General features: G+C 37.5%; 9 protein-coding genes across 15 annotated transcripts; 8 read left to right on the plus strand and 1 right to left on the minus strand.

Annotated features, from left to right (window-relative positions):
- Positions 1-199,182: 199,182 nt before the first annotated feature.
- On the plus strand, positions 199,183-222,674 carry LOC124166402 (secretory carrier-associated membrane protein 1). Its single transcript, XM_046543926.1, has 10 exons — positions 199,183-199,372; positions 199,693-199,794; positions 201,637-201,789; positions 206,594-206,602; positions 208,187-208,265; positions 210,852-210,980; positions 213,545-213,701; positions 214,348-214,449; positions 214,533-214,659; positions 219,602-222,674. Exons 1-10 carry the CDS (start codon positions 199,316-199,318, stop codon positions 219,749-219,751), a joined length of 1,065 nt encoding a protein of 354 aa, XP_046399882.1. The 5' UTR covers positions 199,183-199,315; the 3' UTR covers positions 219,752-222,674.
- A 4,250-nt stretch (positions 222,675-226,924) lies between these two features.
- Positions 226,925-233,607, plus strand: LOC124166856 (DET1 homolog). The gene is made up of 4 exons (XM_046544566.1): positions 226,925-227,306; positions 227,464-228,798; positions 228,889-229,095; positions 233,133-233,607. The coding sequence occupies exons 2-4, from the start codon at positions 227,516-227,518 to the stop codon at positions 233,314-233,316; spliced, it is 1,674 nt and encodes a 557-aa protein (XP_046400522.1). The 5' UTR covers positions 226,925-227,306; positions 227,464-227,515; the 3' UTR covers positions 233,317-233,607.
- A 2,813-nt stretch (positions 233,608-236,420) lies between these two features.
- LOC124166388 (E3 ubiquitin-protein ligase Iruka) lies at positions 236,421-267,466 on the plus strand. 2 transcript variants are annotated; one of them, XM_046543907.1, is made up of 9 exons: positions 236,421-236,532; positions 237,086-237,184; positions 237,265-237,341; positions 241,983-242,108; positions 247,863-248,023; positions 255,161-255,276; positions 255,357-255,466; positions 255,661-255,712; positions 264,782-264,892. In XM_046543907.1, the coding sequence occupies exons 1-8, from the start codon at positions 236,455-236,457 to the stop codon at positions 255,668-255,670; spliced, it is 777 nt and encodes a 258-aa protein (XP_046399863.1). In that variant the 5' UTR covers positions 236,421-236,454; the 3' UTR covers positions 255,671-255,712; positions 264,782-264,892. The 2 variants fall into 2 exon arrangements, with proteins under 2 accessions (XP_046399863.1, XP_046399862.1); XM_046543906.1 differs by lacking the exon at positions 255,661-255,712 and having other exon boundaries at positions 264,782-267,466.
- Positions 267,467-274,587: 7,121 nt separating this feature from the next.
- LOC124167134 (katanin p60 ATPase-containing subunit A-like 2) lies at positions 274,588-287,212 on the plus strand. 2 transcript variants are annotated; one of them, XM_046544931.1, is made up of 10 exons: positions 274,588-275,108; positions 276,898-276,968; positions 277,040-277,538; positions 279,465-279,633; positions 282,301-282,413; positions 283,503-283,714; positions 285,105-285,273; positions 286,086-286,188; positions 286,276-286,449; positions 286,795-287,212. In XM_046544931.1, exons 1-9 carry the CDS (start codon positions 275,052-275,054, stop codon positions 286,407-286,409), a joined length of 1,527 nt encoding a protein of 508 aa, XP_046400887.1. In that variant the 5' UTR covers positions 274,588-275,051; the 3' UTR covers positions 286,410-286,449; positions 286,795-287,212. The 2 variants fall into 2 exon arrangements, with proteins under 2 accessions (XP_046400887.1, XP_046400888.1); XM_046544932.1 differs by lacking the exon at positions 276,898-276,968 and having other exon boundaries at positions 274,589-275,108.
- A 14,528-nt stretch (positions 287,213-301,740) lies between these two features.
- Positions 301,741-304,781, plus strand: LOC124167032 (survival motor neuron protein). 2 transcript variants are annotated; one of them, XM_046544802.1, is made up of 7 exons: positions 301,741-301,890; positions 301,976-302,158; positions 302,249-302,360; positions 302,593-302,699; positions 303,707-303,907; positions 304,412-304,553; positions 304,644-304,781. In XM_046544802.1, exons 1-7 carry the CDS (start codon positions 301,846-301,848, stop codon positions 304,727-304,729), a joined length of 876 nt encoding a protein of 291 aa, XP_046400758.1. In that variant the 5' UTR covers positions 301,741-301,845; the 3' UTR covers positions 304,730-304,781. The 2 variants fall into 2 exon arrangements, with proteins under 2 accessions (XP_046400758.1, XP_046400759.1); XM_046544803.1 differs by lacking the exon at positions 303,707-303,907.
- Positions 304,782-305,801: 1,020 nt separating this feature from the next.
- Positions 305,802-309,401, plus strand: LOC124166643. The gene is made up of 2 exons (XM_046544259.1): positions 305,802-306,068; positions 306,208-309,401. Exon 2 carries the CDS (start codon positions 306,219-306,221, stop codon positions 307,569-307,571), a length of 1,353 nt encoding a protein of 450 aa, XP_046400215.1. The 5' UTR covers positions 305,802-306,068; positions 306,208-306,218; the 3' UTR covers positions 307,572-309,401.
- Positions 309,402-313,747: 4,346 nt separating this feature from the next.
- Positions 313,748-325,313, minus strand: LOC124166877 (leucine-rich repeat-containing protein 28). The gene is made up of 4 exons (XM_046544588.1): positions 324,845-325,313; positions 317,580-317,793; positions 317,130-317,469; positions 313,748-317,030 (listed from the first exon to the last, which is right to left on the minus strand). The coding sequence occupies exons 1-4, from the start codon at positions 324,989-324,991 to the stop codon at positions 316,478-316,480; spliced, it is 1,254 nt and encodes a 417-aa protein (XP_046400544.1). The 5' UTR covers positions 324,992-325,313; the 3' UTR covers positions 313,748-316,477.
- A 203-nt stretch (positions 325,314-325,516) lies between these two features.
- Positions 325,517-332,338, plus strand: LOC124167153 (tigger transposable element-derived protein 4-like). The gene is made up of 5 exons (XM_046544958.1): positions 325,517-325,577; positions 328,616-328,945; positions 329,140-330,003; positions 330,201-330,309; positions 332,215-332,338. The coding sequence occupies exons 1-5, from the start codon at positions 325,517-325,519 to the stop codon at positions 332,336-332,338; spliced, it is 1,488 nt and encodes a 495-aa protein (XP_046400914.1).
- A 26,131-nt stretch (positions 332,339-358,469) lies between these two features.
- Positions 358,470-949,405, plus strand: LOC124166353 (ras-specific guanine nucleotide-releasing factor 2-like). Of its 4 annotated transcripts, none has more exons than XM_046543819.1 (28): positions 358,470-359,077; positions 528,282-528,413; positions 769,231-769,337; positions 783,023-783,173; positions 817,146-817,447; positions 842,785-843,014; positions 862,459-862,652; positions 882,740-882,865; positions 891,928-892,030; positions 900,217-900,343; positions 900,521-900,627; positions 901,363-901,586; positions 905,643-905,792; positions 905,878-906,080; positions 907,878-908,014; positions 912,346-912,435; positions 918,021-918,242; positions 919,576-919,808; positions 922,276-922,419; positions 924,585-924,733; positions 925,245-925,265; positions 929,887-930,199; positions 935,334-935,513; positions 935,850-935,947; positions 936,538-936,622; positions 938,199-938,396; positions 939,889-940,086; positions 943,169-949,405. In XM_046543819.1, the coding sequence occupies exons 1-28, from the start codon at positions 358,805-358,807 to the stop codon at positions 943,403-943,405; spliced, it is 4,734 nt and encodes a 1,577-aa protein (XP_046399775.1). In that variant the 5' UTR covers positions 358,470-358,804; the 3' UTR covers positions 943,406-949,405. The 4 variants fall into 4 exon arrangements, with proteins under 4 accessions (XP_046399775.1, XP_046399776.1, XP_046399777.1 ...); XM_046543820.1 differs by having other exon boundaries at positions 783,026-783,173; XM_046543821.1 differs by lacking the exon at positions 925,245-925,265.
- The last annotated feature ends 8,719 nt before the right edge of the window (positions 949,406-958,124 follow it).

Raw genomic sequence — 958,124 nt, forward strand, 5'->3', positions numbered from 1 at the left:
GGTATTCATCATGTAATATAATTTTTTGTACAATGGGTTAACACCCGTAACAATAAACATTATTATTATTTTATAATTTTCTTGCACTTCATAACGATCAGAAGCCAATTTTCAGTCATCAGCAACCAATCCGCGCCGTAGACACAGTCGGCATTGACGCCGACGCGTCGAGACGCGCCGAAGAAATAATCCTTACCCGGCGCAGCCAGCGAGGTCTACATTTTACGCACAGGTCTACCATACGGGGATAAAAACCAAGCAGGGCCCCTCTCTTCTTTCAACCAGGACACTCCCCCACACGGCCCACGCGGGAATGAGTTCAATGTGACCGAATTCGAGAGGAGAACGCAAAGGGACTTTCGCAAAGTGCAAATGGGAATTGAAAACGGACGTACGTGAAGTGAACACGGAGAGGGAATTTACGTGGAAAATTAGGAATGAGAAGCGTGAGAGAGCGAAAAACGATTCGCAGAGAGTGAGAGAGGAATGCATGTACAACTCAGGTGAGCAAATGATTTCCGCACGGCCCATGAACAAGGGGACTGAAATAGAGGAAAAAAAACGAGCTTCACGCCGCAGAGATTACTCTTATAGGTGAGTGTAGCCTGTTGATCACGATACATATATTGTAAAACGCTAGATAAATGAAATGAAAGAAGTAAAATTATGACTACTTTGACGCTTTTGCAAAGCATCAATCATCCGGTGGGAAAATCTGAAATGAATTGTGTCTAAATAGGCTATATTTTCTCCTTGCAGGCTTTCATGGTGTAGCGAAGATTAAACGGAGATTTTTACGGGATACGTACCGCATCTTCGTTTGACAACAGTTTCAAAGTCTGCATCGGCCTGAGGAAGCCAGCTGCAATGCAGGCGAAACTGCTGTGTACGGCGATACCGGCCTCGGTGGCGGCGGGGTAAGTCCTCGCCTACCAAAAGGAGTATAATGGGTAAATAAAATTCAGCGTATATAAACGATGATAGAAATCAGTTTACAGCCGCTTACCAATGAGCGGAGGACAAAACTTTGACACCGCCGTTAAACCTCTCATTCGGCTTAGATATTCAATGTTATCAACATTTCGGGAGACAAGATGGTTCATCGCCTGCCTTCAATGAAATAATAATAATTGGTATGACTACGTATGGACTGCTGAATCGAATGGTGGGTGATAACACGTTGCGAAACGTCAGTAAGATTAATAATTTTAGACCAGTTCAGAATTCGAGAAAATTTACAAAATTGCTACGAAATGGAACTCGCCTAATTTTAGTGTAAGCCAAAGGAAACTTGTAAATGTCTTTATGTGCGAAAGCATAAAAGTCTACCATGTTTACATATGGACACAACGTCCAATTATTTTCAAGTTTACGCATCTTGTTTCACCACATATTGCTAGACGCTTCAATAATTTTATACCTTTGACTACAGATGTGTACACACGACTGAAATTTCATTTTTGAGGATTAAGTTCAAGCAATATAAAGTTATTAACGCCGTTTTTTAGGGAATACGTTGAAGTACCATGGAATAGAGATTAGGAATTGCAGTCAAAACAAATGAAGCAAAAATATTTGCTAAATTTCTTTGTGTGCTCTCTTTAAATAACATTAGAGCTACCTCAAGTCTAATATTTGCAATAAAGTAGCAGTATATCATTAAATGTATCAAATTGTATAAATATAAATACAATAGTAAAAACCTTAATAATCGAAAGTGAGAATCTCAGAATCCGTCTAAAATGACAATATTTAGTAATCAATAGAGTATTTCACAAAGGTAAATACACACAGCGAATAATTTTTAGAAAGAGTTATTAACAGTGTTTCAATTCACGATCTTCATACTCAACCACTCCTCCATGGCGTGTCCAACATGATTCCAAAGCAATTTCGAGCACAAAAATAAATTAAAAACAGAGAGAACTACGCAAAGTCAATTTCACCCTCTAAAATGAATTTTCGCATTTTTTGGACCAATGCAATCCCTAGATTTAAAAATGATGCGTGCCCAAAACTACCACCTGCACGGGAAAGAAGAAATCCAAGTGCTCGACAATTACCGAATATGATGCTATTTTCATTCTATCCTCATCCCATGAGATCAAAAACAGAAAAGGAAAAGACAGAGCGGGGAAAAAGGACAACAGGAAATCAGAAAGAACAACGATAGAAGGACGAAGCAAGAAAGATATAGTCAATAGAATAGCATAGTCGAAGTTAGAATTATACAAAAATAAGAATCCACTTCCAATAATAGAAGTAAGGAAAAAAATCATCAGATGCTACATATAGAGAACTTTTCACTGTGGGAGTGAGGTGAACCTATACGTCAGAAGAAAAGTCAAGAACAGTAGCATTCGAAATGTGGTGGTTCGGGAGAATTATAAGGATGTATCAACCGAGTAAGCAGTGAAGAAATGTTAACAAGAAAGAGTGAAAAGAGTATTCATCTAAAACCCTAAATAGCAGACGTGACAACTTGGTTATCCGCGTAATGAGTCATGATGGCCTTATGAAGATAATCGTGAAACGAAAAGTTGTCGGGAGGAAGGGCAAGGCAGGCCCCACTTGAGTTACATTGAGCAATGCATGAGGGCCCAAGGAGGGCCCTTTGAAGGATACAACACACCGGGGCCGGGGTCCAGTACCAAAAACTGATTCGCCCGATCACCCGGGAAGGGGATGGAGTGGGAAGGAATAAAGGAGGGAGGCGCCACACACAGGGTACCCGACCGTTTTCCCGAATCGTTTTTTCCGACAACCTTTTTCCCGAAAGAATTTGTTCCCGAATCGTGACGCGTCCTCTTTCCCGAAAGCTTTTTTCCCGAAACCCTTTTCTCCGAAACATTTTTTACCGAACACCTTATTTCCCGATTGTATAAAAATAAACTCATATATTTCATAACCAAATATATTCGTACACAAGGTACATCATTTTTTTAGAAAATTATATTGTGCGCGATAGCTCTAAGAAATTCCTATCGTTCTTGTAATCTTCATATTCTTCTACAACCGATTTCAGCCTCTCGTGCATGTCGTACCATTTCTTTTTTGGCTTCCGGCTGGTTTTTCCCGACTAGTAACCTAAAGCGGTTATTCCAACCTTCAGATGCATTATTTGTTGTTGCATAACCTGCTTTTGTAGCTCGAAAGTTGTTTCAACGTCTTCCACTGGAACAAACGTTAAAGCTGCCATCATATGAACTGTCGTTTTGAGGGTTCTAACTGTTGGATCATTGTAAGGAACTTGGAGTCCCACTTGTTGAATTTTACGATAAATAGCTTGTTTTTTATACAATCGGGAAATAAGGTGTTCGGTAAAAAATGTTTCGGAGAAAAGGGTTTCGGGAAAAAAGCTTTCGGGAAAAATGTATTCGGAAAAAAAATCGGGAAAAAGGTCGTCGGAAAAAACGATTCGGGAAAAGGGTAGGGAATCGCCACACAGTGGTCTGAAATCGAAAAAAGCTGGACAAAATCTCAAAAACGATTTTTTTAGTGCGGAATTTGAAACTTTGCACAGTTGTTGCCAATACATTAGTGCATTTTTTGACGCAAAATGTTTTTCATTGGTAAATTTTTTAAACAAATTACTTGGCCTCAAAGTTGAACAAATTTCGCAAAAATTGCCCTCATTGAATTTTTTTCGAAAATCAGCATGTTAAAATTAATGCCACACCTTCTGTAGTGATTCAATAGAAACAAAAATTTACAATATTATTATGTGGTTTATTATTTTAAATTCTTGTAAACTTTCACGACTCAGTTGTATTATTTACCGTGCTACAGTTGTATTATTTACTGTACTACACGGTACATGAGAAAGTACAAGGTAATGTGAGAATGCCTGAATGTCAGAATAAACGCGAAAATTTACCGTGTAAACAAGCTAAAATGTGAGAATTTATGAACATAAAATAGAAACTGTTCTATTTTCGTTTAGACAATCGTACAAGTTGAACTGATGACAGAGTCACCTGGTGGCACACTACGCACATAACATATTCAGTTCATCTGGCTTCTATTGGCGACACCTTTCTTTACGTGCGACTCCGACTGTTATTTTGATTTTGAACTCTTTCTTTTCTTGGATTTTTCACCGATGGAAGATGGGTAGCGAAAGGAGGGAATAGAAAAAAGGGAGTTGGGTAAAAGGAAGGATCTGAGGGAAAGGTGAATAACGAGGAAAACAAATGACACGCTAAATGCTCATTAAAAAATGTTCAAAAACTTGTCCGAATAGATTTACCATGTAACCACCTACTCGTGGATCTTGTCCATAGGCGGATTTAGGCGGGGGGTTCGGGGTCACGTTATTACAGGGAAAAATATTGATTTTGGGGACATTTTATATTGATAACGCGTTCAGTTGAACTTGAACCAAAATATCTTCTATCAGATTCGAAAGTCATCATTCGATACACCCACAAAATTGTTGTACGTAAGTTTACGGGTAATATTATGCATCTACATCAATGTAATAAGCAACTGCAAACGTATATAGCAGTTCCCCCCCCCCCCAGACGCTTAAAAAATAGACAAATTTTTAATACAAATATTAATAAATTGTATATTTCCATACAAAAGTTATAAATATTTACATACTAACAACTTTTATATTAAAATGAAGAGTATATTTCGTATAGTAATTTTTGCATTTAGTTTTTAATCCCAAATATAAGAAGACCATTTGCCTGTTAGACCCTGGTGAAAAAACCTTGAACCGAAAAGAAAAAAATCTTGAAAAAAAAAAAGAAAAACAAAACTGGTTACCGCCCTCGATCTTGTCCATATAATTGCACAAGAATATTTACAGGTAATAATTCAGAAAAATGCGCAGAAGCTTTTCATTTTAGGGCCCTCGCGCACTGGCAACTTTTACAAAGCAACTATTTAGTTGCTTTGTGGAAGTTCAAATGAAACACACGGCATTGACTGTGGCCCCGCGCACGGGCGACTTTTTAGTTGCCGCAACTGCCGTGTGTTCCATAGGGATTTCCTCAAAGCAACTAAGCAGTTGCTTTATAAAAGTTGCCAGTGCGCGGGGGCCCTAAATGTACCGTGTAACCAGGCCTTAACCATAGGAAGACTGAAAAAATCATCGCGTAGTAGCCTGACTGGGTCCAATGGACCCTTATAAATTTTTCTCACAATATCACCAGTTTTTGATGAATTTAGGCTGAGTTAAGTGATGTTTTCCATCTTATATACTTCCTCAACATATTTTTTCACGTCTTTATTGCTATAAAATTATTTTTTTCGAAGCTATTACTGCAGCCAAATGGCCCAATGGACTCAGTCCGTCCAGTACGTAACTTTTTAGCATACTTTAAATGGCTATGAGCCCATTCTCGTTATTTCTTGCTATGTTATAGAGGACATGCATTTAGGAAAAGTCACGGTGTCAACATCAGTTTCGTGCATTTTTGACAAAATTATAAACTTTCAAAGCTACCAACTGGGTCCATTGGACCCAGTCCGTCGTTCTAGGGTTAAGAAGTGAAGTTATAACTGTTATGTGACCATGCTCATCTGATGAAATGAGAGACACATAGAAGGGAGACATGGACGAAAGGATATCAGAGGGAACGCGCACGAATGGGGAAGAGAATGAAGAGGGAAGAGTGCGGAATTGAAGAGGAAATGGCAAGCGGATGTGAGGTGTGAGGAGAGGTCCAAAGAGAGAGGGTGGGATGTAGGTGGTGGAGTGGGATGAGAAGGTAGGGGAGGGTAAGAGTGGGAGGGGAGGGAGGCGGGGTAGCGGAGGCAAAAGCCGAAATGCATAGAGGTGAGATCAAAATTGGAGGCCAAAAGAGGATTAAAACTGAACCTGGGTGATCCTAATGTGATTTGACTCCGAATGAACTCACGTCACTTTGTTTCCATCCCGACCAATTACATCTTCCCCTCAGAAAATTCGCACGGTCTGCAGGACATTTCGCGCGGGGTCCCGGACGAAACGAAGCACACAGAGAGAGAAGGGAGAGGGAAAAAAACAGTAAAAATGATTACGAGTGAATAACTATGGCATCCGGATCCGAAAACACACGTATAGCGACGCATTCCTTTGGATTGGATATGAGGGACGGAAAAAAAAGCATGGAGCAAAAAATAATAATAACGCGGCGTGGGTTTCTATCCGACAACCGTGTTTTTCTGTTTCACTACTATCCCGACGATAATATAATTTTTTCATCCCCGCCGGTCTGGATCGGAGCGAGCCGTTCCCGGGGCGCTGGGTGCTCGGCCCTCAGCAAGCGTGATGACTGCGTAGATTGCTTTATACAAATCAGACGATTCGCTCTCTCAGATTTTTCCATCCGTCGGAAAATTTTAGGATGGGGTGGAAGACCCCGCGATTGCTCGCGCAGACTAAATCGCCCGCGTGCTCCCGACCCGTGGTCTATGGAATATTTCCACGTCTCACATTGTCTCCCGGAACTTCCGCGAATCCCCGCGTCACGTGGTTTTGCCTCTATATTTGAGACGGCCCCAATTTGACAACAACATAAATATTTACGTAAAAAAATATAATAAATTACTATAAATTGCTTTAAATTATGAATTATTTTAAATTATACCAATTTATATAGGCAATCGTGCGATATTTTAACCCTTCGTTGGTCGCGCGGATTCTACCAGATGCCAGGCCATTTTATTTTCTTCGCCCACGCCGTACTTTCAAAGTGAGGATACTCAAAATTCCTTGTACCTTATTATTTTATGATTCTGAAATAGTTACTAATATTATTATATAATATGGTATTTCCTGGAGTATAGGTCATTTAAACAAAAGTTAGCAGCCAACGTTTCGATTTATTTTCTTAAATCATCTTCAGGGCTATGTTAGAAAAAGTGTGAAACAATATAAAATACAGAGAATAAGACGATACACAATATTTATACATAAAGAAGGAACAATTGGGTTTTTTTATATATAATACAATATAATTTAACTGCTGGATTATAATTTAATATATTTTACTATAATTTTAGTTGGCTGCTAACTTTTGTTTAAATGACCTATACTCCAGGAAATGCCATATTATATATTAAATAAGGTCAAGAAAAGAAAAAAAAATAATAAATATTATTATATGTTTTGTCACATTCATGGAACAAATTTTGATAATTTGCTGGTTTTCGGTGTCTGGTAGACCCCACGCGAAAACTTGAGTTACAGTATGTTACAATGTACAACTTTGTTATATGATAACAGCTCCGTGATAATCATCGCCAAGTTTTTAAATACGTTTATAATTTAAAGTAACAACTATTTAAATAATAAAATTTGGTATATGCGTCTTATTGCTACGAATATTTAACTGTAATCAATTTAAAACCTGAATAAAACTATTATTGCGAAGAACATACTATAGTTCTCACATAATTTGAGCGAACTTTGGAATATAATACACCGTTTTCCCCTCTGCTAAATACGTTTGTGGTTGCTCATTACATTGATGTAGATGCATAATATTACCCGTAAACATACGTACAACAATTTTGTGGGTGTATCGAATGATGACTTTCGAATCTGATAGAAGATATTTTGGTTCAAGTTCAACTGAACGCGCTATCAATATAAAATGTCCCCAAAATCAATATTTTTTCCTGTAGTAAAATTATTTTTTAGGTCATAAGCACAAGCCGCACTGTGAAAAATGTGTTTGCATTTACTGACCAACATATTGATATCATTTCGAGAAAAAAAAAACCGAATGAATCGTCAAAATAAGAAGTTTCAGTATTTTATTTATACTAATATCTCCATCATTATTATGCACAAATTCGGTATCCGTTCATGAAATTAAGTATTCAATGAATGATATATTGAAGTTAAAAGATTTATTTCTACTTTTATGCATTTCCATTGACCATTCCAAAATGGTGTCTGTAAGACGCCGCGAGAAAATAGCGTTCCTAAATATGACGCGATTGACGGAGGGCTAAATTGGTTTTCATCAATAAAACTCGTTGAGACTGCCTAACCAATATTAGATTTCATTAACCAGTTCCTAAAATTAAGAGCGATTCCTAAATACGCCAACATGTGCTGTAAATCACACTCTGGTACACCCAAACTGTTCCTCCTTCCACTCCCCCCACGCCACTCCCATACATGCCCTCCCCCTACCTTGACTCTTGGTATAAATACATAAGAGAGTGCTTGTTGTAGCACCTTGAAAAAGACATATTATGTTGAAGCCATGGTCAAAAGTTGAGTTTTGTATAAAAGTGTGGAAATTACTGTTTGTAGTTATTTTTCTTGGAGGAAACTATCATTACGTCTAGTAATACGATAAATGTATTCTCATCATCACCATCACTGGTCAACAATCCTAAGATTGGTTTGACGTAGCTCTCCTCTCAATTCTCTTATCAGTTAATATTTTCTCAACTACGTATTTCTTTTCTTTCACATCCTTTGTTCCCTATTCCATACATTTCATTCGTGGTCTTTCTTTTCCATTCTTGCTGTCTACTTGTCTCTTGACGATTGTCTTCATCAGACCATCATGTCTCAAGATATTGCCTATTACGTTGATTCGTCTTCTTCTCAAGGTTTTCATGAGGCTTCTCTTCTAGCTTAACCTTCTAAGGAGTTAACCATTACTAACTCGGTCGATTCATTTGATCCTCATCACTCTTCTGTAGCATCATATTTATAAGGCCTCTACCATTGATTTATCCGCTGATGTCATTGTCCATGCCTCACTTCTGTAGAGAAGTATATTCTATGTATAATCAAATGAATCAAACTCGACTGGCCCCACGAAAAATGTTTGTCGATGTGTCGAAATGCCTATATATGCTAGTTATGTAAAACAACTAAAATAAAAAAATACATCCACATTATGATTTTTTTACTTAGGAACTCCATTACCTTACCGCAGGATAATCTGAAGCCTTTACGTAAAAATTATATTACTAGTAAGTAATTATGTAATTATTATGTAAGTAAGTAATTATGTTGGTTGGTGGAGAAAAGCATAAGCAAAAACCATTAGTGCTATAAATTGCAGAAATCTGCGATTAGTAAATGATTGTTACCGAAAATTATCCGATGCTATTAAAAAGACATGGCAATATACAATAGGCAATATTACGTTTTTTTTTTAATAAATCTACTGATTTTAGTTGGAATGTAGAACGTCGTCCATCAACTCGAAAAACATACCTATCCCCGACAACTATTTATATATATATGTGTAGATTTAAATAGTTCTTCCGAATAACCAAGGGAAGAAAACTATCTTTCAAAATAATTTCATAAAAGACTTGTCAATCCTACACGGAAACTGGCATTTACTCGGGGAACGTGAATAATATTCGCAAAACAAGGCTCCAAACGAATCATGAATTAATTGGGTACATAAATCAAGAGTCTTGAGTTTTTCCAATTTTTGAAACTGGGCTTACCCTATGCAAAAAGGTAACATTGATTACACTAACACATCTTTTTGGCCGTTATAACAATCTTAAGTATAAAGATCACTCAAAATTTTAAATTTTTCTACTCTACATTGCATAAGCTAAACTTTTTATCGTAGAATCATCTGAACTTCCTGCGAAAACACTCTTGCAATGGAAAAGTATGGTATTTGGCCGAAAATACCAAAAACCTGAGGTCATTTTCGTCTCAAATTAAAGTTGTGTTAGAAATTAACTAATGATATCAGCTATAACAATCCGTTCTTATTGAATATAGTCTAAACCGTGTTTCTAAAGAGTAAGCGCACAGATTTTATTCAGAATACCGAACAATGTCCACCAATTCCAAATAAATCACTATTCTCAACAAATATTTAACCGATGCCCAGAATTACTTTACAACATACATACTTTTTAATGAATCCGTGAGCAGAAAACTGAGGTGAGAATATTCCAATACTTATTCATGGTTTGTGATCAAACTGGGAATAGGCATGCCACATCCAAAATAGTGAAAGAGTATATTTAATTAATATATGACAATATCAACAAATGTATGTAGAGGTATTAATGCAACATACATTAGTAATCAGTAACACTCAACTCATTACATCCCTACCCGAATCTTTCCATAAATAATTTCAATATGTATAGCTCGAATAAAGCTCTGTTTGCATTCATTTTGAGGAAATCCTGGCAAGCTCGGTAGAGTGTTCAATTTTAGCGACCACCTCAGGGATCATAACAAGCTTACCTCAGGATGTACGGCAAACCTCGAATGGACTCGAGAAAGGCTATACCAATTCGTTTGTCCCATCGCATAGTGCATCGGGGGATTTTAAAACATTCAGGACGAAGAGCAAGCGGGAACGATATCCACCTCGCGCCATCGCGGCAGAAACAATAAGATCAAAAAGTCAATTGTGTTTTAATAAATGATTTTCAATTTTTTAGAGGCAGACGAATTCGAAATTTTTCCAAGATGGCCCCCGGTTTAATCGCTCGGCGCGGGGGCAATCTCCTTGCAGTGCGTTATCAATCGATGAACGCAAAAAGAATTGACGGCAAGCGAGTAGCGATGGCACGAAAATATACATGGCCGCGGAGGGAAAGAGGGAACGCGAGGGAATAAAAATTGAGCGCCCCCTGAAGTGCGAGCGCCAGAAATATAAAAATAAAAATGAAAAATGCAAAGCCGACGAACACAAAACGCTGGCGGCGGTTCAGCAAGGGACGACCAATATTTCTCTCTCTCTCTCTCTCTCTCTCTCCCTTTTACCCATCCCATTCTCCTCTTCCTCACTTATTCTCAAATGAATTGCGCCAACGCGCTGTTTTAGTACTCGAACGCATTTTTGTGTACACTCTCTCGCGCATCATGCCCTTACATACCCTTGTACCAAGAGATAAGCACACATGGTAACACATGAATATGCAAACCGTAATGGGAAACTGTGCACGACACCTATTTCATATTCTTCAACCTCGATCAACCGGCGATAGATTGGGTTAAGGAATTGTAGGGAAATCCTGCATCGTAGCCGTAATGGAGCATAGCACCAACTTTCACAGCATTTAGATCTGGGACTCATAACTTTGAAATAAGCACCGTGAGTTTCCTACAATGGTTATCAAAGATGAACCAACAATCCAAGAAACCGTTCTTTCTAACTCACTATTCCGAGGAAGCCGATGAAGAGATATATCAAAAGAAAAAAAAGAGTAAAGAATACTTAATTATTGTCTCGATGAGACACATTTTTAGATTATATATTCATCAAGTGATTTGCATTCGAGATATGTTCTTCTACCGGAAGGTTGATTCAGTAATATTTGATACCATAGATACCATCAGGCTACATCGTAATATATTCAATAAAGAAAAGAAAAAAGGAGTAAAGAATACTTCATTATTGTTTCCATGAGACGCATTTTTAGATCATATGTTCATCAAATGACATTCCAATGTCGGTTCCACCAAATACAAATATCGAAAGGAGAAACTTGTAATATAACTTACCTGATGCACCTATAACTTTATTCAGAGTTTCACCCAATTAACCTACTTAGGTGTCTCCTTCCCATATTGGTTTTGGGTTAATTTTTAGTACAAGACGAAGAGCAGCCCCGGTCATAATAAATCATCACGAGTCAGCGCGCATTCACGCAAGGAGCGCTACAGTTCCATCGTTAAGGCAGAAATTTGAACACGAAGGTGTTTGCTAAATACAAAGTTTTAAGAAATAACCGCCATATAGCAGACGGCAAACCACAGTTTTACCCGCAGTTACACAGGAGGAATGGATATTCTACACAGAAAAAATCATTTACGTATCATCGCAGCATGTTAAGTGGCAGATATGAGATGTCTATAATCATCCCCAGGATATATTTGAAGCGTGAGCATGGCCAGAGGACTAGCGATAAAAAACGTAGGTATATCCCATTCTTGAACACAAAGAGGCATTGAGTGCTAATATCAAATAAAAATTAGCTAATATTGCAAGGGGCGTAAGTTGCATGAGCGATTAAGCAAGTGCAACGCCAAGAAACTAGCGATTCCTTCGATGAGAATCAAATCCCTGGCTCAGCATGGAGAACGCTTTCTCGAATACCACCGTTAATAGATGCCCGTCAATCGGATTACAGGCTATGGGCTGGTTCTCAAATTTTCACCGATATTCATCTTAATTTTTTTATCAGGACCAGTTTTGGTGTAGTTGAATTATTTTCCCAACTCCTTCACTAGTCTCGAGAATTTTAGTCATGATATCTGCAGCATGGACAGAGAAAATGTCTTAATGCAATCATCTACAGCAGTAACAGAGGAAGAGACAAACATTTATGCCGGATTGCTTGCGGGCAGCATATTCCCTCAGGGGACACCATGCTAAGTAATCTAATCGATGAAAAATTGGCATTATAATTGCACACTCAAGTTACGATGGCGGTATTCAACATGATTAAACGTAAAAAATATGAATGAATAACTTTGACATATTTTTGGTCCACAGAAGTATTAGTCCTGGCAGAATAAATTGACCGATTTGAAAAAAAATCGGCAATATTAATTGTAGTCCATTGATATTACCTATAAAAAATAGCTTATTCAGAGCTCTGTCCCAAATATTTCTCATGTACGTGTCACCGCTTCTCATGTCCCTCGCAATAAGTTTGAATAACATATGAATTGGTCACGGCAGAGAGATAAGGAGTAGAATGGACTCAATATGTTACCTTAGACTATTCTTGGGAGATAGAAGATGCTTATGAAAGTTGCTGGAAAAGCGAGGAAGAGGGTGGAAAAGTAAACAATGGAAGGGATGAAAAGAGGCAAGACGATCGCAGACGAAATCAGAAGAGTAAAATAATGGTTAGAGTCATAACAGAAGCCAACATAGTCCGTATCATTCCTATTGCATATAAAGTGGAACTTTCGACATTCGTTAAAAATAAATTAATTTACATGTTGTAGGATTTGGTATTGGATTCCTGAATCCCTGATGACGATGGGCGAGTTGTCCGTCGAAACATTGGAAGGAGAAATGGAGGACCTTACCCGGTGCGAAACACGAGAAAACTTCACTGCCATCGCCAAAGTGATGTGTGGGGCATAATTGACCTCATTTCCGAAAGTACTCAGAAATTGTAGAAAAAGACAAGGCTTTCTACCCCACAGGCAAGGTTTCAAGAGTAAAACAGAAGTAAAATTCGGCGCAGCATCATCAAATTTCAGCGCAGTCTTCCTCCATTAATCCGCCGTGGTCACTTCCTTTGAGACCCGAACAGGGGTCGCAAAAGTAACAATTGAAAGGCGATGTGCTCTGACGCTTTCGGCCTCGGCGAATTCGTAGAAACATATAGCGCAGAAAGAGAGTGATGCTGCGCTGAATCTTCACTTGGGTTTTTCTATCGAACCCGGGCCTATGAGAAAGAAAGCCGAGACAGTTTTTCTGCACTTTCTGTGGACTTCGTCATTCGATATTATCATGATACCAACCAATGTGTTTCAATTTACACTAGATGCCCATTTTTGCTCGTTATCATCATCTACCCTTTTTCAAATTATGGTTGCAACTCTGAAAACAGGTGTACTTGTGCTTGACACTAACAAGGCGTGGTAACGTCGGTGGCGGCGGGGTAATGTCCTCGCCTGCCAAACAAGAGGTCGCGGGTTCGAGTCCCGCCTGCGTAGGTTTCCCCGGTCCAGGGCATGGTTGTTTGTGTACGTTTGTTTCATTTGCTGAATACCCCGGTATAAAATGGCCAATAAGAGCTGTATCCGGGGGTTTGAAAATAAAATTTAAAAAATTAAAAAATTTCGTCATTCTTCGTCATTTGTCTCCCGTCGTCACTTTGGTGATGTCTCCTTGTGAGCAGAATTTTATTCATCAGGGAAAACCTGCGAGGGAGGGTGAGTGAGCGTGTTACTTGTTTTTGTTTGTTTTTTTTTATCGGTACGAATGTGGTCACTGCCGAAGAAAAAATCTTCGCGAGCTTGTGTGGGTGTGTGTATGAGGCCTATGCAGTAATGTGTTCTTTACGACCAACCTTGGAGGTGAGAAGATGAGCGCGTGACTGTATTTTTCCTTTTGTTTGAGTGAGCGAGGGTATGCTTAGTTTTACATTGTTTTTTCTTAATTTAAGCACATTATGCCGTGTTTTTCTCCATTCCCCTACACTCTACTTAATCCACTAATCCGCTCATTACATAGCGCGGCCTTTGAGAATTTTTCCCATTCGAGCAATTCACGACTGAAGGAAGTTTGCTACTTCAGAGCGTTCTTGCCCTTTTTTGGTTTCGTTAGCACACCTAGCTAAAGAAGGTTGTATAAGCCCACAAAAGTGGGAAACACAACATAATTTGGTGACTGCATTTTTCGTAGATGTAAAGGTAAGGAAACATTTGGCTCCATTACAAATGCAATAAATTAATTGAGGATCCCGAAAGCGATGTGTCCTGCGTGAGATGGGGAAAGGAGACATCAAAAGAAAGCTTTAATATGTTACTAACCCTGTTTAACGTAATCAAATCCACATCACCCTTATATGGGATATCGTGGGGGTAGTGGTCAGCCAATGATCGAATTACTGTATGGGAGGTCTGCTGACTTCTTTATGATGGGACACACTGCCCAATAAGAAAAAATATGCCAATAATAACTATTACAGCAACAATTACTTATTTATTTGATCAGAATATTTGCTTGGATTTCACATGATACGAGGGTGGTTTGATAAGTCCGTGACTTTTTTAATAAAATTTATTTTTTTTTTCGACAAAAAAGTGGTTCATTTATGTTCATAAACTTTTATTTTTTAAGCCCTAACTTTAAACTTTTTAAGCCCTGATGACGATGGACGACTCGGCCATCGAAACGTCGGCAGAGATGGAGAACCTTATCCGGTGACAATCCCGAATAAACTTTAACAACATCATACGCCGGGAAAACCTCAGATCTTTCTACATAAACTTTTATCTTTAGATTGTACAGTTTAGCTTGATGATAGATTTTTTCCCTTTTACATGTAGTTCCACGTTTTTTTCACATTTTAAATTTATTCTAAACTATAGCATTTACCAAGAAATTCAAAACAGGCGAACGTTTAAGTGATAACCTCATAGTTAGACCCAAACATCTTACCTCCCAGCCATTTCGTCATATTTGGCAACAGAAAGTAGTCGCTGGGGCTTAAAACTGGATAATCTGCTTCGTGGGTTAGCAGTTCGTGGCCTAATTTATGGATTTTTGTCATAGTGACTTAACACGTGAGCAACCGTGCATTTCCTTGACGGTGCAGTTCTTTTTTATCCTTCAAATGTGGTCGTTTTTCCTTCAAATCAATATGAATCTGCACAAAAGCTCTGAATAATATTTGCAGGTGATTTTTTTACCCTTTTCAAAAAATATACGAGAATTACACCGCGTGCATCCCAAAAACTGTGGTCATGACATTGTTGGCCAACAGGCCCTAGCCTTCTTTGGTGTTCGTTCACCCGCAGAAACCAATTGTCTTGATCGTTCTTTGGTCTCTGCTGCGTTGCGATCCTTATGTTTCGCCCACGGTTACGAAAGGGCGTAAAAACTCGTTCGAATTGCATCTGAAAATCGCCAGGCATTTCTTTCAAGTGTAAATACGGTAGTGCTTATGCTCAATGTGGACAATAGCGGCACACATCGCGTGGATAGCATTTTCATGTACAAATATTCATGTAAAATGTGACATAAGCGCTCATTGGAGATGCCAGTATGTACAGTATCAGACATCTCACGAACATTCATATTTCGAACTTCCAGCATCACTTCATGAATTTTATCAACGATTTCTTGCGCCACGACAGTTTTCGTTTGATGTTACTTGTGCAGATATGACCACCACGGAATTCAGTTTACCACTTCTTCATCATTTAAAAATATGGCGCAGAGTTTTCAAAGTATTTCTCAAGTTTTCCTTGGTTTAGCGCTGACTAAAACTGTTCGGAACTTCCTCAGCTGTATGGGTTACTGTACGGAAGTTTGAATGAAAATATTTCCTACTGATGTTTTTAATAAATGTATATGATTCCGTTCAGTGCTGAAATGTATAGCGCGCACTGCCGCGACCACGGCCACGACCAGTGGCCCACGACCAGTTTTAGCATTGCAACAAATGGAGCGACGCGCACTAGGCCAAGTCCGACTCGTTTAAATTTTTTTAATTTGGTCGGCCCCAACTCAGCGGTCGTTGCGGCCAGAAATTACGCACATTCTTATGGCGCGCCGCGCACTGACTCCGACTTCACTCCAACCCGACCATACAAACTGATTGCTATCGTGGGTGTGGTCGTGCTCTGGTCGAAAGGTGTACGACAGAGATCTGTCGTGGTCGTGGCCGTGGTCGTGGTCGCGCTAGTGCGCGCCTGGCCTAAGGCACGCACCTTTCAATATCGGCGGTTTTGTCATGTTGATGTACAGCCTGAGACTAAACATATACCTACACTTTCCAATGAATACTACATACCATAAACTTCATACCATATGTCTCTGTAACACGCAAGTTCAATTCGCGAATAAGTATTTTTGCAATGGCCAATTTCTCATTGGGGTGCCAAATGAATGAACCATCAAGCAGCAATAAATTGAAAATGCTTATTGCGTGAGAAGTCTCACACGCTAAAGTGACTTTTGTAAACGCTATCAAAGTCCAAGGGTTTGATGTTAGATATCTCACATAGGAATTATCTCAATATCCCAAGTACATTTATCAAAGAGTTTCCATTGCCTATACCATGCCAGAAAACCTAATAATAATGCAGATTTTTTTGAAACATGCTATTTCAATTCCCGAACAAGTATTTTTACTATGGTTTCTCGAGGTAAAGAAAGCTAATTATTAAGCAACTGAATGAGATTATAGATAGAGGTAAGTTATCCACGACTCGTTTTTCTCGTCCATCCACGACTCGTTCACTTTCACCCCCGAATAACGAGCCGAGTATTTATTAAAATTATTAAAGTATATTTCAATTTTGATGCATAACAGCTTCAATGCGATATATACATAATGATAAAATAGAATACTGATCTTTGACATGAATGTACCAGATACGAAAATGCTCTTTGTCATTTATTCATTATTTTGCAAAGCACGCTACAAATTTTTCGTGTTACTCATTTTCATATTCAATTACAGACGACCTCTGCACCATTCAGGCTACATATTATTTGCTTTTATTGCGAGGGTGACCGTGCGCATATCGTATGAAAGATAAAATATCTCACACTAATTCAGTTGTCGGGCCATTAGCGGACTTGTGCAATATGATGGTGTCATTTTGACTACATATTATTCTTTAGATTCAAAACAGACCTACTCGGTGTCAAATTGCGTGAATAGTATTTATGATTTGTTCCATATGTGAAACCTAAATATTTTTTATGTGCCAATTTAAATTATCCCATGAGCCACCTAAGATGTGTTTTATTCGGCGAAAAATAATTTTACGAGGGAGGATTTCTTTTTCAACCCCCGATAGATCAACAAAAACACCATACAAGCGACGCAACAGGCGGGTGCTGCGCAGGTAGGGCAATTGCGCGTCCTCCGCACCACACGCTCAAGTCATTTCTGGCCGTAAGTGGTTAGTTTTACGTTAGTGGCAATCTCATCAACAACACTGTCTCAATTGATTCTCCTGCCAAGTGTGCACTGAGGAGTGACAGCCAGAAAACTCGCCGAATGGCTTCAGCATTGACCTGTCTTGACATTTATGCTGATAAAAGTGAATTTTTCTTTAATGCAATGTGGCTAGAGTGTGAAAAAGTGTGAAACAATACGTCCATTCCCATTCAAAACAAAAGAAGAGTCATTCTGACTTATGGAAGTGTTCTGATCCATGACAACGCGCGTCATCTCAGCGCTGAGGCAACCCAAATGCTCCTTTAGCAATTTCAATGGAACATTTTCGATCACCCGCCGTGCAATGCCGACCTAGTGTCGGGGGACTTCCATCTTTACGCAGAAATGAAGATGTGGCTAGATGGCAATTGTTTTAAAACGGGCTATGAGCTTCAGAACAAATGCATAATTCATTGAAAGTCATTGGCGGCAACATTCTATGAAGAAGGTATAGTGAAGCTCGTCCACAGGCACGACCAATTCCTCAATCGGTCAATATGTCGAAAGGACACCACAAGTGCGCTAAATATTTGGCAATGGAATAATTTTTAATCAATCACTTCGTCTCCTGATCATGACCCATCGGAGGTTGAAACAAAACGGCCATCATACTTTTCGTATTAAAAAGTATTGTTGTGCAGATCGGTCAGCTCAACGACGTTTCATGTGGCGCATTATAATACAAAGCCAATATATTACCCTATAATCGCCCAGAAATTTTTCTTCTTTCGATTGTGAAGATGCATAGGCAATTTGCTCCAATGGCCGTCCTTACTGATCCAGTGTATTATTTTGGTGGTACTACATCAACTTGTTTTTTTGAAATGACCCGTAGCCACATAGCTACACATAGTGGTAACGAGGACAGAATTTAATGCTGTTCAATTTCTGCGGGTAACCTTGATATGAATGGATGAACCTGCAGGAAAAGGATATTTTTGTATGAAGGAAAGTTATAATAATCTACGCAATGCCATTTCCTGTTTACTTTTACGATACTTACAAGTAATTTTCACTCAGTATGCATCCATATTGAATTTCCATTTCGCACACATTTCTTTTCATCAGTGGGCTTATTTTGACTGGCTTCAGAAATAAACTAATGAGATGAATCGACATAATTGAGATACCATTACAGCAAAAACGAGTGCTGGTTTTCTTAAAGAGCCTCTTATTCTGAGAGTGGTAGTACGTACCCATAAGAATACGGTGGGCGGATAGAACTGGATTCCATAGAAATGAGTGAAAGTTTTTTTTTCACTCGATCATCAGCATCAAGCGATCGCGCAATCGAACATGAATTTATTTTTTTTATTTTCTATTTTATCAATTTTCCTTTTACAAGATTTGTGTGATGAGTTTTACGGAGATGCGTGCCAAAAAACTTCCATTGATGTGCCCTAATTAGGGCAACGCTCATCAGGTCCTAATTGAGGCAGCAAAGCTGATCGGCACACATGAAACAGTTGTGGGTAATCGACCCGCTTACTTTTACCTGGTCCGGTTGTATCTGTTTACCTGATCCGTGCTAATACCAGTGAAATGATAATTTACTAACGAGAAAATTATTTGAGAGACCCTACGTACTACGGTTCACTGTGCGATGAACAAAAAACGGCGCAATAGATTAGAGGACGACAAGGGACCAGAATAGAATTCACCTTAAATTAAAAAGAAGAAGTTTGTGCTTTCACATTAATATTTATTCACGACCATGGTTTCAACGTTAGACGTCATCATCAGGTGGTGGTGATGACGTCTAACGTTGAAACCATGGTCGTGAATAAATATTAATGTGAAAGCACAAAGTTCTTCTTTTTAATTTAATTATGAATCGCTTTCACCAAGTTACGCCTCAAACAATCAAGAATTCACCTTCTTAAAAAACAAGGGTATTTCGTTTAGGTACTTGTTCAATGATTTTATACTGAACTATATTCCATTGGTATGAAATAGTCCGCATGTAAGTAGTTTTTCATTCTGTCTTTCTCTGATTTTGAAACGCACGTCCATTCCAGGATCCACCCAGGGTCAGAGTGCTGTCCCAGGTAGCGGAATGATTGGTGAGAGCTAACCCCTGCCACCAGATTGCACCTCCAATTATGGTAGGCTCTTCATGTAGCTGAATTCATGTTAGGGAGATACGAATTTCCCTTATGAGCACACGAAGCCGTAGGAAATCTGATCAGAATCAGTGTGACTGCTGAAATCGGCATCTTCAGCCCTGAAGATGTTGGGAAAGTCTCCCAAAGAAACGTTGGCATGAAAAATGCAGACCCAAACCCGGTTGGGCACCCAAGAAGTATTCACTCAAGTCATTCTATGGGAAATACTCATATTCTAATAAATATCTCCGGTACTCCATTTTACTTGATTGAATTCCTTGCATCTGCTTAGAGAGGGAACATTTCATAGGTAGAAAGTTGATTAACTGCCCATTTTATAATCAGGCATTTCTGATAACCTTACACCAGTAACCTCCATTCATCTCCTTGAGCAAACGCTTTTCTTTCACTCGTCCAATGACCCCATATATAAGTACGACAGGTGAGCTGGGGGGGGGGGGATGTTGAAATTTATGGGATGGAATTGGGCTTCCACTATGCAGTCCTCTTGATACTATCCTTCCGAGCAACGTCGGGTGACCAGCTATAAATACAGGGTGCGGCAGCAAAACTTCCTTTTTTTCAAAACTTAATAACACCAATTGCATGAATCAGAATTTTTTTATTAGACTTCTATAAAGTAGGAAAATATCTAAAGTTCTGTTTTTCACAGTTTTGAAGATAAAATTAGGTAAATTAACCCCCATACTCCATTCACAGAGTAAACCGATTTCTGGCGTTTGCCATAACTATTGCTGGTATAGCAGGGTTCATGTTGGCAATTTCTTCCCGGATGTAGGTCTTCAAAGCTTGAAGAGTCTTTGGACGATTCACATAAACATAGGATTTAAAAATAAACTCAGAAAAAATCAGAAGGGTCAAAATCGGGAGTGCGGAGCAGCCATTCCAAATCGCAGAGCATCTGTTTGAAAAATAAGCCTTAGCGAACGCATTATTGCAACTAAAATTTGTGGGAACGAAACTTTATAGTCTCGACTCTCCAATGAGACCACTGGCACTCCGCTACGACATCAACCGATTAAATGGTGCGCATTTAAAAAAAGGAAGTTATACTGACGCACCCTGTATAATAAAATACCTCCTGTATACCATTCTCCTTGATCGCATTCCTTGCTTCGGCTTGGGAAGGGAACACGTCACGCGTCGTGGGCCACAGAGAGATGGAACAAGGACGGTGTGAGTCCTGGAGTTGGCGCGGGGAGTATTGCTTCGGCGTATACGCAGCTAACCCACATTAAAGCACCCGCCCTGCTGCTGCTTATATCCCCGCATGCCTTCCCCATTACGTCTCCCGCTCCACAACTGCCCCATCTCCTCATTTTCAACCCCCTTGCGCGTTTTCCTCGCCCCCACACCCTCTCCAGGACCCGCGCGACATTTAACTCACCCCCGAGTCCCATTCTAAACGAATACGTCACGGGAGAGAGAGAGAGAAAGAGAAGGAGAGAAAAAAAAGCCCTCACCGCAGGAAAAAGTGGATGTATTTTTCCTCGCTTTTTTCCGCTCCCCGCAACTCGAATTGACACTAACAAGACAATCGAACTGCGAGGGAGAGATAGTGTATGTCCGTGAGTGAGAGAGAAATGGAAAAGAGTGAAGCGGGACCCCTCTTCTCCCCCCCCCTCCCCCCAGCGTGCCCAAAATAAACAACGGAACAATACCGACGTATCCCACAACAAGCCGCTCTGACTGATAGGGAAAAAAATACGCGCGCCGAGCATGAGAGACTGAAAAACCTTGTCACGTTGTTTCCGATGTAGTTTTTCTTCTGCGTATAAGCTACCAGCATATGATATTTACCTCGAATGATATTTGCTCGACCGTCGCTGGCAAATAATATTTCCCCTCCGACAAGCCAGTCGATACGTTTGCTTCTCGCGACCATCGCATGAAAGGCTTCTTTTTTCCTTTGCATTCGATCCGGCTGCTAAACCATGTACTGTCAATAGATTGCCGTAAATTTCGCCACGGGTAAACTGACGGTCTCTATATATCCGTGTATGCTTTTTAATCTAGCATGAAATTTGTTCAGGGGCAGATTTGATCGAAGTTCACGTTTATGCATTGCTTTTCGAAAGGAGGCTATTGATTCAGGATGAAAGATTATATTTATTTAAGTGATTCAGTTGCGTATATGTTAGTGAGGTGATAACTTTGGGCTATTCACAAATGAAACCGGATATATTATATTGCAATGCATCCTGAGTATTTGTAAATGAAAAAAAATAACCTAAGTACATTTTAAAGTGCTTTAAAACTGATATATTTTCAGAAAGGACGTGATAGCATACATCATCATTTTTTTCTTTTTTCCCTTTTTTACTTGCATTAATGAATAAAAGGAAAAATTCTTAGTTTTTAAACATCTTGCCCTAAACACGATTCCAGTCAACAGGCAGAGAGGTTTTGACCAGACAACTCCTTTCGCTCTTATCTAAAATGGATTTTTGGTTCTTTTTCTTAGAATTTAAAATATGAAATAGGGATTTTATAACAAAAATGTATATTTGCATTGACTTTTTATCCCATTCATATAAGTTTAGAGCACACTCTGTTTTTATTGAAATTTAAAAATTGTCGATTTGAACGTTGTCGAACTAATGAGGCGAAAGGGGGAGGGGGGAGTTTTTTCTGCCTTTGCCCGAGCCATCTCACACGCCCCATTTCGCAAGATTGATTCGCTTTTCTGCCGTCTTGGCCGTGGTGAAAAACCAACGACGATGCAAATCCAGGGTCGAGATTATCCTCCTCATACCCAACGTACACACGCGTGCACCTCCACGTTTTTATTAATAATTCTTCAAGCGTGAATTACGTCGTTTAAACTCGCCGCTGCACTTCTTTGGAACTTGAAAATTAATATTGCTAAGAACTTGTAACATGATACTGCCACTACATGCCACCACATGGCAAGTGAAACAAAACGAAAATGTTTCCTTTCGATCCGGAGCGAAACGAAAATACGAGGCATTGGTTTAGTTTCGTTCCCGCACGAAATTAAAATCATCAAGGATTTCAGTTTCGACCCGGGACGAAACTTTACCCCCGGGAACGAAACTAAATAAATCGAAACTCCGCCGCTCGTAGTTAAGTCTCGATGTCAGAAAATTTGAGTGGAGGGGGATAAGAGGGAATAGTTTCGACCCATTACGTTTGGCATGCGTGTAGAGAGGTTAAAACATTGAGCTTAAAAATCGAATGTCCAGTTTGCGTTCACTGTTCTCCTGTTAGTGGTAAAAATATGAGTGCTCCATGCCTCTTATGGCCGTAGGCCGAACCTCTACTTCATTCGATCATACTTTGAACTCGGTGTATGGGTCCAAACTAAACTGTTGAAGGTGAAGGAGGTGGTCCCTGCGGTGCAAAACATTATCTACGTTTCACTTCGTCCCAGAGTTTTAGTTTAGTTTCGGCCCGAAGTAGTTTTGACTCCGATTTCGTTTTGACCCTGAGTTTAGCTCCCCGGGTTAAAATCCATTTCGTTTCGTTTCTACATTTCGCTCCTGTACACGAAAATATTGAAACTTTAATGGTTTTGACTTTCATTTAGTTTCAATTTCCATCCCTGGTCGAAACTAAACTGTTTGAAGGTGAAGCACGAAGTCCCTCCAATGCGAAACATTATCTATGTTTCGTTTTGTAACAGAGTTTTAGTTTCGACCCGAAGTAGTTTAGACTCCGATTTTGTTTCGACCCAGAGTTCAGCTCCCCGGGTTTAATTCTTAATCGTTTCGTTCGTACGTTTTGCTCCATGGAACGACACTACTGAAATTTTACTGGTTTTGACTTCCGTTTTTTTTCACTTGCCATCACTGCATATCACATGTGTCATAAACAAGGGCGTATCCAGCATCAAAACTAGGGGGGGCAAGCAATGGTTGTTCAAGTTATAGCTAAGATTTAAATAGGTGAATGAAACCAATATTTTAAGGAAACTGTAACAGCTCTTTATTAGTTTTTAAAATTATTTGCTCGGAAAAAGATTATTTTCCTTAAAGACATTGGCGATTTTTGCTTCTAGGGGGGGCAGCTGCCCCCTCCTGCCCCTCCCTATGTACGCCCTTGGTCGTAAAGCATAAAAAGTGCGTAAAATCCCAAGGTGTACACTGGGAACCATACTGTAAAATATTTACTAATATATATTACGATTACTGAATGGAATAGAATCCCTGCAGAACTGTTTAAGCCCTACCCTAACAACTATAAGATTTTCAAGAAGAGGTGTAAAAGATTTATATTAGAAAATGAATACCATTGCACTGTAAATATTCACTATCTAGTTCATTTTGGTAATGTATTTTTCATTTACTATATTTTTGTTTTTTTTTGTTTTATATAAACTGTTACCACCTGTCAAATAGCCAACTTGTAACTTGTACATTTTAAATAAATAAATAAATAAATATTACTTTCAAATTTCACTGTAATGTTACTTTTCCATCCACCCTGACCATAAAACTAGTCTAAAACACACATAAAACAGCTCAGAGACTCATGGGTCTGGAGAGGTTATGATCCTCCACAACATTTGGTGAGTTCTTTGGTGAAAGCTTGCGCCGTCACAGGCACAGACCAGTTATAGCATAATAAGGGAAGGAACGAAATGGGCAGTGAGTGCAAGAAAGCCAGAATGGTCAACATAGTGCCTCGGTGCTGAAATGGGGTCTTTTACTCAGTCCCGAAACCCAATTCATTAATATAATTCTGTAAATATAAGGGGAGGGATAGGATAATATTCCTTCTGACCTGAAGACGCCCGCAGGATGCCTGGAGAAACCGTCGTCGCCTTTAGACTAGACTACGCGGAGGAACACCCTAAAGCCGTCACCAATGCGGAGATACGCCGCGGTAACCTCAGATCCTATAAGGGGAGGATAAGTTTGGGCGAAAAAAATAAATCTCCCCATTTAGTTATTTTCTCTATTTTCGGAATAAGATATCACGAAAGTTTCCGCCCTTTTTTTGATGAGTTGGTGACGTAATTACAGTTCTGGTTCATTTCCTCATTCAGGAAAAACCTTTTATTGAGGAAAGTATGCTCAAAAGAACGTAAACTTAAATAGACCGAGAGAAGCTCGCATACAATGCCGAGCAGAAGCAGAGAAGCGGTAATCCGCTCGGCATAAATTCATGATGTCATCAACTTACCTACGAAAGGGTTAAGGGCAACGATTTTCACGACGTGAAAAGCTCAAGATGGGGGTGGTTGGATCGGAAAACGGAAAATATATGGGTAAAATTCTTTTTCCAGCTCTCTAATTAACTTAATTGGAATTGAATCGGCAAAAAAATGCATCCCCAGTCATGCTGGACAAATAGACTCGTCGTGTAAGATGAGGCATGAAGCCAGCTCTCCATAAGACACTGCGGTGAATAGGGTCTAAGGGGGCTAAGGCCCACCCCTTGGGTATCCAATTTACACTAGATAGAATGGTAATTTTTTTCCGACCGCCACTACTGCTGGAATTTTAACCCCCACTTAGCCCCCCTTTAGCCCTTATCCTGGATCCGCCACTGTGCTCACTTCTACATATCAATCTACTACTACACGTATCTCAAACCCGACCGGTTTTAGACAGGTATCTTAAACAAAGTGTAATAACATTAAAAAAATAAAATACAAGCAAAAAACAATTCTTTTTTGTAACTGAATGCTTCTTTTTCAGTTTTATGAAATTTTTCTATTTAATTTCAGTGTACAAGTAAAAAAAAATCATTGTTTTTTGCTCTCCTGAAAAGTTGCTATTTTTGAGATACGAGTTGTTAATCTTAGTCATCGATGTGTTGCGGGATTCATGCCACCTTGAAAATGTTACAATACATTGAAACCATGGTCGGTAGATGAGTTTTGCATTAAAATGTGGAAATTACCATGTGTATTTTTTACCTTGGACTTTTTGATTAAACTTGGGGGGTCATGACCCCTGTGAACTCCCTTCTACCCGCCAATGGTTTTACCTACCGTTTAATTAACGGTAAACCGGTACGAAAAGCCGAAATGCTGCACACGAGAACCGGAAAACCGCCCAGCCCTTTGCCTGGAAAGGCAGCCTCCCCCACCAAAACTCTCTTCCCTACCTTTACCACATACCTCTCCACGCTCATCCCCCTTGCAAAAAAAACCACACTGTTTTTCAACTCCTCCGAAACATTCCAAACCCACTCTCTCACCATCTCTTTTTCCACGGCTCTAAAAAATACATACACTTACATACACGGGCACACGCCTCTCCAACATCGCATTCATCATTTATTTACTTATTTAATTTTCGCGTTCATCAAGTGCGGAAGGGCGTGGAAACAGGAGTACCTACCCGACTCCCATTTTCCCAGAATACACCTCGCTCTCGACTCCAAAACCCAGCCACAACATTTCAACGCTGTCACCCGGGCAGCGTGTCAATACGCGCATTTTATCTATATGCATGGACAAGAGTGTGGGAGATGTTTTTCGGGCAGAAGGGTTCTTCAAGCGACGGGAAAAATCATTAAATTTTGAGACGGGTAGCGTTTCACCTTCGTCTAATCCACACGATTGCAAGCTTACACGACTTAAGCCTTGTCCCTTGTCAGGAATTAGGGAGCATGGATTTGAGTGGCCAAATTTTGGGTAGCCAACCCAAAAGAGAGAATTAATTTGACATCCTAACGCAGGTGTTGCCATCTGCTGGGCACGAAATCAACTACAAACAAGAAATAGAGAATGATTTGAACAAATGATGAACTAAACCGTTCACATTCCACATTAAATACATTATTTATGTTCTTAACGTTGTCGTGCATTTTTATACCTCGAGCTGGTGATTTTGAGTTTTTGATTTCGGAGAATATCATGTTGTCATATTTTAGTACCCTAGGAAACGATTGTGTATTAGTATGTACACTATAAAATTTCCGACGTTGTCCAATATCCCACGCATAAAGAAATTTCCATTTGAAAAACAACTAAGGTAAAACGTTTCAATTTGAGATGCAGGAAAATATTTCAAATGGTGTACTTTATATATTGAAATTTTCAAGATGATAAATTCAGTTTTAAACCAGTTATCTTATACTTAACTATAAAAGATCAGGCGATTTTTTAGTCTTGGTTCGCGCCAGTAAAGGCAGATGGTTTATTTTTAAGTATAATATTGGGTGTTAACTGAAATTTATACACATGCTGATGTGATATATCGAAGTCATAACTTTCCAATGCTATTCCTCTTACTGACAAACATTATACTTTAAAATGTTAGAAAAAAGTGGGTCGCATTGCACTCATCACCGCGCCGCGGACATCTTTGAAAGCCGATTAAAATGCGACCGAAGTGTCAACAGAAATCAGCCTTCTATGGGATGGAATTGGGTCTCCTCTATGCAGTCCCCTTGGGTGAAACACAACGCTGACAGGAATCAGATGGAGCCACAAAGTAAAATGTAGCAATATCCAGCTAAAATTAAAAAAACCTTTGCAGTTGGCTATTAAAACTGGTGCGGGAGGCAAAGAGGTGAAGAGAAGAAGTATTTGAGAAGGAATTAAAAAGAGATGGTTAACGCTAGAGAAGGGATCCATGAGAAATTGACAGTCGGAATAGGGTGGTTTCCTATTATTTTTTTATTGCCTAAATCGAAAGATTATTACTCCTGGAGCACGTATTTCGCGCTTTTATATTTTTAAATTAAAAAAGAACGCGACGGCTAAGTATGAATGCTGGGAAAAGCCCGTGAGACGTCATTCTGGTTCCCGCTGCCGCCTGGTGAGGCCACCTTGGTGCGAAGCAGAGTACCCTGCTAGCAGGTAGCGCTTGCCTTAAATAAGGATTATTAATACCCTATCAAAGGAAGGAAACTTTCCGACCATAGGCAATTTTAATGAGCGATTATTAAGAGATGTTTCCCTCAGCTCTGTGCCTCATGCATGCATTGTTATCTCAGACGATGTAAAACTCCTGACTAATCGTATAGCATCTTGGTCCCTGTGACGTCAACTTGAGGGGCATCGCATGGGCGCCAATCTGGCCTTTTTCAAATGAGGTTAAAATTGACCATTAACATTCGTCTAAACTGGTATTTCTAAAACAAAATAATTTGTAAATTATGAATACACTAATGTTGGGTAACGAATCGCAACCAATGCCTTTCGTTTTCTTTGATGAAGGGAATTACCTTATTTGGGATGGTGTGGAGTTTCAGTATTGCAGGCTTTGCGTGCTGGAACGTGAAGTGAAAAGGATGAATGGAGATCAATGCATATGAAGGACCCATTCATCATGCAGTGAATAAATTGAATGTCGATGAAATTACATATTATAAGGCAATCTTGAGGACTCTGAATCTGCGTAAGTTATGCGTTATACGGTATTACTCGTATTAATGGTATCGCAACAACAACTGTTTTCACAAAGCAGATCAGTATACCAACAACATTGCGCACTAAATTTCGTTTGTTGTTTGTTCTAACAAGAAGCTCGCAACTCGCGCATTCAACAGATGACGAAATTTCGTGAATGAATGCTTGATTGCGAGTACCGTCTAAAGCGATCACGCATTCATTCGTCTGCGCAGTAAGTATTGCACGCAAATGTAGAGCAATGAATGCAGTGCTAGTCTGCACAATAACGTGCCCCGTGTAAAACGGCCTTTAGGATTGTTGACTAATGATGATGATGAATTCCCATGATCATGCGCACCAACTGTTCGCTTCACAATTTTAACATTGACAACAATGCCGTTATCTCCGTTCATTCCATTTCCATGCGCCCTCCAACCACCCCCTCCTCCATTGACACCCTTCCTTCTTTCATTCCTCGTCCGCACCCCTCGCCGATTCCCGCGCCCCTCCGCGGGCAGTAACACTAGTAGCAGCCTCATTAAACAGACGCCAGAGGGCAAATATCCAGACTTTTTTCCGCCACCTCGCCCCTCCTACTCCACTCCCCCATTCTGCACCCTGGCACCCCCATCAATCCACTTTCCTTCCTCGAAAGAAACATGCAGCCAAGCCTCTCAAACTTCCTTCTTCTCCACTCGTAAAATGACCCGTCCTTACCCGATATGGTATTGCACGTCTCGGGTAACTTAGTCCAAGGATGAAATTCAGGATGAAAAAAAATCACTTGACTTAGCCAGGATTCGACCCCAGGTCTTCCAATTGCCGATCAGGCATGCTATGTCAAGTATACATACCTATACAAGAGCAAATTCTGGCTTTAGGGCATGCATTCAAGAATGAAATGGCAAAATCTGAGATCTCGTCATGATCTGGTGGTCACGTGATGAATAGACATTTAAATAAGCCAGGGTTCGAACCCAGATCTTCCAAAGGCCGATCAGGCATGCTAAGTAAGAGTAAATACACCTGTACAAGAGCAGCTCTTGGCTTTTGCGCTTGCATCCAATCTTGCAACGTGATCTAAGATTTTCCCATTACACTCATAAGTGAAATGACAAAATCTAAGATCAGGTGGCGGTCTTATTGGATGAGTACTATGATAGCGTTTTCCTGTTTTTCGTTGCGATGGGATAGTTTACTGCCATTTAATTTTATATTCAATAAAAAGGGATAAAATTAGAATTCAGATTAAAACTATTTAAAATTCACTGCACTATCTCGGTCTGCGGTGTGAAGTGACGGCGCGTTTTCACTGTTCACCTGACGCCTGACCGACGTTTCGTAGTCGATGCAGCACTCCATTTTCTGGGAACATCAAACAATCAATTGATGTTCCCCAGATGATCGCTGGGTGTGCACTGAAGATGGAGTACTGCATCGCCTCCGAAACGCCGGAAAGCTATGTGAAAAGTGACAAATTGGCGCTGCTTTACCCCGAAAACCGAGACATTGTAGTGATTAAGTTTCGCGGAAGAAGCATGCCTTTTAGAATTATTTAAAATTGATTTCTTTGTTATTTTTTATTTTCCATAAAAATACTGAAGTTGTTGTTACATTTCTGGCTTCGGCTTGGTTACTGTGTAGCCACCTTGAGCAAACTTCAGTTTATTTACTCAAGGTAAGCCACAAGGCTTAAAGGTGTACCCGGTACTATACCATTAAGATAATAGAGAGACCCAGTTGTGAATCCCGTCTTGGCCAAATTATTCTTTCATAGTGAATTTTATATCTGGTATAAATACTCAAATATACCCTAAACTCACCACGCAATTTCGTAGAACTTCTCGGATGATACAAAATATCTTACTTGTATCATCATGACACAGTAGATGGAGACGCAAGATGAGGATAAAAGAAACAGACTAATGAATATATTTAAGATGTCATTCTTTCCTAAGACTGTCAGCAAGAGTTACCACGTTGAAATACTCTTTGAGATTCCACGGGATTGGCAACAAATGATACTTGATTAAATGTGAAGGCAAATTGTCTATGCAAATTCATTTGAACAAATTCTTCCGTGACCCCTTGCATAAGATAAACTGCAAAATCGCGTCATATAAAGCGTAAAATTGTACGAATGACTGGACGAAAAATAGAACATTTCCTAATTTTCTTCCAATTAGCATAGATTCTCACATTCATTCATATGTTACAAAGTCTTCCGCCAAATAAAGCATTTGGTCTTAAAAGGTTGGCAAGTATCACATCACACGATTCGAACTAGAGACTCTCAAACGGCCTCTTTAAAGAATTAAAAATCTGATTGCGTTGCAACACAGACTATGGGAAAACCAGGGACAAATATTGTTTTAGAGGAAAGATAATTCTGCTAATATTTGAAAAATAAGAGGAAAATATCGTCAAATGAAAGAGGAAATTGCACGTTCCGAGAACTCAAGAGGGAGAGATACCACAGAGCTAAAAGCGAATAGTATTTTCGATTGTAGATATGGTCAAATTGCATTCCTTAATTGGTGAATCCCAAGCGATAACACGAAATTTCCCGGAAAGATACGTGTTAAAATCCAATATTTGCACAGAAGCATTTTTAATGAAATAGTCACACATCCACAGAGACGACCGATTTCATCTGATAAAAGATGTTTCGGTTTAATTTCACGTGAATTCTGCATGAGTCACGAAAAAGTGATATATCTGAAATGATTCGCTATCGGCCATGCATATTTATTTAAGCCCGTACTTTCAGAAATGCGGATAAGGTAGCAAGATTCAATTTCACAAGTAAAGTTCACTCTGTGCACAGCATGCACCTAGAACTCCAAGCATTCTGTAAGTCCCAATGGAAAATCTTATCGTAGAACAATTTTGAAATCAACGGAGGAACAGGTGTGTAAGGTTGATGATGTACTTATTCCGAGAGCTCAAACAAAATGATACCGGTATCTACTGCTTCTCTTTCCTTGAAAAATGGCTTTATACGCACGAAAACCAAAAATTATACTATGAACCGATTGGCCAGGTGTATAATGAGATTGGGAAATGAGTATCACGCATGAGATGCAGTTGATTATTACCCACAGGGAAGGGTCAGACTACAATATTGATAATAAAATAATCAGCACCAAATATTTAATCAAACATACACGGTAGGTTATGATTAGTAATAACATTTCCTTTTTAAATTAAACTAAAATAACAGAAAATTCGGAGTCATATTTTTTTGGAGCTTATTACTGGTTCGATCTCTCACGTAATATTTTTTAAATAATTTGTATTGGGCACGGATGGAGCTGCATACCTTCGCCCACACGATCGGGAATATACGTCAAAAGCTCACCCTTGATTAAAATCAAATAAGTTTAACGAAAGTCACCATGAGGGAGTTTATTTGTCGAAAACGCGGCGGTGGCGCGTTTATCACCATATTCAGAAAGCCATTTGGAAATTTTCCCTCAATCGTGTACGTGCAATGTAATATAGGAAAGCTTTCGAAAAAAATCATTCCCCCCCACTGCTTTTCACACATCTCCATTCCAACTCCACGGCGCCCTTGCTATTTGCACGCGGAAAACATTTCCCAAAGGTAGGTACGTACCAATCGCGAATCTTTCCCCATTTAAAAAAATCTAGTTCCCTTTCCCATCCCTCTTCCCATCTTGTCAAACAGATGGAATTGTCCTACAGCCACGGATGAAAGAATAGATGGAATTCCTTCGTAAAAAAAATAAGTCACGGAACACCAAAACCACGTCTGGGCTCTTGCAACACCCCCAAAAATGCACGATCAAAAGGAGTAAAATAAAAGAAAAGCAAAAATTAAATAGGTGTGATAACTGTAGGAAAATATAGAGGGCAAGGTGAGGAGTGTGCGCGAAAAAAAAGAAGGAAGTCAGTCATCGATATCCACATCTGTGCCGCCATTTTCACCTCCGCGCGCTGCCAGCTATTCATTTTTTTTTATTCCCGCTAACCAAACCTTTCCCGCGTTCCCTTCATCGCCTACGGAGCACTCCTTTTTACCCCTTAAAATGCGAACATTCTCGGAATTGAGGATGGAGAGGTGGGCTTATGACGCTCTTCCCGAACGGCGAATGTACGAAATTCTGTGAGCACTACACTTCTCATTCACCTCTCCCGTGGTCACTCTCCAAAGGGAAAAAAAGAATATGAGGATAAAAAAATAATAGCTGGGCCCCTCTTTCCCATTCCTGTCCCTCATTATGTTGACCTTATATGAGTTCTTCCCCGTCTTTTTTTTACCCTCAGCACACACCCGTTTCCTACACATTATGACAATGGCCGGCCGCTTCTGTCTTTTTTTTCTTTTCTTCTTTCGTCGATGAAAGAGAGAACGGAATGAGAGTTTTCCAAAGGCCGAACATTCTCTCTCTCTCTCTCTTCACGCCGGGTCTTTTTCATTTCACATCCTGAATTATTACTTCCTGAAAGATTTGAAGGGTGCACGGAATCAGGGCGCGGTTATATGCACCAACCCGCCGGCGAACTAAATAGGGCCAGGTAATAACCGAGAGATCACCTCTGCACGGTCGGTTGTAAATTCTTTTATGCTTCGATTTGTACCACATGAAATCGCCAGCCAGCACGAATAAAATTTACCTATAAATTCCAATCCTGTTTCTATAGAGAAATATTCCTCGGAAAAGATATTGATTGTTATTTCATCAACCTTGCGCTGCACTAAAAAGTGCCACTTAACAGAAGACATTTCTGATGAAATGTTGATCAAGTGTTCTGCAGCAGAAAATTTAAATATAACTCTCATTTATCCAAAATTTTATAAATAAAACGCCAGTCTATACACTTATGGCTGAAGCAAGCTCTAACATGAACGATTCAATCAAAGCATTATAAGATTTAATTCATCAACCCATTGCCGCTCTTAAAGTGCCAAAATAAAAGGCTATATTAACAGTGATACTTTAGTTAATACATAAATGCGCAAAAGTAAAATGCAAAAAGGCTAATAAAATTGTGATTGCTTAGCACATATAAAGTTAAAATGGTCTACGCAATTTTCTTCAACACCTTCATTTATCTATAAGAAGAAATTCTTGAATCATCAAGGCATATAGCACAATCGGCCTCGGTGGCGGCGGGATAAAGTCGTGAGTTCGAGTCCCGTCTGGGTAGGTTTTCCCTACCCAGGGCATGGCTGTGTGTGATAGTCGTTGTTACACGTTATTTCCACCGATGTAAAAGGCCTTAAATGAGCTTTTTTCGGGACGATGAAGATTTGAAATGAAATCACTCCCGAATCATATAATTGAAATTTTTTCTGCAAAAAAAAAAAAAACTCTCGAAATGAAATTTTAAATCCTTAAATGAAATTCTTTATTATAAAATGCATAAGATCGCATCAATTTCTTGAAACAAGTGGTATTTCATTATGAAGATGAGGTGATTTTACGTCAATCCAATCCAAGGATAATATCACATTCGCGGTAACTTAAAAAAAAGAAGACAACGACTTCTTTTAAATGACACAAAATCCCTCATGTGGTACAATAGGCTTGATTAAAAAATCATAATAAAACATTTGCTCAAGCCTGTTGGAAAATATGGATTCAATACGTTTCAAGCATAATCTGAGATGTACTCCACCACCATGAATATTAAAATAACGCAAAATCTAACCAGTATACAGGCTGATACTTTGCTTTCACTAATTGGTTCCACAAAGGACACTTTCTGTTTTTTATTTCTCTATTAAATCTTCACACCTAAGGAGAAACTGAAAGAGATTTTTGAACCATTATCTTTATCATCATTTATTATATTTCTATCAACTCTACTGATGAATTACTACTAGCACGGAGAAGGCCAATCGGGTTTCGCTGATACGTGGATATCGAGGTTGATTTAATGCTGGAATATATTTTCAGGCTGTGACCTAAAATATTTTTCAAACAATTGCCATGCATTGCATCAAATCCGAGACTAAAAGTGCGAAATTTTCTATTTTTTCGAGGTACCGATTGAAATTAATGCAAAGTCACCATTAGTTGTATAAATTACCAAGATATCGAAATCCAATTGAGACAGATAGTGAAAAGTTATGCCGCTGATCACCTAATTTGGGAACTGGTTAACATGAATTTTGAACGGAATTTGCTCGGCCCAAAGCTAAACGACTTAAGCACTACGAACACATCACCCATTAGCATTGAAAAACATCCTGATATGGGTGAAATAGTTTTTTAAAATGAAGTCACCTCTTCGTCCTTACGCCAAAAAAAAGTAAAACTTCCTCTAAAAACTAAAAGTAGACAAGAAAACCTTATAGGAGAGAAAAATTGGCATTCTAATCAAAAATATTTAGTAAAATCTGTGAAGCACACAATATCCTAAACTGTGGCCAAATCGCTACTTTTACTTTCCGATCGTTGAATTTACCACTGAGGTAGAGTGGTTCCTTAATATTCTATCGCAATCGGTTTAAAATTAGCATTAATTTAGTGAAAGTGCCAAGCAAAACTGTTGAGCAAAACTGCGATCCTACACGATTAGAAGTTTTGATCGGAAAAGAAACAGTTAAGAAAGAATGAGGCTGCGATAAGAGGAGAAGAATAGGACAGAAAGATGGACAGAAAGAGATATTGTGCATTGGTCTCATGCCCAGTAATTGAACCGACTGTTTGGTACAGACTACAGATAGCCTAGTTTAAGGGACTAGCCACGGTGACGACTTTATGGGAGTCACACGCAATGCACAAATTGTGCGAAAAATCCGCAGAGAAAAAATCATTCGCCTTGGCCGGGATTTGAACCGGGATCCCCCGACTTCTGGTCGAGCTACCGAGGCGTCATTTCTCCCTGTGAATATTAGTTAACATCACCGAACAAAGTGGTATGGACTACTGAGCATATTATGCGACAAGCAGTCCAAATCGTGCTCATTTTTTTGGTCCAAATCATAATATCGATGGCTAAGTTCTAACAACACGTATCTCAAAAATAGCAACTTTTCAGGAGAGCAAAAAAACGATTTGATTTTTTAATTGTCCATGATTTGAATTGACTACCAAAAATTAATAAAACTGAAAGAGAAGCATACCTATTTTTGCAAACAAAGTGTTGTTTTTTGCTTGAATTTTATTTTTTATCAACAGTATTAGCACTATTAACTCAGACCGGCCAAATTTTGAGATAAGAGTTGTTAGAACTTAGCCATCGATATGCTCAGCAGTCCATACCACCTTGTACGGTAGTGTCCACTTTCTACAGGAAGAAACGACGCGATGCCTCATTAGCTTACTGGCTAAATCACTTGACCGAAAAACGGGGGACCCGGGTTCGAATCCCGGCCAAAGCCAATGATATTTTCTCTGCGGATTATTCGCACAGATACGCGAGGTTATAGTTTACCCTGGACTGAACCATAGATGTGCGATTTCCGCAAAATCAAGGTAGCGGGGTCAATACCGTTCCATCAGCCACCTCGCCGAGGATTTTATTTAGTACTAGAAATCCACTTTGCGTAGCTCGGGAAGGATATTACGCAGGGAAGTGGAGAAACTTGGAACTCGTAATCGCACAGCAGGATTTTTAGATTTTCTTTTTCAGAATGTCAAGAAGTGAGTCTACTCGGAAGGGTGTCCAACCGCAGAAGTTGTATGACGTGTTTTAGGTGTGATATGATGAGTACGACATGTCGATACCTCCATTGCATAAACGCTCAACAATCGCCCACAGAATCAAATCCGCTCATCTGGTACTATTAGGGCTATCTAGATGAGCGGATTTGATTTGGGGGGAGATTTTTGAGCGTTTATGCAGTGGAGGTATCGAATGTGAAGGTTAGATTTTGACGGTTTAGGGCTTAAGGTAGGACAAGGGTAAAGTGAAAAAAATATCGGAATAAATCGGGTCCTAATTTTCACAATCCTTTAGCTCTTCCATTATTTCTCTGCCCAGTTATAAGTTCCCAATGAACTCCCGGTTTTCTCGAATTTACAGATCTTTAGCAACCACGATATTAACTCAATGTTTGAGAATGTCAAGGGATGGCAGAGTGTCCAACCGCAAAAGTTGTACGATGTTTCGTAACAAACGGTAATGAGAAAACAACGCACAGGACGCACCCGAGATTAGAATTACCGGATGTATAGGTACACAGTTCAAATTAGTACATAGGTGCATCATGAGATGCATATATGTACCAATCACAATCTGTGGAGTTGTATGGAAACGCATAGCGGACAAGCAAACAGACCTCCTCTTTTTATATATAAAAAATGAGGTGCTCGAAGATTTGGACCTTAGGACCCCTCCATCAGCATCCATTTGGATCGAATGGTGTTTGGGGGTTAGAGGGATAGTTACCTTCCTCACTGGCCCGGGTTCAAATCCCGGCGGTGGAGGATATTTTTCGGAAATTGCCCTTCAAGCAGAGCATTACGTTGGATCGACCTAAATCCGTGGTCCCATTCACAACTTTCGTTAAGATCAGGGTTCCGCTGACGCCGGGTTTCTATCCACATTTCCTTTTCAGCCCTTTCTTCATGACGCAAAATACGTGAGCAGTCCATCCCCGCTTTCAAATACCATTCCCGAACATTTCCATTTTTAGCTCTAAAAAGAGCTTGAAATGATCACATTTACAACTGATTTTTTCCTCAACCGTGTAAACCGTTCCGGAGGAAAGATGGTATTGCAATTTCCAAAGGTTACTGGCAGAACCAACCTCCCTGTTCCATCGACAGGTTGACTCTACTGCGCTACCGGACGTGACTTTGTCGCCTATGGTTGAGGTGCTGTTGCCTGTCATAGTGTTGCACCTGTTACTGGTTACTAAATTTTTGCAAGGCGAACCACTGCATTGGGGAGACAAATTATTTGTGGGTTGTAACTGTTTGTCTCCCGTTTTGTGGGCAGCCTGTTTTTGGTCCGTTTTTGCACGTTTTTTGCCCGCAACTTTACGTAATGTCGCAATTTATCCATCCCTGTAGCACTTGGTACGACTGAGGTAGACCCTAAAGTATGAATGCGCAAAAAACTGACGGACTGACACGCTATAAACTTAACATGCAAAGATCAGGTGGAAATTTTAAAAGAATGCACGATACCTCTTCAGTGCTTTGTGGAGGAACTTCCTAGTAGAGTACTCCGTCCGACGGGTGAGTCTAAATTCCCTGTGCTTATTGACACATTTCGCTAAGAGCAAGGAAACGCCGAAACCGGGTTTCTTTTCACCCTTCCCTTCCGGCGCAGATGACGTAAACTGAAGGTCACCTCTTCCAAGTAACAGGCCATACCAATTTCAGGTTTTTCCCAAAGAGACTTTAATGAACTCATCAACAACACTTTGCACATTAACTAAATCGTGAAAAACATACCGGACAAAAAAATATTATAACAATTTTCAAAGGTAAGCGGGCGGAGGTTCTTCGCCTGCTTAATTTCAGTATTTTGTTGAGATCACTTCTAATACAGCATTCCGTCCGTCGGATGGGACTATAAGTCCTGGACCAATCAGTTCCATTCGTTTACAAACGCATTTACTATAATCACAAATTCAAGAGTACGGATAACGTTTGCACCGGTTACGATTGAGATTTAGCTGGGATAAAAAATTATTTGCGATGCTTGTGTAACATAACGCTGGCCTTGCCATTTTTCTTTTACCATCTCATGGTTTATAATAACAATAAAGGAACCACCATATTGTGGATTTTGAGAATGAACTTTATACCTAAGAAGTGGAAGCGTCGGCAACAAAAGGGATTAGGAAGGTTGGAGCGAAAAGACAGCACGCAAATAGCTTTATAGATCAAACCCTCGAAGTGAACGGGCGTGCAAAGAGAGAGCACGCAAGTTTTTGGTAGAGGGAAGTTCCAGAGTGTGGAATCGTGCGAGACATGGCCCACGTAGAAAAGGAGAATTGACAAAGGAGCTGTAATTAAGGAGAGGAACGGGAGATTTTACAACAGTACGAGACCCAAAAAGCTGAGGGCCCGCCAAGGACGAACACCACGCAGGCTGAGAGGATTTTCCAGGCCACAGAGGGACAAACCAATCTGTGTCGTCGAATAATTGTGTTGTAAATATAAATTTTTATTTTCATATAAGATACAAGAAGCCATAAGGCAAAAGGTTTAAATTGGTTAAGAATTAAGTTTGTGACTGGTATCCCTTTCTATCAAGTAATTGGATTTTGTGAAAAGTTTAAGTGATGAAGTGTGGCAAATTATTAGACAGTATACTTAAAAGAAGGAATAATTATTCATATACCAAATTTGTGTCTAAATTAGAATATACATGCGATGGTGGTTGGCGTAACATGGTGAAACTCCTTCATGATGCACAAAGGTTAAGAAAAGACTTCGCTGTTTCACAAAATAAAATATATTTGCGACCGGTTTCGATACAGCGTATCTGGTCATGACCTAAGGGTATAAGGAGTTATTTTGATTATTTAAATTGTCTGTAAATTGAACATTTCATTTTGTCAAGTAAATTGCAAACGTATCTCTAAACAATGATAAATCCATGATAAAAGCACAAATGGTAATTTCCACACTATTTAATTTAACACTTAACGACCGACCATAGTTTGAACACTTTGTGTCATTTTCAAGGTAATCCAACCAACACTCTCTCGGTATTTATATCCAGGCCAACGTAGGAGGTGGGGGCATATGGAATTGGAGTGAGGGGAGTGGGAGGGGGAAGAGTTCATTGAGAATTGTTGACATAGAGAATTGAGAAGAGAGAATTGAGAGTCAAGAGAGAAATGCTCACCTAACAAACACCTAGAGATGAAGAAATATTTCGTGCTTTCCCGGCGAATAGACTGCGTGAAAAATTCTCGGGATCGCCACTTTTTTCGCCAAACATTTTTCGGCCGTGAGTGTCGAGTGCTTAGTAATCGAATCGACACCCATAGCTCTGAGGACGATGGCCTAGTCGGATAAACATCGAAATCGAAACGTCGGCAGTTAAGCAGCTCCTGACCCGGTTGCGATCCAGAGAACTCTTCACGAACCCTAGAGGTGGCTCGCAGGGAATTATGTAGATGCAGATATCATACTATGAAGCGTTGCGGAGGTTAGGAAGAGAAAGGAGTCAGAGGGGATGCTACGAATCCCCCTTCCACAATCCTCAACATAAACGCCTCCCCCCCCTCCCGGTAAAACTTCCTTTGCCCCCACCACAGTGCCATCGATTTTACTTGCTTCTACCCCCACGGCATTGTTTACATCAGTTTCTTTCCTTCCTTCCAGTCAAAAAACCCCCCTTTTCCCAGAACCCCGCCTCAGGTCCAACCCACAGCTTTGTACACGCAAACGAAACAACTTCAAAAATCTTTCCAACTCTCTCCACCCCAGCCAACCGCGTTCTGCTCCTCACTTCTGTATTTCTCTCTATCTCTTCTCTTTCATCACCGTCCTCGTCATCTCCCAGTATTCATTTCATGCCTTCCTCTCTTATTCTCATTCTACTACTCCATTATCTCCTGTTTTTCCCAGAGCCTTCGCTTATCAATCCTTTGAAGTGCATCGTGTTTGTCTGCCTTCACTTATTCCTTTCGTGTCTAATCCGGTATCTCTTTTCTCTTTCGTTTTCACGCTTCCTTTTCCTCAATGCTGCATAGTGCATCGCACGAAAAGAGCATCACAGTTTTTATGTTTATCTTAGTATCTGTACTTATACGTTTACGCAAAAGGAAATGGCGTCTAATAATAAGCAATCACCTCATTAAATAAATCAAACCGATTAATTTTTATTAAAAATATATCATTAATAATAATATACTATTATCTACCCCTAATTACAGAAATTTTATTCTATTAAATTATTAACAATAGCTCTTATCCACCAAATTTTTAGCAAGCAATAATATATTATCCTTATTGACTGTTGATTTCCCATGTCCTTTTCATTGTAATCATTGATGATTACGCTTCCAAAAGTCGAAGAATAAACTTTGAATAAATATTATGGTTGCTTAAGATATGTAAAATAGAGAAAACCGGGAGGTGATGCGGAATATAATGCTGGGAAGAAAAATAATGGTAGAGCTAAAGGATTGTGAAAAGAGGACTGTATTTGTTTTTTTCTACTTTCGACTTTACCCGCGTCCATCGTAAAGCCGTGAACTCCTAAAATTTAACCTAAACCTTTCATCATCATCTTCTTCATCTCCCAGCCTTCATTTCCTCTTTTGTTCTCCTTCTACTACTCCATTGTCTTTCTCTTTTCCCTTCTACCTCGCTTATCGGTGCTTTGATGTACATCGCGGTGGTCTGTCATTCTCGTGTCTTATCCGGTATCTCTCCTCTCTTCCGTTTTTACGCTTCTCCCGGCTTTACCCATCGTTCCATTGTGCATTGTGTTTTAGGCTTGATCGAAAAGAACGCCACAGTTTTAATTTTTATCTTGGTATCTGTATCGATGATAAAATTACAAATACTTCTCTCCTCACTTTAATACAAACCTCAACTACCGACCACGGTTTCAACATATTATGTCATTTTTTTGCCACCTTGAAAAGGCATAGTAGTTGAAACCATGGTCAGTAATTGAGTTTTGTATTAGTGTCGAAATTGTCATTTGTAATTTTTATCATCGATATATCAAACTTCCACGAAACCAAGCCTGAAACGATTTTATACGTTGGTATCTGTACTTCTACGTTTCAGGGAATACTTGTAGATTCCGCTTCCGAACGCCAAAGAATGAACTTTGAGTAAATATCATGGTTGCTAAAGATCTGTGAAATCGCGAAAACTGAGAGTTCATGAGTAGTTTATTACTGTGCAGAGAACTAAGGGAGGAGCTAGGGAGGAATGATAACAGGGCCCGATTTACTTTGCAGCTTCCCACTTTATCCTAAAGCCATGAATTGCCAAAACTTAGTCTTTAGCCAACTCTGAAAGAATTGATATTTCCATCATAAATGACTTTTCCTAAAGATTCAATAATAAGTTATTGTGATTTGCTTTTTGGAAGACGGCCTTATCAGCGAAGTTGTGAAACTCTAGGGTTCATGGCAGAACAAATCACAAAGGTGGGACAAATAGTCAGGTTATACACATGAAGTGGGGAATCGGCAGGGAGTGGGATATTAGATGGGGTGAATAAATGTTTGAGGAGACGTCAGGACTAAGGCTATGAAATGAGGAAACCAGTTGAGAAGACGATGGAATCGGCGCTATAAGAAATGGTGACCAATCGCCTAATTTAATAAATCAATCCGATACATTTTTTTACTAAAAATTCTATATTTAATAAAATCCTCTTGTCTACCCCTAATTACAGAAAATTACAGATTTAAATTCTAAACAATAGCTATTATCCACAAATTGTTCAGCAAACAATGATTTAGGTACTATCCTCATTGACAGTTGATTTCCAATTTTCTCTTATTGCAATCTTGAAGTTCCTGCCCTCTTTCAAAACAGGTAACCAACGTCCTTTTAATATGCACATAATAGTAAGCACACTCCAATTTTAAAAATTTAATCAACAAATCGACGTCAAATAGAAGTCACCAACGATTTAATGTATATAGAACAGGGGACAAAGGAAGGAAAATAGAATAAATAATTCGTAAATATGAAACCGTTACACGATAAGAGATCTGTGTCAAAACAACCGAAGAACTGTTGACTGATTAACAACAATTAATATTGTTCCGGAGTAATTGCCCTTTTCGTGGTGAAGATGAGGTTGGATGGCAATTTTCCGTAAGTGCATTAACTATTAGCTTAAATAAATAGCGCAAAAAAATTCACTAACGCGATCGAACCCCTCCAGTGAAATAAATTCCAAATCACTATTCCACCTATTTAAATGTATAATGTCCAATATCCTTTTGATTCAGTATTCACTGTTCAGCCTATTTTATCCGTCCGATTCAAATAGACATAATTTGAATTCAAAAGAAATGTAGCTCCACAAAAACAAGCGCACGTTATAAGAAAATAAGGCCTGTAAACCAAAATTTTTATCATTTTTCTCATTATCTTAAGGGACACATCTATTGCATTTTTCAATTTCAAATTTTGAAATTTACTTTAAAGTCAAACCCTGAACTTAAAAAATTTCCATCGAATACCACCAAAAACGAGGAATTTTCATTCAAATTCCAGCTTTCATACGGTTCTAAAGATTGTAGCTCAAAGAGTGACACCGCTTCAAAAAAAACGAAAGAAGAAGAGGGGCCAATTTTAGTCCCTAAGTTCTTCAAAAAAAGGTATCACTGAGAAATAGCAAAGAGAGACCAATAGCGATTATCAGTAAAGTCACGAGTTTCGAATAGATCTAAGAAAAATAGGTGGTACTAACTTACCAATTAGGCGTTTATTTATTTATTTCCACATACACCGAAAACATCTTGCGATGGTCTTAACATCGAGGATCCCAACAATTTTACTTCTGTACAAGCAGGAACACTCACGTTATTGGAATTCTTCTGCCCTTTCACTCCTCCGAATGCCAAAATTCGATCTACTGGTAGGACATCGCAAAATATATAAAGTATTAACCTTTTCATACGAGTCTAACAAACTAATTTCCACTTCAAAGACTACTTGGAATCTCTTGGATATCAAATAACCCCACGCAAACATTTAATAATCATCCTTTGACAGCGAATTATCAATACTGTAGCGCGTTGTTCTAATTCAACTTGTATGATAATTAACCGAGGACTTCCTGTATAATTCCTAGAATTCTATTCCAGCATGCCCTGATGACGATTTACGTCAAATTAATCAAAAAGGTAGGCAAAAATGAAAAGATTGACCCGTAGGTGAACCCAAATAGTATTGAACATTCTTTGAACCCATATCAAGTACACTAGCACACTCAATGATTGATAAAATATTTGCATGTGGCCCTCAAATGACAATGACGAGATACAATGATTGTGAACTCTAATAGTTTTCACGGAACGGGACAGAAAACTTCCTCGTCACGTTACGACACTATGTGATTACCGATATATAGCTTTGAGGGCCAGGTGGTGGGAATATGGCTGACGTGAACGGATCCACCAAGCATTCAACTCAATTCGCGTTCGCGGCCTACAGACCAAGCCCTGTGATTACTGCCTTGAGACATTTTTATGCCAAAAAAATAGTTCAAAATTAAATTTAACAAGTAATAATTAGCACCACAGCTCCAAGGCGTTCATTGAAAATATTAACCATAGATTAGCCTGACATGGACACCGATTATTACTCTCCTAAGAACCAACAACAAGCTGCCACACATCCTGAGCCTATAATAACACAGGCCAACAAAAAAATTTTTTTTTTTGGTGCCGGCAGTATTTGAGCTGATAACAACAATGTGTGGTGCTGAATCCAAATATGATATCCGTTTTTATGTAACAGCTCTAATTTTTAGATACGGCGAATTTTATGATTAGATTCTTTTAAATATTTGATATATTTCAGAAAATATTTTTCAAATTTAAATCAATCTATAAATAAACTAATTCATAACCACTCTTTACAGTATTTACTTTGAAAATCACCTTGATACCTTCGAGAAAGGGGTTGGGGAGGATTTAGCGTGTTTGAAGAAGGGGGAGACAGGCGTACAGATTGGAGACAGAGGGAAAAGATACAACTAAGGGAGAAAGGGAAAGGGAAATAATTGAGATGAGCTATTCCTCGGGTTGACTTGCTGTTTACTCAGGAACATATACCATCATAATTCCCATGTTTTTTACCATCCCGAGATGTCTCCTTCCAGGATATACGGTTTGATTTGGCATAACACAGAAGAAAAGCTGATAGCAGAAATGACACTTCGGGCTAAAAAAATGTCACGCTCGTTCAAAGCCTAATAAACATTAAGCTATATTTCCCTTTAATTCAACCATTTTCTATGAAACCCACCAAGGGTCCTGGAACCTCACGTTAATGGCTCCCAACGTTTCATTTATCCCTAATTTTAACTATAAAAGAACCTCAACTACACAAATAAAATCTGGAGACCTGCTAATGAAATTTCCTCCCAACCCCAAAACAGGTCACGTGACGCAACATATTTCGGCTGACGTCCCCATCAAAGGTATTAATACGAGCTTTTCCACCGCAACCCACCCTGACTTTGTCGAACACCTCCACACGTTTAGGCGACAAAAATTTCATTTATGGCGCGAAATCCTACAATGTATCCGCTGCTTCTTCAACTACATCCTTCTATTTTTACGCACTCGAATTTTTTCCACGCTCATCTTTCCCGTATACTTTTCCGCGTCGGTTCATTTCACTCTTTCCCCGCACCGAAAGCAGCGAGCAGAGTTTCGCAACACCTCTTTTCCTCTCCCACTCAGTACGTTTGTTATCCACAACGGTATTCATTTCAATTTCATTTGGTGTGCACGCCACGGCGTACAGAGGCCTTCCATGCCGCTTTTCCTACCCTCTCTTCCACGAATACATACACAAAAACAGTCACACTATCCCTAACTCATCCCATCCCTAACCACCGTACCCTTCGAACTAACTTCCAACCCCCTGACTCGCGAAACCTACCCCTTCCAAACTCGAACTCTGCTCCCCACGTTTTTCAACCATCCAACACCACGGCATCGAAGCCAACCAACACACTTCCATCCCACCCGATGCGGACTTCACACGACAAAACAGCGTATCACACCTCCTCTGTCCTGTCGCGAAGTATTTTTTATTTATTTTCATTCTCTTTTTATTCATTTCTCCCTATCCCGTCTCGCTTTGTGTTTTCTTTCCAGTCGCGCGTTATTTTTTTATGATTCTCGCTCCTCGCCCAAGCCATTGGGGAGATGCTTTTTTTTATCATTCCCGAAACCACCCTGTGAGGGTAAAAATTGCAGTGGAAAAATAATAATGATAAAAAAAACAACTCGTGCACCCACACATGCATGCGACTACTCTTAAATATTAATTTGGCGTTATTTTCGCTGACCGAGTCGATTGATGATCCTTTGTCGCGAAAACTCTTTCCTCTCCTTTTTTTATTCGTCCGCAGAAGGTTTTACATTTAAATGGATTTGAAACAGCCGGAATAATCGCGGTGTTGCGAGAATAAACCGATAACAACTTCCTCGTAACGTTACGCTCAATTTTATTTTATATTTTTTAATTTTAGGACCCCAAAAGCAGCTTGATAATGTCGATACTACCTGAAAATCGAGAGGTGTATGTGTAACATTCTTGCATTAAAGAGGGAATGCTGGCGTAAAATGAATTACTGATGTTTACCGCAACAATATCAGTTAGATTCACATTGCCCACAGCGAAGCGACACCACTAGTGAACTGGAATACTCACCAACAGCGTCAATTCCAGAAGTTGGGAGAAAATTATAGAAGAAATATCGAATTGAAGCACATTTTTAAACACAAAATTTTATTCTCAATCAAGCTCTCCATTTATTCCGTTCGGTCCTTTACCGAGCATTAAAATATAATTGGGCTCTCCTTGCCAAATAATAAGAAGATAATTAAAACTACCTTAAACAGCAAATTTTGAGCGTGTCGTCTGATGATTTATTCGGAAATGACTCATGAAGACAAGTTACAAGGAGTGCACACGAAACACACAAAAACTGAAAACTTAAGTTTTTTGGGCGCTCGTTCTTACTGCCAGCCTACTTGAGAAAAAGTGTTAGTGTTGTGCTTATAATAACTCATCCAGTCCGGCATTTAATATTTACCTAGACCATTTTTTACAGAGAGACATTGAAATACTCTTGATTCTACTAATACTTCATGGTTCTTTTCGTATTTTATATTTTACATTTGATGCCATTCTATTGATCCTTTCTTTCCTGGTTAAGTTATCTTAAAAATATTGATAACTCCAACAAACTTACTCATTAGTCTTTAATTGGCCAAATGAATATAAATACCGCTGCCCTAAAACTCTTTGTGTTAACCTTACATGCATATAATCATAACCTTAAGCGCCATCTGATCATTTATCTAGTTCACATTACAAAACTCAGAACACCACCATTGCCAACACAATACAAAACAACACAGTAAAGTTGGCCTGGACGCCTGACCAAGCAAAATATGAGTGAATTTCACAGTTCTTTTTCCCTGGAGTACTTGGAGACGCGAGTATTTTATTAGGGAACCTCTTCAAATCATAGAGAAATCTAACATTAGTCATGTTCACGAAAATGCTAGTATTGCTTAATATTAAATGTATTCTGCATTCTCTAAAGGTCTGGAGAGGAGAGCAGAATATATTTTTTTATCAATTAAACTTGGCATTTTTTAAATTAAAAAATAATCAGGTTAAGAATGATTTTCTAAATAATTCCTCTTTGAACGTAATTTGGATATTCTCACTATAGTGGAAATTTTACAAAACATAAATATGGAATAATGTATTAAATTAACGACAAACTTTTGCCTTTACACTGCAAGCAAACAATATTTAAATAAGAAACCGTGAATACACTCAAGGGCGATGCAAAAAACTAATGAAAATAATTTTCACACACAGTGGTATTCCATCAAAGAAATTGAATTTAATATCTCACATCGTATTGAAAACTGAATATCCACAGGAAGATATCTGGGTAATCCTTGTGCTTTTAGGTTTCATATCAAGTTGTGTTTCATGGTTTACATTCACTCTATTTTGCTATGATCGTTGCAACAGTTTTGTGCGAATTGCAAGTCGATTCTGTGGGGTTTCTTGAAAGGTTTCCTACGTCATCGTAACTGCAAATCAAAAGGTCCGCATTTATAAAGTTTGTTAAAACCTTTATACTATCCTTTAGACAATTCAAAACAACACAATAAAGTTGGTCTGGACGTCTGACCAAGCCCAATATGAGTGAACTTCACACTTCTTTTTCCCTGGAGTACTTGGAGACGCGAGTATTTTTATTAGAGCACGTCAAAGACTTCACATATATTTAAACTTAGGATCCTTCGATCACTAGCATGACACTACCCCCTTTCGTCCACAAAGCTTCGCGCCAATATTTTATAAAAATTAAACAATCGAATGAATTCGAAAATATTATTGCCTTAGGATATTGTCCGGTATCTCGAAATATTCCTTGCTAGAAATTCGATTAGATCTCAAATAAAAGCCTATTTTTTCTTAGTGGTGAGGGTACAGCAATCAAACGCCCCTTGCTAACGAAAAAAAAAAGTTTTGTCTACTTTTAATTATCTATTTCAAGTCCGATGTCGATCATAACCCTCTAAGGTAAAGCGGATATTAGTCAGTATCATTTTAACTTGCACATTGACATCATCCATCTCCAATCTGAAGTAATTGAATTATATCCTCTCATATCTTTGGCTGAAAGCTCATCTTATCAATGATATATATTCTAAGCCAGAAGAAGGCACAATGAATCCAAAATATGCATTCCTCTTCTCGAACAACGCTGCAGAACGTAAAGAAAAACTGCCTTTCTGAATAGAATGGAGAAGTATGACTGCATAATTGTTTGGACTGTAAAAAGACATAAAAATAACACTGGTACCTCTTGTATTGCAAAATGTAATCTTTTTAACTATAAAAACAGTTCGTGTACTAGAACCTTAAAGACAAACTTTTCGAAGGTCATGAGCTCGTCCAGATAAGGACGAATAACTTTATATAGTTAATACCAATGTCCCTAACACAACATGAAATACTGCTCGAGTGAAGCGTAAAGTATAATTTAGTGCGAGCCTGATGTCTCGTAAATACTGAATAAGAAGGATATTTTCTTACTTTTATCCTCATGGTTGAAAGGAAAATCTGTATGAGGCAATGTTAAATTACGTCCATGATCACATTTACCAAAAATCTAATCGATAGCGCTTTGGAGCTACCAAAATAAATGAACTTACTACAAACCTAGCTCAAATTGAAAACAATTTTTACAGTAGTTGGTAGAAACTTTGATGAGAAAAACTTTTATGAGTATAATCCACCATATCACAATTTTTTTAAGTTATTACATAAGACAAAGTACAAATAAACACCAATTCCTCAAAATTTCCAGTCTTAGCTTTAAGAGGAGGCATTACTTCCTCTAAACCTCCTCTATTTTGCCTTTTGTTGGGAGGAATCACTCGTTTATAACATTTATTATATTTTCTTGAAATTTTCAGGATATGTAAATGTAAGAATGTAAGGCATGAACTTTTTCAATATTTACCTGTCAATTTTTTTTTTATCTGAGAAAATTTGAGGGAGAATTTTAAAATTTGAGATGCGGTCAAATCCTTACCAAATTATATTTTATTTTCACTCAAAATATCAAGGTGATATCGATAATTTTGAAACTAGTGATTCGTTGCAAAAAATATCAATCGTGCCTAAGTGACGTATCCTCTTAAATTGTTATGTACCTCACTCGCTCAGTACTTCAATCTTAATTGTGTTTGATGTTAAAGATCCATGATGGCAATTTTAAATCGTAAAGAAAAGAGAATACGACGTAATTAGTACCATTCATTTCAGTATTAGGAAAGATTTTTACTCGAAAACTTATGAAATTACGGTCCTCGTAGAGCAAGTATATTTGAAGAGTAAAAATTTACATTGATCTGAGCATTGAAACCTATATTTCAGCTCAATACCTTCTGCACTGAGTCCATGGACCCAAGCTACCCCTTTTCGGCAGCTTTCCACGCGCTATACCTTTCTCGTAGCCCCTCCAAAGATAAACCGTTTCTCAAACTCCTAGCCGCAAAACAGTGGGACGATTGTCTTGAGGGCATACTGTGGAGACAGAAAGGGATACAGTTTTGTGGGAGGGATGAAGAAAGGGAAGATATTTTCCCCGATTCCTCTCGCAAAATAATCTTAAAAGAAATGCACCCCTTGAACACTCAACGCGATCCTAAATAGCCACCGCCTTTACGCACGAAAAAAGGAAAGCTTAAGACTTTTTTTTCATTCAGAAAGGGTGGTTCTTCAGGGGTTAGGTCTTCGGGGTCAAAGGGCAAGAGGGACCAAAGCGATTCCCTTTTAGGAGCAACTCCATATCCCTCCATTACTCCTTTATCCTTTGAAAACGTTCCTCTCCGTCTCCGCGCTCTCGCCGCAAACAAATATTGGTTCTTTGTGCCAGTTCAGTTGGGTGTATGAGTCAAGAGGGAGAGAGGAAATATTTGCGACACAGGTAGCGCTCTCTCGTGACAACGCCAGAACTGCACCAATAGCCCAAATGTTTCCCGATCCACGAGATGGAGTCACAACCAGTGAGGCCTATGATATCTCTCTTCCCGCACGTACTTTGCATGAGTGCAAAATCACAAAAAACCGTAGGCTTTCCCGGCGAATACTATTGATAAAATCTTCTTTGGCTTGGCATCGGGAAAGGCTTTTTAAGGTGTAACTTTTGATATATTTATGTTTTTGTTCAATGGATACTTCTATTGATTTGATTTTTATGTTGAATTTGATGTTTATGTGAAATGAAAAAGGATGAGAGGTTGCAAAGGGGTTGTTGTTGCATGAGAGGGGGATTGTTGAGAGAAAAGCCATTAAGAAAAGATCTGGAAGGAAGGAGACGAGGAAAGAAATTTTATTAGAAAAGAAATAAAAAGGTTTTGGAAGAAAAATTGTCACAGACGAAGACCTTTTGAACCTACTTTTCTGGCAACGAGGATTAGCCAGCGCACCGTTGATAAAATCCCTAGTAGTCATCAAGGCTAAGACTCAGTCGATAAGATTTTATCAAGAGCAAAATCGTTATGGCTAAAATAATGAACTTATTTTGATCTTAATCTTTCAGTCCCTCGTTTACTTTATATTTTTTATGTAGGAAATTACGCACCACCTCGGGCTAGAGGAGACCCTAAACTGACACAATGCATTGGTAGATATATTTTTAGAACTGCAAATAGCAAGCAAGAAAAATAATGAAAAATTGATTATTAAAAAACGAAAAATTGTTTTTTTTCCTGAATGCACCATTTTTCCCGTCACACATAGCGTCTTCTTCCAGGTCTAGCTAGTGGCTATGGTGGCTAGAGTTGGAGTCACAACCAGTGAGGCCTATGATATCTGTCTTCCCGCACGGTGCCTGACGTATGAGCCAAATCGCCATACTTAAAATAATGATCTTATTTTTCACTTAATCTAACACTGATTCATTTATATAACATTTTTTTCTGCAGAAAATTACGCACCACCTCGGAGTAGGGTTTACCCTTGACTTATCATATGTTGGCATATATTTTTATAAAACTGCTATCATCTGCAAATGAAAAATAAGAAATATAATTAAAAATTTCTTAATTAAAATCTGAGCAGTTACTTTTTCCATGAATGCAAAATTTTCGCCGTCACACTTTTACGGAAGAAATCGATTTAAACGGAGTTCCATCTGGTTTGGTGGCTAGACATAGAGTAACAACCAATGAGGCCTATGTTATAATTCTTCCTTCACGGTGCCTAACATCAGAGAAAAATCGTTACGCTTGAAATAATGAATTTATTTTTCTCTTAATCTTACAGTCCCTCATTTACTTTACATGTTTTTAAATAGGAAAGTACACGCCACCTCGGATTGGAGATGACCCTTTACCTATCAAATTTTGATATTAGTGTGCCTACAAAATACTTGCATCCGGAAATAAAAAACAAGATGAATAATTAGTTTTTTCATGAATGCACAATTATCGACGTCACACTTTTCGGGAAGAAATCAATGTAAACGGAGCACGGGCTAGTATAGTAGCTAGAGCTTCTCACCATGTGGGTCCGGGTTCATTACGCGGCTGTGGCGGAGATTTTTCAGAAACTGACCGATTCCTACTTAAGAGCTTTGTCGAGGGCACTTGAAATACCGCAAGCACTCTGTCAATCGGATGGGACGTTAAGCCTAGGTCCCCTAGACGCCTCAAATGATTCCTGTCGATTAAGCCGGCCCTCATTTTTATAATTAAGATAAGTTATGGTGTTTTAGTCGAAAAATTACCCAAATAAATTTTACATTCATTCGTTAAAATTTGGTTACTCTAAAATGCCGGGATACCGTCAACCAAAAGCCCCTAGTACTAAGGACCCAAAAATGCATTTTTTTTTTGTTCTGAAAACACTGTATTTCGTGGACACCAGACCAAATAAATCGTACAATTTCTGCCACATTTCAATTTAGATGTTTACAGCTGGGAATTCACTCTGCCAGGGGACGGGGTGGAGAGGAAGTGTCTAGCAGCGGAAGTAGTGGTGCGGGCTGTACTTCGGAGGCGCCGCGGAAGTACGGCCCGCACGATTAATTAATGAACTCCATTTTCACGTGCTTCATTAGGAATTAGATTTTTCAGCCAAAAAAATAATTTTGGGTGTTAAGTGCTAGGGGCCCTTAGGACACGGGTTCCTATAATTTTAAACTAACCGCATTTTAGCAAATGAATATAAACTTCATTTAAGTGACCATAAGGTGACCATATTTCCCCCTATTTTACCAGGCTTACATGGCTGAAGGCCAAAATCAGAAGAAAATATTTGTTTGATTCATAATTGTATTTTCTTCATAAAATCAGCAACCACGTTATCTGAAGCAATTTTTTCCTCCTACAGAAAAATGGCTAATGTTACTCCCGAAAGATTCCCGATCATATGATTCCATCGCTTCGCAGAGCTATTACTTACTAAAAATCTTTGTGTTCCCGGGGCCAGGTTGTAGAATAGTATTCCCACCGACATAAAAAAAATCCAGTTCATTTTTTGTTTTTTTTTAATATTTTTGTATTGATTCAACTAAGAAGGTAATTTGATAAATATGCAAAATCTCACTGAAGGATTGTTGTTATTGTTCATAATAATTTAATTTTTATCGTTCATAATAATGTAACTGCTCTGAGATTCAATATGCTATCGAGCTCAAACATTTATTTAATATACATATCATTCTCAAATATTTATTTATATTTCTTATTCACACAATGTGCTGAATAAATCACTCAGTAATGTTCCACAAAAACTTTTATTGCACCCACCCGGGGTTTTGACTAGTATGTAGTCATAATCAAGGTTTTATTGCCATTATATACTAGTCGAAAGCCCGGGTGGAAACAATAAGAGATTTATTTAGCACATTAGATGTGAGGTACCACCAAGGGCAGACTAGACACGTAATATATATTCTTATTTACGTTATTATACTCTGTAAGTGGACAAAGTCGTGTAAGAACAATAACTTTATATTCTATTTCTAGGCCATTTTGAGACTAAAATGGTGTTAAAATGGTGGGAAATAAATAACTTTTCCATATTCTGAAAAAGAAGGGCTGACCGCGTATCGATGGAAACCTTAAGACGCAATATTCGCGAATAAGGAATCTTCTGCACCCCTTCGTATAGCTCAACCCGTTTCGGGAATTTTATGAACCCATTGAAGGAGCCGCTATAATGAGACCATGTTTTAATGATCCGCTCAGTTTGATAGCTCCGTCATATCGAGCCCCCGCTGTCTCGAAAGGAGCAAGGCAAATAAAAAGATGCACGAGCATCTTAAAGGTACTCTGAACTTGAAAGTTTCTCACCCACCCCTTAAGAAAGATTATTGCTTTCCAGACACCATTTCCCCAGTGATTATCGATCGGGGAATGCAAAAGGTTTGGAGGAGGTGACCGTGAGCTTAAGCCTTTTCTCAATGAGAGAAGGTTTGGAGAGAAACTCGGCGCGGTGTCGGTATTAGCCTAATCTTGACAAAAGAAGCAAAATAAACCACGAAATATGTCCTAACTGATTGGGGGAGAGTTAAACTTTAAGTTCCCCTACAACCACAATTCCAGCTGGTATCGGTCAACTACTGAAACATCTCTGCCACCACTGCCATCAGTTTGAACCTGGGCCCCCGGAGTATATAGCCAATTTTTTCGCCCCTTACTGGTGTCTAGGCTCACCAAAGAAAGATCAAGCGCAAGATTTAGCTGTCTCAATGTGGTTTGCAATTCAAAGGAAATATATTTCAAACGGGGCCAAACCCACTGCGGTCAAAAAGAGAGATACTATAAATCCACGTATAAATAGGAGCAATGGTAGTAATAAAACGATGTATGGAAAGGGCCGGCTTAAGCCGTAAGTACGCGGTCGCGGAGAGCGCCAATCTAAAGGGGGCGCATAGGCGCTCAGTTCAATGTTCAGTACTAATCAAACTAGGAAATTAAAGGTTGAAGGTTGATTTATTCCATTAAATTATTACAGAAGTTAAGATCTCTTTTTAGTGTTCCAATTATAAGCTTCATTTATACTTAAACACATATAAACACGTTTATTCATTTATCGAGTAAATATTTGATCGAATTTCTTGACTTATGTTGTATTTATTGACTTATTTACACATTTTGCTCTGAATTTTCATCAATGATTGCTTCTTAAGCTCTAAAAATATCAGAGTCAATATATAAGAACAACCACGTAATAAGTTCACGCTGATATATAAATCTCGACCCTTATTATTAAAGTATTTGCATTTATTTTAGAATGTATTCAGAGAGAATCCATACTACCTCTCAGGTTATTTTTGAGAGATTGGGAACGGAATGTTCTTCACTTACACTAGACAAATGTCTAGAACCGGCCCTGTGTTTGGATTACTAGTGGGTTCTGGGGATGGTTAATTTGACCTAATGATCACAATAAACATCGAAACTTGTAAATTTCACCATTTAAAGAAGTCAAAGATACCAAATTTTCAATTATCTCGCTTCTAGATAAGAGACTTTAGAAGCATAATAAATCTATTTCGAATTCGCAATCTCTAGCGAGCTAGCTAGATTTGATATGAACCTACGAGAAATTCTCTCAGCCTCCTAAATCCTATAATGCTCTTAAACCGAGCCTACGTCACCATTCATAAGCAAACACCACTAGTCTCGACCAACTCGTAGTGCTCGGAACACATGACGAATTTCCGCACGCAACTCCACGCCTACGTTCTGATATGAATGGTTTGAGTTAATCAAAGGTTTAGATCAATTCCTAGATGAGTAATTAAATGCAACGGCTGGTGAACTAAAGCTCACTTGCGACTGATATTCAATTCAGAAAGACTTCAACCACCGCTGACGAGACAGACAAACATGTATCACGAATCTAAGGGTTTCAATGAGAGGAATACCAGTGGACATTCGTCAGAAAACTCGTGAGAGAAATGAACCAGCTGGCGTATTTTTAGGATATGACAAAGAAAAATTAAATAAAAAGATATTTCAACGAAAATCGGATTTATAAAAGTACAAGAAACGAAAACAGTACGTCGGGTAAGTCTCATTGGATTAAAGGAAACAATTTCTTAATTTTTTGGAGCGCATTGTTTGTGAGGGCCCCAAACGTGGGCAAAGCATACGAAGAAATAAAATTATTTTTCAGCTAAATAAAATTTTAATAATGCACAAATTCTGAGTTCCGGCTGGGCAAGAAAATGAAAATGATTAAATGGATAAATAAAATTATAAATGAGGAATCATACGAAAAAATTGGGGGATTCGGTTGCCTATTAAGAGAATGCCAAATAAAGACAAAGGCAAGCATTGGACACTACAAGATAAGAAAAGCCATTGAAGGAATAGTGAGCTGAAAATAAAAGGAAAGTTAACAAATCGGCATGTCATTCATCGCAATTGGAGGCAGAAGGAATGGTTTTTAAAAAAGTATTGCTATAGAGAAGGCCCAAATATAAGAAAAGATACATGAGTATCAAGGACAAATATTTCACTACCGATTGGTCCAGCCAGATTGACGTGTTTTCAAACCGATTTTAATTTTTCTCTTAATTCCACGGTGGCACCACTAAAGCAGGATTCGCCTACTTATGTTCGAAAATTGTAAGAAGTAAAGTATCGGCAACTACATTCGGATAATGAGCATTGATTTACATTTAATTCTGCTCCATCAAAACAATCAATTACTATTCATAAAAACGCTCCGTTAACCCGAAACCTTGTCTCCACAAATAGTATTGTGAAGCATAAATTCACGATTGACTGAGCGGATTGATACTGCGTAACCCGGCGAAAAGATTTCCACGGAGAAAAATTGCCCTCATAAAAAGTACCCATGCATGAGGAAGATTTGGGTAGTTTTCTCACTTATTCTAGACCATCACACCACGCCGCTTTTACTTTCTTACTTGACATCGGGGTGCTACCCTAATCCTACTTCGGACTACATCTTTTTCATTAGTGCACTTTCGCATCTATGGGAATAAGACAATTGCGATAAAATGCATCGGAAAATTGCCTATGAAAGGGAAAAACTACCCATATTATGAATCAAACAAGAAAACTGATACCTCACTGCACGAAAATGGCGGCCACTACGATACCGAGTTTTAACCACTACAATATTTCGTAATTTTTCATTGAAATAAGCACGTATTTTGGCGTTGGAGTTACGAAGAAAGGGCAACATCCGCGAGAATGTCTCTTGGTAACCGTGCTACAGCCGCTGTCAGGTTTAGGCGCAATAATTTCGAATATAACGATTGATCGCGCGGGCATAAAATTGGCTTTACCCAAAAAAGGCATAAGATAGTACATATAGTGTTTTGAGAATAGAAATACAGAAAGAACGTGGTCAGATTCCCAGTTTTTGTAAATGTATTTCTACTGGAAAGTAATACGGTTTATGTCGAATCAAAGAGACTTGAAATTTGATCAAGTCTTGCGCACCGTTCTAGAATACACCCCTAAGCCTAATACGGGTAAAAGCTGTGTAAAGATCGTTTTACACGGGGCTCGTCATTGCGCAGTCTGACGTCTGTACGAAGGTGCAGTCTAAATTGCGTCGTGTAAAGTGGTGAATTACTAGAATGCATGCGAAAATGCATGGATGAGGAATTGCAAAATAGGCCCTGCTCTAATTTCGTTCTTGCATTCGCGCAATTGCATGCCATGATGAGGCATTTATGCAATTCTAACCTGCGCAATTACAAGCCTCGTGTAAACCAATCTTAACACTCTCTGGTATCATGTAATGCATGGACGTGAGATGACAAAATAGCACGTTCTAATTTCTTTCGTGCATTCGCTTGAATGCACGCCATAATGAGACAATAATGCAGTTCGAACCTGCGCAATTTTGTGCCCCATGCAAAGGAGCCATAACGCTCTCTGTTCGTATGTAGTTCATGAAAGTAAGATGGCAAAGTAGCCCCCGTTCTAATTTTGTTCGTGCATACGCGAAAATACACGCCATAATGAGAAATGTTTTCAGCCTTAACTTGCGCAATAACGTACCTCGCGTAAAACGACCTTAACACTTTCTGTTAGCATGCAATGCATGGACGTGAGATGATAAAATAGCCCGTTCTAATCCCGTTTGTGCATTCGTGTAAATGCACGCCTTAATGAGATATTTATGTAGTTCTAACCTGCGCAATTTCGTTTCCCATGTAAAACGGCCTTAACGCTCTCTGTTCGCAAGTGGAAGTTATTGATGAATTGCGCCGTATTACCACTATTTTGACATAGCATTGCATCTACTGTTCACATGATCGAAGATCTATACGGAGGAAAGAAGGGAATATCCGATGCAAACTCACCCCTAACAGTTTCGGCAGACATACGTGTACCCCTATACGTCAAAGCCCCTCCCTACCCTCGCTAACACTCCTCCCCTATCCCGACAGGGCGTTTTCCCCTTTTTCGGCCCATCTCGACTCCATTTCATCCCCTTATCCATCAACCGAACGTTTTCCATTCGACGGGGTTTATTATTCAATCCTTCACTTACCTCACCACTCCGTGTTTTCTTCCTACCTCCCTTCGTCAGAGGATCTGTTTATTTGTATGTGTCCTTCACTCCATATAAAAAAACCTCAACTCTCTTTTACACATCTCTCATTCCAACTCTCTTTCTACATCCTCCCTCTCTCACAGTGGCTGGCGCATAAAGAAAGAGACCCACGATTCGGAAAAAAAGATCGCATACACAGGGGGAAGCTTCATGTTCCCATAGTCGGTTCCGTATTAAAATCATTAGTAGCGATTGCGGGAAAAAAACACAAAGTAGGCATTAAAAAATCGGCACAAAAGAGCCCGCGCGCTTCGCCACATGTTTTGAACATCTCGAATCAATTTGCATTATCCCTAAAAGCTTGGTAGGATATAGTTTCGGCGTCGGTTGGATATGTCGGCACACGAACTGAGCTCACAATCAGAGTAGTGGGAAATAATGTTCAAATATGTGTGAGCAAGAAATGTGTTCGCAAAAGCAGAAACATCTAACAATAGTATTCTACTCTGCATAAAATATATTTTTGTCAAATTCTGCTACCGAAAATTTACGCTTTCATTTTTGAGGACTGCTTTAGTTGAGCAGTAGTGTTAGGTCTTCGGACAACTCCAACATGAATCCTCGAACTACGAGGTGCCCTTTTTGAAAGAAATTGGTTCATCTACCCTTGATATGTGCATTTTCACGCTTGTGAATGTCTATGGTGAGCTCGACCCACACCTATCCCAACAAATGTTCGGATTTGATCAAATGAGTGAGTGAGCTAAGCTAAAGTACTTGTAAAGCTTAATAAGCGCAGCAAAAAATGACTTCAGCCTAAATTGATTTTTTACGACAGATATTATACATTTCTTATAAAAACCAATAATTCTTCGTTAAACGTTTATTATTATTCGGTATATTCGGTATTCGTCATGTTAGTTAAAAACTTTTAGGAGGCACGGAAACATGGCCCAGAAGTATTCAACTAACAAAAAAGAACAATTAATAAATACATTGAAACCTAAAGGCTAAATTTTTTCATATGGCAATCTAGAACTATCCTGCAAAAGGCCGCCTGCTCATTCTAAAACTTCAGTTTGCCAATACTGGATCATAGTTTCTGCCAATATTTTTTAACTCGACGCATACTAAGGTTTGGCCCGCAATATTCTTCAAATTTATTGGCTCTATTACCCTAACTCGTTAAAACAGGGAATAAATTAGGATGAGCCCCTATTCCTCAGTTATATCCAAAGAGAAGATAAGAAAGAGGTTCATCCCCATACCAAACCGCCCCACAGAGAAACATTTTACCGTAATCAGTTATTTTGACGCACAATGAGTGGCGGCATTTTTGTGTGGAAGCTCCCCAAGACCCAGGGAAATTCTCTTGCGCAGATGTGAAGCCTAACAACGGGTCCTTCTGGCCGCCATGTTTCTTTATTTCAGCGCTGGATGCTCTCCACATATACCGCGCTCAGAGGCACAATGCCTGCCCGTCCTCATTCTTTCTACGTAGCAAATCTTTCCATTGAGTAATTCCCTGCACTTTCTGTGAGCGCAAATTTCCTTATCCCCAACATTCACATTCTCATGGAAGCCGAATACTTCACAGAATAAATGGGATTCGTTCAATCATTATTATCTGCCACAATAGAAGCTACATGCAAGTCCGCAAGCATGGTATTTTTAAGAGTAACTCTAGCAGCAACTCTGCTAATAACCTCAACTACGAAAATAGGAGGCGTGGCTATCCTCCACACATGCTCTTTGATATAAGGCAGTGGAGTATTTACGGGGGGGCTAAGGGGGCAATAGCCCCCACCACATTGGGTCGAAACACACACTAGGAAAAATCGATGTATTCGGGAGTTACTACTTTGCAGAAAAGTGTTAGTTATATTTTCCTACATATTTAACTTCTTTAACGAATTGAAATTAGCTCTATAAACTAAGGGTCTATTTTAGACGCTTTTGGTATGTTACATCCAGTAGTAGATCCAGAGAGGGGCTATATACCTTGGGTATTCAATTTACACTAGATAGAATCTTAATCTTAGCACCCTCCCTTGTCCCTATCCTAGATCCGCCACAGATATAAGGTATCAACATTTGAAGTAGATAAAAACGGTTTCGTGAGCATAAAACATAAAGCATGGTAAAATAAGATATTCACCAAATATTAATGCATCCAGAAATATAGGGTAAAATAAAATTAAGGTACTTAGTTCTTTCTACACTTATTTTAATATTCTGCAACCGATTTCGACGTGTTCTACGTCATTTTTAAGCTAGAATGCCTGGCTTGAAAATGACGTAGTCTCTAAAAACTGTGCATGAATGAAATTTTCTGCAACAAAAATTTTCGACGTGATCCACATCATTTTCAAGCTAGACCACCTATCTTGATACTGACGTAGCCTAACCTAGGTAAGCTAGGCAGTCTAGCTTGAAAATTATGTAGATCACGTCGAAACCGGCTGCAGAATGTTGAATTAAGTGTGAAAAGAACAAATTACCTTTATTTTATTTAAGCATGCATAAATTCCACAAAGTTAATTCACCCACCCAGTTTATTCACAAGAATGTTAGGGTCAAATAATCGATGATATCGGTGAAAAATAATGTTGCTATCGTTAAAAAGAGCGAAAAACTCACAATACGTAAAAAAAAAGTAAACAGGTGATTTAAATTGAAAGGCCTGTCTCGTCTGATTGGATAGTACATCAGAACCTAAGTACTTCTATTTTTTATACTAATGGAAATTCCTTTTTATTTGAAAAAAATATAAATAAACACTTAACGCCTGCTTGCCAATTTTTCCATTCTATTCGCATGCCAGCTAATTTATACCTTAATAATCATATACCGTTGGCATAAAAGTAAATTTTCACAAATTATTAATTATTATTCAACTTGAATACAAATGATTTTGGCAATCGGCTTCAAGGGAAACTTATTAGATATTGGTGTTCAAAACACAGAAAATCATTGAGGGCAGAAAATTTGAGCTCATGAAACCCAATTATAGAGGATTTTCCGATAGAGATCAGAGAAACAAGCCTACAGCACTTGATCATTTGATTTTATTCACTCAGGTGGGTTAATAAGAACAGAAGAACGAATGCTTTTCCTCCACTGTTTATTGGATTAAGTGGATATTTTATTGCCATCTGGAGAAACCCTTATTCTTCTCGAACCTTGATGCATCCATTCTCGATTATTAGAATGATTTTTAAGATTTTACTCCTTTTCTACAAGATTTTAGGTAAGTACTGCAATGCAATGCCACAATTTTTATAAACCATTTCCAATTAAGTTCCAAACCCTCTACATGAATGGAAAAAAATGTTGATGCTCGGCAACGCAGATGATGTTGTATAGACAAGAATTTCAGATATGGCTGAGTGAGATAGAAATAAACTTTTGGTGGCATCCAGTAGAGGAATTCATGGCATATCCCTGAGAAACAATTATAGAGCCTTAAATAATTGTATTTTCCTCACTCTGGCAGTTAATTAAGTATGATAAAACAACTGCTTTCCCTCCTCAATACTTTTGTGAAGGTACTGACATCTCTTGAATTCTACTGTTTCCCTCTACACTTGTTCATGAAAATACTTCAAGCCAACGATTATGAGTATAAAACATATCAGGTACGCTCCCACACAGGTCCACAAATTTCGTTATCCTGGGATCATGGAGAACTTATCAAGAGACCACTGCAACAGTCCTCGGAAAGGTAATGCTGATGACATATTTTACAATGTTTTCGAGAGCTTTTATCAACCATTTCAGAGCCACTTTTTCCATGCTCCTAAGAATTTTTCACCAATCTCTCGGTAAAATATTTGGCCGATGAGTCTCAAGCGCGTAGTAAATAAAAAACTGCCACAGCAGATAACCCCACTCCCGCAAGAAAAACTTGTGATATAATCCTTCAAAAAAGCTCTTGTTTTACATACCGCTGAAGATTCCATCATACAGACACTTGAAAATAGCATACAAATTTTTCATGATTCAATCCAATTTCTCAACACTGTAGAGAGTGTCTCTGTCGAGAGTGAATTGAAATTAATGAAAATGAGCCACGTAATAGAAGGCAGTCATGCAGATTCCCGCAAAATATATAAATATAAATCGAAAGTTTTGAAAATATAAAACATAATTGCTGTGCAGCGACGCTCTTTATCTTGAAGCAAGTGCCTATCCATTAAATGAAAGCCAACACGAAATTATTATTCTGCTTCACGTTTGACTCCGCATAAAGCCTAACTTTTCCTTAAAAAGCATGGAAAAAAAACAATGCATCCTGTAACAAAGGCCCAACATATTAGATAACTCCATTTTCCATAATTTCCAAAAAATATGACAATATATATCCTACTTACTAGAATAAGCGTTGATTTCCTTCAAATAAAGTATTAAAATGGGATTGGTTTGAAGTATTTTGCTAATGTGATTCTCCTCCATACATACATTTTTGCTACTCGACATCATTAAGGATGTGATATTAAGGTAATACTTTTACAGTCACCTAAACACGAAGAATCTTCTTACTCCGAAATTTTTCTCGGGTTTCCTTCAGTATTCATGCAAGCAAACTTTGAAGTGAGATAATATAAGTTTGATAATAATTAATTTTAGTATTGCACTGATTAAGCTACGTTTACATGTACGAAGTAGTCCGGTAATATTCAATCCTTCCGTGGACTTCCTCCTTCAACTGACAATAATGCCAACTCCCTTCCATTCTATCTAAAAATCCTGACCTCTTTCTTTCTCTTCCTAACTAACCTAGCATTCTCCCCTCTAAAGCTGTTTTCAACATCCCCTCCCCGCTTAGTATTCGCTCCATCCATACCTTCTGTCTCCTCCTTAACTCATCTAGAAGCTCTCTCTCCTCATCCACCATGTCCAGTCTTCGTCGTTCCTCCTCCTATCGGACCTCTTCATCTTTTCCATCCTTCTCCACACCCACATCTCGAAGGTCTCCAGTACTCCAGGCCCTTCTCATCCTCCTTCCTATGTGTGCATGCTTCTCTGTCATGCAGTCTACACTGTAAAGCGCCACACTTCAGATCATGCTATTTATTAGCCTTTTCTTTAAACTCTTACGAAATGATCCTCTTATAAGTCCTATCCTATTCATGAACGCCTCTTATGCTAAAGCAATTATCCTCCTAATGTCCTTAGTATTGTATTCGTTAACCACCAATGAGCTGCTCAAACAGTTGAATTGCTCTTCCCGCTCAATTTTTTGCCCGCCTACTTTGACCTCGTCATGCTTTCGCCACATCAGGTGAAAATCGGGTGGTGCATTTAAAAAGATGACATGAATTTCAATGACCTTATTTCTATCTCCACGATGGATAAATTCTACAGCTAATTACGCTAAAGTAGCTGACGGTTATCGGTGACAAAGAGTTTGATGAGGATAATATGCTTACAGCTAATGCCTGAATTCACCCCAAAATCCTCTTTAAACTTATTTGAAAGCTACAAATTAGCAAGTTTACCTTATTTCATTGTGGCATTTATTTGTTTAGAGAGGAGTGTATCGAAGGTATTTAGGACAGGTGAAATCATTCTCAAAATGAAATTAGAATAATTAGTAAAGATTGGCATAGAAATTAGATCACTGAAATCCCAAGTAAAAATTTTAATACATAACCCGGGATTCTTTATGCTGTTGTATCATCAGGCGAAACGCAGGTGGTGCATTTAAAAGCATGAGAATAAATGCAGCGTTCTTATTTCCAACTCCATGATGGATAAATTCCACAGAGTTACGCTAAATTTTATAACGGTTATCATTGAACAAGGGTTTCATGAGATTAATATCCTGACATCTGAAGCCTTGAATAGCCCCAAAATTCCCCTCTAAACACATTTAAAACCAAACAAATCAATAAGCAAACCTTGCTCCTTTCGTTCCCATTGCTTTTTATGCTCCTTCACACACTGCTCCCCCTGTTCTCCACACTCGGCTGCTTTCCACCCTGACGAAAATATTTCAACCAATTTCGCACCCTCCCCCGATTCGCCTTTTTCATCTTCCTCCCTAGAATTTCTTTCCCACCCTCTCTCCCAGAGTCGCCTCTCGAAGCGTCCCGCCAAATGAATGGATACCTCCGAACTGATGCCGTGCATTACTGGGATTGGCGGCCCATTTTTCACCACTCAGCAGCTCGAGCAAGAAAAGAGTTCCGGTATAAACTAGGCTTCCAACGATGAACTCTCAATAAGGTCACTCATATTCCGACACTCAAGTATTGGAAGAAAGGTACATTCAAGGTCATAACGAATGGCGTACTATGATTTTAGGCCTTGGAGTTTATTCTGGTATTTATTTTCAGTCACTAATTTGAGTTGGCGAAGAAATTAGTGCTAGGCATAAACTAGGCTTTCAGCTGTGAGCTTTCGATCAGGTCATTCATATTCCGATACTGATGGATTGAAAGAAGGTGGTTTCAAGGTTATAACGAATGGTGTTATGTAATTTCAGGCCCTGGAGTTTATTCTGGTATTTACTAATATTCAAAGGTCTACCCAGGATCAAAAAAGGAGGGGGGGCAAGCCATGGTCGTTCAAGTCCTAACATTTTTGCACGGAAAAGATGAATTAAACCAACATTTTGATAAAATTATAACTGCACTTAATTGATAAAATGATTTCCTTGAAAAAATATTTTAGCAACAAGTCTTATTCTTATATCATTTTTCATGGGTAAAAAGAAAATTTGTCGAAAAATTTCGTTTCAATCCAGCTCTAATTTTCCTTTAAGACTTATGCGATTTTTGCTTCTAGGGGGGAGCAGCTGCTCCCTCCTGCCACCCGCTGGGTACGTCCATGCTAGTATTCACTAATTCGAGTCCCTCATATTACGACACTGATGAATTGGAATAAGGTGGATTCAAAGTTATAGCAAATGGCGCACAACAATTTCAGACCAAGGCGTTTATTCTTGTAATTATTAGCAGTGGCTAACTTGATTTGGCGAAGAAACTTTGGACTCTCGCCACGATTAATCTTCTGATGGCCAACTCACGCTATCGGTAGCTAAACCCATAGTGACGAAAAATCCAGAATAAAAAAAGGATGAAATGAGTTGAAGGATGGAAGGTTAAAAAAAGGATGAATGTTCGGCAAAATAGAGCATAACTATTCATAAGACGTAAGTAACAAAGCGATTTGACTCAGTAATAGAAAAACTAAAACTGCAATTCCATGTTTTGAATGATTTATTTTTTACGACCAGTTTCACCGCATAACAGCATCATCAGTCGACAACCTATGGCGCTCCAGACCGGCAAAACGGGTCGTAAAGATAAACTTTTCAAAATGTGGTCTTGCCGTGTCAGGTATTCCATAAGTAACGAAAATAGACCAAGCGAAGTCCGTATCCATCAACTATCTAAAACCTCATCTATTCATTTTATTTTTCGAAAAAATTATGAATACCGTAGAAAACTGGACCACTCTGCCAAGCTCAGATAGGAAATGTAAAAGATACAACGTCAATTAAAAAACCACAGGTAATTGTAATCAGTTTTGTAGACTTAAAAACAATATATAATCTAGGTGTGGGGTGAGCCTCTTTGGACACAGTTGTGTATCATATTCTCTTGCCTTTAAATTTTCCGCTTAGGATCTTATTGAATCTTAGGTAGCTTACCAATTTTGCGGAACTGGCTGCAGCTGATACCTCTTTTGTAAGAATGGTCCCCTTTTCCTAAATTGAGGTTGATTCCATTTCAAAGACCCCATAGTCGAATCCCATATGATTATTATATAATCGGTTTGAATAAATTTTAATTTTTCATGAAGAGCTTGTTCTGACGGATTAGGTTTTACGCATTTGAATTATTTCTGGAATTTCTGGACTGTGAATATGGATTGAAGAAGATAAACTGGCAGGTGTTATTTTGGGTGTCAGAAGCTCTTTGGAAGTGTTGATGAAGGAATTATTCTATCAGATATCAGTGGGCTTGAATGAATGTCCTCAAAAGAAAGCACGCCATGTCAAATATTAAATTAATATTAGTCCAATATTAAGTCAAATATTAATGTGGAGGGATGCTAATGGAGCGAGACGAGGATCAGAGGAAAAGGAAGAAGTACTTGGAGAATCTGCATGATAGCAGAAATAGGCCAGAGAGATTGAATTTAGAAAGGGAAGTGTAGTTTTGTGCATATTGGATGAAAAAGTTGTCATTGGTCACACTTATTTTTACGATAGCGAGAAGGTTACAGCTAGAGCTCTTAGAATCGTTGTAACGAGTATCTTCCCCTTCATGCTTATTCACTTCCTATGGTTCTCCTCGCGAATATACTGTCTGAGTGGCTCCACCATCTTAGTGTTGTCTATCTGATGCTGCTGTAAACTGTTTTCTCCTTTTCTATCCGGTCAAAAGCTTTTTACACCTTATATAAATAAATGACTAACTATTCCTACGCTGGATCTCTTGTTTTTTTATAATTGATCCCCGAGTTTGAGCTGAAATGGGACGATATTTTATGGCATATAACTCTCTATTTGGTCAGAACTTACAATTAGTCACAGAAAGTGGATGGTCAGTTTCGTATCTCCATGAGAACAATGGAAATGGGTGGTGATGTTATTCGTAGTGCGGTTTGGCCATTCAGAGCGTCTAAATAAATTGATCCAATTCCTGAGTGGTAGTTAATTGTAGATCGTGAAAGTTCTTTTTGCATTAAATTTTGAGAGTCGTTGGAGTTAATTTATAAGCGGGCAGGTCCGAGGTAAAGAATCATTTTTTCCGCTTCCTCCTACGATAAATTATTGGGGTGAGGTGTCTAAATATGATATGAAAGGAAATGTTGGAAAGAGTATACTTTATACACCCTCAAAACTGATTATAAAAGTCTAAGTTTTGAAAGAGCAATATCTCACCTGTACAGCCGGAGTAATGCGTCTTCATCAGCCGTAGATTACCCAAGTAACAATTATTGTCTTTCATTTATTTTTCATGCGAATGAGGCCAATATGGTCATCTCTTAAGTTTAATTTCTTGGACGTGCACATAAAACCAAGCCCTGGGTGACGAAAACACGAGCTATTTGGGCTTCGAACCGGCAACTTCAAGACTAGCATGCGAGGAAATTAGTCCACAGCCACTTAAACCTACAAATAGTCATAATAGGTAGGTCATAATAATGGTATTGTGATAACTATTACTTGTAGGTTGTACTTTTAACTTGAGTCCAACATTCCTAGTTCGTAATGCTTTACAAAACCTCATTTCCTTGATCATCTTATGAATATTTCTCATGACATTCACTCGCAACGCTTCTTTAACGGGATGGAAGATGGATGGAAGAAGGGATGGGAATCCCAATCTCGCCAAATAAAGACGCTTTATTATTACTGTTAGCCACAAGAGCATGCAGCCCCCTCGCTTACTGGCTAATAAACGCCTGATCATCCCCGAACCTTACTAGCCGCGTAATATTAGCTGTAGACATGAACGTAGACTCGATTTGAGCATTTGTGGATGAATACATCTACATCTACATAATACCCTGCGAGCCACCTCTAAGGTGTTTGGCAGGGGGTGATCAATCACAAGCATGCAGTATGCATTTGGACTCCCACATGCACACCACACCGTCCAAAAAACGTCCCGTATACTAACAAACTATACTACTATATGCTGTTAGAAATAATAATTGAATTAAGAAACACGCATTAATTATTACATAGGTTAGTAGGCTACACTACAAGACATGCAATCTATTTACGAGTTCTATTGCTGCCGTTATAAGCTCTTATTGATTGTGGAAAAAATGACATTCGGAATCTGTCTGTTCTACAATCTATCTCTCTTATTTTATTTATATGATCTGATCTTCCGTAGTATGTTGGCGTCCGTAAGATATGGTTAATTTCGATAGAAAAGACACTGCTCTTGAATTTATCTAAAAGGTTTAGTCTATTTTTCAATCTACGGTCCGACAGAGATTCCCATCCGAGTTTATCTAAGAGGTCAGTTACACTAACAAGACTATCGTAACGACCTTTCACATACCTGGCAGCTCTTCTTTGCACGCGTTCTAACTCTGTTATTAAGCCTTTTTCATGAGGGTCCCAAACACTGGCAGCGTATTCCAAATGTGGTCTAAGGAGGGAAAAGTAGCTAATTTCTCTCACTTTGTCGTCGCACTTTCCTAATATTCTTTTAACAAAACCCATTTTACGATTAGCTTAACCGGTTATTTCTCGAATATGTTTATTCCACGATAGATGATTATTGAGTCTAACTCCTAGATATTTCACGGTAAGAATAGGGATAGAGCAAATTTTCCCTTGAGGTGTGATGCTTGTATAATATTTTAAACGAGTATTCTGGTGCTTGAATTCTTCAAGCGGGTAGGAAATAGGTGAAGAGACAATTTGTGTCACGTGATTTCGAGTGTTGTACCCATAAGTTGCTAGAATGTTCGAAAATTCCACCATCTTTTGTTCGATAGGGCAATAAACTTAAAAGTTAGCCGTCATGGACTACTTAAATGTTCAATAGGATAACTTGTAACGGATATATCATTGTTGGGATTGGTTAAGTTGACCATTGAGACAATTTTGAACTAAAATATTCATAAATTTCAAAAAAGGAAATATTCATAAATTTCAAAAAAGGAATGATTTTGTGGTTATTTTTCAACGTTTTAAGTCCATAAGCTTTGGGAAAAGCGAAATTTTAAAACGAATTACGGAGAGTCAATAGATATGGAAAGAAATACCAGCTACCGTTGTAAAGCTTAAAAATACTATTTGTACCATCTCCGCAAACCTCCTTGGTCTACTAGAAATAGTTATCAAGGTATTCCTAAGTTATTTTAGCTATAAGATATATATTTTTATGCTATATTTTAAACAATAGGTACACACACATGCTTATACTCATATTTACGTCAATGATGCAATACAATGCACACACTCCTCGCCTCCACCTCCACTCTCTCGCCTTCCACGATACCTCTCGCTGCCTAACTCCATCGCCTGATTTTATTTATCCCCCCTTCTCTTTTTTTATATTTGGATACGGCATGTAAAGAGGTTGTGTGGGCACGGGGGAGGGGGTTGGATGAGGGAGGGTGCCAGCCGGAGCGAAGCCTAGGGTTTGGACGTGTGTGTGTGGGCTTTCTTTTTATTTTTACCCCGACGACGAGGAGGAGCAAAAGAGGCGATCCGTGTGGCAATGGAGGGAGTCGGATCTCTTCGGCTCTAGGAAGAAGAGAAGCGTGTTTGTATGTGTGTGTTTGGGACGGATGGGGGCTCGGAAAGAGACGCCGTGCGCGGATTGCCATCTCTGGCATTCCCCAGAGGAGAGGATACAACCCTCCCAACGCCACCCCCTCTGTGTGCCGCTTGAGAGGATCACAATGCCGCTTTGCGAAAAAAGAAGAGGCCGCGTGGAGAGAAGGGTGTTTGTCGCTTTGGGAGAGGGCCTCGGCAGGCGGCGCGGTAGGTGGGTGCGGTGGTGTGTGGGAGGGGGGAGAAGGATTTTGGGGGGCTGGAGGACTGATATGGCTTGTGATGTGGGACGGCTGTGATGGATTCCGGAGTGAGGTGAAGGTGAAGGGGTGGGTGGAGCTTCCTAGGATGCAGATTGGGGGTATTGACACAATTGTGAGATAGGCGGGTGGTGAAGGCGGAAAATTTGGCTCATTTTGCTGTTTCGGTTCATATGGTTTGGCTCATGTGTCTGATTCAGTTCTTCAAATCGTACAGCGTCAAAACCGTGCAGTGGCAATTTACGTAAAATGCTTATTGAGTTGAGGTGAAGGGGTGGGTAAATATTCATAGGATGCAAATTAATGGTATTGGGACGTTAAGAACGGATAATGGTGTAGGTCGAAAGTTTAATTCGTTTCGCTGATTCAATTCAAGCAGTCTAGCTCATGACTGTTATTCAGCTCTTATAATCGTAAGTTAAAAGCGGTATTGCGGCAAATTGCGTAGAGTGTATAAAATGCATCATTGAGTACATGTGAAGGAGTGGGTATATAATCCTAGGATGCAGATTGGGGTAAATGACACTAGTGAAAGATAGGGGGGTGGTGAAGGCGGAAAGTTTGGCTCATTTTGCTGACTCGATTCATGTGGTTTGGCTCATGTGTCTGATTCAGTTCTTCAAATCGTTCGTTAAAAATGGTAGGGAGGAAATTTTCGTAAAATACTCATTGAGTTAAGGTCAAGAGTTGGTAAATATTCCTAGGATGCAAATTAATGGTCTTGACACAATGAGAAGACGGATAATGGTGTAGGTCGAAATTTTGATTAATTTCGCTGATCCTATTCATGTAGTCTGGCTCATGGCTGTGATTCAGCACTTCAAATCGTTCTTTAAAAGCGGTATTACTCCAAATTACGTCGAATGTATAAAATACATCATTGAGTTGAGGTTAAGGAGTGGGTAAATATTCCTAGAGTGTAGATTGGGGGTATTGATACCATTGAGATACAGGATAGTGGTGTATGCCGAAAGTTTAGTTCAATTTGCTGAATGGGTTCATGTGGTTTGGCTCATGGCAGTGATTGAATTCTATAAATAGTTCGTTGAAAACGATATTACGACAATTTACGTAGAATACTCATTTAGTTGAGGTTAAGGGGTGGGTAAATCTTTCTATGGTGCAAATTGGTGGTATTGATACAATTGAGAGACGGAGAGTGGTGTAGGTGGAAATTTTGATTCAATTAGCTGATACGATCCATGTAGTTTGGCTCATGACTGTGATTCAGTTCTTCAAATCTTTCATTTAAACCGAGAGTGGGGGAAATAACGATGAAGGTGTAAAAAGCATCTTTGATTGGGATGAAGGTGAAGGAGTGGGTATTGACACAATTCAGGGACGACACGGGTAGTGTATGTGGAAAGTTTTGTTTATTTCATTGATTCGATTCATTTCGATGATTCGATTCATGTAGTTTGTCTCATGAATGTGATTCAGTTCTTCAAATCGTACATTAAAACGGTATTGCGGAAAAGGACGGCGAATTTGTAAAATGAATCATTGAGTTGAGATTAATGTGAAGGGGAGGGTTAATCTTCCTAGGATATAGATGGAGTGCATTGACATAACTTATGCTGCGGTTTCAGAGGCATATATTGTTGTTCGTTTCATTAATTCGATTCACATGGTTTGGTTCACGGCGATGATTCTGTTCTTCAACTCATTATAAACTATAGAATCGCAAATCATCATTCGGTCGAATGAACCATGAATGCAGTTGAATGTGTCAAATGTAAAATTAAATTATTTATTATTTATGCATCATATTTAATAATAAAACAAAAATCCTCTTCAAATTCCAAAAATATCGCTAAAATCACACGTATGCTAATTATGCATCATTGATTAGTCGGTAAAGTTTATATCTTCAAATTCGGTGATAATTTCAACGAGAATGTCTATTGCTTATTGCACTCAAAAAGCCTGAGTAAAATATTTTCACATGTATATATATTCTTCCAGCGGCTGCCAACTATGTATTGATTGCATTTCAGCACAAAATTTACGTGTGGTGAATCGCTTATGGTTAATTTTTAACATTATTCATTCATTTTCGACAACCAATGCACTGCCTTTTTAAGTTTGTGTCACCCAATTCGAAGATTCATTAGTTCGCAGTTCAAATAAAATCCCAAAATCAACGCTCGAATCAACGCAATACATTATAAAAGATGCGAAATGAAAACAGTGATTTAATTAGTTCGGTACATGCCCATGAATCGTTCATTTTGATGATTCATTTGCGAATGACTCATCTCTAGGAGGTGGATTCCGAAGGGGAAGTTTACCTTTATCGGCCGGAGGTGGCGTCACCCAGAGGCATGTTACACCCACCCACTGGAGGGAATTATCTCTCGGGGACAGCGGAAATGCGTACCACTACCATTCCGACGAGGTCCTGTATCCGGGGATGATTTGGAAAAAGTGATGCCTTTTAACGGTCACGCATTTTTGAATGGCGAATCGCAAGCCTCTCATATTGGCAAGACTCACAAGCAAGGGACAAGAAGAAAATAATTAAAAGCAATTTGAATTGCGGAAAATTGTCGAAAAAGGTCAAATCCTATGTCGCAGTACAGTCCTAAGTGATGAACGGAAATACTCGTATGTCACAAGTGCATAAAATTCTGACATACACAGAAGTACTAGCATCAATCCTAAAGATCTTTTTTTAGATGGCAGGAAGTGAACGTACATTCTTCTCTCTGACATTATCTCTCGCTATTCAATTGATTACGAATCTATGCTTAGCATTTCATCTTTGCCCGTGGTAAACTTACACCAAAAGTAACAAATTTGTATCATACTTGCAACAAATGCATTTCAATTTCCTTACTCTTCATGATTTCTTCAATATCACCGCATTATCACGAAATTCCCAAGAAGAATTTCGTGGAGTGTTGGCATTGAAAGGACAAGATGCTCTTGAATTTTCTACATAAGTTAATCTAACTTTCAGGATAAAAATTTGCTCGCATCACAAGAAGTTTACTAGTTTCTCTCCAGGGAATCTGAACACGCTATTTGGATACAGAGAATAAGGATGAATTGATGACGGAGTAGATCCGAAAACTGAGTCTGTTCACTTCATACAATCACTCCAAATGCACATTCACCTATACTTTCTGTCAACTGCATGGCCTGATGACGGTGTAATACTAGCGCTACTTCAGCAAAAAAGTGGCTAACGACACCTTTTTTTTTTGGAGGGAAAATAGAAGGAAAAGAAAAGTCCCATCAGGAAAGCCAAGAGATAAGTAACTGAGGAAGATGAAATACCCAAGAAAAAATAATACAAAGGAAAAAGAAGAACTAGCATGAGAAAGGAAAAATAGAGGGCTGCAGTATAAAAATCATAGGAATGCAGTAGAACTTTTAATGAATGAATGGCAAAGCTATTGAGTTTTTAACAATTCTGTGGTATACAACCAGGGGCAGAATCAGTATCTAATTTATGAGGTTTTATGACATCGGTACGGGGAGTATGGAATACCCCCCAGGAGAAAGGGGCGTCGTCCCGTGTAAAAAAAATTAAATACTCATATTAACGCGTATTGGAGCGTAAAATTTCATTTTTATCCTTAACAACTGATGGAATCCGACAATTTAGACGTTAAAAAATTTTAACAATGGAGAAGAAGTAACTACAACTTGAAGTTTAAAATTACAATAAAATATTAATGTTTAATACAACAGAAAAAAAATTAAAAAGCCAAAAAAATAAAACAGTGTAAATGCATTTGCATATACACTACCTTTACTCCTATAGCAGGATACAAAACCTATTAAACTAATCATTAAATTTTAAAAATGATAAAATTTGGGGGACATGGCCCCATTTACCCTATACCTGCCATTGCATACAATAAAAAAATAATAATCCCACCGCACGCAAGTTACATCTTTTCTATGGCAAGAAATAATATTTGCCCGAGATTTTCAGGTTTCAGTGACGGTAGGAATGATTTTACGCACGGACAACCCCACATTTACATCAACGTCAGCCAATTTCTGCAGGGGGGCATATGCGTCACAGCCACTTGAAAACATCATCGCTGCCGACGGAAAACCCGGAGCACGGAGAACGGCTTTGGCCTTTGCGCACGATCAAAATCTGATTTCATCATCCGTATGCACCGCTACCTGCTCCCGCGTCTTCTCTCCCCGCCTGCCATTGCGAGATCTTCCCTGCTGAATCCCAGCGCCGTCAGAACAACCAGATTACCTCCATCCGGCGGAGGGGGGGACCCGAGGGAGACTCTTCTGCAATGGTCCCCTCCGCTTTCGTTGCCCCCCCTATCCTCCCCCCACTTTCAATCCGTCACCGCATCATTTCCGCCGATGGAGCGCAAACGTACGGATTCTCCACTTCCCCGCGCTTCCGGCACCCACACCACCTCGGTGAGAGACGGGAAAAATACGATTTACTCACGCGGGCGCTCCATAGCGTCATCGATAGGAGACCGTTCCTCGAATACGCAGTCTCCACAAGTAGGTTCTAATGTTAAGAAAGAAGACTTAGACTAGAGGATGGAGTTAAACACCTACTAGAGGAAGTATGGTTTTTGACCATCTTTTTATGGAATTGAGGAAATAATAGTGATATCCACCCAATTTTATGATAAAGCCTATTTACACACCCACTGCAGTAGCATTGGTTTAGGCTAACTTTTTATCAGAAAAGAGTGTAAATTCTTTTTAAAAGTTATGATAAAAATAATAACTGATGACTTCAGTTTTTTCTACGTTAAACCTTTTGACCATTCTTCGAGCACCCAGTCTCTACTATGTCCTACTGATAACAGAAAGAACACAGTGACGCAGAAATGGGGGTGGGATTGGATTTTTAACCATTTGTAACTAGAATGGTTTTCGACTAACTTTATATCAAATAGAAGAAATATTAGAGATTCTAGCTCAAAATTATGATGAAAATAATAACTGATGAAATCTGTCTCTACTATGTTTAACTTTTCGATGGCATACTATTCCAAGTAATCCTAGTCTCTACTAGGTCAAATTTTTAACACAGAATATAGTGGCGTAACATGCGTAGTGACATCCCTCATGATATTTCATGTTTTAATCTATATCCTTCACAGCCAGTGTTATTTGTCCATATTCCGTTTCGTTTTCACTTTTAATCAAATGTTTCGCCTTAGGCTGTTTTAAAATGCATAGGAACCGTTTGAACACTAAGTACTAATTCACTTTGTATGCATACTTAAAATAAAAAGTTTCGGCAGCATTAAAAGAAATATTTAAACTTTTCTCGGGTTACCGAGTGAGAAAAGTTTAAATATTCTGTTCGCCGGGAAAGTGTAAAACCATACATATCAAGAGAAATGTTTGCGTTGACATCAAGGGGCAGAAACGAAAACACAATCTAATAGCAGAATTCATTTAACTCAGTTGCAAATGAATTTCTGAAATACAGATAATTACTAGGCACTAGGTTCAATTTTACGAGAAGAAAATATGGGGATCAGACTAATGAACTGCACGACAGGACAAGGAGTTCATTGATCGATCATCGAGATATTGGTTTTGCGGAGTAAAACGCGGTATGACACATGACTAATGGAAAAGACCAAAAATAAACTCTACTTTCTTTTTCGAATCGCATCCTTAGGGAATTCTTTCAGTGGAGTTAACGAATTCAATTATGAAAACCGTAATTTCGCCTTCGCACGATGGAAAACTTAAAGGTCAATTACTGCCTCCAAGGTAAACATATTTCACCAAATATGAATTCAATCAGGGGAGAATACGTGCCTTCTAATATAAACAGTAACACATCAAACCAAACTTGAACGCGAGATTCATTCATTCTGTAACAAGAAATGTTGTTGTTTTTCTACTTTGTATTATGCCCCAAGTTGTGGATAAATATGTAACACGAAAAACTTATGATTTTTTTACCAAGAAATAAACCACGATTGCGATATCTTCTCTTACCTTATATTTTAATTACTTTGCCCCAGCTTGCTCGTCGGAAAAGAAAATACATGAAACATTGCATGTTTAGAGATACGTTTGCAATTTACTTGACAAAATGAAATATTCAATTTACAGACAATTAAAATAATCAAAATAATTCCTAATACCCTTAGGTCATGATCAACTTTATATTCTAATTTAGTCACAAATTTGGTGATAATGAATAATTATTCCTTCTTTTAAGTATATTGTCTAATTATTTGCCACACTTCATCACTTTCACAAAATCCAATTACTTGATACAAAGGGATACCAATCACGAACTTAATTCTTGGCCAATTAAAACCTCTTGCCTTATGGTTTCTTGTATCTCATATGAAAATAAAAATTTATATTTACAACACAATTATTCGACGACAAGGGTTGGCTTGTCCCTCTGTGGTCTGGAAAATCCTGTCAGCCTGCGTGGTGTTCGTCCTTGGCGGGCCCTCAGCTTTTTGGGTCTCGTCCTGTTGTAAAATCTCCCGTTCCTCTCCTTAATTCCAGCTCCTTTGTCAATTCTCCTCTTCTACGTGGGCCATATCTCGCACGATGCCACACGCTGGAACTGCCAAAAACTTGCGTGCTCTCTCTTTGCGCGTCCGTTCGCTGCGAGGGTTTGATTTACAAAGCTATTATCGTGCTGTTCTTGCACGACCGTACACTCCGACGGTTTTATCTACAATTCCCCTTGCGTGCTGTCTTTTCGCTCCAACCTTCCTTATCCCTTTTGTTGCCGACGCTTCCACCTCTTATGTCTCTTGTTTATTCTCATGATTCACAATATTGTGGGTCCTATATTGTTATTATAAACCATGAGGTGGTAAAAGAAAAAATGGGGAGGTAAGCGTTATGTTACAATTCCACGGTAAACAGAACTACATTGGAGGGCTACTGAACTTACTTAGTGAACAAGATTCAAACGGAAAACGTGGCATTTTGTCACGTGGTAGAATACATTGATAATCCTATTAATAAAAATGAATTAATGGATTTAAAATAAATTCAATTAAACGCAATAGAACGTCGAGGATCTAAATATATCAAAAACATCTGTAGTAAATAAAAAGACAAATATGGGATAGCAGTGATAGTCAGCTAGATACATTTTGAATTTCCTAGCTACAACAATCATAGTAACTTTTTGTGTTTCACATTTCTAAATTATTTTATTTACGCTACTTCCACATTACACTTACAACTGATTGTTATAAGCATGCATGCCTTCCACCAAATAAAGACTGAAATCATATTTTTTTGGATTCGTGTATCGTCAAGAGAAAAAGCGAGCAAACATATTCGACTGAGAAGTATATATGGTTGAATAGATGGCTGAGAAGAACTGTAAACGCGCTACATAAAACTCCACTACAACTAAAGCGCATTGAATTACTAATAAGATACGAATGTTAAGTTATAAATCCACTTATGAAAATCATTTGAGTGCTTTAAAAATAAAAATCAAACTCTCTAAAAATATAATGGACAACAGCATTGAATAGATTAAGCTCGGATTACATTATAAAAATCCATTATAAATAGATAAGTCAAAATCCTTGTATAAAAGATCCCCATAAAACGCATGAATTAGGCGATTGGGGAACAAGGTAATGAAATATAGTTGTGGTAAACTGATAATTTTTTAAAGAGAGATATAGAAGATAGAATTTCAATCGCCAAAACGTGAACTAGCAAGAAAAAATATTCTTACTCAATTACAAAGTATAACAAAAAATATAGGCATAATACAGTCGTCTTGCACGCAGAACATTATACTGATGGAGTAGATACACCAATAACACGGTAGAAAATGCGGGAAAGAAAGGTAATTTACAGGACAGTTTCAAGCATACGAATTAAAAGTGCTACACACTATAAAGCAGAGAAAGAAACAAAAATGTACCCAAGTTCCCATAGAAAATATAGAATAGAAGAAATTTTATACTCCGGCACAGAGCTCAGACACCTATTATTATATGAAGCTTCGTTGGAGTTAAACTCGAAATTTAATTTCGCAAAAGTATTTTATAAGTAAAGAGATAACCATAAATGGCTCAAATATAAATCTACAGTCTAATATATTTAGCCCTTGGCCAGTTTTTCTAACAGAAAATTCCTAATTCGGCATCCAATCAGCACGGATGAGCTTGGATATTACGATAATCATTGTAGTTCATAGCTGCCATGGATTATACTCGGTACGTAGGAATTTATTCAAAACATAAAGAAAATATTATTTTACTGAATATATTACAGTAATAGTTTGCACGCACAAGCCACCAATAGTGATGATATTCGTCAACACAAAATGTCTACGGCAAGTGGAGAAATATCGCCCTTTCTCACGACAATGGCATGATCCCTGAAAGACATCCCTAAGTCAGAATAGGTTGAGTAAAAGCTTTATGCCAGGGGAGTCTTCCATAACACTCATCGCGATAATTGCTGTAATATCTGCAACACATCCGCTCCAAGGCTGTGCATCGCCTCTTTATTTCACGCCACCAGGAATTTTTAGTCTTCCATTAACAGAGGGTGAAAAAACATCAAGATTCCATTTTCCCGGTTCATGAGGGAGATAAAAAGTTAGAAGAGCGAGTGATATTTGCATTTGCGATTCCTCCTCGACTCTTACCTCCGCGTCCATTAAGGTGGGTTCCGCTAACCAGCGCAAGCCAGTGGTACATCTTCCAAAACGTTCTACCGATGATACGGGAAGATAAAGAAACAAAAAAAAAACAGGATAAATATCATTTCAGTTCGTCGCAACAATCACGTGAACCAAACAAATCGCTTTATTCCACCTACGAAAACTTCTTCAACTGAATCCAGCAGCAGTTATAGCGTTATACACTGACCCACAGTTCAGTTCAAGTCAGCTTTCTCACGCCAGATGTCAAAAAAACGAAAATGTAACAAATGCCCAGACATGGTTTGGAAATGATCTTGATCCTTAATGAAATGAATTGTAGCGTAACACGTGCTGAGTCGTCTATGGGTCATATGTTGGTATCTTTACGCATAACTCTTTGTGATTGAGATTGTTGAGTGAACATTAACAAGGATAACTAACTGTTTACCTTCATATGTTGTTACAAGACGCGTAGGGCATGCTAGTGGAAGTACATTTTAAATGGGGGCAGCTCATTTCCATTAGCCATTTCATACTTGGACGGTTTATGTTTGGGCGTGACCGAAGACTTCACCCTGGACTTGCAACCCCGACCGTGCGATCAGCAGCCGATTAATAGGCAAGGCAAGAGCTAGGCCTCTATGCTGCCGATAAAAATGATGTTCTCCAAACTCTAACAGATTTCTAGGAATAACTGAAAATGTGTTTTTCTTTTAAAAATGAATACCTGGATGCTATCAATTTTACATTTGGATCATTAATCCTCCGTTCTCTGTCCTACTCAACTGAGATTTGACACTCTCGCCTTTCTAGCCACTATTGCAAAAACCCCAATATCCTGAACCGTTTTCTCTGATAAACAAATCCTCCAAGCCTCTTTTGCACCATGCCTGGACTCCATTACTTAAACATAAACGATATCAACCGTGTTGCATCATTCCTGCCCACTTTCTTTTCCTCCTCTAGTCAACTTTCCTCCACCTTCCTTCCTAAATTCCTGATTCCATACCATAACTACTCATAATACTACACTACTCATTCTTGCAACAATTTTGAGTCATCTTGAGAACAGGAATTGACTCTTCGAAATCTACTCGGGTTAAATAAAAGTCTGCGTAAATTTACCAAATTTTCTTCGCGTAAAATAACCAAGTCTCTAGGTTCACTGCTCACGAAGAATGATCTACATTTAGATCCCCATCTACATATTACCATGCAAGTCACCTACAGAGGTGTTTAATAGGTGGTGGTGAACCATCACCAACATGCACCAAAGGACTACAATTACTCCTCGAACATGCACTACGCAACATGCTCGCTACGATTGAAGGTAAATAGTTATGCTACAAACTTTAAAAACGATAGTCAGTGATATTTATACAGAGAGGAGAGGGAAGGATTTGGATATAGGAGTTCTGTCCACTCTGAGAAGAAAGGTGTGGGGGTGGTGGGTTCATGGAACGACTCACAACGTGGGTTCAAATTCCCGAATAATAACAATAATACCAGTTTCCTAATAATAAGGGTAGCGTGAACACTGGGGTTAAGTCACAGTTTGTGGATTAAATTTCCCAACCTTCCAAAACAAATCACAATTTAAACAAAGACAAACATTTTTCCATTCTCGTTGCACTTCAGGAGCATCAAAAAATGGAAAGCAAGCTATTTTCACCAAGACTTATTCCCAGTAAAATTCCTCCACCGTAATAGCGCAATCGACTTGCCGTGTTTCTGTGGAGTCGTTTCGAAAAAACTTCCCTGGCAAGAAGCGTCGAAAATTGAGGGAGAAAAAGGGTTAAAATCTCTACCATTCCCTTTTAGGCTATCCGCCCCGCGGGGCATTGTGACTTGCGATGGGTGATGTACACTTCAAGGAAGGGGAATGAGTGAGGAGAGTGTACGGGATATTTTTCGGGGTCCACATCCTTACGGCTGCTGGCGTTTATCCCTCTACGGTAGAGTGCATCGCGGGGTTAGGTTAGGAAGACGTCCTGAAAAATATTCAGGGCAGAGTATACGAAGGTGGGTAGGACATTATGTGTGATGCGGGAAGTACTGATAGACATACAGGGATGCATGATTTAACACTTTTCCGGATTCTTGGGATTCCGCGGAAACCCGAAAAAATTTTACTCAGATATACAGGTAGATTACTGATAAAATGAAAAAAACTTTGCTTTATTCCACCAATTTTTTTATTTTTTCATTAAGATGAACTTCCATCACGTTGAGCCTGAGACGTTAGAGATAGGGAGATTACTCTTCTGGAAAACCTGTAATTATCCATGAAAATTCACGGAATTTAATTTTGACAGGATATTCATGATATCCATGAAATTCCAAGTACTGTCGTGAAATATGCCCAAAAAATCAGTAAAATCACATTTTCGTTTAATTCAATCGTATCGCCGATATATCGTGGACGATGTCGGTCAATGGAAGGTAAAGAAATAATTTCACTCATTTGCAATAATTCGTAAAACCATTTCATCACAAATTTAATATAAAAAAGCCAAATTTACTGCCTTTTTTCATGAGTCGATTATGTCATAAGTATTCGCGATCATTTCATTATCACCTGATGATCATGGCATTTACCAGCATATATTTTACGAATGGTCGCGTTGGCCGAATCGACCTTGCTGTGCATTGAACCCATAGGTTTTTTTTATCATAAAACCATGGCCTGTTATCCGTGCGAAAAAGTAAACCGAAGTAAAGCAAGCAAAAAAATACAGTACTATATAGGGAGGTAGCCATTCCAGCGGCTCAAACTCTCATTGTCGAGGAGGAGACAATGCTTTCCGCTGCGTCTCAAGGGATGTCAATCCGTTCACCTCTTTCGCAAACAAATGCTCGCCGCAATTCTTTGCAGCGCACACATTTGGAGCCTTTTTCTCCATCCCCTTCTCCTAACCCTTCGCCTAGCTCCCCCACCCCATTAATCCTTGGTCCCCGCGTCCCAGGGACGGACGGCTCCGTCCCCCATCGGCCTCCGCTCGTCTCCACACTTGGCCGGCCCTTTCTTTCTGGCTTACCTAGGAAGCTGTTGTCTCGGATCTTTTGTCTCTTACCAGAGGGCCAGTCTCGGAGGGGAAATGTATCCGGACGCGCTGGTTTAAAAAAAAATGAAAAGATTTTCGGGACGCGAAGTCCGTTTTCCACCACGGTCACCCCGACTAGTAATACACTATCTCCTATTCCCATACTCTCTCTTCTCCCTACTCGGCCATCCGTGGATGATTTCGGCAACGCACGACCATCAGTCTGCGATGCCAATCGCTTTACCCACCGACGCTTATGTACAGCGTCCGCCAATGAAACAAGATCATTAAATTAAGTAATTCGTTGTTGAAAAAAGGAACTTTTTAAATATTATCTTACTTATTGACTGAATGTACAAAAACAGCCATTTTGAATTAGAACGAGAAAAATTATTTTCTTATTACTTATGTCCTTGAATGTCCACCATCACAACTAAGGAAGGCATTCTTGCCACCTAGCCAGGACATTTTGCATAACATCGCGTAGCATGTAAGCAAGCATTGTTGCTATTTCGTCAACAAGTTTTTGTTTGAGAGTTTGGATGGTTCTGGATGGATCGGTTTGAAAAATCTTAAGAACAGACTGGTCACGAGGATTTTAAAATGACGAAAGGCTCGTCGCGTTTGCACAAAGCTTCCACCATTTTGATAAAATGCTTAGCATGTGAAGCCACGATGCTCCATGCATCCATTGCACTGAAATGGTAGACTGTACAATTAGTAATGCATCAGTAGCTTTCCCCCCGCGAATAGGGCGGTTTCCTATTTTTTTAATGCCTAAATCGAAACATTATTACTACTGGAGTACGTATTTCACACTTTTAGATTTTTAAATGACGACATCTATTTTCCGTTATTAAATGAAAAGTGAAAATTTTCAAGCGCATGAAAACGCGATGGCTAAGTATGAATTCTGTGAAAATCCCGTGTGACGTCATTCTGGTTCCAGCTGCCGTCGTGTGAGGCCACCATGGGGCGAGACTATGAGCGCCGCTACGATGCAGGCTGCTAGCAAGTAGCAGAGTACCCTGCTAGCAGGTAGCGCTCGGCTGAATTAAGGATATTAATACCCTATCAAACGAAGGAAAGTTTCCGACCCTAGGTAATTTTAATAGGTGATTATTACCAGATGTATGCTATGTGCCTCGTGCATGGATTGGTTACCTCAGACGATGTAAAACTCCTGACTACTCGTATGGCATCTGGGTCCCTGTGACGTCACGTGGAGTGGCATCGCACGACCGCAAATCTGGCCTTTCTCAAATGAGGTTAAAATTAACAATTAACATACGTCTAAACAGGGATTTCTAAAACCAAAAAAAATGTATATTATGAATGCACTCATGGTGGGTAACGAATCGCAATCAATTTCTTCCGTTTTCTTTGATGAATGAAACTACCCTATTCCTAACTCCGTCTTAAAGCCACCTACAATCGTCCGGTTTCACTGGCGGACCCTGTATAAAAAAACGGATGCTCGGAACCCTTCGAATACCTGCGCGGGCATGTGGCGGGGGGGGCGGACACAATGCTGGGGTGAGTGAAGCTATGCTTTCAGAGTGATACGCCCAATCAGGGCTAACAGTGGCACGTGAGTGGGTGGGGGCGGAATGAGGGAGTGGCAGTGTGGCGCGAGTAGGTGAATGATAAAAATTAATGGAACCCGTTTAATTTACACATATGAAGGAGAACCAAGTATTCATCTACATCTACACCTACATAATACCCTGCGAGCCACCTCTAGCTTGTTTGGCAGGGGGTGTGCCATACAATACCACCATACAGTATGTAATAGGATTCCCACACACACACACCAAACGGTGCAAAAAACGATACGAATACTAGCAAATTATACTACCACATTCAGTCAAAGGTAAAACTTGCCTACTACTTATTAAGGTTTTCTGCCAATAAAGCTAGAACACACAAAACATACTGTTAGAAATAGTAGGAAAATTCATAAACATGCATTAAGGTATACATAAGTTAGTAGGTTACAATAAAAGTCATCTAATCTATTTGTGAGTCCTAACGCTGCCGTTATAGTCTCTCTATGATCGTGGAAAAAAAGACATTCTGAATCCGTCTGCTCTACAGTCTATTTCTCTTATTTTATTTATATGATCTTATCTACCGTAGTATTTTGGCGTTCGTAAGATATGGCTAACTTCGTATCTATCAAAAAATACACTGCTCTTGAATTTATCTAATAGGTTTAGTCTATGTTTTAGTCTACGGTCTGACAGAGATTCCCATCCGAATTTATCTAAGGTGTCAGTTACGAGTCAGCTATGGGTCAGTATTGGGTCAACCAATTCGATAGTGCTCAATTGGGCTCGTTCGCCAATTTCATTGTGCTGCTAATTATGATGGAGTTTGAAAACTAAAGACATCCGTATTTTTTTCCTTTTTCTGATCCATTTCTTACTGCTCAAACTGTGCGCGACGAAATATCGACGGCCTTAACCCTTTCGCCGGTAAGTTGATGACGTCACGAACTGATGTCGAGCTAGTCGCCGCATATGGTACTTCGAGCGAGCCGAGCATATGGTTTTCTCGGTGGTTTGGATGACGTTCTAGCAGATACGAGTCGAAATTTCACTGGCGCTAAAGGGCCCAAGAGTGCTATTCAATGTGGGTTTTTTCCTGTTTCGGGAATCGCCAAGGAATATATTTGTACTTCATTAAGGATTAGCCTGGATGGACCTCATGTGAGTTGGCAAATGAAAGTCTTAGACAACGACAAGATAGCTACCTGATGTCTGCTGGTGGAAACTCAAAACCAAGCAGAGTAAATGTTTCCAAAAATAATTTAAGACACATAAATATTATATATATTTCCAAATCTGAAAAATCCAACACGATACAGATAAATAGAAAGATCATCATCAGCATGTTTTTGCCAGCCACAGATTTTATCACAACTTCTCCTGGTCAAAATAAAATTTGATTCATTAGAAGCTGCAATATTCAATGCTAAATGAAGCCTACACTTGTGAAATAAAGTAATTATGAACACATGTTATCCTTTTCATATTGTCCTAAACTCCTTAAATGCTGGTATTTCATTATCCTTCCAAATTACCTCTAGCAGCCTCGTTTACTTTCTACTGGGATAAGACTGAATTAACTTCTCCTTTTACCATTCCTTTCAAAACTCCTCAACTTTCTTCAAAAAAAAACATTTAGATAAGAAAATAAAATGAAGAAAGATTTCGTGCTTTCCCGGCGAATGGACTTAGTGAAAAGTTCTCGGGATCGCCACCGGGTCAGGAACTCCGACTCCGACTCGGTCATCGAAACGTTGGCAGATATGGAGTTCCTGACCCGGTGGCTATCCCGAGAACTTTTCACTAAAGAAAATAAAATATTTGTGGAATCAAACTGGGCATACTCCAAGCAAAATAAAAGCCAAGGGAGTCATCAAATTCCTTTTTAAGTAGGAATCCCAGATAAACTCAGAAACGGCGTTAGGAAAATGTCGAGAAAAGCGCATGAAAATCTCTTAACAAGGTTAATGCACGTGTTTTGCTTCAAGCGCGATCAAAATAGAAACTTCTGCAATGCGGAGAGCAGAGAGACATTTATATGTCCTACGCTTCAGGATTCTGCTTGAATTCAGAATCTAACAAATTAGGAGGACCCAAGATTGGCATGAATTTGATTGGCATTTGATGTAAATGATCAATTTCAATTCATCGGAGTATTTCCTCCACGACATTTCCGTGGTAGAGTTTTAATTAGATTTATCAATCATTTCAATTCTCAATGCCCGTTTAAATTGACTTCGTTGACAAAGCACCAAATGAAATTGGAATATTCTCCTGCGTTTGTGTGTGAGACCGTAGACGGAATACCCTTGATCTTCTTTCAATTTAATTCCGAGAAAATCACGATTCAATTAGTGGGATAAGCTAGATTTTTAGAGTGTCGATGGGTAATGCGGAGCAGGGAAGCTTTAGGAGATACAAAAAAACACGAAGACCTTAAGAATACAACATTTTGCGAGAGCAGGAGACAAAAGCGATGGAACAACACCCACCGTAACGTGAAAGGAAGCCGTGGAAAAGATGCAAGTGCGGGTGGGGTACGGAATAAATATATATATATCTGCATGGAAAACACATACGAGAACGGCAATCATTCAGCCTTTTAAAAAAGCTGAGGGAGGAATGTTAAAAAAGAACTTACAATAAGGGAGGCAGTAGTCATAGAAAGGATGCATACGGCTAGCAGGTTTTTCTGCGGGACAGAGCGGCTGGGGTGGAGGCTTTTTTTAGGGAAGTGGGGGAGGGGGCGGGAAGTAGAAGAAAGAAAACAAAAGAGATACGAAAAAAGCGAGAGGTAGATTGAAAAAGCTCTGATCAGAAAAGAGAAAGGGTTGGGGGAAGCAGTTTGGGAACTTGACCAAAAGAGGGCGGGGCATTACGGGGGATGAGGGAAACGGGCTGGGACTTAGGGCATCTGTTGGGGCGAAAAGAGTAGGTGGGGATTTTTCACGAGGAAGAGCTTCGGGAAAAAGGTTAGGGGATGGAATAGGATGAGGAAGAGAGCTGAGGAGAGAAGGAATTCGATGGTTTTTATTTTCAATTTACCATATTTAGCATGTTATTAGGTAAAATGAAGAGAAAAAATTATATATTTTCAAGTACTTCTTTACTCAGCATATGACGGGTTAAGGCCGTTTTACACGAGGCACGTCTTTGCGCAGGTTAGCACTGAATTCATTCCTCAATCTAGTGTGGAATAATTAATGCGCAGACGAATGCGTTACCACTTTACACGGTACTCGTAATTAAACATTCATTCACGAAATTTCGTCGTATGTTGAGTGCGCGAGTAGCGATTTACTTGTAAGAACAAAGAACAAACAAAACGCAATGCGCAACGTTTTTGACGTACTGGTTTGTTTCGTGGAAGCAGTTGTTGCTGCGATACCATTAATTCGAGTAATACCGTATAGCTAACACATATCGTCACACACGTAATTTTGATTTCGTCTTCGTACATACGTCAGATTGCGTAATGAGGTGCACCATGTAAAACGCCCTTTAGTTAGGGTGGCCATAAATGTTTTAGCCCAGGCCTAGACCGGAACATCTTATTGTTAGTAGTAGGGGGGAAATGGGTCCTCAGTGAAGTCCGAAAACCTAGAAGTCCTAGAGCCTTACTCCATGGAAATGGGTTTGTAAAATCAAAACTAAGATTATTTTTATTATTTTATTTTTTAATTTTTTTCCTTTTTTGCCAAGCTTAACCCTAAACTCACCGCTAATTTATAATGATAAATTACCGTATTGTGTTGAAACGCTTTATGTTATAAAAACATAAATCTCATAACTTTTGCACTAAACCGGGAGACGGAGAGAATTTTTGGAAACCGACTGGAAGCCACAATAGTTCCACTTTTAATGACCTTTTGATATCCTTGAATCACGTTTACTAACTCAAATCAACGTGCAACAAAGGTTTACTTGGCTGAAAATTTTTTCATGAGGGAAAAACATTGTCGATAAAGAAATAAAGAGATCAAAACGTGGCTGCTTAGCAACAAAAGCTCAAGCCATCATTGAAAGGTCAACTTTCTTACTATTAAGCAGGTATGGTAACAATTAGCAAATTTAATAGGTATTCATAAAAAGATTCATCATTACACATTCGTACTCTTCCACTAACTTTGAGTTTTGCATAAGGTGATTCACCGATAAGCGGCATACTCAGGTACGAAATTAATTAAAGTAGTTTTCAAGTAATTCAAGATTAAACGAAGTTTTGCGTAACGTTAATAGGACTCCAGCAATCCTGAAAAATGGCGGTAATTATTAACAGTATTTCTTTCGGGATTCAAAACTAAAATATATCAAGAGGAAAATTATAGCTAGGATACCCCGGCCTCGATGACTTTTCAGGCACTGTGGCAGGTTGGTGAGTGATGAAAAAGGATGCAAGAATTAAGAGGGGACACATTATCGCAATATTTTCTGAGAACTTCATGTATATTGGTCACTGAAGACAATGAGCTACCCAGGTTACAAACGGAGGGTCGTAGGTCATTTAGAAAGAAATTTTGTGAGAATCTTAAGTGGCAACAAATACAATGGGATTCCAAGAAAATTAGTCCTCAGTATAAGGACTAAGGTGATGTCTTGGGCAATGAAAATTAAGGTATAGGGAGAAGGATATGCTCTTCCATCTGCCTTTACTATATCTATGGTTCTAAGAATGTTTAACAATTGTTCCCTCCAAGTGACCTGAACCCAAATTTTCAGCCTAAGTTGCTCACTATTGTCAGGAAATAGAATGCGTGAAATTCTCATAATATTGTGATAAAGTGGTCTTTACTAATCGTTTTTCCTCAGTTTTTCATTAACGTTATTAACATGCTTGACATTTAATGGGTTAAATTATTTGATATGGCCAGTTCATGGGCAAATAATGCTTTGATATTAGATTTTTGTACTATATTTCCAAGAAAATAACACGTAGCATTGGTAACTTTATTTTAAGAGTGACCTATTTGTTTAGCGAAAGCAAAGAATAGTTTCCAGTTCTACCATAACTTTATACCACGATACTGATATCATAAATTAGTTCAGTTAATTGTAGTTGAACAAAGTTCTTGAGATTACAAACTACTAGAAGCGAATGAATTCTTTCAGGTAGAATATAGTAACATTCAACTCAATTTTATTTAGTAACTGGGAAGGAAATAACAAATAGGAAGTGATCAAGTGTGATTTTTTCCACGGTTTCTCCTGGAGCCACATTAATTTTTCGGCTTTTTCTCTATGGCGAACTTTTGTTTTGATTACGACAACAGACTTGAAGATAATTCAAAAATGAAGCACTTACTCTTGTATGAGTGCCATTACGATCAGTTTTCTATGCATCTGTAATTCAAGACTAAACTTCTTTGGGATTGAGTGGCACGATGCCACATTTCTCGAACCCTGATATGATGTTTGAGTTCATTTTACCTCCTTCATCCAAAGCACTGTGAAGTTTTACCAAAAGTGTTGGAAATGCTCTATTTTATAGAGTTTAATGATTAGTAAATTTCCACAATTTACGGTCTGTCAGTTTAGCTCTCCATTCATTTTTTTACAAGGAGTGAAGACTGAAACATGAAAAGGTTGTCATAAATGATTGGACGATGGTGTAAGAACACAAAATGAATCAATCATCAATCAATGGCATTAAAAAGCATTCCCCGGTCTGCATAAACAAGCACATGTTCGAGGATCTCTTCTTCCTTATGTTTGCTCAATGCCGTCTGGCGCCCTGGATTCTTTGAATGGCGACACTTCACCTTACTGTCAATTGTCCTATGTGGAATATTATTTTCAGGGCTGCTTTTCCACTGCTCATTCCATTATAAATCACTGCAGTGACAGAAAGTTGCAGCGTACTGTCATCATAATTTCGATACATGCGGCCTCCCAACTTAGTATTAAAGCGTCTTGGCATCTGAACGGTCTATAAAACGAATATGAAATACGCACCCTTAGGAAAAAGTGTACTAGAATTTGAGAAATAACAATATTGTCAGTTGGCAAAGTTGTCCCATTTCCACCAAGCTTCATGGTGCAACATTGCCAAGTTATATTATTAAACCTAAGTACAACATACATTTTACCATTTAAAGCGATTCTAAAAGTAAATTATATGCACTATTGAACGATACCAGAAATTATTACATACGTTTGAGAAAATAGGCAGAGCGAGACACTTAAATAGCCTAACGAAAAATTCAGTTTGGCGCGACGAAAACGAAACACTAATAAAGACCTGCAAAAAACTCGTAAGACTACAAGTGTGTGGAGAGGCTATCACTCAATATCTTTTCTGTGTGATGGAAACATAGGCATTTTCTTGGATAATTAGGGAACTTAGTAGGGCACCAAATATAATATTTTTCAAAACCTGGTAAAGTTGTCCCACTTGGCAAAGTTGTCCCGGTTTACGGTACTAATTTTTTTAATTTTCTTTCATGACATAAAAGATGAAAAGGAATTCGCGCGAAGTTAGATGCACTGTAAGACGACGAAGATAAATTATCAAATTTTCTCGTATATAACTTTCAAATGCACTCCTTTGAAGCTTCGAATTCATGAAGAATGATTTTGATCGATTTTGTGACTCTTACATTCGCGAACAAATTGGCAAAATCACTAGGGACAAAATGAAGGTGGTCTAAATTTTTCTTGGCAAGAGTTGATAAAATTGCTAGAAAGGCAAAGAAATTAGGTGCCACGAGCGAATAAGAGGAAATAACACCGAAAGATGAAACGGTAGAGGAAAGGGTCTGGTTAGAACGGAGATAGGATCGGTGCTGAGTAAAGGTAAAAATACTTTTTTCAGGTAGAAAATGCGAACAATCACCTCAAAATCATTAAGGATAAGGCAACAAATACTACTTAAAGTTCAAGATTCTTTCGTAACAAAAAAAAAAGATTAAGACGAAGTCAAGCAAAGATAGAAAGCGGCACGAGCGAAAGTTTGGAAATAAGACCCACAGATGACACTGTAGAGGGAGAGTTGGTAAGAACGTAGTTAGGATCAGCGCGAAGTAAAGGTATGAATGAATTTTTGCTGGAAAAATATGCGAACAATCACCTCAATTTTATTCAGGATCAAACAACAAATACGATCTGAATTTCAAAAGCCTTTCGTGACACAGGAGATGAAGACGAATTCACGCTAGCGAAAATGCACGTAGAGACTACGTACATAAATTATCAAATTTTCTCGTATTTAACATTAAAAAGCACTCTTTCGAATCTTTCTTTTCATGATGAATGACTTTTGACCGATTTCGTGACTCTTTACGTTGCAAACAAAGCGGCAAAATCACGAGGTACGACACGGAGGAGGCTTAAATTTTTCGTGAGAGGAGTTGGGAAAATTATTAGAAAGGCAAAGAAATTAGGTGGCACGAGCGAATGATGGAGAAATAAGACCAAAAGATGAAACGGTATTAAGGGGAAAGGATCTGGTTAGAACGTAGGTAGGATCAGTACGAAGTAAAGGGGAAAAGATGGTTTGAATGAAGTGGCAGGGAGTGAAGGACTCTTCATTACCTGGTATTAAAGACAGAAAACTGCCCAATAGCGGCGAGAAGAGGAGGCGGGAGGGTACGCAGTGAGTGCTGCGAACGGGTTGGAGACTTGAATGGAAGAAAAAGATACGTCGAGGGTGGAAAGACGATAAGGGTTGGAGGGAGCAAAGGGGATTCTGAAGAGGTGGGCGGGTGATCACGGAATAGAGGGTGGCATAAAAAGTAATTACTAAAGTTTCCGCTTCATAACGTGAGGGAAAAGGAATTGGTTGTTCAAACATGCTCGGTGCGGTTATATAAAACTGTAAGATAATTCTGGCCTCTTGGTCGAAGGGGCTCAGCGAGATGACTTCCCGTATTTTTTTCAAAGCCCTCAAGTGCGGAAGAAGGGCTCTAATTTGTTGGGGTGAGGGACTGAGGTATGGTTTCAATCTTTCATTTCGACGAGAGGGCATTCCCTTGGGACACCAATGAAGAGGGGTATCTAATTTCAAGACGAGACAGAGGCTAAGGCGAGAAGTGTAATGGACCAAATGGTTGACAGTCATGTTCTGCAAATGTGAACCTCAAGAACAATAGGGTAGTTTCCTTCACCAAATAAAACGAAAGGCATTGATTGCGATTCGTTACCCACCATTAGTGTATTCATAATATACAAATTATTTGGTTTTAGAAATACCGGTTTAGACGAATGGCAATGGTCAATTTTATCCTCATTTGAAAAAGGCCAGATTGGCGCCCATGCGATGCCACTCCACGTGACGTCACAGGGATCTAGTTTCTATACGAGTAGATAGGAGTTTTACATCGTCTGAGATTCGCAATGCATGCATGAGGCGCAGAGCTCAGGGAAACATGCCTTAATAATCACCTATTAAAACTGGCTAAGGTCGGAAAGTTTTCTTCGTTTGATAAGGTATTAATAATCCTTATTTAAGCCTAGCGCTACCAGCTAGCAGGGTACTCTGCTACCTGCTAGCATCCTGCGTCGTATCAGCGCTCAAAGCCTCGCCCCAAGGTCACCTAACAGCAGCGGGAACCAGAACGACGTCAAACGGAGTTTTTCCAGCATTCATACTTAGCCGTCGCGTTTTCACGCGCTTGAAAATTTTCACTTTTCTTTTAATCGCGAAAAATAGATATCGTCGCTTAAAAAATCTAAAAGCGTGAAATACGTACTCCAGGAGTAATAATAATGTTTCGAATTAGGCAAGAAAAAAATAATAGGAAACCACCCTATTGTAAAACATGGGAAAATTGGCAGCATGACATAACAAACTCAGTCACTGATATCCGAGTTCTATTTCGGGCAGGAGAATGAGAGTACCAGTTTCATCGTTTTGAAATCGAAATTATTATAATAAACAACTACGGAAACAAGTGGAAAACAACAATAATATCTCCTGTGGACATTATTCCTTTCGCAAATAAATTGAAGATTTTAAACTAAAAAATACTGTAACTATAGCCCTTGATCCGAAAACATGCATCCATTCAGGAAAATATTTTCTACATCGTTGCTTGAATTTTAAGCCGATTCAAAATAATAAATGTAAAAGACCCTGTATGTAAAATTGGTCCCAAAAATAACAAAAATAATGAACTAAATGTAAGAATTTTTTTAAATCATCGAATAAATTGACTTATTTATTCAGTTAATACTAATTGAATTCATTTATAAGTTATTGCGACGAATTTTAATGAGTAGATGATTAAAAATGCAAAAGAAAATATAATTGCAGGGGCACAACTTTTTAAAATGGCCTTTCTCTCATTGGAAAATCTGGAATTTCCCAGTTCGATCGAGGGGAAAAAGCAAAATTACATTGAGCATAATAACACAAAATCTAGATGAAGTATCTACAGAAGAGAAGCTATGCTTACATAAATTTTTTACCAATATGCGGGATAATCTTAGGGAAACAACACAATATCAACACGCATATTGTAGGATTTGCATCAGAAAGAAGAAATTCTGATGATAATTATTTATGACTAGTTTCCGAAGATATTAACAAAAATTGCTGTATGTAATGATTATGAATATTGTAAAGAAGTACCACTTGTAGTTCAATATTCATTTGCACCTAAGGTATAAGACTTAACTTTTTCAAAATATTGTGAAAACAAAAATGCGCTGTTTCCTGAATTCATTGTTCTTAAAAAATATCTGTCTTGGGCCCTAAAGCACATCAATAGACAAAGTGGTGTAATGAAGATAATTATCGAACGGCAAGTAAACGGGAAGACCCTCTACGTAAATATTTATACTGAATCTACAGATCACGTGGTTTTGTGTTTAAATGAAAAGACGAATAAACACGTAAAGATTAGCCGACATTAGTTTTGAATGGCAAGCTCGATGAGGCTTGTAGACCAATGATCTGATAATTTACAATTCACTTAAAGTAAATTTAAATTTAAAAAGAAGATAGATAGAACAACAGTCGGAACAGATAAAGGGACAAGAGGATTTGGAAGGACGAAGTGAGACAATGTTAAAATTGAAGTACTATGAACATGCTAATTTAAGTAAGTAATATGGAGAACTAAAAATTAATGTCTTTCTATATTCTTATGTTCTTGACTATCTCCATTGTACTAACACAGCGACAAATGCATTCGTAAGAATAATGGAGACGAATAAGATATTAAACGAATAACATATTGATTCTGAGGTTTCCGCGGCTTTTCTCCAAATTGGTAACGGCTTTCAGGCCTCCCTCTCAGTAGTCTTGTCTAAAGATGAATCCCCCGACCAATCAGGGCCGGCCTTCGACCCCTCAAGTTTCTACATAAGACGGCCAATTTTACGCATCGACACTTATGACCTGAAGACGTCAGCAGAGAACCAGGAGAAACTGTCGTTGGCACTGGACGAGACTACGCGGAGGAACGCCCGAAAGCCGTTACCAATATTACCCTAAAAAACTAAATTTTATTGGCTGTTTCATCTATCTTAAACACCAGAAAAAAAATTAATTCAATATCAAGAATGTGGTCGTTCACTCAAGACCTGAGATCGAAAATCGTTAAACTAATTCGGTAGATGGGACAGGAAGAAATGTGTTGAATCGAAAAAAAATATTCCTCATTCAACAATTTTCTCGTAAGTTAAAAATAAGAAAACGCGAAAGTTGCCTCCCATCTTGCATGAATAGATGACTGAGTTGCTGTTCATTAACCCATTTCCGCCCAGAATACTTTCTGCTTGCGATTGCGAAGATATTTAGGCACGTTGATCCTATGATCGTCTGTCACAATCCATTGAAATATTTTGGTGACAATTGTACTTGATTCCTCAGAAAGAGCCGTAGCTATATAGACACACTAGATGGAAATGAGGTCAGAATCTAATGTTCTTAAATTTCTACAAGTGACCTTGATAGAACAGATGAATCTTCTGGGTAAGGATACTTTTGGATAAAGGAAAGTTAAAATAATCTCTACAATCTCTGCATTTTTCGAGGGTTTTCTTCCGCGTCAGCTTGTTTGTAGACTACAGTTTCGCTGGCTATCCTGCCAGCGTCTTCAGGTCGAAGGTCTACAAACTGTTGTCTACAAACAAGCTGACGCGGAAGAAAACCCTGGAAAAATGCAGAGATCAAACCATCGCCGCGGAAACCTACGTTCTAACATTAATCTCTACAGTGTCATTTTCTAACATTACTTTTAATGATAATTGCATTTAATTTACCGACAGCAGGCGCCCATGTCGAATTTTCCTTTCACCCTTTTCGTCCATGGGTTCATTTTGACCAACTTAAAAAATAAACTAGTCAGTTGATTAAGTTTTTTCAAGCTTCAATGTCATATTGGTGACATTTTGATAGCAAAAAGAATTACGGTTTGTCTTCAACAGTCTCATATCCTCAGAATGGCAGGATGTAGCCATATGGCTGCGGTGGGTGGAAATGGGTTAACTAGTTCAGGAAGAACCGCTTACTGAGGGACAAAATCGCTTAGCCCTGTTAGTGCCGGGGGCCGATATATTGGCCTTTGCTTCTCAGCTGAAAAGTACCACAAGCCGAAACATAGGGTTTGATGTTGTTCAAGTTAATTGTTATTTTATTTAAATACCTTTTACATTTCTCGCTATAGGCTCTCCGAGTAGTTGGAACTATAAGGGTATATGGAATGGAGTGTAAACAGCAACGAATAACGAGAGGACGATGCGCATGGCCGAAGAGTAACTGAGAAGCGGTGATACACTGGATTGTAGCACGTGACGTCATCAACTTATCTACGAATAGGATCTTTAACTTCGTCAATTTTTCGTAACGAATAGCTCGATAAGTAGATGACGAATTGAGGAACGGAAAACGAAGGATCATTTTTCAGACTCTATCACAGTCAGTGTAAGAGTTTAAAGAAAAGGTTAGTGAAGAGTTTGATCTGGAGTGTAGCTCTCTACGGTGCGGAAACGTGGACACTGAGGAAAGAAGACGAGAGAAGAACGGAGGCATTCGAGATGTGGGTATGGAGAAGAATAGAGAGGGTGAAATGGACGGAGAGGAAAGGAATGACGAAGTGCTGGATATGGCTGGCGAGGAGAGGCAGCTTTTAGATGAGATACGGAGGAGACAGAAGGTATGGATGGAGTTAGTGCTTAGCGGTGAGGGGATGTTGAAAATGGGGTTAGAGGGTAGAATGTTAGGGAAACGAGGGAGGGGAAGGAAAAGAATAGGATTTTTAGATAGATTGACAGAGAGTAGGCCTTACAGTGAATTAAAGAAGGTAGTGCTGGAAGGAAAGGGAGGCTCCCAGCTCACTTCTTGAATACTCCATGAAAATCTACCTTAATCGGGAGAATACTAATAATAATAAATCACAGTCAGCAGTAAAAAAATTTGCGATCGAGACCATTTTTGCAAGACAAAGAGGTTTCCATTGGATTCTTTTTTTCCAATCCGCTTCTACGTAAGTGCTCGAGAGCCTAAAATAATCACGTATGGGTGAATAAAGCAATACTTATCAGTGGCGAATCCAGAGAGAGGCTAGTGATGGCAATGATAGTAGAGATGGCAGTGTAAAATTTTCATACATGGATGATGCCAGATATTAGTATGCAGCGAAAGAGAGGAGGCTGAGACAAACATTAACACGGGAAGCATAAGCTTGAAGAGGTGAAAGAGTTTTCTTACCTGGGAAGCCGAATTACCAACGATGGACGAACTTAGAAAGAAATAGTAAGTAGAATAGCGCAGGCGAAGAGGGCTTCCTATAAAAATAAGAATATTCTTACGGCTGAGAATACAAGCATAGTAGTAAGGAAACAATTCACCAGGTGCCAATTATGGAGCATGTTTTTCTATGGAAGCGAGGCTTGGGTGTCCAATTTACACTAGATAAATTAGTAATTTTGTTCCGGCCCCAATACTGCTGGGAGGTTACCCCCCAGACTCCCCACCTAGCCCCACCACTTTTCCCTATCCAGGATCCGGCTCTGATTTTTATCAATTTGCTTTTCCCAAGATTCGCAAAAAAAATAAATTTTAGTGATTTTGCTAGCGATGAATTTCTCTGAAGATTAATTCCCTTTTTAGACACGATCGCGCACGAGGTCGTATCTGATGCAATGGCCGTCCTCTCAGCACCAAGCTGAACTAGGATTTTCCCCCCTAAAGTGGTGATACAAGGGGTGAGCGTCTCCTTAAATGCAGACGGACGGCTCGCCGAAAAAAAATAATAAAACTCTTCCCAAACTGATAGCTTGGCCCCTTTGAATCCACGATCACGCACAAAATTAAAATCATAATCCTTAAGTACATTCTCTGCCGCTCAGAGCTCACAGCGAGGACGCTGAACATACATTCCCGCTTTTGCACCCGCTAGCGCACAATGCGAGCATTGATTTCAGGGGGCCGATTCCGGTCAAAGAGATATGATACACGGAGGAGGAGTATGCTGCAAGATAAACGGAAGAAAGGAGTAGGGGACAAAGAGACGAGAGGGTAGGGAGGCTACAGGGGATAAGGGCAGAGCCCTGGCTGGAGGATTAGGGGATTTTCCTCGAACTCCGGCGATGCTGGAGAGAGAACGGGCGATGAAAAAAAAGACTGTCGCGCCATGAGACGGTAAAGAGGGCGGGGCCGCCAGAATACGGGAAAGAAGTCTCGTATAGGTGGAAAGATGAGTAGTTGAGTGAAATAAAATGCATGACCGGCTAATATTACCATTTTCTCGCTTTTCACCATCAGCCGTTACTTATTTCACAGGAAATGCACTAGAATATAGCCAAAGAGACAGCGCATCAAAAAATTAGTGATAGCAGGAACACTACAAGAATCTGGTAAAGTATGGTATTTGTAAGGGGCAACCGATAGCTCATTTGCGTTATGAGTGAAGGGTAGAGAGCGAAGGGTGGAGAGAAACCCGGCGTCGGCATTAGCCTACACCTAACGAAAGGCGCCAAGGGGACCATAGCTTAACGTCCCATCCGACGGACGGAGTGCTACAATCAAAGTGCCCTCCACTAAGCACTAAAGTAAGAATCGGATAGCCTCTGAAAAATCTCTGCCATCACCGGGATTTGAACCGCACCATCTGGAAGAGAAGCCACCACTCTAGTCAACATACCAACCCGATCCCCTTCTACACGAATCAGATTCAGTGACATGGACTTGATGAACTTCAGTTATTACATTGAGAGTCACATTGATTATCAGTGGGGTGAAGAGGAGGCATGCATCAGTTGCAATGGGAGTATATCCTTACAGACAGGAAAATTGTAGGCAAGTAATCATTATTTAGCATTCAATATCAAACAAGTGGAGTAAGAGATAAGTCAACATGGTCAAAATGATATCGCAGAAAGCCTCCATAAACCGAATCGTCGATTTAGTGATGATTATCGTCACGAATTAAGTTGTCATGTTAAAATGAGGCACTGCGACTTTTTCACAAATTTATAGCTGCTACAATTATGTACCTGATAATGGTGCAACGATCCGAATGAATTAAACCTCATTTTAATACAGATTGAATTCAATATTTCTTCCTGAGTAAAAAAAAAAACTTTATTACTCAGGAAAAATCAACATTGGCCCAGAAGGAACCAAGTTATAAGGAAGGTCGCTTTGCGGAGAATGGACCTAAGGAGGCTAAGGAGGAGATAAGTAAAACTAATTGTAGTTTACAAGGACAAGTCAGAAAGAGCTCAACATGATCGGTGAGAAAGGCCACTTTCGAAACAGAAAGGAGAAGGCAGTATTTATAACATGAGAAGCGAGGGAATTTAGAAATTAATGACGGAATTATGTTGCGAGACGTGGAAAAAGAAGAAAAGTCTTTTTAGGTGAGAAATTGAATGGTGGGGTAGAAAGGGAGAGTGAGGTCGTGTGGGAAAATTGCAGTTAGCATTAACAGACGAGCGATAGGATTGTGCAACGAGCATGAAAACCTAACCGAAGCCGGTGATTAACTTACAATAAACGTTTGTCTGTAAACAGAGCTAATCCTCTAAAATTCAAGGATTTAAATTTCGTATAAAATTGAATGAAGAGTCTTAAAATATTTTCAACCTAAAGCAAACTTGTCGCGATAATTGTTTGATCAAATCAAACTGAAAATATTCGTTTTCGAATGTGATTCTTTACAAAACGTAAATTCTGACACGCAGTCCATGCAAAAATTTAATGACAGTTAAGTTTATATTCATTCGTGTAAGAAGGGTTAACTCTCTGCGTGAAATAAAGTTTGAATCATAAAGCGAATTATCGATTTTGCTATTCTAAAACCAATCCTTCAGAGCCGGCTGTTTCAAATCTGTGGGAATATGATGCCTTCTACTCACTCAAGAATGCATGCTTTATAATGCTAAACCCGAGTCCATTCGATTACATTTTTGAAGCATTCAGATCGTTCAATAATTTATCCATGAATGGTTCTCGGAATGCATTTTTTCATATTTGTCTCCGCCTGTTTTTTTTTAAAAAGGTAATAGGACCAAGGTACTCAAAAATTCTTTACTGCGTTGTGGCCCAAAGAATACGGCGTTAGATGAACGTGCCTGGGTTACAAATCTTGAGTAAAACAATCAACTAAACATATCACATATCCGCCTCTCTAATTCAATTTTCCAACGAATTGTCTCTTTTCACCCTAACATGAATAAGCCATTTTACGAACGGCTACCAAGAGAGAGACAAGGATATCTTTAGGGTAAAAATTAACTCCTGGAAGAGTGGAAGGGTAGAGAATCAGAGCTAATGCACGAACTAACGTAATTTTCCGACCAGCACCCAGAAACTATATTCGCGGTTATAACGATGTGATAATTGGAAGGTCGGTAGCTCTGCCGCGAAAAACTCACTTGGCTTGAATTCCGATAGTTATTTATATAGGGTATTCGTCAAGAAAGAACTAAGTATCATTGTAAATGATATAGTAAGTAAAAAAATTCACTTCTAGAGGAGCTGAAGTATATCTAATCATGGCTAACAAACGGGCAGGGTCCTCCTCCGACGAAATTTCACCGTCTATATTTTCGGACAGAGCAAGAGGAGGAAGGCACGGGGAAGAAAGCGAGGAAGGAAGGCTGAAAGAGAATAAGGAGGAAGCATTTTACTATACCCATCATCCACAAAATAAATACCCTTAGGGGTGTTTACACAAAAAAACTGAAACTTCTGTAGGGGTTGACAGTTAGGGAATCAGGTGTCACATGCATCGGCCTCTTTCGATGAAAATTCAGAATTTATATTCCCGGATAGGGGAGTAAGTGAAATGTATGAGGAAAGATGCTCAATGACTATGATTAATTTAAGAAAAATGACGCATGTAATACGAATAATTCACAAGTAATTTCCTTCGATTATTTAATCTTTATGTACCTCGATTTTTCCATATACAACTTGGTCATTCTAAGCCTTAAGGCTTGTCACGAGGTTCCATTTATATTACACAGTGGTATATTTCTGTGGCAAGCGCATGTTTTTGGCACAATAGACCATCAGGTTTAAGTGCCCTGGGATCCCAGTTCCCCCACTTCTTTTGCAATCAATCAATGGTGGCATATTGCTAGCATAAAATGTATACTACATTAAAATTTTAATTTCACAAATACTTTCGATAGCATTAATATGACATTAAAAATTTTAAGGAATAATGACACAAAAATAGGCGAATTAAATATTATTTAAAATTTTTCGTTTATTTAAAGGTGTTCACAGTTCCACTAATTCATCATTATTTCACTTCTCTTTTAATTTAGGCCAAGGATTTTAGATTACACAGTCATACTGACAAAATATAGACCAAACATGTTTAAACTTTGATTTTGACCAAAAATCGAACAAACCTCCATACATTATAAAATAATTGAGGATATTAACAGTGAAAAAATCAACTATTCGAGGAAAGGAAAGCAGAGGAATCAGGGCTCACTTGTAGGGTCCTTCCCCGACGAGAATCCACAATCTACGACCGACAGGAGATATAGACGGGGTCGGTAGCGAGGAAGGAAGGCAAAAAAGAGAGTGAAGAGGAATCATCTTACCATCCCAATCATCCACAAGGGTACAAGAAATAAGTATCCTTTGGGGCATTTACAGTAGTAAAACCTTCTGGAGGGGTGGAAGGGTATGGAATCAGGTGTTAGATAGAAATTTAAGAGAAATGGATGAGGAAGGATACATAGTGACTATGATAAATTTTAGAAAAAGATACATTTTACAAGAATAACTCACATGAAATTTATTTCAATTATTTCGGCTTCATAAACCACTATTGACAAAACATGGATCGAAAGTAGTTTTTAAAAATTGATCTTGACCAAACTCCATAAATTATAAAAATACATGAGCTTACGCTAAACCGATTCAGATGTGATATAGTGGAAGTCGGCATGTTGAAATGAGAGGTATTAGTCCATAGAAGGGGGAGACTTCTCTTTCTTCCTTGGTTCGCTACCTACTCCTTGTGACCTCACTTTCTAATGACATGTGACCTCACTTTTACCCTGCCCTTTCTATTCTTGCCCATCCCCATTTCTGTGGTTCTTTCCCCAGTGTAGTTCTTCTACAGCCATGACTAGAGTCCTCCTCCCACCCATGTGGGTGGTATTTTATTATTTGTAAGTATATTTCGAACAACACTATGCTAAGTCTTTCGGCAACAGCAAGTTTTGACTTAGGCACGGTATAACTTAAATTAATTGCCTTGATTTATTTGTCAATTTGAATTTTGAAGTTCTAAATTAAGTCCCTATTAACTGAATTTCTTCGGTTTAACTTGTATTTTTTTTTAACTCCACAATTAGGCCTATTCTCTTTCATTCTATCTAAAAGAAACTATTCTTCCTTCCTCTCCCTCGATTACCAAGCTTTCTACCCTCTAACACTGTTTTCAAAATCCCCTCCCCGCCAAGTACACCCTCCATCCAAACCTTCTGTCTCCTCCGTATCTCATCTAAAATATGCCTCTCTTCGCCCACCATGTCCACCACTTCGTCGTTCCTATAAAAATACTTGAGGGTATTCACAGTGAAAAAATCAACTTCTGGAGGGATGGAATGCATAGAAATCAGGGCTCACTTGTGGGGTCCTTTCCCGAAGAGAATCCACAATCTATATTCGCGGACAGAGCGATAGGAGATATAGACGGGGTCGGCAGCGAGGAAGGAAAGCCGAGTGAGAAAGAGAAACACATATCTCACCATCCACATTCCACACTCACCAACCCCCAGACCAGACACACATATCCTTCCCGGCTCCGCTATGCTTTTTTTACTTTATTTTCACTCCGTCGGGCTTATATGCCTTTGCCAGGGCGCAAGAGAGACATCGAGGAGGAGAGAATGAATCCTATACCATGGCGGAAAAATGCCCAGACCGATATAATAAAAAAAATAATCCTTCGACAGAAAAAAACTGCTCGGGGTTCGTGAGGGAACGGCGAATAATAAAAATAAAAAATACGCTTTCGCATTTCATTTTGTTGTCCTCTCCTTCTCCCTGATCCGTCTCTGTATGCCTTTCTTTCTCCCTCGCTCTCGAAAAGAGTGGCAAGTAGCGAGTGGGGATGGCTGGTTCTCAAAATCCCGAGGTCTGGTTTCCTTGACTACTTCATTGATGCCCTCATACCACTCCTCTCAGATCCAACGGCGATGTCCACCTATTCACTCCACACTCCCATTCCCCGTCATCCATCGAAATGTCCTTTTTAGAACGAGGAAAATCAATGCCGACGGAAGAGTTCGATCTGACGTGAATGCACACCCAATTTAGAAAAGCAAATCCACACACGCCCGGGTTCCTTTCCGTTAGTACTGGGAGTGGCTTCCACGACGAACACTTGTGTACGCACATATTGCTTTACTGAGGTGTGTCCGCGAAAAAATGGATTTTATCGAGAGTTGCAGGCTACCGCGTCATGTTTGTCGCCGACATTAACTCTCAATGATCATCACAAGGCACACGATTGGTATAAAAATATCTCAGGCAAAATTAATGAGAAAATTTGCTGTAGTTTATTCTTAAAATAGACTTTTGACAAGAGAAAAAATAATGCTGATGAAATAGGTCGATTGTTGACAATTTGGTGGAACTTCATTGTGATAAGATAGAATTGGCGTAGTAATTATGAAATAACAATACAGCTCTTGAAAATGGCGTGTAAACGTTGAAACGGGTTGAGTTCCTACATAAGTATGGGAATAAACTATGGCTGTTTTCCTCTTATTACTGATGAAAGAGTTTGATATGTCACGAATGCACGCCCAATTGAGGAAAGCAAATCTACAAACGCCTGTGTCCCTTTCCGTTAGTAGTGTGAGTGGATTCGACGACGAACACCTGTGTACGCACATGTATTCCTTTACTGAGTCCGTTAAAAAATAGATCATTTTATCAAAGGTTGCAGGTGTCGTCTGGTGTCTGTTCGTCGCTGAAATCAACTCGTAATGACCATCATATGGTGGACAATTGGCACATAAAGACCTCTAGCTAATAGTTGGCACAAATTTTCAGCAGTATATACTCTTAAAACAGACTCGATACGAGAAAAATTAATGCTGATGAAACTGGTAGATCGTCGACGAGTTTACTTCGCGGAAATTCATTGCAATAAGATATAAACAGCCGTGATTATTATAATATAACAAGGCAGCTCTTGAAAATTACGAGAAAATGTTGGCACCGGTTGAGTTAATAAATAAGTGTGGAAAATTAATGCAGTTGTTTCTATCTTTTCCTGATGAAAGAGTTTGACCTGACGTGGATTCACACCCAATTTAGAGAATCCAATCAATACACACAGCGAAAATCGCACGTGGCTTTGACAACGAACACAGGTGCCAAGCCTACATTCATATACTGAGGTGTGTCCACACAAAAAAATGCATCCCACAGTTGAGTGCAGAGACAGCAACGTGTTCGATCTGCATTCATCGCAAACCTGCAATGTAATATTGATTCTAACGCCATGGGTCTCCAAATAATGATCCTTGGCTATGAAGATTCACACATTTTCTGTAAAAAGCTGAGATAATTCGTAAGATACCTCGATGAGGTTTTCAGATGCATTTACCACCCAAGAGCTTCAGTATAATGGGGGCATAAATTCGGGCATCGCGGACTTAGCCACGCGTAATTACTAAACCATGTATTTTCCACACAATTCATTTTCAATAAAATTACTGAAGTTTCCATATTTCGACGCGTCATTGTGAAGGATAATTGCACTTGGCATAAAGCTAGATAGATTAATTAAGTGTTCATGCTCATGTGAAATACTGAGTAATTACAAGTAATGTCATATTAAATGTTAAGAAGAATGACATTGTATTATCCCATAGAGTGAAATGACGAGGATAGACCACAGCAGAGATGGGAATCATAGCTCAAGTGACTGGGCACGTGACTTAAGCGAATGGATAATTGCGATTTCAATTGTATGGAATTAATTACAAACCAAGGCTTATCTACTAGGCTAAAATATTACACTGTTAACTCAAAATATATTTTGTTATAATTCATCATACAGTCTCAATCTATAAAAATTGCATATTAATTCTTTTTTAATCGTTCATGAACGTGAAAACAGAGCTATCTTAAAAATCCTAATTTTCGAAAACGAGGAGTAATTCTGAAGACTTCGTTCCAAAACATTAATAAAATCCTTGAAATTCGCCCATCTTCGCAAACTATAGAGGTCGGAGTAACCCTATAATATAATATAAAATATGTTTCTATAATTAATTTCTGTTTATGTTTTTTTATGGTTTTGAAATATAATATGTGTCTATATTGTGTAAAGTGTATATTTTTATGTTTTCATGACCATGTTCCATGTCAAATTTCCTTGACCAACGGAACAATAAATAATAATAATAAATCCTAGATAGGTGCGATAAATACTTTATTCCACATCCTATGGCCACATTTCTTGCGCGCGCAAATTCACTCGTATTGAATTTTTTTTAAATGTTCACAAACACTGAAACTGAAACTGCATAAGAGGCAGCAAGTCTTCAACTGCTATGAAAGAGCCAGAATGGACGGAGTATGCTGGCAGGGGTCGGATTCGCAAAAGCCGGCATACTTATACTCAGATGGGCAGTAGATCGCTCAACAGGCTTCATATGAATATGAAGCGGCCTGCATTCTGAATAACCCGCTGATGACAAGTAACGAGCACCCCTCCAATATATACGACGAGTCGTAGATCCCATGACCAGGCAAAGAGTGGAAGATGTAAGAGTAAAAACAGGCTCGGTAGAAAAACCCATTTTTATGCGGAATAAAAGTTACCTCTCTTCCAGCACGCACAACGACTGAGCTGATTTTCGCAGAAAGCTCAGGCGAGGGACCCCGCGGCTCGCTCTTTTTTTATCTCGGCAAAACCTTTCGAAATCTCCGCGACTCGTCTCACCGTCCGCTTTTACCGTCATCTGCTACTATCCTTTCCGAGTATTCAAGAGTCTAGATGTTCTTTTTTTTATTCTCGAAACTCAACCAATCCCATCGCGATTCCCGGATTTTTATTTCATTTTCTAATTTGAACCATTCTTCTGGATAAGCCTTTTTTTTCCTTTTCACCAGTTTCGCTTCTCTACACATGCTTCGCGTAACTACTGACTTCTCTCTATGTCTCAAAATTATCACAAAAAGATAAGATTTAGCTGGCAAGTTTTGCCTTTTCATGGATAAGGAAGTATAATTTGTTAGTGTGTGTAACATTTTTATGTCCGTGTGGTGAGCATGTGGGAATCCTCTTGCATGGTGCATACTGGTGATAGATCAAAACACCCCAGAGATGGATCGAAGGGTATTATGTAGATGCAGACACCAAATACTCATTCTTTAACATTAAATTATTATTCCCGAAACAAAATGAAAAGTTTTGGAAAAGGTCTGGGAAATCCTTCCCCTTTCAATGAAAGGTTTTTCAAAAAGCGGAATGGTGGGCTGCAAAAGGTATTGTAAAATACTAAAAGGGGTACTCAAATGAATTCGCAGCTTTACGGTAAGGTACTAAAGACTCCGATGTTGAGGTAATATAGTTCAGCAGTTGAAAGTTGGCTATGGATCTTCAAATGAAATAGGATGCACAGAGCATTTTAAATACCATATACTACTGGCGCATGAAAACATAATGAGACTTAATCTATGCTAAGTTACACTCAAATATGAACATCGGGCATATTTGTAATACATTTTCAGTAGTCTCAGTCCAAATCACCTCAAATATTAAAAATGCACATTGAGAAAAAGTGCCAGAATGCGCTGAGAAAATATTACCTTACAAAAATAAAGGTTATATAAGACAGATCACGATGAAATGAATAAACAGTGTGAGTGAAGCAAAAGTTCTAGAAGAGTGGCAACTAAACCTTTCGGAAACCTCGGGTAGAAGACGGGAAAATTTAATCGATTACATCATGAAGGCCTGTTTACTCGGTACATTTGACTGGTACGAGTTAATTTCTAAATGCATGAACGCGTGAATGAACGCCAAAATGCACCTGTTAACCACCCAACTTGAACGAATGCATGCACAGAAAATAAAACCTGTTCTAATTTGGCTCATGAATTCGTACATGTTCCATTCCGGTCCACAAAAATCATTCATGCAAACAGATTTTAACTCTTACGTATTAATGTTCGTGTAAGCAGCCCTTGAGACACGATGGTGTAATGAAACGTATCACTGAAGGATAGGTGGAAGGGAATAAGTAGATAAAGAACGGATAGATAGAGGTAGATCACACAGAGTAGGTGATATAAGAGATAATCAGAGGAATTATGCAGGTGTGAAAAGATTAGCCAATTGGAGAATTGAGTGGAGAGCCGCATGAAACCAAACTTTATGACTGTTGGTGTTGATGATAATCACTCATGAACAGCCTTAGACACAGACAGTACTCAAGAGGATGGTTTTTTATGAAAGTATACATTTGAAAACCATTGGTGGAAGTAGTTTCAGAATGAGACGTTTTCATCGAGAAATACTATCGAAGGTGACCACTTACTATCAGTGGCGAAGAAAAGAAGTAAGATAAAAATGAGACATAAATAACAGGATAAAGGGATAAGGGAGATGGCTCTTAAAATACAGAGATATAAGGGAGGGAATGAATAGGCGTACATGAACAAGACGTAGTAAAATGAAGATAGCACAAAATAGAATGGCGATTGAAGACAAAGGTCACAAGAAGCTAGGTCAAAATCTGAAGATGAAGGAAAAGTTTTACCAAGTGAAGTCAATAAAAGTAGACATCTACGATAACGTTTTGTTATTTCAAATAATAATCACACAGACGGGGGAGGTATATGATAGCCGACAGAAAAATCAAAAAAGCCAAAAATACTGCTAAAAGACATAAAATATTGGGTAAAAATTACTATATGCGTGCTTAGAAGTAGCGGAAGTATATGTGATATTTCTTCCAATGAGCAAGAATATGACTGTAAATGAACATTCACTTTAGACGGTCCATAAAACTTGTTTGCAACCTGGTTTCGACAATACTAACAATAAGTCAATTTAAAGGTATAATAATAGAAGGCGCTTCCTTAAATGCCCTTAAGTTCGGGGGATCATGTGATGAGAGGAAGTGGGGAAATGAGTGAGAGGTAGGGCATGAGAGGTGAGTAACCCTTGGACGTTTAGGCTATGGAAGGAGGAGGGAAAAGGTAGGCGAAATCACAAACAAGGATTTCTATGATGCCGATTAAAGAGGAAGGGTCAAATTTATTTTAAAAGCGTTGATAATTCAGTGGGTAAATTACCACCAAATAATGTATCATTCACTAGGTTAACGTTTGTTAATGTCATATATGTACAAATTGGATTTACATTTCCAATTTTGTGGTTCCCCGAAGCAAACCACAAAAAGGAAAAGAAATAGATTGGCTCCGAGTATTTCAAAGGAAAATAAATATACCCTTGATTGTATTTCTGTCTCCGGCATGAGTCCGTGAACGCATCTCATTTCAATAAATAAATAAATATAATTGATGCTAAATCATCGATAACACTTCTGAAATTGATAACACTTACAATACGGAATGCTTGAGTCGCTTCCACAGAATGCCTGGAAAACTAGCCTTTTTAGCAACAGGCAAATTAAGCCACTTTAATATCCTGAGCTCAACTCCACCTACAAAATAGTCGCACTAGTTCTGATTTAAGGCCCAAAATGAAGAAATTCAAGGAGTTGATAAAAATATCGCGAGGTAAGCAGCTCATGATTCTTCACCTCTACAGTTTGTCATCCAAACTTTCCGAGGATGGAACTATTTACTAACGTTTTGGAAAACATAATGATAAACAGTTTGGCACAATTATATAATAGGAAGTACAACCGCATTGAAATCACTCATCAAATTTCCGAGAGCTCGTAATAATGCCCCATTGTACCAGAGGGCGGGACTTGGGGTCAAACATCTGATTTAAATAACTAATTGGCACCCTGTATTCCTTATTGAAAAACAGCCAAGTCATATTAATACGAGCTAAACCCTACCATATACGTGCCCGTGTCATTGTATTAGCTCTTACAATAGAATTATGTAGCTTAGTGCATGATGGGGGAAATAATAACACTGATAAACACAGTAAAAGTGTTCCACATGTAAATTATGAGGGTGTAATAAAGCCAATGGCATATGAGGTCAATATTAACGATAGAAAATAAAATATCTACCCAAAGTCCTACACTAAAAATATTTACCTGCGTTTAGGCGCTAGCATTCCACTCGGCTTTCAGGTCCAAGGAACAGGAAACCTCACAGAAATGCTTTTGTACACTTGAGGATGGTAGCTCAGCAATATCGAAGCGGAATAAAGGAAGTACGACCATATCAGCGGCAGAGAGGAGGAAGGTCAGGAGTCGTCGAAAAATCACTCGGCGTTGGCACAGTAATGTCCACGCGATTCACTAACAATAAGCATTAAATGACATTCCACTATGCTTGCTGGTACGCCGACTTTCGTTAAGTGACTGATCTCTTACCATCTGTAAGTGCGAGTGCGTCTTTGATTCCAGGAACCCCTTACTTTCGCCCTACGGTTACTCACTTCAAAAATGCTTTCCATCAGCTTCCTTTACAAACAAAAGCAAGGAAAGGAGATAAGCTTTCGACGGGTATGCGTGACTCAATCGGTTTGTACAGGGAAGTTAGGTGAGTCTTCCCATACTAAAGGAAACACATTTCCACAGCCCCATTTTAACTATTTTCCTCATTCTCAGCCAGAGTGCGGAGTTATTTCAGAGGCAATGCGGTTAGTCCTTGAAGCGTAGTACCGAGATAGTTCGTGCCCGTGATGGGCACAAAGAGGGTTTCGAGTTTATCTCGGGTGTGCACATCATGCCTTGTATACACTACACACTTAACTTAAGTGACTTCACTTAAATATAATCTTAAATGTGGTGCGGTAGCTACACTTGAGCTTTAAGTCGACTTCAGCACCGTGATTGTCTATATCGGGAAACAGTTATGTTGACAGATGAAGGTCTAGGAGAGCAATTAGTGATTCTTTGATCCAAAGCGACTGTTATTTGAAATAAACTTCCAAACTCCGTGAATTAACCATTTTGGATTCAGAAGGTTAAAAGGAAAGACCGATTTCAGTTCCTGAGGGAACGCTATATGGCGATAGGTGATGGAGCCAGAGGAATTTAGAATTACTAAGCGTGACTTCGTGGAATGACATATTCATAACGTAAACAAAAACACTTATTGCTAGTCAAATTCCACTGCTTTATTAAAACCATTGATGTTAAATTCAACCATTAATTCCTCCCTCGTCCAATGAAATCGCCACATCTTATCTCCCTCGGCATCCCTAGGACTAACATTAAAGCCCTATGCAATAGTTTCAATAACAGTGTGTGGGAAGTTACTGAGTGCATTCGTTTACGTTATTTTCGATTATGACACCATGGAAAATAAACTGTTTTACCGGATCCTCTGCCGTCGTCTCATTGTCAGTCTTAAAATTCCTTAAAACGTTTCTAAGTTTTATAAATCGAGTTTCACCGTGAGCAACAGGCATAGCAATTAGTTTTCACGGAAATAAAACCAACAATAAGATGAGAAACACTACAAAATAAATTCGTCGAATTAATATCCCCAACACTAGAAATTAACTAACGAAATAGAACGCTCAATAACCACATCAGACAATACAGCACAACTTAGAACATAATCAACGGGATGATGTGAGATGGGTATTATGTGCCATTTACAACACATGAAGAGCTTCAACCGTGCGGAAACAGTTGCCTACGCAATTTAAGTTGGGTTCTAAGATGACTTAAGTGGAGGTGTACTTAAATGAAGCTGGTGACACCTACACTACCAACTTAAATACAGAGCCAACTTAAGTAGTCACTTAAGTTACTAGTGTAGACCCGGCATCAGGGGTCTTCCATTTACTACGATAACAATTTAGTGGAGGGGGTCACTTAAGCTGAGTTCTCAATACGAGGTCAAAAGTCTGTCAGCTTGACTTTTTTCTTTCCACGTAACTTCGCCAATAGCCTAAGTCGCCACCACAGCTTGCATTCGCAGTCAAGTTCAAATAGACGAAGATTTTTTTAGTTCCCCTATTAACAAATTAATAACGGATACGGATTGAATAACTCCGATCCGCTGAACATACAACAGAAGGGCCCAACATTCCCAAAGAACCCCTTCTATCCGCGACGCTCGATTTTAATTCCCACGACGAAAAAAATACTGCAAGAGGTATGCCGCCTCGCGTATATTTTCTGTCTCCCTGCTTTTCCCTGATAGATTGACTAATTTCAAGTACCAAAAAGTCATTATATGATTTTACTTATGTAGAATTAGTTTTTTTCCACGACTCGAAATTTCAATAAAATCAGAACTATACTAATGATAGCTACTAATGGGTTAATTCTAAAATAAAAATCTTTAATTGTATTGATTAATAATATTCGTGGATTACATCATCATAGATATATACACACACACACCTTCAATTAAGCATTTTTCTCCAATTACCCAGTCATGGACAAATAGAGTCATGAATATACATATTTGTGTTGCCTCTTAAATGTTCTCATCTAACTTACTCCCTGAAATTAACATTTGCTCGGGATTCCCGAATAGTTAGAACATTCTGAAAGACTACAATCTTCTCCATTTTTCTCTTCGATCATTAACCTGACCTGTTTACGTTACTCAAAGAGATGTTCATTTTTCTTTAACTTACAGTATTAAAACTTCTCTTGATTCCTGGTCGATGGATATCATTAAAAATGAACTTGGCTCGTGAAAATTTTAGTTTTGTATTCCCACGATGATATGTCCTGTTATACAATTTAATTTCAACGCATCCCTAAAAATAACCTAATTTCAATTAAAGCCATAAATAGCAGAAGTCCATTCAGCAAAGTTTTGAGACAGAATTCTTTTCCTGTGCATCTTCAAAGCAACCCACGCCATCAATTCAATATTTCCTCATTAATAGATGCGTTAATAATGAAATTCCAATATTTGGAAAGAAATTCGTCAAGCTGAATTGGTTTTATAATACACACGAAAACAGTTTATCCCGAATAAAGCCGTTCACCAATTTTTATTTGAATTAAAATTCTTCACCTATTGCTTTCAAAATTCCACTTCAAAACTCCAATCTCGCACACATGAGGCGATTCCTGAAAAATATGAACCATTTTTCATTGATTGGTCTCTTTGCATGATATACTACACGTTTCAAGCTTACGTGTTATAATGAAATTTCAAGTGCACATTATTAAGACCCTTGTCAACATTTTCCTCAATTCCAAAATCGAACATTTACTTATGGTATTTACGGTACGGCATTATTTCAGGTATTTATTTGTGCATTTATTGCAAAAGCCCACGCACTATTTGCCTATTTATAGTGACCCAATAACAATAAAATATATAATATATAAAAAGAGACAAAATACATGTAAAATGTAACGGGAATCAGATAATGCATAAAATATGCCGAGAATCAATTACATAAAATACAACGTAAATGGAATCCTTGAATATAAAGTTTACAAGTACATAAAACCAAAGTGAATAGGAGCAGTGGTAAGAAATGGGAAGTGTTGCTATTGATGTTCAGAGAAGTAAAAGATGGAGCCAAGTTAGTTAAGACAACCGGGGATTGGGAAAAGGAATCAATACTCGGAGATGATTCGGAGGAAGGGAATTAAGAAGTGAGAGGAGGCGGAAAAAGTGAGCGATGAATGCGTGATAAACTGCGAACAGGTATGTGGAGCAGAGAGTGGGTGCGCGTAGGGCGGGAGAGTACTCGGAAATTAAGAAAAGTCAGAAATTTCAGGAAAGCCTGTGATTGAGTTGAGGATATTGTAGATAAATTTAAGGTCACTTTTAGGTATAAAAATTTTGCATTTGGCATACACGCAAATTTTAACTGAGGTTTATTCTTTGAAGCTTGACATATTCAAGATGAAAGCGTAAGTTATGAACGAGTAATTCTTCGCTAAAAATACAAGATGTGACCAGTTGATTGGAAGTGCTGAGTGAGATGCATCTCGCCCGGTCGACCGGTCATATTTTGCCTTTTTGGTGATGAATTACTCCTTTAAGCCATTATCTTGAAATTTTTAGAGCATGTATATACTTCTTGATAGTCTTCGATGAGGTTTTTAGTACAACAAATATAAATCAGGTAGGTTATGACAGAGCATAAAAGACAATACAAAAGACACTCCCACGAATTTAAATTTTCGGTGGCATTACCACCTTTATCAGAGTTAGAAAAAAGTTTTATATATAAAGTAGACATTTGCCAACATATTCCAGAACTCAAATATAAAACAATTGCATAGAAAAAATACCGAGGTAAAATTTTCAAATTTGAGATAAAAGCAAATGTTGAGCAAATTCCACCTAATATATCTTGAAATTTTCAATATAAATGCGTTAATTTTAAGCGAGTGATCCGTACCTAAATAGGTCTAGCAAAATGTATGCATCCTCTTAAACGCTTTAACATCTTTTTGCCCATAAATTCCGACCGAATTAGAAACCCTTAAACAAGTTCCTATCTACGGGGTCGAATTTATAAGCCCTTTTCTCCTTTACGCCATCATCTTGAAATTTTTAGTATACATGTGTAGTAAATATTATCCAATATTTGCCTGTACTAAAATATAATATATCTGCATTGAGAAAATGCTAAGGTAAATTTTTCAAATTTGAGATAGAGGTAAATGTTGACCAAAGTTTGCCTAATATATCCTGAAATTTACAATAAAATGGCGCTAATTTTAACCTAGTAATCCGTCACTAAAACGATTTGTCGAGTGATATGTATTATAATATTAAAAATAATAATAATTCGTATTTTTTGGGCGACGTTGGGACAAGAAAGTCCCAACTTCCATTGACCCCTCGTCATACGCTAAATATTTGCAGAGGAATGCATTGTCAAGTTACTATTCAAATTAAATGCAGTCAAATTATAAAAAAGAGACGTAGAAGTATATTTTTAAAAAACAACGAAAAAATACAGAACGTACAAAGTTACAATTACTAATTGTAAAAAAATGTGAACAAACGTGGGAAAACCCTAAGGATATTGACTTTCGTCCTCATTGGAAAAAACCCACTGAGGGAATGCGGTATGCATACGTCCTCTTAACCCATTTTAACCCAATGTTACTTCTAATAAGCATCTCAAAAGTATAAATTTTCTGCTCTGTTTAGAAAATATGTAAACTACGCATTATATTGTGGTGAAAATTGTAATGAAGTAATATTTATCTGCTAAGATGATTATGATTGAGTGCAAAATTTTCAAGTTCTCAAAATGAAAAATCTTGAAATTTGATTTCTCCCACAAGCAGCTCTGGGTTAGAAAGAGGAAAATGCTTTAACCTCTTTTCACACATAAATTGCGACCGAATTAGAACTGCTTGATCTCCTTTCCACCGGGTCTACTTTATAAGCCCTTTTCCTTTCGACCGGATGCTCGCTCCAGCCAACTAGGGGACGAAAAGCGGAGTTTTCGCTTGGACAGAGGGCGCTGGGGTTGTAGAGAGAGAAGTCGGGAGAGCGTGTCCCTGGAAAAAGACCCTTCCCTCCCCCCCCCCCCCCACACCCATCATACTTATCTGACCTCAAGACAGGGTCTGATGTCTCTCAGAACCACTCGCCCCCACGGCGAACCCTAAAACGACGTCCCCATTACCCCTAAAGCCCTCAATCTGCTCACTTCGTCGTCCCCTTCCGCACGTTCCCCGACGCCAAAGACTTGACTTTCCCCGTACCCTTCGGTGGGTGTGTGTGTATATATAGGGTCGACCCCTCTTGGCTCCTACGACCCCGACCCTTGACCCGCCCCAACTTGGGATCCTCTCCTCCTCCACCCGCGCCGTATTCCACAGGTGTTCCCTCCTTCGCTCACTCCCGAAAATAAGATAAGGGGGCGCCGGGGAATGTCAAACTGCCTCATAACGTGCCCTCGTTATCTACCCACCAAACTTCCCGGCTCATTTTTCGAGTCATCAAGCCGTTGATCTCACTCTTTCCCTCACTGTTTAATCATTCCTCTACAATATTTCCAATGGTTCCATTCAAGGATATCACATTAGAAGAACCTTAATTTGGCCTCCAAATGTGTTGTAACACACCGCGCATTTAAATGAGTTTACTAAAGTTACCACTAGCGTCGATGGAGGACAAAGTGATCCGATTTTCGCGGGATAATAAGGTTTAATTAGGGGTGTTAACCGATACTTATCTTTATTATGATGTAATCTACCAAATTAATAACTTTTCACTGTTATACATCGCAATTATAAATACTATGCTGAAAAATATTGGAAAAAAGTGGATCGCATTGCACTCATCACCGCGCCGCGGACAATTTTGAAAACCGATTAAAATGCGACCGAAGAGGCAACAGAAACCAGCCTTCCATGGGATGGAATTGGGCCTCCTCTATGTAGTCCCCTTGGGTTAATTAATGTGTGAATTAACCCTACATATTACCCTTACAATGAATCTTAAATTATATGATCTCCAATAAAAGATGAGCTTTGCAATCATCATATTGGTAAACATTACTTCCATATATTTTCATTTGCAGAGTATGTCTGCTCACGGTGACTCTATAGGAACTATGTTTTATCGTGAATTTCTGAAACGCAGAATTTACGTCGCAGGATGACCCCGAATTTATACACATTTATGCGTGGTTACGTACTATGAAGAACGTATACGCTGGATACCATTACGTTGATACTATTCTAATAAATAGTGGAAGGAAAAATAATTGAGATAGATAGTGCTTCATAATTTTAAGGCACGTAGACTTTCAATCTCCTGCCTATTAATTATTCCTAATTCCTACTGCTGGCGATTAAGCTTCCCCAAACAGCGTTTAATTAACAGAACAGTTTCTCGGGTTTTCCAACGGTTGAAGTTTTCCATGTCTCCAGACGTTTCGAGAAACGACTTGCTGTTCATCTTCAGGGGATCTTCCGAATCTTCGGAGCGTTGAAACTTTGGGAGACATGGAAAACATCAACCGGTGGAAAACCCGAGAAACTTTCTGCAGCTGATACGCCGGGAAAACCTAAGATCATTAAGGGTTTAATTAAATTAACTAATTTTCTGAGAATAATTTCTAACAAGCCTGGAGAAAAAAGTGCAAGTTCAACATGAATGAAAACTATACATAAATCCTGAGACTTTTTAATGATTTTTCCGCCACGGTATCGTACCAAATAAGCGCGCAAGCGTCTGTACTGAAGTATTAAACTGCCTCATAACGCGCCCTCGTTATCTATCCACCAAACTTCCCGACTCATTTTTCGAGTCGTCACGCCGTTGATCTCACTCTCTCCCTCACTATTTAAGCATTCCTTTGAAGTTTCCCGATGGTTCCAATAATTAAACTAACATTAATACCCTTACAATGAAATTGCAAAGCTCATCTTTTTAAAAAACTACAAACGGTAATTTCCACACTTAAATACAAAACTCAACTACCTACACGGTTTCAATAGATTACGTCATGTTCAAAGAAGGACCTTGAAAATTACATAATACGTGATATAGTTTGTATTAAAGTCCGGCAATTACCATTTGTAGTGTTTATCATGGATGCATAGAACTTCCACCAAGTCAAGCTTGAAACGATTGTACGCGCTTATCTGTCATTGGACATAAGATAATTTTGTCTGTTAATTCAGGAATTATTCTAAATTTATAGACATTTACGCATGGTTACGTACAAAGAAGTACTCATAAGTTGGATAGCGTTATGCTGATTATATTCCAATGCCATTGGAAGGAAAAAGTGGCGATTAACACAGTGCCTAAAGGCCGTTTTACACGGTACACGGAATTGCGCAGGTTAGAGCTGCATTAATTTCTAAAATGGCGTGGAATTGCGCGAATGCATGAAAGAAATTAGAACATGGGCTATTTTGCCGTCTCACTTCCACGCATTCTCGCATGTGTTCTAGCAATTCACCGCTTTACACGACGCAATTTTGATTGTGCCTTCGCACGTACGTCAGATTGCGCAATTACGTGTACCGTGTAAAACGGCCTTAATAATTTTAAGGCACGTAAATTTTCAATCTCCTGCTTATTTATTTTCCTCATTCCTAACGCTGTTGATTAAGTTTCGCAGAAAACTATTTATGAAATCGATTAATTTTACAAAAATAAAATCCATCGAATCGAGAGTGACAAAGTGTAAGTTCGAAATGAATGCAAACTATGGTTAAACCCTCACAATTTTCTAGATACTACTTTCATGGAATCGTACTTAATTGGCGTGCTAGCGTCAGTATATTGAAGTGTCGTAAAAAATACAGTCGCATAAACAAATATTGTATCTTTCCGGAGGTTTGGTTTTTGTATCATTAGAATTAATTAATCAAGAAGTAATCAATCAAATCTCCATAATGATGCCAAATAACCATGCAAGTGTTGGTGAAGGGCAAATTAAGGGGAACAACTATTTTCTTGATTGATCGTTACAATGAGTTTCCAAGAGATGACACCATTTCGTGCATCATTTTTCCCGCATTTATTGGAATAGTACTGATTCTATTTCCATAAATGATTCTTATCAGCCAGAGAGGTGATTCACGAACTGTGTTGATTATCTCTTCAGAATTAGTAGGAATCGAAGGAACGACAAAATAAAACGGCTCTAGTTTAATACTCTTTGAGAGCTCTAGAAATTTTTCTCCGAATAAAAAGGGTATTAACAAATATTTACCGTAAGTACAAACATAGATTTTCAACAGTATAATTACATTGTTGAGAGCGGTTTTACTTCTAAAAGAGTCTTAAATGCATCTATTAGAAGGAGAATGACATTTTATCGCAACGGGATTCTTTGATGGGATTTTATCTCTATCTACAGCCAAAACTGCGGAGCCGGATTATTTAATAAAGAAAGACGTGTACCTATGTCTTTCGTAATATTGAAATGGGAGAGGGAGGTTTCTCAAATGTAACGAATAGGTGGCTGGTCGGAAATTATAAAAAATGGTCGTACTTAATATACACTTGCATAGTCCTTTTCTCAAGACGGAATAGTGATAAATACAATAATAACAATTATGTCAGAGACTAGGGACGAAAAATTGGCATAGAAGAGGTTTTTGGTTAAGAAATAGAAGTAACTGCGGCAGGCGAGATGTATTGGAATGACATTCTGATTTAATGAAAAATAGAGATGCTATTTTTCCACAAATTAGTTTGTGATATAATTTAATTAGCGAAAAATTGCCTTTCCTGTTTCATTAAATTAAGAAATAGACGAAATTCTGGATGAGAAACCACGCTCCTCGACCACGGTCTCAGAAGAAGCTGGGTCATTGCTGCCTAACTTGGAGGTCGCATGTACGAATATGCTCTTTTAGTGGGTATTTCCATCACCAAAGACCATAGGCGATGCCTGGAGTTTTATTTTGGGGAGCAAACAAGCACTCGTGGTATTTATACGCCCTTAGAGTTAATAGATAGAGAGCCAATAAATTTGAAATTAGTAATAAATAATACATAGTTTTATACTTACCAAGTGGATCGTATTTATTAATTTCTCTCGGGATTCAGGTAATTGTGGTTATTCTAGTGGGATTCACAATCCGAATTCCCCTTATTACTACTATTAGAGCTACTATTAATACACGATAACATTATAAATACAGGATAAGAGAGAACTCGCAATTTCATCAATTGAATGAATAATTTCCTCAATCCCGACGGCTTAATTATTATTTATGATTTCTCTCGGGTTTCATGCTGCGCTGTTCTGAAAAACCAAGGCTCTATAAAAGGGGAATTGAACAATTTTAGATACTATTATTACTTCTTGTTCAGTAATTGCTAAAAACTTAAAGCAGCTACGGGAAATTTTTCCTTAAAACCCTAAATTATCTGATTCCGAATGACAGATGAGCTTTGCGACCAATATACCTACTGGTAAACATTACTTTCCCAATTTGCACATACTCTCCATCCACAGCATATCTGCTCATGGTGAAGCTACAGTATTTTCTGTCGTGAATTTCCAACATGCACGCAGAATATATGTAGCAGGATGACTATGAATTTATACCCATTTATGCGTAGCTATGTACAATGAATAACTCTTAAGTCGGAAAGCATTATGTCGATGCTACTCTAATCCTATCGGAAGGAAAAATAATTTCGATCAATAAAGTGCGTTATAACCTTAAGGCGCGTAAATTTTCCACCTCCTGCCGAAAACAGCAAAAATGCTTCTTTAGAAAGTTTTTAACACCAACTATAACAGATTTATCAAAATAGGATAACTAGGCAGTATGGGTACTATAAGAAATCTTTTTGTATAAAAAAATCATTCGATTAAAATTTGTTCATTGTAGCAAATACTACACAATATATTATGCGAACATTCAGTAAAGTAGTTGCATTATTTACTGCTGACGAATAGGAGTTATTAAATGAACATTCGGTCGAATTAAATCGGAAATTATAATGGCGGATATGAACAATAACCGGAACAGCATTTACTTTTGACTGTTCCTCCACAATGTCCTAGTACGGTCTTACAATATTCCAAGACGGTGTTTGTTTGGTGGGTGAGTTTCGATCAATCTCCAGCTTCATTATTCAACGACAAAATTCGTTTCCTTTCCGAGTGAAAGATAAGAATCCGAACGACGTATATAAAGCCCGAGAAACTATTTTTCTTTTAAGGTGACACCGTCCCCTTTTCCGTCTCGCATTGAATCGACGTCCTGTCAAAACAAGCCTCCGACTCCGGAGGGGAAGAATTTGCTAACAATCGAGTGGTTGAGTTCTCCTGCAGCAAACAGGCCCATTCTCGCCTGCTACCGGTTAAGTAATTGAATAATGGACCCACTCGCTTCAGAACCAATATCTTTCTCTCCTCGTTCCACGCGCACGTCACCATTTCGCAAATATTGGCCGATCATGCCAATCATTGATGTGGCAAAATAATTGAGATCACACAATTTTGAGTTGGAAGACTAATTTGAATTGTTTGCATCACAGGAGCGCAATTACCATGAAAACAAGTCATTCTCTTATTTCCCTCCGGTAAAAAAGACTGCTTCAATATGTTGAGTTGATTTCTCATATCATAGCGTTCATAAGCAAAAACATAATACACTGGGAACTTTTAATCGTATGCCTGAAAACCTTGGTGATCTTAAAATGATGGCAAAAGGAAATAAATTGGTAAAAGCATTTATTGAGGAAATGAGGAAATTAAAACTTTAAATTTCTAATGTTCGATACATTTAACAAGAATACTTATGCGTTCTTGTATTCAACAATATGAAATGTCTGACTAGTGTTCCTCAGTGTTTAGAGCTTTAAAGTATCATTTTTAACACTTTTTTAACAATTTTTTCAAGCTACCTTAAGGAGAAAACGGGAAAACCTAGTTTGCCAAATAATGAGGCAAGATGGTCGAATGAAAATATTCATAGAAGGACAATTGGAAGGAAAGAAGGGCAAGGTACGGCCGCGAATGAGTTACATAGGAAATATTATAAAGAATGTAAAACATATGAAATACGTCGCTATGAAATGGCTAACGGATGAGATAAGGTAATGGAGAGCTGGGTCAAACCAATCTTAAGATTGTTGACTAGTGATGATGACAAGTTTTATGTGGAACCTGCGAAGAAGCCATGTGGTTTGGGGGATCGCGTTTTTTAATGAATAAAATTTATCAATATAAAAAAGCCTTGAAGTTCTAATTTCATTCATTCGGTCTAGGTTGGGCTAGCTCCTTCCAGAGCCACATAGCATCGCGAGGACTATCGCAACCTTCGTTCAAAGGCATCACATGAAAAGCGCCCTAGTCTCCTGGATAAAAACCATTGGCTCTGTAATAGGGTGGTCTCCTATTTTTTTCAATTGCCTAAATCGAAATATTGTTACTCCTGGAGTACGTATTTTACGCTTTTAAATTTTTAAATGATGATATCTATGTTTAGCGATTAAATGAAAAGTACATTTTTTTCAAGCGCGCGTAATCGCGACGGCTAAGTATGAATGCTGTGAAAAGCCCGTGTGACGTCATTCTGGTTCCAGCTGCCGTCGTGTGAGGCCACCTTGGTGCGAGACTATGAGCGCCGCTACGATGCAAGCTGCTAGCAGGTAGCAGAGTACCCTGCTAGCAGGTAGCGCTCGGCTTAATTAAGGATTAATACCCTATCAAACGAAGGAAACTTTTCGACCATAGACAATTTTATAGGTGACATGTTTCCCTGAGCTCTGTGCCTCATGCATGCATTGGTAATCTCAGACAATGTAAAACTCCTATCTACTCGTATAAAACTAGGTCCCTGTGACGTCACGTGGGGTGGCATCGCATGGCCGCCAATCTCGCCCTTTTAAAATGAGGTTAAACTTGACCATTAGCGGTCGTCTAAACTGGGATTTCCGAAACCAAATGATTTGTATATTATGAATACACTGATGTTGGGTAAGATGAATGGGTAATATTGGGTAATGTACATTTACGAATCGCAATCAATGCCTTTCGTTTTCTTTGATGAAGGAAACTACCCTATTCGTAGCCTGACGCTCTAACCACCAGGCTACTTTGCACGCTAGAGTACACGACTAGTGGTGGCAAAACATTACGAAATTATTTTGATGGAAAAAAGGGAAGGACATAACTTTGAGGCTCTCTCTATGGACAGTTACGATATAAAAAATGTGTGGATAAACTAATTAAGAAATTATCGACGATTTTAATTTGCTTCATTTCCGACAATTACCGATAAAAACAAATGATAATCTTATTTACCTTTTTGAAATCCAAAATTATGGAGTCTCGTGTGATTCGATTCGATATTCCGATTGATAATGCAACGCGAAAGACGTAATTCACTCGATACCTAGCTAAATATGTGTGACACCTCTTTCCCCTTGCTCGTAAAAACACAAGCTTATTTAATATGGCCAAAGTTATCAATTTTAATCAGATGAGACGCAAGTTTTTAATGCATACATGAAAAGGCCACTCAGACTGGGAAATTTGGTGCTCATTTTTCCCGTTTTATGAATATACTTTCGAGCAAGGGGGCATTATTTCAACTACTTAAATATTTATCATACACAGTCAATATTCGAACTAAATTTTCTCGGTTAGGTCAAGAATATGCCTACGGTAATTTCACTGTAAGTGAGTCAATCTAGGAATTTATGTTTTGCGTTACTAACTAAAGAAATTTATTTTTTATTTCCTTCTAATAACCCACGTACCTCTTTTTATCACCTAATGCTTATTTATCATTTACTAGTCCTGATATAGTAAGTAATTAATATAAAAAAATCAAACATCATGTTGATAAGCTGAGTATAAAATCCGCAAATAGCATGTATGTTAATTAAAATCATTTTCCCAGTGGCTTACTTACTCCCAGTCCTCAAACTTATAGATCACACTAGAGAAGTCCTAGCTACCAAACCCCATCTCAGCCAAAATACGAACGAATACCATGTCCTTGTCCATAGAGTCATATACCTGTTAATTGAAGACCCTTTTAACATGCAGTGAAGTTACATTCATCGGGTACTTGTGAAAATTAAATTTTGCAAAAAAGAAATAAAAAACACCGTGAATATAGTTATGTCCTGTGACGTAATTTTGAGGGGATGAGGGTTTAGATCCCCCCCAAAGCCTTTGAGAAATAAAAAAATTATTTAAAACCATTACCTACTTTTGGCATTTAATAAATGCATATGTCTGAAGTTAAATTTTTAGTGCCAAAATGGAGTAAAATGTATTTCCAGGCATGTCATTTTTCAAAAATTTTCCGAACCCCACGTTCCCTGGGGGGGTCGCTATCACGGGTCATCCCATCCCCCTAAAGTATATTCCTAGTTACGCCACTGGTTATGTCCACGTGGTCACACTAAATACGACCAAAGATATCCTTCGAAATAGTCAAGAAGAATAAAAACACTTCAAAAAGCGTAGGAATATGGCATTAACTCGATTAAAATACTTCGAGTCACCATGAAATAACGTGTTCAAGTAAATTTATTCTCGTGGGATTGCATAAACGACTTTTACTCAGCTCTTCGTTTTAATTTATACTTAATTGCCATTAAATAACTGCTCTTTCAAAAAATTTCTATTCGGATTCTTGTTTTTCTCGTCATTGCAATGAATATTTATCCGTGCTTGGATAGTATATCAAACTACGTCCTATAGCCGTTTCACAAGTGTTGGAGAAACACGATGGTGTTGGGAAAAAACTGGAAATGAAAGTGTTTGCTAACGTCAAGAACTGCATTTCGGTAATGACTACATGTGGAGTCTTCAGCCAAATTATAGTGCCCTAAATGTCTTCGTGGAATTCTTTCGCCCATACAAATGTAACCATTCCAAACCACGAAGACCAATATTAAGATACTCCTCCCTCATCGACTTTGACCGCAATTCTGGATACTATCCTAAACACAACATTTTTTTCAATACATTACGTCGCTAAACATTTATTAGTTCTATGGATTTTATCCACGCCATATTTCCACAGGTTTGTATCATGTTAACCGTTCATACTATAGGATATTTCTAATTCTAAAGTGAAATAGCCATTTCCACTTGTTTAAAACAAAAATTGACCCTAAATAGTTTAAAAAGAGGAAATTTGTTATAATATCCACCAGTATACATGTCTTCATACGCCCACTACCAAACTTTTCCCTATTGTAATCGGTAGCTTACACTGGGAAAAAGATACTAAATTATGAGAACTATTAGTGAAGCTCGTCAAGAAGAGTCGAGAAAAGTCCGCAGTCGGCATCAGCCGTCTCTTAACTCGGCCAAGGAACGAAAACTTAAAGATAGTCAAGGGGGAAACTGTTGTATTCAATCCCTTTTCCCAAAGAACCACACGCTCGTTCATACCATCACTAAAGATTTTAATCACCCACCAGATTATGAACCAAGGACTTCCCGCTTAATGATATAGGACTGTTATCACCAAGTAACCGCGCTACAACGTTCGCGCTGCTGCAGATAATACACAAATCTTTAGAAAATCACATTGGATAAATCAACCTGCCCACAGAAGAGACACTCATTATTTGGGGATGAAATCCACAAAAGAAACGGACTAAAGGTTTGAAGATAGTAAAATATGTAAGGCTCGCGACTGCGCGATTTAAAAGAAATATTGCTCCTATATTTAAAAAAATGTTTTGCCATCACGGATGTTACCCATGAAGGTCAAAATGCGAGTTTATGTGAATGATTGAATCCTTATATTTTAAATTTAACAATGTTCCCAGTTATTTGAGCCCACCATAGTGCTATTTTCATTTTACTACCGCTATTTGACTACAATTACGGAATAATTTAGCGGACAACTTAAAAAGTAGTCCGGTGATGAACTATGTTTCATTGGTGCGAAGTCGTCTGCGGTGCGGTGGTAATGATGGATGCATTTTCCGGGTTTCACCGCGTCGTCGTTGCGATGGAGAGAAGAGTTTCTCCTGAATGTCACATATCGGACCGGAATGTCATATATCAGACCGGGAGAGCTGTGAAGTGCCGCATAGAAGAGCGGTGAAAAATAAACAATTCCATCTGTCAGCTGTGGCTGAGCATACTTTTTGTGGGCACGGCATCAACCGGGAAGAGACAAAAGTTTTTGCCAGAGGATCCCGATGTTTACTCATCTTTCGAGAGGTGATCGAAACGTCTAAATATCCTCATAATTTCAATCAAGAGGATAACAAACAACTCCACACCACGTGGAAGATACTCTTTGCCCCCATGTTATTGGTCGCAGGGCAACCAATCAGCGACAGCACACACACCGCCTATGTAACGGCGGCCAAAACACGGCATCAAGCACTTTGACCTGAAGATGCCAGCGGGAATGCGGGAGAAACTGTTGTGTCCATCACAACGAGGACGCGTTGAAACCCGGATAATGCAGCCTTCATAACTAAGTTTCATTTCTCTCGCCATTCCTAAGATATTAGTCAGTTTTTGACATAACCAACATAAGGGTCATTCCACCCAAACTCGAGTCGATGTTTGCTCCTTGGGTCCCAAATTTCGACCAAGTTTGGCAAAACGTCTTAATTTGACTAGAAAACAAAAACTCCAAAGTTTTTTGTAATGCATGCTACTAGATAATGCAATGTTCTAAAACTGCAATTTTTAAAAAAATCGTCTTCACATCAGAATTGAAGAAGATTAATCATTTTTATAAATGATATTTAAACATTTTTGTACTTCTTGTTACAAAGTCTAATGATTTTTCTCGTTTATTTTTATGTTGTAGATATAATCTTAAGTGAAGTAGGTGAAAAAGCATGCAAACACTTTCAAATTGTTTATAAAAATATTCAAATTTTCAAATTGTTTTTTGACGACATAGTTACTTCTTTCATTCTTCTCATTTTATATTTCTTATTGAAGGAGATATGGCGTCTTTTGCGGAGAGCAGGAAGTCACTGTTGCGGGAGGTCAGCAGTACGCCGTCACTCAAAATTTTTTTCCTAAATTATTATTACCCCACCAAATATTTTTAACTCGTAAAGAAAGACCGTATCTACAACATATTTAAAAAAAAAGAAAAATCGGAGAGGTAGCTACAGCGTAAAGAATCGATTCGAAATTTTGAATTTGTAACAAGAAATACACAAATGTTTAAATTTAATTTTTTTTTAATAATTAATCTTCTTTAATTTATGACCTTCAAAAAAATATATTGCAAGCTTTTATTCATCCATCAATGGACATGTGACGTCTAGCACGAAGAAGCTTTCTAAAAATTGCAGTATTACGAGATTGCAATATCTTTTAAACCATTGCATTTGTTACAAAAAGCCTTGTGGGTTTTCGTTTTCTGATCAAATGAAGACGATTTGCCAAATTTGGTCGAAATTAGTGACCCAAGGGGCAAACACCGAGACGAAGATGGAATGACCCATACGCATGATACATTGATAAACATTTTCCACATGCATTAAAAAGTACTGTCTTTAGAACCTGTATGAATAAGCTGATCACGAGTGTTGCAAAAGAGGAACCTCAAGACGGTCTCAAAAAGTGTTGTCACCATCCGCACATTTAAATAGGTTTACAAAAGTCACCATTCGCGTCGCTGATGGACAAATTGATTCGAGTTTCATGGGGAAATAAGGTAAAATTAGGGGAATGATGATTTTCAAAATAAAATTTTCGTCATTATGTACTAAACTTCTCCTATGTTCCCTCACTCTGTATTTAAAATATATACAAGTCTTACCAACATAACATATATCACAGTCCTTAAATTTTAATTTATACGCTCTACTTTTGTCAACATGAACACATTTGTCTTTAAAATGAAACAAGATTTTCCTTCATTATGCATAATAGTTCTCTTACGTTCCTTCACTCTGTATTTAAAGCTTCTATCAGTCTGACCAACACAACAAATACCACAGTCCTCAAACTTTCATTTATGCATTCCACTTTTGTCCATACTATCACATTTGTCCTTACTATTAAACAAGATTGGAAGTCCTTTTAATGGTTAAGCTTCTCATCAAAAATGTTGATGTTAAACCCATTCCTTGTAGCCATGGTTATTTAATTTGTATTTCAAACTACTATTTTTCTTTTCTGTATTTAAAACTTCTGTCAGTCTAGCCGATATAACACATACAACTGTCCTCGCACACTAATATATACAATCCACTATCGTCCATACGATCATATTTTTCCGTGCATAAATTTGTCATTTTCGTAATGAGGACGTCCTAAGAACAGTAGGAGAAAAGAGAAGCCTCATGAAAACCTTAATAAGAAGACGGAACAACCTGATAGGCCACATATTGAGATATGATGGCCTGATGAAGACAATCGTCGATAAGTGGTAGCAAGAACGGAAAAGGAAGACCTCAAACAAAATATATGGAACAGGAAAAGAAGGATGTGAAAGAAAAGAAACACGCAGGTATGTAAAGATTAGCCGATAGAAGAATTAAGTGGAGAGCTGCGTGACTGCGTCCAACTAATCTTAGGATTATTGACTAATTTGTCATATAACATATTTGTCCATACAATCATATTTGTCCTTAGAATTAAAAAAAATCTTATCGACTGTTTAAGGGTCCTTAAACTAGTAAGAGAAAATAATGGTGGGAGTAGAGAGGAAAGAGGGAGAAGAGAAAGAGATACCGTGAAGGGAGTAGAACGAGGAGATGGTAGGGGTAAATTGGGGATACGGGAAGATTTTTATAAGAGGGAAAAAGTAGAGGTGGGTGGGGAAGACATTGCGTGGATATGGAGAAGGGGGAGGGGTATAGAAAAAAAGAGAGGGAGAAGAGCAGCGAAGAGGGATAAAAAAATTCTTTCGCACAAAAAAATCAATACGATGTGACGTGAATCACACGCTCCACGGGAGAAGGGGTTCGCGAAGAGAAGAGATGGGAGAGGGGTGATGAATAAGGGACAAAATGGGGAGGGGAAGAAAGAGAGAGAGGGGTAAGCTGTGGTACCCACCACCCCCAACAATGGCGTTGGTACAGGAGCGAGAGAGAGGGAGGTGTGGGTTGGACGAAGGGGTAATGGCAAGGGAGTTGGTGGGAGAAAAGAGAGACACACCAACGGATATTCCCCCCCGAAGGAGGGGAAAATCTGAAGAGTTGGAGCGGGCGGGCTCTCAGAGGAAATATGCAAAAGGGCGCGCATGGGCTCCCGCGCATCGGATCAAGTTTGCAAACGCCAACACCTAGATTGCGCGATAGAACTGACGGGCCTGATTGGCTTACTACGGTAATTGCGTTTGTCGTCATTTTGTTTACTTTACGTCGGGAAAGTTTACATCCATTAGACTGAATACCTACTCGCGAAGAAGAAAAGGAATTATTACATTTTAAAATAATCTACTAATAAGTATTTTGGTTGCAAAGAGTTTCCATTGCCCAGAAAAATAAGGATATCGGAATTACGCCGATGAAATTAAAAACTAATGAAAATAACAATGGCACTGAGTGCCAATCAGCGTTCGTTTTCGTGCCATTTATATGGTTTGGAAATTTTACTTCCAAATAAGGAGTGGCGACGAATATAGTTAAGTATCGGGGTTGTAATAAAATAAATTTTTTAAGTATTTACTTTTCTAATTAAATGCATAATTCATAGTGATTTGGGGCGGCTGTGAGAATTTTTTTCTCAGTCGCTGCCTTGATGATAATTGGGTCTTAATCTTCCCGTCTAGTAACTTAAGTACTGCGATTGACCTCCTCAGAGTAAGTATGAAAAAAAGTGAGATCCGGCTTACAACCTAGAATGGTAGAGCCGTAAATATTAATGCCCAAGAAGGAGGATAGGTAGGTATGGAGGATTTAAATAAACCATATATTTTGGTTCACTTAGCTAATTCCTTCCATTTCGAATTACAAAACGAAAGGTGATGCTTCAGTGGAACCCGCGCATTTTGGTTACAGGGCAGCAATCAGCGAGTTCTTCTATGTATTTAATCAGAGGTTTACATTATGGGGACATTTTAATATGGCAGAGGTGCATGAATTCTGTTATTTCGGAAGTAGGATAGCTATCAATGGGAGAAGAAAGAAATTATCAGCAGAATAACTCAGGCAAAGAGAGCATTCCACCAAAAGAAAGATTTACTTACAGTGGTAAATTTAAACAGAGAGGTAAGGCAACAATTTATCAGAAGTTATACCAGGAGTGCGCTTCTTTACGGGAAAGAGGCATGGAGAATGACAGCAGCAGAAAAAACGAATGTAGAGGCTTTTGAAATGTGGTGAGGTATGAGGTTCAACTGGATCGACCTAGTTAGTAACATCGAAGTCCTAAGAAGAGTAGAAGCTTAATGAAAACCTTGATAAGAAAACGGAACAACCTCATAGGCCACATAATGAAACAGGCTGGCCTGATGAAGACAATCGTCGAAGGACACGAGGATGGCAAGAACAAAAAATAAAGACTTCGAACAAAATATATGGAATAGGAAAAGAAGGACGTGAAAGAGAAGAAATTTGTAGCTGTGAAAAGATTAACTGATAGGAGAAAGGAGTGGGAAGCTGCGTCAAACTAAATCTTAGGATTTCTGACCAGCCTTCTTTGTTGAACATTTTTCGAACTTCTACTCTATCACGCCTGAATCAGTTGAACTCTATAGTAATATTGTTTATCAGTGGTGATGGATGTGTTGGTAGCCATTTTATTATATCGAGGTCTTCTAGAACTTCACCTATCGTAATCGGGAAGTCATCGCTATGGAATCTATTAATGATTATTTATTTTGCTTTACTGATGCCATTTCATATAATAATACGGAAGATGGGTTTTCAATGTAGTTCCCAGCTTTTGGTTACTGCGGGCTCTTGTACATACATATTTCGTGCGAGGGTGGGCAGGGTGAGGAACGAGATGACAAGGGAATGGGAGGCGGGGAGATGGATTAAGTAGGGGAAGAAGAGGGAGGCCTTCACCAAAAAAAAACCCTCCCCCCGCCCTAACTACCCCCATCCACTCTCCCAAGGCGCACAGCACGGTGGAGAATGAATGAAAGTGCGGAGGTGCCCGATGTATGGCAGGGGTTGGGGAGGGAGTTTGGGCCCGGTGGATAGATTCCCCGAGACGGGGTCTCGCGTTGACAGATTTAATTTCTTCCAGCAGATTTATCGCTCCTCTCAAAACACTCAAGGGCTCTCTCCCTCGCCGTTAAAAAAAAGAACTCGGTGAGGAGGGAGAAATAAGGGTATCGAGAGGGAGGTAAATGTTGTGATGAAGCCTTGGGATTTTCAAGTGACAGGACGTCATAAGTGTATACTTATTTGAGCGCTTCAGCGCCCCCCGGGGACTGGCTCAGTTGCCCGCGTTCTGAGGCAGTTCACTGCGGAGCTCACATTATGAAGATGTATCATCTATCTACATCTAATCCTACTCTATCCAATTCCTAGCTCTGTTTATCAAAAAGTAGTTTTTAATTACTTCCGCCTCCAAAGCCCGGAATTCTCTACCAGTAAATTTAGACCATATATTTGACAGAATTGGGCAAGATACCATGGTACAACATAATGAATTGAAAAAAAACTATTGTTGTACTTTGCACTCATAGTATTACTAAAATTTACTTAAAACGCGTTTCGACGAATAGCAATTTCGGGAATTCGTAGCCTTACTTGAATGCTGTGGTGAGGGAACTAATCTGATCGCAGAGTGGGGAGTCAAATCAAAGTGCCTTTCGTACAGAAAAGATAAAGCTGAAGACTAGATCTTCATAAAAATCCCCATTGCCCGAAATTATTCTTCCATCACAAACTATGCTCAGCCTTAGTCTTTAATAATTAAAATAATCTCAGCTATGCGTCATAGAATAAACTTCTTTTCCATAACGGTAGTTAATTTAATCAAGCTTGTAGAGGGCAGGCAGGAATACCGATCTGCTTAAAACACAGAGCGACATACAAACATGATACTTACCACGTTATGGGTAATGCCTCGACCACTGGTATTTGCAATGTATTCTTGTTTCCTCGAAGTTTGGTTGATAATTTTTTTATAAATTATTTCCTTTCCTTTCTTTTAGCCTGGGACTTTGTTTTTAATTCATTTCTTTTCTCTTCAACTTTTGAAAAATCGTTCGATTAACTTCTTCATCACTATCAATATTAATTTAATACCAATACATTTTAACTCATGTCAAAATGTAAGAGGTACTTGCGCACAGTCGGAAACTACATATTTAGCTCCGCTATACATATCAAAAAGGATGTTAGCATTTGTAAAGATTATGTTATTTTGTCATTTGGGGGAGAGAAAAAAAACTGAAGTCCTAATGATCGTAGTGATGAAAACTGAAATGAGGGTTAAAAGAAATTTTGGTTAATTACTGATTATAATCAACGACCAACCTCAAAGAAAATAAGTTTTCATTTTTTTATTCAATCGAGTGTGAACACTTGTACAAGAAGCTGGAAGCCAAATTACAATTATAACCGAAAATTTAAAACTGAAAACAACAAAGAAATTACCCACAGTTCGAGGAAAGTGCATTTTCATGTAAAATAATTCGCCTATGAAGGATTGGATAATATTGAGCCCAAAGTAAGATATCGATAAATTGTAAAACAAAAAAATAACGTTTTTGACGATTTAAAAGTAGCGCAATCACTAAATTGATTATATTAACCAACGTACGATAAGGTGAAGTACATGAGATGCACTGCCAACAAATATTTTGCTTCACAAAACCTTGGTTTACTTTTATAAATCTCCGCTGTATGAAAGCTAAATTTAACGTAAAAATTTTAATGTACGCATATTAATATGATAATAATAAATAAGCGATATAGTAAATAATTATTTGTTGGCAAAAAATATTTAAAACTTTTTCAAATATTTATTTCCACAGATTTATTTCGCAGGTGCTAACGCGTTTATTTCTTACAATGATGCTTGTTGCAGGAGTATTTGCATACGAGACCAGTCGTAGTCTAAAACAGCCACTGTTGGTACATTCTTACTCCATAGATCTAAAAACACGCTATGCTACGAATACGCAACCATTATTTTCCAGCTTTTACGGAGTATTGGGGTTCCGAGAAAAGTAACGCGTCGATTTTCTTTGGCACCTCTCGCCGGTGAGATGGGATGGAAAATATCTTCGAGCGGCATGAAGGTCCAGATTGCGCTGACGAGGCAGGGACTAAATGACTCTGAGGTGAAAAAACACGAAGATGCTGAATCAATACAAAGCGCCAGTATGACGTTTTAAAAGCGTGGCTGAAAAAGAACTATGTGCCGAATGCACAAGCAAATAGGGCGCTACTTCATTTCCAACGTGAACAGTCTCTAATTTTTTTTTATAATGCCGATCTTGATAGAGTTGAAGAAACAAGGAGACGCATATTATCCGTGTTTTGATCTATCGTCTACTAATCGAGTTATTCGCGACGATAAGTCGACGGCCTTAACCCCTTCGCAAATGAATAAGTTGATGACGTCATGAACTCATCGCGAGTCGGTCACCTCTTCTCAGTAACTCCTCATCCTCGTGCATAGGTCTAGCGTGGTTTATTGTAGATAAAACTCTTGTGAACGATACCTGCCTTCAATGAATGGTTCTCGCTCAACGAGTAAAAGAGCTACAAATTTAATATCGTCACGCATGAATAGTGGATGGAAAATTTAGCTGTGTCATACATTTAGGTTACGAATCATTATTTCATGATAACTTATCCCTCCATGCACCTGATTGCGATTCGGTAAGTCGAAACGAAATAAAGAATAAAACTACTGGAAAATTCGTTAGACTTATGCAAGATGCTGAAATTCCTCAACATCTATACGGTGAATGGCGATTTCGGGTCTATGAGTCTACTCTGTTCCGCTCGCAGGCTGTAAAAATAACCCTCCAAGTTAGACTTGAATTTGAAAGATTTTTCCCGCACATATTTGATGCTTTTGTAACACAAGGGATTCGATTTCGCTAAATTCTATCGATTTTCGAAAATACAATGACGATTATCTATACTTTTCAGAGAAGAATATTTTTTAATGTTGATGGATGACGCTCGTCGATGTTCGATGAATCCGAGGTAAATGGCTGTTGAGAGATTGATAACCACTCACCATTCAAACACTATTTACAGTCTGAGATCTTTATTTGAGCTCATTAGCATCAGAATAACTCCGGGGAAAAAGTTAAGAATGAGCGACTGGTGGATGACTCATCACACATCAGTCCAGGTCATCATAATAGGGTGGTTTTCATTTCTTTTTTATTGCCTAAATCGTAAATCTTGTAGTACGTATTTCACGCTTTTAGAATTTTAAACGACGATATCTATTTTTCGCGATTAAATGAAAATTACAAATTTTCAAGCGCGCGAAAACGCGACGGCTAAGTATGAATGCTGGGAAAAGCCCGTTTGACGTCATTCTGGTTACGGCTGCCGCTTTGTGAGGCCACCTTGGTGCGAGGCTGTGAGCGCCGCTACGATGCAGGCTGCTAGCATGTAGCAGAGTACCCAGCTAGCAGGTAGCGCTTGGCTTAAATAAGGATTATTAATACCCTATCAAACGAAAGAAACTTTCCGACCACAGGCAATTATATCAGGTGATTACAAAGATGTTTCCCTGAGCTCTGTGCCTCGAGCATGCATTGGTATTCTCAGACGATGTAAAACTCCTGACTACTCGTATGGCATCTGGGTCTCTGTGACGTCATGTGGAGTGGCATCGCATGACCGCAAATCTGGCCTTTCTCAAATGAGGTTAAAATTGACAATTAACATTCGTCTAAACTGGGATTTCTAAAACCAAATAATTTGTGCATTATGAATACAGTAATGATGTAACGAATAGCGAATCTCAATCAATGCCTTTCGTTTTCTTTAATGAAGGAAACTACCCTATCCACAGTACGTCATACGCGTAGCAAGATTCTAGGATGTTGATTAGACAGAGTTCTTCCACCATGATCACTTGGGTAAAAATGATCATCCAATTGGCTATTCTCCCAGTTAGTCCCCAAGTGAATATTGTATTCCTAGTATGCGGAATAGGCAGAAACCTTGGTCAAGATTCATTTTGAATATCTTCTAAGATTCTGTCAGCAGTTTTGATTGGGCGCCCGTATACGAAGAATTGAATATTTCAAGCACTTTTTTTCATGTTGATACATTTATTACAATATATTCTGTATAATAATAAATACGCAAATTATTTCCAGAGTAAAATAAAATAAAAAACCTTGGAAGACACTTGTAGTTGTTAGTTTACTCAACATCACTACTACTAGTACTAGCCCTCTTTATGTCGATAAGAAAGGGTTGGATACTTATGAGAAAGAAAAAAGACAGATGAGAAAATAGGGTAGTCTCCTTCATCAAAGAAAACGAAATGCATTGATTGCTATTCGTTACCCACCATTAGGGTTTCCATAATACTCAAATTATTTGGTTTTAGAAATCCCAGTTTAAACGAATGGCAATGGTCAATTTTAACCTCATTTGAAAAAGGCCAGATTGTCGCCCATGCGATTCCACTCCAAGTGACGTCACAGGGACCTAGTTTCTATACGAGTAGATAGGAGTTTTACATCGTCTGAGATTATCAATGCATGTATAAGGTACAGAGCTCAGGGAAACATATCTTAATAATCACTTATTAAAATTGTCTAAGGTCGGAAAGTTTCCTTCGTTTGATAAGGTAGTAATAATCCATATTTAAGCTAAACGCTACCTGCTAGCAGGGTACTCTGCTACCTGCTAGCAGCCTGCGTCGTATCAGCCCTCAAGCCTCGCCTCAAGGTCACCTCACAGGGCGGCAGCGGGAACCAGAAATACGTCACACGGACTTTTCCCATCATTCCTACTTACATTCCTACTTGTTAGCCGTCGCGTTTTCGCGCTCTTGAACCTTTTCACTTTTCGTTTAATCGCGAAAAATAGATACCGTCATTCGAAAATCTATGAGCGTGAAATGCGTACTCCAGGAGTAAAACTTTTTCGATTTAGGCAATTAAAAAAATAATAGAAAACCACCCTATTCAAAAGTAGACTCAAATCTTTACAAGAAAAAACTTGAGATGCAAAGAACGACACACCTTCTTATCACATCTTTGTCCAGGACAGCTTCTTCGCTTCTCCGTCCATTCAATCGCTCTTTCAACTTATTGCTTCGCTCACCTGATTTCGGATTTCGCCAGGGATTTCTGCAAAAGTATTTTAAGCACACGATGGGGAGATAATTGTGGGCAGGAAGGGATGAATGAATAGGAATTTGCTTGGAAGAGAGCGCTTGGGGAAATTAGTGGCAGCATTCCCCATGGACTAATTTAATATTCGTCGAAATACCAATAATTGTTATCTGCCGTGTAGGAAGGCCAAGTATAACACCCTCGCTGTCACGAGAAAATGATACGAGCTAAAATTTAAATATTAAAGGAGAACGTATAATAATAATAATAAGTTTCATTACTTCCCATGACAAAAAAACAATCTTCACAAATAATTTACAGGCATTTTTACATAAAAGGGAAGCTTCAGTTAGCATCTAAGGCATATGTATGCTGACGTATTCATCCCACGAAGTTCAAAACACGAGCATTATTGCGAACACCGTATTAGCATTCTGGCAAAGAACCAATTATTTTGCTTGTAAGTTCCCTTGGCAGCTATGCATTACATTTTTTACAGCAGTATATTTTATTAATTAAAATATCAAAAGGCGTATTATCAAAAGGCCCATAAAATTCGTGGCGGTGAGAAAATATCGCTGCGCGTTCAAAAACATTATTCTATAGCATGACTTGTACCCCAATATCACTTGGAACTGTATTCATGGACATCCAATAATGGAGTTAAAAAACAAAAAGGAAAATGGTCTTATATTCCACAGGTAAAACTAGCGGTCAATTTTTTCTAAGAAGGAAACATTTTTCTAAGAGAGAGTAGTAGGTTATTATCCCGTTATTATTATTAGTAATATTTCCCGGTTGATGTGGACAGGGGACACATTCCGCGTTAGTTCATTTGAGAATGAAATTACGTATCTTCCAAACATTTCGGGGTTTAGAAAACGTTTAAATCCCCAGACCGCCCTCACTACGGCATTGAAAATGATTGATTTTCAATTTGAAAATTAGTAAAAGCTATTTTAAAATTAATTTATAAATATTTTGGGTGTTCTCAAAACCTGCAATCACCATTCCACTTACTACTGATGGGATGATTTTTAAATATTAATTCATTTCTTGAGTATACATGTTCATTGTGACCGTGCAAAAACTCTTCAGGCGCCAGCATGGATTCGAACTTATTAATTTCAATCACATTTCCCTTTTTCCTCTTTGCGATATTATTTTATCACGCTCAACGACGATAAGCGTTCGCACGCCGCAAGCCACACTTTCTCCATCAGAGATTTTCTTTTCAAAGGCTAAGAAAGAAGAAAGGCTAATTTTCGTGTGGTAAGGCTCCCCAATACATTCACTTAAGCCTCATTAGATCCCCTTTCGCACCGTTTTTCAGTCCCTTACCCTTGTCAAGCAAATTAGCCCTTTTTTATCCGTGAGACCACTCGCCTTTCCACAATATGTGATTAAGTTCCTTAAGTTAAATTAACTGAGGTTATGCCACGACTATGCAATTCAAAATACCTGTAATTAAAATTTTTGTGCTCACTTAAACAATACTCATTAAATGCACAATATTGGATACTTTAGTCTTAAAACACACTACATTATTTGGATGTGAGTGATGCCCAAAAGCTTCTTCGTGTTTTCGACTTAGCCTGCATTAATCACTGGGATGAAAATTCCATTTAATCTTAAAAAAAAAAGAAAACAAAATAAATACTTTATCGGAAATTTAAATGTGCATACAATCATAGAGTAAGTATATTCTTACTCTATGATACATACTTATATATATACTTATATATACTTACTTATATATACTTACTCTATGATACAATTCTAATTATAATTACCAGGCCTTAAATCTCACAGCAATTTCACATGACCTACCTTGATTTAATATAAACCAGATCAATAAATAAATAAATCCAATGTGAAAGGGCTTTTGATATTTCACAAGTCACTCATTAGGCGAAAATATCCTCCTTGCAACCAATTTGTAATGTAATAAATGTGACTATTGAGATAAAATTACTAATTTAAGAGGAAATAAGATATTTTATCAACTAATGGCTATTTATTATATAAGTCGAGATAACCCATTTAAAGTTGTGATCCAATAGACGCTCTCATTCAGTTTTTAATTATATCCAATATTCTTTCTATGGGCACTTAGGAAAGACGGCAAGGGAAGTATGGAAGCGCTCATAATGGAAGTGGACATATGGTATGGATGGAGCAAGTACTTAGCAGGGAGGGTATGTTGAAAACAGAGTTAGAAGGTAGAATGTTGCGTAAACGAGGGAGAGTAAGGAAGAAAATATGATTTATAGATATAATGAGAGGGAGTAGGCCTAATAGTGAATTGGAGAGGCAAGTAAATGAAGGAAGGGGAGGCTGCCAAAATACTTTTAAGTACTCCATGGAAACCAACCTTAATACTTTAAATAAAATACTTAAATAATAACTGCATAGTTACGACAAATTAAGTCATGTTAAGTTGTAGTGAACAAGGTTTTATTCTTCCTACTAATTCCTACCAATCAAGTCAGTATCAATAGGATGTTAGATAGGAAGAAAGAGAGTGGCCGTTATTGTGAATTTAAGAGGGATGTCCATAAAGGGAGTGGAGATTGCCAGGTTACTTCTTAAATACTTCATGGAAACCTACCATAATTAGTAAAATACTTTAATAATAACTCTATAGTTACAAGAAATTAAGTCAAGTTAAGTTTTTTTGTGAACAAGGTTATATTCTTCCCCTTAATTCCTACCACTCAAGTCCGTATACTAATAACTCTATAAATATGACAAATTAATTGTTGTGAGCAATGTTTTATTCTTCCTCTTAATTCATAACTCTCAAGTCCGTATAATAATAACTCTATAGTTATGACAAATCAAGCCAAGATAAGCTGTTGTGAACAATGTTTTTTTTTCTTCCTCTTAATTCCTAACTCTCAAGTCCGTATAAACCCCGAGCTTTCCACCACTAACTACTTCCCCACCTCCCCATAGCCTCCCTTAGGTATTCTTCCCACCGGCGGTGCCATCAATTCCCACCTCCCGATTTCCCCTAAAATCTTTTCCAATCTCGTCCATTTTACCTTTTCGGCGTGGCACGTACCCTCTTGCATTCAATCCGAGATCCTGTGGCCATAGTTACTTCTAAATCTCTTTCGGCTCGCTTTAAAAAAAAGAAAGAAGTGCTCTCCTCGTGACAAAATGAACCGTCAGGCTTTTGCTTCATTTTTTTTCAAATTTCACCGTCTCGCGCATTCACCCTTTACGATAATCCCTTTCGCAGTCAATCCATTAACTTCTCTTTTACACCACGGCAGTCCCTTTGCCTCGGCGCTACTCCTATCTGCACTGCTTTGGCGATGAGAATCCGCAGGAGCGGCCGATGTCTTCGCATGCTTTCAAAAGGAATTTTTCATTACATCAGAATTCCGGGTAACGGTTTTGTGCAGATGCATACCAAATAGCTGAATTTTAACCTAGCTCACAAGGTCAATAAAATCCGCCAAGCTAGAACATCTATTCCAAATTTTATTGTCTCGTATCACAATAACATAACTTTCAAGTGACTCTCGTTGGTTGTTTTGTCATAACTGTTTGGATGTGTTTAAAAGTCATAAAAGACATGGAGTCAATCAGTCATATTAGGGAATTTTATTTGTCTTATTGTGGGTAAAAAAAATCCATATTTTGTTATAAAAGTCTTCCAACTACAACCCAGCCTGCTTTTTGAAAACGATAAAATTATTTTTTTAATGACAGGCGTTAGCTTTAGTGGTTATGATACTAACAACAATGACAAATTGGAGAAGTTCTCATTCTATCACAAAAATATACTTGTTCAAATTGATTAACTTGCCGAAACTTAGGTCAGTAAAATGAAAAGTCAGTGGAAATTTACAGAAGAATTTCGTGTTCTAAGGAGCGATTAAATTAGAGGACTCTGTGAGGCATATTTAACCACATTTAATAGCTGCGAAAAATGGGTTATCAGGGTTATAACACAATCGTTGAGGAAAAGCCACTCATACCTTCTTTTGAAGACTAAATATTCTCCCATTAAGGCACCTTCTTATTTATAAAGTCCTTGTAGTTTTCTATAGTCGTACCGGTGAAAAGGCCAGACCAAAAACTTTTCGCATCAGATTTAGTAGTAACGCTGATATACCTGAACCATGGAGTGAATTTCATCGGCAGTAATATCGATACTTGGATAAAATAATTTAGTATGTTGCAAATTAATGTGGTAAAGGAGGAAAAAAAGATGGGAATTCACATCTTTCCAATGGCTTATGTGAAATTATAGTGGATTTTTACTAAAATGGCAACATTAAATGTCCTTAATTTAAGGTATTTTCTTTGCATGTAATTGTTGTGCTTTTCTGAAAGCAGTTAGTTATCATGTGTGTTAGTTTTCTATTTATATATAAAAACTGAAATATTAAACTGATTCCACCTACGATAAGAAAATATAAATAATCACTCAATTTTATTGAAGAAAATCTTTATCATATATTTATAGCACCAGTTTTGCTGGAACTATCTAATGTGGTAGCCCCATAAGAGGTTCATATGGGGTAACTAAATATTTTAATGATTTTGCGAAGGGTATACTATAATTTTGTATGAGTGGATATTAAGTTATATTATAATATAATTTAGGGTTATCAAGGAAAACATGAGCTAAATAGCTTCAAGATGGGATCAGTAATTACATAGATAATCCGAAGAGTTCTTTTTACACAAATGTATCAGAGTGATTATATAAAAAACTTCAATATCACGTTACACTTTTTTATCTTTTAATATCCCTTACATAATATCAACATGACTTCTTTCATAAAAACATATTGTTTTCATCTCCAAAACCAAGGTACCAATTCAACGCAAAACACTAAAAAATCAAAAAACAAATGCAACAAACGGCAAATGAAATTCAGAAAATGAAACACATAAAAAGTATGGAAACGTTAATAAAAACGCAAATAAAAGTGATGTCGGTCATTCAAAGTTCATGCATCAATATCAAACCAAACGAAAAGATACACAATAATTCCACAACCTTGACGATCTAGCTGCACTAATCTATTTCTTGGAACATTGCGATCACACGGCGAGGCTATTAGGAGTTTCTCGGAACGCATGTCTCTCACGCCCATCAGATATCACGACATTCGAGTTGCCCTCACCAACACTCCTGCTAAATGCCGAGCACCGCCCTATGACGTGATCCCCTCCGGATCGCAAATAGCCAAATAGCCTCCATCTCTCACCAGCCTTAACGACTTGCCCTGACCCGCAACACCCGTGTCTCATCCGATAACCCCTCCGCATCCACAGCCCATCCGCCGACTCAAAGGGGGCGGAGGGAACTCCCACACAAGCCTTCCCCGTCTCCCTCTCCTTCCTTTCTCTGCTAAACCCCTGCTTCCCTAAGGGATTTGCATTTCAACTTCACTAGTTCCGTACGATATCGCGATACATCGACCCTCAGGTGCTCTACTCGCACCGGTCATAGTTTAAAAGAGAAGAAATACGTCGCTATAAAAAGGTTAGCGGATAGGAGAGAGAAATGGAGAGCTGCGTCAAACCAATCTTAGGATTGTTGACTAATGAGGATGAGTTTAGCTAATCAAAAAACGCAATTTTGAGATGTACACTTTTCCACGCTCTACGAAGGGGTGATCGTATCCTGTTCCATCTTCACGGAACGATTTTGCGATTCATTGACCCTAAGGTGATCTACTTGTATCGTATTTCTGGTCATAGCTTACCTTCGTGTGGCCATTTTCAGGCTTGACCTGGTGGAAAAGAGATATATGCATGATAAAATATAAATAGTGGAATATAATAAAGTGTGGAAATAGTAATTTAATATAAATAAGTGTGGAAATAGTAATTTCCACACTTTATTATGTTCCACTATTCCACATATAAAACTCCACTACCGACCATGGTTTCGATATTCTATGTCATTTTCAAGGTAATGCAACAAACATTTAAACATCCCTCAGGTCCTCTACTCGCAAAAAAATTCTGGTCATAGCTTAGGTAGTCAAAGAAAGCAATTTTGAGATATCCACTACGTATATAGGCCTGTCCTTATTTTTAAAGTTTTCGAATTTCTTTTAGAATGCCCCCCCCCCCCATTTGCTATATTTGGTGATAAAATAAATCGTGAAAATTATTTTTGCAATCGGATGCCGGGAAAACGCGCCGCATCGCACTTAAAGTTTTGAAATTTTGATATTTTTGGGTGTTTTTCGGACATAACTAAAGATCATGTCACTCTCGGATTGTTCTATCACTTTTCTATTTTTTACGGCGACTCGTTGGACATTTGTAGCGTGTCACCTCAAATGTCTTTCATTTCGGCCCTTTGGTTCCCGTGATATCGTACCAAGAGTGAGCGCAGGCCACCCCATCCAGACATTTTGGGTGGCACGCGGGTTGCATACTAAGGTGGGACGAAAACACTCATTTTTTTATTTCGAATATGTAATTGCGCAAAATATTTGCGATTTGTGTAGACAAGGTAAAAGAAAAAATATCAAAATCGACTCATATCTTCCGGTCGCGCATGGACCCTAAAGTTTGACAAAATAAAAATAAACTTCATTTTTGTTTTTTTTTATTTTTGAATTAGACGTTTTCGCAATGCAAAATTTTGTAACGTCTTCAAATAGAGCCTTAAAATATTGAGCTTTAAATTGAATTATGTCAGTTGATATCTCTCAGTCGCACATAAGGCCTGAAATTTGCCAAAATTTCACATTTTACGAGTTTTTTTTATCTTAAATGTACTTTTGTAATGTAATGAATACATCTGTGCATTTATTTTTGAGCATGAGAATATTGTGTTGGATAAATGAACAACTTCCGGTCGTGCAATGACGTCAATGCTGTAGAAAAACAGTGGTTGAAAAAGACAGGCCAATGGTACGCTGTATGATAACAGTAACAACGGGTATTGTACTCTTTGACTTGTTCTATATTTTAAAAGCTTACATGCTTAAGTTAGGTACAGTAAAAGCATAGTTTTAACAATAAAAATACGTTATTTTAAATAAATTTTAAGGCTAATCTGTTTAGTTAATCAGACGCACTTCCACGGTTAGGTCTCATCAATTAGATATTAGGTATCCTCTTCCATCTTCACGGAACAATATCGCGATGCATCGTCCATCAAGCGACTTAATCACCCATACGATCTCAATACCTTAGCTATTTAAAGAATGCAATCTTAAGATATCCTTTTTTCTACACTCTCCGAAGGTATGGGAGCATCCTCTACTAACTGCCTCAAACGATACATTCATATAAGCGATACAAGCGATACATCGCTCATCAAGCACCGTACTCGCCCCTCAGGTTCTCAAGCGCTTTGCTGGTTAAAAAAATGCTATCTTGTAACTAGACTTGTACGCCGCCCCGCTGCTGAAACCGACAACTAGCCCAAGCCATGACTCATATGCCGAGTATAATCAAATTTCAGTGGTAATGAACCAATTCAAAAGTGTATTTAGGCCGTTTATGCGGAAGATGGCTTGACATCACCGCCACGGAAATGTAAAGTCGGCGCACAGGTTGACTTGACATGTCTACATTTCTAGACCGCTTCATATAAGATCATGTTCTGGGGTACATTTTTTGTGTATCCTTGACGTTCATGCTGTGAATCTCCCCGTTTCTTACCCTTCTATCCCTGATCTCTGAAGAGTTTAGCACATGCCCTTCCATCCCTTCCAAACGATATCGCCAAACGTGGTCCGATTCCAAATGGCTGGTGACGCATAATAATATTCGCAATACAATGAGACATAACTGAGACAAAATAATGGCGAAATTCAATTGAAATACATCAATTCTAAAGCATGTCATCCCGTTTCGTTCCATGTCTTGGCATTGTTGAACACCAAAATCTTTTCGGAAGAGGTCAAACCTTGCCCATGGAAAAAATCGTCGGCTTTACTAACACACCGTTTGGACAACAGCCAACTTACGACACCAAAATTCAATTAGAAATTTTAAGTTATTATCTCAGATTACCAATAAGCAGAATCCGATCAGGTGAGTGCACATGAGTTGTAAATGAGGTCAGGAATGGATTAAAAATTATTCATGACACGTTTTACTAAGAGAATTATGTAACAACCTTTAGATTCGTCAATTTTAACAAACATTCTAAACAATACGTAAGAATAAACTTTGTTAGACTCACTAACATCCATAATGAAAAGGTCTCACACAGTTAAGCCTAAATCCATCAGGTATAAATGATACATATTTTCTAATTATCAAAAGTGCAAATTAAACAAAGTTTTTTTAGAAAATATAACCGGAACAATTCGCTAATACCGATAATACACGAAATGAAAACAAAACATAACAGCCCGATTCGGGTTTCAGCTTGATGGTCCTTGAGTGGAGTCGGAGCGTTAACAATTACGCCCGGCTTGGGGTCCATACTCCACGTCATTTGATAGTTGCCAGTATACTTTACAATTAATTGATAAATTAGGGGCGTAATTGGGCCTACCATTCATATTAATGAGCGATCCTTCAATCCACATATCAATCTTTCCTATCAATTGACATCGAATAACTCAGTGAATTTATTAACGAGAGGATACCCAACGTGAGTGCAATGTGAAGCTTTGCCACCTCTCAAAACGTCTGTTAATTCTTTCCCGTTGTCTCGAGTCTCAAACAGCTACTCTCCAAATTCGTGTAACAGCCGTGTAACATTCTTTGCTAGCTGGCATCAGTTTTTGTCGAATCGAGAAATTTCTATCTAAATTAGAGGGAACGTTCGTGCATTTTCAACAAGCGATGGTTAAAACCTGTGCCGTCCTCTATTGCTGACATCTAAAGCGAACGAGAAATTGGCGGTTAGCAAAGCTGTTGAGGCATGCAGGGTCAATATATTACTGTGTTCAACGTGTATATAACGAATTTTTTTTCTTCCGCCCATATTATTCCTTGTTTGGACAAATCCATGAAAAAAGGGCGAAGGGATCTTCACGAACTTTCCGTCTTTCTCTTGTCGCTTCCTTTTCCGGTCTCCCAGCATCTAACCATCGTAAAGTGGCAACGTTCGAAACTGCGGTAACTATTGTCAGGACATGCATTCACACTGCTAGTTCGGCCAACTATTGTGAGGACGATCACACGGACAATCGTAATCTGAACGAGGCAGATGACTCTTCTGAGTTAATAACATTAATAATGGCTGGTCAATATTTATCAGATTTATCTATCTACCAGCGAAAGCAAATGTAATCTTACAAAAGCCTTAACGCACTGCATTATTAGGCAATTCCTCATTTTCTCTTTTCTTTAACATATTTTCATCTCTAAATTCAAATTTTTAGCTTTTTCCTTCAATTTAAAATTGTTTTTAGCAGACGTTTGTTTATTCGATTGTCGATTGAAACACAGGGATGACGGAAGTTATGTGCGCAGTCGAAAATTCCACGTAGCAATGTAAAATTTTCAGAGCAAGTCATAAAAAGAATGGTAAATTGCAGGCTTCCGTTGAAGATAAACGACAGAAAAAATATACAGGTACTTTACGGTTTACAAACAGATACTTTATTGCACCTACTGTGATTGCAGCACCTCTATTGGATTTAAGTGGCCTTTTTTAGAACTCCATATTTAATTTTTATCTCTTAATATAACTCGAGATACTCGTTCAATCGTGGTAAAAGTATAATAGCATTGCATTGTCATCCAGTTGTGAGCTATCCTGAAATTTTCAGCGCTCTCGTTAATCAGGAAGTGGTCGAAATTTGAGTTGCAAGATTTTTCCCGGAAGGACAAACACGAAAGCGAGTATAATAAAACGTGGTAAAAATGCGAGAAAAACTGGGTTTAATTGTGCAAAATTAGTTTCTCTAAGAAAACATGACTAAACCCTACACAGTAATATTTATCGCGGTTATGCAAATACCACAAAGTAAAACAAGAACTCTTCAATTTTTTAGCTACCTGACAGCCAAACGTTGGGTTCACATTCATGACATTCTATTGTGACATGGCTCAAATTATTTAATTTCAATTAAACAAATTATTTTTTCCAACGCAATGAAGCAAAGATTAACGTATTTACATTGAAAACACGAATTATGAGCAATCTCACGTAAGATTAGAGGGAGGGGTTCGAGCCAAATCTCACGATATTTCACTGAGGGGTGAGGGGGGATCCAGAACCGCTAAAACCACCTCAATTAATTTACGCCGCCTTCCGAGTGATAATTACTGCAAAATCAATCGTTACGAGTAATTCGATCACTTTTACTCGATTACTTACCAATGTTGAAATAAAAAAAAACCTTATAAATTTCACATAAATGATTTTTATAACTACCAGTTTCGTCGCTGTACGACATAGTCAGGTGCAAATACAGGATACAGGACTAGTATATTCCCAGTATATTATTATGTTTTCCCTGTACCCTGTATTTGTACCAGACGATGTCGTACAGGGACGAAAAAGGTAGTTTTTAAAATTAATTTTGTGAAATTTACAAGGTTTTTTTATTAAACGTGAATCAATTTCAACTAGTCACGCTTAAAACTACCACATTTATTACTTACCAGCCCTGGATACTTCGCACAAACTATATCGCACAGCGATACTGATATTAGAATATCGTACATCCCTTATCCTTTCTCTCCCTCGAAAACCTGTCCCCCCCCTCCGCTCCCAGCGCCCTCTTAAGGAGGATGAATATGTATGAGCATCTCTCGCCCTTTCCCTTCCCAGCGATCTCCGTGTCTCTTTCCCCTTGTGGTCGTCACACTGACTCCTCCCATCCCCCAAACCCTCCTCACAGCTTCCCTCGCCTCTCCTCATCTCGCCGACCCGGGTTATGAGTCCAATTATGACGCATTCGGAGAATTGATAATTGGATGAAATTTGAATCCGCCACTCGTCCGCATGCCCCTAACAACCGTCCCCCTCCCAAGCGACGAAGGGTACCTCTCGGCCCTCTCCTTAGAGGTCTGCAGGCGTGGGAAAGGGGGCTCTTTATCGTCTCTATTTTGCTACATATGGATGCGGGTCACAATCCGCCTCGAAGCCACAGCAGCCGCGTTGCCTGACAGATAGCGGAGTGACGGATGCCCCGTCGTCTTCGCCATACGGATAAATTTGTCTTCGACAAATGGATATTCATAGATACTAGTTCTTACTATTGCTGAGTTTTATATGAGTTTTTTGCGCACTTTGCACAGTTAAGATAATAGAAGGAAAAAGTCAATTAACCGACAGAAATTAAATGGACTGATATTTGGCTGCACAATAAGAAGGTAAAGAAGTTTCAGAAACGAGAGTGATGTCCATGTTTTCTATCGTGTACAGCAACAGACAGCGCGAAAGACAGTAACAATCGTTGCAGAAGTAATCGTAATTAATAATAATTCCCTCTTTATATTTCAAGAATTTAGGACAACATTGTCCTCTCTTACAATTAACTTGATTGACAATCACAAACATCCATACCCTGGATGGTGGTTAATCCACCCAAGCGGGATTCGAACCCGCGACCTCTAGGTTAGCAGTCGGGGACTTTACCCCGGCGCGACCGAGGCTGGTAATTCAAATAATGCGAAAGAAGACTTGATGTAAAAGAATACCTGTCTAAAAATTATTTCCATATTCTTCGTGAAATGAGATTTTGAGACCAAGTAATATCGATTCCTCGGAGAACAAAATGAATTTTCTGCATACAAATTTTATAACGACAGCAGTGGTTCATATGTATTAAAGTGGATAAGGACGATATTTTATTGCCATTATGTGACTTTGAAGATACAGTCCTTCGGTCAGGTTCGAATCATCGTAATCGTATATCTACAGAGGTATATCCGCTACTTTACCACAATGCTAACTCACTCACTGATATTAACTGTCTCATAACGAGTTTTCTAAAAACATCCACGGGAACGCACCAGTCTTCTAGTGTCACTAAATCAAACTGAATTTTAACATGCAGTGGCATTATTTCCGCTCACATTGAGACGGATACTTTACATATTAATTATGTACGCTATCTCTCATCGAAAAACTTAGCGATAATTGTAAAAATACTTCAACGAAATATACTACACTACCTACAGAAAATATACTTTGATGGATCGGCCAATTTACGAGAGAAAGTAAATTGAAGCTGTGGAGGTGGATTTATGAGGTATGGTACGGTATTTGGAGGAGGCGACCGACAGCTGAGGTCATTTGCGCCATGAGGGAAGGGTAGGTGAGGAAGGGTGGAGAGAAACCCGGCGTCGGCATTAGCCTTCTCTTAACGAAAGGCACCTAGGGGACCAAGGCTTAACGTCCCATCCGACGGACGGAGTGTTGCGCTTGAAATGTCCTCCACACAACATTCAAGCAGGGATCGGGCAGTCTTTGAAAATTCTCTGCCGATGCCGGGATTTGAACCCCGGCCCACCGGGTGGGAAGCCAACACTCCAGCCACCACACCAACCCGATCCTCCTCGTTTATTTATCTATCAGGATCTGCATAATTCATGTGGTATTAAACATTTCACATATCCCGTGCACATTTCCCATTAATGACGTGGTAATAATAATTCTGCGAGAGATGGGAATTTTGTTTAATTTTCTCTCCTACAGGAACTGCAGAAAATACCGAAACTCCATTTCCAAACTGCGGCGAAAGTGGCACCGCTCGTTCGTTGCAATGCTTTTCAATTGCAATAATTTTTGTACACTGACAATGAGAATAACTTTCTGTCAGTCATCTCTAAATCATTTTCTGCACGTATTTCGGCAGCTAATCTAACAAGATGGTGCGATATAACCCATAATTAGGAGATATTGCGCACTACAGGACTGTAACTGTGACAGTTTATTTTATCTCCATTCATTAAGTAATGGTTCAAAGTATGTTCTGTAAGAACAATTAAAATTTAACTAATTCTATAGTAGAAGTCGCTGTAAGTCTCACAATAAGAAAAGCATTCAATAAATCATGCAGTCCGGAGCGCGTTTCAATATATCACGAAGCCATGCTACTCCAAAATTATTCAATGCAATTCATTTAGTTATTTCTTCGCATTCCTCTTTTTTATTCCAGTAGAAGTAAATCTGAGTGTGATAGCAGTCATTTAAAGATATAAAAAGTATGTAAAGTTGATTTCCTCTGCAACTTGATGAATGTATCAACAAAAAATTGCCCGAATCTTCTCGCATTCTCAATAAATCAACGAAAACCTATAGATATCGGCACGATCACCTAATGTAAACCAAAAACATTTGTTTCTCAAGGGTTCCCTGTGGTACCTCACCCCACTTTATCCCGCCAACATCTGGGGTTTTCACCGCTTGTCTGCTTTGTAACGGCCAAATGATCCTTAGCTGAATAAAATAAATTTAGGAGCCCAAATATTATAGTTTTTCCTTTACCATTAGTTTGATTCGGCTACGTTGAAGCAGCTTATAGAAGCAGAATATATGCCACTTAAATTTCACTGAATTAGAGACGAAAATTCAACCCTCAATTACGATGTTTGTAGCAAATTTTTCGAACGTAAATGGATGAATTTTGCAAAACATGAAAACATTGCTACTGAATGCTTCTTTAAATTCAACCGCCTGTACCGTTCCTACTTCTTCATCTCCCTTGATCCAAACGAGTCTTCCGAATCGTAGGAGGGCGGTTTTTTTTCAACCTCTGATGGGTCACGAACAGCAGACGAAGTGATTGATTAAAAATTATTTTATTGCTAAATACTGATGTGAGAACACTTGTGGTGTCCTTTCAGCATTATGGCCTCGGCGATTGAGGAATTGGTCGTTCCTGTGGACAAGCTGTATTATACCTACTTCATAGGATGTTGCCGCCAATGACTTCCATTGAATCATGCCACTGTCCTGAAGCTCGTCGCCCGTTTGAAAACGCTTCCCTCTCGGCCACACCTTCATTCCAGCGTAAATATGGAAGTCACAGGGCACTAGGTTGGCATTACACGGGCGGGTGATCGAAAATGTCCCATTCAAATTGCTCTAGGAGAGCTGGGCTGCATCAGCGCTGTGATGATGGGCGTTGTTATGGATCAGAACACTTCCAGAAGTCAGCATGTCTCCCTTTTCTTTGAACGAGAATGTGTATAATGTGTCACACTCTTTCACACTCTATCCACAGTGCATTTAAAAAATTCTCTAGTAGCGACATTGAGAAAGACATGTCAATGCTGAAGCCAGTCGGCGATTTTTCTGGCTGTTGCTCCGCAGTGCACACTTGCCGGGAGAATCAATTGAGGCAGTGTAGTTCATTAGATTGCTACAAACCTAAAACCAAGAACTTACGGTCAGAAATGACGTGAGCGTGTATTGCGGAGGACGCGCAGTTGCCCTATCCGCTCAGTTGGTACTCGTGTCGCTTGTATGGTGTTTTTTCTGAGCGATCGGAGCATAGCGTTTATATTACCATTAGTGTAGAGTATTTATGGATCGGAGGTTGAAAAAAACCGCCCACCAATGTCCGGGCGGTAGAGGAAAATTTCTCAAACTCTCCCGTGCAAAAAATACTATAACCATTAATAATTCGTACCCCCGAACCATTGCATACGCAGGATGTTGCTTATAACGTATAAATGTAAATCAGTCACTCAGGATGCGTCTAATCGAAGATAAAATGCCATAGGGTTACTTTTACCCTCTCTTTACTCCCTTAAAATAATATTTTAATCCACACGAGCACCACCGACCTTTATTGCTTATATAATCACATATTCTGCTCGCAGATCACTACGCAGGGTCATTCTTTTTCTTTAACAAAAAATCCGGTTTTATAACGTAATTTTCCGGTCTTATAACGTAGTTATTGATGTATAAACAAGCATAGATGTAATCTCTTGGTGAAAATCCACTCTCCGATGGTAAAAAAAAATATTGCACTAAAAATACTCGCACTCGGTCAATTAATAACGAAGCAAAAAACTGGTTAAATTTTCCATTATTTTTTGGTAGGATACAAAATGCTTAACTTGCGTCTAGCATGGGGTAGGAGGGTAAGCCGCATGTTCGAAGGCAGAAAGTTAGCAGCTATTCTGAATTTTTACTATCCTTACGTTTTACGAACAAATTCAAATCGATGACTACTGGCAATATACAAATTATGGCAACACTTTCGCTTGTTTTCTCTAAAGACCGAACAAAAATATGACAGTCCCAGAAAATCAAAAACCAATGACTTTAATTTTTTTCTTTTATCAGCCAAAATACTTAAATACTGGAGAGACTAAGACCAGTTGGGTACACTTAACTCATAAGATGTTTCCATTTTTACACAGAATTCTTGCTCTAACATAAAAAAATTAAGCAAACGAATTGAAACAAAAATCATATAGGTAATAAGCAAGTTTCCACTAACAATTCATACATTTTTTTAAATTGGGCTCTAAATGTTATACGTGTAATATAAAAACACAAAGTATAAAACGCAGATACCTAGCAGTCATGCATTTGACCAAAGGCTATCCCAGTATATTATATCATTTCTTCCTTCGGTTTAGATGTCTCGTGGGATGCGGTTTGATAACTATTTGTAAAATTAGTATATTGTAGTGCATTATCTTCATGTGTAGTACCTTTATGTATAGTATAGTATATTTTTGTGTAGTACATTACCTTCATGATTGTTTTTTTTACATAATTTCAATGAGCATTGGCTGTATACTATTTTTTTTCGAAAGCTCGTAAGGTAAGTATATTCCGCTGTATTTTGCGAATGATTCGCCTTGAAACCAGCTAATTTTTCTACCGAGGTGACACTTATTTGCCATGAAACATAGCAGTCAGTGACGCACGCGACAATGCAGTTGGCTGCTGCCGAGCCTATGTGTTCGGCTGCCTGGCTCGCTCTCGTGTTTGGCGGACTGGGTCGCTAGTGTGTCGCGACCTGCTGCTTGACTTGCGTCGGCAGTTCTGTCTTCATAATGGCACAGCATAGACGTGTTACGGCGGAGCAAAGTTATGCAATACTAAACAATATTCCTGGAGATGTGTCGGGGAAAGGGTGTGATGAAGATGTTGAGTCGGACAACGATTGGGTTGCACCGGAGGTGCAGTTTAGTTCATCCAAAATTGATGAAAATAGTGAGCAAAGTTAGTTTCAGTGTTTTGTATATTTCCATTTAGTAATTAAATCACGAAAGGTACATACACTTATTTTAAAATACGCAGGTACACATAATTGAGTTACTGGATCTGCACTGGTTATCGGACAGAAAAAAAATTGTACGTGGTCGTGACGTGGTGCGCCGACGTGGAAGAATCGCTGGGTAGACTTCAAGGCAATGTCACCTCCTTGCTCACGATCCGGCCACAGAAGGAGATGGCCATACTGTGGAATCATAGCCTGGGCCTAACATAAACATTGACGAACAGCTGTTTCCAAGCAAAACTAGATGTCCATTCACGCAGTTCATGGCACCAAAGCCTGATAAGTATGGGCAAAAATACTGGTTTACAGAATATAAAGACAGTATGTGTTTGGTAAACTGATTTCATTAACTTCCAGATTGACCATAGCAGTCAAGGACAGCTCTCGTCAAGCTGGCGATCGTGTTTCAGATCATGTTGTATTGAAACGTATGCAACCCTACATGAGCAAGGGCAGGAATGTAACCACTGGCAATTATTTCACATTTTTTTTGCTGGCTCTACTCGAAGGGAATAAGGGAAGAAAGGAAATCCCTGGTGAAATAAAAGCTTCTCGGGAAGAGTTGTAATCAACTAAATTGTACAAAAACGGTGACGTAAAACTTACTGTTCATCAGGGCAAACAGAAAAAATGTGTTCTTTTTTGTGATCTCTTCACCCTCGAATTGACATTAGTAACAACTCTAACAAATCGCCCGAAACTGCAAAGTGTTGTAATGAGATAAACTTTGAAGTAGATATTTTTTTTATAATTTTTTACTAAATTTATCAGAATAGCTTGCTTTTCCTTGCATTGCGTCAACGAGTGTCTGCCAACCTTCTAAAGAGTGTGAAGAGATGAGAAATCCAGAACTGACTAGGGATTGTCAAGTATAGATAAAATGCAATAAAAACAGAACTGTTGCTTTTTGTAAGCTTCGTAAAAAGTCAGTAAATCTACGGCCAAATCAGACCAAAAGTGCCAGAAATGTAGAGTATCTACAATTTAGATAAAGCTTTTTGTAAGTCTGTAGGAAAAAGCATTCGATTTCTTTTTGGGTTCTTACAGAGTTTTTGTATTTTATTTTTAAGAATTTCGTAGTTTAGTGGTCCTAATTGTTTTTTTTCCAAATTTTCGTCTTTTGAAGCACACTTCTACATTCTAAGACGAAAACCAGATGGAAAAAGTTAAAAAGTAATAATAAAAAGAAAAAAAATCCTGTCATATTGATTTTAATTGTTTTATGCACATAAAGTTTAACCAATTATAGTGAACAATAAATACTTATGAAAAAGTATTCAATGATTAGATGTTAGTATTATTACACTTTCGTGCGTCCTCCGACGTTTCAGCGCAATCTTTTCGATGGATGCCGCATTCCACGAGAGTATTTTTTGTATAAAAGTTTTTACTTCAATGGCACTATATTAAAATATTTATTTTTTTTAATATTAGGACACAAAACCAGTATTGAAAAGAAATTGATTCTATCGACTCCGAAATAAAACTAATCTGCAACGTAACATGCATATAAGAATATGGGAGTCAAAATGACACCCTCCCGGCATTCTTGGGGATACAAATTTCCCGGCATTCTAGTGTTAAGAAGACACTGTATATATCGCTACCATTCAATTTACTTGGCATGACTGACTGGATTGGTGTACGTATTCTGTAATAATGGCTCGTAAGCTGTGGAATTGATTGGTTGAATCAGTAGCTCCTTCGGATACACTGACCGCTGATCTCTCACTCATTTTATGACCACATAAAACAGAACCCCACAATTAAACCTTGCTCGGCCTCGGTAGCGGTGGGTAGAGTTCTCATCTGTCAAACAGAAGGTCGCGGGTTCGAGTCCCGCCTGGCTATATTGCCCATATACAGGGTATAAGTGTTTGTGATTGCTCATTGTTAACTGCTGAATATTCGCCGGCGTAAAAGGCCATATTGATGCTCTTTACGGGGCAATTTGATGATAAGTAAATTAATAAAAGAAACAATAAGAGACAAAATCATTAGCTTCGAAACGCTAATGACAGAAAAAGTAATCGAAAAACAGTCAAAATATATCTCGGAAACCTCTCTCATATCGGCAGCAAATATCTCTTCCTCAATTTAGAGGAATCAAACTTAATGTACCGGTTTCACCCGCCTTAAAATGAAAGAAAAAACTCCCAAGCTACATTCCGTGAATGTTTGTCCTAATACGACACCGGATATCGCTACCATTCATATTCTTTGGCATAGCTCACTCGATTGATGTACGTTTTTTGTAATAACCAAACAATGGCCTCGTCAATCGTGGATCCGATTTGTTTTATTATTAGCTCCTTCGCATACCATGGTCTTTGATCGCCAACTCAAATTCTGATCACATAAAACAGTCCTCCACTATTAAAGAAACAAGTAGAGCATTCAAGAATCAAGGAATAATTAACTTAATTCGCGCCTGACAGAAAAAGTACGAATCGAGGAGGGAAAATCCAAGCCAAAAACAGTCAAAATAGACCTCGGAAACCTCTTTCCTACCGGTAGCAAACATATCTCCCTCAATTCAGAGGAATGAACCTTTATTTACCGATCCCGCCCGCCTCAAAAAGAAGGCAAAAAGGCGCACGCCGAAAGAAGAAGACTAACTTCCGCCAAACTCTCCGCGGCGTCTTCCTCTCAACTAACCGAGGGCCGTAATGAAAGAGGCAATCTCGTTTGCCATTCTCTTAATTCGAAACCCGTTTCCTCCCTCCCACCATCGCCGTATTATTCCACCCACCCTCAAACTCCTGAGAATCCCCGTCGCCGACTATATTACACCATCCCCCTGAAAATATTCTTCGCGCCATTATTACTTGTTTAGATTGCATTACGCTCCCCAAGAGGCTCGGTTCCAAATCTTGTATTAAACACGCCTGCAAAGGAAGTTGAGCTACTACCAAGGAATCCACGCTCTGAATAAGGAGATCGGCATTATATACCTTCGTCGGAATAGCTTGGCGAGAGTTTTTGGCACTATTCGAACCCTGGCGGTGAGTATATCACAGTCGAGTCACGCAATGTGATTCCGTGGATGTGAGTATATTCGCTGCAAAGAATTTCCGTTTTTGTTACTGATAAATAATCAAAATATACGCGAACAATATGCCAAAATTATTTTTTCTGTTATTTGTTAGAAGATTTAAAATTTATTCTACGGGTGCACAAAAATTTAACTCTACACATTATTAATGCAAGATCATCTTTGCATTGCATTTGATGAAAAAAATCACAAGCAACACCCTCTTTAATTTCAATCCTAACACTTTAACCACGTCCATCGTACTATTTTATTCATTTGAGGGATAAATATTATATTTGATCAGAATATTTTCGTACACAAATACTTCTAAATAAATATACTGATTGTATTCAGGAAAACACTCTTGTTTAATATATATATATATAGCGCAAATATTAATAATACAGTGCACTGGGTATGATTTAAAACTGTTTGGTTGAAATAAAAAGCAGATGCACTCGTAATTTTTTCCATCATATCCAAATATGAGAGAAAGATTCATCTACATTGAAGAGCACAAGCAGTTTACCTTCGGACTCTCCAAGAGTAAATCTTCATATAAAGAGTAAATCTTTAAATCTTCAAACAGAACAAAAACTATTATCCTACCAAAAAATTATAAATTACAAAATCTGAAAAATGATGCCCATCAATCTTGATCAAAGAAGCAAATAAAATCATTTTCATACTTAAACACAAAGAACTCTTGAAATAGCGACAGAAAAGAAATTGATTTTATATCATGGTATCTGCATGGATTAGTTAAACTTGTGCGAATAAGATCCCTACGATAAGGTGACTACCGGACAAGAAGATAAATGATAATTACAACAGTATATGAAATGCTATCACAGCTGAAATATTGCAGCAAAAATATTGAAGGATAGATCACTATGGTTCGAATAGTATGCAATTCAATCACATTTAACCTTACCATAGCTCACGTAAACATAAGTATAGCAATGAGATCATCGTAATTCTGATACGGACTGAGCCTTTACCCACGCTGCATTCAAAAAAATTAATGCGATTCTCTTGAAATATTAAATGCACAAAGCTCCACCTAATAATGATTAATTTTTATGCATGCAGGAAACACTAATTTTTCGCGATTGAAAAATTCCATTAAAAATTAAGCCGATAATTATTTGAAACGAAATTGCCCAGTAGAAAAAAAATTGAACCTTTAATTTATGCGAGGATATTGCAAATGCTATCATTACATTTCTATGAATATTTTATCCCTAACGCATAAAAGAAAAATGAGTGACAAAAAGGAGGAAATATAATTGCTAATAAAAAATTAATCCCATAGCGGCGGTTTATTGAGTTATGGTGTGGGTTTTACAGATAACTAAAAAATGGAAGAGAGCAGTATACTTTTGGTAGTTCCAGGAATGGACCTCATGGTCATCGGAAATTATCTGTTCTAATCCGGATGAATTATATAACCCATTTAGTGGCTCTCCGGTAAATGCATAGCAGCTGAACAGAAAGCTCTTGCACCTCTTATAGGCTCCACAGTACACACTGATACCTACGAATTATAACTGACGCACTTTTATTCGGAAAGAATACAAAGCTAATGGCACTAACCACCTTCTAACTTCACTCTGGCCATCAATTTAAGTCAATTCAAGGAAATATGGATCAAACAGGATCTAATCTCTCTAATCTTTTTCTCTGCCAATTTTATCAGATCAGCTTTTATTACCAATATTTGGAGAAAGTATACTCCGCATAAAAACTATTTTGAAAAAAAATACTGATCAGTGATATTATTTTACTCACAAACGCCGCGATAAATATGGCAGTAGCGCAATTATCCGTTACCTCCAATTAAAGAAATAAAAATAAATAATTATCTGCGACACATACTTTTTTGCCACTCTAATACTACTCAAATATGATGTGAAAATCAGCAATGTGTTACATATCTTAAGAAATATTTTAGATGATAAGAAAAATCCTTGTCCACTATTGACAATAGATTGTGGCGTTGTCTATTTTGAATTATAAATAGTAAGGAATTATAACATTTTACTCAACATGTAATGCGTATTACACAAATACAGTCACACTAAGCCATACCATATTGAATATCATTAATATAGCATACTAAGCGTCGAAATATACTTACACTAAGTCATGCCATAGAGAATATCATTAATATTACATACTAATCGTCGAACACAATGACATTTGAGGCCATAAGAAATTATGAAATCGTTTTCGCAAGTGTCCAGCACTAGACAAACATGATTGTCTTTTATGTCCTTCGGAAATTTTAAGGACTTAGCGAAGAGAAATCTTAAAGAAGAGAAAGAAATCGAAACTGTTTGGTGCTATAAATATATTCTTAAGTACATTGAGTAGGTATGCCGCTAATTGCTGGGAAGATATCCTGTTTTCACAGACAAGACGTGGTCCTTCATCTATTTTAAAAAATAATACCTCAACCCCAATGGATAAATTTAAAAATATTAGAAATACGATAATTAGCGATTTCCTAAGAAACAGGACAGATTAAAACAGCAGCCTTCTTCCTCTTGGGCCTTATTACTCCCCACCTCAACTGTTCCTTTCCATCATCACTTGCTGAATAACTCTTCCAATTCGAGAAAGCTGCCCCACCCCTTAACCCCTAAATCAGACCCACGAATAATATAACCGCGCGAATCCAACACACAGCGATGGCGGAAAAAATACATCTACGGTTAGGAGGGAAAAAAAATAAACCAGGACGAAAACCGACCCCCTCCCGGAGATAATGAATTGTTTCGAGATACCTCTCTCTTGACACTCGGAAATCTTTCTGAATTAATTAAGAACGGATAATTAATTTAGGGAGGGTGTGAAAGTGGAGTGGGTGGAGAGGCTTTGGCGCCGGGGTTTTATTCCTTCAAGGAGAGGAAGAAAGGAGGTCGAGGGTGCTCAAGACCAACTCCTACCGCTCCTTCTTAACCCATCCCTGATTATTATGCGTGGACGTCTTCGTTAGCGCGACAGAAGGACGCGGTGACTCCCAAGATTCGGGAATTTTAGAAACGTTGCGCAACCGGATAGAGCTCCTTCCCCGCAATCCAAAGACTCGAGGTTTTACTCCCCCAGTTCTCTTTTGACGAGCACTACTAGACCTCGGCAACAGCTTCCCTTTTCCCAAAATAAAACTACTCTTCCCATTCCTTAATAGGGTTTATTTTTATTTTTACCTCGACTTCTTGACTAAACCACCTTTCTTGTTTGCTTGAGACAACTTTTTCAGTCAGAATATCTATTTTCGTTTCATTTAATAATATACTTTGTAGCATGTTTCTTTATTATTTACCCAACGCGTTTCACCACCTTACGTTCCGTAAAGTCCTTATTTGGAAGTAATCATGGATTTAAATCGTTAGTAAAAATCAACTGCAGGCAAATTTTGTCGTTGTGAAGGCCGTTTTACACGGTACACGGAATTGCGCAATCTGACGTACGTGCGAAGGCGCAATCAAAATTGCGTCGTGTAAAGCGGTGAATTGCTAGAACACGAGCGAGAATGCGTGGATGCGAGACGTCAAAATAGCCCCTGTTCTAATTTCGTTCATGCATTCGCGCCATTCCACGCCATTTTAGAAATTAATGCAGCTCTAACCTGCGCAATTCCGTGCCCCGTGTAAAACGGCCTTAAGGCAACCATTTTGAAAAATAAATAATTAAATAATAAATGGTACAGGAATATAAGAAAAGAAATTTCATTGAAAAACTAATGAATTTTTAAAAAATAGCCAAATTGCTTAGATTGACAAAAAAGACTAGAAGTGAGAGGATAATCGAATTTAGTTCAAGAAGAGGCGGCACTTGAAATAATGCTAATCGCTTGCCTATATCGCTGAATTGGTTTCATTATGTTCTGATAGCGACCACGCAAATTTAGCAAGTTTCGCCTATCGTTTTTGTGATATTTGGAGGAAAATTTCGTCCAAATGTGTTTTGTCATAAAATTTACTTAGTTTTCCACCAAAATGCAGGGGAATCAGTTTTAAATATGACATATTTTACCTCAAATCGGAGTTTTATGATGTGATACCACCTTCTACTTTTATCAAAATTTCAGAACCTTGTAAACTCAATACAGCGATATAGAATAGGTATCTATTTGTCGCCCGCGATTTTTTCCATATCCATGTTTTTATGCGCAACACAAGATATTCGTTTATTAGATTACTAGTTCATTTGTTTTCCATCATAATGCAATGCAATCGGTTTTCAAATTAGATCATACTTTAAATAGGCGTTTTACAACGCACCGTCGTTTTCGAACTAAATATAAGATAGAACCTTGCAAACCAATGCAGAGATTTATGGAATTTTTTTCACCCGCGAAATATTCTTTCTCCATTTTTTTTATCCGCAACACCAAGACGTCCGTTCTCGCTACGAAACACTTCAAGCATTCAGTTTTTTTCCGCACTTTTTTCTGGGTAGAGAGAGAGAGAGAATCGGCCGACATGACTAATGCACCCTTCGTTCAGGGATGTCCTCACTTGTTCTCGCCTCCACCCCGCATAAATCTTCCTACGAAAGCGGGAGGACCAATTTATATGCAAGTGGACGGCGTCGGAGGTGTTATTTCATTTGCAACCAAAGACGCTCGAGAGAAGCATTATTTTCTCCTCCCACCACTCCCCTCCCCCCCTAGGAGATGAGAGATAGCGGGATAGCGATCTTCATTTTTTTTTCATTTTTGGCGAAGCGACCGAAAGATGGCGAAGCAAAATTCAAGAGGGAGAATAAATTCACAAAATGTATCCGATTGAGTTCATTATTTGTCCTCTCGCAGTTAGGAAACGACTGAAAATTAATCCCGAGGAGGTAACGCTATCCGGCTGTGATAAAAGATCAGCTTAGTCAGAGAAATCACGTCTCTGATTTTCTGCATAGAAGTGTATTGAACCCAAGGTTGGAATATACTAGAGGGGATAGGTATCTCTGGTTCCGAGCGCGGAGCGAAGAGTGGCAATAACGAGGGTACTTGGGTAGTATAAGCCACGCCTACTTTGACCAAAACATTGGCATTGAAATTTTTGGTCATAACTAATTAGTGCATTAAAATACTCTATGGAACGCACGCAGAAAGCCTTCTTTAATTTCATTATTGGTAGCCTTCGCGCAGTTATACCTCGAACATATTTTCCCAGGGAAATATTATTATCAATCACCACGGTCACGTTCTACGACCAGCTCAGCTGAAAATAAAATTTTACGAGTAAACTAGTCATTTCCCTGCACTTATACCTATTTAATTACATTATAGCCTATGGAAATCTAACAATTTCAGAGCAAAAGTATATTTTTGAAGATATCCCCACCCAGTGGCGTAACTAGAAATATACTTTGAGGGGGGATGAGAAAATTTTTGAAAAATGACATGCCTGAATATACATTTTAATTCATTTTGGCACTGAAAATTTAAATTTAAGCAGATGCTGTTATTATATTTCAAAACTAGGCAATATTTTTAAATAACTTTTCTATTTCTCTGATGCTTTGAGGATCTATGCCCTCATCCCCCATAGTTACGCCCAGGGGCGCAGCTAGGTTTTTAGTCTAGGGGGGGGTTTAGGTGCAACTAATACCGGGGTGTATGGGGGCATGGAATACCCACCAGGATAAGCGGAAGGTGATACATTAATAACTTGCGGAATTATAAGATAAATGGTTCAAAATGGTGAGTTTTTACGGCTTCCTGAGGGATATTTCATTAATCCTTCCACTATTTTATTACTAATATCAATCCAGTTAAGTAAAATGGATTAAACTTAAAAACTTCTGTGAGCTCTGGGGGGGGTTTAACCCCCAAACCCCCCCACCCCTTGCTGCGCAACTGGTTGCGCCACTGTCCCCACCAGTAAAGTGGATAACAGGACACAGAACCAAGAACAAGAAAGACACATTTTACACATTAATAGAAGTATTGCGAATCATGGGAATACTTGGATGGCAATCACCGGCTAAATACTAATGAGTATGATTGCATTTTTCACTTAATGTAGCACATTTTCAGAGCGAAAATTAGCCACCACAAAATAACTGTCAGAGGTTATGTCCAAAAATTGTCAAACTAAGATGGCGGTAGTTTGACCACGCTAAAAACTCGGAAACAGCGCCTCCAGATATTTCAACCTCCTTGATTGAATCAAATACAATTCAAAATGCTTGAATGGTAGTCCGGGGCGGTCTAGCTAATTGGTAATCACCGAGGGTTCCAGGCTTCGGGGCCCCCCACAACTCTCGCGTCTATCTTGAAGCATATATGAAAAGTGTTATAAAAAAAGACTACTCATTACTAGAGCCAAATTTTTTTGCGCTGTTATAAAATTCTACATTTTTATTAGCCGCTTTATTTACAACACACTCACATTTAAAAGATTATATAAAATAATAAATAAATTAAGGTGTCAGAAGAAGTTTTTTTTTAGGGTTATTCGAAAAGATTATTTTGTTATTATTATATATTAAGTAGCCAAGGTAATCGGCATCAAATGAATATTGTACCTGTACCGTTACATACAGAACTGAGTACGTTACATACAGAATCTTTTTTAGTGTCGAAAGTAAAAGCGGTTATCTTTCAGAATAGCTAAACTTGAATCATTACAATCATTACAAACTGCAATCATTAAATTCTCATTTCGGGGGTGCCGAAGCCCCTCCATCATAGTCGCCCCCGAGGGGAGACGTCTGTTAGGAAATTTCTAATTATCGTACTTCCAATATACATATTTAAGTTTAGACGTTGGTATTTGAGGCATTATTTATTAAAGTAGATGAAGATCTACGCTATTCTGGCTCTTAAAAACACGATCAAATTTTAAAAAACAGCACTTCCCTAAGAAAAAAATAGTATGAAAAGTAAGATTTTCGCGGCTCATGAAATTTAATAAGATATAATTTTTCTATTATCTATTAAGTGATGCATCATCAATAAGCCTAAACAGACGAAATAGCTTTCCCGTGATAATTGGCATAAAGAACCCTTTTTCAAAATAAGTTAATCATAATCAAGGATAGAACTCGTCGGAAAATGCAATTTTAAGTTCTGACAATCACGATTATGTTTCATGAGGACTTAAGTTAACAGTACCTTTCCAAAAATTTCAATTGAATTTGAACCCATAATACTATTTATTTAAGCATTGACCCCAATTAAGAGGCCGGAGTTATCTTTATAACTTTATCAATTTAATTGACATTGGAGTTAATGGAAATATTTTCTCGGAAACACCACTAAATGGGAATGAAAGCAACACAGCCAGAATCAACAGTATCTTAGTCCTAACATATGACATAAATGAGGAAGATCTCGTTTAGATATTGAAAGAACTCACACATCTGAGCATTAAAAAGCAATTTTCCAAACAATTTTTGGATCCTGAGCCACTCAGCAGGTCAGAATCGAAGATCTTTGGAACAGCTAACAAAAATGTATGAAGCCTTCGAAAAGATGAAGCACCATACGTCAAAAATCAACGCGGAGGTTTGTGCACGCCCTGGTATAGTGCGAAAAATGATTGGGGAAAACTCGAATGACAAGTCATACTACGAAGAAAAAGAGACAGTTACTTCAAGAATAACAAGGGGAGAAATACAATAGTGAACTTAAGACACCGGTAGGGAGAAGGTAAACGTGGCTGCGGTAAACCAATTTTACGAGTGATTCAATGATGTAGGTAATAGCAATAATTTTACGTAGAAGCCTCTGTTTAATGGGAATAGGGCATTCTTGTGTAACATATTGCAAAACAACACATTTCATACAATTCGCAATCTTTGCAGTTTGTTTTCAGAGAAGCAAACGCATCCTGGCATCCAATATCGGCGCGATATGCCCACAACGTGAAGTTCATTAGCAATATTTCCAGGTAGAGGGGCTAGCAATATTAGACATTTTATATACAATTTATGATAAATTTATTATCACATATACCCTCAAAGTACCCTGCATATGATCTCTCCTTCCGAAGCTTTTGATGTCGATTAAGATATGATTATATGTTAATATAATGCAAAACTAAGAAAATGCAATTTTTTGGTAAATAAAGTCACAAACTTATCCACGAATGCAGCAAAGGTTTTCAAATCGATGCTACAGAAGTCCCACAGACGAGTTTTGTTTAACTTTAGGTGTAACAAATTTTTATCGCAGGAAAACTTTTCTCACTGCGTGAATATAGTAGGTTACATTTGGTGGAATGTTTCACAGCACTTGAAAATATATAGCTCCAACATATTACCATACCAAAATTCTACCACTATTTCCTTGGAGTCGTATCATGTATCTAATCATACTACGATGAAAATGTTATCGCCTCTTTAAAAATTTCTTCGGCCACACAATTTGATATCAAACCGCCAGAGACGTATCACATTTCAAAGTAAATTTTTATTTTGTAATAAAAAAGATTTCAGCCGTCAAAGTCATTGTTTATAACATACTTAAATAAACTAATGAACTTCGTTTCCGTTTATTCTTGTTCCTTTCAAAAAATATTTTCTGGGGAGCCCCCCCCCCCCCCACTTATCTCCCCGGACTCCCCTGTGCCTTGCGCCTAACCCCCTCGCCCCCCTAGCCTTAATTCCTGGCTGAGCCCCTGCATGCTAGTTGTTGAGGTTCCGTAATGAAAGATCGACTTATCTCAACATGAATTTATTTGTTGCTTCTTCGCAGCGCAGAACAAGACAAGACTCATACAGGGAATAATCACGATAAAAACCCAGTCAGCCAAAAAAACAAAAGAGCAATGAAAAACGTAAAACAAGTCAAATCAGCAATTGAAAACTTTTACATTTTCTACAACACTCCCCCAAAAAGTTTACATTGCTGTAATAACAAACAAAAGAAATACATCAAATATCAATAACATCTCTTTTGCTCAAAATGACTCTTACTTCATCAGTAGCAAAATTAAAAGAAAACCCTTACATTCCAAATAAATAATTCACATTCAACTTCAAATTAAAGTTCACACATGCCCAATAAAGAACGCAAATTTTTAAATGGTACTCTTGGAACAGGCTTAGTAAAAACATCTGCAACTTGATTTTTACTTGGAACATACTCAATTGATAATTGTCCTTTTTGGAGTTGTTCACGAACAAAATGATAACGTACATCAATGTGCTTCGACCTCTTGTGAAATTCAGGGTTTTTAGCAAGCTTAATAGAACTAATGTTATCACAGAACAACACCGGGGGACACTTTAATGGGGAAATTTCGTCAAAGAGTCTCTTCAACCAGACAGCATCTTTTGCGGCTTCACTAGCAGCAATGTACTCAGCCTCTGTGGTTGACAGCGACACACACTGTTGCCGCCTGCTGGCCCAGGTGATGGCACCACCACTATGCATAAACACAATGCCACTGACTGACCGCCGCGTAGTGGGGTCGCTGGCATAATCAGCATCACTGTAACCAACTAGTTCCCCACCATTCTCAGATGAACTGTAGAGAATCCCCTGTGACATTGAACCCTGCAAGTACTTCAAAATCCGTTTAACTAAACCCCAATGTCTTACCTCTGGGTTATCAAGGAATTGGGATGCATAGTTCACTGAGAATGCTATATCTGGCCTAGTAGCAACAGCCAGATACAACAGGCAGCCCACAATGTTTTAGGCAAATTCTTTGCTAATAGCATAGTGCGAGCGAGTTCAACCACAGTCCTGTTACTACGCTCTGCACAACCATTTTGCTCTGGCGTATATGGATTGCAGACACAGAAATCCACACCCATTGACTTTAACAGTTTTTCTACCTCATGATTGACAAACTCTCGACCACCATCGCATTGAAATACACGCACAGGTCGTCTGCATTGATTCCTCACGATCTGCAGCACTTCTGTAATCTTCTGTGCAGTTTCTGACTTCTCCTTCAGAAAGTAGACCATGCGAAACCTCGAGTAATCGCATGTAAAGCATAGAAAGTAACGTGCTCCACCCAGAGACTCACACTCCATCGGCCCACAGATGTCAGCGTGTATCAACTCCCCAGGTTCTTTGGCTCGCTGACTTCTTGAATGAAAGCTACTCCTGTGCTGCTTACCTTGAACGCAAGCGGCACAAAAACTTTCACCTTCAGTAGCTTCGATTCCCCGTTGTTTGAGAAACTTCAGGACATGTCTTTTATTTTGATGACCAAGACGCTCATGCCAAATTTGTAGTGTGTCTTTCGATGCTACATTCATCTCTTTGGCACCCGTTACATCTAACTTCAGCACACGGATGTGGAGTCTGAATAATTGTCCATACCGGACGCCACAAGCTTTCACTACACCGTCTTTAAGAAATTCACACTTAGTTTTCGACGACTTAAAAGACAAGCCTTTATCAAGGGCGGAAACAACAGAGAACAAATTTCTCCGGGCAGTGGGTACATATAGTACATTCTCCATGCGACACGGTAGCAATTTACCGTTAACACAGGATTCAAACTTGATTTTCCCTTTACCTAGTGCATCCATTGTGGATTTGTCGCCAATATGTATTTTCAATGGCGTTGAAAACTGTTCAAAAGAAGAGAAACATTCTTTCTGGTTAGATATATGATCGGTGGCACCGGTGTCTACAACCCACATATCACCAACAGTCTCTGCATTCAAAAGTTCACTAATGAAAGCCTGATCAGCCTCATCATTACGGTCTGGCGCACTATATTTATTTTGTACCCTCTTCTGTTTCCAACTAGGACAATCCTTTTTCATGTGCCCTTGTCCACCACAACCATAGCACTTGATTTTCCTTTTATCTTTTACTTTCTCTCGTGAAGATTCCCCTTTCTTTCTACTTGAACCTGCGGCATAAGTGGAAAAATTGCTATTTCCCTGAATTTTAGATTTTACAGTCATCAGTGCTACTGCCTCTTCCTTTCTTTCAGCTCGTTTCAAACGACGTATTTCATCAGAAGTCAGCACTGCCACCAAATTTGCGAAGGTCTGATGATCTTCAGGTCTCGCCAACCATGCCTGTTTCAGACTCTCGTACTCGTCGGGCAATGTGTCCAGTAACTTAACCATCAACGATGACTCATCCGGCTTCACGTTTAACTGCTGCATTCGTAAGACTAACCCTTCAAACTTCGCGATATGAGTGACCATATCGTCGGCGAGGCTCATATTGAAGCCAAAAAATTCCGCTTGAACAGTGTGAGCAGCTTGTTTAGTCTGTTGTTCGAATACAGCATGCAATTTGCACCACATGTCTCTCGCCGAGTCACACGCGACGAGAAGAGCAGCCACTTTAGATTCAATAGACCTTACCAAGACTTGGCATGCCGCTCGATCCGCCTTGTCCCAAACTCTATACGCTGCATCATAGGAAGTGCGCTCATTAGAGGATGAATTGCTTCCCACAACCTCTGGTTTTGAGACCTCTCCAGTGCAGACCTCGTATGCATTTTCAATACCTCGTAGTACATTTTTCACCGAGAATTTCCTAATTGTCCAGTTCTCACTACCGCGTAACTTCTCGATTCCATGGAGCTCCATGCTTTACACTTAACAGCAAACAGTTCGTTCACAAGTGCAACCAAGCAAATGTCCAAACGAGAACGTGGCGCGAACACGTTATTTAACTCGCGAAAAAACACGATTGAAAGCAACGAAGACTATTTAAGCAACCAAGGAACGCAAGGAACCACGCTCTGCTACCATGTTGAGGTTCCGTAATGAAAGATCGACTTATCTCAACATGAATTTATTTGTTGCTTCTTCGCAGCGCAGAACAAGACAAGACTCATACAGGGAATAATCACGATAAAAACCCAGTCAGCCAAAAAAACAAAAGAGCAATGAAAAACGTAAAACAAGTCAAATCAGCAATTGAAAACTTTTACATTTTCTACAACACTAGTAGCATAAAAGGAAAATGGCATTTTATTGATTATTTTCACTTTCCTTAATCCAAAGATATGCTTGATCTGTAGATTCATCTTTACTATCAAGGTCACTCGTAGATTTTGAGCACCATTACATTCTGCCTACGTTATCACCCAGGGTAACAATACGACTAAGGGTCTTTCTGAATAAACAAGTTGATGTATCGCCAAAATGTTTCACTGGATTACAAAAGACGACCACAGGAGCAGCGTACCTAAATATTTACTTAAAAGAAGAAAGTTTTCTGGACGGAAATGGCTTAATATTTTTCTAAAGTAATTCAGAAACAATACCGCTTCAAAGAGAGAGATACCTTGGCACTGTCAAAAGGTAGTGGCGGCCGCCTATTCATCAGGATGGGGTTGGAGTAAAGGCGGATTTGGGGAGAGGGCACGTGCTCCCAACAGTGGCGCAGCCAGGGGCGGGTCCAGGGGTCCGCACCCTCCCCGAAATTTAAAAACACAATTGTTTTCCTTCATAAAAGAAAACGAAATATTGAAAAATCATGAATTTAAAAAATATTTCTTTAACAAATGAAGTTTTTTCGATTATTATAAGTGTTAAAATTAGTTTAAAAACCATTACTTTGTACACTGTTTTTCAAACATTTTCCCCCATGGTTTTGGATTCCCCCCGAACGAAATTTCTGGCTACGCCACTGGTATACATGTTCCGTTTAAAATTACAGATTCAGCCATTCAGGAATTGTAATGAACATTGACCACTCACGATCTGTTTACGAGGCCCATCAGGTGCCTCAGTATTTTCGGTGTAGTCCATATAAGCAGGAAAGAATATTTTCAAACAATTTAGTCGACATAGACTATTAAAATTTTTACATAGGGTGAATGTAGCAATAACTAACACAGCAGACGAGTTTTGATGATGTTTGATGAGTTTTTGAAGACAAAAATGAGCTCATATACCAAAGATGAAATTCACCATGAAAAAATCAACTGTCTTCACCAGGAATCGGACCCGGATAAAATATTGATACCCCAGATTGCTGGTCAGGTATCCTACCAACCACACTACCAGACCATATTCTTTTTGCAAGGCGAATCTCAGACTGGTCTCACCGCACATGTCGATTTCGTGTTCACACTGTGGCACAGGAGATGGAGATCGTGCTTACTAAACCATTGTCGGAGAATAAACCCGTATTGTTAGTCGCTATATCACGACGGACGGTTTTCAAAGCAGCACTACATACAACAAGTGACTTTGTACGCGCAAAGGTGCAAAGTTATATGCATCAAGGATGGAATTCGCGATAAAAACCTGTCGGTCGCATCCTCCAAAAACTTTACCATAACCCACGCCGAGACTCAAATATGGAGGTATAATAGGATAGTTGAGGTTAGAACCAGGGGCGGATCCAGAATTTGTTAAGGGGGGGGCACAAGGGTCTGATAGGCAAAAGGTCTTCTCATAATTGAGATTAAAAGCAACATACAATAATTACTGTGCGAAATTTTCTCTGTATTTTAATATGAAAGTTATTAATATAAAATTAAATGATTGAGGCTCCGTAATGCACAAAACAAAACGAACGTAATGATAACCGTATAAAATATCTTGTCTATTTTTTAAGCGTTTGGGGGGGGTGCACGTACCCCCGAACTCCCGACCCACCTTATTCAGCCGTTGTACATGCGAATATATGCGAGGATAATGCGAATAATAATACTCGCGCTCGGACCGTCTCATTTTCTGGCTTACCTGTACGTCATGATAAAAGGAAATACGTCAAGATAAAAGGAAAATAATGGATAGTCGGTCCGATTTGTTTACGTATGTCTTAGTTTTTCCGCATTTATTTTAGCATTTCATTTCAGTATCCAGAAGTAACCACAGCGTAATTAAGAATTGAAGCGCCATAGTGAAATTATTCTAATTACTGGACCTTAAGTGGGCAACAATAGTCCATCACTATGGAGCCATACATTTGCTTCGGCGATATGAAATTTTACACGAACGAGAGATACACGCCAAATTTGTGACGTAAATATCGAAATTAGATTATCTTACCTTGTTAATCTCTTTCGGTAGTCTCGTCCACGTTATAGATTGGTGATGTAAATTTTGCGCGAAAAGGCCAGCCTCGTGACTGGGCCTTTTATTCGAGTAGAATTACCATGGTTACCGGTAGAATCGGTGTTTAAATACCTAATTTCTCTTTTTAAACGCCTTTATTGTTTGAGGGCGGCGTGGTCTTGGTTCAGCGGCCCACAGGATGTCGGAGGAATTCAGGCAGGTGGGAGTTCCCTGAAGTCTTCCGGCCCCCACGGGGACGCGCTCCAGGGAATTCACAACTTGTGGAACCACGTCGTCCTCACCCTTTTCATTTCTTATTATTGTAAACAAATTAAGACTTTGTCAATACGGAGGTCACCGGATCGAGCCCCACTGACAACTTTTTTTCCCCACCTTTTTCTCATTAAAATATTAAATGAACAGTCATGGAAGAGAAGTATATTTTAAAATGAAACTTAAAATGTTATAAAATGCAAAATATTATTCGAGATCATGACTGATGCGTTTAAGTCAGTAACGAATTTAAAGTACCGTCGCACAGTGGTCCCAAATCGAAAAAAGCTGGCTAAAAGTCGTTTTTTCGAAAATTTTCAAGGAATTTTTGAACCTTATTTTCGGATTCTACAGGATATGGTCTACAAAATACACTACTAAGTTAGTATTTTTGTTCATCAGAGCGGCTGCAGTGATCCGTCAAACATGGAGCATTCACCGTAAAAATCACAGTTGCGTGAAATCGGTCGATTTTGAGGAAGTTCAGCGTCATGAAGGACAACCTTTACGCTATATTTGCCCGAAAACATTTTTAACTACAAATATAAACATTATTACATAGTGGGACATAAATTTTATTCGGATTTTACTATGTTTACTATTTTATATATATTTTGTAACTTTTAGTGTTTTTTACCCGAATTTTCAAATAAAATGTACAATATCGTTTAGAGAGGCACGTGAATGCACGGTGTCTTTTGCACCAATACAAAGGAAAAAGTATATGCAACGCAGTAGCGAAGAAAATTTTTGCTACTAGTTGCTACTCCGACCTCAGCATTGATTTAACTATAATGATGCAATGCGCTGACGCGGGCGGCGGCCTGGCTGGCGCGTGGTAGGGCTCGAGGAAATCCAGTATTTATGGGTGTTATTCAACATTGTTGGATATTTTATTTCTACAAAAAATATTTACCCTATGAATAAACATCTCTTGTCATACGTAGAACGTTTTATCTTTAATAGTTTCCACTTGACCTTACCTTTTATTTAGGCGTGCCCATGCTCTCATAAAAATTGCTTAAGGACTCGAGCGGAAGGATATATTTATGGAACGAAAGTTCGCAGCTGTGCTTATAGTAATCCTCAAAAACATGAATGCATTCAAAACAAAAATGAATCCCTTAAATGCTACTCCACCCTTTCCTTCCGTTAGACGGGTTAGTTTTCGCCCTCACGCGGCACATTGTCCCTCTGTCGTCTCCTTAGCGGCCTCCTCAACTACATGCAGGGCAAACGACGGCCGAAAAGGCCTAGGCTATTGATTGCGCCCATCGGGAAAACACAACCACCGCTCTCTGTACACTTGTTATGAATTGCACTTTGGCCACCGGGGATGAACGGAGTAAGCCTTTTCACCTTTCAAATGTGATATTTCCTAGAAAATGGAGATAATAGCATCACGAACCTCATACTGTGGAACCCCCAAATTACTTCTAGACATCGCTTGCCCGAAAATTTCTCGCCAAAACTCAGTTTTACTCAGATTTTGCCAAACAAAAGACGTGAAAGTTAGTTTCCTCAAGCGTGAAGATCGAGTCTTGAAAAAGTCGAGTATCCTCGAACTTTTTAAAGAAGACTTGTGGGGTTGAAGAAGAGTGCCCATAGTGTTTTAGTTCGATAACTCTGAAAATTTTCACGCGTCTTGAGATGCATGAAAAATTTCTTGAAAGTGGAAAAGGGTCCGTATCGTTTAAAAACCAATACTTATTGGATTGCTGGAGCAACAAGTTAGAGTTAGATGAGGACGTTAATTCAAAAGTTATCCTAAAAAAATTGCGGAGAAGTGTTTTTTCTCTCAAATTATCTTCGCCGGTGGAAGGAAAGAAAAAGAAATGACAGGTTTTTTAGAAGAAAGTTCGCTGACTGCCTAAATGAGAAGTTGAAATTTCCTCCGCCTTTATTTAAACAATTTGAGAAGTCCAGTGAAAGCGCCTAGAGATGGAAAACGGAGGATCTTAGAGCTAGCACATCGCCAGTAGAGCATCCATGAGTTATCGAAGCAAAGGTGATGAGTTCGTGGCGAAAATAATAAATGAGGTGACAACAACCACTCTCTCAAGAGCGCGGCGAGTGTTATCAAAATGGAGAGCCAAGGATGTGAGGCAAAGTAAAATCTCCCACGAAGAAGCCCTTTTCATGATCGTTTCTGGTAATTTCACGAAACATCAGTACTTGCTCCTCCGACGGATATCTAAAGAAGCTGCTCTTCCTATTGCCCACTTGTCCGAGGAGGCAATGGAGGCGAGGAATAAGGACATAAGAAGATTCAGGGAGCACCATGCAAGGAAATTTTCCTGGATAGCAACGAATGAAGACCTGTTTAAAAGATTACTCCTAACTTCAGATGCAATGATATCAAGTATTTCTAAGGCTCAAAGAAGGAAATTACTTCAATTACCAGTCGAGGTAAAGAGTTTATTAATTCTGGAAGAATTGAGCGGATGACGACTGTGATGAGGATTTGTCGGATAGTGATCATGAATGTATTTAAAAAAAATTTCGTTACAATGACTGAGAAAGATAAGGAGAAATGTTAACTTATTTTTTTGATAATTAAAAAAGCCCATATTAATGGAAAATCTCATTTAATTTTTCGTACCAAATCATGTGCTCGTTAAATTGATGCCTGACTTCGTAAAGAGCTTATTGCAAGCGTATCAATAAATTTGGCGTTTAACTTGAGTCATAGGAGTTATGAAATATTGTTTATAACATTTCAATGATTGTAATAATGCCTCCGTTGAAACTTGTGAAATACGGAACCCCGTTTAAAATTGCTTCCAAATCCATTGGCACGTTACAAGGAACTATAAAATTGTCTACTTAATTAGAATTAGATATTATAATTTTTAAACAATTAATGCAGTACAATAATATTAATAATATACTTATAATATAAATTTCCAATTAATATTAACTAATTTTTCGTATCAAATACGATCAAACATATGAGAAAGTAGAAAATGTTCTCTTGGTTCATTCAAAATAAGTTGTTCAAAATTTGTCCAAAAATAAACAATGCAGTCATTTTATATGCATTTATGTATGTTTTAAATAACTAATTCAGTTTTATGATATGTATAATTTTAATTTACTCTCACCAGTATAATCTCAAATTCCAATGTTAAAAAAATTAATTGTTTAAACAAAATGTGAGATAGCAATAAAATTATTGCAAATACATAAAAAATAGTTATAAATTCAGAATGAGCGGGTCAAAAACAATAAGAATAGACCATTTAAGGTCAAATATATACATAATAACAACGGCGTAATTAATTTTGGCCAGCTTTTTTCGATTTGGGACCACTGTGCGTCGGTACCTCAGTTTTTCATATATCTTTAAAAAGTTATCCACAGTTTTATCTCTACGCGGATTTAGTGAATTAGGCACTCTCAATATCCGTTGATCGTGGTTCGATCATTTTTTACCTATCTTTTGCCTTGACATCGCGAGAGCCAAGAATGTTATTTTTTAGTGAAAGCTCTCGCTGGTCATAACGACTGTATTTTGTGTTTTCGGGTGTACTCCGAGCAGTCTGCTAAGCTGGTCATTTTTGCGGAAATACAGGCAGGGCAGTATTTGAAATAAAAGTATTTTAAAATACGTATTTTAGATACAAGTATCTTATATTTTGTGTTTCAAATACAGATTTTTGGTATTTTCCCGTTCGAAAATAAAAAAATACATTTGTGAAATACTTTTGAAGTAGCTCTAATGCCTAACACTTCCGTAACATTATGCTTCAAAAATTACTTCGTTTTCGTTAGAATCGTTTTCTTCATATTCGCTACTATCCTTAACGTGCCAAGGCAGGTTATATATTTTTTAAGATCTCTTGGTTTCCATACAAATTTATTTTGTACTTAAAGGTATTTAAAATACTATTTTGTCGTTCGTTTTTCAAAAACTCAAGTCTAAGGTATTTCGTATTTTGCATTTCAAATACATTTGGAGCCATATTTTGAATTCTTATTTCCAAATACACCTCGTTCTGGTCAGGTCGGCTGGTCGGCAATCGCTGAGGGCCCCCAAACTCATACGCCTATCGTGAAGCGTGTATGGAATGTGCAGTAAAAAAAGATCCAGATTGAACCAAAGTTTTTTGCTACAATAAAATTCTAAGGTTTCATTAGTTGCTTCATTCTAGCATACTCAGTGCAAAGATTTGTATAAGCAACAAATGAAATAAAGGTGTCACGAGATAAAAGAGAACCTGATGATTTTTTTGAAAGGGTTATTCAAATGGTTATTTTATAGTTTTTTTTTTACATTTTAGAGCAGTTTCAAGGAAAAAATTCACTAAATATATAATAGAACAGTGATATATTATTAAATGCTATAAACTTCTGTGAAATTATCACTTTTAATTTAATATTTTTTCTTATGGAATTTCTATTTTCATAAACTTTAATGTTTTTTATGAGCCAGAATCAAATGAGAAAAAAATCAAAAAATTTTATGAGTCAAAAGCCATCGCCAGGTGTGCAACTTCCTAAAATTTTCCGGGGAAGGCGCCCCGAATCCCCCGGGTAAAAAGGCCCTGAGCTCCAGCCAAGTGCCCCCAACCACCTCTGCATAGAGGCAGTGGCGGATACATGGCGTGCCCTTGCGAGGCCGCCCACATTGCCAATTGTTGCAGATACACAATTGCAACCTTTGTATGTCATAAAATGGCATTGCCTTTTATATGTGTATAATCACATAAAATAAAACTTTCTTAAGCTTTGCACAGTGGCGTAGCCAGGGGGGATTCCTGGCGGACCTACCGGACCCTCCTCCACCCCCGAAATATAAAACACAATTATGTTTCTTGATTTAAGAAAACAAAATATTGAAAAATCATGAATTTACCAAATATTTCTTTAACAAATGGAGTTTTTTCGATTATGAAAATTTTTAAAATTAATTTTAAACCCTCCACTTAGAACCCTGTTTTTCGAAAAAATTCCCCCCTGCTTTTGTACCACTCGCGCGATCACACCCTACAAAGAGTACAAATCGTTGTACATTTACGTCATAATATGATGAAATCGGGCCAGAGGGTTCTTAAACGTGAGTTTCCTGCACCTTTACTCCAGAAAAGGCTAAATAGATCTTAGCTGCGTACGGCTAGAGTCCCTTTCGCCAAATGAACACAATATTTGTTCACAAATGATCAATTATTCACATGCAACTTCTGCCACTCAACGAAGGCCGATGAGCTACAATAAAGACTAAACAGAAAAAACTAAACTAATTTCTGGCTAAAGGTATGGAGCTCTCGTGAGACATTATCATTAACCTTATTAGTCAAAATTCTAGGCAAAAGTAGGTAGGTAAGGTACGTCCAAAATCCTGTCATAAATATTCGGCCCAAAACCTTGAACACATAAACCTTAACATCAATTGTAGACGACAATTGCGAGTCGTCTTCCAGATATTCTCGGCGTATGGAGTCAATAAGAAAAAATACAATTCTCCTGGCCGAGAACAAACAAACGAAATTCCAATCCCTCCATTCTTGAGGTATCAAGCGTTGGGAACGACATCTGCGGGCCAAGCGAAAAACTATGTCAGCAACAACCGCGGTTGATATGAAATTCTGTTAATGAAAATGTAAATAAAGGAAAGCTGGCCAAACCGCCCACCTTGTCCTCGAGACAAGACGAAATTTTAAACGAAATCTCTCACTGATGTTTTGCATTGTCTTATAAGATGCCGTACTAAGAACGACTGCGTTATCTGCGATTTTTCCACAGTACTGCATACATTTGTCACTTTATTCAAACGTCATTCTCTTTTTAGCCGCGCATGATAGGCCGGGTATAATATAGTCCCGAAATTTCTGGAAGCCAGCCCCTCTGGCGGCAGGGTTAAGTCCTCGTCTGCCAAGCAAGTTTGAGTCTCACCAGGGTAGATAAAAAAAAGCGACCTTGGAATCACTTCCCTCACGCCATAATGTACTCCCTTAGTTTTTCATATACAAGGCCCTACAATTGCAGATGCTAGGTGAACAGGGATTGGGAGAGTGAAGTATGTATACAGTTTATGGATAGAATACATTGTAGCCAGAGGGTTAGTTGCAAAATACTTCATGCAATGGCGTAGCCATGAATTTCGCTCGAGGGGAGGGGGGGGAATTAGGGGGGAGGGTCCAAAACAAAGGATGGAATTTTTTTAAAAACAGGGTATTAAGTAGAGGATTTTAAACTAATTTTAACAATATTCATAATCCAAAAAACTTCATTTTACACAGAAATCTTTTATTTCATGAAACATATTTCAATATTTTGTTTTCTTCAATAGCGCAAAGTAATTTCCTTTTCCTTAGGTCAAAAACTTAGAAGTCAATGAACCTTAGAACAACAATGGCTGGAATTATTCTCAATTACTCCTGGCAAAGAAACTGATTTTATCCACGGTTTATTTTGAAACTGAGTATCAAATGATTGAATCTGGATTCGCTTGCAATTAAGCGAAAATAAGGGAAATAGTGACAACAGGCTATGCTCTGTCTCCCATGATTTTCATTGTTTAAATTCAGAAAGCCAAGAATTAAATCATAGAGAAGACTCCTGGAGTGAATACACAGAAAAAATCAGCATGCTGTGAATTTCCAATCACATAACAGCCACTGCATATACAGAGAAATATTTAAATAAGATTCAAGTAAATCAGAAAAGAATAATGCCCAGACATTACCTGAAAATTGGAGCAAAGATAGAAAACTAACAAGATATATTTAGTAAGTAGCCTGGATTTGTTACACCCTGAACTTACCTTATTTTCTTACAAACCAGACCTACTACGGAGACAATTCCTTGCAAAGATTTAGCTGTGACGAAATATTTCCACGAGCATGACAGTGCCCACAATTTAGCTTCATTTATTACTCTTACACAGACGCAACTCGATTCCAAGGAGTATTAGTATGTTTACTACTGAACATCGAGCAGATTTTAACATTTGACCACCATGCTTCATTGATAACTGCAGTTATCAACTGCAGTTATCAATGAAGCATGGTGGTCTTCCCTTTGGGGCATCCTCATTGTTCTGAAGAACCTTCTCGAATTTTCACACCTTGCTTTTTTTTTAAAGCCAATCTGTATGCATGCTTTACACAAAGGATCTGGACTTTTATTTCAAGATGATATGTATTGCAATTTTTATTCTGAGATATTTAATGAATAATACGATGTGCAGCATGTCCTGGAGGTTTGTCCCATCAGCAGCCAATCTTTGCAATCTCTGAGAGAGCTGGGCACTTGCCCCACGATAGCCTCACAGAATTTAATCCCCAAATCAATTGTCCACATCCCACACTTCTGAGCACATATAAATCGGAGGTGTCCGTGATGGCCAAGCCTGAGCAAATAATTACAGCAGTACAGTCATAGAAGTACAGTCAATGAGATTGGCTATAGAGTTATGTAATATCCTTTATCATGTCAGTATACAAATTAGAATACAAATCATGTTGGAATGCATAAATGCCAAAATGATGTGCATACTAACATTCCATATTAATTAAAAACATAACTCCAAAAAAACACATGCCAACATGTACTTTTCAGGACAAATGAAATATTTTGTTTGAAGTTACAAATGTTAGAAAATTTTCTTCAAAAAATTCCAGAAAGCTGTCGTCTTTCGGATCATATTTCTTTTCTTTTTCAAATGAGCAATATTATGGCGGTACATGTGCTTATTGGTCTATTTCAATACTTCCCTTATAACCTTCGCCTTTCTGACATTCATCGTGGCATGATTTTTTTGGCTCTTTTGACTATAAATAAATAAGACAAAGGTGTAGTAAGAACAATATAGTTAATTTTTTCAGTGAAAGACAATGATAAACCTGTTCAAAATATTGCTTCTAATGAATCGTTTTCAGTTAAAACTGTTCTCTTTTGCATTCCCTCAAATACATGGAAACTTTGCTGAAATTCTCACCAACAACCATTAAGTGGCATATAAAGAAAAAATAAGAAAATAAGGGCAAAATAATAGTAAGTACTTTACTATAAATAAAAAAGACAAAGGTGTAGTAAGAATAATAACACAAGTTCATTTTTTCAGTGAAAGACCATGATATACCTCTGAATGAGATCCCCTTCTATGCTGCATAATGAAATACTTTTATCCTCATATACATCTAAATTTATATGCATTTCAATATTTGAAATCATGGTCAAAGCAAATAACATTTTAGCACTCAGGAGTACAGACCTTGGGTCTCCACAGATCCAAGATATGCATTTTTGAAAATAATCCCTTCCAATTATTTTTGAGGAAATTGAAACTTCACTTATTCCTAAAATATCATACTAAGAATGAAAAATCTGCCAAAAAAGTACAAATTAATTTTAATTACATGTAACACAAAGCCTTGTGGGTCTTCGCAGTAGATCAAGTTTCATACTCTACGTCACTTATTTTTTTCTTGGTCTTATGATAGAGCAGCTCAAAATTCAGGTGAAGTAAGCTCATTTAGCCAGCCATTTTAATAAATGTATCTGTTCTCTGATATTATTTTCACATGAGGTCAATTGTGTCATGATCAACTATTACAATCTCGACCTGTTAGCAGAATTTAAGTTTTATCATTGCGTGAGCACCATTTACATACTTGCTTTTTTGTGACTTTTATTCGAATATTATTCAGATATGTTCTATACCATTTTTCCGAACTGACGGCGGCTGGGTGGAAAATAGAAACTAGCCAATGAGAAGCGCTGCCCCTTCCACCTCTCCATTCCCCTCCATCCCCTTCCCATTTCCCCTCCACTCCCCTCCATCCGGACGACTGGCATTGCCAGCCTTGGGAATAACGGTGCTTTCGGGGGCGGCAAGAACGAGTGCTGTATGATCTCATAAGATTCGGCTTGGCAACACCGCTAGCTGGAGAGCGATGTGCACTGCACGGAGGTCGGAGCGAGACTGCGGGCTCTTCCATACTTTCTCCTGTCGCTCTTCTATGATTGGCTAGAAGAGTGGGTGGGTTTCAAGCACGCTCAAAGTCAGCCGCCGTCAGTTCAGAAAAATGGTATAGTACTTTCACGGCTGATTTAAGCCACCAAATGGGTCCACCGGGTTGAGGATGGTGGGTGAACCTTTGGATATGGAGGTTAGCCGTAATATAAGCCAGTTTACTAGTTGAATAAGCAGTTGCTGAGAAAAAGCAGCGGCATTCCAAGGTAGGTATGGGTCTATCCCCGGCTAAGATAGGCCATCTAAATGATATATTAAGCCTGCGAATATGCCGTGACTTGGCAACAGGAAGTCACCAACAATTATGCCTCCCAGCTGGGGGAGAGGGCAGCAGCTCTTGTTCATATGATTGACCATAAAAACCTTACGGGAAGAGTAAGGAAATATTTTTATTAAAAAACAAAGACAGAGCCAAGTGATGGAAAGAATATCTGGAGGAGTTATAAAACCGAAGCAAACTCAGCTCAAAAATTATCGAAGAGGAAAGTAAGGTAGAAAAGGATGACATGGGAGCCAGCATCTTAAGATCAGAATTTGATGCTGCAATAAGAAACTAGCAAAATTATAAGCCCCCAGGAATAGATGATATTCCAGCTGAGCTAATCAAAAATGCAGGAGATAAGGTCTTCATCAATCTGTATAAAACTATCTTCAATATGTACTCAACAGGAGATTTACCCAGTGACTTCGAAGAACAACATCATTCCTATTCCCTAAAAGGAGAGAGAAGAGTGACAGCTGAAACATAATCACTGATACACTTTAGTATGTTACGCAAAACTTTTAATAGACTGACCTAGGTTTTGACTCTGTACAATATGTCATTCTCAAATGTTAAAATACATGTTTGGTGATCTTAAACTGTTTTGGAAAGGTGAAGGGGGGTAAAGACAAGTCATTTGAAGGTCTTTACCCCCCTTCACCTTTCCAAATGTCATCAACTGGCTGTTCGAAATGGTCCGGCAGGTGCTGCCCCTCTGGGGGACGCCGAGGAACTCGGACGGTAGAGCCAGTAAGGAGGGTGACGCGCAGTCAGTCGCGCGGAGTGTGTGTAGAGAGACGGTGCGAGTTTTGTTAAGGGAGTATCACTCGAGTGCTGTAATAATCCTTGCTACCTCTGTTAATAAATGAAGCTACCTCACAGTTCAGAAGTGGGATCGACCAGCGAGCTGCGGTGGAGTTGTTCGTGCACATCCAGCCATCAATAGATAGAACATCAAAAACCCCAGTGCGGACTGAGTAAGGTGAGAGAGTGTGGTTCTAGTTGTAGCAATGACCAGTCCGACGAATGCGTCGTGGGATGGCGAGTGTCGCGTAGGTAGCTTCAACGGGGTCCATTCTGCGGAAGGAAGGGACGCGACTGAATTGGCGGGAACATGTCGAGAGCAGGAGAGTGAGGCCGGCGTGGCCAGGGAGCATAGTGAGATGCACCGAGAGGCTACCGCTAAGTGGGTTCTGCCTGCGTCGACGCCGTTTGCCGCGAGAGACAAGGCTAAGGAGGATATACAGTCAAGAGGACCCGGTGAGCAACCGCGCGAGGCTACTGTCGTGTGGCCTACGAAGGGCAGAGAACCGTCGTTGGGAAATTGGCGGAATCCTGTCGGAGAGAGAGGCGTCCTTAGAAGCGCAGCGGAGAGGGAACAAGCGCTCTTGCAACACGAGAGAGAATTGTTAGAGAGAGAAAGGAAACTTCTAGAACGTGAACGAGATCTTTTAAAGGGGCAATCGTTAGTTCTTGATAAAAGTATGGTGGGTTATCGAGAAATAGCAGAGCAATTATTGCCGGAGTTTGAACCTTCGCTAACCCTGGGGTTCACGGCGGTACAGTGGGTCAGGCGAGTAGAGAGCATTGCATCAGCCTACGGATGGGACGAGTCGATGTTGTTAGCCCAATCCGTTAGTAAGTTACGCGGAGCGGCGAAACTATGGCTGAATAGCGTAGCCGAGGAAGTACACTCTTGGGAGGCGTTCAAAAAAGGACTATTATATTGTTTCCCATCAGTGGAGGACCAAGCCGACGTGCACTTGAGTCTTACAAAGAGAAGAATGCAGCGTGGCGAGACGCATGAGTCATATGTTTACGCGATGAAGACTATCGCTAGGCGTGGTGAAGTAAATGAAGCCTCCCTTATCAAGTACATTCTAAATGGCATGTGGGATAAGGAACTAGTGAAGCTGCTGACTATGTGTGACTTTGAAGATGTAGAAGGACTATTACGCAAGATAAGACGATACGAGAGTGTCACTGATAGGGCCAAATTGGGAGATAGGGCAAACTTTCACAATCGACCTCCTGTGACCATTGACAAAAGGGCTGAAGTCAAGGAAGTGAGGGGCGAAAGGACGCCTACCCAGGGCGTTTGTTTCAATTGTGGAAAAGAGGGGCACATCGCTAGGGAGTGCCGAGTAGCTGCCCGTGAGAGAATTTGTTACCGGTGCAAGCAGACGGGACATATGCAGAAAGATTGTTTGCAGGCAACACCGAGAACGACCCAGAATGAGAAAAAGTGGAACGTTAGGAAAATCACACGACCCAATTGCATCATAAAGGACGAGTACCACAAGTGGATAGAGATAAACGACGACAGGGTGGTTGGCTTCGTTGATTTAGGAAGCGATGTTGTCACCCTGAGAAGAGACGTTGCACAAGAACTAGGAGTCGAATATGAGGCGAGCCAAAAGCGTTTAGTTGGGTTTAGATCAGGGGGTTGTGAAGCTATTGGCACGAAACGAATGATCTTGAAAGTAGACGATGTGAATGTGGAAGTAGAGGTTTTAATTGTCCCAGAAAATTCTCAGGAGGATGCTATCATTGTAGGGCGGAGTGCCTTAGACCAACCAGGAATTCGGGTCGAAAAGGAGTTTGGGAGACTCACCATTTCCAGAGAAAACGCCGACCTTAGTGAAAGAAAGAATTCTCAAGTGCGGAAGGTGGAAGAGGAGTCACGGATCCAGAAAGACGAGATACACATGAACGAGAACCTGACGACGCAAGACGAAGGGGCACTATGCGACCTCGTAAATAAATTCAGGGGATGTTTTGCTAAAAACTTAAGCGAGTTAGGCAAGGCGAACTTCACCAGCATCAGCATTGACTTGAATGACGACAAACCCGTGACGTCACGTCCGTATCGTCTGCCTTACGCAAAAAGAGAGAGCATGCAAAAGGCGGTAGAACCTGAGATGGTGGACTCAAAAATATTCACCACCAGAATTCAGCAGGAGGATTGGCTGTTGACCATGCAGCTGCAAGATCCGAGTCTCCAGAAAATACATGCGACATTGAAAAAGCCAGCACAGACAAACGAGGATAAGCAAGTGCACACTGATTATGTAGTAAGAGACCATCGAATATGTCGAAGAGTGGAGGGGGGAAGTCGTTGGGTGGTCCCAAGAGATGCGATTTGGAGAATCATAAAGGGGAGCCATGATGACATGGGACATTACGGAGAAGAAAAGACTCTGGAACACCTGAGAAGATATTTCTGGTTCCCGAGGATGAGACAAAGGATAAAGAGATATATCGCAGCCTGTATCGAATGCGCGTACCACAAGAGACCAGGCGGGAAAAGGGAAGGAATACTGTACCCAACTAAGCGCAAGGGTACGCCTTTTCATACAGTTAACATAGATCACCTAGGACCGTTCCCTCGTAGCAAAAGAGGCAGTGAATACGTCCTTGCGTACCAAGACAATTTTACGAAGTTCATAGTACTACGAGCTGTGAAAAACACGAGGTCAAAACCAGTCTGTGAGGCCTTGAGTGAGATAGTTAGCTTGTTTGGTTGTCCGGACCGTATCATCTCGGATAGAGGAACGGCATATACGTCGAGAGAATTTGAGGAATTTTGCGAGGGGCATCAGATAAAACACATCAAGAACGCCACTGCAACGCCTAGGGCAAATGGACAAGTAGAGAGATCAAACGCCATAATTACTCGAGCTATCACTACGATGAATTCAACGGAGGACGGAAGTGATTGGGATGGGCGCTTGAAAGACATTCAATTTGCCATGAACTCGATGAAGAACAAGACGGTGGGAGCCAGTCCACATGGACTGTTGTTCGCGTACCGCCCGCGGAATGCGTTAAGGAACCGAGTTGTAGTGACATTGCAGGAAGATGAACCTGAAGTGAGCAAAGAAGTGATAGAGGAGGTTAGGAAGGAAGCTTTAGGCAGGATGGTAACATGTCAGGAGAGGCAGAAGAAAAGGTTTGACGAAGCTCACAAGGAGCCAAGAAAATACGTGCGGGGAGAGTTAGTGTTAGTCGAGCGAGAAGCCCAGGCGACGGGAACGTCTCGAAAGCTAGCACCCAAATTTAAGGGACCATACAGGGTGGAGAAGGTATTCCCCAGGGATAGATATTTGCTGACAGACATCCCAGGAGCAGCCCGAACCCAGAGGAGGTTTCATTCGGTCTTTTGTGCAGATCGAATGAAACCATGGTGCCAACCCCCACCAGACTACGACCCCGATGCTGTAGAAGTAGATGACAACCCACCCCCAGGCAGCCCCGGAGACCAGGGAGCCCACGAGCAGATCCAAGAGGACCCCGATGCTGTAGAAGAAGATGACAACCCACCCCCATGCAGCCCCATAGACCAGGGAGCCCACGAGCAGATCCAAGAGGACCCCGATGCTGTAGAAGAAGATGACAACCCACCCCCATGCAGCCTCGGAGACCAGGGAGCCAACGAGCCGATTCAAGAGGAATCCGATGCTGTAGAAGAAGAGGTCAGCCAACCGCAAGAGCGGGCCGAGGGCGGCCCTGAAATCAGGAAAGGCCGACTGTCATCAACTGGCTGTTCGAAATGGTCCGGCAGGTGCTGCCCCTCTGGGGGACGCCGAGGAACTCGGACGGTAGAGCCAGTAAGGAGGGTGACGCGCAGTCAGTCGCGCGGAGTGTGTGTAGAGAGACGGTGCGAGTTTTGTTAAGGGAGTATCACTCGAGTGCTGTAATAATCCTTGCTACCTCTGTTAATAAATGAAGCTACCTCACACAAATAAATATAAATAAGCTTGCAAACATGTATTTTAACCTTTGAGAATGACATATCGTACACAGTCAAAACTTAGGTCAGACTATTAAAAGGTTTTGTGGAACATGATAAAGTATATCAGTGATTATGTTCCCAAAAGCCAATTCAATTTTAAACTGGATCTCAAAAGTTTACATGCACCACAATATGGACATGATAATATTGTTTAACCCCTCAAAAATATCATTTACTAATATCAGCAGCCAACCATTATTTGTCATCATTTAAAACCTGGTTTATATGTATGTGTTTTCATATACGTATGAAACAAAATGAACATGGCGTGACATTGTGCGCTCTATGTTATGCTTTTGTGGCCTCTTAATGGTCTTGCATACATTGCATTGCTTTATTACCCTCCTGACAATTTCATTTCCTATTCTGAGCCCAGACATCCCATGCTCCTATTTTCAATCATGTTACCAGAAGTTTCCCTGCCTCCCTCTTTCACCTTACAGCATACATTTATCCTGGGATGAAGCTCACCCAATATTGTTGCATGAGGGCATGCTATTATGGAAATTTCTGCTAAAAACGTATCATTCTTATGAGAATACTCCAGTGCGATGAGTGATACTTCTGGAATGGGTAGTGTAGTTCTTTCCCCTTCACTTCTTTATCCTATGCAGTTGACCTTGTGTGCTCATGTGCATTTAAGACTTATTCTCCCATTCCAAAGGGCTGAATACCATCCTAACCTCTGTCTGCACATTCACCCTCTGGAAGAGGATGGCTCTCTTCAAGGTTTCTCCTTATACCGGGAGATTATCGGTCCCTGTGTCGTTAGCTGTTTTTACAAACGTTGCCCCCTCTCCACCACGGGGAGGTGACTATCAGGATTTTCCTTTCCTTGAACCAGGGACCAAAAGCCATTTCCCTAGCTCTCTAGTACTTCAAGAGAGGGTGTGTATGTCTGTGTGTGTCTGTGTTTTGTGTGTTCATGTGCCCATACAGATGCTTATAAATAATAATTATTTATTTATTTATTTATTTATTTATTTATTTATGTCACACCAAAAACAGCACTAAGGCCTTTACATTGGGCTTATAAACAAAATAAATTATATAAATATAATAATGAACATGTAAAAAATTAATATCATAAGTAACAATCATTTTCAGCTTATACAACAGATACAAAAGGTCAGTGTCAGAAAGATAGACTTTTCACTTGGTTATTAAAATTAGAGCGGGAGGCGAAGATGTCAAGAGAGGAAGAAATATTGGAGACTGAATTGAAAATAGAAGGTAGGCGGGAAAAGAGGGATCGTTGAGATATTGCCAGACGGAAGTTGGGCTGGTGTAGAAGTTCAGTATTGCGGGTTTTGCGAGCAGGAATGCGTAGTGAAAAGAAGGATAGGAGATCACTGGATCTGAATGACCCATTTAAGATGCGGTAAAGAAATTTGATGTCTAATGTCAATCTGCGGTGGTTGGGGTGTAATAATCCAAGTGAAAGAAGTATTTCGGCACGTGAAGAGAATCTGAGGTGAGGTATGCGGTGTCGAACTATTGCTAAGAAGAAATTGAGTGGACGGTTGATTAATTTTAGTGTGGTGGGAGAAGCAGTTGACCAAATGGGGAAGCAATATTCGAGGATGGGTTGCACACATCCAATGAATACTGATTTTAAGGCACTCGGTTCGGATATCTCGCTCATGCGATATAGGGTCCCAACCACTGCCATAGCCTTGTTAACAACGATTTTTATATGTTCGTAAAAGGTTAACTTTTAGTCAAAAGTGACGCCTAAATCGGAGTGGGATAAGACAGAGGGAATGGGTTGATTATTTAGTGTATAAGTGGAGGTGATAGTGCTCTTCTTCAGCGAGAAAGACATCGCAGTAGATTTTCCAGGATTCACACACAACTGCCATTTATTGCACCATTTCTCTAGCGATTGAAGAGCAGTTTGTAAAACCAGGGAATCAGCCGCGGTGTTAACCCTTTTAAATATTTTACAATCGTCGGCATAGAGGAGAACACCACAACTAGAGGGAAGAATGTCATCAACAATGTCGTCAACGTAAAGAGCAAACAGAAGTGGGCCTAATACACTGCCTTGAGGCACGCCAGAAGAAACGGGTAAGTAATTCGACGAAAAACCTTCTATTAGAACTCTTTGGCTGCGGGAACTCAGGAAATTAGAGATTAAACATAAGAGAGTGCCATGGATATTAAAACGCGACTGGAGTTTGTGGATGAGGAGGGTATGATTAACAGAATCAAAAGCTTTAGAAAAGTCAATGTAACAGACATCCAGCTGGGACCTGTTTTCGAAAGAAGAAATTATATGATGGTGCAGTATAGAGAGATTGGTCAGGCAGGACCCCCCAGGAAGAAAGCCATGCTGCGAAGGCGATATGTAAGGGAGAGTGAAATGAAGTATGCGGTTATGGATAATGCGTTCAAAGATAATAGATAAAATTGGTAATATTGAAATGGGTCGATAGTTCTCAACTATGTCCCTAGGGCCAGATTTCAAAATGGGGGTTACATTTGATTTTTTCCATTGAGTAGGAAAAATTCCAGATGAAAAGAACCTGTTGAAGATTTTTGAGATTGGAATGCAAAGACTGGTAGATGTACGATTGAGAAATAATGAACTAATGTCATCGGAACCCGTTGATTTCGCCGTGGGCAACGAGGACAAATAAGATAACACTTCTGGAGGAGTGGTGGAGACAGATCCGAGGGAATGAGTGGAAATAGGCTGTACAGGAGGGAGATAGGTGTTCGGAAGAGAATGGGCGAAATTGGAATGAAAGTAATTGTTGAATGCTGAAGGCCTAGAGTCCCCTGTATACGATACACCACCAGCAGATAGTGTGCTAGGGATGCGAGCTGTTCTTATTTTCGCGTTAACGAGGGACCAAAACCTTTTAGAATTAACATTAATATCGTCCAAAATCCCTTTCACGTAGTTAGCGTAGTCACGGCGAAGAAGTATATGCATTGACATGTCATCACTCTACATTTATAAAGAAATGACACCTTCATTGCATATTATTATTATTTAAAATTTAACTGTGTATTATTTGTGATATGTTGAGCCTAATTGAATTGTAATTGAAATATTGAGTGTAATGTTGCATAGAGTGATGTTGAATCTATTGACGGCGTGCAAAATGGCGATTAATGAAAGCCCTTCTTTCAGCTGCGGCACGGAGATTTCTCTTTTGCACGGCAGGTATTGGAACATCAGCTTGGGGATCTTGCAAGTGTATGTGCTCTGGAACTGGCTCCCTCTGGCTGATAGCCACGTTGTGGAGCACTGCACAAGCCAGTATTATTTTCGCTGATGTCTGAGTGGCTGTTCTCAGTTTCATTGAGAGGCAGGGAAATCGCCTCTTCCATATCCCAAATGCCCTCTCCACTGCAGATCTGGTTGCAATGTGTGATGCATTGTATCTGAAAAATAAATGATATGTATACATCCCCTATCATTTCCATGAAATCATTTTGTCACTGCACATCACCCTTTTCAATAAAAATTATACAAGATATTTTTTTCTCAAACCAACCTCCGCTCAGCTGGTGTGGCTGGGTTGCGCACTGGTGTGTAAAGGTATCTCAGCTGTGGATACCCGCTATCTCCCAGCAATAAGCCACTGACTTCGTCTCTGTCGAAACGGAGACCCAGTCGGCTATTGTGGAAGATCCTAGCATCTTGTGTAGAACCAGGCCATCAACAAACAATATCCAAAATCTCCAACCTGGGACCAACAACCACCTATTACATGCAGAGTAAAGCAAATATCACTTGTACGTGTTCTATTAATGAGGTAAATAATCATATCTTTATCAAAATTAGCATTTACCTGTACATTCAGGGAAAAGTATCCCTTTCTATTGCGATACACCTCGGCCAATTCACCTCCAGGACTGGTGATAGGGATGTGTGTGCAATCTACACACCCTACAACCTCAGGAAAGTGTGCCACTCGCTAAAAAAGACTTCTGGCAGTGGCTAATTCCTCGTTTGACTGAGGAATCTTCACTACCTCTGGCAGCTTCCCGGCAAATTCTATGCTAATAACCTGCAATTTAATTGGATCAAATCATCAAACCAATGTGTTGCATGTTTTTAAAGAAGCATTAATCATTACATTTACGATGTAGTAACACAACTTAAATGTAAGTAGGTTTCCAACTCTTTTGTTCTCTTTGATCAAGGTAAAAGACAAATATATAGAGATGATTCAGAATTGTGCTCAAGGACATACCCAGGATCATACCAATCGGGATGGGGGGTGGGGGAGCAAGCCAAGGTGTAGGGGGGGAGGGAACTATGTTGTGACATTAGTTTATGAGATTATTTCCTTGAAAAAGTAGTTATATATTAGTTGCATATCTAGTACATATCATTTTTCATGGGTTTAAAGAAAATTTGTTGAATGCTTTCATTTCAATTCAGTACTGATTTTGCTTAAAGACTTTTGCGAGTTTTGCTTTTAGGGGGGGAGGGGGGGCAGCTGCCCCTCGCTGGGTACACCCATGATTGTGCCATAATAAGCAAGATTGCATACCTTAATTATCTTCGACATTGTTGACTGAGCCAGTTCGTGGAAATCGCCGGCAACTATCTACAACAATGAAAGATACACATAATAATTATATATGGCATTTCGAATTATATAAATCATGTACTATATAAATATTTATTTGAAATTCGTATAGCGATGCATGTATGCAACACCTTTAGATTATAATAAGTTCATATATAAATGCTTTCGTCAACTAATATACTTTACGTCTGGTGTTTCATAATTATTTGTTATACAGTGACTGCGAGAAGAATAAAAGCAACAATGTTGTATGAAGCAACTAATATCAATGATAAGCACACCACTACAAATATATAAGGAAAAGTATTTAAATCAATCACCTGAAAACTGCCCGTGGTGTAAAACCTTAGAACGGCAAGCAATTGTAATAACCTCGGGACAGGAACGCCTCTCAAGTCGGCGTAATCCAGCCGTAGCATCGGAAGTAACACGTCAGTTACAGTTACTTTTTGCAACCTGTACCTGATGAAGAATTCCTCGTCCCTGTACCAATCTAGTGGATTGTCTCTATCCACTAGACGGATTCTGGGTGCATATACGAAGGCATCGTCCTAAATATGACCCAAAAACTCTCTCGTAGTCATCCTCCACATTCGGGAAAGCATCCATCGCAATGGTGGAACTCACCTCAAACGCTTTGAGCCGACAATAAACTAACCTCAAAGTTTGAGTCGAGGCTGGCCTCAAAATTTGACGTTTTTAAGGTTGAGGTCAGTTTTATGATATCACATCTCCTCCTCGTGATGACAATGAGGTGGAGGCCGGCTTCGAGGGGACTTTTATGATACGGGCCTTAGAATCTAAAACATGGATAAAGATTCTCAATGAAAAAGGATTCACCTGGTATACTAACAGTATATGTAAACCTGTCCCAGAGTGCTGTCTGCGGTTATTAAAATTGATTATACGAACATGAAATACAATGCCATTTTATGATATAAAAAAGTTAAAATTGAAGTTATGCCATGTATGGATATGCAGGCGGCCTTGCAAGGGTGTGGGGTAGGGCGGATCGCAAAAATCGATTTTTTTCAAATCCATCTGGCCCATTGAAAAAAAGTTGTGGGACCGATCAAAAATAAGGCCTGAAAAATTTGAGACCTCTAGGTGAACCCCTGACCCTCGCTCAAATGAGATTTAGGGGGGGAGGGACCAATTTCGAAAAATATAATATTTTATGGTCATTTCCTATAGATTTTGCCGAGTTACTGCCCATCAGGGCGAAAATTTCGTGCATTTTTACGTATCTGCCATCGTTTAGCCACAAAATGCCTTATTTGAGTCCGCGTCCGCGAAGAAAATATTCCAACGCCCACGCAGCGTCACGGATACAAGAGCGGCAGGCCAATCCCGTCCCCTCCCCGCTCGCTTCTCCCCCTCCTACGCCTCGAGTACAGCAAAATTCATCCTGCGTGTGCTGCTAGGAGGGAGTTCATCCTTGATAATATAAATCGGAAGATGGTGGAAGGTAAAATATGATGAGTAGTGAGACGACTTGTTTCTTAATTGGCGACTCGTCGGCGTTAAACAAATCGATGTTACCAACTTTTAGAGAAGTGATGAAATATTTATAGATCCGAGAACGCAGGTAAGGAGCCTACGGTCTATGAAAAGGCCTCTTGAGTGGCTATAAAGGCGTGCGACCTAATGTGATGCGCTTCTCATCCATAATGTGTGACTAAATGGATTTAGCGGTACCACAGGAAGTACTAAAACTTACGGAAAATGGGAATATGCCAAAAGTAGGGTTTTATTGAAGTACAAAACTCAAACACTTTTAAAGGAACATTTGAAATTATGCGATACTTTTGTGTGTGTGTGAAAGAAGGAGCATAAGGTTCCCCCCAATGAAGAAGCATTTTGGGAGACAAGCGGACGAAACGAAAGATGATGGCTGCTGGATTGAATTCTAAAGAAACTCGACAACTGAGGAAAAAAGGGAATCATAGGAGAGCATTGAGTCAACATCGTCAATTCTTGTATGGAAAAATAGTATCAAAAATTTTCTTCATCAATTCATCCGTAGAAAACTAAACTGACGAGAAATCAGCCTATTTGTATCTCTGCTTTCAGCATAAAATAAATATTAAGGGCTATAAACTCACATTGGAACTTTTCGGGGAAAATGCATCTGCGAACTGTGATAGAGGTATATGCAAGAACCAAGCAACAGCAATGATCATTCCCGCAGCTTTAGCTGACGTAAAAGTCATAACTTCGTAAGATACATCAAAGCCAGTGTACCAGAACTACTTACGTAGACAGATAAAGATGCTAATTACTGTGAATACGAAAAGAGAGGTATCAAAGGGCTCCATTTTGATGAAATAAATTTGTAATTTTGACAAATACTTTTGTCTGATGAAAAAATGTGAGAAGACTTAGCAATCCAAGTTTAAAGGGGAAAGTGTGGTGTTAGTTGAAGAAACAGGGTCCCACCTTTGGGGGTTTGCCTCCCCCGTCGGAGTATTAGCAATAGTTATAAAATCTGCGATTCTCGATTCCTTTCCGAGTGAAAACTAGATACAAAAAATTAAAAAGGATTTGAATGCGATGGTACTAAGTGAATACCGCCCAAAAAGGAGGAAGGTATCATCCCTCTGCTACAAGCATTTTTCCAACATCCCCTGAAGTGTGGGTAAACTCTTCTCGGGATTCCCACCGTGTTAATTTTTCCACAAAGGGCAAAGTTTCGAGCTCGGGGCTCATCATCGGGGATAAAGTTTTTTGAATCCCGAGAAGAGTTTACCCACATCATTCGCCGGGAAAAATAAAATCATATTTCATCTTTGCAGTGGTCTATTTGCTAATTGCACTAAGTTGGCTTTTTTCGACTAAGAATTTTCGACATAAACATTGGGAGGGCAATATAGGGACCCAATTTGCATTGTTGGAAGGATGCGTTTGGCGACCAATCTTAGATTATTTTAAATGCTGGATTTGAATATCAACGTAAAGGACTACGCGCTGATTATGTATTGGAGAGAGACATCCGGTTATATCTGACCCTAGTGCTGTGGAAATTCAATAATATATTAATGAACGTTCCAATTTGAAATTAAATATTCCTTTTATTATACATCCGGACGAGAGATTCGTGAAGAAATTCACCAAAACATTGTTGACAGCAGCGAAAGATGAGGAATGACACTGACATAAGAAATACAGACTGAAAAGCAGATAATTGAGTAATTCTTTCGTGATTGTTCCTCCACAGACGATACTGAAACATCAAATATTAGTTAGACTTACGAAGAAAGACTGGGTGTGACTTTTGGTGCATTTGGGCTGAGGCATGTATAAATATTTCATTACTTCCAATGATCATTGCTGTTGCTTGGTTCTTGCATATACCTCTATCACAGTTCGCAGATGCATTTTCCCCAAAAAGTTCCAATGTGAGTTTATAGCCCTTAATATTTATTTTATGCTGAAAGCAGAGATACAAATAGGCTGATTTCTCGTCAGTTTAATTTTCTACGGATGAATTGATGAAGAAAATTTTTGATACTATTTTTCCATACAAGAATTGACGATGTTGACTCAATGCTCTCCTATGATTCCCTTTTTTCCTCAGTTGTCGAGTTTCTTTAGAATTCAATCCAGCAGCCATCATCTTTCGTTTCGTCCGCTTGTCTCCCAAAATGCTTCTTCATTGGGGGGAACCTTATGCTCCTTCTTTCACACACACACAAAAGTATCGCATAATTTCAAATGTTCCTTTAAAAGTGTTTGAGTTTTGTACTTCAATAAAACCCTACTTTTGGCATATTCCCATTTTCCGTAAGTTTTAGTACTTCCTGTGGTACCGCTAAATCCATTTAGTCACACATTATGGATGAGAAGCGCATCACATTAGGTCGCACGCCTTTATAGCCACTCAAGAGGCCTTTTCATAGACCGTAGGCTCCTTACCTGCGTTCTCGGATCTATAAATATTTCATCACTTCTCTAAAAGTTGGTAACATCGATTTGTTTAACGCCGACGAGTCGCCAATTAAGAAACAAGTCGTCTCACTACTCATCATATTTTACCTTCCACCATCTTCCGATTTATATTATCAAGGATGAACTCCCTCCTAGCAGCACACGCAGGATGAATTTTGCTGTACTCGAGGCGTAGGAGGGGGAGAAGCGAGCGGGGAGGGGACGGGATTGGCCTGCCGCTCTTGTATCCGTGACGCTGCGTGGGCGTTGGAATATTTTCTTCGCGGACGCGGACTCAAATAAGGCATTTTGTGGCTAAACGATGGCAGATACGTAAAAATGCACGAAATTTTCGCCCTGATGGGCAGTAACTCGGCAAAATCTATAGGAAATGACCATAAAATATTATATTTTTCGAAATTGGTCCCTCCCCCCCTAAATCTCATTTGAGCGAGGGTCAGGGGTTCACCTAGAGGTCTCAAATTTTTCAGGCCTTATTTTTGATCGGTCCCACAACTTTTTTTCAATGGGCCAGATGGATTTGAAAAAAATCGATTTTTGCGATCCGCCCTAGTGTGGGGGTGTGCCTACCATTTGCATCCCCCACTGAGATTACATATAGAAACAGTATTCGAAAGGTATACATATAACTTTCAGTTAGTGTTTCCATATGTAGTACATACGTATATAGTGTATGAAAGGTAAATATACACCTTTCGTATACTCTATACATACATGGTTCCGGAAACTGTTCATTTATCCTTACAATCTACAATATGTATAAAGATTCTCAAGAAAACAGTATACACCTGGTATGCCTACGGTATATGTATACGGTTAACAGTGTGCTGTCTTGGGTTATTTAAACTGATTATACGTACTGTAACCGTACGGGCACCTTCCCTCCGGTACAATAAACTATAACTAATATGCCGGGCTAGCGTCGCCGGCGGTGGGCCGTGAAATAGGTTCTCTTGGAACACGTGGCAGGAATAGGAGCGGATGCACAAGACTCTAAGTTTAGCATAACCATTTATTGATCCAACAGATATCATACGTAACAACGAGAAAACAAAAAAAACAATGCCACAAATAATCCCCTCATTGAACAAAACTAACCAAATCATGGGGCTGAGCTCAATTGCGGGTGATTACGAGAGCTAAAGCACGGAAACATAAGCAAAGTGCCATTGCGACCCAACAAAATTTAAAGGACGGAAAACCCATGCTTCACCCCAGTTCTGTAATCAATTTTCAATAACCCAGTGGGATAAAGTTTACCAACGTAGGCTGGAAGGTCCGATGGTATTGGCTGGAGTTTGGGAGGCACCAGGACGTCGGTCACAGGTGAGGTGACCCCGGCTGAGGTCTCTGGAGGAACCACAAAGTTGGTTACTGGCATGCCCGGTCGTCTGGCCGCCTGTCTGTCCAGCACGGAATAGCCTGCCGGCAACCTCCTTACTCCTCAGCAGTCAGCGGTTGAGAGAGAGAGAGAACTGCTATCCTCCCTTCGTTGCGGCAACCGGTCTCCTTCCAACCCTTATTTACCGCTCATGCCCTCGCTCTCGCAATCACCCAGCGACCTCGTGTTGTTACAGTACATAAAATAAAATATCATCTTAAGATATACAAAAGTTAAAATTGTAGTTCAGCAATGTTTAGTTATGCGGGCGGCCATGCAAGGGAGGGGCGGCGCGCCCCATATACATCCACCACTGAGATTACATATGGAAACAGTACATGAAAGGTATACATTGTAACCCCTCGTGCCGGGGCCATTCGGGGAAAAGGGAATTGGAGGGCAAAAGGGGAGGGCAGAGGTGTAGCGGGGATATCCCATGCACCTCGGGCGAGGGAATGGGGTTTGGGAAAAGGAAGGAGGGGAAAATTTAGGGGTGACGAGACCTGAGGTAGTAGCGTTCGGATAAGGAAAGCCGTTCGACTGCGTAGTTCACTAAACATAAATTTAATAAGTTTTAAATATGATCATTTAAAAATACAATCAAGTCGATAACAAAAGGAACAATTAACTTCTTTTCCTTGGATTTCAATGAAATATTACGCATAATTCACTAGGCTGCAGCCTCTCAAATATCCACAACAGAAAAATTTAAGTCCTTAAACTAGACCAAAAAAAAAATCACGTTACGCGTTTTTCACATTCATAACCCATACGAAAACCAGAAAAGGGACCAAAAGAAAGAAACAAAAAAGAAAAGGGGGGGAGGAATGGAAATATAAAACAACAAAATAAATGTTGCACTGAAGTTCACACTGTAATAGGGGGTAGTACTGTCATCTTCTCTACTTGTGCGAGGGAACTTTATAAACCTTTTTAGTGAATTCTCTTCTTGACTTGGTGGGGTGGGACTTTTCTTCTGTTCATGTGGCGGGTGGGGGGGGGATGGGATTTCGTGGATTTTTCTCTTACAATTTGTTGAATTTTCGGGGCTCTCGATCTGTTGATGGTGGCGATTCTGTTCCGCGGCGTAGGCTGCCCTGCACCCTCTCCGGCAGGTTCACGGGTAGGAGATGACCTCTTGGCAACAGTTGGGCGATCCTTTCCTTGGTACCAACGAGTCTACCGTACAAACTCCTACTCGTATCTAGCACCCTCTTTCTCTCTCCAGATCTGTCCACCAACTTCCTCTTTCATGCCGTCTCCCACACTCCGCCTACTCGTAGGAGCGTTTTGCTTACGCGGAAAAGCCAAAAAAAAAAGGGGGGGGGAAATCACGTTCTTCTTCTTCTTGACCATCTGTTTGGCACACTTAAGGAGGGAAGGGGAGAGAATTTCACATTTTTGTGGGGAAGAAAATGGGGAAACATCAAATGGGGACCCAATGATTCATATCACACACTCAAAACCCTCTTACACTCACTCACACATACAGACGAACATATCTCTAACAAAAAAAACGGTCTTCCTTTACCGTCGCACTCCCATCTCCCACGCCCAAATGTAATCGGGCAGATGGCACCGGTTACAACATATACCATTTAGACACTGTTTCCATATGCAGCACATATGCATGCAGTATATGAAAGGTATCTATGTATATACCTTTCGTAAACTGCATTTGTACACGCTTCAGGATACTGTTTATGTATACTTAGAATCTAAAGCATGTGTACAGATTCTCAAGGAAACAACTAGAATACACCTGGTATACTTACAGCATATATATACAGTTACCAGTGTGCTTTCTGAAGTTATTTAAACTACTTATACGCACATGAAATACAATGACAACTTATGATAAAAAAAAGTTAAAATTGTAGTTCTGCAATTTCTGGTTATACGGGTGGCCATGAAAGGGTGGGGGCAGCGCCTGCCATATTAATCCACCACTGAGATTAAATATGGAAACAGTATACGAAAGGTATACATATACCTTTCAGAAACAATTTACATAGGTCGCACATACCTATACAGTATATGAAAGATATCAATATACCTTTCGTATTCTGTACACGTATATGCTTCAGGAATCTGTTTATGTGTACTTGTTATAATCTAAAAATTGTACACAGATTCTCAAGGAAACAGTATAAACCTGGTACACTTACGGTATATGTAAACAGTTACCAGTGTGCTATCTGGGTAACGTTATCGGGAAAGGGATAAATGATCCGGGAAAACAAGCTCAAAGGTAAAACAAGAGATAAATAGGAGTCGCATTAATTTAGCTCCTGCACCTGCATGCGATGTGACACTGCAGGTGATCAGGTAGGCAAGCTAGAAAATATAAAACTGGAAATAGAGAAGGAGAAAAGATATGTTGGGACTACAATTGGTGCACGGATCAATTGATTAGATAGTGATTAGAGCATAATGAAATATACTCGAGTGGGCAAAAATCAATTAATGGCGATAGCTTTGTCCTAAAATGGGAAACTGGTTAAAATTTCAAAATTAGTAATGACTTAATCAGGTAAGTATATACGTAATAGCATTCTGGTGTTATAAAATGAAGCACCTCCTACTGGATTTGTGTTGGTCCAGGCATATATATATGCTAACTAGCAATCTTGGGTAAGTGGGAATAGATTGGGGACTTGAACAGAAAGAGAAAATAGTGGAGTTATTAACCAGTCATAGATGCATATAGGGGCTCGTGCCCCCCCCCTTGCAGGGCCACCCACATTGCCTAACACTGCAGAACAACAATAGCGTAGTTTCCTTCATCAAAGAAAATGAAAGGCATTGATTGTGATTCTTTACCCACCATTAGTGTATTCCTAATATACAAATTATTTGGTTTTAGATATACCAGTTTAGACGAATGGCAATGGTCAATTTTAACCTCATTTGAAAAAAGCCAGATTGGCGCCCATGCGATGCCACTCCACATGACGTCACAGGGACCTCGATGCTATATGAGTAGTCAGAAGTTTTACATCGTCTAAGATTACCAATGCATGTATGAGGCACAGAGCTCAGAGAAACATCTCTATAATAATCACCTATTAAAATTGCCTATGGTCGGAAAGTTTCCTTCGTTTGATAGGGTATTAATATCCTTGTTTAAGACAAGCGCTACCTTCTAGCAGCCTGCATCACACCAGTCAGTAGTAGTGCTCATAGCCTCACACCAAGGTCGCCTCACACGGTGGCAGCTGGAGCCAGAATGACATCACACGGGCTTTTCACAGTATTCATACTTAGCCGTCTGGTTTTAACAGGCTTGAAAATTTTCACTTTTCATTTAATCACGAAAAATAGATACCGTAATTTAAAATTCTAAAAGCGTGAAATACGTACTCCAGGAGTAATAGTCTTTCGATTTCGGCGATAAAAAAATAATAGGAGACCACCCTATTGCCTATACATTGAAACAAAAAATTATAGTTCTGATCTGGCATAGCTCCAATCACTTTCAGTTTCTACAGAAACTAATACTAAAGAAAAAATAACAACAAAGACATAACTATAGGCAAAAATTAGACTTGAAAAACCATAGGTAAATAAATGAGTTTGATGACAAAAATTGATCTCTTTTGAGTAAGCACATTTCCTCTACCATTTACCCAGATTTTTCATTTAAATTTCATCGTCATTTAAAAATCAAAAAGTGTGAAATACATACTCCAGGAGTAATTATCTTTCGATGTAGGCAGTAAAAAATAGGAAACCGCCTTATTGCAAATTTTTTATATCATCAGATGGCATTGTCTTTTATACATGTGTAGTCAGCATGTAGTAGGAGTTTTTTCTGTATCCTTTACTGTAATTTACTCAGTCCAAAAATTTAACTTTTATAAGACTTAGGTACATGGAAGGATAATGAATATAAGATAGGATGGAAAAATCTAGTAATTCATTCAGTCATTTTTTCATAAGTTTAAAATAAAATTATGGAAAAGTCCAATTTGGCAGCTGTAACTGTTAACGTACTCACTTCATGCCTACCTTTCATGAGTTTTATGACATCATTACATTTCCATTCTGCTCCACTCATTGAGGGAATGAATCCAACGTTGTAACAACAGCTAAACAACTGATAACAGATTTTCCTGCAAAAGGAAAAGTTTTTGACGGCTTCAAATGACTTGCTGGTGAAGATGCTAACCACCGAATGAAAAATTTCTACTCATGAAAGAGAAAAAATGGCAGTAACATGAATCGACTCCCAACTATTCCAACACCACGAACCCAGTGAATAGTACATATAGTCAGTATTTCAGTTATAACAAATCTTAAAAGTTGTGTTCATGAAAAAAGCTCACTTCATTCAAGGTCCAAACAATTTGACATTTATTTATTTTATTTTTTCCAAGGTAACCCCACAACTAAATTAGTGATAGCATATTTTTCTCTCTAAACCTTAAAATCATATGATTTTTTTCATCCCTTCTGAGGGATATCCCCAGCAATCACTCAAATGATGGCGAAAAAATGAGTGTTTTACATGATCATTTTCCACAATGGCTCAAGGGATGGAAATCCCATCCCTCTTTCCATCACTTGGTACGTCCCTTTTTCTGCAGCTGAAACGATTTCTGGAACCATCCTTCAGCCACCCAGAATCAATTGCCGGTAACAGAGATTGTTATGCCACGTTTGGCTTTTAATTAAATGTTGTAAACACGGAAAGTGTGGGAATAATAATGGAAAAAGGGATAGAGGAATAACAGTGTGATTCAAAAAATGATGGTTCGAGCGATCATTCTTTTGGTCCCTAAAAATCTATAGCTTGAGCTATCATTCTGAAGGACAGAAACATTCATTGTGTGATTCAGCCTTAACATATCTATAGCCTGCCTAGCTGTTCGTATGAAAACATGTTACATAATTTCTTACAACCCTAGTTTCTATACCCATATTTATAAATGTGAATGATTTGTTAATTATGGACACATAATGTCATTTCTCCTCAAAATTTGTGAGAGCCAAGAATGGAAATATAATTCTGAAACATAAATAACTTCATGAATTCTCTGAAATGATGCCATAACAACAATATCTCGGAGATGCTGAAAATTAGGCCTCAATTTTGTCATTATTCTGGATGTTTGTCAGCATGGCCATAAGAAACCCACAAGAAAAGGCTAAGCTGCTTACCAATAAGCACTTTCTTCCCTCCAGCTTACCTCAATAACATATGCTCACTGGGATATGTAAACTAACAGTTTTAAAGTCTTAAAGGAGACAGAAGGTCCAAGAAGCAGAATGTGGAACCTCTGAATAAGAGTGAAGGAAAGGAAACCTGCCAGTGCAAAATAATATAAAAGTGTGCTGGGACATGAAGTCTGCAAGGCTAAAAAGATTTTATGATTTAAAAAGTGTTGAAGTGACACTTGTAACCGTTTCCAACCGGCGGCTATGAGAGGAAAACATTTTCCGTGATACAAGTACCATAAGAATATTTTAAACCTCTCTGTACGAAAGCTGTAACTCACAATATTACGAACTGACCTAGCTGGGAATGCGATGCAGCCGGAGCAAAAAAAAAAAAAAAAAATCGCTCCTTGCGGAAAGGAAGAACGGGCGAAATGCTGAACAGTTCCTAAATTCACACCGGATTCAATGATACTTTGTTCAGATAGGGCCCACAGTGAGAGTTCCTCTACACCACACTGTGTAGCATTGGCCAAATCGAAAGGCGCCAAATTAAAAATTTGAAAATTTTGAATGCTCGAATCTCTGAAAATTCGTAAATCGAATGTGCGTAGTAAGATGACTAACAGTACGTCCAATGCACAAGCCGATATGAGTGGGTCACCATCACTCCACACGAATGAAGCTTATTATATGATGCTGCGTGCATACTGAATGAAGAACCATAATTGATGCTCTTAGGCACAGTGCATGAGAAGAACTTAAACGCAGCGCAATTATTAAAACTTAGCATAGTGAAGATCCACCTAAATGCCGTTGCTTATGCGCGGAACTTCGTAATGAAGTTCATTTTATAACCGCCGGGACCAGGACTGAGGTTCATAATTTTGTAAAAACAAAAATTTCGTTATAATGTTTCTTTTACTATAGCTTGGATATGCCTTCTCGTCAGGACCAACAATTGGCTTTGTGATAACAAGAACTTTGTAATAACGTTGTTCGTGTTCACAAGAGTCTACTATTATGTTTTATTAAGCATTGTGGAATTTTAAATGGGTTTTTAGCATTAATAACAACAAAGTTAGTAAATACAAGGGAATAAGGCTATATGTCCGTTATTCTTAATGATAAAATTTCGTTAAAAAATTGCTTGGGCACAGAACAAAACAAAGAATTCATTTCATAGTATAAAAACATTTTAGTATGCAATAAAATATATCACTGAAAAAACTATTGAAAATATAACCACTTCGCAACGGATACCAGTGGTGAAGATGGTCATAAATGAGTGGGAGGGTTGGGCTTAATTGCCGAGGAGTGGCCCTAAGGACTCGCTAAGCTGGGTCTCAGGCTGGGCCTGAATGTATCCCACAATTGCTACCTCAGCGGTCACTTCCCTTCCCTTAGCATAGTGAAGATCCACCTAAATGTCTTAAAGCTCTTTTTTGGGCTGGATTTCCCTGGTATTCTTGTCCCTCCAATTTGGGACCCAACTCAACTCAAATGGTGGCAGGCCCTTCTTCTTTTCTTCATTGCTGCTGCAGATGATGATAAGTCTCTGCGAGGAATTCGCATGTTGACAACCCTGAGAACCTTGCCGACCTAGCTGCCGTGAACCAATGGCGCAGCGAGGGGGGATTTTGGGGGTTAAAACCCCCCCCCCAGAGCTGAGAGAAATTTTCAAGTTTAATCCATTTTACTTAAATGGATTGATATCGCTAATAGAATAGGGTAAGGATTAATAAAATATCCCTCAGAAAGCTGTAAAACTCACCATTTTGAACCATTTATCTCAAAATTCCACAATTTATTAATCTCGCAACTACAGTTTATCCTGGAGGGTATGCCATACCTTCACACACCCCGGTATTAGTTGCACCTAAATCCACCCAGGCTCAATTCCTGGCTGCGCCCCTGCCTTGAACGATACCTGCCCTTTGCAGACTGGTCACGTTCGATGAGTTTACGAGGTTTGGTTGCACTCCGAGGTTTCAGGGAAGAGATAGATGGTATGGTTACCCACTTCCATTCCAATGGTGTTCTTTAAGTGACACCATCACATGGGCTACCTTTCGTCTGGCTCTTACCCTTCCACCTATCTTGTATGGGTGGCCCTTCAGGAAGAAATTGAGAATAAATCCCACCAGTGCAACTCTTGGGGGTCATAGAAATGTGCAAGCCTATCCACCACAACAAGGTTGTAGCCCAAGGGGAAGGGTTTTCTCACACAGTTAAGAAAATGAAAGAGCTTTAAGATTTCATGCATGGCCATGTCCTCATAGCCTCCCAATAAGGTGGTTTCCTATTATTTTTTTATTGCCTAAATCGAAAGATTATTACTCCTGGAGTACATATTTCACGCTTTTAGATTTTTAAATGACGATATCTATTTTTCGCGATTAAATGAAAAGTGAAAATTATCAAGTGCGCGATAACGAGACGCGCAAGTATGAATGCCGGTAAATCTCTCCGTGTGACATATTTCTGTTTCCCGCTGCCGCCCTGTGAGGTGACCTTGAGGCGAGGCTTAGCGCTGATACGACGCAGGCTGCTAGCGGGTAGCTGAGTACCCTGCTGGCTGGTAGCGCTTAGCTTAAATAAGGATTATTAATACCTTATCAAATGAAGAAAACTTTAGCCAGTTTTAATAAGTGATTATTAAGACATGTTTCTCTGAGCTCTGCGCCTCATGCATGCATTGGTAACCTCAGACGATGTATAACTCCTATCTTCTCGTATAGAAACTAGGTCCTTGTGACGTCACGTGGAGTGGCATCGCATGGGCGCCAATCTGGCCCTTTTCAAATGAGGATAAAAATGGACCATTGCCATTCGTCTAAACCGGTATTTCTAAAACGAAATAATTTGTATATTATGAATACACTAATGGTGGGTAACGAATCGCAATCAATGCCTTTCGTTTTCTTTGATGAAGGAAACTACCCTATTTTTTTGAAGAGCAATAATCATCAATATACAGGAATAAAGATGTATAAAGAAAACTCAAAATATATTTTATGAGAATTGACTCAATTTGCCATATGGTGAAGCCAGTGGCATACCTAGCAATGTGCTTTGGGGGTATGGGATGGCCTGGAGTGGGGCCCCCCTAGACAATGGGGCTCCAGGAAAATTTTAGAAGAATAACATGCCTGGAAATATATTATACGTCATTTTGGCACTAAAAATTTAACTTTAAGCAGATGCTGTTATTATATGTCTTAAACTAGACAGTAACTTTTAATTATTCCTTTATTTCTTTGAGGCTTAGGGGGTGATCTATCCCCTCATCCCCCCATACATACATACACATCCCCCCTTATGGCACTGGGTTAAGCTAGAGGTTTGACAATTAAAATTACAGTGATCTCCAAATGGCGCACTCCTGACAAAAATCTCATGTTACCATAAACCTCTCCAAATGTCCACCTCTTTTCAAGGTTTAATGGCCTTTTTTCCCACAACAGGAGCCATATCCACAAAGGCAATCTCTCTAATACTTCATGGTTGGTTCTCAGAAAGACATCATAATTTCGGAATGAGCTATCCACTACGGTCTTTCGGAACTCTCCATCATGGAAACTCGTCCAAGAGTGGTCGAATCGATGGAGGGTCTCTGGATATGACTTTACATTTCTCAGAATCAGAAAGTGATGTGCCAGCTGGTAAGTTAAGGAATATTATTACCGTGTAAATGGAGCTGCAGATGCTGGTAAGAAGTCACAAGTAATTTGCAATACTGGCATGGTATGTGTACTAAAAATTACGGGAAATGGATGATTATGTACGGAGTTGGGAATTAAATAAAGTTACCATTTAAACCAGTTGAAAGCGTTAATAACTTGAAAGCCATTAAAGCTTTCAAAATGCCATAAATTTAGCATAGTGGATAGCATAAAAGCACTTCCGAGTGATAGAAACAGACAGTGGAAATGAGAATTAAAGAACATTGATGCCACTTCCAGCTGGGCCAACTTACTAAGTCAGCAGTCGCTGAACATTCCATTGAACTTGGTCATGCCATAAGGTGGAACAAGACAAAACTACTCCGCCACTCCTAAGTCTCTGGGATAGAATCACCAAGGAGATAATAGAAACACAATTATAATTGTATGCTATTAACAACTTCAATATGGACAAAGGGCTAAACAGTACAACATCTGGAACCCCACCATAAAAATGGCAGAAAAAACCAACTCTGGCTCCTCCAATCAGAACCGACCTTGTCTGACCCAAACTATATAATCTCATGACCTGATCACCCAGAATCAACCAGTCCTCGAGTATATTAAAAAAGTATTTCATCAAAACGTAGGTATAAATGGAGTGCCTGACCCAGTGGGAAGCCAGAATACCATTCACAGCCATGGCTACTGTGAATATGGCCGGCAGATTAATAATGGTGACTCAGAAAAGATTATCAAATCATTCAGGAGGGAGACGGCCATACCAGGACTAATGTTCTGTAAATACAAATACTCAAGTAAACCATGTAACTTGAATGGATATCTTAGAATTGAATGATCAGGTAGACCATAAGGTATTTCTACCTGTTAGACTACTGGTAATGAAGTAGTAAGAAATTATACATGATGTTCAGCCCCAAATGTTGGCTTTCCGAGGAATTTAGAATCTCAGTTAAAAGTTAGTTCACTTCCTAACTTACCTAAAGAGAAGTTCTAAAGATCCATCCACTCCGAGCAACTGAGAAATGCAAAATAAAACAAGAATATTGTTGTCGTGATATTACTCATGCATCGGTCGTGAATTGTAGCCATTACAGAGCATGACAGCCGTCATATTTACCTGTATATTAGGATGCAAAATCAACACGATTTGTAATTTAACCAGTCAATGTCTTCACATGAAACCTCCTTATTCGGAAGCACAATACGAATGGACAGGTTATCTCCCATAGAACATAGATCCACGGATATCATTATTTAGAAACAGACCGAATAGATCCTTCGAATTGCGCTCACAATCAGAAACATTTTAACGATCACTGATTGGTCGGATATATGATACGTCACGTGAGGGTGGCGCCTGCGTTCCGACGTGAAGTGGTGAAGTGAAGGAATGACATATTGCTGATGATAGACGATCGAGTAATGTGTTCTGTTCGATCATAACTATTGTTCAGTGCTTTATTCAATAGCTTTAAATAAGGACTCCAAGAAAATGTCGGGATTTGATGAAAATCCTTTCGCTGAGCCATCAGTGGACAATCCTTTTAATGTAAGACAGTGAATCACTCAATGCTACGTAGTCACAAGACTTGATTACCTTTTAGATGTTTATCATAGTTGTAGTTTGTCGTCTTTTTATTTTTCATTGAAATTTTCTTAAGCTTTGATTAGGATATTTTAGTTTATTTCGTGTTTATCAGTAAAAGGAGTTTCATACTGCCCTTTATATCAACTTAATGAACATGTTCGCAGAATCTTTTTCGTGCTTGATGTTTCCAGTGCAGTGGTTAAGTAGATCATATGTTCCACTGACCACTTGTGTTGATGTAAATCAGTTAACTCAATTCTTCGATGATTTATTAACCCTAGGATCCCGCGGTTCAACAAGTCACTGCTAATACAAATAATGTCCAGCGGGATATTGAGGAATACAACCCATTTGATAACAAAGGATCTCAACGACCTACCACGGTAATTATATCTCTTTTATTTATAGTGATTTATGGAGTGCATATTATCGCCACATATACTGAAGTCGTTCTATTTATTAGGGTGTAAGTTAGTTTATTTCCGCATTGGGCCTGACGTAATAGTCATAACAAATGCCGATTCGTTTTCATCTAGAATTAGCAACTTTTTTTAATGCCATGAAAAAACTGATCTTGGGTTTCTACTTCATTACTTTTATTTTGCTGTATATGTGCCCATTATTATGACATGCACTCAGAAATATTCCTCCCACCCTTTCACCTCTCCTTGTGCTCTTTGAAATCCGGAAACGTGAACAACCCTAAATTTTAAGGTAGCATTAATGAATAATACATTTTTAATTGTCTGATAGCATCGAGAGTAACTCTTTGCTGTCATAGCTAATTACACTGTATGTATATGAAGGCTGTGCGGTGGTTAAGTAATAATCTTAGCGTACTCTCTGCCCAGACCATCAAAGATTGAAGATGATACATGCGTAGACATCTACATTTCAAATATATCTGGGTAATGTCCAATATGACCTGCTGGTACATACGTCCTGCTGATTCCCTGATAGTTGCCCTTGCTGGTAACTGCTTGGGGCAGTGAGAGTCACTACTTGGTTGTGGTGCACTGCAGTAAAATTTACCTTGTTTCATGAATTGTCCCTCCATATGGAAGCAGACTTTTCTGTGGGCGAGAGGACCCCTTTTGAGAGTTAACTACTTCATACTATATTTTTTACGAATTATTTCTGTCAGCTGTCTTCCAATTATTTTGCACTCATTGTTACAGAGTTTCTTCTTGCTTATACATTCTTATGCTATTCACATATAGGAGAAAACTGTCATGAATTTTTTTCCTCCTCTCCGGGAAACTTGTCAGTTTTTGGAAATGGGTAATATGATTTTGTAATGCAGAAAAATATCCCCAGAAAATATCAGCGCTAGGATATTGCAGCAAAAGGAATGAATCTGGCTAGCATGTGCTGCACTGCTTTGTCTTGTTACTGATATCCTCATCATTCGAGAAGGCCCAAGAAAAGGCTCTCCTACCTAGAGTGTGTGATATTCAACCCTTTTTGGCATAGGCCTGGTTTAGCTCCACCCTCAATCATCAAAACCAGCTTTGTGATGGAACAGTATTTTGTTTTACTGGAAAATTTACCCGCCAATGTAGGATATTTCAATCAAGGGGGAAATGTTTGATCATACGTTTAATTTGATTCTTAAGTTTCTGCCATGTAATCTTTTATCTCATCAAGAAATTGTTTCGATTGTCACCACATTACCATTTCTGTCATAATTGGGTTTCTCATCACCTGAATGGCAATTCAAAGTCACGAGTCCTATGCCTACAGTGTAAGAAATCACAGCATGTTTACTGATCATTTGCAATCTTAGAGCAACTAGCATAAAATTTACGCAAGTTTCTGTCAACTGAATGTGACCAATGTTTGCTTTTATACCCTGATTGGCTGCTGGTATTTCTCTTTTATGTACAGAGGTGGGAAGTGCCTGAAGCCATGTCTAAAGTAATTTACAACTATCGAGTTCCAATTTGTATCAATTTTCAAATTTAAATTCATCTTTATTCTAATAGGACATAATGAGAGGAGCATTTGTGTAAATATTTATGAAAATAATAAATCCTTCATTTTATAGTCAAACTTCATTAACTTATGGGTGCTACGTAAATTTTTGGATTAACGTTTGTAGTGTACACATGTGAATAATGTCATTTTAGTCATAGATCATTAATCTCATTGGTACCTCATGTTTGTTAGTGATTTCAATTTGCTGATATCTAAATTTGTCTAATGTTGAGGTCTCTCATCTGTAGCAAGTCCGTGGTGCTGCTAATCCTCCACACTATGATTCTGGAATGGGTGGAACGACTTCCCCTGCTATTATGCAGCCAACATGGGAAGTGCCTCAGCAGCCACCGCAGTATGCCAAAAGTGGTCAACAACAGATGAGTCCAGCAGCCTTAGAGGTATGATAATTGTACGTCTGTAGCTATGTCATGGATATGGCAGCAACTAAAACAATTTTCCGGGAAATTTGAATTGGTAGGAGTGGATTTTCCTCGAATGACTTTGTTGACTGGATTGTTTTTTTTTTTTTATCGTGTATTTTTTATGCCTTTAAATTTCTATTATATACATCATATCTGACCTGTCTGCATTTTTGTCACTTCTTTGGTCAGAATGTGCAAGGAGTTTCACCAATGGTAGCTGGTATACTTCCTTTCTTTCCTACTATAAGGTCTCAGGGCATGTGTTTAATAGGTTTGATAAAAATGCATTTTACTGTCTAAATGGGTTTGCAGCTAGTGCTTCAAGCTGGTGGTTAGTCGTCATTATAACCTGCAATAAATTCCAACTTAGTCTGATTATACCTTCTGGCTGCACTTCAGTCAAGGTTTGAAAATTTTTCATGTGAAATGTTTGGCGTTGAATCACATCCAAAACATTGATTGACCATCAGGAAAAGTTCGAAGTTTTTACTTTTTCTGAAAATTTCAAATTTTGACCTAGAAACTAATCCTGAAGATCCATTCAAGTTGTAATTTTTTATGGTTAGGACCCCCTACCATTACCTTAAAGCTACAATAAAGAAGCTTAGTTTTGAGTACAGTTTTCATAAATATGTCTTAATTCTCTATTTTATATCTTGGCTGCTGCAAGCATAACAAGCTACACTGCTTCCTGTTTTTTTTCCTTTACATAATGCTACTTGAATCCCTAGGTATGAAATGGTTAGAGTTCACAATAAGACATCGTCCAGATTGTTTTCAATTTTGGAACTTAATACGGTAAAACCTCTATACATCGTAATGGAGGGAACCAAAATTTGGGCAATTTGATGTATGGAGGTTCACTATAGAGAGGTTGCAGTGATAGGCTCCATAACTTTCATATCCTTTGGAAATGAAAGGCACTACTGTTTTTTAAACCATTATATTTATGCATTTAAATAAACATGCATGCATTAGTGAACATATATTTTTTATTTAATGGTAACACAAAGTGAGCACTATTGCGTGATTTTTATCATGATTCGAGAGAAAACGATGTGATCTCTCTTAATTCAAAAGTCACTTAAAATGATTAGGATAGTTGTATATCTTTTTATTATTTACTGTTAGGTATACTCTCATACGGAACAAAATGGCCATAGCTAATTGTTAACGTGAAAATTACGGCATATTAAAGGTGTAAAAGAAAAAAAATAAGCGTGAAACATTTGTCGCTGAAAATGTCATTCCATGTACATAATCGTGGCTGCATTAATGGTCTCTAGTTGTCTTGGTACAATTTGCGGAGGTAGTTAGGCAGTCTCCGGAATGTCTCCTTGGTATGATAAGTGGAGAGTTCAGGAGTGAAGAACTTCGCTACCACACTGGCATCTATTGGAGTTGTATCTTTCTGGCTGCTAGACCTGAAAGGTCTCTCCCTCCCACCATAGATTTCGATGTAAAGCTGTATTCTTTGTATAACTACGTGTTGCATGATAGTTATTATATTTTTGGTGATCTGCAACTGATGAATATAAACAAAATTTCTTAAATATACCTCAAAATCTAAGTTATCAAAGTAATATTCCGTTGCAGAAAATATTATTGGCACTTAACCCTTTCATGCCGGACGTCGGGTGGAGCCAACAGGCATTTTCAAACGTATAACACCTGACGTCGGGTATAGCTGTTGCGCATTTTTCAAGGCAGATGACCGGACGTCAGCTCTGGCTGACGCGAGGGAAGGGAAGTGACCGCTGAGGTAGCAGTTGTGGGATACATTCAGGACCAGCCTGAGACCCAGCAGCGAGTCCATAGGGCCACTCCTCGGCAATTAAGCCCGACCCTCCCACTCATTTATGACCATCCTCATCACAGGTATCCGTTGTGAAGTGGTTATATTTTCAATAGTTTTTTCAGTGATATATTTTATTGCATATTTAAATTTTTTTATACTTTGAAATGAATTATTTGTTTTGTTCTGTGCCCAAGCAATTTTTTAACAAAATATTCTCGTTAAAAATAACGGACGGACATATTCAAGCTATAGTAAAAGAAACATCATAATGAAATTTTTGTTTTTGCGAAATTACGAACCTCAGTCCCAGTCCCGGCGGTTATAAAATGAACTTTATGACAAAGTTCCATGCATAAGCAACGACATTTAGGTGGATCTTCTCTATGCTAAGTTTTAATAATTGCGCTGCGTTTAAGTTCTTCTCGTGCACTGTGCCCAAGAGCATCAATTATGGTTCTTTATTCAGTGTACACGCAACATCATATATTAAGCTTCATTCCTGTGAAGTGATGGTGACCCACTCATATCGGCTTGTACATTGGACGTACTGTTAGTCCTCTTCCTACGCACATTCGATTTACGAATTTTCAGAGATACGAGCATTCAAAATTTTCAAATTTCGAATTTGGCGCCATTCAATTAGGCCGATGCTACGAAGTGTGATGTAGAGGAACTCTCACTGTGGGCGCAATCTGAACAAAGTATCATTGAATCCGGTGTGAATTTAGGAACTGTTCAGCATGTCGCCCATTCTTCCTTTCCTCAAGGAGCGTTTTTTTTTTTTTTTGCTCCGGCTGCATCGCATGCCCAGCTAGGTCAGTTTGTAATATTGTGAGTTAGAGCACGATTGTGATGCAGTGTAGCATTTTTTAGGATAACCGTACTTCTCAATGCCTTTCATCTCGGCCGGTGAGAGTTGCCTGATGACGGTACAATAGGAGGGGCGGATAACCCTACGCCAGCACGGTTTACAGCCAATCGCCGTCCCCCAAATGCATCCTTGCCTCATCCCACAACGTTTTTAACTGCATAAGGTGTACCGAAATAAGCCTGATTCACCAAAACAAACCCTTTCTTCGAATCAAAACAAGTGATTCTTCATCTGGGTCCTTAACGCTTGTCATCCCTTCTGGCTCCTTTCTTCACGGAACCCTTTGTAGGCCTTTCCCTTTCTTACCTGGCAACCTTGACCCCTACCCCGACCTAGACCATTCTGCATGTCATCGGACAACTCTCGGCGGCCGTACTGTAGGTTTATCAACGCAGGAACAAGGTCTTGGAACGCATCAGGTCGTATATTTGACTTTATTCGGGAAGATATCAACCCTCAATTGCGTCGTGCCGCATTCTTCTGTTGAGAAGCTGAAAAGAATTTTCCTGTTTATATATATTTCCGTATAATTTAAAGAGATGGACAACCACCGACCAATGAGAGAGCAGCAGCAGGATGATGAGGCCTATATAAGGCGGAAATTTCCGAGTTCCTTCACCTTCGACATGAAGACTGAATGCAATGTCAGCGAAACTGTTGTCGCCAAAACCCAATGGACGTGGTGAGAACCCGAAGAGAATGCAATCTGATCAACGCCGCAAAAATCTTCAAACCTTGTAGATGACTATTGGAAAACTTCTTAGTTTGTAGGAAATTAATAATGTTATTCACAAGGGGGATAACTTCAGAGACTGTGACTGCACTTCCACTAGTAAGAAATGTTGCTCCTTCAAAAACGTCCAGAACGTCAATCAATTGCTTGATAGCATTGCACTGTGGTGGAGTTAACTCTACATTATAACTCAGGTTAGAGGCATCTAATGTTATTGCTTGCTTCTGTTCCAGAAGATGCCTCTTCATTTGAAAAAGGATGTTCCATCTTGTGGGTTCATCCTGGATGAACTTAGAATGAGAATTGGGGAAAATAATTTTTTTGAATGTTGGTGTATTGATGCAGTGGCGTAGCCAGGAGGGGGGTCCGGCATGCCCCTCTTCCCTTATTATTAAAAAAAACAATTGTTTTCCTTCATAAAAGAAAACAAAATATTGAAAAATCATGAATTTAAAAAATATTTCTTTAACGTATGATTTTTTTTTTCGATTATTAAAAGTGTTGGAATTATTTAAAAACCTTTATTTGGTACCCTGTTTTTTTTTTTAATTTTCCCCAATGGTTTTAGCCCCCCCCAAATGAAATTCCTGGCTATGCCACTGGATTGATGGTATGCATTCAGCCAGGGGCCCGCTGTTTTTTATTATTATTTTAATGAAAATTTCTAACCTTTTTCAACTTAGATGCATCATTGCAGAGCCATCGATCGGCAGAGAGAAACAAAAATGACGTCAGGGGAAGCCTTCTGTCTTCGAATCCGTGATGATCTTTAAAGATTCTTTGAAATTAGGATGAGTGGAACGGTTTGGGAACAGTAGCTAAATGTGTGACGGAAGGTAGCCCTAAAGTCGATTTTTCGGATTTTTCCCACGATCATTTTCAGTTCCCCACGTCGAACGATATCTATTCACCACTCTTATCTGTGAATTAAATGTAGTTCATCAAATTGCCTAAAACAGCGCTGCATGCACTAAAAGACTAAGTTCTCTACGTTGTTTCCGTGTCAACTACCAACAACGTGTGTTCGGAAGTGTATGGCACGAAATTTGAGGTATTCGAGATCGTACTTTTAGCATAATAATTCGAGATCTCAAATATGGAATAATTTCTCTTATACTACATCGAATACTTACGCTAGTATTCGTGGTATTAAAGTATTCGCAGATACTATTTGCGCATCTCTAACGATATCATTTGATAACCTTTTTTTAACTCTATGTGTATTCCCTGGTATACTTTTATGTATCTAAATTTAAAGCATTTCAGATTTTCATCATATTTTAGTTATTTAAGTATGTAAGATTTAATAGTTACTCTCAGCTGGAAATCTCAATAGTAATTGTTTTCGTTTTTCTTTTTTTCCATGTGGCTGGTAAAGGAAATCAAGGTAAGTTCACAAGAGGTTATATTTCCTCTTGGGTTAAATCTTGATTTATTGGTGTGGGTGAATTTATTTTGCTTTTAGTAATGTAAAGTCTAATTGTGTGTCTAGTTTAATGTACACCTCATTATGTAAGAATTCACGTTCTCACAGCTAATTGTAGCTACAATTTACAAATTTGCTTACTTTTGCCGACAAGTGGGAGGAATGAGGCATTTTTCATGTAACCCTGTTAGTTCTTTCTGTTTTGTGAAGAAAGTAGGAGTGGTCAAGATAGAGCTTACTGGTCTGTATACAGAAGTCCCATATTATATAGAGCATTATGTGTACTAATAATAATTAATCATTAATGTTACGATGATATTTTCATAGTACGCTTTTCTGTAGTACACCTATGTAACATTGCTATAGAAGCACTTCAAAATTAGTATTAAATATTTAGTGGTCTATATGAAGCAAATATGATAAATTGAACAATCATATGTAAGCATGTGAGGTGAGAAAAGGGGCCTGGAAAATCCTTTTTTTACTTACAAGGGAGGAAAGCAGTCAGCAATGGCTATAACTGTGCTTTTGTTGAACTAGAGCACCTATGATCATAGCTTTTCATTTTATTCTCCCCCTTTCCAGATGAGCTATGATTTTTCATTTTTTACTTTCAAAATATTTTTTTGTGCATAAAATTTGCCTTAATTTTGCTATTTAATTTGTGACAAAATTCTAGGCATTCCATTAGAAGTTAAGTATTTTGATGAAATATCATATGCCTTAAATTGTATGTCAATATACAGTGGAAGCTTGTTTTGGCGAGTACGGTATGCAATGAGATCAGTACCCAAGGGTAACAACGCACCGGGGCTGGGAACCAAGTCAGAGACTTATATACCCGGGCTCCTGGGGAGGGGTTTGGAAAGGAAGGAAAAAGGAAAGAGGCGCCACCGCGATAGGAGCCCGACGACGCATCTGGGATAGGGATAGGGTTGGAAGGGAGGAACAGCGAATATCCTCGCCACTATAGAAGTGACCAGGGTCCACTACTAGCGAAATCATAATTTAATGTTTTGTACACAAAGGAAAGATTTTCCTGTGGGGAAGGAAAATTTTACGATTTTCCGTGGATAGTACGGTATGCAGAAAGAATCGGATTTTAATGAGTGATTGGCAGTGTACTGTCAAAATGCCTATGCTTAACATATAAAAAAATATGCATAGATATACCAAGGCCAAGACGTCCCTGCCAAGGTATGCTCTTGGTATTAACAGGTTTATCTCTTCTGAGTGGTGGTAGCCCTAAAAAGAAGAACTGAGATTTTGTGGAATAGGTTCACCATCAATCTTGACAGAGATCAGCGATTGTTGTTTATTCTTATGTCAAGAAAATATGACGAAGATAAGATTTGAATTAGATAAAACATCAGCATGATACAAAAATTGCAGATGACTTGATTCAAGCGTGATTTCATTAATCTGTAGACCAATAAGAGTGTAATTGAATCATAATTTTTAATATGTATTTTGGTTTTTTAGTACCTAAATTTATCTCCTTAGGTGCTTAATTAAAGGCTAACATTGTATTCATTTAACTTGCAGCGACGCCAAGAGGAGTTAGATAGGAAAGCAGAAGAAATAAGGAGGCGAGAAGAAGAATTGAAAAATTCTCCTTATAATGGTATGTATACATATATGAAATACATTTTTTGTTACCCACTACAACTGTTTTCCTATTTTTCCTGTAGCTTCCATTCAATTCTAGGGTAGTCACTGTTGTAGGGTAGTTTGCTCTGAATTTTTGTGCTCATGTGTCCTTGCTGTTACACTTCACTCAGTGATTAGTTGCCTTTGAGGTCAAGATATCAGGGTACACAGTAGTTATATTTGATCCCTTGATGTGATAATAATAATTCGACTTAATTGGGCAATATTTGGACTAAAGAGTCCCGTCTTCCATTTAACCTCTTGTCATGCATTAAATTTTTCCAGTTGAATACAATATTAAGTTACTCTAGAAATTTAATGCAGTTAAATTATAGCAAAAGAGACTCAGAAATGTGCTTTAAAAAAAAAAACAACAAAAAATTTCAAAGTGAACAAAGTTACATTTACCAAGTGTAAAAAGATGTGAACAAACGTGGGAAAAACGTAAGGATATTGACTTTCATCCTTATGGGATAAAACCCATTGCAGGCAAATGTCCATGCAGGATAGGTGTTCCCTTAAGGGAAATTACTCATGTGAGTGAATCAATTATGATGCAATTGGTTATAATGCATGGTAATCCAGGTTCAAATCTTTTTTGACCCAAAATCTTTATTTATGATGATCTGGATTGCTGTTCAGTTTTTCGAGAAGCAATCTGGAAAGTCTGTTCACTTACTATGTAGTATTGTACTTCTTGAGTGTTCAATTTCTTTTTCAATTGCTTTATCAACAAATTTGCCTTTTAGCTTTCGATTGATTCTTATTTTAATACAGCAAACTCCCAATTATCCAGGCTACTTACAGGGAGCAGTGGTGCAGCGAGGGTGGGGGGATAAAACCCCCCCCCCCAGAAGTCAGAGAAATTTTAAAGTTTAATCCACTTACTTATTTGGATCAGTATTACTTATAGAATAGTGTTAGGGTTAATCAAATGTCTCTCAAAAAGCTGTAAAACTTGCCATTTTGAACCATTATTCTTAAATTTTTGCTGAAGGAGGGCCCCCGCAACTCCTGCTTGCCCTTGTGGGTATGAAATACCACCACACCCGTAAGTATGTATTAGTTGCGCCTAAAACCCCCCCTAGCCTTAATTCTTAGCTGTGCCCCTGATGGGGAGAGGCGGCACAAATAATCAGAAAATAGGGTTATCCAAACTTACTTCAATTTCTTGTAATATTCATAATTTTCGGAAACCAAAAAATATATTATTATTTATGCTCTTAGTCAGTTATTTTATATTGCTTCGCAGACTCATTGAGAGCTTTCTTCAGCCGACCATGATCTATTTAGCGGTGATACCGTGATAGTACACCTCTCCTTATACTTCAGCAAACTGTCTACACAGGGGAGTGCCTGGCTGTCACTCATGTGATTGTTACTCCCTTCATCTCTGCTTTAACTTCTCCCATTACCTCCACTACTGCTTTCCTCTCCAGTTTGGCCTTGACTGGTCGTGGCATAAACATGCCTTAGTGCAATGAAATCTCTGGTTCCTTTGGGTCGTATTTAACCACGCATGAGGCCACGGCAATAATAGGATAGTTTCCTTCATTAAAGAAAACGAAAGGCATTTGTTGCGATTTGTTGTTGTTTTAAAAATCTCAGGTTAGGTGACTGTTAATGGTCAATTTTAACCTCATTTGAAGGAGGCCAGATTGGCGGCCATGCGATGCCACTCCACATGACGTCACAGGGACCCAGATGCTATACGAGTAGTCAGGAGTTTTACATCATCTGAGATAACCAATGCATGCATGAGGCACAGAGTTCAAGGAAACATTTCTTAATAATCACCTATTAAAATTGCCTGAGGTCAGTAGGTTTCCTTCGTTTGATAGGGTATTAACAATCCTTGTTTAAGCCTAGCGGTACCTGCTAGCAGCCTGCATCGTAGCGGCGCTCATAGCCTCGCACCATGGTGGCCTCACACGGTGGCAGCTGGAACCAGAATGATGTCATATGGGCTTTTCCCAACATTCATAATTAGCCTTCACATTTTCGTGCGCTTGAAAATTTTCACTTTTCATTTAACCGCGAAAAATAGATATCATCATTTAAAAATATAAAAGTGTCAAATACACACTCCAGGAGTAATAATCTTTTGACATGGGCAATTTAAAAAAATAGGAAACCTCCTTATTGTGCATTTGCAAAAAATACATTTAAAGATCGTAGATGACATTTTTCTGAATTTACGATGACCTTGAAGAATCTGATAAAATTTATCAAGGTTTTTCCTGTCCCTCGTCATCTTCTGTAATGCAAGAGCAGTCGTCCAGGTAAACTTGAAGCATTCCTTGTCAATAAGTAAATAAAATAATTCCATGATGCGACAGAAATGCTAATGGAAATAATAAGGCTGGTGTAACCTTGCATAAAAATGCAATAATCCAGGTGCTTTTGAGTCCAATTTATTTTTCTTATAAAAATCACAGAAAACATCGGAGGAATGCACGGGTAATCCAAGACATGGATAATCCGCTGTCGGATAATCAGGAGTTTGCTGTATATGAATCTTTGTTGACCTCAGTACCTAACAGTGGTGTATTTTTTGCAGCTAGAAGAAATAACTGGCCACCATTGCCTGAAAAGTGCTGCTTTCAGCCCTGTTTTTATCAGGATATCAATGTAGACATTCCTTTGGAGTTCCAGAAAGTTGTTAGAATGTTGTACTATTTGTGGTTATGTGAGTATGCTCTAAGTTTAAATTTTTATTTCATCTCTGTGATCTTCATTGTAATACAGTGGAAGTCCTCTATAACATGTATGGCCTTAGCTCATTACCTCATGGTGTTCTCATGTGAGATCATTTAAAAAGCAACAGATTTCTGGCGAAAGCTGGTGTATCAACTAATTTAAAGCCTAAATTTTTAAGATCTCATGTGGATGTCAGAGAAATATGTATACCTAATAGAGAAAGCATGGAGGTTACATATGCAAATACACAGATAGATATTACAAAATCTCTTAATTTTAAAGTGATCTCACATGAGATCACCAGGAGTTAATGGGTTGGTTGAGGGTAGTGCAATAACAAGCGAGTTTTTTTGTGGTGGTTGGTCCGTAGTGAAATAATCTGCCTTTAGCAAGGGCCTGTTTTTTCCCAAGGGCTCTAACAAGTCATTTCAGGATGCATAACTATAAGGATATACTTATGCTAAACTTCATCTGCAGAGTGCTTGCCAGGCCGGTTGTAAGCTTATTTCAGAAGCATTTCACCCAGGAAAGGCAACATTGTGGCAAAAAATAAAAGATCGCCATCTCCTCTTATAGTTATTGATGTCATCGTCCACTTAGTGCCTTATTTCCAAGCTTTGGGACCACAGAGAAGCTAGACGCAGATGAAAAACTGTTAATCTCTCCCAGGCATCCAGGACATTATAGCATCTTTGCTTAAGTAAATAAATATATTTCCATTTGAAAATTCAGTATAGTTAGATCGATGGAGTTAGCTGAGACAGATGTCTTGCTATCCTGTAAATTGTTACGCAACAGCCAATAGTTGGAAGTCTGATAGCCAGCCGGAATGCCTCTAGAGTTTGGCAATTTCATCAGAGTTATGATGTCGAAGTCAACCACCAAGGGATTCCTGCTGAATTTTCGTATTTTTCCGCACTCATCTATTTTTCCGTGATTATGTGGTGATTTTTTTTCAGCATGAGCGATTTATTTAGAGTCATGGACCGTGATAGTTTGTCAAAGCTCCGATTGTCATTCTCTTTCAACATAAAATAGCACCAGATAAATATCTTTAAATCGACAGCGATATCAACCAGCTGCATGTCGGTAAATGGGCTCCGGGATATCTAAATTACGATGTAAAGTAATGTAGTTCCAAAGGGAAAGAATGCTCTCCCTGACGATCATGACTGGGGAAAAACTTCCTTGGTTCTTTCGCTGATCCTCCGTCGAAACTGACCTTGGAATGGATTATAGAAAGAATCTTCTGGTGAATTGCGCAAATGATATTGGGCCTCCTCTTTTGAAAAGAGAAAGTAGCCAATTGAAAAAATATTGGGTTAACAATGGACTGCCCGTAGAGAGTAGAGTTGAAAGGGGCATAAGCCATCAATTGAAAACATTACGAGAAAACCATAATTGTAGCGGCCCTCGGAGGATAACTCGTGTCATCAGTCGTCAGGTATCATCGAAGTCAAGTTCAAGAAGTGAAGGATAAGGTAGTTAGAGGTTATTTAGGGATGACATAGCTCCATTAGATCGGATCTGATACAAAAAGTGCTTGGTGTTTGGATCAGAAGGGGAGCAGAACATTACGAGAAGACAAATCACCCAGCTTGCGAGTTGAAGGTCCCAGCTCTGCATTCGCGGAAGAAAGCAGTTGAAGAAGCGTTCCCCAGTAGGTTCTATAGACTCTTGGTGAACTTTCATGAGACTCTTCTTGTTGATGAGCGGAAATTCCAAGATTTGGATAATCATTTGCATGAACCGTCATGAAAAAAACGTTAAATCGGGCAAAAAATTCTTGTGCGGGAAAAATTTTTACGACCACATATGTGGAAAAACACAAAATGCCGAAACACTAAATACGGATAATTTTTACATTGTCCTAATAGGGGATGAATCGGGACCCCAAATGCAGAAAAATGTTAAATGCGAAGACATTAAATCCGGATCAGACTGTAGAGCTCATCGGTCACTAAAATATAGAGGGATGACTGGAAGCTGTTTTTAAAGCAGATCCTGAATGTGAAGCCTTAATTTAGACTCCTCAGTGGAATGGTTAAAAAATGGTTCTGTAGGAAAGAGGAGAAAATGGTGGTTGTAGAAAAATGAATAATATCGAAAAGTACTGTGTAAGTGTGTAGAAGCAAATACTTAAAATTCAATTTTTTTAGATTTTGTTGCTCTTATTACATTTTGAAATAAGTTATTTCTAAGCAACAATGACGTTATATTTATTTATATTGTAATATTTGGTCAAAATCAATGTAAAACAGGAATTTATTAAACATGGGCACCCTAAGCTTTCACAGTTGCGCTCCAAAGTTTAGGCTGAAATTTTTATAGCTTTTGAAAGAGAGAAAATTGTATGTATTGAAAAAAGGTATTGCATGATTATTTAGGTGAAGAAAATGATCGTAAACATTTGCATATATTTATATTATGATTGTCTATTTAATCGTTATAAAACATGTTTTGTGTGTATTAGATTAACTTGAAGTTCTATGGTAGTCATGAAACCTTTTTATTTGTGCCTAAAAATTTATTTATATTGTTCTTTTGTTTCAGATCATTCTGCAGTGTTGGTTTTGAATGTAGTTGGTGGACTAGCTCTTCTCCTCAAATTATCTGATTTTACAACATTTGGTGTGTCCATTCTATACCTAATCCTTTTCACTCCTTTCTCCTTTGTTTGTTGGTACAGACCAGCCTATAAAGCTTTCAGGTAATTCATCATTTTATTTGCTCTATTATGATTTTCCTTTGCATAGAGTTATTTTAATTGTATTTAATAGTATATGGTTGCATTAGTGCGTGGCTAGTGTTATTGCATTCATGATGGTTTCGGCCCTAACTGGTTGTTTAACAGATTAGGGCACCACTCTTGTAGCACTCCTGCTTTTATGGTGGAATTCCAAAAATTTTACTATCAGAAATGTAATTGGTTGGAAAAGTTGCCTTTTAGTGTCAATAATAAGTGTGCAAAATCATAGCTCTGTCAAATATTCATCTTGGGCCTGACCAAGAAGTTCAAAAATACAATTTTTTGTAAAATTTGTTATTTTTATAGGTTAGGTAAATTTTTGAAGAAGCATATAAGCAATCGATTAAATGGTTATTTAAATGTGCTTTGATCAAATGAAAATTATTATAAGTATAATTTAAGTATACCGGGACTAGCCACGGTGATAACTTTACGGGAGTCACCCGCAATGCACAATTGTGCGAAAAATCCACAGAGAAAAAATCATTCACCTTGACCGGGATCCCGGTCAAGGCGAATGATTTTTTCTCTGTGGATTTTTCGCATAAGTATAATTGCCAATTATAGAGGGATATCATATTAATGAAGTTTCTTTTCATTATTGCAGGAGTGACAGCTCTTTTAATTTCATGGTATTCTTCTTTGTGTTCTTCTTCCAATTCCTGGCAAGCACTATTCAAAGTATTGGCATTATAGGATCAGGGAATTGGTATGTAATTTTTTTGTATGTCACATGTGTTTCATGGCTTTTTCTATGTCATTTGATCTCTTATTAAAGTTTTTCTCTTCCAGTGGCTTATTAGTTGCCATAAAGTGTTTTGACTCAACACCTGGTGGAGTAGTGGTTGGTATATTGGTTCTAATTGTCAGCCTTGGTTTTGGCTCTGCTGCTGTGATGGATCTCCTTTTGCTTTCTAAGGTGATTATGTTTTAATTTCAACATTCATGTTTAATGGTTTAATTTTTAATGGAAAATTAGAAAACGGATACAATTTTTCATTTTTGGCATGCCAGCCTTTGGTTTAAAAAGAATAATTTCAAGAATTCCAAGCTTGTGCTTTGTACATTTCATTTGTTTTTGTGAAATTGAAGACTGGAATTTTTTTAACAAATTGAAATTCATGAATGTGTTGAAACATTAGTAACATATGATGAAAACTATTTCATTTTTTTGTTTTTTCTTGCTTTATGCTTTCAAGTTGCTTTAGTTCTCATATCCACCTCCACATTTGTCTTTGGTACTTGCATACACTTAGAAATGGTTTCACCTGAAGAATATTGACTCAATATAATGTAACACCAATTTGCACTAACCTAAGATAATTATTTTTCACCTCCCTACTCCTGCAGAAAAGAGGACTCTTACAAACAGGTGTAAAATTCTTTCCTTCAAATGTGACTTGCATTATCTATTGTAGGTTGCATAATCTCAATTATGGCCACTTGAGTTTGCTGCTGGATAGCTTTGCAACTATAGCCAATGTTAAAAATAGCAGCACCATAATTTAAATTATATTATTTTACGTTTTAAAACAAAAACAATTTTTTGCGGCAGGCAAAGATTCAGCCAGCACTGATCAGATGATGGGGGCATTTCATAGTGTCAGCAAATTCGCCTGTGTTACCCTGGGTTTGGCTTAGAAAAGCACCTATTTTTTTATTTTATACCTCTAGTGGCTAGGTAATGATTTCATGAACATGATTTCGAAAACATAATTCCATAATTTAATTCACCATAAGTTAGATATTTGCCTGTCATAACTTTTCTTGGCAACAATAGATTTCAGGTAGGTGCATCATCTTGTTCTCATGCTGTTCTTGAGGTTCGGATATTGCGTAAAATAAGAAATTGCGGTAGAAATTATTCATTTACTTAAGTAGAATAATTGTCATGATTGCTACATGTGCCCTTTAAATTCTTGCAAGTACTCCTTTTAAATCTGGTCTCTGGTTTCCACTAAACTAGAAAGACATCTTAATTAATCTCTGTAATATCAGAGCAGCAAATAATTATCTCCACCACCCTGTAGTTTATACCAGGTTGATGTTCTGGCTTCGTAATTAGTTACTCGTAATTAGAACTTGTGCTCCATTTTAGGTATTGCCTCCATTAAAAATAAATTATTAGAGGAGGCTGTGATGTAAGCCACCCTATGACCTAACCTCCAGAGATCTTTAGTAAAACATAGGGGACTATATTTGGAGGTACAGTAAACTCTTGATTTTACGAAGTCAGTGGGACCGGAAAATTGGCACTTCGTAAAATCGAGTTTCGTAAATTCAAACCTTTTTCGTAAGTCACGAAAAAAATGTTCGCTTTTGTTTCTTCCGCCGTTTTTTGTCTTTAGTGGTCTTATTTAAATGTTTTCGGTGGTTATTCTCGGTATAATTCATAGAAAAGGCTTTTTGCTATCGATTTATGATGTGAAAAATCGTTAAATAATTATACCACCATAAAATTCCCATTTCTTGTTCATACTTCAACGTCAACGATCGCTAAAGAAATTCCCGACCAGTTTAGAAAACGTAATCAAATAATGAATTGCAATGTTTATTATAAGAATTAACAGTAATAAATTTGTGGTTAGGAGCCAATAGCTACTATTAAGTATGCAAAAGATAGATATTTGATTCTGACACCCACGGAATTTTAGCGGCAGCCGGCCTAACCGCCATTTATGTCGCCCTCTATCGCTCAGTGACGAGAAAAACAGAAAAACAAGGGTCTTAGCCCGTATCCAAAATAACCTTCGTAAGTTAATATTTCGAGTTACTTCGTATTTTCAGCAGAATGTGCTCTATTTTCACTGAGATTCAATTACGATCATAAATAACGCAGGATGTGATTATCTTCTGGCGAATATTTGAAGTAAATTCTGTTTGAGTTCTCCGTCCGACTACTGTGTTCCATCATCTTCGCAGACGTTGCCATAAAAGACTCAATTCTTCATCAGTACTGTATTCTTCATACCGGGTGTGAGGTGACCTGTTCATATAGTATGTTTCTCTCCTTTTATGCCGACAGGAGCAAGGTTCCAACCGGAAAACGACAGGAGAAACATCTTACAGTATCGGAGAAATATAGATAGAAACGTTATTATCCACATTGATTGTTTTCCTACAAGAGACGTTTTATCATTTCTCAACGTGGTTAAGTATTGGTTCGCTAGCGTGAATTCCCAAAAAATGACACGCAAAAACCTGTACCGTCACCTCATTTAGTTTTCGTGTTCCTTTCTCCGCCGTATTGAAAGTTAGGCAAAGGATCATTGACATAGAGAAAAGATTTTCTTAGTTTTAGCACTAAAAAATAGTCGCGCCATAATCGTAAATAAATATAGTGTGGAAAGAGCAAAGAAATTAATTTCAATTGAAAAGTCAGCTGAGAAGAAGAGAGACAATTATAAGCGCGGCACCATTTTCCCGATAGTGGAAGATACTTCTTCCGCCTCTCTCCGGTTAATAACTTCCCCCCGTTGCAGGTAAAGATGAACCATGCCCTTCTCCACTATCGGGGAACGTTCCCAGTGGGTGGGGTGAATAAGAGTGGGATGGGGATTGCCTGAGGGAAGAAGTGTGGTCAGCACAAGGACTGGTGAAGGGGGCAGGACAAAGAAGGGTGGGGAAATGGCCTTCAGCTCTGCCTCAGTCTACTTTTGGGGGCCGTATTTTTTTGCGACGCACACAAGCTCAGTCTCCTTAGGGAGGGAGTGAATGGGAAATGCTGGGGAAGGAGGGGTTTGGGATGCGTAAGGTGGGTGTCAGCAAGATCAGCCAAAGGCGGCAGGAGGGAAGGGACGGCTTTGGAAAGACAGAACCCCAGCATGGGAGAACGGGGAAGCGCGTGAGAAGAAAGTTCATGGTTAGACTTGGAAGTGCGTCTTCATTACGAGAAGCCTGAAATATAAATTGGCGGTAAATAGAGCCCAGTACTTAAGATATTTAAGTTGTTCATTCACAAAGGCCAATATATACACGAAAAGATATTATGGCGCGGATTGCATGTATCAACGTCCATTTCGGGATGTTATTAATTTCTGTTCCCATTTATAAAAGTAGCAAATAGATTTGAAAGAATGATAATCATGAATAAAAATATCTAAATCGATATCCAAACGCACATGAGCAAAATAGATGAATGTATACATACCGATCCATCGCAAGTAATACCGCTCAAGCTTCTTCCGGCATAGGACTTTAAAATCCTGGATAATGCCTTGGTCCAAGGGCTGGGACTTGCTAGTCGAGTTCGGGGGTAAAAAGAGGACTCGAACATTAGCCAATTTTAGATCTTCCACGTATTTATGAACGGTGGCATTATCCATTATTAAAACAATTTTGCTGTTCTCTCCAGCAATTTTTCTGTGTAGACGTATAACCGTTTGCTGGAAAATTTCTCGGGTCATCCAGCTGTTTTTATTTGCATGGTAAAGAAGGGGGAGGGCTTCCAATTTTACATGTTTTAAGCACCGTGGCCTTTCAAATTTCCCAATGACAACGGGCTTATTTTGTCCGCGCCCGTTTGGTTGACGCACAGCCCCACAGTAACACGCACTTTACTCTTTTTCCCCCCATGGCACCTTTGCCCTTTGAAACCCAGGGTTGCGTCAGGTAATGCATTAAAAAATAGCTCAGTTTCAGGGGCCAGCGAGGGTGAGCTGGTCGAGGAAAGGGTCCCGGATTAGGGACCCTTCGAAGTGCTTCGGCGAAAAGTAGTCAAGTAGTCTTCGAAGTACGTTCACAGCAGTGCAAAGGGTTAATTAGGGGTGTTCGAAATACTCCGCGCGACCTTCCTGACATGTTAAACTACGAATTATTGTCGATGCTATGTTTACGAACAGGCACGTAAATAGGGGCATAATGTCAGCCGCGATATTTTAACTGAACTCCTACTCCCCCTAAATTCCTACAGTGAGGTTTTTGGCGACCCATTTCTCTCCAAAGTTGCATTATCATTTACGATTTCGCACTTTTGATGGACCACAGTTGGAAGCGCTGATTTTTTAGCTACTTACGCCGGCGTAACTAGTTTTGTTGACAAATTTGTCGCCGTAGTTCGTATAAACGAATGCCATTTGCTCCTAGGGACCGAGCCGAGGTTCGTAAATTCAAAAAATTTCGTATAATCGAAACTTCGTATAATCGAATAGCGCCATGTATTTAGCATAGGCTTTTCACCGGGACCGCAATATCACTTCGTATAATCGAAAACTTCGTAAAATCCTGCTTCGTAAAATCAAGAGTTTACTGTATACAGTAATTATATTTCAAATTTAAATTTTTTCTCTTTGTGGAGTTCCAAAAAATAGGGCTTGTCTTCGAATTGTATTCGTCTGAGATTCGTGCAAATGGAGTATGTATTTTATTTTTCCCAAAGATCATGTGTACTTGATGTAAGTTACACCAAGGAAATTTGTGCAGTTACAATAAAGTGACAATAATTACAATCACAGAGCACCAACAGTGAAAACACTGTAATAAATATAAGGTAAATTATTCCTTTGGATGTATATTTACGGAGTAAAACAATTTCACTTGAAGGAAATCATGAACATTTAAAAAAATACATTAAGTGATTGAATGATTTGTATTCTATGGGACAACATTTAAGTAGTTAAATGTCTATTTCCTTAGGGCCTGAGCAGAATGCTCCAGACTTACCTCAATTTCATGAAGATTTGAGAATTGATTGAATTATGCTTGCGCTTTGAATTTTTTACCTGTAAAAGTTGAAGTACGGAGAACTTGGGTTGGCATAGTTATCTGTGATTTGTCATCACCAGTCAGCTAGGAGGTGCTTCACATTTCTGTTCTTTCTCATTGTGTTATCAATTCTTCAACTCGTTATACCTTTTTTACAGATCCATCGCATTTATCGTAGCACTGGAGCAAGTTTTGCAAAGGCACAGGCGGAATTCACGACTGAATTCTTGAGAAATGAGCATGTCCAAGGTGCTGCAGTGAATGCAGCAGCAGCCTCCGTCCGAGCACAGACGTCCAGTCGTTACTGATAAATGTAGAAGCTCCTTCCTCATTCATACCTCTCCAGTCTCCTCTCATATCTTTTGGCATTCTGAGTTTAGTTGCTCTCTGAGCATTTTTCTTGAACCTTACCTTGAAAAACAAGCCAAAAGTGTAATTATGCTATTACTGGATTAATGAAAGGAGCTTAATAAAGGTATGATTCTGTACATTCATACTTCTCTTAAACATGCATTAAGAAGTATGTGTGAGTCTGTTCACCTAGTCCTCTCAAAATATTCAAGCTTTCTCTTGAGGATTACCATTCATAAACTTGCATCTATGCTGTTATTGACCATTTGAATTTTTGGTGAATCAGTTTATCTGGAAAAAGGGTAATAATTGATTTCAAGCAAGTGTAGTCCTCCCCATTTGAGAGTGGTGCATTAAATACATACCCTGTGAAAGTGTGTCAATAAGCAGCCAACTTTAAATGCCTATCTCGTAGGCATGAAAATTTACCTAAATTTGTGGCTGAAGTTTAAGATCTATCAATGTTTAACTATTTGAGTGGCTAATCTAATTATTATTTACTCGTCATTTTACCCTTTGGATTCAGAAGCCATAATAATGAAAATAATATAGGTAATGAGTATTTCAGATAATTTTGGGAGTAAGAATTCATTAAACGTAATTCAGCCTAAAACCAACGGGATAATGTTGATGTAAATATTTGAAGTGGACATTACATACTTCATCCAGGTATCACGTCTGTGAGCAATTTCTCTGTGAAGCTAGATTTGTAGATTATGCTTAAGTATTGCTTCAAAGGTGTTGATTATCTTAATCCTTCCTATTTAAACTAAATCAGTGGTTGGAAAAAAAAGTGTTTTCCACAGGTAAATTGCTTTATATCAGATATTTCTAATGAGCAACCATGTTGAATTGGTATACTTATTTGAAAAATTAATGGGTCTTATTTTTATTCTTCTCATGTAATTTTTTGAAAGTGTGATGAATGTGTTGTCTTCTTGATAGAACTCCGTTGAGAATGTAATTAGATATTCACTTCATTTATTTACTTTAGAATGCATAGTTCTTTCATGAACATTACTTCAGTCAGAGTTAACTCAGCTTCATGAAGAGCTATTCTCCTGATGTTGTTCTGTAATTCTGTCAAATTATTATTCTGATGAGTGACTCTTTGCTAATTAAGGTTGCAATTTTCCCAGGCCCTTGAGCATGGAAGGACTAAATACTATGCAAATGCGTACTAATAAAGATTTCCTAAGTAGTTGTTAGAGTGGGACGATATTAAAATGTCATTGTTGTGATATGTTTTAGTAATTTGTATTTTCTTGTAGAGCATGCAAGTTTTGTGTATGATGAGGATGCAAATTGGATACTTAATTTTGTTGTGTTAGAAATATTTATATGAATTTTAGTAGTTTCTTGGGATCTTCTTGATAATATATTTGATTGCTGATAACCAAAATTTCAGTGAATACTAAGTAAAATATTCCCTGTTTTTTGTGTAATGACATTTCAGATACATTATTAGTTTTGAATAAGCAAGACCTGAAATAGTAATTTATTACAGTCCACAAGTTATTATGGTTTTTTTTGTCTGAATGAGACCTTCATGCCTAACATATGATGTTATTCTAATTCAATTTATTTTGGGAGTCATTAATATTTCATTCTTATTCTTGACACACTTGAAATAGATACTAGCACAATTTTACTTTGGTATTCCAAGTGTGTGATTGATGGTTTTCATTTGCTTTTGTTAAAATTCCTTCTCGCTCTCTATATTAATTTTCACTCTAGGGCCTTTATTTACTTGTCCGTGAAACTTAGGGCATCATTCCATAAATTTGATCACCTTTGATTTTTTTGTGACCTTTTTGAAATATTGTGGCACAATGCATACATTTTCCCTTCATCCATATATTTTTTTGTACCTTTGTCCATCTTAAATGCACTGAACCATTATATATTAACAGTATTTGTTTCTTTTGTGTCAAGGAACTTATTTTCATAGTCAAAAGAATGTTCCTCTCAATACTGGATATCAGTTTTCAATTGTCATTTTTCATTTCTGCTCTATTTAAATATTTGTCTCAATTTAATGTTCTGCAATATCAATATAATTATTTCTCTTTTGAAGCATTCACCATGTTGGGTTACTGAAGTCATGTGCATCATCATTAAACATGACCTTGTTTTCAGATTTTTGTGTGAAATGCTATGGTGCAGCTTTTTTATTCTTATTTGAGAAAAAAATGGTGAGTAATTGTTATTCCAATGACATTTCATGCAATTATGCACCGAGTAGGACTTCTGTGACTTCTGAAACTAATCCATCCTTTGTATACAATGGTTATTCAGGTGTTGATGCGAAATGTGTATTCACATCTTCTGACTTGTAACCTGCATATTTGTATCATTAAAGCCTCTATTTGTCATGGAAAGGTTAATGTGTGTTTCTATGAAAGTATATTTTTTTTATCTGATCTAGGTGGTAACAGCTGATCAACTTATATTACTGTGCTTCTTGGCTTGTTTGTTCATAAATATTTCCATTCTGCATGTTCTATTAATTTTTTCGAAACAGTTTCAGTATTTTAGTTATGTGTAAATATTTCTGTCTTTAATAATTATAACTGTAAGCTACAAGATTGTGTACAATTGCCTTACTAAAAGTACACATTTTGAAGCTGCAATGCTAGTATGAACTTCCTATCATTGATCCACAGATGAATTCATATCTTTAACATGCAGAGGTATTCTATGAAAGGTTTTGGAAAGTGAGATCTATCTCTGCAAAATGCTCAAAATAGAAATGTTTGGGAACAGGTGGATTCATCAAGATTTCGCAACACTTTGTTATTGTTTTTGTGAGTGTTGATTTATTGCGAGTGATGTATCAAATTACCTTACCATCAGTGATTAAAATAATTTGCCTAATAACATATTGCAATTTGGCTCCTTTGTATGTTTTTTTTATTTTCTATGTTTGGTTATAGGTTTACTGTGAAGGTTTTTAACCCTTAAGAGTGCAGAAACATTTTTATACATTTTGCACACAGACTGCTGCATTTACCCAACATTTTTATTGCTGCCTGGATATCATTCATAGGGACACTTTCCCTCACCATAATGATCACTAAGGGGCCTAATTCTACCAGACCAGCCCTCATGGCAGGTGGTGCGTCCAGCACAAGGGGTCTTTTCTGCAATAGTTTGCAGCTACAATCATGAACTCCCGCAGTGTTAGGGTTAGGGGATTGAAAAGTATTGCAGCCTGTAACTGTCTGCATATACATTTTATGGGCAATGCTTTCAGCGCTACATTATGTATTTGGAAGAGGGAAGCACCTACTAGAATCTATTTAAAGTATCTTTGCAACTGGCCTTTCATGCGAGCTCAGAATTTTTCGAGCTGCATCGCGGAAGGAGGTGGGACGTGCCACCAGCAGTGGCTTTAGCATGCATCACATGGGTGGGCCAAGGGTGGGCAAGATTATAAAATGGGTGGGCCGAACCTTGAGTCAACATGGATAAATATGTCATAAAATCCACTTTGAGTGTATTTTTTTATGTTACGAAGTGAATATGGACAGTACATAATTGTTCAGCAAATTAACAGAGTGGTTTTTGGTATGCTTATAGCTATATACAATTTATTTTAATTTTATAGAATAAAGTTTAACTTCGGACTTCGATTCTGAAATTTGTCCATCTTATTTGGGTGGGCCCAGGCCCACCCTGGTGCCACCACTGCCTGCAACACGGTATTTGGGATATGGAGAGAGAGAGAGATGGGCATTTCCATGTTTTCTCAAAAGACTTTGTCAGTTCATGGAAACGAAAGAATCTCTCAAAAAAGCTTTTTTCCACCAGCCACCATGTGACTCATGAAAAAGGTTAGGAACTCCGACTATCTCCACAGGTAAAGGGATTAACCCCTTTCCATTCCTTTCACCTCCTGCTCAGACTCCTTATATTGACCACTTTCAGTGGCCATTAGAGAGCAATGGTTGAGTGCAGTTCTGGTGACTCAGAAATGGACAGTTTTGCATCAGAGTTATGTCCAATGTTACTCAGAGTCGAACTTTGTATTTTTATTTCAAAACCAGTTTCAGAACTTCATGCCATTTTCGAGGGACCTAGCAAATGCAGTCTTGGGAGTACCGTTTAGAGTGCACCAGAAAGTAATGGGGTAGGTGGGGTGTGGAGGGTTTGAGCTCAAACTTTGAGAAAATTAGAATTTGCGAGTCCTACTGAAAATACTGGAGCAGATTGTGCACTATTGCCTTCACTTGACTACAAAACAAAAAATTTACTTTACTTTGATCAATCCTTGGCACACAAGAAGAATTCCAAAGAAATACATAGATAAATTTTCCTTTGAGAGTCTAGAATTCCTCAATGAATTATCCTCAAAACGAGGAAGAAGAAAAGAGGAGATAATAAAAGAATAAGGAGTTTGTAGGAGTTATGGTGAGGTGACATAGAAAGGAATTGGGATAATCTGCAAAAGGTTGGAAAAGGAAATAGGGAAAGATCACCACGGTGTAAGAAGCAAACAAAGGCAACGGACATTTGGCTACACAGCTATCTAGCATACACCATGGAGGTCTGAAAGGGACTGAATTTCCCCAAGGCCATGTGCCTATTGAATTTTGGTTAGTTTTTTAGAAGTTGTGTGCCTTACCCCCTCTCCCCCTTGTCCTGCCTCTCAGTCGCAAAGATATTTGAAATAAATTCTAGTCCATAAGCTGCTGATGAAACATCAAATTGAGAGAGACTTAGTGGTAGATGATGTCTTTATGATAGTGTGGTCCTTCAATCCTATCTGATGTGCTGGACACATGCCCAACGCACTTGCCTGCTTTTTCAAATGCTCTGCACTGATGCAGCATGTTGTGTTTCAATTTGTTAGTTTGAATTAAATTATGCGATATTTGGGTTTTTTATCTGCTCACCACAGCATATTATAAAGACCTATTCTTTGAAAATAAGCTTTGGTTATTTCATATATGTTCATTCATGTTGTATGCATTGTATAACTATGCTCTTGGTTTGCAAGATCAGAAAATAATAGCCATTTTTGCAGTAGTTGTCAATTTCTAAAGCATACTTGGCTCTTGGCTGTTAGTATATGAACATTTTTTCTGTAATAGTCAATCAAAACAATTTTCTTAAGTTGACCTTGTGGTATCAACGGTACTCAGAGAGGGACCTGCCTTTTCTTGGCATGGAATGATTATCATAACATGTTCCTGATGTTCTGTCAAGTTATCTCATTTGACTGAGCTACGGTATTTGGCCAACCATTATTTTCTGGATCTAGAGGCATAGACAACTTTTTCAGTCAAAGGGAGACTCTTGAGGCTCAAATCCTCTCTCATGAGATAATCATGATGGAAATGCTTTTTCAAGGAATGTGCATGAATAAACAAATGGAGATGGTAGTTGCCAATTGTGCTCTCTGAAAGCCATACCATGAGGGAGATGAACTTTCCTGAATAAGAGATGTGTCTGATGAGGTAAGTGTGGGAGAGGATGGACACTTTCAGTGACTGTTGTTGCTGTTTGTGAGGGCCACCATGTGAGACCAATGGTCTACTAGAAAGCAATATCAAATAAGAGACTCACTATCATGAAAGTATTTTCTGTATAGATATGGGATGTCAGGTGGTCTAGAAGGAAAGATAGTCCTTTTTTTGAAGAGGTCAATGGAGGAAGTGAGGTGGAGCAGGGATAGCTCTATTTTGGCAGATTTTCATAAGAGAAGGAAAAGCCCTCAATATTCTATTGCAGGCTCAGCAGCATCCTTAGTCTAAGAGGTATCTATGAGTGAAGTTCCAGCACTAGTGACAAATGGTAGGATATCTAAATGGACCTTAATACTGAAGCCTGAAGGAGGTAGTTAATTGAAACAAGCTCCAAGTAGTGTAGATCCCTTAACCCTTTGTGTACATTTTGCAGTACCTCTTGACTTGAAGGTGTAGTTCCACTGCTAGAGGAATGTTATTTAAACTCTCCCTTGCAGATCTGGATTAGGTCTGCAGATGGACCTTGGTAGTCGTAGATTTCAATAGATAATAATAAATTTATTGGTGCCAAAAGATATGCAAAAACATATATAGGACCCGTCAAAAAGGATAAACACAAGAGATTCTGAATGAACAATACATAAAAGAATGTTACACAGTTACAACAAAACAATTAAGAATTGAGGAATTCCTCAATAGAATAAAAGGTATTGTTTAAAAGGTACATCTTTAATTTAGAGGAGAAATTTCCTTTCATCTTTTAATGAGGCAGGTAGGTTATTATAAATCCTGCAACTCATGGTGACAGGACCAGTATTAAAAATACAAAGGTTATGTTGTCTCACAGCATAATTGTCTCTGCTTCTCGTGTTATGATTATGAATATCAAGATTCTTTAGAAGTGTCAAGTGAGAATGGTGATTTCTTATAAGCATCGCAGCACAATAAATATAAATTCAAGGTAGGGGAAGGATTTGTAACTTTTTAAAAAGATTGCGACAGCTGTCTCGTTTCCTAGCTTTGCAGATGATTCTGACTACCCATTTCTGTAATTTAAAAATACGAACAGCCTTAGGGGATAGACCCCAGGCTAAAATACCATATCTTAGCCTGCTATAGATATGAGCAAAATAAATAGTGATAGCTGTTCGTGAGTCGGTTAATTGCATCATGCGTCTAATGAGATAGCATCCAGATGCAATAGAGGATGAAATATGATTAATATGAGAGTCCCAGGACAGATTTTCATTAATGATGAGCCCAAGAAATTTGGTGTCGCATTGACACGTTGAAGACTGACGTCTTCAAATTTTAAATAAAGGCTGTAATCAGATGTCATAAGTGTTATGCAAACATGAGAAGTGCTCCCAACATATGCAAAACGCTAATATAGCAAACATAATACTGATGCTGTTACAAATATCTTAACCATTCCAAGCGCGGAAAAGAGATTTTGCGCTTGATATATATTGAAAACTAATATTTCCCGTAAGAAATATTGAGTGATCAAAGATAGGAGTGGTTAAGTGGATTTTGTATCCATGGAAATATTATTACTCGCATTGGAAAAATTACTGTATCCAAAAAAGGTCAATACTATTGGTCCGTATCGAGAATATTGCGGCAAAATTAAGTTCATTAAAATAGGGAACATATTCGCTCCAAGCAAGTACGGATTACTACATAAAAATCTTATTATGGTTTCAAATTTAATTATGAGATCTCTTTCTTTCAATAAAAAATAAAATTACTCGATGTTTACCGCGGAAATGTCTTGATATTTGAAAGTCATTATTCGGCTGCTCAATCGCAATTTCAAAAGCCCGGTTGGACGCTCATTAGATTTCAGCTTTCCGAGAGTCGGCAACGCCGTGCTGTGGATTCCACCGTTTCTACTTGTTTTACGTCAACATGCGAATGGAGGGGTGGCTCTACTCCCGAGTTTTGTAAATATTTGTGGACTGGTGAGGTTTTTTGTAGTTTTTATGGGGGCTTGTGAAGGATGTCCTGAAGGAATTACTGGTGTGCCCTCTATCTCAAGGTAATTTTAACCATGTTACACTTTGATGTATTGTAACTGTGTTATTTTTAAATCTGAACCTTACTTGGGAAAAGTGCTGTTCAGTTATTGTACTAATATGTAATATAGTGTCATCCTGTTCTTGATTCCGATTAACTTTTAATACATTCTATTGCAGGTCATTATGACCGAGAAAGCTCAGGATTATCGTTTGAGTTCCTCCGTCGAACATGGGCCTGCCAAATGAAGAGGCAGATTGCACTAATTTTTCTGTTGTTCCTCGTCCTATTCGCCCCCAAAATATAGTGAAGAGGTTATGCCTTCGTGAAATATACTCATGCAAGAAACCTGGCACACATTTGCATGTGGCTAGAGGATTTCATCAGAATGTTTTTCCGAATTTTACTATCGTTAACGTTGAGAAACCGCCTTGTTTTTTGAGGAAATTTAGCCCAAATGGTCAGCATTTCATAGCATTTTCGTCAGATCAGACATCTATCGAAATCTACGACTATCAAGGTCCATCTGCAGCTGCGGACCTAATCCAGAGCTGCAAAGGAGAGTACATCGGTAATAATTGTGACAAGGAAAGTGACAATATTAGAAGGAACGTTTTTGAAAGATTTTTCAAGCTATCCAATGTTGTAAATGTTGCTGTTACTGGAGAGCAGCTCAATAGAGAATGTAGCCTTTTTACGGATGATGGTCATTTTGTGATTGTCGGCTCCGCAGCATACATTCCCGAGGACTTGAGGCCCAATTTCTATGAAGTTTACTCGAACAATGAGTCTGTTACCCCAAATCCTCGTTCTCCTTTGGAGGATTATTCTTTGCATCTCGTTGATTTATCGTTAGGAAGGTTATGTGACTCGAGAAAATTTAAAGTTGATAAAATTTTTCTTTCTCATAATCAAGGTCTGTATCTTTACAAAGATACCTTGGCTGTACTCTCAGTGCAACACCAAACTATTCATATATTCAAAATAATTAATTCTAAATTTGTGGAAGTAAGAACAATCGGAAGATTTTGCTATGAAGATGACAATTACCTCATTTCCTCATTGACATCGAAGGATTTTCAAAATATTCAATCAAGGCCCTTCAGGGAGCCAACTATCAATTCCTTAAAGCATAGACTTCTAGTTTTTCTATTTAAAAGAGCTAGCTATGTGTCTGAAAGAACTAATGATCCTTATGAGTTAAGGAAATTTTACCAATATTTTGATCAATTTAAAGCTTTAAGAATGTGGAAAATGCAACTACTGGATGAGGATCACTTGTTAATCAAGTATGCTGGGGAAGATGTGGTCACTTTGAAAGCATCTGAGCCCAACTCGCAGTCATCCTTTTTTGTTTTGTATAATATGTTGACTACAGATGTTTTGGCTGTTTATGAAAATACTTCTGAAGAACTTTTACGTCTTTTTGAAAATTTTTGTGATCTGTTTAGAAATGCAAAGTTACACTCAGAATCTCAATTTACATGTTCACCATCAAACAACATATATGCCAGGTAATGAACTTAAGTGACAAGGAACTCACTGACTGTAGTTAAAGCTTTCTCAAGTTATTATTAATCACATTTTATTTCACACTTCTACAGAGTAATTCAACAGAGATTCAAGCAAACCATTGTAAGTGCACGCTTTGGTGGCCCCACAGAAGCGACCAAGAGATTGTTAGCTCAGCTGCCTATAAGTTCACAATCATACAGCTCATCTCCGTATCTAGATCTTTCCTTGTTCAGCTATGATGATAAGTGGGTTTCTGTGATGGAAAGACCTAAAGCTTGTGGAGAACATCCTATAAGGTAAAGCCTTTTATTTCTTTTTTACGTCATTTTATTTGATATTGTGTCAGACGTACGTAAAGATTGAATTTGTATTCATATTCTCTTCAACCTATTTTTTTTTTCTTCAAACTTTTGACAGAAACACACATTCCATGCAATTTTTAAGCTTAGTCCCTCATGCATTTACAAAAACATGCAACATATTTTTATCAAATTTGTGGAAATTTTAGAGTTCTGTATTGGTAAACATCACTTTGATCACATGTGTGAATCAAAATGAGTTACAGGTTTAAAAAAACAACTTGACCCCTAAGCGACACTTTGAAGTAACCTTTAAAACAGAAATTTCTCTCTTTGTACTTGGGTACTTTCACATTAGGGTGAATTTTAGTGGTGAGGACTAACGTCGACGAGGGTTAGCATTCAGTGGCTGCTCCACAATATTTAGTGTTAGAAGGATATTTACAGTGCAACCTCGATATAACGACACCCCACGGTGCACTAATAAACACTCGCTATAACGAATTGTCGCTTTACCGGAGGTGTAGCAAATAATAGCCAATATACCTGTTGCGAACAGATATACAGGAACAGGAATGGTGCGGCGACAGATAAACATCTATCCGATAAACGTAAGCATAAATCCAGACGAAAGGCGATGTTTTTTTTTGCATCACTAAATTTCCTTACTCAAACAACGACTAACTATTCAAACAATTTATAAGCGCCGCACTGAATAAAAATCATGGAAAGCATTGTTTCTTCAATCATTATGCCAATTCACAACCGACGAAGCCATTTTTCTATGCACTTAATTAGTTCATTTACGTGATCATTCTATTATTTAGGTATTTTCCACTGAAAATTCAAAAATTAACTGATGAAACAGTATCGCGGTTATTTAATGCCTCAAATGTTTCCATTGGTGTATGTTTATTGTTTCTGTACGTTAAGCGGCAGTGAAGTGAAATGACGCATTACATTTGTTTCTACAGGCGAAAACGGTGGAATGTTGTATAATGCTGCCGCCTTGGAAGACTTTTTTCTATCAGATAATGTAATATCTTCATCATCTACGGTAAAAAGTTTGCTAAGCTTGAAAAATGATGTGATTAAAATTGCCGTTGTTGAAAAAAAGTTTCTTTTTGAGTGTTACGCTCGCGACGTATTTTAAATAACACACCGAGTTTACCACGGCACTGCAAACGAGAGTTAGTTGTTCTGTGAGTTCTTCCAGCGGCCACCAGGGGATGCTCGGCTACCCACGTGACAAAAGAGAGCGCCAGTACGACTCCGACCACTGACGCGAATAGTTCACCCTTGTAAATCCGCAACGGAGAATAAATACGACCATGCGGACAATTCACGCTGAGTATCATTGCTTCGTACATCCTACATCATCGCTAAGGCGCACTACCTACCTTTAGAGGCATCATTGCAAGAAATACCTCATACTGCAAGGGTTTTTTCGGGGAGTTGTATGTAAAAAAAGTTCTGTTTCGTCTATGTTATATGACGCGGGGAATACTTCTAAAGATACTTATGATCGGAGTCCTTTCTTCCTCGACTTCGGGTTTACACCGCAGGCATCACCAGCAATTATGAGGGGAGATAACGCTTTGGTGCTTCGCATTAGTATAATCAACCTTCCGCACTCTTAAAATTCTCGATTCGCAATCTATCCTTGAAATAATCCGCTTTAGGCTTGGGCATAGCCTCTTTCTCAGAAGTTCCCGCAGATTTGAATGGGCAAAACCACCCGAACAAATCTCCTTATAACTCTTCATCGTCTGCATTCCTTGGGCGCTTTTGTTTTTTTTTTCAGAGCGAATAGGAAGATCAATTAATTTCGACACTCTCATATTACTCCTTTATTTTTATTTTCTCGCTTAGACGTGTTTGGTGTTTTTTTGGCCATGGTGACTGCCTGCCATCAAATGCTTTCTATTCACGCAACTCACGAACGTGCGGGTATGCTGCCGACTGCTTTCTGCTGCCCGAGGAACAAAAGAAGATGAAGCATTCGCGAATGCTAATGCCACAATATTTTCACCAAAATTAACTACTTATTTATCGAACGACAGTTTACCACATAAATTTGAGACTGAGCACTCCATCAACTTCATTTCTAACAGATCGCTAGCAATTACAGAGGTTAAGGAGTCTTGATGAAAGTCTTCCGGCGGTGAAACCCTCGCTATGGCGGGAGCCAACACCAAAAGGGTCTCGTAAAAACGAATTTTTTAACACGCTTATTATAGGGTCAATTGAGGGTGCATCGGCTATCTCTCGTTATAGCGGGAGTGTCGCTATAGCCTGTACTCGCTTTAACGAGGTTCCACTGTATTTATGTTCGCATAAACTGCCCGGTGGGATTTGGTTTAGTATTGCACTGAAGTTACAGGGTTCCTACTGGTCATGAAAATATTGGAAATTTCAGGGAAAATTGGGCTTTGGGTAGGGAAAAATTCCATACGTGCAGCTAAAAGATGAAAATGGTGGTTGAATGCATGGAGTAATGCCGAGTATGACAAGTGAGGAGGATGTTCTGTTGCCATTCTGGCTGGTTGGCAAGGGGTAACCTTCTCCGGCATTCTTCATTATTTTTGTGATGTGTGACATCGTGCCTGATTTCTCTCAGTGAGTCCGACTCAAAATTCTCCTTCTGTGATCCATAAAACAGTGGCTGCACCGAGCCCAGCATGTGGGTGTGTTTCAGTAAAGTACATCAAACAAATTGATCAGTGATTATATGTATCAGCCTATCATGAAAAATGACATATGCAAAGTACTGCAGCATGAAGATTTTAGAATTGTAAAATACAGAGTTCACCACAATTACAAGGATTATCGGTACGTCACGTATTTAGAGAGCCATATGGAACCATTGCAATTGAAACATAGAAGGAAGATGAAGAAGAAGTGTATTATTTTGCCCTCATGCTTGGTGCTTGTCTTACCGCAGACCTTCATCGTCCCAAAGGGCCATTTATTTCCCTAGCTGCAGCAAGGCATAAGTGGAGTGGGTGCGGTTTTGTCAATTCATCTGAGACAAAATTTTCAAGTTAAGTTCCACTTTTTGCCACACAACTGTGCTTCATGTTTTTTGCCTGGGACTGTACCGTCGGATTCAAAAGTATTGCAACAAATGAAGCGGCGCCACTTTTGCCACAGTTTGGAAATGGAGTTTTGGAATTATCTACGGTACCAGTAGGAGGGAAATTTGAATAACATTCCCACCTACCCCAATATTTTTATTACAACTTTGTCAAAGAGAAATGTATGCTGGATATGTGCAATCTTAAATGACACATAAATTGTGCAGCTCATGCTAGATAATAAATCCATCTCCAGAACTTCAATTTACTTTCTCTCGTAAATTAGCCGATCTGTCAAAGTATATTTGCTTTCAATTAATGCTGAAGTTTTTCGATGAGACACAACAAACATAATATACATAGAAAATATCCGCCACAATATCACTGGAAATAATACCACTGCGTGTTAAAATTCAGTTTGATTTAATGACACTAGAAGACATGTTCGTTCCCTTGCATGACTTACCAAAACTCGCAATGAAACACCACATACATCAGTGAGTGAGTTGGCATAGTGGTAAAGTAGAGGATTCTCCATGGTAGTGATGCGAATTTGGTTGTTTGAACCTCTCCAAAGTAATTTTTTGACATACAATCAATGACAAACAAAGACATACAATGGCAGTAACATATTTTTCTTATCCACTGTTTTGCGTATTAACCACTGATGTTATATAATTTTGAATGGTGAAAATTCATTTTTTGTTTTCTGCAAATATCGTTATTCGTTTTGTCGAAATTTCAATTCATGAATAATATGTATGGTACTTCAAAGAGTGTTAAGAGATTTAATATGGAGGATATTATCTCTTTTTTTCCACAAGCTCTGTCACGTTGAAGTTCATTTTTCTGTACCATCATGTATCATAAAAGAGTGAAAATGGTGCACAACTATACAGTAGCCCAAAATTAATAAATTGCCTTGAATGTGATTTTTTTCTTTGCTTATGCTTACAGATTTTATGCTCGAGACTCAGGTTTACTTAAATTCAGGATTTATGCTGGTGTCCTGGGGAAGAGTGCTCCTCCAGCTGCCCGTCGTCTTGTTGCCTTCACATTTCATCCTACTGATCCATTTGCAATCAGTGTACAGCGCACAAACTCAGAGTATGTGGTTAATTTCCACATAAGAAATGTATAGGGAAAATAGGGGTTGTAGGAATTCTTTGGAGCCCTAGGCACTATGACATGATATGTGTTAACCTCAGGTTAATTTCCAGCAATTTCTTCCTATCAATTGTTGAAAATTATCCGATGAAAATTGTAAGTTAATGTTTTTATTGTAAAATATATGCATGTAGCCACCTTTGTTATGTGGTGACATTTAACTGAAGAATTGGTGTTGTCAATGGTTCCATAACATTGCATCAATGTAAATGGATCATGTATGTAATTTTTTATACCAAGAAAAGACAGTATTTTTATATAATGATCTGTGTGCTTTTTATTATCATCCAAATCTATTCCCATTCTTAATAGATGCTATCTGAAAGATTAATATGTATGTACATACTGCAAAGATTGCAGGACATGAATTTTTTTCCATAGCTAATGGAGAAATATGTATGTATTACCATCTGACTTTTTTCATTGATCATTTGAGTATTCTGGGAGGAATGTGTGAATGAATCAGTCATATGGTCGTTCAATGGTGTCAGGCTCAACTTTGTGGAAGTTGAAGTTCACAAATGAAAAAACAACTTCGTTTTCTTCCACTAATTTATTTTGACGGTACGACATGTTTCGACCTTGAGCGGTCATTTACGAGTACAAAAATTTTGTCAAAAGTCGGGTAAATTTATACCAGGAAATTTATACCGAACCTTCCCAAGTCCCTTCCTGGTATAAATTTACCCGACTTTTGACAAAACTTTTGTACTCGTAAATGACCGCTCACGGTCGAAACATGTCGTACCGTCAAAATAAATTAGTGGAAGAAAACGAAGTCGTTTTATCATTTGTGTCAGTCATTTGGTATTCAGGTCCCATTCATTGTATAATTTAAATTATAGTTTCCTTTCATCATACTAAAGCCAATCACTGCGAACAGGAGTTGTCATTTATTGGAGCAAAAGCACCTTGGTGAGAGCTTCTTCATGTCTCTCAGATTTTCAATTATCATTGTATAAGCTCTCACTATGCCAGGTCTGTTGTTTCGTTTTTGCCTCAAGGTTATTGGGGAGGAGGTGGGTTATGAAGGAGAGAGAAGAGCTCTCAACCAGCATGTGGCTGGTGCATTCATGATGACTAAGTGCATGAGAATACACTTAATGTTGATACATCTCATGTCCTGTATGTGCAAGTGATGTTAAGATACCGTTGTGCCTCGCAGAATATTTCTTCCTCTCAAAGTTTTTTTTCTTTATTGATGATTATGTAATGTGCATTAATGATTATGTGCCACACCAGCATACTGATAAGTAAACTAAGCATGTCTGCATTCAATCGGAGGTGAAGTTATATATGCAAAAAAGAAATTGCATTTATTGGATAGTAGATGGAGGTGTGAACTCTTAACCTGAAGGTTAGCTGTTGGAAGTTCAATCATCAAGTAGGGAGTTGACAACAATTTTTCTTAGGTAGATTTTGTCCATTCCTAGGTAAGGAAGTCCATTGCAATTGGGAACTAAAGGGATTGAGTGGGAGAAAACTAAATAGAAACAATCTAACAAATGGTGAGGAGTAACTAGAAATAATAAGTGAGGTGAGGGATTCAAGGGTAACGAAATGCATTGGGTACAAAAAAACAACAGAGGAAATGGAATAACATTACAAGTACTCATTTTAATTACTTTTAAGCTGCTGGAAGTAGAGAGATGATGTTCTAGTTGATACCCCACCTTACTCCTACTGAATGGACCCCCTCATCAACAGGTGTGGAGGGGGCTCAATAATACTCTATTTCATATACCCTTCCGCACACCCTGGTATTACCTTTACACCCATTGTCAGAAGAATGCCGGAAGATTCACTCAATAGGAAGAAATAGATGACCTACAGCCATTGTATTAGGTACCAGATTACCTCTTCCCCACAATCAAGCTGCCAGATATGGTTCAAAGCATAAGTTCTAATGAGGTACAATTTGTGATTTCAAATGCTTTTTAAAGGTTCAACATTTACCTGTGGAGAGATGATGTACTACATTAAGTGGTGAAGAAGCAGAATGTTATATCTCAGCGAAGGTCTGAGATAAGGGGATACCATGGCATAAGGAGTTGTTCAGGGTAGAGGAGGGACATGATGACTTAAGAGAGAAGGGTTAGTGCAGATACTTTAATGGAAAAGAAATCAATTAGAAATGTGAGGAGCAAAACCCAGTATGTCTTTTGGGTTTCAAGGAGTCTTGATTTCAGTGTACATATATAGATTCTGGTTTGGAGTATAACATAATGTTATGTTAATAACTGTTATTTATCAAAATATGGAAAATGAAAGTTACATAGCTCTAGTTTGCAATCTTGGTACATCGTGAGGGAGAACACAAGACACAAAGTGAGTGTGATTAGTATTTTAAAATTTTGACATCTCCTCACATTGATAGGACAGCTCCACAATTATTCTCTGCTCTATCAGAAAATGTGGATATGAAATTCCATCCAGCTTAGACCATTAAGTATTGTTTCAATTTCATGACTGAAAAAATTACACTGACAACATGTATAATCGTCAGTAGTATTCACGCCAGTAACTCAGTAGTGTTCAGTCACCGCTAATGCTTGGGGTCTGACATGCTGTTCATTATTTATCTCCCATTACGACAGATTTCGATTGCAGACCCAACGTATGTATCTCTTGCGTAGGTAGATAATGTGGTTGGAGTATTATGGATCAATGAAACAGATTACATAAAACGGCTCGTGAATTCCATCCAAGTCGGATAAGACTGCAGTTTGCCACGAAAGTTTCAAACATACTGCAGAGAGGACGCATTCATTACTTTCCCATGAATATAATTTACTGTGAGTACAACGGCCGTATCGATAATAGTAGTGGTAGTTCCTATCAGTTTGAAAACTCGGCATGCATCATTCTAAATAAAAAAGGTTTAAAAAAATTGATAAAATTATCCATACATGCAAAAATAAATAGTTAAGTTGTCATGCTGATGAAACAAGAATGGTGCTAGAAAATAAAAGACACGTTACATATGGGAAAACTAACATTCAAAACACCACCAATTTCATGCAAGCGGATATCGCGACTCTTCTGTTCGATTAAGAATTGCTCCAGTGCCATCATTGGCATTCGTCGAAATCACCGTATCATAAAGCAAGAAATGGCGGAGGCAGTGGTGGAAGACCCGATAAGATTTTTTTGTCACCAATGCAATGTGGCCATTAATCAAGTGTTACCTGTAAGTTTTAATAGCGAATAATAGATAAATTTCTATGTTCCATTAAATTTATATGATGCATTCCCAATGGTCGAAGAAATTATGTAGACTACAGTCTCCCCGTCATAGTTTTTCTTTGATGCGACGAATGTTGTTATGATCCTTAAATACGTGTGCAGCGAGGTACCTTCAATGTACTTTCGTTTAATATGTTTCGTTTCTGAGCAAGAATAACTTATATTTTATTGTAGTTACTTGTTATTTCGGTTGATGCAATTTGTGAGCATAAGTGTTGAGTGGGTTATTCATATTTCATGCCCATTGTTTTTTATTTCTCATGCATTTCATTTATTTAAAATAGTATTAATTTTTGTTGTATGATGGTCAGTTCGTAATCGAGTAAATAAACTTGTTTATATATTGTGTTGCTCTGTATTGGCAACACTTCGTAGTTGACAGTTGGGTGTGAACCATGTTTGCCAATTCTCATTGTGCGAGTGTGATTGGATTGTGTTTTTATGCCATTATTTCATCGCCATCAGATTAATTATAATCCTAATATTGATTTTTAAAGGAATTCAAGTGCCCCAATTGCAATACTGGATTTATCGAAGAATTAGAGGCCCGGGAACCAAGCGATGATGGAAGTGATTCGGATATGGATAATTCGGAGGTGAGTATGGGGATGAAGTTTTAGTAATTTATTTGCTATTTATTTCAAATAATTTTTACTTCTTTGAATATTTTTTTCAGGCTTTCACTCAGCAACTCGAACAGCTGCAAGATATTATATGGGGTGGAAGGCCAAGTGATAACACACGGTCTAGAAGGTTAGTGGTGGTCTTCCTTTTTGCTAGGGGTGATTAAGAATGAAGCCTTTCTTCTTTCTGGAAAAATATGTGTTACAAAAGTATTCGTTGTAAAATAGACAGCACACATTAAATCCACAATTTTGTATTAGCAGTTCTGTTTGCCAATCAATTCCCATGTAATATAAAATTGATTCGACAGGTAAGTTTGTTGCAGATTTTGAGCCTGCACTCCATATTTCGATCTTTAATTTCTTATTCTTACATCAAGTAAGTGATGGGTATTATATTTGTTATAGGAGCATATGCCAGGGTTTGCGTGACTCGGTGGTGATTTCACCTCTGTGTTGATTTGCTTTGATATCATGTTGCTCATTTTTTATATATACGTTTATAATAGTAGTGCGTAAAATCGTCTACTAGTTAAATGACTAACAGCTTCTCATCTTTTATTTATGAGATTTTCGAAGAAACGAAAATATTAGCTTGCAAAAGTACTGTAATTGCCGTCATTTATTTTTGCAACGAGTAAAAAAATGACATTAGTAATCACCAAAATAGAGTTAGGGATTTGAGATAAGCTTCAAGCCAAGCTTTATTGTCACCCCAGCGAAAGCATATGATGAAGTTTTAGAAGACACAGTTTGTCAAAAGATGTCATTGCTTATCTTTCATTTCTAAAAGTCCTCTTCCACTTATGTCAGGAAAAATGAGATCAATTTCTTGAAAATGTACAAAACTCGTCCATAATTCATAATAATTTGGTTCACTGTGAGGAATGCGATGGTGGGTGGCGTAACATGGTGGAACTCCTTCATGATGCCCAAAGGGTAAGAAAAAAAGACTCGGTTCCACAAAAAAAATATTTTCGTGACAGGTTTCGATATGGCGTATCAACATGATATGCTGTATCGAAACCGGTCACAAATATATTTTATTTTGTGGAACAGCAGTCTTTTTTTCTTACCCTTGATGCATCACTGTGAGGAGTTTAGCCTAGGTGAGGAATCGCATTTTCTCTGTCCAGTTTCTCTTTGTAATTTATAAAATAACTTTGCTAAATCAAATATTAAGTTCTTTGTGTTGCATCTGTTGCTAATATGTAGCTAGGTCCACCTGAAGAGTTTCCTGGCAAGCTAAATAATCATGGTAGGCTTCAGCTGGAAGATACCATTCCTCAATGCATGTGATTGACATGGAATTATTTTCATTCAAAATATTTTTTTGTTTTCCTGTTGCATCAAGTACTTATAATGATTTTTCCCACTCGTGTCGTAAGAAATCATCATACTTAAAGGAAAGACTGAAGAGGTATTGCTTGATTTTTTATGATGGCTGGCAATCTTAACCAACTAATGATTTTATGCATAGTCCATAATTTAGTCCATCCAAAAAATCAATATCAAATTTGAACTGTTCTTAAATATTGAAAATTGACCAGTGTGTGTTATTTCTTCTCCAGATCTCTAACTTAAGCCCTTTCTAGATCCTTTCTCAGTATCAACTTCCTTTTGTCATATTCCTAGTTTTTTTTGTTCTATCTTTACTTTACTATTTGTCTTACAAATCAGTTACGTACATATTGATTATATGTAGTCCCTAATTTCATGTTGATGGCTACAACTTCATCAGGAACCGTGGTTTTAATTTTCGTTAAAATTCTTTGAAAACTTTGTTGTACCAATATTGATGACAAATTGGCGGAGTTAGCATTATTCAAACTGTCAGCTGATGGGAGAACTTGAAGTACTCAAGGAAATATGATCTTCTGGAAAAATTTGGGGGACAAAATGTCGTGGAAAGTTGACTGTAGTGCATACAGCATCCGGTGGAAACTAGGCCATTACGAGGTGATAATAGGGTAGTTTCCTTCATCAAAGAAAACAAAAGGCAATAATTGCGATTCGTTACCCACCATTAGTGTATTCATAATATACAAATTATTTCGTTTTATAAATGCCGGTTTAGACGAATGGCAATGGTCCATTTTTATCCTCATTTGAAAAGGGCCAGATTGGCGCCCATGCGATGCCACTCCACGTGACGTCACAGGGACCTAGTTTCTATAGGAGAAGATAGGAGTTATACATCGTCTGAGGTTACCAATGCATGCATGAGGCGCAGAGCTCAGGGAAACATGTCTTAATAATCACTTATTAAAACTGGCTAAGGTCGGAAAGTTTTCCTGGTTTGATAAGGTATTAATAATCCTTATTTAAGCCAAGCGCTACCAGGCGGCAGGGCACTAGGCTACCCGCTGGCAGCCTGCGACGTATCAGCGCTAAGCCTCGCCTCAAGGTCACCTCACCGGGCGGAGGGGGAACCAGAAATACGACGTACGGAGAGATTTCCCATCATTCCTACTAACGCGTCGCGTTTTCGAGCGCTTGAAAATTTTCACTTTTCATTTTATCGCGAAAAATAGATATTATCATTTAAAAATCTAAAAGTGTGAAATGTGTACTCCAGGAGTAATAATCTTTCGATTAAGGCAATAAAAAAATAATAGGAAACCACCCTATTTATGTGCTGTTTTTTGTCTCATCTTTTGATTAGTGAGCTGAAGTCGATAGAAAGTGTAGTTGGTTTATTGAGCCTCATGTAATTGGGTTAGTTGCACATATATATAAGTTTCTTTCATCTCAAGAACCTACTTGTAGCATTGAAATGATACAGCAAATATTTCTGTAGTGTATAATTTCCATTTCTTGAGCAGTATTTACCTCAAAAATGCTTATTTTTATGACTAGATAGTACCCCTACCCCGGAGAACAAAGCAATTCCCTTGGAAAAAACCTTTAAATCTCAGAGAAGTTTTTAATTGCCATGAAGTTGACTCCTGTACCCAATTTAAATTTTTTGTGTAGCATTAGGTGTTTTATTATGCAAATTTTAATGTCAGTTATTATGGATATTTTTAGCTAAAATGACTAGTCCTTGGTTGTATGACAGAACTTTCTGTTGTAGACCACGAGACTAATGCGCCAACCCATCTCTGGCATGGGTCACCACACTCCATATATGTACTCACGTCAGTCCCTCCTCCTTAAAGTAAGATTATCTGACAAAGTGAATTTTTCAGCAAGAAAAATGAACAGAAACTCATAGAGGGCGCTACTCAGAACCCTTGACCAGGTAGCATTGGTCAGCAAAACAAGGGCCGAGCAAAGTTTCAAAGGGCGTAAGCACTTTACCCTAACACCTTTTGCCAAGAATATCATGCTGGGGCAAACACAGGTCATCTAGTAAGGACTGATGGTATGCGAGAAGTAATGTCTCATTATTTTTTACAAGGAAAATCTGAAATTGGTCAGGCAAAAGTGTTGAACTATTGACCGGTGAAAGGTAAATGAATGACAAGACAAATGAAATCAACAATTGAAAAAATCACTAATACTTCACTCTGCAATGAACAAAAGAAATGGCCAAGTATGAAAGTGCAAACTGAAAATGACAAGAATTACTAGCTCTTCATCCATTTATTATGGACTATTGGTTAGGACAGGAGTAAGTGATGCATAAATCGTGGTCCCATGGGACTTGATCTGTCTACTATTGGGGCTAATATCACTTGGTCTCCTCTCTTTTAACCTGAAAGGACGTCAACCCAGTTTAAATGTTTTGGAAATCGCTTATTCTGGCTGACACGGGTTTCACAGTGTGGTTGCATGAAAAGAGGTGTGAAATAACTTTAAATTGGGGAAATATGGGTGTAGCGATACTTATGGGCAAGATGGTGTACAGCAGGATGGCAAAACCTAGTGTGGTGAGACTGCAACATCGAGTTTTCGAGATGGTGCTGTGGAGAATAGAATTCAACAAATCCTGTTGTGAGACTGAACCTTCCAACTCAATAGAACTCGCACAACCTTTATTTCGGGGATGTGACAGCCCACTACCTTTTGCAGTCTGTGATTGACTGCATTGGCACCTTGTCTCCCAAGATCCTCTGCATTTTTGGTCACCTGACCACCACTTCCATTCACCAATCACTTCAAAATTCTTTATCGGTAGGAATAAATGGTCTTAGCCAATTGTGGAACTACATGAGTGGTGTGAAAATAGCATGCCACTACTCCTTTATAAAATGATGGCACACATTTGACCATGATAAGGCATTATTTCGTTCTGCACAATTCTGAACAACCGGGGTGAGGGTAAAATGTAGAACCTGTGTGGCCTTGTCAAGGCCAACTTAACTCTGAAAAATGGAAAAAGTTTTAATCAGTAATATATGTATGTATATCTAGTCTATGTTTGTAAATATGGTAAACCACAATTATATTAACCACTTATAGTGAAACCTTTCACAACTAAGATATGACCCACACATGTTACTTCTCCTTCTACAGACTTCTCCTCTGCTATTTGAAGTGCATTTGGATCATTAAAATTTTCATTGCGTTTGCGGATGAGGTTTCATTTAACTATTTTACTTACCACGTTTACAGGAAACTGGATCTTTATACAGAATTTTCATACTGATTTTTGGTCCTTTTTTAGACTTCTTTTTGAAGATTTTATTTACCACAATCTAGAAGACCTTTCTATTCATAGATATCTATTACCTGTTGTGAAATGTGTATTTTTGCGTGAAGAGTTTACTTCAAATGTTCAAGCAGTTTACTTGATTTAAATTTGATTTTCCATATTTTATTTCAGGAACACCTTAGCAGCTCCCTCAGTCATAATGCAACCATTTGAGCATCTCATTCAAGATGTTATAGTCAACTTGAATGGTGTGGGTTGGAGTGCCAGTGGAGCAGGTGGAAGGGGTAATGGCCCTGTGTAAGTTTCTTTAAAGCCTTTATTTCCTCTCATATCTTCTAACAATATAATTCTCCTTAATCAAGATTTATGTTTTTTCCGTATCCAAGTAGCTCAAGTTTTTAATAGCTTCCTTTGATAATTTGACCTTAGGTAAGCCAGGATCAACATGTACTGTTACAAATGTGTGGGAAATGGGTGAAATGCTGTTCATAGTTTCTGTGCCGGAAAGGATATACAGTAAAACCTCTTATTTACACTGCTCTAGGGACCCTAGGAAAAATTGCAAATTGCAGGAAAATGCAAATCATGGGAAATGGATAATTTCACTTTTACTTACTTATTTGCTTGCAAAATATTAAAAAATGAAAAGCTGATTGATAAACTTAAACAGAGGATTAGTAATATTTATTGATTTGAGGATAATGTAAGAAGGTATTGCAAATATATATTCAAGAATTACATTTCCAGTGACTTTTCAGTGTTACTTGCTGTAAAGAATCATTGGAACAATCTATTGTTTAACATTTTACTTAGAAAAAAGTCTGATATTTTCAACTGCTTTGGCTGCCTTTGTCTATTGATATCATGCACGTTATTTTCAATGTTTTTGCAGTTCATCAAGCATTTGCTCACTGCAGTTTCCACCCAAAAATAATTCCTTTGTATGTGAACAACACATACTGTGTCTTAGTATGAAGGTAAAGGAGCCTCTTCATTCTGTGTCCTCCTCATTTACATCTTCCTCTAGGCGTTTATCCAAAATGTCATCTACACTCTCTGCCACAGTTGTCACAACACATGAATCTAATTTTACCTACTCCGGTAATGTACAATTTGCCTCAAGAATATTCCACTCATTGTCTATTGTATCATCGTCACAAGTCAAGTCAGCTGGAATTTCTCAGACACTATCAACATGAAATCCTGCCCTTCTAAAGCAGTTATATATTGTAGAGTCCTTAACCTGTTTCCAGGCCCGTGATATGTAGTGTAAGGCAATCAGTACACTCAATTTCAATGTCTTTATGTCCTTTTCCACAATCATGTAGAGGTGTCAATTTCTGTGCAATCATTCTTTGATGATGCACTTTAAATGAGTGAATTATTCCTAAATCCAGTTGTTGGAGCACTCTGGTACATTTTGCAGGAAAAATTTTAACTGTACATTTCTTTTCTTGGTACATTTGGTGGATGGGCTGGGCATTGATCAATGAACAGCAGAATTTTCCTGTTCTGTTGCCTCATTTTCGCATACAGAGCATGAAGCTGATCCTCAACTATTTCTGAGGTTTTACATGCTTGAAATACCTAGGGCTTTTTGATTTGGCAGTCACTAGTGGCGGAGGTTTCTCACTTCCATCTGAATTTTTGATCAGCAAGACAGTAAGTCGTTGTTCACTGAGACCCCTCCATGACATTCTTCCTCTCTACCATCAAAAACACTTTACATTAAAAAATAATCCTATTTAGTCTGCTTTGAAAACATCTTTTGGGCTATTGTCTTCTATAACCCTAATCAGTTCAGATGCATTCCACTAAGCTGCAGTCTCAGTGTTCAATGTTAACACTTTTACTTTCACCACTCACCATCTTGTAAACAAAACTGTACCTATTTTTTAATCTATCCAACCAACCGTTATATGCCATGAAACCTTCGATTCCCAATCTTGTGGCGATATACATAGCTTTTTCTCGTAAGATGATAACATTCACTGGGATATTTGATGATCTTGCACCTGAAAACCACTCTTTCAGCATTCATTCTAATTCTTCATACCCGGAATTCTTCACATATTTTCTCTTTTTTGACAAATGTCCACACTGGCTTACATTTTACGATTGCATCACGATTTTTTGCAATGGTATTCAATGTTGAGGCCAGATCGATGTGGGTTCTGGTATGGGAATCATCTTGATCTAAAATTTTCAATTTTTCATCAATTATTTTTTCCTATTATTGTTTCCTAATATTTTTTTATTGCCTAATTTTAAAGATTATTACATCTGGAGTACATATTTCATGCCTTTAGAATTTTAAATGACAATATCTATTTGTCGCAATTACCGTATAAGCGTGTGTAAGAGGCGCACCCCTATTTTGAGGAAGGAAGCTATAAAGAAAAAAATTTTGCGGCATTTTTTTTATCCTATTGTGCGGTGTTGCAGACGTATACCTGGAATTTCGACAGTTATCGAAATTTCCTCTTTCAGTACTATTTGAAAGAGGAAATTTTGCTAACTGAGGCGGTAACAGCGGCATAAGAGGGAGTAGAAAGAGTTCCGATCCTCTCTTTGCATATGCCATCGCTCTACGTTGCTTGTCCTACTCACGAACAATTTTGTTTAAAAGCTCTCGAAGGAGTATTGCAATAGAATTGCAGCCGTGGAAAATTTTAAGGCAAAACATGACAGGCACATAGCATGAACTTTCCCAAGAGGTTGGACAACAATCGGGGCAATCTCAGCGCCGTAGGATAATAACCACGTCGTAGATTTAAGGCCCCTTGCACACACACCGATTTTGGACGGCCGGTAAAATATAAATGCTGGTTAGCTGCCGGCCATTATCACTGTGGATCGCCAGCGCCGGCTCAAAAAACATAGCAACTTATCGTTTGACCGGTAAAAATCCGGCGTGTGTGCAAGCATCGCTTCGCCGGTAAAATACCGGCCGTCCAAAATCAGTGTGTGTGCAAGGGGCCTAACGGAACTACACTTGGCCCTCCATCAGCCAATGCCTCGGCCGTTTTTTTCCTTTCCGAGACTCCACAGGAAAATAGGAAATTATCAAGTTACAGGGGACCAATGGAAACGTGTTTCATCCCTACCCCATCTCACCAACTGAGCTTTTTCGGTCTACCAGGTTCAATTCTCCGAGTTTCTGGAAGCCAAATGCTAGGTGAGTCACCTTCTGAGCTCGAAGATATCTTGATATCTTTCAGCAATTGTATGACACGCACGAGGTTCTAAAAAGAATTAGACCAAACGCTACGTATATCTGACAGCATTTAAGTTTTTTGAGCTCTAATTGATTGACACATAGATTTATAGCTAAAACGAGGCTACTAATATTCAACATAGTCCTAACAGCACAATTTCGGAAGAAACAAGCATAGCATAAGCGCATTCAAACAAGACGAGACGGACTGGAAACTTCAGGCAACGCAATCTGCATACATCACATTGCTGCGCCTTCACTTTAAAGGCAACGACATCACATGCAAGATCGGCCGTGTTCTTCCCTTGCTCCTTCGCTCATAGCCTCGTAGCTTGAAATACGGAAGGGAGGGAGCACGCTCCTTCCCCTCGACCTCTCCTTCAGCCCTCTTCACTTATTAGCATTTCCGATTTCTTCTATCCACCATTTAGTCCAACAATGAACACACTCGTTCGAATTTTTTAAACCACAGGTTTTGACACCAATATAATTTTCAGTTGCAAAAATCCTCATATCAGCGCCTGAAGATAATTTTTGAAAAATCAGGTGCTCAGCGTAATAGAAATTGCTCGGCAAGACAGATGTTGACTATTAACCAGGTATGTCCTTCAAAACTACGCGTTTATCTACGCTTGATAAGCGATTACTCTATGCAGTATAAATGCGGCAGGATGCCCACTCGTGGCATTAAATTTAGTGCGCTCCGGAGCGAATCACCCCGCGCGATCTTTTCCATGTTCACCTCTGGGGTACCGACGTGACGGCGCGATGCTTACGAGTAAGAAAAGCAAACACGAGCATTTTAAAAATACATCACTAAGGGAGAAACTCCCCTGCCTGCCGCTTGATTTTGACCCAGGGTTTCAGATGACTGACTCACGCTGAAAACCAAGGCCACTCAGTTCCCCTTGGACTTGCGACCGGTGAAGGGGAGGAGGGAAGATAAGAAGCTTGTGTAAGAGGCGCACCCCCATTTTCGGCTTCAATGTCTGGGAAAAAAAGGTGCGCCTCTTACACGCGCTTATACGGTAATTGAAAAGTGAAAATTTTCAAGCGCGCGAAAATGCAACGGCTAAGTATGAATGCTCGGAAAAGCCCGTGTGATGTCATTCTGGTTCTGGCTGCCACTGTGTGAGGCCACCTTTGTGCGAGGCTTTAAGTGCCGCTACGATGCAGGCTGCTAATAGGTAGCAGAGTACCCTGCTAGCCGGTGGTGCTTGGCACAAATAAGTATTATTAATACCCTATCAAACGAAGGAAACTTTCCGACCTTAGACAATTTTAACAGATGAATGTTAAGAGACATTTCCCTAGGCTCTGTGTCCTGTATGCATTGGTAATCTCAGACGATGTAAAACTCCTGACTACTTGTATACCATCTAGATCCCTGTGACGTCAAGTGGAGTGGCATCGCATTGGTGCCAATCTGGCCTTTTTCAAATGAGGTTAAAATTGACCATTAACATTTGTCTAAACTGAGATTTCTAAAACCAGATAATTTTTATATTATGAATACACTAATGGTGGGTAACAAATCACAATCAATGCCTTTCATTTTCTTTGGTGAAGGAAACTACCCTATTGAAAATGTCCGTTTTCACCTCGCCTTTCCATTTTCAAGCAGAATAAATTCTATTTTTGGTACTAATTGAGGGTAACTGGGCAACACACGAGTATCTAAACTACCTCGCCCATCTACTAGTGCCGACTGTTGTGCAACTAAATAATTTTTATAACTTAAAACAATTTGCAATGACTTTAACTTTAATGCAAGTTTCAATAAGTTTTTTTATGTATTTAATTAACCCATAATTTAAATAGCCAGTAATGGCTGTTGAATCAAGTCAGTGCAAATGATCCCAGTTGTCGGTGACTTTTTGTAAGTTCTGGTAGTTTTCACGTCTTCTTTCCTTTCAAACTTTATAATATCAGATTATGGACTAAATCAATGTTGTAAACATTCTATTTATAATACATTCAGTATAATTATTGCATAGCTGGGTAGTCCAAAATCCTTACATTCATTTTATATCGTAAATCTTTTCCTCGTAGACAGATAAGGAGTTGACGTAGTTCAAATTTCCGACACTAGTAGTGCTGGATCCTGCCAAATACAAATTCTGCCTGGAAATAGTTCTCATTATGGCTCTCTTTCTCTTTGATTTTTAATCCAAATGTTAGAAAGAAGCCAAATGATGGTCTGTAACGGCTGAGATAGACGAGTACCTATTTTAGTGGGCAAATTATTTTTTTTTTAGTCAGCACATAGTTACGCAGCAGAAAAAAAACACTGGGTTCTACCTACGTTGCAGAGATAGGAAATTTGATGGAACCAAAAATAACTTTCAATTTCCAGGAAAACGTAAATTCCGGTGATAGGGTTTTACTGTATTTATGTTAAGCAAGTGCCTCAGTGCAATTCATATGTATTGATGTTCTAGTACCAGTTTTTACACAAGCCATGTGATGTGATGCTTGAACCACCCCCTAAAGTATGCCTAAAAATGTAAATTTTCATAAATAGTCAATGTGCAATCAGAGTGAAGTACATCATGATGTAATCAATTATGCAAGCTGAAATTTAGTGTGTTGCATTACCTGTAACCTCATGTGTATGAACATGTCAGCATTTTAGCAGCCTTTTAACAGCAACATTAGTGCCTATTCAAAGTCTTCCTTTCTCAACAAGCATGTATGGTGTTCACTGAATGGCTGACCATTTAACAGCAAAAGTCCCATCTTTTGATTGTCAGTTGACAGTTTATCAGCTAAAATCCTTAATCTCAAATTATTCCTTTAGAAATGCCGTTTATGCCTTATATTATGCATTGCAGGTTCTTTTTGGGAAATCCTGGAGACTATGCTTGGGGACGGGAAGGTCTGGATGCCATTGTCTCTCATCTCCTTAATCAGATGGATGGAACTGGTCCCCCTCCTCTTGCCAAAGAAAAGATTGAGGAAATTCCTACGGTCAATATTGTTGAGGATCAAGTTGGTGAGTTACATTAATGGTTTTTGTGATACTTCTTGTCTTAATGATAAGCCATTTGTTAGCTTTTTTTGAAATATATGTAGGACTGTAATTTTGATTTAATTTGTATTAGTGGTGATTGTTAGTGTGAACCAATATTTACGATTGGTTCAAAAGAAGGTTTATTCATGGTCAAATTATGAAAATATTATTTCATCATCAGGTTCCTTGCGGTAAGAAATATGGTGTTTTATCATCAGATTTCTGAAGGAAGAGAGTGAAATGTTCTAAATATGTGAGAGTATCTGGTCTGGTTAGCTGGTGTGCATAATTCTAATTGTTATCTTGTAATTAATATATATAATTAACCATCAGATTTCTTCAAATATAATCCCTCCCTTTTTTGCCGAATATCTAGAAATTTGTTAGTGATTGAGGCATTTTCCTGGTGATGTTACTTAGGCTACCTGGACACAACTCTATTGTAAATAGAAAATGCAGAGAATGATATTATTTGTGATTTTGTCTTTTTAAAACGCTGATGTTAAGTTTTTGATTGGAAAATTCAGTCAATATAATGCCCTCGACTCAATCTGCTGATTTTGCAGTCAAAGAAAGAAGGCAGAATTGCAGAAAAAGGCTGCAATCCACTGATTTTGCAGTCATGAATCATGTTTGTTCAGTGATTATAATGCTGTTTTGTGTCAGTAATAAGTCGAATCGTAGTCGAGATTTTCAAAATTGCACTAGTCCAGTTTTTAGGATTTATGTTGAACAATTTTTTAGATTATTTTTGGGGCTACCTCAACTGTTGCTACAAATGGATATCACATAGTGTTACCTGATAGTGAAGGCTGTTTGGGTGCTCCACTGAGTTATCTCCTCCACGGTTGCTGACATTTCGAGGTTCAAGTCATACTCCATCCTCAGGACTGAATGTCAAGGCACAAAAAACATAGGCAGCCATGGAGGAGGTTGCCCGATGTAGCACCCTTCTCTACCAGGTAATACTATGTGATATCCATTTGTAGAAGTAAAAATTTGAGCAACCGTTGAAGTAGCCCCAAAAATCTAAAAAAAATTATCATAAATTCCTAAAAACTGGACTGGCCTTCACTCTCAGCATATGCCGGGAAAGCATCAATCTTATTTCACATCGTGTTACAGTGTTTCAAGTTGGAAAAGTTGATGTGATGGTTGCTTTAATGGTGTGTAGATAGTGTTTTTTTCTCATGATTTTTCCAAAAGGACTTAAACTGTCTTGGAAATAATGGCATCACTTCCTACCTGGTACATATATATGAAAGCTTGGACCCCAAGTGGTTGAAAAATTTAAGCCAGTCATATTTTGGAATTGCTATTTCCTTGTAAACTTTTTATTAATATTTAGGTCCGTCACCTTCATTTCCTTTAACCAACATTAGCTACTGTGGCGGAATATCATTAGAAAAAACTTAATTCTGTCATATAAGACAACATGTTAGTCTACGAAAATCGTATCAACCTATCCTTCAATCTTCCTATTGGCATCGTTAACTGAGTGACGCATTTGAGTCATTAGCTTAACTTGTTGGATCACCATGGACGGTGTTTATTTTTATTTAATTATTAAATTAAAAAAGAAAAACTTTGTGCTTTCACATTAATATTTATTCACGACCATGGTTTCAACGTTAGACGTCATCATCAGGTGAACTCAACAGAGGTCCATCACATCCTTTTATACCAGGCTACTCTTTTATACCTCCTAGCCTGGTATAAAAGGATGTGATGGACCTCTGTAGAGTTCACCTGATGATGAAGTCTAACGTTGAAACCGTGGTCGTGAATAAATATTAATATGGAAGCACAAAGTTCTTCTTTTTTAATTTAATTATGAATCGCTTTCACCAAGTTACGCCTCAAACAATCAATTTTATTTAATTAGCAAAAACCTAATCTATTGCTTATCAATGTAGGATAACCTTTCAGAGTCAAGCAATATTTTTTTTTGTCTTCATAAATATTTTTTTTGTGGACATAATTTTTTTATCTGTAAAACAAATATTTATATGGACAAATATTCATATGTTTTTGGATGGTACGATTTTTTCAGAGCAAAACTTGATTTTCATTATGATATTGTGTTGATGGTTAGATATTTAATGCAGTCTTAGAAGACTGTCAACAGTAATAACAGTGTGTGCGCCAAATATTGAGCACTTTTTCTCCTCTTTCTTTAAAATACCATTGCTGATAGGGGCTGAATGTTTTTTGAGCCTTTCAAAAGCATGATATTATAATTTTCTCATGAGAATGAGGCATTAAAATGTCGAAACTGTCAAAATCTGTCATGTTTAATCCATTCGCATCCACAAGCGTACCAGTATGCAGAATGCATAATGATATCTGTCAGTTGATCCTGCTGCTATCTTACGAGTTTTTTTTTTTGTAAGTTTTTGGCCAGGTAGTGTACCTGATAGCAGCTGCCATCTGGTGGCTATCTAGAAATTTTTTTCCATTGTAAATCGCCTTAGAAATACTTTTCTTACTTGTAGATTTTATTCACCTGAAAATGGATCAATTTAAATTGGATGGTTGATTTAAATCCCAGGGGATTGACGCGAATGGGTTAAATCATGAAAGTTAGGAGCTATCCCATTATAAATAAAATGTGATGTCTTCTAGGCTGGTATAACTGAATCATTTCTGTCATACCTTTATGGATTTCAATCAATTATCATATGAATCCAAGGACAGTGTTGGGTTAATTGTTACCAGTTGAATCACTGGTGATTCTTGAAGATTTTTTTTTTAATTACAGTAGAATCCTGATTTAAGGTTTTTCAGGGGGGACAAAATTTAAAACACTAAATGCGGAAAAACACTAAATGCGGACCTGCCATTTTTTTCAGGTTTTATGGTCTGTAATGATTGGAATGGCTTTTTATGAATAAAAAATATTATTTTAAGTAACTAAAAGGTGCTGAATGCAGCAAAAAATTCTTTAATGAAATGTTCTCTGCCCTGTGAAGGTTGGATAATACTTTTCAGGAATCAGCTAAAAAAATGGGTAGTAAAAATAAGTAATGAGAGGTTGACAATTGTTTTAATGAAATATTTTTAGAAAATTCTAATAAACATCAACTTAAAAGCATACCCACACAGATTATTATTATGGACATTATTCCATTTTTATGCATATTTCAGCGGTCTCGATGAAATTTAGAAATTTTTCTTTAAAAGTGACATGTGGGTGACTATAGCATTTCTAATATAATAAGAAAAGGTGTAAGTAGGTACTCGAAAAATCATGAGGAATGAGTGAAATAAAGGGACAGCAGAAGATCGCTAATCCCAAATTCTCAACTACCGAATATCTAGTAAAAGGGAGGTTTTCTGAAATTTTGCCAACTTAACGTTTTCTGTTGCCTCGGCGAAACAAGGGATTTATGAGCCTTTAAAAAGCCTCCTATGCGCATATTTTGGATTTCGAGGTCATCCAAAAAAGTAGAATCTTATTTTAGTATGCGTACAAGTCGATGGTGATTCAACTCGATGATAACACCAGATTCGTTGTCATATATCCGCGGCCTTATGCAGGTCGAATGGAGCCGGGAGAAGTTGCTTACGCGGCGCGCTGATCACCTTGACTCCGACTCGCCTTGTTTCTCGGCAGCTTTTAATAAAATTTGGTTGGACCTTGAATAACGATCAGCTAAACTCTGTTAAGTGAAAAGGTTTAATCTTCAACAGAACTGGATTTCATCCGAAAAATTGTCAGTGCCTCTGGAGTTTGGCAATTTCATCAGGGTTATGATGTCGAAGTCAACCACCAAGGGATACCTGCCGGATTTTCGTATTTTTCCGCGCTCATCTATTCTACCGTGAGTATGCGGTGATTTTTTTCCAGCATGAGCGATTTATTTAGAGTCATTGACCGTGATAGTTCGTCAAAACTCCGATTGTCATTCTCTTTTGGCATTAATTAGCACCAGATAAATATTTTTGAATCGACAGCGACATCAACCAGCCGCATGTCGATAAATTGGCTCCGGGATATCTAAATTAAGATGTAAAATAATGTTGTTTCATAGGGAAAGAATGCTCTCACTCACGGTCATGACAGGGGAAACACTTCCTCTGTTCTTTCGCTGTTCCTCCGTGGAAACTGACCTTGGAATGGATTATAGAAAGAATCTTCTAGTGAACTGCGCAATTGACATTGGGCCTCCTCTTTTGAAAAAGAGAAAGTAGCCGACTGAAAAAATATTGGGCTAATAATCGACTGCCCGTAGGGAGTAGAGTTGAAAGGGGCATAAGCCATCAATTGAAAACATAACGAGAAAACCATTATTGTAGCGGCCCTCGGGGGATAACTCGTGTCATCAGTCGTCACGCATCATCGAAGTCAAGTTCAAGAAGTGAAGGATAAGGTAGTTCGAGGTTATTAAGGGATGACTTTGCTCCATTAGATCGGATCTGATACAAAAAGTGCCTGGTGTTTGGATCAGAAGGGGAGCGATACGTTACGAGAAGACAAATCACCCTACTTGCGAGTTGAATGTCGCAGCGCTGCGCTCGCGGAAGAAAGCAGTTGAAGAAGCGTTCCCCGGTAGATTCTATCGAATATTGGTAAACTTTCATGAGACTCTTCTTGTTGATGAGTAGAATTTCGAAGATTTGGATGAACCGTCATGAAAAAACGTTAAATCGGGCAAAAAAATCTTGAGCGGGACAAATTTTTACGACCATAAATGCGGAAAAACGCAAAATGCGGAAACATTAAATACGGATAATTTTTACATTGTCCTAATAGGGAATGAATCGGGACCCAAAAAAATAAACGCTAAATGCGGAAAAACGTTAAATGCGAAGACCTTAAATCCGGATCCGACTGTAGTATTATTTTTTCTCGCTTATTGGCATGTGCTGACTTAACTGTTTTAGGTGTTTATACTTGTCCTTGAATTTAGTACTATGCTCACAGATGCCAAATTCTACACAATTAGTATGAGTATGCAATTGGCAATATTGGGTCATCGGAGCAGTTCATGCTGGCTAAGAAAGAAGCATAAATAAAGTAAGAAATGAAAGAGGTTTTAGGTGCTATATACGTGAAAGTGAATTTTTCTCTTCATGTACCATGTGCAATATTGTCTTTTGATGTAATAAGGTAGGAAGGAATTAATGGTGTATAAGGTTAATTTTGTTGTTTAATTTTATATGGTTTTAAAAAACTTTTCAAAAATCATGATAGAAATTTAACCTTTGATGTTGTGTCAGTTTTGTATTATTGTACTTGGTCATAATGTGAATTTTTCTTTTCTTAATGAGACGCTTCACCTTGATGACACCTTCACATGATATAGTTCACTCAGTCAATGGTGTCATTCTCTAATTTTCATTAATTTATAATGATAAAATTCCAGGTGAAAGAAATTTTTCCCTGAAGGTCCACATTTAGATCCATCCTGAAAAGTCATGCATCTACTTGTGATATAGAGTTATTAAAAAATTGTTACTTCTGTCATGGGTAGGTATCATTGTTAAAATTTGTGCAGTTTGATTCACGTATTCTTAAAAATAAGATAATTTTAACAAACTGAAAATCATTAATTATGTGCCTGTAAAGTATTATTTACTTTATTAAATTCCTGTGGTGTGGGGGTAAAAAAAATTAGTAATTTCTGTGCAACCCTTTTTGCTATTTGGATGTTCCCCTTTTGAAAATCTTCCTGTACCATTTTATGTTTTGTTAGCTTACCTTCTATAAAAATCAATGGGCTAACTTGAAATCCATGATTCTGAACCCAATTCCTGTATTATGCTTTGTTTTAGAGCCAAATACAGTAGACTCTCGTTATTGCAAAGTTCACGGGACTGAAAAACCGCAGGTTCGTAATAATGAAGTTCATATGAACGTTTTCTTTTAGAAATCATTGAAAGAATAAGAAAACATTCTTTGTCAAAAATTCTTGTCTCCTCGATCCCCTGCACTTAAAATCTTCAGAGTCAAGTGTATGATATACGCGATTAAATTATGGGCAAGTCCTCAATATGCAAAGAAGATGCGTTCTGAGACCTTGCTGGTTAGTTGATAATCCTCTACAAGACGTCGAGTAGAGTGGTTATCCTGTAGAATGCAACTCTGTATCACAATCTTGCATTAACTCACGATTGTGACGAACTGATCTAGCTTGCACCGTAGCCAGAGGCAAAAAATTGCTGTCTGTGGGAAGAGAGAATGGGCAAAACGCTGAACTGCTCCTGACTTCACTCCAGATTAAATGATACTTTGTTCAGATTATGCCCAATGTGCGAGTTACTCTACGCCATGTAGTGTCACATCGGCAAACTCCAAAGGCCAAATTTGAAATTTCAGGCGCGCTTGAATTTTCCGCTCATATCTCTGGAAGTTCGTTAATCCAATGTGTGTAGGAAGAGGGCTAACTGTATATCCAATTTATGAGTGTTAATGAGTGGATCATCATAATTCTGCAGGAATGAAGCTTATTATATTATGTTGCGTGCATATTGAAGTATCTCCAACTGAAGAAAGAACCAAAATTAAGGCTTTTGGACACAGTACAAGAAGAGAACTTAAACATAGATTAATGATGATAATGTAGTGTATATCCATGTAAATGCCATTGCTTTTTCCTGGAACTCCGTAATAAAGTTCATTTTGTAACTGCCAGGACCGGGGCTAAGGTTCGTAATTTCGTAATAACGAAAAATTTGTAATAACATTTCTATTACTATAGATTGAATAGGCCTTTTCGTCTGGACTAACAAATTGCTTCGTAATAACATTGTTCGTATTAACGAGAGTCTACTGTAATCATAATTCGAAGCCAATATCATTCTCATGCGTCTTGCGGGCAAAATATTTCTTGCTCTGGTCATTATTGTTTTGTTGGCTGTTTCTTGTAGTTATCACATTCTGGGTACAATGGGTTGTTTTGTTGAGAACCAAAGTGTAGTTTTATGTTTAACCAAGTGTTAATTCCTCCAACATATTGCAAAATGTTTTTGTTGGATAAATTTTTAACTGTACATTTCTTTGGAAATTGGTATAATTAAGTTAATTGCTCGATTCTTTAACACTTAATGATGCGTGTTTGTTATGTTGCACCCAGTATTGCCTTTGCATATTCTGTAAAAGAAATTATATTGCAGATAAGAATCTACAGTGCTCAGTTTGCTGGGAAGATTTTCGTTTGGGGGAGCCAGTCAGAAAATTACGCTGTGAGCATGTATACCATGAAAACTGCATTATTCCTTGGTTAGAGCTGGTAAGGATTTTGTATGAAAGTAATGAACTGACAGAAGCAAAGGGAATCTCTGCTAATCGTGGTGTATTAATGTTTTCCAGCATGGCACATGTCCAATTTGTAGGAAAACTTTAACTGATGAAAGTGGCGAGGAGCATCATCAAGGACAAGGAGGAACCAGTGTGCAAAACAGTCTTGCAGCTCTCTTTCGGTAAGACCTGTGCTAGTCTTAAAAATTGGAGTGAATGACTAATTTTGCTCGTTTGGTATTCATTTTATAAGTAGATTCTTCTTTACGCTCGGATTATTTACTTGGAGAAAAAGCAATCTCAAATATAGCTATAATGCAGTATCTGGAATTCAATATCTTAGATTTTGACACTAGCACACCTCTTTGATTGATAGGTTGTTTTGATCAACCCACCAATGGACAACAAATTAAGTATAAAGGTCCAAGGTAAATATAAAAACCCTTCGGTGATCTGTTAGTCTCCATTAGAAGTAATTTCACCAGAGTGCAATTTAAACCACTTACGGGAATGAGTGCCCTTTCCTCTTGTAGTTAAATACTGCCTAAACATGTGTGTGATCACTATTTGTTCTTCTTTAAGTGTGAGCTATTTTTTCTTCTTTGGAGCCAATTCTTATGCTGTAGTTGCTGCAATTGGAAAATATTCATTCATTGCTCATTTCATCAGCTTCTTATATGGCTCTTATATCTGGTAACAAGCATTGAGTTTGCTAAAACTGGGATTAATGCATTAACATGAGAGAGGTTCTTGTAATAATTAACTTTTGACATGGGGTGTTTTAGTCAGTTTGTGATAAAATAAATGTATATACACTGTTGTAATTTTGTCAATATCTGGTTCTGAAATACTGTATCTCTCGAAGGATATTCCCCTATTTTTTCCTAGAATGTCGTGAAAAATGTTCGTAATCAAGTACAGCATACTCCCAATTATTGGGGCTAATGATGGGGAGAGGCGGCACGAATAATCGGAAAACACGAATAATCCAAACTTTCACTTTAATTTCTTGTGATTTTCATCACTTATGTAAATCAATCTGTTATTATCTACGCACAATTTATGTTATTTTATATTGCTTTCCGTAATCATTAGCAGCTTTATTTTCCCGACTTTGATGTTTTTAGTCGCGATAATGTGATTGCACTTATATGTATTCTTAAAGCTCTGGATAATATCTAATTTATGAACAGCGTGAATCCTTGGCTGCGATATCACGGCTTCAGAAATGTGGTTTGCAGGAGTGCTTCAAAAGCACAGCGCGACGTCGGAAGCTACACCGTCAGGCACCACGCCGCATCTTGCACAAGTTGCCCAGGACACTGATCCGTACGCGAAGTGAGCGCGATCATGCATCGCGAAGCTTGGAAAACAGGAACATGGAACTCCCGTGATGGCAACCTGCGTGCGGTCACCCTATAGCCCACATGTGGTTATAGATAACCAGGGCTTATGGCAAACTGTCTCTGCAAGCAAGTGCCTGGCTATGACTCATGCTATCTTTACTTCCACTTCTGTCGCTGCTTTCTCTTCTATTATTCCCTTCCTCTCCAGATTGACCTTGACTAGTCACAGTGTAAACATGCCCGAGTGCAATGAAATCTCCGGTTCTTGGGCTGTATTCAACCATATGCGAATCCAGAGCAATAATTGCATGCTTGCAATATAAAATATGCATATAATGATCGTAGGTAACATTTTTTGTCAATTGCGATATGTTTACAATTCAAGAATCTTCAAAAATTACTCTAGTTTCTTCCCACCACTGATTGTCATCTGCAATGCTAGATCAGATGTCTAAGTAAACTTGAAATATTCCTTGTCTGCAAGTAAATAAAATAATTCAGTTTTTTGACAGGAATTCTAATGGATATATGGGCCCGGTGTAGCCATGCATTAAAATGCAGATACAGGCGGTCCTCGACTTTCGTACACTCGACTTTCGTACAATTCGCACTTTCGTACGTTCAAAATTGACACCTTTTACTCGACTTTCGTACGCTAAATTCGGACTTTCGGACGCTGGTCTGTAATTTTTTTAAAATTCCTGCTATGTTTATTGCGCATCCCAACATTCAATTGTTTCAAATTGCAGTATCGGCAGTATATGCGAACAATATGAACGTATATAATGAAGGGAATTGTTGGTACTTGACTCTGATCTAGGTGATTTATTTGGAAGAGAGACTGCCTGCTATAGGCTCCTTTATCAAGAGAAGAGGAAAGCCTTCATTGAAGATATTTTTCAAAAGAAGTTGACAAGACATCATCGAATAGCTTTCAATAAAACTAGTAAGACCTTCTTTCTCATTGTGTTTTTTCGTTTGAATGCTGTTTAATTCATGTAAACCTTCAGCAACGATATTGCACGAAATACCACCCGAATTCCGTTTGTCTTTTTTGAATAACATGCGGAATATACGCGATCACGAATGTCACCTGCCAAATATCGAATTTTGGTGTAAAAATTAAAAGGTATCCAGAGTGCGGGTTCAACGAATACATTTTGTTATGCTACTTGATATGTCCTTTTATTTATAGTGGACGTAATAAGTGGAATGTCAACTTCAAAACGCCAAGAGGAAGTTTCACTCGATAGCCATCGGAGTTCTTGTTTTTTAAACTTATATTTGCATTTTCTGCGTATTTTCGAAATAAATTAGATGATTTGAGGAGTTTTATCAATATATTATTAAAATTAAGTCAATTGAAATGAATTCCGTGAAAAAAAAGGTTTTAGTACGTAAATTCCGCTCTTTTGGAACGTAACCCCTAATTAGTATGGAAGTCAATGGTTCGACTTTCGTACAATTCGACTTTCGTACAAGTTTTCGGGAACGCATTGTGTATGAAAGTCGGGGACCGCCTGTATCCTGCTGATTTTGCGTCCGATTTTATTTTTGTACCAAGATCGCGGAAAACGTTGAAGTACAAACTCGTGCATGGATAATCCGCACCACGGATAAGCCGTACCTGAATAATCAGGAGTATGCTGTATTTATATTCAAGGCCTAGTGCTCAGCCAACGTGAATATGGCTGTCTAATAAAAATTTTTGTAGATTGTGACGTGGTGTGTCCTTTTATTTAATGCCCGTGTATTAGGTCCCTTTCAGATACTCTTAAGAATATGTTATTATTTATTAAAAACTTGAATAATTTTTAGTCATGTTCAGCCTATTTTCCACCAGTTTCAAAGAAATTATTCCAAGAATTCAAAGCATGCACTTTGTGCTTTAACGATGCAATCTTTTGTGAATTAATAATTTTCTGCAGCGATGAACTGTTGAAGTTTCTAAACCATTCTGATTTTTAAAATTAATTCAGCCAGTCATGTATTTTTTAACATTTCACAATTCCTTTAATAATAATTTTCATTGCAACATGCTTGATTAGTGTCTTTTTATTTTGCAATTATTAGTGAACTTTTTCCAACAATGTGGATATTCACCAAGTTGTTTCTTGCTGCATTTGAAGTTCAATGCTTAAAAATAAACACTAGTACATCTGTTTTCGTCTCTGAATCAGGAGCATTTTGAGAATCCGAATATTCAACGATTTGATTTAATTATTTCAGTACAAATATATTCCATGTGCACAATGTGAAAAAAGCGCAAAAATCATTATCCATATGGGGAAAGTGATGTCAAAATTGAAGAATAAAATACAATTAGTGATTTTTTTTTAAAGTAGAATTAGGGGTATCCAACCAATAAGGCCATACTCTACTGCAAATTGTAGCTCTTGCATTTTGTATATATTAAGTTAAGTTTATTAAGAAATATGGTCTGTAACATGTTGTAGTTGATTCATATTTATAAAAAATGACATGAAAAAATTATAGAGCGAGGCATAAGTTGTCATAAGGCATATATAACAATGCATATAGTTACACATTCACAAGAATCCATCGATCTAATTTTGTACCATTATGGAGGAATTCGGTTCGGAAAACAATTGAGATGAAAGAAGGAAACAGCACTGATGAAGCAAATGGTACTTTAATTGGATGCCTTAAAATAATATCTTATATGATGTATGTATATATATTTCTCTCTCTCTCTCTGGTATGTATGACCTAGTGATAGCACATGAAACCATGGTGGATAGATATTAATCTTATGTTAATAATGTTCTTTTTCTGTGCATACTTTTAACAAAAGTTAATATTTTTTATTTTAATGGTATCATTGGTTTCTAAGATTTATAAAAATCTAATTTTTAGTAGGGATGTGCGAGTAGTACTTTTTGATCTTGAGTCAATTATCAAGTCGAATTGAAAACTACTTGTGAGTGTCGGGTCGAGTATGGCAATTCCTTACTGGGCAATACAGCAATGCATTCTCCAGTATATACCCATTTTTCAAATCCCCTTGTGAATTTTCTATTCTGAATGCTTAGCGTGATCCAAAAAAAGGAAAAGAAAATGAGGAACGTTGATGGTAATTGTGTCACAATTAGGAAATAAATGAAAATTTATGTGCCTTAAACAGTTCCATTATAAGCCAAATCAAAATGAATTTACCTCTAGTAATATGTTGTCAATTTAATTAATGTATGTATTCTAACTGATCAGAAGAGCCATCAGTAAAGGCATTTGTACAATCATAATACAGTTATACGAGGGTCGTTCAATAAGTGATGCCCCATATTTTTTTCTCAGAACATATTTATTGTAAAGAGTCAGAATTTGGTGACAATATTCATCAACAAGTCTTGTCCATGCCCTATGTTTCTACGTAGTACCCATTACGTTCTAAGGCCTAGCACCAACATTTTGGGGGAGCATGTATTCCCTGGTGGTAAAAGCTCTTGTCTAGCATGCGTTGCCATGCCGAGCGTGGCTGATCATGGAGCTCTGTTTCTGCATCTCCTGAGGCTGTAACATTCTTTACCCATCGACCAATTTCACTCCTATCAACTGCAGCATTGCTATACACTGCACACAAACGTTTATGGATGTTCACCACTCTTTCTTTTTTTGTACACAAAACAGCACGCTGCTTTTAACGTGAGTCGTATGTAGACACCATTTTGACGCTGTACTACGGTTCTGCTATCTGCTAGAGCGGTGTCAAACTTTATCAGGGCAGAGAACAAACATCAATTGTGAAGTACGGACAAGGACATTGATCTATGTATATCAATGGCTTTTTAAAAAAATGTGGGGCATTACTTATTGAACGACCCTTGTACATACGTAAATGAATCTTGTAGTATTTGATCCTTTCAAAGTCTCATGCAGAAAAACTATTTGTTCTACATGCTCAGGCAGCAGGTTTTGACATCTCCATGCTATAGTATTACTGCCTGTGGAAAATTGCCTTTTGCAATATACTTGTGTGGCTGGACTAGTACTTTCATGCCAAGATTGCAAGATTTGGGAACCTTGCTAATTTTTATAAAACATTATATCAAGGACTTTTATGGATCTTAAATCTTCATGGAATTTTAGTGGATGAAGCAAATGAACTATAGAACTTAGCTTTAGCTTTGTAGTCGTTGACATGTACAAAACATGTACAAAAGTGGAAACTCCAAGGCCAAGGTATTAGAATTACTTATTGGCTTTAGAAATGAAATTATTAAACAAGTTTCATAATGGCACCTCCTGTTTGCATGTTTCTGAACTCATGGCCTCGACAGCTATGTAGCCATAACGACTTGACTCGACATTCGTGATAACACTTGAAACACTTGATTCGAGTACCAATTACTTGACTTGAATTTTCAAGTACTCACACGTCCCTTACTTTTAGTACGTGTAATGCTGGATTAAGGGAATACATATTATACAGTATGTTTAAAAGAACAACTGTGAAGAGTAAAAGTGGCATGATTGCAATGTTTTAATTCAGTTTTTATCTAGATTATTTTTTCTGATTACAGGGGGTAGATTCAGTCCATTTACAAATTTTATAAATCAATTCATTCATTGTTGGATTCCAACCGACAGTCTCAATGATTAATTTATTTTTTTACCCGGGGTATGGAATCTATAACAATTTTCTTAGAGCATAAAATTTTCACTTGTAAAGCTTATAAAATTTCAATTCTGTTTATTTGATAAAGTCATTTAAATTTTGCCTGTCTACATTTCATCTTGGAGTGGCAAACAATACAAAAGTTTTTAAATGTTTTGTGACAATCCAGATTTTATTCAGCTTTTCATGGTATTCACCAAACAGTAACTACTGTTATAATATTTGAACCTTTGATTTACCTGAACTAGTACAATTTTTTCCTACGTCTATTTAGTTAAAATGAGAGATTCCGAAGCAGCCTCTTCTATCTATTGCATAATTGTTATACCTGGAGTTCATACCGGTCAGGAAAATAAAAATTGGGATGGGAAGTCATGAAAATGTCAGGGGAAAACTTCAGAGGCAAAGCAGAATGGTGAAAATACTAGTTGAACCTGTGGACATTGCTACGTTTGAGTGATGAGTTGGGTGTTTTGTGTTATTTGCAGTCAGGAAGAGAGAGAAAAGGCATAGGAAAGACCACTGGCTTATAATTTGGATGGCATGAAGGTCCAGAGGGTTAAGTTACTACCAGAGAAGGCTAGTAGAGATTAGTGAAATACAGTGGAACCACGTTAAAAAGAGTACAGGCTATTGTGTGACCTCCTTCATTACGAGAGATAGCCGAAGCATCGTCAATTGACCCTATGATTAGCATGTAAAAAAATTTGTTTTTACTAAGCCATTTTGGTGTTTGGCACTCACCATAGCGAGTTTCCATCGCCGGAAAACCTTCACCAAGAGTCCCTTATCTCTATGATTGCTGGCGATCTGTTAGAAATGAAGTTGAGATGGAGTGCTCAGCCTCAAATTCATGTGGTAAACCATCGTTCGATAAATAAGTAGTTCATTCCGGTGAAAATATGGTGGCATTAACGTTGGCAAATGCTTGATCATCTTTCCTCGGGCGGCAGAAAGCAGTCGACAGCATATGTGAACGCCCATAAGTGGTGTAAATAGAGTGAATTTGAAGGTAGTCACCATGGCCGAAATACACCAAACACGTCCAAGCGAGAAAATGAAAATAATGGAGCAATACGAGAGCGGCGCAATTAATTTGTCTTCCTATTTGCTCTTCACAATTTAAAAAAACAAAACCACCCGATGAATGCAGAGCATGAAGAATGAGAAAGAGCTTTGTTTGGGTGGTTTTGCCCACTTCAATCTGCAGTAACTACTGAGTAAGGGGCTATGCTTTAAAGCCAAGTATTTCAGCAATCGAGAACTTCACGTGCTCGGAAGTTTGGTTATACTAATTTAAAGCACGAAAGCGTACTCTCTGACAAAACCCTTGCTGTAAGGGGTGTTTCATGCAATGATGCTGAGCTGTTAGAAATGACAAATGTAAAAAGCTGATGCTGCGCTTTTAGTTCATATAATAAAAAAAATTCTGCATTCTTTTTCATACTCTGCCGTTATTAGTGAGAATGTTGAATCAATAAATTCATACTTGTAAGTTTTGTTGGCCTTAGGGTCCATCAGATGCATATTCTTTTCTTTGTTGGATATTACTCAAGCATATTATTTCACTTGCAGTTACTTGCAGCTTGCTTTTGTTTTACTTAAGTGAAATCAGCATAATATCTGTGTTATATTTTTCGTGAAATAATATCAAGTTATGTATTATCTTTTCTTATATTATCAATTGTTATTAAAATCGTTTTTATTGCAGTGCCATGGACACACTCCAATTATTTTTTCAATGGTGTTGTGGGCATAACACTCAAACTTGACCTTTTTTTGAAACAACGGCAATTTAAATCACATCATTATACGTGCTTACACTTTATAGTGTTGATATTTAAGAATTTACGTTGGATGATAGAAAATATCATCCAAGGAAGGATCGTTCTACCTGCACCTTCCACCTTTTTCATCTGCAGAAACAAATGCGATATGTTAATTCACATAACTTCCAGGAAATGTATGGGAACAATTAACATACACCAATGTGAGCATTTGAGGCATTAAATAACTGCGACATTGTTTTATCAGCAATAGTTTGAATTTTCAGCGGAAAATACCAAAATAATAGATTGATCACGTAAATGCACAACTTTCATAGAACAATGGCTTCATCGGTTGTGCATTGGGATAATGTTGACAAAGCAATGCTTTGCATGATTTTTATTCAGTTTGGCGCTTATAAATTGAATGGCTTGTTTGTTATTGAGGTAAGGAAATTTATTAATGCAACAAAAACATTGCCGGATTCATGCTTACATTTATCGGATAGGACTGTCTCCGTCGCTGCACCAATCATGTTCCTATATAAGTGTTGACAATGAGTTTATTGGCTCTTATTTGCTCCACCTCTGGTATAGCAATAATTTGCTCTAGCGAAAGTTTATTTTAGCACCATGCGGTATCGTTTTATCGAGGTTTCACTGTAAATGATCAGATTAATTCAATGGTGACAATTTAGGATTAGTTTTGTTTTTTTTTGTGATGATTTGTGTGGTTTTCAATTATCTCGGATTTTAAAGCAAGGACTTTCATCAGACCGAAAGATTTTGCATTTCGTTTTGTTTTTTAATTTTGAGTGGAATATGTTATACTCCTGGAATTAATGAATTATGTGTTACATCATATCTTGCTTCATTTTTCAATGAAATCCCTGTGTACAACTGCTTTTCTACTGCTGTAAAGGGAAAATTAAAAAATCTGACTGGTAATTGGTGAAAAGTCAGGGAAATCTAAATGAAAAGTTGGAATGAACCATTTTGCCCTAGTTTGAAGGCTAATATTTCAAAGACTACTCATGGTATTTAAAAATAATGTTCATTTCTTACCTTTCTTTCACCTTAAATTTCCTTTGTTTCAGTTTCTATTCCAATTTTTTACTGCTAGTGTTTATTTTATTGTGTGCTCAGAAAACAATACATATTTCTGGTCGCAGTACTGATGCCTTACACTGACGTGCATGTAGCAAAAAATGGTTTGAGATTTCAAATTTTCCTCTTGGTGCATTGCTGCTTCTCGGGGGTATGCCAGAAAGGCATGCAAGACATTGTTCTCACAATCCTAAATATTGTCATGATGGCCATTTAAAAAAAGTCTTTTCCTCAGAAAAAGTTGCAAATAATCTGAAGAGCATCTGAATGATTAAAAAGATTGCATTTGTGCCAGCTCCAATGTCAGCAGCTCTGTGAACTACCTTGGCTTTTATTTAACTGTATAATTCAATTGTATATATTAAATCGTTCCTCACCTGTCAAAAGTTGATTGCTTGGGTGGAAATCCATATTATTTATTAGACTACTATATCCTCTCTCATAGTGTGATCTAAATTGACCTGGGATTAGGTTGGAATATTCTGGTTTTTATTGCACTTAATAACTATTAATGTTCACTACTGAAACTGCATGCAAAAAGCTGTTTTATAAATAATGTCCTGTGCAAGCATTAAGTTTTCTGTTGTGAATTTATTGTTGGTAAAGGTGCTGTTGCTAACGTTATGTTCTTTTCTATTTTAGGGCTGCACAAGACTCTGTTAGCAGTAGGTCTACACCCTCCTTTTCTTTCAGCCCAACTCTGTCTAATTCTTCTGCATCATCCTCTGGAACATCAGGTAGCAGCAGTCAGCATTCAGATCAAAATCATGACTGCCATCTTACTGATTTAGAGTAGGGCAGTTAATTCCTCGTAATATTATTATTATTATCACTATCAATAATTTTGGCATGATTTGCCGTTGTAAAAAGTGCTCAATAATTAAATACAATGACACAAGGTGTTTTTGGGCCATCATTGAGAGTTGAGGAGGCTTTGTAGTATTCATGCATTGTGTACAAATCCAGAAAAAAAGAGTGCACGATATGCTAATGGCACACAAAGGATGGTACTGAATATGCTGTTCTGTGTTTTAACCTATTAGTGTTGTCCATCCTGGCTTTTTAATATAAGAAAAAAATTGTCTATCATGAGTGAATATTGTAGAACTGGTGGTTTATTGAATATAATCTGATGGTGTGTGTGCATGTATAGTATGAATGAGTCGGTGAAAGAGTGAATGTGTAATTGTAAACCAATAATGTGCATGTTTCTTTTCGTACAGTTTCAAATTTGGTACTGCGGTAGTTGAAAATTCTGCTGTGTTGTTGAAGTGGGGTTGGGGTTTGCATGGGAGGAAATTGCAATTCAGTAGATTCTAAAAATTTCCAAGACTGTGAAAGACATCAGATTTATTCCTGGAAAATATTTTGTTCTTGGTGATTATTGTGACGTAAGTTGATCCGTAAGTGTATTTTTATTTTTTGTGAGGGTTATACGTATTTACTTCTTTTGATTGAGGCAACTGACTCCTAAACGTCAAGTAACATGGTTGCATTGATCCCTCTTGTTGACCAAGTTTCTTTGGATTCATTTTTCAAGAGAGCTTCTTAAGTTTGAAATAAAATTCATTTCAATGTATGTCTACCTCTTTGACTTAACTTTAAGTTAATGCAAATTACTGTATCGTTGGAAGGTATTGTATGGGTAAGAAAATGTAATGTGTCCAGATAACATTTCATAATGATTTGAGTGGGGAATGGCTGAATGTCAACGCTGAAAGATTATTATTTTTCAGACATCTGAGAAACCTCCAAACTGGAGGTAGTATCAAAAGATTTTACCAAGTTGTTGCAATATGAAGTACCCTCAGTCGGTACCCTGAGAAGTAATTTTTTTACCATATTCCATGTGCTTCATAACTCCTAAAGTGAAAACTCCCATGCCAGCTGTCATTAACCATTACAAATTTTCAACTAGTACTCAATTTGCTTAATATAATCAGCATTCTTAACTTGAAATCATAAATAATTGTGCTAGCCAATATTTTCTCTGCCTGTTTTTGTAACATATTCCACAGTTGGTTATGGTGAATGTCTTCTATTGTTGAGATTTGCAATTTCATGAAAAAATATATATCTTTCCATGTCAAGTTAAGACGGTGTATTGGGAAAGATCTCATAATTTCCACTTGCCTAATTCCCTTGTGAATTACTGTTTATTGGGAAAACTTAGGATCCCTCATGTTTAAAGACTTGAGAGTAAGAGTACATATACCAAGATATAACCAAACTTTTGGATGCTCGTCTTTGGCCATGAATTTCATTTTTTGCTACCCATTATTGTAATCTTGGGGAAGACCTTTTTGTAGTGAACTACTTACCAAAAGAGTACTTTCATTATAAATTCACTCTAGGAGTACATTGTTTTGGTTGGTACAAATTTTAAATTATAATATATTGTGCGTGTATAAGTAAATTAATAAACTGTTAATTTGTTTCTAATACCAAACCTTCCTTGCGGGAGGCAAAAACTGTATGCATGTTTGAATTTTCCTCAAGATTTCTTTAGAAACCTCCTCAAATACCTACTTCCATACCATTTTACATGATTTCTTAATCTTCCATCACACAATCCCTCCATTTTATTGCAATTATTGTGTTCTCAGCTTTTCTTTTTCTGAATTATATCCACTTCTATATTTTCTTGCTTGAATTTTGAAAATGAAATAATTTTTCCTGGTTTAGCATCGAAAATTGATTTTTAGGCAACTATGATCATTGTTGATACCATTGCATACTTATAACCTTAGATATAACGTCAATCTTGAAAGTGAAATTATTCTTGAATGGATTTATGATTTGTAATTACTTGTACTCATGACATTTTCCTGGACATACATAAATTATTTGAATTTTGTTGTAATGAAAGTGCTGTACAAGACAGTTTTCCTGGGTTTTACATTACTATTTTTTAAATTAGTTTTGATAAAACCTCGTGGTACTGCCTTGAAAATGTCATTAAAATGAGATTATTGTGCACTTATCCATGGAGAGTATTTCTTGAAATTAAGGTGAAGTTTATTGTCCTGGAAATGTAAATAAGCAACAGTGATGAATTATTTTCATTAGCAGGTATCTGGTGTTTTGATTGAACTGACTATGTATCAGAGCTGATTAAAGTGTCATTCTCATTGGATATTGAATTTTTGCACTGAATGATGCCATCATTTGCTGTCATCTGAAATAGTCACTCATGTTGTATTGAGCGAATGAGAGTTTCTCTTCTATGTGGTAGGATTTAAGTTAAATCCCATGAGAGCCTTCAATTGGATTTTGATGTATATTTAGTTCTTCCAGAATGAAAATATATATGAATACCATTACCAATCAGTTGTTTAGTTTTATCGTAGGATTAAATCCTTATCCGATGAACTATTTTGCTTAAATATATCTAACCAATTGGATTTCTTTTTTTTTGTTATCACTCTCCTGGGGTAAATATTTTGGATTCAGGTACACAACCCTGAGTAATAATACTGAATCAAGGGAAAGACTCGCTTACAGTGTCCTCATTTTACCGCTACTTGACCTGAAGAAACATCTTCGTTGGGTAGCAGATTTTATTTTTTTGTTTTCTTTACCGGAATATTTAGTATCAGAATCCTTTTATACTCATCCCTTTTACTTATTAAGTTTGGTGCACTTCTGGTAGCCTATGAAAATCATTCATATTTTGTAATTCTATTTTTGTTTATGTTCACTTTTACTTACAAAGGTTTTCATTGATTCAAAATCTGTTAGACTAAGACAAGGACACCATCCCAACACCGTTGCTGGATCTGGATATGTAATGTGGTATGTGACGCACTGAGGGATTCTATGCTTTTAGTTGTTGAACCTTTTAGAATGCGTGAGAATTAAAGGTTAGGGAGACGTACCCCCTTTTTTTGTTTGATAGTAAATGTGGGTAAATGGTAGAGGAAATGTGCTTACTTAAAAGAGATCAATTTTTTTCATCAAACTCATTTATTTGCCTCTGGTTTTTCAAGTCTACTTTTAGCCTATGTTTATTTTAGCCTATTTATAGCTGTCTTTGTTGTTATTTTTTCTTTGGTATTGGTTTCTATAGAAACTGAAAATGATTGGAGCTATGCCAGATCAGAACCATAATTTTTTGTTTCAATGTGTAGGTTTTTATTTTTTTATTGCCTAAATCGAAAGATTATTAATCCTGTGGTACATATTTCACACTTTTAGAATTTTAGATGACAATATCTATTTTTTGTGATTGAATGAAAAGTGAAAATTTTCAAGAGCACCAAAATGCGATGGCTAAGTATGAATGCTCGGATTAGCCCGTGTGAAGTCATTCTGGTTCTGGCTGCCACTGTGAGTGGCCACCTTTGTGCGAGGCTATGAGTGCCGCTATGATTCAGGCTGCTAACAGGTAGCAGAGTACCCTGCTAGCAGGTAGTGCTTGGCACAAATAAGTATTATTAATACCCTATCAAACGAAGGAAACTTACCGACCTTAGACAATTTTAACAGGTGAATGTTAAGAGACATTTCCCTGAGGTCTGTGCCTCATGCATGCATTGGTAATCTCAGACGATGTAAAACTCCTATCTATCGTATAGAAACTAGGTCCCTGTGACGTTGAGTGGAGCGGCATTGTATGGGTGCCAATCTGGCCTTTTTCAAATGAGGTTAAAATTGACCATTAACATTTGTCTAAACTGGGATTTCTGAAACCAAATAATTTTAATATTATGAATACACTAATGGTTTGTAATGAATCGCAATCAATGCCGTTTGTTTTCTTTGATGAAGGAAATTACCCTGTTTATATGAAAATATTTTTAAGTCACAAATGAGTAATTCCATATCAATCTGATTGCTGGTCCTCCCTAGTTTAAACGATGTCGCTAATCAAAGAATTTTTATTGTGCAGTGAAGTTAGAAAAAACATTTCAATCATGTCAAATGTAAATTCGAAGTGCTTATTGAAAATAAAAGTCAAATAATAAACAAACTTGCAGTCCAGTATCCAATTGCAAAAACTTCATCATAAAGTAGAACTTCAACCAAGTTGCAGGAGAGATGCTCAAGGTTGCAGTCAACACCTCTGAAGTGACTAAAGAAGAAACACCATGGACAAAAAGACACCGTCACTTAGGGTTTTTCAGGAAGACTGTTGGATTTTTGATAACTAATAATTGAAATCAAAAAGTTAACTTTGGTATTCATTAGGCATGTGAACACATAATTAATGCATTAAAAGTGTTTAATGAAAAAGAGCATTTCAAAGTATTTGCTAATGCTTGAAAATTTGAAACTTGCATCGCATTCTCCTTTGCTTCTGAATTGAAAGGCATTGTGTTACACCTTACAAGGTATTTTGAAATGCTTTTGTTGCTGTCTCATGAAAATCACTGCTGTACACAGTTGTCACATGTTTGAAAGATGCTTTTAAACACTCATTTACCTGCTGACACTTAAAAAACCCTTATAGGAGTTATGCTACACATTTTCAGATGTATAGCTCTGCCACAACAGGAAAAATAATTCATTTAGGTTTCCCTTGGGTGAATCTGCGATACTGTATTCATGGAAGTTATGAAGAAATAGATGATATTGTACTTAATTGTGGCATTAGGAGAGTGAAAGAGAACTTATCATTGTTGGTGGTTGCTTTCGGGAAATGATGCGTAAGTAACATTATCTGCTCAACGTTTCACTCCTCCTAATGGGAGCGTTTTCAAGATGTTACCTACACAGCATTTCCCGAAAGCAACCACCAACATTGATAAAAAAAGGTGTGAAAAATCTTCATACAAGAACTTGCCATTAATGTCCCCATTTATACCATGCTAGAGTGATGCGTTACTCTAAAAGTGTGAAATACATGGAAGGGTGAAAAAAAATTAACCTGTGGCAGCCCATATTCTTTATCACTGAATAAGCCCCATAAACTAGCGATTTACAACTTGAAATATAATGGAAGGTGAAGTCACAAGGTAATTTCTATTATGAATGGGAATGATGGTTTTAAATGTGGTAGATAATGACAGTCAAATATCATAATCATCAAATCAGTGCAGATCCAGAAGTTTCTTTTATGTGGATACAAGGGTCAGATTGGCAGAAAGCATTCTCATATTTGGGATTAAAAAGCAACGTATTACCATAGCTTAATGAATTATAATGTTTTTTTTTAATAAAGGTTATTTATGTAAAAATATTTTAAAGTCACAATTTGGTCATTCCATATTTATACAATTAGTGGCCTTAACTATTTTTAATGGTAGTGTTGATCAAACAATTTTGGTGGTGCAGTGAATTCGTTGTGGGTGATGCTATGTTATTAATTTTCAAAAAATTCATATTAGCATTTCATATTGCGCTACTGTTCAGAGCACGACATAACTCCTTTAAAAATATGTTTTAACGGTGCATCCGTGTTGTTAATAGGAATTATTAACGTTTACCGATAGGTGGACATGCTCAGCATCAGAATATTTACCCAACTTGTGTGCTGTAAATCTCTTGTTATTTGTTGCAAAAATGTGAATTGGTATTTTTTCATTGCTTAAAAGAATCACTAGGAATTGTAACGTTTTAATTAATTTTCCACTTCTCCTACTTAACAAATGATTTTTATAACACTTTATTAAGAAATTTTACAATTTAAAACTCGTGAGCATAAACAACATCAACAAGCCACCATGACTATTACCAGATAGGAGAACCTCGCTATTACAATCCCACTTGTACTATCCGTACTACCACTCAATGAACCACTGCCATAAACTGCACCAGTGGGGATCTTGAGTTCTGCCGTACCCCTTTCCTCCGGTCTCTTTCTCTCTCATAGATGCCTGCCTTTTCTATGCGTCCTTTTCTTCTTTCTGCCGATCTTGAATTCTGCCGAATTTCTTCCTCCGGTCTCTCAATACACCACTACTTTAATTTTTCTCCCAGTCTTTTATAACACGTCTATCCCTTCCTTCTCTCCATACACGACTCCCCTTTTCGCGTCCCTCACTACCATTGTTAGTGTTAAATTATTTACAAACAACATGGTGGCTTGTTTACATTATGTTACAGAATGAAAATCTAAAAGTAATCTGAGAGGGTTGGGTTGAGCAGTGTTATCTTATGTGATAACAACAGTTTTGTTTTATGCTTCTTGTTGAAGATTTCCAATTATGTTTTAGAATTAATTTTTGACATAAAGTAATTTTTAGAATGCATTACAGCTGATCCATTCAAATTATCGTCTCTCTACTCTTTTTTGAACCAGGAACAGAAAAATTGTTGGGCAGTCCGGGAAGAAAAATTTCGGAGTAGTAAATGGACATAGTACACAAAAATTGGTGTAAGAGTTTTAATATTTTTAATAACACTTACAGTTTTTTTTGGCATTGCTGCGGACTTCGTTAAAATATTTTCTCTCACATCTTGCCAAAATTTTAGATCTCCCTTCAAAGCTGGATAAGCAAGGAAGTTTTTCTTCGTACATCCGCATCTTTCTGAAATATCCTCAATATCTTTGCTGCTGAAGTGGTGGTGAAGCAGCATTTTCAGCAGGCTGATTTTTTGGATCTCTGAATTAGAGAACCGGGATAAATGTTCCTTGGATACCCCTGGAATTTGTCATTGGTACCACTCGAAGTAGATGGTAGTAAGAGTTACTACTCTTAAGATTAAGGTTAATACCCTTCCAATGCCTCAGTCTGAATATTCATATGTATTAGCCTGATGTCTGGTAATTCTGCAGACTAGTTCCTATTTCAAATGCTACTGCCTCGGCCATATTAAAATGTTTTTGAATGCATCCTTGTTTCACATTCCATATGCATACTGGCTGTGTATGTATTGCCAAGCAATACTGCTGAATGCCTGTTAATTTCAATGACATTTAATTATTGAGATAATGGCAGTGATTCCTCAAGACAGTGAGGCTTACAGACCTACAAGATGACGTAATAGCTTGGTGCAATGGAAATGCAGATGTAGCTGTTAACCCTTTCTAACCCAGAGCTGTTTCTAGGTGAAATCAAATTTCAAGATTTTTCATTTTGAAAACTTAAAAATTCTGCACTCATAAATAACTATCGTGGCAGCTATATATTTCGTCTTTACAATTTACAGCACAAAATAATGCATAGTTTAGATATTTCCTCAATAGAATAGAAAATTAATACATTTTTGTTGTTGCTTTGAAGCAACGTTTGGCTATAATGGGTTACTGCCCTTGATTAGTCATATCTTGGGAAATCCTGTTTGAAATGATGAAAATAAATAATAGATCTGAAAATGCTTAAAAAACTTCCTGTCATACCACCCACATAGTGCCTTTGCCTAAGAAAAATGCCAGGTGCATTCATGGGAGTGAGGCCTCAAAGCACTAGTTGTCCGAAGTAATCCAGGCATATCCTCCTCTTTTAGATGTTCCTCCTGTGTCGGAGTGGATTTTTTAAGAATCTGAAAATTTCCTTTCTGGTCATTATGTTTATAAAAATAGTACCTAAATCTGTTGATAGCCATTCAGAATTTCTAAATATTTCTTTCACATACCAGGTCACAATGCAAATGCAGAAAGATTATTTTCTCTTATTTCATCTCAGTGGACTGATTAGAGAAAAGATTGCCTCAGTAAAGGGACTCATAATGGTCAATTATAATTTCAAACGCATCCTGGAATTTTTTAGATTTCATTTTTAAAATGTCAATATTGCTTGAAAAAATGAGATCCATGAAGAATATAATGAAGTGTAGTGCTAATAATTCTTTATTAATCTTAATTATGAAATTATTTTTATTTTTCAAGTGTCCTACTTTTCCCCCTAATGTCCTACTTTTTTACGGAGTGCTGTCCTTTTCCATCTCTTAGCATCTGGTCACCGTAGCTGGGTACCACAACTGTGCAATGTCCCCCAGCAGGGTATGCGACTGCTATGTAATAGCTCTTAGTGAGCCAAGGATATTGAAATATACCTCATTGGAGTGAGCGCTCAGCCATTTCTTGGAGCGGTCTCTTTGGCCGCTTATAGCCTGAGCACCCTTCGCCTCAATTTGTGCATTGGTGATTGGCAGAAGCCCAAATATTAGTTTTAGGTGGCCTATGGAGTGTTGCTAGATGATGGCACAGAAGCCCCTATTCAGCACCCTATCAACGTTTTCATTCAGGGAGGCCAAGAATACTTATGCTATGTAGCAAAGGCGGATCTAGGATTTTTTTCTGGTGGGGGCACATGCGTCTGAAAGGCTAACGGTCCTCGAATATTTGGGATTAAGGACAACGTACTACAATTACTGCACGAAATATATTCTTCATCTCCATACTTCGCAATAATAAACAAAACAGCAGTAACGATGACGGTCCTCGAATATTTGGGATTAAGGACAACGTACTACAATTACTGCACGAAATATATTCTTCATCTCCATACTTCGCAATACTAAACAAAACAGCAGTAACGATGACAGAGCAGTATTAAAAATCTTGTCAATTTTTTAAGCGTCTCGGGAGGGGGGGCACTTGCCCCCTCCCCCTAAACCGTGTATGCTATGTGCGTAGGGCTCTGAGTGCTTGCACACCCTGAACAGTCGCGCAGCAAGGGGCGGTTTTGGGGGATAAACCCCCCACCCCCAGAGCTCAGAGAAATTTTCAAGTTCAATCCATTTTACTTAATTGGATTAGTATTTCTTATAGAATAGTGTTAGGATTAATCATGTATCCCTCAGGAAGCCGTAAAACTCACCATTATTAACCATTAATCTTGAAATTTTCTTGAGGAGGGCCCCCGCAACTCCCGCTTACCCTGGAGGGTATGCAATACCCAACACCCTTAAGTATTAGTTGCGCATAAACCCCCCCTCCCCTAGCTTTAATTCTTAGCTGCTCCCCTGACCCTGAATGCACCCGTTTTTGCTCGGATACGTATTTAAAAATGACGACTGTTAAATTTATCAGGTACATTCAATGTTCAGAGTGGACCTCTGTGGAATTCCGTATATCTTTACAGATAATATCTTTTATTGAGTAACCAGATTTTCCTGCATTATTCTTGCTACTATTAAGATTAATATTTTCTCACACTATAGCACATTTTGCAATCATTTTGCCTCATGTCAGGTGTATATTGAAAGAGTAATTTACGCAAGCTATTTTATTTGAATTTTCCGCGTGGTAAGTTTTTCGATTATCTTAACATTGTCAATTTTCGACTTTTCGAATATCTCAAATATGTCAACGTTTTTGTCAATTCGGGTATTTTCTTTTTCGAATATAATTTTCTCCCGGTATAACTATAATCACTGTTCGTTGCTGGTGAGGGAAGAAATATTTTATTCTGATTTTATTTCGATCACGAAGAGCCGTGGGTGTAAATCCCATGGCATTTCGATGAATGTTCCGTCATCTTTGCATCACGTGGGTAGCCGTCTGTAATTGTACGCCCACGGCACGTATACCCTTATACCGTGGGCCCAATAGAAACGTACGGAATTACGTGGTTTCTATTCTGTGCGCACGGTAACGATTCTCGATCGTGATCACGATGGTGCCCTTCGCATCTATCGTAATGTTGTCGGTGAGGTAAACTAGCATTCCTTAGCTACATAACCAGGAAATTCTTTTGCCTTTGCTTTTAATAAAGCTTTGCCTGGCAGTTAATATTTCTAATTGACTAGTAAGTTTATTACTCTCGCCCGACTGAAACGCGCAGCTACTCGACGCGTACGAGGGTTAGGGGCGAACCCGAATCTCCCGTCGCGTCGTGACTGAGGGGCCGTAACCGTGGTAGCAATGGAACGGTAACCATGGCGATGGTCCTCAACAGATGTTTATAAACGCATTGGTTCAGCGGAGTTAGTGATTGCCTGCGATCACCGCTATTTATGGACTGCCCATCATTCTTCCGTCCGATACTGATTTTTGTTGAGTGGGAAGTCGCAGAAACATATAATGTCATCAGATTCATCCCTCTCCCTCACTGCCGTTTCTCGGACCGCGCGAGAATTCGTGAGTTTTGAACACATTTATAACATCGTCCTTGGAATTTTTTGTCTGTACTCAAACCTAGAGAGAATCCGAGAATTTATTTTTGGGTGATACTGAAATTAAATTGAAATTATGCTGTCACAAAATGTGAAAATTTTCATTTTATCTTAAATTTTTGTGGAGGGATGCAGCTTCCATCTTTGGTTTCGCGCCCCGGATTCAACTACATATATATGGTTGGATCCGGGGCGCAAATAAGACACGGAGGAAATTTCAGTCAAATCTGAAATGGAAGCAGTGGACGAAATTTAATAGCATTAAATATTTTTAAATCAAAATCAAATTTTTATGGCTGATTTTGTATACATCGACTGAATATTGTCATATCCCACTCTTGAAAATTCCCCTATGAAAAAATTGTATAAACCTGTATAAAATTTGTAAACATTCTTATACATTGTCATGGCAATTGTTTAAGAATGTCTACAAATTTTATACTGCAGGTTTATACAATTTTTTCATAGGGGTTGTCTTTATCAAGCAATGTGTTATAATTCATCCAGTGTGTGCCAGAATAATGAATTTTACTGCCAAAGAACGTCCACAGAATGATGAGCATTGTAATTTATATACACTTTGATTTGTCACTGTTCACATATGCAGTGTATGACTTAACCATGTTCACATTATAACTTGGTCTGTGACACAACTGAGGGAAAAAAGAGCTGAATACCTTCTTATGTCCAGCCAATATTTTCACTATAAATAATTATTGCTTTTAAGCTTTCATCACTTTTTCTTAATATCTCATCCATAAAGTTTTGCCACTCTTTCCTTATTGTCAATTAATGCAGTCTTCATCAGGCCCTCATATTTTTTGACCGTTTGATTTCTTCTATCTTCTTCTTAAGGTTTTCCAAAAATTTCTCTGTTAGCCTTTTTCTGTGATGAAAAAAGTATTTCTACATGTTCAATCTATTTGATCTTTATCATTAATTATCAGTAACACATATCAAATGTTTCCACCATTGACCAGTCTACTGACTTGCTCTCTTTGCCCGTGCCGCTTTAAAATAAAAAAACATATCCTCCAGATGTAAGTCCTAATTGCTTAGTTCCTATCTAAGGTTTATCGAGTTATCATTGAAATCACTATTTATTATTTCCGTATGTATGGCTGGTTCTGCAAGTTCAGAGCAGTCACTCATTCCAAAAAAAAATCGATACTTGAATGATGAACTCTTTTGGGTGCTCTATAAGTGAGATGAGGCATGTGATACCACTCATTCAAGGTAATAATCCTTTCCCTGGACTCCTTTTCACATTGTGGATAGTTGTTTGGGGATTTCCAAACACTTTGCTCGGGATTTACACCCAGTAGCTTCCAATCGCAATGAAATTCATGAAAGCCTAGTGACTGGTAGATTACAATGCATATAGTATGACATTAAACCTTGTCACAGCACATTTCTGTTTCACTGTTCATCACAAACTATGTCCACCAGGTTTTGAGCATACATCAAATAGCAACTATTTGATTTCTTTCCTGCAAGCTAGCTCCAAGAGGTTGAAGCCCCTCAAAGAGACCTCGGGCCCAAAAGAGGGCCCAGGATCCAAGGATTGTAGTGATTCATTGGGTGCATGGAGGTGTGACATAGGAATAGTTTTCATCAGTGCCCACCACAGCTCTAGGCAGAAATGGCTTGCCCATTTTAAGTGTAGGAGAGACAAAGCCATGAGTTAATCACCAGGGAGTCACATGTTTTAGGGATGTGGTTGTGATTTGTTTGAAGCAACTATTTTTTTTTAGGGGGAGAAGAAGCTTAAGGAGAGAAAGCTGCATCTTATTTGCCTGATAAAACAGTATCTTCATGATGAAGGGTATGCACTTGTTGCTTGAGAGTTTAAGTTATGCTGGAATTTCTCTTTTACTCCAATTTAATATCTTTCAGGTATTTGGATACCGAAGCAAGCTTAATGAATGAAGCTCCTATAACTAGGTTCTACCGAGTTTGTGACAACATAGATTTAGCCACCATATTGCAAGAATATGAGGCTTATTACCAGATACGATTTCAGAAGTATCCAAAGATTTGCAAAAAGGAGACAGAAGTGGATTGTAATTCTGAAGTGCCAAGTAATCAGAAGAAGAAGAGTATTGGTAGACCATATTCAAGCCATGTGAAAGTTAGTGATAACTCAGTGCATAAAGCAGATATGAATGAGGAACTAAAAGGTGTGAGGAAAGGCTTGACACTTTCTAAAGTGAAGTCACTAACTTCATCGGATGCTGAAAACTTTGGTGCTTTAGAAATGGGACTTAAAATTTTACCCTTAGGAGTGTGCCCAAACAATTCTGGGTCTAAACCATCGAATGTGATTCGGAATGCGGCAGAAGTATGTGAAGGACCACCTCAAGTATATAGGGAAATGATTCAAGAATTCTCTCAGGTTAATAATTTATTCACACTTGTAGGCTTAGAATTGTAATTTTTATTTGATTTAAGCTCTTTTAGGTGCATCAAGTATTATTCCATGAGCACTGTCGTCATTAAAGTAATTAATTAAATTTTGGTGGTAACAAAGATCCAGCTACATAAATTGGCTACAAATTTATTCTTCATAATTACTTATTATATTGCCATTATTTGTTTAAAAATGACAAATAATTGCTATAAAACTACAATTTCCTTTTTTTAACCCCTTTCACTGAAATGATGTGTCTAGCTCGTTATGAACTCCCGATGCCAAATTGTGAAATGACAACTGTAGCTCATCATCAGTTTTTCATAATTTCAGCACTATTTAGGGGAACAGTACAAATATATTGAAAGTTTAGCAATGCTAAAAATCGATAATGTACATAAAGAATTCATATTTCATGAAATATGATGCATTGAAAGGAATGAAATGATTTTATCTGTATTATAATTTATAATTTTTTTGACCACTCCCATTTTCTGCTGTAAATGTAATCTCTAGGAACAATAGCAATTAATTATTATCATTTTATACGAGTAGTGATAGCTGAGTTCTCAATGTCCTCGCTGGAAGAGGGTTTGTTCGTGAACAAAATGAAATAATAATCACTTTCGTCACTGTTCTCTGTTGATTACGGACTACAAACTATCGCCTCATTACCTACTATTCCATTCAAAAAGATCCACGAAAAAATCCATGAGGATTGGAGCACGATATTCAGAAAATAAAATTGAAGTGGGAGGGGTTAATTTTGGTGTGCTGCTCTGAGTGAAAATCAATTTTTTTCTTTTATGTGACTTTGTTGGTCATAGGATTGGTCATTGAATCAAAGAGCAGTGAACTGTTTTAGGAACACTGGTTAAAATCATTGTGCCCTTCCTTTCTGCTCCACTCTTAACTCAAAAAAGATAAATTACTGTGGTTCATTTCCAGAAGTGAGTCCATGCGCAAAATCAAGCATTTTGGGTATAAATGCGAGCAGAATCATACCACAGGGAGTGAAAATATTTCTGTGATTGTTTTTAGTGCCACTTGAATTATTGCTATTTATTAGGTACCCATTACTGGAATATTGGCATTTAGAAAAAAAAAGATGAGTTATTTTATCAAAGGGTTTGTAGTACCAATGGATCCATAAATATACTGCTGTCCAATATCAGCTTTTTATGTCTTTTTTTTTGCTTCAGGGTCAGGGGTGGATTACAGTTGTTGTTTGGGGGAATTCATAGCTTTCTGCAGCCCCTTGGTGGTATGCAATACTCAGGAGTGATGGATCAAGGATTGGGACAAGCAGTAGTGGGGGGTCTGAGTAAAATTACCATTCCATTTAGCATAAATTGGGTACCCAATGACCTTAGTCACCCATAGCCCTCTCTTGGATCTGCCACTGGATTGTGAGATACCAAAAGTATGTAAAATGGGCGTTAATTTTAGAGCTAATTTGTATTTCAATTCGTTAAAGTAGGTAAAGATATCAGAAAATATAACTTAACACTTTAGTACAAAGTGACAACCTCCTAAAACTTTGATTTTATCTAGTGTGTGTTTCAACCCAATGTAGGGGGCTGCTATATCCACCACGGCCTCTCAGCAATAATGCATATAAGTTCTAATATCTGTAGACATGTGGCTTTCAAGTGTTCATAAATTAATTTTCAAAAACATTTTTTTAAGCTGAAGAAATAAAAAAAATCATTGGAGAGCCACCTACGTCTTTTCAATTTTTCTGGAAATTGTGGGAAGAATAGACCTCTCTGCCCACCCCCTTAATCTGCCACTGTAAACTGTTTATCAGCTTATAAGTCATGGATCTGTGTATAATGGGATATCAATTACTTAAGTAACTGGTTTGTTCATTTTTATAATTAGCATATCTTTTTGATGGATAATTTTCAGGATATTAGATATGAAAATCCAAATGTTCATTGGAGTGACGTAATTGGCCATGAAGACGCTAAAAGGATCCTTAAGGAAGCTATTGTTTACCCAGTTCATTATCCAGAGTTTTTCACGGGAATATTGGGTCCATGGAGAGGACTGCTGTTGTATGGTCCTCCTGGCACAGGTTTGCATATAAATATAATTTGGAAAATGTACATGTTGGCTATGGATGATTTTATGTGGCCATGTATGCCCTAATTTCTGAAAAACTGTAATTTTTCTATCATGTTTCATTCATAGACAAAAGAAAAAATTAATTGTGAAAAAATGGGAGTTGACTAGGATGCTTCATAGGTAGAATATAACCAAGACATATGTGCTTGCTTTGTAGGTTTTGGAAAAGAATTTGATGGGGTGCAATGGGTAATTGATGGACATTCTTAACCCTTTCCCTACTAATAACAAAAATATGCGGCAGGATGTTTCTTGACAATAGAGACAAAAGCAGCAAATTTTGGTTGGAGATTTTTCTATTCAGGCAATCGAATGCCGAAAATATATGTTTCCTTGCTCTCCCCCTTATTTGACGGTCACGGGTTCGCAAAGTCTTAGTTTCGGGACCCAACAAAGTGGGACTTAGGCCATACCCTTGAAATCCGGGAGCAGGTACCCGGACCCCATGTCTTATATTACCCCTCTTTGTGGTAAGGGCCATTCAATTGTTCATTCAGTCAGTTTTTGAAATAAATATTTGTTCCTTTCTCAAAAAATATAATCTAAGAATTGAATTCTTTGTCTTTTGATCAGCGTTTACAAATTTTGAATGAAATTCTAGGATATATATTTACTTGTATCTTGATTTCAGTATAAATATCAACATGGAAATTGTTGCTGCGTTAAATGCGTTAATATTGACAGTAGAACTTCGTTCAAAATTTGACAATTCTCAGAATAAAACGAGAAATTCAATTTGAAGTTTACAATTTACATTCAAGCAACAATTATCCATATAGCTAATTCATATAAATGAAGCATGATTGACCGCGAACTAATGCCACTGTTAGGGTTATAAACCTTCAAAGGAAAGGTTGGTGCTGAGAGTGCGTGATTATCAGCGAGATCCTTCTTCATGAATGTCCTACAATAATGCTCCGTACGGTGAGGACGGAAGTGCCTCTTGGGGCTCAGTACTGCAGTCATGCTAAGGCGAGAACTCCACCATCTTGAAAGAGTTAATAAAAGAGGTGCAAATTGGAGGTAGAGGCAGCTCATTCATAACTTATCTGTATATGTAAAAGAGGATGTCTGTTTGACTGTCGTCTCTGCTCTTCTATACGGCTGCACATATAGAAACCAAAATTCGTGAGTAGGTGCATCACATGCTCCCAAAGCCAGCAGTGCTACTTCTGGTTGTGTTCAATGTGTTCTTCGAGTCATTTTCTCATTAGCATTTGTTATGTCATGTAATACAACTTCTGTGGTAGTACATCCTACCGGGTATGCACACTTCTTGACACGATCAAAGGGATAATACAGCTCAAAGGATTCTATATTGTACTATTAATCCTTTAGGTGCAAACCTTTTAGCTGGGGTATGCATTCACACGACTTGTTTGGTCTATACACGTATGGACACACACAACAATCAATGTTGTGGACCTGGGAATAAGCTGATCCTGTGCACGGTATACGGAAATAATGTTTTTCATTGTTTGCTGTTACATATGTATACCATCATCATAACTGCTTTGTTCCTTTACCTGCCATGTGACTATGAATTTCAAGTTTTCCACTTCTCTGGGTACTATCCTTCCTAAGCAATGCCAGGTGGCCTGCTAGTAAGTTATATATGTATGTGGACAATGGTATTAGGCTCAGACTGCACAGATAAGGGTAGCTGACTGATAATCAAGGTGTGTTAGAATTGGCTGAGGTTTAATGCCAATTCATTTGTCCATTTTCAGTCTGGCTGTTTAGCGTTCATGCAGAAGTGATAGTTTGAAAGGCATTGGATGAGTTAGAGACTGAAGTTAAAGTGGGAGGATTGTAGCTTAAATCAGTGAGGTTTGTGAGTATTCATGCATGATTAGCCAGTGGGCAACAGGTTTGTAGGCTATCATATATGCACAAAATAAACAGTGCAAGGAATATGTCAAGAATATTAATTGTTAAAAAGCCAAAGTTTTAAATTACCATGTAGCGTAAATAAATGACCATTTAGAGTAAATGAAGGCTTTTAGAAATTTATCCATTTAATTTATTATGATTTGTAGTTAAATTGGAAGGCACCAGTTTAATTATCATTTTCATTACTGTCATTTGGATGGTTTATTACAGAACTATAGGAGAGTCTTCTGATATACAGTATGTAACCTGAATTGCACATATGCCTTTTTTTCCCTTTCAATCTTGTATACCATAGTATAAGCCATGCAATTGATAAGGAATGGGCATAATACTGCAGTACGTGTTTAAATTTCAATGTAAATCATGGCTGATTCCTCTTTATCTTAAAATATTTTCACTCTGACCAGAGAAAATAAAAATTTTGTTTTTTAGAGAAAACTACAAAATTACAGAAGATATTTATAGATTTTGGAGTAAATTTGTATTCGTTATAATGATAAAGAAATGCAAATTTCACAATTATTACAATTATTTTGAAGGAAAAAGTGGCTAAATGAGACTCCTTGCTGACTTCTCTTCCTGTAAATCTTCCATGTTCCAGCATTTATAAGGATCCATAATTCTTTGGAAATCCAATTCTTTCTGTTGTTCATAGTGCATACCTGGCAGTTGTTAACTATTGGTACAGAAGTTTGACAGGAATCTCTTCATCTTTCATGAGCAGGAAAATCTTTGCTGGCCAGAGCTGTGGCCACTGAATGCAAATCTACAATTATAAGTGTGTCACCTAGTGCAATCAGCAGTAAATGGAGAGGTGAATCAGAAAAATTAATCAAGGTAAGGTACTTAAATATTATCTAACGACTTATCAGTATTTCTTTGTTTTAAATTACTGTTTCTCAACTCGAATTATCAAGTTATTTTCCCATTATTGTCTTAATTTTCTCTAAATTGTAAAATATGTGTTTTTTGTACTTAACTCCCTTTTTACTTATTGTGGTATGGTATTTGGTGGAGGTGACCGATAGCTGAGGTCATTTGCACCATGAGGAAGGGTAGGTAAGGAAGGGTGGAGAGAAACCTGGCGTCGGCATTAGCCTGCTCTTAACGAAAGGTGCCAAGGGGACCATGGCTTAATGTCCCATCTGACGGATGGAGTGTTTCGCTTGAAATGTCCTCCACATAGCATTCAAGGAGGGATCAGAGAGTCTCTGAAAATACTCTGCCACCACCGGGATTTGAACCCGAGCCGACGAGGTGGGAAGCCAACACTCTAGCCACCACACCCACCCGATCCCCCTTACTTATCGTTTATGACTATTCTCTCCAGAGGCATAGCGAGGGGTGGTGTCTGGGGGGTCCAGACCCTCTTGAAATATAAAACACAATTACTTTGCCTAATCATAAAAGAAAACAAAATATTGAAAAACTCATGAATTTAAAAAAAATTGAAAAATGAAGTGTTTTCGATTGTGAAAAGATTTAAAATTAGTTTAAAATCCTCTACATGGACTCTGCTTTTCAAAAATTTTTTCCCCTTGACCCTCCTGGTTTCTCCCAACCCTGTAGAAATGAAATTCTTGGCTATGCCACTGATTCTCCCCACTAAATTTCTTTCCTTGCCGGCATTAAAAAAATTTGTGCAACAACGTCTTCCTCATACTGTATCATGATTGAGTCTCTGCATGCAAATCTATTTTCACAAATTAGAGACGAATAGTCTCCCATAAAAAGATACATATTGACAGGAAGTTGGCATAAATCTCCACCTTAATTTTGTCATCTAATGCTGTTGACATTGAAAAAATTCCTCACTGCATTGTATAGAATTTGCAATTGAATCATAATCCAAGTACTTGGTTATTATTGTTATGTTTATTTAGGGCTGTTTTGATGATATGTAAATATTTTTATTTTACTCTGTAGGCAGTATTTGATTTAGCCCGAAGCAATGCGCCCTCAATCATACTTGTAGAAGAGCTGGATTCATTGGCATCAAGAAGAGATTCATCATTAGAGCATGAAGCTTCGAGGAGGATGAAAACTGAATTATTTCTACAAATGGATAAACTTGTTCAACACAATAACTCAATGGAAGAGGAAAAAATATTTTTCATGGCCACTTCAAATATGCCATGGTTAGTTTATCTCTAGAGAAAATAATATATAAAGGGAGTGTGGTTGTTCAGTGGGTAGAGGGCTTGGCTGCTGATTGTTGGGTCCCAGGTTCAGGTGGCCCTGGGGAGAGGAACTGGCCAGGGCTGGACCAAAAGGGGGCCGGGCCCTGGGCCACCCACCAAGTATGAGCCTTCCATTAACATAGAGGGAAATCTCACAGAATTGGAAAAAAAAAACAGAAAAAAACTATCATGAATGAGGGGATTCAACACAATATTAGCATTAATATATGGTTGACCCTGCTGATAAATAAACACTTAATCCATTAGCATTGTTAATGTAGCTCTGAACGCAACCAGTGGCATGCCAAGTGGTGTAGTCGGAAACAAGAGTTGCGCCGCGTAGCTCTTTTTGTATTTAGACCTCCCACCAAAATGGGCTTGGGCCACCCACATCCTAAATCCGGCCCTGGAACTTGTCCCCTGACCCTGAATTTGTAAAATGTACATATCTGTGGCTGTTTAATGTGGGCTCCATGTTCACCCTTCTATTTAATGTGAATTTATTTTTTTCTTAAATTTCTCTGTTTTTTTTGCCTGTGTCATAAATAGAATCTTGTAATTGATTTTTGACCTACTTTTTTACTCAAGTTTGTGCACATGATCGTGCATTGGGCATTCCTTTGCCTTAGGGTGTCTTAAGACCTTATGGGCAACAAAATTTCTTCACTAACCATGATCTTCTGACTACATGACTGATCTTCGGATCATGCACCCTCAGCACCTAAATGATGAATTTTGTAAATAAAGAATGAGTAAATGCTTGATAACTCACTTTTAGACCCCTGTCAGATTCAATATCTATAATAAGCTCAAAGTTGATGAATTAGAAGGCATCATGGGCTATACGGCTTCTGATCAGCTGCACAGTTGGGGGCAGCACCCAATCCGATTTGAGAAAACAAGGCAATAGATTACAATGAAGAGAAAAAAATTAGGATTATTTTGAATTCGTATGTAAAATGCATATAAAAAACATGATGAGACAATATCTAAGAGACAAATTTCACAATAAATTGATCATTTTCCAAACTAGGCTTCATTGTAGGGAGGATTTGTAATAGTAGAGGTTTGTTAGTGGCGGTTTCTCTCCAGTAATTTTCTCCATACACGGGAAGGGCCAATGACCTGGGAAATGACATTGTTATAAAAATTTCAGCAAATCATTCCGTGTGGAGGTTTGTTGTACAGTGATTGTACTGTGTATGTGTTTCACAGATTTTACAGCTGTGATGTGACAAAGTTCTTTTCCATAGATAAGGTAATGAATCTTTTGTTTTTACAGAAGTGCTTTGCATGACTGACTGCAGAGTAATGAAGTAATAAATGTGTTTTTTATTTTATTCTGCAGGGAAATAGATTCAGCTATGCTACGAAGGATAGAGAAAAGAGTTTTGGTGAACCTACCCTCCTCATCTGAACGTCGTCAACTTTTTGAATATTTCCTTCCACCCAGTATGAGGAAAGAATGGAGTGGACCAACGGTTTTTTGCCAACTTGATTACTCTGAATTGGCCCAGGTAATTACGCTGAAGGATAATAAAAAGGATGTTGGAATTGGTGTTGACACAAGAATGATAGACGTAGCCATTTTGGTTATTTTTGGAATACATTTCATGAGTATTCCTGTCATTTCGTACAGAAAGAAATGAAGCTTCATGGATTTTTAGCCCTTTTAAAGTTCTTCACTTTAGCAGTGTCTAATATACACATAGGTGAATTTCTGCATATTCACCATTCAATATAACTAAAACACTCATTTTGGTTTATATGTTTTCATTTTCCAATTAATCATGTTCCAGCTGCTAAAGTGCATTATTTATGGAGAATAAGATGAACATAGTACATAATTTTTATGAAAATTTTATGTTTACCCATCGATGAAAACTAATTTCTTTTTATCTATTGCTCAATAATCTGCCCCTGCAGTTATACTGCCTGGCTCACATTTTTTTTCTGACCAAGAGCAATAGAGATTGGGGTTAAAGTTTGCAAAGTTTTTCTGGTTTTTCTTTTTACATGAGATGAAATGAAATAAGGTTACTTTGAAATAAAGCCACAAAAATACACTAATAATTACAATAATCTCCCTTGAAGGCCATTTTTAGCAACATTCAGTTCATTAGGCTATCTAGAATTATTCCCCTTGTAATTTTGTTATGCCAATTTTAATGCCTACTTATATGATAATGCAATGCCCAAATGGCAGAAATGGCCGCCGCCATGCGTCATTTGAGTCTCGAATATCCGTTGTTCTTGTCAGTTTCAAAGTCCTGTCACTCTGGGTATGATTCTTCACATTTTAATTTGATACTTACCATTTCAATTTTAGGCTTCTGAAGGATACTCTGGTTCTGATATAAAATTAGTGTGTAAAGAGACACTAATGGAGAAGATGAGGGATATTTTTGCAGATCTGGAATTACGTGGAAATGGTAAATGAATTAAAATTGACTGGGAATATTATTATGCTACGTCCATTGTGTATGTGTAAAGGAATAATGATAAATTTTTTATTCTAGCCAAATTGAAAGATGTCAGTATGAAAAAAATAACAACCAAGGATGTGATGACAGCTTTAGTGAAAACAAAACCATCTGTTGCCTCTGAATCAATCAAATATAACAAGTGGAAGGATGATTTTGGGTCATCTTGATGTCTTCCAAAACATAAATCAAGAACATATATAATCAATGGTAACATATTTTATTGATCTGCATGATTGCAAATTAAAGTACAGTCTTTAATCAACCAATATAACCATAATATTCATTCCCAGTCAACATAGCAGGCTACTCCAGTAGCTTGATCTACTTGGGCAACAATTTCAAACATTTTTGCAATTAATCAGCATTGGGGACATTTCGTCTTTGCTACCCATGTATGATCAGTTTCAATTTTGTACAAGAGTGTGGATTCCTCTCATATTTTTAGAAGTTATACATAAAAACAGATTATTTCCTTTCTAGCTAGTTTTTAGTGTATAAATAAGTTCTCAACCCTGGGAGGAAAGTTGACTTATATTAACATGTCATCTTCAGGACAATGAAGAAGCACATACATATATCTAGGTGGCCATACTCAGAGCCATCCACTGTGGGAATGTATGCATATGGATGTGCCAATGAGAACAATTTTTGGCGGAAAAATTTGGTGCATTTGAAAAATACATTAATATGGAGTGTTTGAATCTCAGTCTTTATAACCATTAAAAATAATTTATGTAATGTGAAACATGCCATGGCCACATCCATAAAGCTTCCACTCTTCCCTGGAACCATACCTATTTGCCCTATTAGGTATGCAAATTTAACCTTATAATGTGTGGTCACAAGTTTTTGTCCTGTAACCAGCATCTATTTGTTTAAAAAAAATCTTTGAAATTTTGTTACAGAATCACTGTATTCCTGATTGGTAACTCTTTATTTTAATAAGCTGCAAGGGAGTGGCGTATTTTTATTTCCTTATTATCCTTTCTTAAAAGTCTAATTTTTTTAAAAGCTCATTGTGGCCTTGACCTGGTATTGTTTTTTCATACTCCTGACTGTACAATGTATGAAATTAATTTTGAAAACACAATTGAGTTCAATCAGTCAATTGAATCAACTTAGTTAAACAATTATGTCATTTTTAGATGTTGTCAATGCATACTAATTTGGCATGATTTCATTCATGCATTTTTATCCCCTGATTATTCATCCTGCCTCCATATACATAGGTAAGTCTGATTTTTTTAACAGCCACCTCTTCATGGCCTCTAACTATATTGTTTTTTCATACCCCTGGTCATGCTGCTCATGAAATAAAATTTGAAAACTCTTTTCAGTTAATCATGTTATTATTGGATAGAATAAATACATACAGTGGAACCTCGTTAAAGCGAGTACGGGCTATAGCGACACCCCCGCTATTACGAGAGATAGCCGATGCACCGTCAATTGACCCTATAATAGGCGTGTTAAAAAATTTGTTTTTACGAGACCCTTTCGGTGTTGGCTCTCGCCATAGCGAGGGTTTCACCGCCGGAAGACTTTCATCAAGACTCCTTAACCTCTGTAATTGCTAGCGATCTGTTAGAAATGAAGTTAATGGAGTGCATCTGTCTCAAATTTATGTGGTAAACTGTCGTTCGATAAATATAATGATTGACGAAACAATGCTTTGCATGATTTTTATTCAGTGCGGCGCTTATAAATTGTTTGAATAGTTGGTCGTTATTTGAGTAAGGAAATTTAGTGATGCAAAAAAACATCGCCTTTCGTCTGGATTTATGATTACGTTTATCGAATAGATGTTAATCTGTCGCCGCACCACTCCTGTTCCTGTGTATCTGTTCGCAACAGGTATATTGGCTATTATCTGCTCCACCTCCGGTAAAGCGACAATTCGTTATAGCGAGTGTTAATTAGTGCACCGTGGGGTGTCGTTATATCGAGGTTGCACTGTACATGGTAATATGTCAGGAATTTATTCATGCCTGAAGGGGTGGGATGAGTATGGTAATTGACCTCACTACTATGAAATAAATTCAAGATAAGTCATACTATGATTTTTAGATGGCAAGTGAAACACACAGTCTAATAACAGTATTAATGTGCACTGCCGGTGTCCTCTTTTGGAAGGTAGTCCTTTCTCTCTCAGTCACTTTTTGTGAGTGTATGGTACCTTCCTGGTACTATAGCCTTCTGTCTAGGTTCTGTAGGCTTACTGTCACAGTCTTGCCAGGACCTAGGGGCAGGGCTGCAGCTAGGAACTAAAGCTGGGGGAGTTTAGGTGCAACTAATACCGGGGTGTGTGGGGGCATGGAATACCCACCAGGATAAGCGTTAGGTGCGAGATTAATTAATTGCGGAATTTTAAGATAAATGGTTCAAATTGGTGAGTTTTACAGCTTTCTGAGGGATGTTTCATTAATCCTGACTCTATTCTATTAGTACCTAATATCAATCCAATTAAGTAAAATGGATTAAACTTAAAAATTTCTCTGAGCTCTGGGGGGGGGGGATTATCCCTCAAAACCCCTCGCTGCACCACTGCCTAGGGGACCTGAGGCAGTGACCTCAGCCAGGTGGCGCGGGCGTGGAATACCCACCAGGATAAGCATTAGGTGCGAGATTAATTAATTGCAGAATTTTAAGATAAATGGTTCAAATTGGTGAGTTTTACGGCCTTCTGAGGGATATTTTATTAATCCTGACTATTCTATTAGTACTTAATATCAATCCAATTAAGTAAAATGGATTAAACTTAAAAATTTCTCTGAGCTCTGGGGGGAGGGGTTTTATCCCCCAAAACCCCTCGCTGCGCCACTGCCTAGGGGACCTGAGGCAGTGACCTCAGCCAGGTGGCGGTTCATCCATACCAGCACCATTCTTTCTCAGAATATGCTGAGGCATTTTCAACCCATATGTGTGATGTGTTCAACATATTTTGAGCATGTTCTGAGCGTATGTAAATGTTGCGGAGGGTATATGCACAAAATATGCTCAAAGCGCGTGGAAAAAGTATGTTCAGCATATTCTCAAATTATGCTCAACATATGTTTTTAACATATGTTCAGCATGGTATCCAATTAAGCTCAATATGTTTTTATCATATGCCCATCATTCTCTCAAAATATGTTCAGCATAAGGTTGTGTCCATTTAATGCATTCTCTCACGACTTTGCAATACCTATACTTATGGGTATTGGCTTCGCAACCGTCAACAATGGAAGTGTTGATCCCCTTCCTGCCAAGTATGAGGTTCGAGCAGTAATCTGATTTCTCCACGCAAGGAAGTTACCGCCCGTAGAGATTCATCAGCAACTGGCTGAAGCTTATGGTGAAGAGTGCATGTCTGCTCAGCACGTCCGCAAATGGTACATGGCTTTTGCTGAGGGTTGCACAGAAGTTCACGATGAAGAATGGAGTGGAGGATCGCCGGTTTTGGATATGATTGACGAGAAGATCAACAGTAAGCTGCTCAAAGATTGGAGGGTCACTGTACGTAAAATTGTTGAGTGCATTCCTGAAGTTTCCCACAGCAGAATTGAAAGAACTTTAACAGAAACGTTGGATTATTGCTGGGTGTGTGCTTGCTCGGTCCCCCAGATACTGACTGATGAACACAAGGAGCAACGCCTTGACTGTGCTCACAAAATTTTTCAACAATGTGAGCGGGGAGGCAACAAGGAGAAGTTGTTGGACTCTATTGTTACGGGAGATGAAACGTGGGCGTTTCATTACACCCCCGAAACAAAATTTTGTTAGCAAAAAGTGTTAACACTTGGTGGCAAACGCTTCATGGGCGATGATGAAGTCTGAGCAGAGGTCACACCCTTCCTCATGGTTTGGCGGGAGACTTCTTCAACTTAGGGATAGAAAAGCTGGAGCGTCTTCAAAAGTGTGCAAAAACAATGGAGACCGCGTTGAAAAAAAAGACAAAAGTTTAACCTTTTCAACGATGTGAAAATTAATAACAATTAACAAAATTTTCTATTTGTAAAAAATTTGGGAACCTTACTTTTGGTATAATCCTCGTATAGCCCTGCATGTAAATGTTACCCAGCAAGCAAAGGGGCTGAATGTCTAGGACATATGTCTTAATCTTATGCCTGGTGATCTCTAACTCCACAGAAAGGTGACAACAAAGAGTTTTCCATTATTATGAAAGGTATTCCACTGGTTATTTAAGGTTTATATGAAGTATTTTGTGAAACCTATCCCTTCTTAGCAAATTGAACTTCTCTCTTCAATACCCCAAGGCCTATTTCATGTCATTCTATCCATAAATCCCATTCTCTTCCTCACCCTTCCCTGCTTGCCTAACATTCTTCCCTGTAACAGAGATTTTAACATCCCCTCCAAGGTTAATAGGGTGGTTTCCTATAATTTTTTTATTGCCTTGATCGAAAGATTATTACTCCTGGAGTACACATTTCATGCTCTTAGATTTTCGAATGTTGATATCTATTTTTCGCGATTAAACGAAAAGTGAAAAATTTCAAGCACCCGAAAATGCGACGGCTAAGTATAGGAATGATGGGAAAAGTCTGTGTGACATATTTCTGGTTCCCCCTGCCGCCCTGTGAGGTGACCTTGAGGCGAGGCTTGAGCGCTGATACGACGTAGGCTGCTAGCAGGTAGTGCTTGGCCTTAATAAGGATTATTAATACCTTATCAAACAAAGGAAACTTTCCGATCTTAGCCAGTTTTAAGAAGTGATTATTAAGAGATGTTTCCCTGAGCTCTGTGCCTCATGCATGCATTGGTAATCTCAGATGATGTGAAACTCCTATCCTCTCGTGTAGAAACTAGGTCCCTGTGATGTGACGTGGAGTGGAATCACATGGGCGCCAATATGGCCTTTATCAAATGAGGTTAAAATTGACCATTGCCATTTGTTTAAACTGGGATTTCTAAAACCAAATAATTTGTATATTATGAAAACCCTAATGGTGGGTAACGAATAGCAATCAATGCATTTCATTTTCTTTGATGAAGGAAACTACCCTATTCTTGCTGTAACCAAACCATTTATCTCTTCTGTACCACCTCTAGATGTTTCCTATTCCTTTTCCACCCAGTCTAGCACTTCATCATTCCTCTTTCTTTCCAGAAGTATCACTGCATATCATGGTAATACCCTCACACATGATTCATTTAACAGTCAGACTTTGGTATTTAATCCTTTATTTTTCACATTCTGGCAGACTCACAATCAGTACCCCCCTGACTTGAGCTACCACAGCATCTTCTTCCTCTGCGTAGTTTTGTTGGCTTAGGAGGAGAAGATGGTTTATGTTACCAGACAAACAGTGTGAGGTAAACAAGATGTTTCCATTTTCCCTGTTTCCTCAGCACATTGATGTAGGTACTGGTGAGCAATGTAAATGCATCAACTGAAGAAGAAAAACAAATCCTTGACTAAATCTTCTAATAACACAAAAGCGATTGCTTAGTTCTGTTCTGTGCTAGAGTGCTGTGATATCATGGGAAAGATGAATTTCAGGTAATCATTTCTAAGTATTAGAAAAGAATATAAAATACATATGTTGAAATTGGTGGTAACACAAAAGGAAAAAGTGTAGCGTTTTAGGGGAATGGTGTGAGGAAGCCATTTCAGCATATGTATTGTAGATTGAATAAGTGAAAGGAAGATGAAAAAATAGTAACCCTCTCGAGTTCTGTAACAATAGGGCCTGTTCGCTGTCCGTTTGAAGTCTGTTGATAGCCTGTTGGAGATTTATAGTGAACAGAGTATGGATAGCCTATTAACAATCTCGGGCCACACACAAATGGGAACAACTTAAGAACAGCCTTCCAACAGTTTGTATGTATGTACTCTGTTTGCAGCTTGTTCCTTAACAGGCAGCTGCCTAGGCAACAAGCACTTCGGGAACAATGGTGAATATACTCTCAACAGGCAGGGACTGGTTGGCTGTCCATTTCTCCCAACCTGTGCCAGATTTAGGGGGAACCACAGTGGTTTTTATCTCCCCCCCAATTTCATTAATTCAATTATTTTTTATAGTTTAATCGTTTTTTAACTTTCTGAATTGCTCAATTTCATCAGTTGTGAAGAATAAAAGTGAAATTTTAAAGACTAGGGAGATAACAGGCAAGTAACCATCTCACAGGTTTGGAACAGACAACCCACACAGCACAAAGTGAATAATATGCACATAATATTCAAATATTATGCGAATATTATGCCACCACAATGGTATAAAACGTGCATAATATGTACATAATATGTGCATATAAATGGTATAATGTCCTCATAAATTGCGATATATGCGCATAATATGCGGAATATATGCACTGATGGAATGGCATAATATTTGCATATATACGGAATATATGCACCTTTTATGTACATAAAAGGTGCATATAAATGGTATAATGTCCTCATATATTCCGTATATATGCAAATATTATGCCATTCCATCAGTGCATATATTCCGCATATTATGCGCATATATCGCAATTTATGAGGACATTATACCATTTATATGCACATATTATGTACATTTTATGCACAATTTATACCGTTGATGTGGCTATATATATGCACATATTATACCCATATATATGCTCCTTTTATGTACATATTATGCACGATTTATACCATTGATGTGGCTATATATATGCGCATATTATACCCATATATACCATTTATATGCACCTTTTATGTACATATTATGCAAAATTTATACCATGGATGTGGCCTAAAATATATGCGCATATTATGCCCATATATACCATTTCTATGCTCCTTTTATGTACATTTTATGCATGATTTATTCCATTGATGTGGGCTGCCATATAGTTGCATATTATGCACATATATACCATATCTACGTACCTTTTATGCACATTTTATACCGTTGATGTGTGATAATATGCAGTTACATATTATATTCGAAAATTACATAAATAAAAAGTGATTTCTGGAAACGAGGAGAAATTTAATAAATCATTCATCTAGAGACACCATAGGTACATTGCACTAAAACAGGGCACAATCCTCCTACCTTCAGCGTTGTATCACAAATTTTCAAACATTCAGTTAGGAGTCCTATATCATCGCAAATTTGGTTGAAATAACATGTAAATGACATCTAAAGGCAAACATTCACCCTTCCATAATCGTTACTCATGAAATTGAGATTAAAAAGCACAAAGTATGTCACACGAATTCACAATCACAACACTCGCGATGATTCCTTCCATGACATCCGCATGGTTGAACATCTACGGTCTTTTCTTAACGAATGTATTATAAATGGTCCAAAATGTGATTCCAAACCACTAAAAGGTCTTCTAATCGCATAATTGTCTATGACTTATAGAGTTGTGGCGAGCAATCACGCTAACGATGTAAGCAAGCCGTTCTTGAAAATACACTCAGAAACAATAAAGATCATATTGTCACTAATAATCACAAATTAAAATAATTATATGCATATATCATCAAGTATGTGATATCTTCAGGGCGAAAGTGCAGCTCACAACCTGGATCAGTACCTAAGTGCCAAAACTTCGTCTTTCCTTGGAATAGCCTTCCTTCACTTTTCAAGCTGGGACTCTGACTGAAAAAGTACCGTCATAACATATACATTTAGGTAATTAAAAACTGGGAATAACTCTCAAAATTAGGAGCGTAATAATTTCAGATTTGCTTGCAAACCCTATGACAAACGACAACGACTCACGTGTACTTACTTTGATTTTAAATAAAGTCCTGTTCTTCATACCATGAAGTTTATTATTCCTTATCGTATATGCGTTACCAGAATAGTACTGTGACATAAAATAGCTCCGTAAACCCATCTTTTCCTCATTAATCGGGTGCATCCAGGGGGAGCTCCGCTCACTGAGCGGAAGGTGAGCGAACCACCGCTCTCCCCCTGGATGCGACCGCTCACCATCCGATCACTAGTGAGCGGCCGCCATATTTGTGAGCGTACTCCGAGTATGATCACCTCGCTCACCGGCCAGTGAGCGGCGGCGCGAGTTCAAAATAGTGCCGAAGAACTGTCGAGTCGAGCAGCCGTATTAATTATACATTGTAACGTATCGAACGCTGGATGACTTATACGTAATGTAGGCATATTAAATGCGATTGGCAGAAGGCCTTTTGTTACGTATTTATTTACTAAATTAGGTGGCCAAAATATTATTCTGCGGTGGAATTTTGTCGTAAGCCAGGTAAAGTTCAGATGTAGCCTTCGCTGAAAAATGGATTTTCGAGTTGAAATGTGTTTTTAATTCTTTATTTATATTTCATACGCTTCAGATAAATTGAAATATATCTATATACGTAAATCGCGGGGTATTACTTGTCCGCTTAGTCAAAAAATAAGGCGTGAGTAATTTTTCTCCCGGGTTAACTAAGTAATTAAGGACCATGGCTTCAACATTGCCTTCAGGCCGTTTTACACGGGGGACGTCATTGCGCAATAGCTGAAGTATGTATGAAGTTAAAATCAAAATTGCATCGTGTAAAGCGGTGAATTTCTATAACACACGCGAGAATGATCGTACATAAAGCCGATGTCCCACGGTCAAATTTGCGTCCTTTACCTTTATAAATACCAAGGTACCTTTATAAATATTGGTCTTCTGGTAGAGAAACATATATTACAGTGATATCAGGGTTAAGAGTACAACCTTTCATGTGACCTTTGACAAAGTGAGTGGCATACATAAAGTAGACAGAACTAGAAATGTTGAATGTTAGAGGCTAAATCTATTATGTCAATAAAAAGTTGGCATCAAGCAAGTTGTTCAGCGATTTTAAAAACCCTTAAAACTACTCGCTGGCGAACGACAAGAAGATATAACAAAAATTTGTTTGTCATCAGCAGGAACATGAACATTAACCCGAGCACATTCAAAGTCCATTCCTCAATTAGAAGCTCATGTGGCACATAGCTCACTTCAAAAGTAATGTCAGATTTGGTTAGTACGATAACACCAGCATTTTTTTTAATTTGACCGGTTTACCAGCACTTCCTCAAAACATCCGCCACACTACGTCCCGTAATGCTGAGATATAACTTCATCATTAGTCACCCGATGTTCACAAACAGTTTGTTGTGATAATAACGTCTACTGCTGTCCTTGATCAATTATTAAATCTCATTCAAGAAACTATAAGAGAAGCGGATTTCACGGAATTAGCAAATGTGAAACTATTGCTTTCTAAACATGGGAAAGACGTCCATTTTAGTGCAAAAACCTCTTTTTTCAAGACTTCAATGTCAGGCGCCAGATTCCCAACGAAATATTTGGACGATTGACACAAAAGGCATTTCCAATAAATATCACGCGACTCGCAAAGAACTGTTAGCGATAAATCCTTAAGGCCCGTACATTAAGAGTGATATATATTCGGGACAAAGTCACAAGGTATGAACTTATCACAGGAATTAAAGGATATTTCGCAGCCGCTACACGAAAGTAAACACAAGCGCTGGGCGCCATATTGAATGTTTTGCATTTCAAGTTCCCCACCAAAGCGCTCACTGAGCATTCACCATCCAGGGAGGGATGTGATCGCTCAGTGAGCGCTGACGTCACAGTCCGCTCACTGATCAGGGAGCGATCACTCCCCCTGATGCCCCGTTCACACTACGTCCTTTTTACGCCGGTTAGCCCCGACCATGGTTACAAAACGAGGTGTGAACGCAAGTTCCCGTTAACCGTGGTTGGGATTCTGACCACCGTTTTCCGACCATGGTTGGCGGTAGTTCATGCGGGTGTGAACGCAAGTTGGTTAAAAGCTGGTTAGAAAAAGAAGAAGGCGAAGCAGCAACGAAGTGGGATAGGAGGAAAGAAAACAGAAAATAAAGTTTCGAAGAGGAGACGGCCGTTATTGTTGAATTATATTCGTCAGAATTAATTCAAAGGAAAGTGCTATTGATTCATTCCGTAATGTGTTGTATAGTATGAGATTTTAAACCTGATTTAAGTTATGCGATATACTTTATAGTTCGTGGTGAATTAGCTATTAGCTCGTATTGTATTGTTACGGACAGATTGAATAATCTATATTAATATTTTGCTAGAATTAAGTAAAATGTGCGAAACTACCATACTAGAAATCCGAAGGTCACAATGATTTTAATGTTTTGGTAAGAGTTCTTTGTCCCAGTTCGAAAAAGATCACTTATGTTCATCCTTGAACAAAAGTTCTTCCCATATCAATATAAAGTATCAGGCTAACGGCTAGTCAGATGTAACGATAGAAAATAAATTTAGAAACGTCGGGTGATACCACATATCGCAAAAATTACCACGTTCTCTCTCTTATTTCATAAGTTAAATTTCAACAATCGTCACATTTCTGCAAGTTATTCGTCCACATTTGAAGAAGAGGTAAAAGAGTTTTAATTTACGGTATAGCATCAGATTGGATCATGTCCTTTGTCAAAGTCAGAAAACAATAATAGCTAAGAATGTAATGCAGCGAAAAGTGTATCTCCATCCCAAATCACAAGTGTCTCAAATTGAGGCTCAAGTCTCAAGATTAGGTCCTCGATTTTCTTCACCTACATCAATGATTTGTCGACACATCCGAATCAAGGGCAAGTAGTAGTATATGTTGTTGATATCAACCTAATTATCAGTAATATTCGCTTTCATTCGTATTAAATAGAGCAGTAGAAGAATGCAAGCCACACTATGGATGAAATGATTAGTTGGACGAACACATTTGAATTACCTTCTACGTAGCAAGGAACAATGATTGTCGACGCTGGAATGCAATTTTTAATTCATAAGCAGCTCATAATATGCACATATGTTTAAATTCATCATCAATATCATTGCAATTAACACAAGAACCTTTCCCTGCACATTCTATATTTCCTTCCAACAAGTTATTCGCTCTTGTCAATTCATTTTTCACTTGGAATTACTCTACCACTCATCAGATGTCGCCAGGGTCTAACCATGGTTGAGTGTGAACGCGCGTTGGTTCTGACGTCATCTTACGCTGGTTAAGAAAGATGGTAATGTGAACGGGGCATGAATGCACCCATTGCTAACAACGACGCAACGGCAATATGGCTACCAAGCTGACTACCTCGCCAGACCGGAGTATGCCGGTGTGGAAAATAAAACAATAATAATAATTGCGGAGTATTCTGCGAACGATACGAAATTGTTAGTGATATATTAAAACATAATTTTTCACATTTTTTTTATACAGAGGATGTATGATCATCGATTTTTACGGATACAATCACAGTTTACGACGGCATAATATTTAAATATTATGTGCATATTATTCGAATTTTATGAACAAGATCGACGGAATATTATTTGCATTTTATACGTATCCATTTATGCAACTTTTATACTGAAAAGAATTTTGAGTTTTCTGGGTGGCCGTTAATTAATGATTCTTATAAGACTCATAATTAACGATGAAATGTTACTAACAACGAAATAATATACATATTATGTCAATATTATTAATAGTTTACGGCAGCATAATATTTAAATATTATGTGCATATTATTCGCATATTATGTGCATAATCGACGGAATATTATTTGCATATTATGCCTATCCATTTATGCAACTTTTATACTGAATAGATTTTGAGTTTGCTGGGTGGCCGTTAATAGGGAACTTGCATATATTTCAGATATAATCAATAGCCCCAAAATTATATAAAAATATATGTTTGCATACCTCGGTGAAAGTTTTTTTATTATTTCATGACGTGGTTTGCGATATTTAATGCATCAAAGTTTACGAGAATTTTCAAATGCAAGTGAGAAGCGAAAACGCCCGATGATTGGCTGGTAGAAAAGTGACGTCATAGTTCAGTACGAGGCACGGCGGCACGGCGGCACGGCCATAGTATAGGTTGCATACTTGAATACATGCGACGGCGTGGTTATGATTCATTTATTGAAGTGCAGACTTATCGGAGTTGTTCATTGTGACTTCAGGGCTATTATTTGATCTATTTCTCCTCCATTGAAAGCGATGGATTGCGTAAAGATGAAGGCATATGGTTATTCTTAGGCTGATCCAAGCAAGCTTCCTGTTACTGATTCCATCATGATAACAGGGTATTTTAGTGAAACTGTAGACTTCGTCGGCTCGGAAAGTCGATGCCGAGAAATGGAAAGGTAGCTGATGTGCATCTGTAATGTTTTATAGTTTATAACAAAGTGAGACTTGCGTATAATATTGGCGAAAGCGTATACTCATATGAAATGTGTATTCTTTTGGCAGTCCGGTAGAGTCTTATGGTGAACTTATTTCCGCCTCGAAGCTGTCGATGATACTTTCAACTTAAAAATATCTTGCCTGGAGGGCGACAGGAAGCTTTGAGGAAGCCAGACTATTAATGTTTCAATTTAGTAGCGATAATATAGACGAACTTCCAACACAATCTACCATCTTGTGACTAAAAACCCCGAAGCCACTTCCTATTCTGCAGAAAGAATCGGTCAATCGCACTTCGATCAATATAATAAACACAACGTCTTCAGGTGTTAATAAGTTACTTTTGAAATGAAATACTTCCTAAATTAGCATTAAAATGTGCATGTTTTCCAAACAGAGTCTTTAATACATTTTGGGAGCTTTTCTCACGATATATCTGAAACCTTCTCTAAAGGCGAGCTCATCGTCATTGCGATCGGTTGTCACTTAAAAATTCCGTATCGGAAATCCTAGAGGGATGACTTTCGACGATGACCGTGATCACCTGCACTCTCACTATCATTGGAACCCGTGGTGAAAATATCATCCCAATCCAATATCTATTTGGTTTTAACTGGGGAAAGAGCAACATAGAACTGCACATTCTTTGGGCAACTTTGGGTTTGACTTTCCCTCAAACACACCATTTCCCCTGTGGTGCACATCAGTCCTATCTTTATACGATGGCCTGACAACCTTTAAATGGATCCTTGGTTTATCCTGACAACCAACTAAATGGAAATTGCTGATCCACACATGTCCATTCTTATCTCCATAATTTCCAAAGGCCGCGGAACATTCCTCTTGTGACTCATCTTTTTTTTGAAAAGCAAGCAACGGCGCAGAATAAAATCAAAGAATGCTGCGATTCATTTTTTGTGACCACCTCTGGATTCTATTCTTTTTCCATCTACAACTTCCTTTATCTTTCGGGGTAAACTATGGGACAAGATGTTTAAATATTTTCATTAATTTATAACAAAATATAAGTTCTAAAAATACCCTAAAGCCATTTTATTAATCCGCACTGATGAGTGTAAATTAATGTGGAAGATGAATGCTGTAGACGTAGTAGTTTTCCTTAGGTTGAGTTGCAAAGTTCATGAAGTTGACAAAACGGCTATTTTTTCGGTGCGCGGAGTCATTTATTGCACTGACCGTGTCTACATTTTTCAATTTTTTGTAATAAAATAAATCAGAATTTAGGATAAAATTTCCTTTAAAATGACGTATAGTTCATTTTTATAGCATGTAGTGAAGCCAGGATATAAATTTGCAAAGTACAGCGGCACATCATTTTGACGCCGACAGTAGAAGAAAACGCTGTCTTCTTGGCTGGCACTCGAATGCATGAGGATCAACGTTGCTCTACATTTTCATATTTCCTCCCTTGATTTTAAACATCATGGAATTTTCTATGTCCTTCCGTAACTGAAATTGAACAAGTGCCTTAATAATTTGAGTCCATCGTAACCATCGAGAAACACCTATCCCGATTTTTGTTCGGAAGTTGAGTTTTTATTCTACGGCGGCCGAATGATCAAAAAATCTCAGTTTCAAGTTATTCAGTCAATGAAATATGGAAATATTATTTATATTAATGTTATCTTCGCTCACATAGCACACGGGTTTATCATTCCGTTTATTATACTCTTATTTTTCCGTAACGCTCATCCCGACAGACGGCTTGCATCGAGGCTTTTCTTCTAATTTCCTCCGTGGGAATGCACACGAAAATTTTTTCTGGGGTGTTATTGCACAGAGGAACAATGCACCACTTGTAATTTTTCCTTACTTCACCCATGTTCTCCTTTAAACGCAACGTGGCTCTTCCAAACCTGCAGTTTGGGCTTGAATCTTGGACTCGTACTGAACTATGACGTCACAGCCAAAGATTAGTGGGGGCGGTATTTTTTAGCCCGCGAAACTCGGGCGACTTTTGGGAGTCATTTTCTAGGGTATAAACTGAATTTTAAGCGGAAAAAAGTATATTGCGGTACTAAGTGTTTACTGTAGTATATCAGTATACTGTTTATAAAAAGTATGCAATTTCCCTATTAATGATTCTTATAAGAATCATAATTAATGATAAAATGTTACTAACAACGAAATAATATGCATATAATGTCAATATTATTAATAGTTTACGGCGGCATAATATTTAAATATAATGTGCATATTATTCGCATATTATGTGCATAATCGACGGAATATTATTTGCATATTATGCCTATCCATTTATGCAACTTTTATACTGAATAGGATTTTTGAGTTTGCTGGGTGGCTGCTGATTTATGATTCTTATATGAATCATAATTAACGATGAAATGTTACTAACAATGTAATAATATACATATTATGTCAATATTATAGTAATAGTTTACGGCGGCATAATATTTAAATATTATGTGCATAATATTCGCATATTATGTGCATAATCAACGGAATATTATTTGCATATTATACCTATCCATTTATGCAACTTTTATACGGTATAAATTTTGAGTGTGCTGTGTGGGAAGGTGTTCTAATTTACATTCTACCAACAATCGCCTGCCTTTTATCACTCAGACAGCAAACAGGAATCTAACAGCCTAATAAACACAGTCCCCGCCGATTCACTGGCTGTGGTCCAACAAGTAAGGAACAGAGAATGCGGCTTCTTTAACAGGGAGAGAGCAGACAAGTATCCCTCTTCTCACAGACAAGGCGTTCCAGTTTACTATCTACCACCAGTCACCTGACTGTTGTCACTCGAACAAGGAAAATGGGGCCAACAGCCTACTGAACAGACAATGAACAGGCATTATTGTTTCAGAAATCGACAGGGAAGGTAAAAGCAAAGAACAATATCTCCTAAATTGAAAATATGGCTATTATTTCAAACATTTTGATTAAACTTGGCAAAATTTCTTTTTAGTAAACAGGAAAAGCTTTGAGGGGACCACATTGTACAATTGTTACATGAAGATTATTTTGCGGTGGCTACTTAAAGCACACATTTACCTACTCATGTGTTTGTGAGTACCACGAAACATTCTAGAAATAGTCAACTAAATTAACAACAACCTCAATATTTTACTACCGGGTTCTTCTCACAGGAATACATATATATATATCTCGACCTGGCGGTGCAATTTTGAAGCACGCATCGCATGTATGCAAGCAGTATTCACCCACGTAATCAACCTTTTCAAATTCGTGCCAACTGCCTTCAGCGACGGTAGTGACACTAGCGAACCCCAGTCGAACGAATAGATTCGAAATGAAGTGCGGAAATCGCCGTTTCGTTGCATTTGTTTATAAATTTGATTTCGATTTCTGCGTCTGGTCAAGTTTGCAAACATTTTCGTTGGTTTCGATAATATTTTTCGAGGAATGTCAGAATTTGAGCCAGTGTCTCTATTTGTTAGGGGAGATGAAGTAATATTATTCTGCCCCACTTACTTTTTTCCAATTACCACAATTTGGCGTCGACGGTGAAAATTATTAACTATTTATATTTTAGGAAACCAGCGATGATGATGCGTGGGATGACACGATACTCGTGGAGCAGTATGATAGATCAGTTAATCAGTTGAAGGATAAGGTTGCGAAGATGATGGGAGTTAGCCATGGAGATAGTGGTGCTGCCTCAGGAAAGGCCTCCGAGAAAAGGAGTAAGCATCAGAAAAAGAAACCGATAAATTCTGTAAGTTATGTCTATATGGACGACAGTGGAACTTCAATGCTGCTCGAAATATACCCTTTATACAGTTTTGTTTACATTTTAATTTGACAGTGGGAGGTGGGGTCATTTTGTCGCGCCAAGTACAGTGTGGATGATGTTTTTTACGAAGCCAGTATTCTAAGCATCAACAAGGAGAAAAAAACCTGTGTGGTTGAATACATCGGTGAGGCATTATAGTATTGTCTTTGACTACAAAGAGGAAGGATAGGTGTAAGAAATATTGCACAACGAGATAGCAAATTTACGAGATATTTGGTTCAATGTTTCCGTTTGATTCTATTGGTGGTGAAACGATAATAATTTCGGTGCAATTTCGCTTCTGCATGTTAATTTGAAATTTGAATTTTTGTGAAGGTATTGAGTGCTTTATAATAAAATTATGGAGTTTTTTTTAGGGTATGGCAACCAAGAGGAAGTTCACTTGGATAATCTTTTACATTCAGAAGGCCGTTCTGCTCGCAAGTCTCAGGAGGAACAAGCAGTGGCTGAAAATATGAATGAGGTTGGATTCAGTCGTTATTATACCTCTTACACTTTACAAAAAGTGAGAAATTGCATCCCTCATGTCTAAATTGCCGAATTTAAAATTCGGATGGTGGTAATTCCATATATGTTTTTTTTTGTAATTTGCGTACATGCATCTATGTAGGTATCGAAAGTTGCTGTGTATACTGTGGAGTGACTTTTACTCACTAGTTGTCAGTTACATTCATTCTGGTGAAGTTCACCTCTGCCTCTCCCCTATTCCACCTGGGAAGATGCAAAAGGCCTCCTAGTACACGAGAGAATTCCTTTGATTTTGGTGCTGCGAAGTAATGAAGCCGGGAAGCCTTGTTACCACTCTATTGTGGATTAAATTTTGACAAAATTATAGTGTGTGAGGGAAAACAAAAAAATCTGAAAAACCGAATTCGTTGTGGTAAGCCAAATGTTAGCCTCATTGGTGTACACATCTGCAATACCTACTTCCTGCGATTTGCTGTTATCCATTTTGATGTCTCACTCAATCATTGAATTAACATTGAGATAGTTGTGATGTATAGCGCCAAGTCTGAGAGTAGTGTAGCTTGTTAACATACTAATGAACAATCTATTAGTAATACTTTCAATCTGCAACATGTTAAGTTTGCCCAGTTAAGGTTGGCCCACCCTCTTGCCTAATCAAATAAGTGGGAGAGGGTTTTGATTGGATTTATGAAAAAGCTTGTGATTGTAGGAACCGCATTAGTCAGTTTTGGATATTGCCTTTCATGGTGGGCTAGAGGTTTTCTTCAGACCTTTTCTTCAGGTCTTCTACAACCTCTAATTTCTGTACAATGCACCTGTGGCCATTGATAAGTTTTGTCAGTTTGGTGTAATGCCTCATGCAGTTCTAGTTTTGGCTGACTTCTTACTCTCTTGTATCTCCATATTTTAGTACCTTGTATGTGTTTTAGTAAGGTAGGCATAAAATATTTTAACTCTCTAGAGTAAAGTAGCCTAAATTCTGGATTTTAATTGTACTTATAGGTAGTTGACACTGAGGATACTGAAGGAATGATTCAATCTGATTCTTCCTTAAGGGAGAATCATAAGAAGTCAAGGAAAAAATTAGTAGCACCACCGGCTGATTATAAAAAATCCAGGTGGCAGAAAAACAAAGCTCCTTCCCCTGTTGGTCGGCCCCCATCTGCTCAAAATATGCACTTTGGTGAAGGTCATCAGTTGGGAGTGAGTAAATTTGTAAAATAAACGACCATTCAATTTCTGTCGTAATAAAGTAGAAGTATGTCATATTAAATATGAATTTTTATGTTTCTGTTTAGTTCGTTATAACAATTTCAGGATTGCTATGGAATGAAGTGAGAAACTAAGAACTAAGCTCTTTAGCTATATCACGACGTAAGAGGTTTCATTAAAAATTTCATGGTATCATTTAGTGTTGAGGGATGGAAAACATTTTTTTTTCCTCGATGGCACTCAAGAGTTCTATTATGCTAAAACAAAGATTGTGTATAAGATTATTGAATCACAGTGTAACTAGTTTCTCATCTTGGAATGCTTCATTACATGCTGGTCATATTTACTTTGACTTCTCTATTAGTTTGCCCTTGCTGTTTAAGGCTATGGGTATTCTTACCAGAATGGATCGGAGCCTTGTCTTCAGTGTGTTGTGAGAATTCTAAGAAGATGGTTCTACTTCTCTCCGTGTTTAATATTCCTCATACTTTACAGTGGCAATCACACATTCCTGATCCCAGTTCACTGCCACCGCCACCACCCCCTCCTCCACATATATTTGAGCATTTGCCTGGTGATGATGGTGAAGCACTTTCAGCCATGCTTATGTCATGGTACATGAGTGGATATCATACAGGTATGGCACGTCTTCAATGCTGAAGTCTAATTTTGTGTCACGACCATTACTTCTAATCAATAATCATGTGTGTGAAATGCTATGTTGCAGGCTACTACTATGGCTTAAAGCATGGCAAGTCTCAGCAGAGAAGCTATCATAATGGTCGTCATCATGGCCGATGGAGGAAAACTTAGACAGGATATTACATATTTGTATACATTTTTTGTCAATAAATTTTTTCATATAGCTCCTTGTTTATTCTGATTAATCATTGTTATATTATTAAATTAACAGAGCTCGCGTTTTCTGATGGCGATAATTGGAAATGAATACAGATGTCTATACAAGAATTGCCATGAGAAAAAATTCCCCTGGACCGGGCATCGAACCACTGACCTTTGGGTTTCTGGGCTACTGTGCAGACCACTAAGCTTTCCAGGATTTTTAATTGCCATACCGAGGCTCATGATACCCAGGTTCTTTAATTCCCATGGCAATTATACCGAGGCTCGTGGTACTCGGTATAGTTGCCATGGGAATTAAAGAACCTGGACTGTGTAGTGGTCTGCGCAGTGGCTCGAAAAGCCAAAGGTCCACGGTTCGATTCCCGATCCTGGGGATTTTTTTCTCATGGCAATTCTTGTACATTTTACCGCCGTTCACTCGGCAGGATAAGATACGGATGTCTACGTATTTGTGATATAGCGACAACTACTCTTGGTCAATCCAAGTTTCCTAGCGATTAGTCTTCACTTGAGCTTTCCCCTAATTTCGATATTTCGTACTACATTTGTGTATGTTACGACATCTGTAATTAGGAGCGAATTTGAACTCTGAACACACGTAAACAAAAATCATGAGTACAATAAATATCAACGTGGTTAATTAATAAACACGTCTTTTGTTCGTCAATTCAGGAGCAGGCGAGTGAAACTGAAAATGGCTATTCAAAAGCATTATTTGTCTACAAGACCCCGAGTTTATGAAATTGTTATCCCAAGAATAAAAAGTTTCAAACCAGAAAAACGCGCAAACGAACAGAGAAGTCAACAAGAATTTGGGATCTTCTCCTTTACCAGCACGAGATCCATGAAAATATTTTCAAGTAAACTGAAGCCCATCTATCTGTAACATATAAACTCATAGCTGACATCGTGCTATTCGTAAAATTTAAGAAAGAAGATTCGGACGAGTTACCAAAAAATTACTGAATTGCGCCGGCTGCCATAACTGTATTTTCTGCTAAATAGTGTTTTTCAATTTTCTTGTTAACAAAAAACTAACGCTTTTGACGGGAAGGTATAATCAATTTCATATGCAATGAGGAATCAAAGTATTTCATTACAAATGTGATCGCAGTGCTTTGAGAAGGGAAAGTAAGTCACGATGTTTGAACGTTCGTGATTTCGCAGCAATCAATAAGATGCGTGGACATAAGGAGTGGCTCTACTGCGATTTGCGGGCATCATCGAGCCATTCGTGTTATTGGCTCTCCTTACCATGATTATTACGTTGTGCCAGAATATCACTGAGGTATATTTATTACGTTTTTGTATATTATCCTTCCCTTATGTAATTGCCTTGGGAACTAATCCTTCATTGTTATTATCACTTAAAATGCTGCAATGGTTGATTTTTTCATTGACTGATTTTGAACATTGACACATTTCAGTCGAGACAAGTATGGGGAGGTCAAGTGAGGATGAAGGTGAATCTTCCAGTACCGATCAGGCCACTTTGAAAGACGATGATGACGAAAGGCCATTGAAAAAAGCTCGTTACATTTGGCAGATTAAAGGGAAGTACCATCTCAAGGAAAAGGAGAGAAAAATCTTTCTTCCTGCTGAGACTGGAGAGAATATTACAGTTCCTGTTGAATTCCAAAGTATAAGTGAGGTATGTTGCGGTGATGAGGAAAATTATGATATTGGAGAACGAACAATGGTGTCATTACCTGATGAGAATTCACCCGAGGATAACTCTCCCCCTAAGTGCCCCAGTCCGTTACAAGATATTGAAGACGTGATCAAAGAGGATGATACCCCATTCGAGGTTCCGACGGAAGAAGAAAGTGCCGAAGTTAAGCACACAACCCCTCCAGTTCACTTTATTTTAGAGAGAGAATCTCATTCATCACCAAGAACTTCATCCTGTTGCTTCCAGTCATTTTTACATACAGTCACTCATTCCAGCATTCATGTGAGGAAGTGGCAAACTAAGCAGCTGGCGAAAGGTATTGTGGATAATACTATTAATAAAGTTCTTGAAGACATGGGTTTTGTCCCTCTTCCTGGAGACGCCGATGATGTTTTTATTGAGCCCATTAATGGCAACGATTCCCACCAAAACTTTGAAAACGAAGCCGTGTTAATGGCTATTCAGAGCCATGGTTTGCAAAGAAATGAGTTTGAGCCTCCCGGTAATCAAGTAAATGAATCCTTGAGGGAATCTGAACTTCACAATGGCAGCAAAGCTACTACGTTGAAAGGTTTACCTAGCAATGGAGAACACTCGAATGAAATCTCGGCACGCAGTGCCCCTCGTGTCTCACTACCCCAATCCGACGGCGTTCGAGCTTTAGAACCGTGTGACACTTTTCGCCAAAGACAACCAGTTGACGGGTTTCAACCAAAATTCAACCTTGCGAAGCCCAAGTTCAATGTAAATGATTCAAATGACGGCGAGAAATGGCTTGAAGAGATGGTTCAAGAAATCGAATCCAGCGTTATGCCTCTGGGTTTCACAAGTGATAGGTATGGTATCGTCAGTAGTAGCAGCAGTGACGATAATACCGACAGTGTTGACAGCTTCGTCAAGCTGGATTATGAAGAAGAGGATGATGATAAACTCATGGTTTTAGGTTATGAGGAGAAACGCCCTGGAGGTGATAGAGGTAACGATTCTGACTCACAGCCATCTATGCCAGTTGAAAAACCAATACCCCTCGTCGAACATGACGATTTCTTAGACCAAGCTGTGGCCGTTGCGATTCAAAAGAAAGGTCTCAGTGTCTTTGGGTGCATCGACAATGGTTAAAGTCAATGCTTGAAGTGCTTAAATTTGGTGAATATGTGTTTGGGTTTGAATGGCTGAAACAGTGTAATATGGCTATCTATAAGTATAGCATTAAGTTCAAGGGGCTGATATATCTAGTGGAAAACCAAATACAGTCGATGAATGTGTAACATCCAACACTTTTTATTATTTATGCTTGACTGCGCGTAGCCAGGTTAAGTGTGTTTGAAAGAGTGAAATGGTGATGTGCTTCACTCCTACGTTTTTTCAGACCATTAGGACTTAGGGGGTGAAGATGGTTGAGTGAAGCTGGTGGCTACGGAGTGCATATTCATTATGATGTTGATCATGAATTGACCCTGCCAGAGGTAATATAAATTATTTATAAAACATCGTTGTCGGTATGAAAATGTTCCCAGTTTTAAGCTAATGGAGTTAAAAGGATATTATTGGCGTATTTTTAGGGTCGCGTCGTTTTTAGGTAAGAGTCTGAAACTGATAAGTGTTAGGGTAGTAATTGCTGGCATTGTATAAAAACGCTTATCATCAATGAACTCCTTAATCTATTCAAAGTATTAGTGTCTCATCTGTCAAAAAAGTGGCTTTAACATATTATTGCGGTTGGGTGATTATATGGTAGGGTGGGCTTTTGCTTTAGGAATTTTGCAGGTATTGATTCATATTACGTTGATGGATTAATTCATGTTTTAAAAGGTTTATCATTTACATAGCACGTTTGCCCAATTCTTGTTTTATTGATCTGTCTTATCAATGGGGTATCATCATTGTAACTTGAGGATTCAGTCACCCATTGCTCTTGATGAGAAGGCACGTTTGTCTTGCCCGTACGCAATTATTCTCTGTTAAAGCAATTTTTTAAGCAAATGACGAATTAAGAATTACTTTCTACCACATTATTTTGAACCTGAGGAAGTGTTACTTAGGGAATGGGTAGTCTCATCATAACCAATGTAACATTAATGTGGAGTAAGGGTGCGTTGTGACAAATACTGTGTGCCAATTTTTAGCTGAGGCAATTATTAAGAGTGGGGTATTCGAAAGATATGTATGAAAAAGTAAAATTTTTGTTTGAAGATGAATTTTTTCTGTGTGTGGAGATGGAATTATGATTGATGTCTGTTAAAAATACTGTCCAACCTAACTAACCCAACATATTTCTTGGGGATGAATGAGTATTAAATAAAACTCCCTTTGAAAAGCTTATGCACAAAAAATTACCTACATTGCCTAAAAAATCACCTATTATTATGGTGTCAATCTATTTAAGAAACATACCAGAAGTTATTCTTTTTGAAAGATATTCAAGGCTTGAGGCGAAATGCTTTTGGTAAACTGTGCATATGGAACTGTCATTAGCTAAGAGGGATGCAGCTGAAGCTGATTTTATGTGCTTGGTGATTGTTGATGTACTTTTTACAGAATGTATTGCCACTGTGGATTTGTCACTGATACCTTATTTCCTTGTCATTATTAGGCTCAAGAGCTGCTAACCTTTTAAATGCATTACAAGCTTTGAAGGGAAATATTGCTACTAAGTCTTGTTTTTTTTTCCCAGGATATTTATTTTAAAGATCCCTTTGGTGGGGCAAAATTCATTACTTTTCATTGCTGCTGTCCATAGTATCAATGTGCCGAATTTTTGATTAATATATCATAGCAATAACTATATTAATCAAGACTTTTTTAATGTGCCAATTAGGATTTTAGCTTCAGTAATAAGTATGATTACAAAATATTTGTTTTTATTTACTGCGATCGAACATGTTGTAATCATCAGGAGTGTGGAGAATAAATTTGCCAACCATCACATGTTAATGATGGGTAACATTACTTTGATGTGAATTATTTTTCCTTGATTTGCGTGTTTTTTGTTTTCATATTTTCCTCCTCAATAGAATTTTGCATTTTTCTTCATAAGCTTTTCATCATGTCATCCTGGCGACCTAGTGGGTAGATCAGGGTAAGGCTCTATCCACTGATTTTAGGGGTGTTGGGTTTAAATAAGGGTCATGCCTTAATTAGTACCCTTAAAAGAATCTGACATGAATAAGCTCGTCTATCTATTAGTTCTGTTCATATGAAATAACTATGCCGGCTCCTAGGATAAATGCAATGATTTCTCAATTTACTCCTTTTAAATTTCATTCATTTGAGATATTCTGTAAAAGTTTTCACCATGAGACAGATAAAATTATGAAGTTTCTACCATTTTATTTTTGCCTACAATAATTTTCACTTTACTCAATTTTTGTACTAGATTCATACTTATTTCTCTTAACCTCATGTGGCGTATTTATTCAGAAAATACAGACTTTGGAAGCTTGGGTGCCCCTATGAAAAAATTGTATAAACCTGTTTCATAATTTTATACAATCTTATACATTGCCATGGCAATTGTATAAATTGTATAAAATTTTGAAACGGGTTTATACAATTTTTTCATAGGGTTGGGCACTTCTGAGATAAATAATACATAGTTGCAAGCCCTAAAATTGATATTTCCCGCAAGAATCCAGGGTGCTTATCCAAATGACCTTAAAAATATGATATATTATAAAATTAATGCTAAAAAATCTACATTATTCATATATTATAGAGAAAATAATATTCTCTCATTTCATTTTGCAATATTATATCTTCCTATTTAAATAAAGGAATCATGAGATTGGTATTTAGCCCCAGAATGGTTATGCCGTGTGAAAGCCATGGATATACAAAGAGAATGAGGGATCAAGGGGAGCCCTTCAGGGATACAACACCCTGGGGCCGGGAACCAAGTCAGAGACTTATACGCCCAATCACTGGGGGAGGGGCTGGAGAGGAAGGAAAAAGGAAAAGAGGCACCACTGCGATAGGAGCCTGTCGACGCCTCTGGGGTAGGATAGGGAAGGAAGGGATGGGACGGGGAAAAACACCTTAACGCTATGGAAGCGAAAAGGGCCCAACTAAATAGCATGGGTATACAGAGTATATATATAAGTCAGAGCTGTTTTTATTAAGTTACTCTTGCTTCAGATAATTAGCTGTAATTTTGTTAGGGTGGTAAAAATGTTTTTCAAAGCCATTTATCATTTTTTTTCTCCAGTGTTTCTTTCTTAATGGTATTTTTAGCTCAAAAATAACATTTTTCTCTTTTTTCAGTAATGGCATAATAACAATTGTTTGGCCAATTTCATGTGGCTTAAGTATGTGGGAAAGAGATAATCAGCTTTTGGGTGGATTAAGAAGGAGAGTATTTGGAGGCATTAAAATTTTGTTTGGGGGAGGATTACATAAAAGTAAGACATTACATGCTTATAATTAAAGGATAACATTAACTTTCTTTACCTGTTGAGATGGTGATTACTCTGGATCAGGGAATCTTATGTAATGGTACTTACTGGTACTTATGTAACTCATTCCTTGAAAGTTTCCTTCTAAGGCAACTTCCTCCTGCCCATAACTCTGCCTCCGTTGAGACCACTGTTTTCTCTTCCTGTCCCATTCATCTTCAATAAAATCGTCTTCTTTGCTCATGTTACATCATGTATTAGAGTTCTTTTAAAAGTTCGTGGCATCTATGCGAAAACCTGTTTTTGGCTTGAGTAAGTCTAATTTGACAAGCTGCGGGGATTGGGAAAGTGATCATTATTTTTTGGGGTTCTGTTGAGAACGCTTGCATTCCCTGCCAACCACCTGGCATTTGATTAGTTTAGATAAACAGTGTAAAAGTATCCTTTTACGGCTTGGCAGCTAGAGATGTGCCTGAATTGGGAGTTCGATGGAACTATTCTGACTGGTGAACAGTATCAGGAGGCTGTTCCACCTGGACAGTTTTTCCAGCCACTCACCAAACTCGTTTAGGGATAAAAAATTGAACCGATTCCAGGCTGTATACACTGTTCATCTTACCATGCTTCTTCACTCGTGTTAAGTTTGCGGTTAAGACTCAAACAGTGCAGTTAATTACCATACGTTCTTATTTACTTTGTGGATATAAAAGAAACAAATATAAACACTTAGATAAATTTTCTTTTTCTTAAAGATTGACAATTTTACATTACAATACAATAATTACAACAGTAAATAATAAAAATCATAATTTTATCAAATTTTTTATTGAAAAGGTAAATGGAAACAGAACATCCAAACAAAAATAAATACTAGTCTTCATTTAATTGTCCCAAAATATGGGTGTGTGAGTTCAGAAATAACAAGGTATTTGTTGTACTTTTGATGATGTAAGTCTTAACCAGGGACAGCTGTCAGAATTGCTGGAAGTGTTGGACTTGTGTTATAGAGCATATTGCCTTCCATTGCTTAATTTTTATTATGCCTATTATGGAGAGAAAAATTTCTGTGACTAAACTATCAGTATGCGCTTTCATGTATTGAGGAATGGTGAAGCTCCTGAACCCTCACAGCCATGGCTACTGTTGCAGGAAGCTTGAACTGCAGAAGATTTATACTTCCTGTATGGGTCAGAATGTGTTGATTTTTTTTAACCTAAGGATTGGAAACCCAGCAATATTTGATAACCTATGGTTACCTCTCTCTCATCATCTGAAGTGAATTAATTATCTTTGATGTGGGGTATTCATTTGGTTTCAAAAATATGTATTTAGAGTCTCTAGAGAGTGAGGTTGGAGAATATCCAAATGTTTTAACTGATATTTGAATGGCACATTTATGGTGTACTCTTTTAGTCTTGAAGGGTTTATTTTTATGCCTTTTGTGCAAAAAATCCTCAGTGGAAATAATCATTCGCATTGACCGGGTTGCAGGTTTGTACTCATATTTCAAGCGAATGATTTTTTCTCTGTGGATTTTATGCTCAATTTGTGCACTGTGGGTGACTCAGTAAAGTTATCATGGTGGCAAGTCCTGGTTTACTTAAATTTATGCCTTTCATTTTTCAAGAGTGATAAAGAAAATAAAATCCCTATGCATCTTACACTTTCATCTCCATGTTGTATTAGATCCATGATCATGCTCGATCTCTTAGCTGCTGTTATCAGTTCATAAGCAATGAAAAAGACATACCTTTTACAGTTCTGACAGTTTATTTTCATTTCGTATTACTGCTATTTCACAAAGTAATGTTTGAACATAAGCTTGAATTACTCAACACAACCAATTACATATCAGGTAACAGTAGTTTATGTGTGTATTATACAGGTCTCAAAAAATGCAAAAATTTCACTTTCTTTCACCTTTTAGCATTTGCCTCGTGCATTAAAAAATATACTTGATCATTAAAGGAAAAAATATGAGTATTCATTTTTCAAGTGAAGGAAGGGAGCCGATTCTCTTGATTTATTCAAGCCATGAAAAAATTTACATGACCTTCATGACTACCTCAGAAGTCTTATAAATGCGTCTCTTTTATTTTAATGTTGTGTACTTCTTATTTTAGAGCCATTAAACATAATCAGTATTTGGATGATGTCTTTAAAGGCCAGTGCTATCAGGTGGTTTCATTAAATCAGAACATTGATCCTGCCACTACTCTCCTTGATTTACTTTTTGTTTCTCTAGACTTCATTTGGTTCTCCTGATGCCAAGGTCTCCAAGCTGTTATTATATTTTGGGAAAGAAACCACCTGAAGATAAGACTTATTGGCTTCCTGTAACCTTAAGGTGAAGTAAACTTGCTGGCTGGCTTTTGTTTGTTTGGAAGTGCAGTGCTGCCATGTGTGACCTTTGGTATCTGCAATGTATATAGTGTTACTTCACTTTCTCTCTATGCATTCTGATATGAAGTGCTATTCTAGCAAAGGGACTACCCTCTGAGGCTTTTCCCATTTTTCTGAGCTTTAATGAGAGGTCACATGACTGTATTTTGAACATGTTCATTAGTTTTATTTCCCAATTAGAGGCATACATGAAACTAATGCTAGATTAATGTACACATATGTAATAATTCTATATACATAAAAGAGGATGTCTGTTTTACATTTCCGTATGGCTTCATGGTTTGCCACCAAATTTAGTATGTACGTGTATCTCATGCTAACGAACCTTATAGTGTAACTTTCGGTTGCGTCTGACGTGTCCTTAGTGCAGTTTTATCATTACCGTGTGTTACGTCTCGTCATACAACTTCTGCTGTTGGACATCCTGCTGGGTAGGCACACGTATTGACATGCTTAAAGAGAAAACATAACTCAAAGGATACTACACTTAACTTTAAGCAAACAATTTTGCTGGGGTATGCGTTCACACGACGTTTTTGTTCTATGTATGTATGGATACTCACAATAATCAATGTGGTTGAGCGAGATATAAGCTGATCCAGTGCATAGTATATAAAAATTATTTTTTTCATTGTTTACTGTTACAAATATATACTATCATCATACCTAAAAAACAAATAGTAGAGGTATCACTCAAAAAAATTGGAATTCATGATCACTTGGCAGGATTTAGCATTATCACTTTTTAGCTATGATGATGGTATGTATATGTAACAGCAAACAATTGAAAAAACTATTTCCATATACTGTGCACTGGATCAGCTTATACCTCGCTCCACCACATTGATTAGCGACTATTAGTTGCTGTAGTGCAACCGATTTTAACACTGAGTTTTCACACTAAGTGATGACTAAAAACTATCAGTGATAGCTATAGCAGGCAATATTTTTTTGAGTGATACCTCTACTATTTGTTTTTTAGGTATGATGATAGTATATATTTGTAACAGCAAACAATGAAAAAAATTTTTATATACTATGCACTGGATCAGCTTATACCTCTCTCCACAAAATTAATCATCATGTGGGTCTGTACGTGTATAGACCAAAAATATTGTGTGAAGGCATAACCCAGCAAAACGGGTTGCATCAAGAGGATTAATAGGTAAGTGTAGTATCCTTCGAGTTATGTTTTCTCTTTGAGCGAGTGCAGAGGTGTGCCTACCCGGCAGGATGTCCAATGGCAGAAGTTGTATGATGTGACGTAACAAATGGCAATGAGATGATGACGCAAAGGATTCATCGGTTGCAACTGAAAGTAGCACTTCAGTGTTTAGAAGCATGAGATGCAGGTATATACTATCTTTGGTCGCAATCCATGGAATCTATTTTTCATCTTGGTTTTATAGGATAATAGTTTATATTTCATTCTTGATTTTTGGGGCTTTTGAGGCTACTTTTGTACCTCTTGGTGATAGCACATGGTTGCCATGTTACTCACCATAGATACAACCATCCTCAAGCAGCTATGTTAATATCATGTTGTTATCTTTAATTTTATTACAGCCTTAATTTTTATTGTTTATTTACAGTCTTTAGTTTACCGTTTCCAGTTTGCAATTGTAGTTGTGCTCTCATTTAGTTGATCACATGCGGCATCTTGTGCTGTTATAGCCTTGCTTTGTGTTCATTCAAGGAGTAACTGAAGTGTCCTTACTTTTTGTTGTTATTTTTTTTATTGGGAATAGCTAACTGCTTTTCAGGATGTCTGGGGGTATGCAATATATCTTGATGATTGGCAGGATTTTGTTCAGAAACCTGAAAGATGGAAATGTCATGTGTAAGCCTAGTGTTTATATCAAAATAGTGAAGGAAAAACTTGCATGTTGAAAGTAGCAATTTTTTCTACTTTATCTGGCATTTCTATGAGTGATCACTATAGGCCTGTAAGTGGGTGGGCACTTTACCACAGTAACTGCAAGAGATAGGCAACCGTGAAGGCATTTTTCTTAATTTAATAAATATTTCCTAGGTATCCCTACTGGTTTGATTGCATCTTGCGCCTTGGTACTGAGACCAAACAAAGCAAAACATTGCAACCCCTAATGCCTTATGTGCCTAAAAAAATTTCCTCAGGTGAGCACACCACAGCTCTTAACTCCCATCAGGAAGATGTTCACGTGGCCATTGGTTTCAGGTGGTCAATTTTTCAGATAGATAGACCCAAGCAGGTTCTCAGGTAAGCTAGAGTCCCAGTTGAATACCAACCTAATCATTTGGCCACATGATGTCCTCCAGAGGTCACTCCTATCCCCCTGGATCTGCCATCATTTACAACATAGCACATGAATGCCAATGGCAAACATTAAAAAAAAGACAATGATAGACAGTCCTGCAAGGGGAAACCTTTGAAATTGTCTCCATAGGGTTTAGGGTAGTGAAAAGTTGCAATTTATTTATCGCTATAGTTAACCCTTTCCTGCCTGTTCTCGTCCCTCATATATCAGACCCAACTCAACAGGGCACCTGGCTATTACCATTGCCACTGGACTAGACCCTCTAGCCCTATCTTAGCATGAGCCCACGGTCAACTTATTGCATTACCTGTGTAAACTTCCCTTCCCCCACATCGACTCTAGTCAACATCTGTTCATTTGCATTGAAAAATCCACGCCAGCTAGAGCTGACATTAGGTCTTTCGGGTATGATAATACATACTTGACAGCTACTGCCTACGTTTGGCGTGAAATGGTTAAGATATAGTGGTTATGAAAGGTATTGAATGTGAAGCTCATGGTATACATATATGTATTAATGGGCCTCTGTTTTTAAGTGTTAGTCAGTCCATGGAAGACCTAATAAAAATGTGAAGTTGCTCTATGTTGAAAATGTTAAACCAATTGTTTCTCTAGATGAGTGATGTTTAGGGATATTGTGTTCGAGCATGATTCTCTACTGCATATTACACTTTGTCATTACTGTATTTGGAGTATAAAATTTCAGCTTCCATCTAGTGGATTTTTTAAGTGGGCCATAATCAGTCATGCTCATCTCCCACTAACTCCCAAGATCCTTTGCTCCACATCCATACTTTGGTGCACATTTTCCTTCAATGATCATTTTGTTATTTTTCAATGCTTCAAAAGTCACTGTGGCTGCAGATGCCTTGGGGTAATGCCAATTAGGTATTTAACTGGATGGGATTTTTCATTTGGCAAGAATTCATGTTTTTCAATGTATAACTTTCCAGGATTGCTTTGTATTTACTAGTTCGATTTCCCACTGCTCTGGATTATGCGAGAGTAGGTTATGCTTAAATGAATTGCTGCAACGATGTGTACAAAAGAATATAGTGGAATAGATTGTGTCTTTGTCTACCCTTAATCGGTAGGCAATACGCTTTGGAATGACCCAAGCAATGCAGTGAGAGAATATAGGATTGCTGCATCTGACACCGAGGCAAATGCTAACTGGACCTTTTAACAGCATATTTTTTGATTCATTGTTTGTTGTTAGCAGTGACATAATGTAAGATGGCTCATGAATGAAGGTTCGCGTCATGTGAAATACATGCTTCTCCTTCTTCCTGCAAAAGTATAATTTTTGTTGATAAATTATTTGGTAAACTATTTGAATAGCTAACTCATGGAGAGTTGGTGGTTTAGGAACATCTGACGGGCTTTGTATGCTTTTTAATCCCAGGGGCATAACAAGCTTGTCTCCTGATGGTAGAAGTATCTTCAAGTTAGGAAGATTATCTGTCTCACCTGTGATTTCGGAACACCTTTGGAAAGAAATTAAATTATTAAGAACAAAGTACAATTAAGGCAATGAACTGTGAATATTTCAGTAGTTATGTGCTTATAATTCTCAGGATCATTACCCAGAAATCCTCAAGTCCCATTCACCTTCCAAATTATAGGTGCTATTTTCATTCATTTGACATCCTAAAGGATACGGGATACAATTCAGTGAAGGGTTGAAGTTAAATGAAATATCAAGATCTGAAATGAAGGGCAGCGATGGAAGATATAGCAAATTGTTTCGGCATACAGATAAAGTTTTCAGTTTTGGCATGTAAACTATTTTTCGTGGAAGGCACAGGAGAAGATTATTATCTAAATAAAGTTCCTCCAGTGTCAGACATCTGCATATTTCTTCTATGCTAATGATGAGATTGCCTGTTCCATCAATTACTTTAATTGCTGGAAGCATATGTATTTCTGAAACAAGTTCAATTAATGGAAGTATGCAAATTGGGACAATTAAATAATTCTCAATAGTACTGCATATGCTTGTGCTGTAAAATTATTTGCAAATTTCAAACACTTACCTCGAGGGAAAGCAGTTATCTTGTTATTCATTATGAGAAGAGTTTTTAATTTTGGTAATAGACCAATAGTTATGGGAAGTTCAATAAGATTGTTATTGCGAACATCAAGAACTTCTAATGACTTCATCTCACATACTTCTTCGGGAAGTCTCTTCAGCTTGTTGTCACACAAATATAAATTAGTAAGATTTTGTAGCTCCCCCAACCATTGAGGCTGAAAATACACATGAACCAGTTTTGTAAGGATTGGCCATTATTTCTCAGTTTGGATTATAACTCAGTTTTAAAAGGATTGGTCATTATTCTCATGTAAGTATGTTTAGTAATCATATTTCTTATGGAGGACTCATCATTAGGGCAATTTTTATGCACATTATCAAGCCTGATCGCATCAAATATAGCAAAGGAACATCATGCATATTAATGATGAAACTAAGGATTTTATGTAGTGTTAGTGTGTGGATGACCAAATTTAGTGTGTATGAGGGCCATTGCCACTAATGTAAATCTTACTTCTTCCAAGGAAAAGAGTGGTTAGTTCTTGAGACTAAGTAAAAACACTGCAGTTGTCCACAGTGAATTGAAAAAATCTACTGTGGTTCACTTTCAGTTATTGAGTGTCATTGTGCTTTGGGTAAATAGGTTTCATTATCATTTGTGGCACAAATTATGGGGATGTAACAGGGCCAGTCTTAGTAAGAACATACCGGCATCTGGTGTGGAATTTATTATGTGAAGGTTGAAGAAACCTCACAATATTCCAATATTATTCAAGGACTCTACCTCTACCTAAGTTTTAACAGTTACTCAATCGTATTCAGGGTTGCATATCATATCAGGTCATATTAGGTGTTTGAAGGATTGAAACCAGTACAGTCCAAGTATATCTAGTCTTATATAAATTCTAAAGTGGAATATTGACTGTTTTGTCCAACCTAATTCCTGTCCTACTTTTACACTGGAAACAAAAGATATTTCAATTGCTCCCTAACTGAGCTGAGTCTAAAATGCTTCATAGGCAGAGGGTTTAAGTTTCACTTCAGAAAAAAATTAAAAAATGAAGGCTTCAAAAATATTAGGAATGTTGGGGTAAAGACTCTTTAAGTTATCTGAAGTCTCTGTCACCCATAGATTTTTTGTATTATTTACAAATCAAAAATCCCTGCCTCTACTGCTTTATGTTAAGGCATGGGAAGCTGTTTCTTTGAAGTGTGCATTCTCACGTCAGCCTCTGCCATGCTTCCAAAATGCAAAGAACACATAATTGTGGCATGGTGTTTTAACGAGCCCTTTCTGTCCATTTCAAGAGTTACGTATCACAGTTCATGCCATACTAATGAAATGGTGAAAGAGAACCTCATGAATCGCAACTTCTATGTTGGCTATAGCCACATATATACATATATCCTTTTTGGATTTTTCCAAAAAATATATTATTTGGCAGGCCTATAGTTTATGTGTGTCTCAACAAAAGCTACTGTGTGTGGGTCATGGCTCATGCTACATTTATTAAAAATCATGGTAGTTCGTATGTTTTCATTTTTTATATCTCACTAACATACCTATGCCATTTGCATAAAAAATTGTTGCATACGACTGCATTATGAGTCATTTGATTGTTGTTAGTGAGAACTGCATAGGATATTGAATGCTGCAGACTTAAATGTGAGTCCCTAGTGAGAGTAAGAGTTTACCCATGCTCTCGTCTCAACAGTATCAGTAGGCACCTGCTGGTGACCATTTGTCAGGGTGCCTGGACCTATAGTGGCAACCCGTGGCAGATCTATTGGGGGAGCTAAGGGGTCTATTGAAATGGGTTGAAATATACACTAGATAAAATTGAAATTTTTTTTTAGGTTACCACATTGTAAAAAAGTATGTAGTATTTATATTTTTCCGGTAAATTTACCTATTATAATGAATTAAAATACAAACTAATGTTAACCATAAGACCTATTTTACATGCTTTATTACTAATAAATGATCTACTTCGTGTGCAAAGTAGTCTTTTATATAAAAAAAATTAGCCCAAAACAGCCATTTTTGAGTTTTGAAAATCCCAAGCTTCAAAATCCTCGAACCATCTTCGGCTGGGGGAATGCTAGCATCCAGGGGAGCTTTAGTCCAAACCTAGATTCCCCACTGGTGGGAACTTGTCAGTAAATTCCAGAGGTGACTTATCTCAGAAAGGTTTTATGAATTGAATTATTTTTTATCGATGCTGCCAAAAATGAAAGGAGCCCATTAAGTTGTCATATCTGTGATTTCATTTTTCTAAAAAACCCTATTTCAAAATCATCATTTAAATTGCAACGACCTATGGTTGAATCTCAGCAAATTTCAGATGTAATTCCTAATTTCAATCCTGTAACACTTATGGAAGGCTCAATCGTTAACATTAATGATGATGGGTGAAGGAAATCACTTTAATTAGTAACAATGGATTGAAATAAAATTGCTCTCATTATTCAGAGTATGCATTTAATAATCACTTATCATAAATAATAATAATTAATTAACTCATTTAATAATCTCTCACTGGTTTATGCTAAAAAAAACTTGAGAGCATAGATAAAAACTTTGCCATTTGAAAAACTTGATGGATCCAAATGACCATTATCCATCCTTGCAGGTTGTGTGAAACTTAACCACTTTCAGTGTTTAAATGCTAAGATAGTGAGAGTGAGATTTATTCTTTAATCATGGTCATTTTGAAGGCTGCCGCAGTCGTCAATTTCCGAAGCCCAGTATGTTTTCTAGATTTGCTGAAGTACTCTGTCATTTAATATAATTTTTTAGATTGTCTTCTGCAACAGATTGTCACTACTAGTGGTGCATGTTAGTGCACCTGATTGCATTACAAATATCATTATTCTTGTTTTCATAATATCCACTCCTTCACCAAGTTTCTTTACATGCCTTCTTCCATCAATGTTGTGTTTTGCTCTCCAATTCTGTAAAAAAGCTCTCATATGATATTTGTTGCAGGAAAAGTCTGGTAAAGCAATAAATATTGCATTAAATTTTAAAGGAAGTATTTAATACCCATGGAATCTAGGATGCTAATTTCATAATATTGATAAATTTTTGGATATAAAAGAAAAACAAATGGGGTCACAGGAGGCTTCGCATCCCAGCGGTGACATTAAATTCAAGAGAAAAAATCCCCATTTTTAATCATAGGTGGGTTCACAATGAGGGCTGTGGCACCTAAGTGCGATCACCAAAGGGCATCATGGCTTTCAATGTTCACATTGAAATTCAGTTTCTTGATTTTTAATGCCAAGCTGAATTACGGGTAAATAAGGTGATAAATTTATTTTGAGGTTTTTTTCAAATAATTCATTCTTACAATTGATTCATCTCCATTCATGACAAAGACTAAAATCATTGGGGAGGATTCCTGCCAGCAACCTAGAAGCCCAACTGTAAAAATCCTAAACATTCCTATGCTAGTACTGGACCTGTTGTGTGCAAGAGAGAGCTACATATTGATAAAGTTTGCATTTAGGGTTAATAATACAGGAATAGCATCATTTGAATGTGTATTGAGTACATTGAAAATTAAAGATTTTATTCCATGATAAAAATGTGCACTAATGAAGAATTACCAAGTTTACACTCGTAGGCAGTAAAACTATCTTGAATACATAGAAAAGCGGTAGCAAAAACTTTACTCAATTCTCACTTTTCTGCAGCAGAACTGGGGTAGAAGTGAAAGTAACTTTCCAGTTGGATTTGATTAGCCTGTTACGAATTTTAACTCCTTAATGCTTCGATTAAAAAATGATTTTTCATTTCATGTGATTAGCGGAATGCTGGCGTGAAAAGCAAACAGAAATCTGGATATAGGAACGAGACGAGCGATATCACTGTATTGACGGACATAAGGGAAAATTGTCCTCGAGTTGAATTCATGCTCCGAAGATAATTCAAAATATGTACTCCGTAGCTATTAGCATTCACTTTTGAAAAACTTAGCAAATATTGCTCCCTATAGTTATTTTCTAAAAACAAACCTACTTAAGTAGGTATCTCCTGACCTATGTCTAAGTCTCTTCATTATGTAAGCTAAAGAAATCATCTGTTAAGTACCCACTTAACATATTTAATCAGTTTTATTGCACCAAGTTAAGAGCAAGTTTTTTTTTTTAATTAACATTATAAATTTTGCTCAACACATAAATATGTAATAATGTACAACGAGGAAAATTTTTCCGTACAAAGCTCTACCTCCATGCTGCCATTACCACTCTCACAGAAATTTATGTTCCTTTCTGATGGCATATTATTCTTTGGTCGAACACATGACGGGGAATTCAAGCACAGAAATTGCTATTTATTCTAACACTATATTTTCATCAACCAAGACAGTGACTAAGTATCATTAGCTTCTTGATAATATTCAATCATCTCCATCCCTTTTCATTCACCATTTTTTTAATTGTTGATTTTGACAGAACAAAGAATAAAGATACCGATATATTTTGTTTATTGATCTGATAACCACTTCTTGTGCTATACATGACAAAAAAAATCGACAACCTTAACCCTTTCATAGTTAAGTTGATGACAATACAAGCTCAAGGCGAGCAAACCATCACTTATATATACTCCTCAGCCTTTAGCAAGAGCCTCTTACAACTCATTGCTGTCTAGATTGTGGGCAATTTCTCCACTCATTGGGTGCTTTTCCCTAAACTAATAAATAATCCAGAGCTCTGATGATGCCACCAACTCATGTAAGGAGGGTGGAAACTTGCCCTTGTTATTTTTAAGTTATGAGTGAATGGCTGAATGGGGAAGATAATATATTCATTGTAACTTAGCTTCCCCTTCCAAGTACTTCAATTTCAAAAAGTAAATTGCGATTTGGAATCTGAGGGAACGACCTCATTTCATCTAACCTACTACTCAACTAACATAAATCTCTCCACAATGGCTTATAGTCCTCCCTGTAATGATTTGGAAATTAACCTTATCACTGAGTGGTTTCAACAGATACCTCCTGGAGAACTCAATAGAAAATTACAAGTGCTCACAATGTGCCATAGAGTAAAGCTCCATTTTTTGAGTCAGCTCCAAAATCATCCAGAAGATCATGAGCACTGGGCTAGTACCGAAGTATGGAAGATGATACTTGAGTCTTTGTTGCTAGGAAATGGAACAACAATCATCAGAAAGGTACCCACTTTCCTTGATGGGTGCTAAGGCTCCCATGGTGAAAGTATTTGTAGTGATTTATGTGAGAAAAAAGTGTAGGGCATATATGCAATAGGACATTTCTCCTTTGAATTTCGTATACTTGTTAGCTATGATTTTTGAGAGAAATTTCTGGAGCGAAAAAATTTTGGGAGGCTGTAGATAGTAAGTGGAATCCGCTCAAAAACACTGAGAATTTCATATGAAATGTTTGTCTTCACAGCATATTCGCCATAAATATGAAAAATAAATATAACGATGACATCAAGAGTGGAATCAGGATTTTTTTCTGGGGGTGGGGCACAAGGGTCTGACAGGCAAACAATCTTCTCACATTTGAGATTAAAAACTACGTGCAGCCATTACTGTGCAAAATATTCCCTTAATTTTAATACGAAAGTTATTAATTAATGCTATATGAAAAGATTGAGGCTCTGTAATGCACAAAACAAAATGAATTTAATGATATCCATATTCAAAATCTTGTCTATTTTTCAAGCGTCTGGGGGGGTGGGGTCATGCACACCCCTTAAATCCACCTGTGGATGACAGTCAAAGGTAGCTGAAAGCTTCAGCTGTAGTTAAAACTCATTTAAAAACTTCATAACGACATTAAAAGAAAAATTATTAAAAAATAGTCCAACAGTGACATCAAACTAATGAATTTCCCTTTGGTAACCGAACACTACACCAACCTACTAAATTGACTATTGGGAAATACAGTGTTATTTCAAATTGAATGGTACAAAAGACAGCAACTAATTAAAGGCACATGTTGTTTTCCATTCTTCACAGAACTCTCATCATTGAAAAAGAACAAAAGGACAGTTAAAATTGACTGAGAAGAAAGAAGTAAGAGATGGATCAAACTTTTAAGAAAGAATATTTCAAGTTTCATTCACATGTATTTCACACAATTTCTGTGTTAAATATTATAGTAAGATCTAAACTATAAATTATGAACATAAGGCTATTTCACTATAAGATTAGCAACCATCTCTGTTAAAATAATAAAACCTCAGCATCATCAAGCTTGGGCTGATAATTCAGGGATTAATTCCACTATGGATTTTACATTAAAAAATTGTCGTAATATATATTAGTATTTACTTTCATGAGTAGGATTTGCAGTAGAAACTGCAGAATTTATGTCTCATATGAATGTGATCACACTTGCTTTCAAACAGATTCCAAGTCCTTTTCACTCCACATCTCCCTACCCTTCACTTTCCCAAGAAAAGTTCCTGGAGTGGATCCAAGGTGTTAACATATATGTACGTACTCATTGTAATATTATTGAAGTTACCAAAATATTGTAAAGATTGGAAATCTATTAAGTTGATTAAAGATGGTAGTTTACTAAAACATAATAAATATTCTGGTATTTACATAATAAGTACAGCTTTCATACAGAATAGGAGAGTTTAAGGGGTTCGCCTATTCTATCTTGGAATGGGATGTATGTTAGTGTAAAATAAGTGAGGGAGGAAGGTGAATGCATATTTTAATTTCATAAGTAGATGTCAAACAAATCTTAAGATAGTATGTCAGAGTGAGCGAAGCAGACGTCAAAATCTGTCATTACCAAATCGAAAACTACAGGCACTTATTGCAGCGTGAAGTTGTTAAAGGAAAGAATCTGAAAACTGATTACAAACATTACTGACACAGCACATAATATTATTGTAACTTACAAACTAATATTAATTTAGCAGGTTAAAATTGACATATCGTCTCTAACTTGAGAAGTCAACCACGATATTAAAAAAATTCCAAATTGTTTATTCTTATTTCTGGCAAAAAGTTCAACACCAAGATTTTAGGAGCTAACAGAAAAGGGCCAATAATGTACCATCTCCACTCTGGTTAACAATATTAAAGCGTCATTGACAGGTGCATCAATCATTACTCAATTAAAAATAATGTCTATTAAGCTGATAACCGAGGGATTACTGAATAGTATAAAAAAGCAAACGACTCAAAGCAAATATTCCATTATTTTGAGCTAATCCGTCAGAATACAACACACCAAAACACCAACAGAAAAATCGGTGATACTATACCAAAACAGAAATATTATTCATTTTCAAGTACAGCTCTCCCACGTGTCTCCCGTTAGTTCTAAGTTCGTCAGGAAGAACTTCAAATCCTCGGTAATTCCAATGTAATACATGATGGTTACGTATTTCTTGCAATAGATCGTCATCCATCAAGGAGCTATACAACTTAACTCACTCGTATTGGTTAGGGGAGTGATTTCTTGACAGTGCCATCAAATTTAATTATATCCGTAACCTCAATAAATGACGGAAATTACTCAACTCAGAGAGTATTGAGAGATAGTATGAAATCTAACAATGTCATTTGTGGGATAAGTACATAATAAGTCGGTCAACAGAACAAGTTTTTCTTTCAAATAAACCATCCACACAATGTGGAAGTATTTAATCCTAAAGCAGTGTTTACATCATGGTCTATATTTACAAATTGGCAAGGATTTCTAGTTCATCACCTAGTTCCGAGATTTCCTCGTCGAGCGCACTTTCTGAATCTTCAGAAACTGCCCCCTACAACCAACCATAATACGCTTGTCATTTATTTTTGCGCTTTGTGGCGCATTCTTCGTTTTGAAATTTGAAAAGTAACATTAAAGTAGTGTACGCACTTATAGATAATCTTAATGTGTTTGAAATACAAGAAACGGAGTATTGGTCAGCGCCATCGTGATATTAATCATGAATTTCACTGGCAGAGTCAAATATTTGTCCATCACCTCGAAGACTTCGGATAAGCCAGGTAAGTACACTTATATTCACGTGGTAGTAACAGTAGTAATATCGGAGTGGAAGTACAGTGGAACCTGGATAATTCGAACTTCTTTAATTCGAAATCTTCTTTAATTCGAATTTTTCCCGTGGTCCCTAGCATTTTGTATTAAAACAATGCTAAAACATCGTGGATAATAGGGAAATTGCATACTTTTTATAAACAGTATGCTGATATACTACAGAAAACACTTAGTACCGCAATATACTTTTTTCCGCTTAAAATTCAGTTTATACACTAGAAAATGACTCCCAAAAGTCTCCCGAGTTTCGCGGGCTAAAAAATACCGCCCCCACTAATCTTTGGCCGTGACGTCATAGTTCAGTACGAGTCCAAGATCCAAGCCGGAACTGCAGGTTTGGAAGAGCCACGTTGCGTTTAAAGGAGAACATGGCTGAAATAAGGAAAAATTACAAGTGGTGCATTGTTCCTCTGTGCAATAACACCCCAGAAAACATTTTCGTCTGAATTCCCACGGAGTAAATTAGAAGAAAAGCCTCGATGCATGCCGTCTGTCGGGATGAGCGTTACGGGAAATTAAGAGTATAATAAACGAAATGATAAACCCGTGTGCTATGTGAACGAAGATAACTTTAATATAAATAATATTTCCATATTTCATTGACTGAATAACTTGAAACTGAGATTTTTCGATCATTCGGCCGTCGTAGAATAAAAACTCAACTTCACGACAAAAATCGAGATAGGTGTTTCTCGATGGTTACGATGGACTCAAATTATTTACGGCACTTGTTCCATTTCAGTCACGGAAGGACATAGAAAATTCCATGATGTTTAAAATCAAGGGAGGAAATATGAAAATATAGAGCAACGTTGCTCTATATTTTAATATTTTGTACGTACGTTCATCCTCATGCATTCGAGTGCCAGCTAAGAAGACAGCGTTTTCTTCTACTGTCGGCGTCAAAATGATGTGCCGCTGTACTTTGCAAATTTATATCCTGGCTTCACTGCATGCTATAATAATGAACTATATGTCATTTTAAAGGAAATTTTATCCTAAATTCTGCTTTATTTTATTACATAAAAATTGAAAACTGTAGACACGGCCAGTGCAATAAATGACTCCGCGCACCGAAAAATTAGCCGTTTTGTCAACTTCATGAACTTTGCAACTCAACCTAAGGAAAACTACTAAGTCTACAGCATTCATCTTCTACATTAATTTACACTCATTAGTGCGGATTAATAAAATGGCTTTTGGGTATATTTAGAACTTATATTTTGTTATAAATTAATGATATTATTTAAACTCTTGTCCCATAGTTTACCCCGAAAGATAAAGGAAGTTGTAGATGGAAAAAGAATGGAATCCAGAGGTGGCCACAAAAAATGAATCGCAGCATTCTTTGATTTTATTTTACGCCGGCTTGCTTTTCAGAAAAAGTTGAGTCACAAGAGGAATGTTCCGCGGCCCTTGATTTGGAAACTGTGGAGATAGAGGAAGACGCGTGGATCAGCAATTTCCATTTAGTTGGTTGTCAGGATAAACCAAGGATCCATTTAAAGGTTGTCAGGCCATCGTTAAAAGATAGGACTGATGCACTAAAGGGGAAATGGGGTGTTTGAGGGAAAGTCAAACCCAAAGTTGCCCAAAGAATACGCAGTTCTATGTTGCTCTTTCCCCAGTTAAAACCAAATAAAAATTGGATTTGGATGATATTTTCACCACGGGTTCCAGTGATAGTGAGAGTGTAGGTCATCATGGTCATCGTCGAAGATCATCCCTCTAGGATTTCCAAATCGGAATTTTTAAGTGACAACCGATCGCAATGATCGTCGACGATGAGCTCGCCTTTAGAGTTTCAGATATATCGTGAGAAAAGCTCCCAAAATGTATTAGACTCTGTTTGGAAAACATTCACATTTTAATGCTAAATTAGGAAGGATTTACATTTTACAAAAGTAACTTATTAACACCTAAAGACGTTATGTTTATTACATTGATCGAATAGCGATTGACCGATTCTTTCTGCAGAATAGGAAGTGGCTTCGGGGTTTTGAGTCACAAGATGGTAGATTGTGTTGGAAGTTCGTCTATATTATCGCTACTAAATTGAAACATTAATAGTCCGGCTTCTTCAGAGCTTCCTGTCGCCCTCCAGGCAAGGTATTTTTTAAGTTGAAAGTATCATCGACACCTTCGAGGAGGAAATAAGTTCACACTAAGACTCTCTACCGGACTGCCAAAAGAATACACATTTCACATGAGTATACGCTTTCGCCAATATTATACGCAAGTCTCACTTTGTTATGAACTGTAAAACATTTCAGATGCACATCAGCTACCTTTCCATTTCTCGGAATCGACTTTCCGCGCCGACGAAGTCTACAGTTTCACTAAAATACCCAGTTATCATGATGGAATCAGTAACAGGAAGCTTGCTAGGGTCAGCCTAAGAATAACCTTTTCCTTCATCTTTACGCAATCTATCGCTTTCAATGAAGAAAAAATTGATCAAATAATATCCCTGGAGTCACAATGAACAACTGCGATACGTCTGCACTTCAATAAATGAATCATAACCACGCCGTCGCATGTATAAGTATGCAACCTCTACTATGACCGTGCCGCCGTCTCTCCTCGTACTGAACTATGACGTCACTTTTCTACCAGCCAATCATCGGGCGTTTTCGCTTCTCACTTGCATTTGAAAATTCTCGTGAACTTTGATGCATTAAATATCGTAAATCACGTCATTAAATAATAAAAAAAACTTTCACCGAGGTATGCAAACATATATTTTTATATAATTTTGGGGCTATTGATCATATCTGAAATATATGCAAGTTCCCTATTCGAAGTTTATTTTGGATAATTCGAATTTTTAAGTAGCAAATCATTAAATTACGATTCAAAATATCCATAAATAAAAAAGTAAAAAAACATATTCCAAGCCACATTTGACGAAATGTTTGCGTTAGAACAAACGCGGGACCGCGCGCGCCTGCGTTAAAACCAGGGTCTTATAAAACTTTGACATTAGCTGAAAAAGTCAGTGTGATTAAAGAAGTGGAAAAAGGAGTAAAGAAAAAATCTGAAATCGCGAAAGACTTTGGAATTCCACCCAACACCCTATCGACTTACTTAAAAAATAAATATAAAATTCTCAGCAGTGCAGAGGAATTTGATAAAGACAGGAAACGATCGCGAGAGCCAGGAAATCCAGATGTCGACAACTGTGTGCTGAAATGGTTCAAGCAGACAAGAGACAAGAAAGTTCCTGTAAGTGGTCCTCTGATTAGGATCAAGGCTGAGCAGTTTGCTAAAGAATTAGGAAAGCAAAATTTTAAAGCTAGCACTGGGTGGCTGGATGGTTTTAAAGAGCGCAATAAAATTTTGTTTAAGGCAGTCTGTGGTGAAAGTGGGGCCGTGAACCTACAGGAAGCTAACCAGTGGAAGAGAGATCTGGAAGAGATGATCCAGGACAGAGACCCGAGAAATATTTTTAACGTTGACGAAACCGGTCTTTTTTTTAATGCACTCCTGACAAAACACTTGCATTTAAAGACGAAAAGTGCCACGGAGGGAAATTAAGCAAAGAAAGAATCACGCTATTGGTTGGCGCTTATATGGATGGTTCGGAAAAGCTGCCTTTGCTAATGATAGGAAAATCGGCCAATCCTCGTTGCTTTAAAAATGTCAAGTCTAAACCAGTAGAATATGTCAGCAGTTCTAAGGCTTGGATGACAAGTGACCTTTTTGCGAAGTGGCTAATGAAGTTGGACAAAAGGTTTGTTAAAGAAAATCGACAGGTTCTCCTTTTCATCGACAATTGCACGGCACACAACACCATACCTGTAATGGAAAATGTGAAAGTGGTTTTTTTCGCAGCCAACATGACCTCTGTTGTCCAGCCCATGGATCAAGGGATCATAAAAAATTTAAAACACTTTTACAGGGGTTTGTTGGTCGAGAATATCCTGTCCGGGGAAGGAAACTCTCTCAAAATAAAGCTGGATATTTTAGAAGCATCGCGAATGTGTAAACAAGCGTGGGACAAAGTGAAACCGGAAACAATAAAAAACTGTTTTAAAAAGGCAGGTTTTGTTAAAACCGACGAAGAAAGCGCCGAAAGAACGGAATTGGATGAAATTCTACCAATCGACGGCTGGGAGGATGTGGCACCCAATCCAATCATCTTGTACGAGGACTTTCTGAATGTGGACGAGAATGTCGCTGTGTGCGGAGAACTAACTGACGCCGACATCGTAGCAGAAGTCCTAGACACCGAGACACAAAATAATGAAGGATCGGGGGACGAGATAGAGGGGTCACGAGCCGATGAAGAAGAAACGCCAGTACCGAGTGCAGCCGACGCTATGGACTACCTGAGAGAAATTCGGCGATTTGTGGAGAGCAGAAATAATGTTGGTGATGTGCAATTTAAATCATTAGATGTTTTAGCATCATTTATAACGGCCGAGAGATTAAATTCAAAGAAACAGGCCAAAATCTCTTCTTTTTTTGTAAAACAATAGGTTAGGGCCTATAAATTTATGTTTATTGTTTATTCAGTTAATATAGTGTCCAGACTTTTAGTTCTCTTTGATCGATGTTTTATATTTCAGTTCTGTATAGATTTTTGCTTTTATTTCGCTATGGACTATTGGTAATCGTGCGTAGTTTGCAAACTGCAGTCATGCAGTGCAGTTCAGCTATTGCTGAGGACATTTTAAGGTTAGTTAAGATTGTTTACTTAATTTCGTTGCCGTTTGAGCGATTGACAGTTATTTTCATTGTATACTATTACTGTAATAGGCATTATTCAATAAATTAATGATCAAATAGTATCAATAAAGTTAATAGTTTTCATTTAAAACGTGTTATTATTGTTTACTTCCCCGGTTATAAGAACTTCTTTAATTCGAATTTTTGGATAATTCGAAGTTTTTAGCTGGTCCCTTGAGATTCCAATTATCCAAGTTCCACTGTAATTGGAATGGTATATTTGACTAGGCTACTGCTGCAAGTTGTTACATTAAGAAAATTCATTGTCGTGTTCGATTGGAAAATACATAAATACATATATTGAAATATTGCACATGTACTCGTAGTTCACTGGGAATAAGACTAGGTTTCATTACCTCAACCCTAGAAATAGGGTTCTCATAATTTTCTTCAGTCGGTGTTCTTGCTGGAGATGTGGTATTGTCCTTATTGATATAAGTATACCTAAGCATAATTATATGCAGTATTGATTAGATATAGGTATACAAAACAAGCCATTATGAATGTATTCGGTCTGTTACATTTATTAAATACACATTAGTCATTCATTCAGTATACATCTATTAAATAGGCTTAGAAAACAGCGATATTATCCCACGACCATGGGGAATGGATGTGAATGTTTGCTTCAATCTGATATGAATTGATAATTAGAATTGCGATTTTGGCCGGTATGTCTATGAAAAGACAGGGTTTACCGATTGTAGTCACGCTTTACTGAGCCAGAATGACTACTGCGAGTGGTTATTGCGTAGGCCAACATACTTCTCTACCTTGAAATATGTGTCCCAGCCTCTTATTTGTTGATCGTACCGATCGGTTTTTAGTTCTAAAATCGCGCCTAATTCAGTAGGCTAATATGGTGGAGAGGTGAAGTTCGTGACTGTCAACCCGATGGTCGGGGCTCAAGTGTCCTCATGAGGCGCAATTTCGTATCACGAATTGATATGGGTTTCGAGGGTGAACAATCTTATGTGTTCTGTTTTCATGGCGTTCCTGTTGTAAAAGCTTGAAGTGGTGTTTTGGGGAATTCCGGCGTATTGATAAAATATTAAATATTACGTTTTGAAGAAAAAGAGGAATCTTTTGCTAGAGTATCATGGAAAGTAAGGAACGAATGCGGATTAATAGGAAAGGTAGAATTAACGAGGAAAATGTGTAGCTCTTTTTTTGTGGACCTAGCGGGCGTACCCAGCTGCCCCCCTAGAAGCAAAAGTGACTTAAGTTCAAAACGAAAGTTTTGAAAAAAAAATTCTTTAAATCCAAGAAAAGTGATATTTTGTATAAAACATCCAAATGAAATAATTTTTTCGAGCAAATAATTTTAAAAACTAACTAAGCGCTGCTACAATTTTCTTGAAATTTTGGTCCACTTAACCTGTGTTACAACTTGAACGACGTCGGCTTGCCCCCCTCTAGTTTTGATCCTGAGTACGTCCTTGGACCTAGTGTTGATAGAGATGGTTTCATCATTATAATCCCTATTCTTTTATTAATGAGAAAATTTCCTGAAATAAAGGGGAAGGTTGTTCTGACAGCGAGAATTTTTTCTGGGCCGTTTTCTGTAAGTATCCTTCACCCGCAATTTCATACTGTACATCGTAATTAGTGGTCTTTTCACTCCGTTGAAATGTGGATGATTTTCGCTTCGTGGCGTATCTATTTTTAAATAGCAGCGGTGTGCGGTATTGGGCATAATTTTGTTGCGATTGCAGGACGATTAGTTAGAATGCATTTTACATGGACCTGCATCATGATCGGCTATCGCCGAGGGTTCCGAATTTAGGGGCCCTCCACAACACTCGCATCCATCGTGAAGCTTATATATGAAAGGTGTGATAAAAAACCATTTAGATACTGTTTTCTGGAGAAAAATAATTGTGGGGGCACTGGTTGGTGGGCTGGTTGGAGCTTCCCACCCCGTTGGCTCGGGTTTAAATCTCGAGTTGGTGGAGATACAGTCCGATACTTGCTTTAGTGTTTAGTGGAGGGTACTTATGGTTCAGCACTTCGTCTGTCAGATAGGACATTAAGGCATAGTCCCTTTAGGGCCTTTCATTAAGTGCAAGCTAATGCCGGAACCAGTTGTCTCTTCATCCTTTCCATTGGCGTCTCCGCCAAATGCTTTCCTTCTTCTTAGGTACACACGGGAAATGGGAGGCCTGTATTTCATAAAATCCGAATATTCAAGCGTTATGGAGTGGAATTTTTCCACATTGAAATAAATACTTGCAATTTTCCACAAATTTAGAATTTATTACGACCTAGGTTTTTATGTTAATACATCATCTTCAAGGTACACGGAAAAAAGATTTATTATAAACTATCAAATATATAGATAGGGAGTAGTTTTGTTCAATATATTTAAACCTTGTTGCAAACAATGATGCTCTTGATTTATTTTATCAAACGTTCTTGATGAATTTCGACATTTCATAATTTGGTCAATATTGTACGAAAAAGTTTGGTAAAAATAACTACATGCATTCGAGATTGGTAACTTTCATCGAAGCTCATGCTTTCATCATGCTTGATAAGTAATAATTATCAAACTCTATTGTTTGGTTTGATAGAATTTACTAATCGTTTTGCTGACTGTCTTCCTGTTTTGTTTATACCAATCCACAATTGCAGTTGAAAGATTCCTAAACAGACCTTAATTGAGAGGTCGGTCGGTAGAAATCATTTTATTTTCATTATTTGTAATGGCGAGAACGTTTTAATTTAATGTGCAACGTTATCCGTAATCTGGTGCATCAAAGACACCGAATTCTAAAATACGTGGGATGAGTGCAAATATAGGAATTTCATATTCAATTATTCAAACTGCTGTGGCCATTTTGATAGAATATATTCAATGTTCCATATGAACCGAAAAGTTCGATGAATTTAATCAGAATCTGATATTTCTGACTACCTTTTTATCAGTATACCAACGGTGTGTAGTGCACAGAGTTTATACAATTTCTAACTGGAGTGGAGAAAGCATGGGGGAGAGGGAGGTGGAGGGGGTTCGCGGACGTTTGAATGTTTCCGTGGAAACATTTTTTTACCCGCGAAAGAACCCTGCATTCCCTTCTTTCCTCTCTTAATAATCTCCAATACCTCTCTCTCTGTTTTTTCCAAGGCACGATCTTCCCTCCTTTTATTCTCCTCTCTATTCCTTTCACTTTCAGGTCTTCCTATCTCATCCCCTCCTCTTTCCCTTTGTTTCCCCCCTCCAGTTAAAATTGTATAAATTGAATGCGCTACAAACCATTTGCACCTTGAAGGTGATGTATTAAGATTGAAACCTATGTCGCAATAAATTTTTTAATCGTGGAAAATTGCCAGTATTTATTTCAATGAGCCCGTATTTTAGGTTGAAGAACGTCATTGAATTTTTCTTATTATAAATTTTAAGGAGGTATTCTATATCTTTGTTGATTTATAATTTTTGCCTCCTTCAAACACGGACTCAACCTTGCTACGGAAAATACCCGTATCCTTTTCCATTTTCATTTCGCGCTAACCCCCACCTGTTGCCCCTAAGAGGCATGCTGGCTCAACGGGGCAAGGTAGTGGTCATAAGTGTCTCATGAAAACGTTGAGTGGCTCTGATTTTGAGGAAGTATTGTTCCTAAGCACGGTATACGAAAGAGTCTACGAGTATCTGCAATTGAAAAAATCGCCTCAGATTTTTCTCTTCAAAATGAAAAAAAAAGCGTCGACGAAATCTTGTGAATAAATGTCTTTCTTGAGGATATGGGAAGAGTAACTGGGCCGGCAAGAGACTCTCGGGGGAATGTTCGGGGATATATTTTTTTGCGGGTCCCTCTCCCTCCCTCTTATTATTATAAGCCTGTCAAAATTTATTTAACTAAGTAATTGCTATGCATCAATGTATGCAGTTCTATATGACTTGGTGTTTTCCTAATGCATGTTGTGGATGAATTCTTCACGGGGTTCCCACGAAATTTATTTAATTTTATTGCTTATTCTTCCCCAGCAAAGCATATTTGGAGATATCCATTACTTATTTAACATTAGATTTAATTTTTTACTACTAGATACAAAAGTGAGCTCTTTGTGTTCTCTAAGTGAGCTCTAGGTGTTGTGCAGTTCTATTATTCTGTACCTACGTCGATATATACGTCGTGTAAAGTTAGGGTTTTCAGCGACCGGGAAAATCGGGAATTGTGCGTGAATTTTTTGTCCCTGGAATTAAGCATGAGTCATTCATGAATTTTTCCCTGACCGGAAATTTAAAATTTTTTATTTCAAATTCATTTCACATAAAAATTTTCCAGTAAAACGTGCATTTTGTGGCCTAAAATGAGTTTTTGAAATTTAAGCGCAGTAGCTTAGTAGAATTTTTACATCCCCATCGAAACATGGAATTTCATACAATACAACAGAATCGAAATGTCTAGCACTCTTGAGTCAAGTAAGATTAAAAAACATGAGGAATAGAATGCCAAGTGACGTCAACATCTACATATGAGGTCGAAGCAGCTTCTGTCTTGCATTCAATACATGTACATTTTAAATACAATGAGCGTTAACTGAACTATTCATTGTCCTTGTAAATACATACATATAATATTATTTAAAGGTTTTTAAGTAATTTTGGGTGTTTTAAAATTCTTATCTATCGCAATAATTACGTAAGATTAACCTGGAATTTTTTAAAATTTCCCTGGAAAACCGAGAATTATGCATGCTTTGATTGGCTTGACACGCTGATAGCTTAATATCATACTCCTCTCCTTAACGGTCGTGTCTCCTCGACTCCAAACCAAGTACTTCGCCCTACTGACACTGAGAAAGCCATATCCTTATAATCTCCCCCTCGAAACAAAAATCGCAGAAGTCTTTAACGAAAATCATAACTTAATTGAAACGAAAGTTTTCAAAAAATTTTATTTTAACTCATGGAAAATTATATTAGAATAAAATATGTAACTAAAATATTTTTTTTCAAGCAAATAATTTTATAAATTAAGCGCAGTTATAATTTTCTTTAAATGTTGCTTTAATTCACCTTTTCCACGCAAAAATGTTAAGAATTGAACGACTATGGCTTGCCCCCTCCCCTAGTTTTGATCCTGGGTACTCCCTTGCCTTTCCACCTTCCAAAAGGATATATATAAGCCATGAAAATGCGTATTTTCAACTTTGAGAGTATCGTGTCGAAACCTGGGTCAGGCCATTAAAAAAACTGTGGAGTATTCAATATTATTGTATCTGTTTCCGGACAAGTACGTTTCTAAAAATCCAATTTGCATCCCTGAAAGACCTGCTCGACTATATGACACATACAGGGTTCACTTTGTTGAATCACTCTGTGATGTAACTTAATTTTGTGAGTGAGTGAGTGCCAACACTAGGAAGTGAAGTTATTCCCATTTATCACCCGGTACGACCCAAAATTTTCAAAATTTCTTTAACTTTATAACTCAGTCCTCCCCAGCAATGCATATTTCAAGATCTCCGTTACTTATTTAAAAAGAGATTTAATTTTTCAATGTTAGATACAAAAGTGAGCTCTATGTGTTATTACTCATCGATTTACTAAAAATTTGATCATATTTGCTTCTCTTATCAAACTTTCACAATGGTCACAGTTCGAGGTATATATTTGAAAAATGACTTCCTATCCTATGGCTGAGTGTATGAAAAACATATCGGTAGGAAGTTTGATAAGTTTTCATTTAAGCACCAGGCAATGTTTGTCGAGTGCGAGGTGGAACGGAAGTAACAACAGCGTCGCGGGAAGAGGAGAAGTATGAGGTATACAAAGATGTGTTGCACGAGTTTTTTGGACCACTATGCCCTATAACTTTTTAGAATGGTTTGGGAATCGGTAAGGTCCTAAAGGAAACATATTTTTTGATGAATATAGTTGTTAAGCTCTTTGCAATTTGGTTTATTTGACAGAGGGAGCACCTTGGTCTTTTCTTTAGATATAATTTCACAAAAGTACTCATTGTTGATTTTGTTTATTGACTGGATAAATTTTATAGGCTGTAAGAATATCCATTGAAATTGTGTTTATGATTCTTACTTCTTTGATGGACTCTCTGATACATCAGGTATTTTCAAGGAAGGTATGCTTATGAGAATATAGTGCAGTGACTTTTGCAGATATTAAAGATATTGTTTGGAGTTAGGGGTGAGATGACATGATCCGTGAATCTATGCTTATGACAGATAGAAAACAATTAGCGACCGTTCGTTGGAGAAATTTAAAGATCAAGAATTTTTATGGGTACAGCTACCATTTTTCGCGAGATGTGGAAGTATTATGATGAAAATTAGTTTAAAATCGTTAGTAATCGTCTAAGTGACTATCTGTGCCATTTCAAAGCAGTGAAGCTTCATCGACGTATCAAAAGCAGTAAAATATTAAGGTTATATGGTCATTTTTGGAGTTAATTGAACTGTAGTCAAAGCGATTAATTTAAAAATTTGCCAGAAGAGTAAATAATTGTAAAGCCATGTTCCGGTCGTCAGTCATTGCATTAAAAGAGTTGTCAAGGGTTACTTAATGTGAAGACAAGCCAGGATGTAGGCAAGTGAGTAAAGCAGAATACATATTCTTAATCACGATTAGCAAGCATTTTCTTATCGTAGCAATTCAAATGCTTGGTAACGCGATGGAAAATGATAATTGAAAATCAAAACTTTGTGTGCGTCTACAGTATTTATTATTGTACGACGCGTTTCAGCGAATCACCTTCGCCATCATCAGGTACAAATGCAGGTTTCAGTCAAGAAGTCTTATAAATATATAAATGTGAAAAGGAGGGGTATGGTTATGAGTTGGCAGAAGTGGGAGAGGGGTCGAAGGGTAAAGGATGGGGTAAGGGAGTGGGGAGGTGGTTGGGATAAGTAAGGAATTGGGGTTCGGTTGAAGGGTTTTTCCCCGTAGGAGAAGGAGTATAGCTTAACGTTGAGACTGGGAAGGAAGGGTAACGAAATACCAACTATTGAAGAAGAGGAGATATAAGAAGGTTATGGAAGCAATAGTTTGTCCGGTGAAACAAATTTAATACTACTATCGCAATGCAACGAAACTTAGGAGGAAGGTTTCACTATCGATTTTCGATAAAGCCTTCCGCTGCCAAAGAAAGGCTACTAAATCGCAGGAAATGTCTCTACACATTCTCCGGCCTTAAGTTTATAACCTAACCAGATGAGACTCGTAAAATAAAGGCGAGGTTGGTGTTACAAAGGCAAAATCGATGTCGGCTTCACTATAAAGCATTGTTATCTCCCTTGTGGAACTGAATTTGCTGCTTTGATTTGTTCAGAGCCCGGTACTACAAGTAGAACCGCTTAAAAAGAATGGCGATCGTTGTGTACCGCTCAAGTGATCAGCTGAAGCCAGGGTACGTAATAAGAGGGCCTTGGGATATACTTATTTTGATTTGGAATATAAGAAGAATAAGTGGAATGTGAGGTGAGTGATTTTGAAGTGCTGTCGTGAATAATTCCAGTGTTGAATCACCCAAAAAGATGTTGATGGAGACTTTCGCGGGGTGGTGCAGCATGCTGAAGACGCTAGCTGCAACGCCAGCGAAACTGTCGTCTTGAAGATGAATCGACGCGGAGGTCAACCCGGAAACCTTGCTACGCATACACCCAAAAAGATATTTAATCCGAGCCTTTTTATGAGATTAAAATGTTCAAATTGCTTTAATTTTAGGTTAAATCTTCTCGGGTTTTCCGTCGGATGAGTTGCTTGTAGGCCGACGTTTCTAAGGTTGCCTCTACCATCGTCCTCGGGACAAGAGGCCATCGAAACTTCAGACTACAAGAAACTCATCCGATGGAAACCCCGAGAAGATTTCACCGGTATCATACACCGGGAAAGAACAAATTGATTTAATTTCCCTTTTACATGGAGAGGAGTGTTTAAAGGTGCTTCCTGATGCCAAAGTCACAATAGGGTGCTCTCATAAAATTAAAATATTAATGTTTTTACATTCATACATTAGTAAATTAAAGTTATTAAGGTATGAAAAATATGGCTTCATAATTCTCAATTTTATTGTCTCTACAGAGCTTCAAAGTTAGCGAAAGTTACTAAATTCTTTCGCGCTACAAGAACGTCCTGTGACGTCAGAATGCGAGTAAGCATATTCACTTCATGGCAATAACAAATAGTAACGACGATAACAAACAGATACGACGATACTGATTCATAATTTGAAGGGTGCGTTTAAAATAGTTGTGAATAGTTTTAAAAATTTTTCAGTTTCTCTTTTGCTAAGACCGTGGTTTTAAATATTTTACGGTGTACGAAATTGCGTAATGGCCACTCCGACTTCGTAAAGGCGTATTCTGGGAACATTCTATAGGTAGATTAATTCATGGTCGCTGATTTCTTCTCCGGCAATGACATAAATGATACTGAGAAAAAAGTACTGAGAGATAAATAGGTTTTTCTTAAACTGGGTCAAATAGTCTACCACGTAAACGTATTATTTACTGGACTCTGACGTCACGCTTAGCAAACATGGCGATGGATCGTTTGGAGCGCAAGCTCAAATCACTGAGGAATCGCTCAAAATCGTACTATACAATTTTCAAAGTAGAATTTTACTAATAATCCGCAGATTAGAGAAGAATTGCTTTCACTGTAATTTTCAGTGTGGAGGATATTTTTTTATCGCATAATCATCCATTTTCAGTGGAATTCCCAATTGGCCTCGACATTGTCATCCCATCGTATTAAAAGCAGTGTACATGAACGGCCATCGATGAAACGATAGATATGAAATCTCTCGTCAGTTCAGAAAAATCTCACCTTTCGTTGGCGGAGAGATAATGCCATCGATTCGCTACCTCAGCTACTTAGATCTTGTTAAAATTTACTCTGGGATCACGACGCCAGTTCTCTGTCTACTCTTACTCCGATTTCACTGCCCTCTGACCCACCCTGATTTTTTCGCAGGCGGCCATAGCTACCAGTCTACTTCCGTGGGAACCAACATATTTATTGATTGAGCCATGTATGAATCAACCAATTCAATGATTTATAAGGAACTAGGGATACGGGACAAGTGTTGCTATATCCCGATTCCTCTCCCATGTAAGACTGGATTCTATGAAGGATTGATTTTATAAAATCGCACAATTTATGGAGTCATCTAGTGTAGTAGCATTTCCTAGCGTAGTAGGAGAGTCTTCTACTGTTCTAACATTTAGTGCGAAAATTTAACAGTGATAGTCATTCATTTCGACTTTTCGGGGTTGAGAGGGATGTGTTTATACTTTGCAAACTTTGCAATCTAATGTGTAAACGGAGCATCTTGTCCTGTCTTTCAACAAAAAAAAACTTGCATTTTTTCTGACTTTGCCTCCTTACTTTTTTTAGTAGAGCACTACCTAATTAGGTGATGTTTGCCCGTTTTATATCATTTTCAATGCTTTCGCTTTTCTCCCGAATTATGGCAAACGCACCGTTATTTTCGCCGACATCATTATTATTATCACTAGTCAACAATCCTAAGATTGGTTTGCCGCAGCTCTCCACTCATTTCTCCCATCAGCTGATCTTTTCACACCTACTTTTTTCTTCTCTTTCAAATCCTTCTTTACCTGATTTATATATTTTGTTTGAGGTCTTCCTTTTCCGTTCTTACCATCTGATAGTCCCTTGACGACAGTCTTCATCTGGCCATCATGTCTCAAGATATGGCCTATATGGTTGTTCCGTCTTCCATGAGACTTCTCTTTTCTCTTACTCATCTCAGGTCTTCCTCATTACTTTCTCGGCTTATCAATTTGATCCTCATCATTCTTCTGTAGCACCTCATTTCGAAGGCCTCTACCTTAGATTTCTCGGCGGCTGTCATTGTTCATGCCTCACATCCGTGGAGAAGCACGCTCCAAGTAATAATTTCGTCGTAATTTATAAATAGCGCTTCAAGAAATTGATTTCTGCAATGCCATCACATACAATTCCATTTCTCGAATCTAGGAAAGGGATGGTACGAGGAAATAAATATCGCGAGGAGTGGCGAACACAAGCAATCTTGGTAAAGTTCCTGTGTCTCACTTTTCCTCCTTTCGCTGATCGCATCAAGGTCGAGTAGCGCTTTCAAAAGCGTCCAAAGCGTGTAATACTTTTTATTTGCTTTTCCCTCCGTTGACTCTTCGTTGGGAGATGGAATCTTGAGGAAATTGCACCCATCTGCCCTCTGGGGTTGGTGAAATTTGAATCCAAGGTTGCAGGGCCAGGGAGTCTGGGATTTTCCCTGAGAAGGATAGTGTGCGAGCAGGAATTGGATAGGAAAGACAGAGTTTCATGTACAGGAAAGATTGCCGTGCTGAGGTTATTTCGTTACTGACCCCTGAATGCCTTCTGTAAATGTCAATAGGACATGGAAAATATCCCTTCCTCTCGAACTTGGGAAATCAATAAAAATTTCCCTATTATTTGGAGGAAGATATCCAGAAAAAATGAAAATGTGCACGACATGCCATTTTTCCTGCGTATATATGAAATTGATATACCATAAATTTTATTTGCAATAATGTAATTTACTGGGTGTGTACTGAATATGAAGTACGTTGTTCACGAAAAATTTCTTAGTTCAGTGAAATAAAAAAATATAAATGTTTCTCTAGAGATTAATTCTTGTTTTTAATTACCATTAATTCAGTGCCCTCTATATACTGCCACGCAGTGTATGTGTATGTTGCGACGTATACCTTATTTTTTGGTTTAGATTGGAAAATACATCATGTTTCTTCGAATTCAACTCGGTACTTTGAGGCAATGGCTATCAGTTATCTCCTCCGAGTCACCTCGTAACGCGAAGATTTTTCTGTTAGGAATTTTCATAATCCTCACCCGGAGTCTGAAGCCATTTCTCTTTGGTCAGTAGTCAAATGATACGCCTTTTTGGACAATTTGATTCTTAATACAGGGTTAAAAAATGTAAAGTAGCTTAAAAATGGTGTTTTTCACGGTTACTAGCATGGATGAATATTTATCAGTGAAAATTTTTCAATTTTGAAAACATAATTTTTAGAAATCCTCAAATGTAATTTTTTTCTCATCACGATTCTTGGGATATTCGTCGATGAGTTAGAGGAAACGATTTGCCTAAATTAACGAATAGTTTTAGTGCTTGCAATTTTTGGGCCAATCCTTTTCGGAATTGAAACCAAAAATTTGCCTGCCGTCAGCTGTGTCACGGCATCACATTGGTGGGTGAAATTGGACTACTTACTCTCATTGAAAATTCCGGTAAAATGGGAAGAGACTGGTAGAGGTCGTTTTGGAGTTCATTTGCTGCACCGAAATTTCCTTTTGTCTCACATCCGGCCAAGCCTTTGGGAAATCAGAGAGCATAATCAAAATATTTTTTTCCGTTTCCCTGAGGAAATACATCCCGGCTGCCATCTGCCTGAAAAAAAAAAATGCGTTCCTCTTCATGAAAAATTTATCTTGTTTTGAATTCGTCCTCGGGATTAAGAATGTGTCGGTGAAGTAGTCCGTTATTCGAAAGATGAAAGCTAGGTTGCTAATGCGTCTTTGTAATACAGTTGAGCTGAGTAATGTTCTTGGAGAAGTAATTCGACGCGTTTTACGTGTTTGTAACAAGTAACGGGAAATATTCGTTGAAAATTTTGAGATAATTCTTCCATAAATTGATTTTTTTCTTACGCTTGACCTCTATCGTTAATCTAGATTCAGTCTCTTAGAGTATAGGTCTTGAGAAATAATAAAATAAAATAAAGTAAAATATAATAAATAATTTTGACGAGGTTTATAAATAATACTTTATTATTATTTAATTATAATTAAAAATATTTCAAATCCTCGTCAAGATTTCGACTATACTAATAAAAATGCAACCTCCTGAGTACATAATCAGTGTTTTCCTGTTTTTCACATTTATAATAACGTCAACTGCCGTGGAAACACTGATGTGAAAAAACACAAAATTATTTAATATCTAATCCTCGTAAATAATTTTTGCATTTATTTTTCTTCTCTTATTGATACTTCCGTATTGCTTATTACGAAATGTTTGTAAAAATCATGGAACGGCAGTTAAGCTCTGCTAGGTACTACTGGTACTATTTTACATTTACCTACTGACCTATGAGCCGCCTTAGTAGGCTCATGGTTGGAGGCGCTCACGCACCGGCCGTTAACATTTAAGACAATACTAAAAAATAAGTTGGATGCGCGTTTTGAGAGATTTATCTGTTTGAAATCGACATCGATAAGAGGCTGACTCCTTCGTCTCAGAAATAGTTATGTTAAAATGTAACTAATGATTACAAGTTTATTTTTGCGCGAAAGTGGATATTTTTCCTGAAGACAGTTTTATTACTTTTTGATGTTTAAAGTAGTGCGGCATCAAACATTCGTTCTGCCGGAGTCGAACAGATTTCGAAAGTGAACCAGCTAGCCGTACATATGTAGTCGTAATGGTGCTAGGTTGATGGGGAGTTGAAGGGGAAAGAATAATATCTCATTGTAAGGATTGCGTTGAAGGTTTTAGTTAAAGTTTCGGGGAGATTTTTTCGGCTTTTCTTCGCAGTAGCAAAGGTAAAAGGTTTCGCGGTTTTAAATTTTTTGGGCCATTTAACACCGTTTGTATCTCTCTTTCAAATTCATTTTGCCTGTTAATGGTTACTCCCAAATCCTTCAAGTCTTCAATCATTGCAAGGCTGTATCCCATAACTTTCAGCGTTGAATTATTTGTCGCTACCACACTTCCAAATTTCATTAATGTAGTTTTATCTTTATTTACCTGTACTCCTTCTTTTAGTGCTTCTTCTAAGAATACTTATGCTAGTGCTTCCAGGTCACTTTTACTATCTGCTGTTAAGGCTGCATGGCCATGTACCGATTCATCGGTACGTTCATGTACCGATACATCGCCTGTACGTTATTCCCGAGGTGCATTGTTGTTTAGTGAGCTGTTACTTCCCTCAAATGAAAGGCAATTCCTGAGCGAATTCCAATGACGTTACCCACCCATAGAAATGAGCGGGATTATCGCATTCTCGTACTATTTACTCACATGAGGAAGGCTGAATGGTGGATTTTTTTTCGTCGTAACTTATCTTTCCCTTTACCGAATCCTGAGTTGCGATTAAGGGTTTGAGGTAACTACCCCAATACCCAGATGCTCTCCTGTTGCGAAGGAAGCTGCGCATATACGACTCGACAAAAGAACCCAGCGGCTGCGACCGCAGGCATAGTTATGCATGGAATTATTGCCGCGGCTATGCTTTCGCGGTGGGTTGGAAATGTTTCCAGAGGTCTCTCTCTGGCTTCACTGCGTTGCTCCAGGTCAGGATGGAGTGACGCGTGTCGACGTGGAGCTATGCTTGCGTTGCCCGAGAGAATGGGGAAGCATCCGCGCGGCATGTATTCCCTGAAACGGATAGCCGAGGGACGCGGATAACATGGAGAGCATATTGACTCAGAAACCAAAGGCGTGACCTCCTGACTAGGTATGGAAATGTCGGAAAATATCACGATGTTGAAATATATCGGGAAACCGATATTGATTTTGGACATTGTATATATGTTGTTGTCCAATAATAATCGTGATATGTTCTCCAGTAGCAAAAATCAACTTATCGGGCCCGATAAATATATCTCGATATTTTATAATGATTATCATAGTCTGCGAAAAAAATCGCCGCCCTGTGAACCGACCTTAAGAACTGTAAGCATGCAGAACATTTAAATATAACAAATATCGCGATAAATCATCTAATAAGAATCCAATGTAAGGAAATATAATGCAATATGATCCGGTATATCGTTATAGTTTATCGGAAGGAATTTTTTTTATCGGGTGATAGATCGTTTTATTTATATCAGACTCAATAAAATGAAAGTTAGAGCACCAATATAAGTTTTCGCATTAAGTAATAGCATTTTGCAGCTTTTTTTTGTTATATTTTGCTAATGCATGTACCACTCCGTCTGCATTGTATGGCGTAATGGCGTGGAGTGCGAAGTTATGCCGTCCTAGAATTTTGCATGCTTTTCTACCAATTAAATGCATACAATGGGGAACTTGCATGAATTTTTTTTATTTCACAGGCGGACAGAAAATTATTTTCTGAATACAACAAAGAAAACCGCATGTAAATCTGAGTTTTCCTTCGCGAGATATTTAATGATAAATATAACGAATTTTAAAGCGCGGGAAAAACTCCCTCACCCCCCAAGCCACTGCCGACGAAGCCTCGATGACGTCAAAGGTGCCTAAACATCACGCGAAGCTATTGTTGTGATTGTTTGTAATAGTTGCCAGCAGTTGTGAGAGCTTCGTTTGTTAAAAGTGTTGATTATTTTATATTTAAAGATAAATATCCGACGATAGAGGCTTGGAAGCCCACATATTTTGCATTATTTATAATATTAATATCTGTGTAAGGGCATAAAATATAAAACTGGAGCAGTTAAACCAAAAATTTTATAATTCCTAAATAACATCGTTGTAGGAGTCTGAGCCACGGCCATTGGAAGGGGGATACGTTAATTGTAAGTTGATGTTATCGACGGCATATCATTCATTTAAGTATGTAATTAGAACGATTTTGATGTTTACTAATGTCCGCTTAGCTTTTATATACAATAACTTCATCCGTTTATTCGTAGGCACCGGAGAATTCGTCGTTTAGGACTGCATGTGCTTGTATTATGGGGTGAATTCCAGTCAATGCAACTTTTGCTCGCTGATTGGAGACATCTAGGAACATTTTTGTGCCAAAATAGTGTTATTTTCAACGTGACATCTCCCGTTAAGCTACTACTAATAATCACAGTGCCAGTGGTTGTAATGCACAAAGTTTGACAAGGTTGAAAAATATCGGCCAAGAGTTATCAGTGTTCCATCGTGATTGAATTGTAAAAAGTGCTATTACGCTATCGATAAATGTCTAACAGTAGTGTAAAAATTGTCAGTGGCGTGCTAATCTCCGTTGTTCACCGTAGATATGACATTTCACGATCACGCTATTGAAATAAAAACTGTGAGTGAAGTTTGTTATTCCATTATTTCAACAAATAGTAGTGAGAAAAGTCACCTGTGTCACTTGTGTGGGCTAATTTAAGGGTTTAAATCAGTGAATAAATAGTTGTTTTCATCATAACAAGCTCTGTTATTGTAAGTTGTACGTGATGAATGTAAGAATGTGTGACATCCAGTTTTTGATAAGAGTATTTGCCTATTTCCCACTATATTTTTATGGCATATGCTAGTATATTGTTTATGGATTTACCTATGTTATTGAAATACGTTATAGCTTGTGTGTGTGTTGGCAGCGGAACCGATTCGCGATCTCACATGTGGATTGTGTGCAGACTGTTTGCTGTGAATTCGTACCGTAGGACGGATAGGACTACCTTCTCCGTTAATTCGGTGTTGCCAAATTCAACAGCACAGCTACGGATCGTTATCCTCCAGTATTAAAAGTTTCTTTTGCATCTCGATTTGCCGCCGACGTATAGCAATAATTTGTCTTAAAAAATTCCATGAGGGTCGTGGCATCAATTTTTGGTGTCCTAAAAAAAGGCTGGTGTCCTAACACCCCATGCCACACGCCTTTTAGGCGGCTTGCGGCGTATTATGTAGATGTAGATGAATTTCAGGTGTACTATTCAAACGAGTGGCAACGTTATCATCCATTTTTCTGATCACTAAAACATACGAAGTGAAACGCTTGTACTTCATCATCCCGATGCCGCATTATTAATATCCCAAGTAATAATCTAGGCACAATAGCAATAGGAAAACTTGCCCAAGAATAACAGAACAAAATAAAGTGACGATGAGCGGCTAAATACTCCCTCAAAACATATTTTACACCATGAGCTCAGCGTATTTCCCTACTCCCTACGGTTGTTTAGGCACCTATGACGTCACGCCTGGCCTCGGCAACGCTCGGGTGTCTCCGCGCAGTGGTCGGCTCAGAGAAATTTTTCTCGATTTTAAATGCAATTTTTTTATTTCTTTTGATGTTGAATGGAGAAACTGAAGGTATTTTTGCGAGCTAATGTATCCATTTGACCTATTCAAAATAGTTTTTAGAGCAATCTACGACCCATGCAAGTTCCTCATTGTTATTACCGAGCTGTTTATAATTGAATACTTATTAATAATTATTATAAATATTTTTAGCTGGAATAATTGAAATGTATGGATAGATTCTGTTATGTTGTCCTCATTTCGTCACTCGAAGTGGGATTGGTCCGATACGGCTATAGTGGCGATTATAAAAGGAAAGAACCTCTAATTATATTTCGCGTCGGTTGTCGCGTGATATGTCGTTTATTTTTTTCCAGGAGATAATCGTGTTTCCTGTGTGTGATTGTCGACTAATTCTTTACGTTATTTAAATAAGGGGAACTATGCTGATGAAATCAGAGTGCTAGGTGGGTTCTTCGTTTGGGCGTCATTTTCTGCGTTACGCATTACCGTTAAAATAACCTTGCATTGAGCTCAAATGGTGAAGGAGTTAGAGAGAAGCTATGAAGTAGAAATATTTTTAGAAGTTTGTTTTTGGGTTTTGTTGCTTAAAGAATAATTTATCAGAGCATGTAGGCATTCAATGAAAATGTAGGAATCTGTTATTTTCCCAGTTTTAATGCTAATCAAGTTTAATTGAAAATTTCATAAGTGTTGGAAATATAAGGATCTCCTTGACGATTGTGTTGGCGAGAAGGGATGCCTAAGCACGCAATCACAATTCACGGATCTTCCCTTATTATTCACCTATAATATTTCCAGCGCATAACCATGTAAATCAATTTTTCATCATAATTAAGACTCAGGTGCAGTGAAATTGATTTTGTGGATCAAATCAAATTTTAAAAATCTATTTTCAGAAGCGAAATAATTACTACTATTTTAAATCAATTTTGTTATTGCATTTTATTTCATTGTATCTGCCTAGAGTCATGTTAGATATTCTTTTTAGTCAAAAATTTTGACCAGAGAACTTCAGTTTCTACTTCCTATTGTTAAAGAATAACTTGAGGAGTGGAAGAATTATTTTCTTCACTAATTTATGCAAAGTGTAGTTTTTCAATAAATCTGGATGCTGTAATACATTCTCTATCTCATATTCGTCAGTCTATGTTTCAAAATAAATTCAAAATCATCGTGTGAGACTCGTGTAAACATATTTGTGCCAGAGTCCCAAAGCGGCAGAATTTATTAAACAATATAGCTATTTTACCGTACGGAACGTTATAGGAATTTGTTTTTTGAGGGCTTCTAGATGGAATTTGGAGGAGACATAAGGTTTTGATGGGTTTAAGGAGGAGACATTAAGGTTTTGAGCGAGTACTGAGGGAGGGGAGATGTTGAAAAAAGTGTTAGAGGGTAGAATGTTGGGTAAACGAGGGAGGGAAAGAAGAGAATTGGATTTTTTAAATCTAGATAGACTGAAAGGGATTTGGCCTTATTTTTAATTTAAGAGGAAAGTCCATGAAGGGAGGGGAAACTGCCAGAATACTTCTTGAATACTCCATGGAAAACTACATTAATCGGTAGAAAACTTTAATAATTTAATGATAACAAGTCAATTTCTGATTTCCTAACACTCCGCTCTTTACTCCTATTGATGTGGCTTGACTGGTAGTATACAGGGGCACAGCGAGGAATTAAGGCTGGGGGGGGGTTTAGGTGCAACTAACACCGGGTGTGTAGGGGTATGGTATACCCACCAGGATAAGCGGTAGGTGCGAGATTAATAAATTGCGGAATTTTAAAGATAAATGGATTTATCCCCCCCTCGCTGCGCCACTGGTAGTATATATATGTCGACGAATGATTCTATCTGTTCTGTATTTTGCATCCTCTACATCATAGCTCATTCATTATTTCTCCATCTCAGACTTCTTTCCATATACCTCTCCGGCCCCTCTCTTTATGCCGCTATGCCTGCATTCGCCTCCTGCGTCTTTATCTATTGCCAAAAGTTAATATCCCTCTCTCGCCACCTATTTAGTCATATGAGTCGGGAATTATCTCCTTTTGGAGTCGGGAATCTTGTTCAGAGCTCCTTTGCCATCGATGTCCAAAATGGACCATTCTCCATTTACGGCCTTTGTGGCGCACGAGACGTTGTGTTCCTCGCAGATCGATATGCACGTTGGTTGGAGGGATGCTGGCCAGAAATGCTGACTGTCGGAGCGTTTTGGAAATACTTTTCGCGTGTGGAGCGAGGAAATTTGGTATAAATGCGGTCGTGTTTAAATAAGCGAATTTTCTGATTTACTATGATACCCATTATATCGAGACCATATATTTTTATGCAGATAAGGATTCAATTCCAGTTCCATGCTCGTAATGCGCTTTCCCTTGATACATAAAATTCATAAATAATATTAAGGAATTATTTTCGGGTTAATTCAGTCATATTGGCCGACGCTTCGGAAAACGACTTATTTTCCATTATCAAGGCGTGTTACCGTCTGTATGTCCAATTTCACATTGAACCGAATTGACCGTTTGGCATGTACAACAATAGGGCTGAGGTGTCGTCCGATTAGTTGACGATATTTTGAAGTTATTTACTTTTCTTATGTGTTTTATGTAATTAGTTATAGGTGTCCAAGTATTGCTTAGTTGAAAGCCAATATCACGATTGAAATTTTTTGGATTTAGGCGGATCTAATTTGGATTTAAAATCGTTCATAAAAATGTTTTTAAATATAAATCAGACACAAATTCTGATGATGTTTCTTTGGATGAGCTTGCATGTTGTTACTATTGTTGTGTGTGACGAATTTTATGCCTTCGGCTTATATTTTCCTTCTACTTCGTAAGCTTCTATTTTCTATGTTCCCTGTGTTATAGTTTATTTTCGTTTTGTAATCGCGGCTCATATCCCTGAATTTCCTTTAATATATTGCTTTAATACAGCTCCTAATCTTTAGTCTACGAAACCCCAAATCTTCCTCCTCTACTTCCATCGTATTTGCTTTTAACGATTATTGGAATGAAGAATTGAGGCTTAATAATGCCATGTAATTTGCTTGTCAACGGGGATACCGTTATTTTTTGATATTTTCCAATATAGCACTTTAATTTTTTCATTCGGTTTCTCAATTAAAGTCACCTATAGTTCAAATTTGGTTTTAGAATGTTAAATATTTGTCTCTGTGGAATAAAGGTTCTAAAATATACTCACCCCCGTGAGTCCATAACTGATTCAATAAACCAAATTTAAGGTTTGACCTTGTAAAAAAACAACTTTCGTTGTCTTTTCGGTTTTACTTTTTTGTTTATCTTATTTATGGGAATCAGTTAGGCTCAGGTAATTAGAACATGAAATCTTTTTACATAGTAGTTAAGTTTTACTAATGACAAATGAAATGTAACCACATCAACAAAATAAGAGAGGGATATTTATTAGGCATCTAATAAAACTTTTGATTTACACTGAAATAACAAATATAATTAATTTGTCCCACATGATAAAATATCAGTCTGTATTATATTCATAGTTCATTTTCCAGCCCAGGTTTTTTTCCATGTAGTGTCATTTAATTTGATCTTAATGACATATTACAATAATTTTCCGCGTAGGTATTGTACATAGTTCTGGGCCGGTGTCCGATGTGTTGGATTCACGGACTTAACACTTCTTAATATTTAATATTCGTACGTACAATTTTATAGTTACTGCACTACTTTGGACCCCACGCGTTGTATGACTCTTCGACCAATCGGTATCGCCTTTGCTTCAATAGCAGTGGGTACGCGCTTCTGCGTTAAATAAGGTCCACCTGTATAGAAACCTTCACTTGTGGACTTTTATGCGAGTCCTTAATAACCCATGCAGTGACTTCGCGACTCTTTCCGTTAGTTAAATAACACGTCTACTGACTTCGCGATTTTTTCCGTGAGTGATTCAAGAACCCGTCCAGTGACTTCCAAACGAATGCCGTAAGAGACTCCTCTCTTTGTTTATTCGCGTCACCTTTCCCCCTGTCCTCTTTTGTTGGGATGACGCGTCGCTTTGTCATTGGTGGGCTTTGTGATGACTACCCGGTTGTTTATATCTTTGATTGTTCATCTCATCCCATCTTGAATTTGCTGATGGAGATGGAGAGGCAAAGCATGGCGGTTTTTTATTGTTATTTATCCCCCAGTGGCGAGATAAAATAAACATGGAAATCCTTCTTTATGTTAAAAGTTAGCCCCAGGTAGTGGTCTCTATCATACCTGATTCTATGGTTCTAGACTTAGCTCTGTAGCCTAATTAGGATTCCGAGCACCGCCAACGTGCTCCAAAGGGTATCTCACGAGATTTATGTGAACTATTTCTCGAAACTTGGTCTATGAACTTGCTAAGTATCATTCTCACTAGTCATAATTTGAGGTAATCTTGGCGCAGTATAACAGGAATTGTTTGCTTGAAGTTAGAATAACTCTCGTGAGCTCAAAGGAGATAATGAGTGGATACTAACCCTCATTAGTAAGAATAACCCGTATGAGCTCAACTCCCAGGTATTCAACGCCGTATATTTCTGTTGACTTTAATACTCTCTGTCCTTCAGTAAACTTGTGGGTAGAGCGTAGGGCTGCTGGACGTAAGGACCCGGGTTAAAATAACAAATGGAGATTTCGGATACGCCAAAATGAGAGTAAGATAGTCCAGGGTAAGGAACTGCCGCTTCTGTGCTGAATGTGTGGAGTTCTTACTGCTGTAGCTGGGTTTAAGATGAGTTTACCATCACATGCCACACCAACCTTCGCGTTGAATCACAGAATAAGTTAATATGTCCTCTGGAGAAGGTGGATGTGTAGAAATATCTTTCAAACATTTTTATTTTGCGATTATTCAAATCTATCTCTAATCTCCGTGCCTTACACTCCTTCGTGATTTACTCTTGTGGTCTTCAACGAGGGCGTTGTTGTTTATTTGACCTCTTAGTCTTCTTTCTAAACTAAACACTGCGTAAACTCTAAATAACCGAGATTTATTGCCAACATCCTCACTAATGTCGTGTATGTGTAATGGGAATGAGTCTTAACACGCTTCCCTCATGGAATGCTTGTTAGTATCCACTCATTATATCCTCTTAAGTATTTCATACTCTTTAAGGCTCACCGCGAATAGAAATATGGAATCCGGCGCAGGAAGATATAATCCGTAAACTGAATTAAATGCAATTTAAAGCGGCGAGATTAGTCGAAAACAATGCAAGTGAATAGAGACCATTACGCAATTTAACATGAGACACGTTGGGAGCCACTGGAGACTCGAAGGATTCGTGCTAGGTTTAGATTGCTAGAGCAGTTGAATGGGTGAGAAGCCATGGAGTGCAAGTTATATTCTTTTCTAAACAGAGTTAGGTACCTACCGAAATTAGGTAAAGAAAACAAACGAGATGAACTAGATATATGGTAGTGCATTTGATTTTCCAATCGATGTCAGCACAGAACAGAGACTCACTCGAATCCCTTGGCAACCAAGTTTTTGTGTATTTCTTCTAACAGTTAACTTTTCCTAACTCTGTTGAGAAAAAAAATCACTCTTACCACTTGGCTTCTCACCTCCTCAATTAAGAGAAGTCACCTTTCCGAGTGACACGAATAACATTTTAGAACGGCAATATTTCCAGGTCCAACAGAAATGAGAGAAATAGAAAGATATTTACCCTAATGGATTGGGTTAAGCGTTCGTTTTTCCCTCGGACAATAAAGATTTCAATAAATCTCAGGCCGTAGTCAAATCGCCCTGCCAACCACACCGTAATGTTTTGGTACTGGGGTACAGGTAAAAGTATGATGTTCTAACACCCTCCGCAACACGTCTATTGATGAGTGGCGTTTATCCCACTGTCACAATGAAGGGGAGTTTTGAATGTTTAAACTCTCTAGCCATGATGGGTTTTTGGAAAGATGCTTTATATAAATATTTTCACTAGAAAATACCCCTTCCCCTGCCCTTTTGATATTTTAAATCTATCAGATCGCTGTTAATATGCTTTCAGTTTATCTGTTCTTTAAAAAATGAGAAGGCATAATAAAAGATGAACTCTTCTTGTATTCTGTGTTAGCTGATTTCAAGCGAGCACTGTCAAGCTTTCATCGATGAATGCGCTTGGGGAGTACGCGTGGCGCCACAGGTGCTTTCAAATGATTATTTTTGTTTCGTTTCACTTTCCATCGGTTGGATTTCACTGGGGCGCCTTCTGACTTCTACTTTCAATCTTTTTGTGGACGATTGTTTTATAGCCTGCCGTGTGATCCCTCATGCATGTTAAAGATTTTTTTTGTCTGTTGTGGGAGTGGATTGTCGATCATTTTAAGATGTTCGCTTTCTTCATGACTTTTTAGTCTACTTGTGTAACAGTCAATATTCCAAATTCCAGTGTGAAACCTTCAGAAAAGAGACAAAAGAGAGAAGAGAGCAAAGAAACTATTAATTTTTTTTACTTGTTCACTGAAATTAAAAACCGAAAGTTCATAAACTGAAAAAGAAGCATTTATTTTCAAACAAAGAGTTTTTTTTCGCTTGTATTTCATCTTTTAAATGTTATTACACTATGTTTAAGATACCTGTTCCAAATCTCCGAATTTGAGATAAGTGTTGTTAGAACTTAGCCATCAATATGGTTTTTTTTGTTAGATTACTATTATGGCTTATTTTGCCGAATCTTTAAGAGTATGGTGAATAAAAATCCCCATATATTTCCGTTTTACCGTTACGTATGTTTTACTTCTATGCGTTCAACTATCGGGAAATATTCATCTTTTCGTAGAAAAAGGCTGGAGATTTTTGTCGCAACTCGCTGATATCGTCCAGCAATGATGTCTGTGTCACATCCCTTTCCCTCGTTTTTTGGATCTCAGAGTATGTTTCCTGCTTATCGTGTGGCCGATGAATTTTGTGATACTTTTTGTGGAATTTACGAGTAGTTATTCAGTAGACGTTGCTGAATGTAAAATGATGTATTTTTGCAAAACAAATTGATGCCAATCCATCATTCGAATCCTCGTATTAATGATAAATCCAGGCAAGGGCGTACCCAGGATCATAACTGGGGGTAAGTCATGGTTGTTCAAGTTATAGGTAAGATTTAAGTATGGAAAAGGTGAACAAAATCAACACTTTAAGGAAACTGTAACAGCTCTATATTAGTTTTTGAAATTATTTACTTGAAAAAATATTATTTTCCTTAAAAACATTTGCGATTTTTGCTTCTAGGGGGGAGAGGGGACAGCTACCTCCTCCTGTCCCTCGCTGGGTACGCCCATGAAACTAGGTCTGAGCAAAAGGCCATAATTTAGGACTCCTCTTACTTCATCGTAATGAAACTTGTGTACAACCTCTGGCGTGCAGTGTAAGCAGCTCATATATGCGTTCTAAAAATGTTGTAAAACTTCCTCTCTTCTGGATAGCTCTTTTCTAATCAATTTTTTTCTGATCATTATACCTTACATGTGATCCTATACGACCGTGTGTACATCCTTCTCTCCTCTAGAGTAACTTTCGGAAAGATGGAGCCATGCGCCGTGCGTCACGTTTTTTTAAATAGAGCTTATATTGGTCCTTGACATAAGTTGAATTCGTAAGAGGAAAGACGAGGGAGCTTACTTCCTCGGCAAAGCGTCTCTACAGACAGTACGATTAGCCGTTTCGTTTTAACCTTGGCTATGTCGCAGGTAAAATTTTCAGTGTATTCTTATAGGAGGGATTAATTTGTGCCGTCATTACGATGCATTGTTTTATTTTCGCGTTGGCGCCGAGTGAAAAGTTGACCTTAAAATAACGTATTTCACCATTTTTCCAAAGTTAGTTCATGCAGGTTAGACCCTTAAAATGAAGATATCGCGAAAAATCTGAAAAATATTGCTATTTTATCATTGAATTTGTACCTCCAGTATGCATGACCTCATTTATGAGTATAGTGATACTGAATTGAAATTTATACTGCTTTTCTCGATTTTCTACAATTTTTTTCACGTTGCAACGTTATCGACTAAATACTTTTCGAGAGTTACGCTTTCGCCGAGGTAGTATGCGCACTTTAATAAGAAGTGGACATTTGTGATCGTAATTATTACGTCAGAATAGTTGACCTAAATTTTGGTTCTCTTTAACATTGAGAAGCATTTGCTTTCCATATCTCAGATTTTGGCCAACAGAAATGCGAACGTTGCTCGCCAGTGATACGATCTTCAGATCTGATTTTCAGGCTTTTAACTCGAAGAATTCTTTGTTTCTCTTCCCTCCGAACGCTAATTTATTTTTCTTCTGTTCTACTTCGTCCTTAATGTGTTTGAATGTTTTTTGTGTCTTTAAATTCTATGGATATATATCAAAGGCTGTATCAGTAAGTAAGCGTCCTATCTAGTGTCTCTTAGAATGTTAACTTTTTCGTTTCTATCTGAAATCGCTTCAAATATTCTCGCGAGTTAATATTTTATCATCGGTTTTCTCCGTTTATTTATTTAAAATCCCCAATTTAGTACTAATCGACTAGTAATTTGGATTTGAGAAGGGATGACAAGAATTTCTGGACTCATTTTCCTAATATTATTTTTTCTATTAATATTAGCTGTTTTAATCGGAAACACATGGCATTTTAATATGTAGCCTGTTATAATGCTGGAAATAGTTATAAGAAGAGTATAATAACAAAACGGTGAAAATAAAGTTGCGTTGTTAATTTCCCTCGTTTGCTTTATTAGCACCGACTTAAGTAATTAACAAAGCATGAAGAGGTCTGAAAATAACTTCTGATTGTTGTGTTATGTTTTTCACCAAGAATGCGCCCTTTTGTATTCTATTGGATTACATGTGAAATGAAGATATTTTGGAGCTTACAATCACTTTTATTTGCTACATTATAAAAATCCCATAAAAGTTATTTCCTTAAAATATTATGATATTTCTTTTAATATTTACGAGAACAAATTATTCACCCCAATAATAAATCTTTACCTAAGTTACCCTCCAAAATTTTGCATTTTGAAAGTTTTTTTTATGCTAGACACGCCCATCGATCAGCTTGAGTCATCTTCGAACGATGCGATGTGAACTTCTCAAAGACTATTCACTTCGAACAGTTGAAAATTATTGAGAGGTAATTGAACTAGCAAAATATGTGTTTGGAGTAGAGGAAAATTGATGGCAAGAACCTTGAGTGTATAAAGACTGTGTATTTGGTGGACTGTGACTGAGGGGTGAATGTTCAAAATGACAGGCGAAATACTTTAAGTTTTAGGCGAGAAAGGAAATCGGAGTATTCACCGGCGGATTATGCTCAGGAGCGAGGACATGACGATGTAAAGGAGGATGCTTTGGAAAGCGGAGAGAGGAAGATTGGAAACAACGGTGTACCAAGGGAGGGGCTGAAGGCTCCCTCCCCCAAGAAGTGAAAATGAATTTAGTTCAAAACAAAAAATTTCTTTTGATGGAAAATGATATTACCCTAAGGCAAAGGAGTAAAATAAAAATCGTTATTCTTTTCGAGCAAATCATTTTAAAAGCAAATACAGTGCAGTCATACTTTTCTTAAAATGTTGGTTTCATTAACCTTTTCTGTGCTAAAATGTTACAATGTGAAAGGCCACTGCTCGCTTCCCCCCCCCCCCCCTTAGTTCTGATCCTGGGTACGTCCTTGATTCTAAAATGACTTAGCTAATTCACTTTATGATAATGACAGTAGTAGCAATGATAATAATATGATTTATTATTCTAGAACAGTGCCCTTAAAGAACATATTATGGTTATATCATACGAAAGAGCTGATACTTCAAAAATTACAGAATTAATAATTGGAAACTATAGGCAAATGGCGGATACATTGTAGTGAAAAATGACATATAAATATAAGAAGAAGTATCAAAAGAAGCCATACACTTTCAAGGGTTTGTATAAATATCTTTGCTTGAAAACAGTCATAGAGACAGAATCTTTCACACACTCTGCAACGCTGTTCCATAATCGTACTCTGACAACAGAGAAAGATTTTTCATAAGTGATAATTATGTGCTGGGGGGTGATGAGAATATCAGGAACCATTCTAGTCAAATAGTTGGACTTATTATTTATGACAGAAAAAATGCTTCAGGTAGCTCTGCAATTCATTTCTGAAAAGAGAACAGAGTTATATACCAAGCTTGTATTTTCTCTTGTTTTTTGCCTTGCATGACGGGTGAAATAGGGGAAATGTGATCATCCTTATTTATGTTAAAAATAAAGCTAACGCACAAATTCAATTGGCGTAATGAATTTTAGCATTGTGCTCTTCGGTAAGATTCTGATAGATCAGACAGCAATAATCGTAATGAGGGAAAATTAGCGTAGATAATGCTCATAGGTCATTTTGGGCTTTAAGCTGGTAGAGGATCACATTTACCCTATTACACACGGATTGCACATGATTATGCCAAGATAAGTTAAACATCAACGCGACTCCCAGGTTTTCAACACAATATGAGTATGATATTTCGGTGTCACCAACTGTTATCTTTGATATAGCGTTTATATTCACATTTATGAGTAGATTTGAGATACCAAGTACAATCAAGTTAGTTTTGTTACAGTGAAGAACAAAGCTATTCCCAATATATTTATGAAACAAATATGTTGTTAAGTTATGATAGGATGAAGGGAGATATACTGGTGTAAATGAAATTCTGAAGAACACTCGTACGTTAAGAGAAAAAATATTTCTTATTGGCTAGAAAGTTGCTGAGTTAACGAAAAGCAAGCATATAAAGTAAAGGAAAAGAAAATATGAGAAATATTCCGCTCATCATACTGTGGACAAGCACCATATCATATTTTGCGAATCGCTGCCGGCTAACTGTGGCTTTAATGCTAGCAGCACTTTGCGCTCCACGGCGGACTAGCGTAAGGAATATAAGGAATATTTGTGGTGTGCAGAAGTTCGGATTCGTCAAGCGTATTGTGGGAAGATTTTCGGATGAGAAAGTAAAAGAAAGCTGCTATTCCGCACTCGTCCGACCGCACCTTCAATATGCAGCGAGGATATGGGCTCTGATGCAGAAAGAATCCGTGAACCGGATATACAAAGGGAAGCCAGGCGATTCGTCAAAAAATGCTACGGGCGTACAGAAAGCGTTACACAGATGTTATCATAAGCGAATTAGGCTAGGAGCCGCTAGAGACTCGGAGGTTGCGAGCTAGGCTTAGATTGCTTGAGCGATTGAGAATATATATATATTTAAGAGCGACACGGAGAAAATCATATTTGAGCCCCACTATATTTCCAGGTCCGATAGAAGCGATAAATTAAGAGAGATATTTTGCCGAACGGAATTCGTTTCTCTCCCAAACATTAAAGGACTTTAAAAAAACTAGTAATTTTGTTTGAGATTTTCATTTTATTATGTTAACAGCTGGTGTCCTAACACCCCCTGCCACACGCCTTTTTAGGTGGCTTGCGGGGTACTATGTAGGTGATAAAATGAGCGTAGTGGAAGCAAAATAGTCGGGAATTATTTGAAATCTTTCGTAAGTGGGCCTTGTTTTGAATAATTCTACGCCGTAGTTAAGTATTCCCAATTATCCTCTCCTGTGCGTCTGACTGCGCGAGCGGGGCATTGTCCTAGGGCCACACTACTCCTCCCGCTCCACGTGGTACTAAGATGGCGGGGCGCAGGCAAACGTCGACGACGCGTCGTAGGGGTTTCGGCTGGGGTTGTCGGAGGAGGAGGGGGGCGGCGAAGGAACGAGGTCGACCCCTTTTTAGCAGTCCCTACCCCGCGTAACCGTGGGGTAGGGTATTCCAGGGGATCGGGCGAGAAAACCCTCGAGTTCTCCGGGATGTTGTATCTCGGGCGGCGGGGTCTCGGCCTACCAACCTGTTGCGGGGAGGCTAGAGCAACTTTTTCGGGGTCGCCTCGGCGCGTGGTCTCCGGTTGGTGTAGGGTGGACCCGGGGGCCGCGGTGAGGCTGGGAGGAGGGGGAGGAGGCTGTAGGGGAGGGCCGGAGAAGGGAAAGGACAGGCGGGGAAGGGAAAAGCTGCGAGCAGGGTGGGCGGGAAGGATACTGAGGATCGGCGCGCGCGCGCCTGTCCCTTACGAGGCGTGTGTTGCGGATAAAGGCTGTAGGCGCCACCAGCCAGAACGCGGCAGGGTACTGAAGAGAGTGCTGGCGGCTTCAGGGAGCTGGACTCTCCTGGCGTAACCACCAGCACCCCTTCCTCCCGCCAACACCTGAAACCCATTTCTCTTCTCTATCTCTCATTACTCCCACCACCTCTCCCCGTCTGCTTTACCATCCCCCTTACCCTTCCGGTACCCATATCCCCGTGCAGGAGGCGTCCGACGACCGCAGGAACCTTCAGGGGGGGCCTTCCAGAGACGGGATGAAGGTTTTCGGCAGCGGGAGTCGCCGTCAGGTTAGCCCGCCAGCACCCTCGAGCTTCCCCGAAGAGCTGCCGGTGGGAAAGTGCCCGGGTCATTGGTAGATGCGATCGTCTGCACAGTCGTCGGCTCGCTCCACACGGGGCTCACCTGCCTTCGTCGTTGGCGGAGGAGGGAGCATAGTGCCCGGGGCCGCGGTCCCGGTCTCTTCCGGTATCATGCTCAGCCCCAAGATGCAGAGGAACATCCGGGTGAACGACAGCCAATTAGCCATGCTGTCGGAGCGGGCCCACTACGACCACTCGCTAGCGGGCTACTTGCACAAGAGGACGGCGGATTCTGCGAAGTGGCAACTCAGGTGGTTTGTGCTGTACCAGGTGAGTCCCCAAGTTGATCCCTAACGTGTCTTTGTATTTTAAAGCAAATTACCTCCAAATTACCCCGATCCCCCTCCGATGGCTGAAACACGTCCTTATTCAAGATACGCCTTCCTCAAATTTTCCTGAATCCGATGTTGCTGCATTTTTGTCTCGGCGTGATAGTGGTTTTGACACCTACCTGGTGGATTGTCTGCTTTCAGAAGTGTAGGTTACGAAATGGCAACTTGGTGGTTTGTGCTGTACGAGGTGAGTCCCCAAGTCAATCACTAAGCTGCCTTTGTATTTTTGAAGCAGTTTATATCCAATTTAGCCCCTCCGGTGGCTGCTACACCTTCTTTTTCAAGGTACATCTTCCTCAAATTTTCTTGAGTCCGAAGTGAGGGTCAGTGCATTTTTGTTCCGGATAGATAGAGGATTTAGCACCTTACGTCGATGGATTGCCAGCTTTCAGTAGTGCAGGTCCTCAAAGGTTAAACTATTGCGTAATTTTCTTTTAATTTTATTTGGAACCACAATGGATCCAAACGGATGCATCCTCAAATTTTCGTGAATCCAAGGTGAGGGTCACTGCATTTTTGTCTTGGGGTGATAGGATAGGGGTATTTGCACCTACCAGGTGAATTGTCTGCTTTCAGAAGTGCAGGTCCTCTAGGGTAGAATAATTTCGCAATTTCTTTAATTTTATTTGGAACCACGATGGATCCAAGAGATATACGTGAAGGGTAGGTGAATAACTAATGAGTGCGTGACTACCAATGGGTCGCACCGAACTTGGACTCGTCCGGTTATGTTGCGTGGAAAAGCTATTTTTAGATATATATTTGTACGAGTTTATTCCCGTAAAATATGCAATCAGTTTCCAATATTAGAGGTCGCTTGATTAACTAATTATTATTGTTTTCAAAGTAAATAAACCTCAACACCGCTAATTGCTTCAGCGCTTTCCTGTTTACTTTCAATCTGCGGGAACAAATTCGAGGTCTTGGCTATCTAGAACTTCGCTGTAAGTGGAATACAAAACCCGAGATATTTTTCATAGGATTTAAACTAAATATGATATTTTGAAAGGTTAATGTACAAATGAAACAAATGAGCATAGATAGAAAAATATTTTGGCTCTAAAATTTCACCATTGAATTAATTAATGGGTAGCAGTTGTTTTTAGAGAGTTTGAAGTAGCGGGGTTAAGTTTTGTATTTGATCTCATAACAAAGGAGATAAATATTACTATTTGTATTTCTGGAAATAAATTTTTTTATTACTCTTTGTCGAAGCAACAGTTTCTATCTATATTTACGCTACTTGTGGAGCTGGAATCATTTCCTCGATGCCCGAGATCAGTGTCATCTGAAGTTGAGAAATTAGATCCTTCGATGAATAAGTCCTTTCCGACGTGTTCCGTTTGACTCCGGTGTTACTTTTTTACGAGTTTCTTGGGGTTTGTTTTAGTTCTGCGCCATTTCTCGCCTGGCACATTCATGTGCGACTTTGGCTATACGTAAAGTTTTCTGCGAATTCCGATCTCAATTACGTTTTCTCGGCAGCTAAATCCCAAAAACTCTATTATTTCACAAAGCTGTTGAATTGGTCCGATACGTGATGAGAGGACGGTTCAGCGCCTAATTTGCTGCATCACGTCAAATCGTCCGCGCCATTTTTTCCCTCGGTCGCTACCTACGCCACTGATCGAAATGTTGGCTCGACGGAGGGATGCCATCCATGCGAACGCGGAGACCAGCATGGCGACGACAGTCAGTTGCTCAGTTGGCGAGAACAGCCTGCCGATACTGCGCTTTGTTGAGTAGCAAATTATTTCAGCTTCGGAGTAGTTTCCAGCAGCGATTTGCACTAACCAGTGAGGAAAAAGCTGGAAAACCTACAACCCCGACGGTGTTCAGCCATAAGTTAATAACATTGCATAACTTGACTCCATTTTATTGAGTTTTCCGAAATTCGTCATAAATTAAAAAAAAACTTGAAAAATCACGCGAGTCGTTGAGTTAGCTAGTAGATACTTGAGTCATCAATTTTAACCCTATTTTTAGTAATTTTAATTAATATCGATGGGCGACAATTTGATCCCGCCTTAATGTTCCAAGTACCTATCCGACCATTGAAAAGGCTTTTTTAGGCAGTAGCTACTCATGCTTTTATTCATTTCTATTTTTTAAACACTTTGATAATTTATTATGTGATTAGAGCTCAGAAGATAGGGTGTTTTCAGACATAGGTTTAATATTTTGGATTTAGTGGTGGAGAACTGTATTTACCTTTCCTAATGCGACAAATTTGTGAATTTCTTACGTATTTATTCCTAATGAATTTATCGATCCCTACGGTTATTTCTACGAATAAATTCAACAAAAACTTTTGATGATAAGAATTCGATACCTCATTTTCAATATTCTCAATTCGAGGATTAATTTCTGGCGTCAATACAACGAATATTTTTTGATGATTAAATAGCATTGAGTAAATTCACTCCACAAGAACGACTTTAAAAGTGACCGAATGCCTGATATGGTTAAATTTGTTATCACGCCATTTAGTGGTAAATGTTTCCTTCATAGCATCGTGTTTTCGATTAATAAAGAGGTACTTCCTGATTTTTCGGCTGGTTAAATTTCAAATGGAGAAATAAACAAACGGATGTGTCTTGAAAAAGGGTTAGTTAATATTAAGTTTGGGCTAATTAGGGATCATGTATTTGTGTTGTGTGTCACACAGTATGCTATTCACTCGATTCCAAACTTAATACTACTTTAAAAAGAAATTCATCGCATACGTTTACCTGGCCGTAGTATTGTGGAAAGTATGCAATTATCAATTATTGATAATCTACGTATAATTTCGTATAATACGTATAACCAATCACGGACGACTCACCTCAGGTTTGATGACTTTTTCACGGCGTAAGAGGTCACATTCTTTCGATACATTCTACGCTACTTCATTACATCCTGAAATCATGTCCCATTTCACTGTATTAAAGAAACAAATTTGTCTTCTTTTCTTATTAATCATGAGCTACATAGTATACATTTAGAGTCATTCATTGATACTTGAATTAAAATTTACATTGATGAGAATAGTAGAAGTTATTCACCACCTGCCACTCAATTCTTCAATCACATACTACAGAATGGTCCACGAGATAAAGTAGCCAAAAAGATATCAGAAATGAAATTTTGCTTAGCATCTTACCCTGAAGGAATTCCAAAATCCAGATTCAGTTGAATAATTCTATTTTAATTCATTCCGTTTTCCGTCTCAGATCAAAATTTATTGCCGTAGATGAATTCTTGACCCCATAATAATATTTATAGATTTTGGGTTAATGCGCTTTGAAATAACCATCTTTATTTGAGCGTCTTCCTTTGGAGTTTACTTATTTACTCTGGAGCTTACTTACTTTGGGGCCGTAGTCTCTTTTGGTCCGTTTGAAAGTGTCGTATTGTGATCATAATTATTCCTAGAGGGTGATTGTGGTTACCGCATTCCTTCACTATGTAGAAAATTGATTTGAAATTATGACCAATGTGGTAATATCAACAGAGTACACCAAGAATTTCTGAAATGCAGGAACTGTTATGTTTTAAATTTAAAGATAGTGAGATTACTTAAGTTTGTTCATTAAGGATTTAAATTCTGATATAATGACAACCAGGCCAACCTCTTTTTCTTTTCGTTGGCGTATGGGTTTGTTTTGAATGCTGATCTTCAATCGTTTTTCCTCTGCGTCTGACGGTTTCTGCTACTTGCGAGAACTGTGAAACATCTTATCGTTTAAATGCCTCAAGAATGCTTTTAGCTTAAATTAGTTTGCTTTGGGTGTATTTATCGCCGTTGTCTACGCCTATGATATTTTGTACGACATTAGAATTTTAATAAGTGACGGTTAGCTCTAATGGTTTGCAGATTTCAAGTCATCACTGTAACTTTTATTATGCCTCCTTCTCTATTTCTTGAATTTATATGACAAAAAGCCAAGAGGCCACTTTGTATACAAATTTATCATTTTTATTCTTTATTAAATGGATTTTTTTCAGAGCTCCTTTGCATTCTAATAAAAACTTTTTATGGCTCGCTGTAAATCAGAAGATAGCATTGGATGTGGTTAGTTAGAGTTGGCTTTATCGTCATCCGCCTGAGATAAAAACGGGGAAGTACGCTTCTTCAGTTAGGATAGCGATTTAATAATTAGTCGAAGCCATAATCAATTTCGTGAAATATTTTGAGAAAAAATATTTGTTTAAAGATGCGCAGTTAACTTGCGTGGCAGTGTTAAATTTTAAAATCGAGGCTATCTTGGTAGGGTGATGTTATGAATAACTAATGACGAAATAAATACTTTGAAAACTTTGTCAATCCCACACAGCTTTATTCGGTGCATCCTTGGCCGGTTTCAACTCTCCCGTGTCATAATCAAGAGGAAATATTAGCCGTATTATGCATATTATAAGTATTTCCTCTTAATAATGATACGGAAGTGTTGAAACCAGTTAAAGTTGTACCGAATGAACATGTGTGGAGTTGGCGAAGTTTTCAATATATTTACTTAACCATGAACAAGTTCCAAAAAGTCAACTCTCATACAATTTGAGATAATGATTTATCAGCCTAATAATCTTTTTAATATCAATACTAGTGCGGCTGAGAAAGATTTTTTCCCGTTTATTAAATGTCAGCAAGTTTGAAATTTACGGTTCAAAGTCAGTGACTGGTGTTCTATACGTACATAAGATGCAAGTCTAAGGTAGGTGACTTGATTTATCACTACGTAGGCAATACATGATGACGTAGGTAAATTGATTTAGCTCCAAATTCCTGGCGAGGAAGCTTCACTTCTTCGGTGATGGGTAATTTGTTTCTCCTTGGCTCTTGGATCTTCTTGATTCTTGGAGAACGTCGAAGAGAATGGGTTTTTGAAAGGAGTATTTGCATTAATATGATAGTGTAATGCATCTGAATCTCTGTCTACAGCGGCGCCCTCTTGAGTTTAGTGTGGCTATTGCCAAACTCTTTGGATTTTTGACAGCAGAGGCAACGTAAATGTTTTGTAAAAGATTTTGTGAGTAAAACTATAAAAAAATCAGGTGATCTGTTTTACTTGTTGCTGCTTTATGCCGTGGTGCTTGCTCGAAAGCCTTGATGATTCCAACATTGATGATTCCATGTGAATGGTGAAGGAATCCACAAAGTTTCGCTTGGGAATTTGTCTACGCGTTAGCCATAAAGCTTATGGCTCCTGGTTTGACTCCAGATTCATGTAAAAATTTGCACTCAACAATTCATGTGAATTGGAACAATGTGCTAATTTGCAATAATGGAGGGAGCCTGACTTTATCTTTCGCAGTTTCCGCTAAAAATTGAGGTTCTTGTGAACACACTTTATGAAAGTGATGTGATACCGTAGCTCTAACCTGGCTTTGGATCGAATTGAGAAAAATTGTGGAGTGATTCCTTTTCCTAGGGTATCAAAAATCTTTCCAGTGCTTGCTACTTTTGCAACTCTTTGCGATTAGAGTGACTTTTTGAACTGCTTGCTATTCTCGTGTGGTGGTGCTTGCAGGAAGCATTTTCCCTATTGCCTCCGTGAAAGAAACTTATCTCACCATTACACAGTCGTGTCGAATGTCGAGAAGAGACGTGAGCGTTTTGCAACATATTTTCGAGCGTGGAGTTTAAAATGGTGGGATGAATAGCCTTTTCGAAATGAGCACATATTAACACGATTGCCAAGAAATTTCAGTATTCCGTCAATCCAAGGGCATTGTTTGTACGGGTTCATTCGATAAAAGAATCTCCGAGCATCATGTATTCAATACCTTATGTCAATGAAAATTTATGTACTATGAAGGAAATTAATTTGTATTCCTGCCTCATTAAACATGAATTCAGGATTTTTAGGTTTGGCTGATGACATGGAAAAGAAAGGATCATGGAAATCGTGAGGGTAAATTATACAAGTTATGTGGAGTTATTTTTTGGTATTTGAATGTGTCTTTATCGAGAAAGCAAGAGCAAAAACACTTGGACATTTGTGGAAATATGGACGACCTGCTTATAAAAGAATAATCGTCTTGAAAGCACGTCGTAATAGTTAAGAAAATGCGTCTCCTGTGCTGTGCCTGAGATTTTTCTCATGTGAATGTAATTTTAAGTTGTAAGGGTGCTTGGAAACGCGAAATCTCTACCTACTCTAGCAGGCCGAAATGGTAAAGTGTTTTTGCCGGCTTTTATATCTTTGGTAGGAAAATGGCTTACGGATTCATTAAATGAGGAAGGTAACTTGAATATCTCAAGAATTAATTGTTCTTACCTCCCATGTTTTGACTTATTATGTCATTGTCAGGTGAAAGGGCGCAATGACGACAAGTAATGACGCACTGCGCCACTGGAGACGTCGTATGCGCAGTAATGTTTGATGAGGCATTAAAGGTGGCTTTAAGTTGTGCGTTTTTGGATACGCTTCTATTTACGGCTGAAAAATATGCTTTTGGTCCATTAATCTTCTACGTGTAAATAAACTATAATTTACGTTGAGGTTTCAGAGTGAAGTTTCAGAGGAATGAAACTTAGGAAGTTATATTATCTCAAAAAATTGTTTTCGCACCTACTTAAATTTTGCGTTAAAATTGTAATGTATTTAACTTATTAATCAGCCGAGTTATTTTTGCGAAGCATGCTACAATTCCGATCAGGAAGGCCATTGCGGTTTTCAATGGTATTGCCTCCATTTTATGTTTTATCGTAATTAATAGGCGTAAAGTACATCGATCGAAGTCATCATTTATGGAAATAAACCTTCAATTTTTGCAGCTACTGCCATCTCTCTTGTTCCTAATGCGTTCAGTAGATACTGTTATCATATATTGTGCTAATTATCCTCTTACTATTTAAAGGTAAGTCTTAATCTTAAAATAGCGGTCGAACCGGTCGTTTCTACTGTTGATGTACAGAAATTTTATGCTTTCCTACGCATTCAACTGTGATAATTTTCCCAAGTGTTAGTTCGTTTAGTTTATAAGCTCTTTGCTCAAGGAACTGAGAGAGGTTCTCGATACTAAATGTTTTCCAGTTTGTATGGGGTATTTCCGTACTCAGGGTATTTCCTTCTGAAGCTTCGTTGCCTTGGAATGCTTTGCATTGTTTCTGGAATCAAGCCAGCGATGCAGAGTAGTGGAAAAGTCTTATTGAATGCGCAAGTTAAGCTGTATTTGTTTCCCTTTCGCTCGTGTAATCACGATGGTGTTATTTAGCCAAAATAGGAGCTTGAAATTCTAGAATGCATCAAAGTGCCCGTAAAATATGCAAAGAAACAAGTTAGGTATTGAAATGTGAGTGCTGAGTTATCTCTTTGTGAAAAATTCAAGTATTGCGGGGAATTAATTGTTATTATTCGGGAAGTAAAAACTAGTAGATAGTATAAATATTACATTCCTGAGCCATCATTTGAAACAGAAGGTTTGTATATGCTGGTGTTTGCATATGAAGGTGAATATTAATGCTGTTTTTACAGTGGTTGAGCTGTTCTTTAATAATTTCCGTTTGCGCCTTCGTGACTGCCCGATAAATTCTGTTGTTGGAAAATTTTCTGTGTTTTCCGTAACCTTTGGAAATGCAAACTAATAACTATTTAAGTAGTGTTAATTTCATATGTTGATTAACTTTGACCTATTTTTTTTACCTTCATAGCTGTATGATTTTAAATATTGACGATAAATCTTTGTTCCTAGTGACGTACATGTGATATTCAAAGAATCTATTTACCACTAATAAATATTTAAATTTAAGATAGTGATAGACTTGTTTTTATTGATTGATTCACTTTTTTGAAGCGTCTAACAGTGAGATGTTTTGAAAATAAATGCTGCTATTTGACTTACTGTTTATGATCATTAATCTAGGGTCGGTAAAAGAAAATCAGTATTCCTTAAGGAAGTTGGAAGGAGTATTAGGTTGATTTTTTAGAAAACATAATTAGTATTCTCATGCAGTCTCCAGCTTTTTGAAGCTACTGTCTAGTATCAAAAGCATTTAAAAATAAGCTCTTATAAAAAATTTTTTTTTTTAAAAACCAGCCTTTATATTTAGATTACAGGGGATGAGCAACGTTTATATATGACACAAAGCAAAAAAACCTCAGTGACCCCGAAAAACCAAAAGTGACGTATAGGGGGGCTATAGGTTGACTGGGGGGTGGTTAAAGGGGGGTTGGAGAGAAAGAGTTATATTTTCATGTATTGTCATCGGAAATGAAGAAGTGTGCAAAATTTCAGCGTTTTTGCTTCACAGGAAGTGAGTCAAATTTGAGTTACAAGATTTGTACCAGACAAACAAACAGACAGGTTGGTGAGTTGATATAAAGGCTGGAATTACGTTAGGAAATCTCTGGCATGTTGCTAAATCGTGGGCATATGCTATTGAACTGGCATTTAAATGTAACTCAATTGACATTGGATAACATAGTTATCGGTTTAATTATAACAATTTGTCGACCTGTAAAAGCTATTTTTCTTAGACCGTTAATGTTGTTCAAAGTCTTACTTTGTGAATAGTTTATATTGACGATTGAATCCTTGGTATTTTAAGATAAGGCATTATATTCTAGAATAGGTAGAACTCGTTGTTTCAGCTATTAATTTTTACGCACTGTAAGGTGAGTTTTAGCTGTGAATGTATTGTACGTGAAATTAGTTTACCTTTGCCCCGGCCGTTTACCAGATTGTATGGCGCGAAAGGTTTTATCTCCGGTAAAATCAATAGCAAGCGCCTTCTCTTGCTTGGAAAATTGAGCAGTCTCAAGTAAAGTGGACATGAAATTACCTTTGCGACGCTTAAGTATCGCATGCTGTCCAAGTCGTTTCCGACGGTGGGGGTTCTTTTTCAGAGCGAGGCGCAATGTGACATTAATCAATATAAGAAAATCAATTCTTTGCCATTTAGGTGGTGACTTCGGGAAAAGAATTGGAGTTAGTCGACACTTATATCGTCTATTAGCCGTCCTAACTGTAACACATTGACTCAGCATCAGCCATTAATTTTTCTGCACGAGTTGATAAGAGGTCAAAGAGTTAAAAATACATGAAATGTCACTTATATAAAAATATCCATGTGATAAATTTTGCAAAACTCTTATTGATCGCTCGGTTTAGGTCGTGATAGCTTATCGATCCGCCGTCCGAACTGGAGTGAAACCGAGTTCTTTTTTCTCCTGCGACAGATCTGTCTCGCTTGTGCGCAGGCACTTGATTGCAACGACTTCAGGTCCCATTCTCTAAAAATTATTTCAATAATGTACTGGATTTTAGTGGAGAGAACTTGTACCTATGGATTGATTATGGTAAAGATAGTCCCCAGTGGGGTAGAACCACGGTAGAAATAATTTTTTCTAGAGGATCCATTATAAGTAAATTTTTATAGTTACACAACAAAGTTTATATTTTAAATATTTTGAGTTCCTTTCCCCAAGCCTCCTGATAGTCATTAAAAATTTATGTTTGTAATTATTGTCGCATCTCAACTAGTTTAGTTGGGATTATATAAAGGATTTGAATTCAAGTTGTTCCGGTCCGTATCCTTGATTGGTGATATCAATGGAGTGATTTAACGAACGAGTATAGTATGCGTTTTGGTAACACTTCGCAAGGCTTAGCGGGAGTTGTGAGGAGGTTGTTGATGTCAGGTGAAAAACTAGTAAGAAGAGAGAGACAATTGAAAATTTGGAACCACGGAAAAGTCTCTTGTGAAGAAAAGTGAAATAATAACGAACGATTGAAATCCTCCCTTAACTTCCGTGTTGAACCTACAGTGTGCGTGGTTGCCATGGCAATGCTGTAAAAGCATAATGCACCTACCAAAACCTCGAGCGAACGAGGCCTGGTAGATAAACTTAAAAAGCTGTCATAATCATCGGCAGTCACCAATCCTGAGATTGGTTTGATTCAGCTCTCCACTCAGTTTTCACATCGGCCAATCTTTAAATACCTACGCAATTTTTCTGTTTTACATTCTTCATCACATTCTGTTCGACTTGTGACGTAAGTATCCCTAAAATAATATAAAATTTCTTGAAATCTCAATTTGGCATTGCCCTTCTTTATTACACGTCTTTACTCTTAAAATTATATCTTATTAACAATCCTTTCTTTCTATCAACAACACACAGCAACGTTCTTTTAAGAATACAGTAAACAATCTTGAACATAAACTTAGCAATAAACATAAAAATATAAATGAATACCTTCAAAAAACCAAATAACGAACGAGATTAAATGGTAAAGCCGAATGAAATGAATAAAAATGAGTTGGATAAAGCACGACCTTACGGAATCTCATCCGCCGTCTACCTTTGCTTGCCGCCGTCTTCCATCCGCCCTTCATCCCTTACACCTGTCCTACAACGATTATTTTCATTAAACCCTCATGATTTGGCCGATTAAATTGTTCCGTCTTACACTCAGGGTCTTCAAAAGACTTCTCTCACTTTTCTTAGAACCTCCGAATTACTCACATGCTCTATCAATTTTATCTTCATCATTCCTCTATAACACCACAATTCTAACGCATCCAACCTTGATTTTTTCGGAACTATCATCATATATACCTCATTACCTTTAAGAAGCATGCTCCAAATATAAGTACTATCAAATATTTTCCTGACGTCAACGATTATACTCAAAAAGTTATAGCGTAGGTAAATGAATGCGGATATTTACGGCGCGCCATCCTCCATGGCATTGATAGAAATGGATAAATGTGAAAAATAGGTAGAATCGCTACTTGTAAAAAATGGTTCTTCAAGAGAATTCTGTTGATGATCGGTGTCGATCAAACATCAGTTGTAGGACATATCTGGTAGATAAACTGTAGGACATATCGAAAGAAGAAGGAGAATGCAGAAATAAGTTGGGAACTATGCTAGACAATGAGAAGCCCTGGGAGAAGAAGGTTACTCGTTTTAAGTGGTAACTCCCGTAATACCTTGATGGCAGTTGTCGAAAGAGGAGTTCATAAAGCACATTATCTTAATTCCCCATTTGGAGAGTAGTTATCTTTTCCCAGATTAATTTTTTCACCTTTGCTAATCATGAAAATTAAATATGCTTATTTCCACTCTTTTTATGAAGACCTGGACGAAGATCTCGGCATTAAGTTTAAAGAACTTGATAGCCTTACGTGCAATGGAGATTAGACACTTTGTTAATATTTTGAAGGCGAGTGTTTTATTAACAATAGTTTTAAAAGAAGAGTATTTGGGAAGAGTTTCCTTGTAAGGGTAATACTTAGTTACAGTGAAATGCTTGAAGAGTTCCGCTGGTACAAAAATGAAGTAAAAAGTTACCTCACGTTAATTCAAGATTTGATAACAGTTGATAATGACAGTGATGGCCATGTATTGAAATGTACGATATTTTGAAGCTACGCATCAATATAATGGAGGAAGTTATCAACAAGTGGCATTATTGGAGGCGCAGGGAGAATTCTGTGCAGGAAGCATTGAATTAATGGATGTGGAAGTCTCAAAGAGATTGACGCGTAAGAAATAAGCCGTTTGGGCAAAATATATCATTGAAACAACTTAGAATTATTTAATGGTATTCCTGAGAGGCAAGATTCAATGTTCCTAACGCTTCCAGGAAACTATTGCCTGGAGAAAATACAGTGGTAAAGTTCATGTGCGAGATACCTACAGGAAATTGTTGGAAAGGGTCTCCTCTATACTATGCGGAAAATTCATGATGGCGGCATAAGTTATAAGCAAGTAATGGGGGCTGTAGGATCATTTGAGCGATTGGTACGCCATCCCCGCAAGCCATTTTATCCGAATAGGTTCCGAATGGTAAACTCTTTCTAAAGTAATTTACTCTTTTAGTTTTTGTTAATTCTATAACAATTACCACAGAATATTTATTGTTCACAGAATAAATTATTTTCATCAAATTCAGGATAAAAACTATAATTAATAGAAAGTAACTACGGACTTCCATACCAGTTGTCATTTAGCTTGATTTAAGAAAGTGGAAAGGAATCCAGGTTTTTCAATTCTCCGAAAACCTTATTTATTAATTCGGTCATTGTAAAGGGTCCAACAATATCATTAAGTGGATTTTTGGCTGAAGGTTTTGCGTAATTTGTCAGTTTCTATTGGAATATTCTATTGGAATTCTATAATATTAGTCAGTGGATTTCCGCTTCGTTCATGTTTGTTAAGTACAAAGTTTTACTAATTATTTGTTGTAAAAATATACATTGTTGATGAAATTTCGTCCCTTCTTATTAGGGAAATGAGGAATAATAATTCCCTTTCACGAAGAACAATGTACATGATTTATTCGCGGTTTATATAACAGCTAAGGATTTAAAATAGCATGTCGTGTCAGTCAGCATATGCCATTCCAACTATGACTTTAAGGTGTAATTTTTATGCTTTAATTTTAAGTTAAACTGTCGTACTTGCATACAGAATCTCTGTGTACATTAGTCTTTGGTTTCTCGACTGTGCGTTCTGCATTTTCATGGAAATGTTGTACTAAACACTAAGTTAGATTTCTTAGTAGTAATTTTAATTGCCAACTTTGCGGTGATGAGGAATTTGTTTTGAAAATGGTCTTCAAAGAGCTAGTGAGTATTACAATTGGAATGACAATTTTTGATTAGTTCAAGCATTTGCCTTAATTGATAAAAGTTTACTGAAAATCTAAACAAAGGTGTTCTTACAATTAGAAGTCAGGGCTGCAAGATTGCTGTACTCTGGGCGTTTCGTAGGCGAATTCAAATTGGGAATGTTTTGATTGCATGTAGAGTTCCGATTTTTGGTTAATTTATGAAGTTGCAGCTGTTATTATTAAAAATATTAACTTGATGTGTGCTGAGGACATGTAAAAGTGGGTATTTCATTGCGTGTCTTTGGTGGAATGCTGTGAATGAATTGTCCGTTTTAATTTATAGAACCCATTTTTTACTTTTTTACCCAGAATGCTATTGCTGTCTTCATCCCCATCTTTTGAAATTGCTAGGGTATCAGGAAATGGTTGATGGGGAGAGCGTAGTGGGAAATGATTATAGTATTAATGGGAGTGTTTTTTTTTCTAGCCATAGAAAAAAATGGCTTCAGGTTAAAATGCTGCGCATTTTTAATGTTTCCATTAAAGCTAGTTTACTTTATCATAATGTTCCCCATTTAAAAATTAGTTGTCTTTTCCCCGATATATATGTTTTCCATCTTTGCTAAGACATTTAATTGCTTTCTGCCGTCGCAAGTGGTGGGGAATCACTTAGTTAAAGCTACTTCACCCCAAAACCTCTGATCGATTTTAATGCAATATACGTCGAGTACAGATTTTTACCTCTGAAATTTTCACTTATCCATCATTTCATCAATCCTCGTTATATTTTCATTATACTGCTTTCCATTCCCCGTTAAAAATATCTTCGTGGTCATTCGCATATCACATCTATGTGATCATATGCTGGAAGAATCCACCAGAATGTGCAGTGAGGCTGTGGATTACTTTTAAGCTTTTCGTTTCAATTGCAGGGTCTGAATGCGGGATCGACCTTTTCAAAATCAAACATTTAAATCACCAAGCTAATCTCATGGCCGTGTTCACACATTCGGAATACTAAGTGTCTATTCGAGCCTTGTTTGCTCGAAGAGATAAGAGGATTAAAAGGGTATAAATTCTTAGATGGTATGCTGATAAAAATTTTCTTTGCAACCTCCTGCCTCAGGGATAAGTAGGGCATGTGGTGTTTAGAGGTGGGGAGCAGGTGCGTTCCAAGTGATACAGTTTGGTTTCTGGGAAAATAAACAGCTGGGTTTCCCCCAAGCGATGCAGACTGCTACTTTCCTTCCCGGCCGAAACCAGAGAAAATTAAAATTTCATCACTTCAATGCTCAATATTGAGAGATTGCTTTAGATACCATCGTATGTCTTTAATGAGAAAACTTTACAGGAAGGGGATTTACTGTGGCGTATTCAGTCAGTATTAGCCCCAATATTTTTGGTTATACTGACTTAACCTCATATTCTAGAAATATGAAGTGTTATGGTAAAATTAGGCATTGCAATATTTCTACTGGATTTTAAGTTAACGCGACGCGTTTCGTTGTTACAAACAAAGAAAATTATTAATATTTTGCGCTTATTTTGAATTTTATGCGGCGAAAATCTTATTGATTCATAGTTAAAAAATATTAATTGTCCTGAGGACAGTGGGCCCTACTTGAAAAGGAATTTTTGTCAAAGATATTCGTAGAAATGGAACATATAAGCTCCTTATCGCTCAAATTTTAGAAACTGATTTCGCTCAGTTTCTTCAGACTTAGAATTTTATTGATTTTTCTGGTATTATTAATTTTTTTAATTTATTCATTTGCATTTGATCCAAAAAGAGTACATGAGAACTTTTACATTGGATATGTGGACAAATGGTGAAATAATAAGGTATAACAAGAAACAACAACAACAACAAAAATTTCGAATTAAATACACTCAGATATCACGTAATATGTCACTTGTATGAACGCCTCTACCGCTCATTTGTAATCTAGGTAGGGCGGAGAAAGAAAGAGGGATTTAAAGAGGAAGTTTCCGGATGGCGGTTGCAAATGATGAAATTGATGATGTTATATCAACAGAAGGCGCTTTGATGTAATTGTAGACGTTAGAAGTAGCCGTTAAGTAAGGGATCTCTGGTTCACAGACAAACGGTGAAGAAGTAGATGGAAAAGAGATGAGTTCCGTGTTTTACGGGAAGGGACACGGAGGGAGAACATTGATAGAATGTCGTTAGACCTGAAGTGGCCATTTGTTGAAAATTCGGTGGAAAAACCTGAGTGTACGTAGTTGTCGTAAGGGAACTATGGCAAGTTGTGAGAGGAGATCATCAGAAGTGAGATTACGGAGGGAGGGGTTACGATTTTTCACGACGTTAATGAAGAAATTAATAGGCCTATTAAGAGTTTAGAGATTTGAGGGACAGGCTGAGGACCATATGGGTGAATAATAATCAATGAGTGGAAGAACACATCCGGAAAAGACATTTCAGAGCTAAAGGACTCTGTATTTCTGTAAATCTGTATAACAACTAAAGTCATTGTTTTGGTAGATATGTGGTTAATGTGACGGGCGAATATAATCGTGGAGTCAAGAAGGACTCCCCGATCACTGTGGCATGTAACTTTTGGATTTCAATCAACTTTTTTGATATGTTTATGGTCAGATGTTTTTATTCTACAATATTGTGTGTCGACAATTGGGGTAAGTTTCACCATTATTTCCTTTTCCCTCCTTACTTTAACTCATTAATTGGTCTTAATTTTGGGTCGTCCTAGCTACCATACCTAACACTGTTGAAGTATGATATATTACCTCCTTTGAGGAGCCATGGCGTTCTTCATTTCGTTTTTATGACTCTAATAGAGAAGAAAAGTAACGGACTAAAACTGGAGGTGTCCTCTTCAAGAAGGATCAAATGCTCTTTTTCTCCATTTCTGTCGTTATGTGTCGTAAAATTTTAGCTTGCTATCGAACTCATCGGTTCGCTTCCCCACTTAAATCTCTTGTAGCTCTTGTCATGATAAAAATAATTTCTTCCTCCCTTATGAATTTAGAGTTTTAATTTTCTAATATAGTTGACTTTGCAACTTGAGATGGCCCTGAAATTTGAATCATCATTCATTCTATTTCAAATAAAATTGATTGCTTTTCTTGTCTAAACCTTAAATGAGAATCTCAAACATGAGAAAATGAATTTACTCCACGAAATAATTACATGCTTTTTATACCTCCGTCGTTCTGAATTCTTCGAAACTCACGAAAAGTGTTCCATTTTCATTTTTATCTGCATACTTTTTTGCCTATGTCGAATCAACAAAAGTGTAAGGGGGATTTATTTTATGTTTAAAATTCGCGCATGCTAGCCTAAAAGCCACTTAAACTTGCAGGTGTGTGCAGTGAAGTTGTGAAGTATAGTGCATTAAAACACTTATGATATCTACGACTTTGTGAATTTATAAACCTATGGAGCCAGTGAAAACCTGCAATTAGGTACGATTTCATTTGTCATCTTAAGTGATGTTTATCTTTCTATAAAACATGGCGATTTTATTAATTTTTCCTCGTTACTGTTTATTTTATGATGCTTTATTCATTGTGTTTAACGCTAAGAAAAATGATGTCTTATTGAAAAAGTAGCTGTCGTACATGCTCCAATATCTCGGCTGTTACTTTCTGGTATCGACATTTTAAGTGGTTTAAGAGGCGTCATGTTTTTCTCCGTTGCCGTCACAGCTCCCTGTGGCAAAGTTTAAGCTCAAAGGACGTTTGAGATGCCTCGACCGTGGAGGGATTTGAGGTTATTTTTTTCAAGGGTATTTCCCGATTTTAGTCACGTCCGTTGAGGGAAGCTCAGTCGTCTATATAGCGCTGTATCGTCAGCAAATATGGAGATGCTGGTCGGGAAAAACTCCCAATTTTCTGGGAAAGAAAATAAGAGCAGGCGAGAGAGAAAGTGACGCATGGCCAGGCTGTCAGTTAGGAAAACTTGGGTCGGCCTAGAAGGATTTTGGATGGAGAAAGGATCCTTGCTTGATGGCTGATGGCCGTGCCGTTGAATGAAGAAGCGTAGAAATAAATATTGTAGGACAAATTCACCGCCAAATAAGAATCCCACAGCGAAGCAACTCGGTTGCGTTCGAGACTATCGTCGAAACATTATTTAGCCCTACAGTGTACATGCTTGTTATTCTTATTTACATCCTTTTTTGGTGAAGAAAAGGTAAGTGGGAAAAATTGTAGCGTAAAAATAGTCATGATTACTTCCTTATAAAAATTATCATGACGAAAATTTGTTGAGAAATATATAAACACTAAAATCGCTTCTAGATTATCGTTAAGTTAGAGAACTCCTACAGGAGGACATGTTTATTTGTGTAAATGTATCGGAGGGAATTAAAATTTTATACTATTCAATATTTTGAATCAATATCTACCCATTTAGTTGAAAAGTAGCATTTTTCATAAAATAATGACAGTAATGCATTATCGCTTTTTGCTTACGCAAAATATATAGCTAATACATATGATTATCACATCCGTGGCTTACTTCTGGATATAAATCTGTAATTTTTGTCCCTCTATTCAAGGGTAGAAGAGGTTACGTCAACGGTCAATTTCAAAATTGGCAATCGCATTTATATTGTTATGCCTTGCCAAATTCGTAGTTTTTTTCATATTTATTCAATATAAGAGCTTATGTTTTTATTTTGACGTGTATTTCAAATGATTTCAAATGAATTGGTAGGTTACTTAACTTTTCGTTGCCAAGTAAGAGTCAGGCTATATACTGAATGACGTTGCATAGAGAGAGAGATACGCAGCGAAGAGGATCTTTCATTGCGAGTAATTTTCAATAAGACATGTGGCTACAAATTTTTCGCTGATAATTTACTTCCTTTTAATGACTAGAAAAAAATCCTTTTCTTCAGAGACAGTGATTTCTTTTTTTCAGGTAGGAGCTAGTAGAAGCGACAAAAATTTAGTGTGAAATTGATTAACTCTGAAGCCGATTTGAGGCTATTGTGAAATAAAAGGGCTTATGCCAGAGAACACACTTTTTAGACTCAGAGGCGAATCTTTGGGGTGGGGGGGGGGGGGGCAAAGACGCCTTTAGCCTCCCCTCTTTGGACATCCAATTTACACTAGATAGAATGGCAATTTTTGTTCGGACCCGCAATGCTTCTGGGAATTTACCCCATACTTAGCCCCCCTCCTTGTCCCTATCCTGGATTCGATACTGTGTAGTAGTTGTGTGAATTTATGGGATGGAATCTAAATTATTCAATATTTTGCAGTTTATGCCAATCCAATCAGTTAATAATCTATTTATCCACTATATTATAAAAGCGATTCTTTCTCGCTTTTTGCATACGAAAACTACACAGCTAAAACATATTATTACATCACAGATACATAATTATTCGTGGGAATAGTGATTATACTTGCTTACCTATTTTTCCCCCTTGCCTTTTGCCCTTTATGAACAGCTTTATGAATAAGGAAGAAAATGCATGATTTGAAGGATATAAATGAAAATATATGGCGTCAAAACTTTATCCTTCGTAGAATTCCACCTCTAATGGGAACTAGGACTAAGAAAGCCGAATTTTTGTTTGATATTATGCCATTTTTCTTTGGTTCTTTAAGAATACCTTTCTCTCATCTAAATTAAGGTGATCAATTGAGTCTCTTCAGCCAGAGAAAAGAATACCTTGGAAGAATTTAAGGAGTATGAAAGCAGCCAAAATATTTCAAGTGATCGCCTCTTTTCTCCATGTCGTTTTTGGACAGAATTCAGTTGAGAACGATATTTTCGCGGAAATCTTGGTGAAGGAGGAAAATCAGCACAATGGCGAGATGTACGGATTGGCGGACCTCTTTTTGCTTTTCCTTCCATTATTCTGGTTTCATTGTTCTTCTTCCGGTACCGTTATTGAGCTTTGAACGCCACTATCAGTATATGCTACGTCCCTTCCTCCTAAATTCTCACGGAGAGAATTCGTTCGGTTCCCCTTTTTGTGGGAAATGGAAATTATTATATAAATTTTCCTTACGTAAAGGGGATGACTTTGGTACGAGTTATATTGAAAATTAATGGTAAAGATTATTATTTGAGAGAGTTGGAAATATTTCCTATAAGAATGGAGTTTTCACAAGAAGGTTTGCTACAGTTCTGGTTATTTGGTAATATTTGAATCATTCTCCTATCTGTCTTTGTGCTTTAATGTCTGTGACTTTATTATGTTTTCCTGAAAGTTGAACGAACCAATCTTTTACTCGCTGGAATGCCTTGATTGTTTCAATCTTGTCTTTTGTTAGTTTCAAAAATCCACAATTTTGTCCAAAAATAAGAGGAAAGCTTGGAATTTCATATCGCATTCTTAGACTTCAAATGTCTATGACTAGTTTTTCTAAGAAGATTATAGAATTCATTTAATTTTAACTGAAAACTATTTTTGCTAGGAATGGGTCCGAATTCCTATCTTTCAAATCATTCTGCACCTATTTTGTTGAACGTACGAATAAAAATAACAAACGTAACTAAATGACGATGTAAAACAATGGAAAATGAATTACCTTGCCTTCGGGTCGATCGGGGGCCTCGCCTCGGTAGTTTTTTTCTTGGACAAAATAGTAAAAACCGTAAACTATTGCCAAAATGCATCTATTAATCAAATGTGATTTTTATCCTGACCTTAAATATATTCACTTACATAATTTTAGCCTTACATTTTTTAAATTTCGACAGCAAACAACAAAATTGTAATTAATAATTTTTTAGTGAGAGTGTAAATGTTTTTTGTTGGAGACTCATGAGTTATGATAAGTATGGGCGTTCAAATTTCAATGTGTAAGTATTTTTCTAATTATAATCCATCAAATCAGGTGCGTTATTTCTTATAACTATGGTCCTGCTTCCTAAAAATGAAAATTCTTATTTTTTGTCGAAAATGCGTGAGTTTGTGGAAAACTATTCTGGCTATAGGATATGAATGGCTATCAAGCGATTTTGAAAAAAATATGGCATCTGTACAATTGGTGTTGGCTGGAAAGCTTCTCCGGGTAATACAATGAAAGAAGTGGCCCTAAATCGTAATTTTTTAAAAGATTTCAGTGAATGCAAGGAAGGATAAGTTAAAATGAAAAAATATTTAATTTTATCCATTTTATCCTAAGTTTAAAAAACATATTTTAAAATAAAAATTATTTTTAATGAATAACAACCTTTTCTCGCGTCCATTTTTCAATGAACTTTGTTATAAACATATTGGTTGTTATGATTTTCTGTAATTATCCTTCTTTTTAATGATCGCAGCTTCGTCATCAGAACTAATGGCCATTTGTTGAACCTGTCTCCATATTTAATTTTAAATTCCGTGAAAAAATGGAGGTGCAGTTTATATCATGATAAAAGTTTTAGAATATTGTATTGTAAACTGGTTCTTAGTTATCCTGCAAATTTCAACTTGATGGTTAAAAAAAATTGGGTAAAATTGAGTCCCAAAATTAGAACCGGAGAAAAGGACAAACAAGTGTATAAAAACATCATAAAAATAAGAAAGTTACCGCTTATATTTCATAAGTTGGTGGCGTCATCAGAGTTTCAGTTCATTTCCTTATTCATGGGGAACCACTTATTGGAAGAACGAATCGCTCACAAGGCTGTAAATGAACCAAGGGAGGCCAACACGAGGAAGGGAGGAGTAGCTGAGAAACGGTGACCCGGTCGGCGGGAGCACGTGGCGTTATAAACATATCTGCGAAAGGGCTATCAACTACTCTGTGCTTGTAACCCGAAGTGTTGAATACCCATGTTTAAAATTGGAAAGAACTTGGGTTAGTAGCGTAGCGAAGCGGGACGTCCGGGGGTCCCGGACCCCCCCTCCGAAATATAAAAACACAATTACTCTACCTCATAGAAGAAAAAATATTGAAAAGCATGAATTTAGAAAAGATTTCTATGAAGAATGAAGTTTTTTCCACCGTGAAAAGTGTTTTTTTTATTAAAACCCTCTACATTTTACCATGATTTTCAAAACATTTCCCCCCTGATTTTGGACCACCCCCCAACGAAATTCCTGGCTACTCCTTTGACTTGGGTCCCTTTATTTTTTAAACTCTATCAAAAGCGACCGAATGAAAATTCGTGAACGAGTCGATTGATAAAATAGAGGCAAAACTAATCATCGTGACCGTAATCCCTTCAAGTCTGCACGGGCAAAGGTCTGGGACAGGGGTCTCCAAACTATAGCCCCGCGGACCACATCCAGCCCGGCGCAATTTCATCCGGTCCGCCAAACAAAATCCCTGTGTTTTGACCCTTCTAATCTGGAACCTGATTTGAATGAAAATTTTGAAGTCAAAGCGACTGTATAATTCGTCACACTAATTTGGTTGAACGAAACTAAAGGCAGGAACCTATTTTGTTTAACCTAATTTTTCCAGCAAGGTATTTTTTCATTTTATGTTTTCACTCTAATTTTTGTGGAAATTAAATTACTGACGCTGATTTTTTAAAATTACTTTTTATTCCTTCGGTCCGTATAAATGTGGGAAATATATAATGTAGCCCTTACATTGAAAAGTTTGGAGACCCCTGGTCTGGTAGTATAGGAGAGAGAGATGAAGGAAGGTATAGGAGATAAGGAAGGAAAGTTATGGAGAGAGAGAGAATACCCTTTGTTCCTCTCGTATTCTCCTCAGGAATGGCAGGGCTCCAGGGGCTCTCCTTTTCGGGTATTCTGGAATGTCTTACACTCCGTTCCGTCTTCGTATTGTTCCCATTCCTCCTTTCAGAGTTGAGAATAAGAGGTGAGATACGGCTCTTCCCCTTTTCTCGTAGTTTCCCCTAACCCAAGCCGCTTCCTCCTACGCAGCCCTTCGCTGCCCACTGCCGGAAAACACGAGTTTCCATGGTATTCGGAAAACCGCGAGAAATGGGAATTTTCGACGGAACGACCCCAAGCGGTGGTGGCCGGCGCGAAGCGGTGGGACGGTCGTTTTGCGAGCGCCTCTGGCGGGAGAAGTGGTTTTCGAGCCTGTTGCTCCGCTCAAAGTGCTTTCCGTCTCTCTATATCTTCTTCGTGTTCAAACCAACCAAAAGTCCCCGTTTTCCTCCTCAGGGTCCCGCTCAACATTTTTATACCCAAGCCTTCGTGCGTGTACCATAAAGTCTATCCTGGCTGGCGCGGATCAGTATTTTCTACAGTTTTTTTTTACATTTTTTCTCTCTTATTGAGCGCTTGGTGAGGAATAATAATACATGAAACGACGCTGTAATATGTAGGGTCATCATCATCATCAGTCAACAATCCTAAGATTGGTTTGACGCAGCTCTCCATTTCTCTCTCCTATCCGCTAATCTCTTCATAGCTACATATTTATTCTCTTTTACATCCTTTATAACCTGTCCGATATAACTCATTCGGGGCCGTCCCTTGCCCTTTTTCCCTTCCACTTGTCCTTCAACGATTGTCTTCATCAGACCATCGTGCCTCAAAATGTGGCCAACTAAGTTGTCCCTTCTTCTGCTTAATGTAAAAATCCTTAAAGATGAGACTTTAGATGAAAAACTGAATGGAGATGTACCTACATTAGATCATTCACTAATATGTTTCACGTATGATACATTATAGACAACTTTTACATTAAATAGATTATTATCGCAGATTTCACAATTTTTCACAAAAGATTTTCATTTCACAAACTCATTGAAAACTTCTCATTGGCGCCCGCACCTTTACTAAATATATAAATAAATAAAACTCGGTTAAATCCTCTTACTCCTTTGTCATACGAGGAGCTTTCCTTCAACATAGAAGCTGATCACCTATAACACTTACTGACGGCTTAGAGAACCACATAGTATAACGACGGGATGTATCATATCTGATGAACCATGCGTTCGAGAGGAAGAATTATGCCCTTCAGATATAACCGGCAATGAGTTTAGTGTAACATAAATGATACAAATGCAGTGAATGGTTAAGGGTTTGAACACTGAATATAACAGTGAACTACATTAACTTTTCTCCGTTTTTTATGTACTTATGGGGTTCTTTACCATTTTTTATTTTACCCACATGAAACGTATTTTACCGAAAATTTGGAGCAATTTAGGGTGGCGCAAATTGTTAAAAACTTTTCGTTAGCGAATAGCGACTAATTCAATTTTATGAAGTGCGTGATAAGTTACTAAGAATTTCATTGAAATCGTATTGTTTTACAGGAAAATGGGCTCTTCAAAGTAATGGAAAAAAATTGCTGGAGCCTTGCGACGTCACATTCAACTGGAACATTGAATCAAATATTATGACGACGTGCATGCCACACTCAAGGTTGTGTTTTAATCGGGATTATGGCTGGATTCAAACGAGGAGCGTAGATTTTATGGCGTTGAAAGAATTTGATTATCAATGCACAACTCAAGCTTTTCGGTGCTACTCCATTCTTTTATTTTTAGTGCCGGATTGGAGAGGATGGAGCTAATTCACTTATCTGGCCATCGTCGCTTGCGAGGGAGTTCTTTCTTGATTACGTTTCTCAAGGGCATCAAGGGAGTGGAGTCGGAGGTAAACGGCCGATCTCAGTGAGAAGATAAAGGCGTTCAAAATCGGATAAGGGGAATATTGCTTTGGCGTAGGAGGGTTCTATGGTTTCAAAGAGATGAAATTTCATAATACTTCGGCGACTTCGAGTTTCTTTATTGCTGGGTTTTGTCGTTTTCTTTCGGGAGGTCATGGATGCCAACAAGTGGCAAAGATGAAGCTTTGGTGCATTTTGGAAATTCAGTGAGATATTTTTCAAATGAAAAAAAATCTACTTTCACGTAAAACTTGGGAAGGGAGAAGAGCGTCAATATTTCAGGATGTTTCTGCTAACATATAGATGAGTTTAAGTTTGAAAAAATATTCTACGGGAGTTAAAACTCGAATTCTAGGAACGGAAAATCGTCTTTGATGTTTGATCTATCTATTTATCCTGACAATTACTGCTGTTTATTGGATTCATTTCACTACTGATATTATTACTATTTTTGTGATGATTTAAGGAAATAATTGTCTAAATTCCTAATGCGAGAATATCTGGAATGAGTGTTAAAATGTTATGTTTTCTTTTACTTTGTAGAACATTCTAATCAATTCATTCAATACTGAAAATAGCGATTTGTGTATGCGAAAAATATAAATAATTTAGAAGAAATAGCGAAATGATAAATAGGTGCTCATTTCGTAATTGGAGTGTCATTGGATATTCACTTACAGCAATACTGTTTGGTTTGTACGGAAGTCCATGGTTGATCATGCCATTGTAGCTCTGTTGTCCGTCCAAGCTGTGAAGTTGGCGTTCTGCCATATTCCCCTGCTTCAATATTTCCTTCTCCGGCCTCAACTGTCAGTTTTCCGTGGAGAGGTGACCGCACTCCTCGATGGATTTTATTTTCCTAGCAAATCTATCGATTTCCAAACACAGGGGAGATAAACACTGGGATTAACGATGACTGGGACGCCCAGTGACTAGCTCTCTTCAAACGCTTTCACCACTTCCCCACCCTTTTCTCGATGCGGAGTGGTGCTCTACACACCCTCCTTACCTCCTCTCCCCTCCAGTCCATTTCCTTCCTTCCGGCCGCAAACATTTTGAATCGCACCTCCCTTCATTTATTTGGAAGTCCCCTCCCAAGCAGCAATCAATATTCCAACAACATCGAGACAACATGTTTGGAGTTAGCAAATGACATTCGTGCAGTATCCATGATAATACAATTAACATTGTATGGATATCTGTCAAACATCCAGAGGACCCACCAAACGACGTTCAAGAGATGTCCAACAGTGGATATTAGGGTGCATATTACTACATCTCTTAAGTCCGTATGACACTTCCCAATTTATTGGCCAATCCACTGGATTGTGGTCCAACTGACTCACTTCAATTTCTCGTCCAATATCCTTTTCAAAATATTGGACAGAATTTCTTGTCAGTCTGAAATTTAGAACAGGTTCTATTTCTATTTTCGCGCGGCCAATTTCCAATCAGAAGTCAGTTTTGTTTATTCCTGGCGGCCAAAAAGAGAATCTCTTTGCAAAACATTCGATTTGGCTGCAAAACATTGGTTTTGTTCCAAGAATTCGCTTGAAATTTCTAAAATTTGGATGGAAGAACTTGTTTCAGCATTGATTGAAGCGTACAAATCACACGAATGCTTATGCAACGCAAAATTACCGAAATACAATGGCGTTCTCTAGCGGGACATTACAAAACTATTAGGACAAATATTGGTTGATAATGGGTTGGTTGATTGGCAAATATGGCAAATATTGATACGCGTCATACTGTACGTAGCGCCCAATATTTTTAACAATATTGCGCGCCAATAAATTGGAAAGTGTCATTCGGGGTTTAAACATCTTCACACCATTTTATGCGTTGATGATGGGTGTGCTTATTATGGTTTTGGTAACCCCCAGATATGTACAGACAAAATATTTGTGCTCTTCAATTCGATACAGTATATATGTCACCTATGGATACTGTTTGGAACAACTTTTTTTTAACATCGCGGATATTACAACTTGGATGTCTATTTAACGCTATATTTACAACTCGTCACAGATGTTACAAATAGGACCTATGTAAAGTTGTCAAAATATCCATCGTCTAATAACAACGTGTTTTGGATGTATCAACCTCATTTAGATATCAGTTGGATATCGTCTGCTGCTTGGGCTTTTTATTGGGAGTGGCCTGGTCTACCAAAATGTCTTCACTTTCGATTTTGATTAGCATTTATCTGGATAATACACTTTAATGTCGCTCATTTAGGATCAAACTGCAAAAAACTGCTGTGAGATGAATCAAAATAAATTTTTGTGATAATAAAATCCGAAGATTCATTGGAATTTTTCCATCTTGAAATAAATGATTGCATTTACCTTGATTATAAAGTTATTTACATTGCAACACGTGCACAACATGTACAAATTGCGCTATCATCTATACATTTTCAGAACGTAGAGAGTACACCACAGTAAAATCCCTAGTCTGACTAACGAAATATATTGGGGGGAGGGGGGGGGGGGAGCAAACCGGGGATCTTGTCCCGGGAAATTTTATAAGTAGTGAGTTTTTAGTTTTTTAAGCATTTTAGAAATCATATGATCAACATTAGAACCCTGATAACTCGAATCTCGGTATTTGGACACTCCGGGGAAAATCGACAAGCCCGACACATTTTTTCCTCACACCATAACCAATTTTTGAGGGGGCTCGGGTCGGCGCCACAGTTAAGTGTATTATCGAAATGCCGGTAAAGTTTCACTATATTCCTACCATGTGGATCACCTAAGAAAAAAATATTCCAGGCATCTTTAGAGAAAACGTAGAAACTTCTCCTCGCTATTCTCTTTTCAGCTCAACACACTGCCTACGTCCTCCATCCTTTCCCTCAAGTGTCTGTTATGTCTTTGTATCTCTTCTTCGTTTAATAATCCTTTTTTACGCGGCCTTTTTCACGGCCAATAATTTCCAGATGACTTCAGAGAAGCGCGTTATTTTACTTGGTATTGACGCGTTTACTAATTGTTTTCTTGCAAAGTCTATTTGAAATTATTTGATAGATATATCTTGAATAATATTACGCCTGAATTTGTTTCGTCAGCATTCGATGCTTAAACAGCCTTCCTTAGGCTTGTAAGAGGAGCTGTTCTCCGGTTCGGTAAGCATTAAGCTAATTTTAACTTTTCCTCTCCAAGATTTATTGATGTTCAAATATGTGATCAAATCATTACTTATCCGCTTTGAGTCAACAGTTTTATCATGAAGGTAAACTGTAAAATCCAATTTCCGTTTAATATTCACACACTGCATAATTAAGAAAAAATTTTAAAGGCGCTTCATTTTTTTTCTGGTTGCGTTTGCCATTAATTTATGCTGTATAAAGAAATTAGTCTCGCAAAGAAATTTTATCCATTAATTTAAGTTTCCTCATATTTGGAAAAATTTCGCTAACATTTCCCTTATATTCATGCTAAAATTTACAGGTTAACTTGTTAACTTAATCATTGTTAAATTTCCTGCCTCATTTTCGGAAGGTGCCAAGTTTGCGGTTTAAAAATGCGTCCAAATCAGAAACGTATGCTTTAATTTTTTCTATAAAACTACTATAAGCATTTTTTTTCTCCGATTGTGATCATCCCAAATTGTTTACCCAGAGGAAAAATCGTTTAGTACTTAAGTCATAGGAAGAATTTTTTGTTGTCATTTCTATTTTCGGTCCGTTAAATCCTTTTTTCGTATTGTCCCTTTAACTGTGGTATTTTTGGTTGTCACCTAACGGGGAGATTGTAGTTTATCCCGTTTTGGACGCGGACAACAATAAAGGTGTTTACTTGCCAAGTGGGAATATTATCGCAAAATGAATTCTTCCTTAATGGATCCATATAATGGAAACGTGGATTGCGATAACAATTCTCTCAGGCCTTTCCATTACATGGTAAGGGAATATCAGGTCGCGTAATTATTCCACTGCACTCTCCCCTGCAGTGCGAGGGAGGGTGTCTGTAAGTACTACACCTGAGATCCGACTTGCTCGTTTAGAAAATGTTCGCTCGTGCTCTGAAAATCTCGTGTGGTAAACGTTGAGCACCAAAAGATGTTGGAAATACAGCCCCGGTGGGAACTTCAAAGTAACCGTAAACGACATTCTGGCATTAAACCAATAGTTTACTTTGCTGAGAGTGACTCTGGTGCTTGAGAAAAAATCAAATCAAGGTTTACCTCATTCGAAAGACACGTTTTTTATAATTAATAAGTGAAAATTCCATTATTTTTTTCTTATTAAATTTCGTGTCTTCTGGGTTTTTCAGTCAGCAGTTTTTCATTGCTGTTAGGAAATCCACTGTATGCTTATCATAAAGTTTACTCAAATTCATCAAAATGTTTCTCTCTCTCAAAATAAATTTTCTTGAAAAATTAGAGATTGAAAAATTAAAAGCGTTAGATAATTTGCATCATTTATAAGTTCATTATTTTTACATATATTTCCGGTGGTGTGTACGCCTTGGACACCCGACAAATAAGCAATGGAATAACGAGACAATGTAAGCGTTCGTTACCCATCATTTGCGTTTCAGCCGTAGGTCTTTGGTTACAGATGCCTGTCATTTCCCCCATCCTGTACTGATTCCTTTGTTTCATTATGTCTTACTTACCAGGTACTTCTTGTCTTGTAATTTATTTGTCATCGGGTCAAGAGTATAAGACATTTTCCTCGATTTTTCATTTTTTTTGCTATCGACACATTTTTGGAGTTTCAGGGTGTATCTAGTACACCAAGTATTTCTGTGAGCAACGGTGATTCATAGTTCATTTTTTCTTCTATTCTTCTGTGTAGGATTTTGGCTAGGTAGGATGATACAAAGAAATTATTCTCTTCAAGAATGCTGTATTGTCATTCATTATTTTCAATTGATATAATCTTTATAAACATTATTTATTTGTTTTAAACAACCGAATACATAGCTTAATGAATACATTTGACGACGCACACTCATCTTGCTTGCCGTTGTGTCATCCATCAGATAGAAAGAGTCAACATTTTTGGTAGACTCCAATATGAGCAGTGAATTTGGCCAATTCCTCAGTATAAAACTCAAAACAAAACGACAGAAAGAGTGAACCTTTTGGGTAGACTCAACTATGAGCAATGAATTTGGTTAATTCCTCACTAAAGGCCGTTTTACACGCACTTGCATAATCTGACGTGTGTACGAAGGCGCAGTCAAAATTGTGTCGTGTAAAGTGGTGAACTGCTAGAACATATGCGAGAATGCGTGGGCGTGAGATGGCAAAATAGCCCCTGTTCCACGATAGTTTAGAAATTAATGCAGTTTTAACCTGCGCAATTCCGTGCCCCGTGTAAAACGGCCTACGGAGATTCGATACAAAACCACAGAAAGAATCTACCTAGTGATAAACCTCAAATAGGAACTAAATGTTTGGTTAATTCCTCAATAAAATGGCTGTGTACTTGCTCGCAGTTGTTTATTTATCCATTTTGGCGCTGCTTTCGGTTATATCAGATGGTTGGCTCTTTCTCCATTCTCTAAAAACTCCATCACATCATGTTTTGCAAATGAAAAACAAAACAAATGTGGTATATAGTGGCAGAATCGTGTACTAAAAGTTACAAAGAAGTGCAGCGGTGGGTTTTAACGCCAATAATTCACACTTGAAATATTATGATAATAAAAACGTGAAGGTAAACGTGTGTGTACCTTGGGTCTGAAGAGGTTATGCCGCTCGATGTACTTAACTCGACTGATCTAAATTGAGCAGAAAACCTTATTTTTTTCTGATCCCCCAAAGAGAGCCATGGAAGTTTCCAAATAATCATATTCCTAATGTATTAACAAGGTTATCAAATTTCGATCATCCATTTCATTAGAATCGTAGCCAAATCGTGAACCGCGAATTTCCTTATTTTGTATCTTTGAAAATGTCTTTTGCCGGATTTATTTGCTCAAAGGTGCTTATCCTCTTCAGACCTGAATGTGTATTTTCCGAAGAAAATTTGCATCTGCCTCATTTTTCTACAGTAATAGAACCGAAAAACATTAATTACTCCGCTTAAAAAAATGTTATTGTAGTGATAGTAGCCCCTTGAGTCATATATAATGCAACAATTACAAGAAAAGGGTTTTATGCAAAAGTATAAACATTGCATGAATGCAAGGCATTGATAAGGCCATGCTATTGAAATAATATCAGTAAATAAAATATCAATTATTAAAATAGCATCAATAAATGGCAATCTCCTTTCTTAATGCCTCTCAGTTTAGAATAACACCAAAACTGAAATCTTTCGTCATCAACCATGCTTGAGAATCAAGAGAGAGATGGAAAACGGGTGAGTATGTTCAAGCGCAGAATGTATATAATACGATACAAGCGACGTTCAACACTTGGTGACACTCCTAGATCAGAAAATGATTAAAAAAAACCATTTGAATCATATATGGTACACTGATACTGAAGAGGTTAAGGTAATAAAATCATTCTTATAATTGCAACAGAAAATTTATGATAGTGGGAAGGAATAACTCAGTCTTCGTACTATTTTTTCCATGTATAGTAGGCCATCGCTGTGCACTATGCTTAATTTTTGAAAGACATGTTAGTTCCTTAGTTTTATTATTTCCTTAGTTATTTTTACTGTCTATTTCCTTATTTACTTTTACATGGATTCGGATCCTAAAATTGAATGTCAGCTGTCAATACGAGTTGCCGACTGTCATGGTCAGTATTTGCTATCAATTCTCTTTATTTTGACATCGAAAGTGAATCGTTGTTTGATTCGCCTATGCTTGAAGTTTTCCCTGTCCAATTTTCTTTTTAAACCTTCAGCCGTAGGCTCCTGGGAAATCTTCGGGATTAGGTGGAACACCTTTCTTCTCCTACGCGATGATCACATAATCTTTTTATGGAAAAGGTTCCCTCTTGTTGCAAAAATGGACGGAAAGTAAAGGGATGTATGATTTTAAAGGCATTGTGGGAAGATGAGGTAACATTATTTATTTCCGATTTCTTACAATTGTAATAAAAAATGATCTCACAATTTGGATTGTTTTTTATTACAGATTTTAGATATTTACGGGCTAGTGGGCCTAGTTAACTTAATTTTTTTTCGGAGCTGTATTAATTTTACTTTGATAAGGTCAATTAAATCTCCGACATGCAGCGATGAATGCTTCTAAATTCAATTTTTGAAGCAAACTGATTTTTCAATATAATACGGTGAGGAGTTTAAATTATCTTGTTAAAATATCTCGTTACCTCCCTTTACTAAGCCGAAAGATTACCATGTGAAGAACCAGAAAAATTGCTCTAATCTTAAGTGAAATACCTTTAGTTTCTTAATAACTTGTATTTCAGGATTGAATGCCTCTTTTTCTCCAAATATCATCCACTAATTGTTTGTCATACCATTTGTAACATTTAATTCCAAGCCATGAGATTGATGTCAGTTCACTTAATGAGTTAGATTCCTAAATCGTTTAAAGCTTATATTCATAATATGGCTCTGTGCATATCAATTTCACATTTTCACTTATGACACATCAATTGTGCGAATGTGAGAAGGTCTAGGAAATTGCCGTGCCTCGGGTGAAACGTGAAAAGGAACAGTGCAGTTAACAGTTACATTGGAGTTTTGCAAGGCAGAATTTTCCGTGATAATTGTTCAAATACGATAAGTGCCTTCTTTTCCTCTGGCGCTCTCGAATTGCGTCTAACTGAGCAGTTTTGTGTGCAATTATTAGCACTATTCGTGAAAATGTGGCGGTATGACATTATTAATGCAAGTAAATGCGTAATAGTACAAGAATAGAAGTTTTCATGTGCGTTTTGAGGGACCTTGATGTATATCTAGATATTGAAAATCCAAATCTTCAGCTTAGCGCGACTGACCCTATCATGGATCGATTTTTCCCAAATTTATTTTCAAGTAAATTTATTGATAACTATGGAACAAGTGTTACAATTGCAGCAGTAAAATGCGGAATTATCTTTCAAGGAGTATTGAACGGCTTAATCTTAAGGCGTCAATGATTGAAAACGCCGAGACGAAGATACACTGTGCGAAGCCCTTTCATTTGCGGGTGAGTGTTATCCGGCAAACCCCTGGGAAATCATGGAGTAGGGGAGGTGGCTCTCCAATGTAGCTAACTTCTGCAGCGGCGTGGAAGGGAAGAAAAGTTGGTGGCTGGTTTGGAGGAACGAAGGCCGACAACGGAGTCCAAACTCCTTAATTCCTGAAGTCCAGCGTTCGCAAACTCCCTGGTGGACAAAGTTTAAGAAGGGTCGATTCATGACGTCTGTCGCTTTATTGAAAGTGACAAATGGAAAACGCTATTTCGGGACCACTTATTGCGTTTTGCTTAGGCGGGGAACAATACTGTCCAGGCGATCGTAATGTCTTCCCACGATTTTCAGTACTTTTAAGTTTAGATGAAAGAAAATAGTGGCGAAGCTTTTTTACAAGGATACGGATAGATTTTATCGATGGAAACGGAACACAAAAGAATTCGTCTAAGAAATATTTTCCTGCCTCAATATTTCTCTTCACTCCCTCAAATTTAACTAATATTTAGTTCACAAAATGTGTTTAGTTTTATATTTTTTTAATCACTGTTTTCTATTCAATGTGGTCCATGGCATATGTAGTGGCCCCATTTCAACTTTGCTATTTGTCTGCTGGTATGTTATTTGTACAAATTTGTATTCGTGTTTTCGGATTGATATATTATTTAAGATTTTCAGGCACCCACTCACATTTAAGGAACCTTTTCAGATTTTATTCCGGCGAGATGTTAGTATTAGGGTTTCATCATTATGCAAAGTAACTAAGTATCTTGAATGAACAAAACTTCGCTTATGATTTCTATCTTTAGAAGCAGTTGCTTACAAACCCGTTTTAATCATGCCATTCCCTGCATTTTAAAATGAAATAGCGGCGTATATCTCCCCGAATCCCTATTAAGGTAAGACAGTGCTACTCTCTTCAAGTATTAGTCAAGGGAATTAAAGCGAAACTTGAAGCCATCGCAATATACTTCGCTTGCTTCTTGAAAGACTTGTTAGTTCCCTTGTTTTATTATTTCCTTAGTTATTTTTATTATATACTAGCTGACCCGGCGGACTTCGTACCCCCTAACAATCAATGAACTAACAGTTTAGTTACACATTTATAAATCAAGAGCGGCTGTATCGTTTATAACCATGTTTATTATAATAAAATAAGATACTAATTCAATAAAACTACGTAAATGAGCATGAAAATAGCTTAAGAAATTTTGGGCATTGTAGTTTTATAAAGCAGTTAATGAAATAAAAATTATACGCATTCACTTTCTGGCTATTTGATGCTGGCTTTTAACCGTAAAAAAAAGTTTTTAAGTCCAAGTCTGTTGCGTAAACTTAGCCCGTTCACGGGGCAGGTTAACACAACGCCAGACCGACGCTTGACTGATGCTCAAAATCGTGTAAGAAAAGCCCCTATGAAGCAGCAGCATTCGTATCAAATGACTTTAGGCGCGCCAGTTACAGTATCTCTGTTTGGAAAAAATGCACTGCGTAAACGCACTTCGGTGTGTCCTACACATTCGGGTTTAATGTAGTGCGTCAAGCACCTTATGATAAACAACAGTTTTTCTTTTATCAGGTGCAATATAAAACAGATGACGCTAAATAAATATGGCGAAGCGAAGCAGTGACGCAGCGAGGGGGGTTTTGGGGGGTAAAACCTCCCCAAGAGCTCAGAGAACTTATTTATAAAAAACTTTGTTACTAATATTAGGGGGACGGATAGGTAACAAACAAAACATAGGTATTTAACTATTCACACAGCCGCAAAATCCGCTATTTTGAACCATTTATCTTGAAAAAATGTCTGGGGGAGGGCCCCCACACCTCTCGCTTACCTTAGCGAGTTTTCCATACCCTAAAGACCCGTAGTATTAGCTGCGCCCTTGAAGCGAAGGGAGAAATACAGCGGATGGTTTACCGACTCGTAAACATAGCAGGTTTAATTTACCATGAGAAAATCATGGGTTTTCATTAGCGCATGAGCACAAACATCACTAAAACTGAAAGACTGACCATGCGATTTGTTAATCGTTATCGCGAATGCAACACTACTTGGAAATTGAATACATTTAAGCTCAAAAGGGCATATATGTTGGGATCATGGAAAGATGAGGAATGAGAACTTCCTCATCTTTGAGTTTTCCTTTGAGTAAAGTCGCGTGAGTCACATTCATTATCAATTTTTTAAATAACCAAACGCGTTCCGTTGGATAGCTATGGTGAGTTTAGGTTTCGAAATATCATGAACACAGAGCCTTCCTTTAGCTGTTAATCGTGCCGTGGTAAGCAAGGTACGTCCAAGGACTTTATATATTCAGTTAGATGGTTGGTGACTTCGTCTTCGTTTATTACTCAGTTAAAAGATTTGAATTCATGCAGAGTACCAATTATTTGATCCTGATTTACCTAGTTTGAGTGATCCACATCTTCGTTCTAGGCCGTCGAAATTGCTCACTCAATCAACCATTTTTGATTTTTGTGGTGATCAATCATATTCTGGAACTCTTTGTTGATGAGCTCACCTTCCAAAAAAATTGCAAATATTCGGAGAAAGTGTAATCAAACTGCTCGATTCCTCGACAGGAACACGGACATTACCTTTTGTCAACAATTGCTTGGAGATTTGTTTACAAACACGGTAGTGAAGAGTCAACTCGAGCTGGGCTTAAAATTAGCTAGAATTAAATATTTTAAATGCAATTTCAATATTTTGAATATATTTAGTATTTAAAATATTATATTGTTACGAAGTTCAGTTATTAAATGGGTAAAAACAAAACAAATAATTTAATTGGTAGTTTTGTCCGACTTATCAATTGCTGTTGCGTTGCTAACTCCTAAAATCATATTGTTAGAAAGAGATGAATTTTTTTTGTGAAATTATCCTTTTTTTAATGGCCTATATGTTAACCCCGCCTGAGACGAATCCAAAGAACCAAATCTCATTGAAATCGGTGCAGCCGTTCTCGAGTTATAAGTGTTCTAACTAACACGATTTTCGACTTTCTTTTATATATATAGATATCCCTCTAATGCATTAACTACAGGGAGTTATTAGAGTGAAATTCCTCTACCCATAGGTCAATTATCATAATCCCCTTCGAGTTCGCTGTAATGAAATTCTCATAAAAATGATGATAACCTCGTCCTTTGTATATCTGGGAAATTAGGACTAAGTAGTCCTCTCTTACATTAAATAAGTTTTGTAGGTCATACACGTCCATGCATTGAGTGGTGAAAATTCAACCAGTTTGGTGTAGAGCCGTTAAGAGCCTGTAGAAGACGTTATTCCGTAGCCTTTGAGGCTTGCTATAGAAATAATTATCTCTCTCTTTCCTCAGCTTATGTATTTTCTGCTCCGATAACTGAAGAAACCCTCGAACCTCTCTTGCGCTGATGGAGAGCCGAATTTTACTTTCGTAGTAATCTGTCGTATTTTTTGGAGCTAATTATGATGATAATTAACTATAATGATTTGTGCTCGTAATACATTACGTTTTTTTTGTATTATTTGTATTAAACAAGTGAATGGTTTTTTCAGATTCATCATCATTCAAAATTCACTTTTGTTTTTCAGAGAAAGAGCTCTTTCATTATTTCACTGGCATTGTATTTCCAGTGCTACATTGGAAGTGGTGCATTGTTATTTTATTATTAGAAAATAGTAGGTATGCATAAATTACAGGGAGTTAATAGAGTACAATTACTCTGTCCATAGGTCAGTGCTGCGTTCTCAGAAAAATTAGCCTTAAACCTGAGTTACTGTACCAGAAAATTTGCGTGGGGTGTGGACGATTTGGAATTTGCGTGAAAGTTTTAGAACCTGCAGTGTTGCAGTCATTTGTTCCTTATAATTTTATTCCATATTTTGTTAACTCAAAACTCAAACCATGCATCACTGCAGAAGGCATCTCGCAATGGCTGTAATACGCAATGGTGAAGTTAACTCCGTAAAAAAAATGCTAAGAAAGAACTCGATTTTAGTACATATGAATGTTTGTTCGTCAAGTGAATGATGATTTTTTGTCTTTGAATGTTAAGTTTTTTATAAGTGCCTCATAACTGTGGCTTAGCTATAATTTAGTTAAGAGCTATATTAATTTTTTGCCAATTTTTTCTATGAACCGCGAACCTTTATAGTTGCACGAATGATTTATCCTTATGATATACCTACTTAAATTCAGGTGTGATGTGCAAGGTTGCAGATCTCATCTTTTCAGCGGGACGAATAGGTTTCTCGAATCTCGAATGGACTCGATTTTAGTACATAATGACAGTTAGTTCTTCATATGAATGATGAATTGCGTCTTTGCATGCTAATTTTTTTATAAGTCCCATTTAATTATATTATTCCCATTATAGTCCCATAATATAGTCCCATTATAGTCCCATAATTTTAAGCCCCATAACTGTGGCTTAGCTATAATTTAGTTTAGAGCTTTATTCAGTTTTTCCCAATGATTTCAATGAACCGCGACCTTATCAACATCCTGTGCTGTTTGTAAACTGGCAAATGATACTGGCAACAATACTCCCTCGCTCCTCTATGCGCCGTACCATCAATCTCAATCGATTCAAAGGTGAGAATTTACATACTTCACTCCCACTTTCCCCTCCCTCCTTTTCTCCTTGAGTCATGGCTTGGATTCGAGGAGTGCCTCAAGATGGGCCTCCATGCCTCTTATTTACCCATGTTATTTTTTTCTGAATAGCTGAGAGAACTCTTCATTTCTTTATCATGAAGATCGCTTTCATCCGCATATATCTCAAGTTGGAGGAAAAAAATAGATCTCGGAGGGAATGGGCAATATTTTGCGAGCGGCAAATGGGTTTCCTCATCCGACTCTCGTCCTGGACCATAACCCGCTGCGGATCTCATCGATTCGTTCTTCATGAAATTTGATTTTTCTCCTCGCAGCGAATTCCATCTTCGCGTATGTTGCCCTTGCGGATGCTTAATTCTTCAAGAAGACTCACTACTTAGGCGAAAAGCTTCACTGCAAGCCATCATGATTTTTTTACCTAACTTTAGCATTAGTGAACTTAAAATTTTCAGGATATTATAAGTGAGAATTAATTTTTTCAGTCGTTACCAGACATTATCTATTTGATCCTCGACATTGAGGAAAATTATAGATTGAAAAGTCTCGTTTTTCCCAGTTTTCTAATGTACATTCAACACTACGTAGCGCAAAGTACACATAACACTAAGTAGCAACAAGTTCTTACAATGCTAAGTTTGAGTTTTACTTTTTAAATAGAGAGTAAATACTTTTGAGTAATCTTATGAAGCTGTGGATTGTCATGTATTCATGTAAGAGTTGAAGGAATTAAAACTCTGCTTTTTACACTCGAGGAGATGAGAAGCCAAGGGGTACAAGTGATATTTTTCTCAATATTGTTAGGTAAACTTAATTGTTAGACGAAATGCACAAATTCTTGGTTGCCAAGGCATACGAGTGAGTCTCTGCTCTGTGCTGACATGGAGTGGAAAATCAATTGCACTTCTAAATATCTAATTGATATTGTTTGTTATCTGTACCTAATTTCTGTACCTAACTCTGTTTATAAAAAATCAATGAGCCATTCAATCAATCGAATTGCCGCAATATGTTGATTAAATAAATCACTTGTACTCCTTAGTTTCTCACCCACTCACATGATTTTTTATTTTTTTCGACCTCTTTTTCGTTACGGGTTAACATTTTCAAGATTTTAAAAGCCGTTTCAAATTTAAATATACGGATGTAAGCGATCTTCATGATAAAGAAATGAGGAGTAATTTCACGTTGAAAATATTACCCTGTAACGAAGCCATAATTGGAGAAAATGAAAAATCACGTGGAAAAAGCAAAGTTTTTATTCCTCCAACTCCTACAGTAAAGGATTTCCATGAAGTCACGCCTGCCACTATTACTTATACATTCATGTAGTTTCGACGCAAAAAATCAATATATCTCTTGATGGCCTAAAATGTTTTCATTCTTAGACGAAATTAAACGCTATGTGTTACTTCATCTACTCATATAAACTTAACTGCCTTGAATGAAAATGCTTACGATTTTTTCGAGAATTTTTGTCTGACGTTTGCATGGCATTATCGAAAAAACGGAGCACGTGTGATAGTATATTATGCATTGTATAATTTTATTATAAATGCAATGTAAAATTGCCTTTTCATGCACAAATATGTGTACACCCGCTGCTTTTACTTTTCGATCGTAACGCTATTCGCCGAGGTAGTGTGCCTCCTTAAGTTTGGATATTTTTCTCCGGCATGCGAGGCATTTTTGCCCTCGGAGTGGCGTCGGCAATGTTTTTTTTTTTTTTTCATTCAAGGCGGTGTTTCAAAGGATTTGATTTCTCGATGGAATTTTTCTTCTTTGAACTCTCCCTTTGCCTTCATTATGATACTATCCTCGTAATAAAAATGAATACGTGCCCGGAGAAAGGCGTATTCACAGAGTATATTTATTACGCATCATTTATTCGAAAAATCAATGAACCCGTAATATGCTTGGAGTATTACGGAACAGATACTTCAGTTGTACCATAAGTTGCCTATGATATATAGGCTTATATATCTGGCCTGGGACCGATATTAGTTTCCACTCGGGGAGTTTTCGCATGTGCAGGAAGGAATTTACCAATACTATTCTCTAGATTTATTCTAGGGGAAACTGTGTCCATTATAACTATCTCATTACCCTTAATATGACTTGAAAAGTATGTCTATTGAGTTAAAATATATATTTATGCTGAAGATTGTGTGTCCTATAAGAATATTTTTTTGTCATCATAGGCGGGCAAAATTAGTTCTTGTAGATTAGATAAACATTGCACGATAAATAACTGCAAAATCCTTATTTACTACTAATAAATACGGAGCCAAGAGTACGCCAAAGGTTACTGGAAGTGCCATTAAACTGCCCTCCATGTGGATACAGATTTTTGCTTTCCCGTTACGTGGTCAATTAGATAGCATTTATTGCTCGAAGAATAATTAAGGAGAATGATATTTCATTACTTATTCTTAAATAGAAAAATATCTAATCCGAATGTTAGCAGGTAGTTCGTTTAAGACTCACCTTCTTGCTTTGGGGATCAACATAATGATCTAATACTCTAGTCAGACTTTGTTTTTTTGTTTTATCGTGTGCGAAAGGAGGAGGATAGGTAGTCGTGGAATCATTACCAGGTGCTCGCTGATTCTATAGAAAGAGGCAATATTCCCGGCTTTTATTGCATGGAGAGCAGATAATTTTTTCTTTGTCCCCATGGACTCCATAATGTATGATGCATCGCAGATGTTAGGAGTCAGGAATGTATTGGCATCTCTTTGTCGCACCAGCTCAATTGTGTACCATCCAGTGAACTCTTTGATGCTTCACTTCGTTCGAAGCGGGCACGGAACTCGACGTCAGGTCACATGGGCGATTCGCGCTCAGCTACGTTCCAGACCGCATAAACGGAAGTGAGAGCGCATAGGTTTACTGCGGGGATGAAGAGGAAACGGAGGTGCAGAGAGAGATGGCGGAGACGAGTGCTGAAAAATCGTTGGTGTCATGCGGTGTGTCGTGCATCGATTTTTAGTGCAAATATGTGGAACGAACCGATGTTGATGGACGGATGTGTCACGGAGGTTTATTCAGTGCTGGCTTACTAATATGGGATGAAGGCTGTCGAGTGTCGCTGTTCCCACGTGGAGACTCGGAAAGTTATCTTCTTCATCTTCCCTCCTTTGATATAATTCGTTTTCTCGGGTGTGACTCGATGTATTCGACTTAGCGTAATGAAATGAAAAAGAATATAATTCCACAAAAATTCAATACTGTACGACCTAAGTTTGAACTTTGTACGTCTTTTTCTCTATTTTCGATGGAGATGTACCAGATATGATGACGCGCCACGGCAAAATTGAGGAAATGAATCGTGGAATGAGTTATAGTGTTAGTAGTTAGATGGATTGAATGGTTGGATATGGATTGAAAATTTATTGTTTGAGGACAGTAATGCCCTGTAGAACATACAATTGCGGCATATTTTATGAAGTAGCTACAAAATGCCTTGTGAAACAAGACCTTTCATTCATTGCTTAAATATCAGGGTGCCATACAAGATATATAATGATTTACAAAACAAACACGATGGAGAAACAATACGAAGTAGGTAAGAGAAAATAGCCAGCAATTAAATTATATCAACTAATATTCAACACTCGTCATCATTCACCGTAGCATTATTGCTGCAGTTATCATTGCCAAAATATTTTTAACCCAATATGCGATATCAACATGAATTATTGCGAGGAAATGGTACTTACAATTAAAAAAAGCACGCAATAAAAAGTAGTAGTAGATGTAGTGGACGTACTGCTCATCAAATTAAGGAAAAGGATGAGAAATGAATGTCAGCAATAAAAGTTTATCAAGATAGTCATAGAAATACTGTTACATTAAAGTTCACGAAATAATTTCAGTTCATTATGGAAGCAAAGCAAATACTAATTTCCTGAAAAGTGGAAGGAAGATCTGAAACGGCTATTTTCGTTCTGCCAAAAAATCCTATTTTTAATAAATAGTAAGCATTGAGTTAAGCTGAGGTTAAGTCTCGCTTTGACAAAAGCAGTGTGATGATGTATGTGACACATTCCCTTCGGATAAGGGTTAAACCTACTGCCAAACACTATAACGCAGTACGGGCAACAATGGTTGTGGGTAATTTTAACCCTTGAAAATTCGGTGCAGTACGCTGCTGCTCGTTCTTGCTGCATGTAAAACAAGTGTTTCTTTCTGGTACTTGGTATATCCGTATTGTGAGGAGAAAACCAAGTGTATGAGCTGAAGCGTTTGGGTGATAAATTGTTTCCTGGTATTATTATCTGGTTGACTTGGCGACGGTGAAGTTAAAATCCGTATCACCATCGATTGCAGTTTAATGGAAACCTCAATCATCTTTTGTTTACTTTTGGATGCGTATTTATTAACGGTAAATAAGGATTTTGTGGCTCATGACGCCTTGGGTATGTTCTAGAGCTATTTTCGCCTTTGCTATCACTTTGTAAAGCTTTGTGTGCGATAAGATTCGTCACGTTTTCGTTTTTTAAATGACGACTAATTAGCAGAATTTGAACCCCTGGTAAGGTGGGTCAAGGGAAAACAATTTGTTTTACCACTTCAAGGCTCATACCAGGGTCAATGTCTGGAAAATGAAAATTGGGACTACAAGTAGTGGTAATGACAGACAATTTCTACAGCTACTTGAATTTATTTCACACGTGTATACTGTTACATGTTTTTTACAAAAAGCTTTCATAATATGTTTTTATGTCTTTTTATGTAACATGCATAAATGTCTTTATTTCATTCGTTTGCATAATTCATAGAATACGGTTGCCATCCGATACATTAGAACAGCACAGACAAACAAAAACATGTAAGCATGAAGGTATGTTTATGAACAGAAGTGTTCGTTATTAAAAAATATTAGGATCAGTGCACAATGAAAAAGGAATAGAAATCATAATAAAAAATTATTTGGAAACTTAAATTGCTAATACCTTAATGAATTCACCGAAAAATCCTAAATATGACTGCTCTACCAATGATACAAGTCAAGGAAATTATAAAATATTCAAAAACAAGGAATAAGGAAAATATCGGGAATTGAAAAACAAACTTTTTCTAGCTCTTGATAAATGCATAATAAAAGACGTATGAAATATTTATCATTTTTTTGTGATTGGTAAATACCTTTCCAGTTTTTGATATGGATCTCTACCGAAGCAATTTTATTTCAAAGCCACCTATTCATATTATCGCGACCCTTAGTCAAGAATCCAACAAAACATACTTCAGAAAACTCTATACTTGCAGATTAAGGCGTTACTATCATGATGTTTGCCTTTCATAGTAGTGGCCTTGACGTAATTGCACAATGATATATCCTTCAGCTTTCAGTGGCGTTCAATTAAGGCCTTGGATAAGTGAGTGCATCCGGAGCTTTGAGATGACAAAGCGTCGACTGAAAGCCACTTTGACTTCGCGCTCGTAAATAGAGATCCATTCTCTACACGTGGTTTCCTGTACAAGAATTACACGGTGACGCGTGTCATGGGTGTCGTCCCATGTTGGCTGAAGCCTGCGGGCTCTTGTGGGCTAAAGTTGTCTGCACAGCGATCGCAACTTGCCTCGTGGCTATTCCCCTCCACCCAAAGCTCTCGGAATAATATCCTCGCCTTCAAAGAAGGCTCTTCACCTGACAGGCTTGGATGGTGTGTGCTTCAAGTCGTTACATCCTTGCCGTTAATGAAACGGTATAGACCTAAGGGTTCTTGGACTTAATTATAAACGTAAGCCCGAAATAAGAACTCCAAACCTCAGCTTGAAATACAAATCCGACAGCGATGTCCACCGTATTATCGTCAATGCCAGAACGAATTTTTATTTTTTACAAACCCAATCCCTTGCGTACTAACTGTGTAAAAATGACTTCATGTAAAATATATACTCGATAAACTGTACAAGAATGAAGTCATAAACATACAATATATAATAACGAAGTTAGGACACCATAGACCACACCAATTCTCTCAATCTGTCGTGATTAATTCTGCGAGAATTAAATTTTCTTTCACGAAAGTCTGTTATGTGTGGGCTTAAAATTTGTTGTTGCTATTGCATAGTTTAAATTTGCGAATAGTTACTGCGATTATGGATTTATGAAAGATTATTGCAGATAAGTATTTTTCAGTAGCGTATTAAATGATGGCATTGAAGGCGTTAAGCGCCGTGAACAGAAACTTAACTTGATTCAAGTTGGCGTAGCTATGGAGTTGAACGCTTGAGAAGAGCGGGACAGAGCAACTTATAGCGTTTTACCTCGAATTGGAATGGTCAATGGTTCAAAAAAGATCAAATATCTCTTGGAAGTAGGTGGTAGAAACGAAAAATAATGATAATATCTATTGACTGCCATTACACTAATTCAGATTAGTTCACTAAAAAACGATTTTACCATATAAACGCGGAGTGAGCTTTTATTGGTGGAATAGGTCAGAGTAATGCTTAGTCAAGTCGCCGTGAGCGGGGTTTTACAGCTTTCAATAATTTTTTGTGGGATGAAAGAGGAATTTTGAATAAAATACTGAACGAGGAACGAGGGAAATACTTTTGCATTATTATTCTAGAACCGTAGATTTGTTGAAAATTACCCTACCGCCTGTCATGTCGCCTCGAATTTTTTACAAGGGTTTTACAGCACCTTTCAAAACATTTTTGAGAGATGAAAGTGTAATAGGGTGGTTTCCTATTATTTTTTATTGCCTAAATCGAAAGATTATTACTCCTGGAGTACGTATTTCACGCTTTTAGATTTTTATATGACGATATCTATTTTTCGCGATTAAATGAAAAGTGAAAATTTTCAAGCGCGCGAAAACGCGACGGGTAAGTATGAATGCCGGGAAAACTCCCGTGTGACGTCGTTCTGATTCCCGCTGCCACAAGTGAGGTGACCTTGGGGCGAGGCTTTGAGCGCTGATACGACGCAGGATGCTAGCAGGTAGCAGAGTACCCTGCTAGCTGGTAGCGATCGGCTTAAATAAGGATTATTAATACCTTATCAAACGAAGAAAACTTTCCCCCCTCAGCCAGTTTTAATAGGTGATTATTAAGACATGTTTCCCTGAGCTCTGCGCCTCATGCATGCATTGGTAATCTCAGACGATGTATAACTCCCATCTACTCGTGTAGAAACTAGGTCCCTGTGACGTCACGTGGAGTGGCATCGCGTGGGCGCCAATCTGGCCGTTTTCAAATGAGGATAAAAATGGACCATTGCCATTCGTCTAAACCGATAGTTCTAAAACGAAATAATTTGTATACTATGAATACAATAATGGTGGATAACGAATCGCAATCAATGCTTTTCGTTTTCTTTGATGAAGGAAACTACCCTATTTTAGAGTAGGTATGTTGAAAACTACTCTATCGCTTGTCATGTCACCTCGAAATTTATTTTGACGGTATGTTAGTGACTATACCTAGTTCTTTACCAAACGCAGGCACGTGCCTCGAGACCGGAGATGCCTTTGACTGAGAGAGACTGCATTCCAAATCGCTGGATCCTTTCGAGGAAAATGTTTTATTTTATTTTTTTCCCCTAGCACGCGTTGTCGTTCTCTCATCGATACCGTGCCACGCAATAATGACATTCATTACGGACCCATTTAGGGAAGGTAGGCGAGATAGGAGAAGTCACATTTTCATCCGTTCCTTCGGCTCCTTCTGGAGGTGCGCATGAAAAATTCACCTGGCAAAAAGGAGAGCGCGAAATGGGGTTACGGAGTATCCTTCATCTCGCTGTGCCGGAATATAAATGCGATGCTACTCTCATTTCGGATTAGATTTACGCTTTGATGGTGCTGAGGAAAGGATGCTGAGATGAAAGGCAGATTGTAAGTGCGTCTCCACCGAGTGTGCTAGTACGGAAGGAATGAAGGCCCACGAAAAGTAATATTCTCATTGTTTATTTCAGTGTTTTTAATACAACAATGTAGTGTTTATGATCTTGGAGTATAGGTCATGATTTAAATTAAATACACATTTGGCCAACGTTTCTGAGATTTATTCTCCTTCCTCAGGGCTCTTAATTATAAAGAATGTTTACAAAGAAAATAAAGAAAATAAATTAATTAAGTGGTTTAAAGAAATGTTTTACATATCAAAATCAAATAACAGTTGCAATAAAAGATCGGACATCGAACACCTAAGTAAAATTTATTATTATTTAATTCATCGAAATTAGAATTGTTTAGTATAATTTAGATACCATTTGTTAACAAATGAATCAATATTTATTAGTAACCATGATTAGCCTAGTAACGAAAATTTTCTATCACAGGTATGTTGTTTAATTCTGTTCACAATTTTTAATTTACCAATGAATTTGTACTGCACATTTGTATTCAAAATTTTTGTAACCACTTAATTAATTTATTTTCTTTATTTTCTTTGTAAACATTCTTTATAATTAAGAGCCCTGAGGAAGGAGAATAAATCTCAGAAACGTTGGCCAAATGTGTATTTAATTTAAATCATGACCTATACTCCAAGATCATAAACACTACATTGTTGTAATAATAAGGAAGGTCAGGAGAAGAAACTATTCATTGAGTGTTTTTAATGCGTGGGAAGTGGGAAAATCGATTTCAGGATATAGACGTTTTAAGGATGCAAACTCTTCCATTTCTCGGTCAGCTATTGTTTTTAGTTATGTTTAGTTGTGTGTAAATGCGCAAGAAGCACTCAAGAATACAGATAATAAACTAATCCGTAAGAAAATATCTAAGTAGGTATATTTTAAAGGTTTCTTGGAAAGGTGATGGGACTGGCGTTAGATAATTTAATTGCTATTTTTTCACGATTACATTTTATTAAAAGATCGATCGTGGTACTCTTTTAGGTAGAGCTATTGACTTCTGATCTACATCTACATAATACCCTGCGAGCCACCTGTAGGGCGTTTGGCAGGGGTTGATCAATAACCACCAAGCAGCTTGCAAGAGGACCGCCACATACACAAAAATATTAGGTACGCATAATAACAAAATATACGTACGCATTCATGGAAAGGCAAAACTTGGCAATTCCTGTAGCAAATCTATACAAGATAAGAACAATGAAAAAAACTAAAAAATGCAATGATTCGACCTAGCTATTGACGCCATCAATTATACTAATCGAGACATGGTTGGTATCCTTAATACTATGAGGATAGAATGAAATTTTAAATTTCTCTGTTTTTTAGTCTATTTCCTTCTTCTCTTGATGACATAGTATCATACATAGTACCACGGTACACGAAGGATATGTTTTACGTGGTCTGAGGTAAAAATCCTCTCCGAAAACATCTGTGATTGGAGGGTACTGGACTCAAATCCCGCATAAAATCTTTGGATTCGCCTAAACAAAAATTCTCGCCATTCGAGGTGGCTTAGAGAATGGAAGTTGACACTTACTGTGTAATATTCACATGCCTGTTGAGTATTCTGGGGAGAGCTCTACCCCGCCTATTTAAACCAACCATCGGGTTAAAACGCTGAACGAATGAGAAGAACAATCATGTCATGGAGTCATTTCACCCGGTGGTTCAACCAGATCGACTTGGGCAGTTATGTGAAGAGCCCGCCTCGTTAGTTATACTCGTTTAGTTAGTTATACGCGATTGCATTACACTCATTCAAGGTTGATGGGCCAATTCATTTTGCTGGCTTAACTCTGCATTGGTCCATCATCTTTTCAATGACAGTTTCGATAGCATTTCAGCTGCCTTATTCAGGTAATTGAGGAGCTGATGGATCTTTTTTGTCGCCTTAACGTATCGTATCTATTATGTATTATTCATTTCGTGGCGAATTACCATCAAGTTAACTTGCAAATGATTAAATTTGCCCAATTAGAGTCCAATTTCTCTTCATGGTATATTTATACCAGTATTATCTCGCAGTGTCATGAAGGTAGGGGACAGCCGTGATGTAATATATATTTCAGGCTGTAAATATTAGCTTGGCCTCATCTGATTCAGGTGTACTTAATCTTCTGTGTCGCCTATAATTTTTTTGTTTCCCGGGAAACACCTCTCATTCGATCTGGTTTAATTGGCCTTTAATGTTTCCCTTTTCCTTCAAATCACGTTTACATGTTTTGGCTGCGTAAAAGTTATATTCCGTATTAATCGTGGTGACCTCGATAACCTCGGGTATTACTCGTGGGAAATATTTCGGTCTTATTAGAGGTGAATGCCTCTCCATCTTATGTTACGACCACAATTATTTAGCATCGTTATGGGAATAGGGGTCACGCTTGATATAATATATATTTCGGTCTTCTGGTATTAGCTTGACCTCATCGGATTCAAGTGGACTTAATATGCGTTATGTCGCCTATAATTTTTTTTTGGAAACACCCCTGAGTCAAGCTGGGTTAATTGGCTGTTAATATTTCCCTTTTTATTCAAAGCACGTTTCCGGGTATTGGCTAGGTAAAAGCCATCCTCCGTGTTTCGTCTTAAAAATGGGTGACCTCGATAACCATTACTCGTGGGAAATATTTCAGTCCGCTTATGTTAGCTTGGTTTCATCTAATTTAGGTGAACTCAATGCACATCTAAATGCTACCCCGCAAGCCGCCTAAAAGGGCGTGTGACAGGGGATGTTAGGGCACCGGCCGTCTACATGTAAAAGCAAATGCTCAAACAAAATTACGATTAGCATTTATTAAAGTCCTGTATGGTTCAGGGGAAAAACGAATTCCATTCGGAATAACATCTCTCTTGATTTATCGTTTCTGTCGGACCTGGAAATATAGTGGGGCTCAAATATGATGTTATCCGTGTCGCTCGTAAATATATTTATTCTAAATTATTCCAGCGATCTAATGTAAGCCTAACTCATAACCTCCGAGTCTCTAGCTACTACCATAGAGTAAGTATATACTTACTCTATGCTACTACCATCCTAATTCCCCTAACATCTGGGTAACGCTGTCTGTACACGTAGCAGTTTTTGACGAATCGCGCAGCTTTTCTGTGTATTTTATTCAGTTCGCGAATAAAGTCTCTCTGCACCGGATCCCATAAGCTCGCTGCATATCGAAGGTGTGGTCGGATGAGTGAGAAATAGCACCTTTCTTTTACTTTCTCATCCGAAAATTTTCCCACAATACTCTTAACGAATCCATATTTCTACAGGGCTATGCCATAAATATTCCTGATCTGCATTCCCCGCAAGAAGTTCGATTTTATCATGTACCTCACTTCGTCTATTGCCTTTATGTTAATACAGTTCAAATAATACACGTGGGGATAATTGGACGAACTCCGCAAAAATATACCGCCGTGCATTTGCTCCGATTAAGTTGGAGTCCCCTTTCTTGGCTCAAAAAATGAACGTTACTTAAATCCGATGATGGAATTTCAAAGTCAGAGTGATCACTAATTTCACGATAGATGACAGCGTCGTCGGTAAATAAACGTATTTTACGGCTAACTCAGGAGCAGAGGTGAATGATTGGTGGGTGATATAGGTAAGGCGAGGTGATATACTCTGTCGCCTATCATTTTTTGTTTTAGGGAAACACCTCTCAGTCGAGCGAGGATGGTATCATGGAGTGTTTGTCTCCAGCAATGTCTTTCATTCCAGCCGCTCCAATTCCCCTTCCTCCTCGTTTCTCAACGTAAGTATTGCCACACCCTTCCTCCAGTGCAAACCTAATCTGCGAGTCGTGCTGTCTTCCGGCATGAAGTCTCATATCCTCTCCCGAAAGGAACATCAGTCCCCATCCCTCCCCCAGTTCCAGATGCCAACGAAGTTTCATCTTGCAGAATTTTATTTCAGTATGGGCTAATTCCTTTTTTCTAGAATCTTCGAATTTTTCACTAGTATAGCGGGTGAACATCGCCTAGTAGTCATTGAAAAAGTTAGTTACACCATGTATAAATCAATATCGGGTGTGCCGATTTTAATAGCGCATATTTGACTTGTTCTAAGAAAATAAGAAAAAAATCGATGAAACTGCGAAAAGTTAGTGTGACAATGGCTTTTCAGAAGGAAATTTACCTTTATTATCGTCAACAATTGCCTGGAGATTTGTTTGCAAAGTCGATAGAGACTGTCAACTCGAGCTGGGCATAGTTCGAATTTGCACTAGTTGAATTCTCAATTTATTACAAGTTTTAAGTATTTTTGCGAAGCTCAGTCATTAAATTAGTTAAAATAGAGCAAATTATTTAGTTAGTAGTTTGGATAGACTTGAAAGCTGTTGCAATGTTGCCAACTCCAAAAAAAATTCCACAAAAACCATGATAATTTTTTGTACTTTTACTGTTTTAATATGTTTGATGTGTTCACCCCCATCTATCGGGGCATCACCTATACGGGGCTGAGACGAATCCAAAAAACCAAATATCATTAAAATCAGTACATCATTTCTCGAGTTATAAAAGGTGTAACTAACACGATTTTTCACCTTCTTTTATATATCTGTGGCTTGGAGCTAAAAGGGCCAATGTCAAGAATTTACACTTTTGTATTTATACCTCTATAGATTTTAAAATCTTGGAAACTAATTACTGTAAAAAGAGCCAGTCTGAAAGAAGTAGGAAATGAATCATAGCAGTTTTGGGACACTTCCACAACACATTCATTAGCACTAAAAAAATTAATCTACAAAACGTAAAAAATTGAGGGAAAACAAAATTGTAGAAGAGATGTATGGTAATAATTTTCTGGAAATTACAAATAGATAGCTATTTTAGCTTCAGTTTAAAATAAGATTGAAATTTCCATTAGAACTTCAGAATGATTTCCTGAAAAGTAAGCGAGTTTGATGGGTGTTTTTGATGGATATATAGAGAGATTTTTGAGTGTAACCCTAGCGGGCCAGCTAGTAAAAATTACGTGTCGTGAACTTGGACTGCCCCTATCCTGCACCATCCCCAGTTCAATGCCTTCACCTCTCCCCTCCGTTACTCTCTGCAGTTCGAATTATTAATTTACGCCCAGGGCTTTCTCCCCTCCCCTCCTCCCCACCCCTTCAATATCTCCTCTCTTGCCACTCCCTCCTCCTCCCATACCTTTAACCCACTCTCCCTCCTTACTTGACTCGACTCTATCCAACCTCCCCCGTCCATCCGTTATTCTTCTCGAATCCCGTCTCACGCATGTCCCCACATTTTCATGGCAATGCGGAATAAACCATGAAAAGAGGAATTGGACTCTAATCGGACAAATTTAATCTTTACCCACTATACTTGATGGTAATTCATCTCGAAATGAATGAAATACATGATAAGTATTTATATTACCTTTATTTTTTAACGAAATAATAATGTAATGTGCGTTATTTAATACTTTTCCGGCGAATACAATTAATAACCTTCTCTCTGGCTTGCGCTCGGGTCAGAATATATCGACGGCTGCCTTAATTTTTCTGACCCGCGTGAAATCCCGAGAGAAATTCATTCAATAATGGGAAATTTTCTCAAAAAATTGAAAATAAATAACTATCCCACTCAAAATATAGAAAAAATAAATTCTAATCCCACTGGGATATCAATAAAACATCGTTATCTTTAGGGTGCTCATGATTTTATTACACTAAGACCCGGGTTGGATTCAAATTTGTCTTGTAAAATCAGTGTGGACAAATTCCTCTCCATGTTGCTAGATTTTCTATTTTTTTTAGTGTGAAGCTTGCGGGGCTGCCAATAAAAATTATAATAGGGTCTTTCATTTAGGCCCGAAATCGCAATACATTATGATAATTCGGAAGATGGGAGTGAAAGATAAGTCATGAAGAAATGAAAATCTTCCTCGTACAGTCATTCTCTTGTAAATTAAAAATGAGTAAACGGAAAAGTTTCATGAGTTGGAAGACGTCATGACATTTCTATTCCATTTACTTATTCTGGGAGCAACACTCAATGAGGAAAGAGATCACTCAGAAGAGTGTACACCACAAAATGAAGCTCGCAAGTCCGAGGAATAGCTGAGAATCGGTGACCCGCTGCGGAATGAGGTTGTAAAGTCAACAAATTACATGCGAAAGGGCGCTGATCAGCCGTCGATTTTTCACGGCGAATGGCGTATCGTGTAAGCGATGGACGGAAAAGCGAAAAGAAATATTATGGGAAATTTTATTTTTCATATCCTATGACAATCGACATTATAAAAAGTTGGCAAAGTGACGTCGATCGTGCGGGAACAACAAGGTGGTGCAAGGAAAGTTTTATATACCTAACGGGTTTTATTTACGGTATGAGCGTGTTGGCTACTCCAGTTGATTCTGATTTAAGAAAATTTTTCTCTTTTTCGCACGCAGAAAAACGAGGAAGTTTTCCTTTTCTTGAATGGCAGGTTCTATCAACGTAACGTGTAGCACAAATTACGTGTGTTGCAAGTCAACCGGTTTTCCTCTTGCGATAATGTTGTTGTCGGACGCAGTATCTTTTCTCATAATTGCATCCGGTCAAGCGCGGCTGCGGTCGCGGCAGCTGTGGTGGCCGCCATGATGCGTCTCTGTTCAGAGGAGAGCCGGAGAAGATACCGCGTCAGGCTATTTGCAGGTAATTGAACTAATTTCAAACGCACACATAAAAATGTATGATTATAGGGGAGCTAAGTTTGAAATCAGTGTATCAAGGGATTACACATCAACGTAATGAAGTGATGTAATTTCGTCGAGTAGAAGAATTGTTGTTGCAATGCGATAATACGTTAAAGAATAGGGCATTGTGCCCTCTAACACTCATTCCTATTTATGTCATAGCTATTTATGGAAGAAAAAAATCCCACCTCGCTGTGAGGACAGCGATTCCTTCCTCAGCGTACGTCACATTCTGAGTGAATGCGATGAATTTCGCATTTTACTAAATGGGCTGAATATAATTCGATACATTGAGAAAATTCTTGTCAAAGATGTTGAGCGCATCCACTCTGTAATAAAGTTTTTACGAATCACCGGACTAATTAAGAAATTTTTACCCTTACCAATAAAATAGCATGACAATGAAAGAGTTTTTTCTTCTTTTTGCTTTGAGGTGCAAGATGACCTAAGCCGTCGACCCACAACATAGATAAAATCAAACCTATCTTATTATTTCAGGAATTAAGGATTAAATAGCCCTCTAGTATTATTCGTTGCATTAGATTCACCTGCTTTAGAGAAAACGTCACGACTTCTCCATTGCGTAGATTGGGGCGGTGTTTAATGAAGGCCCAATTTCACCAAATTCTACGATTTGGTCTGATGATATGGAATATTTTTATGATTCCCTACCTTTTTCCCGAATCATTTTTTCCGACGACCTTTTTCCCGATTTTTTTTCCGAATCCATTTTTCCCGAATAACCTTTTTCCCGAAAGCTTTTTTCCCGAAACCCTTTTCTCCGAAACATTTTTTACCGAACACCTTATTTCCCGATTGTATGAAAAACAAGCTATTTATCGTAAAATTCAACAAGTGGGACTCCAAGTCCCTTACAATGACCCAACAGATAGAACCCTCAAAACGACAGTTCATATGATGGCAGCTTTAGAGTGTGTTCCAGTTGAAGACGTTGAAACAACTTTCGAGCTACAAAAGCAGTTATGCAACACACACAGAGATTGCCTTGATTGAATTAAGTGTTGGGAAAAGTATCAAGGGCAAGCCAAAAAAGAAATGGTACGACATGCACGAGAGGCTGAAATCGGTTGTAGAAGAATATGAAGATTACAAGAACGATAGGAATTTCTTAGAGCTATCGCGCACAATATAATTTTCTAAAACAATGATGTATCTTGTGTATGAATATATTTGGTTATGAAAAATATGAACTCATTTTTATACAATCGGGAAATAAGGTGTTCGGTAAAAAATGTTTCGAAGAAAAGGGTTTCGGGAAAAAAGCTTTCGGGAAAGAGGACGCGTTACGATTCGGGAAAAAATTCTTTCGGGGAAAAGGTCGTCGGAAAAAACGATTCGGGAAAACGGTCGGGTACCTATTTTTATACTTACTGAAACTTTGCGACTCTCAGAGGAGAATGATAATTAGAATATTATTAGATAGGGCAACAAGAACAAATAAGTATCTCGATATAATGTGCTGGAAACGAATGAGATACATATAGTTATGAACAGAATAAAATTAATTTTCCATGGTTGGGTGACTTATGGTGGGAATAACCTAGGAAATTGGCATTGGAATATCATTGTATAGTAGCTTTTAAAGTAATGCAGAAGTTTTAAAAGCACAGCGTATGAAGAAGTAAATGGCAGTTGGCGAAGATTTTCGTAATTCCCTAGTGCTGCCTATCAAGTGACACATTTGAAACATCTATGTCTGGGTACACGTAGTTACTTTCCGCAGAATGTGCTAAAGAGACTTAGCAATAGTATAACTGCTTCTTTGAGTGCTAGTTATGTGGGAAAAATTCTAGAGTGGCACTTTATTTATAGAAGCGCAGAAAGATCTCTTCATTGGATCAATAATGCTGAAAACAAGTCTTTCATTTTTTTACGGCTAACTCCCACATCAAGCTCTTGCGCTACACTGCTCCTCTTTTAAGCTTTTTACGTTTACCATCCTTGTTTTCATCTCATCGGAAATCGTTTTTTCTTTTCTCTCTATGCAATTAATAATGGAATTAATTTTTTTCACTCCCTAGTTTCAATTTTTTTTCTACTTCAATTAGCATGCGCAGCAATAATGATTTTTTTCTTAAGTTATTCTTGAAAGCTGACTGTCGAAGAAAATTCGTATTATAATTTGCCATATGTAATTAGCAAATTGAGCTCAATTTATGATAATTAAATCATGGAATAATTTGGTTTCTGAATTAGATGATATAAGGAATGAGAAGAGGAAAAAAATTAGCAGTAAACGGAGCTTTCCATTAATATATTACAGATTTTATGCATATCGAAGACTTGCTGAATTAGTTTTCACTGGCATCATTTTGTATAAATTTGAATTTGTAATATCTCGTCTTGGAGTTTTCCACGAAATTGAGTTTGCTCACAGATTGGAAAAAAATTGTATACTTACGTTTTAAGACATTTAAGACGTAGAAACGTATTTTTTCTGTATTTTTCAAGATACTAGGTTCACATAAAAATATCCGTCTGGGTTGAGCTGCGGTCTATTGCGTGTTGAGATTATCAGATATAACTCATTACATACCTCTTGATATCGTGTAGTCTAGCATTTCACGACTATTCCAAATGAGTATCTCATGTTATGTTTTAACCTTCAACAAAATCCACCTGGCGCAAGTTTTCCTCGTTTGAATTTATCTGATAATTTTCATGTGCTAGTGATGGATTTCCTCTTTTTGAAACGCGACCAGGAGGTATAATAATATTTGGTAATATTTTGGCCTAAACACGAAGAGAAACATCGAATAATATTATGCATCCAAATTGTGGGACAGGTGCATCACTGCTCTCCATACATGGGGGCTACATTCTTGCTGGTATCACTTATTCCCTTTCTGGCTATCTTGCTACGCTTCATACCATCGACTCTGAGCATAGGAATATTATTGCTATCCATCACCGTCCAAATCCTCTCCCGTTTCTTAAAAAAAACTTTCTCTCATCACCCTATATCCTAACATTTGAGTTTTCTCTCTTTCTCATCCCTTCAAAGCACGGAGCATCGGAGCATACCTTCCAAGTCATTCTACTCTCTGCTTCCCTCCTAACTCTCATCAGTTCATGTTGCCTTCTGCGCGCGATTCTCGTACCTATCTGTCGTCCAATGCCTCAACTCTTCTCGATGGCTTTCTTCTCTGGATGAAGCTAATTTTTGGTGGCATTTTTACATGCTTTTGCTTAACTTACTTCATCTTTTAGTCTGTTTCATCTATGGAATCTTGAAATTTATTTTTAACCTATTTCCTATTCTTCGTTAAAACTTTCGCGGGTACTCGTCATGTAAAATAAAAACTTTTGGGCAATGTCGCCGCGTCAATTTTTGGGTGGCCCCAACGTTTCCCGACTGATGCTAGTCGCTTTTTCAAGGGAATCTCATAAAGTGGGAATTTTTAATCATTTATATAGGTATCCGTGTCAGGGTTCGGGGTAAAGGAGTGGGAGGTTGGAGTAGTTGGTTTTTGAGGTTGGTTTTTCGGGTTACGGGTTGCCAAGTACAACTTATTTTAAGGCCGGTGTCCCTGTTAAAATTGTTCATCTCCTCTTTTGTTAGTTCTATGGCTTCTCTGTCAAGTCTCTATTTGAAACCTTGCACTTTTTCAGCAATTTTTGCTTCCTTAAGGTTGATAGTGTGGCACAGCGGTGCGTGCTACCGGGGATTTCGTAGACTGCTAGTAGAATTCCTCTCTCTTGCTCCTCAATGCATGTTCACACTGATCTGCCTGTTTCGCCGATGTAGTTCCTCCCGCAGGTCTTGCCAGGAATTCGGTAGACCCCTCTAGACAGTATGAACCACTGTTATTGGCAATTAACATTTGAAGTTAACGCTTATCTTCAGGCTAAGTATTAGTGATTTCTCTCTTCGTCAGTCGGAGTAGGTGTCATTTGGTATGACGAATAATGCTTTTGTCTAGTGAGTAGAATATTTTAGGTTTGAATCCTGGAACAGGTGATTGTTTTCCCTAAATTTTTGGATGCTGTTTACAAGTCTGTTTACAAGACTTTACGGGTCTTGCATCGTTTTACGCGCAGCGATTTCACACTCTTTTATCTGAGGGAGTCTTTGGTAGCCTCCTAGGCCTCACGTTTATAAAATTATGAAACTAATATTAAAACGCACTAACAAATTAAATTTAAAATCCACATTTATATTCATTCTAAAAATGAGTAAATAAAAAACAGTATAAAATGCTGCACATAGTAAAAATAAGCTTGCAATCTCTCGAAGAATAAAGCGTGGTGCCAATCCTTACTCACCTATCAGGCAGGTCTACACTCAGTTCTCACGTACCTAACATATTATATTATTAGAGATGAGGGTCTCTTTCTGCATTTCCGTATATGCTTCGTCAATTCTGCACCTACAGTGATAAACGAGGTATTATTTTAAACGTTGAATCGCCAGCTTTTGACGAAAAATACAATCTCACTCTCAATTTTCACCATTTACCAAATAATTTGACTTAAATGTTTCGTTTTTTCCAACTCGATTACTCGCTAAGGGTAAATCGACTCAACACATTTTTTTATTTTTGAATAAAAAAAGGCTTAAAAAACCGTAAAATCCACAACTAAGCCAAAGAAACGTAACATAAGCAGGCGGTAATATTAGAAATAAAAAAGAAGAAGAATGAAGAATGCTAAACGTTCTCTGAAAGAGACATCGTGTGTAAGGAACTTAAAAGATCAAGTACATTACGAATAAAGAAATAATATTAAAGCATGAAAATAACATAAAAAACACATTTTTTTAAAAAGAAGAAAATAAATGCCCACGGCCCCTTTAATTATTGGAAATTTCAAATATGATTGATTTTACAGTAAAATAAGTTTTAGACTAACATTTCAGGTAACAAAGCGAAAAACGTGGTGCATAAGTAAGGTTAAATTCGCTTTCGCTAAGAGAAATCTGATATGTATTGTCCAGCAATCATTAATTTTATAATCTCTCATGCGCACCACGTTTTTCGTTTTTGATATCTGAAATGTTCTTTTAAAACTTTCTTTGAAGCTGAAATGTTCTTTTACTTTATCATCAATCATATTTGAAATTTAAATGATTTAAGGGGCCATAGGTATTTATTTTCTTGTTGAAGTTGTTTCCGGTTTCCCACCGGGTGAGGTTCTCCATCCCTGCCGACGTTTAGATGGCCGTGTCGTCCATCGTCATCAGGCCTTGATGATGATCATACACTGGGAAAACCTCACATCTTTCTTCATTTATTTTCTTCTTTTTAACAAAACGCGGTTATTATAAAAATGTTATTTTTATTCTTTACTTTTATGTTAGACTTTTTAGCTTTGTTTGAGAGTTATTTTGCAATCGAATTAAATTTTAAGTACAACCATGTACAGTTTTCAGGGCAAGTCATAAAAGGAATGATAAGACACAGGTGAAGGAGAACTACAGAAAAAATGTACAGGTACTTTACAATTTACAAACATATACTTTATTGCACCTACTGTGATTGCAGCGCCTCCATTGTATTTGAGTGACCATTTTTAGAACGCAATCTTTAATTTTTACTTCTGAATTTTACTCGAGGTACGCTTTCAACCGTGGTAAGTGTAAGATATTTGCATTGTCATCCAGTTGTGAGCTATGCTGAAAATTTCAGCGCTCTAGTTAATCAGGAAGTTGTCGAAATTTGAGTTGCTAGATTTTTCCCGCAAGGACAAACAAGAAAGCGAGCGCGATAATAAAACGTGGTAAAATGTCGTGTTGAAAGTATTCAAGAATTATTATCAATTGGCATTGGCACCAAAAATGAAAAAAGTGCGAAATGCACATAGTGATTGTACAATGTACATGGTTGGATGGTATAAAACTTTTATGTATGAGAGTGAGAGTTTATCATGAAATTGTTTTAAGAATTGGAGAATATTATGAATTTATATGTAAAGTATGAGAGTGCGGAATTTTCGCACGTGTTACCTAAATAGCAGTTTATTTAGGGAAAAGTGTGCTTCGTAAACTCTCTTTTAATCCATTTATTATGGATCTGTCATTGGTATTAAGGGAGAGAGAGCTTGGTAGCTTTAATAAGTTAACAGTTTTGCATGCTGCGAAGTATGGATTTTTACACAAGATTATTTCGATAATTTATTTGGGTAACTGCGAAAGAAAATTTCGTTGGAAATTGTGAAATGAGCTACGAATCAATTGAAATAATTGGAATAATGTATATACGAATCAATGACAGAGGACCTTTCAAATTGATTGGAATTAGGGTTCCGAGTTTCTTTCAAAACCTTTCCGTGAAATGTTAAGTGCTAAGGCTATGTGGAATGACGTAAATATTTGGCGTGGGATGTATTAAGCAAAAAGTTATGAAACTAAATGAAACGCATTCAGATGATAGTGATCAATTGCAAAGAAACATTGAACTTCTCCAGCTAAGCTTCCTCCAATCAAAGTCTTTGATTATTATCATTGTTGCTCACAAAAATATGATAAGTTAAAAAAGGAAAATAATGGGCGATAAAAATCCTGTAATTATTGTTAGACCACTGGTCTTAAATAATGGTATTAAATATCACCCACAAGCAAATTTTATACTGTTGGATAAAAGATTTGAATTTCCAGGCCAGTTGCACGATGAGTTGATCGATTTAAGAGGGCAGTCACAATCAATAGCCCATCGTTAAAATTCCTTCAAATCGCCTCTCCAGCTAATTCTAACGCGAGCAGAATTCTATTTATTGGTTATGGATGAGTTTCGCAGAATTTCTTTTTTACCCGATTGCTCGCTCACCTGAAAAACGTCAGCTTATCCGCCTAAGGTCGAAGCTGAATTGAACCGTTGATATGGGTAATTATCCGGCGCATTTTTTCTAGGAATTTTCGCGGTTGAATTGCTTATTTTTACCACCGTCAACACATCTGTCCAATCAATATTCATGAGGCTCACTTGGGCAGAGACCTCCCCGTCACGCGCATTTTATGCACACGCAAATGGAAAGCTTTATTCGCTCGCCCCATCTGGCGGACGTGGAGAGATTTTGTTCGTTGAGGTTACCACGCAACCTTTTAGGGCCAGCCTCTGTTCTAAAAGCTGCATTAGCGAGACCAACAAGGACGCTGCGCAGTGAATAAGTGCTTCAGAGCAAATTCAGAAGCCCAGTCTTTTTTGTAATGTCTAAGAAATTTTGCTTCGCATCTTGAGGTATTATGAAAGCAAAATTATGATGAATAGTCCGTAGATTTATGTGGGAATGGTTTTAAATGGAGAATGTTCAGAGTTAATTTGGAAATATCTGAAGTATATTTTCGCGGCGTTGAGGCTCGGAGTAGACTTAGTAAGCTGTAGATTAAGTTTAGTACGCGTAGTAGTTAGTAGTAGATTTACGGGTTCCGTCCACGTTGTCATTTTGATGGCGACGTTTCACCTACTGTGCTGTAGGCGGCCTCAGGCCAGGCTTAAGCCTTATGACGGAATCCGGAAATCTTTCCTACTATATTATAAAATATTTACGCTATTTTTAACTAGCTGCGCTGTTCTGCAGTCCGTTTAGTAATTAAAGTGATTCGAGTTTGAAAACTTATGTAAAGAAATATCTGAGTAAAAAATATGTCCACAAAGACAAAAAATATATCTACATATATATTGTTTTTTTATTAGTCAGATAAATAAAGTGATTTTTTAAAAAAGATTTCATTCGATGTTTTTATCGTTTTTTTTCGTGGAGCTCCGTTTTTTTAAATCCGGGTAGAGAGGTGAATTTTTGGTGACGTGAAGCTACATTTTTGGGTCGTACAATGAAAAATTCTCTTTAATCAACAAGAGTTAAATGATGGTTCAGGCTTGTTAACAGATCGATGAAACTTGAAAATGAAATTTGCGTTAATTATTTGCGTTATTAGACGATTAGCAAAATGTAGTTAACTCCGCAATCGGTGCATCCGTCGCCAACCTTAGACCTTATACCTCCCTAATACCGGAAATACAAACGAATCAATGATAAAGTTGAAGCCAAAATAGGACAGTTGAGTGAAAATGGCGCTACAGTCTAATCAACTGTTTAGAATAGTTATTGCAATTTGAAAGTCTTATACCGACTGGAATGCGCAATATTTACGGTAATTTGATCTCCGGAATGTCACCTGTGAATTCATAACTTTGTTTAACAATACTCGCTAAAAGTCAGATTTAAGTGTTTATTTTGAATCTTGGTTGAACTAAAGATAGATATTTATTAAATGACCGTGGTTTCGACAGTGTCATTTTTATGGTGAAATGACACGTGATGCGAGCTAATTTGCACATTTTTTTTGAGGATATGGAGGGGTGTCATTAGGTGTTGGGGCGGGGGTAATTTCTCTTTGCGCGGAAGTGGATAAGAATTGAAGTTTTCTCTACTTGAAGCCGAATTTTCAGATATTTGCTACTTAGAAAGATGCACAATGCCAAACAATCTTGTCACCCCCTCCCTCATTTTCCTGCGATTTTCCTCCACTCACTCACTCAGTGATTAACAGAAAGATTGGTTTGAAAAGGTGGGGGTAGAGCTCACCCCATACTAAGCCGCTAGCGTGTGAAATTTACACATTTAGGGTAGGTGGTTCAGTTCTTTTCCCTGGGCCACACCACACTTTTGTCTTTCCGTACTAAGGATTTTGTTTGAGGATGCTCGAAGACTTCACGCAGCATTTGAACCCGGGTCCCCTCGAGCAGCAGCCAAGCGCTCTACCCACTAGTCTACTACGCTCCAAATTTCTCTCGACTTAAAAAAAAGTATCACGTGTTACTTCACCTTGAAAAAGGCATCGTTTGCCGAAACCTGGTTCGACTAAGAATAGGGAAGTTTCCTTCATCAAAGAAAACGAAAGGCATTGATTGCGATTCGTTACCCACCATTAGTGTATTCATAATACCTATACAAATTATTTTGTTTTAGAAATACCGTTTTAGACGAATGGCAATGGTCAATTTTATCCTCATTTTAAAAACGCCGGATTGGCGCCCATGCGATGCCACTCCACGTGACGTCACATGGATCTAGTTTCTATACGAGTAGATAGGAGTTTTACATCGTCTGAGATTACCAATGCATGCATGAGGCACAGAGCTCAGGGAAACATGTCTTAATAATCACCAACTGGCTAAGGTGGGAAAGTTTTCTTCGTTTGATAAGGCATTAATAACCCATATTTAAGCCAAGCGCTACCAGCTAGCAGGGTACTCTGCTACCTGCTAGCATCATGCGTCGTATCAGCGCACAAAGCCTCGCCCCAAGGTCACCTCACTTGCGGCAGCGGGAACCAGAACGACGTCAAACGGATTTTTTTCCCAGCATTCATACTTAGCCGTCGCGTTGTCACGCGCTTGAAAATTTTCACTTTTCATTTAATCGCGAAAAATAGATATCGTCATATTAAAATCTAAAAGCGTGAAATTTGTACTCCTGGAGTAATATTCTTTCGATTTAGGCAATAAAAAAATAATAGGAAACCACCCTATTCTGTGGACCATAAAAACGTGTATCTGTGATGTAATACTTTAGATTCTCCTGGGGTATCGAGTACACAAAGGATAATCGGGTTTTCCACCAGGTGATTGGCTTCTCCCTGAACACGCCAGAGTCAATCAGGTTACACCTGACCCATGTACAATATATATATATATACCAGACCACTTTGAGTGACGGCATTCAGAAGACCCCCTGAAGATGAAGAGAAAGTGGAAACGTCGGGAGACAGAGCCAATCACCCGGCGCAAAACTCGAGTCTTTTCTGCAATTTATGTGTGATTGTATGACCTGTCACAGGGTTCCACAAAATATCGTCATTTACTCTTTAGTTGATGACAGTGGCGCTGACTCCATGGTGCCTGAGGGGGCCCGAGCCCCCTCAAAAATTCGTTACGGGGGCGAGGAAAAATTGTGCCAGGCCTGACGATTTTCCGCGGAGTGTCCAGATATCGAGATCCGAGTTATCAGGGTTCTAATTTTGATCATACGACTCTTCTAAAATGCTTAAAAAACTTAAAACTCACTACTCAAAAAACTTTTCGGGGCAAGATCCCCGGTTTGGGCCCCCCAATATTTTTTGTAAGCGGGCATCCCTGGTTGATGATACAACCTGCTTGGCAACTTTCTATATAGCCCTTGTTCCCTTGCCTTTCCTTCACAGATCCTTAACCCATCCTGTGGTTTTGTTCACCTCCTGCCCCTCCTCCAGCTGCCACGGTCATAAGCGATGGAGCTAATAGGCTTTCCGGCAGGGGTCACGCAATCCCGGGGGAGTGCCAGGGCTTTTTGGGAGAGCGCGAGGGGTTCTTCGTGTTGAGCAATGGACGGTGGCGACAGCTAGGATCGTTCCCCTGAACCCTGGTTTTCTTTTCTTTTTTTTATACTGACATCTCTGCTTAGACGTTTTTTTGGGCCTGAAGACTTCGTGCCTGAATGTCCGTAGCATTACAGAGATTAACCTTTCTTGTTTCGTTAATGCGCTCATTAACGACTTGGTGATTTTTTGTATAGTTTTTTCAGTGTTCTATTATATTTGTGGAGTTGCTATTTTTGGGATTGTGATTGTCCTCTTGTCTTTGTCCCTCTACTGACTAAGAACCGATTTTATAACTCCCAGTTAGCCACAGCCATAAGATGATGTAGCCTTCAACTTTACCTGGTGTTGGCTAAAAGTTTTGTTTGAGCTTAAAGTCTGATCTTATGCAAAAGCTTACTAGAACTTTGAACTACCTATAGTTAAAGTGAAAGCTGTATCGTCTTTTGGTTAGCGTCAACCAGACTTTAGAAAAGACACTAAATGGATTACTTTTATTCGTGTTATAATCTTCCCTAAGTAATTCATTTACCTGTTATCACATATTTTTCTAGTGTATCCCTAATTCACTTGCGTGCAACACGAATGAAATTCACCTTGAAAAAACCACTTGGCTTTGCGGAAACTTAAACTCGGATCTTCTTATTGCCAAAGAGGCAAGCTGCAAATTACGCAACTTCTTCTACATACACATCTACTTAATACCCTGCGAGCCACCTCTAGGGTGTTTGGCAGGGGGTGATCAATCACCAGCATGCAGCATGCATTTCCCACATGCACACCACACCGTCCAAAAAACGTCCCGTATAATAACAAACTATACTACTATATGCTGTTAGAAATAGAATATAGAATAGAAATTCAGAAACATACATTAAGTTTTACATAGGTTAGTAGCCTACACTACAAGTCATGCAATTTATTTACGAGTTCTATTGCTTCCGTTATAATCTCTTATTGATCGTGGAAAAAATGACATTCGGAATCTGTCTGTTCTGCAATCTATCTCTCTTATTTTATTTATATGATCTGCTCTTCCGTAGTACGTTGGCGTCCGCAAGATATGGTTAACTTCGTCAGAAAAGACACTGCTCTTGAATTTATCTAAAAGGTTTAGTCTATTTTTCAATCTACGGTCCGACAGAGATTCCCATCCGAGTTTATCTAAGAGGTCAGTTACACTAACAAGACTATCGTATCGACCTTTCACATACCTGGCAGCTCTTCTTTGCACGCGTTCTAACTCTGTTATTAAGCCTTTTTCATGAGGGTCCCAAACACTGGCAGCGTATTCCAAATGTGGTCTAACGAGGGAAAAGTAGCTAATTTCTCTCACTTTGTCGTCGCACTTTCCTAATATTCTTTTAACAAAACCCATTTTACGATTAGTTTGACCGGTTATTTCTCGAATGTGTTTCTTCCACGATAGATCATTATTGAGTCTAACCCCTAGATATTTCACGGATTCAACTGCCTTTAATGGGGAATTTTCACATTTTTTGAAAACTATGTCAAAATGTAGTAAACTTCTAGGAAAGAATATCTACCGGGGGAAATTTCAATACAAGCGTCAGTTTTTAAGATATTAAAGGTCAAAGTGGAGGAGTGGGGGGTGCGAACGAAAGTAGTGTGTCCAAGAGGAGTGACGTCATTTCTCCCCAAACAGAGTTGCTAACGTCCGAGGCGTGGAGCTTCGAGATTGTTGCGGTATACGTACGCCAGGAAGATGGTATGTTTACCTACGTGAAGTGCTGTTTATAATATCGAATAATAAATATTGCGTGGTGCATTTGCGTTCAAATACATCTCGAAATTTTAATAAAATATTCGTCCTTATGTCGAATAATAAAGTGAGAAGAAAGAAGTGGGTTAAGGCGATGAAGAGGAAGAACGATCTGTCGACGAAAACGACGGGATTTGTTCGTGAAGATCACTTTACCTTAAGTAATTACGACAGAATTATGCTGAGAAATGACTTGAGCGTGTGATGCGGAGGACGTGCAGTTGCCCTGTTCGCGCAGTACCCGCCTGTCGCTTGCATGCTTTTTTTGCTGAGTTATCGTAGGTTGACGGCCCTCGTAGTACCCGATGTCTTATAATTATTGTATGTTTTGAATTCGTCAATGATTAATCATGATAAGAATACTTAAAGGGTACATACAGTAGGCTACCCTCCCTCTCTCCGAAATCAATTGATTCACATGCATAGTATTCCAACTGAACTCCCTCGAAACCATATTTGCTACCTAGCAGTGTATAATTTGTAAGAAACTCAGTGATGCATAATCACTACCTCCTCAAATCAACTGACTTAGAGCCATAGGAGGAAATACAACCTGAGGAAGTGGTGGAAAGTCGAGGTCAGGAAAAGTCATGCCAATTGAAACCAGAATCAAAAATTGTTTGTGTTCAGAAAAGAAACCTGTTTCCGCCAATGCTGCTACTTCTCCTATGAATATGATAAGTGACTGACATGGAATCAGACAGGGAGATATGTAGCCAAAGGGTCAAGTATATTGTGTTTTTCTTGGAAAAAAGGCAGCATTGTATTTAAGAGTAGATTGTGAAAATTATTTTATTGTCGATATGCTATCAGGAAAGACTGGGTTACCTGTTATTGCTATGTTCAGGAAAATTAGACTCAACAAATCCTTCAATATATTAGCCTAGAAGATCTCAATGTCTCACCCTCGACAGCGGCACGATATTTCTCTGCTCCCATTATTCCGGCTTGTCTTTTGAAAAATCTAGTTTTTTGGGTCGACAAAAATAATATGTTGCTTAATATGCCAATTCCCTTTCCTGCTCGCCTTCACATGTAGAGTCAACTATTGATTGTTAAGAAATAGAAATAGAAAAGCCAGGTAACCCAATTTGGCAAAGTTTAACCTGAATTGGAGCATAAAAAAATAGACCAGTACTCACTGCAGTTGACATTTTCTATTGTATGGATCAGCACTTTTTACTGCGATCAGTATAACAAATTGCGCTTAGTTTATTACGCTGCGATAAGTATAAAGTAAAAAAGTGAATTGCGAAGGAAACTCTAAATCAGTTTTTTTACAATACTAATCAGTGCATTATACTGCTGATCGTGAAGAAAAATAGAAATAATGTTTTTTCAAACGCAATTATTTCAGAAGGAATCATTTTTAACATTACTATAAAATTAATGAATTGTTTATAGCTCAAATATTTCTATCTAAACTCAATCAAAAAGAATAATTAATATGATTCTTCTTTAGAAAATTTCATTTCGAGGGGTAATGGTGGCCGGGCAATAGATAGTGTCATTCGCATAAACTGGATTTCTTGAGCAAATTCTAAAAGGCTGTGGGGTAAAAGTAGATCGCGCGTTCAAACTAACTGTTCACCCATTCAGTGGTAAAATTTGAGAGTTAATTAGACCACCAAGAGTTTCCTAGAATGTAGAGAGCTCTCAAGATGAAGTAAAGCTAACTAAGCAAATAGAAAGCTTTAGGACCCATGTGGAGAGAGTAATAAGAAAGGTCAGGGAATACAAGTTGCTTGTCCTTCATTCCTGCATTGACAACCGTTTGGTGCAAAAAAGCAGGATTAGAGGATAGCTTTAAAAGACAATCACTTCTACCATAACGATATTCGGGCTCTGCCTCAATGATGGGGAAATTTTTTAGGAAGCGACGGAAAATACTTTGAATGATTCATTTATAACCTTTTTTTAAATAAAGATGTATTTTTCATTTTAAAAATAGCGAGAGATTAGTGGCGCACCTAATACTATTTAACATAAATGATTGAATTTTGTCATGCGTTTGCTAAATAGCTTATAATTATTTTTTAGGCTTCTAATAGAAGTTCCATAGCTAACATTAAAAGCTGTATTATCTTATGCTTATGCCTATCGTTAAGCAGCCACTATAAAAGCGGCTACAAAAGTTCATAATCTGTCAAAACCTGTACACACTTCAGACAGTATGCATACAGAACACACCTTAAAACTGTACATAGTATGATGTGCATAATGTGTACAGAAAAATTACCTTAAATCTGTGCACAGAAAGCATTTCACAACATACGGAATCAAAAGCTGATATCATACAGAAAGCAAAAAATCATAACTTGTACCATATAAACTATATTTGCACTAACTAGATGCTTCAACATTTCATGCAGAAATTTTCAGCGGAGGCCGAGTAGCTACTACTGTATTCGTAAAAGCTGGTCCATTAATGCCATAATAAACTAGAAAAACTTGCCGCGAAGCCTTCACTTTTCTAAATTCTGCTGCCAAAAAGTCTGGGTTACTTTTAAAATATAATGCCATCATTATGGAATTCACCTCTGGGAGATTATCGCAACAGCCTTTTCACGAAATCGTCTTCCATTTCGCATATATTCGATATATTCTTGTTCTACGAATACAGAAAACGGATAAAATATACTTCACGTGACTAAATAACGTCATAAAATGTCTGAGAGAATACACGGATTAAAAAAATACCGAAACATTCACTTACTCAACGACTGCTTCATTGTAGCTTCTGCGGCCGTACATGCAAAACGAAAACGCCGTAGGGAGAAATGACGTCACCAACAGTCAGAGCTAACTTCGCGTTTGCAGACGCATTTCACTGTTTTAAATGAATTTCATGATAAAATCAATGGTTTACGAGAAATTTGATTGGTGAAAATGGATTCCTGGTGAAAATTGCTATAAGAATCATATATTATTTCGATGAAAAAAATTTCATGCAACTTCCCCATTGGGTGCCCCGAATGATATAGTTACGCTGTAGGGAGTTATTCTTCTTCCAGAAATTCATTACGACGCATTTTTCCAAATTTAATTCTAACTGCCAATTCTTGTTGCATTGTTGTGGCTGTTACGAATCGCGGCTAGTACTAATGATTTTTTTTTTTTCATGGTGACTTTAGTCCTTGGTTTCAATAACTTTACGACGGTGCTTGTGACTGCACAAAACGTTACCTGCTTTGGCATTCCTAATACGAATATCGAATTTGGATTATGTGATCGAAGTATATATCCGCCTTTTATTTCTTTCCTAATGTTTTTATAGCAGTGCATACGCCGGGATTGTGGTTCAACAGGTGCTTATCCAACTTACGAAGGGCTTACCCAGCACTTAGGACTTCCAGTGAGAATTTTATACTTTCGCAAGAAAAACAAGTTTTGAAGTCTCGTTTCTTTTACTTCGACGGCATTTGGCACGCTGTTGGAGACGATTAATCTCTGAAGCTTATCAGCATTGTTATGCCTTGACATTTTTTCAAATGCTCTATTCCTATTTGATGACTTGTTTTCCGCCAGATGATTATTCGTTATATTTAATTTTATGCATGAGTACATTGTGGCCTACTCCAAATTTAAGTCTCTTTAATTCTTCGCGTATTTTCCTCTTTTAAAGGAATTTTGTTGCAAACCAATAATTATTTTAATAGTTAATGTTGAAAATAATTGGATGTATAAAAGCTCCTTTCGGAATTTCATTTTTTAGCGAAATATTGAAAAATGATTTATCGAATTTGGGCATTATTTAATAACCATTGTTTTGGTGGATTATTATTCTCAGAAGTGAACTTTATGCATATCTTACCGTTATGAATGGATATCACAGAATCTGTAAGTTTGGTAAATTTATTTAACGTGAACAGCTGTGTGTTTATTTCGTTGCTGATAGGCGTAAGGAAAATCCTCGATTTATTTTCTTTGTCGCTTGAAATACGTTGCATCATGGGTGGTGCCCTTGATTTTCTCGGGGCTCGGGTTGTTATGGTGGCTAGTACGTTGGGTCCGGGTTCGAACCCTGGTGGTGGCGGATATTTTTCCGACTGCTCGACCCCTGCTTGGGTGCTTCGTTGGGGACACTTCAAGTTCAGTACCCCGTCCGTCGAATGGTACGCTAAGTAGAGGTCCCCTTGACGCCTTTCCTTAAGAGCAGGCTAATTCCGCCACCAGGTTTCTCTCCACTCTCTCCTACCCTTCTCTATGATACAAATGACCTTAGCAGTCGGTCGCCTCCTCCAAATACCATACTTCATTTTATTTACAGGAATAGTTCTCGGGTTTCCCACCGGGTGTAGATTTGGGTCACAGGTCTCAACGTTTCGATGTCTTATTCCGCCTTAGTCTTCAGGGATTGAATGTCGATTCAAGTTCTTGCCGGTGTTCCAAGTTTAAGCGTGCCTTGATTGGTCCGTTCTCGATCGTTGTGGTTCATTGTGGTTGATGACACCCTTCCACGTATTACTTAACTAGAAGCCTTTGTCTCTGTTGATGTCCTTTTTTTCTAGGTTGATATGTATTGCTTATTTGACAATTCAGTCCCAATAATTGTCCGTGCGTCATGGAACTTCCGTGCTTTGTAAATCCACTGTTTCCCCAATGCTGATTTTCCTTTTTTTCTACCCCATACGCAATCAATTTCGTGCCCCTCTATCGGTCTTGGCTCCGCACCAAGTTATCGTCATGCAGTGGAAAAAATCATGCAACGCTGAAGTATTTTGGCCTCTATCGCCTTTCAAAAATTGAAACATGTAGTGGTTAAACTACTTATTTGCTAAAAAAATGAGAAATGATGGGAAGAGAATTTCGATCTTTCTTGTTTGTTCATGATTTTCAGAGGCATGTTCGATATCTACTTTAGGTTTTGGTCATAAGTTTGTGCTTTTATCGGCATTCTTAGGGATAGGTCACGGCTTTTGCCTTTAGATAGAAGATGGTTCTGATTACGTCTAAGTCGCCTATGAAAAGCGCTCACGAAGCTCTGTGGTGATAATGTGAAGTAATAAATCATGTAAGTGTTTGCAGTGAGGTGATGGGTTGAATATGAAGTTCCTTATCTTCGTTGAAATTGAAAATGCTATTTATTACGCTATTACAACCTCATAAACTAATTTTATCTTTTCTCACCGGTGAAGATATAATACTCTCCGAGATAGTGTTTTTGCTTGTCAACTGGCTGCGTGTGTCAGAGAGCGACAGGCATGCTGCTTGATAATCATTGAAATTTACCTCTCATATTAAAAGTATGTGATATACTCTCGCGCTAAATTTGAATGGACGTTTTGCGTTGATTATTCGCAAAGTAGAATCGTCCTAATGTTTTAATTGGCCCGTGGCACGACCACCGCTGTTCGGTGATTAGCCTTCTCTTTATCATTTGTTTATGCGGTTGTTTTGCGTTAAGATTGCGATAAGTTTATTTTTATTGGTATATAATATAAGTAGATTCACAAAAGCAACGAAATTACCAGAAATGAAACCTATTTTGAATGAATGGATGGGTGAATATTATTTATATTTATTTTATATTTATTATGCTCTTGAAAAAACCTATAAGATCAAAGAAAAAAATGATATTATGCCCTGAAAAGTATCACTGTGGCAAAATATACCATATCAGCGATAATAAATATTCGGCTTTGAAGAAATTATAGCAAAGCTTAACATGTGAAAATGATAGGACAACAACGCAATGAAATATTCAATATCAATTACGCAAATTTAAAACTTTTAACACATATCGCAACGAATGCATATATGCATAGAAAGTTCTGATAACAGCAAAAATAAAAACAAACGAACTTAAATTCTGGTATTCAAATAAGAGTACAGTCTTTCTGTTATAGATTGATGTGATTGTGATTTTTTCATATAAACGGTAGGAAATTCCAGCATCTAGTTGCGATAGTGGAAAAGAAAAAAGTGGAAAAGATTTGAAAAATTTTTTGATGCGGGCTTGAGGAATTTGTAATTCAGAAATTATATGTGAAATAAAATCAAGAATATTTTCGTAAAATATTCGCGATTCTCGTCCGCTAGTGATAAACACAAGCGTTAAAAGTTAGCTGGAGTATTCCATTTTATGTGTCTATCGGTCTCTTAAATTAATTCGTGAATTATTACAATTCATTGAGTTTCGTCCGGAGACTTTCATCTTTCCTGATTTCGTAGTTATTATCATCCGTATTTCTTGATGGCTCTTCATGCAGCAGCCGTGACCTTTGTGCTGGTCTTAATTAAGTGTTAATTGAATGCTCATATTATTCTTTGCTCGACATTATTTCCATTAATGCTGCCGAGACATAAGGGTAATATTCCTCATTTTCATAACCGTCATGAGGAGGAGAGCGTTAGTGTCACAATGGAACCTTATGCCTTAAAAGATGGGAGACAGTAATTAATTGCATAAAATTGAAGTTGCGTTCATTTCTTATTGCGACTGAGGCTCAGACTTCTTTTCTATAGTGGTCCTTATTTATCATGGATGGGTCTTGAAATCAGTCTATCAATTATTCGTCGTTATCCGGACAAATTTTTCCTACTTCTAGTTTTTAACGACGAGTTTGCGTAGCAAAATTAACGTTGTATTTATTGAGCAGTAAATTATTTTTATTATAGTGAAATTCTATCATGGCACGATGAAACTGCGATTTAGCAATATGGACTTATTTAAAATGTGTTTTATTTTTCAAAACTAAAATTAAAATCAATTATTTTATAATTAATTATTACTTATAAGTATTTCGAGTTAAAAAATAGAAAATATTCCTGGAGTTCCTGACCGGTGGGATTGTGTTTGAAGCCCTCTAGATTATTCCTAGTGAGAAAAACTCGATCAAAGACCTTAAAGGTGTCGTTAAATACGATTAAAAAAGTTCGAACGCTGCAGTTTAGTGCTCTGCAGTCTAGTGATTAATGTCGAATGGATCAAAAACTATTCCACCTAAGTACGTCTTCTTGAATGGGTCTTCGCCTCGAACTGATTTCTCCCACAAAAGTGATTGAGTGATGATGCGATTCTGAAACGAATGCTACGTAACCGAATGCAGCGAAACCTTTCATTTACGGACACTACTGGCCCTCAGAAATGTGCGCGTAAGTCGGAGGTGGCGTAAACTAAACATCATTTTCATGCTTAATATTGCCCCGCAAGTATTATAGCATAGGGATTTAAGCCAGATGAGTGAAATCCTTTTATTAAAAAATCGATTTCGAGTGATCAATCAGAAAATCCATTGCGATGGAGTCCATAAAAGAGTAAAATTATGCCTAAAAACTGTCCGTGTCCGTAAGTGGGAGAGTACGTTTACTAGAGATCCTATCCTTATACAAATGCGTATCTTTCTGCCGGGAAATAGAATACTGTCCCTAAGTCAGAGGTGTCTGTGAATAGAGGTTTCCCTGTATTTCGTATTGGAATAGAAAATTTCCATTTGTGGGCGAATCGAATTATGATTCGATGCTTCTTACGAATAGGAACATGTTGCCGGGGTTTCCCGTTTTCTCTCTGTGCTTGATATACACGCGGCGTGACTTGGTCCTTCCAGTTTTTATGCTTATCAGCTTTTTTTTCATCAGTTCGCCGTTTCTCGGCCGACCAAGAACCCCCGACGTCTCCTAATTTCACGGAGTCCTGAGCAAGGCGGCCTGCGCGGAGGTGCCGCCACAGGCCTTTGGAGTGGTGAAATGGGTCAAGTGACCCTTCCAGCAATCCACTCTTGCAGCCTCTCCTCACTCACCCCGGGCGTACATTCCGAACGAGCCACCTTCCCGTGGGTCTGATTTCTAGGAATTTCACTTCGGAATTCGGCAAGGAATTTCTCTCCGTTCCATGAGATTCTCTTTGGGCAAAAGTATATTTTTTCTTCAAACGCCGCGATCTCTGTGCGCACGCGAGTTTGCTTTAGGAATCATATGCGCTATTGGAGCAATCATATTCGACAGCGGGGAACACGGCCTACTCCTGTATTTTCCTCATGATACGACAGAGAAGTTAAAAGAAGCTCTGATATTTGCCAGTATATTAGATGCAGTGTTTCTGCAAAAAGTGCCTGGTTGGGTTGATGCTTATATGCCAGGTTATATGAAAGGGACTGAGTTTTGGAATCTGGTGATAGCCGAGGCTGTTTTATTTTGAGCTCTGTATTCTCGCACAGAATTGTGTCTTTCATATTTTATTTTTCATATTGTGAATGCAAGGGGTAAATTTGATAACCAGGTGCTCTAAATGTTATAATATTTTATTTCAGGGTATTACAGAAATTAAAAACAGGGTGACTAACAAATGCCTTGTACTGGAACAATTTGGATGATATCCTAATTAGCTTCAGAACACATCAATGAATATAATCGCGGAAAATATTAAATTATCCCAAAGAAGAAGAGTATTCACTAACTATAAGTCTGATTTTAATTAATAATTTGAGGCGTCACTGGTGAAATTGCTCCATTTTAAATACAGAATGATTTTTAAAACGGAGAATCGCATAGAGCAGAAAAGCTGCTTTCTGTGTTTTGCGTTTTCATTGCCTCAGAAGGTGAGAATCATACGAGAAATTTATAAGTACATGATGACGATTTTAGGATTAGCACAAATGTTATTCCTCCTCTTAAAAAAAAAATATTCCTTCTATTCTAATTAATCCAATTTAAATTACTATTAAAATTGCTAATGTGAATTATTTCATCTTCGTCTTTACTTCGGATTTAGCATTATCTAACATCAAAAAGTGTAGGTTTCAATTCATTAATTTGTTTAATTACCGTGATAGGGTGTATCAAACGTAATACTTTTCTTTCATCAAAAGATCGATATTACTTATACATCTAACGTTTTGGTCCCAGTGCATATTTTAACTCATAATCATCGGAATTTTCAAAATAAATTTTAAATATATTGAACCGTACAAAATATGAAGAAATGTTTTAAAATGTAGTTTGATTTAAATTGCAAATGTTAGGTACCAATTATGTCACTGCCGTATGACCCAAAATTTGAGAGAATCTGAATGAATCACGAGCTTTTGAAGTTCGTTTTTCACGCCTACAACTTGGTATTTTCTCAGGGAATAAATCTGGGGCACGATAAAATATCAGAGGCGGCGGCGATTGGTCATTTTATTTTGACTCACCAGGTAAAGTTTGTTGCGCATCCACATCATCCTCGGTGTTTATTAATTAAAAAATATATACCTGTTGGAGGAACCCTTTTTCCCCTGTAATACCTTCGAAATGCTTTGTGGACGACTTTTTTTCGACCAAAGTTCCATATCGATCTTTGTCTCCCCAACCACCTCTGCGTTTTCCGCCCCCATACTTCTATCTCCGGGATATAATCACCGTTGGTGTCTTTCATTTGGAAAGAGAAATGATTGGATCTCTCTCTCCCTCTGCGTTCCTTCCCCGTGGTAATGAAAAACTTCCTACGGATGAAAAGGGACCTCAGTCTTTCGCGTTCCCACACTTCAGCATGCTTTTCTGCCCACTCCTTCCCTCCATATTGAGGCCATCGCTCAAAGCGACGTGGATAGGTGTACCTTTGCGTTTTGTCGAGTTCGGCCGGCGGCTATCCACTGCGAAGGCTTCAGTCGCCACACGATGGCTGTTTCATAAGCTAAAGTGCGTTCGTTCGGGAATTTTTACGGTGCATTAAATGCCGCTGGGGAAAATCCGTCGCGTTTTTTTTGCGGTTCCCTCGCCTTGTTATCAAGGCAGTGTCATGTGGAACGTATTAGGATGCACGGTAGTAATTTGCGAAATGACGGAAGCGTCTCAGAGCCCACGGCCCTGTGCCATAATATACATTATTTGGGTGTCTTATCAATGTTCTTTGTTCTATAAGAAATTATAATTCATCTACATACCACCACGCGATCCGCCTCAACAGCCTTGTCGCGGGGGGATCGGTAAATTGGGATGTATCAATTAGAGAAATCTTCTCGGGTTTTACACCGGATGAGTTGCTTGTGGGGCATGAAGGAAGGACGAAGCCAGAGGCAGCCATCGAAACGTCGGCCTACAAGCAACTCACTCGGTGTAAAACCCGAGAAGATTTCACCAGAATCGTACCCCGGGAAAATACAAAATCATATCTAGGGTAGTGCATCAATTTTTGGTGTGGTGAGCTACCCAGTTTACACTTGCAGGGCGCTATCAAGACGTATAAATTTTTTTGGGGGAGACTCCAATGGATTATAAAATTGCACGTGTAGATACTAACCATCACGCATCCTCAATTGGCGTATGGAAATAGGGGTTAGGACACCATCCATTAAAATGCAGAGGAATATAAATAATTTAGGTGCCCGTTCGACCCAGCATGTATTAAAATTCATTATTGTTCGGGGAAAATAGTATTCCTATCAATTAATCAAAATTTCATTTTTACTGCATCGTTTCTGTCAGCATGGAAAAATGCGTGGTATTAAGGTACTCTTCATATCACTGTGAAATACATTTGCCATTAATTACTCAAAAAATGTTAGCCTAGCACGTAGCCGGTGCCTCCTAGCCTTATACATGCCATAGCTGTGTAACGCCTTCGCTTGGATCGTTGCAATGTTTGAGGAATTGCGCTACTTTCCTTTAAATTTCATACTTTAGTTTACGGATTAAATCCTTCAGCCAATGATGATGCCGGTTTGATGAGTGGTCACGAATGAATCTTGTGTCCAGCAAGTTGGTTGATTGTGATGGTGTATCCCTAATTTTAGGAGCATAGCTTGGGGCTAGGGTGGCAACTCTTTGGAATACTACTCATAAAATTACATCACTTTTTAAGAGGTTGCCTTGAAACCTCATTAGCTTGCTGTTATCACATCAAAATTTTTCACCATGGATTGTTAACGGGCGAGCAACGTTTATTTTGGGACGGAGGATTTTTTTGTTAGGCTGATCTACCAATTTCCATATTATGCCTGCATCGGAGGCCGCATAACTTACGTTCGCGAATTCTAAGACAAAGGTCGTGGGTTTAAATCTCGCTTGGGTAGCTTATTTCGCTGCCTTATTGATTCAATATTGTCATAAATATGCTAGAAATAAAGGTGCCCTTAGTATTGTTACTAAGAGAATCTCTGAGACAGTTGGAAGGCTGAGAAAGTTGGAAATTTTTTATGTCAAGTACAGCAAAAAAGCATAATATATACCTCTCTTGCTAAAACAGGTATTACTTAGGAGGGCTTAGGAGTAAATATAAAAATTAACAAAAAATGGTAAAGGCCTCTTTTGTGTCTCAATTCGTGACTGTAACAAGGAACAACGGTGTATAAAACGGATGTTTTTGAGCGATTTTTGCTGAACCCTCTTCATCACAGTTCAATTAAGAAAGGACTTAGCTATTCCTAAATATTATATATTTCTCGAAAATAGTGATCATTTTAGGCTAGCATCATCACCAGATGTTTGGCATTCAATGGGGGGCGTAGGTTATTTCCTGCCACCTGCCCTTCATCTTCCCAGTTGTTTGGAGATTCCTCCATTTGAGGTATGCCCTTTTGCTTGGGCTATTCTAATAACTATTTCCTTCTTGCTTCGTCTATCGCTAGTTACTTGGCTACCCAAGTAGCACAACTCCTTTATCCCCTCAAGTTTCTCTCAAGCGCGAAAAGTATTTGTTATGAATGGAACAGCCACGAATCTAGCTCATTTAAAATTCGGCTCCGAGTTTTATCTTATTAGTTAGCGGGTATTACCTTACTAAAGTAGTGCACGTATCAGACAGAGAGTTTGCTAAACTAAATATATCGGTCACCATTCGTGATGGGTACTTTTACAATGATAAAAAGTAAACTTCTGTGGAAAAGTATTTGTTTTGAATCGTACGGTCGCGAATCTACCTCCTAAAAAATTCGGCGATCCCTGCCTCCGTTAGTAGCGCACACTACGCGGGCTGTGGCATAGTTTTGCCCTCATGCGGCGTATGCACACTCGAAGAAGGGCCTAAATAAAAAAAATCCCAGCGAGGACCGTCGCTAAAAACTTACTGCTTGGGTGAGCGCGCGCTGTATGCCGAAAGAGGAAACTGCGACTCTCTCCGCCTGGAGGCGTGAAGGCACACGGGCCAATGAAGTCTCTCCCCGTGACGTGTTATTGTTTTCGGCTCCATCGCTCTCATCATACCCCCTCTCCCAATATCCCCAACCCAACCCCCTTTCCACGGGCTGCATTTTTCTTTTCTCAAACTGGGAAGAAACGCTGGCGGGGCTTTAATTAAGAGGGCGAGGAATCCTGCGATTGAGCTGCCATCCAGCGGCAGGAGTGCCGACTCATCCTTCTCCCTCTTTTGTTCCAACGTTCCTGGATTTCTCACCCTCAGCGGTCGTCTCTTTTCCTTTCTCTTCTCTAATTTTTCACATTCTTGTCCTTGGATCTCCACTCTTGATCTAATGAAGCTGCGTGAGTCGAGGTTATGCACTCTAAACTTTTAATTATTACTCACAATTTACACGTACTATTAAGGATAGAAACAGTGTCTCAATTGATACAATTAAAGGCGTCACTCGCTGATACGACCAATTGCATGTTTTTTTTCATAGATTTAACCTTGTATGGATTTGCTATAGGAATTATTAACTATTGGCAAGTTTTGTCTTTGCATAAGTATGCATGTATATTTTTCTAACAAAAATGATAGTAATATTTCTGTGAACGTGCGGTGTGCATGTGACGGTCCTCTTGGATGCTGCATGTTGGTGACTGGTCACCCCCTGCCAAACACCCTAGAGGTGGCTCGCAGGGTATTATATAGGTGTAGAAATTATTACATTGAGTCCTCTACTTATGAAAATTCGGCTTACGAACTTTCAGAAATACGAATATTAAAAGAATTCAAGCGAACTTTCCAATTTGGCATCTTTGAGATTGGCCGATGCAAGGCGATGGGGCGTAGATGCACTTTGGGCACAGTCCAATATAGCGGTTTAGGGGTACGCGACGAACCAGTCGGGGGTACGCCGAATATAATCGGTAATGGCGGACGCCAGGAACTACGTAAGTATCCCTTAACCGGGAAATATGTAAGCATATTATATGGGGTATGTAAAACAAAGGTTATTTTTTTACAAATATTTATAAATATAAGTCTCACCTACCCGTATTGAAATTAGGTAATAAAATGTGCACGTTACATTTTTGAGGGTACAATATATACATATAGGAGGGTTCGGGAGGAAAGAATGGTTTAAAGCAACTGGTCTAAACAAAGTATCGGTAAAGGTAAACAGTCGTGAAGTCAGAAACTGTTCTGTAATTCGCGCGTTTTGCCCTCGTGTTTGAAATTTTTTCGGCTCCATCCGCGTCGCTCGCGCATGTATATCAGTTCGTCACCATCGTGTGATAACGCAGTGTTGCATTTTACAGGATAACTACACTCTTCGTTGCCTTGCTTCGGTTTTCCAACTTACGAAGATGGTCACGGTACATTGTTCACATGTCGAGGACTTATGTATTATGATTATTATTCGTGGCGATACCGTCATTGAGGACCTGGGGCGAAGTGCAAGCAAAATTACCTGCAGACCTTGTTGTTAACTCAAGGGCCGAAAATGACACTAAATTTGAATAAAAATTGGCTAGGAAAATAATGAACGATCAAGATTATCTACGTTTTTTCTAAATTGAGCTGTGATGAAGGGAAATCATCAAAAACCCTCTAAAACAATGCTGTTTCTTATCATTTATTCCAATTGAGATTTGCATCATCACTTCGAAATGTATTCTATAGATTACCCAGTATTACCACACTAAAGTAAAGTGCAAGTTTCAATCAGAGAGTTGACTAAATGATATGTTGGTCATCATACGTGATGCGTAGTTCTACAATCATTATAAGCAAATATCTGTAGAAACTTGTTTCAGAAACTCAAGGTTTCATCATGTTGGCTCTTGGCTTTTCTTTCACAAAATTTAACTAAGCAAATGCTATGGTGGATAGCGATAGCCCATTGGGTAGAACGCTTGGTTGCTTATGGAATAGTTCCGGGTTCGTATCCCGGGCGAAGAAATTAACGTACAAATGTCCCCTGTGATGTGGCCCGGTGAAAGGAAATAGTCCCCCTATCCAGAATGTATGAGAATCATCCGCCTGTGGCTTAGTACGGGGTGAGCTCTACCCTCACCTATTTAAACCAACCTTCAGGCTAAATCTCTAAGTGAGAATCAATGTAATGGCTTCAGAAGGATAAATAAATATGAGATCGCTTAAAGTACGAAAAGTAGAGTAATTTATCTAACTTTATTTATTATTTTATTATTTATTATTATTATTCATTATACTTTATTTAGAGTAGAGTATTTAAAATGGTGTGCTGAACCGTAAATTTTTGGTGAACAATTGACTCTCACTTCCTCAGTCACTCCTTCACTTCCAGTCGGCAGCGGTACCGAATAATCATCGCCCCTGTCCCTCTTTGCTCCTTCATTCCTGGATTTCTCTCTCACAAGCAGAGGTCCTCTCCTGTCCTTTCTCTATCTCTCTTCTCCTTTTTTCCAGATTATTGCGCTGGGCTCTTCTTTTCATTGGCGCAGCGAGGGGGGGTATGGGGGATAAAACCCCTTAAGAGCTCAGAGAAATTTCTAAGTTTAACCCATTTTACTTAATTTGATTGATTTTACTAATAGAATAGAGTAAGGATGAATAAAATATCCCTCAGAAAGCCGTAAAACTCACCATTTTCAACCATTTGTCTTTAAAATTCCGCAATTATTAATCTCGCACCTACCGCTTATCCTGGTAGGTATACCATACCCCACACACACCGGTATTAGTTGCACCTAAACCCCCCAGCCTTAATTCCTAGCTGCGCCCCTGCTTCTTTTGATCTAAGGAAAATCAAAGAGCCATGGTTTTGCCATTCCAACTTTCAATTGATTATATACACTCTATTAGTGATGGGTTTAACGTGATATGAGCGTACCTACATTCTTAAAAGATATTGGTTTCGTAACGTTAGGGTTCGGAATGCCTGGCGCAGTGGTGTGTTGATCGTGGTATTATTTTGTCGTCTCTCACGGCTTAAGGAATTGTATTCAGATCTCATTCACGGAAGGAATCAATATTTGAGAGTTGATTGGTTTTGTGAATTAAAAATGAATATTGGTGGAAGGATTTATACTGATAATTACTGTGTACACTCTACTCGCCCTTAATCCCATGGATTTAGGAAAAGTCCTACAGTAAATGTGTAAGTATTGCCCCTTTGAAATTAATCTCAAGGTTTCATCTTGCATGAGTTTTTTTTTAGAAAAATAACTGGACGCATCGCTCCTCATACACCGACCTTATTCACGATGTGCTGTTATTTGAAACTTATATTATAATCGAGAAATGCAGGATATAGTTCAGACCATTTTCAACTTTTGTCCGTTTCTTAAACTGAAAATTTCCGGACTAATTTCCCTTCGAGATGGTCTGCGTGGCAGACGTAATACCTGGTGCCAGGTAATTATTATTGGGCACTACTCCACCCTTTCACCTACAACCTCATTCCTATGTGAGTGAGGGTCACTACCGTATGTGTAAACTTCGCAATCCTTTCTTAGAAGGTACTGGTTCTTAACTCTAGGGGCGGGAACTCCTGGTGTACTGATCATGGTTAAATTATGTCATGGCTCACGGCTCAATTCAGCGCTTGAGCTTTCATTCACGGAAGGAATCAATATTTGAAAGTTTATCAGTTTCGCTCGCTAAGTGAATCAGTAATGAATATTGGTAGAAGGATATCGACTGAGCGACGCCTAGGATGATTGTAATTAATTTCTTTAATTTTAAATTATTGATTTTAATACTTTGGAGGAAATAAAATACTACGCCCTTCCTTGGCTGCGAATTGCTTCAAGATTTACATGTAGGTATATAATGCGCCTTAAATATCACCAATTTTTGAAAATTACCAATTTTTTAAAATTACCAATTTTTGAAAATTACCAATTTTTTTATTCGCATGGCGTAAAATAATCGCGTGAAAAATCTCTGACTTTAAGATTATCTGTATGTGACTTTGTATTTTGAGGCTAAACATGAGAATTTTATACAGGTACTTTTGAAAATAAAAAGTGTATTTTTTTGCAGGGTGATGCATGTAATAATTTGAAAGGATGAATTGATATTGAATTGACTCTGAATGTATAGTAAAGTAATTGCTATATTTTACATAAGTATAGCTATCATTAAAAATTAAACGCCTTATGACCTGCGAATACCTTCGCGAAGTCACACGCATGGTAGTTCAAGTGGTTGACCCCCTGTCGCAGAATCGTGAGTTGGATTCGAATCCACGCGAAGGCAAATAATGTTACCCCCCTTGAAAAGTTTGTACTGTACAGTTTTCAGTTAATATGCGTAAGTGATAGATTGAGGGGGATCGGGTTGGTGTGGTGGCTAGAGTGTTGGCTTTCCACCCGGCGGACTCGGGTTCAAATCCCGGCAGTGGCAGAGAATTTTCAGAGACTGCCCGATCCCTGCTTGAGTGTTGTGTGGAGGACATTTCAAGCGCAACACTCCGTCCGTCGGATGGGACGTTAAGCCGTGGTCTCCTTGGCGCCTTTCGTTAAGAGCAGGCTAATGCCGACGCCGGGTTTCTCTCCACCCTTCCTTCCATACCCTTACCTCATGGCGCAAATGACCTCAGCTGTCGGTCGCCTCCTCCAAATACCATACCATAGATTGAGTGGAATTGATTGTGATTATAATGTTGTACGCTAGGTTCTGGGAAAAAAGATGACTTGGAATGGCGTCTGCTGGCCATAGTTATCGTCATCGCTTGTGGAATAATTGCGAAAAAGGGAATGTCGAGTTTAAAATGATTAGTAGTAGACAATTTTCAGTGTGGAATTGTTCATATGAACAACAGCCATAAATAATTAGACTTTTCAAAAATTGCATTATAAATTTCCTAGATACTTTAAATACTTTTCCGCCCCACTGAAATAAAAAGGCAGCAGAACCAAACTCCAGCACCATTACCTTGAAGAAGTGGCCAGCAGTCGGTGACGAAACTTCGGGGCAATTCTGATGCACCACGTGGCATACACCCGCATGTCTCTCTTTAATCAATCTAGATACAGTAAAAATCATAATAAAAATATCAGAATATTACATTATCATCTGGTTTTGAGTTATCCTGAAAATTTCAGCTGGATAGCTAATCGGAAAGTGGGTTGAAATTGAGTTGCAAGATTTTAGCCGGACAAGACGACAGACAACATTGAAGCGAGTTTATTAAAACGTTATAAGAATAAGATAAGATATCTCCCGGATATAGAATTATAAAAAGGGCCAGTATGTTTTTTAATGTGAATAAATGGAGCCAAAAGTATTTTTAATAAGATAATTCAAAGACGGTTAATTTTACATTCCTGTGACTGGAGAAATGGAACAAGTGAAACAATGCAGCATTATGCTGTCTATTTGTTTACCCATAGTGATTTATGTGCATTGATACAAAGGCTTGTGCCATCGGCTCGTTATACCTTCCAGCTACCCACAGTTGGCAACGAGTTGCTGTTTCATTCTATTTGAAAACTCCGTTAATATAATGTACCCTATCTTCTTATATTTTCTTTCACACGGTTCATCTCAGGCTCCACTTCAGCGTGCCCCGAGGACCTTTAATATTCCTTGTACCAAAATTATCGATATCGGGAGAGAAATAAATAAGGGTTACTCCTTTAGGCAACTCTAGGCTTTTCTTTTCCTCGTCCTAACCTTGAGCTGGCTCCCTATACATTGTTCAAAATGCGGCCTGTACTCTCCCTAAAAGTCAGGAGAACAATAGAAACGTGATATTGATTTTGCAGTTGTCTATGTTTTCCCACAGGCTGTGTGGTAAGGAGTTCTTTCTTATTTATTTTTCGAGCCAGAACAGCCAGTGTGGAAGGTCATATGCAGTATTGATCTTTAAAATTAGCAAGCGTTGGTCGGAATATGCCCTGGTCACATCATATGCAAGTATGTTCTTGCTATAATTAGGCAGTCATATTATTTACCCATAAGCCTAGTTTGTTTTAATGAATAGCTCTCTGTTACAAATAAATCCCCTGGAAGTGTTACTCTTAAGTAGACACTCTCTGCAAATCCCGGCTGTTGTTTTTCAATCATTGGTGCTTTTGGCAAATCCATTTACTGCTTGCTTACGATTTCCCGACCTTCGGTCACTTACTAGTACATTTGACACCCGTTTAAAGGTTAATGAAACATGACTTCTTTTCCATACTTATCGCTAGTCTATCCATTCTTAACTGAGAGAGTATCCAGAAGCCTTTTGGTATCTTTATTATGCTCTTCTATATTATTTGTTAACATTCTTCTCTTTAGACATATCGGACCTTACACCTTGCTTTTAATTTATTACCATTTCTCCGTATTTTCAATATCAATAGCATTAACTCGTAACATTTTTTGTTACTTCCCACATTTTGAAATGTTCAAAACTTGTATTATAGGGTTTATCGAGAAGAATAGAAGCGAGTATGTGCCTTATCGTATTTGGTATACTTTGTATAAAGATTAAAGGGTACTTAGTATATGTTCATACATTCTGTAGTTAACTCTCCCCTCACCTATCGAAACAAACCGGGTTAAAAAGCTGATTGAAAGAATGATGATGATCATTAGTATATCAAAAACTGAAAATGTACATTATATCCTTTTCAAAGAATCCTGAAATCTCCAATTTCCCAATGCTTTACTCCTCATCTTTCGAAAACAGAGTAAATGGAATGTGGTGAAAATCTTTGTGAAGCTAATATCCGCCACTGGAAATATTGAAAAGTTGCATGAAAAGTGTGTTAGATTCTTGATGGTGGAGAAAAATTTTCTTCTCTTGACTCGCGGAAGTTAAGATAATGTTAGTGGGATACGGAGTGGATCGGAAATTACAAATGCAGCACGTAGAAATATGGGATGTACGCTTAGCTTCTCATTCCATGTGAACGCATGAGATATTTTGAATGAACTTACGTGGTGATTCTCAAATGTGTGATAGGTAAATGCGACGAAATAGTAATATTTTTCTCGAGGACAGAGTTCAATTCGATATGTTTAAATTAAATATTTCTTGCGGCGATGTGACCATTATCACCCGTTAAATGGTATACCAACCCTTGAACGGGGGATGAAATATCACCCGTTCGAAAAAGAATCCCTCACAATATCGTCTATAAATATTTCTTTCTGTAATTTATTTACCTCATGAATATCAATTCTCACGGTTTATTTTCTGAAGTCCCTCATAGGGATACAATTTTTTCTTAGTTCGTAATCACTGGCGTTTAGGGCAATATACGACTGCTCTCCTCCTTTTTGTTAATTTTTGTTAATTTAACATTAATTTCAATTTTTTAAAATTCTTGGATGGAAACTGCGGCAAAATGAAATAATATAGCTAACAATTTTATAATTTCAGAGCTAGTTTTTATAGATGTAAATGCACCGTATGAAATTTGGCACCTTAAGGTCACAAGTATTCGATCATTTCTATTATTTATAGTGTGAACATGATTGGAAAACTAATGAAATCATTTGTTATTACTCTCAATGTGATTAATGAAGAATTTAAAAGTATGACCATCTGCAATTTGTATTTTTTAACCTCGATTATTATCTTTTATTATATTCTTGCTATACCAAACTGCTGTAAATTGCTGCATCACGCTTGATTACGCTGGGTATGACGCTTACGGACCTGAAAGTGGCCTAATCATACTTTATGAAGTTAGCAGTTTAAAAGCGTTGGAAAAATTTGTTGTAACCATCTTCCATTTAATGAAAGTTAGCATGGTAATCGAAAGGGAAATACCATTTATGTTTTTTCGTCCTGCCCACATGCATAGAAGAGATAAAATATCACATTATCGCAAGAGAAACTCTTTGAAAAGTTTGAATTCCTCACTAATACCCTGCTATGAATGTCATAGCTATTTTTGCATCCGAAACGATTTAATTTTCACTTATGCGTCACACTTCCCATTCATTTATGATTTAGAAATGCGTGTATTTTTACAGATTTGATATAATCAGTTCTTTCTCATCATCAGCATCTATTTCTGCTCATATTCTTTAGATTGCTTAAATCGTAGCTATACGTTAATTTAATGCTCGTATTTATCCTTTAAATTCCTTCCTTTAAATACCTTGCATTAGTGATTCCTGGACAATAATTTTAAACCAAAAGGCGACTTAACTTTTTGTGATATTGCCTGACTTAATAGCTTCATTTTTTGTTTCTAATGCGTCGTTTATGTCATTAAAATATTTTAATAAACATTTATGCGTTTAAGTCAATGTGTTGTTTTCTCTCATCTTTAACTCTAGCTGTTTTATTATCAAATAATTTTAGTAGATTTTTGCATCTAAATCATTCAAAGTGGAATCGTCCAGGTGTGTCGCTGGTGAAAACTTCAGCATGCGTCGCCCATGCCACCGATGAGTCTCCCTGGGACGATAATTGCTAAATGATACGAGACCATTTTCAAAAATGAGTTTAGTTCCTTCACGCCATTATCGCCCTTTTCAGTACGCGGGGAAGGAAAAATAATTGCGTAAGAAAGGTGGTTGTGTTTGGTAGATTTCAAAGATAAATTTTAGTCGGTGTTGCGATCATTTTGGTTTGAGAGATAGGTTAATTAGGTGAATAGTTGCACCAATCTATTGCAGACCGTCATATATATATCTTTCTTGCCTAACCTCTGCAATATTGTTTTATTTAAAGATCTCTGCGATATAAGCCGCACAGTGTTCCTTTACGAATACGCCCGCAATGCAGGTAAAATTTGAAATTTCAACAGAGGAAAAATAATGTTTTCAAATTTGTTTTTATTGTAATAAAAAGCCATAGTTAAAAATAAACCTTGCTGACCCTTGGTTTAATAAAAAGTCTGGAGGTAAAATTTGAGAAGCTTAAGGTATCTAAAAACAATTTTTTATAGTGTAGTTTCCATAAGATTTTAGAGTTAAGCCCTGAACGGGGCACGTTATATTCCTGCAGCAGTAGTCTGAGTCTCATTCTGAGGCAATGAAATAACTTGGTACCTCAAAAGAGGGCTAGTTTTGGTCGTTGTGCTTGTTTTCGTGGAGAGAAGAGGACACTCAATTTACTTCACACACAAACTCCGAGGCTCGCCGCTTCCATCCTTTGATTGCGACTTGAGCGGGCGTTGCTGTGGTTACCTGGCTAACTTGTTACAAGCCTGGACCATTGTGTACGCTCGATGCCACAAAGTGCGCATTTGTGTTTCTCTTGCTTCCAATGCTCGTTGTTACCCTTGAACGACTTTTTTGTATGTGTGTCGTATTTTTCGCTATAATATTGTGATACATTTGGTTTGCGTCTGGATAAAAAGTATTCGTAATGTGTGAAATGGTGGCTGAAAAAAAGCTTTCAAAAATTGTCAATTCACATTATCGGTGAGAGGAGATGATACTAAGGAAAACCCACATATTTAGCCGCATAAGAGCACAAAAGATGCTTATAATAGTAATTAATATTCCGTGAGTCATTCTGTGTAAGATCGATCACAGATATATCTGAAGTTATCTGATTTTCAATAAAATTGGTGGAGAGCAGACTCAGCAATGTGAGCATGAATGTCAATTTTCATATATAAGGACAGATAATCATCCGAGATATTTACGTTGAAAATTTAGTTTTTTAATAAAAAACTGATAAATAGAACATATTGATATCTATAACCTCCGCTTAAAATTGATATTGAAGGCTTAGATTTTTGAGCGTGATCTTCTTAGCAAGTTTTCCGGCAATCAAATAACTTTAGTTAAATCATTGATAATAGTTGACGACGGAATAATTAAATAGTTAATTTTGGAGATAGTAGTCGCGATTTGGTAATTTTTATTGGTACAATAACTATTAGTTTTGACACTGCTTTGCGCACGATTTTCGTTAATTTGCGTTGCACCCACTCTTAAATTAAATTGTGGTCTTCATTAGCTCAATACAGCTCCCTCAAGACTGGTCGTATTTCGTATATTTTGGTGAATAATTGCTCTTTCAAACCTTAAGTTATCTGGTTGAAATTTTATGAACATGTAGGGTAGCCTTGACAGCATTTGCCTGTTTCTCAAATAAAAAAAAATGCACTTGAGAAAATTCTGAGGCAAAATTTTCAAATTTTAGCTAAAAGCAAATGTTGAATTGGATCTACGTAATATATTCTGAACAGTTCGAAATAATATTTACTTATTTGTCCCAGATACAATACAAGGAATGTATAAATCACGTCATATTTCAAAATATATAATGAGAACAATGAAAAACATATCTACACAGAAATACATAAATAAGTCCTCTACTTTATAGAGATATTTCTCGAGGAGAAAGTTATATAATAGTCTTTTGAAGACATTCAATGTTATCTTTTTTAATATGGCATGCAATTACATTTTATAGTTTTATCCTCATAACTTAAGGACTCCGGGAGCATTTTAAAAGTCTGTTGCATAGTATGCAAATCCTCAGATCTCCTGGGGTAGTGGTTGTGGAGGTTCTCATTTCTATCAAATAGAGACATGTTGGATCTAGCATATAGCACAAAATTATAAGCATAAATTAACGGTAGCGAGTAGACCCAGTTTTATAAATAGTGGCTGAAAGTGAGTCCTAAAGGGGGCATTTCACATGTTGCGTAATTTTTTTCTGAATCCGAAAGATTTTGAGTAACTGGGAAGCTAGTACTCTTAAGTTTTAAGAGAGTGATTTGTCACCAACGAAGTCCGATCAAGTGGGAAGTAGGCGTCCCCTTAAGCGTTCTCAGAAGTATAGTTCAAATACCTGTATTTTTCTCTCCTTGGCTAAAATCAACCAGTACCGCGAGTGAAAATATATTCGCCGTAATGGATGTGGTAGCTCTGCTAATCGTTCTCATCACACTCTCAAACCCATTTGTGGCGGCCCACCGCGTCCTCACCTAGGAGACGTGCGGCAGTTGTTTTTAACGGCGGCAAACAACGAGGGCATCGTGAGGGTCCATTAAAAACCTCCTCCATTCCTTCCCCCCGTTAAGGACGTGAACATAAAAAGCGAGTATCGAGTTGCAACTGTTCCGATTCTCTCTCGCAAACGACCATTCTGCCCACAAGTATTTGATTAATTTCCCCCAAAATAAGCGGGCTTAACCGCTCGCTTCCCCGCAATCTCGTGGCCGGCTGCCGACACAGTTCACAGTTTCCTCGGTGGCGCTGTGCGGACGTGCGAGGTTTTATGGGACAGCCAGCACGGTCGAGGGCGCCGACAAGTCACAAGTACTGCTGGTCGCGCGGAAATATTTTATGACCTTGCTTTCGCCATTTTTCCAAGGGGTAGTGTTGAAAACTGTTTTGCCTCACGTGGGCCAGATCTTTGGCTTTCATACAATTTGAATCGGTTAATCATAAAATATTTTATTTTGTTATAAGTCATCAATGAAAATACTCCCTTCTGTTTCTATCAATCGGTCTCTTTTTACGTATGATATTATCATAGACATATGAAATCGTTTCAGGCTTTGCGTGGTGGAAATGCGATATATTTACTATAAACTATAAGCAAAAAGCAACTTCCACACTTTGTTCTTGACCATGGTTGCGATACTCTATGCCATTTTCAAGGTTGAAATAGACCTTAAAAATTATATAGAGTGTCGAAACCGTGGTCGGTAGCGGAGTTATACATGAAAGTGTGCAAATTACCATTGTTCGTTTCTACTTGATTATGGGTATTATTTTTATACATTTAACAAAAAGTTCTATGGCTTCCAACTTTTTTCGTATTTTGTCTCATTATTTGTTGCATTCAAATTTAAACTACGATTTTTGATGCCCCTACGACTACATGGTATTTTTTGATTCATTTTACCGCATTATTTTCCTATGTAACTTTCCTAGTTCCATAGAAAAATATGAATCCATGTTTTATGTTCTATAAAAAATGAATTTTCTGGAGGAAATCCGTATTCTAAAAAGTCTAATCACCGCTAAAATAGACTTCTAATATGCGTCCCATTACATCCTATTACACCATACGTCCTTCAATTAAGTTCAAATTGAGGTTTTATTAAAAATTATGTATTTAAATCATAAAATTTAGTTTGCCATTATCATTAAAAATTCTCCCATGAGGAACTTCACTTTTAAGAGCCAAGATAATAAGATTAGATTTTTATTACTTCTTCATTAAAACTCCTCCTTATATGTCTTTTTGGCTAGACCTGTGTCATGGAAGTATTACTACGTTTATTGATTAGGCTGTTGTTATCTCTCTCAAAATGTAGGTGGCCTGAGGAATTTTATTCCGCTGGTTCAATTACGTAACTTAAAATGAACAATACTTAAATGCCGAGTGCAATGATCCCTGTTAATTTAAAACCCGTTTAGCATTATTATAAGTTACGGCTGATACATTGGAAATATAATACTAATCTGCAAGTATTTTATAAAAAGTATTTGCTTTGTATGCATATTATACACTTTGTGCCATTGTGAGGGTATTTTGTAAAGCAATTTTCACCTGTTATAGACCGCAGTCAAATACGTCATCCATGTACTTTGGAACCCAGAACTCCTTATCACTTGTACAATGGTTGTCGATCTTTGGAAGCTTTGGAATGCTTCATTACAGTAGTTTTCTGAGAACCAATTACCTGTAATTAAAAACGACATTTTATAGCTTACATAATTCATAATTTTTGCAAAAATAATGTCATCGGTTACAGTCTCTAAATAACTTGGAGCTCATAGGTAGGGACTCTAGGCGTTATCGTTTCCATTTAAAAGTTAGGCAGGAAGAGGAAGATTATGTGCCTTGCGTGTGTAATGAAATAATATTGGTGAATGCCGCAAACTCTCATATTTTGCGAAAGTACCCTATACTGATTTCGGGTGGCGTTTTAGTTATTTTTCAACTGTTTTAAGATCCCTTCAGTTTTTTAATCAACTATTTTTTATGCTTATTTTACTCTTTTATATCATGTGAAGCTCGTCGTGATACGGAAAAATGACTGAAGTAATATCATGGCATCATTCGTTTCGGTGTGGTATAAGATAGCAGGGTATTATCTGGGAGGGTGAATTAACAGCAGTTGTGTCGCCGACTTATAGTGGCTTTAAGAAAGAGTTGGGGAATCCTCGAAAAGTTCCCAAATTGCTGGCAGGCCAAGGGCTCTCACAAGTCGCCGTCCCTGCGTTGGCCGTGAATAAGTGAGAGGGTTATGGGCGGATGGGTGTGTTTTTATGCCTTCATAAGACGGCGAAGTACTTGGAAGAAGGTGGCCGAGGGTGGGAGGGGGAGAAGGCCCCAGGGGTGGGGGTGGCACCTCTTAGCCTCCTGTTGCCCCCTGGAGGCCGTAAAACCAACCAAGTGATGCTCAGCGCGAGCTGGCGCCCTCGTACGGCGCTCTCGTCGAGTTAAGGTGTAATGAGAGGTTTGCCATCGTTTGGTGTTGTCAATAAAAATATGGTTTGAGGGTGAGTAGCTGGTTGGAAAATGCAGTTAAAATTATCTCTTATTAATGAGTTTCGTTGGTTGATCGACGGTATGATTGCCACATGAAGGGGTTCTTTATGGGGTGTATTAATCTAAGGTGGTTGGAGAAGGGGGATATAGGAGTTCAATAGGCTATATAGATGTATAAGTTTCATTATTTTATTATTATTCATTGTTTCACCCCAATTCATCAAATTTAAGTAGCAAACATATAAATTTTTCTATTCACGAATTTATGTGTGTAAATATGGATACTTGTGTATGTGTGGACATTGGACTCCGACTCTTTGTCACTTTGGAATTTGGCATTAACATCTTATTTTTTTTAGGGGAATTTTTTGCTCGGTATACTTTGTTATAACCCTTAAGGCGACAGAAAGTCCTCCCCCTGTTAGACCATATTCTGAAACTATTGATTTCAACTCATTATTCCAATTCCGCTTTTTTCTCAATAACCACATCACCACTCAGCCACAGCACATTTTTTTGAAATCCACTAATGATCAGAATATATAGTTATTGTGGGTTTGATAAGTAATTGTTGATAAAGATAGAATTAAAATAGTTATTAGTATGCGGCATTTCATTCGTCTTTACTCCCAAAGGGAAGTGAACATACATTTCCTATCAAATTTTAAGTACTGGAAAGTAAAATGTGGAAGTGTTGAAGTAAGAAATTATTGTGGTATCTATGATCAAATATGAACTTTTGGAGTAGGTAGGAGAAAAATAATTATAATTTTATTTTAATATTCATTAGAGTTTGTGAGATATTGATTGAAATTAGCAGGTCTAAACGTAGATGGATAAAAATTGATTGAAACTCATAATGAAATTCGTAATTAGGTAAACAAGTACTATGTCAAATCGAGGGGCTGACTTCTAAAGCACACTAAGATTTTAATTGATTGCCATCTAAAATTCTTAAACAAAACTAAGACCGCACCGTTTTGTGAATAGTGAAAAGATATGCTAGAATTAGAAATGGCCAGATACGTGATAGCTGGAAGCACTCGATTAATTTATTTTGGGAGATAAAGACTTGCGGTTGATCGATGGCAAATTGATGATTTTCGTCTGAATGTGGTGGTTACTTTTTAATAAATTTGGTCATTATCGCCATCCCATTTCGCAGATGTGAAACTATTAATAAAGAAATTACTTTATAATGAATAGATCCTTTTTAAGTTTGAGAAAAAGTAAGCCCTAAAACGTCCCTTGGGGAATTAAAATGGGATCTTGTATCTCATTATTTTCGGAAATTGTTTTCAATTCTTAAATGTGAAAATTTGGAGCATACTTGGACGAATAATTGTTGATATTCTTTGATAAAGTGGTATTAGTTTTGAATGTAAATCCAATGAGAAATGAAGTGCTAAATGAATAGATCTCTATGTATTGATAATTAAGATATTCCTAAATTTTATGCTTTTTAAATGATTTACTTTATCTTAAAATGATATTTGAAATAATGCAAATGATAATAGTAGCAGTAGCTATGGCGTTATTACCGAATTATTCAGCAACAATCGGCTGACGACAACAAAAACTTTACGGATAAAAAAATGGATATTCCTAAATTTTATGCTTCTTAATTTTAACTTTATTTTGAAATGACGATTGAAATAATCCAGTAAATAATAGCAGTAGCTTTGGTGTTTCGGCAATAAACCGACTGAACACTACTAACGTTACACGACTAAAACATTTATTGCAAAGAGTCAAAATATATCAAAAATTCAGCCGACAAATTTACCTTATACAGTTGAACAAACACGTAGGAAAAGCGGGAGATAAATATTTAATCTAGAAATGTCCAGGAATGCGTATCCACAACTTGCGGAAAAACTGTAAAAGTCTGGGAATTGAAAAATTTCGGAGTTTGCTTCACCGGATTGTAGAGGGGCAGGAGAGTTGAAATGAAAGGAGGATTGAGGGGGTAGGTGAGGGGGAGATTATGGGGTGGGGGTAGGGGTAAAAGTGAAGGTGCGGGGTGTGTGGCCAGGGTACAATGCGTCGGCGCCGGTGACCTCGCTCTCGTCGATCTGGTGCAGATGAGCAGTTTGCCGGGTCGGGAGCGAAAGGCAAGGCGAGGGAGCGGGGTGTAGGGCGGGGGTTGTCGGGGATGAGGTTGAGAGGCAAAGAAAGGCGCAGGTTGATGCTCGCCCGCTCCGCAACAAGCACTGGGATTTACGGTCTGGGTTTTCCTCTGGTGAGGTAGGTGCGGGGAAGAAGCGCTTGAACTAGAAGCCGCAGCGGTAGCGCCCCAGCGGAAACATTCTCTTCCAGTGAGAGTACCACAAGGGAGCGCAAGGGGACCGGGAAATTTCCTATAAGACGGGAATTAAAACCGATCGGCTTATGTTTCCTATTTCCGATGGCTTAAAGCGATGACAAATAAAGCTGTGGTGGCTCCATGTTCTTTCGTTTTTGAACTTCCCTGTGCGGAAATTACTTGTTGGGTGCTAAGGAATACGTGATTACTCACTTCTTATCTAAACTTTTTCGGACGTGTTCTACCCTGGCCTTTTATAATACTGATTTTAATGAATATTTTCAAGGGCAATTAGACCGAAGTAATACCTTCTCAATGACCTCATATCAGTTTAATTTTTTTAAATGATAGTGAGAGTTAATCAATGAAAAAAGTATTTTGATCCATCTATTCTTTTCCGACTTAAGTGAAGCACTAAATTGTAGTGATTCAGTTGTTATGATACTTCATTTTATGCGGTGCACTTCATTCAAATTTTGAGCCTATTTCTGTTGAGTAGAGAGAATTTCTTTTTCCTTTAGAAATCCATTTCATTGGCGTATTTGAATGAAAATTGGCTCAGTCTCCATAATCTTTTTGGAGTTTGTTGCACTCGTGATGTTTGTTTTCCCTACTTTAACATATCCTTCAATTAAAATATGAGTTTCATTAGCATAGGCTGTAAGACATTGAGTGCTTTTTACTTCAAATATTGAAAATCTAAGTCTAACTAAGTCTACAATTTGACAGTGAATTTCTGATTGATATGTAGAGTATCCAGCACATGAAATTTTAACTTTTATCTTTTCTGAAATCTATGATATCGGCTATATATATATCTATCTGGATGAAAACTTCTGCAGTACTGTTAATGGTCTGCAATGCATTGCAGCATTACTGTTTGTTTTCCTTTTACCATCCTTGCCTTGAATTATCAGCTCCATTTGCGCAGGTACAAGTTTCTGAGTGATTCATACATTAAATATTGAAAACTGTCTTCATTTCCACAATTGGACGGTACATTTCGTAATAAGTGTAGTGGGCCACTTCCCATCTCTGACGTGCGGGGCCTAAAATTAGACATAACAAGGAACGTGGGAGAGTTGTGGGATGGCTGTCACTTCGAAATGACGGTCTGAGGACTCTCGTGGGATCCTTTGCTTCTAATTTCTGCCCCAATGTGCCGCGGTGCGTGTGTGTTTATCTTGCGCCTTCTCTACCTTACTCTCTTCGGGCCCTGGGAATGTCTGCCCTCACCATCAACTCCTCCTGTTCTCTCTCCGCCACTCAAACCCTTGGTTACCTGCCCTTCCCTCTTCAGGGGCCAGGATGAAAATAAAACGCCCGCGATTGCCTTTCCGAAACCCTAACGGAAACCCTCATCAAGTAAACTCGTCCAAACTCGTACTGGAGTGTATGATGGGAAAACATAAGGGAAGCTTTAGTAGTTTGCCGACGGTGACGTTGGCCAGGGCTATGAACTGAGCAGTCACGCTCTGCTGAATCCTTGAGAGTTGTGGCGATGGACGAACAAGTGAATTGCTTTTCCACACTTCTGTGCGAGCTCTTAATATGTGGAATCAATTTTCTATTTTGGTGTCATTTTCTATTCCTCGAAAGATTATACTAGGAATGTTTGACTACCAGTGATGTAAACCTTGATTGCCATTGTTATTGATGATGAGTAGAGTTGATAGAATAGAAAGTAGCTCTTCTATACGACAAATTCAGATTTTGAATGAAAGCTCTTGTTATAAATTAGAATATAGAAAAAATAAATAACGGAATATGACGAATTATGGAAATATATTATTGTTAACCAATGAGTTATAAACCTTTATTTTAATAATTCAGATCAATCAGTGATCATTAGGCTCATATTATCTCCCAGTTGCACTTATGATGCTCCTAGACAACGATGCTGTTATTAATGATCGATTAAACGCGTTCATAATTTAGTACAAGGATGTTTATAGAAAGTATAAGTATATTTTTTTAGAATTCATAAGTTTCGCGAGTAGAAAAAAGGAAATCTTATTGCACATGTCGAATGAGCAATAAGATTTCCTTTTAAATGCACGCTTACAGCACTATTCATAACATCTCCTCATCCACAATGTCCATCATTTATTAATAACATTTTCCTCGCGGGAATAAACTGCCTTACGTTTGCATCCTGGCGTTTCATTCAAAGCGTGACTGCTCAGTTCATAGCCCTGGCCAACGTCACCGTCGGCAAAAATCATGGAATGAAATTCAATGCTTTCAATTCTGAAAGACATCGGAGTGCTCGTAGATTTGTACGAAACTTATGCAAAAACCAAATAACTGTGATAAAATCTTTAACTAACTTCAGAGATATGAAAAGGAATGAGACAAGGGTGTGCGCTGTCCCCGTGATTTTTTAAAGTCTACATCGAGAAAATCATCAATGAAATAAATGAGATAGATTTTGCTGTCAATATCCGCGGAGGAAGAATTAGAATGCTGCGCTTTTTTGACGGGATAGCCATCGTATCCGAGGCAGAGATTAAATATGTTGAAGGAGACTGATAAATATGAAAAGGACAATGGGTAGATACCACCTGAAAATCAACAAAAAGGGAGAGAAAAGAACCGTTGAGTGCGATAACTGGCGATGATACTAACTTTGAATAAATGTTAGTTTTGGGAAACATGTAACATTTAGAAACAGCGAAGTTATTTCTAAATTGAACTGTGATCGAGAGATTTCATAAAGAAAACGTTCAAAAACACTACCTAATTAAACACACTATTTCTCAAGGTCACTCTCACGAATTAAGGTACGAATGAGCCCTTCATTATTTGTTACGCTTATTTTAGTAATTTTTTCCTTAGCTCACCAAAATGATACCTATTGTTAGCAGGAGAGGTAACTAAATCATATTATCTTTTGCCGTAGGCGACATTACAAGCTTTCAGATATTATGGTCAGATGAGTATGCACGCATAGGAAACAAATTATCAAGTGCAGCATTTGGAGTAGAGAGTGCATTCACCAGTTCAAGGATCTTTCAGTGGGAGAATGAACCGCTGTCTAAAATATAATTAAGATGGAATCACAGGAGAACCATGTTCAGGTCCGAGAATTAGCAAGGAAGTGGCGAACAGCTCGGTATGATCTGGATACGTCATCAATTTATCTGCGAAAGAGTTTAGGCCAATATTATGACGGCGAACAGATCGATAAATAGGCAACTGATTAAAAAACATTGCCATAATGGTCTATTAATTTAAAAAAATCCATTCATATTGACGATTAAAAATGGCGAACGAGTCGATTCAATTTTATTGTCTTTATTAGTAATGAAATGAAAGAAAATGTTGCATTTGATGGATCCTCTTTGCTGTTGGATCTCTATTCCTACATCTCAAATGCTACGCACAACTCGTGAAACGCAAGAACTAATTTACAGGAAATCATACTCACAGGTAGTATGTTTGACGCATATAAATTACTTGGAAGTCTTTGGATCATAGAAGTTAATTTGAAGTGCATATTTGCCTTGGCAGCTCGATGAAGAGAGGGCTTCTGAAAAATCTTGCTGCAAGCGATGAGTCGGGACGGGAGCAGGTGGTTGATGCTGGCAATTTTCTCATGCCACCGCACCTGTTGCTGAGCAATCCGCGAAAGATAATGAACAGGATAATTTACCTTGAATTGTTGTGGCGTATACTACGACCTTTCGACGAGTAACTGCTTTGTTAATGATTGGAGCTCTTTAAAAGCGTTTACGTCGAGGTGAATGCGAAATATTTCTTAATATTTCCTCATCTCGGTGCTCCGATTCGGCTTTCAAGGTTTCATCAGCAGAATATTATTCTTAAGATATCTCATCGGTACTGGAATTTTGACCTTGAATGAATTAGAGGAAGGTTGCCTAAATCGCTCCAATTTTGAAAAAAAAACGAGTTAACTCAAAAATAAGTGACGCAATATAAGTTTTTAATCCTGCTTAATATGGAGAGGAATGTCTACTTTTCTCAAAATTTATGGGGACAGTCAATTCCAAATTGAACATATGGATAAAAATTCAATTTCAAACCTATGCAAACGGTGCGATTTTGGCAACCAGTTTCCCAAAATGCACCACTGGAGGCCAAAATTAGGAAATGATGTATCGAAGACAATGAGAGACAGAGAGTCAAGTTATTTAAGGCTATTTTTTTAGATACCTTAACCAAGCAAACATTTGCATTAAAGTACACTTAACATAAGGAACGAAAAAAGTTAAATAAGTCATATCTTTGACATTAATAATAGATGTAGTTTTTTGCTTGATACAAAATCTGCAATAATTGAAACAAAATTTACAAGTCTTGTATACAAGTGTGTATTCTTTGGAGTAGTCTTTTCACGGAGTCTTTTTTAAGACTTCTTATACCGCACAGGTATAGAGAGACGTGATGCAATTTGGGAGCGACCGCCATTTTATATGAAATCATTTCCACTGCCTAAACAAGTGATCATACCACGCAGTATATAGCACTAAATGAAACACAATAGATTTAAAAAATTTGATATGTAGCTATGTAAAAATTACGTATTTGTTTTCAATATTCTTGTAAAAAGACGAAAGAAGAAGCAGAAGAGACACTTCTTTTCTTAATACATATGCAACTAACTTGTTACTACACTGGTGGCCGCAATTGAAAAGTGGTGTGCTTGGTGATGCAGGGAGTTCCAAATGCAGCCACTAGATTGTATATATATTTAATACATTGGTTTCTAGGATGGTAGTGCGACTTGGGAAGCGGTGCGATATGGGCAACTCTCCCCTAGCTTTTTTATCTATACGAGGTCATATTATAGTCGTAGGTTGACTCTTAGGGAACAGTGGAAAAAAGACTAAGCTGGCGGTGTTAAAAATCGGCTACAATTATTCGAGGCACCATAATTCTTTTGATAATCGTGTTACAATAGTTTTCATGTGTCATGTAGGGATAATGCTAGGTGAGTGAAGATAAACGACCTTTCTAAATTTCTACAGAATGTTTTATTGATACATGCTGCGACAATAATGCGTCATTCTTGTGTACGCCTTAGCGTCGTACCAATAAACAATTCTGTGGAAATTTAAAAAGTCCATATTCATTCAGCATGAATTTTCACCTCGTGAAAGCCGAACCTATTGATTTCATAACGTTAGGTATTTATCATTATTAATGGAGAGAGACAGTTTTAATATCGAAGAGCACGCATCAATTCTGATCCAAAAATGCTATTTGCTGGACTTGTTTGATTGGAAATTTTAGACAGTATCCTTAATATTTTCCATGTGTGGATATTTATTTACACTATTATTTATTGTAAGCAGTTTTTAATACCAAATTGGGAAATATTGCGAGAAACTACAATAATATATAACAATAATAATACAATCTCTTGACTATCAGAGGATTCTCTTTTCAGATTAACGGTGCTTTTTTTTAGCCGCCGTGCTAGCAAGCTCTTCAAAGAAAGAGTGGGCGTATCACATTTTACGGCTGTCAACATTTCACTTCCATTCTAGTCTGCGGTTTCATTTAATTTCAAGGGGCGAGCATGTTTACGCCGGAGATTTTTCTTTTAAATTTGAAATTGGAATGGTGATGATTTAAATTCGAATTTATGAATTTGTGTTTTTGACGGTTTTGGGGTGGTTTTTAAGCGATTCTCTGTGGTGATGAATCGGGTTCCGCAGATTTTCACCAAAGATTTTCAATGAGCTAGAAGTATTAATCCCTTGGTGCTCGTGCCTTTATTTATGGGCCCTTATTAACCCTAACTCAAGCTCATGAATATACAATCATTTTAATTTTGCCGCGTGGGCGTATAAATAGTGGCAGCGTCACATGAGGAGTTAAGATCCCATTAATGTTCCCGCGGGCACGGCGCTACTAACCCTCAACATCTGTGCGTCACTTGGTCATTAGGACGGCGATGGCATTTTCTGCTTGCCATTCAAGACTACGCCTTTCATCTGCCTTCATTAGTAACTACTCGGAAGGGAAGAAGAGGCAGGAATTAAGAGGAAAAGGGCTGGCATAGGACGCTCTAATGATTCATGACGCGCTGGATAAAGGTAGTTTTAAGAATCTCATGCGTCTTATTTTACCCTTGTACACATTCAGACGTCCTTACTTTTCAAAACTTAATGTTGGGTTTCTCAAAGGAATGATTACTGGGAGGAAAATCAGGATTTTAAACCTTAGCTCTGGGTAATATTTCACTATTTAATTTTAACTCGGCTCAGAATTCCTACTTTCGCTCTGGTGAAAACCCCCGTGAATTAAATTAAAAATAAATAAACTGGACCTAAGCGCCAAACTTGTATGATGTTCTGAACTATGAGGAGTCTTGGTACCACCTCATATCTAGTACCAAGACCTAAAATTCCACGTAAAAGGCTTATCTAAATGACTAACGCTGGCGAAAATTGTTTCAAGTGGGAAAATTTTTACGGAATCCTTTGGGAGTTGTAAAAAGTTGTTTACGATCAATTGAGTCCTACTCAAATATTTGTGCTGAGTAAATTTTGGGCAATCATGGTAAATATGAGCTTGCATTTTAGTATTTACTTTAACCAGAACTAAATGACGGGATATTTTGCCGTGTGTGTACAAGCTGATGAAAAATGATTGGTGTGTTTTGTTTATATTGATACTCGTGGATTCCATTGTAATTGACATAGTGTCTTTGGTTTTTTAGTACCCTCACATGAGAATGCTAAAAGTGTATTCTAATTAGCATAAGTCATGTTTTATTTTTAGTATGTGTAAGTTTTATTTAGTATTTCCACATATAATTGGCATAGATAGTAAAAATCTACATTAATTATGAAATGAATTGGCATTATTTTGGCAGATGTGCGTGTTTTTATGCCAATAAAAGCTGAATATCTATTGCTTTTCGGCTAAATATGGCCGTAATATACGCTTATAAGTTGAAAAAATCTGTATGAACAGGTTGGCAAATGATATTTCTCCATAAACTCGATATAGCTCTACAAGTACTATATCGTCGAATCATTTCCGAGGTTAGTGCTGGAGTGTGTATATTAAAAAAATGATTAGCCTCAATAATTTACAGTCTGTGTTTAAATGCATTAAAATTATTTTATTTGACAATGATTCATCAGATCTAGTAGTTTTATGATCCAATGTGCATTGGACTCGTCGGAATTCTGTCTCCAATAATTGGCTCCAAAATCTTTATGGACCATTTCTTCATCCCATAGGATTTTAAGTTCGCTTTTTAGTGACGCTAAAACTTCACGGTTGGTTTTAACGTTGTTTTTATCTCCTGTGGCCTACTTTTAACGATCAAGCTTTGCAAATGCAGAAAATCCGAAACGCGGTGATTCCAAAAGTACTTCATACATATTGGCGTTGATTTCAGCCCCAAATTCCGTAAGAAGGTATAATATGAAAAACTTATCCAAATGTACGAAGGAATTTGGCGGGGTTGGGAGTAATAAGCCATAATACGGATGCTAAACCCGGCAAAGGCCTCTGTTGTACTGGCTCGGGCAATGGTCACAATATGAGAGGGAACGACCGAATATACTCGCTAAGATATCGTGGTGAAAACAATATTCATAATTGGGTTCCTCAGCCAGGTAAGGAGCTATTTGTAATTCCTCAAATAAATTTAGTTTTTCTCAAAATAGTTTAAAAAAAATCATCGAATTCCCTAAAAGGTAATTAAAATCACAGAGATCCTCAGCAAAACTAAATTCATCGTCAGTTGCCTTAGTTTTAATGCTGAAATGAGTAAAAAACTAGAATTGTTAACAATGTTTATCTCTAATTAAGTAGCATTTCCTTATGCTTTAGTGTAAGGATTCCTCACAAATGTATTTTGAGTTACTTAATGCTTATTTTTTCATTCCAGGTGAGTGGAACTTCGTTATTTACGTAGCATTCGAGTCGTCTGGTTGGTGAGTAGTTCCAGTTTTTATTACTGTCCCTAACCTCCACGTGGATATACACAGTATAAATTTCCCTTTGATGATATAGTAATAAAATATTGCGGGAGATGGGAATGTTCAAATTTCCCTGTTACCAAGTCGACAGAAAATACTCAAATTCCATTTCCAAACTGCGGCGAAAGTGACACCGCTCAATTCCTTTCATTACTTGATGATTCGACTGCTCTGGCGTAGGAATAAAGGGAAAGGAATGAAATTACTGGAGTACTATTTAATGCGAAGATTTAAGAAGACGCAAATGCCAACCGCATCTAAAATACAAGTTTTCGACGTCCATGTTAGGAGCTCATTTCCCGACCAAAGACTACTTCGCTGAAGAAAGACGTATCGGGATTTCTGCTAACAATGTTCATGATCGAGGGTTACCCTTATTCTGCTCACAGCTCATTACCGGGATTTTGTTCGAGACATCGATACTTGGGAGCCGCAATGACAAGTGGGAGGTGTTTTGCGGTGGGGTAGTGGTCTGAATAACTGGCCGGGTGGGAATGAACAACTGTTTTGTTTCAGGGAATTCATAATGGAATTGGCTCGTTCACAATTTTATTTTTTGAACTTAGAAAATTCATCCGAGTTTGAAAAATGAAGAGACCCGTATTTAGATCATGTGTCTACTTCTCAAGGTATTTGTGCCAAAATATATGTTATTTGGAGGAGGTGACCGATAGCTGAGGTCATTTGCGCCATGAGGGAGGGGTATAAAAGGGAAGGGTGGAGAGAAACCTAGCGTCGCCATTTGCGTGCTCTTAACGTAGGCGCCGAGGTGGCCACGACTTAGCGTCCCATTCGACGGTCCAAGTGTTGCGCTTGAAATGCCCTCCGCACAACATTCAAGCAGGGATCGGGTGGTCTCCGAAAATTCTCTTACACCGCCGAGATCTGAACCTGACCCCGCGGGGTGGGAAGGCAAATCTCCAGCTACCACACCAACTCCATCTCCTCTCGCCAAAAAATAAACAACTAATAGCCCTATCGCAGGTAAGTTGGAAGTCGTCATGCGCTCCTACCGATGGGTTTTCCGTTTCTCAGTTACTCTTGGCATCTGAATGGCGAGGTTCGTGTTTGTTTATTCTCTTGTGAACGATTCATTTCCTTAATGAACTGACCCTCCCGAACGAAATTGTGAGTCGGAGCGCGTATTATATCACAATTCGCGATAAATGAATGGCAAAATTAACATAATTTTTTGCAACTTATGAGAGAAAGGCTGAATTAGAAAGATTTTTTTCTCTGTGACTCATATTTCCATCTAGTTCACGGAATTGTTTTAGGTAACAAATTACTAATGCGGATCCGAATGAAATTCCTCATTATTGATAAATTCTTGGTTCTTCATAAACTAAAGCGATTCAGGCGTGATATAGTGGAAAATCGATTTATTGAAATAAAAGATGGTTGCATATCAGCTGTAGATGAAAGATGATTGTGGAAAGGTGCAAGTACCTTTTATTTCAATGCGCTGATTCTTCGTAAAAAGATTCAAATTAATGGAAAAAATCATACGATGAAAGCAATCCTGCGTAATGACGAACATGTCCTGGTTTAGAGTTGATTTTGAGACGAAAGACCACCATAAAGGAGAAATAACGTTTAGGCATATCTGTTAACGTAGTGTACTAGATCGAGGGTAGCACTTATTCTGTTAACACCGACCCATTATCGCGATTTGGTCCGAAACATCGATAAGCGAGAGCCGCGCTAACCAGCAGGGAGTGTTCCGCGGTCGATCAGGGGCCTGCATGCATGGCCGTTAATTACGTCACAAAATCGAGATAAATGGGTGGCAACATTAACATTATCTTTTGTTAACTTTTGGGATAAAGGCCAAGAAAGAAAATTTTTTATCACAGTGACTTATATTTTCCTCTCATCTACCGAATTATTTCAATAAATTTTAATCTTAAATTAAAATTATTTTAAAATAAGTTATAACTAATTTATAAATAGCTACAATTAAAAAATAATTGCTTTAAAAATAGCGTCTTAGTGAAATGCCACATTATTGATAAATTGTGGGTTCTTCGTAATTAGATTCAAGTAGATGTAGAATATAATCTATAAAAAGCAATCCTGCGTAATGATTAGTTTATCCTGGTGTGGACTTTAGAGTTGATTTGGAGATCAGAGGGCACCACGAAGGAGAAATAACGTTTGGGTCTATCTGATGACGTAGGTAAATGATCGAGGGGCAGCATTTATTCTGTTAACACGGGCTCATTATCGCGATTTTGTTCGAGACATCGATACTAGAGTGTCGCGCTAACCAGTAGGGTGTGTTCCGCGGTCGACCAGTGGCCTCGTATAAGTGGCCGGTTGGGCACGGACAACTGTTTCGTGTCCGGGAAATCAATCCGTCATCCGGTAGCTCTGCACAAGAGGTCTCCCTCTCCCATTCCATTTTGCGTGTCTGTTGCTGTGTTTCCTGGGCCCCGCCCTCTCCTCATCCTCGTCCCCCACCCTCGGCGTATACACTCCATTTATTCGCCCTGGCAACGTCCCGACCACACCCCTACCGCGGTTGTTTATGGCCATTCTTGCTTGCAGCTCCCAGTCGCCCGGTTCATTTCTGTCATTTGCGGCCGCGACGGTTGCTGTTTTTCATTTGTTTCAAACCCCACACCATACTAAGGGTCAATTTTTTGGGACTGGAAAATTGAGCGTTTTGCACCGGGTACCGGAAGTGGAACGATTTCTCTTGAACGTGAGGAGATAGTAACGAACTAAGCGCGAGGGTATGGTTGCGTAAATTCGCTAACTAATGGAAGCGGTATTCGGTCAGTTTCCTAATTTAAGCATGGTTTCCCCGGTCAATTCACTTTCTTTTTCTACAATATTTCCTATCTTTCTAGTTAATTGTCATTCATATTCAATTCAAGGGTGGATGATTCCTTGTTTGTTTGAAATATCATCTCGAACTAAGCACCCTTGGACCATTAAGCGGAAATAATCATTTGCGCGGTTTATGTTCATTTTATTTTAGCTTAGTATTTGTATGCAGTAATTGTATTTGGTTGCAATGTTGATTATTTACCAATTTCAGTGCCTTTTAACCTTTGTATAGTGCATCTCCCGCTTATTTATTCTGTATTTAGATATCTTTTGAGTACTCTTGTGGTGAAAACACAAAACTCCATTTTCGTTAAATCACGTCGATTCTAGCGTTTTGCATACGATAACATAATTTGGGTGTATAGAATTTATTTATTTATGTTTTCCTGCGCTAGGATGGCATGAAATTACGGTAAATTTAGATGAGCAACATTTATTTTTGACCAAGTATTTTTTTTAGGAACAGGGTTACAGGAAACAGTAAGCGTCATAATGTTCACGTAAATGTTTTATCGATGGGTGACTGAAGGCAATACTCCATTTTTAATCATGAAATCTTTCACTAGGCCTCGTAATTAATGTAAATCTTCTACCGTCACATGGTAACTTTGAAATTTATCACTTATTATGGGTGCTGCTTTATCTTCTGGAATGTTCTAGAGTGTGAAATAGAAATGGCTGGTAACTATGATATTCTACTAGCTTAGTTGCAATCGGTAAAAAAAATTCGTGCAAATGAGGTTTGTCAAAATTCTCGTCTCTTCATTGTCATTTATTTACAATTGAATTCTTTTTATATTTTTCATTTTGTTTTTGTAAAAAACATTGTACCAAGCTTTCATTCCTTCATGTATTAATTTATTGTAGCCATTATGATTCATAGCCCTGAAGAAAATGTTAGAAATGCATCGCAACGTCGGCAAACAATTTTGCTCATAATTCTCAGTTTTATACTCTGAGGCATTATTCATCATTACGATCTACATCTACATGCAACCCTGTAAGCCGCCTAAAAAGGCATGTGACAGGGGGTGTTAGTACACCAGCCTTTTTAGGTACGAAAAGCAAATCCTCAATAATTACGTCTAGCATTTATTAAAGCCCTGCTGATTTGTGAATGAAAAACTTTGCTGTTTCTACAATTTGGAACTTTATTTTCCTGACTAATTTCGATACACTGTATCATATTCATAGGACTAGTTATTCAGTGCATTAAATTCCTATTGAGGTCAAGAAAAAGTCGATGCGCAACGGTGTACAAAATATGACTTCATTTTGTCATCTCGTGGCATTGAAATTAATGATAGAGTTTAAATTAATTTTGTAAGAGGTTAGGGTTATGTCAAGAGGAATTTAGTGAAGGAGGAAGAGTGTGACCCTCTGTGTGGACATCTGCTTTCAATTTCCTTCCATTAATCCGGGCGTTAAGTGGACGACCGGCAGATGACAGCTCAGAATGGCCCTCGTATGAAATGGGATGAAAAGTGCAGGGATATATGATGGCCCGTCTTTGCCACTCTCAGTCTGCGCCCCTCATAATATGAGCTTGTTAAATCAAATCCACGCCATTCCCGTCCTCATAGAAGTTCCTTTACCGACTCGCGTCGCATTTTTACGACGCCCTCCCTGTCGCCCATGTATATTTCTGCTGATTTTCCCTTGGCGCTCCGTCCAATTATGTGTTTCAATGTTTCCATGGTCGGATACAGATTGAATAGTGGTCATTGCGGAATATTCGAATTCCACACATTTTTAGCGGTTATTAAATCATTGTTATAATGGCAGTAGTGGTCCAAGTTCAACATCATATTATTATTATCATCATTAATTTGTTACAAGTAGGCCATTGGCCTGGTGGTAACATGTAAATACGATGCAAAGCAATTGGAAACATCATAAGAAACCATTGGTCCCTACTTCTTCAACAGTTTTTAAAAATATGCAAATTTTACGGGAAGGGCTCAAACAGTTTTGCTGGTAAGTCATTCCAATCCTTTATGGTCCTATTCAAGAAGCAGGTTACATTTATGACATAAATGCGCTCTTCCAGTAAAAAAAGTACACAATTCCATTTCAAAACAGTAAAGAAGAGCACATCAAGAATGAAAGTGGCTCATCTGAGATAATGAGTGAAAGTTTGGCCGGGTCACCACAAAAAATTATAATCCTCGTTACTTACCTCAATCGCACCAACTTCCAACTTAATAAGAATTTATTGAAGCCCGCGAAGTCCATGAGCTTAGTCGAGGGGTGGGTGATAATTTGCGAGCCGTCCGGAACGAGTTCGTGACGTCATCGACTCATTTGCGAAAGGGTTAAAGCCGTCAATTTTTATCGAGAATTGCTCGAGCAGCGAGCGAAGGATAAAAAACGGAAAGAAATAGGATATCTTTATTTTAAAAGTTTTTTTTATAATCGAAAATAAAATAAAAATGGCGGAAAAAGCCCATTTCAGTTGGATTTGGTGCTGTAATTAAGAGGCTTCGCTCACCGCGGAAGCAGAATGATGCGTATTATATCCTCTGCCTCCCTGAATGGAAAAAATTGAGCGGGCGCATTACATCTACATCTGCGTACTACCCTGCAAGCCGTATGAATTGGCTCGTGGCCTGCGATGTTGGGACACCACCTCTAAACAAATGGAAATAAAATGCGGGTACGAAGTTCCGCCTAGCAATAATTTTAGTCCTTGATTTTTCTGACGAAAAACGTATTCCTTTACCTATCCGTCAGGCAAAATATATATCCTAATATATCGTTTCTATTAGCTCTGGAAATATGGTCCAATTTAATTCCACTCTATGTAGAAAACATCTTTCACGTCAAACTTACCATGTGCAAGCATTACATTTTGATGCAAAATATTTTTTCCTTTGAATTGTCTCCTTTTTACCTTAGGATTGTCTCTTCATAACCACATACGAGTGTACATTATGAGTCTGAAAAAAATTATGAGCAATGCCATTACTATGTAATAAATTTATTTTTCATTTGTTTTCGCTTATAACGGTTTTTCCCGTTCTATTTTCTGAGTGTATCAGCTGTATGCTTTATCTCTTTTTTATCCAAATGCCTCACTTGTGTGTACCTTCACGGTTGTATGGCCGTAAAAAGAAATTGTAGGTCGTCAGGAGCAATAGGCTTTGAGAGATCAAGATATTATATTATAAGATTAATGTTGAACAAATAATGGCGAAAGCATCGAACGGAATGGTACATAATATTGTAAAAATAGTACAGTATTCAGCAGTGAATACATATTTGTTTTAGTTTTCCGCGGTTTTGAATCGTAATCCAGCATTCGATTATTGTGAAAAATTGACCTCCACGCATTGCTAACCACATGTGCTAACGTGCCAATGAGCAAGCATTTTCCTTGGGATGCTTTAATGAAACAGACCTGTGTGGAAATAGCTGCAAATCCCTCTATTCCACGCTTCTGAAAGCTTGCAAAGATAATATCGCGTATAATTCACCGAAGCGCTTGTTTTAGGCACGGCAACATTTTTCATTTCATTAATTCACGGGCAAAAGACTTATTTTTTTTTATTTTATCTTCATCCTTTTCAAGTCTCAATTATTTGACGTCTTCAAAATGCTCTCATAAAAACGCCATGATTGGTAGATTTGATTCTCACTGACCGTTTGTGATTAATTTTTATGCTTTCTTTTCTTTTGGGCACTTATCCTCGCATTTACTAGGACATCCAAATCTTCTTAATAGCTTATCATAATGTCCCGCACACATGTATTTTTATTATATCAAACCAGTCTTGAATCCAATACTGGTTTTTTCAAATCATTTAGAACTGTTTCTGTGACTACCCTTCCTATTACATATGATACCCCTATGTTTAAATGAAAGTATCGCAAAGGTAAGTTAAGTAAAAGCAACAGCAAAGGTTTGATGGAGCACTCACCCTCTACATGTAGTTTATAATCCTTGTAACTACTGCTTTTGTGCATATGCCAAACATTTAATTAATTTTTAACGTATTTTGCATGTTTGTTTATGAAAAGTCACGGAATCTAGAGAAAGTGGAAGGTTTTTATCGATAAATAATTTATCGTCTGGCTTTCCTCAAATGGGATGGGAAGAGTGCAGGAAACAACACATTGACGTTGTCACATATGTGGCAGAGAATCGTTTTGCTGTACACAATGGCGCTCTGGCAGAAAGTATTTGAGGAAAGACTTAAGCTTTTAGAGTTCATTTCTTTCTGCATACCACAGCGTACAACATAAATTGGTTGTGCAATCAAAGGAGAAGCATCGTTAGAATGAATAGTGAGCCTTGTTTAATCATGCGTAATAAGCCTTTTAAAGGATTATAAATCGAAGAAAAGTGGTTTAGTGATTGAGTGAGCCCATCAATGCTCATTTATAAGTTGGGATTTTCCTCGCTCAAGAAGAAAGGGTCAACGGCCTCTCGCATTCAAAATTACTAGAGCGTAAAGGGTCGGTTAATAACTTCGATCCTGTTACACACCTCTGCTGTTTCATTCAGCTACCTTTTCTCCACCGCAGTAGGCACAAAATAATGTGAAATCCGCGTTAGTGGTCTTTACCTTCAAAGTCTTATGTTCGAGTTTATTGAATCGTCTAACGAGTTTTTGGAACAGAGGATTTCTTCGGAAGATGAAATAAGTGTTCTTGTGTCAGACAGGAGAATGTGAGGAACTAATTTTTCCTTTTTTATCCCCCAATGGTATTCTCCGTGGTGAATTTAGAGATTTTGTTAAAATTTTAACGACTTCCGCAGGGTACTCGCCTATTGTTGTCGTCCAAAATGAATGAGAGCTCATGTCTTTATTCAATTGATGAGTAGCGTGTCCATAAAACTTTACTTCCTGCCCTCTTTAATTCTGGGTTTTCTGTTTTTTCGGTATTCTTCTTCCTTTTGTATGTTCTAGCTTCTTTTTTTGTTCGTATTTCGCTATTTCATTGGAAGATAGCGGTTTTCGGTTTGTTTCGGAGGATAAATGTAGTCATTTAACATGGATCAAATAGCGATTTTAATGATGGAATCAATGAATGGCTGGGGAACCGAGTACGTTCAATTGAATTTAGCCTCTAACTCATGAATTATGACCATGAGTGCCAGTCAGTGTCAACGCGTGGCGCTGCATCGTAAGTTATGGACCTATCGTGCTCAAACCGGAAGTAAATGTCAGCGATATTAGTGGCATCCCCCCCATACGTGTCCATTGCGACCGTTCTAACGAAAGCTATGAATAGTCACTCCCGATTCAACCCGAAAATTCATTTTGATAGATGAGGGTAGAGCTCACCTCTAACGAACCCAAGGGCGAGTGAATATCACACATCAGGTTAGATGGGTCAGTTCTTTTCCCTGGGCCATCTCGCACTTCGACAATTTTATGTGGCAGTGTCCTAAGGCACCGCCTAGGATTTGAACTCAGACCCACTAGGCCAAGGATCTTCAACCCGCGGTCTTCGAAACGGATGTGGCCCGCCGGCTAATTTCTTGCGGCCCCTAGAGACCGAAGAAAATATTGTATCGCGAACCAAATATCGTACACTCATCAAAAATAAGCAATGCCAAAAGTCTCATTGATTGATTGATTTTTAACCAATAAAGATCATTTCACTTTGTAATTATATATTTTTAAAAACTTTATTGAATTTGCGGTAAAATGACGTGGAGCATTGTGACCCTCCGGACGATGTGAATTCAATTTTTTACCCTTGAATTAAAAAAGGTTGAAGACCCCTGCACTAGGCTATCACGCTTTCCTACTGTGAAAGATTAACTATGTGAATGTGAAAATATAGAATTTTGGGCTATTTCTAATATACATATTACCAAAAATGGCACCAGGAACTGTGAAATCCATAATTCCTAAGGGAAAGTGAAAATGACCGATTGACATCGTATATACATAGAGAGCGCTTTAGGAAATGATATGAACGACTAGTATTTTTCCTTACAATGCAAAAATACCGCCATAATACCTCTTCTTTTAACTGGGAGCAGAATGTGAGAGGTTAAAATGCGTTTGTTCCCATTTCTATTTCAATTCCTGTGCCCGGGCCCTAAGTTACATGTTCAAATCTCTCGAAAGAGGTTTTCTTGATTTTCATGTGATTTAGATAAAGATTCCAAATTTTTCCAAATATTTAAAATAAGAGAATTTAAGTTTATATACCTGTTGCCTGCAAGGCCAAAACCATTTAAATAAGTCATTGGAACAGGTTTCGGGTTCCGTCATTCTTAATGGACTTTTACATCAATTTTATTTTATTTTTCACTGTGATACGGTTTGAAAAAATATGATACCCGAAGTTTATACGTTTTTCGATCCGTTATCTTCTTCCCGATGAATTCCTAATGAAAAATCGACGGCCTTTCGCAAGTAAGACGATGACGTTACCAATCCTTGCCGAGCGCGTCGCCATATCTCAATGACAATCACAAATTTAAATAAAGTGGAAAGAACTTTCGCGCTTAAATTTAATTATTTGATGGAAACAGTACTCGAGAGTCAGGTAAATGGCAAGAATCGAAAAGGAAGACCTCGGATAAAATATTTGGAGCAGGTAAAGAAGGGTGCGTCAGGAAATAAACACGTAATAAAATAAGTAGATGTGAAAAAATTAGCTGACAGGCGCACTGAGTTTAGAGGTGCGTCAAACCAATCTTAAAATTGTTCATCAGTGGTGTTGATGGAATTAATAAAGATAAATTATCAGGTATCCCTATTACCTACTCATGGGGGCACTTTGAGTAGATAGTACTAGGTAGGTGGTAGTATGGTTCACTAAAAAGGTTTAATGACCTCGGCCTGGATGTCGTAAAGTTGCTACATCTTTAGATACATCTGGGTAGTTTTCTGTAAACGTCTTTAATAAACCCTAAAAAGTGGACTATTTTTATTGTTTGATATGAAAAGGTATATTATGCTAAGTATGAAGTACTGAGTGGTAATTAATATTATCTTTTAATTCTCAAAATCGCGAGGCAAAATGCCCCTCGCATAGTTTTTACCTCCTAGTGACTTTAAATTTAGACGAAAATTATTTTCACTCCCTAACCTTGCGGTTTGAACTAAAAAAAAACTAATATTTTTGGAATAAGTTTCGCAGAATGAGGAAAGCATTATATTTTTCAGTCGATGTAGCTTTCGATCATTTATTTTTGTTTTTTTTTTATAGGTTTATTGCGGTTCCATTTTGAAATAAATTGTTGCAACTTGCGATTTTCCATGGTAATCGTGGAAAATTGTATTTGTTTCAAAATAGCTTTGAGAGCTCAAAATTATAGTTTTTAATATCTTAAAATTGTTACTGATATATCTTCTTTCACCCTAATGGTATTGAATGACTATTTTATGGATATTTGAGGAGAAAACCGCAGCTAATGGTGTAGAAAATTTTTCTCTCCGTCTGTATGTATTCTAGTCATGATGCCGGCAAAGTTTCTAGAGCCTCTCCGCAAATGTGTGAAAATTATCTCTTGACACGGCTCACGTCTTCATCCCTTCATTTTCTTCCCCAAATGAACCCGAGCATGGAGGAAAGTGACATGGCGCCCAAGTCTCCTCATTTTACTTTCGCGACGAAATTCCACGCGATCATCCCCAGTCGTGTCCCGCAAGATAATCTAAGGAGGGGGCCGAGTCCTCCTCGCCAAGGAGCTGTGTTTTGAAGTGTCATTAGGCCTGCTCCATGTATCGAAATATCTGAAACTATACCGATATTTAAATAAATCGGTAAAGATATCTCCATCGCAGTGGCGTAATTATGGGGGTATGAGGGGATAGATCCTCCCCGAAGCCTCAGAGAAATAGAAAATATTTGAAACTATTGTCTAGTTTTGGCATATAGTAACTACATTCGCTTAAAGTTCAATGTTTAGTGCCAAAATATTGTAAAATGTATTTCCAGGCATGTCATTTTTCAAAAATGTTTACCAGATTTTGTGTAGGGAGGGAAGGGGTCCTCACCCTAGGCCATCTCATCCTCCCCAAGGCATGTTCCTAATTACGCCACTGCCCTATCGTCTCGGGTACGCGATAGAAGTTCATTCTATCGTAAATGAAAAGCTAAACTGTTATATTCCACCAGCTTATTTTCATGTAAACTTATTTCGACGTGGTGGAGTTATCTTCGGGTAGAAATAAAAAACATGATTCATATACCTATACCCTTCTAGGAACTAGTTGTATGTGAAAATAAATTGGTGGAATATAGCAGTTTTCGTTTCATTTGCGACGGTAATCAAACGTTGAATTTTGAAATTGGCGATGTTCACCCGTCGGAGAAAAATACATAGTAATATATCGCCCGTTGAAAAATGTCGAAACAACGTGCCCGATGAAAATATCGTTATATTATGTCCTATAAAAAATCGCCGTCCTATCGAATATGAAAATATATCAACCGAAAATATCCAATAATAATATCGTGACATATATCGTCGTAATTAATCAGGGATTACTTTCGATTGGATGACACATGTCACGATGTTTAAATTGTCATCGTTAAAAATATCGAATTTCGATGCAGAATTCTCAATATCGCCCAGTCCTCTCCAGGGCGCTATATTTCGCCGAGGTGTCTTCCTCGCTCTCTCCGGAGGGAAAGGGCCTCTGCAAGGGTATCACTGCTCAAATCCCTCTCTGGAATCTCTTGGGCGGAAGCCGGTCTTAAATTTATTCCTCGTCCCAAGACGTTCCATCCCAACTTCTCTCACTTTCCTCCCTCGCCTCTTGTGTTCTCTTAATTATGGCGTCATCTTTTTTTCTGGGCTTTGTTCCCGTCTTCGTTGTTCTCCTTCCTCAGCCTTGAGTTGTTTCGGCTTTTGTTTCGTGGCCATAACAGCGATCATATACGGGAACCGATATGCCCATGTATAGACTATACTATGGAAACTGTATATCCCAACGTCAGGTTGTCAGTTTGTTGTTTATTCGTCAGGGATCGCTGACGGCCCACCTTTCATCTTCTCGCTTTAGTAACCCAATTGTGACATCAAAATGATGGGATTAAAGTCATGGTAAAATATGAACAGCTAATGGTATTTTCAACACTTAAATGTATAACTCCACCACCGGCCATGGTTTCAACGTGATGAAAGAGTCTAATATATTTGTACCAGAGCCTAGATAGTAGTACGGAGCATGTGGAAGTGGGAGGGGGAACACTTTTATTGAACAAATGAATGGAATCCGATGGCAAAAAAACAGACAACAAAGTGGGTGTGGGTGAAGATGAGGATTTTTTCGTCATAGCGATGCTGAAATTTAACAAAGATGAGTCAGAATAGAATAAAACATCAATACACAGTCCATCCGGGCTATTGACAAATTCAAATTTTTCCATAAAATCTAATTTTAGCCCTTTATCATTTGGCAATTTAAATTACCTACGTCAAAGATTCTTAAATAATCGCGTAGGCATTAATTATTTCATACGTTCTTTGACTAATGATCTCCAAATTCAAATAGCTGCTGTGGATGCGAAGGGTGTTATAGGGATATCCCACAATTTGCATTTCATTCGTTGTCTCTTGATTTCATAAATGATGAACGAATGGAATGTAGATTTAATGAGAGTGAGGCGAAGGCCGGAGTTTTGATTTCCATTCTGCCAGATTTCACTATTGGTTACACACACATATTGAGCAATTAGATTTATTTTTGAGAAGGGTTACTACAACGTTGGTAAATTATAATTCTCTGGATCGGCAGCACGTGCAATTAGCAGTCATTTATCTTATAATAAGCCTCGCTGTGGACTTTCAACTCTAAATTTTCTTTTGAAAGAAACTATCTATCCCTACAGCTACAGATAACGTGTCGGTGGCATTTAAACTTCTGTAATTAATCTATGTAGTAACTAATGTTCCACCGTACATTTTTACATTTTTCACTCCTTTGAAATAAGGCTTGCAATGTTGAACTAATCAGAGATTGACGCTGTTTAGTTTGAGTGATCACAATATTTTCCAGTATTGAGGGAAGTTTTAATTTGATTTTCCACTTCTTTATTTTCCGCAGAATTACTTACTTAAGTAGGCATGCTCAGAAGTGGGTTTTGGGGGATAAATCCCCCAAGATCTCTGAGAAATTTTCAAGTTGAATCCATTTTACTAAATTGGATTAATTTTACTAATAGAATAGTGTAAGGATTAATATAATATCCCTCAGAAAGCCGTAAAACTCACCGTTTTGAACCATTTATTTTATAGTTCCGCACTTCATTAATCTCGCACCTCCCGCTTACCCTGGCGGGTATTCCACATCCCCAGACACCTCCGGTATTAGTTGCACCTAAACTCCCCCCCCCCCCCCACCAGCCTTAATTCCTATCTGCGCCCCTGTTACTCAGTATCGATGATTTTTATCAAAATGCCTATTTTCGAGAGAAGTAATCATCAAACTTCACTGTGGTGTCCATGACATTTGTAAGTGTAAGTATTTAAACTAATTATGATGATTTTCCAATTCCCTCAGCTTCAATGCTAGCACTATTATCCTTTAGAAGTTGCTAAGTTACTAAGGACAGATTTTCGATGTAGCTGAGCTCATATTAGTGGCTCTTGAGCATTAAATCTGGAAAGGGATACATAAAATAATCTCGTTGGAGAGAATCGCGAGGAGATGGGGGCGGTAGGATGAGTGAGAAAGTTTGTGGTGGAAGTTTGAAGGAGGCTTTCGAAGGCTATGGCGGAGGCATTGCGTAGTCGTGGAATGTTCATAAATGTGAGCGTAGCTGTAAACAAGGGAAAACTAAAGGAAAGATCAATATGTATGGAAAGTTGGCAGCGGCAAGGGCTTCAATGGAAGGCAAACAAATGCGGGAGAGAGAATGAAGTGGCCAACGTCCGCCTCAAGGCGAGAGATTGGGGCGAGCGGAATCATTCATCAACCTCTGGCGCGCCTTCACACGGAGGCAAAATTACTTTTAAGAGGAGAAATATATATAAAGCGAAGTATAGCCCAATATATGACAAAATCCATGACAAAATGGCCTCTACACTGCTGAATGAGCATTAGAATGGAGATAAGAAAACTATGTGCAAAAATTGCGAGGGTAGAGGGACTCTAAGGATGTAAAACATGAAAAGAAAGACCAGGAATTACTTGCATCCTAAGAGACCTAGTGATGTTGGTGAGTGCTGAATATCACACGGATAGATAGTAAACTGTGGAGCACCATGCGCCAGAAAGGACCCGAATGATAGCTCATATTAGGCCCAGTAACTGCGTGAGGAATATGCTGGAGGGTATAACTGAAGGAAAAGTCTCCGAGGAAGATCCAGCGATAAGTACTTGGTGAAGATGATGAAACGAGGTAAAGGAACTTCAGGGAACTGAAAGAACCAGTTTTGGAGAGGAAAAAATTGAGGACTACAAGAGACCAATCTTAGGATGTGAAAGGCAGTAATTTAGCCATTATATTGAGTCATTTTGTGTAAAAATGACACGCCAACACAATTTACGACCTTGTATTGAAATGTTTTGACTGTTCTGCCTTCCAATGCGAAGGAAATAGAACTTAAGCAGCTTTTTCGGATGACAGATTTCCTCTTCAAGGTTGCTAATAAGTCTTAGCTATGAATCAAACTGTTTGTTCCCAAGATTCCTCATAAGTCTTACGCATTTTCAGCTTGTATTGTGTCTCATTGGCGCTATTTTTTGTTAAACATCTTTGTGTGGGATATGTACATGAAATCTATTCCTGTCGTAAATTTCAACTCACTCAAGTGTTTAAAAGTTTCAAGTTAAAATTTCCTACTAATTTTGATTAAAAAAATCAAAAAGATTTTCTATAATTTGAGTGATTACGAAGGAATGGAGGAAAATAAAATGGAATTTTATGTTTTTTCTATGCTGGTGAGTAATAAGTTTTCAATCTGCGAGTAAAATGCGAGGTTATGTTTATCGACTATCTGGTGATAATAATATGGTTGGCATGAGTATTAGCTCTGCGGAGTTTTTGAAATATATTGAGGATGAAGCTGTCGGTAACATACCCATATTTATGCAGGTATACTGGTGGCAAAAATGACACTCAATCTTCATCAGCTGTGATATCATTGTATTTTTTTGTTACAATTATCTCCAACTTTATGGAGTCCCATAAACGTCCTAATTAGCTATATCAATCATTAAAAATTGTGCCGTGATGAATAATATCCTCTCTAATTTAGAATTCAGCGAGTTAGGACAGACGTATATATTTGTTTATAGATTTGATAATTTAAAATTATTCAGCATTGGAGTCAAGACATTGTGGAAATGTTATTATTTTAGCTTTCCATTACTTGAATGAATAAATAGTAGAGCCCGATTTTTAGAAAAAAATATCGATAAATCATCATTTAAAATTATGCCGTGATGCCAAATACCCTCTATTCTTCAGAATTCAGCCTGTTAAGATGGGCTTATTTAGTTATATTTAGCTTTGATAATTTAAAATTATTCACCTTTGGACTCGAGGCGATGCGGAAATTATGTTATTAGTGAGCTGTCGAAGAGTTTCCGCTCACCCTCGAGGGCCTATAGACCTCTTTCCCCACCCTCACGCTCCCCAAGGGCCGAGCCCTAACCCCACCCCTCCCGCCCCGCAGCCCTCCGGTGCTGAATTCTGAGACTGTCACTGGCAGGGCAAGGGCATAATTTCACCCTCTTCAGGGGCCAACGACGCTCGCAAGGGGTGGGGATGAAGGGGTGGGAATTTAATTCGCCAGCAAGCTTTCGGGGAAACTAAGGGGATATTTTGTGAAAATCGAAAGGGATGTATAAGGAGTGAACGAAATTTGCGCATTTCAAAGGGGCCAAAGGTAAGGGGGAGGCAAGAGGAAGAAGGAGAAGGGATCTGGATAAGGTGGGAAGGATAGGTTCCCGAGTTAAGGCGTTGTTATCGATTTTCAATAGCCTCGCGAATGTTTTTGATTATCTTTACTTTTCCCTTTTGTTTTTTTTTCCACGAGAATATTTGGAAATTTCTTCAACGGAGGGTTGAGGACCGAGTGGTATTGGAATATTTTATTAACTATATTTTCACGGCCATATTTCAGAACCTGACTCATTTTGAGTCCTTACTCTACAACAGATTTAAAAGTAAACTTTGTTCTATTCCACGCAGTATGTGGCATACAAAAAAATACAGTGTGGCGCACAATACAACAGATTTTACTTTTTAATCAATAATGTCACTATTCTGCACAGTGAACTCCCAAGCCATTGATTTCATCCTCACTCATCTTGAGTTTGAAGGGAGTGTAACAAAACCGGGTCTCAGAATTCAATCAAACTTTGTAGTGTTGTTGTCCATCGAGAGCTGTCCACGAATCACCCTCCATATGGGGTTATATGACCAATATTTTAAACAAAAAACGCAGTTAAACGTTTATGGGTCTATTAAGATCCCATAGAAGTGCGCAATTGTGCACTAGGAGTAGTAGCGTGGTGGTTACGGTATTCGTCTCCAACCATGAGGTCATAGATTCGATTCTTGGATGCGGTACTTTTTTCTCAATTTGTTTCTAATCAGTATACAAAACCCTGCTGTTCATCATCATTTCCATAATTTTTAATGAAAATTTTATTTTTTTGCGTGGAAATCTCTTCCTGCAATGCAGAAGCATCAGATGTTTTCTCATTCTTTCACACGGAAACTTAGTTTCATTTACGTTATTTTCGTGTCGCAACACGAAGCATTTTTACGTTGCACATGTACTGGATCTCCTTTTATGTTGCAATATGGACTCATATTCTTACGATTCCAGCCGTATTTTTGTGATTGGATTATTTTATTAGTTTAGTTTCAACTATAATCTATGAGGCTAAGAAGGAACTAATTTTCAATGCCTTATGAACGGTAATGTGCTAATATATTTCTGCAGAAGAATGATGGATGGCGTCACGTCCACGCTAGTTTTTTTTATAAACGCCCCGAACTAGTAAAGCTAGTTTTATCGTCCTCCTTGATTGATTACATAAATTGAGTTTTTTTCTTTCTCACGACCTCAATGTCTAACGTTGATTAGTGCCTTGGAGTATACATCTTTAAGAATTAAGCAAATTTTTGGTCCAACATTTCGGTATATTTTTATACATTCATCAGGGCTTTTTTTGCAATGATGATGAATATGTATCAATAAAAAAATAAATTTTATTCATTTCATCAACGTTAAAAAATTGAGGCTATGAAAATGAAAGAAATCAATTTATCTATCTATTTATCAGCACTAATTTTATCATTAATCATGATTTTTATTTATTGATAAGTAAGTTGATGGTGGGTTAAATAAATCTGTGGAAGTTACGCATGCTAAAATAAAATAAAGGCACTTTGTACTTCACAAACTTATTCGTCAACCGGTTCGATGTGTTTACGTCATTTTCAAGTAAAACTGCCGTCTCCAAACAAGCCAGAGTTCATCTGATACTCCAAATTTTGCCATTATCAATGCGTACAACGCTACCCGTATAGATAAAGTAATTGACCGAAAGAAGAAAAGCCTAGCCATTTCCACCATATCGTCTAGGTTACAGAACCCCATTTACCAAATCAGATGAAGGAAGGTACCGTTAATACAAGGTTTATCACATAAAATGGTCCGTACCTTTGCCAGGAATAATTTTAGAGTGTGTTTTATACAAATATGACTCTCGGTAAAACGATATTTAATTCCAAAGAGCAGGTGAAGAATGTAAAGGAAAGTGGCGTCTATCTTCTTCGATGTGACTCCTGAATGTGACTGTTTGAATGTTGGTCAGTCTGGCCACCAAATAAAGACTGGAGCCCGTACACAATTCAATTCATTCTGAAACTGTGATAATAAATATGTTTTTGCTAAACACCTGTTACACAAGGTAGATTTTGACCCATGTATTTACACACTTGTGACAAAGGAAAAGAACTGGACCTCCTTTGAAAACTTTGAAATTGTGTCGTATTCAAAACTATGTAGTAATAAATTGCTTAATGGCATTGTACCAACCCATTTGTCACCCATACTCAGTATTAAACTCCCCCTCCATCAACACTACCCAATTCCATTCCCAGATCCCAATAGTACGTGACCTTCACCACTCAAACCACCAACCTTCATCCTACCTCCTTATCCACATTACCTACTTCCTCTCTCCCACCTTGTAGAATAAAATGAACTCTGGCTTGTTTGGAGATGCTTTAGGTGCTTTCACTTGAAAATGGCGTAGAACACGTCGGTTTCAGAATATTAAAATAAGTGTGGAAAGTACGATGTGCATTTATTCTATTTTTTGCCAATCGTTCCTCTATACCGGCCACAATTCATGCTATTTATGTATGATTTACGTACGTAAAGCTACCTGAAAGTCGTTCACTTGTTCTTTTACAGCAATTCGAAGCGTATTTTAAATTATACTTATTTCGTGTATAGCATTCTATTGTTCACAAATACTTTCACAAATTAGATTGGGCGACAAAATCATTTTTTATTGACGTCCGCTGATTCCATAATGGAAAAATTAATATTAATAAATTATTCATTTCATGGTGACTTCAAGACAATTTACAAGAGAAGCTAATATCTCGGTAATTTTAGCGTTATAAAGCCGGCGGTAAATTTGAGTGCAACTATTGCGATAAAAAATAATTTCAGAATGCAAGAAAAATTCTGATTCATTTGGATTCTGACGGACACTGACCTGTTTATATCTCTTATATTTGTTATATCTTATTTATCAAATTTATGTATCTTACATTTGACCTATTTATATCTCGTGAACCCCATGGCTTTTCTATCGCATTGTAGTGTTCATTCGTGAACGTCAGACTGATTATGCCTACCAAGCCCTTTTCCTCGTTTCACGAGGTGGAACTCCAATTTTAGTGCCGGGTCCACGGACTCCACCATTAACTTTATCCCGGTCCCGTTCTCGGCTCTCATGACGCTTTTGCCCTGATGGAAAGATAGGATACACTTGCCCCAACATTCTCACCCTGTTGGAATCCCAGGGGACGGGCCCAAGTATCTATCCTCCATTCTTGCCGGCCCGTCCGTTCCCTGAGAGACGCAGAGGGCAGCGTAAACACCGCGCTATTCCATTTCGGGCGAAACTTCGGTGCTTATGCATGGATTAACTCCGTGGCAACTGAGCCCGCAATGGCCCAGGCCGAAGGAAAGGGAGAGTTTCGTGTGATGGGGTGGGGAGGGAAGTTTGATAGCGACTCCGTTTTACTTGCAGGCTAAATTCTGCTCCTTACGAGTGGGGTAAGCGCGTCGATTAGGAATAAATGAGTGTACCTGTAATATAGGCAATAAAGCAGAGTGGAGGTGCTTGTTGTAAGCCATTATAAAATTTTGAAAAGATAAATTAAGTCACGCAAAAATTCTTAGCTTTAATGAAATGGAAAACTTTGCTGTATTCCATAAAATAATGGATTGTTTACAGAATCTGGGTATAACGCATCCTGAGGATGACGCCGCTGCGTCGTAAACAGTCTTACCTAAAAATAAATTGGTGGAATACTACGAAGTTTTTCATTTCATCAACGTGAATATGAACTTCCACAAAGTTGAGCCCGCGGCGATATAAATAAGCGAAAATTCTTCTACATTGGTCAACATAGGAGTTAAATAGGTTTGCTTACGAGCCCGTGCGGTAATCCATTTTCAGGGCTGCCTAAAAAAAGAAGGAATTGTTTACATCAATTGAATATTACGTATTCAGGAATTTTTCTCTGCAGCTACATTAGAGATTAACACATTAGAGTGTCTAGGTAGCAAGAAAAAGGACTGTTCAAATAGTAGTCTAAATATTCCAGCCCAATGAAAATTCCGTGCTAGGATATTTAGGCAGTAATCTTCTTATTATAAATATGAAAATCAAGTATTTCTGTGAATTATATCGGTATATCGCGGATAGAGTTATCGCGAAATGTCGTTTTATCCCATTTCTTTTAAAAATTATGAAGCTAGAGTTAGCTATAGGGGGTTTAGGGCTGGGATTGGTTAAGCACGGAGGGAAAAGGGGGGGCCCCAACTAATAAACCCCCATAATATGTATAAACCTTCCCCGTCGTACATTTTTCATTGTTATTTATATAGTATAGTCCACAAATTTCCACAGAGTTATTTATATCGTTGATACTGGCTTGAGAGTTGAGACCGGTCGTAATTTTTCAAATAAATCGTGTGAGTCTCGAAGTGCTATCATTGTTAATATGGAGCCCTTCCACCACGTTCAACGGAGTTTCAATTTAATTCGAGAATCTTCGGTCAGTAACCAAGTGGTTACCGCGATCCTCATATTGTAATGCTGGAAATAGAAAAAGGTGAAACCCAAGAGTTTAGAGTTGAGTGGGAATGTGTTTGGAGTTGAAGCAAAAGCTTTGGAGAGTTCTCCAGGGACGTAGAGCGCAGACGATGCGTTAGCGAAGAGAACGGGCGTCCACAAGTGGTGTTTGGGATGGGGCAAGCGGGAATATTTTGAGAGATTGAAGATGACAAGTGAGGAGGAGTTGCTTGCAAAATGGTATTCAAGGACGCTAACAGATTCGTCCGTGTAGCAAGGGGAACGAGGAGTTGGAAGCACGAAAAAAAAAAAATATTCTGCGAAGATGAATAGGGCGGCGAGGGACGAAAAAGTTCTCTTCTTCGAGAAGAAAACAGGAGGGAGTTGGCTCCGAGATTTTGCGGAAAAGTTTCTTGCTCGCCTTTCTTTTATTTCTGCGCGGTAAAATCCGTACTTTTGACGTCTTGTTCCTCAGTTACAAACGAAAAGCAAATAGGACGGTAGACCCTCAGAGGAATAGTTAGATCTCTACTACTTGAGCTAATGAGGCGGGAGAAATACGGAATATCGGAATATGTTGGCTCTTTAAGCATAGAATGCGAGTCTGTATAGTGATGGGGGTTTTTGTATTTCCCCAATATCCCCCAGGGCGCGGTATGAAGAGCTCACTTCGAACAGCATTCTATTCTTAAGCATTGGAGATCCCGACTTTTTGTTTCCCCAATCCTTGCATTAGAGTGTTGGACTCGTACCATGTGGGCCCTTGTTTATTACTCGGCCTTACCTGAGATTTTCAGTGACTATCAGATCGATTCCTTTGCGCTTTGTGAAGGACACTTCAAGTACAGCACTCCCTACGTCGGATGGGACCGTAACCTATGGTTCCCTTGGCGCCTTATGTTAAGAGAAGGAAGGCTTTTACAGACACGCGCCGGGTTTTATCAACCCTTATTTCCTAACCTTGCATATAGCGCCAGTAAGCTGTCGATCGCATCATCTGAATACCCACCTGCTCAGCCTTCTATTCATCGTTCTCTCATAATCTGAAACCCGATACTTTCTCTAAAAGCAATATAACTTACATTTATGATGTAATTGGTTTCAACTGCTAGTCTACTCGCGTGGTGGCTGAAATAACCTTCATTTAACGGAATAGCTAATAGATTAGATCATTTGGGAGAAGAGAGGTTATTTGCTTTATTGTAATGGGTGAAAAAACGTAGGTTTCGAAGAAAGAGTTATTCTAGGCATGAGGAATTATAGTGAATGTGCCCGTTGATATAAGATCGTTTGAAGGTTGCATTTCTTAGACATGATCGATACAAATGGGCCATCAACTTGCTTTGAGAAATAATGTATGTACCTATTTCTTAAACGTAATAGATGAAGCAATGCTCTCACTGCCTCATTGGCATGATAAATATTATTTTGGCGTCAGTAATATCGACATCATTACAGGATTAAGGGATCTAAAGTTTTATTCCAACTCATGTTATGGAAAAAGTTACTCTGTATTTTGTATCAGTTATAGTTTACACATATTTATGACATATTTCAAGAGCATATATTTCATAAAAATGTATTTCTGAAAGCCCTTGTGAAGCAGTCAGATATTTTTAGTAATCATATTAAGTGAGAGAATGGATGGGATAAATACCAAACGTGGGTTAACCAAAATTATAAGAAAGATATTTAAAAATATCAGTTCTCACTTTTTGGTACTAAGTGACGATATTTGGATATAACTCCCAATTTTTAATGCTTCATAGAAATCTTTTTTCACCGAATAAGGTGTGCACTATTTTCAAGATATAAAGAGGGTGACAAGGGGTTGATAATTTGTTATTAAAAGTTGGAACCTTTGCCGATGAAAAAAAAGCTTCTGTGAAACAAAGAAAGAGAAGGTATTTTCAAATATATTATTCGGACTTATTTCAGTCTTTCCTCGTAAATTCAGGCAGTAGGTGGCATGTAAAGAAATGGCTTCCTTCCCGCGTGACAATGAAAAGATATTACAAGTGGTAAAGGGAATAAACGAGAGGGTCTGAAAGTCGAGAGCAATGAAATTTGATGTGAATGTTTTAGACCTTCACGTGTAAAGGGAGTGGGCTTTTGCGTTAACGAGGAGCTAAGTGAAAATAACCCTAAATTAGTATGTAATTGGCTTCGGGGGTAAAAGAATGTACGAGTCGGCGGAGAAAGGCAAGAGATGAGATGACTTCTCGATGAATTCAAAATTGCTGGATGAAGATGAGGGAACGCGCATGACAGAGGCAAGGCCTAAATTGAAAGAGAAAAGGGCTTATGAGCGCTCGAATTCTCCCTGGATTCATCAATTCCTCAGAATAGTGGGCGAGGAAAAAATAAGATGTGAATGGGGGCGCATCAAATTGCTCCTTTAATGGGAAAAGGTTTCAGAAAAATGATTAGAAACCGGTGTCAATGACATTTATTTTCCTCAGTGGCGTTTGGATGACACTTAAAGTCCGAGAACGAACGTAGAAATTTGTCGAATAGGAAAGAAAACCGTGTAATTGCAAAGCTTTTTTTAGTGTTGTGGTGGGGTCTCTTGATCAACTCTCTAAATTGCGGCTTTTAAAAAGGTTTTTAGGGAATACTTCAGTCCGACACCTTTGGCGAAACAGTACAAGAATACCATATTAAACTAGGTAAAATTCTATTCAAAATGTTTCTTATAATTTTGTCTGTAGTGTTAGCGTACGAGTTAGAGGGTATGTGAAATTGGCAATTCGTCGAAATACCAAATTTTCATGCTTTTAAATTTACGATTGCAGTTAAATTAGATTACGGCAGGATCTCATTTATTTTGTCGGAAGAATATGTTTATTGCGACTGTTTTGAGTTGGTAGTCATTCCCTGTCCGCAGTGGTTTCTTGGGGAGACTGGTCTTACATAAATGAATATAAAATAAAAATTCCTTTGAGGTTTTCTTTGGTTATCTTTTTAGCAAGAGAGCGGACCGAATGTATATATCGTGAATAACGGCCATCATGGACATTTTTGTTTATTTGTCTAGAAAAAGGCAAGTTTTCAAGCCATGATCTCCAAAATGGCAAAAACCAACGGGGTAGAAATTTGGGATAAAGAGTTTTATGCAACGTCTCTGCGGCTACCAGTGCTGTTGATTATTTTCTACGATTGTGTAATGCGAATTGTAACCTATCCTTTTACGCGAAAATACAATGTGATGCTTTTGGTTGCTTTGAAGATGTACTGGTTTGCTGAAACTGGTCTGCCTGAAAACCTCGCTGAATGGATTTATACTCTTTCCGACTTCACACCCTCAGTAATAGTGGTGTTAATTTTTTTTCTTAAAATTCTGTGGATAGGTATCAATTTTTCTGTAGTCACCAAAATAGTTTTATAACAAGATAAATATGTTATATGTGGGATGTACGAACAAGTAAATCATCTTATATTTTTTAATAAAGCGAGGTACAATATCAAAATCAAGTTTCAGTGTGAATTGTTCGAGTACATTGTGAAAAGAAGGTGGGTGAGACGACATGGAGGAGTAAATGTGACGCTGGAGAGGAGTGGAGAGAAATAGCTTGAATGACGCACTCGAAGTATTCGCAGCTCCCAAGCCGGGAACCGGATGCCCTTTCGCCTGTCGCGTTCGGAATTCCGTCTTAGACCTTCATAGATGTCACACTCTCTCCACGCAGCTTCCACAAGACTTTGAAAATGGATACATGTTTGAAGTGGGTTCTCATTTTCCCGGAGGATTAGTCCATATCCCGACTCGCGGTGGGGTGATAGCATTACTAAATGCCTTATGACTTAAGCTATTCTGCAAACTGCCTCGATGGGCGGGACGTTTTAAGTGTACAATTCTCCTTGACGACGGGAAAAACAGTGGGAGTCAAATAATAATGGACAAGTCTTGTTGACGACGAGAAAATAAAAAAAGCGAGTCATGTAATTTAAATAGTGGCGTCGGGCGCGTCGTGTCTCCCGGAGTACTTATCAATTGTGTTTGCAATTTGTGTGTGATTTCATTTGTTAAGTAATTGTACGTGTCGTCGCTCCTGATTTTTATTCGTGGGCAATAACCCAGGACAATTTGATTTGTGAAGTAAAAGTGAACTTCATAGAGGACATTAGCTGTTGAAATTTGATGAAATGTATCGTTGTGCGTGAGGGTTTAACCACCTGAGTAAGACCAAGAATTTTTAAAAACTCCTATATTGTTCGGGGGAAAAACGATTTCGTATGTCTATTCGTTGGTAGATATTCTCTCTATTTTATCGTTCGTTTCTGTCGGATCAAGAGTTAGTATATGCCGAAACTACTTCATCATCAACTCTTGAAATCCATTCATCAAGGTTTGAGCTCCTTTATTAGAACCACCTTTGACTGAGCACGAATCCGAGGGAACAGAAACCAATCGATATGATTTAATAATGGCATTGTCCAAAAAGGTACTTTTGGATTAATATCGAGGGCCATCCTTGCCATAGATAGATCTCCGCTGTATACCGAGTGCTATGGCAACCCGACGTCAAAATAATAATAAATTATCATCTAATTAGCTATTTTAGTTGAATCTATATCACTCGTGTAGAAAACGCGGGTCGTAATTTCATTTTAAGGCCATTTTATTACCTATTATTAATCTAAACACTCATAAAATATGACTAAAATGCCGCATAAGTTTGGGGAGAGTTAAACACTGTAGATACCTATTTAAAAATACAGAAAGTAGATTCTTTCGAAATTATATATAACCTCAAACCGGTTAAAAATATGCACATTTATGGAAAAATGGTTATTTTATCGAAGGAGTCCAACGAGACCATTCTGTTGCATAGTTGGTTATGTTTTATTTCTAAAAAGTTGAACCTGTTACGATTTTACTCTGTAATGAGCGTACATTCATTTTGGCTTCGATACATATTGGAAAATGCAATATTGGAATTGGTTAGGAATGCTACTACCGGAAAATAAAAATGAACAGTGGAGGAGAAGGTCTCCAAAGAGCACATAAGATTAAAAAAAAATGCTACGACAGTGATCATTGCGAAATTTCCGTATGAGGAACCCAAGGGGCGCAGTGGTCAACGCATTAAACTGGAAGCCTGTCTTTTTCTTTCCCGGAGTAAGTGATGTATTCCTCTGGGAAATCTTGTGCATTCTCATGAATTATATCCAAAATGCTTCGTGAGTAACGCACGCGAACAGTCCTTTCAGAGGTTTGGAGATATTTCGCAGTAAATGCGTGAGAAGGAAGTCAGTGAATACTGGACAGGTGGACAGGACAGACGGGTATGAGGAAGAAAGATACGAGTGGTGTCGAGAAACCTGAAGAAAAAGGAGAAAGGAGGGATGGTTAATTAAAGGTCGGACAGGAGGTGGAATAGGAGATGGAAGAAATGGTGAAAGGAATGAGGAGAAAGGTGAGACCTCTTTGGAGCGGCCTCGCAACTAAACGCGTGGAGAGAATCAAACTTGTTTCCGATAACCTGTAGTTTGAGCTAATAATGGGAAATCGATCCATTTTATCGGCCATAACTATTAATTTTATTACAGGATCCGTAACTATGGAAATCGGAGAGAATAAAGTTGATAATGTACGTGATAGAAGTAAATCATGGGAAAGAGAGGGGGTGTATTGACACCACTGGATTCATAGAACGTGATAAGTATACGGAGCGGAGAGATTTACAATAGAGAACTTTAGATATTAAATAAAACTGCAGAAAGTAGATTATTTCGAAATAATATCTGACCCCAAACCAGTTTTGAAGATTCGTTTAGGAACTGTATGTAAAATAAATAAATGATAGGACAGAAGGTGGTAAATGCGCGTAGAGAATTTAAATTATAACATTGTGGAACAGTAATTATCTCGAGGATATTGTAATTTTGTTTACAACTGTTAGTTTTTAACTTGAAATTTTGAGTAATTATTGATGGATAGGCAAGGTCAACCTCATTGAAAGATTCTTTCTGATTTTTGCGCATGAAGCAGTCTGTGTGCTACATTTCTTGCCTTATATTTGATGGAGTGAGGCCACCTTACAACTCGACCGAAGGTAGCTCGCGAAGGGAAAATTTGATTGATATCTTCTCAGACTTAATAGGAGATACGGAAATCCACCCTCCTTCGACTTCATCCAGTCTATCGGAAATATTGTATTCCCGTTAATATACTGGAAAAAATGAAATCATTAGAATTTCCAATCATTGGCTGTTATTCGACCGTTTCTTGTTTTTTGATACCAATTTATTCTCACAGGTGACGGTGACTATTGAACTTAGCGGAATATATTCCTCGGATAATTAGTAGGTATTACATTGTAATGAAAATTTCTCGAGGATATTGTAATTTAGGTCACAAGTGCTAGTTTTTACCTTGAATATTTTAGTAATTATGCATTAATGGGAACAGGGGTGCCGACTTACAAAAAATATTGGGGGGGCCCAAACTAGGGACCTTGCTCCAGTAAATTTTATAAGTAGTGAATTTTAAGTTTTTAAGCATTTTAGAAGAGTCATATGATCAACATTAGTACCCTGATCACTCGAATCTCGATACCTGGACACTCCGGGGAAACTCGACAAGCCTTATACATTTTTTCCTCACATCTGTAACGAATTTTTGGGGGGGCTCGGGCCCCCTCAGGCCCCATGGGGGGTGTTTCAGAGTCTCGTAGGATTGGCGGCGTCGGAAACGGATTCATTCCGAGTCGATCGGGAACCTATCCTATGATCGTCTTCCGTGCGTTTCACACATACTATCGGAAAGCGTTCCGCTTTTGGTATGACGTCAACAGTCATCCTCCTCCGGGAAACGAGAAAACGTTACCCTTTTTCAAGAGACAAGTGAGCAGCGAAAATAACCTCCCGCAAGATTTGATACTTCACAAGGGAGGCGAAAGGTATATACGGGCATAAATAAGTGCTAATTGATACAGTGTCACATAATTGACGCTGTTGCCGGGTAAAATTATTTTAGAATTGTTCGTATGTAGTTTTTTTAACGTAATACCCTGTCGTTTTGAGCAAATTACGGGAATGAAGGAAAATTTTGAACGAGTTTGTTCTGTCATTCTCGTGAGAGCATAGTTGATTGTTCTTAAGAACTTAACTACAGGCAGTCGCGAAATCCATCATTTTTTCCAACAACATATGGTTTACTTACTCAATTGTTTAACCAAATTGTCATATTTTCATTCAGTATCTTAATTAAATATGAATATTGACCATCATAAATTATGTTATGGCCTTCATGATATGCCGTAAACGTCTTACAAATTTTCCGTGAAAGTGGAGGTACGCTGGAAGAAAATACAGCGATTACATTAGGTTGAACAGTGTCCATTAATAGTAGTGGCTCGAGTTATGTACGTTAAAATAACGCAAAATAATTTTGTTAGTTTGTTATCTGTTTTGCACGTTCTCGGTTATTTCTATAACACCATTTTATTTGGTACGAAAATGACAAATTGCTGCTATCGATGCACCTTTAAAAACATCTTCTAAATTATATTTCAGTGAGCGATAATGCCACAAAGAAAAAAATATTCGCTGCAAAAGGGAATCGAACCTGCAGCCTTAACCCGCTGTGCCACCGTCAATTGTTAACACAATGCTGAAATTTGTAACCTATAAATAAAAGGATGGTATGAGGGAGCTTCGGTATAGTTGTTACTGTGGCTATTCCCGTTATGCTTGAACTAATATTTCATATTAAAATGAATATTTAGAATGTACACCATGGAATCAACTGAATTAGGTACATAACCACGTCTAATTTCGACGTGACTACGATGCCAAGTCACACACACAATCATTTCAAACTATACAAATTGTTATACTTCCTAACCCACGGACACGTATTCAATGCATTATGCTGCCTGCATATTTGTAAGTCATCACGCCATGTATTCCAACTTGTTTCACGTTCTTTTTGCCAAATTACTCGTCCAAATAACAACGCAAACGAACTTGTATCGTCAGTGATACAGTCTGCCTATTTATCGCCTAATTTACACGAGAATTAAAGTCACTTGCACTTATATTACTCTATCAGAATATCCGCATATATCAGCACTCATAAAATAAAGTGGTATGATTTTATTATAGCCAAATACTTAATAAAAAAACAGCAATATAACATATCTCCACTCGCCACGGGAATGAGTTTCCGGCACCTCTAGCCCACTCGACTTCTATCCGATAGGAAAGCCGGCCTTGAGTCGATAGGAAGCCAGTCTGAAACGCACGGATTGCCTGGCCGATAGTAAGTGACGTAGAATCCGCGTCAAGTCTCCCGATCCGCTCGGAAAGGGAGACTCTGAAACACCCCCCGGAGTCGGCGCCACTGAATGGGAATGGTAAACCATATTGAGGGATTCATTATCTCATTTTCACGCATGAAGCAGCCTGTGCGTTGAGTCTCCAGTCGTATTTAACTAGAATTCCTGTCGACAAAAACGAGCGAACACGTCATTGGATAGCTGCATCATAGTTTATTATTAGTTAGAAAATTATTTGTCTTGGCCACTTATCGGGGTCCGGCGATTTTTGTAGTTCTAAGTTAACAAGTGTGAAAAATTTTAAATTTACCTGTGAAAGTTGACTCTTGAATCCTGAATTTGGGTGAAATTAGCCTCCTGAAATCTAAAAACATCTAAGTATTGAATGGTCTATATGTCTGTCACCATTTATTTCAAAGCTCTTCTATTTGAAAGACATGAACGTTGAGCAGAGTTGGTGCTCACGTTTGCTCATATTGTGTAAAAATGCAAATTCGGATATTCTGGCGTCAATAGATGGTCTCGTAAATTATTAGTTCAAGCTACTTACTTACTGATGAACAAATCACCTTCTATATCACAAATGTTTTCAGTGGGTTTAAGTATCTAGTGTTTTTATATAGCACTCGGGTAGTGAAGATTACATAAAAAATTATTAGCTCTGGTTTCAGTGTGTTACATTTTCAATTCCAGAATCGTGAAATAGGGTTATGACTAGTAGGTATCCAACAAAGGCTTGCGACATATGCTTGAAATTTATGAGAATTGCATAAAAATTATCTTTGCACATTGGTTTGTATATTTTTTTAGGGTAAAAAATGAGGATTATGCTGAGGAAGAATCGCGTTTTCCCTTACAATTAGTAATAAATAATGAAGATATCGTATAAACAAAAAAATTTACTTCAGCGCGTTTCAACGCCTCATCGGCAATTATCCTACCGATATCGTCGTTTAAATTTCAGTGCAGTAGCTACTTCATGTATCATTAAAACATACTAATCCACTACCGATAGCCTGATATCGTTGAAATTATCACGTTTACTGTTCCCAAGCGTTGATATTTACGCACATTTTCCCGAAATTTATTGGGATAATAATGGGTAATTAAGGATCGAAGCGGATGAATAGATATGGCACGAAAGCGAAGTTATTACAAAAATGAGCGATCGAAAGCTGTGATTAATCCCATACATAGTGGTGTGGAACACCGCAGAACCAATTTTTAGGGCCATCAGAGCCTAAAAATATAAATACTGAAGAGTTTGAAACACTCAAGAATACGACTTGACTCTATCGCGTGCTTTATTTTTTGCTGCAATGGGAACACCTATTATCTGTGTGCTATAGAATTATGAAATATGATCTTAGAAAATAATATACCATCTGTCAACCTTTCTGAAATTACCTAGCATTGGACGTTAATTGTGATTATCTTGAAAACGATTGCTATTTCGCCTTGGCCATATATCGATCCAGGACCCACAAAATTGGCCTAAAAATAAAAAATGAAGCCATGAAAGCATAAAAACTTCCAAGAATACGGAAAAAGTTAGAAGTAACCTACTGCGAACTCAAGGTAAGGAATAATTTTCAATCGCAGGGTTTTTATACCCCTAAATTCGTTGAATTATTTTATTTGAATGCAGAGAACTACGAAATCATGTTCTCCCTCAGCTCTAACAGGTACTTTATAAGTATTTCTTATTGTACGTGAAGGAGTCTAGGGGCGGCACGTCAGTGTCCACGGCGATAGGTTTTATGCTGCCAATTGGTCAGTTGGTCACTAACCATCATTGATGATCAAGAGTTTATAAATATAGAATAAAGGTCGAAAACGATATTTATCCCAGGATTGAGTAGATTCTGAGAAACTCGTGATCCATTTGTTTTAGAGGATTCGGCGCTGCGACGCGTTGGTAACACGGCGTGGATTACCAGTGGTAGTCTTCAGAAGTTGTTGAAGTAGACGACACGTCATCACTAAGGTTTAGTCTACGGAGATACACAAGGGTAATGGGGTACCTATTGTGGGTCATACTTAATTGTTGCTGCTGCGCGATTGAAAACTACCCTTCAATTGTAACCTGGGAGACTTCCTGAATCTTTCGTGAATTGTCCCGATATACGGGATGGAAGTAAACCATGTCTCGAAATTTTAACGCTGGATAGCTAATGTCCCCAGAAGCCAAAATTACCAATGAATTTTTGGTCGAAAATGTACCAATTTTTAAACTACAGAAAATTTTAGTCAAGAGCTCCAATTGGCCGCTAGTTAGCCCTGTTGCCGAATGCTCTGGACAACTACAAAATGACTTCGAACGCTTTGCCTGCCGAATATCGTGAGGTATTCAAAGCATCAAAATTTCGTGACTCAATTTTTCTCCACTCTACATAACCAGGGATTAAATCAACGGGCATCGAACTTTCGAGATATCAATGCACACCGGGATAAATCTGAACCTGTTGGCGATACCTACGACCTTCAAAATTTGACTGGCATTTCAGCGTGTCTCTCAGAGGTAAAAACATGCTGTTGAAGCCCGAGGGTGATACATTTGAAAAATAATTCATACCAGTGGCGTAACTATGGGTGATGAGAGGATAGATACCCCCCTCAAAGCCTCTGAGAAGCAAAAAGTTATTCAAAACTATTGTTTAGTTTTGAAATTTAATTGCTGTATCTGCTGGAAGTTAAATTTTTAGTGCCAAAATGATGTAAAATGAATATCCAGGCATGTCATTTTTTCAATAATTTTCCCAAAACAGTTGTCTGGAGGGTGAGTCGCCCCCCCCCCCCACAGGCCATCCCATCCCCCCTAAAGCATATTCCTAGTTACACCACTGATTCATGCTGTCCAGTATTACTAGGATTGGAACCTTTTGTTACTCCGCTTGAACTGTAGGGGGACGTGATAGATTTTCTCAAATTTGAAGGTAGGGATAGATGAGTAACCATGGCTACGGGATTGCGTCGTTGGTTCGGACCGGCCAGAATTTCCTCCACCAAGACACTATACCCTTCAGCATCCAAAATGGGGTGTTGGTGAGGGTATTACATGTCTGAGAGGGGCATACGGCACGAAGGGAGGAGGGGTACAATGGAAACAGGGGGGGTGGTGGATAGGTCGGCTCGGGATTCTTGCTCTGAGCTCTCTCCTGACGTAACGATCTGCCGCAGGTGACGTCAAAAGAGGTCTCGGAAGTCTCGGTGCGGGAGGGGATAAGGTATGGTGGGGGGAAAGGTAGCTTGGCGGGGGGAAACGGAGTGTTAGCGGGGGATAAACGAAGTAGCAATGTGGTGGGGTAAGGTTCTCGGGGAGCCCGTGTGGTCCCAAGGGACTGGAAGGGAGTGTGAGGCGGTTAGGGACGGGCATTGTTGAGCCGACATCCAAGGCAAGATGCTAAGGGTGTGTGCCGGGCAGGAAAATGCTGCAGTGCGAGTCAGTGGAGAAGTACACGACTCCTCGGTCGTTAACTATCGTTTATTTAATTTAAGTGTACCGGGACTAGCCGCGGTGAAAACTTTACGCAGACACTCGCTATGCACAAATTTTCCGAAAATTCGTAGATCAGGGAAAAAAATCACTCGCCTTGATCGGGAATCGAACATGGATTTCCTGGGTTCCGATCGAGTGCTTATCTATGCGTTTTTCCTCTCGAAGAATATTAGGGGACAATACTGGACAAGATGGTGTGGACCGCTTAGCATATTATGCGACTTGCAGTCCATTTCGTGCGCACAGCGCCACAGCCGGAGAGTAAAGCCCGAACTTTGAACACTAACAGGTGTTTGCTCTTGACTAATCTAAGCATACCGGGACTAACTGCGATGAGAACTTTACGGAGTCACCCGCATGCACAAAATGTGCGGAAATGATGATTTAAAGGAAGTAGAGTTTCTGCTAAGAAAGATGTTATAAACGTTTTCAAATAAAGGTATATTGTATGTAATTCTTATGCGTCATGAGAGAAAGTGTGTGTGTTAAGAAAAGTTATCCATGTGAAATTACTGTAAATTCACAATCGAATGCAATTTTCAAGAAAACATATCACTCAATTAAACGAAATAAATGGATTTTTTATGTATGGTAGCACCAGTCATGTTCTAAATAGTGTATGATGGTAGCCCCAAAACTTTTCCACAAAGGGGTACTTATATATGCCACAATTATTACAGGTTTTTTTTCTCTCGATGTAATGTATTTGAACATGAGTGGAATAAAATTATACTATTATTATTATTTTTTAAATTGATCCGCGTTCAAATCCCGACCAAGGCGTATGATTCTGTGGCATTTTCGCATTATCGTTTTTTTGTTGTGTAATATTTTCTCTTGAGAGTTACTAGATCATGATGTCGACTTTAGAGGACGCATAACTCCTGCGCGACCGAGTGTATTTCGTATTTTCTATTTAATACTAAAATTATATTTACCATCTGGAAATATCCAGGGTTGGTGAAATAAATCTTTGACTACCTTTGGATGTGTCTCCAATATAAAAGTAATACACATGAGAAAATACAGTGGTGACATTATCAAATTTGAGTCATGCAAATGGATACCTAGGTCTTATATATATACCCTGAAAAATTGATAGCAAAAGCTTGGCAGTCCGTCCGATCCGACTAATGCGTCATCACAAAGACCGGTTGTGTGAGCGTCCTCATAACTTGGCCCACCACCTATATTTAATTTTTTTTCTACCTTTTAGCTGGCCATATTGGAAGAACTGGTGCCTAGTTAACTATTGAAGTAACCTTCTGTAGTCATTATCTATTTTTAAACACAATATAAAATGCATGATGTTTTATCGGTATTAATTTCATTTCCAAAGTCTTCGTATTTAAAGTGCATTTTCTTGAAGTTATTAAGTCATCGACCGTCTTGCGCGAGTAAAGTCATAGTTTTCTTTTTCATCCTAATTCTCGTTAAAGAGCCATCCCTTCCCTTTGCCGTCCCTGGATGCCTTTATCGCTCGGCATAGCTTCATCTATCATTTTGTAATTTATTTCTATGATTAACATCTCTTCTAACGTTTCGTTTGATTTTTCTGCTTGTTGCTCTATTTTCCTCAAAACTTATTTATTATTCATCTATGTTTGAGAATTTTATTACTTTAATTTATTTCCTAATGTGAAAAATATTTTCAGTGCGCTTTTTAAGATCTGTTGAAAACTGCAACTCACCCATCGCGTGAACAGAAGGTAGATTGATGGCAGGAAGATGTTACTTTGTTTGATGAATATTGTTCCAGGTTGATGAAATAGTTCTGTTTTATAAAATAATTTTGGGTTATTCTAGCTTGATGCCTCTATTAGTGGTATTTTATTGACGATTAGCTACGCCCAGTCAGTGGTGCTGCGAGAGTGGGGTTTTGGGGGGTAACCCCTCCTCCCAGAGCTCAGAGAAATTTTTAAGTTAAATCCATTTTACTTAATTGCATTAATATAACTTATAGAATAGTCTAAGGGTTTGTTAAATATCCCTAGGAAAGGCGTTAAACTCACTATTTATCCTAAACTTTTTCTGGGGAGGGCCCCCGCACCTTCCGATTACCCTGGCAGGTATGTGATACCCCCACACACCCCTGTATTAGTTGCGCCTAAAACCCTTCCCAGCCTTAATTCTTAGCTGTGCCCAGTTAAAGCTGAATATTCAAAACTGAAGCATATATTTATACTCTTGCTAAAAATCTCCTACTTATTACTGGTGTCCTTTATACCCCCCGCCACACGCCTTATCGGCGGCCCACGGGGTAGTATTTATATGCAGGTACAGGAAATGTGGCTGACAGATAGAATGACTGTAGTACCATTAATTAGCCTTTGGGGTAGCCTACCAGAACCACTGGATGGTATTTCTCCAATCTGTGGGAGAATCTGTTTCGTATCGGTTCTGGTTAACTAGGAGCAGTGGAAGAGGTATTCGAGAATGAATGGGAAGATTCGGTGGAGGAATAGTGGAAGGAGAAGTATTGGAGGAAGGCCGCCTCTTGTCGGAGAGGAAAAGCGATGGTTTCCGTTGCCTGACGGAATCGTCGGCAAGGAGGCCAGGTGGTTGGAGAAGGCCGTGGTGGGAGAGAAAATCCTGGTGAAGAGGGATCAAGGGAGAAGAAGAAGGAGGAGGCTCAGGTACATGAAGTGACTCGCAGATCCAGATAATGGGAACGGGGGCCGTTGTTCCCTTGTGTGTGAGTGTGACTTGTGTTTCTCTGGAGAGGACTGCTAGGCTGGAGGGTGAGAGTAGGTGGAGGAGTGGTTTGATGAAAGCTTTCCGAGCTTGGAAATATCGACAATTTCTAAATTCCGTATTGGAGATGTGCTCGAGAATGCCTTACGTGCCGTGCCGTCTAAGAAATATTTTGGTTATTTCAGTGTCGGAATGATATTCAATAGCTCTCCACTCGTCCGCCATCCTTCGGTTGCTATTCTAGAATGATCTCCTCAGGGTATTCTGTGCTATTTTGATGACACTCCACCAGGAATATATCGTGGTGTTTTGTTCCCATTCGGTTTTGAGTCGATTTTCCGTGAAATATTTACCCGCAGATGTCTGAATAGAGCGATTTTATGATGCAGTTATTTTTTTTTCTTGCCCAAGGGCTTACAATAGCTTGTGGATTTATGATTTCGCACAGTTCAAAAACTTCAATTTTCTTTTGACAATCAATAAATTAATGGAACAAGGATACATTAATACAATCTGTACTAATAAAGAAAGGGTATAAAGTTTTGCTCTTTATTTTATATTCTCGCTTATTTATTTTAGTCTATCTTATATTATTTTCTCCTTGACTAATGACTGAATAGCGTAATATAAATAAATTAGGAAAAAATTGTAGCTTTGTCCATGCAGTGAAACTGGAAAGGAAGTAAAAAAACTGATTTCAGACGTGGGCTCAAAGGAAATTAGTCTGAAGAAGTGGTAATATTGGGAAAATGATGGCACAATGGTCATTAATACATAGGTAATGTGTGGGTTAGGGTAGTAGGTTTATTAATACATGGGTGATAGAGTAGAGATTCCTAACCCTATAACCTTTACCCTTTATATTACATATGTACTTTCTATCCCTATAACCCTATCAATAACCCAGTTCCCCTACTCAATCTATTACCGAAGTACCAATAATGCTACTCTCCTACTCACTACATTACGTAAGTCAGAAAGTAAGTAAAGTGATTCGTGAATGCATTGTAGCTTGATACTGCAGAATCTCGCAGTCACCTTTTTGCGTCACATTCCCTCAGCGACTGTTGGCGGCCAATTGAACAGTACCCAGTGGACAATTACTCGGCTTGCCGCAAACTGGGACAGTAAGGTATCGGAGAACCGAAAAGAATGTCTCAAATTCCGACGTACTACTTGAATTCCTATCGCTTCAGTGCGCCTTCCGTCTGTGGGTACTGCTCCTATTGTGAGAGGCGAAGAGGGATAGTGGAAGGGGGAGTCTGAGAGCGCGCTTCGATACTAGAGAGAGAACAGCGAAGGGATTAAAGGTTCGGTTTGTGTGAAGTGGGAAGGATCGGTCTGGGAGCGAAGACGCGTCCAATCCGAAACGAGAGATCGCTTAGGATTTCGATGCGGTTTGCTGAAGTTTCCGGGAGATAGAAAGAGCTTTTTCTGCTCGGGCTTTTTCTTAAAAACCCCGGGAAATGCCGTAGAGTTAGCAATACCCATCGCCCTTTTACCGCGGTAAAATATGTCATCGCGACGTCAGTATTTTCATTATTATTTATTCATTTCCATGCTACCAAATATAGCACATTTTGGCCATTTTACATTGGGGTGTACAAATAATTTTACATTTAAACGTGCACGAAAAACATTGCCCTGGATAGGGGAAAACTACCCAGGTGGGACTCGAACCCGCGATCTCTTGTTTGGCAGGCTTTATTTACCATGCCTCTTCTTCCGAAGCCGGCAAAAGACGTTCTTTTCGGCCAACTTTGATTTCGATGTCATGGTTATGGGGACAAATATGAAATAAAGACGACTTGTAATGATGCAATGAAATTAACAGAATAGCAGTTATCCTGTCTATTGCTGACTAGTTATCTTTGGGGAAATTCATTGTGATAACATACATAATAATGGCGTTTAAACATTGAAAACCGGTTGAGCGAACAAAAGAATGTAAAAATTATTATATTATAGCTGATTTTATATAATAACAATTTTCCTCATTAAATTATTTCCTATTTTATTGACCATTTTTTCGTTGGTGTCGTTGTTATTGAGAAAAAAAATAACTGAAGCTGACCTTTTTCGTTTAAAAATCTTACCATGAAGTATATTTTACGTCGACGATTGGTATTTCCTTGCCTCCAGCGTTTACTCACGTTGCCCATCGAATGATGCATACATGTGTACAAGACGCAATTATAAATCCTACGACAATTCCACTATATTTCGATTCCCTCTCTGTCATGCAGTGCCTTATTTTATTTTATTTTCAAGGGATTTTTACTTAATGGCTGCCGCCATTTCTCTTGAAATTGCGGTAGGATACTACCTCCAGCGGGCAAGTTATGATTTTTCTTCACCGTCATTGCCACTAGATGCTCGAAAAATTTCCCTTTAAATTCTATTGCGAGAATGATTTGATGGCCCGTGGGAAAATGTTCCAACTTGTAGCTAAAGCATCCCTGCAGGCGTGTTTCTACAAGTGCAGAAAAGAATTTTTTTCCATATGGAAAAGGAGAGAATAGTCCTCGCTGAGGAAATGAATTTTTTCGAGGATTGCCCATTATCATTCGTCGCCTGATTTAATTTTTAATGTTTTATGATCGAGGAAGATTCTTTTAAATATGAATGATGTTTATTAGCTAATTTTTATACTTAAGGCCTTTAATTTGCAAGGATTTAATTGGAAATAGAAAAATTAATAGAGTTTATCTTTTATTAAGCCACTTTAAGAGTCCCTTTAAATATTTCAACCTCTGACTGCACCCTGTCGCCATGAATGATAAGAGATAGTATGGAAAACTAGCGTTTTTATAACTAAGTACTCGTATATTTTGCTTGACCTATGTATCACGAACCAATTTATTTCGCGGAGTAGAAGAATTTTTTATTATATATTAAATTAATGAAAAGAATTAATGGAATAATAATCATTTGCAAAACATTGTACTCCGTGCACGCCTCCCCTTGGCGCAGGTCAGTTTACAAAAACCGAAATGCGCTAAAATACAGCATTAATACACGGCAATGAAAAATATAGTAAGAAAGTTATATCAACAATTTTTTCTCAGTTTAGGTTTTATTTTGGTTTTATCATACAACATTCATGATTGCTCGTCAAAAATCGTATAATTTTTGTCACAGGTCTTCCGTATTTTGTTGTTTGATATTTTTTGGAAGCACGAATTGATAAAACTTATTTTTACGGGTATTCTAGTGCCTTGGAAATGTAATGAAGGGAAAATGGCAGTACACCTCTGACGCAAGCTTAGGAATTATTATTTGTTCTTCCACGAGTCTGTTCATTGGTGTAGTTTTAGGTGCTTAAAAATAAAATCCGGCGCTACAGCGATGGAGAGAACAATGCGTCATGAAGGAGATATGAGAATCATTGCAAATATCCACTAATGTATGGATTGAAAAGTTATGCAATCATGTTGAATATTAAACGATTGCACTGCATGGTATCTCACCGTTAACAGCTATATATTTTCGAAACATATCTTCTTAGACCGAATCAATATGAAATGGAGTTTTAAAGCGGAGATTAATAATGCTCTATTGTTGTGTCGGACTGCATTTTACAGTGGAAAACACAAGGAAAAGAAAATAATCTATCCTCATTTTACCATACATGGCGTTTTTACCTAGAAAAAATAATATTTAAACTAGTAATATTAAGTCTGATTAATATTTTCGCAGCATACTACGCTGATCGAGGTTAAATCGTTATCAAAACTGATTCATGCTTATTCTATGAAGGATTGAACTGCACACCTACTTGATTTACATGTTCAGGTCATTAATGCCGGGAGTGAAGCAATATTGATTTATGTGGAAGACTAGCGGTGATCGCGGATTTCCATAATTGCCCCATGACCCAGCATTGTGCGAAGTGAGTCGATATGCTCTCTTGCGTAAGCTTGAAATATTTTTTTCTGATGTAGGAACGGATATTCATTCCCGGCTGCTATATCCCCTGAAAAAAATGTACAAGCCCCCTTTGCAGGTGAGCCCGCGTTGAAGGCAAATGATCTGTAAAACTCAAGGAACGATATATATATATATATATATATATATATATATATCTATGGGTATAAACTTCATTTTAATCCATTTCAGACGACCAAATCCGTTGGTATCAGTGCCGATATTCAATTTTATTTTAATATCCAACTGAAAAGAAATTATTTCACTCGACCGGAATGAGATTGCCTGAATATTTAAGTGGTACTCTACCATTCTTAGGAATGTTTTTCATGTTCAGAGGTTTGATTCCAGTCAAGGCAACAGATTTTTTCTCAAAGAGATTTTTGTGGTTGGGGTGAACAGGCAAGCGAATCCGTGGAGGCCCGCCACTGACGATTCCGCCGTTGTTTTCATGAATGATTCCATTTGAATGTTTTTTTCCAGAGAAATACTAGAAGCCGAAGGTGTTGCATTAAAAAACTAATGCCTCTCAAATTGCTGGGATATTAGCTTAGGGCTGCGGTGAAAATTAAAGTTAATTTCAAAATCGGACCTTCTTGCGAAAGGTGAATGGACTGTACGAGTACGTACGGTGAAAAAAATTGGGAAAATAGAAAAAGGTTTTGCGAGATAACGTAGCCACTATTGACCTAAAAGGATGCTTAATATGCATGTGAATTAATGAATTTGATGATTATAGAGTGTAACTTTTTAAAATCTTCGCTGCTTTATAAACAAATAATTCCAATACACTTCGAAACAAACTCTATATTTTGAAACTTAGAGCATAAAACCAACATCAAAAGCCACCATGATATCACAATTCCATTTACATCTACCACCACCACTCTTCTGAACCACCGCCATGAACTGCATCAGCGTGGATCCTGAGTTCCGCTATAGTCGTCTCCTCCCGCTCTCCTCTCCTCTCGTAGGCGCCTCCCCTTCTCTGCTTTCTCTTCCTTTCTCTGCTACACCGCCACCTTTCTTAGTCCTTATCCCGATCCTTCCTTTAAACACGTCTGCCTCCTTCAACTCTCTATACACAACTCCTCGTTTACCTTCACAACAATCCCCCCCCCGTCCCTCACTACCATTGTCAGTTTTAAATTATATAAAAACAATATGGTGGCTTGTTTATGTTATGTTACAAGAGGATGGGGGATAGAAAACATCTTTTCAGTACGGCTGATGGTTGTGGTTAGCGTTACTCGATGTAGGAATAAAAAATCCGTTCATCATCCTAAGTCAACAATCCTAAGATTAGTTTGACGCAACTCTCAATTCTACTCTACTACCCGTTAGTCTTTTCAGAGCGAAACAAGGTGGGCTAGAATCGAAAAAAGGTGGCCAAAACCTCAAAAACGATTTTTTTGAGCTAGGAAGTTGAAACTTCGAAGGGAAATATTTTCAAATAAATTATTGCATAGCTTGCCAGATTATTTCTTTCCAGTGCCGTCAGGTTAAAAACATATTTGAGGTCAAAGTTGAACAAATTGAGCGAAAAACGACCACCCTCGATTTTTTTAATGAAAATTGCCAGCTTTACCCTCGTGCAGTGGTTTCATAAATATTTTTATTGACAAAAATGTTATACCATCTTAATTAACATTTCTTTTTCTTCCATTGGTTGGGTTTTTAAAGATTTTTTTTCATACTCCACCATAGATGTATAACAAAATTGCGGAGCCTGTTTTTAGCCAATTTTTTACATAAACGTGGAGAAAAAGTAAATAGAAAATAATCATCAGAAAGTAAAATTAATTAACATTGCTTTGAGAATATGTATGTGAAGTTTCAACTTCCTGGCTCGAAAAAATCGTTTTTGAGGTTTTGGCCACCTTTTTACGATTCTAGACCACTGTGCGACGTAACTATGAAACTTATTCGAGGCCATGCCCTTCTTCCCTTCCATCTATTCTCCTACCATTGTTTTCATCAGACCATCTTGCCCCATAATGTGACCACCTAAGTTTTCCCGTTTCTCCTGAAGGTATTTAGAAGACTTCTCTTTTCTCCCACTCTTCTAAGCACATCCTCATTACTTACACTGTCGATCCATTTTATGTCAGTCATTTTTCGGCAGCACCACGTTTCGAATGCTTCCACTCTTGACTTCTCTGCTACTGTCAGTGTCGAAGCCTCGCTTCCATTGAGAAACATGCTCCGTATGTGGCATCTGATAAATCGTTTCTTCTTGTTCTTCATGGATTCTTCTAATTGTAGGATACCCTCTTTGCCTGTGCTATTCTACTCAAGATTTCAATCTTACTTCGTCCATCGTTGGTAATCCGGCTTCCTAGGTAACAAAGCTTTTTACCTCTTCAACCTTTTGTTTTCATAATTCAATGCTTGTCCTAGCCTTCTCCCTTTTGCTGCATACTGATATCGTAGTCTTCATTGTTTACTTTGAGCTGATATCTGGCCATTATCTTTTCCATATTTTTGAAAGTCTTCTTCAGAGCAACATATTCACGTATGATATGGCGACACTTGAAATGTGAGTAGATGTTGTGGTGAATTTGAAACTAATTGGGGGAAAAGAAGGAGATACGATGATTATTGTCACTGCGAGTGTCACAGCGTTGACCATATTGGCGTAAAATTGGGCCCGATTCTCCATTTGCCTGGAACAGAATAATTGGCCTCTTCATTTGACCTTCTAAAACAACTGGGACATTTTCACGTCGCCTCACTGTATTTTTATGGTTAATAAAGAGCGCTTATAGTGTTCTTCAGACCATTTAGTCCCCGAACGTAGAAAGTAGATTTTGCTACAGTAGAGTGTTGGGTCTATTTTATTTCTCCCGTAGCATTTTTAATTATATATTCTAGCATATTGACTATTTAAGTTTTGAATTTACATTAATTTTTCTGGCATTAGAAAGTAGATTTTGCTACAATAGTGTTGGGTCTACCCTTGCATGAATTTTAATTGGAACTTCTACTGAGAATTGTTCCTTATGGGCTAACTGGCCTTCAAATATTTAGGCCTATCTCAAGTAAAATTCCTTTAAATTTTTGTACTTTATCTTTTATTATTTTTACGTTATAAATCCCTTCTTTCTTGGTTATAATATTTTTAAGGTAGCTATGATCTAATTTAAGTATACTGGGACTAGCCGCGGTGATAACTTTTACGGATTCACCCGCAATGCACAAATTGTACGCAAAATCCACAGAGAAAAATTCATAGCAATGATCTACATTTGTGGTTTTATCATGTGTTTTAAGACTAAGTTAAATATTGTCTTTTGGGTCTAACAGATTAATGGTTTAGCAGCCGTTTAGAATTGAGTTTGTGACCATTTAGCCGAAATTTTACTTAGCAATATGGCACCTATTTTTTTGATCGTGCATTTTGTTCTGAACATGCTGAAGCTCAGTTTTTATTAAGTTATCTTTTATTCCGCAAATGAACCCATAATTTACCGCATGCATTAAAATTTTACGACCACTTTGTAGTAATAAAGGAAATCACTATGAATGAAAAAGGTTGAGAATAGAGTTGAAGGTGTGAATGCGGCATTAACATGGGAAAGAGTGCGTAGCAAAGTCGGTAGGGTGAGACATGTACTTCTAACGAACATCTCTAAACATTCTCAGACCACAAAAATGCGTGCAAAAGTGTATAGAGCTTTTAAGTGTATTTTTTAAGGATCTCAAAATAAAGCGAGGGGAGTGATTCAAAGGTTGAGAAAGGATTTAAGCCCCTAGAAGAATGCGATGAGAGAGGGTAAAAAAATTTTACAAAGCGGGAATGAAAATTCTTGACTCCATGAGAGAGAAAAAAAGGTTCAAACATTTGATGATTCAAGGCACATATTTGAATTGAGGCGAGTACCAAAGCTGGCTGCTTTTTTTAGCGAGAATAATGCCGAGACTTGAAATTGTAAGCCGAGAAGAATGACTTTTTTCTCATTCATATTGAAGTCATTATTTCGAGGGAGCAGAAGAAGAGGTGGCACTGAAAATGATTTATGTACGCGGTAACTTGCCGACTCTCTATGTTTATATTGGTTTCCATAATGTAAAGGAGTCTTTCATACCGTATTGTTTCTCTCTGTGCTATATTGAAGGAGCTTAGAGATTTTGACGTAGTTTTTATGCTAGACGGAATCATTGCTAGCCTTTTGTTTGCAAATTGCGTGAGAATCTACGAAAAAACAGCTCCATACTTTTTCAGTGATTCTATTCTCACCTTCCGACTATTGCTATGTTAAGATGTGCAATGTGTCATAATGCTACTCATATAATATTATTCGCACATGAATAGTATAGTTCTACATGATGTATTCTACAATTAGTTTGTCCGCCGTTGGTTTCGACTTCATTTTGGAGGGATCATTTCCTAAGATTTTACGACAGTTTTTCAGTAATAGGTAGTAATTTTACAGCGTTTTGGTACTACTATCACGCCACAATTTCAAGTACATGATCGTTTTTTATGTTTCACTCTAACAGGGGTTCACCATGCTACGTGGTTACCGGAAATTTTTAAGGCGCTGATTTTTGGATGCGGCATTTGCTCAATAGAAATTATAAATTTTATTTCTCCAGTAGCATTTTTAATTATTATATTCCGGCATGTTGACTATTTAAGTTTTGAATTTACATTAATTTCTCTGGCATTGGAGGTAATGAAATCCTTTGTCCCTCCTTCGGTATTTCATAGGTGGTGACATATTTTTCCTGCGAACTGTCCCGTGGGACAGATAATAATAAAAAATCTTTTGTCAATAGTATATACTTCATTTTCAAAATCCAACTCATTATTTTATTCTTTGTACCATCCATGAAAATAAATATATGTATTTTTTTAAGCACGTAATAACATTTATCCTTTGTGAATTGGCTGTCAATGGAAGTTAATGTATGAGTTCTTACCTAGGGACCGTACCTCATTGGGTGTGGTATTTCTCGTTATTCTATATATAATCCTCCCCAAGTCATTTTTGCATAAACCGTGTGGACTCATCAGAATATGAGTCAATCCAAACGAATATCTTCTACTACGTAAAGTCAAATCGAAACACACGGGGTGTACGCAGAGCTATTTTTGTTGCAACTCATTGTTTAAACAATAAAGGCAGGATTGATTAATTGAATAGAAGAAGCTGGTACTTTGTGGAGATCCATTATAAGATCAGACCCAAGTATTTTTATGTGGAAAAGTTCAAAGTAGTATCACTTCATATCTTTTAATAAAAGCACCATACATAGAAATGCCTCTAATCTTAAAATTTTAATGTCCTTGTAAACGACTGGAAACTCGTTATTTTTTTATATTAAGTTTGTCACTCGCTTTAACTTCCAATCTCTCTGCGTCGTTGCTTTGTTCTGCTTCCTGTTTCCTGGAGGAGTATATAATGATGACCTCTGCTTCTTAAAATGATGTCTTATTTTAGTTGCCACTCGATGTTAAAACGATAAAGGTAGGACTCATAGAAATTTATCTTGGCTCTTTAAATTTTAAAAGCCTTGTGAACAACTGGAAACTCGATATTTTGTATTTATAGTTTATCAGTCGCTTTAAATCTCCACATCGTTGTTCAGTTCAGCATCACCGCGGCTCCTGTTTCCTGGAGGAATAGATAATGATGACGTCTCTTTTATGCGGGCGATTTACGAAGAATCTCTGTGATCAAATTGCTAGAGGTGCTGTGTCCTCAGTGCATGAGGAAGCGGAGGGAAAAGGTTTTTTCGCTAGAGCCATCGGGGAAGGTTGCTTGACGGAGGCGCGTGTCAGTGTCATATTATTCCTGGGAAAACACCGTAATTCCATTTGAGCGGGAGTAGCAGGTCTCTTCTTCTCCCGGTGTTCCTTGTTCCAGTCGTGACGTTGTCTCTGGTGCGCCAATAGGTAGAGATACGGAAAAAATCAAAATGGCGATTTTTTTAGATAAATTAAGTCTATGCGTGGTTTTTTTTGATGGAGTGCAATGAATGATGTTTTTTGCAGTTTATTATATTTCTCGGTGTTTCTCCAGTAATGTGATTTTTTTTACATTTGAACACGTCTGAAAGTCTTCTACTTGACCATACGACCCGCTTGGCATTTTCGCAATTCAGAGTTGACTGAACAAGCCGAATAGGGCGATACCTAGGTGTTTCCAACATTTAACCCTCACCACGAATATAGGCTACCTAAATTCGAAAATAGGATTTGGTATAAAATATAACCTTGTACCAAATTCCCCGAGAAATATTTCTGATTTTCCCTAAGTTTTCCATGAGAATTCTTTTTCACCTGAGTTTTCATTGATCCCTCCGAACTCAAACCGAACAACAACCGAAAAATCGATCGAACGTCGAGATTTAAATGCTGAAGATCGAGGAATTTGATATCCTCGATCCTTGAGTTTCGATCCAAACTCAAATTTTCGACTTCGATCTTGATTATTTCGTTTGATCAAAGCTGCGTCCCTACTGGCCTATAAATTCATCCGTTCCATGTGAAAATCTCCTCTCTAAGGCCGGTAAAATTGGAAACCACGTCCTCGATCATCAAGAAAGCATTGAAATCAGCTGATCAATTAAAAAAAATATTACTGAAACTAAATGGTTGAAAGCGGATATTCTAAAACTTAAATGTGTGTGCATTTGTACATTTTTTCTACTGATAATTCACGCATATTTTTATAGATTTATTGTAATATTTTTCTTTTTCAAAAAAGACTTTTTTTGCGTGTTTTACAGATTTATAAGAAAAATGTTTTTGTAAAAAATATTTTTCTAATTAACTGTCGAATTTTTCGATTAATCAATCTCTTTCGTTCAAATTTCGATTTTTGTGGAAAAGTCGAGTTTTTTATTTCGATTAAAAATCAATTGATCGAAAAATCTATTTCGACCGACGTTTTCCCATCGCTATACCCAACGTCAATGGCGGCGTACATAAAAAAAATTTGCCCTTAGTTTCCTGAAATTAGCGCGGAAATTAGTGTAAGGTTTGGTTGATTTTTAATTAATAAGAAAATCAACGCGGAAATTCGGAGCGTTTTTATGATATTTGTGAATTTACGAATTTGAAGCTTATTTGTGGATGCAAATTTCGATTTTTTAAAAATTCGAGGTTTTGAAATCGATTAAAAATCGATCGATCGATAAATCGATATTGACCGACATTTTCCCATCGCTATACCCGTACGTCAATGGCGGCGTTCATAGCAAAAATTAGCACGAAAAAATTAGCGTGGGGATTGGTTGATTCTTAATTCCTTAATTAACGGGAAAATTAACGTGAGAATTGGGAGCGATTCTTTCGAAACGAATTTGAAGCTTCGCTTTAGTCGCTTTGACGCTATTTGTCGCTTCATTTTTTTAATTTTTTTTTTGAAAATTCGAGCTTTTAATTTCGATTAAAAATCGATTGCTCGAAAATTCGATTTTGACCGTCATTTTTCCATCACTAATCCCACTCTCTCAGTGTGTGACTTTTCCCCTTTTCTCATACAGGCCGTGCCTTCCATTTCGGTACCCGAAAGAGGGAGTTCACGGTGCCCTAACTTTGCCGCTTAAAATAAGACGGGTTTCCTCCCGCCCTTTGCTCCTTTCGCTGCTCGGCCACAATACATCTTCCCAGCCGGCCCTGCCCTTCCTATCCCCCCCCCCCTATCGCCGTCCCCGGCATCTCTAGCCTCGTCCCTTCTCTCAGGTCGGATGGATTCACCGGAATTTTACCTTTACTCCCAAACTAATATCCTCTTCCCTCACTGGTTTCCTTTCTGCCTGGAATGGGAGGGAAAATTGCCGAGCGTGTTCCTGCTCCCATCCATTCCTCGGGGCACGATGTGAAACTTTGATTTCCCAACGTTGGCCGGATGGTCTCTTTGTTTCTTTATTTGCTCCCGCATTCGTACTCCCTCCAATTACATACATTATTTGAAAATAGAGGGTATTTCAAAATGAATATCGGATTTTTAACGAATTGTAATATTTATTAAACTTAACTTACAGCTATAAATGATACAACAATTTAAAGAGCCATTCAAACAGTTTTGCTTGTTGGCAACAATGCGCATGTGTACCCAATGTTTCCGCCACCCTCAGCTAGAAAGCGCTAGTAGCGAAATCTCGGCTAGTGAATAGAAGCTTTTTGTGTTTTACAGTTTGCCAGGAAGGAATCGTTACTTTAAAACTTTTGTTCCGTATTAAGAGAGGTTATGATCCCCCTGTTAATAAGAAGCAGCTGTTACAACAATTACTCTAGAGACACTAATCAACGTTTGGGAAGAACTCGTATATTGTCTTGGCGTATGCCGTTTGACCAATGGCACTCACATTGGACACTTGTAGCCTTTTATGTAAAGCTGAGTTGCTCTTTTATTTGGTGCATCATTTATAGCTGTAAGCCAATTGTTATGAATGTTAGAAAGCGTTAAAACTCCGCTATTCCTTTTGAAACACCTGGTATTTTGTTTCATTTAAGGCAGTGGATATTTATTATTTGGGATTAGTATCGCTTTGTAATGTTTCACAGAATTTTAATTTAAAAAAATCAAGGCATTGTTAGTCACCTTACAGGTAACATTTTTGCATCTTACATTTGTGGAACCACCTTAAGATACCTGAAAATAACGTCACATAGTAGTTCCACGTTACACCACCCGTCAGCGCCCAAAGTTTGTTTTTAAGTCACTCATCTTTCACTTTTATAAAATATGATACCTATGAGCTCAACACATCAACACAATTCAAACTGACTGAATAACAAAGGAAACCTTCTACAAAGTATGTGTACCGAAATTTACGCTAAAATTCACATATTAAATGCATTGCATGAGTATTGGCTCAGCACTGTACTGGGTGCCATATGGCACCCGTGGGCGTTGACAGGTCGTTAAATTAAAAGTCTATGTAATCTTGAAAATTTCTGGAAAAAGTAGGAACGGATATTCATTTCAGGCTACTACATCCCTGTAAATAACTTTACCGCCAGTCCATTTTTCAAGTAAGCCTACGTTGAGAGCAAATTACATGAGAAACTTGAGTTTAAACTTCATTTTTCAGACTCCGTCAATCGCTTTCGATGTGCAAGCTACATCAGTTATACGTCAAGAGTTTAGTTTATACGAACAGCCTGGAGAGAAAAAAAAGTAATATCCCTGATCGGGTAAGGATATCCAGAATTAGCATCTGGTGCTCTAAAATTAACGTGGACGCTACACTCTTCCTCTACCGATATCTGTTCTTGACATATTCCTTGTGTAAATATTGCTTGAGAATTTCAGATCATAGAGTACAAACTGTTTTTAGCATTTGCCCGTATAAAAATGTTACCTCAGTTTTTCTTATGGTGCAATATTTTTATATCCTAGATACTTTTCTGACTTACTGTTGCTGTTGTTATTGATGCATCAAGCACAGGTTTTTGAGTTGTTGATTTCCCCGGTAAAACTTGATTTTGGGGACCTACGACACACCAAGAGCCTTATGCATTGTCCCATTTGAGTTGGGTAGGTAGCTCACGAGACATGGAAGGCACAAGATGTTACGAGGAGGAAGACGCCTTAATTTTTATTTACTTCTACTATTCTTCCATTTATACGACATGCTATGCAACGACTGCATGAACTTTTAAAAATCAATTAATCGATTTCAGCTCATATGTCTGGTTTAAAGTATGCTTCATAAGCCGTTATGGACAAGTGATTCGGTCCCATTTGAGTTCAATAACTATCGGCAATCATGAGTATTTTATGAAATAAATTGCATTAAAGAACATAAAAATTCAATGCTATTGAAATCGAAAGTAAATAGAATTCACAAGTTTTCCGATAAAAATGGAATTTATTCCTATAAATTATATTTCTCCATTGATAATGATTGACCCATGGTATATCTTGGGACTCTACTAAACTAATGTAAGACATCTTCAACTATTGTAGGTTCTGGCCTTTAAGATGATCCTGGGTACATTGTAGCGCTCTGGCGTCTTCTGTTTGTCATTCATTGATGGAACCATTAGTTTCGACGCCATGAAAAATTAAAGATACATATCTTGTATATCGCTTCAGGCTATCTTATTCAAACTCATCCCCACTCTTCACTGGTCGGAGACCAGCTCTCGAATCCGCTGATATGCCCGCTGGCATTGGAATCAAATCTGCCATGTGTGTCCCCGTTTCATTAATCCAGCTCTTAAAAAAAAATTTAGCATAAGCAGTGGGGGGAAAAGGCCTTGGGATTGAAGTCGTTTAAGGTCGACCTTCTCCTCCGTTTTGAGAGGCGAGAAAAAAAGAAAAGGAATGAAGGGAAAGAAAAAAATAGAGAAAAAAATGCACGAAATCAGCTAAGCACAAACGGATGCTCCGGAGCGGCACTTAGACTTCTCCTCTCTCCTGTACTCTTTCTCTCTTGTCTTCTTCCCCCTGTCACTTCTCACTCCTCACCATTCTCTACAAATATCGATCCTAAACCCCCACCCCACCCAGTCAAGGAGGTATGTTCACGACAGCGCGATTCAAAAGAAATACTTTTCACTTAAATAGATGTACAAAAAAGAAAAACCTTGACAAGAAGAGGGAACAACCTTTTAGGCCGTATCCGGAGACATGATGGCCTGATGAAGACAATCGTCCAGGTACAAATAGATGGCTAGAACGAAAAAGGAAGAATTCGATTGATAAGTATGGAACCAGTAAAGGAGGATGTGAAAGAGAAAAATACGTAGATGTGAAAATGCTTAGTTGATTGATTAGAGTTGTCGGGATCGCCATCGGGTCAGGAGCTGTATTACTGCCGACGCATCGATGTCCGACTTGACCATCGTCCTTAGAGCTATCGATACAGTCAGACATCGTTAACAGTCGGTAGTTAAGCAATTCCAGGCATGGTGGCGACCCCGAGAACTCCTCACGCAATCTCTTCACCGGGAAAGCACCAAACCTTCCATAACAGTTGGCTTACGCCTATTTATCCTCGAATTCAACTATAAGTGAAAAATGTGTAATAATGACTGCACAAAGACATCTTAGAATATAAAATTCGAGGAATCAAGCGAAATGGAGTGGAATTGATCCATAATGAAAGATGAATTGAAATTTTCCACAAAAATAAATTTAATCCGACCCGAGTTCCGATGTTACTACATCATTATCAAGGTACAATTTACCTGGTACAAGGTAAAACTTACCACCATTTGTACCTTGAAAATGATGTAGTAACATCGAAACTCGGGTCGGATGAAATTTATTTTTGTGGAAATTGCAAATCATCTTCCATTATCTTAGAATATAATATGAACGTTATGGTCAAGGATACGTGACGCGATGGAAAATCGTTTTCGTCCGCAGCGACGCTACCCGCCGAGATGGTAAGCCCCCTTAAAGGAGATACCGAGGGAAAAAATGAAGGAAAATCTTGGCAGCACGCGGGCTGCGTGACAAGCAGATAGATAGCGGTGGAGGGAGAGGATGGAATCGACATGTTGATGCCCGAGGGTGGTGGATGGTCGGATTAAGAGGCAAGGAGAGGAGGCGGAACCTTCCGGCGCCGAGACACGGAATCATGAGAGTGCCGGATGACAGGAGTAGTAGCGTCGTTGACATGCGCTAGGTGGTACAGGCGGCAACGAATGCTTTCACGCCTTTCTCTCCTCCTTAGCGCTAAAACCGCTTCGAGTAAAATTTTCACTATCGTGAAATTTAAAAAATGATGTGGCTATGGGACTTATGGCCGAATGGTGCCACGGTCAAATCTCGAGTGAAGCCTTCAGCAACCCGACACAAAAAATCTCATGGCAGTGAAAAGCTAATTATGCGTCCGATTTTCTATTTCGATTTTTCATTTCGATTGATAAATCGATTTTTAATTTCGATTTCAATTCTATATCTATTTCCGATTTCTACTTATATTTCGATTTTCGATTGCGATTAAAATTTCGATTTTCTATTTCGATTGAAATTTCGATTTTCGATTAAAATTTCGATTTTCAATTTCGATTGAAATGTTAAATCCAGTTTTAATATTCAAAGATCGAGGAAAACAATATCCATATAAATTTATTATTTAAAATTTAATCCTGAATTCTGAGTCGATTGATGAAAGTTTTATAGTACTCAAATGTCTTTTTTTAGTGGTTTTCGAATAATAAACACGCCTTTTTACGAACTGTATTAAAAAAGAACCATGGATTTTTTTTTGATATATCGATCTTTGGGTTCCAATTTCGATTTTTGATAAAAATTCGAGCTTTACATTTAGATTAAAAATCAATTGCTCGAAAAATCGATTTAGGCCGAAATTTTTCTATCACAGATCGAACTAAGGAATAAATCGGTCCCCTTAAGTATACTGAATGTGACAAACCACACGCCTGAGATTTAGTCTTGGGAGGTATCAACGCTCGCCAATCCGAAGACATCTTTGGGTTGAATCACTTGGTGAGTGAGGGACTAATAGGGTGGTTTCCTATATTCTTAAATTGTCTTAACCGAAAGATTATTACTCATGGATTACGTATTTCACGCTTTTAGATTTTAAAATGACGATATCTATTTTTTGCGATTAAATGAAAAGTGAACGTTTTCAAGCGCGCGAAACGCGACTGCTAAGTATGAATGTTGGGAAAAGCCCGTGTGACGTCATTCTGGTTCCGGCTGCCGCCGGGCGAGGCCACCTTGGTGCGAGGCTATGAGCGCCGCTACGATGCAGGCTGCTAGCAGGTAGGGCTTGGCTTAAGTAAGGATTGTTAATACCCTATCAAACGAAGGAACTTTCCGACCATAGGCAATTTTAATAGGTAATTATCAATAAATGGTTCCCTGAGCTCTGTACCTCATGCATGCACTGGTAATCTCGGACGATGTAAAACTCCTATCTAATCGTATAGAAACTAGGTCCCTGTGACGTCACGTGGAGTGGCATCGTATGGGCCCCAACCTGGCCTTTTTCAAATGAGGCTAAAATTGGCCATTATCAATCGTTTAAACTGGGATTTCTAAAACCAAATAATTTATATATTATGAATACACTAATGGTGGGTAACGAATCGCAATCAATGTCTTTCGTTTTCTTTGATGAAGGAAACCACCCTATTTTTTAAAATCATATAACGCGACACCGTAACACCCTTCGTTGTTGAGAAAAATAATGCACGAAATAGTCAAGTCGCTAGATCGGGGTTAACTCTACTTATCCGAAGCATCCTTTTGGCTTAATCAATCACTGTGAAGTGAAGAATTTTGCCCATTAACTTTGTAAAATTTAGAAGTAAAGACTGACGGGAAGGGGGAGAGCTCTATCGGTGGAAAACGGGAGATAATCAATATCAAATGGAAGGACATATTGAGCATTCTGAGAGTTTCAAATATCTGAGAAGTCCGATGGCTTTATGAGTGATGGCTGTGTAGCTCGTGCAGAAGAAATTAATGGTACGGGCAAAATTTAATATCTTGCGATAAGTTCCAGGAGCGCGATAGTTGGTAACTTTAATCCTAATATTAGTCAAGATTCAAATATTTTAATCTCGATTGTTTCTGGCTTTACTTTGTGAAAATCCATTCTGAACAATAAATATTTATGGTACTTTTTCACACGATTTATTCAATGCGACCGGTTTCGTCGCCGAGGCGACATCATCAGGTACAGAAATCGTTGTATTAACAGTTATTTTGTTGTTATTTAGATAAACAATCATTTACCGGTCGTATTGAATAAATCGTTTGAAAAAGTACCATAAATTTTTATTGTTCAAATATTTTGTTTATAATTATCAATGAAACCATGCTTTGTTAAGCAATCGCCAAATAATATATTGAAAGTATGAAACCATATCTAATAAAGTTTTCTCGGTGTTTTTAATTACTTACCTCTTCTTGTATTTTAGGAATTTTTTTCCTTGTCCCCTGAAAAATCACCAAAAATACCTCGGTAATTTTAGCACAGTACCTAGAAAATTGGTTGACCCACAATGTGTTAGGTTTCCTTAAGGGATAACAGTTATTCCATGAAAAACCGAGGCCAGAACCGGGGTCGACCGCACGCTCTAAAAAACGATATAAAAATTGGGATTTCAAGTTGGTGCAAGATTTTTCTTTAGATTCACAATGTAGAAGCTTCATATAGGAACGACGTGGTATAAGTCACTTGGCGTAAGTTTGGCGGAAGTATCTACTTTTTCTCTACGTTTATGTCAAAAATTGGCTGAAAACAGGCTCCGCCATTGTGTTACATATCTATGGTTAATGATGAAAAAATCTTTAAAATCTCTGCAAATGGAATATATAGAATTGTTAATTGAGATGGTATAACGGTTGTGTCAATGAAAGTATTAATGAAACCACTGCACGAGGATAAAGGTGGCTATTTTTTAGAAAAAAGCGAGGGTGGTCGTTTTTTTGCTAAATTTGTTCAACTTTGACGTCAAATATATTGTTAACGTGGAAGCACAAGAAAGAAATAATATGGCAAGTTATGCACAATTTATTTTATAATATGTTTGCGAAGTTTCAACTTCCTAGCTCAAAAAAATCATTTTTGAGGTTTTGGCCAGCTTTTTTCGATTCTAGCCCACTGTGGGACGATGAGCTTCAGGGCAAAGGCAAAATTCATTGAAAGTCATTGGCGGCAACATCCTATGAAGGGAGTGAAGTAAAGCTTGTCCACGGGCACGACCAATTCCTCATTCGCCGAGGTCAATATGTCAAAAGGAAACCGCAAGTATGCTCAATATTTAGCATTAAAATAATTTTTTATCAATCCCTTCGTCTTCTGTTCATGACCCAATGGAGGTTGGAAAATATAGCCCTCGTACATAGCAGGGCCTATCACGGGTCTGGTAATGGACAGTATAGGTGGGAAGGGAGTTCGAGAAAAATGGTCTGAGTTACGATTGATGTTTTTTTTGGGTGAATTCGCGTCTAATTTTAAAAATATACACCGAAATTCGCTGGAATTCATGGACAGTGAACGTTTAAGACAATTGACGGTCAGAGTGAGTCGGAAGGGTGAATATAAAAACGATGTGTTGAGTATAGTCGACGGTGAAAGGAATCTAACGGAAACTTAGACGGGAGAGGAAGAACTTGATCGCACATTTCCTGGGGAGGAACTGTTTGCTGAGGACGAGAAGAAAAGGAATGGTGGAAATGAAACGGGGAAGCTATAGGAAACAACCAAATTTGGAGGAACCTTCGTCGGCGCTAGAGCACGTGAGAAAGAAAGGTTGAAAGCGTAAGAAATTTTGCCCATGAGCAGAGAGATGTGAATGCATAGTGTATGAATTGACCTGAATACGAGACTGGATCCTCCGATTACGTCACGTGAGATTCCGTGAGAAAAGTTACTCATGCGCTCCTGCAGAATTTTGCTGTTTTTACTGGACTTAAGAGTGGTCCTATAAAAGTTCAACGCGGGATAGTCCCCGGTTTTCTCATAAAATTTGCGTTACAGTCCGCGTTTCCACAAATAATTCGTTGCTCGCACTATACACTCACAGAAAATAGAATTGCCATTTTGAAGTTAGGGTAAACGTGGAAATGAATGATAGATATCATTTTGGTGACCCAGTGACACAATCCTGGGGCACGTTTCGGTACCTCAGAAACTTTTAGACTCGCACAATCAAAGGGTTTCTCTCCGAATTCTTTTTGATAAAGTTTTGAGTTTGTTTTATTGGAAAAAATGCGCTCCAACATACGTTAAGTTTTGTCGCAATTGGAATTCGAAACGCGTTTACCTGTCGTGACTCAGTTTGCTTTTCGTGTGAATCGCTTACCTATGCTCGAATTGCAATATAAGGTAGAAATCATTATTTGAAACACTTCTGTCACGCTTTTGCTGCCCATTATGTCAATGGAAGTTTGTGTATTATTCAAGAACTCACATCCGAGATCCTTGGTCTATCTTCTTGGATGGTATTCTCATACTTTTACCCATAAGAATTATTTTGGAAGTGAAGCTGTAGAATTCAGTAAAGTTAGGTAAAAGCGAAACCAAAAGGACATTTTCTAATGATTTTTCTTGAATACAGGGAAATTCAATAATAATACAGTAAAGTACAAACGGAGCTTGTCGTAAAACAGGCTTAGTGGAATGCTTTGATAAAATTTTCTCCCATTTTTCCATTCTTAATTTCACAAAAATGTATGATGAACACATTTTTTTCACCTCACATCGGATTTTACGCTCTGAATTTCATAGTAACTTACGTAGGCATAAAAATGTTTTCAGATGAATGAGGGGATAAAATAGCATGTTTTATGAAGTATATTATGAAGTGTAGACTGAGTTGTAATGTTTACAATTAAGGTAAAAGCTTTAGACACTTTTCCATATTGTTATAAATTGATTGGCGTGAGGGAATGCAAATTAGCATGCGAGAATAGCTAACAAGTATGCGTCCTGAAATCACGCCATCAAATAAATTCAAATCATTCATTAATGAAGACCTAAAATGTCAAATAATGAAGGAGATATTTATAATTTGCTCCGTTAAAAATTATTACGTGGGTGCGGTCCTTGAAAAGAGAATTCCACTGAGTATTTTTTTCTGCGGCCGAGATAGACTCCATCTTGCGAGGATAAGTTATCTACTCCTTTCGTCAGCGCCTGATTTTTTCTCCTAATCCGCTGCTGACATCCACACCCTACTCCCGCTTTTCTGCGTGTTTTTCTTCCCTTCCGGTGATTCGCTTCTCCATCGCCTCGTTTTTCTCCCTGTTAACCCGTCTCCCCCCACCCACTGCAGCCCCATTTGACTGTTCCACGCTCCTCCTCTCTATTTCCCTCGGGAGGCAGAAGCAACAGTGCCGGTCGATGGGGTTGAAGCCCCAGCCGAGGAGTCAGCATAAGAGAAAGGGCACTCTGGGGAAATCCCTCAGTTTTTAAGGAAGCGTTCCCATCCGTTCAGCGGCCTTTATTAGCCTATTTTTTCTACTATTTTCCGCAAACTGCTGGGTGTTACAGTCGCCATTCTTGTTCCTTTTATTCTTCTTTCGGCGCCTTATACATCTCCCGTGGTTTTATTCGGGACGCCTTGTTACGTGTGTAGGGGCATTTGTTTTTCTCATCGAAGTCTGTGTAGATACTGCTTTTCATTTCATCGATGATTCTTTTGCAAGCAATATTCATTAGAATGACACGATCTTGAATGTGTGAAAAAGATTTATAAGGCGCGTAAAGAGAAACGGATAAAATATATGGAACAGGCAAAGAAGGATTTGAAAGAGAAGAAATTCGTTTGTGCGAAAAGATTAGCTGATCGGAGAATTGAGTGGAGAGCTTCGTCAAACTAATCTTAAGATTGTTGACCAATGATGGTGAAGGGAAACGAAGCAAAAAGGCGTATTCGTATATCGTGAATAATTAAGATTTTATTCGTAATGAAGAGCATGCATATCAGACACATCTTGATCACCAAGAATTTGTTTACATGAATATGGGCTGTTTAGGATGTTTGGGAAAAAAAACAGGGAAAGAAATGGGGCTAACCTCTGTTTTGTGACCGATATTAAGTTCCTTTAACAGTTGTGATGCACGAAAAATTGACTTTGAAAGTCTAAAGCAACACTTAGCTGACGGTGGAGCCTGTAAAACGTTCCTATTTTTCTTGCAAATTTTTCCAGAGTGACAATTTTTTTTACATAATTGAATATTTTGAGAATTTGCAATGGTCTCCTTTGATTGTTATTTTTAAAGTTACTTTGTTATGTGATGGCGACAAAAAAGTTCATAATAAACTATATTCTTGCAATTAGCTGGTAAAATAATTTAATAGATTTGATTTCTATGGCTTTTTATTTACAGATCTTCCCATAGTGCCACAAACAAATTTTACATGGATTTGACTTGCCATTCTACGTCAAATGTAGTAGCTATGAATAATGAACGTCATCAATAGAAAAATGAAAATGATTATGCTGATATGTTCCAAAATGACTAGTGATTCAGCGACTTTTCATAAAGAAACATAAATTAATTCCTATCTAATATTTCACGTAACATTCTATTGGCCAAGTCATGGGCGACGAAAGAAATCGCTATCCATAAAGGCTGATTTTCAATAGTTTTTTATGCAAATTTACTTTTTAATTCCTCTGTTGATGATCTATTCAAGTTCCTCGATGTATGTATTGTCAGGCTCAAGGTCTTCTTTGGAAATGGGGTTATAAAGTCTCTTCCGCAGTCATTTGGTACTTCACCTGTTGAATACATTTCACTTATGATTTTGTGCCGGTGGTTCAACGTATTTTTTCGAGTATTTGTTTTTAGACCTGTTGGAATATCATCAATTCCAGATGATTCATATATCCGCAGATCTCTAACAGCTGCATCAAATTCTGATCTTAAAATTGGGGCTCCTGTGTAATATGCATCCACTTTCCTCTCTTTTTCGATAGCAATCGTTATTAGGATGTTTCCACTGTACAACTCTTCCGGTTATTCTTTCTTTCTCTTCACTTTGTCTTCGTTTTCAATCATCAGTTCTCCAATTTGGTCGTATAGAGTATTATGTCGCACTCCTTTAAGTGGTTCCTCACTATCATATAGGCCGGCCTTTACTTTTCCATGCACAAGATTATTTGGTACGTCTTCACAGATATTCTTAATTCACGCTTCTCCAGCCATCCTCGCTTTACGACACATCTCGTTTCTTATTATCTTGTAACTGTTCTATCTTTCCTAAGTTTTTGAATTCTTGTATTCTCTTTTTTTAATGCGTGATCCATATTTATTTCATAGCTACAGCCTGCAGTCCTCTTCTAATGTTTTATGTTTTTCCAGCTCTCTCTTCCACTGATTTGTTGGTTACATCCTCTCCTATTTTTCCCACAGCTTCTTCAAGCTCTACTTAATTCTTAGCCTCCTTGAGAATTTCAACCTGCCAATTACTATTTACTGCTGTCTTCAATTAAAAAAAATTACTTGACATTTTATTATAACTAAATTATGGTCACTGTCGATATCTTCCCCGGGATAGCTTTAGCAGTCCTTCACTTGGTTCCGGTTTATGTTAATTTCACTTGAATATAGTCGATTTGGAATCTTCTAAGGTCTCCTTGCATTTTCCATGTGTATCTTACTTGAATGGGAATTTTTTAATTGTGTCGGGAGTCATTATCCTGTGTTCAATGCAAAACTCAAGTAACCTTTCCAATATTTCATTTTTGTTTCCTATTCCATATTTTCCGGTTATTATTTCATCTTAGCTTTCGCCAACGACGTCATTTCAGTCATCTAAAATAATAATATTTTCGTCCCCTCTTACCTGTTTGATTTCTTTTGTTATCTCTATGTAGACGTCTTCATATTCTTCATCTTCATGAGCTGATTTAGGCTTGTAAATCTGCGCCACTACAGAAGATAAGAGTTTCGTTTCTATCTTCACCTTTAGAATCCTTTCAACAAACTGCAGGTATATTTTCACGCGCATACCGGCGCTATTTATACGTATTACCCCACTCCAGCATTACCATTTGGAGATCCTGTGTTTATTCCATTTTGTAGCTTCCACTCCAAAAATCTCCTTGAGGCCCAATAATTTCTTATACGTTGAAGTTTTTTCTTCAAATCTCCAGAGCTTCAAGTTTTCAAGCATATTTCAGGTAGAAAGTGTAACGTTCCTGTTCCTATCCTTAATATTCTATCACATTTGACCAATTTACTATCTCGAGTAATCCCCGCCCGGGGATCCGAATGATGGATAGTTTACCTCCGGAATATTTTACTCCAGAGAATTCCATCATGTCATGATATAAAAATGAGTGGAGTAGTAACGACTCATCTGTATGTGGTGGTTTCATGTAGTATTTCACATTGCAGTGCTACGCCCGTTTAAGTAAATTTTACGACGCCCGTATTTAAATGTGCAGCTATACCCACAAATATGGGGTCCATCTTCGCACATATGAAGATGAGCTGCTGCCCTCTACCCCAGGTGATGACAGACATAAATGTTGGCTGTCTCAAGTCGCCAAGTTATGCCATCTTTACAGGTTTCTGTATCATTTAAATGGCCCAACTTACTACTGAATAGGCCTATACACCTCAAAATGCCGTCGCTTTTTGCCCACGCCTGCTTATTCAACGAGTGAACTTTCTTTATCTCGCGGGTAATTTCTATCTATATCTATAGGTCAAATACCCATCCGCAACTCGGTGGATTTAAGCTCAGCCGCGAGGCACTAAAAGTTGTCATGGTAATTAACTTTTTCGTCAATGGTGATTCTTTTATGGTGCTGTTTTTAAGGATATATAACAATAAATATCTTAATAGAATAGAGAATATTTAACATTCATCGTAATTATGACTGAGGATAATGGGAAATCCATCTTTTATTCAATACTTTCCGAAATATATTTTATAAAAGCCAATCTGTTTAAAATTGCTTCGTGGAAAATATTCTTTTAACCTCTCCTGAATGCCGTATCCGTTTTTATAAATATTTAATTATATCGCAAACCTTTTGATTTCCACAGGCTTTGTATTTAACGGATGAAAATATTTAAAACAAAAGTGGCAAAAATATGTGACGAGGGAATTCTTTCATTCCTTAGTGACAATGATAATCCGGCCTCGGGGAATTTCTCTGAATTTTGCACGGGTTTCCCCCATCGCCTTTCCGTACATTTTTTATTCAAAACCTTTGGCCCCCACCCGCTCCCATTCTTCTTTAATTCACGAAAACGAATATCTGAGCAGCCGTGTATGATCTCTTTGGGATTTTCGTTTTTTTTTTTGTGCTCAACCAGCAGCAGGGCGGGAGTACGCTCCCACATCCTTCCCCGGGATTGTCTCGTGAAGTCGGCGGGGCGTGAGCGGAGTTATTGCCCTCTTTTCACCTCGCCTCACGGCCTTAAGTATGCATGACGGAGAGTGCCTGCAGCAGACAAAGGAGGCAGGAAGCTGCCACAGACCTTTTGCCCAAGGAACCTAAAAAGGACCTCTCTCTCTCTCTCGCCTCTTGATTCGGCGCCCTCTAGCCCTTCGACCTCCCTTCCCTCAATTCGCTCCATGCGACCTCGCACGAAATCTCTCGATGTAAGACCTGTGTGCCGCATCCCCAACATCTTTTCGTATTTCCTCTCCTCATCTCCCCGAACCTAGAACGGCCGACCCGACTGCCCTCGTAGACATCCCATTCATTTATTCATAGTTCCACTATCCTAAGATTGTTACACTGCGGCCCTCCAATTTTCCCTGGCCAATTCCTTCAGTTCTCTGATTTTCTTCTTCCTTGTGATCTTCTTTATACATCCCAAGTGCCTTCTTTTCTCTTGGTCGTCCTCGGGGGACTTTTCCTTCTTCCCATCCCAACAATATAGAAAGAAACACAGTATTCAACTATTTTTTTCCTTGAAGATGATGTGGTAACATCGAAAAATTGGTTGGGAGTAAAAGTTTATTCTCGTGGAAAATTGCATGTGTTTCTTTCAATGTGGAAGAATTACTCTCTATCATGCTTAGTTCTTCTGATTTCATTCTTGCCTACAATTCATTACCCCTTCAATAAAATTATCCTCCACCCCGGAATCTTTCTAGAGGAAATTATACGAATATTTAAATCATTAGCACCATTGTTTTGAAGGGTAAGAATCTTTGTGGCGATCACTTCGTTTATTTTGTTGAATCTCTGCATTTAAGTACTCTTAGGTTTATGCTATGCTTATTTCATAACTACTGTATTTTTAGCCGAATATTATGTGTACTTACGTTTTTGCTCCTATGGGTTGCCAAGAGCATAAATAAAACCATTCATTCATTTTATTCCTTACGTTAATGCTATTTATTTCTATTCGGCCTATCTGCATATTATGGTGCTTTACAGATTCCTTTGTTCTCAAATTCTTCGGTACACCTATTCGTTTTTAACGCTGTTTACCCATTTAATCTTATCATCCGACACCAACACCAGGTTTCGGAGCCTTCGAATCATTTATGGCCAGATTTTCCAATTTTCTGATCCGTAGAGTGCGATTGTCACAGGAAAATTTTCAGTGCTTCAAACGCGACGGCTAGCCATCTCATCGGTGTGGCTTCCGCTGCTTCGCTTCCGTTATCATAAAATTGGCTTCGATTCGTGTTTTTCAGGGCTGTTTATATTTGCCTATCATTAGTCGTTCGAGGGATGAGTTTAGAACTGTCTTTTCAATAATGTGATTTCTTGAAATACAAAATGATGTAATTATATAATTTATCTGAAGTATCGTCACTAAATTTGATGGTAAATGGCTTAAGTCTAGGTGGTTACACAATTTGTTCATAATCTATTCTAGGAAATTAATTTAGCCCGAAAACGACCGTGGCTGTAACTTATTCCATTTTTTTGTACGCTGACTTCCACAGAAATGTGGAAATCATACTTTAAAATCGTGTCAGTAGAAATCCTTTCGTGAATTCGGGAGATCCGGGTCGAATCCCGTCCAAGGAAAATGACTTTTTATTTGGGGAATTTTCGCACTTCTAGTACACTTGCGCGTGACTCCGTTAAGATTCGCTGCAGAATATTTTAGCTCGTGAATCCAAAGATTCTTGTAGCCAGGACATAGGGGGTTATTCTGTATTTAAACTCAAATTTGGATGGCGTCACAGATTTGTTGTGAGATGTTGTATTTTTCCTTCCTTTTCCTTCGCTTTCTTGAATACTTCATTTCCATTTTTGGATACTATATTATTTCTATGTGTCTATTTTGTACGTTTTTTTAACTCCAGCATTTGGGTGAATGTTCTAAACTCTAAAGTTTAAAAAAGACAAAAAAATCATGCAGCGCGGACCAAATTCAAATATGAAATTTGGGATCATTTATAAATGAGTGAGTCTACAATTCTAAAGCGATACGAAAGTCTCCAAGGGTGTCCAATCCCAAATCTTTGTTTTTACATATTCCATGTGTTATTTTTATTATGAGGAATTAAAATTATAATTATTTATCCAAGTACGGGAATCGTTTGGAAGTTCTCAAAGTGACCGCATACGGCACGCGAGTCACGGCTCACTTTATTGGCTCTCTTCCACGGGAACTCATTATTTCCATCTTTCATTCGTGTTTCATTAACGCGATGGATAATTGATTCGTTGAACGGTTAATTAGAAGATCCAACAGCTCTCCCAATGTCGTAATTTTCATTCAGAAATACAGAATAATTACACATGTTTGCTTCATTCAGACGTAATAAAACTTCTCCGTAATCCTTCTCCCTCTTCAAATTTGCACTCTCCTTCCTTCCTTTCCCGCGCCGGTCCATTTTAGCGGTCTCTATGCGAAAGTACATTAACCTAGGCATGGGTTCATGCTGTTCCGGGTGCTGGTGGAGTACGTGAGCGGAATACTGCGGTTCGAGCCAGACGCGGACGTGGTAAGCCGAGGTTTCGTGCGGACTTTAATCCGTTGGAAAGGAATGCTGATTTATGGGAGTGCTGTTATTATTTCACGCGCTCTCGGTAAGGACGAGAAATTCAGCTCGGCCTCGCGGCCAATTCACCGTAATGAGTGCGTCTGTTTGAACGGTAAAATCGAGACGTGGAATTTGTATGGGATTGCGTTTCACGTTTGGTCTCAGGCATTAACCGTAATCTGCGTCTATTTCCTCTTAATTACTTATTTATGAGACGTGATTCCTCGGTGTATTATTTTATAAACTCCGCTTTTTTTCAAAACGTGGTACTTCTGTCACCGTGTTACCCGTAACTCCTGGAGAAATGGAAAAAAATGGCAGCCTTTACGGTGGCTCTACTATGAACGTAATTGTTTTACCAGATTAAAAATAATATTAAATGGCAGTAGGTGATTATCAAAAAGTCACTTCATGAATTCATTGGTAAAAATTTGTAATGCCGAAAAAATTATTCGCGGGTCACCCAGCAATGGTAAGTCGCGTAATACGCGCTAGTTATACAAACGAAAAACCTTTGTTTTTTTCCAAAGACGCGGACACTTTGAATGCTTAGTCTGTCATTGGTAATATCGGCTTATAATACCTTCATATTTAATCAGAAGATTTTGAAGAAAAATTCACGCTACAACTCATAGTTGGTAAGTCCGCAGTAACTCTTTGAATAATAGAAAATTTGTGGAAATTACACAGTTTTATAATCAAATCATGAATATCAAATATTTCCACCAAAGTTAGAATAGAAAATATCATTTAAAATTAATTTGTTCACAATCTTAGACTTCAGACGCATTTACGAAGAGGAGTATTGCTTACCATCAAGGCGTTACGGAAACGAATGAACCACTCCTCCCAAAGCAGCCATCTTAATCCGCCCCTCATGTGCCACTGCATATTTTCTGAAATGTTCTAAACAATCACATAGCTTTTTTTCTGCGATATGTCAAGAATAGATAATATCAATCAAAGGAAGGGAAAATGGTACAGGCAGAAAAATATTTGTATCTTATAACGACGAGGAGGAGGATATTTGTATCTTCGAATATTTAGTCTGTCATTAGAACCTACTATCGACATACAATGCCTTCATATTGAATCAGGTTTTGAGGGAAGACTCACGTTAAAATTCATAAACCTGTAGATTTCTTTCAGACTTAATCTCTCGAGTGTCCTCGAATTCGAAAGAGTTAACATAATGTTGAATCAAACAACCTAGTGAATTTCACATGGCTGATTTTAGTATCGACTAGTTTCGTCGCTGTACGGCATCATCAGGTGCAAAAAAGAAACAAACCTGTACCTGAGGACATAGGCGGATTTAGGGGCACGTGTTCCCCAGACGCTTAAAATATAGGCAAGATATTTCATACGGTTATCATTACGTTCATTTTATTTAGTGTATTACAGAGCTTCAATCATTTAATTTAATATTAACAACTTTCATATCAACACAAAGAGAATATTTTCTACAGTTATTGTTGTATTTTTTTTTAATCTAAAATATGAGAATACCTGTCAGATCCTTGTGGCCCCCTAGAAAGATTCCGGGATCCTCCGCTGCCTGACGATACATTTTATTTCACCAGACGATGTGGAGACTGGTCGATAATAAAATCATTTATGCGACATTTACGACGTGTTTTGATTCAACATGAAGAAATGTCACCAAGTCACGCCTCAAACTATCAATTTTGAGTCAATATCAATTTTTCAGTCATCCATACTAACTTTCCTTGAACATCCTTTTTCCTGATATGATTTCCATTTTTCGCGATGCAATACCCGAAGTAAAGCTGGAGGAAATTCAAGGTGTTCCGTATACGTGCAAGTTTGCCACGTGTAGCTTCCATTGTTGGGGATATGTCGTAATGGAATCATTTCGTCCAGCACTCTTTCCGTGAGATCTCGATCTGGGTCGTGACGGCGTTATTCGAAGCGGGGCTTGCAGATGCTTATAAATATGCAAGGAAGTTCTTGGTAGGATAGGTACAAATGGAGCGCCTTGCTTGTGCTGTGAGTGAGCCAGTCGACGTGGTGTCATTTCTAAATCTTGACAGAGAAGCCGGCGCGGAAGAATACCGTGCCAGATACCTGACGTTTGCCCAAATGAAGGTTGAAGTAGGAGAATTGGGTCCATGATAAAAAAACTACAAATGGTAATTACCACATTTTAATTTGAAACTCCACTACCGGTTTCGATATTCTATGTCATTTTCAAGGATTCATCTCTGCTACTCTTAGTTACACCTTGGATAAAAATTACAAAAGAACTAATTTAAAATAACGAGCACTTGGAAATGATATAAAATGTTGGAACCATGGTCGGTAGTGGAGTTTTTATTTAAGTGTGGAAATTACCATTTGTAGTTTTTATCATGGATATATCGCATTTCTCCCAATTCAAGCCTGAAAAGATTTTATGCGTGGAGAATTGTGTGTCTTTATTTATGTGTAATGCAATTTTTTAATGTGTGGTGGCGGCATAAATCATCTTAAAATTTTAGTGTTACTACCGGTCTAATTGCTCTCTTATTTTGTCTAATTTTTTAAATTACTTCTTTCGTAATTTTATCCTTTGTGTAACCAAGTGTAACAGAGATATCTTTACGTTACGGAATAATGCCTTTTTTGTATCATTGGTGTGGATTGAGTGTGGTATTTGCAAAATATATGCTGTATACTCTTTTCCATAATGGAACACCGTTACAAAGATTGTCCCCAATTTGTGAAGTGCTTAAGTACATTTCCAGTAAAAAACATCTGAAGAATAATACATCTATTTCAAAATTTTATTTCAAATTTATAAATGTTTATATTTGCTTTGATATTATATTTCTTGAATGTATTTTTCTGGGGAGCATTTTCATGAAATCAAAAATATATTGGAATAAGAAATCTGTGCCTTGACGCAAAATGAAGTATTTTCTGGCTAATCTCTTTGAATTGCTGACGCATATTTTGTTTCTGTTTAGTAATTATTGCATTACGGTGGGCTACCATTGCTTTGGTTTATTTACTTTCTCACGAAGTGACTCACTTCCAAAATACTTAAGTTCAGTTTTTTATACAATACTCTGGTTTTTGGAGAAAATTTAAGCTCTCTGAGGCAGCCGATGGTGGAAAATGGAAGCTTATAAGTTTATTGAAACTTTCTATTTCACCTTACCTTTTCCGAAAATCATCCAGTAGAATTAGGGAACCACATTTTTTCAGAAATTGAACCTCGATAGAGGTTCGATAGAGATTGAAACTCGAGGTCTTGAAATAACAAGCTTTAGATACCTGACTTTTTTTTGATTGTTAAAAGTTTTCACTCCCATTTAACGAGTACCTTGGATTTTTTTTCAAGGCACTCATTACTCTTGGTGGAATCTGAATACTCTTGAATCGAGAGTATTCAGATTCCATCAGAGATCACTCCTTCTGGTTTCGATGGCCCTGTATCGAAGAAAATAATGACTCACAGTTGTTCATGACTGTCTTAATTAAGGAGCACTGCTCTTGAATGTGATCCACGCATCCAAGAGCTCATTTTCGAGCGTGACCAAATTAGCATGGATGACTGGTAGAGGGCTGGATTTTGTACAAAAGACCGCCATTCTTTCCCTTCCGTTATCTGCCGCATCTGCAAAAGTACTGTCTTTATAGGTACCAGAGACTGGTTCAGGGAACGGAACACGATAGTCAATTTCGTCTAATTGGAGCCGTGATTGGTACGGCATGCATCTCATGTTTTGGATGCAGATGAAGGTAGCTGTAGTAGTAAATAGAGAGGGAATTTCAGGAATTCTCAGATGTGGACCTTCAACGTACCCTCCTAGAATAGTTCAAATACGCGAAAGTAGAGAGATATTCTTGATCGATTTGATGGCTGGATTGAATTTAAAGAATATGATAGAGGGTGCATTATCCTTCTTAATTTCATCTATTATTTAAATAAAATATCATATATTGAAGCAATCATTGATTTTAAATCCAGTATCCAATATTTAACAAATGGGCATGGTCTTTGTATTTTAAACTTATTTTTTTGAGTTATCACTTTTAGAGTCATGCATTTGAAGTTAATTTGAGGAAATAAAGTGACGTATAGACTATGGACTATATTCCTACTAATTTCACTCAAAAATACGCTCGCTTGATGTTGTACATAGGCCAAGCAAGCACACAGACAACGACAAGCGTTAAGACCAAAAGCTAATAGAGTGCTAAGGATACGTAATGCTACCATGCAAATAAAACTATTTGTTAGCAATGGAAGCTTCTTTCAGTTGAAACATTTGCGAGCCTGTTTTTTATATCATAAGCAGCGGTTAGAAAGGCGATGAGTGAGGGACCTTAAGAAGGATTAGTTTTCTCCAGAAGGAAAACATATGGCATCATGTTATAGCGCTTAAGGTATTGCACATCTATACGTAAGTATTGTTCAAGTTCCTACCTCCAATGCCTGGCCCGTTTTAACGATTTTTTGCCCAAATTAACTAGGGGAAAGAGAAGATATTTTATATTCATCAATTGGTTTCTCTTCCTGTACAACTGTCCCAAATAACTTTGGCTACCTCTGTTGTCGAGTGGCCCACGTAAGCGCACACACTAGGTGTGTTAGAAAAGTAATGAGACTGATTTTGTAATAACTTAAGTTTTTACTTTTTTTCAAGCGATAAAGTTACACCATTCAAACTAGTTCCCTTAGGCAGCTATATACCGGTGGAGTCGTTGTTCCCATTCTTGGTAGCAGCGCTGTAGTTCTTGAAACGGAATGACTTTTAATTGGTCGGTCACAGCCTTTTGAATGTTCTCCAAATGAGTTCCAAAATGATGTCTTTTGAGGACATGTTTAAATTTAGGGAAAAGGAAAAAGCCACAAGGACTGAAATCAGATGAATAGGTTTAGGAACAACAGCAATGCATTTTGAGGTCAAAAATTCACCTGTGGAAATGGCCGTTAGACACGAAGCATTGTCATGGTAAAGCATCCACTTGTCTGCGCATGAATGACTCTTGGCAGTAATATTTCGCATGTTCCAATCGTCCGTCAAAATTTGATGCACGTTTATAGTGTTTAAATTTAACTGTTCACTCATCATTCTTAATGTTAAACGACGGTCTGAGCTCACAAGAGCCCTCACACTTTCAACGCTTTCGTTAGTTTTTGAAGTTGAAGTTCTTCCTGAGCGAGGTTCATCTTCAACAAGTTCTCTTGATGAGCTATGTGCCCCGTAGGCCAGTTTCAACTTTTTAAAAGTCACACTCGCGGATTCACCAAGTTTAACACAATACTTTATCGCACAACGTTGCTCTAAATTCCGATGCTCCATTTTTTCAACACCTACTTCACTGAAGGCGCTGTAAAATATTGTGTTGGCTGAATGGAGTTGAAACTCACACAGAGGAAGTGGAAAAGATGAATAAATCGGTCTATCACTGGACGGTAGACAAAACGTTGCCAGTTCGCCCGCAGTATTGCCAGTCTTATTACTTTTACCACACATCTCGTACACTGTATCTTATACTTACTGTATATTATGCTAGCTGTTTCAAGAGGGATCTGCAGTACTTCAGTAGGTGGTATTGGAGACAAATTAAAGTATTTTTGTATATAAACATGGGGTCGCAACTCACTAGTTACTAAGCCAAGTTAGCGTAAACAGTTATTTAGATGTACTTTGCAGTTACCATGAAAACGATTTTTCTTGGACACCCAGCCTTTTCGACGTTTTATTTTATAACCTGGATTTTTAAGGTTATTGAGTAATTAAGGTTGGACAAAAATATGCGATTATAATTGCCTGAAACATTCATTTTCAAAATGGGTAAGATTGCGCAATCATATTATTGACACTCGCGCAAAGCTCTCGCTTAATTAAGGTCAAAGATTTGCCCTTAATTTAAAATGCTTAAAAATCTAGAGTATTAATTCACAAAGGCTAGATATCCAAGAAAAACATGGTAACTGAAAAGTGCGTTTCCATAGCTCAGTAACTTAGGAATTGCAACCTCATGTTTGTAAAAAAAATTGCTTAAAATTGTCTACCTTAACACCTGATGTATTGCAGATTCCTCCGGAAACACCTTGAACTGTATGCCAAATTGAGTTGAGACTGTAATATTCATTCAGCGGCTATAACGTTATTGGCTAAAAATCCTGAGAGGAAAAAGCTACGAGACGTGATTCTTAAATCTGGAGCAGACCAAAACCCTCGGTATGTAGGCTAATTTTTGGCAAAATACTGAGTTTCTTTGTCATAATTGCCCCAGGGACAATCATACTCTGCCTCGAGATATTTTCCTCCCACCCAACGTATTTCCCCTATCTTTCTCTTTGCCGTTTCGTTGCCTCAGTCGACAAGTCCAAGGCAAATGGATGTATAGCGCAGTGCGCACTGCTGCGCGGGAAGAAGGAAGTTTCTTCCTCGGAGAGAGAAAGAGCCCTTGAGGAGCCATTTGGGAACAAAAGGAGCTGGCTCAATTTTTTCCTTCCTCCGCCTCCTTTATCTCCTCTCCCGACGTATCTTGGAGGACTTCAGATGTTTCTGAGATTTCAACGGTAGGTAGTACTATTTGTCTCCACCAAAGCGCTTTGTCGAGACCATTTCTTCCCATACGAGCTGTAAATTGCAATACTTTTATTCATCGGTAGTGTCATTACGTTTTAGGCGAAATAGCTTGTCTGTGATTGAATATAAGAAGAAATAATCTCGATTTTCGCTCTGCGATAATTATGTTTTTAAAGGGAAATAATACGATTTGTGGACTTTGATAGGCGTTTATAGGTACATTGTTCATCATTACGAGTGAATTATACCATCAAATGTCGATCCAATCGATTTCGGCAATTGGATGTGAATTTATTGTATGTTTTCATCATTTTTTGAGAATGAAACAGGAAAAAATTCGATGTTATATAATACACGCTATACTTGTTCGCCATTCTGAGGTTTTGTTGCTTGCTCAATAATGATTCTGTAAAATCTTGTGGGTAAACTTTTCTCGGGATTCCCACCGGGTTAGTGTTTTTATATCGGCCAACGTTTCAAGTACCGTCTCGGCACTCATCTTCAGGGCTGAATATAAAAAATTAACTAATTATTCAGCCCTGAAGATGAGTGCCGAGACGGTACTTGAAACGTTGGCCGATATAAAAAACATTAACCCGGTGGGAATCCCGAGAAAAGTTTACCCACATTATTCGCCGGGAAAGCATTAAATCATATTTCTGTAAAATCTTGTTGTTAATTTAGTGACTCTATCTCTCCTAGTTCTCCTATCAACTAATATTTTCACATCTAAGCATTTCTTCTCTTTCACATCCTTCTTTTTCCATTCCATATATTTCACTCGGGTCTTCCTTTTCCATTCCTTCCATCTATTTGTCCCTCGACGATCGTCTTCATCAGGCAATCATGTCTCAAGATAAGGCCTATAAGGTTGATCCGTCTTCTTGTCAAGGTTTTCATGAGGTTTCTCTTCTCTCCTATTCTTGACAAGAAGACGGAACAAACTTATACGCCATATCTTGAGAAATGATGGCCTGCTGAAGACAATCGTTGATGAACAAGTAGATGGCTAAAAGGTAAAGGGAACACTAAGAATGAAATATATGGAACAGGTAAGAAAGGATGTAAAAGAGAATAAATACGTTGGTGTGAAAACTTATGGGAGAATTGAATGGAGAGCTGCGCCAAAGCAATAATTATTGTTGAACAGTGATGATGATGAGTAAAATCTAGTGCCTTTCTTTGAGTTCTTGTTTGCATGAAGTTATTATCCTGAAAATTATGCCTATTTCAATGCTTTTGATATTATCCTGTGGTGCTGCATTCTTATTGGTAGTTTGATTGTTAAGATAGCTACTCTTAGAAGTTAGAAGCTTAGTTGCAATACAATCATTTTTCCTTCTCATTGCTAACAGCAGCCTAAACGCCTGCTTTTCGGACACCATCCTGTGCCCCACTCCATTTCTTACTTCATTACAGTGCGAAGGTTATTTCCATCGCAATGCTGCGACCCCTCAAGTGCGTTTCGCGATCTATCTGACACCGCAGGGTACTTGAGTCGCTTTCCTCAAAGTCAAGAGAGTAGCGAGGTCCTTTGCCCTTTTACGGGAAAGAGCAATGCGTTATTCGGAAAAGACATATCTGAAAAATTTTCTACGTCAATCCAGATTAATAAACACTGCTCGTAAACTGCATGTGCAAAAAATGCCCACCCTGTAAAGCGAAGATGCTCATAGTGGTCTAAATGATGATCGATTTGGATGCCAGGAATATTCCTCCTTTTCATTTTTCCTGAAACTTGTAGGGCATTCGCACACATCTGAAGGAGGAGACTGAAAAATTTTGTCATTCCACATCTATTAAACAAGTCTCCGGTAGTAATTTAGACCATGGTAATATTACATGTAACTTCTAGGATAAACTAACAGGACTGCCAGTATTTCTTATGCATAACATTAGCTATATTTTGACAATAACTATATATTTTTACACTAGAGAAAAATTAATTTATGGCTGAAAATTGGGTATATGGCTTGATAGTGTGTGGACTCAGTTCACCATGGTAGATATAATCAAGTTATATTATAAAACTATACCAGGGGTTTGGGTCGGTGTTTTGGCTGGAGTATTGCCATCCCATCCAAAGCGGTCGGGATCAAGTTCTGGCGGTGGAAGAGTTTCATTACATTTTGGAGTTCAGCACTCCGTCCGTCGAATGGGCCGGTAAGCCGTGGTCCCCTCGTAGCCTTTCGTTACAAGCAGACTTGTGCGGACGCTGGGATTCTCTCTACCTGACCTTCCCTTTCTTTCCTTATGGCGCAAATGACCTTAGCTTAGTCGACTCCTCCGAATACCAATAAAACAACATCTGAATTTTATTTTGAAAAAGTGTTTACTTAAAAAAAAACACCCTCGCCAATTGGATCTCATGCTTAATACTATTGCTTGTTACATATGTGCTTAAATGGGATGTTCTGAAGTACCTTACCGATAAAATTATTCAGCACTACTTGTTTATTTTTCATTAGGTGTTAAAATAATGTTACTTACTACCTTTTGCTTGCGGTTGTGACTGCTTTTATAAAAACATATTGGGCCAACAATTTTAATCGACACTTTTCTTGTTTTCAGAATCTCCTATTTTACTATGACTCCGATTCATGTAGTCGGCCCTCCGGCGTGCTGCTCCTTGAAGGCTGCTATTGCGAAAGACTCATTACGGCTGCCAGCGCTTCCAAGAACAAGGAGAATGCAGATAAACAGGTCTGTCTCATTTCACATTTACTTTATTAGTGTACGCTGAGAAGATTGAGTTCTTAAGAGATTTTAAGCATATGTTTTTGTGCAGAAGGTGAATACAATCTTCAGAATGTTTATCATTTAACAATAAGTGCTCTCGATCTTTCATGTAGCCGTAGAAGCTATATCCGTTCGTCAATTTTCGTCGCGTTGCAATATGACTTAGGGGTTACAATTATCTCCTTTTTATGATTAAATGGAAAGCTAAAATCTTTCGCAATTAAGTTGAATAGTGCATTTTCTTGTCTGTGTGAATTATTTCGATCGTAGTGGACTTTCGTTGTAGCTGATATTATTCCGTACGCTGTATTAAATATATTGTTGTGTTGAAATTATGTGAGGAGGTAAGTACACCTCCTTCAATGATTATTGCTCTTCCCATGAGCCATCGGATAATGACCTTGGGTAGTGGAGTTATTCCTCTTTTTCTTCATTTGGAGGTAATTATTTTTGCACACCTTTATGAATTTGCTAACATTTCATTTATATATAGGCATTTGATACGTTTATTTGCTTACTAATGGTAAAGTCCTTGAAAACAGATAATTATTTCAGCTACTGAAAATACACTGTCTTTCTCAATAGTGATATCCTTTTAATGTACTTTATTTATTTGTGTACCTTCGTTCTTATTAGACCTTGCTGCGTTAGAGTTACCTATCTTGAGGATGAATAGGTTCTTTAACTAAAATCCGACTCTATACTCAAGTCACAAGACATTTTTTTAAAGTACTCCTCATAGTATTTTTTTCGAGTCACCTTCTTTCTTTTCCTCAAAAACTGATTGCTAATTAGCTCTTCTCGTAGTATGAATTGCTAGTTATCACGATTAAGTTAAGGATGCCGTCACAAAATGTATATCCATGTAATTCAGGTAATATTCAGGAAGATACGTCGCAAAAGGATCGCACCCTTTAATTGGATCCCAAGTACTAATGCATTATGACTTGCATGACTGATTTTTGGGAGTACAAGCAAATGCTCCAGCTGTATTTTTTGGTGACTTAATTCGAAGAGGATTTCTGATTTTCTCAAATTGGATTATTGCGGATGACACTTTTTTTTCGTGCCTTTGATAAACAAGATTTGATTTAATCCCATTGCTCATGACATGCATCTAAAAAACAGAGAAAATTCTTCCAGAAATTCAGCTCCGAGACGAGCTCGGCAAACTTATATATTTATTTTTTTGATTCGCAACAACTCCTTTCCTCCTCAAAGTGAAAGAGTCCAAGAAATGGGCACGAGACGATACCATTCAACTCTTTCATTAACTCCTTAATATATTCATGAGGATTCGGAAATAAGTTTATAAAAAAAGCATTAACTTTTCTCCTCCCAAAAGGGAACTAATCTGCATCAAAGTACCAAGTGGGTTAACATTATGGAGCGCCGCGAATTCCTCGGGGTGTACTTTCGTGTTTTTTTCTTCCTCTCATTTCTTTCCTAAGGAGCAATTCAGTTTGCTCCGGCAACGAAGTTAGCGTCCCGATTTTTTTCTCCCTTTCGAGGCCCCAGAATTCCCGACGAAAATATCCATTGCGCAGGGTTTTCTCTCCCGCCTACAGTCCTCGGGGTCTTCTACTCCTTGACCTACCCTTCTCCTTTCTCCTCCATTCCATCTTCTCTGTTGGCCCTTACATCTCTTTTCCTTACCCGACCCCTCGCCTCCATCTTGACTGAGGAAGCCCGCGCAGAGTTCCTGAATATCCCTAGTAGCATCGAAAGGATTATATCTGTATATTTTTAAGATTTCGAAATACATCGGTATACAGATTTGCAAATCTGTATATTAAACATATTTTATACATGTCTGATGATCCGTGGTCCTTGATGTATTCCAGTATCTTTAAAATATACAAATAATATCCTTACGGCGTAAGCAGGGATCATCAGACATGTATTACATATGTATGATATACCAATTAACGACGAGCTATACGTATTTAATCTATATCAAATCCATATTATGGCAGCAGATATAATACGTTTAATATCTAGATATTTTCTGCGTGGCAGAGGACATTTACATGTATTTTATACAGATATAATATGTATACAGTGTATACTATGATACGCATTAAATCTAGATATAATCCTTTTGGTGCTATTAGGGATATTTGTGCGCATGCGCTACAAGATCCTCGCTCACCTCTCGCGCGCTTTCCGCGGCTGTAATATCTCCCTTTATGACCTCCCACCCCACAGTTCTCCTCCCTGCCGAAGTGTTCGGCGTAAAAACCCCCATCTTTCCACTTCTCTTCTCGCTCGACTCCCACTTGTAGCTCGGGCTTTACTCGCGCGTTCCCTTCGGAGAAATGTCCTATCTGTTCCAGCTGCTTCGTGTGCGTGCTTGTGTGTTATTCTTTTTTATACACAGAGAGAGAGGGAGCTCCTTTTATTCCCTCATATATATTTTTTTTCGCTAAAAGGTTACATACCCCTCGAGCGTGAAAGAGACTGATTGGTGACCCGGACCGAGATTCGAGGAGACAAAGGCGTGCGTCGCGTGCCTTACTCTCTTTATTCTGCGCCAATGATCCCCCTCTCCCTCCCGTGACTTTGGTGGTTTTTAAAGCATTAGGCATCAAGGAAAGCGTCAAGTGTCACCTTTGCGTGCTTAAGTCTATAAGAAAGTTAGCAAAAGTTTTTTTCAGGAGTCTTATACATGTGTGCCTATCCCCTAGGTTGAGAATCTAATCGGTGGTTTGCGAAACGATGTGGCGTAATATGAAAAATTGTTAGTTTAAAAAAAAAGTTTGGAGTTCTTACTTGAGCGAAGAATGAAACATAGGCTCAACCTACTAAACAGATTAGGAGAGATCGTGTTTGTAGATGACATACATGAAAGACATGGTTGATTTACCGTCGAATTATGGTAGAAGAGACCAGAAGAGGAAGAATAAAGAAATTGACTGCTGAATAGGGAGATTTAAGATTGTAATTGAGCTTCCCGAAAATCTTACGATCTTCTATGGAGTCTTTAGGTTGTTCTTTGCTAATAAATTATCAAATATTTTAGGTTTATCAATTACAGTTTAACATTTCTACCTAATGGCACCATTTTTATTTTTTCATTTCTGTTATTGTACCTCTGGGACTTAATATCTCTACGAAATAAATAAATAAAAAAGCATTGCTCACTAACCTATTGAAATGTCAATTTTTGTTCACATGCCACAGCGTAAAGACAATTATGTATTGTTTGTGCAGGTGATTAATGAGGGTTCCAGTTTGAAATTGTAATTTACCGGTTTTCTCACATTTTATGGGCCAGGAATCAAATTTTTCAAAGCGTAAAGGGAATTGACTACCGAGACTGGAAATCATAAGTATTTTTAGGATAAAATTATGTAATAACACAATAAATTTTATAAAATCTCGTGGCGAAAGTTTATAAACGGTCATTTCCCAACTTTGCCTAAATAACAAAAGTACTGTTGGTTCCTGATCGAGTTTTATGGGTGATTTTGGTCAATTATGATCGAAACTCAGTGCCGGTGTGAAATTACGTTATTTTTATGTCATTGATTTATTTTTAAGCAATTCTTTCATTTATCATTATTCTCAAGTGCATCAAAGTGTGAATAATTTCGTTGGCACACAAAGTATTTAGTCAATTGAGTTAATGTTAATGGGAAGAAAGTAAAATGGATAAATATTAGCTAAATAAAAAATGAATTACATTTGCCGAAAATTGATTTCATTCTGCTCTACGATTTTCGCTTCTTATTTAAATTTATTTGAAATATTACGGAGGATGATTGTACAAACTTGACCATTGTTTACGAGGATGTGCTACCAATCCGAAGATGCTGTGAATCGCAGAGTTTGATTCTTTATTATGTTCTGTGATGGTCCTGTGTACTCGAACACGTCCTCTATCCGTTTCCTGTTTTCCTATAAAATCCTATCATCTTTTCGCGGTGGTTCTTTGCATATCTTGATAGTAAAAATTCCTTTTGCTCAGTATAAGGTTATCGATATCTATTTATCAGATCGAGAGTGGTTTCTCGCTGGCTACTCCACCGGAAGCTCTCGCGTTCAACATCACAAGACCTAGTGAAACTCGGGGCAATGGACTTAAATCCCTTGGGCCCCCCAGCCTTTCCTCTCTCCCGGCCGTGTGGCAGGTGATTTCACTTGGATTAGGCGACTCCTTTCAAGACGAAGAGGTTCTCTCCAAGTCGAACCGATTTATCATTCGTTTTTTTTCCTTCTCTTTCCCGCACTGAAAAAGGCCTCCTCTCAACTTTGACCAGGAAAATCATGGGAATATCTTGTCAGCGTCTCATCTATTCCTTTTACGCTCTATTTATCTCTTACAGCACAGCAAATTTTTTGCCAATAGTATAGATTTTTTTATCATAACCGTATGTCTATATTATGAACGTTGATTAGTGTCTTAGAGTGTAGGTCTTTAAGAATAAAATACAAATTTTTGGCCAACGTTTCGGTATATTTTTATACCTTCATCAGGGCTATGAATGAATCTGACTACATTTTTGTGATACATAAATGCATGAAAGGTTTTTATTTTTTTACTATAGTAAAATGAAAAAGAACTATTTGAAAAGGATTTGATTAAAATAAAAAGGAAGGATGAAAAAGGTAGAATGAAGAAAAGTTCCTTAGCTGAATTTTTAGATGTATACAGGAGATATTAGAAAAATGGAGAATTCTAAAAGTGCAATTTATAATAGAGAAGCATAGAACCTGAGGGGTCAGTTTTATTCAAACTCAGCTCCCACCGCGGTACACCATTGCTTGATTAGACAAACCAATCCATATGATTTTGAATTTTTATTGTTATCTTGCCAAATTTTTCCGTTGGACTTATTACATATTTTGCACAACATTATGATATTTTTGAGGTGGTTAGTTTTCTCACAAATGTTTTTCCGGTATTTCATCTTTATTCCCCAATTAAAAAAAACATATTCCGTTTCAATTCACCTCTCCGAGTGGAATTTTTGCATTCGCGAAAATATTGGGATGGAATTCAAAAATGAGTACTGAAAGAAATCCTTCAACTGAAGAAGATCCTATGAGAAATAAAAAAAAGAGCATCGGGAATTTTTGTTGCAGGAAAAGAATGTAATTGGATCAGGGAGGGTGAAGTCAAAATCAAAATAGTCTGCCGAATGGGAGGTATAAATCGAAGAATCCAAGCTGAGGGCGAGGAGTATATTGGGATGAAGAAGTCAAAGGACCTGACTCCAGTTTATTAGCTGGCCGGATTTGAGGGAAAAATTTGATGGAAGAAGTCAGATAAAAAAATTCCCCGTGGTATCTATAGCTCCAATTCTCTACCCTCTAAAACTCATCTCCATCGATCTCATTAATTTTGGAATAATCTAATCTCCGACACTTATTTACCCAATCTTGTTATGTGATATACTTTTTTGATTTTATTCGCGGCTTCCGATTGATCAGATATTTGATCAGCATTAAGTTCTTATTACGAGGAATGAATCCCTCACAAGAATACTTATTTCGTTCACCGCTATATGTTTATGATTATACGTGAATAGTCTTAACTATTTGATGTGTTAGGTTGATGAGGTGTCATGTTTTCTCAAAGTTAATCGATGAAAGGGATCGTGTGATGATTCGCCTTATTTCACATTTTGAAGATATAGGAGTGTATGAATGACACCATACCGAAAGGCGTTTATAATTTTCACCATGCGTCCTGGATTCTCTCTGACGGTGTTTCACTGTATGTTTATCCCAATTGATGTGCGAAGGCACGCCTAATTGCAACCCGAGCTTGACCGATAATTGTTTCGTTCCTTAATCATTAATCACATGAATGACGGCAATCGGCGTCATCATCTTACGTGGCCTATTATCTCGTATATGCGTTACGGTGGCTTTCACTTTCCTGTAAAACATTATGTTGAAGTAGGCCGCTCCCCTCCTATAGAGCGTTCCACATTTAGTTGACAGTATGGGCTCTTATGGAGAATCGTTTCCCATGTTAATCTCCATAAGGCCAGGAGCGCGGTGTTGTCAACAACAGCACGAAAATTAAAGTTGCGTTATGCACTGATTAAAAATTTTATTCTAATGTAGAAAAAGGTGCTGCATTCATTGGCGCCAATAGTTTTTCGATAAAAATTATAACAAAAGCTATAAAAAACATTTCCGTAAATTTCCGTCAGAAACGTGTATTTTTTTACTTTATCTTCTTCTCGCAATTTCTGCCTGACCGTTGACTGTATTGAATTGAATTTTTTTGCAAAAAATTCTTCACACTATTTTCTGCTTGAAAATCTTCACCAATTGTACAAATATTGAGTTTTAATGTTGTTATGCTGACGTAACACACTTTAGGACAAGAAAATTTTGATTTTTGCAAGGTAAAAAGTAGTCGCTTACTAACTTACGTTTCTTACGTCGTAGGTCCCTATATGCTGCGTACCAAATGTGGAGAAAACTACAAGGTTATTTTTGGTGAAAAAATCATTGACTTACATCAATTCTGAAGCGAGTTACAAGGTTTTGATCTTAAGAAAAAATATTACGGTGCCGCTGGGCGGGCTTCTTGCTTTTTCTTGCGCGCAGAGGGAAAATTCTCGGGCGGAAAAGGAGTTTTTTGTCAATGCATACTATGAAATGTATTTATGTATTCGTTTGATATCCTAAACAGAGAATACCTACTTATACGTCGTAACAGCAGTGTTTTTATCTGAATACATTGATACACGAAAGTAAGCAAGCGGCTTGGAAGTAAGACTCTTTCACCTTGGGTGTTTAGGTCCCATCGGGGAAACCAAGAAAAAGAATATCTCATAATCTGTACCAAACACTACCCCATCCAGTGCACGCATTTGCAAAAGGGGGCTTGGGTTTTTTCTGAGTTCCTTTCATAGGGTACCATAAAACCTGCCCCAAAAGCGACCCAGGCCGAAGGGGCCGAGGGAAGAATTTACGAAGGCGTTCAGTTTGTCACTGCATTTTTTTGGAGTGAACAAGTGTTGTGTGGTGTATTGAACTTGAGAATTGTGAAGTGTGTTTTACACTTATCTCTGCTGTAACACGCCCAATCAATATGTCCGATACAAAGAAGAGGAGAAAAGGTGAGAAGCTCATAAGCCACGAAAGACAGTTGGTGCTCAAAGTCTTCTCGTACATAAGGAAATCTCTCAGCATTAGTGAGGCCTGCCGAGAAGCTTCGAAGGCTACTGGGTGCTAGGAGTTCACTATTTACAGAGTGAGAAAGGAAAGCTCCCGTGGTCCATTGGTAACTCCTTCAAAAACTAAAGAAATTAGACAGCCTTACAAAAATTCGAGGGCAGTGATTTTCGACGGTTTGGTGAGATCGGGAATTAGAAGGAAGGTACATGAATCCTTCGTGAAAATTATTCCTCCGACTTTAAAATCCATCTGAAACCCGGTGAATATGGATAGTATTCTCCCAGATTACAAAAGGACAACACTATATCGTCTTCTTTTGGACATAGGCTTCGTGTACGAACGCAGGGGGAAAAGAATCATCCTTATCGAAAGGGATGATATTATTCGTTGGTGGCACAATTAATTATTATTTAAGGCAGCTAAAAAAATATCGTCGCGAACACAGGACGAGAGTATTAACAGGCGAAAGTTGGATTAATGTTGGACAAATAGTGAACATTAGTTTGCGAAACAAACAATTAGAAAATCCGCGTCAAGCTTTCCTTGCTGGCCTAAATACTGGGCTTGGCCCCCACTTCCCGAGGAGGACGATTTGCAATTATACACGCAGGAACGGAAAATGGGTTCATAAAAGGAGCATCGCATGTGTTTCTGTACAAAAAGAACTCAATGGATGAGCATGAAGAAGTGGGTGGCGAGTGTTACGAGAGATGGTTTGAGCACTCACTTCTTGCAAACTTACCCGAAGGATCAATTATAGTGGTAGATAATGCCTCTTATTACTCAAGGAAATTGGAATCCTTGCCTACTACAAGGTGAAAGAAAGAGAACATTAAGGAAATTAGCTTTGAAGATGTCAGCTTGAAAAGAGATCTTTAATTAACAATAAACCAAGTACGGGAAAATTTAGAAAAATTAAAGATTGATGATGTCTTATACAAAATCGCCTTTCATGTAATACTAGCTAGAGCCAACAAATATTGCATAATATGGAAGGAATAGAAATTTTGTCTCATTCAGGAGCGGCTATAATTTTTATTATCCTTCAATTTATTGTTATTTTTTACATTACAGATTATTCATTATTCAGTTTGTGCATTGAATAAGTACGTACATGAAATAACAAAAGACTTTTCCTTTTATACTGCCGCAAAGGTATTGTAATATACGCTAAAAAATTCCTTAATTTACGCAGTCTTTCGTGCGATCCCTAACTCCTTTTTGAACTAAACCGTTTTGGCGCCATATTATGTGTGGTTGCATACGCTGTTAGGATGCCTGCCGGCGGAGCGGAAGCTTGGCAACACTGTTATCCATAAGGCCCGTACTGTCAACTAAATGTGGAACGCTCTATAGAATCGGCGATGGTCGTAAATGAGGAAGTGAATGTCTTCCTGCATGGTTTTATGGCTTTCTTTCTCTCAAGGATTGAAGCGAGTGCATATTTTTGCGAATGAATAGGCTTATCGTGTTCCAGTGTGTTTTGCTTCTATTATGTAATCCATTTTTTAAAGTTCCCTTTGACTGCCATTTTTTTTGGCTCCTATAAACCCTTTGGTATATAGCGTCCCGGGTGTGGGAAATATTTGTCCCATTGGTAATGTAATGGTTAACTTGTATAAAGGATTTAATTTACCTATATTTTTTATTCGAATTCAAAAAGCTTAAAAAGATTATAATCAACCATGAATGGATATCAAACATAGTTGCTCCATCGCAGTCAGTTTTCTATCAATATATTTGCTGAATTTGTTGTTACACTTTTCTTGCTGTTAATTAATTTCTTGGATGCAGTTTGAACCTATGTTCAGTCAAATATTACAGCATTCTCTCGGAATTAAGAATGAAACGTGGGAATTTATCTGAATTTTAATTGGAGTATTGGTTGGCAAAATTTTCTCTCTCATGCATATGTAAAAGTGAAATTATTACCGAATATTTTCGTGTAGGGGAGATTGGGTAAGTTTGTGACAATTTTCATTTGATCGCCATTAGTTTTGTTAGTAGGCTATCAAGCTGAACAAATAGTATTTCTTAATGAAATTAGTACGAAAGTATACGTATAAAAATTAAATTTGTATTCCTGAACACAATGGTTATCTCAACAAAATGGTTATAGGAGCAAGTTATAAATAAATGACAAGACACCCCCCTGGGGCGGTTGTGACAGTGCTTCGGGTCTGTCGTTATAGGTATCCAAATTACTCTAAAATGACCTGAAATTGCTTTAATTGCTAACATAATGCATCATAGTCTTCTTGCTGAAAACATTAGAACTTAATAACAAAGGAAATAACAAATAGCCATGTTGATACAAAATAACTTACTGGCAAAGTATGTAATCGAATGGTATTGAACCGATACTGTCTATCTTATATCGAGGAAAAATACTCAAAATTCTATCTATATTCACGTACCAACACTCATCAAAAGAAATTGAACAAAAATACTTACTTTTGGCTTTTGAAGTTGCAAAAATATTACCTGAGTTTGAGTTATACATTTCCCTATCATAGATCCCATAGGGCAATATAAACGGATGAAATTTGTTTCATTCAGAGTCTCCAGCATTTCGCATTTCAATTTTATAAGTTAGGTTTTAAATCATTTTACTCGCGCTACGCATATTTTCTCAAAATTTTTATTATTAATATCTCGCAAGCATTTTTATGCATGAGCGAGAAACATTACGGAGAATATTTGCAGAATTTTTAGTGGCGTTCTCAGTGGGCCAATTTTGTTAATGGGTGATGTTTCCTAATAGCTATCGTGCTCAGGCAACGCACAATATTTTCCCCATGTGGGAATGATTGGGTGCAATAAATTCACGTTATGACTTTTAGCACCATCGCGAAATTGCACAGGTAGGGCGAATTTTCAATTTAGCGTGGGACGTGCGACCTCGGCGGAGGAATTAGGGTTATCGGACGGTAGAACTTGAAAATTGAGGTAAACTGCTTGCCAAAGTTCGTAAATTGACTGGGCTAGCCGGGATTCATTTCAGTTTAGCCTACGTAACTCAATGATGGCTACAAATTGGGAATGTAAGCTCCGAAATACACCCTGGCCTGTAACATGTGCTGCATTGATGCGACGGTCATGCCTTCGTGGTCACTGCGCCAACGGGTGACGCGGTGGGTTTGGACGTTTGCGGTAGAAGGGGTTGCGGCAGCGTCGTGGAAACTTTTTAAAGCCCACAGAAAATTGTCACCTTCAGGCACATGCTTGATAGCTGGTGGTGGAATCGCCGTGTAAATTATACCCTTGCCATGAAATAATGTGATAACTCAGATCAAAAACCTTTTTTGATGTCAAGTTATGGATGGCACATAGATTTTAAGATCTTCTCGAATGAAGGTTTTTTTTATCAAAATGGCTCGACGAGTGAAGTAAAAGCTAATAGTATCTGGTATATGGCATCTGGTTGTAACTTAATTAACATGTAGCCCCTATTTGCCATCCTAAAGGTATCTTTTAAGATGCCATCAACCATATGATGGTAGAATCTCCGTGTGCCATGATAATATGGTAACTTGGATTGTAAACCTTTTTTGATGTCAGGTTATGGATTTTCGATAGATTTTGAGATCCTCTCGAAAGGAGTGGGTATTTCGCAAAATGTAATGACAAGTGAAGTAAAAGCTCATGAATAAACTTTTTTCTCGGGTTTCCGCGCGAGTAATATAGTCTAAGAGCGCCAAACGAAACTGGCAACTGGTTATAACTTATTTAAAATGTAACTCCTACTTGTCATCCTATAGGTATATGCTTAGATGTCATCTGCAGTCTGATGGCAGAATCACCGTGTAAATTATACCTTTCCCATGGAGTATCAAATATTTGCCACATATATGATCACTCATGGGGTAAACTGTTGTAACTTACTTCATTAATCATTGATGAGAAATTCTTGCGGTAAGAGCCGACCGTGCATAGCGGCCAGAATTCTTTCGCTTATTATAGTCTCATTATACCAGTACCTTACTTAGCCATAATTTATCCATTTTTTAATTCAGCAAGTACGATTATATTCATCTTTACATCGGAGCATCTGTTCTAGTCGCTATACAAAGAAATCATTGAAAAATTTATATTTCATGCATTTGCCAATAAGGTATCGTCTCTGCTTTTATTATTTTTATCCTTTTCTTCACGAATGAATGAAAATAACGCAGACAAAATAATTTTTATTGGAGCCATAGACACTAACGAAATTAATTTTTTCTCTCTGACCCACGGAAAACGTTTTGTTGGTTGTTGTACTCGAATGTAATAGAGGCTCAGTCAAAAATGCAATTCGCTGGTTCTGTTTGAAACGCGTTTCACAGGAGTGAGACAACATTGTAACTATATTTTATTACTTCTGAATGCAAAGGCTTCACTTATTTTTACCTGTGATGGGGTCAGGGTTGAAATTTTCATTGGATTTTCATTTGAGATAAGTAAGGCTGGAGTAAATGAAGCTTGATGGATCGAAAGGTTGAAAACGTTATAAGTAATTATTCCGTAAAATTTTAAGGTATTTCGCGTGCTTCGTGGTGAAATGAGACTACCGAAGAAATATTTACTGCTATTCTAATAATAATATTTCATCCTATATTTTCGTGTCAGTCATGATTTTGATAATATCTGGGTAATTTTTTATTCCCCGATATTGTGCCTTTTTTATGAATTTGAACTTATTATTTCCTTAAATAAACTGCGTTAATCATGGAGTGATTGTTAGCAATTTATTTAAGCAACTTCTGTTCATCTCAATTTATTATCATTTTTAAATGACAAAATAAAGTTGAAACCACACTTGTGATGCTGATCGTGCAATCGTCTTTCCAAGGAAGAGTTATTTTTGCCGCTAAACATATCTACCCCTGCAGCTGCTGAAATTCACTGGTAGAGATTTCCATTCGCTTCAAAGTTAGTGGATCAAACCAAATTTTTACATCAATATTAGGTAACAAGGGGAAAACTGTGATTGGAATGCTAACAACTTTAAATTCACTCATATTTTACGTTTTATATGTTCCTTATTGAAACAAGAAGCGAGTTTATGATTGAAGTTTATTTTTCAGGTTTACACACCTTTGGAAAAGTGGAAGAAAGCCGAATATGAAATGAAAATTCTCATTATTACGAGCTCGCTTGGTGTCGTGGCGTAATTTGGCATACTTGCATAGGTATTGGTAAAGCTCATCCGGGACTGTTATGTATGCAAATTCCGCATATCCAAGGTTGCGGGGCAGTTCTCTTCCGTAAGTCACCCAGCATCTCAAGGATTTATGTTCGGATGTTTCACCGAGGTTTTAGCTCCGTTACCCCTCGATCATTAACCAAGCGTTCTAACTAGTAGGTCACCGTGCCCCCTTTCAAAATAGCCGTCAGCATCACTTCCATTGAAGAGATCGATGCTGTGAGCTGATCACCACGATAGGCTGTGTGCTAGGAGATAGGTAGGCGCATGTGTCAGCGGATCGTGATTTTGCATGCAATGCTTGGTAGCAGTGGCATAGCCAGGAATTTCGTTGGGGGGGGGGGGGGAGGGGGGGGAATAGGGGTGTCCAAGTTATGGGGGTCTGGGGGAAAATGTTAGAAAAACAGGTTACTAAGTAGAGGGTTTAAAAATAATTTTTAACACATTTCATAATCGAAAAACTTGATTTTTAAGAAATATTTTGTAAATCAATAGTAAATTTTGTAAAAGTAATTGTGCTTTTATATTTCGAGGGGATGGGAGGTCAGAGGGGTCTGGACATGTCTCCACGCTACATGACTGCTTGGTAGCGATGCACTATGATACTACTATGACTTTCACTTCAAAACAGGTCGATTCATTTATATTAAACTTAAATATAAATAAATAGGCACTCGCCACATTTTTTCATCACCTAAAGACAATGAATGGTCCCGGGGAAACATGCGAAATAGACTTTGATATTTCTTGTGGATGTTTTTATTTTTTTTAGCCAGTGCATTGCACAATTTTATACACTAGTATTCGAAAACGGGGGGATTAAACATGGAATTATAATATTCCTTTCATGCTTTATCCTTTTAATCTCTTCTTTGGCATTTTATAACTATTTTGTATGGAGTAAAGATTGATTTATTTATGGTGTTCATTTAGCTGATTATCGTACCTGCGTGAGAAGAGAGATTTTGCTGGTAAAGATCGGTATTTGCGCCTAAAAATGATACAATGGCACACAATTTATCATAGTACGGTGCATTTATTTTGAAATATAATGGATCGGCACTTGCTATTTTTTCATGCATCCATCTTTTGAAGACGTGGTTGATTTTGGAAAAGAACTTACGTCTATCTCTAGGGAGATTACTGGCCGCAAGCATTATCTGTACATACGTATGACGAGAGGATACGAATTTTTAATTACTTTTGCTTTTTTGCGTGGAATAGCCTTGATTTAATTTCCTCTAAAACAAAGGATCCAGCCAGTATTTTTTTTCGAATTTTAGCCATTTTTAATCCGCGTGTTTTAATGCGATATTACGCCATATTTGTGATTACCACTCAGAGATATCACATAGAGTAAATGGCAATTGTTTTAATTTCTTGAAAGGCAAATCCTCATGCAGGTGTTGAGTCAACATTATTAGATTAAGAAGAAGAGTGGCCAACATCAGCACAATCTTTTTCACATAGATGTACCCAAAAAGCTTTTCTAATCCGCAATTTTAATGCTATTTTACGTCATACTTGTGATTTCCTGCACATGCATTCATATAATACAACATATGATTAAAGAAAATAAAATAAACGAATTTTATTCATCCCCTCTTAACTTATGTCTGAATTTTGTGCCTTGGAAGTTGGAATAAAATAACGGATTTCTGCTTGAAACTATTTTGCAGACTGGAACGCGCACAAGGGAAAAATCCCCTCATTCGCGCTATCTCAAATGAAAATTCTCAAAATAACCATCAGCAGCATTTCCGTTGCAGCGATCGATATTGCTGGCCAAGCATCATGGCGTCCTCCGCACTGGAGCAGATTGGTATTAGTTAGAGTGCGTCATGATTTTAAAGACAATGACTGTGTCATGAGAGTGATGCATATGAATAATAATGTAAGATGGTAGTAAATCTGTCATAGTTCTCTTTCATTTTACAAATTTACGTTAATCATCTCCTACTACGTTTTTAAATCCAGCCATCCTTAAGTACATTTGTTTTTTTTTTATAGAATAACTTGCATTTTCATCAAAAGAATTTCCATGTACCTACCTCTTTTAACTTCAATTAGAACCTTTGATTCAAACCAATTTATTATTCCAATGTTCGGTGATGAAATGATCAAATTCTCCTGATTTAGTATTTAATGAATCTGAAATATTTCTTATCCTTCATTGCATTCTTTTGTGACGTTTTACGCCTTTTATAAAAAGTAGAAATGGGTTTCTTTATGAAGTACAAATTTCCAGATTCACGCTGGTGCAAACGCATGGGGAAAATGAAGGGATATCTCAGTCTCAAATGAACTTTCTCAAAGCAGAAGCAAAATTTGCGATTAATGATATGAACCAAGCATCCTCGTGCTCTCCATTAAGATCCAGAGTAGGATAAGTGATATCGAGTCGTGATTTCGCTTGTAAATATTCATAGCAATGGTTTAAAAGACTGCTGTATTACAGCCAATATCAGAGTAGTTCCTCATCCTTTTTTTGAGCAAAAGAAGTTCATTGCTACGCATATTTGTAAAATCGTCTTCTATAGATTTAGTTTCTTTCGGGGAAGAATAAATTCTCAACTTGAGCATTTTTAGATAGTGAGAAATATTTGAAAATGAATATGTGATTTAAAGCCTCGCAATGTAATTCAGTTTGAGCGATTTTAAATGGATTGACCCTGCTTATGTATGCAATAAAGCTGAGATGAATCCAATTTTATGCCACTCGGCGATAAGAGACTAAATTGTATGATCCAGCATTCACTTAACTTACGTTTGAAGCAGTAACCCTCCTTGGTAATGGAAAACAAGTCGTTTCCCGAAACTACGGCCAATATGACTGCAATGATTTTGTACATAGCCCGGGAAGAATACCTGAATTAACTTAACTAATTTGCGGTATTAAATGCGTTTAAATCGAAAGAAGGAATGGATTACTGCTTGAAGTTTATTTTCATATTCACGCTGGCAGTGGCGCAGCTAGGAATTAAGGCTAGGGGGGGTTTCAGGCGCAACTAATACTGGGATTCTTGGGTAATTGCATACCCGCCAGGGTTAGCGGTAGGTGCGGAGGCCTTACGTCGGAAAAAATTAAGATAAATGGTTCAAAATGGTGATTTTTACGGCCTTTTGAGGGATATTTTATTCATCCTCACACTATTCTATAAGCAATAGTAATCCAATTAAGTAAAATAGATTTAACTTAAATATTTCTGTGAGCTCTGGGGGGGGGTTTATCCCCCAAAACCCCCCCTCGCTGCGCCACTGCACGCTTGTGCGTACACTCGGGAAAAATCACCTAATTCCCTCAACTCAAATGAACATTCCTTAAATAACCATCAACACAGCAGCATTTCCGATCGATAATATGAGCTGAGTATCATCGTGCTCTCCGTGAGGTTGATAAGTGAGAGGAAAGCTGGACGCGCGTAAAGTGACGGGGAGGGAAAGAAATCGATCGATCCAGGGCCGGAAGCTGGTCGAAGGGTCAGCGCGGGTCGAAACTGGACGGCGGGCAGCGGGGAGGGGAAGGCGTTGGCCTAGGGGAAAGAACGGAGATGGAAAATTGAAGAGATGGACAAGGGGGCAGGGGAAAAGGTACAAGTCCACAGCACACGCATGTATCGGCAATAAGCGACGGAAATATTTCACAAATGGATTGGAAACTGCTTCCACAAATTTATTTTCTTGTGACGTTTCTACACACAGTTGTTACCAACAGGTATAAAGATTTACAAATTTGTACGCGTACAAAATCAATTCTTTCAGTACTGGGAGTCTTTATCATTCGTATCATTGGCAATACATATTTTTTACGAGAGTGAAAAACTGATACATGGCTGAAAATCGGGCATTATGGCCTGATATAAAAAAAAAGAATACGTAGCCCAGACGAAGAGAGCATGCCAACTAAAAAAGATCTACTTAGAGAGGTAAATTTAGAGATAAAAGTAAAGAAAAAGTTTATCAGAATTTACATTTGGAGTATGCTTCTCTAAAGAAGTGAGGCATGGGCAATGGCAACCGCGGAGAAATATAAATGGTAAAAATACGCCTTTTTCAGAACCTATATTTGGACTAAGGTTCTCTAGGAAAGTGAGGTGCTACAGAAGAATGATGAGGATCAAATTGATCGACCGAGTAAGTAATGAGGAAGTTCTAAAAAGAGTAGGAGAAGACAAGCCTCATGAAAACCTTGACAAGAAGAAGGAATAACCTTATAAGCCATATCTTGTGACATGACCTGATGAAGACAATTGTTGAGGGACAAGTAGAGGACAAGAACGGAAAACGAAGACCTCAAATGAAATATATGGAACAGGTAAACAAGGATATGAAAGAGAAGAAATACGTAGGTGTGGAATGATTAGCTGATAAGAGATTAGAGTGGAGAGGTGAGTCAAACTATTCTTAGGATTATTGACCTGTGATGATGGTGATGTGTAGCATGAAGTTGAACTGATTGATGTGAGGATATTCAGGCAAGGATAGTGCTCGGGGGTTGGGCAAGGGATGGTGTTGGGAGTACGAGTCAAGGGAAAAAATCGTAATCCACCCATCAAGTACCTACATGATACATGAACACAATGAAAACATTGGTATATCTTTATACGTGACGGTGAAACCGTAGAGTCGAAAAATGTCTGGCCATGGAAATAAATCTGTGCCAGGAAACCAGAAATCATGGGCCTTAGCAACATCGCTGCCGATTGCCGTAAATTCCATTTGACTTTGCTTTGCGTCGATCTGATTTTCCCAAATTGTTAACTTCATAAAACTGTTTTGAAAGGAAAATAGGAGTTTTATCAATCTTACGAAGCATGTGTTTAACTGCAGATAAAATTTTACCGATGGTATGCCAGACATAGTGAGTTTTTACTCTGCGCTTACGTAGCATTAACGGTTGAATACAATTCATGTGGCATTATTATGGCTTTCGTCACTCAGCAGTAATTATGCTTCAAATTTGTTCTGTACAAATAAAGCACAATGAGCTCTTATCCACTAATTTCCAAGTAGGAGCCAATATTCTTATTTAGCCTCATTCCAAACACATATATGTCGCGTTTTACTAACTATACTTTTTCACGGGACTGCTAAGGAATATAGGCATGTTGATATTTTTGTCCACTTTCTGACTGTACCCGCTGGCTTGGCAGACTTTCAGCTCCCCCACTGAAAGATATCCCCACTTTGTGTGTTATTGATGAAATTTCATTGACTTCATGTCATCTCCACTTGCCTCCTAACTTTCTGCAGATAAGGCCCGTTGACAGGTTCGGAAATAATAAATTAGGCGGAGACGATCTTCATGATTCTCTCCTTTAGAATAAATATTTAAAAATAAAGAATCTGAAATAACCTTTTTTCCTAATTGAATTATCTTTTGGCTAAACCCGTATATGTCTTTTACAAAGATATCGTTTCTTTTTTTTTAATTGTTGAATTTCAGTACAATGAAATTCCACCGGTATGTTTATGTCTCCAAATGTATGTTTAAAACTTTTCTTGCGCGCAGATGATAAATAGATAAGTCAGTCTCCGTGATTATGTACTCTTTATGTGAGTGACTGAATGTTCAAATTTTTTTTCTGAATTATGGCATTATCTCAGTTGCCTTTTATACAAATATTATTCCAGTAAAATAACTGAATACATAATTGTCATCATATGAGGATGTTATCGCTTTTCATGGGGTTGGATTATGGCGGGTAGAATCACTATTTTCCTCTCAAAACAGTGTCTTTCTTTTTATCTGCTTGAAGTGGGCGTGCAAGGTCGTTGCTTTGGAACACATTTCCTTCATTGTCCGATCGAAGAAGCGGCTTCTAATCAGTTCCTATTTACGATATTTATCATTTATAGAGTCCTCGTAGAAAAATAACTAGGTATACTGAAAACGCATTACCATATTAAGTTGAATAGTTGCCGGTAATAATTAAAATAACCGTGTAGAACCGCGTTTTTTGAAGTAGTAAAATATTTTATTTTGTGTTAATCATATGTTATATTATATGAATATATTTGCAGGAAATCACATATATGGCGTAAAATAGCATTAAAATATGCGGATTCAAAAACCTTTTTGGTTGCATTTATGCGAAAAAGATTGTGCTGATGTTGGCCACTCTTCTTCTTAATCTAACAATGCTGACTTCACTCCTGCTTGAGGATTTGCCTTTCAAGAAATTAAAACAATTGCCATTTACTCTATGTGCTATCTCTGAGTGGTAATCACAAATTTGGCGTAATATGGCATTAAAATGCGCGGATTAAATAAGGCTAAGAATTTTGCTAAATTTCTGCGAAAAAAATCGTTCAGATGTTGGCCACTCTTCTTCTTAATATACCACTACTGACTTCACTGCTGCGTAAAGATATGCTTTTCAACAAGTCAAAGGAATTGCCATTTGCTCCATAAGCTCTCTTCGAGTGGTCCCTTTTTTTTATCAAAATAACGATTCTTGAGAGGAGAATGACTCAAAAAGTCTCGCGTTGGGATGTGGTGCCAGAGATTCTCGCCGTCAAGAGATGACGCCACACGGTTGCGTGGCTGCGTTTATTGCCTTTTCAAGGAGGAGTTTGGGCATCCTGGCTGCGTAATCACGTTCCAGGGCGGAAATTGCCAAAAAACACCCCGAGGAATGTATTCGCAGTCTCCCATTTCTATGTACACATATCGATCGACCACGCGCGACTCAGGTGTTTCCGGAAAAAGGCGAAACGAGTCGAGAGAGGCTTCCACAAAGGTTTTATCACTTCACCCGCGATCATTTGATTGCCTGTGCAGATAACATCATTGTAAAGGAATTTAATTAAGTTTAATATATTTTACGTAAATTATACGCTTGGAAGAAATCAGGCCGACTTCTTTCACGTTCCGTGCCGAGCTGCTTTAATGTTTTTTTTTTTGCTTGAAAGGCCGTAAACGTTCTTGAGTGGAGCTTGACGATAAGATGAAAATATAATTTTTATTGGAATTTCATTATTCCAATAAATATTTCAAGGATAAAATATCTGTTTAAAAGTATACATAAATGGCTATATTTGTTATTTAAAGATTTTCATAACACGCAATTGAAATTGTGGCAAGTAGATGATAATTTTGGAAAAAAGACTCCTTATAGATGTCATTGGCATTGACTGAAAATAATTTACCTTGGTGCTTTATATAAGGGGTGATATATTAGTGAATCCTCATACCATAACATAATGTAATAGTTAGTGGGTCATACCAGCGCAGTTCAACTAACGTATGTCCCTTAGGTTTTATATCCTGTTTCCACTACAATTTTTGTAATAAAAATAACCTTTTTTCCAACGATTGACGTGCTATTTAAATTTATGCCGGGAATTCTTTACAATTGAATTGGACTGTGTTCAATGAAATAAAGGTCTACTGGATGGAGAGCTAAAAACACCAAAGTCACTGTGCTAAAAACGGCGCGGTTAGAGATTGCTTCGTACCCGGCCGCTGATAATATTGATTGATCCAATTTTTGAAAGCTCGAATGGAGTGCTTTTGGAAGCATGGAAAAGGAAGCTAAAATATTCTGACAATTTTACAATTTTTTTTTCGCTCGCATGTGGAAAAATGTCAACTCCTATAAAGAATGTATCTCTACTTCTGATTTCAATGCTTTTAGAGGGAGATAGTCATTTGATTTATAAAGCATTCTAAATTTTAGTACCGCTTAGATAAAATGACCTTGGTTAGTCTTTTATATTCGGGTAAACTTCCATGCGGTTTCTCTATTCAGATTTAATTAAAGAATACCTATAAATAAATCGTTAATGCCGAGTTGAATTTATTATTTATGATGTCAATTCTAATTATATAATTATTTTATGCTTCAAGTATTGATGCACTTTCTTAATTGACATTAATTTGAATATCAGTTGGTTATGTATGTTTTGGAATTATTTTCAATAAAGCGTTAGTAATGATGGGTGTTACTATGAGAATTTATGTCCATGGCATAACTCATTTCAGTGTAAATAATAATAATAGTATTTTTAACTCACATTGCATTACATATTTCAAGTACATATATTTGGGAGTTTTGAATTTGATTTATTCATCCTTTGATTCGTGAAAACGTCTTAAATGCTATTTCTCACAAAGAAAACATTTTCCCCATGATTTTGTCTTTAAATTGAACATTTTTACGCAAATTAATAACTTCTAAACGACCATTTTGAAAGATTGGAAGACTCGACTTCTATCCACAATACCGTCGCTGCATAGTTAAGGCATTGATAAATGGCAAAGGGAATGGATACGTTGCATATGATATGAAATATCTTTGTTATTTAAAGATTTTCATAACACGCATTAAAAATTTTATGGCGCATAGATGGTCATTTTGTATCAAAACTCCTGGAAGATGCATAGAAACCGAATGAGATTTCTATCGATGAATAGGAGGTGGAGTGATTAGGAAACCCTTAAGACTATGACATTTAGTATTATCTATTGGGTTATTTGAGCTCAATTCAACAAAGTTTTGTCCCTTGGAGTTTCATATTTTCTTGAAATTTTCTCTATATATATCCGCCTAAAAATAAGTACCTCGAGGCCATTTTGCGAATAAAAGTATGTCGTTTTATTCCCATTTTAATTTTTTCCCATTTTGCCAAATAAAAATATCTTCATTCATATAATTCCTTCTATTTTATCACCAAATTGTCGTTGAGCCATGAATTATGTCTTTTCTTAAGCTAAAACTTAAGGCTTTAATCGTGTAAAAAACGTTAAAAGGCTTTTTCTGCTAACTTATGATGGATTTTTTCATACTTCATCATTAAAATTTTCTCCCGCGTTCCGGCTCTTCCATTTGGAATTAATACCGTAGATTTGTATGACACGTTATAAAACAATAAATAAAATGTTGCTTAAAAATTATGGCATGGGTAAACTTGAAAATTATGTTTCACTAGGTGGTTGCAGGATTGTAACACAAATCTGTAGGTGTGATATGTGCTCCAGATTACAGTAATATGACCTGTAACTTCTAATGTGAACTGAGAACGCTGCCAATATTTCTCATATATATACTTTTTTAACCATATTATGTGTTTGACGAAACGTATGTGAGAGATTTCCTCCTCATTCGCTCTCTTTTCTCGGAGCTTTATGAGAGAGAGATTTGGATGCTACAGTCTCTAGTATGACTTAATCATCAAGTTTACTAATGCCTTAATGGTTAATTTAGGAATAATAAATAGTTTTGCAGACTTGTTTTATAAGCCAATGGTGTGTATTTCTAATGCATGAGCCGGTATTCCGAACGGAAGAAAAGTTAAATGCTTAAATTATTATAAAAATCTATTTCTGATTCACCTTTAAGCTTTTTTCTTAGAATTGCAAAGTATATCTTTCTTAATCGTAAAATGAAATTTTGGGCTGTCTGAGTGAGAATATTTGAAAAAACGTTATTTATAATCTTTTATACTTAAATATTTAAATACAATAGGCCAGTGTATTTTATGAAGTTATTAGATATTCAGTGCCTTATAAACGTCTTAGCTTTAAAATAAGCAAAAATTATGGATCCACGTCATTTTGGTGATGAAGTTGACGGAATTACAACATTCAAGGCACAAATTATTTGGGCAAAACTGCTAGAAACTTAAAATGCGCAATATGCGGAAAAAGTTATTCTCGTAAAACAGTCTCCATGTATTTAGTTTCAGGTGGATATGAACCCATAAAGAAATATTCATGAAGATATGAGACCTCAGGGGCAAGTGTTTGTGAAATTGAAGGGAAATAATTCATTTTTTTAGATTTATTCTTCAAATTGTCAAGTTTTCACAAAATAAATACTTATTAATACGGTGTTTGCAATTTCAGCGTATAATTATACATTGCAAATTGCAAACACCGTTTTCTAATAAGTAAACCAATTTGAAAGAAGAATTCCAGATTATATAAAAAGCCAGTTTTGTGACATAGTTTAATAGTTTTCATGTGATTTGAAATGAGCGTATATAATCAGCCCTAGGCCCTGGGATATTACTGCAATGTGCCTATTATGATTCCATATATTGAAAAGAAAAAATGAAAAGCTATGCGTATTATTCGTAGGAATGAAAGTAGGTTTTATAGATGGAATTTGAGGGTATATAGGCGCATGATTTTAGGGTGGGCTCGTTTTGGGATGAATTTTTGAATGCTTTCAAGCCTTTTGCGCTATGAAAGCGTTGCGGCCTTAGGTTCGTTATCGTCTTCCTGCCGAGTGGAAACCTCTCGTTGCGTCGCCCTCATCCTCAGTCGGATGCCAAGCGACCCTAATTGCACGCTTTATAAGCGGCAGGAAGCTAGGAAGGGAGTGGTTTAGAGAGAGAGAGAGGGAAAGATTTTTCACGTTTTAATTCACCTCGTCATCCGCGGTGTATAACTTCCGGGCGCTATGTTCCTCTATGTTTTATCGTCTTGCGTGGAACTAATGGCAATTTTCACTCAGGGCATCATACACTCTGGCGGGATTGAGTCCATGTGCGATGGCTTTGATCTTAATAACCGTAACCTTATTACTGCAAAAGGATTGCAAAATTTAAGGGGTTGGAGAAAGAGAGGGTAAGGCGCTGGAGCAGAGGCGTTTTTCGTCCCTAAACTGATAGTGGGAGACTTTCAATTACTACCGTCCATTTTTTTATTTCGCAAATTTCCCTGTTTTCTACAGTGCTGTGTGAAACTTACACCAACATCAGGAGCACCATTACCTGCGACGATTGAAGCATGGCATAAATAAAGCGCTTATGCGGCATAAACCCTTTGAAATTGGTCTGCGATTATCTTCTTTTGCGGTAAATACTCTTAAGAACAGAAATTTAATAGAAAGGATAATGAATTGACGCCACGGTAGTTCTAAGGTAGATAAATTATTTAGGTATTAAGTAATATTTATTTGGAATCAAATGTATCAAAACATGTTCAAAGTTTTTTCTATTGCGATGGAATTTTCTTTTGGGTATTTAAAATGAATTTTAAAAAAATTTGTCCAAAAATGAACAATAGTTATCACTGGTTAGGTTATTGAAAATATTAAAATCAGATTTATCGGATAGTCAATTTATATTTACTATCGTAGGTCACATTTCATTTTCGTTTGTAAATAAAGCATTTGAATTTTATTCTTGCAATTTCTAAAGAGGCGTTGCAAATATATTATAATACTTTGAATACGAAATTAGCGGGTAATGAACTGTAAAATATATTAAGTAAACAAAACAAGAGAGAGAATTGCAATAATAATTGCGGCATCAATTTTGGCCAGCTATTTTCAATTTGGTACCTCTTTGTGCCGCACGTTCGGATTTCGCCGCTATGAATGAAGGAAGGGGCGAAGAGAAAGGAATCGGGAATGTGAACGAAGGGACAATGGGACGGGAGTTGGAGGGAATGTAAAGAGAATGAGCTTGGTAAGGGAGAGAGAGAGAGAGAGAGAGGGCAGGATTTCTATAGCAGCCGTGGACTGGGCAGGAGGGAAGAGAAGAGGCCTTTTATATGGGATCGATATGGCCTGGGGAACGGAGAGACGTGGAGCCGTGTATTCCCGCGCAAAACGGAACCAATGTGACTCGGAAGGTTTTCTCCCTTTATCCTTCATCGCCTTGCTTCATTTCCTCTTTACTGTGAGAATAAGTAATATTACTATGCAAAAATAAATAAAAAAACGTTTTTCTAGCAACAAATTTCCAATAAAATTTGGCGTATGCAAATTTGTTATGATTTTCTGTATTTCTTCTTCCTTTTAAATGATCGCAGCAGCACCATCAGATTTGAATGGAAATTTTTCTGCACTATTTATCCATACGTAAATTTAAGTTCTGAATAAAAATTTCAGATACTGTTCCTATCATATTAAAAGTTTTAGAGCATTGTATTGTCATCTTGTTCTGAGTTATCGTGAAAATTTCAGCTCGATAGCTAATCGAAACGGTTTGACCCGGGCAATATGAAAATCAACAATAAGAATCTATAAAAACGTTTTAAAAAGTATAGGTTTCACTGTGGATTGAGCTACCCATCTATTTTTTAAAGTTTCCATTCAAGCTTCCGCTGAGATTTTGAGTAGAGGCAGTGATTCTTGTGGCTTTCTTTGCGCCTTTACGGACCTGAAGAAGCCAACTTGGACGTCGGCGAAGTAATGTACAGAAAAATGTATAAACGTGGAAGGAAATCCGGAAGAATCACTGTATATCTCCATGTATTCTTACTTGTATTCTTCTTCTTCACATATCCTCTTACTTGTGTTATTCTTACTTCTCCAAGTATTCGACTGCCCTGTGCCCATTCTTCCAACAGTTAAGCGAACGACTCGGCCATGATCATCAGGGGTCTGGGAATCAAAGTTCTACTGCGTTCATTCCACATTTATATGCTCTTTATTTAGTGCGGTTCTTTCCCTCAGTGTCTCCTAATTTGTGGACCATCTTATAGCCGGATTTTCTGTTCATTGTATTGCTATGTAGCTGAATATATATATGACCTATATTACCATTCAATTGTCGTACCCATGGTAATGGCATAGACGTTTTGTGTGTTCCCAGTGTGTAATGCGGTTCTATCGGATGCTGTGCTCAGCTACAGTCGATGTTTCAATTAGTCTCAATCAAAAATTTATATGATTTTCTTTCAGCATCGTGTTCATTTTTCGGCCTGTCTCGGCAATGGCCGCTTACGCCATATATTTCGTGCACTTCAGGAAATCCGAGATATTTTCACTTATATTGATCGTCGAGAAAGCACGAGAAATACGGTGAGGATGTATCCCAGAGGGGTGGGTTGAGGGACGTGAGTGGAGGCCTTCCATTTCATCAGGATCCTTCCATCGTAGGCTCTTCTGTTTTTACGCTCGAAAGAGCTACTATGCTCTAAGAAGAAGGCCCCATCTAAGTGCCTCAACTTACTCCTATGGGATGCGGCCTCAAGAATTTGTATCTAAATTAAAAAGTGTGCGTCTGTGATTTTGCGATCAGGGTCCTTGCGTCAAAGTCTCTCCTGTGTTTAACCTCGTTAGTTCTAAGCTCTAAGAAGAATGAGGCCCACGCCCAAGCACCTCAATCCTCACGCACGGGATGCGGCCTCACGAAGTTCTCTTCAGCCGAAAAATCTACGTCTGCGATATTGGGGAGAAAAAAAGACGTTACGGGTGATTTTTTTTAATGGTCCCCTTGGTTCTTTTCGAAAAAGGAATCCGAGGTGGATAAATTGAAAGCATCTCCTCGGCCGCGATTGCTTATTCGTTGGGGTTTGGAAATTAATAAGGATGGCTTTATTGATAGGTAGAGGTAACGACCTCGCCGAGTTCCGGGTGCTGACCACTTTGGGACGAGGGCAATAAAGGGAGAGAAATTATGGATTTGTCCCCCAGTCGCTTTTGTGAGGGTTTTCATACCTCCAGGTTTTTATCAGCACGGATCAGTGCACCGTTTGAAATTTTCCTCCTCATCGCTAATTCATTCATAACGTCCTTTCTCCCTCTTTCCGTGGCATATAATTGAATTCTACCTTCCTTTGTGTTACATTCGTCATTTACTAGTCCGCTTGAACGGCTTTTTCAGTTCTTTCTTATTTGTTGTGTCATTAAGAAGCTTTAACCCTCAAATTTAAACTCAAATTGTCGGTTTTATATTTTTCACTGATTAATTAGGTTAACATACCAATTGATAAACAAACAATAGTAATGTAGGAGTGAACATACGCATCATGTTTTCATATGCTTTCAGAAATTTTAATTAAGTGGATTTAGTATCAGATTTTGCAGTATAGGGTACAATATTCTTATTATTTTTGGAAAGAATTAAGCGTTCTTCATTGTCGTAGTCCTGAAGAATAAATATTCAAAGCTTATAAATTTCCCGCAATCGATTTCACTGATTATTAATTGCAGCTTAAGTGATGGTGTCTGTTTTTCGCATTACTTCTTTCAATTTCTTTCTCGTGTCGTTGAGAACAACATTTTTACATTTTCATAATAGGTCAAGAAACGCAGCCGTATGACTTTGAAATGGCTAAAAATGTGAAAGAAAAAATTGTCACCATTCGCAGATTCTGTGGAGGGATTTCCTTATGCCTTCTGAATGTATTAGATACACTCAAATTTTTAATGTTTTGCTTATGCAAGCATGAGAAACTTATTATTTAGTGTTTTATTCACTCTGTGTATTTGGTATCTTGCATATGAGAAATTTTGAATAGAGTTTCACTAGGAGTTATTGTGGTGGAAAAGAATTGCAGACTAAGGTGCCTGAGGTCGAATAGTTTATTTAATATTTTAACTGAAAAAGTCATTTTTTAAATACTTCCTTTATTAGTACACATTCAATGCTGTAAGGGGAAGCGATAGTAAGAAATCGCTCTAAAAGTACAAATCAAGTATATTATAAAACTTGTTATTACGGTTTAGGTGCATTTTTAGATTACTATTATTGGCAGTGATCTTTGGATGGTGTTGGACAACCATTTTGTTGCACTGAATTTTTTTGAAGCCTCATACCCTTTATTAAAAAATCAGACGCGAAATAGTTTTTTCGAGTTATTCAAAAGTGTTGAAATTTCAGAGGTTTCTGAGTTGCTACCTCATTTTCTCATTTTTTTTCACTGCTGCTGGACCGTCGTGTGCTAACAAAAAGGTGTGCGCTCGAAACAGGATATAGTATATTAAAATTTCCATTTCTCTCTGAATGCCTTTCTCTCTGAATGCCATTATATTTTTTAGCCCACTACAACGAGCTTCTGTGCCTCTTGTAAATTTACAACAATCCCTTCAACGCTTGCTTAACTACTTGGAAGTTACTCATTCAGAATTGTCCGAGTGATTAGAAATGTCAAATACATAAAGGCATTTGTTACAATGTATCGTAGTTTAAAGAATGCTAATTTTCCTAGTACACCGAATAACGTTGAATTCTGCCTATGGAGTGATATCGCATTTTTAAAGGTGAAATTTTGTACTCTAGACAGTATAATTGATATCTTTTCTATAATTTTTCATCCGTTCAACCGTAGAATATCGCAATTGTAGCTCTAAATATTAGAAACAGCCTTCAGGGGAAAGCCTCTCTAATTGAAAGACATAAAAATGTATATCACTCACGGTAGAAAATGCTTTCAAAGGGTATCATACTAGGAACCCGGATGAATTACCTTTAGGTGATAATATTTTAGTATAAGTGATCATCGTGAATTAGGCAATTATTTATCCTTTCTTTTTCTTGCGCTTTCAAAACTTAAGTCGTATCACTTGATATTCAAAACTTATTAGGTAGAGCGAGCTAAAATTTGTAGTGTCAACATTGATCTCCATACTCGTACGCAAGAAAAAGCATAGCCTTACCCATAAATAAACTTTCATCGTCAATTTCTAATACTGATGCACTCCAAGCAGAAAAACGTGAATCATTGTCTTCTGTGTAGATTGCGCACGGTAAACATTATTACATATCGACAATGTTTTGCAAAAATTCATTTATTTTTGACTTCAAATGCCTTAGAGTGGTGTTGAACTTTTAAGTAGAATTCGTCGTTTATATTTTGTACACGAAAGTGGAAATACGTATATTTATTGATAATATAAAAAGATTTTAATACACGGAAGTTTATGTAGAAGTTTACTTGTGAAAGCTATTAAGAAAACGTTTCAGCTATTGAATTTACTCTAATCTCATTGGTAGAATGTAAGAAGAGTGAAAATGCAAAACAAACTACTTTTTTCATCCTTTGCTGGACTGTCAGGGAAATCCGGACTAATAATGGTTTCATAGCGGAATTATCTGGAATGTATCTCCTTTCTTTCACGTAGACGGCATGATAACGTATTTGGCTAAAAGAAAGCTGTCTTAATCTCCGAGAATGTTAGGGTGTCGGTTGATTCGACCGTCATTAGCGGAATGGGAGCCTTACCCGCCGTATGCCCCATCCCCACTAACAACACCCTTGACTACTTTTCCCTTTTCGGCCTCCTTTTCCAAACTACCACTCTCCCTCCCCCCCATCCCTTTCTGTTCCCCTCAAACATTATGTGGATCACGTTCCAAGACTGTGAGAGCCTTCTTAAGGGAGCAAACTACCTCTGCGAAAAGCGTAACGCTCGAAAATAAATATCGGTCGACCATCTATTTTTGCTGTAATACAATTTGCAACTCTGCATTTATTTAAAATACGGTTGTGCAATGTAGAATTCACCCTCGTACATTTTCAGTTTTGTTGGTGTTGCCGAAAAAAATCAGCAGAAAAAATTTCGAAATATCAGTAGGAATTTTAAGTACATTTCGTTTATAATATTATTTTTCAGGGATTAATTGTTAATCAGGGCCCGACGGTATTCCAATTAAGACTGTAGGAAGATCATGGCATGTTTGAAACGCTGGAGAATGGAAGCATTATATTTATAGGTCTATAAGCCAATATATATATGATAATATATTAAATTAAAAAATATTGATTATATATGATATATTAAATAATGTGGCTTTATATCATCAATGGAGCAATGCATCGTGTTACATTCCACGACCAGGGGTTAATATTTTGAACTATTACTGATATATTTAAATTTGGGGTTGAAGATTTATGAATATATGTGACGAGACTGGATGAATAGCTAGTTTTAAGCCTATGTTTCCTTACTTTCCACGCAAAAATAATAAACGTCTCGACAAAAATAATAAACGACTTCTTAAGATCATCCTTACCAAAGAATAACCAGCAAAACGTAAGGGCGAAGTGACCCTGATTTAGTAGGAAAATGGGTAGTCATGATAGTCTGTAGCGACGCATTTTGCTGAGGCAGTAACACCCTTAAAACGAAAGCGGTCAGCTAAAGGAGAGAAAGATCCTCAGCGCGAGGGTGTATGTGGAACGCATGTCTGGGGAAGGTTCTGTGGGAGGTCGGGTTGGTGAGTATGGGTTCGGAGAAGAGGGAGGCAAAGGCAGTGGAGAAAGACAAAGATGTTGGGAAAGAGAATGTTCATGGGGCAACGTGAGAAGGCTCAAGGGAGGACAGAGAATGGGGGAACAAGAGCGCAGGGTATTGGTGTAAGTTTTGTGTACCTCTCCCCATGGAGTCCCAGTAGGCACGGACTGCCCGTTATCCAACGAACTAATTTGAGTGGCCATTTGCAGAAGACCTTTTGTTTTTTGCTCGCTACCTGTTTGAGCTCAAGTGTCGCTTTAATGTATTTAGTGGTGACTTCATTCCGTGTCTCTTCATTGGACTGGCTAAGAGGATTCCGATAGACGAGGGCGTTTACCGGAAAACCGCATCAATGAAAGTGTTCCTGGGGCTGCTTTTCAGTTGTTTGATGTGAGTATGGTTTCAAAACGGAATTTTTGTGTATTTCATTCCCGTAGCTTAATAGATGGCATTATAACGGTATTTATAGGCCAAATTTCTTGTGATCATTATCTGGGCAAGTTATGACTACGGTGACGAATATAAAATGGTAAAAATAAGTATTCGATTTTTTGTACAGATAATATATTTCCGCATATATGTATATGACCATTTCATTAGTAATTTAAGATTAGTTGATTAATATTAATCAATAAAAATGGTAGTGGAGTCAATTCTTACATGGAACTATTGAGGAATAATTTGTAACTATGTATATAAGTACATATATAATTATAATATTAATAATTTCCTGTGATTATAAAATATATATTTCTCTAATGTGCCTAAAGTAATGACGCTAAGAATTTTAGAAGAGTCTAGTTCATTGTAATTTGTGAAACACTGTGGCTTCTTGTTTATTTTTTATCAATACGCTTTCAAGAACCTTATGGTTACCTGTGTAGGAAACAATGCTGGTTGAATTACCGTGTGTATTTTATACTCCAAATACAACTAGATATGGGTGCGACAAACGGATAGGTATAGTACGAGAGAGCTATTTATGAATCCCTTCAACGAGAACTACTTTCAAAGAGAAGCGAAAGGTAATGTTTAAAAAAGACAGTATTTTTATGGCACAGATATATCGAGAAATTATTTTCTCCATACGATGTGAATGATAGACGTATAAAATATGTGTGGGTGAGAAGCCAAGGGGTACACGTGATTTCTTTTTTCTAAACAGAGATAGGTACAGAAGGTATTTAAGAATTAGGTATAGAAAACAAACGAGATCAATTAGCGAATTTTTTTTTTCAAGTGTACAAGTGAATTTAATTTTCCACTCGATGTCAGCAAAGAGCAGAGACTCACCCATATCCCTTGGCAACAAAGTTTTTGTGTATTTCTTCTAACAATTAATTTTACCTAACTCTGTTGAGAAAAAAAACACTTTTGCCCCTTGGCTTCTCATCCTCTCATAAGTAATATGGGCTGACCCATGTAATTATTTTTTCGTGTCTTTTAGCTGTCAAGCTTTACTAAATTTCAGTAATTACTAGTTATATGGCCTTCAGTCGGGTTTATGTTTTGTGTCTTTTTTAATTTAATCTAAAAATCTTCGTTGTAATAACTGAAAATCTGATAATTCTGCTAAAAATCGGCTAAATTAGCTCAAAATCTGTAAAAATATTTGTCTCCCTTGTCCTAAGTTTTTCAATTGAAGTTAATAGTCTCCATATGCCGAATTCATTTTTTCAATGTTTACACCGTATAAGCTGGTCCATGCTTCTGTGAATTTGAATTCCTGATACAAAATGCAATTATCGTAGCATATTGTATTTTGAAAGGCCAGTGGGTGGAAAATAGACCGTATCAGATCTCGTTTTCTCGATCGACAAAGGTCTTAATGAGCTAACACCACCAATTTGCCTCTGCTGCCGTGCCTGGATTGATAAATTGATGACCGTAAATAGGGTGTATACAATGCCATCAGCCCTTGTTGAAGTGTTGATGTGCTGGCGAAATAGTACTTTTATAGTCGTAACACTTTTAAAGCGGAGAGCAACTCCTCTATCATTGAACACAATTTTAAGCCGGGCCACGTTAATTGGCTATTAATTGCTAATTTGGTCAGTTAGGGCATTATCGTCAATGGACGTTTAGTTTTCGTTGTTATAGTGTCGATACTGCAAGGACAATCGCCTATCGTTTATATACCAGGTTTCGCCGAAATGGAGGTGGTTAAATATTTATTGGCTGCCGGGAGCGTATCATTATTAGTGCTCATTTCACTATATTTTTTTCCTAAATGTTTTTATGTTTCGTCAATTATGTGAGGCTAATAGATACGTTAGTATTGAATTGCTTATGCAGTTTTTAGAACTCATCTTGTTTGTGTGGAATGCTATCATGTGCGTAACTTAATTTTTATTTTACGTTACATTAATATTTGTGTGATGATATGACTCTCGAAAGAAGCACTTCAAAGCTTTTTAATCAATGAATTTTATTTTTAATAGCCTGAATGATTTCCATGATATATTTAAAATGTTTTACAATCCGCTGAGTTTTGAATTTCCAGGACTGGTCATTCAATTCCTGATTATTGTATACATCCTATAGCAAATTTGTGGATATTTCACTTATACTGATCATGATTCTCTTCATTATTGCTTATGATTACTGATTTTTCGATCATATGTTGGCGTGGAGGATTTTAATCGCAATGTACACTAGTCAATGAGTATAGGAAAAACCTCAAGTTTATACTATTATACGAAAATGATAAATTCAAATTATGATTCATCACGGATTTATTTTTTTGCTTTAATATTTACGAGAGTGTTTTTATTTCTAAATAATGTTTGTACAAACTTTATATTTGTAATTTTCGGGACTTGACGATCATTTTAATCAGTGGTGCCGCTATTATTCCAAACAAGTTAAAACACAATTTTATTTATTTTATATCGCGGGGGTAGGCATGTAGTTTAATTAATAATTATCAAAAGTATGGTGTTCTTTAAAAGAACCACCAGCATTGAAATAAATGGAACGTACAAATCAGTGTGGAAAAACCATCTCAAATGCACATAATGGTTAAAAGTGGGTAACCCTGAAAGAAACAGCGGAAATTTCGTACCTCCCCAATGTGTTATTATCATTGTGGTCGAGCTGTTGCTGAAAAGAGAGCAGATCCGGCCCTTTCACTTTTCATTTAGAGTTTTTGAAAAGGATATTATATGCAAATGATTTGTTTTAGATAACATGTGTATCGAAAGCCACTGTGCACTGAATGTTACTGCATTTTAAATCCCTGCGTGACTCATTCTTCGACTGGTTATATTCCCAGAAAATTTTTATTTCTTAAACGAATTCAAATAATTATTATTATTCAAATAATTATTATAAGCAATTATAATTGCTATAGTCTTGCTTCCCTCGGTGTAATACCCAAGTTTCTGCTGCCTGGCTTACACATTAACATTGAGTGTTGCATACATCTACGGATACACCAATGCCAGTAAAGACCCATTTATCAATTATAATTCTTATTTTTTACGCTAATTAGTGAATTAAATAACTGATTTATTTAGTATTATAAACATTTGATTAGAATGCTAAATATTTGTCGGATAAAACTCCGGAAAGTGTGTCAAAGCCATTTTAATAAAATTCCAACCAAGAGAACATGCGGATGAAGGTAAAATTACCGCATTCCTGCGACTCTTTCCGCCATTTCAATAATGCATTTAGATGTCATAAATCTAGAGTATGAGAATGGAAATATGCTAAAAAAAATTGTGTATTATGCATAGTGTACAGTGCACCAATGTAGGTAGACACCTATTAATCAATTATGTAATACTTAATTCTTATATTTTACGCTTATTAGTGATTTCAATAACTGATTTGTTTAATATTAAAAAAATGTCAGCATGTGAGATAATAGTCCGATAAAACGCTGGGAAGTGTGGTAAATTCCTTGCAAAAATAACAACCAGGAAAACAAGTGAGTTTTGATAAAATTAGTGCCTTCCTGCGACACTTTCCACCACTTCATTAATGCAGTTAATTATCACAGGTCAATAGCATGATAATGAAAATGCAGCAAAAAAAGGTGGTCGTCATATGCGTTTTATGCGTGGTGTATGTTGCACCAAAGTCGGTAGGGACCCAATCCTCTTTTATGTATTTAATCCTTATTTTTATGCTAATTAGTGAAATTAATAACAGTTTATTCAACATCACAAACATTTCATAAGCGTGCTGAAATTCAGCCCGATGAAACTCTGGATAGTATGGCAAAGTCAATTTAATAAAAATTCCAACCAGGCAAACAAGCTAGTGAAGTTAAAATTAGCGCATTCCTGCGACACTTCTCACCACTTCACTAATGCAGTTAGATGTCACAGGTCAAGGGCATGAGAATGGAAATGCACCAAAAAAAGAGGCAATCGCCATTTGTGTTTCGTGGTCGCTGCTCATCAGTCCGGATCAGAGCCCCCCTTTTGCCTCCGTTATAGACGCTCCATCGCTCATCCTGATTGAGCCTGGCGAGACAGATGAGCGAGGCCATTCCGTGGCCAGGGACAGCAATGAGTACCTTTGGTAGTGGGATGGGGCCTTTTGAAATCGCTGGCGGAAGAGTGTGAGGGGGTTTTGAAGGAGTGAGTTCGCAGGTAGCGCTGGGGAAATCTCCTCGCATCCGCATGATGGATGGCTGCGAAAACAGGAGTGCGGAAAGGAAATGAATGCAGTCATCATTCAGATGAAAGGACCAAAGTTTGAAAAGGGAAACTGGCCAGCGAATTCTCGGGATTATAATATGGTATATTTCCAACGGGCTGGAGTTATTATTCTTGATTAAATGTTCCCATATTTCTTCAAATGTTTAGATTCGCCACTGTACCATTGGAAGAAAATATTATCGCATAATTTGTAAGAAAATGCATTCCCATCGTAGGCGGCGTCCATCGAGGTTACTAACCAAAATGAAGGTAAATAAAATGAGTTTAATTAAATAAAATAAGCCTATTTGCATTTTATGTTTGTTTGTATTTTATAAAATTATCTATTTTTACTTAGCCCTCTTGCCAGTTATCAGGGCCATCAGTAGCAACGTAACCGTTGACTGACGAGCTTTAAACTTAGCATTTGAATGGCAATATTCAAGAACTGTTAGCTCATAAAGAAAATTTCAGATGATATTAATTTTTATTTGAATCATGATTCTTTATGTCTTTCGAATATTGTATTAGTTTTTTGTGAAAGTGACATGTAAATTCTAACAGCAATAATAATTTTTTGTACGCTTAGAAAAGTATTGAGCTTGGACGCTTGCCATAAGAAGTATAAAAATAGGATTCACATGAACAGTGTGAAAGAAGAGAAACAGTATTTTCGGTATGTGTTGAATATTTCATCCCGGCTGAAGTGAATAAATTGATCAAACTAAATATCTCGACAGCATTTATGTGAAGTTGTTTTTTATTAAAAAACCAATTTATACCTAAATATTTCTGGTGGTCATTTTTGTGTCCAAAAACTCTTACATGTTGTTTAATTTTACCTTAAAAGTATTTTGATAATTATATTTCATGAAATTATTAATAGCTCAAACAAAAAATTACGGAATTCAGAAATTATGGAGTGTTTTTCATTTTGGTATATTTAAATATTATCTTTCCTCTTTAATTCTGACCACAGAATGTTTCATGCGATATTTCAAAAAATATTTCAAGGAAAATAATTAACATGTTCCAAGATAAGATATTACGGTATTTTATTACATTAAGAAATTTCCTCATGTTAGTTTGCTTTGTCATAAAAATGAAACATTTTTCGGAAATAGAAGTTAAAAAATAATAGTTTTTTCATCAGTAGGAACAGCTCTTGTTTGATATTACTTTGAAAATAATCCAATTATCTTATTTTGAAAAACATTTACTATAATTGCCCTTTCCTTAATCTGCCCCGTTTCATGTTAATTATGTAAGCAGTAATTGAGGAACAGTGATTTTTTATAGTCCGAGATAAAAAACCACTGAGTAGCTGCTTATATTACTTTCATCACAGTTTATTACACGCGCTCTCTCAGGAGCCATGACCTTTTTTATGTCGACGTTCATGGTAATTTCATCCAGCGGTTTTCCATTCCACACATTGTTCCTAAACAAAGTATAGTTCTCCACTGACTTGATAACGGGCTGTGTCTTACTCCTAGTTATTTAAAACCAGCACTAATTTGTCTCAAATAGGTAGTAGCAAGGTTAAATTTCAATTTTCTGGCTTTACCCGGACGTGTTTTAACAGTGAGATTTCTCGTGTCGGGACTGTGTTGGAGATGGGTGCTTTTAACGGACAGATATCACGCGACCCCGGACCACAATTTGCCGGCCGCCAAATTGCTCTCTCTCTGCCGGACAGGGGCAACCGCAGGAATAGCTTGGGGATTTGCCTCAAGTTGTCCGGAGGGGAATGCAAGCAACAAGTAAGTTGTCCGCGAGGAGCGGGGGGTTCGGGTTCAATTTGGCTCCGCGCCATTTGTCTCTCGACCACCGTTTCCCTCGCGGATTAAGGCCACACTCCACGCCGCCGTGTATAAAAAAAGCGTGAAAAAATTGGACAAGCGTAGCCGCGTCGAAATGCTAGAGAAACGTGACGCTAAACGCGCGACGGATTGCGGAATTCTTTTGAATGGTGGGCAAATAAGTGCGTTCCTAACCGTGCTATGTGTCGGCTCGATTCCTCTAGTGGAGGCAATTACGCAACGCAGCTGCGAATTAATTGCCCCAGTGACGGATGCGAGCTGAGTGTCCTAGATATTCTCCATGTGGATTCGTAGAGGAAGCGTTAATTGCTTTTGCTTGAGAATGAGTCTTTCCAGCTATTGAGAAATATTGTACCATTAATTATTCAGTTATTCACAAATCTAGTACAATTTAAATTTCATTTAGTCATGAAAAGTAAGGTAAATGCTAGAATTAATTGCATGATACTGGAAAAGTAATTCCTTCAATGAAGATTTTATGGACAGGAAAATTGCTGCTTGTCGTAAACGCTCTTCCCAAGTGAGGCTTTCATATCCTTGGTGACACAACAACGACTAGGAAAAATTGGGCTTTCGGATTCTAGTTACCAGTAGAATATTTGTGGGATTCTGCCTTTAAGATAAGGTTCAATGTCACTTGGTGGGAAATTTTGGTAGACTTATTTGAAAAAACATATCTGACCCCGTCTTTTCAGTTCATCAACTATTGGAATCTATAGTAAACATTGATAATATTTGCTATTTATAATATAAACTAGTGTTCTATGTTTAAAAAAAAAACATGCATAAATTTAATGGTGTTTGGTTGTGAATTTCCCATACAAAGTCGAGCCTCGCCACCTGTTGGCGATACCACGAGTATTCGGGTTTTCGTTTCGTTTTTGTTTTTTTTTGTCACTCCGAGAACGTGAGTGATTTGTGCAATCGTCCTGTGAACTTCGCAAGCGCATGGTTGGAGAGCAACCCAAGGAGACGGAGCCATGTACCGCCCCCGAGGGGAACAGCAGCGGTGAGTGGTATGCGCCGGCACGGCTCGACTTTGATTTTAACAATATAAGTCGTAATATACAGTCCACATTTATAATCACGTTCGAAAGTGATCAAATGGCTTTCCAGATGATTAAAAAGTTTTGGGTCATCAGAAGTATTTTTTTCCATCCATTTTTCAAAGAGATAAAAAAAAACATTCGCGCTTTTCAGTTCCCCAACCCTGCATCGAAAAGATATCCCTGAGCCATTGAAAATAATCCAGTTGAAATTCAAATAGTTTTTCTTCTTTGAGTGATTATTTAATTTTTAATTAATGCTAAAAATAAATCTTTGAGAATGGCCGCAAATAGTGGAACGTTGTAAGTCACATTGTCGCATGCAGAAATTTTAATGAAATTAAGATTGCGAGTTGTCAATTATCAAAATCTGTGAATCGGATGATTTTGTGTGAGTCATTTCAATTCACGTTTTTCGAATCCTTTATTTGTGGACTTATGCAACTGCGTGAGCATATTGCTAAAACTAGTGCTATGGTATAATTTTCCCGCATTGTTTACACATAGTGAATGGTGGTTTCGGTGTGTAGTATCACTCTTTGAATGAATGTCAGCTTTGCGGTGGAAAATAAATCCTTGGAAATGATTAAGCAGTGGAGAGGATCGGAGTTCACAGCTTTGTGGGAGTTGGCCGCGGAAAGGACGAAAATGCAATGGTATTTCGAAGTAAATCCGACTTTAATTGTGAAAGATTTCACTTTTTCCCGGCGTATGATGGCGGTGAATTCTTCTCGGGTTTCCATCCGGGTGAGCTCCATCTCCATCGCTGCCGACGTTTCGATAGAAAAGGATTCTATCGAAACGTCGGCAGCGATGGAGATGGAGCTCACCCGGATGGAAACCCGAGAAGAATTCACCGACTTTAATTGGATTGACTTTATTATTGTGAGTTGTAATTGATGATTTTCTCTCGCGAGTATTGAAAATATCAAGCATATCGATTGTTATTTCAGTAACCAATAATCTTTGTCGGCCGAGTAACGATATTTATGAATATGTTCATTGCCTTGAGGAAAAAACAGAGGAGTTCAATAGTAGATTTGCTAGTAATGCTAGATTAGATTTTTTTGTAATTTAGACGTAGTGCGAAATTTAGACCATAATTTTTGACCAGAAAAACTTGATGAATTAATTAATATTTATCATTTACAGGAACTTTTAAAATTTTAACATCCTTTAAAAATCGTTATTTCATTTAATTTTTAACTAGATCTAATTTTTTTTATTTACTCAAGAAGTATCCAAGCATTCATTTTATTTCACAAAATATGTTGTAGAACATCTTGGTATAATATTAATTCACGCCTTGATTGTAATCTCTTTGAATCGTCTGAGGAGATAACTCCGGTCAATGCAAACTATTAAGTCAGTGTACATCAATAAAAGTCTGGACGTTTTACTATTTCCTCTCAATAAAAATACTCCGAAAGGGACAGTTTTGAGTTATGGATATACTGGCGTGTTGTAAATGGATATTATCATAGCAATGTGTTACTGAAGTTAAACATTATGTTGCTTGAATAATAGTTATCTTGCTTTACAATTAGTTTGTTGACGAAGGGTGGATATTAAGTAACTATAAGTAATTTCAATACACGTTTTTCGAATCCTAATATTTGACTTTCAGACGTTGTAATGTTACTAAATGCTTTGCAAACTTCTGCGTATAAAAATAATATATTTTGTTGCTTACCTATTTGTTTAGAATGACGATAGTTCACGTATATTTTAAGGAAAGACTTTGAAACTGAGTTTTTGGCTTCATTTTCAACAATCAATTGAGCGTTGGCGGTTTTTTTCCCTTTACTATTAATTATATTCTTTAAAACTCTGACCTATTATCCACGTTTACCATATGAAATTTTTAATGTTATTCATGCTTTTAAATCACGTACAAACCTCTAAGTTTTCTGAGAAAAGAGTTGATTAAACGCTTAAGCAAAGTTACATATGGCTCATCGATTTTGTGTTAAAGATTCGTGGCCCGAGGAGCCATCATTTTCAGTTTATAATTAAGAAAATAAATTGATTTTCGTACATGAATGCTGCCCGAGAGTTTCCTAAGTATTGCAAATAATTCTACTATATTCGGGAAACAAGTAAGAATGAAGGCATTTTACTTTGCTAAAATAAGCAGAGCAACATTTATTTAAGTTTTTGCAAGCGACTACTTAAAAGTATGTTTCAATCATCCAGTAGTTACTTACACCATACGTATAGCAGTAGGGACAATTCTATAATTATATTCCATAAAAAAATTACTTGCTGAATATTTTTAAACGCTAAAAAAGTATAATAAATAATGACTCATATCTAAGGGGAAAATAGAATACTGAAAAACAAAACTCAGAGAAAAGTCAGGCGTGCTATTTCATGCCTTAAATTGTAGTCACGAAACCGATTGAAAAGTATTCTGAGCATATATTCGTAGAGCAAAAAGTTTCTCTATACCTTGAAAAAGGATATTTATATTATCAAGCGCTAGAATTGACACTCACACCAGGGGGAAAAAATTATTATCCCCTTGGGAAATGGGAGTATATCATTGTCGTCATAGGTTACGTTTCGTGATAGTTGATGTTCGAAAACTAAGGATCTGCGCTCGAAAATGATACCTTTAAGTTAATCGAATGCTTCGCTCACGAGATACTTGGGCAGAAAAAAATTTATTAATAACTTCAATGGTTGCGAACACAGCTTGGAGCTGATCGAATGGCAGGTGACCTTGAGGGTTGATTTCGACAACACCCTTGTGACACGTGGCGATGTTATCGGCACCCTGCAGAGCCGTGACTTTAAAATGTTTCATTCTGTGATGTTTGTGTTTTTCTTTGTTACCAAGCCTCAAAGCGAGCTTTGATAGGCTCTGAGGCTTTGCTCGTGTTACATTTTGATAACACGTAATATACATAGAGAATTTAAGAGCCTATAAGATTATTAATTTTACTATCTGGTAAAAGAAATAATGAGTTTTAACAAAGGGTTTCTCCTTCGCTCTCTTCATTACTTTAGCCACTATGCTATTTATCCTTTTCGCTTTGTATAATTTTACATTCAAACCTTGACGATTCAGTATTATAGAAGCGATCATGAAAGAAAGCACTGCTCACTCGCATCGCTTCTGTGTATTCGTAAATTTCTATCATTTATTTAGGATTTATGCATTTGATACCTCCCTATCGCGCTCTTATTCCGCAGTAATTACTTTTATAGGCTTTCCATTTACTCCACATACTCCAGAGAAATTTGGTTTCCCCTAAAACCCGTCCTATGATGAAAAAATTGATTATTTTATTATAAACCATCGAAGTGAAGTTTACGTGTGGGTTATTAATATTCCGAGGTTTTTGATATTGCACTATTCACCATAAAACACATAAATGGCGTTATTATTTTGTCAGAACTTACGCCATAGGAGGATAATTTATGAACATTTCATTTCTAAAAGTTTATTCCTCCATTATAGTCAAATAATGCGCCAATAATAATGGCCTCGTAAGTTCCTTTTGGGTTGCTACTCTGAAAACATTTTCGGCTCTACGTTTCACTCCTCCTAATATTGAAATTTCAAATATTGAAATATTGAAATTTCGCTCCTCAAGAGAAATTATTGATTTTTCTTGCCATAACACCTCTATGTCAGCTGTTGAAAAAATTTTCTCATCAGCCAAACATTTGATTCTCTTGAAAACACTCCCAGTAGGAGGAGAGAAACGTTGAGCCGAAAATGTTCCCAACGGAACATTTCCCGAAAGGAACTTACAAAATAGATAAAAGAAGCTGCAAAGTTATCCAGACAAAAATGAATAATAATGACCAAAAATGTAAATAAAATCCTTATTATTGGTTTTTCCTTCAGTCGAATATTCGGCATGAGAATTATTTAAGTGTATTACCTTTCTTATTGGATTCCTCCTACATTCCAGTGTACTTTAGCGCATTGAGGTATTTCCTGTAAGATAAATTGAAACCGTTAGCGTTCTCGCAGATGCTCGGGGTGAAAGCATTAATTTTGCTTTCCATAGCAACTGTATTTCAGGTGATGAAAAAATTTTCTCATCACCCAAAACTTCTGCATGGAAATATGCGGTTAAATATTTTTCGTGTGCATTAATTTTAATCATGGTCTCACGCCTCGATTAACGACGGAAAGGTTTTTAACGACCTTGCGAGGTAAGCCGTGAGTGCTTCCCGCGCTTGAATTAACTCTCGCTCGGGCTCTCTCTCCGACTTTCCTTCACTCCGGCGTAATCTTCATCCACGTTCTAAATTCAGAAAATTGCCCGCCAGTTCGAATTTTCTCGGAGCAGATAATCTTGAATGATTTTCCTCCCGTTTTAGTCGCTTGTAAAGACTGTTTTGGGGGGGAAAGATATCTCGTATTTTTGCTTCAATATTTTATTAAAGTTTTTTTATGCCTAATCTTTTTTAATGCCGGATTTTGTGGTTTTACAGCTACGGTCGTGAGTCCTAATTTTCCTTCTCTGCAGACATTTCTCTCAGCAGTGGCGCCGCCGCAACCAACCTCGGCCGCAACACGAATCACACCTGATTGCTTCTTCCACTTGCCACTCAGTTTCTCGCTTTCCTTTCTCTGTGCAATCTCTGACAATCCTTATTGCTTTCCCACAGAACTAGCCTTTACCTACTGCTGTCCGCTGCATGCTTAGACCACCATGTGGCACGAAATGCCCGAAAACTTCCGCACTTCATATGAGAAGTTATTTTGGTCTTAAAGTTGAAAACGCAGGTCAAGCATGGAGATGAACAAATTATGTTGCATTAACTGATTTTTGTGTTATTTTCTATTATTTTTCTGTTATCGTGAAGCAAATTCAAGTTTATTACTTTATTTTTATATCAATATTAAGTAAGCAGGAAAATTAATTTCTAAGCTGTAAAGGGTAACTACTAAATTGAAAGCAATTCTTGCCAGGAATTTTAGCCCCCCAATAAAGCCCCCGTTTTTTTGTGCTTTATTTTAGCACTATAACGGACGATCATTTCTAAGGGGATGCAATTCCTGTCTACGGGAATTATATTTTCGGTAATTAAGAGGTATCGTGATACTTACGTAAGAACAGAGTGTATGTATGCTTATTCAATTTTAACAGCTAATCAATTCTAGTGCGATGCAATACTTAGCCTTTGTGAAAAATTTTTTTCGGAAAATTTGAAAGGATGCTTACGTGAGGCAAGAGTACTAAACATGTGGCTGCAATACACTCTCTGATGGGGTTTGCTCGTGGTGTACTCCGGATTAAGAGAACGCTTCATTACCGCTGTTGGTTTTATTTTATCTTTTTCTGTGGCGTACGAGATTTGTTTAAAAATAACTGGACTAAACTTATTTTTAAATATTTATTATTAATTTAAATTAAATTAAAAAGTTAATTTAAATTAATAATAAACATTTTAAAATAAGTTTAGTCCAGTTTAAATTTTTTAAATATTTATAAATTTAAATTAATAATTCCCTTTCAACGAAGTATGACATGTTTCTTAGAATATTTTCCCCAGTTACATGCATAATTTCTATTTGCATATTTAGTGCCGAATATCGCACATTGCGACAATCTTCACTACGTAGCACTTAAACGCATGCTATAAGAAACGCAGAAACACGAAAATTACGACTGCGTCTCCCATGCGAATGTTTTTCTCGGAATTTTTTCAAATAAAATGCTATAAATATCGGAGACAGGTAAATATTGACAGGAGACTACTCTATTTTACACATGAACTTTAGTACAACAGATTAGATTTTATAGAAGGCATATGCGTCTCGACAAAAAAAACAATAGGTCCAGTCGAGTGGGAGAGACAGACCAGTCTTCTTAACATGTGTAGGTCATCGATTCGGTTGCATGAAACTTATAAGAAGAATGGTTTATGCTACATAAGTAACACCATATTAGTCAACTTTTACTCCAAAAGAATTCTTTGTTGTTGGTGTAAAGGTTAAATGTGAGTTTTTAATTAAATATCCGGTCCGCGGAGTTATAGTGCATGACGAGTGTGGCGCGGATGATCATTTTGGTTAGCCACCCGTGGTCTAGTGTGTCAAATAATGAAAAGGACCCTTGAGTTTTTACGATGATAGCAAAGTAGTAAGCAATTTATAGACGCCTCTAAAGTGGGATGGTGAGGGTGCCTCCCTTAATAGCAACCGTGTCACATCCCTCCCTGTCAAAACTATCTTCTACCCTCCCAATTCGCCTCTTCCCTTTCAACGAGAAAATCCTAGCAGAAAACCGAGTCCTTCCTCCACCCATCCCTGACGACTGTCCCCTTAATCCCACAGCCATTGTTCAAGACCGCAGCCAGTTTTCCACGGCCGCCTTATCCCACCCCTTAATCCTAATTGCTCACGACCAAATCAGGCGATCCCGCCTACCTACCATCAGTGTTGGTTTGTAATCGTATGATAGTAATCGGGTTACTTTTAAAGATTACTTTGGAAGTAATTTGAACTTGTAATGACTAGCTTTGTGGTAATTTGTTCTTGTTACCGTTACTTTTACAGTAATTTAATACAGATGACGAGTACCTTTTCAGTAATTTTTACTCATGATTAATTACTTTTTTTACAATGTAACTGTAATTTTTCCCAGTTACTTTTTCTCAGCCTTTTTACCAAAACTTTTGCTGTAGTTTTTACTTGTAACGATTACTTTTACGAATTGTAATTTTTCCTTGTAATTTATTCCTTACGGTGAAAGCGGAATCATTGCTTTCGCTGTAATCTTAACAGCTCGAAATCCTTAGCCACCATTATGTTGTAGCCTACTTATGATGTGTAAAAAATATGACACCCCTTGTGTCGTTGAAATAGTTATAATTGTATGTATCACAAGTGAAATTGTAACTTTAGCAATTTCTATGACTCAATTATTTCACATTTTTACTCTAATATTCGACAGTTGCCAGGTGGCCTCTGTAGTGGACAATATCACGAGAAGCAATTTTAATGGTTGTTATAATTTTACGGATTACTTTTGAAAATCAGTAATTTGAACTCGTAATTCATTACCTTTTTTATAAACTAATTGTGGTTGAGCCCAGTAACTTTTTCTCAGTACTTCTATCAACACTGCCAACCATTTTGTCGGCATCTAGATCAAATGAAAAGTGAACAAGATGTTAAGAATCCAAGAACATGTATTTACAAAGGAAATCACGTGGGCACATAGCTAAACGTCTCCGTTGGCACGTAATTCAAAATGTTTGCTTAAATTATGAACATACCTCTTATTTCTTGTTTTTAATTTAAGTTTTCATGATTACATTTTCAGTGCATATACAGTAGAACCCTATAGACATTTCTCTACGTCTCAAAAATGCGTATGTTTTCTCAGTTTTTCCTAGATATATATTGTGGGTTTGAAAATCCCCTTCCGATTCCCCTTAGCAATGTGACCGGTGGAGCATATGCCACTTGCTTGCGAGAATGCGTTCTCTGCCGCACAGACACCTTCCATCACCATTACGTCAGCTTGCCCGGTATTGGCTCCGCGGTTTAAGTAATTTCGACGGGCTGACCGTGCGTTACTGACCCGACTCGGCCAAGTTCGCTTACTCGCGGTATTTTCTTCGTTCGCCCCACACGCTCCCTTGGGAATTTTATATCTCTTCCCTAAATGATGTATACGAGGATAATTTGACTTTATAGCCGTATTACCTCCGCCTCAGTGAACGTGGCGTCGACCTTTTAGATACCTAAGTACGGTCGGGTTCGCATTAAAAGTTCCGGACTATTCTCCTTTCTCATTTGCCGGTTATTTACTTAGTGCCTAAGTTGCTACTGTTTGCTCGAGGAACAGTTTTCCAGCTTTCACCACATTGAGTCTTTAAATAAAATAGATGTTTTGTGGAATTTAATCCTCTCTCATCCATTTGGGAGTAGATGAATGCGTACTGACTCTTATTGAAGTAATGACTATTTGAGTGGCATTTTTTCGAGTTTTTTTATTAACCCTTTCTAACCCAGAGCTGTTTTTGAGAGAAATCAAATTTCAAGATTTTTCATTTTGAAAACTTAAACATTTTACTCTCAATGATAATTATCCTGACAGCTAAATATTTCGTCATTAAAATTGCACTACAAAATAATATTTATTTTAGATATCTCCTAAATAGGGCTGAAAGTTTAAACATTTTTGATGCTGCTTAGAAGCAACATTGGATTATAAAGGGTTAACATCATTAGGGTTATTTTATTTTCAACTCAATAAAGTCTCGTTGGCCGGGAACCAAACCACGGACTGGGCATATCAAGTAATCATTTTATCGCTTTATCGGTTGATCGCTTGCTGGGCTCTGTTAAAAAGGTGACCAGAAGACGGAGATCTGCATCCAAAGCGTTGGCCAGGTATATGAACCGCGAAAAATCAACGCTGCTTCACCCCGAAGACCGAGATCGTGCAGTAATAATTCGTAATTGTTTGCGAAAACTACATGCTTAGTCGTTTGCTGTCCTATTTATAATTTTTTAAATCGTTTTACGGTAATAAGAGCTGTAGTTTTAATCTCATTTTCAGTCGGTTGGGGAAGAGTCATGTAATTCTATTTATTTTGGTCCGTTTTTTCTTTGCTCAAGTTTTTAATTGCCATAAACGCATCATTTTCCTGGTCCATCTCTCCTCATCCACGCTCCAATTAGTCCTCTACGCGGAGTTGGCCTCAAATATTCTTTGTTTCCTCCTCCTCCAGACGTCACAAAACTCCCTCACCCCTTTCCGAACCTCCCCGTTTATCCCCCACCCACCCCTTTCCTCCTTCCTAGCGACTCGGGTCAATCCCCGTTTTTCTTTTGACCACGAGACGCTCAAAACCCTCCTTCTCTCTCTTGGCTGCGGCTAATAATATTTTTAGCATCTTGTTCTATCGATCGAGGAGAATTCGCCGGGGGTGATGTGGGGCCCGTAAAGAGGGGTTTGGGGGAGCGGAAAGGGGGGTGGGAGAATTGGAGGGAGGAGGGGGGTTGAGAGAGAGAGGTATTTGTTGTTGTATCGGGGAATCGGTCTTGATCCTTGCGGAAGGAGGGGGCGAGAGGGGGAGTTATAGGTGGGGGAGGAGTAAGGAAAGATGACCGGACCCATTTCGCGAGCTGGTAAACGCGGAGTTCGAATTCTGATGCCTCATCACATTGGTGTTAATTTTTCATTTCTCTTTATTCGGAGTTGCTCTTTATCTGGGATGCCAAGTCGATTACCGGAGACATTGGATTATTATGCGTGGGAATATGGTATGGTATTTACTAGAGGAAGCGACCGACAGCTAAGAATTGGCTGTAAGCATTTTCAATTAATCAAACAGTGAAGTTGGCTTCAAGAATTGTATTTAGACTCTAACACAACGACTTTACAACACCGAATCATAGAAAAAGGTATTTAGAGGAGGCTACCGACAGCTAAGAGCTGGCTGTAAGCATTTTACTCTGTCTCTAACTAATCGAATAATCTATGATTACATGAAAATTTTGGAATGGACTTCATAATCCCTTAAAAATTGTTGATTAATCAAATACTAGAAATTGACCACGGAAATGAGAGCAATGACAGTCAGACCATGGAGAAAAAAGAGATCAATAATAATTTCTCATTATAGTAGATTTACACCATGACGGAAGGATTTATAAGGAAGGGTGGAGAGAAACCCGGCGTCGGAATTAGCCTGCTCCTCACTAAAGCCGCCAAGGGGATCCCGGATTAACGTCCCATCCGACGAACGGAGTGTTACGCTTGAAATGTCATCAACAAATCATTCAAGCAAGAATCGGGCAGTCTCTGAAATTTTCTGCCACCCCGTGTATTTGAAGCCGAGCGCACGGGGTGGGAAGGCAATACAATAGCCACCATACCAACCCGATACTCTCTGTGGAAGTGATGCTTTGAATATAGGAGAGGTATATTGCGTGGAAAGAGTGGAGAGTAAATTTGTAACTTTTTATCCTAAAATTCCTCAGTCGTATCGTCAAGTCATTCATTGGAGCTGTAATGAGAAATTTTTGATCCTATGTTTTCCCCGAGTCGCTCTCATTTATTGTTATTGTGCTAATTTCTGCAATTCATTCCCAGGATTTTATTTTATCACAATTTTTAAGAGATCATAATGCCAATTCCTGATTTTTTTAAAAAAATTCGTGAATTAGCCGTTGTGCTGAAGACTAAATAAAATGTTTGCAACCATTTATGTTTTCAAAATTTATCTATTTTTTCCTGATTTTTAGATCGTATGTTCATTTGCCAAGTATATAAATTATACTCTAGAATGTAGATATTTAAGTATTTATTCTTAATATCAAAACTTCTTCATCCATTTTGATCTGACTGAACTGTTACATATAAGTTCTGTTATACAACTCCTTGTTTCCTTAGAATAGAAAGGACCTTTTCCGGGGTAAGGCATTGTCTGAACTGATTTTTATTGAAAAAATGTTGATTATAATGCCACCTAAACTCAGTCACAAATTAATTTTTCACATGAGGCCTACTGCCATAAACATTTAGATTTCTCAGTTGGTGAAAAAAGTTGAAATCATAGGCTGAACAAGGCAAATACATAACTTAATTGCGCGAAGGCAAATATTTTGCTTAGTATCGAAATGAGAAAACCAGGGTGAACGATTATACTGTTGCATTTAAAATTTAGGCAGTTCAAAAATATCAATGCAGAAAAATGGCATTTCTCGTAGGTTTCAGCGTTTAATGTATTTATGAATAGTGGCGGATGACACAGTAGGTAGTTAATGAATACATAAATGCGTATTCTCAGGAATTTTTTTACATATTGTCGTTTGCAGAAAAAAGTGAATACATTAATACGCGGTGAAATGGCGTAGTATGTAGCAAAATTCACGAAAAAATAATCGCATCTTTGGATAAAAGTAGTCATTTGTTCAACCGTGTTCTTTAGATATGATTCCATGCCAGCTGATGGATATCGATGAAATTCCCATCGAGAAAATCGTCCCATTTCTTCCTCGATGAAGATGCTCAAAGTAGCATCACGGAGCTGGAGAAGTAGGGCATGTAGTGAGAATGGTTCGCGTGAGGAGGCGAGTAGGGTATAACGCCAGGGTGCATCGCTTTTCCGAATTTTTCTCGGAGCGATTTGTAATAGCAGCATAAAGTTGCCTACATGTGTCAATATAATGGATCCATATCGATCCATATCGTCTTATTAGAATTTTTGCCTGACTGTTTCTAAATCTTTTTCTAGGAGCAACATAATGGTGTCGTTTATTTTGAAATGGAATCAAAAGTCACTAAAAGAAGACTGTAGATAAGAGACAAAGATAAGGAACGACGAAGAAAGAATATTGCTCCTAATATATATAAAATAATAAAAAAACGCAAAAGGTACCTTATTCTGACAGTTGCTTACCTAATTGTGTAACTCGTTGAGGGAGAACCGTTAATTGGGGGGAGGAATCGCTCAAAACTAGGAAGGAAAAAATTCGATGGACAATTCGAGGCTAGTGCGAGGAGGTTAGATGTTGAGAGGTCGTAACCCACCTGACGGGAGCTCATAACGTCATAAACTATTCTATGATGGAGTTGATGCGTCCGATATTTCGCCGTATAATTTCCAGACAATACTATACCACTGTCAAGGTCCAAAAAATTCGTATTTGAAACCCTTAACACTGCAGAAAAGTAGCAATAGACACAAACTGCACAATAACTATATGGTGTATAGTGAGCGTAAACTTTGGAGTATCGATGTTATTCTAATCGAGAGCATCGCTCTGTCCCGAAAAAGATCGCGATGGAATGGCTGCACCGTTCTGGTGAGTACATTGACTCACTCCAACCATCCAATTTACAGTAAACAATAAAATATTTTGCGAATATTTTTGCGTTGTTGGAGTAAAATGTTGTTTGTGTGAAAAGACAACTTAAAACTAACAATTTGGCGTAAAAAAGTGTAGAAATTCCCCTGGACGACGGGAGAAAAACAAAGAGATTCACGTAATGGTGGACAACAGTTCTCTTTAACGATAAAAGGGAACAAAGAGGAGTCCTGTAACGATGAATAGCGGCGTTCGGTCGTACACGTCGTCGCTCTCAATTTATCTTAGTGAGTACTTACCTATACAGGACAATTGTGTTTGCAATTGGGGATAATTCGATTGGTGAAGTAATGGTACGTGTGGTCTCTCCCGATGTTTCTCCGAGTACTTATCCAGTGCCATTGCGTTTATGATTTTTGTACTGATTTGATTTGTGAATCAAAAGTGAACGTTTCAGAATAACCGATTGACTACATTAATAAAGTTCCAGAGTGAACACTGAGTTTTTAAAAATTATTTTAACTTTTAATATACTTTTTAAAATGTCAAACTGGTCTTTTCTGTTGATTTTATGTTCGCTGTTGCGGATAGCGAACATGTCGCTTTCTTAAGAAAACGTTGGAAGTTATTGAATCTTTATTTAATAATCGTTATGGATTACTCCTAAAACTGGAGTATCTCAAGTTTTGATATAACTAACTAGAGGAGCAAAAACTGGAAATAAGGAAAAACGAAAGGCATAAGGAACTAGGTTTATAAATTCCATTGAACTTTTTACCCATATCATATATTGATTTATCGAACAAACTTTTCAAAGTCACAAATTAATGCCGCTATTACGAGGATAACTTTTTACTGCTCTCTAAGAACGCAGGCTGACTGACGAACATAAGCCGAAAACCAACCACTTTTTATTCCCAAAACCACTACTGAGCACAATCCGAGTCTGGTGCTAATAAGTAGCGAGGCAACCGAAGCACACTCAGCTTTTACGAGACTGAAATATTTTCGTTAGTTCGACATCATCATCTGTTTTATATCTTTCTTTCGAAAAAGATGCCCGTCGCAGCATTCGCCAAAAACTTTTCGCCAAAAACACCAGCGTTACCCAGATGTTGAGCGAATTAGACTGGTAGCTGCTAGAGACTCGGAGGCTGCGCTTTAGGCTTAGATTGCTTGTAGAATTGAGAATGGATATCTTTAGGAGCGACACGGAGAACATCCTCTATATTTACAGGTCCAACAGAAGCGTTAAATTAAGAGAGATATTTTGCCGAAGAAATAGATAAATACTGGTATTCGATTTTCATCCGGATTTTAAAGGAAATAAATGCTATACGTAGTAATGTTTGAGCATTTGCATTTTATGCGAAGACGGCTGGTGTCCTAACACCCTCAGCCACACGCCTCTTTAGGTTGCTTGTGGGGACGAGGGGAATTAAATAAGAAATAAATCACATTTTTTATGAAATAGTTTTTTTTTTAATTCAGCATTTACATTATTATTCCCAAATATATTACCTGCGCAACACTGAATTTTAACGTAATTTCTCGATTCAATGCTAAGGCTTGACGCCACCACGAAGAGATGACCTGCATGCCTACTCGATACCATTCCACTGGTCTATGTCGAAACCAACGACGTACTGCATCAATAACATCCTCATCATCCCCATAGCGGCGATGATGAAACACGCATTGCCTAACGACTCACCTTCCTTTCGTCCACTGCCAGGTCACCGTAGACGTACTGCAAACACCATGCATATATGAGATACCCTGGTTGTCCACCAAAAGAAGCTCAATAGCTGTCCGTTGTTTGGAGCGCACCTCGGTACAGATGCCATTTTAACAACAGACGAAGAGGGAATAATCGAAAATGTTCCACGAAAAATGCAAAGTTTTTTTTAAACCATAATTGGCCGTGAAAAAATGTGTTCATTACTTATTGAACTCTCCTTGTAGATGTAGATGTAGAAGAGCTGTAGCATGTAGCGAGAGTGCTGATTAGAGGATACCTTTTCCCCCACCCTAATCTTTTGAGGAGGGTTCAAGTGGGCGAGAGGTCACGTGTGGGGGCAGTGGGAGGCATTGCCGAGGTGGCGATCGGAGGTGCTGGGAAAGAGCCGAGTGGAGTGGCGGAGTCCTTAAGCGGTCTTTTTGGCAGCGGAGCGAGACCGCAGGAAATAGACCGCTGCGCGTGGGAATAAATTTAGTCTCGTAAAAGCTGCGTGTGCTTCGGTTGCCTCGCTACTTATTGGCGCCAGACTGGGATCCTTCTCAGTTTTGGGCTAAAAAAAGGTGGTTTTTGGCTTCAGTACGTCAGCCAGCGCCTGTTTTTTCATTGTGGAAAAAATTATTCTACAACGATATGTTTTACAAAGAGCGAGGTAATGGTGTTGTCAAAGAGGCCAAGATTATTGAGTTCCTGTAAAAACTTTCTTCGTATATTCAATTTATTTTATGGTTTAATTATTTATTTTCCCTGATTTAAGTTTTTTCTGCTTTAGTCCGTTAAATAAAAAGTTGAGGCACTCGAGTAGCATAATTTTTCACAATTATTCATTGGCATTTGGTCCGTTGTAGCGCATATTTTAAGCTGCTATCTAGCAGCTTCGTGGCCGAAATTTCTGGTTCTCACAATTACCGGAAAGAATGATATGTTGAGGATTCGACGAGCAGTGAAGGTCGATTATGCCATAGTTGAATGAAAAGGTATATTAGGAAGGAAAAAAACCTTGTAGTAGCGGAAGCGTACTACTGCCCTTCACACAGCGCCCAGGTTCCTGTTCTTCTTAGAAATCTTTTCAATCGCTGAGATATGAACTCGAGCCCTCAGGAGGTCAATACTATTGCTAATATACAAACTCTAACGTTTATGTCTTCACTGGGAAAAAAAAGACTGATTGTGACGAAACCAAAAATTATGTTTTCCTCCATTTGGGGCCCTTCCCTTGTGTACAGTGCCCTATATTTCACTTTTTTCTTCCATTATTCTGTAAACATCTTTCCTCACCCTGTCTAGCTTGCCACTCCTACATAGATAAAAACTAGTCTTTAAGAGTCTTTGAATTACTCGACTCTGTTTGTAATCCCTATTGGTTCCTAGAGTTTTAGGCATTACCTGCCGAATGCCGTAAACTGGTAAATAATTCATCCTAATTCACCCTGTTTGCCCTCTCCAATCTAGTTACTAATTTTCCCATATTGTTTATATTTTCCTTATGTAACCTAGCAATTTTTTCTTCCACGTCGTAGAATCGATGCAATTTTGAAGTTGCGCAAAAACGTCATCATTCTGTATACAGTAACTTTTCTTAAGAGTAAAATAATTTTTGCTCTCCCCACCTTTTTGAAATACAAAATGATGAATTCCGTGCGCCTGCTTACATACCTGTCGTAAAAAACTTCACATAAAAATGAGGATTTTCCCTTCAAGAACCGTATTTTCTGTTATGAATATATGTTTAATGTACCTTTTTGAAGGGTAAATGCTACCGGGGCAATACACACCCTATGCTCTAAGTTATACATTCATTTTCCGTAATGCCTTCCGGGGAGGTTATGAGGAAAAAATTAAAATAAATTGGAGACGCTGTGAAAATTTCGATTTTTATAAGTAATCGGAAAATTTTCTCCACTATGGGAATATTGTGAATGTGATGAGGATTAATATATTATAAACCGTTTTCAATCAATTCAAATTTAACACTGTAAATTAGGACGGTCGATTATCACTAAAGTTTGTTTTTTTTTAATTGATAACCGTAATGTCTACCTTATGAATCAGAAAAACCTCGATGATTGCCCCTGTAAAGTCAGCATTTTATTCATAAAATGCATAGGAAATTTTCGAGCGCGATTCGTCGGGGTTGTGCTACCAGGCTGACCTTCATTTGTCGTTTGCCTCAAAATGACAAAAATTTTACTCGCACTTGCAACTTTCAAATAATCTTTAGGACCGACGTAACCTATCCTCAAGTTCCCAATAACCCCTGCATACCAAAGAAAGATGAAACTACCCACCCCACCATTGCCTCGACGAACTCCTGCAGGACTAAAAAAAGCATCGCCCTACCACACTCCCTTTTACGTTTTCTGCCCGGACAAAAAACTTTCCGCCCGGAGGACACAACTCGGGCTCCACCCCCGCGCTCATCTTCTTCCCCCGGACCCCTTTCAAAGCCTCGCACAATCGTCTCTCCCTGCCCCCACCCCCCCAAAACACGCGCAAGTGAGCGGACCAGGGGTCCCCTCCGCGACCCACATTCTCCCCTCCCTCCCGACCTACAATCCCCCCTTCCCTGATCTTTCATCCACCCTCCCCTCACTCATGACCTTCCTGACCCTGTCCTACAATATCCCTCCTCATCCCCTGCCTCTTCCCCTCCTCCTCTTTCCCACTCCCTTCTCTCTGACCATTTAGTGTAAATTTGCCTTTATTTAATGCAATACTTTTTTAGGCGCGTTAGGTAGCTAGTATTACTATAATATCTTCCTTTAAATTTTCTTCAGTTTTCACTGAGTTTTTTATATAAAGAGTACGGGTTCTAACTAAGCTAATTCTTTCCTGTTCTTTTGCGTTGAGAAATTATCTCGTGATATGGCAAGTTGAAGTTATTACAGCCTTTTGCAGTTTGATGAATGTTTTTGGATGAAGGTTGAGTTTTAAAAACTATTTTATAATTGTTTTGGGATGATACAGGTAGCAGAGATGACAATTGGAGCTATAAAATCCTGTTCAATATTATTTTTATTTACATTGCCGATTCTTGGTACCTGTCTGTTTTTCCGGCTATTGTGTTTTCGATGTTATGCGAGACTTGTGCAGAAATATCAGCTCTGTAACAAGTTACATTCTTCGTGTTAATCAAAATTATATTTTGTACATTATATTAAAATTAGTTTTCTTTGTTTTGATCGGCAAAGCGTGGCATAGTATAGGGGACTTAATATCTTTATTTATGTATTCCATCGAGTAAGGTATGTTTTCATGGAGTACTTTAGAAGCATTTTGGCAGCCAACCTTTCCATCATGTACTTCCCTCTTCAATTCACAATATGGCCTACCCTCTATCATTCAATTCGAAAATGTGGGAGGAGAGGTATTTTTGAGATTGAGCAGGCATTCGTAATTCGGAAATTCGGATCGAACTCAATCAAACTTATTAAAGTATAATATCCATTAAGGTAGGTTTGCATGGAGTATTTAAGAAGAATTCTGGCAGTCTTCCCTCCCTTCATGGGCTCATCTATCAATCCCTTCCCCGTTAAGTACTCGCTCCATCCATACCATCTGTCTCCTCCGTATCTCATCTAATAGCTGCCCCTCCTCGCTCACCTTGTCCAGCACTACGTCTTTCTACGTAGCTACATTTATATTTTTTAATAAATGAGTCGCAAATCGTCTGATTCGTCACATCGTCACGCTTCCCTTATTGTTACGCTCAAGTATTTCAACAGGTCTCACCATAGATCTGATCACGGACCGTTCAGTCAGGAGCTTAGAGGTCTAACCACACTTCCCTGGGATTAAAAAAAGGATCATCGCACTTGCCTAGGATTAATGAAACGATGAACCCCACCGATAATCTATAAAATTTATACTTTACAGCTCACAGCGCGGTCCAATCGTGAAATCTAGTTTTGAATACGTCAAATTAACTCAACGATACCTCGAAATAAGGCAATAATTTCAAGAGAAATTTAAGCCTTTCCCTTCCTCTTCAACTAATGTCGATGCTAAGGTGAGTTCCGCCGTTAAAATTTGGCGTGAGCCAATATGAGTGTTCAATTCCTTAGGTACCTGTTAGTAGAAGTTATGTGGAGTTACGTTTGTATGGATAATGTTTTAGCTCTACAATTTTGACGTGAATTATTTATATTGAGGTAGTAACGCGCGTGTGTCGGGGAGAAGGAATAATAAAGTTGAATCGGGCTCAAATAAACGCGGTATGATCATTATTGTGTGAATGTTGACGCACCAGAATTGGTTTGCAAACGATTCGAACACTCATCCAATATAAAATGAAAACGAGATTTTATTTGATTTTAGGCATATAAAAATGGGATCATTGATTTCTGATTTCCAAATTTTGCCAAATATCACCGAAATGATGATTTTTTAAATTAATTTTATCGCGATCCCTGGCCTTATTAGGGTCAACCTAATGTTGCATGTTTTTATCACAGTAAATTATTAACAATACTCTGATATTTTTAAGTTAAAAAGGTTTAATTTCCTTGAATTATCACAGTTTATCAGAACATCTTGGGCTTAGATGATGCAATAAAAAGGGTCAATTTGTGTTGTGATTGATGGCCAGTAAAGAAGGAGATATAACCCTGCATCGATCACCACTAATAGCTACTATATTTCTTAGAGATTATCAAAAAACAACAGTAATTATCCCCATGTAAAAAGGAAATGTAAACATCCGTTTATGAATCAAATGTCAATCATAAAAAAGGCAGAGCAATTGTATTTAAAAACAGTTGAAGACAGCTCTGAGGTTATATAAATTTTTTGGAGTGAGAATTATCCATCATTGCTCACACAAACAAAATAACGATCCTTGGTGGAGGCCCAAGGCAAAAACCTTTTGTATTAGAATACTACAAATTTACGAATTATGAATCGCTCTGACTTGAAGCGAATTATGCCTTATTTTTATGAATTGAATTCTAAAAACTCCCGTCTACCGCGTTAGGATATTATTTTAGATATTATTACATTAATACGTTGCGTGTTAATGGTTGATGATTTACATAGGTTTGCAGAATGAAAATTAATAAAATGGAAGGCATTTTAATTCCACTCGTGTGTCTCTTCTTTGTTGGATCCCAATGCCATAGTTCATTTATTTCTCCAATTGCACTGGGTACTTGATGTCTTCACTCTTTGTCTTCATCTATCGGACTTATATCGTTTCTGCCTCCTATATTTGAATTCTTTGCAAATGCAGAATCGCAGAATGACATTAGTTTCAAAGCGCTCAAAGCGTCGCAGCAATATAATTTTTCCTGCACTCAATGCGTCCTGCCTTCCTTCACCGATTATTATTGGAAAATATTTATTCACTATAGTCAAAAAATTGAAACGGTAAAATCATCGACTTATGCGTTTTATATATAAATTAATTTTAACTCAGAAGTAACGGTTGAAAAGTATGAATAAAATTTGATAAAGATTTTATTTATGGTTTTCAGGATTCTTATTTTACATTAATTGGCCGTAAAATGTTTGTCTTTGGTTTTTTTAGAATGGGATACCCATTTCTGAGCATTCGATTGATTGCATGTGTTAGCATCTCATTTTTGCCGTATTTACGAATAAAGCCATTCTTAGCTTTTTTTGGTCACTCGAAGTGTTTTCTTTAATCCTTACGATGCTTTGATCAAAGTTCATTGCCAAGTGAAATAAATGAAAAAAAAACAGCACCAGGTACATTAGCTAATTACTACTTAAATCAAATTCACTCATTGTGTTATTTTGATGAAGTATTAGACCGTTGAATCCGTTGATCTCTTTGAAAAACTCTTATTTTTTTATTTTAAAACCTTTTCCTTGTTATCACTTGACGTCTATTTTCCCAGTTCCCGGAATAACTTTCTCCATCTTCAAACCTTGTTTTTCCTGAGAATTTCACCTTAGTTTCTGCGTCATTCCTTCTACGTCGGTAAATCATTATTAGTTCCCTCTTTTAGGTTCCTTTTTCTTGCATTATTTATATTGTCGTCGTTTGAAGCTTACCGTAGCGTTAGCTTAATGTTTCCTGAATATTTGGGTATTTTCATTCTCGATTTTGGTTAAGCTAGACAAAGGTATCGCTGACAATCAGCGTCTTCAGGTCGAATGCTGCTTTTTGATTTCGTTTTGTTTTCACTTGAATCATGAAATTAATGACTAAAAGTACAAAATTGCATGTACTAATCAATCAATGGGGAGTGACATCGTTTATGTTATGCAAAAGCATTTATGTTTGTACCCTCAATCAAAGTTTTGTTAAAAGGAATTAAGCGTAAAAATGATTTCATGGACCTTAACATAAAAAGTGTGATGGGTTTTCATGTTTGCATTTTCATCCTAGCTCTCGGCCATGTGCGCTTATTTTTTTGGTCTCCGAGAGGGAGTTGAATTTATTTTTGGAAGCACAAAGCCTCTTGCTAACTGTTTATCACGTCAAGGGAAAAAGTTTAGACCGAAGAGGTTAATGTGTAAAAATAGGATCGGACAAGAGTTTCTTCAAGCTATTAGTCTTGGAAAAATTTTACCCTCGGATATGCAGAGATAAGTTCTCAGCATGCTTCACGTCGCTAACGGGACAAGACCTAAGACGTCAAAGAGAAAAAAATACACAGTCGTTGGCATGACCCTAAAAAAAAGTTGAGAAACTCTGACCCATCCTTCGACGAAATTCTTCTCGCAGCGTTCCTCCCTCACCCTCGAAAAGCGCTTCTTTCCCTCCACATCCCAGAATCCCTTCCTCTACACATTCCTTTATATTCCGCTCCATACTTTTCCCACCAGATTACTGTTTCCTCTCTCTCGCCGCTCAAACCTCTGTTCTTTCCCTTCGTCCTTCAAATCCGTTTACAGCCCATCGCTCCTCCTTTTCCTTCCTCCAGTTTTTTTCTCCACCAGCCGTCATTCCTCATCTCCGTCCATCCTACCCAACCCTGCCTTTCTAGCCCTCCGGTCACGAAGTCCATTCCACTCTCAGGTTTTAGGGCCCCTAATTGATGGACCGCAGGGAGCTTGGAACACTGATTCCTGATTGATTTCCGAGAGATGATTTTTGTGTTTATCAAGTTAATTAATAATGAATACTATCGATATAAAGTCGTCATACGGTTCTGTTCGCTATGATTTTAGATAGATAGATGGGTTGATAGAAAAATATTACCAGTTCAGGAAAAAATCCATGTGAACAAAAATTATATAATAAGCTTGCAGGCACAACTTTTATTAAAAAAACAGACAAACTTTTCGTTTTTGAAATTTTAATGCACAACGTCTTCCCATTTCATGAAATTACAAAACATGGCAAATGCATATCTAAGTAAAAAAGACAAATGCAGTTATACACCATGCCGGATTTATACAACACAAATAAACTCATGTACTTTGCAAGAAGTTCCAATAACCTACATCTCCTACATGTCACATAAATCTGCAATTTGTGGTCCAACTTTAGTTTAGCTTAATTTAATTTATGGCTCTAAAACTTAATGATGCTTTACCTAACGAATTGAAGTGCGTAAATGGTTTTTCTTTTTTTAAGTCCAAAATCAAGGTAATTTTACTTCATAAAATGGTGTAAAAAGCTATTGGTTTCATTGATGATAGAATTAAATATTGTTATTGCATGTTTTTTGCTAGTAATGTAAAAATTATGCTATATTTTTGCTGGCCCGTCCTAAATTATGTTCTAGATTGCTGAACCAATAAAATTATTATTATTTGTTATTGTAATCAAGTATAGCAAAAAATATTTTAATGCTGTTGTGTTAGGAGCACCAAAGACATGCCATCAATTGTTAAATATCTACTTTGTGAATTACTTTGAAGCCACTGGTGTTATATTTTATAAAAATGAACTATTTCAGCGTTTTAAAAATCGATTGTGATGAGCTTAAAAATAAAATAGATCCGTCATTTTCGCTTTTCGGTTCGTTGCTTACTTCTAGGGCTACTCGTGGTGAAGTATTAACGGCCTTGACCCTTCTGCGAATTGGCTGATGATGTCCAAGCTCATTGCAAGTGGGTCGCCGCTTGTCAGCTACTAACTTCCTCATATCGGCCTCGCTTGGTCCTTTGCCGATAACAAAATAGTAATCTATTTTTTCCCTCATTTAAGGGTTAAATGAACAGGAACTCGGATGGCGCAACAAACTCATGTAAAATAGATGTTAACTTACGCGTTTTTTTTTAACTTGTGAGAGAAAGGCTTTATAGGAAGTATCATTTGTTATCGTAACTTTTCTTTCTCTTCCACCTTCCGAATCCACATAATAATTTATGATTTCAGGTCTATAACTAGTGCTAAACCCCAAAACAGTTAGTTTCCTTTGGACTTCCTACCTATATTCTAGCTGAAAGTATCTTTCTGAATATTTTCGTTTGAATGGATTTGTAGACATTAACTTCGTAATACACGTTTACAACAGCCTAAGGAAGGATATCATAATCAAATGACCTTAGTTGTTTAATTATCTATGATTAACTAAACTTGTATTTGATACTTAGTCGCAAATGTTTTGTGCAAGTAGTGGTTTTTTAATATGCTTACTGACTCATCTGTTTCTGGCAACCATCAATACTTGCACGAAAGTTCTCTTGCAAATATATCTTTACTTGAATAATAAAACACTCTTTATCGTAGAATTTTAATATTTACGTGTAGCACTTTCATTACTAAGTCCTTATGGTTTATGGAGTCGTTGCTTGGTAATTCATGTGGAATATGATCATCCAGTTAATTTTAGCTCACTACATTCATATAATTGTCTAAATTATCATTTATTAGGTATCAAACTAGTAGCTAATTATAACGAATTACTATCCAGCGATAATTATTTGTTTTTACAATTCTTCATCCGAATTGATTTCCTCGAATGTAATTAAATTAAAATTGATGTAGGCTCTCTTTTGCGCTTTACCGCGAATTGAATGCATGATGAGGAAACATAGATGAGGAAATTTCGAGGAAATATAGATAAGTTAGAATGTTATTTTTAACTATTGATATTGGATATCTTTTCGGCTTTAACGTGAAGGAATGCATGCTGGATTCATTTTTGGGAAATAATGATTTGTTAGAATGTCGACTTTAGTGATCTCTGGAAAATAGATTTATGAGTGAGAGTTTTTGTGCAATAATTTAGCTGGAGTCTCTTGCATCACTCCCTTCCGACTAATTTAACCAATTTACTTCAATGATTTTCCAAGTTATTATGGTAAATTAATATTTTGCGCCAATATGGAGATTTGTTCTGTTCATGCAATAACTATTAAAATCTAATGTGTGAGTTTTTCGCTAGCCAAATAAATAGTCGTAATGAGAATAATAAATTAGGTAGTATACGAATCTGGTAATGTCCAATGGGCAGGAAATTGTAATTCCAACGACTTATTGGTCATCATTTGTGCTGGAGCATTAATTTTACTTGGAATAAGGTAGTTAATGAAGGGCTCATTTCCGAAAGTCATTGGCATGGCAAATTTAACTATGGCTGATGGCAAATAGTGAGTCTTATCCCTAAGGTATGCGTATTTTGGTTAAAAAAAACTAGAAAACTAATGGTGTATTCGAGATTCTGGTCAATAATATTTAACACCGGGAGTATTTTGATACTCAGAGTGCTATTTCATTAAATACGACGGAACTGTATTAGGCTATCAAAAGCTCTCCACTGCTACCGCACCAAGTGATCGGGTGATTTGGCGGGAGAATTCATTTCCATACTAAACTGAGGATGCATGCATATCTGATGATTAATCGCTAATATTGCTAGTGTACGCAGCGTACGGATTGCATGTGATAATTGCATTTCGGGTTTGATTCTATGATGACTGAGTCATGTCATTAAATCCTTTACGCATGAGATAACTCATTCCTATGAAGGTTTTTTGATGAGAAGATATTCAAATTATTATCCTACTGGCAGGGAGATTTCTATAAAATTGCTCGCGGCTACTTCAAATTAAATATTAATTAACAGATCAAATATTATGTATTATCATAACTTATTTAAATTCAGGTACCACTTTAGTTTTAGCAACTAATGCGACTGGTCGACTGGGATTGATACATCTACTGGAAACTTATTTTATAGGAATCTCAAATTTCAGTATTGAGCTTCCAACTCTTGATATTCTAACTTTGACAAAGTATCGGAAATTAATGTGTGGCCTATGGCCAATGTGTCTCCAGTTGCAATTAATGTCTATTAAATGGGGGCAGGCAAATTTAAAGAACCTATTTACCTAATTTCTTGGTAAAGTAGCTTGATAATTATTTCAACTACACCATCATATTAGGTCCTCATGCCTTTTGCGAGATTTTTTTAAATTTCGTTTCAACCTTCCACTCTTTTCCTCATCTTTCTATGTAAACTTCTATATTTTCATTACATCCTCACTATCGTTGCAACTCGTTCTATCTTAATGCCCTTTTCATGGACTGGCTGGCATTTATAGCTCATGTCATGTGGCTAACGGCTATCACTTTGGTACACAAAAATGGAACCGTGATACAGGGAAAGCCTTTATAGTGAGTGAATTATCCCTTGAGCATGTAATCCGTTATTCTGAAGTATTTATGTCTGGCGTGAGGCGAAATTTACTATGATTATTTAGTTATTAGAGTTATTTCATTATAATTTTTATGTGCCATAACATGAAAAATTGGTAGAAAACGGTTCGTGTCGTGGTATTATTATCTTTTCCAGGTTTCTTAAGGGACGCTTCACCTTCTTCCTTCCACCTCCGTCCGAGGTAATTGTTGAAGCATATTGTTTCTCTTACCATGCTTTTTATTTAAATTTTTAGTTATTTTTCGATTCAATGCTGACCCTGAATTCAATGGAAAATGTTAACATCTGTGGCATATGATTTGACGGAATTTGTTGCGCCGCGGAAGCGAAACCGAATTACATCCTTGGGTGTATGCAATACGTTGTTCATTTGAGATTGTCTTGTAGTATTCAGAATGGCAAAGGGGTACAACAACTTGGTCTTATTTTGTGATTGACACTATTAATTGATATTTTATACTGGGCGTATGCTTATCTCTAGAGATTATCTATAGGTTTTGGTGTATACGATGAACATTGTATTTTTTCTTCAGTTTTACTTTTATTTTAAGTTACTACTTTGATTTCATACGTTAGGTGAATGAGGAGTTTGTAGCAGTGAATATCCTCCCATCTTCCAATGTAATAGGAAGACGATAATTGGTCTCGAATGTTAAATACGTAGTAATTTCTTCCTCTCTTGTAAGAGATGTACTGGCTTGGATCACAGGTTTTTTTTTGTCTCTAGAGTCTTCATTTAGCAAGCTACTTGTTTTTCTTCTTTTTTCTTAGCCTTGATTCTTCTTGTTCTTGCCGTGATTTCAGTGCAACTAAGTTAATACTAGAGGTAACGATGCCTTTAGGTGTATTTGAATGCTTTTCGTGGGAATATTGTAAACTACATAGATTAATTCCAGCATCTATATACCTACTATTTTACTTAACTATGCTTGGTCGAATATGGAGTTCTCCCTGTTTATCAAATCGATAGAGGATTGGAAGCTTTCAATATTTGAGAACCCTTTTCCCACCTGTGCATTAATTATTGACGTACATTTTCCGGGAACAAGAAATTTATAAGTGCGGTGTAGGAAAAAAAACTCTTCTGCGGCATCCGGGAAATTGTCTTTTTTTCTCCTCTCCGGAGTCTGTTCGATGTCGAAAGGCAACAGAAGGCCAATGTGGCGTCCATCGAGCCACAATCCCCTCATCAATTAGCAATGAAAATCAGCGCGGAAGCCGCTTTCGCGCACGGCCTAATCGAGCGAAAAATCGATCCGGTGCGAGGCATGAGACCTTCCACCTTTGTTGCGTTCTCTTCCCGTTCTCTCCGGTGCAATAGGAAATCGGTATTTCCATTTGCCTCGATTAGCTTCTATCATTATTCTATTATAGCTCGCTAAATTCATTTTAGGGTATATGTTACTCATACTGCAGATTTTTTCCTTGTATTTCTGCTGAATGATATTGTGGTTTTCTTTTTTTGTGAGGAATATATCGGTGTGTCAACATTACTGAGTTTTTTTTTAATTCTCTTGTCCTCTTTGATTAATGTTGTGTCTTGTGGTATAGGTCTTTAGAACTTTTAAATGCAATTTTTTTGCAACGTTTCGGCATATAAATACACCTTAGTCAGGATTATGAATGAATATAGGTACAAAATTAAGGTATCAAAATTATAGTCTCTCTTTTAAATTAATTTACAACGGAATTCTTTTTATTTTTATACTAGCTGACCCGGCGAACTTCGTACCGCCTAACAATCAATGAACTTACAGTTTACTTACACCATTTATAAATCAAGAGCGGCTGTATCGTTTTTAATCATGTTTAATTTATCATAATAAAATAAGGATACAAATTCAATAAAACTACGTAAATGAGTACCAAGATTGATTGTCAGAAAGACATTTTCTTTATTGAATCTACATAGGGTGAATCGGAGCACGTTTACGCGGATTTTTTTCAACAAATTTTCTTACGTTTTAGCTTAAGAAATTTTGGGCATTGTGGTTTAATAAAGCAGTTCATGAAATAAAAATTATACGCATTCAGTTGTTGGCTATTTGCGTTATTAGCTGTAAAAAAATGTTTTTAGGTCCAAGTCTGTTGCATACACTTGGCCCATTCAGGGGGCTGGTTGACACGACCCCAGACCGACGCTTGACTGATGCTCAAAATCGTGCAAGAAAAGCCCCTATAAAGCAGCATTCGCATTAAATGACTTAAGGCGCGCCACTTTTAGTATCTCTGTTTGGAAAAAATGCACTGTGTAAACGTACTGCATGCGTAAACGCACCACAGTGAGCCCTACACATTCGGGTTTAATGTCTTGCGTCAAGCACCTTCTGATGAACAACAGTTTTTGATTTGTATCAGGCGCAAGATGAAGCGGATGAAGCTAAATAAATATAGCGAAGCAAAGCAGTGACGCAGCGAGGGGAGGCTTTGGGGGATAAACCCCTACCAAGAGCTTAGAGAATTTTTTAATGAAAGATTTTGTTATTATCATTAGGGGGACGGATGACTAACAAACAAAACATATTTAACTATTCACACAGCCACAAAACCCACTATTTTGAACCATTTATCTTAAAAAATGTCTGGGGGAAGTGCCCCCACACTTTCCGCTTACCTTAGCGAGTTTTCTATACCCTACAGACCCGTGGTATTAGCTGCGCCCAAAACCCCCTATCCTAGATACGCACTTGAAGCGAAGGAAGAAATACAGAGGATGGTTTATCGACTCGTGAACATAGAACGCTAAATTGACCATGATAAAATCATGGGTTTTCATTAGCACATGATCACAAACAACACAAAAACTGAAAGAATGACCATGCGATTTTTTAATCGTTATCACGAATGCATAACGAATTTGAAATTGGATACGTTTAAGCTCAAAAGGGCATATGAGTTGAGATCATGGAATCTACGGAATGAGGACTTCCTAACCTTTGAATTTTCCTTTGAGTAAAGTTGCGTGAATCACATTCATCACCAATTTTTTAATGATCACACACGTTCCGTTGGATAGTTATGGTTGGTTTAGGCTTCGAAAGATCATGAGCACAGAAACTACATTTTTCTGTAAATCGTGCCTTAGTAAGCCAGGTACGTCCAAGGACTTAAAATATTCAGATAGATAGTTGGTGATTTCGTCTTCGTTTGTTACTCATTTAAAAGATTCGAATCCATGTAGAGTACGAACTATTTGAATTTACCTCGTTTTAGTCACCCACATCTTCGTTCTTGCTCGCTAAATCAACCATCTTTGATTCGGAACACGGACATTACCGTTTGTCAACAATTGCTTGGAGATTTGTTTACAAACACGGTAGTGAAGTGTCAACTCGAGCTGGGCCACGGCTGGGCTTACAATCAGCTCGAATTAAATTTTAAAAATGTAATTTCAATTTAATTAATATTTTGAATATATTTTGTAATTAAAATGTTATATTGTTACTAAATTCAGTTATTAAAGTGGTAAAAACAAAACAAATTATTTAATTTGTAGTTTTGACCGACTTATCAATTGTTGTGTTACTATAACTCCTAAAAGCATGTCCATAGGAAAGAGATGAATTTTTTTGTGAAATTTTCCTTTTTTTTAATGGCATATATGTTAACCCCGCCTGAGACGAATCCAAAGAACCAAATCTCATTGAAATCGGTGCAGCCGTTCTCGAGTTATAAGTATTCTAACTAACACGATTTTCGACTTTCTTTTATATATATAATAGATTATTATTGTAAAAACATTGGTATTACCTTTTACGTACCAAGTTTATGAAGTCAAATTCATTCACAGCCCTGATGGAGGTGTATGAATATACCGAAACTTTGACAAATTTTGCTTTTAAAATTCGTGAAGACATATACTCAATTACACTGAATCAACAGTATCACTTATGTTGGCATCGGCTTACCCCACTATCATCCATTTCCAAGGAAAAAGTTGTTTCTCGGAAACATAAATTATTTCATTGATGTTTCTCATTATTTGTATTGTTATTTGATTCAAATTCTCTTAACCTAACTAAGCTTTAGATATCGTTGGCAAGTATAAATAAAACTTTCCTATCAGAGTTGTTCTAAATAACCAAAATTGAAAGTTGACCTCCTACCTGACGAGCATACGTATTATGTTCTTTTCCTCTAATTACAATTTGTTAATTTTTCGTTTAAGTATAAATTTTTCTTTTCCCTTCCTAGTTTTTATCTCAATTAAAAAATGGCTTTTATTTTTTGTTTTAAAAGTCTTGAAAGGGAGTTATACCGTCATAACTTTTTAAATTTAAAATAAGCATGAAATAATAATAATAAAAAAGCAATGAATGGATTTAAATAAATATTGTAATGTACCATAACATGCCGTGCATTGTGGAATAGTACGGATATCAATATGAAAAATAATAACTTTACGGTCACTTCTTGATTATAAATTGGTGTTTATAGTTAGCATATATTTTTTGGTTAATTTGTGAAAATTATTACGAACAATGAAATCGTAATTATATCTACTACATTTTACAAACCGAGAGCTTAAGTTTAAATCTTTTTGAAGGAGTTCATCTATTTTTCTAAATCATACAGGATTTTTATTCCTCTCTCAAAAATTAACTGCATTGCACCACATTTGCACCACCACCACGGGTCATCTCATTTCCTGATTATAATTATTTTATCTATAGAAATCGTTAATGCTGAAGCTTATCTCGGCTAGTACAAATAATATTACCCTCATGAATACTACTGATAATCATATTTGAAATATCATACTACTTTCTATAATAGTTAATAAGGATTTTATCACCTCAAGGCTCAGTTTCATCCGCTCTCTGCTGATATCATTGAGTTTTATTTTCTTATCAACTAGAGGTGGGTTAAACGGTTCATTTTTATGACCCGTTCGTTTTCAGATTACCTTATGGTGAGCATAACTACTGGCCCGAATACGCCTAACGATAGCATTGCAGAAATGAATAGGGAGTTTTAGGGAACAGTTCCTTTTCTAATGGTTCATTTCAGTTAACAGTTTGGCCTTTTTTACCAATCTCTTTTATCAACCCTTTTGGCATTCGCGCTATGAGCATCGTTTCATTCATGATTTATTCGGTGCTTGGATTTCTAGTTCCCGTCAGCATACACCCACCTTTCATCCCGTCAACCGTCAGACACCTCATATGTCAGAGATCGTGAATACAATCCGGGAGTCAAACGCACGGAGTCATAGCTCCTTTAAGTAGAGGCCAAACTGCCACACACTGCTTCAATCTGAGCGTATATTTCATCATATTTGCCTTTGATAGGAAAGTAGGTTGGAATCATGACACACATTTTTCACTATGTCTATTTCTTTATCTATTTTCTCCTCTTTATTTTTAACACATTGTGTTTGTACGCCCTCTTAACCCATTATTACCCAATGTTGCTTCTAAATAACATCTAAAATGTATACATTTTCAGCTCTATTCTGGAAAGATTTAAACTAAGCGTTATTTTGTGCTGTATAGTTTAATGGCGAAAAATATAGCTGTCACAATAATTATGATTGAGTAGAAAATCATAATTTTTTAAAGTAGCATTTTTGTAAATTTTAAAGAAGCATTTTTTATATGAGAAGTCTTGCAATTTAATTTTTCCCGGAAGTAGCTGTGGGTTAGAAAGGGTGAGTAAATACTAATGAAAATACCATACTCAAAAATGAGTTAATAGGCTGAATTTTCTAACACCTTCTTTTACGATTAGGAAACCCTTTTGATGCAAGTGGGCTACAAATCTCAGTATCTGAGTTACCTGTCTTTGGTAATATCCAAACATTCAAAAAGTTTTTTTCAGTTTTATTGATGCAAAAGTAAAATATCAATTGTGATTGGTACTTTTTATATGCTTTCATTTATTGTGTAAGGAATTTTTTGGAAAGTCACAGTACGTTAAATGCCAAGTGCTGAACTATTTGAAATTTAGTTTACTTGAGTCGCAAACCGGTTTGAATTTTTTTTATTCTCGTGAATGCTATAGATGGATTTTTGTGTGTGACTGCAACTTTTTGCTACCTTTTCTGCTTCTTCTCATGGTAAAAATATCCGTTAAATGTCTTACAAAAGTGAATGCAATATGAAACTACTTTAGGTGGTCGCAAAAAAAGTTTTGGTTTGGGGATGAATATTGAAATTTTTGGGTACTTACTAAAGCACCCGTGATTTTTGCGTGGGCATGATAGAAATGATATTTATCTAATTAACTGGATTCAGACTTTTTCTATTTGAAATTAAACATTACTTTCGATGGTGTTGTTCTATGAGTTTCCTGGCTAGAATAGAATTCAGGTCTAAACTTTATGCCATATCAGCCGCATTTGCCATTACGTTTTCTCCAAATATTATTTCAAACAGGAAAGACAAAAGATATGTTTGAAGCAGATTAAAACCCTCCTTGTGAGATATTACTTTTCTCAAGATTACCCGAGGAAATACGAAATGTGCTGTAAGGGCTGCTCTAGTTAAACTGTGCTCCCACTTTGACGATTTAGCCTATGTATCATCTCACTTTTATATAGGTTTTATTATGCAGCTTTTTATACAAGTAAATAGATGGATTCAGATTTTACTTGGAGAAAACACTCGAGTGCTATATGAAAGATTTCACAGTTGTCAACTTCATGTTGCAGATAAGTTCCTCCATTACAAATGAATTCCTTCTTTCCAGATTGAGAGATTCTAATATTGACGTTCAGTAATTATACCAGCTTGGTTTTTTTTACCTGGAAATTAAAATTGCTTTCAGCTCCATTACTATCAACTATCTTACGCTGCACATCAATTATTTACTCTCATTCTCTCCAACCGTTACTGGAATTACATTATATTTGCAGAATTAATTTGCAATAGTATTTTCTGCTACTATTCTTATTTGAGGATGTATTTTATATATCATACATAATTTTATGCTTAAAAATATTTTTTTAACTATATAGGCGCAAAAGTCTTTTATTTTAACACTAATCTTGTGATAATCTCTCCTTCTCGAAGCAAATGGAGTAGTGCATGGTGTATAGCAATGTGGTCACGTAACAGTCTTTGTTCTAAACGACATTCAAGGTAAAATTATTGTAAAAATAATTGTTACTACGAATTGGTAAACATTTTTGTAGTTACGTTATATAAACTTACCCTCTTGGTTTCCTCCCTATGTTTATAACAGCCAAGTTACAGACTCCCATCATTGTGTATTTAATGGCCCATGGCGATCGCCAAGTCGTCAAGTTATCGTCAAGCTATTTAGACTGATACTGGCACTACTCTCATATTAATATCACTAACCGGATCAAATATTGGCGGTCTTTTGTATATATGAAATTTTAAAATAACACAGGAGCGAGTCTTCTTTCGCTGGCATAATAATAATAATAATAAAATAATTATTAGTGTTGATTGCACGATACCTAATAGTTTTGGAAAAAGATGCAGAAAAATTTTTCAAGTTAAGAATTAAAAAAAAATCTTAAATCGATTCAATAAAACTTGAGAGAGCTTATGTGTACGAAAGTGACATTTGCCCTCATCTTTACGGAATCTCACATACCGTGTCTCCATCTCTCCGGTCCCAGCTTTAGCATCACCTAGAGCCTCTACTTGCATCTCGTCTTATACTTCCCAACGTTGCCCCTGTATACTGCTCCTTCTCAGCACTTTACGGTGCTTTTCCTAACCTCACGCGTCACCCTATTCCAGGCCCAACTATCTCACTCGCTTTCACCGTCTCGAGTTGCTGTCGCGATGCGAAGAACTCCCTGGCTAAATGAGGACGGACAGATCGCAAACATCTCAATCTTCAACTCCTGAGTGCCTTGTGGAGAGTAGGTATACTCGTGAATAAGCAGAAGGGAAAGGCCTCATCTTGATAAATTTTTGAGTACACAGCAGATATACTCGGGTTTCTATTTTTGGAACTGCGCTAATGTTTCATTAATGGCCGAATGAGGTGGTAGCATGAGTGATGGAAATCTTTGGTAAGAAGGGTTTTATTCATTCACGTTATGAAATCATTTGAATATTGTAAGCTACCATTTGTTTTTTACATCTGCATACTACCGCGCAAGCCGCCTCCATGGGCGTGTGGCGGAGAATACAAGGATAGTAAATAACAAATACAAAGGACATGTGCATACGAAGCTCCGCATAGCAGTTATATAAGTCCTCAATTGCATGGGGGAAAAACGAATTCCTATTTATATCTGTTCGGGAAAATATTTCTCTTAATTCATAGTCTCTTTGTAGGACCTGGAAATACAATGGGGTTCTTCATATCGCTTATGCATGAGAACGTCATAAAAAAGAGCGCGAGCTGTTTCGCAATATCTACCTTCCCAAAAGTCACAATGAAAGCCGTGCAGGGTGTTTAAACTATCCAGGGAAGTCATGATAGCAAAATTATGTTAGACAATATTGCCTATAATCGATGTAAATGATATTGGTTGATAGTTTCTGAGTTATGTATGCTTCCCATCTTGAATATCGGTGAAACTTTTGCAATTTTCCTGTCCACTGGTATCTTTTCGATAGACTATGACTTCATGAATATTATCTCTGAAAACGGTGCGATCCGAGGCGAAAAATCGTTGGGGAGGCGCGTGGGTTTTCCCTCCGGAGCCGGAGACTAATAACTTTGTATCGATTGTAGCTGTTGGTTATCCCATCGCACTGAATAGATATTTCTTCCATTGGTTCCTCAATGAATGTGATGTCTGAATTACTTGTTGCACCCTCTATTTTGTATAAACTTTCTGAGTAAGAATTTAGCGTGTTGTGAAGTAACAACGTTTAGATGACCTCCTCAGTTACTCGAAATATTGGAATCAAAGATTTTTTCCTCCTTTGCAATTGGCTTTCAGATTACCTTCTTTCTGGATAAACTTTCGTTCTCTCTGAGATTTTCTTGTGAGGTAAGCTCCTTCCTGGACCTTAATCGCATTCAAGATTTCCCTTTACGTATTTACTCCACTTTGAGGGGCCACGCTTCCTCCGAAGAGAGCAGAACGCTCTAAAAGTATTAGCAGCAATTGGATAACTGTATTAAAAACTGCGTTTACAATTTAATACACCAAAAAGAATATACAAATACCTATTTTGAGATTTGCAGCTAACGCTTCGCGATCAGCAGTTAAAAATATCGAAGTATCCGTGTGCGTTGTGAATAGAGTAGCTTTAAATTCATCAATCAAGGAGAGCTTGCTATTCTCATTCTATGGGAAACTACCAATTTTCGCTTCTTTTACTTATTCTCTTCATTTTTGCCGTCGAAATTGCAATGAATTCATGTTCAAAGGCTAGAGGAAAAGCGTAAGCGTTGAGTCTTTTTCCTCCATGGCAACGCAAAATCAATCATAACTTGTGTTGACTACGGAATTCCTCTTAAGAATACACACAAAAATTTCAATGCTCCCTACGTTAAGTAACGGAAGGGGATCGCGTAATATTAGGTTTGTTTAGAAGTTTATAGAGTGGGTCATAGGAGTACATCTTCACTCTTTTTTGTATGTATACAGCTGTAAGAATGATCCTGAAACTCCTATCCTTATGATTTTTGGAAGCCTAAATATTTTTTTACTGTTTTTTTGCAATCTTACCCACTATATGAAAGAGAAAAATAAATTTCAATGAAATAATTGCGATTTCTATTGCCATATCTCAATAAGGCATAGTTTTTGCCTACGTTTATCTTGCTTATTTTTTAAATGGTTAAATTTCACCTTTTATTCAAGAATAATTTTGGATTCTTAAGGTTACTTTCACGCCACCCTGAGTTCGAGTGTTGGTGTCACTGCACCAGCCGGAAACACGCGTTGTGATGGGCAGATACGCTTTTCGCCCGCGGTGGTGAGCCATCTTAATCCCGAGCCGTTCATCCCATTCGCGTTGGCCCCAAAAGTTGTTCCCGCTCTATATGGCAGTCCTTCATGCACGCCCTCTCACCTCTATTTGCGGCGTCGCCCTTCCTCTCCACCTCTGTCACCCCACACGCCACCATTCCTCCTTTCACCTCCTACCCCCTGCTTCCAGCACCACAGTGCCCGAGGCTCATGAAAAATTCACTCTCCACTCACCTCCTCCAACTGACTCCTGGACTCCTCTATGCTTCCCATGCAACCGTGGATATCCTTCCTTCCTTCTCTGGCGACCGTATACATCCGCTTCCCAGCCATTGTGGTGAATAAGCCTCACAGAGGGGCGAAAGGCGGGTATCAGTTAGCTTAGGTCGCACAACGTCATGTGTTTTCTCTCGATCAAATCGTAATTGTATAAATGCCTTATTATTTCCCTGAAGTTTGTTTGATATCATTATTATTTTAAAAGTATTCTACCAATTAAGGTAGGTTTTTCTGGGGAAGCATGCTAGCAGCCGTCCCTTCCTTGATGTACGCTAGAGGAAAAAAATTAACGCAAAGCTCATTGGCGTTTGAAAGTGGCCAGTTCAGAAACTACTCGAAGACGTCCGTCTTCCAAAATTTTTCCCTTGTTATGCTCTCATACAACCGGGAATTTGAAAAGCTATATGCCCCTTAAACCGGGGAATTAATAATATTCGTCGCATTATGACAACCGCAAAAGCTACGAATTCCTCCCTATATTCTCCGTAGTATATTTCGCCCACGACTCACCTAGAACAGAGTTTAGTTACTCTATTCAGGACATCTGTGAACACAGCCGGTATATTGGGCACTAAAACTACGTTGGGAACAGAACCCGGTGGTGTAGTGGGTAAAATATCATGTAACTAAATAAGAGGTTCTACGGATCAAGTCTCAGTAACGGATGATTTGATGTTGCACACCCACTGTGGACAATTTTCTTATCTTAAAACTGCAAAAAACCTAGCACGAGGTCCACAGGGTGTTCCGCTAATATATTTGTTGAAATTTAACTCACATTTTGCATGACTATTAGGGCAGTGAAGTTTGACTACCTTGTCTGCGTCGTCCTGCTACGTTTCAAGGCCCCTAACGATTTCTAGGGCTTCTAACTTTATTAAAACGATTATAGGGCTTCAGATTTATTTCTTCCCTAAATGCAATTACCTGGTAAACTTTGATTTCATTCTTTTTCTGTTGAAACTTGAGGCGATTATACTATTTTATTCAGAGTAAAAATATCTGGAGCTCTGATGATGCTTTTAATAAAGACCAAAGCGTTGGAAAAATTAGAATGATAATTTGTTATCATTAAAAAAAGAAATATCAACATCAGAGAAATAAAAGGATGCCCTGCTGTGTATTTGTTAATCCAAATCTTGGTGCACATAGTTGTATCTAATCATCAGATGAATAATCTGAATATTGGAAGATAATTTTAGTTTTAATTCCTCATCGATCTCAAGCATCTATGGCAATCAATAGCTAACTAAAATATGCTGTCGTAAAAATATATAAATATGTAAAATATTAAAAGTTGGGGCGCCGCCTGGTTACTGGCGTTCTTTTATTTAGAAATTGGTTAGAAAACAATTTCATGAAAGAATCAGTGCATCTCGACACATTTCTCTACACTTTTCGATTATCGACATTTTTGGACCGGAATAAAGAACATAATAAAGTGTAAATTATTTTTCAAAACTATATTATAGGATCTTGGAAAATTACTGTCATAAGATAATCGTGAAAACTTTAATTGAAAATGTTCATGGTATATGTCTAAATATGCCTATTATTTTCTACTTACAGGTACGTACTTCAATCTCACGATGAAAAACAAGCAGTTAACGTCTCACATGCTTTCAGAAGAGGGGTAAACTTCAACTGGCGTAGAGAGAAGGTATTTAATAGTTTGATATATCCTTTGGATGCAAGTCTCCACGAATTCGTCCTCAGGTGATTGCGCTCTAAAAATATCAAAATTCTGACCTCATATTTTCGATTACACCTCATCAAAACGGTCAATTTCTCCCTCTGTTCAGCGACTAGCGCGTGCATGTTACAGGAGTATTGTTGTGTCAATTGTTTCTCAGTGCAAATTGCCATACCTGGATAAACTGGCCCACCTGAAAGGATATAGAAGACTATTTTCCAAAAAGATTGATATTCTCTGACAGAATTTTTTCAAGTTTCAAAAACAACTAAACAACAAAGCCGTATTCTTCGGCCAAGGAGACCATATTCTTTGATAAAGGGACATATGTTTTAGTGAATGTGGCTAACAACTATGAGGTGTGAGTTGCGGTTGCTCATATAAGTAAAAATTACTTTTTTGGAACGTAGTACATATTAAAGTTTATGATGGATGAAAATTGAATATCTAACACCTTGTGGACCTAATACTAATATCTATCGTAACTCATGTATCCTTCTTGTAATGTGGTCACTCTTGAAGAAGTAAATTGAATTCGTTAATGATTCTAGATTATTGGAAAAATTCTAGCATTAGCCCATTCTCATCCAGCGTTGCCTTTAAACAACATCAAATTTGCTGTTTCGTCGTTAAAAAATTGGTGCCTTTTTCAGCTCTACTAATGGTAATACCGAACTAAGAGTTATTTATTTACGTGAAATTGAATGACCTAATATGTAGTTGCCGTGATTATTATTTTGACAGGAAAATGAGACCATTTTTAAAAGCTAAATCTTTAATTCAATTAAAAATTTAATTTTAAGCAGAAGAAACACGTTTTTAGGAAGTGTCAATAGATATGGAGGAAATATACATATTCGTTGTGTCTGCATGAGTTTTCTAGTTTTGCCGAGTCGAGTGTTGAATTCGCTCCGAGAAAAAAAGTTGCGAAACGAGAGTATCTCCGGCATGAATCCATTTCCCGGCCATTCAGATGAACACGCCGACCAGAGGGTATATATTCGCGGAGGGGGGAAGGTGTATTTGGCAAGGGTTTTGAGGCCAGAGGCTTCGGGGGGTGGGGCGTGGGGTCGAGTCCCGGGTCCCAGCTGAGGTCTCGCGACACGCACACGACCGTGTTGGTACTCACACACACGCTCCCGGCGACGCACGCACGCTATACACACACACAGACAGACCTTCTCCCTTCCACTCCAGAAGGCAGTCCGCAATGCGGAAAGGGGCGTGGGTGCGGGAGGCATAAAGAAAGGGAGGGGATGGGTTTCACTACAGCGGTGGTGTAGTTTAGGAGTACCTAATTTACTCGAGTAGTGGTATTCGAGTTATATGATTTTGATTTAGTATACAGACCGGGACTCGAGAACGCTGACAGGTAATTGAGAGTCCATTCTGACAGTTGAGTATCTAAGCCTTTACTCGAGTATTTAGGCATCTACTTGAGTGTTTGTACTGGTGTTCGAGTATTTGGGCATTTGTATATTAATTACTCTAGTGCTAATGTAGATCGGTCCAACTTTGTTTTCCTAAAATTCGCGTTCGGGTAACGCATCACACCCTCTCGACTATTTTTATATGTTAGAAGTGTTCTTAATGTACTTGGGTACAAGTATTCGAGTTACAATATGATGCTCAGGTATATGAACTGGGATTTGAGTACCCATACAGGTAATTGAAAATCCAGTCAGATACTCGCGTATCCAAGCATGCACTCGAGTATTTAGATTTAATTCTGAACTAGTGTTCGAGTATTTGAGTGTTCTTTTATTATTATTCGACTTATGAGGTAAATCCTTTCTCGTTTTTACCCTAAAAGTCGCGCAAACCGCATCACACTCGCTCGAACAGTATTAATTGTTAGGATTGTGCTTAATGTACTCGAGTACAGGTATTCGAGTAATCTAATGGTGCTCGAGTTTACGGAGTGGGATTCGAGTATCTACCCATTTAGTCGCGAATCCAGTCTGATACTCGATTATACTTGCCTGAAATCGAGTATTTAGACATCTACTGGAGATCTGGACTTGTGGTCCAGTATTTGAGCTCTCACGTATTATTTACTCTAGTGCTGATATGAATAAACTAGTTATTAGTTATTACCCTGAGGCTCGTTACACGCATTACACCCGCTCGACCAGTTTTATTTGTTAATGTATATCCTCCTAAAACTTGACGTATTATATTGATTTTTTAAGCAAATTAGGTCCCATGTCAGTATATGCTACTGTTTCACACTTGAATAATTTACCTCAGGGTTATTTTTCCTCTTGTAAATTTTCTTATTTGATGTACAAAGTAATGCTGGAAAGTTTTACTGCATATTCTATGAAATCTGTGAAAATTTTCAGGATAATAGATTGAATTTTTAACAAGTAATGCGTTTTGAAAGATGGCTGGCTGTTCGAGGTGGCATTATGCGCTTTTCAAATTGGTTATTTATTGGCAGAAAAAACTCGTCCTTATGAGCGGGTGTAATGTCTCCTCTTGATTTTTTATATTATTCGAGATAATCCTGTGCTCATGGAAGCATCAGGTATCTTTTACCATTCGGACAATAGATTAATAGCCGTTTACTTTCGTGGGTAATAATTCGTTTGGACACTCCTATGCAAATAAAAAAAGTTAGAGGTAGTACGGTTTAATCTATTTTAGCGATATATTATATGAATCTATTGTTTATTTATCATCATATCCGTGACCTTAGGCGAATACGTTTGTATTAGAGTATCTTAATGGGTACTCAATTAGTGCATCGGCACTCAAGTATCTTATGCACCAAAAATAGCTGTGATTTACATTTAAAAATTGTTGTTTATTTATTTTAATATCCGTAGCTTTGGGCGAATACATAGGTGCTGGAGTATATTAATAAGCTCTGAAATACTCCATCGGTACTCAAGAATCTTGTCCACTCAAAATAGCTGTGATTTATAATTAAAAAGCTCCTACTTATTTATAATAATATCCGTGACCTTAGGCGAATGCATGGGTATTAAATTATCTCAATGAGCACTAAACACTCTGTCAGTTCTCGTTAGATGAGTATTTGAAATCTAGTACACGTGACGCTCTCCTAGTGCAGCTGGCACATGGTCGGGCGCCGCATGCTCTGGGGGCATCGTCCCATGTGCCGTTAAAGATCTCACGCCCCTCGTGTGTGTTTCTCTGTCTCCTAGGAGATCCACGCTGGGGGTTTAGTGGGGCGGGAGGAATATAGGGGGCCTTTGTTGTCAGTGGAGCGTGGGAGGAGTGGTTAAAATTGCCCCCGCGGAGGAAAGTGCGTTCTTAAGTGGGACAGGGTTTTGTGTTGGTTTAGGGGAAGCGAGGCATTTTGTGGTGGTGAAGGGAGCATTGGTGGTTTCCACTGGGAGTTACACGTGTTATAATTCTAAATGATGGGGCAGGAATGACGCACGCTACTCTTCGTTGTATTCTGCTCATTTGTTCATTTCGTAAAATAAAAACCTCGGAAGAGAGAGACTTGATGCGAATGTTGAGTTGCATAAAATTCTTTTCACGCGGCATGACTTGAATGGAAAATACTTGTCCCATCTTTTATTTGCTGGGAGTTTGTTTTTGGTTTATCATGTACGACGTGTCGTATAGTAACACTTGATTTACCCATTCATCTCTCGGGGATGTGTTTTATGTAACCTAACCATTATAACCAAATTAATTCCACGGAGCTGGTTAAAATCACTAGAGAAAATTTTAGCTAAAGAATTGTGATTTACCTGGAATTATTTGGTTCCTCTGCTCCTCAATAATTTATAAAAATGATTAATATACCATAAATTAGAAATTACATATTAGAACTTATATAGTTCACAAGGATTTGTTATATCTTGATATTGTTATATATAGGAAAGGAACGTATCTCCAAAATGTTTTGAATCTATGTTCAAAAAAGCTTTTACGATTCCCCTATATATTTTTATTTATTTTATAATAAATTTATTCGCTATTCCAAAATATATGCATAGGAGTGACATTTATCTCATCGATCTGGGTAGAACCGAAGCCTTGGAATAAGTTTTTCATCGATCAATGTATTAAGTAACGAATTTTTAATTGAATTTTAGCTTCCTTGAACGCTATTGTAGATAGTTGTAAGCCACCTTGAGTCCTCTTGTAAGGTGAATTGTCTTCAAACTAGCTATCAATTCGTGCTATTTGGAAATCAGCATTTTTAAACCGGCTTAAATGTCTAAAATTTTATATTTTGAAGAACTTTGTAACAGCTGCCATTATCTTCCAGAATTTGCCCTATGTTATTTCATGTTCTTTTCATCTTGATAAATATATTAAAAATAAAATTTAGGCAAATTACCGTACTAGTATTAACTGTTGGAACATGGATGTTGGAACTCGCATATTAACTATTGGAACATGGATGCGATATATGGAGGCTAATCACTTCAGTTGTATGAAACAATCGCTGCGATCGGCTCAGAGTGTTATATCTGACATCCATTTAATAGCTAATCCTGAAAAAAATTCAACCGTTTCAGTCGGTATGTACTGGAAGTTTGAAGTATTGAAATGAAGGTAGTTCCACAGTTAGTTTTCCACATTTTTTTGAATGCTTACGACACACCTTGTACCAGATGATGGCTCTCTGAACCTAAACGCGTCGTACGCTTGTAAATAATCATGGAAAAGAGCCACTAATTACCTTCTATTTCGATAATTAATTCCTGCCCTTGGAATGTACTAAAATAATATTTTAAGGAATGTAAATACAAATCACTATTAAGGGTTCTTGGTTGGATAACGTTTATTTATACCACTTCTTACTGTTATGGTTTCTTGGTTGGATAATTTTTCCTATACCACTAATTTTTTTAAATAAAGCGACCATGGGTTCGATGAATAATGGTCATCATCAGCCGATAATTATTATGTATTTATGTTATCATTGAAAGCAAGTTACCAAACGGAAGAAGAAATTAATTTTGGAAGGGACACCAGAATAGGGGAAAAAGATGGGTATTCGATTACGCGTGTTAGTGGCGTAACTATGGGGGGATGAGTGGATAGATACCCCCTCAAAGCCTCAGAGAAATAAAATATTATTAAAACTATTGTCTAATTTTGACATATAATAACTGTATCTGTTTCAAGTTAAATTTTTAGTGCCAAAATGATGTAAAATGTATTTCCAGGCATGCCATTTTTCTAAAATTTTTCCCGGTTGCCTGTCCCCACCATATCCCGCCAAAGCCTATTCCTAGTTATGCTACTGATGAGTGAGTTGTCGTGGTAAAAAAAAATGTTTTCAATTTATAACTGCTCTCTAGAATCTAATTCGCGACGGTCGTCGAATTATATCAATATATTATAATTTAAAATTATGAAAATTTTAAATTATTTTAATGTACGAGTATCTTTACTAATTTTTTCCCCCTATTCTGGCGTACGTTTCAAAATTCATCTCTTCTTCCGTTTGGTAATTTAGGTCAACGTAATAAGATAAATACATAATAATTTACGTCTGATGATGTTAATGATTATTCATCGAAACCCGGGTCGCTTTATTTAAAAAAAGTGGTGTAATTAAAAGTTATCAAACCAAGAAACCTGAAATGGAATTCCACACAGGTCAATGATTTAGTGAATTTTCTTATCTAATGGCTCTTGTATGAAAGAACGAAAAAGGCGACCATGTGGGTGGTCGCCCTCAGCCTCGTGTAACTTGGACTATAAATGTCGAGATCCGTTACTCTCCATTTGATGAGCCCTATTTCCGTCATTGATGGAACTGCATCTCCCATGTACGAGTGGAGCGTCATCCGGCTGCACAGTTGACGCTGATGAGAGGTGCCAATAGATGGTAGAAGGGGGGGCAGGGTCTCTGTATTTCCACCCCCTCTCTTCGGAAGGGGAGAACTATTACGCCTTCCTCGCCATGGTGTTGGTGTGCAGGGGAGAAGTCGTGGGTCGGCAGAGTACGCATGTACATTTCGCCTTGAGAATGGGTTAGTGGCTTCCTGTTGATTACTATTCTATGCTTGACAGTTATAGCCATCGTCATCACCGTGGTATCCCAGGAAGCCAACACGGGCCTTAACCAGAGCTCGTATCGGTCAGGGAAGTCGTGGATATGTCGGGAAAATTAGGTCATGGTCAGATATGAATATCAAGGTTGAAAGTACGGATCATATGGCGTTCGAGCAGCGAGGTGGGCATTTTGTTGCTGTCCTTGCTAGGCGTAGGTTAGCGCCAACTTGGTCCTACTTAACTTTATATTTATACTTCTACTTATAGGAACTGATTAATTTAATAATGCAATGCATCTTGCCGCGTATTTCAATAAAATCCCGATATAAGACTGCTGTACCATTGTCGTTTAGCCAGAGATATTCAAGAAAAATGAGACCTGATAACTAGGAACAGTGTGAAAAATGGAAAAAGAAAAGTAAGTATTAAACCTGTTGGTCCTTCTCCTCTCCCCGCAATTAAGGAGTTTCGTGCGAGAAAAAAATCACATATTACTTTTCTATAAATCCGGAAAGAAAATATTTGCCGACCCTTCTTCATCCACTTTCGAGCGCCAGGCATCGGCTATTCGTGATACAACGACTGGAAATGGCATTTGAAAATGCGCATTTTTACAAGCATTCGTAATTTTACTTGTTTAAGAATAGTAAAGACCGATTACTGATGAAATATGCATTTTAATTTTCAAAAACGCTGATATACTGGGGATCCTGTTGATGTAGTGGCTGGACTACTGAATTTCCACCCTGTGGGTACTGGTTCAAATCCCGGCGGCAGTGGTGATTAGTCATAGGATTTCCTACCCCTGATTGAGCGCTTTGTGGAGGGCTCTTCAAGCACAGCACTTCGTCCGTCGGGTGGGACGTTAAGCTGTGGTCCCCTTGGCTCCTGTTGTTAGGAGCAGCCTACGTCGACGCTGGGTTTCTCTCCACCCATACTTGCCCTTGCCTTTCCCCTGCCCTTTCCTCGTGAGGCTCATGACCTGAAGCTGTCACTGGCCGCCCCCAAACGCCATACAAACCGCTGATTTGGTGCTCTTTGAATCATGATTACGAATCAAAAAATGATATAAAAAACTTCGTAGGAATAGAAGGAATAATAAATTTGATATTTCCACATTGTAATTTATTGAGACCGACCAAGGTTTCGTGACAGCGTAAAATTATCAAGGTGATAATGTTTGATGCCTTCATATCGTTACGCTGTAACGAAACCATAGTCGGTCTCAATAAATTACAATGTGGAAATAGCAAAGTTATTATTCCTTCTATTCCTACGATTATGGATTTCCACCAAGTTACGCCCGCTACTATTAATAATAGATATACAAACAGGTTACCGTAATAGTTTTTAAGTTATTAAAATATTAATGCTGTAATTAATTTTAAATATCTGCAGTTTCATGAAAATGTTGTTACGGTCGGCTCAAATAGCAATATCAGTCGCAGCAGAGAGAATACGCTTGGAAATTAGAGTTATCTTTCCACATGCAGAAAGCAATTGAAAATACCGCCTTGTTATAATGAGTTCAAAAATGTAACTCCAGTGAGTTATCTTAATTCAATTATAGTAAAGATAACTCAAGCAGAGTCAAGAGGAAATTGAACTATGGCGGAAGTGGTGCTTTTCCTTCGAGGCACCCCACATTCATTTCTTTGCGTCAAAACTTCCTCTTAACTCTGCTTGAGATATCTTTACTATAATTGAATTAAGATTGCCTGCTGGGGGTACATGTTTAAAGTTAGTCCTCTAGTATTTGCTAACATCTTATATTGTTTAACCTAATTTTAATAATGAAAGACGCTTTGTTTCTTCCACAAACTAATAAATTTCTATTTTATTACCGGTTTTGGCTGTTACACAATTATCAAATATTAATGGCTGTTACACAATTATCAAATACTAGTATAATATATAAACCGGTAATAAAATAGAAATTTCATAAACTTGTGGAAGAAACAAAGTGTCTTTCATTATTAATATGGAGCCCTTCCACCACGTACAATCTTCAAGTTTCGATTTAATTAAGATTAATCTAATATTGCGGAGAAAATACATTTTTATTAAGCATTTTAAATCAATATTTCTCAAGTCGGATTTCAAAAGTATTTACTTACCGCATTATGACACCACAATCCTACTTTTCGTATCTTTTTCTATATCTTCCAGTCTTATTTCTTATCTTTTTTCTCTTCTCCTAAGCTTTTTTCTTCGCCTTGTCCACTCTTGGTCTCTCACGGCAGTTGTACTCGTATTGCCTCCAATAATCTGCTCTGATGGGCACTTAAATTTCAGCGCTGCGAAGTGAAGTGCCTTAATAAGTGGGAGTGTTCGAGAAATGCTTATTTTTGATTATTAGGGTAGTGCAGGGGTCAATAATGTGCTAATGTAATCCACTGACTCATGTTTTACGATGCGGTATTCCAATGTAAGGTTTCTTGGATGAATATCTATTACTTATATCACTTCTTTATATTTTATTTACTTAATTCTCTCCGAATCCATTCACCTGACCGTCCTAACTGCATGGATGGCGGCTGCTGATCTTGAAAATCTATGAATAATATAAGACCATAGAAATTAATCCAAGAAACCTTAAAATGGACCACCACAAGCTGAGTATTAGTTAGTAAATTGCATAAGCACACTTTTGGCCATTTTTAGTGAAGGAGTGGTATAAATATATATATCATCCAGGAAAGCTTACTCAATACTTGAGCGCTCTCATAGCATAGTATAGTATTATAAGTAAAAGCAACACGATAGTGTTGTTCGGTCCGGGAAACCAATGACAACAATACGACAAATTTTCACGTCAGTAGTGTATGGTTAACCTCACTCGCCAAAAGCTTACTTATTTATCTCAAACTGTTGAGTCCACTTCCCCTCTCTTCGACTCTGCTATCCACCCCTTTCCCTTTACCCCTGTTACACTGACACCCAAAGAGCCGTGTTCGCCGTTGGTCGGGTCATGTGTTGTCTCCCCCGAGTTCCATTTGTGGCGTGCGATCCCGCTACATTTCTGGCCTCCCATAAAATAAAAGAGGGATGGTTGGCGTACGCCTTTTGGTGCGGACGAAAAATGGTTTTCGGCCGCTCTCAAACATTTCATTTTATTCATGCCGACTTTGTTTTTATTCGCCTTTCGTGACCCCTTTAATTAATTTACCTGCGGGCATAACTGGAATGTGAAAAAAAAGAAAATTTAAGTGCCGCCGTCCTTTTTAAGGGAATTTATTGCTGGTATTCATGCCTGGACTCATCGCGCTTCTTTTATTCCGCTTTCTGCTCAGCCACTTTTGCAACTTGTTCGATTGATCTTACCAGTACATTCCTACCAACACAATTACGATACGTTTATTGTATATTACTAAGTCTTTGATAATATTAGTGTATTTATTGTTGGTATTCATGCCTGGACTATCTCGCTTCTTTTATTTCGCTTTCTGCTCTGCCACTTTTGCTACTTGTTCGATTCATATGCATTCGAGCCTATACATTCCACCCTACACAATAACGATACGTTTATAGATTGTTACTAGTAGTCTTCCGGCAGCGTACTAGGTTTTTTAAATTAAATCTTACTGCTTTTGCTGCAATGTTTTGTTAATTATTTAATGATCAACAAATATAGATATCCGCTTGCTGCTTACACGGCGAAAACGCTATTAAAATCGGATCAAATGTGGAATACTATGAAAAACGATGACCAATTTATGGTTTACGAGTTTATACTCAATGTTGAAGCATATTTTGCCTGTAATTTTTTTCCAATTCGATTTTCCTATGCCATTGAAATTAATTTATGCTACATTAGAGATGCTGAATATTTTATTTGAGTACAAAAAGAAATAGTGTTGTGAAGGTAGGTAAAAGATTTATTATTTACGTGAAAGAAGTACACTGTTCAATTTCCTAGCGAAGTGCTAGATGTTATGTGCTTAATTTATTTCTCTGACGTTATTGCATCGCTATAGAATGACATTTTAAGGACGAGATGTAGTGCCCCACGCACCTTAATTAAAATTTGGCCTCGAGGAAAAAAAAACTCCTAGCTTGAAAAAATTACGAAACGAAATACGCTAGGTCTGATGCTGTGAACAATTTTGTGATGTTGAAACTTAGGTTTCACCAGAGAATTAATAAAAAGCCGACCCTCATGACTTACGTGTTCGTTTCCAACTCCACAGGTGAATAAATGCATCACAAAACAGTTCCCACTCAATTTTCTGGGTTCCTTTTATCATTCATTTGAATTTTCAGTGCAAAGCGTGGTCTATCAATGACAAACATTGAATTGATGAAAAACGAAAAAGTTTAGGCAGAATGAATTTATCTTGGTTATTAAACAGCAGGAGTTGGCAGACTTCTGAGTTTTTAATTGATATTGCGTCATGTCCTCAGCGGTTAATGAGTAATGTTGGAATGACCGAATTTTTCGGTAGAAATATATCTAATTTATTTTCAAATTGCTATTAAATGAGCGTTTGCGGAGTGTTTTGGCCCTGTAAACGAGTGAATTATAGGAACTTCCATGTATTTTGCAGATGCTGCAGTTTTTCTTTTTAAATTATTAACCAACAAAATTGCTTTGCTACTTTTGACATTTATTGCAAAAAATAGGTGAATATGGAAAAGTTTCAGTTGACAATTCAATTACTTCTTAAACATTGATTCAAGTTCATAGCACTTGATATAAGGACTGCTTTTATTGCCATAATCAATCTCATTATATTTTGACGAGAAGTACTTGCTTATTTATTTATTTTCCATCCTGCAACATAGCTATTTAATCGTGTCTCTTCAAATTAAAGTGAATTAGAATATTGGAAGCCTCTTTTTCTTTCAAAGTGCCCAGATATATCAGTGATACAAGTTGAGTACAAAAAATTAACTGATTTGTTGTCATCAATCTGAAATTAGTTTTTTGTTATTAAATCCGGTGTCACTTGGTGGAACGAAGTATATTCATTGTAGAACAAAATCAAACGCAAAATTTTGTTCCACAAACATTTCAATTCTGTTGACTACTTTCAACGCCTTTAGATTTTTAATAGGGAAAAATTCGATAATGAAGCTATAGCCTTTAAAACCAGCCGACAGCATTAAAAGAGTTCGTTCGAAAGTACTTGAATTTGATTTTGTCCTACCATTAATTACAACAATCAGTGTTCATTATTTTAGGTAGTTACCGATATACAGCCTTCTCAGAGCTTACCGGTATATATCCAACTGCCATCGATACCTTTCCTGTAATATTTCGCACAAGATTCCTTCAACATTACACTGATATCCCTTCTATGAGGTACTTTGGCATACGAATGCTGTTTGCTCTCTTTCTTCATTCTGCGCGTTTATCATCTTATCAATTTATCTCTTGAGGACAAAGCAGCCTTATTAATCTTAGTTTTAGTTTAAGTTTTTATTCAAGATCCATCATGCTACATTTTGCTCGGTATTTTTAATGGGGAATTTACTGCCGTGTAGTGTAGATAATGTGTTATCTATACTCCACGGGAAAACGTAGCAAAACATTAACGGAAAATCGTAGGATTTTTCTTCCCCATAGGAAAATCTTTCCTTTCTGTAGAAACATCAAATCATGGTTTCACTAGTTGTGGGTCCTGGTCACCTCTATAGCAGCGAGGGTATTCCCCGTCCCTCCCTTCGAACGCAATTCCTACCCCAGAGGCGTCGTCGGGCTCCTATCGCGGCGGCGCCTCTTTCCTTTTTCCTTCCCTTCCAAACCCCTCCCCGGGAGAGCGGGTGTATCAGTTGTAGTACCCGGTCCCGGCGGTTGTAACCCTGAAAGAACCCCTCTTGGGCCCTCATTGGTGCCGTGGAGTGTGGTTTTGGTTTCTGTTCACGGAACAGAACTAATGACATGCGCATACCCAGTGGCGGATCTATGGGGCGGCGGAGGGCTATTTGGTCGAGACACAATCTAGATTAAATAGAATTTTTCTGAGATTGCTACTTTGTACAAAAGTATTTAGTTTTATTTTCTGATGTATTTACCTACTCTATTTTACATTCTTTTGATATGTTACAATGCAGTGGAAGATCCAGTGAGGGGGTACAATGGGCTATTTTAGCCCCCCCCCTGGGGTATCCAATTTGCACTAAGTAGAATGGTCATTTTGTACGGACCCCCAGTACTGCTGGTAGGATACCTCCCACTTCGCCCTCCCCTTCTGTCCCTATTATAGATCCGCCACTGTGTGTACCACACTTTATGTATGCCAATTATACAACTTCCATGACTCTTAATAGGAAAATAAGCTTCTTTTCTTGCATTAAACCATTTCTCCATCTCTAAAATTTCAATGCGCGAAAACGCGACGGCTAAGTATGAATGCCGAGAAAACACCGTGTGACGTCGTTCTGGTTCCCGCTGCCGCAAGTGAGGTGACCTTCAGGCGAGGTATGGAGCGCTTATACGACGCAGGATGCTAGCAGGTAGCAGAGTACCGTGCTAGCTGGTAGCGCTTGGCTTAAATAAGGATTATTAATACCCTATCAGACGAAGGAAACTTTCCGACCTTAGCCAGCTTTAATAGGTGATTATTAAGACATGTTTCCCTGAGCTCTGTGCCTCATGCATGCATTGGTAATCTCAGACGATGTAAAACTCCTATCTGCTCGTATAGAAACTAGGTGCCTGTGACGTCACGTGTAGTGGCATCGCATGGGCGCCAATCTGGCCTTTTTCAAATGAGGATAAAACTGACCATTGCCATTCGTCCAAAACGGTATTTCTAAAACCAAATAATTTGTATATTATGAATACACTAATGGTGGGTAACGAATCGCAATCAATGCCTTTCGTTTTCTTTGATGAAGGAAACTACCCTATTGTCTGTATTTCTGTAATTGAAAAAGCTGTAGAATTGGAACAGAATATCAGAAAGTTATGTTGAGTCATTTTCGACCCAACACTCATCGAATTTTTCTCTTGCGGTGAGCATGCAAAAGAGCCTCTCCTCTGAATTCATCCAGATCGGTAACCCGAGTTTCAAGACCTGGTTATATATTGATGCAATCGATACGTGCTCTTCCAGTGGTCTGTATTTAATGGCTATTAAAGGAATATATTTTTCTTTACTAATTGATCATATGAGCACCGATCATTTCTTTTGCGCAAGTAACAGAGGTAATGAAATTAAGTGTGCCCATTAGATGAATGGTTTCTTTTACCTTACATGGATTCATTTTATGAGCCCTCTGAATCACTCTAAGAGAAATTTCAAGTAATTTCTCTTCTTTTTTGAGATATATTACATTCCCTACTAACTGAATTATTGTCTACGTATACATGACAATTTTACCAACGTTGTTTCTTCCTTGTTAAATTTGTCTTTAGTTATTTAGAATTAATTTGTCTATACATTTTATACGTTTTTTTTTAGCTAGTATTGGTATTTGAAGAAAAATGATGAACCGAATTGAAAGTTTGCGTATTCCAGCATTCCTAGCTTGTCCATATAACAATTCTATTTTACACCTAGTCATGATAAAAGAATGTTTTTAGCATTGTTTAAATGAAACATAATTACACACAGTTTATATTTTTTATTTTTGTATTTGCTGTATCAAACAGTTGTTTTACATAAAAGTCTTTACATAATGCCTCGTCTGTTGGACGGGACGTTTAGCCGTTGCCCGCTTGGTGCCTTTCGTAAACATTAGGCTAATTTCAACGCTGAATTTCTCTCTTGTCGAGTGACGAAAGGCATTTCATTCAAGGCATGTATTCAAATTAATTATCGAAAAAAGCTGTTCAAGACAGCAAATTCGAAAAATAATCAAAAACATAAACTGTAAGTAATTCTGTTTTCATTTTAAGCATGTTCAAAATTGCACCATTCTTTTATCATAACCGTGTGTATAATCTTCCCTGACATAATATTGGTATAACCTTAGGCGTTTCAAATCGGTATTTCTAGCAGAATCCTAACCATGTTAATTGTTAGTCGCAGGGATTCGCAATGATAGTTTGAAATTCGGAGGCCACTGATTTACATTGCGACGCGAGAATGTCTCTATAAGAAATACCTATCGTGATTCACTCTTCGCGCTCGGGAACGACGGAGGAAATTCAGAAAGATTACGCGGTGGGGTCCATTTATTTTCCCCGGGATCGCAACGTCTTTTAGTCAGATGGAGACTAATGGTTGTTTTGGCGCCGCAATTTATCCTCGACTTAAAAATTTGGAAGCCCCTGGATGAGGCGGGTCTTTAGAAAGGGAGAGGAGCCGATGAATATTTCCGAATCGATGAGTCTCAATACATTTTTGACTCAATTTTCCTCGTCCATTTTGTGGTGTTACCCTCAGAGGAGAGAGGGAAGGGGCGTTGTGAAAAACCGGGATAAAATTTATGTTTTAACTCACTCCGATAATCGGGCTTGTTTACGAATTCATCTTAATTACACAGGGTGGAGAAATATTTTGTCACAAACATTATAACCGTGGATAGCTCATTCCACTAGAAATCAAAATTTCTAATGATGTTTAGGTCGAAAACGCACAATTTTTAAACCACAGAAACTTTTCGCCAAGTACAAAATACAAATAATGAAAGGGTAGATAAAATCAATCACTCTTACATTTAGCAACGGAAAACCGTCGGAAAAAAACGAAAAACCATGATTTTAACATTGAGTTGAGATGCTCCTTAGATGTATTAATACTTTTCCAGAGTTAATCTCTCCATTACATTTATCTTCCGTAAGTCACTGTTTGAGTTAATATATCACGGTTGAAAGGGGTGTGAAAGAAATGGCGATGATACAGTGCGATAGAAAAATTTCGCGCGAATTCAAAATTTAGCGATCCCATTGCTTATTTTTTCGATGACAGTTTTTTAATTTCTGGACCAAGTTCATCTATGATCGCCGCCATTGACATAATTGCGCTCAAATCTCTCGCTAATCGCTCCTTGCGGTTACATTATTGCTACTCTGCTTACATGCCGGCTATATTGTTAGATATTTTTGCGATATAAATTAAAAGTAACTCTCAAATTTTATTATTTGCTCACACCGCGACTAAGGGAGCTATAGTACTGGCTCGGTTTCAATTACTGGGTCATAACGTTCACTACGTGCCGGGCAGAGGCCGAAGTCCTTTTTTTTTTGGTTGTTTAAGGAAGGATTTATCCGGGATATAGATTCGGGAGTGACTCTTTTGAAGGTAGCCGTCGAAGCAGAATGTAGTGCCGGCGAGGAGAGGTGGGGGGCGTAAGGGAGTAGCCAGTTAGGGCGTCGGTGGAGACGCGAGGTCATTGCGCATGCGCAGTGCGATTCACCTCAAAATATCTCGTCTCCCTCCTCACCCCACAACCCTCCCGTGCCCAGCCTCCCTCATCTCCGCGCGATCCTGCCACGCCATTTCTCCATCATCAACAAGTTTGCTCATCCTCCTCGATCTTCCCCACTCCTTGCCTGCCTCCGGCGTTAAAAAAATCTCCATTCTCACCCTCTCAAGATTTTTCCCGCCAGAGAGCAGGGGTACTGTCCTGGGATATCCCCCCTCCTTCTCAACTCCTTCTCGCGCGCCTTCTTTTTCTTGAACTCTTGGCGACGTAGAAATCCTCCAATTTGGAAGTTTCTACCTCTCTTTCCCTTTGTATTTTGAGTCTCACTTTTGAATTATTTTTTCCCCCTTCGGATTGCCTGATTTATGCCTTAAAACTTGGATCTCGGTGTTGTGTGCGGTCGTGTGAGTGTCTTTGCTGTTCGCCGATGATATTTTTAGGAGGGGATGACCCGAAAAGTGGTTATCCGAAAAAAATAGTTCTTGCTGCCTACGAGGCGATAAATTGGGAGCCATTTAAGAATGAAATGAATAAAGTTTTACTTCTTCGTATTTTATTATTTATTTGTTAACTTTTTTGGTGTACGTGAAAAGTGTTTCTCGGGATTGCCCCTACATAGTATTTAAGGAAATCATAAAACGATATTTATATCATATCTGTAGGTTATATCATATCTGCAGGCTAGGTCAGCTATGGGCAATATTAGCTTCTATATTAATATTGCTACACATTACCATATTTTTGAGGTCTTACATGGATCGATTTTGATCTATCAGTAGATTACTTAAGTAAATTGACTCCGTGGAAATGACGCTGAATCGATTTACCTAACCCGAAAATATTTTCGATTAAATGTGGCCACAAATCGTCTTCACGCTTTTGGTCGTATTTTAATTAACAGGGAGCGAAATATGGTAAGAATTTTTATTAAATGATAATAAATAAGCGATATCAGTAATTATTTGAATCAATTTTCGCAGCCGCCAAGGTACAACTTTAATAGACAGAAAAGTCCCCGAGCGCAAAGATCAGAACTAATTAATTTTTTCAAGAATTCGTTTCCTTCGCTAATGGGCCGCGAGTGCTGGGCCATTTAAAGACGAAAGGTTGACCAGAAGTAGCTGAAGATCAATGTTTGCGCTGTAATGAATGAGTGGCCCAAGTTAAACGGCTAAGAGTTTCTGCCGGTGAGCGTGTACTTCAATTTAAGTGCTCTCCAAATAATACACGAGTGGAAATTGAGATTACAGTGGGAAAAACTTCACCACTGACCCTGTGTGGACTCATGCACTCGGGTTATTGGATTATCGCAATTTGCCTCAAATTATCTTTACAGTTTTAATTATGTGTATTGCGCAAGCCACTTATCGTAAATATTATTTGCTTACCCAAGATTGCGGTAAAACTCTATGATGGTAAAGATTATGTCTATTTCGTTATCAAGCCCTTTGAACAAAGCTAACCGAATTTGACAAAAAATATCAACATTGTGGGATATTGCGTAAAAAAATCTTTGCATATTGCTATTCATATGCCAAATATCTTTTTTTGATCTGAAGTATGCATCACACGATAATTTTTTCTATGCTTTTGAGGGACAGTTCCAGCGATGGTTTTTGAGATTGCGGAAAAATATGACCGTTGTTCTCGATCATTTTTCCACGATGACTCGTGGTATAGGCTTTCCATACCTTTTTCCATCATTTTGCATGTCCTTTTATCCGTAGCTGAAACTATAGCTTGCACGGTCCTTCAGCCAATCAGAACTCAAAGCCGCTAACAACGATTGTAACGAAACGCTTGGCATTTAATTGAATGACAATTGTAGATGCGGAAAATGACGGGAAAAGCCATGGAAAAAGGGACCGTGTGATTCAGAGAATGATGGGTGGAACGATCACTTTTTTTGTCGCTGAAAATCTGTCCCTTAAGCGATCACTCTTGAGGGACGGAATAAATTATCTTGTGATTCAGGATTTAGCCTATATCTAATTTAATAGAGATCTTCTCGTAGGAAAAAGTTTTCGTGAAGTTAAACTTCATGAAGTTAATTTTTACATGATTTAATAAAAGTGGATATTTTTAAGTACACGCATTTTTGAAAATCTTAATTGGATTTGAAAATTACACTGTCATGAGGGTTTTCTTACTTTTCTCGTGTCACCGGGCAATTTCCCATTATTCGTCGCGTGACAGCAAATTTTACACTCTAATTACTAGCGACTGTTGTGGCCACTGTGATTTACACTTCCTTATCTTTTGCGGTTTTTCGCCCACGATTTTGTTCCACATCCTGTGCTTGCATGACTTAGTCGCCGACCGGGTGATTCATTGCTTGCTATTGCTTCTCTGAACCTTCGTGGTGTATAGCTCAAGGATTATGAAAGTTGTCTAGTGTATAAAATTTTGTTCAAAATTCTTTAATTTTGCGCACGCTCTATATGCCAATGAAAAAAAATTAAATCGTTGACTTTTACTCAGGTTTGCGCACAACCATTTTTAATGAGCGTTTGGAATTTTTATATCGATTAATTTTTTTCGCGTTTACAATTACAATGTGATGACGACCTCTGTGAATAATAATTTAAGCACCTATTAGTATGCAAATTATTTCTAGCGGCGTACAATAGGTGAACGTGAATTTTACTATCGATTTGGCGATTTAATTCCTTGAAATCAAAACATCAAGTTATTTTTTCGGGCGTTGAATCTGTGGTAGAATTTCGTTTCTGCTATCTAATGCAGTTAGCGTCAATTGAGCGTGACTTTTAATAGCACTCTATATCAACAGAAGCTCTGCCTGTTGCTTTCACTCGTTGCTGTGACGACCGATACTCCATTTGGCCAAAGTAATCGATTTAGTTCAGAGTAACACGATTAAAACCAGTAATCAAATAGGAATTGGCCTAATAAATCCCAGTGTTTGGGAATATGCTTTTTTAGAATATATTATGATAATTTCTTTGTGAGATGTTACCTCAGCATTACTTCGGCGATGCCTTGCTTTAAATGAAAATAACTACTGCGAGAATCCTCCGCCACGTGTTATCCCATACCTAATGGCTAAATCCTACTGATTACTCCATAACTGACGCTTAAAAAATAGTCAAGATTTTTAATACGGTTATCATTACGTTCGTTTTATTTTGTGCACTACGGAGCCTCAATCATTTAATTTAATTTTTATAACTTTCATATCAAAATAAAGAGAATATTTTATACAGTAATAGTTGTATTTTGTTATTAATCTCAAATATGAGAAGATTTATCAGACCCTTGTGCCCCCCAGAAAAAATCCTGGATCCGCCCCAGATCATAAGTATATTTTGATAATATATCTACTGTTGCCCCCTCGGATTATCAACATATAACGTTGTGATTTGAAATTGAATGTATTTTAGTTTTCTATGAATCGTTATTTCAGCTGCTTAAGAATCGTTATTACAGTCGTAGAATATACGCCGTACACCGACCCTCGATCAGATGTGATTGTTGCTTCTGCCTCTTCGTCCCTTCACTCTTTATTGTCTCTTCTCACCCCCATCCGGAGCACCACTCAGTCACGCATGTCTCATTTCTCTCTAGGCATCTCTATCCCATCTTTTGCCCCAAAGAGCAACTGGTTCACTGTCGTAACATCTACCCTTATCTCTTAATATGCACGTTTGTTAAGAAAGTTTCCGTAGGCGTGACTTTTATCCATGGCATTTCATTTCAATGTTCCCTTGCGCTTTTACCAAATATTATGGTGCTGTTCAAGTATTTCTTAGGTCTCTCAAGACTCAAGAATTTTTTAAAATTTGGTTTTGATTAGTGAATATGTTGTATAGGAACTTTTAATGGCTGTGAATTAAGTTTTTTTTTGGGATTTTATGCATGGAAAGTTGATTTTTGTTCAGAGCGTTTATCTCCTGGAGATAGCCTTATTCAGCGTATATGTTTTGATTGAGGATTACTTTAAATTCAATATGTGTTCACTCTATTTTGATTAAAACTGTCTAAGGTAGAATGACGAGTATTCATTACTATTTTCTCGATAGTAGTACTTCACAAAACTGCTTGTTCTCGAAGTACCCTGCGTGTTTCTGTGTACTATCCTTTGAATTACCGTCTGTCATTCAAGCCACGAGTGCTTGTTTGATGCGAAATTCCTTATCTGCCAGATTTTTAAATTTGATCAGCGAAGTAAATTCTATATTCACAGTCTTGATGAGATACTGGCTTCCGAAAATACCTTGAAACTTTCGATTCTTTTCTTGCCGTCTCTGCGGCCTACTCCACATATCTTTCCAATTTCATTTCTTTGCGCCCGTATTTGCTTCATCCTCAATGCGAAAATCTTTCTTCCCCAACTCTGCAGGCATTTTATCTTTCCCCATCCGTAGAGTAAACTCGATCAATTCGTCGAGGTTTCAGCGTATCGCAAGCTTTGGTGAAACCGCCCAACTTAACATCTTCAATGTCCCTCGTAGACGGTGAGGTTTTCCTAACCCTTCACATATACCTTCGGCGATATCTACTGTTGCCTTCTATAACGTTTCTTACCTCGTCAATAGTCTGAATTTGGTGGTTGGAAGAGATGTACAAAATTAAATTTTTCCAACACCAAAAAGGGATGTATAGTTCGAACGTATTGAATTACAAATTCAACTTACAAATATAAGAAACGCTTACTTTGCGTTTCCCCCAAAACCGTTACATTCAGATTACTACTACGATACAAAAATCATGCCGGATAAACGCATGGGTGGAGACCGGACAGTAATTGGAGAATATAATCTGTCCTGTATAACTGTAATAAGTTCTTATGCCGGTATTGTTATCAAGTATTTCTTGGTGTAGGTGAACAGAGATTTTACCATTTAGGAAAGATGTAAAAATCAGCCACCAAGTTTATTCTGATGCTCTTATACAAGTCTTCAATGCATGATACTGCTTTTAAGGGCTTGAAGGTGTTACTTGGTATGAAATACACTAACTACCGATCAATTATAACCGACCTTTTCCGCTAGTATTAGACATATCAAGTGCCCTATCATAAATCCATCTAAAATCAATCTTAAATAATATTTTGAATGGGATATGCTTAATAGTATGATTTAGGATGGTTTCCATGGAGTAATTTATTATATTAAAATTTTGAATGAATATCGTAGGCATTCCCGGCGAACAATTTGAAGGAATTATTCCCGGGTTCTTCACACGGACGCTAATAATCCATGGCTGATGTATGCCCGATTATGCCGTATCGATTCGAGTAACGAAACATCGGAGATGGATATCATTACGAGGTAGAAAACACGGAATATTTTCAGTTATGAATGGGAAAGTATTACTAACAGACATTATAATTATGTTACACTCATGAAAGTTGCACGTAAACATGAGCAGGGGTCTAAACTCTTTCAACGCAATATATATTTACGTTTGCTTCCTGTCGATTTCGGATAATGTTCACCTCGACTTTTTCCCTCTCAATCTTTGAATTATCTTCCCCCAGCGACCTACCTAAGTATTCCAGATAGCGCTAGTGATATCAGTTGTCGTTTGCCTCAAATAACTAACCTCAGTGCTATCAAATTCAAACCCAATTTCATTATTGCATCAATTATTTTAAGAAGTTTTCTCAGTACACAAAGTTCCACTGTTGAATAGATGTCACTTTGTCCCTCCCGTTCCAAGTTATAAAAATATACTTTTATAATTATTCCAGTTACACTCAGTTGTACATAAATACTGGACCCCCTAATCGTCAGGTTATTGAGCTGAATGATTCAGGCTGATTTTAGTTTATCTTTTATATCATATATTTACCTTAATAGTAACATTACAATAAGTTGCTTCTTGGAGATGTTATATCAGGACATAAATACACATGACCTATGCCGCAGCAAGAAAAACGACGCTTCTAAAGATAATATCAATTTTGACCAGTGTTAGGTGCGGGTTTTCTTCTACTATCTTATATAAACCACTTATTTTGGCCTCATTTGACCCATTATATATATAACACAATTAAGCCACTTTTTTTTTAATTCTCTCTACGCACTATTACGCACCAAACTTTACGTTTTTGGTCGCCCCTCTGGTCTTTTCATGTGCATGTTTGGGTCGAATTTCTTTTTTAACATTTTTAACCAAGAATAAATAAATTTGCGACAGTAGCATTTACAGTTGTATGCCTTTAATTTGTTATGATCTTATTCCTGGTTTTATTACCTCGCGCGATATTTATGCTAGGTTTCTTTGGTTCTTTAGTTTCTTGTTAGTTATTTAGCCATATTTCTTCGCTGAATTTCTTTATGTGGTGCGAGGTAAACTTTTAGTCAAGTTTTTTATTGCTTATGTTAAAACGCTATATGAACGAGCACATTAAAATTTCATTGTTGGAAAACATGCGAGACGAAAATTCGCGTGCAAATCGGCGTTTTAGCATGCTTCCCTAACATAAAAGTGGAAAAGATAACGTATATTCGCTTATCCTATTGTAGTGACGTGTATAAGATGTCGTTATGTATCAGATTACATGACTTGAGTCACATCAAAAATCAGCATGGGAAAAAATAACATTTTTGGGGTTATATCCCCGTTTAGTTTGTGCATCATGATTGTTTCTGCGGGTCTAGTAACACTTAATCTCCACGAGTAGGCATAAATTTTTAAAAATTCTATTTAATTTTGCTAGAATTTTATTTGCCATAGTCATTTATTTTTTTACCTGGGACACGTAATGTGATATGTTGCCATGAAATTACCTGCAACTTCCGAATTTCGTCTGATGAAGTTCGAGAGATTTTATCACCTCGTAGCAATAAAATGGGTCTTTCTCCGGCGGGCATGTCACGAAGTAAGGTATTGCTACGTTTCCCTTTCATTCTACAGCTTGGGGATTTTATTTCCCGTTTCAAAACCGTCCACAGTCAAAATCACGCGGATCTCTCACCGCGTTGGCCATTCATCCTTCGCTAAATCCTTTGATATCCTGTCCATTGAAGGGTGAAGCATGGGTTTGAGCGTAAGGCTTCGTAAGGGATTTGGTGGAAGGAAGTGGTCTTGGAGTTTTACGGGTTGGGAAGGTAGGTGGAATGCTGGGTTGAGGTATAAGCGAAGGGTCTTGTGGACAGGGTAGGGGGAAGATACAGCAATGTGGCGGAAGAAAAGGATGAAATTGGAGCACAGAAATCTGAACGAATTGATGGTTATGGAGGCCTGAACTGGTGAAAGATACATGAGGCATCAAAATGGCCGGGATTAATTACGGAATAAAGGAAGGTAGAATATCTCACTTGTCTAGCGTTTTCTATAATTTTTTAGGAGTGTTTCTTTTATAATTTCATCCAATTCAGGCGTGATATAGAGGAAATTCGACACAATAGGTAACCCAGCGAACATTTCGCTCTTTCACGCCAACAGGGAATATGTGTGTTAAGGAAACGGTGTAATTAGGATTGAAATAGAGAAAAAGTTGCATCATAAAGTACTTACATAATACTTTTTTTCTTGCAAAAATATACAAAACATATGAATACAATACAGGCAAGAGAGCTTTGTACCAGTAGAAATAATCATTACGTCTGTTACTCAATAGTTGTACCTCATTAACAAAATTTCTTCAAAGTCAACATTAGGAGTAACAATATTGTTTAACATTTTTCATAGTCCTTAGATTTTATTTTCAATATTATTACCTGCTTGTGTTACAATTCTCTGGTTTATTTACGGATATAACGGGTTTTTAAACATTTTTTTGAAGTTTAGAATAAAAGAATTGTGCGAGTCGATATACCTCGAGCGATTAATCGACAAGGACAAATCGAAAATTTTAAGTCAAATCAATGGATAAGTAGTGAAATTAGAGATTGAGATTGATTGTATTTTTCGTTAGAAGCCAGTAATTTAACATTTAACATGATACCATATTTATCACTGTAGGTGCATTATTAACGGAGCATATACGGAATGACAAAAAAAGACCTTTCTGTAATAGTAAAATATATAGGATTGAAATGAAAGATAGTTTCACTTTTTCAAAATGCGTAAGATACGTCTCGGCTCACGGAATCATCATCTGGTACAAGACATTGTAGAACGTGCCAATATCACATGTCTATTCTTCTCCACCCTCTTGTATCTTCCTGTTTCTCTTTAGTTGTATGTTTTCTCATTGACTGTATGTATGTTTTCCACCCCTTCCTATGAATTGTCAAGTTGTCCCCCTTCCCTCCTAACGGATCGGTATAAATGTGATGTTCTCATATACTACGATGTCTTATACCAGATGACGGCTCTTTAAGCCGAAGGGCGTCGTAAGCATTAAATCATTGTGGAAAAGTGCAACTACCTTTCATTTCATGAGTGTTTTTCAGTTTTCCTATTCAATGTCGATTTCCTGCTGGGCGGAAGAATGCTTGGTAGGCGGAAACGGGGAGGATGAGAATAGCATTTATAAACTGAATGTTACGGAGTAAACCTCATTTTGAATTGAATATGGAAGCCCACAATAGGAGAGGAGACGCCTAAAATAATTCGCAAACGCTCAATGCAAGCATAACTTGTAGAATGCTTAAGTAAATAAATTCGATTTTCGGCTACTAGAATAATCATTTGCTTCGATTAGTCGAACTAATTATATTGAGAATGAAACTATTGGCGTTGTAAACGTTAAAATATTTGAGAAGGTAGCATATAGCTGCTCATCCTCTCTTGAATTGAAAATATTTTTCATGAGATAGTCATCGTTATAAGTTGCGAACTTTAAACATTTTCCTCTAAAACAAATTCCTCTTGGTCAAAGCAGGTATGAAATTTGAAAATTTTACTTTGCACTAACTGATTTCTTCCTACACTACACAGATTTTATAAAATCTAGATCGATAATTAGGAGCGAAATTATTTGCATTGATTTTTTTAGCGTTTTCATAAATTTGTATGCACTTGTAGTTACTCAGCCATACCGTTGGAGACATATATATCGTCCCAAAAAAATCCGGAAGCCGATTTCCAAGATGATGATGCTATATTAATTAATAATGTTCCCGTTTATAGCAAAGGGTGTCGGGTTGAGTGCTTGAAACGAACACACGCCTTGGACCTTAATTCATTTCTCCGATTAATTATAGTCCTGTGGAAAGGAATTGATTTACATAAATCTACGCTTCTAATTACTAGCATAGGTTAAAAAATTTGTACATAATCGCTCACGAATATGTTTACAGGAGCTGTGACAGTCGTAATTGCTGCATGCTATAATAATAATACTATAATTGACACGGTGTCATAATAAAAAAATGATATCTTGAAAATTTTCTATTTGAAATAAAAGTGTTTCTGTAAATGAAGATGCAATTTCAGAATCCACTTAACATTTACCTATATCGTTTATCGTTTATTTGTAAATTAAGATGCAATTTCAGAATCCACTTAACATTTACCTATATCGTTAATGCTCCGCCGATACTTTGGAATGTATCTATTTTAGGTTACTGGGTCATTAATGCGGATTGAAACTCTATCAGCCACCATGGGTCACGGTCGTTACGAGGAAAGGTTTATTCTGAAACTTTGATGTGGATTTTTCTTTCCAAGTAAAAAATAATTGAAGCAGATAATGAGGAAATATGCATTGTTGATGAAGCTAAGTCTCTCTCGGCACTAAGTCGCTTTATTTCGAGAAATCCGTTCAGAAAATGAGACAAATTAAGGAAACTTGGCGAGGAAAGCTTCATAATAATAATAATGATATTGAATTTATCACTCCAAAATATCTAAAACTTTATTTATTATTTGGTAACAAAAAATGAAGGATTTTAGGTAGCTTCAGTGGTTACCAGTGCCAGTGTGGAAGTTACCATCCTTAAATTTTAATGCTATGTTAGTCACAAAAATTTTTAATTCTTTAATGCATTATTAATATGTCATTAAATATGACACCTGGTGAAAAACGTACTTGTGAGGAAAATTTAAGTACAATAAGAGAATTAATAAGAACATATAAAAATACAGAAGGATTACCAGACCATAATTTAAGTTTTTAACAAAATAAATTTAATACTAAATTCATATATGTATTCACACATATCAAAAAAGAAAATTAATATCACGATGATGTAAAAACCAATCATTAGCCTTTTTAAGTGAACTAGGGATGTTATTAAAAATTGTCGGCCCTAAATAAAAAATTTATCTTAAACAAAGAAATATTAGTCTAGGGGCTTAAAAAACTACAATTCCTATGTAACTTATAGCCATTTTCGTGTTCAGAAATTGCTAGAAAATTATCTCTTCGCAAAAGAAATAGCTTTAAGGCTTTATAAAAATCTTGCATCTTAATGACAATAACCTAGTGCTAAAAAACTGAGGGTAAGAATGCTCTGAACGATTTTTATTGGCAATTATTCTAATTGGAAAGATCTCTGAGTTTGTGTGATCTCAAATGGAGGGAAAATATCGTAGATCGATTTCGACTTGGGGATGGGGGGATATCTGCCTTAGAATACAAAGCGGGTTGGCAGTAGGTTTTTCAGTTTCCTTCTTGGGAGGCGGAAAGCGGGGGTCGGTTCGTAATGGCAAAGGAGTAAGTTTTCAGTTCCACTCCCTGGAGGAAGTTACCTGCGGGGATATGGCATCTGGAGGTAAAGAGAAAAAAGGCATCGTATCTGGTGACATTTGTTTTTCCCTTATTCTGAGAAAATTCATTTCTTCTCTCATTGCTATTGATTTGTCTCAAGAGAGATATTTTCTTGATATTTCACTTTGGAGGTACCTTCCCCGCAGAAAGCCAATGCCACCGTAAATTCAAATGCAACTCCCCATAAAAATGATACATTTCGATTTTATTCTTGTATTTCTCGGATATCGGAACTGTTTTGGATTGGGGCTTTTAGTATTCAAAAAGGCATTTCAAAGGTGTTCGTATAATTCAGTTTGGAAAATTTGCCAAGAGTCATGATTATGGAGCTCTCTCGAGTAAATAAGTGATTTCAAATAAGCAACGCAAATTTAGATAAATTATTAATTTAATTAACTAACCATTCAGCATTTGTGCAATGAATTCAAGCGCATTGGGATAATGGTGTTGATATTCAGTAGCTGGCGGTTTGAGTATTGATTCACCTCTCTGGTGGCTATTTTTGTTGTTGGTTCAAGTGAGCCCTTCTCAAACTATAATGGTCATTTCTTTTTAATAATTTTAGTCGTAAGCACTATCTTTTGCTTTTTAACAATGTGTTCTATTTGAATTACATTTCATATTGTATTATTTAAAAAATTCCATCCAATGATTGATCAAACCCGTGATCCAATACGTTTACTATGTGGTTTTAGGTTTACCTTTGCGCCAATCCATCCTCATTAATTTAGAATGATTTACTCACTTTTTTTTTTGAAAGATTTTCTCACTTTTTTTTTGCAAAGATTTTTATTCTCGGTTAGTTTCGTTTGAATTGCTTTCCTGATGATGTCACCTTTGTGACGCCACCGGTCAACGTAGAATCTGTGAATAAAAAGTACCTATTGGAGTACGCAACTCAAATGAAGGACTTTGCATAGTTAACGAAGAGCTCTTGTAAATAAATTTGTCGTCATGGGGATTTTTGCTGGAAATTTTTTATAGCAGGCAAATAAAAAAAATCTTAGTAGTTATCTATGCGACAGCAGTTTTTCTGTTTAGAAAAATTCATAATTTCCTGTGTTTCCAAATCCTATTATTATCCTAATATCCTAATAGAGGTCTTTGAAAACAATTCCGCAATGTCTTTTGGAGTTGCACGTATTCTAGGAAAAATGGGCTGTAGGTAGAATATAAAATTAGCAAAAAATTAACCCAGGGAAGACTTTGTGTAATACTGTTGCTTGGGGTTTAATCAATCTTGAATAAAGTGGAAAATTAGTGCGAGAATTTTGGAGCTCGCAGTGTCATTTTTTTCATGCGCTCACCATTCGTATTTTGATTACTTTAACCGTGAATCATGAAGGAAGGTATTTCGGGATAACTAAAAAATGGAAATATTTTGGAGTGGACAAGTGAAGTTTTCAAAAAACATCGTAGAAACTTAGAAACAATTGGACTTTATTTCAGCACAGTTTTGTACAAGTGAAGTTTGAAGAAACAAGTAGTTTGTATTTAGTTCTGCAGAAAAATGATAGAAAGCGTCGAGTACAAATTATTTTCTCTCAAAGTCAGCTTTAACCCTTAGTTATACGCTAAGCGGGGATTTTGCCGAATTTTTATAAAATTCGAAATAGCGCGTTTACTGCGCATAGATCACTGGTGGCACACTTTGGTATTCTATTTCTGTACTTTTCCCTCGACCAAGAACATTATCGCCTGCAATTCCTTATGAAAAATTATTAAATATAGGTATATATTAAGAAATTTGCATATGAACATGCTTTATTTTTGTTTATAAATGAAAGATAAAAATGTTTAAAGTGCTTTTAAGTATTATAAGTTGTCCAAATGAGTTAAAATACCCTAAAATTTTAATGTATATTTAGGAAAACCAAAAATATTAACGTGCAGCAAAAAACCCGCCAGCGTGCATTGGCGCTACCCTCGCGGGCGCGTGTAGCTAAGGGTTAAGTCAGGAGACACACATGGTGGATAGCTGTGGAATCCTGAGTGTCGGATTTTAGTGCGGAATGTGGCATGATTGCCGAGATGAAGAGTTATGCAAGCGAGAAACATGCTTCGGCAATCGTTAAGCTAAGGCCCTTAGGAGGGGTGGTCCCGGACGGACAGAGTTCTGCATTTCAAGTGCTTTCCTCTCGTTGCTCAAATAGGAAAATCGCGAGTGAGAATGGAGCACCTCCGGCGTCGTACGGAACAAGGAGATTTGATTTAGCTAACAGTTTGTGTGGCGTCAACTCACTCATCTGCAGCCACTGACGATTTGGCCTCGGTGCATGCAAACAATGATGTTGAGTTTCACCAACAAAATGAAAGGCTCGTGATTGTTTTACATGGAGATACAATAGGAGAGATTGAAGTTGGCTTCAATGTCACATAAATTTGTAAATAAATTTCGCTAATTTATCAATATTACCGACTGGAAGTCGAGAAGTGTTACGATATAAACAATAAATATTCCATCGCGCTTGAAATTTCTTTTCTCTTTGCATGATTGCCTTTGGAGGATGAATTTTTCCTGTATGTACCATACTTTGTAATGATAAATTTCTTTATAGACGTTATGCCACTGTATATTTTTTCAGGAGTACTTAAATAAAGAATCAATGAAACTAATAATTTGTTTACGCCATTCCATGTTTAAACTAATTAACTGATTTAGAATTCTTCTCCAAGAAATTGAAAAAATTACAAATGAAGTTACAATACATTGATGTTACAATAAAAAAATATTTTTCGCTCCTCAATCTAAAGATCAATCGAACTACTACGCAGTTATCATTTAACTATAAAAGTGAAATCTAGGATTCATAATGATTCCCACATCAACGTGTAAATAAAAATTTCATTGCATTTTCAGCATATTAGGAATGTATGATAGTGGTGATGTAAATATGTAGAAGGAAAAGGTTTCTTTTTGGCCATTAGGGAGTTAAAAAATCCCTTTGGCCCACAATTTCCCGTTGAATGGAATTCTTTCATATCTTTCCTCAGTTTCCTTTTCCTCGTTGTGTATTCAGTGCCTTCGGCGTATATCTTTTGTGTGAAAGGTGTCTCATATAACTTGTGCCAGCTACAGGTTGGGTCACGTAGCAGTGTTGGCCAACGATCCTTGGTTCCGCGTTCAGTTCAGCCGCCGAAATTTACTGCCGAGCCGAGATGACAACAGCAGGGCACAGCCGTCTTAAGGATCGACGCCGTTACGATCATTCTTCGCCTCGCCTTCCTTCTCTTGTTTGGAGACTGCTGCTGTTTACGTACCTCTTGGGGACACAATGTTTCCTTCGCCATCTTTTGCTTTCTCTCTATTTTTATACTTCCCGGAGGAGGTAGATTCGCGACTGCGCGTAGCAGAAGAAACACTTATCGCGATGGTAATCATAAACACGTTAATTCATAAAGTAAATTATGTTCATAAAGTAAATAATGTACATAAGGTAAATTATTTGCATATAGGATCGTGAGGCATCCTGTAAGGCAATAAACTTGTGATTAGGCTGTTTTCAAAATTCTTAAATGCAGAAATGAAAAATATAAAAACAAAAACTCTCTTTACCTAAATAAAATCACTGTAGGTATTTTGTGAGTTAAAAATTACAAAAACTGTAGTTACCGTAATCTGAGTAACGATGTAGAATGATCAACACATATGAAATTAAGTATAATACACACAATGCATATACAGACCATTTACAATGAAATGTCAATATCATCAAAAGTTGTTATTCATTTTTTTATCAACCTTAAGTATTTACCCAAACGAACACTTTCTTTAATTCTATTGGGTTGGGCATTTGGACCTAATTATGGCCCCAATATATAACAAACTCCTTTTGTAAAATGAAAATAAATAAATTTTTTGAGAGCTATTGGAAAGCGCTATATATTAGCGCCGTAAACCGGCGAGCGGTATAAAATGTAGCGAACGTATTTCAAATTCATTCATGGTATTCCTTCAATTCAAAAAGTAATGTGGTGATCCTAACATTAATATTTATCTTGGCTATTATAATAATACAATTATTTTAAATGCGTGCATTTATTTTAGCAATAATCCTTATTTTCCGTTTTGCAACCGTCTCTTTCCGTCCGGGGTTATTTCGACCGGGATCAAAAATAAACTAAATCGTAGATCAAGTTATTGCATGCTTCAACTTCATATTTTTATCAATTTGACAGCATAAAGGAGTGCGGGGTTTGTTCCAAAGCCCCTTATTCTCAGAATGTTAGGATGTAGCCATATGACTACGGTGGGTGGAAATGAGTTAAAATTATGAATGAATTTCAGGGTAACATAACGCGACGGAAAAACCGAAAAGAGTTCAGACATGAATAGACAGTTCATTACGGAATTACATACGGAATAAGAAATTACATACGGAATTACAGACGGAACTAAGACAGCATTTGTTTCCCCCATGAAAATTTCAGGTAGGCATGCGCAGAGGCTGAAATATTTCATCCCATTATATATTTATGTTGGTTACATGCCGATTTCGGATAAAGTTCACTTCGAGTGTTTATTTCCCACTCTAGTAATCTTCAAATTATCTTCTCCCTGCAGACATACATACGTATATAATGTAGTGCTAATGACCTCGGCTCTAGCTTGCCTCCACAAATAAATAACACTCTAACCCAAGAGCCGTCTCTCTTTCCTCATACGTATTTTTCACCTTGATCCTACCATTGGCTTTTGATCCTTCTAAAAGAGAAAGACAAATATGGTACAGACTGCTGAAAGCTCCCAGGATTAGTTGTCGTGCGTTATTTTTTCATCCACCCATTCACCAGTCCTACCATTGTTTAGTTAGTATTTATTCCCTGACCATCTTTTCCAATAGATAGATGGCTTTCCTTAATCTACTCTGCTGAAGATTCTGTGACTGGTATCACAAAGTCTTATAATCTATAAATCTGATTTCGCTGGAAAAACGTTTTTTCAAGAATACCGCGCCTTACACCTCCCTAAGATTTCATTGTTCTCGATTAAACTGCCCATTTTTATCGCTTAAATCTCTGTGCTGTCAGTTTAATTAGATCATTGACCCAAGTTTTTTCATCATAAATTACGTTAAATTGTATAAGAAGCAGCAAGTATGTGTTGTTTCCAAAAATCCCAAACTAGTGTTATTCCACTCACTTGAGTATAATGGGTACAAAATATTTATAGTGTTAGATGAGATAAGATGAGCTCTATGGCTTAAATAGTGAAACGGAAAAGTAGTATACGGCAGTCATAAGGTTAGGGATCATGTTACAGGTCCGAAACAAAGTTTGATGGAATCGGAGGATTCGCATCAGTGACCAACCCCTGCCTCTCCATCGGATTCCGAATTCTTATTTATTTATTCAACACTAAAAGCAGCAATAAGGCCTTACATTGGGTTATGTTATGAATTGTAAAGATTTACTGACAGATGTAAGAGCATTTGTTGCCCTCATGAAAGTTGAAGGTAGACATGCACAGATATCGAAAATCTGTCAACCCATGGTATAATTACGTTTGTTTTTTACTCCCATTGTGTATTTGTACTTCTGATAGTGGCTCAATGTTTCAACTCGTGGACCGATTTGGGTAGGGGGAGGGTAGAGCTCATCCCATACCTAGCCACTGGCATTTGCATATCATACATTCAGGATAGTGGGTGGAGGCAGTTCTTTTGCTTGAGCTGCCTCACACTTGGAGAATTATTCAGAGCGGAGAAAAATTTTGTCACGAAATTTTGACCCTGGGTAGGTGATGCCAGCTGGAACCTAAGTTACGTATGAAGTTTATGTTGATAACGCACCATTTTCGCTCTACGGAAACTTTGAGCCAAGCGCTCCGATTGGCCGCGAATTTTCCCCATCATCAGATGCTCAGACAACTCATTAATCGAATTCTTTTCATGCCAGAGATATAATGTATCCAAGGAAACCGGCATTAGGGCAAACTCGCGACCAAACGGAGAGCATGGCTCAAAGTTTCTGTAGTTTAAAAACGGTGCGTTTTAAACTTAAACATAATCAGTGATTTTGTTTCCGACTGGTATCATCTATGCAGGGTAAAAATTTCATGATACATTTTTTTATCCACCCTTTGCATGGGGCTGTCCGAAGGCTTAATTCTGGATTTTAACACAGGACCCCTCGATCAAGCTCTACTAACAATGGTTATCGCGCTCCAATCTTATACCATAGAACAAAGTTTCGGCAAAAATCGCGAAAATGAAGTGCAAAGCCCAGTCGCCACTACCGTTTTTTTCCTATTTCTCTTCGAGGAAAAAATAATTCGGGGCCAAAAATTTAACTGCACGCCGGGGAAACTCATTAGCCATCCCCATTTCTGACCGTCATATTCCGCAGGCGGAGAGAGACTGGCGTAGAGGGTTTGGGAGGTCAGGATTTCTACGTGAGGTAGGGGGAGGGCTGCTGGACGGGGGTCAGGCCACTGTGCCTGCGTACAATCGTGGACTACGGGCCCTGGTGATCGATGTGCCGGAAAATACGACGCGGGCTGCGGCGGCGAGGTTCCTGGGAGGCCGACGTTTGAGGCAAGGGAGGTGGGGGCCGAGGTTTCCGCGCTTGCGGGCAAAGTTAGCTGGCCCGGAAATATGAGAAGAGAGGTTTTTTGGGGATGGAGCAGGAGGCATTCAAAAATCCGATCGAACTAAATCAAACTTATTAGTCAAAGTATTATACCGATTATGGTAGGATTCCATGGAATATTCAAGAAGTATTCTGGCAGTCCCCTCTCCCTTCATGGGCATATATCACCCTCCCTCTTTATTCTGGTAAACGGCCTTAAATTATATATCGATGGCTAACTTCTAACAAGACGTATCTCAAAAATAGCAAATATTCAGGAGAGCAAAAAAAATACGATTAATTTCTTTTACTTGTACACTGAAATTAAAAAACAAAAGTTCTTTAAACTGAAAAAGAAGCATTCACTTGCCAATAAAGAGTTATTCCTTGCCTGTATTTTATTTTTTAAATGTTATTACACTTTGTTTAAGATACCCGTCTCAAACTGGCCGAATTTCAGATACGTGTTGTTAGAACTTAGGCATCGATGTATCAAATGCTCAGGTTTCAATTGGTGGAACCACATACAAGGTGTGATCAAAAAAATACCGTACTGATTTTATTCAGCGCAAATAGTTCAACATATCGTAACGAAACAAAGTGCGACATCTTGCGACATATCTGATGACTAAAACGAGAGGTATTGCGTTTGTTTACGTCGAGTCGTTACTTAGTAACAGCGGTACGTGCCTCAACCTGTTCGTCGGCAGTAATGGAGGAGCTAGAGAAACAGCGTGTGTGCGTGAAATTTTTATTCAAACTTGGTAAATGTGCCGCGGAAACGTTTGGAATGATTTAGCTAGTCTTTTTTTAAATGAAGGTATGAGTCAAAGCCAGTGTTTTGAGTGGCACAGTCGTTTTAAATCGGACAGAACCTCGACATATAAAAATTCGCGAATGGGGCGGCCTTCCACATCGACAGACCCCAAAAATGTCAAATTGGTGAACGATTTGGTGCGGTAAAGTCGCCGTTTAAATGTTAGGGAGGTAGCTAAGGAAATGAACATTAGTTTTTGTTCTGTCAGACAATTTTTATGGACATTTTGGGCATGACGTGCGTCGCATCGATATTCGTCCCTCATGATAGCGTTCCCAACACGATATCGAGCCGGCTCACGCGCCGATAGGGACAGTTTAAGAGCCTTGGTTCGTTTACTCGACCAGGAGGAACGTTGCACAGAGAGAAAGAATGTATTGAAAGAGTGTAAACAGCAACCTACCGCAAGAAGGCCATGGACAGGACTGAGTGGCGGATAGGACGCGTTGAAACGCTAAGCATGAGTTCGTGTGGTCATCATCCTGTCTGCGAACGAATTCATCCCGTCGCCTTTTTTCGCGAAGAGCTAAAGAAGCAGGGAACGGATCAAAAAAGGGGAAAATACGTGTACCCTAATTTTTCGCTGGATCATACAAAACAATAACATATTAATTGGTAAACCAAAAATTCAAACGTTTTTGAGAAAGAAAACATGGTTCATATCCCACTCTGTACTTATTTCCTTTGTGAAATATTTTTGAATATTCGCGCACTTGCAGTTGACAAGATTAATTTCCAATGAATCCACCATCATTCCTTTACAAAAGTTTCATCAATTTTTTAATCAGTTTTCAACGTGAATCACTACGATTGCGGTTCGTGATCTTCAAATCCTACTGCGCCATAGTCTCTGGGATTCACGAAAGTAATGCTGCGTGTCCATGGAATAGAGTATGTGCACCCGGGAGGAATGCGATTGAAATGCAGTTTATTCGATAAAGTGTATCGTAAATATCATTACTTTCGATTAACAGCATTGATTGTTGCTTAGTTTGTTTAATAATTACTATTTAATATGCATTTATTTCGCAACGATATTGGGCAGACGAAAACGCTCATCTATTGGCTCCTCGGTATGTGACGTCATTCTGTTCTATCTCATCAGCGTGCAAGGTGTTTGTCGTGTTTATGATACAATAAACTACGTGTGCATTGGAAAAAGTTGGTGGATTTGATCTGTGTAAAGGGAAATACGTTTAAGTGCTTATCATGGAATCAGGTATCGTGAAGGTGTCTTCAAATAATATCCCGAAGGTGGATGCTTCAATGATTGACCGTGCTGATTACGTTGGACTATACCTACATGCCTCGGCACGAAGTTTTAATGTTGAACTGGAGCTTTTTTGTTGTGTTGCCTCACTCATAATAAAGAGCAATCTACGGGAAACCTCATCGGATATTAGGTCTAAGTGAATTAAGTAATATTGTTTACAGTAGGTAATTAGCCAAAGGATTGTTAGCACGAATCGAAGGTTTACGAAAGTAAAAGTGCCGGTACGTAGATAACTATCGATATTTGTATTGTTACCATTTCAAATACCGATAATAATTTAATTTATCTATTTAAATATTTTCTATTCTATTATTATTTAACCTACTGACTCGCGAAAAATAATTTTTCATATTCAGTTATGGCTCGTGGTGAATGAATGAATATCCATTGTTCACTATTTAATTGCCGCTACTGAGCTGGGTTCTTCTCCTTCTGGGCTATTTAAGGTTTGAAACGTAAGCACAAATAACTGAAGTTACATTTTGGTCCAGTCTAAGCAGTAATCTGATCTTAATTTCTTAAAAAAAACGCACTTTTTATCGACGTATTTGTTCTTTCGTAGAATTAATGTATTCTAAAGCAGAGTTCTGATTATCTCAATGTTTCTACAAGTTATTTTCATTTCGCTAACAGAGATATGTCAGTCAGATATACATTTGCTTGGTTGAGGTTTATGAATAGCTTTTGTGAGGTATATCTAAAAATAATTATTGAAAACTTGGTCCGGATGAATGATGGAAATCTCTCGGGCTGGAAATCAAATGTTTGATAGTTAGATCAGACGATTACTTTTTATTCATTCGGTTTCAATATGCTTCTCGAAGCATTTGTTAGCACAATTTAAAAATTGGTTCATTTTACATTTCTTCACAGCATAAGTTTAAAGGTTTTCAAGGTACAGCTGTCTTGTTATGGCTATCCATTAAGCGACGAATCCCTACGCGCGGTGCATTTCCAAAAAGTAGTCCCGACTTGTGATACATAATAATGAGCTTATTTCACATCCGATTTGGAAAATATTAGCATCACGGTGTTTGGAATTAAATTACAAACATTTTGAATACCCAAAATATCAATTTTTATCGAAAATTAATTTTCCATTTTTAGTTATGTAGGACGGGTACTGTTACTAAGTTAGTTAGTTACTAATGAGTGACTTAGTTTTCACGAATTAAGTCGTACTATTTTCAAGGATTATCACTGTTTAATTGTCTCTTAATTTTAATGTCACTATAAATCTGCAAACGAACGCAAATGCGAGAACCGAGGAGTAAGAAATACGATTAGGTAGTTCAAGGTAGAAAAGTTGATAGAGTCTTGTCGTCAGCGTAACCGAGAAACAAATGAATTAAAAGATGTAGATGATGGCATGTGCACACTTTTAATCTAGTTCATAAGCCATTCCATGGCTTCTTTCCAAACTCAGTATACGCTGTAGAGGGGCTCACCCTATAGAACAAGGTATGCCTGAGAACAAATCGAACAAAATGACGTCACAGCCTTGAGAATATGGCCGACTGGTGTTTCAGCACATCATTAATTTTGCAAATTTTAATAATTAATATCTGTCTTAAAAAGTACCTCTCTATTCTCAGACTCGGATTTTAGCCTAATTGAGGATTAAATTTTTTTTAAGACCACTTCCCAAAAACGGTCACATACTCTATTACATTGCTGTGACTACGTTGGATAAATCCTCTTTGCTGTGAGCTACAAATGGTGGTAAATCGCAATAAATAGTCATGTGAGAGCTTCTTAAGGGGATGTGGACTGAATTCTGTCATAGCGCTGACGGTACTCGTGCCATGTGTTTGATTCCGATGCCGCAGGATTAGTGACCACACTTGCGGAAGGGAACTGAGATTGCGGCGCCAACTATTATCGTAATTTGGAAATAGAAGGAAGGGCTATGCGGATGAGTCACGGGGTTGTGGCTTTGATTGATGTTCTTTCCACACCGTGAAATTGGAACCGCACATACGGCCCGAGATGGGCTCATGCATTCGTATTATGAATATGCGATCATCCTCTTCAATCAGCATATGCGGGATGGTTGAGGTTCGAGAACGTATTGCACGGCATGCTTCTATATGTCGATCGCTGAGTTGATTGCTTTCATCACGCTCCAGCTAAGCCTAAGGTGATCGGTTCGCGAATTACAGTTTTCATGATCGCAGCCTCTTTGTTTACGTATACTCAGTTTTAAGGTTTGCGGTAACTCTAAGCGTACTTGCGGATGATATTTCTTAGTAATTTATTTTGGCTGCATTATTAATGTTCAATTAGTCAGCCTTTTTAATTACCTTTAAGCTTTTCAAAGGAGTAAACATACTCTGATGATTCCGTGAAAATTGCTTGTAAATGAAATAAAAACAAAGCGTTAATATATTCATAGGCCACTTATCAACGCCAACGTAGCCTCACAGACCTTAGGAAAATGCTATATTTCTAAGTCACTCATTTTTATATAATTTATATCCAATTAAATATGTTTAAATATTATTTAACTATACAATTTACTTATATTCTTAAACACGTATTGGTGTGTCATTATTATTTTTATGCTTCATTACTTTATAAGTAAAGTCTTTTTCAAATATTTTTTGCTTTATCATCTATAAAATTAGTTAATTTGACTTCAGATTAAAATATGTAATGAACATAAACGTGTATCTATGCATAATAAAAAGTTAGATACTTATGATTAAGGAGTGACAGTTAGGTAATTGCATTAGCCTGGAAAGCAAATAGGAAATTTTCATCAGCCCAATGGGCCCCCGAAAGCAATTTTTTTTTGAAAATATTATTTTTACTGCTGTTGGAGGACGTTTTTATGACTTGAGAGAGAGAGAGAAAGTTGAGAGATACATGACCCAATGAAGATGATAAATTCTTTGCGTATCCTTAGCTCATCGGAGTTCATTGATACCTGTTGAGAAGGGTAAGGCAGAGAGAGGTACTCCAGATAACCTGTTGCATATGCACCTAGAGGTATTGACTCCCCTTCAACTTTTTTGAGAAAATATTCGAACCCTGGGGGTCTGGTAAGGCTCTTTTATCATAGTTTTTCTTTGTCATTTTTATGATGGCTAGACTTCCTCCTTTAATGTTTTTTTTTGCCAGGAGGTCATTAAATTATTATTTAGATTACTTACCATAGATTTCAGCTAGATATAATCGTTTTAAATATCTTTAATTTTTGGCATTCTTTGTAACGATTTATCCAAAGCTCAGACCAAATATTCCTCTAACAATGATTTTAGAAGAAGTGTGGGTTGCAAAGAATACACATATTTATCAGCGAAAAATGCTTATAATAATTTTTAATTGGGTATAATTTTTTTTAAACTTTTAATGAGAAACTATTGCGAATTTTACAGATCAAGTATACTGATGATTAACTGGAGTACTTAAGATGCAGTACTCATGTGTACAAGAATATAAGGGGTGGCTGATGAAGTGGACATTAAACGAAAGTGAACATTTTAGGCCACCTTGTAAATACAGAAGGATTTCTTAGATTTCTTTTGATAATATCATTTGATAGCATTAGTGATTCGCAAAATATTGTCATATGTTCTCAGAACCTTTTAATTAAGGTTTAAGAAAAGAGGAACTGCTTCAGTGGAATAAAGTTAAGCGCTGAAGTTGATACTCTATTTTGGAAACTGTTGGTTAGTACCTGATGTATTAACTTCATAGCTCCCAACCTGCCCGGAAAGGTGAAACTCATTGACTGACGTATTAAGGCTCTGGCCATTCTCCCATGAATATTTCTCTCGGAATGAGCATTTAAATATTCATGCCTGGTCCTTGCCGTAGGCTTACAAAGCACGCCGTGGATTGTGCGTTCCGTCGGAACAGCCACCGAAATAATTAGACCGCCCGTTTGACCTCGGAGCCGGACACTGAAAGGCTTTTGGCAGAGTTGACGCTATCTCGCGGTTTTTTTTTCTCCCTTGACAAGAAGTAGGACTCCAGGAAAGAGGGATAAAGGTGCATAGTAGGCTTCTACTTGTCTTTTAAACACGTCTTTAAACAATCTTTTTCAATTCACAGAACCGTGTTCTTTCTAATAATAACTAGTAATCAGGGCTATTTGACGTGCTGAGAAAAACAATTGTATAATAAAAGTATCCATGCTAGGAGATGCTGCATTTTACTAAAAACTGTGTTTAATTACAAGTTAAGTAATTATTTCATGCCAAAGGGCTGCGAAAAAAACTGCGAACAAGAGACGGCAAACTGCACAGGTTATCAGTCGCGGTGGAAACGCAATTTCTATCACGCCAGTTACTCAGGCGATAAGTTTTCTTCCTTATTGCTGCCAGATCTTTTTTTATGTTTTCTGCTAATTCCACCTGATGCTCCTATTTTTTTTATACTGCATAGCCGAGTTCAGGGATGCCGACTTACACAAAATATTGGTGGGACCCAAACCGGGGATCTTGCCCCGGGAAATTTTATAAGTAGTGAGTTTTAAGTTTTCTTAAGCATTTTAGACGAGCCAAATGAACAACATTGGAACCCTGATAACTCGAATCTCCATATCTGGACACTCCGGGGAAAATATACGAGTCTGATACATTTTTTCCTCACACCCATAACGAATTTTTGAGGGGGCTCGGGCCCCCTCAGGCCTCATGGAGTCGGCGCCACTGGCCGAGTTACATACTAGCTACAGAAGTCGTTTGTCTCCCATTAGCTTCTGCAGCGTTAAACTAGCTCTACCAACGCTTGGCAGTCAATTGTGATGCATTTATATGTATTGCATATAATTGTATTTCCTAACATAAGAAACATATAGCACTATTTCAGTCTATTCAAAGATGCCTCATGTATTAAACTTCATAATTACGGGTGGAGCATTCTTTATGCACAAAGGCACCTAAAATTAATAAGTGATGTCTTTCTTCCATTATAGCAGTGTTTAAGTGGGTTTAGTTTACAGATCGTTGCTCTTATTTGCAATATTTTAACTTTTCTCACACCCAGCTGTAGTTAAAAGTTTTGCTAATTTTACCTTGCAAGTTTGCAAGTTCTGGTCCTGACAACTTTTTAGGCACTAAAACTTTCTCGGGTCTGTGGAGTATAATGAAAGTTAGCGTTCATTAGTGAATCTGTGTAAGGAATGGAAGAAATGCGCTTGGGATTATTTGAGAGCTGAGGTGTAATTATTATCCTGCTCTTATTAAAAGTGGCAAACATTCGTCGGTAAGAATTTCTAACCCTTACTCATCTCCTATATTCACTTTTGTCCTCCTATGCGCTGTCTCATAACTTCAATGCGGTCTATTCTCTTTGATCCAACAGATTATTCAAGATTTCTTTCCCGATGCAAGGGCTGGTGAGATAGAAATGTGGATGCAAAGATCGCGTTTTTTAAATTAATCTCTGACTCATGATTATTGTAATGTAGGATTCTCCTGTCGGCCACCAAGTATATAAATTTTTACTCATCGCGTTTTGAATAAATTTTCAAGTCACCAATCGCGTAGCTGATGGCATTTTGATCCGATTTTCACGTGTAAATAAGCTGTAATTAGGGATTTCAAGTGATTTTTATCCGTGATGATATAATGTATCAAATTTGTAACTTTTTAATGCTACTCCTCGCGAATGCATTGATTCATTGCAAATATTGAGCAAAACAACGGACCGATCTGCGCTTTTGCACGCGCAGTTACATTTGTAAAAACAGATTAAAATGCTCCCATATGTGGCAATATAAATCAAGCCTCTACGGGAATGACAGCGTCCTCCACTATGACGTGCCTTTACTCTAATATATGTGAGAAGAAATATGACAACAATGTATAATTATTGGTTGTGTTTTATTTGTATGCAAGCTCCAAGTCATGGTATTTCCACCAAGAATTGTACTACTACCTGTTCATATATATATTTCGATTATCGAAGTTTCGTAGTACTAAACGCAACGCTCACGTATTATATGCCATATCGGTGAATTTACGCTAGGGATGGTGGCAATGTCTATCAGTTCACATATAAGCTGAGGTATGATTATTTTCCTGATGTAATCAAGTATCGGAATCATTTTGATCATTAATAAGAGAGGTTAATATAAGAAAAAAACTAATTATCATAATAGATGACATTATTCGGGCGAGGTTGAGACTAAAAAGTCTCCTATACCACCTAACCCCTCGCTAGCGTCAATGCAAACATATGTATAAAGTAAATAAACATTAACAATAGAAAAATATGCATAAACAATAGAAAAATATACATAAACAATAGAAAAACATACATAAACAATAGAAAAATACACATTTAAAATGGAAAAATATACTTTTAAAATTGGAATATAAACAATTACAATATACACAGGAAGTGAAAACAAAATATTATTAAGAGATAATATTTTGCTTTTACTTTGGATTGTTTCGCTTCGGATTGAGATCGGATTGTCGGAGTTTCGAGCTATTAAACGTCGTGACGCGGTCCTGTAATGTGCCACGCACGCGAGGAATTGCCCATTATAATGTCAGTCATGCGTACTGTCTTCCTCACCTGACTTAGCTCACGCGTGTCGTGCGAGACGAAGCATTTCGCATTCCCGGGACCATAAGTGGGTTAAACTCCGTTCACCTCCGTCCCTTCCCCGCTTTTACCGAACCACACGCGTGCGCCGAGACCGTGTGCAGTAAAGGGAGCTGCCGCCTGAGGCCGCGATCCGAGGCCACATGGAGGGGGGTAGAGGAGGAACTGTGATATTTTCCCTCCCGTTTTGCCTGGATTCGCCGAAGAAAAAGGCGACAATGGAGCCGGAATGAGGTCACGGAAGCGTGTTTAATGCTGGCATATGGAAGGGATTTCTTTTTTATCTTTGTGACATCATCCGTATTTTTTATTCAGATCTCCCAAGTTCACTATTCACCGAACGTTTCCTGAAAAATGCCTTTTTTCGTTCCAAAAGAAAAACTCCGCATTATTTTTAAAGCAGGCTGCATTAGTTAAAATGGAACTGCGGTCGTGCAAAGACTTTGGAAGCAGAGTTTGGTTTTAGAAGCTATAGCTCCTGGTTGCAGGTGTACGGATACGTTTCAATACGAAAAATTCTAGTCAATATTTGTTTATCTTCTGCCAAAGACTTTAAGTTCTCTGAAAACATTTTTGAAAAAGAGAAAACCACAAATGAAAGACAGGAATGATATTAACAAATTATTTAAGTTTATTTACATAGAGTGAAATTTTCCGTGAAAACTTCATGTGCTTTTGCCGAGATTTGAACCCGGATTGTAGATAACTGGCAGTCGGGGTTTTCTGGGTTCAAATCCTGGGTGAGAAAAATGATGTACACGGAAAATATCATCATTTGTCTAAATACTTTTCCTCCCGTGCAATTATGATTGTGTACCAAGTTACTTGCTAGATACAGTGTTTTATTTAAGTCTGATTTATTAGATTAATATTCCTAACACATTAGGTGCTCATATAGCTGTATTATTTTTTGTATCAGCCATTTGCTCCGGACGGTGTGTTTAAATTTCATTGAGTATATGCATCAAATTTAGTTTGTTTGACGCTTATGAACATATGTTGAGGCTTTAAAACAAATTAAAATGGTGTTGTTGGGGATTATTACGACAACATGTAATAACCTATGCTTTGAATATATCGACTGTCAAAGAAATTAAGTAAAGAAAATTTTCAACCATCTAAATAGCACTCCATTTTAACTTCAGAAACGTATTCAGCCGTTCATCTTTAAAGTAATTGAAAAAAAACCTCGACTTAAGATTGTAATAATTTTTAATGGAATAAATGGGGTACGGTTGAAATCTTTTTATATCAAATCCACATTCCTAAAGATGTTACAGGTTTTGATTGTGGTAAGGTTACTCAGCTTATAAATGTAAAGATTGGGCCTAATAAGTGATGTATTCTCGTTGTTTTAGCAGCAAAAATTTGTGCAGCGTATAATTTATAAGAAGGGTATCGTGAAAAGTTTTCCTAGCAGTATTCAGAGGAAAACGATAACGAGGAAATAGCGTGTTGGGTCATTTTACTGCTTGTGTGGTCTAAGCGTCGCTAATAGGGTTTAAGTTGGCTAAGTTTCTGGATACTTCCCCTTATTTTAAATTTTACTGAATTGTGTGTATGCTCGACCTAGTTTCCAGTTTTACTAGTTAACTCTCAACAATTTATGGTCGTGCCTTAGTTTAAGTATTTAAACTTTCTTAGGTCGGTGTAGAATAATGAATGTCGGCGTTCGTTGCTGAAGTTGTGCAAGGGTTGGAAGCGATATGCTGCAAATTATATGCAAGCTGAGGTTTAATTATTTTCCGCCTGTAGTTTTAGATTCACAAATATTTGCCTTCTAGCTTCTCGATCTCATTCTCATTTTATAGACAAATTTCTAGTTACCAAAAAATTTAGAAATTCGAAGGTAATGTAAGTTACGTGGGTTGAATAATTTAATTGGTTAAGCGGTAGATCTAACGGTTTACGTAGCATATTTTCTTTGCGAAATTAAATTAATGCGCATAGTGCAGAAAATTATGTCTTCCTCGGAAACGAAGGGTGTAACCTTTTTTTAAATTTTACTACATACCTTACTACGTGTATCTTTTGAAAATAATTCTGTTTGCAACACACAAATTATAGCCAAGAAAATTCGTAAAAAATGTACGAAGCATTGGCAATTGGGTTATTTTATTATTGTTTTAACTCCAAAGTAACTACGAAAAAGGTAAATTATATATCTAAAGAACAAAAAATATAGTGTTTGAAAAAGAATTACGTATTAAAAATTATTATTTTTTCCAAACTATCGTCGTTGCGCCTCGGTTGTTTCTGAAGCTGCACGAGGAAAACTTCATTTTTCAGCAACACGGGCCGTAACTCCCACACAGGGGTGCCGAGTTATAAAAAATATTGGGGGCCCATGCCCCGGGAAATTTTATGCATAGTTAGTTTTTAAGTTTTGTAAAGCATTTTAGAAGAGTCATATGATCAACATTAAAACCCTGAAAACTCAACTATCGATAACTGGACACTACGGGGAAAATCGACAAGCCTGACACATTTTTTCCTTACCCCCATAACGAATTTTTGAGAGGGCTCGGGCCCTCTCAGACCCCATGCAGTCGGCGCAACTGCTCCTATATAGGTTAAGAACCGAAGCCATAACATCAGTGACGAAGAAGATGCTTGACCAAGTATGAGAGGAATTTGAGTACCGTTGTTGTATTGTTCGTGTCGCTAATGGAGGACATATTCGATATCTGTAATCTAAACTTCAGAGCTTCGTTAATATGTGTGCAAGGTGTTACATTCGTAAGTCTTAAAATGTACTAATTATATGCATTCGAAATACGTATATTCTTTTGTAACACCCAGCATAAACCACTGAATAACAATTTAGGTCTAATTAAGTCTATTGGATACAATTCCAACCTTTTTTTTTTAATGTGTAAGCAGTATTTTTTTTGCGAACTCGAAGATTATCTGAGCTTGATTGCTACATTTTTTTTGCTAAGTCTAATACGGCGCTGGTAGAGTATTGTTTTTGTCTTTCTCGGCTGGAAAGAAGAGTGCTGGTCGAATTCGCGGGCTTGCATTGCTTTGACGAGACCGCTTTTCCCTCGTCAGCCCTGAATGCCGCTAATGGCAAGGGAACGGTGCGAGGACAGTTCTTCACTCTCCCACGGTACCTCTGGATGATCGAGGCAATCTTCGAAATGACCGTCCTCCCCCTCCCCAGCCCTCACGATAGAATTGGGGCACTCCGCTGTGTGGAGGTAAGTAGGTAGACGGGAATCCCCGCGGGATCCGCCGTGCCCATCCACCCGTGTTTTATGGCACCGTTGGCTATGCAAGGATCCTCCAACGTGCAGAGCCGACTTCACTCACCACTACTAAGCGTCATGTGTGGTTCTGGTGGGGGCTATAAGGTTGCGTGGGAGAGAGAAATATCTCTTAATGCCGAGCAAAACAAAAACAAATCGCTGAAATTAGGAACAACATGAAAAGACAGGAAGTCTGTAATGAGGATATTTCATAGATCAAACAGCGTTGATGTTATATGAAAGGTAGTTGCACTTTTCCTAAATGATATAATGCATACGACGCGCATTTCCGGAACAGAGCCATCTGATACAAGAAGTGCATTACTTGAAAACATCACATTTGTACCGTTACGGAAGGGATGGGGGGAATTTCACAAGCTTTAGGAAGGGGTAGGAACACTTTGTATGATTTATAAATACAACAATATTTGGCAATAGCATATGTATGACTACTCTTAATATCAATCCTGTAAATTAAGTTTTTCCCCTCTCTTGAGCTCCACATTTAATATTGATTCTGTGTCTTGTAGTATAGGCCTTGAAAAATTTTAAATGCAATTTTTGCCAAGGTTAGGGTATATTTATACACAATAATCAGGACTTCGAATGAAAATGAGCACAAAATTTTGATACACTAGCAGCATAAAATGCTGTGAAAATGTTTTTTTACAATAATAAAATTGTAACTAAATTCTTTTACTTTTTAACGAAATAACTTCATTTAATTTACTGGGTACATGTGCCTCATGCCATGGAGGTTATGCTGCTAGAGTACCAGCAGCCCTCGTACTTTTTGCTGTTGTCTGATATCTGTTATTTCAGTATAAATCATATGATTTTTTTTATTAAATTACATTCAAAAAAAGCTGTCAAAAGTTATCACTTATTATTAATTTTTCATTGGTAACAAAAATTCGTTTTTATACACTTCTCTCTCATTATTCTACAGATATTTTAAATTTAATTAGTCAGTTGGTACGATGTCTAATTATTGTATAATAGTTAATTTTACTAAAACACCAAGCCCACGTACCTGCGTTTGATATCACCGTTGGCTGTGTAAGGATCCTTCATCGTCGAGCCGAGGTCAGTCACTACCCAAGAGTCGTGTGTGTGTGTTAGTTCCGACGGGGAGCTATAAGGATGTCCGTGTTGCGGAAATACCTCTTTACGTGGTGCGGCCCTGGTCTGCAGTTAACGCCGCGCTGCACGGCGGTGAGAGGACCTCGGTATGCGGCGCTTTAAAACTCTCCAGAGCCCTGGCTGACGCTCGAAGTGTGTCCCGAGATTTTCCCGTGAAGATCTCTGCTTTGAAGAGCGTATGTCGCCTCCCATGCAGCTGAGAGATAAGTCGCATTGGGAGGGATGCCCTCTCCTCGCAGGACCAGAACAAGAGTAATAAATTAGCCTTTGCCATACCGCGGACGCGTGGAGACAGGAGTGGGGCCTTGAACTAAATCTTTGAAAATACTGGCTTCTAGGTTTGCAGCAAAAAAAATTCATCTTCTTTCGTGTTCTCATGTCTGCAATTTGAATGCAGCCGACAAAAAGGCATCAGGTGTGTTAATACATCTTTAAACTATGATACATACATTTATATCTTGAGGAACTCATGTACTTGCATGCAAAAATCATTTGCTGTGACTAGACTTGAAAGTTGGAAATTATATAGGAGTGTTGCATATAAGCAATTGTATTATTACATATTGGTTTCGGTTAGCATTTGTTTTGACACTCTACGCTTCACTAAATATTTGCAACACGAAGGAACGATCTGATTGTTTTAAAATTAAAATGCTTCTTAATAGTTTCCTCTTCCATTATGTATCATAACTTGCATGCACTGACAGCTCAAACAGAATAAATTTTGAGTTTATAATTTTTGGGAACACGTTGCAATCGGGCTGAATGGGAATTGGTGTGGCCACATCCTAGAGGTGTAGGCTGCGGAGCGTGGGTGGAGGCTTTTCTATTCTTAGAAAGTCTGTCTTATTAAGAGTTCTAAAATTGTTATTTTTGTTACGTTATTAGTCAAAAATTATAGATACGAAGATCAAAGCGCCTCAACTCATTTCTTTGGGATGCGGCCTCACAAATTTTCTTCAACCGACAATCAAAATAACAAAAACAACTTGAGCTCTTCACACCTTAATTTCATTTTACTGACCAAGGTCTCAGGAAACGAATGCAATTTTATGTAAATTGTTTTAATTGTAAAGAAAGGTATCGTTTCTTAAATAACGGTAGCCATAAACTGAAACCTAAGTTGGTCACATAAATATTTTTTGCGGTAATTCATTGTTTTTTTGTAATTGTGTTCAAACAGAAGTTCCCTACCGTAACTAAGGTATTTTCGAATATATTTCGTGGGAGCGACTTATGTGTAGTATTTATTTGCATTAATGCTTCAAATCCTACTAAAATTGATTTTTCATGCTGTGTTCTTTTAGCCCTGATCACACATAGTGGTTACGGGTTTGGGAATGCTATCATATCATTCCGGAATAATAATCTACGGATGATGGATATGAATTGTTTTGTACAGTAGTTTATGATGTGCACTGCTTTGTATTGGAGGAATTCTTGGAATTTACCGGTAGCTTTTGTAAATACCATTGCAAACGTAAGCGTTAAGCTTGAATGTGCACGCGATATTTGATTTTACTCGGCAAACAAATGGGAAAAGAATTGAAGTTAAAAAAAAAACAAGCTACGCTTCAGTATCTGAATTCATTTCAATGAGGTTTTTTTCCACCGTTCTGCTATCCTAATATTTGGTTTGAATTCCTTTATATATTCCTACTACTTTGTTAAAACTCTGGAACCTTAAGTTAAACACTACTATTAGCGATTGCTACATTATTTAGGCTTGATGAATGTGCTAAGCCAGGGAATAAAAATTCCCGTTAAAACATTACTTTTTCTCTGACTTGAGAATTATTTCATGTGATTGCTTATTTTTATCTGTTTGCTATGAAATGAGAAGGTACGTTATTCATATAAACAATGCAAGCCTTGGTACTAGCGCACAGTAAGTAGTAAGTGTTCTTTTGGGATTAAATACAATGAAATTTAAAATGCATGAAGCTTCGTACCATTAAAGAAATAAACGACATCATATTCTGGAAACCCTCTGGCGAATTTAGTCTGCAAAGTTGATTTTGTTGCATTGCCAAATTGGAACTGAGGTGTTGGGTGGCCGCTTCTTCTTATCAATTAAATTGTTTTCAAGGCATAGACACTTTTTGGGGTAAAAGCTAAAATAAATGACAGTATGTGAGAAATGTGATGGACAGCATATCCAATAATAAGATTATTTGATTGATAAACAACATTTCAGTACTAATAATAGTGACAAATAGTTAATTAATGTAATAGAAAAACCGCTGCGAAGGATAATCACCCCAGCATCAATTATGTAGGACTGATGAAAAAATGAAACCCGCCCACTGGTTAGGATTTCAATAAATTTAGTAGTAAATACTTGCTCTCCATTAAATACCTCATTTCAGTTTCATTGTTACTAATACGACTAACGTTACTAATTGATATTGAATCGCATTCACCTGGTAATATTGATTCGAATGATGCTGAATATTAGTGGTGAAATGATGTTTCTCATGGGGTCTTTTTGAGAATGATGACGTATTTAATTTGCAAATACGGCTTCATTTATCCTCAGTTCATTTTATTTCACGTGAATAGATATTCACAAAACTTACTCGCATACGATCAGTTTCATTAATTATTTTAATCCTGGTATTTTGAATTTAATTCATAGCCATGAGGGCTCATTTGTAAAATCTTATCAGTACGTTACTTGATTTCTCATACCTTGATGGTACTCCGCTATATTTTCATCATTTATTTGGATAGTAGTGTTGAAATGGTTTAGAATTAATGATTCCCTAATCTGGCGACTAGGCCGTGAAACTAGTCTCCTACAGGTTTCTCTCCTTCATGCTTCCAGCTTTGCTTCGTTAAGATTAGGTCTCAAAATTAAAAGGTTTTATTATTTGTTTAGAGAACTTATTTTCTTGAGAGTAAATTGCATAATAAAAAGTGCAGTTTATGCTCATCTCAATGAATGAGGGGATTCTTACGATTGGATGCAATGGAATTAGGTAAATAGAAATTGGTACGTGTCCCTGAGAATCATATGACTGTGAGGGGAATTGAAAATGGTACTTAATATGAGTTTTTTTAAAGCTTGTTATTAAGGATCAGCACATGATGTTTCACTTTTTCGCTGTAGATGAATGAAAGATTTAAAAGTGAAGGATCCGAACCTTTTTCGACGTCTCGTCTCAGCAGTCGTTTATTCGTAAGTTATGCCTTTTAAATAAGATTATTTTTTACTATTATATTCCTTTCAGTTCTCTATAGGAATAGGGTATAGATCCATTTGGTTGTAATCATGGCTGTAATTAAGCATTGAATACATTTTACCGAAGTAATTCGTTCTGCTGGTAAACCTTATTGAATGACACCATATGGAACTTGAAAGTTCACTCCGTATAAAATATATAATATACGAATTTTCCCAGATATTGTATAATTGCAATAAACAGTCATCTTCCCTTACGGAAATATCTGCAGCTTACGAAATTTCATCGTGTATTTATCAATGCATATAATTATTTTTGCATACCTACCACCAAACAATCTACTTATTGGAGGATGAGCCTATCAATTTCAGAAACTATCATTGTTTCTAAGTCTGTACTTCATTCTTAAACTTTATTGGAATTTGAGCATGTGCAATATTTTGCGTAACAAATAGTACACTTTAACCGTTATTTTTGCAGCCGGGTATTTTTTCCATTTCTTCCCTTTCTTTCCATTTCTTCTTCCATGTTTCCGATAAGCTGTGAATAACATTTTTAGATAAAAATATACCCTGAATAAACTGCTCTCGGGTTTTTGCGCTGACGTTTATTGTATTCGCCGGGAAAGTGTTAAATCGTGCATAAAAATGTAACGTCTATAAGTGAATTCCCGATTGATGAATGATAAAATTTTTTATAACAACTTTCCTTGCTTTTCTTCAATTAAGACCAGGTATGTTTCACCTTTTAAAGTAGGTAGAGTCCATTTTTCTATGCTCCAAAAAACTTAATTATCTTCTGTAAGTTTTTATAATATCTGAACTTTTTCATTATAACTCGTGGAATGTGCTGTAAATGATCCAATTCAATTCCACGTAGAAGTGGCAAACGTATTTCTTTGCGGACAACGTCGACACAGATGCTTCATCGGATGTTTATCTTACGATAGCGACGCATTGTTGATTTTACATTTTCGCGATATACCTCGCTCCGCGGAGAGATTGTCATTTGAGTATCTCCGCGTGCTCCTTGAGCTCCTCATGGCACAATGCCACTTGTCGCGTGACTCTTCTCCTTTCCAGCTCCCATCTCTTTTCTTAATTTTTATCCACGATATCCATCTCCACCTCCGCCTGTCATATCGTCTTTACCACCCACCTTGAAAGATAAACTCGCAATCCGTCTTCAAGTGGGCGCACTTACTCAGCGCTCAGGAGCAATATGAGGTCTCCCGTCACTGCAGCTGTAAAGCCCTGTTCATAACAACTTCTTGTTATTAAAATTTACCTAGTATTGTACATCTGTACCACACTGCTGGCCCTTTTCAATACTTTTGTTTTATTTCTTAAAAACCTTAAAAACAAACCTTTGATGCGAGGGATTCTATCATGAAATTCGGGTTATATTGTCTCAAAATTATTATGAATACTCATTTCCGTTGTTTGTGGCCCTAAAATTGTTGCCACTACGGCAATTGTATATTTTTAAAGTGCTTAAATTGTTTTTTGCCTGAAGTTGAAATATTCCGAGTGGATGTGATAAATTTAAATATAATTTAAGGAGTGAGTCATTTGTAGAAGCAAACAGACCTAAGTTAACATTATATAAACGTAATTTTAAACAATTTAAGTTTTTCCTGGTGAATACTTCTGACAAATATTTCTCGGGTTTGCATCCAGGTTAAAGCTTAGCACTACATGGAGACCTGTAATCAGCTGTATGAAAAACATAAGGGTTAAACGTGAAGAATTTCAATCCAATACAGCCAATCGGACGACATCTGAGCCGTATTGTTGTCCTCGGTAAACGGTCGATCCAGTTCAGTGTGAAATTGAACTTCGATAAAGTAACACAGCCTTGAGGATGGAAGACAAGTCGTCTTCCGAAACGTCGGCTTGCATAAAAGCATTAACCTGGATGCAAACCCGAGAAATATTTGTCAAACGTAATTTTCTTTACATGGGGCCAAATTTATGTCATTTACTGCCCACTAAAATTAAAAAATCCTCAAATGTAATTTTAAGACTTGCAAAAGATTGGCTTTTCTCGCAAGAAATAATTGAAAATTCATTTTGATGTTATTTATTTAAAATACCCATTTATCATTTACTGCATTATTATTTTTATTGGTATACATTTTGTTATTTGATGGTGGCTTAATTCTGGTCTTATGACCTTGGAGACCACCTAAAGCTCCTTCTCTCGTTATTTTTGTATTCAGATGTAAAAACAAAATGTAGGAGTAAATAAATTATTATTGTTATTGATTAAAGAATGAATTGAACTTTTGTTTTTCCATTTGTTTCTTCAGAGGTTAGATTATAGAAATACTACTTTGTGAAAAACTGGGAAACTAAGATAAAAAAAAAAGGATGGCATAATATTACGCCCGGAGCAAAAATCGAAGAATTTCACGTGGCGTTAAATTACGTCCATGGCCCGCAAAGTGTTAAAGTATTTTACCGTTTTAGCTCTAATCTAAGGGGCAAAATCTAAAAAATTTATTAATTTATAAACAAATGATATGTAAGACCCGGTATGAAGAATGTAAAATCCGGAAAATATATATGCCTAATGTAGACGAAGTCGGTGTAATGGTTTTCGTTTTGCGATGTTGGTACCTGAGACCCCGGCGGTCATCTTGCCAGTTTCAGGTAGTTTTTCGCAATTATCTTTCTTATTTCATCAAGAACTCATACTTTTCGGTACTTATTTTAGATTCGCCACAAAGTTTGCTGCTAATGAATGCCGTCTCAGCAATGTCTTGTTACAAACAGCTTCTCTAGCTCGAAAAAAAACCGTATTTTTCTCATGTATTTCCTAGAGCCCATATGAAATTATGCTGATTTTATCGCCAAATATTTCAGAAACGGCACATAAGAATTCCTATTTCTTTGGATCATTGAAAGTGCGTCTTTCAAAGAATATGCGACCAAAATTTCATCAAATTCTTGCTACTTTTACCGAAGCGCTTTAACTACCATGTCCTTTAGCGATGCTTTTCGCCGTTATAGCGATCCTCCTTAAAGCCAAGGCTGAGAGAGCTCCGCTGCTGTTGCCGAGCAAGATGTCAAGTACGTTTTTTTCCCGCCAGGGGCCGGGAAGCGCTATCTCCCACTTTCCCGCCTACCTCGTGTCTCGTACATTACAGTTCCCTCTCCGCTACCCCTTCTCGCTGCCGCCGTCACCGCTGCTACAGCACCCTGTTGATCTCTCGTTGCCTCATAGGGATTGTTTAAATCGCATTACGAGGGGAGAAATAAAAAAATAAGCGTAAATGATGGCGGTGTGACCGCAGTGCGATCATTGATATGGGTCAGGGAGCCTAGGTGGTTTTGCCGCGTTCGGAAGGGTAAAGGGGAAATTGGAATTCCATGATGACGAAGTGATTTTTATTGCGTCAAAACATACTAAGTTTTAAATACATAAATAAGAACATAGAATAAGTATGTTGCAACTACAATCATGTATATGCTACCATCGGTACTGGATAAATTAGTAATTTGAAATATGAAGTATAAGCAAAGTTGTAAGATACATTAGTCTGAAGACTTGTGTTTGTGCTGAGAGATAATTTGAAGAATTTTTAAAATATTAACCCCTTTTTTCCGTAATATATAGCAGTTAAATTCACTTGCAGCATTTTTTGCAATTCGATGTTAATTGACACTACAAACAGAATACAATTTAATATAATATGAGCATTGAAACATGTTTATATTTATTCTAACATATTATTACACTAAAAATGCATTTATTTTTCATTTGAATGAACAGTAAAATCCCAGGAGTGCTCACTGTGGATGCTCGCGATGGAGCTCTTCATAGAAAATTTTCGATGCTATCACTTCGGTATTCGTTTTTAAACTGCTTAATTACTAAGTAATTAGAATTTAAAAAATTCCGCCACTGCACGGATTTATTATTCATATGAGCATGGAGCTTATTTTCTCTACTGCAGCTGAGGAACGAAACCTGCAAAAGTTGTAAATCATGATGTAGTGTTTTTGCCAGTATTATGCTGCCAATAATTACCTATCATGTAGAACTGCTCACAGTATACTATTTGTTTTGCTGGCTAAATAGAAATTGCTATTCTTTCTGGCTTGACAGCTTCCTTAGAAATGAATTCACAAATTTTTTTCTGTTTCAGGTGAGTCTTTTTTTGGTGATACCCTGGTGCCTGTGGTGAGTACGTAAAAGTGTCACGCATTTACCTATTTTAGTTCATGAACGGCTAATCTAATTTGCCGTAAATTCAGTGGGTAATGCCAGCGTAAGACCAATGCTTATCATTTAGAGGCTAGAGTCGTGTACGTAATTTAAAAAATAAGAAATAGGACCTAATCTTTACCGTTTACTCAACACCGCACTCCTTTTATTCGATATCTGTCTTAAATTTTTGCATTCATTAAGTCCTTCCAAGTCGTCAGGAAATTATATGAAGTTACAACCATAGTATTTCAATAGATTCGATATTTTATTGAACTGTACTTCATCTTCTATGTTGGTAACTACTTTCATTCAAAGTGGGCAAGACTACGCATCGAAATGACATTAATTGCTATTTCAAAACTCGCGTCAGTACGCCGAAATTCAAACCTTCAAAGAGCAATGGAATAATTAGGGTGTCGGAATTTCGAAATATTTTTGAACACCGCGTTGCATGCATGCTAAGCGTACACGGGCGTATGAGTTAAGAGAGTTTGACGAAGCAATGAGCGGAATTCCAAATGTTGTATCGGAACGACAACTTGATTAAAATTATAGAATCCTGAATAAAATTGCGATTAAGCTCTCATTATTTTGGAATTTTTAAATATATGTTCAGTTTTCAAGTTGCAGGAGCTTTCTGTTGTGATATTGTGAGTCTCTATTAGTTTTCAAACATAAGGAGGAAAACTTAATATTGTGTATTTACATGCGGATAGCATGTGGGTATAGATTAAAATAGAGGAATTAATATCAATTTTTATAGAGAGTTCCACAAATAATTTTCTATTCGTAAACATTTTTTTAGTTAAAAAACGCTTGGATATGTCGTTAATGCTTTTATAATGTTTACGCAGTATCCTAAAAACTAATTATTACTTTTGTGCTTCTTTGTATTTAACCAAATGACTGCATATTCAGGAATTATGTTGTGCGTTTCTTTTATCTTCTTGTCCTTAAAGTTGGATTTATTGATTTTTATAACCCTGATGCTTGAAGTCCCAAACATATCCGTTTTGTTGTGGAATTGATTCAGAATCTTGAGTGCTTAAAAAATCGTGTGACAATAATTTCCAATAAAAAGGTACCTATTCTTATGTGGATGGTATTTTCATAGAAATAAATGCTGACTACAATTCGATGACTCTCTGAAATTGTATAATTATGCGCCACTCGTGTGACCTATATCTCATTTTTAAGTCACCCGGGATAACCTCTCCGCGCTGCTAATTTCAAAATGTTTCCCCTGAAGCGATGCAATATGCAATATTGTCATTTGCAGTCGATAAAGGTGGATTATGGCGTAGCAGTACTTTGAAGCGAGGGATTTCGTGCGAAAAACAAAGAACACGTGCGAAACAAATTGCGCGCTCCAATTTTGCAGTCGAGCAAAAGCATTGGGGATAATCATTTCAACTAAGGAAGAGGAAAAGCGCCGCGCGCTTCTCTTTCTCTCTTGAGGAACGTCCTTGACCCTCCTAGCCTGGTGCTATAATTTACTTTTCATGAGCGCTCGTGCAAGCTGCCCTGGCACTTTTGGTCATATGTCGTCTAACCACATGGTTGAACATCGGTTTCAAAGAGCCAATTTGTTCCTTCACTCTTTTTCCTTGGATGAATAAATTATACTGATTCTGTAATTTTTTCGTTTTACTCTGTCCTTGGGTTTTTGGAACTGCTCACCGACTTTTCCGAATGCTTTAAATTAGAATGTATATTATTTAACTTACTAGAAATCGGTTTGAAGGAAGAAATAGAAATGGAATTGTAGGCACAGAGTCCCCTGAAAATTTTCATAATTGGTATCGGACAAAAATGTACTTGTAAAAATTATACACTCTTAAAAATTTCGGAACCTGTGTGGAATTGATGATAATCTATAAAGGGAGATTTTAAACATCAGAATACAATGAGTTGGAAAGCTAATGAGTTTCCTCAGTTGATTAAGTTTTCCGCGACGTGCATTGCTATCTATGTTTTACAGTACTCATTTTCGTAAAGCCTTTGTAATACCTAGAAAATAGGTACTTGCATGACCTCTTAAGACTTGGAGTGTAATTGTTGAATTAAGGGCATAATTAAGGTTAATATTAGGAAAAAACTGCAATAAAATATCGCCATTAGTATACCCTGGACGTTATCGGTTGCATATCTTTTCTTCGTTGTTAATATTTCTAAATTGGTGTTTCCACATTACCTTTTTAGGAATTCATTTCACAAATAAAGGATCAAGTGCTTTGGTTTTTATGCATGAATTCTATTTTACGAAAACAGTGTTTGTATTGATTTCGTCCCCTTGAGTTATCAAGCAATGGAAAAGAAGTTTCTGTGCAAATTCGAGAAATTCATTTTTCTTAGTTTTAATCCTTTGTGGTTGACATGATGTACGCCATTCCTTAATTTATAAAACCTCCATTTATTAAAAAAAAAATATGATTTGTGATTTCAAATGGTATCTATGAAATCGGTAGCCAAAAATTACTTTTGATCGTGCTGAGGAGGTCTTTGATGCTTTCCATGGATCTTTTTCCCATCACTAGAGTTGTGTTTTGATCAGTGTCTAATCAGACAACCCCTCTCGCAAAAGACTATTTTTTATCCTATGTCTATGTGTTGAGGTAAATCTGAAAAAAAAATTATTCATTGATCTGCCACCCAAAATTACATTAAATATTCAGGGGAATGTCCAGATAGATGTAGGTGAGATATTTGGTGCGCTAACAATCCACGTGCCAGCACATTCGAAGTCACCAATTGGATCATGCAATATTCGTGAACAGAATATCATCCACGTCTGAAATGGTCTCCATTGACCTGGAAATCAACTTGAACCTTGCCTATGAACTGCACCATGGTCACCTACGCATTTCAAAATAACAGTCATTCCAATCGTACGACTAGTAATGAAGTTATTCTGTCTCAATCATAGAGTTGTTCATCGAGCGTGCTTGCTATGCCGAAACGTGGAATCTCATCGAAGTTAAATTACGTAGCTGAAGCAATTCGTTGAAAATATCTCTTTGAAATTGGTCAGCTGTAGCAGTATGCCGTGGTGGCTGGCGATAAGTGAATAAGAAAATATAAATGTAAACTAATAATATCATCTTAATTTTTATCGAAAAGCATTTATCTGACATGAGCACTTCGTTGATTAAGGTCCTCGTGATGACGATGAGTGTTGAGGTGATGTTAACTTTTTTCGCGCCTTATTACATCATCAGAAATGAAATTGAATAATTTCGTATATCCCAGACTCAAATCACTCCTTTTCCATTTTTAAACCGCTTGGAATTCTGACTTTAAGACGTTCCCTATTGCTCAAAAATTTCAAATGCTTAAATATCCGAAGTGATGAACTCAATAGCCCCGAGGTTTACGCACATGAATTAATGTTGAGTTGGCTATCCTGAGACCTAAAAAAGGAGAGTATTGGCGAAGTTATTATTGGCGAAGTTATTGGAGAGTATTATCGATGCTATGTAGGTCATTGCCGTTAAATTTTTTCAGAACCTGTTAGAAAAAAAAAGGAAAATTGGTCACATCAAGGGTGAAATTCGTCATGCAAAGGTTTTTATTTATTTTTTGTTAAAATACTTATTTATTTACTTTGCGCCTACATGTTTATTTTCAAATCTTTCCACGGCCTGTAAACTTGACTGATCTTTTTGGGTGCTTTGGTCCATATTCTTTTGTTCTCATTTTGTGCGATAAAATTTTTATGCAAAAGGGATTGAATTATTATAATCATATTTTTTTGAAAAAATAATAATAAGCATTTCAACGGGGGCGGTGACTGGCATGCGTAGAAGTCAAAAATCGCTCTTGGCATGCATATCTAGTTCCATTTCGTAACGCTAGCATTGCACATACTGCAGGCTTGATTGAAAAGAATTTTTTAACTCCAAAAGTGCAGTGAATATGCATGGTTCGCGAGAATGCAACCGAGTGCGAGAGAACGACGCTACAAAAAGTGAGAGAAATGGATTTTTTTCCTATCAGAATCTTCGTTTCCGTTGGCAACGCCTTCCCCCATTCAATCGTCATCCACCAATCACGTCGCCTCACCTCTTCTCTCCCAACCGATGAATGCCGTCGGATTGCAAATTGGTAATCAAGGTAGGAGGGTGACGAAAATGGACACGATTCGGGGCACATTTCCGAATTCCTCTGCCTCGTTTGGTCAATTGAAACGCTACTCGAGGCACCTTGCAGCCGCGTGGTGACCAAACCGAAGAAGTTAATCGAGCTCTGGAGTCATCGAGTTGGTATTTTTGGATCGCCGAGAGCACCAGTATGATGTGCAGTGTGAATTATTGAGTCCTTACCGGAGGAATAATAATTGAAAATTAGGGATGAGTCTCAAATCGTTTCAAGCTTGATTTGGTGGCAGTTCGATAAATCCATGATAAATACTTCAAATGGCAATATCCACACTTAAATGCAAAACTCAACTACCGGCCATAGTTTCAACGTATCGATGGCTAAGTTCCAACAACCGTAATCTCAAAATTTGGTCGGTTTAACACAGGTATCTTAAACAAAGTGTGATAACATTAAAAAATAAAATTTAAGCAAAAAACAACTATTTTTTGCCAAATGTATGCTTCTTTTTCATTTTTTTTGACTTTTTGGTTATCAATTTCAACGTACAAGTAGAAAAAATTAATAGTTTTTTCTCTCCGGAAAAGTAGTTATTTTTTAGATACGTGTTGCTAGAACTTAGTCATCGATATATGCATAATGAAGCAGATTTTTAAAATATAAGAAACTTATAATAAAAAAATAGACTGAACGTGACATAATATATTTTAACCATGGTCGGTAGTTGAATTTTGCATTTAAGTGTGGAAATCAACATTTGCAGTTTTTATCATGGAGTCGATTCCAAATATCGATTCTCGATTCCAAGGATTCTCCTCCATCATGGAATCGAGAGTCGATCGCATAAAGTCGATTCCGACTCCATAGATTTCAAGAAGATATATATTTCGTAAAATAGACTATATTCTCTGGGCATAAAGGCCGCCACACACCTGAGCCATTATGCATCGCATTTTATTAAATTAATTATTGTCCGAAACAAATTAAATGTTTATTATTTAATTAAATATGAGGATATATTATTATACTAATTCGCTATTTTTAATTAATATACTTTTTTGGGCCACTTTTTCTTTGTTATTTTATTTCATTCACATTCAATCCTTAAATTTTAATTACAGCTGTGCCACTGACAAGTCAATGTTCCACCTGTTAGTATGAATAATAATCGATGGAATCGGAATCGAGATCATATCATTTGAGAACCATTTTGGAAGGATCGGCATATAAAAAAAGTGGAATCGAGGTACTCCAAATTAAAAACTGCGGTTTGAACGAACTGGGCTACTTCGCTTGCATAAATATGTTATTAGGTGCAAATGAGGCTCGGATCATTTCCCAGCAGAATTTATTCTATTGCACTATTAATGGACAGTATAAGAGCCGTTTGCAGTACTGAAGTGAATCATCATCATCATCACTGGTCAACAATCCTAGGATTGGTTTGACGCAGCTCTCCACTCAGTTCTCCTATCAGCTAATCTTTTCACACCTACGTATTTCTTCTCTTTCACATCTATCTTTACTTGTTCCATATATTTTGTTCGGGGTCTTCCTTTTCCATTCTTGCCTTCCACATGTCCTTCGACGATTGTCTTCATCAGGCCATCATGTCTCAAGATGTGGCCTACAAGGTTGTTCCGTCTTCTTATTAAGATTTTCATGAGGCTTCTCTTCTCTCCTACCCTTCTTAGGACTTCCTCGTTACTAACTCGGTCGATCCATTTGATTTTCATCATTCTTCTGTAGCACCACATTTCAAAGGCCTCTATCCTTGCTTTCTCCGCTGCGGTCATTGTCCATGCCTCACTTCCGTATAGGAGCATACTCCAGATGTAGGTTCTTATAAATTGTTTCTTTACTTCCATATTTAAGTTTCCCGCTGTGAGAAGGTCTCTCTTTTGGTGGAATGCTCTCTTCGCCTGGGCTATTCTGCTGATAATTTCTTTCTTGCTTCTCCCGTCACTAGTTATCTTGCTTCCCAAATAACAGAAATCATCCACCTCTATCAGTTTTTGCCTCCCTATTTTAATGTTGGTGTTGACTTCTTCTCTTCTGCTGCATACTAAGATCTTGGTTTTTTTCGTGCTTATAAGGCTTAAATCGACGATGATTGTCAATTAAAGTTAAATCACGATGATCGGAAAGTATTGCAATTTGATGAAGCATTTGGCTGAATGAATCGTTTCGTCCATTTACGGTAACCCGGGGCTGAATGGGGTATCAAGTTCAAAACATTAAAAAGCACACAACGGTTAAATAAACATACCAAGCATTTTATTTTACCGTTTGCAATCTATTGAACACAAATTACAATAATATAGTGAAAAAACTCTTAATTATATACGACTTTCAAAAACAAAAAATTATGTCGTTTGCCCAGCTCTTCCCCAGGCACGGAACGGAACGGGTTAGTATTAAGATGAGTAAAAGAAGCAAATGAAATATGTAAAACTAAAGAAAAACTCAAATTGTGTGTTATTGCCTTTTAATTTGACGTTTCTTGAATTGGAGTTGATTTAATTATACGTTGGCCTTCAATGATAATTGCAATTTATAGATTAATAAAAATTTGCCCCCTATAAAATATACTATAAATAAATAATAATCAATAAATAATAAAAGAAATGCAATCGGTCATTCGATTTTAATACATATATATACAAGAGCGACTAAAAAATCACTGCTCGATTCCCAGCGCCAATTTTCCCTAAGAATTGTCAAATTTCAATCTACTTTTCAGTTAACTACTGTTCCCAGCTGAGTATTTCAATGAAACTTACTCTTGAAAGAATAGACGTTTTATAAGTTGATTATAGTGAATTCTTTCGCTATGGCTCGCTGCCTTATGTAGTCACTCTCTACGTCGCAGTAGTTGCCATATCTGCCTCCGTTGTTGAGGTTCACGAAATAGTGAAATTGCACTATTTGGCCAAAATTAAAAGTGAAAAGTAAATCGGTATGAAAATTGGTTTCTCGTTGTATCGCGTGCTCTAGATTCGAAAGATGAAATTTTTGGCAAAACGATGTTTTTACCCCCCAAATGCCTTTAAAAAGTAATTGCATAGAGGCAGTTGGCAACACTGTCATAGATAGTAAATGGAAACTTTAGCGTTTTGACAAGTTTTCTTATAGTTTCAGACAATTTTAGAGGGGGTCAGTTCTGTGACTACTGGTCGTATCTCACTAAACATATATGAGTGAGTGAGTGAGTGAATTTTATTAATTTATATATTTTTCATTACCTCATAAACAGCACATTTACGGCCTTTACAACGGAGAATTAACAATATAAATTCACACACTCCCATGCCCTGGACAAGGGTCCCACGCGGGACTCGAACCCGCGACCTTTGGTTTAGCATGTGAAGACTTTACCCCGCCGCCACCGAGGCCGGCGTGGATGGTCCAGGTGAATTAATGGTCTGGAGTAGATTATTCTAAAAATATGCGGTCTTATAATGTGGCGGAAAATGATTGAATTAATTACATTCCTCTAATACTCCGCAGGCAGTTTTTGACTCATTTTGGCTTCATTTCTTAAGAATTACGATATTTTTCTGCTCATTTTCAAATCCGTGGATGTATGATTCCTTGTCTTGGGCGTGACTACATGGAATCGACCTGGAGAGGGCGCGCGGTGAAATGCCACGTTAGAAGGCGCGTTGGGTGCCATCGACACTCCAAAGAAATTTTTTTCTCTTTACTTAGAATGATACAGTTATGTTATGTTTTTTATTGAATAGGTCCAATGAATTATATTGATACTATATATCAGTGGTGGATCCAGGATAGGAACAAGGGGGGGGCTAGGTAGGGGTAACCTCCCAGGAGTATTGCGGGTCCCAACAAAATTACCATTCTATCTAGCGTGAAATGGATATTCAAAGGGTGGCTATAGCCCACTTAGCCCCCCCATAGATCCACCACTGCTAAATACTTACTTTTATACTATTACCATAAAATTGATAATGGGAGAAATGTATTCAACGGAAGTTTTCTATGTACCTTATTTGACATTCGGCAACATATGATTGACGTTAACTTTACAACTTCGGGTTTCAATATCTCATTAAATATGCTGAATGTAATGTTCTACGTGACAAAAGGGAAAATAATTAACTCTCATGAAAGGAAAAAACTCAGGGGACGTCCTATGGATCGGAAGGGGAACGTGGAAGGGCGCGTGGGGTATAGGTGACACACCAGGACACTTTAACTCATTTGCGATCCCGAAGCGGAATGAAACTTTTATGGGATACTGGCTGTATTAAGTCAAAATTTATGAGACTTGACGGTATAAGAACAACATTGTCGATACCACGATGTACGTGCAATGGGTCAAAGAGCAGCCACGGGGTGTCATTAACACCCCGCGCGCCATTTCCCTGGTTAAATAGTGAAATGAGTACTTTGTAATGCCACATCAATTCATTACTCAGCGATCTAGGTTTCCATATTGCACGACATCATTTGGCACTTTTCTGGTCTTCGATGAAAATGTACCACGTGGCGTGCCACTTCGAAATATATGTCGTACTGTATTAAATTTATATGGAATTACAAAATTTTTACATTTCATTTCCATAAATATATATTACTTGCTGTTATTTTAATTAGTCTCATTTTATGACTTTTTGCCGTGTATGTTGGAGTAGAGTGAACAGTCATCCAACCGTTTACTCAAAGGAGACTTATTTCTCGGCGTGAAATCAAGTGCACCCGCCTAGAAACGGTGAAGTGGTTATCTCCCTAGGACTTACCACATGTCTGAGTCCTTCAGAAAGCTATCCATTAAGATCCGGGCTCAAGATTAACTCCGCAGACCCGCTCAATGAGAAATTTCTCAGTCTTTAATGGAATCCCGCAATGCAGTCATACACAATAAAAAATGCAAGGAAAGCTCTATTTGATGTTTAAAACGAAAGAAAAATGAATTATGTCGCGAGGGATGCGTTAGATAACTGTGATACATTACGTATTCTCTTGAAATGGAAGTAAGGTGTCATTGTGTCTTTCCATTAAGAAAGTCGCATATGAGCTGAGTGCTTATTCGTGTTATGTCCGAAGGTGAGCCAAGATTAGACAAGGAGACCGTTACGGAGGCAACACGCTGGAAAACTGGAGATGCATAGATATCCTTGAGAAGCCAAGAATAATTAAAGGCGCATTGAATTAAGATGTATCTCCCGTGGATCAGTCGCAAAAAATAAACCAACTTGGTAGAGCAAAGTCTTAATTAACTTGGGGATCATTTTAAATCTTACTTTTATTTAGCATGGGCATTTAAAGTAATTACATAATCGAGACTTAACCCAAGAACAATTGCAATTTAAGTCAGCCTTCAATTAGATAATCTTAGCATTAACAGAAATAAAACAGAGCGCTTAAGGTTGGTGGTTGCGGGTTAGGCAAAAACTGAGTATATTATTGAAACCCTCTAATTCAATTATAATATGGAAAATAGAAAAAATATGTAATTGAATGGTAATATGATATTATTTAATAAATGATACCTCTCTATTATATCGGAGTTGACTTCGACGGAGATTAAATGCTGGAAATAAACAGCATTTAAGCAAAGTTACAGCCTCTAGTATTGAAAATGGCCAGGAATGGGGTAAAAATATTCATAACTAAGGTCATCACGGTAAGTGTCAACCACTGAAGCATAGTGAGAACTTAAGATTGAGTCAGGGCCAAGAATACGGCACATAAGCAAGTCCGATGCTACGCGCGCGCAAGAGAAGCCGTTTGCCAGGATCGGTCCTTTTTTTCTTATTTACTCTCTTCGGCGATAGAGTGACGGTTTAGGTGAGCGAAGGAATGATGACGGCGAAGATTGAAGGAGACGCTGGAAGAGATGGGGAGGGTGGGAGTGGGGTTTGGTAGATTGATGAGCGGGAGGAAGGCTCCCTCCCGTTTGGGACGCAGTGGCAAGATGGAGGAATTTCATCGATTGAACATTCGCTCCGTTGAGTGATTGAGTCCATCTTGTTCTACGCTCTTCACCTTCATATCTCCCATCAGTTTATCCTTCTACACCCAAAAGTGCTTTCGAGGAAAAAAAAACATATCCACTCAATAAGGAAAGAATCGCACATTTAAATGTCATTGAAATATTGAGCCATAATTTATTTTTTAAACTTCATTGAAATAATTACTTGCAATTTTCTTCGAGTGTAATATTTATTATGACTTAGGTTTATAGAGAGATTGACACCTTGGTCGTAATAAATTTTATCATCGTGGAAAATTGTACGTAATTATTTTAATAAACTTGGAGAATTAATTTATTACGAATTCATTCAATATGGAAAAATTCATCTCCGTCACGCTTGAATCTTTGGATTTTATCTCTGCAAGGTTTTTTTGTAGTAAGTACATAATTAAAAACATCCAGCATGCACAAGAACAATTACAGCATCGAAATAACTATTTTGCTTTTTATTTTTTATTTTCAATTTTAAATTTCACTCTATATGATGGCGAAAATTACAATATATAATAAATACTTGTTGTGTTCAAAAGTATGCATTAATTCAATTCATTAAGTTGTTCCACTATTGCTGAGTTACGACGTACTCATGGTTATTGCACTCTTAATTCCTACCCCTGTGCATCTCCAAGGTTAGCAGGGATCAAGAAAGGCAACGTTCTGTGGTATTGTTTCCAGTCCTGAGGCATTTTTATTATTATTGATATACAATACAAGTTAAAAGTTGGCTATTTGCAAGGTGGAAACAGTTAATATGTAATATAAATGGAGTAAATGAAAATTCATCACCAAAATGAAACTAGAACAATGAAATCGAAAATTTAAAATAAACAATGAAATTAGCCCTCCAAGATAGATTTCTTGCACCTCTTCTTGAAAATCTTTATGTTGCTAGGATAGGGCTGAAACAGTTCTGCAGGGAGTCTTTTCCAATCATTAATCGTCCTGTTGATATATGAGAACTTTATTACGTTAGTCCTTTGAGGCCGGCATTTCATCTTGTCAATGAATTTATGTGAATCTCGCGCGATAAAATTGAAGTAATTCACGTACCAATAGGTTTCTCAATGGCAGTCTGATAACAATAGCCCTCGTAAATTTTAAGGGATGCATTTCTTCTCATATTAAACCTGACTGTGCCTTCTTTAGCAATGGGAAAAAGGCGAAGAAAGGAGGAAAAAACTCCATTGACCCTTATCCTCCGCTATCAGCCTCCCTCTTATTCTTTTATTCCTTATCTCTCTGACCCCTCCAAACTTCCAAGCACCCCCTTCTCCTCCCTCTCCTTCTCCCACCCTCATTTCCCACATATTTTCTGTTTACCCCTCCAACCCACGGACCGTTTTTCGAATGCTTCCGATTCTTTCTCCCATTGTTTTGCCACCTCTAGCCTCCTTTCATGCCTCTTCATTCTTCTTATTTTCCCGTCCCGTGGAGGCTATTGGGGGGGTCTGAAAAGGGGTTGATCGGAAAGGATATCGCACTGCAGTGAGAGGGTATGAGGGGAAAATATATATGTAACCTTCATTTCAGCGTCAATGCAGCGAACAATATTTCATCCACTTCCACATCCGGTCTCGTTATCGAGCGCAATGCTGTGGGGAGATCGTACATAGATCAAATATATACATCTTCCAATACCTAAATGGGTATCTCTTTGTTAATCCTCTCTCCATTTAATATTTTTATTCTTCGGTTTCTTGGTTATAATAGACTTTTCTTTTTACTTTGATTTAATTTCATTCGGTGAAAATGGTATTTTTTTGCTTTCCTGAGTTTATTATATAAGAATGATTTCGAATACGAATTTCCATTGAGAGTAATAATTGGATTCACGTGTTTGCTACTTTCTCGCAAATACTTTTTGAAGAGCTCCTAGATATCCCTCGAATATTTTCATTTCAGTGATCATGCATATAATTTTCTTGCCTTTTCTTTGAATGATTAGTTGTTTCAGGTGTAAATTTATGGAATCTACTTAATATAATCATAGGCAAAGAAAACCTTGTACTTCTACATAAATATTTAATGTACGATCTAGGTTTAGACGTGGCACGTCATCGTCTGGTGACGTCTACGATCCTCTACATCGACGGTGACGTCTGGCGATATCGTCTGGTCTGGTTTAGGCCGTATATTGAATATTTATGTGGTATTACGAAGTTTTCTCTAGTTTTCGTTGAATCCCATGCATTTATTCAATCATCGTAGAAGGATTTTGCTTTTCACACGGTCTAATTTGGACGATCCATAGCTGAAATATACAAGTGAACGATGATCAATAATAAGGGCTGCAAAGCAGGCGAAGTCAAACAACACGTGGGTACGAACTCTATGAGGGGAAAATATATGTAACCTTCATTTCAGTGTCAATGCAGCGAGCAATATTTCATCGACTTCCTCATCCGGTCTCGTTATCGAGCGTAGATCGTGGGATCGACACATTGGGGTGGAACGGGGCTGGGTTTGCTTTTTAAAATATTGCGGCGCCTGACAGAGGCACTGGGAGTTTCAAGTGTCGCCCTTATTGCCTCGCTCTCCTTGTTTCATATCGCCACGTCAGAGTTTCCGATACTCGACGTTCAATGTGAGCGGTAATCGAGAAGGTGACACAAAGATATCCTAATGGGGTGGTTTTCTCTGACCTGATTTATAAATTTAATTCTTGAATTATTCAAGAAGATGGGAAATATTCAGGGTTTTTTTCAGCCAAAGAGGACGTATACTCTTGAGTGCGTAATTTCATAATATCATGTTTCTTTAAAGAATAAAAGACCCAATATTTAGAATATTTTTTTCCAATTGTAATAAAGGCATTGACTGTTGTAAAAAGTAGTAATGCAAAATATCTCTATGAATCATCAAACAAAAATCTATATGAATGTCATTGAAAGCTGTAGTTATAAAAATGAATCAATATTTTCAAAAAAACAATTTCGCAAAAATATTTGAGATTTCCTTGAATTAATGCATTTGTGAATTCAGATTACACCTTATGTTGATGCTGGCTATACCTTCTATATATAAGAGTTTTCTCTGTTTCTCACTTGAATAAACTTCTCAACAGGTTCACTTTAATTGCCATGGGAGCGATTCTCTGGGACAAGAAATATTATACGGACCTTGGATTTCAGGCCGACGAATTCAAACGAAGCCTAACACCTATTTTAAATTCATGTGTCATCATGAGTTATTAAATGTGGAAGAACACATCATGTGTCCCTGAAAGGCAAAGTCCTGTGATTCAGTTCCCGGGCCTGGGGAATTTTCGCCATGATATTTTATGTGAATTTCGCGCGACAAAATTGGAATAATTCGCATACCAATAGATTGCTTGATCGCAGTCCGATAACAATAGCCGTGATAGTCGTAAAATTTGGACATTTATTTTCACATTCACCCTCTCCTTTCCGGATAAAATATTTTCAAAACATTGAAAGCCCACTCAAAAAGTTGAAAACATTATCAGAGGTGAGATATATGCATTTCATTGCGTAGTGTGCATGATGAATAAACGTCAAAAACGAATGGTGACTAAAAACTACCTTCCGATAAAGAGTTAGGAATTTCGACGTGATCTTAAGCTAGGTCCACTGGCTTGATCCAGATCTTGATCCACTGCAACATATTTCACAGGTAACGCGGCACACTTCTGTGGCCAGATTATTTCTGTAAATTATTACCTTAGTCCTATGTTACATAGATAGACCAAATATACATATATCTTCCAATACCTGGATAGGTATCTCTTTTTGATTTCTCCTTCATTCCATGATGATTTTTTCTTCGTTTCCTATGTTAAAATATACTTACTTTTTGCTTTAATTTCATTTAGTGAAAATTTTCTTTTATAAATCTTTGTGTTTATTGACCCGGAACCCGAAACAGGAATTTCCATGAGGTTTCAAAGAATTGACATGATTGGTATTTTCTCGTTCACACTTTTTGAAGAAACCCAAAATATCTCTCAAATATATTAATCTCAGCTATCACACATGTCATTTTCCTGCTTTTTCGTTGAATTGCTAATTTTATTTTTAATCATATTGGAAGGATTTTGTTATGCGCACGATCCAATTTGGACTAGCCACAGTTGAAACATATTAGTGAGTGGTGATCCAAAATTAAGGCTGAAAAGAAGGCAAAGTCAAATAACGTGTGGGTAGAAATTCTTCCCCGGTTTATTCCTGCTTGGAAATGGCACTTGCAAATACTGTCCCGCTAGAAAATAGCAAAGTCATTCAAGCTTACTCTGTTCAGCCGGTTTTATTGAAAGGTCTACCTGATAAAGCTTCTATTCTGGATATAATTGCTTTTTCCATAATCCCGTCCTTTCTCAAAACTTTTATAATATATTCTCAATAGAACGCCTGATAGCCACGCGAATCCCATATTTGTTCACCACTATATCAACACTCGGTTGGATATTTCCTGGTTCTTTGATTGGCTCTACGGACGAGCACCGGCCTCCACTCGTATTTTGTAATCATTTCTTGACATGCTTCAACCATCGTCTAGTGCCCCTTAGTTTCATTCAAGATTTTTCCCCTTTCATCTTGCTACCCTCAACTGTATCTGTATCGCGGATTTGAATAAAGAATATATTAGAACGGCTGCAGTACCAATAATCATGATGGTTCCAGGCGAACCCTCTTAAGGATACAACACACCGGGGCCGGGAACCAAGCACGTGGCTTATACGCCCGATCACCCGGGGAGGGGCTGGAGAGGAGGGAAAAAGGATAGAGGCGCCGCCGCGTTGGGAGCCCGCCGACGCCTCTGGGAAGGGATAGGAGCGGAAGGGAGGGACGGGGAAAAACACCTTAACGCTACAGAGCGAAAAGGAACCACTAAATAGCGAAACCAAGCATACGCAATTAATTTTCTACCAATTCTAGTAGATTTTCCTATGAGGAAGAAAAATCTTTCGATCGTATCGGTAGGCTACAGTACCAGTGTTAAACATCTACAACTACATAATACCCCGCAAGCCGCCTAAAAGGCGTGTGGCAGGGGGTATTAGGACACCAGGCGTTTTAAATTTAGTGCTCTTACGAAGTTGCGACTAGTTTTTTTTAAAGTCCTTTATGGTTCGGGGGAAAATGAATTCCCATATCTACTCGTTTGGCAAAACATCACTCTTAATTTATCGCTTCTAAAAGAAGAGGGAACATTAAGAATTCTGTGGTATTTGTTACGACCGTAAACATAAAATATGGTAAAAATACGCATTTCCAAAACTTACATTTAGAGTATGCTTCTCTACGGAAGAGAGGCATGGATAATAACAGCAGTTGAGAAAGCAAGATTAGAAGTATCCGAAATGTGGTGCTACAGAGGAATTATGAGGATCAAATCAATCGTGCGAGTTAGTAATGAAGAAATCCAAAAAATAGTAGGAGAGAAGAGAAATCTCATGATAAAAAGCGGAATAACGTAATAGGTCATATCTTGAGGCATGATAGTCTGATGAGGAAATCGTCGAGAGACTAGTAGATGGAGGGAACGGAAAATTAAAATCTTGAACAAACTATATGAAACAGGTAAAGAAAGATATGAAAAAGAAGAAATACTTAGGAGTGAAAAGATTAGCCGATTACAGAATTGAGTGGAGAGCTGCGTCTAAACAAACTTAGGATTGTGGTGATGACGAATTTTCCTCTCGAGTTCCATATGCATGTAATTTTTTCATATGGCGACCTTTAGTATTGCCATCTAGCAAATAATCGTCTCAGAGGCGTCAATAAGTCGGGCGATTTTCAGCTTAACGGGTGTAGATTCACAGGTGTGGCATGCATCATCAGCTCGCCTGCTGTCCCTTCTCTCAATGATTTTCCGCATAAAATATGGTAATCAATTTCTGGGAAATTATAAAAGAATTATGTATCCCTGATTAAACGTAATTAAGTAACTCTTGATATTTCATGAGCTTGGCGTAATTGCTAAAATTCCACAGAGACCGGGATCCTGGTCAAGGCGAGTGATTTTTTCTCTGTGGATTTTTTGCATAAGCTGTGCATTGCGGGTGACTCCCGTAAAGTAATTACTGTGGCTAGTCCCGGTATACTTAAAAACTGTCGTAATTGCTGCCGTTGAATTCAGTTTTTCGTAGTTTTTTTTTCTGAGGAAAATTCAACCATTATGCTCGTAATTTCACACAACTTAGTTAAGGTACAAGGTAAAAATTAGATTTTCATCATCTAGGTTTCACAATCATTACCTATCGGAAGAATGGGTCTCAAACTGTAGCCATTAATGATGTAGTAATCTTTGGCTTTTACGTGAATCGGTCAGGCTATGCCATATGTGAGTGGCGGGAATAGTTCGGATTGATATTTTTAACAAGTTTTTTGTAAAACAAATATATTTAAAATAAACTTGGGTCTGGGTGGGTATTTATATAAATTAATATTCAATTTAATTTTACATATAAGCATATATTTCCTACGATGCCAGAGTACACGGATTGCAAAAATATTAAAGTTAAAGTAGCTTATGCACCCACACCAGATACTATGGTTCAGATATAGATTCCTCTTCAGACTTTACCTACATTTGTGAAGTATAAAGTGTTTGTAAGGCTGCATCAGAAATAGGAGGAATTCATTTTGCTGGAACTCTTATCCTCCGGGATGGCTTAGTGGCCTGGCATTCGCCCGAGACGTGAGGGAAACCGGCAAAACCCCACGCAGGCCGCCGTGTATGCAGACTCTATATTCAGTGTAGGACTGGTGGGATGATGTTGTCTTCGTTGAAATCTCTTCCTACGCTATCCTTCTCGGTCCATTATATCGGAATTTCACTCACTCGAGCACTCCTAGGATCATGTCTTATGGAGCGATTGATTTGACGTGTGCTTCTGTAGACAGCTTCCTTTAAACTGAGTAATTGGAGAGTTTTTATCACCAAGGCTGCTGGAGCATTGTTGGCCATAGCCTTGGCCATGGTCATCCCGTCAACTTATTGTTGGTGCAGTATACGGCAGTACGTGTCCTGATACCATGGCAACAGTGCACATTGACGGAAGTGGTATGGAATTTGTTTCCCAATAGGTTAGCGTAGAAAGTGACTTGCGTATGCATTATAAATCTCTATATGTCTAGCTGGACTTTATTGTCTTACTGTATGCATCAACGTCTATAAAGCAATGACATAATTAATAATTTAAAAAATTCTGCTAAAATATTGATGAAGTGTTATGGGGAAATGCTTTTGCTAATTGGTATAAGTTCATTACAGAATTTATAATCATCACATCATTCATAACAGATATTTAAATGAATTAGCAAAATTTTTATGGTGATGAGTATATATAAACATTTATTCAACATATTTGTCATCGAAAGTGGACGAATAGAATGCTGAAAGAGTTCTTAGTTAAATTACCCTCATTAATTTTTCTTACTCTTAAGATTAATCTTAGATTAAAGAATCAATTAAATCAAAGAAAAAATTATCAAGTAAAGAAAATTCATATAAATTGCAATGACAGAAAATCCCCTTGACCAATAACCGAGCCACGGACCTCAGGGTTCCGGAACACTGCGCCGTCCAATACAATTTCCAAGTTCCTAGACTGTCTTGGGAATTGTCAAAACTTGAGAACGGAGATTTACGCGATGAAGTCCCTCATTTTCGCTTACTACCGCGTCGGTTACTGTGGCGAAGACAACAGTATAGGTCATATAAGGCAAAAAGTTTTTTTTTGCCAACGTTTCGATTTATTTTAAAACCGAAACGTTTCATATAAACAAGTATGTGCAAAACTAAGCCCTAAGGAAGGATTTAAAATAAACCGAAATGTTTGCAAAAAACTTTTTGCATTATATGATCTATACTCCAGGAATATTTGATCATTAATTAAAAGAGGTCAAGACAAGACAAAAAAGAAAATCTGAAGACAACAGTTTTATTTTCGACCAGAAAATTCTGGCAGTAGTGCTACAGTGTCTTCGACACAACAACCGACGCAGTAGTAACAAAAAATGAAAAACTGGTCAAAATATAATGCCACCTTTGTTCACGCGGAAGGCCTAAAATGTTACACAATAAAATAAAATTAGTGAAAAAGCTCATTACACGGCTATTATAAATTTTCACCAAGTTAAGCAGGAGAGTATGTGTCACACCCCTTCAAAGGCTCTTACTGCCTCACTTTTCAGCGATAAGCCGAAAGGAAGTCTCCCTTAGCCTTCTCGATATTTCCTCCCTTCCTTACCGACGGCCCATGAGACCACACCAGTCACGCCATTGAAAGGTCCCCACGCGCTCCAAGGATCTTTGACGCCACATTCCCTTCGCCCGCCTCGCATGACTCCTCTCCCTTTCTTTTCATCTCGGATCTTTCCTTCTCTCACGGTCTTCCTCTTTTCCTATCACGTCCGTATCCTCTCGTGTGCGAAGGTCCAGCTCTCTTACAGGGGGAAAAGTTGGTAGGAATTCAATTCAGACCGATGGAACCCTTGGAAACGGTCTGCAATTATGAAGCTAATCCTTTTCGGAGAGCTTGCGTCGATTGCTTTTGATTACCGAATCCGAATGTAAACTTCCGGTCAGGTTTCGGAAAGTGAACATAGAGTGTGAGTTTACTTTGCCTTTATTATCAACCTTTATGATTGCCATGTTAGGGATCCCAGCTTCATGAAAGGCTTTATTGATATAATGGTGTCAGTCGAGAGTGAAAGCGTATAGGATTAAACGAACCGAATCCACAAGAGACTATATTTCGTGTCATCAAAGGTGTATTGGATGAATATCTATTACTTATACCGCTCCTTTTTTTAATATAGCGACCTAAGTTTCGATGAAAAATCATCATAATTATCAGATGTAAACTAGTAGTTAATTATCTTATTATTGTAACCTTAGTTACGCATTGACAGAGGAGATGAATTTTGAAACGGACGCCAGAATTCTGCATAGTTAAACATGAGTGAGTGAATTTTGTATCATAAAGTTTAAGGTAATAATACTCCATTGGTTTCATAGGATATGACTACGTTAATACCAACATTAGGATGATCTACTATCTTATACCCGTGAAGCTAGAGAAGTTAAAGCCAAGGACGTACAATCACGAGTTTGAAGCAAAATACAGCGTGCAAGGCGTATGAGTTGTTTTACTGATTCAAAAATTAACTTTGTTATATTACATATTTTAAATCATGTTACCATTCCACGATGTGAACTCGTGAACCATTGATTGTTCTATAGGCTGTCGATCCTTTAATAACCATAGTGAGAAGCACTCTACGGTTTTTATGTAGCCAATACTTTAGCCAGAATGAATTAAATTAGGAAATATGACAGTTATTTAAAAAAATAAAGCAAAGTAATTCTAGGCGTTTTACCATAGTGCGTAAAGAGGTGGAAGGGAGCCCTCAACCATACATATTTTCAACATAAAGAAGTCACATTTATAAACCAAAGGGAACAGCAAAGATAGCTGATGTTGACTTTTATATTTTTTCTTTATATTCATTAAGCTGTTTATATCATTTTTGCAGAAATATTATCTCCTACTATGACATACTAAGGAAAAATATTGTCTCTCAATTCTTATTAATTTATTACTGAATTTTTACTAAAAAAATTTTCTCTTAGTCGTCGCAAATTTGTTCAAATGTTGAAAATTTTAGCATAGAACGATCATTAATCCACCCATTATTTTAAATTGCCATTACTTGCGATAATTGTGTCCTTATACCTACCTCCTTCGCCAGTTAAGTTGCCTTGCGCAGTAGGATGCTTATGTAAATGTCGTATTAAGCATAAAACTATGCTAAATCTTTGACTGTACAAAAAAACTCTCTACGGTTTTCATTCTCTGTCGATACGAGAGCTCATCATTAAAATTTGTTGAAGGAAACTTTCCACTAACGCATCCCTTTACAAACTAGCCCCGATATCCCCTGACTCCCTGCTCCGTTCTACCTCCATCTGGATCGGATGAACCGCTCAATGAAAACCAGATTACAGCGGTCCATATGGATTAGGGGCTTTGGATAGATCGATGGCGACGAGTTTCTCAGCAGAGAAGCGAGACTGGGACCCATTACACGCCCGAGTGGCTACGACGACGAAGGCGTCTGTCGAGCGCTTCCAGTGAAATCAGCCACAAAGCCAAACCGAACACCTCTCCCCAAAGCATGCTCAATGAAGGTACTCCAGGGAATGTCTTCTTTCTGTAGTCGAGGAGGTGACGATGGATGAGCAAAGTAACCCAATCTCCGTGGCTGTATTTAAGGCCGTTTTGGAGCCCCGGTAGTAATTAAGATCGCTTTAAAAAGATTCGAATGGAGAAACGCTTCAACGAATCGAATGAATTAATAAAATTCCCGTCCGAGTGATTGATTCTAACAATGTGCATGATAGAGAATTTTTTTATGTGAACAGCTTAAAATAGTTTTGAGTTCATTCATTGATATAATTTTATGCCAATGTTGTCCTTGTGTTTGTATAAAATGTAGTTCAGCCACAAAGCCAAACCCAACACTTCTCCCCAGACTATGCTCGTGCTCAATGAAGATACTCCAGAGAATGTCTTCTTTCTGTATTCAAGGAGGTGACGATTTAACCCTTTCTAACCCAGAGCTGCGTCTGGGAGAATTTAAATTTCAAGATTCCTCATCATGAAAACTTCAAAATATTGCCCTCAATCATAAGTACCGTGGCAGATAAATATTTCGCCATTGAAATTTACGTCACAAAATAGTACGTAGTTTTGATATTCCCTGGATAGATCTAAATATTATACATTTTTTATGTAACATAAAAGATACGTTCGGTATTAATGGGTTAAAGAGATTACAATGGAGGAACGCTTTTACAAATCGAAGGAATTCATGAAATTCCTTTCAGAGAAGGTGATTTTAAACTGTGAGCATGATAGACCGCAAACTATCTCCCATATCATTACATTATTATTTATGTGGATTGTTTACAATAGTCCTGAATTGATTCATTGAGTTAGTTGCTTATCGTTCATTAAATGTGGGCTGTTAATTGTGCGTGGTCAATGAGGGTAATGATTTATTCAAAACTAAATACCCTAAATGGGAGGGTGTTAATCTCCCAATTTTTATTATTAAAGTAGCATTGTACTCAATATGAGTTGTCAATATCCATGTGAGTTTGTATCACAGTATCAGGGTATGATAAAGACATACATTGGCGTTACTGATCATCCCATTTTTCGCAATATTAATTAAATAAATATGCCCCTATTTTGTAAAAATTCGCATCATATAGCTAGGACAGAGCTATTTTTGGTTAATGATTTATTGTGTTTCATATGTCCTTTTTCAACATTTATTTTTGAGCCAAAAACATCGATAAAGACCAAACCTTAAGTGTTGCTATGCAGTTTCTCTGCATGGTCGCGGCTACGATTTTGTGGCAAATGTGTCGACTTTAGATTAATTGACAATAATTTTGTAATTGAAGAGATATAATAATAGTAACTATAAAATATTTCCATTCATTTATAGTAACGGAAACATTATTTATGATATTTAATTATATATTACGAAGCTATTACTAGATAACTATCAAGCTATAACTCGTGAGACACCAATAATTCTATTCTTTTGATTAACTAGAGAAAATAGATTGGCGTGGTCAGGGGTCTTTCAATTCTTAGGTCTTCATTTTTTATTAAGGCAAATTTTTTATGTTTTTGCTTAGGGATTTTGCTCTAGATAAATTCGCAAATACCCAAATGTGCAAATACCAAAATTATTTTGCTCAAATTAAATTTTTAGTAGCTATGTTTCCAGTAGGGGAAATGAATCTTGTATTTACAGCTCTGTAAAACATCACATCTTAGGTATCACGTTTTTTTTCATGGTAGTTACCAGGGCGTGAGATTAAGGTACATAAAATAAGGAAGTGATGACATTTATAAAAAAGAAACTGGTGAAGCATTCCTAACAGTTTTACCTATAAAATATGTGGAATGTTACGATCAATTCATAACAATAAACTATGACAGATAAGGTGTCAGTATGATCTAAAATTAATTCTCAAAGCTCATATTGACTTGCAGAAAACAGAATTCTACCGTTGATCAACTCATTTTTGCATCAAGGTAAAATTTATAGTAATTGCTCTCATTCAGGCATAACGGCATTTAAATGCCCCACCCGAGTTTAAAAAAATGCTTTTTTTGATTCTTTTAAGTATTCATTTAACTCATATATAATAGATTGAATATTCACATACTAGAGATTTTACCTCTCCTCATTCCCATAGGTCGTTGTGGTGCCGTTGAGGCTGCACCTATTTCAATTCTCCGCCGGCGTAGGGTTCCTTGCATTTTAATGCTATGCTGCTGTTTAACAATACTTCCGTTGGTTCCCATTGCCCTAGAAACATGTGGAGTAAAGATAATTTTGCCCCCATATGCCAATGCAAAACTTACTCTTCCCGCGCCTCTAATGCCCTCTTCATTTATTGCATTGGTGAAATTGCCAAGGTAGGTGTTATATATTTTTATCCCATCGACCTCCTGATACTACTCATCTCTTTATTTCTACACATTACCCCACGATCAACCATTGCTCAATTTTCTCTGTTTATTTTATTCTCTCCTCTATTATCATAGACGAACAAAATACAAATGAAGTGTATTTTAGATACAAAAAAGGATTACCATCGATACTTGCGTTGCATGTAAAAATATGCGTTAGTCTAGAAAATAAAAAAAGCATTAAAATTAAAACTAAAAAAATTGAAAATTAATTTCCGAATTGGAATGCAATTTCATATAAAATGCCTTCTTTATATACAAAATACCATTTACGTACTCTTGAACTTTGAAATTTTAAATTTTCAACGCTGCAATTAAAAGAGTTTACTATTTTTGCCGTTAAAATTGTGAGGTAGGACGGGCTCGTTAAAAAAATCATTGCCAACTGTTGCTAGTGGAAGAAACCCTTATGCACACAACTGATAATATAGTAAAGCATTTAACATGACTGTTCAAACTATATTATAAAATTATGACACCAAATTGTTTTAATCTTGATTGAAGGCTTACCAAATGTAGGTACTTCATAATGGCATCATACTACCCCTGTTTTCTTGGAATCGGCAGCTTATTACCAGAAAACTTTTTTCCTGAAAACTTTTCCTGTCCAATAAACTTGTCCAAGAGTAGGAAGACCTAAGAAGAGCCGGTGAGAAGACAAGCCTCATGAAAACCTTGACAAGAAGATGGAATAACTTAGTAGGCCATATATTAAGACATAATGGCGTTATAAAGACAACTGCCGAGAGATAAGTAGGTGGCAAGAATGTAAAAGGAATATATATTAAATATATGGAACAGATAAGGAAGGATGTGAGAGGGAATAAATAGGTAGGTATGAAAAGGTGCGTCAAAACCGTCTTTAGATCGTCGGCTAGTGATGGTGGGGATATTTTATAATATTGATATTGATGATACATGGGTACATATAAATTTATCACAGAAAGTTTCGAAACTTATTAGAACTGAACGGAATATATTTGCCAATATCATAAAAATGCTCGTTCATTCGCAGTAGTTTATAGTTAATTCTACTATTTTATTTTACATAGGCATTAGTGTGAGTAATATTCTTCAATTATTTTTTTTTTTTTGTTTTTAATAATAAATGATTGTTGACTAGTGATGATGGTGGTGATTAAGGTTTTGAAACGAAAAGGGACAACCTCAGTAAAAATAAAATTTCTCAAATCTCAACAATTCGACACAAACAAAAGGATGCCCAATTAAATAGGAGATAATTTAAAAGGATAGCTATCATTCGATTTGTTTCTTGACATCATTCCACAGCGTTTTGATTCAATTTTGTCCCCATAAATGCTATACTGAAAACTAATGATGAAAATATTCACCTTGCGATGTAATATTTTACCGCGGTTCAGGTAGATGGCAAGAACGGATAAGGAAGACCTAAAATATGTATGGAAAAGGTAAAGAAAAATGTGAAAGAGAGGTAATGCGTGTGTATGAAAAGACTTGAATTGAAGAAAAAAATAGTTGAGTGTAGAGCTGCGTCAAACCAATCTTAGGATTGTTGACCTGTGATGGTGATAAGAGGGAGGAACCCATAGTGACACGAACTTCACGGTGACATAGTACAGTATTTTACGTGATTGTTCCAACTGTATTATAAAATTATGAAATGAAATTGTTTCCTTTTAGATTTGAGGCTATCCAGTAGCAGGTATTTCACTTCACGAAGGTATTATATTCACCTATTGGCTTGGTATCGGCAGCTTGTTACAAGCAAACCTTTTTTCCTAAAGATTTTCCTGTCCTATTTACTTGTCCAAGAATAGGAAAAAGGCTGAATATGTGATAAAATCTCCCCTTTTATTTGAGATCGGTATATATCTTGTTACAAGCAAACCTTTTTATTTCGGAAACTTTTTCCTCTCCAGTTAACTTGTCCAAGAAAAGGAAAAAGTCATGGAAATTGAAAATTGAAAGTCAGTATTAAGCCTGAATGGAATTTGCCTTACGATCGGTTCTCTGGGCCAGTTTAATAACGCAAAGCGAATACTGTGCTTGCATGTCTTTACCCTTCTCGGTCTCCCTGCGGAGTATTTTTGTGCCGTCTCGGAGCGCAGCGCCAGGCCGACGTCTCACTTTCGAGCGGTCTCCGGACGACATGAGGGTAGAAGAAGTGAAAGGGTGATGTTGTGTGGTGGTGGTGGGATGCTGGACGAGTCGTAGATGGAGGCTCTCGAGAGAAAGAGAGCCAGGGACGTTTCCCATCGCACTAGATCCCTGCCGAGTGGTACTAAATAGTCTATTGTATTGAAATGAAGGATCGTCCTTATCCGCCCGGGGAACGTCTGTTCCGGGAGCCTCGCGAGCGCACTCGAAATAAAAAAAAAGAAAGTTGCCTCGGATGCTCCGCATGCAAGATCCTGCATCTCAGCATAGGATGACTGCAGCTCACTTGAAAAAAGTTCTTTTTTTATTCCCTTCTCTTTAAGGTCCTCGCGTCCACTCGAGGCAAGGCATTTTCGGCTGCTTGTTCCTTGTGTCTTAGCTTCTGTTTGATGGTACTCTGTTTGCCTCTATTGACGAAATGCTGCAAAGTAAATATATACCTGTTTAAAGGGATGAAATATACGTATGTTGATATTTTATGGATCAACCATTTCGCTGGATTGAACATTTAGAGTTATTTTATGCCATACACTTCGTGATTAATTCTTTGAACTGTAATTGTGATAAAATCTCTCTCTACTTTAAATCAATATATTAAGGTAGATTCTTGTATCGCTCGCTGTGATTAAGTTTTGCCTCATAATTTTAGTTTTATTAAAAAATTCAAATTTTGGGCATATATTTGATTTTGGCCTAACGCTGAACCTCAGTGCACGCACTTCGTTTTTGCAGCAAAGTTGAATATTTTGCAAACATGTCGCACTAAAAATAGTTATCTATAAAGGTTGACTCATTATTCTCGTAGGATAGGTTTTAAGCATTTTTCATCCTTATAAATGTTGTGTAGCTGAAAATCAATTTCAAACGCCGTCAGACTATAGTGCCATCCCTCGTAACCAACAGCGTCATCATATTTATATTATTGAATGTATTATCTCCTCATCAATGTTCTCGAGCTTCCAAATGGTTTTGGAAGGTATATTTTGGGCTGCTATCGCTTTTTTTGACATCATACTTATCCGAGGCTGCACTGTTTATTTCATAAAATTTCGAATAATGTTCTCTTAAAGTTGAATAAATGGGATAGTCCTTTTGTAGCAAATGTAGCTCGATCAATGTCCTGTTAATACATGCGTTTAATATAAGTTATGTATATACCATCAGTATTACCCCGTAGTAATTGGTGCAGGGGTTGACACCGCAAAAGTTGTTAGTAAAGGGTGTGGGACTCAACGACTTACCATAATGACATGTACTAATTGTAAATAAATATTTATTAGTACATAGTTCTTTGGAAATTCACGAAGCGGTAGTGAACTACCATGGTATTGTAGTTCCATTGCACAATACCATAATTAATGCTGAGAACTGCTTTCATTTAGAGAATAAGGCACTTCCAGTCAATGAGCTAATAAAATGAATCAATTAATATGGTTCGATGTAAAATGAATAATATTCTGTAATAAGTTCTTTTGCAATTTAATTAAATTAAGTCGACCATTGTGTTATAGAAATCTATTTAGTTAAACATTTGTTTCATTCCTTCTTATTGCTACATTTAGGCGATCATGGCATATATACTTAAAAGTAGCGGGCGTAACTTGGTGGAAATCCTTTATCATAGGATTTGAAGGAATAAGAACTTGTCTTTTTCCACATGCTGATTTATTATGCCCCAGCATCTTTTCGTTACATTGTAACATTATCAAGGTCCATCGATTCTGTGTCAGGTATAGTAATGGAAACATTTAATTCGATTAAAATTGAAAATGGGGTTTTAATAATTTGAGATCGAGGAAATCGAGATGGAACCATAATCTTTGAATTTCGATCCAAACTCAATTTTTCTATTTCTACCTTGACCATTTCGTTTGATCCCATCAGCGTCTCTTATGCCTACGATAACGTCATCCGTGCCATGTGAAAGATTTCTCTCTAAGGCTGGTGAAACTAGAAAGACACGCCCTCGATCATCAAAAAAGCATCTCAATTATTTGATATTTAAAAAAATATAAGCTAAATGGTTCCAAGCGGAAATCTCAAAACTGAAATGTGCGTGCATTTGTTAATTTTAACTACTAATGATCCAACCATGTTTTCTGAGCAGAGTTCTTCCACTACTCAAATGCGTATTTTAACGTTTTTCCGAATGAATAATAAACATTTTATGGTATCAAACGTTTAACAACTGTCGACTTTTTCTATTATTCGATATTTTGGTTGAAATTTAGAAATATTTTTTGAAAGGTCGAGATTTTCATTTTTATTAAAAATCGATTGTTCGAAAAATCGATTTACACTGATATTTTTCCGTCACTAGTCAGGTTTATTACGAACCTTCCGCGTGAGCAGAGCGGCGGTGAACTCTGGTTTGTGGGGAAATTTTCATAGCAGTTATTGTCAATAAATAGACTCTACGCATTTGTATCCTTATTAAAATTAATGCTGGAGAACTACGACTTAAAAATAAAAAGTTCCCGTGATCTAGAATAAAGTGATTTTTTGCGGCTGTCGAGAGTCGAATCAATGGTCACCAATGCCACTCCAATTTGATTTGAAACAACAGTGAAGACGATGATGTAATAAATTACTTACTATCTTTGACATTTTATAGTACGGATTTATTCATAACTTCAAGGTAAATTTAATTCCAAAGAGATGACTCGCCACTCAAAAAAGTAATCGAAGGATATAGTAGCTTTGTGCTCAGTGACATGGTTTCCACAAAAAAGTTGAGAAGTGGTGGTAAAAAAAGTGCCCATTTCAGTGCCACCAAATCGAGTTATGCAAACATTGTTATCGCTCCGAGTGGGACAAAAAATATTTTCCCGCCTCGAAAAAAAAGTGAATCCCTCCTGTAAACAAGAAATCCTTGCTTGAAAATCCCCGCTCGGAATAAAAAGCGGTGATAGGTTTAGATGCAGGAAAAGAGAGAAAACCTTAAGCCAACTCGGAGGAAAAAACAAGAAATGTGACGGGGATGGAACGTACCGAATAATGGAAGAGACGTTTGACTAAATATGTAAGTCCAGGCTCGTTTATATCATACAATATCCTGATCACTAAGTCCCTCGTGGTTTTTGATCATATGGAGGGAAATAACTAATTTTGTGAATAACCGATGAAAATTCAACCCATGAGAAGTTGCAAAAAGCTCTATGCGTGGAAAATTAATTTAGACGATGAAAGGGCTTAAGGATTATTAGGGATTCCGATATTTTAATTAAGCTTATCAATACTGCGTTTTGACACGTTAATTGACATTGTAGCAATGGCAACTGGTAGACATTCAGGGAACTAATGAAAAGGGAATATTCTGTAGACAAAAGAAAACTAAAATCATAGGTATTACAAAAGCTACGTGTTTACAACAAAGATTGGACCTCTTTTATAGTCCACTTGGATATCAGCTGGGGTCTAGTTTCAAATCATTACATGAAGTAGTGATTTTGTGCGCAGTCGCGTGCAAGTGTGTGAGTTTTTGAAGAGTATATCGAGAGTTGGCAAGAATTTAATTCAATTGATTGTAATTATTTGGGGCAGGGTGAGATATAATCCTAGTTGGAAGGTTATTATGAAGCTCTTGTTTTCCTTACATGGTAGGCATGCGGCCTCAAAGCCTTAGCCATATTGGCGCTATCAGCCTATATTTTCAGCGCTGTGAAAATAGCGCTTTCCGAAAATAAATAGTTTAATTTCTCAAGATTAACCTTAGTTTTGGGGTAACATTTAATTAGGATAATGGCTCGCAGGTACAGTGTCGTTTTAATGTCATTTTATCTATTCTCCTAGAATTCAAAGTTATTATGAGCAAAATGTGTGAATTCAAATCCATTTCATTCCGTTTTATGTGGCTGAAATGATGCCAAAAACCTTTTCCTCTGCAAGGTTTTTTTCTGAGAATTTTAAGAGACCCTCTATTCATAATTATACCAATATGTACTTAATTTTCCCGTGCTTACTTTGCGAAAGGATCATTTCCAACAGGCTCAGCGACCTTCTTCATTGGTGCTTTTCCTCCGTTAGTTTTCTTGGTATTCCCTTATAAAATTATTGTTCAAATTTCAATTTCGTCAAGCATTCAGCGGTGGAATCCGGAAAAATATTTACCATTGCATAATATTTGTGGAAGAAGTGAGCTCGTTTTGTTTATTCATCAGCTTTGAATCTTGCTTTTCACTCGTTTCCGTGGTCCGTGCGACCCAGAACATACCCATTAATCGATATGAAGACGAGTATTTGTTTCGGAAGTCAACATGAAAGTTTTTTAATCATGAGAGTCGGACGTGGGATGGCAAATAAGAGCTTGCTACAAAGATCGGAAACAGCCGATGATAAAATTCCAGGGGGCTAGTATGGTTTGGGGCGGTTTGACCTGCTTCCGCTGACTGAGGCGAAGCGGAGGGTCAAGGCTAGTGATCTACATCTACATCTATATAATACCCCGCAAGCCGCCTAAAAGGCGTGTGGCAGGGGGTGTTAGGACACCAGCCGTTTACAGCTGAAAAAAAAAATTAAGTGCTCAAACGAAGTTGGGACTAGCGTTTATTAAAGTCATTTATGGTTCGGGGGAAAAACGAATTCCCATATCTATCCGTTCGGCAAAACATCTCTGTTAATTTATCGCTTCTATCGGACCTGGAAATATAGTGTGGCTCTAATATTATGTTCTCTGTGTCGCTCTTAAAGATATCCATTCTCAATTGTTCAAGCAATCTAAACCTAGCGCGCAGCCTCCGAGTCTCCAATGGCTCCCAGCCTAATTCGCTTAACATCTGGGTAACGCTGTGTGTACGCCCGTAGCAGTTTTTGACGAAACGCGCAGCCTTCCTTTGTATTTTATTCAGTTCGCGGATTAAGTCTTTATGCACCGGATCCCATACGCTCGCTGCATATTCAAGGTGCGGTCGGAAGAGAGCGAAATAGCACCTTTCTTTCACTTTCTCATCCGAAAATCTTCCCACAATACGCTTGACGAATCCTAATTTCTTCAGGGCTATGCAGCAAATATTCTTTGTATGTGTTCCCCACGTGATGAGCGTGACCGGTAGCCAGAGGGGGGGTGCGGGGGTACGTTCTTCCCCCCCCCCCTCAAGACGCTTAAAAAATAGACAAGTTACTTTTAATACGGTTATTATTACGTTCGTTTTGTTTTGTGTATTACGGAGTCACAATCATTTAAGCCTTGAGCCAAGTCAAGAAGATAGATTTGCCGGTCATTGGTCATTCGCTAGTCAGCGCTCGAAAGAAAGCATTGCCCAAGTGGAAAAGGGGCCGGAAAACTATCGTAATTATAAATTTAACCTATTAATATTTTCATTCTATAATTTTAATATTGAAATAAAGATAATATTCGCGCAGTAAATGGTTGTGTTATGTTTATAATCTCAAATTCTGTAAGACCTTTTTGTCCCACCCCCCAGAAAAAATCCTGGATTCACTCTTGTCCGGTGGTACTCATTGGGATTTCAAATTAGTCGATGGGTCGGGATATTTTATCATAACGTTGACAGTTTAAAGGAGCTTCGTTATGTAGATTAATGGAGAGTTCGAATGAAATCCTTGCGTAGGATTTCGCGGTGTGGTGAAGATTCAGCGGAGAGGTTTACGGGATATGCACCATTTGAGTCTGTGGCGAGGGCGTTGCCAGGAATATTGCTCGGAGGAGGTCCAAACCTAGGGGGAAAAGTTTTTGAAAAACAGGCTACTAATTTGAGGGCTTTAAACTAATTTTAACACTTTTCATTATCGAAAAAACTTTCAGTTTTCAAAGGAATCTTTTGTAAATTCATGATATTTCAATATTTGGTTTTCTTTTGTATTGCTGAGGTTATATACATCCTCCCTATTGAAATTATTTGGGCTTTCCGCTATTTCGGCGGCTTCGCGTACAAGGTGTGAGTGGTAATCTTCCGTCTTCACCAACACCCTTGCATGGTTAAAAATTATTCTATGCCCAGGGCTGGAGGCGTAATGTTCAGCGACCGCTGATGCGTCCCATTTGTGAAGCTGCATTGCTCTTTCGTGCTCTTGAAGCCTTCGGGAAATAGATAGTTTGTTCTGTCTCACGTAGCTTCTGCCGCAGTAGAAGGGAACCTCGTACACTCCCATAAATTGTAGAGGAGGATTACTATCCTTCATTGAAGGTAGGAAATTTTTAATTTTCTTCGCCGTTGAGCCAAAACTGTTTCCAAGGCAAGTTTCTAATCCATTTTCCGAAAGAACTTACCAGATAGACAAAAGAAGCTGCGAAAACTTCAGACAAAAAAGTACTATAGCTATTTACGGTAAGGTCCCCCTCATAGGAAATCATTTTCTCCTCAGGCCATGTCACAAAAGATTATTGTTTGTGTATAGTTTTCGAGCTTTTTGAAGGTGTTCTTGGATTTCATAACCTCTATCACCTCCCTATTGATGCGAGTATATTTTTTCATTGGAAATATCTCAATGAGGTACACCTTCTAGAGCATGGGCTTATTATTATATCATTAAAAGCTGGAATATTGACAAATACTGAGGAAAAATAGTCAAACAATTTCTTGAAACGCGTACCATAGCTTTAATTACCATATAAAACTTCAAGTAAGAATCCTGTAGCTCTTCCTGCTATCAGGGATAGATTTATGACTTTGCAAAGTCACCTTTGTTCTTTTTTTGATATTACCGTGAATTTTAATTCATTGAACACTAATAAACGATTATAGTTTCTCCTGGTGAATACTAATAACGAATTCTTCTCGGGTTCTAAACCCGTTTAATTCTGTGTTGTAAGCCGACGGTTCGGAAGACGACTTGTCTCAAACTGGGACCGCATAATTAAGGAAGCCATCGATATCCGCCTTAATCCCAAAAATTTTAATCGCGACACCGGCTTTCATCTCAGCAACATATGGAGACCTGTAATCAACTGTATAAAAAAAACATAAGGGAAGAACAAGAAGAATTTCAAAAGACCTACAGCCAATTGGACGACACCTGAACCGAATTGTTGCCCTCACTAAACGGTCATATCGGTTTAGTGTAAAATTGGACTTTTAATGGGTAACACAGCCTTGAAGATGGGAGACAAGTCGTCTTCCGAAGCATCGGCTTATACGACAGAATTAACCTGGTTATTGAACGATGCTTGAGTATGAACATTTCCATGAATCCTTGCATCCTTACCTGCGACTTTTCTCCTGGAATATCCGCTGCCGCTGGGGAGTTAGGAGCGTTTGTTTGCGAAACGGCATTTGAATAGAATGGAGAGGGCTGTAAACGCTGCTCTCGCGAGGTCCGTGGGAAGGGAGCTTTTATGTCGAAATCGTTCCTGCAGTCTCTTTGTGCCCTAGAGTGGACGTGGTGCCCTTTAATAGGCGACCCATGGATGCCAAAGTTGCCTTCGTGAAGACTTCCTTATACTCCGGGCCACCTGCACTCACTGCGGAAAGATTTTAATCACCGCACGTGTGACGTAAACTAGTAATCCGCACACCGCGTCTCCATTGACGCTGAGTAATAGCAACAAGATGTATCCTCGGGATATCCTAGCTACGAACGCAAACTATTTGCCCCGGGAAACGGTCTTCTAGTTTTCCTCAGTTCTGCAATTGTGCCACTCCGACTCTCCGGCTCTCAGCTCTGGACAAAAGGTCCGCCGTGGTTAACGACGATTTATACAACAGTAGGGGGAAAGTTCGGTGAGTTAAATTCCCGCCATTTGATCTTCCAATAGCTTTTTTTTACATTCTGACTTCATTAAAAATAACAGGGTGGTTAAATTTATTGAAATCTTTGACAAACGTATGGCTCTTTTTAGCGATGAATTTACAAGAATATTTTCAGTGGTTTAAAATATTGGGAATTTTTTCCGAACTCGCAGTGATGCTGTGAAGTCACAGGCTCAAAATTGAATGGAGCCTCAGAACGACTGCGGCTAAATTCATCGCAAATAGATTTTCTATCATTCGGACAGAGGATAGCGTGTGATTTTGAGGAAGTAACCGGGTTCCTTGCATTTTTTGTTTTGTACTCGCGAAGTTCATAGACATGAGGCTAGCGCCATTTCCACCGGCCGATAAGCAAAGCCTCTAATTGGGTCATTGTGTGAATTAGTGATAAAATGAGCGAATTTTTACCCAAGTGAGTATCATCTGCATACCAGTATATTTGATGCGATAAATTAATTTTAAGATTACCGTTGATGTGAAACGATTTATACCCCAATTAAAATGTAAACTTTCATCCCATTTTTTATACATAGTGTTTTGGAAGGAATCTGCAATACTTCAGGAGTAAGTAGAGGAGAAAATTCTTAGATTTTTTTGTCCATAAACGTGGGATCGCAACTCCTTAGTTACTTAGCTATGGCAACGCAAAAATTATTTATTTAGATTTACTTTGCAGCAGTGGTGTCATGGTGCCGGAACGTCGTTCCGGCACTGGTTAACAAGAGACATAATAGCCAAATAGCACTTTTATCAATTTTTCAACTATCAATAACACTTTGCTACTATACTAATAACACTTTTATCAACATTTCATTTCTAAAAAAGTTAAGGCACTGCTAATTTAGCCATAACGTCACTGCTTTGCAGTTACCTTAAGACCGGTTCTCCATGGGTATCCAGCCTTTTCTACATAATATATAATACTCTGAATTTTGAAGGGCATTCATTAAATAAGGTTGGTCGAAAATGTGCGATTATAATTTTCTGAAACAATTAATCTCAAAATGGGAGGGATTACACAATCGTATCGTTGATACATGCTCAAAACTCTCGTTAAATTAAGCTCAAAAATGAAGAAAAAAAATGCTTAAAATTGCCTCCGCCACCACCTCGTGAAGTGTTGCAGATTTTTCGAGAAACACACTGTATATTTTCTCCTCTTTGCGTAATTATCCACTGTTTTAGCCGCGTTAATTTCATGTACCTTTATTCAAATCTGTCTTAAAACTTTACTTAAAAATCTCCCTCTTTTATCGACAGCAACATAGCAACCTCTTTTTACACAAACAATAAACAATCTAAAACATCAATCAAGGAAAACATACATCAACTTATATAGTAATAAAATCCAAACCCTAGTTATAAAAGAATTGATGAAGATATTTCAATATTTTAAATAAATAATAACACGAAATTGCAATGATTTTAAATCTTTATCGCGAGCCAAATAGATAGAAACAAAAATCAGCGTGGAATTGTTCATGCCATGAAGAATTTGACTCATCCAAAATTATAGAAAAAATGTACGTCCCCTCTTTTTGCTTTAGCCCCTTCTTATATTGTTTGTAAAAAAAATTCAATCTATTTGTCTATCAACTGAAACAAATTTGTTGTTATAACTCTATCATCCTCGTTCCTTTAAATGATGGCAGCGCTATCATCGGATTTTGGTGGCCATTTCTTAAACTAATCTCCATGTTTAACTATCAATTCTTAATAAAAATCGAGATACTGAAGCAAAAATCCTAATAAAGGTGTCAGAATATTGCATTGTCATATGGTTCTAAGTTATCCTGAAATTTCAGCTTGAAAGCTAATCGGAAAGTGGGTTAAAATCGAATTTTAGGGTTTGACCCGGACAAGATGACACACAGGTAAGCGAGTTTATATAAACGTTATAAAATGAAGTTTAACAAGGCTCGACGTCACAGTGATATCTCTTGACCCCGCCTCATCAGTTTTTGACAATGATTTTTTTTCCTCTATCCCGCGGATCGCAAGGCAGAGCCGTTTTTCCGGCCTTTTTGTCGTGCCGGTTCTTCCTTTCGAGCGGAAAGTATATGCCACCCACGTCGCAAAGGAAAGAGGTGAAGGGTTAAAACTTGTGCCGTCGGAGAATTGAATCAATGCCCCGAATGTCGGAGGGCAGGATCGTTTCGCGACGCTGCGGGAAAAGGAATTGACGGGGTTGTGCGTAGGGGTATTGGGGGGTCTGGGAATGGTAAGAAGGGTCAGGTCGCCCGTCTCGGGATGAGTTTGATTGAGAGGGAAAGAAGTTTCTGGGGGGAGCGTTGGAGAGGGGGACTAGAGGTGGACGTGGATGTCTGGGAAGCCGGAGCGGAAATGGGGAAAGCCTCAAGTGGTTGCCAAGGGTGCCGAGAGGGAATTTACAAGTGGTTGACGGTTTATTAACTCTTCACTGAAGGAGTACTAAGGAGTTAGATGAAAACTTGGGATGAGGAACTTCGGATTGACTTTTACAGTGAGTCGATTATCCCATCGATGAAAATGTGGGTTTTGTCTTGTGAAGCATATTTCATCTTCATTTTTCCCCCCGAAACCTTTTTTTATTTTGCTAATTTACTACTTTCGTGTTTCGTACTAATTTCCGTACTAATTTCATGTTTCTTTATTCACGTCTTCTCTGTTAAAACTTTTATTTAACAGTATCCCTCTTTTATCGCCAAAATATAGCAACCTATTTTTAAACAAACAATAACCAATCTAAAACACCAATCAAGGAAAACTTACGTTAATTTATCACGATTTACATGACAAACGCACGTTAAATATTTTTATTTAAGATGCAATCTTTAGAGATCGTATCGATCCCTCTCTTCGGGTGAAATATTGACTTTTTTGGGATGAATTATTATTATAAAACTAACGTTATCATCTAGTTATGAAACTTAATTGTATGATCTTAATTAATTATACCGGTCGAGTACCAATAAAATAACTAATTACAAAAATTCCGCGATAAGTTAAATTATTTTCTCTTCAATGAGATAAGTTATTGATAGTCAAAACTTAGTAGCTTGCGTCGACTGATTTATATTCGGCTGCCAATCTTCAATTATCGTCGTCAAATGTAGGCTAATGGCTGTCCTTAGTATAGCTGTCTCTCAAAACTCAAGCTCAAAACATAGCCACCTAAAACGGTACTTGATTGTATGAAATTGATGGCTACTTTTGGTCAAACAATTAATGGCCGTACAACTGACGAACGTAGGATTTTCATAAATGCTAATCGTAGTTTTGCTTGAGCATTTACTTTATATATGAAAACGGCTGGTGTACTAACACGCCCTGCCACACGCCTTTTAGACGCCTTGCGGGACAGCACGTATATGTAACCGGTTGCGTTGGCGCAGTTTCATTGTTAAGTATTTTGTTCGCCTTATCTCTGTCTGATACAGAGATTCACTCTCCATCGATTCCGGTTGGCACAATCTGGAGAGTCTAGGAGGAGGATTCTGTTCTCGCCTTTTTGGCGAAACATAAATTTTATTGTTTTGATTTTTTTTAGTCTGAAATATTTACCATCTTGTTTTTTATTACCTTTTCTTTTTAGATTATATTCTTTTCCTTGAGAGGCTTAGTTGCCGCCGTGGTTTCTGGTGTAAGTTAAATTTTCATTACTTGGTAAGGTGGTATGATATTTGTAGAGACGACCGAAAGCTGAGCTCGTTTGAGCCATGAGGAAAGGTGTAGAAGGAAGAGTGGAGATAAACCTGGCGTCGGCATTTGCCTCTTAACGATAGGCGCCCAGGGTACCACGGCTTAACGTCCAATACAACGGACGGATTGCTGCGCATGAAATGTCCATACAAAACATTCCAGTAGGGATCGGGCAGTTTCTGAAAATTCTCTGCCGGGATTTGAACCCGAGCTCACATGATGGGGAATAAACACTCTAAATCACTACAGCAACCTGATCGCCCCAGAATACTCGGCCTGGGCTTATCGATATTGGGCAATACTCCGGCGTAGGATCTGGAAAGCGTTGAGGGCTACGAGCTCTTCGTATTTTCTGCGGTATAAGAAATATGGTGTTATATCCCTGGTTTTTATTCTCATGATTGGGCACTCTTTTTTAATTTTAGGAAAGATTCAAGAGCTGGAAGGCAAAGGCATCCACAGCCGGGCTCAATTTGGCATTAATCACATTCTTGAGTGAACGTAGAAATGCTTTGCAGAAATGAGTTTACTCCAATGCAAAAGAAATGATATTTTTTTCTAGAATGAAATAGTTTGCAATAGGTATGATATCAAATTTATAAATAAATCCATCCATCCCTCCTGGAAGGTAAAACCCACCAGAGTTTCCATTTCCTCCGCAGAGGATATTTCATCTGTCGTTCCTGCCTCCGGCCTGACCTTTCCCCTTCACTTTAGGCAGTTGCCGGTTAGTTACCTTGCTTCCTGGAGTTTCGTCGTGTTGTCTAAATAGAGATTCCTATACCATTGCGGGGCCGGAAAATCGTATTTTAGTATCCGATTTGCATGGGGGATTGGGAAATGATGGACGTTGATATTTTTTCCAAGCGGTAAAGCCTTTTCCTATTTCCTCTACCCTTACATTTCCTCTTTGGATTTGCGGTTTTTCTCCCATTCTGCCCTCTCACTCAATATACCCCTATCGGAAGTAAAATAAAGTTCTGTGTAGAATCTCCATGGTATTTGATAGATCTGGCATATGTTTTCGCAAAATATGATTTTTATTATGATGCTGCTTATTACATTATACGAGGCGAGTTTATAAAGTAAGTACCGTTTTGACATAAAAAAACAACAAGTAAATTGTTTTCAAAAATAATTTATTCACTTGAAAGGTCATACTTTACTCTACTTTTCTACATAATTCCCAATGCTATTGAGGCATTTATCGTATCTTGGGACCAGCTTTTGTATGCCATCGTCAAAGAAGCTTGCCACCTGATTAGACAACCACTGCTTCACGGTCGTTTTCACTTCGTCATCATCGGAATGGCGCTGTCCCGCCATTAAGGGTGTGTTGCTGGTCGATTTTTTGACTTGCGGCGACACAATCAATGCAACAGGGTACTGTGCGACTTTACAAAAACTGCGCCGCGCTATTCAAAACAAAAGACGTGACATGCTGAGTGCAGGTGTCGTCTTGCTCTACGATAATGCACGTCCACACACAGAAAATCGAACACAAGACCTTTATCACTTGGTTTCAATGTAGTGAGGATACCACAAAAGGTTTCGTATTCAGTCAAACGCCTATTCCTTCCAATACCGCAATTAGCACGCCCTGGTAAATGTGAGGTCAGACCTGTGCGAGAACGCTGAACAGGATTATAATTATCTCTCCGGTGCATCTGTTACATCACTCCCTCGGCTGGGAACAATTAAACCACCCTCCATACAGTCCCAATCTAGCGCCGAGCGACTACCATTTGTTTATGCACTTGAAGAAGCATATGGCGGGTCAGCGCCATTCCGATGATGACGAAGTGAAAACGACCGTGAAGCAGTGGTTGTCTATTCAGGCGGCAAGCTTCTTTGACGATGGCATACAAAAGCTGGTCTCAAGATACGATAAATGCTTCAATAGTAATAGGAATTACGTGGGAAAGTAAAGTATGGCCTTTTAAGTGAATAAATTAATTTTGAAAAAATTTACTTGCTGTTTTTTATGTCAAAACGGTACTTACTTTAAAAACACGCCTCGTACATAAGATTTCCTGGTAATATCGCAGTAACTGAATCGCTGAAGTTATCTTTTTCTTTCAATTGTGCACTTAGTCGAATAATGAACCCGAAAAAAGTTTCGATTTAATGTTCTTTCCCATAGTTAAACATTAATCCGCAAAATTTTCACATTCCCGCAGTCTATATTGTACATTTCCCTTCCTTGGGCCACCTGAGATTTAAATGAAGTCAACAATGACGTTCATGATCGAGGGTATGGACCTACTCTTGAGTGGCAATGACACGGAAACGTGAATTTGGATCAACGTGTTAGCCTTGCTACAGCATATACATGATCTCCTACGAGCCACCTTTACCGTGTTACGGAGGAAGTAGTTCCCCTTAAAATATGCTGGGCTGCATGTAGTTGCTACCAAAATGACAAGAGCAATTATGTATGACGTGTTAGATCTCTCTAAGTAAACTCCATTCTTTCTGCTTCAGCGACTGTATTTAGGCCCACATCTACCTGTATCACAAACCAAGGGCATAGAAGAATAGCTACGTATGCATCAACCCTGAGCTTGTATTCGGTACTATTGGGCATTAACAACAACTCAACTAAGTAAATAGACATGGATTGCCATGTGACAAAATTTATCTGGACCGGAAATGGAACCATCACCACTGCGCAGTAGGGTGGGCCGAAAAAAGGTTTTTTTTCCTGATCAAATTTGCCCTATGCGGGAAAGTTGCGAAATGATATAAGTATCTCGCACACAAAATTTTTTTCAAAACGGATAATATTAACCACTGCCGCCCGAGCTCTAAAGTTTAAAATTTTGCGAAAAATCAGGCTGATTTCAGAATCTAACGACTATGAAGACGAATTTTATGAAAATATGGGATAATGGATAATAAAAAAGAGTGGATACATGTTTATAGTTTATGAAAATGAAATTTGAAGTTTTTTTTGACAAAATCTATGATTAAAAAAATGGCTATGAATTAACAACAAAATTCGAGTATAGACCACCCGCACAACACAACTCATTTTTGCCTACATTTCTAAAACTCCATTTTGGGTGCTAAATTGCAGGTAAAATAATATTTATTTCGATTGAATTTCATTTCTTATCAAATAAGTCATCATATGGTAGTAAATAATCCCACAAAAAGTAATAATGAGGTAAATTATTTGAAATTAACATCAATCATAATGACGAATAACGTACCTGTGGAGCTATTTTCAACAAGAAATTCAGCCAAGACTTAGAATAAACAGAACATGAACACCAAGCATTTCACTAAGTAGCTCTCTGCTAGTTTCGTAAAGAAACTACCCAGAACTCACCACGAGGAAGAGGCTACCATCGAGTTCCACCCGTGTCCCCCCCAGCCAACCTTCCGAAGGACACGATTGTGAAAGCACATCAATTACTCTGAGAAAATTATTCTATTCTATGATTATTATTATTATCCGTCTCTTATTGACGATAATGCCCATCCATGCCTGCGTTCTATACTGCACACGGAATTTGATGCTAACATTATCATTTGTACCATCCTTTCAAGTGCTTGTGTATGGCAGGGAAAAGGTACTTCAAATACAGATCTTTCCGTAACAAGGTCTTCCAAGTTTTTGTTTGTCATCCCGGCTACTATTGGTGATTGAGTATAATTTGCAGTGGTAGTTGTGAGAGTATCGTTTCGTAGCGTGGTTACTGTGAGTAACAGGAAAATAGAGGACTTTGTCAGGGGTGAAAGACGTTAGGATCTGTCGAGGCGGGAGAATTCTGGCAAAGGGGACTTAGGGTTAGGGGAATGGGGGAATGTTATCGGCCTGGGTCGTTTTTTCCGTCTATTCATTCTGTCCGCCGTGCTATTTCGGTACATCTAATCATCCCACCTCATCCGATGCGCGTCTTGTGTCCTCGTCTCCGTTGAGATATTCATCCTTCTCTCATTCAGGACTAAGCCATCTTCCTCCTCTCCCTTATCTTCATTTGCTTCCTCCATTCCAGCCAGCGGAAATCTCTCAGAGCGAAGTTTCTCGGACTCCTTCCTCTTTCGACTCTCATATCGTCATCCTGAGCAAATCTCTTCCTTGCATTCCCGTCGTATTCTCGAGGTTTCACGTCTATCTCTATTTTACGTATGTGCTTCTCGTGTCCCGACCAGGGTTGGCAAGTGAAACGATACGAAAAATTTTCTTTTCGACGCGGAGGTAAAATAATAGGCCTAGGTTTAGTTTCGCTCCCGCGCGAAATTAAGATCACCAAAGAATTCTGTTGCGATCCGGGACGAAACTTTAACCCCTGGAACGAAACTAAATTAATCAAAAATTCATTGCTCACACTTAGGTTTGGAACCCAAAAGTTGAGTGGAGGGGGATAAGAGGGAATACTTTCGACCCATTACGTTTGGCATACGTATAGAGAGGTTAAAACCTTAAGCTTAATAATAGAATGGCTAGTTTTAGTTCACCATTCTCCTGTTAGTGGTAAAACTATTACTTCCCCAAGCATCTAATGACGAACCTGTGCTTCATTCAACCATACTTCGTACTCGGTGTGTGGGTCGAAACTAAACTATTATTATGTGAAGCACGTGGTCCCTGCGTTGCGAAACATTATCTACGTTTCGTTTCGTCCCTGAGTTTTAGTTTAGCTTCAACGAAGTACTTTTGACTCCGATTTTGTTTCAACCCTGAGTTTAGCTCCCAGGGTTTAAATCCATTTCGTTTCTACATTCCGCTCCCTGGAACAAATCTATTGAAAATTTACTGGTTTTGACTTTCGTGTTGTCTCACTTGCCAACCGTGGTCCCGACCTGTTGTCGTTTGCAGAATTTTAAAGGGATGGGTAAGGTTATTTCAGGACAGCATAGGTGTGATTTCATACCGATTTATAGGTCCTCGCTGTAAGTGCGGAAACCGCGACGGGGCATTACATCCTTCATAAAAATAACATTGAATCCGTATAATTTTTTCAAAACTTCAAGACCCAACCTTGGGAACAACTCTAATGGAATTAATAATATGAATAGTTAAAATTTTGAAAATTTTGCAAACTTCCTTTTAGCAGCCTATTCGTCTCACATTCCTCTGAAAATGGGCTGGCAGTAAAAAAGCTGCGATTTATAATATTTGTTTTTAACTATATGAATTAGCAGTCATGAAATGAGCCTTTAAGAATTCACCCGGAAATGTAGAGAGTAAATACGTATATCTCATTGGAAAGAAGTTATTCTAGGAATGCTGCATGGGCTGACTGACCTGTAGTCCTATAAAACGTTCCTGGCGGGTCAAACACTTTTATTACTCAAACTTGGCAACATGGTCTAAATATGCTTTATTCCGTCTGACCGGCCTTTATTTTCTTGTACTGACACCAAAAACCAGCTTACACGGAATATCTTAAGGAGAGCAATAAGACAGGCGTATGTCTCAAGGTGTAGCGCACCTGTAGAGCATCTGTTCGCAAGTGCGTTTTTCTTAGATCATGGTTTCTATCAAGAACCTATTCCCTTCTTTTGGTGATTTCGCATTTTTTCTACGTACCTGTTTAATAGCGTGTCATTTTTCCGGCTTAAAATATGTCGTGAATCATTGAAAATTGAGGCAGGACAATTGATATGAATCAGAAGGAAATTGCAGAGATTTCAATGTAGTGAGGATACCACAAAAGGTTTCGTATTCAGTCAAACGCCTATTCCTTCCAATACCGCAATTAGCACGCCCTAGTAAATGTGAGGTCAGACATGTGCGAGAACGCTGAACAGGATTATAAATATCTCTCCGGAGAATCTGTCAATCACTCCCTCGGCCGTCTTCTACTGAATGGATGTATGAGCGCGAATTGGCCCTTGGCTGGTCAACCTTGGTAAGGTTGAAGCCAGTTTATTTTTTATTGCCATGGAATGCAGAGCAGTGAAGTTCCTATACTTGTTACTTTTACGATATGTATGTTATTAAAGGATCGATTTCGGGTATCGATTCGGGAATCGCCATTTAATATTCCATCCCGTACTCTCCTGAGAAAGAGGCTGACAGTGATGGTATATTAAAGATTGTTATATTTTCCTGGGAGTCAAATTTTGTAAAAATCTTCTGGGTTTCGGCAAGGGGTACGGTTGTTGAAGGTCAACGTTTCGATAGGTAGCTATCTTATCGTCATCAGGGCCGAGAACCATGACTAAAATCAGTCTTAACCCAGATTCAGTGATCAGTCTCTGCCGTGATGAAAATAGCGTTTCAATGCTGGTGTCGAATAACTTGTAGACGCGCTGTCAATCCAGCAGGACTACACATCTTAGTTTTTATGGAAATATGTGGTTTATAATGTTTAATATGGAAGCCGAAGGTAGCCTCTCCCTTCGAGCCGCTGCGAAGTGGTCCCAAATCGGGAATCGCCGCATAAGAGTTTAAAATAGCATTTTTTTGAGTTAGCCTCTTGAAAATATGGAAAAATACGCCAACATACCTGGTGATCAATAAATTTGAAGTCATTATTTATAGCCATTACTAATTACTTAGAGAATCTCAAACACTACAAATTTTCAAATGAATTTATTTCATTTGTTACAAAATAGATAAAATAATAAGTTTCATCTTTGACGTTTCATCCTAATCCTTTACACAGTTAAGTGTGATATGTATTTAATCTGGTGTGAGCAAACGCAATGCTCTCACTTCCCCGTCACTTATTGATTATAAGCAGTTCAGCCGTGCGCATCTAAGCCATGTAATTCTACCTCTGGAGTGATCAATTGTTCCTCGCATCACATCCTTTCCAGTAATGACATCCATCCATCACGGTAAGACTTACCCCAACCCAAGTGTAGTCGTTACCTTTAGGGATTAGATTCAATATGCGCCGGTTCACTAGGTTATCACCAAAAGATATAGTATATTTAATTTGAGTAGGTATCGATTATGGATTTAGTTGTGTCCCCCAAATTTTCGTAATGGATTATTTTGAGTTTCCCATAACTTGATTGTGTTGTGTAAAACTCAGAATTGTTCTCCTATTTTTCATTTTTTTACAACTTTTTACTAGCTATTTCATTAAGTTTCACGTAGAAGGCTTAGTGACATTATCCAGTGGTAGCACTCCACCTGTGTGAAGAAATTTTTTGTTTCGAATTCTGTTTTAATGTATACAATCCATCGACAATTAAAAACATACCAAATGATGTTATGTATTTATTGCCTCATATAATCGCAAAATTATTGTTCAAGAATAATGTAAAATTGCTCAAAGCTGCTTGAATTAAGCGACGTAAGATATTAATATTTTTTTAGAAAAATATGAAGCTGCATCTAAATGTATTCTTTCCTGTGCCCACGTTTACAAAATTTTCGTAAAATCTTTACACTATATTCGTAGAGCGTCAATGATGCCATAGCTATCAGCCATACTTTTACTGTATTTTTATTTATTTAAATCTTGCATCACTCTTCTTGCAATTATTTTGGCTGAAATCTTGAAGGGAGCATAGTGTAGTTTGCTAGGTACTTTTCAAGGTACTCTCTATGTACTCTCCAAGCATTTTAAAAATTATGTTATTTTAACTTATGTGCATGCATCCTAAAAATATTATCAAATGTTATGCGAATGGAAATATTAAAAATTATTTCTACAGTTGAATAAAATCCTCACCTTTTATCTAATACTTTAAGTGTATGTTTGTGCTAAGGGGACTATGGCATTTAAAATTATCAAAAACATTGATTAATCCATTGCCTTTCATGATCGATTTCTTGAATAATTGCTAAAATGGAAATAAAGTAATGCGACCCATCGCCTTCATTTTTGTTATTTCTTTACCAGTAGAGCTTCTATTATCTATCATAATGGATGGGAGAGCCTAGGAGCAAAAGCGGAAATATGTAGATGCACATTTATTCATGACAGTTCTTTAAGCAGTTTTAAATTTGGTTTCTGAGCCATGCTTTAAATTTATATTTTGTATACATTCCGTAAATGCATAAAAGTAGTTGTTTAGTGGTGAAGAGGGGTAGGAATAGGAGAATAGATGAGGTGGAGTCTCAATAGCAGGGGGCTAGTAAGAGAAGCGATTGGTGGATTATCCAAAAAGTTCCTAATCGAACCAGACATAATCGAGGCTTTTATTTGCAATTTTCTATTTAAAACATATTTGTATAAGAGCTTTCGTTTACGGGTATTAAATTCATTTGCATGTTCTTAGCGTAGCGACTGAAGCCAGGAGCAATTTATTTTTTGGAGCCTTTGGAAAGGTACGATAAACTTTTCGGGGACACTCAGTAGCACGTGCGTGCGTGTGCGAGAATTGATACTCTGAGCTTGTTGCATGTTCACCGTTCGGGGAGATGACAGGGAAAAAGGCTGAAGTCGGGGATATATCTGGGGGAGGGGGTAGTATGTTAGGGGGAGGGCCTGGTGAGGGCTGGAACTCTCGCCGCGCGGGTGGAACGCCGAACATAAACACGGTGCTTAAAGTCTTTTACACGGCCCTTGATGAAAAAAGTGAGCGAAGTCCACCAAACTACCCTCCCCACCCACCCCCGCATCCTTCCCAAACCACAAACCGCCCACCCTGTTGCTTCGTCTCCATTCAAAAGAGCATCCTGCGGCTCCAGGCTTTATCAGCCGTCCGAAAATTTCGCCGTAGCTCAACACTGTTCTCTTTTTTGTTGTTAAGCCCCCTTCTGAAGACTTTCGAGGACAACGCTTGCCCTCCCTCGAGGACGGATTAGCAGAGTAATCCAATGCCCGATTATACTTAAAAAAATATCCTCAGTTTCTATTCTAATGAAATCCCGTGTTCAATTTACCATATATTTTGTATTATTTATTCCTGAATCATTTTTATGGAAACTTTTGCTGTAGTACCTGAACATGCATCGCGGAGGATTCAGTCGTGATTTCATTATCTTGCTTTCTGCCGCCCGTTTAAACATCGGAATATCCTCAACTCTTGACTAATTCCAGTTTAATGAAGCCGTACATACAGCCTCTATGGGAGTTGAGATTGTTCATTCGAAATTACTTTGTGAGGACAATATCTTTAGCCTGCCGATATTAAATAGCTTAAACCTCAATTTTGGGTGCCTTGTCTTGGTGTTTTTCCATTCAAGAAAACAAAAATATACCCTCATTGCTCATAATGAAGAAGCAGGAGCAATTTCCACAATTTTAAATTTATTGATACTACCGGTTTCGCTTACAGCATCATCAGGTACATCAGCTTCATTATGTTCCGTTTCCACTCCATCTCGCCTGAAACCTCAGACTCATTGCTCATATTAACATTTTCTTCTTCCTTGTTAAATTTCTCTGATTTTTAAAAGTTTATTTCTACTGCAATTGTATAAAAATACCAATTATTTTCGAATAATGCATTACTTGGATATTATGTCGCTTTCCAACATTGGTGACGCGGGTTCACTACATACGTCGTCTACCAGCCGGATAAAATCAAATATAATCAAGTCGTTTCTATGCTAACCTTTTATGGGGTGTTAATATTTAATTTCTAATGCCGGGAAATGTTTTCATCACAATAAAATTATAAAAAATATCATGCCTAAAACTGGTTTCAATTAGGCTGGGCTTGGCTATTACAGCCTAATAGATGTTTCCCATATTTGCTGTGGTATTATTAGTTTATTCATTAATGTCATCATGCAAGTGCTCCAAATTCGAATGAAATCTAGTTATTGAAGGGAAAAGCCTCCGATTCCACATGGGAGATGATCATTTTATGAATGATGCGACTGTTTTCCTTCACTAGGAAATCATTATTACAACAATTAGGTAATGAAAGAAAATCCATTGCCGTATGATTAAGTCGTCAATAGACCTACAATATTTTGATACGATATATGTTATCAAGTATCCAAACCAATTTATGTGGTAGAGTAATATCCAAGATAGACATGTATGCTAGTACGCGTTTTATTGAGGTGGTGAAAATTATGCACAAATGTGGAAACTTTTTCCGAAAATAACCTTTTATTGGGTTGGAAACTAAGTCCCCGCCGTTTTTTTATTTTTTAAAGGCTTATTTTTCAAGAATTAATCAATAATGAATTGCAACTCGTTGTTCACAATTTTTTTCCAACGTTCAATAAGGTTTTCAATACGTCGTTAGTAGAAATCGCATCGAATTTAACTTTAGATGGCCAGAACGAGGTGCATCTTTGAGATCAAAAATTCCTTTGTTGAACTTGCCATATCAATCACGAGCGGTTTTTCTAGCTATAGCACCCACTCCATACACTGTACTAATGATGCGAGATGCTTCTGCGGTCTTAGAAACTTGATTTTAAGCAAAAAAAAAGGAGGTGCCGAAAATGCTCATTTTTCCTCAACCTGACATTCCATTTTAACAATGTGAAAAATAAAAGGATTCCATCTCAAAAAACAAAGATTCTGGTAGAAAAAATATTCCCTTCCGAGTCACTTAAAATTATGTCAAAATAATTTTAATGACAAGCGGAATGTTATGATGTAAAAAAAAAACCGCGGAAGCTTAGTTGCCAACCTAATGGAAGCCTTATTTTTTTCTCCCGAAAATGCATCTGCCTCATACCTTTATTTACGTCGCTAACAGAATTCTCTCTCCGCCGAGCCCAAGGGAACTCCAATGTTTGGTTAAAATTATGCGTCCATAAGGCAGTGTTGATCATTATTTCCCGAGATATCACAGGAATTTCAAAACATTTTTGGGGTGGTAATTCTTTCAACCCTGAGCCCCATGTCATCGTCCTTCCAGAAAGGTTTATCGCACAGGTGAAATACGTCCTTTCCCAGCAGTCGTATTCTCTCTTGGTCCAACATACCGGTCTATTGGCTAAAGGACAAAGTCCCCCGCGTGGCTGTACGATGAAAGGTCTATGAGCGAAGGCTCCAGTTTCTGGTCGGCCGCCTGCATGTTTTCTGGCTGTATCTTCGTACTCCAGTGGGGGGTTGGCGTTTCGGGTCGAGGTTATTAAGCCCCATTCATCAAGGGACATAAGCTACGTCACGCCTTCTTCTCCTGATTTACAACGTTCACGGCGATGCTGAAAAACTCGCTTGTCGTACACTTTTTTTCCCTCTTCTCTCGCAACCTGGATAAATGATACAGACTCTGTGAGCAACGAAATGAGTACGATTTTTTTTGTCCCCCGTCTCCCCGTGGTATTATGGGATTCATTAAAAATATCTCGTGCCCCTGTCATTTAGGTAATTGCCGGATTGAAATAGTCGGTATGTACAGCAGAGAAAATGGATGTAATGCCGTAATTTTTCCTCCGTCTATTCAATTCGATCTTCGAATAGGATGAAAAGTGGCGGTGGGTAGGCTTAAAAAGGCATGTAAAATAGCGGGTGTTTCGAAATGAATGGTGGGTTTTTTACGCCTTAGAATATTAATTAGACTAAACTTATAGCTATTAATGATACATCAAGTGAAAATGCTACTCAAACAGTTTAACATAAAAGCCTGTAAGTGTTCAATGTGAGCATTCGTCATTGGTCACACGTCAAGACGATATGCGAGTTCTTCCCAAACGTTTATTAATATCTTTCCAGCAATTGTTGCAACAGATGCTTCAATCCTGTTTCTTAATTCGGAAAGGTCAACTGCTAGTGGAGGCTTGGATGATATTATCACCAGGAGGATCACAACAGAGCATAATACGAAACGCACGTTGCGCTGTAACTACAGATTCCATCTTTGCAAACTGTAAAACACAAATTGCTTTCTGTTTAATTTTAACGGGATTAGCCACGGTGATACATTTACGGAGTCACCCACAATACTCAAATCGTGCGAAAATTCCTCAGAGAAAAAAGTAATTCGCTTTGACCGGGATTCGAATCCGGTTCTCCGGATTTCCGGTCGAGTGCTTAAGCCAATTAAGCTACGAATGGGTGAATTTCATTTCGTGGCAATGCCCTTGTATGATATCGCCCCAATCGCGTCGGAATGAAATTTTTCGCATGAGGAACTTATCGTGCTTGTGTTGATATAGCATATTGCCTAATGAATTTTTCTTCATGAAATCCCTAATTTCCACAATCCTTTAACAGACAACTAGAGCATATTATCTGATTCTCTCGAATCTGCTCAAAGTTCTCTGGTGGAGGAAAATGAATTTGAGTGCTTGTCCGTTGGTCGGGAAAGACAAGAATTAATGGCTTCATTCCCGGAGCCGGTGTTTTTTCTCGTGACCATTTGTAAAAATTCCACACTGTACGTTTCAAATTCACTGTAGGTAAGCTTATTTCACGGCAAATATCTCGGTAGAATAAATGGTTTTACACGAACGCAGCAATTACGCTTGCTGTCCACGGAGCGCTTACTTGATCTCGCATGGCTCTTAAGGTTATGTTGAATGCTGTTTTTTTTGGAGAGGGAGAGGATTGCAATCGTACCGTATGTTAATTCAGCGTCCCAGTCTCTTGCAATTTTCTCTAGTTACCAGAACTGGCCAAATTAGGATCACCCCGGTACACTTATTCCATGAGAGTTTTTCTCACACCTGGCTGTCTTTCTTAATTTTCTATCCTTTTGATGTTCACTTTAAATAGTTTACATTTTTGATGTTGTGCAATTAATGAGGAATTTATGGGAATGATTCTACAAGGCAGGTACTGTTTATAGCGTCTATAGCAAATTCGTTCTATGAGATTTCGGTGTAAAGAACATAATTGTTACAAAACGCTGTATCACAGTTAAGGAATAGAGGATATCCGAAATTTACCTTCAAACGGTTGTGATGCAAGAAGTATTGTTATCGCACTAGTGCATTAGAGAACGGTTAATTCTAGGAGATACCCTTCAACATCTATAACTCCTTCACATTATAGTTATGATGCACGTATCCACACATTACGGTCACAACTAAGGTAAAATAAATGGTGGTTAAACCTATCAGTGAAATAAAGGAACGATAAATTGGAAAAAAATTCATATCTTAGTACCTAAAAGCTAACGTATATTTGTTTATCATTATTCTACATTGTCAATATAATAGTAATGCTTTTTAAAGTACCAGAAATGAAGCCTTATGATGTGGGTTCTTCCATGAAAATGGCCGCATGCAATCAAATTCAAAATGCTAAATTCATTTTTACCTGTTAGAAAAAATTCTCTAATTTGGGCCAAAAGTAATAACGTTTACTCTGCTCATTCATGGATACTTATAAATACACCGACTATGCATCTTATTGCAAAAATGTGGTATGTTTGCTTGCATTGAGAATATCGGAGCAAATGTCGCATGAATGAGTTTTTTGTACAATTAGCGGTCGTCGTGGTCGAGAGGCCTTGGTAATGAGTTCACCTCCTGGGAGCACTTTTTTACGTCAGCGTTCGCGCGACCATCCCTATTCAACTGCCCCCCGTGGATCGTAAACTTTCGAGTTTTAAGCGCATCTGGTTCCGTGATTCTTTCACCAAGTTTTTCCTTTTCAGCTACCGTGAACATTCACCAAAAGTCACTGCGACACCACCAAGTGCCATAAGTCGATGCGTAGGCGCGAAGGGCTAATTTGCATTAAGTTTGTTTCGAGAATGTATTTCGTCGTATTCGCTTGTCCTTCGTGCAATTTTTAATCTCGCAAAATTAAAGAAAAAAACGACAGAACTTTGAATTCATGATTTTCCTCTTTTCAGTGTTTCACCACTCGCTATTGTATTTGGGGCGAATTTAGTAGTTAAGTTTTAAAAGCATCTGTATAAAAATTGTCCCTGACATTACCCTTTTGGAATGTTCAGGTTTTTGCTTCAATATTTAGGTTATACTGGAGTTTTATATTACTTTTATAATTCAAAAACGTTGGTTCTCTTAAGGGTAATCTTGATGGCTAATCTTAATGGTAATTAGACAGGTCAACCAATAAGAATATGGCCAGTAGTTTGCATAAGAAGTAGTTCTTCATAGACCCTATCTGTAATTACAGAGATTCTCGAATTCTATATTCATGAACGTGATGCGCCCGCTCCCAGCGAGCTTCCCCCGCTCTTTTCAATGCAGGTCCACAGAGGGATAGGCGCGTTTCTAATTTTAAAATGTAGAAAAAAAGGCAGGGTCTTATGTACAAATTTAATTGGAATGTTCATTTACAAATTGAGGTCAGAGGACCTCTTTAAACACAGCATTGGAAGTAATTACACTATCCTCTGTTAATACTTGTTTAGCGTTTTCCTTAATATTTACAAAAATATTTTTAAAAGATCTTAACCTAGAGAATGCTGCATAAAGTTGGCCATGAGAGAATACAGGGTCAGGCAGGAATAAGCCAGCTCTTTGCAAAGTCTGACCCTGAGCCTTGTTGATAGTCATCGCATAGGAAACCTTAATGGGAAATTTTCTGCGAGTCAAATTAAAAGGCATGGTGGGATCCGACGGCGTTAACTGTATTCTTGGGATGAGGACAATCTTGCCGGAATCGATTATTTTTTTAATCGATTTTTTTACCAATTTTAGGAAACAATAGCAATATTTATGAAGTAAGATATGCCTTCGCATGTTCTCTGATAAATTCTGTGCATTTTGATACCTCATTTGTAGAGTTTGGTTGCGTATAAGTTGAGAGAAAGGTTTCTATACAGTAGAAATAATATAGAGGATTTCCTATTTTAAAAAAGTTTATAATTGCCATTAAATATGAATTGAGTTCTCCATTTCCAGCTTTAGTTCCCGCCATCAATTTAAGTTACCGAGTCTTTAACTCATGTTGATTTGGAAAGAAATCCAAGTTTATTTTAACACCTTAGGTCTGTAATTAGGGCCTGATTAAGTTCGTACGTACCTATACGCAAAGTGGTACAAACTGAAGCTAAATGGAATTAGTCACCAAACTTTGTGATCGCATCAGTACCATTAACACACTTTTTTACTGCTCTGTGTTTTCCTTGCACCTTCAAACTTCTTAATGCTTCTCATTAACACTTTTCTAGGACAGTACTTCTTGTTTTGCAATCCGAATCCTTGTGCCTTGAGCTGCCTTAGGAAATTCAAGGAAAACAATCGTTTAAAAAAAAGACGAAAAAGTGACATGTTTTTAATCATTGCATTTCGAATCTAACGTTAGTGCGCCAGAACGTTTGCGAGAAATGGTCTTGGAAATACTGTCTGTGATGATAGAGCTTAAAGTTAAATTAAATGCAACGTTGTTTACTGTTCTTCCGCGTGATAACATTTCAATCGAAAATTCTGAGCATCTGACCAATAGATAGCTTTTGGGGTTCCAGTTTTTATCAGCGACCCGGTAAAGTATTGGAGGGTTGGTTTATCTTTCATTATTAATTATTTCTAAAGGATATCTGTACCTTCCCTGTGGAGTCCGTGAAAAAGTTTAATTTTTACTGAAAATGAAAAACTAAGAAATAATAATATATTTGCAGCGAGGCCGTGATTTCGCTCAAATTTGAGGATTTCTATTTCTATTGGTGCTTTATTGCTAGGCTTATGAATGAAAATTTCTCTATCTTCTCCACCATCATAAAACGAAGATATTTGTGTTTTTCTAGTTTATGTTAGTTGTTATGTCCTGAAAATTTTCCGTAATTGACATGCCACTGCAATTAGAGAGTCTTGAGGTTATTTCATTTTTAAAATATCAAGTCTACCGCGATTTCAGAGTGATTATGTATACATTCCCTATTGTAATTCACTTTAACTAAACTGACAACATCTTCAAGTGATCTCAACTGTGAGAATCAGATTGTGGATCCTTTTTTATGCGTGCGTCATCATGTCATTATACTTCTAAAATATAAAGTAATTGAATTTTTTCACTGTTGTAAAAGGATGCGAAAAATATCCTTCGGTTTTCAGTTGGAGGAAAATTTAGGTTATTTCTTGCTTTATATTCGGTATTTTTGTCCGTTATGTATTTTGTGATTGGAGGGAATTCAATTCATTTCACGCCCTAAAAATCTTTGAAATGTCATGCTCACTCAGCAGTTCTGAGAATGAATCATGATTGAAGGTCCAATCAAAAGCATCCAAAAGGCCAAGGGATGTCACAGCTGCATATACATTCTGTCGCCTTAGAATAGGTGCACATCAAACGTTTGATCTATAAAAACGCGGTGGATGACGATTAAATCCTGTTGCTGGGATAACATATCTGTATCTGATGAGCGCAGAAAGGAAGTGAAATATGTTTATATTTTATAATCCGAATATCAACAAATAATTCTACTAATAGAGACCATTTTTTATTTATTTATTGTAAAGTGATTGCTAAAGAGAAATCGGGCAAACAGATTATGTTTAAAATGGTAAATTAGAAACCAATTATAAGTGTATCAAATGGGAATATTACGAGGAGAGATTACTTTGAGATGTAGCTACCTGGTATATCTTCCTTAGTATTTATGCAAAATACATTCTCTCAGTGTTATAATGCGTAAGAATAGGGGCTACCAAAACCTGATAACGAGAAAATATTTATTTGGACCTTTCTTGGTTGTCAAAAAAATCCTTAGCGGGTATTAGCAGCATTATTAATTGTAATAAAATAAATTAAAATTGGAAAACGAATTGATCGTCGATTAGGGTTCGGTCAATGTATTTTTTGTTTCTTTCCTTATATTTCATTTGAATGGTTCTAGGATTATGCTGTATATTGTCATTCTTGGTGGTGCGTATTTTACCAACCAATTGCTTCGTCCTATTTTATTCTGTATTCAACCCCTACCCTCTGATTTTTTGTACACATTTTCATTCGCCCCGCTTAACTCTCCATCCAAGTTATTGGCTATAGCGCGGTAGTGCTGCATTTTTTGCTAAATCCCTTCCGAAGATTTTTCATTTTATTTTTCAATTAGGTATGAAAGCTATTATCTGACTCGGGAGATTCGATATGTTCGTTTACTATGTGAGCGTAATCCTTATGCCTCGTTTTTTGACTGGAACACATGAAATAAAATCTCAAAACTTCATTGCTCACTGTTTTTTGAAGTTTAACTAATCCCTTGTCCATTTCCAATGGCTTAATTCTAACAATTTTCTGGGAAATATTATATTTGAAACCTGATATACTATTCATGTTTCGTGATTTATGAGAATTTAAAGGAAATGTTTCAGTTCGTTAGTGTCGAAATGGCCTGGAAGAGAGGTAAACTTAACATATTATAGACCGCATGTTTCTTTTTCCAACTTATCCCTGTGGCCGGGTACATTTTCCATCAAGCTTGGCTGTTTTCAGTCAACTGTAATTCCATTTATAACAAACGACATCACTATGGTAATTTCATACTTTGCCTACTTTTATAATCAGTGCGTAGACAAAGTATTTGGGATCAAATGGGAATATTACGGGAATATTATTATTATTATGGGAATATATTTGTTTACTTTGCAGGGAGCATATAAATGCAGAATATAAAAAAACATGAGTTAACTCGTGACCTGTCCATAATGTTGCTTGCATTAGCTAAAATTATCTTCTCTGCGCCGGTATTTTGGCTATGTCATTCACATTGTGAGTCTCAAATAATGTAACAACTCAATTAATTGGGAGGAGATACGAACAACTGTGACTCTGTTTTTTAATGTTCACTATGTTTCATATTTGGGATGCTTGGATTATTGTGTATATTAGGAAAAGAAAGCAATATTAAATGAAATACTAACGTAAAAGCTGTTGAATATTTCGCATCCGTTTTAAAATATTTTCATCCCCGTAATATGGTTCCCCAATTCCTGCTGTGCATCAAATTTAATTGGTAAGAAATCGTATGGACTTTTTTAGCTCGTCAACCAACCTTTAACAGATGGAGAGGTTTAATCAATTTTAATCGCATGTAGAGATACCAAACCAGACATCCTAATAATTTTAATAGTATATTCCACAAAAAAGCATTTTATGAAAAAAGTGTACTTTACACAGGAATACAGTATTTCAATAAGGTACCAGACACAATGAAAACAATGAAAGAGTATAAGAAATTCTCTTCTGTGATGAAACAAATTCTTTGTAAAAAGGCTTTTTATTCACTAAATGATTTCATAAAGGACAAAAATGCCTTCACACTATAGGTATAATTATAAACCACAGGATTTCGAATCCAAATATTTGTAGGATGTCAATTTTATAATGTAATATTGTATTTTGATTGTAATGTATATTGTGCCTTGGTGTACACTATAGTGTACTGACTTGTATATATCCTTTACTGACTTTATGTACTTGACTATTACCTTTTATGAACTTGATCATTACTATTGACTTGCCTTGTAAAATTGAAGGTTAATAAATTTATTATTATTTTTATTATTATTAAATAATTCTCAAACGCCCTGATATTTTTACTAACTATTCGTCATTTAACGTTTGGAACTAAACATACCTTTCGTATCGATTTTGGTGCTAAATTATTTTCGGGAAACTTCAAAGAACCGCATTATCAACATCACCATGCCTGATAATGATTCCCAAATAGGAAAACTGTCCCGTGGTGACGTTACGCTGTATACTTGGATTTGAAAAGTTTACTCCAGAAGAAAACTTTATCTGTCAAGTCTGAACGTTATACTCGAGGAAGTTTCATCGTGCTTAATTTAATTACTCAGTTTCCCGTCTTATTCAGAGTAGATCGAGGTAGGTTTTATTTATTTCGGGTCACCCGTTCTCAAGACAAATATTTGGATAGGTGATAAAAGAAATAGATTGCTAAGTTCTTGGAAACAGTTATACATTTATAATTTTATATAAACCACGGTTTTAATTTATTTCTTAAGTCTCTCGTTTCAAGAAAGCTGTATTTGCATTTATATAATCTAATTACTTTCATCTGGTCGTATTTCTTCTTCATTTGTTATTCGAAATACTGAAGGATATCGAGTATTTTTATTCCTGGAGAACAGAGAATTTAATAAAAACTCATATAATATGACTACAAATTCAAGGAATATTTTCGATCATAACTTAGAGTTTGGTTTGGCATATTTTCTCTTCCCTATTTTTCTCACTAAATTTTCTGCCGCCGCATGTTTTTTTATTTGTTTAAGTTTTCTGTTTGATCCTCAACCTTCCTCCCATTTATAGCAATAACTTTTGGGTTGAATATTTTTATTAAGTTCCCTTTTTGAAATGGGTTTCATTCATTTATTGTTTGATGCACATTCTTGCGCATCTTCCAATGCAGTCCAATCAGAGTTTTTTTTCCTGTCACCTTTTCTCAGCCTTCATTTTATATTTATTCAGTCCAATAATTTTATCTTGGACGTCAGTCACCGGCACACCCACTTCTTCAAAAAGTTTCCATGAGCTTCCATTTCACCTTTGCCTCTGCAACAGTAGAATGCATCCTATGCATCAGTCTCCCATGCTTTCATCTAAAATAAATTGCCTTCCCAGCCACTTCAGTCTTTTTATTGCTGTAACTTCTATTTTTACTCATCTAAAACTGCTGCCAACCTGTCTTGTTTTTTCCACACCCAAAATTTCTTAGGTGACAGATTTATAAATTTTCCTGGATATTTAAAACCTTCGACTTATTCCATTTTGTGATTTGCCACCTTTGTTGTACCCACGGTTTATTGGATGTATTTTTTATGTAGGTAGTACCTCTTTATGATCTTTGCTTTAAGTGTACGTCATCCCCATTAAACTACTTTTGCCAAGCGTCTCTTTATTATCATGTCATGTCACGGTTGCCAGCTCAACAATTGTAGGGAACCACTCCGCACTTATTCATCCTGCAGACTTGCTTACGTGAAGATTTTATTAATGATTCCTTGTGTTTGTTTTTATAACAGATTATATTATTCTTTTTCGATCCTAACGTACTTATATTATTTCAGCTAAAGGCGAATATATAATTTATTCTGAAAAGCTAAAAAAAAGTCACGAAGTGTATCATCTTCTCCTGACCCTTTTCCATTTTTTTCTCCCCGAGGATTCGAAGGATCTTCTTTGTTACTAATGTGGTCCTTAGTTTTCTGAAATACAAAATTCATCCTTCGATCACTTCCAGCTTATTGTTTTATAGATACATACGTCAGTGAATGTATCCGTCCGAGAGATAGCCTTTTTTTACATTTTTAATCTGACATTTTCTTAGGGATTTTCCGCTTCGTAATCTTGAAATAGTATTGATATTGTGATTTATTGATATTGTATTAACTTTACATAAGGGAAATTTATTTCTTAATATTATTTTATTGTCTTCCATTTCATTTAAACAACCAATGTAGTATTCCACTCAGCTCCACGTAATATGTACTGCGAATTTTTGCTCTTCTCTGTGTAGTGGCCTGGCCAGTAAACCGTACTATCCTTCATAAATAGACATTATCTTACTTTTTTGATAGTGTAAGAAGATTTGTCCGCTATTTTACTTTAATTAATTGGAAAAAGTTATTTTTTTAAGAAATGATAACGTCGGAAGTAAATTTGAGTTAAATCGCTGTTTATTCACGTCGCATAATGTAGCTGACTAGTCGTCAGTTCCCTTAAAACTGTAAAACATCACACTAATGAGTAGTCAGTAACATTTTCTTTTAGACAAAGAGTCCGCGTTTTTGTATTTTTTTAAACTTAAAAATTTCGTCTGGTTTAATATCCGGAATAAAGAAATAATTCAATAGCATGATTTCGTCTGCTTTTTTTCGCAATTATAATCCCCACAATTTTTTAAACCATGAGATGAGCGCCTCACTTTTATTTCATATTTCGCCATAAGCATTGTTCCTACTCCAGGATTTCTATTTATTGATCCAGTGAGTATTATCCTGAAGCTTTAATACCGAATGTCTTCTTTCAGAGTTCCCCTATCATCCACTTAAACTCAAATTCTTATTTCGTAAAAACCAAGACCCATTCTCGCATCTTATTTTCAAAATATCCAGTCTACCGCGATTACAGAGTGATTACGTACTCAACTCAAATTGAACTTCACTTAAACTGAGCAGACTACATCATCAAGCGATCTCAACTCTGAGAATCGGATGGTGCGTCTTTTCGCAAAAGGTATTCATCATATACTTATTCTTTTAAATATGAAGTAATGGAATTTTTGCACTGTTGTAAAGAGATGATATTCCTCGCAAACCGAACAGGGGCTTTTTTACTATCTCATTTTCACGCATTTTTGCATGCGCTTTTGCAATTCACTGCTTTTCACGACGCAATTTTGACTGCATCTTTGTACTCACGTCATATTGTGCAAGTACGTGTCCCATGTAAAGCAGCTTTAAGTCTCTACAATAATTCTTAAAATGCCGACCGTTGAAAAAAAAATTTGACCAACCGTTCTGGAGAGGTGTACCTTCTCTCTTTTCTCCACAAATTTCTTATTCTCACTGCCATGATGCGACCTGTATTTTCTGTTGCTTTGTTAGATTTTGCAGTTAATCATGAGTTTACTCAAATATTCGATATTAAAATTTCATTATAACACAATTAACAACTCTGTATAGGTAAAATTGTCCAAATTGGCTTAATCGACCTCGATAAATAAGATTGAAGCCGATTGCACTGTAATGATTCAGGAGTAAGAATAACCAAGGATAATCAATCATTATGTTGGCAGTATTTTGAATCAGTATTCTTATTTGTTCAGAAATGTTTAACATCTTGAAATTCCTCTCTTACTGTAATGTATTGAAAAAAAACTGATTAAGTAAAAGTATAATAAAGTCGGAAATAAATTTGTATTAAGATCGCCGAATTTTCATGCTGCAAAATGTATCTGACTACTGTTGCTAAATAGTCTCCAACTAACTTCTGTTAGTTACCTTAAAACTGTATGTACAGAAACACAAATGAGTCACCAGTAATATTTTCTGTGCATGTTTTATTTCAAAGTACCTATTTATCCAGTTTCTTTTTGTTATTTTGGTGAATTACCGCAATAATAATGTACCATCTTTATTTTATAATATTGTCTTTCAAATGGTGAAGGGAAAAATAGGTAGAGTCCAGTGCTTCGTTGTCAGCCGCCATTTCGATTCCGTACCCTTAAATGGCGAGAGGCGGATATTAAATATATCTTCCTGCTTTCGTCACGGAATGACGCATTTTGCCCGCGACCCCACAGTGGCCGCACTCACAGCCTCCTCCCCCGGAACAATGAACTCAACTACCTCCTCCCTGCTTCCCCTCCCACCAATCCCCTCCTCTTCCTCTCCACCTCTTGCCAAATGAATACATCTCCACATCTTGTTTCCCCTTCCGTTCCCAAACACTCTATGCTGGCCCGTCCTACCTAGACTCTCCTCCCATTTCTGCTCCATTCTCCCTGAAGGATTCGCGGCTCATCCAACCGCGTTAATAAACTTATTCAACAATTTCATTTTATTTCTAATGTAGTGTAAAGTGAACCATCTATTCACGGACACCTCTGACTTAAGCAATTCTTCGGCAGAAGGAATTCCATTTTTTTAACGATAGAATATCTATTATACGCACTCTCCCATTCACGGAAATGGACAGTTTTTAGGAACAATTTTACTCTTTTACGGTCACCATCGCCATGGGTTTTCTAACCAATCTCTCAAAGTTGAGAGTTTTTTTAAATCAAAAGATTTCATTCAGCTGACTTTTATTCCTACACTTTAATACTTGCGGGGTAGTATTTAGCGTAAAAATGAGGTTTTTCTTTAGGCTTACGGACAACTCTCACTTACGGAAACATTTTCGATGATATTTAAGAGTCCGTAAATGAGAGGTTTCACTGTAGTTGGAAACAAAGACACCACTGATTTTCCATTTTTCGATCCGTTTTCTACCTCTCGAAGTATTTGACGAGGTACCAAGAATGGACGGCCCTTCACAGATATGTTGATGACGTCACGAATTTATGCCGAGCGGGTCATCGCATCTCATATATACTCTGCTGCCTTGTGCATGGACCTCGCGTGGTTTTTTTTTATAAATACACTCTTTTGAGTGATTAATTCCCTCAGTGAAAGATTTTCTGTGAAAAAGTAACTGCAATAGATCCCTAATGACGTCACCAACTCAGGAATAGGGGGCAGCAACTTTCGCGTTTCCTAATTTTATTTATTTATTTATCTCGTTTACCCCCGAAAAAGCACAATGAGGCCTTTGCATCGGGAGTTTTAACAATTGACGATCACACACATCCATGCCTTGGATAGGGGCAAACTATCCAGCCGGCACTCGAGCCCTTCGGTATTGAAGGCTAAATCTTATCCCCGCCGACACCGAGGGCGATATTTTATTTCGAATTTAGTATACTTGGAAGCGTAAAGAGATCGGCAAGTTTCCATTTTTCGATTCCTTTTCTACCTTTCGAGGTAATTGCGACGCAGAGTCTACAGCCTTCCGCAAATAAGTTGGTGAAGTCACGAGCTCATGTAGAGCGGAGTCACCATATCTCAGGTTCTCCTCGATCATGTGCCTAGACCTCGCGTGGTTTGTTGATGTTTACACTCTTTTGAGCGACCCTCAATGAAAGGTTTCCTCTGAACATTCATATGAACCAGATCCCAAATGACGTCACCAACTCAGGAATAGGGGCCGGCAATTTTCGTATCCCTTTATTTTATTTATTTATCTCAATTACTGCCGAAAGCAACACAATAAGGCCTTTGCCATATGGGTTTTCAACGATTAACAATGGAATTCACACACATCCATGGGGGCAACCTATCCAGGCGGGACTAGAACCCGAAAAACTTCGGTATGGTATGCGAGGATTTTATTATTATTATTTTTATTATTATTATTACATAAATTGTTACAAGTCGACCATAATGTCGGGTGGTAACATAAAATCAGGAAGCACATAATACAGAGAAAAAGAACCAGAATATATATCCATGATAAAAATAACACCCTAATTCTAATCACATACAACTAAGAATTTAACATTATCCCAATAAAACAATTTTAAAACAATCCATTAAATACATTAATTCTAATATAATACAACTAAAAAATAAGCATTGACTCAACTTCAAACTCTCTTTTTGAACCATTATGTACTAAATCAATAGGTCAGTGCTTCACACTTCTTCCTAAAAATTTTGGCATTTGAAGGGAAGATCTTAAAAATCACTTCAGGTAGGTCATTCCACTCTTTAATTCCTCTATGCAGGAAGGATTTTCTCAAAATGTCTGTTTTCTGTTTTTTCAATTGAATTTTAAATTTATGGTCTTTCCTTCCTATGTAGCAGGGTGAGCCCAGCTTTAGACCTAATTCTTTCCAACCCTGCTCTTTTGTGAATGCTTTGTATACCCCGCATAGCCTATTAATGGTTCTTCTCACTTTTAGAGGTTTCCATCCTAAGCTCCCTAGCATTGCTGATACACTTTTCCCTCTTCCATGTTTTCCTAGAGTGTACCTGGCTGCCTTTCGCTGAACTCTTTCAAGCTTAGAAGATTCATTGTTAAAGTGGGGATCCCACACAGAAGTTGCATATTCAAGTACAGGACGAACCATGGTCCTGTAGGCCATTTCTTTAGTTTCTCTTTTGCTCTCTTTTATATTCCGCATTACCCAATGCAGGGTTTTAAATGATCTCCCCACCACCTGATCGATATGCACTCCCCAATAAAGATTAGATGTGAAATTAACCCCCAAGTATTTTAAGTCCCTAACTTTGGAAATATTTTCCCCGAGCAAGCTGTATGACCGATTCTCCGTGTTCCTCCTTCTCGTGAATGTAATTTGCTTGCATTTTCCCGTATTCACATCAATTTTGTTGGAGATTATCCATGAAGATATTTTTTTCAGGTCATTTTGAAGGATACACGGGTCTTCCCTGGCTTTGATACTTCGGTAGATTATGCAATCATCTGCGAAAAGTCGTATATTGGAGTCAACTCCCACATGGATGTCATTAATATAAATTAGAAACAATAGCGGACCTATTTTTTATCCCTGCCGCCGCAAAATCCAGCATTTTTTTCGTTATTTTTTAAATTTCAACTTTAATTTTATCTTATTTTGACTGTAATATTGCTGAAAAAATAAAGACACTAGTAACTTTCCATTTTTCGTTTCGTCTTTCACCTCTTGAGGTATTCGCAACGGAGAATCGACGGCCTTTAACTTTTTGCAGATAAGTTGATGACGTCACGGGTTCATTCCGAGTGGTTAGCCACATCTCAGCTCCTCTTCGGCATAGCGTATGGCGCTCGCTTGGTTTATTGATTCTCACACTCTTTTGAGAGATTTATTCCCTCAATGAAAGGTTTGCTTTGAACAAATAAATGAACCAGAACCCAAATGGCATCATTAACTCAGGAAGAGGAGGCGGCAACTTTCGAGTTTCTTATTTGTAACTAAGGTGATAATGTATGAAGAGGGAAGAATTGTTTTCACGAAACTTAGTTCTCCTTTCCACCTACCGAATTCTTTAAATTTGATATTAAGATTCCGGTCTAAAGAATCGGCCCCAAGTGTAGTGGTATTATAATATCCAAATCTTTCGTTCTGTAATTCTTGAGCTTACACACTGAAAGTTTTAGGCCGCAAACAGTTCAGGCTATATTCACGCTTTGAACCCGCAGAGGCGTTTGTCACCGACGGAGCTCATTACCACGTTTCGTTAATATTTACGCTTCTCTCATGAGAGACGTTATAGTCCCTATTCATGTTTATGCCGGGTGGCAGCGAAGTACCTTTGCGCGCGTACTTGTGTTGAACTTCTTTAATTACCATCCCCAAAATTTTCTTTCATAACTCAAGAAACAAAGCCTGAACAAAGAAGGTGAAGAATGGATATGGAAACCCTTTCATGAAGATCGATGAAAATAAATGCCTTAAGATTGAAGATGAAGTGCTGTTTAGAAATAAGTCGCGTATTCATAATTAAACAGTATAAAATTGTATTATTCTTATTTCATTGTGTTTATCATGTCCATATTTCTGAAACATTTGCGTCCAATTGCTATTCAGCTATATGTAATATAACTGCATCCGCCGGGCTTGGAAAAAATCCGAGACTTAAAAATTAACAAATAATAAAAACAATACCATCTGTTTTTTATCTCATTCAGTCATTTGATATTGAAAAATAATTTCTGCTCGACAACTGAGCCTCATACATAATTCCACTTAATATTAATCAAGTCTAATTCTTAATGTATACTACTAAATATATTTAATAGAGAAGGTGAGTCAACAGTTTGACACTTAGTTATATGCTATCCTTGTTCAGTGTCATGTCTAATTCTTAAATCCTCTATGAGTCAATAACTATATAATGAAAAGCAAGCCTAAGAATATTGCCATGAGGCAATATTCTTAGGTTTGCTTTTCATTATATAGTTAGAAGTAACATTATACTGCCGTAATATTTGCTTGAGAATATTTTAATGGAGTTTTAAAGGAAAGTTGTTCACCTGGAACGTTTATTTAACATTTGTCCTTAAATTGAGGAATTCTTTTCTCTCTCAGGTTTTCAGATTGCAAAGTTTTAAGTAGGCATCATAAAACCGGCCCTCAGAGAGCGCGCATTTTAAGTTATGTCCCGCTGCCTGTTGCGTGCGACGATTTTTCAGTCCGCTCTTCCTCCACCTTCATTCCCAGTCCCCTGCTTACATCATGCATCCTTCGCCGAGCCTCGCTCTCCGACGATATTTGCCGTGTCATTATGCATGCGAGACTTGGAAGTGGTGGCGTGTGCGTAATTCATGAAAACGCCGCAAGCGTCGTTATCGTCTAAGTGCGAAACAGATTGATGAATGCCCGCAGCGTGAGTGGTCTTCGAGTTATGAAGCGGATATTTGCGTTGAATGCGCGATCCTAGGGAAGAGCTGCGGCATCAATCGATGTGCCAAATCTTGAATGTCTGAATTATGCTTGCCGAATCTTGTGGTGCATATATAATTTACGAGAACAAGATGACAAATTTATCTGATCGATCTTTTGTTATTAAAAGACTTCTCCATGGAGATCCGTTGCCAATTCAAAGATATACCTACTCTCATATCCAAATTTCTTTGCCTCTTTTTGATTATTGAATCATCGTCGGCTTCGTTTTCTCCATCTACGGCATCAATCGATGTGCCAAATGTTTTGGTGCATAAATAATGTATTAGAAGAAAATAGCAGTTTAACTTTAGCGATCTTTTGTGGTGAAAAGCTTTGCAAAATGCATTAGTGCATAAATAATTTATTTATGAGAAGAAAATAGCACTTTTTCTCGAGCTATCTTTCCTATGAAAAATAATCTCCAAATAGATCCTTAGCCATTTCAAATATATACCGTCTCTTTCAAATGTCTACTGCCGTGCCAGAATTTTTTTGCCTTTATTCGGTTATTAAATCATCGTCGGTTGTCGTTCATATCAGAAGGATAAATCACTCTAGAAGTAGTCCGATACCTTGTTTATATTGAATATCATGGAAAATCCCGCAAAATTGTGAATTGATATTTAAAATTGTGCAAATAAAATGAAATCTAAATTATTCAGGCGAATTAACTATCTGGAAACTGAAATCCTTCCATTCATTTCCTAGATAATCTTTCATTATGAAATATTAATATGATATCTATCAATGCAGCATTCGACGTTCTTTCGGACTCACACTTGTTTTAGTCAATTCTAAAACCTATCCAGAGTATATTGACCATTTTCAGTTATTTCATTTTCATTGATCATTTCAGGACAAGGAATCACAGATATCATTGTGTGACGCCAGTTGTGTACATACCTGCGCTATTTTCAGTTAATATTCCAGAGTAATCGGGTAAAATAAAGTTATCGCGGTGATCGAGAGAGTTGAAATTTGAGGCTTAAAATTTATTATCCCGCTGGCTTTTTCAAACAAAATTTTTTTCATCCTCGCAATGTGAACAGGAAAAAGGACCGGAAGCAAAAAAGCCATTCGACATCAAGTGGTTAATATTTCAGTTTCTCGTTTGGTTTGAGGATTTAGATAGAATTATTAAAGGCTGCATTTTTCCCTTCGAGGGCCGTCATATTAACAAGCAAAAAAAAACTGGTTACAAATGACTGGCCAGAATTGGTTTTCATGGCTTTGCTTACTCTGACGATTGATCTCAACTATCGTGAGTGAATAACAACTCCACGTAGCCATTCCCACCACTGCCTTCTTATTGTTATCACTCAAACGCTTTTCGTGTTTTCCTTTGGAAATCGCTTTGCGAACGTTTCTTAAAATAAAAAAACATTACGTAAATATCATATTATTATTATTGAATTAATGATTCAAAATTTTAGTATAAATAATTTATTATTCTTGTGCTTGCTATTTTTATTTTTTAGCATGAAATTAGCACAAGTTATTCATCCATAATCCTGCATGCTTCTCTTTTTGAGAGCTACCGCAGTACATTACTTGGTAAATCAACTCTCTTTTACTTGATGAGTACCTATTACTTCCAAAAATAGAAATTATATGGAAAAAAGTTGAGATTTATCCGTTTTTTAAGCCATTCATTCTTTCTCTCTTCATTGCCGGACCACATTAATTTATATTTTTATTTATGATCTATTCTAGCATAGCATATAAAAGTAGTATATAAAAAGCAATAACGAGCCATCCACTCTACTGTTGCTGCTAATTAATAATCACAGATAAAATCTGCGACTGCGTCTGAGAAATACGCTCGTTCCCGAGGCACGAGAGAATTAGGATGGCTTCTCAAGGATCTTTATCCGCGCTAATTTTCTCAATTAAGCAAATTTGCAGTCGACGGCGCGACTTGATGGACACTTAAATCGCACCGCCTGCATTAAATGACCTCGGAGCAAATGGCGAATCTTTTCCTCTCTAATTCGAGTTGACCCAGCCACGCGAGACCAAGGCGCGACAGTAAAATGTCGCCCTCATATCGCTCACCTACAGCTCCCAGTCATGAAGATAGAGCCAAATGTCATTCACCTAAGAGCGCGCACTCTTCGTCCGGGAGGAAGTTGTACAGGAATTATTCACTCCGCGCTCGCAGTATGAGAGGGAAGGAGATGGGATAATCCCCTCCACGTCAACCGGCGTCCATATTTCTCATCGCACCCATGTCTATTCATGTGCATTCTCCTGCGATCTTCTTCCATCACCTGTGCGTCTATGTTTTCATTTGCTGCCATGTGTCATTCGATACCCAGTTTCTTTCCAACCTCAATTTCATTATATTGATCTACATCTTCATTTACTTACTAGCAGCCTAAAAAGCCATGTGGTAGGGGTGGTGTTAGGACACATGTCCTTTAAATTTAATTATGTCCCACATTTAAAAAAAATCTTAAACAAAATTACGACTAACATTTATAAAATAAAGTCTAGTAAAGAGCATAAAGTCTTTTATAGTCCAGGGGAAAAAAGAATTCCATATCTATCCGTTCGTCAAAATATCTCTCGTAATTTATCGCTTCTGTTGGACCTGAGAAATATATTTTCGCTCTAATATGATGATCTCCGTGTCGCTCTTAAACATATCTGTTCTCAATTGCTCAACCAATCTAAGCCTAGTGCGCAGCCTCCGGGTCCCCAGCCTAATTTGCTTAACATCTGAGTAACGCTATATGTACGACCGTAGTAGTTTTTGACGAATCGCGCATCTGAATTTATTATTTCACATAGACGCTATAAGGTGAAAACCATATGCTTGACAGCGTCCGAGTTTTCACCAATATTCACTCCGCTATATTCTTCATGATTTTGTAAAAAAAATCCAAAAAGCATGCATTTTTACATTTTATCAATAGAGAATATTGCTGAAGTATTCTGCTGGTTAAAGCAGCGCAAATGGAATATTTTGCGCACTAGCCCGGCCTGTATAACTTCACAAGTTGGACTTATTTCTTTAGTTAACAATAATATGTACTACTTTTATTATATCCTCTAGAACCTAGTCTTTTCCTTTCCCTCTTCGCTAACCTAACATTATTTCTTGGTATTAACACTTTACTTCCGTATATAATTTTTAATGCCGCGACCTAAAATAAATGTTTCGACACTTGGCTGTGAAAAGATCGATCAAGACCACATCAAGACTAAAAAGAACAGTTGCCAAGAAAAAAATTGTTTTCACTCATCTAATGTAGAGGATGACTTACTTAATAAATGCTTTTCATCATTCCGTTGATTATTCCACAAGGCTATTCTAAAGCCAACGTTAATGCATGCTCAGTGGTTATCATGCCTATTGTGCATTGAAGCTAACCTTAGAGGAAATTCCAACAGAAATTAATTTAGTTTCAGTGCGAAATAGGAAAACTATTCGGCAAAACGGAATGCATTAGTTGATTACCTTCGTTTACGTGTGTGCTTTAGGTAAGAATTAGCTCCCTTCTTCCTCATAGCTACGAACTCGTAGCGTCAATATTTGTAACCGGGCGATGAACTTCAACGGCCATTGGACGACTCAGCTAAATCACGCAGGCGTTTCAATCAATGCCCTTTCTTCTCATTCATGGAGACCGTAGGGAACACGCATGTCGTACTTAAGAAGTTTGTGTCACTCTTACCACTTCGTAGTAATTTGAAGTAGCCATTTTCCGAAAAAAATATGCTCCAATTTTAGATCATAGAGTAACACCAAATATTTAAAGTGAGCTCTCAAAAAAGGGCATCCGATTTTTTTTTGCGCGAATTTCTATTCTCCGCGTACATGAAAAATCGTACTTAACCTCAATTTTGATTTTACTAAGTGGGGAAGTTCACTGGCAAAAAAAACTTCATGTGAAATTTTTGTGGTCTTTTTACACTTTTTTTGACGCGAGAGTATTCCACACTTTGGTTTGCTTATCTTTGAAAGAATGCTGGCGAGTGGAAAGAATTTTTGTATACTTTTCACTTCTTTTTTTCGGAAATAGGACATCAATTAGGACAATTTGGGAGCGCTAATATGCTTGATAAATGATACTGCAATTTTAAACAGGCAATATTCTTTCAAATGTCAAGCCTAATAAGGTAGGATAAAGCTCTGTGGCCTTTGTGCTCTTAGTTTAGATGGGCATAGCGTTTTTCCTCTTGCCCTGACATCGGTATCTCAAAAATAATTATTTCATCACGCACTAGACAATATTTTAGGGATATTAAATGATGAACGGCAAGGTTATGAAACCTTGCCGTTCATCATTTATTATCCCTCCAATTTTCTTTCCTAGTATAAATAGCCAGATATTTGTCTTACAACTTTTTTTAATTATTTATAGATGCCTTTGTAATACCTCGATATTCACTTCATTTCTCGCTCATTTAATTTAATTATTATTTTTAACTTCTTTAAAAGCAAGTTTTCTGCTTGCTGTTTTTTCATACTTCCAATTACAGCTGAATATTCAGGCTTGTGAAGTTCAGCAGAGGTCTAATGCTTGGCAATTAATTTGAAAGGGAGTCTTTACCACCAGTTTATTTTAATTATGCAAATTTCTTGTCCAACTAAATTCTGAATTTGTGAGCTAATGTTTCCCTTTGGATTCGTCTCCAAGGCAAATATTTGGAAAGGAATGAATGGTCAATTTCCTTCAGAGGATGATCCGTCTGCTCCTACAATATTTACTCGTCTAGACCTCGCTAAATTATTTCCTTTTTTATCGCTGAAAGAGGAGAATAATATAACATACAAAATAGGGATATTAAGTGTTTCTTCTTGGGGATTTCGATAGAGATAAGTCTCCAGGGATCGTGGGTAGCATTGTGTGTAGAGCAATTTGCTGCTAAGCGAGGTACTTGGGTTGAAAACCCGGTTGGAGCTTCTGGCATTTCTAATCACAAATCCTTCAAAAGTCAGGGTGTAAGGGAAAAGGAAATGGCCCCCCTACACTGAGTTTAAAAATTCAAATACCTGTGGATAAGTATGGGGTAAGCCTTAACCTCACCCAGTAAAACGCTTATATTTCTTTAATCATTTGAATGGATTTCAAAATAATTCGAGGAGGCCATTTAAATTATATTTATTTACAAACGGTTAAATAATAATAGAAAACAAGAAATTTAAAAAACTATCATCGAATAAACTCACTTATCACTATTATTTTACTAATATGATTGCATCATCTGCTCTTTTGTAATTCAGGTAAGGAGAGGAAAAGAAAGATGGATTTAGAGAGGTAGAATTATGATAGTGGTTGCATATGATGAAATTAATGACGTTGTATTAATAGAAGAAATGCTAATGGAATTGTAGATAAGAGGTAGCCGATAGGTCAGATCTGATCGAATCATTGAGTTAAGTGCTTTAATTTTAATTTAGGTATAAGGGTTGACGAACGAACGTAGTTTTTACGAATTTCTTGTCTAAGGGTTAATAAAATTAGTTTAAAATTATGTTATTTTAAGTATACCGGGGCTAGCATCGGTGATATATTTACGGAGCCACCCGCAATGCACAAATTGTGCCAAGATTCCACAGAGAAAATCATTCGCCTCCAGGATACGAACCAAGTACAGTTAAGAGGGCAATGACGCCTATCTATCTAAACTGACTAAAGTACTCGACCGGAAATCGAAGGATCTGAGTTCGGATCCTGATAAAGGCGAATTATTTTTCCTCTGTGATATTCTCGCATAAAACTATGTTTTCTCTCTCTAGCGCTTTTGGGTGCGGCCAGCATCCTATTTAGTCGTTTCCACCTAAGTTTTATAGTGTTGTTGAGCCTTCATTACCTGAATGCATGTATTTCGATGCTATGACTGGCTTTCCTTGACGCTGACTTGCTTTGCGAGACTGAAGACAGAGGGGTCGAAGGTGATGCATTATAGCTCAGCCCCCCCCCCTCCTGCTTTCCTAACAGAGGCACTTGTCTATCCATTTCTGTCTCCAATTATCTAGCATCCCCTAGGGCCTACTCCCTAGTTCCTCTCCCATAGTTTCCAAAGGGCCTTCCTTCCCATAGAAATCCTGCCTGTTTGGTGGGCAGCCGCACTCCGCACCTGAACCTCTCCTTTGACCGCAGGTGACCCATCCAGCGAACGCCCTCTGTTGCCTCACCCCAGCACCTCCCAGCTCCGCTGCAACCCCACCCGTTACCTCCCAGGCTCGCTTGTCCCCTCCGGGCAACCGTTCCAATCAAGCGGTGTCCCGCGGTTCTGAGTATTACATCCTCCTCGACGTATCATCTCTCGCAGAGTATCCATCCCTCTATTCTCACAAATTATATGGGTCAATCCACCTCAACGCAACGACCGTTTGTCCCTCAGGGCCTCAGGTTTTGATGAAAATTTCTTTATGAGTCCAAATTTGCTTATAACTAACTACCCCGGAACCTTTTTTTTATACAAAAATATTCCTGCATTTTATGCGCGTTCTAATTTGCTCGAATTAAAAAATAACCTGCCTTTATTCAATTATTTTCTTCTAACTAACAACCCTGGGACTGTTTTGTTATAAAACAATCTCTGCGTTTACTAAGAGCATTCATTTTTCGCTTTTTTTGCCAAAACAATATGCCATTGAATGATAGCATTTCTTCTATTTTTGCCACCAGATTGTTGTATAGCAATGATTCATGGTTTGTTTTAAATCTAAGACTTTGCTTAACACGCTTAAAGTGTGAAAATTTCGTTGAATAGCATAAGAGAAATTTTCATTAAGATTTGAAAATCTTGAGGGTATTATCTTCTCGATACCAATAAAATTTATTTGGATACTAGGAAAGGCTATTTAATGATTTTTTACGCGTTAAGTGTATTGCGCAATAACTTAGCTTTAAAGTAAACCATTAATCATAATTCCACAAAAAATTGGTGATGAAATAGAAGGAATTAAACGGTACATAAATGTATGAATTATTCATTGCAAGGATATATGTGATTGACCAACTGTTCAAATAGCCGACCGAATTATCCGTATTTCACAAGTATATTGTAGGCATGTAACTAGAATTAATGAAAGCCTTATCAAGTTACTTGATATTTGTATTGCTACGTTTGTGGTGTATTGTTTTCCTACATTGTTTTTGATGCAGTTGTAGGAACTAAAAATTACTGTGGCAGTAAGATATGCTTTCAACGGTGTGCTTTCTTTTAATCCACTTTGAACTCTTTCATCATAAATGTTTCAAGACCTTTTAGGGTCCGATACGATTTTTATGTCTTCTTTTCCCTTATCCCTTGGCCTTTTTTCAGTCTTCGCCTGACCCTTGCAATACTTTTCCTTTTATTTATTCCCCAGCGCAGCTGTCTATAAATTCAATTCTGAATTTTTCCTGGCGCCTTGCTCACAATTCGCTACTTTCTCCTATCCAATTCCCTTCTCCCCGTTCATGTCGGAACTTTACTGGAAAACGGGATGAATCAGCATGGATGAAAGGATTTTTATTTTAGGTTTTTCGTGAATATTTTCCGTTTTCAGCTTTGACATAAGTGAAATACAAATATAAAGAAACATATTCCAAAAATCCAGAGCGGAAGACGCAGCAAGCCACGCAAGTTCTACATTAAATATCTTGTCTTTATGTTTCAATAGAAATCGACTTCCTAATATATTTTCCAGTATTATACTTTAAGCTCACATTTTCATTGACAGGTAATTTTTACATAGCAGTGATTAATTCGTTATTGAGAAACAAGGAGGTAAAGATAAATACGCATTCATTTCGCAACATAAAATATTTACCTTTCGATTTTATAGGTAAAAAGTTAACAGATAAAGTGTTCTTTTAGGTACAGAGGTCGTCCACATTTTTTTGCCTGCGGATTATATCTCTCAAGTGTCTCTCCGAAAGGACTTCGATCACGTAAACAATATTTTGAAAAGTATCTCCAAAATACAGGAAAAATAGTAATTAATATCTCCAAAACTGTTTTTCGTTTAGTTAGGCAAATATAGGGGTTAAACTGGGGAGAATAATGTGTCTTAACCTGTCCGAGGACGTGGTAACGGTGAGAATCAGGAGTTAAGATATCCATATCATTGATTATGGTTGCCAAGACAGCCAAAAAACAGTTATTCGTACTTATAATTCCTATTTTTTTACTTCATGATCATGATCAAAACTGCTCAAAAATCCTAAGATAAGTATGATTCAGCTCTCCATTGAATTCTCCTATCAGCTAATCGTTTCACACCTATACATTTCTTCTCTTTCATATTTTTCTTTACCTGTTCCATATTTTTTGTTCGAAGTCTTCCTTTTCCTGTCTTGCCATCCACTTATCCCTCGACGACTGTCTTCATCAAGGCATTATGTCTCATGGCAAAATGTAGCCTATAGTGTTGTTCCGTCTTCGTAGTAAGGTTTTCACGCGGCCTCTCTTCTCCCCTACTAATCTGAGGACTTCCTCATTACTTACTCAACCGATCCATGTGATCCTTATCATAATTCTGTTGCATCACATTTCGAAGTCCTTTACCCTACATTTCTCCGCGGCCGTCATTCTACATACCTTACTGCCGTTCTGACTTTAGGATATAAGCTTCTAAATTTCATGTCTACATATTAGCAACTCCACCCAATTTTATGTGAGCAGTAAATGGGTGTGTAATTATATTAATGGCGGTAAACAGTCAGTAGGGCAAAGTGTTAGTTCCAACATCAAAACCATTTTTGCATCTACATCAACTAGCTCAAGACCATGCCATGAATGGGTCACCAAAGCAAAAATATATCCTTCGTAATTATCGTACGACGTCAGTCGGTACGTCTCGGCTTACCTGTTTACGTAAGATTTGGTCGATGTTGAGGAAAGAAAAAGCAAACTTTAGCGTTTTTATGTGGCTTTTTTATGAAAAAACTGAGATCGGACCTTTTTCTATAAATGTTATTCATCTACGGCATTTTAAGCAATAAATTGTTCAATAATAGTGCGGGGTGCTAGAATTTATTCGTAGGCGAGGACGCACGCGGTCCATGGACTATCGACCCATACTTATTACTCCAGCTCGAATGCTGTTTTCGTTACCCATTACTTGTTTAAACTCAGCGCTTTCATGTTGCAATTTTGAGGTATAATGTATTGTGGTTATTAACATTAACTAGTATGTCCAATACAAATATGTTAACTTGGTAATTTCTCTGAGGTGAAATTTAGTGTAAGAAGTACATGCAAATGTCAGCTACAATCGATGTTAATGGATTGTTTTATTAAGTTATTTTTTCAATGTTTAATTTGGTGATAGCAGTGCTGTCTAAAATATAACTAAATTAATACGACTTAAATGTCTGCAGGGGTAATTCCAGAGCTTTTATGTTAGGTCCTACATATAATGCGGCTTCAATCGAAATACGTACTGTATTTCATTGCTCCTGCATGTGTTGTGCCATTAAATTTCCTAAAAATGTTGTTTTTTTAAATGTGAACTAATTTATTACTTTTTAAACATGATACCAAGATTATTTAGAGGAAATTTTTCAATAGTGTTATAGGGACATTTAAAAGGTACTCCATCTATATCTCATCGAAATTCGAAACTTTGAAGATGATATGATGATTTTGAAACAGGCAATGCGAGTCGAAAAAAGACCAAATAACGCCTGTAGAACGGGAATGATATCTCAATGAAAGATATTAGAGTATGTCGCTTGGCTGCAGTGTGAATGTCGGGAAGGCGGGATCTTATATTCAGAAGTTGACTAGTGAAGTTGGAATTCGTAGCCTTCTACGCGTCGAAGTCCTTCAAGAAAGTTATCTTTTACGTATTTTTTTAGTAGCCTCCCATGCGAGTGGCAAAGGAGGCGAGAGAAGTTAAAAATGCATGGCGTGGCAACTGCTACAGCCTAGGAGGCGCCGAGAAAACTCATTTTGCTCCACTGCGGAAAAACGCGCGCACATGAATGGAAAACTTTCCTTCTTCATAAAGAATGCTGTATTAGGGGACACGTACGAATTCTTATAGTTCGTTGACTTCGCCAAATGCGGCTGCCGGAACTCATAGTAAATAATGCACTGCCCTTGTATTTGCATTTGTAAATTGCAAATTATTTTGACAAGTTGCGACTCGTGGCTTACACTAAGAACATTTTTTTATTACTCATTTTTCACGATTGTTTTACGTTTTTATTTCATAGCTGAAGACATTGAAGCTATCATATTGTTTAAGTGAAGCTTACGATAAGATCACAAAGGGTTGTTTTATTAACTATTTTTTTAAATAATGTTTATTTTGGTATTAGAAATGCTGCCAAAATGTAACTACATTCATTCGACTTTAATGTCTGTAGCGGTGTTTCTATAGCTGTTATATGAAATTCTCTATATGATGCGGCTTCAAACAGAAAACATGGTATTTTTTGTTGTTCCTACATACGTTTTCGTAATAAATATCCTCGAAATGGTGTTTTTATAAAGTGAGCACAGTTTTACTTTTTCAACATGATGCCAAGATTGTTGCGTGGAAAATCATAACAGCGTAAGAGAGGAATTTGAAAAGTGCTTCAAGATACTACCATGGAATTACCACTCGCAACGCGTATTGCATAAAGAAAGTAATCATGCTTCACTGAAATTCCATCTTTTGTCGCAGGTTTTAAAGATCTGACTCAAATGCGCATAACTAATTTGATTACTCCTCTATTCATTTATTATTCACCTAATTTTCGAATATTTCGTTCAATCACGCGTACTTTTAACATTAATTTACCATGAAAAAATTTTCTTTTCGTCCTAAAAAAGACTACGTCGTACATTTAATTTCAGGTCACAAAATATTAATGAAGTTTGTGATATCAGAAATTACATTGTTCCAATTGTCATGCTCATTAAAAACCCCACTTGATAGCTTGGTGATTGGATTATTGTACTCAAACATCATAATCGTCAACATTCAAGGTTACCCCAGAGCTTCCGCTCCAAGCTGTGGCATTTTTCAATAGTTTAACGAACAGAGGTTGGGAAGAAACTAACTGCAAAACTTCCTCGGAATTTTGGACCTCGAGTTTCCGTTTCGTTAAAATATTGAGAAATGGCACTGCTATCTCGGTGACACTTAGTGTCAAAAGGTGACATCTCACTCTTGAAACGAGGGCTCAACTCTCTTTCTACCTTCTATTCCCGCCGAGGGATTAAAATTGACTGTCCTCTCCTCGTGCCATTGAGGCAAGGGTGGGCACCAGTCCGTCCCAGTAAGGCCTGAGTCATTTTCCCAAGAATGGCCCATTTACTCGGCTTTCAAAACTTTCCGCAGCTGAGTGGTGAGTGCAGATCGATCTATTTATTTACCCAATATAAGAATTGTGGTATTTACTCTCACGAGGGATAGCATTGAAAATTTGGGGGATCGTATCTTAAAATAATTTAATAGTTTCCAGAGGAAGACCAAGAGTCGAGTACTCCGTGCAGATCAATAAGGAAACCAGATCGAAGAGCCTTAGGGAGGTGGAAGCTTGCTAGCTATTCTTTGTGGAATTCGTGCTATAGTGTTAATAAGCTTAAACTCATATAAAAAGTGGTTTGGTTTCTTATACTCAACATACTTACTTGAGGAACCGGTAAAAAGCTTTTCCCATGTCTACGATCAGCAATGTTTCCCCCTCATCCATGGAGTTTGACCACGCCGCGAATGAATCATTCCATGCATAGGGGGTGGTTCTATATGAATAATAGTGCTAAACCTTCCCAGACTAGCTGCTTTTACTTTCCTCAGGAAACTGAATTTGGGTGGGAAGAAATATTGAGCTGTTTCGTGTTTTAATCTTAGCATTTTGGCTCTTACCGTGCTGACCATAGTACTGTAGATTGAACACCAGTGCTGACCATTATCAATATACTCAGTGTTTTTTCTTAACAACCAAACTTTTATGCGAGGAATAAGTATTTGGTATCATTTTAAATAATGAATTTTGATTTTGTTTTTTCCATTTGTTTTTTTAGAGGTTAGTTCGACCTTGTTGAAAAAAATGGCAAACTACAATTTTTCAAAAAGACAGATGGCTTAATATTACGCCCGTATCAAAAATAGAGGGGTTTCACGTAGCTTAATATTACGCCCATTGCACTCAAAGTATTGCAGTTATTAACTAATTACCCATAATTTATATAAATTTCGACAAAAAGCCCTAATTATAGTTTATAATCTTGAGAAATTCCGGTATCTCTGCCGTCAGGGACGCGAGTGGCGAATTTTGTGAGCACATTTAAATGCGCGGTGTGCGATAGCAAATCAAGCAGCCGTCTGGAGAACACTGTTATAATATTCGTGGCTTTGAGGAGTCATCCAACCGGACGCGACTCATTAAAGCCCTTCTTTCGTTTGGATTGAGGCAGTCCTCGTGATGTCACAGACTTCAGGGCGTCTACGTCATCGCTTGCTTCTTATGTTTTGTAATGAGACGGAGAGCCTACACCTGTAGAGGTACGTCGCGGTCCCGAGCACGTTCGAGGATGACAAGCGCTTGAAAGCATTGAAGGAGTTGGGTTAAAAAAATCACCCCTCTGGGATTACCGAATTCATATCCCATTAAAGAGTGTCCCGATTCTGGGCCGGTGAAGTTACCGAGAATTCTGAAATGAGTGCCGAATTTTCCAAAAATTCTCTGACGGATTGTATAATTGGTTTGATTAGCTCATTGCAGTGGATGACTTAAGAATTCACAGCGAACCCATTGGGTTTCAGCAACAGAAATTTTAGCCTTAGGCTCTCATCCTCGCATTAGGCCTCATTTTCGCATGGCGATTTCTCGTGCTGCAAAACATGATGAATAAAAACCTTGAAATGGAATGCCATTTGAACTAATCGAGCTTAACAGGGACGTTTTGGCATAGATTCGCCATAAAAATTTGCATTTTCGTTTGATAAAATCTTAATATTGGTGCTACAAAAATTGTTGCTTTTGTTACCAGGGAAAGAATTCTTCCCGCGTAATGTATTAAGTTTGCTGTTCCATCATATTGAATCATCACTCAATGCTTTTTGGATAATTTGATGAAATATGAAATTGGTTTAGATGGTGAAGGCATTAGTTAAAGCATGGTAAGTATAAGCGCCGCAATGGGATGCAATTCGAGAGTGAATATCAGCTAAATAAAGATTACGAGTTGCTTGGTGAGAAATACATTGGAATACGTTTCGAAATGGGCGAGGAATTTGTACTGAAGGGCCGAGTTATTGATCAAGCGTTGGAGGCAAGTGCAGGAAGTGACGGTCGAAGATCAGTTTTTGACTGTTTTTGAAGGAATTTTAAATCAGCAATTTGAAGGAAAACGAGGATAAAGAATATAATACGATGATAATTTAAGATCATGGATACTATGCTCAGAAATTTTGGTGAAGAAAAGAGTGAGTTGCTGGAATTTGGGAGAAGTGGACATTTAAGGAAGTGAGCATTGGGATACAGTACGAACTAATTTCCGCATTTATCAAATCTGTTTGTTCCTTCCTTCTAGAGGCCGTAATCAGGAAATTGTCCTGGAAGGGGTAGGTATATCAACTGTGGAGATGACGAATTTCGGGGGGAGGGCAGTTAATAAGGAGAGGGTACCTTTGGAATATTATTTCACTTACGTTTCTGGGAGATATGAGTAACACCCGCTCGCTACGTCATTGTTCCTTTTCTCTTTTATACTTCCTTAATTGTGGACATAAATATACACATCTAAAAAGTGATTTTGAGAACATGCGAAAAATGTTATTATTAATTTATGTACCTGTAGGACTTAGTATAGCACATCTATTTTAGTTTTCTCTAGTTTTCTCAAATAATCTCATTAATTTAAATCCTGTGAAAATATCTAATAAGTGATCTTTTTACAGTATATTTACTTAAGGAACCAATAAAAAGCTTTTTCTCACTTCTACTAACAGCACTATATCCCCTCCTGCATTGACTGCGGTTCTTCAGCACGCCGCGAATGAAATGTTCCCTGCGTAGGACGTTGTCTATGAATAATAGCGCTAAAACTTTCCGCACTAGCAGCCTTTTCTTTTCGAGCTCTCCACTCTCGGAATGGATGGATAACATGGAGCGGAGGACGGAGTAAATGGGAAATAAGGAGACGTATCCCAGGGGAAGGGCCAAGGTTCTTGCGACATTAAAAAGGAGAAAAAGAACGCTAAGAAAGATTGAGCAGGGAGGTTTTTGGAGAGGGGTTATTTTTTCTTACCGCGGAGAGATGTTGGGGAGGGATGAGGATGGGTTGGTTTGTGCTCTGAGGTCTTTTCAGATCCGGAATGAAGATGAATAGTATACCTCTCTCTTTCTCTTCACGTCTCTCCTCGAATTCTCCACACCGCTAGCGGCAGTATTGGTGACTCCTTGCCGCTAAAAAATGCTCTCTTTAAGTACCCCCACATAACACATTCACGATTGGTACTGGATGCGAAAATTTTTATCATAAATTAATATACCTGTAGACCTCTGAGTAAAACATACCCGCTCAATATGACAATGCCGGCGCCATCGCGATGGATAAGAGGTCATCAAAGATAGCATTCACTGAGGATAAAAATCATAATAATAGTGTTCGGAATGCAGAAAGTTGAACCATTAGGTATGTTTTTGAGTTAGTAATTTTTCTAGCAAATTAGTCTGACCACAGTGCTATTTATTGCTCGTATTTATTGTGATTTTACTTCAAGTATTAATTTTATTGCTAACATCTCAATACGTAGCACTGTGATGTGCCAACATATCGTGGATAAATATTTAATGCATTTTTTTCTTCCCAATCAGGGTAACACGAAGCAATAGATGTATTACGACGTTATTTAATTACCCTGCCACTTTCAGCATATGTTTCATAGACAAGCAAAGCAAATGGAGCAAAAATGGAATTTTAAATCGAAACTTTTTAAAAGTCAAACATCATTCTGGAATATCAAAAAATATTATTTAATGAACTGCTATTGATAGAAAACATATTGATGCATATGTTTTTTTTCCTAGTGCGTCATCTATGCCAACCATAAAAACGTATTTTTCCGTGTTTTTAGTTTTATTTAATTTTTTTCAAATAATTAATGAATGTAATTATCTTAAATCCTGGCATATGCTAAGAAATATTTTAATGCATACTTATCGGTAGCGAGAATAAGGAAGAGGCCAAGAAAAAATTAACCGTTAAGTCTATGGTTATAAATTGTAGAAAAAAAGCTCATGTTGGTAATTTATGATAAAGTGCTCTTGAATTATAATTGATGTTCAAAATTCAAATCACCATCGGTTAATGTTTTCCAGTCACTTATTTAAATTTATAAACCCAAATAAATGTGCCTAAACATCGGCTTTGATTAAAAGCTTATACCTTACTTATTTTGCCAATACTCAAGAAAAATAAAAGCATATAAATAATTTTCTAGCCAGAAGTGACTTATATGCCTTTAATGTTTTACTTATCAGTCACTTGTATTCTGAGGAATGGAATGGAGTAAATTTTATATCAGAACGTTCCTCTCGGGGGTATGGCACAGGTAATAGACCTGCGTATCTCCACCCTTGTGAAGTCCCTGATAAGTTACCATCGTATACTACATAGTAAGAGATTTCCGTATGTCTGTGGTAGCGCACTAAATTGGTGGAAAGCTTCGAGGGTGCACCCATTTCGCAGCTACCCGGTCCATTACGCTGGAAGTTAGTGGTTGAAGTCTACTGAAAGCAAGTTGAACTGCTCTCATTTTTTCTTCTGCGTCCCATGGTGACACACAAAGTAATCGTTCATCAGCTGACATTTTTCTGGATCCTAACTGTACTACACATTTGTATTAATTTCCCTCCTGCTCTGTTTAACGAGTTAATATTTTCGTAAGACTCGTTTTTTAATAAAAAAGGCGATTATATTTCCACTGTTAACATAAAAATGGCATCAAGTTAGAATAAAGAGTGACTACTTGCCAACCTCTTTTCTAAATAGGCTCATCAAAAGTAAAAACTCTAAATATTTAATGCAATTTTTCATGCCAACTAGGGTGACAAGCATGTGGCAAAAGCAATGTCACCAAGTTATTTGATTATCCCTCGTCATGAAACCACTACTTTCATCATACATGTTGGAAAAACTGGGGAAAAAAATGGAAATATAAGCCGTGCCCAGTTAAAATCTCAAACGCCGTAATGGCTCTCACAAACAGATTATTTAATGAACTGCTATCGATGGAAAAAATATGACGAATAAGTTTATTTTGGTGGTGCTTCATCATTTTATGCTAAAGAGGTATTTTCGCCGTCCATAAGAAGTAATTTTCTTTAAAGCTATTTTAATAAGGTCATTATACAAAAACATTCATGGAGATTAAAATCCATAATTATACTGCACGGAATAGAGAAACTTATAACATTACATTTTTAAGAGAGTACTTTTTCCAGAAATTAGGCTGATCATAGCGCCATTATCATGTAATTATTTAGATTTGACTTCAGGAATTAATTTAATTGCTAATATTTGAAAAAGTAGCACCATGATATGCCTAAATATTGATGATAATAAATAATCCTCATTCTATTAAGTGCATTACATCAGTTTTTTTACAAAATGACGTGTGTATTATTTAAGTATTTGTCTTGAACACGTATCACCAGTAGAGCCTGTGTAGAAATGCGGTCTATATAATTCAGTTTCGAGCTAATAAATCCTGGAAACGTATTTTTGTAGCTTTCAGTCGACGAAGTATAGCTAGGTGAATATATTTTTGATAATTCATAAAATACCACTGTACAACTTATGTATGTTGTTAGCAAATTTTAGAGTTTCAAGATGAATATATTTTGAAATATTCATGAAAATGGCATATAATTCTTTTCTTTCTCATACCCTCAAAATATATCGCTTTACGTGAGCTCTTATATTATTGTACAACTTTTGTTATGTTAATAGCGAATCTAAGAGTTTCAAGATAAATATATAATTTTAAATATTCACGAAAATGACACCTACTTCGTTTCTTTCGCAAGCCTAATTAATATTTCGTTATCATTGAGCTCTCATACAAATGGATGTTGTTAGTGGATCTAATAGTTCAATAAAATAATGTTTCTTCGTCATTCACTCCACCCAGAGCCCCCTCATCCCCTGTCGGCGGCAGTGGTGACTCCTTCCCGCTTTCGCATTGCCTCAGCATCGCCATCTTTACCCCTTCCCCTGAGACCTGCAACGAGTATACTCGTGCCCTCCCCTCCATCGCCACCGCGAGGTGTCCTGTTCCTCCCCCTCCCCTCCCTTCCTCCCCCACCCCACCTGTTGGCGCGGCGGCCCAACCCCTCCCTCTCGCGTCCCGCTATCGAACGAGCGGGGCGCGCTGACGTCACCGGACCCCCTACCTCCCCCCACCACCTTCCGTCTTTAGCACCAGTCCCCCCCACCCCTCAGCCTCTCTCATGAATCCTTCTCTCGAAGTACACATTCCAGTCCTCTCTCTCTCTCCCTCTCTCTCTACTCGGTCTCAACTTGCAAGCCCTTCTCTCTCTCTCTCTCTATCTCATCTTTTTTTCCCTCTCGTTTCGACCCTATCCCCCTCTCTCTCTCCCCTCCTCTTTTTTTATCTGTAGCATTTTTCCAGCCCTTTTCTCCTTCGTCATGTTTCTCCTTCCGCGCTTTCTCTCTCGGATTTCACGGTCTGTCTCGTGATCCTTTTATTCTAAATCAAATCGTCTAATTTTTTCTGCTCCAAGCAGATTAGTTTTCCCATTGACTTGCGTTCCCTTTGTGTCTTTATTAGACTTCCCTAGAATCCAATCTTATTCGTATCATCTTACGTTTCGCTATGTCTATTTGTCTAAGGCTTTTTATTTGTTTTCTTATTGCAAGATCACACAGTAGTGTCATGCAATGAGTTTTCCGTATACTTTCTCAGTTTGTAATCAATTAATAACGCTCTTAAATACTGATTTTATTGCTTAATCATATACTTTATATGAATTCAACTCTCCACCTCTGTAAATTTTGCATTTTTCCAGCCCTTTTCTCCTTCGTCGTGTATCTCCTTTCATGCCTTCTCTCTCGGAGTTCACGGTCTGTCCGGGTCTCCCCTTCTCCACTCACCGTGGTCCTTTTATTTAAAATCGAATCGTCTATTTTTTAGCTACTGGGAAGATTAGTTTTCACGTTGACTTATTTACGTGATTTTATTCCTATCATCTTACTTTTTGCTATGTCCCTTATGCTAAAACTTGAAATTTGTTCTCATTTTAGGATCATACAGTGGACTCATGAAACGGGTTTTTCATTTACATTCCCTGTTTATTATCGATTAATAATGTACTATAAATTAATTTAATTAATAACTTTAAATTTATTGCATTCTCTCATTCATATTTTATGTCAATTTCATTCTCCACCTCTATGCATTTTGCATTTTTTCAGCCTTTTTCTCGGGCATATTCTCATTCCACGCTTTCATTCATGGCCTTCTTTCCTTCTGCTTCCCTTCGTATCCACTGTCCAATCCCAGTTAATTGTAAATCAAATTGTGCAATTTTTCTTCGTGTCTTTTTACCCTAGATTCCCCTAGCTTCTACTCTTATTCATCTCTCCTTGCAATTTAATATATTTTCCCCCATATACTGCGACCCGATTTTCATTTTCTTATTTTAGAGTCACGATGAACGTTGTTAACGTAATCCATTTCAATGAGCTTCCTGGTTTCTTTTTCTGTTTATTATCGAAAATTAACAACATTTAATTTTACTACCATAGTTATATAATTTCCTGGCCATTCAAAGTATGGATTAGCACACTTCAACATTTTTACAACCCTTTTCTTCATTAAGTTTTTCCTTCAACGCTTTCTTCTGAATTTTACGGTCTGTTTTCCTCTCCTCTTTTTTACCCACCGTGGTCCTTTTATTCTAAATCTTTTGTTTTTGCCACAAGCGGATTATTTTTCCCATTGACTTGCTTTCCATTGTCTTTTTTCAGATTTGTGTAGCTTCTACTTTTATCCGTACCTTCTTAATTTCCCCTCATTACCCATGTTATTCATTTTCCAATTTAACCACGAGGCTATTCTCAACTGAATCAATTGTAATGAGCTCTCCAGTTGCTTTTCCCGCTCATTGTCTATTATAAATCTACTTAAACCTTACTTTCATGACTATACCACTTTATTCTTAACATTTCTGCCCATGTATGCCTCAATGTTTTCCCTCTGCGCTTCATCTTGGATTTCATGGGCTGTTTTCATCCCCAATTGTTCAACCAGCCTGTTCCTATTGTTATAAACTAAATTAACTAATGTTTTGTTTCATACAGACGGGTTTCCTCATGGGTCTCCCTACTCTTTCTCTTTTAATTGGATTTACACGTCCTTAACTATTTATTGCAAAATTCTGGTCAAATGTTTTGCTCATACATCGACTCGTAATTTATCACCTCATGGCATAGCCATCACTATTTGTACTGTAATAATAATATTTTTATTGTAATTTTTACATGCTAGCTGATATTATGAGTCTCCTTGTTACGTTTTCCGATTACTATTGATTAAATATATGTTACATTATCACAATCGTTGCTATAGTGCAAATATCATTTTGATGTCGCCCTAATGCTGGAGCTTGTAATTCATTTTTTCAATTTGAATATTTTCAATGCCATCCCCCACATAAGAGCAAGTGTTAGTAGCATCACAGTTACTTTACCTGTGTGCTATCCAGTATAAATATATTTATACATTACCTTTTTGTGCTTATATTTTACTCTAGGTATTCAAGAGGTCCGTTCCTCTTCACTCCTTTTTCTCTCAGTTAGTTGACCAGAAAAATGTTGATCTTTAAATACTACATCACGGGACTGGGGAAGAGAAATTGAAGTTTTGATGATAAAATTATGGGGATGTTGGTTGTTAAAATGGATGATTGGCTCGAAAAAATCTTACCTCTATTTATTGAAAAAGTTTCGATTTTTGTGGGATGATTGCAAAAGGGCGCAAAAATCGATCTCACATCCAAAATATGTCCAGAGTATGGGCAAAATCAGAATGCGCTTGTTGTGAGACAAATTAATTTATAAAAATTTGAATAACAAACGTTAAGGGAATTGGAAGGAAATGCATCACAAGTTTATCTTTTTTAAATTGACAGTGTATTTAATAATTTATTGCTTCTTTATAAAGTAGTGCTTTTTTGCTTCGTCGCTGATTATAAGCAATAATTTTCCCCAAAATTGCTACCAGAATAATTGGAGGAGAATAAATCGGTCTATTTGTACTCTTAAATTTGCTTCATGATTTCCCAAATCGAAGAGTTCATTTATAAACTCAGTTTTGTGTGCTGTGAGAGATCGTAGTATATCCATCTGGTTACAAATTGGTCATGGAATTCTTAAAAATGACTATATTTCCTTGAGTTTTTATTGATGTTATTGATGAACTTATTTTTATTGTGAAGTATATTTCTTTATGTATCTATCCTTACATTGCTGCATTTTCATATTTTATAGTTGTTATTCGAAATGTGAAATCCGAAATTTTAAGGACAAGCGGAAGGGAAAAAGGGCAAGAGACGGCCCCGAATGAGTTACATAGGACAGGCTGTAAAATATGTGAAAGAGAAACACGTCTTTACGAAAAGGCTAGGGGTAGGAGAGAGGAATCGAGAGCTGCGTCAAACCAATCTTAGGATTGTTGACTTATGATGATGATACGAAATGTGCCTAATTCATCATTTTGACGGTTGGCTACGGGGATCATAGACAGCCTGAGCTTATAAAGTATCCTGCAGCATATACAATTACCGAATGGTAGTGTTCGACTAAGTTGCATAAACTTCCAAGCAGACAGGCGCATGCCTAATTCTTGCTGATATTTTCTTCATATGATGAGTTCCAAATCATCGCTGAAGTCCCTATCTTCAGAAAACAGCTTACTAACACTATTTTGTCGTAGACTCTGCAGGTCTTTGCTAACAATGCTAAGAGTAAAGAAATAGAATTACAACCGTTTGTTAAAAGTTATAGTCTGTATGAGACTGTAAATGTATGTTTTTGCTTGTATCATTATACCAATAAATTCATCAAGGAAATGATCATATTTTATAATACGTCTTGAAATGCGTTTGCTTGCATGTGTATCCGTTTCGTTGTTTAATGTGGTTGTGTATCTTTGAATTATGATTGCTTAATGTTATAATTAAGTTACTGCTGATTAGCTTAGATGGAAATATAAAAAACAAACAATACCTCGAATTAAATTTAGATCAAATAAGTAGCACCGAAACCGATTTCTTTCGATTTACTTAGCATTCATCTACGTGGAGAAAATTCCCCCCTCCCAATGATTTTTGTCGAGTGTGTAAAAAACCCGGTTCCGTTGATAATTATTTTTCCAGTTTGAATTTTTCTGTTTTCGGTCATTTCGACGAATATATGCGCCCGGAACTGAGTTCAAATTGGAATTCTAGGGCTACCGCGCGCCTCTCTAATTGCTGTAATTTTCCCCTCATTCCATTTCCCCGGAGTCCCTCGCCGTCATTGTTGAGATCCCTCTTTACACCTCCCATCTGCACAAGTTGTGGTCATCAGGGACTCATGTGGTCCGCAGCATGCTCGTCCTCGTCTGACTGGATCCGGGAAAATTATGACTCCTCCATTACGTAGTTCACTTCCTCAACTCTTCCTCCTCTGCGCCAGCGCGACCTGCTTTATAAAGTCCAACCGCGCCTTTTTTTCCTCACGTTCGCCTACATTTCGGAAATGGTGTCACTTACGCCACTGGGGGCTTCGTTAGCCAAGTCCTCCACATGTTTCGATCGCGATAAAAATATCTGGCTCTATAAAAATATCTTTTATTGCCGTACCGGAGTTGTGCTGGAAATTAAATTAAAATAAGCTTTTCTTTCACAGTGTAGGGGGTATCTATGAAATTGAATGGTGATTTCATTTTTATTACTAAGCGAATACTGTTCAGAGAAAAATCGTTCACCCTGATAGGGTTACGAACCTGGATCCCCTGATTTCCGGTGGAGTTATTTAGCCGGTTAAGCTACCCAGACATCATTCTCCTCTGTGGAAATTTGTGGACAATACCAGACAAGATGTTGTATCCTAAGGACTATCCCAGTTAATGCGAATGATTTCTGTGTGGAATTTCCGACTCCTTGATGACTCCGTATAGTTATCACCGTGGCTAGTCACGGCATATTTAAAACATTTTATAATATTTCTTGGAGTTAAGGCATAATTAAATTTATTATTAAGATTGATATAGAGCTGTTTTCCGTCGTATGGAAATAAATAAAAAAGGCGGAAAACTACCACATTTATGATTTTTTGGCTGTTGTATCAACAAGGAGTTTTTCTTTTTCTTCCTATTTTATTAGATAAAAATTTCATTCCGATTATAATGGAAAGGTTTCCCTTAGAAATGCAACTGGTCATTTTATGCTTAACGTAGAAACATAATTGATAATATAATATTTATCAGCTTGAGTAAAATATTGGTGTTTCGACCCAGATGTGGGCCATCTCCCTAGTTCTCACCAGAAATTCCAGAAATTTCGGAGTGGGGGGTACACTAAAAATGCCGCAAAGTTGTCCTTAGTTGTCCAAAGTTGTCTTGTGTAAGGTTTTTAGGAAGCCTCTCTTTTCTCCCATTATTCTTAGCACGTCCTCGTTACTTAAATGGTCGATCCATTGTATCTTATTAATTTTCTTCGGTAGAATCACAATGCTTCCACTCTTTACTCCTCTGCTGCTGTCAACGTCCAAGCCTTGCTTCCATAGGAAACATACTTTTAATTTTTCTTTTAGTATATATAATTTACTTTTAATGTGTTATTTTGCATTTGAGTAAATTCATTCTGTAACTGGCGAAATAAAAATTTTCTTTGGAGAGCCACCTTCAAGATAGCTATATTTTGAATTTTTAATGATATTACGGGAGGGGCGGCCGCCCTTTCATCCGCCACTTGTATTGGTAAGAAAAAATTAAGAGAACAGCATGTGAGCTGATTTTGGAAATTGATGAAATTATTAGTGCTTAAGAAACAAAGCTCTTCACTCATAGACATTGATAGCCTCACTGGCGGTGGTGTAAACTCCTTGCCTACTAATGTAAAGATCGCGGATTCGAATCCCACCTGGATGATTATTCTCCCATGCAGGGTATCGATGTATGTGCGTGTCCATCAAATCAATTGTAAGAAGGGATTACATGCTATTAAATTTGGTTGATAAGTTTAGACGAAGTTATTATTATCATGATCTTCTTTTCCCTTTTGCTATTTTTCAAGTTTACTTCATAGTGAACGGACCAGGTCAAATTCAACTGTGTTTTGTCCAGTTATTCTGGTTATTCTACAGATAGGAACCGTCGGACAAGATGACATGTGTCCGGGGTTACTATTAATATTAATTTATGATTTATTGATAATTTTCTAAAATCCACTTGTTTAAACATATCAGAATCATACGCATTGTCGCTTATAGTAGATATTGCATACCGCCAAAGTGCCGTGGAAAGTAATGTACATTCTCCCCCTTCCCCGCAGAAAAGACCTCAATCCTTCCCCGAGAAATACTTGGTATTTTACTGTAGATAAGATAGATAACGTAGAAATATAGATATTTTACCGTCTCCATCCAATTTCATTCCAAGTACTCCCATCATGCAACGCACCCGTTGCTGAACATCGCATTGCCATCGCATCAACGTATCGTAAATCTCGATCGATACATCGCAATTATTCGGATGCCTTCGCGCTATCTCCCCCTCCTCCGTACCTTCCCATCCACCCCACCTCCCCTCTACCTCCACAGCGACGTACTCGTTTGACCCTTGACAACGGAACAGGCTATAGAATTAGCGTCAAAGGGGTGAGAGGCGGCGCACCAACTCCCAATTTCGACCCCGTATTTACCCTCTCCTGGGATGAGAGACGCGAGGTGAGGCCAGGGACATGGAGACCATCAGTGTGGTGCACCAGAGGTCGAGAGAAGCGAAGGCGCGAAGGTTGAGGTGACGCGGAGAGCTCATAAATGGGGTCAGTGGAGGAACTACGGGGAAAAGTAAGAAATGGCTGTATAGTCGCAAATTGGGAAGAAATTATTATTCTTTTCGCGGGAAAAATTATTATTATGCTTTGGCAAAATTATTATTATTTTAGAAATTCATAAATAATTTATAATTTTACAATAATAATAATTCTTCCCAATTTATCAACTCAATTTAGGACTATACAACGGATATATGCAACAGATATGTTGGCTGATACGGTGATTGTAGCCCTCCCACCCAATAAGGTCGAAAGACACAGGATAAAATCGAAAACTTTAAAGATTGACGCATTTTACAAATATAATTAGTTATTTTTTCCATGTATATTAAAGAATTGAAATACACAGAAGCTCTGAACTTAGCGCCTTTTTTACGCACCTTGGTACGGTATGTTACAATCCAGTGGCCGAACCAAAGGGTGGCTATGGGGTGGCAGGGAAAGTAATGCACCCTGCCCTTGCCCAACTTCCCAAAAGGCGACCTCAATCCTCCCCCGACCAATACTTGTTCCCGACATCAGCCGGATATTTCAGCGTCTCATTCAAGTTCCGCAGTGCAATGCCGAATTATAACTGCTCCATCATGTAACGCATCCGTTATTAACCTTCCAGCAGATAATATCTATACAATATTCATTTAATGTAACAAATTAACATTAAAATCGGTATCTAGTCAGAAAAATGTCAGGGATTTTTTATATTTTATACACTGCTGGGAACGCAAATGATGAAATAATTTTGATATCACGTTGTAGGTTCATTTTGTGTATTCATTTTCGTTTGCATGTATTCAAATTATCATGTAGCAGATGATAGAAGATAGCCATTGTTCAACTTTCTTCTCTCAACTGTTTTAGAGTATCGATCATATATCATGGAGCCCAAATATATGAGTATATATTTTTATCTAGTGTGTATTTCGACCCTATGGAACTCCCTCCCATTGGGTCGAAACACACACTTGATAAAATCGGAATTTTTGGAGGTTGCCACTTTGTACAAAAGTATTTAGTTTTATTTTCCGACATATTTACCTACTAATGAATTGAAATACAAATAAGCTCTAAACTTTGGGCCTATTTTACACACTTTTGATATGTAACAATCCAGTGGTAAATCCAGAGGGGGGCTAACTTTTGGGTTACTGTATTATCATCATTAACTCATGCTACAAATATGAAGCAGGTGTTTTCCAAGAATGGAAAGGTTATTGGTGCCAAGGTGGTGACAAATGCTCGGACTTCTGGTGCACGCTGCTTGGGGTACGTGACAATGGTAACAAGTGATGGTGGCAGCCGTTGCATTCAGCCCCCTCACCGCACAGAACTTAATAGAAGAATTATTTTAGTGGAAAGAGCAATAGGTGAACCCCTCGCGAAGTAGGATGATTCTTGATACCCATGATGAATATGAATCTTAATTCTAATGTGCAGCAAGAACTCAAACAGCAATGGCTACGCAGCTCCACCTTTGGGTATCGAATTTACACTAGATAGAATGGTAATTTTTCTCGAACCTCCACTACTTCTGGGAGGTTACCCATCACTTAGCCGCTCACCCCTTTTCCCTATCCTGGATCCGCCACTGAATGGGACGAATGCTACTGAACGGAGGTTTTTCTGATCGCTTGATTTAAATTTTAGACGGAAAATGGACACGGATGAGATCCCGCGAGGAAAGGCGAAGGGCATACGTTTGACCTTGCTCTCGCTGCCTAAAGTTAATTGAGCCTAGAAAAATTTTATCGAGACCTACAGTGTGTTGGCTTGAAACGAGCGAATTAGAGATGGTACTTTTTTGCTCATTTGGTTAAATATTGAAGCGAAAGCAAGGCACGTCGTTCGGCAAAGTTCCCTACTGCATTAGGATGTCGATTTTAGCATACCCAGCAGAACTCCTGGGAACATGAATGGCCAAATAAATTTTGGACCTCTGCATTTTCCAGGTTTTTGCCGTGTTGGTTGTCAGGGGTCGAAGACTTGAACTTCGACCTTGAAGATGCCTGGTGGAATCCTGGGAACCTGTCGTCGGAATAATTTGATGCCACGTGGTTGGCTGACATGTTTGCCATTTTTTTCAAATTATTATGCAGTAGATAACAAATGAATACCCATTTTTCAACTTTCCTCTCTCAACCTTTTTTGGGCATCTATCATATATTATGGTGTTCAAAACAAGGTTTATTAAGTATTAAATACAGTAACTCTAAAAGAAGTGTTATTTCTCGACTTATCTATGCTTAATCATTACGAAGTTTGTGAATTTTTCACATGATTGGAGCTCATTTGATTCAATATTACCGGTTAACATCGAATAATGCCATAATGCCTGTACCGAGAAAGGTTGTTTTCATTCATTTTTTTTCACTCTTCAGAAAGATATACGGCTAATGTATGCCAAAATTTAATCGCCATTCACAACATATCTATGATGCTGACCACCTTTAAATATGATCATATCCCATGGGGGTGGGGGATTGTCCGTTTGGGACACTTTATGGATCTTACTAGACCTGATATATTACTTACGCACAACTCTGAGATTCAATCCGTGGCTTGGTTAGGCTATTTACTTGGTGAGCGTGGTTTCCCCGCGTGTAGACCCTCGGGCTGCTGACCGAAGATTCCCTCTCAGCCTATGTGTTCTCCCGAATAGAAATTCCGAAGTGCGAGGGAAAGGAATATGCCCGCATACCCTGAGTTTGCGTGAGATACACACACCTGTGGCTTATCGTTAGGTGAGTTGCTTTCTCTCTTATCAAAAACCAGCATTGAATCGCTGTGATAGACAGAGAGACGTTAGTTGCGGTGTACTAAAAATACGATATTAGCTCTTTTTTGCGTATATTTAGCCACTCTTTCACGTGATTGATTTTATTAAATACATTTATTTATCTGGTCCGTCTATTAGTGTTCCTTCTTAATGGGCTTGGTCTTGGAATGTAGCCTCACGTCCTCTATTTGCTGATTGTCATCTTCTTTTGATGCCTCTTGGATCTCACTGTGATAGAATTTAGGGATAAATGAAAAGAGATATTTTGCCGAACGGATAAATATGGAAATTAGTTATTTCCCCGAACCATAAGGACTTTAATAAATGCTAGTCTTGATTTTTGTATGCGTTTGCTTTCCCCAAGCACGTCTTTATAGGTGGCTTGACGGGTAGTATGCAGGGATGGCAAGTGAAACGAAAATGTTTCGTTTCGACCCAGAGCGAAACGAAAAAACAAGGCCTAGGTTTAGTTTCGTTCCGTTAAAATCACCAAGGAGTTTAATTTCGATCCGGGAAACTTTACTCTCGGGAACAAAACTAAATTAATCGAAACCCCACTTCTCATTCAAGTTTCGATCCCTGAAGTTGAGTGGAGGGGGAAAAGACGGAATAGTTTCGACACATTCCATGACAGAATGTAGGGAGGTCAAAACATTGAACTTCGTCATATTGCGACTGAATACTAGGCCGAACATCTACTACATTCAATCATACTTCGTAGTCGGTATGTGGGTAGAAACTAAACTATTTGAAGGTAAGGCACGTAGTTCCTCCGGTGCGAAACATAATCTGGGTTTCGTTTCGTCTCAAAGGTTTAGCTAAGTTTCGACCCGAAGTAGTATTGACTCTGATTTCATTTCGATCCCGAGTTTAGCTCCCCGGGTTAAAATTCATTTCGTTTCGTTCCTACATTTCGCTCCCGGGAACGAAACTATTGAAATTATATTTTAATTTAATTTGGTTTTGACTTTTGTTTTGCTTCGATTGCCATCCCTGGTAGTATGTAGATGTAGATGAACGTATTCGATACCAGAGAACAGGTGGTGAAGTTGGAATGGAGATGGGTCAATAGGCTGATCGCGTCGCCGCACAGCATGATGGCATAGTCCACTGTTGTGTAGTCACACTGAAATAGCATGCAAAGTGAGCGGTGTTCCAATTAAAGGGTGCAGAGTAATAGCAAGGGTATAGGCAACCCCATGCATCATAAAAGCAACTTCGTGGACCTAAGTGTTTTGCCCTGGGTACAATTTGATCGTCACAGTGCTTGGTTGATCCCTTCATTGGTTCCTCGCGTAGGGAACTCCACAAAGTGGTCAGAATAATGCAGGTTGCTAGAGTTAGCTGAAAGACGGATTATCCAAGCGTGTGCGACAATTTTTATCGGGAGAAGCAATGGATATGCTGAAAGAGAATAGGGCTGACTGAGAATTGTAGAGGGAAGCTCAGTTCAAAGTTCAAAGATGGATAGGGTAGATTTTGCTAATCCTTCGTGCTTACCATACTTTACCGGTAGAAAATTCTCTTTCCCGTTGAAGGTTGTCATCATTTCATGTTTTCTCAGCAGGCAGCCTAATGATTTTGAACGGGGGCCCTATTCAAAAGGAGTTAATTCCCAAGTTAAATTTCTTTTGTTTATATTCACTTTCTTATGTTCATATTTCTTGTTTATATTCACTTTCTTATGCTCATATTTCTTGTTTATATTCACTTTCTTATGCTCATATTTCTTGTTTATATTCACTTTCTTATGTTCATATTTCTTGTTTATATTCACTTTCTTATGTTCATATTTCTTGTTTATATTCACTTTCTTATGCTCATATTTCTTGTTTATATTCACTTTCTTATGCTCATATTTCTTGTTTATATTCACTTTCTTATGTTCATATTTCTTGTTTATATTCACTTTCTTATGTTCATATCTCTTGTTCATATTTCTTTTGTTTGTCACCTTAAATTTTGTAATTAGTGTGTTATATCGAAGTGCGATTATTTATTATTATTTTTTTTGTCGAAAATATTGTATTGTTTCTTTCATGTACTAGGCGATATGCACTGCTCACATTTGACTGTATACGTATATATATTTATTTACTTTTTCTTTTATTTATCTATCTCAATGTGAAATGTAGAAAGATGTACTTATATTTTCTCATGGGCCCCAGTGCCTACGAAAATAAACGATATTATTATTATTATTATTATTAATACTGACTAAAGCCAATTACTAATTTTTTAGTTTACCTTGTCGGTCAGTCAGTTTTTCAAAGCATAAAGTTTGAAGATGGCTGTCAAAACGTTGACAAAAAATGAAATAGACTTTGTAGACCAACCCTTAAGATTGAAATTGAAACCCTTAAGAAATTTAAGGTCACGTTCAATGAGCCTCACATTCGATAATAAAAATGTAGCGAAAGTCACATTTCGTTCGAAAAATTCTTGATCACATAAGAAATTTGAATTGAGTCGTAATCTCCATACGTGTCACTTCCTTTGTGATGGAAAAATCGATTTCAATTAAAAAAGAAATATAGTTTTAATGGACGAATATCGAGGAAATCAATATCGAGCCAGGATCTTCGAGTTTCGATTCAAACATGATATTCAAACGTCGGTCTTGACTATTCGTTTGATCTCAGCTGCGCGTAATAGTCAGCGTCGCTACTACTGCGTGCAGATCACAGTCCAATGACACGGGAGGGAGTATGATCACGTCATCTGTCTCATGTGAGAGACTTTTCTCGTATGCCGGTATATTTGGAAATACACGCATTTGGATCATCAAGATAGCACCACAGTCAGATATATACTGAAAATTTTAGCTAAGCCGAATGGTTCCCATCGGTGATTCCCAAGCTTAACGTGCGTGCATTGGTAACTTTTTACTAATAATTATTCAAAAATACGTATTCCATGTAGATTTTTGGGATTCTTTTTCTACGACTCAAATGTATATTTTGATTGTTTTTGGATTGAACGCTAAACACGCTATTCTACGAATTTTATTAATTTTGCTTAAAAGAACCGTCGATTTTTTCGATTAATCGATTTTTTGACGATTTTTTTGTAAAATCGAGATTTTTATTTCGATTGAAAACGGATCGCTCAAAAAATCGATTATTTCCGTTCCTTATTATTTTTCCATCACTAACCTTGACAGAGAAAAATGAGAGAGTGAAGAATTTTTATTTTATTTTATGAGGAAAATATGATTCACTTTTATCATTTATTACGATAAAATTAAGTATAATTGAATTTTTTATGGCATTCTGTACGGCATTGGTGTGAAAGTGGATAATTCACCTTACTGTTCGAGGATTCCTCGAACACAGGCTGGCATTGTGAATCGAGACTAACGTATTTAGACCAGTTCGGAGGTTTTGTTGTCTGCTAAATACTGAAAATAACATCTGAGGGACAGGAGAGGCAACAATATCGCGGTAGGGCGAGGAGAGGGTGCGTGGATGTGTTCACCCGGCGTATGTGCTTCAGATTGAAGGACCCGGGGCACCGCTGCGCTGCTCCACTGGAATCCCGTCACCCAGTTCGTCTATCACAATACACTCGGCGAGCGCGAGACTTCTTTTCTCCCGATCTCTCTGTTAGTTCTCGTGAACACTTCCCGTTACTAGGCAGGACGCGAGAAATACCGTTGAGCACTTGTGCGGGAACAAAGCCTCTACGTAGAAAAGTCGACGTTTCGAGCGTTCAACGGGTTTTGTGCGCAACACATTTCCTCTTGCTGGTCGAGTAAGAGGGTTTTTTGCGAGTATATAGTCGTTTCTCACACACTGGTCTGCTGTGGAGAGAAAAGAAACCGTTATAGTGTTGGGACTTTATGTGGGTACCAATTGCCGGCCTCGGTGGCGGCAGGATAACGTCCTCGCCTGGCAAACAAGAGGTCGCGGGTTCGAGTACCGCCTTGGTAGGTTTTCCCTGTCCAGGGCATGGTTATTCGTGTACGTACGTTCGGTACCTATTATATTATTGGAATACCTCATGTAAAATGGATAATATGACCTGTATTCGGTTGTTTGTGAATAAACTAAAAAGTAAAATAATATTGGATCTTAGTAACCTGCAGCAGAAGTCCTTCCAGTGTCACCACCGCTTCACGTTCACATTTTGCTTGGTGATGGGAAATGGATACCCATGAGATTTAATTTTCGTTTCAGCCGCCTACGCTCAATTTTTTAGAGATATTAGCGACGCAAAGTACCAGAATATGCCTAAATTAATGAATTCCGCAGCATAAAAATAAACAGGTTATAACAGGGATGGAATGTCTCAGTGCTCTTCATCCTAGCAACGGAATTTTAGGGTCTACTGTAAGGTGACGTCCTTGTTAGTGAATGGAGTGCTTGGCTGCTGGAAGAAGGGTCACAAGTTGAAATCCTTGGTGATGTCTTCATACATCCCGACAAAAAAATTATTTTGGTGAATGGTAACCCTGGTAAACGACCCCCCCCCCCAACACGTACGTGTGAAATTCACGCGCATAAGGCTCAGTCTGAGGTTCGCTCTATCCTCGTCTAAACATAACGCTCGGATTGATTCACATTGTGAGTGATAGTACAGAATCTAGTACTAGACTACATCTTTTTTGTACAATTTGTGTACCATATCTACAATTTGTGTACATCTATAAATTAATTTCGTAACTGAAAAATGATGCTGTATTTTGTAATCACAGCAACTATGCATTTCAACAATGATATTTGAAACGAAATTGTGGAAAAAAACGCGGCATCCCACGCGACACTAACCTCTCCCTTTTTGTCTAAAATGTAGTCTGTGTAAGCAGCTGAAAACATTTCTCAAGTACTACCATGATTTTCGATTGCAATCGACAAAGTTTTATTTACAGCTAGGTACGCGTTACCTCGTCTTTTCTACATCTTCGCGAAGCCTACTTAACTATGGATAATTTATTAACAGATTTTAACAATGATTAGATGAACTAATACAAATCATTTTCGGGTATACTGCTGTGTGGAATGACCTTTCTACACACGTAGCACTGTGAGCGAAACTGTGAGATTTTAATGTTCATTCCACGTCGCCGTACATTCAAAAATGGTTTATGGGAGATGCAGAATTTTTCGCTTTAGCTTTCGACGCCAAACCCTTTGCGGACATAACACTAGATATCAAAATGTATCTTTAAAATTTCTTTAAGATCTGATAAACGAAAATTGCAACTACTGTGCATTATTAAATAGATGAAATAAAGGCTAAAAGAATATTTAATTACGGTACGTTATTTTGCCCGGGCAAGTCTGAGAGATCTAGAATTATCTTTAAGCACAGAAAAGTTTTCACTCGGGTCACCAGAAAATGATTCGTGTTTAGTTAAAAAATACCATGAATGGATCATAAAGACTCTGTGACACAAGATAACAAAGAAAGTTTTCTTGCAAATGTTATAAAAAATTGATGTGTTTGATTTCCTTATGTTTATTGAATCAAGAAATGATCTTTCACATTCACAATAGTTAAAACGATGTCAACGGCTTTCTTGCATTGCGTAAACACGGATATGAAAGCTTCTCGATTTCCAACAAGGAGAGACGGCGCATAAAAAATGCAGTCTTGGCGCTTTTTTGTGTGGGAATCGAGGATATGTCAACAAGAAATGTCATACGCGTGGAAGCCGAGAAATTCTTAGTGAAATAATGCAGGATACAGAAGGTATAGTTGTTTTGGAAAATTTTCCTTCAGCGGTAGCGTAATATCCCCGTGATCGTTTGGCTTCCCTTCGTGCATCACGACGCAGCGTGTCGGTTGACTTTTACGAACGACTGAGTACCTAGTATCACCCTGTATGACTCTTGTTTTGTAAACGATTCAAACCTTTTTGGAGGAAGAATATAATCATTCAATCATGATTTTGAGTGAAGGACCTTAGTGATGAATTTTTTTTATCATTGGACTAATAACGCTGAGTAATGCCTAGTACTTTGCAAACTACTGTACCTCGAATTAAGGGAAGGGGACGTGCATTCTTCTTTTTAATCTTCTCAACCTTTTCAATTCTAGGTTCTTTTTAATGACTAACTAAAGTTTCTTCAGTATATATGCAATGGAACTCCTACACTGTACCTAGTCTTCTCTCTTTTTTTTGTGTAATAAAACAATTTTTTATTATTATTCCGAATAATGCGATGCTCTGCGACTTAAGCATTTTACGAATGAATCAGTAGCTTTCATGATCTTACCTTTTTTAATGAAATATCTCTGTTTCTACCCAGCATTTCTGGAGGAATAATATTATGATTGCATCATTAAATCACGTGCTTAATTCTATGTCTCAGTAATCATTTATATCAAATTGGACTGATAAATAGTGCAGAAGTGCCGGTGATAGTGGTCCGTTGAGGTTACCAAGCGAAGGATGCATTTCGAATAACGCGACTATGCCCGCAGTTTATAAATGACGATTGGATAAGTAGCTGCTTTTTCCATACCTTTTTGAATAAGATAGCTTTTTTCCACTCTTGGGAGAAAGACTATGACTATTGGACCTTTGGGAGGGAGAATATTGCCATTAAATTACAGTTTTAAAGGAAAGATCTTCATGGCCTATTTCCCAATATTATGTTTAAAATCCTGTTCAAACAGACAGCTTGTCAAATGATATTAATATCTACTAAGACGCCAATGAATCTTCCAAGCCTCAATTTTAGATTCTCGTGGTATTACAGAACTGTTGGGGGAATTAAAATTATTAATTTGCCGGAAAAGGTTCGGAAGAACCTTATTCGTGTCTAGTTGCTGTACTATTATTCTTAATGAAAGATTAAGCTTAGCGAGTGACTAAATGAAAGTTTACCTCTGGATATTCCGGGGTTATTTCCTAACATGTGTCCCCACGCGATCACCTCTAGAGTTCAAATTGGCTTAGGCCTAGTAAAAGTGCTCGCGCTTGTTATCTTATGCAAAACAGTATGCTCAGCTCATTTTACCATCTCCTTCCCTAAAGGCAAAAATAATCCAAAGGTGATTAAGGTGCCTTAATTGCACAATTTAACAAATATTTTGGTGAGAATTATGGTAATATTGATTTGATCTAGATTAAGGCGAATGTTTTTTAGATGAGAATTTTTTCAAGGGTTTTATTTACGCTATAGAAAGGTAATAAAGTTATTCTTGCAATGGACTATATCTTGATGAACAGAGTGTGTTCAGAAAAATTGAGTGGGGGGCATTTTGAGGAACCAGAACTGAATTTATGGGAGTTCACTTGGAGAGGATGCATCCCAGATTGTATATTCTCCTATTTTCTGCGAAAGATTCATTTTGCAGTAATTATTATCAGTCCCATATCACATAATTAACTACTCGGACTTTTAACCTTAAAATCGCGATTCAGTAATAATATTATTCATCAAGAAAGGCTACAGGAAATACAGATATATCTTATAATACAAGATAAAGTGATATAAAGTACTCGTTCGTTCAGAATTCATTCGTAAATGTTTTACACTGTCAATCGTGGCATCATTCGGAATTCTTTGCTTAGGCCAGCTTGCTAAGATCTCATTTGGTAAGAATATTTCATTAACGTAGCGGATGCAATTCAGTAACCTTTTGATAAGGAAGAGTTGTTGAATAATTTTATTTCATCTAATTTAATAATTTTATTTGTAGTAATATTATTCTTCAAGAAAGGCTAAATAAAATACAGAGCTATGCCATTAAACAAGGCAAGATGATATAAAGTACACATTCATGCATAGATGACTTACACCGCCAAGTGTTTCATCATTCGGTATTCTTCAATTACGCCAGCTTGCTAAGGACTCATTTGGTAAAAGGAATACCTAAGTCATTTACGGATGAATGAGTACTTTATATCATCTCACCTTGTTTAATGAGATAGCTCTGTATTTTATTCAGTCTTTCTTAAGGAATACTTTTATTATTATTATTATTATTATTATTTAATTTTTGATAGGGTGAGTTGTAGAACAATTTTATTTCAGTATCTAAGAAATATTTTTGTCCTGATACAACAGAAAATTTTCACTCCCATTGCAATTTGGAGTCGCACGCTGGCGTGGAGGAATCCTTCTATTGTTGGCGTCGAAGGGCTTTTGTGACAGAGAAGGAGAAAGGGTCTCTGAAATTAGCGAAGTGGCGTGGCTGAAGGAGTGTAAAGGACAGCAGGACCTCTGGCGTGAACCTGCGTCACCACCTTTTTCATTTCCTTTGCGTCTTTTAAAGGATTCCAGCGTAATAGGGAAGGCGTCAACAAGGCTATTATTTTCGGCCCTAGGAACCCAAGGGCTTCAGCGCCACTGCACACCTTACCAACACTCTCACCGATGAATAAAATTATTGATGTGACTTTTCCAGAGCTGTTATGTGATGGTAAAGCCAGAAAAAAATTCTCCGTCGAGCATACTGTTTTTAAAACAGTACCAGGAAAAAATAGTATCTGTCGACATATTTTTAATTTAGGCACATTCATTATTTAAAAACTTGTCAAATGTTATAATAATGAAAACTTTTTTTGGCCCTAGGAGTTCTAGGGCTTCAGCACCTCTGCACTTCTACACTATTACCGATGGATAAAATTATTGATGTGGCCTTTCCATAAATGTTTCGTTATGGTGTGGCCATGAAAAATTCTCAATCTAGAATAATGTTATTATTCCTTTTTTGGAAAGGCTTTCATTATTTAACAAACTTATTAAAGATTATTGTCATGGGAGCTAGAATTGAATATTAATGTTTTATTTGGAATACAAGGCTGATTATGACAAGCGCTTATATTTCTCTGCAATGAAAATAGGTTTTTTGTGATTTAAGTCAGTGGCAACCCAAAAGTAGCGACCATATGATCATAAATCTTCTTACGATGATTTCCTCAGTATACTTCAATTGCGTGTGAAATTATTCGTGATGAAATGGCATTATATTAAAACATATGCCTCAGTGGAGATGCAGTTTCATCCATAGCGTTCAATTTAAGTTGGCTGTTATTAGGGTGCCATTCATTGCTGTACTTCGAAATTCCTTATTATGTATCGATATGTCATATTGACCTCAAAAATGCTTATTTAGCGTTTGTTCAATAAATAAATCCCTCAATATCTTTATGTCTGACCCAATGACTACCAGTCCATCCAAGGCCGTGGACCTATTACGTATCTATATATTCCTAATTTAACGGCTTATTTTTTCCTCTTTTTTATTTCTAATCTACATAAAAATATAAATCACTGCAATCATAACGTATTTTTATGACGCAGTTTAAACTATCCTTCACAAATTTGGTGGGTGATGGGTCTATTTGTTGGGAAACATGGATCAGTAATTAATTTCTGTTTCTTGGATTCATGCCTCAAACCTCCCTTGAAAACAAGTTGACCTAGGCCTAATATTGTCTTTTTCTCGCTCATTTTCAGAGGACCGTATAGCTCTCTCCAATTCCATCAATTTATCCGGGGCCTACTATATTTTGCAAGAATAATATATCCCCGATTTTTGATTTCGTTGCACTTTTATCCTATACTGTGCTTATGAGTAAGGCTCACCAATAGTTAAACTGAATGATATCTTATGGCTCCATGAAAAGCCAATGGGATATATTATTTAGCTGAGGAAAATAGCTGAATTTTATGATAATTTTCGTGCAATGCGGCTAATTTATTTTTTGTTGATCATGCTAATATTCTACTCAGTAGACTCACAAGTCCCTGAAATATCTTCAGTGTAAGTTTATTCAAAAATTATAACTCTCGGTAAATTTTTATAAATATTTTAGGTGTTACGTTTTTAGCAACCGCTATTTTTCGTATGATATTATTAAGGATGAAATTATTACTATTACCTTCAAAACCTTTGTTAACGATTTTGGCGGCCTTAATTTGAGACTTCTCCCAAGTGCGGTAATTAATCTATTTTTACCTTAGCGTTATCCTTTTTCAAGACGAAAAGCTATTTTCCCAAGGTGAATGGGATTCGGTTTAGATGTCGTGGCATCAATATTGGAATTCTCGGCAAAAGGGAATGGAGTCTATCAAGTTTGTCGAATAAAAGACCCCTCCGAGAGATCAGGGATATTGTTATTTTCGCATTGGGTCTCTTCCTTCATTGATGTCGAAGTTATTACTCCCGGAACATCTAATTAAGGCTCGAGGAGTAAATTTAGTGCAGCCGTACATAGATGCGTCAGGTTTCCCGTGTGACGTCTTCATCCGTAAATCCGATCCTGGCCGTTCCCATGGCGACCAGTGGAAGATGGGTAGGAAAAAATGAGGCTTCCGTGCTAAAAGTGGCTTCGCCTTCCAACGTCAGTTAGCTTTCAACTTCTTTGCATCCCCACCACCGCTGCTTTCCACCCTAGCATGCCCTCCTTTTGCGGTATCCTCAGCTTAACCATATCATTGAAAATAAAGGTACATGAAAATGCACATTACTTGAACGTATATTTTAGCCTACTTTCGATCGTCAATGTCAATTTCACCCGAAAAGAACGTGTAAAGTTGAGAAAAATCACGATGTCTACCAAATCTATTTGCCTGGGGATTTGCATCTCAAACCAGGCAGATTGTTCTAAATCATGTCAGGTGCCCTTACCGACATCTCTTTAAGTAATAGAAGCAAAAGAAGTATCTTTAGGATTGATTATGACAATCTTATTTCGGCTCTGAAGATACACTATGGAAAATTATGAACCTTCGAACATAGATAGGTGCGTCAAGCCTATAATTTCATAGATAATTACGTGTGTACCACCGCACACCCCTACCGTTGAACTATGAAATTCGTTTTCAGAAATCTTCATAGATAAAATCCAGTCAATTCTGGTATAAATTATCAGATATAATAAAAGCATACGGAGAATGGAATATACTTAAAGGCCGAATGAACGAATAGAGTAAAGTGAAAGTGGAATTAGAGGTTCCATCACGGAGAAGAAGAATTGGTCGACCAGGAAAAAGATGTTTCATGAAAGGCTAAATGAATGGAATATCAAAATATTTGTTATTATGTGGTTCACGTAGTTATGTTCAAGCACTATCAACTTAATGGGCATTCAAGTAAGTGACTGTCATTCGACTCGGTAATATTACCGATTCATGAGGATAATGAAGAGTCCGCGTTAAAATTGGCTACGCCATACGAAGCTTAGCAGTTCTCAACTTCTTTGGGCCTCCCATCTCCCTCTTGGCTGGACCTTATCGTATCCTCAGCTTCGCAATATCCAAGTCTTCCTTATCCTTATTCTTCCTCATTTACCTCTTCAGAAGGGAAAGTTTTCCATGCAGAAACTTGCCACGAAGAGATTTTTCTCTTCTTGTGTTTTCCGACAAAAATTCGGTGCCATGGACCCAATCCTGCGTATACATGAAATATTTATTTATTCTTACTTTTTTTGGCGGAATCCCTCTGTCAAGCCAGCTGCTGTATTGCTTATATTCAGAGTTTCAGGTTTAAAACTTCACCTTTCTTTTACAGTGAAAAGTTTGCGTCTTCAAAATACATCTTCATTATCTATGTTCTTGACCGAAAATATATAACTTTGGTTTATCATTCTTTTAGGCAGGAAAAAGTACGTCAGTGAGTATTATAATATGTACCTCTATCTTGCCAATAGTAACTGAACTGGATATAGTAATTGATTTTTTTAGGATTCCCGATTTTATCCTCTATTTCTTATCGCAACTGTAGAAAGTTTTATCAGGGCTTTGGAGTGGCAAAAATGTTTGTATAGAATATCAGACGAGAATTAAGGACATCTCGTGTCATCAATTATTTCCCTGGATCGCACTTATTTTCCGCAGGTGATGTTTTTGGAATTACAACCTCATACCAAAAAATACAGTTACATTCTTTCGCCAGTTTTATTTGTATATCTGATAATCATTATGCTTTGGCATTTAGTGATAACTTCAATCCATTTTATTCCAATTTTGGTTGGAAATTTTGGCAATGAAAGATAGTCATGTATGAACAGGGCTATTAATAAAACCTTAAAATGTCATTCGGTGATGGGAATATCTTTCCAATTTGTCTATAAGCGCAATGAATTCAAGGATTTAAAAACAAGTTAATAAATAGAAAGAGGCTGCAGAGAACTTAATATTTTTTCACCATATCTTTGGGTGCCTGGGAGGATTTTTTTAAAACTTCGTTTACAACGTTATTCACTTATTTTATTTGATCAACTATAACACTTTGAAAGGCAGGGAAATCTATCTTTAATTAGCTGAATTTCATACTTTTAATGACTATCAAAACATAACTACCCACATGTTGCAGTAATATGGGCATACTTTTGTATTCCAAAATCTATAGTAGTTCCACCAAAATTAAGCCTGGAAAAAATTTGCTCATTCACATGCTTCATCACTATTAGACGTTATTTGCCTCTTGTGCATTTTTGGTGTGCTTAATTCGAATTGTTTCCGGTAAAGCTCATATGAAATAAATTCGTATTCACTTGTTTGAAGTCTTTCCGGGATCTTCACCGATCTCATATCCAGTTTGTTGCTATATTGATTTTAGTTTACATATTACGTAGTTTACGTAGTTCCCGTGGTTAAGCTTTAATTATTTAACAGCGTCGCATTACTTGAGATGCCTAATTTAAAATGGTTTATTGTTAGTGTAATTCGCACTTAAATGTAGCATATCAATTACCAGTAAATCCTTAATTGAAGTGACTAATCTTATTATCGATTCTTTAATTCTCATTCTAGTTGTTAGAACTTAGAATAATATTTTCAGTTTAATTATAAAATTATTATTAATTTGCCCTCTTACTGATCTGATAATGATTCTTGCTGATGATTACTAATTTGTACTCTTGCTCGTAAATAATTCAGAAAAAGCTGTATTTTATGATCATAAGATGGGAAGGAGTTATGAATGTCACTTTGTAATCGCAACACCACTCACTTTAAAAATTTCATCTTGCTACCATACGAATAAATTAACCTTTAAGTCAACTGGCGTTCATGTACAATGATTTATTCGATTTATTGTTTCACGCTTTGCCGCATGACTCTCAAACTCGGTACTCATGTCTCCACCTCGCGGGATACGATAGACGCACGATATTGCAGGTGTGCTCGTTGACTATGAGGGAAGAACACTGAAAGAAAGCGACCTCTAAGCTTACTCACCGTGGATAATAAACATCCCTCTTTACACTACATAAAGGAAAGTGCTTCTTCCACGGTGCGAGGTCGGAGGGGAGAAATAAACAAAGGTTTTCCCGGCTGGCGCTTTAGCACCTCGCATTATTTAGCCCCGCGAGGAATTTTGTCCAATTAATCCTTCACTTTTGCGAGCTCTTGGCTTCCTCCGCCTCTATCACCCTGGCTTCATGTCCACATTCACCCGCTTTAACATGTGATGCCATCCCTTGAGATCTTCCTCCGGTTTCCTCTCGCGCCAGCTCCCTTCGTCTTGCCTCGCTCCCATTCCTGGCTTTGGGTGGAAAGAAATTGAGTCTCCTTTCCCGCGGCTTGCCTCTCAACCGCCCGCCGTAATTACGGAGGGCGTCGTGCGCCGAGGTTAAAGTTTCTTCTCGTCCCAAGGAGGGAGTGATTCGCTGGCTTTTGCTCTCTCTATAACCCCTCGTCGCCTTGTTTCTTGGAGCGTCAAATCCGCCTGCCCCCACCCTAGCGTGGCAGTGGATGAAGGAGTGAAAATCATCCCTCATTGTTCTCTTTCTCCATCTCCATCAAAGACAAGGGAGAAAATTGAGAACATTTATGCAGTGTAAGTGAGAAATGTGGAGGAAAACGAAATGGATTACCATAAATTATAACATAATAATGTATTTATTTCTTCAATGATTATAAAATGCAGCCAAAATTTGTGACATATGCATGAAAAATAAGTTATAAAAAATAAATATGTACACGCAGGGAAGAGTTACATTCATTAATGAAACTTAAGCAAGTAACATATTATCATTAGTATAAACCGACAAAGTATAATTTTTTTCCGTTAAAGAAATGATTTTTCCTTTCAACATCGTCTTATCTTTTAAAGTTTTAAATTATGAGGCTATAGATTCATCCCGGCTGATTTTGGTTCCAGACTAGAAGCTCGCGTTTATTTTGTTATATATGCTCGTTCTATATGATGAATGCGGCTCTGAAGATTTGCGAAGAAAGCTTACACTAAAGGTTATAATTTAATGTATAAACCATTTAGATACATAGAAATGGTAGAAGTTCAAGGTCGTGGTAGATGATAAATATGATGTTGGACGCTTAAATACAATGAAGTAAAATATTTTAGCATTTTTTCAGGTTGACTACGAAATTAATATATATACTGCAACGGAGGTAAGTCTTTCAACGAAAAATTCACGTTCTGAAGAGCAGAACATGAATATTAGAGTTTTCTAATTTTAATCTTTTATATTTTTCATCTGATGATGGATTCGGATGCGATAAATATTTTAGGTGCTAACACCACGCAGTTACATACCAGGTATTGAGGTTTTATTTATCCAAGCGGTGGTTGTTCGGTACTTTAAGGGAATGTCATATTTTAACACTTACCGTGCTGAGCTTAGCACTGTATGTATGTACCCCAGTGCTAGCCATTTTCAATACTTTTGTGTTATTTCTCGACAACCAATATTTGATGCGAGGAATAGGTGTTTGGTATCACTTTAAAGAATGAATTTTTCTTTTATTATTTTCGTTTGTTTCTTTCAAGGTTATTTCCCTGTTTTTTTACAAAAAACATGGCAAACTACGATTTTTTAAGAAACGGATGGTGTAATATTACCCCTCGTTGCTAAAATCGACCGATTTTACGCTGCGTAATATAATGCCTATAACACGCAAAGTGTTAATGCATGAAAGACTTCATAAGTTCCTCTCTGCCCGCAGCTGACACTTCGGACAGCAACGAAAATTTCGGGGATCCCCCTTGGCAACGCAGGCGCCAGTTCTGGCTGTCCACTTGTCCCGTGATGGGAGCTTCTCTCCTCGGCGTGACGGCGCATCGTGGCAAATTGTGTGCGCAAATTGCTCGTCCGTCCTCGGCAGGACGGACTCAAGTTAAAGGTGTGACGGGAATGAGGAGATTTTTCTGTCATTTCGTGAAAAACAAAAATGCTTCATCCGTGGTGAGCTCCCTCATCCCATCCCTGCCATGTGTGGTTAAACAGGATCTCGAGAAGGTGGCCATAGCGTTTAAAAAAAGACTTTTTGCATTGACTTTATCAGTAGTTTCCACGCTTTGCGTGATACATTTTGCCTAATACGGCCCCAGCAGTTTATGCATAATAAAATTGAAGCCATTAATCCAAAACGGCAGAAATCTACGCGGAAGGAATTTGTGATAAACATTTTTCACGCATATTTTTGCTATATTCTAACTGATGCTTCGATTTTTGTAATAGATATGACGTATATCCTCGTATTTATCCATGGCAAAAATCAAAGTCATGGCATAGGTGGCTATGGAAATGAGTAGAACAACTGTTTGATCTCAAAGTTTTTCCGAATGGAATTGTGCTGTTTTGAATGGTATGGCATGGTCATTGGGGGCGACCGATATCTAAGTTCATGCACGCCATGAGGGAAGCACATGGAAGGAAGGGTGGTGAGAAACCCGGCGTCGGCATAAGCCTGCCCTTAACGAAAGACGCCAATGGGACCGCGGCTTAGCATCCCATCCGACGGACGGAGTTTTGCGCTTGAAATATCCTCCACACATCATTCAAGTAGGAATCGGGAAGGCACTGAAAATTCTCTGCCACTGCGGAAATTTGAATCCGAGCCCACGGAGAGGGAACCCAACCCTCTGGCAATCACATTAACCCGATCACTTGCTTTTTTGGAGTTGGTTTATTTGTTAAAAGTAAGTTGATGTTATAATTGGACTCAACGCCCTGAGTGCGATGGCGGATTTAGCCATTGTATTGTTAGCAACGCCCATTCGACTTACCTGATGGAACGGCAGATTCGGGTTCGAATCCCGGTAAAGGCAAATGATTATTTCTTCCGTGGAAGAAATCTGGACTGGATGTTTACAACAGTATTTTCCATGTCAAGCTTCCAGGCACCCTCTCGACGTGCGAGGTGTCCCAGGGAATGAAAGTAACCCCCCTCTCCGATATCCCCACGCCTACGTTTAAGACTGGGGTGAGCTTTACCCTCGCCTATTCAAACCAACTTTCGGGTTGAGTGTGTTTCATTATATATGTTACATTTAAAGGAACCATTATGATGAATCTATATTAGAAAAACTGGTCGGTCTCAAAACTTTGAAGAATGGAATCGCGCTGTTTTGGATTTCAAGGCTTATTTTCTATATGTAATTTGGTGTTAGATTTCGAGTCAACGCCCTGGGGGTGATGGCGGAGTTATCCATTGAAACGTCAGCAATACCTGATCAACTAATCGGCTGGAATTTCCGAGAAGACTTCACTTGAATCATACCCAGGGGTGGATTTAGGGGGGCATAGGGGTCATGATCCCTCCCTCTCCAAATTCTACCAAAAATTTCTATTTTTTATTAGAGTAATAATTTATGTGTCCTTTTCAAGGAGTAAAGGGAACGTATATGCAAATGCATGGCTACAAGTCCCTAACGTGACATAAATTTGAGTTGTAGATATTTATCGCATCCTACTGTAAAAATACCCCTATATCACGGGGGGTACTTCATACTCCAAGGTCGTGAACCCCCCCCCCCCAAATTTGATCCTGCGTCCACCCTTGATTTTATACCTGGAAAGCGTTAAGCCTTACTTAACTTGTCGTGATGTCGAAAGATTCGGATTCAAATCACGGTGGAGGCAGATGATTGTATCCTCCGTTTAATTTTCGCAATCTACGAGGGTTGCCCAGGAAGTAATGCACGACAATATTTTTCTCAGCCGCCAACAATGATGCGAATGCGAGACGTCACATATGCACTATCGGAAGTTTCGTGTGTGCGCGCGCAAAATTTCTGGCTCTTCCGACAGAGAGCGTCGCTGCAGTACTGTCTCAAAATGGCGTTCACGATTATTACAAAACAGGATCCTCAACTCGTACTTTAAATGTTCTGTTACCCACCGCGCATTTAAATGGGTTTGCAAAAGTCGCCACTCGAGACGCTGATCTGAGTTTCACGGGAAAATAAGGAATAATTTGGGGTATTAGTCGAAATTTATACATATGATGATGTGATCTATCAAAGTCATAAGTTTTCAATGCTACTCCTCGCAATGGCAAACATTATATTGCAAAATATCGGATAAAAATGGATCACATTGAACTCATCACCGCGCCGCGGATATTTTTGACAACAGTTTAAATTCGACCGAAGTGGGAACATAATTCAGCCTTGTATGGGATGAATTGGGCCTACTCTATGCAGTCCCCTTGACAGCGTCTATAATTGATGTACATTACAAGCAGCCTGCCTTCATTAAATTTTACACTGCAGAGAAAAAGACACTAAGGAATAATTAAAAACGCTTGTGCAAATTTTATGGAGCATCTTATGTCTGCAGGAGTACACTTAATCACTGAACTCAGAGGGCGATGATATCGGAACGTGGTTTGACGGTGCTCCAAGATTTGCAGCGTTCGGGGACCGGAACAAGGATTATTTCCAACAGGGCAAACACGCCCTTGTTCCGAATTAAAGAAAGGCCATGGAACGGGATAGAGATTGCTTGGAAAAATAGGGTGTGTAGTTGTAACATCATTATTTCATGTTTGTTATTCTCATTGAATCCTAAATTAATGTCAAAGAAAAAATTAGGTGCATTAATTTCTGGGAAACCCTCGTAATTGGACAGGATGTTTATAACACGACCTCCGTAATGAGTTAAAATTCTCCTAAAGAGCGGGTAGAAATAAAAATCAAATGTGCGCGAAAATTGCGACCCCCTTCTCCCTTCTCTCTCTCTCTCATCATCCTTTTATCCTCCGTCTATTTTGGGTCCTTTCGTCGGACCATCCGTCACCCTCAACCCTCCTCCAATTCCACTATCCGTCTCCGCTTTGCCCATTCCTCGTGGACGAGCCCTGATAAATCTTCATCGGTCTTCCGTCCCCATGAGGCTCTCCCGTTCCTTATCTATTTTTGTCGCACCCCACGGCACCGCCTTGCGAAGTTCGAATTACGGCATCGTATGGAGATATCAATTTGGCATCACACGAGGGACCCAAGGATTCCCGCACCACCCCTAAACGGCGTCAAATGTCGCATTGAAAATGCCATTCCTCGGAATTGAGTGATTCTCGGTGAGCAGAGAGCTCGCGTGAAAGACTCCAGTGAGCGCCTCACCGGGTAAGCATTACTTGAATTGCAAGATATCTCCTTCGCTATTTACTTAGGTACTGGATACATAAGGTGACTGCACGTAGAGTTTAACCAAGGAGCCAAATGACTTGTGAAGTAGAAATGAAAATAACACAAGAATCACAAATAGCTCTGGGAACAAGAAAAAAGAATAGCAAATATTATAAAGTAGTAATGAGTATAAATGCTAGAAGGTGGGAAAGACCCCATTAAACGCCTCGCCGGGTAACCAGTAATTGAATCACAAAACGTAGTGTTGTACTTTATTTCAGAAATGGCGATGATTTCGCTATTTGCAGGATGAATACTTCACTATTTGCATAGGTTCCGAGTAAGTACTTTGACTGAATATTAGCATTAAACCTCGTGGCCCTCACGCCTTGTAATCATAATTATCCAGGAATCACCACTCACACTACAGATTTAAGTATACCTGGACCAGTCACGGTGATAACTTGGGGGAGTCACCCGCAATGCAAAAAATGTGCGAAAAGTCGACTGAGAGGAAAGACATCCCGGCAGCCTTAATGGCACCTAAAGCACCTAATCGGGGGATCCGGGTTCGAGTCCTGGTTGAGGTGGATGATTTTTTTCCCTGTGGGATTTCCTCACTGCATCGTTAAATAGTTACAACGTATCGGAGATAAACTGCAATCATGGAATAACCCATAAAAAATATATTTCCAAAGAACTTGGTACATGCCCTATATTATTTTGAGTGATAAACAGATATAAAATGATAATTTTACGATTTATATCCCATCAAAATTGTCCGTAAAGGTAACTTCAGCATACAAAGATAAAAATAATCTGAATATTAATTTAAGGCATATAAAAGGGTCCACAATATGTGCAAGTGGTACACAATATACTACGCATGACTTTATAAGGCCATCGCAGTCCTTAGAGAATGTTCGCCGAGAAATAGGATTGATTCAGTTTGCAAACAGTGCGAGCTTTGTGTTTGTCCTCCTTTCAGTGTTCTCGTGGGACGATTAGGGTCCTATCTAATCATTTCACGCACCTACAAACATGCTCTCGCCTTTTCGGGCTCCACACTTGAGAGCGGACAAAATTCCGATTGAAATCCTCCATCAGCCGCTAAACTCGCTAATAGTTGCTGTTTAAACCGCTCTATTGCGTCCGCGAATGACAGCCATCATCCAAATTTTTCAAGTTCGTCACCTTCATATTTCAGGCAAATCCCGCTTGCCTCCATGTTTACTTTGTTTTTTGAGGATTCAATGGAATTATTCTTTGGTCCAAATCATTCGGCCCATCCAATGGCAACACATTTCAATTGTCGCCTATGGATCTTTGACTATGGGATCGGGTTGAGATCTATGAACTTCGCAATTCCTGCCATGAAGTAGCCCTCTAAAAGGGAAGAGAAATTCGTCCCATGAAAAATGATACCGAAATTATGAGAATTTCATTTATTATAAAATAATGGGGAAATCAGGGAACTGGGCGTGCAAAATGACGACCTAAATGCTCTTGCAAATATAAAGTCTAACCCAAGCGTTGACCTGAAAAAAAAACTTGAAACAAAGTATAAAATAGTAATTACAAACTTAATTCATTTAAAAAAGTGCATAATGGCTGAAAATTTCATGTTTAGATTTTATGAAACATTTATATTCTTAAGTCTATCGTAGTTCTCGGTCGTTGGGGATTAATCTAGAAAAATCAGCCCATACGGAAGCGTATGACGGTGCGACTATGTGTGTACGCTATGCGAATATTAAATAAAATGGAACTTTATCTCGAAAAATAGCAATCAAAGGTTATTTTCCTTGGTTTAGTGTACCAAATAATAGGTTCATTATAGCCCCGAGTAAACTCCAGAGATGAATATTCACGTTTATTGTTTTGTAGTACTCTATAGATAACCCTAATAAAAAGACTTCCTCCTTTAACTTTGCTCGTTGTAAATTAACGGGATCTTATATTTAATCGTAGCATTTCCACACCATGAATGTCTTTTGTATTTCATTTCAATCATTTTGGCCAAATTCGCATTAGAAAAATTATCTCAACCTGTAATTTAGCCGTAATCGTTCGCGAACTCTTCCAGCACTCAAAACGCCTTCTTGTATATCATGCTAAATTTTCCCGCTTCTCAACTTTCAGCCGCAAGCACGTTAAGACCTGGTTAAGCGATACATTGACACGTGCAAGTTAATGTACGTTTGCGTGAATAATTTTGGTGGACCGGAACAGAACATGTACGAGTGCATTAACCAAATTAGAACGGGAACTATTTTCTGTGCATGCATTCGCACAGGTTAGGTGGTTACATGGTGCATTTTGGCGTTCATTCTCGCGTTCATACATTTAGATATTTACCCGTACGAGTTAATGTATCGTGTAACCAGGCCTTTAGATAATGGCTATGCAATGCCTCAAACGTTCACGAGTAACTGAAAAAACTACGTGTTAATACTTGTGCTTGCTCCCATAATGCGTGGTGGCTCGTGAAAGTTTTCCTGTTTTCCCAGGGACACGTGCGGGAAAAGTATGGCATGAAATATTCATGCTCAAGAAAAGGCATGTCAATGGCTTCATTTCAAGTTCCTTGATGTTGTTTCGCCGCTCCTTTTCTGGAATTCAAAAGGTGGTCTTTTGACTCCGTTCCGGCCGCTCTCTGGATAAATACGGAAGCCTCAAACGAGTTCGCTCTTCCTCACCTCCCTTCTCTGTCTCTCCACTGTTTATTTCACTCCCACGTGTTCCCTCGTTGTTCTTTCCACAGTCGGGCAAAGTCATTGACGGCTTTCTCCTTCCTTCCCAAACCCCGCTACAGTTTTCATCTCCTTACTCCACTCTTTTCCCCAACTTTGCCTCTTTCTGGTGCTGCCAGCCGAATGAATTTCGCTTCGCTTCAAGTGACTTGCTGCCGGTGTTTACTCAGCTGTTTCGAGGGAAAAATTACGAAGAACCTATATAACTCTTCTCGCTCTCTCTCTCGTTTAACTTCCCGGAATTTTGGGGTGGGTTTAAACTTCGTCAAAAACATCGTTTCCTCTGCTTCCAGGATTTCTCGAAGGAAGACCTTTAGAGAGGGTATCCACTTTCTTTTAGTTTGATTTCCCCAAGTCTTACCTTAAAAGTACGCATGCCTTCCGGTCTACAGGTTGTATTCCACACATGGCATATCACACGTTTTGAACTTATTTTGCTGCATTAAAGTTTCAGGGTACTAAGAGTATTTATATAAGTATATTTACTGCATGTCAAATGCAATAATTTAGCATGTAATAAAATTATGTGGACAAGTTTTCAAATGTTAGATTCCGACAATCGTTATATACAGTCTACTCTATGAACTCCGAAAATTCTAAGCTGGTGATTCATAATGAAAAATGACCTGTCAAGCGGAGGTTATGCGCCTTTTTAACGTTCAGGGCTCAATATACTCAACCGTGAAAACCTTAAAACCGTGAATAAGATGTGAATTTCGTCAATAAACCTTAAAAATCTTTCAAACATTTTTGCAGAACTACGATTTATTTATTTCGACACCCGAAAACAGCACTATTCGGCCTTTACATCGGAGTTTTTGATTACATGTAACAATCAAACGTGCGCAAACATCCATGCCCTGGATAAGGGTAACTCACCTTAGCGGGACTCGAGCCCACGACCTCTGGTTAGGCAGGCGAGGTCTTTTCCCCGCCGGCTCAGAGGCCGGCAAAAATTGACAGATCAAAAGAAAATGCGATATGTCGATCATGTTTCAAGGCCACTCAAGCGCGGACACTTTTCACGCATTTGTCTGCGCACGTATATTCGAATCGCAATAATTGGTCCATGACGACACATTGACCTTAAACCTGTGAACAATTGGAAGACCGATAACACTGGCGAAAATTCGGACACTTTTTAACTCCCCTGCCACCCTACTCCTTCCATTTTCCCACTTATTTTGCCAACGATAGGTGACGTCATAAGGGATAGCACTTTTAGTGCTGCGTTTATAGAGAACCCTGTCTTTTGCGTTTTTTTTATTTTTATTGTCTGTGATTGTTACGTGAATAATATTCTTACTTAAAATGGCTTATCAACAGACCGTGAATTTTATATTTAGCTGGAGTGGGAACCCTGAATTTGAATGACGGAGTTGGAAACACTTGATGAATGATAAAGTGAACAATCTATGTACAGCAGTCTATAAGTGACTATTTTTAATGGTGGTTTTTAGCGTTGTTTCCAGAAAAAAAAACATTTTTATAGATATATGTAATGCAATGTAAAGTGGAAACAAGAATTTTTGTGCCATTTTTATGAGGTTCAGGTTGATATAAAGGCTTGTAACAACTATTGGTCCAACTCTCTTCGTCTATACTATTCTTCCAAGTTTAAAACTGCCATAATTAAATTTATCGATTGTTTAGGTAGGATCTTCAAATTATAAATGGAAGAGTAAGCAAACTTTAAAATTAACAATCATGCCAACCATTTGTAGGTACCTCACATAGGCAATGGAAGAGGAAGTGAATGGAGAATATTTTTCTAATCAGTGATGGGAAGGAACTCTTAGAAAGGTGTTGCCTGTGAGAGTGTGAAACTGATTTAACATTATCAGGGGTGATTTAAGTTCTTCGATAGGACACGTTATCTTTTTAGTATGATAGGGGAGAGGCTCGATGAAAGGAAGAATCTGAAATGTGTAAAATGCTATCTCGGAAGAATTTTTTCCCCTTTCCTTGAACCATGGGCATCACATTCCCTCACGAGAAGGCAATTAAACGGACTCTTAGATATTCCGAGATACCTCATCATGGTGTAAAATTATACATGAAATGACAACGAAGCCTAGCGATAATAGGTTAAAGTGACACCCAACCTAGGACTGAAGTTCTTGAAGTAGACAGGATACTCTCAAAAATCCTTTTCATTAATTGAATAATATGTCATGTATGTATCCGAGAAGCATGAGCTATATATGGTGTTAACATTATACATTATTATACATTTCAACTGATACAAGAACTAAGTCGATAACTTAACGTAAACGGTACAAAATAGAACCATGAATATTTTTATGCATTCGGGCCAAAGTTACCCTAGTTGACGGTATGTGTGGAGGGCCTCATGGGGGGGGGGGTAATGACTTATGGCCATAGGGTGCAGGGTTGTCGATGTGTGACGTTTTCAGGGGGGTGAGGACCGGCGTAAGGCAAGGCGTAAGGTTCCCAGAGCACGTTGTCCCTTCAGCCCGGACTGGCTGGATGCTTGGCGAAGGGCGTCAGGTTGCCGAAGACCCTCGCGCGGGGTGGATTTTTGTAGAGCAGGGAAATCCTAAAAGATGGATGGCGGACGTTATTTTTTCATGCCATCCGGATTTCTGAGGCGACGGCGTGATGGCGGCCGCGGATGGAACGGGAGACCCTGAAAAAAGAAAATCCTTCCAATCGGATATCGAAGTTCTGGAGGAGATAGCGCGGCACCTGCTAGGCCGGGAAGAATTTTGACATCAGAAGGAATGCCAAAGTTGGGAGAATTCTTAAAAGCTGGAAAAGGACAGATAGGAATCCCTGCGTTACGAAAGTGTCGAAAAGGTTTTCAAGCATTCTAGTTCAAGAGTTACGGATAAAGGCAAAGAAGTAAGAACTTGGAAATATTTATTGTAAATTTATCATACTGTTTAATTGACGGTATTTCCATGTGATATTGTGATATTCTTAGGCCCACTCAATGGCATTAGTCAATTAGTGCCTACTTACTTACCAAGCTTTTCAACTGCATTATCTAGCATAAATAAGCAATACCATTTCATTTTAAGTAAAGAGTATTTATACAGGGGCACCTGCTTGGCCGGGAAAGAATTTTTTACACCAAAAGGAATAAAAAAGTTGGGAAAATTCGTAAAAGCTAGAAAAGGACAGAAATCACTGAGTCCCAAGATTGTCGAAGTGATTTTTCAAGCGTTTAGAATCAAGAATTAGGGACTGAGGCAAAGAAGAAAGAACTTGGAAATATTTATTGCTAATTTATCATGCTGTTTCATGAATGGTGTTTCTATGTGGTTTTCTTAGGTCCACTAAATGGCTGTATTTGATTAAAACGTACGTTATTACAGAGCTTCTCAACTGCATTATCAATCGTTAATAAGCAATATTATTTCAAGTAAAGCGTGCTCATACAGCACGTATTCTCCAGCTCTTGTGATGTAGTTAACTGAATTCTAAACTAGCATTAATAGGGATCCGTATAGGACATCAAAGAAGGACATTAATGGTGTTAAAATCATTTAAAGCTATATACCAAAACATGTAAAAGAGAGTGCATCACTGGAAATATTTGTGTCACACACTTTCCAATGACCCGTGAATACTGATCATACAATTCATTTATCTGTTTCTTGAGATGATTAATGTTCATTGCTGAGTTACAAGAAGCAATATTTTTTCAAATTGCTGATTGACACCGTTGTTACTTTTGTTACGTTGTTGCTTGAGAACGAAGGTGGATTTAAGGGGGGACACGGCCCCCCCCCCAGGCGCTTAAAAAATAGACAAGATTTTTTGCTACGGTTATCATTAAATTCGTTTATGTTTGTGCATTACGGTGCCTTATTTAATTTAATATTAATAACTTTCATATCAAAGACGAGGATATTTTCTACATTAATTGTTGTATTTTATTTTTAATCTCAAATATGAGAAGACGTCGACAAGGGTCTGATATTTATCTGTCAGATCTTTGTGCCCCCCCCCCCCCCAGAAAGAAAATCTTCGATCCGCCCCTGCTTGGGAATTGTCAGACGGTATATTGTGGAACATGTTACGAAGACTAATAAGTAAAAGATTTTTCAATGTCCACTTAGACTTTTAATTCAGTACATCGCATTTCAACGCTACTGCGTCATCATCAGGTAAACTGGTGATGACACAGTACAGCTGATGAGCGTTGTACCCTATTTAATGTCGAAGTGGACATTGCAAAATAGTTTCTTTATTAATCTATGATGGAGTTATTAAATCTAACTTTACTAAAAAAATAATGTACACGGAAACTATTCTTTTATTACCCCTTTTAATAACAAATACTGTTTGAAATGGTAGCCTGAAGCTTCTTTAGTGATAATAAATTCATATTTTTCACATAATTGCTATTTTTATGAATCATTACCAATGTATGTGCCAGTAAAACCTTTCCTTTTTCCTTTCCAGCATTGCTTTGCAATATCTTACCGGAGGGAAAATCAGAGGCAATATGAGCTGCGGGCCGGCACAGAATCCGACTGTAAAACATGGATCGAAGCGATCAGAGAAGCAAGGTACGTACTAACTGTTTATTTTCCTCATCCTTTTCAGTGTCTATTAGTTTTCCTCTCCACATAGTTCATGATTTAACATTAATTGATAATTTTCTTTTTCAAAATTGCCCATTATCCATTTTCAAAGGTATAATTCTGTGTAGTAAAAACGAATTGTTGATAAATAGTAGGTTTTCCAGCTCTAGGAATATTTTAAATTCGATGAAGATAATCAGTAATTATCTAAATAGTGAAGCTTTGGCATTAATAAGTGAATATTCGTAACATTTTCTTTATTTTCACGCCATAGCTTCGGCAAAAAATCAAATTTTAAATACAGGTCATTTCGTGTGTATGAAGGTGTCTCATCTTATCTGGTCGTTAATATACATTTTCATATTTTCGTGTTTTTTTATTAACGCTAATTTATTTTAAACAAATTCCCTGGTTTTCTGAAAACTAGCCTCAATACCGTCTTCTTTTGTGTTCTGACGTTACTATAACATAGTCTTTGTAAGTCAAAAAAGATTTACTCTAGTGGTTTGAGTGCCCTTGCAATTTTATGCTTGATGAGAATGATCCTTAGATCATTATTCTATTCAACAGGTTAAACTAATCAATGCGTAGTTTCGGTGGGTTATTTCATGTCAAATTTTTTTGAGTTTATGGCAGACTTTTGTGAGGCACTTTTCACATTCAAAGATTGAGGTTTTTATAGCTGCTCTTTTTCTCTATCTCATTCTCTATCAAATACGGCTGTCATAAAAAATGGTACATCAAGTATTCATCTCCACTGCAGGGCTATATCTGGCGCTATTCAGTATCTAGTGCGTAACGTAAAATATCAAGCTCTATTTAAAATGTTTAATCTGGTTCAATATCTAAATTATGGTGTATTTCATGCCTGTCGAATTATTTTCGTGGAGTCGTGTCAGGATTCATACCGGTTTAAATCACTGTGATACCGGTTTTAACGGACGCTTCTTCCATCGTCACTAGGGTGAATAAATTAGTTAGAGGTGTTTATTGGGTACCTTTTTAAGGTTTTTGAAGAAAATTTTTCATTTATATTCATTGAAAATGTATCGCTACCTCCAATAACGCTCATGGTAGTTAGTCTCCTCTATTCATCTATTAACTATACCCTCAGTGGTCTTCTACCGTTCTAGTTGCTTATTTAATGGTGAATATGAAGCCATTAAGTTTTCAATAGAAAAATATGTAATTCAATTTTAATGAAAATTCTTCGATGCAATCTTACAATACGAAAAATTCACTCCCATGGAAATGGTATCTTTATAATATTTTCCCAATTTTAATTTGGTGTTATGTCCTTATGGAATTTTCATTTACCAGTATCATATCTTGACCTTTGTATCACCTCTAAATCCAGGTGGAAAATTTTTCTGTATCGAAACTCATTCACATTAAGCAAAGACAGTGGGGTATACCAAGGACCACATATGGTGTGCCTTAGCAACGCTACGATTGGAAATAAATTTAATTAGCTTTCCCCTTGAGCTGTTCGTAAGCTGTATCCATTACAAACTTTCTTTATGAAGTTTTTTTTCAGAAGTCCTAAAAATGCTTACCTCTATTTCAATTAATTATTTAGTGAAAAAGGCTTTATATTCCTGAATATTAGGCAACTCCATACCAGGAGAGTTTATTACAGTGCCTCAAACACACACCCATACGTTACACCCACCCCTGTATTACGTAAGGGTCGCTATGTGTATTCTCCGTAATTGTGATTCTATATGGAGAATTCTGCTCTGAAATTTCACGCCAGAATCATTGCATCCCCCCACATTAATTGTATGGCGATAATTTTGGTGTGTTTCATTTCCCGTAAGTTTTTAACGTTCGCTCAGTGTTAAACGTTTTTCCACTAAGATTGCAGTATATAAAAGATACCACAAATTTTGAAACTTCTTCAATCGTACTATAAAGGGTTGAACTTGAAAAAAAGCTAACCAAAATTCATAATTTTCATTTTCGCTATGCAATTTGGCTGTAACTGCCTGTTTGCCTAGCATCCGTGTAACAGATCATTGAAATGAAATTACTCTTTTTTTATGGAGGCTGAAAATTTTGGCTGTGAGTATGATGTTTTGAACCGTAAGTTTTTTTCCACCTCTATACCATGTCCGTATTCTTCAAGCTTAGTAGTTTCCCTATAATTTAATAACCAATATTGATATATCTACATTGTATTTGTAACCAATATCGTACTATGAAGTTATTTTAAAATGCCCTGCTTTCCCGTCATTGAAGAAAAAAATTTAAGAATGGGTCGGAGAGAAATATTCCAGGCTATGTAAACTACAGCGTGTCAGCTAATTTGTGTTAAAATACAACCTTGTTTCAATTTCTTCCCTCCGTTTGCAATAAAATATATTCCATAGGGAGGCCCGAAATATAACATTTTTCGGAGTCAAATTTGCCCTTAATGGAAAAACCGTGGCCTGATACCAGGGCTTCGTATTAATTTTTGTTTTTAAAAATCTAATAACATGAATTAGAGTCATCTATACTGAACCACAATAACTATACGGCTGTGTCGGTATACAGCTCATCCTGATATTGGCCACTTGCGCCAGAGCCCAAAACTAAATATTTGCGCAAATACAGATGTGAATTAAATAGAAAAGACGACGATGTATTATTATATTCGATAATTTATTTGTTTATATATGATGACTACATCAGCTTTATTTCACCAATGAAACGTAGCTTCTATAATGAAATCCATGTTTTTACGATGTGTGCGAGTTATCAGCAAAGCGTAACCATAATAAGTAACATAAGAAGTAAGTTTTCGTGGATATGTATTCGCATTTTACCTATCAAGGTCATATTCGCGAGAATAAAGTAGTAGATTGTCAATTCCTCCTTGCATCCCATATGAGACATCCGGCATTCTTTTTATTCTTCTGGAAGTATATCATTCCCGTCAATATGGTAATACTTATTATAATTATCAATAGCAAAAAAATAAAGTTAATAATTAAAAAGTAATAATAATTGTTGTTATTGTTAAAATTATTATTATGTTTTTTCTTAAATTTTCTTCAGTTTTCACTGAGTAGCTTTAGTGTTAAGAGCACGGGTTTTCACCAAGGTAACTCTTCACTATTGAATTGCGTTGAGAAATTTTCTCGTGATATGACAGGTTGAAATTATTACAGCCTTTTGCAGTTTGATGTAAGTATTTGGATGGAGGTTGAGTATTTTGAAACTATTTTGTATGTGTTTTGGGATGATACCGGTAGCTGAGATGACAATTGGAGCTATATAAACCTGTTCCATATTCCATATTCTTTTTATTTCTATTGCCAGATCTTGGTACTTGTTAATTTTTCCTGTAATTGTCTTTTCGATGTTATGTGACAGTGGCACGGCAATATCAACTATGTAGCAAGTTCTATATTTCTTGTCAATCAACACTATATCTGGTCTATTATTAGCTATAGTTTTATCTGTTTGAATAGGCAGATCGTAATAGATTTTAAATTCGCCGTTTTCAAGCACTGTTTCAGGGTGGTACACATAATATGGGGTCTTAGTATCTATTAACTTGTGTTGGTAGGCCAGTTTTTGGTGGATAATTTTTGCAACTTGATTATGTCTACTTAAATATTCTGTATTAGCTAGCATCTTACAGCCAGATATAATGTGCTGGATTGTTTCAGGTACTTGAAAACACCTTCTACATTTGTCATCTGTTATGCTTTTATCACCAAGGATGTACTTTGCATAATTTTTAGTGCGGATGACCTGGTCTTGTATTGCAAGCATGAACCCTTCGGTTTCTCCATAAAGTTCACCCAATGACAACCATTTGTTTGATGAGATTTTATCAACATATGGTTGATTGAGGTCATTGATGTGTCGTCCATGTAATTCCTTCTGGGCCCATACTTCTACCTTTCTATTTAATAGAACAGCTCCTGTGTTGGTTGCTTCATCGGTCGTGCCATTTTTTAGATTTAATGGTGTTAATTTGTTGTCGGCATATACTATTGATTTGTGAAGCTTCGAACTGTTTGATTTATCGTAGAAGAAATGTTTTAGTCCATGAATTTGGTTTTTGAGGAGCTGTTGTAAATCTATTAACCCTCTACCTCCCATATAGCGGGGTAGCGTTAGCCTTTCTATTGCAGCCTTTGGGTGATGTAAATTAAATTTTGTGAATGTTGTACGTATTGATCTTTCTATGCCTGCTATTTCGGTTTTGGTCCAGTCAATCACTCCAAATGTATATGTCAACACAGGTACCGCAAACGTATTGATGGCTTTGATTACATTTCGTGCATTTAATTCTGTTTTAAGGATGGATGTTAGTCTTTTATGGAATTCAGTTGTTAATTCCTTCTTGATCTGTTTATGTTGTATTGATTTTGCTTGCAGGAATCCAAGGTATTTGTAGTTCTCATTTGCTTCCATAGATATTATTGACTCGTCTTCTGTAACATTGAAGTTACCATGCTTGATTTTCCCTTTTTCTATGTGAAGCAATCTGCATTTATCCAATCCGAATTGCATTTTTATATCCGCGGAGAACCTACTTGTGACATCCAAAAGGTACTTGAGCTGTATTTCATTTGAGGCATAGATTTTAATATCGTCCATATATAGAAGGTGAGACAAAGTAAAACTGGTGTTTGTACTATTTTTGTTAAAATTATTATTATTATCATTATTATTATTATAACTATTATTATTATCATCATCGTCATTATTATCATTTTTTACGCATAAATAATATTGAATTATCAGAAGTTGACTTTTGTGTACCGTAAACCTAAAATTTCTGCGCAGAAGTCGTAAGTCGCCCTAACCATCACAGCTCCCTACTTCTCACCCCCCGTTCTGCGCATTGCAGACCAACAGTTTTCGCGACATCTATTCACTCTCACGGCCCACATTCTCACGCTAACCGCCCCCGTGGGAAATCCCCTCGCATTCCTGTTTTTTGAAAGGGATGAAAGGAAGAGGGAAGTTGAGACGGAAGAATAATAAAAGCCAAGAGAGGGACGGACGGAAAGCTGATGTAAACAAAAGAGTTTGAAGGGATCGATGTTAATTTTCTCCGTCCGCGGCCGGAACAGCGCGTTCCCCTCCCGCTTGTGTAATGCGGACTAAATCTCGGCTCTCTCGTGTGACTATTCCACCAGCGGGCATGCGGCTCGGACCTTTGTATCGCAGCGGGACCTTCACATGTTTTTTCCCCAGCTCATCGATCCAACTAGTCCCTCCGAATTGAATTGGGGCCCTTCCCGAGGGCTCGTCTTCCTAATGAACCCACGGATTCCCTTTCTGGAATGATAAAAAAAAATTCCATGCCGATTTCGTTTTAAATCTGTATCTGTTGCCCGACGGTGGGACATCAAAGCTGTGGACGGAAGGTCATTGGTTAGAATGGAAAGGGAACAGAGGATGCGGAGGTATAGGAAAAAAAAGAGGAGCGGAAATTTGTTTTGTTCCGAAGACATGCATGGTGGATTGGACTCTCAATAAGTCCTATTTTGTTCTCATACTTTCTATTTTATGTGAGAGCGTCCAGAAGTAACGGGTTAGTTGGTATTACATGGTTAATGCAGAGGTCGGTCGTGGTCTGTAATTTGGAAATATATAGTTAATTACTCCGAGCCTTCCTGATCCACAATAAAATAGAAATAAGATTTTATACTTTTCCAGCGAATTATGCGGGTCCACCTCTCAGGATTAACAGCGGGTTTAAATCTCAATTTCTGCCGACGTTTCGAACTCCGACTCGGGGCTCATCCTTAGGGATGCTGAATGTCGTTTTCTTAAAAGAGAGATGAGCCCCGAGCGGGAGCTCAAAACGTCGCGTCGGCAGAAATGGATTTTTTAACCCAGTAGGAAACTCGAGAGAAGTTTACCAACACAATAAAGTTGGTTGGCTTGTACGTAGGGCAGAATATTGCTTCTATAGATTCGTCAAGTCCATTTTTAATTTAATTTAAGTTTTTAACATGTCAAAATTAAATTCCAATTGTAATTTCGCGGTCAAATTTTAATACTTGGTCGGCCCACGTCTTGTCACCTAGGGCTAATATTGAGGTATTGACCTTGAAAATGGCACTTGATACAGAAAAAAAACATTGTCCACCAAGTACCGAATAGCCGGCGGAAAAAGACACCTGGTTTGTAATTGTGACAGAAGTATAGCTTAATTCCACAACTTTAACCCCAATGCGCTCATTTAAATCCAAAGCCTGATATGAAAACGTTTGAGATTTTGCACTAAGTGCAAGTGATGATAGTATATTCTTAGAACCCTTGCAATTGCAGCAATGAGCACAAGTTATTTCTGATGAAATTTAATATGAAGTAACATAATTAGCAGTTTACATGAAAAACAACTTCATCTGAAATTATGATTAGGGAAATTTCTTTAAATGTTAGAACGTAGGTTTCCGCGGCGATGGTCTGATCTCTGCATTGCTTCAGGGTTTTCTTCCGCGTCAGCTTGTTTACAGACAACAGTTTCGCTGGCTATCCTGCCAGCGTCTTCAGGTCGAAGGTGTCGGCTGTTGGTTTCTGCCTCGCTTATATGCCGTAGGCTGGATGGGAGCTGCTCTGTGATTGGCTGTCTGACTGGGCGCTTCTCTCTGATTGGCTCTCTCTTTGATGAATCTTTTCCAGGCGCTGTGAAGGAAGTATCCATCTTCTCTATTGAAATTCAACGGTATTTTTTTAATTTCTATTGCCTCCCTAATTTGTCTAGGGTAGTATCGGCACGCCTTAACTAAAAGTTTCTTTTCTTCAAATTGGATATCGTGGCCAGGTTCCGACCATGCATGTTCGGCGATGGCGGAGAGTTGAAACTGTTTGTTCTTGGTCGCCCTTTAATCCTTACATGCATGGAGCGGCAAGTTTCCCCAATGCAGGATTTTCCGCAGGAGCAAGGCACCTTGTATACCACCCTCACATAGTTCTTGCAGAATGATGTCCTTGGGCCCGGGGGGGGAAGTCAGTCCCTTATCTTGGTCACGCATTTATATCTGGTGACCACGTCATATTTTTCTTAATATGGTAGCGATCCTTTCTGACGTTCCAGCGACGCGGAAGAAAACCCTGAAGAAATGCAGAGATCATCTCTTTTTAACTCTTTATCATTTAGTATTATTTATTCCTCCTACTTTTCACCTTACAGTGTCCCACGTATTGCACAATTGTATTTAGTTAATTTTCTCATGGTATTGGTAGATTTAATTAGATTGCCTAAGGTGTCGGATGACATCAAGTGTCACCCGGAAACTTAGAGGTGGAAGGTCAATTATTGTGCAACATCGCTTAGGTTAAGTGTTTTAACCCATGTAGGTTAAGTGTTTTGTAGCAAAAGGATTTGAGTTAGAACATTTATAAATAAATGTGATTGATAATGATGATCTAGCCCATACCCTAAAAACGATAGGAACCAAAAGTATGATAATAAATTAGCATGATAAAAACTCAATAAAAGTGGGAGAGGTTATCCTTATGGAAGTGTTTCCTCCTTGAAAACTGCCTACGTTAAAATATGCGCGCAAAATTAGCAGACAAAAACTTTTTTTCCAAAAGATGCCAATAGCTCTCTTTTGGATTATCTCGCTTTACGTTCACGCGGCAGTCTGGGAAATACCAGATTTACTGCGGTGCCCCGCTTTGGCGTAGGTTTAAGGTTCAGTACTGCTAATGGAGACTGTACTCAACAGGAGATTTACCGGATGACTTCGAGAAGAACATCATTGTACCAATACCCAAATAGAAGAGAGCAGAGCAGTGCGGAGATGTTAGGACCATAAGCCTGACGACACATGCGTCGAAGGATATGATAAGAATCATTTACAGGAGAATAAAACGAAGAGCAGAAGAATTCCTGGATGAGGACCAATTCGGATTTAGGAAAAGCAAGGGCGCAATATAAGCAATTTTGACTCTTAGGCTGCTCATAGCGAAGGGAATCGAGATAAACAAACCGACTTTCATAACATTTGTCGATTTAGAGAAGGCATATAACGTGGAATGGCATTCAATAGAATTATGAAAGAAATCGAAGTGCTCCATAGCGATCGTAGGATTTTTCACATCTTGTATAAAAATCCAGTAGCTAGGTCAAATGTGGTCCCAACTATGCAGAAGCAAGAATAGGAAAGGGAGTGAGACAAAGAGTGTACACTTTCCCCCATATTTTTTATGTTTAAATCGAAAAAGCCATCAGCGAAATCAAGGAGAAGACTTAGGGTGTCAATATCCACGAAGAAAAAATAGTACACTGCAATTTGCTGACGGCATAGCAATCATAGACGTAACAGATAAGGATTTGAAGAAGACTTTGACCAATATGGAAAAGACAATGGCCAGATACCAGCTTAAAATCAACTGAAAGAAGACTAAGATATTAGTATGCAGCAAAAGAGAGGAGACTACGACACACATTAACCTGGGGAAGCATAAGCTTGAAGAGACGAAAGAGTTTTCTTACCTGGGAAGTCGAATTACCAACGATGAAAGAAGCAAGAAAGAAATAGCCAATAGAAAACCACAGGCCAAGAGAGCTTTCTACAAAAAGAAGAATTTTCTTGCAGCTGAGAATACAAGAATAGAAGTAAGGAAACAGTTCATCAGATTCTACATATGGAGCATGTTTCTCCATGGAGGCGAGACTTGAAAATTGACAGCAATAGAGAAGTCAAGAGTGGAAGCATTCGAAATGTGGTGCTACCGAAGAATGATGAAGATTAAATGGATCGAACTTGTAAGTAACGAGGAAGTACTAAGAAGAGTGGGAGAAAAGAGAAGTCTTCTAAAAATCTTAAGTAGAAGTTGGCCGCATTATGAGAATTGATGGCCTGATGAAAACAATCGTAGTAGGACAGGAGGAAGGAAAGAAGGGCAAGGAACGGCCCCGAATGAGTCTCAATGGACAGGTTATGAAGGTTGTGAAGTAGAATAAATACGTAGCTATGAAAAGGCTAGTGGATAATAGAGAGGAATGGAGAGCTGGGTTAAACCAATTTTAGGATTATTGACTAATGATGATGACTGCTAGCGACTTCTTGGAAGTCCTTTATCCCACACGTTGCCATCTTAAATGGATCATCAGGGCCTAGCACCATGAACGTCGGTAAAATTATTTCGGCAATTAGGGAACCTGGATAGCGAAGCGTTCTGCGAAATGGCCCGGAAAACCGCAGATACGGGACTTGATTCCCATATCTGGGAATTTTTTCCCATTGCATATTATATTGCACCCTCCAACCTATTCTAATCCTCCTTCCTTAGTACCCACGCGTCAGCCTCTGAATTCGCCACGATTCTAATCTTAATCTTCGCTAGCATTGAAGGACTTGATTCTTTCCCGGCGATTGGTGGCTGTGAATGTCTCCCTGGTTTCCCACCGGGTTAGGCACTCCATATCTGCCGATGTTTGGATTAAATACTTTTTCATCGCCCTTAAGGTCGGTTGCTGAAAAAGTATTTCATCCAAACGTCGGCAGAAATGGAGTACCCATCCCGGAGGGAAGCCGAAGAAGCATTCACAGCTTCGCTACCCTAATTTTTACTCGCGTATATAATCCCCTTCAATCATCTCTTATTCATATTCATAAATGCCTACTTTGCGAACGGTGACACATAATATTCCTATCCTTAAAAGCCAATTTTCATGGAGCACGCAATTGTGCGAGTTTGAGCAGCATAAATTTCTCGTTAAGGGGTGCAATTAGAACGGGCTATTTTGCCATCTCACGACCATGCATTTTCGCATGCGTTTTTTGCAATTCACCGCTTTACACGACGCAGTTGTGACCACGCCTTCGTGAAAACTCAAATTTTGCAAGTATGTGCTCCGTGTAAAACGATCTTCAGAGCTATTACTTTTCGGGGATTTGGTGAAAAAAAATGGTGTCCAAAAATTCCATGCAGTCAGGACCTCGAGTGATCAGGTCTGACGTCACGCACACGGGTCCCCGTATCGATTGCAATCTGATTGGTGGGGGGAAGGGGAGAAGGGGTGGGGGAGGAGGAGAGGTGGGTGAGATATGGGGAGGAAGGGGTCTGGGCACCTTGTTTCTCTCGCCCGCGTGTGGGGCAAGCTGGCGGTCAAATGCCGGCCGATTAAAAAAGCATCCGTGCGGCAGCGGACCAGGGGTGGTGATCAATTTGTTTGCTCTCTCACAGTCGCCATCGCACTTGTCTTCCTTGCAACTCCCCCCTTCCCTTACTCTCCTCTGATGATCTCTCCTAGGCTGAGCCTCGGTACAATTGCCAATGGAAATCTGGAACCTGGATATCGCAGTTGTGTGCGCAGTGGCTCCGAAAGCCGTGGATCGATTCCCGGTCCAGGAGAGTTTTTTCTCATGGTGATTTATGCATATGGGTTATTCAATTAGTATAATTACTACTTTTCCTCTTCTATTCTTGACTTGTTTAATAACTTTTTATGATATTTCTTGGAGTTTAGGTCAATTGAAACCAAGTTATAGCCAACGTTTCGATTTATTTTTCCAGCCTTTATATCAACTCACCAACCTGTCTGTTTGTTTGTCTGTTTGTCTGGTACAAATCTTGTAACTCAAATTTGACTCACTTCCTGTGAAGCAAAAACGCTGAAATTTTGCACACTTCTTCATTTCCGATGACAATACATGAAAATATAACTTTTTCTCTCCAACCCCCCTTTAACCACCCCCCAGTCAACCTATAGCCCCCCAAAACATGTTTTTGATCTAAGAAGTTCCAAATGGTCGATTTTCGTGTTTTGCGACCACAGTAAAAGTTATCCACTTTAGGCATATCCACATAGTAGGCATTTAAAAGCATAGGGGTGGCATTTTGAAACATAGGGGGCTTACCATTCACTGAAAATTTAATAAATATAGTGACTTTTTTAATACGTCACTTTTGGTTTTTCGGGGTCACTGTGTTTTTTTGCTTTGTGTCATATATAAACGTTGCTCATCCCCTGTAATCTAAATATAAAGGCTGGTTTTTTTAAAAAAAAATTTTTATAAGAGCTTATTTCAATCAAAATTAATGGTAACTAGGTGTGGCAATACCTTAGTAACACAACATCAATAAATATGTACAAAGTTAAGAGGTATGTCAAAATTGTTTGTGCATTCTATTCTGTTCTTATATATATATGTGTATACTGTAAATTATATTACTGTATAAAAAACGCGATCGTAACATTTTTATGTAAAAATATTGTATATCGTTGTCATCTTTGTATTTTATATTGTTCATGTTTTCACTTTCATAGCCCTGAGGATGATTTTAAATAAATCGAAACGTTGGCTATAACTTGGTTTCAATTGACCTAAACTCCAAGAAATATCATAAAAAGTTATGGGTTATTCTCCCAAAAACGTACAGTTTCTACGGGCAAAATTAAAAAAAATAATTTTTGTTTATACAAAACCAGAACCAAATTTATTAAATTACAGTTTGTCATTCATACAATCTTATGACGTGAGTGGCAGAGATCGTTAGTAATATTTATTCTGTTTTTTTATTTTTACTTCTGTGATGTCCACGGACATGACTGATGATCTTCGATCTTTTAACAAACTGAAATTAACTTTCTCCTCTAGCTTTAAAACATTCACTAAACCAAGTATAAGCTAAAACAACCCAATGTCGATAATAATCACCTTCTCTATGCACTGGATGTTCAGGGCTGCCACCATCTCCTATGAATAATTCCCCCTTTTCCCATCTGTCCACGGACATTACTTTTTTGGGTAGGAGAAATGTTTATTTTTATTTTATTAAAAATGTTATGGAATAATAGCGACCGAAAAAGGCTATATTGAAATTTTCACATTGTTTTAACTTTTTTATGATAGATTTTACAATAATTTTTTTTAGTAAAGGTTGCAATAAACACCTCTTCGATAATCTATGTGGGACTGTCCACGACCATGACGAATCTGTGGATATTAAATTTAGGAAATATAATTATTTTTCTTTACTAATTTGCCACTAAAAGTAATAAAAGGGTACATAAAATAATAAGCCAGTTTAGTTTTGTTTTAATATTATTGTTTTCTTTTTATGGCAGCCCATGGACATAATTTGTACGGTTATGGTGGAATGACCTATATCTCACCCAGGTCATTTATTTTCGTGTATATGTATAGATGGAGGTGCAGACTTTGGTTCGAGATTTTGAGGGGAAAAAATTATTTTTTAACATAGTGAAAGTTCTATTCCCACACTCATTTATTTCAACTAACCCAGGATTCGGCACATAATGACAATTTAAATACAAAAAAGCAAATATTTTATTATAAAAATGTCATTATGTGCCGAAACATGGGTCGGTTGAAATAAATAATTGTGGAAATAGGCAAGGACTTTCATCATGTTAAATATTAAAGATTTCCATCGAATTACGCCGGAAACTGTTCTTTTATCAAAAAAAAATCTTTTTTGAGTTACAAATAAGCAGTATAATGTAATAACAAAATCCACCAGACGTTTTCCCCGCTTTTATATACGTATTTGTAAAACAAAAATCTAAAGAGTAATTGGTCCAGCATGAAGCACTCACCCTAATTTGAATAGAAATAGCATTCCATTTAAAATTCATGCCCCTACTATTGGTCAATTCCCAGCGCTCTATGTCCGTTAATAAATGAAGAGTCATCAAATCCACTTATAATTCAAAGGAAAATTTTGAGCCAATAAAAAATAGGAGCATTTATTCCTGTAAATGTTCAGCTCTCAACTTGATTCGATCTATTATCACTATTCCTGTTTGTCTATAAAATGTGCTAATCGTGATTTCATAGACAATTTGATTTTTTTTCCACAAAACATTATTTTCACACGTGCAAATGTGAAGCGTAAATGAAAATACCGTAGCAGAATTAGAAAATTCATGTATTCACCCCTCTGTTAAAACAAATTACCAACCCTTAATCTTGAGTAAAAGTAATTTTAATTAAAATAAACGCGCTCCGAATCCTTTGCTTGGCATTGGCACTCCAGATGGAACTCTTCGGGGTCCTGAAAGACAAATAACAAATAAGATAAAAGCCTTCTTCTTTATATAGTTCATGAATGTGCCAACTTTCATGATTATTTCTAAAACAGTGTCGGAGTCGATTGATTTCGGAATTGCAAGCATCCATTTTTACTTATCCATATTATCACTCCTGCACCATTATAACATTTGCTAATTTTTTTTACATTCTAGTATTTATTCATAAATGTATATAATCTTTATTTTAAGCTCAGGGGAATTTTTACTGCTACGACCCCTTCGGAAAGCGGCTTCAATACGCCGCATCGTTCCTAATTGCTGATTAAAATGATTAATTGCATCGGTCTCATCTCCTTTGTAATTTCGGATGAGTGTTGGTATTAAAAGGGGATGCAATCTATGACGATGGCTTTATTGGACCCATCTCGAAGCGTACAATAGCCTCTCCTCATCCCAAACAGTCCATCCAATAACGTGCATGTATATAAGCCGCCTGTCACAATCCTCGCTCGTTCATTTGCATGATATTGCCTCACTTGTTATCTTTTCCCTTTTTTCTCTTTTTCTCCCATCACCCTTCGGAACTTCTGCCATCGGCGGCTGTATTCCCTTCGCCCGGGATCGTCTCCGCTTCTTCCCGGTAACCGCGTCTTCTCCGACCCGGTCTCCGCCGTCTCTGCGGTCGGAACACTTCCCGAAGCAGCTTCAACAAGTTGCTTCTCCAAAAGGAGGAACTGGAGCAGAAACATCTTCACCTGCTGCAGATCGTGGAGAGCGAGAAGACAGCCAAATGGCAGTATACGCAACAGTGCGAGGAGCTGGCATCCGAGATCAAGAAACTCCGAGCGGAGGTAAGTGATGTACTTTCCCGTAATACCTCTGTTTCGTTGACGTAAGTGAAAGTGGTTTTGATAATCTTAACGAGTCACGAAATGAAAAAAATCTTGGGAATAACTTTTTTCACTTTTAACCTCCTGGATCGTGACGTATCGTATGCAATACATCGGCGTTCGAACTTTTTTTTTGCATTGCTAAGTGAAATATCGTTATTGCTACTACTTCCGTGATTCCTTGCAGACTACAGCATCATACCGAATAATGATACACATAAATCGCTAATGTTGCATGATAACATGTAATTGACCCGGAAACATGAAATTCAGACCAATAATAATAATAATAATAATAAAGATATTTATTGCAATACCCAAATATTACACCTAAATACATAAATAATCAGTGAAATTTGGCACCCAAGAATATAAAATATTTTTAGGGGCTGCTATTCATTGAAAATAATACAATGGTCGACATTAAATTATACAAAATAATTATAAACACTAGCAGATGGATATATCTCGGGACTGATGAGTTTTAGCACCTGAAATACTATCTCGAGGATAGGTTTTTTTATATTATGAGACAAGTGTCAATCGGTTTTAAATTATTTTCAGAAAGCAATTCATGATCCTACAATAAAAAAATTATTCATTTTCAAAAATGTAAAATATGGCGTCACCAAATGTGGTGGTGAATGAAACTGGACGGCCACCATCAATTGGAGTGCATTTTTAAAACAAATCTCCATATTCAATTTTATTTGGTTGAGAATTCGAGAAATATTGATTGGATCGGTGTGTAACTTTTGAAAACATTTATTGTTATCGGGAATTGATCTTTCTGTAAAAATTCAGATTACTAGCTTACCGTAAAGTTATTTAAAAATGATTGCAAAATTCCACCGTTAAAGACAGACACCAAATTTAATAAAAACGCTATAAAAATTTAGTCGCACTACCAAGTCAAATGCTTTGCATGGACATTCGTGAGGGTGAGTTGCCGATAATTAGGTTGAATAAAAACATTTTTGTTGAAGAAATATTTAATGTGCCAACTATCATGTTATTGCGTGAAACAGTGTCGAAGTCTATTCATCTCGATTATTGGAGTGTCCATTTTATCCATAAAAATTACATACATTATACATAGTAAACAACGGCGGCGATAGGGCTCCGCATAGCTGGAGGACACGACACAAGGGGGCCCCCGTGACGAGCAGGGAAAGAACAATAGCCAGTAAATAATGCCGTAAACTACACTTTAGTAATCATAATATCATACGTAGGTTTTTTATGGAATGGGAAGCATTTAATTCATTTCTATTTATGCAAACATAGCTTATAAAGGGGCTCCACAAAAATTTTTGCGTTACCTTAGCGCCACCACTGATAATGAACATACATTATTACGGAGGCTTCCGCGGTGAGTTAATTGGTGATTGTTTTTCGGGTTCATTCCGCGTCGACTTATTTTTTTCCTCATTTTTGTCCGCAAAATAGGAGTCAACGCGAAATGAACCCGAAAAACAATCACCATGAACATACATTATTAAGAAACGTGAACTCTACGTGAACGTCAAACGTGAACTCTACTACGCAATGAAATGAATGAAGTATCTCCTATAAATTTGGAAAGATATTAAAGAAATTAGGTTGAAAAAGGAAAGGAAAAGATATAAGGAATAAAGTTGAAGGTTGCAATAGAAGGTTTGTCAGAGTAAGGATAAACATACTACTCAATGTAGCTGCGCAGTAGCTTTAATCACCTCTTGCTTTTAAATCCCTTACTTCAATAAAAAATCTCTTCTCTAACATTCCCATCTACAGTTCGTCTTTCTTTCTTTCAAATAATTTGCATCATATTCCACTTTGGTCCAACTTAAGCAATTACGTTATCATTCCTTCCCCTTACTACCCCATTCACTTGTTCAATCTACTTCATATTCACATCTATAGGGTCTCCATTCTTACAAACACAAGAAAGCATGGTGGTGTTTTATGCAACCATGCAACATAAAGCATAATCACAGACAAACATTCGCGTGGTTCGTAGATTTTTATTCACCGACACAAGTGCCGAAAAAACATGTCATTTTCAAGGTAGAACAATTCATGATGCGAGCAAATCCATGCAATTTTTGGAGTGTGAGGTAAGAAAGCAGGGAAGAAATAACAGGAGGGTTGGAGAAATTTCTGAGAGGCAAAGAGCTGACACGTGTTCTTCTTGAAGTCGAGGAGACACTACAGTAAAGGTGAGGAGTGGTAAGGGGGGTACAAAAGGTCATTTACTGCTCAGAAATTATTATTTTGACATGCCATAGAAATTTTACAACACTCAAAAATAGAAGTCCAACATTTTTCCTTTCAGCAGGTTGTAGGGAATCTTGACATAAAAGTCAATCTTGCTTTTAGAACCTAGCAAATGCTTAGCATAAATTGAAAAGTGATGGAAAATCGATCTAGATCACAATCGAAAATCGAGATTAAATAGTCAAAGATCGAGGAAATCGACATTGAGGCATGAGTTTCGAACAAAATTCGATTTTTCCACTTCGATTTTGACCATTTCGTTGGATCTCAGTAGCATCACTAGCGGGCTATGAAAACGTCAGCCGTCCCATGCGAAAAAAATTGCTGTAAGGCTGGTAGAACTAGAAACGTACACCCTCGTTCATCTATAAATAATCTTATTCAGTTTAAAAATTCAAATGAAAAATATTATTGAAGGCGAGTGGTTTCAAACGGTGACCCCAAGACTTAAACGTGCATGTATTTGTAAATTTTTACTGCTTATAATTCAAGCATAAATTCTAAGTAGATTTTTTCTGCTACTCAAATATTTATTCTTAGTGTTTTTCGAATGAATAATTTACGTTTTTTTACCATCTGTTTTTTTTTAAGAACTGTCAATTTTTTCGATGAATTTAATTTTTTGCTCAAATTTCGATTTCTGTTGAAAATTCGAGCTTTGCATATCGATTGAAAATCGTTTTCTCGAGAAGTCCACGTTTTTCGAACAATCGACATTTTTTCCAGAACTAAATTTGAGGAGGTATAAAAACCTAACCCAGCACCTCTTATTCTGTATCGCCCCTGTTTTAAATGGTTATCATATCGCGTCACCGGGGAATTTCGTAAAGAAAAAGACAAATTGTCACTTTCCAGCACTTTACTAAGCGGCACAGTTAGTAACGTGGTATCTGACATTAAACGTAAATTCAGTGGTAAGAACAAGAGCGGGGTACATAAAGTGCCTTAATGCTCCCAACTAAAATTGTGATATGTGTTTCAAACTGGTCGTGCTATTAAAACAAGTTTTCTGTGGATAACCTCTTGCTTAACCGTTTGCTTAGTGCCAAACTAAAGGGCACATTTCGTGAGCCGTTACCTTTAGTGAAAGTTTTCACGTTGGTATCCGAATTGAAATGAGAAAGATGATAAAAATTTTCACTTCACTATGGATATTCAGAATTTCCACAAACTATAGTCTGGCGTTATTTTAATATTTTCATTCTACCAGCTTAAGCTAGAAAGTTATTGTCCATCAATTTATCAAAAAATAATTCTCTTATTCTTACTCACATTATTCTCTTATAAATATGTAATTCTTGAACTGACTTTCGAGGAAATGAATGAGACCATGCTTCTCTGGTCGTAATTCCGAACTTCGCCCAATTTCAAATACCTGGATTTCCTCTTTTTGTCGCTTCATTCCCATGCTCTTATTTAATCTGAAGTTGTCGACTCGAATTCGTTGTAATTGCCTACGCATGATGAGTTTTGCAGTCATCATCAAGACTCTCAAAGGAGGCAATCAGTTCGGTAACAAGAATTCGAGACAAGGAATGTGCATGCGCCATGAACCTACTTTTCGTTCTGTCTGTATCCTCAAAGCGCTCCGAGTGTGTTTCAACTTTGGTAATATTCCATCTATTTTCCGCCCGGAGAATATCCTCATTTAAAACTTATGAGAGCGGGCCCCGACCAGTATTTCAAATTCTGCCTTGTGCGTATTTTTTTTATCCCTCCCCTTTTTTTGCAGCAATGATCCACAGAGTTTATCAAACGCGACTTTAGTCTCTCAAGTTATTTATGCTTCCCTCTTTGTTCTGGAATTCTCTCTTGGATTCTGAGGTGTATGGATAATATAGTGTTACAGCTACGTTGATAATTATTTCCTACTTTTACAAATCATATAATTCAGTTTCTTAGGGCAGAAGATAGACTGATCTCTGATCATTGTCTTGTAAGGACTTTATACCCTTATACATAACTCCATTGGCAAGTTAAAAGCGGGCTTTTTTTCTTTTCAACAAATTTTCTCTTAAAAAGTCATTTATTATCGTCAATAATGAAATAAGAATGTCATATTTTTAAGCGCTTTCATTCTAACGTTGAACGCATTATTTTCGCTACTTAAATCAAAATTCTGTATCACTGTGGTCTACAATAGACAGTATTTTAAACACCTTATTAAGGGCTCAATGATTATTCCTCTCTCGTATTGATCTAATTCTGAGGAATAGATTCTAGAAAGACGTCGCTGATATTTATTTTTTTCTTGTATTATCAATTTCATTATGAAATATTTTAAATGGAATGAAAAAAGTTATCTAAAATATATTAATGGTTTATAATCAGTGTAAATTAAAATAATTTTCAGTATTTTACATTTCAAAGTCAATGAAACATTTTACAGGAACAACGAGGGTGCGATAGCGATAAATATCCTCTGCGCGAGAAATTGTATCATCATGAAATCAGTCTCACGCCGAGGTGCCTCAAGTGGATGTATTTTACGCAAATAATTCGAAAAACGCTGTATGCATATTTATATTATAATTCATACCATCCAACTAAATATCTCGCTTTAGTTTAGTCTTATTAGATGAATGCTATTCGTCAAATACCCCCACCACAAACAGGGCCTTATGATACAAGTATTGTTATAGCAATAACGTGCTATTAACATTCATGGTGCCTATTAGTCTTTTCTTTGCCCTCAGGTTTTCCTCATATTTTCTGTGAAAAATTGAACAACAGTTTTCAATACATTTCGTATCACCATCGGCTTTTGAATACGTACATCCATTTGAATTTTATTATATCTACAAGGAAATGGCTTCTTATGGAGTTTTTATCTTCTTGACCGGCATTATCTTAAATCGCAGGACTCGCCTGAACAAAACTTTCAGTTGGAGCCTATAGGGATGATGCAGAGAGGTGAGTGCGACCGCAGACTCTCGAGGCAAATTTCGCCGCTGTCTCCAAATATCCCGGGAGGGAGCTTTTGAAAGTCCGCCGCCCTCAGAGCACCAAGTTCCCTTTTTGCCGCCACGGTGGCACAAGGGGATTGACGCGAATCAAAATCCGCTTCCCCCCCTGATTCGATTACGGGAGGAATTTCCATTATTGAGGAAATGTTTTGTGTGGCGGGGAGGCACATGGAGAGCGTTGCCATGGATTTACGAGAATACTTGGAGGGGAGATACGGGATGATAGGTTTATGACCCCCTTGTTGCCCCCACAAGTTGCTGGCGGTGTATTAGCGTTTTCAATCGTTCGACCTCGCTAGTAATTATTATGGATGCCTCCAGTCATTAACCTCTTCCTACCCATTTTTTTATTTATATTTCACACTCCCTTCATAATAGTGATAAATTTTATTGTCCTATGGAGACTAATAGGTACATTATACACAATAGGCCTCGGCAGTGAAAAACAAAAGAAAAAGTGATTATACAATTGTACAAAATTAATAATACATATATGGAAATACAATAAATTAATTAAATTTATATTTTTCAAGTTAATAGACATACATTTTCATTTTGAATTGTTTTACAGTGTTACAGTTGATAATGTCGTTCGGTATTTGATTGTAAATTCTTATCGCAGAGTTTAAGGTTGACAATTGTCATAATCAGGGTGGAGGGGAAAAATAACGTCACAGAGAAATTTGAAAGAAATATTTATTAAAAATATTATACGGTATGGGATTTTCCGACAGTATTTTTATGCACTACGATAATAAAAAGAAATTATTCTCATCAAGTCGTTTACCTTATCGTACTTTATCATCATTTATTATTTGCAATGGATATAATCTTTATACACATTATTTATTAGTTTTAAACGACGGAATACATAGCTTAATAAAAACAATTCACGGCACACATTCACCTTGTGCCATCTATCATATTTTACGAATGTAAAACGAAAGACAAGTGGCATGTAGTGGCAGAATCGTGTACTACAAGGTAAAAAGAAGTGCAGCGGCGGGTTTAAATGATAGTAGTTCACATTTGAAGGGTTATAGTAATAGTAATAATAATAAACGTGGAGATGCACGTGTATGTGCCTTGGATCCGAAGAGGTTAACCTTACCGTGCGCGGTTTTCGCCCACATCCCGCCTAGCTTTCTAAAGCCTGAATCACACGATCATTTTTTCCATCCGTTTGAAAGGACTGCTCCGGGGATGGCGGAAAAAATTACCTTTCCTCGCGATCATTTTCCGCGTTGGCTCGAACGATATCGGGCGCGTTTTCGGAAATTTGGTCATATTTGGTCCTCTGTATCTCAGCACCGGATGAGATCTATGAAAAATGACATATTATTTCATGATCATCAATTATTTTTTAGCATAAACGCGAAGCTTCAAGTCTCTACCTCAAAAAACGCAATTCTAGACATTTGTCCGGCCTTTCTGATTTAAGACCACTCTGCGATGGTTGGTATAGTTAGGTTAGGGTCGAGCTTAGCCCAAACTAAGCCGCTGGTGAAAGAATTTTACCGTGTGTGGGTAGGGTGGCCAGTTCCTATTCCTGATAGGTGGGTAGGGTGGCGGTTGTTGCGTTTGTGTCTCCGAAGGGTTCACACGGATTCGAACCCCGGACCCTTCAATCAGTATCCCAACTCGTTACTCACCCGGTCACCTCACATAGAAGGACGTGTTTTGTAGCAGGGAGGAACATTGAGAAGCTTGCTATGGATTTATACGGGACTGGAGGCGTGGGGGAATAGGGAAGGGACAGCTTTATGATCCTCCTCTCTGTACGCCAGTGCCTCGTGCTCCTCTGTTAGCATTTTCAATCGGTCGACCTCGCTGGTAATCGTAATGGATGCTTCCAGTCCTTTCTCTTGCACAGTTCTGGTCCGTCCTCCAGTGAAGCGCTATAATCAAGGGGACTACATGGAGGATATCCCAGTGCATCCCTTAGACAGTTGATTTATGCAACCACCCAGGAGCAGGTCAAGGGGTGGGTCACGGGAGTTATGACCCCGTGTCACCCAAATTTTTTCAAACAATTTTAATTTTAATCAGTTTAATATTTTTTGTATCAATAAATGTCTAAAATTGTTCAATTTCATCTGTTATTAAGATTGAAAATGAAATTTTAGTCTTCAAAATGGGTAAATAAAAATCTTAAACCAGGAGAACGCCCCTTTCTCCTGGGGGTATTCTTTACTGCCCGGACCCAGGTCATGACTCCCCCTAATTTGAAGCTAAATGGTGCCACCTCGAGCGCTTTTTAAGAGATATTCAAAAACGATTATAGCGCGGCCATGTTTGGAAGTTATAGATTTATTCCAAATATTTAGAATAAACTATTTGAAATCGCGATGAATAGTAATGAAAAGTTATGAATTCGATAGATTTAGCTTCAATCTAAAGTTCGATGTTATATATTCGATGCGTTAAAACATCTGTTACGGAAATTGACACTGATTTACACGCCAAAGTTTACTACTATTATTGCAGTAGACACTATGCTGAAATCGTTCGTGTGAACAGTGACTGTGTAGCACTATCAAGCCTCTTCTCTCTTCGCAATACTTGGAAGTTACTGTTAACTAGTAGAATTCGATTATGGCTGTTGATTGCTATAGTATAAAATATCATGAATTCATATCATAGATTGCTACAGTATCAAATAGCTTTGTAAAGTAATGAAGTACATATAATCTTATCATTGTGAATATATACTTTGTTTAACGGCCTTAATCATAGCTTATTTCCCCATGTAATTCGAGGAGATCTGGCGTCAGCGACGCGATAAGACATTTTTGTAATCCCATCTAAAATCGTTGTAGGTGACAGTACCTTTAGCGGCCGAATGCAAAATCGTCCATTATAACATTCAATCATGAATAAATGATAATCAGTGAGCTTTTAGTCAAAAATTTTCCGCCATTGTACTTAAATTTTATGTTTACGAGAAATAATTAACAAGCCTATCAAAATTGGAAAAATCACATTTTCCATAAAGGAGCATAAAACGCTAGAAGCTGGAGACTCGTCGGCCATTGCCCCCGTTTGTCCACGCCTATTTACGCTATGACCGCCGTACCGCCTAATTATCAATGAACATTTTAGTTATACTATCTATAAATCAAGAGAGGCGGTACTGATTTTAATTATTTTTGACTTATTATCATAAATTTAGAAAAAAATCAATAAAACTATAAAAATAAGCATTACAATGGCTTTTTAGAAACATATTTTCTTTATTCAATCTACATAGGATAAACCGGGACACGCATACAGTTTAAATATTTTTAAGAAGCTGAGTCATTAAATTGGTTAAAACAAAACAAATAATCTAGTTTTGACCAACTTGATGGCTTTTGCAGTGTTACTAACTCCTAAAAAAATAACCTTAAGATCAAGGTCATTTTTTTCGTGGACTATTGCAATTAAAAAAAATGTTTATTCTGCTATCCGGGGCGGTGACTAATCAAAAAATAACAAATATCCTTAAAATCGGTGCAGTCGTTCTCGAGTTATAAATGGTGTAGCTAACACGATCTTCGACTTTCTTTTATATACATATATAGATTTGAGCCTGAAATTTGAATCGCTGAAATTCCAGCGAGCGAGTGGCCACTTTTCTTTACCCATTTAAATGCGCATTGGGTAGTAATACAGGAGCAGATTCATCCGAGCCGATTGCAGAATCATCTAATGTAGGTAATGTGCGTGACCGTACGCGTGACAGGGCACAACGCCTTTTTTTTCTCGCAGTGCTTTAAAATTCGTCTTCGCCGAACAAAGTAGGATTTATTTCTCCGGCAATGGCTTAGCAAGCACGACCTCCGTCTGATGTACCACAGTGTGGACATGTGACGTCGACACCGTGTTCGGTAAACCCATCCTGAAGTTCACTCAGAGAAGGTGGAGTATTTGGCTTGCACTCCCGACCGGTAACTGTGAGATCCGCTTGACTCTTGGCTAACAATGACAAATATTTTTTCGTGTCGAACTACAAACTTGGTTTATATGCGAAAATAGTGTTTGTTTTCGTGCTGTGTATTTCGATTGAAAATTTCTTTTCTATTAAATTCAAAACTTACGAAGGAGGCGGGCAGGCGCGCACCCAGCGCGACCACGACCACGACCTGCGACACACGGCCAGTTTTACCATTGCAACTAATGGAGCGACGCGCACTAGGCCAAGTGCGACTCGTTGGTCGGACCCGAGTCGTCCGACCAAAATTTTTGAATTTGGTCGTCCCCGACTCGGCGGTCGTTGCGGCCAGAAATAACACACATTCTTATGGCGCGCCGCGCACTGACTCCGACTTCACTCCGACCCGACCATACGAACTGAGCAGGTGGACGGTGAATGTGTTTTGCTATCGTGGGTGTGCGCCACGCTTTGGACGTGCTCTGGTCGGAAGGTGTGCGACGGAGATTGTCGTGGTCGTCGTCGTGGTCGTGGTCGCGCTAGTGCGCGCCTACCCTAAATGTCAAATTTAAGTGAATCTGTGTCTCTAAGTATTTTTTTTGCAGACCTTTTCCATTTATCATAATAAAACTGACGGTGGTGTTTCAATGTTGACCTCAACCTTCGGCTTCTGGTACGCCACCTTGAGCGACCTTGTGTCTATTTTCACTGTGGCTACGTATGTGCATAGCGAACTGTGAGGACAGTTTCCCTGCATAGCTTTGCCTTCATGGCAACACGTGTGCGTCACTCAACGGAGTTGTGATAATCAGATGTTGATGATTTTCCTCTTGAGGAAAATGAATGAATGAGGTGTGTCTCGCTGCTCCTGGGCCGTGTAGCTATCAATACGGGTAGGCTCTATCATTCAAGTGATGGAAGGTGCTGGTAATATTCCGAGGCCATAAAATTTCACTGAATGCAAGCTGAGAGAATTATAAAATTACGTTTCATAACATTCTCAATATGCTCAGGATATTCTGGAGCGAGGCACGAGAACATTCTATGCCCATGATTCTAAGGCTTACGATAAAAAGCACTGGGGATGGTAGGTTCATATCGCCTGCAAGTGCTCGGCACTACGTTAATCGCGGCCAGTTTTTGTTCTTTATGCCATTTTATAGAGATTCAGTCTCTTTGAAAACCTCATATGTGCATGTTATAAAATGTCCTGTTATTTTCATGTGATACATACTACAGATAATAGTATTTATTAATAATTATTTTTAATTTAAATAAAAATATATTTAATATTTTGCTAGGGGTTGAAATATCATGAGTTCTCAATATTTCATAATTATGGAGGCAATCGAAGTAAAAGATGAGCGCTATTACCGGGAAGGCATATGTTAACATCCCCAACGTAAAATTCTTTGGCCACATGGGGAGGAAAACATCAGTATATTTACTTTACATGCATTTCCATCATTTATGGCCATTAAAATTCTCAAGCTAGAGGATATTTGAACAAAAGCATCGTCTCCGCTATAGACATTTCCTTCGAGTGAGATTGAAAACATAGTTTCCGTACAACGATAGCTATGTTTTGTAAACGTGAGTTCCACGTGTAGCAATCGCAGACAACTCACGTTTGTATTTTAGAATAATATATATTCCGATAGCTACAGAAAAGTGGGTACTAATATTGACTGGCTTTGGGAGCTTATTGTTGTATGGCCGAAGGAAAACTTGAAGTTTGTTCGGAACAATTAGTCTTTTGGGTGATCAATAAAAAAGCAACCGGGAAAAATTCAGAGATAATTCATAGGTAATTTTCCAGTGGATTAGATTAGCAATACTTTTAATGTGGGTTATATAATGTGTTGTAGTTTTATTTCAGTGAACTGATGCTAAATTTCGTTTATAATATTGTATTTTTCTCTAAGATTTACTTATGGAAGAATTTCGCTTTTGAAAAATATGCCATTAATCACCGTTTAAAGTCAGTTTAAAAAGACATGTACTGTATTCTTAGTGAATTAGCAGAGTATACATTTGCATTCCACTCTATGAAGCCAATATTTATCATATTTTCATTCCAGAAAGAGACAAGTATTTATTTTTCCAATGATTTTGCAGAAAAACTACCCTGTTCGTAGTTTTCTATATTCATGCTGCAACATTAACTGAATCGTTGATTAATATCCTCTCACTATCTCATAATTTTGGACTAGTCGTTTGCCTTTCCCATGTTATAACATTATAAGCATTTCCTTTTATAACGAATTTCTTTTCAATTTTTTAAGTCCGTAGCGAGCGGGAGGAATATGGATTTTCAACCCCCTAAAACGTTTGTAAATTGCAGTTATAGGATTATCCTTTCGAAATTAATCCCCCCAACTGTGTTACTTCGAACTCGAAGAATTCCGCTCTGACGACGATCCTCTCTAAGATTTAAGCCAATATTACTCGAATTCTTTAATAATATTTTTACATCTTCGGCTACAAAGAGAGCAGAAAAATTTTCATGCGGAGGAGAACTGGACCTGTTGCTTCATTGTGTTATTTTATGTTCCCCTTTCATTGAATGACTAAAATTTATAAATATTATGAAGTTCTGGTTTAATGATTCCCTTCTGCTCAATACTTTGCTGTTCATAAGTCTTTTCCCGAGACCTTATGAGGTAAGTCGCCTGGAAATTGTTCAACATTATATTAGATCTCTTTAATAATAGCAATAGCTACTTTCAGTAAGTTAGGATTTTGTTATTGTTCCCACAGAAATATTAAGCACCTTGAAACAGACTTTCAACACCAATATTTACAGACTTTTTGAGTTCATACTTTATATTTTTTATTGCTCATCGTGGGCATTTGTAAAATGCGTTAACTCATTTACGAGCTACCATCAGATGAGTACCGACCTATGTGCAGTAAAATGTACATTGTGATTTTAGATATTTTATGTAGATATATAATAATATAATATCAACTACCACGTAGTCAATGAATAATATTTTCCCCTCATTTTCTGGCCTGAGAGTTCATTTTGGTCACGTGCTCTTGAAATCTGAAATATGCATTATACCACCGAATGTTTCTCTCCCGACAGAGTTACTAGAGCATGTAGAAATCTAAACTTTCCTCCTATCTAAGATTTAAGCCAATATTCTTCTAATTATTTATTAGATTGGAACTACTGTTCAGCATTCATATACAAAGCTTCAAAAAGTCGCATGCAGTGGAGAACTGGGCTGTAGAACTTACATTTAAAACTAAACTTTACGATGCCATACGCAGTTTAATCTGATTTCATAGTCACAATGACCATATCAGTCTATAAAGAAACGTTGAAAGAAGTAAACTAATGGTGGCTATTTTATATTTTTTGTCTCACGAGTAATAGAGCATTGATTTGCATGGAGAAGGTCATTAATCATGAAACTTTTTACCGTACCAAAGCTGTAATCATTGATTTATTTACTCTCCGGTTTTTCAAGGTAATCTTACCAGATTCAGTCGTGATGGTGGCGTACTAAACCGCTTTTATATCGCCTCGAGAGGTCACCTATTTATTTCTCATGAAAAATACCGTAGATACTTGTACGTAGACCTTGACGCAGCATTATATGCTCATGCATCAAATTTGAAAGATAAGCGGTACTCCTTAGTTTCATTTGACTTCAGTTTAAAAATTACTGACCTAAACCGAGTGAATATATAATCTGGCAGCTAGACGCACGATTGGTTTTAAAATATACAGTTTAAGGATCTGATATTTTTTAAATTGCGCGATATTTCAGTTATACCCCTTATTATATAGTAACCTCCATTTATCTAATTAATTGCAACCCCAACATCCATTGCAGTTTGCTGGAAGCTCGAACGTGTTGAAAACATCTTTTTCATACAAGGAAATTATCCGAAAAAAATGGCTTGTTATCAAACTTCTTTCGCAGAAAACATCATTATACAGTGAAAATCAAATTAGTTGCATAAAAATGAAAGTGCTTGCATTTATTTTATTCCAGTCGACCATTGTTCGAAATATTCAATGGTAAGGGCAAGCATCAGGAAAGCGCCACCGATTTTTTTCTGTTTTAACAACAGAATATCATTATTACGGTGTGACAGTATGATAGTCTTTAAGTAACCTTATTATTTTAAATTTCACTAAAAAACTTTTGACCTCCTGTGTGTTTGACTGGATGTAAATTCATTAGAAAAAAATCTAATAAATTTGGCCAAATTCCTCTGTTACAAGTGAATTACACCGAATGCTTTTTTAAACAACGGCTCTTCTAAGGTATTGCATCAAAACAGAAGTTAGTTCCTAATACTCCTCCTGGTGCTATTTCCCAGCAGAACACGGATCCCGTTCATCAAAGCAACAGGTCAGTTTACCTATCATACCTGGATATTTAGGGATAGCTTCAGGCAGCCATTTAGTGGAGAGGTTCAAGCTATTATTGGATGCGGTACAACTTCCATGTGAGGGTTTAGAGGTGATGATTAATTAGCGGAAGTAATGCGATTCTTGGGAGAGGGACAGCTTGGTTAATCATCGAAGAATAGACGTAAGCCTGAATCATTGCTACAGTGATGTTTAGTGCTGTGATGCTGGAGGAGGTATTTAGAGGTGAGATACAATACTATAAGAGGCAAATACTATCGCTATATTTAGGAGTATGGTGACCTTTGTTTTAAGTAGAATTATACATGAAGAATTGTTTTGGAAACATTATTGAAATGCGGAGATGAATGGGGAATAGTATGTGAAACTTTATCGGAAAGGTTTGAAACATAGGAAATTATTTTCCCGCGAAAAAATTACCCGCTTATTGACACTTGGACTGAATCGAATACCTAATCTATACTTTTTATCCGCTAATTTTACTGTTTTACATAATGAGTGTCATATATAAAAATATTTCTAAATCTTTAGATATTAAAATGTTTTCACTGAGCAAAGGAATAAACTTTTCTATGGTCAAAACTACAAATTGCATACTTTTATACCCGATTAAAATTTTCAAAACGCTCATCTATCAGCTTAAAAATGTACTGCATGAAACAACGGCTCAAATGCTTACCATGGCAATACAAGCCTCGGGTTTAATATCAATCGGAAAGGTTGGCGTCAAATGGGAATATTTATAAGACGGGTGAAGTCAATTAATTAAAAAAAAAAGTTAATAAGGATGAGACGGAAAAATTAGCTTATTATGGTATTTTCGAAATCTTTAAATACTAATTAAATTGTTTTCACTGAACAAAGCAATAAATCACTGTGAGGTAATTTGGCATAATTTAATACCCGAGTAAAACTATAAACAAATCCTCTTTTTTTGCTTAAAATGAGGCCTATAAAACAAAGACTCCAATGCTTACCATAGCAATACCCATTTTTAATGTGCATCGGATAGGTTGGCGTCAAATGGGGCTATTTCTACGGTGAGGGAAAGTCAATGCGGTAAGGTGTTTTAGGGAGAGGAGACGGAGATTTTAGGGCGAAAAGTCCTGAAGTGGCGTCGTTTATGGATCTGCGAGGCCCTTCTCAACATCCTACCCTCCTACTTCTTCCTTCCTCCTTTCCCTACCCTCTTCAAGCGTACATCGTCGTATCTCTCTTTTTCGCCGTATTCGGAGTAAGAGAAAGGCGAGGAAGAGCTCGTGCTGCTAACCGCGAACAATCGCCTACCATAGTGATGATTCCGCACCGCGCGTTCTTACTTTTTATTCCTGTGTCCAGTAAAAAAATTTAGTGCTCAAATATAAATAAAGGTGCATAGAGCAAACTTTTCCATTTATCTTAGCTAATTATCTTATTTTATTTAGTAATGTTGCGATACAATTTTACAATGAAAATGCACTGCTGAGAGCATCCACATGAATTTATTATATGAATCATTACAAAACTATGACTTCTCTGCTGCTCTCAGTGAAATCACTTGAAATGGGGTACTATGGAAGAATGATCGATATAAAATGGATCGAACGAGTAAGTAACGAGGAAGTAAGAAGAAGAATGGGAGAAAAGTCTTGCAAAAACCTTGAAGGGATGACGGAAAAACTTAGTTGGCCATATTATGAGGCAAGATAGCCTGATGAAAACAGTCGTAGATGAACAAGTGGAAGTTACAAAACTATGACTTCTCTGCTGCTCTCAACAGTGAAAGCATTTGAAATCAGTGGCGCAGCGAGGGGGGGGTTTTAGGGGGATAACCCCCCCCCCCAGAGCTCAGAAATTTTTGTAAGTTTATTCCATTTTACATAATTGGATTAATATTTCTTTCAGAATAGTGTAAATATCTATATATATAAAAGAAAGTCGAAAATCGTGTTAGTTAGAACACTTATAACTCGAGAACGGCTGCACCGATTTCAATGAGATTTGGTTCTTTGGATTCGTCTCAGGCGGGGTTAACATATAGGCTATTAAAAAAAGGATAATTTCACAAAACAAATTCATCTCTTTCCTATGGACATGCTTTTAGGAGTTATAGTAACACAACAATTGATAAGTCGGTCGAAACTACAAATTAAATAATTTGTTTTGTTTTTACCACTTTAATAACTGAATTTAGTAACAATACAACATTTTAATTACTAAATATATTCAATATATCAATTAAATTGAAATTACATTTAAAAAATTTAATTCGAGCTAATTGTAAGCCCAACCGTGGCCAAGCTCGAGTTGACACTTCACTACCGTGTTTGTAAACAAATCTCCAAGCAATTGTTGACAAACGGTAATGTCCGTGTTCCTGTCGAGGAATCGAGTAGTTTTAACTCATTTCCTTGGAATGATTGCAAATTAGTTTCAGTGAGCTCATCAACAAAGAGTTCCAGAATATGATTGATCACCAAAAGAATCAAAGATGGTTGATTTAGCGAGCAAGAACGAAGATGCGGATGACTAAAACGAGGTCAATTCAAATAGTTCGTACTCTACATGAATTCGAATCTTTTAAATGTGTAACAAACGAAGACGAAATCACCAACTACCTATCTGAATATTTTAAGTCCTTGAACATACCTAGCTTACCAAGGCACGATTTACAGAAAAATGTAGTTTCTGTGTTCATGATCTTTCGAAGCCTAAACCAACCATAACTATCCAACGGAACGTGTTTGGTGATTAAAATAATTGGTAATGAATGTGATTCACGCAACTTCACTCAAAGGAAAATTCAAAGGTGAGGAAGTCCTTATTCCGTAGATTCCATTATCTCAACTCATATGCCCTTTTGAGATTAAACGTATGCAATTTCCAATTCGTGTTGCATTCGTGATAACGATTAAAAAATCGCATGGTCAGTCTTTCAGTTTTTGTGTTGTTTGTGCTCATGTGCTAATGAAAACCCATGATTTTCTCATGGTCAATTTAACGTGCTATGTTCACGAGTCGATAAACCATCCTCTGTATTTCTTCCTTCGCTTCAAGTGCGTAGCTAGGATAGGGGGTTTTGGGCGCACCTAATACCACGGGTCTGTAGGGTATAGAAAACTCGCTAAGGTAAGCGGGAAGTGTGGGGGCACTTCCCCCAGACATTTTTTAAGATAAATGGTTCAAAATAGTGGGTTTTGCGTCTGTGTGAATAGTTAAATATGTTTTGTTTGTTAGTCATCCGTCCCCCTAATATTAATAACAAAATCTTTCATTAAAAAATTCTCTAAGCTCTTGGGGGGGGGGGTTATCCCCCAAAACCTCCCCTCGCTGCGTCACTGCTTTGCTTCGCTATATTTATTTAGCTTCATCCGCTTCATCTTGCGCCTGATAACAAAACAAAAACTGTTGTTTCTCAGAAGGTGCTTGACGCAAGAAATTAAACCCGAATGTGTAGAGCTCACCGTGGTGCGTTTACGCATGCAGTACGTTTACGCAGTGCATTTTTTTCAAACAGAGATACTAAAACTGGCGCGCCTTAAGTCATTTAATGCGAATGCTGCCTCATAGGGGCTCTTCTTGCACGATTTTGAGCATCAGTCAAGCGTCGGTCCGGGGTCGTGTCAACCTGCCCCCTGAATGGGCCAAGTGTATGCAACAGACTTGGACCTAAAAACATTTTTTACAGCTAATAACGCAAATAGCCAACAACTGAATGCGTATAATTTTTATTTCATGAACTGCTTTATTAAACCACAATGCCCAAAATTTCTTAAGCTAAAACGTAAGAAAATTTGCTGAAAAATATCCGCGTAGACGTGCTCCGATCCACCCTATATAGATTCAATAAAGAAAATGTCCTTCTGACAAGCAATTTTGGTACTCATTTACGTAGTTTTATTGAATTTGTATCCTTATTTCATTATAATAAATTAAACATGATTAAAAACGATACAGCCGCTCTTGATTTATAAATGGTGTGAGTAAACTTTAAGTTCATTGATTGTTAGGCGGTACGAAGTTCGCCGGGTCAGCTAGTACATTAATAAAATAGCCCTCAGAAAGCCGTAAAACTCACCATTTTCAAGCATTCATCTTGAAATTTTTCTGAAGGAGTGCCCCCGCACCTCCCGCCTACCCTGGTGGGTATTCCACACCCCTAGACACCCCAGTATTGGTTGTGCCTAAAACCCCCCTAGCCTTAATTCCTAGCTGTGCCCCTGTTTGAAATGTGGTACTACCGAAGAATGATGAAGATAAAAATGTATCGACCGAGCAAGTAATGAGGGAGTGCTGAGAAGAGTCGGAGAAAAGAGGACATCTTCAAAAACCTTTAAGGAGAAGACGGGACAGCTTAGTTGGCCACATTATGAGGCATGATGGACTGATGAAAACAATCGTGGAAGGGCAAGGGAGGGCCACGAAAGAGTCAAATAGGACAATTTACTAAGGTTGTATAAGAGAATTGTCGCTATGAAAAGGTTAGCGGATAGGAGAGAGGAATGGAGACCTGCGTCAAACCAATCTTGGGATTGTTGACCAGCGATGATGAAGAAGAATGCAATACATTCAGTGATTCAAAGCGATGGTTCGTATGGTAAGGTGAGGGTAAAGCTCAGCCCGAGCTAAGCCACACGTGTATCAGTTTCTCACATTTAGGGTAGTGTAGTCAATACCTATTCCTGGGCCACCCCGCAATTCGCGATTTTTGTGTTTTTTGGGGTGCCTCTGAAGGCTTTATGAGGAATTTGAAACCCGGGCCCTAAAATTAGAATCCAAAGTCGTTATTTACCAGGTCACCACACCCAGTAGGACGTGTTTTGTGTTGTGGAGGCACATCGAAAAGGTGATAATAAAACTGTGATAATTTCTAGGATTTTCTACTAATTTTCTCCCCTTTCCTACTCTTCAACCGTTTCTCCCCGTCCGCCGTCGTATCTCTTCTTCTCGCCGTATTCGAAGTATGAAAAAAGAAAGGAAGATCGCGTGCCGCATCCCACGAACAATAGCCTACCATGGAACGGATGATGATTCCGCACTGCGCGGCGAATAAATGCTTCCGCTGGAACCCGTCATTTTTTCTCTCCCTCATTCCGACGGAAAATTTCTTGTCCAGAACTATTGAACGTTGTTCCCTCCTCGCTCGGATGTTCGAAAGGATTTAAATTTCGACGCCCGAGTTCGGTCGGTATTACGGATGGAGTATTCTCGTTCGCGGTAGAAAAATGAGACGGCGATATTGAAAGAACGTAAATCGCATCAAATCCCTTTGCGTAAAATATTGAGCGAAAATTTTTGAGCTCGCATGATTCGCTGCAGTTTTTTTTTAGCATGCAGACTTTCCATTACATATATTTCAGTCCTTTTGTGCGCATATTCAAGTCAAAAATGGAGCATTTTGTAAGTTATGTTCCAGATATGTGGTATGCAATGAAGAGCTTTTGCAATTGTAAAATTTTTATTCATATACCACAATGAAAACTTCAAGGTACTCATTTATTAATAAATGTCCTTAGAAGCAAATTTTTTGTCCTATTTTAGCTAATGATCGTATTTATTTAGATTTATTGAGTATTCATTGAGATAAAATGTTACTATGAAAATGCTTTTCAGAGACCATCTGAATGATTCATTATTTGAATCATTATAAAACTATGATCATTTCTACCATTTTATTCTTATGCTTTGACAGTTGACGTAAACCGTATCAATTTACCTAAATATTAAAATTGAAATATTTTAGAATGTGTACATTTATCCTAGACAATAGATACTAAATAACGGCCTTAAACTACAACCTAAGACCAACGGATGGGCTGTTGGGAAATCCGTCCAGATTCACGGAGAGGAAATATGAGCACAATTTACCAATATTTTTCGATTATCACACTATAAGTGACACCGTTTTCTTGGCTTAGTGGGCAACTCCTTTTCTCTGAGAGCTCCAATGGATTCTTAGCCCCGTATCTTGTGCACGTACTTGTTTTTGCGAAATAAGGTTTGGTGAACGTTATTTGTCTAATTAGAGTGTAGTGTGTACTTTCCTATTCTTAGATATAGGTCTTTAATGACATGCTCATCTCAACGTAATATTTTTCTGGCATTTTATTATTCAATTTGCACTTTCCATCATAAGTCAGGTCATGTAATGAATTGATAGCTATCCTCTTTGTCATGCTTTTCTTTTCATCCATGAGCGGGATACTTTTTGGTTGGAGACCAAACTAGTAAACATATTGCTTGCACCGAATCGCCAGCTTTTGAACCTCGAGACGAATCCCGTTACCAGTGAAACTTTGCGACTAATTTCAAAACTTGCTGTAATTCTGGGTTATGCATGCAACAGTCCCTGCTGATTGAATAATGCATGTGAACTGAATTCGCCATTTCGGACGGAACTAGTTCTGCTGCTGCTCTAGAAATGCGGGTTGTGTAACTGCGTTTATTCGGTTTGTGAACTTTCCCAGCTCTAATGGTTGGTATCCAAGCAACAAGCCGCATGGAAACAAAGCAGTAATGCAGCCATTCCTTGGGTACCATTGTCGCCGGAATAGCTTCTAACAATAAGTAAATTGAGTGGTAAAGTTAAGAATTTTTAATGCTTTCTATGCTCAGGAAGCCTCGGGATTTGTTCAACATTTGTTTACTTTACTACCTTTCAGTTTATGCAATGCATTTCGCCAAGAGTTATTTCAATCTAATAGATGCAGATACGTAAACGTGAGTGCTCAATTACTGTCAGTATTAACTACATATCCAAATCTCAAGAACGGTCTAAATTATTGTAAGTCAGCTCATCTTACTGAATCAGTCGATTCAGTTTTCTTTCTGAGATCGTATGGGAAAGTCAGGTTTATAAGACGCAATGATTATTATTATTTTTACCGTGCCAAGCGTCTATTCTTGCATGTAATTAGGATATACCGAATTGAACTAATAGCGGCTCGTATTAAGCGTTTAGGATGAAATTAGCGCAATATGAATCCAGTTTGAATGCCATCATTCAAAATATGCAACTCAAGGTGAAATTCATTCGTACAATCAGGGTGAAATTTATTTTTTTAATATTTAACTTGATTTAATTATGTTTAAATTTGAAAAGAATAGTCAACCTTTTTTCTGCAGTACCATTTATACTCGCCGCTGATCATAAGTAAAAGTTGAGTAAAATGAAGAATCTGTGCTTTTCCCGGTGAATAGCGTGGATGAAAGCTTCTCGGGTTTCCAACCGGGTCAGGGTCTGCATTATGTAGGCCGACGTTTCGTTGGGAGACTTTCCCAACATCCTCAGGGCTGATGATGACCGCGACATCGGCATCATCAGCCCTGAGGATGTTGGGAAAGTCTCCCAACGAAACGTCGGCCTACACCATGCAGACCTTGACCCGGTTGGAAACCCGAGAAGCTTTCATCCTTGAGTAAAATGTTTTCTTTTACGATTTTTGATGAATTATTGGAGCAGATTAGATTCTTACTTGCACCCATAGTCCACTACGCTTAGCTCTAAGTTTATAATTGGCCTCGCTGGCTATTCGGCACCGAACTCTCTCCTTATAAACATTTCCAGTCCCTGGCCCGTAATCATCTCATACCTATTATTTCATTACATGATACTCCACAAAAAATCTCCCTGCTACTTGATTGATTATTTTTTAAGTTCCAAATTGTGGCCAAATTTAATAAATGTTATGGTTTAAATTTTTGATGATTCCCTTCGGTTGAGTAATTTGATGTTCACAAGTATTTGCCCTGTGCGATCACTAGTGTACTATGTCACGTGCTTACAGTTTGCGTTTAATATAATATTTCTCTTTGCTTTAACCTTCAATCACTACCCTCATAACGTTAGGGTTATTTTGTTGTTCCCTCATAACTATAAAGCAACTTTAAACAGACGCTTAACATCTATATTTACAGATTCTTTGAGTTCTTACTTCATAATTTTTTAATTTCACATTGTGGGCATATAGAAATGTGTTAAATCATTTACTAGCTATCATCAGATGAGTAACTAACTATATGCAATAAAAAATGTGTATTTTTATTTCAGAAGTTATATGTAGATATATATTTTGATATTATTTATACTGGTTTGTTATCGATAAACTTGTAAATGTGGGAAGTATTACTCCAGGTAGTCTCCAAAGCAAGGCGATGAATTTTATCGAGCCACCAACTTGATGCAAAATATGTGTGATATTAAAGTACAAGCATTACTATTTGTGTAATAGTATTGGGTATTTTTAAATTCCTGGAAAGCAAAATTACAATCTAGACATTCTATGTTGTCTAAGACGAAAGGCCAGGACTCGATCAGCTTAAACCCTTGCATTATAATGAATGAATTACTAATATAATAATGCATGCTTGAATGATAATAGCTTTTGTGAGAACCTGGGATATCATGCTTGGCTCAAAGTGGGTATAGAAAAGAAGAAAGATCTTAGAGTATCAGGTGTATAGGGTTGTCGCGCCCTTCACCGGGTATTCATTTACATGTACAAATCAGAAGGCTACAATTCAGATGGGTGCAATTCCCACGAGTGCAATGCAGATGGGCACAATTCAGAAGATCCCTGTGGATGGAGAACAAGTCGTTCTTCGAAACGTCGGGAGACATGTAGCCAATTACCCGGGAAGAACCCGAGAACCCTTTCTGCACAAAAAAAAGGAAAAACAAAATTACGATCAATTATTACAATGACAATTAACTATGCCTTAATGTTGTCTCATATTAACTATGCCTGAAAGCCTCCCTTAATTGGATTCGAACTACAGAGCTGAAAATCAAAGACATTTCCTCATGTAAACCAAAAAGGAAAATTAAGAAAAATATGCACGGACTCGAGTGTCTGACCTTTCGAACGGAAAGGAGCATTCATGCAATTCTAATCATGGTCTTTGTGTAGCAATAGTTGGCTTATTATTGATGGAATGCTCTAAGAACGAGTGTTTACCAGTGTCTCATTTCCTCTCCCAACCTCCGGAGCTCCGCGAATTTCCTCGTGCAATTTCCTCCGGCCGTTTCCTTCCGCCTGGCAGCTTTTCCTCAACCAATCCAACTCCTGCCCCCTCCCCCCACTGAATCCCCTTAGAGGTAAGGGGGTACAATCAATGCACACGACCGTCACTCTAAAGTTCCCGTTACGTTTACGCAACCATGTTGCTTCCCGCATACGAAAAAATGCGTCCCCTTCACTTTTTCAGTCATTGCATTCCCACATCTTCCAAATGGATCGCGATTTTTGCTGTTTTTTTTCACCGCGACCGGTGGCTGAATCAATAGGCCTCGTCGTCTGGCTGAAATGCCGCGCAAAAATCCGTTTCGTCCTCATGCGAATCCGTAAAAGCATCCCGGCTCTGGCATTGATTCCTCCTCGATCGTGTTTCACGTAAAACTCCTGCTTTTATAGTTAGCATTCTTATCGTGGTCATTTTGTTTTCTGAGTTGCTTCCTTAACATGTGCTTTTTCATGTGAAATGATCAGACATTGTAGATCGCGCGTTTTTTTTTCGAAACATGAGTTTTATAGAATCTCCTGCGATGACTACCTTATGAGTAGAGCCGTAGCTACGGTTCATTGTGATCTCGTTGGCATTGATTTCCTGATGTGTTTCTGAAGTTTTTCACGTGAAATAATCGTTAAGTATCAAGGCGAATTAAATATTTGCGTAAATTCTCATTATTTTTATGAATTCCTCACTTTAATTCCATGCTTCCAGCGTTAAGCCCCAATTGCTGTAAGCGATGATTCACAAATTCTCACCTTGGTATTAGTCACAGTAGGCGCATTATTTTTTTCGTTATTTCCTTTATTTTTCATTTCTTCTGGCCATTGTATTACCCTCTTGTCTTATTCTCCCTGATTAAGCATGCTTTCTTGCTTCCTCTATCTAAATAATTAGCATGCTTAGATTTGAACATGCCGAACATATAATTTGGTTGCATAATATTCCAATCCCTTTCAAAAATAGGATTTTTTATTTCATTCGAAATCCCAGGGCAAAATAACAGACTTTTTAGACTATTTCAATCCAAAATTCCATTATGTTAAACCATTTCATTTCATAAATTCCCTAGAATTAAAATCATCTAGTCATACTCTTAACATTTTCTTAGACTCATTTCTGAAAACAAGGAGATGCATAAGATTGAAGGTATCCATCGCTATTTAGTCAGTCTATCATTTATTTTTGTTTGAGGCATCATACCTCTTTTTTGACTAATCAGTGGTTAACCCCCTGGTAAATGGCTATTTTTTTCTATGACGATTACGTAAGTCATTTGCATTCCTTAACTTAGAATATTAAATATTTTTATTACTGGTAGGAAATAATCTTCTACGCGTTGGTATACACGAAACTAAGTGATTTCTATGACAAAATTCATCATTATGATTCAAATCTATGAATTGATGGCCACTAATTATTTCGGATTTCATTAAAATATTATCTAATCTCTATCTCTATTATCTATAATAATTTGTAATTTATTCGTAAAATTTCGATGATCTCTTATAATACCATCGGAAAATGTTTCAAGGAATAAGTACATTAAAATATAATGAGCTGGAAATCGAAGATCAGTCAATTCATTCCCTTCATAGGATGGTCCGAGATTTTCTACCGGTCCCATTAGTACCTCTGGTAAAGCCGTGGGAATTGTCAAACTCACGAAACTCCGAGTTGTAAAACTCTCACTAAATATTTAATTTCATGAAAAAGATATATAGCATAAACAGCTTTTCATTTCAACAATTCCACATTTTACTTTAAAATGCTTTACAGTCGAAAGGCGTTGTACATTATTAAATTAATTTTTGGAAAAGTTGCCATCTCCCATTTCCTTTACATCAGGATGTCATTCGACTATATCTCGCTCTTATTTACTTTTCTCGATAAATAAATGATAGCCACGAATCTATCCATCAGAACAGCTAAAAATTTGTCTCTACATTAATTTCTATCGCGATATGATTTCAGAACGTTACCATGAGTGACCGGTAAAAAAATTAAAAAGTAATAAAGCTAGAAATAATATCTTTCCCATGTTTTATTTTTTCCCACGGGCTTCAATAAGATTCAACTATCCCTCAAAATAAGCGTTTGTTTCCTTCCCGATCCACGTCCAATTTCAGAAGAATTTCACCCCCGCGTTTTTGCCAGCGAAGAATAATTGATGATCCGGTTTCTGACCAGGGGCCGTATTCTGTAACTCCAAACCGATCGGTGTGGCACCGATTCGTCGGGTGCGACGTCACACCGACTCCCGGTAAGAAGTCGTGCGATTCTGTACGAACCCGGTCGGTGCGGCACCGACGAGAGGACGGGAGATCGTCGGTAGCCGTACCGACAGCAAAGAGGTGTCGGTACGGCCACCGACTAGTGGGTTTCATGAATTCCCCGGTGCACACTGTACGTTTTATTTTGTTTTTACCTCATCACCGAGTAAATAATGAGGTTTCCTCCAATGTTATCTTTTTCTGCCCCTTCGAATACGCCTCTATAATTCACTGTGTCATCATCTATATTAATTACCTTGACAGAAATATAAGATAATGGTTAATAAAAATGAGGTTTGCTAACATATAATGACTTTCTCTCATTTATGTTACCGCACTTTCACTCGCTTGTAATAGGCTTTATTTCTCTCTATCATCATTTACTTGCTCCTTTGACATAAAAAAGATATTTTTGATTAAATATGAGTTTTGCCGCAATGTTATCACTTTATATCACTCTGAATAGGCGACTGTTATTTCACTCAATCATCAATTTGGCGTTTCTCTCGGCATAGAAATAAGATCTTTTTATTTAAGTATGAAGTTTGCCACAACGGTATCAGTTTCTTTCATTTGTAACGGGCCACTATATTTCATTTCATCGTCAGCCATTGATTCCCTTGACGATAAAAGAAGATATTAGTTAATAAGTATGAGGTTTACCGCAATATTATCATTTTCTCTCACTTGGAATGCGCAACTTATACATATGTATTTCACCCAATCACAATTTATTTACTTCCTCGTCATTACACTTCTTTTAATTACACCCAGCTCCATATTTTTATAACAATTTCCTAACTTGTTCCTCTAATATGACATTTACATTTGAATCCTACGTTCACGTTCCATGGTATGCTATTTTCGTCTGCTACGGGTAACCTTCCGTTGATAACATTTATACGGAACTTACTTAATGACAACTATATTACCAAATCATGAATAAATAGCATAATACGGAACCAATATTTAAAAAAAGAAACTACGATCTCAAGGATAGTTTCAATAATTCATTCCACCAACAACAATCTCCATCACATACAAACTTTATTGTGATGTTGTAATATTGTTTCCTTCGATTCTGTAGGTACAGCATTACTACCACACATTATATAAGCATTGTTAACTACTTGTCCAATATCGTTTATCTTAATCTAGCAATAAGTCGTAATTTCCGCAAATAAAAAGATTGAGAATGACGACAACAAACTGTGCCAATGAGTCTTCTCTTGTTTTTACCCTTCTTTCATTGGTGGAGACACGTGAAACTTCGGATATAGTCGGATTTTCCCTGTTTGGGAAGGAGAGGGAACCGTACCGACTGGTTTGAAACCGACGACCTTACAGAATCGCTGAAAGTGTCGTCGTCGGTGCGGAATCCGTTGTCGGTACGGTTTGATGTCCAGTCGGTGGGCTTGAAAGGGAAACCGACCGGTGCGGCACCGACGAAATACAGAATACGGCCCCAGAAACAAAAGCTCGGGAGTCTATTCTTTTTTAGCTTTCATGTGACGTAAGTCGTTGAAAGGCTTCGGAGTATGGTGATCATTATGGGAAGATGCGCCTTGGATTTCTATACGTGGGAATCAAAATATGGGGTGAATGGCGTTGAATAACAGTAGAGAAATCCCATAATTGTGCGTTTAAAAACAAGTAAAATGGGTTGAGATGTGTTAGAGGAAGTTCTAAGGTGACAGAAAATGTAATTAACGAACAGGGAAGGCCTTTTAATGTGATGTTGACGGTTTTTTATAAAAGGAAAACTTGTAGCTGGGAGGTGAAAACATGAAGAAGATGACAAGAAAAATCGGTCTCTAGCAATATAAGGGGGGGTTATAGGTATGGAGATTTAAAAAAATGGGATATGGTTTTAAAAAAATTGTTTTTATTTTAGGGTTGACTTAAACCGTGTTTGTGGATGGAAATATGGATCAAGGAGCATGGCAGGTTTTAGGTTGGGATATTAATCCATATGAAATGCATTGCGACCTCTCGTGGGAAGGTAGATTTCCAAATCAAAAGTGGAGCATTTTACCCCCAAAATTCTCAAATATCATGAACTGAAATGTATTTTTAGCAAGAAATTTATTTAAAGATTTTCAAAGAAAAATATGATGAAATTTACATTTTAGTATCGAAAAAATAATGAAACACGCTAAAGGTATTGGAAAATTGAGGTAATAAGTTGTTTTATGAAAAATATATTAATTACTTATTTAAAAGTAAGGACGCAGATCATCGTGGAAATAATCTCGTCGATATAGGAGTCGACACCTTCGGTATGTGGGTGTATGGCCATTACGATGTTTATAATTTAATTACGAAACACTTTCTCTATGTCATCGGTATCGCATTACCCATTTTAGTTCTTGGCACACTTGAATTCGAATCCAACGACGTTAAGCCGATGAATAACATGTAACTGAAAGACCAGCTGTGATGAATGGCGGTAGAAAATTGAAAGCCCGGGAAAAGGAAGGCGTGATTTATGAAAGAAGTTTTGAAATGTAAGGTGGAAAGAGAGGTGACTCTGAGAAAATAAAGACAATCCCATGTTAGTGTTGAGCAGCCATTAACAATCTACCTTTATTCGCTCGAATTACCATGGAGATTTTCAAAACCATTAACACCAAAATAAAAACTTATTTTTAAGCAAGGATTAAAGGGCTTTCAAATCTTTATATATGTGAACCTCTTTGTCTGGAGCATTCAGCGAGATTCTTTCGTAGCACCTCAATTGCCTCCGAATCAACTCTTTGCGTGAGTAGTAGCTCCCCACGTAAAAACCCTGCTCGTTTCGTCGCAATTGTATCGCCGCGAAGTTATGAATTGATTGCGCGAAGGCCGGGGAAAATTTTTGAGAAATGATCCCCACGCGTTTCCACCCCTGAACGCTAATAGAAAAAGAGGGCGGTTTGCTGTCAATGGAGCAGTCCAACAAATAACGTCGCCAAAAGGGAAACCGACGCTCCACTTAAGCTCCGGGTCATTTCGTCGCATGACAGTTAAAATGAGTGCCATTTTCTCTCCGCTTTTGTTTCACCTCGGGCCCGTTCATTTTTTTTTTTCTGCGGCGTGTCGGCGCTGCGATATTTGTTCCAATTCCGCCGGAAAAGTTTGGAGTGTAAAATGGTGTGTGAGTAATAGAAAGGGGTTGGAATATGGGGAGAAAAAATGTGAGAAATGCAAATAAAAATGAGTCTCTCTCTCCCTTCCCCTCGGTGGGCTGGTACGGTGATAAAGAACTCCTCTCACCGGGTTGTTTGTTTGGATCCCAGGAGTACCTCCGTGTTGATATACGGGCGGTAAATCATAATGGACTTGCCCGTTGTTTGCGGGGAGGAATGACTCGTGGAGGAATCTGGCGGAAAATATAGGTAACCAAATGCTTAAATGAGTGGGAATTTAATTCATTCTCATCTTTTAACCCTTCGCGGAAGCGTGTGTCCTTGTAAGCACGTGTTATTTTTTTTAACGCGCGCTTCAGCATAACTCAAGGAAAGGAGACTAATTTTTTAAATCTGTTTGTATGGCACTATAGCTGATATACCTCCCCAAGCGATTTCGTTGAGTGACTCTTCTGATTCCTTATTTTTAGTGTGCTCATTTGTGTGGAGATTGCCCATAAAGTTAATACGAGGCAGTCTTTTCATTTAACTGTCCAATGAGGCTTTTTATTTCAGCCAAAGTGTTATTTGACGACTTTCGTTGCTCTTTGCAGATGATGCCGTGACCGAATTTCACCGTTGTCATTTTTTTGTGTCCCCAGGTCACCTCATGTAAACGTAGGTATATTTTCGATAGGGACCTTATATTTTATGATTTATCATAATGCTAAGAAAGCTACCATCATACTTACAATATTTTTTAGGTTAGCAGCCTATTTCTGTGTCCGAAGTAATTTTTCCCTTTGTAGTCCATAAAATTGACATGCGAAAGAACTAACTTGGATTCAAATCGAACGTAGGACTTTCGCCTTTCAGGATTTCCTTTTGCTTTTTATTCTTTGGTCATAAAGAATAATGTATGTGCAGTGGTCTGGAAAGCATAAGGTTTGTGGTTCCTTGTCCCAGCTCAAAAATTATTTATTTGACAGTAATGAATTTACATTTAAACAACACTTCACTGCAATAACAAAATGTCATGAGAATAGAATCTTTTAGCTGAAAATATGACAGAAATGAATTCTGCTTCCTTTTCTGCTGTTCACTTCACAGCCAAACTGGGACCTCTCTGGAGTTAATATTGACTGCACAAATATGAACTTTCCCTTTGTCTCCGCATCCAGTCTAACCCAATTCCTCTGAAATGCGTTTCCCATTTTCCTCAGTATCCTTCCTCGTTGTCCAATAAACTCATATATTTACTTATAAAATGACTGCAGAGGTTTATATTCCAGAGATATGTAACTCAGGCATATAAAATGCCTCCTGGATATTTCATATGTACCAAAGCTTTTTCGGAATAACCCTGAGACTGAAAAATGTCATTGATATTTGATGTTCTGATGTCTAGGGGGTCTAAATCAAACGCAGTTCTTCAATAGCACTATCATAAACCAAGCTTTTCCGATGATTTGCTGCCAAAATCTTCCTCTGCAAGGAAGATTATCTTTACCGGAAAAGAGGATTAAATTTGCCTAGAGTCTATTAGTTCACTGTATGAAGGCCTAAGTTTTATTATATGCGGGATATGGTTTAATTCCGTGAATTTTCAGATGAAATGTTTTTAAGAAACTTCTAAATTGGAAAAATACATGTGCGCTTCTCGTTTATGATGAAAGTTATTGTCAGTTTCAGTCCTTTTTATCATCATATATGTTGTTGCAACGACATAAAATAACGCTAGACGACTACAGCCTCTGTGGGCGAGAATTCTTGCTACCCAAATTTAGGGTTAATAGGCTCTTAATTTAACAAGTAAGTTATTAAATTTATTCTCTCAAATGTATGAAATAATTCATTAATATTTTACCAAAATTTTCTAAAATTTAACTCAATTATTTATGAGAGTCATTTGCTCTGATTGAATCGAAATGTGAAAATTATTCGAATTTAAGAATAATGATTGTATTTTTGTTGAAACTGGTAACTTATTTTTTTAAATTCTTTGAATAATCTTGTTTTAAAAAGATGAAAATGAAAACTGCATTATGTGCCGTCGCGCCAACTATGAAATGTAACTAGGATTATAATACGTAAAATTTAATTAAGGGATAATATTAATCATGTTACTAAACAAGATATGAGCCTTTTTCTGAGAAACCGTTTAACACGCTGGTAGATGATACCGAAAGAATCTTTCAAAAACTTTTATCTTAAAAAACGTGTGTAATATAACTGGATTTATGTGAATTACAACTCTTTGTGATTCAAAGAGAGAAATGAAGCAAGATAGGAGCAATTGCATCTCTCCCAGTGGGTATGAATTTCAATTTCAAGATAGTTCCAAGTTAAAACGGCTCAAAAACGGCAATCCAAATTGTATAATGTCAACCACATGCAGCATTGCTCTTCTTTTATTTTTACCTTCCCTAAGGTATATCCTCCACTTGAGCTCATAGAAAAGAGCTCCTGTGAGATCTAATTAAATCCGGGGGTAATTTTGGTGACTCCGCGACAGGAGTAATTTTCCGAGGAGGTTTTTTGTAGCTAGCTTCGTACGGTTGAACTTTACTTGTGAATAGACCAATTCGGTGCTCCTCGAAGGATTTTATAATGCCATGACCACGGTGTATGCTTCCCGTTATTGCACTGGCTAAATGCGGCTTTCTAGTACAAGAGTATGATAGTGAAAAGCGCATAATTTTTTTATAGACTATGTATGAAAGTATACTTATGTCAAAAAATATAAGCATCAAAATATAATATTTATGTTGTAAATGTCACTGTAGCTGTAATACGAACTGAATTGTTTATTATATTCATGGAAAAACATTAACTGGTGACGTAAACTTATCGCTTGGCTAAATCTTACACCATCTCACAGCAGTTAAATAAAAAAGAGATAAGTAGTATGTATCTACATTTTCATTCTACCTGATTATTTCAAAACTGAAAATACATATTTTCTTCTTTGCTTTCTAACCTATGAATTCAATTACTTTTTGGCTAAGACATTTAAATTCTGTTTGGTTATTTTCTGACCCGCGATAATATGCCTTGTAAATATGCAACGGAATTCCACCTTATAAGGCTGGCATAGATACGATAATTTGACCTCTACTTCGAGGCTTTTATCAGAAAAAAAAATTCCGTGGAAGAACTACTTAATTTTTCCATATTTTCCGTACGAGTATAAACTCTTGTTATATTTTTTTAATTTTATTGCATTAAAATTTCTATTTTCAACCATAAATTAAGTTTTTACTACCATTCAAGGAAAATGTAAAGATAGTCAATTCCCCGCGGTATAACGGGATGGCTTTGTCTCGCCGCGCCGTAATTGAGTGAAGAGCTTGCGTCGTTTGAAGTGTTTGAAGAATCGTACGGTAGGGCTTATGGGTGTTAAGAGAAACAGAAAATTCAGGAGTGAGTTTTATCTTTGCGGCCGTTCTTGAAGCAGCCAAGTACCCATTTTTTACCGCTTAGCTAGTATCGGGGCAATATTAAACTCAGGAAATGGGACACCGACGGTAGTTGCATTACTTTTACTAGCTGGCTCTAGGCTGCTTTTCGAGCAAATGAAAATGTAGGATAGATACGAAGGTGTATGAGTTTGTGTACAGGGATTTTTAAAATGGTTGTCTACTGTGTTTAATTGATCTTCAAGTAGTGGCTTTCAGCAATTTTATCTATTGCAGTCTGACAGTTGAGTCATTAACATCACTTTTGTTACTTAATATTTGATATTTAAATCGATTTCCTTTTTTAGGAAGAGCGCTAATTTTTTATGCAAAACCATGCATTGCATCAATATATATGTAGGCAGAAATCGTCGAATGCCCCAGAATATGAAATATCGCTCTGTGAAAAACATGGATTAGCAAAATAGTAGTCGGTGGTAAATTGTCATTGTGTAACATAAGATATGAAATTTATTTTCCTTAATTTTGATTCAAAATGTTAAGTCGGAAACATTCAGCAAGTCTCAGAGCCTTTATAATGTATTATCTATTGGGGTAGAAGTACTTAAATCGTTGGAAAAATGGCGTAATTACTTTTCTAATAAAACATTGTCCAACGCATGGCTATTTCCTCCATCGCAGTAGTCAGAATGCTTCTGTCGAATGTCTCCTTACTTTCTTTTATACTTCCGTCTTCGTCTGTGTTTCTTCCTAAAAGCACCCAATCAGCGTGATCGATGGTTGGGCGGCCGAAGTATACTTAAAATTTCATCCTCGCACCAGACGATAGGAAATTGAGTTCTTTTGTGTTTTTGCGGGGACACGCTAGACTTATAAGGCTCCTTTAATCACCTAGCTACACTTTTTGAGCGGCTTCTCTTCCTTAGATCTAAATTGGGCATGGTAAATTGGAATCCTAGTTTTTTTCTTCAATATGTCCGCAAACCAAGTTATGGGGAGGAGAAGTATCCCCTCCAGTGGGACAAGTGAGGCTATTGCGTGATATTGAGTCGCTTCAGTCTTCCCTTCCTTGTACATCGGTGCGCCAACTCTCTGGTTCTACCTGAATTCCTTCTCTGCTCATCGATGTCTTTCTCCAAGGTATGTACAGACCAAAAATACTGCAATTTAAGTTTGACAACGTCAGGATTCACTTTGCGGATGTTATTTATATTCGTAATAATATATTTGTACTTTTTCGGTAGTAATAGGTTTGGGTTGACGAGCACTTTCACGCCTAAGGCCATTAGCACCACGCGCAATCTAATCGTAACATTATAAAAAATAATATTCCCAATTCAATAGTGCAGCAGTATAGGATTATGGAAATAATTTTTTTTTTACTAATTGTATATTTTATTTATAAGGCCAATTTTTCTAAGGAAAATTGTGAAACTGCTTAAGCGATCAGGGTCATCGCCCAGAGTGAATTCTTGACGTCTCCTGACGCCTACCCTGTCGCACGCAAGCCGCTCAGATCGCCGCTCGATCGTCACACTTCCTCAGGAGTGAGGGGGCAAACACAAAAGCCACATCGAGGTGGGGTCTTTTCTTCGGTGAAGAGGTATGGCTGGGTCAGGGTGAAGTGCCCGATTCTCAGTCTTGCAATCATGACCTCCTCCCTACGACTCCTCCCTACAGAGGAGGGCCACACTGAAGTAAACGGTTTGATAGCTCGCAGTTTTTTATTTTTCACGTTTTTCCATACATCACTCCACTGCCGTAGGACAATTCTGCACAAAACAGTATGTATCTCCTGATAGGGTGCCAATGCCGAAGCCTACTCCGGCAGCGTGAGTGCCGCCTTTACTTTTTAAGTTTAACAAAAAAGTACGAAAATATAATTATGAATAGCGCCACAACTGAGATTCTCCTGTCGGCTACAAAATTTGCTGTCACCTACTGCAAATGTATATAGGTTTGCAAAATTGTCACTCACGACGCTGACGGCAGTACAATCCAAATTTCAAGAAGAAATAAGATATAACCAGGGCTGTTAACCGAAATTATTTCGTGTTAATGTAATTTACCGAATTTTTACCTCTTCAATGCTATTCCTTCGATTGCAAATACTCCATTGTAATCATCATCAGGACCGTCGTATCCGGCGGGTAACTCAAAAGTGCAGTAAGAGAGTGAGCAGGAGACGCCAACACCAAGGATAGTGCCACTGAAAAAGTCGTATGAGTGTTTTTTATTGTCTCTTTCATTGTCTTTTTTATTGTATCTTACCCAACTTGGCCCCTATGAAAAAATTGTATAAACCTGTTTCAAATTTTTATACATTCTTATACATTGCCATGGTAATGTATAAGAATGTATAAAAATTTGAAACATGTTTATACAATTTTTTCACAGTGGGGTCATATTTGTATTTGATACGTCATCGAGGTACATCAAGAGTATATATAAATAAAATACTAGATAATAGATTGATAGATTTCACCTCTTAGAAAATAACAAGGTTCTCCTCGAGGTTGGGATAGTTTTGAATGGTGCTGTCGCCATTCAACTTCCCTGTGACCTCTTTTAACACTGTTTCCCTCCTATTAATTCCACATCCTCTTCCTCGGCAGTTGTTCGCGCTGAAGCGGGAGTGGAGGCCGGTGGCTGCGAGGGAGACGGCCAACACGATCATGCTGGGTGGACTGATTGGGAGCGGCTCGGGCACCGCGGGCCTCGGAGGCCTGGCGGGCACGGGCACTGGGGCTGCGGCGGCCGCGGCAGGCGGCATCTGCCAGGACGAGACTGAGGAGCTGCGCAAGATCAAGAAGGTTCAGAGCTTCTTCCGGGGCTGGCTGTGCCGGCGTAGGTGGAAGCAGATCGTGGACGAGTACATCAAGTCGCCGCACGCCGAGAGCATGAGGAAGAGAAATAGGTGAGTGGATCCCATGGCATTTAGGCATCACAATAGATCATCGGATACGGTGGAAAGAGCAAATCAATAGGACTACTGGAAAAACTATCTCGATGGCTAATTCTGTTGGGCCTCTTCTTCATAGAAATTCTAAACTCTCATTAGAAACGAACATTCTTCTTTACAATAACATGCTGAAACTACTGTTGAGTCATTCATCTCCGATTTGGCTCATGGCTGCGAAAACTAATCTCAAGAAGAGTTCTCGAGATCGCCACCGCGTCAGGAACTGTATTTCTGGCAACGTATCGATGTCCAAATCGGCCATCGTCCTCAGGACGAGTCGGACATCGATTCGTCGGCAGTAATACAGTTCCTGACCCGGTGGTAATCCCGAGAACTCTTCACTCAGTCCATTCACCGAGAAAACACCACGTCTTTCTAGATCTCAAGAAAATCCAAACTACTGAATACAAAATTATCCGACGAATAGCGACGGCACGACGCCCTGGTACATCAGAAACCGCGACTTATAAAAAGACCTACGGATTACTCCTATCTTGGCTTAAGTTAAAGCAAACCACATTCAATTTCACTTCAATTCAATTCAAAGTCTCTGGCACCCACGAATGGCAAAACCATAACTTCGCTCTGGCTCTTCGAACATAAATCAAACAAACATAAAACCTCGAAGCATCGCCTCCTTCCCAACCATATTCCCTTCCCCTTACCTTCCTGCCACACTGTGGCTAAACTGTGATCATTATTTCCTGAAACGACTATAGTGAAACTCACTTGTGGCTATAGTGAATGGCTGGGAATGGCGAAAAACCAAAAGAAAAGAAATTTCGGCGGGGCGTGGGATCCACGGTGTCAGCATCTTATTGGTAACAACTTCTAAAAGCGTTGTAAAATTTACAATATTTCTAAGTTGCTCTCATGTTAGGCACTGGCCGTTAATTTTTAAGACTCTTTTTTTCCAATTTTTCACAGAATAGAATCCTGACATTGATCTCCTTGTGGTAATCTATTTTTGACCATACAATAAACAGTTAACCCTTCACAGTCAATATTTATTTTATTTTAACATTATATATTTTGTTTATATTCTTATTGAACTCATATTTTGTAAACAAATCTTCTACTAGTATTTTTTTTAAAGGTGAAACCACTTATAAATATGTTTTCCATAAGTTTTTAATACTATCCTTCACTTATATTTGAGACATTCTTTTGGCATCGGGCAAGGCTGTTGAAGACACAGGTTTCGAAGATCGACTCTCTAATCGTCATCTATACTGCATTTGCGAATGGAAATGACCATTTCGGAGGACTATTACATCTTCAAATTAATCTTTCAATGAGTCCATGATTACACGAGGTACATCGCTGACGCGGCATAAGTGAGCCATTCCCTTGAAAGTGGCCCATATTCCTATAGATCGCCTAATATTAGCATGCTGAGGAAGTAATTTTGATCGCGCGATCCAGGGGACTCCTGAGTGAGCCTTTGTTAACGCGTCTGAAGTGGTCCCTATGTGAACTTACAAATTATTCTGTTATTTGGTTGAGGCTTTGGCGTTTTTCAAGTTTGAGCACGGATTCGTAAAGGTGGAGTCGCCTCCAACGGCTAAGGCTTATTGACGAGTTTTTTACTATCAGTCTCAGCTCTCATGACGATCTGAGAGTCACTCGTCGAAACGTCGCCTTTCAACATACTCACCCGATGTCTAATCCGAGAATATTTCCCATTCGCCGGGAAAGCTTGCAATCTTTCTTTGAAGGGCATTTTTAAATGAGCTCCTTTTTACACCTTTTTCTCCCAGTGTTACGCTGTGTAGAATTCTGTCTTAATCTCTTTGCGGTAATTCATTTTCAATCAAACAATGCACACTTAACCCTTTGAGTTCAAGTAAATATGAATTATATTTTTAAATTATAGTATGTTTTAGACTTTTACTGAATTTTTATTTTTTATAAAAATCGTCAAATAATACATTTAATAGGTGAAACCAAATATAATAAGGTTTTCCTTGAATTCCTTTATATTTACCGTCACTTGTATTTGAGATTTTTTTCCTAAACTACTACCAAATCAGCAAAAATACCTTCACAATTTCAGTAGAGCGCTTTGAAAATCGGTTGGCACTAAAAGGATTACTAAAACTACAGTCAATATGAAAATTACAGAGGTAAGAAAAGTTCACTGCCCTTCATGCAGTGCCTGAGAGGATGTATCATTCCTACTTAGCCGGTCTTTTTGGTGTTTTATTACTTGCATAAAAAATAGGACATTACCTTAGGAAATAATTTTTATATACGAGACCTCAATCAATATGTTCCTGAATCTTAACTATGAAAATAGTCGCCGCACGCAAAGAGCATGGAGAAGCGAAATAGATGAGCCGCATAAAAGTTTGACGCTTTTCCCCCTTAGTTTCATGGAATTGAAAATTATATTTGATCACTTGCAGACAAGCCATTCTTAAAATTATTTGTTATGAAAATAAACGTGGATAAAACATGTTTATTATAATAATATATACTAATAATAAAATAATCTGCAACATTTATATACTGTAAAATGTTTTCAATTATAATATCAGGATATCCCACCGACTAATTCCCTTAAGTTTATGCAGTTGAGAAATGAAGTATTTTACTTGGTTTTTTCAATCATGGCACCAAATGAATATGAAAATTCACAGCCTGCAAACCACTGAAGAGTCTGCAGGATACTAAGAATGGCAAAATTGACAAAATTAAATTCAAACAATCAATGCTTATGCATCTATAAGAATTAAATAACTCGAACGCTCTTCATCCAAACTTCGGTCAATATGTCAACAATCTATCTTCTCCTATCTTTATTTATTAACACGTAACTGATGTTTAAACTCAGATAAGGCTTTTATTTATTTTTTTCTATTCAAAAATGTTATGTCTTTTTTTAATTCTGGACCCGTAGCACTAAACTCAAATGTAATATAAATCGTTGGCATATAGTTATAAACGCATTCTAAAACACAGCTATAATTAAAAATATACTCACGTGTTTATTCTCAATTTTCCTTTTTGTAGAGGGAGACCCGATTAAAATTCTCAGTTCCGTGGCATGAATTAATTCCATTTCACTCGAATGCCAGCGAAAATCAAGGAAATAAGAAAAATAGGGCGCAAGAAACTTTCGAAACACTCTCTTGAAATCCAATTCCGATTATTTGGATGCGCCCGGTGGCCATAATATCGATTTAAAATCACTTTCATTTCCCACGAATGAACTTTCACTTTTGCTCTCCTCTCACATATAGAATGAGGATATAGACATATTTTCGGTTAGCATCACTTGTCAGAGAAATGTCTATCAATTTTATTAATGTGTGTGGATATTTTTTTAAAAACTATTATTGCTATGAATCATTCTTAATCACTGATTTAAATCAAGTATTTATCAAATTTGGATCTATGGGTAAGCTAAGTAGGCTGCCACTTAGGGCTCCGGGGAAGGGAATCGCGGAAAACACATCCTAATGATCTCAGGCTAAAATTGACGCAAAAAGGCTCAAAATTATTTTTAATGGTGATGAAAGGAAGAAAAAATATCGAATTGCTGGAATAGGATAGTTGTAAAATTATTAATAAAATATAAATGACTAGAAGGCACTTTCCTTTCCTTTGTACTTTACTTCCCTGCATAGGAGCGTTTCAGATTCCAAGGTGATATGGGGTAGGGCCCAGAAATATGCTCAGCTGACACTTGGAAAATAACCAGGGCAGGCTGATGTGATACTTCATGTCGATAGTAACTTTGATCGTGGTTTTTTTAACCTATCCACTCTTTGCAAATTGGTTTTCATTTGCTGATCGCCATACAAAGTACCCTGATTAACTGGAGAAGAATGGAGGTGAAAACAAGAATGGTTCAGGTCTCATTCCTACAGGAAATATATATTTTCGACCTACAGCTAAGAATGCGTAATGAAGGAAGGGTAGGGAGGGAAGGGTGGAGAGAGACCCAGAGTCGGCTTTCTAACGTTTTCAAACACATTCATACGCCTAACGAAGGGCTCCAAGGGGACCACGGCTTAACACCCCATCCGACGGAAGGAGTGCTGCACTTTAAGTGACCTCACTCACACACACGTGAAACGCGTGACATGGAGGAAACAAATTTCTGGTCCTAATCCATAGATCCTCGCGTAAAGCGGGATCATTAATATGCACCTTTGCCCGCTCATTTAACGCCCTGTCGGATGATCAGAGACGCGACTGGTCGAGGACGAATATGATCCTACAGCTGGAAAAACAATACGTGGCCTAGCTACATTATAATATATATAAATTTCTCTACCATCGTATTAATTTTTACTGATGCCTCTATTTCTTTATTTCCGTATTGATAAACTTGTAAAGAGAGCCCTGGTACAGAGGAAGAGGGGGCCGGATCGTGGCCTCATCTGGGCCATGTAAAAGAAATCAAATAAAATTAAATCCACAAGGCACTCAAGCATGGATTGGGCAGACACTGAAAAATGCTACCGCCGGGATTCGACCCCGATTCGACTGGTTAGGAAGCCAGCACTTCAGCCACCATACCAACCCGGTCCTCCGTTTGTCATTAGTTCCCCCCTATTAAAAAGCTTCTTTTCCTTGACAAATCATGATCCTTGTGTCACCCTAGTGCGTACGGGACACACTTTTAACCCAAACTATGCAATCGGTAATCATTCCGTCTGAATTTTCGTATGCAGTTACTCGTACATATTTACATAACGTAAAGTATATACTAATTGTCAGAGTGGACCACCGAGTCTTTCGTTCGTTGACCTACAGAGAAAAGGGATAATCAAACAAGTTGGAATTATTGCCCTAGGCATTTTTAGGTATTGGAGCGATGACTTCGTTTCCTCAAAGTTTGGTGATTTTGTAGATGATATAAAACCAACAAAAATCCGTAGGACGGGGAAATAATTTCCTGGAATACGCTCAAAAGAGGAATATTCAGGCGGAAAATTCAAAGACCCGTTTCCCTATGGGCCTAACAGTGGTCAGTCCACAGCAACGGGGTCCTCCCAGTGCTCACCCGTAAAAATTACTCTTCCCCCGTCGTATGGGGTAGCGGCAATTTGCGCGTCAAATGGGCCCGACCTTCCGCGTTCGTTGTCTACCCATCTCTTTGAAGTGCGACGGTCGCTGAGAGATAGAGAGAGAGCCAGCCGTCGTGAATATGTGTAACTTCCGAGTGGAAGAGACCATTTTGCGGGAGTAAACATGGCGCTGCCGAGTGCGCGATGGAAATGGCGAGAAGTAATCGCTTGCGTTCCCTTCGTTTCCCCGCGTGTGCTTCCCTCTGAGACCGCAAACAAGTGGAACTCAGGCGGAAGGTCAGCTTGGCTTGCAACTTACCGCCAGCTCCCTTGATTCCGGATTCGGAAGTTATCACCACCATGCATAGGGGACGTTTATATTTGCTTCATTTGCAAAGTCACGAACGCGAATATTACAAAGGAGGATCCTCAAATCGGTCTCTAAATGTGTTGCCTTCCACCGTGCATTTAAATGGGTTTACAAAAGTCGCCAGTCAAAAGGCGCTGGCGGACAATGTGAACCGAGATTCACGGGGAAATATGGTACAATTAGGCGTGCTAACCAAAATTACACGATGATATGATCTATCAAGTTCATAACTTTTAAATGCTATTCCTTGCCATTATAAACATTAGAATGCAAAATATTGGGAAAAGTGGATCGCATTGCATTCATCACTGCACCGCGGACATTTTTGAAAACCGATTAAAATGCAAACGAAGTGGCAACAGAAATCAGTCTTTAATGGGATTAAATTGGGCCTCCTCTTTATAGACCCCTTTTGCAAAGTATTGAATCCATTATTAACCGTAAGTTTCCCTTCCTCCTTATTTTTTCCATTCCTGCCATAGGGTGGGCACACAAAAACCCTTAGATAGTTTTAAAAAAATAAAATAATTAAAAAAAAGTTGGAGTTTGCAGGGCGCAGATTTCTCACACTTAGTTCAATATTTAAAAAAATAACAAAAAATAAGTAAAAAACTAATCCCCGCAAGCTCCATCTTTTTATTTTTTTGCTATCTGTTTATGTGCAACCACCTTGGGGCATGAAGAAGTTTTATTTATGATGCTCGTACATTGCGTCGTTCTCAAACGTGGCTGTGTATGCATCTACACACATACTTATATGTGCACATATATGCATGTATTTCATATTTTGTCATCATAATTTGAATTTAATCATCGGTCCGCTATCCTATCTTTTTTCCCCTAATCGGGAGTTACCAGTATTGTGCGAGATGGACATTTTTATCTATCTTATTTTAAAAATCAGCGCAGCTATTTATTACTTTTATTAATTTTTTCCCATGGGGATATCTGAATTTTATACTTCATCACCGTGATTTAAATTTTTTACGGCCATAATCCTAGGTTTTTCCGGATTTGTGAATAGCTGCTGCCGCACAAAATGACCAATTTGCCCAGGATAATTTTCCAAATCCATACATGGATCCAATTATGTTCACAATTATTTCTTTCCCATGAGGCATTATATTTGGTGTATGTTCGTTATATTTGGCCAGTTCTCCTTCGATTTTTGGGTAGGACATTTATCCGCGTTTGCCAATGCCTTCCTTAGAGATCGATTTTGGATTAATGGCGTAGTTTACTTTGTTTATTACCCTCATTATGGTTCTTTAATAAAGAATTTATTTTACAGTAACTAAATGCTTGCAAATCAAGGATTAGCGCGATATCATTTTAATTGGCTATTATCTCTGGAATTCCCTGCATTTCTTTTTAAAAAAGGCAATAAAATTATCAAATTATAGTATTTTCTGTAGTTCTAACTTTGTGATCTGTAGAGTTCATAAATAAAAATTGAAGATGGGTGGAGTTGTATGGGTGATCGAGGTTTTCTCATAAGAATCAGAATGTCTAAATATATCCCTACTGAACAACTGCAGGGAAGCTTAAACTCTGGGTTGAGTATTTAAAAGTTGCTGTATTCATTCTATATGATTTTGTTTTTCTGAAAGGGATCTTTGATTTTATGATACCATTTCAAAATTGCATAACTTAAGCTATGATGGGCTGAAGGAGTTTTGGATTCAGCTCATATCAGTTAAGATTGCTTTGAATGAGTTTTGGCGAAAAAAGTTGCACCTCTATCAGGATAAATAAAGTAGTCGGTGGTAATTAAAAAAATGATTTTAAATAAGTTAATGAAAAGCTACCATTAAACTTGATGTATTTCTTAATTTTTCTTTATTATTCCTGATTTTTGATCGACAGTCACATATAATTGGTTTCTTGATATTATAGTTTTCGTTAATATTTTCCGTGAGCCGTTCTTGATATCAACTAGTATGGGCAGAGATTTCACTGTACTTCGTCTTTCCTCTCACTCTACGTTTTCTGAGGCTGAATGACGGATATAATCTTCTCACTTTTATCGGCACATGTCCTGTTACCACCCATGTTGTATCTTTCACTCTTTTGTTTTGGATAAATCCTGTTTCCATTTCCTGGAAAAACGCAGACTCCGGACAATTTAAAGTCCCAGCCGGTAGTAGTCTTCATTCATTCCATTTGCGGGAGTAAACACGACACTTCAGAGAGAGCGCCGTGAATGACCAGGAGTCAGCGCTTTACTTTCCTTCGACACAAACGCTGTGTTTTCTCTCCGTGCATTCCTCCAATCCCGTACATGAGGCGATTTAGCCGTTTAGTCATTGTAGCGTACACTTCTGTGATTTCCAATTAGCAAGTAATCACTCAGTCAGGTTGAATTAGAATCGGTGTCTATGAACTGTGTCATCAATGATTTATTCAAATATTTTGCAGGAAAAATTTACATATTTCTGAGTGAATACCAAAACAATTTTTTCACTCAGCCAAGGATTAAGCATATTATTGAGTCTGCTGAGATACAAGATAATTGGATAAACATTTCTTTCCTAAAAATATGCCTTTGAGGTGTGTACACTCAAATGTGTACGCTATAATCTGTATAAAATGACTACTTAACATTTTCCAATAAATAAACAAGCATTAGGATCTTGTATTTTATTTAATATCACTTGAAAGTAATTTACCATAAGCTAACGAGATGAAGAAATCTTTATAAATCATGTCACTTCCCATTCCAAATCACATTTTAGGTACAGCTAAATCTATCTTTCTAGATTTTTCAGATTGGATTGAGTGTGAATATTTTTGTGCTTAGCTTTGATCGATTGAATAACGAGAGTTTTTCAGGAATTAACTTTTAACATTGCACTTTTAGAGGTAAAACTTTTAGATAATGCCCTGGAAAACTTTAGACTCCTGAATTATTATGAAATTGATATTCTTTGTGCATTAGTAGACGAAGAGACAATGTTTTCTGTATTAATAACTCTCATTTTTCAAATGCCATCCCGCTGACATGATATCTTCATGCGGTGATTCTTACCTTAGGTGAAGTTTCCTAATAATATGTATAGGAAACATACCAATAGGGTGGACAAGGATGCAATGGAAATTCCTGCCATTGTAAGAACTAATTAAATCAAATCAGAAACTTGAATAACGGTATGCGTTAGGTGAGTGTGCGGGATTAAATTGATTAAATGAATACAAATTGTAAGATTCTAACGTCATGATCTCGACTAACAATGTGCCAATCCTTTGCTCGTTCTTTATATGAAAAATAAGACTATGTAGCATGGAAAAAATCCTTATTTCTTTGTACGGGTTTGAAAGAAAACGAGGGAATTTTTCATGGAGCCAAGATTTCTTTCCTCTTCTGCTTGTCAAAGAGATTGGAATAAATTGATAGGCTTGAAGGGAGGTGAAATTTAGCGGAAACTATGGGAGCAGAGATTGCCTTGCTATTGGAAAAAAAGGTTCCCTTTGTTTACGTGGAGTAAGCCTATTTGGAGAACGGAGAATTTCGGTGGAGAAGAAGCGGCGGTGACAGCGGAATTCCCATTATGAATGGCAATGATTTGGAAGGAGCTTGTTTAGAAAGGGCGTGGCGTCTTAGAAATTGATTGCACGGGTCAAGGAGTCTTTTGATCACGGACCGGGTCGATCATAAAAATCAATATCGTGCAACAGTTTTCATGCAGAAATTCATCTCGGGTAGTCAACCGGGTGAATGGCTCCATCTCCAAAATTACGGAAGCTCACTCCGCTACTACCTATAGGGCTTAATTTTGTCGACGTTTATTGGTGCTCTAGGAATGATTCAATTAGCTAAATAACACACCAAGAAAAGTAAGCTTTATAAAAATTAAATTTATTGTCAAATATAGAAATGACTGCAATGTTTGACTTAATTTTCAGCGCTTAGGTTACACTCAACAGTTCTCTCCATTCCCATTCAATGTATATAATTTGCAGTGACGATTGTTACGTTATTTTCCCGCGCTCAAGTTACACAACAGTATTGTGCGAAGATTACCGGTGTTGAGCCCTGAGGATGTAGGGAAAGTCTCTCAACAAAATGCCAGCCTACACCATGCACACCCTTACCCGGTTGGAAATCCGAGAAGAGCTTTCCTCCAAATACCGGTTGCTTCGAAATTAATTGCTGGATTTTAAAGCTTTCTAACATTTATTAAACTTAATTTATATATACAGTGGAACTTGTTTATAACGTCATCAAAGGGAGTAGAAGATTTTTAACGTTATATCCGAGTGACGTTATAAAAAATGCAGCCTTTAATCTGAGTGAAAGGACAAAGTAAAGACGCAAATGTTCTGCTATATACAACACTGTTTATTGAAATCTACTCGTACATTGGAATATGTATAATAAAAAAATGATATTCACAATTAAATATTTTATAGCGTAATAAAAACCTTACTTTACTGTCGAAAAAAATCTGTGATCTTCTTTTGAACGGTCCTTTCAGAAATATAAATTCTCTCCGTTGTGCAACAAACGTCTTGAAGCGCGCTGAGTGTTGAAGCAGTGCAGCAGTGAAGCACTTTTGCAACCTAAGAATCGCAAAATTTTTGACGCTATACCCGAGCGTCAAAATATTTGTCGACGGTATAAACGGGTTTTCGTACAACATAAAATGTTCAATTTTGGCTAGTCTGCATAAAATGTGACGTTAAACCCGAGTTGACGTTACAGCCGATGCCGTTATAACCAAGTTCCACTGTATATACCTCCCCTCTTCCCCCCACCTTTCCCCTTTTTCCAACACACTCCTTTTCCCAACACACTCCTTCCCCACTCAATCTCTCCTTGACTGATGAAGCGGCTACAACCGCGAAAGTCTTTCAGTTTTATTTTTCGTGTGAGTGTTTTCTTCTTTTTTTTTCGTGTCTATGTTTAGTGACTGTGTTTTTGAACATTCATATTATGTGCTACGTTGCATCGCATTTCTGCAAAACATTGAATATATATATATATATAAATCATGTATCAAATAAAAGAACAATTAAAACAATTTTACTTAAAATCCTACCAGCGTTCAATGTAACCACCACTCGTCACACGTCAACATGATATGCGAGCTCTTCCCAAACGTTGATTATTGTTTCTCGAGTAATTGCTGCAACGGCTGCTTCAATACTGAATCTCTATTCGGAAAGGTCAGCTGGTAGTGGAGGTACGGATGTTATTTTCATATGGGGGATCACAACCGAAGTTAATACGTAACGTACGATGCACAGTAACGACATATTACGTCTTTTCTAATTGTAAAACGCAAATTATTTCTGTATGATCTTAGGTTTTCCCGGCGTATCAGTTGCAGAAAAGTTTCTCGCGTTTTCCACCGGTTGATGTCGTCCATGTCTCCCGACGTTTCGATCCGCGACTTGCTGATCATCCTCAATCCCTGAAGATCCCCTGAGGATGATCAGCAAGTCGCGGATCGAAACGTCGGGAGACATGGACGACATCAACCGGTGGAAAACCCGAGAAACTTTTCTGCACAAATTATTTCTGTTATTTAGTCGCTGTCTTTGCTTTCTAAGGGACGGCGGTAGAAAAATTGGAAGGACATGCGCATTTTTACCATCAAACAAAATTGTTTGATTTTCTCTTTCAATTGATGTATTATTTATAGCTATAAGGTAAGTGTAATCAATCTTATAAAGCGTTAAAATCCCGCTATTCACTTTGAAGCACCCGGTATTAGGTGACACTCAACAGTGACAGCGACTACCACCCAGACGTCGGCCTCTTCCCTCCCGAAGATGGTAGCAGAGTGAACTGCCGAAACGTTGTCAATGCAGCCATTCACGCGGTTGATAACCCGAGAGGAATTTATTTACCATTAACTTCGATTCTTTCGTCAAACTGTTTTCATTCTCTCATCCAATCAACCAGGATTGTCTCATCCAAAGTGTAAATTTTCCTCCTAAATAACAAAGCATTTTTTCACATTTTTATACTTATTTGCGCTGTTTTTATTAGCGCTAAGAGCACCTCGGTCTGTAAAACAGGGCTACGGACCAGGGTTTCAAATAATGTTTGAAGACTGGGATTACCATGCCTCAAAAAAATACCTGAGAGCAATTGATTACGGAGTGATTAATTATTTGTGTTTATCACTGCTTTCATTTGGTAGCTCAGCTATGGTAAAAATTTATTGTGCTAGGCGCAAGGCATTATTTTTCCTGGTGCTGATGTATGTAACTTCTTATACACTTCAGTGAATACGGTGGTACGTTTATTTCTTAAGATTCCTTTGAGTTTGGGTATCGCTGATGAATTTCAAATGAATTTTTCGGTGCTTCTTTTTCAGTTTTTCGTTTCTCCAAATCCTATGCTTCGTATCTCAATTTCTATTTTTATTATTTGAAATAATTTTATCATTCTAGCTTGTTGACTGTTTGTCAGTCCCGTTCTGTGTAAATAATGTGCTGTGAACTAATTTAGCTACATTAAATGACAAACTGACAAATTAATCGATCAAAAGGTGGTAATTTTACGTAATGATTTTCTCTTCAGGTATGAGGAATCATTTCAGTCGCTTTTTATTATCTATAAATGATTTAAGGATTTATTTTATGGTAACGCAATAACATCTTACCAGAATACGTATTAAAATCACACAGGAGGGAAGCAATTGAAATATTAGAAATGGTGTACGCTCTGGGAATTTAACTTTTGATTTTATCACCTTCTATTCATTTACTCCTTTGAATAACTTCTTAATATTGACTTGAATGTCAACCGTTGCTTAACGCAGATATAATCGAGTTAAAATTCGAACTTTTGTGGTCATTAAGGAAACTCCCACCCGCACCATGGATATGATATCAGCATCGCGATTTTCGTGAATGAAAATACCATGGAGACTAGGAGCACATTCTGCGAAGCTTCCGAATTAAGTTTCCTCTGATTTACGTATTGTTTCTCCCGGCCTCGTTTGAAATCCTTTTCTTCCCCGTGCTCTCATGTGTATACTCACTTTTAAACTTCATTTCTGTGCGTGGTTTGTCGTTCAGGAGCAATTAAATAGACCGCATGAGGGTAAGCATTATCTCCTCCATGTGTTAATTTATCCTTGTAACTATGGCGACTGAATCTTATTGAAACCTTGAGGTTTTCGTCACTTTTCGGATGAATACCCTTCGGGTGAAGTCATCGTTAAGAGTTGGGAACTGACGAAATGCAAATGGCTTACTGTTACCTTCTGATTCATTAAGCCAGCAATACCTAGGGGATGTATGTATCGCCCAATGACTTTTTCATCGTGGCGCACTCGTTTGACACTTGTACTATCTTCCGGAAATTTCTAGAATCTAGGAATCATCAATAAAGAAATTACCAGTGGAATATCTCAGGGGGAGAGAGCATTCCCCCAAAATGAAATATGGGAAAAGATGAGTCATGAACGTTCCTAATTTTCTCTAAAAGCTGTTTTCCACAGCCTTCTCCGAACTTATCAAGGCTCTGAGAAAGAGTGAAGAAACCAGTATAAGGTTAAAATTTCTGTTATTTGGGTAGTATTACTAGCGGTGGAAGAAGTAAGAAATAAATTATCAGCAGAATACTCCAGGTGAAGAAAGTATTTCACAAAAATAAAAATCTACTCACAGTAGGATATTTAAACATATAAGTGAGGAAAAACTTAAAAGAACTTACAGTAGGAGTATGCTTTTCTACAGAAGTGAGGCATTTAAAATGGTAACAGCGGAGAAAGCAAAAGTAGTCTTTCGAAATGCGGTCCTACAGAAGAATGATGAGGATAAAATGAATTGACCGAGTGGGCTATGGTGAATTTCTTAGAAGAGCAGCAAGGAAGAGAAGCCTTCTTAATAATATGGTGGAAAAACGTAAAGCTGGATTAAGAAAATCGTCGAAGTATTAGTGGATGGCAAAAATGGAGAAATAAAACCCCATATTACACGTATGGAGCAGCTTAAGGAGGATGTGAACGAGTAGGAATACGGATGTGAGAACAGATAAGCTGATAGAAGGATTGAGTGCAGCTGTGTAAAACCAATTTTAGGATTGTTGACCCGAAATGATGTCTGAAACTTTTGAGAGAGTATTGAGTTGACCCTTTTCAGCATTTGCTTGATCTCAAATTTGAAAAAATTCCCAAATATTACCTGAGATATAAAATATTTACTTAGCTATGTTTCCTGACCGACTTTCCTGATTCTCTTGAGAGTTGGTCTATGTTTTTGACGTAAATATAATTACGAGAAAAATCATTATCCTTTGTAAAGGTCTGAAAAAAATTGATTGAAATGAAAAAATTTCAAACAGCAAAATTTTCACAATAATTTAATCCCATCTCTTTTAAAATTTTATAATATAAGACCTGATGAAAGTGAATGAATTCACTGAAGCGTTGGCGTTATTCTGAATAAAATAATAATTATACTGTTGGCGAATTGAGCATTATTATGTGAATTCTACGCTTTCTGCAAGCTTCGTGATAATTATAAGTCAACAATCCAAATATTAGTTGGATGCAGCTCGGCATTCCGCTTGCCTATCCGCTAATGACGTATTTCTTCTTTCTTACATCCTTTGCCTATCCTATGTAACTCCGGGGCCGTCCTTTACCCTTCTTCTCATCCACCTACGATTGTTTTCATCAGGCCATCTTGCCTCATAATGAATCTAAATGATTTGTTCAAGTTTTTTAGAAGACTTCTCTTTTTTCCTACTCTTCTTAGCACTTCCTCGTTCCAAACTCAGTGGCTTAGAGCTCAGCCGCATGATATGCAAGTTTAGCGTTGGTAAAAAAAATTTCAGCTGAGGTACAATTATAATCCATAATTATGGATTTCTTGGAATCCCTTGGATATCAAGCGGCTGCGAACAAATTTCGCGATGACTATCTCAATTATATCGGGAATTGAAATGCAGATCAGTCATTCATTTCGAAGTGAGGCATGTTCTCTTTTAGAATGATGATCCTGATCCCTAGATATCATGATGTATTCATATGTTAAAGCAGCGCCTATTAGCATATTCATTTCCAATATTAAGCTGAGATAGGATTTACAAAGTTGAAATAGGCATTACTTGCTCTTCGTATGTGAATTATCATTCTATGTTTCATGAACATTTCGGGTAAAAATGGCAATGAAGCTAGTTTAGCCACAGAACATGAAACCTTAATCATTTTTATTGACCTTAAATTAAAAAAATGAAGATGTAACGTTTGAGAGTCTATTTCTTCCTTCTCTATGTCAGTAAATTTCCCATGCTTCATTGTCAAAAATTGGAGATCAAGTTATGCGCCTGAATTAAATGCCTTGTAATAATTGTTTTAGATTATATACTTACACTCGTCTCCATGCACGATGTATGAACGGGTAAAGAAGTTGGCGAAAGTAAAAATCCTTAGGTTTTTCCCACGATTTTCAGATCTTTTTACACTTGTTAAATATAATTTTTTTCACTTTGAATGTTTTTGTTAAAGAATACTTCTTTGTCTCATTTGTTATAATCTGACTGTATTTAATTTCAATAGAAACTTTGCAATGTATTCATCTGCTTATATTTACTGCATGAGAAGATGGGACTTCCTAGTCCCAATCTTGCCCAATAAAGTCGAATTATTCTTATTATTACTACTTGTAAACGGGGAGTGGAACTCCTTGGTCTCAGGAGTGCAGGACTCTATGAAATGGGCAAACGGGACCCTTTTCCTCGCAAGGGAAAGAGCGAGGTGGGATTGGAGGGGAGAGGGCCTGGCACGAGTAGGTGGGAGGGAGAGAAAAGAGCGGCCGGTGTAGAGCCTCCTGAATAATTAATGCTGGAGGTGAAGGTCGCGCGGAGATGTCGGGGCGTCGGTATTGGGGTTGTGAGAATCCATGGGGAGGAAGGATATAGGGTGTGTATAAGTATCGTCATGATGCTCCAGAGAGAGGGAGGGAGAATGAGAAGAGCCTCGCTGAAAGAAAACGGTGTTTGCCGTACGGGGGCGACGGTGGGTCTCCCGTGCCGCGCTGCATAATTTCTCCCTCCGCGCTAAAGGGTGCGTGGGATGAGCCGAGAAGAGACTCAGTCGCCTATAAGGACCCCTTTTTCCCCCCTCCCTCCACACCTTTGCCCCGTTATGTATTCCCACCCCTCCCGGCAAGGTTCCCGCGTTATTCTTCGTCGTTTCGCCCACGTCCTTCCCGAAACTTGTCGCCGTCTTAATATTTCAGGCTTCCTGATTCCAATCAGCCAGCCGAGACGGGTCCGCGTGCCTCGGGGCTAACCGCAGTGGGAGATATGCCGCTGACGATGAGAGAAAACTCATTGTTGGAGGATAGTTCAGTGTTTTATTAAGTTTGTTAACACGTTTACTTAGTTGTTTTGTCGCTAAGTTCGTGAGGACACTAAATTCCTATGATGATTTGACAAAATAGTTAATTAAACACGATGTGATCTTTTATCAATTTGTGAATTCGAATTACTTCATGGTTCAGATAGTTTTCTTAGTTGTGATGCTGTGCAGGAATATTTGATAGAATATCTACAATCGAGCGTTATCTTCGCATGAATTTTCGCCCCCTTAATATTTCAGCATTCCTGGTTCCAATCAGCCAGTCAATACGGGTCCGCGTACCTCAAGGCTTAGCGCAGTGGAAGCTAAGCCGCTGGAGATGCGAGAAAACTCATTGCTGAGGGATAGTTTAGAGCTAGAGGATTTTGAGATGGATGTTTATTTAGTTATTTAATCACGAAGTTTGTTAGGAAACTGAATTTCTATGGAGATTCGACAAAATTGTCTGACCATTCGACAAAGGGAGTGCCTGAAACATGATGTGAGGAAGCTAAATTCCTATGTTGATTTAATGAAAGTGTGATTAAGTATTACACATGATGTGACCTTTTATCGAATTCGTATGAATTCATGGTTCATACTTAGATAGTTTCCATAGTTGTGATCTAGTCAAGAAATATTTCAGAGAATATGCCTTAATCAAGCGTGTTCTTCACATGGCTTGTCGCCCTTTTAATATTTCATCGCTGCTGATTGCGTGCTTCAGGGCTAACTGCTGCGGAAGTTTGCCACCGGAGATGCGGGAAAACACATTTTAGGTGTATAGTTCAGTGCTAGGGGATTTTGACCTCGGTGTTTAATAGATATGTGTTCATTTAGCTGTTTAGTCGCGAAGTTTATGAGGAAACAAAATTCCTATTTGATTTGATAAAAGAGTGAAATAAGCATGATGCAATATTTTATAGAATTCGTATGACTTCGTGGTTCCGAGGCTGATAGTTTCTATAGCTATGATGCGCTACAGAAGTATATGATAGAGCATATTTAATCCTACTTTATCTCGGCATGGCTTGTCGCCCTTTTAATGTTTCAGGCTTCCTGATCGTGTACCTCAGGGCCAACCGCTGTCGAAGCTTGCCTAAGGAGATGCGAGTTTCAGTGTTTCATTTGCATTATCATCAGGGAGAGAATTTTTTTCAAAGGAGGCGTTCATGAACAGTAAGGAGCTCATGAGAGGATTTTTATGTAAAGTTTAAAGAAAATGTTTGAGAAGAGTCTGATCTGGCGTTTAGCTTAACAGTGTGGACGCATGGAGACTTCATGGAGAAGGAAGAGAAACGATTAGAGGACGAGAAACGATTAGATTAAATTCGAAATGGGGTTCTTGAGAAGAATGGAGAAAGTAAAGAGGACGGAAAGGAGGAAGAACGACAAAGTGCCGGACATGGTGGGTTTTTGGACGAGATGCAGTGGAGACGGAAGTTATATGTAGTCCGAGTACTGAGCTGGAAGGGTATGTTGATAACATTGTTAGAGGCTAGAATGCTGGGTAAACAAGGGAGAGGAAGGAAGAGAACAGGATTTGTAGTAGGATAAAAAGTAGTAGGTCTTATTAAAAACTGAAGAGGGATGTCCAGGAAGGGAGTGAAGACTGCCAGATGGCTTATAGGTTTAAATCCTGTAGGAATGCGGTTAGAGATGTATAATTTTAATGAAATTTTGATAAGGTATCTCATTTCTTGTTCCTTTTACATTTAATTCACTGAAATACGCTGCAGTTACACTGGTCATACCACGCAAATCTCTTGAAATGTTATTTCTTTCACTGATGGCAACAAGTCGTAGTTTTGTTCTTTTATCTTTAATGGGTAATGGATTTTTTCTTACCATGGTGAGCTGAATTGCATGCGTCATTTCTTTTCAGAGTTTATTTTCGATTTGAAAAATCTTGGATTGTAATGCTCAGAACATTTACTCATTTTTCTTGTTGTTGATAGCAGTTATTTGTACGTTTTTGCTCAAAACGGAGATGATTCCGTAGTCATTTTGGCATTAAAAGCTAAATATTGTTGCTCGAGTGACCAAAATTTGCTTTGCGTCCACGTTGAGTCGAATCACGACAGAGACAGGGATGCTTTTATTCGCTCAGCAAAAAGCAATCTCTCGTATTTCTGAAATTACTGGAAGTAAACAACGAGACGGAGAGGGCCTCCCAGTTGTTTGCTGTAAAGATTAAACTACAGCCCATTAGTTAATGAAAATCTCGTGGAATCGGAACGAAAAACTGTGGGCAAGTATAGGATGAAAGCCGTAAGCTATCTGAAAGCTTTTGTTTTTTCCATGATAATCCCGCTTGTATGTATAATCTTGCTGGCGCATTAAACTGTGTTAATATGCTTAAACCGTGATTTTATATCATTTCTATCAAGCCCTTGTGCCGCACTCTGCAAATGAAAATTTTTAACTCCGTTCTTTACCAAGCTACCGCACAAAATTAAAGTATAAGACAAAAATCCTCGAATTATATCTCCGAGCTTATGTTCACTTTGAAATCTAGATTTTTAATTACATTAAAATTTTAAAATGAGATTTTACGTGCATAAAATTAAGTACTTGGCTATCTAAAATACTAATATAGACGCATTATGCCTGCGTGATTACAAATCATTGCGATTAAAAATTATTTTTGATAATTTGAGCAGGTATAATTTTAGCCTTTACTAGCCTTTGAGTTTATTTTTATTCATGTGGTCGATATTTTAGGAATATTCTTAGTATCTTCAAGGATTGCTTGTGAAATAATTGCGTATTCCATTCCTTGCTTCAATGCATATTCAGAAACTTAGGACGGCATTATGTGGTATCGATACATATCTACACTTAGAAAATATTGACAACCTACGCAGCGAATGATTTTATGCGATCCAATGTGAGTTCATTGGGTAATGATGATGGTGAAGTTGCCAATAAATACGCATTACTTCTTTGAAAGTGGATGTAAATTTTATTTCTAAATGTTGGTCCAACGAAGCTTCAAAATTTTAAATTACAACTCATAAATTACCCGAACAAACGACTGGAAAATAAGGCTTAGATACTATCGTCAGTAAGTGGTCAACATATTAGACGCACTATTGCAATTACTGTACCCGCTGTACTTTCCCTATTTTTGGGTGTGTAATCCTAGTTTAAATTTTATTTTGCCATCTTGAAATTGTTAGGAATTTAGTTTTGACGCTTTTTAATATTTTTCTTAGTTATTCATTTGAATAATACACTTATATAAATATATGTGATATATTGAGATACAATCAAGTGCTAACAAAAATCTTGTTAACTTTACCTGAAAATTTCGAGGAGATAACTTAAGTTTCCCGAGTAATACGTCAACAAAAAAGGCCCAATACATCCGTTCCAAAAGATACTAATGCCTCCTCTTCATCTGCATATGGATTATTCCCTAAAAGCTGCCTTAATAAGTGTGTTGTGGAGGTGTTACATCACAAAACAGAAACATAATTTAGTTACGCTTTGTGTGCGATGTGACTGCCTAAACTGCATTTCGACGTAGCTCGTATTAAAGCGGTTTATAGTTCATAGAAAGCCGAATTCCTACACCTAACTGCCCATAAAAATATCTCTCTTAGATTATTATTTCTGTCGGGCCCGGAAATATAGAGACCTTCCAAGATAATGGTCTCGCAGTCGCTACTAAAGATATATTTTCTTAGTATATGGGCAATCTGCTTCTATCAGAAATCTAGTTAGCCTCGCACGTAGCCTTCGAGTCTATAGTGGCGCCCAAAATAAGTAATTTAAAAGCTTTGTAACACTATCTGTTCGGCCGTAGCAGCTTCTGGCGAATCGGGTTTCTTTCCTCTATGTATTACTAGTGGAAGGGTTCGTTGATTCTTTACCGGGAGTACTCCAACGAGAATTCTCAATTAGAAGGCATTTTATAGCTATTATGTCATCAAAACAAAAATTTCAGGCGTTGCACTTTTATTCCCTGTATACTTAACGACAATGCCCTTTCATAAGTATGGTGCTTCGTCAAGTCTCTCATCAGCCTAGTCATCTCAGCCAAGTACGGCACCTAAATTTTTAAGGTCATTAGCCCAGGGAAAAAACGGGACATACATATTTAAAAATATAGTTCCAATCACGTTGCCGCAGGTCAAACTTACCCTTTCCCTTTTTCAACGCAATACTGCGTATTCTAAATACTGCAGCGGCAGCTTTATCCTCGAGTAGTTATAATTAAGATATTTGACAAAACATTTGCGACTGTGGTATTAATCAAAAATGCTTTTCCCGTTTGTTATTCAAAAGAATTATGTTTCCCATTTTAGACGGTATCCATCGTGGTTAAAAAGTGAAATAAGGATGCAGTAATCAATTCATACTTTCCATTTTAAAGTAATTTTTTCCCTGCTATTTCATCTGTCCTTTGCGCCAATATAATGTAACCAACGTTTATTAACTTTCATTTCAGCGTTCATATGTTAATAACTCGAAAAGTATAATTATCACATGCCAAAATTTCATTTTTATCATTTTTACTCTGGTAATGAAACTCTTTTTTTCATTTATTTACAAAGTTACGTAAACTAGTAGAAGGGCTTTGACTGCGTAAAAATGTGGATTTTTCAAATGCCATATTTTAAAATGCCATACAATATTTTTTCTATGTATTTTACCTCGAAAATCCCCTCTATACCTGTAAAAATGTACTTTACACAATTCCACAATTATTTTACTGCCCAGCCAGTTCCAATACTTCAGCGAAATTTTCAATGGACCACCTTTTAACACTGTACGTGCATAGCCTATTAATTAATTAATTGAAAGTAGCGGGCGTAACTTTGTGGAAATCCTTTATCTCAGGAATAGAAGGAATAATAACTTTGCTATTTCCACATGGTAATTTATTGAGACCGACCATGTTTTCGTTACAGTGTAACATTGTCAAGGTGAAGAATTACAGGTAATTGACATATATGTATAGCAGAAGGTTGGGTAGGGAAATTTGCTGGAGCTGCTGGTTAGGGGGAAGTAAGGGTTGGGTTTGGAGCTGGGGTCAGCGCTGTAGTTGGAAAAAAATTAAGCGGTACTCACCAAAAATTCCAACAGCTAAACATGTATTATATATCCGGCCGCGAAGGTATTTTAACCGGTACGCTTATAACGAGTTTGGATTTTAGGGGGTACGCCGTACCGGCCCGTACCGACCCAACTACAACACTGGCTGGGTTACCTCTCCCTAACCAACAGCTCCAAGAAATTTCCCTGCCCAACTTTCTGCTATATATACTTGTCAATTACCTGTAATTCTTCACCTTGACATTGTTACGCTGCAACGAAACCATGGTCGGTATCAATATATCACCATGTGGAAATAGCAAAGTTATTATTCCTTACATTCCTACTGCACAGTCTATTTGTTAAGTGCAATAGATTTGTACCGCATGAAGGCTATGTTCTCTACATGAATTTCTTAGAAAACGGAAATCTTATTTTTTAGTCGCTGTACAAGTAGTATCGTATTGTAGCAATAGAATTAATTATCTTATCACTACTTACAGTTTTGTTTACTTTCTTTATTCGGTATTATTTTACAAGGGGTACAATCCGGATTTCGCCTTCAACCCTTCACTTTCCTGTAGTATTTTTGCCTCCTGATTAACGTGGTGACATTCATTCTTGGCGGAAATTAATAGTTTTCGAGATATTTTAACTTTTATGGATAGCGATTTTCGGGTTCTGCGCATGCGCCGCCATTTACGATCTTCACTTACTCACCCTTTACTTTACGCACTTCACCTTCTGCGCATGCGCAAAACATTTTACCCACTTCTACCTCCCACCCTACCAACTGGACCAGCTCGAAGGATATTTTTTTCTAGTTGACCAACTCGTACATGTGCCCGGAAAGTGATTTACCCACTTTACCAACTGGACCAGCTCGAAGGATATTTTTTTCTAGTTGACCAGCCCGTACATGTGCCCAGAAAGTGATTTATCCACTTCTACCTCCCACTTTGTTATGTATTGGACCATCACTAGGGATATTTTTCTCTTGTTTACAATTTCAAACATGTTCCGAGAAACTCATTTACCGCCATTCCAATATGGCCGCGCATGCGCAGAACCCGAAAATCGCTATCCATAAAAGTTAAAATATCTCGAAAACTATTAATTTCCGCCAGGAATGAATGTCACCACGTTAATCAGGAGGCAAAAATACTACAGGAAAGTGAAGGTTTGAAGGCGAAATCCGGATTGTACCTCTTGTAAAAATTTACCCTTTATTCTTCCCCTTTATCTTTTTAAGTACAAAAAATTATATAAACTTCCGTGTTCTATCTCTTTCGTCCCCAAACATAAACAACAATCCATTATTGGTTTTTTCCATGACAACTTTATGTGTGGAGTTATTGAGGGTTTTCTATTACATTCATAACATACACGTCAGTAGCTGGCAATAATTACATATCTTCGTGAAAATAGCAAGTACTTCGTTTCTGGCATCGACTTCCATTGGCTTAATACTTTACAGTTGAGCAGTTTTAAGATAGGGATTACATTGTTCTTAGCAAGTGGTCGATACCTTAACTAAAGGTGCAGGTAGGTGCAGGTCAAACAAACTCCTCTTTCCTGTTCAGCGGTCGTCAGCCTCTCAGAGAATACTTCACCGCCTCGGCTATCAACGCTTTCCGTTCCACAATATCCTTTCTGTGCCACTCGCTTACTAAAGTAAACGTACTCGGCTCAGCGATATGAAACCGTCAAAGGAATACATTAACGTGTCAGAGAACTCCCATCTTGAGCTGTTTATTTATTCACCTCCGCTCAAGATTTAGACAATTATTACGCTTCAAACGCCGAGAGCGCTTGCCCCTAGCGATTCCCTTTCTATAGCAAATGACTCATGTTTGTCGAAATGGAGCCGTTCACTCAGACCCAAAGACGACGTTCATTATAATAATGCGGTGAGTGGAGGAGAAATATGCGTTACGAGGAAAACAAAATCATCCTAGTTTTGCTTTTCACTTCAAGTACTACTCAGTGATTCAACCTGAAGGTTATTTTGGATAGGTGAGGATAATGCTCACCCCGGACTAAGCCAAAAGCATGTGATTCCATATATTCACACATTCAGGGTTTTTAAATACGCTTCCCGCTAATATATACTACTCGTCCTACAAACCCACCGTCTCCTCTGTATCTCAACTATTAGTTTACTCTGATGCTCACCATGTTTGTCACTGTTCACACCACCCTTTCCATTCTCTCTTCGGGTGCCGTACCTTTCCCTAGGCCACATCGCACTTAGAGGATTTTCATTGGGGGTGTCCGATGATCTCCTCCGAGTACGAATCTGGGACCCTTACGTCGTATTCTAATAAAATCTGATAAGTTTAAAATTATTTTTTAGAAACGCTGAAATTTTCGCCCGATTTTCATAATTTCTTGTCGTCATTAGAATTTTGGCTCTTGAATTCGGTCAGGAAACGAATTTTTCTGTTTCTTTATCTATGGTAACGAAATTTTTCTATTACTAACTACAAGCTTCAGGATCTAGTGGATGCGTTAAACGAGCGTTGCGAGGAGTGTGGGATGAGGATTCATCACAAGAAGACCAAGGTTATGTGGTTTTGTAAAATATCGCAAGCGAGGAATATGAGACTAAAGATAAAGATGGGTGGTGAAAAACTTGAGCAGGTTGTGCAGTTCAGCTATTTAGGCAGTACGTTGTAGGAAAGCGGATACAGTAGTAAGGAGATTATGGAGAGAATCGCATTAGCAAAGGTGGCGTTCATGAACAGGAAGGAGCTTCTGAGAGGTTCGCTATGTAAGAATTTAAAGAAAAGGCTAATGAAGAGTCTGATCTGGAGTGTAGCGCTTCACGGTGCAGAAACGTGGACACTTAGGAAGGAGGACGAGAGAAAACTGAAGGCATTCGAGATGTGGGTGTGGCGAAGAATGGAGAAGGTGAAGTAGACGGAGAGGAGGAGGAACGACGAAGTGCTGTACATAGCGGGTGAGGAGATGCAGCTTTTAGATGAGATACGGAGGAGACAGAAGGTATGGATGGAGGGAGTACTTAACGGGGAGGGGATGTTTAAAAAAAAGTGTTAGAGGGTATATTGTTAGGTAAACGAGGGGGAGGAAGGAAAATAATAGGATTTTTAGATAGACTGAGAAAGAGTAGGCCTTATAGTGAATTGGAGAGGGAAGTGCGTGATGGAATGGGAGGCTCCCAGAATTCTTCCAAGTATCATAAGTAAACCTACCTTGATCGGTAGAATACTTTTTTTAAGTATAAGCTGCTACGCCTTTGCTTCATAAAAAGCACTTAGTAGACGCAGGTGTGGGGTATTGGAGGAGGCGGTGAGAGCAGCCCCCCTTAATTCCACGAAAAATTGAAATATGATAATTGCTAAGGTGGCTCTCTTCTGCAAGTTTTCATTTTTTTCGAACAACTCCCTATGTTTTACTGATTATTCAAGAATATTTCAAAGCCGCTTGCTCAAGCAGTGGCATGGAATTATACCAAGGGGCCGCGGAAAGACGTGACACTCCTCAGACCCTCGCAAAAAAACAGCGTAATTAATTATTTTTTCAATTAATTTGCACAAGTCCTTACATCATCATTAATTTCCGTGCATATACATTTTCTGTGGTGAGTTACTTGAATACTTAGTTTAACTTAGAAGAAACTTTGTCTAATTCTTCATATTTTTCTACCGCTTAGCCCGCATGAGTTTCAACACTTTCATGTCATTTCAAGAGAAGGTACTTTATTGCGTTTTCTCTGGAAGATAGCGCGAAAGTGTTCATCTACACCTACATATCCGTTCCAATAGGCGTTTGGCGGAAGATGTGAGGACACTATAATCATTTTCAAATATCTTTGCGCCTGACCCAGTCGCGCAGGCTCGGAATGTTTCGTGTGGCGTCGCGGCAGTAGAACGGACCTGCGACACTAGGGATATGGGATAGGGTGAGAGAGGGACGGGTGTTGCCACGTTTCCTCAAAGAACTTTGTCAGTGAATGGAAACGAAAGACGGTCTCGAAAACCCTCTACCAACTTGGCAACACTGCTAACTCACTTTCGAAGGCCACACCTCGGAGGTCTGAAAGCGGCTGAATTTCCCGGAGGCTAGGCTCCGTCTATTGTATTTTGGTTGTTTTTCAGGGAATCGCATGTCCTCCGCCCTCACCCTCTTGGGCCTTCCTCTCAGTCGCAAAGATATTTGAAATAAACTCCAGATTACCTATAGTGAAGATTTTTTTGAGCATGCTCCACTGTATTTCGCCTTCCATCGTCAAATTCATATGCCAGTGACAATTTAACTTAAGCCTTCGGGTTGCTTCTCAGTCGCAAAGATATTCGAATAGAACTCTAGATAACCTCTAGTGAAGATTTCTTTAAACATGATTCTCTATAAATCACCTTTCATCGTCAAATTCATATGCCAAGAATAATTTAACTTTGACACTTGGGATAGAAGTCAATAGCTCCAACCACGGATCATACCGATCAAATCCCGTTCCGTATTGCCGTCCAGATGGAAATGGGGTGGAGTATGTTTCTATGTATTAATTGTCTCCTCTCTATTCCCTATTAGTCTGGTCTTCAGGATGGTGGAGGCTGAAGAAGAATACATGGAGCAGATGGAGGTCCTCGTGTCCTGCTTCCTGAGGCCTTTCAAGATGGCCGCCAGCTCAAAGAAACCACCCTGTTCCCATGAGGACGTCAACTCAATATTCCTCAACAGCGAGACTGTATTATTCCTTCATCAAATCTTCCTCAAGGGCCTAACCTCAAGAATGGAGAGCTGGCCGACGCTTGTATTAGGTAAGTCGCTAAAAAAATATGGAAATGCCAGGGAAACTAGGGATATTATGGCGGGGAAAAACTCCTCAAGAGTACACACAGATGAGTAAAAGTAAAATAAGAGAGATTTAAAAAAAACCTTTTTTTTTCAAAATAGTATTAAATTTCTTAGAAGTAATAAACAAGCTTTTTTATCACTAGGGGAATAAAATGGAGTTTGCTAATTAGGTTTATTTGATATGAGTATTGAGGAGTCTGATAGGTGAGTGGGGATCGGCTCGCAATATTAATATGTAAACCTAATCAGCACCCACGTTTTATTCTACGAGTAATGAAAAGCTCATCTTATTTTTTTTACTTTTAGTGCATTTAAACTGTTTTTGGTAAAAGCGTATTTTTGATCTCTTCATGACATTTTTATTTCCATTTTTAGTGGCGAATAATCGTGTAATTGATTAAACTAGAATAAATTCTAGCGAAAAATTGTATAGCTAACGCCGTCTCCTGAGAAAATTTCGAACTATTTTTCTGTACTGAAATTTTGTTGGCTAATTGGAGCACTGTGAAACAAATGTTTAAAGGATTGATCGTTGAAAATTGTGTTTTTATCATAAGCAAACAAGTATGCAAAATTTAAATCTAATCCGACAGTGGCAAGTGGGTTGAAAATCAATTACAAGATGCCATCGTTTAAATAAACAGGTGGATCAAGTTATTATAAAGTTATTAAAAATCATGATTGAACACCCGAACGTTCAAACGTATTACTTAAATTACTCATTTTTAACAATTTTATAGCTTACTATATGTATTTGCAAGTACTTTTTTAGTTGTTTGTTACCTATTATAAATGAACGTATTGTAATGCTTGATTTAGTAAAGTTAATTGTAGTGGTGACAACACATCCAAAGGCCGATTGGAGAGTCCTCTATTGTAATATTCGTGTCTGAGAAGCTCAAGATCTTGCCACACCTCGAGGAAGTTTCGAGGCTAAAAGTGAATACGATTCTCCGATCTTTGGTTTCTCGAGTGTCGTTGTTCCTCTCTTCTCGCGCGTTATTGATGCCACCATTAAACTCCGGGCGATTCTCCCCGCCGCAAACCGTTCTCCGAGGGAGCGAAAATTCCCGAGGATCCTCCGTGACCACTAAACTTTTCAGGAAGCTGGTGGTGGGCCTCCAGGGTTCGCTGTTGCTCTCCCCACGGCCAAGAATCCTCTGGCTGCAAGTTTCCCATTCCCTTCGCACGCACTCCTAAGCTAATATAAGAGTAGGTACACGTAATGACTCATTTTATATTTCTTGAATTTTTTCTTCTACCCTTGTTTCACTTGCATTTCTTGACTAATCATTTCTAATAAATGAATTATTTTACAAAATTAAAATAATTAAATAAAGTTCTGTAATTTTCTAACAACTACAGTATATAGTTCTAATAACAATCTATAATTTTCAAACCCATTTTCGACGTAGCTATCCCTTACTTTTTCCTCATTTTTAAATGTTGTAAAGGTAACCTTCCTTATAAAAAATTGGTAATGGTATAAAGAAATACAATCAGTGAATTATTTTATAAAACTTTTTAATTTAATGAAGTTTATATCAAATTATAATGTCCAATTGATTTTTTTGTGTGTACCTATCTCGTCGTTTTTCCTAATTTTTAATATATTGTAGACATATACCTCCTCTTCCACTTACAAAATAATTTTAGGGATAATACTTCATTTAAGAAAGATAAATAACAAGGCACACGCTGACCTACCACAGCGGCGGTGTCCAGCGCTAAACGTTCAGTACTTGGCTGTCTATAACTCATCAGAGGGCTTCCTATACCTTCTTTTCTCCGATTTTAACTTTATACCGACCTTAATCTCCCTTCACCTTTTTCATTTACTATCTGTGTCCTCTCACCACAAGATTCTCATTACCTGAGTTGTGACTCGCTCTTGTTTGCCCAGTCTTCCCTCCATTTTTCTCTTCGGTGCTGAAATTCCAATCTACGATATTAGAAACCTTCGGGATTTTTTTCTTGTCTGGATCATAGGTTTTGAAAGTAAACTGAGATGAACTACCACCTACTCAAATATAATGGAGTGCAAAGAACTCAGGGGACGGTTTAGTACGTAAGCATCCCTAGGGGAGGAGGTTAGGAGAGGGCAGGAGTATCGATTTTCTCTTTTGATTTGGGAGACTAAACTTATGCATCAATGCCAACAATCGATCTGTTCAATCCTTACTATGGCGGGAAGCCCACTCCACCACATTGAAGAATTTTTAATAAAAGTTATGCAAAGAGGTCATATATAATTTTTATATTTATTTTATTTGCTGTATTTCCACTATATCCTAGTAATACCAGTATTAAAATTATCAGCTAGAATATGGATGACCTTTGCTGAGAATTGGATAGGGGCTCTAATAGAGTACTTGCAAACTTTGGTGAACTGCATTTTTAAAATCTGCACCAGCCAAAAATGCTTCGTTTTCAAAAATTTTGGCCAAAGGAGACATCATTCATTTAATACTAATTACTTAAATATAAGGAATTTTAATTGGACTGAAAGGCACGACCTCCATCTTTGTTCAATATGCGGCGTCAGATTGCGCACGTAGCACGGATATAACTCTCTTTTTTGGCCTTTTTTTATTTATATTTTTTTGTAACTAGCGGTTCTGAATTCTCTTTAGAATATGAAAAGAATTGTTGATTCGGAGTATTCGATGAAACCGTATTCGAATGAAGGAATAGTAAGTTTAAAAAAATCTTCACAATGGTGGGAAGTAATTAATTGAAGGAAATTACACGCAGGAGAACCTGGAGAGAATATTATTTTGTTCCGCGGTGTTCTAGTACGAGTATTTTTACCCTGGGAAAGGTTTCCGTAAGCGCGCAAAACAATCGTTGGCTTATCAAAATGGAAAGTAGATAATAGTTGCTCGAATGAATTCCATCTCTGTCATCCCATTTGGGCTGCTGTGAAGATCATTTTTGTGTGCAGATATTTTAACTAATCATTTCAGTGGTATGCCAGATGATGTCTCCGTGTGAAGGACCAATGACTGGGCGTTCAGGCAGCAGTGTTAACGATGTAAAAACACTTCTAATTTAAAGTTAGAAATCAAATTAACTGGGCTTAAAATAATGCCACCCACTGGAATAAATTTTATGAAAATACATCCCGGAAGCAAGTACTCCATTGAAAGTAACAATTAACCAAAGGAAAAAGCAAGTTTGTCTTCCTTGTAACCTTGTCATATATCCGAAAAAGTTTGATATTTATTTTAAATTAAAGTTTGAGGCCGATAAAATGGTGTTATGAGCTGATAAGACTCCTTGAAAACATAGGCATCTCTGTCATCGCATTTGGGCAGTTGTGAAAGTCATCGTAAATGCAGTATTTTATTGACTTATCATTTAAATATAATGCAAGTTGACGTCACGTTGCGAAGAACCAATGGCATTCGCAAAGCGTTCTAGCATCAGTTTAAAGTATGAACAATGAAAAATCTTCTTATTTAAAGTTAAAGGAAAAATTAACTTGGCTAAAATTGATACCATCCACTGAAATAAATGTTAAGGAAATACTTCGCGGATGCAAGTACTCTATTGAAAGGAATAAGTAACTTTTTCTCTTGTAACTAGAATGTCAGAGATTCGAATGCGTTGAGTGATTTATTTTAAATTAAAGTTTAAGCTCGTTAAAATGGTAGAATGAGGTGATGGGTCCCTTTAAAAAAAATGTAAAAAAAACTCTTCTGAGTAACACGACTCAATGCGAATGGCGAGGGACTAAAAATCTCGACAGCTCTGCGTGCGCTGTAGAGGAGGGTGAGGTAACGTCGCCCGTTGTCACCGCGTATTTTAAACGCAGGAAATAAAGAAAATGCTAATCAAGGAATTGGAAGAGCTTTGTGAGGGAACGAAAGAAGTCTAGCAGCTGAATAAGTCGGTTGAATTGGAGCGCGACGAAGCTTCCACTGCCAGTGAGGCGAGGGAAGGCTTTCGTTGTGGTGCGCATTATGAGATAAATTTTGAAGAAAGTTGGATCTAAAGACAAAGAAGGCAATCAAAGGCTTATTGAACAGAGAAGTTAAAGTCTAAAACCGGCATTAAAATTTTGACTGGGGCTAAAAAAGTAACAATTACGAGGTTGAGAGTGAGAGGATACAGTGATAATATCGTAGTAAAGATAATGAAGATAGGTAGAAAGTTTAGCCCATAATTAAAGGACTCGGCCAATTCTTATGAAGAAGGCGTAAGAAAGAGGGTGTTGAATATTTATTCAAAGGGACTGAGAGGCGGAAGTGGTTATTTTTCATTTTTGCAAAGGAATGTTAAAAATTAAGTCTTCAAACCTCGTTAGCTACTTCACCAGTATTTCTTTCTTAATCCAACTCTTTCACAAGGGCCTCTTATTTAATAGTTTTGTGATTACAGAGTATTTTTAAATCCATAACTACCCACATGCAGTGGTGTTCCGCATTTAGCAGATTCTCTAAAAAGGTGGAGTAACAACGCCGAGTAACAAGAAAGATCTAAATTAGTTTGAGAACAGCGTGTAAATGATTTTGGGTTTGGAAAAAGATTCTTGTTCGCATCTCATCGTATGGTAGAACTTATAAAATGCTCTTCTGAATTGAATGGTAATGACTGTGCATTATTTTAATCTTTTTATTAATCATCTGCTATACCATTAGTGGAATTAGAAGTAGTTTACGATGTGTGAGTAAATAATTTTATTTCCTTTAATTTTCCCAAATAATTTTTTTTATTATCTTGCATTTATTGACAAAGAGCATACGTTTTTTCCGTTTATATTTTGACCAATATAAATAAAAAGAAGAGGATACAAGGATGAAAATGATCGGTAAATTAATGAAGGGGAGAAGGGATTTTGTTTCCCTTAAATTTTTCTGGTTAATGGGGGTAATCGAGTCATACCTACTTTGTGGGATATGAGCAAAATTCATCTCCTCTCCGTAACCTTGTGAAGTAAAAAATTTTTAAAAGTTGATAAATCTCAAGGAACCCTTCATTTTTTTTCTCAATTAACGCGGACCAATCCTATAACCTCACCAGCCTTCCTCCGTCACAAGCCTATTATTTAAGCGGTGGTAATTTTACCTCGCTTTACCTTTCAGTGAAATTTCCTCTAAGGCTTCTCATCTGCCTATTAAATCTGATGCTGACCTTCGGAAACCCCATCTACAATCTGTTCGAATGAATAGATGCCATGATTGATGGCCGCCCTTGTAATTGGATTACTTTAAACTTGTTTTATGAGAGGCGAAAACTGAGGAGGGAGCGAGACGCGGACCATTTGTCCGGGCTCCTCGCTGGTGAAATACCAAATTGGTCAACTGGATCCACCCACTCTATTCATTTATTGAAGCGCACCTTTCTTCTCATCAATTTCATAGCTTATTATTAAAGTATTATTCCGATTAACCCATTGCCCTGAAATTACGAGTCTAGCTCGTCGTAAACTTCCGATGTCAAATCGCGCTGTGACGAGTGTAGCTTGTCATCATATTTTCAAAATTTTAGCACAATTCAGGGGAACAATATATCTATATTGAAAGTGTGACAATGTTAAAACATCCATAATGTACATAAGGAACTCATATTTTATGAAATGCGAATGAGAAGTGAAAGAAATGTGCCCTTACCGCAACCAATTTTGACTTTGTTTGAAAGTTGTTATTTGTATGTAGGACCAAAGGTTTTTAAATTGTTACCCCAGTCATGCTTTATTTTTAAGTCTTTGAAAATTTTTTTGCTAAGTGCAAATTCTTGGCTTCTCACTAAAGAAAGTGTAGAGCAAATACTGTTATAAAACATTGATGTAAATGAATTATAAATACTATTTTAGTTGTTATTTTTCATGTACGCACATGAGCTTTGTTAAAATAGATTACCAAGGTAACACAAAGTGAGCTACACTATATGTGAAGCATAATATATTATTATTTTGGATGGTAGCCTCAAACAGGAGTAATGAGTAATAGAAATATGATGCATTGGAAGGAATTAAATTATGTAATACGAGTAGACATAGCTGTGTTCTCGATGTTTAGTAATCATTTCTTATTTCACTGTTTTACGTTGATTTCAAACTACAAAATATCATTTAAATACCTACCGTAAAACGGCCTGACTTTACCCCAAGCGGCCTGACTTTTCCCCACCCCGTCCACAATGTTTCATTTCATAGAAATGGATACTATGTGGTAAATTTGGAGGTTTATTTTATTTTTCTTGGATTCTTTGGCAACACTGCAAGACATTAAAAGGTTTTTCCAGTAGTCTTGCATGTTCTAGTGAAGGGTGCTGTAGATTTTGTGAGGAGGGTGTTTTTGTGGTACTAAAGTTAATATGTAAAAAGTTGCTGATTGTCGGCCTCCTAGACGCTTCCAGAAGTTGAGTTATGTATTTTTTTACTCAAAATTCACCATAGATCAGCTGCATAAATCATATTTTTGTTCACATCAATCACGAAGGATTATATTAGCAAGTTTCTGGGACAACGTACCTTTTCAGAGAAATCCGTAATGACTTTACCCCTGACATATTCTTAGAGAAAAGGCACATAGTTTCTCATTTCATGGAGATGTTCAATGTTTTATCGTAAAGTTACTGTTGAATTTGAGTTTTCTGTTTTCCTTTCGCCCTCCCATGTCCTTACAATTTATTTTCGTTCATTTTTGGTGTAGGTAGTAAAATACCCTCTAAATATAAAAAAAATTATGAGTATGAGTGGCCAAGTCTTAAAGTTGATACTTTATAACATATAAGCTCTTTAAAATACTCCTATGATATTTCATTTCTCCAAAAACCTTTTCTTGTGTGTGTTACAATAGGAATAAAATGTTGGGGAAAAGTCACCCGATTCCCGCCTGACTTTGCTCCAACGACATTAAAAAAACAAAAAAAAAATATTTTGAATACATTACTTATCTAAAAAGTTGATTTTCAGTAACTGTAAAATATCAACAATCTAACTGGAAAGAAATAAAAAATTAATAAAAATATTTCAAGCGATTTAAACAAAAAATAAAGTGAGGAGTCAAAATATTTGGGGCAAAGTTTTACGGTACCATTAAGAAAAAAGAACCGCAAAAAAATAGGATAGGAGCACGATATTTAGTAAATGAATTGAAGTGGGAGGAGATAGGGTAGGTTTCCATCGAGTACTTAAGAAGCATTCTGTCAGTCTCACATTCCTTCATGTACTTCCCTCTTAAATTCACAGTAAGGCCAACTCCCTTGCATTCTATCTAAAAATCCTATTCTCGCTCTTCTTATCCTCTTCTTCTCCCTCGTTTACTTAACATTCTACCCTTTAAAACTGTTTTTGACATTACCTCACCGTTGAGTACTCCGTCTATCCATACCTTCCGTCTCCTTCGTACGATTGGCTGCGGAAGTAAAACTTGCGATTTCCATCGCGATGAGGAGCGGTAAAATTGTACAACCTTCGCTTAAGCGTTCAAAGTTTAAGAAAATATATAGTAAATATATTATCCGCTGACTCCAAATTTCCGAGAAAGCGCCAAACACTTAAGACCTTATTTTTTAAGCAAAAAGAACACTGGGTGAAAATATCCTAACTTATATCATGCCGAGGATAGCTGTAGAGCTGTACGATTTTGGTCAAGTCTTACCTCGATCTAGTAGGTTACTATAGGTAAAGTTTAGTATATGTTACTACTTTAGGTTACTAAAAGTTATTAGGACATTATGAAATAGATTATTAGATCCCGTGAGGTCCGTCAATGGATTCCTCGAACGTGGTTTCCCCAAGCAGCGTGCGGAGTGTGGCATTTTGGAGGCATTTCCCCGCCACATAGTGGGTCGTTCAACTTGTGTTCGGCGGCGGAGCCCCGTCGCGTCGGTCCATTGAGTGGATTACGACCACGTACTCACTTGCTCTGTCAGCCATTATCACCTCTCGATTACGTCGCCGCGCGGTCTGGCGCAAATAACGGGTTGCCTACTTAACCCTCCCCTCAACCAATGCGTTCAGCCAACGGGACTGCATAGAGGAGGCCCAACGTCATCCCTTAGAAGGATGATTTCTGTTGCCACTTCGGTCGCATTTTAATCGATTTTCAAAAATATCCGCAGCGTTGAGATGAGTGCAATGCGATCCGATTTTTTCCAATATTCTGCATTATACTGTTTCTTATTGCTAGGAATAACATCAAAAAGTAATGAATTTGATTTATCATATCATCATGTGTATAAATGTCGGTTAATAGCCCTAATTATACCTTATTTTCCCCAAAATCTCGGATTAATTGGTCATTTGGCGACACGAGTGGCGACTTTTGTAAACCCATTTAAATACGCGGTGAATGACAACACATTAGAGGCCGACTTGAAGATCCTTTTTGTGATATTCGTGCGTGCAGCGCTTTTTACGGCATTACACCTAGGTTACCAGTCACATTCACCTGGCTTCATGCTTATCAATGTCCATCAATTATTGTCGGCGTCAAAATGGTGTGCCGCTGTACATTGCAAATTTATATCTGGACTTCAGTGCGTGCCATAACAATAAATAATACTTCATTTTAAAGGAAATTTTATTCTCATATCTGATTTATTTTTTGTTTTATGAAACATTCAAAAATGTAGACACATTAGTGCAATAAATGACTCCGCGCACCATAAAATTAGCCGTTTTGTCAACTTCATGAACTTTTTAACTCGACCGAGGGAAAACTACAACGTCTACAATATTCATCTTCCACAGTAAGTTGCAAGCATTAATGTAGATTAATGAAATGGCTTTTTCCTATTTTTAGAACGTATATTTTGTTGTAAAATAACGAAAAGGCATAAACACTAACTAGTCCTACAGTTTACCCCGAAAGAAAAAATAAAACTTATAGAAACACTTCTTAATTTATTTGAAAAGTGCCTATGATCCATAATCTATAAAAATATTGATATTTGTGAATGTTAATAACAATTATTTATTCTGGCGTAGGTTTCCGCGGCGTTGCTCATGGTCAGTGCTGATTTTCGGGTTCCTCAGCCGCGTTGATTGTTTTTGGATGACAACAGTTTATTTACAGACACCTTCGACCTGAAGACGGGAGCAGGATGGCTCCCGAAACTGTTGTCATCCAAAAACAACCAACGCGGCTGAGGAACCCGAAAATCAGCACTGACCAACAATTATTTATGTCATGTTGCCAAACGGGGCCGCCCCCGGGCAGTGCCGGTTATCAGAAAGCAAAGTTTGGCTGGCAAGATGTGGCAACGCTGCATTCGTTCACTCCGGCGTATTTTTTTAATGCCCGTATATAACCTATGCTACATAAAAATCATGTATTTTCGGATTTCCGGAGAGCTCCTTTACCCCCTTCTTTTCCCCATTCTGGATCCGCGGTTGTCTATTAGTAATATTTATCTCTTCTAATACCAAATCAACTGCTCCTTGCCGCTCAAAAAATAATAATAATTTAAGCGGATTTTTAGAGTACTCATATCCACCTGGCTTCATGCCTATCTATGCTCTTTAATAAGTAACTCTTAACTCTTCTGTTATCAAATAAACTGCTCTTTGCCCCCAACAAAACCATTTATTTTACAGATTTTTAAGAGTACTCACATTCACTTTACTTTATGCCAATCAATGCTCATCAATCAGTAATATTTTACTCTTCTAGTACCATATCAACTGCTCCTTGCACCCAAAAAAACAACGGTTTATTTTCTGAGAGTACTCACATCCACTTGGCTTCATATCTATCAATGCTCATCAAGTAGTTACATCTATCTCATATAATACTACTAGCTGACCCGGCGAACTTCGTACCGCCTAACAATCAATGAACTTACAGTTTACTTACACCATTTATAAATCAAGAGCGGCTGTATCGTTTTTAATCATGTTTAATTTATTATAATAGAATAAGGATACAAGTTATATAAAAATACGTAAATGAGTACCAAAATTGCTTGTCAGAAAGACATTTTCTTTACTGAATCTTCATAGTGTGAATCGGAGCACGTTTACGCGGATTTTTTTCAATAAATTTTCTTACGTTTTAGCTTAAGAAATTTTGGGCATTGTGGTTTAATAAAGCAGTTCATGGAATAAAAATTATACGCATTCAGTTGTTGGCTATTTGCGTTATTAGCTGTAAAAAAATGTTTTTAGGTCCAAGTCTGTTGCATACACTTGGCCCATTCAGGGGGCAGGTTGACACGAGCCCAGACCGACGCTTGACTGATGCTCAAAATCATGCAAGAAAAGACCCTATGAAGCAGCATTCGCATTAAATGACTTAAGGCGCGCCAGTTTTAGTATCTCTGTTTGGAAAAAATGCACTGCGTAAACGTACTGCATGCGTAAACGCACCACGGTGAGCCCTACACATTCGGGTTTAATGTCTTGCGTCAAGCACCTTCTGAGAAACAACAGTTTTTGTTTTGTTATCAGGCGCAAGATGAAGCGGATGAAGCTAAATAAATATAGCGAAGCAAAGCAGTGACGCAGCGAGGGGAGGTTTTGGGGGATAAACCCCCCCCAAGAGCTTAGAGAATTTTTTTATGAAAGATTTTGTTATTAATATTAGGGGGACGGATGACTAACAAACAAAACATATTTAACTATTCACACAGCCACAAAACCCACTATTTTGAACCATTTATCTTAAAAAATGTCTGGGGGAAGTGCCCCCACACTTCCCGCTTACCTTAGCGAGTTTTCTATACCCTACAGACCCGTGGTATTAGCTGCGCCCAAAACCCCCTATCCTAGCTACGCACTTGAAGCGAAGGAAGAAATACAGAGGATGGTTTATCGACTCGTGAACATAGCACGCTAAATTGACCGTGAGAAAATCATGGGTTTTCATTAGCACATGAGCACAAACAACACAAAAACTGAAAGAATGACCATGCGATTTTTTAATCGTTATCACGAATGCAACGCGAATTGTAAATTGAATACGTTTAAGCTCAAAAGGGCATATGAGTTGAGATCATGGAATCTACGGAATGAGGACTTCCTAACCTTTGAATTTTCCTTTGAGTAAAGTTGCGTGAATCACATTCATCACCAATTTTTTTAATGATCAAAGACGTTCCGTTGGATAGTTATGGTTGGTTTAGGCTTCGAAAGATCATGAGCACAGAAACTACATTTTTCTGTAAATCGTGCCTTGGTAAGCCAGGTACGTCCAAGGACTTAAAATATTCAGATAGATAGTTGGTGATTTCGTCTTCGTTTGTTACACATTTAAAAGATTCGAATCCATGCAGAGTACGAACTATTTGAATTTACCTCGTTTTAGTCATCCACATCTTCGTTCTTGCTCGCTAAATCAACCATCTTTGATTCTTTTGGTGATCAATCATATTCTGGAACTCTTTGTTGATGAGCTCACTGAAACTAATTTGCAATCATTCCAAGGAAATGAGTTAAAACTACTCGATTCCTCGACAGGAACACGGACATTACCGTTTGTCAACAATTGCTTGGAGATTTGTTTACAAACACGGTAGTGAAGTGTCAACTCGAGCTGGGCCACGGCTGGGCTTATAATCAGCTCGAATTAAATTTTAAAAATGTAATTTCAATTTAATTAATATTTTGAATATATTTAGTAATTAAAATGTTATATTGTTACTAAATTCAGTTATTAAAGTGGTAAAACCAAAACAAATTATTTAATTTGTAGTTTTGACCGACTTATCAATTGTTGTGTTACAATAACTCCTAAAAGCATGTCCATAGGAAAGAGATGAATTTTTTTGTGAAATTATCCTTTTTTAATGGCCTATATGTTAACCCCGCCTGAGACGAATCCAAAGAACTAAATCTCATTGAAATCGGTGCAGCCGTTCTCGAGTTATAAGTGTTCTAACTAACACGATTTTCGACTTTCTTTTATACATATAAGAAGTCAACTGCTTCTTGCACCCAAAAAAACAATGATTTAAATAGATTTTTAGGAGTACTCACGTGAAATACGAGAAATAAAATTACCACCGATTAATTAAATATTGAAATTTATCAAAAATAATTATGATTAATTAAATATTTGATTATTAAACTAAAGGTGTGTGTTAACAATCCAAAATGGTCTTGAAGTGTTCAGCAAACTTTTAAACTTGTTTTTAAAAATAAATACAGTGTCGGTCAGTTTTCACGTCGAATGAGGAAATTGGAAATAATATTGGCCTTTGGTTAGTATACTTTTATATTTTTGCTTTGCTTTCGCATTTTTCTCAGCCGTTTTATATAATTAATTATCTGCGTTCAATAATAGGGGACGTGAAATTAAATATTAAAAGCAAAGAAAAAAGGAATCTGACCAGCCTTGATATTCATTAGTTTGGATTACACTAAAAGAATTTCTTATCCCTCGAATCATAAGTCTTCATTTCATACTTAATACGATACTTAAACATCCAAATAAGCAATTATACATCGCATCCCGTATAATAACACTTAAAAACAATTAACTACCAGTGTATAAATAAATGAGCGAGTATGAATGCTAAAAAATGGAAACAGTGCGTGGATTTGGCAGAAAAGGAATAAAAGCTATCACCTGGAGGTATACGTAAAAATAACGATGGTGTTTGGATACAAAAATCGGATAGGGTATATCCGTCCCTTGGTTTGTTTAGGGATTCAATTGTTTCTGTTTTAGTAGAAAAAAAACATATATACGGAGTTCGAAAAAGGTTGAATATTATGACATGCGTTACAGTCTCCAAGTTTTGTGCGCTTGGAAGTGGATAGGCATGTAACGAGTTCTATGTTCGAGTAAAGTTGACACAATGAAAATATCTGAGAAACATTCTGATTGTGCGAAATGCTTACTTATATGACTTTGTATTGGCTAATTATCGTGTAGTTTTACTTCATTCAAAATATGGCTTCTCGCCATTTTTGTTTTATGCGTTGGGTATTATTCTTTATCTTTGTTGATGTAGTTTTCTTGAATTATCAATTGCTTCATTCTGGGTGAATTACATTCTCATGAACCAAAGTACTTCGTTGATCCCTTCCTTGCCTATGTCACTAAAATCTAATACCTCGGGTTACTTTGGGGCTATTTCAAAATTTTTGGGTTTATTTATTCGGAAATAAAGTCTCCCATAATTCTCATTTTTATTGGCCTTTTTTAGCTCGATTTTTCCTTAATTCTATGTTTTGTAAAGCATCTCGAGCAAGTAATATGAAGATCAAGATGTATATTGGTTGCACTTGAGCAGGTTTAGCATTTCAAGTATTTTTGCAGACTATTAGAGGAAAATAGACAGCAGTAAATACCTCAGGAAGAAAATTGCGCTTGCAAAGGAGGCATGTATGTAAAGGAAAGGGCTAGCGCGCATCTACATCTATAAAAGAGAGTAAAAGTCTCTTTGAAAAGAGTTAATAAGTTTAAGGATCTTGGAGTCCTTTTGTCGCCTCTACTCAGTCCCTCTGACCACATTCCTCATATCGTTGCACGTTCCAACTCTCTTCTGGGATTCATACTTAGATCCACGGTGAACTTCAGCTCTCCTTTCCCCATGATCAAGCTGTAAAAGTCCTTGGTACGCCCGATACTGGAGTATGGGTCTGTCTGGTCTCCCTGCCAACTTAACCACACTTGTCTGCTTGAAGACCTACAAACGAAATTCGCAAGAATGCTTGGCGTCCGACTTGGCTATACCTTCCGTACTACACTAGCCAGCGATTTGGAGAGTCGTTTTTATCTCATCACCATTCAGCATGCGCCAACATGCTGACGTAATTCTACTGTTTAAACATCGACAATCCGATACTCCTGGGTGGTATTGACTTGTCAGAGCCAAGGGATCATCGTTGAATGACCATCTTTCGCCAATGGTTCTCTTCTACGTACCACGCATATCACAGTGGGCTCTCCCGACTTCTTAGAACAGGTAGTGATGGTGGTACGTACTTGGATTTCTTTAATGAATCTCCAGCTTCATGCAGAAGAAAATTTGGGATGTTTTCAGATTTTGGACCACATTTTCTTGGAGTTATTTGATTTTGCGTACATTTTTTGAAGAATTACTTGTTATTAATTTAATTTTTGTTTTTTTTTTTTGTTCTAGTTGTTGTTACTTTTAGTAGATTTTTTATAAAATTGTGTTATCTGTGGAAATAAATAAATATATGCCGCTTAAACCGGTCCTGGTGATGGAGTACTTTAATAATAATTCTTTTAGCGGTCTGGCTCGTCCTGGATTGAGAATTTGCTCTTAACCTTCATGGGATTTTTGTTTCAGTGGATGTGGTTAAGAAATCTTTTGGCTACAGGTTCACCTCAGCACTTTTTTTCCATCGTAATGGCGGAATATCCTTTTTTTAGCTAGAAACTCATATCTTATCCCTGGAATTATAAATCTCTTAACCCAACCGCACCCTCACTTTCCTCGTATCCTTTCTCCTTTATCGCAACCTTCTCCTCCTCTTGCTCTGCTTTCCTTTCCCCGTGCTTTCATATCGATCCGTTCTTCCAGGGGCGTTTCTAAGGCCCTGCCTCGCAGTATTTCCCGTCTCTCTCCTTCTCTTTCCCGACAGAACCCCTTAGCAATACCCTTTTCCTCTCGCCGTGTCCACTTCATGCCGCACTTGCTAATTAACCTCGTTTATTCATAAGCGCATTACCTCACCCGCGAGGGAAAAACCGTGAATACCCCTTCCCTCATTCTCCCTCGCAGTCACTCTATGCGTCAAAACAACTTAACTTTGCTTCATTTTGCGTAGCTTATTGAGTTGAAAACTCAAATTCAGCATCTTTTGGTTCACAACGACTTAAAATATAGTAACGTCAATTATATTAGTCGATATTTGAGAAAATCCGGGATTCCTTTTTAAATTAATCAGTGGTGAAGAAAATATTTTTATGTGTTGGCGTTCACAACGACTTGACTTAACTTAGCGTTGATATGGAGTTGAAAATTTAAAGATAGCGTCTGTTGGTTAAAAACAACTTAAACTGGCGTAACGCCACTTAATATAGTCATTATTTGAGAAAAGCCCAGATTTTTCTTGTAGTTAATCAGTGGCAAAGAAGATGTTTTTGTGTATATATAGGCATAAAAACTATGGAAAATGGTTATGATTTCACGAAAACTCAAAATAGCGTCTGTTGGTTCACAACAACTTGAAATTGTGTAAAAGTAAATTGTTACAGTCATTTTTTGAGAAAATACCGGATTTCCCTTAAACCATTGGAAAAAAGATATTTTTTTCTATATTTAGGCATAAAAACTATTGAATGGTTGTCAACAACTTATTATGTAACATCAATTTTTAGTCATTATTTGAACAAATCCGGGATTTCTCTAGAAATTAATCTGTGGCTAAGAAGATCTTTTCGTCTATCAGTAGGCATATAAACTATCGAAAATTAACATCACGATTGGTGAGAGGTTTTTTCTATGGTTAAAATAAATCGCTATTAATTTATCTTGTTCATAAATAATCAATTTAAGCTCTGGTGAACTTAAAAAGAGCGTGTACTGGTTAACAAGGACTCTTCACCGGATAAATTAATGGAATATTCTTTTAAACCCAGTAAAAAACCTCTCATCAATGGTGAAATCATTTTAGATTGTTTTTATGTCCATTAAAAAAATTAATATCTTCTGTGCTACTATCTTGAAGTGGCGTAACTCGACTTAATGCAGTCATTAGATAGAAAAAGCACGAATTTCTCTCAAAATCTGACTGTATCAATAAAAGTAGTAATGCGTATTGATATTCCTGTGAATTATAGAAACCTCTCATCATTGGACTTAATGTTTGATGATTAATGAAACACGGTCGGAGCTGTGGTTGGTGGAAGGTTTCACTAGCAGGTGTGTATGATATTAAGTTCAGTTGCGCCAAGTTAAGTTGCTGTGAACGGGACTTCGCACATCTGCCCTACCGCTCCCGTCTCCGCATCCTTCAGCTGTCCGAGTCTCTCCTACTCCCTTTGACCTGCCGCGGGAGCGCAGATTATCGCACGTGAGGGAACCCTGCGTTTTTATTTACGGCCGGAAGGCTGGCTGCTAAAAACCCCGCTAACGCAGACGTGATCCTAGGGGGAGATTTTTTTATCCTCACTTCACGCGGGAGAGTGGTTAGCATGTAAGGTTTTCCAGTACAGCATGTCCCCATCCCACCGAGCGTAATCGCGAATCTCTATACTGCGTGCTTTCGGGTTATCTTTAATTTTTTTTATCTAAAGATTGCGGAGAAGCGAACATCGTTCATTGACTTTTACAGGTGGCTTTCCTAAAAAATGGTGCCCTTAGAAAATTGCCTGGGAAAGGGGTCAGTAAAAAATAACACGAAAAAAAAAGATTTCCCTCGAGGTGAATATCCCTTAATGATTTTGGAGCTCTACGTAAAAGAGCTTTTTTTGGGATTTTGTAGCCTCGTTAGTGTTAGACGATCAGGTGACTCGGATAGGTTCACAAAACTCGTTTCCTCATTTTGAGTAGCATCGCTGGATCAATTTCCCTACTGAATAAAATATACGCATATGGTGTGCTGTGGTTGTCTTTATACATTGCTGTCGTCGTAAGACAGTATTGAGTGCATTTTGTGAGAGTAATAGATACGATTTCATTTAATACGTCTCTTGCTGTATAATAATTTGTCAATACCTCTAACTCCATTTACTCACCAAAAGAGAAATTTTGAAATGAGCAAACAACGATAGAATGCGTTGATAAAATAATACATATCAAATTGTAAAAGATTAATAAGAAACGTCTTTAAAATGATAAATACGATATGGCTAAAAAAAGGACTCCAGGATCCTCCCCAGCTAAGTCGACTGATGACTGTCTCTCTAGCTATCCTAGGAATCTCAAGTACTGACGAAACTTTTAATTCCATTTTTCTAGTCCTTAAACCATAAATAATATTTTAATAAGCTATAGATAATAATATTTTATAAAATCAAGTATTCTAAGGAAATAAAATATCTCATCTTGATATAATAAAAGAAGGAATTACTATTGACAACTATTTAAATTATGGAGCTTAAATTCATTTATAAATTTATTAGTATAAATATACCCAGATTTTTTCGCTCTCGTATGCCAATACGTATTTACCATGAGAAATATCCGTGCTTCAATGTTTGCTCTTACAGTGATAGCGAATTAAGTCTGGGTTGACCCAAAAGCTGCTTTTTGAACCTTGGCGAGCGTTCGAAAAGGAGGGCGAATGTATTACTCAACCTGTAAAACGTCTTGCAGACATTGCCTAGTCTAATTTAAGTAAATGTAGGTAAATTGAATGTATACGGTTTGTATGAGGCTAAATATTACAACTAGTATAATTGGTACGGCTAGTGCCCAATGATACTTTAAGAGCATAGAATGGCAATTTGTTAAGAAGATGTAATTGAAGGTCTTCCATTCCCAATAGAGTATTATAAGAAATACAACAGTCCCGCTTCAAAAATGCGAGAAAATTCAGGAAGATCCATACCAGAAAAACATCAAATTTAGGTAGCAATGAGGATCTGATTCAAGTATTACTCTCCACATCAGATCCATACAAATGAATTTGGAATTTCTCAAAGCAAATCATCAATCATCTCTCCCGCTGCAACTGCTTATTCCTCCCGCTTAAGATAATTTAAAACTACACTCTGAATTGACCGAGTATTCTTAAAGTGAGGTCTTCAATGAGTAATGCGACTAAAAAATTTCATTTTTCATTCAATTCGCATTTAATTCGGTGTGATTAAAAATTAATCATACATTTAATTGTGACAATTTGTAAATGTTTTTTCTTAGCATTAATAAAAAACTTAAAAGTTTATTTTTAATAATCTGAAGGGGAAAATAACTAATTTATCTGCACCTGCTTCATACATAAATACATTTCGAGAAAAATGCGCCGCCTATTCGACCACGCAGTATCTTGATTTTATGGGGTGGAAAATGGAATTTGTTCATTAAATGTTGTTATAGGGTTCTATATTTGAAGAAATATCCGTGCATATTACTTGGGATCATTGGTAAACAGCTGTTAGCCCGTCATGTCGAGCGACCTAAAGAAACTTGATATTTGTCCATCCAGATCCTCAGCCTGTCCCACTTTTCCCCCGGTTGAATTAGGTACTGAAGTGAGTTACGATGGTGGGGAGAGCGTAGTAGCAAATTTTTTAGAGTATTTGGCTTCTGGTGAAAGAATCTTGGCTCCGGATTGGCTTTCAATAAAAATCTCGTTCTCAGCAGATTTCCTCGAAGTGCGAGGTGGTTTATGAAAGAAACTGACTTTCCCCTATATAGTGCTGAATGCGTTGAGTTCTCATACCTGTGGATTAGTGATGCCAGGTTAAATTTTAACCGAGTTTCATCCAAATTAGGGATACTTGCTGTTCAATATACTTGATTAATTGATAGTTCATTGCTCAGTAGGAGTATTTGTACAAATAATATGGTTATTATCCTTGATATTGATTCCTTTAAACGCTTTCTAACATGTAAAATGTTAGCATATCCCCAAAGAGCACGACTTTCATTCTAATGATTACCTTAGATGATAACCTACTCATCCTAAACTCACGATTTGCTGTTTACGAAGATAAAAACAGTAAATGAAAAAATTTACATCCCGTGTCGCCTCATTTATCTAACTAACTATGTATGACGTATAAGGCGTATTAACCAATGAATATCATTGTCATGCATCAGCGCTGCTTACATGCCTTACGTAAGACCGTTGACCGCCTTCATGTATTACTACAACTTCTCTCAATCCTCGAAATTTTAGCACATTTTCCTCCAGTTAAAACGTTTTATCAACTAAATGAATTTCTATCTGATTTTTCGCGCGGGTAGGGAAATCAAGGAAGCCGACGTTTTTGGTTCCGTCTCGTTACCTATTCTTGACGATACGGAATGTGCATTTAATCATTTACTGTTTTAGCTTCGTAAGTAGCAAGTTGTGAGTTCAGGATGAGTAAGTTTTCATCAAATGCAGTCGTCGACACGGAAGACGTTGCATTCGCCGGTTAAATGTTAGATCATACTATATATCATCTTCAAAGCGCTCATCCAAAACGCATACATATGGTGTGTTGTGAGTTTTTTATAAATAGCTATGATGGATCTTTCGGCAGCCTGCTGAAATAGAAGGGAAATGATAGAATAATGTGATAGCAATGCAAAAATTGAAACTCGCTCCTTAATGATGTTAATGGTATATCCACCGATAGCTGAAACCTATGCAAACGCAGTTCAAAATATGAGTTTTGTTATTATTTTTAGTAAGTATTTCATAAATAACTATGGTGTATCTTTCGACTGTGTGTTAAAATAAATGGAAAATTATAGAATGAAGTAATAGCAAAATTATGGAAAAATCGGAATTCTCTCCATGATGATGTAATTGGTGTATCTATCGATAGCTGAAATCCTAGCAAACGCAGTCCAGTGCATGAGTTTCACCATCTCTTCCAGGAGATCTTTTCGACATGCTTCTGCCGATGCTGAGCATCTACCAGGAGTACGTGAGGAACCACCACTACAGCCTTCAGGTGCTCACTGAGTGCAAGCAGTCCCCACCATTCGCCGCACTGCTTACCCGCCTGGAGAACAAGCCAGCGTGCCAAGGACGGTCGCTTGAGACTTTCCTCACATATCCCATGCACCAGGTGAGCCATAGAAACCTTACGAAGACTTTTTCACTTGAGAACCTTTCGTTTTCTATTCCCCTCTAATTTCCAAATGCTCTAAGGTGTCTCAAGATGCTCTATTTTATAATTATAGCATTTTTATAAACCCACTTTGTTGTTATCCGGGTCAAATCTTGCAACTCAATTATAGCCAACTTTACGATTATTTGTCTAGCTGAGATATTTTCAGGATAACTCCAGATGAATATACAATTTTCTAACAATTTTTTACGATTTTAGCTCTGTCACGATTGTAATTAAGAATTCAAAATTAAAAAGGAGATTTGTTCAAAAAATGGCCACCAAAATCCGATGGATGCGCTGCGATCATTTAAACGAGCGAGAATGATAGAGTCATAACAACAATTTCGTTTACATCAGCTTTCATTGAACAATTGATTGAACAGAATATTAATAACAGAAGAAGCTAGAAAAATGAGAGGAGAGAGATAAGGTAATTTTTGGAAAGTCAAATTCTTCGTGGCTAGTGTACTTACGAATAATTCCACAATGAAATTTTTTTATTCTTAATCACTTTAAACTCGATATTCCATTTCGTTCCGCAGTTATTACCAACTGAAACTATACTCGCGTATACATTTCGCCAACTACTATCAAAATGTAGCGCTTGGTTGGATAAATAACGTGTAATTTAATAGATACGAGCGTGCTGCGCCCGTTCCCAGCGGGCTTCCCCCGCTCTTTTCAATATAGGTCCAAAGAGGGATAGGCGTTGTTTCTAATTTTAAAATGTAGAAAAAAAGGCAGGGTCTTATGTACAAATTTAATTGGAATGTTCATGTACAAATTGAGGTCAGAGGACCTCTTTAAACACAACATTGGACGTAATTACACTATCCTCTGTTAAACGCACATGATGACTCATACTTATGTATCAACAGGAGACTTGAATGTGGAATCAGCCACATTTTGATAAAAGTTATTTTAAGAATGAGAGATATTGTTGCAAATGAACAAATGTATCAGTTTGTGCGCCGTTAACGTCAGGAATATTTACCGGTTTTTGTTTTTTTTTTGTTTTCTTTTAAATTATTTAAAAACCAATTTTAGGAAACATTAGCAATATTTAGGAAGTAAGACATGCCGTCGCATGTTCTCTGATAAATTCTGTGCATTTTGGTATCTCATTTGTAGAGTTTGGTTGCGTATAAGTTGAGAAAAAGGTATCTATACAGCAGAAATAGTATAGAAGATTCATAATTATAGAGCGTTTCTACCCTTACCGAAATTTTAAATTAACGATGTAACTTTTTTATAAATTTTGTGAAAGAAACGTTGTTTTTTTCAATTTATTTTTATTTTGCACTATTATTATTCGATATTTAAACGCTACGTGCGGGAACCGCTATTTAACGCGGTACGCTATAGTACGCGCGAGGCTGAGGCCGAGGCACACGCCACCAAATCGATCCAATCTTACGGTATTTCGCGTACCCCTTCGCTGCCCCACCGTTTTCAACCAACTCCCCTCGCGCGTTTCTTTCGCCGCGGCGACCAAGTGAAAGCGACGCTCTATTAAACGGAGGGAACATCCTTTTTCACATGCGTGACACGATCTCACGGCCGTGCCCAACTACCCTGCCTGCCCCCTCACATTGATTTCTCAGCCATTTTCATTCCCCTCGGAAAAGTAAAGAAACAAAAGAAAAACCTCCTAAAAAGGATATGCACCCATATATGTATTCACGCGGCGTTTCTGCATTTGCATAACGCCTATGGAACGATGATGTGAGTGGAGGGAGTTGTGGGATAAAAATCGAGAGGAGAAAACAATTGAAAATAAAAAAGCGTTCGCGTTTGTTTTAACTGATGTTAAGCGTGATCTTCTGTTCCGATTTTCCTCTTATCATTCATTCTGTATTCTCCAGGGAGTAAATATGACTGCAGCACCCTTGGTAAGGCTTGCCATGATTATTTTTCGTGGAATTGGGTCAAAGGTCAATAACGTTGCGCTATATATCTACATACTACGCTGCAAGCTTCGTTAATAATCGTGTAGCGGGAAGTTTATACGCCGTTTGCCTTCAAAGGAATACAAAAAGAAAGGACTACGTACACGTTGGGGGTAATTTGGCTGCCAGAGTTCGATCGAGCATTTATATAAGTTCATATTGCTCGGGGGAAAAACTTATTCCTATACCTGTCCGCTCGACAAAATATCTCTTTTGTATTATCGCTTCCTTTGGACCTGGAGATGTAAGGTGGATAACAGGGAGATGCACTATGCCTATTACATAAGTTGCACTGTGTTTGTAAAAATGCGCCTCATCATTTTTAAAAGCTTCTTTGAAGCTGAGGAGGTAATATTCGAGATTTTCTCTCGGTGAGGTGCGTCTTTTTAACCTCAGGATAAATTAAACCGATTCAGGCGTGATAGAGAGAAAGATTGACGTATTGAAGTAAATGGTAGTTGCGTTTTTCCACAGTTATTTAATAATACCTGATACTACCAGATGGTGGCTCTGTGAGCCGAAACAAGGGAAAAGAGCAACTACCTTCTATTTCAATGCTCTGAATAAATACAACAAAGAGCGATTTTCGGGTTATGCGTACCGGACCAATATTGAAATGGCAACATCCCGACATCGTGTGTTGGAAATGGTTGGCTGGATTACAAATTAGCCATTATTTTCATGTTTTTCATTTCGAATTTCAGAGTTTATTTTAATTTAGTTCAAACGCTCGCGAAGAAGGAATTGTATAGGTAGCTTAATTAAATCTATATATAAGTATTTTACCCGCTAATTAGTTATTAACAGCGGTGCCACCGTTGCCACAGTCTTTAAATGTCGTCCTCGGTAGAGAAATATAAATACTTCGTTGACTGCTCAGTAATTTATTTCTGATTTGAGTGGCAGCTATGAAATATTTTACCTATGGTGATTGAATAATGCGTGTTTGAGTCTCTTTGAGTTCGTGATCTATTTCATAATCGCTTTGACTTAACTTGAAATTTACCTTTTAGTTTTACTTTCTACGTCTTCTATTATATTTTATGTAAATATGTGTGCTTATTTGTGGTCTCTAAATATTCCAATTTATTTATTAATTAATGCTTTCTTTTGGCTATCGTTATGGTTTGGTTCCGAAAAGTTCCGTATTGATGATGAAAGGTTATATTTTCTCCTGAAAGTAACGATCGTCCCTTCTCCCTTTCCGCAAGGGAAAGGCAAAATGAATACCTTTACTATCCCTTTGAATCTTGTCTATCTCCCGCAAAGATAAAGAGATTCGAGCTAATTGTGATGACTTCACAAAGTTCAGCTCCGTGCTCTTTGATTCGGTCAATTAAGAGGAGAAACCGAGAGATAAAATGTCATGGGGTTATTTCACCCTAGTTTCCTATTTCATGGCAATATCTCAGAAAAATTTAGCATAAAAATATAAATACCCGCGTCAGGTATGCCTACTTTTTCCACTGGGATTTTTAGCTACGGAGTAGATAAAAACATTAATTGAAGTTCACCTGATATTTTTAATTTCTAAATATTACCATTCTATTTTCTTTACCCAGTGGATTTATTGCCAATTTTTTTGTTCTTATCGTATTTATTGAATCCTTATTTTTCCTCGTATCCTATCTGTAGCTATCATTATTACTATTGGGAACTGCCGACGTATAACTTTACCTTTACGTGTAAAGTAATGACGTGGAGATTAGCGTGCACATTAGTTCATTACATTCTCATTTTCTAAAAACAATACTGAACTACTTATTCTTTAGTCAAGTGAAAACATAATCTAGTACTTATTTTACTAATGCAAAATATGTATTGCGTATACAGACTTTTTCATGCGGGGAGTATTCTTCTTTATTATTCTCGTCGGCATTAATTAATAAAGTCCAATGAGAGCTATTCTTTGGGTAAGTTTCCCATTTTAATGTCTAACAAAATTGTACATCATCTTTCGTTAAGTGCTCGTCTTCTTCAGTCATTTACCGTTTGTGACTTTATTTTAAAACTTGTATGGATGAGTTATTGAGTTTTAGTCGTTAACATTAGAATTCATCAACTTTCACCTCCACATCGAGAGTTTTTTCAGGTTTAATCTGGTGGAATCCTCACACATTAGTATGCAAGGTTCGGGGCTGCTATAGACTCGGAGGTTGTGCGCTAGACTTAGATTGATTGAGCAATTGAGAATAGATATCTTTAGGAGCGACACGGAGAACATCATACCCAGAACCCCATTATATTTACAACCCAAGTCCGACAGAAACGATAAATTGAGGGAGATGTATTACCGAACGGGTTTGTAGGGGAATTATTTATTCCCCCGAAAAATAAACAACTTTATATCCTCATGTCCTTTATATCCATATATGTATTGAATCGGCTAATGGGGTAGTATATGGATGTATATGTAAATTAAAAGTTACCACGAATATTTAAATGCCACAGGTCCTGAGAATATAACAAGATGTACCGCAACCGATCGTGAAAGGGAATGGATGTATTTGCAGTAAATGTCTAGTGACTTTTAACCTTCCGCAGGGCGCAATGGATCTGACAGGAACCCGCGAGTGTTTTTTTTTATTTTTCCATGCCAGTAGGCGGCATAGACCCTAGGCGCTTATAGTTGCTTTTTGTTTTGACATGCTCTATCCAGCGTTTTGCTTTTCACATCTGTGCTGACAGATCAGTGTCAGATTATTTCGCATAGGTAAACAAAATTAATGGTGCAATAAAGAAATATGAAAGCATAATTAGCTAAATAGGATATCAAAATAAAAACACTGATCTTATAGAACCCATATGATAAAATACATTGCACATGATAATACTTAATAGCCTACAGAGCCCGTTAAATCGCCCTTTGCTGGATCGGACCGGGCTCGTATGACGGCATGTAAAGAGGTCTATGCTCGCAAGATATCATGTAAGTGTTCAAGTGTTCAACTACATCAATAATAGCGCTTTAAACTTTAAAGGTGTACCACAGAGCCATGCTAAGAGTTGATAATGTTTTTTTCACATCCATGCCTGTCAGGCACATTGCGCCTGAACTCAGCTACTCCAATATTGCGCCTGACAAAAGGTACATTTGCTTATATTTTACACCATTACCTGAGTTGCCAAGCCTTAGTAACTCAGCCCCATCATCTATAATAGAAAACAGGGGTCAAGAAAAAAAGTACTACCTTTATTTAGTCAGACGTCTTTTTTAGTGTAGTTTAGATATATAAGCGTGATACGTAATATCCCTTTTAGGGGTTGTTTTTTAAATCATAGTGTTCCAGTTTTATTTTTCTTTCCTTATTCTTTCAATTAATGCACAAAAGTCCTTACAGCTTCATGATTTCCCTTCGTGTATATTTTATGTGGTGAGCGATTTGAGTTGAATGGAAGAAACTTTGTTAAATTCCTCACATTTTTTATTGTGAAAATTCCCCCACCAGTTTCAACACTTTCGTGTAGTTTCAATTGATAACATTTAATTTCGTTTTTTTTTTTTTTTTTGAGGATATCGCGAAAGTGTTCATCGACACGTACGCCTTCATTCCAATAGCCTTTTGGGGGCAGATTTTGTGACCTTGATCGTTAGGGATTACGAGAACGCAAAAACTTTCGGTGCGAGTTGTGAGAAATTTGACTTCCTGAGTTTAAACCACCAATTACTTAATTTTCTTCCCAAAGCCACACAATTGTGTGGCTTTGGGAAGAAAAACTATTGGACTACGTTGCTGCGTCATTATTTTGATGATCCCAGCGTTAAATGCCATTGCTGGTCACTTTTTCATGGACTTTAAGGTTATTTTTTTTCTTTTATCATTTTCCTTTGACAAGGTGACCAGAAACTTTGTTGTCATCCAGCTCAAAAGCTTTTTTTTTGTCATGATGAGCATCCTCAAAAGCTTCAACGACGAGTTGATGCTAATTTCATTGTATTCCGCTTATCCGTCCTGATTTTGCTTGTTTCGTTTAGGCCGCATTGCACTTGGCGATTTCCGTTTTGACCCACATGAGTGTGGTCGCCGGTGATGCCGCCTTGCGTTAATAAATTTGGGCCGCTTTCACTTGGTTAGTAGAGGAAGATACTGAATGTGGGCATGGGACTCGAACCCATATAACCTAAAAAACCTATATAACCTGCCTCCTGGGGATTTATCCTCTCAAATTGGGATCTGGGTACCACGAAAATTCGATTCACACCGGTGGACGAAATAGAAGAGGCCCCCGTCTGTCCCGCAGAAGCTGGATTTTTGCCGCTTCTTAGAGTGCATTTTAAACTCCTTTCAAAATATTTCGCTGCTCGGCGATGGCTGCTGAGCAATCCATCATTTTTAACATTAGAAATAGAATGAATGCTTACTCGTGAGGAAGATAATTCAAAAGCTATCAATTCGAAATGTTATATTAATATAGGTTATCATTCAGAATTATAACTCATTTCTCATAATTTCAACAGATTCTGGCTTCAATTGGTGGAAGTTAGACATATTTAAATAAATGAATGAATAAATACATGGCCTTGTACCAGATGATGGCTCTGTGAGCCGAAACGCTTTGTACGCAGTTAAAAAATTGTGGAAAAGTGCTACGATCTTCTATTTATTTAAAACAACTCATTTCTCCGTGAAATTCAAGTCACCCTGCTGTCAGCGACGCCATTGGCACCTTTTGTAATCACATTTCAGTACGTGTGAAAATTTTAACCCGAGGGGTGACGTCACGTTTAGTGGCCTACCACAGCATCCTCCCCATTGTGGTATTCGTGGACTCGCGATTCTCGATTCACGAGGGTCCTCCCCTCGGAAGGAAGAAGATGATGTGAGCACAAAGAAGATTGAAACCTACGGACGGAAAATCCTGCGCTCCCAAAAGATGCAGCGCGTCGTATTCGCCTCACGTCCGTTTTGCGTGTCTCCAAGGCCGTCCATTAAGATTGGGGGGGGGGTTGCCTTTGCATGTCCCAGGGTCCCCTCTTCCCAACCCCCTTAGGCTCCCACCCCCATATTTGCGGCTGCGACGGTCCCTGCTGTGTCATTTGCGCGTCATCTGCCTCCTCAACCCATATTATTCAACTCCTCCCCTTCCTAACCCTTTCGCAGCGTCGCCCAACCTTCCCAGCGTTTCGCGAATGCTCTCAGCGTATACGCACACGTATGCGGCCGAAGCAGACGGCCCGTCCCCGGGAAGTATTTAAGCGCGGCGGCGTCGGGGTTAAGCTCCCGTAATTTGCCACGACCGCATCCACGCCTTCAAGAGTAGACAAATATGGCCGGCGCTTTATCGTCAAACAACACCCTCCCTCTCTTCCCGCCCCTCTGCAATCAACGCCTCTTCTTCCGCAGCTTGTGATGTCGTCGCACATTATCCTCTCAATCAATTACGTACATACTAGCGATTTCATCTTTTTATTTATTATTAATTTTGATTAGGTATCTTTGCATTTTACTCCAGATTTTTCCCACAACAATCCTCTTCTCCTGTTTTTCAACAAATTGCCTATTCCTCTGCTGCTCGTGATATCGTCACCCATTATCCTCTCAATAAATTACGTAAATAGGACAATATTCTTCTTTTTATTCATTATTAATCATCATTGTTAATCAAATTTGTTCGTGCACTTGTAAATGCTAAAATTGTTAATGAACCCCGGTGAAAAATATGTGCTTTTTTCGGTTGTGTGGAAATAAATTCATAAAATAAAATGAAAAATGGGGATTTTTGCATTTTCCTCAAGACTAATTCCACATGTCATCACTTATTATCCTCTCAATTAATTTCGTTGAATAATGTTTAATAAACCCCGATAATGTAAAAGGCCAATATGAGCTGTTTTCGGATGTGTGGAAATAAATATTAAAAAATCTTAAAAATATATAAATGAAATCTTGTCATGTTCAAAATGGAAATTTACTTAATTAATATTTCCACATTTGAATTTATGCATCGATCCGGGATTCAGGGAATCGACACAGTGGTAGTGCCACCATCTGGGTGATGAGCTCGATTTTTCCACATTTGAATTTATGCATCGATCCGGGATTCAGGGAATCGACACAGTGGTAGTGCCACCATCTGGGTGATGAGCTCGATATTTCGCCAATTTTTCAATATGACTGTTGGCTTTAAATTTAACGAGTATATTGGCGCTTGAATTCTTCAAGCGGGTGTGTAAAGGGTATAATTGTGTCATAGGAAGCCTAGTCTTTGGTCCATAAGTGGTTTAAATATTCGGAAATTTCACCATCTTCTCTTTTATTAGGTGAGGTACTTAAATGTTCGCCTCCATTAAGTCTTTAAATCTTTAAAAGATTACTTTTATTTGATACGTCATTTTTGAGATCGGTTAATTTGAGCATCGACACAATTTAATAGTTAGGTATTGAAAAAGTGTGTAAGAGCAACGCTTTTGTGGTTATATTGAACGTATTAAGTCCATAAGCGTTGTGAAGAGCGCAATTTGAAAATGAATAACGGGGTGTCCATAGATATGGAAAAAAATTTTTTCAATATGACTGTTGGCTATAAATTTAATAACCAGGCCCACCCTTTACTTACCCTCATCATCAACACCATCGGTCAGCAATCCTAACATTGCTTTGATTCTATATTCAGTTCTTTTATTAGCTAATCTTTTCGCACCAACGTAGTTTTCTCTTTGACATTCTTTTTCATTTGTATCATACTAGGTGTGATCAATAAAACATCGGACTGGTTTCATATCTTGTTTATTTCGACGGAAATAGCTTAATGACATCTGGGGAGTGACAGAGGGAAAGGAGAGAGTTTTAACGGTCACTTTTTTTTAGTTTCCCGTCCATAACTAGAAAACTGAGGCCTCGAGCGGAACAATTCAAGGATAAAATTTTCATATTTTGCAAAAGTTTCATAGGTATATTTAAAAAATCATTCATTTTTGTGAAGGAACTACTTTTACGGGTTACAGACGATGTGAAAATTGTCATTTTAGGATTATTTATACGTAAGGTTAGCCTGTACGGAAGTCCACCGCAAATGCACCCAATATAGGTAAATTTGCAAAAATCATTTACCGTTACCTGGAATCAAACCGGAATCCCTCATATTCGAGCCTATTATTATTAAGATGTACGATACACTGTTTCTTTCAACAAATTCTACATTTTTCTAATTCATTTATGTTAACTGATCATTAACGTAGACTTTGCAACTTTTGAATACGATTTCTTGTTTCAAATCTTACATGGTCTGTAACTCGTAAACAGTAACTCCAGCAGATACATTTTTACAAATCTTTTTTGTGGAAAATTTTATATTGTTTAATTTTGCAATCTTGTATTTTCGATTTGTTCTCGGAAGAAAAACTGTTTTTTTAAAGTGACCTAAGAGTCCATCCTTATCCCGACTAATACCTCGTCATGTTGTTCATGGGGTTTGGCTCAGGTTTATGCTCATGGGGGAGGTTCATGATGTTTGGCTTTACTTTGATTACTAGTGCTGCCGCACGGTGATTTTTTTCCTCCACTGTTCCATTTTCGTCGTTTGCTTACAGGAATGACTGATTTGAGACTTCAGCAATTGAGTGAGTAGAGTTCACTTGTCGAGTAAGCAATCGTGGACTAAAAGCGACGGCCTTCTGAGGCCGTCTGAGGGGGTATTGGCCTATCCTTGTGTAAGGTAGGCCATTTAAATTATACCGAAACCAGTGAAGATGCTTTAACTAGGTGACTGGACGCCGCCAAAAATTATGCCCCTCATCAAAGGCATAGACTTTGAAGCATAGGGCTGCAGCTCTTCTTCATATGCGTGAAGGTGGAGACTATTTTCGTCGGTACAGCGACACACTTCACTACGGGCGTGGTAACATTTACTTTAACGGCATCAATACTGCGGTGTGAAAGGCAAGGGAAACCACCACATTATCATCCCGAGGAGTCGCAGCTACTCCACTCACACTTAGTGCATTCACGCCGAAAGGGTTGCAAAAACTTGATAGATCGAAGGCGATGTGTTCAATATGCAATCCGGCCAAAGCCTTGAGTCTTAGTCTGCCTCTGGCACATCGCTTCAAGAAACCATTGATTCCTCGTATCTGTTGCCGATCTAGTTCAGTCCCTTGCAATTAACGTGTCTCTTACAACATCGAAAGGGCTCCCTGCAAAAAGGAGCTGCCGCCTAAAGGCTTTCTAAAGGTGGAAACCAGCCGAAGTATGATTCTTCAAAGGCACCATCTAGGTTATTCTCAAAAGAGGAGCGAGGGAGGGGTTTAATCAACCGCTTTGCCCCCTTTTAACTTCAATACCCGTCCCCAGCGGTCGATAAATACTTTCCACTTCGCATCCCATTGCCTTGATAGGCGATCAGAATGCCAAGAACTAGGTCGTTTACAGTGTTTGCCTCCCTATTTTCACTTGTGTATCTCTACGCACGCGCATTCAAAATAGGTGAAGGAGGGGTAATGGAAAGGAAAATAATTCTTCTAAATTCGCATAGTCCCACAGTGGTCCCAATCGCTAATCTAGCGGGACAAAAGTCAGTTTTGCAACTTTTAAAAATAAAGTCGTCGTAGGTGTAGCGATATCCGCAATTAAATGCTTTATCATGATTGGTAACTTTTACAACGTTTATATAAGTTATAAAAATGTTATGCAGCTGCAAAGTCACGCGTTGAAATTGCCTACCATCCGCCTACACCCAGACGGTGGCTGACTCGCTAGCATTAACACGTACCTGCTAGATAGCAATAACGCAAGGAACGACAATTTCTAACGGGATCTTATAGCCATTGGTATATAGCATTATTTAGAGTGAATTTTCTTCAAATATAATTTGTTTAACATACTAGATTTCAAATGGTTATCTCTCAGTCTTTAAAACCTCGTTTTTTTATCGACTTCAATTGTTTAAATTGACTTATAAAAAATATATGTCGAGGTAGGATTGCGAAACCTTTAAAGACATGTGGAAACGTCCTTATAGTTGTAGATATTTTTATCACATTTTGCGCCTACTTGCGCTTTTTGACAATAATGCCCTTTTTGTTCTATGAAGTTAACAAACGAGATCCCAATGAGACGCGGGCCTGGGGGCATTTCCTCAGACGACGCCTGGAATATCGGGATAAATTACGCTAGAGAAGAAATATTTTTAATTTTAGCTATAGCAGTTTTGTAATGTATACATTTTTATTAATATTTATGGTATAGTTATTACATGGCTTACAATTTTTTACATTTTTATATAGATAGGGGAAATCATGTCACATTCAGAGCGATTCAAGGTACCGGCGGTAAATCGCATGGAATTGGGTGGTTTCCTATTATTTTTTTATTGCCTAAATCGAAAGATTATTACACCTGGAGTACGTATTTCACGCATTTAGATTTTTATATGACAATATCTATTTTTCGCGATAAAATGAAAAGTGAAAATTTTCAAGCGCGCGAAAACGCGACGCGTAAGTATGAATGCCGGGAAATCTCTCCGCGAGACTTATTTCTGGTTCCCGCTGCCGCCCTGGGAGGTGACCTTGAGGCGAGTTGAGCGCTGATACGACGCAGGCTGCTAGCGGGTAGCTGAGTACCCTGCTGGCTGGTAGCGCTTGGCTTAAATAAGGATTATTAATACCTTATCAAATGAAGAAAACTTTCCGACCTTAGCCAGTTTTAATAAGTGATTATTAAGACATGTCTCCCTGAGCTCTACGCCTCATGCATGCATTGGTAACCTCAGACGATGTATAACCACTATCTTCTCGTATAGAAACTAGGTCCCTGTGACGTCACGTGGAGTGGCATCGCATGGGCGCCAATCTGGCCCTTTTCAAATGAGGATAAAAATGGACCATTGCTATTCGTCTAAACCGCTATTTCTAAAACGAAATAATTTGTATATTTTGAATACACAAATGGTGGGTAACGAATCGCAATCAATGATTTTCGTTTTCTTTGATGAAGGAAACTACTCTATTGTTATAATTGCTGAGGAAGAAAAGGCTATAGATGATTTATCAAATGCGTAGAACATAAATTAGGATTTGAAATTTGTAATGAAGATACCTCCAAGGACATCGGGAAAATTGTGATGCTATTTAAAAGTTATTTTGATAAAAAGTAAAAACAGTGCTCCAGAAAATACGACAGATTTTGTTAGCTATGTTCAGTCTCTTTTGATGGATATATCGAAAGTAGAACCTTGTTTTGCAAGCCAGATTTCATTGCCAAGCTCTGGAAAAAAAGATGCGGCTGCAATTATAAAAGACATGAATGAAAACATACCAAAGAGAGCTACCAACTATAAGAAGGCTTAATTGTCTTCACCTTTGATTCCAATACCATATTCATCATCAGAAGCTTTGTCCTTTTCCATGGAAAAAACCTACTGAGCAAAAGTGCGTAAACATCAGAAGAGAAGCCAACCAGAGACGGTGCGATATTTATCCCTCATACAAGATAAATTTGAACTCAAAGTTGTCTTGCTATCCCCCATCAAAAGAACTGACCATTACTGATACTTCGGCCGAGGTCAAATTACTGGCTCTATTGAATAACACTATTTTGGCTCAGAGAGATGTTGTCGCCGCTTTCCTTCGGTCTGGTAATGAATTCAAACTAACGATGATATTTAAGTGGGATTAAAATGGGAGTAGTGGGTAGAAGCAATATAAGCAAAGATTTGTATTTCCGAAGGAATCAGGTCCAGTGGACGATTCCTATATGTTTTCCATTACTATGATGCCTCTCCAGCTAAAATCAAATGTTAAAAACAACATCTTATGGCAGAATACCAGGCCATCTTCGATCAGGTACCCATTAAATTATTTCTGGAAAATGAAAGTTAGGAGATAACTGTGAAATAAGTGCAAAAGATAGAGGCGCAGATCTCTCCACTGATGCCCTTGGTCATCGAAATAAACGGGAAGAAATTGTTCATAGTATCAGAATTTTGACGTTAAAAGAATCCTGACATTTCATCAGGCATTACTGGAGTAGAGGTGGAATTATTTCAATGGTTTGGAGCAATTCTTAGCGCACTTTCCTGTGGTTTCTCCATAAGTACAAGTGTATTTGAGAAGTATGCTCAAAAAACAGAAAAAATATACATGCGTCATACTCGTGGTATTATATGCCTTTCACGGTACATGAAATCTAATTCATGAGACAAAAGTGATTGATTGCCCCCATTGCATTGCATTAGTTCCCATTGGAATGCTTTCAGAAGAGGCCTAAGAAGCAAGCATATTTATAAATTCAAAGAAAATCACGCGCTAAAATACTCAAGAAAGGACACAATGAGAGATATTTTTAACCTACTATTAGTCATATCTGATCCTTATGTTTCCAGTATTAGTTCGTCGCACCCAAGGCATTGTTATTCCCTCTCGATGGATATGAGACAGCTTCTCAGGGAACCAATATTACCCGTACCTAATGAAATGAGTAATGTTAAAGAGATGGAGGATGTGGAGTCGGTAAATTTCAGAGATAAAGGGAGTTGGGAGAGTAATAATGATGAAGGTGACTAATATTCCGCAGTTCACATTCTGTGAAAACCGATTTTATGTGTATCTCCAGTGTTTAGGAGCATATTTTTAACGTAATTAGTTCATTAAATTAAGAAAAGCGCATTACTATAGATTTTAAAAATGATTTTCTGAATATTTTTCAGTGTTGAGTTACACGAAATTATTTTTTAAATAAAATTTTAATTTTTTTTCTTATAAACAACCTTGAAAAGGCCTATCATAGAATTATTTTGTGTTTTTGTCTATAATTTGGCAATTCTGAATGTTTTCACGACAAAAGCTCTAAGTTTTTTGGGAAAAATAATTTTGTCCCGCTAGATTCGCAATTGGGACCACTGTGAGTCCTAATGAAAATACTAAAGCGTGCAAATTTTCATGGTTAGAATTCGATTTTTTGGGGATTTAATACCAAAAACAATTTCGATATTTAAGATATATCCTCTGTTTTTTATTTTATCCTGTTTTCTCTATTTTTTATGTCGTTTTATCATACTTGCATCATTTTTCCTATTTCCTTAATTCCTATTATTTTGTTATTATGATCTTTGCACCTTCTTACTGGAAAAGTCACCTTCATTTTTTTCTACCGCTTTGGGTATCTAGTGTATCTGCTCCGATACAGTATATTCCGGTTTATTGTTTAGTATATTTCCAATTTTGTTGTCTAATTATGCCTTTGGACCATAATATGCTGTCCATTTTCTTTATTTCTAACTTTGAGAGTTTATTACTTAGTTAGCTAGTTATTACTTAGTACTTTATTAGTTTATTACTCGCCTTTACACTGTTTCCTTCTGAATCGTTGCACCTAAGTATTTAAACTCCCTGCAGACATCGACATGTAGGCAGTATAATCTAGATATCTCTTATCTAGATTCTACGTATCAGACCCGCGAAGTCGCACGTAATTGAACAAACGTAGGATTGCCAAGGCCCAGGAGAAGGTGAGACAAGTTTAATTCGCATAGGAATGAAACGCGATGTAACGTATCTATTTTGGTAAAAAAACTAGATGTTTTCTCTCTGCCGATAACTCGTGATGAGTATCTCCAAGTAATCACATATCCTGCGATCTGGATTTGTATTCCATGCTTTATCTTCTAGCGTAGTTAGCTTTTGCCCCGTATTGAGGTTTACTCCGTTACTTTTAATTTTCTGACCGTTCCCAGATGATTTCCAGGGGTTCAATCCATCCTTCATTATTTCCAAAAGTTTTTATAATCATCAACTCGGATAGTAACCATGGAGGAATGGGGTTTCTGTTTTGGGCGAAGCCTGAGTTCACGTTCAGAGTGGAAGTGTTGACTTAATGAGAGACAAAATAGAGGCGAACGATCGGGTAAGGAATAAATCGAAGCTACTATTTCTTTTTGGGATTTAAAGGTGACTAGGGAAGCTGTTACAAGCCCAAGACAATCATTTTCACGGGATTTATTTAAATTTTACGTAGAGGTAGATTAAAAGTTTTCGTCTGGATTTGGATAAGAATAACCTGGGTGATTTGTAGAACTGTAACAACAGCTGGGTGATTCATAGAATTCGGCCGTCGCGACGCGTCGTAATAAAAGTCAGTTTATTGTTTTCATTCCTAGTAATTTTGAACCATTAGTTGGTGCAAAATTGAGTGGATAAAGGCTTTTACAATCAATGCGGGAAGAAAAAAAATAACCTTCCATAAATATTATAAAGCATGTAATTTTTATGGATTGTTACCGCAATGTAAGCCATATCGTATTTTGAGTAAGTGGCAGTTTGCCGGTGTGGTAAACAAAGATCACATTATTTTTCCCTAGCCGAATATTAATTGTGTATTTTCCTAATTTTTTACATTAATTGCGTCGATTGTCTCTCAAATCGGTGTTCCTAAAATTGTATTTATTCTGTCAAAATGACAAAAATGGAAGCCAAACTTTCTAATCGAAGTTCTCCTGCACCCTTCCAGTTTATATATTGTGATTCTTATAATTGGTACGGGCATTAGCTCTGCTCTCGATATATATTCTTCAGATCACTAGTTTCTAATTTTTCCTGTTATCCCAGCAACACTCAGCTGAATTTTTTTTCTCGTTCCTCTGGCGCCTGCATCTCGATCATTACTTTAAATTATTTTTCTCATTCATTTTTTCTCCCCCAAAAAATACTATTAGCCATTATTTCCGCTAGAAATTATCGTGTCATTTGTTACGCATTTAAAGGCAGTTTAAATGAAGGGAATAATATTTCTATTATGAATAAATTCACCACAATTTTATTAATTTCTTTGAATATACTTTCAAGAAACTAAACTGTATCGTGATTTCATTTTTCTCTCGCTCATCTTAGTACTCTACCATATTTTTATCTTAAATAAAATAAAATTTTAGTTAATGAATTTCTGGATAGTATGAGAAACCCTCTTCTTAGACCAGAAAAACAACTCCACAAATTTTGTTCGTATAAGATTTGTGCTTCTCAATAGCTCGAAGACTGATTGCATAATTGAAAAAGCTGTTATCATTTTCCAAATGATGTTTCAAAACCTGCTGATACTTTTCACATTTTTTTATCATCTGAATTTCATAATTTGAATGAAAGAAGCAGATACTTTCTCCTAAACAAAATTTTAACGTTCACGAAAAAATGATAAGGTTGACGGTAAGAGTGTGTGGAGGGTTGGGAATTTTCAACTGACCGTTGGTCTGAGGTGTGGTCAGAGCAAAATTCCCAACTCTCCCCACTCTCTTACAGTCAATTCTCTTTCCCACCCTTAAAAACCAACTAATAGGATAATGTCTCCTTCCACCCCAACCTTCTCATTTTTAATGTGAGTTTGAAAATTTGTAGGAGACTATTTTTTATTACAGCAAAATTGTTACAGGTCGGCCATTAAGTCGGGTGGTAACATAAAATCATAAATTATGTAAAGACAAAAATATAAAATACGAAGTACCTAAACTATATTCTGGTATGTTTACCTTTTTTGTCAGTCTTGATAATGTTGTAGTGCAGTGAAACATGTTGACTCAGGTGAAATAAAGTTTTTACGTTGAAAAGTGCAAAGTAGTACCACTTCATATCTTATATGAATTTCAATCATGTCTTCTCAGTTACGGATTTAGTTTTTTTCCTTCCCTCCGTTTAAAATTATTCTTTCCACCGCTGAAACTCCGTGTTGTTCTATACAGCTCCAGAATGACCAAACCGAAAAATTCTTTATTATTTTTTTCTAACTAGAGGCATTGGATAGAAGGATAGAAATTAAATTTTTATATTTTTCCTCGTGGCTCATTTTCCTCAATTGTTTTGATCTATTTATTAGCAGTTTCAGGATGATAATAAACCTGAAATTCGACAATTTTTCATCTATTGCCTGCTAAAGAGTAGATTTTGGGACTTAGGTATGATAGGAGGTTAGAAATAAGGTGCATTCAAATTTTTCTGAGAGGAAGCAAGATCAGCGTTACAAAACCGTTTAGGAGGAGGAAAGAGAATGGACTTTTGGCACAGGCGGTTGAATAATTTATTTCAAAATTTTCCAAGTCAACTTAGTCCTTTTTTCCGCATCATGTAAAATATTAAGGTTTAATTGAGGATCAGCTGAAATCTCATAGGATTTGATGCGTCACTTAGTTTCACTTATCAGCAGCTTTGGCAAGAGGATATTATTTTTCCTCCCGAGTGGTTATATCATATCCCAAAACTTTCACGTGAGTCTTAATTAATTTATCCGACTCATTTTCCAAGTAATTTTATGGGTGCGGGGATACTGAGAAATTAAAAGCGGCAGCTGGCGAGTTCCTTTAATGGAGATTCTCGCTTAAGTTCATAATGATCTAGGGCGTGTGATGGCGCCAAGCTGGTTTAATTGGTTGAATCATTCGTCACTAGTGCGATGAATCCTGGCTGAATTCCTAAAAAAAACCTTATGACTTGCTATTTCTCGGCGAAATTTACTTTCACATAATGACACTATGCTGGGAAACCTAGAATGAGGCCAATGTGAAAGGAATTCATATTTACGTTATTCATGAGAATACATCGTTGATTCATTGTCTTGGAGGATTGGTCGTGAATAATTTTAAAATCAAATTTTTGCCAACTTTTCGGGTTTTTTATGCATCTTCATCAGGGCTTGGAATATATATTAGTACTTAATTTGTATGCTTATATGGCATTTAAGGTTATAGAAATGTTTTTTTTCGATGATAAAATAAAAAAATAAACAAGAGACTAGAAAGTTGGCATAAATATGTACTCATATTCATTGATAGCATTGATAAAGGTGTATAAATATACCAAAACGTTGTCAAAAGTTGGTATTTAGAATTATTCAAGGCCTAGACATCAAGACATTAAGTATAGACACCAAAAGAGATAAAATATCACTTCGTGATAACATCTGTAGCTTTTTCAATCATTTTTTTCCGGAAAACAGTTGTACAAGCTGTTATCCTTACACATCATTTTCGCATTATAATTCCTTATAAGAGCTGTTTACCTGTTCCAAAAAATTCTCACGGTTATATGAAGTTGATTATCAGATTACCTAGATCGTTAGGTCAAAGGACTTTTCAAAAAATGGATCTTCTCTTGCTGTTCACTTGACCCGGAATGAGGACACTTACCTGTTGATAGAGCTGGAGTTCAAAAATAAGGCTTGGATACGTCTTTCTGAACAGCACAAAAATACTTTTTCGGTGCTTAAAATTTTAATTTAGGTACATATTTATTTGTTATGCGAATGTAAACATTTAACTATGCCTCCTTGCTGCTCTAACTCGTACTGGAAAATTTTTTACCGCGGTGGTTTTTGAAATGAGTTCTCAAAGCAGTCTTATTTTTACCTAATATCCTTACTCTCCTAGAATCGGAAGTAATAGAATATTTGTGCGATTATGTAGTACCAGCTAAAATATTTTGCTTACAAAAAAATAATATATCGCCTTTTTATCCACCTATCAGTTTACAATGCAATGCGAAATGGATGCTTGAAACTTCTCAACCAGACGTTGGATATTGTGTCCATATTTCCTTTTTAGCCTCTCACCTCTCTTCTTCTCGGTACATATTAAAAATTAATTTCCGCGCGATTTCAACGTGTGTAATTCTTCTTGCACACTTGTGGAATTGCATGTCATTCAATGTTCTTTTTTCTTATTATTTTGCCTAAGTTTATTCTTTTTGCCTTTTTAACAAGGCATCTCTTGGTTTACAGTAGTAGTAACTGTTTTAGACGGCAGTGGTACTCTAATGAAATTTGCTAGGACTTACACGGCACCAGATACAGCTGTATTACATATAAACCTACGCTCTAATCTTCTTAGATCTTAGTGGTTTGACTTTCCCCTAAAGTAGCTTGTTGAGGCTTTCGCATAGCTTTTTGTGAGTTCTTCCGCGTGTATCACTAACAATTATTACTTATGTTAATTTGTAGCCAAGCCAAAATTACAGTAAAAATGATTCGGAAAAAAATTGCTCTGGCAATGCGCCCTTCTTCTTTAATAAAAATCAAAATAAATATGTCAATTTGTAGCCTTGATAAGTATATTTAATTATTTAAAGAATGTTTGAAAAAATTAATTCTGTTCAGTCGTATAATGTGATTTTTCTCACTGATTTCGATTTTTACATCCTCCGATCTCATTTGCAGAACACTGCAAGAATACTATTGCTCCGCCTCTAACAAAGTTCTGTTTGTATTCTTAAAGGCCCCCATGTGTCTGCATACGCCAAGCCACGAATTGAGGCATTCTATTATAACACCCAAGGGAGGAATCAACTGTGAAAAAATCGCTTGACTGATTCGAATCCTGAACAGTTCAAGTGATTTTTCGCTGCTAATTTCTCCTTTTCGTATTCCTTCATGCAAATCGTTGCACCCGTGTGCTTGATTGCGCAGGAAGTCACCTCTTCATACATTTCTTTGAAAATATCTATCGAGCCTTCGTGACGAAATTGTGTTTATTATACTGACAGCGGCTCAGAAAGCACTAAAATGTTTCCAGAGCCGCCATGTGGACTGACGGAAGCACAACCTTCCTCGAATGAAATCACTTGGAAACTTGCTGCGGGCAATGATGGCTTGGTGGTGTAAGTTTGTGCCTGACCGCGTATCAAAAGATCCGGGTTGAGATTCCGATCGATTCCTTTGCTTTTTTTCACGACAAATTTCTTCCGTTGGTGTTCAGATTTTTGCTTCTGCTCGCATGAACCAACTCATTTGTTTATGCCTGCATTGAAGTCAATCATCACGAACTCTTGTGCTTACTTTTTCTATTTCTTGTGTTTGTATGCATTTTATGAGATATATGACATCTTGATTCTAACGATAGTGTTATTGATTGTATTTATCCTTTTATTCGTGTTACTAAAATATTATTGTGCTTATTTTTTGCTCCAAAGGAGTGGCACTACTAGAGTAGTAAAAAGCATTTAATATTATTACAATTATGGCCCTGAAGAGAATTAAGTGTATAATTTTGCGTGACGGCTTCTATTTCTCTTCCATCCACCAAATGTGTCCAATTACTTGTCATTTCGATTGTGACTGAATTGCATTGCTAATTCCCCTTCCCTTTTCTTTTCCCTTCCGTGACATGGCGGCCCTCCAGGTCCCGCGCTACATCATCACGCTGCACGAGCTCCTGGCACACACGCCGCACGACCACGTGGAGAGGAAGTCGCTGGAGAACGCGCGTCAGCAGCTCGAGGACCTCTCTCGGCAGATGCACGATGAGGTGAGCGGTCCGCCTTCGCGGGCGGGCGGGAAGTCGGAGCGTCAGAAGCGGCGACGACGGCTGTGCCGGAGGCTCGGCCGCCGCTGCCGCCCCTGGGAGTTGGACGAGGAGGCGGACGTGGTGGAGGAGGAGGAGGAAGAGGCCGCCGCCGCCACCGACGCCTCCGATAAGAGACCCTCGCTCTCCGGCAGTTGTAAATGGGGTAGCCGCCTAGGGGGCGCCCTCAGACCCCTTAGGATATCCCTGCCCAGGATCGAGACGGGACGCGGTAGTTGTTCGGGGGGCAGTGGAGAGGGGAAGGCCGTCGCGTCTGGGGGGCAGGAGGAGGAAGAGGGGCCCGAAGAGGCCTTCGGAGGGGATGGGAAAGAGGCCAGGCCCCGGGGAGAGGAGGAGGAGTAAATTAGTTCGTGACATAATGGTGGCCACCGGCGTGCGCGTTGGTATTGGAAAGGATACGTTGTAACATTTGACAAAGATAACTTTTGATGCGAATTAGGGGCTGGATTCTGTCCCATCTTCGTCATTATAACGCCGCTGGATTATATCGAAATGGGTTAGAAATAGAGCTTGTGGTTTGCAGCGATATTTTGCTGTATTTGCTGAACGTTTTGAATATTGGACGAAGATAAATTTTAACACGACTAGGGGCCGGATTTTATGTACGCCGCACGGTTATATCGAAAAGGTGAGGGGTAGGGAAGTATTCCTAGGCTCTTACACCCCCACTCCCTGTAGTTTTTATGTCTATCTCAGATGTCACCCCTCTATTATTTAAGATGGTGCACCAACATAGGCGTGTTTAGGGGGGGAGCACGGGGGCACGTGCCCCCCACCCCAGACGCTTAAATAATAGACAAAATTTTTAATACGGTTATCATGACATGTTTTGTTTTATGAATCCTCAATCATTTAATTTAATATGAATAACTTTCATATCAAAACAAAGATAATATTTTCTAAAGTAATTGTATTTTGTGAGATTGATTTCAAATATGAGAAGACCTGTCAGGCCTGTGTGCCCCCCTGCCCCAGAAAAAAATCCTGATCCGCCCCTGTGCACCAATGTATTCCTCACCGGAAGATGACGTTTACCGTCGAAACCATAGTCGTGATTTAATAAAAATTCTGAGGGAAAGAAGTTTGAGTTATACATTCAAAACAGAAATAAGTTAGGAATAGTAACAAACTGTGCTTTCTACGACTTAACCTTTAATCGTCGACTAGTTTCGATACACTGTATCATTTTCAAGACTAGTGGTACAAATCGCATTGGTACTTGGTTATATACCAGGTCGGGTGTGAATGAATATTGGTATACAACCAGGTTCCGTTGTGTTTTTGTACCACTAGGATTGAAAATGATACAGTGTATCGAAACTAGTCGATGATTAAAGGTCAAGTCATAGAAAGCAAAGCTTGTTATTTTTCCAAACTTAAAACGGAATTCTGCAAGATTAAGGCCTCAACAATTCAGTGGGGTTAAAAATAGCTGGTTTATGCGCAAAGCCTGAAATATCTTATCGAACATAAGATATATTGGTGCAGCGTGTGCTAAATGAGGGCGTAGTTCGAAAAATGCAACCACACGGGCAACCGTATCGCATAGACTTGTGATGGAACGGATTCAAACCCAAGGGCGTTCATTCAGGCTTATTCTTAGGATTAGCGACATCTAACATTGGATAGCCATAAGAATAATCATTGCGAGAGCCATTAATTTCTTCCCATTTTAGTGTATGCTAATAAAAACTAGAGTTAACGCCCAGGAATCATTAAAATCTCTTTGTTTGAAATTTAAAATACCGGAAAGGCCCACTGGCGATGAGTAGGAGAATTAGGCTATAGTTTGGATGGTTAGCGGCGTGCAAGTTCTCATTGAAATGGAAACGTTGTAAAAACTTAATAAATGTAAATAATGTTTAATTTGTGCCGGAATCATCGCTGGGTCTTAATCATTTCTTAGTCTCGTCCATCGAAAATGCCTGGTCTAATTATTTGTTATTTGCATCGAATTTAGCTTATGGAAAGGGCCCTGAAGCGAATTCGAAGAGCAATAATTAACTAAATGAGTGGTTGGTGCGTGTGAATCCGTATTGAAATGGAAAAGTTTTCAAAATTCTCGTAAGTGACTTTTAAATCGACCAGGGATTTTAAACTTCATTTTATTTTTCATTTTACCGATTGTAAACGGCCAAGGGAAGGGAGGATTGGATTTAGGTTACAAAATGGCTGGTTAGCCGTAAGCGAGTTGGCATCAATGTGAGAAGTTGAAAAATGTCGCGTAAATAACCTCGAATTCGACCCATTAGTGTCGTTTGGTCATAATGACTTCGCCAAGTGAAGGAACTGGCTCAATTCAAAACACACACTTGTGAATTTTACTATGTTTTCATTGATAAATTACCCGTTGCTCGCGATTCAATTTTACTTAAACTATTTACAGAAAAAACTTGAAAACTGTATTATTTTTTTGGGCCCAATGAGAGACAAATTCCTCATGAGCTCCCGCTTTGTGAATAGAAATCGTTTTTCTCACTTATTGTTGCTAATTTAAAAAGTTTCAATGGCAATGTGTGGTTTGCATCATGCAAATACATTATAATCGTCATAGAAACCATTTTGCAAGTATGCGTCGTGGTTTTTTTTTTCATAGTTACCTTCAATTTTAGGTGTTTGCGCACAATGCCACTACATGCGCTATTTTAATGTTATTGTAACTTCGCTCCTCCTTTAATGTGATTTTAGCTGCACCTATCGGGTTTTTAGTGGTGTCTTAAGCGGAAACTTTAAGCGTGAGCTACTATCTTAGAATATAAGAGCAGGATTGCTTTTCGATATTTTTTCGTCTTTTATTCTTGCGAGAAAAAAACGTGAAATTAGTGATTGCTTGTCCCAACTAATCCGATATTTAAATGATTCGATTCAATGAAGTAGCAACCAATTTTTATTGAGTAAAATCAGTTTGAACCCTGTTAGCACTAGCTGGTGATAATGATTTTATACTGAGTTCGTATATTGGTTTTGCGCAACAGCATTCATCCATAGAATTTAGATTTCCTCCCCGACTAGTAAGACGCAAAAGTAAATAAAATCATTGCGCCGAATTTTTTTCACACTCAAACCTTAAAATATCTTTTCGGTTACTGTTTATTGTCCTGCAGTAGTCTTGCTTTGCTAGTTCGTATCTTCATCAATGTTTTGCTTGAAAATCTGATAAAAGATTGTTCGATAAATTGATGCGAAAAATGTGTTTGTAGTTGTGGGATGGATGCCGTTTTCAGTGGAATAAACTCAAGAAAGATGTGTCACTTTCAAACGTTAATGTGTTTCCTACGGATGTTACAATGTGGTGTTCAAGGAGAAAGAAAGAGGGGGGGGGCGATTTTGTCGCTGATTCATATACGTAAGTAATTAGCCGTGCAAAATTACTGGCCAGTTAATTACTGACCAGTTGCATTGTATTTCATGAAATTTATTTTTCCTAAAACTTGTAAAACCTCAGATAAATAAGTGGGCTTAGACTGAGTTTTCGTAACTCTCAACGTAGTCAGAATTACTCGTGGATATGTAAATAGCGTCCTCGTAAAGGCAGCTTTTTACCCAAAAAAAATCAACCTTGAACGACTGATAATTAGATAGTATAGGCAAAAATTGGCTTTTTCGGAAATATCTTCATAATATTACCCCGTAGCCTTGTGAAGCTGAAAGCGCTTATCATTGATAATAGGAGGCATACCATTTTAAAGGTTCCATCTTACATTTAGAGCGATAAAATAAACTGCCCAGTAGTTTTTTGACGTAATCATCTTCAAAGTGTAAAATATCGAATTTCATTGGATGATCTTTGTTTTGCGTTCACACAATTCGGATTTCCCAAAAAAAAAATAAGAACGGTTTCAAGTTTCTTCGTGTGTAAAGAAATTGATTCTGGGCTTAATTATAATGTCGTTGAAGTATTCTTATAAAGTGAAACTTATAATTTTAGATAGCCCCATGGCTTTTTTCTGCTTTTTAATTTCTTGCTAGAATAGGAATAAGCGTATATTAATGATGAAGTGTTCATATGATCTGAAATGTATACAAATCAACTGTAATTGTGATTTAATTAGAACATCCGCTTAAAGGAACGCTAGATAAGCAGAATTAGGAATTCACAGTCGGTATATAACTTGTAAAACAGTCGTTAAACTATCAATATATAGTTGCACCTATTCTTTTCTTAGAAAGAGATATGAAACTTTCATGATATATGCCCGGAGATAATTATCAATAGTGACGTAAGTGAAATCAATTACATGTTTAGTGAATGTGGAAGAGCACTCGATATATTGCTAACTTTCTCTCAAAATGAAGTTTATTTTTAATGCCACATTTTGAACTGAAAACCAATGCCTTTTCTAACATTTTTGCTTGATACTACGTGGTACAAATTGTTAGTTTAGGGAATGTGATGTAGTTGTATTTTTGTGAGCGAAAATAGCCCAGGAAAATTCTATATTATTTTTAAAATCCTTTACGCTGAGCTCATGGCATTGGAAATGCCGCGTTTGAATCAAGGCAAAGTATCCTATATCGTAAATTCTTGGTTAAATGTTTTTCCGAAGTATCCAGTATTTTTCATACGTTCTAATTCAAACGAATGGTTCGCATTTCGAAACCTGTGGTCGCAATATTCTGTTTTGAGATTTTCGGAAGAAATAATTTAAACTGAGAACTCATACTTAATCATCATTACATTTAAATTCTCATAAGATAAAGATTAAAATTTGAGCAAAAATAATTTTTCCTTATCTTTCTACATTTTTGAATCTAATGCCGTATTATTTTTAAAGATGTACGTGTTCCCAAGCATGCGATAAAACAATCACTGAAAAGGGTGAAAACTTTGATAAGAAGTTATAAATATAAGGTTTTTCTCAATTTATATTCGCATAAATAAGATATTTTCATTTTTAGTTTAAGGATTCATCTTTTAGAGTGCAGAATAGAATTGAAAATCTTCTTTGTCAGTTTCAAGGCATTTATTTTCAATCAAGCTCTGCCTTCTACCTTTCGAAGAGATTATTTTCACAGCACTTAACATTCATTTTTTTCACTTAGACAAATGTTATTCCTTCCTTTTCATGGTTTCGTTCACTTTATTGCTGCGTTCGAACGTCGTAATGCAGATTAGCCGAATTTTAGCATTAGGCAATTGGAGTGAGCCGAAAAATAGATACATTCTCCTTCGGTATAAATACGTTTCATGTTATACAAAGTTTGATTTTTAGTTTTAAAGGAGATTCGTTTTTCCTTGCAGCAGTAATCAAAAAAAATGTATGAATCGAAGTTAATTCAAGTAGTAAATCCGTTTTGAGAAGCCACTTAAGTGCAAAATATTTTATAGGTTCCCAGTAGGAAGAAAAACATATTCTAATGGCTTCAGAGCCGACGTAGTCGTTGTAGGTTAGGAACGGGAGGTGGAGAAAAATCTCTTCTAGCAATAAACTCATGATGCTTGCTACTTCCAGCGCTCTCTCAACTAGCAGTTGCCCGAATGGGTGAAACTCCGCGAAAGGCATTCTGCAATACGTCATGTTTTTCAGTGAAATAGCTCAAAATGATGCATTTTAGGGGGATTTGTGATCGTTTAAGGGAATGTGAGTTCGGCTTGTCTTCTATGACGAGACGGAAGAATTGGCACGACTGAATTGAAAAATGTTTCCGTTTCGCAACAGAATGCTCTATGCCCTGAGGTAGTAGTGTAAAAACATGTAAAGCAATAATACCAAGTGGCAAAATAGAAATATATGGTGCGAAAACAAGCCATATCACTATCGATTGTTGTAAATCTTTCTATTTTTTAAATATAATTTTAATAATAATCTTCAACTTAACATCGAAATTGTTGAATTGCAAATGACTTTCTACATCCATTTTTCCTTCTTACTCATATCAATATTCAATGCATTTATGCATAAATAAACTTATTGAAATTGCATGTGAATCTATGAAAATTTACTGTTTTTCACGCTGTCAAATTCTATTTTTTCCAATGAATCAATTGAATTTTATGACTCAAATGCTTCCTGTTTTATGTAAAAGGAAGTAATGTAAGCAATATCTTTCCATAAATATATTGGCGAAAAATAATTATTCTCGTACCTGTTCGTTTGAGCACCGCATGAAGTTTTTTTTAATCCCGCTAACTTTTTGCTCTCTCTAATCAGCAATTTTGTTTACTTTACCCTAGATTAGCCTGCTCTAACCTATCCTCTAGCGGACATCTCAACCGTAGGCACACCTAAATGCCTTATCCTCCCTCTTTAGTACCATTAGTCTATTCTCTCCTTGCCATCTTAATGATCCATGAACTGTAGTGTAGAATCAAGAGATCTCGTTCATTTCCAACAGACCTATACCCTCTATTTTTAGGCTGGTATCACACGGTTGGTGTTCTAATAACTATACAAAAAAGACAGGTTAGAAGTATGAGATTTTAAAAAGGCAGAGCATTATTTTACTGCCTCAAAAGTCCTTTCTCAAAATAGAAATGTGATTTGGTTTTAATTACTGTTTTGACTCGATGAGAACAAATGCCACTCCAGCAATTCAAGTACATTGTTACGTGTTGAGAACATATTTGGTCCTGGAAAAGGAAGTCATTTTTAAAACCCATGAATAGATTGGATTGAGCCAGCATTCCATCTCCTATATGTGCTCAATCTAATTAAAATGCACTTTCGCGATTCTGGAAAAAGTTCAACGATAGGATAACAAAACGTCGAATATATTGTATGCCCCGGTTCATTTTAATAAGATCAGTCGGCTATGCCGCTAAATATTACTGATTTTTCTGCAGAATCGAACTTCCTATTTTACGAGAAATATTACAGTTGAAGTTTTCATGACTTTCTTATCGTTTCAATTCAGGTTAATATTGGGAGAAATACAATTTCTTGCTAGGAATTCTACATTATACATTCATAGAACGCTTTACCGCAATCTAGAAATATGGAAGTATTTTGCTGCGGAAGTTATCAAAATCCGCGTTGCATTATCAGGATCTTTTGATAAAAAAATACTGAAGAAAGTGTTAAATGCACAATGTAAAAATTTTCGACTTTGCTATGGTTATTTGTAATCAGATTTTCAGGTTAGGGCCGTAGTTTCCAGCTAATATTCCCATCGTAATTGCGAGATTAGGGTATTTTTGCTTGAAATACATTGTTTTATTTAGCTAGTTATCGTGACTTGTGTTCTATCTTAGATTAATATTTTTCTTTTTATTCTACGAAAGATAGACTAGAAAATTGAATTCAAAATCCCAGTGGATAAAATAATGAATCACTGTTCAACATGATAGGTCATTTTTACCAAATCTCAGGATTATAATCTGAAGCTTTAATGATTTATAGAGATGAGTTACTATTGTGGACACGTAATTACTTTAAGCATTTAAATTAAGACATATTGTCCTCGATTTCATGTATTTTTTAACAAACAGATGTCCAATTTTAAAACTCCTTCAGTTTTAAACTGCCTAAAAATATTATTTGAAATTTCCTAAGGGTTTGTTTCTGCTTTGATTCTTCTTTTCCAGTCGATTTCATACTCCGCTAATTGCTTTGCACCTTAAGATGTGTTACTAATTTTTCCGCACTTTTTACTTCCAAGTATTTATTTTCGGTGATAAGTTGTAATCATGTTCAACAATCTGAGGTTATTTTGCTATTTAAATTATTTTTATCTCATTATTTCTAATATATGGCTAAATTAATAAGGAATTGAGATTTTGCTGCTAAGCTTCTTCAGCGGAAAAATTAATTGCCCACTGGTGGAATGAAATCAGTTAAAAGTCTCCAGGTTCTCAAACCTTAACCGCTGAACTTTTATTACATGGAAAAAATGACTTTCTTTCCCAATTAAGTATATATTTACGTCTATGAATTCAATATCTATCACATTGAATTGGAATGGCATATTTTCATACATATTAATTCAAAGAAGATCTTGTGTGAAATATTATTATTTACAATTGTTGATAAGGATAATGTCTTCAAGTATATCATAAGTAATAGATTTTTTCTCATAATTTTGTGGGCTTTAAAAAATTCATCGTCCCACAAGCAGTCTAAAATTTGCTTGCATTTCCGTTTCGTCCATTAATTGTAAATGACACAACTTTCTCAACACTTTGATTAGCCAATCATACTTTAGGTGACGCATGTTTTCTTTCCATCTAATTCATAATTTCGCGCAGGTCCCACTTCACTTATGAAATTAGTACTTCATTTTCGATCCGTTTTCTTTCTTTATGTAATATTCCCAGCATTCATCGTAAGCATAGTGCATACAATAGAATGATATTCGAGATTTTCCATGTTATTACTCCAGGTAGTCTTTGCTGTTATCAAATTGCCAAACACCTTTGTATTTTCTCCACACTTTTCAACTTATCATGCGCAAATTTATTACCAAAATTAATAGTATTAACTATAAATTCCTACAGAATGTTTTAGCAGTTCAAATTCAATGTTTTTTAATAATTGTCAAAAGTTATATCTGTTAAATGAGACATGGCAATATTTCCATTGGATTTTATTTTAGCTCGACGCGTTTCGTTATTATCAAGACTTGTTAATTTTAGCAAATGAAATTCATCGTGTTGAAATAACATTCAGTGTAAATATTGTAATGTCTCATTTGACTTATATCAAGAACTTCCTCCACATCGTGCCTCATTACAAACAAAAAAATGTATTTTCTACGCGGACTTAAGACATTGATCTAATTTGTTTGGAAAATGTTATGTATTTTTCAAGCCCACAAGACTATGGGAAATCAAATACACTTAAGTCATGAGAGGGAGTGAGAGAAATTATTAGTTCATAAATCTTCGCTAATGAAGCACCAAAAAAAACGAGGTGAGATTCTGCAAATTCTCTTCGCGTATTCCCCAAAAATCCTGCCTCGAAACTGAGACGAAATCGCAACGGGGTGTCTCTCGCTCTCGAACTCCTTAATTACCTTGCCCTCATTCCTTTGAAAACCCCTAAACCCGCACCAAATTTTCCCTTCAGGTCAGCGAGACTGAGAACCTGCGGAAAAACCTAGCCGTTGAGCGCATGATCGTGGAGGGCTGTGACATTCTGCTCGACGTCAACCAGGTGTTCGTACGACAGGGTGAGTTGGATATTTTTTTGGTAAAGCACAACAAAGTTGGTCATGATAAGATTATAATAAAAATTTGAATAAGAAATTAAAGTTTTACATAAATAAGTGCAGCATTCGCACAATTGGGATGGCAATAAAAATTCTTATATGGCCTGAAAGTAATGTATAAACGGGGGAGTAAGATGTAACAAATAATTTTTTTTTTCAATTCTTTTGCAAATATTTTTGAAGCTGGAAAGGTGTAAAATTTTTCACACTGTACATCAAGTAGGTTTACAGCTATTTTTTCCTCGCAGAATAACTATGTTTTTTCGCCAATTTCTTTATTCCATTTAAAATTTTAAATACCTTGCGACCGGCAATGCCTTTTCACTATGCAAGGTAAAGCGTTAAGTAACATTGTTTTTTGTACCATATGAATTTTTCTGATTATTTTCTTCACTTCCGACAGATACTTTGAAGCTCATTTTTCTCAGTAAATGCACACATCCAGCATTAGTATTTCTGCCATCATACTTGCACCTCACTCTCACCGTTGTGTTATTTATAAGTTTCATATCTCTGTTCATGCTATTTCTCTACTTTTATCCAGTACTTTTATGATTTGTTTCCGAACTGTTTGGAATTTTCCACTATTTTTCACTCTCTGAATCTTCTTTCACGAATTATATATCGCGAGTATAAACCTTCATCCTTTGTATTTGAATGATATTGCATGTTTCACCAGTACCCAGTGCAAACATTTATCCAACCATAAAATACGTTCTTCTAATTCCATGATAAAAATTATTGATTTTACTCACGCCTCACTCTGTATTTTTTCAACTTTTTTAAACTTTCTAGTGACATTTTTTAAATCGATACGAAATTTTACCAGGTAATTTCAATTTATTTCCCTCGTATAAAACCTGTACAACTCCGATTTCATCTTTTTAATCGCGTATCATTCATTGTCTGTAATTTGTTAGTTTCCCAGACCTCCCTCGAATTTTGTTACCAATCACGTTGTGAAATTTAGACACTACCTTAAATACCTCTCTTTTTTATTTGCTTTCATAAAACGTTTATATAGACTCTCGATTAGAAAATATTTTACACCATCTGATTTTCTTTCATGCGTTGCTGTGTTTATGTTCCTCCTTTTCATAGAGTCGACCGTTGTTTAAAAATTTCATGAAATTGAAATCTCAAACCATTAGCATTTGATAGCTTCTCTCCATTTTTCCATGCTAAACTATTCCAAAAGGAATTCCTTGATGAAATCTTATTTGGTTAGGTAGCAAAAACACTTTCAAGTGTTCAGAAAGTACTTGAATTGAAATAAAATTCCTTCCCAATACAGTTTTCTGCCGTGGACTCAATTGCTTTAAAATTTAAAAAGGCCATTTTATCTGAGAGGGATGGGCGATGGGATATTAGTTCCTAGGTACTTGAACGTCCCCGTTCCGAGGTCACACTTTTTCGCGGGTAAAATTCAAGTGGGGACAGTGGCGCCAAGGTGCCCCCGCTGCGTTGAATGCCGAAACTAAGTGCCAGTTGCGTAAATAGGTGGCGGGTCCCTCCGAAGAGGGGCAGCACGATCTGAGGGACCCGCGTGCGTGGGGTTTCCCGCGCTCAAGCGGTAGTGGTCAGAAGCAGCTCGGCAAAAGCGGCTCCCCCTGAAAATAAAAAAGGGAACAGGTGGCCAGGTTTATCGATCTCTCCCCCTTTTCCTACACCCGGCCCGTACCGAAGACCCCCTTCGCTCACTCTATCACTCCAGCAATCCTTACGAGCAGGCCTCGTGTGTCTCCCCACAGTCTGCCTTTCCTCGCCCTTAAGTGATAACTGTGCATGTCACTATAGGGACGTTTAAGTCGGCACTCAAAAGTACGAGGAGAAATAACAACAATAAGAACCCCTTCTCCATATTTAGTGGGAAACAGCGGTATAGGCGTGATAAAAATAATGCTAATTTTATTAGACATTGAACATTACAATAAAAAATTACATAATTTGAGTGATTCATATTGTATAATATGCAAATAACTTAAGTAAATAAATTGAAATGCACAAATACTCAAAGTACAATATGGCAAGACAAAAGAGTATAAATCTACGCAGGACAACACAATTTCACAATCATAAAAACTCATTTATAGAGTGAAATGATTTCCTCGCCCTTAAGTGATAACTGTTTATGCCACTATAGGGACGTTAAAGTCGGGACCCAAAATTCCGGGTTGTAATAACAATAATAATATTAAGAACCCATTCCCCATATGTAGTGGAAAATGGGTCTCTTAAAATATACGGCGATACAGGCATGATAATAATAATAATGATAGTAAAAATAATTTTATTAAATATTATTTAAATTTGAATTGCAATAGTCTTCCTCTTATAGTACATAATAAATACATAAGTTGAGTGATTCAAATTATATTTACATGTACAAGTAATTGGCATGAAGAAAGTAAAGTACACAAATATCAACTCAAAATACAATATGGCAAAACGAAAGAGTATACATATATATATGAAGATCAACACAATTTAACCATAAAAAACTCATTTACACAGTAAAACCCTTTTTTTATTCAGTTACGGATAAATTCTTTAAATTTGGACACACATACATGCTTAGCCTCAGGAGGTAATTTTTGAAAAGACGTATTTCTTAAGATTTTTCTAGAAATTGCTATATTTGGCACGTCTATGGCATCACAGTTCCTCGTATAGTGGATATGAAAGTTTGACCTTATCTAAAAGGAGCCGAGTTTTTCTTTTACTTTGCTTAGGCAATAATAAATATAAAATTCCATTCACGCCCATGCAGTAGATCAAATTTAATTCTTCAATTTAAATGTGAGGGAATAATTTGTCTATTAGATGTCTCAGTTCCGAGAACTGAAAATACTGAGGTGAAACGCGAACATAAAAATGCATAACTATGCGGAAGAAAAAATACTAATGTTGAACCAAAATTACGTTATGAATGGGCCAATTATTGTATCATCCACTGTCGTAATGCAAAAGAACCTATTCAAAAGCATGAAAATGACAGGAGTAGACATAAAATGGGAACTAAATATGTCTATATCTGTGAATTTAAAAAAAAAATTATATTTGCTTCTTATCAAGATAATTTTAAAAGTAAAAGTAAAATAACAATGACTTAGTCCTTTGGTGTTTTACACCTTTTGTAGGTGAATGCTCCCCAGCCTGAGTGCTGAGAGAAGATAAGTTCGAGTAGTAACAGGAAAATTATGCAAAAGAAAAGAAAAAGCTCACCGTAGCAACGAAAATTATTGTATCAGCCCACCGCAACCTTAGAAAAAAATAAGAGGAAAAGAGACACGAATTCCACGAATAAAATTAAAGGGATAAAAATCATATGGAAACAACAGGCAGTTACTGTGATCTCGATTGTTTTGTATCCGCTAAGAGTCATCCATAAATTGTTAAAATTTGGAGTATAACAATTTTATGGTCAAACAAAATGCATTTCATTAATTCGTGCAATGCATTAGCTTGAAAAAATTTTATTTACTAATTATAGGTAGTTAAGAAATGCCAGACCGTTTCTTAGCTAAATGTGAACTCAGCCCTTGCCTTGATTTTTCCCGATACTGGAATAATATAAAAACGGCCAAGCAGAAGAATGTAGTTAATAAAATATAAAATTAGTAGGTAATAAATAAAGTCAGAATCCTATTTCTTATCTCTGCCGATACCATAATTTTACAATTGTTTAAAATCGAATGAAGAAGCTGGCAATCAAAATCTTTCGTATAACCACAGCCATTAAGGTGTGTTTCTCCATAAATGGCCACCTAAGATAGATGATAGAGATAACCATAGATCGTTTTTCCAAGTATTCATTAAGATACCTTTTATTTATCTGTACTGTTTAATGTCCATACGCTATGAATTTCTTTCTGACGAGTCATTTTCTATCTTTTCCTTCTTTTCCATCAAAATATTTACTGTTAGTGGCAGGGTGAATCAGATGAAATATTTGCAGACTAATCCTTCCCTTAGTAAGTAGGTTTCATTCTTTTTCTAGAAAAATTGCCAAGTTTAGCTTGCTAGAGCATTAACCGATTTGAACAAAAGTATTTGACATCAGGATATTGATAAGTCGTTGCATTAAATATACGGTATATTTTTAAATGGGTATTTTTTTCAAAAGAATTCTTATTTTTAATTTTTAAATGATTTTAAAATCCTGTCGTGATTATTTACCGTAATCGATATATTTTATTACTTTTTTGGGTAGCCCTGCTAACAAGGTGTTTGGCTGTAGCCCTTTTTTTCTGCCTCAGGTATCCGAATTGGCATTTAATTCGTGCTCTCAGCATATTATAAAAAGTGTTGAATAGGTATTTATATTCCACGCGATGCATCTATCGCCTAGAGTTGATTATTTTCGCCGTCAGCCTCATACTTTAAGGCCGTGTTGGCAGTGCTAATCAGATGGCTACATGTAATTTCCTAATTTCCTCTTTAATAGGTCTGAAACAATCTAAGATATCCTACTTTTTTTAATTACTAATTAATTATGTTGGAAAATTTTATCATGAAATATTTTATCATGGCTGGGTCGAATATTAGCTCTGTGGAAGGTTACTCGGGGTTTCCACCAGGTTCTCCATCTCGGCCAGAACGTGGAAAATCCGAATTTCCACGGAGCTAGTATTTGACCCAGCCATGATAAAAAATTACACGATAAAATACGCTGGAAGCGCCTGCGATCATTCTTAAAATATTAGATGATAATTTTTGCAATTAATCACTGATCCATTCATTTGCTCTTCTCCCATGAAGGCTGCTTGGTCTTATTTGCTGGAGATCATCATAATTTCCCTGTGTTTTTCACCGTACTAGACATCAAAGATCAAACTGTGCGAGATATTTAGATCCTTTTTATTGATTAGCTTACTATAACACCATGAGGTGGATTTCGCCACACGTGTGTTGCCAAACATATTGACTAAAAATATTCTCTCGGGCTGAATCTCCGGCCGGATCAATCGTGGGCCTCCTTGCTGACCCTGACGGCCTGGACCTTTGAGAGTGAAAGCGAGAATATTTTGGGAGGCTGCAATGATGCGCAAAAACATATTCCTCATCCTCTAAAATTAAACCTCTTACGATGGACTCAATGTTACGCTCCCAACCATCTTTTAATGTGAGGTCATAAGCTGTTTCCATCTCGCGGGCCGAGTCACTAAAATATCAATAAAAATCACTTGTTTATGCTTGGATACTATCTAATTTCGCATGTTCAAATTCACGTGAATATGTGTGCTGCGTGTACCATGAAAAATTAATTATTGTGGCTCGCTTAGGTATTTTAATCTCCTTTGAAACATTATCAGTTAGCAATAAGGTTTCGCAAGATGGAGGGATTTTTATTATTTTAAGCTTTGTAACTGCAATTTGTAATGCAAGTTGTGCTCTTTATGTGACTTAACCCATATAATTTAGACCATTGCCTCAGAATGAATATATTATGATAAAAAAATCTCAATGCCAATAGAAATAGGATTGACTCCATGGTGTACTTGATGAACTCTTTGAGTATCTTGAAATAGCATTTGATCCTAAAGCATTTTTGGGACTTTCCTCTGTTCACGTAGAGACAAGATCAGTATTTTGTTAAATAATCCAGTTATTGTCATGGATTGCCAGTAGTGATTCGGACATTTTCCTGAATTTTAGGTACTCTTAAATTTCTAACATCAGATTTTTGGATGCACTTGGGTCCTGTGTAGCATTATCTTGTTAATTGAGTACCAATCAAGTAATAGCGTAAAATGGGAGTAGCTAAAAAACCACTCTAAAAACGAAGCCGGCAGGGATAAAAATAGAGCCAAATTATAGGTCACTCTCTACATTTTGAGCCTATTAGCGCATTGGTGGTGATCTCTGAAGTTGTATGCTTCATTTGATGATGGAAGAACCGATGGCTAATTGTATTGCAACGGCTTTGCTTTTCGTTTCGTGTGCCGAAAGATGGCCCCAGTTCCCCGTCACCCCGCGTATGACGTGGGCATCGACTAGAGATGACGCTTGTGCCTCGGCGAATAGTCTTTATTGATTCCTCAAATTACCTCCAGCAAAATAATGTCATTTATCGTAAATTATCACCTAATCATGTGAAAATTTTAAAATTACCCTCAAGGACAGTTCACAACGTCTAAATTATAACGTGGTTTAATTTTTGATTTGGTTGGTATAGTAGTGTGGAAACATAAATTTGGTAGTTTACATTTATAGGCAACTTTATGCGTGAAGAAATATGAAGCACATTTTTTTTATTTGTACTGAAATGGCTTTAATTCCTTGATATTAAATTTTACGCGAAGATGATTGACTATACCACCTGTTCAGATGAAGGGAATTAAAATGTATCCGTTGAACATTGATGTAATTATTCAAATATTTTAATTTTTTTGCTGCAATTTTCATTAATTTCGTTGGAATGAGGAAGTCAATTTTCTGTATCAACTTTAATTGCCTATATTTCTGAGCCATTAAAAAAATTACAATAACGCACCCCTTGTTTTAAATTTGAATGGGAAACTTAATTCACCTAACAATATTTTCTCATTCTTTCCGAAGTAGTTGCTTTCATTTCTCCTTCCCTTAGAAAATTAATCAACCATAGCTAAAATAATCAATTATTTGGAAGAAATATCTTTCTTTCGCTTTCCGTTCCAAATTCATACTTTTGTATTTTGAGAATGATTAGGCATTTGATTAATTTAATTATTTAATATCATTATGATGCGTGCGAAATTATATCAAGAAATAATCCTGGGAGATACACCATAGCCATCGACTGTGAACCCGAAGCAGCTGTTGTGGATGTAATAAATGTATCCCTTGAAGAGGCGTTGGAGATTCGATTCTGCGCATGCGCGTGCGTTTGGCCATCTTAAAACTCAACAAGTTGGTGAATATTTCTGTGCTGACAGTGTAAACAAGCCATTCTTTCAGGGATTATCAGTGAAATCGTTGTCCTGTGATTTATTTTTAGTCGTTGGTTGCCTAAGGTTTATGCTCAAGTAGTCTTGGAGTATACTTTGCAATCGAGAACAACATTTAAGGCGAAAATGGAACGAACGTATTGTGATTATGACTTTACCTAGGCTTCGAATTGGCTTATAGAATGCGTGTGTCTCGCCAAGTATCCCGAGCCATGATTGAAAAGTAATTATATCATTACCACATGCTGTCATTGTGAAATAACAGACGTTTACTGCTATAAACTCCCGTATCACTCGCACGTGGGGACGCTGCACAGCAGACGAAACGCCGAGCGCAACCGAGCCCTAGCTCCGCCGAGAAGACTACATTTGGTAGAGTAATATATATAATTATTGCAGTTCTAAGGTGTTTTCAAATCCAAATAACCTGCTCTTAGTTAATTTTATATTCTTGATCTTCGTTTAAGTCAACTTGCATATCTCGCCGAGCTACTAATATCCTTAGTGATATTGCTTAAGTGAGTGCAGCTCTTTGAAGGCCGTTACAACCGATTGACTCTTCATATTGGGATGCCGCCACATTAGGTCTCGTGTGAAAATTTAACTATTGCACCCAATATAAGTCCTATTGCAGTTTTTTAGACGAGAGTGTTATTTCGGCACGTATTGATTTTGCCGTAAGGGTCCTCTGAATTTTCTGCTACCCGCAGTACGTACCTGCTTTGCGGGACAATGTGTATCAGGCTATTACGTATATCAGTGTTGTAAACGGAATTGCTCGCAGTAGGTGTACCATAATGTACTAAGGTCATGAGTGTGGTTTTTCTCGCTACGTTGGCGCGGACAAAAATCATTTTATGGGCGTAAACGTAATATTCTGAATAAATTCCTCTGTTCGCGTTAGGAATTTAGAAATGATATTTAACTGTTTGTTTGTATTGATGTCTATTAATGGGTAGTGCGCAATATTAGCTGAATAAAAATATAATTCGTTTCTTTGTCCCGATATAATTTTATAGATGTGTGATATTGACTCCCGTTTCCAATTAAAATTTTTGGGCGATAAAAAAATTACAGATGAACAAATAAATCAATTTTTTGTTCTTATGTCTAAGTGACAATTTTTAGCGTAATTTTTCTAGTTATAATAATTAAAACTGTTTTTGGTGGTGTTTGCCTTCTGGATAATTGTATCTCATTATATGTTCATCATTGCAGGTAGCCTCATTCAAATTCCCTCGGACAAGCCAAAGACCCAACGTAGCCGTTTAGGAAATTTCAAGAGTGAAAAAGAAGCTTTAAGGCAGTGTTTTCTTTTCTCAAACCACTTGATCCTGGCTACAAGGTATGTATCATTTCATGCAAGAATTCTTTCATTGATAAAATTCTGGTGTATCCTACTATTTATTTGATCTATTAAGTTAAGTAGTTTCCTTTAATATGTTCTGTCATTTTCTCTGTAAAAATTGATGTTTTTCAATGTGGTGAGAGCATTGATGACTGTTATTTTTTTACTACACAGAACTTCTGGTGGACGGCTTCATTTAGTTCCAGATGTGGGAAAAATTCCTCTGGCAGATGCCCTCCTGATAGAGGACCCAAGTGACCACGGTGTAAATGATGATGATGGTAATATTGCACTAGTTGTGCTCAAACAGAACTCATGATTTTAAATTCAAGCCTATTTCTATATGCACCATTCCTTCTAACATATTCAGAACGTGATTTAATGAAAGCTTTTTCGAGATTGAAAGTGAATCTTTTTAACCATCCTGAAATGAAAATATTGGCTCTTTTCTTTGTGATAAGGGGTCACAGTGGTATCTGAAAATAGCATCTGATAGTAATAATGATGACAGGACTCTTGTTTACAATCTTGATGCTCCTTTTGTTGTGTATTGATCTGTAGATAATACCTTTGGATCGTACATTAAACAGTGAATATCATTTTGCTTCCTCTTTCACCGTTCTTACAAAAACTAATTAATTTTGTACTCAAGGATGCTATTTATTTCATATTAATGATCAGCTACTTGTTTTTTTAAGTATTAAAGATATTTAAATATTTCAAAATCTAATTTTGGTTTTGATTTGGAGGTTGAGTTAATTGTAATCATTTTCAAATACATTTTTATACCACTTACAGTAAATCAAATTAGGTACATTTTCAGTTATCAATTTTGGGAATGAGTCTCATTCTGTTCAGTTGATGAGTATCTAAAAATCATTTGAGAGAAAATGGTGATACCCTTAAAGCTTTCTACTTTAAAAATTCTTACTTACTGCTAAAGGAGAAATAGGAGTGGTGTTTCCCATGCCATTGAAGCTCAGTTAGCTTGATGCATTATTTTTATACCCCTCTAGAGTCGTCGGTGTGTTCAGTATCAAGCCAATCGAGTGGTATTAGTGAAACAAGCAGCAACGCCACGTCCAGTGGAAGTTCGCATCACGCAAGAGGTGCTTCCGGAGACTATCACAACCGAGACTTCAAAATCATCCTGGATGTGAAATCTGGCCCACAGGTGACTGTACACTTGGCAGCACCAACTATGCAAGAAAAAGCTGCGTGGATCAGTGATATTAGCCAGGTGAGTGCAGTTTCTGTGGACATACTTGAATCCTGGGATGAGTAGCTTGGGCTAAGCCAATTTGTATAAATAAGTATACTGGTATGTAGGCAGAGGGGAGGAAGTATAGTATTCTAAGGGATGGAGGTCTTAGCTGCTGATGGAGGAGTTTCAGGCTAAATACCAAGTGAAACCTTCGGACACTCCCAAACAAAATTTTCTCACAGTACAAGGTAGAGGCTAGCCACATTGACATAGTGGTGTCTGTTAGATTTCTCAAGTTAAGTGATGTTGGGCCTGGACCATGGACTTGGGAAGAAAGGATTGTACATTCGAGGAAATTTGTGTCCCCCCCTTATTGTTGCAGTGGGCAAATCGATCACTATACGGCAAATTGGGAGTTTATCCATCATCAACATCAGTTCTAGTGGTGCAGTAAAAATATTTTATTTGATGAGGCAAGCGTGTAATTTGGCACAGTTGTGTCGTGGACAAATCTATGCAATTCTACCTGAAGCACCATAACCTACGCCCAAGGGGTTGAGTGGTTGAGATTGTGGGGTGGATTATGACTTATGAGCAATTATTTTTAGAAATCATAATTTCATCCCAGACTTTTTTAACATAAAACAGGGCAGATAATAATGATGGTGAGATTTAAATTTTACTCTGGCTACTGGAAGTTGGGAAAAATATGTATATTTTCAATTTTTCCCATGTGGCTTTCAAAACATTAATCTGCCCTAAATATAAATAAAAAATTGCATCAAGTATAGGCATTGAATATCACCGCATATAAATTGATGATTATATATAATACTTAATTCATTGTCCACAGTTAGAAGTGCATTGATCTGTGTTCCTTACATAGGCAGATCTAGGAGGGGCTAGGGGGCATGTGTGCCTCCCAGGCACTTAAAAAATATGCAATATTTTTGATACGGTCCCATTATCATTGCATTCATTTTTTATTACAAGGTATCCTTGGTATCCAAGGTATCCCCCCCCAGGACAAAATCCTGGATACAGCCTTGGCTCCATATTTCAGCTCTGATTGCTATCAATTATGTAAACATTGCAGCATGACTTATTCGGTGATATTCACCATTCACATGATTATCAATCAGTTACATTGATGACAAATTATGCATAATGTTTTTTGTTACTGAAGTGAATGACCTTCAGAAAATGCATTTGGTTTTTTTGAAATGTCCTTCTTGATAACGGAAATGTACAAATAATTGGACTAAGGAAGTATACATATAAATTACTTCACCACCAAAGCAAAACAAAAATAAATTTAAGATATTCATTACGACTATGAAAGCATAAAATAAGGAGAAGAAAAGAAATTTTCCTATTGAGTTCAGTTTGAACGCAATGTTTTCCATGGGCGACTGCTTGCTTTGTGATCTAGGGGGCACTGATTCCATTAGCGATAGTAAGACAAACAAGTTTTAACGCAGTAGGCACGGGTCAGACCCAAACTTAGGCTAGAAGTATGACCATTCCTAACTCAACTGTGGTGATCTTGTCTGTTGTCTGCAACTGGCAGACAGGATGAACAAAGGGTTTTGCGTTGGACCAAGAAAGGTCTACGTGCCTGGGCACCTGAGTAAGGTCCACCCAACCATGCAGTCCATCTATCTTATTGAGGGTGGCTATGCGGCTGAGCCTGGGATGACCTCTAACCTCACCGCTCTAAATCAACCTAAGGATTGAATCACTAAGTGATTCATGCTGAAAGTAAGGAATGAGCCTAGGATCTACCTACAGCCTCCAAATTATTAAACTAAAATGGGGTTGTGTGAAATATTTAACATGCATGGTTTCAACACTTAGTGTCATTTCCCTGAAAACGACACAAAGTGTTGAAACAATGGTCGGTCGTTGAGTGTTATATTAAATAGCGTGGAAATTACCATTTGTGTTTGTTTCCTTGTAATGATATGAATTAACTATCAAAACTATATCAGGACAACATTATAATTTATTCTTGAGCTAAAATTCTGTGATAAATGTCAACTTGTATGATGCATTCATTGTCAGATCACCAGAGAGAATTTTCTGGGAATCAGTTTGGAAGTTATCAAGAAATCAAATTGACCATGATTTTCAAACATGAGGATGGGTAACATCTCCAAATTATTTGTAAGAGGCTCTCTCATGTGGAGAAAACCTCCTCAAGTTGTCCCTGCCAATTTGAGAAAAGTGGTGCCCACTGAGAAATTGATGTGACCAACCACTGCCCCCCCCCCCCCACACTTATATTAAATGGCTTATTCATAGCATTAGCTCCTTGAACTGAGTTGGCAGTTGCCGGAAGATTTTGATCAAAGAAATGACTATACAAAGATCTGATATTGTTATCTCTTTTGAGAATAAATGAAAGGGGGGGTTAACATTTCACATTGTACTCCACTTGAAATGGTAACATTTCTATAGCTCTGGTTATTTGAGTGACCTCCATTCTCCCCGTTGTTATAGTTATCTTATGTCAAAGGTTACATAAAGGATTAAGTCATGTCATACTCATTTTTGTTATTAGATCTTTTCATTGATTGGATGCTCAGCTATAAACCATTTTCAGGTGTACTAATTAGGGATGGTCGGATCCAGGATTTTTTCGGATCCAGATTCGGATCGGATCCTTAATTTTCCGAGCCGGATCTTTCAGATTGGATATTTTCAGATCCAAATGCATTTTCAAATTCCTGCTATTAAATGAAGTAATTATTCAAGTTTATTCTGGGTGCATGCAATGAAAGGAATGCTTGTTACATTTTCATTCACATTTTAATGTTTTTATAAATTAAATATCATTTTTATAGGCTTTCAAGTTGTTTTTTTAAAAACATCTTTACATGCTCAAGACCTAAACTGTTACACTTGGGTTTGGAAATGAAAATAGGAAAAATCTTCGGATACACCACTGAACAGTGGCGTAGGGAGAGGGGGAAGTCCAGGGGGTCCGGACCCTCCAAAATATAAAAACGCAATTACCTAATTTCTTTCATTAAAGGAAACAAAATATTGAAAAATTATAAGTTTACAATATATTTCTTTGAAAATGAAGTTTTTTCGACTATGAAGGGCGTTAAAATTAGTTTCAAACCCTCTACTTTGTACCCTGTTGTTTAAAAATTTTCGCTCCTGGTTTTTGACCTCCCCCCTAATGAAATTCTTGGCTAATTTAAAATTTCGGATCCAGATCCGATGTCTTCTGCAACTTTGGACCCGATTCATCCGATGAAGGGTAATATCCACGGATATTTGGATCTGAGGTATCCGATCCGACCATCCCTAGTACTAATGTGAGGAATATACTCTAATGCTCAAAATGTCCTACTGAGAATGTCTCAAGGAGTCCCTAGGTATTTGTTAACTGCAGTTCATTGCACAAAAGTTAAACATGTATGTGAATTTTATGAAAATATCTACAGATTAATTGGCCATCATACTGTTGGCATTTTGATGTCCATTTATTAAAGTAGCAATGACCTCAGGATGTCTCTTCCATTGGAGGCACCTAGTTCAAAAGTGTCATATGAAATTGGTGTCTCCAAGTTTCAAGAAAACTTGAAACCAATTAAACTTGATCTGGGTGATTTCAGAAATGACTGTAGTTCTTAGTCCTGGCACACAGTTAAGAATTAAGTCTAGGGGGTTTTGGAGCAACTAATACTAGGGGTATGGAATACGGGAGCTGTGGGTGCCCTCCCCCAGAAAATTTTTAAGATTACTGGTTCAACATGGAAAGTTTCACGGCTCTCTGAAGGATATTTTATTAATTCTTACACTATTCTATAAGTAACAGTAATCCAAATAAGTAAAATGGATTAAATTTTAAAATTCCTCTGAGTTCTGGGGGGGTAATATACCCCAAAACCCTCCCCCCTTGCTGTGCCACTGGTTCATACACAATCCATATGAGCTGTAGACATGTCCACTAAAACAGGATAGTATAATGGAAAAGTTATAGCTGGATATTGATGAATCAAATGTGCTGATTTATGTCTATAATAATACAAGGCACGTGTGATATTCTCTGAACTCTCTGTTTTTATTACATTTCAGTGCATGGATAATGTCCACTTCAATGACCTCCTCCACAGCTCCATGTCGGACACATCATCTGTAACTATGCCCCAGTCCATTAAAAATGACCCCAAACTATTCAAAGATGATGTTGACATTCGGTTCAGCAGGACACTCAATTCTTGCAAGGTAAGGGCTGGACTAATTATGGTGGCTAACAATTTGATGATTGTAAGCTTGCTTGTAAGTAATGCTAAATTGTCTTTTTTCTCAGGTTCCACAGATAAGATATGCCACTCCTGAGAGACTTTTAGAGCGGCTGACTGACCTTAGGTTTCTTTCTATTGATTTCCTTAATACTTTTTTACTCACATATCGTGTTTTCACTGATGGGGTGACTGTTTTGGAGGCTCTGAAGAAGGTGTTTTATAATTCTGATCCTCCTGAAGGTCAGGGTAATGCATTAGGCTCTATCATGTGAGTATATTATATTTATTTATTTCTTCTTTTAAATCTTCTAATTTATTAATGGAGATCTAGGTTCAAATCCTGGCTTAGCCAAAAGAGAATTTCATTTCATTAGTCAATAGTGAACTTCAATATGAATTTAAATTAATTTACACCACTGCACATGACTATTTACAATGTTAATTCTTGCATGCATCAAACTGTTTTACTTCTAAAAAGTAAAAAAAAATGTGTTTTCTTATATGGAAAACAAGTTTCTGGATCATGTGTAATGCTCCACTTTCATCTTTTATTTTTTTTAATGCATGATATGGCCTGGACAGAGCAGAAATTAAATGATATGTATCATGTATGATTAGATACTCTCCTGGGGAATAAATGCATGAATTTTTCTTGAGCTCATCACTGGGTAAGAAAATTGAAGGCACACAACGTTTTGGGCTCCAACTGGTCATCCATTCTCTGTGCTATTGATGCAAATTTGTAGCATACACCTACAGGACAGGCAAAAAATGAGCCTGACATGTTGGCTGCCTTCTTTTTTTACCCAGTGGCAAGCCAGACAAAATTTCATGCATAAAAGCATGTGTATCATTATAGAAATTATTATTCACACAATGATTAAATGGCTAAGCAGTCATAATTACTCTTAACCCTTAGACTGCGGAAACGTTTGTAGGCTGACTGTGGAAAAGCGTTTTTAAATGTTCAACTACTTCCCACGGTTTCCCAAAATTTTCACTGCTACCTGGGTAGGACCCAAATGCACTTTCTCTTACTGTATGGATCGCTAATGCGGCGTAACTCTCCTTGGCCATTCCAGAAAACAAAATGTTTAAAAACGTTCCCATAGTCTAAGGGTTAAGGAAAAACATAGCAATATGACCACACATATATCTACTTGTTATTTGAGCTCTTATCTTATTTACATCAGAGGAAATCCATGGTATCAATATAGGAATTACTCCTTAAGCCCCAACATCAAGGGAAACATTTCTTGCTGAAGCCATTAATTTAACACTTTAAACCAAGCTTAATCTATGAATGGTACACCAGGTCAAGTGTCATATGAGCCCTCCTGTTGGAAAATTAGCATAAAATGGATTATTTAATGCAAAATTTTTCATCCATAGCACCGAAAATTCTTCAGATGCAATTAGTTCATAAATATGTGATGCATGTTTTCCCCGGAACTTCCTGCTTCGAAAAATTGTTTGGATCTGCCTTTTGGTGACATTAATATACTGAAAAAGAGGATCCTTCATATTCTCATATTGTATTTATATTTGTGGTATCAATTAATCCATATGGATTACATATATGTTCTGATTGAATAAAATATACTCACCGAGAATGTTTTTTTGTTTTTAACTCCATTTTGAGGAGGCAATGCATATACCAGTGTGAACTATGTAGATCAATAATCTTTATTTTTATTCTTGAATCGATTGCAATTAACATACCTAATTCTCGATGAAATAGCTCAAATTAACAAATAGATGAAATAGCTCAGTTGTATACCAAAGACTATTGATATAGAAATGTGGAACATAAGAGCACATGGTTTGGAATTCATCATCAGACCTTTATCTATGTTGATTAGCATGCCTTCTCTCCAAGATTGTTCACCCTATATTACATGATATCACATTAGAGCTTTTTAATTGAGAAATATGTGCTAACAAAGTGAAGCTGCTGTAAAATAATGTTTAGATTCATGCTTTGGGTCATTTTTACTTGAATTGTACACATCTTATAATTGTGATCTTCAATATTAATAACCTGACGTTGTTTTCTTATTCTAAGGTCCCTTGATGTACTGACAAGTGGGCGAGATGAGCACGGTACTTCACATTCAGGTGGCTTTTCTCATCTGTATGACGGAGAGAGAAGACGCAGTAGTGTATCACCTAGACGTACTAGTGGCGCCAGCTCTGTGTCAGGTCTGAGGAACTAATCTTTGCCTATTCACCCTCGTATTTGTTTTTCAATATGGATGTGCAGATATTGATCACACTTTTAACCCCAAGTTCATCTCTTTGACAAACTTTTCATATGTATAAATTATCATACCCTAGTGTTTTGTTAGTTTCTTAAGTTACGGTATTTAGCCACTTTACATTTTCTCTTCAGTATGTGTACCTATTATTTTAGTGAAATGATGTTTAATTTTATATTTGGCTATACTTTCTCTGCCGTAAATAATACTTCTTTGATCTATTTTATAAAAACATGTAGTCTTACTAATCAAATTTATGGAAGTTATTTCCTTTATCCAATATCCGTTTTGAGTCTTCATCCATTTGGAAAATTTTTCCTCAAATTAGAAACTGTGTCTTAAAAAAATTATTTTTCTTGTATATTCAGTCTGATTAAAAAAGCTATTTGTAGAACCTTGCATAGTTTTAGAACACTCACAGATGGAACTAGCTGTTAAATTTTAATTTTGAAGCCAGAGAGACAGCAGCTATTGGGCCAAGATCCATAGATCCCTCTACATATTATGGAGTTTAAAGATATATTCGAAGAAACTGTTATGGATAGAATCTTATATCCGTCAGCTTCTTTTAGAATGAGGGGGAACCCAAAAATAACTGGACAGAAATTGCAGTGCATCACCCTAATAGTTTGGGCTTCTCCCACTAGAGGGGTGTTAATTCATCATTTCTGACTCAGTATGTGAAACGGTGTAGGTTTAGATGGTTATAGCAAGCCCGTGTCACATATTACATTCAAAAAGTTTTTTGATCTCTAAGATTTTTGAAGTGGCTGATATTCAAGAATAGCGTGCAACATTGAAATTTTGTTCTCTGCTCAGTAAAAGTGAGTCGGACATAGTTAATATTTTGTCCACAGCTTATAAAGAACACGCCTTAAAAAGAACTCAAGTGCATGAGTAGAATTCGCAACTCATATAAGTGGCAACATGTCGATTAAAGGCATTCGATTTTTGAAGTGGCTGATATTCGAGAACAGTGTGCAACGTTGAAATTTTGTTCTCTGCTCGGTGAAAGACATTCGATGCACGGGCCAGCATTCCAGGTCCAGAACTGATGGAAACATGGAAAAATATTCTGGTTCATGTCTACGAGGATAATGGGCATACTGCAGACTGACAAACTCGCAGAAAAATCTGGTCTTTCTTGAGTTCATTGCAGTGAATTTAGGCTGAAGATTAGCAAATGAAACGAATCGCGGCGAAATTCATCCCCCATCCCTGACCAAAATGCGGCACGTGTTATTGCTTGCTGCAACTTGAGTTTTTGGTAAAAAAATGAGTGACACAGCTTCCCCACCCACCCTACTCACCAGATCTCGCACATTGTGATATCCTTTTTGTTCCCCTGGATGAAAATGGTGATGGAAAGGAAATGCTATGGTCACGTGGGAGGTGAAAACAGAATCGAAAGGCTGAAAGGCATTGGAAACGATGAGTGCCTAAGGTGTTTTGCGTAGTGGAAAAAATATTTTAACCATTGTCAGGGACGGCCCTAGCAGGTGCGGGGCTAGGGGCGAACCTTCAGTGCGGGGCCCTTCACTTAAAATATTAAACTCTATACCCCATCTACAAACTCAAGCATTTTCAATCCCTACCAGTCTCTGGCTAAGTATGTGACAAACGCAATTGCACAATAAAAATTACTGCATTATTATTCCTTTATCATAATACATATTATTTTTTGTCTAGCACGGACTTAGCAATACGGTAATAGTTGAAATTGCGTTTTCAAAACTATCATATATTTTAATTTTTTTTCACTAACGCGGGGCCCGGGGCGGTCGCCCCGCCCTAAGGCCGGCCTTGACCATTGTATCAGTTTAACTGGAGAGTACTTCGAAGTTGACAAACGTTTGTATTAGAAAAAATTAAATTTTGAATTTTTTCAAATTGCGTCCAGTTATTCTTGTGTCCCCCCTCGTAGTAAATGGTGTGTATACAGGCAACTTCCAGCTCTCCCTTGCAACATGTGTGCTTTGTTGGATTTCAATAGGATCAATATGGATTCATTATTCTTTAGGAGTGATAGCTATGTGCTAGTCATTTCAGGAATATCATGCCTCAATGGAAATCATTTTAGTTCTTCAGCTCTGGACAATTTTCCATTGCAAACCATCGTATCTGCATCAATACCACCATTGAACAATGGTTTCTGTCTTTAAGTTAACTATGATAGAGATTTTTCATTTATTTCATGATAGTATAATGCCATACCCATGTTCTTTTGCCACCACTAAGTATTCATGTCCAAACATTTACAAAATCTTTCGTCAGAATTGCATGTTATTAGACTCCCTATCACATCAGCTTTCATGTTACTTAGGTATTTCACCCCTCAATCTTTTAAACCAATCTATTGACGAATGGAAGTGACCTGATGTGCTACATATAATTTATGGAGCTTTTAAGGCATGCATAAAAAAATAGTGTAGTTTAAAATAGTCTTTAGTCTTAATCTCTTTTCACACATTCTTTTGCCCTCTCATTCCTGACTGCTAATTACAAATTATCCTCTGCTGTGAAGCAAATAAGTGAAACCCCAACCCATTACTCAGAATATTTGTTCACTAAAGTCCCCCTAGTTTCACATAGCATACACCCTTAGCACTAATGGATGACCATACCATCAATGAAATAAAAATTAGCCTGTGACTCAAACTAGCTCCATCACAAAGAAATTGGTTAATGAATTAGTTGTTTGAAATTTTTATCCAACCCAGAGTTCTAGGATAGTAATTTTTGGAAAAAGTCAGTCATCTGAGAGTTAGTTTGTTTTTTATTATCCATTTTAATTAATAGGGTAACCAAGCAATTTTATTCAATAGAAATACTTAAATTCACCCAATGTTAGAAATGAATCAGGTTCAAAGGAGACTACCTTAAGTTCATAATTGAATAGATTTGTGTGAATAACCATCAGATTAAGAGACGGCACAATCAAATACTTACCTCAAAAAATTAATTACATATATCCTATATTTGATTCTCCAGAAGAAATGGAGACCTTGGCTAAATATTCCGTAAAATATTTTTCAAGCATAAGCACCAATTTTAAAGGGAATTTAGATTTTCTTTATTATTGCAAAGGCATTTCAAAATTTATGTTCAAATTGACCATACTGTACATTTTACATTGCTCCTAAGCTGTGAATGTGCTTTCAGGTAATCATATTATTCACCTTACAATGTGGATAGCACAGCACCATGATTTTAAATAACCATAGCCTTTTGAGGCTGCCTTCAGGCACCCACCTGAAACCACCCTCTACAAACCTCTACCTGAAAGCCTCCTGAGTTTGATTTGATCAAAACCGTGTTATTCTGTTGGGTAAACAAATCCTTTGAAATGTTTTCCTGAAGTCTGAAAAGGAACTTAAGATTCAAGATGATTAGTTATTCAAACCTTTGCTATGTCAGTTGTAGCATTTTCAAGCCTTGGTAAAGGATGAAATCTTTTATGAAAGTGATAGAAGAGAAATAAATCATCATGTTTAATTTGATGATCACCAATCATTAATTGCATTATAGCCATGTGATAATTGCCTTCAGTCTACCAGTTGAGTATGGTGCTAGTAGGTAGTTACTCAGTGGTGTTTTATATTCTCAACAGTCAATGGAGAAGACCTGACTAAATTAGGTAGTGCATTAATGCAATTATTGCCTGTAATTACCGTCAATACTTTTTCAGATGCGAAATACATTTTTTATTATAGCCCACACAATTTTTGCCTCTGTGATTAGTTGAGATCCTTTGACAACCAATTAGCCCATTCAATCAAAATCTATAACGTCTGAAATACTACAATCTAATTATGCTAACTTATAAATCAGACTCTCTAGTTTTTGGCTTTGGCTTCGTAAAATTGCACCTTGCGGACAATTGTAGCTTTGATGTATTTAACACCATTACAGAGTATTTTGCAGCAAAATATGTATATTGATGGCTTACAAAAATCTAAGACTAGCCTTTTTTCAATTTCTTATATTTTCTATTCTGTATTGATTTTTTTATTCATAAATTGTATTTAATCTGGGCACTAAATGTGAAAAACAAATCCTCGTAATGCTGTGCAAGAAATTATAGCTATATTATGGATTTTAGATATTTTTCTCTGTATTTATTTATATCTTTAATATTTTTCGTACTCTTTTTCATTTGAATATTTTCAAAAATCTCTGTTGAGGTATGTTTAATTAAATTAGTTGTATGTATTTTATTTTTTATGCCAGGCTAAATGTAGTGTGTCTTATAACATTTGAGAAACTAATTTCCAGGTTATGGATCTGAGAGCGACAGAGACCGAAGCCACAGTTATGACTCACAGGCATTTCCTAAAGGTCACTGGAGATGCAGTTTTAGGAAGTGTAAGAATAGTGGAATCTTGCCTTGTAGCTGCACATTCTCATTTTCTGAATCTTATGCCTGTCGTAGATATTGTCTTTTAGAGAAAGCTTGGTGTAGAACTCCCAGCCAAATTAGTTTTTATTGCCCTCATGATAGCATTTAAATTTTACTAATTTACTGGCTGTAGAATAGATCATACTATGCTTATCTTCTTAATATCTTATATATTTTATAAATCTGGTCAAGTATGTCCCCTTCTCTGTGTACATAAAACAAGCTGAATTTATTATTCATGTTTGCTTTAACCTTTTGTTCAGTCATAAAATAAAATTATTTGCCTCCTTTTTAAAAATGAAATTTCATTAAAAAATGAATTAATTATCTTCTTTATATGTATTGCTCAATCATTTTTATAATGAAACTACACTCATGATATCCTCATATCTGGATGTAGTTGGCTATCAAACACCTAAAACTAACCCATTGGCATAGAATATTAGTGGCAGGTATGATTTATTTTGTAAGTTTCCAAATCAACAGTCCTCATGCATAAACGTCTTATCAATTTTTGCTCAGCTAAGTCTTGATCTTAAATTTTCAGTTTAAAAAAATATTGAAAAAACTACTAAAATCAGTTCTTTTTCATGCCATTAGAGATCAATATTGTTTATGATAAATCCAGAAAATACATGTATTTAATGGGCTAAATATTGATTCTATCACTTATTTTTGTACAGTACTTGGTTCCATAAAATTCCATTTCTAAATTATTGCAGTATTTTGAAATAATATCTGTAAATAACCATTTCTTACTGTAGGAGATCATAACTTAAACTTGTCTTTCTTACTTTAGGGTTAAGTATTACTATAACAAATAAGTCTATATGTTTTTAGGTGAAATTAATTCATAAAATATGCATCAACATTTATAAATATAACTAAAATTGAAGGAGGGAAAGTTTTTTCGCCCTATTAACTCAAACAAATTTTGCCACTTAGCTTTAATTACCACTGGTGTAATTCATTAAAAAGTCCTCTGTTCTAAGCATAACTGTATGTCCACTGGATATAGAAAAGTCAATTTACTTGATGATTGAGAGATAAAAATATAGTAAAATAATATATAATTCTCATTGTCATATCTATCTGCAGTATCAGCTAGTTTCTGAAGCAGATCATCTATCCAAGATACTGATATCGTATCAAAGCATCACATAGCATTTTTAGTTTTCGCCTTGATTAGTGCCTATGTAAACTATTCTTGTGCAATGCTCTGTGGCTCCTTTTAATTTTTTATAGGTATTAACTTTAAAAAGCTAAGGTTTGCTTGATTTTTTAAGACAATGAGAAGTAAATGAATGGCATTTTTTACTTTTATTTTCCGCTCAGTAGCAATGCCAATCATAGAATTAGTACCTACCTACCTTTGCTTTAAAGTGATATGTTTCCTGGTCAATGAATTCTGAAATCACTCCTCCTTTGTGCATTCAGTGTCTCATGTATCAAAGCTATTCCAATAGCCCATTTCACATACATATGATTTGTTGATTATTTCATCATCGCTAGTGGTAGTTAATTAGGTAGGCTCATTGATTTATGTGGTGGATCAATATGTGTGGTGATCCTTAGGTGCAAACTAAATATAACTTATATATTTCTATAGCTGAAGCTCCAAATAATGCACACTGCATTTTTATGGGCAATATTCCCATTTCCTTTTTATTCTTATTTCTTTGTCCAATGTATTCAGTGCATTTCTTCTGGTGACAAATTTGTCAGGTTTCCTGAACAATTACAGTTTTAATTAAGTGAGCCAAAAATACCAATTGACAGCATCATAGTTTTCATTTATGGGCAGCATTAAATTGCTGCTTTGGCTTCTAGTATGTTCTCCTGAATTGAGGACTTGAGACACCCATGTGTCAAGTTAGGGTTGGGTGTTCAATAAGACTTGTAATCTCTTATGGAATAGGAATACCCTTTCTATCAAAAGCACATTGAACAATATCAACCATGGTAACAGCTCTAAATAGAACTATATGTACATATCAATATGCAGTCAATACATATGTAATTAACATTATTTAAATAAAAGATGGTGGCACTTTTCCACAATATTTTAATGCGTACGACGTGTTTCGGCTTACAGAGACATCATCTGGTACAAGACCTTCTTACATTTAAACATCACCTTTATACCTTTGAGAAAGGGGTGGGGGAGGATCTCACATGTTTGAAGAAGGGGTGGGAAACAGGCGTACAGAGTGGAGACAGTGAGAAAGGTACAACTAAAGAGATACTAGAAAACCCTAGGTGTAAGGAGGACTCTAGGTATAACTGTATATTAACGACACCTGGGGAGAACTACAGAAAGGAGGGGGTAAAAAGAGAGGCTACGTGTCATAAGAAATGGAAAAGCAGGAGTAAGTAGTGAAGCAGGAAAGAGGCGGGGGAGAGGAGTCCTCGAAGGGTAACTGAGTACATAATTAGTGAGAATTAGCAGGGGTAACATAAATGCCCTTCTTTCTCATTTGAGTGATAGTTAGAATGCAACATGCATTCAGCTTGAAAAAGTTATTCTTATGGTTTTAGATAGAGGGAAACTGCCCACTCTCCATTGGACTTATGCTTACCCTGTAGTGCACAGTGGATTAACTTCCACCTCATCATTTTCTAAGACCTCTCACCTTAGAAGTGCATCAAGTGTGCACTCATATGATTTGGTTCTTTTCAGAGGAATCACACACATGCAATCTGCTTGTTCACCATAGGGTTTAGATAATAAATAGATCCACATTTTTACCTTTCTTGACCCATTTCCTACTTTTAAAGATCATGGAAAAAACTTGATGGCCTTAAACTTTTGAAGATAAGTTTATGAGGTCAAAAACTCATACAGAGTGGGTCATGGCTTCTTTTCTGCTCCTTAGCATCTCTAGAACATTGACCATGCATGGTTCATTGCTGTTGGCAATATTGTGAGCCATTCCTTCCCTCAATGAGTCATTATCCCAAAATGAGTAAATCAAGAGCGACTCTAGTGACCTCTCCGACTCATGAAAGAGGATGGGGTTGGTGTGGTGGTTAGAGTTCTGCCTTCCCACCCTGTGGATCCGAGTTCAGATGCCAGTGTCGGCAGAGATTTTTCAGACTGCCCAATCCCTATTTGGGTGCTTTTTGGAAGGTATTTCAAGGGCAGCACTTCATCTGGTGATTGGGACATCAACACTTCTTGTCCCGGTGCCCTTTACATTTGACTAACCCATAAGGCCAACCATGTTTAGCATTTTTGTGGGGAAGGTGCAAGTATACAATTAAACTCACACAATGGTAGAACTGATGACTGGTTTTAAATACACATATTTATTATAAACATGTATTATTTAAATTTATATTATTTTTTCAGAACAACAACTTGGTCCAAATACTTAAAAATAATTCTGTTGAGGAGCGTCACTAATCACAATGCAAAACACATAAAAATATGCGACCGGACCACCACCGAATACAGAAACATACTTTTATGTGAGCAGATTATTTTGTGTTAAGCCAAGGTCCCCTTGGCACCTTTTGATTAGAGGGGTTATGCCGATGCTGGGTTTCTCTCCACCCTTCCTTCCCTATCCTTCTCTTGGTGCAAGTTACCTTAGCTATCAGTCCCCTCTTCCTAATACTGTACCATACCAACTCATGAAAAATGGGCTGCAACTTTTGCAATTTCTTCGTATTAAACTAGCAAAGGAATAACTGCACTAGGAATTTTTTTTCCATTGCAACTCATATTTTCATTCCATTTACTTAATTCTTTTAATGCAGGGCATTTTTGTTTCTGAGTGAACAGCCCCATTCCCTGTTCATTTGATAGTCCTGCAGTTACTATTTATTTGCTATTTATCAGCGGTAGCCCATAACTTTTCAAGGTGGTTTAGTGCTGAACCATGGCAGTAGTCACCTCTTTAAGGGGTTCAAACTCTCCCATATTTTTTAGGGAAATTTAATCTAAAGTGAAACCCTTTTATTTAAACTCCCCCTAAATGTACCCCACCTTAAATGACACTATTTTGAAGAATTTTTCTGACTTCGGAATTTTTGTGGACTGACCAAATATATCCCAGTACAGCATTCTATACCTCCACCTCCATTTCTCTCTCCCTCGCAAATTAATCAGAGAATAACTTCTTAGTAATGATGTTGGTATTTTTATGCTCCTTTGCTAATTAACCAGGTTTTACTGAGAAAAGACATGATGGTGCTGACACAGAAAGCTTATAGAACAACATGTACAGTTATCTTTCTTAATCTGCATAAAAAATCTGATTCAGCCCTTTACAGAAATGTTTTTCATTGTGAAATAACTCAGCTTACTGAAATGTCAAGAAAAATTTATCCCATCAGTACACCAGTAGCATCAGATTTTATTTATATACTTATTTCTCACTTCATTTGTGGCCAAACATTGACGTATTTGTGATTTTCCCTTCCATTTCATAATTTGAGTTTTCATCACTCAAACTATGCCATTAACAAGATTTATAGTTATGATAGAAGGCAATGGATTTTACAGTTAAAAGTGTGCAAATGGCTAACTGAAGGATGCATACTAGCAACAGGAACATAAAATTGATCCCAGAATGTATGCAATATTAGGAAGGTTTTCAGGAATTGATTACTTTCACAGTTATAAATTTAGGGTTATTTCATTTCTGATGTTTTAAATATATATGTGTATATATTTATGCAGGAATTTAACAATATTGTGTTTTCAATGCACAACCAGTTTCATTGAACAACACATTATGATTTTGACGGTTGGATTAAACCACTAAAAAATTAAAAACCTGTTTTAGAGAAATTCTTGCACAAAATTTACAAAAAAACATCAGTTACATCAAAGCCTACCCATTATGAGAAGCACAATTAAGAGCACTCACTAAGTAGGCTGTGAATGTGTCAATCAACAAGGCTTTTATAGGTAAATATTTATTAAATTTAACTTAATTTTGACTTAGGCATCATTTTATTTCTTGCCATAAAAATTATTTTGAAAAAGATTTTTTTTATTACAACTGGGATGAGTAGGAAAACTTGTGAAATTATTCAGTGATGCATGTTGGAAAGAACAGTAACCACTGTATCAAACCAAATTGCAATGCATGACTGGCTTTTTAATACAAAATTTTTATAGGAGCTTCATTGCCTTTGGATTTAACCACACAGTTCTACCACTTAACTATATTTGCAGGCTGAAAATATATTTAACTCAAGTCGAGTTGGAAGTGGTTATTGCAACGTAATGTCTTCTTCTCAGGTTTTAAGGCACAAAATATGATTAGATCTTGAATTTCAAAACACTAGAGCAAGTAATGGTATCTTTAGTATTCAAAAAGTTTAAATATGTATTCTTAAATTTCATATGTTTGGAAAAGTATCTTTTGGAATGTCCTTCTGCTCTATATGACTGTATGCACCATAGTTTGAAAATTCATTTTAATCTTTCTCTCTCTATTAGCACAAAACATTTCATTGGTTTGCTTTCCTTAATTGAACATCAAGTAATTTATAGTCAAGGTGTACATCTTTTTCTCTTGAAATATTCTCTTCTTAGTTGAGGAGGAGCAACGGGAATTGGGATTACAGCAGATTCGTGAGGGTCCCATGATATTTGGATACCATGCCTCCCCTTCCAATTCTCCAATGCCATCTCCATCCACAACTCATCGAAAGAGTGTAACGCTTAGAGTAGGTGCTGAGCCAGAGGACACACAGCATCTTCTTACCATTCCAAAGACAACAATAGCTGTATCCTCGAGTGCTGAGACTCTTACAGGTATGATTTTCAATGCTTTAAGGTCTGTGTGAATGTTATAAATGTTATAGAAAACCCTCAATAACTCCACTTATAAGTTGTCATGGAAAATAACCATTAATGGGTGGTTGTTTATGTTTGGGGGACGAAAAAGAGAGAACACGGAAGTTTATATAATCCTTTTGTACTTAAAAAGATAAAGAGGAAGAATAAAGAAGTAAACAAAACTGTAAGTAGTGATAAGATACTTACCTAATTCTATCGCTACAATACGATAACATTAACGCATACCAGTCAATGTCTGATCACATTAACGATTTTGGTGGACTGGAACAGAAAATGCACAAAATCATGAATCAAATTAGAAGAGGTTCTATATCCTGTTAACACATTCAATGTGGGCCCGATTTTGATTAAAGTGGTCAAAATCGGCTGTTGAAATAAGAAAGAAAAATAGAGGGAGATTTCTGCACCATAACCTCCGTTCTAATACTGCTTTTTACAAACTGCACACACGGTTCGAAAGATGGAAGCTTGCTGAAGGCCATATATATAATTGGAAGACTCGGAAGTGAATATTAGTCACGTACGGAGGCAGAGAAAGGGCTCCCTACCCGACCGGAGGAGCATATCAATTGACATGCTCTGTATCTCAGCTTGGACGGGACTTCCTCAATGGACGTGCTCCACACTGAATGTGTTAAATAACTTTTAATGTATCGTAACCCGAGTTATTTTTTTCTTGTGTCATCCATTGATTTTTAAGAAAAGTCATACCAGATCATGATGAATAATTATTTTATATAATGTTAATAAAACAAGTGATATCCACTTAAATACATCATGAGAAACATCCAATACATACATTTTTAGTTTTCCTTTAATTAAGATCACTTTACTCATTTCACTCTGTTCAGAGTATGAGCATTATCAGTGGTGTCATGGTGCCGGAAAATGCCGGAACGTCATTCCGACACTGGTTAAGAAAAGACATAATAGTCAAATAACACTTTTATCAATTTTGGTGCCTTAAAATATCTAATATGTACATTTGCAACCAAAACAAAAATTTATTTTAAAATATGCAGACGTGACTTGTAATAAAAAAATACACAGAGTAATATTTCACTTGTAAAAAAAGTTAAGGAAAATGCATTCCGGCACTGCTAATTTTTTCATAACACCACTGCTTAAAACTTAAAATTTTTTAAGTTGTTTGAAATCATTTCAGGGGATATTTCATGATCCACATGTTAGTGCATCTAGTTGAAATCACTTTTTCAAGTGCAAATGTATGTAAGTGGATGGGGCCTATCATGCGATTAATTTGTTTCTTTTTTTCTGAAATCTCAAGACACAACAATAAGTGCTCCATCATCCCCCAGCAATTTGAGCAGTGTCACACTTGTTGGTTCCAACAATGAAGTGAATGCACAAGAAGCAGAACAACCTACAAAGGAGACTGAACCACAGCCAAAGAATGAGGAAACCACTGTCAAGCCAGAATCACAAGAAAAGACAGAGAAAACTCCTTCTCCAGCAGCAGAAACTCCAAAAGCCCGTGTGACAGTCATTAGAACAATTGCTGTGAGTAAAGCTTTTGTAATATAAATACTTTTATTGCCAGTTTAATTAATCTTATTATTGAACTTAAATATTTTAAAATACACATTAGCCATTTAGTATATTCCTGATCTGATGGAACCAGCATATGATGTATGATTTGAAAAAATCATTGGCTATTCACTTTGGTATGGTAAAAACATCATCAAGTAATTTGATGTAATTACAATGTCGCCAATGCAAATGTATTTCTATTTTCAGTATTCCTATTTTTTTAAATATGTATTATTCATTCACACCTGTAGCCATGAATTTATTCACACTGTAATTACCACATAATTCAGAAATTCGAATTCAAAACTAGAATTCCTAAATAATTAATCTAATGGTTTGAGATTAATTAGAAAATCGATGTATGATATACCTCTTTCATGCGATAGGAGGTCTTGCTTACCTTCCAGCTACTTGGGAGAAGTAACTCAGATTTTAATAGAGAAACAGAAGATGCTTGCCTCTCTTATGTCAATAAATTGTTGATGTAGCTGAAATCATGTTACCTAAATATAATTCAGATGAGAAAACAAATAAATAAAAAGCATGGATGGAGTGAATAGTTGGTAGATAGGATATTCTGGAAACTGTAATTTCTGCAGAGGAAGATAGTTTTTGAGACTTTGAATATTGTTATCAATTTTGTCATCTAATTCTATCACTTCTCCCTATTTCCAACAATGCTAAAATTTTCACTGTCCCTATCATTTTGCAATAATGGATGCATGAGTAATTTCATTCGCAAATTACCAAATTCGTTTTTGGCATTGGATTGAATTACATGATAATGAATAGGGTGGTTTCCTACTATTTTTTTATTGCCTAAATCGAAAGATTATTACTCCTGGATTACGAATTTCACGCTTTTAGATTTTTAAATGACGATATCTATTTTTCGCGACTAAACGAAAAGTGAAAATTTCAAGCGCGCGAAAACGCGACGGCTAAGTAGGAATGATGGGAAAAAGTCCGTGTGACGTATTTCTGGTTCCCCCTGCCACCTTGTGAGGTGACCTTAGGGCAAGGCTTGAATGCTGATACGACGCTGGCTGCTAGCAGGTAGCTGAGTACCCTGCTATCTGGTAGCGCTTGGCTTAAATAAGGATTATTATTCCCCTATCAAACGAAGGAAACTTTCTGAACTAAGGCATTATTAATGTGTGATTATTAAGAGATGTTTCCCTGAGCTCTGTGTCTCATGTATGCATCAGTAATCTCAAACGATGTAAAACTCCTATCTACTCATATAGAAACTAGGTCCCTGTGACGTCACCTGGAGTGGAATCGCATCGGCGCCAATCTGGCCTTTTTCAAATGAGGTTAAAATTGACCGTTGCCATTCGTCTAAACTGGGATTTCTAAAACGAAATAATTTGTATATTATGAATACACCTATGGTGGGTAAGGAATCGCAATCATTGCATTTCGTTTTCTTCGATGAAGGAAACTACCCTATTCTCTATTTGTACCGTTATCCTTGAACATATGCAACTCGCGATTTAGATGTGTGAGTCGGAGAACAGAGATTCCGGGGGTCAATTTCTGTTGTAGTTGTTGGCGTTCTTTCTCTAATTACTACAGACAGAAAAAAATTTCGGGTGGGTAAAGAAGGGTTAAATTTTGGGGGGTTCATTTGGAGGTGGCATAATTAAGAGCGTGTCTCCCAAAAATTTCAGGCTGTTCGAACCACCTGGCCCACTCCCCAAATGTTGTAACTCTGCTAATTACCTCATTCAATTTACTGCAAACTTGGCTTAATTGTCAAATAGACCGAACATTTGCGTTAAAAGGATTTAAAACTCTTGTGAGAAATACTTTTTTTACTATAATAATGTAGATAGATAAGTTTTATGAACAAATTCATCCATGGTTAATCCCCTATGCAACTCTCCCCTTCGTATTGTTTGGTTCTCCAAATTCACACTCTTCCTTTCAATGCCACTCAGCAAAATCTTGGATCTACCTCTAGTATCTTGAAATCCAAGGTCCTAATGAAATGGAAGACAAAAAATTGTACTTTCATCTGAATTTATACATATGTTACTGCATACTGAAGTAATACATATTAAGCTATTTAAATTTATACATATGTTACTGCATACTGAAGTTATACATATTAAGCTATTTAAATTTTCTCTGTATTCCTTGCAAAATAGAAAATAATGAGTAATAAGGATATATGCTTAGAGGTAGAAGGAAGAGTGGAATTTATCTCCTCTTTCATTAATTGGGTTAGTATGGTGGTCTGCTTTAAGTAAATAAAAGTAAGTAATAATTGGTAAATGCTAGAAGTTTCCCTTCTTAGATCTTTCTTGTCTTCCATACAGTTTAAAAAGTGCTATTATTTTGGTAATGAATACATATAGATGGATTCTTGCCAAGAAAGCTTATAATCTGATTTATAATTTGGGTCTTGTGTTCCAATTTTGGTTTCAATTAGGGCACCATCACGAAACCGGAAAGAGCTGAACTTGTCATGGAACAAGATACAGATGATGTGTGTGATGCACCTCCTATTGATAGAGCTGGTTCTAGGTCTGCTTCCATTACCACTTCTGCCAATTTGGGATCAGCTGTTATTCAGGTAAAGATGGATCTATTTTTCTTATTTTTAAAAACGGTAAACTACTGCTTTATCTTGGATTATCCATTTTACCTGTACTCGTGCATTATTTTACATTCTCTAACATGATCTTCCATGATCTATTTATAATTAAGAGACTCTTAAAAATTTTAAGTCAGGATTATTGTTTTTCAATTCTTTTTCAATTTTCTCAAGCGTGTTGGAATGGTTTATTTATCATTTCAGCATTAGAATCTTTAGAAAAATGTACAATGAGCCCAAGTCAACTTTGAAAATCTATCAGTAAGTGTACTAAACATTTTTAAAACCATTTGGTAGTTCCTGCTTCAATTAGTCATCTCTATTTCTTATCCTTACTGGCACAGCATACATATACATAGTGATAATGATAGCATGTACAAAGAATATACTTGGATTCCATGGATATGCGCCACCTTGATAGATATGATATCCAATACCAATGTAAAATCTCCCTTTATGTCAGATATCATGGGGTCTGTTATGAAAAAGTTGGAGGTTTGTCTCCAACAGGCAGAGTTTACATTCCTCCAATAGTGTCACACCACCCATTGCTATTACCACTTGGCCGATTCAAGATGCACCTTTAAGTAGTGAAGGGATTGATATTCTTGGAAAATACAAACTTAACAACCACTTTGTTGAGATCATTAATCCTTAGGCTGCGGGAACGTTTTTAAATGTTTTGTATTTTGGGGATGATCAGGGAGAGTTAAGCTGCAATAGCGATCCCAACAGTGTGGGAAAGTGCACTTGCACTCTACCCAGGTAGCAATTAAAATTTTGGGAAACTGAAGAAGGTAGTCAAGCAATGGTCAAAAACTTTTTTCTACAGTTTGCGTATAAAACGTATAAAAACGTTCCTGCAGTCTAAGGATTAGTATGATATATGATATAGTTGACGACATAATAATGCAGTAACAATACACTGGCAGCTCAGTTCATTTATCACTCATGGGACAGCAACATTAATAGTCAAAATTATAACATCAAATTCGGTGCATTACTACCGTTAGCTCTTCAATAATCAACAATAAAAACCCTGGGAGACATCATAATGATAATAACTATAATTTGTGGCATAGAAGATCTTCTTAGAAATTCGTAAGTATTGAATACAAGTGGTATTCGCAGTACAATCACTGGGACAGTCTCCACCAAAGACTTCATACTCAGCTTTTCTGCACCTTAAACAGGACTGATGAAACAATGGTAAATACTAAAAAGGAAAGAAAAAATTTACACTGATGAATATAATGTATAATGCTATTAAATGAATGCATAATGTTAGGCGATGAAAATCAACCTGCAATAGCAATGAATTTCCTATTTACATGACTTAGACAGTTACATCACTACTATTTACGATAAAAGTTTTGGCGTCCAAATGCCAATCCCTCCAACCTCTTCAATTACACCTTCCTTGTTCTTACTCAGATATTAATGTTGTACGTAATGCAAGTTATGGACTCTTCCGAGCCTGCATTGTTGGATATTTTGTTGTAAAAATGCCAGCTCAATTCCAAAAAGGTCAAAAATGATCCCCCATATTGGAAAATTAACCAGGCAGAGTCACAAAGCCAGGCTATAGCTGGTGGTGGTGTCTCACCAACCCACTAGCTGCAGTGTGCCACCCACTCACCCATCATGATACCTTTTGGGCAGTGGGAGTGTTCCATATGGTGTGGCACCTTTGGCAGAGTTCTACGGCATGCTGTGAGAAGTTCATAATAGGCCCTCATATCTTCAACCGTCTTAGTGCTATCCTTTTTCCTGGGGTACAGGCAAGAAATGCAATATGCGAATTTTAATAAAATGTAGCAACTAGGAAAAAAAACAATACAAAGCTAAGTTATTAAATGTCTATGTGCGGTTTTTTTTTAATTATTGAGGTTAAACTGGTTAATATAGACAAAATATTTTTACGTTTACTGAATTTATCAATGTAATAAGTCATAGCAATACAAAGCATAATAAAATTTATCAATGTAATAAGTCATAGCAAATTAAATAATGGACTATGTAATAGCCGCTATATCGGCCCGCCACACTAAAAGGGTTAAGAGGGAGCACATCCATGGAAACAAAGTTTATTCTTTATAATTGTAGTATCTGGGTGGCATCTCATTCATTTTTTTCAATGACAGAGCTACTATGCCACTCGACGTTCTGTTGGGGCAGATTCTGAATTTACTGGAACAAGTGTTTCTCAGCGGCCAAGCTTTCAGCATGATTCCCCACAAAATTCAAGCAAGGCTGGAGTTGTAATTACTTCCTTCAGGCAGTCTCAAAGAAGGTGAGTAATGGCCTTTGGTTATGCATGTTTGATTTTACAGTAGGTAATTAGGAAGTCATGTTTGCCTTCGTAATGTGACTGGTTTTGTCTCTGAAAATTGGGCTTTTTATGCATTAACTCAGTTTTCTACAACATTATTAGTTAATGCCCATATTCAGTGTTCAAGGTGAAAATGTTGGATTCATGTGTTATCATGTTTCATAGATAAGTTTTTACAAATGTTTTTTCAAGTGAGCACAATATAGCCTTTCACATATCAGTTAGTCATACAAGTGTTTGTTTCAAAGTTCTTAGATAAGTCTCTGTTCATCAGTTATTATCATATTCATCAAATCATAAAAAAATTTAAGATCAATCCAAATTTTTTCTACATTTGGCATGATCTATCAACCATACTTTCAAATGCATGGGTGTATTTCTCATCGATGTTACCTATTTATTGTGTTAGCACTTCTAAACTTCTTCAAGGGGAAATATAATACTTTTACTTGATTTTCCTTGATTTAATCAGCATTGGACATGATCCACTTTGGTGAGTAAATATTGAAGAAAATACGTAATGAGATACATAGAATTTGGCTAGCTACTTTGCATAGTTTTTCTCTCATGAGTGCATACGTTCTATAGATATTCCAACTCTTCTTTTATTGACTACTGTCCTAAGAGAGCTGCAGGGTTATCTCCATTGGCACCTCTTCTGATTTGTCTTCGGACATGCATGGATCCACAGCAGTCAATTGTTTTCACCTGCATTTGAAGTATATAATGTTCCACCTGTTAAACGGAAATTCTTCCTGTGAATTCTGTACTCTTGCATTTCACTTGCTTACTTGATTGTCTTCTGCTTATAGATGCTTTAATGGTTTTTTCATTTAATAGGTATAACTATATTGCAAGCTGTAATTTGGTTGCTTGGTAAAATAAGCCACTGGTTGTTAGTGCAGCGGCAGTGAGAAGTAGGTTTATTATGGTTAGAATTCTTCACCTAATGACAATTCTATTTTAGCCGTCAGCATTCCTCTAAACTGGCTTTTCCTGTCATATGCGGTAGAGTACGTAATTGGCTGCCCTCTTCATCCTGCTGTATTAGAAATCTAGAATTTTCTTTGAAAGTGTAATCATGTACTTATCAACATCTAACTCTGAATTTCCTTTCCTCTAACATAAATCATGCCATCAAAATTTTCATATGCATGAAGTTGACATAATTTAAGACTACCCATGGGTCACATATTTAATTATTCATTGTCTCACTTTTATATTAAAATAATAGACTTGGTCATTGCTAAGGTTTTCATCCAGGAGGCTGTGTTTTTTTACACTTTTGGTAGTTTGGTAAACAATAGGATTAAAACTTGGATGTAATTTATGTTGCAGAAACGCATTCTGAGCCACAACCAAAAAAGACTTACTTGCTAAATGAACTTACCTCAAAAATATTAAATGATTTTTCATGCATTCCTGCCTCTTAGGCTTGTGTTAATTATCTATCACTATTTCAACCGATACTCTATGATTGCTGGAAACCATTCCCATTTTATGTGAGTCTGGTATTTTTATAATCATGGAGTACCATTTTGTGTGTGAAGATGTCATTCTTAGTGAACGATCAGCAAAATGTAAAATGGACTTCATGTTAATGAGCTTCCTTGTATAGCACTGTAATAGTTATGTTTTATACTTTTTGCAGCATATTACACCACATCATTTAAATTTCACAGCGTAATAATTAAATGGTTTTCACAATTTAAAATACCTATTAAGTAAAATAATGACTATATTTCTCAAGAATATACTCTTGTATTTTCCATCATAAAATCACCCTTTACGTCTTTTCATGATAATAGATAACTCTAAAACATTAAAAGTTAAAAGATTATCAAGCAAACAGACTCATATCATTCTTTTTTCAAATGCTATTCGAGAATAAAAATTAGAGATGGGTCGAATAGTAGATTTCTCGAATTCGAATATCGAATTCGAATATTAAATCATTGCTCGAATATTCGAATACCTCGTATTTCGAATACTAAATGATGAATGCTGGAATGTTTGACTCGATTGCCTATGCAGTAGGTAACATAACATTTTGGGGAGTAATTTTGATTTCCTTTAAATGATTCGAACAGGAATTTAGCTGATTAATGAATATTTTAATTTTATGGAAACAATTGGGCATATAGTTAATTCAACTAACATCGCTTTACCCCCACTCCTGCTGCCAAGTGCTAGCTGACAATCTGAGGCATTTTGCAAAATACAAGCTCTTTTCCGCCGGATTTTCTTCAATTATTTTCAGTCCATCTTTGGGAGTTCTCACGAGATAAGAAGATGAATTGGAATTGCTATCAGGGAGAAACCAAATATTCTGAGAAAATATCCCTTTGTCTGCGACTGTAACAATAAAGATTTATAGCACCACTCATAAATTGTAACTTGATATATGTTTTCGGAAAAAAATACCGCATTAACTTCCGAGAAGCTCTGCTGCTCATATCGAGTTTCGCCAGAATGCTAAGTCTCCGTCGTATTTTGATATTTATTTCTTTGCGTAAAATGCTTAAATAAACTCAAAAATACGTCGTGTTTGGTCTTCTTCTTTTTGAAATTACGCGCACATTACTAATATTTCAATACAATAAAGGTGTAACATCAATTGACGAAAGTCATTCTTAGACACCTTTTGTGCTAATAGATGACTCATGCAGCGGTTGACCTCCACAGAAATGGGGAACTTCGAAGCTGGTAGGAAAAAAAAGGTCAGTGGGGGAGAAAAGGGAGGGCCCGAAAAACGTTTCTATTGTTCTCGTGTAACTTGGTATTTTTCGAAGCTAAGGTCTTCGTAATATGATCCCTGCACGAGCTGTGACCTTTTTTTTATTTTGAAGAAGAGGAAAGCCTCAGAGGGGGGGAGGGGCTAGTGCTGAATGGAGAGGGATACCGCATCTTGGGAAATGCGCTAATGCAAGTGAAATGCCCTAAGGTAGCTATCCCACGGCACTGAAGTTCTCCTGGTGGGGGGAATCGGGGATTTTCGGAATTTTTCACCCGACCATTTTCGGTTCCCCTCGTCGAACTCTTTTCACCGCTAAAATCCACGAATTTGATGTAATTCGTCAACTTGCGTAAAACGGCGCTGCGAGCACTAAATGACTACAGTTCTCTACATTTTTCCGAGTCAACTACCAACGACGTGCGTGCGACAGTGTATGACGCGAAATTCAAAGTATTCGAGGTATTCGAGGCGGTACTTTTCGCATAACTATTCGAAACCTCAAATATCGAATACTTTCTAATATTCGAGGTATTCCAGTATTCGCGGATACTATTCGCACATCTCTAATAAAAATATATGAACTGAAACAGTATCCCACTAGTTTGGAAATGATTCAGGCAAATATGGCCAATGGAAAAGCATAATTTAATTTCAGTGTTTTTTTGTTAATTATTAACTCATTTTTCCCATTATTTTACCTTATCGACTTTTCATGCTAATATTTTACTTGCTCTAAGCTATTGGGTGAACTTCAGAGTTTAATAGCCCTATTAAATATCAAATTTGTATGTATCATCTTGGATTGTGATAAAATGAAAAGAAGTCATTATTTATTCAAAAAGGAAAAATATCTATCTATATTACTGGTACTCATACATTATTTTGCATTCTCTGACATGATTTTCCATCATCTATTTAAACTGAGACTCTTAAAAATTTAATGTCAGGATTATTGCAGTGAATAGCTATCTATTTTCTGGGTATTGATATCTTATGTCAAGAGAATTCATCACCTCTAGAGGAGTTAACCTTGGATACATATGATTTTAAATTTTGTATGGAATAATTCAAATGCTATTAGCAGTTGCGTCCCTTAAATAGTAGTATAGAATAGTATTATAATTAATGCACATATCTTTACATATTAGATTTAATTATTTTCTAATAACTTTTTTACGTTGAAATAATATGCATAAACTACACTTTGAACAAATACATATTAAGCAAAGTTGTGCATCCATTTCAACATATGCTAAATATTCTTAATTGAAAATTAAATTCCTAGCTTATTATGTCAAGCCTTTGGCTATTTAAAAACATAAAAGGTAAATCAGTAATGTGACAGACCATTATTAATAGCGTTAAATAAAATTCCTGCCCCAAATTGCTATAATGCATCAGAAAATGCATGACATAATTACATAATCCAGCCACAGTAAGTAGCAGCATATTGGTCTTGAGCTTAATCCCATAGCTTATATGAAATAATTTGAAACTAGATGTTTGTGTACACTACGTATTTCCTTAATCTTTATCTATGAAATTTATTACTTTTTCTTGATTTACTCTGCTATATTGACTGAAAAAAGTTGAAATTCTCTTCGTGTATGCAATTGTAGTTTTCAAATTCATCTATTCAAAATATCACCTTTTTTATGAAAAGAATCACTATTGATGACACACAATCAGCAAACACTTACCACAGAAACCTTACTCATTTTTAGCATGTAAAATGAGAATTATTGCATAACATTGCCCCATGTGAAGTAAATGTATTGAGTTTTATCTTAAGGGTTTGGATTTTGTACTTGAAATAACCTAACACCTGTGATGATTTCTCTAGAAAACATGATTTGTTTAAGTTTTTATGGAGCTCTATTATTAAATAATTATTTGAACCAAAAGATACTTGAAGTACATGTTCTAATGTCATTAGGAATATAAGAATGTTTCTGGGAATATGATGGAAAATATGGCTCCGTAGCCCTCTAAAAGTAGTGATTTTTTGTCATTTAGCTTTATAAGAATATTACACAAAAGACCATTGAAATAGTGAAACAACATATTCCAAAAAAACATTTTTTAAACATTCTTTGAAAATGATTCGAAAATAAGAGTTATATCAACTCCATTTGAAGCTCAGAGCTCTGTGGCATTTTACAAGCTAATGAAACATTCAGCTGATTTGAGAAACAACTGCTTGTGTAGGCATATACCTTGAAATTCAGCCTAACCTTATTATCCTTCATCCACCACATGAGGGTCATTTTTTCTATTTATTGCTGAGTATTAATTTGCATGTTTTTGTGAGCATCAATTGGTCATTCAACAACAATATCATGTTTCTAAAAGTGCGTCTCCCCTTTGTATTCAATAGGAGCAGCACATCATCCGCCGCTGCTGCATTTGCCATCGCCACGTCAGCGTCAAGCAATCCAAGAGATGTGGGTGTAGGTGCTGGTGCAGGAGGAACTGTGGGACCTATCGCCACCCTCCTATCAGGAGTAGGTAGCTCAGGATCCAAAGTCGCCGCGGGTGGAGGAAGGTGCAGTGTCGGTGGGGATTCCATTGTTGGTGGCCTCAGAGGAAGTTGCCGTGATAGGAACCGAAGGAAAGAATCTGTGATGTCCACTGCAGCGACAATGAGAGTGTTGAATGTGCTCCGGCATTGGGTCTCAAAGCATGCTCAGGTGAGGTTACCTTGACTCCCTATGATATTGGGAACCATCAATCCACCTCTCTCCATCCTTCGAGATCATAAAAAAATTACTGTATTTGACGGTATATAAGATTCTTTTTCCAAAATGACAGCTAAAAAACATCACCTGCGTCTAATATGTAAAAGATTAATCTCCATGGGCTTAACCTGGATCCGCCCAATGTAACATAAATGTCACACCCTGTATCGCTCCACTGTAATGGCTCTTGCATCGTTCGGGCACGGTATATTGTTGTGTTTTATACCTTATAAGAAAGAGGAAGCTAAGTGCTTCAATTCAAGGTAAGAATTGTCAAGTGAGAGTGAAGACCTATCCTTTGAGTACCCCTGGTACTTATGCGCCTTCCCTAGACACTAAAAATGGACGTTCGCTTTGTGTAAATATTTATGTTTTTCATTAACTATATGCGCTACAGCGACAATTTTTGGTATGTATCAACATAATGATACAAAATTATTAATAATACATTAATATGTTTGGTATTGCTTTCCATTTCTGTAATATACTCTGATAAATGTTGCTGTGACATAAATGTCACATTGGGCGGATCCCTATGCAAATCTTCAAAGTTTCGAATTTTATGCTCTAGTTAGAATTTATTCCATTTTCAACGTTTTTTCCTTCGTATTCCCGCCAAAAGACTTATTATTTATCAATTAGTCGATAATTTTGCATTTATTAACTTTTATTCCGGTAATTACTTTTGAATTAAATTTTTTAATATTAGGGATATCGATAGCTCAGATATATTACACTGTGTGAAGCCAAATAGCTTCCGGAAAACGAAGACTTTGACGAAGTACAATATACCTTGAGCTACCAGAAGCAGCAATTGTCACTGATGAGGACATTGCAGATGACCAGGCTGGTGGACTTGTGGAAAATTTAACGGGAAGACAACTTCGGGCAAGAGTGGAGCTTGTTTTGCAGCTTGATAATGATAATAATAATGAATTTCAAGAGAAGTCCTGAAGTATTTCGGTACCAGTTAGATGTAAGGAAAAGGATTCGAAGTCAACGAAGCTTACATCACTTCTCCAATAGAAAAAAGTAAAAAGAGAAGCTGCCAATTTGCGACAAGAAGGTCATTTTGTAAGAAATAGGTTATTCCCCGAAACAGATCTTCCTGAATAGAGGGAAAAATTAGGTGTAGAAATTTTTTAAATAGTTTTTTCGGATGACATTCTTTTTTCTCATGGCAGAATTAGATAATTATACTACTTCTATTGTTTTTTCATCTTCTACCATCAGTAAAGAGGAGATGAAAATTTTCATTGGGATTTTACTGTTATGAGGTTGTAACTGGTTTCCATCCAAGCGATGCTCCTGGGAAGATTCTGGGGGTGCTCACAACTCAATGGTTACCGTAGCCTAGCGAAGGAATAGGTTATTTGTGATGAGTAGATACCTTCACTGTGCAGACAATACGATGCCCGACATAATAGACAAATTGTGGTAGCTTCGCCGTGGATCACTAAATTGAAAGAACGTTTCAGAGGGATTTTTCCCACTGAAAAAACTCTCTTTTGGCAGGAGTATGATTGTGGAGTATTTTGGTATCCATCCTTGCATGTAATTCATTCGGCGGAGGACAATCAGTTTTGGTGGTAATGGTGGAATATTTTCCTTGACTTATGGATGTAGCTGTTCACAATCTGAAGCTGTTCACAATCTGTTCACGAGCGAAATCTGGTCATTGCATGTCACAATTAGAGATCAGGCGTGTAATAATGCAAACATTACTGACCATACATCGATGCAAAGGCAAGTATAGCCGCCGTACTACTTCATTTTCAACAGAGGCAGACAGTGAAATATGTTACGATGCTAATGATCAATTAGTCTCAAAAGATTGCGTCGCCGTACTGGAGAACATTGCGCTTCCGTCAAATGCACTGCATGCGATGCATGAAATATGGACAAATATTGTTTTACTACTTACCACTGAAAATGGTACGTATACACCGGCATTGAACTCTAAAGCAATCTTTAGTTTATATGAAACAAATTGATTCAAATTTAATTCAATTTTATAAGGTATTACACCCTTATATGTTGTGAGAATATTTTTCAAACATGTATATATATTCTATGTATTTTCCAAAATTGGGAAATGCATTTTCAACTATTTTACTTATTAGCCATTTAAAAATATTATTTAAATGTACCTTCAACAAATCCATTGATTTTGTCAATTCAAGGTTCTGTAATTTCATAACACTACTGCCGAAAACTTAAATTTATACATAAATTTAAAATAATTTTTCTTGATGTGTATTTGACAAGTTTATAATATAAACATTATAAATTTAAATATACCCCAAACTTGTGAAATAGCATTGAAAAAATCCAAAACACTTCTACATCTTAAAAAATCACAATTTACATCGAAAAATTTATGAATCTTGGGCAATGGAACTCTGAAAATTATTGCTAAATTTTTAAACAATTTACTTTAAATTTAAACAAAAGCTTGAAAATAGTGTACGTAATTAATAATATGTTTTTCTAGTGTTTTTTATCATTTAAATGAACAGTGCAGCTCAAATGCGAAAAATATTTGCTTTTACTGGGGAAATATTACCCTGCACCAAAAGACAACAGATCCGCCCAATGTGACATTTATGTCACAGCCTGTATCTCGAAAACTACACAACCGATCAACGAAATATTTTCAGAATATATTAAAAATGAGACCCTTACCATTCCCCTAGAATATGAATTATTAATCTCAAAAAAAATATTTTGGGCGGATCCAGGTTAATGTTGAATGCTGACTTCATTACATTTACTAATATTAGAGATGGGTCAAATAGCAGATTTCTCGAACTCGAATATCGAATTCAAATATTAAATAATTGCTCGAATATTCGAATAACTTGAATTTCAAATACCTCAAATACTAAATGATGAATGCGGGAATGTTTGACTAGGTTGCCTATGCAGCAGGAAACCCAAGATTTTGGTGAGTAATTGTGATTTCCTTTAAAGGATTCAAACAGGAATTTAGCTGATAAATGGAATATTTTAATTTTATGGAAACAATTTGGGCATATAGTTGATTCAACATACATCTCTTTCAAATATTCTAAGAGGACACACTACCTCGCGAAAAAATGATTTCATGCCGTCTCGGCATGTACACTGGTACCATGGATTCCTGTCTGATGTATGCATCTTATCTACCAAACGCCATTTTAGCAGCACGCCCATCTTATACTTGGCTTCATCAAACTTCTTATTTTCAAAAGATAGCTCGCTTTACCCCCAATCCTGCTGTCAAATGCTAACGGACAATCCAAGGCGTTTTGAAAATACAGGTGCTTCTCCATCGGATTTTCTTCAATTATTTTCAGTCCATCTTTAGAAGTTCTCACGAGACATAGCAGATGAATTCGAATTGCTAGCAGGGAGAAACTAAATATCCTGAGAAAATATCCCTTCGTCTGTGACTGTGACAATAAAGATTTATAGCATAACTCATAAATTGTAATTTGATATATGTTTTTGGAAAAAAATACCGCATCAACGTCCGAGAAGCTCAGCTGCAAGGATATCAAGTTTTGCCGGAATGCTAAGTCTCCGTCGTATTTTGACATTTATTTCCTTGCGTAAAATGCTTAAATAAAGTCAGAAATACGTCTTGTTTGGTCTTATTCTTTTTTGAATGACGTGCACATTACTAATATTTCAATCCAATAAAGCTGTAATATCAATTGCTGCAAGTCATTGTTAGATAACTTTTGGGCTAATAGATGACTCATGCAGCAGTTGACCTCCAGAAATGGGGAACTTCGAAGCAGGTAGGCAGAAAAAGGTCAGAGGGGGAGAAAGAGTGAAACACGATTCTATTATTCTCCTGTAACTTGATATTTTATTTTGAAGCTTTTCATTTATGTTCTTCGTTATACAAACCCTGCGCTAGCTAGGGCCTTTTGTTTGATTTCGGAGAGGAGGAAAGCATCGGTGGAGGGGCAGAGGGCTGATGGATGGAGGGGGTTGCGGATTTTGGGAATTGTGCTACGTAGTTACTATCCCACGGCACTGAGGTTCTTCTGGTGGTGGAAACCGGGGATTTTCAGATTTTTTCACCCAATCATTTTCAGTTCCCCACATTGAACTCTTTTCACTGTTCTAATCCATGAATTTGATGTAGTTCATCGACTTGCCTATAACGGCACTGCATGCACCAAACGACTCGAGTTTTCTACATTTTTCTGAGTCAACTACCAACGACGTTCGTGCGACAGTGTATGGCGCAATATTCAAAGTATTCAAGGTAGTCGAGACAGTACCTTTAGCATAATTATTCAAGATCTCAAACATCAAATACTTTCTAGTATTCGAGGTATTCGAGTATTTGCGGATACTATTCGCTCATCTCTAACTAATATATATTAATTATTCAATTGAAGAATGCTGTTTTTATTTTTATTATTTAACTCATTGATATTATGTGATGTTATTTATTTTTTATTTATTCTATATACTACATTAATATTGTTTTTCTTGCTTCTACAATATCGAAGGAGTTGGGAGCAATATATCGAACGAGCTTCATCATATAAATACGCAATCAAGCTTGTTCGATATCTTACTTCAGTTTTAGAAATCACAATTTAGATTGTATAGCGTCTAAAAGGGACTAACTTAAACTGTTGGGGTGCTGACCCTTTGCGCAGACTTGTATTTTGCAGTTTAGATCAAATGTGTTCAGATTTTTTTGGACACACATTATTTAATTAAAAACATACAATGTAGTAAGATGCATTATTTGCAAGGATTGAAAATGTGCCCTGCATGACTCCTATAGGGTAGATTGCCTGTTTTTGTAATTTAAAAACTTCAAGTTTTAAAACTACTACAAAAAACTACTTTAAAATCATTAGAGAATTACTGGTTATATTATCTTAGAGTCTTTAATTTCATTCTCCTTTCATTATTTGAATTAATGCACAAAATTTTTTCCAGAGTAATAGCCATGATTTTAAAAGAAATCATCTAAACCATGTGAACTGGTTCAGTTTGCTTTTTCAATTCTTGAATCCTTTGCTGTGGTCTTGTTAATGCATTATTGTGTCTAACAGATCCATTGTCTTTTCAGGATTTTGAAATGGACCAGCGTCTGAAGAACCTTACCATAGAATTTTTGGATGACATCATCTACAGCCCTAACCTCCTACCAGCAGAGCATAAAGCAGCATCACAGTTGCTAAGACTTATCACGAAGGAAGAGCCTGAGCATGCTAAAGTAGATTTGGATGTCCTACTTGCACCACCAATGGTAGTTATCTCAGTTTTGTTTTAGGTCTTATGCTCTGATATCATGCACATTCTTTTTTGCAATGAGTGTATCAATTCATCTATGGCAAATATTGATGAAGCTTGATATTGATAATCCTGGACTAATATCAGTAATACCTCAAGACAAGAACATGCATTCTTGTCTTCAGAAAGCTGTAATAATCTCACATTAGGTGAATGCTATCAAATTTCTTTTGAAATGCCAAATTCTCCTTAAATAGTATGTAATTCCATTTAAAATTTCAAATTTTGAAATTATTTTAGCAAAGCCCTAGAAAGAGATTCAAAAACTAATTCTGTCTCTCCTTATTTTTAGACTCCTGGTAAAGAAAATATAGAAACCCTTTCTGCTTTGGAAATAGCTGAACAAATGACATACGTGGACCATCAGATATTCATTTCAATTTGCAGCGAGTAAGTGTGATGCTTTCTGGATGTCATTAAAACTTTCCGCACTCCTTTCGCTCCTTGGCTCTGCCAACTTGGTTTTTCATCAGTAACTTTTCAGCTAATAATAAGCTAACTTTAGTCACTGGCTGAAGAATCCAGTTAGTAAATATTATCAGTCAGATTTATCACCATTTTCCACCAAACTTAGTATGATGAACACAATCAATAATATAGGCATGAATCTCATAAATATTTTTAATGTTTAGAAAATGAAAATTGTATAAGATATCCACATAACAAAATTCATCTTTTTTTAATTAGTACTAACTCTTGTGGATACATAAAGCTATTATTTTTTCTAATTAAGATAAAGTAACAATATTTATTATAAAGCTTATAATACATTAATTTATTGAATGTTTGATACTTAATCTTCTTTTGGTGGAATAATGCTTTTCAGTCACTCCCTGTACCTCTAGACTTAACACATTTGAAAACATGGCATCCTGGGGAAAGTGCTAAAGATTTCAGTATAGAAGCATGCTAGGTGTAAATATGTTTCGTTATTCATAATAAGATGATATTTCTGATAGTGTTGATTGCGCTTATTTCAGAGAGTTCCTTGGTCAAGCTTGGATGAAGCCAGACAAAACAACTAAAGCTTCTCATATATTGCTCATGACAAAGAGGTTTAATGAGGTAAGGTTTTTTCTCTCTTTTATGATATTTTTATTGCAGCCATTAATCAGTGAATGAAATTAATCAGTAATAGGAATGAGAGTTAAATCAGATCATAATTAGTAAATGAAAATCAGAGATCATGGTTATACATACACTGAGTCTTTGTGCACAGTATGGAAAGAATATCTCATTTGTTAGCTGATGGCATTGATGATTGAGACTCTTGTTATGCAAGCCTCACATCGCATAGCACTTCAACAAACTCCAAGCAAGTTTCTTTCAACTGAGCCACTCTAAATTTAACTGGTTCCATTTAATTCACGGAACTATGGACTTCAATGAATTGTGAAAGGGTGATAGATGCAATTTTACGAGCCCTTGCTTGTGAATAAGATGTTTAAAATCTGGAGTCTCCATTACATTTGATTTAACAATTGTTAATAAAATTTAATTTTTGCCGGACTGGATTGCAACGCACAAATCAGTCAACTATCCGTAGAGTAGACTACCAGTTATGATCATGTAGCAAACCCATTGGCATGCTATTTTGTATCCAATGCATTTATCCAAAATGTTAAATGACCCTACTCGCTTACATCACTTAAGAATGGAGTTTGACAACTACTAAAGTTTAAAAATTTAGGATTGGCAATACTTTGGTACTTGGTGACGCCATCAGACGTTAGTGTGGTCCCCAGTTTTATTAGAAATCAGTAGTGCTGAGACCTGGCAGTGGGCATTTGTGCCTGCCACATTCTAGAGGCACTGAACTGGTAAGACCTCACAATGAACGGCATCTAGTGTACTCCACTACTGCAGCAGGCCCAAATCAGAGGTGTAGTGAGGGGGAGATCCGGAGGTCCGCCCCCCACCTACCCCTCCCTGCACCCCCTCCCCCCCAGGAAATATAAAAACACAATTACATACTTTTCTTCATGAAAGAAAATAAAATATTGAAAAATCATGAATTCGCAAAATTTTCATTGACAAAGGTGAAGTTTATTTTTCGATTATGAAAAGTGTTAAAATTAGTTTAATACCCTCTACTTAGTACCCTGTTTTTCAAAAATTTTCCCCCTGATTTTGGACCCCCCCCCAAAAAAAATTCCTGGCTACCCCACTGGCCCAAATGGTGGCTGCTCCATGTTCCTCCTCTTCCCTTTCACTTGCTCCCATTGGCAAGAGGCTGCTGAGTGCAGAACCATGTGACCCAGCACTGTGTAACTCCTTGTTGAATGAAAGGCACCCGTGACCTAACAGTGGGTCCTAACAGTCTGAGCTGGGGAAGGGAGATTTATTTCCGCAACAAGCATGTTTAAAATGGGCTGTGTGAGCCATGCATATTTATAGTTTTGTGAAGATGATAATCACAATATGGCTTTTCTTTCAGTCTTCAGAAGTTTACAAATAATTTAAGGATTTATATTTGTTTATAATTTTAATGCATAACTTGAAATTTTTCAAAAACTCAGAAGTACAACAAGATTTTGTGTTGTACATGAAAGTGCTGCTGTATTACATATGAAGAATGTGTATTTATGAATACCGATTTGTCATGTGGATTATAAGTCCTAATTTTTACCATTTTTTGCAGGTGTCTCAATTAGTTGTATCAGAAATAATTAGGAAATCAAATATGAATGCTAGAATAGCAGCTATTGAAAAATGGGCTGCTGTTGCTGATATTAGTAGGTGTCTCCATAATTTTAATGGTGTTTTACAAATATGCGCAGCATTTACCAATAGTGCTGTATTCAGATTGAAGAAAACTTGGGAAAAAGTTTCTAAGACGGTAAGTCTTTTAAGAATTCATATTTTCTTTACCATCTTAAAACTTCTCTACTTTCTAATGTCCATCCCACTGACTAGGCAGTTCCCTTCTCGCCTCCCATGTGGGTGGCCTGGGTTTGATTTTCCGTTAACATTTATGCTGGTCAATGTGCTAGTGGGGTTAAATTCCTACCATCTAACTCAAAGGTTGTTGCTTGGTATCCCATCTGGGTAACATCATCACCTTCTAGAGTATGACTGTACATGGTTGTTCTGCAAGTATGAGATACATATGTGCAGAAAATAATGGGAATTTTAAAATTTTCCATGTTTGGAGAGTCAGACTCAATTTTTTTAAATAGTGATATACATGCCCCTCAAGTATGATAAAATTTTCTGCTGTATGCAGTTTTTATTTTTTCTGTGGCAGGCAGCCGCTAAGTTTATACATGTTTTTATGAGCTTGGTGATTTTTGGCTCATATTTCATTGCTTGTGGGTGAATTTGTGGCCAAAAACAATACTATTATAATGCCCCAGCCTCCATGGTAGATGACGATAAAATGTATTGAGACACAGTTATATGATAAAATACAGAATATTTTAAATAATTATGTTGTAGAACAATAATAAATTATGGAATAAGACATATAGTAGTGGAGGTGTAGCTTGCCCACGCCCACTTGTAGTTCGCGGCCCTGTAAAGTCCCTGCCATCTAGCAGCTGGCCAGTCGCTCACATGCTTTAAGCAATTAGTGTCGGCGAAGCATTTAAACTGTATGAATGTACACAAAATGTACGAATTTTGCAGTCGAAAAGGCAAATTTGCGTAAAAATATCATAAGATTCCAGTCATCGCATCTATGTCGCATTTATTTCCGCACATCGCATCTATATCGTATTTGCGATTTTCACGAATCTCTACTAATGGGGACTATTTAGAAGACAGCATTGTTAATGTAGATGAATTAATAAATATTTATCTCAAAAAAACTAAAATTCCCATTATTTTCTGAACACATATTGTGAATTGCAAGAGAAGACTTAATAGACCTAAATCCACTTCATGTTATAAATGACTATAACTATTGATTTTATTTAATTCTTCTTTGTTTAGCATTTCACACAAATTTATCAAAGTTTACTGTGGGGAAACTTGGAAAATAAACTCAATTAAATGCATAGATATACCTTCAATCATGGACATCATAACTAAGAAAAAGTATAATAATGCCAAACTTTTAAATTACTGATTGAGAGAATTAAGAAATACTTGTTTTTCTTAATTCTCTCAATCAAATTTTATTGTATTTCTTTCAAATAAGCTGGAAAATAATTTTGGGAAATTAATTTTATAAAAATAGAAATGGCACGTGAATTTTTTTGTGATCAGCCCTGTAAAATACAGTTACTAAAACTTGTATTGTGGAACATTCAACAAGGGCATCATTTGATTGTATCAATTTTTTGGATGCTAAGAAGTAGTAAATTATACAATGCTTTTGATATTTGCAGACTAAGCAGACTATTGAAAAGTTGCAGAATATAGTATCCTCTGATGGCAGATTTCGTAATCTCCGAGACGCTCTTCATCGCTGTGATCCTCCCTGCATTCCTTATTTGGGGATGTACTTGACAGACCTGTCATTCATTGAAGAGGGAACCCCAAATTTTACTGATGACGGGCTTCTTAATTTTTCAAAAATGAGAATGGTGAGTTTAGTGCATAGTATGTGCAGCATGTCCTACATAGAAATTTATTGCTACCTGGGAGCTGAAATTTTCTAGGTCTCAACTTGACAATGAATTAACAATGCCACTGAGCCATGTTAAGCTTTCCACAGCTTTGAGTTAGCTTGAAACTCGAAGATAGGCTTCTCATATGACAGTTTTATACCTCCAACAAAAGAGGTTCATAGCTCAGTTTAAAAAATTAGCATCAAAATACAAATTAGATAGTTGTTGTCAGTTACAGTTTAAAGTTATGTTCAACTGCGGTTGATTGCATGGAGGTCAAAGAAAGAGATTAAAACATTAGTGGGTTGATAGACAAAGGTACTATAGGCATTTTTCTACTCCTTTTTGGAGACATGGCTGCATGATGTATCTTCTTTCATTGTGGCCTAGTTCAAAAGTGTGATATGAGATCATTGTTCCTGAGTTCCAATTGAATTTGAAACCAATTCAATTTGATGTAGGGCACTTTCGGCTATGGCTTAAGTTTCTCTTTAATAAATTTGGGTCAGTGTCAGTGAAAACTTTTTATTAAGAAAATACAGGTTATAAGACATTATTCATGGCCGTCATTATCATCTCTTTCCTCAACCCATCAGAAGTACCTAATTTTTTTTCCTAGGAATTTTTATTTCTTGAGTATAATTCTTATACTTTTTGCAATTTCAAACTCCTCAAAAAGCCATCAATGTTTATTTTTTTAACTTTTTCTCGTTCTTTACAATCGTTGAAATACGTATCTCGTGTAAACAATGAAGACGTTAGATGAACTAAGAAGCGTCAACCCTCTCACAATTAGCAGAAGGGAAACGTATCCTGAAAATTGTCAACACTGCATTACTTAAATATGAATGTGTTGCATACCGTGCAGGATATTTGCATATCATCAACATATTATATTTATAGCATCAAGATGAGTGCCAGCATTGATTTTTACGATTCACCACAAATTGTGTGATAGTATTAAAATTCTGTATCACCTTAAGTTTTTCCTCAAATTACGGGAATGAGAAAAATAAGTAATTTTTAATGATTTTGATGTACTGTTATTTGAGGGTTACCTACATAAGGCACGGCGACAAAATCGCCACATAATCGGTGACATAGTCAGTAGAAAGTTAGGGGAAATTTCTTTCCCCTGCAGATTTGTAACAATTGATGTGATTGTTTAAAAACAGTTGAATATATAGAAAATTAAGTTTTATGTAGATTTCTAAATAGCATGGAAAATTCTGTTGTAGCTAAAGTTTACTTACAGATCTTGAAAATGTGAAAAAATAGTTTTTGAATTCTAACTGAGCAACTGATATTCCAGAATTCATTCTAATCTGCCATTCGCTGACTTAATTTATCAAGTCCGTAAGTTGTCAATTTTGTCACTGGTATTTACCCCTTCCGCTTCAATTTATTTTCTGAATGTTGTGCTCCTATCCCCTATTTATTTATTCTGTGGTTCTTTTGGAATAGAATGGTAAGTATGTAATGCAATTTATAAAAGAAAAATTTGACGAACAAGCCCCCTTCCCATAAAAACATCGAGGACACAACTATTGCTACTCATATGAAATCAATTTATTCCTTCGGTTGCATTCCGTGTTTTTCTTTTAAAGCCCTTCCCAACTAATGCCAAGATATTTATGACAAGGTTAAATAAAATTGAACTCTTAGGGCTTTTCCAAACGTTTATTTTTTGCATTTGGTGTTTCATGTTTCTTGCTTTGGTCTTCATATATTCTCTTGTGTTATGTATTGTGTAAAAATGGATTTTGAGGGCTTTTTCAGAAAATTATTTGTACTTAGTATTGTATGTTTTGCATTTTGGTTTTTGTATATTTTTATGTGAGACGAAACCTATAGACCAAGCTGGTACTTCGTTCTTTATATTTTTGTTTTTATATATTTTCTGATTTTATGTTACCGCCCGACTTTATGGTCGACTTATAAAAATGTTTGCTAAAAATAATAATGATATCATGAAATATGAGTTCCTTATGTGCATTATGAATGTTATAACATTGTCAAACTTACATATATTTATATTGTTCCCCTAAATAGAGCTAAAATTATGAAATTCTGATGACAAGCTACACTGATCATTGCATGATTTGGCATCGGAAGTTTGTGATGAGCTAGACTTGTCATTTCAGCACATTGGGTTAATAAAGATTTGGGAAGTTCATTCTTGTAGATTGCTCAATTTACTACACTGTCACTTAACTGCCAAATGTTAACTGAGTATCCATTTATTTGAAGTTATTTCAAATGTTGTTCAATGTATATCTCTTCACCATTCATTATGAGCAACACTTCTATAGTAATCATAGGAACGTGAAATCTTAGGAATTCGGAGTTTTTCTCTAATGGTGCATAAGACAATTTAACGGTTTAACATCATCAACATCTATATGAGCACTGAAACATCAGCATCTACACAAGCATTGAAAAAAATGTGTACAACCTTGCAATACAGATATTTTAAATGTCTAATCTAGACTTCAAACAACAAATTTTTCCTTTCAAAAAACAAGAACTGAAACACATGGCTTCTAAATATTGAAAAATCAGATTCCATAGGAATACATACATGTATTTAAGAGGTCTTCTCTCCCCCTCTTGAATGGTCTGATGCCATGGCTAATTACTCATCAAAAAAGTATATGCAATCATCCTGAAATTTTCAGGGTACATAAGGTAGAATCGACTCTGAAATTACCTGTACTCTCATGTTGTACAAAAATTTAAAGGCAATATTATTTACGAGCAGAAGCTTAATATTTGATATAAAAAATGAATAGAGGGCCTACCTAATATACCGAGTATATGAAGTAGACAATTGCCAAAATTCACTTGTTCTTCGCCTACAAAAATTTTCAGTTTTTTCTTGAGGTAAAATTTCTGAAAATCTGATGATGAGCTACACTTGCATTGCATGATTGCATGATTTGGCATTGGAAGTTCAATACGAGTTAGACTCGTCATTTCAGTGCAAAGTATTGACTTAATGACACTAACTGTATTGTTTTTATATATTTACACCATTCTTTGTAATTCCTCTTTACAGATAGCTCATGTCATCCGAGAAATCAGGCATTTCCAGCAGACTCCTTACAAAATAGAGTTAATACCCAAGGTAACAAACTATTTGTTAGATCCTTCTCTCCTTCTTGATGATGAGGAGCTATACAGGATGTCCCTTGAGATTGAACCTAGGACATCACGCCTGAGTTCTGCAGCCCTTTCACAACTGCCATCATCCACAGGGCAAAGTTCTCTTTCACAAACTCCCCCGAGGTCATAAGCTCTCGGAGATAGTATCAAGATGGAAGTGCTGACTATATTCAGGAGACAAGCATAAATGTGAGATAAGCCATATTCTGGTGGTCGGGCTTGAATGTGTAAAAAGGTAGATATTAAGTTTTATTTATATTTTCCACTGCTTGTGTACCCATAAAAGTGGTTAAAAAAACATGTGATAGAGCGATTGCATGTTGTGCAACAATGTGGCTGTAAACAGGGTTTCAGCTGTACCATTCTTTGCATTTGGTTATTTTATGTGCCATGAGTACTGTTGAAATGCCAAGCAATAAAATTACTTCTTCCAGCAAATTGCAAGGAATGAATTTCTATTCCAAAACATATTTCAAAACTACTTTATACCTAAATTATATTACATTATTACTCAGGAGAGTGGTATGGAAATTGTAGATAGCTGAAACCCTGATTTGAATGGTGTAATCAGTCATGTCTATTTGGTTCCACATCAGAAGTCAATTGAGTATACAAATAGTTTCATCAGTCAAATTTTTTTTTACAATTCTATACACTGGAAGACCTCAAACAGAATCCTTAAGTGTACCTAATGTTCTGCACTAATAGATAGTAAACTCTACTTGAAACTGGTAGAGTTCTTTTAACATCTACAAAAATCAAAAGTAAAAAATCATATATATACATAAATAAATATATATATATTTGTTTGAATTTTTCTATATAAATTATAAAAGTTAAAAAAAGGCAGAGAAATTTTAGATGATGTTGTTAAAGTTTAATCAAAAAGATATTAAAAAGAATGCAACAGTTCAGATTTCAAAGATGGCTATATATTAGTCTATTCTTCATTCAAATGAATCAATGGCAATCTTCTACATTCTTCCTCATGGAAAAAGACTCTTTGGCCTTTAATCATGTACGTTTAAGTTTTTCATCTATATCACTATGGTGCTCCAATAAATCTAGATTTTTTACTGTTTAGAAGCATTGGGTTTGCAAAAAGGATTACCCATACCTACTTATAAGACAAAATATAATGGCCAGTCTAGTAACTGAAGATAAGGGTTGTAATAATTAGAATGATTTTTAAAACACTGGGATATTGAGCTCCCGGTATCCAATTAACAATAGCTCATTAGCCTAGTAATGATGCCAGCATCATTTTTAATAAATGATGAAGCTACGAAAGAGGATGGGCAACAACCTCCTCCTATCTTCCAATTTTAGACATGCAGGTAACTCAAGTATTTATGTTTTGATGTTTACAGTTTCTGAAGGCTACTATAGATATTCCTTTACAGCAAAGGAAATACACTAAAAATTGTTTGATTGAAAGAATAAATGTTTCTAAAACATTCTTTCAGGATTGCTTTGAATATAATATAATGACGTCAGTGTGTTGGATAGTTTCTATGCATCAAAGAATAAGTAAGCCTAACATTCACTCAAAACCCAAAGGAACGTCTCTTGAAATATTGTCAATGATGAAGTATTTTTATAGAATATTAAGGGGTCCACTCTCCTCTCAAACATGTTTTATCTAATTCAGATTGGAAGGCATCAAGGGGCTGACATAGCTAGTGTAGAGCTATATCAAGGGTAAATAATTTTTGGGGCAATGATCAAAATTTTCTCTCTATACATGAGGTTAACTATTTTTATTGTTGTTATCATTCTTTATGATTTTATAATCCCATACTTACAACTTTCTGTATTCTCTATAACTTTGTAGCAACACTCAAATACCTTTTTTATTTCCTGACGTCACAATTTTATTTAAAATCTAAATTAGCCAATACATTTAGGTCCAAAATTCAAAATAAAGTAATCCTAGAGATGAAGGAAACTTTTAAAAGACATTATGATGGACCCCATAAAATTTATGGCCATTCTCTCTCTAAACAGATGAATTCAAATCCTCCCGTAAAGAAAAATATTTTTCTTATTGCATGTATTTGCTGATCAATTAATAAGCAGATTTTCAGACCAAGGGAATGTGGTCAGTAAAAATGTTAACTCATTTTTGTTATCAATAATAATAGGGGAAAATGTATGCATTAGTGTTTTAATAGTGAACTGGTGTGATTCACTGATAACTACTGATTAGTTTTGAGAGAGTCAATCAGTTATCTCTTTTCAAAAGGCCTACTCATCCAATGAAAATCTATTCTGTATTTTTGTCTAAATTTTTTAAAACATAATAATGCAATAATTCCAATTTCATATCTACATTAGTTGCTTTCTCATCCATATCCTGGGCTGCATTTAAATTCATATCTCATGAATTAAGTTAATTTTTTTCCCAGCTAAGTTCTCTTCAATGTAGTGAATACATTTTGTTTTCAGTGAAGCTGGAATGTGTGAATTGCTGGCATCAAGCTCAAATTCTGTGCCATATTTAGACTATTATATTGATCCAGTAGGTTCCACTTAGAGAGTGTATATCATTTTTCTGTCTTACTTTTCACCCTTTAAGAGAAAGCAGAGGAATTTTATGGAAAATATTCTATTATTACTTTATTTCATAGTCATTCATAATAAACTGACCCACTTTATTACAAAAATAGTTGTCAAAATACAATAGAAAAGTAAGTATCAGCAGTAGTTACTGCTGAATTCAGTTTTTTGGCTTTAATATATGCCAATTTTTCTCTCACTCAACAATATTTCATCCATTGGTTGGCTTGGATATGCTGATTTTTACAGTATTTATATTAGTCGTAATCAATCAATTGGAGATCAATGAAGAGTTATTCTTGAAATAAATAATTAATGTTGGTAATTTATTCCCACAATTTGTGCAGTCTCACTAGAAAATTTACTGTATAAAATTGCATGTCCAACAAAAATAAATCAGTCCACCATATTTTTTTCAGAATGGATTGATTGGTCAGTCATTGTTTGCTTGCAATAGGGTAACAGTGTCATTTATCAGTGACTATCTTTCAATATGGTTAATAATGAAGCTATGGAAAATTCAGTCTTTATTTTCTAGCTAGATTGTTTAATTTAGTAATGGGTGGGTACTTGAAAGGCATGCAGAAAAATACTGACTGCCATTTACCCAATTTAATGAGTCTATTTTTGCATACCCAATGTTTTGGTGTGAGGACTTTATGCTCAGTGGTCTGTGTTGTACAAAAATCATCTGGTGGATAGAGATGTTGTGAAATATTTATTTAATCCCTATGTTTTGTGATCATAGTAATTTGTGGCTAGTACACTATTTTTGTTACATACATAATGAAGCTGTCAAGAGGCATGGGTTATTATTTCTTAACTATGCATGAACAATACAAAATATAGCGTCAGTTACTGATGAAAGCACAACATCCTCATGTACATAATCATGTGTTAATCACAATTTGAAGCAACAAAAGCCTACTAGTTACATTAATCATGTTTTAACTTCAAACTTGCTCGTATTTTTATGTAAGAGGACAACTGAATCAGTAACAGATGAATACTTCATTGTCTGCTATTAGTTGGAACTTCTGTAATCATGTCCATCTAAAACAATTGTAGGCATATATGGCAATGCATTAAAATAATTGTAGTGCTATTTTGACCACTTAGATTTGCATCATGAAATTTGTTATTTACCACAAGTATTGACTGTAACATAATCATATAGATGGTTGATAGTATTGCTGTTTGATATAAAATTTAAATAATGTTGCTGAACATTGTTTCTCTCAAAATTTGAGATTATAGTAAACTGATTAAAAATGAAAAAAAGAGTGGGTAACATAGTTTTCATTTATGAAACAATGAAGGAATATCGAAAATGTGATCCATAGAAAAGAATGCTACTTGCAATAAAATAACCTATATTAAGGAAGGCAGTAACCTGAATTAAAATTTATCGTTGAATTCTTCATATTTATTGGCCTGTCAGTCAATGGGGTGCTATGTTACCACCATTTTAATGCTGCCATTTGACATATATGTCTAAAGTATTATTTTTATATATCACTCTGATAATAAGAAAATAGAAGGTATTGTAACAATGGTAATAACCACTATTAAGTTTAAATGTGATTATTTTTTCTGATCTCTCAAATCCAAATGTATTTATTTTCTTCCTTATAAAAGATAGGATTTTATTTTCCTGCAAAAAATTGTTACAGTAATACAGTTAGATTATTTTGTGAATCACTGACAATCTGTATATGAAGGGGGAGACTATTTGAGTGGGAAATATCATGAAGAATAAAAATGTCATGACACCTAATGTAGTCTTGCGGTGCAAATAAATGTATATGATTCGTATTTTTTGTAACATGCCAGACAATGTTGTCTTGGCATAAAAGTTGGAGACGATAAGTATTTGTGCTTTTTCTGAATTAGTAATATGAATAATGTATTTTCTAAATTCACAGTATCCCAGAATATTTATAAGCTAATTAGTATCTTATCATTAACTTCCTCTCGGTAGTTACAAAATACAAAGAAGGAATTTGAGCAATGGCCAGCAGTTGACATCAAAAATGTTTTTTAACTTTTAATCAACTTTACTCATGTCCAAAACCTAAAACCACTAAAACCAATTTATTAGCTGTAAACTCAGCTAGTAATACTTTTTGGCTATCAATTTTTATAATTCCAATATTTATTCCCTCAAGCAATTTATTTCAGCTGAGTTTCAAAATTGATTTCATATGTGTAATTTCTCTGTCATTGCTCACTTTTGAATTCATAGATTCATTCAAAATTTCACATGGTAACTTTTATTACTAGCACTTACTGCCTACTTTATAACATTATTTAAATAGCCTTTACAGCTGAAAGCTCAAGTGAAAGTTGTGATGCAAGATCGAAAAATCTGACAATTCATACAATGTGATGTACGGACAAATGATTTCAGTGCATTTATTTAGTCAAAGAAACATATCAGCAGCCCATACAGCTATTACAAACCTGTGAATGGGTATTTTGTGGGATAAATCTTTCTAATAGAAGACTGTGTTAAATGTACTTCATAACGTTGATTTCAACTCTTGCACATGATCCATTTCCTGTGAAATTGTTCTTGATGTGATTCAAATTTGCATATGTAGTCAAAGATTAATAGTTCTTAAGCAACACTGTGCTGTTCCTTCTTCCATTCAAAGAAAATGAACTTGTTGAAAATTCCTGTCCAATATGGAACTCCAGCAGTTTTAATTATTTTTCATATTATATCTTTTACTATGAACTCAAACTCTTAATAAATTTCCATTTTATGGAGAGTTGTATCCATGTTGGACAGGTACCAAAGATGGTACAGCTGTATTTTATACCCCACTACTTCTCTTAATCCAACCTTGGGATGGTGTGCCTTTCATGCAGCTTTAAAATCACACCGTTTCACAAACTGTTCACCGTCATTTGCATTAGAACTTGGTGTAATTAGTCCAAAAAATAATCCATTCATGAAAGAAATTATGTAAAAGAACATTATTTGCTGACTCTAAAAAAAAGTTTAAAATGTCCCACATCAACTATTCCATGGGTTTTTCATATATTTGTCTTGATAGAAAAGCAATTTCACTTCTTAGCTTGATTACTGCAAATTTCCAATAAATAATTGTGTACCTATTCTCAACAATAGTTTGAAGACCTGTGATATGTATATACCATCTCTATTTCCTAGCATTTCAAATGACTGATTAGCAACTTTTCAACCTCTTTAAACATCTGCAAGAATTATAGAGACATGCCACAAATAGTAGTGTCAGTATTATTAACTGCAGATATAAAATTAGCTGCAGTAAAAGTAATTTTCTGGCTCATTACCTTGGTATGAAAAGTGTGATTTAAAAGTAGTCCAATGTGTTAAATGTTGTGTTCCTTTATCTGATGTATCTGATTTTCAATGGATCTTCATATCAATGGTCTCTGATCATTAAAAAGACTCGTGGCAACTTGTACGGGTGTCTGCATGGATGTCTCAAGCTGTGAAATTTTTATTATAATTTTTGTGCTGACAGTGTTTTACTTCCACTTGTAATGTAATATTTTTCATATAAAATTGTACAACCAAGAATTTGTTTCCTTCTACTCAACAACTCCTACCTCTTTGAACTTTGAACAGTTCAATACATTAATTTTATTTTATTTATTGTAAGAATACCACAGATGTGTGTGCAGTGGTGCAGCGAGGGGGAGTTTTGGGGGGTAAACCCCCCCCCTAGAGCTCACAGAAATTTTTAAGTTAAATCTAGTTTACTTAATTGGATTAATATTGCTTATAGAATAGTGTGAGGATTAATAAAATATCCCTCAGAAGGCCGTAAAAATCACCATTTTGAACCATTTATCTCAATTTTTTTCCGGCGAACACTCCATCAAACGATAAATATACTTACATGCCATATGGATAATTTTTTTCTATGGGAGCGAGGCTTGGACACTGACAGGTGCAGAAAAGTCAAGAGGGGAAGCATTAAAAATGTGGTGCTACCGAAGAATGATGAAAATAAAATATATCAACTGAGTTAGCAATGAAGAAGTGCTAAGAAGAATGGGAGAAAAGGGAACTCTTCTAAAAACCTAAAGGGGAAGATGGGATAACGTTGTTGGCCACATTATGAGGCATGATGGCCAGACAAAAACAATCCTAGAAGGCTAGGTGGAATAGAAGGAACAGTGGAAGAGGTGCAAGGGACGTCCCCGTACTGTAAGGCAAAAATGTTACTCTTGGGCAAGAATTAACTGCAGGGAAATGATGTGGCCAGTTTACTTGAGGAATACTTCCAATTCACATCAATGCAACTTATATTCCCTTTACTTTCAACTATTGAGGCGTTAGACCGAGTCCGGAAGAATCTAGGATAGTGTGTTGTGGGAAAGTTTTTGAGTGAAACAGGTGCTCTTTCGCATAAGTAAGGCCGCACCTTCCTCTACATCTACATAATACGCCGCAAGCCACCTAAAAGGCGTGTGGCAAGGGGTGTTAGGACACCAGCCGTTCTTACATAAAAAGGACGTGCTCTAAGGAAATTACGACTAGCATAAAGAACCATAAAGGACTCATTAAAGTCCTTTATGGTTTGAGGAAAAACGAATTCCCATATCCGTTCGGCAAAACTTCTATCTTAATTTATCGCTTCTGTTGGTGCAGATTGAGCACGGTGCGATCGTCTAGGACCCGAGGCAGAAAGAACAATCCATGAAATACAAATGAAAGCAGCGCGGCTCGTCAAAAACAGCTACGAGCGAACAGAGAGAGTTACGCAGCCTACACAAGATTTAGGCTGAGAGGCTATAGAGCGTTCCACATTTAGTTGACAGTATGGGCTCTTATGGAGAATCGTTTCCCATGTTAATCTCCATAAGGCCAGGAGCACGAAAATTAATGTTGCGTTATGCACTGATTAAAAATTGCATTCTAATGTAGAAAAAAATGCTGCATTCATTGATGCTAATAGTTTTTCGATAAAAATTATAACAAAAGCTATAAAAAACATTTCCGTAAATTTCCTTGCTGGACTAAATACTGGCAGAGAGGGCCTCGATACTGGGCTTGGCCCCCACTTCCCGAGGAGGACGATTTGCAATTATACACGCAGGAACGGAAAATGGGTTCATAAAAGGAGCATCGCATGTGTTTCTGTACAAAAAGAACTCAGTGGATGAGCATGAGGAAGTGGTTGGCGAGTGTTACGAGAGATGGTTTGAGCACTCACTTCTTGCAAACTTACCCGAAGGATCAATTATAGTGGTAGATAATGCCTCTTATTACTCCAGGAAATTGGAATCATTGCCTACTACAAGGTGGAGGAAAGAGAACATTAAGGAAATTAGCTTTGAAGATGTCAGCTTGAAGAGAGATCATTAATTTACAATAAACCAAGTACGGGAAATTTTTGAAAAATTAAAGATTGATTATGTCTTATACAACATCGCCTTTCATGTAATACTAGCCAGAGCCAAAAAATATTGCATAATATGGAAGGAATAGAAATTTTGTCTCATTCAGGAGTGGCGATAATTTTTATTATCCTTCATTTTATTGTTATTTTTTAAATTACAGATTATTCATTATTCAGCTTGTGCATTGAATAAGTGCATACATGAAATAACAAAAGACTTTTCCTTTTATATTGCAGCAAAGGTATTGTAATTTACACTAAATATTCCTTAATTTACCCCGTCTTTCGTGCGATCCCTAACTCGTTTTTGAACTAAACCATTTTGGTGCTCTATTATGTGTGGTTGCATACGCTGTTAGGATGCCTGCCGGCAGAGCGGAAGCTTGGCAACACTGTTATCCATAAGGCCCGTACTGTCAACTAAATGTGGAACGCTCTATACTCGTGAGGCTTGAATGGTTCAAACAATTAATAGCAGGTATCATTCAAAGCGACATCAATCGTCTACAACCCTCATTTGTATATATGTCCGACAGAAACTGATAACATTAATATTTCTCCGAACCGATAACAAGAGGAATTCGTTTTTATCCAGATAAATTAAAGATTTCCAGGAATTCTATTATAATTAATTAATAAAACTAGAATTTCAATATAAAGTAAAGGTACTGCAGTACTTACCTTCTATTGCCTATCCTTAGATTGGACAATTACCATGTCTTTCCTCTTCCTCGATCGGGAGGAAGTATTCTGGCTTCAGAAACAAGAGAGAGTTTTTTTTCTTTCTCCCTTCTCCTATACTCCCTACTCGGAGGAGGATCTCGAGACTTTCTCTCGGAGTTCCCCCTTGAGGAGGTGAGTGTTTTAAGAGGAAACCAAAACTCCCAAACGCTGTTAATGGGACACTAGCTGGACGTCCGCTGAACATCCGAGATAGGACAGTGTGCGGACGGATGGCCAGGACAGCGGTTGTCCTCTGGCTGTCCGGAAAATCCGCGGACACTGAGAGGACGCGGCGGACGCGCAGCGGACGTCCTTCGGCAACGATGTGCTGTGTGGGTATAGATGGACTTTTTCGCCAACTATCCCCACCGCATAATTTTCAATATTTTATTTCTTGCAAATGCCTAGTGTCCCGATATCCCACGCCATACGCCTATTGACGAAGATTGCAAAGTAGAATTTAAATAAGAGCGAACATTCCTAGTGACGCTGGAGGTTGGGGCTCAGATTTCTTTCAGATTTCAATTTCCCAAACAAAGTTATCCTCGGGTGATAGCGTTTCTAATGTTGCGTCCGGGAGTTGAAGTCTCTCAGCAGGGACGTTGCACGGTCCATAAGGGCCGCGAAAAGGTTGTGATCATATCGGAGGGGAGAACAATTTGACTATGGTTTCGGCGGGGTATTTGGGAAGCGGGAAGGAAGGTTGGGGTTACGTCAAAGCCACTAATCAAAAGGCCGTTTTACGCGGGGCACGTAATTGCAGAATCTGATGTGTGTACGAAGGCGAAGTCAGAACTGCGTAAAGCGGTGAATTGCTAGAACGCATAGATGCATGATGGCAAAATAGCCCGTTCTAATTTCGTTCTTGCATTCGCACAATTGTACGCCATAATGAGAAATGCATGCAGTTTTGACTTGCAAAATTACGTGCCCCATGTAAAACGGCCTTAAGCAATCGTATTACCCACAGAGCTATTGTATACCACCAAGCCTCTTCAGCTTGTAAACCCCTCGCCCTCAAAAAAACATTCCTTAATCCACTACTCAATAGACGAAGTACTTAAGATTTTTAGAACCGATGGCAGGTGTATTCCAGTTGAGGATAATTACTTGACGATTTTACTGGCCATTGATGAGTCAGAGGGCACCGGATATGAATTATTTGAGGAAGATGTCAAGTTTATATTAGATTTCAAGTAGGGCTAGGACTTCCTTGATAGCGCCAAAAACCCAGGGCCGTACACGAAACCAATCATCAACTGCTTCTCTACGTTTCTGATTTCGCCACTTCACAAAGTTGATCGAGGGGAATTGGTCTCGAGAGCAGTAGCGTAGTCACGGGTAGTTTCTGGTTTACATCCAGCCTCTAAAACTTTTATGTTTCTTCTATGCTTTATTTTCATAAAAACTCGTGTAAAATTGCTGTTTTTTAGTCTAAAAATCACGTTTTCAATATCAATAATGCCAAAATTTTCGGGGGAGGACTCCTGGACACCTTTTGCCCTGGGGTGTTTTCCATACACGCCAGAAGGGCCCCGATATTCACGCTACAATCCCTCATTTCCAAATCCTGGCTACACCTCTGCTCGAAGGATCTTAACAAAAATTTAAGTTCAACTCGGAATGAAATACAAATGTTATGTTCTGGCTTTTTCATAAAATTTCTTGAAATAACAATTTCAAAGATATCACCTCCCATTAAACATAACCAATAGAAAATATTCATTAGTGCCAAAATAAAATATTTATAGAACTTGAGGGTTTCTGAATTTGAGCATACATTTTCATCTATATGTAAATAATTAATCATAGGAAAAGACCAAATCGCCACAATATGTACATTTTTGTGAGACACACTCTCACCTTATGCCACACTGCCACCCCTGGAGTATACATGGGTTACTATACAGGTACTCATGAGATTTTGGTGTGCTATTAAAAACTAAGGAATGATGGAGAGGGGACTATGTTGGCTTGTAGCCAGAAATTTGCTTTGGGGGTGCTAGAGAGGTATATGCGGGTTGCCAATATTGGTGTTTTGTTGTCAATAGGGTGGTTTCCTATTATTTTTTTATTGCCTTAATCGAACGATTATTACTCCTGGAATATTTATTTCACGCTTTTAGATTTTTAAATGACGATATCTATTTTTCGCGATTAAATGAAAAGTGAAAATTTTCAAGCGCGCGAAAACGCGACGCGTAAGTATGAATGCCGGGAAATCTCTCCGTGTGACGTATTTCTGGTTCCCGCTGCCACCCTGTGAGGTGACCTTGAGGCGAGGCTTAGCGCTGATACGACGCAGGCTGCTAGCGGGTAGCCTAGTACCCTGCTGGCTGGTAGCATTTGGGTTAAATAAGGATTATTAATACCTTATCAAATGAAAAAAACTTTCCGACCTTAGCCAGTTTTAATAGGTGATTATTAAGACATGTTTCCCTGAGCTCTGTGCCTCATGCATGCAATGGTAACCTCAGACGATGTATAACTCCTATCTTCTCGTATAGAAACTAGGTCCCTGTGACGTCATGTGGAGTGGCATCCCATGGGCGCCAATCTGGCCCTTTTCAAATAAGGATAAAAATGGACCATTGCCTTTCGTCTAAACCGGTATTTCTAAAGCAAAATAATTAGTATATCATGAATACACTAGTGGTGGGTAACGAATCGCAATCAATGCCTTTCGTTTTCTTTGATGAAGGAAACTACCCTATTTGCATATGTTAGAAAACTGCAGTTCATTAAGTTAGCAATATTTCTAAAAGGTTGGTTTCCAGGGTTAAAATTAATCACTGCACTATCGCAGTCTTCAGGGTAAAGCAGCATCGAGTTGTCACTGTTCACATACCTGATTGAAATTTTGGAAGTGATGCAGTGCTCCATCTTCTTGGCACACTAAGTGATGTTGATCACTTGGTGTGCTGTGGAAGGAGTGCAGCATCGCCTCCGAAACTTCAGCCAGGTACATTTATGAATTGTGACTACTCAACGCGGCTTCACCCTGAAGACCAAGACAGTGCAGCTACATATATATTTAGTTTGCTTATTACCCTTAGTTGAATTTATCATAATTGGTAAAAATTATGAAATGCAAATATACAAAGAAATGAAGTGTCAGAAGATGGATTCCTCTGGCCACTTCATAGACCGCAGGCTCCTTTCCTACATTCTCGGATCTAAAAATATCGCCAAAAATACAAAAATACTTCATCACATCTTTAAAAGTTAAAAACATCGATTTTTTTAATGCCAATGAGGCACCAAAAAAGGGACAAGTCGCCTCACTATGTATATTTTTTTTTGCCTTATACATATCCGCCGATTTATATCATCAAAGATGAGTGCCCTCCTAGCAGAACACGCAGGATGAATTTTGGTGTATTTGGGATGTGGGAGGAGGAGAGGTGAGAGGGGAGGGGACACGAGCGGCCTGTCGCTATATGATCTGCTGCTGCAATGGCATTGGAATATTTTCTTTGCGGATGCCCATTCTAATTTGGTATTTTGTGGCTTAACGGTGGCAGATACGTCAAAATGCACGAAAATTTTGGCCTCAAGGTCAGTAATTAAGCAAAATCTATAGGGAATGAGCGTAAAATATGAAATTTTCCGGTTTTTACCCCCCCCCCCTATGAATGGCATTTGAGCGAGGGTCAGAGGTTCACCTAGAGATCTCAAATTTTTAGGCCTCATTCTTGAGTATTCCCACAACTTCTTTTCATTGGGCCAGATGGATTTGAAAAAATAATGATTTTTCCAATCCGCCCTACTATGCACTGCTGTCAGGTACATCAGTTTTCACCTCCCATTGGTTACATAATGGATATCAAAATTTTTTACACCAGCCCAGTGAGAAATGGGTGGTGGAATCCACGTGGAACCCACGTGGAGAATTAACGTGGATACCACGTGTTTTTGGTCGTGGAATCAACGTGGAACCCACGTGGAAATTTGGTGGAAAAATTAAAACAGCAGTTGGTGCTGTCCTAAAACCATTAAAACCTCAACCACTCTATATCTAAACCTTCTATATATGTGTCTACGATTTTTCATGTGCTCTCATGGCTGCCTTTCCACGAATTATATAAAAATAGAATGTGCGATACATTTTCACATAACTAGCGTGGTTTCAGGATGATAAATGACGCAATGTCACCGGAGAGTTAAGTTCGACAAATTAGAAATTCTGTTTAACATTTTATGATAATCACCACAAATCCACTTGAAATCAACGTGGATTCCACGTGGGTCCAACCACTCAATATCCACCACCACCAAATATCCACCACTCAACGTGGATTCCACGTGGGTTCCACGTGGATTCCACCACCCATTTCTCACTGGGAGACTATTATAATTACTATTGGCAGTGGCGAAGTGTGAAATCATTGCATGCATGGCAGGTGGCCCTTTTACAGGGTCCCCTTTCTTTCATGAGGTTAAACCTACGTAGATACAACAACTTTTAAAAATTGTGAGGACGATAATGGGGGCCATACAGTCAAAAGCTCCGGATGGCCTTTGAAGTCCGAAGCTCTTTCAGAACCTACTATTTTCCTTGGATCTCTGCAGAGTAGTAAGTTTTGAACTGTCTATGCATCACCAAGTGGTTGAGCTTAGCTACTCCGTCCTTAAAAGGAGCTGTCATGCACAATGAGCCCAAGAAGCCCAATGAGCAGGGATTTGCTGGCCTCAGCAATGACTAGTCCACACAAACTAGTCTGTGTTGAGTTCAGGGGATTGAAGTGGGCACAGGGAGCAGAGATGCCACAGAAAGAGACTCTCCAAGATTTCATGTCTTTTTTTTCGATTTTTTACATTGTTTCTTCAGCAACTTACAGTACAATTGCCATCGTAGCAATATTTTAAATCAATTTCTGACCTTTCCTTAAGTCTTCTTAATATTTTTCAATTTGATTTAGTCGTCGGCAAATCCAGAGACGATTGGATGCTTCGCCATTGATTTTTGGAAACACATTTTTAACACTGGCCTAGTAAATATTTTACAGCTTAAAATAGACTTGAATTGATTTATTCAAAGATAAGGAGACCACACTAGAGTCATAGGTAAAATGCATGTTTTACCAAATACATATTTAAATGTAGCCCACCACCTCTTAAAATTATTCATAACCCTTACTGCTTTCTATACAAAAAGAAAGAAATCTAAGAAAATCAAGGATGAAATTTAGGTGATTGCAAAAAAAATAATTTAGTTCTTACCCAGTTGAATAGCAACCAAACAGCATCAACGGCAGGTTTCTGCTAGTTTAATAGGATGGCAACATGGTGATCAGCTAGCATTATGGAAGTGGCCAGGCAAGGTCCATGCAGCAGATAGGGTTCATGCATCAAATTCTCAAACTTATCCTCAAGGTATTAGGAAAAGACACGAAGAACTCCAAATGAACCAGGGTGAGGAAGCAGCCAAACATGGTTGAAGAAGGTCCTTCGATAAAATTAAGGAAACATGCAAACATCCGTAGTAAATTAAGAAAAAATATCAAAAATACAATAAATGAAAATAAGAGCAAAATGAATTAAAATTAATACATGGTAAACAGGGGTGCCAATCTCCCCCCGATTCAATGGTGCATTAATCCCAAAAGTTGCAACTCCCTTCCCCACCACAATACAGCGTGCATTTTAAAAATCCCCCAAAATAAATATTCCCTTTTTCTGCGGCACAATTTTCTCCATGTTTTCAGGGCAGAGGTAGTTGGTGGTCTTTCCCACTTCCATTCCATCAGAAGATGTGGAAGTGGAAAAGAATGGAGAAAGTGAGGTGAAGGAGAAGGAATGACAAAGTGCTGGACGTGGTAGGAGAGGAGAGGCAGCCTGTAGATGAGGTGAGATACGGAATAGACATAAAGTATGGATGGAGGGAGTACTTAGTGGGGATGGAAAGTTGAAAACAGTGTTAGAGGGTAGAAGGTTGGGTAAACAAGGGAGAAGAAGGAAGAGAGTAGGATTTTTAGATAGAATGAAAGGGAGTAGGCCTTATTATGAATTTAAGAGGGAATTCCATGAAGGGATAGGGGGCAGCCAGAATACTTCTTATATACTCCATGCATACCTACCTTAATTAGTAGAATTATTTAATTATAACAACATGGCCATAACCAGTGAGGGGCAGGAGGGGGCTGCTGCCCCCTCCTGCCCCTCACT

This window comes from Ischnura elegans, chromosome 10 (assembly GCF_921293095.1).
Source record: "Ischnura elegans chromosome 10, ioIscEleg1.1, whole genome shotgun sequence".
Classification (NCBI taxonomy): Eukaryota; Metazoa; Arthropoda; class Insecta; order Odonata; family Coenagrionidae; genus Ischnura; species Ischnura elegans.

Excerpts from the sequence above, each read along its gene's own strand:
- LOC124166856 (XM_046544566.1), top strand. The coding sequence starts at position 227,516 with ATGGGCCTGCCAAATGAAGAGGCAGATTGCACTAATTTTTCTGTTGTT. Across the intron at positions 228,799-228,888 it reads TCAAACAACATATATGCCAG|AGTAATTCAACAGAGATTCA; the intron begins GTAATGAACTTA and ends ACACTTCTACAG. Across the intron at positions 229,096-233,132 it reads TGTGGAGAACATCCTATAAG|ATTTTATGCTCGAGACTCAG; the intron begins GTAAAGCCTTTT and ends TTATGCTTACAG.
- LOC124167134 (XM_046544931.1), top strand. The coding sequence starts at position 275,052 with ATGTCATCAGATTCATCCCTCTCCCTCACTGCCGTTTCTCGGACCGCG. Across the intron at positions 279,634-282,300 it reads GTATGGTCCTCCTGGCACAG|GAAAATCTTTGCTGGCCAGA; the intron begins GTTTGCATATAA and ends TTTCATGAGCAG. Across the intron at positions 286,189-286,275 it reads TCTGGAATTACGTGGAAATG|CCAAATTGAAAGATGTCAGT; the intron begins GTAAATGAATTA and ends TTTTTATTCTAG.
- LOC124166388 (XM_046543906.1), top strand. The coding sequence starts at position 236,455 with ATGGCGGAGGCAGTGGTGGAAGACCCGATAAGATTTTTTTGTCACCAA. Across the intron at positions 242,109-247,862 it reads GGAAGGGGTAATGGCCCTGT|GTTCTTTTTGGGAAATCCTG; the intron begins GTAAGTTTCTTT and ends TATGCATTGCAG. Across the intron at positions 248,024-255,160 it reads TATTGTTGAGGATCAAGTTG|ATAAGAATCTACAGTGCTCA; the intron begins GTGAGTTACATT and ends ATTATATTGCAG.
- LOC124167032 (XM_046544802.1), top strand. The coding sequence starts at position 301,846 with ATGTCAGAATTTGAGCCAGTGTCTCTATTTGTTAGGGGAGATGAA. Across the intron at positions 301,891-301,975 it reads TATTTGTTAGGGGAGATGAA|GAAACCAGCGATGATGATGC; the intron begins GTAATATTATTC and ends TTTATATTTTAG. Across the intron at positions 302,159-302,248 it reads AAAAGAAACCGATAAATTCT|TGGGAGGTGGGGTCATTTTG; the intron begins GTAAGTTATGTC and ends TTAATTTGACAG.
- LOC124166877 (XM_046544588.1), bottom strand. The coding sequence starts at position 324,991 with ATGGATGACGATCTATTGCAAGAAATACGTAACCATCATGTATTACAT. Across the intron at positions 317,470-317,579 it reads GATAACTGCTTTCCCTCGAG|AAATACATATGCTTCCAGCA; the intron begins GTAAGTGTTTGA and ends AACTTGTTTCAG. Across the intron at positions 317,031-317,129 it reads TGGGACTTGAGGATTTCTGG|GTGTTCCGAAATCACAGGTG; the intron begins GTAATGATCCTG and ends TTCTTTCCAAAG.
- LOC124166402 (XM_046543926.1), top strand. The coding sequence starts at position 199,316 with ATGTCGGGATTTGATGAAAATCCTTTCGCTGAGCCATCAGTGGACAAT. Across the intron at positions 213,702-214,347 it reads CCAGCCTATAAAGCTTTCAG|GAGTGACAGCTCTTTTAATT; the intron begins GTAATTCATCAT and ends TCATTATTGCAG. Across the intron at positions 214,660-219,601 it reads ATCTCCTTTTGCTTTCTAAG|ATCCATCGCATTTATCGTAG; the intron begins GTGATTATGTTT and ends CCTTTTTTACAG.
- LOC124166643 (XM_046544259.1), top strand. The coding sequence starts at position 306,219 with ATGGGGAGGTCAAGTGAGGATGAAGGTGAATCTTCCAGTACCGATCAG.
- LOC124166353 (XM_046543819.1), top strand. The coding sequence starts at position 358,805 with ATGCGATCGTCTGCACAGTCGTCGGCTCGCTCCACACGGGGCTCACCT. Across the intron at positions 359,078-528,281 it reads GGTGGTTTGTGCTGTACCAG|AATCTCCTATTTTACTATGA; the intron begins GTGAGTCCCCAA and ends TCTTGTTTTCAG. Across the intron at positions 843,015-862,458 it reads CTGGCCGACGCTTGTATTAG|GAGATCTTTTCGACATGCTT; the intron begins GTAAGTCGCTAA and ends CATCTCTTCCAG.
- LOC124167153 (XM_046544958.1), top strand. The coding sequence starts at position 325,517 with ATGAATTTCACTGGCAGAGTCAAATATTTGTCCATCACCTCGAAGACT. Across the intron at positions 325,578-328,615 it reads GAAGACTTCGGATAAGCCAG|CTGAAAAAGTCAGTGTGATT; the intron begins GTAAGTACACTT and ends CTTTGACATTAG. Across the intron at positions 330,310-332,214 it reads ATTGCTGAGGACATTTTAAG|ATACTGTTTTCTGGAGAAAA; the intron begins GTTAGTTAAGAT and ends AAAACCATTTAG.